Genomic DNA, 1,060,931 nt, shown 5'->3' with positions numbered 1-1,060,931 from the left:
TAATGTGGTAGAGGTAATATTTGAAGAAAAATTGGCTGAGGATTTCCCAAATCTGATGAAATTCACAAATCTAAGCAATTTAAGTGAACTTCAAGCAGGATAAACAGAGAAAACTATATCTAGGCACATCATAAGCAAGTTGCTAAAAATTAAAGACAGAGAAATTGCTGAAAGTAGCTATAGGAAAATAAAGATATGTTATCTTCAACAATAAGTCACAGGTAATTTTTCAGTGGAAACTTCTGGAAAGCCAGAAAATAAGAGAATAACATTTTTTAAATGATGAAAGAAAGAAAAAGACACACACAAAAAAGCTGCCAACCTAGAAGTCTGTACGTATGGTCAGTGAAAATATCATTCACAAATAAAAGCAAAATAGTATTAGTTGTTTTTTGTTTGTTTTCTTGTTTATAATCTCGAGTTTCACCTTTCTTGCAAGCTAAATGTTAGCCTGTTCCTCTTTCATGGTTGCTGGTAGAAGGCATGAGTATCCTGAATCAGAGACGAAGGACATTATTATACTCAGTGGAGCAAGCTACATGAGCACAACGGTTCTATTGGTTCCTCTCGCTTCCCACCGTCTTTCGGGGCTATGTGAATGGCCTAGGTAGACGCTGCACCTGCGTGGAGGGACATGTATCACAGTTGAGGGACACTGAAGTCGGGGAATCCTTCTCTTTTATGGGAAGTAGTAAGATTGCTCTTTGCCCTGTATGGAGATATTACCTCCTTTCTCAAGGCTGCTCACTGCAAACCCAACCCTCATCCTTGGAAAAGAGTGGCCAGGATCTTGCACTCTTGGCGTATTCCATAGGAACATACAGGGACACTCAAGGGCCAGAGTTTAAAAAAAAAAAAATGCTGCACCATGAAAAATCCTAAAGGAAGTTCTTTAGACCAAAAGAAAAAGACTCTAATGGGAGCACAGAACTACAGGAGGGAAAGAGACCATAAAAATATTTTCCTTTGGAAGCTAAGTTTAGAGCTGCCTTACAACCCAGCACTGTGACTCAGGATATACCCGGAAGATCTGAAAGCAGGGAGTGGACAGACATTTGCACACCAGTGTTCTTAGTGGCATTATTCACAATTGCTGAAAGATGGAAACAACCCAAGGGTCCATCAACAGACGAATGGATAAACAAAATGTGGTGTATACATATGATTGAATATTGTCCAGCAATAAGAAGGAATGAAGTCCTGAAGCATACAACAACATGGTGAACCTTCAGGACGTTACGTCAAGTGACATGTCAGGCAAAAAGACACAATATATTTTGATCTCACTGATATGATTACATAATTGCGATATGTAAACTCACAGTCACAAAATACAGAATATAGTTTACCAGGGTGTAGAATGAGGCTAAAGAATGGGGAGCAGTTCCTTAATATGTGCAGAATGAACTTCAACGTTTGGAAATGGACAGAGGTGACAATAGCACATTATTGTGAGAATAACTAGCTGTGCTGAGTGGTGTGTGAGTGGTGGAAAGGGGAGGTTTAGTCATGTATGTCACCAGAAGGAAAGTTGGAGGTGAAAATATGGGAATATACAACAGTGAATAGTGGACAGTATCCATGATTATCTGTACAAATATAAAAAGATTCTTTCATGAACTAGAACAGATGTACGGCACTATTATAAGTAGTTAATAATAGAGGAGTATATGGGGAAAATGTACCTTTTGCAAACTATGAACTGTAGTTAACAGTAATATTTTAATATTTTTTCATGAACAGTAACAAATGTACCACACCAATACTTATGGGTCAATAATATGGGGGTAGGGATAAGGAGTATATGGAAAATTAGGGTTTCCTTTTTTACTTTTATTTCTTTTCTGGAGTGCTGAAAATGTTCTAAGTTTGATCATGGGACCGTATATGTTACTATGCGATGATACTGTGAACCAGTGACTATTTACCTTGAATGGTTTCTATGTGCGTGAATATATCTCAATAAATTGCATTGAAAAATAAATAAATAAATTTAAACTTTTGTAAAAATGAAAACAAAACCCAAAAATAATAGCAACAACAAATCTCATAACTCATTTTTCTGGATCTTGAATAATTTTTTTCTATTTTAAATGTATTCCTTATTAAATACAATTCCTTTTGGGAAAAGTTATGACTCATGATAAAATAACAACTTTGCAAGATAATATATGTAAAATTCCTATCACGGTTCCCGGCATTTAATAAATATGAGTTCACTTTTCTTTTTCCCTTATCGACAACTGCATAGAACTGGGGCACAGGCTATTTTCTTACAGTAATGAAGGTAGGGTTCTAGTTGTGCAGGACACACTTTGGGGAAAGAGGAGCAAAAACAACTTTCTGTCCTTTGCAGTTTTACCTAGCATCAGCGGTAGGAGATATCGGAATATAGTTTGCATCACTTAAAGCTTAACTACATAATCGACTTGAAATCACTCAGTGTCAATGCCGAAGCAAATCCACGCCAGTTAACTTCTTAGTATCTGTTACAGTGTTTACAAACATGTTCAAAAACTGATTTATCAGAATATATCTGCCTTTCATGGACACTAATACCAAGGGTTTAATTTCAATAACTTTCTGTGTCTGAGTGTGAGTTTGTTTACTTTATCTAGGTTGCTGATGAAATATTTCAATACATATTCCCAATATATCCATTATTATTCTAATAGAACTTTCACCTTAAGTTTATTTTTAAAATATTTGCCATAATTAACTTTTCTTTCTCTACTATATTGCAATGTTTTCAAGGCAATGGGTCCAGAAAGGAACCAGAGTATCAAGGCCATTGGAGAGTGTCAGACTTTGTTATTGTCATTGTATGGTCTTCCATGCTTTAAAAATGGCATCAATTTCCATTCATACTGTATTTTTTAAAAACAACTTTAAAAATTCATGAGTAATAAGCACTTCTAACACTAAGTAGAAAATGCAGGAATAATGACCAAAAAACCCTCTCACTTCTGACCTAGAATTCTTTTAATAACGTTGTTTTTTTTTTTTTTTACCAATTGTGCTGGTTTGAAAGGATGTATGGACCCCAGAAAAGCCATGTTTTAATCAAAATCCCATTTTGTAAAGGCAGAATAACCCCTATTCAATACTGTATGTTTGAACCTATAATTAGATCATCTCTAACCCAATCAAGAGTGTAACCCAATCAAGAGTGGTTGTTAAACTAGATTAGGGGAGATGTGTCTCCACCCATTTGAGTGGGTCTTGATTGGTTTACAGGAATCCTATAAAAAAGGAAACATTTTGGAGAATGAGCGATTCAGAGAGAACAGAGCAGAACAACATAGCCACAAGAAGCAGAGTCCACCAGCCAGCGACCTTTGGAGATGAAGAAGGAAAATGCCTCCCGGGGAGCTTCATGAAACTGGAAGCCAGGAGAAGAAGCTAGCAGATGACGCCGTGTTCACCATGTGCCCTTCCAGATGAGAGAGAAGCTCTGACTGTGTTTGCCTTGTGCCCTTCTACTTGAGAGAGAAACCCTGAACTTCATCGGCCTTCTTGAACCAAAGTATCTTTCCTTGGATGCCTTAGATTGGACATTTCTATAGACTTAATTGGGACATTTTCTCAGCCTTAGAACTGTAAACTAGCAACTTATTAAATTTCCCTTTTAAAAGCCATTCTGTTGCTGGTATATTTCATTCTGGCAGCTAGCAAACTAGAACATCAATACAGTAAATGAATTTGTGTTTAGTGTAAACCTGTAAAATATGCTTTTCCTAATCAGCAAAAGGACATAATGCTGAGAAACCTAAAATCATAGACTGTTGGAAACTGCTGTCTGAAACCATTATGAAGACAATAAAGGCTCTGAGTCACTATGACCTAGAGAAGCAGTGCAGAGTTTCAGACAAAGAGTTTCCAACTCAACAGTCCACATTTATTTTAACTTCGAAATATCCAAGGAAACAGGACACTGAGTCTACTCTGTAGCCCAGGCCTGATGTTACATGCTACCTTGCTTGGATTTAAGCCTTTCAAAGCACAGCTTCATTTAAATCTTACCTAAACTCTATCCTTCCCTAAAACCTTTAATAACCCCATCTCTTCTCTTGTTTAGAGAGAGTAATCCCACGGTTCCCCTGGAGTGCCTGTTCTAATTGAGGTAAGCTAATAATAAACCAATTTTGCTGGGCTCCTCGTGTTTTTTAGTGTATAGACTTCATTATATATATATATATATATATATATATATATATATATATATATATATATATATATATTTTATATGCTGGATGGCGGTTTCATTATTTTTCCATGTGGATATCCCATTATTGCAGCACCAGTTATTGAATTTTTGCTTGTTTGTTTGTTTTTTGGGAAGTGCACAGACTAGGAATTGAACCTGGGTCTCCTACATGGCAGGCAAGAATTCTACCACTAAACTACCCTTGCACCTCCGTGAATAGACTTTAATATTGCTTTTTGTGTTTACTACTGTATTTTGAATGCAAACAATTTGTAAGTGCACATGAGATCAATCCTTAATAAAATTCTTGCCAAGATATTTGAAATTCCTATGATTTGGGGACTCCGGTTATTATTTCTAAGTAGTTTCCCAATCCTACCTATTGTTTTTAGTCTCTCTCTCTCTTTCTATTTTTTTTCTCCCTTAACTTTCTCCAAATGATTCTCCACACTCTTCACCCCAGGGTGAACTCACTAAAAGTCTGTTCTTAAAACCTTCCATTACTTTCCTGTACCTATGAGTTAAGTTCAGTTTTATCAGTGTGAGAAGACATTTTCTGCCACATGCCTCTGCCTCCAGTAAAATTTGCCCTTGCTTATCTTTCATGTCTCCTCTGGATCCCTTTCTCGGATTCCAGTGGTACTATGTGGTTTCCCACGGAGCCAAGCTATTTCCTGTCTTTATGATTTTGCACATACTGCCCATCAGTTCTCCCTGCAGTTTTCTTATATCTTTTTTAAATTTTTTTTAAAAAAACAACAAACAAACGCATTTTTAACTTATGATCATTTCATTCTACATGTATAATCAGTAATTCACAATATCATCACATAGTTGCATATTCATCATCATGATCATTTCTTAGAACATTTACATCAATTCAGAAAAGGAAATAAAAAGACAGCAGGAAAAAATTCATACACACCATACCTTTTACCCCTCCCTTCCATTGATCACTAGCATTTCAGTCTAAGTTTATTTTAACATTTGTTCCTCCTATTGTTTATTTTTATCCCATATGTTTTACTAGTCTGTTGATAAGGTAGATAAAAGGAGCATCAGACGTAAGGTTTTCACAATCACACAGTCACATGTGAAAGCTGTATCATTATACAATCATCTTCAAGAAACATGGCTACTGGAACACAGCTCTATATTTTCAGGCAGTTCCCTCCAGCCTCTCCACTACATGTTGAACAACAAGGTGATATCTATTTAATGCGTAAGAAGATAACCTCTTGACTCTGTTTGGAATCTTTCAGCCACTGACACTTCATTTTGTCTCATTTCTCTCTTCCCCTTTTTGGTCAAGAAGGTTTTCTCAATCCCTTGATGCTGAGTCTCAGCTCATTCTAGGGGTTTTACTTCTTTGTTTTTAACAGACAAATAAATGGAATAATATAGTGAATGCCTATGTATCGCAATAAATTCATTCACATCTTAAAGCTGTGCGAAACTACTATCTGAGTTTTTAAAAAGGGAACATTTCAGATAACAGCTGGTTGGTCTCCACATAGCCCACCTCCATTCCATTCTCCTCCCTGAGGGCATCACTATTGTGAATTTACTACCAACATCCTGGCCTAATACATATTGAGTAGCAAAGTCTTATATGTATCTATTCGATCAAGTGGTTGTTTTCTGTCTACTATTTTTTATTTTATTTTATTTATTTCCTTCCCCTTTCATGCATTATGACGCAATTCTTTTTATTCCCATAATCCCTCCTCTTCTAATTTGAAAATTATACATTTTATTTCTAGTATTCTAGTGGTTCCTCTTGTTCAGCTTTATTGAAGTATAATTTATATGCAATATAATTAATCCATTATAAGTGAATGGTTCAATGAATTTTTGACAAATTTATGTACGCATGTAACTACCTGCACAATCAAGACATAGAACATTTCCATCACCCTGTAAAGTTCCCTCATATCTCATCCCAGCCAATCCCCCACATCTGGTCCCAGGTAACTCCTAATGTACTTTCTGTTGCTATAAATTAGATGTGTCTTTTCCAGAATTTCGTATAAATGGAATCAGACAGTTTGTTCTCTCTTGCATCTGGCTTCTTTCATTCAGCATGATGCTTTGTGAGTCGTCATGTTGCTGTGTGTATCAGATCTTCATTCCTTTTTATTGCTGAGTAGTATTCCATTGTGTAGATACACCACAATTTGGTTATCCATTCATCTGCTGATGGAAATTCGAGCCATTTCCAGGTTTTGGCTCTCCTCACAAATTTTTAATATACATACTTAATCTTTTATCTTGAAAAAATCCTATATCAGTCAGTCTCCACTTCCCTCTCCAAACAAGACAAGAACTTCAGCATGCTTTTACTGTCTCATGTCCCCTGTCTTTCACAGTGCTGCCCACCCACCCAAACTTTCTGCTAACTATGTAGGATCTCCTACTTGCCATTTTATTTCCTATTTATCAAATACTTAAATGCAGAAACACTTATTTCAACTTTATAGTGTATTTTACTGATTTATTTGTTTGCCATTTTTTTGTTTAACTCTCTTCTTTTTGAGTTGATTTTTTCCTTTTCCTGGAAAATATAATGGAATAGTTTACTAACGGAAGGTTGGTGGAAGGTAAACTGAGTCCTTATATGTCTGTAACTGTCTTTTTCTTGATCTGAGCTATGAATAATAGTCTGGATGGATGTAGAATTTTTGTTCAAACTTATTTTTACTCAGATTTTAATGCCTTCTTGCATTTCCTATTGCTGATGAGCAGTCTGTTGCCAGTTGCGTTCTCATTTCATTGTAATTGGTCTTTCTCTTACTTTTAAGATTCTCTCTTCATCTTTTATTTCCAGAAGTTTCACTGTAATTTCTATAAGTGTGAGCTTAAAAAACTATCAGTGAGCTCTTTCAATTTCTGAATTCATTGTCTCTTTGAGATTCAAAAAAATTATCTGCCAATTTTATCCAAACACTGCCCATTTTCATTCTCTTTTTGGAGCTCCTATTAGATGGATCTAGGAATTTCTGAACTGGTCATCTATATCCTATACTTTCGTTTTACATCATCTAACTTTTTATTTGGGTTGCATTCTGGGGGATTTCCTTAGCATGATTTGCCAGCTCACTATTTTAACATTCACCTGCGTCCAGTCTGAACTTCTCTCTATCTTTTGAACTTTTTTGTTTAACTTTTTACCATCACATTTTTCTTTTTCAAATTCTTTAAGAGGATTCTTTTCAAAACTATCTGTTTTTATTTCATGGATATGCTTCACTCTTTGACACTGATGTTTTAGTATACTTATTTTAAGGAATTTTTATGATCGCTCTATGAACTATTTCCTTAGGGCTAGATTGATGAGTTTATTTCCTCTCCTTTATGGACTGTCCCTTTTTATATATGTGGCAAGTTTTTGGTTGTAATCGCATCTCTGAGAGAGTTCCCCTATGCATGTCTTAAGCTGTGGTGGCTCCTGGCCATGTCCTTGATCCTGCAATGGCAATGGTGGCTGCCAGGTGGCAATGTGTGACTTTTGGAAGAGGCTTTGGTTTTGCTGATGGAGTGATTATGAGGCCATTGAAAAGATTGTATAACCATAGCAGCCCTGACATTGATGGTGGCCTCACAGCAGTCAATCGTTGGTTATTGCAGAGACTTCTTATATACGTCTTTTGCTTATGGTTGCTTCAGAATTTCTGATCCACAGAACTCCCTTTCTTGTTTTGAATCATGGATTAGGAATTTATTAATATATTTTTATATGTTTTCTATCAATAATACAGGTTTGGTGTTAAGGAATAAGAAACATATTACAAGCAAGAATTTCCAGTTTCAAGATGAAAGGTCTAGAGGAGCGACGTCATTACCATGCTGTTGTATTACATCACCTGAAAATGCCTCCAGAGATTCAGTGAATAAAAGGGCAAATTCCACTTACTTAAAACTTGGGAGGATGATAGAGACTGGAGAAGGTCTCCACAAATGTTGAATCTAAGAAAGAGAAAAATAGCAGGTAGGAAAGTTCTGACCCACACCAACCTCTTCCTTTCTCCTCATTCAGTCCCAAGCAGCTAGGAAGTTGCCCAGAGGCAGCAGCCAGAGTCCCTTCCATCTGGGAAACAGACTATAGAGGAACTCAAAGTAGTGACTTAGAACCCCATACATATCCAGGCACACAGACCCAAGTGTGTGATCCAAGGCAGAACACAAGCCACTGAGGAATCCTGAATACAAAAAAGCTGCTGGGGGTGGGGGTTGGGGAGACCATGGTAGAAGCATCTGCCAAGTGATGCACCCATTCAATCCAGTTACTGTAGGCTGGACCATCTAATTGCAAAACAAACTTTTCTGAATTGCCCCACCTTTCTGGATTAATCCCATTGGCTCCCCAGGGTGAGATATCCTAACAAAGAAGAAACCAAAGGCAGAAAAACCTGAGAGACAGAGACAGAGACAGAGAAAGACAGAGAGAGAGAGAGAGAGAGAGAGAGAGAGAGAGAGAGAGAGAGAGAGAGAGAAGAGGGAGTTCAACTGAACTGCTATAAGACAGGAGCGTGCAAGAAATGAAAAGTATAAGAAAAATGAGGCACTGAATGAGGGAGAGAATTTAAACACATCATAGGAGCTGGGGAGAAAATTCTGCACAAAAATGGACAGAACAGATCAAGATTCCCAGAGAAGAAACAGAGAATTGTTTTCTCCTGGAGATAAACAATTACACAAAAAGTGCAATCTTAAAAATTGTACCACATATCCAGAGCAAGAATCAGATGAAGAAGAGCTGAGAAAATCTGATCACTTAAACTCAGGCTATTTTAAAGGTACAGAATAAATTGAATCTAGCATCAAAAAAGAGCCTTAATACAAAGCCAATCAACAACAAAACCCTACAGAAGAGGGAGAAACTGAGCCTTAAGAGTTAATTTATTAAGATTATTCAGGTGAACAGAAATTAGCAAAAAATTGCAAGCCATACTAAGAAACAAGAAGATATGGCTCAGTCAAGGGAGCAAATGAAAACTTCAGAGGAGAAACAAAATTTGGAACAACTAATCAAAGAAGTTCAAGCAAATCTCCTAAATTAATTCAAGGAGATAAGGGAAATGCACATAAAAAGCTAAATGATATTAAGAAGACAATGTGCAAGCATAAAGAGAAATATGAAAGTATAAAAAGAAACATAACAGAAATTATGGGGATGAAAAGCACAATATTAGAGATTAAAAATACACCAGATGGGCAGGCCGCGATGGCTCAGCGGGCAAGAGTGCTTGCCTGCCATGCCGGAGGACCCCGGTTCGATTCCCGGCCCCAGCCCATGTAAAAAACAAACAAACAAACAAAATATAATAAAACAAGAAAATGTTTAAAGATGTTTCCCTTTCTTCCTCCCTTCCTTCCTTCTCTGTCTTTCCTTCCCTTCCTCCCTCTCTCTTTAAAAAAAAAAAAAAAAAAAAAAAAGATACACCAGAGGCACACAGCAGTGGACTTAAACAGGCAGAAGAAAGAATCAATGAACTAGAAGACACGGCAATCAAAATCTAGGCCTAAACATGGTCCAGACAAGCAGCTCCCAATTGGAGTTCCCAGAGTATGCTTGCTTTGGGGCCAGACTGACCCTTGGGAATCTGGGGAGGAGAGGCAGTTTGCGGTCCCAAGACTCCCCTTTCATTGAGCAACTTGCTGCCACATTCTGTATCACCCTGGGGTCCTGCTGTTTTCAGGACCCATCCATCAGCAAGTAGACATGCCCTACTAGGAGGAGCCCAAGGCCGAAGGACTGAGATGGGTGGGGTGGGCAAGAGAACAGCTAGGGAGCAGCCTGGGCTTCCAAGACTGTTCTGGAACCTACTTGTTGGGTGCTCTGACTCAGGGAAGAAGCTACTTGCTTATGCTACAGAGCTCTCAGCTCTGTCTGCATTATCCATGCCTGTTCTCAGGCATCCCCCTTCCCAAACCACCTCACTGATAATTGATCTGAGTTTAGCAGCCTGGAAGGGTAGACAATCTGCTCATGTTGCCCTTCCTGCAGTGCGCCTGTTCTAGTTTGAAAGCCGCCAGAAGGCGATATACCAGAAACAGAACAGCTTTTAAAAAGGGGAATTTATTAAGTTGCAAGTTTACAGTTCTAAAGGCATGAAAATGTCCAAATTAAGGCCCCAACAAGAGGTTATCTTCACCCAAGAAAGGCCGATGAAGTTCAGAGTTTCTGTCTCTCAGCTGGGAGGGCACATAGGGAGATCTGCTAGCTTTCTCCTCAACGGCTTCCCTGGGGCTCTGTCCATTCAGTTGACTTTGTCGGCTCTGGTGGCTCTTGTGGCTCTAAAGCTTTTTCCAAAATGATTTCCTCCTAAAGAGCTCCAGTAAGCAACCCCACCTCAAATGAGTGGAGACATATCTCTGTGGAAACCATCTAATCAAAAGCTATCACCCACAATTGTGTGGGTCACTTCTCCATGGAAATGATCAAAAAGCTCCCACACAGCAATATTGACTGAGGATTAGAGAACTTGGCTTTTCTGAACAAATTCAAACCAGCACAGCATCCTTTGGTTACAGTCATACTAGAGGCTCCTATACCCATTCATCTCAATCCCAGAATTGGTTGAGAATCCATTGGGGATTCCCTCTTGGTGAGCTTAGGATGAGTGGGAGTAGAGATGCAGGGAGCCAGGGGAAAAGGTTGAGTGTCATTGGCTAGCTGGCATTTATAGCTTGTCCTGTGATTCTGACCATCCTCTGAGGGGAATGGAGAACTAGGTGCCTGTGGACACTGACCCAGCACCCAGCAGGCAACATCAATAGGTTTGGGCATCTGTGCAGAGCAAAGAGGTGATGTGTGGTGGAAGCAAGACCTCCTGACCATGCGCTGTCAAGTCCCACATACTGAACCCACAAACCCCTTCCTTGCTCCTCCCCTGCAAGCTCCACTCATCTTTTGAATGTTAGTTTGAGTTTTAACCATCTCCAAGGGGGTCTCTTGGCTTCCCTGGACCCAGAATACCCTTTGCATCCTCAACTCGCAGGTCTCTCTTCCATCAATGGGTGGATATTTCATCTTTCTCTCCCTAGTAGCTTATACTATATAGTAGTCTCTCCATAATGTTGAACAAATAAGTTAATAAATGAATAGTTGTGTGTGTGTGTGTGTGTGTGTGTGTGTGTGATGACTGTTTACCAGCAAGTCACTAGAGAGCGTGTATTGTGGAGTGATGACATTGGAGAATGCCAGAGCTGGAAGGGACTTCAGAGATTATCTAGTCAAGCCCATCATTCAGAATACATAGTGACATCCCTCTTTCATTCCTGATATTGGTAACTTGTATTTCTCCCTTCTTTATCAATCTAGCTAAGGAGTTTATCATTTTATTAATGTTCTCCAAGAGCTAACTTTTTTTTACCATTTTTTTATTAATTAAAAAAATTAACAACAAACCAAACATTAAGATATCATTCCATTCTACATATACAATCAGTAATTCTTACTATCATCACATAGTTGCATATTCATCATTTCTTAGAACACTTGCATCGATTTAGAAAAAGAAATAAAATGAACAGAGAAAAAAAAGATTATACATACCATACCCCTTACCCCTCACTTTCATTTATCACTAGCATTTCAAACTAAATTTATTTTAACATTTGTTCCCCCTATTATTTATTTTTATTCCATATGTTCTACTCTTCTGTTGATATAGTAGATAAAAGGGGCATCAGACATAAGGTTTTCACATTCACAGAGTCTCATTGTGAAAGCTCTATCATTGTTCAATCATCATCAAGAAACATGGCTACTGGACACAGCTCTACATTTTCAGGCAGTTCCCTCCAACCTCTCCACTACATCTTGAAGAACAAGGTGATATCTACTTAATGCATAAGAATAACCTCCAGGATAACCTCTCAACTGTGGAATCTCTCAGCCATTAACACTTAGTCTCATTTCACTCTTCCCCCTTTGCTCGAGAAGGTTCTCTCAATCCCTTGATGTTAATTCTCAGCTCATTCTAGGGTTTTTCTCAATCCCTTGATGCTGAATCTCAGCTCATTCTAGGATCTCTGTCCCACATTGCCAGGAAGGTCCACACCCCTGGGAGTCATGTCCCATGCAGAGAGGGGGAAGGTGGTGAGACTGCTTGTCGTGTTGGCTGGAGAGAGAGGCCACATCTGAGCAACAAAAGAGGTTCTCTTGGGGGTGACTCTTAGGGCTAAATTTTAAGTAGACTTGACCTGTCCTTTGTGGGGTTAAGTTTCATATGAACAAACCCTAAGACTGGGGGCTCAGCCTATAGCTTTGGTTGTCCACACTGCTTGTGAGAATATCAAGAATTCAACTTGGAGAAGTTGAATTTCTCCCCATTCTCACTATTCCCCGAAGGGGGCTTGCAAATACTTTTCCACTCACTGATCAAATCACTCTGGGATTCATTGGGGCATCACCCTGGACAAACCAACAAAATCTCCAAGAGCTAACTTTTGATTTTGTTAATTTTTGTGTATTACTTGACCATTTTCTATTTATATGAGTTCCATTCTTTATTTCCTTTCAGTTAATTTGATTTTAATATTCTTTTCTTTTTCTAGCTTCTTGAAACAGATATATAGATCATTTAACCCTTGTTCTTTTAAAAATATATACTTTTAGAGCTATAAGCTTCCCTCTAAGCACTGTTTTAGTGGCATTCCATAAATTTTGCCTGACAGTAACATAATACTAAATAAAATTAATTAAAATGATGGCTTTATGAAAAAAATCATCAAAGTAAATTGTCAGTTAAATTAACCAATAAAAATGGGATAAAGTACAGATATAAAATAAAGGTGGAAGGAAGGTGGGAGAAAGAAAGGAAGGATGGAAGAGAGAAAGGAAGGGAGAAAATCACTTAAAAAAGGCTTGACCAAGATGTCTTTGTAGGTGTGATAGGCTGAAGAAAGCCCCCCAAAATATACTCACATCCTAATCTCTGGAACCTATAAATTTTACCTTTAATGGCAAATCTTCACAGATGTATTTAAGCTAAAGATCTTGAGATGGGGATATCCTGGATTATGTGGGTGGTCCCTAAATACAATCATATGTATACTGGGTTGAATGGTGTCCTCCCAAAATTCATAACTGGAACTTTAGAATGTGACCTTATTTGGAAATAAGGTATTTGCAGATATAATTAGTTAAGTTTAGATGAGGTCATTGTGGATTAAGGTGGCCTCTAATCCAATGACTACTGTCCTTTTAGGAAAAGAAAACACAGACCCAAAGAGAGAATGCCACGTGACTACAGGAGCAGAGGTTGGAGTGATGTTACTATAAGCCAAGGAATGCCAAGGATTGCCAGTAACCACCAAAAGCTGGAAGAGGCAAGGTAAGATTCTTTCCTAGAGCCTCTGGAGGGAGCATGACCCTGCCGAAATCTTGATTTCAGACTTCTAGCCTCCCAAGTAATGAGAACACATTTTTGCTGTTTAAGTCACCCAGTTTGTGCTAATTTGATATGGCAGCCCTATGAAGCTAATGCATGTTCTTAAAAGAGGGAGGTAGAAGGAGATTTGACACACATTTAGAATATAAGACCATCTGAAGATGAAACAGAGAGATTTGAAGATGCTGGCCTTGAAGATTGGAGTGACGCAGCCACAAGCCAAGAAACGAAGAACCTGGACCCAGATGAGGAACAGACTTTCTGCTAGAGCCTCCAGAGGGAGCGCAATCCTGCTGACACCTTGATTTTGGCCCACTGGTAATGATCTTGGACTTCGGACTTCCAGAGCTATGTGAGAATGAATTTCTGTTGTTCTTAAGCTGCCAAATGTATGGTAATTTGTTATAGCAGCCACAGGATGTTAACACAACAGGGAATTTCATTAACTTTCAGAGAATATATAATCTCTATGCTGCTTAAATTACTGCAGGTGAGAAAAAGGGAAATTACGAAATTCTTTTTATGAAGATAACTTAATTCAATAAAGATAGCACAAAATAAGAAAATTCATAAGAAGGCCAATTTCATTTATGATTATTGATGGAAAAATTCTAAATGAACTATCATCAAACATAATCCAGCAACACCATAGAAATAATATATCATGATCAAGTGTGATTTATTCCAGAAATGCAAGGATAGTCCAATGTTACAAAATCCATTAGTATAATTTGCCATAATAATAAGAGATACAAGAAGAGAAATCATGTAATAATTTCTGTAGGTGCTGAAAGGCTTATGACTAAGTTCCACAACCATTGCTGATAAACTATGAATAGAAAAATACTTAATCTGAAAAAACTGTATAAACTCAGATCGAAAGCCAGCATCTTAGTGAATGGGGAAATATTTGAGGAATTTCCCCAAGATTCAGGAACAATGCAAGAATGCCAACTGTCTTCAACTACTGTTCATATTTTATTGGTAGTATCAGCCAATGTAACCAGAAAAGAGAAAATAATTAGGGGCATAAGAATTGAAAATTAAATAAAATCATCTCTTTACAGGTGATATGATAGGATATTGAAGTCTGAAGGGAATCAGTGATAAAACTAACACAGACAATAAAAGAATTCAGTAAGTTAGCATTAAAAAAATTAAGAACCTTTGTATATACAAACAATAGCCAATTAGTTAGAAGAAATAACCAGGAGTGAAAATCCCATTTACGATGGTAAGAAAATAAATGCACTATTTAAAAATAAAATTAACAAGAAAGAAATATGTAATAAATATGAGAGAAACTTTAAAGAACTTTTATAAAAGTTCTTAATATATAATAATAATATATAATAACATATAATAATACATAATAATATATAATAATAATGTAACATATATACAAAGCAAAGAAAGAAAAAAGCAATAACTTTGAAAGCGCTCTTCAACAAGTAGTTGCAGAACAGATCTCAGAGTTTGTCATGGGCTACCATACCATCATCTCAGATTTTTCCTTCTAGCTGCTTCAGAACATTGGAGGCTAGAAGGATTTTTTTTTTTTATCATTACAACTGACCTTTTTTTCTCTTTTGTGAAAAATAACATATATACAAAAAAGCAATAAATTTCAAAGCACATCACAAAACAACTAGTTGTAGAACAGATTTCAGAGTTTGGTATGGGTTACAATTCCACAGGTTTACGTTTTTACTTCTAGATGCTTTAAGATACTGGAGACTAAAAGAAAAATCAATATAATGATTCAGCAATCATACTCATTTGTTAAACCCGACCTTTTCTGCATAACTCCACCATCACCTTTGATCTTTCTCTGACTCTTTAGGGGTATTTGGGTTGTGCCCATTCTAACTTTTTCATGTTGGAAGGGGCTGTCGATAATAGAGGATAGGGGTATGGAACTAGTTGATGTTCTGGAGAGGCTGGCCCATCTGCATTTCAGGACTTATCTTATCCAGGGACCCATGTGGACATTGTAGGTTTCTGGAAAGTTACCCTAGTGCATGGAACTTTTGTAGAATCTTATATATCACCCTAGGTATTCTTTAGGATTGACTGGAATGGTTTTGGTCGGGGTTTGGCAAGTTATGGTAGGTAGCAATGTCTAACTGAAGTTTGTGTAAGAGTGTCCTCCAGAGTAGCCTCTCTATTTGAACTCTCTCAGCCACTGATATCTTATTTGTTACACTTCTTTTCCCCCTTTTGGTCAGGATGGCATTGTTGATCCCATCTGTTGATCCCAGACTCATCCCTGGGAGTCATATCCCATTGCACCAGGGAGATATTCACCCCTGGATGTCATGTCCCATGTAAGGGGCAAAGCAATGATCTCACTTGCAGAGTTGGGCTTAGAGAAAGTGAGGCAACATCTGAGCAACAAAAGAGGTCCTCCAGAAATAACTCTTAGGCATACCTATAGTTAGATTAAGCTACTCTGCTTCCTACATAAGCATCTTGCTCATCTGAGCAAGCCTCAAGTTCAAAGGCTTGGCCTATTGATTTGGGTGTCCCTAATGTTTGACACAGTATCAGGGATTTCCCTAGTGATAAAGTATAATAGTTCCATATTTTTTTCTCCGATCCCTCAAGGGACTTTACCAATACTTTTTGATTATCTGCTTTATATACTCTGGGGCTTATCTAGGCATTATATTAAGCTATATAGGATTAAGGGCCCTCATTCTTATTCTGGGCTCCCTGTGTTTGGATTGTTTATATGATCTGTCCGGACAATTTGAGTTAGACTACGTGCTATGGAAAATTTAGGTTCTGGACAAAATAAACCTTTCTTCCTTTGGTCTCAAAGAGTAGATGAGGTTCTAAAATACCCACGATGTCTTCCTTACCCCTGTATTCTGCATACCTTAATCCCGACTGTATGGCTTCATTCTTCTCTCTAAATACCAGTGGCTCAAAACAGCTCCTCAAAACCCAGAAACAATAATTACCACTCCGGACTGAATGTGACTGCTATAAGAGCTTATAGTCTGGGACCCTGTTTTCTTATAAGCATATTCTAAATGAGACCATACAATAATTGCTCTTTTGTTTCTGGCTTATTTTGCCTCACCGAATGTCCCACAGGTTTATTCACATCATCGCATGCCTCACAACTTCATTCTGTTTCATAGCAGTACAATATTCGATCATATGTGTACGCCGTTGTTCACCAATCTACTTCTCAGTCAGCCGCCTCCATTCATTAGGTGTCATGTATTTTGTCCAAAGTTAACAGTCCTTCAACACTCCCAATTTCAGATTTTCCATTTGATGAGAGTGCATTTATTGGTTATCTTTCTTTTGGGAAAAATGAAATTATCTAAAGTTATCTGAAGAACTTTTGAAAGGCCTAAAAAGCAGACTTGAACAAATTGAAAGCCACCCCTTCTCAAATAGAGACTCATTGTCGTAATGTTGTTAATTTTCCCCAATGTGATTAAATTAAAATAACTACTTCTTAAGAAGTACCTATGGAAAAATAAGCATGCAGGAATAGATGGGAAAACCTGAAAAAGAAAAACAATGGGGGAGGGAGTGGGAGGTAAACTAGCCTTATCAAGTATCAAAACATGATAAAGCTTTTATAATTAAAATTATATATGTAAAACTGGCGCCTAAATAGACCAATGAAACAGAATATAAAGCCTAGAAAAAGACTGAAAAATATATGGAAATTTAATATGTAATAAAGGTGATATCTCAAGTCACTGGGGAAAAATGGACTGTTTAATAAAGGTGTTGAGACAAGATAGCTATTTGAAAAAAGACAAAATTGGACCTACATACCCCATACATATACTAGGAAAACTCCAAGTGGATCAGAGATCTAAATTAAAAAAACAACAACATACAGATACTAAAAGTAAACAGGGAGATGAGGATGAGCTTTCTAACTACAGTTAAAAATGCAGTCACAATTAGTGAGAAGCTTAATACATTTAATCAAATAAAACTATTTAAAACTTTTATTTGGCAAAAATATCAAGAAAGTCAAAAGACAAATGACAAACTGGGTAAAATCTGTGCAATGTATTTCACAGAAAAAGGGCTAATCTTCCCAGTATGTAAGAAACTCTAAATTCAAGAAAGAAAAAGACCAAAGATATGTTTGTTTTTTGGGGGGGGGGGGGGTGCATGGTCCGGTCATCAAAGCCGGGTCTACCGCATGGAAGGCGAGCGTTCTATCACTAAACCACCTGTGCACCTGACATGATTTTTAAAACAGACGAAATAGATGAACAGACAGTACACAGAAAAGAAAGTATAATTGCCTTAGATTATGAAATTACTGTATATCCCTATATTACTCAATTATATTATTGTATACAGTTTCTGCACCTGGAATCCGTTGTTTGAAATAGTGGTTTCCCAAAGGAAAGACTACATCGTGATGCTGTTACATGAATCTGGAGTTGAGAGGGTCTGTGCTGGAGATATAAATTTGGCAATCACCCATATAGAAATGTTTTTTACAACTATGAGACTGGATTAGATCATTAGGAGTGAGTATAAACAGAAAGAAAGAAACTGCAGGACTGAGCCATAGGGCACGCCATACTTGAAAGGTCAGGAAGGTAAGGACGAAACAGCAAAGGTGAACGAGAAGAAGTGGCCAGTGAGGTAGGAGAATTACCTGCTGAGTGTGGTGTCCAGGAAACCTAGCAAAGAAAGTCTTCCAATGCATAAACTGGATCACATACTGCTGAGAGGTCAAGAAGATGAAGATTGAGAATTGGTCGTTAGATTCAGCAATTTAGTTTTGTTGGTGACCTTGACAAGAGTGGTTTGGTGGAGGGAGAGAGAAAGACTTATTGGATTGAGTTCAATAGAGAATGGAAGGAGAGAAATCGGTGACAATATAGGTAACTCTTTTGAGGAACTAAGCTACAAAGAAAAGCAAAGATATGGGACAGTAACTAAAGGGATGTGAAATGTGGGGAGGAAGAGAGTTTTTGCTTTGAAAATGAGGAATGACTGCATGTTTATTTAGTGATGGCATGATCAAACAGAAGGAGAAAAATTGATGATGCAGGAGAGAGAATGGAAAATTTCTGGCCTAATGTCCTTGAGTAGGTGAGAGAGAATGGGACTGAGTGAGTTAGTGGATGTGTTGGCCTTAGATAGGAGATGGATGTTTTACCCGTTGTTACAGAAGGGGAGGCTGGGCACACAGCATGGATAAAGGTGGGTGGGGGTGGGAGGTTCCGGAATTTCTTTTCTAATTGCTTTTTTCCTCAGTGAAATAGGAATTGAGATCATCAGCTGAGAATTTGGATGAGGTTTTGGAGGTTTGGGGATAGAGGAGGAAGTATGATGCAGACATTTAAGACTGTGGGAGAGGAAATGGACTAGAGACATGTACCAGACCTGCTGGGTAACACAAGGGCCACTTGAGGGTCTTGTCATGGATTTAAAGTGAAACTAGTCACCCTTATGTTCAGATGTGGGGGTGCAGGTTCCAAGTGTTCTGGGAGCTGGATTTTACCAGGGTAGGGTGTTGCCACATGGGTATAATGAAGCAAGAGATAGGCAAGGGGACTGTGGGTGCATGTCAGAGGGTGATTATCATGACAGACCATGAAATTAACGATGGTGAGGATGATGATGATTGTTCTTATTATTTCCCAGGCAAAGGAGACAGCAATGAGTCCTTTGGATTCTTAGGTGGGGACTAGCCACCAGGAATTTCCAATTGCAAACATGAAGTCCAGTCTGTGCCCAACCTCTTATCTTACCCAACTGCATGGGGGGCCTCTGTGACTGCTCCTAAGGCAGATGTCCAGGGCAGACAAGTAAATGTTTTTACTTCTCTGCATCCTATTCTTTGTCCTCCATGATGTCTAAGGGGAAAGACTTTGACCACTTTTTACACGTGTGACCACAGGGCCCTGCTGCAGACTTGAGGACTTCCCTCACACACTGGGCCCTGGGGATAATGGGCAGGATGAGGTCTCCAGAGACTCAGATCTTCCCAAGTCTCTAGGACCCTGGGACCCACAATCTCTCCCTCCAAGGGTTGGAGGCTTCACCCATTCCTCAGCTTGGCACAGTCACAGCTCTCCCCGGGCTGAAGTTTCCCCATTTTCCCAGGCCTGGATCACCTCTGCAGGTAGTCTCACTGCTCAGGGGGCTGAATCTCACCTAAATCTCTCCTTTATGTCTCTATGACTGATTTGAGAAGAGCTGACAATAAACTCTTCTCTAGGCCTGGGTAGAATACTCGTTTGACCAAACAGTCATTCCACATTAATTATTTTCATGTCTGAGCAGGATGGATTTGAGGTTCAGATTAGAGGTGTCAGCTTGGGGAGTAGGGGCAGGAAGAGTCTTGCTTGAGAAGTGGCTCCAGGCCACGGAATGAAATGTAGGGCATCAGGCATCATAGCATGTCCTGCAGACACTCCCTACTTTCCACTTCCCATTTTTGGTCCATGATCAAAGAACTGCATGTCACACACCTGTGCTGCCCCAGCCCAGGTGGGTGTGCAGTGAGAACTTGGGGCCGACCCTCCTCTGATGACTTCTCACAGGCCCCTCCTGCCAAGGAAGCCCAGTTTTAGGGAAGCCCTGCATTATTCTGCACCCTCCAAAAGGAGGCCAAGATAGAATTATTTGTGCAAGAGCTTTATTGAGGGAAATGCCTGTGAAAGATACAGGGAAGAAAGCAGGAGTAGCAGAGAGAGGCTTCAGATCATAAGAGGGTTTGGGCACCTATGAAAGAAGAGGGGGATGGAAAGATGTGAATAAATAATATCAGAGAGTAGCACATTTCTAACAAAGTTCAGTTGATGGGGAGTCCTGGGGCCAAAGTTGTCAGTTAGAGGAGTCCCACATTCCACAGGAGTGCTTCGGCACTAGTGTTGCTTCCAAAGGACCGGAGCTCGAAGGATATTAAGGAATGACGAGAGAGACAGATGGGATCAGGGGGTCTGAAGATTAGTGACAACAGACAACTTTATTCTTTTTTTTTTTTCACATGGGCAGACACCAGGAACACAACTTTATTCTTAACTAGTTCCTGCTTATATACTGCAGGGTTCACATGACAAAAAGCACGCATGCACCTCACGAGAAAAACAGAGTGCTTATTTGTCATACTTAAGACAACCACAAAGAACCTGGGGCTAAGACAAAACAAACATTCTCTCTCTCCCAGACTGTTCTCCATTAAGCAGATAACAATCTCCACAGTTTACTGACACGGCCACTCTGACACCAGCTGTTCTCAACAAATTCCGCAGGTCTTGTTTTAACCCTTGCTCCTACACACTAACTCTGCCCTGTGCTCAGTTGTTGGCTGAGAGCAGTCCCCAGGAAAGTGTGGCCTTGGTTTGAATACAGTGGTGGTTCCAGAAGATGGCTGCAAGGGCTGTCGGTCACCTGTGCAACCCGCAGCAGGTTCTCTTGAAGGTCTGAGCAGTGCATTCTCATGACCACAGCAGAGTCCTCCAGGTTTCCCCTTTCCCTCTGCCTCTTCTGCCTCTGCTTTGGGTTTTCTGTCTGCCTTCCCCACTTTATTACAACCTTTTGCTTTTACGAATAATAAAAATATTATTATATATTCTCCACCAAATTCTTATTTTGCACCAAATATTTTGCATGTAGAATATCCTCACCATTCTTTGAGGGATGTAGTATTATTCCCATTTCACAGATGTGAAAACTGAGGCTCGGAGAAATGTTAAATTATTCAAGATTGCTAAGTGCAAAAATGGCAAAGTCAGAACGTGAACTCAGGGCTTAAAAAAAATTCCATCACCTAAGCAAGCAATCGTCATAAGACCCTACATCTTTGAGCACTTACTTTTTTTTTTTTTTTGCATGGGTAAGCATCAGGAATTGAACCCAGGTCCAGGTGAGGACTCTCCCTGCTGAGCCACCATAGCCCACCCTGAGTACTTACTTTTTAACATGCCCTATGTTTTGGAGGGTGGGTGTGGAGGAGGGGCCTAAGTAGGAGAAGAAAGGCTTTTTCCACCTGGGAAAATTTCAATAAAGTCAAATAAGACTGAAGTCTCCATTTTGTCTCCAGACAAAATGGGGACACATTGAAACCCCAAAAGTGTGCTGGGCTGAGCCTCAGGGACAACACTTGGGTGTGTGTGTGTCTGTCTCATCCTGACCTGGGTGACTGCTGCTACTCCCCAAGTCCCCAAGCCTTCGAGGACCCCAGCCAGCCCCATCCTGACCTGAGTGAGGACTCTGACTCCAGCAGCTGTCAGGATCCCACCCCATGTGGATTGCACAAGGTTCTACCTGCAGCCTGTAGGCCAATGCCAGGTCAGGGCCAGAGCCAGCTGACAGAGGCTTCCTGAGTCAGGAAGGTCCAGCTGGCTGTTAGTCACAGATACCAGGGTGGACTGGCACTCTGCCCTTTCTGTCCAATCTGGCATCACAGCCGAGCATCTCTCATATCAAGCAGGCATCAATCTCTGTGGCCACCTCCATGCCCAAGGACCAGGGATGCAGCCTCAGGGCAGAGCCTGTGAAATAGTCAAGAAGTCAATCAACAAAGTAATGTTAGAGAATACTCTGTTCAGATCAGAGGTAGGTGCTAAGGGTGCTCTACTGCCTGGTGCTGGCTGAGTGGGTGAGGAGACAGAGAAGGAAGGGGTGATACATCTTACACAAGAAGGAGAATTCGTGGAGGAAGTAAGGCCAAATCTCATCACCAACGGGAGTGATGGGACAGGAAAGAGGCCATCGGGCTGAGGGCATGCAAGGGCAGAGGGTGGGAAAGGGGGTGGACCTTGGGGGCATGCGAGGGCAGAGGGTGGGAAAGGGGGTCGCCCTCCAGGGGACATGAGGAGAGGATGTTGTGCTGCTGTGCCAGGGAGAGCCAGACGCTGGAGGCCCTGAGGGGTTGGTAGAAGAGCTTGGGTTCAAAGACGTTGGTGCATCAGAACTCTGAAGTATGTTCTTTTTTTGTTGTTTTAAATATTTTTATTGATAAAACTTAACATACAAACACTCTTAACATACAAACATTCCATACATGGTGTGCAATCAATGGCTCACAATATCATCACAGAGTTGTGTATCATCACCGTGATCATTTCCTTGAACATATGCATCATTCCAGAAAAAGAAATAAAACAAGAAAAAAGAAAAAACTCATACATGCCACACCCCTTACCCCTCCGTCTCATTGACCACTGGTATTTATTCTAACCTGGTATGTTCTTATTGGGGATGTGCATCTGTGTGAGCAGATTGAAAATTAAGAAGTTCAGGAGGGAGAGAAAGGAGACTTTAAAAACACAAGTGAAGAATGAGAGACCAGAAACAGGTAATAGTGAGAACAGAGACTAGAGCGTACCTCTGAAAGTCTTTCCAGAGGGATAAAGAGACACGAATTTATGATACTTCAGATAGAGTCTATAGGAGAGGAAAATTCAGATCAGCCTGAAACTAGAAGTGTGATGGGGTCAAGGAGAGAACTGTGGTGCTTCAGCAGGTATGTATTCTCTGGGTGTTCCAGTGGCTGCCAAAAAATGACAGAATCTTACAGTTTATCCATTTAGTGCCTGTGCTGGTTTGAAGCTGTTTTGTACCCAGAAAAGGCCATGTTCTTTTATTTTTTTATTATTATTATTATTATTTTACATGGGCAGGCACCGGGAATCGAACCTGGGTCCTCTGGCATGGCAGGCAAGCATTCTTGCCTGCTGAGCCACCATGGCCCGCCCAAGACCATGTTCTTTTAATTCACTCCTGTGGGGGCAGACCTGTTGTGGGTAGGTCCTTTAAATTAGATTGTTTCAATTGAAATGTGACCCAGCCCATTCAAGGCGGGTCTTAATCTTTTACTGGAGTCCTTTATGAGAGGATAAAAGGCAGAAACACCAAGAAAGCTGAGAGAGAGAGAGGGAAATGCCCCAGAGACACTCAGAGAGAAAGCCACTGGGATCAGAAGCTGAAAGCTCCCAACCCAGGAGCGAAGGACCGGTAGACACTGGCCATGGGCCTTCCCATGTGACAGTTGAACCACGAATGCCATCAGCCTTTCCTCAGAGGATCTTTAGCAAACCGAAACAGTGCCTCCTGGCACCAAAAGCATCTTTCTATAGCTATATCCTGCATAAACTGTGGAGAGCCGCCTCCCGGGTCGGGCCTAGTGGACACGCCGCAGCCTGCTCTAGAGTTCCCCCCGCCCATCGAGTGAGCCAAGATGGCGCCCGCATCCTGCCTCCGCGTATGACGTACGCGCCCGCCAACCCTGTCTACCAATCACCCTTGTATACGTGGCGTTAGCCCATTGGGTTTGGATTTTGTATATAAAGGCGTTACCCGGACGGGGAAAGCGAGACGACCCGCAGGGAGCCGTACCTGACGGCCGCATAGAGGTTGCTCCCCCGTGGGGTATTTTAGCCCGCGCGGAACCTGTTACAAAGAATGCAAGCTTAGCTCCAGTAAAGGTCTGTGCTCACAACCGCCGCGTGTTACGGATTCGTGTCTGCCATTCAAGTCGGTTTGTCTGCGTCTGTCTCTCTCTCCTCTGTCCCCTTCGCCGGCCGGGGGCTTGACGCTGAGCGAGAAGTCCCGGACAATAAACAATGAGATTCCTCTAAGTATTTGTACTTGAAAGTGAGGAGATGTTTAAGCTTCTCAGTAGAGGGCCCTGGGAGGACACTGCAGGAGGACGAGGCTCTCCCACCATTTCCAGCCTAGGAATGGGTGTGAGAACATTCAGGGTAATCTGCTTCAGCCACAGGCTCAGAATGTGGGCCCCCAGTGACCTTGCAGCCTCAGCCTAGTGATCATCTTTCTGCAGCACTCTCAACAGGGATACCAGAGATTCCGTCCCACCCAGTGCCCGGATTCCCTTTGTACAGTCCCACCTCCAGCTGCTCCACACCTGTGCTCCAGAGGGTGGCCTGTACTTCCTCTGTAAGTCTGCATGAGCAGAAGAAACCTGTACCCAGAGAGTCACACATCAAGCTACCATTCTTTCTGCAAGCCTTCCCTCTACCCGCATGCTATGAAGGACTCCACCCCCAACTTTCCCCTCCCTTTCTCTCCATGACTTCCACTTCCACTCTCCCCTACCTCCAACTCCCAATGTACAATGTTGCCACCCGTTACCAGAGTTCCATTTCCTGCCTGCATTCAGGAGCTCAGCCTATTGTTTGTCCAGCAACTTCAGACCAGCTCTGGCCTGACCAAACCAGCAATCTTCTCTGCTAGTGAACTGAACATACGTTCTCCAACAAGGCCTGACCCCTTTCCAGTTTGTCCTTCATTGGGTATATACCCTCTGTGCCAAGGTGACATAAAGAGGTTTCTTATATGTTAGAGTTACTCTTTTATCATAGCTAATAATTTTTTTACATTAAACTACCTCTGTTTAATCTATTGTGTGGTTTCTATCTCCTGATTGGACCCAGATCAATACACATTCTCTCTCTGGTTAGTTAGACTTGTGCCTGTTGATTAAAATGAGAAAAAGTTTCTAGGGTACCATGAGACCTTCTCACGTTGACCCCTATCAAATGGGCACACATTGCCTTAGCGAGAAATTGCACAAAACACCCCCTTTGGAAAAACAAATTACAAAGCAGATCCCCCCTTGGGCTGATGGATTTCCAAGAGATACTTCCCCTGAGGGGATAAACTACAAAAAATATGCCCTTTCTCAATTCTGACCCAGCTTTATGCTAGGAGGGCACTGACTTGGTAACTGGAGCAAGAGCTGGATATCAGCCTTCAAACATACTTCAGCTGGGTATTTTTGTGCAACACATAGACTCATGGGCAGTAGAAATGAGCAAGATTGAAAGACTGGGGAATAAAGAACACTGGAGACAAGGAGATCGAGGGAAGAAGCACATGGATGGACCCATGGGAGAAGGTGCAAAGGTGAGAGTCTTTGTGCTCATGGCAATGCCTGATACCTGCAGAAGAGGGCTGAGCAACCAGATGAGTAGGATGGCCCGTCCAGTTGTCAGTCAGCTTCTGTTCTCAGCCATCCCAATGCTAGTGCAATGGGTTCATGAGTGGGACAGTAATGGTGGGAGAGATGGGGACAATGCATGGACTCAAGGGCATGAGCCCTGTGATGGTTTGGAGGCTTTATGGACCCCAGGAAATTATGCTCTTAAAGTCGATCCATTCTTGTGGGTGTGAATCTTTTGTAGGTGGGAACTTTCGAGTAGGTTATTTCAGTTGAAGCATACCCAGGTGGGTCTTAATCCTCTTACAGGATTCCTTTATAAGCAAGATGACTATGGAGAAAGATAGAAAGCCACAGAAGCTAAGAGAGAAAGCCACAGAACCAAGAAGCTGATAGCAACAAAATTCAGAAGAGGAGAGAGAGAGAGAGAGAGAGAGAGACCAGCAGGTGCTACCATGTGCTTTGCCATGTGACAGAGGAGTCCAGGATTGCCTGTAGCCAGTCTTTGGGCAGAAAGCATCGCCTTGGTATTGCCTTGCTTTGGATATTTTTATGACCTCAGAACTATAAGCTGTAAACCAATACCTTCCCATTGTAAAAGCCAACCCACTTTATGGGGTCTGCATTTTAGCAGCTTTAACAACCTGGAACAGGCTCCTTCTGTCCAAAGCTGACCTAGCTACTGCCATGATGAATATTTGACTTGCCAGCCATGAAGACTGACACTGAGTCCCCAGTGTGGTACCATACCTTGAGCAGCTCAACTAGCCACTTGGTGGCACACTGATTATATGGGACCCCTTCTACCCTGAAAGGGGCAACAATTAAAACCAATTTGCAACTGACACATATTCTGTATGTAATTTGACTTTCCTCCTTTTCATGCTTCAGCAAGCACAACAATCCAAAAGGATTCACAGAATATCTGACCTATATTTGGCTCTGCATAACATTATTTCAGACTAAGATGCTCCACTCATGGCAAAGAAAGCTGGTTGTATATATAAACCAACCAGGAGCTACTGACTAATAGAGTAATGGAGTGGCCTCTTGAAGGGGCAGTTAAGGTACTAGCTTGGGCCCCTGCAAGGATAAGACACTATCTTCTGGATGCAATATACATCTTAAACCAATGGTCATTACATGGTGTTGTATCCCCAGTAGTGGAATATATGGGTCCAGGAACCAAGAGGTAAAAGTAGGATTTGTGTTTCCCTTCCCTGAAACTTTAGGTTTCTGGGGTTCTGGGGACTGAATTCCTGGTTCCCAGAGGTGGGAGTGGGGAAGTTTCCATCTGGTAATACAATAAGAATTTCACTAAACTTAAACCTATGGCTTTTGCCTGGTCACTTTGGGCTCCTCATGCTTGTAGACAAGCAAGGAACGAAATAAGTTACCCTACTGACAGTGGTAATTGATTCTGACCAGGAATAGAAATTACTGTTGCCATACAATGGGAGCAGGAAGGAAATTATTTGATGCCCCGGTAATCCACTGTAGCATCTCATGATTTACTCATGCCAAGTCTTAATTGTCAAATGAATAAGTATAGCAGCCATGGCCTGATAAAAGCATGGCAATAAGGTCATCAGACCTTTCAAAAATGAAGGTCGGGGACACCCCACCATAGAGTCACCTAGACTAATAGAAGTGCTGCCTTTAAGGGGAGAAAAACCTAGACTGGGTGGTGGAGAGGGAAGATGGTGGGTATCAGTTACAGATTTGGGACCCATTGTGGCAGTGCAGGCTGTAGTTCATTTCACTAACTCTTCCCTAGTAAGTCTTCCCTGAAATTGTTACCAACCAGAATCCAGGAAAAGCTGTGTCTGGATTGAGTGAAACATAATATGAGAAGCAAGTTGATCTGAGTGGTATGGGGGGATTTGGGGTGGCAGGGAAGGGAATATACTGGATGCTATTGGTGTCCTACAGATATTACCTTTACCAGGCCAATGGATGCATCCTCCAGCTGCTGAGAGTGTTGGCTGCTAATGGCTCACAGCTGACCCTTTCTCCGGAGCTTTCCAGAGAAAAGCCCCATTAGCTTGGAAGTTATGTCCTCATTCATATCCCCAACTCTGGGGCAGTCCTCAATTGAAGAACAAATGACACAAGTTCAAAAAAGCAGCCACCTTGCTTCAAAGTGGGACCAACTCTTGTATAACTGGTGGTGCAGCATTTCCATGGGATCAGGCTAAAGCTAGACTGCAGCCAAGTTTCTTTTTTTTTTTTTTTTCCTCCCCTACTTTCTTCAGGCCCTATCTCCTGAGAGCACTCCTGTAAAGCAAATGCATCTAAATCCCTGCTTTAGGCTCTGCTTCTAAGGAACCAAATTTAAGATACTGTTTATCTCAAAGAGGGGCCTGAGCAGCTAGCGCCCCAGTAGGAACTATCCTCATGTCTCATGCTTGTGTACAGGAGTTCTTTGAGCTTTGCTTTGAGCATTACTCAAAGGGATGGGTGGCTATTGGTCTGCTTAGTGTGATCTGCTTCTTGGTAAAGGGGCTTGTTTCTGGGATTTGTCAATTGCCCCACCATCCATGTTTCTCCCAACAAAATCAGTTCCAAAGTAGTTCCAGCCACAAGCCCGAGCACACCATTAATGTTTTGGCTTGCAATTCAGGGTGTGCTCCCCATCTTGGTGTGTTCACCCTACAGCTGTCTCTGAGCTCTGCAGGTGCTGGAACCCTTTCTCTTCAACCTTCCACACCCGTTTGATCTTCATTGCTTTTGGCAGTCTCTCCAGACATTTTGTGGATTAAGATGAATTCCGTCCAAAGGCGGAGTTTGTGTTTCTGTTATTATTTTTCTCCTTGTTCCTTTTGGAAGTCCTCCAAGAGAGGAAGGGAAAATATTGAAGTTACTCCACCATTTTAAAACCAGAAATCTTATAAGACTTTTGAAGTATTGCAAACGTGATATGCATGAAATAGTATCTCATTGTGGATTTAATTTCCATTTTCCTGAAGACGAGTGAAACAGCATAATTTTGTGTATGTGTGCGTGTGTTTTTTGTTTTTTGTTTTTTTTACTTTTTCTGGTTTGCTTTTATGTGGGATGCCTTTTTTTTTTTTAATATTTTTATTGCGATATCTTCATATACCATACAATCCATCCAAAGTATAAAATCAGTGGCTTACAATAACATCACATATTTGTGTATTCATCAGCATGATCATTTTTAGATCATTTACAACATCCAGAGAAAGAAATAGACAAAAGAAAAACAGTCATACATCCCTTACCACTTCCCCCTCCCTGTCATTGACCACTAGCATTTTAATCTATTCATTTTTTTATCCCTTATCCCCCCCTATTATTTATTTATTTTTGTCCTTAATTTTTTACTCATCTGTCCATACCCTGCATAAAGGGAGCATCAGACACAAGGTTTCCACAATCACATGGTCACATTGTAAATGCTATTTGGTTATATAATCATCTTCAAGAATCAAGGCTACTGGAACGCAGCTTAACAGTTTCAGGTCCTTCCCTCCAACCATTCCAATACACCATAAACTTAAAATAGATACCGATATATGAACAGGATTTAAAGGCTTCACAATTGCCTACGTGATACAGAGAAAGAGAGAAGCTGAGGAAATAACTGAGCAGATAAAAGCCCTCCAGTCTCCTTGTTCTGGCTGCTTTCCCTAAAGAAAATATTCAGGATTACAAAGAAAGGTCTCCCAACAGTTTGTTTGATTTGAAGAGTCTAGAATGAGCCAAACCACCGTGTCTCTGTGAACTGTTTGCTTGGGACATTGGAGCCTGACGTGGGCATGGCAGTTGTCAACTGTGTCTGCGCATAGAAGAGACCTGCCCATCTTTTTCCTGTCCATATCAAAAACAAATAGTCCTATCTTCAACTAGCAGCACATGCCAAGATGTCCAAAAGGCTCAGCCCCCAATTTCTGCGAAAAATCCCAGATTACTACTGCGTGAAACACCTGGAACCACCACAGCTATTCTGTGATGATGACCAAATCACACTATGTGTCAAATGTTTCCTGTCCCAAGAACACAAGTATCACATCATGCATGGAATAGAAGAGGCTTCAGTGAATTACAGGAAGTTATTCCAGGAGATATTGAACACACTGAGGAAGAAACTGGAGGTGGCTAAAAGTATATTAGCTGATGTACAAGGAAGAATGGTGATGATTCAGAGAGAGGAGCACAATTTCAAAGAGATGATTAAGTCCGAATATAGATTAAGGTTCCGGCTGTTGAAGGAAAATAATGAGATGAACCTCTTGAGACTACAAGGATGTGTATTCAACCTGAATACCAGAGAAGCCAACCTACATCACCTGATCAAGTTTGCCAGAGAGCTAGAGGAGAAGTACCAGGAGACACTACAGAGAGTAAACAGTTTGGGAAGAGAGAACATGAATACACTGAAGAAGAGTGAAGACAGAGTCTCTACCCAGATCAATAGCCTCCAAAGTCTCATCAGAGAGCTAGAGAAAAATTGTGGGGAATCTACCTTAGCACTGCTCCAGAAGGTAAGACTTTTTTGGAAAGGAGTGAGTCACCACTACTTTAATGTCTAGAGCCTGCCCATATCACAAACCTGAGTTTTGGCCAGATAACAGGAATGAGTGAAATGCTAAGAGTATTCCAAAGACATATAACTTTGGATTCTGAAACAGCTCATCCCCTTCTAGTTTTATCTGATGACCTGAGTAGTGTGAGATTCGGAAATGTCCTCCAGGGTGTACCTGATGACCCAAAGAGATTTGACTTCAGTGCCACTGTGCTTGGTGTGGAGAGCTTCTCCTCAGGGAGGCATTACTGAGAGGGGCCAGAAAGTTAAATGTAGAAAAGGCTACAAAGTGGCAGTTGGGCATATACAAGGAATCTACAAGCCAGAAGGGTGACAGACTCAAAGCTTCCAGAGATAAATTCTTACTCACAGTATCCATTATGGGAAGTGATTTTACCTTATGGGTCTTTCCTCCTTTAAAAAGGGTTTCTCTGAGAGAACAAATGCACAAAGTTGGAGTTTTCCTAGACTATGAATATGGGCAAATATCATTCTACAATGTGACAGAGAGAGCTCTCATTTACAATTTCTCTTATCCAACCTTCCAAGGAGCTCTCAGGCCTGTATTTTCTCTTTGTATCCCAAATGAAATCACGAATTCAGACTGCCTCACCATCTGTACCACTCAGACTCTTTCTTGTGATGTTGCTGTTAACCCTCAATCTTCCTTAGTGTGAAATTCAAGGCCAAGAGGGGCCAGAAAGTTAAGAGCATGATTTTGTTAAAGCATTTCTATTAAAGACATTTTGTATTTGGGTTGGAACCCATTCAATATCCCAGAGCCTTTGCATTCCTGTGACTTTCAATCCCCATTTAGCAGAAGAGGCTGCATTTAAACTGAGTTATGAATAACAAAAGGGCTCTATCCTGATTAGAATAACAAATGCATATGCAACATAGGATTGTGAAATTAGGATAGAAATGTGATCGGCCTCAGATTAACTGGAGTCCTTAGGTCTAGGTAAAGAACTCCAGACATAGGTTTTAAACATTGGCAGTATTAATTTATTTGCACTAGGAGATTTATTGTGCATTTTCCATGACTTTCCTGTGTAAGGGATATATGTAATCTGCTTTAGCTTAAGTTTTCCTTTTCCAGTTTGGATGCCTTTTCTTTTTCTTTGCTTAACTGCAGTGAGAACAAATTCCAGTTCAATGTGGAATAACAGTGGTGACAAGGGGCATCATTGTTTTGTTCCTTATCTTAGGGGAAACTTTCAGTCTTTCACCATTAAGTAGGATGTTAGCCATTAGTTTTTTCATATATGCCCTATTTCCTGTTTAAGGAAGTTTCCTTCTATTCCTAGTGTTCTAAGTGTTTTTATCAAGAAGGGGTGCTGGATTTTGCCTTTTTTGTATCAATTAAGAACATCATGTGGTTTTTGTCCTTCATTCTGTTAATGTCATGTATTTACATTCATTGATTTTCTTATGTCAAACCACCTTGCATACCAGGGATAAATCCCACTTGATTATGGGGTCTAATTCTTTTAAAATTCCATTGGATCCAGTTTGCTAGTATTTTTTTTTTGTACGCAATAATTTTAATTATATAACACAAATGGAACAATATCAGAAGTAAAACACGGTTTCACTAGTGACAATTCTAAGAAAGTGAGGTTATATAATTTTATCTTTTCTGTAGCCTTGTAGTTAGGGGTTGAACATTACTAATCACCTGCATCAGAAACACAAATGGAACAATATCAGAAGTAAAACACTGTTTCACTAGTGACAATTCTAAGACAGTTTGCTAGTATTTTGTTGAGAATTTTTGTGTCTGTATTCATAACAGATAATGGTCTGTAGTTTTCTTTTTTTGTATGTATGTCTCTACCTGGCCTTGATATGAAGGTGATGGTAGCACAACATTGTAAAAATAATTAGCAACACTGAAATATGTATATGAATGATTAAAAGGAGAAATGTTCAACTGTATATATGGTAACAGAATAAAAATTAAAAATTGAAAAAAAATCCATGGAACTACACAACACAGTGAAACATAAATTAAACCCTGGATAATAGTTAATAGCACATTTTAATAATTTATAATGGTACTGTTATCAATTTAACAAATGTTCCACACCAATGCAGGGTGTCAGTGGGGTGGTATGGGAATCCTGTATTTTATGCATGGTTTCTTTAAATCCATGTGCTGGTTTGAAAGTATGTGTACCAAAGAAAAACCATGTTCTTTAATCCTGATTCAATATTGTTTAGGTGGAAACTTTGATGGAATTGTTTCCATGGGTTTGTGACACACCCAGTTATGGTTGTGACCTTTTGATTGGGTTGTTTCCGTGGAGATGTGATACCCCCAATATTGGGTGTGACCTTTTGATTAGATGGAGATGTGACTCCACCCACTCAAGGTGGGTCTTGATTAGTTTACTGGAATCCTTCAAATGGGAAAACATTTTGTAGGAAGCTCAGATTCTTGGGGAACAGTTGCTTCAGAATCAACAGGAGACCCAGATGTTGGGAGATGCAGAATGTAAATGCCCTCGCCGGAAGCTGTTTGCAACCCGAAGCCAAAGACCTCTGCAGATGCCAGCCCTGTACCTTCCCAGCTGATGTGTTCTAGACTCTTTCTAAAGAAACATATCTTTCTCTGGATGTCTTAGCTTGGACATTTTTATGGCCTTAGAACTGTAAACTTGCAACTTAATAAATTACTTTTTTAAAGGGCTGTTCCATTTCTGATATATTGCATCCTAGCAACTTTAACAAACCAGAACAACCCAGAATTTCTCTTATAAAGAAAAATTTTTAAAAAAATCAAATGAGAAAAACGAAAGAACAATGGCAGAAATGGACATCATCAGGAATGAAAGCAGGGCTTTAGATTTGAGGATTGTCCCAGTGCCATGTGGAATGGAGCCTCCTATTGCTGATCGTATTACTGATGTTGAGTAGAAAAGCTTCTGAACATTTATCATTCCAAATAGAAAATAACTTTTAATTTCCTTAATATTTTATCTGGGTGGAGAAGAGGTATTAGAGAGAAAAGTAAATATTTTAAAAAATACATTTTTCAAGTATGTTTTTCTACTTCCCTGTCTGAGAAGGAAAATGAGATTTCTCAAACCTGATAATCCAATGTTTCAAGACATATAAATAATAATTGTATTTGTTTTCTTTTTCTATTTGATGATCCACGGAAAAACTCTCATCATGTGTTACTGCTCAAAGGTGATCATACCGTGCTAAGTACAAGATGAAATATAGAGGGACTTTTATGTCAAAGGTTTATTATACTTTATCTCCTTTAATGTGTTCAACAGTTTATAAATATATATTAATCTTTTAACTCTAAAAAAAAAAATAGATACCTAAATAATGCATAAGAATAATCTCCAGAACAACCTCTCAACTCTGTTTGAAATCTCTCAGCCACCGGAATTTTATTTTGTCTCATTTCTCTCTTGCCTCTTTTGGTCAAGAAAGCTTTCTCAATCTCATAATGCTGAATCCTGGCTCATCCCCAGGAGTCATGTCCCACATTGCCAGGGAGATTTACACTCCTGGGAGTCATGTCCTATGTAGGGGGGAGTCTGCCTATTTTTCTGTTTAGTTCTTTGTCTTTTTCTGATTGGATGTGAACGTTTGAATATATTTTTGGTTTTAATACTGTTTTGGCTAAATATATCGCACATATCTTCCTGTAGCTTGTGGCACATTGTTTCAATTTTGTCAGGTGTCCTTTATCAAAAAGATGTTTTATATTTTAATGTAATTGAAGTTATAATCTTTTTCCTTTATAGTTTGTGGGTTTTGATTGTTGTTTAAGAAATCTTTCCTGACTTCCGGGTCAAGATGGTGGCTTAACAACGTGCACATTTTAGTTCATCCTCCAGAACAACTACTAAATAACCAGAAACAGTACAGAACAGCTCCCGGAGCCACGATAGTGACCGGACACACAGCATACCCCAGTCTGGACCAGCTGGATCAGCTGCAAGCACCCCCCAGAACCCATGAGTTCCCAAAGCTGCGGCGGCCAGTGCCCCTCCCCCACAGGTTGCTTCCCAGAGGGAAAAGGAAAGGACTTTACCAGCAGCAGGGATTGGGCACAATCAAACATCAATTGTGGAACTAATTAGCAAATTCTGACCGCTAAAAATAGGCCCCCAGCTTAGGTGAACCTGATCAAAGCGGAGGTTGCTCATTTTTGCCCTGGCGCCAAGGGGGCAGGACTGACAGAAAAAGGGGGGAAAAAAAAAGAAGGAAACTGAGGTTTTTGTGGCTGTGTATCTACAAAGGCTTGACTGCCTCAGGATACAATGGCAGGACTTTTCAGGCTGCAACTGCCCCAGGCACAGGCAGAAGTGAGCTCTTTTGGGAGCTTATCTGGAGCTTGTGCCTTCCCCAGGGGAGGGGGGAAGCCCCACCCAGGTGGAATCCCTCCATCAAAGAATTCAGACACCAGGGCTTGGTAATTTGAAGCCATTAAAACCAGCCTACAACCTCTCCTCTGTTTCCACCATGCCCCCAGCAGGGAGAGTCTGCCAAAGTTAAAGGTACTGCATCATCTTATGCTGGTGGGACCTGCAGTCAGACAAGCGCCACATTCTGGGCAGGATAAGAAAAACAAGAATCCAGAGACTTCACAGGAAAGTCTTTCAACCTGCTTGGTCTCACCCTCAGGGAAAACCAACGCAGGTGACTCTTTCCTCCTGATAGGAGGCCAGTTTGGTCTGGGAAAATCTGGCTGGGGTATATACTATCTAAGTAGACCCTCCTAAGTGTGTGTGTGTGTGGGGGGGGGAAGGCACCACACAAGCAGGGCAAGAAACAAGTAAACAAGAACTGAAAAATTCTCCTTTGTTAAACAAAACTTAAGCTAAAGGTCCAGAGAAAGCTGAAATGAATGTTAAAGAACAGATAGACAATAAATTCATCCAGCAAGAAAACCCTAGATAAAAGAAGTGAAAGCAATCTCCAGAATAAACTAATTAAGGTAATTAAATGCCTAGATGCCAGCAAAAAATAACAAATCACACTAGGAAAATTGAAGATATGGCCCAGTGAAAGGAACAAACCAACAATTCAAATGACATACAGGAGCTGAAACAATTAATTCAGAATGTACGAACAGACATGGAAAACCTCATCAAAAACCAAATCAATGAATTGAGGGAAGATATAAAGAAGGCAAGGAAAGAACAAAAAGAAGAAACTGAAAGTCTGAAAAAGCAAATCACAGAACTTATGGGAATGAAAGACACAGTAGAAGAGATGAAAAAAAACAATGGAAACTGACAATGGTAGATTTTGAGAGACAGAACATAGGATTCTAAACTGGAGGACGGAACATCTGAAATCCAACAAGAAACAGAAACTATAGGGAAAAAAATGGAAAAATATGAGCAGGGACTCAGGGAATTGAAAGACAATATGAAGTGCACGAATATACGTGTTGTGGGTGTCCCAGAAGGAGAAGAGAAGGGAAAAGGAGGAGAAAAAGTAATGGAGGAAATTATCACTGAAAATTTCCCAACTCTTATGAAAGACTTAAAATTACAGATCCAAGAAGTGCAGCGTACGCCAAAGAGAATAGATCCAAATAGACATACTCCAAGACATTTAATAATCAGAATGTCAGAGGTCAAAGAGAAAGAGAGGATCTTGAAAGCAGCAAGAGAAAAACAATCCATCACATACAAGGGAAGCCCAATAAGACTATGCACAGATCTCTCAGCAGAAACCATGGAGGCGAGAAGACAGTTGGATAATATATTTAAATTATTAAAAGAAAAAAACTGCCAACCAAGAATTCTATATCCAGCAAAATTGTCCTTCAAAAATGAGGGAGAAATTAAAACATTTTCAGACAAAAAGTCACTGAGAGAACTTGTGACCAAGAGACCAGCTCTGCAAGAAATACTAAACGGAACACTAGAGACAGATACAAAGACAAAAGAGAGAGGTGTGGAGAAGAGTGTAGAAAGGAAGACTATGAGTAAAGGTAAAAAAAGAAGGAAAATTAGATATGACATATAAAATCCAGAAGGCAAAATAGTAGAAAAAAGTACTACCCATGCAGTAATAACACTGAATGTTAATGGATTAAACTCTCCAATCAAAAGACATAGTCTGGCAGAATGGATTAAAAAACAGGACTCATCTATATGCTGTCTCTACTCAAAGGACATGAGGGCAATGACACAAATGGACATTTACACACCAATGTTTATAGCAGCATTATTAACAATTACCAAGAGATGGAAACAGCCAAAATGTCCATCAACAGACAGTTGGCTAAACAAACTGTGACATTTACATAAGATGGAATATTATGCAGCTGTAAGACAGAATAAAGTTATGAAGTATGTAACAACATGGATGGACCTTAAGGACATTATGCTGAGTGTGATTAGCCAGAAACAAAAGGACAAATACTGTATGGTCTCACTGATATGAACTGACATTAGTGAATAAACTTGGAATATTTCCTTGGTAACAGAGACCATCAGGAGATAGAAATAGGGTAAGATATTGGGTAATTGGAACTGAAGGGATACAGATTGTGCAACAGGACTGAATATAAAAACTCAGAAATGGACAGCACAATATTACCTAACTGTAATACAATTATGTTAAAACACTGAATGAAGCTGCATATGATAATGATAGAGGGAGGAGGGCTGGGGCATAAATGAAATCACAAAGAAAGATAGACGATAAAGATTGAGATGGTGTAATCTAGGAATGCCTAGAGCGTATAATGATAGTGACTAAATGTACAAATTTAAAAAATGTTTTTGCGTGAGGAAGAACAAAAGAATGTCATCACTGCAGTGTGCTGAAAATAGATGGTACTTAATATTTAAAATTTTCAACTAATGTGTGAGACTAAAGCAAAAAATCTTTATTTGGTACAAATCTATACTTTGACTAGTGCATCTCCTAATATGACTTATGTAGATAGTTGATTGAACACCTTAAGTACATGGAACTTTGTATAGGACATGAGATTTTGTTGGCTTGTCCAGGTGATGCCCTGATGAATCCCAGAGTGATTTGATCAGTGAGTGGAAAAGTATTTGCAAAGTCCCCTTCGGGGAATGGTGAGAACAGGGGAAAACTCAACTTCCCCAAGTTGAATTCTTGATATTCTCACAAGCAGTGTGGACAACCAAAGCCCTAGGCTGAGCCCCCAGTCTTGGGGTTTGTTCATATGAAACTTAACCCCACAGGGGATAGGTTAAGCCTATTTAAAATTAAGCCTAAGAGTCACCCCCAAGAGAACCTCTTTTGTTGCTCAGATGTGGCCTCTCTCTCCAGCCAACACAGCTAGCAGACTCACCACCCTCCCCCTGTCTACGTGGGACATGACTACCAGGGGTGTGGATCTTCCTGGCAGCGTGAGACAGAAATCCTAGAATGAGCTGAGACCCAGTATCAAGGGATTGAGAAAACCTTCTCGACCAAAAGGGGGAAGGGTGAAATGAGACTAAATGTCAATGGCTGAGAGATTCCAAACAGAGTCGAGAGGTTATCCTGGAGGTTATTCTTATGCATTAAGTAGATATCACCTTGTTATCCAAGATGTAATGGAGAGGCTGGAGGGAACTGCCTGAAAATGTAGAGCTGTGTTCCAGTAGCCATGTTTCTTGATGATGATTGTATAATGATATAGCTTTCACAATGTGACTGTGTGATTGTGAAAACCTTGTGTCTGATGCTCCTTTTATCTACCTTATCAACAGATGAGAGGAACATATGGAATAAAAATAAATAATAGGGGGAACAAATGTTAAAATAGATTTAGTTTGAAATGCTAGTGATCAATGAAAGGGATCAGTAAGGGGTATGGCCTGTAAAAAAATTTTTTTTTCTGTTTGTTATATTTTTCTGTTGTCTTTTTATTTCTTTTTCTGAATTGATGCTAATGTTCTGGGAAATGATCATGATGATGAATATGCAACTATGTGATGATATTGTGAATTACTGAGTGTATGTGTTGGAATGTTTGTTTCTTGTAATTTTTTTTAATTAATAAAAAATTAAAAAAATAAAAAACATAATAAATAATAGGGGGAACAAATGTTAAAATAAATTTAGTTTGAAATGCTAGTGATAAATGAAAGTGAGGGGTAAGGGGTATGGTATGTATAATCTTTTTTTTCTGTAATCGTTTTATTTCTTTTTCTGTTGTCTTTATATTTCTTTTTCTAAATCGATGCATATACAACTATGTGATGATATTAAGAACTACTGATTATGTATGTAGAATGGAATGATATGTTAATGTTTTTGTTTGTTGTTAATTTTTTAATTAATAAATAAAAAATTTAAAAAAAGAAATATTTCCTTGTATTGAGATTGTAAACCTCATATGTTCTTCTGAAGTTTTAACATTTGCTTTTATAATATACAGCTTTAATGTGCATTAATTGATTTTATATTTTCCCAGCACCATTTGATAAATGGTTTCTCTTTTCTGCTCTGATCTACAGTACCACTTTTATCACAGAACAAATTTCAAAATGTGTGTGATTGTTTCTGGGCTTCCTATTTGTACTAGTTAGGTTCAGGTGTCAACTTGGCCAGGTGATGGTGCCCAGTTGTTCTGTCACTGTGGATTTAAATCATCAGCACGTGAATTTCATCTATTGCTGATTATATATGTGGTCAGCTAAGGGGAGTACCTTCTGCAATGAGTGGGCTTAAAAGATAGAGGTCAGACTTCTTTTGCTCAGATGTGGCCTGTCTCTCTAAGCCAATTCTGCAGGTGAACTCACCGCCTTCCCCCTATGTGGGACATGACTCCCAGGGGTGTAAATCTCCTTGATGTGGAACAGAACTCCTGGGATTTGCTAGGACCCAGCATCATGGGATTGAGAAAGCCTTCCTGACTGAAAGGAGGGAGAGAGAAATGAGACAAAATGAAGTTTCAGTGGCTGAGAGATTTCAAACACAGTCGAGAGGTTATCCTGGAGGTTATTTTTATGCATTATATAGATATCTCTTTTTAGTTTATGGTGTATTGGAGTGGCTGGAGAGAAGTACCTGAAATTGTTGAGCTGTGTTCCAGTAGCCTTGATTCTTGAAGACGATTGTATAAAGATATAGCTTTTACAATGTGACCATGAAAACCTTGTGCCTGATGCTCCTTTTATCCAGGTATGGACAGATAAGTAAAAAAAAATATGGATAAAAAATAAATAATAGGGGGGATAAGGGGTAAAAAAGATTGGGTAGGTTGAAATACTAATGGTCAATGAGAGGGAGGGGTAAGGAATATAGGATGTATGAGTTTTTTCTTTTTTTATTTCTTTTTCTGGAGTGACACAAGGTTTCTAAAAATAATCATGGTGATGAGTAGAAAACTATGCAATGATATTGTGAGCCATTGATTGTACACCATGTATGGAGTGTATGTGTGTGAAGATTTGTCAAAAAATATCTTTTAATAAAAGAGAGAAGTCAGAAGAGAGAGAAGCAACTCAGTACAGCCCAGCACAGCTCAGCTCAGAGCTCAGAGCCAGCTCAGACCCAAATATTTGGAGATGCAGAAAAGAACCACCCTGGGGAAAGCCATCTGAACCCAGAAGCCAGGAGAAAAACCCAGCAAGTTAGTAAATTTGTAACTAAATAAATTTCCTTTATAGAAGCCAGTCCATCTCTGATGTATTGTATTTTGGCAACTTCAGCAAACTAAGGATTTGGTACCAGAGGAGTGGGGTGCTACTGTATTTTCAAATACTAAATATGTTGAAATGGCTTTTTAAATAAGATGAGGATTCTGGAAGAATTGTGAGGAGCTTTATAGAGAAAGGCTAGATTGCTTTGAAGAGACTGTTGGCAGAAACATGGACTTTAAAGAAAGTGCTGTTGCAGATTGGAAGGAGGGTGTCCCTTGTTTTGAAGTAACAGAAAGTTTGGCAAAATTGAATCCTGGTGCTGGAAGGAAGGGAGAATTTAAATGTGATTTCTTGAGATACTTGGCTGAGGAAATTTCCAAGCTAAATGTGGAGGATGCAACCTGGTTTCTCCTTGCAAATTAAAGTAAAATGCAACAAGAAAGTGATAGGCTAAGGACTGAGTCTTTGGGTTCAAACAAGCCAAAAATTGATGGCCTGGAAAATTTTGAGCTTCCGAAAAGTGAGACCCCAGAGAGTAGCTCCCCATGTGAGGATTTAACCAAACATGGAACCAGTCAGTCATTACAGGACAAGCAAGGATTGGAAATGGGGTTATCCAGAAAGGATTTGTGGAAGGTCCTATTGTCAGAAGGTTTCAATCCCTGTATACTGCATGCCAAGTCAACAAATTTTTTTGTGAGACCTGTATAAACGGAACCACTGCCAGTCTGGACTGAAAGGGGCAGAAAAGGGACAGATTGAAGGAAGAATGGCCTCAGAAGCAGAATCATGGAAGCTAAGGTCTGAAGCCAAGAGACCTCAGCTCGTGAGAGTAGATATACCTGTGCATGTGGAGGGGGTAAGTTTGGCCAGGTAGGCAGGAGTGGGCCTTCTGGTTCAATGTTCAGGAAAAGTTGTGGTATCCCAGACCTCAAAGAGTGTGAAGCATATTCCCCAAGGATTGGGGTGAGCCTGGCTGCAATCCCAATGTTCTGAAGGGTTGAATGTATGCTCCAGAGATGGCAGAGAATCTGAGTGCCACCTAAATGCTTGAGGAGGGGGGAGCTGAGAAAAAGGTGGTCTCCTCAAAGTTCCCCAATGTTGCAACCTTCACCCCAGTGTTTGGAGAGAACAGGTCTGCTGCATAGGCCCTTGGAAAGGATGGCATTACTGCTATCTCAAGCCCTGATGATGAAGTGACTCTTGGACTTTAAAATCTGATGAACTTCTCTCTGCAGATTTCCAAAACTGTTTGGGTCCAGTGACTTCTGTTTTTCCTTTTGATTTTTCCCTATGGCAATGGGAACATGTATCCCATGAGTGTCCCTCCTTTGTATATTGGAAGCAATTAACTTGTTCTGAGCTTCACAGGTCAATAGCCAGAAGATAATTTTTTGCCTTAGAACAGACCCTGCCTGTTACTGACTTTGATGAGATTTTGGACTGTTTTTTGACTTTGTATTGTTACTGAAATGGTTTAAGATTTTTGTGATATTGTATCACAAAATGATTGAATATATTTGTATATGGAAAGAAACATATCTTTTGGGTGTTCAGAAGGTAGCTGTGCTAGTTTGAAGATGTTATGTATCTCAGAAAAGCCATGTCCTTTTTCCTAATCTAATCTTGTGTGGGCAGATTTATTGTTTAGGGTGGTAACTTTGTATTGTTTCCATGGAGATGTGACATACCCAGTTGTGGGTTGGATCTTTGATTAAGGGAGATGTGACTCTGCAAATTCAAGATGGGTCTTGATTAATTTACTGGATTCTTTTTAAACGGGAGGCATTTTGGAGAAAACATAGTTGCCTCAGAGCTGCATAGATACAGACATTTGAGGATGCTTGGCGTGCTGACAGAGAGAGCAGGTGCCTACACATGAATGTTTGGAGATGCAGAGCCCAGCAAATGTTGCCATGTGCCTGCCCATGAGATTCTCAGCAAGCCAGAGCCTAGAGTTTTTCCCTGGAGAAGCTAAGTGATGGCCCACAGGCACTTACAGAGGAGGTCACTGAACTCAGAAGTTGGAAGCCACAGAATCAGAAACAAGGACCAGCAGATGCCAGCAACGTGCTTTCTCATGACAGATGTTGGCCCTTCTTCAGAGTGAAGGTATCTTTCTCTGGATGCCTTATTTTGGACATTTTTAAGTCCTTAGAACTTTAAACTTGTAACTTAATAAATCTCCTTTTAAAAAAAAGCTTACTCATTTCTGGTATATTTCATTCTGGCAGCTTATAGCAAACTAAAAAAAACTAATGTAAGATGTTAAAACAGTAACAAGGAAAACTGGGTATGGGGTATACAGGAACACTGTACTATCTTCACACTTTTTCTATACTTCTAAAATTGTTCTAAAAACTAAAATTCATTTTTTTAAAAAGTAAGTTTATGTTTCTGTTTGGAAGTGCATTTCATAATTTTCAAATAATAGATCTTTGAAGGCATGTTTTTGTTATTGATTTCTAACATTTGCATATTTCTCAAAGAATATTATCTGTATAGTATCATGTCTAAAATTTTTGATACTTTCTATAAGGCCTCATTTATAACCAATGTTTGTAGGTATTCCAATGTACTTGAAAAGAAAGTGTATTCTCTAAATGTTGTGACTTTAAGGATTATATATGGATAGTAGATTAAGCTTGATAATTGTGTTGTCCAAATTGTCTATATTCTTGATAATATTTTGTATGCTTTATTTATCTACTAATGAGAGAGATGTAATTGTATATTTTTCTATTTCTTTCTGTCATTTTGTCAAGTTTGGTTTAGGACACCTGAAGTCTGTGTTATTTAGGAACATGCAAGTTTCAAACAGTTACATCTTCCTGGTGGAATGTTTCTTTTATCTTTACATAGCAATTTTCTTGTTCTCTAATGACTTCTCTTAAAGTCTTCTTATCTATATACCAGTTTTATTATGATCACTGTTTGATTAGTGTATCTTTTTCTAGTCTCTTATTTTCAACTTTTTGTGTGTCCTTATATTTTCAGTATATTCTTGCAAATAAGAATAGGTGGGTTTCTAAACTGACAATCTCCCCTTTCTAAACTCTGCATTATTAAAAGTTTCAATTATGCAGAAAACTAGATCTATGTTTTTTAATTGATGAGTTTAGTTCATTAATATTTATTGAGATTATTAACATATTTGAATTCATTACTACTATCTGATTTTGTACCTTCAATTCTGTACCCCAGCTGATGGCTGGGGGTAAGCGGCCATACTGAGTCAGGCACACAGCACACAGTCACAAAGAAACGACTGAGGAGACAACCCTCAGAGGTGAGTGGAAGGCATCTGCTTTATTGAGGAAGTGCACAGGCTTATATAGGCTGGGAGCATGCAGGGACACGTGTCAGACTGGGATTGGTCACCTTGTTGCTAGGGTGGAAGGCAGATTTACATGTGGGGCTGAGATTGGTCACTGTTGTTGCTAGGGTGGAGGGCAGATTTAAGGTTAGCGCTTTTGACACTAGCCACAGCTAGTTCCGGGAAGAAAGCCGGTCTCAGGCTAGGCCATTTTGTGTTGCCCTGCATCAACCACGGCAGCCATGTTGGCAAGAAATTATGACATCTCCATCACAATTCCCCCTGCTTTTTCTAATTTTTTTCCTTCTAACTTCTTTAAGATCCTTTTTCTTTTTTCTCCCACTCTAATTTTTTTTTTTAATTTGGATGTTCTATTTCTATTCTTTTAATAAATATCCCTAAATTGTAACCTGTTTACTTGAATTAACAAAGTTTCAAGTTAATCCATTTCTTTATCCTCCTCTAGAAAAATGCCAGGTCCTAAGCATGCTTTAGCTGCAGTCACGTTCCTCCTGTTATTGTTTTTAGTTAGAGGCTTAGTTTTCTACGTCACTAACTCACCCTAAAATTCTCCACCAGAAGTGTAAATCTCCTCTCAATATATCAGGTAATCATCAGTTTCATTACTTTCTCCTCTTCAAAATTCTTCCCTTCTTCCTCCTCCACTTCCCCTTTTTTATGCTTCCTTTATGTGCCACTTTGGACCGGTTGCCTGTTAGGTAATTTTCTGGGATCTCCTTGCAGCATCATTCTAGCTGTTCTCTTCACTTGCATTTGTGTTTGATCCTCACTTTCCTGGATCACATTCCTTCCTCTTTCTTGGTTTATTCTCTTATTTTGGTGGGAGACATCCACTACTTCCTTTTCAAAGTGTGGTTTATGGGCCAGTAGCATTGGCATCCACTGGGAGCTTGTCATAAATGATGGAGCTCAGACCCCACTCCAGACTTACTGAATCAGAATCTGCATTTTAACAAGTTCCCCGGATGATACCTGCACAGTTTCAAGTTTAAAAAGTACCTATCTAGTAGCTCATGAGAAAGGTTAAAAAAAAAATTGAGGCTTTGCATTTCTGAAAATGCCTATATGCTACTCTTACTTTTGGCTATAGTATGGGAATAAAATTCTGAGTCGGAAATCATTTTTAATCAGAATTTTTCAAGTTATTTTCCCATTGACTTCTAATCCCCAGTATTGCTAATGATTTTTCAGTCCTTTATGTGAGAAGCCTCCGCTTCGGGAAGCTTCTCTACCCCAGGGGTGGGAAGGCCTGGCTGTATGCTATGAGAAGAGACAGGGGAGTTATAGGTGCTGAATGATGGAATGGGCCTGGGAAGGATTGGGGAGGGGACAGGGAAAGGGGGAGGGGTTACAGAGAGCCAGGAAGGCTGAACGCAGCTGCTGGATGACATCTGAAAGAACATTTTACACCAATAAAAATACTGGCATGTCACTTTGAAAGAGCATGGATTACTGTATATTGGCATTGCAAAAACCAGTAAACACTAACCCATCTTACAAGTTTCAACTTAAGAAATATTTCCTCTATAAATCTTTTTCCAGATTTCCCATTTAGATTTCTTTTCTTTTTTTTTATAACTCATGCCATCTTATTTCCTAGCCCCCCAAACCTAAGGATAGTTTTGCACTGGAAATGTTTTAACAGGCTAGGAGGAACTAAAATTTGCCACTTCATAAATTTCAGGTTTCATTGTGGGAAAACTCGGTCTCTTTTAGGAAATGCTCATTTCGGAGACTTCTCCACCCGTACCCTTGTAGCCAAAATGACAGCTCCGCGTGAGGAAAAGTGGCCTTGCTGGCAGGATGTAGGCTGAGACCTTACCTGGCCCGGCCTTTGGGCTCCTGCTTATACCCATAGCTGAAACCACAGCTGATGAGATAACTGTTCTCTTTGTTCGACGCTGGCTAGATCAGAGTTGGATGCCTGGTGGACTCCGACTCAGCTCAGCTCTCACGGGGGCTAGTAATCCTCTGAGCCAGACCCTGTCCTGCCCTTGGCTCAGGCTGACCCCACATCCTCACTGCTCTCCATGGCAGCCCCAGAAAGGCCTCTGCCTCAGCTCACCTGCCTCCCACACCGCCAGCGGGAGCTCGGGGAGACTTCTAGATGCCCTCTCTACTATAAGGGGGCCGGGGAAACTGGTCCATTGGAGCTCCTGCCTTGATCTCTTCCTCAATCTTTTTTCACCATTATTTCTTTATGAGGAAATTCAGTCTCGTCACATTGTCAGAAAAAATGTGTCAAAACTAAATAGTTTTCTACATTTCTTCACTTATAGCTCTCTGAGTGACAGTGAGCTACACTCCCTGAAACAAGTACCTTGCATATTACTCCGAGTATCTACATACTTGAAATCTAATCTCTCCGTTACTAAATGAATTATATGTGAAATGACTGCAGAGGATGTAAACAGTGGTGCATGGATTCATTATTTTCGAACAATATGCGATATTCAAGTAAGATTCCTTTAGTTACTGTTTCATAAGGACATCACCTCTGCATCTTTCTGAAAGCCAAAGAGAAACAAGGGAAGACATGGGGGAAGCTGGACTTTTGCTCTCATTTCTAAAAAAATTAGACAAACTGGACTCAATCCCATCATGCAGTGTTGAGTAACTTGAAACGTTATTTGTAAATTTCACTTATTTGATTATTTAAAGTAAGTAATTGACTGTAAAATCAATAAGTGCAAGGTACGGTTAACATCATTGTGAAAATTTAAAAAGGTGAATTTAAAAGTCGACCCAAAAAATCCACCAATGATCTGAATGCCTGTGAGTGTTGACAGCAGGGAAGGGCTGTCACACTGCTCTATTATTATGACGTTCGGAGGTGTGGAAAGGAGATTTCACTCTACACTGCCACCCCCTCCCCCCAATTCATTGTCTACTTTGGGCCTACTCGCTACCCAAACTGGAAGCAAATTGCCCTTCGTATATAAAGGTAAATTTTACAGTTTGGCCTCAGAACTTTTGTCTTTTCTCAAGTCACTACTGGAAACTTCCTGATCTGAAGTACAAGTGAAAATTCAATATTTTAAACAGATTTCTTTTTCACTGATTGATAATCAGTAAATACTCTATTGAGCACCTACTCTATGCTTAGCAGTGTTTTTTAAAACCCTGGGTGATGGTGGGGATACTGTCTTAAAAAACAAACAACAACAACAAAAAAAACAATGACTATAAAAGCTAACGGAATGGAAAGGTGATTCTGGGAATTGAAACATGATTTGAATGTTCGGGCCAACAGGTGTCGGGTTCCGGGTCCCACACCAGACGCTATACTACAAGGGAGCAGCGGTCCTCAAAAGGTCTAATGTGGAGCTTTAAATTGGCTCTGTATTTAGGAGAACCCAGGTGGAACAGGGTTCCCCTCACCACATCGTGATACCAGGTATACAGCCTTAGAGGTCTCCTTTCCTCTTTTCTACAATCCCTTTTTAAAGTTCATGGACCAAAATTCAGGACAGGTCCCTCAGATCGTGGCTTGCAACTTGGTCTCCAAGCTTGGCACAGACATGGAGCTTTTCTGGGGAAGGAGAGCACAGCACAGGGGTGTAGAAAACACCAAACAGAAGCCGACTGCTCCAAACTGAATGGGTGCGCTCACCTACAGAATCCCCTTTAAAAAGGCTTTCTTTTCCAAAGCATCATGATAAATGGAGGGGTGGCCATGCCAGGGGCTGAGAAGCCTGGAGACAACGACTTGTGTGATGGCTTGTTTTGCAGCATTTGCCGATTCGCCTAGGTGTTCCCATTTCCATTCATGACAGTAATGCCAGTTTTGAGTTCCCTTTGCCTCACTAATGGAATAAGAATGCAATTAGCAGCAGCTATGGCAGCAAAGGGGACAAAATGTCTTAACAACGGTGAGACATGCTTGGTTAATGCATTAAACCCTAGGGTGGTTGTTATGGCACTGGTTGTTGCAGAAATGTAGGCTGTTCCCAATTCATTTATAGTAAGAGGAGCAGCTCCACTTTGGTTGGTGTAATTGTCTACAGCATTGAAGTACTGGTTAATCCATTGCCAAAAAAGCACTGCTGGGGTAGTCCTATAAAATGTCATCATGCAACCTGTGTTGGTCACATTCATCAGAACCTGAGCCGACATTCTTCCTATCAGAATCATCTTTTCAGAAGTGTCAGAATAGAAAGCCAAATCATAGATGTACTTTGCTCTCCATAATTCATTTGCTGTAAGACCTGGAGGAATGATTTCTTGTCTGTATTCGTGTACTATTTATTATTCTCTCATTCTCTAGTTATTCATTGGTTAACAGAATATCCCTGGGGTTACAGTGAAGAAATGATTGGCTTGTCCAACACAAGTGCTCTGATCCCACCAAGGATGTTAATGTTTGGTGGCAATTCTCCAGGCATCATCCTGGACACTTCCCCGGGGCCACTTGCAGGTTTCCCCTCAATCATTTCTAACAACCACCTTTGGCAGCACCGCGTTGGACATGGTGCTTCTCTAAGGCAGCGTGGCTTTTCCCAGAAGACATGCGTGGAAGAGAAGACCAAGCCCACAGTGATGGGATTTCACCCAAGTAATTCATTCAGGGTGTAGGTCTGGGGCAGGGCGCTATGACACATGAATCTCTAAATTCTTGTCCTTCTCCCTGTTCTCCCTCCAGGAAGTAGAGGGGCTCTCTCCTTTCATTTTCTGTTGGATGGGTGCTTCCCTTGAAAGCGCTCTCCCTTCATAGGACTCAGACTTCAAAGCTTTGCTTATGATATATATATAAAAGGAAATTTGGGGGTTTAGAAAGCCCTTTATTTTCTTCATAATGTCCAACCTTTGAGGGTTGTTTCCGAAGAGTTGGTTCTGAGACTTGAAGCAGAAAGAGGGCCTCTTCTTATCTCCAGCTTTAACACTCTATATTCATGTATACGTGTGTGTGCGTGTATGTACATGTATATATATATATTTAATATCCTGTTACACGAGAAAAGATACCAGTTGTAGCTGTTGCTAAGGGAGTATGATGAGTTGAGTCTGGACTTGATTTCAGGGCCCAGCTCCATCTCAAGTCACTCAGTGCCTTCCCTGCTTAGTGCTGGGAAGGGAGGGACGGCTCCCTGGCCACCGGGAGTGGGTGCGAAGGAGGCGGGTGGGCTGCCACTGGAGTCCTGCAGGTGGCACAGCCGTGTCGCACCCCCATTCTCAACCTAGGGCATGCAGATCGTTGCCTCATGGCCATCTGCTCTGGGGTTATTGGTTTGTTGGGTGTTTACAGAAAAGTTACCGCATTGCGGATGAGTCAATGCCAGGGTGGGGGTGGGGAGAGAAGCGTGAAATTCATATGAATTCTTGGCAGCAGAGTAGGTAGCCTGGGATTTTGGACATGAGGTCTGCATTGAGGATTCTCCTGCCAAATTTCGGGGGTGGGGAGCGGGTTGGGGAATGGAGGTCACCACAGGAATTTAGAGAAATATTTTTTTTTCTGTTGAAGTCAACTATTTTTGCTACCCACAGAAACCAGACTCATTAGAGACTGTTATTCATGCTTAAACAAATTGGTTTTAGGCTTGTGTATAGGTGTGAATGTATAAATGTCTCAATCTAATTTTTAAAATTATGAGCTAGAATATAAAATTCATAAATATGATAAACAAATTTCCATTGGGTGTGAGGTTTATGAAAAGAGAAATCAGAGAGGAAAAGACTAATAGGGCAGAGTGGGCTGGCAACCCCCTTGTCAAGATAGAGAAGGGCGAAAAAAAAAAAAAAGATAGAGAAGGGCAGACAGGGAGAGGCAAAGGAGTTCTGAAGGAAGGTTTGTCCAGGTGCCCCAGTAGCTCTTGAGACATACTTTTATTTTCTGAATTTATCCTTAAGCTCACGTACCTGCTACCACTACCTCCAAAGTTAATTAAAAACCAAGTAACGCTTGGTTACAACTCTTTCGTGTATGTACTTCTTTACCTTGAAGTTCCAGAGGCTCTATCTCCGGTCAGATACCCACCCCCGCCCTCCAGGGCCAGCAGCGTAACGTCCCAGGTTCTAAAACACAGATGTGCTCCATCGGCTGGGAGCCAGGGAGTGGGAGGTGGATTGTATACTCGGCAGAAGCTTCCTGAGCTGGGAATCTGTCCTGTTTTTCCTTACCTGGATCTCTGTCCAGGATGTTAGACCCTCAATAAATATTTGTTGAATGAATGAATGGACTGTCTGGGTGTTATCGTACCTATTGCTTACAGAGACGCTCATCCTTTCCAACAGCCCTGGAATGAGGGAGGAGCTGGTGCCTCTTTCCTGCTTGGTCTTGAGCTGTCCTGAACAGGAAATGGTCCTTTTCCTCTCCTCAGTAGAGTGAATAACCACTTCCTCCTCATAAGGCAGGAGGGCAGACCTCCCTGTGCTTTGATCTTGATGTGGCAATTAATGCTGAAGCATGTGTCATCCCTGCCTCACTCCTTGAGTCTTGCCACCCATCCACCTTGCTTCCGGGCTTTGGTCTGGGATTGAGACTCAGCTGTGTCAGCTCGTGCCCTCCTCACGCCGGCCAGCTGCCTCCTCTGCTCTATGACACGATTATTTAGGGACTCTAGTCGGTTTTGGTAGGAGAAGGTAAAGGGAGGCAAGTGACCGAACCCTTCTTTCCTGAACTTAAAGTAGATGGCGAGGGGCTGAGACCCAGCTGAAAAGACCAGGACTAGATCCGCTGTCTTCAGGCAAAGCTGAGCCAGAGATGCCCTCATCAGACTTCAGAGCTTTGCTTGTGATAAATAAAAGGAAATTTGAGGGGTTTAGAAAACGCTTTATTTTCCTCATAATGTCTAGCCTTCAAGAGTTGTTTCTGAAGAGCTGCTTCTGAGACTTGAAGAAGAAAGAGGGCCTCTTCTTCCTCTCATCTCATATCATGCAGACAGCTTATGAGCACTGCCTCTGGCCTAGAGCCCAGGGGTGACCAGGGACAGTTCCTCAACTAACCTCTGCTTTCATTTTCTCATTTGTAAAATGAGGATAATAATTGCACCTCATAGGGTTTGGGGAATGAATAGAGATACAGTTTCTATTAAGTGCTTTGAACAGGGTGACCAGGGGCAGTACCATGACCTATGGGGCCTGAAGTTAATGCAAGGTGATGCAAAATTAGGGATGCAACTTCGAAATGTATTTAGAATGGTATTTATTACAATGATGTTTTACTTAATTAGATGTTTATTTAGTATGAGAAAAGAAATCACACAAAAGTACAATTTTTAAAAGCCAAAAGATGGAAGCAACCCAAGTGTCTGTCAGCAGATGGATGGGTAAATACAGAGGGCGATATCAATACAGCGGGATAGACTCGGCCATGGAAAGGAATGAAGTTCCACTATACGCCACGGCATGCATGAACCTTGAAGCCATAATATCGATTGAAATAAGCCAGACACAAAAGAACAGATATTGTAAAATCCCACCGATATGAAATAATTATTTGCCTATTCAGCAAATTCATAGAGTTAGACATGAGACTATAGGTTCCCAGGGGCTGGGGTCGGGGTGGGGAATGGGGAGTTAGAGTTTAAACTGTATAGAGTTTCTATTTGGGTTGATAGTAAAGTTTTGCTAATGGGTGGTGGTGATAGTAGCACAGAATTTTAAGTATAATTAAAACCACTGAATTATATATTGGGATATGCTTAAAAGGGGAAATTTTGTATATATGTTACTGGAATAAAAACTTAAAAAGCAAACAAACAAGCCATAGGATTGTGCAACGCAAACAGTGAACCCAATTGTAAACAATGGACTATAGTTAAAAGTACAATCATAAAGCAGTTTTTTCATGAATTGTAACAACTAACCACTCTATTGCAAGGTGTTAATAATAGGGTGGTGTGTGGAAAATCTGTATTTTATGCTTGGTTTTATCATAAACCTGCATCTTATCTGATAAAAAAGAAACAAAAAGCTGATAAATGCCCCCAAATCATAAAATTAAAAAGATAATATTTGTGTTAATCAACTCTGAATACACCCCTACAATGCCCTTTCCTTCATTTTTTGCTGCATACTCCTTAATTGCCTCTTTTTTAAAAAGAAAGACCTTTATTTTGAAGTAATTTCACTTATAGGACACTGATATAATGCTTACAGTTTATATGACAATTTTTTCATATGGCACGAGGTTTGTGTCTTATTGCAGTGCTCTCCAGATGATGACGTCCCCTTCATCATCTCATTTCTGCAATATCATTTTCTTTATGACAAATAGAAAGCAATCTATCCTCTAGCCTGGTTGATTGAAAAGTTCTTTTAAATTATTGATAGTTAATTAATTATAAATGGTTTCTTCCCATTTTACAACTCTTCATTGGTAATTTCATATAAAATTTTAAGATTATTAGCAAATAGGGGGAAAACTATGATTTAGCTACAAATGCTATATAACAAACTATCTCGAACTCAATGGAATAAACCAGCAACAACTTTATTATGCTCACAGATTCTTTGGGACAGAAATTCGAAAAGGGACACAACAGGTTTGGTTTGTCTATACTCATGATAGGAAGCCTCAAGTGGTGTTGGCAGGTGGAATCATCTGAAGTTTTATTCAATCACATGTCTGGAACTTTGGGCTGGGAAGATTTGACCATTAGGACTGCAGACTCCAGCACTGCTTATAGCCTTTCTATGTGGCTTGTCTTCCACATGGCATGGCAGCCTCAGGGGAGCTAGACTGCTTACTTGATGGTTCAGGGCTCTAAGTGTGAGTATTCCCACCGTCAAGGAGAAAGCCGCATTGCTTTTTATGACCTAACTCCAGAAGTCAAGCAAATTCATTTCCTTACCTTCCATTAGTTGCAGGAGAGCCATGAGCCCACCCAGTTTCAGGAGGAGGAGAATTGCACTCAACCTCTTGATGGGACAGTGGAAGGTCCTAAAAGAGGATCAAGAAGAGCCATCTTTGGAAAATAAAATCTGCCACCATCTCTGTTTTGGTTTGCTGAAACTGCCGGAATGCAATACACTGGAAATGAATTGGCTTTTAACAATGGAGATTTATTAGCTTACAATTACAGTTCTGAGACCATGAAAAATGTCCAACTCAAGCGAAACAATTCTCTGAAGAAAGTCTGCTGGCATCCAGGGCACCTCAGTCACATGGGAAGGCATATGGCCAGTGTTTGCTGGTCCCTTTCTCCCAGATTTCATTGCTTTCAGCTTCTAGATTCAGAGCTCTCTCTCTGAATTTCTCTGAGTGTTAGCTTCTCCAGGGCATTTGTCTAAACTCTTATCCTCTCATAAAGGACAAAGGATCGAGACTCACCTTGAATGGGGTGGGTCACATCTCACTTGAAATTACCCAACCGAAAGGTCCCACCCACAACAGGCCTGCACCTGCAAGAATGGATTAAAAGAATGTATTCTTTTCTAGGATCCATAACAGCTTCAAACTAACACAATCAAGTTTCTTTCAGAGACAAGCTATTAGAGATGTGCTAGCTATTCACAGTACAGGAATTATAAAATCTATGTCTTGAAATTCCCATCAGAGGGAAAAATACACTCAAGGTATGACTGAAAAATCCTTTCAAGTGAGAACTTCTGTTTTGATTAGCTGTCAATGAAGATGAAATCCTCCATTTAGAATTTTATGTGTCTGATTAGACGAACTTTCTACAGACTAATTTCTGGCTGCATATATTTCATACCTTATTTCTTTTCCTCTACCTGATTCTTCTGGCACCAAAGGACACAATCATGCTTCAATACAACCTCTGGCCTTGAAGCCTTGTGACACAATGCCAGATGAGTCAGCACAGTACACAGTAGGAATATTCCTGGAAACTTCCCAAACCAGAATGGCTAGCAATAACTTAGCTATACAGGAAACTGACAGCAAACCACATAAATATATCCCACTAAGTCAAATCAAATGTATCTCTAACTCAACTTCTGATTTTTTAAAATATGTTCATTGAGAAATATCTATACACATACAGTCCAATCATACTATGCAATCAGTGGCTCACAATATCATCATATCGTTGCGTATTCTTCACCATGATCATTTTTAGAACATTTGCATCACTCCAGGAAAAGAAATAAGAAGGAAAAATCCCTTATACATCCCATACCACTTACTCCTCCCTCTCATTGACTCACCATGTTTCAATCTACCCAATTTTTACCTTTTATCTTCCTGTTATTTATTTATTTAGTTATTTTGTACTCATCTGTCCATATCCTGGATAAAAGAAGCATCAGACACAAGGTTTTCACAATCACACAGTCACAATGTAAAAGCTATGTAGTTATACAGTCTCCTTCAAGAATCAAGGCTACTGGAACACAGTTCAACAATTTCAGGTACTTCCCTCCAGCTGCTTGAATACACCATAAACTAAAAAGTGATATCTATATAATGCATAAGAATGACCTCCAGGATAACCTCTCAACTTTGTTTGAAATCTCTCAGCCACTGAGATCTTTAGTTTGTCTCATTTTGCTCTTCCCCCTTTTGGTCAACAAAGCTTTCTCATTCCCATGATGCCGGGTTCTGGCTCATCCCCTGGAGTCAAGTCCCACTTTGCCAGGGAGATTTATACCCCTGGGAGTCATGTCCCATGTAGCGGGGGGAGGGAATGAATTCACCTGTTGAGCTGGCTTAGAGAGAGAGGCCACATCTGAGCAACAAAAGAGGTTCTCTGAGGCTGACTCTCAGACATAATTGTCAGTAGGCTTAGCTTTTCCTTTGCAGAAATAAGCCTCATTAGGGCGATCTCCAAGATTGAGAGCTCAGCCTATTGAATTGATTGTTCCCACTTTTTGAGAGAATATCAGGAATTCCCCAAATGCAGAAATTGAATATTTCCTTCTTTCTCCTCAGTCCCCCAAGGGGACTTTGCAAATACTTCTTTATTCCCTGCCAAATTACTATGGGATATATCTGGGCATCACACAGTCACAATGTAAAAGCTATGTAGTTATGCAGTCTTCTTCAAGAATCAAGGCTACACTAGCCTATAGAGATCAGCAGGGTCTCATGCCCTAGTCAGGATTCCATGTAATTATGATGTTCAAGTAAACTGACCATACAAGTTAAATTAGATAATGTGCTACCCAAAATATAAATTTTGCACCAAATAAACATCTCTCCCTTTGGTCTTGCACAAAGGTTGAAGTTTGAAAATATGGGCCATATCATTCTTTACCCAGTATTCTGACTTACCTTAGTCCTACCCAGCTTCATTCATATTCCTAGTCAAAGTCTGACCACTTTTACTACTTTTTAAACAGTTGCTGAATGGGGTAATGCCGACTTTCATAGCTTCAGAGCTTCAACTCTGAGTCCCAGGTGGCACGTAAAAAATCTCTAAAGTTTCAGGAACAACCAGGCTACACACAAGTAGCTCAGTAGCTCAGAATTTAGAAACGTCCAGTTACAACTCCTAAATGTGTGTGACTGCTGTGAGAGCTTACAATCTAGGACCCTTTACAATAGGCGCCAACCTGATAACGCACGCTCTCGACTTTAATGCTCCGGGTTTTGTACATTATAGTTAATCTATATGAGTGATGCATGATAATATTTGTCTTTTTGTTTCTGGCATTTTACTCAACATACTGTCTTTAAGCTTCATTCACCTAGTTGCATGCCTCACAACTTCATTCCTTCTTACAGCCACTCGGTAGTCCATTGTATGTGTATGCCACAGTTCCTGCTTCCGTTTCTCAGTCCTTGTACCCTTAGGCCACTTCCATCCATTGCGAATCATGAACACTGCCACCATAAACACCAGTGTGCAAGTGTCTAACTCAGCTTCTTAACCAGGTCCTGAAAGTATCCAAAGCCACATCAACGCTAACAGAGGTGATATGGGAATGGAAAGGCAGTAGTCTCAACCAGTTGTGGTTAGAATAGTTTACTTTGCAAATTTCCCTGAACTTATTACTTGGGCTCCTCTCAGAACCTTGGCAGGGTATGTGCAAGAAGAGGACCCAGCTTTAATTGTCATTACATCACAGTAAGCCTTTGTGCACAATGAATAAACAGTTGGGTGATTTCACAAAGTATTGATCATTAAAATGTTTGCTGATTCCTTTTATCTCCATCATGAAGTTCTCCATTTGCTTCTAATAGAAATCCCTCAACTCTTGGGACCAGACAGACCTGAGGGTGTGAGGGTGGCGTTGAAGGTGAGGGACCTCAAATCTGAGCCACGTTCCGACCCACTGCAGCTCTCAGCATCTACTCAGGGGCGGGGGAGGGTAAAGCCCTAGTACAGGGCCCACCCAGGTGAATGCCTGTTACTGTAACCCAGACTCCAGCTGTGTGAAGCTGCCCAGGAGTTCTGGCCTCTTGCCTGGTTGTGGGTGTCTTACCCTCCTCCCCCAGGCTGGGGCTGGGCTGCAGGGGGTCCCTCAGCTCTGCTCCCCACCCCTAGCCTCTGCCCTCAGCCTCAAGGGAAGCAGCTTCCTGCCACAGCTCCAGGGACACGTCTCCCTTCCCTGGCTGCATCTTCTGCCCTGGTGTCCCAGTTCAGGAAGTGGCTGCTCCAGCTGTGGGGCCTGTGCAGGGACATCATGGATGGGCTCAGTGACCTTCTCCCAGCCCGGATCTACTCCCACCTCTTCTTTTATTACGTGCAGATGTTTCGGCATATTTCTACTCCGCAGGGAGGAGATGCCAGGTCTCAAGAAAACCCCTGACCATACCTTAAACCCAGAAGCTGGGAACAGCAGCCCCGGCAGCTTACAGGACAGGAACTCTCAGTGGCCAGGCCTCCTGTCCCTGAGTTGTACAAACAGCCCATCCTCAGACAGCGTAGGTGTCTCTCCCCTCTGAGCTGAAGTGGGGTGTACAGAGCTGCCATCCCCCGACTCTGACCTGAGCAATGTCGGCCTCCCCAGGAGACTGGCCATGACAGGATCTCCTCCTTGGCTCTTCTGGACCCTCTGTGCTTTGTAGATAATAAAGCGGTCATTTGCTGAAAGTCTCTGTCGTGCCTGAGCCTGTGCTCTCACAGCACACCAGGGTAGCAACTTGCTCCATAGCCTGGACCTCTGCGAGAGGTGTCCGGAGGGACAGGTTGACCCCGGCTCTTAGGGCAAAGGGGAAGGTGCCGGGCTGAGGGAGTGCCCGGGGGTGGGGCTCCAACCTGTTTATAGGATCGCGCCTCTTCTGAGGTTGGCCCACTCACAGTTGGACCCAGCCCACTGGGATAGCTGCTGCCACCCAGCCAGGGAGCCAGGCATCCTTGGCAGGGGCTGGGCCTGAAATAGAGCCAGAAGGATTGGCATGGAGAGCCTGTCACCGAGGGAACCCCCTGGTCATCCTCACCAGGTATCAATGTCTGCAGGGTCCGTGGGCACAGCTGAGGTCAGGGTGGTGCTAGTCTCAGGAGGGGGCTGAGCCCCAGAGCTGGAGTCTCTGCCTAGGCACAGACACCAAAGGTGGGAGGCAGAGGATGAGGGAGCCTGTGTTTGGGGAGGTCATGAGTCATGAGGCGGCAGCAGCCTTAGAGCTCCACTCCCTGCACACTCACATACTCACAACAGGGAGGACAGGTGGCTACGAGTCACTGCAGGGGCCCTCAGGCCCACAGCCCACCACGGCAGGGCAGTGACTTCCTGGAACGGGCTGGAGCCCAGGGATCTCTCTGTGTGCTCAGGAGCTCCGGAAGCCCGGTCCCCACCCAACACCCATTATTTATTGGGCACAAGAACTGTACAGCGACATCCGGGCCAAGGAGGCAATGAGCTGTTCACCTCCGCCCTGCCACCGTGCTTCTTCTCAGCCTGGATTTCTCATCTTTTGTCACACGCCCCATCTATTTCTCCAGAGCAGGCACCAGGGCCGGCAAGGCTGGCTCTTCAGGTCTTCTGCGGGGCCCCAGAGAGCAGCCGTGAAGGGAGCTCAGTGTGCCCAGGTCACTGTCCTGAGAGTCTAGGCCTCATTTGCAGACCCTGCCAGGTTTCTGGAACTTGGCCCTGAGTTGGGTCCACACCGGGGCAGACTAGACACCAGACTCCTGGGGACAGATAGAAAGGGACCCCTCACCATAGAAGGACACCACCCACTGCCCCAGCCTGTGTCAGCCTAAGGTCCTGAGGACCCAACCACAAGGCTGACATCAGGTGGAAATGCCCTGATGGGGGTCTGGGAGGAGCCCCAGGCTACAGGGCCAGGGTGCAGGAAGGGGTGGGACAGCCCTAACTCCATCTTGTGCCAGAGGACAGTGGGCTTTCTGAGGTAGAGGGGTGCCCAGTGCCTGGGTGGGAGAATTGGGCAACGACCTTTGCATTGTGGATAACAACTGGCAAAAAATGGGCAGTTGGGGACACTTCTTAGTAAGCCAAGTGGCTTCCAAGAATGACCACAGGCTGTGGACTTCTGAAGCCTCAGCCTGGCTGGAGGATCAGCGGGGGGCAAGGTGGGGCTGCCTCTCGCCTCCCCCCTATCTTGGAGTGGAGGGTTTGGAGTACAACCCTCTCCCGGGCCCCAGAGTCCCAGCCAGCACTTTCTCTGGGTGCAAAGAAGAAACAGAGCCAGGTGTCTAAAAAAGCGTTAAATCCCTGCCAATGGCATCCTGTTGCTTAAGGCCTATAGAGTTGAAATGTTGCTGGTGTCACTGGAGTTAAGCCCCAAGAAGGGAGAAATGCATCTACCTTGCTGAGATGGGGGTGGGGAGCCCATGTGCTCTGCCACAAAGCTGACAGCAATCATAGGGATGCTCTGTGCCTTTTCCCAGCATGGCATCATGCTTCAGGAGAGGGAAGATGCAGGGAGCCAGGGGAGAAGGTGAGGGGAAGGGGTGCCAAGCCATGTGTGGCTTAGCTGTGACCCATCCATCCTTGAAGCTTCTCTGTGGGGAGTGGGCTCTGAGCCGGCCCCTAGCAGGCAGCAACAGAGGGTCTTGGCATCTGTGCAGAACAGAGACCAGGTTTTGATGGGAGCAGATACCTCCCAACCACATGAACGGATGGCTTTAGAAGAGCACAAAGCAGGAAAAGCTTTAGTTTCATCACATCACTGCCTTACAACCAAGCAGTGTCAAAAATCCCCCTCGGGGTGGGAGTAGAGGAGTGCAGGGAAGGTCAGGGACAGCTGAGACCTTCCTAAGTGCGGGTCTAGCCTGGGGCGGAACCCTCTGGGTGGCAGAAGCTGCTGCACAGGTTTGTGTGTGGGTGGGTGGGGGTGTGGGTTCTTCACTAGGGCTGCATAATTCAGAGATCACCGTTTCACACACGTCAAAGTGAGTGGTGCCCCTGAGTCATGTCAGCCTTGGCCCTGCAGCGTCCCCTCCTCGCTGGGTGCAAGCGAGGCTCTTTCCACGTCCCGCCCAGCCCCCATTCTAACAGCCCACTCCACCCAGGTCCTTCCTGCTGGCACCATATGCCCCACAGGTCATCTCGGGCAGGGACCCTTTCAAGGCTGTGCAAGGCCAACTGCCTTCCCTGGGGTCCGGTTGCAGGAAAAATGTGCCTTTGTCCTGCCAGACTCATTTGAGGTGCCTCAGATAGCAGGGGCTTACACGACCCCTGTGCAGGGAACCCCCAGAAAGCCGCACAGCTGGGCCCCAGGAAGAGCAGAAACCCAAGGGTACCCCTGGATCCAAGCTGTGGCCAAAGGACTCAGCCACACCCTGTTTTTCCTCCCGTCACTTACTCTCTACTCATCTTCCCTGTCCTCAGAGCTTCTGCTCACTCATCACTTGACCTAATGTGGCCTCGCCAGCATCTTAACATACAATGACCTTTCGCCTGCAGCCCTGATCACTGTATGGCCCCAGGCTCTGGGAATTTCTAATGCAAACCCCAAGACAGCACAGATGGGCCGAACTCCAGTTGAGTCCCCCAGGACATCAGACTGAGGGTCTCCCCAGGGCTCAGTGTCCCTTGAGCCTTGTGCCCACTTCTGCCCAGATGGCTGGGGGGCGGGATTGGGAGTGCAGGGAGTGCTGGGCAGCACGGCAGGGCCCACAGGTCTGGGAAAGGGCCTGAGCAGGAGGGACTCGCCAGCTGGCTATCCCTCTCCAGGGGGAGGCCTCTGCCTGCTGCCGGCTCACCGTGAGGGTCCTGGAGGCACGGAACCTGCCATGGGCCGACCTGCGTGAGTGACCGTCCCCTGGGGGTCCAGGGGCCGCGGGAAAGGCCAGACAGGGGCTTTGGGGCTGGTGGCACTGGGGTCTTGCTAAGAACCTGGGGGTGGGGGTGGCTGGGAGGCTTGGGAGGAATTCTGTCTCACTCTTCTCTCGACTTTGGTAGTGAGCAAGGCAGACCCGTACGTGGTCATTGAGCTGCCGACTGCACCCGGAGCAAAGTTCAGGACCAAAACCGTCACCAACTCCAGTCGTCCTGTGTGGAATGAGAGCTTCAGTTTCCGAATCCAGCCTCAGGTCAAGGTAAAGTCCGGGATATCCCTGGCCGCCCACCCAGGGCAAGCTGAGCCCCCCACAGGGAGTTTTTTGGAGGGTGGGGTGGGGTAGAGCCACCCACATACAGGGCTCAGTCAGGGGAACCCAGGGAGGAGGGTGTCTGTGGGCCCCGGGAGGCGCCGCCTGGTTGGGACCCACCTCCGGGGGCTGCCGCTGCTCCCTAGGCCCCCCCCAGCCAGTGCAGACAGCAGGAGCCCCGGCCCCCCGATGTTGTTACAGAGTTAGGTGGGAACGTCCAAGGAAGCCTCCCAGCAAGGTGCCTTCGAGGAACCAGCAAAGGGGTGGGGTCAGAGGGACAGGGTGTTATTTGAAATAATTTTATTTTTGTACTAAAGCAAAACTTGCGAGAGGGAAATTAGGAGCTTAGCTGGATTTTCTAACATTTCTCTTAGTTTTACGGTTATTTTCATTTCGAAGTACCCAGGTGGAGGCATAATCATCTTTGCTGGCTCTAGGCATCAAGGAAGTGTCCAAAAGGGGGAGGCGGTGGTTGCTATGAGCAGGCGATGGACTGACTGACTGTTCTCGGATTTCCAGAATGTTCTGGAGCTGAGCGTCTACGATGAAGATTCAGTCACGGCCGACGACGCCTGCTTCAGGGTTCTCTACGACCTCTCGGAAGTCCTTCCTGACGAGCTGCTGCGGAAGACCTTCCCGCTGAGTCCCCAGGTGGGAGAAGTGCCCGCAGGCCCCAGGCCGAGGACGTTACTGGTTCTCCTGGAATGCTGCTGGGTCAAACTCACTCACAGAAAGGCGTAAACCCCTCCCAGAGGCATTTGCATTTTAATAGGAAGGGAGAAGGCTTAACTTCACCATAGAGTCTGAATCACTTCGTGAAGCGACTTTAATCATCTGCAGAGGAAGTTTTGGAATAATGGGGAACTTTCTAATACCCGTCAGAGCGCAGCTCAGCGTCACCAACCCTTGGGGCACCTGTGGGCTCCATCGCTCCTCACTGCCCGGGATCCTTCCGTGGTGCCTGCGGTCTGCTTTGTGAAGGTCTCTTCCCTCTCTCCAGTAGTTTGAAGTTCCGGGGATGCTGGGTACCCTTAAGCCTCCCCTTTAGACCCAGGGAGGGAAAACCCATTCTCCAAAGACATACCAGCTCTGGGTAACTCAGGTATCCTCTTTTCCTGAGCCTCAGTTTCCTCATCTGTGAAGTGGGAATAATTATATTGCAGTGCCTCCTTAGAGACTGCTTGAAACGATGAGATGAGGCACATGAAAGCATTGTGTCAACTTTAAGATGTATGGACGTACCGCTGAGTCTCTCATCCTCTTCCACGCAGGGGCAGGAGGAGCTGGACGTGGAGTTCCTAGTAGAGAAGACGTGAGTAATATCGCGTAGCCAAGGAGGCTCTCGCAACCCAGGGCCTTCTTAGTGACAGGGGCTTCCCTTGCCTGACCCAGAGCTCCCTGTTGGTCAGACCAGCCGAGATTCTGTCCCTCATTCTCCTAGCCCCTGCCAGAGAGGGCTGGGTGACAGATCCTTGTTGAGAAATGAGGAGAGGGAGGTCAATGCTTCCTCTGCCTTACCCTCTCCTCTCCATCTATCATTCTTCAGAAGCACCATCCCCTCCCCCTGACATTTACCCAGGGCTTAGAGGACCCTCAGCAGCACCCAGAGAGACCCCACATGGGCTGGAGCCTCCGCTGTGAAGGGGGCAGGTCCAGGCAGGAAGCATTTGCTTGGCAAAGTCAGTCAGACACTGGACGGTTTGACTTTTCCAGGTCGGACCACCCAGAAAACCTCATCACCAACCAAGTCCTTGTGGTAACTGCCTCCCCGGGGCTCTCAGGGAGGAGCTGAAGAGAGGAGACCCAGAGCTGTGGGTAGGGTGGGGCGGGGTCAGCTGCATGGGGTACGAACCAGAGGGATGAAGACGGGGATGGGGCTTTGTGTTGAAGTCACCCCAGTCTCCAGCTCGGCGGTCATCTGGGGCTGTGGGGCTTGGAGTTGCCTGGGCTTCAAGGGAGCATGGAGAGAGGGGAGGCCGGGGGTCTGCCCAGAGGAGGTTCTGGCCTGAGGCTGGATGGCTGAGAGACTGGAGGGGTAGGGGATTTGAGGTGTTTCCTGCTGGTGTATGATCACGTGTGATAAGCTGAAAAGGAGGTGAAGAAGCCGTGCAGGCCAGGTCCGCCTCCAGGTTGTCGATATTGAGGTAGCTGAGCCCCAGCGGGAGTGCACTGTGCTTCCATGCTGGGAGATCTGGGGCAGGGGCAGGGGGTGGTCAGCCCCTCTTTGGAACTGTGGAGAATCCTGGTCAGCTCTCCTAAACACAGCAGGCTTGTGAAGGTGCGGTGAGCAGGAGCGCCACAGCTGGCAAGCTTTCTGCTCAGGGTGGTCCTGGGACCAGCGGCATCCACACCACCCGGGAACAGGGCCGGATGGGGTGAGGCCAGTGAGGAGCCTAGGGTGCAGAATGCAAGGAGGCATTCACTCTCAGGGTCATCAAATGCCTGTGTGATGGGCTAATATTACTTTTTCAGATACCCCTTAAAATAAAATCTATGACAGCTGTCTCTTCTTGGAGGTATGGAGACCAGCTGTGGGTAAATTCAGCAGTTATGGAGGGGAGAATCAGTAGATAGAGGGTATTAGCTGCTGTGCACTACAGAGAGAATGCAGAAGGTTTATCAGTCAAGCCAAGAATGGTCAGGAGATATTCTACTCTCAAAGTCTTAAATGTTCCTCCAGTACCCCACTAGACCAGTGGTTTGCGTAACACCATTTGGCAATCACTGTAATAGAATACATTCCAGAGAAACAGAGAGAAAAAAGAAATGTGCCTGAGCTCCCAGGTCCCCCAGAAATTCCAGAAGTTCAGTAAAACTGTAAGAGCTGGGGTGGGGAAGGGGATGGGGTTCTGCCGGTTGCTCCAGAACATCCCGTTGGGCCATCTGGTCGCCATAGATCAGAGATGGGGTGAGGGTCTCTCCATCCAGTCGCATGCTGTGCCTCACCTCTTATTCAGTGAGTGGTGGGTTTGGGACAGAGGGGCTTGGAGAGCTGAGGTTGAGGGACCTCGGCTAAGCCAGCAGAGCTCCTGCCCATGATGTGCTCTGACCCAGGCCCGAGAGCTGTCCTGCCTGGAGGTGCATCTGGACAGCCCAGGTAGCACAGCCGTGGACCCAGCTGAGACCTGCGCGGAGCTGTGCCTGGAACCTGTAGGTAGGAGTGGGGTAGGGGTGGTGAAGAGGGCTGCTGGGAAACCTGTCCAGGGTGGGAGGTGAGCTTGCCTCTCCCTTCATGCCCACAGAGCACAGAAGGCAACAAGGTCTTCTCTGGGCAGGAGGGTTCCCCTGGCCTGGGGGAAAGCATGTCATAGGATGTGGGAGTCCCAGGGATTGTGGAGCCTGGCAGGCTGGGGAGGATTCATCTAAGAACCTGGTAACATGTTCCAGCCTCCCAGGCTGCAGCCACATCCAGGCATTACGGCCGGTTTCCCCAATCTGAGCTGGGGTTCTGGGCTCTTGTCTCCTTACGCTAACAGACATTCGATCCCCTTGCCTGACCTGTCCACTCTCTCCCCAAGATCAGGACAAGCTGGAGCTGAAGTTGGTGGTGAAGGGGTCATATGAGGACACGCAGACGTCTGCCCTGGGCCCAGCCTCTGCCCTCCGCTTCCACTACCTGGCAGCCCAGGAGACAGTGCTGAGTGGGTGCCTGAGGGTGGGTCTCGGCACTGGAGCTCTACAACCACAACCTCAGCCTTTGGCCGGCTCAGGCTGCTGCAGGCCACCCCCCGGGTCTCCCCCCAACCTCCCACCAAGGCCAGGCCCCCTTGATCCTGTCAGCCTTCCCCAGTTAGGCCTCAGACCCTTAGCTGCAGACAGAGAAGATCCCCAGAGGTGGTGCAGGGAAGTGACAGCCACACAAGTCTTTATTCAAACCCTTCAGCGGTTTCTCCAGTGACGCTGTTAGAATCAAATCTGACGTCAGTGGCCCGCAAGGCCCTGCACAGGCTGCTCCCTGCCCGCCCCTGCTGCCTCGTTTTGCTCCATTTCCTCCTCATTCATGGTGCTCCAGCCACACCTGTCTCTTCTCGTCTTCCCAACATGCCGAGTGCTTTCCCTGTCCTCATCTAACTCCTCCCAAGGCTGCCTTCTCCTTCCTTCTCCTCCACTTCTCTTTTTTTTTTTTTGCATGCTGTTTGGCTGGGGTCACACGTCATTCTTTTTCCATGTGAGTATCCCCTTATTGCAGCACCATCTGCTGAATTTTTGTTTGTTTGATTTTTTGTTTGTTTGCTTGCTTGTTTGATGGTTTGTGAAGTGCATGGGTCGGGAATCAGACCCGGGTCTCCTGCATAGCAGGCAAGAATTCTACCACTGAGCTACCCTTGCACCTGCCCACCCACCCCCACGCTGGTCCTCCTCCTCCTCTTTTACATCTCAGCTCAAATGTGCACCTCTTCAAGGAGGCCTTCCTTGACTCTCACCTAGAATAGACGCCGCAAACCCCACCTTGGTTACTCCATCATATCCCATGGCTTATTCCCTTCATAACATTTACATCAGTTAATGATCCATTTCCTTACAAATTAATACATGCAATTCTGTTAGAATGATGGCTTTGCCCTAAATAAATGTTAGCTACTATGATTTTTGTAATTAAGAATGGATATCAGGGAAGAACTGATCTGTCTGGATAGCTGTGTCTGTCTAGATACGAAGAGCGGTTTGTGGAATGAATGAATGCTTGGATTTCTTCCTTCCAGAGCGCCACAGGCAATGGCTGGAATGTGGACAGCTCAGAGGAGCATCTCACCGTGTCCCTAGAGTCCCTGGCCACAGGGAAGGAGGCGACCTTCGACATTCCTGCCCCCAGTGTAAGTGATCTCGACTGGATGGGCAGTGCCAGGGGAATGAGGACAAGGGGAGTCCAGAGCCCGCCCGGACATTCTGAACAGGGTCCCCTTAATTTCAGGCCCCAGGAGTGAGGCTGCAGCTCAAGGCAGAGGCCTGGTAAGGGACAGGCAGGGGGCTTCACGGCGGGGTGTGCGCTGTGGAAAACGATGTTCCGTGGGGTTGGAAGCAGGGAGGCCAGTGGGCAGCTCACTGTGGGCTCGGCCAGTCTGTGGATGAGCGACGCAGGTGCCCCCTGACTCCTCAGTCCCCTTCTGTCCCAGCCCTGAGGAGCTGGCCGTGCGCCTGGGCTTTGACCTGTGTGCGGAGGAGAAGGCCTTCCTGAAGAGGAGAAAGCAGGTGGTGGCCCAGGCCCTGAAGCAGGCTCTGCAACTAGAGGAAGACCTGCAGGAGGCTGAGGTTTGGGAGTGCTGGCGGGAAATGTGGGTATGACACCCTAGACTGGCCTTAAGGGAGCACCTGGTTCTCCTACCCTTCCTAGACGCTCCTGTCAGCAGGGGAAGAGGAGTGGGCATGTGTGGGGAGACATGGAGGCACTGGGGTTCGCACTCCTGCTGGGGCTCTGTCCTGGGCCAACAGCTACTGCTTCCTGGGGAGGGGCTGGGCTCTAGCTTTAACACCTTCTCTATTAGGTCCCAACCAGGAAGCCCCTTCCCGCTGGAGGCAGGGGGCAGGATGGGTCCCTGGGTGAGGCAGGAGGCAGCTCTGTTCCTCTGTGAAGCCAGCCTGTCTGTGTGTGGTCCAGGTCCCTGTCGTGGGCATAATGGCCACAGGAGGGGGTGCCCGGGCCATGACCTCACTCTACGGCCACCTGTCGGGCCTGCAGAAGCTGGGTCTCCTGGACTGCGTGACCTACTTCAGCGGCATCTCAGGCTCAACCTGGTGAGGGTCCTGGGACTGGAGGGGCAGCAGAGGCGACCAGGGTGCAGAGGCTTTCCAGCTGGCCTGGGGCGGGGTAGGAGTGGACGCCAGAGGGAAAGCTGAGTGATCAGTACGATCTGATGGACCCCAAGCAGTCTTTCCAAAAGGAAGAAAACACTTACAGAGACCCTGCTATCAGGATGTAGGAGGTCCCTTCCTAGATACGACGGAAGAGGGGCATGGTAGCTGACTCAAACCCAGAAAGAGATGGGTTTGAATCTCGTCTCCACCTTACTGGGTGGGAGACCTCGGGCAGCTTACCTGCCCTTCGATTCTCAGTTGACTCATCTGGAGTTTTGGAGTTGACTCATCTCCAAAATAGATATAAGAATAGTCCATACTCCATGGGATTAGAGTGAGATAACCCCAAGTGAAACATATCACCTAATGCCTAAGCCTAACAGTGGCTCCAAATCAGTGGCTTTAGTCCTCACAGACACTCTCTGGCATAGTTTTTCTTACTGTTCCTTTAGTGAAGCTGAGGCTAAATGATGTTATTTTTACCCAAGGACATCGCCTTCCTACATCCCCCACCCACCTTTGATGAGTTGAATCATTTCACTGTTAGAGATTCATTCCTTTGGGTCTTAGTGAAATGTGACTTTAGGGAGTAAGACCTCAGCTAAAACCTCAGTGGAGTTTAGGTGACTGCTGTTGACAAGCAGTGTCTTAAAGGGCTTCAGGGTAGGTCCATGAAGATGGGAGGAGTGGGGTCTAAGGGCCCTATTGTCCAGGAAGCCACATGTGGCTACTGAGTATTTGAAATGCGGCCAGTCCAAGTTGAGATGTCCTCTAAATATAAATACACAATGAATTTTGAAGATAGTTTGAAGAAAAAAATAAAAGAATGCAAATTATGTTTTTTTATATTGATAACATGCTGAATTGATCATTTTTGGATATAATAAGTTCAATAAAATATATTATTAAATTCATTTCACCAGTTTCTTTTTACTCTTTTAATGGCACTACTAGAAAATTTAAAATGACCCATATGAGCCCACATTATCTTCCCACTGGGCAACGCTGGTCTAGAAGGAGAGAAAGTCTGGCAAGCATGTTTTCCCGAGAGCCAGAGACATGCACGCTGGAAACCTGTGCAGGGAAAGAGGCTGGAGGGTGCGAAGGCAGATTACAGCGACCCATGCGGGGTCTCAGCCCCCTGCTGACCCCGTCCCCTGTCCTCCCAGGACAATGGCCCACCTGTACGGGGATCCCGAGTGGTCGCAGCGGGACCTTGAGGGGCCCATCCGACACGCCCGGGAGCGCCTGACCAAAAGCAAGCTGGATGCCTTCTCCCCAGAGCGTCTGGAGAGCTACCGGCGGGAGCTGGAGCTGCGGGCCGAGCAGGGCCACCCCCCGACCTTTGTGGACCTGTGGGCCCTAGTGCTGGAGTCCATGCTGCACGGCCAGGTACGGCGCGGCGCGTGCGCACGGGGGCCGGGCTGGGGCACCCTAGCAGCTGGCACCGGCGCGCGCATTTCCTGCAGGGTGACAAGAGGCCTGGACGGTTTTATAAAGGATGTGCTAACTACAGAGTTTTAGTGTGTGCCCAGCTTTTTAGACGACCTCCTTTCTGAGTCAGACTATTCTTCAATTAATTGAAGATTTCTGGACCTCCCAAAGAGCTAGGAACCATTAAAGGACAATTTCTCTTAATTGTTGAAGTCAATTAAGCAATCAAAACTTTCACATTGTGTTTAGGAGTCAGTGAGCTTGCTAGAGCCACTTTTATTTTATTTATACGGCAATTTGAAATGTATCACACAGGCTTTGGAGCCAGGTTTCCCGGTTCTAACTTCAGCTCTGCCTCTCACTAGCTCTGTGCCCTTAGGCAAGTTACTTAACCTCTCTCTACCTCAATTTTCTCATCTGTAAAAGACAGCTGAGAACAGTGCTTACCCCATAAAATTATAAGCACCGAAATGGTACTTTCTCATCATATAAGCATTTTCTAAGTGTTGGCTATTGTATTTACTATTATCCTAACACCATTAAGACAAAACAGAGGAAACAATTTTTTAAGTACCATGCTGCATTAAGGATGCCCTAGTTAGCTTACTACTCCAAGTATCATTTGTTGAATTCTCCCCGCTGGTCGGCATTGGTCCTTCTGTCATGTGTCAGGCTCCATGTACTCCTGAGCTCCTTATTCTGTTCTAACGGGACAGATTCTCTATCTCTATGTCAATATCGTGCTGAGTTAATTACTATAACTCTCTAATAGATCTTGGAATCCCCATCTCATTTCTTCTTCAGAATTATCTTGGCTACTCTGGACCCTTGCTCTTCTATATACATAATAGAATCAGCTAGTCGAGTTTCATGATAAGTCCTATTGAGTTTTTGAATGAAGTAGCATTGAATTTATAAATATATTTGATAAATTGCTATCTTCAGGAAGCTGAGCGTTTCTATCCATAAAAGTGGTGTACTTTACCATTTCTTTAGGTCTTCTTTAATATCAAATGTTGTGGGGGTTTTTTTTGTTTCCTCAGCAAAGAATTGCTCATCTTTGTAGAGCTCTTTCTTGGTAATTTATATTTTTGTCGCTATTATTGTTGCTAATATGTATTGTTATAGCCTCTTTTTCTAATATCATTTTTATTTTTATTCGCTCAGTGTCACCACAGGCTTTTCTGTTTTATTAGTTTTCTCTAAGAACCAACTTTTGCTTTTTTGATGCTTTGTTTTACCTTTTGTTTTGTGTTTTACTACGTGTGTTCTTGTCTTTATAATTGTCTTTCTTATGCTTTCTTTGGTTTTACCCTGTTATTCTTTTTCTAATTTCTTCATCTGAATGTTTAGGCCATATGTTTTCAAACATATGGATTTACTGCTGTACAATTCCCTCTGAAATAATTTAGCTGCCCCCTACAAGCTTCCTCCAAATATTTTCTAAGTTGCATTAAGATTACTCCTTTATGAATTCTTTAGAGACGTGTTTAAATATTCCTAAAGGTATGCTTTTTGCTTTTGTTTTTATTTATTTCTAACTGAATTTTATAGTAATTACAAGCATGTTGCAGGTATGCTTGAAAAGACTGCATTCTCTAATTGTAGGGTGCAGGTTTCTCTAACTGTTCAATAGTATACATTGCTAATTGTATAAGAACTAAGTTTTCATCTCTTTGATCAATTATCAAAAAAACTGACTTGAAATCTCCCACCATGATCACGGATTTGTTGCTTCCTCTTTGTGATGTAGTCAAGTTTTGCTTTCTCTATTTTGAGCTTCTATAATTCCTTGTATATGAGATTAAAACTGTTATATTTTCCTAATTGTTCTATAGTGACCTTTTTGTGCCTAATATTGCTTTTTTGCCTTAAAAGTCCATTTTGTCTGATATTAACATTATAACCACTGACTTTCATTTGGTCACATTTTCCTGGATCATCATTATCTGTCCTTTCATTTTCAACTTTTCTATGTCTTTATGTTTTAAAGACATACGTCTTTATGTATATGTGTTATAAACATTCTATAACTGAATTTTTAAAAAATTCAATTTAACAATATATTTTTAGTGGAGAAATTAGCCCATTAGCATTTACCATGATCTGATTTAGTTAGGTTTACTTCCACCATTTATTCTGCATAATTTACTTACCGTGATTTTTCTTTGCATTTTTCCTGTCTTTTACTTTAGTTGGTGTTGCGAAATGTTTTCTTTTCCGACGTTGCTTGTTTAGAAATTGCATACACTATTTCTATCGTATTATTTTATTGTTTTACCTTTAAATATGCATGTACTTAATTTAACAAAATCTGAAGTTAACCGGTAGTTCTGTCTTCTTCCCAAGCAATACAAATACTTTAGAATATTTCACTCGACATTATCCTACATATTATAATTGTTCAGTCTTTTATTTATATCTTGTTTTGTGACACTTAAGCATTTACCCAAATGCTCGCCAATTTTTTTGTTCATTAATTCTTGCATCCTAGTCTTCTCTTCTAGGTTCAATTTTCTTCTTATGGAAGTACATCCTTTAGAAGTAATCTTAGTGAGGTTAGCTGCTAGTAAACACGCTAAATATTTGCCTTCAAAAAGTCTTTATGTTATTGCCTTTTGTTTTTTTTTGTAATAATTGACCTGGGTATAAAATCCCAGGTCCACAAAAGGATATTTTCTCTACACTTGAAAACATGATCCCTCTGTTTTCTGTCTTCCATCATTACTATGGACAGAAATCTACTGCCAGTGTAAATGTCATCCCTTTGAAAGTGCTCTGTTTATTTTTTCTTGCTGATTTTAAGATCTCTTTGTCTTTGGTATTCTGCAGATTCACCATGATGCATCCAAGACTGAATTTATTTTTATTTTTTCTACTTGGATTTTTTTAGACTTTTCTTAAGTAAGAATATTCATATTTTTCATCAGTTCTGGAAAATCTTGGGCATAATCTACTAGAATATTTTCCTCTCCTAATTTTTTAATGCTCTCTCCTGGAATTTTAATTATACTTCAGAACTATGGGAAGGCGCTCAAATATTTAGACTGTTTTGTTTTCTTCTTCGTGGCCCCTAACCTCTTGCCATTTCTTTGGCTCTTTGTGATGTACTTTGTGTAAATTTTTCAGCTTTATCTTCCAGATCACTAATTCTTTTCATTATTTATGATTTTTTATGCTGTATGCAGTCTGTCTTAAATCCATCCACAGAGTTTTTAATTCCATTATTAAAATTTTTATTTTTAGAAATTTTCTTTGGTGATTTTTCATACTTGTCTGTTAACCTCATGTTTTCAAGTCTTTCTTTTATTTGTTCATTTATTTTTATGTGTCTCCCTACACATATGTATTTCTATTTCTATACAGACACACGCAGAGGCAGAATGTGATATCGTGGGGAATTTTGTTCACAATGTTTGTTTGTTTTGGCGGGGTGTGCACGGGCCAGGAATTGAACCCGGGTTTCCTGCATGGCAGGCGAGAATTCTACCACTGAACTACCCTTGCACCTCCTCTTTTATTTCTTGAGACATTTGAAACTTACTTATTTTATATTCTATACTCAGCACTTCATTCAGTATTTTTGTTGGGGTCCTATGCTGCTGTTTTTTATTTTTAGTAACCTTTTCCTCTTAGTGGCTTATTTCCTTGTAACTCTTCTTTTCTTTCTTTTTGTCTTTTTTTTTTTTTTGCATTGCCTAGTTAATCTTTAACAATTTTTCATTAAGAAAAACTTCAAACATTTGCAAAAATAGTCAGAATAGTAAAATGAATCTCCATATACCCATCACCCAACTTCAACAATTATGAATTTATGGCCAATCCATTTCCAGGTATATACTCTTCTTCTCCTAAATAATTTGGAACCAAAGTCTGACAATGTAAATTTATCCATAAATATTTAAGAATATGTGACCGTGGTAGAGTGGCAGAGTTCTCGCCTGCCATGCCGGAGACCCGGGTTCAATTCCCGGTGCCTGCCCATGCAAAAAAATAATAATAATAAGGACTAGTTGTGTTATTTTTAATACAACCACAATACTATTATCTGACTTAAAAATAATGATGTCCTAATATCATTGAATTTCCAACCAGTGCATACATTTTCTAATGTCAGCTGATCTTACTCTATAAAAAGCCTGGGAGGCTGGGGTTGAAGGTTCAGAGAGGATTTGTGATTGCTGCTGCCAGGTACCCATGGTTGCTACCACCAGGGAACACTATGGGTTAGGCTCGCAATTTGTATACACTTTCATTGATGGTATAGCCCCTTATGAGTCATTTTTGTTTATTTGGTTTTTTTCAGGGATCTCAGGCCACATGGCTAGGGGCCTGATACCTTGCCTCACATTTGTCCATAGTTTAAACCCAGGTCTCTTGGCAATTGAAATCAGCAAATGATCCCAGGACAACTTAACACTTTGGTTTTCAAAGATGCACACGTGCACGCACCATTTCCCTCACTTTCTTGCAAATTTAACTGCGCTTTTAAAATATATTTTTTAGGTTTTTGTACTTTATTTCTAGATAAAAATATTTTTACTGGGGAAGGAGGGTGGGGCTAATGGTAGAGAGATTTCAGAACATGCATTTTACCACACTTGGAAATATTTGAGCCCCTTCCCATAGTTCTGATCTTTTTGCCCTGAGTTAAGAGAATTTATATGTTCTTTGTCAACGGTTCCTCCTTTGGGAGCTTGTTTATAGCCTCCAACACTTTCTGATCCGACTGCATCAATTTCACTATTTACTACTGCACATTTTGGTACATCTGCTGTGTGCTGCTGGTCCAACGTATCGGCTATGAGCCTCCTTGTTTTCCTCAATAATTTATTTTAAACATATTCTATTATATTACTGTTAAACCCAAACAAATAATTATTATAACTACTACTATTACTTAGTATAATAAGTCTCTTTATTAAGCTTCCAGCCATAGACCACTGATGCTGACGTTCACTTCAGTGTAATTCAGTCTAATGTGCTGACTCTACCATCCGTCTCCCATGAAGCGTGTCAGCTGTTTACTAAGGGAAATTTGTTGTAGTTGACTAGAAGCAGGAACTGTAATATTTGCCTCTGGTCCGAAGATAATGGGCACTGACATTATGGGGCTTTCTGCCTCCAAATTATAAGGCACCAGAAAAGTGAATTTTAGAAAAATTCAAGTCTCTTAAATACTAATAGGACCATTCTAGAGAGCATTTCTATTTAAATCTTTCTTTCTTAATACATGAAAATATAAAGTAGATAAAATTCATATTTTGGCAGTGCCAGTGGTTTTTTCAATCTCTTTTGCACATCTTCCTTGACTTTAGATTTAGAACCACCCTTTTTATTTACTAGCAAGAACGGGCCATCTGCTAGGAAGACCCAGCTTAAGCTCAGTGATTGCCATGGGAGTGGCTGATGTCATTGGTAGGTTCCACTCCTCCTTTTTCTCTGTTGTCACTGGGCGGTTCTCAAAAAAAAGAGAAAGTGGAAAAGTAGCAGTGGTTTCAAATAATGCTCATGACTTTTTCCTTTCAACAGGGGAGAGGAATTAGATTTTCTCTTGCTTACTTTGAAAGCTGGCATCCAAAACTCAGTTGCCAGTTGATTAGAGTCAAATGTAAAGATGAAAAATATTGGATTATCAGCTATCAGCGCTTGTGAAACAAAAATTTGTGGTCGCCAAAAATAGTAGGCAAGCATTTCTATCCTTCAGAGTAAAGGTTTCTGACCTTTGTCTATGGATTGGCGCTGGCTAAATGCTGATGAGAATCAGATCTCCGGCTCATTTTAGGCTGATTAGCATTTGTGAATTGAAAACTTTATCAGACTTTATCAGTGATTTGAGATAATTCAATTCAATAGTGTCTAATCCAGGATGAGCTTCTTGTTCTCATAGTTTACGAAAGTTCAGCAAATTTTGATTCATAAGGTGACTCTTTTAAGCTTTATAGACATTTTGGAATTTGACCTGTGAAGATGAGAGTTTCCAATCACTATGAATCGATAAGAAATCCCAAATCTGGAAATAAAGAATGTTAAGAAGTCTTACGATAACTATCATGAATGTGCTGTTGTTTATTTTCAATACATATTCATATTTATAGGAGTAGCATTTTCTGAATAAACTCAACCTTAGTAAAGTACTAGTTAGCTCCTGTTTATTCAGATATGGTCTCTGCTCATCCCCTCTCTCCTCTCTTTATGGAACATCAATAAAGCTTCTACTGAAACTTCTCACAATATTCTGCATGTTATTTAGCCATTCTTCCATATGTTACATCTTTTTATTTTTTAACTCCTATGCTGCATTCTGGGTAATTTCTCATGACTGTATTCTAGTTCAAAAATTCTTCAGCTGTGTTTAATTTGTGGTTAAACTTCCCTATTGGGTTTTAAATTTAGGTTGTTTTCTTTTTTATTTCTAGAATTCATATTTATTTCTTTTTCAAATATGATAGGTCAATTTCATAGTTTCTTTGTCTTACCTATAGATATCGAGCTGGTCTTAGATATCGTTAAATGCATTACATATAGTTGTTTCATAAACTGTTGTCTGATGATTCCAGTATCAGAAGTCTTTGAGGATCTGTTCCCTCAGTCTGTTGTTTCTAACAGCTCTCATTCATTGTCCCCCGTTTTCTTACATGCACCTTTATCTCCAACCATGGGCTACTCAGTCTCCTTGGAAATTTATCTGTGGGACTTTTCTGAGGCTAAGCATGGACGCGTCCTCTTCCAGCATGGATTTACAGCTTGCTTCTGCCAGGCACCTGGGGTCACATTTAGTCTGGGATTATTTTGAATTAAGTTCCTGGCTTGAGGATCCCTGAACCACCTAAGTGATGAGGACACAGGCTGAATACTCATGTGAATGGCAGTCTAGGACCTCCATCTCTCTCCTTACCTTTGTTTCCTGCTCCAAAGGCATCACCTACTGTGGTTTTCTGGGGTTGGGTGGTGGGGAGTGAGTTTATTTCTGGTTCTCTCTTACCCTTAGTTCCCCGGCTTAACGTGTGATCGAACCCTGTCCCTTGACTTCTGTCTCTTTTGCTCTGTAGTCATGAAAAATGTGAGGCCCAAGTTTACCAGGGTTGGCCAATGCTGTCAGAGCATATGTGGCTTCAGTGGTCTAGTGCTCATATGTATTTCTGGGTTCCCATTTTCCTTTAGATCTTGGCCTGATATTTCCTCACTCTTTTGGCTGCGCTTCAAAGATTTAAAAATATTTTTAAAAAATTTATATCTAACTTTTTTACTATTTTCAGTGAAAGTGGTGGTCTAAATAACCTAACCCATCATTACCAGAATTTAAGTCTACATTTCTTTCTTTCACTGAACATCTTGACTAACACCAATAGGTATTTGAAATATTTTCATTTTTTAATGTGTCTGATGTGTTCTTTGGCTCCAGTTTGGCTTCAATTCAGTTTTGAAGATGTTGTGTTTTAATAACTGACTTTTCTATAATTAGTTACTATAGAATGGGAGACATTTGTGTTAACAGCCCTCTTTATGAGGTGCTAGAAAATACAGTTTGACCCTGGGCTATAAAAAAATATTTCTATTTAATTACCATCTGAACCATCTGTAATGACTTAATGCATGGTTTTATATACAAAGTTTATGGTCATTTCTTAAAAGGGAAACCTAATTAGTTTTTCATTGTTCACAAAATAAAAATTCTTATGATGTCATTGGACATTTATATATTCTTAAAAATGAGCACCCATGTGGTTTTGAAAATTTGAAATATATGCAAAAGTTTTTCAATGCATTGTTTTTGTTTTCTTATGTATTATACCTTATCTCTTAGAAATAGCATTCATTATATGCATTTTAAAATAATGTTTTATTCAGACAATTTTAATGTTGATTTGTGATTTCGAAGTCTTTGGATAAAAACAGGTATTTATTCCTTCTACAGTGGTACTAATCTAAAGCACCAAAAGTCATTTTTAAATGTCAGAAAATATAACTGCATTAACAACAAATTACAATTTAATTGATAATAAGGATTATTAGAGAAATATTATACCCTGTAACTTTGTTCAGAACAACTTTATTTTATTTTTTGGTGCATGGTCCGGGAATCGAACCCAGGTCTCCCGCGTGGAAGGTGGGCATTCTAACCACTAAACTACCCGTGCACCCCAGAACGACTTGATTATTCTACATACTTGGTAATATTGCTTGGGTTTTTATAAAGACCCACTTCTAAAATATACCAGTAATAATCAGTGCTTCTCAAACTATCTCCTTGAAACTTTTTTCTTTACTTCTCTTCTGTCAAGTACTGAACTGTTTAGAAGCTGCCCACTATTTCTCAAGGAGACACTCATAATTTTTCCTTTACCTTTTATTGAATTAAGAAGGTCTTACATGTTTTTCTTCGACTCTGGACAAAAGGCTTTATACCCGCTTTAATCCTACCACGTTCAATGCCCAAACCACATCAACACACGGCCAATACTGCCCCAAGCTCTGACATTTCAGGTCAGACTCAGCAGTCACCAGAATGGTGATTTGCAGGCTTGGGGAGACTCATTTGGAAAGTGGGGGGCTTGAGACGGAGAGTCCTGCCTATGGCTCACTGATGAACTGTTAAAGAGAATACTGGGTGCTGTTTCAATAGATGCAGGGGTGTTGCGACGCTTTTCCGAACTTTTGCTTAGGACAGAAATCGTGCAACTGTAATAAAAAGACAAACTTTCCCTCATCATACTTATCAAAAAAGTAAGCAAACAGTATTTCTAAATAAAAAGACTTTGGGAAGGGAATTGCAAGTATTAATCAAACCCCATCCTTCCCCAAAACATATGCATTCTCACGCCTGCAGGACTGACTTGTAGATGTAGCAACAGCGTCAGGGATAGGGGTCTTGAAACCAGTTTGGGGAATTCCTGGAGGATTTCCTATCACTGTTGAAAAAACTGGGGGAAAAATTGACTATGGTTGGCACAGGAGCCCTCTCACCAAGGGTCAGAAGGGCTGCTGGGAAAGAGGAAATGCAGTCTGTGTTGGCCTCGGCTGCGGATGGGTAGGGAGACTCCTCATTGGATAGGCTGGCTAGAACCTTGGCATTTCAGGAAAGCATCTGGGAAGGGCTGAAACTTGGATTGCATCAAGGTGAACCCTGAAGGGGCAGCCCATCCAGTGGCATAGCTTGCAACATACACTAAAAGTGATTCTTGTGTCCTTTCTGGAAAGCAATATGGTGTGTGTGTGTGTGTGTGTGTGTGTGTGTGTGTGTGTATGTGTGTGCACTCACGTGCCTTTGTGTCTGTGGGTCAGTGTCCACATCCATTTCCCCTGCAGCCCATAGAAACAGAGCCACTGGTCCTCGTGAACGGAGCTCCTTGGAGACGTGCAGTGCACAGCCTGTGCAGCTGTGCATGACGGGCCCTGCGCGCGGGGCTGGTCAGGGCGTGGGGGTGGATGGGAGTGGCAACCGAACGTGCACGCCTCACCCATGACCCCCAGATCCCTCCAAATGGAGAGGAGGCCCAGTGGAGGCGCCGCCGCCTCACCCCAGCCTGCACACCACCCTGCCTGGGTCTTGATGGACTTGCTGCTCCCAGGGTGCTTTCAACATCACTCAGGGCCTCATGCTCCCTACCCCCCAACTCCAGGTGATGGACCAGAAGCTGTCAGGACAGAGAGCCGCACTGGAGCAGGGGCAGAACCCTCTGCCTCTCTACTTGAGCCTCAATGTCAGAGAGAACAATCTGGAGACCCTCGACTTCAAGGGTACAGTCCTGGCCGCTCCACCCCCAACACCCACCCACCCACCTAAATCCTCTGGACCCTGAGGGCACCCAGACAACTCAAACATAGAACTGCCATACAGATGGCCCAGGCTTCTAGAAGGGTGGTGGTTCTGATGGGCCCAGGAGCCAGCCAGGGAGTGCTCCGTGCCAGGGTGGGGGTGACGGTGTGGTGGGACAGGAGTCAGCCCAGGAACCTGCACCTGTAACTGAATTGATGCCAGGCAGGAAGGAGGCTGAGCCTGCCGGGAGCTCTATGTTTGGCCCTTTTCAGAGCTGGGGCTCCCCCTGAGCCTCCTGCCCTCACGTTCCTTCCTCTTTCTCCTGCCCCATTAGAGTGGGTCGAGTTCTCCCCCTATGAAGTAGGGTTCCCGAAGTACGGGGCCTACGTCCCCTCGGAGCTCTTCGGCTCTGAGTTCTTCATGGGACGGCTGATGAGGAGGCTCCCCGAGTCCCGGATCTGCTTTCTGGAAGGTGAGGGCTGGTCACTGTGAAGGCCCCGGTCAGACCGAGGCCAGACCTCTCAGCCTGGACGTGGCTCCGGTAGGGCAGGCCCGGGTGTGAGGGAAGGGGATGGGCTGTGTGGAAAACCCATCACAGGGGCAGCCCCCTTTCCCCTCCCATTTTCCATCAGCACCCAGGGGTGGGGACCACTGGGCCCTCAGGACTGACCTCTCGTCAGGTATCTGGAGCAATATTTTCTCCCTGAACCTGCTGGATGCCTGGTACGACCTCACCAGCTCGGGCGAGACCTGGAAAGAGCATATCCAGGATAAGATCAGGAGCACAGGTGGGAGAGGGAGGCACGGCGGGCGGCCGGACACTGGATGGGGGTTGGGGTGAGAGGGGAGGAAGGGCCAAGAGCCAGGCAGGTCCCAGACCAAGCTGTCCCACACCTCTGTCTCCGGCTGCAGACAAGCAGCCCCCTGCCTCCTCGGGGACCTCCCCAGGGCTGGGGGCCGTGTGGGGCCCCTTGAGGGGCTTCCTGACAGGACGGCCACTCCACCAGCACAGCCCCAACTTCCTCCACGGCCTGCAGCTGCACAAGGACTACCGTGGCCAGAAAGACTTCTCTACCTGGGCAGGTAAAGGCCATGGCCGTGTGTCCCCAGGTGGCGAGGCCAGGTTCCTGGGGGGTGGGGCAGGGGGCATAGCTAAGGCCTGCGGGGGTCACGACATCGGGTGCTCCTGGGGTATGGCCTGGAGAAGAGCCCATTGGAAGGTTTTTCTGGGGGTGGGGGGGCTGGGGTAGCGTGTGCTTCCAGGGCTGCTGGGTAGGTTGGGGACCCCCTGGGGCTGGGCCCAGGAAAGGGATGAGGAGGCAAGTGTGGTATGCGGTGGGCAGGTGGGCAATCTGTGGCAGCGTGGCTGCCCATGACCGGCCCTGGCTCCCCCACCAGACAGCCAGCTCGATGCCAGCCCCGGCCAGCTGACCCCCCAGGAGCGCCAGCTCTGCCTGGTGGACACCGGCTACTTCATCAACACCAGCTTCCCCGCCATGTTCCGCCCAGGCCGCAGGCTGGACCTCGTCCTCTCCTTCGACTACTCCCTGTCCTCGCCCTTTGAGGTACCTCCAGCCGCCCCAGAGCCATTATGGGAACCCCAGACCCTCTCTCTGTCCGGCCAGGGGCTGAGCCAATGGCACAGAGCTCCTGGGTCCCCAAGCAAGGGAGGGTGATGGGCTCTGACCCACAGGTTCCTGCCAGGGTCTTTGGATGGGAGGGGCCTGTGGTGGTGGCTCTGGGGCCTGGGCTCCCAGGACAGGGGAGCAGGGAGAAGCCATCCACCCCCCGCAGGGAAGCAGCCTCGGCATCGCCACACCCGTCCTGCAGGAGCTCTGTGAGGGGCAGGGCCATGTGGCAGAAGTGGGTCCCCTGCTGAGGCCCTCCAGGCTCTGGGATGTGGACCATCCAGCAGCCACCATCCAAAATAGGGCTGGGACGTCCCCACCCAAAGATTTTAATCAAATGTCATTGCACACCACCCAGATCCTTCGACTCCCTCCTAGGCACAGTGCAGCTTAACCGGGCCACCAACAGAACCGAGCCAGGCTGGCGTCTTGGCCAGATTGGGCTGGCACGACCCTGGCCTGTCCTAGGGTGCTAGCATGGGGTGACCGGGGTTCCCTCTGGGCCCCGCGCTCTTCCCCAGGTGCTGCAGCAGACCGAGCTGTACTGCCGGGCGCGGGGGCTGCCCTTCCCCCGGGTGGAGCTGAGCCCTCAGGACCTCCGCCAGCCCAAGGAATGCTACCTCTTCTCCGACCCCGCCTGCCCCGAGGCCCCTGTCCTGCTGCACTTCCCCCTGGTCAACGCCTCCTTCCAGGATCACTCGGCTCCCGGTGAGGCGGCCCCTCCCCTCGTCTCAGCCTGGCCCGCCCTGGGCCCCACCCAGCTCCCCCTGCAGCCGGGCAGAGGGTGGAGAGTCTGCCTGGGAAAGGCTTAAGGCTGGTCCCACCCAGTCTGTGGGTGCAGTGCTCTGGCCTCAATGCCCGTATCCCTGCAGGGTCCTCTGTTTGCAGGGCCGTGTACCTGTGTCCTCCTTGTCAGGTATCCCTCGGCCTCCCTCTAGTTCCCCTAAGCTTCCTGGAGGGTTCTCTGCCCTCCTGCTCTGTGTGTGTGTGTGTGAAGGGGCGCCGGGGGTGGGGGTGGGCAGAACTCCTGAGTCCAGACCCCGTCGGCCTTCTCACCGTCTGTAGACCTCTCCACCCTGCTCAGGCACCACATTGGAGAAGGATCTCCTAGGGACCCTCCAGGCTAAACAGCCAGGAAGGAGAAGCCTTGTCCTCTCTCTCTCAGATTCCCCTAAACCCACCAGGTTTCAGATGGCCTCTCCACCACCCCACCCCAGCCCAGAGTGGGACCCTTCTAGGGAGCTGGGCTCAGGGGTCCCCCCAACTCTAAACCCTCTGTGCAGTCCTTCCACCAAACAGATGGACGGGCTTTTATGGCCTTTTGGTGAGAAATAGTAACTTTGGCAATTGTGTGTTCTTCCCAGCTTCATGGTCTCACTGTCATTCCGACTATTCCAGTTTTCCATTTACCTGCTCAACCCACATCTTGGAATTCAAAGGAACTCTTTCTCTCTTGACCAAGACTGGTTTTTGCAAAGCAAAAGCCCTGTGGTGTTTAGACCTGTTTCCAGCTGCAGCCTTAAGAATCCATTCACTTGCCCAGTTGACAGCCTTTCTGTGCTGTTTCCACCTTTTCCCTGAAGCGATATGTAATGATTTGGGGGGTGGCCTGGAGAGAGGGAGAAGTGCAATGATACAAGGAAACGGGGGGAGCAGCAGGTCCTTACTGTCTCAAAATGGGATCCTAGGACCCACATTTATGTTCCTGGACAGAGGCCGCAGGGAGCTGGGAGAAAAGTGAGATCCCATGGAGGGGGCAGCCCCGGCCTGTGCCCAAACCCAGAGGCCCCTGGGGTCCATCCTGACCCCCCGCCCCCACCCCCGCCCCGGGCAGGTGTCCGGCGCAGCCCCGCGGAGCTCCAGGCGGGCCAGGTGGATCTCAGCGCGGCCACCTCGCCCTACTCCCTGTTCGCCACGACCTACAAGGAGGACGACTTCGACCGCCTGCTGAGCCTCAGCGAGTACAACGTGCGGAGCAGCCAGGCGGCCGTCTTGCAGGCCTTGAGGGGCTCTCTGAGGCGCCAGGCCCCACCGGCGAAGCTTCAGGGGGCCCAGACCTGAGGACCACACGACACCTGTCCAAGGGCTGGGGGCTTAACCCTGCCCGCCGCTGGGGGCAGCCTCTGTCCGCCCTGGCGGGCTGGAGCGTCCCCCGGGTCACCTCTGCTGGGGGTCTCACCGCCCAGGGCAATTTGCCCCACCTAACGCTCTCCTCTTAGTCCTCGGCTGGTTTGAGAGGAGCTGACAATAAAGACTGCCCCAGGCCAGCAGCCAGAACAGCTGCTCCAGCCAGACAAGCATCTGCGTGTCATTATTTCCATACCTGAGCAAAATGGATTCGGGGTACAAAAGGCCAAGGTATCAGACCAGGAGTGGGCACAGGAACGATGGAGGGCATCTGGATGGAGGGGTGGCTCCAGGCATCAGGAACCACTGTATGTCCTGGACATACTTACTCCCACACTCAAAGGTACACGCACACACACGCACACGCACACACACAGCGGTGGCTGTCCTGGCCTCGGGCGGGGGTCACAGTGGGAACTTCAGGACAGGTGCCTGCTACCCGGGACTCTTCTTCCCCGGCCTCTTCTGTATTTGGCTTTATTTTGATTCTCTGCTTTCACCATTTATCACAAACTCATTCTTTAACAACGACGATGATGGCATCCCCTGGCTATTGTGTTTTACTTTATGCCATGCATTCTACTTTATCTCCCTTAATTCTCACAGCTGCCTGATGTGTTCAGTAGTATCTTTCATCCCTATTTTATCAGTGATGACATTCTGGTGAGAGAAAGGGAAAAGCAGCTGCTTGCGGACCTGGCACAGGCTGCTGGGCCACAGGGTTCTCCTGTTCAAAATAAGCAACTTCACGGAACACAGTAATCGAAAAAGACCACTATGCAACCTGGAGGGAGTGGGGGCAAAACAAGACCACTTCGTAATCATGTCTGAGCACAGAACAAAAAACAGATGGCTGTGAAACCACAAAAATGACCGAACACTACCCTCTTCCTTTTCCCGTGAGTGATTGCGGCTTCTTTATTAAGATACCCAATTGTAGAATTGCCCCCACTTCCTGATAGCATCCAACTCAAGACTTGCTTCCTTGAACCCTTCCAAAAAACATCTGACACAAGCCCAAATCCCTCTGTAAACACCCCTTTCTGAGGCACCCCACAGGTGCCCATCGGTTATAATCTGTGTTGCAACCAGCACCAAGATACCCGAATTTGTTCAACTCTGGGATGTTCTTGGTAGCCTTTGGCTGGTGGGCTTCAACAGAAATGGAGCAACTTGCTTAAAATCATTACACTCAAAAGTGGCAAAGTCAGGACTTGGAACTGGAGGCCTTTAAAGCCAATGCCCACGCTTCCCACCTCCGCACCAGCCTGTCCTAGGGCATTACGGCCGCTGCAGCACGCCCCGTGCTCTGGAGAGTGAGAGCAGGAAAGATAGTTTCCATCTGGGGAATCTTCAAGCCAGAGAGAGGGTTGAGGGTGTGGGCTGGGCTGGAGCTCAGCAGTTCCTGGTGTGTGAGTGTATATGAGTGTGGGGGGGTGTGCGTTTGCCTCACTCTCCCCACCTACCGATTACTGTCTTTTTTGCCCCAGACCCCCTGAAGACCCGGAGCTGGGCGAGCACTGTGACTCCTGCAGCTGCCAGGCCCCCACCCAAATCTCCCTCTATATGGGAGAGCTCAAAAGGCTCTTCCAGCAGCCATCCAGGAAGGGCTGGCGAGCTGCCCCATGGCCTGTCCGGGGCCCTGCTGGCAGGCTGCTCCTTGCTCGCCACAGGCGGTGGCACTGAGAACGATGAGCAAAGAATGAATCCAAGAGACCTTTCTTCTTCCTCATCAAGTCGGATGTATCTAAACGACGCAAGACTGGTCTTATATTAGCAAATGTATACATTGAATCGAACCATCTAGAGACCAAAGAAGAATAAAAATCTAAAAGTAATTGCCGGATAAAATTCAATGCAAGTTTAGAATTTATGAAAAACTCTTAATAAATTAGGGCTAGAAGGGAGTTTGCTTAACTTGATGTCAGGTATGAAGAAGGAGAAAGAAGAGGAGGAGAAAATGCCTGTCATTCTGAATGGTGATATCTTAGACTCATTTCCCTAAAGTTTAAGAACAAGCTCAACAGGCCCACTATCTCCTTTTCCTGACAGAGGTGTCCTGGCATGCCCTCAGTTTCTGTGGGTCAGGAATCCAGGCATGACTTCACCCACCCTCTACACTCCCAGGTGTTGGCGGGGGCTGCAATCATCTCAAGTTTTGCCTGGAGAGGGACCTGCCTCCAAGCATGCACTCCCGTGCAGGACTCAGCTTCTCACAGCTGGTGGCCTGAGGCTCCCCTCAGATCCCCACCATGCAACCACCCCACGGGACAGCTCAAAGCCTGGCTCCTGGACTTCATCAAAGTGAGCAAGCCAGAAGAGCTAAGGAGAGCATCTGAGAGACATTTTTAACAGCAGGAATTTATCGGCTCATGGTTTTGAGGCTAGGCAAAGTCCAAATTGAGTTATCAGCTACATGATGCTTTCCCCCAAAGAATGGCATTTGGGGCTGCCTGCCGGCAATCCTTTGTGGTTGGCTTTTCCATCACGTGGAAATGCACATGGCGGCACCTTCACCTTTCTCTTCTGGGTTCGATTGCTTCCCAGCTTCTGCTCTTCCATGAGGTCTGCTCTTACTACTATTGAATTTCTTCTGCTTATAAAGGATGAGAGACATTTTAAAGGAAGGAAATGACTCAATTCTGTGACAGATCAGATTGAGGGCCTTAAGGAAGTCCAAAGACGGCTGTTTCCAGCCTGAAAAAAATATGGTGGTAACGAGAGCGACGAGGTACTTTAGAGAGGCTTCTGGTCTCTGTAGAAGGCTCAGTTTGAGTTTCGCAGTGTGCGCTACCTCTGAGAAGTCATTTTGTCCAACTAGTGGAATATGCTTGCAGAGGCAACCTCAGAATCAAGGTTTGAACTTTTTGAGAAATAAAATAGGGAAATGTGTAGAGGGCTGGAAAAAACAAATACCGACCCATGGAGTCCTGAAGAGGGTCAGGGCCAGCTATGATTTTTTAAAAAATATTTTTATTATAAACAATGAACAAACATACAAACATACTTGACATACAAACATTCTTGACACGGTTGCAATCAGTGGCTCACAATATGATCACAAAGTTGTGTATTCATCACCATGATCATTTATTTTGAACATTTGCATCTCTCCAGCAACAGAAAGAAAAAAGAAATAACTCATATATGCCATACCTCTTACCCCTCTCTCTCTCATTGACCACTAGTATTTCAATCTACTCAATTTACTTTACCTTTGTTCCCCCATTATTTGTTTATTTCTTATCCATATTTTTTACTCATCTGCCCATACCGTAGATAAAAGGAGCATCAGACACAAGGTTTTCACAATCACACAGTCACATGCGACAGCTATATCATTATACAATCATCTTCAAGAAACATGGCTACTGGAACACAGCTCTACAGTTTCAGGCACTTTCCTCTAGACTAATACACCTTAAACTAAAAAGGGGATATCTATATAATGCGTAAGACCCAGCTATGATTTTAAAAGGTGCAAGAGTAACAAGGAAAGTAACAGGGCAGCCAGAGCCCACATGATCAGAGTTCAAGGCTAAATGGGACCTGAGAGATCTTTAGTCCATCACTTCCTTTCATAAATAAAGAAACAGAGATTCAGGGATTTGAAGGACCTTGTCCGAGGTCACACAGCAAGCCCAGGGCAGGCTGGGCACTCACTGTTTGGGGCTATCTTGTGGTCACCGCCAGTCTTTTAGGATCTGTGCCCCCACTCCCTCTGAGGCTACCCATCCCCCTTCTCAAGGAATGGGCTCCAGCTGACCCCACCCCAACTCCAGAGCTGGGCCTGCGGCTCTGCAGTGGCTTAGGGGTGGACAGCTCACCAGTCAGAGCCAATGAAACACCAAGAGACTTTTTAGGGCCACACAGACATACAGGGTGCTCTCTCCTACTGGACTTATTTGTACCTGGACTGATGTGAGGCTGCAGCGACTGCCATCAGCTGGTCACCAGGCCTAGTCAACAGTGTTGAGTCAAAGATTAAATAGGCCACCTCTGGACTATCAGTCATTCCACCCAAATACTGCCCCCCACTTTTTTTTTTTTTTTTTGCTAAGCTTACTTGGACTGGGCTCTTTGTCCCTCATAATCATGAATCATAACTAATACACAGGAAAAGACAGTTTAATGGAACTTAGAGGGTTGTACTTAGAATTCTGAGATGGAAGGAAAACCAAAACAGAGAGCAGGCCTTTGCCACTGGGCAACAAAGACACAGAATCAGGCTGATATCCTAGAGTAACTCATGGCCACATGTCCCAGGAGACATATATGAAACTGTGGCAGCACTGTCTGTGTGAGTAAAAAACCTAGAAACAATCCAAATGTCCATCACTATGGACAAACATGGCATACTATACAGCCAGGAAAAAGAGTGAAGTATAGTGTCATTCATTGCCATGAATGAATCTCAAAAACACAGTGTCAAGTGAAGAAAAGAAACTAAGTATGGTTATAGTGGGATTAGCACCCAAATATCCAAAACTTAATATATTATTTAGGGATACAGACAAGTGGGGTAAACATACACCAAAAAGTGAGGAACTAATCAACACTTGGTTCAGATTATTTGTTATCCTTGCAGAGAAGATGACGATTAAACGGGGGCTTTGCAAGCTTTGGTGATGTTCTCTTAAGCTGGGGGTGGAGTGAGTACATAGGTATGTGTTTTATTACGCTTTGCATCGTATCTGTGAGAGCGTGTGCTATATAGTCTTTTTTTTTTTTTGTAGACCATTGTAAGGCTTTCTTTCTTCTTTTCTCTCTTTTTTTATTGTGAAAAATAGCACATATACAAAAAAGCAATAAATTTCAAAACCCACTGCAACAGATTTTAGAGTTTGATATGGGTTACAGTTCCACAACTTTAGGTTCTTTCTTCTAGCCCCTCCAAGACACTGGAAACTAAAAGAAACATCTGTGTAATGATTCAGCAGTCATACTCGTTTGTTAAATCATGTCTTCTCTGTTATAACTCCACCTTCTGCTTTGATCTTTCTCCCAATCTTCAGGGGTATTTGGGCTATGCCCATTCTTTTTCATCTTGGAAGGGCTGTTGGTAATTCGGGATAGGGGGATGGAACTAGCTAATGTTCTGGAGAGGCGGTCCCCTCTGGGTTTTGGGACTCATCTGGCCTAGGAACCCAACTGGAGCTTATCGGTTTCTGGAAAGTAACCACAGTGCATGGAACCTTTGTAAGATCTCAGATAAAGCCGTAGGTGTTCTAGGGCTGGCGGGAATGGTTTTGGTTGGGGTTTGGCAAACCACGATAATTAGCAATGTCTAGCTGAAACTTGCGTAACAAGCTCCCGGAACAGACTCTCTACACTACTGATACTTCTTTCCTCACTTTTGGTCAGGAAGGCATTGCAAATCTCACAGAGTCAGGGCCAGGCTCATCTTTGGGAGTCATGTCCCACTTAAGGGGGAGGGTAATGATTTTACTTGCAGAGATAAGCCCTACCATTTCTAAATAAAAATTTAAGGGGAAAAACAAAGACACCAAAGAAACAGGAGCACAGAGCATTTAAGACTTGGAAATATTTGCAACCACAATCTCATTCCAGTCTCAGGAAACTGTCTGTTAAGTTTCTTAGGCTCAAAGATATTCTACTCAATTGAAGAATTTCCTCCACTGTCTCCTAGCTTTCTAGCCTAAGTATTGAAGTGGCCTAAGTATTGAAAACACAAATATTGTGTTAAATGTAACATGAAACAGCAAACATTGAAGGTGTGTATCTGTATAAGATAAGAGAAAGGGAAAAGTTCAAAATGTTGAGGCCTATTTGTGAATGTTAGAGGAGAAATCACCTGGTTTTGGCCTTGACAACTGGCTCTGTCTCCTGTTCATACTCTATTTCTACATAGGCTCGTTTTCTCTGCAAAGGTCCTTTTGTAGGTGCTTTGCCTTTGTGTCTGTCACTCAGGGCCTTTTCCACTTCCTCGCCGGACGATCTCTGATCCCGATCTTCGTCACTGCTGACATCCAGTTTATCCATGTTCTCAGAGTCACTTACGTCACTCTCGTCCACCTCATCATCTTCCACAAATTCTCTTTTTCCCACATCTTCTCCATCTTCCTCTTCATCATCTTTTTCCTCAGCATCTGAAGAGCCTCTCTCTGCCTCCTGCTGTTCCAGGGCCTTGTCGAAGGGATGAATGGGGAAGTTGTAGATGTCGCCATTACGTATCTTGTTTCAATCTCTCCAGTAATTCCTTTTCAGCGGCGTTGTCCAGCTGAGCAGCTCTCAATGCCTTTTCCTCTCTCCGTTTCTTTTCTTTTTAATTTTTTATTAATTAAAAAAAATTACAAGAAACACAAACATTCCCAACACATACACTCAGCATTTCACAATATCATCACATAGTTGCATATTCATCATCGTGATCGTTTCCCAGAACATTAGTATCAATTCAGAAAAAGAAATAAAAAGACAACAGAAAAATATAACAAACAGAAGAAAAAAAAATTTTTACATGCCATACCCCTTACTTGATCCCTTTCATTGATCACTAGCATTTCAAACTAAATCTATTTTAACATTTGTTCCCCCTATTATTTAATTTTTATTCCATATGTTCTACTCATCTGTTGACAAGGTAGACAAAAGGAGCATCAGACACAAGGTTTTCACAATCACAGAGTCACACTGTGAAAGCTATATCATTGTTCAATCATCATCAAGAAACATGGCTACTGGACCACAGCTCTACATTATACAGTCTTTTGTCTGTATGAAATATTTCATACTAAAAGTCCATAGAAGACAGGATCGATGCTCAATGCGGCAGCTCTGTGTACAAGGAACAAAGGGAAATGGTGATGGCTGCCACTTACTGAGCATTTATTGACCCGTGGGCTGGACACTCTTGTAAGCATTTGTGTCTGCTCATTCAATCCTCACAACAGCCGGGTGAGGGAAGGTGCTGGGGCCTGAGAGTCAGGGTCCAAGGGTGGAGTTGGTGAAATGACTTGCCCAAGGCCACGGGGACAGGGAGGATGGGGCCAGGATCTGCGCGGATGGTTCCCACAGCGCATAGACGTCACTCAGCAAACTTTTCCATGAAATATGCCTGCTGAACCCACATGCTGGGTCCAGGCCCATCTTTAGAGGCAGAACAAGCCCCTAAAAACCGTCAGTGCCAATGCAGAATTCTGGTAAATGTTGGATTACCCCATATGGCCAAAGCCAGGGGGTCTAAAGAAAATCTCATCCTCTTGCAGAATCTAGGACAACCACAACTTGGGTCTGACACGCTCAAGATTGAGGGAGAAAGTCAACTTGCTCAGAACTAAGGGTGTTCCCAGGATGTGGGACATCCTGTGCCAAAACGGGGAAGCTCCTGGGCTGGTGCTGGGGCAAGCTGGTCATCCTATCTGACACCTGGACTTGAGCAGTGAAGCAGGGACAGGAAGACAGGAAACACCCACGTGGCTGCCGCCCTTTAAGATACATTAACCTGACCTACTAGTAAAACGTGACCCAACCAGCGTCTTGAGGCTTCTACTAATCAGAAAAACAACCCGTCTCCTTGTGGGAACAGGTGAGGGAAAGCAGGAGAGAGCCTGTTTACTCCTCATCAGCTGAGAGGGAGATATGGGGAGAGGGGCTTAAAGTATTTGCTCATTCACAGAGAGTCCCAGGCGGGAGTGTGGACTCTTCTCCTTCAGCCCTCCTTGGGGAGGGGTCTGGTTTGGTGGAATGAACCGTGAGTGGGCACTGAACTGCGCGTTGCCCTTGATGGGAGAAGGCAGAAGAGGTGGTTGTGGGAGAGGACTGGAGTTCAAATCCTAAGGCCCTGTTTTCTCGTCTCTAAAAGAAGACAGCAATGAACCACTACGCAGTATTGCTGTGAGGATTACACGAAATATTGCATATAAAGAAGTTGGCACAGAACCCGCAATATAGTAGCAGGTGCTTGAAAAATGGTAACTATCGTTATTATTTTTTCCTTTTTTTAATTAGAAAAGTTGTAGGTTTACAGAAAAATCGTGCCTAAAATAGAGTTCCCGTACACCACCCTATTAGTAACCCCTTCCGTTAGTGTGGTACATTTGTTACAATTCATGAAATTATAATATTTTTATCATTGTAGTATTAACTATATAGCCCATCATTTATGAAAGAGTTCACTGTTGTATTTTTCAGTTCTATGTTTTTTAAAAATCTTTTATTCTTGTAACGTATATACAACCTAAAATCTCCCCCTTTCAACCACAATCAAACATATAGTTCACGGCCGGTATCTACACTCGCAATATTGTGCTACCACCACCACCATGCGTGACCAAAATTTTATGATCAACCCAAATAGAAACTCTGCAAAGTTCAAAAATAATCACTTTCCAGACATTTGTGAGCTGGAGATAAAGCACTTTCTTCATATAAATGATCAACTGGTGCAAGCACTCCTCATATCCTGGATTGTAACAAGCAAAAACAGCACTTACCTTCCTCTAAGCTATGGTTTGCAGTTCAGATGGCCGCCACCAGGGGGCGGTGTTGCCACGTGACTGTTGCAAGGACCATTTGATCAGCATTTCCCAGCCAGGGAGCGGGTGGTTCCCGGGATCGCAGAGCATACACGTCAGTCTGTGAACCTTTGGTCAAAATATGCTTTTAAACTCATGTAATCAAGCTTAGATGTTCATTTTTTTAAAACTATTTTTTATTAATTAAAAAAATCAAAACATTTAGATATCATTCCATTCTACATATACAATCAGTAATTCTTAATATCATCACATAGTTGCACATTCATCATTTCTTAGTACACTTGTATCGATTTAGAAAAAGAAATAAAAAGACAACAGAAAAAGAAATAAAATGATAATAGAGAAAAAAAAGACTATATAGACCATACCCCTTACCCCTCGCTTTCATTTACCACTATTTCAAACTGAATTTATTTTAACATTTGTTCCCCCTATTATTTATTTTTATTCCACATGTTCTACTCTTCTGTTGATATAGTAACTAAAGGGAGCATCAGACATAAGGTTTTCGCATTCACAGAGTCTCATTGTGAAAGCTATATCATTGTTCAATCATCATCAAGAAACATGGCTACTGGAACACAGCACTACATTTTCAGGCAATTCCCTCCAGCCTCTCCACTACATCTTGAACAACAAGGTGATATCTACTTAATGCGTAAGAATAACCTCCAGGATAACCTCTCGACTCTGTTTGGAATCTCTCAGCCATTGACACTTTGTCTCATTTTACTCTTCCCCCTTTTGGTGGAGAAGTTTCTCTCAATCCCTTGATGTTAATTCTCAGCTCATTCTAGGGTTTTTCTCAATCCCTTGATGCTGAGTCTCAGCTCATTCCAGGATCTTTGTCCCACGTTGCCAGGAAGGTCCACACCCCTGGGAGTCATGTCCCACGCAGAGAGGGGGAGGGTGGTGAGATTGCTCGTCGTGTTGGCTGGAGAGAGGGGCCACATCTGAGCAACAAAACAGGCTCTCTTGGGGGTGACTCTCAGGTCTAAATTTTAAGTAGACTTGACCTATCCTGTGTAGGGTTAAGTTTCATGTGAACAAACCCCAAGACTGGGGGCTCAGCCTATAGCTTAGGTTGTCCACACTGCTTGTGAGAATATCAAGAATCCAACTTGGGGAAGTTGAATTTCTCCCCACTCTCACCATTCCCCGAAGGGGGCTTGCAAATAGTTTTCCAGTCACTGATCAAATCACTCTGGGATTCATCGGGGGATCACTCTGGACAAACCAACAAAATCTCATGTGCTACCTGAGATTCCAAGTACTTATGACATTCAATCAAACTATCTACATGAGTTATATTAGGAAATGCTCTAGTCAAAATCTAAATTTTGTAACAAATAAACATTTTTTGCTTTAGTCTCACACATAAGGTGACATTTTAAAGTATTAATTATCATATATTTTCAGTACCCTGCAATAATGACATTCCTTTGTTCTTCCTCATGCCAAAACATTTTTAAAATTTGTACATTGTACATTTCACTATTATTATACACTCTAGGCATTCCTAGATTATACCATCTCGATCTTTAACATCTATCTTTCTTTCTGATTTCATTTATGTCCCCATCCCTCCTCCATCATTCTCACATGCAGCTTCATTCAGTGTTTTAACATAATTACATTACAGTTAGGTAGTATTGTGCTGTCCATTTTTGAGTTTTTGTATCTAGTCCTGTTGCACAGTCTGTATCCCTTCAGCTCCAATTACCCACTATCTTACCTTATTTCTATCTCCTGATGGTCTCTGTTACCAATGACATATTCCAAGTTTATTCACTAATGTCAGTTCATATCAGTGAGACCATACAGTATTTGTCCTTTAGTTTTTGGCTAGTGTCACTCAGCATAATGTTCTCTAGGTCCATCCATGTTATTACATGCTTCATAAGTTTATCCTGTCTTAGAGCTGCATAATATTCCATCGTATGTATATACCACAGTTTGTTTAGCCACTCGTCTGTTGATGGACATTTGGCTGTTTCCATCTCCTTGCAATTGTAAATAATGCTGCTATAAACATTGGTGTGCAAATGTCCATTTGTGTCTTTGCCCTTAAGTCCTTTGAGTAGATACCTAGCAATGGTATTGCTGGGTCGTATGGCAATTCTATATTCATCTTTTTGAGGAACCACCAAACTGCCTTCCACAGTGGTTGCACCATTTGACATTCCCACCAACAGTGAATAAGTGTGCCTTTTTCTCCACATCCTCTCCAGCACCTGTCATTTTCTGTTTTGTTGATAATGGTCATTCTGGTGGGTGTGAGATGATATCTCATTGTGGTTTTGATTTGTATTTCTCTAATGGCCAGGGAAGTTGAGCATCTCTTCATGTGCCTCTTGGCCATTTGTATTTCCTCTTCTGAGAAGTGTCTGTTCAAGTCTTTTTCCCATTTTGTAATTGGATTGGCTGTCTTTTTGTTGTTGAGTTGAACAATCTCTTTATAAATTCTGGATACTAGACCTTTATCTGATATGTTGTTTCCAAATATTGTCTCCCATTGTGTAGGCTGTCTTTTTACTTTCTTGATGAAGTTCTTTGATGCACAAAAGTGTTTAATTTTGAGGAGCTCCCATTTATTTCTTTCTTTCTTCAGTGCTCTTGCTTTAGGTGTAAGGTCCATAAAACCACCTCCAATTATAAGATTCATAAGATACCTCCCTACATTTTCCTCTAACTGTTTTATGGTCTTAGACCTAATGTTTAGATCTTTGATCCATTTTGAGTTAACTTTTGTATAGGGTGTGAGATATGGGTCCTCTTTCATTCTTTTGCATATAGATATCCAGTTCTCTAGGCACCATTTATTGAAGAGACTGTTCTGTCCCAGGTGAGTTGGCTTGACTGCCTTATCAAAGATCAAATGTCCATAGATGAGAGGGTCTATATCTGAACACTCTGTTCAATTCCATTGGTCAATATATCTATCTTTATGCCAGTACCATGCTGTTTTGACCACTGTGGCTTCATAATATGCCTTAAAGTCAGGCAGCGTAAGACCTCCAGCTTTGTTTTTTTTTCCTCAAGATACTTTTAGCAATTCAGGGCACCCTGCCCTTCCAGATGAATTTGCTTATTGGTTTTTCTATTTCTGAAAAGTAAGTTGTTGGGATTTTGATTGGTATTGCGATGTATCTGTAAATCAATTTAGGTAGAATTGACATCTTAACTATATTTAGTCTTCCAATCCATGAACATGGTATGCCCTTCCATCTATTTAGGTCTTCTGTGATTTCTTTAAACAGTTTCGTGTAGTTTTCCTTGTATAGGTCTTTTGTCTCTTTAGTTAAATTTTTTCCTAAGTATTTTATTATTTTAGTTGCAATTGTAAATGGAATTTGTTTCTTGATTTCCCCTCAGCTTGTTCATTACTAGTGTATAGAAACACTACAGATTTTTGAATGTTGATCTTGTAACCTGCCACTTTGCTGTACTCATTTATTAGCTCTGGTAGTTTTGCTGTGGATTTTTCAGGGTTTTCGACGTATAGTATCATATCATCTGCAAACAGTGATAGTTTTACTTCTTCCTTTCCAATTTTGATGCCTTGTATTTCTTTTTCTTGCCTAATTGCTCTGGCTAGAACTTCCAAAATGATGTTGAATAACAGTGGTGATAGTGGCCATCCTTGTCTTCTTCCTGATCTTAGGGGGAAAGTTTTCAATTTTTCCCCATTGAGGATGATATTAGCTGTGGGTTTTTCATATATTCCCTTTATCATTTTAAGGACATTCCCTTGTATTCCTATCCTTTGAAGTGTTTTCAACAAGAAAGAATGTTGAATCTTGTCAAATGCCTTCTCTGCATCAATTGAGATGATCATGTGATTTTTCTGCTTTGATTTGTTGATATGGTGTATTCCATTAATTGATTTTCTTATGTTGAACCATCCTTGCATACCTGGGATGAATCCTACTTGGTCATGATGTATAATTCTTTTAATGTGTTGCTGATTTGCTAGAATTTTGTTGAGGATTTTTGTATCTATATTCATTAGAGAGATTGGTCTGTAGTTTTCTTCTTTTTTAATATCTTTGCCTGGTTTTGGTATGAGGGTGATGTTGGCTTCATAGAATGAATTAGGTAGCTTTCCCTCCTCTTCAATTTTTTTGAAGAGTTTGAGCAGGGTTGGGACTAATTCTTTCTGGAATGTCTGGTAGAATTCACATGTGAAGCCATCTGGTCCTGGACTTTTTTGGGGGGGGAAGCTTTTGAATGACTGATTCAATTTCTTTACTTGTGATTGGTTTGTTGAGGTCATCTATTTCTTCTTGAGTCAAAGTTGGTTGTTCATGCCTTTCTAGGAACTTGTCCATTTCATCTACATTGTTGTATTTATTAGCATAAAGTTGTTCTTAGTATCCTGTTATTACCTCCTTTATTTCTGTGAGGTCAGTGGTTATGTCTCCTCTTCCATTTCTGATCTTATTTATTTGCATCCTCTCTCTTTTTCTTTTTGTCAGTCTTGCTAAGGGCCCATCAATCTTATTGATTTTCTCATAGAACCAACTTCTGGTCTTATTGATTTTCTCTATTGTTTTCATGTTCTCAATTTCATTTATTTCTGCTCTAATCTTTGTTATTTCTTTCCTTTTGCTTGCTTTGGGATTAGTTTGCTGTTCTTTCTCCAGTTCTTCCAAGTGGACAGTTAATTTCTGAATTTTTGCCCTTTCTTCTTTTTTGATATAGGCATTTAGGGCAAAAAATTTCCCCCTTAGCGCTGCCTTTGCTGCATCCCATAAGTTTTGATATGTTGTGTTTTCACTTTCATTTGCCTCGAGATATTTACCAGTTTCTCTTGTAATTTCTTCCTTAACCCACTGGTTGTTTAAGAGTGTGTTGTTGAGCCTCCACATATTTGTGAATTTTCTGGCACTCTGCCTATTATTGATTTCCAACTTCATTCCTTTATGATCTGAAAAGTGTTGTGTATGATTTCAATCTTTTTAAATTTGTTAAGACTTGCTTTGTGACCCAGCATATGGTCTATCTTTGAGAATGATCCATGAGCACTTGAGAAAAAGGTGTATCCTGCTGTTGTGGGATGTAATGTCCTATAAATGTCTGTTAAGTCTAGCTCATTTATTGTAATATTCAAATTCTGTTTCTTTATTGATCCTCTGTCTAGATGTTCTGTCCCTTGATGAGAGTGGGGAATTGAAGTCTCCAACTATTATGGTAGATGTGTCTATTTCCCTTTTCAGTATTTGCAGTGTTTGCCTCACGTATTTTGGGGCATTCTGGTTCGGTGCATAAATATTTATGATTGTTATGTCTTCTTGTTGAATTGTCCCTTTTATTAGTAGATGGTATCCTTCTTTGTCTCTTTTAACTGTTTTACATTTGAAGTCTAATTTGCTGGATATTAGTATAGCTACTCCTGCTCTTTTCTGGTTGTTATTTGCATGAAATATCTTTTCCCAACCTTTCACTTTCAACCTATGTTTATCTTTGGGTCTAAGATGTGTTTCCTGTAGACAGCATATAGAAGGATCCTGTTTTTTAATCCATTCTGCCAGTCTATGTCTTTTGATTGGGGAATTCAGTCCATTAACATTTAGTGTTATTACTGTTTGGGTAGTACTTTCCTCTACCATTTTGCCTTTTGTATTTTATATGTCATATCTAATTTTCCTTCTTTCTACACTCTTCTCCACACCTCTCTCTTTTGTCTTTTCGTATCTGTCTCTAGTGCTCCCTTTAGTATTTCTTGCAGAGCTGGCCTCTTGGTCACAAATTCTCTCAGTGACTTTTTGTCTGAAAATGTTTTAATTTCTCCCTCATTTTTGAAGGACAATTTTGCTGGATATAGAAGTCTTGGCTGGCAGTTTTTCTCTTTTAGTAATTTGAATATATCATCCCACTGTCTTCTCGCCTCCATGGTTTATGCTGAGAAATCTACACATAGTCTTATTGGGTTTCCCTTTTATGTGATGGATTGCTTTTCTCTTGCTGCTTTCAAGATCCTCTCTTTCTCTTTGACCTCTGACATTCTGACTAGTAAGTGTCTTGGAGAACGTCTATTTGGATCTATTCTCTTTAGGGTGTGCTGCACTTCTTGGATCTGTAATTTTAGGTCTTTCATAAGAGTTGGGAAATTATCAATGATAGTTTCTTCCATTAGTTTTTCTCCTTTTCCCTTCTCTTCTCCTTCCGGGACACCCACAACACGTATATTTGTGCGCTTCATATTATCATTCAATTCCCTGAGTCCCTGCTCATATTTTTCTATTCTTTTCCCTATAGTTTCTGTTTCTTTTTGGATTTCAGATGTTCCATCCTCCAGTTCACTAATCCTAACCTCTGTCTCTTGAAATCTACCATTGTAGGTTTCCATTGTTTTTTTTCATCTCTTCTACTGTATCTTTCATTCCCATAAGTTCTGTGATTTGTTTTTTCAGACTTTCCATTTCTTCTTTTTGTTCATTCCTTGCCTTCTTCATGTCCTCCCTCATTCATAGATTTGGTTTTTGATGAGATTTTCCATTTCTGTTCGTATATTCTGAATTAGTTGTTTCAGCTCCTGTATCTCATTTGAACTATTGGTTTGTTCCTTTGACTGGGCCATGTCTTCAGTTTTCCTGGTGTGTTTTGTTATTTTTTGCTGGCATCTAGACATTTAATTACCTTAATCAGTTTATTCTGGAGATTGCTTTCACTTATCTTACCTAGGGTTTTCTTGCTAGATGAATTTGTTGTCTATCTGTTCTTTGACCTTCAGTTCAGCTTTTTCTGGGCCTCTAGCTTAAGTTTTGTTTAACAGAGGGTAATTTTTCAGTTCTTGTTTTCTGGTTTCTTGTCCTGCTTGTAAGGTGCCTTTTCCCTCCCCACCCTTAGGAGGGTCTACATAGGTATTACAGACTCCAGCCAGGTTTTCCCGGACTAAACTGGCCTCCTATCAGGGGGAAGGAGTCACCTGCACAGTTTTCCCTGAGGGTGAGACCCAGCAGGTTGAAAGACTTTTCTGTGAAGTCTCTGCATTCTGTTTTTCTTATCCTGCCCAATATGTGGTGCTTGTCTGTCTGCGGGTCTGTGTTAGTTAGATTCACTTGTCAACTTGGCCAGGTGAGCATACCTAGTCTTGTTGCTGCAGACATAAGCCAATGGTACGTGAACCTCATTTGTTGCTAATTTCATCTGCAGTCGGCTAGGAGGCGTGTCTGCTGCAATGAGTGACGTTTGACTTAATTGGCTGGTGCTTAAATGAGAGAACGCAACGTAGCACAGCCTAAGCAGCTCAGCATTCCTCATCTCAGCACTTGCAGCTCAGCCCAGGCCTTTGGAGATGGAGAAAGAAGTCACCCCGGGGAAAGTTGTTGGAACCCAAGGGCCTAGAGAGAAGACCAGCAGAGACCATCCTGTGCCTTCCACATAAGAAAGAACCTCAGTGGAAAGTTAGCTGCCTTTCCTCTGAAGAACTAACAAAATAAATCCCCTTTTATTAAAAGCCAGTCTGTCTCTGGTGTGTTGCATTCCGGCAGCTAGCAAACTAGAACAGGGTTCCACCAGCAAAAGATGTCGTGGCTTCTTTAACTTTGGAAGGCTCTCCCTGCTGGGGGCGTGGTGGAGGCAGAGGAGAGGTTGTAGTCTGGTTTTAATGGCTTCAAATTGCCAAGCCCTGGGGTCTGAATTCCTTGAGAGAGGGATTCCACCTAAGTTGGGCTTCACCCCTCCCCTGGGGAAGGCACACATGGGAGATAGCCCTGAAAGCAGTCTGTTTCTGCCTATTCCTGGGGCAGTTGCAGCCCAAGTAGTCCCACTGCTGAATCCAGAGGCAGCCAAGCCTCCGTAGAAGCAGCCACAAAAACCTGTTTTGTCCCCTTTCCTCTTTTTCAGTTAGCCCAATAAGCGAGCTCTGCCTTGACCAGTTTTGCCTGAGCTGGGGGCCTATTTTTAGTAGTCAGAATTTGTTTATTAATGCCACAATTGGTGTTTGGTTGGACTCAGTCCCTGCTACTGTTAGAATCTCTTTCCTTTCCCTCCAGGAAGCCGCCTGTGGGGGAGGGGCGCCGGGCGCCAGCCACCATGGCTTAGGGAATTGCCGTGGCTTGGGGAACTCACGGTTCCGGAGACTCGCAGCTGGTCCAGCTGGTCCCGACTGGGGTACGCTGTGTGTCCGGTCACTATCATGGCTCCGGGAGCTGTTCTGTACTGTTTCTGGTTATTTAGTAGTTGTTCTGGAGGATGAACTAAAACGCGCACATTGCTAAGCCACCATCTTGGCCCCTCTAGATGTTCATTATTAACCAGTATTTACGTGCATATTCAAAACAGGGCAAAAGAATTCATAGCAAAATTCAAGCTCTCTCAGCCAACACGGCAGCAAACGCACCGCCCTTCCCCTCTCCACGTGGGCCATGACTGCCAGGGGTGTGGACCTCCCTGGCAACGTGGGACAGAAACCCTAGGGATTAAGAAAACCTTCTCTGCCTAAAAGGGAAGAGAGAAATGAGACAAAATGAAGTGTCAGTGGCTGAGAGATTTCAAGTAGAGTGGAAAGGTTATCCTGGAGGTTATTCTTATGCATTAAAAAGATACTACCTTTTTAGTGAAGGCATAATGGAAAGGCTGGAGGGAACTGCTTGAAAATATAGAGCTGTGTTCCAGTAGCCATGCTTCTTGAAGATGATTGCATAATGATATAGCTTTCGTAATGTGACTGTGCAATCGTGAAACCCTTGTGTCTGATGCTCCTTTTAAATTCCTTTTGGACAGATGAGTAAAACATATGGATTAAAAATAAATAAATAATAGGGGGAACAAATGTTAAAATAAATGTTGTAGATTGAAATGCTAGTGATCAATGCAAGGGAATGATAAGGGATATTGAGATCATTTTCCTTTCAATTATCAATGGAGCCTCCAACCACTCTAACCTAGAAATATTGTTTTCCAATATTTCCAATATCCCTCCAATGATAACCACAGCCCCCCACCCCCACCCCCACCCCGGGATGTTTGCTTAGTCTAAGGGGTGGGCCCTGGTCCTGAGGAGAGAAAATTAGGCATTCTACATTTGTCAGCCAGGTGGTCAGCTGACTTTTTGGCTATTTTTACCCTCAATGCCATGCAGCGTCACTGTTGAGACACAGACAAGCCTATCCCGCTGGTGCCACACCTGCCCTTGCCTCCTGGCATTGATGAAGAAATGCAGAGGGTCCAGCTCTTCTGGTGTTGTCCCCCTCACCCTCTGCTGGGTGATCTGAGTGGACTGACAACTCCCCCCACCCCCAGCCCTGCCCACCAGCATCTGGGGACTGGGAGCCTTATTTGCCCCTTTGCCCCCTCTTGGGGCTGGCATCTCAGAGCTGACACCGGATGGCAGAAATCAAGCTGCCAGGACTTTGCTGTACCTACTCCCAAAGGCTCTGTTCCCCAGGGGGCAAGTGGCTGAGGCTCCTCTGCCATTTCCTGGCTCTGACCGACCCCCAGTCACCAAGCTCAGTGTGGTTAAAACAGCCCCACAACCACTTCCCTCAGAGCCTGCCATGCAGCGTGGCAGGGGCCCAAAGTGTTTCTCTCCTGCAGCTTTGGCCACACCCTAGACCCTGAGAGATCTTTCTTTCCTTAGTTCTGCATTCTAGTCCCTAGAATGAGGGAAATTCTAATTCGGACTGCTAGAAACACAGCCATGCCTGAAAGAGAACAGATGCTCATCTGATTGTGGCGAAGAAAAGAATTTATTCACGATCTTGCAAGAACGGTCACCCAACAAAAACAAATGATGGCTGGCGCACCAAGTGATAGAATGCCACAGCTTTTATACCCTCAGCCTAGCACGCAGGCCCCTCCTCTGTTTCTCTGCTGATTGGATTCTCCAGAGGTTATAGCCTATCCAGATACTCTACCTAATTCAAATTTCCCACCGAAGGTTCCTGCTTTTGATTATACTCTACATTCGGCGACCCTGACCGTTACTTTTTTGAATTTGCTTTTAACCTATATAAAGATTTGGTGCCAATTCTAGGTTTGCATCAGAGGGCCTCCCCTTTCCCTGCCTGCGAGACCAGTCTGAGCCGTTTTGTTCTCTGATCCTGCATCATCTTGTGTGAAAGATAAACTTAATGTTATTCTTACAGGACCAAGCCCTGTCCCCATTTCCTGTTCTGTGATAAACTCTTAAGTGGTGTGTGGGGGTGGGGGTGGGGTGGGGGGTGCAATAGGATTGCTAAATGCCACGCTTAAAACCAGTTCTTGAGAGTTAGGAAATTTAGGGAAATACCCACCCTCCCCTTCGCGGGGTACAAAATAGACAATAAATCTTATTTTTGAAAGAATAATTGTGATATTGAGATAATTTTAGGAATTTCAAAAGATCTGTAATCCTCAAAAGAACCAGTTGTAGTATTGAGCTGGGTAGTTTCAGAATGACACTTTCTGTAATGGGGGATTGGGCACAAAGGGATGAAAACTGACAGCAGCCTACTATTTGCTAGGGATTGTCCATTTTTATAAGGTTGGTATCATTATTATACCTGCTTTACAAATGAAGAAACAAAGGCTTGGAAAGGTTGGGTAGCTCATCAGCAGTGTACTCCAGAGCTGTGAGAATCCCTCCACAACCACACACCACAATGGGCTTACACCATCTAAGTTTTTTTTATCAGAGCAGTTGTGGGTTTACAGAATAATCATGAATAAAATACAGGATTCCCATACACCATTTGTTTTAGTTTACTAAAACTGATGAAATGCATTCTAACCAGAAATCAGCTGGCTTTTGTAATGGGGGTTTATGAGCTTACAAGTTTACAGTTCTAAGACCATGAAAATGTCCAAACCAAGGCATCAACAGGACAATACCTTCTCCCCAAAGATTGCTGTTCTACTTTGCCAGCTGCCGGAATGCCATATACCAGAAACGAAACAGCTTTTAAGAAGGGGAATTTAATAAGTTGCTAGTTTACAGTTCTAAGGCTGTAAAATTGTCCAAATTAAAACTAGTCTATAGAAATGTCCAATCTAAGGCATCCAGGGGAAGATACCTGGGTTCAAGAAGGCTGATGATGGTCAGGGTTTCTCTCTCAGCTGGAAGGGCACAGGGCGAACATGTGTCATCTGCTAGCTTTCTCTCCAGGCCTCTTGGTTCATGATGCTCCCCATTAGGCATTTTCCTTCTTCATCACCAAAGGTTGCCGGCTGGTGGACTCTCTGCTTTGTGATTCTGCAGCATTCTGAAGCTTTCTCCAAAATTATTTTATAGGATTCCAGTAAACAAATCAAGACCTACATAGAATGGGTGGGGACACGTCTCCATCTAATCAAGTTTAACACCCACAATTGATTGAGTGACATCTCTGTGGAGATAACCTAATTAAGTCTCCAACCTATAGTGCTGAATAGGGATTAGAAGAAACCATTGCTCCCACAAGAATGATTAGGATTAAAACATGGCTTTTCTAGGGGATATAAATTCTTTCAAAGCAGCACAACCAGCTACCAGCAATCCTTAATTTATCTGTCACACGGCCAGGACATGGCCGTGTCTGCTGGTCTCCCCCTTCTCTCCCGGATTTCAGTGCTCCAGCTTCTGGCTTCAGTGGCTTCCTCTCCGAGCTTCTGTGCGTGTCCTTGTCACTCAGCTTCTCTGGCTTTTCTCTCCTTTATCTTCTTTGTGTGCTTCTCTGAATTTCATCTCTTAGTTTCTCTGGCTTTTCTCTCTGAGCATCTCTGAGGCTTTTTTTCTGTGTCTTCTCTTCTATCCTTGTATAAAGGACTCCCATGAGAGGATTAAGACCCACCCTGAATGAGGTAGGTTGCATCTTAATTTAAGATTCCACCCACCAAAAGATCCTAATCTACAGGAATAGGTTAAATTTTAAAACATGATCTTTGCTGGGGTACTTACAGCTTCAAACCATCACACCACCCTATTGTTAGGCACTTGGTTGGTGTAGAACTTTTGTTACAATTGACGAAGACGCATTTTTATAATTGTACTATTAGCCATAGTCCATCATTTAACTTAGGGCTCACTGTTTGTGTTGTGCATTTCCATGGATTTTTTAAAAATTTTTTTCCAGTACTATATACAACCTAACATTGTCTTTGAACCACATTTAAATATATAATCCAGTGCTGTTAATACATTCACGTCGTGCTGCCATCACCGCCATCCATCACCAAAGTTTTTCCACTGCCCTAAGTAGAAACCGTACATTTTAGGGCTTGGGTCTCCATTCCCATTTCCCACCCCAACCCCTGGTAAACTATATTCTAGATTCTGACTTCGTGAGAGTATTTATTCTAATTATCTCATATGAGTGAGATCATACAATATTTGTCCTGCACCATCTGATTTTGAATTAGGGACTGACTAGCCCTCTTCTTCTTTGTCTTTCCTGATGTCACCCAATACTTTTTCTGTGGATGTGTAAGGAGATATTCTAATTGATTATCACCACCCCCACCCCACCCCCGTATCTACGGTTGAAGATAAATCAGCTTCTTTCTGTAAAGCACCATCCCCCCTCCCTTTTTTTTTTCTTGAGCAAAACAAAGTGGGCTTTTGTGCACTGAAACCCCAGTGCCTTGCATGGTGTCTCCCCACACATCACAGCAGCAGCTCCTGTCCCCCAGGGCTCGCCAGGTGCCAGGCTCCAACTCTAAGCCCTTCACAAAATAACCAGCTTATTGAAGAATCTCAGCTCCTTTTGGGGTAAAGTGGAGCAATTTTATTTTTTCCCATTATTCTCTGTCAAATCCTCCTTTTCTGCTAGATAGACATATTTGAAAGCAAGAGCCCTCTTATCAATGTGAAACTGTAGCATTGTTAATTTTTTAAAATGTATTATTACTCTATTTATTATTTTTATATTTGTAATTTTTTTCTTCTTTTGCACTTCCCTAGACCTGAAGAGCTACAGGTGGATGGAATGCTCATTAAATCCTTCTGAAATCTATAGACCCAACATTACCCTAGACAATGAATTAGCTAAATGTGACCTAAGCCAATTCCAGAAATTGTGATTTAAACAACATTGAGCCAATTATTATGGAATTGAGGCAGGATTAGAATCGGGGCCTTGGTTGGCTGAGCAAAGGGCAAATTTCAAGAGGCAGTCTGGCCACAAGGAGAAAGATAACTCTGAGAAGAAAACTAATAAACAGCATCTGGGGGCTAATGGACCCCACCTGAGTGAGTATCCAGCCTCCACAAAGAAGAGAGAAGGTGGGGCCAACCAGCCGGGCCCAGGTGAGTCATCAATGATCTAGCATCAACAAACAAGGGGAAAAGGAAGGGTAGTAAAATTGTTAACAAAAATTACAAAAGGAACAAAAATTTGTAAAAAAAAAAAAAAAAAAACCAAAAAAACCAGTGCTGGGGCCTCTCACCTCTCACCCCCTATGCTTGCGAGAGTGCCCGCAAGTTAGCACATACGTGTTCTTAATAAACTCTCTACCTGCTTGCTCCACGCTCTGCTGTGCCCTTGAATTCTTCCTCGCAGTATGGCCAAGAACCTAGAATCCCGAATCCTGCAACAGAATGGTTTGATATCTCTGGTCTGTCTGGACAACCACTTTTTCCACATGATTTTCTCTCTCTGTTTCTCAGTAAAGGGAATGTCTTGTTGGAGAACTGCCTTCCTTAAACCATCTGACCCTGGAAACTGAATCCTTTTTTTTTCATCTGTAGGACTCCCCACATTCTGAAGTATTCTTTTAATCTAACAAAACATCTTGCCATTTTAACTACCCCATGGAAAGTACCTTTCTTTTGCTTTTGCTTTTTGCAATAAAATAAAAAACAACAGATCAGTCTTTTATCCAATTTACAGTGAATATTACTTTTAGGAATAATCCATGCAAAAGAAAACTAAAAGGGAAGGCAGAATGGCTCAGTGGTAGAGTTCTCGCCTGCCATGCCAGAGACCCGGGTTCACTTCCCAGTGTCTGCCCATGTAAATAAATAAATAAATAAAACTAACAACAGCTAAAATGTCACATGATAAACTTTTAAAGAATCATATCTTAGGGATAAAAAAATTGACCTGGCAAAAACCAGACTTGTTAAGAAATAGTGGCAACAAAAGAAAATTCACAAAGGTGAAGACAAAGTAGGTAAAATTTCACGGTACATGGAAAAGATTTGAGCCCAATGAACATAACATAAAAAAAAAAAAACTGGAAAAGCTGGGAACAGCTTAGGTATTATTCTATTGAAGAGCGATCAAGAAATTAAATTAATTTAATTCGCTCTGGAAAATACTTTATTCCCTTTTTCTTTTATTTTAAATTACATAAATAAAAAACACAGAAAACAAAATAGAGCAACTGTGGCTAAGAGATTTAAAATGGAGTCAGAAGGTCATTCTAGAGGTTACTCTTAGGCAAATCTCAGTCGGACATCACTAACTGCCCAAGTATGCAACACGTCCAGCAACAAAACTCCTCAACAATCTAAGAACATCTGGACACCACAAATAAAATACAAATAAAGAACTCAGTAAACTATCTAATCTGAAGGACAATCAGACCCCAAATATCTACGAACCACAAATAATTTATGTAATCTTTTTCTTTAAAAACCCTTTCCTGGAAGTGTCAAGATGGGACACTGTAATTTAAGGACCCCCTTTGGGGCTTTGCAGTTTGGCTAATTCTCCGTGGATCCCTATTACAAACAATTGGAATGAAACAGAAACATAAACCCTTTCTTCATCCTCCCCACATCCCACTCACCCCTGTTATTGAATTTAGGCTTTTTCATAAAATATTTTCTGGGTAAAAATTCATCAGCCTTAGCCTACTTCTTCTTAAGATGTTTATATTTGACAGCACAAAGTTAAAACCTCCCCAAGGTTATAGGACAAAGGGGAGGTTAAAACATACTAAAGAAAGATCACGTATCAGGTCCAAATGTACTGTCCATCAGTCTGCCCATCTCAGGGGGGTCTCTGATTCTTCTCATCACTGGATGTTGTTACTGCTACAAATCAAACTCTGGTTGTCTGCCTTTCCTTCCTCCCTGCTTTCCTCCCTCCCTCCCTTCCTGTGTAAGGCATTTTGCTCACACACAGTCCCAGCCTCGACAGGAGAGAGGAAGGAGACACGCAAGCAGAAGTGAGAGTAGCAAGGTGAGTTCTGGGGTGGGGTGGGCGAAGGGGGTGTGATAAATATTTGATTGTATGTATATGTAAATTCCGTCCACATACTCCCTTAGGAACCATGTTGATCTAACCTGTCCAGGGCCACCATTACCAAGAGCTGCGTGGAGCCGCCTGGGAGTGACCGGGGGTCTGGCTGGGCCTGGAAGGCAGGGCCTGGGCCACTGGCAGGGCTTCAGGCCGGTGCCCTGCGGTGGGCTGGGGGCAGGTCCGGCTGGAACCACTCCCTGCAAGAACATTTGCTAGGGTTGTTGTTTTGGCTGAGGGTGAAGTTCCTTTGCTTAGCTTTTATTTTTAATATGCAGAAGGTGGATTTTGCAGGGACTAAGCTAGATGAGCCTGGGGCACCCCTTACAAGCACTTCTAAAGGAAAGACGCCTTCAGGTAGTCCCTGACCCAGACCTGGAATCTGAGAGGGGCAGAAGGCACCCTCCCTGCTCAGCACCTCTGCCACCAGGTCAAGGGAGAGAAGCCCCCTCCCCTCCCCTAGCTCTAAGCCCCCAAGGGTCTGCAGAGAGGAGCTTCGGGGGCTCAGTATGAGCAGTTCTTGAGGGGCTGGCCAAAGGGACACAGCCCGGGCACCTTCTGACTCGCTTCTGGAGAAGGTAGAAAAGGTGAGGCCCACCCCTCTTAATTTCACCCCACCTCCACGACTGCTTCTAATAAAAATGTTCTCATCCCAATGGCCATCTGAAAAGCAGAACAAGCCCCCGTCCTGCCCCTAATCTTCAGGCCCCTGAAGCAAGCACAAGGACACATGGCAGGGCCAGCCAGGGGCAGCAGGCCCTTGAGATACAGAGAGGGACGTAGGAGCCGTTGGAGGAGCTCCAGAGCCTCCGGCATGTCAGCTGTGCTTGAGGACAGGCATATTGCGAAGCCGTTGGGGAAAGAAGAGGACATAGGGGGTGGACAAAGATTTGTTTAGATTTTCCTCCACACTGAGGAATTCAGCATGTGCTTTATCTTCCTGTTTAAGTATTTCCTCACCGGAGCTGAAACAGAGTCCTGAAGTGAGCAACAGGCGGGGCAGGAGTCCGGGGTTGAGGGGAGGGGGGCGGGAGGGGGGCGGGAGGGGGAGGGGAGGCGGGCCTCCCGCGGGAGGGGCGGGAGGGGCGTTCCCCGTGGGTCCCGTCCCAGCTGCCGCCTCGGAGCATCCCTGGCATCTGGATCACGGTAGGGAGAGAGGGAGGAAGTGACCGAGGCAACCAGAGGGTCCCCAAGGGCAGGCGGAAAGAGGAGACATCTAAGAGACCCAGGAAGGGAGCGTTGGGTCCTCTCTCCCCCGGCTCACAAACAATCCCCAGGCGAGGCTGCTCTCTGCAACCCTGCAACTCGCCCAAACGGCCGGACGCGGCTGCCTCCTCCTCTCCCTCCAACCCGGGTGCTCAGCTCCCGGCCCCTACCACTGGCACCGGGTCTAGAAGCAGTGCCCGTGGGGGTCGCTTCTGCGTGGGTGGGCGTGGGCGGAGTCCTTCCAGGGGTGCCCCAAGAGGCTCTGGGCAGGGCAGAGGGCTCTAGTGGTGCCGAGGCTTCCTTTCACCTGTATCGCACCAAAGAAATATTTAGCAAAAGAAGTCTTAGTGGGTACAAGGGGTAGTGCGGTGGTAGAATTCTCGCCTGCATTGCGGGAGATCCGGGTTCGATTCCCAGCCCTATGCACTTCCCAAACAAACAACTAAAAACAAACAAAAATTCAATAAATGGTGCTGCAATAACAGGATACTCACATGGAAAAAAAGAAATGAAATGTGACCCCCAGCACACAGCATACAAAAAAAATCAAACTACCCTATTCTAGTTTCTGTATTATTTTCTAAATTACAATCAGGGTAACATTTAGAGAAGTGTGAAGCCCAAAGGCACAGTTAGGTATTTACTTCACTAATCTTCAGTGTCACCTGTCAATATTTACATTCTTCACGTTCCCAAAGTCACCTTGAATCAGAAGTTCCTCTGGGTCACACAACTTTTGCTTTTGCTTCAAATGTCCTTATAGATCACATATCTTTATCCCCAGATTTTTTTTTCCCCTCCAAATTTCAGACTTCCTCTCTCCCTTGTGACAAAATAGAATGTAAAATATCATAGCCGCATCTGGCATCTACACTTCTCCTCCATGAAGAGTTTTTGTTGCCTTTTTTCCAATCATCAGTTTTGATGGCACCAACTTTCGCTTAAAGGTCTCCAGAAATGAGGCTCCTAAAAAATGGAATATCATAAATGAATGTATTAAGTAAATTGCTACAGGCTGTCATGGCAAGAGATCTGGAAATTGTTCAGGCGGCTTCTAAACTGCAGTTTGATTTGTAAAGGTGTAACTGAGAAATTAAGAATTAGCAAGAGATTATAATTACTGAATCACTATGTAGATGTTTTTTGTTTCTGTATTGTAGAATAGGCAGAGGATTACACCTGAAATTACTGAAAATCAATTACTCTCAGCTCTGTTGACAGGTACTATTAGCATGGTTATTCTAGCCTAGTCTCAGCTCCCTTTAAACTTTTGTAATGATTCTTACAATTATAAGATGGTTATTCTAGCCTGTTCTCAGCCCTGTATATACATAACTTTCTATTATAATGATAACAACTCCATCCTCCCTTGTCTGAATCCATAAAAACCCTGAACTTCTTTGGGTCCCCACCATTAGCTCTGAACACAAAACCATGTATTTGGGAGACAGACTTTTGGGCCAATAGGCCATCTGATCCCCTGCCTTGTACAACACAATAAACTCTTTCTCCCTTTGAAACCCCAGTGTCATAGATTGGCTGTTGTGCACGGTGGGCAGAGAACCCCGACTTGCTCGGTACCAAAGGGACCATGTGTATGTTTTAAATAACATCAGCTCCTTTCATAATCATTATTATTATGGTCATTCAAGCTATTTTTTCCAAATAGTAGCACAAAGCAAACAAACAAAAAACACCCCTTTCACACCTCTCACACCCAAACACAGGATTGATAACTTTTGTCTGTGGGTGTGGCTTGGCTTCCGATAAGGCTTTTGCGCCAGAAACAGTCACTGCTGGAGAGCTACAGCCTCAGAAGAAAGAGCTTTGAAATGGGAGGTGGAGGAGGCGCTTGATAATGAGAAAGGATGCTTGATACTCAGAGCCGACAAGTGGAGAGCACTACAGATGCACGCTCTTTCAATGTACATCGTCAAACAGTGGTAAACAAAACACATGAGGGTCAGATTTTGTTCTTGTATTTGTATTTTTCTTTTTAACCGGAGCTAATGACACTGATCAAAAGCAGTGGGCTGTCTGCCCCGCGTGCTCCAATGACTGAGTCCTGAGACACCAGGGTTGCAAACAGACGTGTTGATTGCTATGCGCACAGCAGAAGATGAGATGGTCTATCAGCCTAAAAGCCTGTCTCCTGAACTGCAGGAATTCTGATAGTTTTATAGTATCAAAAGACAAGCAGGTTTTAGGGTAATGAGCACAATGGCTTGAGATGGTAAGGCTAGAAGTGATCTAATTATTGAGCATGCGCAGAGTGATGACATGCTTGGTCACAGAATGTATGTAAGAAAATGGTGGCTTAATTTGACAAGGGGCATGCTTTTTAGTATTGTAATGAGGTCGAGGTCACTTATAGCTAAAGTTTAAGCTACTGTACATGTCAGATGGGCCCATGTGGGTTAGAACCACAGTGTCTATCGATATAGCCTGGGAATTGGGGTGGTTGGTTCTGGGCAGAAACAAGGCCCTTCATTAGCAAACAGTAGGGCCTCTCTTTTAGTGATCATAAGACTCCAGATTAAAGGGGTAAAAGTGAGGGTCACTCACAAGGATTTTACAATCACAAGATAAAGGCTTTATCATGATACAGTCATCATCAGAGATCACGGCAGCTGGATTGCAGTTCAGAAATGTTAGGTATTTGCCTTGGTCTAGTCTAATATACCAGAGAAGAAAAAGGGATATCTCTATCATGATTCAGTAATCATCGTCACCCCCTAAATCCTAACTTCTCCGTAGCACTAAGAGGCTGTCTCTTTACACTGATTAAACCAAAGAAAAGGCTGAAATGAGAGGCACCGTAAAGTATGGTCCCACCATTGGCTGTGAACACAAGCCCAGGTGTTTATTTGCAGCCTCAAAATAGAGATGTGGGAGTGTCAGCCAAGAGCCACACCAGGGGCCTCGGCCTTCCCAAGGAAAGAGCATCTTTTGGTGGCCTAGATGGCATCAGCCATTTCTCCTACGGCATCTCTCCTCCCCCCTCCCCACTAACCTGTACATATTGAATTTCACACTTTTAAAAATAGCTTGTGAACAGCGAGGGACTGTCTCTGAGCCTAGGTCCCAGGCCTGAAATGCAGGCTTCCCTTGACCAAGAGCTGCCTTATGCAGAGTGTAATTCCAGCCCCTGCCTTATCTTTCACAAAGCACAACTTTCTCTCCCCCAGGGTAGGCCCAGACTGTTTGGAATATAGAGACATTCTTTAGCTAAACCTGACTTCCTTCGCCTCCTTAATAATTTATCAGGCTTGCTTATCTTCGAGAGGAATCTGATGGCATTGCTGTCTCGCTCTTGCAATGCTCCCTTAAACCTCCCTGAGAACGCCTGGACGCCGTGTCTTGAGCTCCAGAGAGGTAGACTCCACAGGAATGAATTTCTGGGCCTCAGAAAGCCATCCTGGCCTGGGGAATAATACATTTGTCCTGCAGAGCTCACAAGGGGATGAAGAAGACAGCAGGTTGGGAAGAGATTACAGCAAGTTCAAGGACACACAGGACCTGGAAACTCCAGACCTCCCACTCCTGCTTCCCACGGCCCCCTGGGGCTCCCAGGTATGGCTGTATTCCCAGGGAGGGGGCTTTTGACCCTTTAACTTTTACCCCCACCTTCCTTTCTGAGTCAGGAAGGAAGGTGGGGGTAAAAGATTACCTGCATTGCTGTAGACTTAAGAGTTTTCACTTTTAATTTCTTTCCTTCCCCAAAGAGTCCCTCTGCCTATCTCCATCACCTGCCTCTGCCTTCCTCCTTCTGTTCTCAAGAGCTGCTCAGGACAAACAGTGGCGACCTTTCACTGAGTGTATGCTACGTGCCTGACACTCTGCTAGGGAGGTAGCAGTATAGCCATTTGATGAAGAAAATGAGGCTCAGAGAGGTTAAGGAACTTTCCCAAGGTCACACAGCTAGTTGATGGCAGATCTGAGATAGATCTTTCTGTTAATATGATGCCAAAGAGAGTGAACAAGATCACACATGTAAAGCCAAGTGAAGCACCCAGCACATGGCAGGTGCTCAAACCGTGCAATCCAGGAGAGTGGCATAGCAGGGTCGTAGATGCAATGACATGCAGCTCAGATGGTGAGGGGATGTACTCATTTGGCCTTCCTCAGGAACACTGCCTGTCCTCCCCCCGTTGGCTAGTGAAGAGAAAACTTTTAATAGGTCAGGTAACCGAGAAATCACCAATTAACAAATTATTATGATTACTGAATACTATATATACTTTTACTTTCTACATTGTAGAATAGCCGAAAGTTAATATCTGAAATTACTGAACCCGCCATGCCAGGCTGAGCTCTGCAGGAGGTGAGCCTTGTCCCTTCTCTCAGCCTAGCTTAGGCTCACAGCGAGCACTCACTGGCTGCGTTCCCTTTGCCTCCCGGGCTCCACCCCCTTGCAGACCCCTCTGGTTTCCACCTCGCCCTCTGTCTGTCCCCTGGCTTGGTGGATCTACCCCAAGGCTCAGCCTCGGAGTCACTTTGTCTGGCTCCACTGTGTCCCCATTTTAGACTTGCAGCTTTCTATCCAGCGTCCACCAGACAAGGGACCTGAGGGCTGCCTGGGGAGGGACACCGCTTCACCCTCCTTCTCCCTGCAATCCCAGGGACATCTCTCCCTCTTCTTGACTCCTCCTCCTTTGTAGAAGTTTCCATGGTCGAGAATTCCTGCTTCTGATATGCTGAGATATCAGCAGCGATGGGAATTGAGACCTCTCTTTCCTGCACCCTTGCTTCCCAGCTTACTGCCTTGCTAATGAGGTCAAGGGCCTGCCCTTACCTGCTCTGGCTTCCAAACCCTCCTGACTCACATAGAGGTGGTTCGCCAAAAGCTTATGGGAGCAATTAAAATGCAGTGGCCTCATCTTGTAAAGGTGGTATCCTCTTTAGAGGATTTAAGAGTATGGGCTTTGAATTCTGCTTGGGTTTGATATCTTATACTGAGCTTAAATAAATTCCTCTTTAAACTTCAGTTTCTTCAACTGTGAGAATGAGAAAGAAAAATGATGTGAAGATTCAATAATACACTTAGCACGGTGAATGCAGCAGCAGATGGAGAAACGTTGTTGTTGCTTTATCATTATACATTTATTATTAGTGTGTAATAATATTTATTATTATTCTTTCTTCCCTTCTGCCCCTCTGGGTATGGGAATGAGGCTGTACTCGCTCCACCTTGTCTTTTACTGGTTTCCTAAGGAGGGAGCAGAAAGGTCTCATGGCCAGGTCATAGACAGCCACAGCAGGACACTGTGTTTAATTTTAGTATTTTCCTTTTAAAATAGGGAAAAGCAAGTTCTAAAAATGTTCAGAAAACATAAAGGAAAATCCACCATATTCCCGTTGACCTAAAACGATAACTATTCCCTTTCAGTCTTTTTTCTCATGCTTATATAGTTGTGCTTATAAATATCTTTAGCGTATCTACACCTTGTTTGTTTTTTTCTTTTACCTAAAATTATAGTTATGGATGTTTGCTAGGCTGCTACCTAAATTTCATAATTGCTCCTTTCAGTGGCTGAATGATGTTCCCTTATGTGCATGTACCATAATTTATTAAGATTTAAAGAAATATCAACGTTTGTATAGGTGCTTTATTTTTGCAAATTTCTGTGGAACTTCTCAGAAATTAGTCAAATGGTTATTCTCTGAGATGACTGTGAGGCATCTGACTAAAAGGGATGACAGTCAGCTCTGCGAGAGGATGTGTGACGCTGGGGAGTGTGTATGCATGGCTGTGTATGACTTGGGGTGCACACTTGGTGACAGCAAATTCCTTGGGTACTTACATAGGAAATGTTGAGTGAACCACAAGAACCCACTATTCTTCAAGTAGCTCCCTTTAGATCCTTGAAGGGTTTTAGATCCTTGAAGGGTTTCTCTCCACAGGGCCCAGATAGAGGCTGGCATTGCTGAGTAGTACTTGTCATTTAGCAACACGTTACAAATATCAGCTTATCGCACGAGCTGTGAGTTACCTCTCAGAGTTAACACTTCCTGCCCTATGTTCTTATTTATCTATTTATTTATTTTGTTAATTTTTTTTAATTTAAGAAAACAAACAATACACAGAAAACCACCAAACATGGATATCTTACTTAGCTTAATCATGGGCATATTTAAATAAAGTATCCACGTAATCATTGTAAAGCCTGTGCTTGCACAGTAAGTTTCATAAACCAATTGAAAATTGAGGCAACAAGGGTGGTTCAGTGGTAGAATGCTCGCCTTCTATGCGGGAGACCCGGGTTTGATTCCCAGACCATGCACTTAAAACAAATTGAGGCAACAAGGAAAAATCTACATATTCAGATAACAAAGTTCTTAAATTCTAAGTACTAAACACTAACTTAGATGCCATTTGATCAGCTGTCAAAACTGTGACTGTTCTCAAAATTTCAAGTAGAAAGTTCTTACAAATTTCTGCATTGCTATAGTCAGGACCTATGTTACTTAATATTTTCCTGATTTCAGGAAATATGAAGAGACAAATATTTTAGCAATTAACATATGGAAATCTTAACCACCTAAAATGGGTATCTTAGTTAGCTTATCCGTAGGCAAATTTTAAGAAATCATCATGAAGCCTGTTTGTCCAATATGTTTCATAAACCAATTTAAATTTAAAGCAAGAAAGGAAAAAAAAATCGAAAATACAGATATCAGAGCTACATAAATTCTAAATATTAAACAGCATCTTAAATACCGCTTGATTAACTATCAAAACTGTGTACGTTCTCAAAATATCAACTAAAAAGTCATTACAAATATCAACTCTGCTATAGGAGTGAGCTATGTTACCAAATATTTTCAATTTTTTTTATTTCAGGAATTTATTTTATCTAATATTACTATAACCGCCTGTAGTTTTTTTTAACCGTTTTTTAGTTGTAAAATAAAACATATATATACAAAGATAAGAAAGAAAAAAAGCAATAATTTTCAAAGCACACTTCAACAACTACAGAACAGTTCCCAGAGTTTGTCATGGGCCACCATGCCCTCAACTCAGATTTTTCCTTCTAGCTGCCCCAAAACACTGGTGGTTTTATCGGAGCCGTAATAATGGAATCATACAGTATCTGTCCTTTTGTGTCTGACTTATTTCACTCAGTGTTGTGTCCTCAAAGGTCATCCCTGTTGTCATATGTTTCAGGACATCCTTTTATCTAAATGCTGCATAATATTCCATCATATGTGTAAACCACATTTTGTTTATCCACTTGTCTTTTGATGGACGCCTGGATTGTTTCCATCTCTTGGTGATTGTGAATAATACCACTGTGAACCTCAATGTGCAAATGTCTGTTTGTGTCACTGCCCTCAACTCTTCTGGGTATATACGGAGTACTGGTATTGCCGGATCATTGGGCAACTCAATATTTAGTTTTCTGAGGAATCGCCAAACTGATTTCTACAGCAGCTGAACTATTTTACACTCCCACCAACAATGAATAACTGTTCCAATTTCTCTGCATCCTCTCCAACATTTATAGTTTCCTGTTTGTTTAAAAGCAGCCATTCTTATAAGTATGAGGTGATACCTCATCGTCACCTTAATCTGCATGTCCCTTATAGCCAATGAAGATGAGCATCTCTTCATAGGCCTTTAGCCATCTATATTTGCTCTTCAGAAAAGTGCTTTTTCGTTTCCTCTGCCCATTTATAATTGGGTTGTTTGTTCTTTTGTTGGTGAGCTGTGTAATTTCTTTATGTACACAGGATGTCAAGCCTTTATCCAATACGTGGTTTCCAAATATTTTCTCCCATTGAGTTGGCTGCTTCTTCGCCTTTTTAACAAAGTCCTTTGAGGAACAGAAGCTCTTGATCTTAAGGAGTTCCCATTTGTCTGTTTTTTCTTTCACAGCTTGTGCTTTCCATGTAAAGTTTAAGAAGCCACCTCCTATTACTAGATCTTGAAGATGTTTCCTTACATTTTTTTCAATAAGTTTTATGGTACTGGCTCTTACATTTAGGTCTTTGATCCATTTTGAATTAATTTTTGAATAGGGAGTAAGGTAGGGGTACCCTTTCATTCTTTTGGCTTTTGAAGTCCAGTTCTCCAATGCCCATTTATTGAAAAGACTATTCTGTCCCAATTCAGTGGATTTGGGGGCCTTATCAAAGATCAAATGTCCACAAATTTGGTGGTCAATCTCTGCACTCTCAATTCTATTCCACTGGTCAGTCCTTCTTTCTTTGTGCCAGTACCATGCTGTTTTGACCACTGTGGCTTTATAATAAGCTTGAAAGTCAAGAAGTGATAAACCTCCCAGTTCGTTCTTCTTTTTTAGGATATTCTTAGCTATTCAAGTTCTCTTTCCCTTCCATATGAACTTGATAACCAGTTTTTCCAAGTCTTCAAAGTAGGTTGTTGGGATTTTTATTGCTATTGCACTGAATCTGTAAATCAGTTTGGGTAGAATTGACATCCTGATGATACTCAACCTTCCTATCCATGAGCATGGAATATCTTTCCATCTATTTAGGTCACCTGCCCTATATTCTTAGGTAACTCTTTGAGTGACTTGTCACACTCTCTGGAGAAGACAAGGAACCACATCTGGACGTGTTTACTTATTCATTGAACAAATATTTACTGAACTTCCACTGTGTGCCTAGCATTGTTCCAGCAGTAGGAGATAGAGCACTGAGCAGGACAGACAAGATCCAGCTCTCTTGAAATTTACATTCTAATGGGGGAGACAGACAGACAATAAATAAATGTGGCTATTTCTAAGTCAGTGAGTGCTATGAACAAAATATGTACTAGGCAGTGACTGCTGGCAGAGGGAAGGGGACATCAGAGAGGGTGGTAACATTTGAACTAAAATCTGAAAGATGAGAAGAGAGAGTAAACTCTATGTGCAAAGGCCCTGAGGTGGGCATGGAATTGATCTGTTCTAGAAACAGAGAGCAAATGAGTGTGTCTGGGCAGCAGAGAGAGAGGAGAGTGAAAAAGAAGTCAGCAGTATAAGATGAGATAAGAGCCATGCACTGGGCCAGAGGCTGCAGGAAGCAACATTGGTTTGTTTGAAGCATAGTGGGAGGCCATCAGAGGGTTTTAATTCGAGGATCTTTTCTGATTTGTGTTTTACACAGATTACTTTGGCTGGTCTATAGAGAATGGAGTGCCTGTGGGATTAAGAGGGGAAACAGGTCATATGAAACTTATCCCCACAAAGAATAGGCTAAGCCTACTTAAAATTAGGCCTAAGAGTCATCCCCAGAGAACCTCTTTTGTTGCTCAGATGTGGCCTCTCAGCCAACAGGGCAAGCAAACTCACTGCCCTCCCCTCTCTCTATATGGGACATGACTCCCAGGGGTGTAAACCTCCTTGGCAACATGGGACAGAAATCCTAGAATGAGCTGGGACTCAGCATCAAGGGATTGAGAGAACCTTCTCGACTGAAAGGAGGAAGAGAGAAATGACAAAATGAAGTGTCAGTGGCTGAGAGATTTCAAATAGAGTCAAGAGGTTATCCTGGAGGTTATTCTTACACATTTTATAGATATCTTCTTTTTAGTTAAAGGTGTGTTAGAGAGGCTAAAAGGAAGTGCCTGAAACTGTAGAGCTGTGTTCCCGTAGCCTTATTTCTTGAAGATGATCGTATAATGATACAGCTTTCGCAAAGTGACTCGTGATTGTAAAAACCTTGTTCTGATGTTCCTTTTATCTCTGGTGTGGACAGATGAGTAAAAAATGTGGATTACAAATAAATAAGTAATAGGGGGAACATATGTTAAGATAAATTGGGTAGAGGGAAATACTAGTGGTCAATGAGAGGGAGGAGTAAGGGGTATGGTATGTATGAGTTTTTTCTTTGTATTTCTTTTTCTGGAGTGATGTAAATGTTCTAAGAAATGATCATGGTGATTAATATACAACTATGTGATGAAATTGTGAGCCACTGATTGCACACCAAGGATGGAATGTTCATACATTAAGAATGTTTGTGTTTGTATGTTGATTGGTTTTATTAATAAAATTTTTTTAAAAAAGAGGGGAAACAGGGAGACAAGTGAGGAGGCTTTTGCTCTAGTCCAGGAAGAGCTGGCAGTGGTCTGATCGGGAAAGTAGACGTGGACATAGTCTGGAGTTTTCTGGAGGAAGAATCGCTAGAGCTTGATGATGGATAGGATATACAATGAAAAATTAAAGCTGTCTCCTAGTTTTTGCTATAGTTGTGGGAGGTAGCCCTTCCTCAGCTGGGGAAGGCCAGGGTAGAAATGGATCAGGATGGAGAGACCGGGAGGTTCTGTCTTGGACATGTTAAGTTTGAGATGCCTGTTACATATCCATGTGTAGGTGTCAAGTGGGCAGTTGAATAGATAAACCTGGAACTCAGGAGATAAATTAAGAAGATATTATATATTTGAATAAATAAAGCAGCTAATCGGTGGTTTTTAAAGGTCCAGAGCTGGATGAGATCACCAAAGGACAGGGCGAAGAGAAAGAATAGAAGGGACCAAAGTCTGAGCAACCCTGCTTTCCCCTTTTGAGAGGAAAGGCAGAGGCAGAAGAGCTGTCAAAAGAGATGGATAAGAAATAGCCAAGTCAGAAGAAACCAAAGAGAAAGTCATCCTGAAGACAACAGACTTAATAAACACGCCAAACTAGTGTTATCCCACTGAGTACAGAGTAGGTCGTCAGTACATATCGTAAAGAGGACTAGATTTATGGCTGCTTGTTCATGTCTTTCCAGCTCCTGACACAGACCAGGAACTATGAATGCAGTTGAGCGATGGGAGGCTGCCTGGTTAGCTGACTGCCTGCCTAAGAACCCATACAGCTTCCCACTATCTCTGATATCAAGGCCGATACCTCTGTCTGGCTCCAGAGGCCCTGGTTAATCAGGCGCCCTCCCTACTCTTGTCTCACACTTTATGGCCCAAGGCACACTCTGCTCTCCTTGCAGGTTTCACCCAACTCAGTGTTACCTCCATGGCATGAGGCGAGCTCATCCCTCGCTCTTCACCAGGGTTCTACTGCTTCCTCTCGTGGAATGTTCTCCCTTCTGTCCTCCCTGCTGCCTTTCCAAACCCAGTCCATGTTTCAAGGTCCAGCTCAAGGCTCAGCACCCCAGGCCCTCCCCATCTCTGTAAGTGGCACCTCACCCTCCATCCACCAGGTCCCTCAGCCCCCTAGTGCTTCTGCCTCACCCTTCACAGCCAGTACATCACCAGAAAACGTGGTTCCGCCTCAGAAGACCTCTTCAATCCCTTCACTTCTCTTCATTTCTGCCCCCTCACCCTGGCTGGATTCATCATTCGTTTCCTGTCTGAACCATGACAACTCATCTCCCCACCTCCGTTCTTGCCCAAACTGTTCCCAACCCAGCAGCCACAGTGATCCCAAAACACTCATCCAGTCACATCACCTCTCTGCTTAACACCCTTCAACAGCATCCAGCCCCTTCAGATAAAATGCAGCTCCTTGTGGTTTGCAAGACCCTGTGAGCTCCAACCCCTGCCCACCTTCCCAAACCCTTCTCACCTCTTTCCTTCCTCAGCATGGCCCGACACACTGACTTATCACTTCTTAAACATGTGAGCTCTTTCCACCTCTCAGAGACTTGCACAAGCTGTGCCCTCAGCCAAGAAGGCTCTTCCCTGCTACCTTCATGTAGCCAACTCCTGTTCTGTCTTTGGCTTTAGCTCAAAGGCCACTTCTTCTGAGGTCATCCCAGACTTGTCCCCCAATCTAAATCAGGTGCCCTCTATTACTGTCTTTCATGGTGCCCTATTCTCTTCCATGATAATATCGCAATTTATTATTATAAATTGGTCATCATCTTTCTGCTCCACTGTCAGGGCTGTGAGAGGAAGTACCCCATTTATTTTGATACTCAGCACCTATAGCACAGTACTTAGCACTTGGGGGGTGTGCCAAGGTCTTTGTCATGAGTGAATGAAGTTTTCCCTGACAGCCCCAGCCCACACCAATCCTTAGGTTCTTTGCCTTTCAAGTTTACTTATAGTTAGCTCCTCCCATTTTAATTTTTCTGTAGCAAAAATAGTAAAATCAACAATAGCTACAATTCATTAAGGCTTCTTATATACCAAATTCTGGATCAGTCACTAGATCGATTGATAATCTTTATAACAGGTATTACCCATTAGTATTTATGGATTTATTACCTATTAACTTTTACAAATGAGTATTTATCAACTTCATTTTACAGATGAAGAAAATGAGTCCCAGAGAGATAAAGTTATTATCTAATGCTGCCCAGCTAGTAAGGGCTGAGAGCTGGGATGCAAATTCAGGTCTCTCTGACCTCACAGCTCCTATTCTTTCCTCCACATCTGTCCATGTGAGTCTCACCCCTCCAACTGGTCCGTGAAGTTTTGCTGTTATTGTAAGCAGCCTTTTGGGGTGTAAGGCTTTGGGTGATCGCTTCAGTTCATGTTTTGTTTTCTGGTTCTCTCCATGTCCACATTGCAGGTGTCCCATTTGTGAGTGTGGATCAGTGGGCAGGTGAGAGCCACACAGGACAAAAGTTTCTATGTTCCTGTAGAAGTCGCCCTGCTAGATTAATTCCAGGGCTGGCTCTAAGCAAGGTAAAATAGACAGCAGCTCACAGAGCCTATTTAAGGGGGCCTTTTGGCCCACCTTTCCCAAATATCTCCTCACAGGGCCAGGATGGCCCTGCCCTGCCTTCTTCTCCATAGCCAGTGAAATTCCCACCTTTAAGAGTCACATATTAGACAACAAGGGCTGACCTGGCCTCTCAACAGGAACTTCAAACAGTCAAAGGGATTAGCAACTTGTCCCCTGGATCCTGGGGATGATGGGATAGAGTAACAGAGCTGAACCAGACGTCAGAGGACATCTGGATTCTTGAGTAACATCTCTGCCTGGTAGAGAACTTTCCTCTCTACCTCATAGGCAGTTACCCCCTGCCTCATTCCAGCCACAAAAGCAACTTTCCTTTCAAGTGACCACATTCTTTCTTGTTGAATGAGGTTGAAACTCCCACCCACAGAGGTCGAATCTACCACCCACAAAGGCCCTATTTCTAGAACAGATATGACACAATATCAGTCGAATCTCCTCTAGGCTTAATGGCTCGTTTCATAACTGAAGTTGGTCTCCACATGCAGCAGAGTTTCAGGATTCTGGTGTCCTGATCGCCAGCATTTTCTTCAGTCCAGTTTGCAATGAGTCATGGCTTTGTCCCCTCGCTGTCTGTGGAGGTTTTGATTGGGGGAAGAGGTTTCAGTGGCTCTAGGTGGTGGGCAGCGGGAAGGAGGAAGAGGCCTCCAGCCCCGAAGGATAGGTGTTCCCCTGGGTGGGTGTGCCTGCCCCTATCTTTAAACAATGCCTCCTGCTGCTCTCAGAGGATGGGCTTGTGAGACTGTACCTACGTATTTTTTACAGAGTTGACGCACCTGGAAATATCTGGCGTGATGGCCTGGCATGTGGTAGGCATGATAAAGTTCCATTTTGGGGGGGTGGGGAGGGGGAGGGCTCCTGGTCTGGGAATCGAACCCAGGTCTCCCGCGTGGAAGGTGAACATTCAACCGCTGAACCACCCATGCACACAGTAGGCATGATATAATTGTTAGTTTTCTTTTCTCGTTCCTAAATATATTTTAGTTTATCTATTCAACATATAATGTTTTGCTTGTTTTAAAGAATGGTTTATAATATGTAATAATAATTGTTCAGTGCAGATATTTTAGAAGGTTTTAAAAGTTTAATAAGCAGGTAAACATCCCCAAATATCTGATCCTCCAGAGGCAACTTTTTGAAGATGATATATTTCCTTCTTGTCTTTTTCCTAGCTATGTATCTATATGGAAATCAGTTTTGCTTATATATACGTATGTTTATATACGTAAAATTGAGCTCATATTGTAAAATTTATCCTTTCCACTCAACAGTAAATAGTATCATTTTCCCCTGCCATTAAAGAAAAGAAAAATTTTTTAAATGGTGACATAATACACCATCATAGCTTCTAGATTGTTTCTGATTTTTAATGCTATGATTATTACCCCAAAGCCTAGAAAACGTGTCATTAATACCCAAATTACAATGATTCCTCTGCACTCTTGGCAGAGAATCCCAGATTTTCCCCAAGATTCCCCTCCAAATACCCCAGAGGACTCTGGGACTATTGCCCTCATCAGGGGGCAGCTCCCCATCGCTGTCTGCTGACTCTAGACTTCCTCATCAGAGCATCTGTGCTGACTCCCCCAGGCTGGGGACTGTGCCTGACCTGCCAGGATTAGTGAGGAGAGGCCCCAGCGAAGGGACCTGGTTACCAAATGTCACTCTCGGTGGTGATGCAGGGCTCAGTACCCTCACAGGGAGTCACTTCTCCCCTAATTGAACCGTGGTTGCAAAGTGGATGCTATGAAGGCATTGCAGCATTGTCCCTATGCCGAGAAGCTAAGCCCTGGTGTCACATTGAAGACACTGGTCCAGCTTTCCCTCTTCCTTATGGCACATTTCTTCTCTGGGACTCCCATTGTCCCGCCTTGCCATCTGATCTCAATCAGAAGTGGTCCCTTTAGTCCACCATTTAACAATGTAAATCCCCAGGAGGAAGAAGTCCAAAGCCCAACTTCTCCCCAAAAGGCTTCTCTGCACCTGTGTAGATTTGTGGCTGCAATTAGATTTCTAAGGGAGAATGCTGTCCAGCCTCTACCCAGCAGTGGCCAAGGCCCAGATGTCATGGGTATAATGGGAGAAGGAACGTTTCTTAGCTCCATCCATTAACATCTTCTAAGCCACAACCTTTGCCTAGCCAAAGCAAACAGGCAGCAACAATCAAATGAAATGAAATGAAATAAAATAAAAATAGTTGCAAGAATAATCCTAAAATGAATATCTTTGAATACATATCTTTGAGGATTCATGCAAGAGTTTATGTAAGATAAATTCCTAGAAGTGAAATTGCTGGGTCATGCAAGTTTTGAATATTAATAGAGATTACCAAATTGCCTTCCAAAAAGTTTGTTTCAATTTGCATCCTATCAACAATGTTATGCTGTCTCTTCCCCATACTCTCACCTTCAGAGTCTTATCAACTGTTTTTCATCCTTGCCAAACTGATTGGTGAAAAACAGCATATCTTTTTGTTTCAATTTACTTCTTTCTACTTATTAGTGATCAGACATATTGCCTAGTCCAGTGGGTCCCAAAATTGTTGCACAAAGTGCCAGTAGTGTTTCTTATTAAATCTGTTGAAAGGTCTCCAGATGATCCCAATATTAGCAAAGTTTGGGAACCACTGACATATATATATATTATTATTATGAATTGCCAGTTTATATCTTTTGCCATTTTCTATTGAGTTGTTTGTCTTTTTAACATTTATTTGAAAGACTTTTTTTGTTTATTGGGACAATTACCCTTTCATCACAAGTTTGGTAAATATTTTTACAAAATAGTCTTTTATTATTGCTTATGGTTATCTCGACAGAGAAATTTAATACGTATATAGTCTGAATTATCCATTTTTTTCTTTTTCATCTCAGTTTTGTGTCTTATCCCTAAAGATGTTAAAACAATAACTAGTTAGATTATATTTACATCTGGAATTTGTTTTAATGTAAGGAGTGAGGCATGGATCCAACTTATTTTTTTCTCAAATGGCATTTGTTTTTTTTTTGAAAAATAATTATTTTTCCAATATAATTTATTAAATAATCTATCTTTCCCTATTGCTTTATAAGGCACTCATCCTCACCTTCAATTTTTTCTTTTTTTTTTTAATACATGGGCCGGCACCGGGAATCGAACCCGGGTCCTCTGGCATGGCAGGCAAGCATTCTTTCCTGATGAGCCACCATGGCCTGCCCCCCTTCAATTTCTTGATGTACTTGGATTTGTTTCTGGATTCTCTAGACTTTAAATACTGTAGTTTTAAAAATATGTTTACTATCTGATAGAATTACTTTTCTATCCCTAATCGTATTTTTATGCAAATTCACTGAATATGTTTTCATTTTCAGTCTTCTGCATAAAGTTTAGAATTTTTTGGTCAAGTTTCCCCAAAAACCTCTGGTTGAAAATTTTATTGGTTATTGGAGCAAATTTATAGATTAATTTAGGAAGAACTTACCTTACCATTCATAAACAAGGTATATCTCGTCATTTTTTAAAGCTGCTTTATGATTCATTGGACAGTTTTATAGCTTCCTATATACAGCATCTGTAAATTTCTTGTTTATTTTTTCTCAGGCCTATTTATATTATTTTTCACAGCTATTATGTGTGAGATCTTGTTTTCCTTTGTGCTTATTATTTTTATAGGAAAATTATAAATAAGCCATCCTTAATATCTCCTACATTCAAATATATCCTGGTTCTCTTGGGGAATATGCATTCTGTTTCGTTGATCGTTCTGCTAATGTTTACACCAGTATCATACAGTTATCAAAAGTATTTTTCTGCTGAGTGAAATAAGCCAATCATGAAAGGACAAATAGTGTATGATTCCACTTACATGAAATATCTGGAATAAACAAATTTATAGAGACAGAAAGTAAATTGAGGATTACCAGGGGCTGAGGGGGTAGGTGGAAAGAAGAATGGGGAGTTATTGCTTAATAGGTATAGAATTTCTGTTTGGGGTGATGAAAACGTCCTGGTAATGGCAGCACAATATTGTGAATGTAATTAGTACCACTGGATTGAACACTTAAATGTGATTAAATAGGAAATTTTATGTTATATGTATATTACCATAATAAAATGTTTTTAAATGTATTTTTCCATACTGATAATCTTCTTCAGTTTTTTTAACAACTGTGTAGAATTCAATTATAGGACTATGCCGCCATTTATTAATATTGCTATAGATATTGAGCATTTAGGTGATTTTCAACTCTACACCCTCAAAAACTTCAATGCAATTAGCATTTTTGAGCATGCAACATTTTCTTCCTCAATGTGAGTTTCCAAGAGTGAAATTACTTGGACATATATAGTTTCATAGCTTTTAACAACTATTGTTGTATATTTATAAGTATTGATGGTGGTTGGATTGACTGTGATAAAGAAGGGTAAGTGGCTTGAAGCAGGAGGGCCAAAGAAGAATCCCAAGAATAGGAGACTCGAACTACAGTCTAGAGAAAGTAAAAGATCTTGAAAAGATACCTGAGATCACTAGTAATAAGGGAAATGTGTATTGAAACCACCAGGACGGGTGGTGTGAAGGTGGCTCAGTGGCAGAGTTCTCGCCTGCCATGCCAGAGACCCTGGTTCAATTCCGGGTGCCTGCCCACGTCAACAAGAAAACCGGAATGACATACCATCCCATACCAACCATGTTGGCAAAATTCAAAAACTCATTTTATAGCCCTCCAATGGAAATTCTTACACAGTGGTGAGAGTGTGCTTTGGGGAACAACTCAGTAATATCCAGCAAAATCAATGATCCGTATGTTTCCTAACTCAGCAATTTACACTTCCTAGGGAAATGAGACCTATAAGGAAGGTCACAGCCGCAATCTTGGCACCATCATTATTGAGTCTAAGGCGCGTCGTTCACTAAGAGAAAACCCTGCCAGTTAAAATATTACACCGTTAATTTTTAAAGTCTTCCCAATTTCAGAGATTTTAAAATGTGAAAAAAATGTACACCTTAGAACTGATGAAATATAGTAATAGCAGCAACTTGGAAATCTATATGTACAAGGGAGCTTCAACTGAGCCAGTGTTTTAATTTTTAAGCTGGGTAGTGGATTCATGGGAGTCCATAATATTATTCTCTATACATTTTGTATATCATAAATATTGCTGAAAACCTTTTTCTTTTTAAGCAGCAAAGATGTTCTTTTCCAGGAGGCTGTTTTATTAGTTTGGGTGGAAAAACAATCTCTTTGCTCACAAGCTGTCCCCACCTCCATCATCCTCCTTGGCAATTCGTGTCATGCCACATAACCTTTGGCTTAAAAGGACATCTTGAGGCCAAGTGTGAATTCTTATCCTGCCTTGCATGGGACAGGACTTCCATTTCCTTACTGTACGTCCTTCTTCCAGTGCTTTATCTCTGGAGCCTGCCCGGTCTCGCCCGCCTTTCCCTTCCCTCAGCCTTACTCACTGGGAGTGGACGGCTGCCTCTCTCCACCCTGAGAGAGGGGCGGGAGCGCACTTCCCCTCGCTGAGCTCATGGCAGGGGCAGCAGCCAATGCTCTTTCCCCACCCCGGTTCTCTAGGCGCTGGGATGGAGTGATTCAGGCGCTGGTTGGTGCTCCCGTGGCTGGAGCGGCTTTGCCTCTGCTCGGAAGTCCCAAGGACAGTAAGGTGTGTGTCAGGGCTGCAGGGATTATAGTATTGACTCTAGAGTTGAGCACAAAGGAGGGCCCTGGCGACATCCTTGAAGCAAGGCGATGAATTGGGGCAGATGAGAGAAGGGACTTGGTAGGGCTCTTGCCCAGGGCATCCCCTTGTCTCATCATCCCCAATTGAGGGCTCCTTAGGGGAAGGGTGTGGGCATGTGCTTCCGGACCTAGGTGTGTTTTGGAGGAGGGGTGGTTGCCCTAATCTAAAGGCATAAGTGGTTCGGTTCAGGGCACAGGGAAGGGTCACCACCCCCCTCTCATCCTCCCAAGAGAGGGCCTGGAGTGGACATTGCCACAGAGGTGGTGACCAGGTATATAGTCAGAGCCCCACCAGCCGCAAGCAGCAAACTGAAGTCCTGTTCAAACTTAGGCAAATAAGAAGTGCCTTGATTATCTCATGCAATTGCAAAGTCCAAAGGGTATGTGGGCTTCAGGCATAGCTGGATCCGGTGCTCCAGCCCATGTCCCAGAACGTTCTCTTTTTCTCTCCGTCCCTCAACTTTGCTTTTTACTATGTCTACTCCATTCCTTCCGCCGGGAGTCCTCCCGCACGATGACAAAGAGGGCAGCAGTAGCTCAAAGTTTGCACCTTCCTTAGAGCCCATTATCAAGAGAAAATAGAAATCTAGAGAATACCTCTGTCTCTGCCGCTCTCTGCACACCCATATAGTCCTTAAAAGAAAGAAGGAAAAATCCAATTGTTCCTGACGCCACCACTGAGTCTAAGGAAGGGAATGCTGGCAGGCCAGGTTGGTCAGGGGCCCACCTTCTGAGGGAGGGGAAGAGACCCACAATTTACAGTCATCCCCGATCCCAAAGGGAAAGGGAATGGACTCCTCAGGGCATGCACCCATTATTTCAGATTTCTAGAAACGGACGCGATCACCCTGAACCTCAGAATTGACTTAAATACTTGGAATTACCCACCTAGATTTTGCTCGTATTCCCCAAAATAAAATCAGAAAAACCATGAAATTATCTTGCCTCAAACAGTTACAGAGCCCAGGAGTATTCCAGGTTCCACATGCCGGGTATGTCTGGGCTTCAGGGAAATTTAGAAATTGCTCTCCCGGGCTCAGTACCGAAAATCCCGGGAAACTCCTCAGTCCCCGGGCAAACTAGAACAGTCGGACACCCTAGAATGAATCTTTGGGTTGTTGTTTTCAGCATATAGGAGTTGAGAGCTCCAACTAAGCACAATAGCGCGGTCAGGTCGGTGCTCTGGGAAATCAGAGGCCTCCTCTCTTAAGTTTTGCCTCAGCAGAAAAAGGACCCAAAGCCCCCATTCCTAGCCCCACCCCCATCTGCATCCCTACAAACACATGTGCACAGAGGAAGAGGAGGCAGCTGTGAGGTGGGATGAAGACGGGTGTTGTTTGCACCTTGGCAGGAGACACTTGCAGTGCCCTCAGATCCCATGCAAAGGTCATGAACCCGGGCCCACCCTCCCCCAGGACTCCCTCTGGACCAGGCTAGCCTTACCCAGCTAGTGGCAAGAAGATGTCGTCCCAGACTGCCTGGAGGCAGGCAGGGAGAGGGCTCCAAGCAGTGGCTCTGCCCCACTCTTGCTCCTCAAGCCCCTTCTGCCGGGTCACTGGCCTCTACAGCCTCACCAGGCACTGACGAGAAGACAGCAACCAGTACTGCAGGGACAGCTCCTACAGCCTGGCCCAGGAAGCCCTCTGTCTTAGTGCATCCCTGTAGGAGCCAAGGGTTAAACAAGACCGGCAGAATTTGTTGGGAGCAGCTGGCCTCAGGGTGGCGGCAGTAAACTGTGGAGATTATTATCTGCTTTATGCAGAACAGTCTGGGAAGAAGAGAATATTTATTTACCCCAAATGGTTAGTTAAGTATGAAGAGAGATAAGCACTCTGTTCCCTCAGGAAATGCATGCAGGCCTTTTGTCACCCTGCAGTATATAAGCAGGATCTGGTTAAAAATGAAGTTGTCTGTTGTTTGTTATGGCTGATCTTTAGACCCCCTCATCCCGTTCTGTCCCTTTCTTTCTTGTCATTCCTTAATATCCTTCGCTCTCCGGTCCCGTGGAAGCAACACATCCTCCTGGCAACCTCGGCTTGTCAGGCCAGGGCGGCTGAGCTCTGCTGTGGCCAGGCCTGGAGCCCACCAGCCACCAGTCAGGTGTTTTAATTTAAGCTACACTTTGGTTTATCTAGCACACTTTCTAGGAGGTTTACGTTGTTGCAACTAACTGCCAACCAGAGAGCCTGATAGAGAACATGAGGTCCAGAGAGGCGAAGGCATTGGTAGTACGTCACACAGCAGAGCTTCATAGAAGTAGAGCTCAGGACTCCTGGATCCTACGCGCGTGCTCGGCCCACCACACGACACTACCTCCTGGACACAAATGGATTGCCGACCTTGAAACCAAGAGCCAAGGCATTCTTCTGCTCTTCTGGCCCCTGTTGGACCCAGGACTCGGTGTGAGGGTATCTTCTGAGCATGGCCCTCCAGCCCTGCCGTTGCCCCATCTTCATCTCCCCTTCGCCGTGAGATGGTGGAGAGGGGCTCTCAGGGAGTGACTGCAGAACCTTGACTTTGGGGGCTTGGACCAGATGGAACCTGTGGAAAATCGTGTCCCTCCTGCTAGGGCATAGCCAGAAGCAAATTCAGTCAAAAGTCGGAGCACCAGTGCATGGGTAGACAAGAACCAATCTGATTCTCGTTCCTGGAATAATGGAACTAGAACGAATCCAGCCAAATTGCCTCAGGGATTAACTTGCTAGAGACCACCCCAGGTCTCTCTCTGGGTGGGGTCTGCCTGTCTCCCTGGCTGAGGAGCTGGTGTCGGGATGTACGTATGGATGTATGTGTACAGTGAGGGTGCTTGCTAAACCAGCTTTGAGCCAAGTGGACACGAGGGCTGTGAGAGAACCCAGGAGCCCGTCCCATTGTCTGCCCTGTGAGCTCTCTCGAGCTTGGCAGGAGAAGCCTATGGGTGAAGGAAAGCAGAAAGGGTGCCAAAAGGAGAAAGAGCATGAGATTTTGTTGGTTTGTCCAGAGTGATGCCCCGATAAATCCCAGAGTGATTTGAACAGTGAATAAAAAAGTATTTGCAAAGTCCCCTTGGGGGAATGGTGAGAAAGGGAGAAAATTCAGCTTCCCCAAGTTGAATTCTTGATATTCTCACAAGCAGTGGGGACAACCAAAGCAGTAGGCTGAGCCCCCAATCTTGGGGGTTGTACATATGAAACTTTACCCCACAAAGGATAGGTCAAGCCTACTTAAAATTAGGCCTAAGAGTCACCCCCAAGAGAACCTTAGCACACTTTAAGTTTTATTTGAAGGGAGATGACACCAGAGCAGCTGCCACCCCGTCCCCCGCTGCGGGCATCGCCGGGCCCTGCCAGCCGCACTTGGAGGCGCTGCACTGCTTCTTTTTTTAAAAACTATGTCCATCTATTTAAAATTGCCAACTATGACTCTGGTCTATTTATGAAGAAAAATTGAGAACAAAATTGCAGTTTATCACAAAGTGTGCGTGTGCGTGGTTTTCTATTTGGGTTTTTTATGTTTCGGTTTCGGTTTTTCATGGTGTTTGCAGTTGTTTCCTGGCCCAGGCAGTGTCTCTCTTGGTGCCCAGTGCTTCTCTAGAATTTCTTTGTAATAAAACTTCTAAAAAGTTAAAAACAAACAAACAAACAAAAATGTGGCCTCTCTCTCCAGCCAACACAACGAACAAACTCACCGCCCTCCTCCTGTCTACATGGGACATGACTCCCAGGGGTGTGGACTTTCCTAGCAATGTGGGACAGAAATCCTAGAATGAGCTGAGACTCAGCACCAAGGGATTGAGAAAAACTTCTCAACCAAAAGGGGGAAGAGTGAAATGAGACAAAATAAAGTGTCAATGGCTAAGAGATTCCAAACAGAGTCAAGAGGTTATCCTGGAGGTTATTCTTACGCATTAAATAGATATCACCTTGTTAGTCAAGATATAATGGAGAGGCTGGAGGGAACTGCCTGAAAATGTAGAGCTGTGTTCCAGTAGCCATGTTTCTTGAAGATGATTGTATAATGATATAGCTTTCACAATGTGACTGTGTGATTGTGAAAACCTCTGATGCTCCTTTTATCTACCTTATCAACTGGTGAGTAAAACAAATGGAATAAAAATAAATAATAGGGGGAACAAATGTTAAAATAAATTTAGATTGAAATGCTAGTGATCAATGAAAGGGACAGACGGGTAAGGGGTATTGTATGTATGATTTTTTTTTCTGTTTTCTTTTTATTCCTTTTTCTGAATTGATGCAAATGTTCTAAGAAATGATCATGAAGATGAATATGCAACTATGTGATGATATGATGAATTACTGATTATATATGTAGAACGGAATGAGCATAATAAAAGAATTTTAAAAAGGGGAAAGAGGACAATGGGGAGAGAGGCAGAGAGGAAAACGGGAAAGGAGGAAGGGGGAGAGTGTTGAGGAGAGGAGACTCTGTCCGGGAGGCTGGGTTTATCAGATGAGCCCGGATATGGTATCACACTCAACTCTACATCACTTTATCAAGAATCATCCGGACCCAGGCTTTCCAGTCCTAGGTATCTACCCAGGAGAAATGAGAACAGACATCCACAGAAAGATGTAGAAAGAATGTTCATAGCAGCTTTATTCAGAACAGCTCCAATCTAGAAACAACCCAAATTCCACCAACAGGTGAAGGAATAAACAAATTCTGATGTTTATACAATGGGCGACTACACAGCAATGAAAAAGAATGAAATCTTGATACAAACAACACAGACAAATCTCAAAAATCTAAGGGAAGTGTAATAAGCCAGACACAAAAGACTGAACCCTGTATGATTCCATTTATAGGAAACTAGAAAAGAATCAGCTGTCTCCCAAGACACTCTTGGTCGTGCAGACCTCCTCCCTCAGCCCTCTGGTGGAGTGAGGGCCACGGCTGCGAGGCTGCATCTCCCAGTGCCGGGAAGAACGACGCCAAGTGTCATCTGATCTGGGATCCACTGCTGTTTGCTGGTGGAGGTGGGGGACCCAGCAGAATAAATGACTAGTTAAGTACTTCTCCAGATCTATTATTTATATGAAAACTGAGGCCCAGAGACGCTCAGAAGCCAAAATTTAACTTCTTCTGTAATGTCTCTTTGTATTTTGAGATGACTTTCTTCTTTGGGGCAGCAGAGACCAGGGACTAGTTTGGGGGAAGAAAGGATTACAGAGACAAAAACAAGAAATAAAACTTCACAAGTTCAGATTTTCATATTTCGTCCCATTTTATTCACTCCTTGGTAAACCTCTAATTCCCAGGAGATAATATTTCCTAACTGAAGAACCCCACACTTGCAGTCAGGAAATAGTCTCAAAAAGGGTTTCTGCAGAGTTAGAGCCCAGCTTTGGCACACATCCTCCCCCACCCTCTGGTGACTGCATCTGCTGCTGGCACCTGGCACTACGGAGGCCCCAAGGCCAAGTGACTCCTGCCCAGCTCAGCTCTGTCAACATCCAGCCTCACGTCCAGCAAAAGCTCCTTCCACCCCTGCAAAGCAGCTGGTCAGAAAGCAATACTGCAGGATTGTGTGCTCAGTCACACCTAAACATGATGGAGCAAGGACTGTGCTTCGGTCTGGCAGAGGCTGGCTGGAGGAAAGGTGAAGAAATGAATGAAGCCTGCAACCCTGGCCTCCCACTGACATTTACAGGCCCTGAATCCTCTTCCAATGCAGATTGCTTTCCTGATCCCCATCTCCTCGGGGCCCAGAGTGACCGCTGGCAATCGGAGGCCAAGTCTGCACTGCATGGGGACACTATAAGGTATTTGAAAAGGACTAGATCCCAGCAGGCATTGCTCTCAGGCTAGGAAGGAAAGGTATTTATCAGGGGCTTTTGCAGGCTGTGGCTTGCCCAAAGGACTGGCTCTTGCTGGAGGCACACTGGGCCGGATGAGGAGGTACACCTGTCTCCCAGCTCCCTCAAACCACGTAACCCTGATGGTAATCTGTCCTGCCCACAGGAGTAGGATTTGCTCTTTCTTAAATATTTAGCTCAAACCCCTTCCATGAGTCACCACTACCAATGAAAAAAGATCATAATTCTTTCCCTGGGTATTCGGGCCTCTCTACCATCTCCTTTCAGAGTCTTCAGACCCTGGCTCATGCTGTTCCCTCTGGGAAAAATGCCCTTCCCCTACTCCTTATTTCTGGATTCCTACCCTGCCTTCAAGGGCAAGTTCAAGTTTCCCTTATTCCAGATATTCCTGACCTTCCCAGCCCTAGCTGGCCATGCTCTCTGTGTGGCTCATTGTCACACCTCTCACCTCATATGTGACATGGTCATGCTGAAACCATTAGGTTTGGGGCTCCTCGGGACAGAGATCACATCCTTAGGTCGCTGATATTACCTTACTGCGGGTCCACCACTTATAGGGTCCCACTTGAAGGGTGCACCAGACACCATGCTAAGCCCTTTACCTCATTGTTTTTTCCCAACAAACCATATGGAGCAGGAAAGATCGTGCTTCCCATTGTACATATGGAGAAACTTGGGCTTAGAGTGGTTGACTTACCCAAGTTCATGCAGCTGATATGTAGCAGAACCGGGGGTTGAGGCTCAACTTCGCAGTCCAGGCCCCTAACCACGGCGCCATACCACTCAATCAGGTTCGAGACCATGAAAATGTCATGGTGACTCAGGCAACCAGTGATTTTGAGCAAATCCGATGTCTGAAAGGTTCCCGGCAGTCGCCGTGTGAGAGAGAGTCCAGAGAAGGCAAACGAAACCTATCATTAATTGAAACCAGGGACCACAAGTGTTTACAGCAACTTCAAGAAGCTGAGACATTCTGAGCTGTGGATACAAGTGCTTTCTGGACGCAAAGCACTCAGCTGGCCCTTAACATCTTATTATAAAGATAAAGAAAGAGAACAGGAAATATTTATGAACTAGATCCATGGCCAACACTAAGGCTATAAATGTTATCTAGTTTGGGGTGAAGTTCCTTTCTTGTCAGATTTATGCTTAGTGTTCTTCAAGTGGGAAACAACTTCACATGTTCAGGGGTCCCAAGGGCCGGTGGAGCTGGTGCTGGTGTGTGAAGGAAGTAGAACGGATGGGAGGAACCAGACCACCTAGGAGATAGGAGACTTCAGAGCCGCAGCAAGAAATAAGAGCAACAAGATGTCATGGAAGGGTTTTTTTTTGCTGTTGTTGTTTTGTCTTCTGTTTTGTGTGCTGTATACCCAGGGCCACCTTTCATTCTTTCTTCGTGTGAGTGCCCTGTTATTGCAGCACCCTTTGTTGAATTTTTTGTTTGTCTGTTTGTTTCACTTTCTTTGTTGGCTTGCTTGTTTGTTTTGGGGAAGTGCAGGGGCTGGGAATCAAACCCCGGTGTCCTGTGCGGTAGACGAGAATTCTACCACTGAACTACCCTTGCACCTTCCCCCCCCACTCCGTGGAAGTGTTTTAATCAGTATTTACATAATGTACTTTATATCTTTAGAATATCACTCCTGCTGTCCTGTAGAGAATGACTGGTAACTTCTTACCAAAATGGAAGCAAGGAGACCAGTTAGGCTAATGCAGTAGTTGAGATAAGATAATAACTTGGACTAGGGGTGGCAGTGAAGCTAAGAAAAAGGTAGGGAGGGAAAAAAATCAACCTCAGGTACAGGGGGATGTCTGTATAGCCCCTCTATTGCTTTTTTAATTGATTGCTATTTCCCTATGTGTACATATACATCCTCCACTTTCTCCCTGCAGGAAGGCAACTATTTCATTGAGGTTAATATGTGGGTTTTTTTTTTGCATGGGCAGGCTCTGGGAATTGAATCCGGGTCCCTAGCATGGCAGGCGAGAACTCTGCCACTGAGCCACCGTTGCACCGCCCAGTATGTATTTTATTTGACCATATCATAATAACTATATTTAATTGATGTAAATTCATTATGTTATAAATGTTGTCATATTTCTCACTTTCCTTCCACAGACACTGTTTTTCTAATCCACTCATGCTCCTACTAATGCCTTGATTTCATTCCATTGGTCGGTACCAACAACACGCTGTCTTCATGCAGCTTCGTGGTCTGTCTTAGCATGTGGTGGGGCGAGACCCTCCTCATTATCATTAACTTATAAAGGCAATTTTGCTATCTCTGGGTGTTTATTAAGAGTAGGAAATTTGAAATATATTTTGGAGATAGAACTGTACTTATGGTGCCTTTTGCTTGGCTGCAGTTTTTTAATTCCTATGTATCCAAATCTGGGGATATTTCCCTCTATGGCTTCGAGGTTTCGTGCATGGTTTAGGACGAGCCTCCACACCCAAATATCATATAAATATTTTATTATAACCATTCTGTTGTTTTATTTTAATGGTTATGCATTGAATCTGCTTGGAATTTATTTTTGTGTAGTTATGAAGTTGGGATATAACTTCGTTTTATTCCCAGCGGTAAGCCTATTTTTCCAACAGTGAAGAGTCCATCCATCCTTTCACCACTGCTTTGAAATACTTCCTTTTTTCAAAAAGGAAAATTCCCCATAAACAAAGGACTGTTTCTGGGCTTTCTTTTGTTGGTGGAAGGTATGGGAATGCAGGGTTTCTTGGCAAAGAATAGGGTACGTTTAGCAGGAGAAGGCAGTGCCAAGGGGCGCCTTCCAGCCCATTGGCCAGAATCCTTGAGCAGTGGAAAGGCTGAGAGACAGAATTTCTGACCGAGGGCTGAGAAGAAAGGGGCCGGCTCCTGAAACATCTCGAAAAAGCAAACGCGACGACTTCAGTCTTGCTGGGTTCCCAGGGGAGCCGCGTCAGCTGCACCACGGAGGGGAAAGTAATTTTCAGTGTTAAGTGACCGGAGGCCACAAGGACGCCAGGGAGAGGCAAGCTGTGGTCACCGTGATTGGAGTCAGCAGCCTCAGGGACACAGCAGAGACCAGGCCTCAGAGAAGCAGCAGCGGCAGGGCTGGGGCGGAGGAGTCCATGGGGACTTGAGGAAACCCCGGGGCTCCCTGCTCATCAGGGAGACGAGGGTGCTGGGTTGGAAGGGAACTCAGGCCCTTCATCGCTTTGCGGAGACAGCTTCAGGATTCCCACGTAGAAGAATCTGGGAGGGAAGGAGGAGCGAGGGGACTTGGAGCTGCAGTCATGTACCAAGGAAACTGTTTTAGCACAAATTTGAAGTGGGTTTGGAATCAGGTTGATAGTGTTAGAAGAGGGGGTTTGGGCACCCCTCACTGTTGCTGGCTAGCTCTCCTTCCTCACCTCTTAGCCCCGCTCCCACCTTCCCCATAGTCCTCTCCTCCCCTCCTGCCACCCTGAGTCTACGCTGGACAATTTAACATTTAACACAAACCTCTCACCTCCCCTCACTGGATTATAGATTCTTCGTTGTTTCCTTCTAGGCCTCTTCCCTAGCAATCAGCACAGAGCTAGGCACACAGTAGGCGCTCGATAAATGCCTGCTGAAAGACTGGTCCATTCAGTGGGCACCAGCTCCCACCATGGGTCAGAGGCCCTGTGGAAGGTAAGGAGGAGGTATTTCCCACCCGCTTTTCCCATTAGCCTCCTATTGAATTTAGTTTCATTCAGCTAGAAAGAGTAAGTCCAAGCCCTGCTGTGGAGAGGTTTATAGTCTACCAGGAAATGCAAGGGTTGGAGACCAAGCCTCTCTGTGCACCGCCTAAAATGGATGGGGAGGTGGGAAGGGGTGCAGCTGGGCATCTTCAGTGCGGAGAGGACCAAGTACCAGGTTTGAGAAACGCCCTGGGTCTGTTTGATGTGGGGGATGGGTGAGGGGGCTAGTCCTGGGTGGGAGAGAAGTCAAGGGCATGAAGAGACAGGTGGGATTCTCAGGCAGAAGTTCTCCTAGATCTCCAGGCATCCCTTTTTTCTTCACTCTCTCAGGACAGTATGGTGCTGTGGGTCGGGCTGCCCCAGCAATTCCTGGACTCACCTCCTACCGCTTTGCCTTCCAGCCCTCCCTTCATCTCCTACATCCTATTTCCCCTATCCTAGATGGTTCCCTCCTCACCTCTTAATTGATCGCCTGCGCCAACATCAATCAACAGTGCCTTTTAAATTCACCTCTGTCACTCCCCTGCTCTAAAACCTTCAATAGCTCCCCATTGCCTAGAGAATAAATCTGAATTTATAAACATGGCTTTCAAGGGCCACACTATTGGGCCCTAATCTATCTATCTAGATTTAGTTTCTCAAAAAGCTTCCCTAAATCTTGCCCAATTTCTTCTACCCCCGGAACCTACTCTCCACCCTCTGTATCTCATTCCACACAACTCACTACTCAGACACCAGACCACTTGCTAATCCCTGAGTATACCCTGCTTTGTAGCCTCCTTGCCCTTCCTCACTCTGTCCCTTCCTTCTGGGTTGCCTTTCCTTCCCATCCTTAGCTGGTGAAATCTTTTCTAGTCTCCAAGACCCAATTCAGATCTGCCTCCTCCATGAAGCCTTCCCAGACTGACTCTTCGCTGTCCCAGCTAGCACCCATTTTCCGTCTTTTAAACTCCCTAGCCAGTTATTAGTTAAGTGACAGAGCTCTGTAAACCACTCACACATGTGATGGACTTCTAACGGCCCTTTTAAGAAAGGCCCTGTTACCACAGGGAGACTCGGAGCTCTGAGCCTCTTGAGGGGTTGGATGCATTTCTCTCCCCAGCTGGACTGCCAGCTACTTCAAGCCTGGGATTTCTTTTTAGTAGCATGTATACAGTAGGTGCTCAATGAGTGTGAACTAAATTGAATTTGTGGCGTATGGGTGCTGAATTCGTGTCCTTGGCAATGGGGTAGGTGGCAGGGGCAGAGAAGAAAGCTGGCTGGGAGGGGAGCGAGCTAGAGAAGGAAGCGTTCTCTGGAGGGACCCGCAAGCGGCAGGGCACCCGGCGGGCGGGCGGGCGTGGGCAGTCATCTCCCTGGCTCATGAAGAGCGCCCACCTGCAGATGCTGCCGACTGGTCCCATCCCTGCCCTGCGTGCAGACCAACTCGGCCCAGCATTCAGAGCTCATTCGCAGTTTCCAAAAATCACTTCTGGGCCAGAAAAGCCGGTTGTGGCGCCCCAGGCAATAACTCAGGGAGGAGACTCCCAGTGTGCCCAGCTGGGCGGTGTGGGACGGCCCTGCCAGGCCCCTGAGTGAGCCAGAGATAGGGATCGGGTGGGTGGGGCTGGCACCCCGAGACCAAGCAGAGGCTGGGTGCGCCTTCCCTCTCACCTGGCCCCACCGGGCTGGGGGCGGCTGCCCCGGACCCTCTCCTCAGCGGGAATTCGGGCCAGTGTTTCCTTCCCCCAGCCTCTAACCCTGGGGACTGCGCTGGTGCTCCCTGCCTGCCTCGAGGCCCCTGTCCCCAGCCCCTGGGGCACTGGGCCAGGGCCCTGAAGTGGAGTAGGAGGGACGGCTCCGCTCCCCCTGGACGGCTGCTGGGAGCCGTGAGCCCTATACGCTGGAGGGGGAGGGCTTTCTCCAATCACGCCTGGGCTAATCCTGAAGTGCCGAGGACGCAGCATCCTCTCCTTGCCACCCCCCACCCCCCAGCCCCACCGCTGTTCTCTTGTGGGGGTGGCAGTCCACTGGCGCCAAGGGCCAGAGCCCCTGCTGGGCCCTGAATTTCTAATACAGAGACCTGAAGGGCTGAGGTCCCTTTGATGCTGAGAGACCTAAGCCAGGGCCCCCCTGTCTGTCACCCGCCTTAATCACTCCCTGGACAATCCCAGCCAATGCCGAGAGAGAGCCAGCCAGGAGGGCGGAGCTTGGAGTTCTGAGTCAGGGTATAAGTTCCCAGTCCTGTCACCCAGCCGGAGAGCCGCCGCGATGCTCCAGCCGCAGATTCCCACCTGGATCTCTCCCCGCCTATGCAGAGCGGAAAATGGTGGGCCCGCGGTGTCCTGGGCCGCAGAGGTGAGGGACTCCTGCTGGGTGGGGCAGGGCAGAGGGGCAAGGAGATCTGGGCATGGAGTGGGGGGCTGGGGCTGGCAGCCCCGGGCAGGAGAAGACCCCAGGGAAGGCGGGTGAGCCACGTGAACTCCAGAGACGTGGGGCCCCTCAGCGCGGGGAGCCTCTACCTCACACCTGAGAAGGGAAGTGGTCCAGACCTGGGGAGGGGCTGGGATTCTGGTCAGATGGCCCAGCCGAGGTCACCCACAGGCTTACGAGGCACCCACCAGTAACCCCGGGCCACCCTCGGGCCAGACCAGCTCCTGGGGTCGAAATGCTCAGCACCCCCATGGATGGGTCCACATTTATCTTGCCCTGGTGGTGAGTGGGAATTTATCCTGTGGATGTCCTAACCTTCTATGCTGTATGAGTGTGGGGTGTGGGGTGTGGTGAGAATTGGTGACATTACCAACCTGTCAGCATCAGCCACATAGCCACCCATCTGGCTTTGTGGCCAAGGCTCTCGGGGTCGTTCAGTTCTCCCCAACATCGTGGGAAGAGCCCTGGGTCACGGATCGGGCAGCCGATGCTCTACGACAGCTCTGCCTTGGTGTCCCCAACGAGGCAAGTGGGAGATTAGGTCAGTCTTCCAACATGCCGTAGGGACGACGTGAGGAGGATGGGCTCCTCCAGGCCAACACCTTCTCTCCCATTAGCTTCCCCATGCTCCCCCCCGCCCCAATCCATAGTAAATCAGTGAATTGAGATGGGTGATCCCATTTGGGGTGGGGAATGGAGACCCTTGTTCTGTCTCCAAGGAGCCCAAGGAGGAGTGCTCCATGCTGAGTGGGGACCGGTGTCCCTGTTCCTGTGGCCCCCTGGGTGTGCCTGAGGTCTCCCCACACTGCTGGGGGGGCTTGTTGTGCCTCCAGGAACTTGGGTTGGGAGAACTCTTCTGCAGAGGAGATGATGGTGCTTACCTTGGAAGGGGAGTCCAGGCTTGGAGGGCTGAGGACCTAGAGTGGGGTTCCAGGAACCCTTCCATAAGCTGTGCCTGGCCCTCTCAGGTCCAGAGGGTCCTTGTGACTCAGAGCCAGGACTCCTTGCCCTAACTGCTCACCCAGCCTGTGTGATAAAAAAGAAACAGTTCTGGTGGCTCCTCCGAGGTGACCCCAAGTCTGTGGATGTTGCTCAGCCTGGCTGGGAAATGCTTCCGGGTCCCATAAAGTCCCATCCCAAGGGTCTCCTTTCAGGGAGGGCCCACACATCCCAGCAGGTATCACCAGGCTGTCCTAAGCTCTGACATGGGTGTCGCAAGGATCTGATGGCTACACCCAGCTCTCTAGGGAGGAGGAGGTGGCATCACCAGCCGGGCCTGCCCTGGAAAGCCCTGGGCAAGGGAGTTCCCGCCGGGCTCCCTGGGAGTCTTCCTCCCTCTCCAGGTCCCCCAGACCTCGTGGTGTGGTTCGGTCAAAGGAGGCCTGGCTGGGATGGGCGTCAGACCCACCACTTCTGCAGCATGGTTGTCTGACCCTCCCCACCCCAAGCCCGGAGGACCCTGACCTTGGCAGCCCACCTTCAGCCAAATATTCTTTTCACTAATTTGTGATGACAGCTAGATGCCTGGGGTAGAAGAAAAACCCCGAATTGGGAGCTGAGGGTTTTACGGCAGGACCTAGAGCCAGGTTTGCTCATTCCTGGTGAGGGCATGGGCTCTGGAGTTAGAACTGTTCCAGATCTGAGTCCTGGTAATGCCATTTCAGGCCTGTGTGACCCTGTGGGAGATGGAATCTCTCTAAATTCAGTCTTCTCCTCTGTAAAGCAGGGATAATAATACCTTCCTCCGAGGATGCTTGGAGGGTAGATAAGAGCTTATATCATATACCAGCACAGAGTCAGTGCCCAGCACGTAAGGGGAGGGTGGTAAATCATGCTCCCTTCCCCACTCCCAAAGGTCCTCTCTATAAAAGCGAGGGGTGGTAGGGGTGGCATTGGATTTCACAGTCGCCAATCCTAAGATTCAAGGAGTAGCATCTTTTCCAAATGAGCTGGTCAGTTCTCCCTGCCCTAAGTAGGTCTCAAGGGGAAAGTGGAGTCCCAACCGGGAGAAGAAGCTGGAGCCAATGGGGCATTCCTCCTGGAATACAGTGAGGTCAGGGGGTTGTCCTGGCAAGATGACCTCTAGGGACCAAGGCTGGGCAGGAACCCTGAGCAGCGGGGCCCTCTCACCATCTCTCACCCAGAAAACTTCTTTCCAGACTGACCCCCCTAGGTGCAGCTGTCTTGGTTATTAAAGTATCTAAACACACTTTGTACTGTTTGCCAAATAGTTTCTGCCCTGAGCTCCAACCCCCGTGGGCTCCCCAGTGCCTACCCCAGGACACTCCTAGTGGCCATGGAACATTAACTGAAAGGCCGACTGCTCCAGTTGGTCAGTGGCCTGCCAGGAAGTTCACTCTGATACCCAACCCCAGCCAGGCACCCTCTACTAGGCTCGATCTTGTGCAAATCCCTAATTTTTGATCATTCCATAAACGTGGGTTCTGCAATCTCACTGGTTTATAGTTCTCACGTGCATGGTCATAGATGCTGTACTTTGTTCTAGTGTATCTTTCCATGGTACATTAATTATCTCTGGGGCCATGAATTTTTGCTCATCTCTAACACCACTCCAATTGAGCTGATTATATCAGGAGTAAAATATGTACATTAATTCTAATCCAAAAAGGCCACTTTTCATGGGCCCAGCTTCTGGAATGGATCTGGGCCTCAGACCCCAGCTCCTGCTGCCTTCTTCCCTCCATGGCCCCTTTGTGATGTCTCTCAAACCCCCTTCCAGGCTCTATGTTCCTGCTAAAAAAATGTAAGAGCTCTTTGGAAGGCACTTTGAGATTGGGGTTCTCCTGGAAATTCCTGAGCTAGAAGGTATGAGCTGAGGCTCAAGGCACACCACAAAGGAGTCCTCTGGGGCTCCTAGAAAATGGGAACTTCTCCAAGGACCCTTAAGGCTCTGACAAGATGCTTGGTTATAGGGTCTGGTTGTTTACAGAAAGGGGGAGATCGCCGAATGTGTCTGTAGAAATGTGGCTAATAAGAGCACAGCAAGTAGAAGGATGGTCAGAGTTCTGGGGTTACCTTTGGGCTTTGGGATGGTGTAGGGAGGTGGGGGGTGGATTTAAGATGAAAAGAAGGGGAATCTATTGGCCAAATAGGTTCTAAGAAAAGAAGTCCAAGGAAGAGAAGATGAGGGCAGGCAGCACCTGCCTTCATATTTGCCAAAGGTTGTTTTCAAATAAGGTGAGAGTACAGTGGTGGCTATGAACACAGGTTTGAGAGTCTGATAGAACTGGATTCAAACTTGGGTTCCTCTGATTCTACCTGAGTACCCTTGGTCAAATTCTCCATCTGTAAAATGAAGCTAATAACACCTGCACACAGGGTCACTGAAGAATTAAGTAAAATAGTATAGAGAGATTAAGAAGGCAAGGCAGGCACCTGGCTGGTGCTCGCTGATCTTGCTGAGTTGGAGTGGGAGGAAAGGATCATCCCCATTGGGAGATACTGGGGCTAGATGACGGAAGGGAACTTTTCCTGGAAGGCAAGGAGAGTTTGGGTGATGTCCTGTGGGAAGTTGTAGGTGCTCCTTCCCCACACCACTTCCAGAGCTGACACTGAGAGAGCCGGACTGAGAGAAAAACAGCCCCTCCTGGAGGCGGGAGAAGGACTGTTCCAGCCTGCAGGGATTGGCCTGGGTTTCAAGGCCCTTCAGCTGCAGGAAAGGCATCACAGTGAGAATCGTGATTGTCTTTGAGTGGTGGGATTATAGGACCTCTTTTATTCCTCGTTCTTTCATGCCCTTCCCCCAAGCCCCAGTGTTGTTTTAAAGACCAGCATCCCCTTTGACAGGTGTAATTTGATCCTAGCAATGTAAAGAGGAACAGGCAAGGTGGTGTGGAAGGGGTTCTAATTCAGACGCCTCTATAAACACAAGTGTTTGGTGGGTTGCCAGAGTCTAATGGCATCTGCCCTGGGCGTAAGCCTGGGGAAAGCGTTTGAGGAAAGGGTTTCAAATCCTGGGATTCAGACAGGAAAGGACCACTAGAGAACTGGCCCAAAGCACCCCAATTCCAGAGCGTGCTGCCTCGGAGTGGTGTGAGGATACACAGGGCCTTCCCCGCTGGATGCCTCGGGCCTTCTGAGGCCAAAAGAGTCCCCCAGAGCCCAGAAGCATGGGTGAGCTGGTGTGGGGGGCTTCTCGAGCAGGGCGGGACCCCGAGCCCAGGCCACGGGAGCCGGTGACCTGCCTGGGTCACCATCCCCTGTCCAGGCAACCTGCATCAGTGCCTAGGGGCCTCTCTATCTCTCCTCTCCACATGTACACAACCAGTTTCCTGCATCAAGCACAGGGCTCGGCACACAGTGGATGCTCAAAAGTTGTATCTGAAAGGAAGGGGACCATAGAAAATGGTCCATCCATGCAAAGGCTGCAGGAGAACTAACCAGAGGGACTGACGCCTAAGGGCAATGGGGACAAGGAACCATCAGAGAACAACCAACTTTTATCCAGAAGGCCCTGAGCTCTAGAAGACCCACCATTAAAGAAATGGGGTCGGGAAGGAGAGGGGTGCAAACAAGAGTGACTCCCACAGACTTAAACACAGCAGAGGGCAGGAACTGGGGAGAGAGCTGTCGTCCCTTGGCAGGTGGAGAAGATGATTTGGGGACGCTGTCGGTCAGACTGGGAGAGGTGGCTTCAGGATATCTGGGGGACAGAAAGCAAAGGGGCTCACTGGGGCAAAGACTGATGTGTGATTCACGGAGTGTAGGGGTGGCTGAGAGGGAGTGGGTGCAAGAAGATGCTTCCACTGCCCAGCGCCGGTGTGGCCTAGGGACGGTCTGGAGGTTATCGGGGCTTGAGATGGTGGCGAGACCTCTAGGAAAAGATCAGAGGGAGAAACATCAGGCCCCAGGGAGCAGGGGGTGCTCATTGTCAGGAGCGGGGTACCGTGGGACAGGCGGGAACTCAGGGTATAAGTTACCAGCAGAGGCGTCTGGGGGTCAGTAAATCGGAAATGGCTCCAGCTTTTGAAGTCACAAGAAAGAGGTCATTGCTGACGAGGCGAGAGCACACGAAGAGCTCTAGAGAGGAAAGGTGAGCGGCGCATCGTGTGCTGGACGGGGACGTAGAACGAGCAGAGAGACTTGGGCAGGGGCCCTGTGGGCCAGGGAAATGCACAAACCTGCGCCGCACAGCCCGGGGGCCACGCCACTGCGGGCGTGAGGATCTGACCCGCGGGCCCCCAGTGAGTAGGGGTCCAGGTTTGATGAGTGCCTGTCCCCCCTCAAGCTACCCTCTCTGTGCCTCCTCAGTTATGTTGATTGAGCCAGGGAATGTTGGGGGGCAGGCTGAGGGGAATGCCTCAATGAAGAAAGGAGAAGGAAGCACCTTAGGACTCTCTTGCTGTGAATGTGTCTTCTTGCACTTCGTTCATTCATTCATCTACTCATTTAACAATAAATTAAATTCACTCAATTACTGAGCACTTTCCATAGACCAGCACGATGTAGGTACTAGGGGTACAAAGGCAAAAGCCAGGCCGAGTCCCAGGCTCCCGGGACCCTCCACTCTGGAGAAGAAGAGACACCTGAGCAAACAATGACAAAGCTGGCTGGGGTTCGCTGTGATGAAACTGGGGGTGGTGTGGTGGGAAGGTCTCCCCAGGGACATTGGCCTTGGGGCAATGCTTGAAGGGTGAGTCCACTGTCCTCTCAACCCACAGAAGGAGCTGTCTCCATGCCACCTGCTGACCGTGACAATCATCCGGATGAGAAATGTCCGCCAGGCTGACACTGGTGAGTGTCCTCCTTCCTCTTCCTTCCCTTTCTGGTTAGGGGGCCAGGAGGGAGAGAGGTCCTGGCTAGAGAAATGTTCAGAGGTGTGTGGGGAGGGGCGGGGCGCCACACCCTCAGGTTATATGTCAGCATATTTCAGGCTTCAGCGGCTTTGGAGTTTAGACACATTTTTCCAGGTTCGCATTCTCCCTCTATCCCTCACTCCAGCTGTAACCTTGGCACTGCTAGCACCCGTCCTGTGCCTGTGCCTGAGAGCACTGCTCAGTGCACTGTCCCCTCCCTAGTATACTTTTCCAGGAGCACCGGCTTCTCCCGCACCAGGAACCCCTTGCTCCTTCATGATTTTAGCGGAAGGAGAGGCCATAGGCATCACCGAGCCAAGTGCCAGCCCCAAATCCCAAATCAGGCTCTGGGGTCCGTGCCAGAGGCCATAGCCCCCAGTTCCCCTGGTCAGCCCCATGGAAATGGTTTGACTTCTCCATGTAGTGTTTCCTTACAGCCCTAACTCCCCTTCACCCCAGCTCCTGCTGTGTTCTCAGGCCACGGGGGCCCAGGGGAGCCTGTGGCTTCAGAAAGAAAGGAAGGATTCCCTGGCACACACCTGTCTTTGGGGCAGTATTTCAAAAGGTCAGGAGGGTCCAAAAGCCCTCTCTACGCTGCCCACACCTTTCTTCCCTCCGGACAAGCTTGTCCCAAAGGAGGAGAAAGTTCTGAGTGCATTGTCCTCTTGGGGGCCCATGCCCCATGAAACTGTGGATGTCCCTACTCGCTGGGGTCCACACAGGAGGGGCCCAAGGACCACCAGGGTTCCCCAAAGTTCTGTTATATTTGATTGCCTTCACCCTGGAATTCAACAAGGCTAGTGCCCAAGAGGGGCCGAGAAGATACAGAAGCCATGAATCTGAGGGTACAGTCTAACAGAGGAGACGTCTATGACAATGTAATTATGGAATAATTAAAGATAACACTCTAATTTTGTCACTTAGGGCAAGGGGAGGACACTGAGAGCTGGGAGGGGCCAACAAAGCTACAGTGAGGCCCTGGGATCTGCGAGGGGCAGGATGGGGGTGTTCGGAAGTGAGGGAAGCCCCCTCGGAGGGCTGGACTGACCCAAAGGAAGGTGGGGAGCTGCATCTCCTAAGCACCTGCAGTGGGTCTGCCTGGGGCCGGGCATCCACACTCCTTGGGGGTCCTCCCAAGAAGCTGAGGGGTAGGACCACGAGCCCCATCTTGCAGATGAGGGATTAGTGCTGGCCCACGGTGGAGGCCGTGTTTGATCCCAGTCTGGTGAGGAACCAAGCCAGGAGGCAGCTGGAGTCAGAGGGTGGAGAACTGGGAGGCCAGGCAGAGTTGGGACGCAAGGCCTCCTAAGTCATGGGGTGCCCTGAGTTCTTGAGAAAGGGACTGCCTGACTTCCAGAAGGTGCATATGCAAATTGTGTGCCAGCGTAGGTGGGGAGAGGTTGGGAAACCCGCTAGGAAACTGTTGCTGCAATCCAGCGACACGCATGAGGAAGAGTGCAGCCCTGCAACAGCCACGCAAGCAAAGGAGCAGTCACGATGCAGGCTGAGCCCATGCCCGCAGAGGCAGTTCCATCAAACGTCAAGTCTGGGCCTGAGTCTGATAAGAGGAAGGCGAGAGGGCCAGGGGCTTCTCCGTGGGGCTTTCAGGACCTTCCCAGCCCTCTCAGTGCTGGGAGGAAGCTGTGACCTGAGAAGCCTGGAAGCGTCCTGGGCTCAGGCGTGTGGCCCCTCCTTGGCTTTTTCCACCCATCCCACGGTGGGTAATTCCACCGTCTTCGGCATAGTTCCAAACCCCTTAGGTCTGTCTGTCCCAGGCTGTCAAATCCCCTGGTCACAGGCTCTCAGTCTGCACCCCTGCGTCTGCGTGCTCCACCTTCCCAACCGCCGGGGCCCTTCCTGCCTTTTCTCCCTGCCACACCAGTCACCTGCAGAGTCCCACCTCTCGTCCCCTTCCCCTCAGGTCTCTCTGGCATGCAGGTTGCCTTTTAGGAGGAGCTGGTACACTTTGAGAACCCCCTCATGCTTTCCCCATTTTCCCTGAGGAACAGGCAGCATGTGCTGGCTGGGTACCAGCCCCAAGCAACTTGAATCTGAACTTCAGTGTCCTCAGAGCTCCTCCTCCTGCATTCCCTGGGGTAGGTTTTCCACCCACATTCCAGGAAGGGAAACATGTCATTCAGATGACCAAGCCCTCTGTCACCCTACACGCACAAGGATTAGGACCTATCATGCCTAGGAAATCCCCTTCAGTTCATAAAACTCTTAAAATTGTGTCATCGTTGCCTGGTCATTCTTCATTGCCAATGCAGTGATCACTCTCCCTGCGGTAGGCTAGTGATTCCTACCCTGAAATGTCAGCTAGGCCTGGCCCCCATCCCCTCATCATCTCCTCCCCTGGATCATTTCTTCTGGGTTGCACTCTCTTTCTTCCCAGTCTTAAAAACAAACGAAAAAGCAGCTCTCTGCCAAGGAACTAGAAAACAAACTACTGTTTCAAGGTTAGATGTCTGATCAATCCTGTCTCTTCCAGGAGTATTTTATCTGGACTGGAGATTTGAAACGTGGGCCAAAAATATTGGGATTTTATTTAATGGGAGAATTTTAGACACGGACACACAATAGGAATACTATTAGAGGGAAAGAGCCTTGATGGTTCCACCACATCATTCTAAGTAAGTGCTGTAGGGTCAGTGCGTGTTGAATTAGGGCTGGGTATGGGGGCCCTTCCTAGTGTACGGGAGGAAAATGTTCCAGGCCCAGAAGGAGTCTAGGAAAAGCTGAGGGAGGGGTCCAAGGGGACCCAGCAGGTCGTGGTGAATCTCCCCATCAGCAGAGCAATTAGACATACCATTTTGCTTACCTATACCTGTAGTGACTCAGCCTAAAATTTCTGGGTTATTGATATAGCCCTACTGCAAGAAGTTGGGTTTCTCCATACATTCATTTATTCACCAAATGTCTAGTGAGTTCCTACTATGTTCCAGGGGCTAGAGAAAGGCGTGGGGTCACCAGGGCCTCACAGCACTCAGAGTGCTGGGGGGCTCTGATAGGTACACCTGCTGGTCTGTGCAGCGCAGAGTGCTCAGCTGGGAGAGCAGAGTACTCCAGGATGGAGCGGGCACCTGGCTCAGACTGGAGAGTTCAGGTGAGGCTTCCAGAGGAGATCCTTTCTGAAACCTGAAGGAGCTAATCAGGAGAAGGGTGGGGTGAAAATGGCAGAGAAGAATGTTCCGGGCAGAAGGAATAGTATTTGCCAAGGCAAGACAGCATGGCACCTCCTGAGACCAAAAGTGATTGAGTTTGGCTGGAGCCTAGAGTGAGACCATGTCCGTGTGTGTGCATGTGTGCCTGTGTGTTTGGGGGCAGGGCCAGGATGGGGGTGATCGTGAGAGTGGAGAGATGAGGCTGAGACTGGGGAAGTATGCAAGACAGCCATGTTGAGTGGTTGAGGCTTCTTCCTAAGGACAGTGGGAGCCATGGAAAGACCTTAAGATGGTGAGTGACACAGTCAAGTCTATCCTTTAAAAAGATCTCTCTGGCTTCTCTTGGGAGAAAATAATGGAGTAGGGCAAAACAGAAGACAGAGAGCCCAGTTGGGAAGCAGCAGCGGTAACTCTGGCCAGAGGCGGTGGTCTGCACCAAAGCAGTGGCAGTGCAGATGAGAAGAAGTGAATAGGTTCGAAAGACACAGGAATTAAACTGATTCAATGTGAGAGTCCAGGATGCTTGGTTTCTGGCTTGAGCACCTGAGTTTACAATGAGGAGGAGTAGGTTGGGCATGGAAGGGATGGGTGAAGATAATGAGGCAATCCTATTCTTTTGATTCATTTGTATTTTGGTTATTCTTTCTGTCTGGATTAAATGATTATAATGACAACTAAAGGATAGTAATGCTTCGCCTTTATTCACTGGGAGGAGGACCATGAGGTTAACCATAAACCCTGATAAGATTGCAAATCAGGAACACTTGTGATGCAAGCCATGATTACTAACTGATTAATGTAGTGACAACGAAGCCCTAAGCCAGTCCTGAAGGCCAACCCTGTTTCTACTCTCATTAGTGATTATTAGCAATAATTATGAAGTAGTTTGAGTCAGTTCTACCAAGACAAAACTTTCATCCTCACATCCTAAAGGACTCCCCAAGATGGAAACTATTGACTTTTACCACTTTCTACTCATCTGATATGTACTGTTAAGAGTTACCCTAGCAGACTGCCAGAAGAGTGTCAAGTGTTTCTCAAGGTCAGTCAAAATCTCAAGAAGGTAGGAGCTAGAATTGCCATTCCCAGACTGAGGAGCAAGGTTCAACCTCAGGGAAAAGTCTCAGTCTCACTGTCCCTTCCCAGACACTGGATAAAACATGGGTGAGATGTATTCCATGCCTGCTTCCATCCTCCTTCCATGTTTCCTCAGAAGGCCCTCACTATGTGCTCCAACACCCTCCACTGCCCCAGTGGCCTTAGCCATCATCATCTTTTGATTCTTTTGGGATTTGGTGGTTCTTTCACTTGGAGTGAAAAATCATGCCCCATGGTGGCCCTGAGTCAGGGATTCTTTTTTTTTTTTTTTTTGAGTCAGGGATTCTTGAGTCAAGGACAACTCCCCAGGTCCCTCCTCTCCTGGTTCTGGGACTTCTGTTCTCTCTTGTGACCAGGCAATCATGGCACCTCTTTCTCCCTCTTCCTAGGTAGAATGGAGGAGCAGAGGCAGACTGGGTTACTAATTTTCATCCTATTCCTTCTTCTGTTCCCTCCTGAAGGCATGGAAGGATGTCCTCTACCTTGAGGCCAAAACCTCTGTCCTGCCTTCAGAGCACATTCAGAAACATCATACTTGGGTTGTTCATTTAGAATGGACAGAAAAAAAAGGGTACCTGACTATAGATTTGAGGGTTTCTTGGGCCACAAACCTCATGTTGGGGGACCAAGAGCTGTATGGTATGTACCAGGTGCGGTTGAGGCATTAAGTTATAGTTGGTGTGGTCCCTGGTCCTAGAGCCTGCTGAATAGCTTATTCCAGCCAAGTCCCTTCCCACTGGGGCCCTTCTTGATCGACTCACAGAAGACTGTTCATTTCCTAATCCCTGCTTCTTTCCAGCCTGCAGGAAGAGTCTGACCCTTTGGCTTTTCTGAAACCTTGGCTAAGGCAAAAGGAAAACCCAGGCCCTTTAGAGTTGGTTGTCCCACATTTTTTCCCCACCAGAGAGGGAACTGTGTGGCCATTCCTTGTCTGAAACTACCAGATGTTTGTTCAGAGAGTCAAGATGCTTCTGATAAGAGCCTGAGGTCATCTGTGCATGGAAATGATCAGGGGGACCTGAAACCCATAACCAGCAGCCTGTAACCTTCTCAGGGCTCTGGTACAAAGATCTGTGAAGAGCCGAATCGATGAGTTGGGAGGGGACCTGACACTAAACTGACTTACCAGAAGTTCTTTTTTTTTGACTCCATACCCTCTCCTGTCTCTACCTGGTTTGGTTTCTCACCTGTCCCTTCTACCTTGCATTCCTTGAACAGTGAGCCAGACAGATTGTTATGTAAGCCTCTGGCTGCCCACTGCCTCTCATGAGAAGCTGAGGACTAGGACCATCTCCAACTGTCCAAACCCAGAGTGGAATGAAAGCTTCAATTTCCAGATACAGACCAAAGTGAAGGTGAGATATGGAGGACTATATCCATTTGTCCTTCCTGATTTTCTTTTCCCCTTCTTACCTGCTAGTCCTCTTTGCTTATTTGTCCTTCTTATGTTGGTTTGTCTTTCAGTCTACTTCTTGTTCTTCTACCAACCTATCTATTCTCCTACTCACCAACGACTTCTTTTTTCCTGTCTCGTATTTGTCCCTCTCTGAGTATATTTATCCTTCTCCTTTCCTTCCTGTCTCCCTTGTCCTTCTATCCAATTGTTGCTAGGTCTGGGTATCCTTGATCAAAAATAGTTTGTCTCCAGCACCTTCCAGAACATTCTGCAAATAGGAGAATGAAGAGAGGGGAAGAGTCATTTTATTCAGTAGGTCCAAAGCTAGTCTAATTCCAGCCAGAAGGTTTTCTCTATCTTCAATCTTATTCCATTTGCTTTATGATTTTATTTCCTTGCGTATAAGTTCTTTCATTTGTTGAGTTATTGTTTCATGGTACTGGTCTTCAGCTATATGGTGACCCTTAGTCCAGTTCTCGGGGATAATTCTCCCTTGAGTGTCCTGAGATGTGACAGTCTGAGTAAAGTGGCCTTAAGATAACTTTGGCCTCATTTTAGGGGCATCATCCCCAGTCTTGAGACACTGATAGCTTCAGCTTACTGTTTCCATATTATAAGGATATTTCTCCATTTCTGGTTCATGAAGAATCCTTTATGTTTTCAAGATAGGCTTTATATTTATAATTTAAAAAGTATCTTTTATATATATATGGGTTTGGGGAGGGAGGGAGGATTTCACTGTTGGGTTCAGTCTGCCATTTTGAAACCAGAATTGGGATTTCCTTTGTCTTAAGGATTATGGGCCTATTGGGTTGGTTCTGGAACAGACTTGAATATCTAGTAATTACATAAGGTCAACAAATCTCATTCAGTTGGGATCCTCCAGAACCATCTTATGTCCACTAAAAAAGGGCCCAAGATACAAATCCAGCCCCAACCTACATCTCTCAGGAGCCTTGGAACAAGAGGCCTTAAAGGCTAGTCTCTGTCACCTAAAACCACTGACTTTAGAGTTCAACCTGATAACAGTAGCTACACAATTCTTCTCATGCTGCTTTGGAACCATCCATGAGAACTCATTAGGGAACAATAAGCTGAAGGACAGTGTTCTAGTTTGCTAGCTGCCGGAATGCAATATACCAGAAATGGAATGGCTTTTAAAAGGGAGAATTTAATAAGTTGCTAATTTACAGTTCTAAGGCTGAGAAAATGTCCCAATTAAAACAAGTCTATAGAAATGTCCAATCTAAGGCATCCAGGGAAAGATACCTTGGTTCAAGAAGGCAATGAAGTTCAGGGTTTCTCTCTCAAGTGAGATGGCTCATGGCAAACACAGTCAGGGCTTCTCTCTCAGCTGGAAGGGCACATGGCAAACATGGCATCGTCGTCTGCTAGTTTTCTCTCCTGGCTTCTGGTTTCATGAAGCTCCCTGGGAGGCGTTTTCCTTCTTCATCTCCAAAGGTCACTGGCTGGTGGACTCTCTGCTTCATGGTGCTGCAGCATTCTCTGCTCTCTCTGAATCTCTCATTCTCCAAAATATTTCCTTTATAGGACTCCAATGGGTGGAGACATGTTATCTCCTAATCCAGTTTAACAACCATTCTTGACTAAATCACATCAACCAGGGAGATGATCTCATTACAGTTTCAAATATACAGTATTGAATAAGGATTATTCTACCTTTAGGAAATGGGATTTATATCAAAACATGGCTTTTCTTAGGGGGCGTATATCCTTTCAAACCAGCACAGACAGAGTTCAAACACCTCGCCCCACTCCCATTGAGTATCAGAATCCTTCTAATATTTGCCATATCACTCTTCTGGAGTGTTAGGACATTAGTATCTCTGATCAGGGTTTTCTCATATCAAAGTAGCTGTCTTCAACTCCTGGGACCCCAATGCTAGGCACATGATCTTGGCAGGCCCTTGCCAAAGGACCCACCACACTTCACAGGCCCCTGCCAAGCTTGCAAAAGGGCAAGATCAGAACAGATGAACAGGCAGGCTTCAGACAGCTGGGAAGGTGGGAACAGATACTTTCCTCCCTTAATTAATGTCCCTATAAATGTCTCTCACACCTGAGCAAGAGCCTCTGTGCTTGACCCCAGCCCTGACCTACCTCCTTGCTGAGGCTGAGTTTGGCTCCTGGTCCAGGAATGAGATAGTGCAATCATGGTAACCAGACTTGCATCCTCCCTTCCCGTCTAGAATGTGCTAGAGCTGAGCGTCTGTGATGAAGACACGGTGACACCAGATGATCATCTCTTGACGGTTCTCTATGACCTTACCAAGCTCTGCTTCCGAAAGAAAACCCACGTGAAGTTCCCACTCAACCAGGAGGTGGGTGCAGATACCCAGACCCCAAGGCCTCCTGCACTGTGAGGAACAGCAGAGCCACTTGGCAGGCTCCTCCGTGTATGCAGCTGAATCAGGAAAAGATGGCACTGCTGATTGAAATCAGCACGATTGCTTATTAGCTGTTGACCTGGTGACAATGACTCAACTTATCTTCATTTGTTTCCTCATCTGTATAATGGGGGTAGTAATACATACCAAACAGGGTCATGAAACCTTAAATGAGAAAACATAAATAAGACACCTATCACCAACCACCACACAAAATGGAGAGGTTGCTTCCCTTTCCCCTTTTCCTTTCCTGAATCCTACTACTGGTATTGCCTCAGGGACAGAGGACAGGTGAGAGTAAAAGAGGGCAAATTTGCAAATCAGGGCTTGAAAGGATGACAGTGTTATAGATCCATTCATTCAACAAATGGGCCAGGCACTGTTCTAAGCACCAGCGACCCATGAGAGAACAAACAGCCCTGCCCTCACGTAACTTACATTTCAGTGGAGAAATCAAGGCCCATTGAGATCATAACTTGCGCAAAGTTACACAGCAAGAGGTGAGTTAAGGGGCTCCTACTCCTAGAAGGTGAGCTTTCTGGAGGCAATATCAGCTCTCCCTTGACCCAGACACTGAGCCCCTTGGGCAGGCAGGAGAGCATTGGAAAGCTGGGGGTAGAAGATGAAAAGGAAATGTCCTGGAGCAGAGGGGTCCATGTGCTGGAGCTGGGGGTCAACTCTATACCCTGACCACCCCCCTGGTGGGGTCAAAGGCTTCCAGCCACAGAGAGGCAGAGGGGGTAATGAGCTAAGAATAGATGCCCCTACTCCATGGCAGCAGGGCAACCTCATGGAAAGGACAGGGACAGGTCTACAGGGGCTCCTGGTCTGCAGAGGTGTGCTGACGGACCTCACAGCTGCTGTCCCTTCCTACCCCCACCAGGGCATGGAAGAACTGGAGGTGGAGTTCCTGCTGGAGGAGAGGTGAGTAGGCCCCAGTCGCACAGGACTTCCCTGAGGTTCTGACCCCAAATAGCTTCTGGGAACAGGTATCTTGGTGCTGGTTCTGCCCTTTAGCAGTCCTGCCCTCTTCCACTCACTCCTGGCACTAACCTCACTGGACTCCTTACTGTGTGTCTGTGTCACTTTAGAGCTTCTAAATATTGTAGGCACCTGGGCCCCAACCCTTGTTACCAGTTCTACTGATCCCCAAGTGAGTCCAAGTTGCGGCCAAATAACCTGCCTCGGTTCCCCTGCACACCCGAGGGTGGCCTCTGGGAAGACTCCCTGCCGCCATGTGAAGGGGGCCTTGTTGAGGTGGAGCTGAGAAAAGGCCAAGGGGTCTCCACCCTGACCCAGAATGGTCAGAACAAATACCTCTGACCCCTGGCCTAAAGCCGAGGCTGCCAGCCCCCTTCAGCCTGCTCTAAACCAGGCCAGGGGAGGTTTGGGCCCCTTCTGAGAGGTTATTATTGCCCATCATTTTTAATTAGGGAAATGACCCTGGAAATATGACTATGCTGGCAGCTCGAGCAGAATTGGGTCTCAGAGGATCGGAAGGGAAAGAAGACAAAGAGAGAAGGAAAGAAGGGACGAGGCAGTGAGGGAGAGGAGAAGGAGGCCACCCAGAGGTCATCGGCCCCTCCTGGGATAGGGTGTCTTGTAAATCCTGAGACTGGGCAGCCACCTCCTCTTTTATCTTCACCGGGCAGAGCTGAGCTCTCCTGTGCTCATGACTGGTCTGGGGCACAGGGAGGTTGTCAGATTCCGTCAGGAGAACCGGCTGCCCACGGGCTCTTGATGTTCTATTTGAGGTGCCTCATTTCCCTCAACAGCTCATGGACAAATTAAAACCAGCTTTATCTGTTTAGCATTGAAGCAAACCTGGAGCTCTTTCTTCTAGTTCTTGATTTGACGGGACTTTCAGGAAACAAAAACTCCCTGGCTGAGTTAGAAAGTGTCCTGCAAAATGAAATAGGTCAGAACTGGTAATAAATCTGGGGACCCAGTCACCTTGGGCTTAATTTTGGTGAACGAGACTATGAACTCCCTAAGGCTAATTGTAAGCTTGGAGATTTATACAGTTGGTTTTTTAACACTGGGAAAATTCGGACATTCACCAGGCACCTGTCTGGCTAGGTCAGAACAGCTTTTTTAAATGCATAAATTAAATAAAGCACAGAATGGGTCGTTTTGGCAACCAGAATTGTTTACAGCCTGATCTAATCGGTGGGATTCAGCTATTTTGTGCAACCTGTTTATCCTTGTAACTCTGCGCAATTGCACGGGTTGGAAGTTATTCTTTCTTTCTTTCTCTTTTTTTTTCTTTTTTTAAAGAAATGGAAATCTCTACTCCTCCTAACTCATAAATCTAATTTTTTTCCTGGACATCCTATTTAAAAATGTATCCAGTTTCCCATTTAACCCCAGTTAATAAAGTGGCTAAAAATAATCGGTAACTCTGGCTTGGCGCTTGACCTGGTAAATACTGTCTTAAAGCTTCATACAAAACATATAGGCTTTCCCGTAAGTGGCCTTTAAGAAAACATGGAAGACAATTCATGTTTGAAAAATGCTAACAGGGTAAAGAAAGCCCGTGTAAAAATGAATCGCGTTTTAAGTGATTCAGTTAAAGGGTTTGGGCCCAAGCATAAGCAAACTAATACTCGATAATAAGGAAGTGGGGGTGAAATATTTTTTTATTATTGTTAAATCATTTTGTGAATGTCCCCCTCAAAAGAAGCTAATGGAATATTTGGCATAAAGGGCATTTGGTGGTTTTATTTTTGTCGGGGGAGGGCGGATTGTCAGAAAATCCCTTTTCTCTCTTATGTTTGACTAAGGAACAAGTGTTGATATGCATTGCATTGGAATACTTATTACCATATGCTCTTATAAGTAACTCATGAAGCAAGAATGACCAATATTCTGATAAATGGCTCTGGGCCACAAAATGGGATAAAATCTTAAATTTATCAAACTTCATCAAATAAAGTTTTATTCTCCCCATTAAAAAAAAATGTATCCAGTTTCCTTTTTGACAATTTACAAACTCACGTTTTTAAGCCAACATATTGCATGAGGAGCAGGAAGCCCATAAGCTATGCTATTGCACTTTTCGACCTTATTTATACTCTTTGTCATCTTAATGAGAAATCAGTCAAGAAGGCTGTAACTGATTGTAGTTCTCATTTTGTCTTTCAGTCCCTCTCCACCTGAGACCCTCATCACCAATGGCGTGCTGGTGGTAACTGTCCTTCCAGCTTCTTTCTCATCTGACTGCTGCTCTCAGGGGAAACAGGCTTCTGGGAGAAAGCACAGGGCCCAGCTTGGACCCTTGCTCCCAACTGAGCCCAGCGGGGAGCAGATGAACTGAGGCCAGCCCAGTGGGATGCAGGCAAGGGTGGGAGCAGAAGCCAGGGCTCTTGCACCTGGAGAGGAGTTAGCTGGGACATCACCTGGCCCGCTACCCCATATCCCTCAAAGATGACCCCTCTTTTTGGGAAGCTCCCAATGAAAAGTGCCCATCAAGGGCAGCCCATTTGCAGACTCAGCCTTGGTCCAGCCAGGGCTGGACCCCCACCCCTCTATAAGCACAATTTCGGTATTAAAGAGATAGTCATAATTCAGCTGTTAGTACAACTATTTCAATTAGGTGCTTTCGATGTCCCGGGCTTCAGGAGAACCCCCTCTCTTCAAAATCAAAGTGTTTAGAAGTTTGTGGTGAATGAATTTGACCTGCGTCTGCTCTGAGAAGGCTGTTTCCTTGAGAGTTCTCACTTTCAAAGCCCAGAGCTGAACATCCTCTCTGTGTATTTTATACCAAACCAGTGAGACTCAGGTTTAAATCTCTGACCCACAGCTGAAAACATGACCCCTAGTGAATGTTGATCGTCAGTCCTAGAGTTTACAGGACGGCTTCATTCTCAGCTATTCCATCTCTGAGCAAGCTGACATGCCTTGATGAGGCTCCAAAAATGCGGTCAGCACCCCCGGAGTGAGCCCGAAGTCAACGCTGCATTGTTTCTCTTTCTTCCTCTCCTCTCATCGGCCTGGAAGAACAAGGGGGCAGCTTGTGCGGAGTCTCAGTAACCCTCCGTTTCTTTGTTCCAGTCACGACAAGTCTCCTGCTTGGAGGTGCATGCAGAATCCAAGAGGCGGAAAAGTGAGCCGATTGCCTCCTCTGTCTGCTTGGCGGGGAGGGAGCTGCTCCTGCCTCCTGTCAACATCGGTCTGTTGGCGCAGGGCTTCCGTGGGCTCAGGGGAGCGAAACACTTGGCTGAGACTCTTCAGAGTCTCCTGGGCCCTTGGGGGCCTGAACCAGGCTGCACGTTAAAGGACACTCACAAGACCCTCGAGGCTTACCAGGCCCTGAGCCCTGGGTGGGTGGCATGGCACAGCGCTGCTCACTCAGCCATGCCGGTCTGCGCGGCTCCCAGGGCCTGATGCAGGCATCAGCCACCCGGGAGGGAGGAAGCCTCAAGCTGTATCCCATGCTTCTAACCACATTATAAATCAGAGAGAGTCACAGCATTTTACAGCTGGGAGGGACCTGAGAGTGCCACAAATATGACACCCCCAACCCCCACCCCATCCCACTCATGCAAGCTTTTCCCAGCCTTATGTCAAGGGAGGAGAGCAGCGAGAGCAGCGCGGCCCCACGGAGATGGGGAGGGAGGACGAGGCCTCCTGTCCCCTTGAACTGACAGTGTGATGAGGGCTGCTTCTCTGCAGTGGAAGGGTAACGTGGGGGCATCTTCCCAAAGCAGAACCAAGGACGACAAGTCCAGAGGACGCTGTCAGCATCTCAGAGCGTTTTCTGGGGACATGCATACTTGTCATTCACACCCCTTGTTAAAGGACTGATTCCTGGACGCTGCCCTGCCCTGGGCTGCGGAAGGAGAATCTCTGTGGGGGCGCCTGGTCCTCAGCATTTTATGCAGGGCCCTAGGTGACTCCAAACCCCATCCCTGGGCACCTGCAGCCAGGCTTCTTGTGGGACCGAGTCGGGGGCGTTGGTGAGAGGCTTCCCAGGACCCACACCTGGGGTTTCAGCCCTCCTGCCCTCTCCTCCAGAGAAGGACCTGCTGGTGACAGTGACCGAGTCCTTCGAGCACACGCTTCGCCTCTCACCCTGCTGCCCAAGCCCAGCCTGCTTCCACCACCCCAAGTACTTTCAGTCCAGTTTGCATGTGGAGCTGCCCAAAAGCAACTGGGACTGCAGGGTATGAGACGTGGCGGTGAGGGGTGGGGGTCGGCGGGGGCTGCCCAAGGAGCCCCCTACCCCTCTCACAGAACCCGCCCATCCTTCCAGCTTTGCTGCTGCAGCCCGCAGGAAACCAGCCCCTTCTGGCAGCCCCTCGACTGCCTCCCCGAGGGCCAGGTGCTCACACGGCCTGTGGTAAGGGCCCAGATGCCAGGGAGTGGGCACTTAGCCTGCAGCTCCAGTGGCAGGGAGATGGGGAGTGCCTGGGGGGGGGGTGCTCCTGAGGGTGGGGACTCGGGGGGGTCTCTCCCAGGCAGGATAGAGGAGTCTCTGGTATGGGGCAGGAGACAGTTCAGCTACAGCCTAGAGCTAGAGGGAGTGTGCAGAGGCTGAGAGGGGCAAGTAGGCCCGGGCGCAGGAGTGAAATCGGGGACAGGCTCCATGGTGAGTCTCCGTTTCTTCGGTGGGGACCCCTTGGCTCGGAATTGTCATCCCTGACAAGCCTCTCATCTCTCGGTTCCCCCAGAATAAGAACTGTGATTTATACATGAAGTCTACAGACTGGTAAGTACCGTCTTTCTGTCCTTCCTGTGACTTATTGGATGCTGTGTGCCCAGGGTAGAGGAAAAGCTGGGGTGCCTAGAGGTCCAGGGACCAGGAGCAGCTTGCTGGTGCCAGAAGAGGAGCTAGGAAATGGAACATAACTTGCCCCTAACTCCCCTCCCCTCTATGCCCCTATCCAGCTCTCAAACCCCCCACCCCCAACTCATAGCTGGGACTCTACTTCCTCCCCAATCACTGTAAATGGAAAGGTATAGGAGACTTAGCAAATCTTTTCTACCTTGTCCCTGAGCTGACCACGTCGGGCGGCAGGGCCCAGGAGAAGGGAGGTGGGCAGCTGGGCAGCAGAGGTGGGGACCAGTGGGGACCCCACCAGCACCCACCCTTTCCCTGCCAGGCCAAATGACCCCTGCATCCTTCTTTCCTTCCCACGCCTGGTACCTCCACCCTTGGCCCACAAGCAGCAACTCCTTCTGGTGCTGCTTCTACTTCCCTCCCCTTCCAGAGAAAGGCTAGGGAATAGGGTTTCTGGTGAAGAGGTGGCATTAACCGACATACATTTTTTCCTCCGTGTTTCTCTGCCCATACCAACAAACAGGGATGGCCTCACATTGGGCCTCCTCCTTACCCATCATTTTTGCCTCTACTGCATTCCAGGTGTGGGACTTGAGAAACTGATAGCACGGACTTCAGTATCTGACCTGGGTTCGAGATCTGCCATTTAACAAAATTTATTTGTAATAATAACTGTATTGAGATATATTCCACATGCTGTAAAATTTACCCTTGTAATGTGCACAACTCAGTGGTTTTCACTATATTCACAGAGTTGTTCAGCCATCACTATTTTTTAATTTCAGAACATTTTGTCAACCCCCTCAAAACACCCATACTCATTAGCAGTCATTCCCCATTTCCTCCCCATTTCCTCCCTCAGACCTAGGCAACCACTAATCTCCTTTTTGTCTCCATGGATTTACGTATTCTGGACATTTCATATAAACAGAATCATACAGCATATGGCCTTTTGTGCCTGGCCCTTTTCACTTAGAATATTTTCAAAAAGTTCATTTATATTGTAACAAGTATCAGAACTTCATTCTTTTCTCTCTCTTTTTTTTTGCATGGGCAGGCACCGGGAACCGAACCCGGGTCTCCTGCACGGCAGGGGAGAACTCTGCCACTGAGCAACCGTGGCCCACCCTTTTGCTGTGCTTTTGATGTCATATCTAAGAAATCATTGCCTAACCCAAGGCCACAAAATTTATGTTATGTTATTGTCTAAGAGTTTTGTAGTTTTAGCTCTTATGTTTAAGTCTATGATTCAATTTGAGTTAATTTTTGTATATGATGTGAGGTAGGAGTCCAATTTCATTGTTTTGCATGTAGACCTCTAGTTGTCCCTGTACCATTTGTTGAAAAGACAATTCTTTTCCCTTTGAATTGTCTTGACACCCATGTCAAAAATCAATTGACCTGGGGTGCAGAGGTAGTTCAGTGGTAGACTTCTCACCTACGATGTCGGGAGACCAGGTGTGATTCCTAGCCTGTGCGCTGCCCAAAAACAAAGCAAACAAACGTTCAACAAATGGTGCTGCAATAATGAGATACTAACATGGAAAAAAATGAAATGTGATCCCCACCATACAGCATACCAAAAAAAAAAAATCAGTTGACCATAACCACCACTTACAATTTGATGAACTCTTTGTCCTTGGACAAATTACTTAACTTCTCTGTCTCAGTTTTTCTCATTTGTAAACTGGGAGCAATAGCAAGAATGCTGTACATCATTGGGTTGCTTGGAGGATCCAGTGAGATAACACATGTAAAGTACTCAATGATGTCTGGCAAGTGAAACAATTGTCAAATGTTAATTTAATATTATTACTATTACTGTATTGTATCTTTCATTCCTTGCTGAGGCCTCTCAGCAGTGTCTGTGGTCCTGTGGCAGATACGGAGGAGACATGGTGGAAGGACCTCCCAGGCCCTGTTCCAAGGAGACATGACCTTGTTAGTGACCCAAGACTCAGTTCGGAAATTCTCAATGTCCGTGGGCCTGGAGCCATTGGGACGCTGGGTCACAGAACACGTGAGGATGTATGTGGGCAGGAGGAGAGTGCTTTCAGTGAAGGCAAAGGCAAGCACAAAGGTTCAAAGTAGGGGCTGCTTCTGAGGGCTCTGAGCACCTGACAGGACCCTTCCAAGAGGTAGCGGGATAGGAGGTTGAAGAGGTCAGGTAGGGTCCCGAATGCTGGGCCAGGACCCTGGACTTGTTCAGGGCAGGGACAGATAAAAAAGTTGGCCAATGTCAGGCATGACATAACAGCTCCCGCCCGCCTGCCTCACAGGTCTGGAGGAATGACACAGTGAAATCCATAGTGTGTAGGGTTTTTGACAACTACACAGACACACAGGAAAAGTATTATCCTGGGAGCAGGTGGTACTTATAGAAGAAGAGCGTGAGCTCTGCAGGACTAAGGACCTTGTCGTCTAGCTCAGAAGAGCCTCCTTGTCCGGAGGGACATGTCAAAGTGGTCCCAGGGCCCTTTGTCACCCATGCCTGGCCTTCAGCTATTGAAAGCACCTGGAGAAGACTTTCTGGGTTTCAGATCTTGTTGAGGAAGCAGAGGGCTCAATGGGCCTCTAATACAAGTACCAACAGTTGTCTCTCGTTTACTGTACTGCCCAAGGCTTTGAGGGCTTTACTGTTATCTCATTTGGTGAAGAAGACCTTGCTGAGAGTTAGATGTGATTAGCCCCATTTTACAGATGAGGAAGCCGAGGTCCCAGGTCACACACGTGGCACATGGTAGAACCAAGATTCAAGCCTAAGGTCCAAGTGACCCTGAAGGCACATCTTCTCCATGGAGATGGAGTCTACGGGCCTGGTCAGCCAGGGTCTTCTCTCCCCACAGCCCCGACATGCTGGATGTGCGGCTGGGCTACAGCCTATGCCAGGCAGAGCTGGAGTTCCTGCAGAAGCGGAAGGTGGTGGTAGCTGAGGCACTCAAGCAGGTGCTGCAACTGGAGGAGGACCTACAGATGGATGAGGTGGGTAGGCTGAACTCTGCCAGCCGAGAGCCAACCTGGGGTCAGTGCCCACTTCTGAGCCGAGTTTGTCCTTCCAACACCATGCCCTGCTAGCTGCCCCCAAGTCCTTCCCTGCCCCAGGAAGACCACAGTACTGCCTTTCTGGTTTGTTCTCACTGCTGAGGTTCTAGATGCCTGGGCGAAAACCATGCTGGATGGAATTCAATTGTATATTCATGGTTCCTATCCCATGCTAAGTGCTCAAGCAACATACAAACACAGAATTTTCACATAACTTCTTTGTTGTCTGGTTCATTGAAAATTTTTCAGAAAAAAATACAGAAAGCATAAAGAAGAAAATAAGAATTGCTCCCAAGAGATAACCATTGTGAGCATTTAGTGAATATTCTTGAATTTGTCTACAGTGTTTTATATATGTAGATAAGAATGATACTCACTGTACATTCCATTGCGTCAACTAGTGTTTGGTTTAGCAGTAGAATTCAATAACTGAACCCATAGCATCATCTTCAATGGTTGCCTTGTACCTCCTAATAGTAGAGATGAGCCATATTTATTTAACCAGGTCCCCGGTTATTTCCAATATTTTAGTATGAAGAGAGAAGGGGAGGGGAAGAGATAGAAGAAAAGAGAGAAAAGAAGGGACCCCAGCTGCTCCTCTCCATCCTTGGGCAGACCCTGAGGTAATTATGTCTCATTTACAGAGACAAAGCAGCTTCCTCTCCCCATCCAAGAAAACATTTTAAGCTCCACTGCCTCCCATATCCCAAAAGCCTTTGGCCCTTCATTCCTCAATTCTCAACTTCCCCAGCTACACATGTACCAACACACCCCCAGACATAACAGCTGTAGGGATCTGGAAGGAAGGAACTCCACTCCCAGGGTTGGTCCCTTCCACCTACATAAGCAGACAAAAGGGGCTTTGTTATAGCCTCTGTCACTTCCCTGGCATGGACGAGGCCCACACTCCCCCGGGCAGCTGGTCAGCCCCCATAGTGGTCACCTTCTGAGGCTGACCACAGCCACAGCAGAGACCTCACGTCACCAGAGGGCTTGCGATTAGGCTTCTGCTGACACAAGTGTCTTACAGTCCCCATTCAAATGAAAACAGAGTAAGTCTTTGCAAAGGGCCCCCCTCCTCCCTCCCCTAATTTTGGGGAAACATATCGTGGGCATCTTGAATCTTCTATCAATCCAGAGCTGACAACCCTGCTCCTTCAAAATTCTTCAAAATTCATTTCTTCCTGCCTTAACAAATTTGGTATACACTGAGCACTGTTCTAGTTTGTTAGCTGCTGGAATGCGATATACCAGGAAGGGAATGGCTTTTAAAATCAGTAATTTAATGAGTTGCTAGTTTACAGTTCTAAGGCCGAGAAAATGTCCCAATTGAAACAAGTCTATAGAAATGTCCACTCAAAGGCATCTGGGAAAAGATACCTTGGTTCAAGAAGGCCAATGAAGTTCAGGGTTTCTCTCTCAAGTGAGATGGCACCTGGCGAACACAGTCAGGGCTTCTGTCTCAGCTGGAAGGGCACATGGCAAACATGGCGTCATCTGTTAGCTTTCTCTCCTGGCTTCCAGTTTCATGAAGCTCCCCGGGAGGTGTTTTCCTTCATCTCTAAAGGTTGCTGACTCGTGGACTCTCTGCTTCATGGTGCTGCAGCATTCTCTGCTCTCTCCAAATCTCCAATCTCCAAAATGTTTCCTCTTTTATAGGACTTCAGAAACTAGTCAAGACCCACCCAAATGGGTGGAGACATGTCACCTAATCCAGTTTAACAACCACTCTTGACTAAATCACATCTCCAGGGAGATGATCTGATTACAGTTTCAAGCATACAGTATTGAATAGGGATTATTCTGCCTTTATGAAATGGGATTTAGATAAAACATGACTTTTCTAGGGGACATACATCCTTTCAAACCAGCACAAGCACCTACCAGGCCTGGGCCTGGCACCCTAACATCAAATCCATCTACAAAGGATGCCAGTTTGCCACCACTGACGGATCTCATACCAGCTAGGTTCTTGAGCAAGCCACCACCCCTCTGGACCGCAGTGTCATCATCTGCTAACCGAGCAGGTTGGAGTCACAGTGCTAAGAACTCTTCCAGCCATTCTATGACGTGCCAAGCCCCATGTTGGGCTTCAGAGCCCTTTACAGACACCAGACACCAACCACTGTGTTTGGAGCTAAGGTCTAATTCTAGACCCACCAGCTCTGTTGGAAAGTGTGTTTAGGTCTCTTAATGATCCCCTGATTCTCTCTCACTCTCTCTCTCCGTGGCCAGCTCCCCCTCCTCCATCAGTCTTTCCAAGCTGCTGTCTGTCATTCCAAGGCTTCTTCCTCCCAGCCTTGTCTCTGGAGCCCTCCCCAACAGACCGCCTCTGTGTGCCCCCAGGTGCCGCTGATAGCCATCATGGCCACGGGCGGTGGAACGAGATCCATGACCTCCATGTACGGCCACCTACTGGGGCTGCAGAAGCTGAACATCTTGAACTGTGCCAGCTACATCACCGGGCTCTCAGGGGCCACCTGGTAAGGAGCCAAGAGCCGCTGTCTGGTGGAGGTCAGAGCAAGTAGCAAAGGCTGGCCTGGGGGCTCTAGCAGAAGCCCCTCCGCCCTTCCAAGTGAGAGTGATTTGGGGCAGCTCAGCCCTTTGTAGTTGTGTGACCTCAGGCATTCAGCTTAACTTCTCTGAGACTCAGTTTCTGCGTCTGTAAAGTGGGGATAAGAAGAGCACTTACTTCACGGGGCTATTGTAAAGGACTCTCCCGGTACTAGGTACAGAGAGCTATTATACGTGGTGGCCATTCCTGACGTTACCATTTCCTGGGGCTGTGGCAAGGACCCAAGAGCGTGGTAGCCAATGACGGGCAAACTGCTGGTGCCACTGACCCCATCCTGCTAGGGGGATGCAGCCACCCACTCTCAGGACTGCTGTGACTGACCAGACCTCAGGCCCACCATGCATCGCCTCTGCCCTCCAAGCTGCTGGGGGCCCCATCTCCCTCCTCCCCACTGCCATCCCTGCTGTGAGACCACAGGAAGGCTGACTTATCCCGGGAGGCACAGTGTCTAGAGCCCATGAAAATGTTTTAATTCCTTTTAAAATTGGAAGAAGAAAAAAAAGAACTTCGAGGTTGAAGAAAGTTTTGTATTTGTTTTTATACAATGCAGTCACAAAATTCAATTTTAATATTTTTTTAATGGAGGAAGGGGTCCACAAAAGTCATAATGCACCCTGGCCTGGGGTGGCAGGGCCCCTGGGACCTCCAAGGCCCTCCAGCCTGGGTTGTGTCTTCTTCTGTCCATGCCTAGGGGCCTTTGAGCCCTCGAGGGTCCACTCTGTGCCTCTCATCCCGGCTCCGTGTGACTCTCATTTGAGTGAGTGGATGTGGACTCACCCGAGGAAAGCCCCAGGGCTCCCAGTGCCGTTCCTCCCTCATCAGGGGCCGGGAGGCTTCAGCCCAGGCAGGGTAGAAGGAAGAGCTGGCAGGTATCAAAGCACCGATGGTGCGCCAAGCAACGTGGTGACTGCTTTCCGCTTTCTGTGGGCCACATGACAAGGCTGTCATCATGCTCGTTTTATAGCTGGGGAAGCAAAGGCACAGAGAGGCAAATCAATTCACCCAGGCTCATTCAGCTAATAAGTGGTAGAACTGGGATTTGAACCCAATCCCTCCGACGCTAAGGTCCACGTCCTCACCCTCCACATAGTAGATGAGGGGGAGGACTTGTTTCCATCAGAGTCTAGGGGCACCCACAACTTCCCGGCCCACAGCTGGACCAGGCAGGGGCCTGGGAGACTTCGGACTCAGCCAGGGCAAGGGCGGGAGGGTGGAGGGTCCCCTGTCCTGGGGAAAGCACTGGGAATTATTCTTATAAAAACAACCATTTTTAATGTTTTTTTAAAGGTTTTTATAAGGATAAAAGCAACAGAAAACATTATGGAAAGCAGAGAGCTTTTGCCTTTAAGAAATCTGACCATTTCTTAAAAACACCCTCAGCTTCTGCTTCATTGTGAGGACAGATTAGATAGTGAATTATCGAAGGGGGCAGCAGAATAGGCTTGGATCCATTAGAAGCTGTGAAACCCCTACTTTCACTAACCATGCCAGGTGTTGTTCTATCCACTTTACATCCTTCACAAGGACTCTATGAGGTAGCTACTATCATAATTCTCCCCATTCCACAGATATGGAAATTGAGGGGTAGAGAGGGTAAGTAACTTGCCCAAGATCCCAGAGCTAGTATTGGTGGAGCCTGGTTTTGAACCCAGGAAGATGTGCTCCGGAATTCTCATTCTTAACCAATATGTCATGCCTGGCACAGGATAGGCACTCAAGGAATAGTAGCAACTTTGATTATGTGTGATAATGTTCAATGCTCCCCACTGAAAGCCTCTCTCCTTCTAGCTCTTCTCCTGGCAGCTTAGGGCTGCTGACGAGCCCGCCTTCTCTCCCACCAGGCTCCAGGCTGGACTGGATCAGGGCTGGGTCAGCTCACATCAGCCATGCCTGTCTCTTTGCAGGACCATGGCCACCTTGTACCAAGACCCTGACTGGTCCTCCAAAAACCTGGAGCCTGCCATCTTCGAGGCCCGGAGGCACGTGGTCAAGGACAAGATGCCCTCCCTGTTCCCAGACCAGCTCCTCAAAGCCAAGGAGGAGCTCCGGCAACGCAGCCAGGAAGGCTACAAGGTCACCTTAACAGACTTCTGGGGCCTGCTGATCGAGGCGTGTCTGGGGGACGCGGTAAGTGCTCAGGTCCTCCTGGGCCCCACCTTGCCCCAGCCGATATCCAGGCAAGTCAGCTGCTCCTGGACCGACACTGCCACAGAAGGGAGCCCCGTTAGACCTGCAGACGTATCTTCAGGCTGTAAGAACCATGAGGGGCTCAAATGCGCGGTGGGTGAAGATGGTGGGACTGTCTCCACACAAATCCTTTAGAGGATGGCCAAGACCCTCATGTTGGGGGTGGCTTAGGTACAACCCTGCGGAGGCACAGCATGTCCTCTGGGACACAGATGCCAAGATGATTTTAAGCATGGAAAAATTCTATTAGAGGAAATGCCTGTGAGAAAAATGAGGAAGATGCTGGGAATGTGGGAGAGACATCCGTCTGTGAGACGAGTCTGACTCCCAGCGGGGGAGAGAGGAAATAAACGTTGGGTGGAAGCTTCCTAGACTGTTGTGTGGTCTAAGGGAGGTTTGGCAAAGTCCTGGGAGAGTCCTCTAGCCAGAGCTGGCCATCAGAGTAGTCCCAGATCTCCCAAAATGGGCCTGCCTCGCTACCCCTGCCGCACTCAGTCACGGACTGGGAGCAGACCACGGGAAGCATAGCTTCAGCACAAGCTCAGCGATGGACTGCAGAGTGCAGTGGCTGGGGGCCCTTGTTCAGCTGCCGTAGCTGGGAGTCTGCAGGGCTCTTGCTCGTGGCCACCACAGAGGGCATGGGGCCGATGAGGTTCCTTCCTGCTCTGAGATCCAGTGAGCAACACGTGCGCAACAAGAGGACCAGCCTGTGTTGGGACCCAGCTGCCGTGAGACCCATGTAGGATATGGTAAAGCAGTGGGATCCCCACAGGATATTATGATCCTGGACATCAGAGTGAGCTCAGCCAACACCTGGACCCTTTAGGATGCACGGGTCCCAGAGAGAAACCAACGTTGTCCCTTGCTTATCAGAACTTCCCACCTAACTTCTAACAGCCCGTGGTTGTCTGCCCCATTCTCAAAGGCCCCTGCAGAGCTCTTAATGCCAGAACGAGGAGGGGCAGCAAATTATTTTCTAGTATGTCCCCTCTTTCAGGAAACCCCAAACCCAGACAATTTAAGCAACCAGAGATGACCTGAACACCATCTTCAATATTCATTCAATTCCCCCTGATCATTCTTTCAGCAAAATTAAGTACATCTTACATGCCAGGAACTGTGCTGGACAAGGGGATTCAGACATGAATTGGGCATGATTTCCAGCTCGAGGTGCTCACAGTTTCTGATGGATCCAACCCTATTCTGCCGCCCCCTTCGATAATTCACTATCTAATCTGTCCTCACGGTGAAGCAGAAGCTGAGGGTGTTTTTAGAATGGGATTTAAAGTCTGGCCCTGTTCCTTACTATCTGTTTAATGGGGATTACATGAATGAGTGGCAGTTAATATTTTTAAAAATAGTAGGGCCCATGGGATGAAGCAGAAAGGCCCATCGCTTCTCTATGAGAAGTCTGGCATTACCTGAGGTCTGGTGTGGGGAGGAGCCGGTTGCCAGTGAAGCTCTGATCCAGCCCAGAGCCGATGTTGGGAGGTCTCTGCTCTTCCACTCTAGACAGGGCAGGAGCCTCTTTCCCTCAGGCCCCTGCACAATGAGGGTGCACGGGGGTCTTCCCCAAGTTTGTGGGTGCTCCACTTTCAGGACAGTCAGTTCCAGGGTGCCCAGATCTCTGGACCCAGGTATACCTTTCAAGGGAGGCCTCAGAGTTGCTCAGCCCACATGTTTATCGTCCCACACAAGTTCCATGGACTGTCACCTGCAGGCCAGAGCCCAGACCACTAGACCTCCATTCTACGTCTGGAAGGTGGCCTGTGACCCAGGCTGGTCTGCAGGGCTGGACAGCCTGATGACACAGTACAAGCACTGTAAGAGCACGCACTCAGGGAGCCCTCGGCTGCCATCTAGTGCCCTGGTTTCTAAGAAGGAAGGGAGGGAGGAACCCACCCCCATCCCCAAACATAATTGTACAAGGGAGCCCAACAGGTCAAGCAGAAGAAAGTAAAGCTGCTCTTGTTTGCATGGAGGGAAGATGATGGGAACAGAGAAGGACATGGCTGGCCTCTCCAACCCCTGACCCTCATCCTCCGCCTCAAAACTCCAAGGGACCCTGGGACTCTGAGGGATACCCCTAAGCCACAGATGCAGTCCCACCGCCCTCGTCTATAGAGAAGGGGCCAAAGCTGGCCGCCTGGGATGGCAGATAGCCCAGGGGTGCGTGGCGCTTTCTGTGGTTACACTTAAGAGTGAGGTTGACTGGTATCAAACATGCAGGGCAGCCAGGCCTTGCACGGTGCCCTGGGGCATTGAGGGGCCAGAAACTAGCCTCCTGGGGCCCAGATGTTGACCTCGTTCTGTGCTGCCCTCCGGCTTGCTTGCCTGTCTCTTCTCTTTAACCGTTTCTTTTTCCTGCAGAAAAACAAATGCAAACTGTCAGAGCAGCGAGCTGCTCTGTGCCGGGGCCAGAACCCGCTGCCCATCTACCTCACCATCAATGTCAAGGACGATGTAAGCAACCAGGATTTCAGAGGTAACACTGGTGCTGGTGATTCACCCAGGGGCCCTTCTCGGTGGGCAAAGACATCCAGCACCCCCAGACCACCCCACCCCACCCCTCTTCTGCCCCCCAGCCGCATCCAAAGACTGTGCAGACAGCGGAAGGGATCCGCCCTGCTTCACGTGGGGAGTGGGGGGTGGGGGCTGGGAGGTGGGGGGGGCAGGCAGGTCGCGGGGCTTCTTGGGTGTGTATTTGATGGGACAGGGGAAAATAAAGGTCAGGGAAGCAATCCAGGGAATTTCTGAAGCGACCCACAGAAAGGGACTCCCGATACCTGCTTGCTTTGGGGATAGTTTTGAGCCCCATTTATCAGACTTTGAAGAGTAAAGGAGTCGTGCAGGCTGCAAAGCTTCAGCCTTCCCTGGCCCGCAGAAAGAGCGCGTCCCGAGCCGACAGCGCCCCCGTGTGGCCGAGGGTGGGGGTCCAGGCTCCCCGGCGCTCAGGGGCCAGGGCCAATCCAGCGCGCAGACGAGGAGGGACGGCTCTCCCCGGTCCGGGACTGACCCTCAGCCCTGCTTCCTCCTGCGCAGAGTGGTGCGAATTCTCCCCCTACGAGGTGGGACTGCAGAAGTACGGAGCCTTCATCCCCGCCGAGCTCTTTGGCTCCGAGTTCTTCATGGGGCGGCTGATGAAGAGGATTCCCGAGTCCCAGATGTGCTACATGCTAGGTGCCTCCTGGCTGGGGGGCTGTCCTGGGCGTCGTGCCCCGTGCTGGGCAGGTGCCGCCTTGGGGTTAGAGGACTTGCAGGAAGGCAGACCAGATTCCCGCAGGATCTTGTCCCAGGTACCAGGGCTGGTCTGGGGCCACCCCTTGAACATGGGACCCATCTAGCATTTGCCGGCATCACTGCATCCCTGGAGACTCTCCTGAATCCAACCTCAGACAGGGCTCAAGGACGGCTCCAATCTCCCTGTGGTCCCTTGGGCCCAGGGGACCTCAGCCGCTAGGGACCAAAGAGGGCTCTTCCAATAGCCTGGCCTCCAGGGGCCTCTCTGGGTCAGCTCAGAACTGGCCTGGGAGTGGCAGGCTGAGATCACAGCTTCTGTAACTCCCTCGCTCCAGCACGAGGCGGGCAGCCAAGTGGCTGCTTCCAGGGACCTGCCCCAGGCCCTGGGATTCCAGGGGTCAGAGGGGACCACGGGGTGAAGGGCAGGGTCCCTGGGGAAGCCTAGCCCAGCTCCCTGCCCTTCCCTCCCTGATCCTTCAGAAGCCAGGTCCACTGAGGGCAGGGGCCTGTCCCGGCAGTGTCCCCTGTTATGGTTCTCCCCTCCAGGGTCGGAATTATATCTATCAGAGGGACAACCTCAAAAAACAGACCCATCTTTTTAGCCTCAACAGCAATTATGCTGTATTTAAACTAAGTATTCAGCACCCACCACCCCTCCTTTTATCTCACTCCAGCCCATCCCGGAAGACTCATTTCAAGCCCCATTTCCTCTGTGGAGCCTGCCTTTAAGCCCCCAGCCCACTGTGGCCTCCCCTTCCTCTGAGCACATATGCTGTTGGTCCCCTCCAATCTTTTGACAGGTGGTGCAGAGAGCTGCAGTTAAGACACATGGGTTTGAACCCTGGCTTCTCGTTTATTAGCTTTGCAAAGTAGGTCAAATTACTTAACCTCTCTAAGCCTCAGTTTTCTCATCTGTAAATTGGGCTTCCAAGTAAAACCTACTTTATAGAGGATCAAATGGGTTAATGTATGTGAAAGATCTCATAGGAGTGTTCTTATTAATGTATGACATTAGAAAAATCATTGTAAGAGATAGCATTACATTTACTGAGTGCTCGCCACATGCCAGGCACTCTCCTAAATCCTTTAGGTGCATTGCCTTATGTTAGTGGTGAAGCCTGGACTTGAACTTGAAACTGACACCTTCCACATGAGTCCCTGTTGGGGCTGTGTCCTGCACATGCTCTTCCAGCATTGAGGGAGAGGGAAGAGCTGAGGCCCAGGAGTGAGCAGATGTGTGTGTCCAGCAGACACCAGCTGCACAGTGGGGAGAGGGAAACCGAGGTCTGTCCCAGCCTCTGGGCAGCCTGACTTGGAGGGGGACCAGGGCCAAGGCAGAACCAGACAGCGTTGGGGTGGGCCCCGGGCTCTTGGGCCAGCCCCTGTCTCTAAGACGTCACCCTTCCCACCCCCCCCACCCCCGCTCCCTAGGTTTGTGGAGCAGCATCTTCTCCCTGAACCTGCTGGATGCCTGGAATCTGTCCCACACCTCGGAGGAGTTTTTCCACAGGTGGACCCGAGAGAAAGTGGACGACATAGGTGGGTGACCCTGTGGCTGCCCCTCATGGTTGGGTCGTCGGGAAGGGTCATGAGCTGAGGGCCAGTCTGACCTGCCACACGGCTCAGCGTTGTCCCTCAGGCCCACAGAGATGGGAAGGGGCGATAGAATCTTAGCTGCGTGGAGAGGAGGGTGAATGCAGGAGGAGACGCCCGTGCTAAGGCCCAGCCGTGAGCCTAGAGGGCAGCTCTGGCCTGGTTGGGGGGAAGTGTGGAGCCAGTGTGAAGGGGATGCGACAGAGCTGGCACGGTGCCCAAGGGAGTCAATGAGGGCAGGGTCTGTAAGCACAGTCGAAGGTCCTTCTTCTTGACTCCCTGTCCTGCCTGGGACTCCTCCTTGCCTGCCATGCCTCCCTCTCCGTCTCTACTACCCCCTTCCTGCTCGCTGCCTCACCTGGGTCCCGCAGCCTCCAAGGGCAGGACCGGACCAGGCAAGGGAGGCGTGAACTCCACTTACAGTAGCTGGCCCCGGAGGCCAGGCAGCCATGCAGTGCTTCACCGGGCAGTCTGGGGCACCCGCCCTCTTAGGACCTGCTTCCCCCTCCCCCTTTCCCCTGCAGAAGATGACCAGCTCCTGCCCGAAATCCCCAAATGTGAGGCCAACGTCCTGGAGACCGCAGTGGTGACTCCAGGGTCGTGGCTGTCCAATACTTTCCGGGAGATCCTCACCTACCGGTCCTTCGCGTCTCAGTTCCACAACTTCCTGCGGGGGCTGCAGCCGCACACCGACTACCTCCAGAACGGCCAGTTCTGCAAGTGGAAAGGTACCCGGCCTGGGCTGCTCCCATGGCTGCCTCTGCTCGGAGCGGGGAGAAGTGAAAAACCCAGGCTGCCACCGAGAAGGGATGGGACCTCCTCTGACCGTGTTAGCTGGGTCAGGTGGCAGACACCCCTACAGTGTATTCCAGTTTGGTGGTGTCCTAACGGGGAGCAGTGTGGGTATTTAATGAAATGAATCTGCACAACCGGTGGGGGGACTCTCTGCAGCAGGGCTGCGGGGGCGCCTTTTACAGAGACTCCGTGTGAATGGTGCCCCCTGGAGTTGGGCAGGGATGGCGCAGCTCAAGCCCCCTCCACGTGCTAAGTAGCAGAACCAGCCTAAACCATGTTACTTCTTCCCCTCTCTCCATCCCTCTAAGACTCTGAGGTTGGCTTCCCACCTTCTTTGGCATTTTATTTGGCCACAGCCTGCAAAATGGTTGCTTGAGCCTGGCCTAATGATCCTCGCCAGCTGGGGCAAAGGCAGCTGGCTCTGAGCCCAGGGTTTGCCCTAATTTATAGGACAGTTTTAAGCCCCTGCTACCCCCGCAAGCTCTGTGACTGGGTTGTAGTTGCTAAAACCCTGAGATAATGCTTCAGCCCCTCCCCTCTGCACCCCTAGAGGGGCGCTGGGACTCACCGGGAGAGCCCTGGCCAGAACAGCCTGGCCCAGGTCGAGGGGGGCAGGGGCCTCCATCCCCACCAGGGACCCCGACCATCGCTGAGACCAGGGTGCTCTGGCGTGTGGGTCACCAGAAGCCCTGACTTTCAGACACAGTGCTCGACGGTTTCCCAAACCAGCTGACCCAGTCTGCAAAGCACTTGTGCCTTCTGGACACTGCGTTCTTTGTCAACTCCAGTTACCCACCCCTCCTGAGGCCAGAGAGAAGAACCGACGTCATCATCCACCTCAATTACTGTGCAGGGTCCCAGACAAAGGCAAGTGCGGCAGAGAGAGGCCCCACCTGGGCAGGGGCGCTGGCAGCCTCTTCCAAGGCCGGCTTGTGCATCGGGACCGGAGAACTCAGGCACTTCCACTGGCTGTGCCAGGCGAACCACGTGCACCCCCAAAGGGCTCCACACTTGGCGACAGAGAAACTCCAGCAGCAGGGCTGCCATGCGGGATGCGAGATTTGACTTCCAAACTTCAGGGGAGGTGGCCAGCTGGCCCTCACTACAGGGTGGGGCTTTAAAAAGACGCACTAAGCAAATTCCTATTTTATACTTAGATTAAGCGTTTACCATATTTGGCTATTATTCAGCAAACATGGGGGGGTGGAAGGAGTTTTTAAAAATAACCTTCAGAGAACCCAGTCCATTCTAAAGCTTTGTACCACATTTCAAGAGTTTGGAATACCTATTTTTAAAATAATCACACACCTCTCCCTCTATGAGGGTATCCATTACGCCACATAATTACACTGAAGATCCTGGGCCAGAGGTTTTTATTTATTTTTATTTACTTTTGGAAAGTTCTGGTCCTTTTTAAGGGAAAGAGGCTAGCTGAGGGGATGGGGGCGTTCTAGTTTATCCTGGCATATCCTAAAGCCGGGAAAGGGGAGTGTAGCTCAACTCTAAGGATGACAACAACGTGACGTAAGTTGGTAGGAGACATGGCAGTGCCCTTTCCCACACGTTCTCTCATCTGCTCTTTATACCAACTCCTTGAGATAAACACCACAGCTGCTATTTCCCCATGTTATAGGTGAGGAAACTGATGCCCAGAGAGGTTACATGATTTGCTTAAGGTCACACAGCCAGAGAGCAGGGAACAAGGGCAGAACCAAGAGGATTCTGACCCTCTGAGTCCAGTGCTCTTTCTGTTCCATCAGTTTTCTAAAGACACTCTTTCAACATCCCTTCCAGCCTGGGAGTGTCCAAAGCCCATGCACGTCTCACAGGGGCCTGGTCCACCCACGGCTCCTGGGCTGCTGTTGCATCTACCCAGGTCTGTGTCTCGGTGAACCATCACTGAAAGGGCTCTGTCCATTTTACTTCTGCATAAAGCTTGCAGATGGACATGCACCAACCCATTCGCTGCCCCAGGCTCTTCATCCTGACCGGCTTTATTCTAAAAGTAACACAAATAAGCAAAGTAGTTGGGGACTTAAGTTATCAGCTACAGAAATCAGGAAGCTAGACCTAACAGCTCTGTGTTTCCTGTTCCCCCACACTTATGCATGTCCTCCTGTGATATTCTAGCCCATGAAACAAACCTGTGAGTACTGCACCGCGCAGAACATCCCCTTCCCCAAATACGAGCTGCAAGACGATGATGAGAATCTCAAGGAATGCTACCTGATGGAGAACCCCCAGGAGCCCGATGCCCCCATTGTGGTCTTCCTGCCGCTCATCAATGACACCTTCCAGAAGTACAAGGCCCCAGGTAAGCTTGTGGTTCCCAGGCCCCAATGACAGTGCCTGTTTTGAGACTTGTAAAGTCTCTTCTGATAGTGCTGATGAGGAAGCCTGGCTTAGCTCCAGCGTGAGCCAACTTCGGCTTTGGCAAGGCAGAAAAGACTACCTCCAAACTCACCCCCGGCTCATTTATTCATGCAACATTTATTGTAATCCAACTGTGTGTCAGGCACCGTGCTTGGTCCGGGGGCAATTCTAAGATGGATAAGGTGCATCCCGGTCCTAGGTGTGTGTGCATATGTGCATGTGTGAGTGTGCATAGGTGAGTGTGGGTGTGTCCATGAGTGTGCACGCATAACTGCATAGGTGACTGCATGCATGAGTGTGTGTGTGTGTGTGCACGTTTGCATGTGTGTGTACGTTTGCATGTGTGTGTGTCTGCATGTGCAGGGGTAGGCCACAGGGAGACATTCAGACGCAAGGCATTACAGCCTAACCTCACAAGGGTCTGCAGTGAGTCCGTCTGCTCCCTCCCAGGTGTGGAGAGGAGCCCCGAGGAGCTGGAGCAGGGTCAGGTTGACATTTATGGCCCCAAAACGCCCTACGCCACCAAGGAGCTGACGTACACAGAGGCGGCCTTCAACAAGCTGGTGAAACTCACGGAGTACAACATCCTCAACAACAAGGACAAGCTCCTGCAGGCCTTGCGCCTGGCAGTGGAGAAGAGGAAGCGACTCAAGAGCCAGTGTCCCTCCTAAGCCCTAGGGAGCCCGACAGCCCCCGTGTCTGCATCTGCTGTGGGAACGGAGCCCACAGCCCTGACCGGCCCACGCGTATCTGGCTTGGCTTTCTGGCAGGTGGTGCCTGATGGCCTGGGCTTCCTATCAGAAAATTAAAATATTTAAGATGTTGAGGGAGACAGAGAGACAAAGGAAAAAACAAAGGGATGCACTGGGATTTTACATTCATTGGAATTTTTAAAAACCCTTCCCTGCAGGAAGGGCAATCGGATAGCCACAGACTCCCACCAGCGCCTCCCATGGGAAGGTAAAATCATGGTCTGAGCATGAGGCTGGTTTCTCAGAAACCTTGGACCCAGAGCGGGAGCTCAAAGGTCCAGCAGCCCTCCTCTCTCTCCATCTTCTCTGCTTTCTCCCCTGGTGGGCCTAGAACACTCGCAAAGCACTCTGGGAAAACTTTTTTTAATTTAAGGCAATTGTATTCTTGTGATTTTTATAAGCAATTATATTTTGTGATTTTTATTTTTATGCATCAGGATAACAATAGGAAGCCTGATAGAAAATCTAGATGGAGTTCTGGAAACCTTCTGGTCTCTTCAACCTCAAAGCCCAACAGGGGCTGAGTTTCAGTGGCGCCTCTCAGCACCCAGGGCCTGGTAATCCACGTGATCCTGGGCAGCCAAAAGCAATAGCAGGCCAGGCGAAGCCCAAACCTTGCCGCTCAGCAGAGAGCTTTGGGCACATGAAGGTCAAGGGAGTCAGAAGCCAGGGCTTGGTGGGCGATGCTGCCCAGTGCTGCCCCCACGAGGCTCACAAAGAAACTGCTCCAGAAGCACTCGTTTCTCAGCTCTCTTACTACCTACCCTACATCTCTGGTTCCAAGATGGGATTATTTATTTTTAAATGTGATTCCTTTTATTTATCATATAAACACTGTGACTGGTACATTCCAATTCTTGGGGAATCACCCAGACAAGAAGAAACTAGAAAGGATTAACCCAGAAAGGACTAGCTTAACCCCCTGAGGAAGAGGCCCATCCTTGCAGATGGGTTCCCGGTGAATCTCTGGGGAAGTCCTGGGACACAGAGAAGGTCAGTCAAGGTCACCAGGGCTCCCATCAGGCTGGGAACTTAACTAAAGAAATGTGCACCCTGAGCCCTCGAGGTAACCAAGCTGATGAAAGGTGCAACCAGAAGGCAGGTGACCAACCTAAAACCCAGTAAACCTGGAAATCCTGGTGCCCTTTGTGGGCCATGGAGCTCCTCAAGCAGTCCTTTTGTTGTTAAGAGACACTATTGACAGGTGCCAAAAGTTTTTAAAAGTCAGTCTCTGATTTACATTCTTGTTCCTCAAAGTGTGGTTCGGAGCTGGTTAGAAATACAAAATCTCAGGCCCCACCCCAGTCCTGCAGAAGCAAAATCTGAATTTTAAAGAGCTCCCCCCCTCCCCTGGGTGGTGCCTATGCACGTTAAGGTTGGAGAAGCTCCGGTTTATGCCACTTCCTCACAGAAGCTCAGTTAGCATGAAGCAATCAACTCCCTCGAGCCACTGATGAACTGAGCTTCTGGATCTAAAAAATTGGTCCCCTATCAGTAATGCCAATGCCAACCTGGGACGTCACCCCCACCCCCACCACCAAAGCTGCCAGCTCACAGAGCGTCCACACTTTGGCTCCTCTTCTTTCTGACTGAAAAAAAAAACTAAAAAATGAGCCCTCCTTAAATTTTCTAAGAGTGAGCCCAGCCAGAGGATGTTTGCTGTAAGGGGGAAGACAGCCACACCTTGAATTCATCAGACTATGTAATAAGAGGTTTATAAGATCACTGTATTATATGAACATGGAATAAAATGATCACATGGGCAAATGCTCTTGACTCATCTGCTTTCATTATCTGATGCAGCAAAACATACAAAACTCCTGCCCTCACCCAAGCCCCAGCTTCCTAATTCCTCTTCTCCCAGACTTCCTGCTCACCGTTGCCAGAGTGTCATTCCCAAGAGGCCACATTCACCTCACCCCTTCTCTCCTCAAAAGTCTTCCTTTCCCATGGCAGGGGTGCCACTTTCTGGAGGTGAGAGCTCCTCTGTTTTTCTGAAAGCCATCACTAAGCAGTGGAGCATCTCCTCGTGCTAACCCACGCTGTCTCCAGCTCAGACGTTTTTCAGGAAGCATTGAGTGAAAGGAAGGAAAGGCAGCAAGCACCTTCTGAGCTCCTACTTTGTGCACAGCAGTCTGTGTGGTCTCCAGAAACTTTGATTTTAGTTGGCAGCAAAAAACATACACGAAAAGTTAAGTAGTGAATTAGCTACTAAAACAGTGCTGGAGATGTCATAAAGCAGGAGACGAGTAAAGGGCAAAAGGACAGAAGTGTCATCGGCTCTGAGAAGGGGATGCACAGTTTCCCAGAGCGGTCAGGGGGATGCTCCCTCCTCAGGTACCCTGCTCTATGACCTATAAACGTGATTTTATAGCAAATGTAAATTAAATCCTACCCTCCCCATCTACCACCTTTCCTTCCCCAGAGAGCCACCCAGCCCAGTCCCCCAGTCCCATAGCAGATGCTTTTTGCTCCTACCTCTCCATGAAAACACTTCTCCCAAGGTCACCGATGTCCTCCTAATTGCCAGATGCACTGAGCCAAATGAAACTGGCCCTGTACAGGCCTTATCTTACTCAATTGTTCTGGGCATTTGGCACTGCAGACCACTCCCTCCTTCCTGGAACCCTCCCTTCCCCTGACTTCCTTGACAACAGCAGTTCAGTTCAACTTGCAAAATATTTATTGCCTGCCCACTACATGCCAGTCACAGTCGTGGGCGCTGGGCCAACAAAGAGGAATAACAATTGACCCCAAACTTCAAGCAGCTTCCTTCTGAGGCCCACATGGAAGCAGTGCCTTACAGTATTTCCCAAGGTCAGTGATGTCCTCCTAATTGCCAGATACACTGAGCCAAATGAAAAGGGGCACCAAGAGGGGCTCCCGACTTAACCATAGGTGGGAAGGGGTCAGGTTCGCTAACCAGCTTCTGTCCAGGATTTCTCCCTGCCTTTCTAGTTTCTCCTACACAGTTCCCTCCTCTGGCTTCTCTTCCTTCTCCTTTAATTGCTAGTATTTCTCGAGATTCTTTCCTTAGCTCTCTCTCTCTCTTTTTTCTTGTATGCTGAATGGCGGGATCCCGTTTCATTATTTTCCCATGTGAGTATCCCGTTATTGCAGCACCATTTGCTGAGTTTTTGTTGGTTTGCTGTATTTTGTTTGTTTGTTTTGGGGAAGTGCATGGACCGGGAGTCAAACCTGGGTCTCCCACAGGGCAGTGAGAATTCTACCACTGAACTACCCCTGCACCCCCACTGTGCCCTCTTTTAAGGCCATCTCATCTATACTCAGCTTCTGCTTTTATTTTGAAAACTCTCAAACCTTTAGATCTAGCATAGCTGATCTCCTGAGTTTTAAACTCATGTATTCAAGTTCTGGAACCTGTGAGCATTATTTTGACTATATTACCAAAAAGACCTAAAACTACAGTGGCTTAAAAAAAAAAATAGAAATTTATTTCTCTATTTCTCATCCTCAAGTTTGTTTCTGACCCAAGATAGCTGCTGGAGCTCCACCCATCGTGTCACATTCCAGACAGCAGAAAGGAGAAAGGGGTCTGGTTTCTTGCTGACTGTGAAGTCATCAGACCAGCCCCCGACTCCCAACCACCTGACTTCCCTTCTGTGAAAGAGTACTAAACTTTCATCTTAAGATAATAAGAATTACCAGCTGTTCTGGTTATCTATCACTGAGCATTAACCCCCCAAAATTTAGTGACATAAAATAACCATTATTTTACTATGCTTCTGTAGGTCAGGAATTTTGTAAAAGACACAGCCTCGACTTGAATGGCTTGAGCTGCTGGAGAGGATTCCAGTGGCTGCGATCTGAAACAGCTGGGGTTGCAGGACCCTCTTCCAAGATGGCTTCTTGGCTCACATGTCTGGGTGCCTGAGCTGGGAAGGCTAAAGTATAGTGTGCTGGTTTGAAATGATTGTACCCTAGAAAAGCCATGTGTTTTTTAAAAATTTATTTATTAATTTAAAAAATTAATAACAAATAAACAAAAACATTAACATATAATTCTGTTCTGCATATATATATTCAGTAATTCTCAATATCATCACATAGTTGCATATTCATCATTTCTTAGAACATTTGCATCAGTTCAGAAAAAGAAATAAAACAATAACAGAAAAAAAAGATTATACATACCATACCCCTTACTCGTCACTTTCATTTATCTCTAGCATTTCAAACTAAATTTATTTTAACATTTGTTCCCCCTATTATTTATTTTTATTCCGTATATTCTACTTGTTTCTTGACAAGGTAGATAAAAGGAGCATCAGACACAAGGTTTTCACAATCACACAGGCACATTGTGACAGCTATATCATTATTCAATCATCCTCGAGAAACATGGCTACTGGAACACAGCTCTACATTTTCAGGCAGTTCCCTCCAGCCTCTCCATTACATCTTGAATAACAAGATGATATCTACTTAATGCATAAGAATAAACTCCAGGATAACCTCTCGACTCTGTTTGGAATTTCTCAGTCATTGACACTTTGTCTCATTTCACTCTTCCCCCTTTTGGTCCAGAAGGTTTTCTCAATCCCCTGATGCTGAGTCTCAGCTCATTCTAGGGGTTTTCTCAATCCCTTGATGCTGAGTCTCAGCTCATTCTAGGACTTCTGTCCCACGTTGCCAGGAAGGTCCACACCCCTGGGAGTCATGTCCCACGTAGACAGGGGGAGGGTGGTGAGATAGAAAAGCCATGTTTTAATCCTAATCCCATTTTGTAAAGGCAGTGTCTCTTCTAATCCCTATTCAGTATTGTATGTTTGAAACTGTAATTAGATCATCTCCCTGGAGATGTGATTTATTCAAGAGTGGTTGTTAAACTGGATTAGCTGGAGGCGTGTCTCTACCCATTTGGGTGGGTCTTGATTAGTTTCTGAAGTGCTATAAAAGAGGAAACATTTTGGAGAATGAGCGATTCAGAGAGAACAGAGCAGAATGACATAGCCATGAGAAGCAGAGTCCACCAACCAGCGACCTTTGGAGATGAAGAAGGAAAATGCCTCCCAGAGAGCTTCATGAAACAGGAAGCCAGGAGAAGAAGCTAGCAGATGACACCGTGCTCGCCATGTGCCCTTCCAGCCGAGAGAGAAACTGTGACTGTGTTTGCCACGTGCCCTTCCACTTGAGAGAAAAACCCTGCACTTCATAGGCCTTCTTGAACCAAGGTATCTTTTCCTGGATGCCTTAGATTGGACATTTCTATAGACTTGTTTTAATTGGGACAATTTCTCCACCTTAGATCTTAGCAACTTATTAAATTCCCCTTTTAAAAGCCATCCCATTTCTGGTATGTTGCATTCTGGCAGCTAGCAAACTAGAACAGATAGGTTCAGCTGGGACTGTCAATAGGAGGGTCTCCATGTGGCTTCTCCAGCATGGCAGTCTCAGGACCGTTCTTAAATGGTAACAGGGCTCCAAGAGCGCATGCTCCCAGCCTACACAGAGAAAGCACCACGACTTTTAAGACCCAGCCTCAGAATCACATAGCATCACTTCCACAGTATTCGATCACCTAAGGCAGTCACAGTCAGTTCAGATCCAAGAGGAGAGGACAAAGACCCCGCCTCTGGATGGCAGGCAAGTGAAGAAATTTGGTGCTATGTGTTAAATTCCAGCCTGTAATACTAGAATGGTTTAATACTGACTCCCCATCCCTACCCCTTTCCATTACGTGAATGCCACATTCTAGGTTCTGTGACTGCAACAAATTCAGGGCTAGATCTCTAACAGAGACCTGAAAATTTGTGGATTAAGTACACTATTGTAAAAGAAGTCCATAGGGAGGCAGTCTAAGGCTGGCATAGCAGTTGCATAATTATTAGGAAATCCACTCCTTCCACGTCTCTGTCTTACCATACCTTGTGTGGTCCTTGGCCTCACGCTCCAAAATGTGCCCTGGGGCGCCAACCATCACATCCATATTCCAGGCCACAGGAGGGAAAAAAGACTGAACTTCCTTATTTTAAGGAGATTTCCTGGAAGTCCCATACAGAACTTGGTCTCATGATCACATTTAACTTCAGAGAGGCGGGGAAAATTTGGTTCTTGTTGTTGTTTTTTAACCTGGGTGCCAATGAGCCTAGCCAAAAATCAGGGTTCCGTTACTGAAGAAGGACAATTTATGGGCAACTAACCATCTTGGTGCAAGTACCTACCAGGCATTTCACCTGTATGTTCCAAAAGACATGCCTCAGAGTGGGAGTGGTGATTTGGGTGAATGGCCACACAGAAAGGGGAGAAGTATCTGAGAGTAAAGGGGGCTCTTCCCAGGTCAGAGTCCCTCCTGTCCTCTAACCTCCTCAGCATGTCTGCCAGGCCTTTAACCACTGTGGAATTTAAAGTTTTCAGAGTGAGGGGATGAACTCAGCAGGCGTCTAGAGCAGGGCACTGAACATGATGTGGGACCAACATGACCAGCAAATTACCATGGCGTGGGGGGCAGGGGCCCCTGAGTGACCTGCCACAAGAATTACAATAAAAATCTCCGCATAACAAAAAAAAAGCCACAAGTCTTATTACCAGGATACTTATTTCAAGAAGTAGTCAATTCAACAACTAATAGGACAACCCTTTAGAACTGCCTGGGATAGGATTCAAATGTAAAAACAATCAGATTCCAAGGTGACCAGAATTGTAGATTGTTTGGTCTGAAGAAAGAAAACCTAAAAAGCATTCCAATCTGCAAACGGCTGGAGAGGATTAGTCTGCTCTACAGAAGTAAGAACAGGAAAACTGATGCTGCAACCTTATGAGGACAGAGAAGGAACGTTATGAGAGCCTCCTCTAGGCCAGTCTCTTTCAGACTTTTCTCTTTCTTTCTTTGTTTCTTTCCTACCTTCCTTCTTTCCTTCTTTCTCTCTCTCTCTCTCTCTCTCTCTCTTTCTTTCTTTCTTTTCTTTCTCTTACTTTCTCTCTTCTTTCTCTCTCTCTCTCTCTCTCTCTTTCTTTCTAGGATTAAAGAGAATATATTTTTAGGAGGGAGTATTAAATTTTTTTCTGATTATAAAATAAGTATGATTATTGGATAAATTTTGAAAAATACTGAAGCGCATAAAGTAGAAATCTAAATTAATTTTTCATTCCAAAACTCAGAAATCATTACTATTTGGGAATTGATCCATTCCATCTTTCCCTTGGATAATTTAATATATATTTTTTTTTTTACAAAAGTGCCTTCATCCTGTGCATTCATTGTGTAATCTGCTTTCCCCCCCACTTAACGATATATTCTGAGCATTTTTCCAGATCACCAATACCCTTCTCATATGACACAATGTTCAGTGGCTGCATGAGAATCTAACATCTATTTAAGTAATCCTCCAGGGGAGACCTCTAGTTACAGCTTTTCATTTTTATAACTAATACTCTAAGAAACATCCTTTTAGATAAAGTTTTAAATTCATTACTTCCTCAGGATAAATTCCTAAAAGATTTTCTGGGTCAAAAAGTATGAGCAATTTTAACCACTATTTAAGGTGTAATTAACAATCAATAGACTGCACATATTTAAAGTATACCATTTGGTAAGTTTCTACATAGGTACACAACCACGAAGGCATCACCACAATTGAGGTAATGAACAAATGCTGGGCTCCCAAAAGTTTTCTCATGCCCTTTCTAATCCTTCTCTCTGAGCCACTCCTGCTGGGTCATGTGGTTGTACCATTTAAATTCCCACCAGCAATACATGAGAATTCTGTTTGCTCCATATCCTTTCTTTTATGCATCATGCTTTTGATGTCATCTAAGAAATTTCTTCCTTCTCGAGTGTACAAAAATTTTCTCCTACGTTTTCTTCTAGAAGCTTAATAGTATTACATTTCACATTTAGGTGTATAATCCATTTTGAGTAAATTTTTGCAACGATGAAATTTTGCAAAGTTCATATTTGTGCACATAGATATTCAGTTTTTCTAGCATGATTTGTTAAAAAGACATTTGCTGTAAATGTTCTGAGAAATGATCATGGTGATGAATATACAACTATGTGATGATATTGTGAGCCATTCTTGCACACCAAGGATGGAATGTTCATACATTAAAAATGTTCATGTTGTATATTTGATTGGCTTTATTAATAAAAAAAATTTTTTTTTTAAATCAATGGACCCATAGCTAAGTTGGCAAAAAAAGAGAAAGGAGAGAAAAAAGGGCATCCATTACATTCGGGGAGGCAAAATAAGCCAGAAACAAGAGAGCAATATTGTATGATCTCACTTAGAAAATACTTATAAGAAAACTGGGGCCTGGATTGTAAGCTCTCATAGCAGTGACATTTAGTCTGGAGCGGAAATTGCCATTTCTGGATTTTGAGGTGCTGTTTTATATATGTATAACCTGGTATTTAGAGATAAGAATGAAGTCAATTGGGTTGTTATTAAGATAATTCAGAATACAGGGTAAGGAAGACATTACCTATATTTTAGAACCCCCCCTCTCTTTGAGACCAAAGGAAGAATGTTTTATTATGTCCAGAACCTAGGTTTTCTGTAGTACATAATCTAAATCAACCTGTCTGGACAGATCATTTAAACAATCCAAATATACAGGGAGCCCAGAATAAGAATGAGAATCTTTAATCCTGAATAGCTTAATGTAATGTCTGGTTACATCCCCGAGTATATTAAGCAGATAATCAAAAAGTATTGGCAAAGTCCCTGAGGAATGGGAGAAAATTTATGGAACTATTAAACTTTACTACTGGGGAAACCCAGGATACTGTGCCAAACATTAGGGACACCCAAGTCAATAGACCAAGCCCTTGATCTTGAGGCTTGCTCTTGTGAAGCTTACGTACATAGTGAAGAGGCTTAGCCTACCTACAGGTATGCCTAAGAGTCACTTCCAGAGGACGTCTTATGTTGTTCAGATGTAGCCCTTCTCTTCTAAGTGCAACTCTGTAAATGAAACTCTTGACCTCCCTCCTGTAAGGGACATGACATCCAGGGATGAAAGTCTCCCTGGTGAGGTAGGAGATGACCCCCAGGGATGAGCCTGGCCCTGGCATCAACAATGGGATCAACAATGCCTTCCTGACAAAAAAGGGGGAAAGGAAATATAACAAATAAGGAATCAGTGACTGAGAATCCAAATAGAGTCAAGAGGCTACACTGGAGGTCACCCTTATGCAAGCTTCAGTTAGACGTTGCTACCTATCATAACTTGCCAAACTCCAACCAAAACCATTCCTGCCAATCCTAAAGAATACCTAGGGCATTATATAAGATTCTACAAAGGTTCCATGCACTAGGGTAATTCCCCAAAACCTGCAACCTCCAGATGGGTCCCTGGACCAGGTAAGTCCTGAAATGCAAAGGGGCCAACCCTTCCAGAACACTCACTAGTTCCATCCCCCTATCCCATATTATCAAAAGCCCCTTCCAGGGCCACAGTGGCTCAGCAGGCAGAGTTTTCACCTGCCACGCCAGAGACCCAGGTGTGTTTCCCAGTACCTGCCCATACAAAAAAAAGAACCTCCCAACATGAAAAAGTTAGAATGGGCATATCTCAAATACTCCTAAAGTGTGGGAGAAAGATCAAAAGTGGTGGTGGAGTTACACCAAGAAGATAGTGTTTAACAAATGAATATGAGTGCTGAATCATTATATTGCTATTTCCTTTAGCCTCCAATACCTTAGAGCAGTTAGAAATAAAAACCTAAAATTGTGGAATTGTAACCCATCTCAAACTCTGAAATCTATTCTACAACTAATTGTTCGTATACACTTTGAAATGTATTGCTTTTATGTATATATGTTATTTAAAGAGAAGGAGAAGTGTAACAGAGAAGATAGAATTTAACAAATGAGTATGACTGCCGAATAATTATATTGATATTTCTGTTTGTCTCCAGTGTCTTGGAGCAGCTAAAAGAAAAAAAAAATCATGGAACTATAACCCACATCAACCTTTAAGATCGGTTCTATAACTGTTAAAATGTACTTGGAAATGTATTGCTTTTTTTGTATATGTGTTATATTTTACAATAAAAAAATTTTTTTTAAAAGACATCCTTTATCCACTGAATTGCCTTTGGACTTTATCAAAAATCAATTGACCGTATACACGCTAGTCTATTTCTGGATTCTTATTTGCTCCATCGATAGATTTGTTCATTTTTACACCAAAACCACACTCTCTTGATTTCTGTAGCTTTATACTAAGATTTGAAATTAGGAGCATAAGTCATTCTACTTTGTTATTTTTCAAAGCTGTTTTGGCTACTTCACATCCTTTACACTTATATTTGGATTTTAGAATCAGCTTGTCAATTTCTACAAAAATAAGAGTCTGCTGGGATTTTTAATAGGGCTATGTTGAATCCATATTTGAAGAAAAGTGACATCTTAACAACACTGAGTAACTGTTCCATGAACACAGTACATGATGGTTAGGCTCATGTGTCAACTTGGCCAGGTGGTGGTGCCCAATGGTCTGGTCAAGCAAGCATTGGCCTAAAAACCATTACTGCAAGGACATTTTGTGGACTTAAATCATCAGTCAGTTGATTGTATCTATGGCTGATTACATATACGATCAACTAAGGGGAGTGTCATCTGGAAGGAGAGACATTATTCCAATCAGTTGAAGCCTTTTAAGGGTGACACTTCAGCAGTTAGAAGAGAAAATTTTGGTTTCAACTTCAGCCAGCCAGCCTTTCTTGGGAAATTTATCGAAGACCTTCACTGCAGTGCGAGCTTGTGGGCTGCCCTACAGAATTTGGACTCATGCATCCCCACAGCTGCATGAGACACTTTTAGAAAATCTCATATTAGGGCAGTGTGACCACGGCTCAGTGGCAGAATTCTCACCCGCCATGCCGGTGAGACTCGGATTCGATTCCCGGCGCCTGCCCATGTCAAAAAAAAGAAAAGAAAAGAAAAAAAATTGCTAAAAATCTCATACTATTTATAGGTATCTCCTTTTTCCCTAGAGAACTTGGACTAATACACAGTATAACTTTCCATTTATTTAGGACTTTATCTCAGAAAATGTTTGTGGTTCTCAGTGTAAAGATACTGTACAATTTTTGTGAGGTTTATCCCTAGGTATTTCATAGTTTTGATGCTATGGGAAAATGGTATTGATTTTTTATTTCAATGTCTGATTGTAATACATAGAACACAGTTGTTTTTCTATATATAATATACAAGCTCTTGTATCCAACAACCTTGTAAATTCATTTATTAGTTCTAGTAGATTTTTTTGCAGATTCCATAGAATTTTCCATTTATATGGTCATGTATTCTGAAAAGAAGCAGTTTTACTTCTTTCTATCCACTCTGGAAACATTTTCTTTTTTATATCTTATTGTATTGGCTAGAACTTCTAGTATGATGTTAAATAGAAGTGGTAAGAGCAGGCAGCTGATCTTAGAGGGGAAACACTCAGTCATTTCTATTAAGTATGATGTTAAAGAAGCAGAAGTCTTACGTATGCATTTTCAAGACTTTTGATAAGTATGGGTTCCAGCAATGTCTAAAAAGGTACACTTTCCTACACTCTTGCCACATTAGGCATTATCTTAGAAAAATAAAATTCTGCCATTCTTAATGTTAGTTATTTATTTTCAATTTGTTTGATTATTAATTGATATAAGCATTGTTTAATGTTTATTGGCCAATTGTATTTCTTTATTACTTTGTCTATTCATGTCTGCTCCCTTTTTTCTAATAGAGTATTCACTTCTATCTAAACAATTTTATAATAGTTTCTTAAAAGTCTGATAACCTTGATATATATCTATCATATGTGTCAGTCAATATTTTTCACAATTTGTTTTTTTCCTATTATTTTCTTTGATGGGTTTGCTTTTTATGACTTTTTTTTTTAACAAGAAGCTTTTACTTTTTTGTTGCCAGATCTATCAATCTTTTGTCATAATTTCTCTCTTTGGTGTGGATTAGAAAGGCTTTCCCCACCCAAAATTTTATAAAATTTCACCTGTACCTTCTTTTAGTAATTTTTGCTTCATATTTTTTTTTATATTTCAATCTTCATTTTACTTTGATATGAGGCAAATGAATAACTTCACCTTCCCTTATATTTATTTTCATTTCCCTAGTTACATATATTTACCTCTAAATAATCTACAACTCCTATTTTGCAAACGAGGAAAATGAGGCAGACAGATAATTGACATTTAAGGTGACACAGACATTAATTTATATAGCAGGATTCCAACACATATCTTTTTGATGCCAAGTCCTGGTCTCTTTCCACCACAACCTTGTTACTCAATGTGTGACCCACAGAGGAGCTGCACCTGCAAACCTGGGAGCTTGTTAGAAATGTAGAGTCTTAGGCTCCGGAAACCTACTGACTCAGATCTATATTTTTATCAAGTTTCAGAAGTACCGCAGTATATCATACTTCCCAAACTTAGGGTACATCAGAATTACCTGGGGCACTTGAGCTCTACTCTGCCTCAATATTTTAACACAATAGGTCTGGGTTGAGGACCAAGAATCTGCATTTCAGCAAGCATCTAGCATTACTCTTATGCCCGTGGCCCCGTGGATCACACTTCACAAAATGTTCTAAAATAATTGAGAAATAGTCAAAAACTATCCCAGGACATTAAAGGTGATGGCTGATTACTTCTCCCAATCTCAGTTTAGGTAAGTGCCCTTTTAACTTGGAAAAGAGCATGTTACGAGGTGAAAATAATTTTCTTATTTCCACATAATGCCAATATGTGGAAATTGGATTGAAATAATGAGGATAATGTAATAAAGACCAAAACTTCAATTTCACAGAAAATCAAATAGAGAAAACTAAGAGGAAAAGGATATGAATTGATCTAGAATTTAGTGGAGGCTGCACAGAGAATTTTAAGAAACATCTACCCAAGTAGATTGGAGTCTACTTCCTTCTCCTCTTTCTAATTTTTTTAAAATTGAGAAATATCCACATACATAACAGTCCAACAATATTATACAATCAATGGCCCACAATATCATCACATAGTTGTGATGCTTCACCGTGATCATTTTTATATTTGCACCACTCCAGAAAAATAAGGAAAAAAACTCACACATCGTATACCCCTTACTCCTCCCTCTCATCGACGCATACTATTTCAATCTACCCAATTTTCACCCTTTATCTCCCCCCATTATTTATTTTTTATACTTTTTTTTTTACTCATCGGTCCATACACTGGATAAAAGGAGCACCAGACACAAGGTTTTCACAACCACACAGTCACGCTGTAAAAACTATGTAGTTATACAGATATCTTCAGGAATCAAGGCTCCTGGAATACAGTTCAACGAGTTTCAGCTACTTGCCTGCAGCCACTCTAACACATCATAAACTAAAAAGGGGATATCTATATAATGCGTAAGAATAACCTCCAGGATAAACTCTCCATTCTGTTCGAAATCGCTCAGCCACTGAGACTTCACTTTGTCTTATTTCTCTCTTCCCCCTTTTGGTCAAGAAACCTTTCTCAATCCCTTGATGCCGGCTACTGGCTTATTATGGGATTTCTGTCCCACGTCGCCAGGGAGATTTGCACTCCTAGGAGTCATGGCCCACGTATCTCCCTTCTAATTTTATCAACGATGTCCGTGAGTCTAGTTCCCCTCACCAGTAAAAGGCGGATAACACTAACGCGACTGTGGGAAGGAAGAATCTGCCTGTCAATTTTCTGAACTCTTCGCCCCGAGTTCGTCCAAGATTTGGGATGAGCGAAGAACCAGGAGCAGCCTCCGGAGGCTCAGGATTGCCAGCTCAGATTTGCCCGGAAGCCGACGCCACCTGGCTGGAGGTGGGGCTTCGGGGAGCAGAGGGGGGCTCCCTCCCCCTCTCCACTCGCCCCCGCCCCGGGGGTGTAGGATCTACGCCACCGGGTCTGTGAGACACCCTGTCCCCACCCTGTTCTCTAGGCGCACTCCATCATCAATAATTCATTAAGAGCCTCCTCCCCATTGGCTGATGCCTCCACCCGCTGCTGGCAGAGGCCCAATGAGGAAGGCTCAGAGAGAGCTCTTCTGAATAGTGAATGCGCGCCCGTGACGTAGCGGGCTGAGATTGGCTGCGGCGGCGCGAGGCGGGGCCGGGCCCGGGCGGCGGCGAGCGCGGCTGGGACTGCTCAGTGCCAGCGGTGGTGGGTCGAGCCGGACGCGGGGTCTGAGCTCGCGGCCGACACAGCGGAGGGTGGGCACGGACGGACGGACGGACTGACCGGCGGGCGGCAGGATGTTCAGCTGGATGGGGCGGCAGGCGGGCGGGCGCGAACGCGCGGGCGGCGCGGACGCGGTGCAGACGGTGACGGGCGGCCTGCGCTCGCTCTACCTGCGCAAGGTGCTGCCGCTGGAGGAGGCGTACCGCTTCCACGAGTTCCACTCGCCCGCGCTGGAGGACGCCGACTTCGACAACAAGCCTATGATTCTGCTGGTGGGCCAGTACAGCACGGGCAAGACCACCTTCATCAGGTGAGCGGCCCCGCCGGCTCCTCCCCCCTGGCCGGGCCCCCTGCCCCCCACCGCCCGGGGCGGGTCCTCCCCACGTGTGCGCGTGTAGTCCCCAGCCTCCCGCCGCCCTAGGGCTTCCTGCGGCCCCCTTTGCCCGCCTCTCCCCCTCCGCGACACCCTCTCGCCGCTCCTTCCCCCTCCAGCATCTGCGCGACCTCAGGTTCCTCCTCCGAGCGCAGAGCCCAGCGCGGCGCCCCTGTCGGGACTATTCTCCCCACGTGGGCAGGAGGGTCCCGGGGACCCCTCAACTGCGTCTTCGGAGCCCTTCTTCCTGCTGTCGGAAAGGCGCTCCTCTGACTGGCTTTATCTTGTCACCCTGGCCTGGGGGTCCGGGGAAGCAAGGCAGAGCGAGGCTGTAATAAACATCTTCCTGATTAGGGAGTGAGGCCTGTGGCTGGAAATGCGTTATCAGAATGGGCTGTCATTGGAGAGTTTGAATCCCTAGGCGAGCGCCCGGGCAGGAAATATCAAATGAATGAATGAATGAACGAATGGATGAATGAATGGCAACAGTAGAGAGTATTACCCATACCCGCCCCTCCCCTTACGTTCTTGCATGGCACCCTCCACCACCCTGCGGGGGAGGGGATCGAGAGGCCGCTCTTTCTGCTTTTACACAGCCTCGCCGGGTAATGGCCGTAGGAAGTTAGCTGTGTAGGGACCAGCCCGCGCCCGGCGGGGACCTAGGGGGAGTGTCATGTTACTATTCATTAGTTTCCATTTCTTACTTCTTCACTCACTATTGACGAACGACAGGTATTTGTCATGTTTGCTGTGTCTCTGAAAGCAAACAACGTGTATGCGTTATGGTTCAAATCAAATACCTTCCTCCAAAGTGACTTTTAATGGGAAATAAGTTACGTGGATGCAGATTGCCTTTTGAAGTAGCTTTTATGTTTCCAAAGCTGCCAGCCTATTGAGACTCACTCTCTTTAGTCAGAAGACTTGTTTTCCTGGATTATACTCCGTGTCAGTTGAAACCAAGTTACTGATTAAGGTTTTAGTTCAGGGTTTTGCAAATTGTAATGATCTTTTCCATCATTGGTGTTCAACAGGTGTTTGAGAAAACATCTATATTTGGATACATGCCATTTCTATTAAGTAGCGACCTCTTTTTCACCATTCCAGTGACCTAAATAGCTCCTACAAATAGAGTAGTTGTCATTACAGGAAATATGTTAAATCTAGTCCTGCAATGAACTATGAATGAATGCAGCAAAGCAAATATACTGTACTGAAATACAAATTGAATATGAAGGAAGAGAAGACTGAAGAAAATAATTTAAAAATTGCTTTATTTGCTGCTTATTGATAAACTGAAAAATGTGTCACCACAGACACTCAGAATGAACCATAAAAATATTACAGTATGCAGCACCTTGAAAGATGACAAACGGTACGTTTAAGGTCTCAGTATACTCACCAGTTTTTAAGTACCTGGGATGATAAGGTATCATGACCAAGTGGTACAAGAGTAGGCAGTGGATTATTTTTTTCTTCAATATACAGCTATTCAGTGGATTTTTTTTCTTCAATATACAGCTATTAAGTGTAGTGTTGTTATAATGGTAGTATCGCAGACATTAATGGTGGCATGTTCAGAGTGCCCCAGGTAGTTTCTCCTGTTTGTCTTTGCCACTAGGGCCTTACTGTGCCCATGTGTAATTAGGGAGCCCCTGCTTGATGCTGTGCCAACCTGAGATGATGGAGCCATCTCTCAGCTCCCATAACCTGCCTAATAAGCAAGCCTGCAGCAGGAGAACCCATTTCACAGGCACATGAATTGACCTTTTTTTTTCTTTCCAGTTCACTATTTCATCATATTATTTCTCACTCTTCTTTCTGTTTCGTTGTTTGGGGGAAGCTTCATGAATAGCTAAGCATAATTCTAAGAAAGGATCTAAAATTTGACTCCTGGTGACTCTATCTAAACCACCGACTCAGCAGGCACTGGAGCCATGTGCAGTCCCAGGTTGAGGAGGAGGAGTCATCCTATCAGGAAGCCATTTGTCCTTAAACCCTTTTCTGGCCTGAATGGCCTTGTTATTAGGCAGTGTCCCCAAGGTGGACCTGTGAAATTAGAGGAAAATCAGGTAGACAGGAAGTTTGGTTAGGCCACAGGAGACCTGAGATTGGTTTCAGAGTGTAACCAGAAGGAAGAGATTTACCTCCTGAAAGGAGAGCCCCAAATAAAAGGACAGGCATCTTGGAGACTCCTGTGCGGGACTGGCACTAACCATCCTGGATCCTGCCTGTATTCATGGCTATTTTGGACCCATGGCTGGTCAGAGGCCAGAGGTTGTTTGCTTCTAGCAGTTGAGCACTAAAATACTTGGGTGTGGGGCACACCTAAGAGTCATGGCCTCTTATCCACGTGGCTCCCTGCCACTTACCAAGAGGTACCTGAGCTGATGTAGAGAGAAATGTCTTTCTTCATCCTGAAGCCACTCAGCAAAGCCTTTGGTGTCCATTCCACATCTTTGCTGAAGGCTAACTCTTCCTGTATTTTGTCCCACGGCAGGGAGGAATCAGGCTGATCTGAAGAGCCCCACTCATATGCAGGCCAGGGGCTCATATGTCTCATCAGGAGTGAGACAATTAGATTTGTGCCTTGCTCTAACAAAAAGATCTAGATAGCATGGATGAAGAACCTGATGTGAAGAAAATCTTCCTGCATGTAAGAGCACTCTCAGGGCCCAAGAGCAAGGAAGAGGAGGAGTAGAAGGAAGTGTATGTTGGTTGACTCTTTCCTCACACAAACCGTAAAACTGACTCAGGAGACTTCAGATATAATGGAGTTATTTGTCAAAGTCTCTTTTGGGTACAAGCAAAATACAATTGGTAAGCTGATTGTTTCAATGGCAGTTTTATTTCTTAGAAAACAAAAATTTTGTTGGGAAGAACTATGGACTGCTCTTCAGCTGACCACCAGGAAAGAATTGGCCAGAGAATAGGAAGAGATGGACACTGGGGATAAGTGTTATGTTGTCCTAGACTATAACAGCCAAAGAAGGGGGAATGCTGGGCTTGGTAAGGCTTGTGTCCAAAACTTAAAGACAACAGATATCAGGGATTCCCCCAGAAAATCCCTTGGCTCACGTGCTATGAAGAAAACTGTTTCCACTGGGAGTTATCTGAGACTTACCTAAAATCAAGTCAAACCACATGATTGTAACTTCTGAATTTTAAGAACTGCACTTTCACCAGTGCTCTGTTCCCTTCCCCCAGAAAATTTTATTCTAATGAGGAAAAAAGAGGGAAGGCACTCAAGAAATCATGTAGATTTTAAAAGGGCAGGAACCAATGCTGTTATACAAGAAAGAGAAATAAAATGCATCCAAATTGAAAAGAAAGAAAACTATCTCTATTCATAGATCTTACATAGAGAAAATTCGAAGGAATCCACACACAACAAAACTATGAGAGCTAATCTCAAATTTAACAAGATTGCGGGATATAAGATCAATATCCAAAAAATCAGTTGTGTTTCTATATACTAGCAATGAACAACCCAAAAATGAAATTAGGAAAATAATTCCGTTACAAAAGAGTAAAAACCTAATAAAATACCTAGGAATTAAGTTAACAAAGTACAAGACTTATACATTGAAAACTATAAAACATTGTTGGAAGAAATTAAAGAAGACTTAAATAAATGGTGCTTTAGTTTCCTAGTTGCCAAAACAAATACCCTGCGATGAGTTGGCTTAAACAAGAGGAATTTCTTGGCTCATGGTTCTGAAGCTAGGAGAAGTCCTTAATCAAGGCATCATCAAAGCACTGCTTTCTCCCAGAAGACTGTTGTATGCTGGGGCTGGCTGCTGGTGACCCCAAGTCCTTGGCTTTTCTGTCACCTGACAATGCAAATGACAACTTCTCCTGGACTCTCCCTTCTCTTCCAGGTTCCATTGACATTCAGCCTCAGGTTCTGCCCTCTAGCTTTTCTTTCTCTGTGACCTTTCCTATAAGGCCTTCAATAATAGAATTAAGACTTATCTTAATTCAGCTGGGCCACTCCTTACCGGAAATAACCTCATCAAAATAACTGCATTTACAAGGGTTCACACCTAGAAGGTGGATTAAGTTTAAGAACATGTTTTTCTGGGGTACATAGCTCCAAGCCACTATAAATGGAAAAATATATGTGTTAATGGATCAGGAGACTTAATATTAAGAGAGCAATACTCCCAAAACTAATCTACATGTTCAACACAATTCCTATCAAAATCCATCAGCCGACCTTTTTTTTTTTAATTTATTTATTTATTAATTTAAAAAAATTTAACAAACATACTAAAACATTAGCATGTGATCATTCCGTTCTACTAATTAGTAGTAATTAAATCTACTAATTACTATTAATCAGTAATAGTAATTACTGATTACTACATATATAATCAGTAATTCACAATATCATCACTTAGTTGCATACTCATCATTTCTTAGAACATTTGCATCAATTCAGAAAAAAATAAAAAGACAACAAAAAAAGAAATAAAACGAAAACAGAAAAAAAAAAAAGATTATACATACCATACCCCTTACCCCTCGCTTTCATTGATCACTAGCATTTCAAACTGAATTTATTTTAACATTTACTCCCCCTATTATTTATTTTTATTCCATATTTCTACTCATTTGTTGACAAGGTAGATAAAAGGAACATCAGACACAAGGTTTTCACAATCACACAGTCACATTGTGAAAGCTATATCATTATTCAATCATCCTCAAGAAACATGGCTACTGGAACACAGCTCTACATTTTCAGGCAGTTCCCTCCAGCCTCTCCATTACATCTTGGATAACAAGGTGATATCTACTTAATGCATAAGAATAACCTCCAGACTCTGTTTGGAATCTCTCAGCCTTTGACATTTTGTCTCATTTCACTCTTCCCCCTTTTGGTTGAGAAGGTTTTCTCAATCCCTTGATGCTGAGTCTCAGCTCATTCTAGGATTTCTGTCCCACTTTGCCAGGAATGTCCACACCCCTGGGAGTCATGTCCCATGTAGACAGGGGGGTGGTGATGAGTTTGCTTGTTGTGTTGGCTGGAGAAAGAGGCCACATCTGAGCAACAAAAGAGGTTCTCTTGGGAGTGACTCTTAGGCCTAAATTTTAAGTAGAGTTGACCTATCCTTTGTGGAGTTAAGTTTCATATGAACAACCCCCAAGACTGGGGGCTCAGCCTATAGCTTTGGTTGTCCACACTGATTGTGAGAATATCAGGAATTCAATTTGGGGAAGTTGAATTTCTCCCTGTTCTCACCATTCCCCAAAGGGGACTTTGCGAATACTTTTCCACTCACTGATCGAATCACTCTGGGATTCACTGGGGCATCACTGTGAACAAACCAACAAAAATCTCATGTCCTACCTGAGATTTCAGGTACTTATGGTGTTCAGTCAAGCTATCTATATAAGTTATGTTAGGAAATGCACTAGTCAAAATATAAATTTTGTACCAAATAAACATTTTTTGATCAGCCAACCTTTTTGCAGAAATTGACAAGCTAATCCTAAAATTAGTATGGAAATACAGAGGTCCAGAACAGCCAAAACAATCTTGAAAAAGACCAAAGTTGAAAGACTCCTAGTCCAAAACTTTCTAGTTTTGCTTCCTAATTCAAAACTTTCTACAAAGCTATGTTACCTGACAAAGCCAATGGATTCCTTTGCCCAATGTGCTCAAATGACCAATTCTTGAGAACCGAGGTTCAAAGAGAGAAAAAGTGTATTGCTAGGCGTGTAGCAGGAGAGCAGGTAGCCTGTTGTCCCAAAATCTGTGTCCCTGAACTATAGCAATTCTGATAGTTTTATTAGAAAAAAAAAGATGATAGGGTTTACGATAATGAGCACAGTGGCCCCAGATGGTGTAATTAGAGGGGTTCTAATTATTGAGTATGTGCAGATTGATTACATGCTTAGTCACAGAACATATGTAAAAAAAATGGCAGCCTTAATATGATGATGTGCATGATTTTTAGCATTATAATGAGGTATACGGAACTTGTAGGTTCAAGTCTAAGCTACTTGCATGTCAGGAGAGCTTATTTTGGTTAGATCCAGTCTTGGTTATCAAGATAACTTTGGACTTGGGGCTGACCTCAGACCTTTCATTAATAAAACATTAAGGGCTGTCTTTAGTGGTTACAGGACTTTAATGTTGAAAAACTGGATGAATGGGTACAAATGAAGGTTAGTCACAAGGTTTGTACAGTCACAGGGGCAGAAGATAAAAGTTATACAATTATCAGAGATCAAGGCAGCTGGATTACAATTTAGAGATTTCAGGTATTTCCCTCTGTCTTCTCCAATACACCAGAAAGCAAAAAGGAATATCTGTATTTTCATTCAGTCATCAAAGTCACCCCTTAAATCCTAATTTCTCAGTTACAGCTATGGTAAATAAGTCAGCGTGTCACTCGCTTAAGGATAAGCATATTGATGAATGGAGTAGACTTGAGCGACACACAAAAAACTACATTTATGGTGAATTGATTTTTTTTTTCCTTTTCTTTCTTTTTTTGGTCAGTTGATTTTTGACAAAGGTGCCAAGACAATTCAACGGGGTTCAACAATTGGATATCCACATACAAAAGGGATGGAGAGGGCGGGCCACAGTGGCTCAGTGTCAGAGACCCGGGTTCATTTCCGGTGCCTGCCCATGCGAGGAAACAAAAAGGGATGGAGAGTGACTGCTAGTGGGTCCAAGGTTTCTTTTCGTCATGATGAAAATGTTCTAAAATCAGGTGGTGTGATGATATTGTGAATTACTGATTATATATGTAGAACGGAATGATTATATATTAAGAATGTTTGTGTTTCTTTGTTGTCATAGTTTTTAATTTAAAATTAATAAAAAAAATTAAAAAAAATAGATTTAGTTTGAAATGCTAGTGATCAATGAAAGGGATCAGTAAGGGGTATGGCCTGTAAAATTTTTTTTTTCTGTTTGTTATATTTTCCTGTTGTCTTTTTATTTCTTTTTCTGAATTGATGCTAATGTTCTGGGAAATGATCATGATGATGAATATGCGACTATGTGATGATATTGTGAATTGCTGAGTGTATGTGTTGGGAATGTTTGTTTCTTGTAATTTTTTTTAATTAATAAAAAATTAAAAAGAAAAATCAGGTGGTGTGGTGTTAGTTCCACAACTTTGTGAATATATTAGAAACCACCGAATTGTACACTGTAAAAGGGTGAATTACCTGATTTATGAATCATATCTCAATGAAAATAAAACAATTCAGTCTTCCAACACTAAACATCTTAGGATTTATTTAGTTTCCATAATTCTGAATTGATGCCTATTAAGGAAGTCCTGCATCTGTGTGCAATAATTTAAAATAAAAATGGTTGCCATGGCAGACACCACCGCCCACTGCTGCATCCCCCACCCACAGCCATGGTCAACTCCACCATGTTCCTCGACATCTCCATCGACAGTGAGCCCTTGGGCCATGTCTCCTACAAGCTGTTTACAGACAAAGTTATAGCAGAGCATTTTCATGCTCTGAGCACTGGGAAAAAAGGATTTGGTTATAGGGTTCCTGCTTTCATGGAATTATTCCTGGGTTTATATGCCAAGATGGTGACTTCACATGCCATAGTGCCACTGGTGGCACGTCCACCTACAGGGAGAAGTTTGATGATGAGCATTTCATCCTGAAGCATACAGGTCCTGGCATCTTGTCCATGGCCAGTGCTGGACCCAACACAAACGGTTCCCAGGTTTTCATCTGCACTGTAAGGCCGAATGGTTGGGTGGCAAGCCTGTGCTCTTTGGCAGGGTGAAAGGGCATAGATACTGTGGAAGCCATGGAGCACTTTGGGTCTAAGAATGGCAAGACCAGCAAGAAGCTCACCTTTGCCAACTAGGGACAAATCTAATCAATTTGATTTGTGTTTTTTCTTAACCACAAGACTGTTCCTTCTGCAGCTCAGGAGAGCGTCCTACCTCCCCTGGTCTGCCTAAGTATCCTATCATTGTGCTCTCAGCAGTTCTTTGGGTTCTACATTATCCTCCCCTTCCAAGTCTAGCTCAATTGCAGAGCTAAGTTGATGACTATGAAATAAAAACTATGCCATGCTATAGCAAATAGTTATGACAGGAAGATAGCAATAGTACCACAGCACTACCAGGGGTAAATAATAGGGGCGCGGGGGGGGGGTGGATAAGAGATAAGGGGAAGTTTTGATATTTGGTGAGGCTGTGTTTATTAGTTCTTTGTCTCTATGGACCAATGGAAATTGTCGAAAGTTGAGAGTGCTGCTGATTGTACAGCCAAGTGAGGGCACTGTAAGTCATGGTTTGTTTATTTTGGACATTATCCATGATGCCCAGTGGATGGAGGGGGCAAAGGATACAGTGATCGAAGCAGAAAGGTGAACTGTGATGTACATATATACGATGAAATATTGTGTGGCTACAAAAAGGAATGGCATCATGAGGCATGCGCTGAACTGAATGAACCATGGGAGACAATGTGTTGTGCAAAATAAGCTAGAAAAATATGCTATGGTCTCTTTCAGAAAATACTTGTAAGAAAATTGGAGCCTAGATTGTAAGCTCTTATAGAAGCCACACTTAGCCTGAAGTTGTGAGTTTATTTCTAGATTCTGAGACACCGAACTATATGTGTATAAGCTCATATTTCCCTGGAACTTTGAGAACCTCTTTGACTCCTAAAACTCAGAAATGGAGTTCTGTAGCCCTGAAAGTTAGCATAGTTATATACAATAACAGTTAAAATAACCCAAAAAGAGATCAGTCTTCAATTAGAGATAAAAACAAGCCAATCTTCTATTGCTTCTAAATATGCTTAAAATATTTTCTTTCCTTATGTACTGTATGTAACTGTACAGTTAATCTTATTTGCCATCATCTTGATCACAAAATGTGTATTTAGAATATTTGTATAACTGTATAAAATGAAAAAGGAAATTATGTGGTCAGTGCATTGTTTTCTAAACTGGAAATCATTTTGTTTTAAAAGTTAATAATGGAAACCATATTAAAATTGAATAAAATATGGGAAAAAAAAAGCCAATCTGGCTGGGACTAAGGTGAATCAGAATACGGGGTAAAAGATGATACTGTACGTACTCTAGAGCTTCACCTACTATATGAAACCAAAGGCAGAGAGGTTTATTGTGTCTAGAACCTAAATTTTCTGTAAAACACAATCTAATCAACGTGTCTGGGTAGCTCATTTAAACAAACCAAACTCATGGAGCCCAGAACAGGAACAAGGCCTTGTAATTCTGTATAGCTTAATTTAATACCCAGATATGTCCTAGACTATGGAGGAAGGATAATTACAAAGTATTGGCAAAGACCCTTGAGGAACTGGGGAAAAAATATGGAACTATTAAACTTTCCCAACCAGGAAACCCTGGGTACCCTTCTCAAACATTGGGGCCTCCCAAGAAAATAGGCCAAGCCTTGATTTTTTTTTTTAATTATTTATTTTTTATTGGTATTTATCATATAGTCACTTATCATGTAATCATCCAACATGTACAATCAGTGGTTCACAATATCATCATATAGCAGTGCATTTATCATTACAATTGGTGATGATAAATCACATTGGTATGGCTTACAATTCTACAATTTTAGGGTTTTACTTCTAGCTGCTCTAAGATACTAAAGAATAAAAGAAATATCAATATAATGATTCAGCAGTCATACTCATTTGTTAAACTCAGCCTTCTGTATATAGCTCCACCATCAGCTTTGATCTTTCTCCCACTCTTTAGGGGTATTTGGGCTATGCCCATTCTAACTTTTTCCTGTTGGAAGGAAGGAGCTGTCGATAATATGAGGTAAAGGGATAGAACTAGTTGATGTTCCAGAGAGGTTGGCCTCTCTGCATTTCAGAACTTATCTGGTCCAGGGACCTATCTGAGGTTGTAGGTTTCTGGAATGTTACCCTAGTGCATGGGACCTTTGTAGAATCTTAAATAACACCCTGTGTGTTCTTTAGGATTGGCAGAAATGGTTTTTGTTGGGGTTTGGCAAGTTATGGTAGGTAGCAATGTCTAGCTGCAGCTTGTGTGAGAGTGACCGCCAGAGCAGCCTCTTGACTCTATTTGAACTCTCTCAGCCACTGGTACCTTATTTGTTGCACTTCTTTTCCCCCTTTTGGTCAGGATGGCAATGTTGATCCCACAGTTCCAGGACCAGGCTCATCCCTGGAGTCATCTCCCATGTCACCAAGGAGACTTTCACCCCTGGATGTCATGTACCACGTAGGGGGAAGGCCAAGCCCTTGATTTTTTTTTTTTTGGTACCAAATAAACATTTTTTGCTTTAGTTTCATAAGTTAAAATTTTAAAATATTAATTGCCATCTATTTTCAACACCCTGCAGTATTGACATTCCTTTGTTCTTCCTCATACAAAAATGTTTTTAAGTTTGTACATTTAGTCACTATCATTATACACTCTAGGCATTCCTGGATCCAAGCCCTTAATTTTGAGGCTTGCGCTTATGAAATTTATTTCCGTAGTTGAGAAGCTAAGACTACCTGTAATTATGCCTAAGAGTTGCTTCCAGGAAGCCTCTTTAGTAGCCTCTCTCTCTCTCTAATCCGAACACTGCAAAGAGAATCATTACCGTCCCCCCTACATGACATTCAGGGGTGAAAGTCTCCCTGACAACATGAGACATGACTCCCAGGGATGAGTCTGGCCCTGGCACCGTGGGATTGACAATGCCTTCCAACCAAAAGAAGGAAAAGAAGGGTAATAAAATAAGGCATCAGTGGCTAAGAGAGTTCAAATAGTCAGGAGGCTGCTCTGGAGGCTATTATCATGCAAGCTTCAGCTAGATATTGCTAATTGCCATGTTTGCCAAACCCTAACCAACATCATTCCTGTTAACTCTTAAGAACACCTAGGGCTCTAACTGAGACTCTATGAAAGTTTCATGCACTAAATTTACTTTCCTGGAACCTATAACTTCCAGAGGGTTCCTAGGCCAGATAAATCCTAAAACCCAGAGAAACTAGCCTCTCCGAGATTATCAACTAATTACATCCCCCTATCCTTTCTTGTTGACATCCCTTCTCAACATGAAAAAGTCAGAGTGGACATTGCCCAAACATCCCTAAAGATTGGGAGAAGCATCAAAGGAGAAGGAGGAATTATAACAGAGAAAATAAAAATGATTTAACAAATGAGTATGACTGCTGAATCACTATATTGATATTTCTTTTAGCCTCCAGTGTTTTGGAGCAGCTAGAAGGAAAAATCTGAAATAGTGGAATGGTAGCTCATAACAAACTCTGAAATCTGTTCTGTAACTACTTGTTGAAGTGTACTTTGAAAATTATTGCTTTTTCTTTCTTTTCTTTGTATATAAGTTATATTTCACAATAAAAAAGTTAAAAAGAAACAGGGAAAGCCAGCATCTTAATACCTGTAATCATGTTATCAGGATAATCAAATTCTTAATATCAGAATATGTATTAAAGTTGTGACACTCAAAAAAAAAAGAAGCAATACGGAGATCCTATATATCCTTCCTGCAAGAATCCCATCTTGTATAACTACAACATCGCAAGCAGGGAATCAACACTGATAAAACCTTTCAATCTTTTCTTCAGACTTCACCAGTAATGCAAGCATACGTGTGTGCACGTACATTTAGTTCCATGCAATGTGGTCATGTGTAGGTTTGCATGACCAGTGCCGCAGTCACGGTACAGAACAGCCCTGTCACCTGGGTCCCTCCTGCTACCCTCTTAGAGCCACAGCTCCCTCCTTGGCACATACCTCCCCAACTCTGGCAACCACTCATCTGTTCTCAGTCTGTATAATGTCATTTCAAGGATGTCACAGAGGATGTTATATATTATATGTATAATTATATATAAACTATTATATTGTTGTTTTTAAATGGATGCGAGAAAGAAAAAAAAAGCAGAAATAAGCTCAAAGAATACAGGGGTAAAAAGAATTGAAGAGTAAACTTAAGGGAAAAAGGAGTACAATCCCTGTGTGTTTTAACCCCTTATGTATTCCAGTCAAATACACTTATTCTTAATAATATTCAAATTAATTGAGTGTTAATATGATAAAAGTATGATCAATGTTCTCTTACAAAATGCTTGATAAAGTCATTGCATTTTAAAACCTATAAATATTATTTAAATATAGTGTTTAATATGAGAAAAAAAGGTTGGGGGTCCACATGCAAGGGTGGGAAGCTGGTTAAAGGACCATATGATGGGTCAGGAGGCTGGAGTGAGTGGGCTGAGGGGGCAAACATGCTTCCAACAATAAGAAAGCCTTTTTAGGTATGATTAGAGCAAAACAAAGAATCCGGAAGTGATAGGCCCACTGCTTGGAGCTCTTGCTGTAATATCAACAGAAAGCAGAACTACCCAGCTCTTATTTTGCTTCCTCCTTTTTTTCCCAAAGGAAATGATCCAGAGATGGTGGAAGGGAGCCCAGGCATGTTTGAGTGGGGATTAAACCCAGAGGATGAGAAACTCTGATGAGGGCTGGCAGAGGGACAGTCTCGGTAAATCTCTAGGTAGGTAGATGGAAGGGCAGGTGGACGGTATAGGAAGAACTTGCAGTTATATTCAAATAACAGTGTTTTGGTGATTTTTAAGGAAATTTTGAAGAACATCAAAGTCAGAAAATGGGACTAAACAAATGTCCTAATTTTTTTAAAAAAAGGGAGTAATGGATTCCAGATAGGAACAGAGCCTTACTTCATTCCCTTGATAAGCCTGGAGTCTCTGTCACTGACACTGAGAAGGGGAAGTAAAGGCACTCACCCGGAGGCTGCCTGGCTCACCAATATCATGCTCTGCCAAACTCAAGTGATATTTTACTTTAAAACAAAACAAAAAAACCATTGGGGAAATGCCATGGGCCAAATTTGGTGGTTTTCACACTCATTCAAGCGGTGGAGCCCCTGAAAATCAGTCTTCTGTGCCAAACACCATATCTTTGGCAGATCTCTGAAATAGTGACATATCTAATTTTTACAAGGAGAAATAGGCTCTATTTATAGTATACGGTATTAGATCACACCTACAGGCCCTAGAGTTCATTTGTTCAAATAATATTTATTGTAGGGCTGGGCGCTGCTATCACAAATGTCATGAGGAATTAGAAAAGATTCAACAGGCCATTAAGGCTCCGGGTGACAAGGGCTATGGCAGTAGAAGCCCAGAGTGGTTCTAATAAGCATGAGAGGAACCCCTCATTCAGGCTTGGAGGTTGAGAAAAATCCTGAGGATTTGACCCTGAGAACAGGGCCAGGATTAGCAGGCCACAGGGGGCTGGGGAGTGAGGGCAGGAAGTATTAAGGATAAGTCCCAGGTTTCTTGGGTAACAGGGTAGATGGTAGAACCTTTGCTGAGATGGGGACATGAGTAGGGGAAGAGTAGGGCCCTAATAATGAGTTTGAATATAAACCTGTTGTTTTTAAGTGGACACCCACGTGAAGATGTCCATGAAGGGCTTGGACAAAAGGGTCTAGAATTCAGTGGGAGTTCTGGGCTGTTTTATTGATTTGGGAGTATCAGTGTGTGGTAGCCACGGTCCCCTGTGGCCTGCTAATCCTGGCTCCGTTCTCAGGGTCAGATCCTCAGGATTTTTCTCGACCTCCAAGCCTGAATGAGGTGTTCCTCTCATGCTTATTAGAACCACTCTGTGCAGGTCATTCTGTCAGTTCAGCAACCCCGTGAGAAAAAAGAGGGCCTCTTCCCTAACAGTGTCAGCAAGCATCTCAAGTTTGATTTCATAACTTTCGGGAAAGTTATTCCAAATCAGACCCCCACCAGAAATAGGAGGATTGCTGATTGGTCATATGCTCACCCCTGAATTAAGCCCTACAGCCAGGGGAATGAAATCTGTGATTATCTCGGCTTGGGTCTGCCCACACCTGGATTGGGGCAGTCAGCCCCCCAAACCACATGGATTGTGCTCTCATCAAAAAAAAGAGGAAATGGATCTAGACAGGTGTACAACAGATGCTCCCCCAAAGAATCCAGGGGAAGAGACAGGGTGGCAGGTGCTTCTGGGAAAAAGGATTGAAATAGATCCTGTGGATTAGCAACCAGGAGGCCAGGGTGACCTTGGCCAGGGCCCCGTCAGTAAGTGGCGGGGATGGAATCCTGGTGGCGGGGATGAAGGAATGTGAGTGGGAGGTGAAGCATGAGATAGGAAGAACTCTCGGGAACCGGGCACTGAAGGGAGGAGCCCTCGGCACTGGCACCAGAGGAGTTTTGTTAAAGATGAGCATGACCTCGGCAAAGTTAAAAGTTGAAGAAAAGGAGGCAAGTAGAGAGGAAACAGTTGATGGCTGGGAAGACTAAGAGGAGGCAGGAGATGGCGCAGGGATCGGGGACTGCCCCAGGGCAGGTTGGGGTGTAGTGCTGGCAATCAGTGCAGCGAGACACTGTCCCCAGATCTGCCACTTGTCTGCTCATCCCATCATCTACCTGACAGCTGCTAGTGCCCAAGGATTAGTAGAATTGGATGGCAAAAACAGCTGTATTTTTACTCAGAAAAATATCATCCTTAACTCACATCTGTTCGTGACTAGGCACTGGATATACTTTTCAGAACTTGGGGAAATGATGAACTAGAAAGCCATGGTTCCGGAGTCCCGCTGTGCATCAGAAGCACCTGGAGACGGTTTGCAGCAGATTCCGTTCCAGGCCCCGCCCCAGACCTGAATCTGAACCTTTCGGGGGAGGCTCAGAAACCTATTCTGGTTTCTGTTCTATAAACCGTCTCTCAGAAGGATTCCTACGCAGCCTCCCCTCAGGGACTATTTGGGAACCACGGATAGATTAAGGTTCAGGCACTGGGATCACGGTCCTTGAAACCACCCAGCGTGAAGGAGGTCCGACGCCCCAGAGGGGGCCTGGCTTCGGTGGGGCTTCCGCAGGGTGTGGTCACGCTCCGAGGGTCCACGGTTTTCTCCGTGACTTAGAGGACGGCATAGTCGTGGTGCTTATAAAGCTGGGGGTTTTAACTTAGTAAATTTAATATTTATTTAGTAGATTGTCTTTTCACTTGATACGCTATGATGATTTTCTCATGCCATTAAACCGTCTTCGAAAATCACTTCAATGACTTCATCATATTCTACTGTATAGCCTGGGACGTGGAGGTGGTTTCTAATTTTATATTATACTGTGATGCTTAATGTGTAGCAAACATTTTGTTTTGTTTTGTTTTGCAGCAAACATTTTTTGGCATAAATCTTTGTATTTCTAGTTTTTTCCCTTAGGCTAGCTGCCTGACACATGAACTGCCATCGACGTTCAGGCTTTTGAATACACACGCACGCATGTGCACGCACACGTACTCCATTTTAGAAAAGTTATTGCAAATTAGACTGTTTACAGAAGTATGAGGATTACTGTTTTACTAAACTGATAGAAAAACATTTTATTTTTTTACTAGTGAGGTTCACCTTATAAAACAAGTAACCATCAGCTGTATTTCTTTGTGAATCTGTGAACTTCGAACAACTTTCATTTGAAGTATTAGTTTTTCTTAAAAATGTTTAAATATTTTTCTCAATAAAGGGTATCAGTCCTTTGTCATAGCTATTAAAACTGTTTTTCCAGTTTGAGGTTTGCCTTTTAAATATTGTTTGGTAATTTTTGATATGGAGATGTATTTAATATTTGTAAACAAATCTAACAATTTTCTGTCTTATTGCTTTCATGCTTTGAAAATCGTTGTTTATCATAAGATTCAGCAAATATCCATCCATATTTTCTTTGAATAGGATTAATTTTATATATAGAAAACTCTTTAATCCATCTGAAAGTAAAATCTGTCTTGAAGGTATTAGTTTTTGTGGGGTTTTTTATTATAATTATTGAATTATCTGCCTTTTCCCGCTGTCATGTGAGACCTCTTATGCTAAGTTATTAAATACTGGAATCTGTTTGGGCCCTTCTCTATTATTCTGTTTGTAGATTCTTATACCAGCACCACACTGTCTTAAATAGTCACCTTGAAACACTCTTAATAAAATGGTGCGCCTGACCCTTCTGAGAGCATTACTTTTTATTTTCCAAATTTGCTGATTATCATTTCTTATTATTCTTTCAGAGGGAACTTTAATATTACTTTGTTAATGTGAATGTGTGATTGAGAAAACCTTGTGTCTGATGCTCCTTTTATCTACCTTGTCAACAGACGAGTAGAACATATGAAATAAAAATAAATAATAGGGGGAACAAATGCTAAAATAAATTTAGTTTGAAATGCTAGTGATCAATAAAAGGGAGGGGTAAAGGGTATGGTATGTATAAATTTTTATCTGTTTTCTTTTTATTTCTTTTTCTGAATAGATGCAAATGTTCCAAGAAATGATCATGATGATGAATATGCAACTATGTGATGATATTGTGAATTACTGATTGTATATGTAGAACAGAATGATCAAAATAAGAATGTTTGCGTTTATTTGGTGTTTTTTGGTATTTAAAAAAATTTTTTTTAATTAAAAAAAATTACTTTGTTAGATTCTTCAAAGAAAATGCCTTCGGCATCCATTTGTATTGGAACTGCATTATTTTCCCTAAATTATATCTTTGTATTTGCTCTTCCCAAGCAGAAACTCAGTGTAGTTTTCTACTCAGGCATTCTTTTATGTATCTCAGAAAGGAGGGTGATTTCCTTACATAGGTCCTATAGACCTGGTGTTTTTAGGCAATTTATACTCTCTTATTTTCATGAATCATGTTTTTTTTTCCCCTTTATATTTTCAAGCTGGAAATTGCTAGAGTTCCATGGCCAAATAACTTCAGGAAATGCTGTGTCCTACAGCCTCCACACGAAGATTTATAGCGCTCCCAGCTCAAAGAGTTTACAATCTGAAATCTGTTGTCAGATTCATAAATTGCAGGTCATAACATAGAAAGCACTTAATATATTCATTACATGAGTGAATGAAAGACTGAACAAACACACTGATTGTAAGAAATTGGAAAACAGGTTGCCTGTGATTCCAGTAAACTTCCTCTTCCTTTTTCTTCATTTCCCTTTCTCCCACCCCCCTGTAACAGCATGGAAAGTGGAATGGGGCAACTACAGGTACTGAAGGGTCAGTTAGCAGCATGCTTTAAGCACATCTCAGCCCCGAGTAGTTTACATTTCATTCATAACTGCAAAAATAGTCAGAGGTGCAAAAAGACTTCACACAGCAAACCCTAGCTTCTTGGTCCAACTGGAGACCTGACTAGGCAGAACATTTTCAAAGATGACACTGTCTGAACAAGCAGTCCTTGTGGGAATACTAAGTGATTAACTAAGGGAAAATTTAAAATGAAAGCAAAATTGAGGTTTCATACCTAAGGAAGACAAAGTTTTAGGATACAAATGAAGATAGGACTGATTTAGTTTCTCAGTAACTCAAAGTTAAATTTTTAATGTGGGTGAGATATGTGTTCAGGGATGTTTATCTCAGCATTATTTGCTATAGCAAGAAATGAGAAGCTGTTTCCCTTAGAATGATGTGTGGCATTAAAAAAATAATGTTTTCAATGAATTTTTAATGACATGAGGAAAAACTCATGGTGAAATAATCTGGATGCAAAATGTTTAAGCACTTTGATGCCAATTTTATTTAAAAAGTTAAATTCACACAAAAATGATGGAACTATATCAAAATATTACCCTGCACTTATGCAGTCTTGTGCAAGCTACTTGTTGGAAACACAGTTTTCTCCTCTAAAGACAGGGCTAATTATACCTGCTCTGATGACAGTGAAGGTGAAGTGACAAAATGCTGTGTGAAATGCATTGTAATCTGTCAGCATGGTTTCTGAATAATCTTTTGTTGAGTGGCATCTAGAAACAGTGATGGTAATGGAAGGAAATATTTATGTATCCTGGACCATTTTATAAAAATTTTGCAATAACAAAAGGTAGCGTCTTCTCCCACTTCCATTTCTTGGTATTAAACACGAGTTTAGATTAAACAAAGGAAACTGCTTTGAAAATAGTGTTTTCAAATAGTGATTCAAGGCAGATCAGGACTAACCCTTTGTTTTTAGCTCTTCTCCTAGTGAAATAGTAGGTCAAGTATTAGCAATAAAAATATATTGTGTGAAAATTTCCAATACTTATTATACATTAAAATGTGTCTAAACTCGTAAACCTGATTTAAAAATAAGGAAAACAGCTTCTCCACTGAATACAAAAGGTTGTTCATTATACTCCTTTCATATTCTACATGGTAAAACGAGTAATACTCAGAGGAATAAGGATAACTGTTGAGGTTAGAGTTTCAAGCACTTTAACAGATGTTTCAAGTCAAAGCAATGAATTAAACCCTCAAATGCCATGCACAGATGGCAGCGTATGCACACGTTATTTTTTAAATTGTATATGTCACCATAAGCCATTTTTCTAGATTTTTTTCATAAAACCTCCAAATATATGTACCATATTGTTTTTTAGAGTGCTTATTTAATTGTTGAATAACTACCAAAAAGCCTTACATTTATATCTTTGTTATAATTCACAGAATGTGTCCCTGTGCTTGCTCTCACTGGAGCCTGGCTCTGTCCCCCATGCTCTGACTTAGGGCAGGAAGTGTTGTCAGATGTCTAGTAAGAAACCCTAGGTTCAAATTCTAATTTCACTATTTATTACCTGTGTAATGACAGATAAACCATTTAACCTATTTGAGCCTTAGTTTCCTCATCTGTAAAATGGGTGTAAAGATAGTATCTACTTCATAAGGTACTTAGAATGAAATGACATATTTCATGTGCAGACGTTAGCACATAACAAGTCCTCATATGTTAGGTGTGTTACTAAAAATTTAAGTGTTTTTCCATTACTCAAAGCACAAGTATAACAGTTCAACCCCGGATAGAATGCAGAAATGAACTCAAAGATTGCAGCTGGAATGTTGGATAACTAACATTGAATGATATCTCTTATGTAGTTGGTTTTCAGTCATCCATAAGCCCATTTTTGAGAAGACAATCCTTGGGTATGTTGAGGGACTTCTCACTGTCTTGAGATTTTTCCTTCCCATTGTCACAAAAGACATTTTTCTATAAAGTTAAAAATTTTATTTTTCTAGCCTAAGCAATGAAAGGAAAAAGCCATAGTCCACATAAACCTTTGCCCCACAGCAGCTCGCTGAGCCTCATGTCCCAGTGTGCCCAGGAGCCACCCTAGAAGCTGAACTGTGGGCCTCTCAGGACTGGGATCTGAGATGTCAGGAAGCCCCTTCCACCCAGCTGTTTGGAATCCAGGAGTCTGCACCTTTTATGTTGGTGGCTTGGCCTGACAATCTCGGAGCACTCACTGCCAGAATAGGCAGCCCTCTGAGAACACAGGAAGGAGGGAGCAAGGTGGAGCCAAGGACAAAAATCACATCTTTAACGCACAGGATGCTGTGGAGTGGGCTAATCAACTCTGAATCATGATGGATTATTTTCTGTAGTCTTCCTGTGGCCTCTTGTTCCTTTGAATTCTTGTTATTTCAGATAACACCACAGAGTCCCTGGAACTTGTAACTTTGGCAAAGCCTCTGAGGTGTAAAAAAAAAAAAGTTTAATACAATCGATCCCTCTTGTTCATGAGGCTATGTGGTTAATGAGCCCCATCACTCTTCAGGATCTGCTCAGACTCCTCCTTCCAAGGTTGCTGATTTTTAACCTCATCACTCCGTTTTCATTTTTTCATGCCAGACCTGTTTCTTGGTTGTTCTTAGTTCCCTCGCAGCTTTGAAATGCACCTGCCTGCAGTGGAGCAGAAAGGTATCTGAGTTTCAGCAGCCCTCCAAGGTGAAAACTCTTTCTTTAGGCAGTCAGCACAAAGCGTGTGTCACGTGGTAACTCATGTATCTGACAGATCCTCCCTCAAGAGGAACGATGAGCTAGGAGCTCTGTGGGCCCCCAAAGCACAACCCCAAGACCAAACAACACGTTAGACAAAAGGGTGCAAGGGTAGCTCAGGGGTAGAATTCTAGGTTACCAAGCAGGAGACCTGAGTTCCATTCCCGGTCCATGCACTTCCCAAACAAAGAGACAAGCAAATAAACAAAGGGAAAACGAACAAAGATTCAACAAATGGTGCTAGATTAATGTGATACTCACATGGAAAAATAATGAACTGTGACCCCACCAGACAAAAAAAAGTTACCCATGAGTTAATTCGGGACTTATGGACATGAAGAAGCTGTTCCTCAGTGGCAGCGGTTTGGGAGATGAAAAGTCTGCACTCAGCGCAATGCCAAGAGCTGGAAAGAGAAAGAAACATGCCCGGAGAAAGCCTTCTACAGTTTAACAGTCTCGCCAGAGGTGGTTATGACCGAGTTTCAGCAGACTCGTGGGAGATTTGGTTCTCGGGAGGGGAGGGGCTCACATTCTTTGACCTTGACGTTTGTCTGCCTCCTGCTGGCGGCGGTGTGACTTGCTCTCAAAGTGGAGGCGGGCTCAGGCTGGCCCCTGGGTCTGAGACCAAAAGCCATGGGCCAGTGGGGAGAGCTCCAGGTTCCGAGTCCAGCACGGCCACTCGTGAGTTGGACAGGTAACTGGTAACTTGCCTGTTTGCTCATCTGTAGTGATAAAGGGTTGAATCAAATGATTCCTAAGAGACTTTAGGGCTCAAGTTTCTAAGTCTGTGGACCAAACCTTCCAGGAAATGACAACCCATCAGGAAGACGGAAACAAGCCCACAAACACCGTCAGTGGTAGATGTTAAGCCCGACTCACCATAAGAGATGGGGAGTGGCAGTGGCGGAGGGGTGGGATGGGGTGTGCTCAGGGATGACTCCCACGAGGAGTCCTTTAAAGTGACTTAAAGAATGAATAGGATAGGCGAACTCATGGGACATGACCCCACCAGCCAGAGGAAATGATGTGAGGGCAGACAAGGCAGCACTTTTGGCCTGGAAGAGATTAACCAGGGAGAGAAGAAGATACATGATTGGGGGTGGGGAGGGGCAGGAGCCCAGACTACAAGGCAGAGGGAGGCAGCTGGCTGAGGGCCCTGAATGGAAATTGTTTGGGGAGGTTTCGGGAGTCAGTGACAGCTTATGGGAAAGAAAAGGACTTGATTAAACTGGTGTTTTGGAAGGAGAATCTGATGATGGTGCAAGGGGCAGGTCAGGGGGAGAGGGAACCTGGGAGGTGGCTGGAAAGTATGGAGTGACCAGGACCGAGCAAGGGCAGTAAGGAGGAGGCAGAGAAGGTGGAGGAGAGGGAAGCTTGATGCCCCCATGGACGGGAGCGTTAGGGTGGAGAAAGTCTGCCAGTCCACAGATACTTGTTCAGCACTTGCTGTGTATGTGCTGAGCGCTGCTGCTTTCGGTGCTGGGGCTGCCAAAGTGAACGGACAAGGGCCCTTTTCTCAAAGCCGTTTAATGTCTTGCGTGACTCGCCATAAGAGATGGGGAGTGGCAGAGGGGTGGGATGGGGTGTGCTCAGGGATGACTCCCACGAGGAGTCCTTTAAAGTGACTTAAAGAATGAATAGGATAAGCGAACTCATGGGACATGACCCCCACCAGCCAGAGGAAATGATGTGAGGGCAGACAAGGCAACACTTTTGGCCTGGAAGAGCCTAACCAGGGAGAGAAGAAGTTACGTGATTGGGGGTGGGAAGGGGCAGGAGCCCAGACTACAAGGTAGAAGGAGGCAGCTGGCTGAGGGCCCTGAATGGAAATTGTTTGGGGAGGATTAGGGAGTCAGTGACAGTTTGTGGGAAAGAAAAGGACTTGATTAAACTGGTGCTTTAGGAGAAGAATCTGATGACGGGGCAAGGGGCAGGTCAGGGGGAGAGGGAACCTGGGAGGTGGCTGGGAAGTATGGAGTGACCAGGACCAAGCAAGGGCAGTAAGGAGGAGGCAGAGAAGGTGGAGGAGAGGGAAGCTTGATGCCCCCATGGACGGGAGCGTTGGGGTGGAGAAAGTCTGCCAGTCCACAGATACTTGTTCAGCACCTGCTGCTTTCCGTGCTGGGGCTGCCGAAGTGAACAGACCAGGGCCCCTTTCTCAAAGGCGTTTAACACCTTGGGTCGGTAAACATGCAAATAGCAGCGTGAGATAATTTCAGATATTGATAAGTGCCATGAGTTGAGTAATGAGAGAGAGAAGACAGACACACTGGAGAGAGGCTGCCTGTCAAGGTGCTCAAGGGAAGGCCTCTCCAAGGGAGCACTGTTTAACTTGAAGAGATCTGGGGAGATGGCCTTCCAAGCAGCCTTGAGAAGGAAAAGACCCTGGCATATCTAAAGGCAGTACAAAGGCCTGTGTTATTTGTTACTTATGCAGTCAGTATTTCAACAGATATTTACTGAGTACCAACCATGTGCCAGAGATTGTCCCAGGCACTCAAGAAGCCTTAGTTACCAGAATGGACAAAAAGCCCTGCCTTCAAGAGGCTTGCACTCACTCTAGCAGGGAAAGATAAGATGCAAATCATAATTTTTAAAAAGTGAATGTTATATTATGGTCTAAGGATAAAAGCTGTGAAAAACGGAACTTAAATTTTTTTTTTTTTTCTGTTGGAGATAATGCTGCGATGGACATATTTGTGCATAAATCTTTTTCATGTGCCTAGGATTTTTCCTAGGGGTAGATTTCCAAAAATATAATTACTCCCATTGTAAACTCTTTCAATACAAAGCATCAAATCACTTTTTAGTGAAATTATACCAATTTATTCTCTCACCAACATATATAAGCGTATTTATTTCACTTGGGTATGATTTTACTTTGAGGATGAAATTGAACACTGAATTTTGGCTTTTTATTCTCTGTGGGAGGAAGTGTTGTTAAACAAATGCGTAATCCAGTGATTGATTGCTAAGTCTCTGGGCCTGGCGCCAAGACTGAATGAGTTACCAAGGTCACGGTTTAGGGGGAGCCTTCGACTTCACACCGTTTCCCATTTGCACCACACTGTAAAAACAGTTATCTGTTAAGTTCTATCTGGCAGGGTTTCTACTTAGGGAAGTCTAGCTCCCATTCCAGTCTGAACTTGGAAGTAGGAAACACCTACTCTTCAAACAAAACTTTATAATCTAGGTTTTCCTTAAAACCCCTTATTCTTCCACGGTTAGTAGGAGTTCGCTGTGCTTGTCCATAAATGAATTAGAAAGTAACGTAGGCACCGTCCCTGCGAGTGATGTCCGGCTTAAACGCCTGTTGCATGTGGTTATTGTCCCAGCTGGGACTTGCCACTTAACCCCCCTCCCCGGAACCCCATCCCTTGCTCTCCACCCTATGGCCTGGAACCCAGGGGCCTCCTTGTGCCCAGGCCTGGGGTGGGTGCTGAGAAGGAACCCAAGGTAGAACCCAACACTGAGCTGTCCCCCAAAAGTGGTTGTTTGGTACCGGTCGGGTTCATCTATTTTGCTGGTTCCTGTGGCCTTCTGTAAGCCATTTGGGGAAGCTAGCAGTGCTGTTCACACTGGTTCCCAGGGAAGGTGTCAAGTCTCAAACCAACACTTGGCCCTAACTCTTGTGATTGGGGACCATGTGCTGAGGGGAACCCGGTGACACTGTTCCCCCCGAACCCCAGCCTCTTTCCTCCAGTTGTCTTCCCTTCCTCTGTCTCTCCCTCTGGCCTCCTGGCATAGCTTCATCCAGGCCACTGAGAGTGGAAATCAAGCTGGACGTGAGGGGGTACGACCTAACTTTGAATTCTGGCTTTGCTTCTGAAGGGCTTCAGACTCGAAATCCCAGAGTGTCTGTAAAACCTAAACCCGCATTCATATGTGTATGTGAAATCTACATACTCTACAAGTGCAGGAGTTTTGCAAACTATAAGATGTTCTCACAATAGCTTTTATCACTATTTCTAAGATTTCTATAGAATTTCATAAGTATTTATAAACATGAACATTTCTGCTCCTAAACTTTTTTATTAGGCTAGTAGATGCCTAAAGTTTGGATTGGAGAAGTTCTGAAAAATTTAAGAAAGTCGAACACATTTTGAAACAACAGCTCCTCCTCTCCCCAGCCTTCCTCCAGGGAGAAGGGGAGAGCTGGCCTTTCTCATTAGGGATAGCTGAGTAGGATGACAGTGGAGAGCTCCGCCCCCTCACTTTGTAGAAAATGCTTTATGCCCTTGGCACACCCTGGGGTGAGGGCTTTAAACTACCTTCACGTTACTCATCTCTGAACATACCATTAGTCCAGGCCAGGTTTAAACAAACCTGGAGACAGAGCAAGTTCTGGAGTCGAATTGCCTGCATTTCAGTTTCCACTCTTAATACTTGCTGTGTGACTTTAGGCAAGTTGTTTAGCCTCTCTGATGCCTCTGTTTCCCCATCTATGAAATGGGAATAATGTTAGCACCTGCCTTAGGCTTTGTGACGTGCCAGGCATATAATAAGCACCCAAAAAATGCTATATGGTATAATCAGAATTTTTTTCTGTTTACTCTAAATTTAAGGGACTTACTGAAATGCTGTATCTATTCTGGGGCTCCACTACTGCACAAAAAATGTAGAAACTCTGGATGAAATTTAAACTAGCAATGAAATCAATTGAAGAATTAGAATATAGCCTGCATGCTAAGATTGCTAAACAATCCCTTTTTATTTTTATTTTTCTTGGGAAGAGGTGCATGGTGCCCCTTTATTTTTTATTGCAGAGAAAACACAAGTGCAAAGGGTGGTTTATTTTCTCATTCTTATAAAGATGGCAACATTGTGTTTGACATTTAATAGTTCAGTTCCTTACCTCTACCCCTGGAAATAGAGTTGGAGGTTCTGGGCTTACATTCGATCAGTTGGGATGTTTTAGATACAAAGAAATAGTTTACAATCAAATGGATTGTTAGCTGCAGGAATAGAGAGCAGGAGAAAGCTGTGCAGGTTTCTTCCATTGAGCTCCTTCCCTAGGATGAAGGCTCATCTCCCTGGCAGAGTTGGGACTATCTCATCACTTCAAACAAGGCTTCTGTTCTTTGTGAAGAAGCACCGGTACCTGCTTACAGCCACTGTCAGTGTGAAGGTGTTGATTTTCTGCTTGTTGCCTGGTATTCCTTTCTTCATATTCCCCTTGGTTGCAAAGGAAGAAGTGAATAGCCTTTGCACTCCCCTTCTTACCCCTCAATTCATTTATGCATAAATACATGTGTGTTCTTACAACATGGAAAGGAAATCTTGGCTTCAACTTAATGAAGCGCTGGAGGCAGCTTTGTTAGACTCACTCATTTCCCACCAAAAGCAGATTTTCCCCCTCGCTCTACCTCTGACTACCTTGCTGTATCCCAACCATGTTATTAAGTCACTCCTGTGCTCCACAGCATGTCAATTGGCTCTCCTGAACCCCTGAATAACATTTGCCAGGGCCCCTGTGTACAGTCATGCAGGTTATGCACAAACAGGGCATTTGGGGAAGGGGCACAGAGGTGAATCCACCTATTGTTGAGCTTCCCAGGCTGTGAGCTCTGGTGCAGGGCTGTGTCTGCCCAGAGAAAGAAGCACCTTTTTCTGATTTGCAGAAAGGTGCTGCATGGGCTAGCGGTGGCCTGGGTGTTATCTAATCAGAGCCCTCCTTCACCCCCACCTCCCATAGCATCCTCCACTGCTGCTAAGTTCTTTGGAGATCATCTTCCATGGTTACGACCTCCAGGGACCCAAGGGAGCTGTGAAATGATCGAGGGAGGATGTGTTGGCATAATTGATTGGCAGTGACAAGGAAAATGATTCATTGTTTCGACCACTATACACAGTGCCCTCTGAGGGTAGGCATGGCGCTGGGCATAAGACAATATCACTTACCTACAAGGGCTACAGAACAGATAAATATAACTTAATGTACAGGCAGGGTGCCCTGGGAGTACAGAGGACATATTCTCCAACCCACTGGAGGGACAGGTCAGGGAAAGCTTCCCTGAAGGAGAGGAGCCTGAGTGGGGTTCTCCAGGATGTACAGTGACAGATGAGCTTCTGTTGAGGTGGTGCCTCTGGGTCCAATGGAATTGAAACCATGAACCTCCATGCTAAGCAAAGATCTTCTCTCAGAATACAGTTAGTCTGTAAGAAATCTGACCTCTTCCACCAGGCTTCTTCTTCTTCTTCTTTTTTTTTGTAGGATTTCACAGCTTTATGGAGCAGTTCATGAACTGGCTGCATCCCGTTCAGAAAGTAGAAGGGAATCCCTTCCTTCAGGCTTGTTATACTGGGGAAATCCTAGATCCATAGATTCAAAGCTTTGATAATTCTTTATTTGTAAAAGAGTAAAAGACCTGTCATTCTCCCTTTCTTGGGGATAATATTTCTGGAGTTTTAACGATCATGTTAAAAATTGGTACTCCCAGAAAGTTTTCTGGCCTCTTACTCTGTGATGACATGCTCAGCTTTCTTTCCTTTTCCCTCCACTAGGTACTTATTGGAACAAGATTTCCCAGGCATGAGGATTGGCCCAGAGCCTACCACCGATTCCTTCATTGCTGTGATGTATGGGGACACCGAGGGCAGCACCCCAGGAAACGCTTTGGTTGTGGACCCCAAAAAGCCATTTCGAAAACTTAGTCGCTTTGGAAATGCTTTCCTTAATCGGTAAGGACCAGCAAACCACCGTCTGTGGTTGTTTAAACCTTTTCTTTGAATTATTACCAATTACGTGGTACAGTCCAGAAATAGAAAAACAAATTATATCTGTTCTCGGAAAGAGAAAAGTAATAGAGGACATGCTTATTGTATTCAAATATTTGAAAGACTCTCATAGGAAATGATCATTTATACTATTGTGAGTGGCTTAAGAGGGCAGAACTAAGGCCCGAGATTGGATGTTTTAAGGCCATATGATATAAAGAGCAAATTTCTAATCATTTGAGCAGTGCAGGAATGGATCCGGTTGCCTTATAAGGTAGTGAGTTCCCTATCACCAGCAATACTAAGTGGAGGCTGGGTGGCCACCTCTCAGGCCTGGAGTGCTGGGACCTCCTAGAGTCCTTAGCCCAGAAGATCCCCAGGTTTCACCTGGTGCCCAGGTTAAGTCCATTGATTACTCCGGGACGGGTCACCTAACCTCTGTTGCTACCCTTTTACCTCTCACTCCCACACTTTGAGCTGCTACCTTGCTCTATTATATTAGAGCCCAACTACGGAAATAAACAAAAAGTCATTTTGTTAATGGTTGTTCTTTTATAGATGTGGTGCTGTGAGAAAACTGAGGTCCTTTCTTAATTAGAGATGAGTTTTATTTGTATGAACCTCATAACCTTTCACCAGAGTTCCCAGTGAAACCCTGGGGCAAGTGGGAGAGAGAGGACAAGCCAGCGAGCAGTGTGGCTGACACAGACCTGCCCTTTCGGACCCCATCTGCTGTTCTTCCCTCCTTACCGTTCCTTCCCTTTTTTCCTAAACTCTGTTCTCTTCTTTCCTGTCATTTCCCTACCCCTCCTTTTCCATCTTCTATGAGTCCACTGCTCATAGAAGTCCTAGAGTCCTAGAGCATTTCATTTAGGGGAGTGGGTTATGGGATGTGCAGAGCTGGGAAGGAGTAATCTGAGCCTCCTTAGGGAGGAGAAATGAGATTAGAGCTGACAGACAGCAGGTGACTTTAAAGGCACTTCTCCTTTTTAGATATATTTCTTTAAATGAACAGACCCTCCCAGCAGTCTCGTGTCCTCCTAGAAAGCTGAGGAGACTCACTGCACAACTGCAGGGGGTGCCATGCACATACCTGGAGACTGGTGCTAGCTGTGGCTCTGCTGAGGGTGGCCGGGGTCACCTCCATAGATGCCTCTTTGAAAAACTAACTATCAAGGAATCTGGACATACCCTAATGGGCTTTTTTATGCTCTTACTGCAAATCAAATTAAGCCTCCAAGTTGTAGAAAGGGAACTTGACAGTAGGATAAAGAGAAATGTGCAGAGGATGCAGGTGGAGTCACAGAGAAGTTCCGTCTCATTCCTGGCGATGATTTATAGAACACTGTCCAGATGATTTTTCCCAACATTCAGGATTCTCTTCTCTAGGAAGGTTTTGCTCCTTAACTCCAGGGCAACCTTGGTTGGCACCAAGAAGCCTCCTTAGGAGAAACAGAGGTTGACCCCAAGGCAGGAAGGCACCTAGAAGTCAGCTCCCTGGAACGGAAGTGGAAGGGAAATGGGGTTGGAGGCTCCTTCATCAGGACCTCCCTGGAGCTGTGGTCAGAGAGCGGCAACAATCAGACTTCCTGTCCTGGGAAGGTTCTAGAGACCCAGGAAAGGATCTTTCTCCATAGTAGGCTGCTGTGGAATTCCGTGGTTTCATCACCACCTCCCTCAGTGTTACATCCTTTTTGCCTGACAAAGGCTTAGGAAAAAAAAATAAGCTGCCACATTTTTCCAATTCCCAATTTTGAAGTCCATATCCACAAAGAAAAATCCAGGAATATTGTTTTGCTTTGGCTGATGATTTACTTTTCTAACAGTTTTTTTTTTTTCCCCAAATCCCAATTATTTTAGATGCATGTGGAAAAGATGTGTTCAGGAAAGATTTCAAATGACAAGGTTCATTAAATCAGAATTTAAAGCTTGCTGAAAATAATCCATGCATTGGATAATCGGGTCTATCCAAATTCAGAATAACACATAAAAAAAAAAAGCGAATAATTATATGAAGTTTACTACATATCAGATACTATTCTAAACCTGTACATTAATTCTAAATCCTCATAAAACCTGTTACACAAGTGGTACTGTTATTCCCGGTGCACAAAGGAGGAATCAGGGCCTAGAGAGGCTACCAGCTTCCATGGGGCACCCAGCTGTTGAGTGGCAGTGCTGGGACTGGAACCCATGCCATCTGGCCATATCCTTGCTTAGTGACCACCACACCCAGCTAGGAGGACAGGAGTTTCTGTCCTTCCAGCAATCCTGCATATGTAAGGCTCCTGCCTAAGGGATGTACCTAAAAGCCTAGTTAAGAATAAACAGCCAGATTAAGTAAGATCCACACGACAGCGCTGCTGTTTCACACAGCACTTATTTAAGAAAGATGGTCAGTTAGCAGAGGGCACTCAAATGTGTGTCCATGATTATCGCATCCCTCTGGGAGCATCAGCAGGGTTAGTGCTAAAGGCGACCCTCTTCTTTTATGTTTATACTTTTCCGGGAACTAGGTCAAAATACAATATTTAGTTAAGAAGAGAACTGGTTGTTTGCTGTGAGGAACTTTCTCCTTCCAAGCAATCCCAGAGGCATCTTTAAAAGAGTCAATTACTTCACCAGCTTGGGGGCTTATGTGATAGCATCCTCCAAACATTAAGCCATGGAGCCTCAGTCTCAATCTCCAAGGCTGGTTTCTACTGCAGTAATAGTTATCTACAGTGCATTCCTAAGAAATGAGGGTAAATTCCCCCCAAAAGGCAGCTTCAGACAACAGATATCTCATACTTGAGCAGTAAGAGGAGGTGTTGAGTTTAGAATGAAAAGAACGCTGTGTTAGTATGGCATACCGCAGCTCATCGGTGCTGCGTCCCAGGGAGGCATCCCACCGGAGAGGCAGGCCTCCCTGGGAGCCTCCATGGGGCTGTTGACCTCCCAGTGTGTTATCAGGGGGCAGGTCCTCCGGTGGAGGAGACCAGGGCACTGGGCCAGCAGCAGTCGGAGGGCACAGGTCCAGTGTATTTTGGTCAATTTGAGAAGTGTCACGGATTGGGGTCTGACGGTTTTCCTCCTAGAGTCTGCTTTTGAATTGGATGTTATGTTTTTCCCCTCGATCTTCTTGTCTAAAAAAATGATAGTATTTTTTTTAAGAACTCCAGATAGCTACAGACATTATTCTTTTAGGTTAGAGTCTAGTACAATTTTAAATGATAGTCTTCCACGGAAGGAATTCTTAATCTCATTTACTTCCTTCACTGCCTCTATTTCTTAATAACTTATCCCTGGCTATTCAATTGAAATTTTGAAATTTGTGTCATTTCGGCCAAGAGAAACTTCCTTCTGATAATGGTGAAGATAAAAAACAAAACAAAATGAAACGCTGTCTTGTGTCAATAATGACTGAGAAGTAATAGAATACATATATGTGTTTTTGGACTTACACTCTACATGTTAGTTGGGTTTTTGTGATTAAACTAGTTTTTATTAAATATGCTTTTTCTGAGGTTTGAATGTTACACAGCTTAAAAATTTCCATTGGGAATTTTTAAAAACCGAAACTGACTTATTACAAGTACACAGCATCAGCGCCAGACACATGTTGGCTCCACCAGCAAAATTAGCTAGAAATGAAGGAAAACAAGCTCTTGCCAAGAATCACTCTTGATCAACCGCAAATTTCTTTTTTTAACTGAGAAGATAATTAGTTTTTTTCTAATGGTGTATTTGTCCATAATAAACTCATAAACTTGCTTTTCCCATTAATCTTTAACCCCAGGATTCATGGTGGCCACAGGTCGTTAAACCATTGTTCTTTATCTGCAGCTGTTTCTACATTCCAGAAAACCAGCTTTCCTCCCTGGGCTCAGGCAGCCCTCCGGGATTGGGATTGGCTGCACTGCCCCGGCTTTCCCCTGTGGTTGTCGGGAGAGACCTGATTTATAAAAGTATATATTTAGGTTGAGCCATAGGAAATTACCCATATTCAACCATTTGTTACCTATAAACATAATAATTTCACGGATTCAATCTAAGGGGTAACCATTTATCTAGTCTGGATGTGAATTTCAGTGCCTCCTGGGCAGAAGGGGGTTAGATTAGCCATTTCTGGCAGATCATATGATAATTATCCTCTCTTTGATTTGTTCTACAGTTTAGCCATCATAGCCTTTTTGTGTATTACATGGTATTTACTGTGTGTTCTATTTTGCTAGCTGCCGGAATGCAGTATTCCAGAAATGGAATGGCTTTTTTTACATGGGCAGGCACCGGGAATCGAACCCGGGTCCTCAGGCATGGCAGGCAAGCACTCTTACCTGCTGAGCCACCGTGGCCCATGGAATGGCTTTTTAAAGGGGGAATTTAATAAGTTATAGTTCTAAGCCTGTGAAAATGTCCAAATTAAAGCAAAGCTATAGAAATGTCCAATCTAAGGCATCAGGGAAAGATAACTTTGGTCCAAAAAAGCCGATGAAGTTCAGTGTTTCTCTCTCAACCGGAAAAGCACATGATGAACATGGCAAAGTCTGCTAGCTTTCTCTCCAGGCTTCTTGTTTCAGGAAGCTCCCCTAGGGGCGTCTTCCTTCTTGATTCCAAAGGTCTCTGGCTGTGTGGTCTTTGTGGTTCTCATGTTTTTTTTTTTTCTGAAATGTTTCCTCTTTTAAAGGATTCCAGTAAGCTAATTAAGACCCAGCTGGAATGGGTAGAGTCACATCTCCATCTAATCGAAAGTTAATACCCAGGCCATGGTGGGTCAGTGGCACAGTTCTCGCCTGCCATGCTGCAGACCTGGGTTCAATTCCTGGTGCCTGCCCCTGTATAAAAAAATAAAATAAGAAAGTCTTTATAGAAAAAAAAAGTTAATACCTACAATTGGGTGTGTTACATCTCCATGGAGATAAGTTAAAAGTTTCCAACCTATATTATTGAATCAGGATTAAAGAAATGGCTGCCTCCACAAGATTGGGTTAAGTTTAAACCATGGCTTTTCTAGGGTACATAATCCTTTCAAACCAGCACATCATGCAAATTTAGGAAGTTGTGTGATCTCTGGTCTTGCCTCATCAACTTTATGAGCTGGGATAGAAGGATGGGTTTTGGGACAGCTTCACGCTCTCTCCATTGTGAGCTCAGACTTTTTTGAACCTGGGAGTCTTCAGGGCTGGTAGATTCAGAGTGGTTCAGTAACTTAGGCAGGTCCCACCTCTGCTCACTGCTGCAACCCTCCACCCCCAGGAGGCCCAGAGCTGCCCACGGAACCCTGCTCTGCAGGTGGGTTCTCAGGCTATGGCACGGCACTCCTTTGTTTGGTTTTAGATGTTGCCCTCTTTATAACCTGCAGGGACATGCTGGCAGTTCAGATGCATGAAATAATAGCAGTAGCCTGGCAGGTAAAGAACCTCGACTCTGGAGTCCGAACAACCAGTTAGGACCCTGCTCTGTGGCTTCTCAGCCATGTGACTTGGCGTGTTCAGGCAGGTGACCTGCAGGCCCTGTCACCTGTGTAAAGTGGTAACTCATAGCCCTTATGTCTGAGGCTGTGGTGAGGCTTAGGTAAGTGCTTCTATTCATAGAAGGGTAAGTGCTGCACATAGTAAGTGCTCCACAAATGTTTGTGCTACTTTATCATCACTGGCCTACAGATATCACTACATTGGCTAGAAATCAATTCAGTATTAAGGTACTGCCTGGTTCTTTTAAAAGTCTAGGTTTTACATCAGCTACTTCCATCTCACTACCCCATGTTATCGACAGTCCCTTCAACAGGAAAAAGTTAGAATGGGCATAGCCCAAATACCCCTAAAGAGTGGGAGAAAGATCAAAGGTGATGGAGTTATACAGAGAAGGTAGGGTTTAACAAATGAATATGATTGCTAAATCATTATATTGGTATTTCTTTTAGTCTCCAGTATTTTAGAGTAGCTAGAAGTAAAAACCTAAAATGGTGTAATTATAACCCAAACCAAACCATGAAATCTGTTCTACAACTAATTGTTGCTATGTGCTTTGAAATGTATTGCTTTTTAGTATATATGTTATTTTTCACAAAAAAGAAAAAATATATTTATCCTAGCCTCCAGTGTTTTGGAGCAGCTAGAAGGAAAAATCTGAAATAGTGGAATGGTAACCCATAATAAACTCTGAAATCTGTTCTGTATCTAAAAAAAAAGTCTAGATTTTAGCATTTTTGTTTTATTTTGTTTTTTATTCTCTTCAAACCCTTGTGTCTTCATTTTAATATTTTGATCATTGAGTTATAATTTTAATATTGGAAGCAATTTTAAAAATTTAATCGTTTCACCCCCTTGTTTTACTCTGAAGCAGAACTAGCAATGCAGCTGAGACCTTACCACCTACTCTTACAATGTTACCATTTTTTATCCCCTCGATTCTACACCTGAGCTTTCCTTGGATGTGCAGATGACACAGGTGGGGTTCATGTGGGATCTTGGCTCCCCCTAGTCCTTTTTTTTTTTTTTTTTTTTATTAATTAAAAAAAGAATTAACAAAACAATTAGAAATCATTTCAATGTACATGTACAATCAGTAATTCTTAATAACATCACATAGTTGCATATTCATCATTTCTTAGTACATTTGCATCGATTTAGAAAAAGAAATAAAAAGACAACAGAATAAGAATTAAAACAATAATAGAAAGAAAAAAAAAACAAAAAAAACAAAAACAAAAAACCTATACCTCACATGCAGCTTCATTCAGTGTTTTAACATAATTGCATTACAATTGGGTAGTATTGTGCTGTCCATTTCTGAGTTTTTATATCCAGTCCCGTTGTACAGTCTGTATCCCTTCATCTCCTCCCCCTAGTCCTTTTGCTTCAGAAAACAAAATGTATCAGGTTGGCCTTGGATGAGGGAAATGCTTCATAGAAGCTTATGATGAGGCTCCGGGGTTTAACCAGCACATGCCAGCATATTTAATGTGAAATGTAGAAGGCAAGGCACAAATACCCTTTGTGTTAGCCTCTCCAGGGAAGGAGTAGGAAATTCATCCTGGGACAGCAAATCTGTGCTTGGAAACATTTCAGCAACAGGGAAGGCCTGTCCTGAGGCCAATTGTGAAGTACAAGAGAAATCACCCTGCTTTCTACGCTACTTTCTTAAAGCATAAAAGACATGACTGCTATAATAGGATTAGGGGCCTTTTTTGTTGTTTTGTTTTACCTGATTATAGTATAACTATTTTAAAGAAAATATTTGTCTGTGGCTCTAACCCATAGAGTGTGAGCTGTGCCACTACTTGGGGGTGCAGATCTCCCGGTGCCCCCTCGCCCCTATTGGCTTTTTCTCACAGAGGGCTCTCAGCTTTGCACATACAAACCAACCACCCCCTTCCTGGTACCCCCGGAGCACTGCTCTCGCCTCCTTTTGCGGTTGTCCATTTGGGTACTCGTCATGCAGCCCTGTGCATTCTGCAGAGACGTCTGACAGGCTCCTGTTTCATGGCTCATGCATCTCGCCTCTACTGTCTTGTCACCTGGCCTGAGGAATGTCAAAATGTTGCTTTGCACAGAGCTAGTGAACAGTTTAAAAATTTTTGAATCCCTCTGTTAACCTCACACTACAATCCAGGGATTTTGTGTTTTGGAAAAATTGATACCGAGTGTGAGCTCATGATTTTAGGTCAGTCTCGCCACAATTATAGTTGTGTAAAATAGTTTCACGTATGTGCAATGTTTTCAGCACTGCCAAATGTCTCAGACTGTCTGATAAACAGACTGTGATAAGAGGCTAAATCATCACTGACCAGAGCTGTCATCCACTGCAGATGTGTTCAGAAATCTCTCTTTCTACCCCAATTCTAGAGGGTTAGATAGTGCTGGTTTTTCCCTGTGAACTTACAAGGTGCTTAATGGTCTAGGTAAACTTTATTCTCACAAATTTGCTCTCCAAATATTAGGAAGTGGGTTTGTTCAAAGATTGGGGTGCAGGAAAAAAAAGAGAAAACCAGAAATAAGGGGCTTCTCTTGAATTAGCATGACCCCTTATTTTTAACATTTGAGGTTTTTAAAATTGTGGCCTGAGTTCTACTTAACTGACCCCAGGAGTATTAGGTTACAGCCTCCAGACATGCACCAACAGTGTGACCTCAGGATGTCATAACTGCTTTGTGCTTCAGTCTTTCCAGGGGCAAAATGATCATAGTATCTTCCTGGGCTGATTTGAAAATACAGGTGACAGTGTGTGAGAAACTTGTCCTGAGCACCTTCAAAGAAAGTTATTTTGCAATGTTAGTAATTACATGTCTTGTCCACCCCTACCCGTAGGGCCTGCCGTTAGCACATGCACTGTGGAGGCTGGGCTGGCCACCCTGTCCTGCATTCCCCACGTATTTACTTTATGAGTAATCCCTGCCAATTCCACTGAATGGTAGAATTGAGCTTTTGCTGAGCATTTTTAAGATTCTGCTCATACAGATACAGAAGTTAGCCATTTACAGTACTGGGAAAGGAGAGGCACTCAACAGTTTCTGTCTTAAAACTAACAAAGCCTAACAGAGATCCAAGTCAGGCTCTTTTGCCCGGAGTGGAACCAACAAACATTTCCCTCTGTGACTCATCACCTACCTCTGGTCCAGAACTTTCTCTTTACATGTGAGGAAACTGAGGCCCAGTGGGGGGAAGCCCTTATCCACTTATTGCCCTTTATGGTAAGGACTGACTTGAACCTGAATGCAGTTTTGCTAACCCCTAGGCCAGCATTTTCTTCCCGCATCGCCATGCTCCTTGTGAGGTGGACCTTGGGACAGCTGGCTTGAACCTCAGCAGGAAAGGTCACATCGAAGGAGATGGTCTCAGCAAGTGGTGGACAAGGGAAGAGGCTTGAAGTTGCTCAGCCAGAGCCTTCCCCAACTCTAGCTGCTTCACCTGCTCTTAATGTACCCCTAGGGCTTTTAAGTACCTGGAGAACTTAGGGTGTGGCCCACAGGTACCTGCCCCACCCTGGGCCTGAAGCTATAACAGGATGCCAGGCTAGGTGCTGAGTGCCTGGGGCATTAGACAATGAGAACCAGCCCCTGTCCCTCCAGCTCTCCCACTCCGGAGTAGGCAGTGTGGAGGAAACTGCAGCCCCGGGGGGCATTGTGCCCTAAGGGAGGCATGGGAGTGCTGAGAGGAGAAGCCCAGGATGGATGCTTGGGTAAGGAGCAGCACAGAAGAGGGGCTGGCAAATCTCAAGGGCTTTGGAGTCAAGCTGACCTGGGTTTAAGGCCCTCCTCTGAGTGACTCCAAACAAGTTACTTAACCTTTCTGAGCATCCACTTGTTTTGACGTTAGTGGTCATTTCTTCCTCATGAGGTTAGTGGTCCCATGTATCTACCCACACAGCCCCATGGACCAGCATCTCTGCTCTGTGGCACTTTGAAGCCCCTCTAGTCACCTCCGATTTTCCAATGACAGCAGTAAGCCCGGAGTGGCCAAAGAGCTGTACCGTTGGAGCTCTCTGCAGTGTGCACTTCCTGATCCTACCTTTGATCTCTTTTTTCAGATTCATGTGCTCCCAGCTGCCCAATCAGGTCCTGCAGAGTATCAGCATCATCGACAGCCCCGGCATCCTGTCTGGGGAGAAGCAGCGCATCAGCCGAGGTCAGTGCTGCCTGCCCCCCGCCCCCCAGCACTGCCTGGGGGTCTCGGTGGGGTCAGCAGAGGGTCTCTGTCTGCTGTCACAGTCAGGCTGTCCTCCAGGACAGCCACGGCCAGGGCACCCCACAGCACCCCTGGGCAGCCCTGGGATTCAGAGCTGGAGAGGCCCTAAGAAACAGCCAAGGTTTTGCCCTTTCAAATGAGAAACTCCGTGGAATCTTAGCCGTCACCTCTTAATTCCTTTAAACCCTGTCATCTATTACTAATACCCACATCAGATAACTTGTCAGAGTTTAAGACAGGATACTCATTGCTAACTATTCAGTTGAACGCATAGCAAAAAAAAAAAAAAAAATCAAAATCAAACTAGTCACAGCAAGGGAGAAAAGCCCCTCCCAGCCGCTTCCCTACCTGGTTGGTATACATTCCACTCTAGTAACCCTTGCATCATTCTTTCACTGAGCTACCCTTTTCGGGTATCTGTTTTGCACCAGACACTGTGCCATGTTCCGGGGATGCAGAAAAACAGGTGCAGTTTCTGCCTTCGAGGGGCTTAAAGTCTAATGAGGAAGACAGATATTAATCAAGTTAGCATATAAGTAAATGGAATGGGATAAGCACTATGAGATATGGGCCTGGGTGACAGGGTGTAATAGAAGGGGGGCTCTGGCCTGGCCTTGGGGTTATGGGAAAGGCTCCCTAGGGGAAGTGACATTTGAACTGGGTGCTGTAGAGGCATTACTTAAGGGAAGCTCTGGGGTGGGGAAAGTGCAGGCCATCAGTTCAGAGGAGCTCTACAAGGAATAATAAATACTTGGTAAAGAACAGTGACATTTGGGCTTCTTTAGCCTGCAGAAGACAACAATGAGGCGATGACTATTTCCAGACCCAGGCACTGTGGTTAAACAGATGGAACTGCTGTTCTCTTCTTCCATCCCACCGCCCTTCAGAGAAAAGGGCCATCAGGGAAAGGGGCCGGCCAGAGGACACGGTTTACTTGTACAGAGGAAATGCCTGACTATATGGGCATCAGGATGGATTCCTGTGGTCACAGAGGCAGGTCAAGTAATTCCCCTGGCCCTTGACACGCAGGAAAGCTTCCTAGAGAAGCTTTGTTGAGAGGGAGGAGATGGAGCAGATGAATTGCCACTGTCACCTCTCCCTGATAACTCTGCAACCCCTTACCTGTCAAACTATGAAAGAAATGCTGGTGTGCCAGGGTGTGGTGTGCCACCACCTCTCATGAAGCAGAAGTACAATTGCACAGGCCATGGGGACACCTACCATGGTAGAAAGCCAGGGTTCCGTGGTAAGGTAAAGAAACGCCTTGCCCTCCTTTCTCATGGCATTTGGCATTTCAGAAATGCCAACTCTACTGTTTCCTTGGCCTCGCAGAGAGCTCAGTACTGCCCTGCGATGAGGTCACTGTGTGCTGCTCTTCCCAGCGCTTGCCCTTCTGTGTTTCACTATTAAGCAGGCTGGGCAGTCTAGCCAGGGACTCAGCGGGCCGCAGAGGGCTTACATTGCAGCTGGCCGCCCTGAGGCCACCAGCCACTTTGCAGTCACAGAAAAAGAGCTGCTGTTCTTCTCTGCTATGGGCACCTTTGTTAGTTTTATTTTCAGTTATAGAAATAATAAATATTTAATGTAAAGGAGTCAAACAATGAATAAGGACATAAAATAAATCACTCTCTGTCCCAGATAATAATTATGAATGGTTTTCTCTGGCTCTTTAGAGACTGGCCTGTACACATACAAGCACATTATTTTTAACAGGAAGGCATTTACCATGCATGCCCCCTGAGACATGATTTTTTCCATGTGACAATCCAGCCAACACATCATTCCTTTTAGGAGCTCTTGTGTTGCATCATAGGGACACAGCGTAGTTTAACTGATTTGTAGATATTGTGATTATTGATATTTTTTCACTTTGCAAACAGTGCTGGTTATCTTTTTGTTAATCTTTATACCTCATTGCCAACAGATTTTTTTTTTAAAGAACCTTTTTAGGAACATTGATTATGCCCCAGAAGGATTGCTTTGCAGATAAAATAAAGCAAACCCATGTTCTATTGTTTTCCCAAGGTGCCCATGTCTCACTCCATCCTCATGTCTGGTCAAAGTATGCTAGTAACAAATCTTCCTTTTTACCTCTAAATATTAAGACCTAACTGTTTCATCCCCATCCATTTATCTTCAGCAGTAGGTCTTTGGCCAATGTCTGATTTATCTTTTTCAGAATTTCGCCTTTGCTTAGTAAGTGTAAGTGTCTTTCAAACTGCATCTCCTTTACAATTGCGTTGTGCTGTCAGTATGCTTTGAAGATCAGTTCTTTTTAATGCTTTATAAAAATATGACTCATATCCTAGTCTAACTTGCCTTGGCATGTTCTTACTCACATCCTATGCACAGAAATAGCACATGGTGCTGCCACCCTGATGGACATGGCAGCTGGGGCAGAAGGACAGCGAGCTCCAGTGACAGCACTTCCCACTGTGGCCGGGTTCTCAGGCTCAGCTGCTGTAGGGTCCTTGGAGCACACTCAGCTGTAGGTTGGAGTCACTCAGCTGACATTTTCAACACATCAACTCCAAAGAATAGTATTTTAAAGCTACTTCAGCTTAAACTGTTGCAAACAGTACCGCTTCTCTCACATGTGCTCTTATCTGCTTCCATTCCTCCAGCTAAGTCAGATCACAGCATCTTGTTCACCAGGAATGTGTTTCAGGATTAGGTAATGTAGTGAGTACATATTGTGATCCCATAAAACGTTTAAAACATCCCCCCAGGTTCTTTACTAGTCAGGTCTTTGCCTCTCTTGCAGGTATTTAGCCTGCAAGAGAGGAAAGGTAGCAGCTGATGAGCCACCACCTCCACCGCCTTGTCCTTTTTCCTTCCTGCACTGGGTGTATTGACCCTCAACAAGCTGAGCAACTGATTCTCATCAAATTGGTCCCTCTTATACTCTTAAAGTGTTTACCTGAAGTGTATGTTAATAATGGCAATATGATAACAGCCACTATATAGCGAGCTGAGCCCTTGCTAGGTGTCTACCCTGAGCTAATCATTTAGTGTTCATATTCTAACTTAAACCTGAAAGCAGTCGGGGGGAACAAAGCTCAATCATGGCCGAGGAAACTCCCACCCACCGTCACTCCACCAGAAGAGCAGAGCTTTCTAGCAACAATGAGATTATTCCCCCAGCACCTAAGCCGAGGGTGACAAGCTCTGTGGCTAGAGAATGGACAGAGAAAATACTGTTGAAAAGGTGCCACTTTTGGAGAATGTGCTTGGAGGAGTGACTGCTTCAGGCAGTAGCTGGAGGCTTCTGTGTGAGACCCAGTGTGCCCGCCGGCCTGCAGCGGGTCCGGGCACACCCGGGCATGAGAGCCTGCTGGGCAGGAGGCGTAGCTGCGGAATGAAGCGGGTGAGCATGTGAGGCCCGCTAAGCACCCCTAGGTAGACCCTCTGACTCCATCAAGCCCAGCGCTCATCCCAACTTGGGACGAGATAGGTGATGGTGCATTGTGTTGCTTTGCTGGGGGGAAGGTGAGGTCAGGCGGGACAGGCGGGTACCTGACTTGGGGGCTGGCCTCACATTGTCACTCGCAGCCCTCGGACACCTCCAGGGCACTACCGAGGGTACCAGAACTCTGGGGCCGGTTCGCCTTACTGAGTGTATATCCGCAGTAAGAAATCCTAATTCCTGGATGGTGAAAGCAAAGGTGAGGACTGTGAACCTGGGGTTTAGTCGCTACCTCACCTGGGAGTTCCATTCTTCCTCGTTAATTGCTCTCTCTCTTGTTACCTCATAAACCTGACTCCCTTCTAGCCCATGCGGAGGGGGAGGGGGAGACAAGTGTGATTATAAGGAGGACGTAGGCATTTCTCAGTCTCTAGGCCAAATAGTCACTAGGCGACTAGAAAAAAACACAGCATAATGGTTGTGGTGGTGTTAGGTTTGACAAGAATGCATTTTCAGCATTTTGGGGGAATAAGCATTATCTTATTATAATGCTTATAATTATATTATAATAATAAGTATTAACCTCTGTATTAGGAACTATATAAATGAAATCCACTAGAACGATTGATTCTGGAGCAATTTTTAATACACTGCTTTATTATGGAAACTTGTCACCCTTTACATGCTTCTAGTTTAATTTATTTAGAAGGAAATCTTTAGGAACAAAAGATTATGTGTAGTTACTAAATCATAGCTTTCTTTGTGTGTGTGTGTGTGTGTGTGTGTGTGTGAAAACATATATAGAAAGAAGCAATAAATTTCAAAGCACACCACAAAAATTAGTTGTAGAACAGATTTCAGAGTTTGGTATGGGTTACAATTTCACAATTTTAGATTTTTACTTCCAGCTGCTCCTGGGCATTGGAGACTAAAAAAATATCAATATAAAATCAGCATCATCTTCGTTTGTTAAATCTGTCTTCTCTGTTGTAACTCTACCTTCTTCTTTGATCTTTCTGCCAGTCTTTAGGGGCATTTGGGCTATGCCTGTTCTAATTTTCTCATGTTGGAAAGGGCTGTCAATACTATGGGATAGTTGATGTTCTGGAGAGGCCAACCCCTCTAGATTTCAGGACTTATCTGGCCTAGGAACCCATCTGGAAGTTGTAGGTTTCTGGAAAGTAATCATATAGTGCATGAAATCTTTGTAGAATCTCAGCTAAAGCCCTAGGTGTTCTTTAGCGTTGACAGGAATGAAAACCATAGCTTACTTGGCTGACATAAAGGGCTGAATTCCTACCAAGCAGAAATAAAAATGTTTTGATAGGTTTATAATAATTTTATTATGATCAAGTAATAGCTACCTGAAAATCCTACAAACTTTTCCTCATTTTTTTCTTTTTAGTAGTCAATAAATTAATGTTCAGATTTTTAAGATTTTCTAAATTATTTTCTTGAAGTAGGTAGGTGAAATCTGAGTTGGTTCACTCTTCAGAACATTCTTCAACCTCTGGCAACATCCAGATTTTTGACACTCTGTGATGGGGAAGGCGAGCACATTTGCCTGCATATCCTTATTTTCATTCCCAATCTCTTATCAGTCTGGCTCCTGGGCTGTTTTCTTCCTGAAATGCTGTTTATTCCTTACTGAGCCTAAATATAATCTAGGATTTATTCCTGCACTCAGCGTGATTGTGGGTGTGTTTCCAACCGCTCCGCACACACATCTGGGTTCTGGTTGCAGTCATAGGGTCCCTGTCTGAAAAGGGGAACACTTTGAAAAATTCTAATGTGGCACCTGGTCTGCTTGTCCATTCCATATGTTTAGCTCATAAGCACTTGAGGTGTTGTTTTAGCAGTAAATAATTATTCCTTCAGGCTCCTAGAACATAAGGTTTTGTGTAGTCTTCAGTAGACTTGACTTTGATAACAAAAAATCATACCATTTTTTCCATTTAAAGTGTAAGTAACTCTAGAAGAAAAAAAACATTCTAACAGATTATCTGTTCTTTCAGGACCAAAAGCTTGTCAAATGAAAATTTTAGTTTCTTCTTCTGATGTTTAAGCCTTCTCTCTATTAATGCTTGCCTCTTCATTATAAGTCAATGATTATAACTGAGAAGATGGTGAAAAATAAAAGGGCAGAAAATGTCTTCCTAGTAAAAGCAATAAACAGTAGTAAGGTGTGAAACTGGTGGACCTACCTGTACTGCTGGTAACATAAGCTTCAAAACCATTGATTAACGTTTTAGCATTTACATATAAGCATTACTTAGGTCCTTCTAACACTAAGGAATATGGAGGAAAAGCCCTCAAGAATAAAAAAAAAGACATCTGAAAACTGACAGGTAAACATGTATGAGCTGTTTCCAGGTTCCACCAACCGTGTACAAACATGGTGTCACAAAAAAATTGAAAGATCTAGGAAACAGGGCATGGAGATCCAATCTATAATTAATAAAGGTGCCAAAAGAAATATAAGAAGCTGAAACAAACCTCCCAAAGAAGTAGAGCAGGCTAAAACAAACCATAATCTCAGAAGTACAAACACACCTTCTTGACAAGTTTTTTGAACTTAAAAACAACAGGCCAGATTTTGAAAGCTGCCCAGTAAATGAGAGAGAACATTTAGAGATGACCAGGTAAGAATGGCTTCTCCTCTCAGGTTTTTGTGATGAGAAGGGCTTGAGAGGAAAGCACACACTAAGAGGAATGAGTCTTTTCTCCTGAAGGTCTAGGAAGAAGTGAACAAAATGTTAGCCAGGCTCAGCGGCAGCAAAGATCCCTCTCAAAAGCACCAGGAGACCTGAGAGCTCACAACACATCAGAAGCAGGTACATCCCAGGGCAAAGCCAGTGATGGGGGCCATGCCAGTCATGTTGGACACATCCGCCAAGGACAATAGGTGTACAAGCACTGGCATTCATTACGAGTCTCTGAGTTTGTGTTGATGCCTGTCAAGTACCCCTGTTAGGAACCTCAGGACTTACTTTGATACTGTTAGGATTAAAAGAAGGAAATAAAAAATAATAGGGGGTGTTCTAGTTTGAAAGCTGCCGGAATGCAGTATACCAGAAACTGAATGGCTTTAAAAGGGGAATTTATTAAGTTGCTAGTTTACAGTTTAAGACTGTAAAAATGTCTAAATTAAAACAAGAGTATAGAAATGTCCAAATTAAGACACCAATAATAGGCTACCTTCACTCAAGAAAGGCCGATGAAGTCCAGGGTTTCTCTATCAGATGGAAAGGCACATGGTGAACATGGGGACGTCTGCTAGCTTTCTCTCCAGGCTTCTTGTTTCATGAAGCACCCCTGGGGGTGTATTCCTTCTCCATCTCCAAAGGTCTCTGGCTGCGTGGACTCTAGTGGTTCTCGTGGCTCTGTTGGTGACTCTCTCCAAAATGCTACCTCTTTTAAAGGATTCTAGTAAACAAATCAAGACCCACCTGGAATGGATGGCGTCACATCTCCATTTAATCAAAAAGTTAATACCCACAATTGGACGTGTCACATCCCCATGGAGATAATCTAATCAAAAGATTCCAACTTACATTATTGAATAGGGATTTAAAAAGAACAGTTACTCCCACAAGATTGGATCAGGATTAAAACATGGCTTTTCTAGGGTACGTAATCCTTTCAAACCAGCACAGGGGGATGTGAAGCACCGTGATCGGCTCCCTCCCTCTGGTCACCATACAATCCAGTACAGCCCAGGACCGTCCTGGCTTCCAGGCAGCACCGCACCTGGCAGACACCTGAGCTCACTGGAAACGCAGCCCTTATTATAGGTACTGCTCCCGTTCCCTCCTACTCCCCGTCCTGTGGCTGGTGCCGGGACTTTTGGGTTTTGTTTTGTTTTGTTGTTTCTTGGATATATAACCTGGCAACAATTCAAGCTCCTGTCCCTGTCGCCTTCGGTTCCTCCCAGCCCTGATCAGCAGCCCTGTGCCTTCACTCTTGGATCCAGGAGTTGCATGGACAGAGTCCTGAGGGCCACCAGTGGAGGCTGCCCTCCAGGTTGACGGCAGTTCATTAATGAACAAGTTCAGTCAAGATTAGTAGAGCTGTTAAAAGGGAAGAGTTTAGCTTGTATATGTTACAGAATAATGATTAGAAGAAAATACATAGGACGGCACAACACAGTGAACCCTGATGTAAACAAAGGACAGTAGCTAATCATACAGTTATGAAAGTATTCTTTTGTGGATTGTAACAAAAGTACCGCGCGAATGCAAATGTTGACAATGGGTGGTATATAGGAATTTTATATTCCATGTATGATTTTTCTATAAACCTACAGCTTCTCTAATTAAAAAAACAATGGGGAGAAAAAGTCACACACACACACACACACACACACACACACAAAGATTAGTAGAGCTCCTATGTGCCAGGTACTAAGCCAGGAACTGGGAGAATAAAGATGAACAAGGCCATGTGCCTGTCCTGGAGTCGCTACAGCCTGATGTGGCCATTCAGCCTGTCACTAATCCACCAGATTGTTCTGAAAGATATTACCTAAATTGAGAGTCATTACTCGTTCAACAAATATTTGGTAGGCAAACAAGTTGGGCAAGTTTGCTGCCTTATGGAACTTAGACTCTGATGTGAGAGTCGGGTTAAAAAAAAGCAGATAAAGACATTGTAAATTGTGGCGAGTACTAAGAAAGAAACAGATAAGGCGTTGAGCTCAATGACAGAGTGGGATTTGGGGCCACATTCCAAGAGGGAGCTGATGAAGCTTGTGGAGTAACATTGCAAGACCTAAATACCCAGGAGGAACCAGCTCTGCAGAGACTGAGGGCAGGTCAAGGTATTGTAAATCTGAACTCAGATATTTCCTACTCGATATTTAAAGGATTTTGGAAATATGAGACATTCAAGTAGTAGATATTCACACATAGCTTTAGATTCCTGCATATTCGTGGTTCTCAGAGATCATTTCTGTGACCAACACTGACCAGTCTATAAACCAAGAATTAAACCATGTACTTTGCTTGGTCCCATCAGGGGATTGAGGCCCCTAAGGGCCATCCTATATAGGGTGGGGGAAGGGCGCGGGCAGTGGAATCACACTGCCTGGGTTCAGATTCAGCTCAGCCATTACCAGCCATGTGACCTTGGAAAATTTGCTCATTTCACATTTAAATGAAGGCAGTGATAGTACCTATCACACAAGGTTGTTGTAAATGAGTTAAAACATTGAAGGAGAGACTAGTTCCCAGCCTAACACACTAGTTGTTATTATTCCTTTTAACATCATTGTGTGGAAGTGGCGGGGGGCCGTGGGGGCAGGGTGTTGGCGGCCAAAGAGTTTTCAAAGACTGAGTTTCATTTTCTGATTACATTGGCTTCTTGCTAATTAAAAGTCTTTTGCCTCACAGAGTAGGAGAAAATTTTGTCAAGTTACTTGAGATACGGAGTGTGCCAGAGGCCGAATACACTCTTTTGGACAAGTGTTTATACCTTTTTCCCACATATCCTGGTTTTTTTATTGATGATAAGCTTTTAAATTTTGAACTACTAGGTCTCTCTGGAAGTAGAAAAGATACCAAATTCAGATAAGTCATGTTTATCAGGGTGGTTCCAGTTTTATCACCACTTACCAGGGTGGTTCCAATTTTTAAAATATTTGATGGGAAAATAATTTTAAAATAACATGCAGATATTGTGTATGTGTACGTGTTTTAACTTTTTACATCATTTTAGAAGTAATGGTATGAAAAAGAAATGGGCACTATTAGGGGCATGCTAGAGATTATTCGTTCAACACACGTTTACATTGAGCATCTGCCATGTACAAAGCACCATCCTGGATCCCAAAAGTCAAAACAAGTGATGCTCAGTCCTCGCTTGGGGCTCCAACACTCCTTGGGGTGGATGGACAGACATGCGAAGAAGCCCCTCCCAGACCCTGTGCACTATGGCAGCAGGCAGGGAAGCTCACCAGCCCCCACGGGAGGGGATGCAGTTGGTGATGCTGCTGAGAGAAAGGGCTTTTTTTATATATGTAAATTTTTTTTGCATTCTCTTTTTTTAAGTGTACAGTTTGGTGGGGTTCCATATATTTAGAGAGCTGTGCAACCATCCCCACAATCAATTTAAAAACACTTCATCACCTCAAAAAGAAACCCCCTAGCCATTAGCAATCACCATCCATTCCCCCTCCTCCCCTCAGCCTTAGGCAACCTACTAATGTTTTTTTGCCTCTAAGGATTTGCCTGTTCCAGGTATTTCATATAAATAGAATCATATAATATGGGGTCCTTCATGACTGGCTTCTGTCACCTAGTGTAATGTTTTCAAGTTTCATCCATATTGTAGCATGAATCATTACTTCGTTCCTTTATATGGCCAAACAACATTCCATTGTGTGGTTATCCCACATTTTATTTATCTATCAGTTGATTGTCATTCGGGTTGCTTCCATTTTTTGGCTGTTTTGAATAATGCTGCTGTGAATCTTCTGGTACAGGTTTTTGTGAACATATGTTTTCATTTCTCTTGAGTGTATACCTAGGAGAGGAATTGTTGTGTCGTATGTTAACTCTGTGTTTATCCTTTTGAAGAACTGCCAGTTATTTTCCAAAGTGACTGCACCATTTTGCATTCCCACCAGCAGTGTACAAAGGTTCCAATTTTTCCATATCCTTGACATTACTTGTTATTATCTGTCTTTTTTATTATAACCTTCCAAATGAGTGTGAAGTGGTACTTCATTGTAATTTTCAATTTGCATTCCCCTGATGGCTAATGATATAAGCTTCTTTTCATGTGCTTATTAACCATTTGTTTATCTCCTTGGAAGAAATGTCTATTCAGGTCTTTGCTCATTTTGTTTGTTTGTTTGCTCATTTTTAATTGGGTTGTCTTTTCTTTTGAGTTGAAACAGTTCTTTATATTAGCTACAAGTACCTTACAGATATGTTGTGCAAAATTTTTTTCATTATGCGTTATCTTTTCACTTTTTGGTGGTACCCTTTGAAAGACAGAAGTTTTTTATTTTGATGATATCCAGATTTATCTATTTTTATTTTATTTTGTCACTTGTGTTTTGATGTCATATCTGAGAAGGCTTTGCCTAATCCAAGGTCATGAAGCTTTACTCTTATATTTTCATGTAAGAGTTTTATAGTTTTAGCTCTTACATTGAGGTCTATGATCCATTTAGAGTTAATTTTTGTGTATAGTGTGAGGTAGGGATCCAATTTCATTCTTTTTGTATGTGGATATCCAGTTGTCCCTGCAGCATTTATTAAGAAGACAGCTCTTTCCCCATTGGATTGTCTTGACACCCTTGTCAAAAATCAGTTGACTGTAACTGTAAGGGCTTATTTCTGAACTCTGAATTCTATTTCATTGATCTGTATATGTCTGTCCTTCTGAAGGGGCTCTTCTTCATCAGCGCCTCTCAGAATAAATTGTCCAGCTCACCGGCCTGCAAGGTCAGGGCTTCATTGGAGGGGTCAAGGATTAAGATGATGATGTGAAGTTCCTACCACAGTGGCTGCCAGTCACATTGTCAAAGGGGAGATAACCGTACCTGCTTCTTTAACCATTAGTCTACCCAAGACAGCAGAAAAGGTGTGTGCAAAGGCAGAGAAAAGAGTGCGAGCTCTGGCCCCTCTGGAGAGCCCCGAGCTGTGCAGGTGGCCAGAAGGTGGGTGCCTGGGGGTGAGCACACGGCTGGACACTGGGTTTAGTTCTGGAGGCAGCACGAAGTTCCAAAGGGTCTGACACAGGGGAGGACAGCGTTAGAGAACTCTGTAGAACAGAGCGTGTGTCTGCAGGCCCAGATAATGAAGCCATTTTTATATTAATAGTTTGAGCCTAATGTCCTGCCTCTGGGCTTTGTTTGAATTTGGCAGCCACTGGAAAGTGTCCATCCCCAAGGGCTGGGGCCGACCCCTGATGATTTGTTGGCAGATCCTGTTTCTGGGCAGTGCTGAGGCTGATCTGAAGTTGAGTTGTGAGGTCCTAGACGTCTCCCGCTTCTTGGGCCTCTACAGGAAATCCTGGATTCTTTTTGTTTCGGGGAAGTTTACTGGCAAACACATTCATAGCTCCTTTTCCTCCGGTGCCGCGGGAAATTCCACACTGCAAGTGTTGCTGCTGCTGGCCCTAATGAAAGCGCGTCATTACCATGACTCAGAGCAGCAGACTCCAGGCCCTCGCAGCTATTTTTAGTTTCTAATATTTTAAATGCATGATTGATCATGAGAAAGAACTGCTTTTTACCCAAACTTGAAACCTCCCTAGACTTTTAAATGAAAAACAAAATCTTTTTCAATGGAGAAAAGGAAAGAATTCTCTTACTTTCCATATTGAGCAGCTCATGATTGTAAAGCAGCAGTTCAGAGGACACATCACAGTCGTTGGGACACAGAGATTAATCAGCGACAAGGTCTGCTCCTTATGCTTTTGGGTAATAATAGCTAATACCTACGTGGCGCTTTGTTCAGTGCTTGTAATATATGATTAGCTCATTTGCTCCTCAGGAAGCCCCCGTGAGGTGGGACCTGTTATCCCATTTTATAGAGGAGAATAAAGCCATCAGTCTTGCAGAGCTGAGGGAAGTGCATTCTAGGCAGAAGGAACAGCGTTGGCAAGGACCGGGGTAGGTCAATCCGTGGTAGGACCAGGGAAAGCTTGAGACTGGTGAGTATCCTGAAGGCAGCAGGCAATAAGGTTGGGAGGGCATGCTGGTGCAAGCCTGCAGGCCTTGGTGAAATACACAGGTTTTATTCTGAGAGGAAAAGGAAGCCATTGAAGGGTTATCTTTCGTAACCTTCTCTTGATTACCCAGAGTTATCACAGTTGTCCTGGTACTGGACAGTAACAGGATGCAGCCAGGGCCTGCCACTTGCTCTCTGGGGGTTCATTTGCTGGGTTGATTGTCTTCCCTTGACATCAGGCTGTCACTATCATTTCTCATTCTGTTGTCCCTGTCTTTCGATCACCCACTCCCCTTCTGCTCTGGAGTAGGTAAGGCTGTGACCAGTGCCCTGAAGGCTAGAGCAGTGGTTCTCAGGCTGCAGTTCTCCCTGTAATCACCTGGGGAACTTGCTGCTTCCTGGCCTTCGGCACAGAGGAGTCGGTGTATCTGGGGTTGTGCCCACAGCGCTGCCTGGCTAGTGGTTCTGACGCAGAGGGACCTCACCTTGAGGAACCTGGGGTAGAGTTCCTCCTGAGCCCACCTTCTCCTATGCAACTGTTACCCCAAGACAAAGTGAAAGAAGAAATGATGGCAACAAAGACTTGAGCTGCATCCTGTATCTCCATTTCACCCAGCTGAATGCTGCCCTCTTGGAGGATGGGCATGGGGCAGGGTCTCAGCCGGAGGCACTGGCTGGGCGCTGTGACTAACCATATCCTCTAGGTGAGGACTTTGAAAGCAGCGAAGTGACTTTACCCCAATTAGTCCAGGCTGCGGTTACTACATTAGCTTTGTGGGCATCTGAAGGGAAAGGAGTCGTGACCTGAGGCTGCTGAACTCCACCTGTCCTCACTTCATTTGGGAGCACCCCCAAACCATTCCAGACCTCTTTGAAAGATAGGATGTGTCTGAACCCCTAAAGAAAAATAAAGAAGGGATTTTTGAAAGGTTACTCATTTACACTTTCAAACGCTTAATAACCTTCACTGCTGAAATGGGGCATTGCTGTTAAGTGACCTCAATTCCTGTTGATAAATATGGCAAAACCCCTCTCCCATCACTGTGCACTAATGGAGGGACCCCCAGACTGGAGGGTGGGAGTGATAAAATATAAATGGAGGATTCTAGGTGGAAGCAGGCAGGGTAGGAATCCTGGCTTTTCTGTTTACCACCTGTTTGACCTGGGAAAGTGTCCTCACCTCTTTGAACCTCAGTTTCTTCCTCCATAAAATGGGAAGAATGGTACTTTACTTCATAGGGTTGGTTCTTGTGAGGATCTGAATAATCTGCGGAAATGCGTAAGTGCTCCATCAATGTCAGCTCTTCTCATGAGCTGTAAAGCAGAGAGGTGAGAGGGAAGACCAAAGCTGGCTCCTCTCCTAGGACTGAATTCAGGCTTCATGTAGCTGTGCCTTACCGATGGGCTTTTAGCCATCCAAGCCAGCTGTTGGATGTGGAAACACGCTGTGGAAGGAACAGGTTGTGCTTTTAGAGCATGGAACGAGGTGGTGAGGTGCAGGCAAGCTTGCTGTGAACTGAACTCAAATCCCAGGGCCTCTACTTCACCATGGGACCCTGTGAGCCTTCGTTTACACTTTTATAAAGTGAGGGGAATTTCCCTCCCAGGGTAGTTTGGAAGAAAAAGTAAGATACCATGTGAAAACAATGTAGCATAGAGACCATGTTTGATAACTGGTGGTGGTGGTGGTTATTGTTCATTTCATAAAATCAGGTGGTCCCAAAACAGACTGACCAGGATGGCAGGGTTAGCTCAGCCAAGAGCTCTGGCATTTCCTCGGAAGAGCAGATGGTGGTCGAGTCTGGGAACTTGGACAGAAAAGGAACTGTGCTTCTGGGAACCCTAAAGGAAGTGGGGAAAGGATACAGAAAGTGTTTGAACCTGACAGTAGAGCTGTGGAAAGCCAGGACAATGCAGGCAAGGTCTGGAGGGGCAGGGGGACCTGCTAAGGAAAACCAGGAGACAGCACTCTCCTATGCCCCTTCGTCCATTGTCCTCTTGCTTGTATCCTGGGATATTTCTCACATGTGCCATGATGCAGTTTCTTCAAGAAGCTTCCAACTCACCTAGATTCTCAAAACTACTTCTGTTTGAGTCCAAATCATGATCCAAATCACAGGCAGCTGTTTGTGTGGATGTGTGTACATGCTTGGGACAAAAAAAGAAATTCAGATTAGAAAAAGTCAGACAGTGAGGATGTCTCTCCCACCCACGTCCCCCTGTCCCTCTGCCAGTGCCAGCCCTGCCTGCAGTTTCTCGGGGTTCCCCCTGCAGGTGGTCCGTGCATACATGTGCAGCCATGAGCGGCTTCTCTGCAGACCACTCTGTACTGTGTCTTTTCCATTTTGCAGTAAATCTTGGATCTCGTCCATGTGGATACTTTAGAGCTACCTCTGTCTTATTCCATCATCTAAATTTTTTTTTTTTGGTGGTTTATTATTTTTTTTATTAATTACAGAAAAAAAAGAAATTAACACAACATTTAGAAATCATTCCATTCTACATATGCAATCAGTAATTTTTAACATCATCACATAGATGCATGATCATCATTTCTTAGTACATTTGCATCGATTTAGGAAAAGAACTAGCAAAACAACAGAAAAAGATATAGAATGTTAATATAGAGAAAAAAATAATAATAATAATAGTAAAAAAAAAAGACACAAACAAACAAACAGACAAACAAAAAAAAAACCTGTAGCTCAGATGCAGCTTCATTCAGTGTTTTAACATGATTACTTTACAATTAGGTATTATTGTGCTGTCCATTTTTGAGTTTTTGTATCTAGTCCTGTTACGCAGTCTGTATCCCTTCAGCTCCAATTACCCATTATCTTACCCTGTTTCTAACTCCTGATGGTCTCTGTTACCAATGACATATTCCAAGTTTATTCTCGAATGTCGGTTCACATCAGTGGGACCATACAGTATTTGTCCTTTAGTTTTTGGCTAGACTCACTCAGCATAATGTTCTCCAGGTCCATCCATGGTATTACATGCTTCATAAGTTTATTCTGTCTTAAAGCTGCATAATATTCCATCGTATGTATACACCACAGGTTGTTTAGCCACTCGTCTATTGATGGACATTTTGGCTGTTTCCATCTCTTTGCAATTGTAAATAACACTGCTATAAACATTGGTGTGCAAATGTCCGTTTGTGTCTTTGCCCTTAAGTCCTTTGAGTAGATACCTAGCAATGGTATTGCTGGGTCGTATGGCAATTCTATATTCAGTTTTTTGATGAACTGCCAAACTGCCTTCCACAGTGGTTGCACCATTTGACATTCCCACCAACAGTGGATAAGTGTGCCTCTTTCTCCGCATCCTCTCCAGCACTTGCCATTTTCTGTTTTGTTGATAATGGCCATTCTGGTGAGTGTGAGATGATATCTCATTGTGGTTTTGATTTGCATTTCTCTAATGGCCAGGGACATTGAGCATCTCTTCATGTGCCTTTTGGCCATTTGTATTTCCTCTTCTGAGAGGTGTCTGTTCAAGTCTTTTTCCCATTTTGTAATTGGGTTGGCTGTCTTTTTGTTGTTGAGTTGGACAATCTCTTTATAAATTCTGGATACTATAGACCTTTATCTGATATGTCGTTTCCAAATATTGTCTCCCATTGTGTAGGCTGTCTTTCTACTCTCTTGATGAAGTTCTTTGATGCACAAAAGTATTTAATTTTGAGGAGCTCCCATTTATTTATTTCTTTCTTCAGTGCTCTTGCTTTAGGTTTAAGGTCCATAAAACCGCCTCCAATTGTAAGTTTCATAAGATATCTCCCTACATTTTCCTCTAACTGTTTTATGGTCTTTGACCCAATGTTTAGATCTTTGATCCATTTTGAGTTAACTTTTGTTTAGGGTGTGAGATACGGGTCTTCTTTCATTCTTTTGCATATGGATATCCAGTTCTCTAGGCACCATTTATTGAAGAGACTGTTCTGTCCCAGGTGAGTTGGCTTGACTGCCTTATCAAAGATCAAATGTCCATAGATGAGAGGGTCTATATCTGAGCACTCTATTCGATTCCATTGGTCTATATATCTATCTTTATGCCAATACCATGCTGTTTTGACCACTGTGGCTTCATAATATGCCTTAAAGTCTGGCAGCGTGAGACCTCCAGCTTCGTTTTTTTTCCTCAAGATACTTTTAGCAATTCGGGGCACCCTGCCCTTCCAGATAAATTTGATTATTGGTTTTTCTATTTCTGAAAAATAAGTTGTTGGGATTTTGATTGGTATTGCATTGAATCTGTAAATCAATTTAGGTAGGATTGACATCTTAACTATATTTAGTCTTCCAGTCCATGAACACAGTATGCCCTTCCATCTATTTAGGTCTTCTGTGATTTCTTTTAACAGTTTTTTATAGTTTTCTTTGTATAGGTTTTTTGTCTCTTTAGTTAAATTTATTCCTAGGTATTTTATTCTTTTAGTTGCAATTGTAAATGGGATTCATTTCTTGATTTCCCCCTCAGCTTGTTCATTACTAGTGTATAGAAATGCTACAGATTTTTGAATGTTGATCTTGTAACCTGCTACTTTGCTGTACTCATTTATTAGCTCTAGTAGTTTTGTTGTGGCGTCATCTGAATTTTGCCAAAATTTATAACTGGTATCCTTTTGATTACTGACATGGGGGTTGTTTCTAATCTTTTATTATTATAAAATAGTGCCACAGTGAACACAGACAGTTTTGCATGTACAGTGCAAGCATACAGTTTGCACACTTATCTGCAAACATAGCTCTAAGATGCATTTCTAGAAGTGGGGTTGCTGAATCGAAGGGAGCATAGTCTTTTTTATTGTGCTAGATGGTGCCAAAATGCTCTGTCAAAGGAGTACTATTTGCATTCCCGTGAACACTATAGAGTGTGCCTGTTTCCAGAGCAGTGCCAACATTTCTTCCCTTTATCTTCGCTAATCTGACAGCTCAAAATGGCATCTCATTATAATTCTAATTTTCATTTCTATCAGTGTGTTTGAGCATCTTTTCAAATTTACAAACCTTTTGTATTTCTTTTTTTTCTGGGCATATTTGACCATTTTGAAATACTGTAACTCCATAGACTTTTTAATGTAATAAAATAAGTGAGCCATTTTTTTACCGGGAGTCCAGTTGGGAACGTACATGGTCTCCACTGACGTAATCTGCCTTTTCCTCTGTGACATGGACCCAGAAATCACTATTGCCGTGTAATGGTTAGGAGTTAGGCTGTAGGAGTAGGATAGCTGATACCTTAGTAGCTGGAGCTGGTCTTCATGACAGTTGTGGTCCAGAGACTCACAGGACACATCGGCCACGCTAGGATCGCTTAAAAGGAGCAACAGAGCAGGGAGGGCTGTTGAGGCCAGAAGATGCTTTCAAGCCCTTTGTTGATCACAAAGTTGTCATGCTCTTGGCCTAACATATCTCTTCAGAAAATTGTGCCTGGAAGGAATGTTGTCCTTTTGCCCTTCTGAACCACAAACTGACAAGATGCATTGTCAAGGTTGAAGCCTTATTTATGAATGTTTGGCCTCATCACACTTGGGTGAAGCCTGTTTATCGCTGGCATATTGCCTCAAGAAAATTCCACGCAAGTAATGTTTGCTGAGCTGACTCTGTCTGATTTATAGTCATGTTTTACAGGAATTTTGTGTTTGTGGTCCACAAAGCCCACTGCAAAAATGAGAAATAGACAGTTTCCATGTGCGAGACACTTGATTCCTGATTTTATTATTTATAATATTAGAAGGTTGAATTTGATGACCTCTTAAGCATCCTTAAAATTCTGAAATTCTGTGACTTTTCCTCTGGTGATTTTTTTTAGCATGGAGTTGTTTGAAGTTGGATAACGGGGAAATTGAACTTTCAGGGCAACCAGTTACCCCTTTGGAGCAGGCAAGGACCCTCAGATTGGCCCAGATGGCCATTGCACATAAGTCCAGTAGAAGGAAAAGTAAGATGAAACTTATTTAATTATTTCATCATTTAGAGTTTGTCATTCAGTATTCCTATAGCCACCCGAACAGCTTTAAATTCATGCTGGTATGATAACTAGTTGATACCACATAGACTGTGAACTAAATTGATATTCCTGAGAATTTGACTTTTATTTCAGGGAAGCTTCATTTTCAGAACCACCCCAGAGTTTTAATTTAAGACCTGGTAAAAATCTTCATTGATCATCTGGTCTGTCCCCTAAATGTACAGACTGAGGCCCAGCAAAGCAAAATGGCTGAGCCATGCATCAGGACCTGTGGGTTTTCTTAGTAGATTTTCAGCAATTTCCTTCTCTAGCAAACAGCCTAGTATTACTGCCTTCTCCAGGGCAAAGTCCCCTTTATATGGGCCTGCTGCTTAATCTAATTTTTAATCTGAGATGGAAAGGGAGATAGGAAACCCAGTTTTTCCTTTTCTTTGTTCACATGACCAGAGCAGCCATTCGCTGGGCCAGACACCCACAAGGAGTCCTCTGTTCCCATGTCTGCAGCGTGGCGTGACATTCCCCCACATTTCCACCGCCCAGGTTGTGTAGCCCCCATCTGCTAGATCTTTATCTTCACAACATCCCCAAGAGGTAGGAGGGCAGCTGTGAGATTAGCTTGTTTATTTTACGAGGAAACAGACACAGAAAAATTAATGTACGAGATCTTGGACTTAATCCCAGAAGGAGAACAACACAAAACCCATTCCCCTGACAAGTTCGTGCCTTGTTTTTATTTAAATTTCACTGCACTCGGTGGCCAAACCCACTTCAGACCAAGAGCAGTGAGACAGTGAGCTCTAGGAACCCCGAGAGTTTCATTGTAAGGAGTCATGATCCCCAAGATGATCATTACCAGCTGAAAACTTTAATGTTGAATCTCTACGAAAAGAGATGAACTTCGGAAAACCTGAGCAACATTTGTTCTCTATGGGAAGTCCTTGCTCAACTTCTGTTGCATCTCCAGGCCACCCCACACCCAGCCAGAGCCTGGAGCGCCCCCTCTCCCCACCCTTACCCCTCAACGCCTGACTGTGCACCTGCTCAGCTGGGGAGAAGGAAGATTAGAGGAGAGAGAAAAGCTGGAGGGGGGTGGTGGGCAGTAGGAGCCAAGTGTCTGATTGATTTTCTCACTGGCTTGTTCTATTGCCCTGCAAAGTACAACTGATGGGGGCTACCCCTTCCCTAGGGGGTTGCATAGTTGCAAAGACCCTGCTTTCCCATCAGGATTTTGCCTCTGGCGAGAAAGTCCTGGAAATTCAGACCCTCACTGTAATCATTAGAGGTGACAAGGAACATTTTCCTCAATTACAGTGTTAGCCCTGTAGCTTATGGACAAGAAGTTTTATGATATATTTTGTTCTTTATCTTATTACAAAATTAATATATATTCATTGTTGAACACTTAGGAAATGACAAATCATCAAAAAGAATAAAATAAAAATCACCTCTAATCCTACTATACTGAGATACACAGGGTGTAGCATGGTGGGTAAGAGCCCAGGCTCTGGAATCGGAGTCACTGGGTTTGAATCCCAAGTCCCTGGGAAAATAGCTCTGTGACCTTGGGCAACTTACTTAACCTCCCTGACCTTCAGGTTCCTCACTATAAAATGGGGATAGTAATAGCACCTGCCTCATGAAGTTGTTGCAAGGATTAAGTAAGATTTCGATGAAAAGCTCTTGGCACAGTGTAGGAATGAAGTAAGAACTCAGTAAATATTTGCTATACTTACTTACTTTTAGCCATTATTCTGTATCCAACTCCAATAAAAATTTCAGAAACAGCCTTTTCCAGTTATAAAGTAAATTCACCCTGGTAACAATGCAAGGAGTCCTTGCACATGTTTAACTAAAGTGGCTGCTATTGTTAACTGAAGTGGTGACTATTTTTGAAAATATATATAATGCCCAAGTGGTCCCAGATATTGTTTATTTTGAGATGATTTATACTTCCTTATCATTAGTAAAAACCCTTTTTTTTGGAGGGGGGAACTCATGCCACTATTTAAGGAACTAAGCCTTCTAACTTGCTAGAAATCAGTTACTCTTCTTCAAGTCATTTCACTTCATTAAACCAAATTTACTGGATACCTACTGCATTCTAGTAGGTATGCAGCAGGCAGAGTGAGATGGTCCTTGTCCTCACAGAATTTCTGTCTTCTAATCATTAAATAAACATATCATATGGATTACTAGTGCTGTGACAGAAAAATCGTTTGTGCTATAAGAATATATCCCAGGGCACCTGACTGAGATGGTGTAAAGTATCTGCAATGGGTTTTTGGTTACAAACAAGATTAAGACTTGGCCACTGCCCTCAGGCTGCTTATAATCGAGTCTGGTGGGTAGGCTGTGGCAGAGGACAGACCCTATCAAGAGGAAACAGGCAGGGGAATTCATTTCCACTCGGGAGGTCAAAGGCTTCCTGGAGGTAAGTGACCAGCAGAATGGGTGGTTGAGATTCCAGGCAGAAGACAAAGTTTGGGCAAAGGGAGGTGAAGGATGCTTTAGAGAAACAACCAAGAACCCTGGGCTGTTTATGAAGAGAGGGTGGGAATGAGTAAAAGACTGAAGAAAAGGCTAGAGAGGTAAAGTGGGGCCTAGTAATAGAGAATTCACTCTGCAAACATTTATTCTGGAGTTATCAGGGGCACTCACATTTTTGGAGATTATCTCTGAGTACTAAGGAGGTAGAGGATGGGTGGTCACGTAAGGGCTGGATTGGAAAGGAAGGAACCTGGGGACAAATGGGCAGTGAGGGGACCCTGTCAGTGCTCACTCAGCACCTGCCTTGTGCTGGACACTGGAATAGGGACACAAAGAGGGACACTACTCCATGGGGACTCTGGGAGAGAGGCAAATGTTTATATGGACACCCCAACCAGTGCATGCTGGGGTAGGACATGGAATGGGGGTTGCTGACTCCAGGAGGGGAAGGGAAGGGCTTCATCAAATAGGAGAGGTTTGAGCATTCCCAGGCAGTGTTCAACAGGGCAAGTAGCCTTGCCCACCCCACAAGTGTGTGTGTGTGTGCACGTGCGTGTGCATGCATTGGCGAAGGTGGTGGTGGGGCTCATGTGGCCTCAGTTTTGGCTAGTACTCCATTATCTTGCATCCTTTCATTGACACACGTCTTTTTTTTAAAACTCATGTGCTAGAAACTTGGCTCTACAAAGTTACTTAAAACGTGTGTTTTACTCTGTTGCCCAATTAAAAACAGATTGCCACTCTGCTTCCTCAGGGACTCCCACCCTGTATTTACCTGAGCCGGGAGCAACTATTCTAACCCTAGATGCCATTTCCTGGAGGGTCTGTTCTGTCTTCAGCAAGGATGGAGAACACATCCATCCATCCACAGGGCTGGTACGGAAAGCTCCTGACTGGGTGTAAGGGGCCCCTTCCTTCCTCTGTTCCCTGAGCATGGAGCCAGGTCTCGGGATGCCAGGCCGGGATCTTCCACAGGACAAATTCTCTTTTCCTGCTCCCAAAGCTATATTGCTCTTGAGTCCTTTTGCAAAGATAGAAAGTATATTTTTAAATATTTGGACTGGCTACTTTTCTGTTTTATTCGAAACTAATTAAAGTTCCATCAAAAAATCGTAGAGAATTAAAATTTCTATACTTGAATAAATGAATTTAAAAATACATATATATATTTTTCTGTTGTGTATGGGACAGTTCTATTAGCAGATTGATTCCTGCTCTGTCCCATATGTACACCCAAATGCAGGCTCAGGTGCTCCAGACCACACTGGATTCTGCCTCCTAAACTCAGAACAGAGCTGCTCTGGGCCCCTTCACTGTGACACGCCCTCTCGTCACCTCACCAGAAGGCAGAACAGTCATAAAATGCCAAGACCTTAGAGTTCCAGGGGCAAGTCAAGTGATACTTTGACCTCTCTGAGTGATTCCTAAGACTGATTTTGACTAAAACATAGGGCTCTTGCTTCAGCTAAATTCAATTCCATATACAATGAGGTTAGTTACATAGTCCCCTCGATGGACACATTTCAACTTCTTGGCCCATCCAGCAGTTTGTAGAGAAGTTTGTCTTTAAACAAATATAAATTTAGCTGTGTTTTCTTCTCTCCTTCCTTCCTTCCCTCAATCCTTTTTTATATTTTTACTTGTCAATTTTATTGAGGCATTATTTATATATAATGAAATTTACCCATTTTAATCATATGGCTTAAGGATACTTTTTTCCTCTTACATGGGCAGGCAACAGGAATCAAACCTGGGTCTCCAGCATGGCAGGCGAGAACTCTGCCACTAAGCCACTGTGGCCTGCCCTGGCTTAAGGAATTTTTTAAGAATATTTTTATTGATTAAACAACATACAAACATTCCATAATGGTGTAAAATCAGTGGCTCACGATATCATCACATAGTTGTATATTCATCACCATGATCATTTTTTTGAACATTTGTATCACTCCAGAAAAAGAAAAAAAGAAAAAACTGATACATGCCATACCCCTTATCCTCCCTCTCATTGATCACTAGTATTTCCATCTACTAAATTTATTTTAACCTTTGTTCCCCCTATTATTTGTTTATGTTTTATCCATATTTTTTACTCATCTATCCATACCCTAGGTTAAGGAGCATCAAACAGAAGGTTTTCATGATCACACAGCCACATTTAAAAGCTGTATCATTATACAGTCGTTTTGGTTTGAGGAATTTTTACCAGCTGATGCACTCCTGTAACCACCACCACCATCAAAATAGGGAAACCAGGTATAGATCCATCACCTCGTATGTCCCTCAGTGCCACTTTGAAATGACTCGCCAGTTCCGTCCCCAGCACAGGTGACCCCTGATCTGCTTCCTGTTGCTACAGCTTAGTTTTGCCTGTTCTAGAATTTAATGTAAGTAGAATCAGACAGTGTGTGCTCTGCTAGCTTCGTTCACTCAGCAGAATGTTTCTGAGATTTACACCAGTTGTTGCATGTGTCCGGATTTCTTTTTTTTTTTTTTTTTTTTTTTTTTGTGGCTGAGGAGTATTCCACTGAATGGGTTATGTATCCATCCACTGTTGAGAGGTTTTTGGGTTGTTTACAGTTTGGGCTGATGGGAATCAAGCCATCAGCCTTCGTTTTAAAGACCTGGGCCCCTTGCTGACATTCCAAGCACTTCCTGGGCATGCGATAATTATTCATTTTTACTTTTGTAGCTGAAGGGGCCTGTTATAAAGTCCGAGAAGATGTTCACTGTACTCCTGATTTCCACAAGGAGACATGTTCCAAAAGATTGTTTAACGCCAATTCTGGGGATTCTGAATGTGCTTTTCCACAGAAAACATTTGGTCCTTCAGGCAGCATGCACCGAGCCCGCTCTTGGTCGGCGCCGTTCTGGAAGCTGTGGAGGGGGTGAGGACGGCCCCTGCCCCCGCGGCAGCCCGGCGTCCAGGGAAGCTGGGAGACCCCTGTAGGAGCCCAGGAAAGCTGGGAGCAGCTTCTCAGAGGCAGAGTTTGGTCTCAAAGAGTACGAAAGAGCTGTGCCTGCAGGAGTGACCCGAGAAGGCAGGTACATGTGGGACCAGGGCTGCCGTGGGGTCTGGGCCACGAAAAGCCCTGGGGAAGTGGGTCAGCTCAGCATTTTCCGAACACTGTGTGGGCCCTGTGCCAGCTGGGGGCCACCGGTTTCCATCCCCGTTTTCAGTGGCGGCTCAGTTCACAGGCCCACTTGGCGGAGCTCCCACCTCTGGGGTTAATGCCGACCTAACCCCATGTGGAACAGAATCTCTAGAATTTGTTATTCTCCTCCTCCTGAGTACACACGTAGGCCCCAAGTTATCCCAGCCAGCATCTGCGTGCTCGGGACCTCCGAAGTCAGGGAGTGCCTCTGATGAGCGTCATAGATTTATTCTAGGAGCCTGCCAGTATCATTAAGACCATCGGTCTGTTTCACAGGTAAGAGAAGAAAGATCACTGGGCCTCGGAGTCACTGGCTCCATTTAAAAAATGTGAGCATTTTTCTACTCGGTCTGTATCTTCTATTAGCTATTTACCAAGCACTTGAAGGGCTTCCCTCTCTTGGCTCAAGTATCATTGCATTGTTATCTTTACTTTAATTAATTTTGCTTCTTTTCATTGCTCCGGACTGTACTTCTCCCAGCTAGGCTTTGGTAAACATTGATTGCATTCCCACTGTACACCAGGTATTGCCTACAAAGATTTAAAAAATAGTAACCAGTGGGTAGCATTTGAGAAAGCTTTCCAACTGCCAAGAGCATTCTAAACGCTTCACATATATTGACTCTGCAGCCTGTGAGGTATGTGGATGTTCTTATTTGCTCCATTTGCAAGTTGAGGTTCAGTAAGTTGTCCAGGGTCACAGAGCTAGTAAAGGATGGAGGCAGGCTTAGGTCCCAGACATTCTGGGTCCAAAGTCCATGCTGTCAACCACTGTCTTGTGTGACCATGACAAAGACATGGTCCCTGAGGATGAAGAATTCATACTCTAATGAGACAGACCAGTGCAGCCATCTAATTATACCACAGTGTGCAAAGCGGTGCAATAGAACAAGCAAAGGGCTCTGGGAGTTCAGAAAGGGGAGCAATTGATCCCTTTTATGGGCATGGGAGAAAATAATAGCACGTATTTATTGACAGTTTACTAAGTCTCAAAACAGTGTAGAACATCTTCAAAGCATTTCAACAATCCTATTTTACAGAGGAAAATTAGGGCTTGAAGAAGTTAAATAACAGGGGTAGCCCAAGGGTTTTGAAGAATGAATAAGATCTGTGCTAGATTTCTCAGTCCTAGAAAGAGGGGAAAGTCTTGCCGAGGCTGAGGCTCAGAATGAACAAGTGCAGGAGAGCATTCATGAAGGTTAACTTCCATCTCCAAATAAGCCTATTTGAAACTCTTCGTTTCTACAGCGCATCATCTAACCACCCATTGCTAACTTTTTAGAGTGAAAGGAAGCTCTAAACGTTAGCTTTGTTTTGCTAACCAACAATGGCATGAACATATCTGTACAGCCATGTGCCTTGATGTTCAGTCTGAAGGTGGTTGTCAAACTTGACTGTGTGTCACAGTCATCTGGGGGCTTATAAATGCTGATCACCACGCCCAGCCCTCTGGCTTCTAATTCAGTAGTTCTGGGGAGGGACCTGAGAGTCTAAAGCAAGCACCTTATTTGTTCTCATGCAAGACCACACTCTGAGCCCACTGCTTTTAATCACTGAGGTCCTAGTTCTACTACTTAGTTAGACTTTTAGGTTTTCTTCTTAACCAAAGAATGCATCGTTGAAAGTTAAATCACTTCTTAAAACTCAGCTGGCATCTTTGGGTAAGTAGACATTTGATGTCCAAGCCTTCCTGATAGAACTGAACAGACCAGCCTCCCCTTACCTTGAGGTTCTCGTCTCCCTCCTGAGGCACTTGGTGACTTCTGCACTTTTCACGGCGTGCACTGACACATGACAAGCTATCCTTTTACCCCTGGTCAGTGACAAAAGAAAACCCAGCTTTAGCCACCTGTCCTTTTTTTTTCTTTTCTATATTTTCTATTGTGAAACATAACACGTACACAAAAAAGCAACAAATTTCAGTGCACACCTTAACAAGTAGTTAGAAAACAAATTTCAGAGTTTGGTGTGGGTTACAGTTCTACAGTTTCTAGTTTTTCCTCCTACCTGCTCCAAGACACTGGAGACTAAAAAGAATCTCAATATAATGATTCAGCAGCCAAGCTCATTTGTTAAATCCTAACTTCTCTGTTATAACTCCTCCTTCTCTTTTGAGCCTTCTCCCAGTTTTTAGGAGTATTTGGGCTATACCCATTCTAACTTTTTTCCTGTTGAAAAGGGCTGTCGACATTATGGGATGGGGGAGGGAACTAGTTGATGTTCTTGGAGAGAGTGGCACCTCTGGGTTTCAGAACTTACCTGGCCAAGGAACCATCTGAAGGTTTTAGGTTTCTGAAAAGTAAACTTAGCACATGCAACTTTTGTAGGATTTCAGGTAGAGACCTGAGTGTTTTTTAGGGTTAACAGGAATGATGTTGGTTTGACAAACTGGGGCTATTAGCAATATCTAGCTGAAGCTTGCATAAGAGTAGCCTCCAGAATAGCCTCTCTACTCTATTTGAACTCTCTTAGCCATTGATATCTTATTTTGTTACATTTCTTTTCCCCTTTTGATCAGGAAGGCATTGTCAATCCCATGGTGCCAGAAACAGACTTGTCCCTGGGAGTCATATCCCATATCACCAGGGAGACTCACCCCTCTGAATGTTATCTCCCTGGTAGGGGGGAAGGTAATGATTTTCCTTTCAGAGTTGGTTTCAGAGAGAGAAGCCACATCTGAGCAACAAAAGGGGTTCTCTGGAATTAACTGTTAGGCATAATTATAGGTAGGCTTAGCTTCTCCACTACAGAAGTTTCATAAGAACAAACCTCAAGATCAAGGGTTGACCTATTAACTTGGGAGCCCCAAGTGTTTGAGAAAGTATCCTGGGCTTGCCAGATAAAAAAGTTTAGTAGTTCCATGTTTTTTCTCAAGTCCCTCAATGGACTTTGCCAATGCTTTTTAATTATCTACCCAACATACTCTGGGCTGTATGCAGGTATGACATTAAGCTATACAGAATTACAAGCCCTCGTTCCCATTCTGGGTTCCATGTATTGGGGTTGTTCAAATGAATTATCTGGACAGATTGAGTTAGACTGTGTGCTACAGAAATTTTAGGTTTTTGGACAAAATAAAGCTCTCTTCCTTTGTTCTCATACTGTCACTTGTACATCTTAAACCTTATTACACTCTCACAGTTGCTTTAAAGCAAGAAGATAGGGACACACAGTCATTTCCCAAAAACAAGGATTACATCGGGTAGCTTTGTTCCCAATAAATTTTTTTCCATAATACAAAAAATTCATTGCCAATTGTATTACAAAGACATCTAATCTAAACGACTTCAAAAAGTGATGTGTATACTTTTATGGCCCTAACAAATTTTTATTTTTATAATAGATGAGAAACAATATTACATTATGAGTTTAATACATTTTTTCTGTTAAAAGCTATTTAATACTCTATAGTTAATTATTTGCGCTGTTGTTTTCAGTGAATTCCCTATTATTCTTACCCTTTTTTATTATTTTTTTTATTGTATAATATAGCATACATACAAAGCAAAGAAAGGAAAAGCAATAGTTTTCAAAGCACTCTTCAACAAGCAATTACAGGAACAATCCCAGAGTTTGTCATGGGCTACCATAACAAGGAAATGATTTTTCCTTCTAGCTGCTCCAGAACATTGGAGGCTAGAAGGAATAAATATTTTTTCATCATCACAATTGACTGCTTTTTCCTTTTTGTGAAAAATAACATATATACAAAAAAGCAATAAATTTCAAAGCACAGCACTATAATCAATTGTAGAACAGATTTCAGAGTTTGGTATGAGTTACAATTCCTCAATTTTTAGGTTTTTACTTCTAGCTGCTCTGAGATACTGGAGACTAAAGGAAACAACAATACAGTGATTCAACAATCAAACTCATTTGTTAAACCCTACCTTCTCTGTATAACTCCACCATCACCTTTGATCTTTCTCTTCCACTCTTTAGGGGTATTTGGGCTATGCCCATTCTACCAATAACTTTTTACTTCGCTGTAGCATTGGAATGAAATATTTTAAAGACATTCAAAGTAACTATTAGGAACCTACAATTAAGTTAAAAGTTTAAACACACTTGGTGGCTAGTGACCCTCAGAGGAAGAGACACCGTCTCTGCATGGCTAAATTTGCACGTGCACTGGTTATGGCAGCTGTGTTCCAACTGACTTCTCTGCCTGTTTGTTGTATATATGTGGCAAGTTTCCTTTGGCATTAATTTCAAGAGGCATCCAGGTTTCAGAGGTCTTAAAATGTGGCAGAAATATATGATTTATGAGCCAGGGGTGTTGGTAGCAAACAAAAGGAGCTATTTGTGGCTAAATTCTTTTTGTTGTCGTTGTGGGCAGTTAAGGTCAGAGCAGTCACAGAATTGGACGGTTATGAAACTAGGCTTAGAAAACACTCAGGAAGCTGTCACCACCGGACCCTCCACTCAGCGACCACCAGCATGAGTAAACTCTAAATTCCCTGTTGTCATTGAATCTACATCCCACTTGGGTGACAGGAGTTAATAGTCTGATTATAGATCACCTGCCTGTAACTTGCCACACCTCAACTTCTGTGGCCCACAGCAGACCCCCAGACAGGAAGAGTGTTCAGCAAAGAGTTCGCATGCACCCCTGTGTGCCCCACCCCCACCCCAGCCCAGCATTTTCTTTCATTTATTTCTGAGCCTTCAGTACCTGATTTTGGTCTCAGGGGAGACCACGTGAGAGAGTAGTTGGGTCAACAGGTCCACTTACAGGTCCTTCTGGTGGGTGATTCCAGAGCGCCTTCCCTGTACCCAGAGCCCAGCGCCTTCCCTTACCTGCTGAGGGGCTGCTGCCCATGACCTGGGGCTCTGCCCCACAGAGCAGCCTCGGGTGGCCCTCGCCCTTACCTCGGGAGGGAGTTTAGGGCCAGGACCCAGAGCAACATCTTAGCTGAATATTTACAGACTACCAAGTGGTTCATTTCTTTTCCGCTGTTCTAATCTGGCTTCTGACAGCTGTGGAAAGAAACTGCGGCCCACATTCTGAGACCCACCTGCAGGGAGAAAGGGTGCACCGCAGTGAGACTGTAGAGGAGTGAAAAGCGGGACCTGGGGGTCCATGAGCAACGTGTCAAGAGGGCTATCCAGGGGCCTTCGGGTTTTCTGAATGTTTTCTTTAAAAAAAAAAAAAATCCAAATCCCATGTGCTTGTTCAGCTACTCCCCTTGCATCTCTTCTTCAAATTCACAGGCACTTTAGTCCCTCTGCCCCTTTACTTTCACCTGATAGATCCTTCTCGACCTGAGATCCCACACTCCCTCCATCCCTGGAGCCCACCATATCTTAAAATTGATTTTAAGATTTTGTTTTTTTGCTGTGGTGTGTATCCGTGGACTGTGGAACATTGTTTTGCATTTTAATATTTTACATAAACGTTATACTATACATAATCCTTCTGAAACTGATTTTTACTCAATATTTTTTTGAGATTTATCCATGTTGACATGCAAAGATCTAGTTTGTTCTCTCGCATATTATTATATAAATAAGCTAGACAATTTTTTAAACTTCTGAGGCAAACATGGCAGAATGGCAAAATCTGTTTAAGTTATGTGTTGGGCACATCAGCATTTTTACCGTACTTTTATAAATGTTTTTATAATTGAAAGGGAGAGGAAGAGCACTAGAACAGCAGTCAAGAAAGGTGGCTTCTCATTTGGGCTCTAGGTTAGATTGGATTAAGACACCAGTTCTGCAACTAAGCAGACTGAGATTAGAAATAAACTTTGTGGGATCAGCCTCCTCTTGTTTGCTTTTGGTGGGAATTATTTGTCTCCCTGGGAAAAGACCTCAAAGTCCTAACCACAAGCCAACAGGAGTGTTTATTTAGCTGCTTGAGTTCTAGAGTGTTGGTACATGGCCAAAGCAACTAAACAATTTTGTTGTGGGCCTGGCCATTTTAAAAAAGAAATTGGCAAGAAACCATTTCACAGATTGGCTGTGATACATAATTTTTAAAAGTATTTATAACATACTTAAGATATAAATAGTCCCAAGGATAAATATTGGCCGCAACTTTGGCCAGGCCAACCAGTGACCTCCGTAACACCCTAAAAACTTGGGTTAAGAGAAGGTAACTCCCCTTTCTTTTTATTTACTGGATACCCCATGGGATTCCAGATGGCCTCCAGGATTTCTTCCTTTTTGCATCTCTGGTACCTTCAGAAAAGTGAGGCTTTGGCAGAAGTGAGACCTCTTAAGTGGCTTAATGAGCCATGGTCAATTTTGCTATTGATCAGAAGCACAGTGCCAGGTAAAATAAGAGACTCATGAAGATGAAACAAAATTTTAGATAAGGAAGTAAGTAGTGCTCAATCAAGGTGGCCATAAGCTCCTTTCCCCCACTATTTATTCCCATGGAAGAGCTCCCAGGATCCCAGTATTTACTGGGGGTGTCCGGCCCAGGGGCTCCACTTGCAATGGTCTACAGGTCAGGAGGCCTTCACCATCTCAGCTTGGTGGCCCCCTCCCTGGCAGCTGCTGGAGAATGAGGCACTTTTGGAGCTCACGTGATGAACGGCCGAGGCCGTCCTGACAGCCTCCTCTCTCCTCAGGGTACGACTTCTGCCAGGTCCTGCAGTGGTTTGCTGAGCGGGTCGACAGGATCATCCTGCTCTTCGATGCTCACAAACTGGACATCTCGGATGAGTTCTCGGAGGCCATCAAGGCCTTCCGGGGCCAGGACGACAAGATCCGCGTGGTGCTGAACAAGGCGGACCAGGTGGACACACAGCAGCTGATGCGCGTCTACGGGGCCCTCATGTGGTCCCTGGGCAAGGTCATCAACACGCCCGAGGTGCTGCGTGTCTACATTGGCTCCTTCTGGGCACAGCCCCTGCAGAACACTGACAACCGCAGGCTCTTCGAGGCCGAGGCCCAGGACCTCTTCAGAGACATCCAGAGCCTTCCACAGAAGGCAGCAGTGCGCAAACTCAACGACCTCATCAAGCGAGCCAGACTGGCCAAGGTAAGCCAGGAGGCTCCCTGGGGGCAGCCTTGGGCTGGGAATGCGCCCTTTCTCTCCTCTCCAAGGGGAGGGCATCTGGGGGCCCAGCTCCGTTCTAGAAGGAGTGGAACGCATAGTAGGTTAAGAGTATAACCTCAAGGTGAGGTAGTCCTTTTAAGCTCTGGCTCCTAGCTCTATGGTCTAGGGCAAATGACCTAACCTTTCCAGAACCTGTTTACTAAATCTGTAAAATGGAGCTACTCAGAGTCCTTCCTGGGTGCTTGTGAGGATTCAGTGGGACAGGACTTACAGGAAGGGATTGATGCACTCAATCCATAGACACTATTTATGCTTATTGAGAGGTTGGCAGTGTAGCCCACAGGAGCTGAGAGATAGCATGGGGGGGGGCGTGCCCTCCTGGGCACTGAGAGGCCCCCACTAATCAATCACCCTGTGCCTGGGTTGTGGACCCAGAGGTCACCCCTGGGTGTGGAGGAGCCCCAGGAGGAAGTCTGGCTCAGCCTAACCCACTGCATGTGTTTGTCCCCGTTCTGGGTTGTGGCCTGTGAACATGCACCCCTGCCTCCTGGCTCCCCACCTTGTAATAGAGCCTTCCAGCACCCCAGGTGTGTGTCTGCTAACTACCCTCAGTTAGTACAATCAGTTCTCTTGTGTCTTCTGAAGAGAGAGAAACATATGACTCCTCCATGGGAAAAAATTGGCTCTTTAAAAATGGTGTGTACATTTCAAGAAATCATCTTCCTCTAATAGAAGTGCCCCCAGAGTGTATCTAGTCCTAGTAAAGCTCAGACCTTGCTTTAACTTACATAAATTCCCAGGCTCTGCCCCGAGGCTTCTGATACAGGTGTATTATATGTGCGTGCATGTATATGCATGTGTGTGCATGTGTGTACACGTGTGCATCCATTTATATAAATGCATGTGCATGTGTGTGTGTGGGTATGTGATTCTGATGACCAGCCAGGTTTGGGAACCAAAGTCTATCCTGGCTCCCTGATTTTACAAGGACAGGATAGAAGTGACTTCCCCAGGGTCACTAATCCATGAGTAACAAAGCCAGCACTAAAAAGCAGGCCTCCCTGCTCTCGTCTTCTGCTATGGGCCCCTCACTTCAGTGGAAACAGGCCCCAGGCCTGTGACTCCAGACCCTTTGGCACTTTGGTCGAAAGTAAGGTCGCAGCGTGCTGTTGTCAGCATCCATGTCCCTGCCCGCACTCCCCTTGCTCCACAGAAGGTTGTCTCTCATCTGGCCTTAGGACCCAGCAAGTCAGCCTTCCGGAGCCCACTACTACTTTGCTTTGTTCGATCCACATTTACTCAGTCCCCCTGGGCCAGGGCTGGGGAGTCCAGCCTGGTGAGGACAAGGCCAAGACCCCTCGTTACAGAATGGTAAAGTGTGCGCCCTCTGAGGTGTGGACTGGGCAGGGGGTGGCTGACCCCACCTGGTCGGGGTGAGTGTGCAGGGAGGCTCCACGAGGGTGACAGCCGAACAAAGGGCAAGCGTTCCAGCATCTTCTTTTGGTTCTCCTCAGCAGCCTCTATCTCCATGCCAAGGTGCTCACACAGCAGCACATCTCCTTTGCCAAAAGAAGCACCCCCCCCTTGGCTGCCACTGCCCCATATGTAGCACCCCGATCTACCGGTTTCCTCTTTGCTTGTGTCCCGGAGTGTCCCGTGCGTTCCTCCCAGATCTCTCAGCTGATTTGCAGTTGCACAGTGCTTCTGTAAGTCACCATTCTTTACCCTTTCTTCCTCATGGTCACTACTTCCTTTCCAAAACCATAAGCTACTCTTGTTCCAGTTCTGCAAAGCCAGTTGTGCCCACTGGTTTGTTGCTTTTTGTGAACCCACTTATTCTCAGCCTCTCCTAAGGTGATTTTTCCCTCATGCCTGTGTTGGGCCCAATGTTTGATGCAGGAAGTCTGTCCTGGCCCACTCAGTGACCCCCTCGGCCTGTGGCATTTGTCTTCTCCAACTGGTCCAGCTGAACTTAACCATCAGGGTACACAATACCCAACCCTATTTTATAAACTTAATTGTCATAGTCTTTGCAGATATCAAAATTGTTTGAACTATTTTTAAATATCTGTGGGCATTTTTAATCATCATTGCTTAAGGCCCAGTGATTCAAGAAACTGCAGTATTCAGTCATATAAATAAATAAGGAGCAGAGAACTCACTGAAAGTGCCAAGCACCATGGAACTCCCCTGCCATCCTTGAAGGAGCCAGCGTGACCTAGGTTTGGGGAGGCACAGAATACTGCTCTGTGTTCTGATACCACAAAGAATGAAAACCCTTGTGTAGACGTGGGGGGGCGGGGGCGGAGGGAGGCGGTCAAACTTGCTGAGCTTACTTATAGGAAGAAAACTTAGATTCTTTTCCTTCCTAAGAATAGTATCTGGCTTGTTCCTTCTCCTAAGTGAAAATGTTTGAAGTGCGGATGTTTCCACCCTGCACTTCTGGGTGCCCTGTACCCAAGGGCAGTTCCATGCTGAGGAGGGAGGGCAGGAAACAGCCTCACGCACACAAGAAGCAGAGCTCAGCACTGCAGCCTTAGCCACAAACTGATGACATTCCTTTTACACCATCTGTGACTTCGTGTTCCGCTGGTGAACTTGGGTTTGCTTAAATGGACAAGGGGTCACTTGAGTTCTTCTCTTTGGGGTGTTTATATTTCATAAAAATGCTCTTTTATTTTGGTGTATTCATTTTAAATCTCCTGACCCAGCTGTCCTCAAGCAAGTCAGCCCCATTGAGAGTTTGCGGTGTTTGTGAAGCTGCACAGTTTGCCTTACATGTGCGACTTTGTTGGATCCTGTCAATGACTACAGAGGGTTTGGCATTGTGATCCTAACTTCACAAGGAAGGAACTGAAGCTCAGAAAGGTGAGGTATCTTACCCAAGGCTTCACAGCCTGAAAGTTGCTGAATATAGATTCAAACCCCGGTTGGTCTGGCTCCTCAGTCCAGAAAGAATTCACAGGACCCCTCAAACCCACAGTGTACAGCATCTGTGAGAGCTCCGTGTGTAGACCCTTCCTTTCTCCATTAATCTGCCATTCTCTTTATTCGTTTATTCTGTAAAGCTCTCCATCCTCAGAAACTCTGCAGAGTTTGGTGATTCATCAAGCTGACATTTTGAAAGCATACAAAAAATAATTCTTCAGGTGTCACCCACAGTGTACCTGTGTCTGAGTTGGGTTGTAGAGCGTGTCTATATATAACACACCAGTAGTTCAGCAGAATCGATGAAATAAAGCAGTATGCATCAGTGTCCTGGTAGTAATCAAACGCGGAGTATCACAAAGATGGCATTTTATATTTTTTCTTCTTTATTTTTTTTTTTTTTTTTTTTTTTTAAGGGAAGGAAAGACAGAGAGAAGGAAGGAAGGATGGAAGGAAGGAAGGGAGGAAGAAAGGGAAACATCTTTAAACATTTTCTTGTTTTATTGTATTTTGTTTGTTTGTTACATGGGCTGGGGCCGGGAATCGAACCGAGGTCCTCCGGCATAGCAGGCAAGCACTTTGCCCGCTGAGCCACCGCGGCCCGCCCTCTTCTTTATTTTTCACATGGGCAGGCACCAGGAATTGAACCCGGGTCTCCAGCATGGCAGGCGAGAACTCTGCCTACTAAGCCACCATGGTCCGTCCAAGACGGCACTTTAATAGTAATGAAAAATAGATAATCTTATCAACAGTCACTTCAATTTTCATTATTTCTCTGCTTTTTCTATTTATATCTTTTTTTTACAGTTCTATTTCAAAGAACAGGAAATCTCTAGAACTGGTGTTTGGTTAACCTCAAAGATCACTTTTTATGCTATCAGTAGATGTGCTTCCTTGAGGGCTGTTCACACAACCCACGACAGCAGTCAAGGCTCATTTTGTGAGTTTTTAGAATAAGCTATTTGGGGAAAGCCCAAGAGAGGGTTTGGAAAATAGAATTTCATTTTATTTGGCTATAATTAGTATAGCCAAATTAAAGAAATTAGGTTCATATAAATCCCAAATAGTAGTGTTTTGTGTTCTAAATGAACCAAAGTAGAAAGTGAGGCACATTCACTATCAGACCCCACCCTTATAAGCATATTGTCCAAGAACAGGAGAAGTTCCTGCCCATTTGGAAATCTTTGCTAAACAAAAAATGACGGATTTTTTGTGCAACAAAAAATGATGAAAATTTGAGGAACAACTGAAGATGAGAAAGAAAAGGAAAGGACAGTGATTTTCAGGGTTCACTACAATTCTGTGGAATTTAGTTTTGTCTTCAAAGCATTTTCTCCTTAGTCATGCATAATGTGCGGAGACGGGCTCTTCCCTGATTGTTTGTACTGTCACATTTCTTCTGTGGAGAAATTAGACATTTTGAAATTAACCAGTCATTCTGTGGTGGGTGATGATTATGACTTTAATGCCTCGTCTGACATGGGCATTTAAATATAGTTGGGTCACCAGCCCCTTGCTGTCCTGGCAGGTGGCGGGTGCTGGAGCCCATATATGGAAACCTGGATCTTTGCAGGCTGACCTCAAATGACTGGGGACCCCTCAAGTTCCCTTAAGACTGTTCAGAATCATGTGCCCTGGGTGCTGTCTTGATCTATACAGAAAAACAAACCCCTGCTCATGTGGGAACCACCTGCACTCTTTCTACCCCACAGCTTCCTCTTTAGGGCCTCTAGGATATTAACTCAATTGTTTTGTATCATCATAAACCCACTTTTAAAATGTGCTGATCCCTGTTTTTAAATAGTGTATGCAAGTCTCCAGCTGCCCTACAAAGAAGCAGTTCTCCAGTGGGTTGTAAGTTCACAGATGAGTGTTGTACAGTATACACCATGGTTTGCCAGCCTCACTTTCCCCAGACTAACCCCCAAAATCCAAATTCCATGAATAAGTCCATTCTTACTGCCCACAGGCACTGGCAGCTTTCACCACTCGCTGGCTGGGGCTGCTGTCCAGGTCCACCATGGATAGAGCCAGGATGACTCCTTACTGCTTCTGAGTCTTGAACATATACATAAACACGTCATGGGGCACAATGAATGAGATAAGTGTCAGAGTGTATATGTGAACTATATATAAACTCATATACAGTTAAAAACAGAGAGGAAATCCCCTTCCGCTCAGTGAGTTATCTATCCAGAGAAAAACTGTCACTTTGATCCATTTAATTCACTCCCAGTCATATCCATTGTATGAAGTCAGCCTTTTCCAATTTTATACAGAGGAAAGGATGAATTGAACAAGATAAATTCATCCATCCTCAGAGGAGGGAGTGCAAGGATAGTTCAGTGGTAGAATTCTCCCCTGCCATGTGGAGACCTGGGTTCGATTCCAGGCCCATGCACTTCCCCAAAAAACAAACAAATAATAAAAAGTCAACAACAGTGCTGCAATACAGGATACTCTCATGGAAAAATAATGAAATATGACCCCACCATACAGCATACGAAAAAAAAAACCCTCAGAGGTAGCTATCATTCACTCATGAATTACTATTCGGGACCCATATTCATATTACTTTTCAAATATAGAGTTATAACTAAGCCTTCTCTGCCGTCATGAGCCAGCCTGCTGTTGTCCTTTTGCCCAATTATTTGTAAGTCGACAACGAAGTCAGTAACAAGGAATATTGACATACCTCCTCCCAGCGGACAGAGAGCTCTCAAGTGCATGCTCTCCCTCGACTCTCATAATATCAACCCCGTAAAATAAATGTTGCACTGCAAATTGGAGGATGAGAAAGCTGAAATGGGGAATTCAGTGCCTCGTCCAGAGCCTCTCGGCAAGTAGGCAGGAGTAACAGGGTCTGACCTGTTCTTCTAACACTCCCGTTTCTTCTCCTCTTTTTCCTCTGTCTTCTCTTTCCTTGTCCCCTCTCTGCTAGTTTTCTTTTATTATAAAGAACAAAAGGTCTCAGAGGGTTTCCACCTCTTTTCACCAGGACCATCACCAGGCCCGGCCCTCAGTCAGCGTTTGTTTGGCGAGACATCGTTGGTGGAAGTGAGCTTTTGAAGCTGACGAGGGATCTCAGCCGTCCACGCTGTCCCATCTGTTTATCAGTCGCCCGTAGAAAATTAGAGGGCACTGTCCTTGCCAGAAGATTAGCGTCTTTATACTCACATACCTATTTAGTGTTCATGATGTTTGTGGGCCATAATATATACTTTGTGTGTGTGTGGGGGGGGGGGGGGGGTGGAAGTGAAGGACAGTAAATGACTTTTCCTAAGCTGCCCAGTAAATTAGGAACAATCAGAATCAAACTTCAAATCCAAGTTTTCCAAACTGTTGTCCTGTAGGACACAGTTCATTTTGAATTTCAGATTTTCAATAGCCTATAGATTTTTACCTATAGAAAACAATTAGTGCTATAACGACAGGAGAGAGGTCATTGAACGTTAGTGCTAGCTCTGCATCTCCTAATGAGCTGTGTGACCTCAAGTAAGCTATATTGGAAGCAGGAGTTAAATTCGATCTGTGGGATCCCTTTCAGATTCAATTCACCGTGATTCTGCGAATAATCATTTGCCTTATAACTTGGTCAGCTTCTTAAAGGCAGATCCATGCGTAGAATCAGACCCTGGGCTTGGGTGCCCCAGGAAGGCTGGCGGAGGCTGGTCTTGGAGCACATCAGATCTTCACAAAGCAGACCAGTGGAATTGCCTAGAAGTGGAGGTTGAGTCTGAGAGCAGCCTGTGGCATGAGCCGGTCACCTGAAGGTCATGACTCAGGTAACAGCAGGCAGGTGGAGGAAGGAGGGAGTTGAGGCTTGGAGTGAGATCTGCCCACAAGGTTTGTGAGGGCATTGGTGGCCTAGTGCCCAAGGGCGGCCCATCGGTCATCAGCCAGTAAACACCACAAGGTCTAAGAGGAGGGTCAGGTGCCAGTCCGTGGGTGGAGAGCTGTGGCCGGGGTGCATCAGCTGCAGTTCAGTCCAGGTGAAGCAGGCCCCTGGCCACCAGACTGTTCACAAGCTAAGGTGCCGTTCCTTGGGGATCTGGGGGCTGGGTGGGTACTCAGCCAAACTGATGAGCAAGGACTGAGCCTTCCCTCAGCAGGGACTCGGCAGCTCAGCGTTGCCAGGCCTGGTAGGTGGTGAAGGAGCCCTACAGGGGCCGGGCAGCTGCCCCAGGCCTGCAGTTCCGTTGGGGCCACCTCCAGAGCAGAACAGGCCTGTGCGCAGAGGGGAGAGGTGCCCACAGGCCCGGTCCAGGAAACTAAGGCCAAGGAGATGATGTAAGAACAGCTGGTGAGCAGCTGGAGCATCCTGATTAAGCTGCCAGCATCTCCACGTCCTTTGGCAATTCACAGGGCCCTCCCCCAGCCCCACCCAAACGAAGCCAAACACGCCCTTTCCAAGGCAAAGTAATCGTTGCTCTGACCCCTTTGACTCATCGTGTCCTCAGGAATGCAGTTAAAGCACATAATTCTAAATGAAGGATTCTCAAATGTTGGGTTTCTCTGGTTATCTCAAAGAATCTTATAACTACTTTAATTTTTATAACATTAAAAATAAGTATATAGAATGATTTCTAAATTTGTTAGTTAATTTTTTTAATTAGTAAAAAAAAGATAAGTATATAAACAAGTTTATAAATAAGTAACTTTAAAAATAAGTATATAAACACTACAGTGACAGAAAAAGTTAGAATCCTATCTCCAGATCAATGCTCTTAGCCACAGCCCCAGGCAGCATGATGTGGGCTTGTATTTGTTTCTCTGTTTAAATGACCTTTATATAGATGGGGAGGTTCATACTGTCTGGTCTAAGCAGGTCAGCTTTTGTATTTATGCACTTATTTTAGTGTTTAAATCTTAGCAAAGTGTTTTTTGCTATGCCTATGACTCAGGCCCTCCACTGAGCTGTGGAAGGTATCTGCTCACCTCCTTTATTTAATTTCCATTCTTTCCACAAGATTACGGTGTAAGTCTGTTTTCTTTAATAGGATTTTCCATAGCTGCATAGTCATTTTCTTCTTGTAATCACAGCTCTGTTTTTCATCCTTTCTTGTTTTAGTTATTCACTTGACTTCTAAATTATTCCATAGTGTTCAAAATAGACAAAGAGAACTTTGTAAGGAACATTTCTTAGTGTCCTAAAATTGGAAATCAGTAGCAGAGTGAAAATGTTAGGAAAGAGTGGGACACAGTGCAAACACAGCCCTCCGGGGGACCCACTACCCCTTCGGGCTGCTGATCTCTCCTTCCCCACCCACCAGGGCGATCAGTGTTTCTGGGGCTCCCCTCCATGTACCTGCCTGTTCTCTCCCAAAAGTCCAGCCCGGTCCCTAGCAGCTGGCCCTGTGCAGAAACGGCTCTAGTGCTGCCTGTAGACACTTCCGGGTATGAACTGTCCACAGGGAGGTTATGGGAATTCCTTTCTTGTTATTTGCTGGGCATAGATTCCCTGTAGATCAGGCATTTCCATCAGCCTCCAGTTCCATTTCCTGGTGCTCCCAGGCGTCAGCCCCATCTCTGGTGACCAAACTTCCTCTTCAGTCTCCTGGTTAATCACCAGTACTAAGTTTTTCCTGCCCAGGCCCGTCCTGTATCCCTCATTTCCCACACAGGCGCCGTTCTTGAAGATGTATTTTAAAACTGTCCTGAGAGAAAGCCTCTGCACAGCCCCACCCTGTCCCCACCCTGCCCCCAGCCAAGCATCCCCAGGCCATGTGGAAAATAGGGAGCTCTGGCTTCATTCTGGCCTCTCTGGGCTTCCAGAACAATCATCATCCAGATCTTTGGTTAGCAAAGTCTTCCATGGGCTCCTCCCACCTGCTGAACCAAGTCTCTGCACAACCCACCGTTCCCACCTTCTAAACCTGCGCCGCAGACACACGATGCTGCCTTAAACATGTCCCTCAGTTTACTACTTCCGCACCTTGATCCAAGCTCTTCTCTCTACCTGGAGTCTCGTATCCCTACCCTTACCCACGCGTCCTGCTGATTCTTCAAGGCCAGGTGGGATGTCCGTTTTCCTGATCCATCCCTCAGTCCGTGCCTGTCACATTCTGGTGTCTCTGCCCTCACCTGGCCCTTAAGTGGGGTCTTCTCTGCTCATACTCCCTGGATGGTCTCATCCGCTCCTGTGGCTCTGGCCACCACCTCTACTCTAGCTCTCAAGGCCATCATCTAGGTCATCTGGAGGTCTGGACCTATTGGACTTTCATTCCAGCCACCCATGGCCAGCTCCTTCTAGGTGTCCCTCAGACACCTCACATTCTACACATCCATAATTAAGCTTGTACTCTCTCCCATCCCTGGATCCTTGCCCTCCTCATGTCCTCCCTCTCTTAGTTATTGGCTTCCCTGTGCACCTGGCTGTGTGCCCTAGGACCTGGGGTTAGCCAGTACAACCCACACCTTCTCCTGGAGTCCATTTGTCCATGAATCCTGCAAGTCCCCTTCTTCACACACACTTACTTCACTCCACTCCTCTACGTCGTGTGGCTTTCACTGTGCTTTAGATTCCATCTTCTCCCGAGCAACAGCAGCAGCACCAAGGACACCTTACCTGCCCCATCTGCACTCCCTGCTGCTGCCAGCATCGTCTTTCTACCAGAAGTCTGATAGTATCCTTTGTGAACTTAAAAACTTCCAGTGTGACTTCCGGAGAAGATGGCGGCTTAGTAAGACACGCGGGTCTTATTTCCTCCTCCAGAACAGCAACTAAAGAAACAGAAACAATACGAAACAGCTCCCGGAGCCACGACAGAGACCAAAAAGACAGCGTACCCCATTCTGGAACGGCTGAACGGGCAGGGAGAATCTGCTGCGGTGAGATACCCGAGGGGCGTGCGTTTTCCCGGCCGGGGCGGCTGGCGACTGGGGTCCTCTCCACGCACGTGGCTCCCCGGTCTGACTGGGAACGTTGGATAGCGGGGCCCTCCCGCCACGCTTGGCGTCTTGGGCCAGCTGGGCAATTTGGACCAGCACTCCCCCAAGCCGCAGTGGCCGGGGACCTCCCCTCCACACGCGGTTTCCCGGGCCAACTGCGAGATTCGGATTGGCAAGTTAAAGGAGCCACAGCATCTTTTACTGGTGGGACCCGCAGACAGACGAGCGCCACGAGCGCCACCTACTGGGCAGGAAAAGAAAAACAGAGCCCAGAGATTTCACAGAAAAACCTTTCAACCAGCCGGGTCCCACACCCAGGGAAATCTGATCAAATGCCCAGACTCCAGCAGAAAATAATGGATGACGCTCAGAAAATTGAAGATATGGCCCAGTTAAAGGAACAAACCAATAGTTCAAATGAGATACAGGAGCTGAGACAACTAATGCTGAATATACGAACAGAAATGGAAAAACTCTCAAAAACCAAATCAATAAATTGAGGGAGGACATGAAGAAGACATGGGCTGAACAAAAAGAAGAAATAGAAAATCTGAAAAAACAAATCACAGAACTTATGGGAGTGAAGGACAAAGAAGAAAAAATGGAAAAAACAATGGATACCTACAATGGTGGGATCTAAAGAGACAGAAGCTACAATTAGTGACCTGGAGGATGGAACATCTGAATTCCAAAAAGAAACAGAAACTATAGGGAAAAGAATGGAAAAACTTGAGCAGGGGATCAGGGAACTGAATGACAATATGAAGCACACAAATATTCGTGTTGTGGGTGTCCCAGAAGGAGAAGAGAAGGGAAAAGGAGGAGAAAAACTAATGGAAGAAATTATCACTGAAAATTTCCCGACTCTTATGAAAGACCTAAATTTACAGATCCAAGAAGTGCAGCGCACCCCAAAGAGAATAGACCCAAATAGGCGTTCTCCAAGACACTTACTAGTTAGAATGTCAGAGGTCAAAGAGAAAGAGAGGATCTTGAAAGCAGCAAGAGAAAAACAATCTGTCACATACAAGGGAAACCCAATAAGACTATGTGTAGATTTCTCAGCAGAAACCATGGAAGCTAGAAGACAGTGGGATGATATATTTAAATTACTAAAAGAGAAAAACTGCCAACCAAGACTTCTATATCCAGCAAAATTGTCCTTCAAAAATGAAGGAGAAATTAAAACATTTATAGACAAAAAGTCACTGAGAGAATTTGTGACCAAGAGACCAGCTCTGCAAGAAATACTAAAGGGAGCACTAGAGTCAGATACGAAAAGACAGAAGAGAGAGGTATGGAGTAAAGTGTAGAAAGAAGGAAAATCAGATATGATATATATAATACAAAAGCCAAAATGGTAGAGGAAAAGATTATCCAAACAGTAATAACACTAAAAGTTAATGGACTGAATTTCCCAGTCAAAAGATATAGACTGGCAGAATGGATTACGACCCAGCAATACCACTGCTAGGTATCTACTCAAAGGACTTAAGGGCAAAAACACAGACGGACATTTGCACACCAGTGTTTATAGCAGCATTATCTACAATTGCAAAGAGATGGAAACAGCCAAAATGTCCATCAACAGACGAGTGGCTAAACAAACTGTGGCGTATACCTACGATGGAATATTATGCAGCTTTAAGACAGACTAAACTTATGAAGCATGTAATAACATGGATGGACCTAGAGAACATTATGTTGAGTGAGTCTAGCCCAAAACTAAAGGACAATACTGTATGGTCCCACTGATGTGAACCGACATTCGAGAATCAGCTTGGAATATATCATTGGTAACAGAGACCAGCAGGAGTTAGAAACAGGGTAAGATAATGGGTAATTGGAGCTGAACGGATACAGACTGTGCAACAGGACTAGATACAAAAACTCAAAAATGGACAGCACAATAATACCTAAGTGTAATGTAACTATGTTGGAACACTGAATGAAGCTGCACCTGAAATAGAGTTTTTTTTTTGTTTGTTTGTTTGTATCTTTTGTTTTTGTTTTTTTCTTCTTCCTTTTTTTATATATATGTATATTTTTTATTAGTATTATTATTTTAATTCTCTTCTCTATATTAACATTCTATATCTTTTTCTGCTGTTTTGCTAGTTCTTTTCCTAAATCGATGCAAATGTACTAAGAAATGATGATCATACATCTATGTGATGATACTAAGAATTACTGAATGCATGTGTAGAATGGAATGATTTCTAAATGTTGTGTTAATTTCTTTTCTTTTTTTTTATTAATAAAAAAAATTATAAAAAAAAAAAAAAAACTTCCAGTGTCTTAGAACAAAATGTGCACTGTCATAGATGGTTTTATCTTGAGGGCTAGATGGGACTTCTGAGACTAGAGGAGCTGGGCATTGTAGAGATGTGCCCCCAGCCCAGGACCTCAGACCAAACTGCAGTTTCTTCCTGGTATCACGCAGGAAGGAAAGTGAAGGGGAGACCAGTCACAGTATAGAGATAGATTGGGGCCAGGAGGGAAGGGACAGGTATCAACATTCACTTTTATTTCAACTGAACACAATGTGTAAGATAATTTGCTTTACATCAGAGATTTTAAAAAAAGAAAAAGTAAGGGGAAAAATTATCCAGGTTGGCATTATATAACAACCACAAGACTTTTACTTTTTTAAATCATAAATGTGGTTCTTTTGCTATTGTGGATTGAATTGGATCGTTTGGTGTCCTCTTAAGTCAGAGAAACAAAATTCAGGAAGAACGCGGAGGAGGGAGCGTGACAGGGAAGATCAGAGGGCATCTTCCCCACCCTTAAATGCACAGCATTGTACCACCAGCTGTAAAGCCACATTATCAGCCATGTGATTGCGTATCGTTTTGAACCCCTCCCGTCCCACTGCCGCTCCCAAAGACCTTTCTTGGGTCCATTCTCCTCCTTTGCAATCTCTTCTGTCAACCACGTCTTTCCCAAAGAGCATCCCTAGAGCCCCCCAAAAATGTGGCACGGTTCAGAAAGATGCCTCAGTAAAAGTCTCAGTAACTCAAAATCTCAAACCTGCCTTAGGGTTGGAGGCGGCACTAGAAACAGTTCTGATGTACAGCCGGCACCCATGGGCCTCGCTTCTCATGTGCTGAGGGATCCGTCATTGGTTTCTGTGCCTCACACCCTTCCCTTCTTGGTGGGGCTGTTTGCTGCCACTTCTGCTTAGGGCTCAGTCACGTCTCAGGATTGCATCCCCTGCCAGGTCATTCAGCCGACACTGGTTCCACTGTGAGCACAGAGAAGCACAGCTGCGGCCTTCAGTCCTTTTATGTCACCTCTCTCAGCTCTCTGCATTAAAGCGAAGACTTTAGATACAAGAGCTGTGCTTTAGAGCAGGGGTTTTAACTTTTCCAATTGACAGACCCCTTCTCTCACCAGCAGCTCTAAAGAAGCTTCTAACCAACTAGTTATTATCTGACATTAACAGTTAGAATCTCTGCCTGTAGCATAGCTGGGTTTCATTTGTGCTCAGTTAGAATTCAGATTGCTAAATAATAGTTCTCATTGAGAACTGCAGTAGATGTTTGGGGCAGAGACTCCTCATTGAAGATTTTCGGCAGACTTAGGACCATGTTTCTGTGAGGTTGCCTGTTATGTTATCATGCATATAAAATACAGTCTTGTTTATTCCTTTTCTCAATCAAAACGGCACATCCTCACCTGACATGTATCCCTTCAGGTGCATGCCTACATCATCAGTTACCTGAAGAAGGAGATGCCAAGCATGTTTGGAAAGGAAAACAAGAAGAGAGAGCTTATCAGCAGGTTACCAGAAATCTACATTCAGCTTCAGCGAGAATACCAGATTTCTGCAGGAGACTTCCCCGAGGTCAAGGCCATGCAGGTACTGGGGACTCATTGCAGTGCCATGGGGTGGGACGTTTTCCTCCTTGTAGAGGAATGACGATGCCATGTTATCCAGCCGGTTGCTGGGGAACCGCAGTGTTTCCTGCTCTAGGATGGAGGGGAATGGAATGAATTCACCTTCCTAATCGGGATCAATGGAATATGCTCCTGTGAATAAAATTAAAATTATCTGCCTTCCATAACTTTTAAACAAAAGGGAACACCTAGCAAACAGTAAATTAAGCTCACACTAAAATAATCAGATGAGCAGTCCTCTTAGACTATTCAAGGAGGTTGTTTTGACCACGAGGTGACAGCTGTTTTTCGGAACCCCAGAACCAAGGACTAAGAGCATCTGAGCTGGGAGTGACCTTGAAGGTCACCTCAGTGGCCTTGAGCTCTGCCCTGCCTGGCAGGGTCATGTTTTCAGGCAGCACTGCTGTCACAGACTGCAGAGCTCAGTGTGAGGCCGTGGGCTCTGTGGGCGTGGCCACGTTTCATCCTGAGCTTGCTGACAATGCTTGCAGAGAGGTTGGTCTTGGCAGCCTTTGGCCTCATTTCTTGGCCCTTGGAGATGTGTCTGCCCAATCCCAGCTGCGCCTAAAACGGTTCAGCCATCTGGCTTCAGTGCCCAGCCCCCTGCAGTGGTGTCAGATGAATATGTCGTTGCTGACTGTGTCATCCTAAGCTTCCTCCCAGAGCCAGACTGACGCCTTCCTGTCCAGTGCCACACAGCCCTTTCTGCAAAACAGGTGACGCAAACTCAGATGCCTGCAGCCACCGGCAGATAAGGGGAATGTGTGGAGCAGGGCCGGAGAGAGAAAAAAATGTTCTCTCTCTGGTCACCGTTGTTTTCCTATATTCAGTTAAAATGTGGGCTCCGAAAAATAGGGCTCTACGAGGAGGAAAACAGATCCTTGCAAATGCAACAAGAACTTGTCAGGGTGGAGGTGGGGCCCACTGGGAGGGAGAAGGTTGGAGATTACATGTCCGCTCCCCCTTCATTGGGGAAGCCCTGCCCAGCCCAGATGGGCCCATGCCCTGGGAGAAGACTGGCCTGGATTGTTCAGGAGAACAATTGGAAATTTGAATGTGTATGCAAAATCACCTGGATTTCAAATTTGGCTCAAATTTTTAAAAAAATACTGCCTCACCCAAACAAAGCACACCTGTATCCTGGCTGTGGCCTGGAGACCCCCGCTTCCCGGCTTCTGCCCTGAGCCCCAGAGATGGCAGCACTGAAGTGGGAGAGCAGTTTGAAACCTGAGAGCACATGCAGCCAGGAGGTTGGGGCTGTGCTTTCCCTGCCTGCCTCGTGGGTTTTGGGTGGAGGGAAGGAAGGCTTTGAACCTGAGTTAAGTTAATTGTAGATGTAAACTGTAGATGCTAGGTTTAGATGTATGCACCCATGGTGACAGGGGCAGTTCTCACTGTTTTCATGACGGTCCCTTAGGCCTGGGCTCAGGGTATGTGCTCTGGGACATGTGGTGTAGCTGGCTCAAAGAATAAATACAGAAGTTCTTTTCTCTTCCAGAAATGAAATAGGTGCCCCTGTACTCAGGATGAATTGGTTTTTTCCTGGCCACAGGGATGGCTAATCTGAGGGCTGCTGGGCCCCATTAGGGCAGCCGCCCTGTAGCAGGCTCCCCCCTTCACACCCTTGGGGAATGCCCTGTACCCCATGGCCAAACTTGAGGACAACTGTTTCCTTGCATCCTTCTCATATTTTTGAAGGAAAATTAGTGTCTTGACTTAAATGCAAGTTATAAAGAAATGCACACTGCATGCTGTGGCCTAGAGGGGATGCTTTCGGCTCATTAACTTAATGAAGTAACCCGTGTCCCCCACACAAGAAGATACTGACCCCAAGGCCCTGAGGCACCACCGAGCCTGTCAGGGGCTGCTGCTCGCCTTCCAGGCACAGCCTCCCCTGCCGGTCCCCGACTCTCTGCGGCCGCAGCTGCTCAAGACAGAGGTGACCTTGGCCTGGCCAGGCCAGAGGACAGTGGCCTCGCAGAGCTGGGTCAGAGGGGCAGCCCCTGGGGTAAGAGAAGAAGCCATAGTGCCCTTTCACCTCAGCTCTCAGGAGTGGCCAAGGCCTATTTAACTGGAGGAGACAGGAAGGGCCCAAACCTCCGCTGAGAGCCTCCCGCGAGTCAGACCCATGCAGGTCCCTGGGCACCCTCAGCGAACACCTACGCGTCTTGGCCTGGGTGTGAGGAGTCCCATCTTACAGGCACCCCTCTTACTGGTGTCCATTTATTCATTCAGTCGAGAACTATTGATTAGGCCGGCTATGACCAGGCACTGTGGACCCCTGGAATTAATCAATGAGCAAAATGGGCAAAAGTAAATTTCTTTGCTCTTGAGGAGCTTGCGTGCCACTTACAGTCTTAGCCACTGCAACTTTCGCTGGCAGTGAAGCTTTTGACAGCAAAGCTGCTGTTGGAACACACGCTCCTTGTTGCAGCTTGAGCGTTGTACAGTGTGCAATGAATTAACAATGGATGCTGCTATTTACTGTCCTGTTTACTTCCATATCCTCAGTATCTGGGACACAGCAGGTGCTTAATAAATGTGTTGAATGAATGAACAGGTTGCTGTATGTTCATATCATAGCAGGGTCTAGGGTAGTGAGTTTCTCAGGCCCTGACCCAGCCCTAAGTTCCACAGGGCTTGTAGCAAACTCTGGACGTTGGAAGAAGGTCCCTTCTGTCCAGAATTTGTCTTGAGAGGCCAGCCTGGCCCTCACCACACCACCCCAGTCCCTCCAGAGAGTCCCCAGGGAACGAGATAGGCCTGGCTCACTGTCCCCTACCACAGCAGGCTAGTTTGCTGTCACCTGGAAAGCTCTAGATGGGTTGTGTGTGGTTCTCAGTTCAGGCCTCTCTCATCCCTGTGTCTGTTGTGAGTCTGTCATCCTCTGCAATACAGGTGTTCAACCTCCTGTTGACTGTCTGGGCAGTGGCAAGGGGCATGAGCTTAGAGGTGACTCTGTCATGGCCTTGGCATACTTTGGTCATGCAGAGAGCTCACCAGTAACGGCCATATGCCTCCTTTCCCAAACTAGTTGGTGGTGACTCTGGGGTAAAGCCAGGGAGGAAGGCGTAGCCATGAGTTGAACATGTGTTTTGAAGGCTTTTGCCCGGTGTTGGGAGAGGCCCTGTAACCTGGTCTACCCTCTACCCTTTGGGAGGGAGCCCCTTTCATCACACGTATCTGCAGCATGAGGAGAGCACTACAAACACAGCCCGTACTTCTGACTAGTTGTTCTCCTACTCAAAGGAGAATTTGGTCCCGCAGCTGCTGAGTCTGCAGCATTTCAACATCAGAGGGCAGCAGAGCCATCCGCATTTCTTGAGGAGTCTTGGTTAATTTGAAAACTGCTTCTGGTGAATATTGAGAGTGAGTGGGCAACAGAGAGACCAGCTGGCCACTGGGCTGGGGCCTTTGCCTCTTGAGAGGGAGCAATTCCAGGATATAGGGTATATTAATCTACCATCTGCTAAAATATAACATACAATGAGTTGGCTCAACAAAAGGAATTTAATGGTTCAAGGTTTCAGAGGCTTAGTATCTCCCTGGGTCAATATCTTCTTGCTAGCTGGCAATTTTTGGTGTTCCTTGGCTTTTCCATCATATGACAGTATACCTGGTGGCGTCTTCTCCTTTCTCTTCCAGATTTCATTTAATTCTATCTTCTGGCTGCTCCTGTGACTTTTCTTCTTCATGTCCAATTTCCTTTACTTATAAGGACTTCGTGCATACTTGATTAAGGCCCCTGTCAGTATAACACCTTAACTAATAGCATATTCAAAGGTCCTGTTTATACATAGATTCAGAACCACAGGACCAGGGGTTGGGACCTGAACATGCCTTTTGTGGGGGACGTGATTCAACCCCCAGCACTAGACATTATAGTTTTGCTGGATAAAATTGTTGGTAGATAAAATTGTTGATGGGTAAGTCTTTAAGTTTCCCAGTGTGCACTCATTCCAAGAAAGAGATTCCTGCTTTGGACCCACCCTGGTTGAGGGCAGGGATGGCCAGGGTTTAGCTGCTACCCACGCTTCCTGGTCAGGCCTGTGAGGGGTGCGGCAAGGCTGAGAGCATGGGCTCCATTTCCTGTGTGCCCCCTGGGGCAGGAATGGCTGCTGCTGCCTCATGTCCACCTCTGCAAATACATGGCCACTCCCCCTTGCCAGTTTACCAGAAGTTTGCTTTCGGAATCCATGTCCCTGTAGGTGGAAAGTTTGGGTGGACATCGCTGTCACTTGTCCACTTGGCCAAACACTGGGGCTCTGTGTGTTAGAGCTTTGGCCCGTCCATGGGGGAGGAGGGTAGGTGTTCATGCACGCGGGGAAACCCAGACTTGTTTACCACGGAAGCACAGGGATTTTTGTGTAGGATCCCTTTCTCTCCTCTTTGCTTGGCTTGCTCTTTTCAGTCTGCTTGGCTGACCAAGACATTGGCAGGAGGAGTCCAAAGCGTTGTTTGATGCTGATGCCGGGGTGACAGTTGCTGGTGACTGATCTGTTAGTGTGGACGGAAGGCACAGAACAGGGATGCATTTAGAAACCAGGTCTGCACCACCTGCGGCTCAAAGCTGAGCATGGTGTAGTGCAGCAGCCCAGAGCTGGCTCTTCGAGACGAGTTTTGGAAGCCCCTCTCTAGGCATCTGTCAGGCTGTTCAGCTTTCAGCTCCAAACCCTTTCTCATCTAGCACTCATGGCTCCACTTCCGAATAGCAACGTAGAATTTTTGCCCTGCCAGTATACTCTGAAGACCACGGTTTTGATTCTCCATTGGAAACAACCTAAATTTCCAACCTCAGGGAACAGGGAAAATGAATAAAACCCAGTCAAACAGTTTAATATTATGTTATGACAAGAATAAAGTTATAGAAAAATTAATCTCATGAAAAGAGGTGATATATTTTAGAAACCCAGGTTTCTGAACAGTGTAGTCTTATTTCAGTTAAAGTATGTATGTGTGTATTTATTTAAAAGGATGGAAATGTCTATCCAAAAATGTTAGCAGGAGTTCCTGCTGGATGATGGGATTATGGGTGGTTTAAAATTTTTTCTTTTTGTGTACCTATTTTCTCCTTAATCTTTTACAATAAAAGTATGATATTTATGAAAATGAAGTTTTAAATTTTCCTAACTGCTAGTCATATTATGTCTGTCCGAAACAAGCAGGTCTGATGAGTGCATTAGCCCCTTTTCCTTGAGAGCCTCCCTGCCTCATCGCTGCATCAGACAACACTCCATGATGCTGCACACGGGACGGACCCTCTCCAGCTTCTCGAGAACTGTCCTTACAGCAGAACTCCATAGGAGAGTCCATGTTCAAACTGCATATCCAGAACCCTCCTGCCTTTGTTTGGGGAATCTGCTGATGCAGACAGTGCTCACCAGGTCCTTGAGGCCCGCACGGAGGGCCCTGAGCAGCTCTCCCAGTGCAGGGCCAGGGCGAGTGACTTCTCAGAATGACGGGATGCCCCCTCCCCTCACACAGGGAGGGCTGTGCGAGCCCCTAGGGACCCCAGCCCGGGCAGCCGGGAGCTCAGCGCTCATCTGTGCTCTTGGGTAGTAGCTTTCCTCAGCCTCAGTCATCTGAAGTAATACTTCCCTTCCTCTCCTTTTTAATTACTTAGCTTTTCCTCATCTAATGACTTTCTTGTATTTCATGTTATCCTCTTTTTCACTGTGAGCTAAGTCAAGTCCTCTTTGAAAGTAGGCAGGGATTGAAAAACTGGAGAATCCTTCCTCCATTACAACCTAGGCTGCTTGAGGGCAGGAAGAGTGGCTTCTCATATCCCTGTCCCCAGTTTCCAGAACAAGGTCTGGCACGCAGCAGATGGCCTGTCAGTGTTGGATGGAGGGATGGGTGGGTAAAAGAGAGGGAGGGAGGGAGGAAGGAAGGAGTGGGTAGGTGGAGGGATGAATGCATGGATAGTTGGATGAGTAAATGAATCAACAAACAAGCCACGTTGGAAGGATTGTTTCCCTAGGCACTCTAGCATCGTGCGGCTGATGCCACCCTGTCTGGGTGGTTGCCATGTCTCCCTGGGCCCTCCCCGGAGCCTGTGCTCCTGCTCTTTCTGCTCACAGGCCACTTCTCCTGGGAGCTGGAGCTGAGACCCCATCCCAGCCTGCCTAGTGCTAATACTCAGCCTCATTGGCTGGACTTATACACTCACCCTCCACTCTCCTGCCCCTCCCCCTTGCCGGTTTTAACAGTCACTTGTTGGTATGTCTTTGAAATAACAACTGATGAGATACTGATGAGCACTGTCCATCTGCAAGATTCCAGTGGCCCGTGCTCCTGGCCAGGCCAGGCCTTTGTGGGCTGTTCCTGCAGGGTGCCTGCTGGGGAGCCGCCTGGGCTTATTCTTAACAGTATGTAGTAGGCACCACGTCTTGATAATGCGTGATAATTAATTGTTAGAGCCAGTGAGCAGGTACCCCAAGCTACATTTTTCTGACTGAGCCAAAAACAAAGGCTGTAAATAAATGTTTTACCAAGTATGGTCCCTGTGGCACAGCTTCATACTACAGCACAGAGAACCCTAGCCAGAGAGGAGCGAGCTGGGGCCTTAGTCTCGGTTCTGCCAGCTCACCCTGTGGGGCTCCCTGACAACAGGGTTATTAATCCCTGCTCTCGCTTATTCCATGGATGTTGGTGACGAGCAACAGAAGTATATAGTAAAATCACTTAAAAAAAAAAAAAAGCAAATGGCCCCACACTGCTTACTGCCCCAGGCCCTCCATCTTTCTTTACTGGCAAGAGTACCCCATGATTCTTTCTCTGCATGTGTACTTAATAAATTTCTTATCTACTTGCTCTAAAAAAAAAAAAATCATTTAAAAAGATAAAATTCTAATTCTCTGGAGCACTGAAGAAAAGGCAGGATGAAGGAGGCCTGTCTCAGAGTCCCAGAGAGTAGCTGTCACTCACTCGGCCTCCAGCTGAGATCAGTTACCATAGAAAAAAAATCACGTTGCGTCCCATACAACTTGCTTCTTGTTCCAAAACCACTCCTGTTTCTGGTGAGTTCCAGCGCAGGACCCAGCAGAGGGAAGGTTTTTGGAACAGTCCAGGGCGTGTGGCATCTGCTTGGAGAGGGGATTCGCGCCTGCTCTGGCTTCCCCCCTCCCCCAAGAAAGCGTAACCGAGCCTGTGGTTTACCGTTTTGCAGGAGCAGCTGGAGAACTACGACTTCTCCAAATTCCACTCGCTGAAGCCCAAGCTGATCGAGGCGGTGGACGCCATGCTGAGCAGCAAGATCGCCGCGCTGATGAGCCTCATCAGCCAGGAGGAGATAAGCGCGCCCACGCAGCTCGTGCAGGGCGGCGCCTTCGATGGCACCGCCGAGGGCCCCTTCAACCAGGGCTACGGGGAGGGCGCCGGGGAGGGCGCTGACGAGGAGGAGTGGGTCGTGGCCAAAGACAAGCCCGTCTACGACGAGCTCTTCTACACCCTGTCCCCCATCAACGGCAAGATATCGGGCGTCAACGCCAAGAAGGAGATGGTGACCTCCAAGCTGCCCAACAGCGTCCTGGGTAAGATCTGGAAGCTGGCCGACTGCGACTGCGACGGCATGCTGGACGAGGAGGAGTTCGCGCTGGCCAAGCACCTCATCAAGATCAAGCTCGCGGGCTACGAGCTGCCCGGCAGCCTGCCCCCCCACCTCGTGCCGCCCTCCCACAGGAAGTCTCTGCCAAAAGCGGACTGAGGCGTGGGCCACAGAAGGGGGTGGGCTGTGTGGGGTGGGAATTGGGGGGCTCGGACCTGTGGCCTGCTCTGCCACTAACTCACCGAGTGACCTTGGGCAATGTATTGCCCTCTCTGTGCCTCAGTTTCCCCATCTGCAGAATGGGGAGGTCAGACCCTGGATGCTAGATGATCTCTGAGGTCCTTTCACCTCTAAAATTCCCTGAGTTTCTATTAAAATATTGGGGTGTGGGGAGAGATAAGGAAAGTGAAGGATTGAGAAGGAAAGGAAGTTGTCCAAAGAGTACTCAGGAGCCTGGAAAAGCATCGGTGTGTGGAGATGGGCTTTATGGAATCCCAGGAACCCCAGGGAGTGAGCTGGGGGTGGGGGGTGGAGGGAGGGTGTCACTTCCGGAGCAGCTGAGTCTTCTGGGCTTCCCTTGGGCTGTCGAGCATCAAGAACAACTTCTGCAGCACCTGCCTGTCCTCCAGAGAACAGCAGGAGAAAGAAAGGAGGAGATTTATTTTGTTTCCGGCCATAAAAAGAGTGGGGGAAAAAAAAAATAGAGTGAAGAGAGCTTGTGCTGTCTCCAAACTGCCTTACCAAAGACAAGAGTGGCACCCGAGAGCTGAGGCACCCGCAGGCCCGTCCCTGCCGCAGGCTCAAGCTGAACAGCCGGCCAGGCTGGCGGGAGACCCCCAGCCCCACTGACCAGCCCGCCCGGGCCTCTCTCCCAGGGCCTTCCCAGATAAAGCTACAATTTAGTTAGAAATTTGGAATTCACAACCTTTATTAACCCTGGCAAGGTTTCTAGTGCACATTTCCAGTCATGTGGAAGTCTGAAATGAGCTTTTCTCATTGGTCTCACCAGTATCTGCAACAAAGTCTATTTATCACTCCTAAGACTCTCAAAGTAAGAGAAGCGGTTCCCCTCTGCCCTCTTAGTGTGTCCTCAACTGTCCAATGCCCAAGGCAGAATTTAAATTCAGCAAAAACATTTTAACTAATTACCATTACATTCTGGTTGAAGGCAGAATTTAAACTGAGCAAAAAAACATTTCACTGTTTTTTGTCTGCCTTGTCGTAGCCCTGTGCACACGAAAGTGAAGGAGAAACCAGCCCTGCCCTGGGCCATGAGGAAGAAGAGGGCCATCTACTAGAGTTAGAAACTATTTTTATAAAAATGGACATTTTTATTAGTCTACTTTTATAGGTTTTTTTTTTTTGTTTTGTTTTTTGTTTTTTCTCCTTATGGAATGAAAGACTTTATTATACAGAGCAGGTTGGAATTTTTCACATAGAACCTTTTCTTTAAAAGGCTGCGTGGTTTGTATCACAAGTGGCCATCCCCGGGCAGGATCGAGCACTTGTCCTTCCTTTGGCTCCTAAGTCTTCTGTCCCCAGGACCTTTCTAGTCCATTCACTCAAACGCACGTGTCAGGTGGAGGTGCTCAGTTCTCCCCACCAGCATCCCTGCACTGGGGCACCAGCTCAGTGGTGATGTATGTGCTTTTTTCTTTTTTTTTTTAACATGGGCAGGCACCGGGAATCGAACCCGGGTCCTCTGGCATGGCAGGCAAGCATTCTTGCCTGCTGAGCCACTGTGGCCCGCCCAATGTACGTGCTTTTCATTGTTATTTATGCAAGAGACAGGCAGAAAATAGTGGTGCCTACACAGCCAGGGGCCCTGCCGGCCCAGGAAATGAGGAAAAGCAGAACCATCCCATGTGACCCCTCCAAAAACCATGTACTTTTTCCTGTCACCTGCCTCTCGCAACAGCAGGGTCAGAACTGCTGATTTAAGAGAAAATATTTATTTGGAGGAAGGATTTATTCAGAATCCCAGCCCTCACACTCTCTAACTCACCTCCATAATTCAGTTTTAAAAGAATTAAATACATATTATGGTTTTTAACTGTAGTGAATATTTTCAAGTTAGGCACACAGAAAAGAAGCCTTTATAACTCCAGTACCGTAACAGGGTAGTTCTGTGATTGTCTAAGGACAATTGTGTAAGCCCAGGATAGTCCACAAAGGAAAAACAGAGAAGAAGAAAAAAAGGGAGTTCGTCTGTCCAAAAGTTTAGAGAAGCCAAGGTTCACTGACTTTCCATTCAGATTGATTTTGTTCCTTTAACTCTGCTCAATTGTCATATATAGCATAAATATATACACATGTATATGTCACATGAGTATGGTTTTAAAAGTTGTTGATGTGTAGATACGTGAATATGACCACGTTTTGTCTATGTAGAGACCTATATAGGAAAACTGATTTCGAGGGAGGCAGCAGGCTAAGGTTTCTGATGTCTATGTGGAAAGAAACTTCTCTACCTCCTCGCCCTCAGCTCAGTAACTCAGGCTAGAGAGACACTGAGCCACTGAATCTTTTCCTTGCAGGGACCTGTGTCCTTGAAACAAGAAAATGGAAACCACGTGTTTGTTTTTCTCATTATCACCTCACAACGTTAAGTCATTTGTCATGAAAAAATGATTGGAAAGGAAAACACTAGAAAACTGTAGGGATGGTTCCTTGAGTCTGGGTCAAAACCCCAGTTTTCCCAGCCCCTCCACACAGCAGGATTGGGGGCAGCAGCCCTCTAGGACCTGTTCACTCCAACTATCACCCTTTCCACAGGACACCCCAATTTTCAAAGAAGTTCAGGGAGGGAGGGAAGGTGGAAGTAAGCAAACTCTAGAGCTATAAAACAACCTGGGTGCACCCTATGATTCCACAAAAGACATCTAAGAATCTTGAAGCCCAATTTTCAGCCCGGTATCTGGTATCACATGACACAAACACACCTCTGCAGTGTTGAGTTTAGGGGTGCAGAATGAAGACTTCGGCCTGCTCCTCCCAAAGTCATCTTCCAAGCGGTAAGCCTGCTGAGGAGGCCCTCCCGGCCCGGTGTCCTGAAGGAGCCTCTCACTCCAGCCTTGCCTACACTCTGCCTCATTACCCAGCCCCACATCGTCTGTCAATTCTTTTTTGTCTCAAAATTCTAAGCTCACCACACACTTGGTCTGGGGAAGCGAGTAGGGGTCGGGCTGTCATTTCTCCAGGGCTGGATTCAATTCTCTTTTTTAACACTTGTCTGCTGTAGCATCTTTGGATTGGGGCCGTGGTTCCGCCCACAGGCCCGTGGGCCTTGAGGAGGTGAGTTCTGACTGTATGTCATGGGTCTGGAGAGCATTTCATGACATGCAAAATGTCCTCTGCACTTCATCAGGCCCCAGGGGAGGCCTCTACAGAGCCCTGGCCACCGTCCCTGGCCGCAGCCCTTTCCATGGTGCTGCTGCAGCCACTTCTGGGCTATATTGGGAGTGTCTTGACGAACCCACTACCTAGAGCAGGGTGTCGCTTCAGTGGGGACTGACTGGACCCTTCCACGTTGCACGGTTACACTTTTTCATAATGTCCAGAGGAGACCTGAAGATAAAGCATTTCACCATTGTCCCCAAGGTATGCGACAGAAGAGCAACATTCTTAGGACAGATAATCATTAAGTTTATTCAGTAAACATGGGCCTAACTTTCAGCCTCTAAGGTGACATGCCAATTAACCCATGCAGCTAATACACTATGCTTCTATTTTTTAAAAATTTTTTGGTAATCTTTAGAAATGTCAAACAAAAAAGTCTACTGATCAATAAACTTCTGGAAAACAAACTACCTTTCTCTCATTGGCATCTGCTTTTCAAGTGAATGTATACAGCTGCCTCAGAAGTAACACGGGATCCATTTGGAAATAAGGCAGAGTTGAAGAGGGTTGTGCCTCTTCTCCACCCTTCCCCATGACCCCCAACTCTTCTTGTGTCCCCCATGGATGGGAGAGACCCCCGCAAATGGGGCTTCTTCAGAAGGAAAGCAGTTCAATCAGACAGGGGCAGAAAAGGAGTTAGGAGCACGGACAGCGGAAGTCATGTGTGGGAACTGAAGGCTCAGACCCAGACGGTGGCTGGAAGCCAAGACTGAGGAGACCCGGGGTGGAAGCCTTGAGGCTGGGACAGGGAGCTGGTGTCAGTCACAGGCTCTGGGCCAGCCCTGCCTCCGACATCACTGAGCACCCTTGAAGGAGACGTGAGCCTGCCATTCAGGGTTGGATGGCCTTTCTCCAGCGAGGAGGCAGGACCATGTGCTTGAGGTGGCACATGGACCAATGCTTGCCAACTCACAGGCAGGGACTGCCCATAATAGACATCTGGCACCTATCGACCATCTTCCTTTTTGGTGATCCAGACCTGGAATTTCCTTTGCAGAGCACTTCCTTCATCTCAACCATGAGGTTTGGGTGGGATAGACCCTGTATTAGTTTGCTAAGCTGCTGGAATGCAATATATCAGAAATAAGAATGGCTTTTAAAAACAGAATTTAATAAGTTACAAGTTTACAGTTCCAGAACCAAGAAAATGTCCAAACCAATGCACCAACAAGAGGTTCCCTTCACTCAAGGAAGGCTAATGCCATCCGGAACACCTCTGTCAGCTGGGAAGTCATGCGGCTGACATCTGCTGGTCCCTTGCTCCTGGGCTCCATTGCTTTCAGCCTCTGTCCATGTGGAGGTTCCTCATTTTGCTTCTCTGGGGCTGGCTTTTATCTCTTGGCTTCCCTTGGTTCTCTCCAGGTTCTGGCCTGTTTAACATCTCATGGGAAGGTGCTGTGGCGATGTCTGTTGGGCTCCAAGCATCTTCAAATATCTGTGTCTCTGTTCTGAGCATTCTCCAAAATGTTTCCTCTTTTAAAGGACTCCAGTGAACTAATCCAGACACACCTGGAATGGGTGGAGTCACATCTCCATCTATTCAAAAGTTCACACCCACAAGAGGGTGTGTCACATCTCCATGGAGATAATCTAATCAAAAGTTCCACCCTACCATGTGGAATCAGGATTAAAAGAAACAGCTGCCCACAACAAAATTGGATCAGAATTAAAACATAGCTTTTCTGGGGTACATACTACTTTAAAACCTACACAGACCCATCCACTGTTTCTAGGGTGGGTTCTGATTAGCCTTGGCCACTTAGAGTATTTCATGTCCCTGGATACAGAAATTGGTTTAGGAATGGACTTGGGGCCCAATTCAAGCCTGTGAGGGCCAGGAGACCCAGGGCTTAGGTTGCAACTCTTGGGAGAGATGCTCTCTCATTCTTGTCCAAGCCATGCAATGTATAGAAACAAGCCTATGGTGCAACAGTGTAAATGTCACTGAAAGGAGTGGGGGTGTGGTGGGTAGGGGAGGGAGCTTAGGCTGGCAGCAGCCAACCTGGGGAGCATGACGACGAAGAAAGCATTGGAAAAAGCAAGAAGATCCAGGCCCTTCAGGCCCTTGATGACATCACTTGAACGGCTGGATCAAACCTGACCTAAAGCCCTACGACTACAGTTAGGTGGCCCAATACTGTTGCTTTATATTAGTATTAAGGTATATATAAGTCAATTTGAGTTAAGATGTCTGTTACTTAAACACAAATAATCCAAAATTATGTACTGACCAACAAGGGTTCTCATTTCACCAGGGGCTGTGGTCGGTCACTGCCAGAGAGGAGCTAGCCCTTGTTTGCAGCCTACACAGCAGCTTTAGCCGCAGTTGCACTAGGAGGGAAGAAAAGCAGGCCCCTGGCCCCACTCAACAAATTCAAGGACCACAACCACTGTCGGGATCTATGTGCAAAGTGTCCTGCAGGTCTGTGGGGCTCCATCCTGTCCTCCAGTGCTCGAAGCATCACACAGGATGCCCTGGGCCAGGGGTCATAGTAGGAGGAGAAACAAGATGAGTCATCGCAGGAGTGAGGGGGGTGGGGAGGAGACTTCCTAGAAGTGGTGGGTTTTCACTGGAGCTGATAGGATGTGTGGAATGTGGGTGGTGGGACTAGGAAAGGACATTCTGTGTTCAAGGATAGCCGAAGCCCAGACATGGGGCAAGAGAGCTCTGGTCCTTCCAGGAAATGGAGAAGAGACCACGGGATCACCTTGGAGTGAGAAGGGGGAAAAGGGCCGGTTGGGATAACTGAAGGGCTTTGAACAAGGGTCTCAAGAGTCTGGATCTCCCTCAGCTGGCAGTGGGGAGTCTTCAGAGGTGTGAGCAGAGTTGCGCTTTTAGCATGTGAGTCACCTGGCCATGTGAAGGCCACTGTGAAGGCAGGGTGGCCAGTTACGGGAAGGGCAAGAAGGGCCTGCAGGGGCCGGAGGAGTAGAAGGACTGGGAGGGAGGACTGCAGAGCCGCTGGGAGGGATGGTCGTGGAGCCTTGGGTGACTGCTAATGAGGAAGGAGTTAGGACCCATCCTAAGCACCTAGAAGCCAACCAGTGGCAGGAGGGATCCCTCAGGGAGAGAAAGGGGAAGGAAGCCCCTCTCACATGCTGGGGTGCTGTCCTCCCACCCCAGGAGCACCAACCTCTCAGCATCCCGCTCACTCCCAACCACGGGCCTAGGGGCTGTAGGTGGGACGTGGCTCAGGCCCAGCTCCCAGGGCAAGCTGCTGCAGCTGCTTTCTTCACTGGGCCTTGGCCGCCAGGGGCAACCCCTGAGCGGTGGCCACAGTATCTTCTCTTGCAGTCTCTGGGGCTGCAGGGTGGATACACTACAGACACGCCCCCAATGCGGGAACCATTACCCTGAGTTGGGCCAGTCATGTCTGAAGTAGAACCCACTTTCCCTGTGGCATGCAGCCCCTGATTGCTCAGGGAGTGAGGGAGAGGAGCCTCCCACTCCCCATGTATGCCCTACCTCTGTGCCCTAGTCCGCAACCAGCACCATGGGTGGGTGGGTGGGGGGCACAAGTGCTGGGTGTTCACCACAAGCCCCAAAGAGTTAACACTGTCTCCCTGGTTTTAGAGGAGACTCTGTCATCTCACAGCCTTTGCAGCTCGGGCAACCCCTTCCCAAGGGAAGGAAAGCCCAGTCTCCACCCAGCCCAGGGTCTGATGCTTCCCTCCCATCTGGCGGTGCTGTGCAGGGACAGATGAGCACCCCGTCCCATCCCTGCCCCTTTGGGGTCCCCCAAGGAGGCCCCTCAGGGGCGCTGAAGCATAGTTCCAGTTGGAAAGGGACCCTGGCTTCCACCCAAACCCTGGCTGGCCTGCCCTCCTCTGCCTTCTACCCAGACTGCAGCATGCCCAGGGTGCTTCCACCCAAGCCCACGTGAGACCAGCCCACAGGCCTATGCATCCTGTGAGCCCAGGAGCCCCACCTGGGGGTGGGGGTTGGGGCTGACAAAGCAGGAGATCCTCGAGTGGGCCCAGAGCATTCTTTGGCCACCCCCTCGCAGTCTGGGCCCCGCCCCGAGGCAGGTGGGAGGACAATGCCAGCTGTATGCAGCCACCCCTGGCACGCCAGCTCAAGGGGATGGCCGTGGCGAGGGCCCAGCTCCAGCCTCAGCCTCTCCTCCTGTCCCTTTTCCTTCCAGCACAGCCCCTGTTCTCTGCCATCTCTGTCACTGCAGCCGAGCCTGTCCCCAGAACTGGGACATCCCCCAGGTGAGCCGTCTCCCGTTTTCCTTCCCCGGCCCTACTCAACCTAAGCCGCCGGTTGCCGTGGTCCGGGGGGGACCTCTGGCCACGGGGCTCTGGATGTCTTCAGCATCTACTCTCCTCCCTGTCTCCAGCTGCTCAAACCTCCAGGCTTAGGAGGCTCCCCCCAGGCTGCAGCCTGGTGACGGGTCAGCCCTGCGACCCTGGCGGCATCTCGGGGCCCCCAGGCGCCTGTAGCAGGAGGCCCGGCTGCGTCACCCACGGGACCGCTGTCCAGGGTCAGGGCCCGCCATGGACTCTGCCTACGAGATGGGCCACATTCGCAAGCTGCAGGCCCGGCACGTGCGGATGCAGGAGAAAACCTTCACCAACTGGATCAACAACATCTTCCAGCGCGGCCGGGTGAGGACAGGCAGGAGCACCCCCCAGCCTGCCCCTGCCTTCAGCCCAGCTCCCCGGGGGGCGGCTTCCCCCGAGGCAGCTGCTGGGTCCTGGGATGGGGCAGACAGGGGAGGCTGAGCTGTCCCTGGACCTTCCCCCACCTGCTCCTCAGGTGGGCGTGAAAATCCAGAACCTGTGCAAGGAGCTGGGCGATGGCACCCACCTACTGCGGCTGCTGGAGCTCATCTCAGGGGAGGCCCTGCCCGCCCCCAGCCGGGGCCGCCTGCGCGTGCACTTCCTGGAGAACAACAGCCGGGCTCTGGCCTTCCTCAGGGCCAAGGTGGGCGCCAGGGAGACGGCTGTGGGGCCAGGCAGGGCTGGGGGGCAGGCTGACAGCTGGACCCGCCTTCCTGGGCTGGGCTGCAGGGAGAGCCGAGGATCCGGGGCCTGAATAACGGAAGAGCAGATGGGAGGTGGAGGTACTGGGAGCAGGGCCCCTCGCCGCATGCTGCTCCGAACTTGGAGTGCACCCACTGGCTGAAGCAGGGAGAGCATCTTCCCCACTGGGACTGAATATTCTTTGGTCCGTAAGGAGAGAATTGCAGGATTTTAAAGCTGAAAGAATGCTAGTGTTCTCTTAATTGAGGGAACATATGCCCAGAATTATTTCCCAGGCAAGATGCATGGGAGAACTGGCCAGCAGAGCTCTGGACGGGGGGCTCGGGGAGGCAGGCAGAGTGTAGGAAACAAGGGAAGAGCCCCAGACTCTGAGCCAGGCAGAGGAGGGAAGGCTGCGGGGTCCGCCTCAGAGAAGCCGGACCAGATGGCAAGGAGAGGGGCCTCCACGAGCAGGAGGGGCCAGAGTCACCTGTAAGAAAGGGACAGACCCAAGGAAGCTGAGGCACCAGGGACGTGGAGGGCTCCATGTGGCCAATATCGGGGTGGGGGGACAGGGGTGTGTGCAGGTGTCGTTTGTATTGAAAACTAAGAATCGAGAAGACTGGGGGCTCCTGGACTCGGGTTCTGGGCCATCCATACCTGGCTGTCCCGGACGCCGTGAGTCCACAGAGTGGGGCTGGCTGGGCTGAACCTGAGGATGTGAGCCCATTACCTCCGACCTGGGAGGGAGGTCACACACAGCCCCTGGGCCCCTGTTGGCTGGAGGGAAGCAAGGGAGGGAAGAATCCAGAGCAAAGGGAAGGGGACATCCACAGTTCTCGGGAACATGATGTCTTTGCCAAAGCATAAAGCTGCCATCCAAGAGAATGTCCCTGGAATGAGACCCCTGGGAGCCAGCCATCTTCCCTCCAGGAATTTGGGGGGCACTTATGTGAGCCTGTGGCCATCGTTAAAAGGGCTCCCCTTGAGCTTTGATATACAGCACCTCACTCAGACATGTAGCCCTGTGCAGGTGACATCCTTGTCTCCATTGTACGTACGAGACAACTGAGATCCCAGAAAGGCCAAGGGAGTCGTCCCCAAATACACAATCAATAAGTAGCAGAGCATGGCATGCACTCGGTGCCAGCCTCTGGGGAATGCAAAAAGGAAAACCTAGGTCCTGACTCCAAGGAGCTGCAACTTCAGGGGGAGAAAGTTTAATTGAATCCAGATCAGTGGTTGTGCTGGTAAGTGTTTAACAACTGGCTCTTGGGGGTTGTTAAACGCAAAGCCCTTTCTCATGCTTGCTGACTTCTGTGTTGTAAGCAACCCACCACGGTCAAGTTCAAGCTACCGACTTGCCATCACTAAGGGTGATGTTGGGAAGAGATGCGCAGTTGGCTCTAGTGAGCTGTACAATTGGGAGGAGCGAAAAGAGCACAAGGTGGAATCCTTTAGAGATTCCTGAGGCAGGACCATGCTTTGAGTCTCAAGAAACTACAAGAATCCCGTGGCACGAGGATCCATGTGATTCAAGAGGAGAGTAAAAAATGAAACCAAGGGCAATGGGAGCCACCTCATGGGGGGCTTCGTAGGTAGTTGTAAGGTCTTTGGGTCATTCTGACCCTTCCCCCCTTCCTCCTTGTCCGAGTGCAGGATCTAGGGTAGCAGTTTCTCAACTTTAGTGTATGAAAGAATCACCTGGGGTGATGGTTAAAATGCAGATTCCTGGGCCCTAGCCCAAGGGAGTCTGATTGGGAAGAGCTTGGGAATCTGACTTTTTAATGGGCTCTTTTAGAAATGGAACACTGAGGGAGAGGGCTGAGATTCCACATGAGCCCTGGGGCCCAACCACCCCCTGGAGATTCCGAGTCACCCTGGGAGGTGCAGGCAGACAGTTCCTGCTGTCTGTTCAGCTCAACCATTAACTGTCAAAACCTCCTCATTTCCTCCCCTGTAGCTGAACCACTGACCTCAGCCAGGGTTACCTGTAGCCCACATACAGGGAGTCCTCCCTCTCCAGTGCTCCAGCCCAGTTCACCAGGTTGGGGCTTCACCTAAGTGGACTTGGAGCTAAAGACCCAGCCACTCAGAAAGCATTTGCCTTCCTGTCCTTGTGCCCCTGCTTGCATCTCCCTTGGGGGCCTCCTGGCTGGGGCAGGATGGGTTCTAGGACCCTCCATCCAGCGACTGGCCCCCAGGCTTTTGGGGGCTCTGAGTCCTCTCCGGCCCAACCAACTGTGCCCACAGGTGCCAATACCCCTGATCGGGCCAGAGAACATCGTGGACGGAGACCAGACACTCATCCTGGGACTCATCTGGGTTATCATTCTGCGTTTCCAGATTTCCCACATTGCCTTGGACAGGGTACGTCTAGCCCCCAGTCCCCAATTACCCACCCCAGCCAACCCAGCTGGAGACTGCTCTGGGCACAGAGCAGTTCCACCCAACTATTATACCCAAAGCAGATTCTTGGTATCCACAAAATAAATACTCTTCAGCCACTGGTGAAGAATGCAGGATGTCAGCGATCCTGCAATTTGCTGAAGGGAGCCCTAGAATTATGGGCTTCGGGCCAGGCGTGGGAGGGGTCACTCACTAAGGAGGGGTCGAGGTGGCTGCCTAGCAGCTGCCTGTCACCTCCAATGATGTGTTGTCCCCTGCTTGGCATTGAAACCTTGCAACTTTTATTCCTCCTTAATGTGCTGTTAGGGAAATTAATTGCTGTAGAGAGAATCCAAGTCCTTGGAGGCTCACAAAATCCCCAGACTGGACCCTACAGGCCAAAGAGACAGAACTTCCTCCGTGGCCTCCTCCTCCCTGCTGTCTACCTTTCGCTTCCCCCATAAATGCATAGAAAAGAGATATAAAGACTTTATTATTATCAATTTTATAGTTTTGAGGTTTCCAAAACAATACGTAAGACTTGACAGCAGTGGGTTAGGAAAGCTGACAGGGAAAGAGAAGAAACCCTAATGAAAAGAAGCACACATTTACTCAAGTCGGGGAGGCCCTGTCACAGTGAGTTCCGCGACCGCAAGAGCTTTGTCTGCATTCTTGGAGCCTGGCATGCAGAAGGTGTCCTAAACGCTTACTGAATGAACGGATGGCGGAGTTTCTAACTGACCTAAAGCCCGCTCAGACAGTTAAGCTCTCCACCAGCACCCCACCCCACCCCACCTTCTGAGCCAGGTGCAGGCGGCCCTGCGGCCCGTCCCACAGCCCGACCCCGCTCTCCCTGCTGGCTCTCCTTGTGCACAGCCATCCCAGGCAGGCTCCCCATCACACCCAGTCCCCCCACGTGCTCAGGCCTGGAATCTCCCCCCAGCAGTGGCAGAGCACGGCTCCCAAGCCCAGAGGCCCATCTCCCTCTCCCTGTGCTCAGCCCACACAGCCTTCCTACCCAAGCACCGGTGCCAAGAGTGGGGAGGGAAATGCATCTGCTCTGGTTTGACATTTGGAGTTGAAAAATAGGAACTGGAGCGGGCAGGGGCGGGGAATCAGAGAGGAGGAGAAAGTGAGAGGAAAGTGGAGAAGGGAAAAGGAGAGGTGGGCTCTGGGGGGTGAGGGGAAGAGGGGATGGGAACCACTGAAAGAAGAAAGGGAGCAGGAGTGGAAGGCTGATGGAAAGAAGTAGGAGACGGGAGGACGGAGGAGGAGAGAGAAGGGAGTGGAAGGAGGTGAGGACAAGGCAGATGGGAACCATGAGTGGCAGAATAAGGGAAATCATCAACAAGCGAAACACTGAGGAGAGGAAGCCGGAACCAGATATGGAGGATTCCCTTCCCTGGGCCTGAAGCAGCCACGTGAGGCAGAGAGCACAGTGAGCGGGCACTGGCCACTCTTTTTTTTTTTTTTTTTTAATTTTTTTCATTAATTAAAAAAATTTTTTTTAAATATAACAACAAAGAAACACAAACATTCTTAACATATGATCATTCCATTCGACATATATAATCAGTAATTCACAATATCATCACATAGTTGCATATTCCTCATCACGATCATTTCTTAGAACATTTGCAATTCAGAAAAAGAAATAAAAAGACAACAGAAAAAAATTCATACATACCATACCCTTTACCCCTCCCTTCTCTTTTTAAATTTATTTATTTTTTATTTATGATACATAACCACACACAAACACAAACATTCTTATCGTATGATCACTCCATTCTCGTTATATAATCAGTAATTCACAGTATCATCACATAGTTGTATATTCATCATCATGATCATTTCTTAGGACATCTGCATCAATTCAGAAGACGCAATAAAAAGAAGACAGAAAAAAGTTCATACATACCATACCCCGTACCCCTCCCCTTCACTGATCACCAGCATTTCAATCTACTAAATTTAGTTTAACATTTGTTCCCCCTATTATTTATTTATTTTTAATCCAAATGTTTTACTTGTCCATTGATAAGGCAGACAAAAGGAGCATCAGACACAAGGCTCTCACAACCACACAGTCACACTGCAACAGCCATATCATCATACAGTTATCTTCAAGAAACATGGCCCGGCCACTCTTTATCTGACATTTCTGGGCCCCCTTATCTGCTGGGGGACCCCAGGCAGCCTCCAAGTCTCTTACTGAACCTCCTGTTCCCTGTGGAGTATAAATCATGACGGTGCCGACTTCATGGGGTTGCAAGGGGTTGAAAGTCATCACGTAGCGGGCACCGCGCAGGATTCCAGAAATCCTGCTGTGATGGTGATGATGGCAGCAAGCTTGTCAACTCGGGAGGCCCCCGGAAGCACTCCACAAATGGGAGCTGTTGTGACCGCTGTCACCGTTACAACTGCAAAGTCAGCTGCTCCGGGGTGATAGTTTTCAGATGTCCTGCTTCTTGGGAAGGGCAGGCTTTCTCTTTCACCTCCAATCCCTGTCCCATTGTGGATGGAACCTGGCGGAATCAGATGCTCTGAAGAGAAGAGAATCAGCACTGGGGCTCCAGGTGGGGCGGGGGCAGGAGGCCACCCTGCCTGCCGCCCCACAGCCTGCAGGCCCCCACGCCTCCTGCCCTGCCCCCACTTACTCACCCCACTCCCCGGTCCTGCCAGGAGGAGTTTGGGGCCAGTGCCACCCTGCTGTCTGCCAAGGAAGCTCTGCTGATGTGGTGCCAGCGGAAGACAGCTGGCTATGCCAGCGTGTGCGTCACTGACTTCTCCCGCAGCTGGAGCGACGGGCTGGGCTTCAGTGCCCTCATCCATGCGCACAGGTGTGTGGAGCCGGCGGCACCCAGCACCCCCCCGGCCCTGGCCTGGCCCAAGGCAGGCCTCAGCCTGTTTTCCACAAGGCTCCACCGTCTGAGTCAGCTCCTCCAGGGATCAGGGTCCCTTAGGGGTCTGTGTTCTCAGCCTGACCCTTCTCCCTGGGCCAGGAAAGAAGGCAAGGCCAGAGTGGAGGAGGGCAAGAGGTGGAGAGGGCTGGCTCCCGGGTCCCTGATTACTGCTCACCACCACCCCCAACCCCACCCCCAGGAATGCCATGGGATTGGCCAAGTTTACCCTCGACGCCTGCCTCTCTCCTTTCTGTGCCCCTAGACCCTACTCATACCCCCTCCCTGCCAAGTGTCTGGCCCTTTTGGAGGCTCTCTCCCCAACCCACCTGAGCCAAATCAACCCTCCCTCTAGCTGAGCCCTGCTCCTTCAGCCACGTCTTGGGTAACTGTCCAGGGAAGGCTGATAAGGCTCATTCACAGTAAGCGTAAATGGCCGATAGGAAAAGTCAGCTTAGACCAAAGCGGTTCTCCTGGTGAAGAGCCCTCCGTGCTCGCTCGCTGCCCAGGCCAGACCTGATTGACTACAGCTCCCTGCGCCCCGAGCGCCCGCTGCACAACCTCGCCTTGGCTTTCCACGTGGCCGAGCAGGAGCTGGGCATCGCTCAGCTGCTGGACCCCGAGGACGTGGCGGCCCCGCAGCCCGACGAGCGCTCCATCATGACCTACGTCTCACTCTACTACCACCTCTTCTCCCGCCTCCGCCAGGGGCAGACCGTCCAGAAGAGACTCACAAAGGTCGGTGAGACGGGGAGGGATGGAGGGCCTGGGACATCAAGGCGAGGTGGCGGGAGCACAGGCGCAGGAGGCACACAGACCTGGCATGGCAGCCTGCGTCTGCCCTCCAGCCTGTCCTCAGCCCCGGGTGACAGAAGCCCGTTGTGGGCGCCCAAAGAAGCATAAGTAAGGTGCCCAGCTCGGTGGCCGGAAGCCAGGCGTGCGGTGCCCCTCCCCGTCTCCCCGGGGACTGCTGAGCTCCTATGGGATGAAAAGGCTGTAGAAGACTTGGGACTGGGAGAACCGGGAGTCTGCCGGGACGGGCCAGTAGAGGCTCTGCTGGGTGGGGGGTACGCCAAGTCCACGTCCTGGGGGCCTTTCTTACTCTCTGGACAGGACGGCAGAGCCTGAGGCCCAGGAGGGCTGTTCTCAGGGTTGATGTCTCAGATGAGCTTGGGGGTGGGGGGTGGGGGGTGGGGGGTGATGCAGGTCAAGGGCTCTGAGCTTGTTGAGGGGCGTGGGGGCCTCAGGGGAAGGGAGAGAAGGCCCAGAACAAGAGTGGCAGTCTGAGGGGCCTCAACCCCCAGAGATGAGGCCAAATGGGGTAAAAGAAGATGGAAGAAGGCAGGAAGTCTCTTCCCCAGAAATAGCAAGAGGTGTCTGAGCGTGCACTGCAGTTAGACCTTCTTCTCTGGAGGCCAGGGGTTAACCCCCATGTTGGTGCACCCTCGGCTGAGTGGAAGAGCTACAGTCCATCTTGCACAAATGTGGCTGGCACTCAGCATCCAAAAGGGCAGTGCCTCCATCCCAGGGCCTGCTCGAGGTGTCACCCTCACCCCTTCCCATGCCCTCTGCTAGATCCTGCTTCAGGTGCAGGAGACAGAGGAGCTGCAGACCCAGTACAAGCAGCTGGTGGCCGACCTGCTACGCTGGATTGCAGAGTGGCGGGTGCAGCTGGAGGCCCGCGACTTCCCAGACTCACTACCTGCCATGCGCCCGCTACTGGCAGCCTTTGCCTCCTTCCGCACCCAGGAGAAGCCACCGCGGCTGCAGCAGCGAGGGGCCACGGAGGCCCTACTCTTCCGACTACAGACAGCCCTCCGAGCTCAGAACCGCAGGCCCTTCCTGCCTCCCGAGGGCTTGAGCCCTGCAGAGCTGTCCCAGCACTGGTTGGGGCTGGAGCGGGCAGAGGCTGCACAGAGCCAGGCCCTGCAGCAGCGGCTGCTGCAGCTGGAACGGCTGGAAACCCTGGCCAGGCGCTTCCAGCGCAAGGCGGCACTCCGGGAGAGCTTCCTGACCGACACCGAGCATGTGCTGGGCCAGGCTGGAGCCCTGCCGGCCAGCCTGGCCACGGTACAGGCAGCTTCCCAGAGGCTGGGCATGCTGGAGGCTGGCATCCTGCCCCAGGAGGGGCGCTTCCAGGCCCTGGCCGAGATCGCAGCCATCCTCCGGCAGGAGCAGTACCACGGCTGGGCAGATGTGGCTCGCAGGTGAGTCCTGGGCTCGTGAGTCGACCTCACAACAAGCCAAGGCTTTCCTGCCACATCCGTATCCTTACACCTGCTCATTCCCGGCCTCAGAGGAAAGGGGTGATTTATGGGTTCAGGGGCTCCCTTTAAAAAGATCCGTCTGTCTCCCAGTGATGCCTGAAATTCCACTATCTGAAATGCATCCCTTTGTTAAAGCATTGTCTTTTGGAGGTAGCCTCTCATTAACTCGTTCATTGCACATTGAGTATACACTCTGTCCCAAGCACTGTTTTAGGTGCTGAGGATTTAGCCATGAAAGGGTAAACAAACAAACAAACAAAAAACCCTTTCCTCGTGGAGCTTACATACTACTAAGGAAAACAGACAAGGAAAATATAGTGTGTGAGATAGCAATTAAAGATTAAAGGAGTCTGCCGTGCCGGAGACCCAGGTTTGATTCCTTGGAGACTTCCTATACCAAAAAAAAGAGAAAAAATTAAAGCAGGATAGGGAGATATGAGGTGTCCTGGCGAGGAGGGGCAGGTAAAATGCTTGATCGGGTGGCTAAAGGAGAGTTTCACTGGAAAGCTGATTTTTGAGTAAAGACCACAAAGAAGTGAGGGGGTGGCCAGGTAGACATGGGGGAAGGACTAGTCTAGGCACAGGGAAGGGCAATTACAGCATCCCAACATGGGTGCATGCCTGGCACATTTGGAAAAATAGCCAGAGGCCGGCGTCGGCCGAGGGAAACAGTAGTGTGGAGGTGATGGGGAGAGTGTCTGGAGCAGTGGGTGAAAAAGCGAGGAACTGAAGCTTTCGTCTGGGCACCCGGAAGGATGGAGTTGTGAACTAAGGTGGAGACTACAAAGGACAGGGAGGCTCTGAAGACCCAAGAGCCTCCGTCTGGCTTCTCTGCCTGTGTCCAATGACAGGACACACTGCCCCAAATGCCCTTAGCCAGGGAGCTCAGGTTCCTCCAGGGCAGCCAAGCTCCCCCACTGGCTGCCATCACTCCGATAGCTTTCCTGCCCCAGCCTGCTGGAAACCACCCTTGTTCCCACGTCCTCCAGGCAAATGGAGATCAACCAGCGCTGGGAGCGGCTCCTGCAGTGTCTCCGAGGGCAGAGGAAGCAGACGGCTGGCCGGCAGGCTGCGCTGAGTCTGCTGCAGGAGGTCGAGGCTGCCTCCGACCAGCTCCAGGAGCTCCAGGTGGGCCCACGACCAGCAGGTCCTGGGAGGAACATGGCAGGGTGTGGGAACTGCCCGAGGACTGGCACTCAAGGGCACCCAGCACCCTTGGTGACTGCAGTGACCACTCATCTCTGCCAGGTGCTGGCCAGCTCCACGGCCTGTGGACAGCAGTTGGCAGAGATAGTGGAGCTGCTGCAGAGGCATGACCTGTTGGAGGCACAGGTCTCCGCCCAGGGGGCCCATGTGAGCCATCTTGCCCATCAGACGGCAGAGCTGGATTCCCTGGAGGGCACCAGTGTGGAGGGGCTGCAAGCCAAGACCCAGGGGCTGACCCAGCTCCACCAGAGCCTCGTGTCTCTTATCAGGGCCCGGTAAGATCCCGCCCCAACTTCTCTACCATGTCCAGAACTTTTCTGTCACCCAAATAATCTCCTGCCCCAGGTTTAAAATACTGCAGTGCTGGCATCTTCTCCACACTTACCCTCAACCCCCCAGATGATCATTCTTGAGTCATCCAGAGAAAAGGAAAATCCTGTCTAAGACGAAGTGTCTGTCCACTGGCCAGGAACCCTCTCCCCACACCCCAAGCTCCCCAAGCTCCCCAAGCCCCACGGTGGCCCCTCCTGCTCCTCAGGCGGGCGCTCCTGGAGCAGGCCTTGCAGCGTGCAGAGTTCCTGAGTAACTGTGAAGAGGAGGAATCCTGCTTGAGGGAGCACAGGCAGCTGGTGGAGAATGCGGCCCTCGCCCGGGACCGCAGCCAGCTCTCAGCCTCCCTGCAGAAACACAAGGTGCCTGCTACCCTCTGGACCTGCCCGCCCCACCTGGGACCCCCGCCGCCTACCCACTGCCTTTCCCTCCCTCAACTCCCCGCCTATCCTCCGCTAGGCCCTGGAAGCCGAGATCCGCCGCCACCACGCCGTCTGCTCGCATCTCGTGCGGAGGGGGCGCGAGCTCGGCGCCCGAGGGCCGCGGATGCAGCCGGATCCCGGGGAGCGGGCCGAGGCCCTGCAGGGCGCGTGGCGGCTGCTCCGGGCCCGGATGGCGGGGCTGGGCGCGCGGCTTCAAGCCGCGCTGACGATCAAACAGGTACCGGGGCACGTGCGCGGGGCCGGCCAGGCAGAATCCGGAGTGCGGGGTCGGGCCCGCGCTCAGCTTGGCACCCCTTCCCGCCTGGCACCTCTTCCCGCAGTACTTTGTCGACGCGGCGGATGCGGCCTCGTGGCTGCGCGAGCAGCGGCCCCTGCTGGAGAGCGCTTCCTGCGGGCAGGACCAGGCTGCCGCCGAGGTCCTGCTGCGACGCCACCTGAGGCTGGAGCGCACCGTGCGCGCCTTCGCGGCCGAGGTGCGGTGGCTGGAGGAACAGGCGCGGGCGGCCGCGGCCCGGGCGTCGCTCACGGTGCATGCGGGGATCCGGCACGCGGGGGACACAGGGAGGGGCCGCGCAGGGACCCCGAAGGGACCCTGACACACGGGCCTCCCGTGAGACCAAATGTTTCCAGTTAGGTCCTCGCGCTGCACCCCGCCTGTTTGTTCCCAGCAGGCCACATGAGGGTGAAAATGCGAAGGTGTTTGTGGCCCCTGACAGTGAGGCCGTGGCTTTACTCGGGGCTTGGGTGTGTCCCTCAGCAGCTTCTCACCTGCTGCCCCAGCGCACAATTAGTAGGACAGGTCTGCCCACTCGTACTGAGGTCATCACAAGGACAGCTTGGCTTGACTCATTTGGCCCAACACAGTTTCGAAATATCAATCAGGTTCCTCCAGAAATGTCCCCTGTCCCAGAACGACCCATTCACCCCTAAGCCCCGTTTCTGCTCCATTGTTCTGAAAGGTTTGGCTCCCTCTTCTGACTTGGCTGTTGAGGGTCTGGGGGTGGGGTGGGGTGGTCTATCACCCTACCAGGCTGCTTTCTGAAACCCCTCCTCCAGTTTTTAAAAACGCACGTGGGGTCCTGACTATGCAGCCCGGCTCCTTGTGGTCCCCCTTTTGACAAGTCATTTAACTCAGGGGTGTAAAAGACGGCCCTCAGACCCTCACCACCTTGGGCTCCTCTTCCCTTCCCCAAGGGGAAGAATCCCTGTTCGCCACACCAGCTTCTGTCTGCTGGGGAACCTCTCCTCCGCATTCCTGGCCCCTCCTTTCTGCCCAGCCGCGTCCCATCCACCCTCCAGTGTGGCCTGGAGGAGGTGGCCTGGCACAGTGGTCAGTAGCTGACCGGAGCCTGGAGCACAGGGTCCTTGTCCAGCTCTGTGGCACCTCACATTCCCTCCCTACCAGGAAGGTCTATAGTCTAACAGCCTAAATCCATCTCTCCCTTGTCTTTTGTACATATTCCCTGGACTCCATAATTAATGGCTTTTGAAAATGGATCCACAGTATGTTAGCAATTGTCTGGTGTCCTCCTTACTTCACGTGAGTCATGGCTCAGAGAAGCCCAATTCCTGCCCAGGGACATGTGGTTATGCCCGCTGGGCAGACTCCCCGCTCCTCATCCAGGATTGTTTCTACCCCATCCTACACGGAGAGTCTATGATGCTTCATTCCTAGCTCTTATGTTACATAAACACATAATCCTTTTATGATAGGACTGTGATACTGTCTCCTTCACGTTCCATGGGTGTTCCTGTTTGAATTGATGATTTAAATGAGTGAATGGGAGGTGTCTCACCCTTCTTTCGCTTCCTGTTCTGTCCAGCTGGTGCTGCCCGTGCTGGAGCGGTTAAGCCTGGCCCCTGCCGTTCTCAGGCCCTTGCTTTGCCCGATGATGTTGGGTTGGGGGCGGGACAGGGACCTCCTCACCTGGGGGTAGGGGCCACTTTGGCAACTGAGCAAAACCTTCCATTTTCCTGCAGGGGGAGCTCCCAGAAAGCTGGAACAGGGTTGATGGGGACATAACTGGGAGACCCCAGCACGGAACCCAAACCCTGGCAGCCCCGGGCCACCAGCCCCCAGGCTCCCACGTGCAGGTGCTCTTCAGCTACAGAGGTATGCGAGCCGGGCGGGCTCCTGAGAGGCCCTGTCACCCCGCTCTGTAGGGAGGACACAGGGGCTGCAGCTCCAGGATGTCCTTGGGAACTTGTCAACACTCCACATGGGAGCCTTAACAAGCTGTCCTGAGCAAAAGGACTGGATTTAATCTGTGTGGCTCTCTAGGGCATCCAAGAAATGAAGGAAACAAGGGGAGGTTCAGTTTGGGTTCAGAACACAGAGGTGCTTGGTGCTGGGCAAAGGTAGACGGGCCCGCTAGGGAGGACAGAGGACACGCTGGGATGAGCTGAGATGCTTTGAGTCTTCTTTGTCCCATGTCATACTTCTTTTTGGTTTTTTTTCCCCTTTCTAGTCTCTTTCTGTGCCGTTTCCTCTTCTTCAGTCCCCTCTCCCCAACCCTGGGCAGCCTGGGTTGACGTTGATGTCTGATCCTTGCCCAGGGCACAGGGAGAGGGGGCGCAGGTACTTGCCCACCCGCAGTGGGGAGCCCCAGCCTGTGCTCTCCCCAGCCCATCTGTCCCCGTGCCCACCGTCCTTCCCTGTAATTCTCCTCTGGCAAGGCCCGTCGAAGCCCTGCCTCGTCCTTGGAAGCTTTCCCAACTGTCCCAGACTTTTCTGGCCTTTTTTTTCCCCTAGACACCTGTAGAATTTATTTTGTACAATGCACGTTCTGCTTATCTATGCACAGTCTTGGCTAGTGTGCCAGTTTCTCCAGTTTGTGAGCCTTATGGTCCTGAGATGGGAGGGCCAGGCACAGGGGAGCACTAAGTGACAAGGTACCGACCAAAAGCAGAGGGTTCTCCGTCCGACGCGCTCAATTAACCAGTTCCTGAGACACCGGGGTTTCAAAGAGAGAAGGAGTTTATTGCTAAGCACAAAGCAGGAGATCAAATAGCCTGTTGGCCCCAAATCTGTCTCCCAGTGTAGTATCACTGATAGCTTTCTACTATCAAAAGAAGAGCACAATGGCTCGAGATGATGAAGACAGAGATGCTCTAATTATTGAGCGTGCACAGACTGATTACATGCCAGCTCTGTCTAGTAAGATACTTTAGGAATTGGGGAGAATCAGTTCTGGCCTGACTCAGGCTCCTTCATTAGTAAGCATTAGGGGCTAGCTTTGTGATCATAAGATTCTAAAGTTGTAAAAGAGAATGAGGGGGTATAGGTGAGGCCAGTCGTGAGGTTTTTGCAATCACGAGATAAAGGCTATATATTTATAGAGTCATTACTGAACAGGGCGGCAGTTCAGCAACCTCAGGCATTTCCCTTTGGCCATTTAAAAATATATGAGAAAGTAAGAAAAGAATCTACATAATGATTCAGTCCTTCTAATTATTTGTTCTCAACTCTTGGTTACGCTTCCACCCCCACTGGTGAGCTGCTGGGTGGGGAAGGAAGTGGGACCTGAGCTGCCCCTGGACCCTGTGCTCCCACAGGGTTGCCCTGCACCAGCCTCTCAGGGAAGGCCCTGGAACCGGTGTACCAGACGGGCCTCGGCACCCAGGAGCTGAAGGACCCAGGGGGCTTGCCGGCCGAGGTGCCCCAGGTACGACTGGCCCCACCCTGCCAAGGCTCCTACTGTCCGGGCTGCTGGGAGCCCCTGGACACGCTGCCCTCTGTCAGCACAGGTGGTTTCCACCCTGAGCCCCCCCGGGGAAGGACCGAAGGACCAGGGCTCCCAGGCCTGCTGGAAAGCTTCCCACAGCTCTGGCCCCTGGGGCACCCAGGAAAGTGCCCTGCCGCTCGAGGCTGACCCCGACTTGGACCCCGACACCATACTGCGGACACAGGAGAGGTTGAGGCAGGACTCCGAGAGCCTGCTGGCCCTGGCAGAGGTGAGGCCGCTTGCTGGAGAAGCGTTCATTGAGCACCTACTCTTTGCTAGACCCCATGCCAGGAGCCCGGGGGACAGCGCAGTGGCTGGCCACACTCCCTGCCCTCAGGGAGCGTCCGCCATGGCAGAGATGTCACTTGAGTCCCCTAGGGGGATGCAGGTGAGATGGGAGCGCATGAGAGGGGACCCCAAGTAGACAGGTGGCAGTGCCTCTGAGGAAAGAACTCTTAAGCTGGACTTGAATATGGAGAAGCAGAGAGCAGACAAGGGGGGGGGGGGGCAGGGGCCTCCTGCCCTGGACTCAGCAGCCGGGTGGGTGGAACAGCCCCTCGCCCTGCTCCGAGGGCCCCACAGAAGGGCCGCGCCGGCCCTTACCCTGCCTCCGGGCCCCTCTCCTCAGCTCCGCAGGGCCCAGTTGGAGGAAGCAGTGGCCCTTTTCACCTTCTCCACCGCCTGTGCGGAGCTGCAGTCCTGGCTGGAGGACCAGGCCGTGCTTTTCCAAATGCTGCAGCCCCAGGCCGGCAGCTTGGTGGCCGCACAACTCAAATATGAGGTACAGCCCCTCCGAGCCGGGGGCTGGGGGCTGGGGGGCGGGTAGCTTGGACACTTGACCTGCCCCCCTCCGTATGCCTGTCCTTCTCCACCTCTCCTGGCGCCTGCCTCTCTGCCATCCGCTCCTGTGCCTCGGTTCCCCCTGAGGCCCGCGGTCCTGCCTGGGAGAGGGCACCGAGGGCAGTGTCCTTGAATTCTGAGGCCCACCCAGCCCCGCCCCTCCAGAAGGAGGCAGCTTGAACATCTCTAGCAGAGAGCTTGTCGGAGGTCACGTATAGTCTTGAGGGGGGTGTGGGAAAAGAAAATGCCCCCTCGGAGACCCGGTCCTCTTTTCCCCAGAACTTCCTTGCTGCCCTGGCTGTGGGAAAGGGCCGCTGGGCGGAGGTCAGCAGCTCCGCCGAACAACTGAGGCAGAGATGTCCTGGGGATGCCACAAAAATCCAGCAACTACAGGAAGAACTGAGCCGGAGGTGAGAACGAGGAGAGAGGGAAGGGCGATGGGGCAGGGTGGGTGCGGCACTGGGTGGCCTGAGGGCGGCTTACCTATCCCCCCAGCCTGAGATGCCAGGTGCAGGGACTGGGCTTGTCAGAGACAAGGAGGAGAGGGCCTGGGCATGGCTGGCTTCTGGCCAAGTTTGGAAGAGAAGGCCTTCCTGTAAGGGACACTTGCCCTGTGTCCTTTCGCCCAGGTGGAAGCAGCTGGAGGCCCTGAAGAAGGACAAGGAAAACCAACTGGCACGTATCGCACATGTGAGCAGTTTTCTGCAGGAGTGTGGATCCGCTCAGGCCCAGCTGCGGGACCTGATTCCGAGGCTGGAGGGCCTGGAGCCGGGGAGCTCAGAAGGCAGTCGCCGCATCCTGCAGCTGGCCCAGCAGACGCTCCCAGGGCTGGAGCAGACGGTCCACCACCTCCAAAGCGTGGCCACAGAGTACGGGCCAAGCTGGGTGCGGTGACGGTGCACCGGGAGGCGGTGCGGACTGAGGGGCCCTGAGCCCGGGCACAGAATGAGGAAGGGACAGAGAGTGGGATGGGCAGGATGTGCTGTCGGAAGGACTGGAGCAAAGAAGAGGGGAAAATGCTCAGCCTGAGAAAATGCCCAGGTGTAAAGGAACAGCCACGTGCTCTTGCTGCCTCCAGGTCAAGGGTGAGGTGGAAGTTCAGAGTCACCACCACTTTCCCCTGGACAAACAAGGGGCCACCGGGGGCCGGGGTAGAGGATATATGCCTGCGGCCTGGAGCCCAGGGCAGGGCGCTGAGCTTGCAGTGGGCCCTGTCTTTCAGGGTCCGGGAGTCATGCCCCACAGAGAGCCAGCCCTTGCAAGAGGAGGTAGAGATACTGCAAGGGCTGCTGAAGCGAGTGCAGGGGCAGGCAGCCCAGCAGGCCCGGGCCCAGGCCGAGGCTCGGGCCCGGCAGAGCTTTCTGCAGGAGAGCCGGCAGCTGCTGCTGTGGGCAGGGGTCGTCCAGGCTCAGCTGCACAGTGAGGAGGAGATGGTGGATGTGGCCTCAGCCCAGCAGCTGCTGGCGAAACACCAAGACCTGCTGGAGGAGATCCACTTGCGGCAGGAGAGGTCAGGACAGGACAGGAGGGCGGATGGGTGCACGTCGGTCTGGCCGAGGCCTGCGGGGATCCTGCCCAGAGAGGGAGGGGCAGGAAGCAGCGTGCCACTAGGGAGATGGCCCAGGCTGGTGTATGGCATGACGCTTGAGGCAGGTTTACAAGGAAAACTGGGTCAGCGTATCTGCACACGTCAGGGAGGGAACCAGGGCACAGTCTGAGCTGCCTGCAAGGTTTTATCCATTCCAGGCCCAGCCATGCCTGACCCAGGGCAGCCAGAGAGATTGCTTTTTCAGGGCAGCCCAGCCTCCCAGGCTCTTCTAGATAACCCAGACCCTCCTGGCCTCTGGAGTCAAATGGTCCATCATCACCCATCGGATTAAGATACACAACTCAGGGGCAGCGCCCCTCCTCCTGGCAGGCCACACGTATCAGTGGTCAAGTGGGCACTGAGATCCAGCCCCTCCTTTGCTTGCCAGACTCCACTTCCCGGTTCAGGGCTGCATCAGTTCAACACTTAGGAGGGAATGGAGCCTTGTTCTAATTCACACAAAGGTGTGACCTGTTCCCAAGCTAGGTGCCTGCAACCTGCACTCAGCAGAAAGGGGTGCCTTTTTCCTATCACTAAAACCCCCTGTGAGCTAGCAAGGGCCCTGCAGCCAGGCATGTGGTTTGAGCCGTTTTTCATCTGTTGAGTTGTGCTGCCCAGCCTTGTCCGCTTGTCTGGCGCTGGCCATCAGCAGTCCACATTTACAGGCCGGCCATCTGGAGCAAGGGGTATGACAAGGCAGGGAGCAGGGCGACTACTGGGCACCTCCTAAGTCCTAAGCACCAGGCTGGGCCTGTGACATTCAGTGTCTCAGTGAACTGGGGCACTGCTGTCCCATATAACAACCCAGCCTCACACCATTCCTGCCGGCGACCCTCTCAATCAGAGCCCTGAGATCGCTGAATGAGGACGCAGGAGGGGAGAGGGGTGGCAAGAGTTGCTGGATGGGGTCTGACCCTCTGCCTCTTGTCCTGGGCAGGCTGCAGCAGCTGGAGGCTCAGGGCCAGCACCTGACAGCCTCAGATCCCCCGGACTCCCAGGAGGTGGCCTGTCTTCTGAGGGTCCTGGGCCAGCAAGGCCGAGAGCTGAAGGTGGCCTGGGAGCAGCGACAGCAGCGGCTGCAGGAGGCCCTGGAGCTGCAGCGGTTTGGCTGCGAAGTGGATGCTTTCACCACGGCCTGTGCCAGCCACGAGGCCTTCCTGCATTGGGACAGTCTTGGGGTATGGAGCTGGGAATGTGGAGACGGGCACTGCTTCTCCACCACTGGAGGGACCCCAGCTGCTTGGGCCTGGGAGCCAGGCTGGGCAGGAGGCCCCAGGGCTGGAGGTGAGCAAGATGGCACAGGCCCCGGTCCTGCCGGGGCGTGACCCAAGGTCTGTGCTCCCCCAGGAGGACGTAGGGGAGGCGCAGAGCCTGCTGAAGCGGCATCGGGAGTGTGAGCGGCGCCTGGACATCCTGGGTCCCCAGGTAGAGGCTCTGCAGGTGCAGGGCGAGGGGCTGGCTCAGAGCCGACACCCTGCAGCGTACCAGTGAGTCTGAACCGCATCCCACAGCCTTGGCCTCCCTTTCCTTCTCAGTCTGCACAGACTGTTGCCCTGAGGTCGGTGGGAGTCTCGCTGCCCCGGGAGGACAGTTGAGGGGAGGAGGGGCAAAGGGGTACAGCCTCGGCTGGGGTGGGCCCGACATTTGGGGTGGGCCTTGGGACAGGAGAGGGCCCTCCCCCAGCCACTCCCCCAACCACACCTACCCCCAGGGTCAGGGAGCAGCTGCGGCGTGTCCAGGCACAGTGGACCAGGGTCCGGGGGAGAAGCGAGCAGAGGAGGAGGCAGCTGCTGGCTTCCCTCCAGCTCCAGGTGAGGGGCCCGGCCCAGAGGGCCAGAGCGATGCCTCAGCGTCCATGGCGGCTCTGACCACAGGGAGCTCGTATGGACCGCTTCACCGTTTACAAAGCGCTTTTTGTATGTTAGACCTTTGCTCCTTACACCACGTCTAGAGGCAGGTATCATGGCCCCCGTTTTTGCAGATGAGGGCAACTGAGGCCCGCGGCCAGCAGCAGTCTCAGAGATAAGGTGGGACAAGTCCAGGCTCTTGAGTACCCGCCGCGCACTCTCCCTCCTGCAGATACCCCCTTCCCCAGGCGGCGGGTGCGCTTCCAGCCTCTCGCTGGGTCACGGCAGCAGCTGCAGACCTGCGCTCACCCAGTTATTTGTTCAGCAGCTAGAGGCGCTCAGAGCTGGGCCTCCGGAGCGTGAGCCTGTTTGCACAGACCTGGCCCTGCCTGCACAGGAGCAATGGAGGCATAGCCAGGCGCTCCTCACCTCTCTACACAGGGGGCTGTGGGCCCCCACCTTCTACAAGGCCACCTTCTCCCTTCCCCATCTCCTCAGTTTCCCCTTCCCCATTAGGGGAGCCCGAGCCTCAGGCCTGACCTCTCTGGGACCCCAGGATTGACCCTGGGCCCTCTTTTGCCCTTGGGGATCTCGGAAACGCTTCTCCCTAGCGGTCCTTAAACCGGCCCTCACCCCCTGGCTGGTGAGACCCCTCTCCTCTCTCCTGGTTCTCGGGCAGGAGTGGAGGCGGGACATGGAGGAGTTGATGCTGTGGATGGAGGAGAAGGGGCTGTTGGTGGCAGGTGGCCCCCGCCGAGGGCCCAGCAGCACCCTGCGGAATCTTAGGTGGCAGGAAGCAGCAGAGCGCGAGCTGCTGGCCACCCGGGGACACGTGGAGCACCTGCAGCAGGTGGGGGACGCTGGATGATTTCCAGCTGCTCTGCGTGTTTTCGTGGGAGAAACAACCTCAGTTACTATGACGTTAGGACCCCGCAGCTGCCTCCTTCCCTCACCGGGCCCCGCTTTGCCTTGGCACATGAACCAGCCCGGAAAGCTGCTGTCATCCCTTTCCCCTCACCTCTCCCGAGCGAGTTCCAGAGCCTTCCGCCTCCACCAAATCAAAGCCTTCCCAGCCGTCAGCCTGACTGCCCGCTCACCCTGCCTTCCTTATTGGGAGTCAGAGGAGAGCCTGCAGCCTCTGCCCGCAGAACTGGGGCCACACAAGCGGCTCGAGCCCAGGCACCCTGTGGCATGTGGCTTGTGGCCAGCCACCCCCTGTCTCTGCCCCCTGGGTCCAGCCTGCTGTGGCCGCTTGTGCTCCCAGCATCCCGCCAAACTCCCTGGGCTTTTGTCTCCACTCCAGGTTGGGAGAGAGCTGCTAAGCGCTGGGTCCCCTGCCCAGGGGGACGTGCAGGCCACGCTACAGAGCCTGAGTGACAAGTGGGAAGAATTGAACCACCGGGTGGCAGAGCATGGGGACAAGCTGCGGCAGGCTAGACAGCAGGAGCGACTCCTGGAGCTGCTGCAGGTGAGCCGGACAAGGGACACGGGGCATAGGAGGGAGACTGAGGCTGAGCAGGCAGGAAGGGGAAGGTGAGGCAGCGCTTGAAGGTCCAGCCTGCAGCAGGTTGAACCTGACCTTCAGGAAGTTACCGGATTTTCTCTGTGTCTAGTACATAGGCAGCACAAGTTGAGTTCCCCTGGGATTGAAGAAGCACAAGCAGACAGCGGTGGGGGGACGGGGTGTTCAGAGACTCCGGGAGAAGGTTTGGGCCCTGCTGGTTGGGGCTTGACCCCGGTGAGGCAGAGGTCCCCTGAGGTCCCTGGTGAATCGGGCGTGCTCACAGTGCTGCAATCTCGGATACTGTGGCCTCCAGCCAGGGGCAGGCAGAGCCCTAGAAGGGACCCCTGCTGTCCTGTGTATGGGAAGAACAGCACAGCCTCCTGCATCCCTCCCAGGGTGCCAAGGAGAAGATGGAGCATCTAGAGGGGAGCCTGCAAGGTACCGAAATGGGGCAGGACCTGCGCTCAAGCCGGGAGCTGCAGGCACAGCTCTGCCAACTGGAGGGCAAGAGACAGGCACTGGCCCGTGAGGTGGCCGCCCTCGGCAACCAGGCCCGCCAGGGGGCCAATTCCCAGACCGTCCTGGAAGAGATCCAGAAATGCCTCCAAAGGTGCCCCCTGTGGCCTGTCTGCCCCTCTCTGCCCTGCCGTGTGTCACTTCCCTACTGAACCTGAGGGCAGTTTTCCCCGGGGTGGGGGTGGGGGCAGGAAGGTGGCTTCTGCGGGAACTGAGGTTGTTTAAACCACCTTCCTTCGCACATGGAGCCGTTCCTGGGGTGGGTACCCTATGCCGGGCGCCCCTCCCTCCGAAGTCAGGAGAGTCCCCCGGGAGAGGAGGTTGAGCTTGGGACCTCCGGCAGCTGTCTCCTCCCTGGCAGATGTCTCCTCCCCGGCAGATGAGGCACTTCCTCCCGTTCTCCTCCCTTCTCCCCCTGGGTCCCCAAGGAGCAGGCCAAGGGCTTCGTCCTCACCCTCCTCTCAGGCTCCCCCCTTCTCTTCCCCATCTTCCCAGGTGTGAGTCTCTGCAGGGGCTTCTGGCCGCCCGGCGCCAGCAGCTGCAGGCCTCTGACCAGTGGTTGCAGTTTGATCAGTTGAGCAAAATGGAGCTCACGTGGGTGGCTGAGCATATGCCCAATGCCAGCTCCCCCTACCATGCCAAGGGTTCGGACGGTGCCCAGAGGCTCCGCCACAAGCACAAGGTAACGACTCGCCCTTTCTCCCAGGGTCCCAGGCTTTGGAGACTCTCTGCCTCTAAGCACCCCCAGCCCCGGTGGGTGGTTTAGTGGTAGAATGCGCGCCTGCCATGCAGAAGACCTGAGTTTGATTCCTGACCCATGCACCCCTCCGCCAAAAAAAAAAAGAGTCACCACCCCCAGCTTTTCAAAATCCCCTGGGGATTTGCTATGGCTCTGCCCTCGGCACCCGTGGCTGAGAATATCCAGAGGCTGAAGCCCCTCGCCCTGGACTATGGCAGGAGCTCCAGGCTGAGGTGAAAGTCCACCAGGGACAGGTGCAGCGGGTGCTGGGTTCCGGCCAGAACTTGGTAGCCTCTGGGCACCCCCAGGCCCAGCACATCATGGAGCAGTGCCAGGAGCTGGAGGACCGCTGGGCTGAGCTGGAGCAGGCGTGCGAGGCCGGGGCCCAGTGCCTGGAGCAGGCTCTGGCTTTGCAGCAGGTAGGATGCCGAGAGCACAGGCCAGGGGAAGTGGCAAAAGTCAGGGCAGGCTCTGTGGGCACAGGGCCTGGGGGCCTCTCAGAGAAGTGGGTGACAGCAGCAGATGGGGAGATGGGTCAGTGGTAAGAACAATAGGCCGGGAGCTAGCTGGTCCCTGTACGGGCACAGAATTCCCTTTGAGCTGGCTGCTGGTGAGCAGGGACATGAGGCCCCCAGCGTATGACAGGAGGTCCCAACCGAGATCATTCAGGTAAGTCAAGACCATTCTTGGCAGTATTTTATAGATGTGTCAGAGCTGGAGGGCTGGGTGGAGGAGAAGTGGCCTCTGGTGAGCAGCCGGGACCACGGCAGAGATGAGGCAGCCACCCACAGGCTCATTCAGAAGCACCAGGTACCATACCCTGAGCACCCCCACCCTGCCCAGACAGATGATGAGGGACGATGAGAAAAGCTCTGTCACCCACATCATCCTCTTTGGAGGCACAGAGCCCTGCTCTGTCTTCCAGCCCTATCCCCACCCCTCCACCCAAATCCTGCAGCCTCCCCCTCCTTGCCCTCAGTGACCCCCTTCTTCAAAGGCAGCCTGGACACTGTGATCTAAGGCTATTCTCTCCCTGCTTCAGTCTCTACTATTCTCACCCATCCCTGTGGTCTTGGGATTTCTCTATCTTCTCTTCTTGCTTCCTCTCCTCCTACTCCTACGCTGTTCTACCCACTTGGGGTTACCTTCTGTAGCCTTCTCCATGTCTTCCACAGATTTCTTCCTGTCCAGGCTTTGCATATCATCCTGTAAGTTAAGCAGATGTCTTTCCTGAACCTACCTCCTCCCACAAGCATCCCCTGATTAATGGAAGGGAGGGCTGGAACTCACCCTCCTCGTTCGTGAATTTAACCCTCAGACCCACACAAAGCCTGGACCACACAACAGTCCTGACTCCTGTTTTCACTGAGGTGTCCTCTTATCTGGGCTTTTTTTGTGTGCATGGACCTGGTGGTCAGTGCTTCAGCACATCCCACATCTAAGGCCTCAGGGCATTATTCCTAAAGTGCACAGGCATGGCTGCTGCTTTCCCCCCAGTTTAATTTACCGAGCAAGTAATTGTCTCCCCAAGTTTGTTGGAGTCCAGAATAATGCCTCCTGTGCCTCCCTTCTTTGGCCCAGATTACCCAACATTTACCTTTCCCTGTTAAATATGAGTCCTCTGAGGACACAGACCAGAGCTTCTGTTTTGTTGAGCAGTAAGTGCTCATCAGTATTGGGTAGATGGATGATGGGTGGGTGAGTGGGTGGGTGGATGGATGGATGGATGGACGGATGGATGGATGGGTGGGTGGATGGGTGGATGAATGGATAGAGGGATGGATGGATGGATGGGTAGATGGATGGATGGGTGGGTAGGTGGATGGATGGGTGGTTGGATGGATGGATGGGTGGATGGGCGGATGGGTGGATGGGTGGATGGATGGGTGGATGGGTGGGTGGGTGTGTGGATGGATGTCCGTCACCCATTCTGAGCCTGGCATGGATCCTGGTGTGTTCACAGGCCCTGCAGCAGGAACTGGCTCGTTATTGGAGCTTCATGGAAGAGCTTGGCCAGAGGGCCCAAACCCTCACTGGCCTCGAGGCCCTTGAGCAGCCAGGTGTGGTGCAGGAGAGGCTGCAGGCACAGCTGCGGGCACTACAGGAATTGGCAGCCACACGGTGAGGGGCACTGCCACCCTTCTCATCAATGGGTACAGCAGGACTGGGCAGCATTAACTATTCCCTATACCGTGCACCTGAGTTGGAAAGTAGCCATGACCCCAGACCCATAGAGATGCATCAGAAACGAAAAGAGTCCTTGCTGCATGTTGCACACTTGTTTCCATAAACTCTACAATGAGGGCCCACCATACAAGACTCAGACTCCCCCCAGGACCCAGTCACCTGTCCCTTTCCCACACCCACACCCCTCCCCAGGTCCCCATACTGACCTTCCTATGTCTACACCTCCCTGGATCCAGAGCTGCCACCTTGAGCAGCAACCATGAGTAACCTCATCCTTCAGGTCACTCCCTCTGGCTGAGCTGTCTGTCCCCAGGGGCATGGGCAACTAACTTCTGGGGACTCATGGTCTGTCGTCACAGGGACCGGGAACTGGAGGGGACCCTGAAACTGCACGAGTTCATGAGGGAGGCCAACGACCTGCAGAGCTGGCTGGCTAGTCAAAAACAGGTGGCCAGAGGAGGAGAGAGCCTTGGAGTGGACTATGAACACGTCTTGGTGAGAAGGGGACTGCAGCAAAGAGGAGGCACCAAGGCAGAATGGTGTGGGGTGGGAACCCTGGAGGGTAGCAGGGGCTGGCCCTGGCTGGACAAAGGAGAAAGGGACAGTTGGGAGTCACAAGCCCTGGCAGGGGACAAGCCTTGGGCTTCCTTCTATTTCCCACTTGCAAGTGAGGTGAGCCAGTGCTGCGGCCATCCAACCCCGCGGTGCCCAGTCAGTCTCTGCAGCTCCCTGCTTCCAAGCCTACTTAGTACCTGGCCAGCTGGAGGCCACCCCGTCACTCACTCCTCTCTCCTCCTCAGCATCTCGGGACCAAATTTATGAAGTTCCGGCACCAAGTGGAGATGGGCGGCCAGCGAGTGGCCACCTGCCAGCAGCTGGCAGAGAGGCTGCTGGGACGTGGGCACAGCTCTGCCCCCAAGGTCCATCAGAGGCAGCAGGATCTACAGTGAGTGCCCAGTGGGCCAGGCCAGGGGCCTGAGTTTGGCGGGGGCAGGCTGTAGGTGGCAAAGGGAGGCGAGGCTGGGTTTACAGTTCAGAGAACCCTGCTCAGGAGGGGATTTCTCTTTGGGGCACTTTTCCAAGCCACTGGCTTCCAGGATTTGCAAGAGGAGCTCTGAGGAGAGACTGCCTGGACTGGGGGGTCAGGGCCCCTCTTATGCGCTTCCTACAGCGCCTGTGCTTGCTCTCCACAGCCCTTGCCACACCGTGTTCCTAGCTGCCCATCTACTGGTTTGAATTCATCCCAGCCCATGAGTGTTGAGGCAAGGTCAAGACTTGTTTAGAACACCTAGAGCAAAACCTGGCCTGGCATAATTAGGGAGAGAGGGCTTAGTGAACGAGGAAAGGAGGAAATGTCTGCTGTTGGAGTATTTATGATCTAACTGAAGGTTGAGAGTCAAAAGCACAAGATATCAGGATATTAGAGAGAAGGAGAGCTGAGTCTCTATAGTAAGGGGGGTGGGGGGAGAAGAGAAGCTGATCCAGCAGTTGACCTCCTGCTGGTCTTCCAACGCGGGGGGAGCAGGAGCGCCTGGTCGGAGCTGTGGGAGCTGACCCAGGCCCGAGGCCGCCTCCTCCGCGATGCTGAGATCATCCTCAGCGCTCGGAGAGACCTGTCGGAAGCCCTCACCCAGATCCAGGTACAAGCCCCGATGAGGTTGGGGGAGGCTCAGTGCCCCACCCTCCACTCCTGAGCCCTTCGGCCATCTCCTGTCCTCATCAGGAGAAAGCCACGAGCCTCCCTGAAGACGTGGCCCGGGACCTGGGTGGGGTGGAGGCCCAGCTGAGGACACACGAGGGACTGGAGCGTGAACTCACGGGCATCGAGCAGCAGGTGAACTGGGCGCACCTACCTCTCCAGCTGGGGACCCTGCAGGCCCCATCAGGCTCACACTCCCCCAGGCCAAAGCACACGTCTGAGTCTCCAGGAAGACGTGACTCTCCCTTCACTGTCCCTGCCCCAGGTTCAGGAGTTGTTGAAGACGGGAAGCAGCGTGCAGAAGCTCCGTCCAGGGCCGCAGGCTGAGGCAGTGCAGAGAGGGCAGCAGGAGGTGGAGCGGGCGTGGGGGGCCCTGCAGCTGCGCGTGGGGCAGCGTCGAGCCCAGCTGGAGCGGGCGCAGCTCCTGGCCAGCTTCCACGCAGCGGTGAGGCTTCCCTCCCCACAGACAGTTTATGTGAGTGAGTGCATGTGTGTGTTTGTGTCCAAATGCGAGTGTGTGTGTGAGGGGACGGATGTTGTAGCATGCTGAGGAGTCCTTCCAATTTAGGAGGAAACAAGTGTGAACAGAGGTGGAAGAGCATGAGCCCACCTGGATGTCCGTGGGGCTGGTCGGGGCTGGCCACATGGGGCGTGGCAGCTGGGTCAGCACCTGTCCAGGTGAGGGACGGGGCAGCCAGCTAGGGACCCAGCTGGAACTGGGGAATTAGTCCCTCACTGGAGACCCAGATGCTCCTTCCAGATCTTCTAGATCAGCCAGTGTCTATTTAACATCTGTGTTCAGCTCTCTGCTAGGAGCAAGGGTGGAGAGAAGAGGGCAATATAGAAGCTATGTAAGATGCAGTTGCCCTCAGGGAGCTTATCTAGCTGAGGTGCTCGGCCTAATGCCTCACAGAGTCAGGTTGGACCAGTAAGTCCTGACTGTGGGCTGTCCCGGAAGTCCCCACGTCCTGGTGCCTGGTAGACCAGATGGCCCAAATTGTGATACTGCAAAAAGGTTGAATTCAGGTACTCAGTTCTGATATTTCCTAGCAGTATGGGCTGGAACAAGCCCTTAATTCTAGTTTGTTACCCTGCATTTGTTGAGTACTTAGAGTTTGTAAGACTCTTTCACACACACGCTGTTTAACCTTTTTCATCTATGCTGTAAGATGTTTGAACAAGAATGCAAAGCCCCTCCAGCTCTAATGTTCTGATTCTACACGGCTCAACAAGAAATAGTCTGTGAGTGTTAAACTAGGCATTGAGAGGATGAGGAGAGCAGTGAGACAGCAAGAAGCCATGAAGGGCTTTATGAAGCAAAAAGGCCTTGGCCCTTGAAGAAAGGGTGAGGGTTGCAGAAGTGGAAGGCAACTGAGCAGAAGAGGAGGCAGCAAGAGCACAGGGTGGTGACAAGGCTCATCAAAGGAGGGAGGCTGGTCTGGCCCGCGTGGAGGCTGCATGGGCCCGGGGAGATTAGGTTGAATGAGAACAAAGGAATCAGGTGACAAAGGGCCCCTGGAGCCTCGCAGGAGGCTCTGGCCTGGGACAAGTTGGGGCAGCACTGATGTGTGAGTGGATCCAGGTGGACTGAAATTTTTCCTATGTGTCTGGTCTCTGCTGTGCCCACCCCAGCCCTCACCCTGCTCTCTCCTTCCATTCCCTGCCCACTGGATCCAGGTGTGGGACTATACCTCTTGGGCAGCCGGTGTGCAGCAAGAACTGCAGTTGGAGGAGAGCTCCCAGGACCTGGGCGGCAGCTCCCTAAAGCTCAGCATCCACCAACAGCTTCGGGCAGAGCTGAAGGTCCAAGACGAGCGGTACCAACGGGCCACCCAGCTGGGCCAGGAGGCACTTCTGGCTGCGGGGGCTGCCACCAAGGAGGTGGGCCCCATTTTCCAGTGTGTCCCCAGCCTGCCTGGTCTAGCCTGTGCCTGACCACCTCGGGCCCTGCCTCAGATGCCATGCCGGCCTCTTCTCAGAGGCTTACCTGGGAGTCCACGCCACTCTCCCAGTCTAGACTCCCCTGTGCCCGTCCTCAGGTCCAGGAAAGGCTGCGAGCCCTGCAGGATGCACGGGAGCAGGTGTTCCAGGTCTGGGAGCAGAAGCACGAGAGGCTGCAGGCCTTGCACCGGGAGCAGTTCTTCCTCAGAGAGTGTAGCCGCCTCGACAAGATCCTCGTGGCCCAGGAGGCAGGTCCCCTCTCCCTGCGCACACTCTCACATCCCAGCATTCCCTCTCCTCCACTCTCCCTTGCTTCCTGGGCTTTGGCTTTTTCTCTGATATGGAGTTCAGAGGCTCTTGACTTATCCTCCCTGTTGGCCAGAGTAGAGTGCTGGGGGGACCTGAGCCTCCACCAGTGCCACCCCTGCCCCCACCCCAGACTGAGCCCCCATGAAGGTGAGCAGAGGTTGATCATGCACCCCACTTTGTGCAGAGGTTGAGGTATTTCTAGCCCTCCAGCCTGGGTTCCCACTCCTCTCGTGACTTCCCCCCTCCGGCCAGGTACTTCCATGGCCCCGCCCCACCCCAAGGTCCCTCCCTTCACCCCAGAGAGCCCAGGGGCCCTCCCTCAGCACAGATGCCTGGGGACAGAGATGCTGGCCATCCTTGATGACTGTCTGCTCCCTGGAATCCTGCCGGAGCCACTGGGCATCTCCCAACCACCCTTGCTGGCCTTTGCCTGGCCTGCCAGGTGTCCCTGCAAACCGGTGTCCCAGGGAGCTCAGAGGAAGAAGTGGAGCCGGTGATGCGCAGGCACGAGGCCCTCCGGAAGGTGCTGACCGCCCAGGATGAGAAGGTAATGGGCTCAGGGAGCCCGGGTTATGGTTGGGGTGGGGTTGGGGGACGTCCAGGGACTTTGGAGAGTCCTGAATGGGAAGAGCGGGCACTTGGCGTGTTCCCAGAGGCCGTGCAGGCGCCGCGTGGTGGGGCCGGGGCTGTCTGCCTGGGGCGGCCTGGGCGGAATTACACCTGCGGCTCCAACACGCCCAGGATTGGGCGGGTCACACTGCAGGCATCATAGGGGGCATTTGGCTCTGTCTGTGTCACATGGCCACAGGGGAGCAGTGTGGTCTGGCTGCAGCCACCCTGGGGCAGGAGAACAGTAGGCTGTGCCCCATCCCCCCACCCCCCCCAGGAGGCGGCGCTGCGTGAGCAGGCGAAGACGTTCCAGGGCCCCAGGGCACAGGACGCGCTGGACACGGTGCTGGCACACCGGGCTCGAGTCAAGGAACTGGCGGGGAGCCGGGGACACGCCCTCCAAACCTCTCTGCTGAGCGCCAGCTTCACCAGGGCTGTGGCCCAGGTCAGAGGGACCACCCCCACCCGGAGCCCCCCACAATGAGAGCTCCCTCGGGCCTCATCGCAACCCTGTGATGAGGACATGGGCATCTGGACAGTTAAATGGCCTTCCAGAGGCCCAGCTGGAGCTGGAGCCCAGAATGCTTAAGATTCAAAGACCCTGTGTGTGGAGACCCCCCACCCCCACCCCCATTTCCTGAGCTCCAGCAGGGCCGAGGCACAGGGAGGCAGAGGGGCGGGCTACAGGACCAAGGTGAGACCCCCCCCCCAAAGCTCCTCCCAGTCACCTCCTGCAGCTACAGGCCAGCTGGGTCTGGGCATGTCTTCCTGGGACGGAGCCCCTGGTTCTCAGGTGCCAGGGACTGCCCAGCATTAGGACAGGCAGGGCGGAGGACGAACTGGCAGGTTGCGCTGTGGGGGAGGCAACTGGGACTCGTGTCCCCGCCCCTGCCCCAGGCCGAGGACTGGATCCAGGAGCGGGCCCAGCAGCTGGAAGCGCCTGTCCCTTCTGGGGACCTGAAAGATGCGCGGAAGCACCTGCGGAAGCACCAGGCCTTTGAGGCTGAAGTCCGGGCCCACGAGGAAGTCATAACCTCTGTGTCCAAGGTAACAGCCGGGCCCTCCACCCTGCGCCCCAGAGTGTGGTCTCCAGGATGGCCGGGGGGTAGGGGGAGTCTGTGACGTTGGAAAAGCAGGAAGAAGTGCACCAGGCAGGGTCTCCTGATGCCCCCTCTCTCCGCAGCAGGGAGAGGTGCTCTTGGCACAGAGTCCCCCCCAGGCGGGCGCCGTCTCCCAGAGGCTGAGGGCGCTGCAAGAGCACTGGGACGGGCTGAGGCAGGCAGTGGCCATGCGGGGCCGGGACCTGGAGGACAAGCGGGACGTCCTGGACTTCCTGCAGAGAGCGGACCTTGCAGAGGCCTGGATCCAAGAGAAGGTGGAGGCCCAGCTGGGCAGCGGGTGGGGGGAACTGAGAGATGGGCCGATGGGGAGCCCCAGGCCTGCAGTTCCCTGGCTCTCTGACAGGAGGCCCAGCCCCCAGCCCCCACCCCCAAATCCTCCCCCTGCCCCGACACTGCCCCAGCAGCTGGTGCCAGGCGCCGAGTGCATCTGGGGCCTGTGCTCAGCGTCCCACCCCGCCTCACCCTAACCTTACCCTTCCCTGGCCCTCGGCCTCCGCAGGAGGTGACACTGCACGTCGGTGACCTGGGTCGGGACCTGGAGCACTGCCTGCAGCTCAGCGGGCGCCTCCGCCAGTTCCTCGGAGCCTCGGCGGGGGTAAGAGGGCCTGGCCTGCCCGGGGAGAGGTCACCATGGGAAGTACAGCTAGGGGCAGGGAAGGAAATAGAGGCTCTGGAGCCACGTGGGGGCTCAGGAATTGACTCTGCACTTACTACTTGCACACGCTTAGGCAGGCTCTGCCGAGCCTTCTTTTCTTCATCTTTAAAATGGGATAATGCCTCCTTCGTAGGTAAGATAGCCTGTGTGTGGTGGTGATGTAATGTGGTGAAATTGCACAGAACTGGACTCGGCACACTTATGCAGTGATGGGTACGCAGAAAAACTGAGGAAATCTGAGTAAAGTCTTTAATTTCCTGGTGAGACGTTGTACTCTAGTTATGTAAGACATTACTGCTGGGGGAGCAGAGTGAAGGGTGCATGAGACCTCTCTGTACTACTTTTGCAATTTCCTGTGTCTGTCATTATTTCAAAATAGAAAGCTTTTATTTAAGAAAGCGCATGTGCATGGAATATAGTGACTCATCAATAAGCAGCATCTGCTCAAAACTTTCCTTCAGTGTGACTATTTCAGCATCTCCCCATCCCCAACACACACACACACACACACACACACACACGCACACACACAGCATCTGTTTGTTTTATGTGGTGTAGAGGAAAGAACTTGACAAAAAAGATTCACAATCAGGTGTTAGAGACCAAATATGTCCACCTCATCCCCTGATATGACTATGGAATTTTTGAAAGGGGTGTAGGGCTAAGATCTAAGATATCCATTGTAAATGGTGGGATTCCACAGATGCTGAGTGGGGTGAGGGGTAGATGAGTCCTAGATGTAGGGGAGCTGGTGCGAACCATGGCACTGCCACGAATTAAGTGTTAATTCTCTGAGCTGGGCTCAGGCATCTACCAGGAGAGAAAGACCCTTCCCTGCTTCGTCATAAGACACCTTTCATAGGGAAGTGCTTTGGAAACTGGAAACATGCTCTACAAATGCAAGGTGGCTTTACTAGGTGTAGTCCCGCTTGCTGGGGACTCCTCCCCATGTACCTGTGCCCCCTGCCCCCAGTGTCAGAGCAGCCACAGCCCAGGCAGGTCCTCAGGGCCAGGACCCCCAACCCCCAGGGGACCAGAGCTCCCCACTTTGTTCCACCTCTCACTTTGCCTTTCTTCTTCCAAGAAGCTGTGTTTTCACTATCAAAGCTCCTGTGCAAGCCCAGCCTCCGTCTCCCGCCTGGCACCCGACCTGGGTTGCACATTTTCTGGCCTTTAAGGGTGACTTCCGGGGGCTGTGGGCACCGCATCTGGGAAAGGGTGGCCTCGGGCCCCAGCCACGGCAGAGGCGGCCGCCGCCTCCCATCCCCCAGGCATGCTGCACCGCACTCTCTCTTGCACCAGGCGGACCCTGCACTTGCCAACCACGGTGCAAGGAAGGGGCTCTGCAGGGGCAGGGACCATGCCCTCACCCTGCGCCTCCCCCCAGGGCACCGTGGTTGAAGCCCACGTCAGGAGCATCCACGACCTGTCACTGCAGCTCAAGAGCCGGGACCCTGAGGAGGTCAAGGTCATCTGCCAGCGGCGAAACCAGCTCACCGACAGGCCAGTCCCGGGCTGGGGAAAGCAGTGGGGCTGGGAGGAGGGGCTGGAGCGCCATCGAGACCCAACTTTGCCCACACACACCCCCTCTACCAGGTGGAGCCGTTTCCATGGAAACCTGCTCCAGTACCAGCGGCAACTTGATGGGGCCCTGGAGATACACACGTTATCCCGAGAGCTGGATGGGGTCACCGAGAGGATTGTGGAGAAGGTAGGGGGCAGAAGGGGGTCCCAGCGTACGCTGCGAGCAAAGCACAGTCAGGCCGAGGGGGCACCCCCCCCAAGAGCCCTGGGTGTCTCGCCCCTCGTCTGCCTCCCCTCCTCGGTCTGGGGTTCGCAGATGTAGGTCCCATCCGGGGGGCCCACCAGGGCATCCCTCCCTTGGGATCTGCCCTGGACCATCAAAGCCGGTGCTGCAAGCTTGGAGTCTGGCCCACCTGCTCCAGCTCCCTGAGATGCACCACGGAAACAGAAGCCGGAACGCACCCCATCTGCCTCCTTCCAGCCCCAAGCAAGGCCAGAACCTGCAGGAGTCCCCCAGGGTGTGTCGGCACCCACAGGGAATGCCAGCGGGAAGTCGCCAGAGGCCGAAGTTAAGGAGCTCCGGACCGTCTGAGGAGCGTGCGCAGCAGATGGGGCCCTGCTCTCACTCCCGCACGGTCCCTGTCCCCACGCCGCCCGGCCCGGGCCTGGCTGCCCTCGCTCCTCCCTGTAACGCTGAGCACCCTCAAAGCCCTGAGACTCACACGCGACCGCATACAAGGAAGCGTCACACACGTGTGGGGTGGTCTCCGCAGAGGAAGCTCCGAGCCTGCCGGCTCACCCGGGCACGCTCCTCTTCCACATAAAGGGGGCGCTGTGCTCGGGGCCGAGCCCACTCCCTCCCACAGAAGGACGGCTGACCTCCCCGTTAGGGGCAGGAATTGAGCAGGGTGTTTGCGGTGCACACAGAAACCCCGCAGCTGGCCCTGCACAGATGCGTCAACGGGCCCGGGTGGCCCGCCTGCGACCGTGCAGCTGTGACACCCCCCTTCCTCCCCAGGACGCCCTGATCCAGACCCTCGGCCACGGGGAGGACCTGGACAGCGTGGAGCGGCTCCTGCGGAGACACGCGGAGTTGGAGCAGGGACTGGGTCTCATCCAGGCCCGGGTGGAGGTGGGGGTGCGGGGCGGACCCCCGGCAGGCATGACGAGGAGGGGGCTTTGGGACTTTGAGAGCCAGCCAGGTCCACCCGCCTGGTCGCCCACATGCCCGGGGCGGGGGGTGCCCCCCAGCCCAGCCTGGCTCCGGCCCCAGCCTCTGCCCTTCCCCCACAGCACCTAGAGCCCGAGGTGAGCCGCCTCTGCCAGAGAAGGCCCGGGGCGGCGCACGGCCTCCGCCGCAGGCAGCGGGAGGTGATGGACGGCTGGCGGCAGCTCCGGAGCAGGGCCCAGAAGTGGTACGGCCCCCTTGGGCTTCGTTCCCTCACTGCCCTCCCTCACCCATCTTTCCCAGCATCTCAGTCCCGGCACTTCCCCTTGGCCCCTATGCTCTCCCCTGAGATTCTTTCTCCACCCTTCAAATAACTGCACGTACTGTCACCGGGCCTCACTCCCTGCCCCAGCCCGCGGCTCCTTCCGGGGCTGTGGGTTTAAGGGACAGGAGAGGAGGCGCTGGTGGGACTGGCTGCTGAACCCTGTGGGCAGGAGGGAGTTGCTGGGTGCCTCGCACCAAGCTCAGAAGCTCCAGGCAATGCTGCAGGAGCTCGTGGTCTGGGCCAGGGGGCTGCGGGCTGAGATGGACGTGGGCAGCACCCCCCGCAGCCCCGCGGAGGCCCGCCGGATGGCAGAGGAGCACCAGCAGTGCAAGGTGAGCCGCGGGCCTCCTGTCTGCCCACCCCTCGCTCCTGCCCCTAACCTGCTCTTGATTCCTGTCTCCAGCTCCTGCCCCTGCCTCTCCTCTTCCGTTCCACTCCCTCAGCTCGTCCTTCCCCCTGGGCCTCAGCCTCTGAGGAACTGAGCCCCGTCTTGTTACAGGCCGAGCTGGACTCCCGAATAGACAGTATCTGCCTGGCCCGAAGCACTGGGCAGCAGCTGCTCGCAGCTTTGCACCCGTCCACCCCCAACATCCGCCAGACCCTGGCTGATTTAGAACAGGAGCTGGACAGCCTGGAAGGGGCCTGGCAGGAGCGCGAGGGACAGCTGCAGCAAGCCCTGGAACTACAGGTAAACATAAGCCATGCTTCAGCCTCTGGCCGCCCCTCCCACCCGTCTGGGCCTGCCCCGCTGCTCCTGGGGAAGTCCGAAGCCAGAGAGGCGGCTGTGCCAGGGCCTTCTCCACACCCTCCCCTCACCTTCGGCTCACCCAGAGCAAGGCCTGCCTGCTGTGCGCCGTTCTGTCAAGCTAGGCCCCTGGTTCCCCAACCTGGGCCATGGAAAGGATCACCGCAGACTTTCGCTTGCCTTCTCCTTTCTCAACAGCTCTTTCTGAGCTCTGTGGAGAGGATTGAAAGTTGGCTCTGTGACAAGGAAGCCTCCCTGGCCAGCGAGGATCTGGAGGCTCATGCCCAGGCAAGACTGGGGAAGGATTCACAAAAGCTGTGCTAGGGAGTAAACCATCCAGTGCTGCCTGAGCTCCCCAGGCCAAAGGGGCCACCCTTCTTCTGGCTTCTCCTCCACCCTTCACTTTTCCATTAGTCAGTTACCAAATGGGCACTGAGCATTTGTTGTGTGCCTGGTGCTCCAAGGGGAGGGCCATAGGGGCTTAGAGGACGAGGGTGTGGCCCTGGAACCCACTCTCTCCTTCCACCGTGTTTCTCACCTCTGCCCTCCTCACTTCCATGCTCCCAGAGGTTTGTTTCCCCACCACTGCTCCAGCCCCTTTGGCAGACAAGCCTAATTCATGGGAGACCTCAGAGAGTAGTTAGGGGCTAAACTGCCCCATGCAGATGTGGCCTTACTGGGAGTTCAGAGAGGGCGTGTAAAAAACTCCCTCTGCCCTGGAAATTCCTATACGTGTCCCCTATGCCCAGTACCACTCCTGGTTGAGGGTCAGTGCCCTACAGCCAGGCGCAGGCTGGAGAACTAGGACCTGAGGCGGGGGGGGGGGGGGGGCTCCGTGGGCAGAGTGACGGCCATGTGGATGAGTGTTTGAGGATGACTGTGGGTGGAAAAGCCATAGGCTGGGGGAGGAGGGGGCAGCACCGTGGACAGCGTCAGGCTTCCCGCCCCTGCCAGGACCCCTCTGCGGACGTGGAGACCCTTCTGTGGAAGCACAAGATGCTCGAACAGGGCCTGGAGGCGCAGGCAGTGACCATCAGCGCTCTGGAGGCCGCGGCCCGCAGCCTGCACCTGGCCGGACACCCCGAGGCCCAGAGCGCCCTGGGCAGGTGCCAGGCCGTGCTCCTGAGGTACCTCGTGGCTCTGGGGTGAAGGGGGCTGTGGGTGCGCTGGCGTGGGCATCGGGCATCCCGGGCCTCCCTTTCCTGCCTTCCCCCACCCCTCGGCTCCAGGCTCACCCGCCTTCTCTGAGGACTGGGGTCCATGGGCCAGAAGCCCCCGCCACTCCCGGCCCTGCCGTGGGCCGTGGTCATGGACCTCAGACAATGCACAGGAGACCCCACTTCCTTCTGCATTCAGCTGATGAGGGGGGTTGGAGTTTTGCAAAAGAAACTTTCACTAGGAAATGAAGAGAGAAAAACGTATAATGAAGTGGGAGGTGGCATGGCCCTCCAGGGTCGGTGGGTCCCGTACTGCCCACCAATGGCCAAGCTTTGGGCAACGTCCTATCCTCGTCGAGTCTCACATCCGCACTGAAGGCGTGAGGGCCTGCCCCATGGGGCGCACATGCGCAGAGCCTGCTTTCTCCTCCTGGTGTAGCCGACGGTCAGCCACGGATGCATTTCCTCCGACCGGTTTATGAGCTACCGAGGCTCATCTTCTTTCTGTATAAAAGCTCATCGGACCCCAATCATCACCACTCCTGTTGACTCTTAAGAACACCTCAGGCTCAAACTGAGACTCTGTGGAGGTTTCAGGCACTGGGTTTGCCTTCCTGGAACCTCTAATTCCCAGAGGGTTCCTAGGTCAGATCAATCCTGAAACTCAGGCTCCAGCCTCTCCAGGATTATCAATTAATTTCATCCCCTTATCCTTTAGTGTGGACACCCCTTCTCAACATGAAAAAGTCAGAAGGAACATTGCCCAAAGATTCCTATAGATTGGGTGAAGGATTAAAGGAGGAGGTGGAGGTGTAACAGAAAATGGGATTTAGCAGACGAGAAGGGCTGCTCAATCACTATATTAACATTCCTTCTAGCCCCCAGTGTTTAGGAGCAGCTAGGAGAAAAAAATCTGAGCTAGTGGAATGGTAGCCCTTGACAAACTCTGTAACTGCTTGTTGAAGTGTACTTAGAAAATCATTGCTTTTTATTTCTTTCCTTGCTTTGTGTATATATTTTACAATTAAAAAAACACTCATCAGGTTTGGACGCCTTGTCCAGCAACTCAAACTTTTAGATAAAGGCAGAATTGGCCAAATGCTGGAGCCCAGGCTGGCAGGGGTCTCTGTCCTTCCCGGACACACCCCCAGCAGCACCCATATGTTTCTGGCTCCCGTGCTGGTGCATTGCAGGTGGGCCCACCTGGGTCACCCACAGAGGTCCTTGAATTGACAAGTGGCAAAGGTTTGCTTGCCTCTGTCACCACCACGCTGTCTCCCAGTCGTCTTCAGTGGCTTCCAACCAGCCCAACCCAGCACAGCGCCACCCGGGGTCCCCACCTGACCCAGGCTCCCGCCGCCCTCTGGGAGGGAGTCTCCATTGCCATCAAGCATCTCCCCCAGCCCTCTCCACGCTCATGCTTTATGGCGGCCCCAGAAGGGGAGAGGAAGGTTCATACACACATCAGTGGAGGAGGGGGAGAGGGTGACAGGGTGAGGCGTGCGTGGCCCACAGTGGGGCAGCATGGGGTGGGGAGAAAATGAATTTAAATATGAGATTTATTTTTGTTTGTTTATTAGAAAAATATTCCTATTGATTTTATAGATCTCATTTCTAATTACTATTTTTGTGCATTCGTGTATTTAACATCAAAATATGTATTTCAGGGAGATGCCTGCTCAAAAATTTCTTTCTAATATCAATGCATGATCAAAAGAGCCGTTTAAACATTAATAAAGAGGAGAGATGGAGCACACCTCTGTTTCAGAGGCAGTCCCAGGCTCGGGGTCAGGGGGAGGGCATGCTTGCACGCTCCCACACCTAGCAGCTCCAGGTCCTGGGTGGAGGCGGACCTGAGAGCCCAGGAGACCCTCCTTCTGCAGGAAAAAGGCGCTCCTGGAACTAGCAGGGACCAACCGTCACCAGCTGGAGGAGCTCCGGCCACTGCAGACTTTCCTGCAGGATTCCTATGAGGTTCCCCTCACTTGGGAAGAGGAGGTGGTCTGGGTGGGAGGAGTGGCCCCAGGGAGAGGCCACCCTTCCGTTGGGGGCAAGGGGGAGGGCCCCAGGCAGGCAGCAGAGCCTGGTCCTTCCCATCCACCCAGGCAGCCACGTGGCTGAGGGAGAAGACCATGGTGGCCCCGGACGAGGGCTGGCGGGACCTGGCCACGCTGCAGGCACAGCAGCAGAAGCAGCAGAATCTCCAGGCGGAGCTGGACTCCATCGCGCAGCTACAGCAGGGGCTGCAGACGGTGAGGCCACATGGGGCCCAGGGCAGTCCTGCAGTGGACTGAACCCCAGCGATGCATGGCCAGCGTTCACTGGGTGCTCTCTGTGTGCCGTGCACCAGGCTAAGCAGAGACTGCAGTGAGAAGCAGTTGTTTCCCCTGGAGGCGATCTCCAAAGACAATGCCTTTTCAGTCACTTTTAAAGATAAGCTTCTGACATGATGGTTTTAAAAACTATCTTGAGAGACGTTCGAGTTACAGTGAGGCAAGACCAGCAGGCCTGTGGGTAAAGGAGTCAAAGCACAGCACCTTGAAAATGTTCTCTCTGACATTTAAAGGGCAGGCCCTAAGCCCAGGGTGGCTTCCCTCTGGTATAAAGGGCCCTGCTAGGTATTTTGTTTTCTCTCATTTAAGCAGAATAATCCATTATTGTCCCCCATTTAATGAATAAGGACAATGAGGCTCAGAGAGGTTAAGGAGATTGCCAAAGATCACACAGCTAGCACCCAGAGACTGTGGCCACAGGGCTGGTGGTTTAAGCTAACACAAAGGCACCTAAGACCAGCAGTTCTGAGTCCGTGAAGTGTGTGCCCATGTTGTGGCTGCAGGAGGGGCAGAGGCTGCTGCAGGGTAGCCTCCTGGCCTCAGAGACCGTCCGGGAGCGGCTGCAGGAGCTGGGAGAGCTCTGGGACCAGTTGCAGGCCAAATGCCAGGGGAAGGCGGCCAAGCTGCAGGAGGCCTGTGAGGTGCGGCTGTGCATGCGGGCTCCCAAGCAGGCTGGGTGGGGTGCCAGGCCTCCCTGCAGAGCGCCCACCTCACGTTCCACTCCAGGCCCTGCGTCTCCAGCGGAGCCTGGAGGAGCTGGAGAGCTGCCTGGAGCCCGTGGAGGCTGAGCTGCGAGCCGCCCTCGGGGAGCAGGATGTGCCCAGGGTGGCCGAGCTCCTGGGGGCACAGGGAGAGCTGGAGGCAGCCGTGGAAGGGCAGGCCAGGCGCGCACGGGCCCTGCTGGACCAGGCCCAGGCCTTTGCCAAGGAAGGCCCCTGCCTTGCCAAAGACCTGGAAGAGCAGGCCCGGTGGCTGCTGCAGAGGTAGAGCCGCCCGAGCCCCGGCCTTGGCGCAGGGCCTCCTCGCCCCCTTGCTCCCTGCCTTCCTAGAGGGACACCCACCCCCGGGCCCATCTCATGCCCTCTCAGGGCTTCTCCTCCGCATCCCACAAGGGGCACAGAGGGGGTGAGCTCCATGTCCCCGTCCAGCCCTACTCCTAAGGGTTCCCACCTCTTCTGTCCCCGCCTTCACTGCCGCAGTTTCGAGAGCCTGCGGGAGCCGCTGCAGGAGCGCAGGGCAGCCCTGGAGGCCCGCCGCCTCCTCCACCAGTTCTTCAGGGACGTCGACGAAGAGATGGCCTGGGTGCAGGAGAAGCTGCCCCTGGCCTCAGCCCAGGACCTCGGCCAGAGTCTGGACGCTATGTGGCACCTGCAGGAGAAGCACCAGGTGGCGGCACCCCCAGGAGCGGGAGGGGTGGGGTCTGCCCTCAGAGCGCCGAGACTCCAGTGGGCCCAGAAAATGGCACCGCGGCCCCACTGGGCGCTCCTGGCCTTGGGGGGCTTCGGGAGGTAGGCCTTTGGGGTCCACCCTTCAGGCTGAACAACGGGGGTCCCTTGAGGAATGCCCAGCAGCGCCCCGGGCCTGCCTTGCCCTTGCTCCGCAGAACTTGGAGAGCGAGATAAGCAGCCGCGAGACCCTGACCCAGGCGGTGGTGGGTGCGGGCCATGCGCTGGTGCGGGCCGGGCACTTTGCCGCCCGCGAGGTGGCCGCACGCGTGCGGGGCCTGGAGAGCGCCGTGGGCCACCTGCAGGCGGAGGCGGCGCGGAGGAGGCGGCGGCTGCAGCAGGCACTAGAGGCCCAGCAGTTTCTGACTGAGGTGAGGGGGCGGCCTGGAGAGCACAGGGCCGGGGATCTGGGGCCCACGCACACCCCAAGTGTGTGCAGCCTGGAGGGCACCCCCCGGGGGCTCCTGGCTCTCTGTGTGTCTCTGTTGCCTCCTCAGTAAATGGGCTCCTACCGCCAGGTCTTCCTTCTGCACGTTTCCCAGCAAAAGCGCCACTGGCTTGGTTTTTTATTTGCTCTGCTTCATTCCACTGTTTCTTCAAAACCGGTGGTTCTCAACCTGCGCTTTACATTGAAATCACCTGGAACCTTTAAAAAATTACTGATGCTCAGGCCGTATTCTAGACCCAAATTTGAACCCTCAGGGGTGGGCCCAGGTAGTTTGTTTGTTTGTTTGTTTTTTGTATGGGCAGGCCCCAGGAATGGACCCCAGGTCTCTGGCATGGCAGGCAGGAGCACTGCCACTGCGCCACCGTGGCCCGCCCCCGGGTGGTTTAAAAGCTTTCCAGGTGACCCTAAGGTGCAGCCCTAGGTGGAGAACACAGTGCTCTAATCTTGAGGCGGCACAGCCTAGGCCGGGGTCCCTGTCTGGGGAGGGGAGGCGTGTGGCCCAGGGTAGCCAGATCTGCTGTTGCCGCAGCTCCTGGAGGCCGAGTCCTGGCTGGCAGGTCGGGGCTGCATCCTAGACAGTGAGGACCTGGGCCGGAGCATGGAGGCCACGCGGACCCTCCTGCGGCAGCTGGAGGCCACCAGGAGGGACCTGGAGGGGTTCCAACCCCGCCTAGAGAGGCTGCAGGAGCGGGCTGCGCTCCTGGAGGGCAGGCAGAACCCAGAAAGGTGGGTCAGCACCATGCCCAGCTGGACAGGGGCAGGGGCAGGGGCAGGACACTCCCTACAGGCGCTGGGACTGGCACAGAGAGGAGAGAGGACAGGGCCCCTCTCCAGGCTGACTCTCTCCTGCCTCAGCCCCAAGGTGCTGGCCCAGGTGCGGGTGGTGAGGGAGGCCCACGCGGGGCTGCTGCGCGGCGCGGAGGGCCGGGCGCGAGGCCTGCGGGAGCAACTGCAGCTGCACGGCCTGGAGCAGGAGGCCCTGCTTCTCCGGTCCTGGCTGGCCGGCAAGGCGGCCACCGCCGAGTCCCAGGACTATGGGCAGGACCTGGAAGCCACCAAGGTGAGTGGCTCACGGGCAAACCTACAGGGAGCGTGCATTGAGGGGGCGCAGAGGCAAGGAAGGTGTGCGCTCTGGGGTGGGCAGGACGCCGGGGAGTGAGCAGAGGGAAAGTGGGGGGTCTCTGGGCCCCTGTGGGCTGAGAAGCAGGGCTGGGGAGCGTCGGAGCTCCCAGATGCCGCCAAGGCCTTCGTGAGCTCCGAGAGCTGCCGGACCTCCAGAGTGACCCTGCCTGGCCCCACTCCGCACAGGCGCTGGAAGAGGAGTTTGAGGCTTTTAGGAAGGAAGTCCAGAGCCTGGGCCAGGTCAGGCTGCAGGCGCTGAGGGAGCTGGCCGGCTCTCTGGAGCACAGAGCTCCCGGGCACTTTCCCCAGATTCAAGCCCAGAAGAGCCACATCGAGGCTGCTTGGGAGAGGCTGGACAGGGCAGTAAAGGCCCGCACAGAGGTAGGTGTCCCTGGCCGGGCCAGGAGCAGCCGAGGGGCTGAGGCTGTGCCTGATGCCTGGGCCAGGGCGAGCGGACTCACCACCACTGTGTGTGTGTGTGTGTGTGTGTGTGTAAGTGCATAGGTGTGTGTACATGTGAGTGGGTGTGTGTGACAGCATGAGCAAGCGTTTGTGATATGTGTGTGCGCACCTGTGTATGTGTGGTATGTGCACACGTGTGAATGTGTGTGGTGGTACACGCAGGTGACAATGAGTGTGTTTCCACATGGTGTGTGGGTGTGTGGTGCATGTATCTGTGAGCGGTACGTGTGTGTGGGGGGGGTGTGCACGAGAGTGAGGGCGCGGGTGAGTGCGTGGGGGCAGCTGCCTCCATCTCCCAGCACCAAGCACATTGGGGCCTTCGCCGCCGCCCCCACCCAGCCCACTCCTGGCCCTCTCTGCCGATTTGCCTTCCTTTTTGGTACAGACAGCACAAAACAAGAAGAAACAAAAAGCCGTATCTGCCCAGCTTCTGAGTCCCTCTAAACCCTCCCTAAACCAGACTTCAGATTTGCTGAGGCACCGCCGTGGGCTCTGCTTGCACACCACACACGTGTAACTCAGCTCGATCTCGCCATTGCGGCGTGAGGGGCTCCCTTCTACCCCACTCGCCTCGCTCGCTCTTGCCCTGTAAATGCAGGGAGATCAGCCTTCGGTTCTCTTCCATGGTCTCGGCCCCCAGCCCTCAGCCGCAGCTGGTGGTTTCGATGTCAGCAGCCCGGCTGGCCGAGCCCCTGGCAGCCCGGAAGGCGCCGCCTCACTCCCTGCCTGTCTCCCGGGCGCTGCAGACCCTCTCCTCACTGAATGGCCCCCGGGGCCCTCCCATGCCACCCACAGCACCCACCTCTGTTGACCAGCTCAGCTGCCCCTCCCAGCGTGTTCTGTACCTGGGTTGTAAAAGTCACCATGCCCCAAAAGTCCTCCTTGCCTTAAAAAAGAAGGCGCCTCGGGGGCCGGCCTGCAGGGAGAAAGGGGGGCCAGGGAGCAGAGCTCAGCCCGGAGCTGGCCCTCCCTCCCCTCCAGAACCTGGCGGCGGCCCGCGAGGTCCACGGCTTCGAGCAGGCGGCAGCTGCGCTGCGGGGCTGGGTGCAGGAGAAGGTGGCCCTGACCGTGGAGGGACGCGGAGGCCACGACCTGCTGTCTGTGCGGACGCTGCAGCAACAGCACAGGCGCCTGGAGGTGGGGCACATGCCCCTTCCCCCGAGCCTTGGGTCCTCCCACCCCAGGGACTGGGTACCTCAGCCTGCACCCCAGAAACCCAGATCCCCTCCCCTCAGGGCCCAGGTTGTGGGACAGAGTAGAGGGGCCTGGGAGAACAGCATGAGCTCCACAGAGGGCCAGGGCGCCCTGAGCGCTTGCCTGCGTCGGGTCGGGGCAGTGGGGCCTGACCTTGGGTTCTCATTGCAGAGGGAGCTGGTGGCTGTGGAGAAGGAGGCCGCTCGGCTGCGGGGCGAGGCCCACCGCCTGGGCTGGCTGTACCCCGCAGCTCAGGAGGGCCTGGCCAAGCAGCTGGTCGAGGTGCAGGGGGCCTGGGCCGCCCTGAAGGAGAAGGCCCAGCAGCGGGGCCAGCAGCTGGAGCAGGCTGCCCGGGGCCACGCCTTCCTCCGGCGCTGTGGGCAGCTGCTGTAGGTGATGTCCTGCCTCGGCTGTGGGTTCCGCTCTGCCCTGCGGTGGGGGGATCGCCTGCTCCTCTCGCTCTGTCTGCTCAGCCCAGGCCCTGTCCCTGCCAGTCCTGACACGGCTTCCCTTCCCTGTCCACTCCCACCCCATCCTCAGAGCATGGGCACGGGAGAGGCAGGCGCTGGTGTCCTCGGACGCTCTGGCCAAGGACGTGGCAGGAGCCGAGCAGCTCCTTGGGCAGCTTGAAGAGCTGGGGCGAGAAATTGAGGAGCTGCGCCTTCAGGCCCGAGACGTGCGGCGGGAGGGGCAGCAGCTGGTGGACAGTGGCCACTTCATGTCCCCAGAGGTGCAAGCGCAGAGGGTGGGCCTGTTTGAGCTGGGGATGGAGCCCGATTCCTCCAGGCCAGGAAACCAGGAAAGGAAGAGACGAAATGCGGAGAAAGAGCCAGAGAAGGGGGAAGGGCGGGCGGGCAGGCTGGGGTCTTCCCTGCACGCCCCTAGCATCCCACCCACAGCACCCACCTCCCCGGCAGGTCACAGAGCATTTGCAGGAGCTGGAAGGACTGCTGCAGGAGCTCCAGAAGGCCTGGGCCCTGCGTCGGGAGTGCTGTGAGGAGAGCTGGGGCCTGCAGAAGCTGCAGCAGGGGCTGGCGCAGGCTGAGGCGTGGCTGGCCTCCCGGGAGGGCCTCCTGCTGGACCCCCACTGTGGGGTGAGCGGACCCAGCAGCTACGGCCATGGGGTGGGCCCTGCCGCTCCTCCAGCCCACTGGCCACCCAGGCCAGCCTGCGGAGAGTGAGGGGGAGGCGCTCCGCACCCTGGGAACTGGGCCTCACCTGGGCTTGCTTCTCCCCAGCACTCGATTTCCGATGTAGAGTTGCTGCTCCTCAGGCACCAGGACTTAGAGAAGCTGCTGGCGGCCCAGGAAGACAAGTTTCACCAACTTCAGAGGGTGACAGAGGTGAGGTAGAGGCTGGGCCAGCGATAGGGACCTGAGGCCGGGCAGTGGGACTGGTTCCTGGTCTCAGCCTGGGAGTTGGGGTCCTCCCAGCCCCCCGGGCCCCTCCCGGTCCTCCCCAGAGCTTGCCCACTGGGAAAACCCCATTCTTCCTTCCCAGATGAGAACAATGAGGAGGCAAGGGCACTCTCCGGAAACAGAGTGGGAGGGATTTTATGTGTTTTTCTTACTTTACTTTTTCCATTAAAGTGAAACTCTTGTATCACAAAATGTACCATTTTAACCATTTTAAAGTGTGCAACCCAGTGGCTTTTAGTACTTTCACAATGATGTGCAGCCATCACCGCCGTCTAATTCCTTGACGTCTACAAGACCCCGAAAAGAAACCCCACACCCAGTAAATAAGCAGGCCCCGAGGTAGTGGCCAGTCTGTCACCTTCCCCCTCCCCAAGATGGAGCAGAAGCTGCCACAGCAGTTGAAGGCTGAGGGTCTGAAACCTGGGAGAGCTGGCAGGAGGGACAGCAAATTGACACCCTCCAGGGGAGGCCCTCAAGACACAGGGGGCCGGGAGCTCAGTGGCTGAGACGAGCGACCCACGGCCGGGCGTCCCCATCGGGGCCCTGTCCCTGGAGGGGTGCAGGCAGCGGGAGCCCAGTGGGGCCGCAACCTTGGCAGAAAGGCCTGTGCCCCACAAACAGCCCCTGTGGCAGAGGAACTGAGGGTCATCAGAACAAAGAAGTGGGGGGCCCAGCCCACCCCCAAAGTGGCTCCGTCCTCTGTGCTGGTCCTGACATTTCCTGGGGCCCCATCTGGCATTTTCAGGTTGTAAAGGGTGCCTCCCCAGCAGAGGGGATTTTGGAGCATAAACAGCAGCCCTTCCCTGGGGGGAGGCAGGTAAGTGCCAGGGGGCTCCTTCTCCAGGCAGCTCCCTTCGCAAACCCGCTGGAGGCCTGGCACCTGGGGCTGGTGCACTGCAGGTAGACTCCGCACTGCTCTTGGACAGTTTGGCTCCTTGGGGCCACTGCCCAGCTTCTGCCCCCACCCGGGATCCCCTGCCCCCTCCTCTCCCTCCTCCTCCCCTTGGTTTCCCCCACGGGGACCTTGGTCCACTCCAGTCATTTTCCTGGAGCCTCTGGAGACACACAGACAGGCTTTGACAAGGGCCTGGCTGCGGCGTCCTCTCTGCTTTCTCCCCACAGCCCAGCTCTCGCTCCCAGGAGAGCCACCCCGGGGCCTTCCCAGGGAGCTCCCTAAGCCTGCCCCCAGATGAGAGGGTGGCCGCCGAGGTACCCTGCAGCCTGGGCAGGGCCCGAGGGTGGAGACGAGGCAAAGGGCCAGGAAGGGGTCCTCAGGGAAAAGCTGATATGGCCTTGGTGACCCCTGCCCCTCATCTCTCCTTAGAAAGTGACTTTCACAGCCACCCTTGACCTGGCAGGAGTCCAGCGTGAGAAGCCAGGGGACCTCCGTGGCAGGAAACACACTTTCTCCTTAAGGTGCAGCCACGTGGGGTAAAAAGACACTGGCCGCTGGGACACACTGACTCGGGCAACCCCCTGAGGAGGCCTGGAGGCAGGGAACCCTGCAGGGGCAGAACTTGACCTATCATGTCTTGGTGCCAGGCTGAGCAGTGGAGCAGAGAACCTCTTTGCAGCACCAACTGAAGGGCAGTCTGTGGCATGGCTGCGAGCCCCGAGCAGCGAAACAGGTGGGCACCTGGGAAAGAACTGGGCCCCAAGCTCCTAAGTGCCGCTTAGGGTTTTCTGCCTTCTCCGTATGCATGTCACAGGTGGTATCTTTATACATCTGAGAGGTAAGTGGAATTATTGTCTTTTCTCAATCAAGGAACTTACATGGGGCTCAGAGATGTTAAGCAACATGTCCCAGGTCACACAGCTAATTAACAACAGAGGCAGAGCCAGTCTCAACTCCTTGGCTGCCAAACCTAGGTCCTGTTCCTCCCTCTTTGGAGCCTGAGACTCCTTGAGTCCTTTCATCCAGGATCCTCGAGGATTCTGATCCTCTGAGACTTCCCAGCCATGCTCTGTCTGATCGTGGGGGTTCCTTCTCTAAATTTCTAATCCTCAGACAACTCTGAATAGCACCTCCTTAAGGGTGTCTTGCAGACAGTGGCCAAGCCTGCTTCTGCCATCAGGAGGAACGAAAAAAGCATTCCCCTTTGATCACTTTCTCTCTTCATTGTCATGACTATATTAGGGAATGTTCTGAGGCTACTGGGGCCAGCCATGAGTCCTGCCCCCCACCCCCCCTTTTAAGTCTCTCTGGGCTCCTGGCTCTGATCCTCTCCATCTCGGACACCCTGGGCTTTCTCTGAGACTCTGTCCTTCCAGAATCCCAAAGGGATCTTGAGTTTCATCAGCATTCCCCATCTTCTCCAGGACACACCTGGCAAAATGCGTTGGGGAAAACTCCCCCTATCCTCAGCCCGCATGTGCCCGCCACGCGCGGAAGTTTCGATGTACATGGACCCAGAGCCGTGCTGGGTCTCCGGAAACAGGAGGGGGTCAGGTGCCTGCAGACAGTCCAGCTTCTGGGCAGGGCTGACAGTGGATCTTCCCTTGCTTTGCAGCCCAGAGTCTGAGCCCACAACAGGAATCTGGACTGCTGGGCTTCCCCTGTGAGAGTACTGCTGAGAGGCTGCCCAGAAAGGCAACTCTGCCCAGGTAGGACACCTGGGTAGGGGTGGGGGTTCTTGAGCTTCAGTGGCTGGAATGGATGCTGCCCTCTCAAATCCCAGGTCCCGGGACCCACTCTGCTGGGTGGGGGGCAATCCCCATGTTTGAGACCGTGAGTCACCCCTGGGAAACAGAGTTTTATCTCCTTTGGGTGCAAACCTGCTCACTCTCTGCTGTGACTGCACTCCCCCTCCCCAGATTGGACCACTGTCCCAGCCCAGGGGCTCAAGCCACCACAGCCCTGCCTGCCCCACCTGCCCCACTGGAGGAGATGGGCGTGTGCACAAACAGACGCTCGCAGCGCTGCCAGTTTCCTCACATGGCTGGTCCTGCAGAGAAAACCACATGAGGCTCCCAGTGCCTTTTGCAGTCTTGCCAGACCCAGGGTAAGGGGCACCCAGGTTCCCTCTGCATGTTGCTAGAAAGCTTGGCTGCATTTGCCTGCCTGGGGCCCATGCGTTCCTCACATTTTATTCTCCCCTCGCATCTTCCCTCTTGAAGCCATCAGTATGCAGGACAGCCGGACCCCTCCCCACCCCTTACTTGTAGCCCTGCTGTCTGCCGGGAGCTGCTCCTGCAGTCCAAAGACCCAAGGGGAAAGGGAGCCTTACTGTTGTAGAGAAGCTCAGGAGTCGGGACACCCACGGACTGCAGATATGGCATGACTGACCAGGGGCGGGGGCGTGGGAAGGTGGGAAAACATGGGTTAAAGTCTGGGAACAAGTGGTTCATATTTAGCTACGTCTGCCTCTCCCTGGAGGAGCTGGCCCCATGTAGATGCTCAGCCCCCTCACCGCCATCTCCCTCCCAGGCCCCCAGTGGGTATCTGGGCTCTTCACTAGAGGAGACACTCGGGGTTGAGTGAAGGCAGGGCAGGGGTTGAAGATGGCAAACGTATAGCAAAGCCTTCCCCTGTGGCCCACAGATGAGCCTGGATCTCTCTCACACTCACGCACACATAGCCTGTGCCTGAAGGGCACTGATCCCGTAACGGGGCAGGCAGCCATGGCCGTGGCATCTGGGACAGGTACCCACCTACGCTCTGTGTCTCTGCCACGGGCCCAGGGTAGAGCCTGAGAGCTGCTCGCCAGGGTGGGCAGATAGAGTGAGTTGGGCCATCAGAATCAAGGCAGTTGTTTCCCATTTCCCCCACCCCACCCAACCGTGGTCACTCTTGCCGCTGCCTGTCCACTCCAGTACCTGCTCCCTGCTTCGTGCTAGAAGGTGGGTGTTCCAGGGAAGGCCAGCAGCTGGGGCGCCTGTGCCTGGAGAAGATTCTGGGGCATCGGGGCCCTAAATTCCTGTCTCCCTGTTCTCCAGACAGGATCAGGCCCTGAAGTGAACCCCGAGGTGGCACCAAATCTCAGGGGTACAAGCAAGGACACCCCGTAGGGAACGACAGCAAGACTCAGCTTCAGGTCTTTGGGCATCCTTCCCGCAGTGCTCAGACCCAGGCTCTGCCCAAAGCCAGGCCAGGCACCCAGGACCAGCTTCTAGAACAGACACCTGGCTGTGAGCTGGAATGATGCCGTTGGTGCTGTGGGGGTTGAAATTGTGTGTCCCAGAAAAACATGTTCTTAGACTTATCCCATCCCTGTGGGGACCTGCTGTATATAAAATCTCTTCCAGATGTTACTTCAGTTAAGGTGTGGCTCAGATGAGCCTGGTTGGGCTTTAATGGGGATTACTGGAGTCCTTTATAAGCAGAGTGAAAGTGAGACAGAAAAAGTCACAGGAAGGAGCCGGAAGCCAATGGGACCCAGGGAAGCCAGCAGAGACCACTAAGGGCACCACTGTGTGACAGAAAAGAGAAGCGTCAAGGACTGCCAGCCCCAGCAGGTCAGTCTTCTGGGAGAAAGCATCACCTTGTGACACCTTGACTTTGTACTTCTCCAAGTCTCAAAACCATGAACCAATAAATTCCCACTGTTGAAGCCAACCCATGGCATGTTATTTGATTTAGCAGTCAGAAAATTAAAACAGTGCTGGGCGCTTTCTTTGGCTCATCCGGCCGCAGGTCTGGCTGGAAGCAGCCCTGTGACCTAGTCCTCGGCCTCAGCCCGCGGTCCCTACCGGGGTGAAGAGGACAGGTATGTTGGCTGCCATTGCGGGCAAGTCTGCTCATCTGAGACGGGCCAGGGTTATGGCAACAGAGACCTCCAGGCTGAGCCGGCCTCCTCTAACAGTCACCCCCCCTACCAGGAAAGGCACCAAGCGCAGGGCACAATGGACATGAGAGCTCTGCTCCTCGGGGGACACCCATGCTGCCCAGCCAGCTCGTTAAGGTACCTGGGAAACACTCTGTTGTTTTATTTTTAAGCTAGTCTTGCCGCATGCACCCAAGACCCTGGAATGGCCTGCCTTTCTAAGCAGCAGGACAGATATGCACAGAGAAGGCTTCACATTTGTCTGAGTCTCTGTAATGTATAAAGTGCTCTATTTCACTGTGTACAACTACTCAAGATAGCAAGGAAAGGAGAACAAATACAGGTTACAGAGCTTGAATACTTCCACAAATATGGTCAATAGAGCTCTGGACTCCACCCACATTTACCTCCCACCCCTTTCTGCTCTCCTGGGCCGCCCCAGAACCTTTGGACCTTAAGTCATCCCCTGCTTCAAGAAGGAGCCAGCTCTGGCCCACTCCATGGAGACCCAGCGCCCAGCAGCACCTATGGCTCCGCCCCCCTCCTGGCCTGCTGAAGGAGGGAGGGGCCCAGCCTGCCAACTGCCTGGGCTTTGGTGCTCAGACTGGCCTCAGTGCTGGGGCTGCTGGTGGCTTCAGGCCCCCATCTGGGCGTGCTCCTGGGCTAACCCCTCATGCAGCATCTCATGCCTGGACATGACCGGATCACCCAAGCCCCAGAGGCCCCGGAGCGCTTGGTAGTGACAGTAGGTTGCAGCCCCAGCTGCAGAGCAGACCTGGAGCGAGCCAGGAAGAGTCCGGGGTGGGGCAGGCCGAGGCCGGGGGCGGGCTCACTCGGGCCCGCGCGCCCTGTGCTGCCGTCTCCGCTGCACGGCCTCCCGCAGCGCCTCCAGCAGCCACTCCCGGCTGTTGCAGATGTTGTAGCGCGCCAGGCGGAGCAGCTTGTCCGTGTCCTCCGGGCTGTAGGTCAACTTCGTGTAGTGGTAGGGAGAGTCGGATGAAGACAGGTTCACCGTCCCAGCCTCCTTCTCCTCGGGTGTGCGCCGGACCCCTGGGGAGAGAGTGTGGCCTCGGCAGAGAGGGAAAGTGCACCCAGGGCAGGCGTGGGGCGGGCAGCGGAGGGGCATGCGGAGGGAGGGGGTGTATGGGGAGGGGCTGGGAAGGGGCGCACCAGGGGCCGAGTACTCCTGGAAGGAGTCGTTGACCAGAGGGAAATGCAGCACGACAGGCGCCTCGGGGCGGTCGGGGTCCGCAAACCGGTGGCACTCGCCGGGCCGGAGCTGCTCCTCCGGAGTGGGCGAGATGGGCGGGAACGGGATCGCCTGCTCCCGGCAGAATTGGCCCAGGAGCTGCAGCTGCTGCAGAGGGCGGCAGAAGCTGTGTCAGAGACACAGACGGCCACCTGGGCCGAGGGACGTGGAGATTCCTTAAAGGCCACACAGGACTTCCTGAATGCCAAATCAAAGCCTGGTAATTGGACCTCACAGACAAAGCCAGAGCAGATGCTCTGAATCTGACAGTCCTCTGGTTGCATCTCCCCTGGAGCTTGGCTGAGCTGGGCTGCAAATAACCCTCCAGTTCTGAAATTGGGAAGCAGCCACCTCCCAATCACTATTTCAAGGAGGGGGATCCCAGAAATATACATCCATACAGGGGTGCAGATACCGCCAAGGGAAAACAAATACAAAATACATATGAAAGGCAACTTCTCCATCACCGCAGCTTCCTAGAACAGAATACATGACCCGGTGGGAAATTTGATAAAATCCACAGTGTCATATTCACATGGCATCACAGTCACAGCTCCTAAGGGAATCACTGAGAGTTTTTCTAAAGCTGAACTGGATTCTGGACTTCCAAGGCGGAGTCCCCAAGGGAGCAGGAACCAGGATGTTAGTCCAACTGAAGACAGGCCAGGCCTGTCACCTCCCACCTTCCAGGCTTGCCCGACACCCCAGGTCCCAGCGTAAGAGGCGGGCCACAGCTCCCGCCCGCCCAACCTGAAAGGCCCCATGAAGGTTGTAATCCAACGACAAGATGAGGTCCACGTCCCGTGTGGGCCGCAGGAGGGGTGGGCAGCTGGTGTTGATAAAGTAGCCAACATCCAGCAGGCAGAGGTGAGGTTCTGCAGGCGTCAGCTGGTTGGGAAGGCCGTCCAGTTTGGTGGCTAGAAAAGTTTGGGGGGTAGGGGTGGCAATTATCATCGATGCTGAGAGCAGAGGCTCCTCTGGCCTGATGGTGATTCACTGATGCTGGTGGAAAGCACTGGCCTTTGGCTCCTGCTGGCTCCTGTTGAAGCAGCACCTCCTCTGACTGCAGCCCTGAAGGTGGACCCTGTATCCCCAACTTAGGGAGGAGGAAGAGGCCTGAGAAAAGGAGCTCTGGCTTCAGGCAGCCCAAGGGACTGAGCTGAAAGGGTCTGGTGCCAAAGGGGGGTGCGGGGCGGCAATGGAAACTGAGTGGAGACCGGGGCTGCCTGGACCAGAGACCCAAGGTTCAGGGGGTCATGGAAAGATTTGGGGGAGCTGGGACCAAGGGGTGAAAAGTGAATACCTTTCCAGGTAGAGAAGTGAGGATGCCAGAAATAGTCTTTGTGGAATTGGAGGCCATACAAGAAATTGTGGGTGGCCTGGGCAAGTGGGCGCCACGTCAGAAGGTCAGTGAAAAACTCAGCTATCCTGCCAGCTGCCGTGGGTGCTTCTTCTATCTTCAGAAGGGGAACCTGCTCTTTGTCTGCACAGCCAAGAGAGTGGGGGAAGCAGCCTTGAGGAAATGGGGACCCTTGGATCTTGACCCCAACTTCTGTGGTCAGTGACCCTGGGGTGGAGGGAGAGTTGAGACCCCCAAAGGTCAGACTGCAGTCCCTCACCAACCCCCAAACAGAGCCCCAATCTGCTGGAGGTGGAGCCCAAGCACCTACCCAAGCTGGCCTGATCCTGAGCCCAGCGGTCCCAGAACTCACTGGGCTCTGAGGCCCAGTATAAGCTGTCCTGGAGGTTGGTTGCATACAGGTTGCTCCAGATACCTGAGAGTAAACATGAGGGGAAGAGAGTCCCACTCCCCACCCCCACCCCCTCACATCCTACCCCTTCCCCACCGCCCATTCTGGAGCAGGAAGCCTCTCGCAGTGACTGAGCCGGCTGAGTTGAGGGCCCGCCCCCTCCCCCAGGCCCATTCTCCCCACCGATGCCCCAGCTTCTCCAACTTCCCAGATCCCCTCACCTTCGAGGAAGCAGATGCGGGACTCGGGGAGCCGCCTCATCAGCCGCCCCATGAAGAACTCGGAGCCGAAGAGCTCGGAAGGGATGAAGGCCCCGTACTTGGGGAAACCGACCTCGTAGGGGGAGAACTCGCACCACTCTGTGAGAAGGCCGTGCCTCAGCCCTGGGGCCCCTTGGGCACCCATGCACCCACAGGCTCCACTCCAGGGTGGCCTGGTAACGAGGCCTTCTTGCTGGGACTTAAGTCATGGGGCCTGGGGCCCTTGCCCCTTTCCCAAGGATCTGGGTGATGGGTAGGATGACAGTCTCAAAACCCTGGGACCTGGCTCAGAAGGAGGAGTGGGAGGTATGAAAAACCCCCTCCTGCCCAAAGGCCCCAGAGTAAAACCACTACTTCCTGCCCGCTGTCCCCACAAACAGAGAGAGCACAGGTCTCGGGTCCCGGGATACTCACCCCCAAATTCGAAGGTGGTCAGGTTCCGCCCTTTGGTGTTGAGGGCACAATAGATAGGCAGAGGGTTCTGGCCGCGACACAGGGCCTCCCGCTGATCTGAGAGTTTGTAGTCATGAGGCTGAGGGGAAGATGGTTTGGAACCTAAACCCACAGCTTCCTGGTACCTGGAGGCTTTCCCACGCTCTGCCGTCCACAGCTGCTCGCCATCTCCTGCCTTTGTTGTGGCTTTAGCTGTCCCCCTGCCCAGGCTGCCCCGGCCCCATACCTCATCGTGCAGCAGCGCCTCGTTGATGAGCGCCCACAGGTTGGTGAAGCAGGAAGGGTGGCCCAGCTGGGCTCGCTCGGCCAGCTCCTGCCGGTATCGCCTCAGCTGCCTGGGGGCCAGCACGCCCAGCTTGCTTTTAGTCACCTGGCTCTTCAGCAACTCGGTAGGTCCCTCCAGGTCCTTCTGAGACCAGTCTGGGTCCTCATAGAGGTTGGACAAGGCCCTGGGCAAAGGCAGCTGTCACTCAAGGACCCCATCCAAACCCCACATCCCCGAAGCCAGGGAATGTCCTGTTCCAGGACAGCAGCCTGGGAGGCACCTTGCCAAGAAATCAGGGCGAGGGCTAAGGCCAACTCTCCATCAGAGACAGTAAGCCCCCGAGGGTCCCCTGTGCACGTTTCTCCCTGGCACGTGCATTCTCTCAGCCCCTTCGATTTGGTCAGAAAGGCTGATGGGACCTAAGAGAGCTTGACCAGCTGGAGCCTCCTCCCCAGGACCCAACCAGCCACCCCCAGGCTTCTGCATTCAACCTGTCACCAGCTCACCAGGTAGAGCCCGAAGCCCCCGTGATGTACGAGATGCAGTCCAAGAGGCCCAGGTCCCTCAGGCCAGCCAGCTGCCCGTACAGGGCTGTCATTGCCCGGATCCCACCACCCGTGGCCATTACAGCCACCACTGGGATCTGGAAGAGAGCCCTGTCCTTAGCAGGGTGGTGGGGGGGAGGCCAAGCCGTGGGAAGAGATTGCAACTGGTCAAGCGCCCTTCAGCTCACCCCAAAATGAGGTAGGCCAAGGTCTGATCTTGGCCCTTGGGACCTGTTCTGAGTCAGGCCTGCTGCAGGGGGTCTAGTTAGAAATAGCCTCATGAGGGTCAGGCTCCTCTGGTTTTAAGGACTCTGGGAAGAATGAGCCAGACGAGTTCCATGCACCGCCTTGTCCACAGGCCCTGAGAAGTCTGGTGATCATAGTTTTGAAACCCTGGGGCCACCTTAAACATTCCCCATATGGCCATCCCTCCTCCCTTCCAAGGTCCAGGCTTAAAACAAAGAAAAGGAAAGCTACCCCAGGGAGAAACTCCCTTCTGGGAGCTTCAGAGGCTTCATGCAATGCTCTGCAGGTATCAATCTCTTTTCCACCTCTAGTGATGAGGGAAGCAGGGTGTGGGCGGCAGACAAGAGCAGATATAAGCCCTGCTTGGCTCTGGTCTGCTGACAGAGCTGATCGAGGCCCACCCAGTCCCAGGAATCAGCACTGGGCGCTGGGCCCAAGCAAGCCGGAGGCCCCCCACCCGCCCAGCACAGGCCCCTGACCTCATCCTCCCGTAGGTCTCCTTCCAGCTGCAAGACCTGCTTCAGAGCCTGGGCCACCACCTGCCTCCTCCTGCTCAGGAAGGCCTGCTCCTCAGGGCAGGGCCCACAGCCCAGCCGCACAGCCAGCTCCCTTGGCCTGGGTGGGAAAGAAGGGACTGTGAGGCAACGCCCAGCCCCATCAGAGAGAGGGAAGTTAGGCCTGCCCTCCATCCAAAGAGAGGAGCCTCTCTCCTCTCCACTTCTCAATCCTCTCCCACTCCTGTCAGGAGACTCTGGAGTTTAAAGCCTGTGGAGTGCGAGGGGGAGAAGACGCTCCCAGACCCCTAAAGAACACCCTAGGGGGACAGGGCGAAGCAAACTCACAGGACAGGGAATCTCGGGGACAAAAGAAGGCCAGATCCAGGGTCCTGGGAGCAGATCGACCCCTGGGGCAAGACTGGGCTGGTAGATCTCACCACCCAGTCTCAGCTTCTCTTCCTCAGCCAAAGGGGAATGTGGGGATAGGGGGGCACACAAACATCTTCCTTTAAATCTGGAATTCCCACCTCATTTCAGGGAGAAGCTACTCTCCCAAACACATGGAAGGCCAGGGTGGGTGACCACTCTTATTTCATGAGGGCTATTTAAGGTCCATCCACAACAGCTTCCACAAAAGGGCAGGCTCCCTTCTTCTCTTGGTTTCCTGCTCTCTCCATGCCCCAAACCATCATACACTCTTCCCCTTTCCACCTGCTTTTTTTTAAATTGTAGTAAAATATGCATAACTTAAAATCTACCATTTTAAACATTTTAAGAGGCTAATTCAGTGACAGTAACTATCACCACTACTTCCAGAAACTTTACTTCATCCTGAGCAGAAACCCAGTGCCCATTAAGGAATAATTCCCACCTCCCACCTTCCCTCTTCCCTGCCCCTGGTAACCTCCATTCTACCTTCTGTCTCTACAGATACGACCATGTGCTGGTTTGAAAGGGTGTATGTACCCTAGAAAAGCCATGTTTTAATCCTAATCCCATTTTGAAAGGCAGCTGTTTCTTCTAATCCCTATTCAGTATTGTATGTTGGAAACTTTAATTAGATCATCTCCCTGGAGATGCAACTCAATCACACAAGAATGGTTGTTAAACTGGATTAACAGTTTATGTCTCCACCCATTCCAGGTGGGTCTTGATTACTTTACTGAAATCCTATAAAAAAGGAAACATTTTGGAGAAAGGAGAGATTCAGAGAGAAGAGAGAACAACAGAGCCACAAGAAAACCACAACAAAGAATACCACAGAACCACAAAGCAGAGAGTCCACCAGCCAGTGACTTTTGGAGATGAAGAAAGAAAACGCCTCTCAGGAAGCTGGAAAGGAAGCTAGCAGATGACACCGTGTTCGCCATGTGCCCTTCCAGCTGAGAGAGAAGCCCTGACTATGTTCGCCATGTGCCTTCTCACTTGAGAGAGAAACCCTGAACTTCATCAGCCTTCTTGAACCAAGGTATCTTTCCCTGGATGCCTTTGATTGGACATTTCTACAGACTTGCTTTAATTGGGATATCGCCACAGCCTGAAAACTGTTAACTTGCAACTTATTAAATTCCCCTTTTTAAAAGCCATTCCATTACATTCCAGCAGCTAGCAAACTAGAACAGACCCATTTTGGATATTTCATGTAATTAGAATAATACAATATCTGTCCTTTTGCGTATGACTTATTTCATATATCAGAGCTTCGTCCATTTTTACAGCTGAATTTTAAGCATATACCACATTTTGTTTGTCCTTTCATCTGTCACTGGACAGTTGGGCCAGTTCTGCCTTTTGGCTAGTGTGAATAATGCAGCTAAGCACATTGATGTACAAGAATCTGTTCAAGTCCCTGTTTCCAGATTTTTGGGTATATACCTAGAAGGAGGACTGCAGGTCCTATGGCAATTCTATTGGTTAACATCTCCAGAACCACCAAACTCTTTTCCCCACCTGTTTTTCCAGACAAACATTTGTCAAGTGCCTCCTGGCTAGGCACACACTTCTCTGACTAAAGCAGAAGCACAAATCAAGAGGTGATGAAGGGCACCCCACCATGCTACAGACCCCCTCTAGTACGCCTAGCCCCCTCCTGGGAGCAAACCCTGAGCAGCTTCAGAGGGGATCTGTGGCAGCTGTAAGGCGAGTCGCTCCTCCAGGCAAGAGCCTGACTGGCAGCTGCCCCTGCCCAGCTTCTTCTCCCCATCCTGCTGCCTCTCACAAGGCCTTTTGCATCCCCCAGCCCAGCCTCTCACCCTTCTTCTTTCTTCAGCTCCACCTCCATCAGGGGCTCCTGAAAAACATGCATGTTCCACTCACAAAGGCTGGCCACCTGCAGCCCAACTCCATTTCTCTCATCCCACCCTGGCCGCACCCTCATGGGGTCCCCATGCTCCCTTAGGCCCCTGAGCTCTCAAACACCTCTCCCTAGGTCCACGGCCTGGCCACAGGAGCAGGCATGTCATTTCAAGGCCTGGGGTCTGATGTCCAGCCCAGCCCAGGCACCCAGTGACCTCTGGGGGCCAGTACCTGGGATGTTGGGAAGACCAGCCTCACCAGTTGACCAGAGGGCAAAGCCCTGAGTGGTACCTTCAGTTGCTCTTGGGGGGCATCCTGCAAGGAGACATGGAGGTAGACCTAAGAATCTCTACCCTTCCTCTCCTGACAAGGACCCAACCCACTCCCCAGGGAGTACCAGAGGAGATACAAAGGAACCAAAGGAGGCAGACATGGACCCCCCACACTCTTCCCAGGGTGCCTGGCCGTTGCTGGTAAAGAGGGGCTCAGACAGTGAGCAGAGGGACAGCCAGGAGGAGATGCTGAGCGAAGGAGGGGTGAGAGCTTCTGGGGGACCACTCTTGGGAACGAGGTACTACCTGCAGATGAATACTCAGCTCTTGCTCCCAGCAGGCTGGGCAGTGGAAGCAGAAGGAGCCAGTGCCCACGGAGGTCTCCTGCGGACCTTCCCAGGACCCAGGAATCACAAGCTGAACTCTGCCCTCTGACCCTGGAGACAGGAAGCCAGGCAGAGAGGCTCGGAATGGGATCCCTACTTACAGGGACCTTCATCTTGCCCTGGAAGGCACCCCGGCCCCTGCTGAAATGAGATGGTGCCTCCACCTCATTCCCTCTGCGAAAGACTAAAGGAGAAAGCTCAGATCCCAGGGAGTCCCAGGATGGGCTCACTCCCCAGCCCCTCCTCCTGCCTTTGGGGACTGAAGGCAGGTATTACATGGCTCCCTCCTGAGTGGGCAGCTCAGAAAAGGGGAAGGCAGGTGCTGAGGGCTGGGGACTGTCGCAGGGGGTGGGAAGGACTCACCCTGCTGGTCTCCCTCCTTGTTCAGTTGCACATGCAAGCAGGAGAGCTCCCGGGCCTGAGTTATCAAGAGAGACCCTCACACACCAGCTCTGCCTCTATCCAAGAACCCTGCCCTCTAGACGCCCTGGCTCCAACTCCTCAGCACTTCACCGCCCTGACCGTGACATTTGCTTGAGACTGCATCCCCTTGAAGGACTGAAATCCCAGGGTTCCCCCCAGTGAGCCCCACCCCCACCCGGCCACCCCCAGAGCACAGTCCTAGACTCACCACCAGGATGCCGTTGCTGACGAGCCGCTCAGCACAGTCTGTCCTGGGAAGAGTCCCCGGGGGACCCTTAGCAGGAGTCCAGGTTCTCAGCCCCCAAAGAGTCCTGAGCGCCTCCCCCACCACGGATGTTTCCCGGGGGAGAGGGCCAGCTCTGGCACCGGGGCCTCTATGCTGCCTAAGAGGAAGCACCCTCTCCCGGGAATTTCCCCAGAAGCCCCGGACTCACAGACTCTGTAGCCGAAATTCAACTTCCAGCCACTCCTCACTCTGGAAAAAGAAACAAGTTAGAAGGGGGCAGAAGAGGCGTGTGTGTGAGTGTGCGCGCTTGGATGTGCGCACACGGCTGGGTCCCGACCCAGGTGCAGCTGGCGGTGCTGCGCTTCAGCAGAAGGGAAAGGGCGGGAAGGGCCGCTGCCCACCTGCAGGCCGCTCTGCCCGCATTGCTGGTCTACTGCAAGAAAACTGCCCCCTGGCTCAGGGGCCAAGGACAGAGGTGGAACTGCTCTTTGATGGAGGGCAGCTCTGGGAGCCAAAGGCCTCTGAATGCCAGGGGAGCCTGGGCCACTCCCAGGAGAAGAGGGGCATCTCCTTAGCTATCCCTCAAAGCTTCTCCCTTTCCCAGGATTCAGGCTGCAAGATGTCCAATCCCCACAGGCCCCCACGCCCTCCTGCCCAAATGCGACCTTGCCTGCGGGCTCAGCGAGAAGCTCTCCCGCCGGAACTCCCCGTCCCGCAGGGTCCCTGCGTCAAACAACACTGACAACACAGGGTCATCTTTGGTCAACAGGTCCTGGTCAAAAACTTTCAGTTCCACCACATTCTGGAAGGAGAACAGAATGAGAGGGCCGCGGGAAGGAGGGATGGGGTGGTAAGGTGAGAAGGCAGGAACAGGAAAAGAAGGGGGACAGGTGGCAACCAGTGGCCGAGCCCACCTTGAGCTGCCTGTGGATTCGGAAGTGAAAGCTCTGATTCCAGACGGGGCTCCTGCAGTTCCTGATGGTGCGTGTCTGGAACCTGTGGCTGGAGGCCGTGGGCAGCCACAGAGTCACATAACAGTCCGAGGGGGTCACTGCGGGAAAGAACAGTGGCCCAAGTGCTGGCCAAGAGGCCCTCCCAACCTCAGCCTCCCAAAGTCCACTTCCATCCATCACAGGAGCCCTGGGAGACCTAGAGACCCATGCAGAATGGGGATGGGTCAGAAGGCAGAAGGGGAAGTCCAAGAACCCCAGCCTCCACTTCCACCCAGTATCACCCCTCAGTATCTTCCTTTCTCTACTCCTCTGTTGGCCCAGCCCTACTCACATCTCCTCCCCTTGCCCCTGCCCCCACTCAGAGTGCAGCTGCAGTACTGGTCTCCCCTCCCGGCCCAGACACAGGGCTGGGGGAAGCATGCACTCACCTAGGTCCTTGGAGGGCAGGCCATGGGCCTGCAGGATGCGAATGGTGAGAAGACAGGTCCCAGGCACTTTTGCCTGCACAGGAGATGAAGGGAAAACCCTTGCTGTAGGCTGATGGGGCCAAAGGCAACAGGAGCCAAAAAGAGGCTGGGGCAAATCCGCAAGGTCTAACCCTGAACCCAACCATAGAATCAAGGAGGAGATACTGTTATCTCCATATTAACCACAGCCAATCCTTACATAACATTCTATGCCCTATTCTGCCCCCAAAGCTTTACATATATCAGCTCATCTAATCATCACAACAACCCTATGCCTTGGGAACTATTTATCATGATCAAACCCACAAGGAAACTGAGGAACAGAATGGTTTAGTACCTTGCCCAGGGTCCAGAGGCAGGACTGGAACCCAGGTGGACTAGGTCCAGAGTTGTTCTCTCAACCACCATACAAACCTGCTTCCATCTCAGGGTTCAGCACACTTTCCCCACCCCACATCCTTCATACCCTTGCTAAGCAGCTCTGAGCCTGGTCTTGTGAAGCTAGGCAGGGAGAGAAAGAGGCATGCCAGGGCCCGGCCTGCTCTTGGACCTGGGGTGAGCTGCTTCCCATCCTGCCCATCCCTGGCCAGGGCACAGGCTCTCTGCTAGGATTGGAACAAAAGTTATCAGCTCAGACTGGCCACAGGTTATCAAGTTCTAGTTCCACCAGGTTCTGCGAGGTGAGGCTAAAGAGGTTCCTGGGAAGCTCCATCCAAACCCACTCCCGTGGTTCTGGGAATGTTGGCCCTGCCAAGTATGCCAGGGCAGGGAAGCCTGTGCCAACTGGTCCTCCCTTTGGCCTTCAGCCCCACCTCGGGAAGACCTCTGATGGATGGAGTCCAGGGAGTTCCCTGATCACAGGGAGAGCTGAGGAAGCTCACCCATCACTGTCAGCCCCGGGCCCCCACATGCCAAGCAACTGAGTCAGAGGGTGCACCGGAGTGGCCACTTCCCTTTGGGGCCCCAGAAAGGCAGCCGGGAGCCTCTGAGTTCCCCAGGCCCAAATCCACAGCGCCTGGGAACAGAAAGAACTCAGGATGGACCCCAGCCCTGGAATGCTGCTTCTTCCCTGGCTGCTGCTCACTGCCTGGACCCAAGGTTGACTATCAGCCCACTCTACACCTGGAGAAGACACAGCTCCAGCCCCTCCTGAGAGATAGACACCTGCCCAACCTGCGTTAGCTAGGGCCCGGGTAGGGATCCAGAATCAGAGAGGGCCCAGTGCCCTGCCGGGCCTTACCAGAGCCATGGAGACGCGTTCTTGGAGCAAGGAAGGACAGGGCAGTAGCCACAGGACTGAGGACTGTCAGATCTTTAATCTAGAGCCGGGGTGTCCCAGCTGCCTAGAACTCCTCCCTGGTCCCTCCTACCTACCTCAACCGCTCCACCCAGGCCTCACACCCACTCTTGAACCAGCCACTCACCCAGGAAATGAGGCATCTTAAACCTATACTAGAGCCACTGCCACCCTAGTATGCGGGCTCGATACCACTGGCCTGCCAGCTGTGTGGACAACCCACTCTCTACCAGCCATCGGGCCTCCCCACCCAGCCCGATCTCCTAGCCCTTCCTTAGAGGAGGGGGTTTCCCAGAAGAATTTGGGTGAAGAAGAAAAGGCAAATGGAAGGTGGGGGCTTCAGGGGCCACTGAGTCTGAAAGCAGGAGTGGGCTCCTGGAACAGCAAGAAAGAAGGGCCAAGCCCCCCATCTATGGGGTCTTTCGCAACCTTGGGATGCTAGTGGGACAGGAATTCCCAGTCCTGACTGAGGTGCTGGGCCAGCCTGAGAGGAGCACCCTGGGGCCCTGCAGCACCTGGCAGGGGCGCGGCTGTTATATAAAACTGTCCTTCAAAGCCAGGGACGCGTGGCCTCCGTCATCGGAGCTGGGTGCTGGGCACTGGGCGGCAGGCTCGGCAGGTGTCTGTCTCCCAGGAGGGGCTGGAGCTGTGTCTTCTCCAGGTGTAGAGTGGGCTGACAGCCAGCCTGGGGCCCAGGCAGTGAGCAGTAGCCAGGGAAGAGGTAGGGTCCCCAGGCTAGGGATCCATCCTGAGTTCTTTCCACCCTGGGGTCCAGAGGGGAAGGGGGATTGGGAAGCAGGGAACAGCCCCCCGGGGCAGTGTGGGCTGTGGGGCAGGGAAGGTATGGGGAGGGAGGGCCAGGGGCTTCTGCCCCTCCCCTCCTTGTTCTCACTGACACAGGGAATTACCCCCAGGGGACCATGGAGCTGAGCAAGAAAAGTAAACAAAGCAGGAGCAAAGCCCGGAGCCAATCAGGCCAGGCTGGAGAGTTACAAGACAGACCAACGCTAGCCTGCCCACCCCTGCCCAGTGAGGTGCTACAGTGGGCATCAAGGACAGAGGAATCTGGGCTGCAGCTCCTCAGGCCCAGGCCTGCACCCAGCCCTCACCCCCAATTAGGGCCACCCTGTAATGTTTGCCGGAAACTTCAGCCCCTCACCAGACCTTGGAAGGCAAATGCACAACACGTGAGTCACAGCTGCTGTTTATTGAACGCTTCCTCTGTGCCACTGGCACAGTACAGATCTCACCTTCAACCCCCACAACGGCCCTGTGAGGCAGGAGCCACTACTATCTCCGTTTTACAGATGAGGACAGCCATGTTCTGAGATGAGGCAACTTCCCCAAGGTCACAGGCTGGTGGGCGGCAATGCTGGGCCTGAAGCCCCATTCCACCTCTATGACAGGTTGCTGCCTTACCTGCAGGGCAACTCCCTGGGAACTCCCACCCACACCTGCCTGGCACTTTCCGGTCCTCCCGACCGCTGCATCCCAAGATTCTCCTGAGCTGGACCTCGGGCCAGCAGGCAGCAGGTGCTAAAACTCCAGGGTGTCTCTAGAATTGACCTGGCCCCAGAGGGACGCAACCTCTTTCCCAAGTGGTCCCGAGCAATGTTCACCAAGGATCCTTAGTCGAGGCCTGAGGCCTTCGTGAGGGAGTCTAGCAGCTGGAAGTAACTGTACTTGAGGTCGTACTCCATGTCGTACCAGAAGTTCACTGCAGGGAGAACAGACACATGAGCACGAGGCTCCCTCATCTAACTTACAGTCTTCCCATCCCACCCACCCCCAGATGTCCCACTGCGCCTTGGCAGGGCTGCCTCTGGGCGCATCTCCTCACCGGCAACGCAGCCATGGGATTGCTGGACGTGGTGGAACCACAGGGCCGGCAGGTAGAGCATCTCACCAGCCTGCACAGTGCAGCGAAGGGCCTGGGCCTGACTGTATCTGGGGTACCGGGCCAGATCTGGCGCCAAGGGGTCCAGTGGGATCCAGGGCACCTGGGGACACAGTGGATGCCAGGGAATAGGCCCCCAGGCCCTCTAGCTCTGGCCTTTCCAAAGGTAAACCCTACAGGCCACACTCTGTTCAGCCCTTGAAAGCCCCAGATTTGGGGGATTTTTTTCAGAGCAAGGTGCCACCATCCCAGATCTTTCGCCCTGTCCCTCAGAGCCCAAACTCTTGCCTTTCCCCCATCCCTGAGATATTGGGTCCTCCCTCTTCCTGGGGCCCAGCAACAAGACAGTCACCTTCTCCATGGCCTCTTCATCCACCACCTTAAAGGTGCCCTCCTCGGTGAGCTGGTAGGTGGCTGGTATGTACAGCTCTGAAGCCAGGGGAAGAAGGGTGTCGGCCCCTCCAGCAGCCTGGCACCTGCCAGTCCCTTCGCCTCCACCCCCAGCCACTCCCACTCATCCTTAGAGCTGTAGGGGCAAGAAGGTCTGGTATTTTAGTGAAGTGGAGACGTTGTGTCTGCACCCCAGGCCTCGGGCACCAGCCTGCCCAGGGCTCTCACTGCCCTCCCTCTATCCGGGGTCACCTGCTCCTTCCCCAGCTCCTGCAGGCCATGTCCCCTACCATAAGGGATGAAGGGCCGGTCGCTGGGCGGATGTAACAGGAAGTGTTTCTCTCCCAATACAACACAGTAGAGGTTCTCATAGTGGTCCTTATGCACTGCCAACAAAGAAGGCCCAGCAGGCAGGGTTATGAGGGGCAGGAGCACAGGTGGGGCCAAGTCAACCACCCAGAGCTTGTACTCAAAGACAGCTTATGTCATAAAAGAAGAGCACATGAAGGGTGAAAGCAGGCTCACGGAGCTGCCAAGGAGTCAGGTGGGCATCTGGGGTCTCTGCCTGCAAGGGTCTTCACCCACCCCAAGCTCTAGGCTCTTCTCCACCAAGAGGTGAATCTGAGTGATCAGGGCACTCCTAAGTTCACCTCCTGACCTAGCTGCCCTTCAGAGAATTTCTAGGCATCTAGAGAAACACTGCAGTCTGCCCCCAAGCTCACCCCCACCTCAGCTATTTGGAGAGATCCTTTGTGGTACCAGAATTCCAGAAACAATCATGGAGAACAGTCAGCCCACCTTCCATCCTGCCCAGCTTTCTACCCTTGACCTCGTCTTCCTCCTTTGGCCTCACTTTCCCTCCTTCCCCCCCACTCCCTTCCCATCTTTGTATTTCCCTGACACCTACAAGATGTCACTGCAGCTGCCTCCCCCAGCCAGAAGTTCACAGCATCAGGCATCTTTCCTGTGGGTCAGAGGGAAGAGAACAAGTTAGGAAAGGATGTCAGATATCCCTACGATGATGCCAGGGCAAATAACCAGGCAGGAAGTGAAGGGAGCCCATGGAAAAGAGGCAGAGGTTGGGAGAACATGGAGAAGAGGCCCTTCCTTCTCCTGAAACAGAAGGAAAGGCAGCCAGCTTCAGAAGTTCATCTATTATTGTCAAAGCCTGGGGTCCCTGAGTGCCCAATGAGCAGCATCTGGCCCTGTGGGGCCAAGTGTGTGGGCCTAGTCATCTCTAATGGAGAGGAGAAGCAACTAGGGCTGACCCCCGCTCTGCCCCCTTCCAGAGACCTGCCCCTGCCTCCACTTACCCAGCGCCTCGGAGGCCCAGGGCACATGAGACTCCAGATCCGGTAGCAGCTGGGGCAACTCGGTGGGCAGGTTGGAGCACTGCTTCTGCACATAGAGGACTCCTGGGTGCTGGGCCCGGCCCTCCAGCACATCCAGCACACAGCTCAGGGGCAGGCGGCGCTCGGCAGGCATCACAAAGCGGTCCCCTCGCACAGCATCAGCGTAACCATCTGGAGTCACAGCCACACTCACCTCCGTGGAGCCCACTGTGGCTCTGGATGAATGGAAACTCAGCCACAAGTGTGGGTTGTGGCCCAGCACCCACCAGCACCCACCTCCCAGCCCAGGCCAGCTCCCACCTGAGATAGGGGAGGGACCACTTCTGGAGAGCAGGCCAGTGCTGCAGGGCATTGCGGATGATGCAGGGCCTATTAGGACAGACCCAGTTCCGGCAAAAGTGGAGTGGAGTCGGGGGCTCATCCAGGTAGGGTACAGCAAGAGGGATGCTGAGCTCTAAGAGAAAGGAGAACGAGAGGTTGAAGCCTCAGGATCCAGTTCCTGCAGCAAGCTACCTGCATACAGGATGTCCTCCCTGACAGAACAGTCTCTTCAATAAACGGAGCTTGGAAAACTGGATATCCATATGCAAAAGAATATTCATATCTCATACCTTATAAAAAAAATTAACTCAAAGTGGATCAAAGACCTAAACATTAGACCTAAGACAATAAAACTTTTAGAAGAAAATATAGAGAAATATTCTATAAAACTTGTAATAGGAGGCAGTTTCCTAGATCTTACACCCAAAGTGGGAGTACTGAAGAAAGAAATAGATACATGGGAACTCCTCAAAATTAAACACTTTTGTGCATCAAAGAACTTTGTCAATAAAGAAAAAAGGCAGCCTACTCAATGGCAATATTTAGGAATGATATATCAGATAAGGGTCTAGTATCCAGAATATATAAAGCGAATATTCAATTCAACAACAAAAAGACAAACAATCCAATTACAAAATGGGCAAAAGACATAAACAGATGCTTCTCAGAAGAGGAAATACAAATGGCTAAAAGGCACATGAAAAGATGCTCAATCTCCCTGGCTATTAGGGAAACGCAAATCAAAACCACAATGAGAATGCATCTATGTGATGATGTTAAGAATTACTGATTGCATATGTAGAATGGAATGATTTCTAAATGTTGTGTTAATTTCTTTTTTTTCTTTAATTAAAAAAAAACAAAACCACAATGAGATATCATCTCACACCCACCAGAATGGCCATTATCAAAAAAAGAGAAATGACAAGTGCTGAAGAGGACGTGGCACAATTACCCACTGTTGGTGGGAATGTCAAATGGTACAACTGCTGTGGAAGGCAGTTTGGTGGTTCCTCAGGAAGCTAAATTTAGAATTGAAATATGATCTGGCAATCCCATTGCTAGGTATCTATCTATTCAGAGGACATGAGGGCAAGGACACAAATGAACATTAGCACACCAATGTTTATAGTAGCATTATTTATAATTGCCAAGAGATGGAAACAGCCCAAATGTCCATCAACAGAAGAGTGGCTAAACAAGCTGTGGGATATACATACAATGGAATATTACATAGCTGTAATACAGGATAAAGTCATAAAGCATATAACAACATGGATGGATCTTGAGGACATTATGCTGAGTGAAATAGGCCACAAACAAAAGGACAAATACTATGGTCTCACTAATATGAACTAACATTAATGAATGAACTGGAAGAATTTCAGCCAAGAACAGAGACCATCAGGAAATAGAAATAGGGTAGATATTGGATAATTGGAGCTGAAGGGATACAGATTGTACAAGAGGACTGATTGTAAAAATTCAGAAATGGACAGCACGATACTACCTAACTGTAATACAATAACATTAGTACACTGAATGAAGTTGAATGTGAGAACGATAGAGGGAGGAGAGCTGGGAGCACACATGAAACCAGAAGGAAAGATAGACGATAAAGACTGAGATGATACAATCTAGGAATGCCTAGAGTGTACAATGATAGTGACTAAATGTACAAACTAAAAACTGTTGTTGCATGAGGAAGAACAAAGGAATGTCAGTATTGCAGGGTGTTGAAAATAGATGGTCATTCATATTTTAAAACTTCAACTTCTGGGTGAGACTAAAGCGAGAAATGTTTATTTGGTATGAAATTTATATTTTGACTAGTGTGCTTCCTAATTTAACTTATATGGACAGTTTAATTGAATGCCATAAATACATGGATCCTTGAATAGGCCATGAGATTTTTGTAGGTTTTGTAGGTTTGTCCAAGTTAGTGTGATGCCCCGATAAATCCCAGAGTGATTTGAACAGTGAATAAAGAAGTATTTGCAAAGTTCCCTTGGGGGAATGGGGAGAAAGGGGGAAAATTCAACTTCTCCATTTGGAGAATTCCTGATATTCTCGCAAGCAATGGGAACAACCAAATCAATAGGCTGAGCCCTCGATCTTGGGGTCTGTTCCTACAAAACTTATCCCCACGAAGGATAGGCTAAGCCTACTTAAAATTAGGCCCAAGAGTCACCCCCAGAGAGCCTCTTTTGGTGCTCAGATGTGATCTCTCTCTCTCAGCCAACATGGCAAGTGAACTCACTGCCCTCCCCCTCTCCACGTGGGACATGATTCCCAGGGGTGTAAACCTCCCTGGCAATGTGCGACAGAAAACTTAGAATGAGCTGGGACTCAGCATCAAGGGATTAAGAAACCTTCCTGACCGAAAAGGGGAAGAGAGAAATGAGACAAAATAAAGTGTCAGTGGCAGAGAGATTTCAAATAGAGTCGAGAGTTTATCCTAGAGATTATTCTTACATATTACATAGCTATCCTTTTTCAGTTTAGAGTGTATTTGAGTGGCTAAAGTACCTGAAACTGTAGAGCTGTTCTCCAGTAGCCATGTTTCTCGAAGATGATTGTATAAAGATATAACGTTTACAATGTTGTGTGATTGTGAAAACCTTGTGTCTGATGTTCCCTTTATCTAGGTAGGGTATGGACAGATGAGTAAAAAATATGAATTAAAAAAATTGAACAAATAGGGAGAACAAAGGTTAAAATACATTGGGTAGATGGAAGTATTAGTGGTCAGTGAGAGGGAGGGGTAAGGGGTATGGTATGTATTAGTTTTTTCTTTTTTCTCAATTTCTTTTTCTGGAGTGATGCAAATATTCTAAAAAATGATTATGGTGATGAATATACAACTATGTGATGATATTGTAAGCCATTGATTGTACACCATGTATGGAATGTTTGTATGTTAAAAATGTTTGTGTTTGTATGTTGTTTTGTCAATAAAAAAAAAGATGCCCTCCCTGGACAGGTTACACTGAGTCATGGGTCAATGTTCACTGGTGATCAAAGAAGCCTGGGCAACCAGGAATAGAAGAAAAAGAGGGGAAATTTAAGGAAAAAAGCATGAAGCACACACAAATACACAAGAATGGACCATAAGAGTCCACAGAGCCAGGGGCTGCTGTCAGCCCGTAATCATCTGTGGGGCAGGCCTGAGCCATGCACAGCAGACCCTTAGCCTCCCCACCCTGGAATGGCCAACCTCCAATCACCCATTAGGAAAGGCAGTCTCTGAAGCAATGCTGGGAGCTCCAGAATGAGCAGAGCCAAGGTCCCAAGACTGAGGCCTGGGTGGGGTGAGGCTCTGGTAAGTGCCCTCTACCAGCACAGATTTAGTGGGCACCTGGAACATGCTCAGCATTTGGCTTGGCCTATGCGGAGATAGCAAAGAATGATCTACTCATCACCCAGAAGCTTACTGCCTAATGGGGGAGACAGACTACCAGGAGAAATTACTGGAGGAAATTTAAGGGCTGAGCTTTGTTTTTGGTCTTCCTGAACAGCACAGTGCAGTGTGCCACCTGTGCAGACATCTGCAGTGGGCCTGTATCACCCTTAATACAAATCTTTCTTTTTGACTCTTCTTTCTCTCTCACTCCTGTCATCCTCTTGGTTACCTCTAAGTCCCATTGATTCTACCCTTATATTACTGCTCTACCTTCAAGCTACATTTTGGGTCTTCACTTCATGTCACCTCGATGAGGCATTCTTCACTGGCTACTCTTTTTTTTAAATTGTAAACTGTCCCCCAACACCCCTGTACCTCTTCTTAACTTTGTTTTTCTGCTAATATTGATCACTATCTCACATGCTATATATTTTACTTATTTACATAGCTCACTGGCCTGTCTCCCTAGCTAGAATGTAAACTCCATGAGGGCAGGTGTGCTTGTCCTGTTCACTGATATAATCCCAGGACCTCCTAGAATAGAATCTAGCACACACTTGTGCTCAGTAAATATTTGCTAGATGAATGAATGAAAGTCTTCAATACTTCCTGCCTGGCTAATTACCGCAGAGACCTAACTCAATTCCTTGCTTAATTCCCTTCCCTCTCAAAGCACCTATCACTTGAGTCCCAGGGATTTTCCTAAACTATAATCTCCTCCTGCCACACCCCTATTAAAAAAGTCTTTGATGGCTTACCACTACTACCCACAGAATAAAGTCTGCCCTGGCATGCATGCAAAGTGCTCCCTAATCAGGCCCTACGTACTTTTCCAGTCTTGTTTCCTTCTGCCTTGTGCCTGCCCCTTTCCACACACTCTCTTCTTAGGAAGCACCACAATTTGTTCTTCCTGCTCACTCAGACTGGAAGGCCCTTACCCTGGCCTTCATAAAGGGTGCAGTGCTTGGCTTTATTTTTATCCTCAAGGCATAACTTCAGTGTTCTCTACATCCTGCTGCGTGTGGCCTCTGTTCTCACCTGTATCTCTGAGGTCATGCTCAAGTCTGCCCCCCCACACACACCATGTCTCCTAAGGGAAGCCTATCATCTTTGCAATCAGTTGGAAATTGAACATGTCTTTAGATAAGAAACTGGAACTGACTGGGAAGACCCTGGGGAAACTGAAATGGAGAGAGCTTTTCTTCTTTGGCAAAAGGCAAGATGGAAACTGCCAAGGACACAGAGGAATGCAGAAGGAAGAAACTGAGAAAAGGTCATTCCAGTTATAGCAGCCCATTCCTTCAGTCACACCTTCAGAGAAGGTGATTTGGGGCTCAGCAAATCTCCTCATTCTCATTGGGATTTTTAAAATATATGCCACTTTTATATACTTTGCATTTTCTGCTTTTAGTTCATTTTTATTTTCTACCTATTTAACAGGTTTCCTTTTGAGAATGGCCACTTTTTTCTCCTTGGCTCAAAGTGAGAGAATTCAGAAGAGATCCAAAATAATCCCTGTGACCCAATAATTCCTCTGCTAGGAATTTATTCAACAAAATACACATGCACATAAACCACTCCAGCCACACTCGCTGAACACACCAGGTGTACAGTCACCTTAGGATGTGTGCCTAGGCTGTGCCCTGTACCTGGAATGCCATTCCTCAGACGTCTGTGCAGGTCACTCCCTTCCCTCCTTCCAGTTTGCTCAGATGTCACCTTCTCAATGAAGTGTAACCTGATCATCTTATTTAAATTGGTAGTCAGCCCCTTACCTCACCTCCATAATCGGAGTCCCCTCATTCTGCTTTACTTTTTTTTTTCCTAGCACATAGCATCTTCTAACCTACTATACAATTTACTCGTTTAGTGTACCTGCGATTAACTGTTTCCTCACTTAGAATGTTAGTTACACAAAGGCAGAGATTGTTCTGTTCAGTGACATATTCCAAATACACTGGACAGAGTCTGGCACATAAAGGTGCTTAATAAGTATCTGTTAAATAAACACTCAGAATACTGCAAATAGATTGGGAATAACCTAAATGACTATCAATAGTAGGCTGATTAAGTAGATTACAGCCCCGGTACACAGGTGGGAAAAAGATAGATACGGATATGGAATCATATGGAATGATTAAGACACATAGTTTAGAAGAAGGTGTTCAGCATGCTGTTATTTGTGATACACAATCACGTATGTACATGAGCATAAACAGGATATTTCTGTAAGGATGCAAACTGGGAGTCTGAGATGGGAGGGAATCTTAACCTTTTTTATATTATATGCTAGTTCTTTTTAAATGGTATGTTTCTGTATTGATATTCAGTGGTTAAGACCGCATTTAGAAATAGAAATAGTATGGAAGAAGAAAAAAGAGAGACAGAGAAAGGAAACAAAGAAGGAAAAATAATCAGTGCAAGATTGGTGGATCACCGGCACAGCTGCGTCCCATTCGGCCGAAGCGCTGCACTGCCCAGAGCACTGCTCATAGGAGTCTGTTCTGAGCAAAGGAGGCAGTTTCCATCCAGCAGGGTTCAGACCACAACATACGTATGTTTGATATTAAGAAAAAAACTTATACAACAGGAAAGGTCAGGAAGGGCAACAGCAGACTACTCAGTGCGGTGCTGATGGGGAAACACAGGATAGAAGCAAGGTCAAGACAGGATCTGGCCTTGGGAATAAAGTGAATAGGGAGCCACAAGGGTGGCCGACACAGGAGAAGAGCTGAGGACCCATCCCCTGGGTTGCGACAGAAAAATTATCAGAGTGGGGCCAGCAATTAATCATTTGCACGTGGTTCTGAGCTCCTTGAGAACAGGAATGAGGCAGATGCGCCGCGGTGTCAGCGTTCCAGGAAGGACCAGCCAGGGCACACCCGACTCCCTGGACTACATTTCCAGGAAGGCCAAGGCTCCTCCCACGTCCTGAGGGTGCTCCGCTGCCTATGCGAAGACGCCCATGCTTCTGAGAACCGACTCACCCCTTGCAGAGGCCGGGAATTCTCGTAACTCCCGCCGCACAGCGTCCAAAACCACCTCCGCCATGACTCTGTTTTCGCCGCGGTCCGATTCCCAGCCCTCCCCTCGCTGAGGGCCCGCCTCTCCCAAGGCTCCACCCCCAGATTCCGATCTCCCCACCCCCAGCCCTCCCAGTCCCAACCCCATTACCAAGTCCCGCCCCCTTAACTCTTCGGAGTGCATGCTGGATCCCGCAACCGAATTCACATAAAGAGAACGGCTTTCTTTTGCCTCCGCCATTCACTGTCACCCCAAATATAACAAATAATTGAGTTTATTGATGAGTTTATACATCAATACAAACGAACACGTTAAAAACAGGCCCGACCACGTACGGCCCGGGGAGGAAAGGAGCGCCACGGCCTGGATGAAGTATAAAAGTTATAAATAAAGGGCTTTGAAAATTGGGACGGGACAAATCTGAAAGGGGGCGGCAGTTGCCGGTGGCCTCAGACATGCAGAAGGGAACAGGGCCCCGGTACCGGCCCCTAAGATCCCCCACACTAGGCAGGAAGGTAGGGAAACGGCAGCGCCCTTCTCACAAGCCTTGGGAGTGTAGCTCCCTCCTAGGGAGGTTCTGGCAGGCTGAAGATAAGTTGCCCAGGAGTTCAGGTCTGACTGAGCCCTATGCGGAGTGGGCTGTGGCAGGGGATGGAGTTGAGTGGATTTCTAAGCCTGAGAAAGGTAGCTGCAGAGTTGGGGCCAGAATTTCCTTGCACTTTGGCCTTGCAGATGGTGATAGTAGAGAAGGGTGGGGTGCAACAGGCTTTGATCTCTTCAAGTGCACTTGGGCTGATGATGCAAACAAGAGTTGGGAACCCTTCTGAATCCTATTTCTTTATAAGCCTCTGCCCATGCAGCCAGCATGTCCCAAAGGCCAGTTCAACTTGGCAAATGGGCTTCTGTACCTGACACTGTGGTAAAGCTGCCCTGACTACTTGGGGCAGAAAAGCAACAGGGCCCAGAGACACACATCCTTCACCCCAACTGCTGCAACAACTGCCTCACATTATTTGGTCCCATTCTACCTGCCTACTGTGCCCCATCTCCCTCCCTTATCCCCTCAAACTATCCCTTCTAATTCTAATCTATCTCCTCACCTTTGCCACTTACTTGTCCCACCTGCCACCTTTCCAGTGTGTCTCTTGGCCCTGGCTGCAGTTCCATGTACCTCCCTCCCCTCAACCTACAGCATCCAGAGGTCCCCTGGGTGGCCCAGCCCTGCCTTTGGAGAGACTCCTTTAACCCAGAACTACAGGAATCTCATAGCAGCTATAATCTGGAAATTGGGTTTCATGTGTTCCATTCCTTTCCATACTCTGTTGAATTCTGCAAAAGCCAGGACAGTGAAGCTGGGGAAGGACATAAGAGGAAACCAGGCACACAAGCAGCCAGCCAAGTACTCTAGTAATGAACTCTAAACTCTGTTTGTACTTGTGAGAAAATTTCATTTGCGGCCAAGTGCTGTAGAAAGTAGGCTGGGACCCTGTAAACCATGAGGGAAATTCCAACACAACCTTCTGACAGAAGGTGACACGACCTCTGGGCTCCAGCAGCCCAGTGGTAACAAGGAAGATGAGGAAGACCAAAGGGCAGAGGAAAGGAGGCTGGGACTTCATGTTTGCCCAGCAGAGGGCTTTACTGTCCTGCAGCAATGTCCCACAGCTGGCTCCCAGGCTCTGGCCATGACAGAAAGGGAGAGGGGGTGCACAGGGATAGAGACGATGCCCTTAGAGGGGCAATAGGAGTAGAATGTGGGGGCTCAGGCCCTAATGCCAACTCAAGCTTCCTAATGGCTGGGGATACCTTTGAAGGCCAGGAGATTCTGCCCTTCCAAACTGCCAGGGATAGGGGAAAATGGATAATCCCTGCTCTGGCAGCCAGGGGCGTGCAGCTGGCTTGGGAGGGGAATGGAGGTAGAGGTGAACCCCCAGCCCCACCCTCACCCATTATCTGAAGGGCACTGAATAGCATATCACCTATCACCTATACCTCACAAAATACCCTGTGTATGCTCCACCCCAGGGAGCTGATCCCTGCAGTAATTTCAAATGGCTTCAAAGAAGAGCGGATCAGCTCTTCCCAGTTTTCTCATGTGGGGCAGGCTGCCTTCCAACCCCTCACAGCACCAAAATGACAGACTCAAGACCTACCCCTGCCATGAGCATACTGGAGGGGTTGTGGAGGCAGGAGTTCCAAGGAAATGAGGCAACAGTCAGGGAAATAAATTAATAAATACAGGAGCCCCATGAGGAACCACTGGGAAAACTGCTTTCCCTCTGATTACTGATACCTGCTATCCATTCTAAGCATCCTTGCAGGTTTTGGGAGTGGAAGTGGGGCTACAGTTTGAAATAGGGGGAGCATTCACTTGGGATATGCTTCTGGAACTCAGAGTCTGCCTTCCATGCGCCGCTCCACAGCTCGAAGCAGCAGCTCTGAGTACTGTTCTAGCAGGGCCTGTGTCTGCTCAGCTCCCACAGTGCCAGGGCTCCCAGCAGGGCTGGAGAGTACTGTCCCAGCCAGGGCATCTAGCTCCTGCCGCACTGAGGAGAAGGTGTCTCTGAGAAGCTGAGTGATGCGCCTTTGCTCTGCTGAGGGCGTCTTACAGCCAGCCACCTGCAAGAGGATCCAGAAGTGAGTTTGAGGAAGAATGGAGGGACTGTCAAAAGAATGGAGGGTATAGCTGGAGGAAGAATGGAGGGACTGAAAAAAGAATAGAGGGTATATAAAAGGGAGGGGCCCCAGAAGAAGAGGCTGCATGTTCAGCTGGGTATGGCTAGGAGTGCCACACTCCAAGTTCAGCAAGTAAGACCAGAAATGCCCCTGGTACAAGGCATACATGATGGAAGAAGAATCTCAGGGTGACCCCAAATGAGGATTCCTTCAGATTTATGGACCCCATCTACATCATGTTTGCAGTTCCTTACAACACAAACAGACTCCACTTTCAAGACCTGGGCCTGTTGGACTGTCCCCCTATGTCTAGGGTAACCAAAAAAATTTTGAAAATGAAAAGAAGTGATATTGATAATTACACTGGGACAAGACGCATAAACTAGGATTATCCTGAGCAAACCAGGACATGTGGTTTCCCAGTGTAACCCTCCTATCTAAGGAAATCTGTAGCTCCCAGCCAGAAATGACCGATAGATTCAATAGATCTGGTCTGGACTCTAATTCACTCATCTACTTTGCCCAGGATATTCTTGGTTATTCCACTCTGTCAGTGGGAGAACTTTAGCATTGTTGTTCTGGGTACGTAGTTATGTTACTACCAGAGTGCCGCTGACATACTCTGAGATGACACACGTAGAGACACTCTGAACTAGAGTACACCTAGTGCCACGCACATTTATCTTTATCTTCCTGATGATGGGTGCCCAATACTCACTAAATGGTAGAGTCGCACAGCCTGGCGTACACTGCCCTGGAGCTCTGCTACCACCTGCTCACACTGCTCCAGGTTTGCCACCAGTTCTGGAAGGGATGGATTCAGTACAGTGAGGCTGGTATGCTGTCCTTTCAGTTGTCCCCACCCAGGGGCAGCTCAGAGGAGGAGAGGCCTCACACCCCCAGCACTGTACCCTCTCCACTTGCCCCCAATCCTTTTCTCTTGCCTCCTTCCCTCCCTACACCCTCTTCAATGCCACATAAAAAACAAAGTCTGAAGGAGAGGTCCAGCCCCAGCCCCGTGATCCAAAAGGGACTGAAGGGCTAAGTGGGTGATGGGGAGATCGTGGAGGTTGGCAGGAGTGTCTCACCATCAGAGGTGATTTATGGAGCAAGACAGGAGCAGACAGGATGAAAAACGCCAGAAGCTGGACATACAGAAATGGAACAGAGGCAGAGAGTGGCCAACAGTGACAGGAGAGAAAGGACAGAACAGAAGATGAGAGCTGGGGAGTTGTGCACACCTGAGTTCTGACTCAGGGCTGCCCCTGGCCTGGAACATTCCATGGGCCTGGGAGTCTTCTCAAGGAATTGGGACTGCAAGTTCTCAGGGCCTCGGAGGAGGCTGCTGACTGGCAGGTGCTGGGTACAGGAGCTATTGGGCCCAGGCTGAGCCTGACAGTCTGTCCTAGACTTGGGCATGGTACCCTCCCCCAAACAGGCCCTTCTCTCAGATGTGTTGTGAGCTTTTCCCAGGCCTGCTGGGGAGCTAGGCTGTTCTGCCTCACAAGGAGTCCGGCCCTTAGTTACAGGTGAGAATGTGACCAAGGTAGGACGGTCAGGTAGTGGTTTGGGGATATCCAGGACAAAATGAGCCCGGCTGGGCAGGGCCAGCTTGCTGAGTGGTGAGAGGCGGATGGGGGCAGGGGCTTGTAGTTCAGCTGCCAGGCCTAGGTTCTCCCCAACAGAGATGCTCCGGCATATCTTGGCTATGGAACTGGTGGTGGGGTTCTGGTAGGAGTGGGGCCGAGACAGATGGCCATCACCCTGAGGCAGGAAGCCCAGGCCCTCTTGGGTCTCAAGCTCTCGTGAGAGGAATGGGGCCGGTTGAAGGGCCTCATCTGCAGAGAAGACACAGATAAACACAGGTCAGGCGGTGAAGAAGGTACTCCAGGCACTAAGGCTCAATCCCTGGAAGCTGTGTTTCCTGAACACACCCACTAAGGGACACCCGGTGGTAAGCACAGTGGCATGTCAGGCTCCCATGCTCCTCTCAACCCAGAGCTGAGTTCACCAGGCTCCTCACCCTGTGGCACCAGACTGTGCACAGATTGGGCTTTCTGGAGTCCACTTGAGGGGCCAGCTGTGGCTGCTCTCTCAGTTGTCCAGCTGCTGTCCGGATTCAGACGGCGTCGTGGCAACAGCACAGGGACACCCTGCTGGGGACTGGGATTGCCAGAGGACAGTTCCACCTCTGGGGGTACTCCCAGGAGAGTAGCACCATTACCTCTGAGCTGCTCACTAGATGCCTGTGGCATCTGGACTGGTCTCAACTTCAGAGCCAGGCTTGAGGAGGATGGGGATGGTTCCCTATAGGGGTGAAATGTAGAAGAAAGCCCACAGAAGGCTCAGTGCTCCTGATGGTGAGAAGATGGTGAGAAGCTTTCAAACCACCAGAGAGGTGTTGAAGAGAAGGACAGGCCAGTCAGGGTTGGGGCTAGGCTGGTTAAGTCCAAAATCAGAAGTGCTAAAATACCCTTGGGCATGGGAAGACAGAACCTTGAGAGAACAGGGTTGCATGCTGCCCTTCAGGCAGGAACGGCCCTTTTGGGAGTACTGGGAGGGCAGGAGAGCCAGAGCTCCTGTGGGAGAGCTGGAGCTGCTGTGGGAAGTCTCTGTACCTGAGTGGGGGGGTTTGCACTTGCAATAGGAATCGTGAAGAGATGCTCTGAGACTCTGTCCTCTCCGGCAACAGGACCTGGCACCCTGCCAGGATGACAGAAATCATGAGATGAATCAAAGGCCAAGCCCTTATGCCAGATTCTGCCTCCCCTAGAAGGAAAGTCCAGGGCATGGCCCAATCATGGACCCTCCCTCTCAGCTATGCAAGGAAGATAAAAAGGCAGACTGAGTGACCAGATGCCAGTTCTCTGACCACACCTGGAACAGCCCCATTGGCTAGAGTCTCAAAGTGCTGCTTTAGAAACTGCTCCTGGTCCGGGGTATGGGGGCTGCCTTCCTGCAGCCCATAGGAGCCAGTGCCTCCCTCCTCTTCCTCCTCTTCCTCATCACCCTCAGCTGGCTCTTCAAGGTCTGAGGAGATGCCATCCACACTCAGGGGCTCCGTGCTCTCAGAGTCTGGAATGTGGCGGGTAAGAGAGACAAGCATGGTGCTGCACCCACCTGTCACCAGAACCTCCTCCCCTACCTCAGTACATGGTCTATGTGGTCCTGACTCCTCCCTCAGGGCTGAAGCCTCACCTTCATTGGGGTGCTCAGGGCTGGAAAGACGGCTGCTGCTGTAATCCACAGAGCAGGCACTGTCAGGGCTGTGCTTCTCTGAGCCCCTGCTGCCTGGATACACTCTTCCCAGGGTCCCTCGGGCTGGGGCCTGTACCTGGAACTCACTGCTAACAAGGCCAGGCAGCAGAGGAAAGAAAAAGCAGTAAAAAGAGGTGAGCCACAGCTGCATGGATTCCTGCCTTCTTTCTCCTCCACCTGTGAGCAAGACTAGGGATGAAGTAGAAGGTAAGCTCTGAGTACCCTGGAGGCCAGCCCTCCCCACAAAGTCTATGGAGAGTAAAGAGAGAAGAACAGCAAACACTCAGAGGGAAGGGAAAACTAGGAGCTGCAAGCCCCATGAGGTCTGGCTAGGGCAGGACCCTTGCCTGGTATCCAGGATAGGGCTGTCACTCGGCTCCGGGTAGACAATACCATCTTCTGTGGGAGCAGGCTCCAGATCTTGGGTAAAGACCCCTTCCTCTTGAGACAACAATCGGATAATATGGGGGCAGGAACAGGGTTGAGAAGCCTGAGGTCGAGGAGGTTTTTCATTCTGGGAACAAACAAGGGACGTAACTGGATTTGCTGACATGAGACAAGGACCATGGAGAAGAGGTGGAGGAGGGCAAGGGTTTGATGTGAACCAATTCTGAGGGAAGCTGAATATCCCAACTCTGAGGACAGATGCCAAGAAGCCAAGCTGGGCTCCAGCTGGTGTTCTTGTATTTCTGGGAGAATTATATTAGCACCCTAGGCTGACAACCTCCAACCACTACCTCACACCAAGAGTCCTCCAGGGAACCCAGCCAGGGCAAAAGCTACCTTTGCCTCTCCACCCTAGCTCCCTTCCTTGCTCACCCTAATCACCATACCATAGAACCTAGCCAGCACCACCCTAGCTCTGCAGCTGAGGTTACCCATGTACCACAAGGGACATGGGTGTATACATATGGTTAAACTAGCGCTCAGGCCTCAGCAACTGGCATAGGCTACCTAAGTCTCCTTGGAGTTCTCTAGGAAACTGAGAGAAAGTTTACTCACCTGGCTAGCATCAGAGGCCTGCTGACCATGCTTCCCTGGACCAGAAGGGGTCATGGCCAGTTGGTCCTGGCTGGGGACCCGAGAGCTTGGGGCCAGTGTCTCCAGCTGCCGCAGATCCAGCATGGAGCGAACACTCAGCTCTGCGCCTGGCTGAGCCCAGCGACCCCTTCTTCTGGATCCTTGGTTGATTGCAGGAGCTGGGTCTAAGAACTCCACTGTCTCCTGTGCCTGGTTTGGGGAAGAGGGGCAAGGGAGGAGAGACGATAACAAACCACACCATATCACATATTACTTACTTAGTGCCAGACACTATTCTAAGCCTTCCACACGTATTAGTTCATTTAATCCTTACAACAATCTTTCAAACGAGGTACTATTATTATCTCCCTTTTCGCAGATGAGAAAACTGAATCACAGAGAATTTAAGCAACTTTTCCAAGCCCCACACACAGTAAGTGGCCCACAGATTACAATTCAAGTAGTCTGGCTCCAGAGTTGATGCTCTTAACTTCATTCTATGTCATCTAAGAGGAATTTGTAGTCTCAGCTTTCACCTGGTATCATGGGCATCTCAGAGATAGGAATCCCTAAAAGTCTCCTACTCAGAGAGGACGGCCTCAATGGGGCCCCAAAATCCCTTCAAAGCACCAAGGACAAACCAATAGCCCAGCCTTGAGATCCCTGGCCTGGCTAGGCCAGAATGAATCAAAGATACAAACCACCACTATCCCCTGAAACTGCTGTTAACAGTGGAAGGTGCTGGTGGCTGAACTCCTGATATAGGAGAAGTGAGAGCTGGGTTGCCTCAGGGCTTACTTAAAATGCCTTTATCCCCTTCTGGCTACTCTGAAGTAGCCCCTCAGTTACTGGCCCTTTTACAGCATTTTCCCTCTCACTGTCCTGCAAGTTCTGAGCTTGTTTTTTAACCTGAGGTCTTCAGAACTTCAGTTTCTCCAGATTTTTGTTCACTGATGCTTCGATTTTTCTCAACTTCAGTCTAACCATTTGGCTCAGACATCCCTCTTCTACTCCCCACTTCAACCTGTCTGATCACATTTATTTCCAGACCTTCAATGCCTGGAATAAGTGGACTACTTTCTCTAGTGGTGACTAGTCCTAGAGGTGACTACGAGAAAGAAATACCTGAGCTTCCCTCACCTTAACCTGGGACAGCCCAGCTGTTTTAACTCCCCCAACAAGGCCCTTCCTTGGACACATGGAAATCCACCTTGGAGGATATTTTAATGATGATGACTCACCCGACTCATCTCCCAGTGGGACAGGCTTCGGGACAGGGCTGGACTGGGGACCGAGGCTGGACAGAAACAGGCAGTCAGAGGGGATATCTCCTGCCCACGACTCTGGGAGCCCTGGCCCCTCATCAGCCCCTATGCTATGTCACCACAGTAATGTTCCTCTTTTCTCAGCTCATACTCCTCACACTCCACAGTCCCAGAAAGGGCATATCTAGTCACTATAACAACTGATACCCTTCTGCCCCATACCACAGTTCCACAGACCTGGCTCTTTCTTGGTACCCTGGGCAAGAATGGGCAGAGCTGGAAGTTCTTCTTCTTCTGTGCCCTCATCTTCTCCCTCCTTGTCACTGTCTGATGAGAGAGCTAGTCCAGCAGACAGCACTGATGGAGTTTTGTGCCTGAGGCCAAGACAAGGAAAGTCATGGGGAGAGGAGCCTCACTGGGGGCCAAGGCCAATGTCATGGACTTTAAAGTAAGAAACAAGGTCTTGGGATTTGCACAGTCACTGAAGGGTAGATCCAGAGCACAGAGGATGGGGTAGAAGATCTCAGTGAGTGATTTTTACCTCCACCTACCACTTGCCCATATTCTGTTCTCACCGGTTGGGTCCAGAAGCCCTCTGGGGAGAGGATGGTCCTCGTTGCTTGCCCCCTCGCTGATGCTGGCGCAACTCAGCCAGACGCTGCCTCATGCTGATGGTCATCTCAGAGCTCAGGCGCCACACAAATATGCAGCTGGGACAGAGCCACAGAGATGGATCAGGGAGAGCTAGGGTGGGATTCTGGGAATGGCAACACCATCAGTTTCCCTTCTCCATGGGCTGCCAAGGAGATTAGAATCACCCTCCACTGCCAGGTCAGGTCCAGCCAAAAAATATTCCTATTCAGCCCCACTTCTCAGAGACATCACAAGGCCCCTGATATGAAGAGAGTGAAGAGAGCAGGGTTTATTGGGAAGAATCTATCTCCCAGGGAAGCTGGGTTCTGCTCACCTGTCTCCTGACACAGAGATGAGATGTTTGCAGTCATTACTAAATTTCATGCCAGTGACAATCTCTGTAAAGAACAAAGAATATGGCCCATGACATGTCCTGAATTCCCAACACAGTCAATCCCAGAAGTTGAGATGGGGACTGGGGGACAGGGAAGGCAACTCTGCTGGGTCCCAAGAAACAATGAGAAGCAAGTATACAATTCTAGGAATAGAGTATTGGGGATACACTCACCTGAGTGGCCAAACATGGTGGCTACACACTCGCCTGAGAAAAAGTCAAAAATGGAGAGGTTCTTATCGGAACAGCTGGTAGCAATGTAGATCCCTGAGGGGTCTGTCTGCACCTGAGGAGTGGGATACACAACTGGAAGAGGACAGGAAACACCAGTCCCTCTCCACCTAGAAACCTCTGTCCCCCAATTCCCTGGCCTAATGTCTACCCCGCTGAGCCCTTACCTTGATAAGGGTGCCATCCTCACCCTGTGACCCTTTAAACAGTTTCTTCTGCTTCCCACTGCTAATGTTAAAGATCCTATAAAGAAACACACTCTCATTCACATAAGAAAGAGGTGAGGATCAAGTATACTTGGGTAGCAGAAACTCCAGCCTTTACTCCTAGCCCCATTTCTTTGGGAGCTACCCCCCTAACTTCTCCTAGGTGAGGCAAAGTACTCAAGCTGGAAGCTCAAGAGAGATATGAGGACTTGGCAGCATATTGCTGATCCCCTGGGGCATACTCAGTCAGTCTGACAAGGGGATGCCCACCGAATATTCCGATCTTGGCAGCCAATGGCTGTGTACTTCCAGCTGGGCTCCACATCCATGTCATACAGGGTTGTCTTCCGTACCACGTGGTGTGTCCGCGTAAACTGTACTCCATCTCCAGACTGTAGGAGTGGAACGAACAAGTGGGCAGGCCCAAATTCTCACCAGGTCCAAAAAACCCTGCTTTAACCTCCCTTCCTCTCCTATAACCTCAGGCACCAGAACTGGTAGAGACCAGCTCCACTCAGCCCTTGCCCCATCCAGGTCAGCTCTGTATTCTCACCTTCTGTGCAGTGCGGAAGTAGATGCTCTTGTCTGCTCCACAGCTGATCATGCGGACTTGCCCATCGCTGGCTATGGAGGAAGGGGAATGGCGCTGTTCCCACTGCTCTCACCATATGGGGACCAGCCTTTCCTCTGCCTTCCCTTCATACTTTCCCTTGTTGAGCTACTCTACATGGCTGGCACAACCATTTAAATCAGGATGCTTCCTTTCAAACAGAGGCTTTCCTCTCTCCCTATCCTCAGCCCAACCTGTTCAGCTCAGGGTCCCCTGGGCTGAGAGTCTACATTCTACTTGTCTTCCCCATCCAGCCCCAGGCTTTCCCAGCTGCTAATACTCCCCCATTCCTGGCAGACCCTTCTTACAGAGGTGGGAAGCAGGTGGCAGAAGGATTGGCGGCGGGGAGTGTTGTTGGAAGGCAGCAGGCTATGTCTCAATTGCCCTGTCCCTACCTGCAAACTTGACAGCAGTGATAGCTGATGAGTGCTCATCCAGCGTCTGCTGCAGGCTATACTCCCGCCCAGCATCCAGCACATGGATCAGCCGATCTCGGCTTGCTGATGCGAGAAGCTTCAGACCTGGGATTGGAGACATTCCATCAGCCCACGAGTGCCCAAAGCAGGCCCCTTTGTGGGGCCAGCAAAGAACCCCACAGGAACCGAGCCCTATATCCCTATGCCAAGTGAACCAAAGAACAGGGAGAGAGCCTCGGAGATTCAGTTCTCCTCTAAACTTGTAAAGATACTAAATGATTAAAAAGATTATCAATCCCATGTCCAAGAGCCAGAATAGATTTAAGTGATGCTGGCAGTACTGGAGGAGCCCTGTGCCATCTGGGTCCAATCCAGGAACCAGGTGTCCTCATTACCTGTGTCTGGCTTAGAGTACTCCAGGCACAGAATCTCGGAGTCATGGGCCTCCACTTTCAGCATCTCACTCAGGGATTGCAATTCATGTACCCTGCAAAGAGGAGGAGAGGAGGAAAGAGGTCATGGCCAAGCTGCAGAAGGGGCCCATCTCTCTTTCTCTTCTATATCTACCCCAACCTTTTTTTTACTTTTTATTTTGAATGTTTAGACTTTAAGAAAAGTTGCAAAAAGAGTAGTTTCTCTCACCCAGTTTCCCCTAATATTAATTAACATCTTACACAATCATACTAAAATTAACAGAACCAGAAATCTAACATTGGTATAATACCATTAACTAAAATAAAGATCTTAGGTAAATTTCACCAGTCCTTCCACTAATGTCATTTTTCTAGTACAAGATCCTATCTGGAGCCCATAATGCATTTAGTTTTTATTTCTCCTTAGTCTCCCAAGTCTGTATTTGTTCTTTAGTCTTTCCTTATCTTTTACAACTGTGACACTTTTGAAAATTTCTAGTCAGTTTACTTTGCTGTGTGTACCTCAACTTGAGCTTGGGTGATGTTTCCTCATGACTGGACTGAGTTTATGTGTTTTTGGCAAGAATAAGCACAAAAAATATTATTTCCTTCTTAGTGCATTATATTACGGGGTTTATGACATTGTTAGGGGATGCTAACCTTGATTACTTGGTTAAGGTGGTCTCTGTTGGGTTTCCTTATTGTCAAGTTATCATCTTTCCCTTGGAGATAATAAATAACTTGTTCCCCAACCTTTCTGCACCAAACCTCCTCAAGTTCTGTCTTCTGGGATCGAACTCTCCCAGCCTGTACCAATGGAGGCAGTCAGTACCCACTCCAGGCCTGGCATTACCTGAGTGTGCCCATACGGTCCCCTGAGGCTAGATGCTGTCCATTGGGACTGATACACACAGAGCGGATGCCTACACGGGGATCCATCAGGGACCCATCAGCTTTGTCTCCTCCAGGCAGCTCAGTGTCCAACAGGGCCTGTGTGTTCCCGTCCACATAGATGATCTTAATGAGGTCCTAATAGAACAAAGCCAGGACAAGAGGTGGATAAGGCAAGTCCAACACAGTACAGCTTAGGAAAGAGGAATGCTGGACAGGAGTTAGCCCTTGGTTCATAGAGACCAAATAAGAACTGGAAAATCTGAGGACACAGTTCCTAAGAACGAGATGTGAAGGCTTGTGGGGATGGGGCTACTAAGTGTAGAATGGAGGATGTAAGGTCTCAGTGCTCACATTGCTGAGTATGTTCCGGTGCAGGGTGGAGCCATGTACCCCAGAGCTCTCTGTGTTCCAGAGGCGGATAGTGTTGTCTGAGGAACAGGTGATAAAGGAACTAGGAGGTAGGCAGGCCTGGTTACTGTCCTTTACTTCAGGGTAGACCTGAAAAGGCAGAGGGAACAGAGTTAGATCTCCAGTTAGGGAGCAGTCCCTTGTCTGCTTAGTTCCTCACCTTCCTGAGGAGATGAGAGGGAATGAGATTAAAGAGATAATGTCGGTCAAAACGTGGCTTAGTGCTGTCACGGAGTGAGCAAGCCATACTGTTAGACACTCTTATTAAATTACTAAGAGAAATCACATAAACCAAACACATATTATGTGCCAGGCACTCTTCTGTGCTTCCCACTTCTATTATCTCATTTAATTCTCAAAGCAATCAGATGAATCAGTACATCATTTTACAGGTGAAAGCTAAGGATGGACAGGAGCATATTGGAAGACGCCTGAGATGTGTAAACACTGAACTTCAAGCTCAATCCTCAGGTCCTGTATGAGGACATGCAGCTAGAGAGGATGTTGCTGGAGAAACAGGGAGGCAGCAGAAATGTAACACCTCATTTAGGGATCCTCAAATTCCACCCTCACAATGGAATCCCAGCAAATACACTGAGTCTCAAGCCAGTTCAGTCCACGTACCTCCACACTCCAGACACAGGAAGAATGATACAGAGCTGAGTACACCTTGCCTACTTTCTTGGGGTCTCTCACATCCCAAACATAAATGCTGTGATCGTTGTATACACAAGATAGCCACTGGTTAGTTGGATCAAAGGTTAAAGCGATGGTGTCTGGATACCTGGCACTGGCTACTCCACAGAAGAGGCGACTGTAGGGGAGAAGACAGGGCAAACAGGTGAGCGAGGAGCTGATGAAATAAGGGATTGAAGGAAATGAAAAGAAAAGCCAAACTACAAAGAAAAAAGCAGCCCCTGACAGCTATCAACAGGGAGCTGACCTGGCACTAGCTGTTAGGCCATGATGTTTTCCCTAGAACATGAGCAATTTTACAGAACACCAACATCAGACAAGGTAAACTCTCTGGCCATGATGGAGAAAAACAAAAACAAGACTACTCTATGATCATGTCTGAGAACAGATAAAACAAGACCACTGTACAAACCACTAAAGACGACCAGACATCACCCTTTCCTGTTTAACATGATTGATTGTTGCTTCTTTACTCAGTAAGTCTTTATCCTCATACCATTCTGTCCATCTCTTAGATAAAAATTAAGATAATCATAGAATTGTCCCCATTTCCTGACAGTATCCAATCCAGAGCAAAACCTCAATTCCTCAAACCACTCCTAAAATCACCTAAAGCAAGCCGGCATTCTGCAATAAGCTCCTCCTAACACCCATTTACTGGGACACTCTAGAGTTCCCCATGGTATGTAGTCCCCTTCGTTGCAACAAGTACTGATAAAACCAAATTTGTTTGACTACCATGGGTGTTCTTGGTAATCTCCGGCTGGTGGGCATCAGTACATTCTTCACCTTATTCCCTGAAGCACAGCCAGGAAAGGCTGGGCAGTAGGTAGGGCTCTGAATGGTGGCAGGGGCCCACAAAGCTCACCTGGCCTCAGTGACGCTGGCAATGTCTGTCCCCAGGGCATGGGGCCGGGGAAGGGTGCTGAGGAAGTGCAGGTTAGAGGGGTTGAAGAGGCGGACGGTGCCATCAGCACAGCCACAGAAGATGTAGTCTTGGCTCACAGAGATGCAGTGGGCCACTGTGGTCTGTGGGCAGAGTGGCTCAGGTTAATAAGGACCACACACCCAGTCAGTCTTCTCTCCTCCTCCCTAACCCCTCACCAACAGTCTCCTGCCAAGAAAAAAGAATGACTTAGGCAGGGGCGAGAGAAAAGTAGGTCAGCAGCTCTGACCTGGGCCCCTCAGATGTCTTCTAGAGATGTCCCTCCCTCCATCAGCAGCTGGCCAGATGACCCACAGCCTTGTACAGTTGGAGTTGGACACCAGAGGTTTTGGCAAAGAGGACAATATAGGAAGCCAGCAAAGAGAATGGAACAGCATGAGAAAGAGAGGAAGATTTAGGTACCACTTACTGTGAAGCTGTCTGTGTTCTGAGCAGAAGAGGAAAGCAGGGGAAAGAGATGGAAAAAGACAGCAGAGAAGAGGCAGTTACACAGATCACTATGGGCTAGAATTGGCCAAGTTGTAGCTCCCCCAAGATTTTTTCTCCTGGGGTCTCCTACTGCATGCACAAGGGCCCAGCCCCTGGTACTAAGCCATGGGTACTAGTTTTCCCCTGAGCTGAAAAATGGCCAGCCCCTACCCCTAAGACAGCAGTGACAAATCCATTACTTACTCTCAACTCCACCCATTTATCCAAAAGTCGCCGATCACTGAATTCGCACAACAGCCCTGAGGATGTGATGCAGAAGGTACTGTCTGCCTTCTTCCCTCGGCCACAGGCCACATCGGTGAAGAGGTTGTTTCGTAGCTCCCCTAGGAGCCCTGAGCGGCCCAGCAGGGGCACAGTGGCATTCACCTATGGAGACACACAGTGTTGCTACTATCCTATCCCGAGGATGCCCCTGGAAATCAGGCCCCTTGCTCTGTGAGTTAACTCCTTAGCCCAGATAACATCTCCTCAGCCTGGGTGCTTGCTGAGCAAGTTGAGAGGGGCCCAAGTAGAGAAGGCTTTCCAGGGGGTGGGCTGAGCAGGCCCTGGTCCTGGTGGCTACTTCCAGCCTCAATACCTCACCTTTGAGGTCTTGCTGTCATCAAGGTACCAGAATTTGATGTGCCGGTTGCCTGCAGTGACAAAATAGCTGCAGTCCTCAGAGAAAGACACTGCTGTCACCCGACTGGACACCTTGTTGGAGGCTACCACAATGTTTTTCTGGAGAGAAAGCCAAGGGAAGAATCAAGGCTCTTAATTACTGGAGCTAAGAAGAAAGAGGCTCTGAATATGGAAGATAATCAGAAAGAAGTTATATTTGGAAATCATTTATTTCCAGGATTTCCTGGTGAGGAAAAGCAGGATGGGGAGTTGGAAGGAGAACCCCTTTCTAGAAGAGATGAAGAGACTCATTTCCTTCTACCAACATACTTGGGCTATATAGTTGTTCTTTCCTAATTCAGATCATTTTCTAGAATGAGGCCCAGATCAGCATGGTGGAGTAAAGGGGTTCAGTCCCGCAATTTCCTGGCTCCTCAACTGGCTCTTGCATGCCATAAAGCTTCCAGGCCATTCCACCCAGCCCACTCACCTTCCAAGCCCAGACATTAACGATCATGTCATGTTGGTAGCCCACGGAGACAATGTACTTGGTGCTGGGGGAGAAGGCCACACAAGCCACACCATACTTATGCTCCTGCAGCTCTGCCACCTGGCTGCGATCAGCCACATCCCAGACCCGCACGGCAGGCATGTGCCCACTCTGCAGGGAAAAAAGAACTAGAAGTGTGGGCCAGAGGCATCTAGTCTCTCCTAGCTTTCAGAAAGGGGGACCTTCTCCATCCTAGCTACTGAATACAATCTCTCTCATGACCCCTAGGCAACAGTCAAAAGCAGGGTGCCACAGAGGACAAAGATATAGAGGGAAATGATAAATATCTATGGACAATGATTATCAGAAAGAAAATGGCTCCAGATTTTGCTACAGTAACACTTAGTAGGGTTATTTATATTTGCATTTGTTCAAAGCTCACTGAGTGATTCTGACTGGCAGCCAGGGTCAGGAACCACTCATGTCTTATTTCTGCTCCCTAATGCCTGCCTCCCTTTAAGAGACTATGCGAAGGCAGAAGTGTTCCTCCTGTGTCCGGCAGAGGTCCTCCAGGGATAAGGAATATTTTAAGGCCATATTTTTCAAAATGTGATTCCCAAACCAGTAGTATCAGACTCATCTGGGAACTTGTTAGAAATGCAAAATTTAGGGCCTATCCCAGACCTACTGAATCAGAAACTGGAGGTGGGTTCTGCAATGTGCACTTAACAAGCCCTCCTTGTGATTCTAATGCACAATGAAACTTAGGAACTACTATTTTAAGGTATAACAAAACCCAGAATTTGGCATCTGTTCAGGAAGCCAAAGTGGCAAGAGCCCTAAATAGACCTAGAATTGCAGCTCTCTGCTGAAGCCAAGCCACCCACACTCTTCATAGTACAGCAGACTCTTTTCCTCACTCACTTCTCCAGTGACCAGGTACTTGCCATCTGGGGAGAAGGCAAGGGCAGTGATGGTCTTCCTGCAAGAGATGGGGATAGGTTCAGAGGCAACAGGCAAGACCAGTAGACTTAAATAGCACATGTTGCATTTCCCTGTCTGGCCCTGCGGCCCAACCAGGTCCCAGTCAGTCCCTAGAGGCATAAAGAACCCACACAGTGTCAGTTTCACAATTCCCAGAAAATGTGGTGTTCCCTGAGGGTCCAGGGCTCATTTACCTGGAGCAGTTGAGGATGTGGTGCTGTTTGTGTTTCCGGGGATTGAACAACACGACCACACACCTGGGGAGATGAGTTACAGGACAGCCTTAGCATCAAACCATGGCTTCCCCAGAAGTTCCCAAGCCATCTAGAAATACCCATCACCCAGCAGAGGGAGCTGAGTTGAGCAAGATCAGAGGAGTTCCACTTGCCATGGAAGGCAATTGGCTGTTTCCTCCTGCCAACATGCTATTTCTGTAGTCCCATGAGGGTGAAAGGGCTTCCTGGAAGTCTCTCCCCACCCAGGTCCTCAAGCACCAGTGAGTGCCTCTGGTCATGGCCAAAAGGGTAGCAGGGAGGGGTGTGGGAGGGAAGAAAAAGTGATTTGGGCAAAGGCATGGGGCCACACGTGTTGCAAGCATTTGTTTCCAAGGAGAGGTGAGGCCTTTCACATTTACATCCATGTATGTACCTAGCAGGCACTGGCCCTCCACATGTTGAATGAGGAAGGGGGTGGGAAGCCATGGCAGAGGGCCAGAATTGCAGGGAGATTCAGTGAGACTAAGAACTTAGGAGGAAGGGATGGGAAGATAGAGACATCTTCAGGGCCTGGGGTGGCCTCCTCAGTGCCATGGAGTTCCTGGACACTGTTCTGAGAAGCCCTAGCCCCAAGAGATTTAAGAAGGGCCCTCCTGACTGCCAGAAGGAGACAATCAGGGACTCTGCCTGCCTTACAGAGAAGGGTGGGGGAACACTCTCCAGCCAGGAGGCAAGGCTAGACGGAATTAGCCCAAACTGACTTTCCAGAGGCAATGCCAGAGAGGAGGCCAGGGGGGATGAGTCAGGAGCTGGGAGCCCATAGGCAGGTAGTGTTCTCCCTTAGGCTCCTTGGCTGTCAGCAGGCCCTGGCCCAATGGCCCTTCTACTTCCCCTCTTTATTAGCACTCTAACTAGCTCTTGGAACCAGCCGACAAGAGCAAGTCTGGAGCACAGTATATCAGGAAAGTGGATACAGAGAAAATGATCAGAAGGCTCTTTCTTCCAGATCCAACCTTCTTTAATGGAAATCCACTGCAGCCCCCATATCTGAACCACTTCTTGCTGGAAACCTGAAGTGGAGGAGGGTACATGGTACTAGTGAGTGCTCAGCATCTTTTGCTGACAGACATCTTAGGCTTAAAAATCCACTCAAATATGGAAATTCCACAGGTAATTATCTTCTGGGATGCTGGGATCTCTGAACCCAGCACTTCCAGAACTGCTAGGCTGACCAACAGCCTTGGAAAGCTTGGGTAACATCATTTTCTCTTCTAAACACCTCCCTTCCAAATCCTTCCTCACTGCTTTCTTTCTCTTCTCACCATTTCCTTCTCTTTCCTTGTTCCCCTTTCTTCTTTCCTTTTCCTTTCTCTCATCAATTTTCAACCTTTGGCTTTCCCTTCTAGATATTCAGTCAGGAGGATTTAAAAATATAAAGCCAAAAAGATGACTTTGGAAACTCTGTGTCCTAGCCCTCTCCCTCTTCCCACTCTCCACATCTAACTAGCTTCTGTCAGGGGCAGTTTAAGAATTAGAGGCCTAATTCCTCCAAAACAGATCCACAAAATCCTAGAGCTGGAAGGAAGGATAGAAGGAATTAATGCACTGTACTAGATGACTTTAAAAGTCACCTGGTCCGTCTTTTGTTGCTCAGATATGGCCTCTCTCCCTTCAAGCCCAGCTCTGCAAATGAAACTAACTGCACTTTCCCCTATGTGGGACATGACATCCAGGGTGAAAGTCTCCCTGGTGGCAGGGGAGATGACTCCCATGGATAAGTCTGGCCCTGACACCATGGGATTAACAATGCCATCCTCACCAAAAGGAGAAAAAGAAGTATAATAAACAAGGTATCAGTGGCTGCCAGAGTTCAAATAGAGTCAAGAGGCTACCCTGGAGGTACTTCTTACACAAACTTCAGTTAGACATTGCTACCTACCATAACTTGCCAAACCTCAACCAAAATCATTCCTGCCAATCCTAAGGAACACCTAGGGCATGATAGAAGATTCTACAAAGGTCCCATACACTAGGGTAACTTTTCAGAAACCTACAGCCTCCAGAAGGGTCCCTGGACCAGATAAGTCCTGAAATGCAGAGCGGCCAGCTACTCCAGAACATCAATTAGTTCCATCCCCCTATCCTATATTATTGACAGCCACTTTCAACATGAAAAAGTTAGAATGGGTATAGCCCAAATACCCCTAAAGAGTGGGAGAAAGCTCAAAGATGACGGTGGAGTTATACAGAGAAGGTAAGGTTTAACAAATGAGTATGGCTGCTGAATCATTGTATTGATATTTCTTTTACTCTCCAGTATCTCAGAGCAGCTATAAGTAAAAATCTATAATTGCAGAATTGTAACCCATACCAAACTGAAATCTGTTCTACAACTAATTGTTGTGATGTGCTTTGAAATTTACTGCTTTTTTGCATATGTCATTTTTCATAAAAAAGAAAAAAGTTAAAAAAAAAAAGAAACTCTGGAAGATGCCTCTTTATATTTGTTGGAATATTTTAATATTTTATTCAAAACAATTAAATTTAAAAAATCCAGAGTTAAAAAAAAAAAAGTCACTTGGTCCAATTTTTCAAAGTTCTGAGATGAGGAAAACCCAGGCTCAGAAAGATCCATAAAGAGCAGAGCCAGGACTCACACAGGTGTTCTAGTTCCAGTGCTCTTACATCACACACATATGCATCTGATTATGTCACCTGTCATTGATAACCCCTCAGGGCTTCCAAGACCAAACTCTGAGTGCCCATTAAGGCCCTACATGGTGGGCCCCTGTCCACTTTCTGGCCTTACCCTGCCCAGGACTCCTGCCACATCAACCTTCTTTCACTCCATGCTCCCTCCCACTACCAAGCCTTTGCACACGTTATATCCCCTGCTAGAACATCTTCCCGCCCTCTTTCCACTAGTTAACTCCTTTAAAAAAAATTTAAAAAGTAAAATATATATAACATAAAAATCATTTTAGCCATTTTTACATGAAGTATACTGTGAAATTAAGTTCACTGACAATATTGTTACTTTCATCATTTCCAGAATATTTTCATCATTCCAAACAGAAATTCATACCATTTAAAAAATAACTCTCCATTTCCCCCCATCTGCCACCTCTGATAACCACTAATCCACTTTCTGTCTTAATGAATTTGTTTATGATAAGCATATCATATAATAGAAATCATACACTATCTGTCCCCTCTATGTCTGGCTTATTTCATTTAATACGATGTTGAATAAGTTGACTGTTAGTCCTTGTCAGACCTCAGGTCAAATGGCTTTGGTACATGCTCTCATAGCACAGTGTATCAATCTTCTGTAATACTTACACAACTGCAATTTCACATTTATTTTTTATTGTCTCTCCCACTAGACTACACATTTCAGAAGGGTGGGAACTGGGTCTGGTTTGGCTCACTACTTTGTCTCTTCTGCCTAGCAGAGTCTGGCCCATTGCAGTTGTTTGAGGATCATTTGTGAATAGATGAATGCCTCCCTTAGTCCACTCACTTGGCCCCTTGGAGCACCTGTCTTCTATGGAAGGCGGAACAGAGGACCTCAGGGTCCTCAGGGCAATGTGGAGGATCCTCAAGGCAATGTGGAGGAGTCGGAACTTTCTGGGTTTTGGAGTCAGAGACCAGAGTTTGAGTCCTTGTTCTGCCATATACAACTATGTGACCTTGGATAATCATAAGCCTGTCTTCCTTATCTATAAAAATGAAGACACTCAGATCTAGCTCATAGGACTTTTGTAAAAATTAATGGTTTTTTGTGGCTCATAGAAAGAATCAAATAAATGGCAGGTTTTAGATTACTATTCCTGAGGCATTAAAAGAAAGCGAAAAGGGGGATCCTGGCAGTGGTGGATGAAGCACGAAGGGATAAAACCAGGTTCTTTTGGAAGATGGAGGTAGTCTGTCAGGACCTTGGGCAATGATAAAAACTTTAAAGGAGGTTTTTCTTTTTTTTTCCCCTCTGAAAAGGAGGAGCCAGGAAAGGAGAGCTAGGTTAAGCTTGGGGGAAGTAAGTATCTACATCTTCATTCACTTAGGAGATTATAAGTATGGAAGGTAACAAAGAAGGGGTGAGGAAAATGTTTGAGGGAGAAATTACCTCAAACATCTAGACTGGTGGTACACAGGCATGGAAAGACAATGGAAGTGTCATCTCCTGGCTAAGTTTAAAAATACCACATAGAGCTTTGTTGAACTTTAAATATGAGAACTTCTACTTCCTTTAGCACCCAACACACTATTATTCACACAATCCCAATAACAGCATTTACCATTTACCATTTATCAAGCATGAGCAATGTACCATACACTTTGCTAAGCACTTTAGATGTATAATCTTCAAGAATTCTTATAATAACCATGTGACAATGGTATAAGTATTCCACTTTATGGATGGAGAAACACATCCAGAACAGTGAAGTAATTTGCCCATGGTCACACAACTAAAGCAAAACAGAATCAGGATTCCTAAGGGGGAGAAGAAAAAATTGAAGCCAAAGAGGAGAGACTTGAAACAGAGGACAAACACTGATGAAACACATAGGGTGCTAGGACAGGAACATCTGTGAAGAGAGAAAGAGCCTGGAACACCTGGAGGAAAAGAGAATTTAGGAAAATAATTTTTGGAAATCAGTACAGCGCACATGGAAATTATAGCAGTTTCAAAGTTCACAGACTTAGATATGTATTTAGATTTTAGTACTTTATTCAAGTGTGAAAAATTATACCCTCCAGGCCTACCACCACCATGAACAGCCCAGTTTTCAGTGGCTGATTTGTTTTTTTAATTTTCTTGCTTTCTTACAGACTTGCTGAAGAATCCCTCTGCAGGCTCATCTCTCTAGAAAAGGCTTCTTTTCTGAGTGATTATAGGTTACTTAGCTTTCTAATCACTTGCATATGAATCATGGCAAAGGCCCACTAGAATAAATCTGATGCATAATCAATCCATCCAGCCAGATAACAATTCTAGAAAATGTAGGTGATGAAAACTCTATGGTAAGCTTTTGAATTTTTCCTTGAACTCATCATCCCAAAGCAACAGTGTGGCCTTAAAAGGACAGACCATTAGACTGCTTAAAACACTTTCCAATACGGAGTGAGGTTAAAGAATGATGAGCGGTTGTTCAATATGAGCAGAATGGTAACTAGCTTGAACTTAAACGTTTGGAAATGGACAGAGTGACGGCAACACATTTTTGTGAGAATAATAGCGCTGAATGGTGTGTGAATGTGGTGGAAAAGGGAAGTTTAGAGTCATGTATGTCACAAGAAGGAAAACTGGAGGTTAAAACATGATAATGCATAACACAGTGAATCTTGTGGTGAAAAATGCCCATGATTAATTCTACAAATATTAAAAAGTTCTTTCATGAACTAGAACAAATGTATGACACTATAAGAAGGAGTTAATAATAGAGAGGTTTACGGGAAATGTACTTATTTCTAACGATAACTATAGTTATAACTATAGCTAACAGTAATATTTTAATACTCTTTCAAGAACAGCAACATTTGTTACTACACCAATACTATGGGTCAATGATCAGGGTGGATATGGGGTATAGGAGGATCTGGGTGTTTCTTTTTTTTTTTTTTCTTTTCTGGAGTAATGAAAATGTTCTAAAATTGATCAAAGGTTTATATGCACAACTATGTGATAATACTGTAAACCACTGATTGTATACTTTGAATGGTTTGTATAGTGTGAGAATATATCTCAATAAAACTGCATTTTTTGAGAAAAAAATAAAAACTACTTTCCAAGTTACTGCACACAAATTCTGAGTCTTAGTGGGCCACATCTTCTGTTTTCTCCTTCCCTTTACCCAACATTTGAAAAAGAAGTTCAATGCCATGGTGGAAGGAGGAGGGAGAGCAGTGACAGATGTGTGAGTGTGTATTTAAAGATACAATGTAAATAGAAAGATGATTGGTTAGAGGAAGAAGAGGTATCCCTTCCCCTCTCTAGCACCCCACTCCACCCCAGCACATCCTGAGAAATTCTCAGTATGGCATGGAAGAGTTGGGCAAGGCAGGGAAACACAAACAGGTGAGCACTTAAGTTGAAATTTTTTCTCCTACTTACTCATATTTGAAAATGTTCCAATACAGAAAGTGATAGAGAGAGACTGATCCATGGTCACAGCTCCATTCAATGGAACAATAATGCAGATGTTCACAAGAGGGCAGAACTTAGCAAACATGTCAAAGGCACCCTCTCTGCCCAGCTTGTTGAGGTCCTCCATGAGAACAGACCTCAGAAACACTGATGTGGGAGATTCCTCAGTCTTCTTGGTGACCTCTAACCAAGCTCTGCAGTCTGTGAGGAAGAGGTGGATGGGGCTCAATCTTTGACCCTCTACCTCCATGTCCTTTGACCCTTTCCTGCACCACAAGCAGTCATCTTCACATGCGCCCAGGAAGAAGTGCTGGCTGAATCTTTAACCTAAGGGCTAGGCTGGTTCAACTGGCTGAGTCCAGTAACTCAGAACCTAAGGATACAGGGAGATTGTTTACTCACAGGGGGACTATAAAACCTCAGTGTCTCATGGCCTCAATGCAGGGGAGTGAGGTTGTGGAGCATTAATGCCAGGTGCTGAGCCAACTGCCCACAAAGGGCCAAACCCTCAACAGCCCCTTTCCCCAGACAGGTTCAGGCATGCAGCCCTCATGAAGAATCCAGCATTCCCACAGGATCCACTTCCTATCCTTCATCCTCCAGAAAACAGAGACAAATGAACCCTGGAGTGAGCAATGACTATAGCAACACCAAAAAGGGGGCAATACCCAGAAGTTTCAACCAGAGATCCAGCACCTTTGAGCTCCTTCTTTCAGACCAGGTAAAATCAGAGGGTGGGGATAAACAATGTCATCCTGACCAAAAGGGGGAAAAGAAGTGTTAACAAATAAGGTATTAGTGGCTGAGAGAGTTCAAATAGAGTTGAGAGGCTACCCTGGAGGTCATTCTTCAGCTAGATATTGTTACCTACCATAACTTGCCAAATCTCAACCAAAATTATTCCTGCCATTCCTAAAGAACACCTAGGGTATTATATAAGCTTCTACGAAGGTTCTATGCACTAGGGTCACTTTTCAGAAACCTACAACCTCCAGATGGGTCCCTGGACCAGATAGGTCCTGAAACCTAGAGGAGCCAGCCTCTCCAGAACATCAGCTAGTTCTATCTCTTTTCCCCGTATTATTGAAAAACCCCTTCCAACATGAAAAAGTTAGAATGGGCATAGCCCAAATACCCCTAAAGAGTGGGAGAAAGACCAAAGGTGATGGTGGCATTATACAGAGAAAGTAGGATTTAACAACGAGTATGATTGCTGAATCCATTATACTGATTTTTCTTTTAGTTTCCAGTAGCTTTGAGCAGCTAGAAGCAAAACCCTAAAATTGTGGAATTGAAACTCATACCAAACTCTGAAATCTGTTCTACAACTAATTGTTGAGCTGCGCTTTGAAATTTATTGCTTCTTGGTATACACATTATTTTTCACAAAAAAGAAAAAAAAAGTCAATTGTGATGATAAAAAAATATTTATTCCTTCTAGCTTCCAACGCTTTGGAGCAACTAGAAAGAAAAATCTGAGATGATGGTACGGTAGCCCATGACAAACTCTGAGATCTGTCCTGTAAACTACTTGTTGAAGAGTGCTTTGAAAACTACTGCTTTTTTCTTTCTTTGCTTGTACTTATGTTATACTATACAATAAAAAAAGTGGGGGGAAAAAAAATCAGAGGGTGACTTAGGCCCAGGCCAGTGGCACACCCAAAGTCCTTCAAGCCTTCCTCAAATGTCATTTACCCGTTTAGCATTACAACCTCACCCCCCACTCCCCAACCCCACATTCCCTATTTCCTTTCATTGTTTACCCTTGTTCCACAGCTGACATCAACCTTGTAACATTCTATACAATTTACTTTTTGTTTACTATCTATATTCTCCCACTAGATTGCCAGCTCTGTGAAGATGGCATTTTTATGTTTTGTTTAGGCCTTGAAGATAGGTACTCAATAAATACTTGTGCATGAATGAATAAATCTTGAGGTTAAGTCACTAGCTATAAGATCTTAATGCCCTGATGACCCAGGAGTGTCCTGAGTGCCAATCTGGGAAGTTGGGCTCCCAGGCAGGTCCACAGCTCTCCCCTACCTCAGGTATTTAGGACTCAGTGATGTTCATGTGCAGTGTGGCAGAAAGAGCAAAAACACTGGGGTCAGGTAAACTTGGCTGCTAACATGCTGTGTAATCTTGGGCATGTGCCACAATTTCTTAGAACCTGCTTCCTCATTATCATCCCTCAGCAGGAATATTAATACCTACATCACAAGATTGTGAGAACTGAAGAAGGTAAAGTGCAAAATACCTAGCATGGCATTCCTAGTTGTTTCCTTGAAAGGGACCCAAAAATAAGGAAAGGGCTATATTAGGGAGTTTGCAGTTGCAATAGGAACTCCAACTATGACATCCTATGCAGGACTTGCTGGATACTAGATCTTATCCTATTAGGGTTCTTATCCAGGTATGGAATTACAATCTGGCCCTCAAGATTCACTCCCAAAGGGAATACTTTAAGGCTTTAATTATTCTAAGAGATAATGAGTCTAGGACATTTTCTAGAGCATCATTGTTTGTGGTCCTCTCTAGCTACTTGGAATTCAATGACTGCTCCCCTTTATTGAACCTAAACATCACAAAAGCAGGGGCCCTGTTTGACTTATTTGCTGCTGTATTCTGGGTACTGCAGTTCAGGGAGACAGATATTGGGCCACTAGGTCATCTGCTCTCCTACTACGGCCTAGTATAAACACTTTCTCTCTTTGAAACTCTGGTGTCTCAGGAATTGGTTGTTGAGCTCCTCCGACAAAGAATTCATGGCCTTTGTCCAGTAAGAAAACCACACCAAAGGGAGAACTCTAGAGATAAGATGCAGGGGCCACTAAAACTTAGGGACCTCTGCCCAGAGAGGCCATACTTTTAACCGGGAGCTCAATTCACCTCAGTCTGACAAACACACCCTTCTATTCCCTGTGCTGTTTCATTTCCTTTCAAAAAACTTTGTTTTGGTTTGATATTGCCTCCAGGCCTCTGGGAGAATTTTCTGAGCTTTGTTTCTCTCCTTGTTTCTAGGATACCTGAGCTGGCTCCTAGAGCAACAAACAGTATAGGAACAAGAAATGGAGAGTGGGGGAGGGCTGGTGTTAGGTTCACAAAATAGAAAAGGGAGGGAGGAAGGGAAAGAACCTGCTTCAGCTCACAAGACTCTGGTGGCCCCCAGACACCCTGGAGGCATATCGGGGGACTCCAGCACAAAGAAAAAACTAAAATACCAGGAGCCATCTGCAAAGAGAGAACATGAAGTTCTAGGAAATCAAAAGATCAGGGCACAGATCAGGGGCACGGTCCAGGGCGCTTGAACTTCACCAGGAACACCCATTAGAGATTACAGCAGGGAGATCTCCATACACTACCAGCAAGGATAACTCCTAGGCACAAGTGCCAGGCTGGATCCTCCAATAAACATGGGTACACACCCTTCATGGCGCCAGGCCTGGGGGCAGGGGATTGTGGAGAAGAAAGAGGGAAGCAGGGCTTCACATTTCCCAGAGCAGAGACACAGGGCTTCAGCATGCAGGGAGCAGCACTCCAGGCCTTTCCTGCTAATCCTACATCTAACCTCAGCCCCACCTCCAACAAGAAAGAACCTGGCTTCCCCAGGCAGAAATTGGAATGAGTGGAATTCCCCTGAGGCAGGCTGTTATTTTGCTATGGAGGTCATTCATCAGCTTGCTTCTAGATGAGGCTGGCTCAGTCTCTCACCAGATAGCAGTACAGCTCCAACAGAAGGCCCCCCACAGACATCAAACACCAGAGGGCCACTGAAGAGGGAGACTAACCCAGGGGCTGATAAGTCTGTTTCCTGGCACATACTGAGCTGCCCATAAATTGGGCTCTACTCAATGAAGGCAGGTAGACAAGCTTCAAGGAAAAGCATCTTTTAAAAATAAGTAGAATATCTCATCTTCCCCCTCCACATAACATCGTTAAGAATCCCAGTACAGACGCTTACTAGCTGTGTGACCCAAAGCAAGTTGATTATGCCCTCAAATCTCAGTTTCCTCCTCTAAAACATGGGGATGGTAGAAGTACCAACCTCAAAGGATTCTTCTGAATATTATTAAGATAATTCACTTAAAGTGCTTAACACAGTACCTGGTACAGATTAAGCTCTTAATAAAGGTAACTTTTTGATCTGATGATAAAACTAAGCAAATCATTTCATTGTACAAAAAAATAACATTAGGCATCTCCCAAGTTGCTGATTGGGTTAAGAAAGGTAAAGCAGAGCCCTTCTCATCTAATATCCCTGTGTCCATCAGCAAGGAACAGAGCTTGACAGAGAGAACCAGAAGCAGTAGGGGCAGTCTCATGTTTCCAAAAGGAAACACTTCTGAAAAAAGTCTACAGAAACTATGGTTGGGCATTTCTCACTTGTAGGAGCAGAGGAGTAAAAAGGCAGCAAGGGAAAAATGCCAGCCCAAATGCCCTTTTCTTCTACTTTTGACTAGAGGAGATAAATGTTCACAGCAGCATTATGCACTACAGGCAAAAAATGGAAACAACTCAAATGTCTATCAATTGATAAAAATGTGGTATAACCATATATGGAATACTACTGGCAATAAAAAGGAATACGTTACTGATATATGCTACAATATATATATAGCTTGAAAACATTATGCTAAACTAAAGAAATCAGTAACAAAAGTTCACATATTATATAATTCCATCTATATCAAGTGTCCAGAATAGGCAAATCTATAAAGACAGAAAGTTAATTAGTGGTTGCCAGGGCTGGAGAACTTGGTGGGAAACGGGGAATGATTGCGAATGTGTATGTAGCTTCTTTGAGGTAATGAAAATGTTCTAAAACTGATTGTGGTGATGCCTGCACAACCCTGTGAATATTCTAAAACCCAATGAATTGTAATCTGTAAGTGGGTGAATTGTATGGTATGTTAATTACATCTTTTTTTTTTTACTTTTTTTAAATTAATTTTTTAATATTTTAAACATAAGCAAATACAAACATTCTTACCATATGATCATTCCATTCTACATATATAATCAAATTGTTAATGAAATGGCTAGAAAGTAGTTATGAAGATGGTGTTGGGAGCTGTGCATAATAAAATGTGTGACTCTATAAGTGTGGGTGGATGCGCGTGAATGGCCAAAAAGCAGGACAGATGGCGACAAGGTCAATACTCAACAAAGAACCTTTACCTGGCCCTATATCTCCTTTACAGAAATGGGGACCAAAAATTAATCTGGGTATATTGCCCAGAAAATATTAGTAAAATCTTGCCCACCCCAACTGGTTTATCAAGGCTGTAAACTCCCATGCAATAAGATCTCTTTTAAGACACTTACCCAGCTGGGTAGGCAACTAAACCTGACCGGGGGTCACAGGCAAGTCCTCTGCCTCCAGATACTGTTATTCCCAGCACCTTCTCCAAGGTCACCTGTTAAAGTAAGACAAAGAGGAGAAAAGTTATAGACAAAGTGAAGACAGGGACAGTAAGGAGGTGCTGAAGGCACCAGGGACCATCCTGTAGTGCCCACTATTTTCCTGATACTCGATCTTCATCCCCAGGTGCTGTTCTGGCCATAGCCTCCTGATCACATGGGGAAAAGCAAGAGTGTTTCAGCCTGTTTTAGCAGGACTCAGTCTGGGAAAGATTGGGAAAGAAAATCCACTAGTTAGATTTAAACCACAGTTCATGGCCATAGAGGAACAAGCATTCCCCCAATCCAGGAAAGCACTGTTTATAAGACAGAGCATTGGGTAAACAGACTGGGCTTTTGGGTTGGTGATCTTTTTTCTTTCTTCCTTTATTGTGCTAATATATATATATAACACAAAATTCCCTATTTTAACCGCTTTTAAGTGTACACTTCAGTGGTATTAACTGCATTCACAATGCTGTGCCACCATCGCCACCATCTAATTACCAAGACTCCTTCATGACTCCAAACACAAACCCTGTACCCATTAAGTAATAACTCCCCATTCTCCCTTCCCCCACCCAGCCCCTGGTAACCTCCAATCTACTTTCTGTCTCTATGAATTTTCTTATTCTAGATACTTCATATTAGTGAGATCATATAATATTTGTCATCTTGTTTCTAGCTTATTTCACTCAACATAATGATTTCAAGGTACATCCATGTTGTAGCATGCATCAGAACTTCATTCCTTTTTATGCAAATAAAAAGGAATTGTATGTATATATCACATTTTGTTTATCCAGTCATCTTTTGATGAGCACTTGGGTTGTTTCCACCTTCTGGCCACTGTAAATAATGTGGCTACAAACACTAGTGTATAAGTATCCGCTCAAGTTCCTGTTTTCAATTCTTTTGGGTATAACTTAGAAGGTCACTGATCTTTGTGCTTTGGCAGGAATGAAGGGAATGGCTACTCTAATCAACCAAGAGTCAGAAGATTCTTAGGTATCAATTAGGTAACTCAATGTCCCTGATCTTTATATTCCATCAAGTTCTTCCTTACATAAGAGGACTACACCCACTTGTTCAAATATCTGCCAGTTTAAACAGACTATGAAGTCAAAGAGGCAGAAACATGGCTTAATTCTGTGTTTTGCAAAGCACAGATGCTCAGAGTACTCTAACTATTAAGCCACAACTCCCACAGAGATGGAAGGTAAACAAGAATAAAGTACTCAGAGATTCTGAGAGGTCATGGCCACACTGAGGCATTCATCAATACTCTCATTGCCACTATTGCTATCCTGAACTGCCTGCAGTCACCAGGACCCACAATGGACTAACCTCAAATTAGTTCACTGGTCTTTCTGCTAGGTGGGCCCATGTGAGAATCTGGCCCTGTAACCTTCTGCTTGTCACTCTACTTCACTCTCTGCTATGGAACAGCTCATCTGTCATTCCATGTCCAGGCTGCTCTAACACTGGCCCTCCTCGGGGATGTACTTGGTCTTCCTCAGAGAGATGGGCTTCTGAATGCAGAATGTCCATGATCTCGGGTTACTCTGTGAAAACTCTGGCTCTGGGGAGAGTCTTGGAAGCCCTAGGAGGATAAGATGAACTAGAAACACTTCAGGAATATTCATATATTGGAAAGGTGGTCTACCCCTAGCTCAGACCAGTTTCTAAAGGTTAATACAAGAACCAATTAGGATGGTTTAAGGACTCTCCTCTCTTACTGCTCCATCTGGAGAATTCAACGTGTTCCTAGAGCGCCAGTTTAAATTTTAATATCTGAGGACTGTTTTAGTTTGAATTAGGTTGGAAAGAAATGCTCTGTGGTAGCTCAAAACCAAAATAAGTCTACCAGGACATTGTGGTTAAAACCCATTCCCAGAAAGGTTACCAAGAGTCTTTTGTGCGTCTCAAAGATATAGATAGGAATTCCAACTTGGCTCTAACTCACGGATAGAAGCAGTTAAGGACACCAAACCAATCCATAGCCACCTGGCAAGCATTAAACTTGTCAGTTACACTTAGGTCTATCTGAATTCCTACTCTTCTTGTGGGATAAATTAACTTTAGCCCACCCTAAACATTATTGATAGTTTGCCCTAACTTATGCCTCCTCCTGTATTTTCTTAGCTTAATGACACTCTGGGACCCAGTCACCTTTTGAAAGGCCTGAGCACCACGGACTGACTGTAGAGTACAAAATCATCCTGGAAAAATGTATATTCAGTTCAGGTCACCACTCCCTCATCCTGGATACTGTGCCCTTACTATCCTGGTGGGAGGGGAACTTGGGAACATTCCTGCTGTACCAAATGCCTACTGAAGAGAAGAGTGTGGAGCCAGAAGTCAGCATTAACCATGTGGATGGGAAAGGATACAAATCAAGTGCAGGGAGCTAAAAAGCTGGTCAACTTCTATTCTCTTCAAGCTAACTTAATTTCAGAAAAATCCTGTGGGTTCCAATTTGCATCGATCTTTCCCTTATGTTTCAGCTTAACTAAAGAACCAGACCAGTCTGTTGGTATTCAGCTGCCCTTCCTTCTGACAGGAATTTAGATAGGAGGATACATTCTGAAACTATCTTGGACTTTTTAAAGAGGCATGGAGACCAGGGTTTATCAAACTTTTTTGACCATGACCCATAGTAAAATAACATTTTATATCATGATCCAGACATGTAAAAATGTACACACACATATATATGCATACATATATATAGGTGTATGAAACTGAAAAGTTTCACAAAACAATACTTATTCTTATTGTATGTGATAAACTCTATTTTCTATTGTATTCTATTTCATTAAAAAATAATTCTGGTCAAGGCCTACTATATTGATTTCATGACCGACAAAAGGACTAAAAGCTCCAGTTTGAGAAGCACTGGTACAACCTTCTTTTTCTGCCAGGCCTGAGTGACAAGCTCTGATCTATGGCACTTGTGTGTTCCTCGTTCCTTTCCTCTATAGGACTCTGGGCAATGGAACACATTTCCATGCTACGAATACCACATGGGCAGGAGTTTGCTTGGACTCAGAGCTTGGCTAATTTTCAAAGGATTTATGGCTTTTGGTTTTTCCTGGCTTTCTGAGTAGTTATCTAAGGAAGAAAAGGCAGTTTCCTTTAGTTCTGTGGAGGGGGAGGAGCAGGGGGAAAAACATTTAGGAGCATCAGCTGGTTTTTATTTTATGTTCTCAACTCAAACCAGCTTCCTGTTTGCAGGGCGGTTTTGGGTTAAGCTCCATTTTCAAAAGATCTCAGACTCCAGAGTTCCTGCAAGGCCTCCAACATCTAGGCTTCTTTTGTAAGGCTCCAAGAATATGGACTTTAATAAACTAATACTCTCTCTCCCTCTGATAACCTTCTCCCCGTTCTCTCTTTCCAAAAAGGTTGTAACGCTTCTGCCTGCCCTAGGAAACGGAAACAAACCTTGATACCTCCCGCAAACACACCATAGGCTAAATATTAAATTCAAGCAGCGGTGTGCTGGAGCCAGTTTGCATCAGCTCAGGAGAGCTGATTGTGTATATCTTTCCCCACCTCCATAGTCAGTGATAGCACACTGGTAGCTTGAAATGGCCCCAGTGAGAGTATCTGCACCAGGGAAATCGGCAAAAACTACAAATCAGGGCTTCCCCTACCCCCCACTCCCCCCTTATACCTTGAGGAGTCTGTAAGCATTTACCAGCATACTACTGATTTCAAGCCACATCTATCTCTCACTTGGACTCTGGCTGTGATTCCTAACTTGGTCTCCTTGCTTCAGTCCTTGATCCCTACTGTCTTTTCTCATCATGGCAGGCCAGAGTGATTCTTTTACAGTATAAATAAGACTATGTCATTAATCTGCTCAAAATCCTCCAATGCCTTCCCATTTCCCTCAAGTTCAAATCCAAATACTTTACCCAGGTTTACAACGCCCTAAATCTCTCACCTCCGGCTATCTCTCTGACCTTATTTCCTACACTCTCCTCCTCACCCATTCTACTCTAGCCAGCCCAGCTAATCTGAGCACCTCAGGCACGTTGTAGCCTCAAGTCCTCTGCATATACTATTCCTCCTGCTAAAAAGCTCCTCCTTCAGCCATTCACACAGCTCACTCCTTCAGTTCACTCAAGTCTTTGCTCAAAGGTCTCTTCCTCCGAGAGGACTTGTCTGACTAGCTTTAATGCCATCATTCCATATTCAACTTGTCCTGCTTTATTTTTCTTCATAGCACTTAGAGTTGGGTATTGATGTGACACTGACTATATTTCTATCAATGTACTTTTACTGTATGTCTTCCCCATCAGACTGTGAGCTCCTTAATGACAGGATCTAAGTGGCTGTCACTCACTGATCTATCTCCAGCACTTTACACAGTGCCTGGCATATAATGGACACTTGATAAATATTTAATGAACAAATAGCAGAGGCTTCAGGAGCAGCGAAAGACCAGGCATGAGTAAGCCTCTGAAAATTGGGGTATATCAGGCAGACAGAGTTGTCCCTACAATGCATCTGAAACCAGTTGTGACAGAAAGCCCACGACCAGCTGAGGGCATACACAGAGGGAACTTAATGGTACAGGTAACATTCTATTTCTTAAGCTGATGGTAGATACACAAGAGTTCACTCTGTCATTCCATATATCTTTACGATATGTCTTAAATATTGTACAATAAATGTTACATAAGAGAAAAAATCCAGTCTAAGATGTGGCTGGGGTTCAGTACTTTATGAGCAACAGCCTTCTGTAATCCACATCCCTGACTTCTCTCAAGCTGTTTCACTGATACTCAGTGATTCAAAAATGTCGGGGAAAGGGCATGAAGAACTCAACAATATGTATTTTTATTTGATTTAGGTTTCTCATTTAAGTACTTATAAGGCTGCCATTTATATGGCATGTGTTCTAGTTTGCTAACTGCCGGAATGCATCACACCAGAGATGGATTGGCTTTTAATAAAAGGGGATTTATTTTGTTGGTTCTTCAGAGGAAAGGCAGCTAACTTTCCACTGAGGTTCTTTCTTACGTGGAAGGCACAGGATGGTCTCTGCTGGTCTTCTCTCCAGGCCCCTGGGTTCCAACAACTTTCCCCGGGGTGACTTCTTTCTGCATCTCCAAAGGCCTGGGCTGAGCTGCAAGTGCTGAGATGAGGAATGCAGAGCTGCTTAGCTGTGCTACCTTGCAATCTCTCATTTAAGCACCAGCCAATTAAGTCAAACGTCACTCATTGCAGCAGACACGCCTCCTAGCTGACTGCAGATGTAATTGGCAACAGATGAGGTTCACGTACCGTTGGCTTATGTCCGCAGCAACAAGATTAGGTATGCTCACCTGGCCAAGTTGACAACTGAATCTAACTAACACAGCATGTTATTTCCTGGTGGAAGCTTTCAATAACTAATGTGATATCCCTTTTCCTGATTACTAAGTATGGCAGCAGGTAATAAGATAGGACTCCCTCAGCCTGGGTGCCCAGGTAACTGTGAGAAACAGAGCCCTTATGCTGACCCAAGTGAATGTGCGGCATTAGCAAGAAATAAACTATTGGTTAAGCCATGGACACTTTGAGATTGTTTGTTACCACAGCAGGACCTAGGCCAGTGATTTTCAAGCTTGCTGGCCTCAGGACCTCTTTATACTCTTAGAAGTTATCAAGGACCCAAAGAGCTTTTGTTTATGCAGGTTATATATATATTGATATTTACTATATTATAAATTATGACCAAAAAAAGTCACTGTTTTACATTTACGCAAATCTCTTTAATGACTGGCTCAATAGAAGACAGCTGGATTCTCATATCTGCATCTGCATTCAATCTGTTAAAATACGTTATTCTAGTTGAAGTATATGAAGAAAATACAGTTGGAAAATAGAGAACCCTTCCCTAAAAGGGTTCAGGGATCGCAGGGGTCCTCTGACTACTCTTGGAGAATCAATGGCTTAACCTCTACTGAATACTACAGCATCTTCTCAAGTCAGGAAGCAAGCTCACGGTGTGAGTGCTCTGGCCCCAAGCATCATTTAATGAAACTGAGGCAGGGAAGAGGTGTTATGAGAAAACAGCTGTCCTGAAAGTCTGGAATGGGGTCTAAAGTCAACCTCCGACAGGAACTTCAGCTCCAAACCCTCAGGGCACAAATTTCAACGCAAGAGTCCAAAAGACATGGAAGCCTAGAGAACTGTTTATGGCTAGTGACTTAGGATACAACTGTTACAGGCAGCTGTCATCCAAACATCTTTACTTCTAGGAACATCACTTCATGTATAAGTGAAAATTCAAAACTAAGCAGAGAGCACCGATTTTGTACTCTACAGTGATCTCCTTCAAAATCCAAAATGAAGCCTTAAAGCAGGGAGAATCCCCAAGTTGTGAAATAGCCTTTGTTTTGGCAGATGGAGAATGAGATAGAGGAAAGCCTATACCAACCTGAAAGAGGGTGTCATCTTTCCCTTATGCAAGGCTGCTGGAAGGCAAAATTACCACAGGTATATGTGAGGGCTTGAATACCCATCACTGCCAACATGTACTAGGCAAGGTACTATTATATGCTCCTAAAAAAAAGAAGGCAAAATCAGCCCTCACTTGAATGAGATAAAGGGATAACTTCATAATAGACTAGTTCCAAGTGAGAAGAAAAGAATAAGACCAAGTGTTGTGTTTAAGTACTCTTCTGGCTCTCATTAAAGTGGGTGGAAAAAACAGGTGGCTCAGAGGTGAAAGACAGACTACTCGTTCATACAAGTTAGAACAGTGTTTTCCACTTGAAAGACTGTAACCTATTAATGGGTCTTGAAATCAACTCAGTGAAAAATAAATGAAAGCGAACAGAAAATACACTTCATGGCATGTAGTAGGGCTAAGTACTGATGGTGAAACTTTCATTTGTGCGTGTGTGTGTAGTAGGTCACAATGTAAAATATATTTCTTGATGTGAATTTGTTCTCAAAAAAGGTTGAATCGATAAACAAATTGTGGTACATCAATACAATGCAATATTACTCACTGACAAAAATAAATGAGCTATCAAGCCACAAAAAAGACATGGAGGTATATTACTAAGTGAAAGAAGCCAATCTGGAAAGGCTACATACTAAATGAGTTCATACATGGTATCCTGGAAAAGCCAAAACTACAGAAACAACTAAAAGATCAGTGGTTTGCAGGGGTTCAGGGTGTGAGAAGAGAGGGATGAATAGATGGAACACAGAGCAGTTTTAGGGCAAAATATTCCCCTGATACTGAATGGTGGATACATGACATTAAGCATTTGTCAAAACCCACAGAACTGTATTAAAAAAGAAAGAACCCTAACAGAAACTATGTTAGGGTTAATTTTAATTTTTAAGTTAATTACAGTGTATCAACATTGGTTCATCAATTGTAATAAATGTACCACACTAATATAAGATATTAGTAATTGGGGAAACTGTGTTTGCGTGGGAAGGGGGTACATGGGAAGTCTCATGTACTTCCTGTTTAATTTTTCCATAAACCAAAAACTGCTCTAAAAAATAAAGTCTATTTGTAAATGAATTTAAAATGACCATTAAAAAAAAGAAAAAGGTTAGAAGCCACTGGTCTGCTATGGGGAATCCTAAAATGAATACACAGACAATAGGCTCTACCCTCTAGAAAATTAAAATTTGTTAGGAAAGATAACAACTAAAAAGCAATAAAGGATATGATGAGAGAAATCAAGTAAACAAAAAGAAGGAAGAAAGATGTATTCTGTTAGGATCAGGGAAGGAGAAAAAGAAAAGTTTCTTGGAGGGTGAGATGGTGTTTGGATAGGGCCTTGCAATGTAGATAGGATTCTGACAGGTGCAAAAACAGACAGAAGATATTCTCAGTAGAAACTGCATATGCAGAAGTTTTATAGCAGGAAATAACAGAGCAGGTAAGGAATGGTGAGAGAAAGAGACTGTATAGGAGAGTAAGTCAGGAGAGGTAGGCTGCGACCCTATCATGGAGGGCCATGAACTAAATGATTTGGAGTAATGTTGTAGGCTTTGGGAAGCCAAGGATTTCAAGCAGGGGACATAATCAACAATGTGCTTTAAAAAACTGAATCTGGTGATGAGGTATACAAGATATACATAAAGGCAAGGAGCCTAATTAGGAGGTTACAATAGTTCAGGCAAAAAGTAATGAGGCTCTAGACCAGCATGAAGACAGTGGAAGTGAAAAACAAATGTTAGAGTCAAAAGCCATGAAGTAAATAGAACTGACAAGACCAACACTACAACACTGGAAGTAAACGACAGAAGACTCAAATTGTGAACTCATTTCAGAGATTGGGAACAAGATGGTGCCATGAACAGAAATTGGGACATCAAAAGAAGGACCTGGGTCTGGACAAAGGAAGAAGGGAGGTGATGATGTCTGTTTCAGATGTGTTGGATCTGAGGTACTTCAGGGGTATTTAGGGGAAACCACAGAATACTCAATTTAGAAACATATACATGGGATTAGTGCTTGGGAGAAAGGTCAGGACCAGGAATAGGAATTTGAGAACTATTCACAAGGAGATGGAAACCACTACTGGAAGTACAATGAGATAGAAGAAGGCAGGGAAGGAAAGGAAGGAAAAGAGAGAGACTAAGGACGGAACCTTGGCAAATAATAATTTTTTGAATATGGAGAAGAAGTGGTGCCAGGAAGTTAGAAAGGGAGGAAGAGGGCTGGCCACTATGGCTCAGCAGGCAAAATTCTCACCTGCCATGATGGAGACCCAGGTTTGATTCCTGCCCATGCAAAAAATAAATAAAAACAGAAAGGGAGGAAGAGAAACAGAAAACCAATGGAAAGGAGTCACCAAAAGGAAGGGGTAGTCAGATGTGAGTGCTAAAAGTGAAGGAGGCCAGAAAAGGGATGTTTTTTCCAGAGTTCAGAGCCACAGGGTGGTAGGCCGTCCTAAATTCCAGAGTATACCAGGAACTACAGGCAGAACCTTCTAAGTTTTTCTGGTCTCTCTCTCTAGCCCAGAGACCTGATCAGTTCACAGAGCAAGAGAAAGGAACTGGCAAATGAAAGAGGCAATCTATGGAGTAATGTCGGAGGAGACTGCTTGGGAAGAGCATCTTGCCTGGACCTACAGATTTGTAGTTGGGCCATGTTCTAGTTTGCTAGCTGCCAGAATGCAATATACCAGAAATGGAATGGCTTTTTAAAAGAGGAATTTAATAAGTTGCTAGTTTACAGTTCTAAGGCCGAGAAAATGTCCCAATTAAAACAAGTCTATTGAAAAGTCCAATCAAAGGCATCCAGGGAAAGATACCTTGGTTCAAGAAGGCCAATGAAGTTCACGGTTTCTCTCTCAAATGAGAAGGCACATGGCGAACACAGTCAGGGCTTCTCTCTCTCAGCTGGAAGAGCACATGGTGAATACGGCGTCATCTGCTAGCTTACTCTCCTGGCTTCTGGTTTCATGAAGCTCCCTGGGAGGCATTTTCCTTCTTCATCTCCAATGGACTATCCGCTTCGTGGTGCTGCAGCATTCTCTGCTCTCTCTGAATCTCTCTGAATCTCCAAAATGTTTCCTCTTTTATAGGACTCCAATAAACCAATCAAGACCCACTCAAATGGGTGGAGACATGTCATCCCCTAATCCAGTTAAACAACCATTCTTGACTAAATCACATCACCTAGGAGATGATCTCATTACAGTTTCAAATATACAGTATTGAATAGGGAGTATTCTACCTTTAAGAAATGGGATTTATATCAAAACATGGCTTTTCTTAGGGGGCATACTTCCTTTCAAACCAGCACAGGCCACTAAAGGGAGTCTGCAATGGCATAGGAGTTGGCTACTCCCCTGAGGTAGTACTAAGAGGCCAAAGTCACAAAACGCTGGGGTCATACAGGATTTGGCTGAGGCCAAAGTCACAAAACGCTGGGGTCATACAGGATTTGGCTAACCTCAAACCAGTGAGGAAACCCCAGCAAGTGGGAGGAAACCAGTCTGTTTTGTTGCCATGAGCATCACCAGCTCCTTTCTTCCCCCCTTTCCCTTCCCCTACTTCTCAATCCCACACAATACAAGTTATAAATACTTGAGTTATAAGTCATTCCAGCCAAACCATGGGCTTGCTGTTTCTAAAACAAGCATGTAAGAGACCTGTTCAAGGCAGAGCTCTCTGTATTTCCCTCCCTTCCTGCAGGTTAAGAATAACTATGTTTGTCTTTTGCCCACATGTTACACTCTAATCTCACAAAGCAGATTCTCCACTAGATTCTGAGAATTGCCACTTAACATAAAAGCCACAGAGGAAGCCCATGGCCTGAAGGCTTTGTGCAAAATCTTAAAACAGTGGGCTGTGGGTAACTGGACATGGGGGAAAAGGGAAGGCATGGACCATGACCAAGCTCTCTTATTCCTGTTTCTTCGGAATCCAAAGTGGCATCTGATCAGAGGCAGGGAAGGCAAAATGGCCATTCCGGAAGTGGTCTTCTACTCTGCTCTTGGATGCTACCCAGTATGGCTGATTTACAGTTTTACTCTCTATACCATGAAGGCTCTCAGAAACAACTAATTTACAACATGACAGAAAAACCAGGCTCCCCAGTTTAGAGCTCAGAATCAGACTAAAGTGATTCTCAGAAATGTAAGTCTGCCACTGTTTGGGAAGAGGTGACCTTTGAGGTACCCTAGACATAAGCCCCAAGAGACAAGAAAGCTAGAAATACGTTTTTCAAACCTGCCCTGTCAAGAGAACTACCGATATGGCTAAATTTTGGGGGGATAGCAATTCCCTACCTCCACAAAATTCTGAATCAAAAGCTATGGAATAGGGTTCAAGAACCTGCATATTAAAGCTCTCCACATGACTTTAATGATTACTTTGATTAGGAACTATTAAACAAAAGTATTTTTCCCCCTTTTATTTCAAAATTTTAGCCTTTCCTGGGACTAAGAGGAGGAAAAAGAAAACAACTAATGTCCCAGGTAGTCTTACAAGAGTACCTATTTCCACTGGATGCAGAGAACGGATCTACAGCAACAACAGCTACCACTTACTGAATGTAGCTCTGTGCTAAGATCTGTGTTAACCACTTTACCCAGATTATCTCATTTAATACTCTTGACAACTCTACAAAGGACTATTATTATCTTCATTTTACAGATGAAGTCAGGCAGGTAGTAAGTGCAAGACCCACGATTCAGACCTAGGTCTTTCTGGTTCCAGAAACCATGACAGCCTGAAGAGGAAGTTCAGGTTCTTCAACACCACCACAATTCTGGTTTCTTAAAGAGCACAAAGAAAGTTGCTATGCCTTTGTACAGGCATCCAATAATAGGTCTTAAAATGAGTTCTAACTTCTCTTTACTAAGATGGTGGCAGAATAAGAGGAAGGAAGGGCCTTCCTATTACCAAAGTATTCACATGGACAGAGCTTACCTACACTGTCAATGTAGACATCTGACACCCTTTTCCAAGGGTGAAATTACAGTGTCAGAAGCAGTAGAATCTGATTTCATGTACAGGAAGAGAGAAGGATGGCATCAGACGGGAAAGGGACGGAATGAGGAGGGAACTCTAGCTAAAGAGCTCAGTTATAGTACAATCATTACCATGTGCCCAAGTTCAAAGAGTAGCTTTAACATAATTCTCACCGCGTGTGGTACGGAGTAGGCACTCTTACATTCCCTTCCCCGTCCACAGTTTTCAGTAAGGAATGGATAGGGGATGTCTTGATTTAAGCAACCAGAATGGTGGAAAATTTCTTTTAGGTCAGTCCTGACTATATCAAGACCAGAACTATAGCAAATCTTTATGAGCTAAAAGTCTATCCATCAAAATGGGTCTAATTCTTCTTCATTCATCAACTCTGCATGCTTGAAGTTTTCTTAATCTCTAGGTTTCCAATTTTGTAACCAGGAAGAATACTAACTGTTCCATATCTTGACTAAGTATGCAAAGTGAATGTGTGTCCTGGGACAAAAATAGGAGTGGGGAGGACTCTCAGAGGCCCTGTAATCATGCCACCTTGTGGCATGAGACTCTTCCTGAGGAGAAAGATTCCTTCCACATGTGTTTCCTTTCCATTCCCAGTGTCAATATCCTCACTTAGGCCTTTAGCACCGAATTCCTGGATATGGGAATGGCTTTCTAATCAAAATCCTTACTGCAGAAGTTGTCCTCCCCGCCCTCAACCTAACAGAATAATCTTTCCATAGCACAGCTTAGATCATGTCCCTCCTCCACTCAAAAACCTCCAATTTCTTTTCACTGCCAACTAAATAAAGTATAAACTTGGCCTAGCATTCCAAGTTCTCAATGGGCCCTACTCTATTTCCTACTACTCACCTATATGAACCATGTGTATATGTCAGTCTTAGACTAACCAATATTCTGAAAAGGAGCCTCTGGGCTCTAACTCATATTCTACTACCTGGAATGCCCATCCCTTCTACCGCCCCACAATGAAATCCCATTCTTTCTTTAAGTACTGGCTCAAATGCCACATCCCCTATGATTCTTGCCATGATTACCCTGGTCAGAAATAATTTCTTATAGCACTGCTTAATTTGCATTCATCCACATGGTATGAACTAAACAGTACCTTGTACATACGTTATTTATGGGTTTGTGCTATCACTCCTACTAATCTAAAATCTCTTGGAGGGCAAAGGCTGTGTCTCATACACTGCAACGCTTATAGCATAGGCCACAGTGTTTAATACATATTTATTGAATCCAATTTAACACTTTATAAATATTCATAATGCTCTTTGGTTCATTTTATTTACTTAGAAAGCTCATCAGCCTCCTAGAGAACTTTCCAACTATTAGGGCCAGCCTATAAGTGTGAGCAGGAAGCAGGATTTTAATGTCTTTCCAGAAGGACTGGGGGAGGCCTGAAGTCCGTAAGCCTCAAAGGATCATAAACAAAACAATCTTATTCTTAATTTTAATACAGGTAAGCATGGCATGGCGCTTTGTGAATGTCACTTAAATTAGAATTAAAGAATAAGTCCAAAAAGATCACAGATTATTTTTCAAATAAAATGATATTATTATTGTTTAAAAAGATTTTTAAATGTTCTTTATAATCAGAAATAAATGTAGGCATGGGAATATCTACAGTGTAATCTCTAGGTGTTGGAATTGTGGATGACTTATTTTCTCCTTTATACTTCTTTACACTGCTTGTGTAAAAAAATCTTTTTAGCAAACACATACTTCAGAAAGTATCAAAAATACTTTGAAGATTTAGAAAATAAATCATTTTAAATTCAACAAGTTAACCACGGATTTGTGAGAAAATATTTTCATGTCCTAAACAGACAAAAAAAAATCCAAGCTTATTATATGATGTATTTTTCAATAACATTTTTCATATATAACATGCTTCAATAAAATGAATATACAGATTTTAAAACTTAAACATTTAGATTTAAATATGAAATACACATTTTTAAACTGAAGAGACTTTTATCTTTGTTTTTTCTACTTCCAAAAATAATACAGGGGCAGGCCACGGTGGCTCAGCAGGCAGAGTTCTCGCCTGCCATGCCGGAGACCCGGGTTCGATTCCCGGTGCCTGCCCATGTAAAAATAAATAAATAAATAAATAATAATACAGGCTCACTGTAAAAATTTCAAACATTACAGCAATATATAATATAGATATATCCATTATCTTTCCTGGAGACAACTAATATTAACAGCAGTTTGGTATTTGCAGCTTCACTTTCTTTACTATGCATAATGCTAGCATTTATATGTATGTTTAAAAAATATAATGTCATTAATGTAAAAAACTGTTGTACGATTTGTTTTCACTTTATATATCTTATATATACTTCCACATCAGGATATACTGTGTTATCACATTCTTTTTAGCAGGTACAAGGTATTTCATTTTATAGATGCACACTAATCCCCTATTCTTGGCTACCTGTATGCATAGGATAAGATCCCCAAATCATAACTGCTAGATTAAACAGTATGAACATATAAAGTTTTCTTTTAATGGATATTACCAAATTGCCCTCTAAAAAGGCTAGATCAATGAATGTTTTCACCCAACAGCATGAGGATATGAGTGCATTTCCCACATCTTCATTTTTAAAGCAAAAATTGTTTAAATAGAATATTTCACTCTGCTTATAACATTAGAATCTTAAAACAGCTATTTACAAAATTAGCACATTTTCACTCTGCCTATAAATTCCTGGTCTGGAAAGAAAGTTGTGGACTAATTCACTTCCTAAATTATTTCTCAACATAAATGAACGAGTCCCAAAAGAAGAAAATTTATTTCTTTATCTGGAAAAGCTTCTGCTATTAAAAGTACACCTATCACTCCAGTGGTTTCTAATTAGATATGGAAAATTAAGACTTTCCCAGGTGTACTGGTTTGACTTTTCTTTTTAATCCCCCCAATCATATCCATAGCTCTGAAATAAATCACACAATAGGGTTACTGTCAAAAAGAATATTTGCTATATCTTTTTCTTTGGTTAGTAATTGAGGTACTATTGATAACAGGTTAAGGATATTGGCAAGGAAAAGGTATGAGAATAGGTTACAGCAAAAGCAACAGTGGGAGGATGATTAAATGTTGGAACAGAAAAGGCTGGGCCTGCAAGATAGAACCTCTCACAATGGAAACTTGGCAAAAAAATATCTTGCCAACAAATTAGAAGAAAATCCTCTGGTATTCTAGAATCAAAAGACCCTGATAATATTAGTGATCCCTTATAGTTATACAGTTACTTGGATTTTGCAATGTGTTTTCACATTTAATAAAGCTGATTTAATCCTCATATCAGCCCTGCAAGGAAAATATTAGTAACACAATTTTACAAATAAAAAAGAAACTCACTCCCTCGGAAATGAGAGGTTCCCTCATCCCTATCCCAGAACACATGCACTCACACACACACATGCACCCACTAGTCTGGCTACTCAAAGTATGGTCTGTGGAAGAGCAGCACTGGTATCACTTGGGAGCATGGTAGAAATGCAGAGTCTCAGGGCCCACCCCAGAACTACTAAATTTGAATTTGCATTTTAACAAGACCTTGGCCCTTCATCCTTTTATTTCCCATCCCTACCCCCCATCTCCATTCATCTGCATATTAATGCCTGTGAAGTCCTGTTTTCTAACCATTCTTGTGTTGTGACAGCTACTGTGGGGGCCTCACAGGAGATCAAAGCAGCCAGGGGAAGGAAGGACATTATAAGCAGAAAGGACCTGTCAGCAGCAGGTTATTATGACATATGAAAACAATCATGGTGTGTTATCCCAAACAGAAGTTTACCCACAATCATCAAAGCAACACAGGCAGACCAGCAACCCGCTTGTTGCAAGTTTAATCTTGACAAGTGGCTGTTGCTCTTCTTCTCCAAGGCAGGAGCTGCAAGGTAGCTTCAGTTACGCCTCTGAGCAGGCTCTGAGCTCCTCCCAAACGATCACAAACTGCCTACAGGCTGTCCTCTATCACCTGCCTTGGGGCTTCCTGTCCTCAGGACATCAGGGGCTAAGCTGCAGGAAAGCACACCTTAACATCCCATGCTTCTGCACCTATAATGTCATCATAGTTGCCTATTTGAAAGGTGAAATCAAAATAATGCAAATTTGAAATCAGTTGGGGCAAGGTACTTGCTCAAGTAACTTAGCCACCCTGGCGCCTACACAGCCAAATTGGGTCAGGTGAGCAACTAGTCTCATTTTTTCTCACTTTTATGTTCACTGAACCCCAACTCTCATCATCCAGGTCAGCCCTAGCATGGGGCATTTTAACTCATTTTTTTTTCCCATGGAAAACAGTCATCCTGACTCAGCTACTCTCCCAATGTCTCTGCCCATACAGAAATGAGAAAAATTGGCAGAGCTCAGAAGTAAAAAGGAGAGATCTGAAGTAGCACTAGCAAATACTCAGGAATGTGAGCCACACAATTCACAAGGCAACCAAGCGCAGAACATTTTACACCCCATAATGCGCACACACACAAAAACAAGGAATTTGTCAATTCTACTTCACTCCCCTAACCTTGTCACAAGCCTAAAAGAGAAGCAACTGCTTGTGGTTTATGTGCACCCAGAACCACACAGCTGCACCCTATCAACAGGGCACGTGCCCACAGAATCACAAGCTGCACAGTCTCTAATAGCACTAGAGGGCAAGAAGTGGGAATAACAGTTAGGAAATCTGTAGTTGTGGGTAGGTAATGGAGCATGGATGCAGAGGGAAAGGGGTTAATGAATGAAAGCTCTAAAATAAACAATCTGATAAATTCATCAAATTGACTTCTATGGAGAATGCTGTGGAAACTTTTTAAAAAAGAATTGCCCCTTTTCAGGCTGAATGCAGGATGTGACACTTGGCTATAGCAATATTAGGCTACCTTTGTGCTTGGTGCCATGCTTTGTACATGAAGATACCCTGGAAGGAATACAGAATAATCAGGTGTGTGCTCTGGAGTTTAACATTAACAGCCTAAGTGTTCAGTCACTTACTAGCTGTGTGACCACCAACTACGCACCTGCTCTCCCTTAGCATCAGTTTCCTTATCTACAAAATGAGAATAACAATAATATGTACTTCTTCGGGATGTGTAAAAATTGAATGAGATAATATATGTAAAGTGCTTAGCAGAGTGCCTGGTACATAGCAAAGGTTCAATAAATGTTAGCTAACACCACCACTACTATTATTAATTCTAGTCTTATTACTAGGAAGTAAGATGATAGGAAGCACTGCCAATTCCCAAACCCAATCTAAATTGGGAAAGGGTAGTTCCAGGAGCATACTGCCTGAAAATGCTGAATGACATAGATTCAAATGTTGAAAAGTACATAAGTAAAAAAAAGTCAAGATCAAGTCCTTGGGTATTTTAAATTTTAAAAATAAAATCATCTCAGTTGTATAAAACAAACTTCATCTCCATTATTAGTCACCTCGATGGCACCATCAGCATCACATCCTTCAAAAACTGCTAACATCTTCCAGGGTTCTAGCTCCTAACTTGGGTGATGGTTACACGGGAGACTGTTTCATAATTATTCAAAAATACAGTAATTTATATTTCATGAACTTTTCTATGTCTGTTTTGTTTTATAATATTTAAAAGTTTTGTTTTATAACTGCCAGCACCTTTAATGGGGCCAGCTGAATTTGTGGAAAAATGGAAGATTTTTTTGTGGAAAAAAATCCTTTAGGAACACAGACCTGAAGACTAATGAGAGGTGTGAAGAGAATTTGAAATTGTGGTGAGCTCAGTCTGAACAGGGAGCAATGTTTAAATCCAGAAGAACCAAAGAAACTCCCTTCTCAGGATTCCTCCAAAAGAAAATTTCACCAAGTGAAAGAAGAATTCAACCATAGGGTTTCAAGGATTGTTCCAAGATCTTCAAGTAAATTTAAATCTCAACCATGGATTCAGTGCTACCTTTATGCTTCAGACAGTCTAGCAGCCTGCCCCTTCCTTGTTCCCAGCAGGAAGGACAAGAATGCCCCTGGGCCACCCCCAGAAAGGGTCCACACAGGGCCCCCAGATGGCCTGGGGTTGGGTAAACACTCCCGGTTTAAGTGATACAGCTCCAGATAAAGGGTTAATAGAGCACTTGAGTGTAGATGACAAAGTCACGGAGCAACTGGCAGAAGGATTGCTTTCTCACTATTAGCCAGATCTGTAGAGATCAAGACAAGCCCTCCAGGAACTCACACAAAACTAAGTTGTATTATTAGATACAATGGAACAAGAGATTTCAAAATTTAAAGAATGCCATTCTATGTTGGATATTAATGTATTATTTACTGAAGCTAAACACTACCATACTAAATTCGTGAATATAAGAACAGAGATGCTGATGCTTCATGAAAAGACATCAAAGCTAAAAAAAAAAGGGGGGGGGAGGCACTTAAAATGTAGCAGAAAAGGCAAAAAGAGTTAGAAAGGGAGCAACAATGAGAAAAAGAAATCGAAAGAGAAAAGCAATTAACTTCCAAACCAGTTAAAAGATATTGTTCTGGTTTGCTAGCTGCCGGAATGCAATATATCAGAAACAGAATGGCTTTTTAAAAAGGAATTTAATCAGTCGCTAGTTTGCAGTTCCAAGGCTGAGAAAATGTCCCAATTAAAACAAGTCTATAGAAACGTCCAATCTAAGGCATCCATGGAAAGATACCTTGGTTCAAGAAGGCTGATGAAGTTCAGGGTTTCTCTCTCAAGTGAGAAGGCACATGGCGAACAAGGTCAGGGTTCCTCTCTCATCTGGAAGGACACATGGCAAACACGGTGTCATCTGCTAGCTTCTTCTCTTGGCTTCCTGTTTCATGAAGCTCCCCGGAAAGCATTTTCCTTCTTCATCTCCAAAGCGCTGGACTCTGCTTCGTGGTGCTGCAGCAGTCTCTTCTCTCTCTGAATCTCCTTCATTCTCCAAAATGTTTCCTATTTTATAGCACTCCAGAAACTTATCAAGACCCACCCAAATGGGTGGAGACATGTCATCACCTAATCCAGTTTAACAACCACTCCTGATTAAATCACATGTCCAGGGAGGTGATTTGATTACAGTTTCAAACATACAGTATTGAATAGGGATAATTCTGCCTTTATGAAATGGGATTTAGATTAAAACATGGCTTTTCTAGAGGGCATACATCCTTTCAAACGAGCACAGCTATGAAATGCTGACTCTGTGCATGTCCTTTCCCAACCTCATATTTGGTTCAAACCAAATGGATTTGGTTTGAAATCCATTTCTCAGCATTGCTGGATCTCTGTATTTTCATTTGAGCTATTCAACAAGGCTTTTTTCTAAGCAGACAAAATGTTACTTGGTTTTGATACTCAAACGTACTTTTTTTTCAACTTCCATTTTACTTAATTTTAAATTTCATTATTTTGGCCTTGAATCATTTATAAACTGGAAAATGGTTTGATTGTTATAAAAGCCTATAATCTACATGGTTAAAAACTAGTATAAAATTTTTAGCTTCTAAATAGGTGTAGATTTTAAAGTTCCAGTTTCTCATTTTAGGAGTTGATTTGCCTTTCTGGTAATACAACATTGGTTTTTGGTAACTGCCTTTCAATGCCTGGTTAAGAAGAAATTCCAATTGTTTAATCCATGTGCCACTGGAATAGAGGTGGTATAAGCCTTTGTGAAGAACATGAAGGAAAAGTGGGTGCACATGAAATAACAGCATCTTAGAGATAGGATAAATGGGCAAGATGCCAGACAGATTCTGCTAACTTTATCAGCTTCCTGGAGTCCAAAACCACAATTCATCTTTCTTCTTGTTATTTGGTTCTTACATAGCTTCTATGTTCAAAGTAGATTATATCTATCCCTAAGGCTTGCCTGGGCTTGTGGAGCTATCACATACTCATCATAAATGCTTAAATATTTATAATACTTAGTAACAATTGTGACACACTGAGATAAGGTGATGAACTCAGCTTTCCTACTTCAAGGTCTACTTGCTAGTTCTGACTATCCTCTGATTTGCTACGTGGCTTTACATGTGTTTCTTTTTCTAAGTTTTTTAAGAAGTCATGAAGTGGAATGATCTATATCAACTATGTATTTTACAGATAATGACAGGAATGGCAGGAAATTAATAAATAGCTTCATAAAAAAAGGCAGCATGATACCTTTAGTGTTTTCTAGAACTTCTTCCTCCAGTGTTATATGTAGCAACCTATTATGTGAGGGAAATACAAAGCTTCACTGTTGAAAATTCAAAGCACATTATTCACTGTTTTAGTATTATTTAATATTCAATGGGTCTCCAATCTCTATTACATTGGAAATGTACAGGATTTATAAAGTTATAAGATAAGAATATGTATCTTTTATAATCCACATTACATTTTTGGCAAGCTGGAATCACTATCTCTATCACATAGGCTAATGATTAAGAAAGCATTAGACTTAAGTTGAATGCTAAAAACCCGGTATGTTTAAAGGTTTATACCTTGTTTGAAAGAGACTTTCCCTTCTTCAATGAATGAAAATGATCTCACAATGCACATGACTTTGCTCTTTCATTTAAGAATATAAATACATTTACTTAAAAAGGCTAAATGTTGCCCTCAAACACTTGATAAAACTGCTCATGGCAGGATTCATTAGAGCTTCCTGGACAATATCACCTAAATTGCTTCAAGTACTCATTTTTAACCTGATAAAGCCTGTGTGTTGTTTCTGAGAGTGGTTTGTGGACCAGCTGCAATGATTGTTTAAAATGCTGGTTCCTGGACATCACCCTAAATCAACTGAGTCAAATCTATTTTTTACTTATTTGCTGTTTAAAGGTTTCCTCAAGTGATATTAAAGTACTATAAGGATTGAGATCCACTGTTCCAGGTCAGAGGATTCCTCACTATGCTATATCACCTGGGGAATTTAAGACTCTGGGACATTCTTACTCAACAGTTATGAGTTGAAGTCCTAAACTGTTACAGCCATAATCTGTATTTTTAAAAAGAGCTCCCTAGATAATTCTGATGCAAGGAACCACTGGTCTAGACTTTCTAGTGATTTTATTTATAAACAGTGAGATAATTTTAATACTTCCCAGTAACTCTTGGGATTAATATTATGAAATAAGAATTGAGGCTGAACCCTAACAAGCAAGAAATAGATACAGATTTCTAGTTAATTAATGAACTTTTATGTTCTTTTTAAAATAAAGTTTTACTGAATGAATCGCAAAGCACACACACTTTCAGAGTTACATTATATAAATTCTGAAGACTCCTAAAAACGTCTAAACTAATTTCATTAACATAGAAACATGTTACCAAATCTGAATGGGAACTCTTATAATTAGTCTTCTGTATTTTTGCATAAAATAATGAATTGGTGCTTGGGAGACTTTTGGTTTGGTTGAAAATATTTGTCTGTATTTGAACCTATACGACATTATGCACTGAACTAAAATGGTGGGAATTCATTTTGTATTTACTTGTTAGTAGTAATCCGGTAAATATGCAGACGTTGAATATAATATTAAATATGCAGACGTTGAATATACTATAGATCGTGTCCACAGTGAGTTTTTGGATGGGTATAGTTTACAAATATGCCAATTGTATATCCTCATGTATTAGTCTGTTTTTGAGCTTGTAAAATGAGGACAACTTTTACACATTCAATAAAAAACAAGGGACTCTGGGGGTAAAAAATCTGAACTATGAAAAAGAGGCAGGGTAGCAGAAACAACTTTAGACTCATTTCAGTTTTAGGGGGCAAGATAAGGTGTGTTAACTTAGAACTCTGGATTTTAAAAAAAGAAGAAGATTATTTTATGGACAAAGAAAGCAACAAAAAAACATTCCAAACATTCTCTTGATAAACTTGAGGGGGTGGAAATTTATGTCTAAAAGTCTAAAAGGAGATATCCATACTGCGAACTCATTATTCTCTAAGTATCCCTCAAAACCAGAGGAAAACATGTGACCCATTAAAACTTGCGAATATAACTGATGGGAGGAAGAACAGCAAGATTTGGAAAATCTGAACACTCAAAACTACCTACTCTAAAGATCCACACTGCCTCATACTTTGTATTTCTTGCCCTCTTTTTAATTTTAAGAGGTAACAGAGGTTTAGGTCAAATCCACAAATGTTATAATAAACACCCAAGAAGGTGGGCAGCTCTCATTCAACACCTCCACTGAGAACTGCTGTGAAAAAAGGAAGATGACAGAAATTCTGGCTTTGTCCTGCATGAAACAATGGAGCGCAGTGGAGAGGTGACCTTCTAGCAATAGAAATGTGATACATATTAAATCCTACTGAAAACATTCTAGCTTTTTTCCTTAACAACTGCAGTCTGAACATGAAGTAAAACCAACAGATATCCTAAGAACAACAGTGGGACAGATCACGTTTCCAGAGAAGCTGAGTTGAATAAACATAGCCCCAAATTTCAAGCCCTAGATTGTTTTCCAAAGAGAGTGATAACAGCCATAAACCCAACCTTAGACACAGTGGGGAGGGAGGAAATACGTACGCAAGTTAAGCAGAAACCTCACAACTACCTATGTTTTTCATTAGTCAAGAAATGAAAACACACAGGTGGCAAATGGAAGAGAAACGTGAAATCAGAGAAATATCAATGGCCCCCCAAACATTCAAAATAGTGGCAGGAAACAAGCCAGCGATTCAGCAAACTGAGAGAAAGAAAAGAAAGTTGGAAAGCAACAATGTCATCAGATTCTGAAACTAGCAAGGCCAACTAGGATGAGGGAAGGTTCTGCAAGACAATCTAAAGCCTGAAGAGAGCGGGCTATTTTAGACAGCAAAGGAAGCGATGCTGGGCACAGCGAAAGAAGAATCCTCTCTGGGGTGGGAATCATGTTGAAGGCTCAAGGTGGCAGCTGCAGGCACCGGAAGAAGGAATGAAATGGAGATCAAAGAGACAAAACCATGAGAACACTAACAATTATCATTTTACACCATGTTTTAATCCCGATCCTATTTTGTGGGGGCAGCTGTTTCTTTTAATCCTGATTCAATACTGTAGGATGGAAACTTTTTATTAAATTATCTTCACAGATGTGAAACCCAATTGTGGGTGTGGCCTTTGATTAGATGGAGATGTGACTCTGTCCATTCAGGGTGGGTCTTGATTAGCTTACTGTAGTCTTAAAAGGGAAACATTTTGGAGAAACCTCAGAAATGACAGCCGATGGAAACATCAGAGCAGAGCTGACAAAAATGCTGACACTTGGAGAACAGAGACATGGATGAATGGAGACACTTGGAGCCCAGCAGACGTTACTAAGAAATTTTAAGCAGGTCAGAACCCAGAGAGAGCCAAGGGAAGCCAAAAGATGAAAGCCAGCCCTGGAGAAGCAAAGTGAGGAATCCTCACCAGAACAAAGGCTGAAAGCAATGGAGCCCAGGAGCAAGGGACCAGCAGATGCCAGCCACATGACTTCCTAACTAATAACAGAGGTGTTCTGGACCCCTCAGCCTTTCTTGAGTGAAGGTAACTTCTTGTTGGTGCCTTAATTTGGACATTTTCACTTCCTTAGAACTGTAAACTTGTAACAAATTTCTTTTTTAAAAGCTGTCCCATTTCTGGTATATCACATTCTGGCATCTTATAATCTAATACAGTCATCTATTATAGATAGGGAGCCCAGAGAATATGTACTAAACTCTAAACAACTACTGGTTATTTTGAGTACAAAGAGAAGTGGGATGTGGAGTGGTGACATAAAAGACATGCCTGGAATTAGGGATATTATCATAAAGTTTCCTATTCCTGCCCAGAGAGGAAATTCCTGCTGATCTGCTTTAGTAAGGCACTTATCTCCTCAGATCTGACCCTACAACAATGCAGTTTTCTCAAATCTGACAGCAGTTTAATGAGCAATCAGTCTAGAAGGCACAGGAGAGACAAAAACTACTCAAGGAGGGCAACGGTGGCTCAGTGGCAAAGTTCTTGCTTCCCAAGATTTCTGGAGCCTGCCCATGTCAAAAAAAACAATCAATCAAAAAAGAAAACCAAAAACAAAATAACTACTCACGAAGAGAATGCTTACTTTACATACTCCCAAGAAGTTTCAATGAGGCCTTAGGTATAAAGTCAGTATATTTCAGGGCCTTGGCATCTAAGCTGTAATCATATAAAGCACTGGGCTTATGGTGGAACTTAATGTATGTACAACCACCAGACTCTACCCTCAGAGGTTTGAATCCCATACAGCAACGATAGACCCAGGGATGTATTTTTAAAATGCTGCATAGGTATCCTGATGTATCACTGCCCTCCTACCTCCTTCTCCAAGTTGAGAGCCATTAAGCTTTGAAAATGATAATGTTTTCCCACTACCACATAGATTTCAGGGTCTCAATAATAACACCTAGGCTCAAACACTGAGCAAAAGCTGAAATTAGATTATTGCAATTTTTTCTCTCCTTGAAACCCATCTACACAAACTCTTCTTATAGCCACATATTAAAAGGCTCAGAGGACCACTATATAGGGAAAAAAAATTGATAAAAAGAACAAGAGAGGGAGGGAGAGGGAGAAGAATTAGACTTCCAATCATAAAAACTAAGAACTAGAAGAAAGTTGCAAGTCACTCCGCACACTGTTTCCAGAATAAAATACAGCCCAGATTGGAATTATACCTATTCAGATTTCAAAACCTCCTTCACTCATGTTTTCAAAGTCTAACAACCCTCCAGCATAAGCAATCCGTTTGTATTCCTAACCGAAATTTTGCTTGTTCAGCTTCAGTCCATTTCTCTCCATTGTTAAATCAGAAAAACAACCCCACAACCTACACATAAAAATCTTTCAGAAACTTTAAGAAGAGAGGGGGAGGGTTAGCTACCCAAAGCATCCCATTTACTTCTTAAGGAAAATCCAACCTTGTAATAATTAAGTACAACTGAGATGAGAGGTAGAAATGGATTATTACTTGAAGGATATTTACAACCAACTTTGAGTCATACTCCATCCAGACCTAGGAAGTTCTGGAATAGGACCTCGAATTCCCATCCTTTCCAATTCCTCTACATTGCAGAGACTCCCCCACCTTTGAGAAAGTTTAACAAAAATCTCAGCTCTTATCTACTCACTGTAGTAATTTAAATCTCCATCTCTACTGGCTCTTTCATTGTGGCTTTTAACCATATCTAGGTCTCTCCTGAATTAAAAAGTCTTTCAATGAGCACTATTTTCTGTGTATGTATAGTTCTTCTCTCTTATGCCCTTCACACCTAAATGGGCTGCATCTCAACTTTTTCCTATCATTTTATTATTACTAGCTGTGATTTCTCTTCTAAAGAGGTTACAAACTCCTAATCATTTTCTATTCATCTGAACTTGGACATTCACTCTATTTAACACATCTTTATTTCTTCAACTTTTATTTCAGCAAACATTCATTTAGTACTTACTGTATACCTGACACTGTACTAAGAAGTGTGACATAAAGGAAATAAAGAATATGACTCCTGTTCTTAAGAAATGAAGACATACATAAAAGAACAATTAGAGACTGATTCCAAGTAGTGGAGTAGTCAGAAGTAAGAGCTCCATAAAGGCCCTCTGATACTTCCTTCTTTGCCACCCCACCCCCACCCCCCAACCAAGGGGCATATGTCCTATTGTCTTTCAATGTTATTTCAGAATTAGCTATCCATGAATCTTGAGCTCTCTGTCTGGTACCATGTTTTCTTCATGCACAGCTATAGAGCAGATCAAGCCATTTAAAGCAGTCTGAAGCAGTGAATTCCTATTTGAAATGAGGATCTTTAATGATGATGCCAAGATGTCCCTTTTCCCATTCATTTCCTGGTTAACTCTTCTTCTGCCTAGGGCTCACAATTCAAGCATCCCTTCCTATGTGAAGTCTTTCCTAGTTTCTCTTAGCTAACTTAGGTTCCCTTCTGTGCTTTCATTAACACTGTATGCATACATCTAGAACAACACTTTTCATATACCACATTGTAATGATCTCTTTACATGTCTGACTAGCCATAAGCTCTTTCTTTGATGGCAAGGTCAATGCTTTATTCATCCCTAATTACAGGCATGATAAACACTCAGTAAGCATTGTTTGAATACATTAACAAGAAATGACATGGGAAGTTCTAAAAAAATGGCAACTGTACCTTCCTGATATCAGACCAAAATTACAATAAGTACTAACACTATTTGAAGACTAAGCTTCCACGATACAAATCTACTACCTATACCATTCTTGGCTACCAAAAGAGGCCAAGATTTGGGAAGATTGCTCTAATAGTACTGGTCATTGCCAAGTTACAAGCCAAAAATATGAGTTTATATTACTAAGAATGATTCAAACCAACAAAGAGTCAACACAGGCAAACATAAGAGAGTTTCTAAACTTCAGACTCATTCTAAAATGAGTAGTTAGGTTCAAGTGTTAAATTGGCCAGGTGGTGCTGCCCAGTTGTTCTGTTGCTATGGACTTAAATCATCAGCATGTGAAATTCATACATGGCCCATCTATGAATGGTTAAGGGGAGTGCCTTCAGCAATGAATGACAATTTAATTAGCTGGAGGCTTAAAAAAGAGAGGTCAGAAGCGCAGGGAGCTCAGAGCAGCTCAGACCTAGATGTTTGAAGATGCCCAAAGGACACACCCCAGGGAAAGCCACTGGACTCCAGAAGCCAGGAGAGAAGGCCAGCTGACATGGCTGTGTGCCTTCCCATGTGACAGACAAATTCAGATAAAAGCAAGCTGCCTTTCCTTGGAGGAACTGTAAACTTGTAACTAAATAAAATCTCCTTATTAGGAGCCAATCCATCTCTGGTATATTATATTCTGGTAGCTCTTGCAAACTAAAATAATGAATAAGGATTAATGAGTTCTTGGAAGGATCACTATCTACCAATATGGAACCCTATGACCAATTTTGATTCAGTACAATCTCTGCTGAAATATTACAGTAAAGTTGTTCACCTTCTGACCAAATCCAATTAAGGTTCTGCTAAGGGACAGGAATCTAAGTCCTCCCAAAACCTTGTCATGTTGAACATTAGCACTTTAAATCATTCCTTATGGGGTTTAGTCATCTCTGAAGAGACACAAGCAAGGCAATAAAATGCTGCTGTCTCAAATGCCTCTCCCTGTAGCAATCCTTTATCACACAAGGCTATTGTGTTTACAGGCTGCTAATAAGACACATAAATCTAATCTGATCCTGTGGAACAAAGCCCTGGGTTCCCTCAGGGAATAAACAAATTTAGTCCACTTCGGAATTCCCAAAGTTGAAAAACAAAGTTGAAAAAAATCATAAGGACCAAAGCCCAGACAAATGAAGAGATGGAAATGGACTTGGCCTCTGAGGAACTTCTTAGCCAGGTAGGAACTGGCTCTTGTCATTGAGTGAATAAAATAAGCAATGTTCAATGGCAAACTTTTGCTAGCAGACATATGGCTACTTGCATGATACCATTCCTAAAAAGCCAAGAATCTCCAGTTAAATCAATTTAGGCCTCTTAAAATTAGGCACATGAATTATTTTGACCCCAGCCAAGAGCATTTAACAAGTTAATTCCTTGGACTAGGCGTTTTAATATATTTCTTTCTACTACTACAACGCTTACATAACTCAGCTGTGACACACCTGCAGCTTGCATTAGTTACAACTTAGTCCTTAACAGGGTATGAATCCTTCCTTTTCCAAGAAAGGAAACCAAGTCATAGCATTATCAATCGGCTTCCCCAAGCACAAAGTTTGTAGGAGGCCATGACTGAATCCAGTATGCCTTCCTCCTATTCACCTGTTCTCACGAATGAGTCTCAACATAGTCTTTTCCTCCAACCTAAAACTTAATGCCTACTTGAGAGGCATATTTAATCCTTTAGCGCCTATATGGAAAACGAAGGTGAAAGAGGAAAAGGGTGCAGGGGAGGGGAGGGTTGAAAAGGAATGGCTCCCAGTACTAGGACTCACCTTGGAGCTGAGGTCCTCTCGCCGGTTTCCTGCCTTACTCCTGCGTAGTTTGATGGATGGCGATCGCAACAGGTTCTTAATCCGGCTGGTAATGGTTGACCCTTCCACAGCCATCATGATGAGAAACCCTTTGGGACAGTCCCTTGCCTAGTCTTAGGACCTGTCTCAACAGCAGCTCAGCCTTCCCACTTCGCAGGGCCTTCCAATACGACCTCTCAATGACCTGAGATGGTAAAGGCCACCTCAGCATCAGAGTAGGTGTCTTACCTTCTGCTTAACTGTGTCTGTAGCTCTTACCTCTCGGTATTACCATCTTCTTTCCTCTATATCAAGCTCATCCCCGCTCCAAAGCCTGGTGCGGTTTCTTATAATGTGGGGAGGGTAGACCCATGTAAAAACGGGGTGGGTGAGGAATCCTGAGCCACGAAGAAATGCCAGGCCCATGCATGCCAGAGGCTTTTTAACTGGTGGGACGGGCCCGAGCAGGGCTCTGACTGATATGGTCCCCGTTAATTCCCAACTGTTTCCATGACAACTACGGTGCCGTGGGAGGCTACCGAGGCCACTGAGGAGTTCCGTAAGGAATTCTAGGCACCTGCGCTGGCAGCCACGGGGAACTCGGCAGAGCTCGCCCTGGCCCAGCAACCCCTTTTGCCACTGGAGCCTCCCTCCTCCTCCCCCGACCCTCCGGAGTTTGCTCTCGGTCCTCCACCCGGAACCTGGACCTTTCTCTTTCATCCCCCTCAGAAGCCCCTGCTACTCATCAGCGCCCCCACTCGGGCCCAGCCTCACCAGACCCCGGGCGCGAGGGCCTCCCGGCTCACAGCGCCCTCAGGCATAGCGCTCAGCGATTTCAGCTCCGCTGCGGGAGCCCCAACAGCAGCTATGGCGGCACGAGCGGCTCAAAACGCGAACTACTGCCTGGGCCAAGCTACCGGTTGGGTAGGCGGAGCCACGGCGAGGGGGAGCGCTTGTATCCGGGAGGGCGTCTCCAGACTGGACGCGCAAGGTTTATGGGGGCGGAGCCAATGAAAGGGCATAGAATGGAAGACTTGGGACGCGAGAACCACGGATTCCGGACAGTGTAACCGTGGGTACCGCTTTCAGACGGAAGTCATCATAACATGGCTTCAGAATTAAGAGAACCACACCTTTTAAGGTATTATCAAATCTGGTCCCCCGTAGGAAACTTGCACTTCCCAGAGTCCCAAGACGGTAATCACGTTCCCAAAGTACTAACGTGGGCAGTTAATAGGCTCGAGGGACCAGAGGTGAGGCTAACTCCTCAGAATGAGGTATAGTTGTAGCCTCTGCTCTCACTGCCAATCCCAAATGTCAGGATTTAAAGTGGTCACAATACTTTCTGCTAGCGTAGGAATTCGTGCATCGACCCACATGGAAATGACTCTTCCGAGTAACCGCTTAAACGGCTAATTACGGCGATTTGCATTGGGCAATCTGGGCATGATGGAGCAGGGGCGGGGCTTCAAGTAAACGTGCCTATAGGTTTGTTTCAAGATTCCTTCAGCGTCCACGTCCCACCACGCTCCCACGCAGTTAACCAGGATTTTGTGGCTCCGGATCTTTTCCTTGCTCCTGTTAAAATTTCCTCGTGAAATCTCTTTCCGAGAACCGTTACATGGTGAACTGGCACTAGATTTAATGGTAGTTTTTCTAGCTCATTGGTGGGGGTAAGGGGACACCTTTATGTATTCATATCTCATAGGTGTCTCAGCCTAACAGTTTATGCCATTAAGAGCCCCAGGATTTTCCACTTTGTTGCTACTTCAACAAGCTGCTTTACGAAAAGGGTAGCCTAAGCCAAAAGACCCAGGTCCCAGAATAGAACACTGATGTGCTTGTCTCACCCACTCCAGATCCTTGGGATCCCCGGGAGAGATGACCTGTCAAGAGGGGGAGGGATCTTAAGCCCATAGCTGTGTGGAGTCGGCTTTGTACAACCAAGTGGCCAAGCAGGCATGTATTTATACGTACTGTAATGTGTTAAAAACGAGGTACGTAAACCTCACAGGTTGACACAGAACAGGATCATCTCCTAGAAGACCAATTAGCAAGAGTCACCGGACATGGGGCTTCCTTCCCTTCAACCATGCACTGCAAATGTAATTAAATATAAATCAGATTTCAGAAATTACTTCTGATATCTGGGAGGAAGAAACAAGAGTCTACAACAATTTGAAATAGGGAGTTTGTCCTGAAATTCCTTGCTAGTTTCCATTCTCCATGGGCACAGAAACCAACATAACACTGCTCAAGAATGGCGGTACCTTGTGTCTTTGTGTGCTGCAGACCCCAGCATATACCAGTTTCGCACATGAAACAAAAATGTGTCTTATTAATCCTTTCTCAATCGTTTTTGTGCCTACTAGGTGTCTCACTTACTCATGCATGACCAGGTAAATGGATTTACATGCTATTAGTTATTTCCTGGCCAAAGGTACCCTGATTTATTCTGAGAAAATGTTCCCCAAATTATCCTCATCTGAGGTGAAGCTGCTGAGCCAAATCCAAGTTCCTGCCTTCCTTGATGATCTAGGTGAAAAACAACTAAGAACAGGGTAATGAGGGGATTTCATAAGTCTGGCATCTGGTTACTTCCAGTCTAGGGCCAAACCACACACTTAATTCTTCACAAGTTCAGTCCAATTTTTATTGTCTAGGTATCATGCAGCTTTTGAAGTGCCAACATGGTAATTGGCTGTGTCCATGCTTCATGAATTGATTACTCAGAAAATATAGTCCCAGGTCCAATGTGAGTAGAAGGATTTCCTTTTCTCCACTCAAATAAGTACTTGCCACTCCATCCTTCAAAATGCGATTGACCTTGACATAAGTATTTCAGCATCCATAAGCTATTTCACTTTTTATTCTGCTTGTACATGTCCTAAACATGTATACATGGTGTTTGTCACATTCTAAAGTTCTAGATGTCTGGGAATAGATGTATACAGTTTCTATTTAGCATTATGCTCATTAGATCATATTTAAAAATTGATCCTTAACATGCAAACAAGGTGCAGTTATAAAATCCTGGAAAACTTGGCAGGCTAGAGTAATTATCTGCTCATCAATCCAAATATTTACTGAGCACCTTTACATGCAAGGCACTGTGCGACAACTGAACCCAATGTTTGCAGTTGGAAACACGATGGATCACAAAACAATGCTTCCAAGACTGCTTTCCTATTTAACAAAATCTCTTCTAACAGCAGAGTTTACAAAAATAGAAGGATTTAGTAGAGCTTAAATTTGAAAGCTCAAAATTCACCACTTACCCCATGGTTCCATCTTCCCACTCCTCACACACACCTCCATCATCATTTTTCAACACTGATGTGCCTTTGTAGAGCAGTTTACTCATATTTAATATATACTAGTTATGCCACTAAAAAGTTATATATATATCCAATTATTTCCCTCTAACTTAACTTCAAATATGCATTCTTATTTGACTAATTTTTTTCCAAAGGGCAGTGACTCTGAATACCTCAGCTTAAAATTTCTTTGCACCCAGCCACTCAGGCCCATGTAAAATCTCATTAGAGATAATAACAATAACATGGAAGTATTGATGCCCTTTATAGCACTTTCTTCAAAATGGACAATTTTGGGCAAGAAATGTATTGATTCTTGATTATCAATCACTCTCTGTAAAGGTACCTAAAAATGTACTGTACTGTGCACTTTTTGTGTTTGTTTTTTAACTTCTGGGAATGAGGGGTGAGAGTTACCACTAATTTTTAGATGTCTTCTGTTTACCTCTCAAATTCACCTCATCTCACTTCCATTTCAAATACCTCAACCAGTGGAGTAAGAAAAAATATGTATCTATAATACTAAAACTTGCCCAAAGTAATATATGAATTGTCCACCTCTCTTCTATATTCAGAACATTCTCAATCTTGGTACAGAAAGGCCTAGTATCAGCTACTTCATCCATAGTTTTGGGGGAAAAAAAAAAACTACTGCATTTATTCTAAAATTATACAAAGTGAAAAATTTGCAAGAAGTTCATATAACTGAACTTGATCTGTTAGTGGCCTTAAATAGATTAGAGTAGCTCAATGTATAAAGGACTCCTTTAATAAAACTCTGTCATTTGTGATGCTAGTTAACTTAGATCTTCCCTTAAGAAACTAACTTATTGCCCTTAGCACTAAGATTGTGACCATGTCCCCTGTTTTTCCCCAGGGTAACAGGTATATTGCCCTGCACACATTGGTACTATGAGGCAAGCCTTTGTTCACTATAGAACAAAGACTTATTGAGACATACTTGATATCAAGATGTATAAAATTTTGGAGTCTCCATAGAAAACATGCTATATGGATTAGAAAAACAAAAACCTTCCCAAATGGCAAGCCAAAACTTTGAGAACAGAAAGGAATTCCTATGATGAAACTACTTCTCTGGCACCTCTCTTAAATCTGCCTCAGGGCATTAGGATTCTCTGTTCCAATTTAGCACAAACCTTCCAACACCAAGTCCTGCTTTAATTATTATAACTGATTTATTTCAGATTTAAACATTCTGCCTTTCAGTCATCAAACTTCTCCTGTTCTTAGGTTTCTAAAAAAATAGTCACTTTTCAAAAGCAGAAAAAGAAAGATATATATTTAATATATAAAAGAAAAGGCTAAATCTGACATAATTATATTCTTAAAAACATTCCATTTATTTACAGATGTATAAAAAGGCGAATTATTGGTCTAATGAGATCATGCTTCTTACAGAGTTAGGGTGAGAGTCACTGTCCTCCAGATTCCTTAAGTCCTTTCACTCAACTACATCTTTCATAATCACACATGTAATTTTCATAGATCAGTTTCTCCTGGGGCAAAAGTTAAAAGGTAAGAGTTGTGGGAAGATTTTAGATTTCTGTAAAGACTGCAGGATTGTTCTGAAAATGGAGTCCTCTTCAAATTGTCCCTGATGACTCCCTAAACAGTCTTGAGAACACCGTAACTTGGGAGCTTATAATGCAGCTTTCCCTGAACACCTGGAATCCCTCATTTCCTTCTTCATACACCTCATAAACAGAATCAAATATCCTCCAGCTGAGAAGAGATTATTACATATCTATTTTATTCTAAAAAGGGAGCAGTACTCAGTAGCTAAAATAAAATAGTCCTTCTTTTCCTGAGGATTGTTTGCTCACTTGCCTGCTTCCTTCGTTGACCTTCAAAAGCCACAAGAGTATTCAGAAGTCAGGAGGAAATGTGGGAAAGGGACAAGCAAGGAAATAATGAAAACTGCTATACCTGGATTGAAGTACTGGAACCTCCAAGGACAATTATTAGTGGGGAAGCAGATGCTGGACTCCTTGACTAAGGCATTGAATGAAATCTGCTTGGTAAAGAGGAGTGTGAGGATTAATGAGAAGCTAAGGGGTGCTCTTTGCCTACTTCAAGGTTCTTGTGTAACTTTCAGAGGAGGGAAGGTTAAGTGCTAACAAGTAGGTCTAAGAAGGCAGTAGCACAAAACCAAAAGAAATTTGCTCCCATTGAATTTGTGGCGGAAGCAGTTTTTCCATTCTTTGCAGTTTGTTGATTATTAATACAAAAGGAACCAACCATGGAAAGTAATAATTCTCTGGCTAGAACCATTCCAAAGTTGGTCTCACAACCTAGGTCTGAAGATATGCTGAATAGGATTTGGGATAGAGAAGGCAGGGTTATGCAGAAGAAGTAGTTATCGCCTAGGCACAGCCCAGGCACTGGAAGCTCTTGTGTTAGTGTTTCACAACACAAGCAAATCCTGTCAATGAAGACAGAATAGGCGTTACATTCCAAAATATAGTTATTTAAGAAAGGCAAAATGCAGCAGTTAAATCCCAGTCTATACATTTGCAGATAGTGATTCTTGCCCCCAGGAGTTTCCAAGAGACCCCTCAAGTGCACCATGATTATTTACAAACTAGATAGGAAACATCATTTCTATACTCAATACAAATCTCATCTTCTAGGTTGAAAACTTCAGCCTTTGAGAAATCTATGAAAACAACTATACAAAAATATAAATATCTTTACAGGCTGTCAGCACTTCATAGCCTGACAGCTAATGAGTGAAAAAGCTCTACACTGAATCCATGGTAGCAGATAATAAAAAATATATCTTGTGATTCAAATACTGCCTATTTCCCTGGTAAAGAATGCCTACTGTGACTTTTCTTTTCTTTACATCCTGTGCACATAATAGTGAGTGAAACCTTCAAGCACCAGGAAGCTGGTTTGATATAGGAAATAGCCAGCTCCACAATTTCTTTTAATTTGGCCACTGTCTCTGGTTTGGGAGGGAATGCTTTTCATTTTAGCTGTCTCTTGAGTGATGTAATCTGTGAAAAGGAGAGGCTCCTTCTGTGCCTACCTCCAAAATAAATATTCCAGGTAGAAATCCTGGCACTGTGAAATGGTCTTTTCAACAACCACAACGACAGTAAGAGAGAACTGCTTTTTTTTTTTTTAACATCTCAAAATAATTAGCGTAATGATAAAACTAAAAAAGCATCCCTACTTTACCAGAAGGCTTGAATTTGTAATTTTGATTGAAAAGGTAAGGGAATGGAAGCTACTTGGGATATGAAAGAAGAGAAAATTTTGCTGAATGACACTAAGTCCTTTACTTTGGTATTCCAAGGCACCCATACTACCTCTCCCTAATCTTGAAACACCAACCAAAAAACTCTTCTGGATTTCTTTGCACAAACACATCACATTCCTTGGGTTTCAGATTAAACAGCCCTACAGTTATCAGCTAAAGTTTAGTCCATAGCAACCTCAAAGTCTCAAGCAGCTTTTTCTCTGGGAGGGAAGAACTAGGGAATCACTGTCCTATGGACCCAGAGTCTTGTCATCAACTCCTTGCGTAAAACGGGCACCTCATGTTCAGTAATGGATCAATTCTTAGAATGAGGAGACCCAGCACCACAAGTGAGGTAACACATTTTAACATGATCAGAATTTCATAGTAGTAATTTCTTATACCAGGTTCAGCATTTCATCCCCTTTCTCCATCATTATCCACTGCATCATCAAAGTCAAGGATCATAGTTCCATGACACAAACAATGCCAGCAGAGAAAGGAGATGAGATTCAATTTCTCCTCAAAGCCTGGTTTCTGCCAGAGGACAAGTAAGTTCATTTCCTTGTAGAACTTGGTGAAGCCCCAGAGTTGCCCAATTTAGCTACAACAGGTGCCAATGTGGGCATCACCTTGCTCTCTCGGCCCTCCTGGTCACTCCCTGTTAAGTTTGTTTTGTGTCCAACAGACCCAATTTTGGAAGCTACAGGTGCCAAACAAGGCATCACCTTGAGACTCTGACCATCTGTATCACTGGAAAGATTAGCTACTTTTAAACCTAGAGGTGCCAACTTTGGCATTGGCCTCCACAAAGTATCTGTGCTGCTGTTCTCCAGGCCAGTCTTCATATGTAGGATAGGGGGTGAGGACACACTTTCAGGCTCTGCAGGGAGGCCAGAAGTACCCTTCCCTTCAACACTGGCTTTCCTGTTGGAAAGGAGGGAGTCCTTTATCTCAGAGTCGATAACAATCTTAAGAACATCTGGCTCAGAAGCTGGCTCTGCAAGTTGTTTTTCATTTTCAGAAAGTTCATCTTCTTCCAAATGCAAGAGAAGGGGACTGATGGAGTCACTCCTCTCTTGCACATCAGGCAGCTCTTTCAATCCAGTTTCCAAGTGGCCAACCTGGAAAGCTGCTCTGTTCCCAGGAGGAAGCTTACTGATGAAAGCCTGTCGAGCATCCCCTGGGAACTCTGTACCCATAGGGCTGGGCAGTTCAGCCAGACCAACAGAATCATCATTTAGCTGTTGATTAAGAAAGGCAATCTCACTAAGCAGTGAAGTCAGTGTCTCATCAGTATCATCCTCATCTTCCATGTTAGTGAGCAGTTCATTGGGATCCAGTGTTACTTCTTCTATAGCTGATGCTACCTTTCTCAGTTCCATCTCTATGCTTGAGTCCTTGAGATCTTTCATCTTTAATTTGTGAAATGTTGATTCCTTTGGCTTCAGTCTTTCCCCTCTTGATACACTCTCTTTCCATTTATACTGGATCCCTCTCATATCACCAGAAATCTTTTTAGATAAGAATTCCTGTGCTTCCTGTATACAGGAAACATCAACTATTTGTGGAAAACCAGAATCTTTATTTGCCAGAAAAACCTTTGCTGGGCCCAACGCTGCTCTGCCATCTCTATGATTGGCTCTGGAAGAGATTCTTCCCGAATCTTCAAAGGAGTTATCTTCATTCCTGATGGTGTCTTTGAGGTGATCAGGTGGCTTGCCATCAGGAACTTCATGAGGATATTTGCTACCACCTATATCTACCAAACCTCCCTCTGTGGCCAATGATGTCACATTAACAATTCTTGGCATCATAAATAAGTCATCATTTTCTGGAAAAAAAAAAAAAGAAAGAAAAGAAAACTCATTTTAATCTACAGTTATGAGCATCTCTCTCGCAGTCACACCTAATGACTAATTGCAGTCAAAATTCACCAGTCTACTTTTATCAAGAAACTCTTCAAATTATGGACCTATCTTAACAAGAAAATAGTAAAGTAAACCTAACCAAAAGGGTCTTGGATATTCCAATATTAGTAACAGTTCCATTTATTCATTTTAAGAAATGCTCCCCTCATTAATTCTTTATCCTGATATAGAATTGCATCCTGATTCTGTTTACCCAATTGACTACTACTCTGAGGGGAAAATGAAGCACTGTAAGTCAAAGGACCAATTCTCCAGATTGGGTTTAGCAACAGCTAGAGAAACTGCAGAGGCTGACAATGGCAACAAAGTAACTTGGATTTACACTGGCAAGGATATCTTTATCTTAATAAAAATGTATGTGCCTGGAACCTAAATCATCAACATGAGACTTCTTTTTCACCCCTCATCCCCTACCCTAAAAAAAGAGTGGTGCTCCAAATGAATTAGGATGGTAGTGTAGGAGTGCAACATCTCCGAGTACAATCCAAAATTGATAAATATTTATCAATATCAAAAGCTAAGACAAAGTCTCTTTAAGAATCTTTCTTCCATTTCAACATCTTTTCCATTCTCTTCCCAGTTAGAAAATAAATTATATATTTATTTTGGTTTTATTTATGTGTGGTATTATATACATACATATATTCCCAGAAATAGTTGCAGTTCAAAAATAGTTCCCAATCCCAGGTAAGAGAGACCAACATTACCATAGATCACGCCAAACATGGCTTTTTAAAAAGGTTATCTCCCATCAACACAAATGGTAACAGAACAGCTCTTTGTTACAGTTCACATTCAAAGGCTTTCTCTGTCACTGGAAGATACCAGGGACAACTCTTTTTTAATATCCATATAAGATAACACTTATAACATACCTGATTGAGCCACAGCACTGCTAGCAACTTGAGGCTTCAGATCTGCTTCTAAGAGAGCAGGAGAAACAGTTACCACTGGTCCTGAGAATAGGGGACCTTTTAAGGTGAGCAATTGCCCTTGCGGAGTCATCACGAGGTTGGCAGAAGTGTGTGGAGTGTTAGAGGGGGAGGTATTTTCTGTAAGGAAGATGGGAAGTTAGTTAAGGATAAAAGAATTTCAACTAAGGCTAGTGTAGCCCAGGAGTCTAGCAGACATACCTAAAATCACACTCTTACTTAAAAAGCAAATAATAAAATTCAAATTGAGTTAGGGAACCTCAACTTTGGAATTTCCTTTAGAAACCACTTTCCACTGAGCAATGGTGACCTATCCATTGATTCTCCTAAGGGAGGGAATTTCTTATTTATTGAGCAACAAAGCTGTGGAACCACTTTTTCAATGGAACGCTTCTGATAGTTTCAGTCAATACAAGATGTTGCACAGCTATTCCAAATAATCAGAAGACACATTTAGATCATGATAGTGGGTTAGGATGTGGAGGAATGAAAGCACACACAATTAACCCCCTAAGTGGACTTTCCTATACACTTCTAACAGATTACTTCAAGTTTCTAGACATCAGCTTCCCCATCTATGAAATGAGGTAACTGGATTAAATGGTCATTAACACCCCTTCTTAGTAATAACAACATTTGATTCTGCAATGTTCAAATGAACTACTCATGCGTTACTCTTCATCGCTACCTTCTATCTTTGTTATAATAAATCAGGTTTCCTGGTTCATATATTGGGCTATCAACAGTAAAACAGAATATACCTTTCTCTAAGGATATAACCTCAGAATTGACAGGAGAGAACAAGAATTCAAAACTAGTCTGTTTCTTGAAAGCAATTCATTAATAGATGATTCAATGGGAAATATAGCTTGATTCAACAATATTAAATTAAAAAAAAAAAATCCCAATTTGTCCCAGATGGACCCAAACTTTCTCAACTCATAACCAGAACTACAGGGAAATGAAGAGTTGATGTACAGGGGTACATGGGTAATTTAGTGGTAGAATTCGTATCTGCCATGCAGGAGACATGGGTTCGATTCCCGGCCCATGCACCCCCATCCCCCAAAACAAAACAAAACAAAAGACACACAAAAAAACGTTGTGAACAAAATTCCCTATGGTATCACATATCTGCCTGTGTATGTGTGTGTGTGTATAGATACAGAAATACATATATGTAGGGAGATAGATTTTAAAAAGTAGATATATAAAGTCTGAAAAGACAGTAGTTTAATAAATTTATTCACTGAAACAAACACTGAAAGGAAAATATTCAGACATGACTGTAGGTGTTGCTATCAGAAGTTTGATCTTAATATGTTACCATGACTGGTAATTTATTAGGATTTATTTGAGTGTGTAATGCCAAAACCCAAATCTAATGTTACTATCCTACTTTTTGTACATGTCATCTTTAATTCTTATAATTAAAACAAGCTATCACCAAGAGAAGATGTTTAGTCCACTAAAATGATGTTCATCTACATTAAGAAACACAAGGAATGTCCCTCCTACCTGTAGCTTGGTCTCTTTTTCTCGAAAGAATCAAAGGTTTCCCCCTCTTGTTATTTATAAACATCTGTCCAAGATCTACAGATGATGAAGGACCTTCCTGCTGTTCATTAATTCTGGGAGACACATCAAACTCATCTGATGCCATCTTCTTTTTTCTTTTTTGTGCCTCCAGTGCTTGTTGTTTGGCATAAATATACTCTAGTTTCTTCAGGACCACTTCTTCTGTCTTACCTATATTTTGATAGGGAATAAATTATCACTTTCTACACTGTCTCAAAAAATGAGAAAGAGTCCACTGAAAACCAGGTGATTGAATTACATTCCCCCAAATTATAGAAGATGGATTACATTCCAAAAGAAATGTCCTTTTCATTCAAAAGACAACTCTGCTGTAAATTCTGAAAGCTACGCCTTAAACTAAGTAGTAACTGAAAGATCACTCAGGATTTCTCTTCACGAAAGCTCTTGTTTGCTCTTTATCAGACATCATTTACACATCTCACCTGAAAGAGATGACACTTTCCGTATCAAAATATTTCGCTTTCGAGTCAGGAGGTTTTTCTGTCCTATCAATTTGTCTGCCTGATCTGTTAGTCCCTGAATTTCACTGAAAGCCTAGAATAGAAAGAATAATACGTCAATCACTTCATGCTTTCCTAAAAACGGGTAAGGCCTACACACAATTTAATGAAAAAATGTTACTCTAATAATTTGGAGAATTTGACAATGCCATTTTTAAAACAACTCTTGGTGGTCCAGAAATTATTTTTGTTATGCTGCAGGAGATTTTCTGGCTCATATGTCTAAGGAACATAAGTTACTTCCAAAAAGCATCACTGAATGGTAAACAGTGCTCCAGTATCACAAAGAGATATAAACCATTTCTACTCTTAGATTTTAACAATCAATTTTTAAATTTATCTCTAAAGTCTAAGTAAAATCTGATTCAAATAGCTTTGGCCAAGAGGGATATAAATGCTTCCTTGTACTCTTCCAATTTTAATTTTTTTATAATTTCATTATTTTCTTTTTTCACACGGGCAGGCACCAGAAACAAACCCAGGTCTCCGGCATGGCAGGCAAGAACTCTGTCAATGAGCCACTGTTGCCCGCCTTCCAATTTTTTATTTTAAAAGCAATTTATATGAAATTATCTTAGATAATTAGCTTGAATATTTCAAATTTTCTTTTAAAATAACTGCCAGCTATTAAGCATTTTAAAAATAACATTGATTAAATTCAAATATAATATAAGCAAAGTTTTCATTATTTTGTGCTTTACACTGTTGTTAAGTGATACAAGAACAACACTGCAAGGAAAATATGGTAAATAAAGTCTACCACCCAACTTTATTTAAGGAAGGATAGCTCTGACAGTTAAGAACCAGACTTTGAATATAAAGCTACGGTGACTCAATATACTGATTTTCCCCTTCAGGGATTTGTTGGGTACTCAGTAGTCTACATTCAAATATTAACTACAAGAAGCTCTATTTCAATCTCCTCCATATGGCAATGGATTCCTTTTCTTAAAGTATCTCTAGAATAGTTTTCTTTTTTTTTTTAAATTTTTAAATTTTTTTTAAATACCAAAAAACACCAAACAAACGCAAACATTCCTACTTTGATCATTCTGTTCTACATATATAATCAGTAATTCACAACATAGTTGTATGTTCATCATCATGATCATTTCTTGGAACATTTGCATCTATTCAGAAAAAGAAATAAAATGAAAATAGAAAAAAAATTTATACATACCATACCCATTACCCCTTACTTTCATGGATCACTAGCATTTCAAACTAAATTTATTTTAACATTTGTTCCCCCTATTATTTATTTTTATTCCATATGTTTTACTTGTCTGTTGACAAGGTAGATAAAAGGAGCATCAGACACAAGGTTTTCACAATCACACAGGCACATTTTGACAGCTGTATCATTATACAATCATCTTCAAGAAACATGGCTACTGGAACACAGCTCTACATTTTCAGGCAGTTCCCTCCAGCCTCTCCCTTACATCTTGAACAACAAGGTGATATCTACTTAATGCATAAGAATAACCTCCAGGATAACCTCTGGACTCTGTTTGGAATCTCTCAGCCATTGACACTTTGTCTCATTTCACTCTTCCCCCTTTAGGTAGAGAAGGTTTTCTCAATCCCTTGATGCTGTCTCAGCTCATTCTAGGATTTCTGTCCCACACTGCCAGGAACAGGAAGGTCCACACCCCTGGGAGTCATGTCCCACGTAGACAGGGGGAGGGTTGTGAGATTGCTTGTTGTGTTGGCTGGAAAGAGACCACATCTGAGCAACAAAAGAGGTTCTCTTCAGGGTGACTCTTAGGCCTAATTTTAAGTAGCCTTGACCTATTCTTTATGGGGTTAAGTTTCCCAAGAACAAACCCCAAAACTGGGGGCTCAGCCTATAGCTTTGACTGTCCACGCTGCTTGTGAGAATATCAAGAATTCAACTTGGGGAAGTTGAATCCCCCCCCACCCCCCGTTCTCATAAGGGGACTTTGCAAATATTTTGCAAAAAAAAGAGAATAGTTTTCTTAATCAAGCTCTTACTTGTTTGTCATTTACAAATAACACTTACCCGAGTGAGAATGAGACTTTTGGAGACCTTGGAAGAATGAAGTAATCCCAGTGTGATCTTCAATTTCTCAAAGAGATCCCTCATTTCACCACGTCGCCGCCGCTCATTGGCAGTGTGTGTCCGGCGATAATAAGCAAAAGCTTCTGCTTCTTTCTGCAGTTTTTCACTCCAGTAATCAGGCTTCAGTTTTAGAGGAATTGATGGAGCCTGTTCATACAAAAATTGCCTTCTAAACATTTTTCGTATCTACCCACCTTCTTTCTCCATTGCAAATGGGACAAACACACTAAAAGAATCTTTATAATTTGGAAAAGGATCAACTGCCACTTCTCGTAAAAGTAACTTTCTCTCCAAACATTCTTAATTGCTAAAGATTTCCAAAACACACGATGCCCCCACACCTCCCTGCCATTACACAGGCTATTACTTCCACCCAGATTACTCATTCTTCCCACTCTTAACATCTATAACTCTATTTAACATTTAAAACTCAAACTCTGCATTTTTTCAGGAAGTCTTTCTCTTATTTATTTTATTTCAATTTTTAAAGTTATTTCTTTAAAAGAATACATACTAGTTAAATTCCAGTTTCTGTTAGGTTACCGAAAGTCAAATTCTCAAGAGGGAAAAATGATCTGTTAACCCTTTGCCCACAGGTGGCTCAGTCCCGGTGTGGTGCTTGGAAACCTTTTTTAGGAAGAATAACAACTTGCTAATGTTATTCAGGGACAAAATCCTTACTTCTTCAATTAATAGTGTCCCAAAGACTCAGTGTGTGTTAGACTGGCTATACATCTCTTTGAAACAGTTTGGATACTGCAATTTTATAAATTAATTTATGTATTCTTCATGCATCTGGTTGTTTAAGAAGTTTATCAGGCAAGAAATAATTTGGGCCACTTTCCTACACTGCAGTTGGTATCCAGAAATGGATGTGAGGGCCTAAGTTCTGCAAGAGGTTCTCTGACTTCGAACTTATGAAGAAAACTAATACTGTTTACTTTGCTTTCTTAACATTGACAGTGCAGAATATGCTACAGGGTAACTTATGAAACTGAAGTTTAATATAGTACTGATAACTAAATAATGATGGCATTCAACTATACAAAGTGTGAATATCCTTAGAGTCTGTAAACCAACCATTCCTCAAAATTCTATCAATGTTTGGAAACACCTGCACTCATAAACTTTTCTATTATAAACTGTGTAATAGTAAACACTGCTCCCTAGTCAAGAATCATGTCTGAATTCTGTATTGAATATAACAGTGATAAGTACAAGATCCAATGATGTCATCATAAAACCCCAAATAAAAAAAATCAAGTTTCTGGTTCTAAAGAAAAGGATTAATGAATTAGGAACTAAAATATAAAAATTAAGTAGGTTTTTTTATTAAAAAATAATCTCCAACTTTGTACATATTTTTGTGTCATGTTCAATAAAAATCAAATTTAACTGTTAAAAAAAATTTTTAAAGACAATATAAATACACATGGACTTTAAAATAGAAATACATAAAGAGTTTATAAAGAAAAGCAACCGCACCCTGTACCTGTACATGAATTGTCAGAAATTACCACTTTATTATTTTTTTAGCTTGCCTTTGCTGGTTTTTAATTCTACATCCTAAATCAAAAATGGTAATATGAGCTTATTCTTTTCCATTTCAGATGCTATGTGTTGACTTTCTGCTACACAGAAGATTTAGCTAACTTATACCACTTCTTACTGCTCCCCACCTCTTCTTCCTAATATGGTTATATCATTAATTTTAGTTCTACTGATTTCCTTTGCAACTTGAAGCACTATAAATCTCAATTTCTCCTATCAGCTACTATCGACAGTATTTCTTATCTTTCCACTTTGTAAATAAAATGAAGACATCAGCACCCTTACCCTTCTCTTTATTTTTTCTCACCTCTTTCACCTCCCAATTTATCATTTGTAAAGACTGAAATTTGGTCTTTCATATTTGATTTACAGATTATAAAAGCTTTTTAAAAATCATTAACAGTGATTACACTATTATGACACTGTATATACTACTCATAAAAAGGAGTTAATAATCATATTTTCTGTCTTATACTGTTTGTTTTGTTTATCCCCCCCACTGATGTTTCTTATCCTTATTTCTTAGACTGTGCCTATTCATATCCCCAAACTCTTATGTAAATCATTACCTTTCTAAAGTTAAATCCAATATGCATTAATACAGAGTGCATTAGGATGGTATGAGGGAAATAAAAATGGACCAAGATAGAAAATTTATTACCAAATTAAAATAAAGCAAAATACTGCATATAATTTGAATACAATAATTAGGGCACATCAAACAATGGATTATGTAAATAAGCTATGATGAAGATCGATGTTATATCTGAAAAATATTTTAAAGATAAATTTAAAAATAAAATATAGTGATAAATGCAAAATGATAACAGCCATGCAAATATATATCATATGACCCCCAAAAATGAGATCAAAGCAAACACATCATCCTGCAGGTTTTTTCAAAGAACTGAATACTGCCCTCTACCTCAACCGAACCCACAATGTCTTCATTTCTCTCTTAAATTAAAATGAACAAAAAACAAGTGAAAAACATTTTAAATAACCAAACTCTCTTTCACTGTCAGTGTTAGTAAGGATGAAGAGAAAACCTTGCTTCTTATCCTTATTTCTTAGACTGTGCCTATTCATATCCCCAAACTCTTATGTAAATCATTACCTTTCTAAAGTTAAATCCAATATGCATTAATACAGGTGCTATCATATCATACACCTAATATATTAAGAGAATTAAGAAAGATTAATTTAAGAGAATTAAGAAAGATTAATAATTCCATGGCTCCTTGATTTGCTAGCCATCATTAAAGAAAGTATTTTTTAGGTCATTGAAACTCATGAGCCTAGACAAGGAAGAATGTCAGCTTGTTTTACATCAAATCATTACACTACTAGATTAGTTTTCAAATAAGCATATCTATTTTCATAAACTCCATATCTATTTTAATTCCTCAAAATTATTTTATCATCTGAGGAGATAAAAATAATAGGGGAAAAAAGCAGTAATAGTATAATTTCATGGGGGAGGGGGGAGCTGATTATATTTAATCCACTGGTATAAATAATCCTGGGGGAAAAAATCATACCTAATGTTTTAACCCTAGGGACAAATATTATCAATTTTATTAAATAAGTACTTATCTATTAAATATAAATACCTTTCGAATCTTTTCAGCAGCTTTCTCTTCTGCAGAGATATGGGGATGGCACCTAGATAAAACAGTAATTTTCAACGTCTTACTGAAATTCTATAATCTAAGACTTATTTCACAGTTATAGTAAATCAAACTGTCCCAAACAGTCTAAAATGTAAGCAGCTACTTTTCCTCAAAATCTGCTATATGGCCGTTATATTCAACAATACACATTTTATAGATCTTTTCCTGAGGGCTTATCTAAATGATCCCTGAAAGTGCAAGTTTCATTTTTCAATCATGAAATATTTTAGATATACAAAAATGCAGAGATAAATATATAATAAACAGATAGGTTACTACCACTCAGCTTAAAAAAATACAGCATCTCAAAAAGAGATGAGATCCTATGTGCCACCTACCGAATCACAGTGCCTTCCTTTCTTCTCAGGTAAAATGCTCCCAAATGCAGTTTAGCATGTACATTTTTTTTTTTTTTTAAACACAACATACAAATACGAACATTCTTACCATACGATCATTCCATTCTAGGTACATAATCAATAACTCACAATATTGTCACATAGTTGAATATTCATCACCATACTGTGTACATCTTTACACGGTATGTACATCTTTACATCTTTAATGTATGGTACATCTCTAAACAAAAAACATTATTCAGTATTTTAAACATTATATATTATACCGTATGTATCTTTCAAAATGGATTTGTTTCACTCAACAGTATATTTGGGATATGCTGATATATATAGTTCTAGTTCAATCCCTTTAACTACAATATAGTATTCAATCGTATGAATTTAACAAAACTTATTTCTTTAGAACATTAGCAGTTATTTACATTGTTTTCCAGATTTTCACACTGATAATACTACAATGGATAATTCCATACATGACTCCTTAAACATACATGTGAGCTTTTCTAGGCTATATACCTAGAAGCATAATTGCTAGATGGAAGAAAAGCATGTACATCTTCAACTTCAGTAGATGTCAAACTGCTCTCCAAAGTGGTCTTAATAATTTAACTCCCACCAGCAGTTAAGTGAGAATTCGTTCCCTCTGCTCTACATCCAAATAACTGTACCATCAGACATCTCAATTTTTGCCTTCTTATGGGCGTGAATTGGTAAAGTCACTGTAATTTAATTTGCAACTCCCTAAGTACCTGTGAGTTTGGACGTCTTTGCACATCTTTATTGGCCTTACAGGTTTCCTCTTCTGTGAACTATATGTTGATACTCATTACATACTTTTTTACTAGATCTTTTTCTTCTGACTTGTAATAATTTTTAAATATCCTTGATACTAATCTTTGTCAGTTAATGTACTGAAAATTTTTTCTAGTCTCAGTTTCTTTTTACTGTTTTCATTGTGTTGACAACTTTTTTTTAACAACTGTTCCTTTACAGTTTATGCTGTTTATGGTGGTTATTCTTGGCCTTTTATTATTCCAACCCATGAACTTGCTGTCTCTCCACTTACTGAATTCTTCCTCAATGTCATTTAATAAAATTGTATAGAAGTCTTGCACAACTTTTTGTTAGATTTATTCCCTAGTCTTTTTTCTGTTACTATTGCATATAAATGGTATTTTTTAGTTTACATTTTTTTGTTTGTTATTGTTTAGGAACTCAATTTTAGTACTCTGAACTTATATCCAGCAATGCTATTGAACTTAAGTCTACTTAAGTTTTTAAGGGATTTATAATTCTTTCAGGCATAACCAGAGGGCTACTGAAATAGCCTGCAAATAGTCTAGAGTGAAGAAAACTACTAGTCCTACTTTCTATGCCTTAGACTTCTTAGTATCAATACCAATGAAGACTTACTTCTTAATTCATGGCAGTTAATGAGGTAACAGAGCACAACGTCTAGCATAAAATAACAGCTCATATCTTCCTTCCTTTCTCTCTTCCACACCCCAATCCCTAATCAATTTAAGGCTTATTAAAAGAGAAATGGAATAAACTGTTCTGAGAAGTCCTCACACCCTCTGTATTTTCATCTCATTGGATGAAGAGATACCTACATATATCTCCTACTTAAGCTTAGAATGTAGTGCCTTCTTCTTAAAAGATAAAGGAACTAGCCTTTATTGAGTAGTTTATTTGTGTCAATTATAATGCTAGTTGCATATATTATCTCATTTACCACTCAAATGGGGTGGGATGAAGGTATTTTCCTTAGAGGAGAAGACCTGAGATTCAGAGAGATTAAAGACTTGCCCAAAGTTAAAAAGCTACACACTAGCAATGTTAGTATTGTAATATCAGTGCGTCAGCCTCCAAAAGCATATGTTATTCACATTTATACACTTCCTCCTCCAATAACCAAGGCAAGTTAATTAACTCTTGAATTTCAGCTCTGTTCCTCATCTGTTAATCATAAAAAAGCTAGAGGAATAAAAGAAGCAAGTCAGCTGCCCAAAATTCTTAAACAAATATTTAGGCTTTTTTCTAGTTTCACTCGTGTATGCGTGCACACATATATCACTCCCAAGAGAGATAAGACTTACGGCTGTTTGGAAGAGTGCATGTGGGCAGCTGTGGTCTTCACGTGGGCAACATTAATTTCTTCTGGGAGCTCTTCCACAGTTTCAATGTCCACCTGCTCTTCATCGTCCTCAATGTATTCTACACAGTTATTCTGAAATAAATCATTACAACAGTAAATAATGTATTGGGAAGGAAGCACACCTAATTTTTTCAAGTGAATGCCCCCTTATGAAACTAGTGCCAAACACTGATCTTATACAAGTACAGATAATCCTAAACTTGTTAATCATAAGAAGGAATTAATTCAGAAAGATAGCATATGATTAGAGTTAACAACCAGGAACTATATTTTAAGCCATGGATATATATTAAACAGAGATCAGTAGACTGAGCAGAGTCCCCAAAAGGCTGCCCTGATGTGTTAGTATCCTTTTCCTGGACAAAATTCAGGTACAGAAGCATTAAAGGTTCATGTACCTTAAGATCAAGTAGCAGTTAAGGGGGGAGGAGGTAGAAAGAAGAAAAGTTTAGGTTCTATTTTAAGACTGTTGTCTAACACTGTATCAGACCACCCATAAGTGAACATATCAAAATACTCCAGGCAGACAGAATACAGCCTAGAAAGATTCAACTCCACAGAATAAGAACTTTTAAAAGAATTTCAGATTTCCAAGAAGCCCAGACTTGTACTTCATTATACCAAAAAAAATGAATCAATCAGTAAGCATTTATTGAGCCTGCTGTCACAAAAACTAGCTATATATTTTATCTAACAGAATTATACTGATGTATGGGATATGTAGATATTTTTAAGTCCACCTTTAAAAGTAGTATTTACTCCACCAGAAACTAAACAGGGAATGTGTTATCTATAATTGTATTGTACCAGAGAGCAACTTAAAATAGAAGCATCCCAATCACCTTATTAATTCTACGTTTAAACTTCTTGGAAAAATTACTTACCCCCAAATTACAGGTTCCACAAGGCTGACACAGACACTAAATGCAAGTCATCAAGCTACTGAACTCTAGCTTCTTTGATTATGTACCCCAACCCAATTTAAGCACTTTATTTTTTGTATTCAATAACCAAGACTTTTACCAATGACCCAAACAGCTACCAATAAATTCTAAAGATCATGTTCTTCACTTTCCATTTATACCCATCCATAAAATAATTATCTTAAGTTAATTGTTTTGTCTAGCAGCTCTGGACATATTTCATAAATTCAAGATAATCCACATAACAGTCTCAAGAGTAATGGCGAAAGATGCATCAAAACGATGTATATTAAACGAACTCTAGGAAGCTAAATTAACATATACAGTCTCATCAGAATCTAAAAATAAGAGTGTGAATAGTTATGTAGGTAGATGTCATACAATAGTGAAGCTGAAGAATGTTTGTCTACTGCATGGTTTTAACCACAAGCTTTATAAATATCAATAACCTTCAAGATAGGAGATTTAAATGAAGGAGATTACTTACAACTTTCCTCATACTAGTCCAAATATGTTAATCACAAGCACAAAAATATCATTAGCGTGTGACATGCACATAAATGAAATGTAGAACTTAGATTATAGAGATCATTTAATATGATGCCCTTATTAAAAAAAAAAAGTCAGTGTTTGTCAGATCACTTATAAAGGATACTCAAGCAGAGGTACTCTAAATAAAGACACTAAAATTTTACTAAGTCAGTGCCACCAATCGCAATAGTTTTCACTGGTTTTAAAGTTGGACTATTTTTGGTCTGATGCATACCCAGGCTGACTAACAACGGGAGACTTACAAAGAGTACTAGAAGATTTCAAATATAACTCCTAAACTCAATGAAATTAAGCAGCTTCTTCAACTACCCACAAAATATCTGTCCTTGGAAAGGATTAGGCTATAAAAAGTGTATAAGCCAAATGTATATAGAATCATCCATTTCTCAGACTACTTCCTCATTTTCTAAATGAGACAACTGAGGGACAGAAATAACCAGCACAGAATCATTAAAATATTTAAACATTTTAGAGTTTTAAAATGCTCATCTTTGGATTATATTTTATCTGTATAAGGCACGGCAATCTGTACAGAGGGCTACAGAATATGCTTATGAAGAGAGGAACACAGTTTAGACTTAAGGGCACTGCAGAGGCAGGTGATGTCTTCCTAGGTTTCTATCAGATCCTACCCCTGTTTTTGTAAATAAAATATAACTGGAATACAGCCATGCTCATTCACTTACATACTGCATATGGCTGCTTTCATACTACAAAGGCAGTTGAATAGTCTGGTTTACAATGTTAAAAGCATTTACTCTCTAAACCTTTGTAGAAAAAGTTTGCCTGACACCTTCCCTGTCTAATACCTGACCCTCAGTTATTTAATTCAGTCAGGACAACTCTAAATAGGAAGCCTAGGAAAACAGCTTCAGAAAAAAAAATTGAAAGAGTCATATTACAAAGGAATATGACCAGAGTTCAGAATATAAATTCTAAAGACTGAATTAAAAAGCAACTTAAGAGAGGATAATATTAATAGATAGTTTCCAGCACCCCCCAATACAAAAAAAACTCTCTCAAAATACAGCTAGATAAGTTCTTCTCTAGTTCTAAGGTTACTCATTCCCTATTTCTTACACATCTACTGGATAAGTTATAATCACCTCAAATAAAAAATGTCACAGCAACTGACTCAAATAAATTTCTTAAAGCCAACCTAACAGGGACTCTCAATCGCCTACTTGCAAAGGCTTAGGCCAACCGTCCCATAATATTAGACAAGTCTCAAAGAATATAAGCTCAATAAATGTTGCCTGACTGACACAGCCTAAAAACTAAAAATCATTTCATCATGATTTAAACCCAGACATACAACTTAATATATTAGTTTTTAGTTATCTTCTGGAAAAGTACTGTGTCTAATAAATCATTAACTCCTTGAGGTTTCAGTCACAACAAAAACAGGCTCACCACCTTTTCTAAATCATCAACCTCCTCACTCTGGTAGTCAGAAACAACATCCACAATCTCATCAATAGAATCATCGGTTTTCTCATTCTCATCTTCCTCATCCTCATCTTCCAAATCCAAAACAGTCAAGTCAGCACTGCTTCTCCCACCCTTCTTCTCTGGCTTTGACTGTATCTGTTCTCCTCGTAGCAGTACGTGACCCTGAAAATGTCCATTTCCTTTGCTGCCCTTTGTATTTCTCCTAGGAACAATGGAGAAGGCTGCAGGATTAGAAATCCTACGCCAGGAATCACATTCAGTTTTTAAAACTCTGGTATTGTCAATGGTTCCACTTTTCCCAAGTATGTCAGAGATGTCTTGTTCTTGTTGGAACACATGTGATTTTTCCTGACATGTCTTTGTTTCTTTAATTAACTGCTCCTCTGTCTCTTTCTTACATTCTTGTGAAGTTCCAACACAATTCTGGGTCAAAGGGCCTTTCAGGTGTCTTCTCCATTTCTTGCTAATATTGTCCTTCTCCAGAGAGTCTCCAAATTCCTCCTTCTTGGCCTCTGGCTGTGGATTAGGTTGCTGCTCCATAACATTGCTCCCTGATAACTGAAGTTTACTTTCTTCCTCAGAGATGATAGGAAATTCATTTGATTTTTCCTCTGGATTGTTTATTCCTTTCTGTTGTTCCATTTCCAAATCACCAAGTTTTTTAAGCTGTGCATTACTTACACTGTGGACTGTCATACTACTGGCTTTTTCAGAAACGGTCTTAACTTCTAGAACAGTGAGTTCTTTGGAACTGTTGTTCCTAATGCCACACTCTTCATTGACAGCTTTATAATCTTCACCTGTGTGTGACCCAGTGCCATAAGAGTGCTTAGAAGCTGTAACAGTTGCAGGACCTCCTTCTATAAGGGATTCTTCATCCAAATGATCAACCCTATCTTCCAAGGAATCATTCAGGGTTTCTTCTGAGGCAGTAGCTGCTTTGGAATTTTGCTTCGAAATATTAGCCTCAGGGTATACAGTATCTCCTTCTGACTGTAGAGCCCTATTAGTTTCCTGTTCTCTTAAAGAACTTATTTCTTCTTTCTGGTCTGCATTCTGGGATTCTCTCTTCATCTGAAGAGAAGCAACATGTTGAAGAATGGAACTGGGAAGGGGCTTTTGTCCTGGTAGTTGCAACAAAGCAAAACTGCCAGACTGGAGAGGAATAAGACTGGCTGTACCAACAGGTTGCCCTCCTGAGCTATATATTATTTTGGTCTCAGAACCTGTTTTACTTGTAAAGCTTTGTGGTTCAGGAGGGGAAATCCTCAGGGTCAAAGTACCAGCCTGAGACACAAAACTAGGTCCAGAGGAAAGCAATGATTGTGATTGAGTAATAGCATTCACTGCTGGAGAAGACCCAACAGCTTGAACTACAGGGTTCACAACAGAGAAAGCAGAGGACGAAGCAGAAGACGTTGGAGTCTCAGAAGGTTTGGAAGGAGCAGGTAACCGGATTCCCATCACAGATCCTGGTAAGAAAAAGAAAATTTTGAATTGCCATTGACCATATTAAGACTTCCAAGTTATGTTTTTCTTTTTTGGACAAACAACTGTAAAAGACTAAAAAAACCAATCCTAATACATAAACACACCATATGACACACCACCGTTTCAACAAATGAAAGACTCATCAGAAAGATCAAGTTTATACCTGGGTTCCGAAACATGACAGGCTGTAAGTTGGGCTGAGTATTAGAGCCACGGACTTGATGCAAAGGGAGGAGTTGGACAATCTGCCCATTAGGGTGTCTGAACAGGTTCATTCCACTTGGGCTCCTAACAGGCTGCAAGACCATCCGGTGTCCCTGAAGTTGTGTGTTTGGGACTGGTCTAAGAGTAGGAGCGCCCTGTTGTACTGGAATCAACAACAATCGAGGTCCAGCACGTTTCATTGTATTAGAAGAGGCTTGTGGAGTAGCCACTGGAATCTGAGGGGCATTTTCTGAAAAACAGGAATTGGAAACATAGTATCAAAATTCATCTTTAATACATGTAGGAAAAAACTGTTATGACATAGACTCTGACCATGCCACAAATTATTTCTAACTTAAATTATAAAGTTGATGAAACCTTATACCTTTATGATATACTATTTAATAGTCGTATGGCTGAGAACAATTTCTTTTTTAACCTAAGAAATTAACCAGACCTTTCAAGGCTTTATATTCAGAATGGTAAAAAAGAAAGAAATTGTCAAGAAGTGCATTTAAAGAGATAACGCTTTCTTCTAATGAAAAACTTCGGCAGGCCTCCAAATCTGGATTCTCAAAGTTGGAGATCATTTATGATAAAATTTTTTCAAACTTCAAATTACAGCTGGTAACATACAGATTTATAACTTAGTTTCAGAACTCATATTCAACTAAGACAAGGTTAAGGACGAAGTATAAAATTTCTTTGCTTTTAAAATTCACTGATGAATAAGCAAAGCTTAAAGATTAGTGGGAATTATTTTTCAAAAGAAAAAAAAACACATACCCCCCCAAAAATGGAATGAAATTAAGACACATCAAAGAAGCAGGGAAATAAAGCCTGGTTAGGAAGAGGCAAAAGATAGTTTTAAAATAAACACAGAAAAAAGAACAAAAATAAAAATTTAGTGCAGTAGAGATGCATTAAGAAAGATTTCAAACCATTAATAGTACCTAAAGATGTATTTTAATATTTGGAAGAGATATTTTAGAAATACTAAAGACATGGGAAAAAAAAATAGTAAGAGCAAGCTACAGATAAGAATTTGGGGGGGGGCAGAAAGATAAAGAAGTAGGAATAATGTTTTTAAAAATGAAATGGGTCTAACATTACCATTCAAATTGGTGAAACCATTTAACATTATTAATAAAGCTTTTCAGTAGTTCGTTACTAAACAGAAAAGTCAACAAAACAAGCAAAATAAAGATTTCAGATTTTCTGGAAATGTGATTTTCTATGAGACAGCAAACACATCAAATTTCAAGTCAAGCTCCTAACATTTAGATGACAAAAAAAATTATATATAAAATACCCAGGACTACTCTTGCAAATGAAATAAAACACAAAGACCAATCTGTTCATGAAAAAAATTGTGATTTAAATAAAAAAAAACACTCATTTCTCTTTAAATGAAATTTTACTAAGTGTTGTAAAGCCTACATTACACCAATTCAGAAAACGAAAGCAGTTTTTAAATATCCACACAAAATATGTATGTGATTGCTTATGGTGGGAAAGTTTATTAAGGAGGAGAGTAAAATGAAAAAAATCACAGAAGTCTAAGTGCCTAAGTTAGGATCCTCTTTGTGAACAGAGAACAAAATTACACACAGTTCCTGAGAAGCAGCAGTCATCCAAGTCAGCTCATTTATTAAAAAACCTATAAGAAAATCTGTTAACAACACTAGTATTTCCTGAAGTAGTATGACAAAAGATACTTTTAGGTTTTATATGGACATTGAATAACACTATCCACATCATCCGGAAGTAACTGCCCCTTAAATTTTAATTTTTTGATTTTATGTGGGAGAAAAGTTATCAGTCTGTGATGTTATTCTTTAATATTACTCCAGCATTTTCTAGTTTTCTTCATTTTAACAGAAAGAGAACGACCCACATACTAAGAACATACAGTGGCTAGCTAGAATTTATTAACTTCGATAAGTTTCCAGTATTTTTACTTATGGGGAACCTCTACTTTGGCAAGATTTCCATTTAAAGTAATGTTGTTTCCTTTTGAAATATATTTAAGTAAACAAACTATTGATTTAATAAAACTATTAAGTAACTGACAGCACAGATAGGAGTCAGAGCAAAATACCTGAATGTAAATCCTGAATGACTGAAGTCTGAGAAACAATGAACTATGAAAAGTTAACCTACTTTCTAGTTTTATGACAGAATTAAGGTACAGAGAAAGACTGGAATCCATATGGTTTAGCAGATATGATCAGTTAAAGTATGACTTGAGATTTAATAGAAAGTCAAAGAAGATTTGCCAATAAGGACCTTGGCTTCCAAAACTAGAAACTACATTTAAGCTAAACATTTCTTACATGTTTATTTATGCGGAGAAGCAGAAGAAAATTTAATTCAGTGATCCACTTTTCCTTTCAACAGAACTTCAACTTTAAAACCAACTCCCAAATCACTTCTATACTAAAAGACCTACAGGGAATTGAACCATATCATAAAAATATTTAGGATTAAAATCATAAATAGCCAAAACAGAATTGCTCTTGAGTTACTTTCCCTCAAAGCCTATAAAACCTCCCAATCTTTTCCAGGTAAACTCCTCTATGAGTAGTCTTAGGGAACCACTAATTTAGCTGAATTAGGATATAAAAATTACAAAACTGTAAGATATTCATATTTTCAATTCATTTAGCCTAAGCCAATAAGAGAAATAATTTAATTTTAACTAAGAAAGTTGAAAAATACTACCAGTCCTAAACAATGAATTACACTCCCTTATTTCTCTTTCAATCAGTTTATATATAATAATTAAACAGGGAAATTATGTTATTATTGCATGGCAGTTAAGCTGATTCATACATGATTTTTACTAGGTAAAAGGAGCTAAGATAATAGAAAAATGATTTTAATAATTGGCAAAAAAGCAAAAAGCCATCAAACTGGCTGCAGCAAAGATAGAAGTCCTTTCATCTTTTTCTCTTTTTTTTGTACATTAAGATTAAAAAAAAAAAAAAGAATACCTGCATTTGGGGTCCCCTCCTCTGACATGTACACTCCTAACTCTCAGCACATAGCAGGGTTCACTTCTCCTATGCTCACATTAACAGCTGCCCTAATGGCACAGTGCTCCACTCTCAGCTGCAGTATTTCAATATCCTTTAGCCAGCATTTCCACTCCAACATTTTTGAGTATTTGTATATGTCCTGAGACAATCTCCATTAAACCATGTATTAAGGCTGTTCAAGTTATCTCCCAATATACCCATTACTGCTTTTATTAGTACTCTGGTTACAAAGTTGCACAGCTTTTCAGTTACTTGTTCTAACCCTATATTAATGCCATGAGCAGAATACCAAGGTTTTCAGGAATACATGTATTGTTTTATAGCACAAACACCTACACTATCACTCTGGCTCACCTATAATACTATTGGAACCACAAAGTTATATAAATAGCTGTATAGTAAACCAGCTAATAATATCTAGGCCTTACCTGGTCTCTGGCTCACTGGTGGACTCCCATTAATTCCCGAGAGTATAATAGGAACAGAGCCCAGAGATGAAGTTGGTGTGGTCACCATGGAGGAAGATGCAGCTGTGGTCACCACGACTATGGAGGTGGAGGCGGTGGAAGCAACAGGAAGAGTTATGGTTGGAGGAGATGCTACCAAAGATTTAGGAAAAGCAACTGAAGCCACAGGGGTAGTTATCCCAGTAGTTTTGGTAAGGTTCACAGTGGCTGTAGACTGAATAGGTGTTACAGGGGTGCTTGTATTAGTTTCAGAGACCTCAACAGCCCCTGCAGTGGTGGCACCAGAAGAATAAGTAGTTTCTTTAGTTCCCATGTCAGAAATAGCAGTCATAGGTGTCACAGCAGTAACATTTTCTAAAAACACTTGAGGGGTTGTAGTAGTGACAGCAGCAGTCACAGGGCTGCACACCTGAACTGGCTCAGAAGAAACCACAGGTGTGATGACCATTACTGGAGAAGGTCTGATACTGAACTTCTGTGGCCCTGTCAGGGGTTGGGGTGTGCTAACTCCAGGTATCTTCTGCTGCAGGGCTCCAACTTTACTCATCACAAACTGTGTGAACACACCACCAGGAGAGGGTCGAGCCGCTGCAAATAAAAATTTGCAGGTCAAAAATCTTCAGTTCTCATATTTTATCCTCTTAGTGACTGTGTTTATCAACATATATTGTGTACCACAGGGTCAACTTCTTACAGGTACTACCAACCTGCATTACACATTGTCAATTTCTACCCACAGAATTCAAATTATGTCCCTTAACCCAAACCAAACCCTTGTAACTCTAACAAGGGATTAAAATTGGCGTTTCTTCTAAAATTCTTTTGGCTATGCAATATATTAAAATTGCTAGGACCTTAAAAAACCATACAGCAGCAAACAACTTCATCACCTAAAACAGATGAAAGAAAATAAAAAGCCAAGAATTTTTTTCTCCTAATTCTAATTTTAAAATCTGTACCCACCACTTCCTCCTGCCTCAGCACCTCCACCTCTTTATTGCTGTCCTCTTGTGAGACAGTTAAGTTTTGTATATTCCTAAAATGTATTCAGCCATTTTTGAAAAAAGAGAGCAGGATAGAACTGCTTTTGTTTTCATCATCAGTTAAAGTTATTTTTTTTAAAAAAAGCAAAATTGCTTCTTTTTAAGACATTCAACACGTATCCTCTATCTTCACACAACTCCAACTTTTAGCCAGGTATTTCAATTTTCTACTAAAGAAATAAAGTCCAGCAATTTACTCTTTTACTTAACATTCCTAAAGAGATTTGAAACAACAATAAAGAATTCAATAAGCCAATTGTAAAGATACTGTCAATGATAAAACACAAATACTTTCAGAAAGTAATTTATCATAGGCTGTAAGTGCTGAAATGCTTAGCAAAGAAAGAGGTTTTCATTCACAGAACAGGAATGAATGGAATAAAGCCATGTCCTTCTACATTAACCCTATACTAACTCAACCCAGTTTGATTTTCCTACCTACTTGGTTTCATAAGGTCAATTGGTGCCAAAAACACCAGTCCTTAAACAAAATAAAAACCTAAGTCTTTTCTAAATTAATAAAACCAGTCTAAAAGCTTGGAAAATAAAACTAAAGCTAATTAGGATTCAATTAATCTAGTATTGTAGGTCATCAGAAAAATTATAAAAAATAAAAAAGACGTAGAAATTTTGTATTTCTCTAATTTTTACAACCTCCATATCTGTACTCACTGGTCTTGTACCAAGTTACAAAGTCTTTCCAAAACATATGTACACTCCAACTTACCAATCGGCCTTTTTGCCGGGACAAACGCCTTCAGATTCTTCTCAGGGCGATTTGCTGAAGTGCTGGAGGAGGATGTCGTTTTGGAATTGGATGTTGAAGGCAACAGGGTACGTGGTTTCCTGGATGCAGCCACCTTGGCATTGGATGCTACCTTGGAGATGACAGTACTGAGGGTTGAGAGGTCCAGGACTGAGGGTCGCAACCTGCCTGTGATATAAGCAGCTAGCCTATTGGCTGGATGCAATGCCCCCATCTGTCCCAATAGCAACTTAGCCTGCGGGTAACTTTTACCATTAACCTGAAACAAGTGGCAAAGAGAAATTCTGTAAAGATAAAATTCTCTTGCTAACTCTTCTCCCTTGACAGGGGTTTCACTCTACAATGTTTCAAAAGTCTATTTTTTTTCAGATTTAAAAGGGAAAAAGAAAAGAACTTTTCCCATTTAGGATAATCTGAGTAAGTAGGAGGTGAAAAAAAATGCTGTCATCTAATATTCTTAACTAATCTCATCTTCATTTCGGTAGCTGGAAACAATCTCAGGAACTCATCATTTCTGCATCAGATACATGAAAGATGAAGTCATATCTAAAAAATCACTGAACTGTTTTACTTGTCAGCAAACAATTCTGGTTAAGTTATTAACAGTCATCAGCAAAAATGAGTGTGTTCCAAAGAATATCTCTGACAAGACCAAAGAGGCATAATGAAACCCTCACACAAAGGTCCTTTAAAGCACCCCACATATTTGAAAAATACATGGTGAGCCTAGTTTAACGTTATGGATAACCTGAGTTGTGATAACCTAAGCAACAAAGTCACCTCCGTTTTTGGCTTTCAAAAGACTCAACTGTGAAGATACTGTCTCATCTCTTGGACAGTTCAAGATAAATACTAGTGGAAACTCACTCTAATTCTAGAAGTAGTCACTAAATTGTCAGAAGAGAGCGAATCAATCAGTGAGATAAAGATTTTTTTCTACTGCCTGAGTTGATGAGAAAGCCCATCTTGGGCAACAGGATAGTTTTTTTTAAATAAGAAAAAGACAAAACCTCACAGGTTTCTTCCCCATGTTCTTTATTTAGGTCATACTGCTGTGTGACTCTAGAGAAGACATCCTTTTCTGTGCCTCTTCTTTGTCAGTTAAGAAGGAGGGGGAGGAGGAAAATAAATGGGGAAGGCGGAATTTTCACTCTCTAAATTAATAGGGACCTGGTGAGCAGAACAGCTACAGCCAAGGCACTCCATCTTCAAAGACACATGACAAAATTACTCTCTACTAGTTAAGTAAAACTGTAATTATTCCCCAGAAAGATCAAGAAATCTTTGCCTCCAGTTTGGCACAAGGAATGTGATCTTTCCACCTATAATAAACTTTACTGCATCTTTTCAAGCTACATGTAGTCTAAGCCAGATATCCCTACCTGCTCCTTTGGGACTTGCGCTGAAGACCACTTAGCAGCTCCCCCAAGACCTATATTATCAGTGGCCTGACTGCTTATGCAAATTCAAATTCTATGGTAGCTTTCTGAATCTGGGCAGGAGAGGAGAACACAAAATTTTCATGCCTATATTTCAAAGAGTCTAGTTTTACCATAAATAATCCCAGGGAAGTCTCTGCTTTCAAAGTGTCAGTAAATGAAATTAGGCAAAACACACTGCTCTCTCCTCATCAAGAGTTTAGGAAATAACTACAGTAGCAATTACTCAGCACCAGCAAGAACAAACTGCAATAAGAAGTGTCTTTTTTTTTTTAATATGTCACTAAGTCATATTATTAATGGTGATGTCCTTAACCAAGACAAGCAGTCAAGCTAATAAAGTCAACTGACCTTGGCAATACTGTCAGATACTTTCACACATTTGTTACTCTAATACAAACATACATATTAGTTACTGACCAAAAAGAGAAAACCTTTTTTGACTATGTCCTATACTTCAATTTAAAAACTTCTCTTTCCAAAGGATTTTCTAGATGACAGTATAATTTAACCAATATAACCTGCCTGAATTACTAAGCAGCAAGGATAGAGATACTTGTCCTCAAACAATGATTATATTGGTAAAAATCTTATGAATCAAAGAAAAAATAATTAAGAAAACTAGAAATTAATGAGAGTAAACATTATGTGGTTCAACTATTTAAAAATGTCATGCAAATCTAAAATTTCCCCCTTTCCAAGACAGTACTTCATTTTCCCCTTACTACCCCTAATTATCTAAACTTGGTTTTTTTTGTTTGTTTACTTTAAATCTGCCTACCAATAACAAATTCTAAGAACTAGACTGAATCCCTGGTTATTCTTACTTGGTTGTCAAAGTCTCACTAGAGCTCAGGCAATAAAGTTTAAGAAGAGCAACTTTTGGGGAAGACTAGACAGAAAATTATTAACTAATACAGAGGTCTAAATTTCTGTTAATAAATGTGCCAAAAATTCACTCTAAATATGCATCCAAGCTAGGCATATTATATACAGTGATACTAATCTTTGTCACCCAGCTCCCAGGAAATATGAAGATAATGATATAAGGCCAATAAAGGGCTCTAAAAACCAAGCTGTTACCTAAGTATAAAAAGGTACTATACCCAGATTAAAGATAATTCTCACCTGGATAAGCCCAGATGTACTTGAACTGGGTTTACGTTTATAGGCCACAAGTTTCCCTGCAGGAGAAAGTCCTGCATAAAAAGGCAGACCTTTGCCTCCATGCAATCTCTCCCTCACTGAATCCAGGGCATCTGTCTGCACAGGAGAGATTTCATCCATTTTCCCAGGGGATAATGGGCCATCAGGAGTTTCTGATTCAGATTTTTCAGCCATATTATCTTGATCTTGACATGATGGCATTGAGATTTTCACACGAGAAGAGTAAACAGGAGGGTTCTTCTCACCCCGGCTCTTTCGCTGAGAAGCCAACTCAATGATGAAGCTGCCCACTTTAAGTGACTGTGGCATGTTGCTATTGATGTGCTGGGATAAGATGCTCAAAATCTTATTCCGATCTTCCTCCCAGTTACAATCTGAGATGATCTCTATCAGTTTGGTGGGACCACCAGGTGACCTCTGATGTACATAGGAGGTAGAAGAGGATTCCCCTTCATTACAAGAAGACTTCCAGCTCTTCTCTGTTAAAGAATTGAAAGATATTTCTGCATCACAGCATTTTCCTTTTTTTAAATGACTGGGGTCTTCCAACAGGGAGCCCCAGAAAGAGGTCAGAGGGAAGGAGGTGGGTAAAGCTAGGATATATATATATATCCCCCTGCTATTTCCCGGTGGAGTCTTCCGGGAGTGGCCAGGTCCCTCACCTATTATCACTGCTCCTCTCCCAACAGCCCTTTCCACACGGTCATCTCCTTCTTGCTTCTGGTAACTGCTCCTTGTCCTTGACCCTCAGCTTAGTGGTAGCAACCACACAGCTACTAGCCTTGGGGTACTAAGCCATACTTTGTGAGCCCCCCAAAACTTCCTATACCTTTGGAAATGGTCCACTTATTAAACCCTCCTTGAATTATCCTAATTTGAGAGTGCAAAATGTTTCTCACTGGGACTATAACTCATGATAAGCTAGATAAGAGGTATGCTGAGTATCATCAGATACTTATGGGATTCTATTTGCTTTTTTTATTAGAAGAGTTGTGGGTTTACAAAACAATCATGCCTAATCTGTATCACACCACTTCGTATTAAACTTAGAAAAGTTTTTATTTTCCCTAAGTCCTCAGGAAGGTGCCAGGGAAACAGAAATTCAGGAGTTTCTCATTGTACTATTCCCATGTACTTTTAGTGACAATCTAATATATAGCTGAATGTTCAAAATATGGGAGTTTTCTAGAAAGAAAAAAGATCCCAGAGGATAAGACTAAAATAGTCGTCACCATCCTGCTAAACAGGTTCTCTAATAAAACATCCCTCAAAACTGATCTAAAGAGATATAACTGTTACATAAGAAAGTATGATCTTGCAAGCAAACCATGACCTATAACCAAGGTTGTTATACAGTTTAGTATTCTGCAATCCACATACGCAAAGCAAAGATACTGCAAGACGCTTTGCAACATATGACAGGATAGTGAATAATGAAGAACAGCAAAAGATAAAGTGAGTTTAAAAAAAACACAAAAACAACAACACACTGTATGTACAATTTCTAAGTGCAAATACTTCTGAATTGCTTTTGTGATTTTAGATTTGATTGTTCCATTTCTACATTGTGTACGGTGCATACAACTCACAATATATTTATCTTCATGGCAACATGTTAACTAGGTACATATTTCACTAGACACCTAGATGACTTCTACAGCAAAGCTTCACAACCAATCTGCTATAATTACAGATATGCCAAGATACAGATCTCTTCAGTCCTCAAGGGGCTCATGAACTTCAGGCAGGTCCTCTCTCAGCAGTCTGCTCCACTTACTTCAGTGAACTATATAAACATCATTTTCTGTGTGTACATTAAAAAACACCATTGCTGAAGTGTCAGAAAGTCTTAAGAGGCATAACCAAAAACAAATAAGTAACTCCAAGGTCACTATCTCTCATTATAGTAAATCTCTATTCCTTCCTTTCTCCCTCTGCATTTCTCTAGTGATGACAGCTACTGAAAATCTAAGAAAATTTCAATAGCTACTGAAGCCAATATTGCTAGGGTTTAGGAAGAGATTAAGAAACAAAATCAATGAACGCATCCTTAATGTCTCTTGTAACAATAGACTGTGTATCAACACAAACAAATTTTTTCTTTCTTTCTTTTTGCATGGGCAGGCACCGGGAATGAAAGCCGGGTCTCCGGTATGGCAGGTGTGAATTCTGCCACTGAGCCACTGCTGCACTGCCCAAATTTTCTTTCATTTTTGACAAGAGCATTAAAGAGACCAAATAATGGGTAAAGACTTTTACCTGTCAACTCTTATTTTTAGCAGAAACTTGAAACAGGGTAGTAGACATTCTGGATTGGTGGTTTACATTTTCCGCTCTGATTATTATAATCCGGACCTACGTAATTACTGTTAAATTATAAAGTAAAGTGTTCATTCTGACCTTGTGATTTATCAGAATCATTCTCCAGGTCACAGGTGACTTGTTTTAAGGGCTGCTCTTCAGACTCAGGTTCCTAGAAAAAGAAATAACACAAATATTTTAAATTCAACTTTAATAGCTATGAGACTAGAAAATAAGAATTAAATCTCTCAACGAAGTCAAAATCAGCAGAGTGATTAAAAAGGCAACAGCTCTACATCTGTATGCATAGCTACAGTGCTATCATATTCTATAAACCTGGAAACAAAAGCAGTCTTACTCTCTAATATCCTTGATAAGAGATGATGTCACCAAGTAAAGAACATATACTGGATTTTATAGTACTGTATTTCTACTAATAAAGACAAAATGCTTGATGCCTAACAGGACAGGTTACATTTAGAAAAATTCACCAGCATGGAAAGATACAAATTCTCACGATTACAAATAAATGATCTAATTAAAACCAGAAATGCTGGGAATAAGATAGTCTGAGTTCATCTGAGCTAGAGAAGTAACAAAAAAACTACCGGCACGGCAGTCTCAGGGTGCAAGTGACCTGAGAGGGTCTTCTACACTATATAGGGAGGTCCTGGATGAAAAAGGAGAGAAATTAGGTAGAGAGAACCAGATGAGTGTGCTTGGTTCTGACTCCACCGGACACAAGAGACCGTGCCCAGGGAATTGCCTGCCCCTGCAGCTAGTGTGGGAAAACAGCTTGCTCAGCTAAGGAGCATGGAGGGACATTGGGGAACCCAAAAGCCAGTAAACTTGCTCACCCTGCTCACAAAAACCGCCCAGCTAGTGCACAAGGCCTACTGCTTCCCTTTCCATGTGAAGGCCCAGAGCCCTTGGAAATGCACAGACAGGAAGGCAGGGAAGAGGAAGCTGTCCCTCATATTCCTGCACGTCCATGCTTCACATAACACCCCCATGTGGACAGTTCAAATACCCAGGTCCACAGTCCACAGTCATTCAAAGTGTGAGCACAGGGGCCACCAGACTCATTGTGCATACAAGTGGAATCGCTGCTCAGGTGGACACTGCTCACACCTCAGCCCTGGGATTAGCGGCTTTCAGTGTGTACCAGGGCCAGCAGACCTGGCTGGAACTGTACCAGGTCTCCAGCCAGCCTAGCCAGCTGTACAGTCAGTGAGAGGTGGACCTAAGGGGAAGAGGAGGCTCAAGAACGTCATTTGCTGGGAAGAAACAGAAAATGCAGTCTGGCAAACTGCCAGCTCTGAACAGATCTTCAAGTACAGTTGTTATTTCCTGCATGAGGTCCAGGCCTTGGCTTGGTGAGGAAATCACATACAAACCAAGTGCAAAAGGAGACCTTCAATGCAAACTCAAGTGACTAAGGGAAATCAACTCTCAAAATATCCTGATCAAGATAATCAAATGCCTCAAAGCCAACAGAAAATCATCAAGCATATAAGATGCAGGCAGATATGGCCCAGCCTAATGACCAAATTAAAATACCGGAGGCAACACAGAATTTGCAAAAACTAATGAAAGCTGTTCATACAAATCTAAACAAATTCAATGGATGAGCTAATGACATAAAGGGGGTCAAGAAGAATCTAGAAGAGCATAAAGAAGAATTTGAAAGAATAGAAAATAGCAGATCTCACAAAGATGAAAGATATAGTGGACCAAATTAAAAATATATTAGAGACACACAACAGCATATTTAAAGAGGCAAAAGAAAGAATAAGTGAACTAGGGGACAGGAAAATTGAATTCAAATACACAAAAGAACAAATGGCAAAAAAAGATGGAAAAACTGAAACTAGATCTCAGGGAAATGAAGCACACAAATAATAACTACAGGTGTCCCAGAAGGAGAAAAGAAGAGTAAGGGCTAGGAAGATTAGTTGAGGAGATAATGGGGGGAAAATTCTCAATCCTTATAAAAGACATAAGGAGGCAAATCAAAGAAGCCCAATGAATCTCAAACAGAATAAATTCAAATAGGCCCACTTCAAGACACATACCAACTAGTCTGTCAAATACTGAAAAGAAGCACAAAGTCCTGAAAGCAGCAAGAGAAAAACGACTCACCACATACAAGGGAAACCACATAAGGCTGAGCTCAGACTACTCAATAGCACACCATGGAGGTGAGAAGGTAGTGGTATCATTTATTTAAGATCCTGAAAGAGAAAGATTTCCAACCCAGAATTCTTTATCCAGCTGGATAAAGTAAAGGAGAGATTAAAATTTTCACACACAAAGACTGAGAGAATTTGTCAACAAAAGACCTACCCTACAAGAACTACTAAAGGGCATTCTGTCAGCTGAAAAAAAAAGACAGCTCAGAAGGTGTGGAGGAGGGCACAGAACTGAAGAATATCAATAAAGGTAGCTTAAAGGATAAAAAGAGAGAGAGGGAAAAGAATGTATGGATCTTACAAATAAAAACAGAAGGATAAAATGGTAGATTCAAGAAATGCCTTTATAGTAATAACTTTTAATGTTAATGGACTAAACTCACCAGTTAAAAGATACAGGTTGGCAGAATGGCTTAACAGTTATATATGATCCATCTACATGCTGCTTAACCAGAGACTCATCTCAGACCCAAGGACACAAATAGATTGAAAGTGAAAGGATAGAAAAAGATGTTCCGTGCAGGCTCTAAGCAAAAGAAAGCAGGAGTACCTATAGTAATAGCAGACAAAACAGACCTTATTTTTATTTTTTTGTTTTTTCCTGGGTTTTTTTTTAATTTTCAAAATTTTTTTTAAACATACAAACACAAACATTCTTACCATACAATCATTCCATTCTTGGTATATAAACAGTAACTCACAATATCATCACATAGTTGTATATTCATCACCACGACCACCTCTCAGAACATTTACATCAAGCCAGAAAAAGGAAAAGGAAAAAAATTTGTACATTCCATATCCTCTCCCCCTCCCCCTCATCAATCACCAGCATTTCAATCTACTAAATTTATTTTAACATTTGTTCCCCCTATTATTTATTTTTATTCCATATGTTCTACTCTTTTGTTGATATGGTAGATAAAGGGAGCATCAGACACAAGGTTTTCACATTCACAGAGTCACATTGTGAAAGCTATATCATTGTTCAATCATTATCAAGAAACATGGCTACTGGAACATAGCTCTACATTTTCAGGCAGTTCCCTCCAGCCTCTCTGTTACAACTTAACTAAAAAGGTGATATCTATATAATGCATAAGAATAACCTACACTTATAGCAGACAAAACAGACTTTAAATGTAAAGATGTCACAAGAGATAAAGAAGGACACTATATATTAATAAAGGGCACAATTTACCAAGAAGAAATGTTCCTAATCAAGGAGCTCCAAAGTACATGAGATAAACATTGGTAAAACTGAAGAGAGACATTTCAACAATAATAGTGGGGGACTTCAATACACCACTCTCCTCTATAGAGAGAACAACCAGACAGAGGATAAACAAGGAACTAGAGAACATAAACAATTTCATAAGTAACAGCCATTTATAGATTATCACACCCCAAAACACCTTTTACATTCTGCTCTATTGTTCACGGAATGTTGTTCAGGATAGATGATATACTGGGTCACAAGACAGGTCTCTATAAATTTAAAAAACTGAAATTATTCAAAGCACATTCTTTGATTACAACAGAATGAAGTTGGAAATCAATAACCACCAAAGAACCAGAACTTTCACAAATATATGGAGATTAAATAACACAATCTTAAAAAAAAAAAATAGTAATAACACAATCTTAAACAATTAGTGGGTCAAAGAAGAAACTGCTAGAAAAATTGGTAAATATATAGAGATGAATGAATATGAGAATAAAACATACCAGAATTTATGGGATGCAGCAAAGGCAGGTGCTGAGAGGAAAATTTATTGCCCTAAATGCCCATATTTAAAAAAGAATAGCAAAAAAGAAGGACTTAACTGCTCACCTGGAGTAACTTGAGAGAAAATAGCAAACTAACCCCTAAGTAAATAGAGGAAGAAAACTAACAAAGATTAAAGGAGAAATAAATGAATTGGAGAGTAACAATAACAGTAAAAAAAAGAATCAGTAACACCAAAAGCTGGTTCTTTGAGAAAATCAATAAAATCAAAGGACCCCTAAATAGACTGATAAAGAAAAAAACAAAGATGCAAATAGACAAAATCAGGTATGAGGTGGTCCATGTCATTACCATGAACCCTGAAGAAATTTAAAAAACCATAGGAGGACACAATATAAACAACTATATGCCAACAAACTAAACAACTTAGATGAACTGGACAAATTCCTAGAAATACAGAAGAAACCTACACTGACTCAAGAAGATACAGAAAATCTCAACAAACCAATCACAAGTAGAGATTCAATTAGTCATCAAGAATTTTCCTACAAAGAAAAGCCCAGAGTCAGATGGCTTCATAGGGGAATTTTATTAAACATTCCAAAAAGAATTAACACCAATCTTGCTCAAGCTTTTCCAAAAAAAAGTTGAGGAAAAAAGAACACTACCTAACTCATTTTATGAAACCAGCATCATTCTAATACCAAAACTAGATAAAGATGATACAAGAAAGGAAAATTACAAGCCAATTTCCCAATGAATACAGAAGCAAACATTCTCAACAAAATACTAGCAAATCAAATCCCAGCAACACATGAAAAGAATTACCACCATGGCCAAGTGGGTTTAATCTAGAAATGCAAAGGTGGTTCAACACAAGAAAATAAATTAAATTATAGCACACGAACAAATCAAAAAGGAAAAATCACATGATCATCTCAATTGATGCTGAAAAAGCATTTGACAAAATTCAGCATCTTTTTTTGATAAAAACACTTCAAAAAGTAGGAATTGAAGGGAACCGTCCTCAATATGATAAAGGGCATATATGAAAAACCCATAACCAGCATTGTAATCAACAGTGAGAAACTGAAAGCCTTCCCTCAAAGATTGGGAATGAGAAAAGGATGCTCTCTGTAGCCACTATTATTCAGCTCTGAACTACAAGTTCTGGCTAGAGCAATCAGGCAGGAAAAAAGAAATAGAAGGGATCCAAATGGGAAAGGAAGAATTAAAGCTTTCATTATTTGCAGATGACATGATGCTATGCTTGGAAAATTCTGAGACATTTACAACAAAGCTTCTCGACTGAATAAATCCAACAAAGTAGCAGGATACAAGATTCATGAGCTAAAATCAGTAACATTTCTATAAACAAGCAATGACCCGAGGAGACAATTAAGGAAAAAATTCCATGCAAAACAGCAACTAAAAGAATCAGATATCTAGGAATAAACATAACCAGGAATGTAAAGGACCCGTCTAAAGAAAACTACAAAACATTTCTAAAAGAAATTAAAGAAGATCTAAATATGTTGCAAGTCGTTTTCTACTCATTGAACATAGTTAAGGTGTCAATTCTACCAAAATTGATCTACAGATTCAATGCAGCACCAATGAAAATTCCAAAAACCTACTCTGAAGACATAAAAAAGCTGGTTATCAAATTCCTTGGAAGGGAAAGAAATCTTGTATAACTAAAAATATCCTTAAAAAGAAGAACAGAGTAGGAGGACTAACACTTTCTGATTTTTAAAACTTATTATTAAGCCAGTGGTCTAAACAGCATGGTACTGGCACAAACACGGTACTGGCACAAACACAGAAGTATTGATCAATAGAATTGAATCAAGAGTGTGGAGACAGACCACTAAATCTACAGTCAGTTGATCTTGAACAAGGTCACTAAATGCACTGATCTAGGACAGGTCTTTTCAATAAACAGGCATGAGAGAACTGGATATAAATAGCCAAAAGACTAAAAAGAAGACCCTTACCTTACACCCTATACAAAAATTAACACAAAGTGGATTAAAGAACTAAACATAAGAGCCAGTACCATAAAATTCCCAGAGGAAAATATAGAGAAACCTCTTCAAGACCTAGTAACAGGAAATAGTTTCTTAATTTTACACCCACAGCACAAGCAATGAGAAAAAAAAAAAATAGGAACTCCACAAAATCAAAAGCTTCTGTGCCTCAAAGGAATTTGTCAAACAGGTGAAGAGGGAGCCAATTCAATGAGAAAAAATGTTTGGAAATCACATATGGGACAAAGGTTTGATATCCTGTATGCATAAAGAAACCAGACAACGCAACAACAAAAGAACAAACAACCCAATTATAAAATGGACTAAAGATACGAAGACATTTTTCCCAAGAGCAAAAACATATAGCTAAAAAGCACATGAAGAGAGGCTCATTTTCATTAGCTATAAGTGCAGATCAAGATTTTAATGAGATACTACCTCACACCTACAAGAATGGCTGCTATTAAACAAACAGGAAACTATAAATGTTGCAGAGGATGTGGAAAAACTGGAACACTTATGCACTGCTGGTGGTAATGCATAATGGTACAGCCACTGGGAAAGACAGCTAGATATTGCTAACTGCCATGGTTTGCCAACCTCCAACCAAAACCACTCCTGTTAACCCTAAAAAACCCCTAAAGCTCCATCTGAGATCCTACAAATGTTTCCCACACTAAGATTACTTCCAGGAAATCTGCAACCTGCAGATGGGTTTCTAGGCCAGGTAAGTTCTGAAATCCAGAGAGGCCAGACCCTCTAAGAACATCAGCTAGTTCCATCCTCCTATTGTCAAAACCCCTTTCCAACATGAAAAAGTTTTAATGGGCATAGCATGAATACCCTTAAAGATTGGGAGAAGGATCAAAGGAGAAGGAGGAGTTACAACAGAGAAGATAGGATTTAACAAATGAGTACAACCGCTAAATCATTATACTGGTACTTCTTTTAGTCTCCTGTGACTTGTGCAGCTAAAAGGAAAAAACTGAAATTGTGGAACTATAACCTATACCAAACTCTGAAATATGTTCTATAACCATTTGTCACAATGTACCCTGAAAACTGATTGTTTTCTATATATATTTCATAATAAAAAATGTTGAAAAAAAGATGCAGAAATGTTCAAGTTTTTATTTTTGCTTTTTTTTCCAATTAGTAAGAAAAATGATGTTTATAACAATAGTATAATCCTAGGACAGACCTCTAGTATAGATACATAAAGAAATATATAAATTTATATATGGATCACATAAGCTTTCTCTGCCCATAAAAATTACTCTAGATTATTCTGAAAGGGTAAAACAAGTTCTAATATTAGCAACAAATTACTGGAAGTTTAAAAGAGAAACTACAATTAATATTCACCTTTGCACTATAGTTCTCAGGACTAGAATGACATGAGCTCTGCTGCTGAAATGATGGGGATGGTGGTAGGGATAGTTGTCTCCGTTCCTCTTTTTTGCGTTCATACACTCGAACTCGGGCACAAGTCATCATACTTTCAAAGTACAAATAAACTGGATCTTTGTCCTCTTCCCGAATCTAAAAGTTTCATACAACAAAACATTCCATATACTGGGGAAAAAGTTTCCTAAACTCCAAGAGGAAAAACACTTTTTAATCTTTGCTCATATTACAATTAAAAACTTTTAAGGCAAATGTTAAAGTTAAATTCTATGAGTACAGTACATATTGTGCTACGTTTGTGGGCAGTTAGAATGGATCTTGCTCTCTATGAAGAAATTTTAGATAACACCAGAGCAGTCCTTCTAAAACTATGCTTGATGGATGCATTTGTTAATTTCTAGTCCATCACAGACATTTCAGTTATTAATACAATGCAAGCATCAGTTCTCACCTTTACCTATCAGTATTCACACAGTCATATGAGTATCAACTGTTATTTTAAATCTTGAACTTTGTAGCTATCATTGCATTAAGGAAATCTGCTTTAAAAAGATAAGAGGTATTTTTAAAAGCTTTTCCTTAATATTTTTCTACTAGTAAAAAATGTAATTTTCTACACTATACATCAATTACTCAATATTCTACACTACAGAAATAAGAGCATCTTTAAAAGACTTTTTGCAAGTCACATCAAAAGCCCACATTTTCATGATTCTCTTGGAGAGAGTTGGCTATCTTTAAGAATTACTACTACTCATCTCTACTTTTATGTGGAAAAGAAACTTCTTACAGATGCATTACCTGAAAGCAAAATGACTCATAGACTATCAACCAAAAATCTGATTGAAATGAATGGTTATCATCATTATAAATGATTTCTGTAAGCTGCAATAAAAGATGAAACTCCAGGCTTACCACAGGATTGGGTTTGGGAGTATATGCCCGTGCAGGTTTAATTCCAGTGAGTAATTTGCCCTTCATGGTAGTAGATAAAACTTCTGGCTGAGGCAGTAACAATGGCTTCATGGGCTCAATGACAGAGGGCGTCGGAATATAAACTGGCTCTGGATCTACTTCACCTTCTACTTTTACCCATAATGGATAATGTCGAACGGGCTGTTCAGGCTCTGTTTCACATATAGCTTAACAAAAAGAAAGATAAGACTTTAGGTATCTTTAGCAAACATAATACGTTCCATCACAAAAGGCAATAACTTATTAAAATAACCAAATAGATGCCCCCTAAAAAACCTTAAATTATGCTCACATAATTTCATAATTTATTCATTTATTAACCAAATATTTGTTGGATACCTACTATGAACCCAGCTATTGTTTTAAGAACTAGAGAAAACATAGCTATGAATAAAACAAAGCTCTTGCTCTCACAGAGTTTATACTCCAATAGGAGACTAAGTACTATCTTAAGTACTACAGAAAATAGTTATGAATAAAACAAAGCTCTTGTTCTCACAGAGGTTATAATTTAATAGGAGAGTAAAAACTAAAAAATACATAACAAGTAGTGACAAGTGTAGAAAAATGTGGCAGGGTAAGGAAATGAACAGTTAACAGGGGATGATGCTATCATACTTAACATGCTAGAGAAGGCCTTACTGAAAAGGTAACAGTTATTCTACACCATACTTTTTCTACTTTACATTACTGATTGAATCGTACTGTGTGCCTGTTATAAGCACTTAAAATGTTTTAACTCATTTAACTGTGACAATAGTCTTTGGTAGATATTATTATTCACGTTTTACAGAAACTAAGGTCCAGGAGAGTTAAACAAGTAAGCAGCAGAATCAGGATCAAACCCAGGAAACCTATGGAATTGAGTTAATAGTACAATTATAAAAATGTTCTCCTCTTAAAAAAAAAAAACTCAGGCAACCTGGTTCGAGACACCAAGCTGTTACTGCTGCTTCCTGATAATGGACTGTAACCAAAAGACAATCTGACTTCAGCATAGGAACAAAAACATTTATATCAATATAAAAACAATAAAAACCAACTGAAGTAAAATCATACTATCAAGAAGTTTTACAGAAAGGAAAACATACACTGATTATTTAACTAAATTAAACGAAAGAGCTACATTAGGAAAGCTCCTGGCTGTATTTTATAAGCAAGTTGCCATTCCCATAAGTAAGACGACTACAGAGAAGTAAACATCATATTTTGCATTTTAAAGGTCAGTCCTCAGGAGACTGATGTAGCTGGTTCTAAGCAAAAGGTCCAAAATTTCTGGCCTAAAGTCACATAAAATGATTCTGAACTACACTTAAAACACTTAATGCAAATACTTAATGCAATTACTCTTTTATTACAAATTAGAATCCACCACTACTTGATCTCATAAAAAGTATATCTGCTGTGAACATTAAGATTCTGCTAATGTAGTTTGGCAGTTCCTCAGGAAGCTACATAAAGAATTGCCATATGATATAGCAATCCCATTCCTAGGTATATATTCAGACGAATTGAAGGCATGGACACAAACAGACATTTTTGCACACTGATGTTTATACCAGCATTATTTATGATTGCCAAGAGAAAGAAACAGCCCAAATATTCATCAACAGAGAAGTAGCTAAACAAGCTGTTGTATAAATATATGATGGAATATTACACTGCTGTAAAACAAATTAAAGTCATGAAGCAAGTAACAATGTGAATGACCCTTGAGGACATTATGTTGAGTGTATTTAGCCAGAAACAAATGGATAAATGCTATATGGTCTCACTAACATGAACTAACATTAATGATTGAACTTTGAGGGCTAAAGTTAAGAATACGAGTTAACAGAAGATAGAAAAAGGGTAGAGTTAAGACATGCTGTGCTGAAAGAGAAGAGAATGTTCAACAGGACTGACCGTAAAGATCCAGAAATGGATAGCACAATATTATCTGATGGTAACACAAATAATACAGTACACTAAATGAAGCTGAGTGTGAGTATGGTTGAGGGAGAAAGGCTAGGGGCATGGATGACACCAGAAGGAAAGGCATAGGATAAAGACTGAGACTGTATAAATTTAACTGCCTAGAGTGGACAATGATGGTAATCAAACGAAGAAATATAAGGATGTTTTCTCATGATGGAAAACAAATAAATGAAAGTCAACACTGCAAAGTATACAGGATGGTTTACAGGAAAAAACACAATCAATGCAAACCAGGGTCTACAGTTAACAGTAATATTGCATTAGGCTTTCACTGAATGTAACAAAGGGCGTAGGCCAAAACTGAATGTCAATAAGAGTGGGCTACGGGGGAGGGGTATGGGATTCTTTGTGGAAGAAAAGCGTATCTGTCCTCACACAGATTATAGTGTGGAAGGCATAGCTATGTGATTAAAGCAGGAACCATTGATTTTTCACTAAGGTTGAATTGTATGATTTACAAATCAAACTGTTTAAAAATGAAGAGAGATTCAAGTGCTAAAGAAAATGTGAAGAAAGAGATCTACCTATTCACTTCTGGGTAGGGAAGCAAAGTGGTGCAGCCCCTCTGACGGACAGCGTGTTGATACCACAGGAGAGGTTGACAAATAATCCTGCAACCCTCTTGCAAGGTATATACTTGGAGGAACTGAGAGTTGGGACAAGAATGGACATTTGCACACTGATGTTTATGGTGGCAGTGTTCTATTTGCAATGGTGGCCTAACGGCACAACCACAGAAGAATGGAAGTGGGGAACTGTGGTATTTACATACAACAGACTACTGAGTGGCTGCAAGAAGGAAGTTGTAAAGCACACAACTAGGTGAATGAACGAGAAGGACAGTATGTTGAATGAAATGTCAGAAACAATTATTATTATGCCTCACTCACATGGACTAACCATAATATACAAACTTGGAGAATAGAAGTCAAGAGCATGGGTTATCAGGTTGGGATCTATTGTAAGGTTCCTAGCTTTACAAGCACTTAGAGCAGTCACATCTATTCCGGCGTTGGAACTGTTATTTTTTTATTCTAAAATGCTGAGCTCTTTGTATGTAACCTGGTCTTTCCTGGAACTCTGGCTATTTGTGTGACACCTGAGACTGAGCATTAGAGCTCTGAAGCTATGAAAATCAGCATTACCCAAACAGCAACTGTTTAAAAAGTTGAAACAGTGATCAGATTTCAACTAGAGATAAGAAAAAAGCTGATCTGAATAGGACTAAGGGAAATTAGAATTTCAATTTCTGCGTGTGACCAAAAGAAGAGATAATTAATTGGTGAAAATTTTATGTTTTCTGTAGCACACCATCTAATTTAGTTGGCATGGTCAGTTTATTCAAACATCATAATTACATGGAATTTTGAAAAGGGAGTGTTGCTTTGTACAGGTTAGTGTGAGGCTCCGATACATCCCAGACTTATCTGGGCAAAAGATAAAAAAGTATTTGCAAAGTCCCCTTGGATGACTGGGAAGAAAGGATGAAATATTAAACTTTCCCACCTGGGGAATTACTGTTATTCTCCAAGCAGTGGGGACAACCAATTTAATATAGATTGAGCCCTAGACCTTGGGGCTCACCTCTAGGTAACTTATTCCTACAAAGGAGAAGCTAATCCTACTTGTAACTATGCTTAATAGTCACCCCCCAAGAGAACCTCTTTTGTTGCTCAGATGTAGCCTCTCTCTCTCTCTCTCTCTAAGCCAACTCTGCAGGTGAACATACTGCCCTGACCACCTTAGGTGGGACATGACTCCCAGAGGTGTAAATTTCCCTGGTAAGCACCATGGGGTTGAGAAAGCCTTCTGAAGCAAAATGAAGAAGAAAAATATGAGACAAAATTTCAGCAGCTGAGAGATTTTAAACAGAATCAAGATGTCATCCTGGTGGTTATTGTTATGCATTCTATAGACATTCCTTTTTAGTTTATGGTGCATTGGAGTGGCTTGAAGGAAGTATCTGAGGCTGTGGAGCTGTATTCCAGTAGCCTTGATTCTTGCAAATGACGTATAACCACATAGGTTTTTTATAATGTGACTGGGTGATTGTGAAAACCTTGTGGCTGACACTCCCTTTAACCAGAGTATGGACAGATGAGTAAAAAAGAAAAAGACAAAAATAAATAAATAATGGTGGGGGATAAGAGGTAAAAAAAAAATTTTGAGTAGATTGCAATACTAGTGGGTCAATGAGAGGTAGGGGTAAGGGGTATGGGATGTATAGTTTTTTTTTCCCCCTTTTATTTCTTTTTCTGGAGTGATACATATGTTTTAAAAATGTTCATAGCGACAAATACAGAACTGTGTGATGATAATGCAAGCCACTGATTGTATACTTTGGTTGGACTACACAGTGTGTAAAGATATTCAACTAAAAAATTTTAAAAAAAAGAAGAAGATTCTATTAATGAAAAACAACTTTGTATAAGGAGCTCCTAAGACTAATATCCTTCAGAGCATAACCACAAAATGCTGAATAAAGGCTTAAAGATTAAAATGCAGGGAAATCTCAAACCTTTAGGACTAGAGAGTAATTAATGAATCAATTTTTATTTAGCTAGTAAGTACTCCCCATTACCCATCTTTTAAAACTTAGCTCATTTATCATATAATTCATAATGGCTTCTAACTCCCCACAATTCATACATGCATTCATATACTTGAATACCTACTACATGCCAGAATTAACAGGTCTATCAATGAATAAAACTGACAAAACTCCTGCCCTTATATGGCTTACAAAACAGGTAATAAACAAGACAGATAATATGTTAGAGGAGTCTCAGCACAGTGGTACGGGGGCTGGACCTCAGAGGGGGCTGGCATGAGCATGCTGGCCACCAGGAAGACTTTTTGATGGCGCCAGGTTGAACTGGAGTCAAAGACAGATGAGGAGGACTTACAGGAAGTTCAGTTAAAAGTGGAAGAGACCTGAGAAGTGCAGAATTTGAGAAGAGGCCCAATCGGGTGAGTGCTGTGGCCCTATTAGTCACAGGGAAGGTACAGGAAGAGACCTCTCTAGTGGATGATCCCTCTTAGATGAAGACAGGTGGTGTGGTAGACATAGAGAAATTGAAGGAAAGGGTCAAACACAAGATCAGTGAAGAGGAAGACCCCACCTGGGGATGCTATTTTCTGCAGAAACCATCCGAAGAGATGACATGATGAAGTACACTGAGACAGTCCTTAAGAACAGGAAAGGCACTGTTGAACACAAAGAACAGAAAGTAAAGCTGAAGAATGCAGAGGACTGCCTTTAGGAACTTCCAGAAAATACCCATGTTTCCTCAGCAAAGAAAACCAAGGAAATGCTTTCCAATCAGATGCTGATGATTTTAGCATCAATGCTAAAATTAAAAATATCATTTCCACAAAGAATACCAAAGACCATGTGCTGGCAGAGCAGGAGTGCAAGAAGAAAGACAGTGAGACATCCTTCGTACCCACTAACATAACTGTAAGTTATGTGTTGCACAACTGATTTTAACATGAGGAGCTCAATGCCCCCATATGGAGGTACAAAGAAGAAACCAAAGCCCTATGAGAGTAGGTAACACAGAGAACAGAAAACTCTGATATTGTGTCAAACATTAGGGACATCCAAATCAAAAGGCTTGATCTTGAGGCTTAATCTTGTGAAGGCCACTGATGACTATCACTATGAAAGATCAACAGGTGGCTCTGAGAGTGGCTGAAGAGAAGTACAGTATAGGGATGTAAATAGCACCCTTTCCCTACACCCTGAGAACAGGTTTCCCGGACAGAGGTCTGATGATTTTACTAACAAACAGTTCCAAAAGCAGACTCTTTTAGTCCTGCTGCTTACCTGGTGGGTTTTCAAGCACTGAATTTGTAACCTTCTGAAACAAAACCATGTGCAATTTTCCTATGTGGGGCAAACTATCCTTGTGACAATTATTAAATCTCATTTGTAAAAAAAAAAAGAAAACACGTTATACAGTCATAAGCACTTCAAAGAGAAAAACCAAAGCAGCAAAGAATAGGAAGTATTTGCAATGAATGTATATAAATATCTATTTTGAGAGGAGGGCTGCAATTTTTTAAAGGGATGGTTTCGCAATGTAGGTAGGATTTATAAAGGCTCTACCACGCATCTGATAAGAACATTATTGTTCAGAGTTGTTAATTATTTATATACACACACACATATTTATATATATATTCTTTAACAAAAATAAAAGTTCCTTCAGGACAAGAGGTCTGTGGCCTCTTTTAAATCAATTTTGAAGAATTTTTTCTAAGGATCCATAAATGAACCATTATAAATAAGATCTCTTTCAACATTTTCTTTTGAAAATAATAGCTACAAAATACATAATATACTTCAGAAGAAAAATTCCTAGGATGTCAAGAATGACTATTGACTTTCGCTTTAATCCCTCACAGGCAAAGACAACTACAACGTTTTAAGTGGATAAATGGGGAAATGGTAATTCAAAAAACAAGTGAGTTCATAAAAAGAGCTGACTAGGAAGAATAAAGTTCAATTCTATTCAGGACATACAAAAATGAAATTACAGCAACATTATCAAATACAGTAGGCAATTTAATATCAGGGCTGCCATTGACAAGAGACTTCAGCAGAAGCCATGAAAAAAGCCTTGTCCTCACAAGGACAAGAACAACCGACCAAGGGCTCTCAATCCCTCACATTTCACTAGCCTGCCACTGCTCCACCTGATTTCTTTACCCAGCCTGGACTAAGATAGAACACTGCACTGTTCCCCTTAACATTACACTTGAGGCCCTTCTATTTTTAACCTGAAATCCAGAAGAAAAGAACTAGCAAAGGTAGGAATAGACAGAATATTAAGGTGACAACAAGAGTAGCAAATATTCACAAAAGCCATTAACAGAAAACAGTTTTAAGAAAGAAATGTCTGTTCTTGTTTCTATTCAAATGCTTCTTAATAAATGGTGCTGTTCCCAATTCCCTTAACATTTTCACTCTATCTTCTGGGTTCTCAGTGAGCTTTTTTGTTTGTGACAACTAAAACACTACAGCATTTCTGTTGGCAGAGTACCTCTAGGGATAGGAGAAAAACCATGGAACTATTAAACTTCACCACCAAGAAAACCCCTGATGTTGTGTCAAACATTATGGACACCCAAATCAATAAGCTTGATCTTGAGGCTTAATCTTGTGAAGCTTATGTATGTGCAGAAAAGCTTAGCCCACCTACAGGTATGCCTAAAAGTTAATTCTGGAGGACCTGTTTTGTTGCTCAGATGTGGCCTCACTCTAAGTCCGACTCTGCAAGTGAAATCATTGCTCTCCCCATTATGTGGGACATGACATCCAGGGGTAAAAGTCTTCCTGGAGGCATGGAAGATGACTCCAAGGAATGAGTCTGGCCCTGGCACCATGGGATCAACAATGCCATCCTGACCAAAAGGGGGCAAAGAAGTATAGCACATAAGGTATCAGTGGCTGAGAGAGTTCAAATAGAGTCGAAAGGCTATTCTGAGGTCATTCTTAAGCTTCAGTTAGACACTGCTACCTATAACTTGCCAAACCCCAACCAAAACCATTCCAGCCAATCCTAAGAATACCTAGGGCAATATATAAGATTCTACAAAGGTTCCATGCACTGGGGTAACTTTCCAGAAATCTACAACATCAGATGGGTCCCTGGACCAGATAAGTCCTGAAACCTAGAGAGGCCAGCCTCTCTAGACTATCAGCTAGTTCCATCTCCCTATCCCTTATTATTGAGAGCTCCTTCCAACATGAAAAAGCTAGAATGGGTTTAGCCCAAATACCTCTAAAGAGTGGGATAGAAAGATTAAAGGTGATGGTGGAGTTGTACAGAAAAGATAAGGTTTAATGAATGAGTATGACTGCTAAATCATTATGTTGATATTCCTTTTGGTCTCCAGTATCTTAGAGCAGACAGAAGTAACAACCTAAAATTGTGGAATTGTAACCCATACCAAACTCTGAAATGTGTTCTACAAATTGTTGTGCTGTGCTTTGAAATTTACTGTGTTTTTTTTTTGTATATATGATATTTTTCACAAAAAAGAAAAAATAAGTCGATTGTGATAATAAAAAACATATTGATTCCTTCTAGCCTCCAACGTTCCGGAGCAGCCAGAAAGAAAAATTTGAGATGATGGTATTGTAGTCCATGACAAATTCTGGGTTCTGGCCTGTAACTACTTGTTGAAAAGTGCGTTGAAAACTATTTTTTTTTTCTTTCTTTGCTTTGTATATATGTTATATTATACAAAAAAAAAAGTTAAAAAAAACCCACTATAGCATTTTTGCTATTGTGGCTCTTAAATTATAATAAATACAGGTATATCTGTTTATCCCATAGCTGTTCTGTCAACTTGGCAATAACCGCTCAGAAAAATGGACTTCATTTTAATTATCTATATCCTCCCTCCTCTCATACCTAGCAGTGTTCATAACAGTTGCACTATAAATAAAAGTTAGATTTAGAAAACTCACAGAACTGCTATGTTAACACTCAAGACACTGTATTCCTCCTCCTTCCAGTTTTGACATTTTAAACCATTTTACAGTGAAATAAAACCATAAAGAAAAGTACATAAAGATGTATGTATAGCTTAATAATTAGCAATTATACACCCATTTAAATACTATATGGGTCAAGAAATAGAATATTGTCATCAACTCCAGAAGCCCATGCATGCCTTTTTTAAAATCACAATCTCTCCCCAGAAAAGATAATCACTGAAATGATGGCCATCTTCTTGCTTTACAGTTTTAAAACCAAAGAACACATTCCCAAACATTACAACGTAATTTTGCCCGTTTCTGAAATTTATATAAATGGAATCACAAAGATGTATTCTTTTGCTTGGCTTCTTTTCCCTCAACACTATATTTATATATTTCATGCAGGCTGTTACTCTATATATATTTTCTCTGTGGCACACTACCCCAATGAATATTCATACTTGCTGTTCATTCATTCTACTGTTATTGGATATCTGCGGTTTTCAGGTTTTGGCTCCTGTGAATCAGGGTGCCATAAATACTCTGGTATAGTCTATTTATTGATTGCTAATGGAAACAGCTCTGCTGGCTACTTAAGAGTCAAACTGCTAGACCAAGAGCATGTGAATATTCAACTTCAGTAAATACTTTCAAACTGTTTTCCAAAACGGTTTTATCAATTTACACCCCCATCAGCAGTATATGAGAGTTCCCGTGTTCACCATCTTCAGCAATTGTTGATTTTATTGGAGGCTTTTAATTATAAACATTCTGGCAGGTATCTAGTACAATATATTTTTTTCTAATTAAACGAGTTATTAATTATAGAACAATCGTGCATAAAAAAGATTCCCATACACCACCCCACCACTAGCACTTTGCACTAGTATGGAACACTGATGACTGTACTTTTTTATAACTATACTGTTAATTAAAGTCCATGGTTTAACATAGGGTTCCCTGTGTAGTGTAGTTCCATGGATTTTTTCAAATTTTATTCTGCTACTATACATATAATCTAATATTTCCTCTTTTAAGCATATTCAGGTAATATATTTCAGTGCTGTTAACTGGGTTTGCAACATTGTGCTACCATCACCACCATCCATTACCAAAACATTTCCATCATTCCAATAAGGAACCCTGTAGATTTTAAGCCTTAACTTCCCGTTTCCTATGCCCATCCTGTTGCTGATAACCTATATTCTTTGAGAGTTTGCTTATTCTAATTATTTCAAATCAGTGAAATCACACTGTTCTAGTTTGCTACCTGCTAGAATGCAACACACCAGAAACAGATTGGCTTTCAATAAAAGAAGATTTATTTAGTTAGCTATAGTTCTTCAGAGGAAAACAGCTAACTTTCAACTGAAGTCCGTTCTTATGTGGGAAGGCACAGGACGATCTTTGCTAGCCTTCTCTCCAAGCCTCTGGGTTCCAACAACTTTCCCCAGGGTGATTCCTTTCTGTATCTCCAAAGGCCTGGGCTGGGCTGGGCTGGGCTGGGTTGGGCTGAGAGTGCTGAGATGAGGTATGCTGAGCTGCTTGGGTTGTGCTAAGGAGAGCTCTCCCATTTAAGCACCAGCCAATTAAATCAAACATCATTCACTGCATCAGGCACGCCTCCTAGTCAACTGCAGATGTAATCAGCAAGAGATGAGGTTCACATGTCATTGGCTCATGTCCACAGCAACAGAACTAGGCACCTTCACCTAGCCAAGCTGACACTTGAACCTAACTACCATATGCACAATATCTGTCCTTTTGTGTCTGTCTTATTTCACTCCAGGTTCATCCATGCTGAAGCATCATCAGGACTTTATTACTTCTTACAGCTGAGTAATACTCCATTGTACGTATGTACCACATTTTATTTATCCATTCATCAGCTGATGAGCACTTGGGTTGCTTTCCTCTTTTAGCATTGTGAATAATGCTGCTACAAACATCAGTGTATAAATATTGGTTTGAATCTCTGCTTTCAATTCTTCCAGGTATATACTTTGTAGTAGGATTGATGGGTCACACGGTAATTCTATACTTAACTTTCTGAGGAATTGCACAGTGGCTCCATCATTTTACATTTAATGAGCACTCATATTTCTCTACATCTTTTCCAACACTTGTGATTTTCCACTTTTTTAACATTCTAATGGGTGCAAGCAAAATGGTATCTTGTGTTTTTGATTCACATTTCCCTGATGGCTAATGTTGAGCATTTTTCACATGCTTTCTAGCCATTTGTATAACTTCTTTGGAGAGATGTCTATTCAAGTCTTTTTTCCATCTGTAAAATTGGGCTGCCTTGTTGTTAAGCTGAAGGATTTCTTTATATATTCTGGATATTAATCCTTTACCAGATATGTGGTTTCTAAATATTTTCTCCCATTGTGTAGGTTGTCATTTTACTTTCATGATAAAGTCTTTTGAGGCACAAAAGTTTTTAATTTTGATGAGGTCAAGTTTATCTGTTTTTTTCCTTTGTTGCTTGTATATTTTGATTTGCATTTCCCTAATGGCTAATGATACTGAACATTTTCAACACATACTATTTGGTTATTTGTACATCCTTGGCAAAATGTCTATTTAAATCTTTTGCCCATTTTTTTAATTGGGTTGTCTTTTAGCTGTTGAATTTTTGTTTTCTTAATCCTATCTTTTGAAGAACGAAAGTTTTAATTTTGATGAATTCAAGTTGATTAATTTTTCATCTATACCACATGTTTTTTATGTCCTATTTAAGAACTCCTTATGAAACACAAGGACACTAAAATTTTTACCTATATTGTCTACAAGAAATTTTTAAATTTAAGCTACATTTACAATACTTACATTTAATCTATTGCATTAACTTTTACATTTCAAGTTAACTTTTGTATATGGTATGAAGTGAGGGTCAAGATTTCTTTTTCTTTTTGCCTATAGTTATTCATTTGTAACAGAACCACCTGCTGACAAGATTACTGTTCCACCAATGAACTGCCTTGGAGCTATGTCAAAAATCAGTTGACCACATGTGTATTAATTTTCGAATTTCTACTCTGTTCCACTGATCTACATGTCTTTCTTTGCCACAATTAATTTAGCTTTATAAGAAGTCATACAGCAAAGTCTCCCAACTACTTTCTTCTAAGACATTTGCCTTTCCACCCAAATTTTATAACAACCTCACATTTTCTACAAAAGGCCTTGCTGGGATTTTGATTGGGATTGTGTGCTGGTTTGAAAAGAAGTATGTCCCCTAAGAAAAGCCATGTTTTAATATAAATTCCATTTCATAAAGGTAGAATAATCTCTATTCAATACTGTATGTTTGAAGCTGTTATCAGATCTCCCTGGATGATGTGATTTAGTCAAGAATGGTTGTTAAACTGGATTAGGGGACGACATGTCTCCACCCATTTGGGCGGGTCTTGATTGGTTTATTGGAGTCCTATAAAAGAGGAAATAGTTTGGACAATGCGAGTTTCAGAGAGAGCAACACTATGAAGCAGAGAGTCCACCAGTCAGCGACCTTTGGAGATGAAGAAGGAAAACATCTCCTGGGGAGCTTCATGAAACTGGAAGCCAGGAGAGGAAGCTAGCAGATGATGCCGTATTTGCCATGTGCCCTTCCAGCTGAGAGAATAACTGTGACTGTGTCGATCATGTGCCTTTCCAGATGAGAGAGAAACCCTGAACTTCATCGGCCTTCTTGAACCAAGGTATCTTTCCCTAGATGCCTCTGATTGGACATTTCTATAGACTTGTTTTAATTGGGACATTTTCTCGGCCTTAGAACTGTAAACTAGCAACTTATTAAATTCCCCTTTTAAAAAGCCATTCCGTTTCTGGTATATTGCATTCCAGCAGCCAGCAAACTAGAACAGATTGCATTACATTTATTTACTTTAATGTCTGTAGTGATGTCATCTCTCTCAATTCTAATACTGATAATCTGTGGTACATTTTTTTCCTGATCAGTCTAACTACAGGTATAAATTTTACCAAACTTCTCTTTATATCATTAGTTAACCCATAGGTATACGTCTATGTCTCCAACAAAACTGTTAAGTGGGCTAAGAAAACAGAAACGTCACATTTTTCCTTTCTTTTGGTACTGCCCACAGCAACTAAGCAAAGTGCCTTTCCACAGCACTATTTTTTGTTCTTGACAGACCAAAGGGTAAACAGGTGATAAGAATAAGCCCATGGGCGGGCCATGGTGGCTCAGCAGGTTAAGAGTGCTTGCCTGCCATGCCCGAGGACCGGGGTTCGATTCCCGGAGCCTGCCCATGTTAAAAAAAAAAAAAAAAAAAAAAAAGAATAAGCCCAAAAGGGAGTATAATATGGAGGTAGAATTAAAATTTCAGAAATCACATCTTACATAGTAGAAAAAACATGGGGACTTGGAAATCAGAAAGACTGGTATTCAAATACCTACTGCCCACTTCATACCAACGTGACCTTAGGGAAAAAGTTATTTAAACTCTCTCTCAGCACTCAATTAGCTCACTTGTACAATGAGAATAAAGTCTACCAATCACATAAGTCTTCAAGATTTAAATGACATTATCCTCATAGAATGATTTGCATAAAGCGTGTCCAAAATTGTTAGCATCCTTCTGTTTGCACCAATGGATTAATGAGCCATTAGTGGCAGGAAAATTCTAAGCCTACTACAGTAGCAAGAAAACATATATTAATAAATGTCTAGACTTCCTATGTTGAGAACACCTTTAATTTATATATTAAATGTATAAGGAACAAAAAATTTAGACTGCACAAAAGAATACAAAATGAAAAACAAGTCATTCGTCATATCCAGTGTTACAGTCCAAACAAGTGACCTTTTTTTTTTTTTGCATGGGCAGGCACCAGGAATTGAACCCAGGTCTCTGGCATGGCAGGCAAGAACTCTGCCTGCTGAGCCACCGTGACCTGCCTAACAAGTGACTACTTTTTGACTACTGTTAGTTACTTCAATAATTCTAAATAAAATGATTCACCACAATTTCATGATTTAATAATAATTAAGGACTCAATATGATGAAACATAAAGAAATGAGCATCCTAAACTTTTCTTCACCTTTCCACCCAAATTTCAGAACAATAGTTATAGCATGATATACACTGTCATGGTTTATATTATTGATTCGTGCTCGTATTAGGCCTTTACCAACTTTGCATATACTTCAACTCTAAAACCAAAAATCTAACAATTTGTTTATATTATGTTTATGTAAATAATCCTTGAAGAATCAATTAGTGTGACTGACCCTTCTGAGGAGGAAACAATTTTATATCACTTAATTTTTCCAACTGTCCACATAAAATGGCTTCTCTTTTCTTATTCTACTAGTAACTGTTCATAATGATACCAACATTTTTATCTATTCATAGTAGGACCATAATTTTTTTGTAGAAAGGTTTACCTTCCTAGTGTTAATTGCATTTTTACTTTCTTAGTGAGGATGGTGGTAAATATGAGGGTGGTATGTATCTTCTACCCAATCATGAGTATCATCCAGGTTCTTAATTATACTATTTCTTAAAATAAATCTAGTATCTTCTTGAAGATATTCTTTTCAGTATCCCCTTGATTTTTTTATTTTAGTAGACTGGTTCCTTTCCAATTTTGCTATTAACTGTTATTTCAGTTTTCCCCTTCTTGGGCTAGGTCCACTCTTTACTGTGAAAAGGGTGAACCTCTTCACTTCTGGGGCACAATCTCAAAAAATCCATCCAGAATTTGTGAGAGAGCTACTTCCTATATTACTGCATATTTCAGCATGTCTTTATTTTTATATGCATACACTTTATTTATAGCTTGGTTAGCTATACAGTTCTAAATTGAAAAAAATCATGTGACCTCTACACACCATCTCAGTTCTGTAAACAATGATTCAAATGTTCAATGACTGGTGTAACTGATGATCTCTTTGACATCAGATTAATTCTACACCCTTCTTAAGCAAAGTAGTTTCTCTTTAAAATCATTCAGGATATCTTCTTTATTTTAATGTTCTTAAATGTCAGAAGGACATGCCTAGACAGGGGTCTTTTTAAAAGTATTAATGCCTGATTTTGAGTTTATTCTCTTAACCTGAAACTGCATGTCCTTAAACCCTGGAATATTTCCTTCCATCATTTCTCTGAGTATTTTCTCCCTCTCATTTTCTCTTTTCTTTCTTTCTTCAGTTCCTCTAAATCATCTATAACTTACTTTTTTTATTTTCCACCTATCTTTTTGCAAAACATACTGAGAAATTTCCTCAACTTCTTCCAGTTCTTACACTGATTTTGTTTTTGGTTTCTGTAACACTTTTTTCTCCAAGAACTCGTTCTTATTTCTTCTCTTTTTAAACAGGAGTCATAACAAGATTATCTCCCCTCCTCTCTGCAACTTTCCCAAACAGTACAAGAAAACAATGACTCCTACAGAGGAAATAGCAGACCATGTTTTTTATACTGAACTACACCACTGAGAAATGGTACAAATACGTGGGTAACTAACTGGCTGGCTTCTGAAATTTAACTCTGGTCAAGTATAGAATATTTAGGGTGAAGACACTAATTGAGAAAGTAAAGCAATGAAACCTAACAGATACATAGTACGCCTGTTTAGGTAACTTTTATATTTTATTCTCGTTGCTTTGAAATGCAAATGTATGTTGCTACAAGTGTAAGATAGGAGTAAACTCAATAAGGAGATCCAACTAAACTAATAATTCTCTATTATATTTTATCTTAAACTTCAAAACCTTATTTCTATAACAATCATTTAGATATATGAAGACAATACCTCATTTAAACACTAAAATAGTTGTTAAAATAATTAAAAAATAATAATAATCTAGCAGTAGTTATAAGACAGAGATCAGAAACAGACCTAAGCGATATATTATAATTTACAATAAAGGTAACATTTTAAACCTATAGGGAAAGTACATATTCCTCAGTAAGTGAAGGTACAACGAGCTAGCCATCTGAGTGAAAACTGATTCCCTGCTGCAAATCTCAAATAAATTCCAGATATGTTAACAATTTAAAAACTTTGAAAGCTTGTAAAATTATAATACTAGATGAAAGTCTAAATGTCTTTATAATCTTGGCAGTAGAGAGAGACTTTCTAAGCAAAACTCCAAAGACTTTAAAAAAAAAAAAAAAGACTGTTAGATTTTAATTATCTCTGCTTTTTCTTTTTGCAGGGGGTGGGGGAAGAATCTGGACAAAATTTAAATAAATTATAATACCTGTTACCAGAAATACAGGAATTAAAAAAAAAAAACATTAAAAAGAAAAAGACAAATTATAAGATTATAGCCAAGAAAAAATAAAGTTCCTACAAGCTACAGGAAAAAAATCACAACTACCCCAATAAAAGAACTCAAGAAGGCAATTTAGGGCAGACAGTTTCTCACCTATCAGTTTGATGGTTTGAAAAGACTAATGGGGAAAAAAAAAAGAATACCCAGGGTTGAGGAGTATAGAAATACTGGCACTCTCCAACTACTAGCAAATGCAAAAACTGGTACAATTCTAGCAATATCTCTAACTGTGTTTCAAGTGCACCCTTTGTCCCATCAATTTCACTTTAACAGCATATCCCGAACGTGGATGCTCATCACTGTATTGTTTATAATAAAGGACAACCCAAAAAAAGGCTAAATGTCCATTCAAAAGAGTTGTAATGTTATATAGTCATTAAAACTAAAATTACCATGTGGATCTAGAGTTATTTGATATGGAAAACAGAACATAACCTTACAATATTAAGTTTGAAGGTTTTAATAACACATATACAGTAGTTGCACGTCTGTAAAAATACATGGATGTGCGCACACACATGTGGACTCACAAAAAAATCCTGGAAAGATACATACATCAACAAAGACATTAATCAGCTCTGACTGAAATAAGTACATGGCAAGCAATACTAAATGTAGACATACGCTGCCTCAAAATGAAATTAATCTCCTGATAAACAAGAAGAAGTGCTTTTCAATTACACAGTAAAATCATACTCAATATATCTGAATAAAATACAAAGACCTAATAGAAAGGAAAAAAATTGGGAATAAAATAATATATAACGGGCGTACAGCTTATTTTATCAAAAAGGAAATACAAGCTTTTCAAAAGAGTATATAATTGCTCAGTTCTACCCCCTAAATTCCAGTAACATGGTTCATGGTTCAAATCATGACCAGAATGCCTTGCTGCAAATTTCTTCTTCAGTTAAATAGGACAGTTTATACTGAAAACTATCTACTTTCTATGGAACATCTGGGGGGGAAACAAACAAAAAAATAGATGAAATTTCAAAGTTTCATTCTGTTTGGCCAAATAAGAGAATAATTCAAACCTAGCACTAAAAAGCTATTCTCAGAGAAAAATTCAATTTAAAGGTATTGTTGTTTCAAAATAAGCACAAGAAAATAAGGCTACACTCATTTTAACCTTCAATTAATACTTACTGTATTCCAGTTTTTTTCTCTTCTTTTTCTCTTTTAATTGTTCTTCCTCCTCCCTGAATCCCTCTTCTTCTTCCCTTGGCTCTTCTCCCAAAGTATCATAAAATACTGGATCTCGATGAGTAGTCTTCCTCTGGAAATGCTTAGTTTTGGATCCCCCTTTAACAAGTACAACTTTTCTTTTCAGACAAGTACAGCCAAACATGCAGTCTGGTCGGCGGCAGTGAGCAGGCTGGCGCTTCTCCAAAGCTAGACTGGAACATATGCAACCCAGTCGACAGAAGTCATTGTTGCATGGAGGAGCTCGTTTCCTTATGATTGTATGGATGGGTTTAGTTTTAAGAGATGCCTAAAATTAAAGAAGAAAATTGTAATTCTACTAAATTGCCCAAATCATCCCCCCAACATCACCAGCAAATTATAGTCATACTTTATTCTGCCTGTTATGCCTTCCTCTCTGACTCTTGAGTATTCTGAGTACTAACAGCACACAATTAACAGATTTCAAAACACAAAAAACAAATGTAGCCAGAGCTCTGAACAACCTCCCATTCTAATGCATGGTGCAGACAAGGAGGAAAATAAATATTCTCATTATTTATCAGGCAAAATAGCAACAAGGATGGATTTACTCTCAATAGAAACTACATAATGCTCTAGAGCAGGGGTTGACAAACTAAGGCCCACAGGCCAAATCCATCCTACTCTGTAAATAAAAGCTTCACTAGAACACAGTCAGGTTCACTCACTCAGATACTATCTATGGCACTATGAAAGCAGAGTAGAGTAGCTGAGCAACAGACTGTATGGAACTGGAAGCCGAAAATATTTACTAGCTGCCCCTTTAGAGAAAGGTTTGCCAACCTCTACTGTAAGATAATTAATAAAAAAGGAAAAGGACGATACATGTACAGAAGTTTTAGGAATGATTACTAACAAGGGACACATCCTGCATTTAGTACCAATATCTGATGTTCAGCTTTAGAATTTTCTCATTGAATTAAAAAATGGAAAGCAACGTACAAAAATTCATGATAAAAAAAAAACGGCTAGCATGTTGTGTCACTTAATATGTACCCCAAACCTGCCAGGATGGTTCCATCAATAACAAGTTAAAAAGTCTTAAAACAAAATTTTACAGCAGCAAGTTTTTTCTCCATAGGTTTAGAACTTTCTAGCTCTCCTGAGACTTAGTATATTTTAAGTCAAATTTTCAAAGCTGTTTTAAAAAGACTAGCAAATGTGCTTCTCCACAGGCTGGAGAATGAAATTAGAGACTTTCAGAATGGCCAGCTGCCTTGATACATTATTCAAGAGCACAACTATATTGTCTCCCTCTGCTGGCAGTAAGGATTTACAGCGTACATGTCTAGTTGGTAAAGAGCAAATGGAGAACACATCTCCTTGGTTTGTAAACGACACTAAATGCTAAACACTACCTGACCCGCCTGCCAAAAAACTCCATCCCCACTTCCCCTCACTCATCTCACTCTTTCAAGCCAGAACTAATATGCTTTCCAAAGGCAATGGATACTTACTTGAGCTGTAAGCAGAGTTGTAAGGGATACATCTGCTCGCTCTTCAGTGATATAGGTCCTTGGTTTTCCTTCCCAAAGTGCACAGTCCTCCAGGTCCATTAGCTTCACCTGAGATTTAGACAATCCTGGAGGGCGAGTTCCCTGAAGCTGTTGCTGCTGCTGCTGGTGTGCCTGCCGTAAACTAATCTGTTTTGGAAATACATTTTCATCTAAAGTTGGCACAACAAAGTTATTCACCTGATTTTCAAAAATGGTGCTTGAAGAATTCTTAGTAACCTTATCTCCTGGAATCATATGAGAGTGTTTCTGCTTTGGTGAAACAGGATATGGTAAAATAGATTTATAAGATGATTTAGTTCGGCCACTGAAAGTTGTCTGTTTGCTTTGAGACTTTGCCTTTCGCGAGGCAGAAGATAAAGAATGAGGCTTCAAAGAGTAAGAGGTAGAAGGAGAAATGACAGATTGCTTCTTTAGTACACTATCAAGTGTTCGCACATAGCTGGTACTCTTGGTGGGAAGCTGGTATACAACAGGAGATGAGGGAGCACTGGAAGAGAAACCCATGCTTCTTTCCATCAGCTTGCCTTCATTTTCCAAGTATTCATCTAGCTTGTCGCTACAGAAGGCAGAACGGTTTTTCAGTGAACTTTCTGAATTGCCATCTATAAATAAAGAGACACAAGATGTGTAAAGAAATATAGGACAGATCTCTAGAAAAACACACTAAAAAAGGCCAGGAGCACTGAATTATAAACTACATTGTCCCTCCTTGTAAGGAAGGAAAAATAGAAAACCAAGTGAATAGACTGAGTCTCCGACTTAATCACATTAAAATCCATCCTCTAAGACATTTACTCTAAAGTTGTCTTACCCTAAAATTATCACGTTACATACTTATCAAACATTAACTACTTGCTAAGCGCTAACAATAGTAATTAATGTAAGACAAGAGTCTTACATTTATGATATAACTAAAGAGACCAGACATAAATAAAAACTAAGCAAAAAGGACACTTAAATTGGAACTCAACAAAACATCAAGGGATTATTTAAGAGACTGAAGTACCTGGAATCTGATACAAAATGCTAGGAACGAAATAAAGGCAACAAAAACAAGACTATAAAACTTAGTTTTAAGGAACAAAAACAAGTTTAGTAGAGACAAAACATACTAAGATTCAAAGGTGGGAAAAATTATTTTGGAAAAATGGCAATTTATCTCAGAGTATAAATTGCAAACAAGAACAATGGCAAAGAAAAAATACTAAGGTCAAAATGCTAGGACGTTTACTTGGATAACGATTATATTTTCAATGACTAATACTCAAAAATAATGCTTGAGCAAGATGCTTTTTTGTAACTCTAGGATAACAGAAAGGTAAATACAATTAAAAAGGCTACAGGACTACAGTTCATACTATAATTATAATAATATTCTTTCATCAACTGTAACAAAGGTACTACACTCAACAAAGTGTTAATAATAGAGAAAACTCTGTGTAGAGGAAGAAATATTGGAACTCTGTATTTCCTGAATGATTTCTTGGTAAACCTATAACTCCTAAAATTAAAAAAAAAATTATTTTAAACCAAAGGCTGCAGGGTTCATTTAAGTCAGACAGGGTTAGGGACTTAACCAGGGTTATAGCTATGGGAAAAAGGGAAACAGACAAAAATCATCTAGATAATTTATTTTCAGCTCATTTTAAAGCATGGAGAGAAGGGAAAAACAAACATATATACATATTACTTTTAATGAAAGTCTTTAGTTACATATGTCAGACATATTTAGAATTAAAAACCTAATTACATTCATTCCTTGATACAGAAGCACTATGAAATTTTCCCCTCCATCCTTTGATCTTGGTAAAGTCATTGGTCTTCCCTGTCCTAGAAACAAAGGGAAATCCAGCATCTATAAAAGAAAACAAAAAAGAGATGACTAAAATTTTAGCAAGTCCACATTTTATATTTAATTTAGACTTTATCTAAAATTTGTAAATCTTACTATACCAATACATAAAATACACTGATCTTGGAATATCTTAAATATATCTAGCAAAAGTAGCTTTTTAATTATATCATAAATGATCTCAACTCTAACTTAAAAAAACTGTTTGACTTTACAAATGATATACACTTACCAGGAGAGGAAGGGTTAGTTCCTGTAAGATTCCAGAAGGGAAAGCTAGTGGCTGGAGCCAAAGGTAGCTGTACTCCCAAGTATTTAAGATCAATGCTCACCGTTGGATCCACTGAATTCAATTTTAAGCCCACTACAAGAAAAAAGGATCACAAATTATATCATCTCTTTCTCTCCCATTTTTTTTTAACTTCAGGAGGGGCAGGTTTAAAAGAGATAAAGGAGATAACGGGGAGCAAAAACAGTGGAATAAAAATAACCAGCAGGTGCACAGGTGGTTCAGTGGTAATGTGCCTGCCTTACATGCAGGAGAATCAGGTTCAGTTCCCCGACCATGCACCACCCCCCCCAAAATAAATAAATAAATAAATAAACAGCAGACACAGATGTGGCCTCACTCATTCTAAGTCCAACTGCAAATGAAATCATTGCCCTTTGTGGACATAACATCCAAGGGTGAAAGTCTCCCTGGTGGCATGGTAGATGACTTCCAGGAATGAGTCTGGCCCTGGAAACATGGGATCAACAATGATATTCTGACTAAAAGGGGGAAAGAAATGTAACAAGGAAAGTATCAGTGGCTGAGAGTTCAGAGTCGTGAGGCTACTCCGGAGGTCACTCCTATGCAAGCTTCAGTTAGACACTACTACCTATCATAACTTGGCAAATCCCAATCAAAACCATTCCAGACACTCCTAAAGAACACTTAGGGCAATATATTTAAGATTCTACAAAGGTTCCATGCACTGGGGTAACCTTCCAGAAACCTACAATCTCCAGATAGGACCCCGGACAAGACAAGAAACTAACCTTTCCAAAACATCAGCTAGTTCCATCTCCTTACCCAATATTATTAACAGCCCTCCCAATATGAAAAGTTAGAATGGGCATAGCCCAAATACCTCTAAGGAGTGGGAGAAAGACCAAAGGTGATGACGAATTATACAGAAAAAGTAGGGTTTAACAACGAGTATGATTGCTGAATCATTATATTGATATTTCTTTTAGTCTCCAGTATCTTACAGCAGCTAGAAGCAAAAACCTAAAATTGTGGAATTGTAACCATACCAAACTCTGAAATCTATTTTACAACTAATTGCTATGCCATACTTTGAAATTTACTGCTTTTTTGTATATGTTATTTTCCACAAAAAAAGAAAAAAAATCTATTGTGATGATAAAAAATATTTATTCCTTCTATCCGCCAATGTTCTGGAGCAGCTACAAGGAAAACTCTGAGATGATCATATGGTAGCCCATGACAAACTCTGAGATCTGTTCTGTCCTATAACTACTTGGTGAGGAGTGCTTTGAAAACTATAGCATTTTTCTTTCTTTGCTTTGTATTTATGTTATATTGTACAATAAAAAAGCTAAAAACTAAAATAAACAGCAGACAGACTTTAAGGTGGCCCACATGGTCCTTGTCCCAGTAGCAAAAGGGGATGGGATACACATGATTATTATATGACATTATGTAATAACATAATAGGGCAGAATACATCTTGCTAGAGCTGCAAGGAAATTAATTCTGCCAACAACCTGAGGGAAATGGTTCCTCAGACAAGTCTCTGATGAAAAACCAGGCCCGGCCAACATCTTGATTGCAGCACTGTGAGGTCCTAAGAGAAGTCCTGGCTAAGTCACATCCAGACTCCTGAACCACAAAAACTATGACATTGTCAATGTGTTGTTTTAAGCTGCTAAATTTATGGTAATTTGTTATGCAACAATATAACCAAAACATAAATGCACAGAATTCATTTTGTGCTCTAACCCTTTGTGATCACTTTCTAAGGCTTCTAAAACAAACTTGCTATAGAATGTGCTTCTGGCCTGATCATGGCTACTGATTTTCTTGTTACGGTTAACAAGTAACAGTTATGGTTAACTGAGCCTATAAATATTATGACTTTATGTGTAGATTAAGAGGCAATCTTTTGGGAATGTATTTAACTTAAATTTTAAAAAAACTGAGGCCAAAAGGAGTTCAAAGTATTAACTATCTATCATAGCACTAAGAGAAGTTATAGGTACAGGTTTTCAATAAAAAGCTCACATAATGCTGTTTCTTTCAAAGGTGAAGAGGTCACTGAGGTTATAACTCACAAATTCTTACAGTTAATTTGTATAGTCTCACAAAGAGTTCATCTGAACACAAGATGGCTATTCTGGTTTTGGTTTACAATTCTAATTATTTAAAATAAAAGTTTTGCATGATGTGATTAAAACTAAGATTCTGAGCCAGAACAGCTGGTTTCTAAACCTGTCTTCACTATTTCTTAATTTTGTGACTAGGGCTAAATATCTCTTAGCTTTAGTTTCCTCATCAGTAAAATAGTGACTACCAATCCACCACCTTGGTTGTATGTTTAAAGAATTTACTGCCTCTTCTCTGTGAAGTACTCTTTAATTCATATAGTGATAGAAAGATAAAAGATATTTCTCAGATGTCAGGAAGATTTAGTGTTCGGTTTTCCCAACTGACTTAGTAGTTACAATAGGGTAAAATGAGTCCTATGGAGTTAAACAAAAAGAAAGGACATCTGAAGAACCCAAAGGAATCTGGCAGAACTTTACTGTGGTTTTAACTCTAAGTGAAAATAAACAGGAATTAACTAGGAAAGGGGAGAGGGACCGAAACGTGGAGCCAGAATCAGGAAGCTATGGCAGAAATCCAAGTGCGAAACGACTCTATATAAAAGATCAAACAAGATATTGTAGTGCTATGAGAAGAGAAAAATACTATATTGTTATTTATGACCAAAAACTGCCAGAACAGCTACTAAGGCAGAAAGAAATGAATGAAGTTCTTCAAACTTACCTACTTGTACCCATTAGGCAAGCAGGTAAAATCTGGAGTCATATATTAAACATAGAGACTGTTTTTCCTACAATAGGGCTATCTTTATTATGAACCCTACAACACCGGCATAAGCGTTACCTTACGCCTTGTGGCTTTAAAATCTGGGGCTCACATCTCTTCTCAGCTGATGTATGTCCTCTGGGGCATTTTTTTTTCTAACATAGGACAAGTTTCATCAGCATTGAATATTTGTTCCGGATTGTAGCCTCTCTCTTCAGTGTCTTAGGGTTTCAGGAACCCTTTAGCTGCCTCTTGATAAGCAGGCACTGCCTCTTGATCAGCAGACATTGTGCCTCCTGTTATTTTTACACTGTGTACACTAAGTCTTTTTTTTTTTTTAATTTTCAAATCACCCTTTGCTGGCCTGAAAATCCATAGGGGTAGACCCTTTACTTTCCTTTTTCTTTAGGAATCATATAAGGATGATCTTTGCTCCTATAATGTAAGAGTCTACTGGAATGTCTTTTTTGTAACAATCTTGCATCCAAAAGAATGTAGCACTTTCTAAATTAGAGAGATATGGCTCTCATGCTTTATGTAAATGCCTTGCAGCTGTTGGTGTAGCATGTTAACTACTGACTTAGTAGTTATAGTATGGTAAATGAGTCCTATGGAGTTAAACAAAAAGGAAGGACATCTGAAGAGCCCAAAGAATCTGGTAGAACTTTACTGTGGCTTCCTCAAAACTTCCCAAAAATTCCCATTTAATTTCTTCTGCCAACAAGTAATATATCAAAACTGCAATGGGAAAAGTCGCAACGTGGAAGGGATAACTGTACTTGTGTCTCACAATGTGGAAGGTATAACTGTACTTGTGTCTTTTGAACTGTCCCCCAAAGTGATATACCAAATCCTAAGAACAACCAAAAACAGACAAATTGTGGTATACACATACAATAGAACATTATTCAGCATTTACCCATAAAATGAATGAAGTTCTGATACATGCAACAACATGGATGAACCCTGAAAACATCACCTTGTGTGAAGTAAGTCAGACACAGACAAACAAGTATGATCTCACAGATATGAAATAATTAGAATAGGCCAAACTCACAGAGTCAGAATCTAGAATATGGGTTACCACGGACCAGGATAAAGGAGTAGGGAATGGGGAATTAATGCTTAAAATGCACAGAGTTTCTGTTTAGGTTGATGGTAAAGTTTTGGTAATGGATGGTGTTGATGGTAGCACAACATTGTAAATGTAATTAACGGCACTGAATTATATATTTGAATGCGGTTCAAGGGTAAATTTTAGTTGTGAATGTGGTAAAAGAACAAAATTTTTTGAAAAGCATAGGATTGTACAACACAAACAGGGAACCCTTTTATAAACTACGGACTATAGACAATAGTACAGTTACAAAAATGTTCTTTCATGAATTATAACAAATGAATCACACTAATGCAAGTTATTAATAACAGGGTAATATATGGGAAGTCTACATTTTAAGCAAGATTTTTCTGTAAACCTACAACTTCTCTAATTTAAATATATATGTATACCAAATAAAATTTATTTTAAATATATATATATCAATTAGCCCTAAAAGTACAGAATCAATGGTACTCAGATACTATTCAAAGTTATTCCCAACTTGGCTCATCTAGACTGCCCTGAAATATTTGCCATTCAAGAAAATCCTACCCCCAGGTAGGATAATGTAACAGATACATTAGACTTAGATTCAGCTAGTTTTATAAGAATTAGAATAAATAACGTTAACTTGTAGAAAATAAGACGAGAATAATTCATAAAAAGCATATCATTAGAAGCCTAAAATCTTTTTTAAATAATAGCTTAAACTAAATTACACTCATAACTACTCACCATATTAGAAGCTGCTTTTTTTTAAATTAATAAAACCAATCAACATACAACACGAACATTCTTAAGGTATGAACATTCCACACTTTGTATGCAATCAGTGGCACACAATATCATCATATAGTTGTATATTCACCACTGTGATAATTTCTCTGAATATTTACATCACTCTGGAAAAAGAAATAAAAAGAAAAAACTCACATACTATACCCCTTACCCCTCCTTCTCATTGACCACTAGTATTTCCTTCTACCCAATTTATTTTAACATTTGTTTCCCCTTATTTATTTTTAATCCACATTTTTTACTCATCTGTCCACACCACAGATAAAAGGAACATCAGAGCAAGGTTTTCACAATCACACAGTCACTTTGTGAAAGCTATCATTGTACGATCATCTTCAAGAATCATGGCTAGGGGAACACAGCTCCACTGCTTCAAGCACTTCCCTCTAGCCTCTCTAATACACCTTAAACTAAAAAGGGGTTATCTATATAATGTATACGAAAAACCTCCAGGATAACCTCTCAACTCTATTTGAAATCTATCAGCCACTGACACTTCATTTTGTCTCATTTCTCTTTCCCCTTTCAGTTGAGAAGGTTTTCTCAATCCCTTGATGCTGAATTCCAGCTCATTCTAGGATTTCTGTCCCATGTTACACCCCTGGGAGTCATGTCCCACAAAGAAAGAGGAAGGGCAGTGAGTATGTTTGCCATGATAGCTGAGAGGCCACATCTGAGCAACAAAAGAGGTTCTCTGGGGCTGAGGTATTAGGCCTAATTTTAAGTAGGCTTAGCCTATTCTCTGCGGGGATAAGTTTCATATGAACAAATCCCAAGACCGAGGGCTCAGCCTACTGATTTTGTTGTCCTCACTGTTTGCAAGAATATGAGACCTAGAAGCTACCTCTTAAAGAGACATCACATCTTTACAAAAAAGAACCCTAATCCTAGAACTGAGAAACAGATCATCTTTATGGTTCATGCAAGATTATACACTATGGCAAAAGGTACAATCCACTAAAAAATAAAGTTCTAGCTAAATGCACTAAAAAATAAAGTATCCACAAAAACACACTCAAGAAGAATAAACTTCTCCTATGTAAACAGTAAATACAGAAAAAAGTTCAAGACAAAAACATAAGAAAAATTCTAGCTAAACATCAACTTAACATTACTTTCAGATTGTACTTTTAAACTTAAAAGGAGGCAGAGAGCTTGAAAGATTGTCATTCTTCACAAAGGAATTTAAACATTAAAACTGGCAGAGCCCATACTAGTATAAATAAATAAATGAATAAATAAACAGGGAGAGAATAGACAAAACTCCCATACAAAATTCTGCATTAGGTGGAGCTTAATTCTCACTCCTTAAGTATATGCTGTGCTTAGTGACTTCCTTCCAAAGATTACAGTAAGGAAAGGGGGCAAAAACAGTAACTTTACAGCAGAGAAGAAACCTGACAAATATTACCTAGGCCAGGTATTCAAAACGAATCTCAACAATGTTAAATAATGTTCATAATTTGCACCCTTAATATGATGTGATAAGGGCACTTTACCTCAGTGATCTTCCTTCCCAGTTTAAACAGAGAAAAACATTACACAAGTCTCAACTGAGGGACATTCTGCAAGATACTTGACCAGTACTCCTCAAAATTGTCCACACCACCAAAAACAAAGTAAGTCTAAGCAACTGTTACAGCCAAGAGGAACCTAAAAGAACAGGAATACTAAATGTACTATGGTAACCTGGATGGTACCCTGGAACAGAAAAAGGACATTAGGTAAAAACTAAGGAAATAAGTATAAAATATGGATTGTAGTTAATGTATCAATATTGGTTCATTAATTGTAACAAATGTACCACACTACCAAATGTTAATAATAGGAAAACTGGGTACAGAGTACATGGGAACTCTTTATACTATGTTTGCAATTTTTCTAAAAATCAAAAACTGTTCAAAAATTAAAAGTTTAATTTAAAATCTAAAATAAAAATAAAAAATAAAGGTAGCAGCAAAGTAGAAAGATGCTTATAAACATACTTTTTCAAGTTAAAAAACAGATAATTTCAGATAAGGTGACAGACATGAAAAACAGACCAATGTGGATGTTAAAGATAGTACAGATAGTAGAAAAATAGAGTATTGTGAAAAGCAAATTTAAAACTTTATTTTAGCAACAAAACCAACAATAAAACATTTTCCTAGGCTTAATCATCTTCAGAGCAAGTTCAAAAAGTTTTTCAATCTTTATTCAGCTGAAAAAGCTTTTCAGGTGTTTATTTTCTAAAGAATCATGAAACACTACAATTAACAGAAAAGCAAAGAAATATGACATTATTGAAACTTAAATTACAAGCATCATTTTAGAGAAGAACCTAGAAGAATATCTTCAGAAATCTGGGGTTGGCATCATTCAATTATTGCAAATATTTAGCCAAATTAACTTTTATTATTTTGAAATTGCAGAGCAACTATTTAAAGGACACAAAGTTGAGAAAGAAAAAGATCTCCACCTAACACTTTATGAAAGAATAAGTACAATAAGGTTTATAGATTTAACATTAAACTCACACACACACCTATATATACTATTAGAATTTTTAGGTGAATAATTTGACTTTAGGATCAAGATAAAAACTTGCACTGACACCAACAGCAGAATATATAAAGCAGTTGAAAATTCATGACCCAGACATATTTCCTCTGGGTCACAATATTTTTAAAGCTTTGAGTTAGTTGCCCAAAAAACTATCATCATCTGCCACCATTAAAAATTCAGACTCAAAAAAAAAAAAAAAATCAAAGACTCCAGCTTCTCTTTAAAATGGGATGATCTGAGAATAGTGCCCACCTTCCCACATGACAACAGCGGCTGCCCCCTTACAAGAGGCACTTGCATACTCCAGCTCACCAGAGTCCAACTACAACCCCCAAATTCAGGCCGATTTCACTATATGCTACCTGCTAGTTTCCATAAGCATTTGACTTTGAACCCCATTCCATAAAGGGAAAAAACACAGGTTTGTCTAAAAAAAGAAAATCAAACCTTAGCTAACCAGAAGAGGAAACAAACCAAAACAAAAGGATTGGCAGTAAACACTGAATATCTTTAACTCTAGAACTAAAACTAAAACAAATGTGGGGACTTAGTTGAAAGAACAAACATAAATATATTATTTCTACATTATCAGATGACATAGCTAACAAAAAATGGAAGTGGTAAAAGATGAGAAGTTGGGTAAGTTACCTGACAGCCAAAATACAGAAAATATTGAAGTAAAATAGCAGTAGTGAAAGCTGACAATAACAACAACAAATGTTACCACCAGGTTTACTTTGATGTAAACTATCACTGGCCATTAAAATTCACAGTATTCAGTACATATCACTTGTCTTAAGATTTGGATTTATACACTATAATAAATTAAAGTAAAGAGTCTTCAAGTATTACAACTTGATTTAGAAACTGAATGATCATCGTGTAAATCCTTGTAAACCTTCTGTTTGATAACTACTACTTAACACTCTCAAACGACTAACCATAATATACATAAATGTCCATTGACATGTACAGAGAACTAACACTATTCTATGCAAATATTTTTTTGTAGATGAAAACATGTACAGTGTTCGGTTTAATATTCATTCTTGTATAAAAATAATCGAACCACCAGACATTGTCAGCAAATCAACTGGCAGCAGATCTTAGGAAATGAACATGTGTGGTTTTCCTAAAACTGAATAGCATGTATTGTGTCTTTTGCATAATCATCTGAATTTAGTGATATCAGCATGATTTTTATTCATAAGCCAATTTTTCTGTACTGAACAGAGTACTGCTACTTCAGTCAGTATTTTTTGGTTTGCCACTTTGCTCACCCTGCTCATGCCCTCTGTTCACCTCCACCTCCACCATCCTTAATCCCAACCCCGCTCAGCTTCCTCTCCTGTAGGGTTCTGATGCCTTTGTTTACATCAGTCTTAATAAGAGGTACGCCTGTTCTTGGTTGTGTAGAAAACATGGTTCCAGATTCGATCTCTACTGGGTCTGTGTGCCCTCACATGGCTTTTAAGATTATTTATTTAAATTTCTAATGTGTTTTATTGTAACAGACATTGTCTTCCCAACATTTCCTATTTCAGTGGCACTTCACAATCTAGTTTAAAAAGAAAAATAAAACATTTTAAATGGGCATAAAACAAAAACAAAAACCAAAAAAACAGCTGACTATATAATATAAATAGGCTAGGCAGCCCTCTGCAAAAAAATACTAATAAGAGTCAACAACCCAATGAATTCCAAAAAGCATAACTAAAGTCAAAGACTGGAGAAACTAAAAATCAAGACATGGTCTACCGTCTTCCATTACAGTGCAAATAGTAGAAAAATCAGTAGTTATGAAAAGCGTCATAAGAGAACAGCTTTCATTTAAAAAATGCAAAAAAAAAAAAAAAAAAGGATAAGACAACCTAAACAAGATCAAACTAATCTATTACAACAAAACAGAAATAATAATAAAAATTTAAAATTAAGCCTCAAACAATACCCTAAATATATAAACTATATGTTTGTAACCACATACTGAGGGAAAAAAGAATTCTTCTATTACAAATACATTAATGACAAGTATACTCCCCCCAAAAACAAACAAAAGATAAAAAAGATGAAAAATAAGGGAGGAAATACTGGGTTATAAGAATAAAAAAATACAACGTTCTTACAATGACAATTTTTTTTTAATGTATGATATCCAGCTACACAAAACTAGACAATACTTTCACAACTGGCAAGTTTCTCTTAGAATATAAAACAAGGCTTTTAAGTTACATGGAAGAAGAAAGGAGAAAAATGCAAACTGAGAAAGATGCTGAAAGAAATGAAATCGAGAAGGGGAGAAGAAGGGGGGAAAAAGGAGCAGAAGAAGAAGGGAAGGAAGAAGACGGGAGAGAGGGAGAGAACAGGAATAAGAGAGGAAGGGAGGAAGAAAAATAAAGAAATGGGCTTGTAAATCTTTTAGAGTTTTACCTTCTTGAAGACCAGGGTGTATCACCTGCTTATGCCGCAAGGACTTCAAATCTTCTATCAATTCCTTTTCCAACTGGGAAATTCTTGTTCTGCAACCTGCTGAGAAAACAAATATTAATAATGAAATAAGCTACTGATATTACAGAACAAAAGATACTGTAATCTTTCACTCCTACAGCCCAAATAACAGACACTATTTCTCCTCTTTATATTATTATATAATACCTGGACCATCAGTCGTTGATGCCTGAAGACTAGAGGATTCTTCTGTTGTCACGTCAACTGCATGAATGTCTAGAGCTTCCTACATTTAAAAAGAAAAATTAAAGACCAGGAGGAAATCCACCATCATGTTTACACATTGATAACTCTAGCTTCACAGAATAGGAACAGCTTTTTTTCTTTTTCTTACTTCTTGATATTTTAGAAATGTTCTACATTAACATTTTAATGATCAGAAGTAAAAAAAGAAAGCAAAAAATCTGAATATAATATCATACTCAGCTAGCAGGCCTAATACTGTACTTATGCCAATCTGCATAATAATTTCTGAGCCAATATAAAAACAGCATATATTCAGCAACACAAGGAGGCAAGAAAAGAACACAGAGAACTCAACATCCATGTAGCCAGCTTAGAAATATAGATGACAAGGATTCTATAAAAATCTAATAGAAAAATAATCTGGTTGGAGAGTTTTGAGTACAATAAACAAAGAAACTATCAATGTGAGATAGAATTAATAAGATTATTAATATTTGGTACTTCAATGGTATTCTACTACCACTGATGAAAAACGGGGACAGGGGATGAAGGGGTATTCCCAAAGAGTTAATAAACTTCTTCATGTAACTTATTCCTTGCTAAACTCCATAATGATGAAAATTCCAATAAGAACCAAAGATAAAATATTCCAGCTAAACACAGCAAAAATTATCAACTGAGATCTAAGGAGACCTAATTTTTTGTCTATTCAAATGGAATATCTATACACTGCCCATTACTAAACTAAACTTTTTGGAGACATATACCCCTCCCCTAACACAAACACAATCACATACACACTCACAAATAGATGCATGTACAAAAACTAGACTCTGTTAGTTATCAGCCAGCATACAATTCAAGAATGACAAATGAGTCTTAGAAAGAATATTAAAAATGACTATCTTACCTTGGATTCAAAGGAAACAAAGAGAACACCATCGACATCTTCCAGATCAGGCTTTACTTCTGGAAAAGTACTCCCAAGGCCCACAGCAGTGCTCTTTGTTGAAGTTAAAGACTTTACTGTGTTTTTAGGTGGTCGCCCTGCCTTGGAAAGTCTCATTTTCCGTGGTCTTCCTCTTTTTCCGGAAACATTAGAAGAGGCACTCTGACTAGCATTCATAGCCCTTGGGGCTGTGGCGATCTTAAACATAGCTGTTCTCTTTCTGCCCAAGTCTTCTGTTCCTAAAAATGAGTCCCCAGCTGAACTTTTTGAACTGTCAAGTATTCCTTCTGTGCTAATGCTGTCAGATATATCAGAATATTTCCACTGAGGCTCTTTATATAGGGGGTATTTCTGTACTATTCTGAGTTCTGGCGAATGTTTTCTAAGACCATTTTCTGATTCCTTTCCTACACAGAAGCCAGTTCCGTTGGAATTTTCAAGGTACGTAGGCAAATAGTCTAATTCTGCTAACATGGAAGACTTATCCTTCCGAGACATGGAAAACATATTATCAGGCAATTCAGAAATTTTCACTGTGCTTTTGGTAACAGCACAGGGCTCCAGATAGACTACTGGCATCTTCCCAGTATCTAATTTGAACATTTTAGCTTTTGCAACACCTGATGGACTGCTTGGCGGCCATTTAGAAGATGGATGGTCAGCTTCTAGGTTATCAGTTTTATTGTGTCTCTTTAGCTGTTTCTCTAGTATGGGATCATCATCACTGTTTGAGTATACATCAGTTTCCTCATCTGTCTCTTCCTGTTTCACAGTGACCCCTTCTGGACACTCACCAAGTTCATAGTCATAATCATCTAGAGGTTCCTCTTTAATGACAACATCGAAGTGTCCATTTGGGTCTAATGATGAGGCTACATGTGAACCATCTTCGAAACTGTTGGCAACAAGACTGGAGAGACAGGGAAGGGGTGGAGATAAAACTATCTATAATTAAGACTAGAGAAGAAAAAAATAAAAGACATTGTCGGAAACCAAGTGACTCATCAGATTTAATGAGCCATTCCTCAAACCTAACACATTTCTCAAAAGCAGCACATTTGCATCACACTTTAACATTTTCTTCAATTTCTGAAAAAATACACACAAAATAACTCAAAGAATAAGGTTTGGACAAGTGACATTTTTATCATTTAAATTAAAAAAACAGGATACTTTGTAACACTTGTTTTCCTAACGGCATTTTTCAATGAACTCAGTATTGAAAGTCAGATGGCAATGATTCAAAACCAAACTCTAGAACACACTGATAAAATGACAATAAAAGCTAACAAATGTCCATCACAATTAAGAATTTTAACAAAATCAGGAAGGACCTTTCAAGCTGGCAGATGATTTTTTGTTTTAATTGAGATAAAAATCCACTAATAAAAATCCTCATATTGAAACCATTTATTTTAAGGTGTACAGTTCAGTAATTTTTAGTATATTCATAACATTGTTGTCAGGTAATGATTTCTCACCTTTAAAATTGAAAAACTCACTTTCAATGTATACTGCACTATTAATGGTTTCAAAGCCAAAGAAAGGATAGGATAGGATGGCTGAATATGACCCATTAACATGCATTAAAAAAATTATAATCATCTTAGTTCCTCATTTCTCCCAATTAGCCACTGAAGAAGATAAAATACCAATGTATTTTGAAAACATGGTAGAAGAATTAAGTTAACTAAGTTTACACATATAATAGTACAGCTGGAATTAGAATTCTCTGATATGGAAATTCCAAAACTCTTCTCTCTTCACTTCTAATTTTTTCCCCCAAACTAGCCACACAAATTCAAATGTTAGCAATATAGAGAAGCAGAATCAGAAGTGGTTTTAAAAAATATATACACATCTACAACATATATATACTAACAAGTAATATGGAAGGAAGCTGAACTGTTGGCAAATTTCTTTTACTCATTTCAAATTCTATCATTGAAAAAGCACACAACCAATTTAAAATTTTAATCTTATCAGTAACCCCCCCCTCACCCCTGCAAAAAAAAGTAGACAATGCAAGTTTCCATTTCAGGTAACAGTCAATAGCTTCTTGCAAACTCTCCAATTAGAACTAGAAAAGCTAGACACCAGGATCTTTTTTCCCCCAATCAGTAAAGAACATACAAAGAAGTATAATTAAAAAGCCAAGAGAGGAGATAACTATGGAAGATGGCAGAGTAGGAAGCTCCAGGAATCAGTCCCTACATTAGAACAACTATTAAACAGGCAGGAACCATCTGAATCAATTATTTCAAAACTCTGGAGTCTAGAAGAACAAAATGAAAAGCATCCGGGAAAGAGCAGAGAGAAGAGGCTAGTAAAACAAAGGCCTCCAAAAGACAGGGAAGAACCTGTACTTTGCATTCAGTTTGGGTGGATGTGCTGGTTTGAACCTACTGTGTACCCCAGAGAAGTCATGTTTTACTCCCAATCTAATCTTGTGGTGGCAGCCATTTCTTTTGATCCTGATTCAATAATGTAGGTTGGGAACTTCTGATTAGATTATCTCCACAGAGATGTGCTGTGCCCAATTGTGGGTGTGACCTATGATTAGATGGAAATATGACTCTACCCACTTCACATGGGTATTAATTAGTTTACTGGAATCCTTTAACATTTTGGAATGTTGGAAATGTTTAGAATCCAAACATTTTGGAGAGAGTCAGAAACGACAGAGCAGACAGAAACTTCAAAGCAGACCTGACACATTATGTGAGACTTGGAAAACAGGCACAGATGTTTGGAGATGCTTGGAGCCCAGCATTGCCATGAAATGTTATGCAAGCCAGAACCGGGAAAGAGCCAAAGGAAGCCAAGTCATAAAAGCCAGCCCCAGAGAAGCAAAGTGAGGAACTCAGGAACAGAGGCTGAAAGCAATAGAGCCAAGGAGCAAGGGACCAGCAAATGCCAGCCACATGATTACCCAGCAGATAGAGGTGTTCCTGACCCATCAGTCTTCCTTGAATTAAGGTATCTTTCCCTGGATGCCTTAGTTTGGACATTTTTTATGGGCTTAGAATTGTAAACTTGTAACTTCTTAAATTTCCCTTTTTAAAAGCCATTCTATTTCTGAAATATCACATCTGGCAGCTTCCAAAACAAAACAGTGGACTTTCTTGATGGGAGGGTGTGTCAGTTTAAGTCTGTTATGTACCCCAGAAAAGCCAAGTTCTTTAATCCTTACTCAGTATTGCTGGGTAGCAGCTTTTTGATTGTTTCCATGGAGATATGACCCATCCAACTGTGGGTAGTAACTTCTGATTAGATGGTTTCCATGGAGAGGGGGCTCCACTCATTCAAAGTAGGGTTGCTTACTGGAGGCCTTTAAGAGAGAACTATTTTGGTAAAAGCATCAGAGCCCACACAGCCAGAGATACTTGAAGATGAAGGAGGGAAACGCCCCTAGGGGAGCTTCAGGAAACAAGAAGCTGGGAGAGAAAGCTAGCAGACTTTGCCATGCGTCCTTTCAGCTGAGAGAAACTCCGAACTTCATTGGCCTTTCCTGAGTGAAGGTAACCTCTTGTTGGTCCCTTAAGTTGGACATTTTCATAGGCTTGCCGTAATTTGGACATTTTCATTTGGCCTTAGAACTATAAACTTGCAATTTAATACATTTCCCTTTTTAAAAGCCATTCCGTTTCTGGTACAATGCATTCCAACAGCTTTCAAACTAGAACAGAGGGCTAGGGCTCAAGAAAACCTCTGTCATCTCACCAGCTGGCTACAAATTACAGACATTTATAGAAAAGTTTAAATGTTTAATGTTAAGTCCTAGAGTTAACATTTTATAATATTAAAATGTACACTATGCAACAAAAGATGACAAAACAAAGAAACAGGAAATGATGGCCCATCCAAAGAACACGATAAAACTGCAGAAAACACCAATGAAAAATACCAGACTGTGAACACATCAGACACACAAAAAAATGACTTCAATATGCTCAAGGAGATGAAGAAAAGTACAGAGAAAGAACTAAAGGATATCAGGGAAACAATGAATGAATAATATGAGAAACTCAATAGAGAAATTTTTTAAAAGAACCCATCTACTGGAACTGAAGACCACAATAACTGAAATTAAAGCCTATCAGGAGGGTTTCAAGAACAGACTGGAGCTGGCAGAAGAGTCAAAACTCAAAGACAACTGAAAGGAGTCAGGCAGAAAAGCAGAAAGAAAAAAGAATCTAAAAAAGCAAAAATGGCCTAAGGGACCTCTGAACACCATCAAGCATACAAATATATGCATTATGGGAGTCCCTGAAGGAAAAGAAAGAAAGAGGCAGAAGGAATATTCAAAGAAATAATGATGGAAACTTCCAAAACTTAGCAAAAGATATATATACATTCATACAAGGAGCCCAAAGAATACCAAACAGGATAAACTTGAAGAAAAATAGGCCCCATCACATATCGATCAAACTGTCAAATGTAAACAATATGGAAAAAATTCTGAAAGCTGCAAGAGAAAAGCAACATATTATGTACAAGGGAGTCACAATTAGATTAGGTATTGATTTCTCACCACAAACAATGGAAACAAGAAGGCAGTGGGTTGAAATGCTTAAAATGCTGAAAGAAAACAACTGCCATCTAAGAATCTTATATCTGGCAAGACTTCCTTTCAAAATGAGGGAGAGATGGCATTCCCAGATAAACAAAAGCTAAGAGAGAGTTTATCCCTACTAGACTTGCCCTAAACTTGCCCTACACACAATGCTAAAGGGAGATCTTCAGACTGCAAGGAAAGAACACGAGGCAGTGATTTAATGTGACATAAAGACCTCAGATAAAGGTAACCATTTGGGTAATTGTCAAATGTCAGTACTATTAGATTTTGAGATACGTAATGCCACTTACTTTCTACAGGTGCTAATATGCAAATGTATAAAAAGTAATGATAAATCTATGGTTTTGGACATACAGTATGTGAAGATATAACTTGTAAAAAGTACAAAAAAAGGTGGGGGTAATAAAGGGATATAGGAAGAATGTACGTGTATGCTAATGAAATCAAATGTGATTGTCTCATATTCAGGATGTTAAAACTTTAACATTCTTTGTTCCAAGGTTACCGCAAGGGAAATATATAAAAAATATATTGCGATAGAAATGAGAGGGGACTCAATAAGGTACAATACGAAATATCAAATAAATATGAAGTAGGCATTATCAGAAGAATTAATGGACAAAAACAATGTAAGACTTACAAAAGCCTCAAGAGCAAAATGGCAGAAACTCCTGCATTATCAGTAGTGACAGTTTAATCCATTTAAATGTAAATGGGTTAAACTCTCCAGTCAAAAGGAAGAGAATGGCAGAATCAATAAAAGAGCAAGACCAACTATATGCTGTCTACAAGAGACCAACCTTAAATTCAACGATATAAGTAGACTAAAAGTTAAAGGATGGAAAAAATGCAAGGAGTAACTGAAAGAGGGCTGGGGTAGCTATGTTAATAGATAAAATACATTTTAAGTCAAAAACGCTTACAAGGTACAAAGAGGAACATTATATACTAACAAAGCAGTCAATTAAAAAAGATGCAAAAATTATAAATATATATCCACCTAACAGAGGAGCCCCAAAACATCTGAAGCAAATACTGACAGATTTGAAGGGTAAAAAAGATGGTTTTAAATTAACAGTAGGAAACTTTAATACATCACTTTCAATAATGGATAGAACATCTAGACAAAAGAACAATAAGAAAGTACAAGACCTGAATGATACTCTACACCAACTAGATCTAACACACACATCTATAGAACATTTCACCCAACAACATCAGAATACACATACTTCTTGAGTGAACATGGATATAATCCTGGACAGATTATATCTTAGATCACAAAATAAGTCTCAATAAATTAAACAATATTGAAATAATACAATGTATCTTCTCTGACCACAAAAGAATGCAGCAAGAAATCAGTAACAGAGGGAGTAATGGAAAATTTACAAATAGGTGGAAATTAAACAATGCACTCCTAACCAAAGGGTTAAATTAAAAAGGAAATCACAAAGGAAATTAGGAAATACCTTGAGGACTATCAAAATAAAAATACAATGTATCAAAACTTACCAGATGCAGCAAAGGCAGGACTAAGAGGGAAATTCATAGCTCTAAATGTTTACATTAAAAAAATAAAGATTTCAAATCAGAGACCTAACCTCAAAACTGGGAAATGGAAAAACAAGAGCAAAATAAACTCAAAGTTTGCAGAAGGAAGGAAACGAGAGAAAAGAGATAAGAGAAATAGAGAATTTAAAATATTCAATATGCACTACGTGATGATACTATTAGCCACTGATTATACACCATGTATGGAATGTTTGTATGTTAAGAATGTTCGTGTTTGTATATTTTGGTTTGTCGATTAAAAAAAAATTCAATAGAGGCTTCAAAAGTAAAAAAAAAAAAAAAAGAAAGAAAGAAAGAAAGAAGAACAATAGAGGTCCAAAATTCAAGCTAAGGACATGTGAGCTGATGCCAGTAACACTGTGGTACCCTCCTGTGCCCTCAGCGAGGTCAGCCTGCGTCTCCTCAGCCACGATGACATAGACACTGTGAAGCAGTTCTGCGGCAACTGGTTCTCCAACAAGTACCCAGGCTCATGGTATCATGATATCACGTCCAAAAAGTTCTTCTACCTTGCTGCAACTTACAGAGGTGTCATTATGGAATGACAGTAGCTGAGATAAAAGAGGACAGAGACATTTTAGCCTCCAGTTTCTCTGCTGACACTCAAGTTGCATACATCCTAAACCTGAAAGAAGTGAAAGAATTCCGAAAGCATGACTCAGGTTCCCTTTTACTTGAAAGCTTAAAAGATCACATGTCAACGACCGTCCAGGACCACTGCAAAATTATTTACCTGCACATCCTCACCAACAATCCAGCCATCAACTTCTATAAGAACAGAAATTTAAGCAGCATCACTACCTCCCCTATTATTCCATCCAAGGCATCCTTAAAGACGGCTTCACCTATGTTCTCCTTCATAAGAGTTGGGAAATTTTCAGTGATAATTTCCTCCATTAGTTTTTCTCCTCCTTTTCCCTTCTCTTCTCCTTCTGGGACACCCACAACACATATATTCATGCGCTTCATATTGTCCTTCAATTCCCTGAATTCCTGCTCATATTTTTCCATTTTTTCCCTATATTTTCTTTTTCTTGCCAGATTTTAGATTTTCCATCCTCCAGTTCAGAAATCCTATGTTCTGTCTCTCGAAATCTACCATTGTAGGTTTCCATTGTTTTTTTCATCTCTTCTACTGTGTCTTTCATTCCCTTAAGTTCTGTGATTTGTTTTTTCAGACTTTCGATTTCTTCTTTTTGTTCATTCCTTGCCTTCTTTATATCCTCCCTCAATTCATTCATTTGGTTTTTGATGAGGTTTTCCATGTCTGTTCGTATATTCTGAATTAAATGTTTCAGCTCCTGTATCTCATTTGAACCGTTCGTTTGTTCCTTTGACTGGGCCATATCTTCAATTTTCCTAGTGTGATTTGTTATTTTTTTGCTGGCATCTAGGCATTTAATTACCTTAATTAGTTTATTCTGGAGACTGCTTTACTTCTTTTACCTAGGGTTTTCTTGCTGGATGAATTTTTTTGTCTATTTGTTCTTTGACATTCAGTTCAGCTTTTTCTGGACCTCTAGCTTAGGTTTGTTTAACATAGGATAATTTTTCGGTTCTTGTTTTCTTGTTTCTTGCCCTGTTGTATGGTGCCTTTTCCCTCCACCCTGAGGAGGGTCTACATAGGTATTATAGACCCCAGCTGGATTTTTCCAGACCAAACTGGCCTCCTATGAGAAGGAAAGAGTCACCTGCGTCGGTTTTCCTGAGGGTGAGACCCAGCAGGTTGACAGACTTTCCTGTGAAGTCTCTGGACTCTGTTTTTTTTATCCCACCCAGTATGTGGTGCTTGTCTGACTGCAGGTCCCACCAGCATAAGATGATGAGGTACCTTTAACTTTGGCTGGGGGTGTGGTGGAGACAGAGGAGAGATTGTAGGCTGGTTTTAATGGCTTCAAATTACCAAGTCCTGGTGTCTGAATTCCTTGAGAGAGGGATTCCACTGAGTTGGGCTTCACCCCACCCCTCAAACTTCAAATGAGTTTGTTTCTGCCTATGCCTGGGCAGTTGCAGCCTGAGGAGCCCTGCCGCTGTATCCAAGGCAGTCAAGCCTTTGTAGAAACACAGCCACAAAGACCTCTGTTTCCTTCTCTTTTTTTCCTTTTTCCGTCAGCCTTGCCCCCTTGGTGCTGGGGCAAAAATGAGCGACCTCTGCTTTCACCAGGTTCACCTGAGCTGGGGGCCTATTTTTAGTAGTCAGAACTTGTTAATTAATTCCACAACTGGTGTTTGATTGGGCTCAGCCCCAGTTGCTGGTAAAGTCTGTTTCCTTTCCCCTCTGGGAAAGCAGCCATGGGGGAGGGGCACTGGCCGCCACAGCTTGGGGGACTCACGGTTCTGGGGGGGCTAGCAGCTGGTCCAGCTGGTCCAGACTGGGGTATGCTGTGTGTCCGGTCACTGACGTGGCCCCAGGAGCTGTTCTGTATTGTTTCTGGTTATTTACTAGTTGTTCTGGAGGACGAACTAAAACGCACACATTGCTAAGCTGCCATCTTGGCCTGGAAGTCCTTCACCTATGTTCTCTACCTCAACAGCAGCCACCCATCATGACCATCCTGGACTATCCAGCACCTGGGCTCAGTACTAGCCCACCTGAGCCTGTGCTACATCCCACTTGAGCAGTGCTTGGTTCCACAGAGGATCTACTGTGAGGCCCACAACCTACTCTGCAGCTTCTTGTAGTAGTCAAGTATCTCCGTCAAGGGTGGTATTAAGTACAGCCAGACCATGTGAGGCTGGCTGGCCAGCCGGCCAGCTGCACCACAGCCCAAAACTCAGCACTCTGCAGAGCTGCCTTCCTGCCTGTCTGACCTCTACCACCCAAGCAACAGGCCCAGAGCACACCCGGTATGTGACAGGTTCTTCTGGCCCTTCTGCTCCTTGAAACTTCAGCCCCTGCTATGGTGCCCGGGTCCCACCTTCCATGAACAGTCATTGTCCGTTCCAGCATCACTCATGGGCCGGTTGGGGTGTGGCTGCATCCACTGTCGTCCCTTTCTTCCACCACTCTGGGAGCCAAGGGGGTAGGAAAGGGCTTCATTCCCACTTCCCTCACCTGGCCTCTTCCACTTTCTGCCCATTCCCTGCAGTTCGTTCCAAAGCTAGAATGAACTTTCTGCTGAGACCCAAGTGTTACAGACAGACATGACTTTAAAGACATAGGACCTTAAGACAACATGACTAGAATGAGCTGGGACTTAATACCAAGGGATTGACCGAAAGGGGGAAGAGAGACGAGTCAAAATAAAGTGGCAGTGGCAGAGGCTGACAGATTTCAAACAGAATCAAGAGGTTATCTTGGAGGTTATTATCTTTTCTTTTCTGGAGGTTCTTCTTATACATTATATAGATATCCCCTTTTCAGTTAAAGGTGTATTAGAGAAGCTAGAGGGAAGTGCCTGAAACTGTAGAGCTGTGTTCCAGTAGCCACGTTTCTTGAAGATGCATGCATAATGATATAGCTTTCGCAATGACTGTGTGATTATGAAAACCTTGTGTCTCATGCTTTTATCTATGGTATAGACAAATGAGTAAAAAATATGGATTAAAGATAAATAATAGGGGGAACAAACGTTAAAATAGATTGAGTAGGCTGAAATCTAGTGATCAATGAAAGGGAGTGGTAATGGGTATAGGAAATAAATAAGGTAAACAAAGGTTAAAATATATTGGGGAGATGGAAATTATTAGCAGTCAATGAGAGCAAGGGGTAGGGGTATGGTATGTATGAGTTTTTTCTTTTTCATTTCTTTTTCTGGAGTGATGCAAATGTTCTAAGAAATTATCATGGTGATGAATATACAACTATGTGATGATATTGTGAGTCACTGATTATATACCAAGAATGAAATATTCATATGTTAAGAATGATTGTGTTTGTATGTTGTTATGTTTTGTCAACTAAAAAAAACATGAGATAACAGAAATGCCAGTCCAGAAGCTTGGAATTCAGCTGACAGGCCCTGCTCCTCCACAGGGGACTGGCATGTGGAAGTTTGTGTTGGGGGAGGCTCTTCACCCCAGCACAGCATTCTGGGGTTCAGCTTCCCAGCACAAGGAGTCAGATAACAGGTGGTTTCCCGTGCCTCAGCTGAGAAGCAGATTCCTCCAGCAGCCTCCCCCTGCTGGCCTCCTTCCGTCCTGGAGGGATTTCAATTGCTTAGTGGATCATGGACAGTACCATTCCACTGAATCCCAGGTTCCCAAGGCTGACCTAGCCCTCCGCAGCCTCCCAAGTCCTTCCATGAACTTTATGTATCAACGAGATACATAAACAAGGTGGCAGAGTGTGACATTGCAGTTGCCTGGCCTTTGGGGTGGGACACCAGGCAGTGACGGGAGAAGCTGCTTCAGTGCTGGAAAATGTGCTTGTAGCATACCACATGCATCCACCATGGGCTTCTGGCGTCTTCTACTCTTATCCACCAGAGCCCTTTGTGGCCTCTCTGCCTTCCAAAGCAGCTACGGGGACAGGGTCACTCCTAGTATGGCCCTGTAGCCCCACAGGCATCAGAAAGCATCCTGGCAGCGCTGCACCAACCAGCCTAGAGCAGAAGGTGAGAAGGAACAGCTGGGGCAGGCATGGCCTCAGTGAATGGGGTCCTTCCTGGCCAGGGCTCTTTGTACTAGGGCCAGTCCTTGGCCTCCTCTGGCCTGGCAGTACAGAAAGAGGTCCTCAGAAAGGAGTCAAGCCCCTGGAGAAGAAAGGCCTGTCTCCTTCCCTGGCCAGCGATCTGCCTTGCCCTGCACTGAAGGTGCTGGCAGGCACGTTCAGCACTTTGTTGCGCTTGACCAGTCCAAACCTCTGTGCTAACACTGACCTGGTGCCGAGACCCCAGCTTGCCGTCCCCTCTAATTGTAATCAATGGTGATGTAACTTTTATTTCTGTCCCATGGAGTAAGGGAAGAGTCTTCTGGAGGGTTCTGTCCTGGACATTCATAACCCAGCTCAGATGTCTTGCCCTGGCCTCCCTGGCCTCTAATCACCACAGTGTCCAGTCCAGCATTGTACAGATTGTGGTGTCTGTCTTACTGCAAAGAAATCGAACAGATAAAAAAAAAAAAGAGTGAAGATCACAAATTAGATAGGTAGGGCTCACTCCTCCACCATGGAACAACTAGTGAAAAGGCAGAAAACTGTGACAGTAGTTTTAAGGCTCAGGTGACCAGAGAAGGAACTCCGTAATATATAGGGAAGACCTGGGATGAAAAAGCAGAAATATTATGACCGGAAAGTTGGAGTGAGTGCACTCAACTGCAACCATTCCTGGAGTCCACTACTGCCTGCCATCTGGACTGAGCAGCTGAGGAACAAAAAGCACACTTCCACTTTGACTATCAGCTGGTGAGGTCTCTCTCTGAACCTTGCAGCCTTGAATTCCCATGTGGCAACCCAGAAGCCAGCAGACTCATTTTATCCACACATAGACACCTCTGCTGTGGTGTCTACCCCCCATCCCTAAGGCAGGCCATAACAGGTGCCTGGCTTGGGGGGATCAGGGGGGCCCTGACCTCAGGAGAGGGGGACACAGGGCAGTGCCAATCTGACAATGGGACGGCAAAAGACACACTCTAGGTCCAATTGTCTCCATCCTTTCTCCACAAGGCCTAAAGTACTCACTGCTTGGGCAGAGAGGGGAGGCAAGGAGGGAGTGAGGTATACTTCCCCCACCCCTGAGGCCCACTGGTACACACCAGCCTGGGTCTTGTTGGCCAGTGAAAATCAGTGCACTCCTGGGCTGGTTGCTGGCCAAGGAAGTTGAACCTCTCAGTCCCGCAGACTGAGGTCTTTGCACACAGGAGCCTGGGAATCACCAGATCCCTTGTACCCACAAGCAGGGTCTCAGCAGAGCTACATAACACCCACCCCCACCCCAGAGCTAGCAGCTTCCAGGGCACATGAAGGTCTGCAGCCTTGACTGGATTGCTGCCTGGATGGGTCCCTACCCAGCGGGCTGTTGCTGTCAAGGAGAGGCAGGGTTGTGGGGAATAGGTGGCCCAAGAGCGCCATCTGCTGAGAAGACTGGGAAACTGCACTCCGACAAGTTGCTTTTCTGCACAGCTGCTAACAGACTTCTGAAAAAGACGGCTCTCCCTGCCTGAGGCCCTGGCCCTGTTCTGGCTGGGAATTATGGACAAACCAAATGTCAAAGGTGCCAATAAGGGCAAACCCAAGCAACCACAAAAAAAGATGTCACTTCTATCAAAAACGATTACAGATTCAACCCAATCTCACAAAAATTCCAATAGGCTACTTTGTAAAAAAAAGGAAAAGCCAAGGGTCAAATTTGTATGGATGACTAACAGGCCCTGAATAGCTAAAGTCATTCTGAAAAAGAAGAATTAAGGTGGAGGACTCACACTTCCTGATCCTAAAACTTACTACAAAGTCACCATAAGTAATTGAGCACGCTACTGGCACAAAGGGAGACATACAGACCAATGGAACCGAACTGAGAGCTCAGAAAATCAATCCTCACATATACGGCCAACTGATTTTTGACAAGGGGGCAAGACTTCTCAAATGGGGAAGAATATCTCTTCAATAAATGGTACTGGGAAAACTGGATCTCCATTTGCAAAAGAACGAAGATGGATCCCTACCTCACATTAGATACAAAAACAAAACAACCTACACAATGGGAAAAAAATTTGGAAACCACCTATCAGTAAAGGATTAATATCCAGAATAAAGAAATTCTTCAACTTAAGAACAAAAAGACAACTCTGTTAATAAATGGTAAGACTTGAATAGACATTATCATTTGGAGATGGGTAGACACCTCCAAAGAAAACAAACAAATGGCCAAAAAGTATATGAAAAGATTCTCAACATTATTAGCCACTAGGGAAATGCAAATCAAAACCACAATGAGATACTATTTTACAATCCCCAGGATGGCTACTATCTAAAAAAGCAGAAAACCGCATGTGTTAGAGAGGATGTAGAGAAATAGGAACTCTCATTCACTGCTGGTGCAATGAGTGGCAATGTAAAATGATGAAGCCATCATGGAAGACAGTTTGGTGGTTTCTCAGAAAGCTAAGTATAGTATTACCACGACCTGGCATTCCTATTTCTAGGTAATACACAAAAGAATTGAAAGCAGGGACTCAGACGGATAACTGGCCATCTATGTGGACAACAGCATTATTCACAATTGTCCAAAGATGGAAGCAACCCAAGTTTCCATCAACCAATGAATGGATAAACATAATCTTGTATATACACACAATGGAATATTATTCAGCCACAAAAAGGAGTGGAATTCTGACACATGTAACAACATAGATAAGCCTTAAAGACATCATGTGAAGTGAAATAAGCAAGACTCAAAAGCACAAATGTTGTATGATCTCACTAAGGTGAAATAATTACAATAACCAAACTCACAGAGCCAGACTTTAGAATATAGCTACCAGTGAACACGGTCAGAGTAGTGAATAGGGAGTTAAAGCTTTAAATGTATTTGGGATGAAATGGAAAAGTTTTGTTAATGTATCACAACACTGGAAATGTAATTAACAGCACTGAATTATATATGTGAATGTGGTTAAACTGGCAAATTTTAGTTTGCGTATATATTAGAATAAAAAAAAATTTTTAACTCCATGGAACTGCACAATACAGTTAGTATTAATGCTAAGTTAAACCATGGATATAGTTAATACTACAACTGTAAAAATGTGTTTTCATCAGTTGTAATACATGTACCATATCAATGGAGGTGTTAATAATAGGACAGTATATGAGAATCCTGTATTTTATGCATGATTAGTCTGTAAACTTAAAACTTTTGAATTATAAAGAAAAAGCCATTAGGGAATATGAATGACATTTGAAAGACTACATCCTAATGAAAACAGTAAAAGATAAACAGCAGGTAAGATAAACAGAAGACAGCAAGATGACATACTAAAACATAGCTACACTGATAACAAAACTAAATGTTTATGAACGGTGCTGCAATAACAGCATTCTTCATGGAAGAAGAATGAACTGTGACCCACACCATACAGCATACAAAAAAAAAAATACTAAATGTTAATGGAGAAAACAGTCCAAATAAAACTCAGAGGTTATTAACAATGGATAAGAAGCAAGGCCCAATGCCAAGCTGTTTAAAAGAACTGCATTTTAGTGTGGACAACCAAAGCTATAGGCTGAGCCCCCAGTCTTGGGGTTTGTTCACATGAAACTTAACCCCACAAAGGATAGGTCAAGTCTACTTAAAATTTAGGCCTAAGAGTCACCCCCAAGAGAGCCTCTTTTGTTGATCAGATATGGCCCCTCTCTCCAGCCAACACGACGAGCAGTCTCACCACCCTCACCCTCTCTGCGTGGGACATGACTCCCAGGGGTGTTGACCTTCCTGGCAACATGGGACAGAGATCCTGGAATGAGCTGAGACTCAGCATCAAGGGACTGAGAAAAACCCTAGAATGAGCTGAGAATTAACATCAAGGGATTGAGAGAAACTTCTCAACCAAAAGGGGGAAGAGTAAAATGAGACAAAGTGTCAACGGCTGAGAGTTTCCAAACAGAGTCAAGAGGTTATCCTGGAGGTTATTCTTAAGCATTAAGTAGATATCACCTTGTTGTTTAGGATGTAGTGGAGAGGTTGGAGGGAATTGCCTGAAAATGTAGTGCTGTGTTCCAGTAGCCATGTTTCTTGATGATGATTGAACTACAATATAGCTTTCACAATGAGACTCTGTGAACGTGAAAACCTTGTGTCTGATGCTCCTTTTAGCTACTATATCAACAGAAGAGTAGAACATATGGAATAAAAATAAATAATAGGGGGAACAAATGTTAAAATAAATTCAGTTTGAAATAGTGGTAAATGAAAGCAAGGGGTTAACGGGTATGGTATGTATAGTCTTTTTTTTCTCTATTATCATTTTATTTCTTTTTCTGTTGTGTTTTTATTTCTTTTTCTAAATCAATACAAATGTACTAAGAGGGCGGGCCACGGTGGCTCAGCAGGTAAGAGTGCTTGCCTACCATGCCCGAGGAACCAGGTTCGATTCCCAGTGCCTGCCCATGTAAAAAAAAAATATATATATATATACTAAGAAATGATGAATATGCAACTATGTGATGACATTAAGAATTACTGATTGTATATGTAGAATGGAATGATATTTAAATGTTTTGTTCATTAATTTTTTTAATTAATAAAAAAAGTTTAAAAAAAAAAAGAACTGCATTTTAAATCTAAGGACACAAATAAATTGAAATTAAAAGGAAGAAAAAAAGATAAACCAAGTGTTTCAGTCTGCTAAAGCTGACAAAATGCATTATACCAGAAATGGGTTGGCTTTTACAATGGGGATTTATTACCTTAAGATTTAAAGTTCTTAGGCCGTGAAGATTTCCAATTCAAGCAATCAATAGGATGATACCTAGACTCTGAAGACAGAAAAGCACCCAAGACACCTCGGTCACATGGGAAGGCACATGGCTGGAGTCAATTGGTCCTTCTCTCCCAGGTTTCACTGCTTGCGGTTTCTGGTTTTAGTGAATTTCTGTTTTCTGTGGGTTGTCTTCTACCTTCTCCAGGGCTTTTCTCTGAACTCCCTAGGCTTCTGTGTGTCCTCTCTTAATTTCAAATCTAGCTTCTCTACATGTTTCATCCTCTTATAAAGGACTCTAATAAGCAGATTTAAACCCACCCCGAATGAGGCAGATCACATCTCATCAAAATAACCTAATCAAAAGATTCACCTTCAACAGGTCTATACCCATACGAATGAATTAAAATAACATGGCCTTTTCTGGGGATACATAACAGTTTCAAACTACCATACCACACAAATACTTATCAAGAAAAAAGACAGTCTGGTTAATATCAAAGTAGACTTTAAAACAAGGAGCATTAACAGAGATAAAGAGAGACACTGTACAAATTTATGGACTCAGCTCATGAGGAAGATATATCAATTCCAAATGTACATACAGCTTCAAAACAGAAGCACAAAAACTGACAGAACTAAAAGGAAAAACACATCCACACCTACAGAAGAAGTTCTGAACCCACTTTTCTAAGTAAACAATAAGAGCAAATATAACTAAAAAATAAAAATCAGTAAAAACACAAAAGAATGGAACAATACTATTAACCTTCCTTGATAAATTTTACAGAAAACGACATCAAACAACTGTACAATATATACATTCTTTAAACTGTACATGAAACATTAATCAAGAGTCCAAATGCTGCACCATAAAGCTATTTGCTAAATTTCAAAGGTTTTAAATCATATATTCTTTGACAATAGAATCAAATTAGAATCCAATAACGAACGTCAACACAAACTATCAAAACTTCTGGAATGCACTTAGTGTTCAAGAGGCAAATTTATAGATACAGATACAGAGAGACAGAGATCAAGAAAGAGAAAGGGATATATAGATACAGATACTAAAGAGGTATAAAATAAATTATGTCAGGGGTCAAAAACTTTTTCTGAAAAAGATCATATAGTAAAAATTTTAAGCTTTACAGTCCATACAGTCTCTGCTGCAACCACTCAACTCTGCCACAGCACAAAAGAAGACAAGCAAAACATAAATGAATGAGCATGACTGTGTTCCATCACCTCGGCACTGGATGATTTATGGGCATTGAAATGTAAACTTCATATTTTCAGATGTCCCAAAATACTGTTTTTTTTTTCAATAATTTAAAACTAAAAATCAGTTCACAAGCCATATAAAACAGGTGCTGGGTCTTAGACTGCCAACCACTGATTCAAGCTAAACAAATTAAACCAAAAGTATCAGGAAATAAAGAAGAGATGAAAGATCAGTGAAATTTAAAACAGAAAGGTTGAATTTTTTATTTGAAATCTGTTACCAAAGAAAACTCCTGGCCAAGCAGGGTTCACTAATGAATTCTATCAAATACATAACGAAAGAAAATAGAAATCTGACACAAATTCAGAAAATACAGAACAGAACACTTCCCAACTTGTTCTGTAAGACAGCATAACCCTAATACCACAGTATCAGAAATAAAATTCCAAACAAATATCCTTCATTAATTCAAGTATAAAAATTCTCAACAAAATATTGCTAAATTGAGTCTGACATTAAAAAGCCTAATATAAGGCATGCTAACTACTAGGTGAATGAATCTTGATGACTGCATGTTGAGTGAAATAAGCCAAAAATGAAAAGACAGATATTATAATAGCTCAATAATATGGACTAATTTTTTTATAATGTGCAAACTCTGAAAATTGAATTTCAGAACACAGATTATCAGGGAAAGGCTTATTGTAAAGGTTCCTGAGTATAAACTCAAATCTATTAGTCCTATCACATTGTGCTTGTTTAAAAGGATGTATGTATCCTTGAAAAGTCATGTTTTAGTCCGAATCCCATTTTGTAAAGGCAGCTGTTTCTTTTAATCCCTATTCAGTATTGAATGCTTGAAAGTGTAATTAGACCATCTCCCTGGAGATTTAATCAAGAGTGGTTGTTAAATTGGATTAGCTGGAGGCGTGTCTCCACCCATTTGGGTGGGGTCTTGATTAGTTTCTGGAGTCCTATAAAAAAGGAAACATTTTGGAGAAAGGAGATTCAGAGATAGAGCAGAGCAGAATGACACAGCCAGGAGAAGCAGAGTCCACCAGCCAGCGACCTTTGGAGATGAAGGCAAATGCCTCCCGGGGAGCTTCATGAAACAGGAAGCCAAGAGAAGAAGCTGGGCAGGCCATGGTGGCTCAGCAGACAAGAATGCTTGCCTGCCATGCCAGAGGACCCAGGTTCGATTCCTGGTGCCTGTCCATGTTAAAAAAAAAAGAGAAGAAGCTAGTTCGTCATGTGCCCTTCCAGAGGAACCCTGACTGTGTTCATCATGTGCCTTTCCAGATGAGAGAGAAATTTTGACTGTGTTCGCCATGTACCTTCTCTCTCACTTGAGAGAGAAATCCTGAACTTCACTGGCCTTCTTGAACCAAGGTATCTTCCCCTGGATGCCTGAGATTGGACATTTCTACAGACTTGTTTTAATTGGACATTTTCTCAGCCTTGGAACTGTAAACTAGCAACTGATTGAATTTCCCCCTTTGAAAACCATTCTGTTTCTGGTATATTGCATTCTGGCAGCTAGCAAACTAGAACACACATCTATTGCAAAGTGGTAAATATTATTTCTAAATTCTGAAATGCTGAGCTCTTTGTGTATAACCTGGTAGTCCCTTGGAACTTCAGGCATCTGTGTGACACCTGACACTCAGAGCTAGAGTTCTGCAGCTAATAAAAGCCAGCATTACCGCATACAGCAATTATTTAAAAAGCTGAAAAAGAGATCAGACTTCATTTAGAGATATAATGAAGCTCATCTGGATAGGTCTAAGGTAAATAAGAACACAGGGTAAAGGATGATACTAACTGTATTTTAAAACTTCAACTTCTGTATTAAACCAAAGGAAGAGATGTTTTATTTGGTGCAAATTTTACATTTTCTGTAGCACACTAATTTCACTTGTATGTCAGTTTATTTGAAGATCATAATTAGAGGGAACCTTAATTAAGGAATGAGATCTTGTTGGTTTGTACAAGTTAATGTGATACCCTGATACATCCCAGAATAACCTGGGCAGAAGATAAACTATTTGCTAAGTCCCTTTCAGGGACTGGGGAAATTGTGGAAATATTAAACTTCTTCACCTGTCTTAAGACCTGATATTTTTGCAAGCATTGGGTACTATCAATTTAACAGGCCAAGCCCTTGATCTTGGGCTTGCCTTTATGAAACGTATTCCTGCAAAGAAAAAACTAAGCTTACTTATAATTATGCCTAAAAGTGTTACCCCACGAGAACCTTTTTTGTTGCTCAGATGTGGCCTCTCTCTTTAAGCCCTCTGCAGGTAAACTCACTGCCCTCCCCCTTACAGGAAGAGACATGACTACCAGGAGTGTAAATCTCCCTACAACTTGGGATCAAGAAAGACTTCTTAATCAAAAGGGGAAATAGAAATGAAACAAAATAGCCATCTTCAGTGGCTGAGAGATTTTAAATTGAGTCCAGGATGGGCCATGAAGTGGGAGAGTTCTTGCCTGCCATGCCAGGGACCCGGATTCGACTCCCAGTGCCTGCCCATGTTTAAAAAAAAAAATAGAGTTGAGAGATCAGGCAGGATATTATTTTTGTGCATATCATGTGTATATATATATCCCTTTACAGTTTTTGGTGTATTAGAGCAGACAAAGGGAAACGCCTGAAACTGCTGAATTGTAATCCCATAGCCAAGGTTCCTGAAAATGAATGTATACGACTATATGGCTTTTTAAGGTGTGATGTGTGATTGTGAAAATCTTGTGACTCACACTCCACTTTACCCAGTATTTAGACAGATAAGTAAAAAATAAAGAGAAAACTAAATAAATAATGGGGAAAGATAGAGGGTATGGAATGTCTGGGATATTCTTTTTTGCTTTTAGTCTTATTTTTTATTGTTTTAGGAATAATGAAAATATTCAAAAATCAACTGCAATCATGAATGCCCAATTATATTCTAATACTGTGAACTAATGATTGTATACCTTAGATAATTAAGTGGCATATGAATATATCTCAATAAAATTGCATTTAAGAGAAAAAAATTAATATATAATGACCAAGTAGGGTTTACTCCAGAAATGCAAGGCTGATAAAACACTAAAAAAAAAAATAAGGTACAAAATCAACATACTCACCACATTAACAAAATAAAGGGAAGAAAACATCTAACATCTTAATGAATATGGGAAAATCGCTTGTTAAAGTTTAAAATTCATTTATAACTCTCAGGAAACTAGAAACAAAAGGAAACTCAGTGTGATAAAGGGCGGTCACAAAAATTCCTACAGCAAATATCATGACAGTCAATAGGAAATACCAAATGCGTTCCTCTAATGTAAGAGGCATGAATGACCACTCCCAAAATTTCTTTTCAACATACTACCATAAGTCTTAACAGTACTATAAGGCAAATGCAAAGAAAAAGTGGGAATATTTAAAAAGATTTGAAAGTTATGCACCTGTAAGAGAGAATAAAGTCATGAAGATGTAACAATGTGGATGGACCCTGAGGACGTTACGCTGAGTGAGATTTGCCAGAAACAAAAGGACAAATACTGTATGGTCTCACTGATATGAACTAGCATTAATGAGTGAACTTGGAGAATTCCAGTTAAGAACAGAGGTTATCAGGAGATAGAAACAATTTGGAGCTGAAGGAATACAGACTGTGTAACAGTACTAACTGCAAAAAGTCAGAAATGTATAGCACAATACTACCTGACTGTAGCACAATAATTAAGTACACTGAATGAAGCTGAATGTGAGAATGATAGAGGGAGGAGGGTTGAGGGCACACATGAAACTAGAAGGGAAGATTGACAATAAAGACTGAGATGGTATAATCTAGGAATGCCTAGAGTGTACAATGATAGTGACTAAATATAACAAATTAAAAAATGTTTCTGAATGAGGAAAAACAAAGGAATGTCGATATTGTAGGGTGTTGAAAATAGATGGCCATTCATATTTTAAAACATCAATTTCTGCGTGAGACACTGAGAAATGTTTACTTGGTACAAAATTTATATTTTGACTAGTGCATTTCCTAATTTAACTTATATGGACAGTTTAATTGAACACCATAAATACAAGGTACCTTGAACAGGGCATGAGATTTTGTAGGTTTGTCCTGGTTAGTGTGATGCCCCTAAAATTCTAAAGTGATGTGAACAGCGAATAAAGAAGTATCTACAAAGTCTCCTTGGGGGAATGGTGAAAAAGAGGGAAAATTCAACTCCCCCATTTGGAAAATTCTTGATATTCTCGCAAGCAGTGGAGACAATCAAATCAGTAGGCCGGGCCCTCAAGCTTGGGATTTGTTCCTATGAAACTTATCCCCATACGGATAGGCTAAGCCTACTTAAAATCAGGCCTAAGAGATACCCCCAGAGAACTTCTTTTATTGCTCAGATGTGGCTTCTCTCTCTCAGCCAATACGGCAAGTGAACTCACTGCCATCCCTCTCTCTACATGGGACATGACTCCGAGGGGTGTAAACCTCCCTGGCAACGTGGCACAGAAATCCTAGAAAGAGCTGGGACTCAGCATCAAGGGACTGAGAAAACCTTTTCTGACTGAAAGGGGGACAAGAGAAATGAGACACAATAAAGTGCCAATGACTGAGAGATTCCTAAAGAGTCGAGAGGTTATCCTGGAGGTTATGCTTATACATTGAATAGACACCACCTTTTTAGTTAAGGTGTAATAGAGAGGCTGGAGGTAATTGCCTGAAACTGTAGAGCTGTGTTCCAGTAGCCATGTTTCTTGAAGATGATTGAATAATGATAAAGCTTTCACAATGTGACTGTGTGATTGTGAAAACCTTGTGTCTGATGCTTCTTTTATCTACCTTATGGACAGATGAGTAAAACATATGGATTAAAAATAAATAAATAACGGGGGAGAAGAAAAATAAAGCGTCAGTGGCTGAGAGATTTCAAACAGAGTCGAGAGGTTATCCTGGAGGATATTCTTACGCATTATATAGACAGCCCCTTTTTAGTCTATGGTGTATTAAGAGTGGCTAGAGGGAAGTGCCTGAAACTGTAGAACTGTATTCCAGTAGCCATATTTCTTGAAGATGATTGTATATTGATACAGCTTCTGCAATGTGACTGTGTGATTGTGAAAACCTTGTGTCTGATGCTCCTTTTATCTATGATATGGACAGATGAATAAAAAAAATGGATAAAACAAATAATAGGGGTAACAAAGGTTAAAATTAATTGCATAGATTGAAATACTAGTGGTCAATGAAAGGGAGTGATAAGAGGTATGGCATATATGAGTTTTTTGGGTTTTTTTTCTTCTTTTGCTGGAGAGATACAAACGTTCAAAAAAATTATCATGGTGATGAATACAGAACTATGTGATGATACTGTGAGCCACTGATTGTAACCATGTCAAGGATGTTGGTATGTCGAGAATGTTGGTACGATACAATGGAATATAATGCAGTCATAAAACAGAATAAATTTATGAAGTATGTAACAACATGGATGGACCTTGAGGGTATTATGCTGAGTGAGATTAGCCAGAAACAAAAAGACAAATACTGTATGGTCTCCTGATATGAACTGACATTAGTGAATAAACTTGGAGAATTTCATTGGTAACAGAGACCATCAGGAGGTAGAAACAGGGTAAGATACTGGGTAATTGGACCTGAAGGGACACAGACTGTGCAACAGGACTGAATGTAAAAACTCTAACGGTAATACAATTATGTTAAAACACTAAATGAAGCTGAATGTGAGAATGATAGAGGGAGGAGGGCTGGGGGCACAAATAAAATCAGAAAGAAAGATAGACAATAAAGACTAAGATGGCATAATCTAGGAATGCCTAGAGTGTACAATGAAAGTGACTAAATGTACAAATTTTAAAAATGTTTTGGCATGAGGAAGAACAAAGGAATGTCATTATTGCAGGGTGCTGAAAATAGATGATAACAGACTTGTGTTTGATTTCCAGTGCCTGCTTACGAAAAAAAATAAACAACAACAAAATAATTTACTCTAAGGAAGTTTATTTGGTAAAAAATTTATATTTTGACTAGTGCATTTCCTAATATAACTTATGTAGACAGCTTTAATTGAACGCCATTAAGTACATGGAACCTTGAGTAGGATATGAGATTTTGTTGATTGGTCCAGAATGATGCCCTGATAAATCCCAGAGTGATTTAAACAGTGAATAAAAAAGTATTTGCAAAGTCCCTTTTGGGGAATGACAACAAAGGGGGAAAATGTAACTTCCCCAAGTTGAATTTTTGATATTCTCACAAGCAGTGCAGACAATCAAAGCTATAGGCTGAGCCCCCAATCTTGGGGGTTGTTCTTATGAAACTTAACCCCGCAAAGGATAGGTCAAGCCTACTTAAAATTAGGCCTAAGAGTCACCCCCAAGAGAACCTCTTTTGTTGCTCAGATGTGGCCTATCTCTCCAGCCAACACAACAAGCAAACTCACCACCCTCCCCCCGTCTACGTGGGACATGACTCCCAGGGGTGTGGACCTTACTGGCAACACAGGACAGAAATCCTGGAATGAGATGAGACTCGGCATCAAGGGACTGAGAAAACCCCAGAATGAGCTGAGACTCAGCATCAGGGGATTGAGAAAATCTTCTTGACCAAAAGGAGGAAGAGTGAAATGAGACAAAATAAAGTATTCATGGCTGAGCGATTCCAAACAGAGTCGAGAGGTTATCCTGGAGGTTATTCTCACACATTAAATAGGTATCACCTTGTTAGTCAAGACGTAGTGGAGAGGCTGGAGGGAAGTGCCTGAAAATGTGGAGCTGTGTTCCAGTAGCCATGTTTCTTGAAAATGATTGTATAATGATATAGCTTTCACAGTGTGACTGTGTGATTGTGAAAACCTTGTGTCTGATGCTCCTTTCACCTACCTTATCAACAGACGAGTAAAACATATGGAATAAAGATGAATAATAGGGGGAACAAATGTTAAAATAAATTCAGAGTGAAATGCTGGTGATTGGTGGGGGTGTGGTGGTATGTATGAATTTTTTTGTTTTCTTTTTATTTCTTTTCTGAATAGATGCAAATGTTCCAAGAAATGATAATGATGATGAATATGCAACTATGTGATGATATTGTGAATTACTGTTTACACATGCAGAACAGAATGATCAAAATAGGAATGTTTGCAGTTGCTTGGTGTTTTTTGGTATTTAAATAAAATAAAATAAAATAAAATAAAATAAAATAAAATAAATTTAAAAAGACTGGAAAGGAAGAAATAAAACTAAGTTTGTTCACATACAACCTAACTGGATATGTAGAAATTTCAAAGGATCTACAAATTACTAAAACTAATAAGTGAATTTGACAAGGTTGCCAGATACAAGGTTAATAAACAAAAATCAACTGTATTTCTACATTCTATCAAAAAATGGAAAATTATTTTAAATACCAATTACAAGAAGCATAAAAAAGTAAAGTACCTAGGACTAACTTTAATCAAAGACTGAAAACAACAAACCACTTCTGAGATAAATTAAACAAGATAAATGGAGAAATATACCCTATTAATGGGCAAAAGACACAATACTACCAACATGTCAATTCTTCCCTAATCAATTTATAATTAAATGCAATCCCAGAAGCCTTTTTTATAGAAATTGATAAAGTAATTCTAAAATGCATGTGGAAATGCAAAAAAAATTAGAAACAAAATTCTCTTGGGAATAAAAATCAAAGTAGGAGGTTTAACAACTTTCAAATATCAACACATTATAAAACCACACAATTATAACAGTGTCTCAAATATCAATACTTATTATAAACCTACACAATTACAACAGTGTGGTATTGACAATACTCTAGCAAGTCAATGGAACAGAAATTAGTCAAAAAATACACCCACCCTTATTTATACAGTTACTTGATTTTGCAAGGCACCAGTACAATTCAATGAGGAATGTAAGCACTTATCATAAATGATGCTACAGCAACTTGCTAACTACAGAGAAAAATATAAGCCTTGACCCACCTAACACCATACATAAAAATTAATCCAAGATGGATCACAAATTTAAATGTGAAAGCTAAAACGGCGTTCCCTTTTCAATACTTTCACTTACTGATGAAAATAACCAGCTTTTCAACTGTTGGGGTTTTTTTATATAAATATTTTTTACTGAGAAATCTTCACACACGTAAGTTCATCCACAATATACAATAAATGGCTTACAGTACTACCACACAGTTCTATATTATCACCATGATCATTTTAGAACAATTGCATCATTCCAGAAAAATGAAAAAAAGAAAAAACTCATACATCCCATTCCCCTTACCCCTCCCTCTCACTGAATAGTATTTCAATCTAGCCAATATTTTTAACCCCTTATCTCTCTCCCATTACTATTTACTCATTTTTCCTTACTTTTTCACTCATCTGTCCATACCCTGGATTAAAGGAGCACCAGACACAAGGTTTTCACAATCACACGGTCACACTGTAAAAGTTATATAGTTATATAATTATTTTCAAGAATCAAGGATACTGGAATACAGCTCAACAGTTTCAGGTACTTCCCTCTAGCCACTCCAATACACCATAAACTAAAAAGGGATTTCTACATAATGCATAAGAATAACCTCCAGAATAACCTCTGGACTCTGAAATCTCTCAGCCACTGAAACTTTTTCTCATTTCTCTCTTTCCCCTTTTGGTCAAGAAGGCTTTCTCAATCCCATGATGACAGGTCTCAGCTCATCCCTGGGAGTCCTGTCCCACATAGGGTAAAGGGCAGTGAGTTCACCTGCTCAGCTGGCTTAGAGAGAGAGAGGCCACATCTGAGCAACAAAAGAGGTTCTCTGGGGGTGACTTAGACATATTATAAGTAGGCTTAGCTTCTCCTTTGCAGGAATAGGTTCCACAGGGATGAATCCCAAGATCGAATCATAGCCTATTTAACTGATTGTCCCCACTGCTTGCTAGAATATCAGGAATTCCCTAGGTAAGGAAGTTTAATATTTTGTTCTTTCTCCCCAGTCCACAAAGGGGACTTTGCAAATACTTTTTTTATTCTCTGTCCAAATTACTATGTGGTAGTTATCTACTAAAGCTGAACATATTTATACTCCATGTTTCAGCAATTCCACTCCTAGGTATTTGTTCAGTGCACTCAGAGGAAAGCAGAACCAGCTGTGCCACAGCATCCAGTCAGTTACACCTTTCTGGTCAGTGGTAGCTGCAGGAGCCAGGTGGGCCCTCAGTGATGATCCGGCATTAAGGACCCATGACCTCTTTTACCTCAGGTGGTTTGGAGAAAATAAAGAAGCCACCAAAGATCACCACATCTACTGACTAGGCTCTTTACTCTGAATCACATGAAGAAAAGATAGGAGGCAGATGTGTGTGCATAAGGAGAACATTGAGCTCAAAGGACAGGAACACAGAGTTTTGGGGGTGCTCTTTATGTACATCAATGGAGGAATCTTCCAGTGATTCAGACAACTTTCCCTATCATGACCATTCCCCCACCGAGGAACTCAAAACCATACTACTGCAGAAGTCACCGGAAAGGTTAATACTATAACAAGTACTTTACAGGACACCAACTGGAACTTACAAGTAGACCAGATGTTTGGACAGTATCAAGAGAATAGTAATGGATAGGCAGGTGCAACAGAACATGTGAGAATGCTTACATATGCTTATATATTGTCTTATCATCCTTTTGAAAAATGCAGTCGCTGGCAAGTGGAGATGTGCAATAAAGCAGATAGCTATTGAGAACAGCTTTGATTTTTAAACGGCTTTACTGTTTTGCTTTGATTTTTAAACGGCTTTACTGTTTTGCAGTTTAAATTTAGGTTAGCTTGTCAGTTGAACAACTAACTAGCTTATGTAGATTAGATTCTACTGAATTTCAAAGCTTTAAGCCAGAGAAGAAAGAATTCAGAATATGAAGTAAAATGAGCCATGCTAAACCTGGGCCAGGATACCATCCTGACGGGGAGTTAAGAATTTTGGAGGTTCCAGAATTTTCCAAACTGGAAACTATTCAAATACTTATAAACAATAAATTAATAAAATGTGGTACATTAAAAAACAAATGGAATAGAAACAGAGTACAGTGTAGATTGCTCATACAGAGAATGAGCAATCTATGATTTTCAACAATATAAATTTCAAAAGCATAACGGTGAGTTTAAAATGCCAAAGAGTACATTGTGTATTATTCCATTTTTAATCAAGTTTATTTTAAAGTAATACCATCTCATTGTTCAAAAATAAAACCCTCTCTTACAGTCTTAGTCCCACTCTGTAGAGTTACAATTTGGAGAGTGTCTTGTGTATTTTTCCAGACATTTTCATTCATCTGCAACCATGTATGTCATTTTATGCATTATGTGTGTACACCTTTTAAAAAATGAATCATATAAAATGTTTTCCAACTTTTTCATTTAATAGTATATCTTATGTCACTTTCCATATCACTTTGTATGGTTCTATTTCATTCTTTTGAACATATGATATTCTTTTGAACATACTGATATATCCAGTAATTTTTTTCTATTATAAACAATGCAGCAACAACTATTATTTTATACATATTTTTGTATAATTATGTAGGATTTCTCGAAGTAAAATTGCTGGGTTAAACGGCATGACACAAATTTATACTTACTTCACATAGAGATGTGAGAAGGAAATGATCATTTTTTAAATGAACTTTTGCCAATTTTAGTTCTATATTTTTCCCTTCCTTGGATCTGCTAACTTATCTTCTGTAAACTCTCAAAAAACTAATTAAATTTATTGCTCCATGTTTCCAATGATAAGCTTATACTGTAACAAGATTATTAAATTTTGTAGTATAATGATTGTTTTTTATATATACATATATATGAACTGCACTGAATTGTCACATAGCTCCCAAGTTGAAATTCACTATCTTCTTTGTACAAAGCAAAAGTACAGTCATTATTATTCACTTGTAATTGAAAGCTAATTGCTTTATTACTGGGAAACATATCTTCTCACAAAGGGCTTTTACTACTATCATTTAGAAAATAAACTTAGACATTCTTGCACTTACGTAATTTTTATGATTTTTAGTATATTTGATAAATGGAACCTTAGACATTATATATTTAGGTAACTCATGAAATGTTTTAGATTTAATTACCTTAATAACAGGAGTTCAATTCTTTGCTTTTTAGTTTAGTGATGAAAAATTGAACATGCTAACTAGTAGCACAGAACAATCTTACTTTATCATGTTGAATCCCAGATGCTTACTTATAGTACCAAATTTTCCTTGAATTGGGAAATGAAATTATGTATTAGAGAAACTTCTGTACAGATGAGCAATTAAACACAAAATTTTTTCTATATTGGTAGGCCTACAGTTGAATACTACTGAAATCTCCAGGGAAATGGTTTTATTTATAAGAGATAAACAAACTTGACAGCTATTTAATTTCAAAAAATAATAATAAAAGAAATATAACCAACATGTGAACCAAAACTATAACATTCATAACTGTACTATTCAAAATTGTCCCAAATTGCAAACTATTCAAATATTTATAAAGAATAAATCAACAAAATGTAGTACATTAAAAAGCAAAAATGGAATAGAAAGAGAGTGCAGCATAGATTGCTCATACAGAAAATGAGCAATCTATGATTTTCAACAATACAAATTTCAAAAATATGATGATGAGTTTAAAATGCTAAAGAGTACACTGCGTGGACTAAAAATAGATATGTGGACCAACAGAATTCAAATTGAGAGCTCAGCAATGGACCCACAATTGTGTTTTGGCAAAGGCTGCCAAGTCCACTCAATGGGGAGAGAACTGTTCCTTCAACAAATGGTGCTGGGTGAACTAGATATCCATATGCAAAAGAATGAAAGAGGACACTATTCCACATCATATACAACAATTAACTCAAAATGGTTCAAAGACCTAAATATAAGAATCAAGATTCTAAAACTTCTAGAAGAAAATGTAGCGAAGCAGGGTCACAATTCTGTGTTTGGCTGTGGTTTCTTAGACTTTATACCCAAATAATAAGCAACAACAACAACAAAATAGATAAATATGACTTCATCAAAATCAAAAACTTTTGTGCTTCAAAGGATTTTATCATGAAAGCAAAAAGACAACTTACTCAGTGGGAGAAAATATTTGGAAATGACATATCCGATAAGGGTTTAATATCTTGAATATATAAAGAAATAGTACAACTCAACAATAAAAAGTCAAACAACCCATTTTATAAATATGCTAAAGACTGTAATAGCCATGTCTCCCAAGAGGATATACAAATGGTCAGAAATCATATGAAAATATGCTCAATATCATTAGCTATCAGGGAAATGCAAATCAAAACCGTAATGAGATCCCATTTCACACCCACTAGAATGGCAACTATTAAAAAAAGAAAATTACAAATGTTGGAGAGGGTGTGGAGAAATTGGAACACTCATTTATTGCTGGTGGGAACAAAAACGGTGTAGCTGCTGTGGCAGTTTGGCAGTTCCTCAGAAAGCTAAGTATAGAATTACCATACGACCCAATAATCCCATTTCTAGAGGGAGAGAATTCACAGCAGGGACTCAATATGTATTTTCACACTGATGTTCAAAGTGGTATCATTCATAATTGCCAAAAGACGGAAGCAACCCAAGCGCCCATCAACCGATGAAGGGGTAAAGATCAGTGTGGTACAGACATACAACGGAGTATCGTTCAGCTGTGAAAAGGAACATAGTCCTCACACCTGCGACAGCACGATGAACTCCGAAGACATTACGTTGAGTGAAATAAGCCAGACACAAAAGACAACCAATGGCATGAAATAATTAGAATGAGAAAACTCATGGAGTCGGAACCTGGAGCATAGGTTATCGGGGCTGGACTGGGAGCAGTGAATGTGGAGTTAATGTTTGAATTGTACAGACTTTCCATTTGGGGTGATCACACAGTTTTGAAAATGGACGATGGTGACAGTGGTGCTACATTGTAGATGTAATTAACCATCTGAATATGGTTAAAAGTGGAAATTTTAGGTTCGATACATATTTCTAGAACAAAAGTAAAACAAACAAACCATAGGACTGTACAACACAAACAGTGAACCTTACTGTAAATGACGGACTCCAATTAATAGCAGTTATAAGAATGTCCTTTCACGAATTCGAACAAATGTACCACCCTCCTGCAAGGTGTTAACAGTAGGATGGTATATGGGAACTCTGTACTTTGAGTATTTTATGTATGACTTTTCTGTATACCTACAACTTCTCTGTTAAAAAATAAAAAGGGGGCGGGCCATGGCGGCTCAGTAGGCAGAAAAAAAAAAAAAAGAGTACACTGCGTATTATTTCATTTTTAATCAAGTATAAAAACAGGGCCCCCCCCCTGCCCTACCTCACTCACTCCAAGCCCCACTCTGCAAGTGACATCACTGTCCTCCCCCCTACATAGGCCATGACATCCAGGGGTGAAAGTCTCCCTGGTGGCATGGGAGATAACTCCCAGAGATGAGCCTGGCCTTGACACTGTGGGATCAACAATGACATCCTGACCAAAAGGAGGGAAAAGAAGTGTAACAAATAAGGTATCAGGTCTGAGAGAGTTCAAATAGAGTTGAGAGACTACTCTGGAGGTCACTATAATGCAAGTTTCAGTTAGACATGACTACCTATCATAGCTTGCCAAACCCTAACCAGAACCATTTCAGCCAATCCTAAAGAACACCTAGGGCATTATATAAGAGTCTACAAAGGTTCCATGCACTAGGGTAACTTTCTTGAAACCTACAACCTCCAGATGGGTCCCTAGACCAGTAAGTCCTCAAATGCAGAGGGGCCAGCCTCTCCAAAACAGCACTAGTTCCATCCCCCATCCCATATTATCAAGTTTCTTCCAACATGAAAAGGCTGAAATGAGCATAGCCCAAATACCCCTAAACAGTGGGAGAAAGCTTGTGAAGCTTATATATGTAGCGAAAGAGCTTAGTCCACCTACAGGTATGCACAAGAGTTACTTCCACAGGACTTCTTTTGCTGCTCAGGTGTGGCCTCACTCTCTCTAAGCCCAACTCTGCAAGTGAAATCATTGCCCCCCACTACCCTGACGTGGGACATGACATCCAGCAGTAAAAGCCTCCCTGGCAGCATGGAAGATGACTCCCAGGGATGAGTCTTGCCCTGGCACCAGGAGATCAACAATGCCTCCTGATTAAAAGGGGGAAAAGGTACCAGTGGCTGACAGAGTTCAAACAGAGTCAAGAGGCTACTCTGGAGGTCGCTCTTATGCAAATTTCAGTTAGACATTGCTACCTATCATAACCTACCAAACCCCAACCAAAATCATTCCAGACAATCCAATCCTATAGAACACCTAGGGTAATATATAAGATTCTACAGAAGTTCTATGCACTAGGGTAATTTTCCAGAAACGTAAACCTCCAGATGGGTCCCTGGACAAGATAAGTCCTGAAATGCTGAGGGGCCAGTCTTTCCAGAACATCAGCTAGTTTCATCTCCATACTCCTTATTACTAACAGCCCCTTTCAACATGAAAAAGTTGGAATTCGCATAGCCCAAATACCCAAATAAGCGGGAAAGACCAAAGGTGATGGTGGAGTTATATAGAGAAAGCAGGGTTTAACAAATGAGTATAACTGCTGAAGCATTATACTGATATTTCTTTTAGTCTCCAGCATTTCAGAGCAGCTAGAAGTAAAAACCTAAAATTATGGAATTGTAACCCACACCAAACTGAAATCTGCTTTACAACTAATTGTTGTGCTGTGCTTTGAAATTTATTGCTTTTCTGTATATGTTATTTTTCACACAAAAAAAAGAAAAAAGTCAATTGTGATGATAAATGCACAACTATATGATGATACTGTGAACCACTGATTGTACACTTTGGATGATTACATAGTATGTGAATATATAATATACATCAATTAAAAAAAAAAAAAACAAACACAGCCTCCCCCCACCCCCCCAAAATCTGTACTGTTTGAAGTTAGGATAGCAGTTATTCTATGCAGATAGAAGAGAAAGGCAGAAGGACTAAAGAGGCCTTTAGGGTGTTTTCCAGGATGATGGTTAACTTTCTTGATAAAAATACTAGTTATATGACTGTGTTTGTGAAAATTCATCTAGCTATATACACTGTACATATATATCAAATTTCTATTTAAAAAGTCTGACAGCCATTGAACAGAGGAAATGAGAGTCTTTTTAGATCTTTACTAGAGACGGAAAGAAACCAAATTTAAAAATAAATCTGATAGTATTCATTATGCAGGACTAACTGGAGGAAAAATAATGACAGAAATTTTCAAATACCACAGAAGGTGAATAAGACTTGTTGACAAAATAGAAAAAGATTACAAGAGAAAAACAAAATAATCAAGAATGACTTCCAATTTTAAGCCGCAAAAGAAGTCATGACTGAGTTTGATATAACTAAACACTGGAGTTGGATAAAAAATCTAAATTGGGGCCTCTTTGAAAGTCATCACTGTAGAGACGATACCTGGAGTGGCACTGAAAGTGAGAATGTACATAAACCAAAACAGAAAAATCTTCAAAGATGTCTAAGGTAAGTGCTGGGAAGATAAATGTTCTAAGGAACAATCAAAGAATTAGAATGGGGCTATTTGAAAAGGTTGAAGTGGTTTTATTTTTCAAATAATTTCAGAATATTGATAATAAAGACATAAACCGGTTGATTATATGTGATTTGACCAGGAAAGAAAATCAACAGGAGGTACAAGAAAGAATAGTGATAACATATAGGCAGTGGCTGGAGACTAACTGTTCAAGAATGTGGGAAAAAAAGAAGTACAAGATGATGGAACAGAAGAGGGAAGATTTTAAAAGATCTGGTTTTTTGTCTCACATGCTTCTAAAAGGAAAAAAAGGAGGGTGAGAAGAAACTGAAGGTACTAGAAAAGAATAATGAAGAAGCACCACTTCCTCACTAATAAGAACGTTTAATTTTCAAAAAGAAAAAAAATACCCTACCCTCTAAAAGAAATATATAACAGTCTTAGGCAAAAACATATCAAACTAAACATCAGGTTACAGATTCATTATCAATTAGTCAAGGCAATGGAAGATCATATGGCATTTCTGATACTCCAAAAGTTTCGTTTCGCATACACTACTATTGAGGTTATGGTGAAAGTACACAAATTCAAATGTTTATTAAGTTTCTGACAGGACTTAGGAATGAGTACTAAGTAAATCAAAATCCTCACTCTTCTGAAGCTTATAATCCAGTGGGGAAATCAAAGTATAAACCAATCAACAAAAAAGATAGTCTGACAATAAGAGAATGCCATGAAGACTATAAGACCAAAACAAACAAACAAATTAACTAAAAATTAAGATAATGAATGAAACAAAGTAGGGGTGAGTCTACAACTGAATGATGAGGGAGCCAACATTATAATGCAAGAGCACTAAAACCTTTAAAGGCAGAAGGAGAAAAAGTCTAACTAAGGTGGTAATATACTTAATGTGTGAGAAACATAGAGAACACAAACATGGTTTAAGTGTAGCAAACTCTGAAAACTTGGTACAAGATAAGACCAAAGAGTTAAGCAGATGCCCTTTAAGTGTAATTAAAACTGAAGGATTTTAAGCAAGTGAATGCCACAAACTGATTCACATTTTCCAAAGATCATTCTGCCTGCTGAACAGAGAATGGATTATATGAAAAAAGAAGATGGGAAACTGGTTAGAGGTTATACAGTGGGAATGGTGTTTTAGACTAATACGGTAGCAACAGATGGTACAAAAACCAGTATGCTCATAAGCTATGGGTGGGGATAAAAATAGTTATAAATTTTTTAAATATAATTTAGCAATTAAACAAAATTCATAATCTGTCTATGCTTTGAGTCAGGCAATTCCACTCTGAGGAACTGATCTTTACATTTTCAAAAGTATATGTGAATATTTCCACAAGTATTTTTACTGTTCATCAACAAACTGATTAAATACACCCTATGAATACTAATGCAATCCTTAAAAAATATACCTGCATATACTGGAGATGTACAAGTTGGAAAACTTAAGGATTCTAGGCAATAGGATACAATGTTTGCAGAACTGTTTTGATATGGGTCTAATCACTGTTTCATCTTTTTTTTCCTTCAAGAGTGGTTTTCTCTATAATACTACCATTCTCACTCAAATGTACCTTCTTGGGAGAAAAATACATGTGTTGGTAATCCCAAGATGCACCCATGGCAGTATGCCCATTAACCAATAAAATGGAAAAACATCTAAAACTATATTATATGTCCATTATGCTGAGTGAGATAAGCCAGAAAGAAAAGGACAAATAATGTATGGTCTCACTGCTATGAACTAACATTAAAGAACGAACTTGGGTAACTTCAGTTGAGAACAGAGGTCATCAGGAGATAGAGATAGGGTAGATATTGGGTAACAGGAACTGAAGGATACAGATTGTGCAACGGGACTGATTGCAAAAATTCACTAACGGATAGCACAATACTACCTAACTGTAACACAATAACATTAGAACACTGAATGAAGCTGAATGTGAGATGACAGATGGAGGAGGCCTGGGGGCACAAATGAAATCAGAAGGAAAGACAGACGATAAAGACTGAGATGGTTTAATCTAGGAATGCCTAGCGTGTACAATGATAGTGACTAAATGTACAAATTAAAAAATGTGTTTTGCATGAGGAAGAACAAAGGAATGTCAATAATGCAGGGTATTGAAAATAGATGGTAATTAATATTTTAAAACTTTAACTTATGTGTGAGAGTAAAGCAAAAAATGTTTATTTGGTACAAAATTTATATTTTGACTAGTGTATTTTCTAATATAACTTCTGTGGACAACTTAATTCAACATCATCATAATACTTGGAACCTTGAGTAGGGCATGAGATTTTGTAGGTTTGTCCTAAGTGATGCCCCGATAAATCCCACAGTGATTTAAACAGTGAATAAAAAAGTATTCACAAAGTCTCCTTGGGGGAATGGTGAGAAAGGGGGAAAGTTCAACTTCCCCAAGTGAAGAATTCTTGATATTCTCACAAGCAGTGGGGACAACCAAAGCAATAGGCTGAGCCCCAGATCTTGGGGTTTGTTCATAAGAAACTTAACCCCGCAAAGGATAGGTTAAGCCTACTTAAAATCAGGCCTAAGAGTCACCCTCAAGAGAACCTCTTCTGTTGCTCAGATGTGGCCTCTCTCTCCCAACCAATGACAAGCAAACTCATTGCCCTTCCCCTCTCTACGTGGGACATGATTCCCAGAGGTGTGGATCTTCCTGGCAACGTGGGACAGAAATCCTAGAATGAGCTGGGACTCAACATCAAGAGATTGAGAAAACCTTCTCAACCAAAAGTGGGAAGAGCAAACTGAGACAAAATAAAGTGTCAATGGCTGAGAGATTTCAAACAGAATGAGAGGTTATTCCGGAGGGTTTTCTTACGCATTAAATAGATATCACCTGTTTAGTTAAGGAGTAATGGAGAGGCTGGAGGGAACTGCTTGAAATGTAGAGCTGTGCTCCAGCAGCCATGTTTCTTGAAGATGAATGTATAATGATAAAGCTTTCACAATGTGACTATGTGGGTCTGAGAACTTTGTGCCTGATGCTCCTTTTATCTACCTTATTGACAGATAAGTAGAACATATGGATTAAAAATAAATAAATAATAGGGGGAACAAATTTTAAAATAAATTTAGCAGAATGAAATGCTAGTGATCAACGAAAGGGAGGGGTGAGGGGTATGGTACGTATGAATTTTTTGTTTTCTTTTTATTTGTTTTTCCGAATTGATGCAAATGTTCTGAGAAATGATCATGATGATGAATATACAACTATGTGATGATTCTGTGAGTTACTGATTATATAACAAGAATGGAATGATCATATGGTAAGAATGTTTGTGCTTGTGTGTTGCTATGTTTAAAAATTAATTAATTAATTAAAAAAAAAACTATGTTACATGTCTAAAAGCTGAAAGATTAGTGAATGTTCAGCTTGGAATTCTATAGACTAACATAAGACTCCAGTGGCAAGAATTTGCATAGTTTAATGATGAGAAAAAACTCAAAACAAGATGGTGTCCTAATGTTCTATATTTAGTGAATAAATAAATAAATGAGAAAAGAAATTTTAAACAGTTGTAATTTTTCCCAAATGTTTGAAGGACATTAATTCTGCCCTTTACAACTATAATTAATTTTTAAATGGAGGGGGCAGGGTGCCTGGGTGGTTCAGTGGTAGAATACTCACCTGCAGGCGGGGAACCAGGTTCAATTCATGGACCATGCACCCAAAAAAAAAAAAACATGCAGGGGAATGCAAAATACACAAAATGGAGAGGGAGGAAAGATACAAATTTCAACTTGCAGAAAATAAGTAGTAATTAAATCATACAAATACTTGCCTCAAAGGATACTGACAGGTTTCCTATCAACCAAGATAGTAGCATAAGACATCCTAGGGTACTGTTTTCCCAGAGAATCTTTGAACAACCAGTAAAAACTAACAGAGCCATCTTCCTCTAAACTCTGAAAAACAGTTAAAGGGCTACAGTAACTGGGCAAGAGCCAAATCAAGAAATCACAGCTTTTACAGCATCAACAGAGCATATACAAGCAGAAACCTTTGGAGATGCATAAGGAAAACGCTACCCTAGTAAGCCTTTGAAGATGCCTGGAGAAAAAGCTAGCAGTCATCACCACGTGCCTTTCCAGCAGAGAGAGAAACCCAGAAAATCATGTCTTCTTGAACCAAGGTATCTTTATCTGGATGCCTTAGTTTGGACATTTTTATAGCCTTGTCTTAATTTGGACATTTTCACAGCCTTAGAACTGTGAACTTGAAATTCAATAAATTCCATTAAAAAAAAAAAAAAAAAAGAAATCACAGCTTTAAAAACAGTAAGAGAATCTCATGTGTTCCTTGCTGGTCCCTCCCCTAAGCCCTTTCTAGCACTGTGTAGAGCAGAGCCTGTACTCCAGTTGTGAAACCATGGCCCTGTTAAGAATGGAGCTTGAGTTTTAAGTGTAGGTTTAGGAAACTACTACCTATCGCTAGATCTTAAAGATGTTTCTATAGTATTTCCTTCAAGGAGTTTTACAGCACTGTCTCTTATATTTAAGTCTTTGATCCGTTTTGAGTTAATTTTTATATAGGGAGTGAGATAGGGGTCCTCTTTGATTCTTTTGGATACGGATATTTAGTTTTCCCAGCACCATTTATTAAAAAGACTGTTCTGTCCCCACCACTTTGTGGTGGTTCTGGGGTACACTATTATGTACCCCAGAAAAGGACATGTTCATTTAATCCATTCCTTTGGGTGTAGACCTACTGTAGGTGGGACCTTTTGGTTAGATTATTTCAGTTGAGATGTGATCCACCCCATTCAAGGTAGATCTTAATCCTTTTATGGCAGTCCTTTATGGGAGGATAAAAGACAGAAAAAGCACAGAAGAGCACAGAGGGAAAAAACCCAGAGGATCTGACAGCCAATGAAGCTAGAAGCTGAAAACAATGAAACCTGGGAGAGAAGACCACAAGCAGACGCCAGTCATCTGCTTTTCCCATGTGACAGAGGTGTCCCAAAAGCTAGTAGCCTTTCTTCAGAAAAAGTATCATCCTGCTGATGCCTTAATTTGGATGTTTTCACAGTCTTAGAACTGGGAACTTGCAAGCTAATATATCTCCATTGTAAAAGCCAACCTATTTCTCGTATATTGCATTCTGGCAGCTTTAGCAAACCAAAACATTTAATTCTTTTTTTTCAACAGATTTTAGGCTATCAAGGTCCTTTACCTTCCAAATAAATTTAATAATTAGCTTTCCCATTTCAGCAAAGCAGGCTTTTGGAATTTTGATTTGTATTGCGCTGAATCTGTAGATCAATTTGGGCAGAATTGACATCTTAATGACATTTAACCTTCTAATCAATGAAATGGAAGTCTTTTCATTTAAAACTGAATACTTCAACACTGTCCTGGAAGTACTAGACAGAGCAGTTAGGCAAGAAAAAGAAATAAAAAGCAGAAAAACTGGAAAAGAAGAAGTAAAACTTGCCTATTTACAGATGATATGATTATATATAGAGAAAAAATCCTGAAAAATCCACACAAAAAAAGTGAGGAGAGCTAACAAATGAATTCAAACAGTGGTGTTCAAGATGAACACTTCAAAATCAGTAGTGTTTCTAGACACAAATAATGAATAATCTAAGGAGGAAATCAAGAAAAAAATTCCACTTACAACAGCAAAGAAAAGAATCAAATATCTATGAATAAATTTACCCAAAAATGAAAAGGATATGTACACAGAAAACTACAAACTTGCCAAAAGAAATCAAAGAAGACCTAAATAAATGGAACAACATCCTGTGCTCACAGACTGGAAGATTAAATATAAAGATACCAATTCTACTCAAAGAAACTTGAAGAATCAGCAAAATCTAATCAACACTCCAACATCTTTCTTTGCAAAAATGGAAAAGCCAATCATTCTAGTTACATGGAAGAATAAGGGGCCCCAAACAGCCAAAACCTTCTTGAAAAAGAAGAACAAAGTTGGAGAACTTACACTTCCCAATTTTAAAACCTATTACAAAGCTACAGTAATCAAAACAGCATGATACTGACACAGGACATATAGACCAACAGGATCAAAGTGGTAGCTCAGTAATAAACGCTCACACAACTATAGCAAACTGATCTTTCACAAAGATGCCAAGCCTACTCAACGGGGAAAGAACAGTCACTTCAACAAATGGTACTAGGAAAACTGTACATCCATATGCAAAAGAATGATGGTCCTCTACCTCATCCCATTGATAAAAATGAACTCAAAATGGACAAAGGCCTAAATATAATAACCAAAACTATAAAACTTCTAGAAGAAAACAAAAGGAAACATCTTCAGGACCTTGTATCAGGCAATGGTTTCTCAGATTTTACCCTAAAAGCATGAGCAACAAAAGAAAAAAAAAGGTAAATTTTATCTATGAAAATAGATGAATCATTTTCAAAAGAAAAACACTGCAGCAGAGGATTTTACCATGAAAGCAAAAACAACCTACAAAACTGGAGAAAATATTTGGAACACATATAACAGGAAGGGTTTAATATCCAGAACATATAAAGAAATCCCGCAACTCAAGAAAGAAGACAAATAACCCAATTTTTTAAATGGGCAAGACTTGGATAGACATTTCTCCACATCAGATATGCAAACAGCTAGGAAGCACGTGAAAAAGATGCTCATCATTCTCTTCTAGGGAAATACACAACAAAACCACAGTGAGATACTATGTCATACCCAATGGAAAGGCTGATATTTTAAAAAAACAGAAAATCTCACACGTTGGATAGGATGTGGAAAAACAAACACTCATTTGCTGTCGGTGGAAATGTAAAATGATGCAGCCACTACAGACAGTTTGGTAGTTCCTCAGAAAGTTAATAACAGAATTACAGTATGACCCACCAATCACATTTCTGGGTATATTTCAAAAATAAATGAAAGCAAATATTAAACAGATGTTTGCACATCAATGCCCACAGCAACATTATTCAAAATAAACAAAATATGGTACATACGTACAATGGAATATTATCCAGGTGTAAAAACAAATGAAGTTCTGACACATGCAACAACAAGGATTAACCTTGAAGAAACAGTGCAGTGAAATAAGTCAGAAACAAAAGGACAAACACTGTATTATCTCACTGATATGAAAGAATTAGAATATGCAAATTCAGTCAGAAACCAAAATACAGGGTATCAGGGGTAGGTGGGTTAAAGAATGGGGAGTTAATGCCTGATCGGTACAGAATTTCTGTTGGGGATGAAAGGAAAGTTTTGGTAATGGATGGTGTTGATGGTACCACAACACTGTGAATGTAATTAACAGCACCGACATATATTTGAATGTGATTAAAATGGGAAATTTTAGGTTATATATATGTGACTATGATTTAACATTTTTTTAATTTAAATTTTTTTTAAATGATAGGATTGTACGGCAAAATGGTGAACTCTAATGTAAACTATGGACTATAGTTAACACTACAATTATAATAATATTCTCTTTATTTTAAATAAGCACACTAATACGAAGTGTTAATAATAGGTAAACTGTGTTGGGGGGATATGGAAATCCTTTATTTTCTGCTTGACTTTTCCTTAAAGTTACAACTTCTCCAAAATACATTTATAAATAGTAAGACCAGAATAGCTAAAAATACAAAGATAATGCCACAAGTTGACAAAGATGCAGAGTAACTAGAATTCTTACACACTGTTCATGGAAATGTAAACTGGTACAATCATTTACGGAAAACTGTAGCAGTATCTACTAAAACTAAATGTATACCCAGTGATTCTAACCTAGTCCATATAACAAGACTTATGTCTACCAGAAGTTACATGTAAGAATGCTCATAGATGCTTTATTCATATTCGTAATAGTAAAAAACTAGATATAACCCAAATGTCCCATCAACAGGAGGAGAATGACAATGAATTTGTAGAGGGAGACAAAAGGAATGTAGTTTTCCAATTTGAATGACTAAGACAGATGATAGAAAAGAAGAGAAGGTTTTAAGGTAAAAACAAATTTCAATTTGAGTTGGCAATTTAACAATGAACGTTATAAATACAATTCCTGGAGCCAGTTTGACCTAAGAGGACTGGAACTAAGAAAACTGACAAATCTAAGCTAAAGGTATTATAAGCTTTACAAATATCAATAATTAGGTGGGGCAGAGATAAAAGTTATGGATAAGACTGCAAGAACATAATACCAGGGAGTACCATCATTTAAGTTGAATATGTTAGGAGGAGCCAGTGAAGATAACTGAAAAAAAGGAAAAACTCAAAGAGTTTGGAGAACCAGGGGAATGATATGGCAGAGACCAAAAGGAACAAAATGGAATTGAAAGGAAGAAATGGTCAAACAATAGCAAATGCAGCAAACTAAGCCTGAATAATAATCTGCAGACTTACCAATAAATAACCCATGCATGACACTGACTAAAACAATTAAAGTGGAATGATAAAACAATCATGTTTAAGTGAACTGAATAGGTAAAGGAGATGAGTAAAAATATTAATTTTTGTTAATAAAACTATTTAAAAATTGCCAGACAGAAATAACTGCTAGAGAAAATGTGGAGAAAGAGATATACCTACTCACTGCCGGTAGGAAAATGAGAGGTGCAGCCCCTCGGAGAGCAGGGTGGTGGTTCCACAGGAGGCTATGGGTGGGTTTGCATATGATCCTGAAACCCTGTTGCTCAGTGTATACCTGGAGGAACTGAGTGCGGGGACACGAAAGGACATTTGTACACTGGCGTTTCTGGTGGCAGTGATCATGATCCACAATGATCCACAATGAATGGAGGTGGCCTAAGGGTGCAATGAACTTCTGAGCCACCACAAGAAGAAATGAAGTTGTGAGGCATGCAACTAGATGAATGAACCTTAAGAGCTGTATGCAGAAATATATCAGGAACTAAAAGACAACTACTATCATGCCTCAATTACATGAACTAGCTATAATATAAAAATTCGGTGACGAGTTCATTTCCCAGTACCTGCCCATGAAAAAAAAAATTCAGCAAACTAAAGTCTAGAGCGTGGGTTATCAGGTTGGGGCTAATTGTAAAGGGTCCTAGACTGTGAGCTCTTACAGCAGTCACATATATTCAGGAGGTATAATTGTTAATTCTAAATTCTGACATAACTGAGCTGCTTGTATATAACCTAGTTTTTTCCAGAAACTTCAGGTATTTATGTGGTATCTGAGACTCAGAGTCAGAGCTCTGAAGCTATGAAACCCAACAGTACCCCATAAGGAACTGTTTTTAAAAAAAAAAAATTGAAACATGAACAGACACCTAGTAGAAATATGAATGAAGCTGATCTGGTGAGGACTATGGTATATCAGAATATGGTATCATCCATATTTTAAAACTTCAACTTCTGTGTGAAACTAAAGATGTTTGTTTGGTGCAAAATTTATATTTTGGGTAGTGCATTTCCTAATTTAACTTGTACAGTCAGTTTAGTTGAACAGCATAAGTACAGGGAATCTTGAACAAGGCATGAGAGCTTGATTTGTCAGGTAAGTGTGATGCCCTGATAAATCCCAGCATGATCTGGACAGTGAATAAAGAAGCCCTTGCAGGGTCCCCTTAGGGGAATGGAGAGAAAGGGGGAAAGAGCCAACAGCCCCATTTGGAGAATTTCTGATACCCTTGCAAGCAGTGGGGACAACCAAATCAATAGGCCAAGCTCCCGATCTTGGAGTTCACCCATATGAAACTTTTTCCTGCAAAGGACAGGCTAAGTTTACTTCAAATTAGGCCTAAAAGTCAGCCCCAAAAAACCTCTTTTGTTGCTCAGATGTGGCCTCTCTAAGATGATATGGTAAGTGAACCAACTGCCCTCCCTCCACTACATGGGACATGACTCCTAGGGGTGTATTCTCCCTGGCAACATGGACAGAAATCCCGAGATGAGCTGGAACCCAGCATCAAGGAACTGAGAAAACCTTCTTGACCAAAAGGGGGTCAGAGAAAAATGAGACGAACATAAAGTGTCAGTGGCTGAGAGATTGAAAACAGAGTCAAGAAGTTATCCTGGAAGAAACGAATTTCATTTACAATTGCAACTAAAAGAATAAAATACTTAGGAAAAAATTTAACTAAAGAGACAAAAGACCTATACAAAGAAAACTACAAGAAACTGTTAAAAGAAATCACAGCAGACCTAAATAGATGGAAGGGCATACTGTGTTCATGGATTGGAAGACTAAATATAGTTAAGATGTCAATTCTACCTAAATTGATTTACAGATTCAATGTAATACCAATCAAAATCCCAACAACTTATTTTTCAGAAATAGAAAAACCAATAAGCAAATTTATCTAGAAGAGCAGGGTGCCCCGAATTGCTAAAAGTATCTTGAGGAAAAAAAATGAAGCTGGAGGTCTCATGCTGCCTGACTTTAAGGCATATTATGAAGCCACAGTGGTCAAAACAGCATGGTATTGGCATAAAGATAGATATATCAACCAATGGAATCAAATAGAGTGCTCAGATATAGACCCTCTCATCTATGGACATTTGATCTTTGATAAGGCAGTCAAGCCAACTCACCTGGGACAGAACAGTCTCTTCAATAAATGGTGCCTAGAGAACTGGATATCCATATGCAAAAGAATGAAAGAGGACCCGTATCTCACACCCTATACAAAAGTTAACTCAAAATGGATCAAAGATCTAAACATTAGGTCTAAGACCATAAAACAGTTAGAGGAAAATGTAGGGAGATATCTTATGAATCTTAAATTGGAGGCGGTTTTATGGACCTTAAACCTAAAGCAAGAGCACTGAAGAAAGAAAGAAATAAATGGGAGCTCCTCAAAATTAAACACTTTTGTGCATCAAAGAACTTCATCAAGAAAGTAGAAAGACAGCCTACACAATGGGAGAAAGTATTTGGAAACGACATATCAGATAAAGGTCTAGTATCCAGAATTTATAAAGAGATTGTTCAACTCAACAACAAAAAGACAGCCAATCCAATCACAAAATGGGAAAAAGACCTGAACAGACACCTATCAGAAGAGGAAATACAAATGGCCAAAAGGCACATGAAGAGATGCTCAATGTCCCTGGCCATTAGAGAAATGCAAATCAAAACCACAATGAGATATCATCTCACACCCACCAGAATGGCCATTATCAACAAAACAGAAAAATGACAAGTGCTGGAGAGGATGCGGAGAAAGAGGCACACTTATCCACTGTTGGTGGGAATGTCAAATGGTGCAACCACTGTGGAAGGCAGTTTGGCGGTTCCTCAAAAAGCTGAATATAGAATTGCCATATGACCCAGCAATACCATTGCTAGGTATCTACTCAGAGGACTTAAGGGCCAAGACACAAACGGACATTTGCACACCAATGTTTATAGCAGCGTTATTTACAATTGCAAAGAGATGGAAACAGCCAAAATGTCCATCAACAGACTAAACAAACTGTGGTATATACATACGATGGAATATTATGCAGCTTTAAAACAGAATAAACTTATGGAGCATGTAATAACATGAATGGACCTAGAGAACATTATGCTGAGTGAGACTAGCCAAAAACTAAAGGACAAATACTGTATGGTCCCACTGATGTGAACCGACATTCGAGAATAAACCTGGAATATGTCATTGGTAACAGAGACCATCAGGAGATAGAAATAGGGTAAGATAATGGGTAATTGGAGCTGAAGGGATACAGACTGTGCAACAAGACTGGATACAAAAACTCAGAAATGGACAGCACAATACTACCTAAATGTAATGTAATTAGGTCAAAACACTGAATGAAGCTGCATCTGAGGTACAGTTTTTTTTATATATTTTTTATTTATTTATTTTTCCTCTCTATTATCGTTTTATTTCTTTTTCTGCTGTCTTGCTATCTTTTTCTAAATCGATGCAAATGTACTAAGAAATGATGAATATGCAGCTATGTGATGATATTAAGAATTACTGATTGTATATGTAGAATGGAATGATATCTAAATGTTAATTTTTTTAATTAATAAAAAAAAGACTGGATACAAGAACTCAGAAATGGACAGCACAATACTACCTAATTGTAATGTAATTATGTTAAAACACTGAATGAAGCTGCATCTGAGGTATAGTTTTGTTTTTGTTTTTTTATTTTTTTCTCTCTATTATCATTTTATTTCTTTTTCTGTTATCTTTCTATTTCTTTTTCTAAATCAATGCAAATGTACTAAGAAAGATGAATATGCATCTATGTGATGATATTAAGAATTACTGATTGTATATGTAGAATGGAATGTTTTCTAAATGTTGTGCTAGTTAATTTTTTTAATTAATAAAAAAAAAAAAAAGAAGTTATCCTGGAGATTATTGTTACACATTATACAAATAGGGTGTATTTGAGTGGCTAAAGGAAGTACCTGAAACTGTTTAGCTATGTTCCAGTAGCCTTGTTTCTTGAAGATGATTTTATAAAGGTATAATGTTTACAATGTGACTGTGTGATTGTGAAAACCTTGGTTCTGATACTCCCTTTATCTAGGGTATGGACAGGTAAGAAAAATGTGGATAAAAAATATATATAAACAAATAATAGGGGGAACAAAAGGTTAAAATGTATTGAGTAGATGGAAATACTAATGGTCAATGATAGGGTGGGGTAAGGGGTATGGAATGTATGAGTTTTTCTTTTTTCTTTTTATTTCTTTTTCTGGAGTGATGCAAATGTTCTAAGAAATGATCACTGAGATGAATATACAACTATGTGATGATACTGTGAGCCACTTATTGTACACCATGTATGGAATGTTTGTATGTTTAGAATGCTTACGTTTGTATGTTGTTTACCAATAAAAATATTAAAATATGCATTTATTTTTTAAAAACCCTTAAATCAGAGATAAGCAAACTTTTTCTGTAAAGGGGCAGACAGTAAATATTTTAGCCTTTGCAAGCTTCATACGGTCTCTGTCACATATGCTTATATGTGTACAAAACGTACAAAAATAGGCTATTGGCCAGACTTGCCAACCTCTGACCTAACTAATCTCTGTCCCCCCAAATCAAGCATTTGGAGACAAAGTTTCCAAATACCTAAATGTGATTTTCACACATAAAGATAAATGCTATTTATTGGAGCATAAACTTCACTGTTTTTTTTTTCCTTTCAATGAAAAGAGATTCTTACACATTAATAAATGCAAACTATTAAAACTATTGAAATCACTACAATCAAAAGTTCAACCATACATAACAGTTATAGCTACTATTTGTTAACAAATAACATCTGACCGTTTTAGCTAACAAACTCCTTCTCACCCTAGTCTCCAAAGGAATAAATTATCCATCATCCAAGGGCAGATTAAACTGCATTTCAATAACCAGGGTAAACTATTCTATTGGTTTCAACTGTTTAAAGCAATTTTTAAACTGTGTTGGATAATCAAATGGTTAGACTATTGGTTGGAATATCAAGTATTAGAGGACATACACTGGTTGCAAATACAAAGAATACCAAGGCGAAAAGTATAAACTGAAAATACTTTTACCCACTGACAAAAAAACATGTACATTGTTTAGGTAGTAGTACTCCACTCCCCTATTAACAACGTTAAAAAATGCTAAGCACTAACTTGCCCAAAGACAAAGTAAGGGGAACTCATGAGCCAGCACGGTGATTCTAAACTCAGAGAAAAACAGTTAATAATGGGACAGGAATCAAGTGAGAAAGGGAAATGTATAGAAAGGTACTGAGCTGGGATTTATTTCTGCACAATTTGGGTTCTAGTATTCAAAATAAAGCAAATTAAAATTAAAAAGAAGCAACAATACATCACGTTATTTTAACATGTAATAACGTCCAATTCATTTTTTTATCAGGTAACATAAGGATTAGGATATCCATAGGGCAGTAAGTTCTCATATAGTAGATATAAATTACTTGATATGGATCCTATCCCGTACCTTATTTGGTTAAGTTTTGTTTCAGTTACGATTTGGGAACACTGATGGTCCTATTTTTTTTGCCCTCCCCAATTAATCAAGAGTTGACTATATATGTTACCAAGAAACAGTAATGTGAGAATTAACAAACTCCTAAATCTAACTGAATGAAAGAACTCCATTTTGAGGGGGTCATCCAATTTTCTAACAATTCTGGATCCTGAATACAACTGATATTCATCATAGAAAAATAAACAAATGTCACTTTTCAGAACAGGAAAGCATTTGTGGCATTTTCTGTAATGGCTTACTATAGATGTAAAGACATGTAAAGTTAGTTAATATTCCACAGAGCCAATGTGTTAAGTCCAAAATTTGGCCCATTTCAATCTTCCTTTTATCTCTGAGAAAAGAAAAATTGTTACCTACCTTTCAGAAACCTCTTGCTTCAATTGAGGAACTTCACCAAGTGCTGAATCACTACCCATGAAACCAAGAAAGTTTCCTTTTATATTAAGGGAAGCCTTCTCCAAACCCTTGCCTGACGTTTCATGACCCCTTGGTATAGGATCTGGATCACATGACAATATCTCTGATCCCTCGCCTTCTATAAGACGGACCCGATGACCTGGAGAACTGGAAACACTATTCTCTTCTTGGTCAGAGCTGTTCTTTTGCTTTCCATCTCTCTGGGGCTTACTATTTAGCCCATCATCACGGAAACCTTTGGCAAATGGATTGTAATCTATTTTCAGCTGGGTAATTTGAATGTTTTGATAAGCTGTTACTGCAAAGAATTCAGTTTGTGGAAAGGTAAAAGTGTGGACACCAGGGCCATTTAACTGTATCACTTCAGTAGCCTTATCTGCAGGCACCAAATGAAGCCTCGGCAGGTAGCGATGCATAGAGTGCAAGATGATATGCCCTTCTTGGTCCAGTGTATTGTTGGTAAGTTTGAGTTTATAGAAAGATACTGGTTGATGCATCCAATAATGACCTGTGGAAGGAGATTCTGGATGAATAAAAACCCTCCCCAAAACATGGGGCTCAGCCTTCCCACTAGGTTCCCACCAACGTCCATTCCATTTATAACGATGATTGTCCACAGGAGATATATCCATGACAAGGATATACTTCAAATTTGAATCTAAACCTGTTATCCAATAACGACAGTAAGGAAACATGCGTCTTCCCTGTTTGGTCAGAATCATCTCTGTGCTTCGATGATAGAACTCATTCCACATACTATTGTTATCCAGAGTGACAGTGATTCCTCCCACAGTACAGTCAGCTGGAAGACAAATCTTCCCTTTAGATTTTCCTGGTAATGACACATTGCTAGCCAAAGCACAGGCATCCCTATTAGTAACCAAAATTCCTTGATCGGTTTTGCCATTTCCTGGCTGTTTTAGGATGACAAAGAAGGTAGGTGTTGCTCCTGCCATTGTCCCACTGTCTTGATTAGCCAATATAATCTGCTGTTTCTCTTCCATGATTTCAGTGGGAAATTCAGAAGTAAGAGAACTGCAGTCACCACATAGTCACAATGGCCTTCCCATTCTAAAAAACACAGAGGAAGAAGGAAAAAAAAAAACAATACCACCCTTCAATGAAGTGAATATTTATTTTGTTAACAAAAAATGATTATGTTATCCTCAAAATATTTTTAAATTTCCCTTCTAAGACTTTGCACCACCCTTCTCTAAACTGCTGTAAGGATATTCATTCTGGAATAGATAATTTTTTTAAATTTCATTTTAATCCAATTAAATTACTCATATCACACCCCTTCAATAATTCACTACAGCTACTATAATTCACACTAAAAGAAACAAAGAAGTATGTTCGGTTTAGAAAAACTATATAAAGTATAAATGTATACAAATTTAGCGAGATAAATTAGAAGGTCATTTGTATTTAAAAACAATTCCAAATTTATTAATTCATTTGTCAAAGGATTCTTCAGAGCAAGTTCTCCTGAGATTGTTACAAAATAAGCAAATTTTCATATTACCATTGTATAGAATTAGTTCTTTACTATGGTACTAACGTGGGTTTAAAAATAAGTAAAATGTTATCTTGTTTAACACAAATATTTTAAAAAGCCATGACAAATCACCAAAAATTATAGAAAAAGAATTCCAGCTGTATCAAAAATTTAATTCTTGAAGAAACACGAGAAAAGCTTTCTCATAAGCGAAAAAAAAAAAAAAAACTAGAAACCAGAAGATAATTTCTTTCTTTTTTTTTTAAACATAGGCAGGCACTGGGAAACAAACCCAGGCCTCCCACATGGCAGGCGAGAACTCTGCCACTGAGCCACCATTGCCCACCTGATAAAAATCTTTTGATAAAGTCAATGTCATATCAATTTTTTAAATCTGGCAAAAAACAAACAAGAAAAATTTTAAAACAAACAACTGGGTATGAATTATCTGTAACATTATCATAAAGAACTCATTTCACTATATAAAGGACTCCTACAAATCAGTAAGACCAAAAACATAATAGAAAAATGGGTGAAGGATATGAAAAGGCAGTCCACAGAAAAGGAAGAACTGGCTATGAAAACATACACAGTCTCACTCAGAATAAAATGCAAATTAAAAGCATCCTGAAATATTAGGGGTTTTTTTTTTCACCTATGAGACTAGCAAAAATCAAAGTTTGGTAATCGTATTGGAAAGGGCCATAGGTCAAGCAGTATTCTCATCCAAACAGCTGCTGGAAAGTACAAAAGAGGGACTCTCTATGAGAGATGACAACTTGAAAACAGAAAAAGTAAGAATGCATATATCCTATGACAGCAGTTCTTAGAGGACTTTACGTTACATATAAATAGGTAGATACAGATAGATACACACACACACTTCTAATAAATGATATGTACAAGATTATTCCTTGCATTTTCATTTATGAAAGCAAAAGACTGAAACATAATCCACCAATAGGGACTTGTCAAATAAATAAATGACAGTGCATCCACAGAATGGAATACTATGCAGCCATAAAAGAGTGTTTAAACTCTTCATAGACCCATACAAAATTATCTACAAAATGGTCAGAAGAGTTGTGGATTATGCTACTTTTCTTCAAAAATTAAAAAATAAAAGAAGAAAAAAAGTATTTCCTTGGTATAGAAAGACTACCTCTGGAAGGACAGAGAAGAAACCGGTAAAATTGGTTATATCCAGGGAAAACCAGGTAGCTGAGAAAAGATATTCCTTTGATACCTTCTAAATGTTATATCTTGAGAACATGTTCAAAAAATAGAGTTAAAACCAAATTAAGGAATTCTTAAAAGTTATAATGAAAAAAGCTATATATGTTTCCATTTATATGGTATGTCCAGAATAGGCGAATCCTTAGAAACAAAAAAATAGATGAGTGATTTCCGGGGTGGGGAGGTGGGAAGGGAGAAATTGGTTGGTTCTAACTACTAATAGGTACAGAATTTATTTTGGGGGTGATGGAACTGTTCTGGACTCAGGTATCAGTGATGACCGTAAAAAATCTCAGATTGTTAATTCAACTGAACTGATGTGTTAAATTACCTAAAATTCTGGAAAACATAAAGCTATCACCTCTAATTAGGTTTTTTTCGTATGTCATATGGTAGGGACCACATTTCATTCTTTTTTTTTGAGTATCCCCTTATTGCAGCACCATTTGCTGAATTTTTGTTTGTCTTGGTTTATCGTTTGTTTCTTTGTATGGTAGTACATGGACCAGGAATCGAACTTGGGTCTCCTGTATGGCAGGTGAGAATTCTACCACCAAACTACCCTTGCACCACCCTCTAAGTAGCTTCTATACAAAAAAAAAAAGTGCTGTATCAACACTACTCCTCTGTAAATGGGTCAGTAATTTTGATTAATCAAATTCAGCCAACTTTGTGTTTTTCATTTTAATTAAAAATTCTAATTTTACCTTGCATCAAAGAGACTGGCTAGCAGCAAAAGCACCTGACCTTAACGCTGCCTCTTCTTCCAGGACTAGCCACGTGACCTACTCTATCCCACCCACAAAAAGACTTCAAAATTTAAAATATTTGCTAGCTTGAAGAAAATAGTTACTTTGAAATCTTAGACTTCCAAAAGGTTGTTTATTGTTTCTTCTTATGGCTAGAATTAAAAATAGAAGCCCATTTCTAACACTAAAGCACTAATATTCAGAAAGGATAAAAGAATATCTCATTTCTGATTTGGAGTTTGAGAGATCAAATTTAGGGTAATTCTTTAAGTTGACTGATTTTTCTAAAACTAATTATCAAGTTCGAGCAACTCTGTCAGGAATTGATAAAACAAAATTTAAACAAAAAAGAAGTCACAAATAAAGTATCTTTGTAAAATAGTAAAGCCTAGACATATAAAAACTATTACCTCTACAATAGCATATAACTTAACTCTTATTCTTGTTCATAAAGTTCAAAATTTTGTTACAAGTCATTAATAAGGCAGAAAGTACTGAAAAAAATTTTTTAGCTATCCCAAACCTATGAAATAGACAAAGGGTTCAAAATTTCTTAAACATTATCTCTATAGTATAAAATCTTGGTTTTCAGATCATTACAGAGGTAAAACCAGAACAGGGATGCTTTCATCAATGCTTTAAAAACCACTATCTTTTAAATATATATTTATGAAATACTAAAGATTCAATAGACAAGTTCAGTCTAGTGAACTAGTTCAGGACTGCACTTACAGTAAATTTTACACTGACTTCACATATGCACATGCTGAGTTTTTCATTTAGCCTAAACAAAAAAATTAAGTGCAGAAAAATCAGCTTGCTGTACAATATTTCAACTTTTTATACACAGGCATCTGAGAGAGTAAAAAAAAATGCACAAAGACATGAACTTTCAGACTTAAGATTTACATAGGGTCTTTCATAAAAATTCTCCATATCATGTTATTCCATTCATTGAAAACATAACAAATCAAGGGCCTAATTTTATGACCCAAACAATCTCTATCTAGAGCCACAAGTACCTACTGGTTTAAGAACAAGGGATCATATTCTTATTCCACATCAATTTAAGTACAGATTACACATCAATATAAGCATATGTCTGTGCTTCTGAGCTACTGTACTGAATTTTCTAATCAAATGACAGTCATTTTAGCACATTCAGCTATTTCACACACAAAGACAATTCTGAAGTCTAAGACAGTAACCTTAAACCAACTGCAAAAATCAACTGTCTTCAGAAAGGGCTGGGCTACATATGAAAAAATACATCTCCCTGCAAAAAATTCTCAAAATATTCTTTATTTGGCTCTCTTAAAGCTTTAAGGAAGGCCACAATTTTTGTACATATATATACCTTGTCACTCAAAATCTTTCAGTTCAGCTTTTCAACATCAAGCATTTCTTTAGGAAAAATAACTATAATAAAGAGCAGAAAGAGTTATCTTGGTTGTGCAAGGGAAAATAAACCAAGTAACATTCTGAAATGTATCATTTGACGCACACCTCACACACATACACAAGCTTTCACAGAGAATATTCTCAAGGAAGTAATGTGGAAAGTTCCATAACGTGTTACAATTGCAGAGTCCCTATTCTGTCTTTTCACCAGTGATCTCTTTGGGAAAACTTTAACTAATTTACTAGTTACCTAATTTAATATTTTTACACTTTGAAAAAAAATTATACCACATCAATACCATTACTATAAAAACAAAAATATTCAAAACATACACATATATTAAAAAAACCCAAAACATTCTGAATGTTTCAGAAGTTGCTAAAAATAACCACTACCTTTTATACAAAAAATACATATAACATGTAAGGACCATATTGTTTCTTAATATAATCCTTCACTACAAGGTTATAGTTAAGTTAAACTACGTATCTGAATATTTTAAGAGAACAGGTTCACTAGAACTTCAATATTTACACTAGATCCAGAAATTTGGAAAGTCGTAAAAATAGAACTTGGGTATAATTATAATTAGAAAATATGGCAGCAAATAGAGACAAAGTGAAATAGCAAAACTACTAGCTTTTAATAGGCATTAAATTAATTCTACTAATTGCTTTATTAAATGCTATTTATTAATAATCACTTACTTTGAGACCAATCAATATCCTAGGCATTTTATCATCACCACAACACTATAAAGTGAATTTCAAAATATCATCTGAAACGTTGTAGGTTTTAAGGCACAGTATTGCACTTGCCTAGCACAGTACTTCCCCTGCCCACTTCTCTACCGATACTTTGTCTTTAGGAACATTTCCTATTTGTGCTAACAAACTCTATGATTCCTAGCAGTTGTAAAAGTAGAATTCGAAGAACTAACTTTTATAGCAGAAATGGACAATCATCAAACAGGTATCCTGCCTTGGAGTAAGTATGCCAGTGTACACGGGGCACTGAATTCCTCAAGTCCTAAGCATTTGTATTCCAGTAAGTGGATACAACCCAGTCAACCCACATAAGAGCTGAACACACAACCTTAAAGCGGCAGGAAGTGCTGCTCTGATACCCTCGGAAGAAAAAGGATTCCTGCAGGTCCCGAGGAGCAGCAGCCGCCGTCGACCACTAACCGGCTACAATTGCCTCTTTTTTACTGCAGAGGCCAGCTGGCCAAGAACCACGTGAAAAAAAGACGCACGGAAAGCTCTTCCGGGGAAGTGGCGCCCGGACAGATCACGTGCCGCCCGCCGGAACCCGCTAATCACTCCGCGGGACACAGCCGCACTAAGTTACCGTGGAGACTACCGAACCAGACACTCCCCAGCCAGCCCCCTTCGCAGCCGTCACGCCGTCCCCAAGCACCATCGCCGCAGCCCAGCCGCGGCGTCGTGCCCAAAAGGGAGCGGTGCAGGCAGAGCTTGCCAGAGAGAGACTCCACTGCAGAAGACTGGCGAGCGCTACAACACCCAAGGGCGGCCGGCGCGCGGGTGGGCTCGGAGTTCTCACGATCCACGTGTCTGCTCCGGCGACGCGAGCCTTAGGAGTGGTCTTTCCTCAAAAAGACAAGTACTTTGATTAGGCAAGAGTAACCCCTCCTTTCAGATCTCCATCACTCCTCCCTGCTTCCACCCTCGCCAAAAGGAGGAGGTATCCCTAGGGTTCGGAAGGCACGTCAAAATCTTCACAAAACTACCACTTTGCACCATCAGCCCAGTTTGAAAAAAAACCCTAACTTCCCGATAATCTTCGCACACAGAGATACCTCAACTTTGATAACTGATGCACGAAGAGAGGGGGTTATTTATTTATACCCCAAACTCACCTATCGTTGAGGACAGACTTGACAATTTAACACAAACGGGATGACCCATAAACTGCGAACTAGCCAAAGGCTGCCCCCCACAGAGAGGAAAAAGAAAATAACACCTGCTCTTCCCACCTGTTTTCCCCGCCCTCATTTCTGCACTTAGGAACCACCGGTCCTTTGTTTACTAAGTGCCCACTCCTCACTTCCTACCCTTCTTCCTTTATTAAATTTGCGATCCTGCCTCAAACAACTTGCCCAAAAATTACATGCCAGAAGGGACGTTTGTATAGGTGTCAAAACGCGGCACCCAGCTCCTTAAAAAAGCGACGTCAGCACTGTCTTCTCTCGTACTTTTGAAATCCCAAGACCTAAGCTCAAAAGCACAAAGTGCAGACGCACTACTCTCGACCTGAAGTCCCACACCCGGCTAGAAGTCTTCTCGCGAATCACACCATGCGGTGCCGCACCCCACGCACGCGAGGGCAGAACCGCGCCATTGGCGCTTCTCACCCCGCCCGCCTCGTGGCCGCTCTCTCTGGCGTCGATGTTCCCTGTTACTTCGCTGCGCGACACGGAAGTGAGGCCGGGGACGCGCGCGCGGTGACATGCGCAACCTCGCTCAGGGGACCATAGGCGCGCGCCAAAGGCAGCACCGCGCAAGGCCCGGCCTGGCCGGAGCGTGCGAAGATCTTTCAGAAGAACGCTTTTCACGCGTTCAAATCACAAGAGCTTCAAACTCTCGAAAAACTCCAATCGGGCCAATACTAAAACGAGGCCCTCCACCCAGGCCCGAGAGTTACCGTGCGGGGCGTGGCCGGCCTCAACCGGAGTCCTTCACATCCCGCTGGGGGCGGGCTATTCTGTACGGTTCGCACACCGTGTGTCCGCTCCAGCTGAAGAGCCTGCGCGCGCACCGGACGTCCACGTCACCACGCACGCGCTCCTACCAGCTCAGAGCCCGCCGCGCAGGCGCAAAAGGAGGCGCGAGCGGCACCTCCCCGCCCCTCCCCCAGCGCCAGGAGGCCAAACTGCCCGGGAACAGCGACAAGACCCTTGGGACCCGCCCCCGGGGCTGAAGCCGCTGCCTTTCCGGGTCCCAACAAACCAAGAAAGGCTACTGAAGCTTCTAGAACCAGGAAATGCGGGGCAGGAGAAAGCACCCCAATTCTCAGAGAAGCCTCGCACACGAAGCCTTCGTGAAACTGAAATCACAGCGCGCCAGGCCCTTCTCTACTGTGCCTTCCACCCTTTCCTCTGAGCACCTCACCGGCCCCGCCCCTGCCGCGCCCGGCCCCACCCACACGGGGCTCCGCAGACCCCCTGCCTTAACAAGCCCGTCAAATGAATAGGAGATCTTCTTCCCCAATGTGCTGTGGGCTTTGGATAGCGCCAGAGCGTCGGGAAACGCTGAAGCAAAGACCCTGAGAGAGGGTGGTCGAATTTGCAGCCTCCACGACCGAAGAACACAAGGAGATAGGAAAGAGACCGAAAGCATTATTGCAGATTGGGATGGGAAGAAGATGAAAGGGGTCCTGGTAAAACAGCAAAATGGAGAAATGGAAATTTTGCACGATAGAAAATACTATGTAAGTTTTAATGCCTTGATCACATGTATTTAACCTTTGTTCAAGACATTAAGTTATGAGATGCAAAGAAAAAATTATTGAAAATCTATTCTCAGTTGCCGCATTAAGTCAACGGATAGTACTCCCAATTGAACATCAAAAATTAGTTATTTTTTCTCCTTTCCTAGCCCTTACCAATTGCTTTTCTGCTTTACTAAGACGCCAGTAAAAAGGAATTGTTTGAAGTGAGAGAAAAAAGGGGGCAAATGTAGGAAACAGAAGAGCAAAAATTGTGGTCCATGTTCCAAAACTGTTTTCTTTCACTCTCTTAAAAGAACTAGCAAGTCTTGAGAATCTACTGCAAGCTAGGTGACTTAATACAACACAATGAAGGAGAATGAGGAGGTTGAAAGAGGGGAAGGGGCCAAGAGAGCCAACACGACTGATAAAATCTACTTTTCCCTTAGGAAGGGTCTTCTTTCTCTTCCTTTTGCTCTTCCTGAGGGGATATGCGACATCATGGGAAGAAACTGCTGGAATAGTCTGGTAGCTGCATCCAGAGACAACCCAAGTGGTATCTCTAACTGGGGAATCTATGAGAACAACTGGGGAGTAGGGAGTGAAGGGTGACTTGCTGCTCCCCTTCCCTACTCTAAGCAAACATATTACAAAATGCCAGATACTTTTAAAAAACAACTCTCAACTTTCAAAATTCAGTACTGGCTCTCCTGATAGGAGAGGCAAACTATCCCATTGTTTTTCAAAATAAGGTCTGCCTAACCTATAAAAGTTTGAAGATGTATTATCAAGAATGCAAAGGTCCTATGAGAATTTGTAAATGTTGTTTTCATATTGATAATCTAAAAATACTGCCATACCACTTATTTTGTTTTTAATTTATTTTTTTTTTTTAAGTAACTACGTAAATAGTTATATTCACCTATTAATACAGTATGTCTCAAACTGGGGTCATTGGTTGTATTATTTGGATATATAAGAACTTTCTTCCTTTAAAAGGTATCCTTATATTACCCAAGTTTTAAAAATGTCAAGCTAACAAACTTGCTAAAGTTGACACTTCTTGCTATAGGAATTTTTCATTTCAGTTACCATATCTCAACTCTGATGGACTGTCCAGCCTAACACAAAAATCTTTCCCTTGGTTTTCCTTTGTTGAAATTTCAACATTTTACTGAATATTAAGGAATAAAAAGAAAAGAACAGAGAATGCATGAAACATAAACAATCTAGCCTAGAGAGTACACCATTATGACTCTAGATTGCTCTATAAACACAAAGGCCCTATCCCATCTACATGTATACTTTCCCTATTTAACAAATATTTGAATGTCTCCTATATGCGGAGGATAGGGGAAAGACTGGCAACTCACTCATGCACTATTTAGATTATTACAATACAGCTCTCAAAGAGCTGGCAGAACTCTGGACTGCCTTTATGACTAGCAACAAGCTATCTCCTAGATAACAATCCACCAAAAAAACAAATTTCTTATCCAGTCTATTCAGATCTCACCTTCTCAGTTTGATTGGAGAGGACCTTACTCTTCAGGTGAGACACATACACCCAAATCCCTGGCTTGCGATCATGTTTACAATATTTTAATTCAATACAATAAAGAACATTTAAAGTATAAGAGCTATAAATAGACTGGATTACAAAAGAAGCTTATTTTTTACATAAAGTCCTTCACTAGCCACAAAAAATTCTGTGCCAGGCAAAGGAGAAAAAAGACTGAATCATATTAGCTTACACGCAATTCCATCCTTGGCTAATATTCGGTACTACAACTAAAACCAAGTCATGTTAAGGTACAAATTATGATCAACTCCAACATATGAAACTTGGACTAAAGAATTCAAATGAAAAATAAATAAAAATTTAAAAAGAATTAAAATGACAAAAGAGTCCTGACCTCAAGGAGCTAATAATCTACCTGATGGAGAAATTCTGAAGTTTCTTAATCAACACAGCAATGCAATTAAAAGTATGTTTCAGAACATGTGTAGTCTGTTAAGAGAAAAGAGGATGGAAAGAGACTAGAAATGTGATGGAATATAAGTGATATTAAGAAACACAATTCCCTTGCTGCCCCATCTCAAGCCCACAGATACAACCATGTTCTTCACCTTTGCCTAAGAAAATCTTCTGAGATGCCTTAAACCTAACTCCTATTCATCCTTCATGCCTAAATTTAAATGTCATTTTTTCAATAAATTTACCCTAATTCCCAATATCAGGCAAGGGTCTCCCTCCTATTATGTGCTCTCATAAGCACCCTAAATTTCTTTGCAGCACTTACCACAACTGTACTTATTGATATAACCATATGTCCTCCCCGCTAAACTGTTAGCTCTACTCTACTCCAGTGCCTAGCACAATGCATGGAACAGAGCAGACACCTAATATTTGTTGTGTAAATGAATCTGAAGCCATAGGACCAGCCTCACAATTGGGATTGGGAAAACAGTATCATAATACATTTAAATAATACTCAAGTTATATAAGCAAGCAAATACCCCTGCTTTGGCCAACATTTTCATAAAGGGTACACTTGTAATTAGAAATAACTAGGATCCAGTGACTCTTAACCCACATTATTTCTCCTTAGAAGAATAGATAAATATTACTGACAAGGCAGATGTTTAAAGAAATAAGAATATTTTCCTAGGAAACTCTAATTACTTATTGATTACCTTTTGCCTAAATTACTTTTGACTCATATTACCTAGTGAATCAACAAAGGCAAACATTCTTAAGAGTAAGCTGGAAAATTTTTCACGATTCTGTAATTTATCATTTGGTAATAGAAGCATCTGTCATCTGCATATACTCATCTGCAAGAAATAATCAGTATATCCTCACAAGCAGTGGGGACAACCAAATCAATAGGCCAACCTCTCGATCTTAGGGTTCACCCCTATGAAACTTATTCCTGCAAAGGAAAGGTTAAGCCTACTTAAAATTAGGCCTACCGCCCTACAACACACACACACACACACACACAAATTAGGCCTAAGAGTCACCCCCAGAGAACCTCTTTTGTTGCCCAGATGTGGCCTTTCTCTCTCTAAGCCAACACAGCAAGCGAAGTCACTGCCCGCCCCCTCTACATGGGACATGACTCCCAGGGTGTAAACCTCCCCGGCAACGTGGGACAGAAATCCTAGGATGAGACAGGACTCAGCATCAAGGGATTGAGAAAAACTTCTCAACCAAAAGGAGAAAGAGAGAAATGAAAGAAAATAAAGTGACAGTGGCTGAGAGATTTCAAACAGAGTGGAGAGGTTATCCTGAAGGTTATTCTTATGCATTATATAGATGTCCCCTTTTTTAGTTTATGGTGTATTAAAGTAGCTAGAGGAAAGTACCTGAAACTGCAGAGCTGTATTCCAGTACCCTTGTTTCTTGAAGATGACTGTATGAAGGTGTAACATTTACAATGTGATTGTGTGATTATGAAAACCTTGGTTCTGATGCTCCTTTTATCTAGGGTATGAACAGATGAGTGAAAAACATGGATAAAAAATAAACAAATAAGGGGGAACAAAGGTTAAAATAAATTGAGTGGACTGAAATACTGGTGGTCACTGAAAGGGAGGGGTGGGGGATACGGCATGTATGGATTTTTTCTTTCTCCTTTTTCATTCCTTTTTATGGAGCGATACAAATGTTCAAAAAGATGGTCGTGGTGATTAGTACACAATTTTATGATGATGTTGTGAGCTACTGATTGTATACCATGTATGGAATATTTGTATGCCAAGAATGTTTGTATGTTTGTTTGCTGTTTACAATAACAATATTTAAAAATATAGATTGAGTAGATTGAAATACTAGTGGTTAATGAGGGGAGGGATAAGGGGTATGGCATGTATAAGTCTTCTCTTTTTTCTTTATTTTGCTGGAGCAATGCAAATGTTCAAAAAATGATCATGGTGTTGAATACACAACTATGTGATGATATTGGGAGCCACTGATTGTACATCATGTATAAAATGCTTGTATGTTAAGGTATACAATAAAAATATTAAAAAAATAAAGAAATCAGTAAATATCTTCAGGGTGGAAGGACACCTTAGTAAAAGTGAATTAGCCAGAAAAAGAGAAATAGTTCAAAATTAGTAAAATAACGAAGTTCAGAAAGCTAGTTTCAGAACAATTATAAAACAAAACAAAGGGTAGGTCCAAAATAAATATAAATAAATGTTTTTAAATATAATACTAAGCCCTCAGAAAACATAGAAGAACAGGAAAAAGTTTACCTCACTAAACCAAGAGCTGAATAGAGATTTAAAACACATGAAAAACCAACTAGACCTAACAGACAGATATAGAACACATCATCCAACAACTGCAGAATATTCTCTAGTGTACACAGACCATTCCCTAGGCCAGGCCATATGTTAGAGAACACAAAATAAGTCATACAAAATACTGTCTCCAGTCAAATATTAGGTCACAAAACCCAGTTACACAAAGTGTTGTCTCTGACCAAAATGGAATGAAGCTAGAAATCAGTAACAGAGAGAAATGAAAAACTCACATGTGAAAAGTAAACAATACTCTCAAACCAATGGGGTCAAAGAAGAAATCCACAAGGGAAATTAGGAAATATCTTGACATGAATAAAAATTAAAACATACCAAAAGTTAAGGGATGCAGCAAACGCAAGGTTCAAAGGGAAATTTATAGCTGTAAATGCTTACATTAAAAAAGAAGAAAGATCTCAAATAAGTAATTTAACTTTACATCTCGAGGAACTATAAAAAGAAAAGCAAACTAAATCCAAAAAGAGTAGAAGGAAGGAAATAATAAAGATTAGAGTGGAGATAAATGATAAATATATACTAGAAAAACAATAGAATCAAGAAAACCAGAAGTTGGTTCTTTGAAAAGATTAATAAAATTGACAAACCTGTAACTACCCTGAAGGAGAAAAAAAGAGGACGCAAGTAATAAAAATAAATGAAATTGAGGTCATTACTACCAATCCTACAGAAGTAAAAAAGATTATACGAAAATACTATAAACAATCATATGCCAACAAATTAGATAACCTAGATAAAACACACACGAGAACACTATAAAAACAGAGATTAGAACTGCTGGCCAAAGAGGAGGACTGAGAGCCTCTAGCAAGTGAACTGCAGGGCTGGAATCAGGCAAAAAGTAGGAAGCAGCCTGTGACAGAAAAATGCAGTGAAAAAAATTGTCTTCAAATGCATATATTAAAGAAGCCATGCTTACTTAACAAGAAGGGAACCACTACCTCGTAGTATGGAACACAGTGGTTCCCAGAATACTAGGACATCATGGCCCAGTAAATGTCCCAAAAAGATTTAAAGAATCGTCATAAGTATGCCTGTTTGAAGGTGTTGTGTATCCCTGAAAAGCCAGGTTCCTTAATCCTCATTCAATATTGTTGGGTTGGATCTTTTTTATTAAACTGTTTCCATGGAGATGTGACCCACCCAATTGTGGGCGGGACCTGTTGACTTTCCATGGTGATGTGTCTCCACCCATTCAAAGCAGAATCACTTACTGGAGTCCTTTAAGAGGAACCATTTTGAAAAAAGCTTTAGAGCTGACACAGATCAGGCTATGTATTTTGAGTCTTTTGTTATTGTTAGCCATTATGTAATCCTTACTATAGTACTTAAAACTTAGTCATTCATCTTATTTTTTTTAAAGCAACTACATAAAAGAATTAAAACTTTCAAAAGCTTATTCTCAAAAAGTAGATTTTGCAATATCTTAGTAAACTTAAAGCAATGGTTTTAAAATGGAAATTTCTTCTGAATTCACCACTTTAATCTAAAGAGCAAGAATTGGGTCTTTTACTTGTATCACATGGTGTACATGTATATAACTAGATTTTTTTTACAATACACATTTTGTACTTTATCTGTAATAATTGTCTCTGAGCCCTCAATTTAAGTCCTGACATCATTCTGAACATCACAGCCTCTGCCCCATTCTCCCTTCTTCCAAGAAGGGCCCCACATAATTTGAAATGTCTTTTAAAATCACAAATTAAAAAGAAAATCACCGTAACGTGTTCTCAAAATTTTTAATATCATATAAATGCTTAATCACCAAAATGAGGAATAAAATAATTTAAAAAATCACTTTCATTTACACAGCAGACTAGAACAATGAACTCACATCTGTACTGGTTATTTGAAGAAGGTATTGATATTAATTTAATTTAATCTAGTTTATATAGTTTTTCTTTGTCAAAAATCCATTTTAATAAATGAATAATGAAGACTGGAAAAAACACACACTGCCATACACACACTGCCAAGCATACACACACGAAGGAACAAAGGTTTATGTGGTTTCACTCAGTCCTAATAAAGACTTGTGTACCATATCTATAGGAAGAGTACACCTAATTTCCCTAAATATCTATGGGGACCAAACTCAACCTATTTACAATTTCATAACACTGTCAAAGCTTCGAACAAACTCATAATTTGTTGAGAATTGTGTAAACAAAAAGCTACAAAAGTAAAAAAGTTTTGTACCCCTGTCCTTTGCAAAATCAACCATGATTAAAATTTCAAAAAAACATAAAGAGCAGTATATTACATTAAAAGAAACTATATTCTAGATTGTATGACTTAGTAGGTCAAAAGTCTTAAATACGTATTTCTTACAGGGAAGAATGTAGTATTCATATACATTAATTTTTTTTTCCCCATGAAAGGCCTAAGATTAGAAAGCAGGAATCCTAAAAGCTCTTCAGGCAGTGTATGGAAAACACAAAATTATACAAATCTTTCCTTAAATTAATAAGTAAAAACCAAATTCTATGAAGTCTCTCTCATTTGTTTTTAGTTTTGTTTTTACTTTTTTCCTTCTTCTAAGATGATATTAATCCTAATATAAATCAACATAAATAGATTTAAAGATTGTCAAAACATCATCCAAAATGATTTCCCTCACAGGACTGAACTTCATCAAACCTGATTTTCCTTCCAGCAGACTTATTCTTTTGGGTTAAGGAAAGAGCTGGCAAACTAGAGCCCACAGGCCAACTATGGTCCATCTGACTGTTTCTGTATGGCCCAAGAGGTAAAAATGGTTTTCACATTTTTAAATGGTTAAAAAAAAAAAAAATCAAAAAAAGAAGAACATCTCATGATGGGAAAATTACATAAAATTTAAATTGAAGTGTCCAAAGAGGAAGCTTTATTGGAACACTGCCGCCCATATTACAAATTGGTGTATGGCTGCTTTTGCACTACCACAGCAGACTTCAGTAGTTACAACACCAACTATATGTAGCACTCTAATGGTTTTGCACTGCTGCTCAACACACAACTTGCAAAGATGTAGTTCTAACTTGACAGCTATCTCAGTGTCACACTTATTGTCATACCACAACATTTTACTTACCTTTCACTATTATTGCATATTCATCACGTCAAAACAAATAAAGATAAAAGAGATTTCAAATGCCATGCATTTATAATACAGTGCAATATAAAATCTTACAACCAAATTAGATAGCAAAGCATAATGTTTATTATAGAATGACACTACAGTTGTGTTGGAAGAATATAATCTACATCAACATTACCAGACTAAGTAATCATCACAATATTCCCACCCCATAAGAAAAGTCAAAAGAATTAGAAAATTTAAAACAGAGTATCTCACCACTACCGAATTTCTTCACAAAAAAATAAAAATAAAAGGCTTCAAACAAACTTTCTGAATGACTCCTTTGTTAGCCAAGCAAGGAAACTCATTAAGAATGGTGGATTAGGGCAGGACACGGTGGCAAGAATGCTTGCCTGCCATCCCAGAGGCCCTGGGTTCGATTCCTGGTGCCTGCCCATGTAGAAAAAAAAAAAAAAAGAATGGTGGATTAGGGCCATGGTGGCTCAGTGGCAGAGTTCTCGCCTGCCATGCCGGAGACCCGGGTTTGATCCCTGGTGCCTGCCCATGCAAAAAAAAAGAATGGTAGATTGATTAAATCATGTTCAACTACAGGAGCTAAAGAAATATGTCCAGAAGAAATAAATATGTTTAAGATTATCAGCCTTTCGGCAAGATGAGTTGCTCAAAGAAGTGAATAAATGTGGAGCAAAATCAACTAAAAAAAAATTATTTGTCAAAGAAAAAAAAGACAAATGGTTCTTGACAAACTGACAGATACTATCAATACTTCTTCTGAGTTATAGTTGAGGGGTCGATTTAAATTTAAACTCATATTTTCAAAGAAATTAGGAAACCACTAATTCAGTATAACCTGAAGTGGAATCAACTAAAATCTGTTAAAATTGATGCTGATATAAATACCCGTGGACCAGAAAAAGATTTAATTGTGCACATTTACAGTACTCATGAAAAGATAAATTGTTTAAAGTCTACTGTTCTTCACTGCATTACTCATCAGAAAGTACACTGCAGAAAAGTATCTGAATCTATTACGCTATCCAACCAGTGATTGTCAGCAGTTCAGTTGACTCACGGACTTAACCATCCTGAATTCCATGAATTTTTTTTTAATTTTTTTATTAATTTTAAATTTAAAAAATATGACAACAAAGAAACACAAACATTCTTAATATATAATCATTCCGTTCTACATATATAATCAGTAATTCACAATATCATCACATAGTTGCATATTCATCATCATGACCATTTCTTAGCACATTTGCATCAATTCAGAAAAAGAAATAAAAGATAACATAAAAGAAGTAAAATGAAAACAGAAAAAAAATTATACATACCATACCCCTTACCCCTCCCTTTCATTGATCACTAGCATTTCAAACTAAATTTATTTTAACATCTGTTCCCCTTATTATTTAATTTTATTCCATATGTTCTACTCATCTGTTGACAACGTAGACAAAAGGAGCATCAGACACAAGGTTTTCACAATCACACAGTCACATTGTGAAAGCTATATCATTAATCTTCAAGAAACATGGCTACTGAACACAGCACTACACTTTCAGGCAGTTCCCTCCAGCCTCTCCATTACATCTTGAATTACAAGGTGATATCTACTTAACATCTAAGAATAACCACCAGGATAGCCTCTAGACTCTTTGGAATCTCTCAGCCATTGACACTTTGTCTCCTTTCACTCTTCCCCCTTTTGGTCGGGAAGGTTTTCTCAATCCCTTGATGCTGAGTCTCAGCTCATTCTAGGGTTTTTCTCAATCCCTTCATGCTGAGTCTCCACTCATTCTAGGATCTGAATTCCATGAATTTTTGTTCATAAATACAAGCCGAATATCCTGGCTTGCTATACTGTGGTAGTTAGATTCAGTTGTCAACTTGGCCAGGTGAAGGCACCTAGTTCCGTTGCTGTGGACATGAGCCAAGGGTACGTGAACCTCATCTGTTGCTCATTACATCTGCAGTCGGCCAGGAGGCGTGCCTGCTGCAATGAATGATGTTTGATTTAATTGGCTGGTGCTTAAATGAGAGAGCTCCACTTAGCACAGTCCAAGCAACTCAGCATACCTCATCCCAGCACTCGCAGCTCAGGCCAGGCCTTTGCAGGTGCAGAAAAAATCACCCCAGGGAAAGCTTTTGGAACCCAAAGGCCTGGAGAGAAGATCAGCAGAGATCACCCTGTGCCTTCCCACATAAAAAAGAACCTCAGTTGAAAGTTGGCTGCCTTTCCTCTGAAGAACTAAGGAAATAAATCCCCTTTTATTAAAAGCCAATCCCTCTCTAGTGTGTTACATTGTGACAGCTAGCAAACTAGAACAGATTTTGGTACCAGAGAGTGGGGTGCTGCTGTGGTTTGCAAATACCAAACATGTTGGAGCAGCTTTTTAAATGGATAAGGGGAAGTTTCTGGAAGAGTTGTGAGACGCCTGACAGAGAAGACCTAGAATGCTTTGAAGAGACTGTTCGTAGAAACACCGGCTCTAAAGATACTTCTGACCAGGCTCTAGACAGAAATGAGGCATGTGCTATTGCAGACTGGAAGGAAGGTGATCCTTGTTTTAAAACTGCAGATAATCTTGCAAAACTGACTAATGGCTTTGACTGGAAGGCAGATTTTAAAAGCCATGATCTTGGATATTTAGCAGAAGAGATTTCCAAAGTAAATGTGGAAGGTGCCACCTGGTTTCTCCTCGCAGCTTACAGTGAAATGCAACAGGAAAGAGAGAAATTGTGAACTGCACTCTTGGGAACAAAGAAACCAGAAATTGATGTTCTGAAAAATTCTGGGTTTCCAGGAAGGAAGACCCCAGAGAATAGTGCCCTACATGAGTTTTTGGCCAAATGTGAAACCAGTCAGCCATTTCAGAGAAAGCCAGGATTGGACATGGAGTTATCCAGGAAGGATTTGTGGAAATTCCTTATGTCTGATGGGCATGATCCAAGGCTACTGCATAGAAAGCCAATGAGAGAGCTGTGGGACCTGTATAAACAGAACCGCTGCCAGTCTGGACTGAGGGGTTCAGAGAAGGGACACACTGGAGGGAAAATAACTTCAGAGGCAAAACCATGGAGGCTGAGGTCTGAAGTCAAGGAGCCTGAGGCCAGGAGAGGGGACTCACCCAAGCCCGTGGAGAGGGCAAGTTTGCCCCAAAGGCGGAGGATGGGCCTTCCACCTCAGACCTTGGAGAGGGTGAAGCACATTCCTTGGGGTTTGGGGAGAGCATGGCTGCCACGACATGGAGGAGTTGAGTGTGTGCCCCCGAGATGGCAGAGAGCCCGGGTGCGGCCCCGATGCTTGGAGAGGGTGGAGCCAAGAAAAACGTGGTCTCCCCAATGTTCCCCAAGGTTGCATTCAGAGTGAGGCAGGCCTCTGCATAGGCCTTTGGAAAGGGTGGGGCTGCTGCTTTCAGAAGCCCCGCAGATAAATAATTCTCAGACTTTGAAATCTAATGGTCTTTGCCCTGCAGGTTTTTGAAATTGTATGGGTCCTGTGTGACCCGTGTTTCTTCTTCCCTATGGAAATGGGTGTATGTATCCTATGACTGTTCCTCCTTTGTATATTGGCAGCAAATACCTTGTTTTGAGTTTTATAGGTCCAGAGACAGGATAATTTTGCCTTAGAACAGACCATGCCTGTAACTAACTTTGATAGGAGTTTGTACGTTTCTAACTTTATATTTCACGTATAATGCTACTGAAATGGTTGAAGGTTCTCTGATATTGTTATGGAATGAATGTATATTGTATATGGGGAAAACATATCTTTTTTAGGGTCCAGAGGGTGGAATGTGCTGGTTTGATAGGATGTATGTCCCCTAGAAAAGCCATGTTTTAATCAAAATCCCATTTCGTAAAACGACAGAAAAATCCCTATGCAATACTGTATGTTTGACTCTGTAATTGGATCATCTCCCTGGAGATGTCTCCCAGTCAAAAGAGTGGTTGTTAAACTGGATTAGGGGGGATGTGTCTCCACCCATTTGGGTGGGTCTTGATTAGTTTCTGGAGCCCTATAAAAGAGGAAACATTCTGAAGAAGGAGATTCGGAGAGAGCAGAGAATGCTGCAGCACCACGAAGCAGAGACCATCAGCCAGTGACTTTTGGAAATGAAGAAGGAAAATGCCTCCCTGGGAGCTTCATGAAACAAGAAGCCAGGAGAGAAAGCAAGCAGATGATGTCATGTTTACCACGTGCCCTTCCAGCTGAGACAGAAGCTCTGACTGTGTTCACCATGTGCCTTCTCACTTGAGAGAGAAACCCTGAACTTCATCGTCCTTCTTGAACCAAGGTATCTTTTCCTGGATGGATGCCTTTGATTGGACATTTCTATAGACTTGTTTTAATTGGGACATTTTCTTAGCCTTAGAACTGTAAACTAGCAACTTATTAAATTCCCCCTTTTAAAAGCCTTTCTTTCTGGTATATGCATTCTGGCAACTAGCAAACTAGAACATATACCAATAAGCAGTAAGCAGGATTAGCAGTGGTAGAGTTTAATTACAATTTCATTAGCTCAACAAGCTGAAAATTTTCTATATGAGAGAAACCACATTCAACCACTATTACTGAATGAATAGCTTAGGAAATTACCTTTTACTCCAAGTGATAATATTTTTCATTTAATTCAACCTAAAACCACCAGGCAAAATAATGATTATATGCAAAGTTTATACTGCAATAAAGTCATTTTAATGACAACTAACATATATGAATCATAAGTAATGTCAACCTGCACATACTTCCCATGATAACAACACTGTTAGCATAATTAACAACAGTGAAATATATATCTGAACGTGGTTAAAAGGGGAAAAAATGTTAGGTTACACACAGAATAAAAATTTTTTTAAATCCATGGAATTGTACTACAAAATGAACCCTAAATTAATCCATGGACTTTAGTTAATAGTACAGTTATACATACTGAAACCCCCTCTCTACCTGCTTCTGTTTCTAAAGGGGCGAGGGCAGGGGGAACATGTTCTTGTAACCTTTATTTCAGGAAGGATGACTTTTTGCTTCTAACTATAAACTTATTATATTTTATTTCTATTTAAAACCTTATTTCACATTCCGTATCATCTTAGAATTTACTTTCAAAGGGTAATAGTTTCAATGTTTTATTCACTTGGGTTTTTTGCCTTCCCTGTTAATCTTTGAAGAACTACTTAATATTCAATCTATTATGAAGAATTTGATTTGCACTCTGTAGTGTTTAAAGGAAAAAGGAAACAAAATTGAACCTCTTAAATTTAATGTATGTAAACAGCTTACAATATGTATTGTCTAAATGCATTTAAGTCTCTTATTCAAAGAAGAGCTGAAGCAAAAATGTTGGTATGTGACCATGCAAGACTGTCAGTGTCAAGACAATACTCATCAGTATATCTTACGTTGGATTGCATTGTTCTCCAAAGTATTTGGAAAATGCATACAGACAACTTGCCTCTTTTTATTTTTTTTGGTATGCTGTATGCCTGGGGTCACATTTCATTCTTTTTCCATGTAAGTATCCCGTTATTGCAGCACCATTTGTTGAATTTGTTTGTTTGTTTATTCTTTCTTTCTTTCTTTGCTTGTTTGTTTGTTTTGCGGAAGTGCATGGGCTGGGAATCGAATCCAGGTCTCCTGCATAACAAGCGAGAATTCTACCACTGAACTACCCTTGCATCCAACTTGCCTCATTTTTAAATGACCATAAAAGGCCCTCTAACCTATACAGGTTTCCCTATTATGCATATAGAAAATGCTAGGGTATTTTGCTCACTTCATATATAACAGGTGCCCTGATGTTGTGCTGTATCCTGTGCTTTTTGTGGGGGACCACTTCATTCAGGAACAAAGAGCACACGATTCCAATCTGTATGTATTTATTAATCCTTCCCTGGGGGTTTGTGTATGTTGGTTATTGTGGTGTTTTGGATCACTGAGTGTACATAGAAGACAGAATTCAAACAAATATTGCTGTTCTTCAGTTTTGTGGAATTTGAAATTATGCAAATTGAAAATAAATTATTAGACTGCGGACATAACACGTAGAATGGCAACTTTAATTAAATAACCTCCAAATTAAACCAAAAAAGCCGTAAATTCATACTGGATACTGAAGCAGTAACAGGGGAGGCAGAAAAGAGGACTAAGAATTGGATAGAAGAGAATATTGTACATTATTATGTCATGTGCGTTCTATAGTTAATAAGTAGTCTAAAGAACAGTCACTATGTTTCAGTCATCTCCATCATTTTAAGCAAGTGGCAGTTTAGATTTTTATCTAAGCATTTCATTTAAATGAACAGATAATGGATGTTAAATTATATTTACTTGAAATGAAAGTATTATTTAAACATGTAAAAAAATAGTACATTTATAAAGATGTGATTTCATCAACTGTAACTAGCATACCACATCAATGCAAGGTGTTAAACATAGAGTGGTACATGGAATCCTATATTTTATTAAAAAAAAAAAGATAAGGTCACCACAAGACATTTCAATAAAAGACCTACTCATCCTTCAACACAGGGAAATAACACAAAACAGTTCAGATTTCATTAATTAATTTAAACATCATTTATATATTCATCTCAATACATTCTGGATCCTACTCCTATTGTGGTATGAAAGTTATTATGCTTAATTACCCATTTAACCTAACCTAACCTAAGTTGTTTCTAGTTTTAAGTGTCTCTCCATGCATGTCTAAATTAGGAGTTTTGGTGTTCAAGTGTTCTTTCACAATATTTATACTCTTCATGATAAATGTCTATCTGTACTCTCTCAAACAACTTCTACAGAAATTCATGACTTCATTTTTGGTGAATGCCATGGAATTGCCATATATTTGATTAAGTTTACTTACTCATTATTGATTTCTAATGTGTTATATATTTATTGGAGATCAGTGATCATCCACATTTTTGTATATTTATTATAGTTTAGCAAGTATAACATTATAATATTACAAGTGCAGAAAAACACAGATTTTAAAAAACAATAGAATTATCTTTTCCTCCCAGAACTACTTTGAAACTGGTAAAAGTCTTTGCCTTAGTGTATTTCAGATAGATAACAGAGTACCTCATCTGAAAATATATTTTGGTGATTTTTTTTCTCTGTTTCTTATCCTTGACTTATACTTTGTTACCTCACGTAATAAGGGTTTGTTTTGTTGTGTTTTGTTTTGTTTGGAGTTTTATCACTAGAAGTCTGTAATCAAATAAGTAAAATAACTTTTCCCTTTCTTTTAGGTCTCTTACACTTTAAAGAATCCTTCAGATTTATAGTATTAAAAAAAAACTTTATAAAATATTAAATACTTTTTTTTTTGCGTGGGCATGCACCGAGAAACAAACCCAGGTCTCCAACAAGACAAGCAAGAACTCTGCCTGCTGAGCCACTGTGGTCTGCCCTAAAATACTTTTTAATCGTTATTTTAGCAAAACCCAATGGCATATCAACTAAACATATTTATCATGTAGACTCTGGACAAATTTATATTAATATCATTGAATACAAATAATAACTAAGTGAAAACTCATCTGCTATTCACCAATGTAAAATATTATTCATCTAAATTAGAAGTAAATTTTACTGTTCATCCAAGAAAAAAAAGAGTTAAAAGAAGAACCAAGATTCCCATTCCCATACTAATGTACAGATGATGTATTTTCTGAACTAAAACTAGGATTCCAGCAGTAATTTTCAGATGGTGACGAAAATGAAAAGGACATTTCCCTACCTCAAAATCCACTAACCCACCTCGATCAAAATGGCAGATTGATACACTTCAGTACTCTAGCCCCATGAAGAAAGTTTGAACAACCAGGAAGAACTGGTAGAAACACATTTCTCAAAAATCCAGAAAAATGCTAAAGGACTACAGTAACAGCATGCCTTGAATCAAGAAAAAGGATACACATGGTACTGGCATAAAGACAGATATACTGACCAACAGAATCGAACAGTGTCCAGATATAGACCCTATCATCTATGGGACAACTGATCTTTCAAAAGGCAGTAAAGCCACCTGAGACAGAACAATCTCTTCAATAAATGGTGCCTGGAGAATTGGATATCCACATGCAAAAGAATGAAAGAGCATCCATATTTCACACCCTATACAAAAATTTAACACAAAATGGATCAAAGACCTAAACATTAGATTGAAGACCATAAAACTTTTAGAAGAAAATGTAGGGAAATATTTTATAAATCTTGTAATAGAGGGGGTTTTCCAGATCTCACCCCCAAAGCATTAGCATTGAAGAGATAGATAAATGGTAACTCCTCAAAATTAAACACTTGTGTGCATCAAATAACTTTGTCAAGAAAGTAAAAAGATAGCCTACACATTGGGAAACAATATTTGGAAACAATATATCAGATAAGAGTCTAGTATCCAGAATATATAAAGAGATTGTTCAACTCAACAACAAAAAGACAAACAACCCAATTACAAAATGGGCAAAAGACATAAACAGACACCTCTCAGAAGAGGAAATACAAATGGCTAGAAGGTACATGAAAAGATGCTCAACTTCCCTGGCTATTAGGGAAAGGCAAATCAAAACCACAATGACATATCATCTCACACCTACCATAATGGCCATTATCAATAAAATAGAAAATGACAAGTGTTGGAGAGAATGTGGAGAAAGAGGCACACTTATCCACTGTTGGTGGGAATGGAAAATGGTACAACCGCTGTGGAAGGCAGTCTGGCGGTTCCACAGGAAACTAAGTATAGAATTGCCATATGATCTGGCAATACCATTGCTAGGTATCTATTCAGAGGACATGAAGGCAAGGACACAAATGGACATTTGCACACCAATGTTTATAGCAGCATTATTTACAACTGCCATGAGATGGAAATAGCTTAAATTTCATCAATAGACGAGTGGCTAAACAAGCTGTGGTAAATACATATGATGGAATAATATACAGCTGTAAGACAGAATAAAGTCATGAAGCATGTAGCAACATGGATGGACCATGAGGACATTATGTTAAGTGAGATTAGCCAGAAACAAAAGGACAAATTCTGTATGGTCTCCTGATATGAACTGACATTAGTGAATAAACTTGGAGAATTTCATTGGTAATAGAGACCATCAAGAGATAGAAATAGGGTAGATTTTGGGTAACTGGAGCTGAAGGAATACAGATTGTGCAACAGAACTGACAGTAAAAACTCAGAAATGGATAGCATATTACTACCTAATTGTAGCACAATAATGTTAGTACACTGAATGAAGCTGAATGTGAGAATGATAGCAGGAGGAGGCTGGGGGAACAAATGAAATCAGAAGGAAAGATAGACGATAAAGACTGAGATGGTATAATCTAGGAATGCCTAGAGTGTATAATGATAGTGACTAAATGTGCAAATTTAAAAATGTTTCTGCATAAGGAAGAACAAAGGAATGTCAATAATGCAGGGTATTGAAAATAGATGGTAACTAATATTTTAAAACTTTAATGTATGTGTGAAACAAGCAAAAAAATGTTTATTTGGTACAAAATTTATATTATGACTAGTGCATTTCCTAATATAACTTATGTGGACATCTTAATAGAACACCATAGTATTTGGAACCTTTTGTAGGTTTGTCCAGAGTGATGCCCAGATAAATCCCAGAGCGATTTGAACAGTGAATAGGGAAGTATTTGCAGAATCCCCTAGGGGGAATGGTGAAAAAGGAGGAAAATTCAACTTCCCCAAATGGAGAATTCTTGATATTCTCACAGGCAGTAGGGACAGCCAAAGCAATAGGCCGAGCCTCCAATCTTGGGGTTTGTTTATATGAAACTTAATCCCACAAAGGATAAAGTAGGCCTACTTAAAATCAGGCCTAAGAGTCACCCCCAAGAGAACCTCTTTTGTTGCTCAGATATGGCCTCTCTGTCTCAGTCACACAACAAGCAAACTCACTGCCCTCCCCCTGTCTACGTGGGACATGACTCCCAGGGGTGTGGACCTTCCTGGCAACATGGGACAGAAATCCCAGAATGAGCTGGAACTCAGCATCAAGGGGTTGAGAAAATCTTCTCAACCAAAAGAGGGAAGACTGAAATGAGACAAAATAAAGTGTCAATGGCTGAGAGATTCCAAACAGATTCCAAACAGAGTGAGAGGCTATCCTGGAGGTTTTTCTTACGCATTAAATAGGTATCACCTGTTTAGTTAAGGTATAATGGAGAGGCTGGAGGGAACTGCCTGAAAATGTGGAGCGGTGTTCTGGTGGCCATGTTTCTTGAAGATAACTGTATGATGATATGCCTGTCACAGTGCGAGTGGTTTTGAGAACCTTATGTCTGATGCTCCTTTTGTCTACTTTATCGACGGACAAGTAAAACATATGGATTAAAAATAAATAAATAAATAATAGGGAGAACAAAAGTTAAAATAAATTTAGTAGATTGAAATGCTGGTGATCACTGAAGGGGAGGGGTAAGGGGCATGGTATGAATGAATTTTTTTGTTTTCTTTTTATTGCTTTTTCTGAATTGAGGCAGATGTTCTAAGAAATGATCATGATGATGAATATACTACTACGTGATAGTGTGAGTTACTGATTATATAACAAGAACGAATGATCATATGATAAGAATGTTTACATTTGTTTGTGGTTGTGCATCATAAATAAAAAATAAATGAATTTTAAAAAGATCATGTTGATGAATACACAACTACGTGATGATATTGTGATCCACTGATTGTATACCATATACATGTGTGAAGATTTATCAATAAAAATAATTTTTAAAAAAAGAGAAATAGGGTAGATTTGGGGTAACTGGAGCTGAAAAAATACAGATTGTGCAACAGGACTGACTGTAAAAATTCAGAAATGGATAGCACATTACTACCTAACTGTAGCACAATAATGTTAGTACACTGAATGAAGCTGAATGTGAGAACGATAGCTAGAGGAGGGCTGGGGGCACAAATGAAACCAGAAGGAAAGACAGAGATAAAGACTGAGATGGTATAATCTAGGAATGCCTAGAGTGTACAATGATAGTGATTAAATGTACAAATTAAAAACTGTTTTTTTTAATTTGTACTTGCATGAGGAAGTACAAAGAAATGTCAATATTGCCAAGTGCTGAAAACAGATGGTAATTCATATTTTAAAACTTAAACTCATGTGTATAACACAAAAAATTTTTAGTTGGTACAAAATTTATATTTTGACTAGTGCATTTCTTAATATAACTTACATGGACAGTTAATTACACACCATAAGTACATGGAACCGTGAATAGGGATGAGGTTTTGTAGATCTGTCCAGTGATGCCACAATAAATCCCACAGTGATTTGAACAGTAAAAAAAAAAACTTGCAAAGCCTCCTTAGGGGAATGGTGAGAAAGGGGGGAAATTCAGCTTCCCCATTTGGAGAATTCCTGATATTTTTGCAAGCAGTGGGGACAACCAAATCAATAGGCCAAGTCCTCAATCTTGGGATTTGTTTATATGAAACTCATCCCTGCAAAAGAGACACTAAGTCCACTTAAAATTAGGCCTAAGAGTCCCTCGCAGAAAACCTCTTTTGTTGTTCAGATGTGGCCTATCTCCCTCTCTCAGCCAACACGGCAAACAAACTCATCCCCCTCCCCCTCCCTACGTGGGACATGACTCCCAGGAGTGTAAACCTCTCTGGCAACATGGGACAGAAATCTTAGAATGAACTGGGACTCAGCATAAAGGGATTGAAAAGACCTTATCAACCTAAAGGGGGAAGAGAGAAATGAGATAAAGCGTCAGTGGCTGAGAAATTTCAGAGTCGAGAGGTTATCCTGGAGGTTATTCTTAGGCATTTTATAGATATCCCCTTTTTAGTTTAAAGTGTATTAGAGTGGCTAAAGAGAAGTACCTGAAACTGTAGAACTGTGTTCCAGTAGCCATATTTCTTGAAGATGAATGCATAAATGATACAGCTTTCATAATGTGACTATGTGATTGTGAAAACCTTATGTGTGATGCTCCTTTTTCAATGATATTGACAGATGAGCAAAAAATATGGATTAAAAATAAATAAATAATGGGGGAACAAGTGTTAAATTGAGTAGGCTGAAATACTAGTGAACAATGAAAGGGATCAGTAAGTGGTACAGAAAATAAACAGGGGGAACAAAGGTTAAAATATACTGGGTAGATGGAAATACTAGTGGTCAATGAGAGGGAGGGGTAAGGGGTATGATATGTGTGAGTTTTTTCTTTTCTCTTTTTATTTCTTTTTCTGGAGCAATGTAAATGGTCTAAAAAATGATCATGGTTAATAAATAAAGTACTAGGTGATAATATTGTGAGTCATTGATTGTACACCATACACAAGATGTTTGTATGTTAAGAATGTTGGTCTGGGGCGGGCCGCGGTGGCTCAGCGGGCAAGAGTGCTTGCCTGCGATGCCGGAGGACCCCGGTTCGATTCCCGGCCCCAGCCCATGTAAAAAAAAAAACAAACAAACAAACAAAATATAATAAAACAAGAAGATGTTTAAAGATGTTTCCCTTTCTTCCTCCCTTCCTTCCTTCCATCCTTCCTTCCTTCTCTGTCTTTCCTCCTTCCCTTCCTCCCTAAAAAAAAAAAAAAAAAAAAAAAAAAAGAATGTTGGTCTGCCGGCGCAGGGCCCACGCCCCACAGCAGCTGGACCGCCCGCCCTCCTCTCCCCTCTTTGTCCTCCGGCCCAGCGCACGGCGCCCATGCCCCGCAGCAGCCGGCCCGCCCGCCCTCCTCTCCCCTCTTTGTCCTCCGGCCCAGCGCACGGCGCCCATGCCCCGCAGCAGCCGGCCCGCCCGCCCGCCTCTCCCCTCTTTGTCCGCCGGCCCCGCAGCAGCCGGCCCGCCCGCCCTCCTCTCCCCTCTTCCCCCTCCTGCTCCGGCGGCTCTCCAACCACTACCGTGCCCTCTTCCGCCATCACCGGCTCCTCCGCCACTGGCCTCGACAGCCTTGCCACCATCACCTTTCCTCCTCCAGAACAGTTACTGAGGGAGTGGAGACAATACAGAGCAGCTCCCGGAGCCACGACAGACATCAAAGGGACGGCGGACCCCATCCTGGAACAGCTGACTGTCTGGGAGAACCAGCTCCGGTGAGATCACCGAGGGGCGCGGGCTTTCCCAGGCGGGACGGCAAGCAGCCGGAGTCCCTCCCTTCCTCCTTCCCAAGCCAGCTGGCAGAATTGGGCAGGCGGTCCCCTTGGGCCGCGGGGGCTGGCGCCCCCACCACGCGAGGCCCCCCGGACCAATTGAGAGAGTTGGGTCAGAAATCCCCAGACTGCGGAGAACGGTGACCGGGGGGTCCCTTCCAAACACGTGACTCCCCGGTCCGGCTGGGAACAGTGCACTCTCCCGGGCTGTGACAGCTGGAGCCCTCCCGCAACGCTTGGCGCCCCGGGCCGACTAGGAAATTCGGTCTGGCACTCTCCCGTGCTGCGGTGGCCGGCGACCCTCCCGGTGTTCGGACCCCCGGGCCGGCTGGCACTCTTCCAAGACGCTTCGGCTGCTGAACCTCCCCTACAGCGAGAGTTTTCCAGAGTTAAAGGACCCACAGCAACTTTCACTGGTGGAACCCGTAGACAAACGTGTGCCACGAGCGCCACCTACTGGGCAGGATAAGAAAAACAGAACCCAGAGATGTCACAGAAAAATCTTTCAACCTGTGGGGTCATTCACCCAGGGAAATCTGAATAAATGCCCAGACGCCAGCAGAAGATAACGGATCACGCTCATAAAATTGAAAATATGGCCCAAAGGAACAAACCAACAGTTCAAATGAGACACAGGAGCTGAAACAACTAATGCTGAATATACGAACAGAAATGGAAAACCTCTTCAAAAACAAACTCGATAAATTGAGGGAGGACATGAAGAAGACATGGGCTGATCAAAAAGAAGAAATAGAAAAACTGAAAAAACAAATCACAGAGCTTATGGAAGTGAAGGATAAAGTAGAAAAGATAGAAAAAACAATGGATACCTACAATGATAGATTTAAAGAGACAGAAGATAGAATTAGTGATTTGGAGGATGGAACATCTGAATTCCAAAAAGAAACAGAAACTATCCGGAAAAGAATGGAAAAATTTGAACAGGGTATCAGGGAACTCAAGGACAATGTGAATTGCACAAATATACGTGTTGTGGGTGTCTCAGAAGGAGAAGAGAAGGGAAAAGGAGGAGAAAAACTAATGGAAGAAATTATCACTGAAAATTTCCCAACTCTTATGAAAGACCTAAAATTACAGATCCAAGAAGTGCAGCGCACCCCAAAGAGATTAGACCCAAATAGGCGTTCCCCAAGACACTTACTAGTTAGAATGTCAGAGGTCAAAGAGAAAGAGATGATCCTGAAAGCAGCGAGAGAGAAGCAATCCATCACATACAAGGGAAACCCAATAAGACTATGTGTAGATTTCTCAGCAGAAACCATGGAAGCTAGAAGACAGTGGGATGATATATTTAAGTTACTAAAAGGGAAAAACTGCCAACCAAGACTCCTATATCCAGCAAAATTGTCCTTCAAAAATGAGGGAGAAATTAAAACATTCTCAGACAAAAAGTCACTGAGAGAATTTCTGACCAAGAGACCAGCTCTGCAAGAAATACTAAAGGGAGCACTAGAGTCAGATACAAAGAGACAGAAGAGAGAGACATGGAGAAGAGCATAGAAAGAAGGAAAGTCAGATATGATATATATAATACAAAAGGCAAAATGGTAGAGGAAAATATTATCCAAACAGTAATAACACTAAATGTTAATGGACTGAATTCCCCAATCAAAAGACACAGACTGGCAGAATGGATTAAAAAACAGCATCCTTCTATATGCTGTCTACAGGAAACACATCTTAGACCCAAAGATAAATATAGGTTGAAAGTGAAAGGTTGGGAAAAGATATTTCATGCAAATAACAACCAGAAAATAGCAGGAGTGGCTATACTAATATCCAACAAATTAGACTTCAAATGTAAAACAGTTAAAAGAGACAAAGAAGGACACTATATACTAATAAAAGGAACAATTAAACAAGAAGACATAACAATCATAAATATTTACACACCGAACCAGAATGCCCCAAAATACGTGAGGAATACACTGCAAACACTGAAAAGGGAAATAGACACATCTACCATAATAGTTGGAGACTTCAATTCACCACTCTCATCAATGGACAGAACATCTAGACAGAGGATCAATAAAGAAATAGAGAATCTGAATATTACTATAAATGAGCTAGACTTAACAGACATTTATAGGACATTACATCCCACAACAGCAGGATACACCTTTTTTTCAAGTGCTCATGGATCATTCTCAAAGATAGACCATATGCTGGGTCACAAAGCAAGTCTTAACAAATTTAAAAAGATCAAAATCATACACAACACTTTCTCGGATCATAAAGGAATGAAGTTGGAAATCAATAATAGGCCGAGTGCCAGAAAATTCACAAATACGTGGAGGCTCAACAACACACTCTTAAACAACCAGTGGGTCAAAGAAGAAATTGCAAGAGAAATTAGTAAATACCTCGAGGCGAATGAAAATGAAAACACAACATCTCAAAACTTATGGGACGCAGCAAAGGCAGTGCTAAGAGGGAAATTTATTGCCCTAAATGCCTTTATCAGAAAAGAAGAAAAGGCAAAAATGCAGGAATTAACTGTCCACTTGGAAGAACTGGAGAAAGAACAGCAAACTAATCCCAAAGCGAGCAAAAGGAAAGAAATAACAAAGATCAGAGCAGAAATAAATGAAATTGAAAACATGAAAACAATAGAGAAAATCAATAAGACCAGAAGTTGGTTCTATGAGAAAATCAATAAGATTGATGGGCCCTTAGCAAGATTGACAAAAAGAAGAAGAGAGAGGATGCAAATAAATAAGATCAGAAATGGAAGAGGAGACATAACTACTGACCTCACAGAAATAAAGGAGGTAATAACAGGATACTATGAACAACTTTACGCTAATAAATACAACAATCTAGATGAAATGGACGGGTTCCTGGAAAGACATGAACAACCAACTTTGACTCAAGAAGAAATAGATGACCTCAACAAACCAATCACAAGTAAAGAGATTGAATTAGTCATTCAAAAGCTCCCTAAAAAGAAAAGTCCAGGACCAGACGGCTTCACATGTGAATTCTATCAAACATTCCAGAAAGAATTAGTACCAACTCTCCTCAAACTCTTCAAAATAATCGAAGTGGAGGGAAAACTACCTAATTCATTCTATGAAGCCAACATCACCCTCATACCAAAACCAGGGAAAGATATTACAAAAAAAGAAAACTACAGACCAATCTCTCTAATGAATATAGATGCAAAAATCCTCAATAAAATTCTAGCAAATCATATCCAACAACACATTAAAAGAATTATACATCATGACCAAGTAGGATTCATCCCAGGTATGCAAGGATGGTTCAACATAAGAAAATCAATTAATGTAATACACCACATCAACAAATCAAAGCAGAAAAATCACACGATCATCTCAATTGATGCAGAGAAGGCATTTGACAAGATTCAACATCCTTTCCTGTTGAAAACACTTCAAAAGATAGGAATACAAGGGAACTTCCTTAAAATGATAGAGGGAATATATGAAAAACCCACAGCTAACATCATCCTCAATGGGGAAAAATTGAAAACTTTCCCCCTAAGATCAGGAACAAGACAAGGATGTCCACTATCACCACTATTATTCAACATTGTGTTGGAAGTTCTAGCCAAAGCAATTAGACAAGAAAAAGAAATACAAGGCATCAAAATTGGAAAGGAAGAAGTAAAACTATCACTGTTTGCAGACGATATGATACTATACGTCGAAAACCCGGAAAAATCCACAACAAAACTACTAGAGCTAATAAATGAGTACAGCAAAGTAACAGGCTACAAGATCAACATTCAAAAATCTGTAGCTTTTCTATACACTAGTAATGAACAAGCTGAGGGGGAAATCAAGAAACGAATCCCATTTACAATCGCAACTAAAAGAATAAAATACCTAGAAATAAATTTAACCAAAGAGACAAAAAACCTATATAAAGAAAATTACAAAAAGCTGCTAAAAGAAATCACAGAAGACCTAAATAGATGAAAGGGCATACCGTGTTCATGGATTGGAAGACTAAATATAATTGAGATGTCAATCCTACCTAAACTGATCTACAGATTCAATGCAATACCAATCAAAATCCCAACAACTTATTTTTCAGAATTAGAAAAACCAATAAGCAAATTTATCTGGAAGGGCAGGGTGCCCCGAATTGCTAAAAACATCTTGAGGAAAAAAAACGAAGCTGGAGGTCTAGCGATGCCTGACTTTAAGGCATATTATGAAGCCACAGTGGTCAAAACAGCATGGTATTGGCATAAAGATAGATATATCGACCAATGGAATCGAATAGAGTGCTCAGATATAGACCCTCTCATCTATGGACATTTGATCTTTGATAAGGCAGTCAAGCCAACTCACCTGGGACAGAACAGTCTCTTCAATAAATGGTGCCTAGAGAACTGGATATCCATATGTAAAAGAATGAAAGAAGACCCATGTCTCACACCCTATACAAAAGTTAACTCAAAATGTTTGATCCAAACATTAGGTCTAAGACCATAAAACAGAGGAAAATGTTGGGAGATATCTTATGAATCTTACAACTGGAGGCAGTTTTATGGACCTTAAACCTAAAGCAAGAGCACTGAAGAAAGAAAGAAATAAATGGGAGCTCCTCAAAATTAAACACTTTTGTGCATCAAAGAACTTCATCAAGAAAGTAGAAAGACAGCCTACACAATGGGAGACAATATTTGGAAATGACATATCAGATAAAGGTCTAGTATCCAGAATTTATAAAGAGATTGTTCAACTCAACAACAAAAAAACAGCCAACCCAATTACAAAATGGGAAAAAGACTTGAACAGACACCTACCAGAAGAGGAAATACAAATGGCCAAAAGGCACACGAAGAGATGCTCAATGTCCCTGGCCATTAGAGAAATGCAAATCAAAACCACAATGAGATATCATCTCACACCCACTAGAATGGCCATTATCAACAAAACAGAAAATGACAAGTGCTGGAGAGGATGCGGAGAAAGAGGCACACTTATCCACTGTTGGTGGGAATGTCAAATGGTGCAACCACTGTGGAAGGCAGTTTGGCGGTTCCTCAAAAAGCTGAATATAGAACTGCCATACGACCCAGCAATACCATTGCTGGGAATCTACTCAAAGGACTTAAGGGCAAAGACACAAACGGAAATTTGCACATCAATGTTTATAGCAGCGTTATTTACAATTGCAAAGAGATGGAAACAGCCAAAATGTCCATGAACAGAAGAATGGCTAAACAAACTGTGGTATATACATACGATGGAATATTATGCAGCTTTAAGACAAGATAAACTTAGGAAGCATGTAATAACATGGATGGACCTAGAGAATATTATGCTGAGTGAATCCAGCCAAAAACTAAAGGACAAATACTGTATGGTCCCACTGATGTGAACGGACATTCGAGAATAAACTTGAAATATGTCATTGGTAACAGAGTCCAGCAGGAGTTAGAAACAGGATAAGATAATGGGTAATTGAAGCTGAAGGGATACAGACTGTGCAACAGGACTAGATACAAAAACTCAAAAACGGACAGCACAATAATACCTAATTGTAAAGTAATCATGTTAAAACACTGAATGAAGCTGCATCTGAGCTATAGGGTTGTTTTTTTTTTTTTTTTACTATTATTACTACTTTTATTTCTTTTCTCTATATTAACATTTTATATCTTTTTCTGTTGTGTTGCTAGTTCCTCTAAACCGATGCAAATGTACTAAGAAACGATGATCATGCATCTATGTGATGATGTTAAGAATTACTGAGTGCATATGTAGAATGGTATGATTTCTAAATGTTGTGTTAATTTCTTTTTTTTTCTTTCCGTTAATAAAAAAAAAAAAGAAAAAGAAAAGAAAAAAAAAGAATGTTCATGTCTGTATGTTGCTTTGGTTTGATAATACAAAATAAATTTAAAAAAAAAAGAAAGAAAAAGGCTACAGTCATACCTTGGAGATACTGCAGATTCAGTTTCAGAGCACCACAATAAAGTGACTATTACAATAAGCAAGTCACACAGATTTTTTACTTTCTCAGTACATACAAAAGCTATGTTTATACTATTCTATAGGCTGTTAAGTGTGCAATACCATTACATCTAAAAATATTGTAAATAAAAATACTTAAAACTTTTAAATATTTAATTGCTAAAAAATGCTAGCCATCATCTGAACCCTAGACAAACTGTAATCTTTCTGCTGGAGGAGAGTCTTGCCTTGATGATAATGAGTGCGAAATGATCAGGGTGGCAGTTGCTGAAGGCTGGGATGGTTGTGGCAAATTTTTTTTTTAATATTTTTATTATAAACAGTGAACCGACATACCAGCATTCTTGACACACAATCATTCTTGACACACGAACATTCTTGACATGATTACAATCAATGGCTCACAGTATCATCACATAGTTGTGTATTCATCACCACGATCAGTTTTCTGAACATTTGCATCTTTCCAACAAAAGAAAAAGAAAAAAGAAAAATCTCATACATGCCATACTCCTTAGCACTCCCTTTCATTGACCGCTAGTATTTCAATCTACTGAATTAATTTTAACTTTTGTTCCCCTTATTATTTATTTTTTATCCATATTTTTTACTCATCTGTCCATACCATATATGAAAGGAGGAGCAGACATAAGGTTTTCACAATCACACAGTCACACTATGAAAGCTATATCATTATACAATCATATTCAAGAAACATGGCTATTGGTACTCAGCTCTACAGTTTCAGGCACTTTGCTCTAGCCGCTCTAATACACCATAAAACAAAAAGGGGATATTTATATAATGTGTAAGAATAACCTCCAGGTTAACCTCTCAACTCTGTTTGAAATCTCTCAGCCACTGACACTTTATTTTGTCTCATTTCTCTTTTCCCCCCTTTCAGTCAAGAAGGTTTTCTCAATCCCTTAATGCTGAGTCATAGGTCATTCTATGATTTCTGTCCCACATTGCCAAGAGGGTTCACACCCCTGGGAGTCTTGTCCCTCACAGAGATGGGGAGGGCAATGAGTTTGTTTGCCATGTTGGCTGAGAGAGTGAGAGGTGTGGCAACTTAACATAAGACAACAACAAAGTCCGCATCAACTTACTCTTCCTTTCACAAGAGATTTATCACACATGCAATGCTGCTGGACAGCATTTTACCCACAGCAGAACTTCTTCAAAATTGGAGTTAATTCTCCCAAAACCTGCCACTGCTTTATCAGCAGTGATATAATATTCTAAATCCTTTATTGTCATTTGAACAATGTACACAGCATCTTCATAAGGAGTAGTTTCCGTCTCAAGACACCACTTTCTTTGCTCATCCATAAGAAGCAACTTTTTATCCATTAAAGTTTTTTATCATGAGATTACAACAATTCGGTCACACCTTCAGGCTCCACTTCTAATTCCAGTTCTATTGCTATTTCCACCACATCAGCAGTTACTTCCTCTACTGAAGTCTTGATTGCCTCTAATTCATTCACGAGGGTTGGAATCAACTTCTTCCAAACTCCTGTTAATGTTGATATCTTGATGTCCAATGAATCACCAATGTTCTTAATGGCATCTAGAAAGGAGAATCCTTTCCAGAAGGTATTCAATTTACTTTGCCCAGATCCATGAGAGGAATCACTATTTATGGCAGATATAGCCTTACAAAATGTATTTCTTAAATAATAAGTCTTGAAAGTCAAAATGACCACTTGATTCATGGACTATAGCAGGGATGCTGTGTTAGCAGGCATGAAAACTATTAATCTCACTCTTTGTACCCATCAGGCTCTTGGGGGTGACTAGATATATTGTCAATGAGCAGAAATAATTTGAAAGAAGTCCTATCTTCTGAGCAGCAGGTCTCAACAGTGGGCTTAAAATAGTGAGTAAACCATGTAGTAAACAGACAGGCTTTGTTGCTTTAGTAGAGAGAACAGACAATGTAGATTTATATCATTTTTAAAGGTCTTAGGATTTTCAGAATGGTAAATGAACACTAGTTCTAACATAAAGTCATCAGATGCATTTGCCCCTGTGATGGCTAGGTCCTGATGTCAACTTGGCCAAGTGATTATGCCCAGTTGTCAGGCAAGCCCTGGTCTGACCATTGCTACAAGGATATTTCATGGCTAGTTGATAAACCGGAAGGTTGGTATATTACCTCATCAGTCAGCTGATTGCATCTCTGGCTGATTACATCTACGATCAACTAAGGCGCACCTCACACAATGAGATAATCAAATCAGCTGAAGGCTTTTAAGGAAGATTCTTTCACTACTTCTTCAGCCAGAGAGCCTCTCCTGTAAAGTCTGTCCAGACCCTTCAATGGAGTCTCCAGTTTCACTATACCTATGGATTCTGGACTCTTCTGTTTCCATGGTTATGCGAGACACCTTTATAAATCCCGTATTTATAGGTCTCTCCTGTTGGTTGTTTCTCTAGAGAACTCTGCCTAATACAACCCCTAATTAAGGGAGTCAACCTGTCCTATGAAACTTTGAAGCCAAGCATTGACTTCCCCGCTCTAGCTAGGAAAGTCCTAGCTGGCATCTTCTTGCAATAAAAAGACTATTTCATCTACACTGAAAGTCTGTTGTTCAGTGTAGCCACCTTCAGCAATTATCTCAGCCAGATCTTCTGGATAACTTGCTGCAGCTTTTATATCAGCACCTGATGCTTCACCTTGGACTCTGATGCTATAAAAATGGCTTCTTTCCTTAAAGCTCATGAACCAACCTCCGCTAGCTTCAAACTTTTCTTCTGCAGCTTCCTCACCTCTCTCAGCCTATGCAGAACTGAAGAGAGTTAGGGCCTTGCTCTGGATTAGGTGTTGGCTTAAGGGAATGTTGTACCTGGTCTGATCTTCTATTCAAATTATAAAACTTCCTCCATACCAGCAATAAAGCTGTTTCACTTTCTTATCACTTGTGTGTTCATTAGAGTAGCATTTTTAATATCCTTCAAGAACTTTTCCTTTGCTTTCACAACTTAGCTAACTAGTATAAAAGGTTTAGCTTTTGGTCTATCTCAGCATTCACATGCCTTCTTCACTAAGCTTAATCATTTCTAGCATTTGATTTAAAGTGAGAGATATATGGCCCTTCCTTTCACTTAAACACTTAGAGGCCACTGTAGGGTTATTAATAGGCCTAATATAAATATTGTTCTTTCTTAAGAAATAGGGGGAATAACTAATGAGTGAAACAATCAGAACACACACATATATCCATTAAGTTCATCATCTTAGATGGACCCAAACACAATTACAATAGTAACATCAAAGTAACATCAAAGATCACTGATCACAGATCACCATAAAGAAAAAGTTTGAAATATTGCAAGAATTGACAAAATATGACACAAATTCACAAAGCAAGCACATGCTGTTGAAAAAATGATACCAAATTACTTACTCCACATAGGGCTATCACAAACCTTCAATTTGTAAAAAATGCAATATCTGCAAAGCACAATAAAGTGAAGCACAATAAAATGAGGCATGCTTGTACTTAAAGGATATCATGACACAGTGGCTGACCCCTCCCCCTCCGTTTACCAGAGAGGCAAACAGCCAGCTCACACTCCCACTGAGGATCCCTTGTCCCAGTTCTAGAGGGATCAGAATAACCCTTGTACACATACTGGAAACATGTATGCCTGGCCCAATCTATCTAGTGGTGACCTAGACAGGGACTTGCTACCCTAGAATCTGCCCTATGTGGAGAAGGCAGCTCATGGAATTTTCCTACAAAAGCCATGCTGACTGGGACAAGGGATTGCTGGCTGTAATACATACAGTGCGGTGCCTGGAACCACGAGGAAGCTGCTTCCTGAGAAAGAGGGAACATTTGGAACCAGGGTCACATACATGTACAAAAAAGACACATGTACAGAAAGGATCAGGAAAGACCCAACAAGCTATTTTCTAATCTCATTGTACTAATAAACCCTGAAGGAGGGCACTCACACAGGTCAATCTGCAAAGACTCAAAAAGGTGTTTTCTTTCTCTCTCTCTCTCTGTTAGCTCTTGATATTCAAGTAAAACTAGGTCATAACACTAGCTGGATGCAAACTTCAGGAACAAAGGCCTCAGAATCTAAATTCTAGCAACAACACATCATTAAAATGTCAAACAAACAAACAGAAAGTGACAGCTCAGGCAAAGGTGAAAATGACAGCATTAGAAACCATGAGTGGAGGAGGCCAAGATGCAGGACATACCAGAACAAGACATTTTTCAAAATGCTCCTAAATATGCTCAAAGACTTAGAGGAAAACATGAACAAAGAATGAAAGTATATCAGGAAAACAATAGAGAGGTGGAGATGATGAAAAATAAACAGAGCTGAAGACCACAATAATATAAATTAAAAATTCTTTAGAGAGGTTCAGCAGCAGATTAGAGCTGGCAAAAGAATGAATCAATGAACATGAAAATAAAACTACTGAAACCATCCAATCTGAGGACTATAAGAAAAATAGAATAAAGAAAAGTGAACAGAACCTGAGGAACCTTGAGATACCATTAAGTGAACCAATAGATGCATTGTGGGAATCCCAGAAGAAGAAGAAAGAGAGAATTCAGAGCGAATACTCAAAGAAACAATGGCTGAAAACTTTCCAAATTTAACAGAAATCATGAATATACAAAGCCACAACACTCAACGAACTCCAAACAGAACGAACTCAAATAGACCTGCCACAGCATATTATAATCAAACTGTCAAATGCCAAAAATAAAGAATTCAGAAAGCCATAAGAGAGAAGCAATGTATCACATACAAGGGAAACTCAATAAAATTAAATGCCAATTTCTCCTCAGAACCCATGGAGGCAAGAAGACATTAGGATGACAAATTTAAAGAACTGACAGCCTAAAACTGCCAACCAAGAATTCTATACCCTCCAAAACAGTGTTCCAAAAATGAGGGAGAGATTAATACAAAAGCTGAGGGAGGTTCATTACCACTAGACAAGTCCTACAATAGATGCTAAAGAGAGTTCGGCAGTTTGAAAGAAAAGGACAATAGAAAACAGATCGAAGCCACATGAAGAAATAAAGATCTCTGGTGAGGGAAACAACATGGGTAAACATAATGCCACGACTACTGTATTTTTGGTTCATAGCTCCACTTTTGACTTTCTACAAGACCTAAAAGACAAGTGCATAAAATTAATGATAATTCAGTGACTTTGGGCTCATAATGTATAAACATGTAATTTGTTATAAGAATTCCATAAAGGCTGGGAAACAGAGGTATAGGAACATTGTATATACTACTGAAGTTGGTATCAAAGCAGATGAAATTTTCATAGATTTAGAAAGTTAAATTTATGCCCACAGTAACAGAATATGCAACCTCATAGAGTACAGGTTGTCAGGAGAGAAGAGAAGGGGGAATGGGGAAGTAATGCAAAATGAGTGTAGGATTTCTACTGTGGAAGTGTTTTAGTAATGGAATATGGTAAAGCAACTGCACCACAGTGAATGTGATTAATTCCATGCTGTGGTACATGAGGGAATGGATGAGATGGGAAAGTGTAGGTTGTACACATGTTCTCAAAATTTTAAAAATAATAAGCAACTAAAGAGACAATGATAAAGGTGATACGTGATCCTGGATGAGATCTAATAAGGGAGGAGAGAAGGCTCAAAAGGACATTATGGAAACATGAAAAAAAATTGGAATATAGGCTGTAAACTTTATATCAATGTTAAATTTTAGGAACCTGACAACAGCACTTTAATATATAAGTAAATATTCTTGTTCTTAGGAAATTTACATAGCAGTATAAAGTGTTCAAGGAGCATGATATATACAACCAAAAGTCAAGTGTTCAAAAAATGGATTGATAAATGGATAGACAGATGGACTGACAGATTACTGGACAGACAGAATCATAAAGCTAATATGGAAACATGCTAAAATTGGTAGATCTTGTTATCTGGAGAGTAAGGGGTATGTTAGAGCTCTCTTTATGGAGTGTAATTTATTTTTGTAAACGTCCTAAAAGTTTCAAAGTATTTCAAAATAAAAGGTTTAAAATCAAAATAAAATCCATAATCTCTGCCATTAAGGAGCTTCTACCTAACCTTAATTTAGAAATGATTAATCTACAATTAAAGCTAAAAGGCAAATATCAGGTAAAGAATCTAAAAGGATTTTATAAATGTTTTTCAAGCAATGAATCTGATAAATTAGAAACCTATATTTAATGACTGATACTGGTATTTAGCAGTACTTGCCTATGTAAAAAGATATTTTCAAAGAGGAAAAGATGAAAAGCCTCATCATAGATCAACACTAACATACGAACAATTGTAATTAATTCTGAGGCTAAAGAACATTAACTTTGGACCCTGTTTAGGCAAAATTGTTATCTTCCCAAAAAATAACTCCATTCGTCTCATCAGTAGAAATGTATTATAAAATAACTACACTAAATTATTATTATATTTTGAATTTCATCAATAAAAATATTGTGGAAATGTTTTCTCTTTTGTTGTATAAGTTCCTAAACAATACCTCAAATTCACCCCTTGGCTCACATAGCCTAAAATATCATCTCATCCTTTACATAAAAAGTTTGCTAAACCATAGGTTAATACTTTATCTCTAACTGATTAGTTATTCAACCTTGGACATCAAATTAACTTCTCTGGGTTTTTGTTTCCACATTTATAAAATGAGGAGGACTAAAGAAAATCTCTATGCCTGTGCCGGTTTGAATCTATTATGTACCCCACAAAAATCCTGATCCAGGCTGGAAGGAACTGCCTGAAAATACAGAGCTGTGTTCCAGTAGCCATGTTTCTTGATGATGATTGTATAATCATAGAGCTTTCACAATGTGACTGTGTGATTGTGAAAACCTTGTGTCTGATGCTTCCTTTATCTACCTTGTCAATAGATGAGTAGAACATATGGAATAAAAATAAATAATAGGGGGAACAAATGTTAAAATAAATTTAGTTTGAAATGCTAGTGATCAATGAAAGGGAGGGGTAAGGGGGTATGGTATGTAAAATTTTTTTTTTGTCTTCGTTTTATTTTTCTGTTGTCTTTTTATTTCTTTTTCTGAATTGATGCAGATGTTCTGGGAAATGATCATGATGATGAATATGCAACTATGTGATGATATTGTGAATTGCTGAGTGTATGTGTTGAAAATGTGTTTTTTCTCGTAATTTTTTTTTAATTAATAAAAAAATTTTTTTTTAATCCTGATCCAATACTGTGGAGGCAGCCATTTGTTTCAATCCTGATTCAATACTGCAAAGTGGAAACTTTTGATTAGATTACTTCCATGGGGATGGAGTGCACCCATTCAAGGTAGGTCTTGGTTAGTTTACTAGAGTCCTTTAAAAGGGAAAACATTTTGAAAAACCCTGTGTCAGATGCAAACACAGACATCTGGAAGAGCCGATGCAGATGCCTTGAGAACGGTTGCTTCAGAGCTGACAGAGCTAACATGAGACCCAAACGTTTGAAGACACAGGGCCCAGCAGACATTGCCATGCACCTTCCCATGAGATGCTAAGCAAGCCAGAACCCAGAGTTGTGTCCCAGAGGAAATAAGTGAGACCCACAGATGCCAAGTGAGGAACCCCCACAGGAAACAGGGGCTGAAAGCTACAGAGCCCAGGAGCAAGGAACCAGAGATACCTGTCTTTCCAGGTGACAGAGATGTTCCTGACAGTATCAGCCTTCTTGAGTGAAGGTAACCTCTTGGTGGTGCCTTAATTTGGACATTTTTCACAGCCTGAGAACTGTAAACTTATAATGTGATAAATTTCCTTTTTAAAAGCAGTTCTATTTCTGATATATTGCTTTCTAACAGCATTAGCAAACTAATACAGTACCTTTCCTACTCTAATATTCCACAAAAAATAATACCTTTTATGTTTACTTTATATGAAAATGCACGGGTAATATTTTGAATGGAACATAAGCTAGTTTATAAAGTAAGAAATATTTTACTATGCAAAGCATGAAGAAATATTTGATTAAGATCACAGAGGGTATTCTAATTTGCTAGCTGCTAGAATGCAATATTCCAGGAATGGAATGCCTTCTTAAAAGGGGAATGTAATAAATTGCTAGTTTACAGTTCTAACGCCGAGAAAATGTCCCAATTAAACCAAGTCTATAGAAATATCCAATCAAAGAAAGATACCTTGGTTCAAGAAGGCCAATGAAGTTCAGGGTTTCTCTCTGAAGTGAGAAGGCACATGGTGAACACAGTCAGGGCTTGTCTCTCAGCTGGAAGGGCACATGGCAAGCATGGCGTCATCTGCTAGGTTTCTCTCCTGGCTTCCGGTTTCATGAAGCTCCCCAGGAGGTGTTTTCCTTCTTCATCTCTAAAGGTTGCTAGCTCATGGATTCTCTGCTTCGTGGTGCTGCAGCATCCTCTGCTCTCTCTGAATCTCCTTCATTTTCCAAAATGTTTCCTCTTTTATAGGACTTCAGAAACTAATCAAGACCCACCCAAATGGGTGAGACATGTCATCACCTAATTCAGCTTATCAACCACTCTTGATTAATTAAATCACATCTCCAGAGAGATGAGCTCAAACCTACAGCATTGAATAGGGATTAGAAGAAATGGCTGCCTTTACAAAACGGGATTAGGATTAAAACATGGCTTTTCTAGGGTACATACATCATTCCAAACCAGTACAGTATGGCATGTATGAGTTTTCCTTTTTTCTTTTTCTTTCTTTTGCTGGAGAGATGCAAATGTTAAAAAAAGTGATCATGGTGATGAATACACAACTACGTGATGATACTGCAAGCTCTTGATTGTAACCATGAAAAGAAAGTTTGTATGTCAAGAATGTTTGTATGATTGCTCATTGTTCACAATAAAAATATTTTTTAAAAAATTAGTCAAGGCTACTGGAACATAGCGCAACAGTTTCAGGTGATTCTCGCCACTACACCATAAACAAAAAATGTATGTCCATATAATAGCCAAAATTACAATCAGTATAACATCTGGACTCGGTTTAAAAAAAAAAAGCTATTTTTTAAAAAAGGCTAAGATGAGAGATACGCTGAATAGTAGCAAAAGCAAATCACAAATTACAATTTAAGAATTGATTCTCATTTTTTTCATTAATACAATATACTATTTTGGAAGAAAGTATCCCCAGGCCCTATTCCCTAATACGTAAAAGTGAATCACAGAATCTGCCTTAGGCTCTTAAAGAAGAACTACTAGGGAGCAATGTATTATAAAACCCACCTCTCTCCAAAAATGTCCAATAACCCAATTAATCTAAGGCAAAGCTTATATACACCCTCCATTTTCCTTATAGGCAGCTACTGTTTCTCCCCCATCTCATGAAAGAAAAAGTCACTTTTGGGTTTCCACTGTTTTAAAAGGTGGAACAATGACTTTCATGAGTCCTAGGCACTTTTCCTTTCCTAAGCTCCTTCTTGCATACAAAAATAAAAATTAAAAACATTTTATGACTGCATTGATACAAAAACAATTACAATTATACATTAAAATATTTTCTTTGGCCTAACAGTTCATTTTTTTCTTCTGATTTTAAAAGAAATTAAGATATTTTCATGGGCCCCCCAAAGTATTATAGGTCATGTGCAATGTACCTACTAGTAAATTGCCCCTTCTTACAAAGTTGGTCATCAAATCATGCTCATCCTATGTATATTACTTACGTATATCACTTCTACCTTTATACTTGGATCAAACATAACTCCAATTTACCTTACCTGGAATAGTAATATTATAATCAGATTCATATATAGAAGTAATAAAGTTGATATACTTCTAGGTATTCTTCCAGCAATAGGAATGAATTTAAACAAGCCAGCTCACCTTTTTTCACCTTCTTGAACAAAGTATCAGTAAAATAACCGCAAAAGTTAAGGCTAAAGTTTTAGGACAAGGCAAGTAATAGCATCTTAGACTAATAAAAAATAAAAATATTTAAACAAATCATAACTGAAAACCTTTATAATGATTCCATCTTTCTCACAAAGACAATTCAGAATGTCAGCATGACACTCAAAAAGCAATATCCTCAAAAGACAAAACTAACGTGGTGCAACAGTGCCTCAGGGGCAGAATTCTCACCTGCCATACAAGACACCCAAGTTCAATTCCCAGAGCCTACCCATGCCAAAAAAAAGAGAAAATTTTTAAAGAAAACTAAAAAGAATATGAAGAAATTAAATGTACCTCTGCTTAAAAATATTTCAATCTTGAAAAATCTACTCTTCCCAATAAACTATTTCAATTCCCACCAGTATTGTTTACCTTCACTGATCTAACTAACTCCAATTCTTTATGGCAAAATAAAACACTTGTTATAAGAACCAGCACTATTTAAAATTAAAAGGTAGTTATAAAAAAAAAGTAGCTATGGCGGGGTGTGAAAGGGTAGTTCAGGGGTAGAATACCTGCCTGCCATGTAGGAGGTCCGGGTTTGATTCCCGGCCCACATACTTAAAAAAAAAAAAAAATTCAACAAATGGGGTTGTAATAACAGAATATTCACATGGAAAAGGAATCAAATGTGACCCCCACCGTAAAGCATACCAAAAAAAGGCAGTTGTAATACTTAAAGAACTGAAAACCAACCTATAGTACTGAAAAGCTTTCATTTTGAAAATATAAATTCAGCTACCACATATGCATAATTCTGGTAAGGGATTACCTGCATGAAGGAAGGTTCACATGAACTCTGGTCTCTCCTTCTACACCCAGTGACTACAAGTGGGGACAAAATTTACGTGTCTGCAAATCTCTATTTTAGACTTAGGGCTATAAATCATTCCTACTCCTTAAAGCTAAAGACCCTACCATCACTTCAAGCTATATGGGAGTTTGTCTCTGAATTAAAGATTACACATCATAGGAACTCCACAATTCCAAGAGGTAATATAGACTGTCAAAATCACGGAAAGACATTTCAATTTGTAAGATCATGATGTTGTTGATGATGATAACTACTATTTAATGAATGCTTACTATATGTCAAACATTCTTTTCAGCACTACCTTATTAAATCCTCACAAGCCTAAGGTAGGTATTATCCCCATTTTACCAATGAGGAAAAGTGATGAGAATTTGAGTAACTTAAAAGAGACAGACACACAGAAAGCTCTGGGGACCAGGAGAAACTTCCAGAGAAGGAAAAAAAAAGGATTGGTTTAAACAAAAGATCAAGAACCAGAATAGCAGGAGAATCCTCAGAAAGAACAATGGAAGCTAAAAGGCCTTTAAAGATTCTGAAAGAAAATAATTTCCATCTTAGAAGTCTATCATTTTTTTTTAGAAGTCTATCATTTTATCTCCATGGCTAGGGGAAGTTGTAGATCTTAAAATGAGGATAAGCAAACTACTACACCTGCTGTTTTTGTAGTTTTATTTGAATACAGTCAAGCCCATTGTTCTAGTTTGCTAGCTGCCGGAATTCAATATACTAGAAACGGAATGGCTTTTAAAAGGGGGAATTTAATGAGTTCCTAGTTTACAGTTCTAAGGCCGAGAAAATGTCGTTAAAGCAAGTCTATATAATTTCAAATACGGTATTGCAGAAGGAAGAATTCAGACTTTCATGATTTTCATTTTTTGTGCCACCATCTTGTGTTGCCTGCTTTTGTCTGAATTTACAGTTAAATTTCTGCTGTTGAAATGCCTGTTCAGTATTAACTGTTCATCATGCTTCACACCCCCACCTCTTCTTTTATTAACAGCTTTATTGCTCATGGAACACAGGAATAAATTTTTAATATGAGTTAAAATAAAAAAACATAAAACAAGTCTATAGAAGGGCATCCATCCAGGGAAAGATACCTTGGTTCAAGAAGGCCGATGAAGTTCAGGGTTTCTCTCTCAAATGAGAAGGCACATGGCAGACACAGTCAGGGCTTATCTCTCAGCTGGAAGGGCACATGGCAAACACAGCGTCACTGGGTAGCTTTCTCTCCTGGCTTCCGGTTTCATGAAGCTCCCTGGGAGGCATTTTCCTTCTTCATCTCCAAAGGTCGCTGGCTGGTGGACTCTCTGCTCCATGGTGCTGCAGAATTCTCTGCTCTCTCTGAAGCTCCCATTCTCCAAAATGTTTCCTCTTTTATAGGACTCCAATAAACCAATCAAGTCCCAACTAAATGGGTGGAGACATGTCACCTAATCCAGCTTAACAACCACTCCTGACTAAATCACATCATCCAAGGAGATGATCTGATTACAATTTCAAACATACAGTATTGAATAGGGATTATTCTGCCTTTACGAAATGGGATTTTGATTAAAACATGGCTTTTCTAGGGGGCATACATCATTTCAAACCAGCGCACCCATTTATGTACATATTGTCTATGGTTGCTTTTCCAACACAACACAGATGAGTTATTGAGACAGACATCTTATGACCCACAAAGCTAAAATATTTACTATCTACTCCTTTACAGAAAAAGTTTGCCAACCCCTTGTCTGAGCATAAGAGACAGTGAAACCACCCTCCCCCTCTCTGCGTGGGACATGACTCCCACAGTTGTGGACCTTCCTGGTAACAAGGGACAGAGATCCTAGAATGAGCTGAGACTCAGCATCAAGGGACTGAGAAAAACCCTAGAATGAGCTGAGAATTAACATCAAGGGATTGAGAGAACCTTCCCGACCAAACGGGGAAGAGTAAAATGAGACTAAGTGTCAGTGGCTGAGAGACTCCAAACAGAGTTGAATCTTATGCATTAAGTAGATATCACCTTGTTCAAGATGTAGCGGAGAGGCTGGAGGGAACTGCCTGAAAATGTAGACCTATGTTCCAGTAGCCATGTTTCTTGATGATGATTTGAACAATGATATAGCTTTCACAATGAGACTCTGTGAATGTGAAAACCTTATGTCTGATGCTCCTTTTAGCTACTATATCAACAGAAGAGTAGAACATATGGAATAAAAATAAATAATAGGGGGAACGAATGTTAAAATAAATTTAGTTTGAAATGCTAGTGGTAAATGAAAGCGAGGAGTAAGGGGTATGGTATGTATAGTCTTTTTTTTTCTCTGTTATCGTTTTATTTCTTTTTCTGTTGTCTTTTTATTTCTTTTTCTAAATCGATGCAAATGTTCTAAGAAATGATGAATATGCAACTATGTGATGATATTAAGAATTACTGATTGTATATGTAGAATGGAATGATATCTTAATGTTTTATTTGTAAATTTTTTTAATTAATTAAAAAAGTTAAAAAAAAAAGAGACAGTGAAACATAAGAGAAACTGAGGACTGATGGGAGTGATCGGAGTTTGCATATGCCATGGGAAAATAAGGATAAGACTACAATGGCACATATTCCTACAAAAACCAGGTTTCCAATACTAATATTTAAGACAGGCCAAAAGATCAATACCTGACTTTTATCCAAATATTTAAATTCTGCTAGTTCAGGAATTCCAGAGAAGAAACCTAGAAACTGTACAATCATCCTTAAATTGTTTGGAGAATAACTTTAAATGGGTAGAATTCCCAGAACTTTGGTTCTTTTATTCTCTGAAAACCCACTTTTTACATATTTTGCTACTCATTAGCACCTCCAATGAATGTGGGCAGGGAAAAATAAAAATACATGTAATGCAAATTGGCCAGTGTTATATCAGCAGTTAAACATTTATTGGTGGGGAAAACTTATTCACTCTTGGTGGGAATATAAAAGGTTGTAACTACTCTGGCAGGCAGTTTAGCGGTACCTCAGGAAGCTAAGTATAGAACTGCCAGATGATCCCGCAATCCCATTACTAGGTATATATTTGAAGGAACTGAAAGCACGGACATTGTTCTAGTTTGCTAGCTGCCAGAATGCAACACACCAGAGACAGATCGGCTTTTAATAAAAGGGGATTTATTTTGCTAGTTCTTCAGAGGAAAGGCAGATAACTTTCCACTGAGGTTTTTTCTTATGTGGAAAGGCACAGGATGGTCTCTGCTGGCCTTCTCTCCAGGCCTCTGGTTTCCAACAACTTTCCCCGGGTTGACTTCTTTCTGCATCTGCAAAGGCCTGGGCTGAGCTGCGAGTGCCGAGATGAGGTATGATGAGCTGCTTAGGCTGTGCTACGTTGCGGTCTCTCATTTAAGTACCAGCCACTTAAGTCAAACGTCATTCATTGCAGCAGGCACACCTCCTAACCGACTGCAGATGTAAATCAGCAACAGATGAGAATCACCTACCATTGGCTCATATCCACAGCAACTGAACTAGGTGTCCTCACCTGGCCAAGTTGACAACTGAATCTCACTACCACAGACATGAATGGACATTTATAATGGTATTGTTCATGTCTTCAAGGAGATGGAAACAGCCTAAACGTCCATCAATGGGCAAGTAAATAAACAAACTATGGTATATACATAAAATGGGATATGACCTTACATAGCCGCAAAACAGAAAAATGTCATGACACACACAATATGTGGCTGAACCTTGAGGAGATTATGCTGAGTGAAATTAGCCAGAAACAAAAGGACAAATACTGGTCTCACAACTATGAACTAACATTAATGAGTGAACTTTGAGAGTTAAATCTGAGAACACAGGTTATCAGAAGATAGAAAGAGGGTAAAGATTTGGCATTTGATTTGAAGGGGTGCAGAATGTTCAACAGGATTGATCATAACGATCCAGAAATGGAAAACACAATATCTGATGATAGCACAATACTGTAAGTTCACCGAACAAAGGTGACTGTGAGTATGGTTGAAGAAGAAGGGCTGAGGGCATGTATGAAATCAGAAGGAAAAATATAGGATAAAGACTGGGGCAGTACAACTTAGTGAAGCCTAGAGTGGATAACGATATGATGAAATGTACAAATAAAAGAATGTGTTTGCATGAGGGAGAATAAATGAAGGTCAGCATTGCAAGGTTTTGAAAACGGGATGGTATATGAAAAAAATACAATCATGCAAATTAGCACCTATAGTTAACAGTAACATTGTAATATGCTTCCAATGAATGTAACAAAGGCATATGCCAAAGCTTAATGTGAATAAGCAGAGATATGACGGAGGAGTATGGGATTCCTTGCAAAAGAAGTAGAATGTCCTCATATAAATCATGGTGGTGAAGGCATGGCTATAAGATTATACTGGGAACCACTGAATTTTTACTTAGGTTGGATTGTAGGTTTGTGAATAAAACTGTTTTAAAATGAACAGGAAAAAGTTAGAAAAAAAAAAGAGATACAGGTGCTGGAGAAAATGGCTGGAGAGATGTACCTATTCACTGTTGGTTGGGAAGTAGAGTGGTACAGCCCCTCCAGAGAGCAGTGTGGTGACACCACAGGAGGCTAGGCATGGGGTTACCATAAAATCCTACAACCCACTGTTACGTATACTTGGAGGAACTGAGAGCGGGGACATGATGCACACAGTGTTTATGGAGGCAGAGTCTGTGATTTGCAACGGAGGAAGGTGGCCTAAGGGTAAATCGAGTGAGGAACATACAATGGAATACTGAGTGGCTGCAAAAAGGAATGAAATTGTGAGGCATGCAACTACGCGATGAATCTTGAGGACAGTTATGTTGAGTGAAATAAGCTAGAAATGAAAAGACAAATATTAAAACCCTAATATGAACTAACTATAATGTGGAAACTCTAAGAATTGCATTCGAGAGGATAGGCTACCAGGGGAAGGCTTATTGTAAAGGTTCCTAAGGTTCCTAGAGTGTAAGCTCTTACAGAAGTCACATCTATTTCAGAGAGGGAACGGTTATTTCTAAATTCTGAGATGCTGAGCTCTTTCTTTATAACCTGGTCATTCTCTGGAACTTTGGGTATATACGTGATACCTAAGACTCAGAGTTAGAGTTCTGCAGCTATGAAAGTCAGCATTACCCAATACAGCAATTGTTAAAAACACTGAAAAAGTGATCAGACTTCAGTTAGAGATATGAATGAAGCTGATCTAGTTAGGACTAAGGTAAATTATAATAAAGGGTAAAAGATGATACTGACTGTATCCTAAAACTTCAATTTATGTGTGAGACAAAATTTGTGAGGGCAAAATTAATTATTTTCAGTAGCACAATATCTAATTTCACTTACAGCTTCTTTGAACACCATAATTACAGGAATCTTGAATAGGGAGTGAGATCTTATTGGTTTGTGCACGTTAATGCGGTGCCCTGATAGATTCCAGAGTAAAATGGGCAGAAGATTGAAAAGTATTTTATTTTTTTAAGATAAAAAAATTTTTTTTCATCATTTTTCCCCACGGACTGAGGAAAAAAGTAGAAATATTAAACTTCCCCACTTGGGGAAGACCTGATATTCTTGCAAGCACTGGGGACAGCCAAGTCGATGGGCCAGGCACTCAATCTTGGGGCTTGACCTTATGAAACTTATTCCTGAAAAGGAGAAGCTAAGTCTACTTATGATTATGCCTAAGAGTCATTTCCAGATGACCTCTGTGATGTTTAGGTTCTGGTGTCAACTCGGCCAACTGATTATGTCCAGTTGTCTGGTCAGGCAAGCACTGGTCTGACACTGCTGCAAGGATACTTCGTGGCTGGTTGATAAACCGGAAGGCTGGTGCATCATCTCATCAGTCAGTTGATTGCATCTCTGGCTGATTACATCTACAATCAACTAAGATGTGCCTCCCACAATGAGATAATCCAGTCAGTTGAAGGCTTTCAAGGGGGATGTGAGACTCTTTCACTGCTTTTTCAGCCAGCGAGCCTCTCCTTTGAAGTTTGACCAGACCCTTCATCAGAGCCACCAGCTTCACAGCAGCCCTATAGATTTGGACTCTTCCATTCCCACGGTTGTGTGTGACACCTTTATAAATCTCATATTTACAGAGCTCTCCTGTTTGTTCTGTTTCTCTAGAGAACTCTGACTACACAACATCTTTTGTTGCTCAAATGTGGTCTTTCTCTCTAAGCCAACTTTGCAAATGAACTCACTACCCTTCCCCCCTACATGGGAAATGACTCCCAGGGATGAGCCTGGCCCTGACACTGCGGAATTGAGAAAGGCTTTTTGACCAAAAGGAGGAAAAGAAATGAAACAAAAAAAGTTTCAGTTGCTGGCAGATTTCAAATAGAGCTGACAGGTCATTCTAGAGGTTATTCTTAAGCAGTATATAGATATCTTTTTTCAGTTTTTAGAGTATTGGAGACACTGCTGAACAGCTATCCAATAGCCTTGATCCTTGAGATGGCTGTATATAACTATACAGCTTCTAAGCGTGACATGTGATTGTGAAAACCTTGTGACTGACACACCCTTTATCCAGTGAAGGGACAAATGAGTAAGAAAATAAAGAAAAATAAATAAATAATGGGGAGAGTATGGGATGTTTTGGCATTCTTTATTACTTTTATTTTTATTTCTTTTTTTGGAGTAATGAAAATGTTCAAAAATCGAATGTGATGATGTATTCACAACTGTGAACTACTGATGTGTATAGTTTAGGTGATATATGGTATAAGAATGTATCTCAATAAAACTGCATTTTAAAAAGCTCTATGATGATACTAAGAACCACTGTACACTTCAGATGATTATATGGTATGTGACTATCTATCAATAAAATTGCATTTAAAAAAATAAGATTAAGCCACCTTTGTTGCCTTTACCTTTGAGGAAGAAGAACAACATAAAACAAAGTCCTGTCTAAGATTGTGCAACAGTGCTGACTATAAAAATCAGAAATGGATAGCACAATACTACCTAATTGTAGCACAATAATGTTAGTACACTGAATGAAACTGAATGTGAGAATGATAGAGGGAGGAGGGCTGGGGACACAAATAAAACCAGCAGGAAAGATAGATGATAAAGACTAAGATGGTATGTATAATCTAGGAATGCCTGGAGTGTTCAATGATAGTGATTAAATGTACAAATTAAAAAATGTTTTTGCATGAGAAAGAACAAAGGAATGTCAATATAGCAGGGTACTGAAAATAGATGGTAATTCATATTTTAAAACTTTAACTTATGGAGACTAAAGCAAAGAAATATTTATTTGGTACAAAATTTATATTTTGACCACTGCATTTCCTAACATAATTTGTATGGACAGTTTAATTGAACACTGTAAGTACATGGAACCTTGAATAGGGCATGAGATTTTATAGGTTTGTCCAGACGGATGCCCCGATAAATTCCAGTGATTTGACAAAGTGAATAAAAAGTATTTGCAAAGTCTCCTTGAGGAAATGGTGAGAAAGGGAGGAAATAAAACTTCCCCAAGTGGAGAATTCTTGATATTTTCACAAGCAGTGGGGACAACCAAAGCAAAAGGCTGAGCCCTCAATCTTGGGGTTTGTTCATATGAAACTTAACCCCACAAAGGATAGGCTAAGCCTACTTAAAATTAGGCCTAAGAGTCACCCCCAAGAAAACCTCTTCTGTTGTTCAGATGTAGCCTCTCTCTTTCAGCCAACACGACAAGCAAACTCACTGCCCTCCCTCTCTCTACATGAGACATGACTCCTAGGTGTGTGGACATTCCTGGCAATGTGAGACAGAAACCCTAGAATGAGCTGGGATTCAGCATGAAGGGACTGAGAAAACCTTCTAGACCAAAAGGGGTAAGAGAGAAATGAGACAAAATAAAGTGTCAGTGGCTGAGAGATTTCAAACAGATCGAGAGGTTATCCCTACAGGTTATTCTTATGTATTATATAGATATCCCCTTTTTAGTTAAGGTATATTGGAGAGGCTAGAGGGAAGTGCCTGAAACTGCAGAGCTGTGTACTAGCAGCCATGTTTCTTGAAGATGATTGTATAATGATACAGCTTTCACAATGTGACTGTGTAATTGTGAAAACCTTGTGTCTGATGCTCCCTTTATCTACCTTCTCGAAAGATGAGTAAAACATCTGGATTAAAAATAGTTAATAAGGGGAACAAATGTTAAAATAAATTTAGTAGATTGAAATGCTAGTAATCACTGAAAGGGAGTGGTAAGGGGTATAGAAAAAAATAGGAGAAAGAAAGGCTAAAATATATTGGGTAGATGGTAAAACTAGCAGTCAATGAGAGGGAGGGGTACGGGTACAGCATGTATGAGTATTTTTCTTTTTATTTCATTTTCTGAATTGATGCAAATATTCTAAGAAATGATCATGGTTATGAATACACAACTACGTAATGATATTGTGAGTTACTGATTATATACCAAGAATGAAATTATGATAAGAATGTTCATGTTTGTATGCTGTTACATTAAAAAAAATTTTTTTAATTTTAAAAGGGGGGGTAGGAGAGAGCACATCCTCTCCTGGACATCAGAAGACCGGGTTGGTTTCCAGTTCTGCTGCTGACCCAGCACGGGACTCCAGAAAGTTCTTCTCCCTGTGGGGACCCTGTCTTCTCTTACGCAGAGTGAGCCTCATGTCCTTCCTGCTCACTGCTGGGGAGCTGAGAGATGATAAGTAAATGAGCAAAAACGTGTCTTCAAGAGGATGAAGCAAGCTCTTCCCAAGTCGTGATGGAGAGTAAATAGTGCTAAATGCTAACTGTGGAGTGCAGGTGGAGGGCATGTATGCACATGCTCATTGCACTATTCTCTCAACTTTCCTAGGGTATGACCATACCAAGTTGGGGAGGAGATGAAAGCCTTTCCAGGGCTTGGTCTGATCTAGACTTGCCAACTGAACCCCTGGGGCCCACCTGTGTCCTCATTCTCCGGCGATGGCACCTGTGGCTGGTGGAGATGCCCTAAGCAGCTCTCTCTCTCAGAGGGCTGCCTATCTGCTTCAAATGCCATGTCTGACCCAGTGTCCTCCAACTCCCTGCTGGTGTCTGTATCTGAAACCTACCAGCACACTGACACACCATCTCAGCAGTAGGCCCTGTGTGAAGCCCAGGAGCCCCAAGGGAGGGAAGGCCAGTTCCTGTCTTCAAGGAGCTTTCAGGTGGAGGAGAGGACAGATGTATGCAGGCATATGCTTGATGTCATATTCCATTATATATAGCAATGATTACAAGAAGTCAGAGGTGCAAGCAGGTGCTAGAGGAGCTCTTGGTAGGGGACTGAGCACACTCCGGGGACACTTCCCAGTGGCGCAGAGCCCCGGGCTGGGACTGAGTGTCAGGTAGCAAGGATACCTTGGAGGGGAGATGGGACTAAGCACAGGTGCAGAGGGGTGAGACGCACCCCACACATGCCAAGACTCACCCACCTGGCTCAGCTTTCTACCAGCTCCAACCCTGACATCTGCCTCCCCTTGAGCCTTTGCCTGGGGTTTGGCTGCCCCAAATTGAGTCTCTTGGGGTTCAGTCAATTGCTGATATAAAGCAATACTTTTTCAATGATAGTGACCAAATGCACAAATTAAAAAATGTTTTTTCATGAGAAAAAACAAAGGAATGTCAATATTACAGGATGTTGAAAACAGATGGTAATTTATATTTTAAAACTTTAACTTATGTGTTAGACTAAAGCAAAAAATGTTTATTTGGTAAAAAATTTATATTTTGACTAGCACATCTCCTAATATAACTGATATGGACAGTTAACTTGAACACCGTAAGTACACAGAATCTTAAATAAAGAATGAGATTTTGTAGGTTTATTCAGAGTGATGCTCTGATAAATCCCAGAGTGATTTGAACAGTGAATAAAAATGCATTTGCAAAGTTCCCTTGGAGGAACGGTGAGAAAGGGGGAAAATTCAACTTCCCCATTTGGAGAACTCCTGATATTCTCGCAAGCAGTGGGGACAACCAAATCAATAGGCTGAGCCCTCAATCTTGGGCTTTGTTTGTATGAAAAGTAACCCCGCAAAGGATAGGCTAAGCCTACTTAAAATTAGGCCTAAGAGTCACCCACAGAGAACCTCTTCTGTTGCTTCAGGTATGGCCTATCTCTCAGCCAACACAGCAAGCAAATTCACTGCTCTTTCCCTCTCTACATGGGACATGACTTCCAGGAGTATAAACCTCCCTGGCAACATGGGACAGAAATCCTAGAATGAGCTGGGACTCAGTAGCAAAGGACTGAGAAAACCTTCTAAATCAAAAGGGGGAAGAGAGAAATGAGATAAATTAAAGTGCCAATGGCTGAGAGATTTCAAACAGCGTCAAGAGATTATCCCGGAGGCTATTTTTACACTTTGTATATTTCTTTTTTAGTTTATGGTATATTAGAGAGGCTAGAGAGAAGTGCCTGAAACTGTAAAGCTGTGTTCCAGTACCCATGTTTCTTGAAAATAATTGTATAATGATAAAGCTTTTGCAATGTGACTGCGTGATTGTGAAAACCTCGTGTCTGATGCTCCTTTTATTTATGGTAAGGACAGATGAGTAAAATATATGGATTAAAAATAAATAATAGGGGGAACAAATAAAATTTTAAAAATACATATTAGATAAATGGAACTACTGATGGTCAATGAGAGGGAGGGGCAAGGGCTATGGTATGTATGAGTTTTTCTTTTGATTTCATTTTCTGGAGTGACGCAAATATTCTAAAAAATGATCATGGTGATGAATATACAACCATGTGATGATATCATGAGCAACTGATTGTACACCATGTATGAAATGTTTGTATATTAAGAATGTATGTGCTTGTAGAGCTGTGTTCCAGTAGTCACATTTCTTGAAGATGGTTGTATAATGATATAGCTTTCACAATGTGACTTTGTGATTGTGAAAACCTTGTGTGAAAACAAATAATAGAGGGAACAAATGTTAGAATAAATTTAGTTTGAAAAGCTAGTGATCAATAAAAGGGAGGGGAAAGGGGTATGGTATGTATAAATTTTTTTTCTGTTTTCGTTTTATTTCTTTGTCTGAATAGATGCAAATGTTCCAGGAAATGATCATGATGGTGAATATGCAACTATGTGATGATATTGTGAATTACTGATCATATATGTAGAATGGAATGATCAAAGTAGGAATGTTTGCGTTTGTTTGGTGTTTTTTTTTAGTATTTAAAACATAAAATAAAATAATTAAGAAAAAAGAATGTATGTGCTTGTACATTGTTCTATCAATAAAAATTTAAAAAAAAAAAAGTCATTCCATTTCTGGTATATCACATTCCAGCAGCTTGCAAACTAGAACAACAATCAACAAATATTTATTGAGAAACAATTATAGACCAGGCAGTTCTTGGACAAAGTCCCTGACCTCTTAGAGTTTATATTCTAGTGGGGAATAAAGAAAATAAACAAGCATAAACCAATAAATAATGCAATTTCAGATACCTACAACCTTACCAATGGCTATAACTTTTTATTTCTCTGACTTTCTATATAAGTGTATATATTTTAATATGTATAGGTATTTTTATCTATATTAAGTAGATCTTTTACCTATTTTAAGTAGATCTAGGCAATCTGGGGTTCTGTTCTTATCATTTAATATTATTTTGAGAATATATTTCCACGTTGCTACATAGCTTCTACTTTGTATTTTTTCATTTGTATGCCACAGTTTATTTAATATTCCTCTACTCTTCAACACATGTTGTGCCCAGATTTTGCTATACTTGCAACAGAGGACCAGGGTGGGAGTGACTTCTGTCTCTCCAGAGGAACCTGGAGAGGGTGTCAGTGAGACAACAAATTTGAGAAAGGACTTAGAAACTGACAGTAGGAGCCCAGAACTTATATGCTTGAATAAGAAGGGGAAGGCCCTATCAAATAACTCCAGGCAAAACCGCAGTTAGAAAAATAATTCTTGTGGGATGAGAGAAACCAGAGGTACATGAGCTCCATTCAGAATCCCTGGTTGCCTATGAAACTTATCCCTGCAAATTTAGGCTAAGCCTACTTAAAATTAGGCCTAAGACAGAGTGATGCCAAAAAAAATTCCAGAGTGATTTGAACAGTGACTGAAAAAGTTTTTGCAAAGTACCCTTGGGGGAATGGTGAGAAAGGGGGAAAATTTAACTTCCCCAAGTGGAGAATTCTTGATATTCTCACAAGCAGTGGGGACAACCAAAGAAATAGGCTGAGTCCCCAATCTTGGGGTTTCTTCATATGAAATTTAATCCCCCAAAGGATAGGTGAAGCCTGCTTAAAATTAGGCTTAAGAGTCACCCCCAAGAGAACCCTTTTGTTGCTCAGATGTGGCCTATCTCTCTAGCCACACAATAAGCAAACTCACTGCCCTCCCCATCTACATGGGACATGACTCCCAGGGGCGTAAACCTTCTTGGCAACATGGGACAGAAATTCTAGAATGAGCTGGGACTCTGCATCAAGGGATTGAGAAAACCTTCTCGACCAAAGGGGGGAAGAGAGAAATGAGAAAAAATAAAGTGTCAATGGCTAAGAGATTCCAAACAGAGTCAAGAGGTTATCCTGGAGGTTATTCTTACACATTAAGTAGATATCACCTTGTTAGTCGAGATGTAATGGAGAGGCTGCAGGGAACTGCCTGAAAATGTAGAGCTGTGTTCCAGTAGGCTTGTTTCCTGAAGATGATTGTGTAATGATACAGCTTTCACAATGTGACTGTGTGATTGTGAAAACCTTGTGTCTGATGCTCCTTTTATCTACCTTGTCAACAGACGAGTAAAATATATGGAATAAAAATAAATACTAGGGGGAACAAATGTTAAAATAAATTTAGATTAAATGCTAGTGATCAATGAAAGGGAGGGGTAAGGGGTATGGTATGTATGAATTTTTTCTATTGTCTTTTTATTTCTTTTTCTGAATTGATGCGAATGTTCTAAGAAATGATCAGGACGATGAATATGCAACTATGTGATGATATTGTGAATTATGGATTATATATGTAGAACGGAATGATCATATGTTAAGAATATTTGTTGTTACATATTTTTTAAAAATTTAAATATCACTTTAAAAAAATTAGGCCTAAGAGTCACCCCCAAAGAACCTCTTCTGTTCAGATCTGGCCTCTCTTTCTAAGCCAACAAGGCAAGTAAACTCACTGCTCTCCCCCACTATATGGGACATGAATCCAAGGGGTGTAAATCTCCCTGGCAACATGGGACAGAAATCCCGGGATGAGCCGGGACCTGGCATCAAGGGACTGAGAAAACCTTCTTGACCAAAAAGGGAAAGAGAGAAATGAGACAAAAATATAAAGTGTCAGTAGCTGAGAGAGATTTCAAATAGAGTTAAGAGGTTATCCCGGAGGTTATTCTTACGCATTATATACATATCCCTTTTTTAGTTTATGATGTATTGGAGTAGCTAGAGGGAAGTACTTAAAACTACAGAGCTGTATTCCAGTAGCCTTGTATTCTGAAGATGACTGTATAATGATACAGCTTCTACTGTGTGCTATATTGTGAAAACCTTTTGTCTCATGCTCCTTTTATCTATGTTACGGACAGGTGCATAAAAAATATGGATAAAAACAAATAATAGAGGGAATAAAGGTTAAAATTAATTGAGTAGACTGAAATACTAGTGGTCAATGAGAGGGAGGGGTAAAGGGTATGGTATGTGTGAGCTTTTTCTTTTTTTCTTTTTTCTTTCTTTTTCTAGAGTGACGCAAATTTTCAAAAAAATGATGATGGCTGATGAAAACACAACTCTGCGACAATACTGTGAGCCACTGATTGTACACCATGTATGGGATGTTTGTACATCAAGAATGTTTGTATCCTTGCATGTTAAGTTTTTACAATAAAAATATTAAAATTAGGACAAAATAAAAAGAACCTCTGGCTGACTACTGGCAAGGAATGAATCCTCTGCATCATTGGGCACACATGTCTGTCCACTGAACCCAGTCGGTTGCATAGCTGTAAGAAACTGAAAGCATAGGCTATCTTTTAGGTAACATAATAGAACTTTAGTGGTATCAGGAGAAGCCAATAAGCCAATAAGAGCAGTTATGGGGCCAACACTGATAATCCCAAGGGCATCATGAGGGTCAGCTCTTGAGATAAGATCACATAGGGATAGTAGCTACACATTAAGATCACCAGGCAATGGAGGATAACACAACACTGCCAACTGCAGCAGAGCCAACAGAGCAATATCAAAAAAGTAGTCATAAGCCTTTGAAGAGTCTACAGAAATGGAAAGGATTTTTTATGATAATCAGTCTCATAATCAAAATCATTATCATTGATTCAAAAGGGCAGAGTGAAACACTTCAGGGCTCCATCCCCCCATATAATCTTTAAATAACCAGCAAAAACTGGCAGAAATATCTTTCTCAAAGCTCCAGAAAACAGTTAAAGGATTGGCCCTAGCAGTAGCAGTGCTAGGGCCAAATCCAGAAAAAGGTTTTTTTAAAGCTGTAGGATCAAACACATAGAACCAGATGGGGAACGAGGGCTTGTAATCCTGTACAGCTTACTGTAATACCCAGATACATCCCAGAGCATGTTAGGCAGATAATTTAAAAGTTTTGCAAAATCCCTTGAGGGGCGGAAGAAAAAATATGTAACAATGACACCTCATCACTGGGGAAACTGCTGATACTGTCATAAACATTAGGGACTCCCAAGTCAATAGGCCATGCCCCTGATTCTGAGGCTTGCTCTTGGGAAGCTTAGTTCTGTAGCAGAGAAACTAAGCCTACCTATAGTTATACCTAAGAGTCACTTCCAGAAACCTGTTTCGTTGCTCAGATGTGCCACCCACCCCTCCCAAACCCAACTTAACTCTGCAAGGAAAATCATTACCCTTCCCTCTACGTGGGACATGACATACAGGGGTGAAAGTCTCCCTGGGAATGTGGGACACAACTATTAGAGATGAACCTGGCCCTGGTACCGCGGGTTCAACAACACCTTCCTAACCAAAAGGGGGAAAAGAAATGCAACAAAATAAGGTATCAGTGGCTGTGACAGTTCAAATACAACCCAGAGGCTAATCTGGAGGCTACTCTTATGCTAGCCTCAGTTAGATATAACTAATTACCAGGGTTTGCCAAACCCCAAACAAAACCATTCCTGTCAATCCTAAACAACACCTAGGGCTTTATCTGAGATTCTATAAAAGCTTCACTCACTAAGATTACTTTTCAGAAACTTACAACCTCCAGATGGGTTCCTAGGCCAGATAAGTCCTGAAGTCCAGAGGGACCAGCCTCTCAAGAACATCAATGAGTTCCATCCCCCTACTGCATATTATTGACACTCCTTTTCAATGGGAAAAAGTTAGAATGGGCATAGCACAAATACCCCTAAAGAATGGGAGGAGGATCAAAGGAGAAGGAGTAGTTATAACAGAGAAGACAGAAGTTAACAAATGGGTATGACTGCTGAATCATTTATTGATATTTCTTTCAGTCTCCAGTGTCTTGGAGCAGCTAAAAGGAAAAACCTAAAATTGTGGAACTGTAACCCATACCAAACTCTGAAACCTGTTCTATAACTATTTGTTAAAATGTATTTTGAAATATATTGCTTTTTTGCGTATATGTTAAATCTCACGAGAAAAAATATTTTTAAAAAAAGGATGTAGGACCTAGTGACACCCTGGCTGACCTCTCCCCTACCCCTCATTAACTCAGAGCAGGATGGGCCCATGCTCCCACAGAAGATCCCCAGTTCCAGTACCAAAAGGAGGAGAGTAACCCTCATGTACATACTGGAAACATGTATGTCTGATAAATCGGTTTAGTGGTAGCCTGAGGGACCTGCTGTGCCATAATTTCCTCTATTTGTTGAAGGTAACTCATGTAACCCTCCTACACAATGCTGTGCGACAACAGTCAAGTCTTGCTGCCTGAGATAAAGGATTGTTAAGTGTAGCAACATGCAGTGCAGTGGCTGGGACCATGAAGAAACTGTTTCCTAGAGAAAAAGGGACACTTGGAACAGTGTAAATGGAGAATTTATGGAACCACATGCAGATACCAAAGACGAGACACAAGCATAAAAAGAATCAGGGAGGCCCCTACACCTTGGCCTATAGCTATTGTCTAAGCTCACTGTATGGATAAGCCTGAAAAAAAGCAACACACAGATCAATATGCAAAGACTGGGAAAGATGTTTATTTTCTTCCTTCTTTTTTTTAAGTCAAAGGTAAGCTTTGACTTAACACTAACTGGATACAAGCTAAAGGAACAGACACCTAAGAATCTAACTTTCAGTGACAACACATTAAAATAACAAAACATCCAGGTTTTGGCTTCCTGTTGTTTCGTGTCACACTTCCTTCTCCAGTTGTTATTTTAGGCCTTGCTGGTCTTACACACTGATAACTGATGGCATTAAATGTCGGTGTGTCTGAACAGCTGTCAGGGAAGTCATGTCCCTGCCCCACCCACCCATCCACCCATCACAGAGATCAGTACTGCAGGATGCTCACGGGGTCAGCCTCATCTCCATCACACAGGTGGTGCCCAAAGAACAAGCTCAATTACATTTAACACAGTGGGTTCTGAAGAGGCTGAATAGTCACAGGTTCCGTAGGTCTGAATGAAAGTGAGCACTTTTAAGCAACACTTGCAATATTCTAGAGAACTATATGCTGTGCTGGTTGAGGTCAAAGGTCAGCATTCCTATTACTCTATTAACTGAGGGGGGCAAAGATCACAACTATACGTGCTGTTGTTAAGTCCTCACCATTTCTTTCTTAAAAGAACGCGTATAAGTTTGTACATGCACAAAAACGATAATGGCTTTGGTACTGAAACTGAAAGCAAACCTTGTGTACTTAAAAATCTTCATAGCTTCTATTGGACATATCTTCTTTTTAAGAATGAAGGAAAACTCTCCCATTTTTGAGCCATTCGTTTATGTCAATTCTACAAAATTGCATGTACCTTCATAAATACTTTAAAAGATACAGTTTTGAAAATATTTAATATTTTGTTAAATTTATTTTGAATTGCAAATGTCAAGTGTCCTGTTTTGGGGAATTTTATGATTACATTTTGTTAAAAAGAAAAAATGTACAGTTTTAGAATGTTTTTATGGGCAAATTTAATGTAGTGAAAATAAAAATTTAAGAAAAAAATGTCCAGGGTTCAGCTAAAGATTACAAAACATACAAAGAAACAGGAAATGATGATCCAGGGAAAGGAGAAGATTAAAGCACCAGAAACCATCAATGAGGGATCCCATACCTAGGACATAGCAGACAAAAACTCTAAAATATGGTCCTACAAGCAAACTCACAGCCTTCCCCCTATCTAGATGTGACATGACTCCCAGGGGTATAAATCTCACTGGCAAAGTGGGACAGAAATTCTAAAATGAACTGGGACTCAGCAGCAAGAGATTGAGAAAATCTTATTGACCAAAAGGGGGGAGAGAGAAATGAGACAAAATAAAGTGTCAATAGCTAAAATATTTCAGTGTCAAGAGGTTGTCCTGGAGGCTATTCTTACACTTTGTATAGACCTTTTTTTAGTTTATGGTCTATTAGAGAGGCTAGAGGGAAGTGCCTGAAACTGTAAAGCTGTGTTCCAGTAGCCATATTCCTTAAAGATGATTGTATAATGATATAGCTTTCACAATATGACTGTGTGATTGTGAACACCTTGTGTCTGATGCTCCTTTTATCTACGGTATGGACAGATGAGTAAAACATATGGACTAAAAATAATAGGGGAAACAAATGTTAAAATTTAAAAATATATATATTGGATAGATGGAAATACTGGTGGTCAATGAGAGGGAGGGATAAGGGGTATGGTATGCATGGGTTTTTTCTTTTTATTTCCTCTTCTGCACTGATGCAAATGTTCTAAAAAAGAGTGATGGTGATGAATATATAACCATGTGATAATATTTTGAGCTGCTGATTATACACCATGTATGGAATGTTTGTATGTAAGAATATACGTGCTTGTTCGAACCAGAATGTCCCAAAATACGTGAGGAATACACTGCAAACACTGAAAAGGGAAATAGACACATCTACCATAATAGTTGGAGACTTTATTCACCACTCTCATCAATGGACAGAACATCTAGACAGAGGATCAATAAAGAAATAGAGAATCTGAATATTACTATAAATGAGCTAGACTTAACAGACATTTATAGGACATTACATCCCACAACAGAAGGATATACCTTTTTCTCAAGTGCTCATGGATCATTCTCAAAGATAGACCATATGCTGGGTCACAAAGCAAGTCTTAACAAATTTAAAAAGATCAAAATCATACACAACACTTTCTCGGATCATAAAGGAATGAAGTTGGAAATCAATAATAGGCCGAGTGCCAGAAAATTCACAAATACGTGGAGGCTCAACAACACACTCTTAAACAACCAGTGGGTCAAAGAAGAAATTGCAAGAGAAATTAGTAAATACCTCGAGGCAAATGAAAATGAAAACACATCATCTCAAAACTTATGGGATGCAGCAAAGGCAGTGCTAAGAGGGAAATTTATTGCCCTAAATGCCTATATCAGAAAAGAAGAAAAGGCAAAAATGCAGGAATTAACTGTCCACTTGGAAGAACTGGAGAAAGAACAGCAAACTAATCCCAAAGCAAGCAAAAGGAAAGAAATAACAAAGATCAGAGCAGAAATAAATGAAATTGAAAACATGAAAACAATAGAGAAAATCAATAAGACCAGAAGTTGGTTCTATGAGAAAATCAATAAGATTGATGGGCCCTTAGCAAGATTGACAAAAAGAAGAAGAGAGAGGATGCAAATAAATAAGATCAGAAATGGAAGAGGAGACATAACTACTGACCTCACAGAAATAAAGGAGGTAATAACAGGATACTATGAACAACTTTACGCTAATAAATACAACAATTTAGATGAAATGGACGGGTTCCTGGAAAGACATGAACAACCAACTTTGACTCAAGAAGACATAGATGACCTCAACAAACCAATCACAAGTCAAGAAACTGAATTAGTCATTCAAAAGCTTCCTAAAAAGAAAAGTCCAGGACCAGATGGCTTCATATGTGAATTCTACCAAACATTCCAGAAAGAATTAGTACCAACTCTCCTCAAACTCTTCAAAAAAATCGAAGTGGAGGGAAAGCTACCTAATTCATTCTATGAAGCCAACATCACCCTCATACCAAAACCAGGGAAAGATATTACAAAAAAAGAAAACTACAGACCAATCTCTCTAATGAATATAGATGCAAAAATCCTCAATAAAATTCTAGCAAATCATATCCAACAACACATTAAAAGAATTATACATCATGACCAAGTAGGATTCATCCCAGGTATGCAAGGATGGTTCAACATAAAAAAATCAATTAATGTAATACACCATATCAACAAATCAAAGCAGAAAAATCACATGATCATCTCAATTGATGCAGAGAAGGCATTTGACAAGATTCAACATCCTTTCCTGTTGAAAACACTTCAAAGGATAGGAATACAAGGGAACTTCTTTAAAATGATAGAGGGAATATATGAAAAACCCACAACTAATACCATCCTCAATGGGGAAAAATTGAAAACTTTCCCCCTAAGATCAGGAACAAGACAAGGATGTCCACTATCACCACTATTATTCAACATTGTGTTGGAGGTTCTAGCCAGAGCAATTAGACAAGAAAAAGAAATACAAGGCATCAAAATTGGAAAGGAAGAAGTAAAACTATCACTGTTTGCAGACGATATGATACTATACGTCGAAAACCCGGAAAAATCCACAACAAAACTACTAGAGCTAATAAATGAGTACAGCAAAGTAGCAGGTTACAAGATCAACATTCAAAAATCTGTAGCATTTCTATACACTAGTAATGAACAAGCTGAGGGGGAAATCAAGAAACGAATCCCATTTACAATTGCAACTAAAAGAATAAAATACCTAGAAATAAATTTAACTAAAGAGACAAAAAACCTAGATAAAGAAAACTACAAAAATCTGTTAAAAGAAATCACAGAAGACCTAAATAGATGGAAGGGCATACTGTGTTCATGGATTGGAAGACTAAATATAGTTAAGATGTCAATCCTACCTAAATTGATTTACAGATTCAATGCAATACCAATCAAAATCCCAACAACTTATTTTTCAGAAATAGAAAAACCAATAAGCAAATTTATCTGGAAGGGCAGGGTGCCCCGAATTGCTAAAAACATCTTGAGGAAAAAAAACGAAGCTGGAGGTCTAGCGATGCCTGACTTTAAGGCATATTATGAAGCCACAGTGGTCAAAACAGCATGGTATTGGCATAAAGATAGATATATCGACCAATGGAATCGAATAGAGTGCTCAGATATAGACCCTCTCATCTATGGACATTTGATCTTTGATAAGGCAGTCAAGCCAACTCACCTGGGACAGAACAGTCTCTTCAATAAATGGTGCCTAGAGAACTGGATATCCATATGTAAAAGAATGAAAGAAGACCCATGTCTCACACCCTATACAAAAGTTAACTCAAAATGTTTGATCCAAACATTAGGTCTAAGACCATAAAACAATTAGAGGAAAATGCTGGGAGATATCTTATGAATCTTACAACTGGAGGCGGTTTTATGGACCTTAAACCTAAAGCAAGAACACTGAAGAAGGAAATAAATAAATGGGAGCTCCTCAAAATTAAACACTTTTGTGCATCAAAGAACTTCATCAAGAAAGTAGAAAGACAGCCTACACAATGGGAGACAATATTTGGAAATGACATATCAGATAAAGGTCTAGTATCCAGAATTTATAAAGAGATTGTTCAACTCAACAACAAAAAAACAGCCAACCCAATTACAAAATGGGAAAAAGACTTGAACAGACACCTACCAGAAGAGGAAATACAAATGGCCAAAAGGCACACGAAGAGATGCTCAATGTCCCTGGCCATTAGAGAAATGCAAATCAAAACCACAATGAGATATCATCTCACACCCACTAGAATGGCCATTATCAACAAAACAGAAAATGACAAGTGCTGGAGAGGATGCGGAGAAAGAGGCACACTTATCCACTGTTGGTGGGAATGTCAAATGGTGCAACCACTGTGGAAGGCAGTTTGGCGGTTCCTCAAAAAGCTGAATATAGAATTGCCATACGACCCAGCAATACCATTGCTGGGAATCTACTCAAAGGACTTAAGGGCAAAGACACAAACGGAAATTTGCACACCAATGTTTATAGCAGCGTTATTTACAATTGCAAAGAGATGGAAACAGCCAAAATGTCCATCAACAGACGAGTGGCTAAACAAACTGTGGTATATACATACGATGGAATATTATGCAGCTTTAAGACAAGATAAACTTATGAAGCATGTAATAACATGGATGGACCTAGAGAACATTATGCTGAGTGAGTCTAGCCAAAAACTAAAGGACAAATACTGTACGGTCCCACTGATGTGAACGGACATTCGAGAATAAATTTGGAATATGTCATTGGTAACAGAGTCCAGCAGGAGGTAGAAACAGGATAAGATAATGGGCAATTGGAGCTGAAGGGATACAGACTGTGCAACAGGACTAGATACAAAAACTCAAAAACGGACAGCACGATAATACCTAATTGTAAAGTAATCATGTTAAAACACTGAATGAAGCTGCATCTGAGCTATAGGTTTTTGCTTTGTTTTGTTTGGTTTTGTTTTGTTTTTACTATTATTACTTTTATTTTTTTCTCTATATTAACATTCTATATCTTTTTCTGTTGTGTTGCTAGTTCCTCTAAACCGATGCAAATGTACTAAGAAACGATGATCATGCATCTATGTGATGATGTTAAGAATTACTGATTGCATATGTAGAATGGTATGATTTCTAAATGTTGGGTTAATTTCATTTTTTCTGTTAATTAAAAAAAAAAAGAGAAAGGGTAATTGGAGCTGAAGGGATACAGACTGTGCAACAGGACTGGATATAAAAACTCAGAAATGGACAGCACAGTACTACCTAATTGTAATGCAATTATGTTAAAACATTGAATGAAGCTGCATGTGAGGTATAGGTTTTTTTTTTCCTCTCTATTATCGTTTTAATTCTTAATCTGTTGTCTTTTTATTTCTTTTTAAATCGATGCAAATGTACTAAGAAATGATGAATATGCAACTATGTGATATTAAGAATTACTGATTGTACATGTAGAATGGAATGATTTCTAAATGTTTTGTTAATTTTTTTAATTAATAAAAAAAGACCAAAAAATAAAAATAAAAAATAAATAAAAATAAAAATAAAAGAATATATGTGCTTGTACATTGTTGTACCAATAAAAATTTTAAAAAGAATATTCATGTTTGTATGCTATGTTTAAAAATAACTTTTTTAAATGGTACAAAATATGCTCAAAGAATTAAAAGAAAACAAGAAAAAAGATCTAAAGGAAATCTGGAAAAGGACAGATGAATATAAACAGAATACAAATAAAAAGATAGAAAATATGAAAAGGAACCAAAAAGAGTAACAGAAATTCAAAACTTTCCAGAGGGGTTCAATCAGCAGATCGGAGCTGGCAAAATAAAGAATCATGAACCTGAGGATAGATAAGGCAACTGAAATCATTCAGTATGAAGATCCAAAGAAAAAATGAAGATGAGAAAACAGAGCCTGAGGAACCTGTGGGACATTATCAAGCATACAAATATACACAATGTGGAACTCCCAGAAGGAGAAAGGAAAAAGAGCAGAGAGAATATTCAAAGAAATAACAGCTAAAAACTTCCCAAACTTAACAAAAGACATGATTATGCACAGTCAAGATGCTCAGTAATCTCCAAAAAGGATAAACCCAAAAAGACCCATGCCATGGCATATTATAACCAAACTGTCTAATGCTAAAGATAAAGAGAGAATTCTGAAAGCCATAAGAGAGAAGCAATGCGTCACATACACAGGAAATTCAGTAAGATTAAGTGCCAATTTCTCATCAGAAACCAGGGATGCAAGAAGGCAGTGGGAACACAGCAAGCAGACTCACCACCCTCCCCCTGTCTACGTGGGACATGACTACCAGGGGTGTGGATCTTCCTGGTAGCATGGGACAGAAATCCCAGAATGAGCTGAGATTCAGCATCAAGGGATTGAGAAAAACTCTAGAATGAGCTGAGACCCAGCATCAAGGGATTGAGAAAACCTTCTGGACCAAAAGGGGAAAGAGTGAAATGAGACAAAGTGTCAATGGCTGAGAGACTCCAAACAGAGTAGAGAGGTTATCCTGGAGGTTATTCTTATGCATTAAGTAGATATCACCTTGTTATCCAAGATGTAATGGAGAGGCTGCAGGAAACTGCCTGAAAATGTAGAGCTGTGTTCCAGTAGCCATGTTTCTTGATGATGATTGTCTAATGATACAGCTTTCACAATGTGACTGTGTGATTGTGAAAACCTTGTGTCTGATGCCCCTTTTATCTACCTTGTCAACAGAAGAGAGGAACATATGGAATAAAAATAAATAATAGGGGGAACAAATGTTAAAATAGATTTAGTTTGAAATGCTAGTGATCAATGAAAGGGATCAGTAAGGGGTATGGCCTGTAAAATTTTTTTTTTCTGTTTGTTATATTTTTCTGTTGTCTTTTTATTTCTTTTTCTGAATTGATGCTAATGTTCTGGGAAATGATCATGAAGATGAATATGCAACTATGTGATGATATTGTGAATTGCTGAGTGTATGTGTTGGGAATGTTTGTTTCTTGTAATTTTTTTTAATTAATAAAAAATTTTTTTAAAAGAGAGGGATAGAAAGATCAAAGGTGATGATGGAAAGATCAAAGGTGATGGTGCAGTTACACAGAGAAGATAGGATTTAACAAATGAATATGATTGCTGAATCATTAAATTGATATCTCTTTTAGTCTCCAGTATCTTAGAGCAGCTAGAACTAAAAACCTAAAATTGTGGGATTTTAACTCATGTCAAACTCTGAAATCTGTTCTACAACTGTGGTGTTGTGCTTTGAAATTTATTGCTTTTTTGTATATATGGTATTTTTCATGAAAAAAGAAAAAAAGTCAATTGTGATGATAAAAAAATATTTACGCCTTCTAGCCTCCTATATTCTGGAGCAGCTAGAAGGAAAAATCTGAGAGGATCATATGGTAGCCCATGACAAATCTGGGATCTCTTTTGTAACTACTTGTTGAAGAGTGCTTTGAAAACTATTGCTTTTTATTTCTTTGCTTTGTATATATTTTATACTACACGATAAAAAAGTTAAAAACAATACTGTGGGATACAAATAATAAATTGAGTCAAAAATAAAAAAAATAAAATAAAAAAAAAGAAGGCAGTGGGACAACATATTAAAGGCTGAGAGAAAAAACTGCCAATCAACAATTCTACATCCAGCAAAACTATCTTTCAAAAGTAAAGGAGAAATTCGAGCAGCTAGAAGTACAAACCTAAAATTGTGGAACTGTAACACAAACCAAACTCTGAAATCTATTCTAAAACTAACTGTTGCACTATGCTTTGAAATTTATTGCTTTTTTGTATGTATGTTATTTTTCAAAAAAAAGAAAAAATAGTATTTCTTCCAGCCAGCTAGTGTTTTAGACCAGCTAGAAGAAAAATCAGAAATAGTGGTATGGTAACACATAACAACAACAAAAAAAAAAGCTACAGTAATCTATGTGCTTTTGTTACACCCTGGGATCCAGTTTGGCATTAAACATCATGGACAAAAACGTGCCATACTAAAGATGAGCATTTAGCATAACTGGAGACTGAAATTCAGTACTATACTATGTTCTAGATCAGTCAGTCAGTCTCAACAGTTTGTCTGATGTATTTGTAGTAACCATTTTACTCCGGACTATTCAAACAAAAATGGTAACTAATTTCTTTCTCTCCTTCTTCACTAATTAGAAAAAGTTTAGTTACAGTGTTTAACTGGCATAGATTAATACAGTTAGAATTTTTAAAAATTTTTTCTTAAACATAACATATAAACACAAACATTCTTACCTTATGATCATTCCATTCTTGGTACATAATCAATAACTCACAATATCATTACATAGTTCTATACAGAATTTCATTTTTAAGGAAAATTCACACAAGCTAACTTCCACTTACTCCATTACTACATTTATTTTATTGAAATGTATAATTAACTGAAGAAAAGATTCTTCTTGATAACATGTCGCCACAACACTTAAAGAGATTTCCCTTCATTTAAACTAAGTTACTGCTTTACATTGATCTGCATATTTCTGTATATTTGTCATAAGAGAGCTTGCATCCTATTTGGTGTACTGAGCAAACAAACTTTCCATTTAAACAACAACAAAAAAGTAAGGGAGCAATTAAGACACTCGTAGAAAAACAAAAGCTGATAGAGTTCATCACCATTAGACCACTACAAAAGAGGCTTCTGCAGTTTGAAAGGAAAAAACAATAGACAACAGATCAAAGCCCCGTGAAGAAAAAAGATGTCTGATGAGGGCAACAACATAGGTAAATATAAATGCCAGTACTATTACATTTTTGGTTTGTAACTCTTCCTATTTTTAAGGGACAAATGCACAAAATGTAATGTGAAATCAGTGGTTTTGTACTCATCATGAAAAATATGTAATTTCTGACAAGAACTCCATAAAGGCTGGGGACAGAGGAGTATAAGGACATGGTTTGTTTATACTATTGAAGTTAGGGTGATATCAAAGCAAATGAGACTGCCACAGATTTAGAATGTTAAATTTAAGCCCCATGGAAACTAAAAATGTCAGAGAATATGCAAGCTCACAGAGACAAAAATTAGGAGCATAGGTTGCCAGGGATGGGAGGTAGGGAATGGAAGTTAATGAAAAATGGATATGTGGAAAAACAAGAATGTTTCAGTAATGAAAGGTGATGAGGACACTCCAATATTCTGAATGTGACTATTCTCATTGAAATGTATGCTTGAGAGTGGTTGAAATGGTAAAGTTTATGTTGTATATCTGTTACCACAATTTTTAAAAAAAGCAACTAAAGAGACAAGGACAATTATATGCAATATATGATCCTGGATGAGATTCAGCAAGGGAGAGAAAATGCTGAAAAAGACATTATTGGGACATATGAAAAAACTGGAATACAGACTATAAACTTGATACCAACATTAAATTTCTCGAACTTGATAACTGCACTTAAAGTGGTTACATAAATAAATATCCATGTTTAGGAAATGTAAATGTATTCAGTGTTTTAGAAGTAGGAGGTATACAACTCCATAGGCTCAGATAATAGATTGATAAATGGACAGACAGATAAACAGATGGACAGACGGAAAGACAGATAAAATGATGACAAACATAGCAAAATGTTAAAATGCTGGATCTGAGTATCTGGAGGAGTAGGGTATGTTGAAGTGCTCTGTATGGGGTTTATATTATTTTTATATAACTGATCTATAAATTTGAATATATTTCAAAAAGTTAAAAGAAAAAAACTGCCAGGAAAATTTAAGGTATGAGGGTGGACCATTAAGATAATTTGAAGGGTCATATGAAAGTTGGTTGTCACAGAAACAGAAATTTACTATTCCATGTGCTCCAGAGGGTCTTGACTAGATGGTTGGAAGTTTCTAAACAGAAGAATTCAACTCAGTACAAGAACCTTCTGACCTCTAAAACTACTCAACAATGAAACGATTTTCCTCACAAAGGGCTGAGCTCCTAGTTTCTAGACGTATAAAGCAAAATGTGATCATCTCTTGGGACTTTCATAAATGTAAATCAGAATTTGTTGTTGTTCAGATTTACTAAATATCTTTTTAGTTTAGTTTATTTCTGGTTTTTGGAAGATGAGAATTTAGTCCTCCTACCTCTCCCCATCCCATACACGTGCACACTTCCCATCCCCCAGTCTATCCAATATGATTATGTACTTCTAATTAGATAACCACTCAGGGTTTACATAAATCCTATTCAGTTTTGGGTCATATAAAATACTTATGGGCGGGCCACAGTGGTTCAGCAGACAGAGTTCACATCTGCCATGCTGGAGACCCAGGTTCGCTTCCTGGTGCCTGCCCATGTGGAAAAAAAAAAACCTTATCATAAGAAAGGGTAGGCTAGACCACATAAATAAGACCCTGAAATATCAGTCGTAGTGAGTAGAATAGCCAAGTTATCAAGCCAGTTCTCTCCCAGAGTCCTTCCAGGACTTGGGCTGATAGCAGTTCTGCCATCCTGAACTTGAGACTTTCAGCATCATCCCAAATACGGCATCCCAGCTAGCCAGTTGAGGTAGGAAAAGAGCACATTGGGGAGTTTCACGTTATCAAGCCCACTTCTATTATATTCCACAGGAGAAAACTTAAGTCATGTTGCCACATTAAACTGCCAGGAGACTGAGGAATTCTGACTAGCTATGTGAACAGAAGGAGAAAACAGACGAGAGTAGACAGCAGTCTTTGCCATATATACCATGGTTACTTTTCCACACACACAAAAAAAGTTTGTGAATACAAAAACTGTGAAGAACCTTAGAAATAAAAGGTGGAGGAGAGAAGAAATGCCATAAGAGAAAATAAATCAGTGGATAAAATCTCAATGAACGTTAGTAAACATCCCCCAAAAGAAAGAGAAAAATTTTAAAAGACGATTAATTCATTCAGGAAACACTTACCATGTTCTTACAATGTGCCTAATACTTAAGCTCTCTGCTAAGTGTCAGAGAAACAACAAAAAACATAATGACTAAATGCAATATGGTATCCTTGACTGGATTCTGGAACACAATAACAGCATTAGCGGGAAAACTAGCGAAATCTAAATAAAGTCCAGAGTTTACATAATAGTAACATACCACTATTGGTTTCTTAATTTTGACAAATGTGCTATGTTAACAGTAATGTTAACTGGAAATTCGGTGAGAGGTATATGGGAACTATTTGTATTATGTTTTCAACTTTAAAGTAAATCTAAAATTATTTCCCAACAAAAAACTTTATTTAAAAAAAAGCATAACCACTGCTATTCAGCATTGTACTGGAAATGCTAGCCAGGGCAATTGGCAAGAAAAAAGAAAGCAAAGGCAATCAAACTGAAAAGTAAGAAATAAAACTATCTCTATTTGCAGATGATATGACCCTACATAGAGAAAATCCAAAAATTTCTACAACAAAGCTACTAGAGCTAATTAGTAAATTCAGAAAATAGCAGGTTACATCAATATACTAAAATTAGTTGTATTTCTATATACCAGCAATGAACAATCCAAAAAGGAAATCAAGAAAACAATTACACTTACAACAGCATCTAAAAGACTAAAGTACCTAGGAATAAACTGATCTGAGGATATAAAGACATACGTGGAAAACTACAAAATATTGCTGAAAAGAAATTAAAGAATAGCTAAATAAATGGAAAGGCATCCTGTGTTTATAGATTGGAAAATTTAATATCATTTAGATGTTAATACTGTACAGACTTAATGCAATCCCAACCAAAATTCCAACAGCCTCTGCAGAAATGGAAAAGCAAATCATCATATTTATATGGAAAAGGGGCCCCGAATAGCCAAAATCTTCAAAAAGAAGAAATTTGGAGAACGCACACTTCCCAATTTCAAATCTTATTACAAAGCTACAGTGTGGTTGTAGAATAAGGAGAGACATATAAACTAATATAAGAGAATGGACAACTCAGAAATAAATCCATACATTTTGGGCCAGTTGATTTTTTTTCTTTTCTTTTTTTTCTAATTGAAGAGTAATTGCACAGAAAAAAACAGGCAGAAAGTACCGAGTTCCCATAAACCCTCCCCCACACACACACACACACAGTTTTCCCTATTTTAACATTTTGCATTAGTGTGGTGCCTTTTTTCTTTTGGGTGCATGGGATGGGAATCAAATCCATGTCTCCCGCATGGCAGGCAAACATTCTACCACTGAACCAACCACCCATGCACCCCTGTATGGTGCCTTTGTTTCAACCAATCAAACAATATTATTCTAATTACACTATTAACTATAGATAGTCCACAGTTAATATTAGGGTTCACTCTTTCTGTTATATAATTCTATAATTTTCAAACATTTCTATTCTGGTAACATATACATATAATCTAAAATTTTCTATTTTAACCACTTTCAAGTACACAAATCAATGGCGTTAATTACATTCAGTGTTGTGCTACCCTCATCACCATCCATTACCAAAATTTTTCCATTACCCCAAACAAAAACTCTGTACCAATTAAGGATTAACTCCTCGTTCCCTACCCAGACCCTGGCATCTGGTAACCTATATTCTAGCTTCTGTCTCTACGAATCTACAAATTCTAACTTTTTCATTACTCCAGAAAAAAAAGAGAAAAACCAAAACATCCCATACCCCTTATTCTACCCCCCCACAACACTGATCCTTAACACTGGTGTGGTACACTTGTTATTGTTGATGAAAAAATATTAAGATATTACTGTAAAACATAAAATAAATTAAAATAATAAAAATAAATTTTAAAAAGATATTACTGTTAACTATCGTCCATAGTTTGCAGTAAGTGTAGTTCTTCCCATATACCACTCTATCATTAACTTCTTGTAATAGTTTCATACATTTGTTCTAGTTCATGGAGGAATTTTTTTATATTTGTACTGTTAATCACAATCATAGTCCACCACAAGATTTAGCGTTATATATTCCCATGTTTTAACCTCTGGCTTTCCTTCTGGTGACATCTATCACTCTAAACGTCCTCTATCAACCACACTTATACACAGTTCAGCACTTAATTACATCTCATTGATGTGCTATCATCACCCTATCCATTTCCACTCATTTAAATTCAACCTAGTTAAAAATTCTGTATATCTTAAGCAACTGCTCCTCATTCTCCAGCCTCATTCTATCTCCTTGTAACCTATATTCTAGATTCTATGTACACGAATTTACATTGCATAATTAGTTCATATTAGTGAGATAATGCAATTCGTCTTTTTATGTCTGACTTATGTCACTCAATATAATGCCCTCAAGGTTTATTCATTTTATATGCTTCAGGACTTCATCCCTTCTCACTGCTGAATATCAGTCCATCACATATATATACCACATTTTGTTTATCCATTCATCACTTAATGGACACTTGAATTGCTTACATCTCTTGGCAATTGTGAATAAGCCACTATGAACATCAGTGTGCAAATGTCTGTTCACGTCCCTGCTTTCAGTTCTTCTGGATATATACCAATTAGCAGTATTGCCGGACAATAGGGCAACTCTATGCTTCACTTTCTGAGGAACAACCAAACTATTTTTCACAGCGGTTGTTACCATTTTACATTCCCACTAGATGTGAATATGTGCTCTTATTTCTTCACATCTTCACCAACATTTGTAGTTTCCTGTTTGTCCATTCTAATTGGTGTGAGATGGTATCTCATTATGGTTTTGATTTGCATTTCCCTAATAGCTAGTAAATACACTCATCTTTTCATGTACTTTTTAGCCATTTGTATTTCCTCACTGGAAAAATGCCTTTTGCCCATTTTTCACTTGGGTTGTCTCTTTACTATTGAGACCACTTGATTTTTGACAAGGATACCAAATCTACTCAATAAGGAAACAACAGTCTCTTCAACAAAAGATGAGGGGAAAATTGACTATCCACATGCAAAAAATTAAAAGTGGATTCCTAACTCACATCAAATATAAAAATTGATTCAAACAGGAAGGGTAATGGTGGCTCAGTGGCAGAGTTCTTGCCTGCGATGCTAGAGACCCAGGTTCAATTCCCGGAGCCTGCTCGCACCAAAAAAAAAAAAAATTAACTCAAATGGAACACTATTTAGCCATAATAAAGGAATGAAGTGGTGATACATGCAATAACATGTATGAACCTTGAAACCATTATGCTAAGTGAAAAAAGCTAGACACAAAAGGACAAATATTGTATGATCTCACTTATATGAAATACCTAAAATAAGTAAATTCATAGAGACAGAAAGTAGATCACAGGTCACCAGAAACCAGGGGAAGAGAGACTGAGGAATTTTTGCCTAACGCATGCAGAGTTTTTGTTTGAGGTGATGGAAAAATATTGATAATGGATGGTGGTAATGTTAACATACATTGTAAATGTAATTAATGCCAGTGAATTAATTCTGTACCAATTAAGGATTAACTCCTCGTTCCCTACCCAGACCCTGGCATCTGGTAACCTATATTCTAGCTTCTGTCTCTATGAATCTACAAATTCTAACTTTTTCATTACTCCAGAAAAAAAAGAGAAAAACCAAAACATCCCATACCCCTTATTCTACCCCCCCACAACACTGATCCTTAACACTGGTGTGGTACACTTGTTATTGTTGATGAAAAAATATTAAGATATTACTGTAAAACATAAAATAAATTAAAATAATAAAAATAAATTTTATTTATTTTATTTAATTTTATATGCTTAAAAATTGTTAAAATGGAAAATTTCATATATATAATTTAGGACATGTTTTTGTACAGGCCACAAGCTAAGAATGTTTAAAATTATTTAAATGGTTGAAAAAAATCAAAAGAATAACATTTTATGACATGTAAAAACTATATGAAATTCAAATTTCTGTGTTCATAAGAAAGTTTTTCTTGGATACTACCACATATATTTACATATTGTCTATGGTTAGACTCAAGCTAGAACAGTTAGTTAAGTAGCTGTGACAGAAATGGTATGGCCCACAAAGCTTAAAATATTCACTATTTGGCTTTGTACCAAAAAAGTTTGCCAGCTCTAGTCTAGAGGCTGGAAAGTAATACACATAATATGGTAGGAGTAAAACAAGGATGTGTATGAGGGAAACATGTGGCATAAGTTAAGAAAAAGTAGGTTGTATGTGCTAAGCCAGTGTATCTGAATTTGCCTCAATTTGATTGTGTTTACTATGAGAAGTCATTGAAGAATTTTATTGAGAATGATTTGATCAGATTCACCTTATGGAAAGACTACGGTCAACTTTTTTTTTTTTAATGCCTGCACAATGCATGTTATTTACTAAAAAACAAAATGTGCCATTAAAATATATATGCTTAGAAGGATTATGTTTCAATATGTTAATAGTAGTAGACTGCTACCATATTAGACATTTTTATTTTCTTTTTCATGCTATATTTTTCACATCTTCTAAAATGAAAACTGCTTCTATAATACAAAAGCAAAAATAAGTATTTTTAAACTCATACCCATACACATATCAAATTTGGTCTCCAAATTCTACAGTCTCCTTCCCTTAGATGGAAAAAAGATGTCAAGAACCTACATACCCTGAAGCTATGAAAGTCAGCATTATCTCATACAGGAACTTTCAAAAAGTTGAAAAAAAGATCAGACTTTGACTAGAAATATGAATGAAATTGATATGGATAGGACAAAAGCAAATCAGAATACAGGGTAAAGACTGATATGGTCCATATTTTAAAACTTCAACTTCTGTGTGAAACAAAGGGAGAGATGTTTATTATGTGCAAAATTTTTATTTGGGGTAGCACATTACATAATTTAACTTCTATGGTCAGTTTAGCAGAACACCATTAAGTACATGGAATCTTCAATAGGGTGTGAGATCCTGTTGGTTTGTACAGATTAGAGTGATGCCCTGATATATCCCAGAGTAATTTGGGCAGTGAATAAAAAAGTATTTGCAAAGTCCCCTTGGAAGACTGGGGAGAAAGGAGGAAATATTCAACTTTCCGATCTGGGAAATTCCTGATATTCTTGCAAGCAGTGGAGACGACCAAATCAATAGGGTGAGCCCTTGATGTTGTGTTTCACCCCTATGAAACTTATTCCTGCAAAGGAGACTCTAAGCCTACTTATAATTATGCTTAAGAGTCACCCCGAGAGAATTTCTTTTGTTGCTCAGATGTGGCCTCCCTCTCTAAGCCAACTTGGCGGGTGTTCTAGTTTGCTAGCTGCTGGAATGCAATATACCAGAAACAGAATGGCTTTTAAAAAGGGGAATTTAATGAGTTGCTAGTTGACAGTTCTAAGGCCGAGAAAATGTCCCAATTAAAACAAGTCTAAAGAAATGTCCAATCAAAGGCATCTAGGGAAAGATACCTTGGTTCAAGAAGGCCGATGAAGTTCAGGGTTTCTCTCTCAAGTGAGAAGGCACATGGCGAACACAGTCAGGGCTTCTCTCTCAGCTGGAAGGGCACATGGCGAACACGGCATCATCTGCTAGCTTTCTCTCCTGGCTTCCTATTTCATGAAGCTCCCTGGGAGGTGTCTTCCTTCTTCATCTCCAAAGGTCGCTGGCTGGTGGACTCTCTGCTTTGTAGTGTTGCTCTCTCTGAATCTCTCTGAATCTCTCATTCTCCAAAATGTTTCCTCTTTTATAGGACTTCAGAAACTAATCAAGGCCCACTCAAATGGGTGGAGACATGTCATCCCTAATCCAGTTTAACAACCATTCTTAACTAAATCACATCAACCAGGGAGATGATCTCATTACAGTTTCAAATATACAATATTGAATAGGGATTATTCTACCTTTAAGAAATGGGATTTATATTAAAACACGGCTTTTCTTAGGGGGCATACTTTCTTTCAAACCAGCACAGCGGGTGAATTCACTGCCCTTTCCCCTACATGGGACATGACTCCCAGGGGTGTAAATCTCCCTGGCAACATGGGACAGAAATCCCAGGATGAGCTGGAACCTGGCATCAAGAGATTGGGAAAACCTTCTTGACCAAAAGCGGGGAAGAGAGAAATGAGAAAAAATAAAGTGTCAGTGGCTGAGAGATTTCAAACAGAGCTGAGAAGTTATTCTTACACATTATATAGATATCCCTTTTTAGTTTATGGTATACTGAAGTGGCTAAAGGGAAATACCTGAAACTGCTGAGCTGTGCTCCAGTAGCCTTGATTCTTGAAAACGACTGTAAAACAATATGGCTTTTACAATGTGTGCTTGTACCATATAGTTTTACAACTGTTTTCAAGAATCAAGGCTACTAGAGCACAGCTCAACAGTTTCAGGTATGACAGATGAGTAAAAAAAACAAATAATAAATAATGGGGGGGGATAAAGGATAAAAATTGAAAAACTGGTGCTTAATGGGAAGGAGGAGTAAGGGGTATGGAATGTATGAGTTTTTTCTTTTGACTTTTCTCTTTTTCTAAAGTGATGCAAATGTTCTAAAAATGATCATGGTGAGCCACTCAGTGTACATCATGTATGAACTGTATGTATGTGAAAATTTCTCAGTGAAAACATTGGGGGGGGGGACCTACATATCCCCCAAAAATGAAAGTATGCCTCTACCACACTTAGAAAGGATAAATGACAGCCCCCACCCTCCTTTCAAGTACATATTTTCCTTATAGACCTAAAAAAATAAAACATTTGGAAGCAACATAGTAGCAAAACACTTTCTTCCAACATATGGCTTTTATCACATCAAACTAAAAGCCAAATCAATAATATCTTTTAAAACTAGAAATGTTAAAGTTTAGGAGAAAATGCAGACCTTGCAAGTCAAGTTAATACATTGAAAACTGATACAGGATAAGACTGCATCCAACTCTTGAGAATGTAACTATGGCTTAAGAAATGCAAAGTCCTATGATTTAGCTAAAGTGGCAAATTTTAAACCTCGATCTGAACCACAATATTTTGTACTACTGATAAACTGCTCATAAAGAGTAAATCCCTTTTTAATCTTATGTTTTAGACCCTCAACAAAACTGTCAGGGCCTCATGTGCAGGGAACCACGTTTTTTATTTGTTTTGTCTATCTCCCATGCCTCACACAGAGCCCACATATGGCAGGTGCTCAAGACATGCTTATGACTGAATGACAAAATAGTCAACCCTATCTTGGGCCTACAGACCAAACCCTTTAAACCTACAATTCACATCATTAACCCTCTCTCTATACAACAGTTTACAGGATAGTCCCAGAGTGAGTACTGCTGATTCTACTGGATTTATTACACTGAAGTTACTTCTCCAGCAAAGAGCTCAAGATACACACGTAACCTTAAAAAAGAATTCCTAACTACTGAGAAGGTGGGAGGTAAAGTGGGCAAGTGAATAATCTATTATAATAGCTCGCCTCTCAGGAATAAGAATTATTCAACACTGGAGATGAAAACTTTCCTAAAATGTCTGTGAACTAAACTTCCTAAATGATATTTCATTAAATATTGTACTGGCTAAATTCCATCACAATGAATAATCATTAAAAACAAAAATTCAAGAGCACTGAAGAAGGAAATAAATAAATGGGAACTCCTCAAAATTAAACACTTCTGTGCATCAAAGAACTTCATCAAGAAAGTAGAAAGACAGCCTACACAATGGGAGACAATATTTGGAAATGACATATCAGATAAAGGTCTAGTATCCAGAATTTATAAAGAGATTGTTCAACTCAACAACAAAAAGACAGCCAACCCAATTACAAAATGGGAAAAAGACTTGAACAGACACCTATCAGAAGAGGAAATACAAATGGCCAAAAGGCACATGAAGAGATGCTCAATGTCCCTGGCCATTAGAGAAATGCAAATCAAAACCACAATGACTAGAGAACTGGATATCCATATGCAAAAGAATGAAAGAAGACCCATATCTCACACCCTATACAAAAGTTAATTCAAAATGGATCAAAGATCTAAACATTAGGTCTAAGACCATAAAACAGAGGAAAATGTAGGGAGATATCTTACGAAACTTACAACTGGAGGCGGTTTTATGGACCTTAAACCTAAAGCAAGAGCACTGAAGAAGGAAATAAATAAATGGGAGCTCCTCAAAATTAAACACTTTTGTGCATCAAAGAACTTCATCAAGAAAGTAGAAAGACAGCCTACACAATGGGAGATAATATTTGGAAATGACATATCAGATAAAGGTCTAGTATCCAGAATTTATAAAGAGATTGTTCAACTCAACAACAAAAAGACAGCCAATCTAATTACAAAATGGGAAAAAGACTTGAACAGACACCTACCAGAAGAGGAAATACAAATGGCCAAAAGGCACATGAAGAGATGCTCAATGTCCCTGGCCATTAGAGAAATGCAAATCAAAACCACAATGAGATATCATCTCACACCCACCAGAATGGCCATTATCAACAAAACAGAAAATGACAAGTGCTGGAGAGGATGCGGAGAAAGAGGCACACTTATTCACTGTTGGTGGGAAAGCCAAATGGTGCAACCACTGTGGAAGGCAGTTTGGCGGTTCCTCAAAAAGCTGAATATAGAATTGCCATACGACCCAGCAAAGTATTGCTGGGTATCTACTCAAAGGACTTAAGGGCAAAGACACAAATGGACATTTGCACACCAATGTTTATAGCAGCGTTATTTACAATTGCAAAGAGATGGAAACAGCCAAAATGTCCATCAACAGAAGAATGGCTAAACAAACTATGGTATATACATACGATGGAATATTATGCAGCTTTAAGACAGGATAAACTTATGAAGCACGTAATAACATGGATGGACCTAGAGAACATTATGCTGAGTGAGTCTAGTAAAAAACTAAAGGACAAATACTGTATGGTTCTACTGATGTGAATGGACATTCGAGAATAAACTTGGAATATGTCATTGGTAACAGAGTCCAGCAGGAGTTAGAAACAGGGTAAGATAATGTGTAATTGGAGCTGAAGAGATACAGACTGTGCAACAGGACTAGATACAAAAACTCAAAAATGGACAGCACAATAATACCTAATTGTAAAGTAATCATGTTAAAACACTGAATGAAGCTGCATCTGAGCTATAGGCTTTATTTGTTTGTTATTGTTTGTTTTTGTTTGTTCTTTTGTTTGTTTGTTTTTTATTGTTATTTTATTTTTTTTCTCTATATTAACATTCTATATCTTTGTCTGGTGTGTCGCTAGTTCTTCTAAACCGATGCAAATGTACTAAGAAACGATGATCATGCATCTATGTGATGATGTTAAGAATTACTAATTGCGGGAGAAGATGGCGGCTTAGTAAGACGCGCGGGTCTTAGTTCCTCCTCCAGAAAAGCAACTAAAGAAACAGAAACAATACAAAACAGCTCCCGGAGTCACGACAGAGACCAAAAAGACAGCGTACCCCATTCTGGAACAGCCGAACGGGCAGGGAGAATCTGCTGAATCTGCTGCGGTGAGATACCCAAGGGGCGCGCGTTTTCCCGGCCGGGGCGGCTGGCGACTGGGGTCCCCTCCACGCACGTGGCTCCCTGGTCTGACTGGGAACGCTGGATAGCGGGGCCCTCCCGTCACGCTTGGTGTTTCGGGCCAGCTGGGCAATTAGGACCCGCACTCTCAGCGGCCAGCGACCCCCGCCTCCATGCGCGGTTTCCCGGGCCGACTGCCGTGCAGACAGACGAGCACCACGAGCGCCACCTACTGGGCAGGAAAAGAAAAACAGAGCCCAGAGATTTCACAGAAAAAACTTTCAACCAGCTGGGTCCCACACCCAGGGAAATCTGATCAAATGCCCAGACACCAGCAGAAAATAATGGATGACGCTCGGAAAATTGAAGATATGGCCCAGTCAAAGGAACAAACCAATAGTTCAAATGAGATACAGGAGCTGAGACAACTAATGCTGAATATACGAACAGAAATGGAAAAACTCTTCAAAAACCAAATCAATCAATTGAGGGAGGACATGAAGAAGACATGGGCTGAACAAAAAGAAGAAATAGAAAATCTGAAAAAACAAATCACAGAACTTATGGGAGTGAAGGACAAAGAAGAAAAAATGGAAAAAACAATGGATACCTACAATGGTAGATCTAAAGAGACAGAAGCTACAATTAGTGAACTGGAGGATGGAACATCTGAATTCCAAAAAGAAACAGAAACTATAGGGAAAAGAATGGAAAAACTTGAGCAGGGGATCAGGGAACTGAATGACAATATGAAGCGCACAAATATACGTGTTGTGGGTGTCCCAGAAGGAGAAGAGAAGGGAAAAGGAGGAGAAAAACTAATGGAAGAAATTTTCACTGAAAATTTCCCAACTCTTATGAAAGACCTAAATTTGCAGATCCAAGAAGTGCAGCGCACCCCAAAGAGAATAGACCCAAATAGGCGTTCTCCAAGACATTTACTAGTTAGAATATCAGAGGTCAAAGAGAAAGAGAGGATCTTGAAAGCAGCAAGAGAAAAACAATCTGTCACATACAAGGGGAACCCAATAAGACTATGTGTAGATTTCTCAGCAGAAACCATGGAAGCTAAAAGACAGTGGGATGATATATTTAAATTACTAAAAGAGAAAAACTGCCAACCAAGACTCCTATATCCAGCAAAATTGTCCTTCAAAAATGAAGGAGAAATTAAAACATTTATAGACAAAAAGTCACTGAGAGAATTTGTGACCAAGAGACCAGCTCTGCAAGAAATACTAAAGGGAGCACTAGAGTCAGATGCGAAAAGACAGAAGAGAGAGGTATGGAGTAAAGTGTAGAAAGAAGGAAAATCAGATATGATATATATAATACAAAAGCCAAAATGGTAGAGGAAAATATTATCCAAACAGTAATAATACTAAAAGTTAATGGACTGAATTTCCCAATCAAAAGACATAGAATGGCAGAATGGATTACGACCCAGCAATACCACTGCTAGGTATCTACTCAAAGGACTTACGGGCAAAGACACAGACGGACATTTGCACACCAGTGTTTATAGCAGCATTATCTACAATTGCAAAGAGATGGAAACAGCCAAAATGTTCATTAACAGACGAGTGGCTAAACAAACTGTGGCGTATACCTACGATGGAATATTATGCAGCTTTAAGACAGACTAAACTTATGAAGCATGTAATAACATGGATGGACCTAGAGAACATTATGCTGAGTGAGTCTAGCCAAAAACTAAAGGACAAATACTGTAAGGTCCCACTGATGTGAACCGACATTCGAGAATCAGCTTGGAATATATCATTGGTAACAGAGACCAGCAGGAGTTAGAAACAGGGTAAGATAATGGGTAATTGGAGCTGAAGGGATACAGACTGTGCAACAGGACTAGATACAAAAACTAAAAAATGGACAGCACAATAATACCTAAGTGTAATGTAACTAGGTTGGAACACTGAATGAAGCTGCACCTGAAATATGGTTTTTTGTTTGTTTGTTTGTGTGTTTGTATCTTTTGTTTCTGTTTTTTTCTTTTTCCTTTTTATATATATATATATTATTAGTATTATTATTTTAATTCTCTTCTCTATATTAACATTCTATATCTTTTTCTGCTGTTTTGCTAGTTCTTTTCCTAAATCGATGCAAATGTACTAAGAAATGATGATCATACATTTATGTGATGATACTAAGAATTACTGAGTGCATTTGTAGAATGGAATGATTTCTAAATGTTGTGTTAATTTCTTTTCTTTTTTTTGATTAATAAAAAAATTAAAAAAAAAAAAAGAATTACTAATTGCATATGTAGAATGGTATGATTTCTAAATGTTGGGTTAATTTTTTTTTTTCCGTTAATTAATAAAAAAAAAAGTGCATGGTATAAATAAAAAAAATTAAAAAAAAAAAAACACAATGAGATATCAACTCACACCCACCAGAATGGCCATTATCAACAAAACAGAAAATGACAAGTGCTGGAGAGGATGCGGAGAAAGAGGCACACTTATCCACTGTTGGTAGGAATGTCAAATGGTGCAACCACTGTGGAAGGCAGTTTGGCGGTTCCTCAAAAAGTTGAATATAGAATTGCCATACAACCCAGCAATACCATTGCTGGGAATCTACTCAAAGGACTTAAGGGCAAAGACACAAACGGACATTTGCACACCAATGTTTATAGCAGCATTATTTACAATTGCAAAGAGATGGATACAGCCAAAATCTCCATCAACAGACGAGTGGCTAAACAAACTGTGGTATATACATACGATGGAATATTATGCAGCTTTAAGACAGGATAAACTTATGAAGCATGTAATAACATGGATGGACCTAGAGAACATTATGTTGAGTGAGTCTAGCCAAAAACTAAAAGACAAATACTGTATGGTCCCACTGATGTGAACCGACATTCGAGAATAAACTTGGAATATGTCACTGGTAACAGAGTCCAGCAGGAGTTAGAAGTAGGGTAAGATAATGGGTAATTGGAGCTGAAGGGATACAGACTGTGCAACAGGACTAGATACAAAAACTCAAAAATGGACAGCACAATAATACCTAATTGTAAAGTAATCATGTTAAAACACTGAATGAAGCTGCATCTGAGCTATAGGTTTTTGTTTGGTTTGGTTTGGTTTTGTTTTTACTATTATTACTTTTATTTTTTTCTCTATATTAACATTCTATATCTTTTTCTGTTGTGTTGCTAGTTCTTCTAAACCGATGCAAATGTACTAAGAAACGATGATCATGCATCTATGTGATGATGTTAAGAATTACTGAATGCATATGTAGAATGGTATGATTTCTAAATGTTGGGTTAATTTCTTTTTTTCCGTTAATTAATAAAAAAATAAATAAATAAAATTCACTTTAATAATAAAAACCTAAAAACATCAACTAATGGTCTATATAACTGTGCATGGAAGGCCTAGCTGTAGTTATTTACTCTCTTTTGCCAAAACAAAACTTCTAAACCTTTATAAAGCATTATGATTGGATCAAACACATGCCAACCACTGGGGAAATAAATGTATATGAAAGCCAGTCAGAATACCAACTGATTTTGTATTTTGCTATAAATTGAAGTACAAACAGTCATGCAGAGGAAGCATTATACAATGAAGAGCCACTTTCTATCTCTGGAAACTGGGGAGTACTGCATAGCAAATTTAAGCTGGATATTGAAGACTGAATTGGAGTTTGAGGCAAAAAGTAGGAAGAGGAGAAGAAAGAGTATTTCAGGCAAATAAAGGGTTACCTGAGCAAGCAATATTGGGCCTGGCAGGGGTAATAAAGAAAAGAGGGGAGATGAAGGTTAGAGTCAAAGATGTATCCATACACTGAAGTATGAAGTTTGGAATTTATACCCTCAGGTAATGCAGGAAAGTGGGAATCTTCAGGCAAGAAAGTGAAGAAAACTGAGGATTCAGATCCATAACAGGAAGAACCTCAGTTACACTGTGATCATCTCAAAGGCATTATTAAATACTATACTTTATAGAAGGTACTCAGTAAATATTGTGCTGATGAAGCTACAAAAGAAATCTAAGTGCAATCTATTCCTTTATCCAGGATTTCAACTGAGTCTCAGGGCTCTTCTCTACTCCCTAGCTGATCTCACGAACCCCATGTTTTTAAATACCATCTGTGCATTGATGACATCCCAAATGTATGTTTGGCCCTGGGCTACAGACTTGAATGGCCAATAGCCTATTCAACGGCTGCTCCTGGATATGTAGTAGGCATCTTGAACTGAAAATATCCACCTAAACCTAAACCAGCTCTTTCTACTTTTCCATCTTAATAAATGTCACCAGTTGCTCTGGCCAAAAACCTTGGAATTCTCTTTAATTGCTCACTTTCTCTCCCCTCCCAATCTATCAACAAATCCTCTTGGTTCTACATCTAAAATATACCCTCAATCTGAACCCTTCTCATCACCTCGATCACTACCTCCCTTATACAAACCATCATATCTCATCATACCATTCTAACAACTTCCTAAATGTCTCCTGCTGCCCCTCTTGCCTCTACAGCAATTAGTGATCTTCTTAAAACATATATTAGAGCATATTTGTCTTTATAAAAATGTCCAATGGATCCCATCACACAGAGAATAAAATCCAAAGTCCTCATGGCCTATAAGGCTTTACACAATCTGAGCCCTGTCAACTTTTCAACCTGATTTCCTACCACTATCCCACAATTAATTCCCCGGCACTCTCCAAACTCTAGAGCACAGTGGCCTTTTCACATTTCCTCAAAAAGCCTAAAGATTCTCACCTCAGAATCTTGGCATTAGTATCCCCACTATTTGAAGCGCTCTACACATTGGAAAGGCTCACTCTGCATGATTCATGTCTCTGCTCAACTGTTACTTCAGAGAAGCCTTACCTTGCAACCTAACTAAACAACCACCAAACTTACCACCACCACACCACCACTCTCTACTCTCTTATACCATTTTCTTGACAGTACTTTTTGGCAATATATGAAATCATATTATTTATTTGTTTATTAGCTTATTGTCTAATCTACTAAAATATAAATTCCATGCAGGTAGGCATATTGCCTTATTCAATTCTCAATCCTCGTCTCCTGGCACAGTACTTGGCCTATAATAGGACTTATTATTTGTTGTAAAATTAATGAATTTACTTAATTCCTACCATGCATAATTGAATAATTCCTTCCCTAACTTTGGATTTAGATCTAAATCATGATTAGCAGGCTGTTCTTCCTAAAAGACAGTTAAAATAAGCTACAGTGTACTACTGCCCTTAATTCCTTCCTATAGTTAGCCCTTCCAACTACTTGGCTAGTTATTTTTCTTATACTGGAACTTTGATCAATCCTCTTTCTATATTATCAGGCTTGTCAATTTGACACCTATTTAATTTTTATATTGCAAGTAAAAAATTATTTTTAATAGAAAAATAAATATTTAAAAAAACAAATTCACAGCCGAATGATCAAGGTCAACATCAACAATGACAACTCAGGCTGATAGTATGTACCCTAACTCCAGTCTAATCATGAAAAAAACATTACATAAATCCCAACTGAGAGTCTACAAAATACTTGACCAACACTCCTCAAGTGTCAAGATCACTGTGCTGGTGTGAGAGGATTATGTACCCTAGAAAAGCCATGTTTTAATCCTGATCCATCTTGTGGAGGCAGCCATTTCTCTTAATCCCTATTCAGTAATGTAGGTTGGAAACTTGATTGGATTATCTGCATGGAGAGGTGACACTCACAATTGTGGGTATTAATACTTGAGTAGAGGGAAACGCGACTTCATCTACTCCAGATAGGTCTTGATTAGTTTACTGGAATTCTTTAAAAGAAAACATTTTGGAAAAAGCTTTAGAGCCACCAAACACAGGAGAGCCCAGGCAGTCAGAAACTTCTGGAGATAAAGAAGGAAAATGCCCCTGGGGGAGCTTCATGAAACAAGAAGCCTAGAGAGAAAGCTAGCAGACATCACCATGTTTACCATGTTGAGAGAGAAACTCTGAACTTCATTTTCATTGGCCTTTCTTGAGTGAAGGTAACCTCTTGTTGGTGTCTTAATTTGGACATTTTTATAAACTTGCTTTGATTGGGACATTTCCACAGGCTTAGAACTATAAACTTGCAACTTTATAAATTCTCCCTTTTAAAAGCCGTTCTGTTTCTGGTATATCACATTCCAGCAGCTAGCAAACTAGAATAGTCATCAAAAGCAAGAAAAACTTGGGAAAATGTCAAAGCCAAGAGAAACCCAGGAGGACATTATTACTAAAAGCACTTTTGATGGATTCCTGGAACCAGAGAAAAAGGATAGTAGGTAAAAACTACGGAAATCTGAATAAAGTATGGACTTTAGTTAATAATAATGTGTCAATATTGTGTCAATATTGCTTCATTAATTGTAACAAATGTACCATAATAATGTAAATAATAGGAAAATCAGAGTATGGGGTATATAGGAATTCTCTGTACAGTCTGCAATTTTTCTATAAATCTAAAACTACTGTAAAAAACTAACCTTCTTTAAAAAAATATTTATCCAAAATCCTACCACCAAACTAAAATCACTTTTAGTTTACATTTGATGTATACCTTTTTAAACTTCTATATTCACAGACACATGCAGATTATTCCTAAAAAAAAAAAATGTGATTATACCACACACAAATTTTAAGCTGCTTTTTTTTCACTTCACAATATATATTACAAGCTTTCCAAGTCATTAGAAGAGAACTGTATCATGTTTACTAACTATAAGGTACTTAACTCAATGAAGACATGGTATTTCTTTAACCAATCTTCCATTACTCAAGTTTTTCCAGTGTTCTGTTATTATAAAAATGCTACACAGACAACTCTTAGGAACAACTTTGCAAACTTACCAGTTAGTCTGTTAACAAAGAAGAGGATCCCGAGTCAAAGGTTATACACATTTTTAATGTTTTCAATTAGTATAGTCAAAATCCCCTTCAGAAAGGATGTTCAAAAGTAAAAACCCACCAACAGCAATGAACGAAAGTGCCAATTTCCTTACTCCTACTACAAATCCATTCCCTCATTATTCTCTTTCAAAGCTTTTCCGACTTTACATGTTTAGTTTTCAAATGGACTTTAGAATCACCTGTCAAATTTCCAAAAGATATTCTACTTGCAATAAGAATAAAATTTCAGATGTTAACATTTTATTACATCAGACTGATCAGCCAGACTACGAAAAAAGATGGGTTATTTTGTATTCTTTGTTTATAAATAAAAAAATAATTTATTTTTATCTTTATTGGATATTCTTATTATTTCTCTGTATGTGCACCTTTTGCCCATCTATTAGATATTAACATCATTAGCCTTTTAAGTCCAACACATGGTGCATTTTACACAAAATTTACCTGGTTTTGTTTATCACTGGATTCCATACAACCAAAATACTGCCTAGCACATAGTAAGCCTTCAATAAGTTAAATGAATACTGAATGAATAAATCTGTCCTTTAACTTTATGGTGTTTCTGCCAACTACAGGTTGCTTTACGTAATAACTATCAATATTTGCCTTCATAGATTCTACCTCTGTAGCCATGTTAAACAGTTCATCCTATTTCAAGATCGGAAACTGTTAACCGTTTTTTTTTTCTTTATTTTATTTATTCATTTTTTTTTTTTGGCATGGGCAGGCTCCAGGAATCATACCGGGTCTCCAGCATGGCAGGTGAAGATTCTGCTCACCCATTTTTTGAGTCATAATTTTCTGACTCTGTATTATCCAAGTGTTTGGCCAATTGTTCCAATATAACTTTGGAATATTTTCCCACTAATTTAAAATGCCACCATTATTATACTAAATAACATTATATAGTTCTAGATTATTCTTCTTTTCTACTTTCCTTGTCTATTTCAGGCCTACTACCTATTGTTTTAATTACCATAACTTTATTGGCATTTCACAAGTCCCAGGAAATGCCAATAAAGTCCCAGGACTTGCGAAATGCCAATAAAGTTATGGTAATACCAGAAAAGACTGCCCGTGCCAAAATAAAGAAAGAAAGAAAGAAAATAAAGAAAAAAAAACCGTTAACAGTTTCCGATCTTGAAATAGGATGAACTGTTTAACATGGCTACAGAGGTAGACTCTATGAAGGCAAATATTGATAGTTATTACATAAAACAACCTGTAGTTGGCAGAAACACCGTAAAGTTAAAGGACAAATCTATTCATTTAACTTATTAATTGAGTGCTTACTATGTGCCAGGCAGTATTTTGGTTGTATGGAATCCAGTGATAATTGGATAATCCAGAACCTAATTATTCTCTTTCAAAGTTTTGTCTACTTTACAGGTTATTGCTCCAAATGAATTTAAGAATCATTACTTTAAGTTTCCAAAAGGAATTCAGGTTGGAATTATGTAAAATTACCAGCCACATGACTTCTGAAAATTACTTAATCTCTCTGTGGCTATTTCCTTCATTAATAAAATGGAGATAATAGTACTTACTGCATAGGTTTGTTACATGAACTAAATGAATTTTAAAAAAATAAAGCACTAAAAAAAATAAAAAGTAAACTACTTAGAACATTACGCTGAGAAGATGTTAACTATTCTTATGAACTATTTAACATGGTGGCTGTTCTTACTGATTTGTCCAATGTTTTACAGATTGTTATTCCACAAAATTCAAAGATTCTTTAAGGTAAATCAAAAGGCCACCATCACACACAAGCAGTAATAGGAAAAATACATCACTTATGACTGCTTCATTTCACCAAGGCCTTGGCCCTTGGTCAAATGAAGAGCTGGAGGTAAGAGCAGAGAATCATGAAAAACACCAAAGAAAGACTGGTGGCACAAAGCCCAAAAAACTTTACAAAGATTGGCCCACCAAGTGGAGAAGACTTCTAGGCCCTTCCAGTAGACCTAAATGAGTATTAACAAGTCCCTTCTAACCACCACTGTTTCCCCATCTCGACAGTTATACTTACCAACCTTAATTTCTTCCCAGAATACACATAGGGACCAGCTGTCTAAATGGCAGAATATTTTTCAAACGTGACAGGGGGCAGGAACAGATTACAAATGCAATTGATAAAGATGGATACCATTCTGAGAAATTCTATAATAAATTACTTCCAACAGGTTTTCCACATCACTGTCCTGTTTTGTTTTCGTTTTTGGGGGGGAAGAAAGTGCAGGAAGTTCAGTTGCGGTTTTTTCCTTGGGGGACGGGAGAGCCGGACCTGTCTCATTAATAACTGTTAATAATTTGATTACCCTGCATGAAATTGGTATTACCTAGAGATCAAAGGTCCAACACATTATAGATATGTAGGGCCTTAATCTCATCTACAGACATAAACTATAAAAGAGGAAACACTAGCCAAGACTGACAATGTACTTGCTAATTACACAATTAGCCAAAGGTCTAAAACTCAAATCTCTTACTTCCCAGTCCACGGTTTTTGCCATCACACCCACAACCGCTTCTCCCAGACTCTTGCCACGCTTTGAGGTGGGAGGAGTCACAAGAAAATCTGGCCACAGCAAAGCCGCTCCAGAACCACAGGACGGCACAGCCGACGGCACGTGACTAGCCACTCCCCTTCCCTCCCACCCTCCCCCTTCCCCGCGCCAGCAGCACGCGCTGCCAACCCCGTCATGTGACCTTCACGCGGCCCCGGCGCTCCCCCTGCTAGGCGACTCTGTCTCGCAGCCATTTTGCCGAGAACTTATCGTTCGTGCTCACAGCGGAACAGGACCATACGAAAACCCACGGCCAGATTTCACAGGCCGCATACGCGCTTCGAAAACAGCGCTTGGGCCCGTCACCGCTTAGTCTAAGCTCGCTGAACACGTCGCACCCCGGGGCGCCGGAGAAGCAGCGGGTGCGCCTCAGCCTGCGATTGGCTTATGGTGCTCACGTGACGCCATAGCGCTCTCCCCCCACACACACACACACACTCTCCTTACCCCCTACCCACAAAAAATACCCACAGACTCGTAACACCTCGCGCCAAGTACACGCCACTGGGCGCGTGAGAACTGACGAAGCGCGTGGCAACCAAAGCGCCTGCGCGTACCTGACAGGGCAGACCATAGCCAGCCCACGCGCCGCTCCGCTCACGGGTCCGGGAATCCTCGCGCTGCCGTACCACAGGGCTAATCATTGGCTGCCAGATTTGGTCACGTGCTAATCCCAGGCCCGCCCCTAACCGCTAATCACCTGGCACCGCATTCGAAGCAGCGGGGAAAGTCTTTCACACGCGGAAAGGGTGGGTAGTAACAGGACCTTCTTTTCAGGCCTTATGGAGTTAAAGCCATAAAGGCGAAAGGAGGAAGCAGGGTCTCAAAAGTAAATAAGGTCACACCTACCGGCTTAACCTCGCATACCCCTCCAGGAGCTGAGGATCATCGCCCTTGGGCGCCCCCGATGCACGCCGGGATATATCTGGCGCCCCTCAGTATGCTGCAGAGCATGCCGGGAAAGGCACCTCTCCCGATTTCCTGGCTCTCACCTCTGGGTCTTTCTTTTCAGGTCCCCTTGAGAGCCCCGTCTATGAGCTCTGAATGAGGCTGTGTGGGTAATTATCGGCGTGTGGCTTGCTATTAACAAGCACTTTCGATACCCCTCCCCGACTTGGTCCATCTGTGTGGTCTTAGGGAAACCTCTTAACCTCTCACGGAGCATGCATTTAATAAGTGCCTTGTGAGTGCCTTTGTGAATATTGCAAAAACTTGAGCAAGGGTATTTGCCTACAAGTAAACTACCAACCTTTCATGGTCAGTGGGAAAGTATCCTACTTTAGATAAAACTTACAAGCCCCGCTTGGAAGAGGAAATATAGTTATATTATTGGGATTAGAAAAGCAGACCTTGCTTGGTTATATATTGCTATAATTGCGCAGGAAGCGGAGGGCATTTTAAAGTGGCCAGGGACGTGGGCCTGTTACACATTCTGGTTCCACTTAACACCAGCCAAATATTGGAACCGAGATAAACACACCCTCTGATAACGCTGAGAAAGGGGGTCTTACATTTAAAAAAAAAAAAATCGTTTTGTAAATTGTATTAACAAACTGAGCTCGGGCCAAAACCTAATATTCTACTCCCCAAGAGCCCACATTTATAATAATTCATACCTCTTCTGCTTTGCACTCCATTCTCAGCTTTGCTGATTGCAAAACTTTGTATTGTCAATTTACAAAATTGAATTGTCAAAATATGGGGAATTTGAATAGCACTGGTCAAGAGCTCCCACTTATAGACAAGAAGATGTAATAATTTATAATGTGGTTAACAAGCCACAGCTCACAGTATTACCAATCACAGCACCCTTTCCTGGTTTTAAGGTACTGTATAAGCCTAGTTATCAGAAAATTGTTTCCTGACTATAAGATCAGAAGGAAGGGACTGAGTTATCATATATAATACAATCATTAAATCATAAGCATAGTCATGTTAAAGTTTATAAAAACACCAAAATACTTCATTACATTTAATCCTAACAGAAAGTGAGAGAAAAGTACTATATTACCATCTTTGAATGGGGATCTGGAAAATTTATTTTAGTGTGTTCTCCTGGCAACTGTGATGCACAACTAGGTTTGAGAACTACTGGCTATAGTGAAAAGAGATCAGGCCTTGAAGTCAACAGATCTATGGTCAACTTGCAGTTCTGTATTTACTATACTATGACATTAAACAGGTTTTCAGACTTTTTGATGTTCAGTTCCTTTAAGTACATATTGGGGCCAATCATACCTACTCTTTGGATTGTCATGATTCTAATGTAAAAATATAAAAACACCTAGGACAATATCTGATAGCAGGCACTCTATAAACATGAGTACTAGTTAGTGGCAAAGGCTATATTTAAACCAGTATCCCATACTCTCTCCAATGCAGCACTCTTGAATGCTTTTTTTCCATTATTCTGTTTCTCCCCTAGACAGTGCTAGAGGCATGCTGACAGATTCGTACATGGCAGATCTTTTTTAGACTCCATAGTGACTTCTGCCCATCTGTTGGTACATATCTTTGCAGTATCTCCCTCCTTCACTTCAAGTTTTTTTTCCTTAACGTGTTAAGAAGCTGAACTGTAGACATTATTGCAGTGAAATAATGATGACACATAAGTGCTTAGAAGGTGGAGGGTGCATCTGTGCCCACACTTCAAAGAGTTTTAAATTGTTAATATTTACCTACTTTGGAGTAAAGAGGCCCTGGAAACTCATTTTTGCCTTTATTGTATAACTCAGTGTTTCAGATGCTGCATCCCAGTCTCCTTCCAATGGTTCCTTTTCCTCTCCTAGTTTCATGAAACATTCCTAACAAACAGAGTTTGGCTTGCACAGAGCTTCTCTCGAAAGCACTACCCTTGGTGTGGCAGTTTGAAAATACTATGTACCCCAGAAAAGCCATGTTTTAATCCTGATTCAATCTTGTGGAGGCAGCCATTTCTTTTAATCCTTATTGAATACTGTAGGATGGAAATTGTTTATTAAATTGTCTCCACGGAGAGGTGACATACCCAATTGTGGGTGTGACTTTTTGATTAGATGGAGATGTGACTCCACCTATTCCAGGTGGGTCTTGATTAGTTTACTGGAATCCTTTAAAAGAGGAAACATTTTGGGGGGAGTCAGAAACGACAGAAGCCACAGAGCCCAGAACTGACACAGATGCCCACACTTGAAAAGAGACACGGATGTTTGAGATGCTTGGAGCCCAGCAGATGCTGCCATGAAATGTTAAGCAAGCCAGAACCTGGAGAGAGCCAAGGGAAGACAAGAGGTGAAAGCCAGTCCAAGAGAAGTAAAGAGAGGAACCTCCACAGGATCAGAGGCTGAAGGCATTGGAGCCCAGGAGCAAGGGACCAGCAGGTGCCAGCCACGTAACTGCCCAGCTGACAGAGCTGTTCCCGGCACATCCGCCTCTTTTTTTTTTTTTTTTAACATGTGCAGGTACCAGGAATCGAACCTGGGTCCTCAGGCTTGGCAGGAAAGCATTCTTACCTACTGAGCCACCGTGGCCCGCCCACACATCAGCCTTTCTTAAGTGAAGGTAACCTCTTATTGGTGCCTTATTTGGATACTTGCACTTCCTTAGAGCTATAAACTTGTAACTTATTAAATTCCCCTTTTTAAAAAGCCGTTCTACACTGAAAGATCAAAATAGAAATGTTAGCGTTTATTTGGTGTTCTTTTCGTATTTAAAAAAATAAAATTGAAAAAAAAAAAAAAAAGCCGTTCTAGAACGCCACAGAACCACGAAACAGAGTCCACCAGCCAGCAGGTTTTGGAGCTGAAGAAGGATAATGCCTCCTGGGGAGCGTCATGAAACAAGAAGCCAGAAGAGAATGCTAGCAGATTTTGCCATGTGCCCTACCAGCCGAGTGAGAAACCCTGAACGTCATCGGTCTTCTTGAACCATGATCCGTATGAATGGGACCATTGCCAGCCTGACTAAAAAGTACAGAAAAGGGGCAAATTGAAGAAAAAATGAATTCAGACACAGAACCATGGAAGCTGAGGCATCTTCTCATGTGAAGAGAGTGGACCCACCCAAAATGTGGAAATGGAGTCCTTTATAACAGGATAAAAGACAAAAAGAAGACACTTAAAGAAAGACCCCTAGAGAATCTGAGTGAGAGGAGCCAGAGAAGGTGGGAAAGAAGCTCACAGAGGGGGCAGCCAGAAGTTGAAAGCAAGGAAACCAAAGAGAGAAGGACAAGCAGATGTCAGTCACCATGTGTTTTGCTTTCTGACAGAGAAGCCCCAGATTGCCAGCAGCTTTTATTCAGGTAGAAGGTATCATCCCGTTAATGCTTTGATTTAGACATTTTCATGTCTGAGAACTGTAAACTTGTAACATATTAAACTGATTGTTAAAAGTAAAAAAAAAAAAAAAAGCCATTCTAGTTGTGGTATATCACATTCTGACAGTTTTCAAAGTAAGACACTTGTCTTAAGGTTCTAAAATTCCACTGACAGTTCATCCCAGGAAGGCTAGCTAGTCAGAGCCTAAATCATATTAACCATATTCACAATTTTGTTAATTTCGTGGGACTCCGGAAAAAAAACAAAAGTCCAGGAAGTACACATAGCAATGTTTTTTTGAATGTGTCCTATACATAACACCTGTGGATTTGGAGTTCTATTTTCAAACACAGAAAATGGTATGCCACCTCCCATCCTTTGCCTGAGTTTTGCTTCTGTCGCTAATGTTGCATAAGAAAAATATTAATCTGAGAAAAAACTTGGGTTCTTTCCTCCTGACTCAATTCCTAACCCGATGAATGATTTGGACAAGTTTTAACTCCTCTGGGTCATGGTTTGTAGGTAAATGGGAGACACCGCCTACAAGACTTTTACATCGCTATGTCTGTTTACCATGAAAGACTTTTGGCCCAGCAAGGCCTTCTAAAGGTAGAAATAGACACGTGCACATCCCTTTGGATCATACAGCTCTGTAATCACACCTCTCCATTTTCACAGAAATGTGTTTATACAAGTTGGAGAAGTATTATGAGTAAATATTATAAGCAACAGCTACCATTTTAACAAATGGAAGGGCTTAGCTAGCTAAAGAAAAGTTTCCAGTTCCTGAAAAAGGAGATGAGTTTGCTATAATTCCAACACCTACTGGAGGTATAATCATGTTAACTAGGTAGCACAATTATATGGGAACCCTGAGGACACAAAGCCCTACGTTTATTTGCAGATTTTTACTACAATTAAATATTGCTCAAGTGATATTTCTCATTTCATGGAGAACCAGTGATCTGTTTCAATTTAACCAAGAGTAAAGAGGCCCTTAAAAGATACTCCTCTGACATAGAACACCTCTCCCTCTCCGTTCTTAATCTCTTTCTGTAAAGTCTTTCTCAAGTAGCTGCTTAAATGTTGGTTATCCTTGAGTGCTAGGCTTCATCCCATTCTACAGTCATTCTATGTGTTTTCCATAGTGTTGATCCCTATGTTTTCAGTTACCACCAGCAGCGTCTAAATCTGTATCTCCACCTCTGATGTGTCTCTCAGGATGAATACTTAGATGTCCATCTGAAACTCAATATATCCAAAGCCAAACTAATTATCTGTCCCTTCACCCAACACACCAGCTACCCTTGTGTTCCTTTTATTGAATAATGACACCACATTCCAAGAAGCAGAGACTAGGAAATTTCAAATATCCTTATCTACTTCTTCTCATCTATTTTCCACATTCATTGGTCACAGAGTTCTATTGCTTCTAACAATTTAAACATCTTATAAATTCCATTTCCTTCTCCTTACATTATTTTAAGCCTTATCATCTTCCTGAGACCCTACAAATGAATATTACGTTGTAATGCGAATAGCATGTTAAAGTTGATTTCGGAATGCTAAACTTGAAAACAAATTTGTTTTATAAAAGATTAATAAAAGGCTTTTAATGTCCTTTGTAGTGAATACTCTTAGCAAGAATGAGAGGAAGAAATATTTATAAACATATGAGTTAATATATCTAATCACAAACGGTAGGAAGAGTCTGACATCGGAGAGCTGAAAAGTATTAGAAGGGATCCTGGAAGTTGTTATAGTCTTCGTGCTATTCTCAAATATTTCTGGCTCTCCCAGCTTCCGGGAACATGATGACTGCTCCTCCTTGCTCCCTTGACATTAGAAGTGATTTTGGCAATGAAATATGAGTAGAAGTGACAATGTATCATTTCTGGAAAGTAGCTTTAAATGTCAGTGTACAATTCAGCCATTTTCTCTTTCCTTCTGCCATAGCTACTAGCATTGCTCCAACTGATGGTTACTTCATCAACCTTGGTCTCATGACATTGATACAAAGCAGAAATGACCAGTGAACCAGCAGTTGATATGTAGTATGAGCAAGAAGTACCTTGAAGTTTTAAGCCACTGAGATTTAGGATTGTGAGTAACCACACATAACTTACCAGGCACTAGTGATACAGAAATGGAAGAGGTTGCCAGAGTTGACCAAAATCCATTCTCTTAAACAAGACCTCAATTGCCAATGTCCAGGATTGCCAATGTGATATAAATTCAGAAACGTAGGAGAATAGGCAACTCTAGCAACATGAAGGGACCACTGCTTGAGGCCGGTATAAAAGAGAGCCTGGAGAAGAAAGGTTCATTGTAACCCTGCCCCTATATAATCAGTTCTCCATAGTGCAGAAAGTGTGATCTTTACAAAATATTATTGAGATGTTAGGATTCCTCTCTTAAAACTGGCCAAAGCTTTCATATTGCACTTATGGTAAAATTCATGTTCTTTATCATATCCTAAGAACGCTAACTGATTTGGCCCCTGACTAGTCATCATTTTATGGTATGTGCACCCTTGATCACTCTTATCCCCACTCTGCACTTGTGACCTCAGCCTTCTATGAGATCCCCTTGGGTGGATGCTTTTCAATGGTTCACAGAAGCTCAAATGTCACTTTTAAGAAAAAAGAATTATCTAACTACCCTATCTGAAATAGACTCTCTCCATCTATCAGTGCTCTCTGTTTTATCAGTGTTTCATTTCCTTTTTGGCACTCCCACTAACTAAAGCTACCTTATTTATTTCTTTTACCGTTTCTAATCTGCCTCAACCAAAGAGAATGGAAGCTTCATGAGAATAGACGCTTATTCTGTATTCTCAACATCTTGCACTGTACCTGGCCCTTGAAAGTCAGCAAATGTTTGTTGAAAGAATGAATAAATATGCAAACCAAAAGCCATCCCTGATACTCATTTAGCATTTCAGGTTCACTGGAATTGACTATCTCCAATGATTACTAATATTGAGTGTGTGTATGTATGTTGTCTGTGAAAGAGAAAGGAAGGGAAAATATGTGATGAATTTCCAGGACTGATGAAATTTTTACACTGAAAATCACTGTCATTTCTGTTACTCATATTAAAAAAATTTTTTATTTTAAAGAAGCATTATATTACAGTTCCACGGAATTTTTTAGATTATTTTTTATTTTTATTTTTATTATTTTTTTTGGGGGGGGGGGGCATGAGCAGGCTCCAGGGATTGACTCTGGGTCTCCAGCATGGCAGGCGAGAATTCTGCCACTAAGCCACTGTTAACCACCCAGTTCCATGGATTCTTAAAAATTTTTATTCTATTACCACATTACAATCTAACATTTCTCCTTTTAACCACGTTCAGATATATATTTCAGGGCTGTTAGTTACATTCACAGTGTTGTGCTACCATCATCACCAATCGTTACCGACACGTTTCCATCACCACAGACAGAAATTCTGTAGCCAATAAGCGTTAACTCCTCGTTCTCCCTATCCCCCCAACCTTGGCAAACTGTCATTTATTTTTCTGTTTCTGTGAATTTGCATATTCTATCTTATATCAGAGAAATCAAACAATATCTGTCCTTTGTGTCTGGCTAATTTCACTTAACATGATATCTTCAAGGTTCATCCATATTTGTAGCACATATCATGACCTCATTACTCTTACGGCTGAATGATATTCCATTGTATACATATACCACATTTTGTTTAAACATCCATCTGCTCATGGACACTTGCTTTGCTTCCACCTTTTGGCTATTGTGAATAATTCCGCTATGAACATCGGTATACAAATATCTGTTTGAGTCCATGCCTTCAGTTCTTTCAGGTATACATAAAAGTGAAATTGCCAGGTCATATGATAATTAACTTTATCATTCAGTATATTAATTATGCTTAATATATGGACAGCCAAACTGTTTTCCACAGTAGCTGTACCATTTAACATTCCTACCATCGATGTACAAGGGTTCCTATTTCTCCACATTCTTATCAACACTTGTTATTTTTGTTTTTTTAATAATAGTGATCCTAATGAATGTGAACCAGTATTTAATTGTGGTTTTAATGTGTATTTCCCAATAAGCTGAGCCACATTCTAATTGGTCACTTGATTATCTCTTTTGCAGAAATATATACACAAGTCCTTCGCCCATTTTTTAATTGGGTTGTTTATCTTTTTGTTGTTTAGAGCATTTCTTTTATCTTCTTCTTTGAGTCAGCATCTTGCTCAACTCTTAGACTGATAACTGGTTCCCTATCTCCAGTTTCTTCCCCTATCCAAGCCATCATTCACATTGCTATCAGAGTTATCTTACTTCCGTGAAGGCCAGATCTCATCATATAGTACCTCCACCGGAAAACCTTTGATAACATCCAATTTATCCATTTTCTAAATGGTTAGTGTTTATTGTATCACTCAAGAGGAGATTAAATCAGGGGGTGAATACCAGGAGGTAGGAATCACTTGGGGGGCATCTGAGAGGCTGCCTACCATAGTACCTTTGTCAAAAATCAATTGACTCCATGTGTTTAGTTCTATTTCTGAGCTCTATTCTATTCTACTGATCCAATTGTCTGTCTTTATACTAACACCATGCTGCCTTCATTTCTGTAGCTTTGTAATAAGGCTTGAGGGAAGATAGTGTAAGTCCTTCAACTTTATCTTTTTTTAACACTGTTTTGGCTCTTCTAGGTCATTTGTATTTTCATATACATTTTAGAATCAGCTTGTCAATTTCTACAAAAATGCTGGCTGGGATTTTTATTGGAATTGTGTTGAATCTATAGATCAGTTTGTAAATAACTGATGTCTTAATTATATCGGGTCTTCCAATCTATAAAAGATTTATACACAATACATATATCTGACAAAGGAAAAATATCCAGAATATATAAATTATCCTTATAAGTAAATAATAGCAAGGCAAAAATACAATCTTTTTAAATGGGCAAAAACTTGAACAGGCACTTTATAAAAATGATTTACAGATAGCCAGTAAGTATATGAAAAGATGCACAACACTGTTAATTATCAGGGAAATGCAAGTTAAAACCACAAGGAGATACCACATTGCAACTCCAAAATGGCTAAAATTAAATAACAAATGTTGCTTAGGATTTGGAGCAACTGTTACACTCATACATGGCTGCTGAGAGTAAAACTTAGTGCAATTCTTTGAAAAAAAGTTTGGCAATTTCCTATAAAGCTTAACATACACCTACCCTATGACCCAGAAATTCTACTCCTAGGTATTTACTTATGATAAAATAAAAACATATATCCACCAAAAAAAAAGTGTCATGTGAGAATTTTTATAACAGCTTTATTCATAATAATCAAAAATTAGAAACAACCCAAATGCTTTTCAACAGATGAATGAATAAACAAACTATTAGCAGTATAAAGGAATGAACAACATGGATAAATCTCAAAATACATGTTAAGCAAAAGAAGTCAGATATGAAATAACATACACTATACAATTCCATTTAGATGACATTCTGGAACAGGCAAAACTAATCTATGAATATAGTGGAATAGAGATGGCCCAAATTTTTTGTTATTATCCCCAGTAAAGTGGGATTTATTTCTCCATCTCCTTGAATTTGGGCTAGGCTTGTGATTGCTTTGACCATTATAATACACCAGAAATGATGCTATACCTAGTCTAGCATTTAAGAGAACTGGTATCTGGTTCCTCCTTCTTGTAAGCCAGCCACCATGTTGTGAAGAAGCCCAACAAGCCACATGGCAGGAAGTGGAGGTCCCTGACTGAAAGTCCCAATTAATTTCCTAGCCCAAAAAAGCCAATCCAAGCTTGCCAATCTTGTGAGTGAGCTATCTTGGAAGTGGACTTTCTAGTCCCAGTTGTGCAATCCCAACTAATGCCAAATAAGACAGAGACAAATTGTTTCCACTAAGTTCTCACCAAATTACAATACAATGAATAAATGTTTTTTTTGTTATTTTAAGTCATTAGGTTTTGGAATGGTTTTACATACCAATAGATAACCAAACGTATGATAGATATTGCATCAACAGTTGCTGGAGGTGAGTAGGGAGGTATTGATTGCAAAGGACCATAAGGAAACTTTCAGAGATTTCTTTATTGGAGTAGTAATTAAAAAGATGCATATATTTATCAAAACTCTTTGAATTGTAGGATTAAAATACATATGTTGTAATGTAGGCAAATTTGATCTAAAAATAGTTAAAAAAATTGATGACTCTCCATTAACTAAAGAATAAACATTAAATTCCTCAGTTTGCTTGGAGACTCTTCACAAAGTAGTCCCAGCCTGAAATCCCAGGATCATCTCTCCTTGCCCTTCACACTAGCCCTTAATAAATTATTTGCAGTTCCACATGGGTCCAGGCTCCTTGAGTTTGTCTTGTCTTCTTAGCATGTCACTCCTTCCAATCTCAAGCTGCTAAAGTCCTGGTCATCCTTATGAGGCTCACCTTTACCCATCCCTACGATGAGAGTCTTAGTCACTACCTCCTTTGATCCACAGAATGCTTTGTGAATACTTGTATCATAATGCCACATTGTATTGTAAGTTTTTGTTTATATATCTTTCTCCTTCACTAGATCCTGACTTCCTTCAGGAAATAGACAATTTCTAATGCATCTTTGTATCACTATAATCTAAGTATTGAGCAGATGATAGACACTCAATAAGTGGTGACTGGATTACAGTGCATTAGCCAGGGTCTCCTTTTGCGTATCTTGATACTCTACTAGTAAATCATTGCCACCCCTCCGTGGTTTGAGTGTCTCTTGGGTCTTTATCCATTGCCATTCTCTGACCATCTGCTTTTCTCTACCTCTCAACCATTTGGTAGTTTCTGAATATTCACCCAATTTCATGGCTGCAACCATTTCTTTCTCTACAGATATCTGCAAAAGTTATACATTGACAAATGTTTACTGAGTATATTCATGGCCCTCTACTAAAGACCAGAATATAAGGATTTACAAATGAATCAAAAGGACTTGAGGATCCAAAGAATATTGGATATTGGAAACAAGGGAGAGAAAGCAATCAAATGTCTCCAAGGAACTGAACCTGTGTTGCCAAGAGGACTAGGAAGCATCATCAAATTGGGAAGCCTGAAGGAGTTGATTTTGGGAGAATAACAAATTTTGTTTTAGGCTTGTTAAGTATCATACCATCACCTTTAAGTGATACTGTGCCATAGACAGAAACACAGAATTTTGTTCATTTATTGAATACATCCCAGAAAATATATATGGCTTTTGCTCTCGTGAGACTTATTGACACGACAGACATAAATCAAAGAATTCCATAAATAAATATAAAATTTCAATTTATAAGAAATATTGCAAAGAGATTCATATTCTTTGAATGCAAATAAGAGGGGAAGTTGACCTGCTCAAAGATGTTGGCACTGAGAGTTGAAGGAAGAGTAGAAGTTGACTAGGGGATGGAAAGAAGAAGATTCCAGGCAGAAGGAACAGTACATACAAAAGTCTACAGCATAGAGATAGTAAGTAGATTAGTGGTTGCCACAGGCTGAGGGGTAGGGATCTGGAGTGCCTGCTAAAGCTATGGGTTTCGGTTTGAAGTGGTTAAAATGTTCTAGAACTAGATAGTGGTGATGGTTGCACAGCTTTGTGAATATACTAAAAACTACTGAACTGTATACTTTCAAGGGATGACTTTTATGATAAGTGAACACAACAACCCAGAAACAATAAAAATAAAGATGAATGCAAGTTGACAACAAGCAGCTTATGTCAGACAGGCAAGGCACCTTCAAGAAACTAAAAGAAGACCAGCGTGGCTGATGCAGACTGAGCAGAAGCATGATGCATGATGAGGATGGAGAGGTGAGTACAAGGAATGATGAAGGATGCGTATGCAGCAGCCATACTTAGAGAAATAATGACAAGGCATGAGAGAAAAGGAGATCAGAGAGTAAAGGCGTATGGAGTTGGATCCAAAAGATGCATAGCGAACCCTCCTCCATGCCCACAGTTGAGGAGTGGGAAGAAGGAAATGGAGGCTGTAAAGAGGCCACGTGAGAACAGAAAAAGCAGCACAACAGACTTGCACATAAGCCAAGAGAGGAGGGGATTTCTCATAGAAGAAGATGGTCGGCAGCCCCAACACTGCAAAGAAGCTAAAGAGAACAGAAATCAAGAAAAGTCCTTTGAACGTGGAGACGGATGACCATAAACACAGCCATGTGAGAGTGGAGGTTGGGGAAACACACCAGATGGCAGAAGAATAATGAGAGAATGAGTCATGAAGATATGGAGGCACATGGTATTTGGCAGTAAAAGGAGGAAAAATGGGACAGTAGCTTAAAGAGACTGGGGTCTTATGGGAGCCTTTTCCAAAACAGGAGAGACCGGAGTATATCCGAAAATGAGAAAAAGGAGCCAGGAGAAAGGAACCAATTTAAAATGTGAGAGAGAAAATAATTCGTGCAACAAGATCCCCTGAGGAGCTAGGAGGGGATGGAATCAAGACACAGGTGGAGTGCATAGCCTTAAAAAATCGAACAGCTGTTTTTCCCTCTGAGGCGGGGAGAAGGAAGATGTGATGGGTAATCATGGAGATGTTTTTCAGGTGGAGAAGAGTGTGGATAATGGAATTCACGTCATTGGTCTCTGTTTTCCCTGTCACAATAATAAAAGCTAACATTTACTAAGTATTCAGCATGTACTGGCCCACGTAATTGGTTATATTCACATAATAGTCAAAGCCATCTCCTAAGGTAGGTACTATTGTTACCCTCATCTTACAGTTAAGGAAACAGCCACAGAGAAGTAAAATAACTCTACCAAGTTCACACAGCCAGTGAACTGTAGAGCCCATATTTCTACCAAGAAAATAGAAAGGAGGTGAGGTGATTTGCCAAGAGTAAGAGAGGAACTGGCGGCAAAGAAACAAAAACAAAAAGGGGAAATTGGGTACTTGAAGAGGAAAAGAAAGTTTAGTGAAAAACATGCTACTAAAGTTGCACTTCCAGAGTAGCAGTCCCAGATTGCTCCTCTTTATAGAACCTCTGCACTTGAGATTCTGCAATCCAGAATTGTATAATTCCTCACTTGATCCTTCTAGTGGCAGTTTTAAGAGATCCAGCCTTTCCTTTCAAGTTCCTGGGCCCTGGGTCTGCCCACTGCACAGGATTCCCCTAATAAAGCTGAAGATGGCAGAAAATTATTCTGACTGTGAGAGGCTGGGCCTGAAGCCACCCAGACACTTGGGCAGCCTTACTGAACATTTTATAATGGCATTAGAATTGAGGTCTCAGTAGGTGCTATGTTTCAGTAGCCCTATGTTAGATTTTATACTAAGAGGAACAGAGAACTTCTTGCTCTCTGAGATTATTCCTGTGGCCCTTGCCACAGGTAACAATCTGCTTTTTAAAAACCAAATTTGAATTTGATAAAAACTTTTTATGTTCCATAATTATTTGCATCACCAAGGAAACAGAAGAATTTACAAGTAAGAAGCCAAACTGTCTCTATTCTCTTCCTCAAATGTCAGTGGTATGTTGGCAAAGATTCCTAGAGGAGTGAGAACAGAAAAGCAGCAACATTAAAAAGCCAAAAACCTCCTCATATGGAGACATCAATCAAAAAATGCCACAACCCAAATTTTATTTCCCAGAAATGAAAATCGGATTCAGAATAGTTCCCAGGCAAATTTGCATTATTGGAATCACTTTCTCCAGCAATATGTTTTAGTACTTTTTCACCTGAAAACAAAGAACACCCAACTTCCCTTGAGGTATGAACATCTACTTAATTCAATGTTTCAATTCATATGGGCCTGTAGAGCTGGGTTAATGGGGGTTTGTGATTCAAACAGATAAATACTGGCACAAATACAGTACAAATGGGCCAGCCTACATATTCAACTAGACAACCAATTGGGAATTAAACTCAGATACAAAGATGCAGAGATCCATTGTTTCTGAGATGCAAACACTGCACGGAATGGAATTGGGTTTAAGAACGTGTCATGTGAATCCACCTACCAGACAACTCTGGGAACTGTTCCTGAAATGGGAGGAGGCTGCCATCACCTCTCCCTCGGTACCGCCATGTGTCATAGAAATCATTTTCGTTTTGGAAGTGCATTTTGATATGCTGTCTTCCTTCCCTGATTTCCCTCCTCCCCACTCTGGGAAGCAAACTTGATCTTCACTAACCTCTAATTTGCTGTTAGGGGAAGGAAGTGGGGTGGTGGGTGGGGGTAAATGGCTGGGATTTGCAAACCCCTATAAAGCAAGGATCCCTCTGACATCGCCCAGACCAGTGTGCCCTCGGACTCCTCCTGGTGGATATGATGGGAAGGCTCAGAGTGATGTGGAAAGAGCTAAATTGTGGGCAATTGAGAGCAATCAAGCCCTTCCAGCAGAGGTCAGTTTAGAGGAATTGACTAGTAAGCTTTGACTTGCTTCTTCATTCTTTTCAGATACACTTAAAAGGAGTGATGACTAGGCAGTATCTCGTCCTTTCCTGGGAAGAGCCTATAGTTCTTCTAATTATATTGTACGAAGACCTGAGAAAATTCGAGACTGTCTGACACTAAAGCAGACATGAGTTGAGACTGTCAAAGCCATTACATTGGCAGCTTACTGCTGCTATCCAGCCCTATTCCTTGGGACTCCTTATGTGCAAACAGGTCTTCTCTTAGAACAGAAGGAGGCAGTCTTCTAATAACTTTCTCTAATCAGAGATAAATGTTATACACCCAAACATGCAAGAAAATTGCATTGAAGATTGAAGACAACTTGTGGACATGCCATCTGACCTTAAGCTACCTGTATGTCTTCTCAAGAAGGTTCTATATTGTTATGAAATTCCACCAAGCCTCAGTCTCTCCTAGCAAAACTAGAAGAGATCTACAGATTCTAAAAGTCTGTCTCATTCCCCCATTACTCTTTTTCTTTCAACCAGGTCCTCTCTCTTCTTGAGTTTTTACATCTTTCATTCCCTCTTAGTCACCATTCAGCTATATGGATTTTGGTTCTTAAGTTTCTACCAGAAATCAGCTCTTCTTTTCTCCGTCATCTTTCTTGTTCCCCACTCATGTGGTAGAACCATAGTCATACAGAAGGTCCTTCTTGCTTCTCCGTTATTTATTTCCACAGCATTTTCAAGTTCATCCCCCCCAACAAGTGCACACGCATACGCACAAATATAGTATTTACATGGGGTCCAAATGTTTTGGGCCCAATGGTCTCATAGAGCCTGAATTCATAGCCTATGGGGAGTTTGATGAGAGAATGTCTGCTTACCTGAATGAAAGGGAGAGCTGGGTGGGTCAGTAAACAAGATCCACTGAGAGGACAGACCTCCTGTCAACTCCAGTCATCCAGCAGTTGTTTTCCAAGCTCTCTTCAATGTTTCCTGCTGGCCTAACAGATGGGAAAACTCTGAAAACATAGTAATATATTGGCAGAAGCAAGCAATTTACTCCTAGGTTACAGCCATTACAATTAACAATTGCATTCTAATAAAAAGCACTTATGTAAATGAGAGCTAATTTGCTCTTTGCAGCATTCAAATGAAAAGGCCAGGGAATGCGTTCTTATACCCATTTTATAGATGTAAAAGAAGATTCAGGAAGGTTTGGTGCCTTATCCTGAGTCACCGAGGCCAAAAGAGAACATAGAGCAAAATGAGAGGAAGGAAAATCCAAGGAAAAAAATCAATAAAGTGAACTGACCTCAGAGAAGCTATGTGAAACCTTAACTGCTCTGATGTATGGGGGCCTCTGCAAGTATAGAGGAGTATGGGGGGGGGGGGAGCAGAAAAGCCACTTGGCTCTATTAGTTTCCCCAAGTCCGTGTTGCAGAGGCAGCGGAAATCTAGCAGGTTTCCAGCTCTTCCCAGGGATGGGGGCAGTGGAAACACTGGGCTTTATCACTAATTAAAATGGCAAGTTTCCTTCCTTCCTTCCTTATGCATATTTGATGGTCACTATAGAAGGTTAACCGTGAACTCAGGTTCTAATCACCATGAGCAGAACCCTGCCTTTCTGCCTTTGCCTCTTTCCCCGCACTCCCCACACACCCAGATTTTTCTGCTCCTGCAGCTGGTGCTGTTTGCCTTTTTCTCCTCCCTCAGTATCACTCACTTCCTCTCCCTTTTCTGCATGAGCCTTTCTCTCCCCAATCCTCCTCCTCACTGTTTTTCTCCTGTGCGGCTGGAATAAGGGAACAGCCCCTCTTTCAGGACTCTGTGCTAACACAGTGCAACCAGCTATGGTGAGTGGACCACACAGGAAACCAAAGCAAATCCTAGGGCTGTTCTGAGGCTACCTAAATCCTGAAGGTTTGGGTCAACCCTGAGCTGGTCTGGAATTTCCCTGCTGTCCTTTTGGCAGCAACCCCAAAGAGTCCAGATGGTCCTAGAAAAATCCCTGGCCCAAGGATATAAAGATAGACTCAATTTTACCCTAGAGATGTTGAATTACTATTTATGGGCTCTGGAATAAAGTTGAATCTGGAGCCTCTGATATCTAGACTGTGACCTAAACCTACAGAGAACCCAACGTGGTTTTCTCTGGGGGTCATAAAAATGCTAGGGATAGGTTGTTATATAAGAGTCTACAAAGAATGGGGCCAAAGTACTGTCCTGAACCTCGTCCAACTGAGGTGAGCACACAAACACATTGACTCCTTGTGAATAAAGATGCCCCTGCTAGTGTTGGGAGCTGGCTATATTTGGGCTTAACATTTGTTTTAAAATGTTTGCAGCAGTGAAGGGGCAGCATCAGGAGCCATGAGCCAGACCTGAATTGTGTGAGTTGCCAGCCTGGAACTGGAGGGGAGGGACCACCAGAGCATCTAAGAGGTAGAGAATCTAAAAGATAAATAGCCTGGTTTGAAACAGAAAGAATGTTCTTCTTTAGCTAGCTGACAATGAAAGTAGAAGCATCTGGAATCCTTAAAGGCAAACTACACAGTCAAGGGCATGAGCAAAATGCCAGGCATCATGACAGCAGGACCTTCCAGAGACTATGAGCCGGAGGCTGGTTTAGAACAGTCAGTGGAGAAACTTAAATGCTTCATTCAAGAACCTACCCTACTGGTGGGCCACGGTGGCTCAGCAGGCAGAGCTCTTGTCTGCCATGCTGGAGACTTGGATTCGATTCCCGGTTCCTGCCTACGGGAGGGAAAAAAAATAAGCAAACAAATAAAAATAGAGTTTACTCTAAGGAAGAACAAAGGAATGACAATATTGTAGGGTGTTGAAAATAGATAGTCATTCACATTTTAAAACTTCAACTTCTGTGTGAGACTAAAGCAAAAAATGTTTATTTGGTACAAAATTTATATTTTGACTAGTGCATTTCCTAATATAACTTATATGGACCGGTTAATTGAACACCATAAATACATGGAACCTTGAATAGGGCATGAGATTGTGTAGGTTTGTTCAGTGTGATGCCCCGATAAATCCCAGAGTGATTTGAACAGTGAATAAAGAAGGATTTGCAAAGTCCCTTGGGGGAATAGTGAGAAAGGGGGAAAATTCAACTTTCCCATTTGGAGAATTCCTGATATTCTCACAAGCAGTGGGGACCACCAAATCAATAGGCTGAGCCTTCAGTCTTGGGGGTTGTTCCTATGAAACTTTCTCCACAAAGGATAGGCTGAGCCTATTAAAATTAGGCCTAAGTCACCCCCAGAGAACCTCTTTTGTTGCTCAGATGTGGCCTCTCTCTCTCTTAGTCAACACGGCAAATAAATTCACCACTCTCCCCCTCTCTGCATGAGACATGACTGCCAGGGGTGTAAACCTCCCTGGCAACGTGGGACAGCAATCCTAGAATGAGCTGGGACTCAGCATCAAGGGATTGAGAAAACCATGACCAAAAGTGGGAAGAGAGAAATGAGACTATTTAAAAAATAAAGTGTCAGTGGCTGACAGATTTCAAGCAAAGTTGAGAGGTTATCCTCGAGGTTATTCTTATGCATTATATAGATAACCCCTTTTTAGTTTAAGGTATATTAGAGAGGCTAGAAGGAAGTGCCTGAAAATGTAGAGTTGTTCTCCAATAGCCATGGTTCTTGAAGATGAATGTATGATGATATAGCTTTTGCAATGTGACTGTGTGATTTTTAAAACCTTATGTCTGATGCTCTTTTTATCTATGGTATGGACAGATGAGTAAAAAATATGGATTAAAAATAAATAATAAATAAATAAAATATGGTTTAAAATAAATAAATAATAGGGGGAAAAGTTAAAACAAATTTAGTAGATTGAAATACTAGTGATAAATGAAAGGAAGTGGTAAGGGGTATAGAAAAAAATAGGGGGATAAAGGTTAAAATATATTGGGTAAATGGAAATACTAGTGGTCAATGAGAGGGAGCGGTAAGGAGTATGGTATGTATGAGTTTTTTCTTTTTATTTCTTTTTCTGAGTGATGCAAATGTTCTAAAAGATGATCATGGTGATGAATATACTACTATGTGATGATATTGTGATCCATTGATTGTACACGATGTATGGAATGTTTGTATGTTAAGAATGTTCTTGTTTGTATGTTGTTTTGGTTTGTCAATTAAAAAAATAAAAAGAACTTACTCTAAGAATTTGGCAGACTAAGAGTCACCCCCAAGAGAACCTCTTTTGTTGCTCGGATGTGGCCTCTCTCTCCAGCCAACACAACAAGCAAACTCACCACCTTCCCCCTGTCTACGTGGGACATAACTCCCAGGGGTGTGGCCCTTCCTGACAACATGGGACAGAAATCCTAGAATGAGTTGAGATTCAGCATCAAGGGATTGAGAAAACCTTCTCGACCAAAAGGGGGTAGAGTGAAATGAGACAAAGTGTCAATGGCTGAGAGATTCCAAACAGAGTTGAGAGGTTCTCCTGGAGGTTATTCTTACACATTAAGTAGACATCACCTTGCTATTCAAAATGTAATGGAGAGGCTGGAGGGAACTGCCTGAAAATGTAGAGCTGTGTTCCAGTAGCCTTGTTTCTTGAAGATGATTGTATAATGATATAGCTTTCACAATGTGACTGTGTGATTGTGAAAACCTTGTGTCTGATACTCCTTTTATCTACCTTGTTAACAGACGAGTAGAACATATAGAATAAAAATAAATAATAGGGGGAGCAAATGTTAAAATAAATTTAGTTTGAAATGCTAGTGATCAATGAAAGCGAGGGGTAAGGGGTATGGTATGTATGATTTTTTTTCTGTTTTTATTTCTTTTTCTGAATAGATACAAATGTTCCAAGAAATGATCATGATGGTGAATATCCAACTGTGATGATGTTGTGAATTACTGATTATATATGTAGAATGAAATGATCAAAATAAGAATGTTTGCATTTGGTGTTTTTTGGTATTAAAAAATAAAATAAAATAATTTTTAAAAAAAAACTTAAAAAAGAAACTCAATGATAACCACTGTTATATTGCAGGAACAGGGTACCTGCTTCATCTGTATGTTTCACATGTATTAAATTATTTACCCTTCAGAGTAAAAAAAAAAAAAATTTGGCAAAGAGCATGGTGGAGGCAGAACAATCCCAGAATCACTAAAGATCATATAGGGTCATTTTTCACAGGACAATGATCTATTGGGGGAACAGGGGGTAGAAGTGCAGACAGCATTTTATTCAAGCCAGAGAGATCAGAGATAGGGACCCAATAAAAAATAGGAAGTCCTAATTCTGGCAACTCCAGAAAAAGGCAAAGGAAGCTTCCTAGCTTCTGTGTGATCTGAAGCCTAAAACCAAAAGAATCCATTCACTTAAGACCCAGATAAGACACAGCCCTTTTCAAGGGGCAGTCCCTAACTCTGGGAGTCCTGCCTCCCAGAGTTAGGGAGACAAAATGGGGAAGCCTAGGACCCAATTATTTTTTTAATTGACAAACCAAAACAACATACAAACCAGAACATTCTTAACATACAAACATTCCATACATCGTGTACAATCAATGGCTCACAATATCATCACATAGTAGTATATTCATCACCATAATCATCTTTTAGAGAAAGATTAGGTAACAGCACTTGCATTTCCTAAGACTGGAGATGACACAGAAAGGGTCAGAAAGGAAGAAAATATACAGCTGGAATCTTCAGTCTTCCTGGGACTTCTGCATACTCTGGAAAGCTCTGTCCATGGATGAAGGTCAAGAGCTTGCGTGTAGTCATAAGATAAAAGAAAAAGCACTAAGTGGAAATGGGATCTCTTATAATTCCAGAAATTCCTTCTGTGAATCTCTCTGTGTATACTTTTCCCTTCTGCTCATATAGCATTGACTGGAAGATAATGAGTCACATGGGGGCAGAGGGTGGGGAGAAGGCATAGCAGATTCTCTGAGTAGGCGGGCAAGAAGTGGGTAGTAGGTGTTTGTCGTTTGTAAAGATCCCCCAGTTAACTCCAATATGTTTTTCCTCTTCCTCTTTGAAAACCATTGCTCGAGAAGTCTCCCAGTGAGAAGAAAGGGGGGTTGCTGCTCTGTGGGGTCAAGGTGTCTTGTGTTGGCCCAGATAGAATGGCAATGAAGTGAAGGCTTTATGGTTTAAATCATTACCATATCAATGGTGCATCCAAAATGGAATTATCTCAAACTCCAATCAACCTCAAAATCATTTTAACACCACCCCAGGAATTCCATGTTACTTGAGATGAGGACCTTACTGGGCGATGGCATGATCCCAACTAAATCTTCTATCCTCAATATGAGAAGGATTACCACATAAAAAATATATACGAAGATTGCCCTTGATTCATTAATTCAGTTAGTCAGCAAGCACTTATTGAAGACTGAATAAGTTTCCTAGAGCTGATGTAAGTTACTACAAACTTAGTTGTTTAAAAGAAGACACATGTATTATCTTTCACTTCTGGAGTCATAAATCTGAAGTGGATCTCAAGTGGCTAAAACCAAGGTGTTGGCAAGGCTGTGTTCCTTCTAGAGGCTCTATGACTTCACATACATTACCACTAATTAATCTTCACAACAATCCTGAGGAGGTAACACTCCAATCCTGTCCTATAGATGAAGAAACTAAGGCTTGGAAAGATAGAGTAACTTACTCAAGCTCAGTGACAGTCGGGTTGGAACTAGTCCCTGCAAACTCACAGCCAGTGCACAAATGTCTAGCCTCATCCTTCAGCACATCCTCCATCTTCCACCTGGGTAACCTGTGCTCCAATTCCAAAGGTGCTATCTCCAAACCACCAGGCACATTCTTACCAGGACCTCTGTATAGGATCAGTTTCTTTTCTTTTTTTTGTTTGTGTGGGCAGGTTCCGGGAACTGAACATGTCTCCAACATGGCAGGTGAGAATTCTGCCACTGAACCACCATTGCACCACCCTGTAAAGGATCAGTTTCAAAGCCAACTGCTTCTAACAAGCCTTCCCAGTCCCCCTCACTCACAAGTCCTTCCTTCTTGTGGACTTACAGAGTTCTTTACTAATTACTTCCAATAGAGCATTTTTCATTAGAATTGACACTAGAATGTAACAAGTCACCGTCTTTCTCTAGATTCTAATGTCTTCGAAGCTGGAAACCATATCTTATTCATTTTTGTATCCCCACACATTGTACATTGAAAAATGTTTTTTGAGATACTTTTGAGTCAGGATACCTCTGCGAGTTCACTCTTTAGGCACTCTCTCTGCTCTAAATATGTAGTAGGGATAGATAAAATATAAAAAGAAAACATTAAAATGATAGTGCTGAGCTCAAAACAAGATTATCATCTCTGTGACCCTGAACTAAATAGAAACACAAAGTCATGAGCAGGAATGATGCTTCAAAGCTGCGTGGATCCTAGAGGAGATGCAGGGGAGGCAGCCAGACACTTAGGGGACAAAAAGTACTCCAATCTAGGTGGGGCGGGGCGGTGGGGGCACTGGCATAAGGGTCAATGCTTGAAGCCAGTGCACCAGCTCCCCCACTAGGGAAAGGAGCTGACAAACATGGCTGCTGAAAACTACTGGGGCTGTGGCTAATTGGGGTTGAAAAGGAAATCAACAAGTAAGTTACCGAAGAATTAGAACTCAATGGCAATGAAAGAAATATTTGCTGAAATTAATGGGGTGGGGGAAGACGATGCTGGCTGCAAAGTAGAATAGGAACAGCAAACCAAAGGCCCACCAAGAGGGCGCATGGGTGGTTCAGTGGTAGAATGCTCGCCTTTGCGGGAGACCCAGGTTTGATTCCCGGACCATGCATCCCCCCTAAAAAAAAACCCATGAATAGCATCTCCACAAGCCTGAGTGGCAAGGTATTCCTCTGAGTCTCCAAGTTCCTAACCAGAAATCAAGATTTAAGAGATGATTTTGATTATTCAATCATTATTTAGATATTGCTTTCTGGTATATTGGAGTAGACAGACAGAAATACCTAAATCTCTTGAGTTGTAATCCAGCTGCCTTGATCTGTAATAATGATTATATAGCATTTATCTTCTGTCCCTGTGATTGTAAAAATCTTATGACTAACCTTTATTTGTCCCGAGTTATCCAGTTTTTCAACTTAAGAGTTTTGTAATCACAAAAGACAGTCCCCAATGTTTATTAATGAAGGGTCTTGGGTCAGCCCAGAACTAACCTACCCTGAGTCCAAAGTTATCTTGACGACGGAGACTAGATCTAACAAAACTGGGCCCACCTGACATGCCCAGTAGCTTAGACTTTAACCTACAAGTCACCTAGACCTCATTCTGCCATTTTCTGACATATATATTCTGTGACTAAGCATGTACTCAATCTTCTCATGCTCAATAATTAGATCGCCTCTAATTATACTGTATGGGGCCATTGTGCTCATTTTCCTAAATCCTGCCCATCTTTTTCTCCAATAAAACTATCCATATTACTGCAGTTTAGGGAGACAGATTTTGGGCCACTAGACCATCTGCTCTCCACTATGCACCCAGTAATAAATTCTCTCTTTGAAACCCTGGTGTCTCAGGAATTGGTTATTGAGCACATTGGGCAAAAGAATACATGGCCTTTGTCTGGTACCAAGTTCAAGCAGGCAAGGATAAATCTTATTAGACACAAGACTTGTGTGGGATCAGAATCTGTGCAGGGGGGAAGAGGGAAGGAACTGGGCATCTAACAACTCTGAAAACTGGATAACCTTCCTGTTCTAGTTTGCTAGCTGCTGGAATGCAACACACCAGAGAAGGATTGGCTTTTAATAAAAGGGGATTTATTTTGTTAGTTCTTCAGAGGAAAGGCAGCTGACTTTCCACTCAGGTTCTTTCTTGCGTGGGAAGGCACAGGATGGTCTCTGCTGGCCTTCTCTCCAGGCCCCTGGGTTCCAACAACTTTCCCCGGGGTGACTTCTTTCTGCATCTCCAAAGGCCTGGGCTGAGCTGCGAGTGCTGAGATGAGGAAGGCTGAGCTGCTTAGGCTGTGCTACATTGGGTCTCTCATTTAAGCATCAGCCAATTAAGTCAAACGTCATTCATTGCAGCAGGCACGCCTTCTAGCCGACTGCAGATGTAAATCAGCAACAAATGAGGTTCACGTACCATTGGCTCATGTCCATAGCAACAAAACTAGGTATGCCAAGTTTATAGCTGAATCTAACTACCACACTTCCCCTCACCAATCTAAATGGAATGTGGGAAGGGGTGTCCTGCAGGACCCAGCTCATCAGTGAATGCAGAAGCACCACAAAGATGCAATAAAGTTCTCATGGTGCTGGGGCAGACTGAGCTCTATAAACCTTCAGAACTACCAAAAAAATTTCCTTCCAAGACAAGTGCTGCAAAGAGGAGAATCTGCCAGGGAGAAAATCCTAGAAAAAGGGACACCTAGGAAGAAGGTCCAAATAAAAGTGAGGAAGGGGAGCAGAGGAAGTAAATCTCAGAAAATATGAGAACATATTTTCAAAAATCACTCTATGATTTTTTAAACAGAGAGGGAAGCCAGGTGCATGTGTAGTTCAGTAGTAGAATTCTCACCTGCCATACAGAAGACCTGGGTTCAATTCTTGGTTCAAGCACACACACACACACACACACACACACACAAACAACTACACATTGAAAGGATATGCCTTGTATCTGGGAAAACTGGATGAATGGCTTCACAGAGGCGTAGCCTACTGAAACCATTGGGCTTGGGAGAAAAAAAAAAACCTACATACACACAATTATTTGCATCCACGCATTAAAAAAACAGGTCATTTATAAGAAAATAAAATCATATTATCATTAGATTTTTTCTTGGTAATACTTTATAGCAGAAAGTAATGGCATAATATACTTAAGACACTCAGGGAAACAAAATGTGAACCACAGATTTTTGTATCCAGTCAAACAGATTTTCAAGTATAAAGGCTTAGAGAAACCACTGGGAATATTGCAGAACCTCAGAGAATACTGTCTCTGTGAGTTTTTCTAAGAAATCAAACAAAGAAAGAGCTTCAGTTTACTAAAAAGACTGGAGAGACACTGGTATAAGACTGGAAACTAGAACGTAGCTGTTTCAGTTACTCGGCTTTGGCCACACATGTGAGGACAGCACCTTAGGAAAATAAAGGACAGCAAGATGGAAGGAACCTGGATCTCTGAATGAGCTTGTGGAGCAGAGCTGTCTGCCAGGCTCACACTGCTGCTCACCTCTAGACAGTGGGATGGGAGTAAAAGAAATTCCTGTTTTGTTTTAGCCTTAATCTTTTTTTTTTTTTTTTTGCAAATACATGTGCTTTATTGGCTGCGCTCCCAGGCAGAGCTCACCGAACCCAAAAGGGAATCAGCCTTAATCTTGTAGTCTCTTTGTCATAACAATTTACCCTATGATCTATCCAATACTGGGGTTTGGGTTTAGGGGTGCGGCAGCTTGTGGCAAAGAAACAAATCATACGGCTGGATACTTGGTAACACTCATATCAGAATTTTTGGGAAAGCTCTTCCCTGTGAAAACCTGGGAGCTATTCGCTCTAATGACTATGGTTGGGAAAAGCCATAGTGTGAGCAAATAATGTCCTTAAATTGGCCAGCCAGGCCAGCTCCCGGCCCACCCCTGGGCCCCAGAGGCCCTGTGCTTTCCTGTGCCTTCTTCCAGTGGATGGGACGAGCCAGGACCAGTAATACCATCTGGAGCCCAGGTAGGGAACGCTGGGTTGGGACCAGGTTCCACAGGGGTCTTGGTGACCAGAAAAGCCTTCTGCAAAACTGTGGAAACCCCTTTCTGATACCTGGGATTGCCCAGGACTGGCAGCTCTACCTAGGCAGAGCGCCTCGGCTCACACTGTTTTCTCCCCCTCAGAGCTCTCTCCAGCCATCTACACTGACGCCCTAGGCTATAGTTAAGGTTTGTCAGTAGCTGTTGTTGCTTTTTTTCCTGAACTGTACTTATCTGGTCAATAAATGGTTCTGACAGTCTTACCACCCCACCCCTCTCTACGTGGGACATGACTCCCACGGGTGTGGACCTTCCTGGCAATGTGGGACAGAGATCTTGGAATGAGCTGAGACTCAGCATCAAGGGATTGAGAACACCTTCTCGACCAAAAGGGGGAAGAGGGAAATGAGACAAAGTGTCAATGGCTGAGAGATTCCAAACAGAGTTGAGAGGTTATCCTGGAGGTTATTCTTATGCATTAAGTAGATATCACCTTGTTGTTCAAGATGTAATGGAGAGGCTGGAGGGAAATGCCTGAAAATCTAGAGCTGTGTTCCAGTAGCCAAGTTTCTTGATGATGATTGTATAATGATATAGCTTTCACAATGTGACTGTGTGATTGTGAAAACCTTGTGTCTGATGCTCCTTTTATCTACCTTGTCAACAGATGAGTAGAATATATGGAATAAAAATAAATAATAGGGGGAACAAATGTTAAAATAGATTTAGTTTGAAATGCTAGTGATCAATGAAAGCGAGGGGAAAGGGGTACGGTATGTAAAATTTTTTTTTCTGTTGTTTTATTTTTCTGTTGTCTTTTTATGTCTTTTTCTGAATTGATGCAAATGTCTGGGAAATGATCATGATGATGAATATGTAACTATGTGATGATATTGTGAATTGCTGAGTGTATGTGTTGGGAATGTTTGTGCTTCTTGTAATTTTTTTTAATTAATAAAAAAAATTTTTTTAAAGGAATAAAATAAATAAATAAATAAATAAATGGTTCTGAGATGACTGGATATGTATAAGAAAAAAAAATGAAAACACCTTACAGCATACATAAATATAATTCCAGATAAAGACTTTGCTTTAAAAAGAAAATCTTTAAAACTTTAAAAGTTATAGATGGGAGGATATCTTTGTGACCTTGGGGTAAGAAACAGTTTCTTAAACAAGTCACAAAAAACAAAAATTATACAGAGAAAGTAGGGTTTAACAAATGAATATGATTGCTGAATCATTATATTGATATTTCTTTTAGTTCTGCAGTATCTTAAAGCAGCTAGAAGTAAAAATCTAAAATTGTGGAACTGCAACCCATACCAAACTCTGAAATCTATTCTGCAACTAATTATTGTGATGTGCTTTGGAATTTATTGCTTTTTTGTTTATATGTTATTTCTCACCCCAAAAAACTATAAGTTAAAATATTGGTACATTCAACTACATTAGAATTTTTAAATTCTGTACCAAAAAAGGCAAAGAGACAAATCATAATCAGGAAAAGAATGTTTGCCTCGTATATAATGGAAATGTGGCTAATCTAGAATATGTAAAGAATTTCCACCTGGGTAAAGACAAATCAAAGAAAGAGAAACCTAATGGCCTATAAAACATCTGAAAAGATGCTCAAACTCACTAATAATTAAATAAATATAAATTAAAACAAAAATAAGATATCATTTTCCATCCCTTGACTTGTTAAAAAATTTTTTATCTGACAATATCAAGTGTTACGGAGGCTGCAGGGCAACAGGAACTCACAGTCACTGGTGGTGAAATGTCACTTGCTCAGCCACGCTGGGAGCTTGGCACATTCTAGCAAAGTTGAAGACGTACATTCCTAAGAATTCTCTCTGCCTTTGTGTATAAGGAGACATAAGTGAGAATGTTCATTACAGCCTTATTCAAATTACAAAAAAAAAAAAAAGGGGAAACAATATCCATCAAAAGAATGGAAAAACTATGTTATGTTCACCCAATGAAGAATTACTAAACAGCAGTTAAAATGTATATAGATGTATATATCAAAGTGAATACATTTTCTTTCTTTTTTATTAATTAAAAAAATAACAATAAACAAAACATTAAGATATCATTCCATTCTACATATATAATCAGTAATTCTTAATATCATCACATAGTTGCATATTCATCATTTCTTAGAACATTTGCATCGATTTAGAAAAAGAAATAAAAAGACAACAGAAAAAGAAATAAAACAATAACAGGGGAAAAAAAGATTATACATACCATACCCCTTGCCCCTCGCTTTCATTTATCATTAGCATTTCAAACTAAATTTATTTTAACATTTGTTCCCCCTATTATTTATTTTTATTCCATATGTTCTACTCTTCTGTTGATATGGTAGATAAAAGGAGCATCAGACACAAGGTTTTCACAATCACACAATCACATTGTGAAAGCTATATCATTGTTCAATCATCATCAAGAAACATGGCTACTGGACACAGCTCTACATTTTCAGGCAGTTCCCTCCAGCCTCTCCACTACATCTTGAACAACAAGGTGATATCTATTTAATGCTTAAGAATAACCTCCAGGATAACCTCTCGACTCTGTTTGGAATCTCTCAGCCATTGACACAGTCTCATTTCACTCTTCCCCCTTTTGGTCGACAAAGTGAATACATTTTAAAAATAAACTGCATGTATGTTATTTAAATTCTTAAATATGCAAGGTAATGGTATATTTTGTTTAATGATACACAAATGTAGTAGAATTATGAAACACACAGGAGAATGATAAGTACCAAATTTAAGTAATGTATGCCTGGGGAGATGAAGGAAGAAGGGGATTGGAATGAGGGAGTGGTACTAGTGGGTGAGGGGGCTTCAACTGTATCTATAATGTTTTATCTCTTTTTAAAAAAATCAGTGGAATACAAAAACAAATTAAGAATTGTTAAAGCTAGGAGGTGGACACATAGGGTTGGCTACATTTGTCTCAATTTTTTTCTGAGCAGTTGAAATATTTTATAACTTAATATTGAGGGGTGATTGTATGGTTACTATACTGAAACATGCCTATGGTTAAGCTAACTAATATCCATTTTTGGTGGTTCTAAGTGTGTTGTTTGCTTTCTTAAATAAAAAACATGAAAAAAATATTGAGGGAAAAATTGTTGAATTGGAATAGCAAGCATTCTATGGTTTTGGGTTTTAGAAATTCCTGAGACTCTTCGTTTACATTTTGCCCAGCAAGCACATGCTGACCTTCTTTCCAGTTCAGCACTGCTGGGCATGCCCGCAGCTCCGGGCCACCTGGCTAGGACACCTTCCGCCCTGGTCTCTGCCCACCTGGCTCCCTCCTCCTCTACCCTCCAGGGCGCTCCTTAGCTCTTTTCTTAGCAAACTCGGGAGGTGTAGGCACACTCGTTTCCAAGAGCGTGAACTCCTCGGGTGTGAAAACTGCATCTCGCGGTTCTTTTACATTCCTCTAGGCAGGCTCCATGCTTCCTGCATACACTTTACCTCGAAAGGAGCCAGACTTAAAAGACACAGCAGCGCGAGCACTCAGGGACGGTGCACTGTTTCCTGGGGATTGAAGGGTGGGCCCAGACGCCCCAGATGCTTGGCCGCCTCTCTCTGGATGTCTGTCTCCCCCACCCTCGCCGGGGAGACGCTCCCTCGGGCGGCCACAGCCCTGTGCCCGCAGCCCGCGGTGCAACTCGTGTCCGGCCTGCGGGGCGGTGTCTCCGCTGCAGCTGGGGCTCCCCCACGCCGCGGACAAAGGCCCTCGTGTCCCGCTGCCCCGGCCGGCGCGAACCGGCGGAGCCTTACCCTGCCCGCCGCGGAGCGGTCTCAGCCAAGGCCAGGGCGGAGCAAACCCTCCCGTGACCCTGCATGTGATCCGTTTGTGCTCCCGCGCGTGGCCCCGCTCCGGAACTGGCCGGCAGAGCCCCACGGTTAAGCCGCTGTAAGCCCGGGACCTCCCGAGTCCCGCGCGCCCCAGCTTCCCCTGCCGGAGCCTCCCCCTGCCCCGACCTCCCTCCGCCCGAGCCTTCCCCTGCCGGAACCGGTGGGTAGAAAGGGCCCGGCCGCAACCGCAGGTCCCACTGGCTCTTTGGCTCACGCTTCAGCAAAGTTCAGAACAGCCATCCAACCTTGGGGTGTTCAGGCAATGGATTTTCGCAAGGCCTTTTGTGCCTTAAGGGGTCAACATGTAAAACCCCTTTCTCCCTTTTAATGATCCAGGGGCTTCCCCATACCTCTCCAAGTCTTAGGGCAGATCCGTACACTTTCCTCTATTGCTTTTGGCCCAAAGAAATACCAAAGAATTTGGAGGGAAGGGAAGGAGTCCTGCCTATCATTTATTGAGCTTTGGATACATGCCCCGCACTCTTTTTCTTTTTTTCTCTGTTTTCAAACACTCTCCCTTCCCCACTCCCTCCAGACCCTCCCCACCTCTTATCTGCTTTCTTTCTTTCTTTTTTTGAATATTTATTCCTGGCCAGGCATCTAATCTGCTTTCTATCTCTGTGAATTTGTTATTTCTAGTCATTTCTTTTAAGTGTTCTTCTATGTCTTGCTTATTTCACTGAACATAATGTCCGCAAGGTTCTTCCATGGTGCAGCATATCTCACGACTCATTTCTTCTTATTGCCAAATAATATTCCATCGTGCTTATGTACCACGTTTTGTTTATCCATTTCTTTGTAACTGGACACTTGGGTTACTTCTACTTTTTGGTTATTGTAAATAGTGCTGCTAAAAATATTGGCGTACAAGTATCTGTTTGAGACCCTGTTTTCACTTTCTTTGGGTATGTACTAGAAATGAAATTGCCACCTCATGTGGTGATTCTATATTTGCTTTTTGAGGAACCACTATATTGCTTTCCACAATGGCACCATTTTAAATTCCCACCAACAGTGCACTGGAGTTCCAATTAATAGCCATCCTTGTGGATGTGAAGTGGTATCTCATTGAGGTTTTTAAAATTTTTTATTATTTTTTTTCTTTGTGGTTTTGATTTGCATTTCCCTAATGGGTAATGATGTTAACATTCTTTTCCATGTGTTTATCAGCCATTTGTATATCTTCTTTGGGAAAATGTCTGTTCAAGTTCTTTGCCCATTTCTTAATTGAATTGTTTGTCTTTTTGTTGTCGTATTGCCAAATTCTTCATATATTCTGAGTATTAAGACTTTACGTGATACGTGGTTTTCTTGCATTGTGTAGGCTGTCTTTTCACTAGCTTGATAATTTCTTTTGATGCACAAGTTTTAAATTTTGATTAAATCATGTTTATTTATTGTTTCTTCTGTTACTTGTGCTTTTGATGTCATATCTAAGAATCCATTGCTGAATCTCAGGTTAGTAATATTTGTCCCCATGTTATCATCTAAGAGTTTTAAAATTTAGCTCTTATATTTTTACAGTTTAGCTCTTATATTTGGTCCTTGATCCGTTTTGTGTATGGCATGGTTGGGGTCTAACCTCATTCTTCTGCATGTGGATATCCAGTTTTCCCAACATCATTGTTGAAGAGACTTTTCTTTTCCAACTGCAGGACTTAACACCTTTGCTATTTTAGTTTCCTCAGCTGCATAAAGCAGAGACCATGAAATGGGTTGGCTTAAACAATGGGCATTTATTAGTTTACAAGTTGAGACCAAGGCATCATTGAGGTGGTGCTGTCTTCCCAAGGACTGTCAGTCTTCCCAAGGACTGGCTGCTGGTGATCCTTGGCTCCTCTGCCCCATGGCAAAATACATGGCAGGATCTGCTGGTCTCTCCCTTCTCTTCCAGGTTTTATTGCTTTCAGCTTCTTGTTTCTCTTCCCCCCCCACACACACACCTTCACACTCTCTCTCTCTCTCAATGTATTCATTCTTTTTTTTTTAAACTTTTTTTATTAATTAAAAAATTAACAAAACATTTAGATATCATTTCATTCTACATATACAATCAGTAATTCTTAATATCATCACATAGTTGCATATTCATCATTTCTTAGAACATTTGCATCAATTTAGAAAAAGAAATAAAAAGACAACAGAAAAAGAAATAAAATGATAATAGAGAAAAAAAAGACTATACATACCATACCCCTTACCCCTTGCTTTCATTTACCACTATTTCAAACTGAATTTATTTTAACATTTGTTCCCCCTATTATTTATTTTTATTCCATATGTTCTACTCTTCTGTTGTTATAGTAGCTAAAGGGAGCATCAGACATAAGGTTTTCACATTCACAGAGTCTCATTGTGAAAGCTATATCATTGTTCAATCATCATCAAGAAACATGGCTACTGGAACACAGCACTACATTTTCAGGCAATTCCCTCCAGCCTCTCCACTACATCTTGAACAAGTGGTATCTACTTAATGCGTAAGAATAACCTCCAGGATAACCTCTGGACTCTGTTTGGAATCTCTCAGCCACTGACACCTTGTCTCATTTTACTCTTCCCCCTTTTGGTCAGAAGTTTCTCTCAATCCCTTGAGGTTAATTCTCAGCTCATTCTAGGGTTTTTCTCAGTCCCTTGATGCTGAGTCTCAGCTCATTCCAGGATCTCTGTTCCATATTGCCAGGAAGGTCCACACCCCTGGGAGTCATGTCCCACGTAGAGAGGGGGAGGAATTCTTTTTATAAAGGACTCCAATAAGAGGTCTAAAACCAATCCTGAATGAGGCAGGTCACACCTTAACTAAAGTAACCTCATCGAAAGGTCCTATTTACGGATAATGTGATGGTGGCTCAGTGGCAGCATTCTTTTTTTTTTTAATTAAAAAAAATTTTTTTAACATACAAACACAAACATTCTTACCTTATGATCATTCTATTCTTGGTATATAATCAATAACACAATATTATCACATAGTTGTATAGTCATCACCACAATCACCTCTCAGAACATTTGCATCAATCCAGAAAAAGAGAAAAATCATACATACCATATCCCCTCTCCCTCCCCTCACTGATCACCAGCAGTTCAATCTACTAAATTTATTTTGACATTTGTTCCTCCTATTATTTTTTTTTTGAGGTTGCTCTGTTTTTTTTAGTTTTTATTTTTTTAATTTTTATTAATAAAACCAATCAACATACAATATGAACATTCTTTTTTATCACATAGTTGTCTATTTATCATGATCATTTCTTACATTTGCATCAATTCAGGAAAAGAAATAAAAAGAAAACAGAAAAGAAATTCATACATACCATACCCCTTACTCCTCCCTTTCATTGATCACTAGCATTTCAATCTACTAAATTTATTTTAGCATTTGTTCCCCTTATTATTTGTTTATTTTTAATCCATATGTTTTACTCATCTGTCCATAAGGTGGATAAAAGAAGCATCAGACACAAGGTTTTCACAATCGCCCAGTCAACATTGCGAAAGCTACATCACTGTACAATCATCTTCAAGAATCATGGCTACTAGAACACAGCTCTATATTTTCAGACAGTTCCCTCCAGCCTCTCTGTAACGCCTTAACTGAAAAGGTGATATTTATTTAAAGCATAAGAATAGTCTCCAAGATAACCTGTGAACTCTGTTTGGAGTCTCTCAGTCACTGACACTTTAGTTTGTCTCATTTCTCTCTTCCCCCTTTCGGTCAAGGTTTTCTCAATCCTTTGGTGCTGAGTTTCAGCTCATTCTAGGATTTCTGTCCCATGTTGCCAGGAAGGTCCACACCCCTGGGAGTCATGTCCCACGCAGAGAGGGGGAGGGCAGTGAGTTTACTTGTCATATTGGCTGAGAGAGAGAGGCCACATCTGAGCAACAGAAGAGGTTCTCTTGGGGGTGACTCTTAGGCCTAATTTTAAGTAGGCTTAACCTATCCTTTGCGGGGTTGAGTTTCATATGAACAAACCCCAAGATTGGGGGCTCAGCCTATTTCTTTGGTTGTCCCCACTGCTTGTGAGAATATCAAGAATTTTGCACGTGGGGAAGTTGAATTTTCCCCCTTTCTCACCATTACCCCAAGGGGACTTTGCAAATACTTTTTTATTCACTGTTCAAATCCTTCTGGATTTATCAAGGCATCACTCTGGACAAACCTACAAAATCTCATGCCCTACTCAAGGTTCCATGTACTTATGATGTTCAACTAAACTGACCATATTAGTTAAATTTGGAAGTTCCATGTTCAGTGGCAGAATTCTTGCCTGCCATGCTGAAGAGCCTGGTTTGATTCCCAGTGCCTGCCCATATTTAAAAAAAAAAAAAAAGGTCCTACCTAACAATGGATTCATACCCACAGGAATGGATTAAGAATGTGTTTTTCTGGGATATATAAAGCTTCAAACAACTGCACTTATCAAAAATCAGTTGACAATTTGAAAACACTCATTCTCATGTTCAACTTCTTTATTTAGGACACTATGGAAATCCATAAAGGATTTACCAATTTTGGGGAAACTGTCTATTTCCCCACTTACATTTTGCAACATTTTTGTTCCCTGGGTTTATTTTTTCTGTCAGATCTCCTGGACAAAATGTTGGCAAACTACACCCCATGGGTTAAATACAGCCTGTACCTGTTTAGGTAAACACATTTTATTGGATTACAACCACTCCCATTCATTTACATCTTACCTATGGCTGCTTTCATGCTATAAAGAGAGTTGAGTAGCAACTTAAACTGTATGCCTACAAAGTCTAAAAGACTTACTATCTGGCCCTTTGCAGATAAATTTTGCTGACCCCTGTCCTAAGCCACAGAAAGTACAAATAATCAGCTTTATTATAATACTCTCATGTGTGCTCTCCAAAAGAAGAATTTCCTCTGTTGAATATAGTATTTTAGATGGGTAATAGCTAACTGTTGGGTTGGTTTTCTTCCCATAGTGGTTTATCTCTGCCCAGTATTTAAAAATTCCTAAAAAAAAAAATCTAAGGTGGTGCAACGGTGGCTCAGCAGACAGAATTCTCACCTGCCATGCTGGAGATCCGGGTTTGATTCTCCGTGCCTGCCCATGCAAAACTAATACTACTAATAAAATCTATTGGCCATAGATGTGTGGCTTTATTTCTGGCATTTAATTCTGTTCCTTTGACGATTTGTCTTTATGCAAGTGCTATATTCTTTTTTTTTTTTTTTTTTTACTTTTTATTAGGAGGCAACTTTGAACTTACAGGACAGTAGCAAAAATAATAGAAACCCCACAGACAGAACTCCAACTGCTCCTATGCCCTTGCACCCCCTCCCCACCCAGATACACAGATCTACCAATTTTAACATTTTGCCACTTTAGTCCTATCGTACTAGTTACAACCATCTATCAATCTATGAAGCTATCTATTTTCTGAACATCTGAGAGCAGGTTACGTACGTCCTTCTCCTTGAACACATAAAGCTTCCATGTACATTTCCTACCAACAAGGATTTTCACTTATTTATCTGCCTAAATGCAGTTGGCAAGTTCAAGAAATTTGACGTTGTTATAATAAAGTTTATATTCTACATTCCAATTTGTTTTTATATCCGATAATGTCCTTTTGAGCCCTTTCTCCTCCGTTCTTAGGATTCATCCAGTATCATGTATCACATTTAATTGTCATTATCTCTTTAGTTTCTCTCTTTTTTTTAAATTGTGGAAACATATGTACAATGTAAATCTTCCCATCCCAACCCCTCCCAAGCATACTGTTCAGTGGGATTAATCAGAGTCACAATGTTGCAGTGCCCTCACCACCAGTCATTATTATCTCTCCCTTCAGCCCCAATAGAAACCCTGCATTGGTTTTCTCATTAAGTTGGCATTGCCCTTGTGTTACTGGACAAAACCATGGATTCCTTTGTCAGACGAGCTCAATAATCTATTCCTGAGACACCAGAGTCTCAAAGAGAGAAAGGGTTTATTATTTTTTAAAAACTTTTTTTATTAATTAAAAAAATTAATAAACAAAACATTTAGATATCATTCCATTCTACATATACAATCAATAGTTCTTAATATCATCACATAGTTGCATATTCATCATTTCTTTGTACATTTGCATCAATTTAGAAAAAGAAATAAAAAGACAACAGAAAAAGAAATAAAATGATAATAGAGAAAAAAAGACTATACATACCATACCCCTTACCCCTCGCTTTCATTTACCACTATTTCAAACTGAATTTATTTAACGTTTGTTCCCCCTATTATTTATTTTTATTCCGTATGTTCTACTCTTCTGTTGATATAGTAGCTAAAGGGAGCATCAGATATAAGGTTTTCACATTCACAGAGTCTCATTGTGAAAGCTATATCATTGTTCAATCATCATCAAGAAGCATGGCTACTGGAACACAGCACTGCATTTTCAGGCAATTCCCTCCAGCCTCTCCACTACATCTTGAACAACAAGGTGACATCTATTTAATGCGTAAGAATAACCTCCAGGATAACCTCTCGACTCTGGAATTTCTCAGCCATTGACATTTTGCCTCATTTTACTCTTCCCCCTTTTGGTCGAGAAGTTTCTCTCAATCCCTTGAGGTTAATTCTCAGCTCATTCTAGGGTTTTTCTCGGTCCCTTGATGCTGAGTCTCAGCTCATTCCAGGATCTCTGTTCCACGTTGCCAGGAAGGTCCACACCTCTGGGAGTCGTGTCCCACGCAGAGAGGGGGAGGGTGGTGAGACTGCTCGTCTTGTTAGTTAGAGAGAGAGGCCGCATCTGAGCAACAAAAGAGGATCTCTTGGGGGTGACTCTTAGGCCTAAATTTTAAGTAGACTTGACCTATCCTTTGTGGGGTTAAGTTTCATGTGAACAAACCCCAAGACTGGGGGTCTCAGCCTATAGCTTTGGTTGTCCACACTGCTTATGAGAATATCAAGAATTCAACTTGGGGAAGTTGAATTTCTCCCCACTCTCACCATTCCCCAAAGGGGGCTTGCAAATACTTTTCCAGTCACTGATCAAATCATTCTGGGATTCATCGGGGGATCACTCTGGACAAACCAACAAAATCTCATGTGCTACCTGAGATTCCAAGTACTTATGACATTCAATCAAACTATCTACATGAGTTACATTAGGAAATGCTGTAGTCAAAATCGAAATTTTGTAACAAATAAACATTTTTTGCTTTAGTCTCACACATAAGGTGACATTTTAAAGTATTAATTATCATCTATTTTCAGCACCCTGCAATAATGACATTCCTTTGTTCTTCCTCATGCCAAAACATTTTTAAAATTTGTACATTGTACATTTCACTATTATTATACACTCTAGGCATTCCTAGACTATACCATCTCGATCTTTAACATCTATCTTTCTTTCTGAAGAAAGGGTTTATTATTATGTGAATAATGGGAAAGCAGAGCAAAATTTGTCTCCCCCAACTGCAGTAATTAAGATAGTTTTATTAGAGAAAAAGATGGGCAGGATTTAGAATAATGAGCACAGTGATCCCAGATAATATCATTAGAGGTGATCTAATTATTGAGCATGTGTAGACTGATTACATGCTTGGTCACAGAATGTATGTCAGAAAATGACATAATGAGGTATAGGTGACTTGTAGGTTTAAGTCTCAGCTACTGTGCATGTCAGACGGGCCCACTTGGTTAGATCTAGTATCGGTTATCAAGATAAATTTGGGCTTGGGGTGGGTTAGGTCTGGGCTGACCCTTCATTAATAAACCTTAGGCGCTGACTTTAGTGATTACAAGACTCTAAAGTTGAAAAACTGGATAACTGGGGACAAAGGAAGGTTAGTCACAAGGCTTTTACCATTACAGGGACAGAAGATAAGGGCTATTTAATCATTATCAGAGATCAAGGCAGCTGGATTACAATTTAGAGATTTCAGGAATTTCCCTCTGTCTGCTCCAATATATCAGAAAGCAAAAAGAAATATCTTTGTCATGACTGAGTAATCAAAATCATCCCTTAAATCCTGATTTCTCAATTACACCTGCCCCCCGACCCCTGGAAACCTATACTCTACTTTCTGTCTCTATGAGCTTGCATATCCTCTGAAGTTTTCTTTGTGGTTACCATGGGGCTTATATCTAACACCCTAAACCTATAACAATCTTTTTGCTTTGATATGAACTTAACTTTAATAGCATACATAAACTATGTTCTTACACCCCCTCCGCCTTTATGTAAATCTTGTCACGAGTCACATATTTACACATTATGAGCTCACAATCATTTGTTTATCACTACACTTTATGCATTTGCCTTTTAGCATACCACACTCTTTAGATTACTATTGCTTTGTAGTAAAATTTGAAATTTGGAGGAGTGAGTTCTCCAATGCTGTTCTTTTTCAAGATTGTTTTGGCTGTTCAGGGCCCCTTGAAATTTCACATGAATTTGAAGATCAGTTTTTCCATTTCTGCCAAAAAAGGCTGCTGGAATTTTGTAAGGGATTGCACTGAATTTGTATATTGCTTTGGGTAATATCGACATATGAACTTTTCCAAACCACGAATATGGGATGTCTTGCCATTTATTTAGATCTTCTTTAATTTCTTTCAGTAACTTTCAGTATACAAGTTTTGTAGCTTTCAGTATACAAGTCTTTTGTAACTTTGGTTAAGTTCACTCATATATATATATATATACATATATACACATATATATACTGTTGTAAATGGAATTGTTTTTTTAATTTCCTCTTGGACTGTCCATTGCTAGTGAATGTCAGACACTCTTCTAGGCACTTGCTTAAATACCTTGTTCGATTAATTCTCACAAGGGCCTTGATAGATAAATACTCTTTTTCCAGCTAATAGAACAGAAAACTGAGGTTAATGTGAACTAAGTCAATCAATAATCTCACCATCCACCAAATCCTCCAGTCATAAATTTTACTAGACACCACCTTTTCCTCTACTCCCACATCCATTTAATGCATATTTATTGTGCGCTTGCCATGTGACAGATACTGTGCTAAAGTGCAGGAGTACTGTGATGAATGAAGCATATGGGTCCCCGTGCTCATACAAGTTGCATTTTGGTAAGGGGAATAGTCATAACTAATTCTTATAATTACAGAAGGTGAGAGCCCTGGGGGCAAATTCCTAGGATAGAGAGGGTTAAAACTAAAGGGTGTGACCTGGGCTGGGTGAGGAGTGGTCAATGAAGATTTCTCAGGAGTCAGATTAGTCTGGGGATGAGGGGAGGGCTGAGGATGCTGATGGTGGAGTGTGGAAGTTTGAAACTGCTATGTACCCCAGAAAAAGTTCTGTTCTTTCAATCCATTCCTGTGGGTGCTGACCTACCGTAGGTGGGAACTTTTGATTAGGTTATTGCACTTGAGCTGTGACCACCTCATTCAGGGTGAGTCTTGATCCCCTTGCTGGAGTCCTTAAAAGGAGAATAAAACACATAAGGAAGCGAAGAGACAAAGTTGAGAGAAGCTCATGGAGAAAAGCTCCGTGAGGACCCACAGAAGCTCAGAGCGGAAGCCACTGAAACCAGAAGTTGAAAACAACAAAATCATAGATAGAGTCTAAGTATCATCCTCTTGATGCCTTGAGTTGGACATTTTCATAGCCTAAAAACTGCAAACTGTAAATTAATAACCCCCCATTGTTAAAAGCCAACCCATTGTTGGTGCTTTGCATTCTGCTAGCTTTAGCAAACCAAAACATGGGAAAAGACCCATTACAAAGACTAAGGGAATGGAATCAACAGAACCTAGAGAACTGTTCATTGTGGATAGGGACAGAAGAGTGGCCCCAGCCTGTTACCTCCTCTTCTCTCATACTCAGAGCCCTTTAGCAGGAGCCCCTCCAACCTGAAGCACTGGCAAGATTGAGGAATTATGTAGATCTCAGGGTTCTGATCTTGATTGTGGTCCATTACTCTTCCATAAAGCCTTCAGAGACCTATATTCCTTCTCCAGACAGCACTACGCCATGCCCTATAATGGTATTCCTAAAACCTCGCAGAACATTGAAAAAAATTTAATAGGATTGTGTAAAAAAGATGCGTTATAAAGTTATAGTAATTCAAATAGTGTAACAGTGGTACTGGCACACAGAAATGAGATAAAGAAGCCTGAAATAAACACAGATACATACATGAATTTTGTATATGATAAAGGAGGCTATATATATATGCATATATAGTTATACATGGAGATAGATTATTCAAGAAAATACGGATAATTCAATTTGCAGTGTTAGGACAATGAAAAGCCATCTGGAAAATAATGAACATGGGTCCCTACCTCACTTTTTACTCCAAAATAAATTTCAGATGAATCAAAATGAAACCTTGAAAAGTAGAAGCACTAGAAGAAAGCATAGAATTTTTTTTATAATCTTGAGTTGAGGAAGTCCTTTCTAAGTATGATACAAAATCTAGAAGCCACACACTCGCATACACCAAACAAAAACTCGATGTGAAGATAAAAAAATTTCTGCATGGCAAAAAGGAAAACAAAATAATAAAAACACACTATATACCACCATATACCACAGGCAAAGGTGTCATCTCCTAAATATAAAGTGAGCATTTAGAAATTAATAACAAAAGACTAGCACAGTATAAAAGGAAAGCATATGACAAAGTTCACAGCAATGAAAGTTAAAATGGCTCTAAAATATATGAAAAGATAACCCACATAATAAGAAAAATACAAATTGAAGCAATGCCGAAATACCATTTTCACTTATCAGATGGGCAAAATTCAGAAAGTGTGATAATCCTGATCATATATATGTTGGTGGAAATATAAATTGTTATAACCTTTATGGAGGGCAACTTGGTAATATCAACCAAAATGTATAAAATACTCATCCTTTGATCCAGAAATTGCTCTTTTAGGAATATACCTATAGTTATAACCCCACAGGTAGGAAATGATGTTTGCCTGAAAATCTCATTGCAAATATTGGAAACAACCTAAAGGTCCATCAGAAGGGAACTTGGTACAAACCAACTCACGTGGGACAGAGCAGCCTCTTCAATAAATGGTGCCTGGAGAACTGGATATCCATATGCAAAAGAATGAAAGAGGATCCATATCTCACACCCTATACAAAAATTAACTCAAAATCGATCAAAGACCTAAACATTAGAGCTAAGACCATAAAACTTCTATAAGACACTGTAGGGAAATCTCTTATAAAACTTGTAATAGAAGGCAGTTTCCTAGATCTTACACTCAAAGCACAAGCATTGAAGAAAGAAATAGATAAATGGGGACTCTTCAAAATTAAACACTTTTGTGCATCAAAGAACTTTGTCAAGAAAGTAAAAAGGCAGCCTACGCAATGGGAGACAATATTTGGAAACCACATATCACATAAGGGTCTAGTATCTAGAATACATAAAGAGATTCTTCAACAACAAAAAGACAAACTACCCAATTTTAAAATGGGCAAAAGACATGAACAGACACTTCTCAGAAGAGGAAATACAAATGGCTGAAGGCAGATGCAAAGATGCTCAACTTCCCTGGCTATTAGGGAAATGCAAGTCAAAACTACAATAAGATGTCATCTCATACCCACCAGAATGGCCAATATAAAAAAAAGAAAGCAATAAGTGCTGGAGAGGATGTGGAAAAAGAGGCACACTAATCCACTGTAAAATGTAAAATGGTACATTTTACCTTTGTGGAAAGCCATTTGGCAGTTCCTCAGGTAGCTAAGTATAGAATTGCCATATGATTGAGCAATCCCATTGCTAGGTATCTATTCAGAGGACATGAAGGCAAGAGCACAAACAGACAATTGCCAGCCTATGTCTATAGCAGCATTATTTACAATTGCCAAGAGATGAAAACAGCCCAAATGTCCATGAACAGATAAGTGGCTAAACAAACATGGTAAATACATGCAATGGAATATTACACAGCAAAACATGTAACAACATGGATGAATGGATCTTGAAGCCATTATGCTGAGTGAAATTCGCCAGAAACAAAAGGACAAATAATGTATGATCTCACTGATATGAGCTAACATTAATGAGTGAACTTGGAGAATTTCAGCTAAGAACACGGGTTATCAGAAGATAGAAATAGGGTAGAGATTGGGTAACTGGAGCTGAAGGGATACAAATTGTGCAACAGGACTAATTGTAAAAATTCAGACGTGGATAGCACAATATTACCTGATTGTAGCACAATAATCTAAGTACACTGAATGTGGGAACAATAGAGGGAGGAGGGCTGGGGGCACATATGAAACCAGAAGGAAAGATAGACGATAAAGACTGAGGTGGTATAATCTAGGAATGCCTAGAGTGCATAATGATAGTTGACTAAATGTACAAATTAAAAAATATTTTTGCATGAGGAAGAACAAAGGAATGTCAGTATTGCAGGGTGTTGAAAATAGATGGTCTTTCATAATTTAAAACTTCAACTTCCATGTGAGACTAAGGCAAGAAATGTTTATTTGATGCAAAATTTATATTTTGACTAGTGTTTTTTCCTAATTTAACTTACATGGTCAGTTTAATTGAACATCATAAGTACATGGAACCTTGAATAGGGCATGAGATTCTGTTGGTTTGTCCAGGTTAGTATGATGTCCTGATAAATCCCAGAGTAATTTGAACAGTGAATAAAGAAGGATTTGCAAAGTCCCTTTGGGGGAATGGGGAGAAAGGGAAAATTTTTCAACCTCCCCATTTGGAGAATTCTTGATATTTTCGCAAGCAGTGGGGACAAAATAGGCTGAGACTTCAATCATGGGGTTTGCTTCTATGAAACTTATCCCTGCCAAGGATAGTCTAAGCTTACTGAAAATTAGGTCTAAGAGGGTGGGCCATGGTGGTTCAGCAGGCAGAGTTCTCACCTGCCGTGCTGGAGACCCGGGTTTAATTCCTGTGCCTGCCCATGTAAAAAAATATTAGGCCAAAGAGTCACCCCCAGAGAACTTCTTTTGCTGCTCAGATGTGGCCTCTCTCTCTCTAAGCCGACCTGGCAAGTGAACTCACTGCCCTCCCTCTCTCTCTGTGGGACATGACTCCCAGGGGTGTAAACCTCCCTGACAATGTGGGACAGGATTCCTGGGACAAGCTGGGACCAAAAGGGGGAAAAGAGAAATGAGACAAAATAAAGTGTCAGTGGCTGAGAGATTTCAAACAGAGTTAAGAGGTTATCCTGGAGGTTATTCTTATGCATTATATAGATACTCCTTTTTAGTTGATAGTGTATTAGAGTAGCTGGAGGGAAATACTTGAAACTGTAGAGCTGTGTTCCAGTAGCCATGTTTCTTGAAGATGACTGTATAATGCTATAGTTTTTACAATGTGGCTGTGTGATTGTGAAAACCTTGTGTCTGATGCTCCTTTTATCCAGGGTATGGACAGATGAGTGAAAAAAATAAGGTTAAAAAATAAACAGTAGGGAGGTACAAAGGTTAAAATAAATTCAGTAGATTGAAATACTTAGTGGTCAATGAGAGGGAGGGGTAAGGGGTATGGCATGTATGAGTTTTTTCTTTATTCTTTTTCTTTTGCTGGAGAGATGCAAATGTTGAAAAAAAATAATCATGGTGTGATAACACAGCTATGTGATGATATTGTGAGTCATTGATTGGAACCTTGTCAAGAATGTTTGTACGTTTGTTGTTTAAAAAAATACATATTTTTTTAAAAAAGGGAACTTGGTAAATAAATTATGATACATCATACAGTTACTCCACAGATGTATAAAACATAAAGGTTATACATATAAAAGTTATAAACCTTGTATAATGTAGAAGCTCTGCAGGGTAAACTAGGCTTGAATCATGTCTATAAAATTGGAATAATAATTGTACCTACTGTTGTGACGATTAAATGAGTGAAAGTACCTAAAGCACTGAGAACAATATCCAGAACATAAAGCATTAGCTATTTACTTATCCATATTGTTAATAAAAAGAACAAGGGGCCGAACAGCATGCATCATAGCCTAACATTTATGTAAAGGAAAAATAAGTATATGGGCAAAATATCTCTTGAAGAATTCACAATAAATTCAGGAACAGTGGTTGGCTCTGGAGAGAGAGAACCTGAGGGGCCTGAGAGAAGGCAACTTCTTTTCACTGTCTACCTTTCTGCACCTTTTGAAACTTTTACCCTGGGTATTTAGCATCTCTTTGAAAAAATAAATTGATTTTTTTTAAGTAGAAAAATATCCATCAGACACACATGCCAAAACAGTAATTAAATTTTGTAAGATGTAGAAATTATATTCTCTTCCAATAGTCTCCATTAATGCTATTTTGTTTAAATGATTACAACTTGCAGTCATTAAATGATTTTCCAAACCCCTGCTGCACACTTTCAGGTTGTTAATGGGGCACCTCCTTGTTCCTCCAAGTGTGGTCCTCAGCCCAGCAGCCTCCATATCACCTGGAAGCTGGTTAGAAATGCAGAACCTCAGGCCCCACCCCAGACGTGCTGACTCAGAGCCTGAGTTTTAATAAGATTCCCAGCTGATTTATCTGGGGACATCTTATTTGAGAAGTTTGAAAAGCACTGCCCTGGAGGATATAATAAAAAACAATATAACAAAAACTCTAGTTTACTCTTGCTTCTTCTTTTCCACTTCAAGCTCTCAGAATTGCCAGGATTGGATGATTCTCATAAACATATTGGTGAGTAAGAGAAGCTAAATACAAAATAAGCCAACTTTTATGAATCTGTTTATAAGAATGTCAAAGAGACCTACGCTGTGGCCTCTCCCTCTTTAAGCCCAACTCTGCAAGTGAAACCATTGCCCTCCCTGCAACATGGGGCATGACATTCAAGGGTGAAAGTCTCCCTGGCAGCATGAGAGATGTCTCCCAGGGATGAGCCTGGCCCTGGCATGGTGGGATCAACAATTCCATCCTGACCAAAAGGGGAAAAGGGAGCGTAGCAAATAAGGTATCAGTGGCAGAGAGAGTTCAAATAGAGTCAAGAGGCTACTCTGAGGTTGCTTTTACACCAACTGCAGTTAGACATTGCTACCCACCATAACTTGCCAACCCCCAACCAAAACCATTCCTGCAAATCCTAAAAAAAACACCTAGAGCAATATATAAGATTCTACAAAGGTTGCATGCACTAGGGTAACTTTCCAGAAACCTACAACCTCCAGATGGGTCCCTAGACCAGATAGGTCCTGAAATACAAAGGGGCAGCCTCTCCAGAACATCAGCTAGTTCCACCTTCCTATCTCATATTATTGAGAGTCACTTCCAATGTGAAAAAGTTAGAATGGGCATAGCCCAAATTCCTTTAAAAAAATTGAAAGAGAAAAAAAAATTGGAGAAAGGTCAAAGGTAATGGAGTTATACCAAGAAGGTTGGGTGTAATAAATAAGAATGAGTGCTGAGTCATTATATTGGTATTTCTTTTAGTCTCCAGCATCTTGGAGCAGCTAGTAGCAAAAACCTAGAATCGTGAAATTATGGCCCATGTGAAACTCTGAAATATGTTCTATAACTAATAGTTGCGGTGTGCTTTGAAATGTATTGCTTTTTTGTCTGTATGTTATCTTATACAAAAAAGAAAAAAAGTAAATTATGTCGATAAATGCACAGCTCTATGATGATATTGTACACTTTGGATGATTCCATGGTATGTGAATGTATATAAATCAAATTCCATTAAAAATAAAAATAAAAGCGCTACACTAATCCAGGGTGTTGGAAGTCAGGATAGAGGCTCTCTTTGGAGAGCAGAGAGGGGACAGAGATTGGGCTGGGGCACAAGGTCATGTTTCTTGACCTGGCAAGCCAGTCACCTGGCTGGTGATTATTTGGGTCTGTTTGTGAATATTCTTAAGGACTGTGCATTTATTATTTGTGCACTTTTCTGCAGGTGCTATACTTCAGTAAAAGGCGTTTAAATAATCCACTATTATCATCTACAGCAAAGCCCTTGGCCATTGAGAACCAACCAAGATGCTTGGGGAAAAGATTGAGCTGATAAAATTAGCTGTGCTGACTTTCTTACTAATAGGTGACTCCCACTTGAAGAGGTTAGACTGTTTCACACACACGGATACACTCATTCAGGTCTCCTAGGCATTTTAAAAGATGCCTCCAATTGACCTATAGTCACCCAAAAGATGAAATGAAAAGAAGGGATACACGGATTCTGGTCTCTGATGTCATAGACTTCAGGCTCAGATTCACCACTTATCAGCTAGCTATCCTTGGACAGGTTACTTAATCTGCATCTCTTGTCCTGTCTGTTGGAGAATGATAATTTTATGCCCACTTTATAACAATGTTGTTTATATGAGATGATACATTTAAAGCTGTGGACACAGCACTTGGCGATTAATAGGAGCCCATCATGGTAGACAATTATTTGAGAGCAGAGGTCGTCTCAATTAATAATTCCCAAAGGATACCTCATGGGCAATGCCTACCTGCAGCTAAAATTAATGATGGCAGGAAACATTCTGACAGGCACTTCCCTGGAAGCTAATGCAGGTCCCATGATCCACGTGGGAACCAGAATGTGGAGTGCCAGCAACAGGTTTTTCTGGATATTTGCTTTCCGAAGTGCCTGCCTCATCCAACCGCCCTCAGCCAGGAGTGCAACACCTGGGCCGCTCCCCGCCCTCCCATGCCCGGCACCGCAGAGTATGGCTTGTTTCCCACGCCTCCTGCGGCATGCTCCCATGAGTTTGCTCTAAAAGCTGCTAAACTAAAAGTTTCAGGTAGAAATACTTGGAAGTAAATTCTGTGCTCTTATTTCTAATCCTCAAAAGGCTCACTATTCTTTTTGCCTACCTCTTCCCACAGAAGTTTCCCCCTGGCTCCAAGCAAGAGTGTGATGGTGAGAACAAAAGTCTCCACACCCAGTGATAAAAAGCCTGATAGACAATAAATACAGCCTCTTTGTCCTGCTCCAAGATAATGAAGAGAATTACTTTTTCAAAGGTCAAGAGTTTTTAAATTTCTAGATGATGGGATTATAGGTGAGTCATATTTTTTGTTTTCTGACCATGTATTATCTTTAGCATAATAAGATTTAATGGGATTTTCTCTAATTACAAAAGAGAAATTGGTGTTCAATTCAGAAAACTTGAGAAGCACAAAGCAAAAAAAAAAAAGTTTCTTTAATCGCATCATGTAAAGGTAACAACTGTTAACATTTTGGCATATCCCTTCCCAGATTTCTTTATGCAGAGATGCTTCATTTTTGTGCTCTGGGAAAAAAGTAAACATTTAAGAGACAAAACCTCGGGTCCATAGTCTTCAATTTTATTTCTGTTTTTAAACAGCATCTAACAGCTTGGAAATGACCCCAACAGCAAGAACACGACCCATGCACTCCCCAAAGCACATGGGCCTGTACTGGGGTTCAGAATCCAGTAACTCCCCCGCACCCACATCAGGCCCATTTCCTATCCAGAGACCTGGGACAGAAGAGTCTCCAGTTAGAGGGGAGGTTGGGAGTAAGGGCACTGCATGGAAGGCTTGGGCCTCGACACAGCTGCCTTTGTTAGTCTTAGGAGAGTTGGGATTTGGTCGCATGCTCAGACTGTGAGGGCAGGGGGAGGGGCTCCTGGATTCCTCTCTGGCCTCACTCATTCCTGGGCAAGCCCCTCAGCACCCCATTCCTTGCTGGGCCCCGTATACTGTCTTTAAAAGATGGGCATCTGGCAGCCCCCGGTTCTCCAGCTTGCCTTCGTGTGACTTGGTCAGCTGCAGGGAAGCACCCTCTCCCTCAGCTGTCATGGCCGAGGCAGCGTGGGGAATCAGGCAGGGGACGCTGTTCAGACCTGAGAGGGTTCCACTGCCGGGGCTCGGGACCTGACTGTTCCACCCTTTACCAATTCTCACCTAAAGGGTAATAACACAAGGGCATCTCTTTGTGACTCAGAGGGTCAAACCTGAGCATTTAAAGCCCAGGCATGGGCAGAGCTGGGCCCCCAGGCCAGGGGGGCGGCTCAATGCATGCGCTAAAGCGGCAGGGGCAGCTCAGTCAGGAGGGTAGGGGCCCACAGGGCTGGATCTACCCTCCCCCTACTCCCATTCACACCCATGATAACCATGGAAAATAAGCACCCCCTCCTGCCAGCTGCCTGAGTTCAGACAGCCAGGCCTGGCCCACCTCCACCCAGCGGGGGCCTGAACTGATGCCAGGCTGGCCACAGGGTGGCTGCAGGAAGAACCGGGATTGGGCAAGTTGGGTCCAGGCTTGCCAGCCCAGCTCGGGAGGACTACCACAGGAGCCTCCACACCTTGCTGTCTGGGCTGGGGTCACCTGGGGCTGAGTCGGATGGCCCCGGATGCCCTCTGCATACGGGCTAACAGCTACTGTGGGGTAGTAGCCCTTGCTGCAGTAGCAGCTGCCTCTGGGCTTCGTGGAGAGGATTCTCCGGCTGCTGCTCCTCCTGCCCAGGCCCCTCGGTCAGTCCCCCGGGGCTGAGGATGTACCGATAGTCACTGGGGGTCCCCCCCACTGCCCCCATGCCACTGCCGTCCCTAGCCCCCACGCTGGCCTGGTCCCTGCCAGGTAGCGCCACACTGCCTCCCCCGACAGGCTCCTCTGCTTTCTCGATGTTGATGTACAGAGGGTCCTGGCTGGTGGACAGCACGGACAGGTGGCCCAGGATGTGCTCCAGTTCCATTCGCAGGCACGTGAAGCTTGGGCGCTGCTTGGGGTCTGCTCTCCAGCACTGGTACATGAGCTCGTACCTGGAGTGGAGAGAAGGGTGGAAGGAAATATAAGGAGCAAGAAGAAATGGCCCTTTTCTCAAATGCAGAGGCCCCTTAATCACATGGAACAGTGGTTTTATTTAAATATTTATTTAACAAACTGGTGGATAGGGCTTACTAGGTATCAGGCTGTCTTCTAAGTGTTTTACATTTATTAAATCATTTAATTTTTATAACCTAAAGAAATATGTGCCATTATCTCAGATTTACAATTGCAGAAACTGGAGCACAGAGACATTAAAAACTTTAAATTAAGGTAACACAGGTAAAAAGTGATGGAGCTGTGGTTTAAAGCCAGGTAGGTCAGCTCCAGAGTCCTTCCTATGCTCCTATGCATAGACCAATTGAGAATCTGAAAGAAGTTTCCAGCCCTCTTTCCCTGGCATGAACACTTGTTAAATACAATTTCAGGGGCTTTATTGAAGCTTTTCTCTGAAGCCCTCTCCCAATTCCTGGGGAATGCCCGCGGACTGAGAAAACAACAACTACTACCATCGGGTAGGGCCCGAAGCCAGGTCCAATCACAGCAAAGGCCAGACTCTCTCTTGCCTGTGTCTATTACAAAAGCACCCAACAGCACCCCCTGCCACGCCCCCCCCATAAGCCTTCCTGACAGGGGGTCCCAGTGATGGGGGCGACGCCAGACCCCAAGCAGGCCGTGGGAATGATCTGGGGCGGCGGGCACACAGCCGGACCGGGACATATCTCAAGGCTGTGTTAGGAGCCAACTGGCCCCAATCCACCCTCGGCAACACCAGCTCCAGCCTGGCCGGACGCTGAGCCAGGACCTGGTCCCCAGGGTCTAGCAGAGCCTCGCAGCACCAGACAGAGCCTCGCAGCTCCAGACAGGAGCCGGCCAGCCTGCAGCCACAGGGAGACCCGGGCTGCCTGCCATGATCGTGCACTGAACTCTACTGAATGAACAGGAGGAGCAGAGCCTGCTTCCTGCCCTCGGACTTGCTTCTCAGGTGCAGGTGAGCCAACCACCTCCCAGGCTCAGGCACTTCAAACCCACTGCCCTAGAGGAAAGGGACTCAAACACACTCCCTTTGAAAGACGGGCATCTGAGACTGACCCTAGGCCAAATAGGTCCTCTAGTATCAGTCTCTACAAGAACGATAACGGTTTATTTCACAATAAACAAAGTAAAAAACAAAACAAACCACAATAAAGAGGCTCACTTCTCTACCCTAGAAGGTCAACATCTTTTTCCAGCACAAAGAAGTTAAAATGGTCATTGCCCTGATATGCCTGAAAACGGAAAGATCAAATGAGGCAGAGGAGGTGTAACCGAGAAATTAGGATTTAACAAATGACTGTGACTACTGACTCAAAAGATGCTTCTTTTCAGTGTCTCGTGTTTTAGAATAGCCAGAAGGAAATACCTGAAGTTGCTGAACTGTTATCCAGTAGCCCTGATCTTTGATAATGATTGTACAACCATATTGCAAAAAAAAAAAACAGTCAGTTGCCCATGTTTATGAGGATCTACTTCTGGATGTTTTGTTTTGTTCCACTGATATGTATCAATACTATACTGTCTTACTTAACCTACTTCTATTTTAAGTCCTAAAATTGGGTAGACTGCAATACTAGCGGTCAATAAAGGGAGGGGTAAGGAATATAGGATATATGGGTTTTTCTTCTTTTTTTTCTTTTTTATGTCTTTTTCTGGAGTGGTGCAAATGTTCTAGAAATGATCATAGTGGTGAACACACAACTATGTGATGATATTGTGAACCACTGATTGTATACTTTCAATGAATTGTATGGTGTGTAGCGATATATCAATAAAATCACATTAAAAAAAAAAAAGATGGGCATCTGATAGTTCGTGGTTCTCCAGCCTGAGCCCTCCTCTGCCTATCCACAGTCTCAGGCTTCTGCTGGCTCAGCCCCAGGACAAGAATTCTTTCCCCAGACCACTGCAGCCTCCCTTCTTCTGGTGCTAGCAAAAAGGTCCTCTGGGGACCCTGGGGAACTCTTGCTTGGATGGACTAGGGAAACATGGATTAGGACAGACAAATCACAGTTTGTATGATGGTTAAGTAAAAGCACAAACTCTAAAATCACAGAGATCTAGACTCAAATCCCAACTCATCATTTAATAGTTGCGTGACCTTGGCCATGTTACTTAACCTCCTTAATCCTATTTCCTCATCTACAAAATGGGGATAATAAACTCATAGGCTTAGATCAGGATTACCTGAAATAATGCCTGTAAAGTACCAGCTAATGTCAGTTGGATTTACTGGCATCTCATCTTAAGGGATTCAATGGCACCCCTCCCCAGTGGGCAGTATACTACCACCACCCCACTCCCGATGGCTTCAGGCTTCCAGAAAGTTAAGAAGGCAGCTTCTTCCTCCCTGGCATCTCAATTTGTTATTTCAGGTCCCCTCCACTCCCTCAAGAGGAGGTCAAGACCAAGAAACGAACCCAACCTCTGCCCCCAGCCTCCCCTCTCTGTTAAGGCAAGAGATGTGATGGGAAAGCACGGTTTTCTTTACGCCCCTGTGCAGCCCTCTTTTACAGGGAGGGGGAGTTTAGTCTAGGAGTCCAAGGAAGGAGGTGACAGGGAAACCTGCCTTGCTGCTCAACCCTATATCTCCTGCCCTTGGGGTAGCTGGCTCTCCCTAGAAACTGAATAATGATAGAAAAAGGGGTTAGTGCAAGAAACATGGGATGGGAAAGGGAGAGCATCTACCAAAAATATTTTTTAAAAAAAGGTCCAACTGGGGCAAGCCACAGTGGCTCAGCAGGCAGGCCTGCCATGCCAGAGACCCGGGTTCGTTTCCCAGTGCCTGTTCACGCGAAAAAAAAAAAAAAAAAAACGGTCCAAGTGAAGTTCTGAATATCCACTGGGCCAACAGCCACCCCAGATCCTGTTTCCTCCCAGGATCCCCTTCCCAGGACACTCACACATCCTCCATACACTCTGGGGGTTGTTTCAGGCGGTTCCCGCCGATGAGGTAGTTGTAAATCTCAGCATTCTCGATGCCAGCATATGGCGTCTGCCCACGAGTCATGATCTCCCACATGGTCACCCCGAAGGCCCACTAGGACAGAATCAAGGTTGAAGCAATGGCGGGGGGCAGGGCGGGGGGGGGGCGGGGAGTGTGCTGTCCTGAGGCTTCTTAAGCCAGGCAGAGCCATGGTTCCCAGGCAAGCACATCTTGGGGCTCAGGGGCTACATAATTGGGTGGCCAAAATCCAAAGAGCAGACCTGGCGAGGTCCCTGAGGATCCTAAAGGTCCACCCTAACGAAGCAGTCCAGACCACTTGAGCTACCACCAAGCCTCAAGGAGTCACCCTCCTCACCACGTCACTGTGCACAGTGTACAGGTTGTCAGCCAGGCTCTCCAGGGCCAGCCACTTGACGGGCAATTTGGAGGCACAGCCCTGACGGTAGTAGTCCCCGCTATAGATCTTCCGGGAGAGTCCAAAGTCAGCCACGCACACTGTCATGTCCTCTGCCAGCCTGTGTTGGGAGATGGGATCAGCCTTCCCCCATGCCCACAGCCTTACTAGAGCTGGGACATCTTTGCTCTCAAGCTGTCCCCCCACATAACTGACAAGGACCCAGGCAGAAGCTGACCATTAGCTAGCTCCTCCTGGCACCGGCTAATGCCTCCCACCGCTGAGTCCTCCAGAATTTACATACATGCAATTCCGAGCAGCCAGGTCTCTGTGAATGAAGCTCCGGGAGCTGAGATACTCCATACCACAGGCAATGTCCACCATGAACCGGATCAGGGTCTGCAGGGGCAGGTTCTGGGGGGCAGACAGGGTAAGCTCAGACTGGACTTGCCCCCCCCCCCCGCCAGCTGGGGCAGAATGAATGGGGTTTCTGACCAGAAGGCCCAAAGGACGTTCTCAGAATTACTGAAAAAAGTTGGATGGAGGGGGGTTCCCAGGACAAGGAAACTTTGGCAAGTCTGAGAGAAAGCCCAAGAGCCACAACTCTCCCCACTTGAGCTCTCACAGGGCTCTTCTCCCAGCCTAGATTTGTGAAGGAGAAGGAAGTTTGCTAGGATAAAAGGAGTCAAATTCAGTGCACTCCTTCCAACCACCTTCATCAGCCCTACTGGCCAAGCTGGGGCCTCCCTCCCAGGATCCCAGATCCCTTCCAGGCCCTGTTCTCCCATCCTGGTTTTCTCCTGGCCCTGTCCGCCCCCAGGCACTCACAAAGGGGTTCTCCCCAATCCGCGAAGCAAGCAGGAAGGCGTGCAGGTCCCCGTGCTTCATGAAGGGCAGGATGACCATGGGGATGGGGAGGCGGCCCTTCGCCCTGCTCCGGAGACTCACCCCTGGGGACAAAGGGAGAGTCAGGGGCGAGGCCCATGGAGGCCAGGGGATGGCTCAGGGTTCTGAATCGGCTTCGTCTGTTAGGTCCTCCCTCCAGCCCCGACTGCCGTCTGTCTTCCCGCCAGTCCCACTGTGGCCCGATGATTACTCAGCAGGAGCACTAGGCTGCCCCAATAAAGCCAATTCTGATCCCCGGAGCATCTTCTCTGCTGCCTTCTCCTGGTGGAAAATCCTCATTGTACAGATCTTTACTATAAGAACCACAAACTAATCTCCTTATCTGGAATCAGGTCAAATTTCAGCGAGGCTCCTCCCTGTCTACTTGGCCACATGCTTACTCACCAGGTAAGTCCAAGCCTCCTCCCACAGACCATCCTCCCACCTAGGGGAAACACGGTTTTACTGTTCCTCTCTATCTGCCTCCCCTAGAAAGTGCTCACCGACAAGTTTGGCCACATGTGGGTGGTCAAATTCCTTCATGCAAGCCGCTTCCCTGAGGAACTCTTCAATGTCGCTTGAAGCAATGATGTCAGCTGGAAGAAAACGATGAGAGGGAGAAAATGAGGCAAAATGTGCCCCCAGCTCTGACCCCCAAGACTTCCAGACTTAGTCCCTCAGGTGTCTAGAGCTTTCCAGGGCTTTCCAGGGCCCAGGAGATATTCTGGCCATAAGCAGGAGAAACCCCCTTTGTGTGGCACTATCCAACAACTTCTCCACTTGCTAATGCCTTCCTTTTAGTTTGGGTAGCCTGGCAGCCCAACTAACCATGGCCTGATTCACCCCAAGAATGAGCTCAGAGGCCAGTCACTGCGGACAGCAAAGAGGGAAGGCTGGGGCACAAATAAATGTGTGGGTCAGGCTTGTGACTTATTCACATGGCACAGACAGCATCCCAGTCAGTGCTGATTAGCTTGTCTCAGAAAGTCTAGGGGCAAAGCAGAACTTGCTTCAGGACCAGTTGCCCCTTTTATCTTCCCAAGTGATGCCCTCACTTCACAACTACTATTCTCCACTCACCTTTTAGCATCTTTACGGCCACTTTCACAAAGGAGCCATCCTCCTGTTTCAGCTGGGCCTCCCGCACTGAACCAAATTCTCCTAGGAGCCAGTCCAAATGACAGTGAGTGATAGCTCAGTTTTCTATGGAAAGTGCCATGCTTGCAGTAACACGAGTGCCCTTGGCTTCCTGCCCCCACCCACTTCCCTCCCAGGTCACCCTCCATGGGGACACAAACTCATCAGACTCTGGGGCACTGGAGGAGATGACTTTGCCCACAGCCAAAGCAGAACGTGTTGGGTGTGACTCCTCCACTGTCCCCATTCCCAGCCACCATTCCCCAAACCTCCAAACGCATCCCCGTTTATAGGAACTTACCCAAATCCACACTCTCAAAGTGATAGGAGCAACCAAACACACCCAGAACGAGCAGATGGATGCCGACCCCTGCACAGCCCCACACACCTTTGCCCAACATGCGGCCCAGGGTGAACTGCTGCTCCGGGATGAGCACGTCCTCCAGTCTGTCCTTCAGTTCATCACTGATGCCCAAGCTATCCACTGCAGAGAGGGCATTGGGGAGAAAGGAGAGAGACCTCCAGCTCCTGACCTAAAACCTACACCCGTCTCCACCCTCCCGGCACAGAGGTGAGTTTAGCTCTCCAACACGAGGGTAGGTTTCTCTTGATCATCAATGTGTGCCTGGGACTCATTAAGGTTTAGACATATTGGTCAAATGAATGAGTTGGTTAAAAAGGAACGAGAACTTCCTCCCAGAATCCTCCACCACTCACACGTGGCCTCAATGCGTTCGGGTCTTTCCCGATTGAAGGACCGGGCTGCCCGGAAGTGAACGGCTGGCTCTCCCCCCGCCATGACACTGTCAAAGGCTTGCCTAGAAGGAAACCCAGAACTTGGGGTCAGACCTGAGGCCCTCAGCCACCACTGCCTCTCCCTCTGCCCGACCCGCTCCCCTTACCCAAACCGCGTCTCCTTTCGCCTTTTCCGAAGCAGGATGAGGGCCAGAGCGGCAGCCGTCACCAGGGCTGTCAATACACCCAGGACCACAGGCACCCAGGATGTGCGGCTATGGGGAGGACCCTGCTGGCCTGTCGGAGGAAAGGGAGTGGCATGAGCTAGGCTGCCACCAATGGGTCCTAAGACGGGCATCTGGCCTGGGCAGGAAGCTCCCCTAAGTCAAGAAGGGTCACCGAGTGGAAAGAGTTTCTAGAGGAAGATCCAAGAAACACTTGAGTCCTGCCCCGCCAGTGACAGGCCCTGGCCATTGTGACCCTACAGTGTAATAAAGGATTTCAGTGCTAATTCTGAGTCTGAGAGCTAGAGGTGGGGAAGGAAAATGAGATACAGTTTAAATACCAACCCTGATCTCAACAGCTTGGCTCTAAGTCTCTGGGCCTATTAGGAGGTCACTAGGTGGCCCTGGAAAACCCTCTCCCCTCTCTGCAGGCCTTACCTGCATGATCATGAGAAGACACCACCAGAGGTTGACTCCAGGGCCCACAGCCAACTGCATTGGAGGCACAGACTCGCACAGTCAGGTCCTTCTGGGGATCCCAGCCTGTCAAGTTGGCCTTGGTCCCCGCCACGGTCAGCTCGTTCTGCAGCCAAGAAGAGCCCCCCACCCCACATGGAGCCTGAAGGAAAGGTTTGAGGGCAGAAAAAGATCCAGCTAGGAGCACACAGGGGCACTCTGGGCTCAGTGGCTGCAGGAACACAACTTGCTGGGAGATTGCATTCCTGCTCTAGGCAGCAGAGGCCTCTCCGGAACAAAAACAAGGCTCTGTCAGGAATGCAGGGCTGGGGGATGGGAGGGAACAGGGCTGGCGATAAGAAGGCCTTATCTGTGCCCTCACCAAGTTTGTGCAGGAATGTGCTTCCTGCTTTACGGAAGAAGCGACCAGCCACCAGATACAATCCTAACTGCGGACAGAATCCAATGAGGAGTAGCACCTGCAAGGGAGGCCTGGGTGGGGGAGGGGGGAGTGGATTCCCTGGATGGTGGGAGTTCCCGGCCTGCCAAGCACAGCCATCTGGGAGCCCTGAGAGCTGACTGTCAGGTACTCCTGGAGAGTGGAGGCTTCCATAGCTCCTTACCTGGGTTCCATTGTCTTGAACCCAGGACAGTTTATAAGGCCCCAGGGGCTCTTCCAAAGGGCTCTCGGAGATCACTTCTTCCCACTCCAGGATGAGGCCCGAGTCTGTGCGAATGGCACGGAGGTTTTGGGGTGCGCTGGCTGGGGCTGCACCCAAAAAGAAAAGGTTGCTAAGACCCCTGCCCTTCCCACCACCACTATCCCAGCCAGTCCTTTAGAACCAATTCCCAAGAACTAAGCCACTCAGAGAGCAATGGGTGGGGGAGGGTTCGCCTCCCAGCTCTGACTTCTGTCACCCACAGTGCTGGGGAGGAGGGGTAAGTAATGGGCAGGACGGCAGCGCCCCCAGCTCAGCAGTGTTGCTCTTCATTGCCATGGTTACTGCCTTTTTACTTCATCCTTCCCTACCACCCCCACCAGCTCCACCCGCTCACAGCAGAGCTCCAGCCACATGGGCCTCCTTGCAGTTACCAGAAGACTCCAAACAAGTTCTTGCCGCAGGTCTCGGCACTCACAGTGTCCTTTTCCTGCAGTGATATGCCCCACCAAGGCTCTCAGGGTTCCTTCCTTATCTTTCTGACCTCAGATCTCTTGGGGGAGCTCTCCTGGCCCACCCCTGGGCCCACACTTGCCCCTCACCACCTTCTCTGATCTTTTCTGGTTCGTTTGTCTGCTCCAATCACTACAACTAAGCTGCACAGGGCGGGGGGACTGGATTTATTTAGTTCACAGGTATGCAGCAAGGGCTCAGTAAATGTTGGCTGAATGATGCATGAACCTCCCTCTCACTTAGCCCCTCTCCCATCAACTCCATCCAAGATGCCACACATACACCACGCCCCACCTCCCACTCTCCTGTCCCCACTCGACCACCGCTGTCCCTCACCCGACCTGCCCAGCCTGTCTGCCTTTCAAGTCCCTTACCTAGACCCTTTGTTTGAAAGGGCACCCAATCAGCATAGGGAGAGGGTCCCAAGGCATTGGCACAGCGCACCCTGAGACTGTAGTTGGTGGCAGGTGCCAGATCCCGGAGCAGGCAGGTAAAGGGTGGCACGGGGACCACAACAGCCAGGACCTCCCAGCCTCCTGGGGCCTGCGTCACCTACAGAAAAGTAGAAAACTAATGATGTGGGGGAGATGAAATGGAGGATGGGATGTGTATGGGAGTGGGGGGAGGTCCCCTGAATTGACAATTGATGCTTCCTCTAAGCCTACCAGCAGACACCTGCTACTCCCCTCCCCTGAGCAATAACACCAGCCTGCACACTTCCAGGCCTTTGCAATTGCCTTTCCCTTTGCTTCCAGTGAGCTGCTCTTCCAGAAAAGCCCTACTAATACTTTCAGACTCATTTCAAATGTCTTTCTCGGTGAAAGCCTTTCTCTATTCCTCCAGAAAACTCATCCTGCCCCTCTGTACTTGGGGCATAGCTCCATTACAGAACTCACCTCTTCTTGTAATTGTTTACTCACTAGCCTAGAACTTTTCAAGGGCAGAGAAACTTGCTCATTTTCACATCCTGAGGCTCAGAACCAGGACCGCCCATTCCACTTTGGGGGGTCCAGGGCCAGAGTACAAATAGAGGCCCATGTACCAAATGGCTAAATATTTAAATGTTATCAATTAGCTAACAAACTATTAAAGTCTTTTCTAGCTTAATACTTTAACAAAACAACCTAGAAGGCTAGGTTGGCATATGGAATTTTCGGATTCCTTGAAAATACGGTGTTTCTGGAAGAGCTAGGACCCAGACAAGGATCTGTTCGATGGGGGGGCCTCTTGTGCACGGGTGAGGACCTGGCCGCCTGTCTACCCAAGCTCAATGTCCACCCACTTCCCACAGCACCCCCTAAAAATGACTCCCCCTGGGCTCACAGGCACACATATCACAGTGCCTCCTCGGGAGGGCTGACCCAGGGAAGAAACCCACAGAGGCCCTGGAAGCAGACTTGAGCCCTTAGGGCAGGAGATGCTGACTATCTAGCGCATGGTGTGGAGGTGACCAGGATCGGGAGGACCGTGTCCCCTGGGCCTGCAGACTCCTTGCCCAGGGGGAAGGAATGCAGCCAAAGGAGCACAGATTAGAGCAGGGGCCTCTAAACAGTGCAGCCCAGAGCTGGGGCCCCTCCTGCCCAGGTCCAACGGCAGAACTGCCTAGAACAGTTTACAAAGACACTCATTAAACACTTCTTGAATAAACAGATGAAAAAGAGCAAGCTTGTGTTGCCTCCTGTTTTCCTATTTTAGTATGTAGCCCTAACCAGTTCTCCACTCGCCAGGGCTTAGAATCCCTTTGACTCTCTTGTTCTCTTTGCCTTGAGTCAGAGTGTGTGTGTGTGTGTGTGTGTGTGTGTTTGTGTTTGGCTCTCTTGTTCTCTTTGCCTTGAGTCAGTGTGTGTGTGTGTGTGTGTGTGTGTGTGTGTGTGTGTGTGTGTGATAAATCAAAGCTTTGGGTTTTCCCATACCTAAAGAAAACTCTTCTAGGTACCCCAAATCTGCTTCAGTGATCTGCTTTCCAGTTGGAAGAATGAACATGCTTAAACCAATCTGCAAAGTCACTTCGTCACCAGAGCACCCAATGACAGGAGAGTGGCCTAGGCTGTCCCTGCTGGGGAGCAGCACCTGAAGAGAGCTGGGGACCAAGCCCCTTGGGCAAGAAAGTGTGATCCTACTGTCCATGAAGTGAGCAAGAAGGACTGCTGTAAGGATATGGGCAGGCCAGAGGAGCCTGCCCCATCCCATCTCAACTTACTTGGACTGTGCAGGATTGGAGTATGGCTCGGCCGTCAGCACCTGGCACCCAGGCCACGCTAGCATTGCTGCTGGAGAGCTCTGTCACTGTGATGTTGGAGGGGGCTGCGGGCGGTGCTGTGGACAGTGACTTACAGTCAGGGCCTGGCGACTCCAGTGTCCAGTAAGGATACAAGAGAGGAGCAGGAGGCATGGGAGTCAAGCTTTGAGTTCTTCTCTACAGTCTGGGGCACCCCCAAAACTAAAGATGGCTACTCAGAGTGAGACATAAGCCAAGTCGCTGATACGCAGCAGCTGCCCCCACCTAGGAGGGGCTCTGGGCTGTGGACAGAGGTGTCTTCTCTCCGACTCAAGAGCGTGTCTGACCAAAGAGAGTATAAATAGTGGGTATGTGTGTGAGGCAGGGGGTTCTTTGGCTTAGGGGATACAGAGAGGGACAGGCAGCTGCCCTGCAGCCTTGGCCCAGCTCCTCCACACACTGAGCTCCCTCCCTCCCTCCTCTCTGTGTGCAACAGCCCTTTGGGTTGCCTCTGTTATCCTGCTAGACCCTATTTCCCCCACCTCCACTCCCTCCACAGGGGTCAGACATGGCCCCCGACCAGCTCCCGCTGGTCTCCTGTCTTCCTTCCTCCCAAGGACTCTGCTTTGTGATGGGAAATCTGCTGTGACGTCAGGTTTTTATTCTCATCTCAGCCATGGCAGGGTCTCAGATGCTTCCACTAGGAATGGGGGACATGCTAATCAACCCCTCCTCCCTGAGATGCCAGCAGAACCGAGGGAAACTGGACATCAGGGGATTCTAGATTCTCTACCCACCGCCGGAGAGCTCACTGAAAACGCCCCTGGCCTCACCTACCCCCCTCGCCCCCAGCCCTCCTACCTTGGAGATGAATGGTGGCTGAGCGCGAAGACGCCAGGCCTTTCACGTTGTGAGCTTCGCAGGAGAACACAGTACTCTGGGTCACCCCTGGGACCAGAAAACCTCCATCAGCCCCCAGTGTAGCCCCTTCCATCAGGGGGTTATTCAGTTTCTGGATCAGAATGATCCTAGAAGTCCCTCTAGCCAGAGGAAGGGGCTGGACCCAGGGACATGGTGGAAAGAATGGGGACTTGGGAGCTGAATGGATCTGGATGTAAATCCCAGGACTGGGGCTGTTTTCTCAACTCTAAAATGGGAGAATCGTGAGAATCAAGTGATGTAAGTAAAGTGCATGGCACCCAGTAAGCACTCGAGTAATGCTACACCAACCCCCCCACCTCAACCACACCCCCAAGGGTAGCACAAAGCTGCTTTCCTTTTCTGATCACTTCTTTATCATGTATACCAGAGCCCTTCTCTATTTGCTCTGTGCCATATCATTGTTATGTTTGCAGTCTTTGCCTTGCAATAGTTCTCAGCTCCTTATGCTCGTCTTGTCTCCCGAATTATACTCAATTCCTTGGGGGCGGGGGATGATGGCTTTGATTTCCTTTGTGTTCCCTGTCTCCCCTGCGGTGCCTAGCACAGTGTGCCATGTGGAGGAGTTCAGTGAGTGCTTATTATCAGGCTGGCTGCCAGAGGGTCAAACCACGCACATCTGGAGGGAACTGAACCCAACCTCCTCTCCACTCTGCTCCAACCCAACGCCTCCGGAACAGAACCTGCCCTGGCTTCTAACAGGTCTCACAGTCCACCTCTTCTCAAGATTCATAATTGCTGGGGGGCTTGAAAGATCAGAGCCTCTTCCCTCCCCACCTTCCAGCACATGAGACCAAGTCCTGATCTCCTTCTTTCCTGCCCAGTTCAAGTCTCAACCATAAACGGTGACCTCTGATTCACAGATAGGTGAAACAAGTATGTGCTAGAGTATCTTGGGGGTGGGGAGGGTCCAGGTAAGTGTGTAGGTGTCGCTGCTTTAAGTCTAACTATGCAGAGGTATGGGCAGGAACAGTTGTTTTGGGTAATGTCTGGAGGTTTCTGGGGAAGGGCCATGAGGGGAGAAGGCCCCTGTATCTTTGTGTTGGCCTCGCCCCCGCGTCCCCCTCTGCAGCCTGAGAGTCTTCTCTTCTTGGTGCCTGCCAGACACTCTTCTTAGCTCTGCGTGGGCTGGTTTCTGGCTCCTTCCCTTGGAAGGGCGGGGGTGGGGGGGATGGATGTCCCCAGTCCCACAAGATTCATTTCTCAGGGCCAGTTGTACACGACCTGCTTCGAATAAGGGAAGGAGGACCCAGCACCCTTCTTAGGCACACGCAGCTGGATCACCATCAATCGCCCACCCAGACAGCCTGGAACATCTGAACAATGGTGTAGCTCATGTATGCTGGGCACTGGGCTTTGCTCTGGACACTCACAATAGCCAATCAGTGATGTAAGCAGATGCGAGCCCTGCCAGTCTCAATGACCCCCAGAATCCAGCTCTTTCTCTGCTCAAAGTCCCCTCCTGAGGCTGCTCACCTGTTACATTTAAAACGGAAGGAGAAGGAGCCGGTTCCCCAATTTTCGTGTCCCCTCTCCACCAGACAATGGTAACAGGTTCGGGGGGACCCACAGCTTCGCAAGACAATTGGAAAGAGGCATTGGGTGGCACAGCCAAATCTTTTGGCTCCACAGTGAAAAATGGCACACCTAGGGAGAGAGGCGTGGGGGTCAGGGAGTGAGCCTCTTCACCTCCCGGCTTTCTACTTTCATCTGAAGCCCTCCGTGAAGAAGGCTCCTGCATGCCCCTTCCGACCTGATCAACTACAGAAACAGTCTTTAGCTTCCAGGGACAGAAGGGGCTTTTTTTACGCTGCCCCCTTAGGCAAGGCCAAATCCACTAACAGCTCCCACACTCCCTTCTCAGAGTCAAAGTAAGGAAAGAGGCCAGGCAGAGGGTGGTGGGGAAGAGGGCCGGAGCTGAAGTTGGGGGAAGGGAAAGTGGGAGGGGGAGTGGGCGGGAGCTTTAGCAGAGTTCTGCTGGCAGGCCCCAGCTCCTGTTCAGGGCCCTTTGTTACTTTCTTAGTCACTTTGTTTTCCGGGGCTGAGCAGCTCTGAGCTCCCACAGCTGCGGAGCCTTCCTCCCCTCCCCCATCCCTTCCCCTCCTGGCCCTGCCACTTGGCAGAACAGGGTCCAGCCCCAGTTGGGTGCTTGAGGCTTCTTGCTTTGACAACTGAAACAGACTGCATTCCATAGTTGTGGGACCTAATTGCCCCCTTGGCTATCAGACCCCTGGACTTAAGAGGGGGGACTCTGGAGCCAGGTGCAATCATGGGCCAGCACCAGAGGGCAGTGGGGCGGCCCAGCTTCCACTGAGCATCCTCTGCAGAGGTGTGGTCACCAGCAAACGGCACCCGCCCATGTGGCTCTGCCTCCTCACCTTCTACTGTGAGCGACACTGGCTGGGAGGTCTCAGTTTCTCCCCCATCCTCCACCTGGCACCAGTACCAGCCAGCATCAGAGCGCTCCACTGACTTCAAGCTGTGGAAACAGGACACCAGTTTTGCCTCCCCTGGTCAAGGGGGCAATTCTGTTGGGCAGTCTGCCCCCACTTCTGGAAGCTTCCATACGTTGCCAAATTAAATAACAAAAAACAAACAAAAAAACCCCACAGACCTCTGGGCATCAGCACAGCCCCCAGCTCCCAAGCCCCAGGAAAGAGCACAGCCTGCTCCCAGGCTGGCTTCCTACACCTCCCCGCCAGCCCTGCACCTGAGGAAGCCGATCCAATGCTGCTCACTGATCGGGATGTACACCTGGTTCATACTCTGGACCACGGCCCCATCCTTCACCCACTGGATCTCAGGGTCGTCCATTCCCTCCACGCTGCAGTTAAGCTTCACCGGCTGCCCCTGAGACACTGTCAGCTTCACTGGGGCTCCCATGAGCTTTAGGCCTGAGGGGCAGAAAAGAGAATATGTCAGCCTGCTTGAGAGAGACCCCTGTCTCTGGAAATATCCCCCATTTCCTTCCAGAATCTAGCTTCTGTGTCGGGGTGGGGGGGGGGGGCTTATTCTCAGTCAATGGCCAAGGACACAGAGGCAGGACAGCATGAGCGAGAAGATGGCCTGGTCATGGGGTGGGGGGAGGGGCAGAACAAGCTCTCAGGCACTATTTCTGTCCCGGCCTAGCTCCCCTCAGATCCTAGCTCCCCCCAGATTCCAGGAAGTGATCTCCTCCCCATTCCCCGCTGCTGGGCAATATAAGTTCAGGCACAACCATCACAAGGAAGGCAAGCCAGGTTGCGGGGAATCTGGGCTGGTCAGAGACTTGAAGCCAGGCTGAAGCAGTGGGGAGTTTTCACCCAGTTGGGGCAGGCACTGCCCTGGGAGTGCCTGCTACATCCAACCAGTACAACAGGCTGCCAGTTTTCCATCCAAGGTTTCAGTCCAGACCCTGCACTGCTGCCAGCACCCCCCTGTACCCCACCCTACCAAATGAAGGGAGGCTGGGGAAGGGAAGGAGGGGGTGCTCCCCTGAAGTGGAGAACATATGGCTGCACAACCACGTCAGATCAAACACATGGCAGCCTTCCTGGCAGCCGCCTGCTCTATTAATACCTGAGTGTATGCAAAGGCGGGTGCTAAGAAGGTAGGAGGAAGGAGGGAGGGGTGGAGCCCAGGACCTCCCAAGCCACCGTCACACCAGCAGGGGTCATGGAGGTGGTCTCGGACCCCACTCACTAAGCGCACACTCGCGCGCACGCGCACACACACACAGGCGTCCACTACTCCTGGTCTACAGAGATGTTTTTATGCAGAGGGGGGTAGATGAAGTATCAGTACAGCTGGAATCCAATACTGCTTCTTCCTGCCCTTTGCTGTGTGACTCCAGGCAAATTCCTGCGCTCTCTGAGCCTCGGGCACAACCTTTCAGCTTGTAAATACCTGTCATGCTCTTTCTCTTCGCTTCCCGAAGGGGCTGATATGACAGAGAATTCTGTCTCAAGAGCAAATGCAGTTCCGGTGGCTGATGTCCTGGCCTGTGTCTCCCCTACTCCCTTCACTCTCTCAGGATCAGCCACAGAACCAAGGGGACAGCTTCAGACCCCAATAGGACTAGAAGTCTGGGGAAGGTGTAGTGTGAAGTTGGGGAGCCAGGGGGGCTGCATGGAGCACTTGTGCAACTGGCAAATGCCTCAGTGGCTATTTGGAGGCACAAGTCTAACCTCCATAAAAGACCAGCCACCTTGTCCCAGCCCATTCTCTCTAACATTCCGCGTTTCAGGAAGCTCTGGGTGGGCACAGGGGCAAGAGTACGACCAGATGTTTTTTGAGACTGGGCACCCTCACAGCCCTTGTGCCTAAATGGTATAGGGGTGTCTTTCCTCTGGGGTGCACAGCCCCAGTTCCTGAGTGGGGTGGGCAGAACGGGGTCCCCAGGACTGGAGAGGCGGGAAAATCCATTCCCTAATCCCACCGCTGAGCACACAGCCCACACCCCCACTCCCTTTCCTTCTACCCTGCCAGAAGAGCCCAGGGCGCGAGAAAGTTGGGGGTGGGGGCCCCAACCGAGATCTGGCAGAGAACCCACGGCTGTATTTCTTCCCCCAGCCCCCAAACCTCGGCCCTCCAGCTTCGATCCCCCCCACCCAAAATCTCTGGCCCTCTCAGGCCCGGGTCTCTCCCGGCTGCTATGCCTGGACTGCCCCCTGCGGCCGCGCCCCTCCGCAGCCCCTCGCTTTCCGCGCCCCCCGGGCTGGCCCCTACCTGCGGCAGTGGACTCCGGGAGCAGCAGGGCGGCCAGACTCACCAGCAGCGGCAGCGGCAGCGGCGGGAGCCCCGGCCGCCCCATGCTCCGCCTCAGCGCCATCCGCGGCGACGCCGCACCATGCCGGGCCGGGCCCGGGAGTGAGAAGGGAGGAGGGAGGGAAAAGGCAGGAGGAGGGGCGGGGGCCGGCCCCGGGGGCGGCGCTGGGGCGGGGACCTCCGAGCCCCGCGCCGGCTCCGAGTCGCGGCCGCCGCCGCCGGCGACGCGGGGTCCCCGGGGCTGCCCCTGGGCCACCGCGCTCCTTCCTCGGTCGCCGCCGCCGCCGCCGTCGCCGCTGATTCATGTTCTTCTCGCAGCTGCCGCCTCCTCCCCGGCCCGCCCGCCCGCAGGCCGAGCTCGTACCGCCCCCCGGCGGAGCCCCGGGCGGCTGGTTGTGAGCGCCCGCCGCCGCCGCAGCCAGCCCGACCCCCGGCGGATTCTACCTCCAGGCCGCCCCAGCCCGGGCCAGGACCCCCGTCCTAGCTGCCCCGGCTCCGGAGCCTAGGACCAGGCTGGGTTCCTTGGATGGGCACCCGGTCACGCCCCTCCTGCCCCAAGTGCAGTCCACGTTCGTTTCCAACCCAGCACTATGGATCCTTCCCTCAACACCTCCCTGCAAGCCTCCACCTCATCCCAACTTTTGTCCGGATTCTGATACTAGAACCCGGCCCCTCCCCTCCTCTCGGGACTTAAATCCCCTCAACCCACTCCGGATGCCCGGCCAGCAGACCCCCAACATTGTGATGACTGAGGACTGCTTTGGACAGAGGATCTGTTGTTACCCCAGAGGTGCCACTTTGTGCCTCTTTCGTGAGCCTTTGGCTCAAATTCCTCACATTCTGGCTCCATTTTCCACCCCTTTTATCTCCAAGTATCTTCCTACTCCCAAACGACCAATCGCTCCAGGCCCCCTTCCCAGCACATTTTCCAACTTGGGCCTTAGGCCTTGAGTTTTCTAAGATCTTCTTGCTAAGCCCCCGATTTTAGCTGATAAACCTGCTGCTACTCAACCCAGGCCACAGCCCAATTGCCCATGTATCTTTGGGGGTTGTCAAAATTCTTCTTAGTTGCTTCCCCTGCTTCTGCCCTTCACTCCCCAGGGCATGATGTAAAGTTGGCTGTGTCCTCACAATGTCAAATAAATTAGATATGTTAGTAGATCATTTAATAGATCACATGGTAAGCAGTCCATAAATAGGCAGATGTATGTTAAATGAAGAATTGCTTCAGAGCTGAGCCAGCCCCATAACCAGTAATCACAGAGGTGGCTACGCTGCAGGACATTGTGCCAGGCAGACACAGAGCTGGTTCCAAGGGCGTCCCTCCCTTTGCCCTTTCCTCTACCTGTTCCCTGGCGCCCGCCCCAGAGGGCCCTTCCCTGAGGTTCTTCATGGGGAAGAGGGCCAAGCCAACAAGGCCCTGTTGCTATAGTCTTGCTGGATCTTTCCAGGGATTCTCCTTCTGAGCAGCAGCGGGCTGCCTCTTCCTACACTTGGCCCTATCAGTTCTTGTTTATTAATTACACTAATGATAACAACAACAGAAGTACTGGTGGCAGCCTTAGACCCAGATAGGGGTGCCCCCAGCCGGCAGCACAGGGAGAGACTTCAGAAGTGCTGTCAGGGTTGGATAGCAGGAGGCTGAAGTCTCTCTCTCAGCTGTAGGTCAGCTCCAGGACGTTTTGCTCTTTTCCAGAACCCACAGCTTCTGAGCTTGGGCTGAGTCAGATCAGGGCAGTCTGGGGTGGAAGCCAGATCCGCCAGGGCCAGCTACTGCCGCAATGTGGCTGCTTTTGCAAACCTGCACTTGGGCACTTGTCACTTCTCAAGGCCCTCTCCCCACCTCTGCTCTCTGGAGAGGACTCTAAGTTTCCAGTGAGGATGAGGCTCTGCCTCTTGGCTCTGGCTGATGGGCCAGTCATGCTTTTATTACCCAACACTAGAAAGACTCCTCCTAAAGGATGTTGAACTCAGAGTCCAGATCCAGTCTTCCACTTCGTTTTCTGCCCCTCATTCCCTCCCCATCATTTCTTAAGCTCAGACATGAGCCCCAGCCTAAGGACCTTTCTTTGCCACTAGACAAAATAGGCTTCTCAGCCATGTTATGGAAGCCAATGCATTTTCCACTCACTATCTTGACAAATTTGTCATGCCAGCTGCAGGCCTGAGATACACCACCGTTACTCCCGGGTAGCACACCCACCAAGTGGGGCAGAAAGCCATAAGATCCTGCTTCCTCTACACCTGATTCTGAATCCCTCTCTCCTCTTAGGGCCCTGATCTTTACTGTAGGGTCCAGGTCTTCTCACTTTCCAGCTCCTAAAGAGTGTTTGCCCTCCTGCACTTTCACAACCCACCCTCCTTGTTCAAGTCTCCCTCTCTGGGCACAGTAAAAAAATGTGCTTCTTAAGGGTATGTGAGCAGGTGCAGTTTTGTGGAAGAGGTGTGTGGGTGGATGAGAGGGTGTGCATTGTGATGTATGAGGGAGGGTATGCATTTGTGCAAACTCTAAATGTGACTGAAGGTTTGTGGGTGGATGGGGAAAAATTGTGTGTGTGCGTGTGTGTATGACTGGGGGGTGTTGGCTGCTTGTGCAAATACATGCCTGCAAAAGCTTGTGCTCTCTTCCTTTCAAGAAATGCATTGCTTGGAAGGAAACTAATCAAATCAACAGGAAATGTATTTGGCCTAATGCAGGAGCAGCTGTCCCAGGAGTTCCTGTCCTCAAAACAGAACAGAGCCAGCTCTGCTCTATCCCAAGGGAGCAGGAAGGGGCCACAGGGGTGGATAGAGAGCTGGGTGAAAGGGCTAGCAACAGTCCTGTATTAGGGATGAGGTTAGGTTGAGTCCTGGCATCTCCATAATCATGAAATAGTTTTTTTCCCACTCTGCCTTTCATCACCAAGAACTCCTCAAGGAGGCCGAGAATCCAAAGAAGCCAAAGACAGAACTGGAAATAAAAACCACGTGCCCAGAGTGGCAGGACACCTGCTGCCAACTTCCGGCTTTTTCAGAGTTAGGGACTCTAACACCCCTCAAAGACCAAAAGACAGAGAACCAAGTGGCCTATCAGGAGGGTGGGCTATAGGGTCACAGCAGTCTTACTGGCCCTGTGACCAAGGACCATTCTTTCTCCTCTACTGGTTCTTGGTGGTTTGAAGCCATATGCACCCCAGAAAAATATGCTCTTAAATCTAATCTATTCCTGTGGATATGAACCCTTTATAAGTAGGACCATTTGATGAGGCTCCTTCAGTTCAAGTGTGACCCACCTCATTCAGGATGGCTCTTAATCCTATTACTGGAGTCCTTTATAAAAAGAATGAATACAGAGAGAGAAAAATCCACAAAAGCAAAAAGTTGAAGCCACAAAACCTGGAAGAGAAGGAAAAGACCAGCAGATGCCACCACGTGCCTTGCTGTGGGGCAGAGGAGCCAAGGGTCGCCGGCAGCCAGCCCTTGGGAAGACAGCATCACCTCGAAGATGCCTTGATGTGGATATTTTTTTCATCCTCAAACTGTAAGCTAATAAATTGCCATTGTTTAAACTGACCCATTTCATGGTATCTGCTTTAGCAGAAACTAAAACATGACTTCAGAGGTAAGAGTTGGTAAATTCTACTTAAGGAATGAGTCACGCCACATTACAGAATGGAGAGAATCTCTGCCTTGGGGGCCTATGAGAACACTGACTTAGAGATGATTCCAAGGGCATTGGGGACTATTGCTGTGCATGCCAAATGCCCCAGGCCTGAAATTCCTAAGCCAGAAAGAATGCCATTCCTTACCTGGATGAAGCAGAATGATAAATTCCCAGGAGAGATCACACTTTGATTGATGGTTAGGGGGGGACTTTCAAGTGATCAGGATTTTTCCAAAAGAAGATTTAGGAAGAAAGCAGGGAGATTGAAATCTCAAAGGGCAAATGGGTCCAAATGTATACATGAATGGAAGAAAAACTTTAGCCTTTTCAGAATTTCACCTAGAACGGTCTGGGGGCCTGTGCAGCTATGCGATGGGGTTCCTGGGTTTGGCCTGTGACGTGAGTGCTTTCGGGGGACAGATGGCCTATTACCTCACCATCTCCACTGACTGCTTCGACAGGGAGAACCTACCGGCAAGTGCCTACTTCCTGCTCCACTGCCACAGGATCATATAAAAGGGTTAAGAGCCCCTGCCTTGGAAATAAGATTGGAACTCAGGTAAGGAAATTGAGGAACCAGAGAGGTTAAATTAGTTACACAAGGTCACACAGCCAGTAAGGGGCAGAACCAGTATTTCCACCAGCTTAAAGGTTTACTTATACTGTTCTCCTGTTACTAAGCAGTCATTGTTAACCAGCTGGAAATACAGATTTTGGGAGAAACTAATTGTATCAATTGAAATTGAAACTCCTACCCAGGTAACTTTAGTGGATGAAGCCTCAAGCGAGAAGGAAGAGATTCTTATGACTCTATTACCAGCCGGTCATTGTCCAAGATCAGTCACGTTTTTATTTCAGGGCAACAGTGGAACTGTTTTGTACATGAGAGACTTCAGGCTGGTGAAAGGTGAAGCTGCCAGAACAGAGCTTCTGCCCTCTGGGGGCAGAGTAAAAGACATCCAAGGTGTGGATTTAGATATTATTCTCTGCGATCCAAAATTTTACCCAATTCCAAGTCGAGAGGAGTCTCTGCATGGGATCCTACTAGTTGGAAGCTGAATGAGAGCCCACGCCACGTTGTGCGGCCGAACTGCAAAGCGGCCCATGGCTATGACTATTTATTCACCAACCCCAGTGATGAATTTGGAGTCCAGGTTCATGCTGATAAACTAGACATGTCCAGAAACATGCCCGACATTCTCCATCACCTCAGCACAGACCCACACGTGTCGGCACTAAAAGTCAGAGGACTATTTTCAGTGAAACAAATTAGCCTGTAGAATAACTTCCGAGAACAGAATTCCTCTCCGCATAATCAGTAATAAGCCGTCTACTATGTGGTTTGGAGAAAGAACCAGAAAAACAAATGTGATTGGGAGGACCAGAGAGAGTTTGTACAAAGTTGGCTTCTCTTTCCACTTCTCCTACAGAGAGATCAAGGATCTGTCCCATGAACCTGTACTCAAATGTCATCCCCATCGGCGCCACAGTGGACAAAGTTGGAGAAGTCTTAAAATATTATGCCGGTCCTCTTCTCAAGGTGTTGAGACAAAGTAGAAACCCCTCGGGAAACTGAAGCGAGCCAGGAGCTGTCATCCCAATTCCAAGGAGGAAGATGATGATTTCTTTGATGACCCTCTGCCACTGCCTTTAAGACACAAGTTTCCAAACCAGCAAACTCTTCACTCTGAATTATCCTCTGCGACTACAACATCACAAAACCAGCCTGAAAAACCCGAGACAAAGCACAGGTTGCGTCAAAACTTCTTTTTTGGCAAACTTTGTAGATTGTGAAGAATCCAACAGTGAAAGTAAAGAGGAGTTAGAAATCACAGCTTCATTTAAAGGCGATCTGGATCCTGTGACGCTTCACCAGCAAAAGTCTGATGTGGATGTGCCACAGTGGGAAGTGTTCTTTAAAAGAAATGATGGTGGTTCACAGATGGCAGTTTGGAAAACCCTTCATCCACAGAAGGAGAGGGATCTCGGTCACCAAAGCTTTTCAGTGACTGATGGGGAATCGACCCACATCTCTCCCTAGAATTATTCTCAGTCAACACACATATCAGAATAGGGAAGTCAAAGCTGGGACAGCCAGTCTGGTACTGTTTTGTTATCTTCCCAAGAAACTGTGGTTATATGACGTCCTTAAACAAAGGTGGCTATAGAATCAAAGAAAATATTCCAGCCTCCCAGGTGGAACAAAATGTATGTTGTCCAACAGATGTTTACCCTGATTTGAAAAGCAGAAATCAAGATGTAAATAAAGTACCCAGTGTGAGAGCCTACCACTGTAAGTAGTAGGAATCACACACCTGAGGAGAAAAGGTTGGTAAATCTTAGCACAAATGCTCCTCTGACTTTCGAACTCTCTTAACTCCAGATGCTGAGCTACCTAAAAGAGAGCGTTTACAATATTTATATGAGAAGCTGGCAACAGGTAAAAGTATAGTAGTTTATTTAAAAAACAAATCACTCTTAGATACTTGAGAATTAAAAGCTTTTCATTAGAGGGCAGCCACTAAAGAACCTATACAAATAAATAATAGTTAAAATAATAAGAGATAAGTTAAAGTGGAATACTTAAAATGTTCAAATAACCTAAAAGGTAGTAAAAGGGAAAACAGGAACAAAACCCAGAAGGAACAAACAGAAAACAAATAATAAAATAGTAGACCTAAATCCAAACATATCAATACTTACATTAAATACAAATGATCTTCCTGAGGGATGGGAGAAAAAAATATGGAACTATTAAACTTTACTACTGGGGAAACCCCCGATACTGTGTCAAACATTAGGGTTATCAATAAGCCAAGCCCTTGATCTTGAGGCTTGCTCTTATGAAGCTTATGTATGTAGCGGAGAAGTTTAGCCTACCTATAGGTATGCCTAAGAGCTCCTTCCAGAGGACCTCTTTTGTTCCTCAGATGCGGCCTCTCTCTCTCTAAGCCCAACTGTGCAAGTGAAACCATTGCCCCCCCCCCCCTACCTGGAACATGACATCCTGGAATAAAAATCTTCATGGTGCTGTGGGAGAGGACTTCTAAAGATGAGTCTGGCCCTGGCACCATGGGATCAACAACACCATCCTTACCAAAAGGGAGAAAATAAGTATAACAAATAAGGTATCAGTGGCTGAGAGAGTTCAAATAGAGTCGAGAGGCTACTGTGGAGGTCACTATTATGCAAGCTTCAGTTAGACATCACTATCTACCATAACTCGCCAAACCCCAACCAAAACCATTCTTGCCAATCCTAAAGAACACCTATGGCATAATATAAGATTCTACAAAGGTTCAATGCACTAGGGTAACTTTCCAGAAACCTACAACCTCCAGATGGGTCCCTGGACCAGAGAAGTCCTGAAACACAAAGGGGCCAGCCTCTCTAGAACATCAACTAGTTCCATCTCCCTATCCTATATTATCGACAGTCCCTTTCAACATGAAAAAGTTAGAGTGGGCATAGCCCAAATACCCCTAAAGAGTGGAAGAAAGATCAAGGTTGATGTTGGAGTTAGACAGAGAAGTCCAGGTTTAACAAACAAGTATGATTGCTGAACCATTATATTGATATTTCTCTTAGTTTCTAGTATCTTAGAGCAGCTAGAAGTAAAAACCTAAAATTGTGAAATTGTAACCCATCCCAAACTCTGAAATCTGTCCTACAACTAATCATTGCAATGTGCTTTCAAATTTATTGCTTTTTTGAATATATGTTATTTTTCACAAAAAAGAAAAAATATTTCTTCTAGCCTCCACTGTTTTGGAGCAGCTGGAGGGAAAAATCTGAAATGGTGGGATGGTAACCCGCGACAAAGTCTGAAGTCTGTTCTGTATCTCCTAGTTGAAGTGTACTTTGAAAATTATTGCTTTTTCTTTCTTTTTTTTGTATATATGCTATATTTCACAATAAAAAATTTTTAAAAATACAAATGGTCTAAATACACCAAAGCAAAGATAGTCAGAATAAAAAACAAAAAACATAACCCAAATCTATGCTGTCTACAAAGACTCACATCAAATATGACATAGCTAAGTTAAAGGTAAAAGGATGGCAAAAGATGTACTCTGAAAACAATGATTAAAAGAAAGCTATGAGAAAGCTATTAATATCAGACAACTTTCTTAGTAAGAAAAGGGCCAGTTCACAAAGAAGTAATGTATGCATCAACACCACCCTCAAAATATATGAAGTAACAAGTGACAGTTGAAAGGAGACAGAGACAAATGTGTAATTATAGTTGGAAGCAAACACTCCTCTCAGTATCAGAACTAGAGGACAAACAATTGGCAAGAATATTTTAAAAAAAAAGTGCATAATACCATCAACCAACAGGGTCAAACTGACATGCATATAACACCCCACCCAGTAACAGCAGAATACCTTCTTTTCAAGTGCCCATAGATCATTAGCCAAAATAGACCGTATCCTGAGTTATAACAGCACTTTTGAATACATTGAAAGAATAAACTTGGATCTATTAAAATAAACTGAAAGGTATGGGGAAAGTCAAGACCTTAAATTTCAAACTATTATATCACATAAGAACCTTAGTATAAATTCAACGGTAAAATTAAAACTAGAAACATTAGGACCTTAAAAGAAAATACTCAATTATCAAATGGTTAAATTGTGTGTATGTTCTTTGAGTCATTCAGCTTCCTTAAGTAGTAGGTTATGCTTTTGCATTGTTTCCTATAAGGATTTAATAGTTTTTTTTTTAATTCACACAAAAAATTTCACCTAGAAAATGTGATCGAAAGGGGATGTATAGTGCCATGTAGCCCACTGATTAAATCTATAGTTATAAATAAGTTATTGCATGGATTATTTCAAAGTTTTGATAGTGGACAAAGAATCAATAAGGAGTATAGGGGAAAACTAAAAAGTATGCTGTGGCCGATCATTAAGAGGAAGGGGCAACTATTGGTGGGGTAGAAGGGACAGGTGATGTAGAGGCAGTTTTGATTTGATGGGTGGTGACACTATGTTTGTCAGTTCTTTGTCACTATGGACCAATGAAAATTGTCTACAATTGAGAGTGCTGTTGATTGTACAACTAAATGAAGATACGGAAAGACACGGTTTGTTTATTTTGGACATCATCCATAATGCCCAATGGATTGAGGGAGCCGAAGGGTACAATGACAGAAAAACAGAATGGCGAACTATGATACATTTATATGATGGAATATGGTGCCGCTACAAAACTGAATAAACCTTGGGGACAATGTGTCGTGAAAAGTAAGTCAGAATCAAAAGAACAGATATGCTAAGGTCTCTTTCAGAAAATACTTCTAAGAAAATTGGAGCCTAGATTGTATGCCTTTATACCAGCCACACTTAGTCTGAAGTTGTAAACATATTTCTAGATTCTGAGACTCTGAGCTATATGTGTATCAGCTGGTATTTCCCTGGAAGTTTGATTAACTCTGTGACACCTAAGACCCAAAAATTGAGTGCTACAGCCCTGAAAGTTAACATAGCTATACATAATAACAGTTAAAGTAACTGAAAAAGAGATCATGCCTCAATCAGAGTTAAAAACAAAGCCAGTATGACTGGATCTAAGGCAAATCAGAACACAGGGTAAAAGATTATAGTGTATCATCTTCATCACCACCTTCACTTAGTATATGAGAGCAAAGGCAGAGAGGTTTATTGTGTCTAGAACTTAAAATTTCTGTGGCACATAGTTTAAACCAACCTGTCTGGGTGGCTCACTTAGACAACCCAACTCCTGGAGTCCAGAATGGGAACGAGGCCTTGTAATTCTATATAGCTTAATGTAATAACAGGATATATCTCAGATTATGGTGGGCTGATAATTAAAAGGTATTGGTAAAGTCCCTTGAGGGTTTAAAGAGAATATATATGGAACTGTTAAACTTTCCCATCTGGGAAACCCCGGGTACCCTCTCAACCACTGGGGACTTATAAGAAAATAAGCCAAGCCCTCGATTTTGAGGCTTGACCTTACGAAACTTAGCTTTGTAGGGGAGAAGCTAAAACTACCTATGATGAGGCCCAAGATCTAAGACTTACTTCCAGGAAACCTCTTTTGTTGCTCAGATGTGGCCTCTCTCCTTTTAGCCCAACTCTGCTTAATAAAGGACATTTCCCTATGGTCCTTTATTTGGCCTTTTTAAACTACAGCCTGGTAGGTGAGGCTTTTCTGGGGCTATTTGCGTTTTTAGCTTTTTATTATAGAATATTTCAAACGCACAAACAGGTAGAGAGAATAGGATAATGAATCCCCAGGGTACCTATCACCCTGTGTTTCATTGTCCCATTTTTTTGTTTTTGGTATTTTGCCAGAGTTTCTAAAAACAAACCCTAATCATATCATTTCAGCTTTCAGTATTGTAATATGCATCTGTAACATCTAGACTTAAAAAGAACCCATCCGCATATACAGATAGTTACATATAGAAATATCTATAGATATGTGCGCATACACAAGTTAGGATACATTCATATATTTCCTTATTTGTCAGCTGAGAGGACCTAGAAACAAAATACCCCAATAACAACGAGCACACCAAACACCCAGATCTTGGTTTCTAAATACCATTTCCAATAAAAGAAACCAGGGATACTCAGAGAAATAGCTAATTTGAGGACTGGGGCAGGAAATGTTCAAGATGATCCTGAAGCATCCTGTAGTTTATACCTGAAAGAAAGGAACTGATAAAAATCTAAGCAAATAAAAAAAACCAGAATGATGGGGTATGACAAAGGGATATAAAAGCCCATAAAAAGAAAAAATTTCCAATGGCCAAAACTGGAACAATTTTAGAAAAAAAAAGTGGTATTGGATTACAACCCAACATATAAAAGCCTGTACTGATATCTATCTATCTATTTCCCCATACCCCACTAATCTACTTCTCTGTCTCTATAGATTTCCCTATTCTAGACTTTCATGACTGAAATCATACGTGTGGACCTCTGTGTCTGACTTTTCATTTAGCACAATGTTTTCAAGGTTCATCCATCTTGTAGTATGCATCAGTACTTCATTTCTTTTTAGTGAATGGATAATTTTTCATCCTATGGATAAACCACATTTCGTTATCCATTCATTTGTTGATAGACGTTTGGGTTGTTTACACCTTTTGGCTATTACTGAATAATGCTGCTATAAACATTTATGTACAAGTTTTTATGTGGATAATGTTTTCATTCAAGTGTCTTTTTACAGTAGGTTTGTTTTAATCAGAATCCAAAGATCACATATTATATTTAATTGGTATTCTCTTATGAATTTTTAAATCTGTAATAGGCCCCCTTCTTTCTTAGCCATGCAATTTAGAGAAGAAACTGGGTCATTTGTACAATTTTCCACATTCTGGATTTAGTTAACTTTGTCTTTTGTTATCATTTAGCATATTTCTCTATCACTCATATTTCCTGTCATTAGATCTAGAGATTAGGTTAGATTCAGAGGCAATATTTTTGGCAAGAAGGCTTCTTAAGTGGTATTTTGTACTTCCAATTATATCACATCATGAGGCACATTATGCTGGTTGTCCCACTTTTAGTAATGTTGAGATTCATCAGTAGGTTCATATGTTGGCAATCTTATCCATCCATATAAAATCATCAGCCTTTTACCTAATAATTTTATCAGTCATTGATGATCATTGCCTGGAGATTATTTCATTAATTGTTGCAAATGGTGATTTTCTTCTATCATTCTTTCTGCATCCAGTTCTTCTTCCCTCACTGTCCATAATTTCTTTCTTTAATTATGGCTCGGTTCATTAGTATTCTGAACCCCTATGTTGGCTAAATTCTAGTAGTTGAAATTTACTGTTGAGATTGAGGCCAAGGGACCTTGAGAAAGATTCCATAGGTCTTTTGTAGCCCTGGGTCAGCAGTATCACCTGGAAACTTACGAATTCTTGGGTTCCATTACAGAGCTACTGAATTAGAAACTCTGTTGGCAGGCCAGAGAAATCTGGTTTTATAAGCTCTCCAGGTGATTTTTCTAATGCCTACTAAAGTTTAAGAACCACTGTTTTAACCTCGGCTGTCCTGATGGCAGACAGCCCTTCAACCAAGCAATGAATTACTAAGGTCCTATTATGTGTATGATAACATGTTGGATGCAAAGAAGAAGGCCTGGCAGTCAATAAAGAAGTATTTGCAAAGTCCCCTTGGGGGAATGGGGAGAAAGGAGGAAATAATCAATTTCTCCATCAGGGGAATTCCTGATATTCTCACAAGCAGTGGGGACAACCAAATCAATAGGCTGGATCCTCAATCTTGGGGTTCTCCCCTATGAAACTTATTTCTGCAGAGGAGGAGCTAAGTCTATTTATGATTATGCCTAAGAGTCCCCTCCAGACAACCTCTTTTGTTGCTCAGATGTGGCACTCTCTCTAAGCCAACTCAGCAGGTGAACTCATTGCCCTCCCTCCTACATCAGACATGATTCCCAGAAGTGTAAATCTCCCTGGCAACGTGGGACAGAAAGCCCAGGATAAACCGGGACCCAGCATCAAGAGATTGAGAAAGCCTTGTTCACCAAAAGGGGGAAGAGAGACATGAGATAAAATAACATTTCAGTGGCTGAGATATTTCAAATGAAGTCGAGAGGTTATCCTGGAGGTTATTCTTATGCATTATGTAGATATCCCTTTTTAGTTTACGGTGTGTTGGAGTGGCTAGTGGGAAGTACCTGCAACTGTTGAGCTGTGTTCTAGTAGCCTAGACTCTTGAAGACAATTATATAAAGATATAACGTTTACAATGTGACTGTCTGATTGTGAAAATTTTGTGTCTGACGCTCCTTATATCCAGGGTATGGACAGATGAGTGAAAAACATGGATAAAAAATAATAAGTAATATGGGGGACAAAGGGTAAAATAAAATTGGGTAGATTGTGGTCAATGGGGGGGTAAGGTGCATGGTATGTATGAGTTTTTTTTTCTCATCTTTTTATTCCTTTTTCTGGAGTGATGCAAATGTTCTAAAAAATAATCATGGTGATGAATACACAACTATGTGATGATATTGTGAGCCACTGATTGTACACCATGTACAGAATGCATGAGTGTGAAGATCTCTCAATTAAAAGAAAAAAAGTCCTAAAGGAACTCACAATCTATTAAAAGAAATAGTGCATGCTTGTTGAACGTAACCAGTGATGGTAGGTGGTGCATTCCAAATATGCTATGGAGCGGTTGGTAAGATTCCAGGTAATTCCAAGGAAAGTTCTGTGAGTAAGCCCATTGGCAAAGGTTTTAGAGTGACTCGGCTAATGCTTGGAGGAAGAGATAGACATTGGAGTGGGGGTACGGTGGCAGGGGAAAAGAGGGAAGCTTTCCAAGACAGGAGATCGCATGAACAGGATGCTTAAGAAACGGGGTAGTAACCTCGCAGGCAGAGAGGCTGTCTTCTCTGCCTTCTCCTCACCCCCTCCATTCCTGCACTGCTCCCTCAAATGTATCGTTTCTAGAGCCTCCCCTCACGTTTTCCTAGTTATCCTCTTCCTCGTCCATAAACACACTGGAGTGGTCACACTGTTGTGCATGTAGGTTTCTGTGGACTGGCTGCCTGCGGGCGTGGGTGCTGGGTGCAGGATGTGATCATCCGGCAGAGCGCGCGCAGAGGAGCGCCTGAGGAACCCTCGGCCTGTGCCACAGGTGTAATATGTGTGCTGCTCTACAACAGAGAGCACACCAGGGGCCTGCGCTGCTGTACAACAGAGAGATGTGTGCTCTGGGTGTTTTGTACAGAACTAACGTGGTGAGGGAAAAAAGCGGCAAAGTTCGGCGGGGGCCCACCTTTGCTCTCACGGGTCGGCGCCAGCAAGCACAAACCCCCAAGCGGGCGGGGCTAGCCTCGAATAGGCGGGGCCCGGCTGCGGGGCGGAAGCTGAAAGCCGGGGCGACGGAAACGCGCTTCCTGCAGGGCAAGATGGCGGCGCCCTGGTGAGCCTAGAGCAAGTAGGTGGTGGGGCTGGAGGGATGGGCCTTGAAGGACTCGGGCGGAGGGCCCAGGTAAAGGTTGTTTGGTTCCGGTGTCGGAAGCTGTTCTAGGATCTCTGGCCTGTAAAGCAGTGGCGTGGTCTTTTTGGTGCAGATATTCTGGGTAAACGGCCGTCCATCCACGAGCGACATAGATTTCATTCTCTCTGGGTACGGAGGGATAACTTCCGACCGCAGAGCCCAAGGGGCAATCGCCGAACCCTACTCTGAGCGGCGTCTGGCGCTGGAGGATAGGCTGCAACGTTAGAGAGTCCTGCTGACCCCTCAGAGGCAATCCTATAAAATCCTGTCGTGCTTTGTTAGTGCTACCCTGCTTACATTTGATTTGCTAGTTACGCCCGTTCGTACTGTAGTTCAAGGTATTATCACTTCTCTCATGGAATGATTCTGGACAAATCAGCTATGATTGTGGAAATAATGTACTGATGGCTTTACTTGTGACTTTACTTGCTATCTTTTACTGAAGCTTTATGTAAGTACCAGACACTCTGAGTTTTTACATTCAGTCCCGTTGCACAATCTGTATCCCTTCAGCTCCAATTACCCAATATCTTACCCTATTTCTATCTCCTGATAGTCTCTGTTACCAATGAGAGTCTCCAAGTTTATTCACTAATGTCAGTTCATATCAGTGAGACCATACAGTACATGTCCTTTTGTTTCTGGCTGATCTCACTCAGCATAATGCCCTCAAAGTCCACCCATGTGTTACATACTTCATAACTTTATTCTGTCTTACAGCTGCATAATATCCCGTCGTATGTACATACCACAGTTTGTTTAGCCACTTGTCTGTTGATGGACATTTTGGCTGTTTCCATCTCTTCGCAATTTTGGCTGTTTCCATCTCTTTCCGCCAAACTGCCTTCCACAGCGGTTGTACCATTGGACATTCCCACCAACAGTGGATAAGTGTGCTTCTTTCTCCACATCCTCTCCAGCACTTGTCATTTTCTGTTTTATTAATAATGGCCATTCTGGTGGGTGTGAGATGATATCTCATTGTGGTTTTGACTTGCATTTCTCTTATAGCCGGGGAAGTTGAGCATCTCTGCATGTTCCTTTTGGCCATTTGTATTTCTTCTTCTGAGAAGTGTCTGTTCAAGTCTTTTGCCCATTTTGTAATTGAGTTGGCTGTCTTTTTGTTGTTGAGTTGAACAATCTCTTTATAAATTCTGGATACTAGACCTTTATCTGATATATCGTTTCCAAATATTGTCTCCCAATGTGTAGGCTGTCTTTTTACTTTCTTGACAAAGTTCTTTGATGGGCAAAAGTGTTTAATTTTGAGGAGTTCCCATTTGTTTATTTATTTCTTCAATGCTCTTGCTTTGGGTGTAAGGTCTAGGGAACCACCTCCTGTTAAAAGATTTATAAAATATTTCTCTGCATTTTCTTCTAACAGTTTTATGGTCTTAGATCTAATGTTTAGGTCTTTGATCCATTTTGAGTTAATTTTTGTATAAGGTGTGAGATATGGGTCCTCTTTCATTCTTTTGCATATGGATATCCAGTTCTCTAGGCATCATTTATTGAAGAGACTGTTCTGTCCCAGGTGAGTTGGCTTGACTGCCTTATCAAAGATCAACTGTCCATAGATGAGAGGGTCTATATCCGAACACTCCATTCCATTCCATTGGTCAGTGTATCTATCTTTATGCCAGTACCATGCTGTTTTGACCACTGTAGCTTCATAATATGCCTTAAAGTCAGGTAGTGTGAGACCTCCAACTTCATTTTTTTTTTCTCAGAATACTTTTAGCTATTCGGGGCACCCTGCCCTTCCATATAAATTTGGTTATTGGTTTTTCTATTTCTGAAAAGTAAGTTTTTGGTAATTGGTATTGCATTGAATCTGTAAATCAATTTAGGTAGAATTGACATCTTAACTATATTTAGTCTTCCAATCCATGAAAACGGTATTCCCTTCCATTTATTTAGGTCTTCTGTGATTTCTTTTAACAGTTTCTTGTAGTTTTCTTTGTATAGATCTATTGTCTCTTTAGTTAAATTTATTCCTAAATATTTTATTCTTTTGGTTGCGATTTTAAATGGAATTCTTTTCATGATTTCCCCCTCAGATTGTTCATTACTCGTGTATAGAAATACTACAGATTTTTGAGTGTTGATCTTGTAACCTGCCACTTTGCTGTACTCATTTATTATCTCTAGTAGTTTTGCTGTGGACTTTTCAGGGTTTTGACATATAGTGTCATATCATATGCAAACAGTGAGAGTTTTACTTCTTCCTTTCCAATTTTGATGCCTTATGTTTCTTTTTCTTGGCTAATTGCTCTGGCTAGAACTTCGAACACAATGTTGAATAACAGTGGTGATAGTGGACATCCTTGTCTTGTTCCTGATCTTAGGGGGAAAGTTTTCAGTTTTTCCCCATTGAGGATGATGTTAGCTGTGGGTTTTTCATATATTCCCTTTATCATTTTGAGAAAGTTCCCTTCTATTCCTATACTTTGAAGTGTTTTCAACAGGAAAGGATGTTGAATTTTGTCAAATGCCTTTTCTGCATCAATCGAGATGATCATGTGGTTTTTCTGCTTTGATTTGTTGATATGGTGTGTTACATTAGTTGATTTTCTTATGTTGAACCATCCTTGCATACCTGGGATGAATCCTACTTGGTCATGATGTATAATTATTTTAATGTGTTGCTGGATTCGATTTGCTAGAATTTTGTTGAGGATTAGCACTAGTTTTCTATGTGATTCCTTTGGTCAGTAGGATGTACTGCTTTGTATTGTTCTCAGCCTGTTTAATGTATAAATGTGGTTATTATATCCCTCAAAATTGGGGTATATTGTTTGACCAAAAAAAGGTTTTCGCAATTGAAGAAATGCCATTTTAACTACTGTTTTGGTTTGCTAAAACTTCTGTAATGCAATGTACCAGAAATGGTTTGGCTTTTATAAAGGGAATTTAAAGTTACCAGTTACAATCCTAAGGCCATGAAAATGTCTAGATTAAGGCATCCCACAAGAGGATAACTTCTTGAACGAAAAGCTGATTTTCTCTGTCACATGAGAAGGCACATATGATGTCTGCTGTCCTTCTGTCCCAGTTTGTGGTTTCAAACAGCTCTGTCAGCTTCTAGCATCTTCTGGGGCATCTTCTGCATTGCCAAATGTATGTGTCTTGTTGGCTCTGAGCTCTTCTCCTCTCCGTGAGCTCCTTTTCCAGTAAACTAATTAAAACCCCCATTGAATGGTCGTGGTCACATCTCCATCTAATTAGAAGGTTACAGCCACAATTGGTGGGGGGGCCAGATCTCCATGAAAACAACCTAATCAAAAGATATCAACTCACAATAGAAAGGGGTAAAGTTCAACTTCCCCAAGTGGAGAATTCTTGATATTCTCACAAGCAGTGATGACAACCAAAGCAATAGGCTGAGCCCCCAATTTTGGGGGTTCTTCATATGAAACTTAACCCCACAAAAGATAGGACAAGCCTACTAAGAGTCATCCCCAAGAAAACCTTTTTTGTCGTTCAGAAGTGGCCTCTCTCTCTCCAGTTCAACCCAACAAGCAAACTCACTGCCCTCCCCCTGTCTGCATGGGACAAGACTCCCAGGTGTGTGGACCTTCCTGGCAACGTGGGACAAGAATCCTAGAATGAGCTGGGACTCAGCATCAAGAGATTGAGAAAACCTTGACCAAAAGGAGGAAGAGCGAAATGAGACAAAATAAAGTGTCAATGGCTGAGAGATTTCAAACAGAGTCGAGAGGTTATACTGGAGGTTACTGTTACGCATTAAATAGATATCACCTCGTTAGTCAAGATGTACTGGAGAGGCTTGAGGGAAATGCCTGAAAATGTAGAGCTGTGTTCCAGTAGCCATGTTTCTTGAAGATGATTGTATAATGACATAGCTTTCACAATGTGACTTTGTGATTGTGAAAACCTTGTATCTGATGCTCCTTTTATCTACCTTATCAAGAGACAAGTAAATATACAGAATAAAAATAAATAATAGGGGGAACAAGTATTAAAATAAATTTAGTAGATTGAAATGCTAGTGATCAATGAAAGGGAAGGGTAAGGTATTGTATGTATGAATTTTTTTCTGTTTTCTCTTTATTTCTGTTTCTGAATTGATGTGAATTTTCTAAGAAATGATCATGATGAATCTAGAACTATGTGATGATATTATGAATTACTGATTATATATGTAGAATGGAATGATCATATGATAAGAATGTTTGCATTTGGCCAGGTCAAGATGGCGGCTTAACAACGTGCGCATTTTAGTTCATCCTCCAGAACAACTACTAAATAACCAGAAACAGTACAGAACAGCTCCCAGAGCCACAATAGTGACCGGACACACAGCGTACCCAAGTCTGGACCAGCTGGACCGGCTGCAAGCACCCCCCAGAACCGTGAGTTCCCAAAACTGCGGCGGCCAGCGCCCCTCCCCCACAGGCCGCTTCCCAGAGGGGAAACGAAAGGACTTGACCAGCAGCAGGGACTGGGCACAATCAAACACCAATTGTGGAACTAATTAACAAATTCTGACTACTAAAAATAGGCCCCCAGCTTAGGTGAACCTGGTCAAAGCAGAGGTTGCTCATTTTTGCCCCAGCGCCAAGGGGGCAGGACTGACAGATAAAGGGGGGAAAAAAAGAAGGAAACAGAGGTTTTTGTGGCTGTGTATCTACAAAGGCTTGACTGCCTCTGGATACGGTGGCAGGCTTTTTCAGGCTGCAACTGCCCCAGGCATAGGCAGATGTGAGCTCTTCTGGAGGCTTATCTGGAGCTTGTGCCTTCCCCAGGGGAGGGGTGAAGCCCCACCCAGGTGGAATCCCTCCATCAAGGAATTCAGACACCAGGGCTTGGTAATTTGAAGCCATTAAAACCAGCCTACAACCTTTCCTCTGTCTCCACCATGCTCACAGCAGGGAGAGTCTGCCAAAGTTAAAGGTACCGCATCATCTTATGTTGGTGGGACTTGCAGTCAGACAAGCGCCACATACCGGACAGGATAAGAAAAACAGAGTCCAGAGACTTCACAGAAAAGTTGTCTTTCAACCTGCTGGGTCTCACCCTCAGGGAACACCAACGCAGGTGACTCTTTCCTCCTGATAGGAGACCAGTTTGGTCTGGGAAAATCTGGCTGGGGTCTATAATATCTAAGCAGACCCTCCTAAGTGTGTGTGGGAGAAAGGCACCACACAAGCAGGGCAAGAAATAAGAAAACAAGAACTGAAAAATTCTCCTCTGTCAAACAAAACTTAAGCTAAAGGTCCAGATAAAGCTGAACGGAATGTCAAAGAACAGATAGACAACAAATTCATCCAGCAAGAAAACCCTAGATAAAAGTGAAAGCAATCTCCAAAATAAACTAATTAAGGTAAATAAATGCCTAGACGCCAGCAAAAAATAACAAATCACACTAGGAAAACTGAAGATATGGCCCAGTCAAAGGAACAAACCAACAATTCAAATGACATACAGGAGCTGAAACAACTAATTCAGAATGTACAAACAGACATGGGAAACCTCATCAAAAACCAAATGAATCTCTACCAAAAGGGGGAAGAGTGAAATGAGACAAAGTGTCAATGGCTGAGAGATTCCAGACAGAGTCGAGAGGTTATCCTGGAGGTTATTCTTATGCATTAAGTAGATATCACCTTGTTATCCAAGATGTAATGGAGAGGCTGGAGGGAACTGCCTGAAAATGTAGGGCTGTGTTCCAGTAGCCATGTTTCTTGATGATGATTGTATAATGATATAGCTTTCACAATGTGACTGTGTGATTGTGAAAACCTTGTGTCTGATGCTCCTTTTATCTACCTTGTCAACAGATGAGAGGAACATATGGAATAAAAATAAATAATAGGGGGAACAAATGTTAAAATAGATTTAGTTTGAAATGCTAGTGATCAATGGAAGGGATTAGTAAGGGGTATGGCCTGTAAAATTTTTTTTTTTCTGTTTGCTATATTTTTCTGTTGTCTTTTTATTTCTTTTTCTGAATTGATGCTAATGTTCTGGGAAATGATCATGATGATGAATATGCAACTATGTGATGATATTGTGAATTGCTGAGTGTATGTGTTGGGAATGTTTGTGTTTCTTGTAATTTTTTTTAATTAATAAAAAATTAAATTAAAAAAACCAAATGAATGAATTGAGGGAGGATATAAAGAAGGCAAGGAAAGAACAAAAAGAAGAAAGTGAAAGTCTGAAAAAGCAAATCACAGAACTTATGGGAATGAAAAACACAGTAGAAGAGATGAAAAAACAATGGAAACCTAAAATGGTAGATTTCAAGAGACAGAACATAGGATTTCTGAACTGGAGGACGGAACATCTGAAATCCGACAAGAAACAGAAATTATAGGGAAAAAATGGAAAAATATGAGCAGGGACTCAGGGAATTTAAAGACAATATGAAGCGCACGAATATATGTGTTGTGGGTGTCCCAAAAGAAGAGAAGGGAAAAGGAGGAGAAAAACTAATGGAGGAAATTATCACTGAAAATTTCCCAACTCTTATGAAAGACTTAATTACAGATCCAGGAACTGCAGCATACCCCAAGGAGAATAGATCCAAATAGATATACTCCAAGACATTTAATAATCAGAATGTCAGAGGTCAAAGAGAAAGAGAGGATCTTGAAAGCAGCAAGAGAAAAGCAAGCCATCGCATACAAGGGAAGCCCAATAAGACTATGTGCAGATCTCTCAGCAGAAACCATGGAGGCGAGAAGACAGTGGGATATTATATTTAAATTATTAAAAGAGAAAAACTGCCAACCAAGAATTCTATATCCAGCAAAATTGTCCTTCAAAAATGAGGGAGAAATTAAAACATTTTCAGGCAAAAAATCACTGAGAGAACTTGTGACCAAGAGACCAGCTCTGCAAGAAATACTAAAGGGAACACTAGAGACAGATACGAAGACAGAAGAGAGAGGTGTGGAGAAGAGTGTAGAAAGGAAGACTATGAGTAAAGGTAAAAAGAAGGAAAATTAGATATGACATATAAAATCCAGAAGGCAAAATAGGAGAAGAAAGTACTACCCATGCAGTAATAACACTAAATGTTCATGGATTAAACTCTCCAATCAAAAGACATAGTCTGGCAGAATGGATTAAAAAACAGGACCCATCTATATGCTGTCTCTACTCAAAGGTCATGAGGCCAAGGACACATATGGACATTTACACACCAATGTTTATAGCAGCATTATTAACAATTACCAAGAGATGGAAACAGCCAAAATGTCCATCAACAGACAGTTGGCTAAACAAACTGTGACATTTACATAAGATGGAATATTATGCAGCTGTAAGACAGAATAAAGTTATGAAGTATGTAACAACATGAATGGACCTTGAGGACATTATGCTGAGTGTGATTAGCCAGAAACAAAAGGACAAATACTGTATGATCTCACTGATATGAACTGACATTAGTGAATAAACTTGGAATATTTCCTTGGTAACAGAGACCATCAGGAGATAGAAATAGGGTAAGATATTGGATAATTGGAGCTGAAGGGATACAGATTGTGCAACAGGACTGAATATAAAAACTCAGAAATGGACAGCACAATATTACCTAACTGTAATACAATTATGTTAAAACACTGAATGAAGCTGCATATGAGAATGATGGAAGAAGGAGGGCTGGGGCATAAATGAAATCACAAAGAAAGATAGATGATAAAAATTGAGATGGTATAATCTAGGAATGCCTATAGTGTATAATGATAGTGAGTAAATGTACAAATTTAAAAAATGTTTTTGCATGAGGAAGAACAAAAGAATGTCATTACTGCAGTGTGCTGAAAATAGATGGTACTTAATATTTTAAAATTTCAACTAATGTGTGAGACTAAAGCGAAAATGTTTACTTGGTACAAATCTATACTTTGACTAGTGCATCTCCTAATATAACTTATGTGGATAGTTGATTGAACACCTTAAGTACATGGAACTTTGTATAGGACATGAGATTTTGTTGGTTTGTCCAGGTGATGCCCTGATGAATCCCAGAGTGATTTGATCAGTGAGTGGAAAAGTATTTGCAAAGTCCCCTCCGGGGAATGGTGAAAATGGGGGAAAACTCAACTTCCCCGAGTTGAATTCTTGATATTCTCACAAGCAGTGTGGACAACCCAAGCTATAGGCTGAGCTCCCAGTCTTGGGGTTTGTTCATATGAAACTTAACCTCACAGGGGATAGGTCAAGCCTACTTAAAATTAAGCCTAAGAGTCACCCCCAAGAGAACCTCTTTTGTTGCTCAGATGTGGCCTCTCTCTCCAGCCAACACAGCAAGCAGACTCACTACCCTCCCCCTGTCTACGTGGGACATGACTACCAGGGGTGTGGATCTTCCTGGCAGTGTGGGACAGAAATCCCAGAATGAGCTGACATTCAGCATCAAGGAATTGAGAAAAACTCTAGAATGAGCTGAGACCCAGCATCAGGGGATTGAGAAAACCTTCTAGACCAAAAGGGGGAAGAGTGAAATGAGACAAAGTGTCAATAGCTGAGAGATTCCAAACAGAGTCGAGAGGTTATCCTGGAGATTATTCTTATGCATTAAGTAGATATCACCTTGTTATCCAAGATGTAATGGAGAGGCTGGAGGAAACTGCCTGAAAATGTAGAGCTGTGTTCCAGTAGCCAGGTTTCTTGATGATGATTGTATAATGTATAATGTGACTGTGTGATTGTGAAGAAAAAAAAAAAGGAATTTGCATTTGTATGTTGGTACGTTTAATAGTAATAATAAAAAAAAGATACCACCTCATAATAGCTCTGGCTCCATAAGATTGGATTAGGATTAAAAGGACATGGCTTTTCTAGGGTACATAGCAGCTTCAAACCAAACCAACACAGCTACAAACCTTTGGAATTTCTAGGCTAATGGGAGAAAGAAAGGTAATGAAATAGGAAATTACCAAAAGATCCAGCATTTTAGCTGGGTCTGTGTTTGTCTCCCCAGTAAGCCAGAAATTGTTCTTCGTTTTCAAGATTGTTTTGGATATCCAGGGTCCCTAGCATTTTCATATTGATTTTAGAATTGGCTTATCAATTCTTGCTGAGGAAAGGCAGTTGGAATTTTGATAGGGAATATATTGAATCTGAAGATCAATTTGGGGAGTATTTCCATTGTCAAAATATTAAGTCTTCCAATTCATGATGTCTTTCCATATATTTAGGGTTTCTTTAGTTTCTTTCAGCAGTGTTTTGTAGTTTTCAGTGTACAAGTGTTGTGCATGTTTTATTTAAACTTATTCCTAGTATTTTATCTTTTTTAAAATAAATTTTTAATGATAAAACTTAACATACAAACATTCCATACATGGTGTACAATCAGTTGTTCATAATATCATCATATTGTTGTGTATTCATCACCATGATCATTTTTTTTAAACATTTACATCACTCCAGAAAAAGAAATAAAAAAGGAAAAACTCACACATAACATACCCCTTACCCCTCCCTCTCACTGACCACTCATATTTCTATCTGCTCAATTTATTTTAACTTTTGTTCCCCCTATTATTTTTTTATCCATATTTTTTACTCATCTGTCTATACCCTAGATAAAAGGAGCATCAGACACAAGGTTTTCACTGTCAAACAGTCACATTGTAAAAGCTATGCCATTATACAATCATCTTCAAAAAACAAGGCTACTGGAACGTAGCTCCACACTTTCAGGTACCTCCCTCTAGCCACTCTAATACATCATAAACTAAAAAGGGGATAGCTATATAATGTGTAAGAATAACCTCCAGGATAAACTCTCAACTGTTTACAATCTCTCAGGCATTGACACTTTATTGTGTCTCGTTTCTCTCTTCCCCCTTTTGGTCAAGGAGGTTTTCTCAGTCCCTTGATACCAGTTCCATCTCATCCTGGGCTTTCTGTCCCATGTTGCCAGGGAGATATACAGTGCTGGGAGTCATGTCCCGTGTAGTGGGGGAGGGCAGTGAGTTCACTTTCCCTGTCAGCTTAGAGAGTGAGGCCACATCTGAGCAACAAAAGAGGTTCTCTGGGCCTAATTTTAAGTAGGCCTAGCCTACTTAGCCTACGAGGAATATGTTTCATAGGGGCTATTCTAGTTTGCTAGCTGCTGAAATGCAATATACCAGAAACAGAATGGCTTTTAAAAAGGGAAATTTAATCAGATGTTAGTTTACAGTTCTAAGGCTGAGATAATGTCCCAATGAAAACAAGTCTATAGAAATGTCCAGTCAAAGGTATCCAGGGAAATATACCTTGGTTCAGGAAGGCCAATGAAGTTCACAGTTTCTTTCTCAAGTGAGAAGGCACATGGCGAACACAGTCAGAGTTTCTCTCTCAGCTGGAAGGGCACATAGTGAACATGGCGTCATCTGCTAGCTTTCTCTCCTGGCTTCTGGTTTCATGAAGCTCCCCGGGAGGTGATTTCCTTCTTCATTTCCAAAGGTCGCTGGCTCGTGGACTCTGCACTCTGCTTTGTGGTGCTGCTCTTTCTGAATCTCTTCTTTCTCCAAAATGTTTCTTCTTTTATAGGACTCCAGAAATTTATCAAAACCCACCCAAATGGGTTGAGACATGTCATCACCTAATCCAGTTTAACAACCACTATTGACTAAATCACATCATCCAGGAAGATGATCTGATTACAGTTTCAAACATACAGTATTGAATAGGGATTATTCTACCTTTATGAAATGGGATTTTGATTAAAACATGGCTTTTCTAGGGGGCACACTTCCTTTCAAACCAGCACAGGGGTGAACCTCAAGATCGAGGGCTCAGCGTATATTTTCTTTTTTTATTTATTGTAAATGAAGTTGTTTTCTTAACTTCATTTTCTGACTTTTCTTGCATTTATGTAGAAATACAACTAGTTTTTGTATATTGATCTTTTACAGCCCAAGGTTTTTAATAATTTGAATACCTTTAGTCCAGGCATGTTCTCTCCAGTTTGATAAAATCACCACTCCTTGTTATGATATTTATCTGCCTGGTCCCTGAAGGCATTTTCCTTAGTGCCCCTGCTGTTTATTTCTGAGAGTTTTATTGCCCTTAGACTGTAAACAATCTAAGTTAGCAGTAAATATTGTTACTAGGCTAATGACATTAGGGAGAGCCGAATAGGGAGGGAATGGCAATAAGTTATGAATGAGGAATGGATTGATACGGGCCCAAGGGAAAAGAAGGTCTCTGATGCACAATAAAGAGGATCAGAATTCACTCACACAGGGCCTATGATCTTTATTATTCTTAGGGGTGAATGAGGCAGAATCCCCATACCAAAGCAGTGCCAGAAAGGGTGTCACCAGGGAGACAGCTGCGGTAACAAGATGCTGTTGAGACCAAAGCCGGGAGAGTCCGAGGTGGACCTGCTACGCTTCCAGAATGAGTTTCTCTCAGCTGGTGCAGTCCCAGCAGTACAGCTGGTGAAGAAAGGAAGGAGGAGAGGTGGTGCTGCTAACCGGGACGAGCCTGTGCTGCAGGACCATCGGGATGTGGTGATGCTGGACAGTGAGTACCTGTAGGTGTGAAGCTGAGAGGGAGACAAGGTGCGGCCTCATCTCCCCCACTCACCTCATTTCTGGTGTGCTTAGGTTCTGACCCATCATTGTTTCAGACACTGCATAGCCTCTGTTGCTTCAGCCCAGAGGTTAAATATCTTGCCTAAGGTTGCACACCTTGAGCCAAGTGCCCACAGCAACTGCTGTTTCTTTCTTCTTTCTATTAAGAGAAGTTGTTGGTTTATAGAAAAATCATGCCTAAATACAGAATTCCCACAAAACACCCTATTATTAACACTTTGCATTAGTGTGGTGTATTTGTTACAACTGATGAAAGAACATTTTTATAATTGTATTGTTAACTGTTGTCCATGGTTTACATTAAAATTTCTATTCTAGTAGCACATATGCACTAAAATGTCCCCTTTTAACAACATTAAAATAGGTAATTTAGTGCTGTTAATTATTCACAATGCCTTTTCTTTCTTTGGCTCTCCTCTACTCCCTACTCCCTACCCCACCCCATGTCCGCTCTCAAGTCTCTTCCTGGTAACATATGAATGTCTGGGTTTTTTTTTTTTTTTTTCCCTCCTCAGATCTCCCAGATTTGCCTCCAGCTCTGGTTCCAGCTCCCTCAAAGAGAGCCAGGACTGGCCCTGGCCACCCCTTGTCCGAGAGCGAGGACCCTGAAGAGAGGCTGAACAGGCATGATCAGCACATCACTGCTGTCTTGACTAAGATTATTGTATGTCTCACCCTGGCTGAGTGGGACAAGGTGTCCTAGGGTACCAGGGATTTGGGTTGGGGGGGGTGAGTTTCATGAGCAGAGAGTGCCTTGGAAAAGTGGGACTTTTCCCCCTGGCAATCAGGTTGATGGCTGGGTCAGAATCACCGTGCCCTGAGAAGTGAGGTGGATTCATGACCCACCAGAGTGGGGTTCTAGCTCTGCAGGACTGGGTATGTCTCTCTATCTTCACTACTTTGTGCTTTGTTACTGCAGGAACGGGATACAAGTTCAGTAGCTGTGAATCTGCCTGTGCCTAGTGGCTTTGCTTTCCCTCCTGTATTCCATCGCTCAAAGGATAGACAGGTAGGCAGGAGTAACCGTAGGCACCATTTAATGACAGTCAGGTGAGCATCATAGTGCATCTTCCCTAGATCGATAGTCTTAATAGTGATAAATTCTCCCATTTACAAAGCAGTTCCATATAAGCACTTTAAATACACTTCCTCATTTGATCCTCATAATGACCCTGTAAGGTAGGTATCATTATCTCTGTTAGTCAGATGAAGAAACTGAAACCCCCCCAAAATAGGTAAATAACTTATCCAACACCACATATCTAATAGGTAGAAAATCCAGAAATCAAACCCAATTCTGTCATAATTCCAGACCTCTACTCCCAATAAAACCCTGGTTTTTCAAAGGATTATGTTGTGATCCCTGGTGATCAAGCAAAGTTCCTTTTACCTCTTTGTTCCAGAGACCTTGGTTTACCGGATTGTTAGGAGAGGGGGTAAAGAGCATTAGTAAACTGAGTTTTCTTTTTGCCCCATAGAGAGAGCCAGCAACATCTGGTAAAAGAAGCATCTTTGCCCAGGAGATTGCAGCAAGGAGGGAGTTTGAAGCCAACAAGGAGGGTGTCCCACTAGTGGGGGATGTTGTGACTACTCTAGACTCTCCAAAGGGTGAGCTGGGGTTGAAGAGGCTTGAACTTTGCTGTTTTAAAAGACATGGCCATAAAATCTTGTTTTTGATATACATATTTCCTGCCTCAAGTGGGAAGTTCATTTGAGCTGTCACATGAGAAGTGCTTTGGAGCTGTCTCAGGAGTGCCGAGTATGGAAGGCTTGGGTTCACCTCTGGGTCTTAGGTACAGAAAGGGGGCAAGCCATTATGTGACTCTAAGAAACACAGAAGCAGGTAAGAGTGTCTGGCAGAGTCTATAAAAGTAAAGATTATAGGTCCAGTTTCCTTTAGTGATGTGAATTACTAGCTAATGTGCTGGGGACCTGCCCCTGGAAGCAAACAGTTGCCTAGACATCTAAGAATCAGAAATTAGGATTTTTCTGAGAGAAACTTTCTCATATAAAGAATATAAGGGGAAAAAGGAGCAGAGAGGCCAGTCCCTCACTTCACCCCAGAGTGTGGGGTCCGGTCCTGATGCTCTCTACTATGTGCCCAGGACAGCTGTGAGGCCTACATCTATCTCCAGGTGTAATGGGTTAGATAAGAGAGCCAGAGGGCCCAGTTAGAGCCATGGAGAGTAGGGGAATAAGACTGATCATATACTTCTTCCAGATTCTGTGTCATGTGAGGTACCTGCTCCTCCGGACCAGAGCTACCAGCTTCCAGGGAGCAGCCACAGCTTCCAGGGACCCCACCTGGTCACGGGGAAGGGGCTCAGGAGCCGGGAGGCTGAGCAGGAAGCCCAGACCATACATGAGGAGAATATAGCAAGACTACAAGCCATGGCCCCTGAGGAGATCCTGCAGGAACAGCAGCGGTTGCTGGCTCAGCTCGGTATGGGCACCAGACTTCCTTGCTACTCCTGGTCTAGGAAGGGATGCTATGTATTGAGGAAGGCTTACTATGTGCCAGGCACTGTGTATAGTACTTTTTAGGCATTATTTCATTCTGTCTTCAGACTAGTCCTATGAAGTAGGTGGTATTAACCTCCTTTTATTTATGAAAAAAAAAAGAAAAACTAGGCTAAATTTGAAGTTCTTCCCCCAGGTCACACAGCTGGTAAGGAATGGATGGAATTTTAGCCCAGGTCTGCTGGTCTCACAGGCCCTGCTTACACCATTATACTCAATACCCCATACTACTATAGATGACACTATAGGATACTATACCTCCCTTATAGTCTCTACTTGCCACATCGATAGGCTTCAAGTCAATCTTGTCCCCTACAGTACATCTAGCACCTACATACAGCCTGGCACATAGTAGGTGTTTAGTAAATATTTGTGAATAAATAAATCAGCAGAGAGAAAGGAAAATTGCTCCCCTAAATGCCTTCCTTAACTTTGGCCTTAGTCAGCATGCATTCATTTATTCCACAGTTACTGACTTTGGACCTCTGTTCTGGAGCCAAGCACAGAGTTGGGCTGTGAGACTATGAAGGGTGTAGGGAAAGGTGGGCAGACAGATGCAGTGACTTCACAGGTGTGAGATGGGCCACAGGAGAGCCCAGGAGGCTCAGGCCAGGGCTGGAAAACAACTTGTGCTGCTGTTGGCACCCGCAAGTGGGCAGTATTTAGTAGGTTTCAGGTCTATAGGTGGCTGGAGAGAATTTTCCTTCACTCACTTTCTCCTCTATCCTTGCTTCTAGATCCTAGTTTGATTTCCTTCTTGAGATCTCGCAGCTGCTCCCATGAGCAAGCAGGAGAGAATACCACTGAAGAACAGAGGCGAGGAAGACCCTCTCCTGAGGTCATTAAAGAGGAGCCGATGGTGCCAACTTCTGCCAGTGAATCCAGGAAGGAAGATGAGCTAGAGCCAGGAGCCCCAGGATTGGGGGAGAGGGGTATATCTTTTCAGGGATAAAAGTAGAGGAAAGAGTCCTTTTTCCTTTGCATGGCAAGTGGCAGAAGAGAGAAACTTCTTTGTCCTTGGACATCCAAAAGTAATCCTCATTATTGGCTTCAAATAAGTCTTCCTTTACTGAGGCATGTTTTCATGCACATGCTTCCTATCCTTGTCCTGTTCTCCTCCTTCTCCCCCTTCCCTGTAAGAGACATCAGGGTGTGATGGCTAAATGGCCCCTCACCCCCACCCTGGCAGACCATCTCCCTGCCTTTGTCATAGTTGCCCTGGCTTTTGCTCTGGCTCTATCCATCCCACAGACCTTTCTGCCTCTGCTCCCAGTGAAGGGAAGATGGCAGGACCAGGGTGATGGGAGAGGAAGAGTCTGACGCAGGTCTGTATGAGTATGCTAGACCAGAAGCAGAGAAGCCAGTGTGAGCACTCACTTTCCCAGAACTGGATTTTTTTATTAGTGATTAACAAAAGAAGAAATTGAATTATGAGAGCAGTGACCTCCTGCCCCAGAGAAGTTCCAGGCAGCTGAGCAGGCTGGGTGGGGCAGGGATGAGGAAGGAAGAGAGTGTTGTGGGTGTTTCTGCATCCTGCCCCTCCGGAGATGTATAGCTAACCCCTCCTCATATTCCCACCCCTGCCCCAGGGCTTTAGATGGTTGGTACTAGAAAATGGAGAGCTAGGTTTTCCCAGATATGTAGAGTCCTCCATTCCTCCTCTGTTCCTTCTCTCTCTTTTCCTTTCCACCTCCTCTTCGTCTTCACCTTCCTCCTCCTACAAGTCCTTAGGGACAGAAATTAACTGGAGTGAGGGCTGAATGTGTTCTACCATATTTTACATTCATCCAGATTCCAGAAGTTCTAGCCCCTGGGCCTTGCCATTTAGCCATAGCTGAGGACAGAAGCTGCCAGGCCCTGGAGGCAGAGATGAATCTGGTAGCTGCTGATTGATGGCTGGGACTGGGACTGGAACCCAGTGAGCTGGCCCTCAGGGGATACTACCATGCTCCCATCTTCCCAGCTCCAGCACTGCCCGTGACCCCCCATAAAGAATGGCTACACATGGATACTGTTGAGCTGGAAAAGCTCCATTGGACCCGGGATCTGCCCCCACTTCGGCAGCAGCAGACACAGGAGGTGAGTGTCAGCTGGCCTAGAAAGGGCAGTGGTGGTGGTGGTGCTAAAGCTGCTGCTCCTACTCTTTACTCAGGCCCTTTTCTTCCCCTGAGCCTAAGAAACACCTCTCCTTTGTCCTCACCCTCCTCTCCCATCACCCTGCCTGGCCCCCAAGGTCAGTGGAAACCAATCTCTACTCAGAGGTGGAATGAGGACCTGAGTCCTGAGAGACCTGGAATTAATGGTGAAGAGTGGGTGTGGGGAAGTTGCTGCTGCTCCCAGCCCATAGTCTTCTTTCTCTTCCTGTTAGAGGATGCAGGCCCGATTCAGTCTTCAGGGAGAGCTACTAGCCCCCGATGTGGATCTACCCACCCATCTGGGTCTACATCACCATGGAGAGGAAGCGGAGGTAAGGCAAGGGGTCCAAGGGGAACTGGGCAGGTCTTGGCAAGGACTGTTAACAACAGTGTGGGAAAGGGTGTCTGATCAGTTGCCTCAGATCACCGTTGTTCCCTGTTCTGCTGTCCATTCAGTTTCTTAGACCCAAACTCTTCCTCCTATCCCCCTCACATTCCAGTCAATTGCCAGAACTTGCCAATTCTAAATATCACCTCCCCATGATGTTTCCTGGGTAAGAACCTTTCTTCTTCCTGTCTGCTCGATCAGTATATCCCCTGTGCTATTCTCTCCCTTATGGGCCTGTCATGCTCATTTCCTCTGGTCCAGCTCTGGCCGCACTTTGCCTCAGAAAACTTTCTGGCCCCCACTGGTTACAGAATAAGGTCTTGGCTCAGCCTAGTAAGAAAGTTCTTCCACATTCTGTTCCTGCTGATCCCACAGCTCTGTCTCCCTCCCTCCTGCTCCACCATTCTGCTGGCTCCTCTCCACTTACCTCCTTGTGCTCAGGGACCTCCAGGGCTCAGGTCCCAGAGTCCCCTCAGGGAATGTCTTTATCCTTTGCTCCATACCAGGCTATCAAAGTTCCACCCATCCACTGAGACCACATCACTTTTCCAGATTCTCCCTTCTCTCTCTCTCTCTTATTCTTCTATTGTAAATTAGACATCAGTTACTACATTCTTCCTGATTTGCCTTATACCATGGTTACTTGGGTGTCAGTACTCTTTTTTCTATCATCTTGTGACTCCATGGAGAACATGGGCAGGGGACATCACTTTGTTTCTCCATTGCATGTAAGTTAGTGCTTGGCGTGTAGAGATTGCTGGGTTTTGTTGGGGTGCTGCCTTGCATCCTGGCTCCTTCTGACTTCTTGTCCCTGCCCCAGAGAGCAGGATACTCCCTACAGGAGCTGTTCCACCTGACTCGCAGCCAGGTTTCCCAGCAGAGAGCATTAGCACTGCATGTGTTGGCCCAGGTCATCAGCAGGGTGAGTGAACTGCTGCCCCTCTCGTCCTACAACCTTAGACTTCCCTACCTCATTAGCCCAGATACTAGCTATCTATGGGTCAGACTGGGGGACACGGCAGACCCAGAATCACAGGCAGACAAGTGAGGGATTAGGGCAAAGACTCCATAACTTCAGCATCTTCAGCAAGGTTTTATCCTTCCCGTCCCCAGGCCCAGGCTGGGGAGTTTGGGGACCAGCTGGTGGGCAGCGTCTTGCGCCTTCTTTTGGATGCTGGCTTCCTCTTCCTGCTGCGCTTCTCCCTGGATGACAGAGTGGATGGGGTCATTGTAGCCGCTGTCCGGGCTCTTCGGGCTCTGCTGGTGGCTCCTGGAGATGAGGTACCACAGGGATATGAAGGGGATTTGGAGACATCAGGGTCCTTACACCTCATGCTGGGCATTTCCTCAGTATTAAGGCTTTGGCAGGTTACATGGAGAATGGAATGGCAGGCATCACCGTCTTCTAAAATCCCCAAAGCCCAGAAGCCTTGCCTTTCTGCTTTCTCTTGCTTCATGGACCCATTTCCTGTCCTGGCCCCTACTTCTCCTCCCCACCTCCACTCCTTTCCTCTGGCAGGAGCTCCTGGACCGCACCTTCTCCTGGTACCATGGAGCTTCGGTGTTCCCTCTGATACCCAGCCAGGAGGACAAGGAGGATGAGGACGAGGATGAAGAGCCCCCAGCAGAAAAGGCAAAAAAGAAGAGTCCTGAGGAAGGAAGCCGGCCCCCACCTGACCTGGCCCGACAAGATGTCATCAAGGTAAAGGTGCTGGAACAACTGTTAGCCTGGCCTAGCCCAGCTTCAATCCAATCCCACGACCCAGAAGGGAAGCACATGTTTTGCAGAAAGCATCATCAAAGGCCCTGAACTTGGCTACATTTGACAGTGGGTTTATCTTTTTGATCACCAGGGACTCCTGGCCACAAACCTGCTGCCTCGGCTGCGCTATGTGCTGGAGGTGGCCTGCCCAGGACCTGCTGTGGTCCTTGACATCCTGGCTGTGCTCATCCGCCTGGCCCGACATTCCCTGGAGTCAGCCACAAGGGTAAGAAAGAGGAGGAGGCAGGAAATGGACAAAGAACCTGGTTTGGTTGGACCTGGTCTGAACTCTCTGCCCCCTACCTTCCCATTTCCCTCTGTCCTCCACAGGTCCTGGAGTGCCCTCGGCTGATAGAGACTGTGGTTCGAGAGTTCCTGCCCACCAGATGGGCCCCCACGGGGGTGGGTCCTACTCCCAGTCTACACAGAGTGCCCTGTGCTGCTGCCATGAAGCTACTTCGTGTCTTGGCCTCGGCTGGTAGGAATATCGCTGCCCGGCTGGTGAGCAGGACACAAGGCTAAACTGGGGCTGAACATGGCCCCTTATCTTCCTCTTACCTTCCTCTTCTTCTCTGGTCTGGTTGCTTAGAAATGAGACAGAAGCTATAGGCAGGAGCCTAGTCACTTTGAGGCTAATATGTCCTTTAGGCCTACCATGGCAGGGTGTGTGAGGAGAAGTCTCCTTGGTTTTTTCTCTTTATTTTTTTAATATTTTTATTGCAATATCTTCACACACATACAGTCCATCCAAAGTATACAATCAGTGGCTTACAGTGTCATCACATAGTTGTGTTTTCATCACCATGATCATTTTTAGAACATTTGCATCACTCCAGAAAAAGAAAAAAGAAAGACTGCTATACATCCCATACCCCTTACCCCTTCCTTTCATTGACCATCAGTGTTTACATCTACCCAATTTATTTTATCCCTTGCCCCCCATTGCTTTTTTATTTATTTATGTATTTTTGTATATGTGCTGCCAAAGCAACATGTTTATTTATTTATTTATTGTATGCTGTATGATGGGGTCCCATTTCATTCTTTTTCCATGTGTGTATCCTGTTTTTGCAACACCATTTGTTGGATTTTTTGTTGGTTTTTGTTGGTTTCTTTGTTTGTTTTGGGAAGTGCATGGGCTGGGAATTATTTATTTATTTTTATCCCTGTGTGTGTGTATTTTTTTTTTACTCATCTGTCCATACACTAGACATAAGGACCGTCAGACACCACAAGGTTTTCACAATCACATAGTCACATTGTAAACATTATATCTTTATACAATCATTTTCAAGAATCTAGGCTACTGGAACACAGCCCTACAGTTTCAGGTATTTCCCACTAGCCATTCCAATACACCATAAACTAAAAAGGGATATCTATATAATACATATCCCCAGGATAACCTCTCAACTCTGTTTGAAATCTCTTAGCCACTGAAACATTATTTTGTCTCATGTCTCTCTTCTCCCTTTTGGTCAAGAAGGCTTTCTCAATTTCTTGATGCAAGGTCCCGGCTTGTTCCAGGCTTTCTGTCCCACGTTGTGAGGGAGATTTACATCCCTAGGAGTCATGTCCCATGTAGGAGGGAGGGCAGTGAATTCACCTGCTGAGTTGGCTTAGAGAGAGAGGCTACATCTGAGCAACAGAAGAGGTTCTCTGGGGGTGACTCTTTGACATAATTATAAGTAGGCTTAGCTTCTCCTCTGTGGGAATGAGTTTCATAGGGGAGAACCCCAAGATCGAGGGCTCAGAGAAGGCTCCCTGTTCCCCAGGCCCAGACCAGAAGATCCATACAGTGATTGGGATTCCTCACCTATATCCAGGTAGCCCTAGAAAAGGTGCCTAGCAAGTACTTACTAAAGAGACAGAGGGAAGGAAGGAGGAATGAATGGATGAGGTAGTTTCAACTCTGCTCAGAGCTGTGACCCTGTGACACCTGAGAGCCCAGGTGAAGCCAGTCTCCTTAGTGACTGAACCTGAGGCGAGAGTGGCTAGATGGACTGTAGCTCCTGGCAGACCCTGATCCCCAGACTCTCTGCTCATCTCCAGTTGAACAGCTTTGATCTCCGGAGCCGTCTATGCCGCTTCATAGCTGAACCCCCCCAGGAACTGGCCTTGCCCTCAGAGGAAGCCGAGGCACTGAGCACTGAGTCCTACCGTCTGTGGACTGTGGCCGCCATCTATGGCCAAGATGGTGATCTTTACAGGTGAGGAGAGGCAGTGGATAGGCTCATTCACAGACCCCTCCATTTCTGCATTTCTGGCTTACCCTGACACCTCGCTTACCCTGACACCTCAAAGTCCCATACTTAGAGGGATGCTGAGAATGGGGAAGTAGAGATTTTGGCAGTAATGAAGCCTTGGGTGTCTGGATCAGCCAGGGTAGAGTGGAACGAGCTTAGGTTAGCCACGTTTGATGCACAAAACGAAATTGTTGGTATCTTGGTGCAATCAAATCTAAACTCCCTGTTGAGGGGCAGCTTTGAAGGGCTACATCTTTTCCATTCTTGAAGGCCCAGCCTTCCTTCCCTCTTGAAGCCTCCTATGAATGCCTCAACCCTCAGGGCTTTCCCCCTACTGATCCTCCCTAACCAGACTGCACATCCCTGGGCCAGGGCCATGCCTGGGTCTCATGTCTCTTTTCCCCTAGGGAACTCTATCCAGTGCTGATACGGGCCCTGCAGGCTGTGTCCCAGGAGTTCACCACCCAGCTGCCCCAGCCCCTGTCCATGCAGCGGATCGCCTCACTGCTCACTCTCCTCACCCAGCTGACCCTGGCAGCCACCAGGTGGGTTTATAGCCCTAAGTTTGCCTGTAGGAAAGTCCTCCTGGACGCTCCTGGGCAGGTGGGAATATTCCACCACTGAGAGATGGAGGCTGGAGCTTAGAGGCAAGTGAGGCAGCCAGACTCTCCCTCTGGCACCTCTTGGCTCTCCCATAGTGACTCTGCAAAGGTCAGCCTGTCGGCCTCTTCCTCCATCACTTGGACTCAGGTGTCTGGACTCCGACCTCTCGTGGAGCCATGTCTAAGGCGGACCTTGAAGTTGCTGCCCAAACTTGGGATGTGGACTACCCTGGGCCCCGTGCCCGCTGCCTGCATACTGTTCCTGGATGCCTATTACCAGGCTTGGAGCCAGCAAGTGAGCAATCCTGCCCCTCCACCATGCCCCACGTGCCCTGCCTCCATCGTCACACTCCCACCCTCTTGTTTCCTGTCTCCACTTCTCTACTTCTGTGCTCTACCCCCTCACCCCCATTCCTGACTTTCCATGCCCTCCACCTTCTCACTGTTACCTTTCCTCCTCTTTACACCTCCATATCCTAGTGGAGCTACAGGGAGTCATGTTGGTGGGGACCAGAAAGCCTCAAGCAACAGCTCAGCCTCCCTAAAACCTTCTTGCTTTCCCAGGGTCCCTAGACATTGGATGTCAGAGCAGCCTCTGGCCTTCTTTCCCTTTATAAGGGTCAGAAGGCACACGCCTCCAAGTGGACTCTTTAGGGCTCTTAGAATCGTGGGATTGGCTTGGGTACACTGGGCCTAGGAGAATGGGTGCCATGGGCCATCATCTCAGTGAATCCTTCTGTCCTCCAGCCCAGCTTGTGCCCAGGAGATTGGCTTCAGGACATGGAGCAACTGTTAGAGGAGCTGCTGCTTCCTCTGCTAAGTCAGCCCACTTTGGGCAGCCTGTGGGATTCCCTTAGGTATGTATGAACTGTGTGTGTGTGCAATGGGTGGCAGAGGAAGGGGTGTAGTTTCTCTGCTTGTGATTCTTGGGCCCAGCTCCCTGGTGCATCCCAGGGTGGAACCCTTCAGCCTGAGGGAAATCTGAATCCCTGGTGAACAGCAGCCATGTGGGGCTCTGAGGACAAGTAAAACACAGAGCATCCTTCACACAGCAGCCCCTGTTCCTCTGCAGAGCTCTGGGCTCCAGGAGTCCAAGTGCTGGGCCCCTGCTGATCTTGGTCCAAACCAGGCAACTCTTTTTTAGTCTGGCACACCTCAAGTCAAGTTTCCTGTTGGTAGCTTTCTTAGAGTTCTCAGCTTCTCCATTCTGCCCATAGGTGCTGCTCCCCTCTCTGCAACCCACTGTCCTGTGCCCCGGCCCCTGAAGCTCTTCCCAGCCTCGTGTCTCTGGGATGCTCAGGAGGCTGCCCCCCGCTCAGCCTAGCTGGCTCAGCCTCACCCTTCCCATTCCTCACTGCCCTCCTCTCTCTTTTCAACACCCTGGCCCGGATCCACAAAGGGCTATGTGGCCAGGTGAGTGCTGGGTGTCCAGTTAGGGGCCAGGCCGAGGGCCAAGATGGCAGGAGTTAGAAAGGAAGAGGGGAGGGTACCCTGTAGGGAAGGGAGGCCTCTTCTGCCAGCATCTGTTTCCCTGGGTTTGGCTGGGAAGGGCATAGCCACCAAGGAAGCCCTAGATAGAATCAAAGTCAATTTCTAGAACTGAACAAGCTTGTTCCTCCTTAGGTGGCTGTTGTGTTGGCCGCCCCCGGACTTCAGAAGTATTTCCTCCACTGTGTGGCTTCTGCTGCCATCCCACACCTCACACCCTTCTCTGCATGGGCCTTGCGCCATGAGCACCACCTGCAGTACCTGGCACTCACCCTGGCCCAGAGAGCGGTGGGTTTTCCAGTGTGTTGGTGTCTTTGCACATTCATCCCTGTCCCCATTATCCTCTTCCTGTTTTTCTGGAACCTGTGCTTCTGCCAGGTCATGCAGTCCTACTTTCCTCCAGACTTGCCTGGGATCTGTCCCCTTTATCCTTGCTTACCTTCTCTTCCTCACTTCTCTCTGCTTCATCCCTCACACCTCCTCTGCCGTTCACCACTACTAAGCACTCCCTGCTTTTGGGTCCACAGACGTCACTGCAGCCAGCGCTGGCCACCAGCGCTCCTCTTCATCATGGCCTGGCACTGGCCCTGCTGAGCCGGCTGCTTCCTGGAAGCGAGCACCTTGCCCATGAGCTGCTGCTGAGCTGTGTGTTCCGGCCAGAGTTCCTTCCGTAAGTCCTGCACTGGTGGCATCAGTTGGCCTTTTGGGAGGCTGCTGAAGCTGTTGACAGACCAGTCCTGAATTTGAGCCAGGATACCTGGGTCTTTCTTCCATAGATTGTGTAACCTCTCTGAGCTTTAGTTTCCTCATTAGTAAAGTGGGGATGAGGATAACCACATCAGAGAATTATTGTGAGAATTCACTGTGACTGTAGGGCTAAAAATGGCATAAAACTAAACACACATTACAGCTAACAGTTACTGATTGCTTCCTCTGTGTCTGGCACACCTTTAAGTTTTAAGTATCTTGTACCATGAGGTAGCCCCATTTTATTACAAGGAAAATGAAACACAGAGAAGTTATATGAACTTGTGCCTAGGCAGCTGGCTCCAGTGTCCATCCTCTTGACTGCTGTGCAGCATTGCCTGGGAGGTTACTAAGGGAGGAACAGCATTGGGTTCAGGAGCCTCTGGGAAGCTCTGGAGGGCTGACAAGGCCTTCTGGGTGCTGTGGGTCAAGCCCTTATTTTTGGTTTTTGGATTTTGTAATAGGGAAAGAGCATCCGGAGGTCCAGAGGCAGCCGACTTCTCTGACCGGCTGTGCTTAGGGAGCAGCGGGGACCCTGGGTGTGGGCGAGGAGTTCTGCTAGCTCGGGCCTGCCAGGACCTCCCCAGCATTCGCAGCTGCTACCTGACCCATTGCTCCCCAGTCCACGCCAGATTGCTGGCCTCCCAGGCATTGTACCGAGGGGAGCGACAGCGACTCCCAGCCCTTCTGCTTCCTGTGCCCAAGGAGCCGCTGCTGCCCACCGACTGGCCCTTCCTGCCGTTGATCCACCTCTACCACTGGGCCTCAGATACTCCCTCAGGGCTTTCTCCTGACGACACTGTGGGCACAGCCATGCGGGCTCTACAGTGGGTATTAGTTCTGGAGAGCTGGCGCCCTCAGGCCCTCCAGGCTGTACCTCCTGCTGCCCGCCTGGCCCGGCTCATGTGTGTGTTCCTGGTGGACAGTGAGCTGTTCCGAGAGACCCCAATACAGCAACTGGTGGCAGCCCTTCTAGCCCGTCTCTGCCAGCCTCAGGTCCTGCAAAACTTCAACTTGGATTGCCCACTTCCTGGCCTGACATCTTTTCCTGACCTCTATGCCAACTTCCTGGAGCATTTTGAAGCCGTCTCTTTTGGGGACCACCTTTTTGGGGCTCTGGTCCTCCTTCCCCTGCAACGTCGGTTCAGCGTCACCTTGCGCCTTGCACTTTTTGGGGAGCACGTGGGTGCCTTGCGAGCTCTGGGCCTGCCTCTGACTCAGGTACTTTCTTAGCCCAGCAGAGCCTGCCATGGGCACCCTTGCAATACGCCCTGGGGGTCATCCTGGGCATTGGGGAATTTTGGTGGGCCTCAAGTTTCTTATCTTACCTCTTGGGGCTTTGAGGGGACTAAGTAAGAAAATCCATGAAAAGAGTTTAATGTGGTATCTGGCATATGGCAGGTATTATAATCTGCAAGGCAGGGCTCCTTGACATAAGGTGCTACAATCTAGATAAGAAGAGATTCACTAAAACCCAATATAGTCCTGAATTGTACAGTTCTAAGTGGTAAGTCAAAATTCAGAGAAGGAAAAAATCAAAGAGCAGACTTTATGGAAGAAGTGAGGACTGGCCTAGGCTCTGAAGGTTAGGTAGAATTTAGATTGTTGAGGAAGAGGAAGGGCAGGATGTTCCTAGTGGAACAGCATAAACAAAGCTCAGAAGCAGGAAGGAATATGACAGGGAAGAGGATGTGAGGAGACTAGTTCTGTTGGGGAACTTGAAAGGCCTCAAGTTCAGGCTAAGGAGTTAAAACTTATAAGCTGTAGAGAGTAACTATTTTTATCTTAAGATTTGGTTTTAATTTTCATTGAAACTTATTCTGTTGGACTTAAAACTTAAATATTATATTTAGATATATATTTAATATATTTAATTAATTTATATTTAAAATATAAATAGGTATTTTATATAAAAATGAATTTAAAAGAACATTAGAGGGCATAGCCACGGTGGCTTAGCAGTCAGAGTTCTCGCCTGCCATACCAGAGACCCAGGTTCAATTCCCTGTGCCTGTCCATGCAAAAAAAAAAAAAGATTAAGTCATTCATAATCTCACTGCCCAGTGTTACCATTGTGTTTACATTTTGATTTATCTTTACTAGTTTTTTAATGTGCAGACATATTTTTTATAAAGTTGTGATCACTCTGCATGTTCTTTTCTTATTTAACATCATATCAGCATTTCCCACATCATTCAATGATAAGAAATCAGTATCTTTTATTTTGTAGTAATCCATTTTGTAGATGTACCCCAATTTATCTGAACCCCTTAGTGAACATGTAGATTTTTTACAATTTTTTGCTATTTTAAATAGCAAAAATAACATTAGACTGATAAACAGTATTAGACATAAACTTTACCTAGATTGTTCTTGTCATAATTTGCTGAGTGTAAAAAGAGTAACTTTTTAGAAAGAAAATTACTAGTCCAAAGAACATGAATTCTTGAAAGGTTTGAAAATGTATTTGAGTAGCTGAACATGGCATTTTGAAAGTTGAAATTTTAAGTAGATTAAACAAGTGGTGGCGGGTGGTAGAAATCCACAGCTGCTTCTCTCATCACCCAGTTCCCAGTTTCCCCTACTTTCTGGCTCTTTAGTCTTTAAATTTGAGCCTTGTGACACAGAGGGTTGATCTCTGCCCTCATGATTTGCTTTCATGTGACCATCAACCAGCCACCTTGTTTTGCAGTGATACACGTTTCCACCCTCGCCCTCAGCATGTCTCACTTCCCCTGTCACAGTTGCCTGTGTCTCTGGAGTGCTATACGGCGCCTCCAGAAGACAACCTGGCCCTCCTTCAGCTCTACTTCCGAGCCCTGGTTACCGGTGCCCTCCGTTCACGCTGGTGCCCTGTGCTCTATGCTGTGGCTGTGGCTCATGTCAACGGCTTCATCTTCTCCCAGGACCCAAACAGCTCAGTAAGTTACATCCTCATCTCGAGAGGGAGGTTGACAGCCATTGAACTGGCCCAGAGGCAGTGATTAAGCTGTCCCTGGACCAGCTGGGGAAAAGGTGAGGGCTGAGAAAGGCCAGTGATGGGTATCAGCCTTCACCCAGCGCCACCTCTACCTGTTCTGCCTCCAGGATGAGGTGAAGGCTGCCTGCACGAATATGCTGCAGAAGACCTGGCTGCTGGCAGATGAGGTAGGGTCGGACACACCCTGGAGGGTGGGAGATTAGAGGGTCTTGGGGGATAGAAATGTCAGCAAGATCTCAGTACTCACTTCTTAAAATTTATTCTCTCTCTGCAGGGCCTCCGGCAGCACCTCCTCTATTACAAACTTCCCAATTCAGCCCTCCCAGAGGGCTTCGAGCTGTATTCCCAGTTGCCCCCTCTGCGTCAGCAGTACCTACAGAGACTGACCTCAGGTGGGCTTCAAAATGGGGTATCAAAAACCTAGTACAGCTGGTAAAGATGGAAAGGTGGATATATTCCCCTGGGGTTCACCAGGAGACCTGCCCGCCTGCTCAGATGGAAGAACTTTGTGTCCTAAGGGTGGGCAGGAGATGAAGGAGCAGAAGGCTTGACTTCCTGGAAGGGAGTTGCTTGAGCTTCTTTGCAGCAGAGCAAGCCCTACCATTACATCCCAATGTCTGGTGCTCAGGACTGGGGCTTCTGAGGGTCTGTGTTGGGAATGAAGGGCCACTTAGCTATTTACCCCTTCCTCAGGGACAGGGCAAACGAAGTACACCTCCATTCCCGCCTCAGCCCCAGTCCAGGATACGGATGCTATAACTGTACACTGAAATAAACATTTGTTTTTAATCTCCTGGGAATGAGTTGGACTGATTTCAGATATGTTATTTTGGGATTTGCATGGAAGGGGTAGGTTATCCAAAGGGAGGACTGGGACTGCCCTAAGAGAGATGGGGAAGAAACATAAACAACAGGTAAAAATTGGGTCCAAGAACTTGGGTTCCAGTTTTGGGATAAAGCCAGGCCTGGGGAATGGGGATACTTCTAAAAGGACTCTGTCAGCTGTATACTTGGAGTATAGATGTCGTTAATGAGGTCAGCATCTAGTCTTCGTATGGCCCTTATTTCTATCAGTTGCTGGCCAGGGACATGAAGAAGTCAAAAAGTACCCTGGTACAGCAGCTGTTCCACAATACTGCTTCCATTGTGGACTTTCCTGGTGATAGGCAAGGGCTGGAGGAGAATGGGTTGAAGCATAAATTTGGTTCATCTCTTCCTATTGCTAGTTTCTCAGTTCTTTTTTTTTAAACATTTTTTATTGTGATATATAACATATATACAAAGAAAGAAAGTAATAATTTTGAAGCTCAAAATACTAGAGGCTAAAAGAAATTTGAACATAGTGATTCAACAGTCATACTCATTTGTTAAATCTTATTCTCTCTGTTATAACTACTCCTTCTCCTTTGATCCGCCTCCCAATCTGTAGGGATCTTTAGGCAATGCCCGTTCTGACTTTTTCATGTTGAGAAGGGATGTCGAAACTATAGGATAGGGGGACATAATTAGTTGATAATCTTGGAGAGTCTGGTCCCTCTGGATTTCAGGATTTATCTGGCCTAAGAACCTGTGGAAATTATAGGTTCCAGGAAAGCAAACTTAGAGCATGAAACTTTTATGGAGTCTCAGTTTGATCCCTCATTGTATATTTTAGAGTTAACAGGAGTGTTGATTGGGGGGTTCAGTTGTTCTTTTGTCAGAATTCTAGCATTTAGGCTTTCTTACACTGTCATTTGCTGTGTGGAATTCAGTATCATCATGTTTTCAGGTCACCAGGGTGATTTTAATGCGCCAGACCCGATCCTATCAATAGGCAGAGAGAACTCACTCCCTATGAATGGGGCTGCTGAACATAGAATTATCCTGTAGGGCTCATAAAGCAATTACTGTATCTGCACACAGCAGTAGTTACCAAGTTTTAGCATGTGACAAAATCACTTAGAGGGTGTGTTGAGACATATCCCTGGGCTCCACAACCAGAGTTTCTGATTGAGTAGGTTTGGGATAGAGCCAGAGAAGTGCATGTCTCACAAGTTTCCAGGTGATGCTAATGCTGCTGTCTACCGTTTGAGAACCACTGACTTAGACCTTATAAGTTCTGTAACCTTATAATGGGCTGTCTACAAAGTTAACTAGGGCATGGGTACTAGGGTTTTTACAGAAATCACTGTTGTGTCCACATCTAGTGCTGTAATCGGAGACTACCAAGAAGCTGCTATAGCTTCTTTTTTTGCAAGTTCTTTCTATCAAACTGTGTTTTCCATCAAACACAGGCCTTAATGTTTCAAATTAGTATTATGAATAAGGGAAAAGAAGATAGAAGACACAAAACCACCCGAAGGCCTCACATTTGTAGGGTTCCTTGTGGTTTATGAAGCAGTTTCCCTTCATATGATTTTACAGGTGGTGGGGGACTTGTCTCAGAACACTTGTGACCTATGCAACGTCACACACTGACTAGAGATGCTAGGACTAGCACTTAGACATTCTGACATCTGATACAGGCTTTCACTGCGTCACAGTAAAAAGTTGTGCACCGGGTTAACATGCACAAAGGAATTATATAAGGCAAGTGGGAAATTTCTGAGGGTGTTAGGAAGGTTCAACCCTGGAGTCACGAAATCCAAAGCGCTGAAAAATGCACATGGCAAATAATGATGCTTTTCATGGGGCATTTTGTCTGTTTAAAGAGCACTCCCCATGAATTATCACAGCACCACCACCAATGAAACACACAGCCCACTGCTCCTGCCCTCCCTGCAAAGCCTGGGCTGCAATTTGCCGTCTTCTCTCAGCTCCCACCTTAAAAGGGCGTGGCACCTCCTCCTGTACCTATACTTCCTTCCTACCCCAGCCCCTGTGGCAGCCAGTAGTAGATCCAATGGCTGGAGAGCAAAAGTCCAGATGCCCCCCACCCCCACCCTACCACCAAGACTACTAACAGAAGTGAGGGACCTTCCCTGCCCACACTCAGGTTTCCTCCTTCCATATCCCTGGATCTGAACAGACATAGCCAGAACTACTTTAGGACCCTATGGAGACTCCCAGTGAGTGGATGCTCCTATAAACCCGTGTCAGGCTCAGTGGCAAGAACTGAGCTGGGCGGACTGAACATGCAATGGGCCAGCTTCTGCTGTGGCTCGGGGTCGTGGGTAAGTGTTGTCTGGCCCTCGGGGAACCCTGCAAACAGAGGCATCTTCCTGGCCTTGGGGATGGTGGTAGGGACAGATCTGACCCAAGTGGCCCAAACTCCCCTTTCGTGTTCCTGGAATCAAGGCCCAGAAGCGCTGTGCACGTCTGAATCCGGGGATCCCAATCACCCAGTTTTGAGGGAAGGAGGGACAGGCCCTGGAGTCTCAGCCTGCCTGGGACGGGACCATCAGGCTCCCTCGAGAATAGGATTGGAAACCTGCAGGACTGAGTTCAGTTCGGCAACCCCATCATTCACCCGAAAGGGCTTTCCATGGGAGGAACTGGCAGAGTTATAAGTGGGCATCCCGCAGGGCTTCCACGACCAGAGCTTGGTTGTCCGGCTTTGGGGCGCAGGTGTTTACTGTCCGGGTGGGGTAGGGATGTGGCCGCAAGCAGCAAGGGCTGGGCTGTGCGGGTGTGTTGGGGATATCTCTTGAGCTCTCTTTATCTCCCGTCCCCCATTAACATCCTGCTCCTCTCCCAGCCCTGCTGCCAGTCATCCACAGGCGCCATTCTCTGCAACGGTTCGGGATCCCAGGTCCCTTTCTGCAGTCCCCGCGGCTGCGGCTGCCAGCTCGGAGCCCCTGGAATCCCGACGTCAATGTCCCTCCTACAAACTCGGAGCCAGCCTTTCTCCTCCATCCGCCAGGTGTCCGCGATCCTCCAAGTCTGCTTCGGGCGGGCTCTTCCCTCTCCTCTGCTCACCATACCAAGGCATCCAGACCACGGCAGGGGCAGCGGCCGGGTCCGGAGACCGAGCTCGACGACCCTTTCCTCCCTCCCTGTTCCCGGGCACTGAGGGGCCCTGGCTGTTCTGCAGCTGCGGGACCAGCGGACCACACAAACCCAGCGCGACGGGGCGTACGCGGGCAGCAGCGTGGCGGTGACAGTGGGGCCGTGGGGCCGCTGGGCGGCGTGAAGTTGTGTGTGTGCCGAGTCCCGGCCGGTAGCCATGAGCGCGGCGAGGCGGAACCGGGGCTCGGTGACCCACGCGCGAGTCTGCAGTTCTACTCCCAGGTGCAGGGCAGGCCGCGCGCACCACTTCGTCGCAGGGTATTCCGCAGCGACATCCGCCCAGACAGCCTGGCCTGCCCCTATGCAGCGGGACCCACCGAGGGAGCCCGTACTCAGGAGCCTGCTCCTGCCAATCACAGAGCCCTCCACCAGCGGCGGTGCCAAGGGGTGGCAGAGCCATCCCTCCCCCGTCTCCCCCATCTAATATTTGGAGTGCAAATCGAGTGTCCCCCCCCCTCCTCAAAGTCGATTGGGGCCTCTAAGTCTCTTGGATAAGAAATTCTGGTGGCGTCTCTGCCCCCTCTAACCCGGGCTGGGGACTCAGACTCCTGCTTCCCTCAGGATCTCAGCCTACCGGGCCGTGGAAGGCAAGTGCGCCAAGAACCACCTTCGCCAGCGGACGGCGTCTTCGTCTCGTCTTCTCCTTTGGTAGCGGACAGACGCCCAGTATCCTCGTGGGGCAGCAGGGGGAAGACGCTTGTCCCGGAGGAAGCAGAGCCGGGGAGAAGCGCTGGGGGTGGGGACTGCCTCTGCGTTCCAACCCCGACGCAGCAAGGGGAGGGTCCTGGCGCCGGCGCCCGCAGGGGAGCCTCGAGAGCCGACTCGTCTGCCTGGGAGGGTCTTGCGCGGCGGAGGAGCACGCAGCTACGCACGGGACCGAGGAAGTCCCGGGGTCCCCGCGCTGGGCCGGAGGCGGCGGGAGCGCCACCTACATGTACCCCTGTGGCGGGCCGCCCCGGCCGCCAGCGTGCGGAGTCCAGGCCCCAGACCTGTTCCCGGGCACGCGCACGCGCTTCCCCAACGGTCCTCGGCGTCTCTCTCTCCCTGGGCCCGCTGGGGGCCTCTTCCCTTCTCCGAGTCCTTGAGGCGGGAGGGCCCGGGTCTTCACTCGCCCGCTGGAGGCTGCGCCCCTGAGCGTGCTGGCGGCCCCAGTGCTGCGCGCCGGTGAGCTGGAGCCCCTGCTGGTGGCAGCCGGAGGCGGCGGTCGGGCCTACCTGTGGCCGGGACTGAGGCCGGACTCAGGCCGCCCGGGAGAAACTGGAGAACCGCTCGGCGGCGCCCGGGGGCTGCGGGAGAGGCGGGGCGGCAGGTGATTGAGCTGGGCAGAGGGGAGAGGCGAGCCTGCTCCGCACCCTGGCTGCCCGCCTTCCTGCTGGACGTCGCGGGCTTCCTCACCGCAGGCCAGCGGCGCACCGTGGGAGGCGGCTGCGCAGAGGCCTGGGCTCCTGGCCTGGGCTGAGCTGGGCTGAGCTGGGCTGGGCCGCGGCCGGCGGCTTCGGGGACGGCGGTCTGGCCTGCACTTCTGGAGAAGGCGGCGGACTGCGGTGGCTGCTTCTTGGGGAGGGCAGTTGAGCAGTCCCGGGGGTGAAATGAGGTTAGAGCCTTAAAACTGGCCCGAGGTGGGAAAAGTGCTGAACCCCTGGAGCGGGTAGAACTCTTTGAAAAGGACAAGTAAATTGCAAATCACGTATGCAGAGAAGACTCCCACATTTTTACTTAAGTCCAGGACCCTTCCCATTCCAAGAGGCCCCTCCTAGATCCTCAGCAGTCCCAGGAACTTAGAGCTGGCTGAATTAGCAAGCTGAGGGGATGGCAGAAAGGCAGGGATGGTTTAAAATCAGTAGTTCTCAAAACGTGGTCCCTCAATTGTTAGAAGTGCAAATTCTCAGGCCTCTCACCAACCTACGGAAAAGAAACTCCGAGGGTCCCAATGATCTGTATTTTAGCTAGACCTCTAGGTGATTCTAATGCGCTCCAGAGTTTGAAAACCACTAGGGTAAAGAAACAGCCTTTGCATCTGTCTGGGCTGTGCTGTTTATAAATACTCAACACACATAATCTCAGTTCTCACAGCAATGAAATGTGTGGGTTGGGCCCTCCCATTTTATAGCTGAGGACACTGGAACCAGACAGGTTCAGTATTCTAGTCAGCCTCAGCCAGGCCTTCAGGTTCTAGCTGATTATTCTCTCTGCCAGCCACCTCTCTGGTCCCTCAGCTCCCACACTGTGCTGTGTGGCACCTGTATAGTAATGCTGGCATGGAGAAGGGCCACTCAGGCATTTTCATGGGGAGAGTCCAGCTTCTCCACTATTCATAATCCAGCTTTCCAGCCATGAGGCAGTTGTGTGCTCCTCCCCCACCATCCCCACCCCCACCCCCATTTGGTAACCAAATCTTCAACCCATCTCAATTTCCAGGGGCTGATGTTTCAGAGACTAGCATCCTCTGGGCTGATAGGGAGAATGGGGTCTCCTTCATACAACCAAGCAGTGAGCTCTACCTGCAGCCCCTGGCAGGTATCAGTCTCTATTCCCACCTCTCAGCCTGGCCTTGCCCTTTTCTTCAATCCCTGAGCCTACTCCCAACTGAGCCACCAACTTTGCACTGTGGAGTATCTGGTTCTTGCACATACAGAAGGGAACTGGGCTGTCCATTGTGATGCCAGTATGGGGCACTCTGAGTTGCTGGTCAAGTACTCATTTGCTATGAAGTCCCCTAAAATACCTGGGAGCCCATGATTCCCAGAATAGAGTTATGCAGGCTTGACAGAAGTTCCACAGAACTCCCACCTACTTTAAACACCTGGCACTGCTCCTCCTTGCTCTGAAGTCCTGGGTTGGAATTAACCCTGTGATTGGAGAAAGTATGTGTGTCCCTGTTCTAGTTTGTAGCTGCCGGAATGCAAAACACACCAGCGATTGATTGGCTTTTAATTAAAGGGGGTTTATTTAGTTAAAAACATAATTCTTCAGAGGAAAGGCAGCTAACTTTCAACTGAGGTTCTTTCTTACGTGGGAAGGCACAGGGTGATCTCTGCTGGCCTTCTCTCCAGACCTCTGGGTTCCAACAACTTTCCCCGGGGTGATTCCTTTCTGCATATCCAAAGGCCTGGGCTGGGCTGCGAGTGCTGAGATGAGGTATGCCAAGCTCCTTGGGCTGTGGTACCTTGAGCTTTCTCATTTAACCACCAGCCAATTAAATCAAACATCATTCACTGCAGCAGGCACGCCTCCTAGCTGACTGCAGATGTAATCAGCGACAGATAAGTTTCAGATGCCATTGGCTCATGTCCACAGCAAAAGAACTAGGCACTTTCACCTGACCAAGTTGACACCTGAATCTAACTACCACAGTCACCCACCTACCTATCCACCCACCCACCCACCGACCGTATCAGTTCTTTTCCCCACAGTCATGAAGCGCCATGGAAGTGGAGATCTGACTGTATCTCAAATGCAGTCTCTACCTTTTGAAAGCCTGCCAAAGTGGGCAGAGCTCCATTTGCCTGTGTGCATGTGCCCCGAGGGCATGGGGCTAGCAGCAGATAACATCACCTGCATAGGTATTTCCTGTCTTTGTTCAGGGTCTGGATTCTTGCAGCCATGGGCAGGGATGGGCAGTAGCCCCCTGAGAAAGATAATACAGAGGCCCTGTGTGTGCCAGGCACCACTGGGCAGGGAATTGGAGACCATCAGCGAATGTTCTATCTTGAGTCCAATGAGTGAGTAGGATGGATACATATGTATGGAATTCAAAGTGACAATTGCTATGGTGGTATAAAATGTTTTAGGGTTTTCAGGAGGGAGAGATTCTTTTGACTAGGTTAATTGAGGAAAACATCATGAATAAACATTTGAGCTGAGTCTTAAAGAATGGTTTAAAGAGACAGGCAGGAGCTTCCCACTTTGGGTGTCTCTCTTTCTCCCCAGATCTGTCCACCTCTCTGGTTCTGATGGTGGCTGTGGTGGTGACCTCAACACCGAGCTTCTTTATGGTATGCGAGGTCCTAATTCTAGGTATGGAGCATCCAGCAGACATGGCTGATTCAAGGCTGCTACTCCCCCACCCCCCCACCCCCCACCCCCCGCCCCGCCACTCTCCACTGAGCTGCAATGGGCTTCTGTGGGGTCCCAGTGGCAGACAAGACTCTGCTCCAAGCAGAGATTCCTCTGGGGTTCCAGGGGCTGCCATGCTGACTTAAGGACACCTGTCCCTGGCTGAACTTTAGGACTCCTTTAGATCCTAAGAGCAGAAGCAGCTGGGGAGGTCTGGGGAAAAGGTTTGCCTTAATGGGCATCTGGAGAGGTTTCCTGGGCAGAGGGAAGCAGGGTGTGCCTGATGGTTAGGTAAAAGGTATGCCATTGCTTCCTCCACCCCAAGTGAACCAGAAGTAACAGGGCCTGTGGGGGGTGAGGCTGCCAGTTTCTGAGCTGATAGAGCTGAGCAAGCTTCATACCTTGGCTGTGAGGACAGCCCCCAAACCCTAGTATAGCCAGGTTAGGCTTGGCCTGACCCAGACCTTGCCTCTGTCTCTGGAGCTCATTGAAGTTTCCCCAGCCAATGTCACCTTGCTCAGGTGAGTTCTTCACCTCCTTCTGAGAACTATGCACTGTGAATCTCTACCTCCCACCCTGCTCCCTGCTTTGGTGCATCATGGATCTCAGAAGATATCTAGGCCGAATCCCTTGTGTAGAGGAGATAGAGGCCCAGAGAAGCTCAAAGGGGAAGTAACTTGTCCAAGATCACGTCACAAGTTGAGGCAGTCAAAGTCTGTTTTTGAATAATTGTTCCAGCTACCCCTCAAAGGCATGACTGTTCATCTTTCAGCCCCAGGTCTGGGATGGTAGAGACCCTAGGATAGACCCCTAGAATGTGGGCACTCATCTTTAGGTGCATGTGGAGCCAGGGCACAGGGGTGGAAGGTGGGAGGAAGAAACTCATAAATGCCTGCAGGAACAGCCTCTCTTCACTTGGAGGCTGAGGTTGCAAGTCTAGGGACACAGAGGTCCCCTCCAGTCTCTTGGAGCCTAGAACATAGTTTATCTCCCTGTTGATGATGGGGTATATGTATCATCCACTCAGCAAGTTCAGCCATCAGAACATCGTGAGATATGTGGGGCTCAGTCTCCTGGCTGAACCTCGCCTCATTCTGCTGGAGCTGATGTCTGGCATAGCCAACCACACTTGGTGAGACCCCTCTCCCAGCCATTTCATCCACAGATAGGAAGTGATCCTGTGTTGAGGACCCCCAAACCCTCCCCAAGGAACAACCCTTCCACCCAACTTTTAGGGAAATGTAATGGAAGAGACCAGAGCTTCTGAGTTCTGGGAACAATTTTAGCCCCCTCTGTAGGAACATGGCCATCCAGAATTGCCTGCTGAGCTGCAGTGGCCAAGACTGGGGACTTGGGGATGTCAGATTTATCTGTCTGTGCGGGGCCTGGGAGGCAGAAAGGCTCTTGTTCCAAATGGGTTTACCGCATGTGTAGTCACTCACCCTCCCCGCTCCGGTAGAGCCAGTTATTACCGCAAAGGGCAGGGCCTTGCTGCCAATAAAGTAGATTTCTCCACCAACTCCTGGTGATAACACATCCTCTCTGCCCCACCATGGGGCTAATCCGATCCTCTGTGGGCTACCGTACGTGAGGGAAGGGGAGGCTGCACCTGATGAGTCTCACTGCAGTCCCCCACTTGTGATGCAAGTCCTGAAGATCTCATTGGGCTGTATGCCCTTCTCTGGCTGTACCTTCTCTGGTGCTGGACTTCATCATCAGAAGGGGCCAGATAGACCCTCCCAGGGGCTGTCCAGACCCTGTGTGAGTGTGGGTTGCTGCCCAGGGAGGGAAGTCCTCCATGACCCTGGGTGGACAAGAACTCCTGCCTCTCCTAAGGTACCATATCATGACTCAGTGCTGGCACATCAGTCTGAATGCCACCCTGGTTTTGCTAGTATTTTTAGTACTACACCCAGGTGTGCCCCTGACTTGCCCTGACCAGGTCATGTAGGTCAGGAGGAAGCCATAAAACAACTCTGGAGCCACTTCTCCCCTACTCTCCCACTACAGGACCCTGATGTGGTGAATCCACTTCTGCCAATGGAGCTGCCCCCCCCCCCCCGCCACCCCGAGAAGAAGGAGCTTCCAGGCTAGGGAGAAGGTCTTTGGAGGGCCTAAGAGCCCCACAGTCTCAGGGACTGAGTCTGGAGAACTTAAAAAGTTGGGGAAGGAGCCCCTTAGATCCTGGATGCCCTTTGGCCTCAAGACCCCCAAATTCAAGGGTCTCCAACCTCAGAATCTTTGGAATCCCACCTATGGCTCCTGGGCTCCAAGGAGCTCTGAGGGGGAGAACTCTGTAATTGATAGTAGCAATGGCTCCTCCCCAACCCTCAGGTATATATGGGGATTTATAATTGCTTCCTGCAGGAAGACTTCTCTGTATTGTTCTCCCACCTTGATCATCTTTCATCAGGGCAGCCCCTATTTCCACAGATACCTCTAAGAAAGAGCTCCTCTCTTCACATCCTCTAGTGAGAGAAATCCAGAACTGAGAAGAGGGGACCAGTGGAGGGAGGGGATGAGGCCTGAGTCACGGAAGCTGGGGTCTTTGAGTTTTATTGGGAAGAGGAGTCCACTGTAGTGTGAGAGGCTAGACCAACAGGTCAATGCCTGTAAAATAAAATTCACTATCTGATCCCTTGGAGAACTGGGAAGCCCCCTCACAAGAGCAGAGCTGAGGAAGAAGCTCATTTCAGCCCCCCACCCCCACCCCCACCCCTGCAAATTATGTCATTTGGCTCTGGAACTGCGGAAGATGCTCCGGCATCTGCAGAGCGCCCCCTGGTGGTTGGCACCTGGAGCGGCAGGACCGTGGGAACCACCCCGCACCGCGGGGTTTCAGTCTCTCTGCTGCACGCACAGCCGGACGCAGCCACAGGTCCATTCTTCAGACCCGCCGACCCGCGCGGGGACAGGGGCACAGCCTCATCTCTCGGCCAGGCTGGCCAGGATCCCAATGAGATTGTCCAGCCCCAGCAAATAGCCGTCCTCGCGGTTACCCTCCTCCCAGGGCCTCCGGTGGTCCAGGGTCTCGCCGTCGGGGAGGGGCGTGGTCTTGCCAAAATCGATGAGCCACACGCCGGCGCGATGGCAGTGATCGTGCACGAAGAGGAGGGAGCTGCCGATCACCTACCCGGCTCCACACGGTCAGGCCGCGGCCCTTTCCCAGAGAAGCCCCCCACCCTATTCGTTCTAACCCTCAGAAACCACAGACCCCAAGCCTACCGGCCTCTTACCTCGTGCTTCCTAAAGAACTCGGAGACCTCCAGTGTGTCACGGATCTGTTGCAGGCGGTTCAGATACCTCCTCTGGAGAGGGCAGGGTAGAAGAGGTCAAATTAAATAAAAGCTGAGCTCCTCCTGTTAACCGGGACCAGGATGCGTTATCGGCTTGGTCAATAGTGTGGTGAGGGAGAGTCAAGTCCCCACGCAGTGCGCGGGAACAGGAGGGACGAAAAGCAATCGCAACAATAAATACTACGATGGGGGCACACAGGCGAAGACACTAGACCGGATGACCTCGGGGCACTCTAGGTTTCAGACTCCCCAACATCCCAGGGTTCTGGGATCCAGAGCTCACCAGCACTTCCGCATCCCCTTGCACAAACTCCTCCAAAACTCGAATCACCTGCTCCCGGCTTCGCGTAGTCTTGAAATCGGTGCTGCAGGAGCCGTCAGCTTTCTGAAGGAGGCGGGATAGAAGTGTTGGGGGGCCCGGACCCGCCCCAGGGGACCTCAGGGGACAGGATCAGGCTAAGGCAGCGGTGCCTCCGGGACGGTGGCTGCCGGGTACTGCTAGATGGTCGCCAGAGGGCGCCTCTTAGGGGTGGGTCGGATCAGGGGCGTGCCGTACGGAGGGGCTAGGGCAGAGAAAGGGCAAAGAAACATGGCTTGGCCCACCTTGATGCCCTCGATGCGGAAGCCGAGCGTGGTGCTGGAGCTGATGCCCTCCCTCCACTGCATGTAGCGCGGCTTGGTGACGGCGCGCTGGGCGTGCTCCTCCTCGGTGGGGGCCGTGGGGTCCACCGCCAGCATCTTCTTATACATGTCCTTCCGCAGCTTGGGCCGCTCACGGGCTTTGGTCAGTTCCTCCTCCAGGTAAGTCCTGCAAGGGCGCAGGCGCCGGCGCCGGCGGGGCGTGAGGAGGGCGCACACGGGGACCACAGCGAGCATTCGCCGGGGAGCCCCGACCCAAGCGAGGCATGCGTACCTGACGCCCATCTTGCAGTCGAGCACGCACGGTCCGTCGAAGCCGTCGAGCAGGTCCTGCAACTGCAGGTAGCTCTCGCCGTCGCGCTCCACCACGCCGTGGAAGGCCGGCACGCAGCCGCGCAGAGCGTCGGCCATCAGCCGCGCCAGGCACGAGCGCTCCGGCTCCGAACTGCGCTTCAGGATCAGCCCGTTGGTGCCCGCCGCCTTGAAACTCCCTGCGGACCGGCACCCGTTAGCACGACCCAGCCGTTTCCTGTCTGGGGTATCCCCCGACCCCATCCACCTCCGTGCTCACCCGTGTGCCCAGCCAACTGCACCCAGGCATAGCGCTTCTTGAAAGGGCTCATGACGGGCAGGTTCACCATCGTCCGGATCTTCTGCCAGTGACTTTTCTGAAAGCGACACGGACCTGGTCTGCAAGTCGGCGTCGCAGTTCGGAGTAAGCTCTCCCAGCTCTAGAAAAGGGTCTCGCCCCGCCCCTGGCCCGCTGGGAGCAGCTAGGGTGGGATGATTCATTCATTCACCAACTCGAAAGAAAGTTTACTGTTCGTCTGTGTGGCTGGCACCGAGATAGGCACAGGGAGATAAAAGGTGACCAGCTACTGGGACTGTGCCGAAAACAGCCCTGGAGTTTGCATCAAAAGGCTCAGGTCTGCATCCCAGTTCTACCACCCAAAAGTGGCACTGGCGGGTTCCTGAATTGCTCAGTGAAGGTTTTTGAACTTTTGTGAGCATCAGAATCACCTGACAGCCACCTTGTTTAAAAAAAATACAGATTCTCAGGTCTACCCAAGGGTGACTGACTGAGTGGTCTGGGGTGGGGCCAAAATTTTGCATTTCTACTAATGCCTCAGAAGATTCTGGGGCCTGAGATTTCACTGAGAAACAAGTTCCTGAGCGTCAGTTTCTTTATCTGTGAAATGGGGAAATAACCACCTTCTGTGGTAGTTGTGAGTAGTGAGATGTGAGTGTCCTAGGCAGTCCCCTGGCCTAACCTCCCCATTCCTTGGCATGAAGCAGAAGCTGTACAAACCCGGATCATTGATTAATTCACTTGGGACTACAAACATGGAAGAAAACTTACAAAAGCCCAGGGTGGGGAGGCCAGCTCAGGTGGGCCTAGTGAAAGAATGGGTTAGGGTTCCCCCGTTGTTGTCTCTGGATGCAAGGAACTCCCTGACAGCTGGCAAAGCCCAGTGCATCCTTAGTCCTCTTCTGGATTCAGAACCCTAAGCCCTGAAAATAGGCTCTCAAGCCAAGGGCCTATCACATTAGGCAAAGCTGGAAGGATGTAATGTAGACTTCGGTGTACCACTAGCCTCATGACCATTGCATCTGGCCTCCAACCAATCCTGAGAGCATCGCACAGTCTGCCCCAAACTAATCAGTTCTGTGTCCACATCTCTCAGTGCACAGGTTTATTCACCTAAACCACATGTCTGCTGCTTCCTCCCAGAGGCTGCTTGCCTTTTAGAGAGGTTACAATGTATACTCCCACAGGACTGGGACCCAGGGATCCATGTCCCTGACAAGAGGAGTTCTAGGAGGGAAAAGCCAACTGGGGAAGTAGCCTTTAAGGGATTGGCTGCTGACCTTAAAGCCCCTTCCCCTCAGATGGAGATGGGGGTTAGCGATAGCGCACTGGATGGGGAGTCAGGAGTTGGCTCCAGGCCTGACTCTGTCACTTTCTAGTTGAGTGAACCCCAAAAAATAGTATCATGTGTGTGGACCTGTTTCCTCTGAGAGGACATAGCTGCTGCCATATCACGAGCCCTCATTTACTGACCACCTACTGCATATCAGGCACTTTCTCATACTCCACCAGGCAGCATCGCTCCTGCTTTCCTACTGAAGTCCCTACATGGCATACTAGGGTGTGATCACGTGTCCAATCCCCGGGGATCTGGGGGTGTAGCCAGAAGCAACCCACCAGAAGCATGACATCTCTTTCAAAACTCCTTTTTAAGATCTTTAAATACATACAAGGTTTGCATTCTGCTGCATAATAATCCGAGTTTTATTATAAAACTCCCCCACCTCCAAATCCCCAAGTAAAATTCCAGAAAGATGTATGCGCCATGTGTACTCAGGGACACCATCCATCCTCTGTCCTCTCCTCCCACGCTTGGTTTGAGAGTCATAGTGATGATGTGCACGTGCCCAGCAGAGGCAGGAGGGGGTATCATTATTCCCATTTTACAGAGGTAATCAAGGTGTCAGAGGAGTGAAGTTGCCCAGGCCCACCAGGCTCCGAAGTCCATGCTACCAGCTTGCTTCCCTTTAAGAGGCAAGTTGGACACCGCCTGAGAAGGAGCATTGCACAAGTGAAGTGATCTGTAGCAGTAAGGTGGTGTGAGTGTTTTGACCTCCGGGGAAACACTGAGATCTTCCCAGAGACCCCTCTTTATTGGCTGGATACCTTTCCCTTTATCAAAAGGAATGGGTTCAATGGTGGGGCTTCAGACAGCGTTAGGGGCCTACTGGCAGAATTTGGGGGACAGAGGGACTGGAATGGTCTTAGTCAGAGAGTACATCTATTTCTATAGTCTCCCCACTGGCAAAGAGAACAAAACCTGGGTTAGATGGCGTGGGGGAACCGTACTGTCCTTTCTGGGATCATGTAGGAGTAGTAAGTGGGCCTGGAAGGCAGATGATGGGCCTGGTAAAAGAGAATTTGATGCGCTGTCTGAAGACCTGGGCTACTGCCTCATGCTGGAGGTGCAATAACACAACATTGGCTTGCTTCCAAGCTGAGGTAAAATGGGGCCGTCACCTGCCTTCCCTACCCTGGTTTCATGAGGATCCTATGAGCCAAGGGCAGCAGGTTCCAGTTATGCTTGTCACAAAGGGCATTCGCACCCACTATCTCACCCGAGCCCTCCGAGCCACCTCCTGAGGTTGGTATGGCAGGAGTTAGCTCCCCTGCCAGAAATGGATATGGCTAAACTTGGAAGGAGTTACGATAAGTGTTATGGAACTTGCTGCCATCTTCCAGCTCAGGAAGTAACCTCTCTCAGGGAACATAATGTATATCAAAATGCATGCGTCCAAAAAAGGCTCCTGGAGAATCATTTTCTGATGAGTGTGGATTTTGGCACATGAACAACAGCAGGGAAGATATTTTTGAGCAGGTGAGGCTTTTATTGAAGGAATATCAGAAAGCAGATTTATTATGTTACAGTGTGAAATCTAGCTGCCAAGGGGGTCAAAGCCCCAACCTCCGGCCCAGTCTACTCTCCTCAGAAGTATCCTTCCTGGGAAACCAACGTGCAGACAAAGGCCACTTGGGCATCTTGGGGCAAAAGCCAGGGGAGTTGATGGTGTGACAGAGTATTTGATGAAGTCACAGGAGGACCCTCTGCTAAATCCTTGCTCCTTTGGCTGGACAGGGTCCACCTCTCCCCAGGCAGGGCTTAGCTAGACTCAACTTCAGCCTCGGACCCTGCTTAATCTAAGCTCCATTTTGAAGTCCTGAGGACGCCTGCTCCTCACACCTCTCCAGGTACCCAGCATATCTCCCGCCAGGACAGGGCCTTTCCTCTGTCTTTGGGACTCACTCCCATACTTCCTGACCTCTACTCCCTGCCTCCAGCCACCCAGTCTTTGGTGGAAGCACTTTACCAGCACAACGCCCTTCCCATGTTCCAATTGCCCTATCAAAGCAAGCACTCCCTGTGGTGGTGGTGGAGGAGGAGAGCAATCAGTTTAAATTTATAAAATGATTTGCACTAAGGTATAAGTGACCCACGACTTCACCTTCCCAGGGGCATTTGCTTTTTAAAAAGAAGTCTGTTAACCTAAATTCTGCTCTATAATTAGTGGAAAGTGATGTGTGGGAGTTCTGAGTCCAGGACAGGATGGCATCCAGGTCTCCTTACCTATCCTGGAACACTGAGGAAGGAGAACAGGGAGAACAGGTGCCGAATGTTCCCTTCCTCTGTTTAGAGCAACACCCCAAAAATGCAAGGCCTAAGAATACAGTAAACCTCCACCTGTTCTGCAGGCCTGCCTGGTTCTTCCATCCCTTGACTTTTTCCTTTACTAGAGAAAAGCCCCTGGAGGGTCGCTGACTGCCCTGTCCCAACTCTCCTTTCAGGAGCCCAGCTGCAGGCTCCGGGCAAGGTTCTAGGAGAAGAAGGTGGGCATGCATGCTGGGCAAAGAGCGGCAGACTCGATCCGCTCTGGGTTGTTTGTGTTACCCAGTCCAGGGTCCACAAGCTGGGAACCCCCATGAATGCTGCCGCCACACATCACCCTCCCCTAGGTGCATCCTTCATGGTCAGCGGGTTCCTCTTCCTGCCTGGGGAAACCCTATATTGGCAGCCTGGGCAAGCCCGAGGCAAAGTCCGAGCCGGGCCCTTCCCAGCGGCCACCCGCAGCCTCTGTCAACAGCCCTTGGCTTATCTGCCGCCTCCGTGGCTGTTTGCATTCGGGGAGGCCCCGGCGGGCCGGGGGTTGGGAAAGCCTGGGAGACGCAGCCTTGGAGCTGGAAGGGCCCTTAGCGGCCATCTGCTCCAGCTCCTGAACGCTCTGGGAGGAGGCGAGGCCCAGGGTCAGAGGGGGTTGGCCGATGACGTCCGGGGCACGACTGTGGCTAGTCCTGGGAGTCTTGACCCCATCCCAGGCTGCCTACACTGTGCGGAGGCGGGGGTGGGGTGGGGTGGGGGTGCACGGAACCTCCTCCTCACGTGGCTTGGCTGCAGTCCCTCCCCCAGGCTCTTGGCTTCCTGCGCACCCGGGAGGGCATTAGAGGCAAGCGGGGGCTGTCCGCGCCCTCGGTGCCCCCACTCATCGCGCCTTTTCTCCTGCCCCCGCCTCTCAGCTGTCAGAGATGTGAGCGGCAGGCAGCCGCCCCGAAGCTACTGCTCAGGGGGTTTGGACAAGGACTTTTGTCCCCACATTCCACTATCTCGGAACCCCCTCGGCGGCATCCGCCCCCCACCCCTTACACGGCTTAGGAACGTTTCAGGATCAGGGGTACCCCCTGGGGATGGAGACAGAGACGCTGTAGGTTCGAGATTGAACCCGCACGCCCTACACTTCGGGGAAAGGGGGAAAGGTTCCTGTTCTGTGAGCCTTTTTTTCTTTTTCCTTTTGTGTCATTTACAACCCCCTGCATCCCTTGGGTAATGGACGTCTCAGGGGGCAACTGAATCACTGCAAGTAGTTACAGTATCTCCCCCGCCTTGTCCAATCCGAGTGTGCGGCGGAGCCGGTGCAGCAGGCCCAGGCCACGCCCGGCGCCCTCCCGCCAGCGTCCAGGCAACCCCAGCGCGCGTCAGAGGCTCCCAAGGTCCAGTCACCCGAACCTGGCCTTCTGGGCAGGCCGGAGTCACCGGCCGCCGGGGCGCCCTCGCCTCCGAGGATACTTGCGTAACAGGGATCTGGAGCAACTCCTTCGCACTGACCACGGGCAGTTAAAGTATTTGGCTTTGGCTAAAATGAGGGGGACACGGCTGCTCTCCCGGGCGCTGAACGCCTCTAAGAGGCCAGCGCCCCGCATGACTTCTCCGCACCCCCGCCCTGGGTTATGCCGGGGTCAAACCCCGTTCGGGAACATCTAAGCTACTGAGGCGGAGACTAGCGGGCTGATCCCGCCCCCTTTCAGCCTCAGTTTACCTTCTCCCGGGCCATGCTTAGGAACAATAAGTCCGGGGGACGCACAGGGTGGGCCAGCGTGCCACTCCCTGCAGGGGCTCCTAGCCCTGCGCCCCTCTTTTCCCTGCGTCCACGCCTCGTGCGGGCGCCGGGAGCAGACGGCGGAGGCTCGGGAGCAGAGCCTGGAGCGCCGCTCCACTCCCACTCAGGAGAGGGAAACCGTGGCAACGGCGGGGGTGGGGCCGCGGCGCCCGAGAGGAGGCAGGGAGAGAGGCGTTCGTTCACCCCTCTCTCTCGGAGGGTTCGCGGGGCAAGAACAAGCCCCTCCGACACCTCCAGCCCCACCTCGCAACCAGCAAGGCACCGTCCCCCCCACCCCGCCGGTCCTCGTGGCGGGTCGCGGACTCGTCCTCACGCTGGTCCTTAGGCGGCCCCGGACCCCGGCCGCGACCAGCCTGCGACGCCGGGACGAAAACTGCCAAGGCGAGACCCCTCCCTCCGATCCCGCCCCCCCCCGCCCCCCAAACAGTGAGACTCGGTCCTCCGCACGGGGCACTTAGGGCAGGAGTCGGTGTCAGAGCGCTCAGAGCCGGGTCCTCGGCGCGCCACCCCGGCTCGCTGCGCCGACCCCGCCCCCGCGGCCCCTACCTGACCCGCGTCCTCTCCCGCTTCCAGCTGCACGTTGCCGCGGCTCCGGCTCTCGCTGTCGCTCAGCAGATCGTCCTCCGAGTCCTCGGGCAGCGACGAGGAGCCAGTGGAGGAAAGCGACGAGGTGGAGAGGCGGCGCGGCTGCCGCAGGTGCGACGAACCCACGGCCGGGAGCCAGCCACCCTCTGGTTGGGGCGGCCCGGGGCTGGCCGGGGGCACGTCCGGCTCTTCGGCTGTCACAGTCAGCTGCGGGATCACCCGGGCTGGGGAAGCCCGGGGAAGCCCGTTGGGGACCTGCCCCCCACGCCGCTTGGCCCCGCGGGCCCGGGGCTCCCCTGCGGCGGCGGCGGCCGCGGCCGCGGCGCAGCGAGCCTCGAAGAGCAGGCGCAGCTCCCCTACAGTCCGCCGCGGGGCCCGCTCTAGCCCGGGACTGCAGGGCCCCGCGCCCCCCGGCCGCGCCATGCCCGTCGGGCCCCCGGGCAGGGTCATTTCCCGGGACAGGCGCCGCAGCCTAGCCCACCTGCCCGCGGCGCGGCGGGGACTGGAGACGCTGGGCGCCCCCGGCTCGAGACTGCCCCGGGGCGGAGCCTGCGCCGCCGCCTGCTTCAGCCCCGCCTCGGCCGCGCCCCCCGCCCACTCCTTTCACTTTCAGAGAAAGCGCGGGCTTCCGAGGGCCCTGCTTCCGCAGACAGGTCTCCCGGGGGCTCCGCGGAGGGCCCGAGGAGCCCAACCCTCGGGGGCACAAAGTCAAGCCTGGCCCTCGCGGCCTCCTCAGCCCGCCCTGGAGAAGGCGGGAGTGCCGCTCCGCCCCCGGGTCGTAACGCAGGTCTTGGCTTCGGAGTTGGGAAGAAGACATCCAGACGGGTCCGAGGGCCCTGACCCTGCAGAACCGGGACCTGGTCCTGCTCTTGCTTCTTCACTCTGTCCTTTGGGCTACTTTCCGCGTTCCAACCATTCTGGGCCAAGGTTTCCAAATCTCCGGGTTTTTTTTTCCATCCGGGGCGCCTCCAGCACAGAGTTCAAGGCCATCGGCCTCACCAAGAAGCCCCACCCTAGGGTGTACGCGTAGGTGGGGACTCTGTCCCGCTTCAGGGAAGGCTGAGAACAAGGTCGGGGGTGGGGGTGGGGGACGGGTCCAGAAAAGTCCTGGGCAGCATCTCCCTCCTTCTGTTCAGAGCTGGGGCTTGGAGTCTGCTGTGTGGCTTTAAGCAAGTCGTTTCACCTCTCTGAACCGCAGATTTTCTTTCACAAAGTAGCTGTCCCCCTCACAGGGCTGTTCTGAGGATAAAATAAAATGAAAGATGTGACAGTTCTTTAAAAACGTTAGCATGGTTTTTAGCGCGGGTGGTAAAAAGATCCAGACTCGGGTCCACCACATTGTAGATGTGGTTTTGGACAGCTCCTTCACCCTTCCGAGTCCATTTCCTTTCTTGTAAATTTAGGAAGACCCCATTTTCCCACCTCACCCACAAGGCTGTGGCTATAGAACCGGGATGAAAGCGCTGACGTTTGAAAGCGTTTCAGACACTCCCATGCGCTCGCTGGTGTCATCGCTGTGGTGGGTCTTTAGCCACTTTACATGTTGGTGGCCGGCTGGACTGCCAGGCTGCTTTGAGCAGAGGCCAGTATTTCACTTCCTGTCTTCCCCCAAATGCCAGGGACTGATGGGGGCCCTAAGGGAAGCGTTCTTCCAGAAGGATTGCCTCAGATCCAAGGAGAAAATGTTCCTTCCCTTATCTCCTTTCAGGATTCAACAATGCCCAATTGGAAGGAAAGGGATAGTACAGAGGGAAACCTTCAGCAAAGAGGAAAGGAATGTTGACAAAATCAGAGTAGAAGTAGGGGTGGGGGAATAAATGAGGGGATGAAGGAGTTAGAGAAAGAAGGAAATATAGGAGTTTGAACATTTGACTCCGTGGAGAACCAGGGAAATCACATAGGCGCTGTCTCTGTGGCACAGAGGTTTTCTGTGGAGGAGCCCGGGTGTTTGTGTGATATGTTTACTACAGTGCCTGAAGGCCTAGGGACACCCACGGCTCCTGCACGCACTTCCCTCCCTCCTTCAGAACCACAGGGGCTGGGAGGACTGGGGGCACACCCAGGGTGGGTGGGGGAAGTGAGCAAGGACGGTCAGGTCTGTAAACACAGGCAAGGAAAAGAAGAGACAGAACATGTGCTGCATACCTGTGTTCCAGGTTGTGGTAGTTAGGTTCAGGTGTCAATTTGGCCAGGTGAAGGCACCTAGTTCTGTTGCTGTGGGCATGAGCCAATGGTACGTGAACCTCATCTGTTGCTCCTTACATCTGCAGTTGGCTAGGAGGCGTGCCTGCTGCAATGAATGATGTTTGCTTTAATTGGCTGGTGCTTAAATGAGAGAGCTCCACTTAGCACAGTCCAAGCAGCTCAGCCCAGGCCTTTGGAGGTGCAGAAAGAAGTCACCCCGGGGAAAGTTGTTGGAATCCAGAAGCCTGGATTGAAGGCCAGTGGAGATCGCCCTGTGCCTTTCCATATAAGAAAGAATCTCAGTTGGAAGTTAGCTGCCTTTCCTCTGAAGAACTAATGAAATAAAGCCCTTTTATTAAAAGCCAATCCAATTAAAAAATAAATAAATTTTTTAAAAAGCCTGTCAAAAATAAATTAGAATGCACCAGGCCAAATATATATATATATATAAATAATGAAATTACTTTGTGGGGATGCCAGAGGTCTTAGAAGGAGTGCATGTAAAATGTGATCATAGAGCACAACCTCAATAAATGGTTTCTATATATATATATATATATATATAAAGAAGCCAATCCGTCTCTGGTGTGTTGCATTCCAGCAGCTAGCAAACTAGAACACAGGTGATGCGTGGTGATGTTGGAGTCACAAATAGGCTGGCTATTCGCTTGGCAGTTAGGACACTGGTCCCGTGCCCGCAATTTTGGGGCACAAGAGCTGGGAAAAGGAAGGGTCTGGGAAGTGGATGTGCCAGTTGAGGGCTTTCTAGAGGCCTGGTTTCATTCCCAAGCCTGCCTCATTTAGCTCTGCCCTTCCTCTACCCCACCTTAGGGTGGCACCAAGGTCAGGGGCAAGAGCAAGGCCACTGTTCACCACCCCTTGCCAGGTACAGTGCCAGCTTCTCCTTCCTAAGATGCACCAGGAGGGCCTTGAACTTGAGGGAAGGGTAAAATGGGTACAGTTTTGACCCTTGCTCCTGAATGGGGCACCTGTTGTTTTGAGGGAAAGTGGAGCCTCTGAGCGGACTGTGCCTGTGTGTGTGTTGGGGGTGGGGTAGGCAATGTCCCTCTAGACCAGACAGCGCAGGAGCTCATTCTAGCCAGCAACTTCCAGACATGCTCTGTGGAGTTTGGTGTACTCCAAGGGACTTTCCAATCCCAAGATTCCAATATTCTATGACAATAACTATGATTCATTCATTCACAAAGCAAATTTCATTTGAGCCACTGCTATGAATTAGGCCTTGGCTTAGGTGATAAAGATATAAAAATGAGTAGCATGCCATTTTGCATTGTCTTCTGGAGAAATGAATTCAGCCAGTTCAAGGAATCAACAAGAAAATGGACCCTTAGATGCTAAATGCCTATATTTACTCTGTGTCCAAGGGACCATCAGCAAGGCCCTGGGAACCTTGGTCTTTCAGCCGCTTCATGCTTCATTCATCTAAAGCATTCCCCAGCTCTCCTCGGCGTGACCTCCCTCTCTAACCAGGACATACTAGAAAGGGTGCTGGAGATCTGACTGGAGCCAGGGCCAGATGGAAGCTTGAGAATGGGAAAAAACTAGAGGCTCCTTCGTCCTGGGATAAGAGGCATCTGTCCTCACCTGACAGTTGGGCCCTCAGTGCCAACCTCAGACCCTTTCCCGTGCCTTCAGGTTTCTCCACAAACCGAGGCTTCCCTCAGACTGAATTTAGTGGACATATGCTGGGATGGGTGCTAGGATCCTTTAGAGGGCTCGGGATCTAGCAGCAGCTGGTGACCCACCACCATCTGAGTCACTCTTGTCTCAAACGAACGAAATGTGTCACCACGCCTGTGTATGTGCAATAAGAACATTTTCCTCTCCTGACATACTTCAGAAACAAGGTTTCCCGTGTCCCTCAGAAGCCTGTGTTTCTGTGGTTCTCCCTTCCCCTCTCTTCAGGAACTCAGAACCCAGTAGAATCTGTGGATAAAGCCATTCCCAGTGGCGCTGTGGAGGCGGAGGGGACGGGAAGGGTCTCGAGTCAGGGACGCAGCGGTCCGTGTAGAGGCTGCCGCCTTAAGAACATCTGGGGTTCAGTCGCCGCCGGGTCCTCCCCGCCATTCCCGAACCTCCCGGCATCTTGCAGCCGCACGCGGTGGGTAGGAAGCAGCTCGGAATTCGGTGATCGCAGCGCCTGTCAACGGGACCTCCACCCCGGTGAGCGGCGGCCGAGCCACAGAGCATCCAGTGGCGGAGCGGAGCCAGGAGCCATGGGGGAAGCCACCCGCAGGCGCCGGGTCCGGGAAGCTAGTGTCAACTCCGCCTCGGCACCGGCGCGGGCACCTCCCTTCCCTGGGCAGGAGCGCGCCGGAAAGCTGAGGTCCCTACTCCCGGGTCCCGCAAGGCGCGCCCCGACCAAGTCCACGGCGGGAGACGCGAGCGCGCGCACGAGCGGGCTGCTGGGCCCAGCTGCGAGGCGGGGTTGCAGCCCACAGGGCCGGACGCTCGGACCCGGGGCCCCAAGGCCGCGGGGTTAGGCGTTGGCGCGCGGAGGCCGAGGCCGTCCGCCGGTCGGAGCCGGTCGGGACCTCCGCGGTCCAGCCTATGGCCGCCTCCCTCCGCCACGTCGTTTTCGCGGCCTTAGGTGGATCCGCCAGCGTTGAACTTCGGCTGGTGGCGGTGTCCACGCCGCTAAGGTCTCTTTCCAGGGTGTGCTGCAGTGTGCGCGATCTAGGGCCAGGAAGACAGGGGAGAGGCGGGGGGCAATGCCCCAGAACGTTCTGGCGGGCCCGGCGGGACATCAGCTTGTCCCACCCTCCCTTTCTTCGGTCACATTTATTAGGCGTTAACTAATGTGTGGACAGGTTGGGTGCTGGAAATACCAAGGGAAATGCCGCCGACACCTCAAGTAACTTCCCGGCTTGGAGTGGAAACTCACAAATAATACAGTGTTCTTAGGGCCGTGCTGGGGGAAGCCCGCGGGAGAGGCGCCCTAGATGATCAGGGAAAGCTTCCCGGAGGAGGTGACCTCTCTGCTGAACTTTGAATGGTGAGGAGGAGTTCGATAGGGAAATTCAATGGAGATTGTGTGTCTGGGCAATATGCATGCACTTGGTAAAGCAGGGCCTTCCACAGGTAAATGAAAAAAAAATCTGGTTTTAAAAAGGTACTGAGGGTAGGCCACGGTGGCTCAGCAGGCAGAGTTCTGGTGTTCCATTCCCGGTTCCTGTCCACGTGAGAAAAAAAAAAATGGTATCGAGGTAGTCAGCATGAGAAACATCAGAACTTCGTTGGAATCTTATATACAAATTTTTCTCATTGATACTGGTTTTGAATTAAAATTACGTTTGGTGGTGGGAAGTTCAGGCCTTACAATCTTTCTAAGCCTGTTGGGACAGCAGTGAGGTGCCAGTCTTCAGAGCTGCTGGGGTCTCAGATATACAACCGGTCAGGAAGGAAAGGCAGTGCTGGAAGGGCAGAAGGGCAGTCTACTTTCTTTGGACGGTTTCTGAGGTCAGCCCCAGCATCCACCTGGAGGTGGATTTTCTTGATTCAGGGTGGAGGCTCCCAGGAATCACCACCTGAAAGCCCCAGCCTCTGGCCATGCCTTCTGCGCTGCTAACCCCTCCGTCCCAACACCTGGTGGTGGGGGAGGCGGGGATGGAGAGTCACACTGGAGCCCACTGGACGGCGCTCGAACAGCAGCATTTATTGGATTCTTACTGGGGACAAGAACACTTGTATCATTAACATCAGCCTGACAGGTTACCTATTTTAAAGATAGGGAACTTGTGACTTGGAAGAGTTAACAGGCCTATCTTTAGGTATTGAGTGGAGAAGCTGGGAACCTTGCACGGAGCATTGGTGCCTTGTGGCTCTTGGTTTTCCCTTGGGTCTGGAATGGTCAGCCCTGACTCGGTGCAAAAGCCCTAAGTTCTAGTGTGACTGAACACCTACCCCAGACCAAGAAACTGTGCCTGTGGTCACTTGGGCTGGCTTGGGTAGCTGTCCAGAGTCAGGCTACCATTCAGCCTGTTCTTAAGGCTCCTAATCCCTCCAGCCGGAGTATCCCCCATCTCCACCCCCAAGAGGGTTCCATGGACTCTGATGGGTGAAATGATGCAAAATCCAAGCTACGGGATTGATGGTTTCCCTGCCTGGACAGTGTTGGGACCACCTGCCGCTCCGGGTCACTTAAAGAATGACCTTCCCGGAAGATCAAGTTGATCAATTTAGCACCACATGCCTTTTCCTCTGCACATCTCCTGCCTGTGGAGGTCAGCAGAGCTAGTTCTCTGGTTCCCAGGTGCTAAACAGCAAGTGTCTGCCCCACAGCTCCTAGATTCTGGGAGAGGTTAAGTGTGGCTAGCTGTCCTGTATAAGGCCTGCAGAGTCCACTGCTTCTAACAGCCCGATAGTAGGAATGACCAAAGTAGGAGAAAACCTCATTGGGATCCATTAAGATCAGAGGCAGACTTGGACCTGGCTGCTACTACGGTTAGCAGTCCTCTCCCACCTTCTCATCTCTAAAGCTGTAGATTCAGGATCTTCTTGTTTTCTAGGTAAAATATGGTCAGAAGATTTAAGACAGGCTCAGGCACTGGTGTGAGAGGAGAAAAGAACAGGAAATCTTTTAAAAATTTCCCAGTTTGGGGGCCTTAGGGAATAATGCCCTAATATTTCCTCCATAGTCACACTCACAACTTCTGGGTCTCCAGTTCACACTCACGATAGGCAAAAAACAGGGCAAAGGAACTGCACCCAGGCCAGCTAAAAGCTTGGAGGACCAGCCCTGCTAGGCTTAGACAGTGTTAGGGACCCATTTAGCCTGAGAGTGGCTTCCGGGGAACCAGGCTGCTAAAAGACAAAACAGCTACTTTGGGGAGTGGAGGTGGGTTTGTGTAGACCTACCTAAGACCTAAGGGGAAGTTTGGAGAGGAGATACAGAAAGAGAGAGAGGGAGGGAGGGAGAAATGGCTCTCCTGGATTTTCAAAACAGGGCTTTGAAAGTTGCCACTAATGATGCAATTCTTTAACTGAATCTGATCCCTTTGTTAAAACAGGACATGAAGTTTATTTACAAATACCTATACAGTTGGAGTGACAAGTCAGGGCTTCACGAAAAAAGAGGAAAACAAAAGCATTCTTTTTGAAGGGAAGTTGTAGGCAGCAGGCTTTCCCTGCACCTGTCAGAAGCAAGACAGACCTATACATCATGAGCTAGACATACGGACTTGGCCTTTTCACTTCTTGGGAGGAACTGAAAAATGTATAAAATGGCCTTAGGTGCTATACCCTGCAATGCTGAAATCTCATGGGAGGGGGACTGTGGGGAGGGGGTGCTACAGCAGCAATTCCCCAGCACTAGAAATACTGTGAACAGCCAAGAAGCTGGTGGGACAAAGCCATTATCTCCTGCATGGTAACGGCCCTGCCCCAGCTGAGCCTGCAAACAAGTTGTCGGTCTTGATTCCAATCACCAAGTAGGCTACTCAGGTGATAAGTTAATTTTCTGTCGTCTTTGGTTGACTTTTCTCCCTGTTCTGTGCTTTGGCATTTCAGAATGAAGGTTTCAGCAATTGTATGTGGGGAGGTAGTGGCAAAGTGGCTACAGTGTGATGCAGTTTTAATAAAAATTTTATTACACAGCCATAATGTAATCAACACTTCTCCAAATCCAAATGATGCTAAATACAGATCTACATGGTGTATCAGAGTACTCCAGCAAATTATATGGATTCTGTAATTTCAGGTCTTTTAAAACCAGAAAGAAAGAAAAAAATCCAAGTTCATCATGATAGAAGAGGTCCCAGCAGCCTCCAGGACCGTGCTGGAGTCCAGGTAATGTTTAACAGTCTGTGATTCCACATTTACACAATAATCTTTATGAGTTTTGGTCAATGGACTATTCAAGTAAATATGATTTTAATAAGTCCATCACCACTCCTCTGCCCAACGGAACTGTGTCACAGCTACTACTTAGCTGTGATACAGTCATATTTGTCAATTTTACACAGTCACAATATTTCTTTAAAACCATCCATTGCTGCTTTTCTTTTTAAATAAAAAATGTAACTAAGTTAAAGCAACACTGAGGCTCTACTAAATCCAGAAGAGTTACCAAGTTCATTTTTATGTTTAAATACAACTTAACTCCTTGATTCCCCATCATCCCCCTTCCTTACACAAAAGTAGGATGAAGTCTAAAACAGAACTTCTAGATTCCTCTCCCTCTTGCATGAATCAGCAGCTCTCAGCTATTTCTTTAGCTTAGTTCTTGGTATATATAGTCAGCTGTACTTTGTTCTGAAAAGATTTGTTAAATGCCACTTTTATTTACACTTGGAGCTTTACACCTGAGAATGATTATCAAGCAGTCACCTTATCTCTTTTCAAACATTTCATAAAGACATACACACCTCTTTGCTGGCTTCACCCTAGCTGCACAACAATATATATGCTTACCATATATATGTATACCACACAAAACTGCACATGCTTGTAACATCTGCAACCTAAATCTCTTTGTGTTTGTTCTCTCCACATTCATGTTGAATACTTTTTCTTAAAAACAAAACAAAATATTCCTGTGAAAGAGCAAAACAGAATCACTAGAAATAGACAGGTACACTGGGTGGGAAAAAGACACACTCTACATCCAGCCAAGAAGCTGCCAGCTGTACCCATGGGATGAGCAAAACACCTTGACTGCCCTCCCTGGTACCTAGCCTTGGGCTTCACTCCCACCTGCCAGGACACAGCCTGAGGGCAGGGGGCTAAACCGAGGAATTTTCCCCAAAGTAGGGAGATGGAAGGGAAGAGGAGGATGGGGAGGGGAAGTTACACAGCTACAGCAGTCAGGCCTGTTTAGTAAGAAGAATCACATTTAATGAGTTTCTTTCTTGCAGTTTCAGATGCTCAAGTACAGCTGAAAAAAATCTGAAACAGCTATAGACCCAAGACAGACTGATAAAAAGAGTACTGCATTTTTTAAAAATGATAAAAAAATCCACACACTAACACACCCACACATACACACGCCCACACATACAACCTCTCTCTCTCTCTCTCAAGTAGACCCCCCCCCCAAATGTACACTTTTGGAAACTAAATTATTTTGAAAACTCCTCTTCTACAAAGATGGGAAGAAGAGAAAGATAAAGAGGCGAGAAGGAGGACTGAAGGTGCCCAGTTCCCACTCCCACCACAAGGGTCAGGTGCCAAATGTTCAATGGTTGAATCCAAGGCAGTAAGACTGCCCAGTGCCGCTGCTACTGCCACCAAGGGCTCCAGCAAGAATCTCAGCTCCACGGTAATACTGAACATGTGTAGAGTGGCCAATGAACTGTGCTGGTTAAGGGGAAAAAAAAAAAGGCAAACACAAACCTAAAGACATGGATAAAATCCGAGAGCCCAGATCCACACTGGGTGGGGCCCAGGGGGGTTGGTGGGAGATGGTGCAGACAAGGGCAGTCTATACAGCAAATGGTTTATATTACAGATGACTGGCAGTTTAGAGTCTCTTCCCAGTTCTATTGCTGCTCCAGCCCAAAGAGGGCAAATCAAGGAAAAGAGGAGAGGTGGAACACTGTGATGGGCATGCAGGGTCAGAAGCAGCAGGCTGGGTGTGCTCAAATAAGTCCTCGTCGTTTTTTGTAGTCTTCCAAGTTCAGAGATCTCCTTGGAGCCCCATCCTTGGCTGGTGGAGCCTTGGAGGTGATAGCCAAAGCCTTTGACTCTATGGAAAGAAGAGCAAATGGGTATCTGAAATACCTACAAAGTCTTTTAGTTTTGTGCTTCCCTCCTTCATGTAGCCTTACTGAATGTTTCTGTCTTCTCTCAAGTATACCTGCAGCCTTGTCTTATCCTGGCTTCTCAATACTAATGAAGAGACACCCCCATTTCTTTCCTAAAATCAGGCTTCCTTGGTAGTCTAGACAGCCTGCTCATCCTTGACAATCCCCACTCCCCCTCCTCACCTACCTGAGCTGGGAACTTGTAAATCAATCTTCACATCAAAATCATGTACTTTGAACAGGTCTTCTGACAGGTCACTGGCTGACTTAGAATTCAAATCTTTATCCTTTCCCTGACCCTGCAATGTGAAGAAAAATACTGATCATAAGAGTATCAATGCAAGTGGACTTTTGGATGCACTAGTTACTAATGGTAAAAACACTCGCTCAAGTTCATTAAATCTTCCTACTAAGGCCGTTTTCTGATTCCTTATCCCAGAGGGAGGACAGGAAAGGCCAGGAGCAGAGGTTTTTTTTCTGAAGCCTGAGAACAAAGAGGCAAGGGAAGGCTCAGCTTGAGGGATAAGGGTAGAAAAGATACATTTATGACAACAAGCTGCCTTCTGACCCAAGATCTCAGGAATTCCTTGGGTAGTTTGAGCTCTCTAAGAAAAGACCAAACTTAGGCAGAAAACTGCTTCTAATTGGGCAGTTTCTCTCTAACAGTTTCCAAGAGCTCTTAGTTACACAACTCCTTGATCCTCACATGTTATCTGTTCCTCCTAACTACCTGTGAGGTAGGTAGGTATATAATACTGTCCCCATACACAGATGAAACTGGATGATAGGCGGGACTGAAGTTACCTAAGGCCACAGTCAAGGCCCTATTAATAGTGGTGTTGGATTTAGAATTTAGGTCATCCGACCAAAATACAGGAGCTGCTTAATAGATTTGTAGATAATTGGGATAGAGAAGACTGCAGGATCATTGTTCTTCCAGGTAAGAAAACCAAGCCTGGTGCTTGCTCTGGTGTCTTGGGCCAGCAGCCTTGCTCAGAAGACCACTGGATAGTTCTGTACTTGCCTTGCTCATCTCCTTTGGGGCATCTGGTAACACTCCAGAACCATATTTTGCATTCAGCTGGGCCAAGATAGCAGCTTGAACAGCTGGGTCTCTGGACTGAGAGAGAAAATAAGTTATTTTAGAGATTGTTCAGCTTTACACAATCCCACTGTCAGATTCTTTCCTGCCTATCACCATCACAAGCACCACACTGGACTAATCATCAGCTCAGTGGGGTTTTCCCAAAGACAGATTCAAAAGCAATTAAAAGCTTTAAAGCCAAGCCCCACCAAGCCTTAGCAAGTGATCCAGACTACCTATTACTAATGTCTGCTGCACTGGTATACCGCCCTGGTATAGAGGGTTTAGTCAACAGGCTTTTACAAATCCATGCCAGGTTTTCACTGACTGTATACCTGATAGCAAGATGAAAAAAAAGAAGTATCCAGATCCAAGAGCTCGAGGCAAGCAAATCCCTGCTAAGAATGTTATTTTAAACTGCTTTATTAATCTCCTAATGGAACTCATTTTATGTTCCAGAATCTAGGTCCTGACTAAAAACATCATCTTTAGGTACTCACGTTAGAAACGATGGTAGGTTTACACTGCCGCCTGGTAAAGGGATCCATCTGTTGGTTTTTCATGTTGTGACTTTCAGCCTGAAACAGAAAGCATGCATTATAAAACTGTATCTCCTTCCACCTCTCCCTGTCAGTCACCAAAAGTTTACATCTAAATAATGGTCTTTGCAAGGGGCTAAAAAAATCAAATGTTGTCTATCTTTTCCCTTTCAAGAACAAGAACAGATCTGGGGGCAGCAATCAAAAGAACTGAAAATAGAAAATGATAAAAACGAGCAACTGTGGAGTAGAATCTAAGGGTGGGGTGAGTGGGTAGGTAAGCCAGAGGAGAAGACTTCTGTTTTTCATTATAAATTAATAAATTATATTGGGGTATGTATACATACACAGAGAGCATTTGTAGACTAAGTATACTTGTAATTTAATTTAATAATTAAAAAACTGAACTTGAAAAGACTGTAAAAAAGATTTCACATCATTTTATTAATTAAACATTTTTCCAGTGATGCAGATAAAGTTGTCTTACTCACCACAAGGGCCTTCTCAGACTCTACAATGTTCCACTCCCGGTTCCGCTGGTTGATGTAACTGGGTGGGGAGTGGGAGAGAATGGTAAGAGGGATGAGTCAGTGGACTGTGAAAGGAGGAAGGGAACCACTGATCCTTGACCCCAGATATAAGAGGAGTCAGTGCAGCATAGCGTGGACAAGGCCACACAGGCTTGCCTGATAATTTTGGCCAAGATTTGTGGGCCAAGGATACGGCCCAACCAAGATAGGCTCAGTGACACACCTGATGGCAGATATGTTCTTAGTCCGCTGGCGATCCAGGGCCTCTGCCCGCTCCTCCAGCTCGTTCAGCTGGTCCTGGATTTGTTTGGCCTTGTCCTGATCCCCCAGGTCCTCAGCCATGGCCTGCACACAGAGAGGTGTATAAGCTCTTACCTACGAGTGCTTTTACATTAAGTATGCCCTCACCTCCAGCACAGGCATATCTCATGTGATGAGCAAATGATAGGAGATGTGAAGAATATTGGAAAAGCATGTTACAAATTCAAGGTATTATTTTAATTACAGTAGTAAACCTTCTCATGTAGCTACCTGGCTCTGAGATCCTGGTGGCGGTGATATGTAATATTAACTTTAGAGCCCAGGCCCCAAATGGCTAAAACAACATAATGATCCTGATGCGGAAACAGGAAATCACTACATCTGGGCTTGACAACATTATCTGTCTGTTCAAACCAGTCCTGAGAACTATCCTAGGGTGTATCTTGTTACATATAAACTAAAGTGACTAGAAAGTAAGTAGAATAGAACAAGCAAAATCAGTTTCAATTTACAGAAAGGAAAATGACCAATGAAAACTGCTCTCAATCCTGCTACCTGGCAGAAGATGAACAAGTTTGAGTTCCGCATCCCCCTATGGGATGGGGAAAGAGGCTTGAGTACAAATTCTTACCTTTTCCTTTAGCAGCTGAGTCTTCTTCATAGCATAGTTGGGTGGAGCTTTTCTGAATCTTTCTTTCTCTTTTACAATCTGTACCAGAAAGGAAATACCAGCAGTGAGGTATTCCTAAACTACTTCTGAAGAGAGGCTAAGTAAGGCCATTTTGGAGGCAAGCAGCTAGTTAAAAGGGAGCTGTTCTTCCTATAGCAGTGTCATGCCCCACAGAGAGAGCAAGTTCATTACAAGGGATAATATGCTGCTTCCTGGGTCATGGAGATGCTTCCGGGACAGTCTGAAGGAACATGCACCAATAAACAGCAGCAGCCCAAGGGCCTGGGACTGAAAGGCTAGCCACTGTCCAAGTGAACAGAGATCACAGAATTTACCAAAATGTTTTAGAGAAGGAAAATTCTTGAAGGATCAAGCCTAGCAGAATAATCAGAAATACAGATCCCTAAGCCCTGGGTATCCCTCTTTAGTCTATGATTTCAAATGAGAATGTATGAAAAAAAGCTTTATGAACTATAAATAATGAGGCATAATATCAGTATACCCTCATCATGCAATAACAGCAAAACTAAAAAATGCTAGGATACAGTAAACGAAAATAAAATTATGATCATCTCTAATCACTGGTTCTTGAACCCCCAGGCTCTGGGATACCAGGATTTTCTTACCTCTTCAATGTCTTGATCATTGAATTTATAATTCAGAGCTTCTTTAATAGATAATTCCTTCTTATTGATTTCATCTAGAGTGGGCAACTGCATGCCAGCAGAGAACATCTGGACCAAAACACAAAGTGTTATTAATAAGGTATTTTGGAAAGAGACTTTCGGAAAGGAAAGACAACACCTGCTAGCTTGTCTCTACCACTCACCGCTTCCTTCCACTTCATGAATTCACTTTCAGTGAATTCTTGGTTTGAAACAAATTCTAGGCGGAACACTCGTTGATCATTGCCATGCCTACAGAAAAAAGAGAGAGCATCTTCAAGAATGTGCATACAAAATGGAAAACGGGCAATTCAATCCTACCTGACTGTACTCTCACTGTGGTTCTCAATCCTGGTTACCCTTTAGAATCATTACAAAAATTCCAATGCCAAAATGCATGCGCACACACACACACATCCCAAATCTCCTAGGGTGTGCTAATGGCCAGGCAGGATCAAGAACAATCAAGCTAGGTTTAGAAATCAAAACCAAATGGAAAAAGCAGTTTTGTTAGTAGTTCAAAAGTCAATATTCAATAAAATCCATCACCGTCCATTGGTATCAAGAATATGCAATGTTATGTAGTTTTCTGAATGACAAGGAAACTCTATCCTCTAGGGAGGCAGAGCATTGCTTTTCTACTCACTGGCAAAGTGACTCAGTGCCATTCTCCTGGGGATAGTCACTCTTTCCTGCCATGGCTACTCCCTACTCCAACTAGCTCATTTTAAACATGGACTGGGAGAGGGGGAGTAGGGAGAGCATGGAGACCAAATTAGGCCATGATAGAGCTATGTCTCTTACCTGCTATTTACTATATAATTCAGCAAACTACACTTCTATTCCTTCCTATATGGGGCCTTTAGAATTCTCATGCTCAAAAAGGACTGAGATTTGTGTGTCTGTTTTGTTCTCTCCTCTACCCTGATATCCAGAACAGTGCCTAGCACAGAGCAAGCATTCCATAAAATGTTTGCTGAGTGAATGACACCTTCACTTTAGTGACGAGGAAACTAAGTTCAGAAAGGTGACCTGACTAGTCAAAGATCAGATTAGTTAGAGATAGAACAGAACCAGAAGAAAGTCTACTGACTCTGCTCACCAAGGAAATGCTTGAAGGGCTCTAGGAGCAGGATTTATCACAAAGCTCATTTCCCCCTCTTGTTTGTTCTATCACTTAATATTCTTGATTTTCCCCTATGAGAGAAAATATCCTAATTTCCCTCTCGGTAAAGGCAAGTCTTCCTCTAACTGCCCCTGTCCCTTGTGACAGAATATGTCTGCATAAATAAATAGTATGTACTGCCTGTGCTAGTGAACTGTGCTAGGATCGCTACCAAGAAACATCACATTAGGAAAGGATAACAGTCTAAACAGGCAGTGCCTGATTGAAGTAGGAGCCAAGGTGGCCACAGAGACCTCTCTTACCTTAGTTGTAGCCCTTTGTTTGTTCTGGTGCCACCCAGCTGGTAAACTTTGGCAGTTTCCACAACACCTGTGATCTCAGCAACCTAAGTGAAAAGACAGAGACACCAGTCAAAATAGACTCTATCTAAAATAGAGCTTTCCATACCACGCTTCCTTTTGATCTATCTGTTCAAATGTAGATAAGTGACCCCTGCTTGGAAGAGGTCACAGCTATAAGGTATCCCTGGCACCTCTCTCAGGGTTGGAGCCCAGACAACCAAATAGAGAGAACCCTATGACTAGCACACACCAGGAGAGGAGGCAGCTAGCCTGCTGGAGCCCATAGGAGGCTTCTCCATCACCTTAATTTGACATCATTAGGGGATATTCTTGGGATTTCAGGTTTTTTCAAATGTGAAGACCACTTAGGTCAGGTTCTGTGGCCATGGCATGGCTGCTACTGGTTCTCACAGAAGAAAGTAAACGTGTTAAAAGTAAACACATTAAAGTCAGACAACCCAGAACAAAACAAACAAAAGCAAAAAAAAAAAAAAAATCAAATAGTTATGTTTTAGCCATCCAGGCCATAGCAGTGGTGCTGGAACCCATATAAAAACCATATAAAAACACCTATTAGAATGAAGGTTTTTTTTTTTTTAACTCAACACAAATCCTTGTTCCAGAAGTGACTTGGTGTGTAACATGAAAACTTTTCATTTATTTACTTTTGAAATGAATAAATCTTTCAGTTTATGCAACTCCTAAAGAACACTTCAAAAATGTCTTCCCCCATTTATACTGAAGGAAGACAGAGAATGTTATTCTAAATCTGAACCCACTAGTCCCACAAGCTCCAAGTACTCTTCCTGCCAGCAGGTCAGCATGATCTCTAGTCACCTCGGATTACCATATTCTCAGGCAAATGGTGGCAGAAGAGCAAAAGATTTGTACAAAAGACCCTACACCTCAACTGAGAATTATTATATTTAAAATGTGGACAATTGCCTTAAGAAAGAGATACTAACCCGATAAACTGGTTTGCTGTTATGATTTCCAATGCCAATTCTTACAAAACATCCTGTGACAGTTTTAGCAAAGAAGGGCATATGACACCAACGTTCCAGCTTATGCCGTGATAACCGAACCCTATTCAATTCTTCAGGTAAGGAGACTGGTTGTGATTTTGGAGGAATCTCTTCTTTCCTGTAAGGAACAAAGGGACACTGGAGAAAGTGTTCATCATAAAAATGGATCATGATAAATAATAATAACTTCTCAAAACCTAACCAGAGTACATTTGATTAACTCAGTAGGAGTAATAAAAGAAGTACCAGGAAAGAGATGTAATAGAATCCTCTCCCATTCAGTAGTGTGAACTGTCTTGAAGCAAAGTTAAGAGTAGGCTGTCATAACAGATAACCTATCAGAGTAGGAAAACTCATGAAAGCTCCTGGTCAATCTGAGGGTGACACAAAGTCAGTCCTTGCCTGCCAAGCCTAGATGAAATATCAAGGGATACAGACTAAGAGCCAGAGGGCAGGAGAAACAAATGGGCTGATGTAATGGGGAACTCAGCTCAGCAGTTGAGGGTACTGAATCAAACCAAAGTTCATAGTCCAAACAGGGAGATTTAGGAAATTACCATGAACTTCTCCTCAAAGAGCTCACTTATCCTGACTACTAAATCAAAATGTACACAGCTTACTCCTCCTCTTCATCAGACGATGATGTTCGGGATGAACGGTCAGACTTTTCACTGGACTTGTCATCCTCTTCCTCCTCCTCATCATCAGAGTACACTTCACTGGTTTTTAATGGCTGTTTTTTTGCAAGGAGCTCAGCTAATAAAAAGAAAGAGGGACAATTTACCTAGGTTCTCTCAATAAGAAACTGAAACATTTTTCATTCTTGAAAAAGAACTAGAACATGGACAAGGACTCAAATAGACAGCTCCATCCTCTCTGAACTAGTTTCTGTAACTTACACTATATATAGAAGCAGGGGCACCAGAGAGTTAAAATTGTTCAGGCGCCAAACACCAGGCCCCAATACATAAGAAAAAGGGCTGAAAGATTGCTATTTGTTGGACAAAGGGAGGCACCAACATTACTGAGAGTTGTTTTTTATTCCACTCAAGTGGAATAAAAGACAACTTTTATTTGGAATGGGGGAAAAACAAATTCAAGTTGTCTTCAGACAGTAATTGTGGAAAGCTTTATTTTCAGTTTGTAGTACTACTTGTAATAGCAGAAGACTGAAAACAACTTGAATGTCCACTAGTCGGGACATTTTGGAATGAACTCTGGTACACTCACTCAGTAGAGTACTATGCAACTGTGAAAAAGGAATGAAGCATAATTATGTCAGGAGTTGGGAGACAAACATTTTAGGCTTGTAGGTCATGCTGTCACTTTTGCAACTACTCAGCTTTGCTGTTGTGGCTAGATAGCAGTAGTAGACAATATGTAAATAAATGGATGGGACTGTATTCCAACACAACTTTACTTAAAAACAAAAGAGGTAGTTGGCTGACTCCTGTGTATACAACTAGTGAGTTATCTCCAGGATATACTGTTAAATGAAAAAAGATGGAGAATAATCTGTACAGTATACTACTGTTAATCTAAAATGGGGGGTTGGGTGGGTGGTAAGCCTCTATCCCTATGCTTTTTTTTAGGAAGGATATAAAAAAACATTTAAGTGGCTACCTGAGTACAGGAGGAAAGTGAAGGGATAAAACAGAAAAGTACAGAAGCTAAACTTCTTTGAATATCCCTTGTTCAGCAGATTTAACTTGGGAGTCATATAAATATTTTATATAATCATAAAAAAAATCATTTTTAAACATCCAAAGAAAAATGAAAAGAAAGGAACCAGTGGTATATTCATTTGATGGCATAACTACATAGAAAAAAACTATAAAGTGACTTTAAAGCACAGCCATTTGGCTGTATACCCCTAAAGGGATATATCCTAAGAACAAAAGAAACTATTTTTGGTAACCATATTATTGATAAGAGTGTTGGAACTTTTATTCTGGTACTAGTATGTGTGTCTTGTGGGATATAGTTTGTAAATAATTAAGTGGTGGTAATTGACAACCAGAATTTTGGCATGGGGAAAGGAGGTACAGATGTAAGACAAATGAGGTAATTAAAAACCCTGGATTTCAAAAACGGTCCTGACCCCCAAATAGCAGGATACACATTCTTCTCAAATGCACATGCATCATTCTCCAGGACAGACCACATGTAAGGTCACAAAACAAGTCTCAATAAACTTAGTAAGACTGAAATTATATAAAGCATCCTTTCTAACCAAAATGGAAGGAAACCAGAAATCAATAACAGAGAACTAGAAAATTCACAAATATATGTAAGTTAAAAAACACACTCTTCAGCAAAGGATCAAAGAAGTAATCATAAGGGAAATCAGGATATATCTTGCTACATAAACAAAAATGATGAATGAAAACATATCAGAACATATGGAACACGATAAATCCCCGCGTGATTTGAACAGTGAATAAAAAAGTACCTGTAAAGTCCCCTTGGGGGAAATGGTGAAAAGGGGGAATAATTCAACTTCTCCATGTGGAGAATTCCTGATACTCTCACAAGCAGTGAGGACAACCAAAGCAATAGGCTGAGCCCTCAATCTTGGGGTTTCTTCATATGAAACTTATCCCCACAATCTACTTAAAATTAGGCATAAGAGTCACTCCCAGAGAATCTTTTTTGTTGCTCAGATGTGGCCTCTCTCTCTCCGCCAACACAACAAGCAAACTCACTGCCCTCCCCCTTTCTACGTGGGACATGACTCCCAGGAGTGTAAACCTTCCTGGCAACTTGGTACAGATATCCTAGAATGAGCTGGGACTCAGCATCAAGGGATTGAGAAAACCTTCTAGACCAAAAGCGGAAAGAGAGAAATGAGACAAAATAAAGTGTCAATGGCTGAGAGATTTCAGAGTCGAGAGGTTATCCTGGAGGTTATTCTTACATGTTATATAGATATCATCTTTTTAGTTAAGGTATACTGGAGAAACTGGAGGGAAGTGCCTGAAAATGTAGAGCTGTGTTCCAGTAGCCATGTTTCTTGAAGATGATTGTATAATGATACAGCTTTCACAATGTGACTGTGTGATTGTGAAAACCTTGTGTCTGATGCTTCTTTTATCTATGGTATGGACAGATGAGTAAAAGATATGAATTAAAAATTAATAAATAATAGGGGGAACAAATGTTAAAATAAATTTCATAGATTGAAATGCTAGTGATCAATGAAAGGGAGTGGTAAGGGATATAGAAAAAATAAGGGAAACAAAGGCTAAAATATATTGGGTAGATGGAACTACTAGCAGTCAATGAGAGGGAGAGGTAAGGGGTATGGTATGTATGAGCTTTTTTCTTTTTTCTTTTTATTTCTTTCTCTGAATTGATGCAAATGTTCTAAGAAATGATCATGGCAATGACATTGTAAGTTACTGATTATTTACCAAGAATGGAATGATCATATAGTATGAATGTTCGTGTTTGTATGTTGTTATGTTTAAAAAAATTTAAAAAAATATATATGGGACACTGCAAAGGCAGAGCTCTAAGGGAAATTTATAGCCCTGAATGCTTACATTAAAAAAAGAAGATCTCAAATCAGAGACCTAACCACATACTTGGAGGAACTAGAAAAAAACAAAACAAAATACTATACACATAAATAACAAGCTAAACCCAAAGTGAGCAGAAGGAAGGAAGTAACATTGGAATAGAAATAAATGAATTAGGGAATAAATGAAAAAAAGAATTTACAAAAACAAAAGTTAGTTCTTTGAAAAGATCAATAAAATTGACAAACCTTTAGCTAGAGTGAGAAAGAAAAAAAAGATAAATTATTAAAGTCAGAAATGAAAAGGGGACAAATTTCTCATCTCTCAGAAATAAAAAGGATAAGAGGTTACTATAAACAACTGTATACCAATAAATTAGGAAACCTAGATGAAATGGAGAAGTTCCTAGAAACTACACAAAACTTACAGTGACCATACAAGAAATAAAAAGTCTCAAGAGACCAATAAGAAGTAAAGAAACAGTAATTAAAAACCTTCCCAAAATGAAAAGCCCAGATCAGATGGCTTCAAAAGTGAATTATAACACATTCCAAGAAGAATTAAAACAGATCCTGTTCAAACTCTTTTAAAAAACTGAAGAGGGAACACTCCCTAACCTATTCTATTGAGACAAATCTCCTTCAAATCAAAACCAGACCACAAGATACCACAAGAAAAGAAAATTAAAGACCAATATCCCTTATGAATATGGATGTAAATAGCCTCAACAAAATATTAGCAAACTGAATCCAACAACACATTAAAAGAATTACACACCATGATCAAGTAAGATTTATTCTTATTTGATCATGGTGTGTAAACAGATTTCAACAGAAAATCAGTTAATGTAGTACATCACATTAATAGAATGAAGGAAAAAAGGCACGATCATCTCCAATGACATCAAAAAAGGCATTTGACAACATGTAGCACTCCTTTTTTGATACTGATAAACACTTAAAAAACTAGAAAGTGTTCCTCAACATGATAAAGAGCATATAATATGAAAACTCAAAGCTAACATCACATTCAATGGTGAATATCCGAAAACTTTCTCAGTTCAGCAACAAGACAAAGATGCCCACTTTCACCATTATTTTTCAACACTGTACTGGAAGTTTCCAATTAGGAAAGAAAAAGAAATACAAAAATTAAAAGGCAACCAAACTGGGAAGTAAAACTTTCCCAATTTACAGATGACATGATTCTATATATAGAAAATCCTGTGCCTAGAAGTGTTACATGGTGGAGGAGAGGATGCATGCAACTAATCTCAAATGTTTAGTTAATGGATATAGATGTAAAGAGTAACAGAATAAATATCACAAAACACCAAAAGTTGGTAAATCTGGGCATCAGGGTAAGGGGGTATTTTAGAGTTTTATGTACTGTTTTTGTATTATTTTTGCAACTTTCCTGTAAGTTTGAAGTTATTTCATAATAATAATGCAGGGACAACTGGATATTCATATGCAAAAGACTGACTTAGGACTCCTTCCTCACACCATACACAAAAATTAACTCAAAATGGATTACAGGTCTAAATATAAAAACAAAAGCTACAAAACTCTTAAGATAAAAATAGGAGTAAATCTTTATGACCTTAGCTGGGTTAGGCAAAGATTTCTTGCACAAGCAAGAGAAGAAAAATATATAACCTGGACTGCAACAAAATTCCAAACTTTCGTGCTTCAAAGAACATCAAGAAAGTTAAAAGGGTAGTCTTACAGGGAAGGTGGTAGAGTACAGAGCTCCAAAACACCTACTAAACAGGAAGGAACTGCCTGAAAAAACTGCTGTGAAACTGGAGATCAGAAGAACACTGTAGAGTGTCCAGGGAAGTGCAGAAGGAAGAGTTGATGAACAATGATAAAGAACAGTAAATTGCTCTTTCCACACAGCAGCTACTGGCACCCATAGCCCACTCTCATGGCAGGCTAACTTGGAGTCAGCCCCTGGCTACTTCGCTAGTGACAGAAAGGGATATAAAAATCCTCTTCCCCAAGAAGAGGGATGGGCACGGTTGATCACTTATCATTTCCCTCCCTTTCCTCAAAATGCAGTGAGCTTTAGTGGATATTTTGATCATAAAAATATTTTCTGCTGGTAAAAAATTCAAATAATATACACAATTTTAAAGAACTAATCAGTCCTTAGCTCATTTAAACCCAAACTACTGGAGTCCAGAATGGGAACAAGGGATGTCTGTCTACTGGGAAACAGAGGAGACAACCAAACAACTGTAAACAAGGACTCCAAAACAACAAGCAAACTAAAGTTCAGAAAAGACAAAGGCCCTAAAAGACAGGGAAAACCCCTGTATACACAGCATTCGCCTTGGGCACACATTCCTGATAGGAGGGCTGAAGCTCAAGGAAACTTCTGTCTTATCACCAGATGGTTAAAAAAATCAAGAAACAAACATCTCAGAAAATAAATACCAGAGTTAACATTTCAAATATTAAAATGTACAGTGTACAAGAAATAGGAAATTATGTCCCATCCAAAGAAAGAGGACAAAAATTCTGAAAACACCAACGAAGAAGACCATAATATGTACATAACAAACAGAAAAAAGCAAGAGTTTCAAGTTCCAAGTAGACTGAGAGCTGACTTCTCATCAGAAATGATGAAAGCAAGAAGGTAATGAATTGAAATACTTAAACTGCTGCAGAAAAACAACTGCCAGTCAAGAATTTTATATCTGGCAAGACTCTTTTTAAAAAAATGAGGAAGAGCAAAATGGCAGCATAAGGAGGGGCTTATTCACTCTCCCCTGCATAGCAGTGAGTGGACAGATAAAAACTGTGATTCAATTGTTCTGGGGCTCCAGAGATAAGGGAGTTCTGTGGAGCATACAAGGAACTAAGTTCTGTGGAGCATACAAGGAACTAAGTATGAGTGGGAAAGACTGAGAAAGGCCTTCAGAGTCTGTGAGTAATTCTGTCCATGGCTCCTGGCACCCACCCTCCATCCTGGAGGCAATCAAGACTGCCATCTGCAAGGCAGGTCAGAAAGTACAGCCTTGGAAAGCTTAAGGAAAAACAAAGGCTTTTTGAAGTCTTTCCTGACCCACTCCACAGAGCTACTTGGATCTGATCTATGTCCCTTGCTAAGTATGTAGCCCTGTTTTGGCTAGGAAATACTGACAAACCAACTATCAAAAAGGAGCCTTAACACAACAAGAGCCTAGACAAGAGAGGGAAACTGACCTTCAGAATAAAACCATCAAGCTAAATAAATGCTGAAGTATAAGCAAAAAATTATAAGCCATACAAAGAAACAAGAAGATATGGCCCAGTCAAAGGAAAAACTAAAAAAATTGGAGGAGAAACAGAATTTGGAAAAACTAATCACAGATGTTCACACAAATCGAAATCAATTCAAGGAGATGAAGGAAAAATGGCTAAAGTGATAAAGGATATTAAGATGACACTGAGTGAGCATAAATAAGAATGTGAAAGGATGCCAAGAAAATTAACAGATCTGATGGGAACAAAAAGCACAACAGAAAAGATTAAAAACATGCTGAGGCTTACAACAGCAGATCTGAACAGGCAAAAGAAAGGATTGGCAAACTAGAAGATAGGACATTTTTGACAAAAAGAAGGGATAAAGTATGGAAAAATTTGAGCAGGGTTTCAGGGCATGAATGATAGCATGGAGCACAGAAATGTACGTGTTATGAGTGTCCCATAAGGAGTAGAGAAACGAAAATGGGCAGAAAGAATATTTGAGGAAATAATGGCCCCAAATTTCCCAACCCTTAGAAAAGACATAAACATGCATATCTAAGAAGTGCAATGCACTCCACTCAGAATCAATCCAAATAGACCCACTCTAAGACACATATTAATAAGACTACCAAAAGCCAAAGATAGAGATCATTCTGAAAGTGGCAAGAGAAAAGCAATGCATCACATTACAGGGGACGTCCAATAACACTATGTGCCGATTTCTCACCAGAAATCACGGAGGCAAGAAGGCAGTAGCATGATCTATTCAAGATACTGAAAGTGAAAAATTGCCAGGCAAAAATTCCTTATCTGAAAAACAGAAGTTTAAAAGATTTACTGATAAACAAGAAGTTGAGAGAATTTGTTAACAAGAAAACTGCCCTTCCAGAAATACTAAAGGGAATTCTGCAGGTTGAAAAGAAAAAATAGGAGAGAGAGGCTTGAAGGAGAATGTAGAAATGAAGATTATCATCATTCACTGAGTAAGGGTAACTAAAGGGACAAAAAGAGACAAAAAAAAGATATGCCATATAAAAACCAAAGGATAGAATGGTTCAAGTAAATACTACCTATGCAAGTAGTAACACTAATGTTAATGGATTAAACTCCCCAGTCAAAACACACAGACTGACAGAATGGATAAAATAAAATATTATTCATCTATACATTGTTTACAAGAGCCTCATTTTAGATTTAAAGGCACAAATAAGTTGAAAGCAAAAGGCTGGGAAAAGATATTCCACACAAGCAATGACCAAAAAGGAGCTGGAGTAGTTACACAAATATTAGCTAAAATAGGCTTTAAATGCAAAAATATTGTAAGAGACAAAGAAGGACATTATATATTAATAAAAGGGGCAATTCACAAAGAAGAAATGACAACCATAAATATCTATGCACCTAACCAAAGTGCCCTAAAGTACACAAGGCAAATACTGGCAAGACTGAAGAGAGTAACAGATACCTCTACAATAGCAGTTTGAGATGGCAATATACCTCTGCCATCAGTGGAACATTTTACACAGAGGAACAATAACAAAACAGAACCTAAACAATAATGGTAAATGAACTAGACCTAACAGACATAAATATATATAGAACATTATACCCCAAAACTGAAGAATATACATTCTATTCAAGTGCTCATGGATCATTCTCCAGGATAGACCGTATGTTTGGTCACAAACAAGTCTCAGTATTAAAAAGATTGAAATCATATAAAGTATTTTCTATGATCATAGTGGAATGAAGCTAGAAATAAATAACAAGTAGAACTGGAAGGTTCATATAGAGTTGAACAATGCACTCTTAAACAATCAGTGGGTCAAAGGAAATCATAAGAGAAATTAGTAAACGTCCTGAGATGAATGAAAACAACAATATAATATATTAAAAAAATTATAGGATACAGAGAAGGGAGTATTGAAAGGGAAACTGATAGCCTTAAAAGCCTACATTAAAAAGAAAGAAAGAGCTAAAACCAAAGACTTAACTGCACACCCAGAGGAACTAGAGAAAGAAGAACAAACTAATCACAAAGTAAGCAGAAGGAAAGGAATAAAGATTAGAGAGGAAATAAATGAAACTGAGAACCAAAAACCAATAGTGAAATCAACAACAGCAAAAGTTGGTTCTTTGAAAAGATCAACAAAATTAACAAACATGTAGCTGGACTGATGAAAAAAAAGATGCAAAGAAATAAAATAAAAATGAGACAGGAGACATTACTACTGACCCCACAAAAATAAAAAATGATCATAAGAGGATACTATGAACAACTGTACATTAACAAATTAGGAAACTTAGATGAAATGGAAAATTTCCTAGAAACAAACAAGCAACCTACACTGACTCGAGAAGAAACAGAAGACTTCAACAGACTAATCACATGTAAAGAAATTGAATAGCTTATTAAAAACCTCCAATGAAAAAAACACAAGGGCTGTACAGCTTCAGATGAATTCTACCAAACACAACAAGAAAAACTAATGCCAACCCTGTTCAAATTCTTCCAGAAAGTTGAAGAGGAGAGAATACTGCCTAACTAATTCGGTGACACCAACATCACTCCCATACCAAAGCCAGATAAAAATATAAGAAAAGAAATTACAGAACAATCTCTCTTAGAATATAGATGCAAAAACTTAACAAAATACTTGCAAATTGAATTCATAAGCACATTAAAATAATTATTTACCATGATCAACTAGTTTTATTCCAGGTATCCAAGGATGTTCATCACAAGAAAATCAATTAATGTAATACACTACATTAATAAAACAAAACCACATGATCATCTCAATTGAAGCAGAAAAGGCACCTGACAAAACCTAGCATCCTTTCTTGATGAAAGCACATCAAAATATATCCAAGAGTAATCTGGGCAGAAGATTAAAAAGTACTTGCAAAAGATCCTTGAGGGACTAGGGGAAAAAGTATAAATAATAAACTTCCCCAACTATGGAAGACCTGATATTCTTACAGTCATTGGGGACTGCCAATTTGATAGGCCAGGCCCTTGATCTTGGGGCTTGCTCTTATGAAACTTATTCCTGCAGAGGAGAAGCTAAGACTTATGAGTATGCCTAAAAGTCACCCAGAGAACTTCTTTTGTTGCTCAGATGTGGACTCTCTCTCAATGCCAACTTAGCAGGTAAACCCATTGCTTTCTCCCCCTTCATGGAACATGACTCCCAGGGGTGTAAATCTTCCTGGAAATGTGGGACATGATTCCTGGGGATGAACCTTGCCCTGGCAACATGGGATTGAGAAAGACTTCTTGACCAAGATGGAGAAATGAAACAAAATGAAGTTTTAGTGGCTGAGAAATTGCAAACAGAGTTGAAAGATCATTCGGGAGGTTGTTCTTTTGCATTATATAGATATCTCTTTTCAGTTTTGGTGTACTGGAGTAACAAGAGGGAAATACCTGAAATGGATGAACTGTAATCCAATATCCTTGATTCTATTTTATTTATTTATTTTTAAACATAACAACATACAAAAACGAACATTCTTACCATATGATCATTCCATTCTTGGTATATAATCAATAACTCACAATATCATCACATAGTTGTATATTTATCACCACGATCATTAGAATATTTACATCAATTCAGAAAAGGAAACAAAAAGAAAAAAATTCATACATACCATACCCTTTACCACTCCCTCTTACTGAATGCAAGTATTTCCATCTACCCAATATATTTTAGCCTTTGTTTCCCCTATTTTTTCTATACCCTTTATCACTCCCTACCATTGATCACTACATTTCAATCTACTAAATTTATTTTAACATTTGTTCCCCCTACTATTTATTTATTTTGAATTCATATGTTTTACTCATCTGTCCATACCATAAATAAAAGAAGTATCAGACAAAGGTTTTCACAATCACATAGTCACACTGAGAAAGCTATAGCATTATACAATCATCTTCAAGAAACATGGCTACTGGAGCACAGCTCTACATTTTCAGGCACTTCCCTCCAGCCTCTCCAATGCACCTTAACTAAAAAGGAGATATCTATATAACGCATAAGAATAACCTCCAGGATAAATTCTCGACTCTTTTTGAAATCTCTTAGCCATTGACAATTTTTTCTCATTTCTCTCTTCCCCCTTTTGGTCTAGGTTTTCTCAATCACTTGATGTTAAGTCCCAGCTCATTCTAGGATTTATGTGCCAAGTTGCCTGAAAGGTTTACACCCCTGGGAGTCATGTCCCACACAGAGAGGGAGAGGGCAGTGAGTTTGCTTATCATGTTGGCGGAGAGAGAGAGGCCACACCTGAGCAACAAAAGAGGTTCCCTGGGGGGTGACTCTTAGGTTTAATTTAAAGTAGGCTTAGCCTATGTTTTGCAGGAATAAGTTTCATAGGAACAAACCCTAAGACTGAGGGCTTGGCCTATTGCTTTGGTTGTCCCCACTGCTTGTGAGAATATCAAGAATTCTCCACATGGGGAAGTTGAATTTTCCCTCTTTTTCATCACTCCCCCAAGGGGACTTTGCAAATACTCTTTTATTCACTGTTCAAATCACTCTGGGATTCATCCGGGCATCACTCTGGACAAACCTACAAAATCTCAAGCCCTACTCAAGGTTCCATGTACTTATGGTGTTCAACTAACCTGTCCACATAAATTATATTAGGAAGTACACTAGTCAAAATATAAATTTTGTACCACATAAACATTTTTTGCTTTAGTCTAACATAAGTTAAAGCTCTAAAATATGACTTGCCATCTATTTTCAACACCCTGCAATACTGACAATCCTTTGTTCTTCCTCATTCAAAAACGTTTTTTAATTTGTACATTTAGTTACTATCATTGTGCACTCTAGGCATTCCTAGATTATACCATCTCAATCTTTATCGTCTATCTTTCTTTCTGATTTCATTTGTGCCCCCAGCCCTCCTTCCTCTATCATTCTCATATTCAGCTTCATTCAGTGTACTAACATAATTGTATTACAGTTAGGTACTATTCTGCTATCCATTTCTGAATTTTTACAATTAATCCTTTTGCACAATCTGTATCCCTTCAGCTCCAATTACCCAATATTTACCCTATTTCTATCTCCTGATGGTCTCTGTTTCCAATCGAAATTGTCCAAATTCATTCACTAATGTTAGTTCATATCAGTGAGGCCATATAGTATTTGTCCTTTTGTTTCTGGCTAATCTCAGTGAGCATAACGTCTTCAAGGTCCATCCATGTTGTTACATATTTCACAACTTTATTCTGTCTTACAGCTACATAATATTCCATTGTATGTATATACCACAGCTTGCTTAGTCACTCGTCTGTTGATGGACATTTGAGCTGTTTCCCTCTCTTGGCAATTGTAAATAATGCCATAAACATTGGTGTGCAGATGTGCATTTGTGTCCTGGCCCTCATGTCCTCGGAGTAGATACCTAGCAATGGTATTGCTGGATCATATGGCAATTCTATACTTAGCTTCCTGAGTAACCATCAAACTGGCTTCCACAGTGGTTGTAACATTTTACATTCCCACCAACAGTGGATAACTGCGCCTCTTTCTCCACATCCTCTCCAGTAGTTGTCATTTTTCTGTTTTATTGATAATGGCCATATTGCTGGATGTGAGATGGTATCTCATTGTGGTTTTGATTTGCATTTCTCTAATAGCCAGGGAAATTGAGCATCTTTTCATGTGCCCTTTGGCCATTTGTATTTCCTCTTCTGAGAAGTGTACGTTCATGTCTTTTGCCCATTTTGTAATTGGGTTGTTTCTCTTTTTGTTGTTGAGTTGAACAATCTCTTTATATATTCTGGATACTAGAACCTTATCTATCATTTCCAAATACTGTCTCCCATTGTGTAGGCTGTCTTTTTACTTTTTTGACAAAGTTCTTTGATGCACAAAACTGTTTAATTTTGAGGAGTTTCCATTTTTGTCTTTCTTTCTTCAATGCTCATGCTTTGGGTGTAAGGTCTAGGAAACTGCCTCCTATTGTAAGTTTTATAAGATATTTCCCTACATTTTCTTCTAAGTTTTATGATCTTAGATCTAATGTTTAGATCTTTCATCCATTTTGAGTTAATTTTTTGTATAGGGTGCGAGATATGGATCCTCTTTCATCCTTTTGCATGTGGATATCCAGTTCTCTAGGCACCATTTATTGAAGAGACTGTTCTGTCCTAGATGAGTTGGCTTGACTGCCTTATCAGAGATCAACTGTCCATAGATTAGAGGGACTACATCTGAACAACCTATTCGATTCCACTGATCAGTATATTTATCTTTATGCCAGTACCATGCTGTTTTGATCACTGTGGCTTCAAAATATGCCTTAAAGTCAGTTTGTGTGAGATCTCCGACTTCATTTTTCTTTCTCAGGATATTTTAAGCTATTCGGGGCACCCTGCCCTTCCAAGTGAATTTGGTTATTGGTTTTTCTATTTCTGAAAAGTAAGTTTTTGGGAATTTAATTGGTATTGCATTGAATCTATAAATCAATTGAGGTAGAACTGACATCTTAACTATATTAAGTCTTCCAATCCATGAACATGGTATGCCCTTCCATTTATTTAGGTCTTCTGTGATTTCTTTTAGCCCTTTCTTGTGGTTTTTTTTTTACATAGGTCTTTTCTATCCTTAGTTAAATTTATTCCTAAATATTTTATTCTTTTAGTTGCAGTTGTAAATGGAATTTTTTTCTTGACTTCCTCTTCTGATTGTTTATTACTAACATATAGAAACACTACAGATTTTGAGTGTTGATCTTGTAATGTGCCACTTTGTTGTACTCATTTATTAACTCTAATAGCTTTGCTGTGGATTTTTCAGGGTTTTTGACATATAGTATCATATCATCTGCAAACAGTGAGAGTTTTATTTCTTCCTTCCCAATTTTGATGCCTTATATTTCTTTTTCTTGTCTAATTGCTCTGGCTAGAACTTCGAACACAATGTTGAATAACAGTGGTGATAGTGGATATCCTTGTCTTGTTCCTGATCTTAGGGGGAAAGTTCAATTTTTCCCCATTGAGGTTGATATTAGCTGTGGGTTTTTATATATTCCCTTTATCATGTTGAGGAAGTTCCCTTCTATTCCTATCATTTGCAGTGTTTTCAACAAGAATTGATGTTAAATTTCATCACATGCTTTATCTGCATCAATCGAGATGATCATGTGGTTTTTCTGCTTTGATCTGTTGATGTGGTATATTACATTAATTGATTTTCTCATATTAAACCACCCTTGCATACCTGGGATGAATCCTACTTGATCATGGTGTATAATTCTTTTAATGTGGTGTTAGATTCGATTTGCAAGAATTTTGTTGAGGATTTTTGCATCTATATTCATTAGAGAGACTGGTCTGTAGTTTTCTTTTCTTGTATCTTTGTCTGGCTTTAGTATGAGGGTGAAGTTGGCTTCATGGAATGAGTGAGGTAGCCTTCTCTTCTTTTCAAATTTTTTGAAGTGTTTGAGCAGGACTGGTGCTAATTGCTTCTTTTTTTTTTATTAATTAAAAAAAATTAACAAAACATTTAGAAATCATTCCATTCTACATGTACAATCAGTAATTCTTAATATCATCACATAGTTCCATATTCATCATTTCTTAGTACATTTGCATCGATTTAGAAAAAGAAATAAAAAGACAACAGAATAAGAATTAAAATGAGTATAGAGAGAAAAAAAAAACCTATACCTCACATGAAGCTTCATTCAATGTTTTAACATAATTGCATTACAATTAGGTAGTATTGTGCTGTCCATTTCTGAGTTTTTATATCCAGTCCTGTTGCACAGTCTGTATCCCTTCAGCTTCAATTACCCCTTCTCTCTTTTTTTTTTTAATTAACGGAAAAAATGAAATTAACCCAACATTTAGAAATCATACCATTCTACATATGCAATCAGTAATTCTTAACATCATCACATAGATGCATGATCATCGTTTCTTAGTACATTTGCATTGGTTTAGAAGAATGAGCAACACAACCGAAAAAGATATAGAATGTTAATATAGAGAAAAAAATAAAAGTAATATAGAGAAAAAAATAAAAGTAATAACAGTAAAAACAAAAGAAAACAAAACAAAACAAAAACCTATAGCTCAGATGCAGCTTCATTCAGTGTTTTAACATGATTACTTTACAATTAGGTATTATTGTGCTGTCCATTTTTGAGTTTTTGTATCTAGTCCTGTTGCACAGTCTGTATCCCTTCAGCTCCAACTGCCCATTATCTTACCCTATTTCTACCTCCTGTTGGACTCTGTTACCAATGACATATTCCACATTTATTCTCGAAATAATATACAAATACTGTATTCTCACATCAGTGAGACATACAGTATTTGTCCTTTAGTTTTTGGCTAGACTCACTCAGCATAATGTTCTCTAGGTCCATCCATGTTATTACATGCTTCATAAGTTTATCTTGTCTTAAAGCTGCATAATATTCCATCGTATGTATATACCACAGTTTGTTTAGCCACTCTTCTGTTGATGGAGATTTCGGCTGTTTCCATCTCTTTGCAATTGTAAATAACGCTGCTATAAACATTGGTGTGCAAACGTCCATTTGTGTCTTTGCCCTTAAGTCCTTTGAGTAGATTCCCAGCAATGGTATTGCTGGGTCGTATGGCAATTCTATAGTCAGCTTTTTGAGGAACCGCCAAACTGCCTTCCACAGTGGTTGCACCATTTGACATTCCCACCAACAGTGGATAAGTGTGCCTCTTTCTCCGCATCCTCTCCAGCACTTGTCATTTTCTGTTTTGTTGATAATGGCCATTCTGGTGGGTGTGAGATGATATCTCATTGTGGTTTTGATTTGCATTTCTCTAATGGCCAGGGACATTGAGCATCTCTTCATGTGCCTTTTGGCCATTTGTATTTCCTCTTCTGATAGGTGTCTGTTCAAGTCTTTTTCCCATTTTGTAATTGGGTTGGCTGTCTTTTTGTTGTTGAGATGAACAATCTCTTTATAAATTCTGGATACTAGACCTTTATCTGATATATCATTTCCAAATATTGTCTCCCATTGTGTAGGCTGTCTTTCTACTTTCTTGATGAAGTTCTTTGATGCACAAAAGTGTTTAATTTTGAGGAGTTCCCATTTATTTATTTCCTTCTTCAGTGCTCTTGCTTTAGGTTTAAGGTCCATAAAACCGCCTCCAGTTGTAAGATCCATAAGATATCTCCCAACATTTTCCTCTAACTGTTTTATGGTCTTAGACCTAATGTTTAGATCTTTGATCCATTTTGAGTTAACTTTTGTATAGGGTGTGAGAGATGGGTCTTCTTTCATTCTTTTGCATATGGATATCCAGTTCTCTAGGCACCATTTATTGAAGAGACTGTTCTGTCCCAGGTGAGTTGGCTTGACTGCCTTATCAAAGATCAAATGTCCATAGATGAGAGGGTCTATATCTGAGCACTCTATTCGATTCCATTGGTCAATATATCTATCTTTATGCCAATACCACGCCGTTTTGACCACTGCGGCTTCATAATATGCCTTAAAGTCAGGCAGCGCGAGACCTCCAGCTTCGTTTTTTTCCCTCAAGATGTTTTTAGCAATTCGGGGCACCCTGCCCTTCCAGATAAATTTGCTTATTGGTTTTTCTAATTCTGAAAAATAAGTTGTTGGGATTTTGATTGGTATTGCATTGAATCTGTAAATCAATTTAGGTAGGATTGACATCTTAACTATATTTAGTCTTCCAATCCATGAACACGGTATGCCCTTCCATCTATTTAGGTCTTCTGTGATTTCTTTTAGCAGTTTTTTGTAGTTTTCTTTATATAGGTTTTTTGTCTCTTTAGTTAAATTCATTCCTAGGTATTTTATTCTTTTAGTTGCAATTGTAAATGGGATTCGTTTCTTGATTTCCCCCTCAGCTTGTTCATTACTAGTGTATAGAAATGCTACAGATTTTTGAATGTTGATCTTGTAACCTGCTACTTTGCTGTACTCATTTATTAGCTCTAGTAGTTTTGTTGTGGATTTTTCCGGGTTTTCGACGTATAGTATCATATCGTCTGCAAACAGTGATAGTTTTACTTCTTCCTTTCCAATTTTGATGCCTTGTATTTCTTTTTCTTGTCTAATTGCTCTGGCTAGAACCTCCAACACAATGTTGAATAATAGTGGTGATAGTGGACATCCTTGTCTTGTTCCTGATCTTAGGGGGAAAGTTTTCAATTTTTCCCCATTGAGGATGATATTAGCTGTGGGTTTTTCATATATTCCCTCTATCATTTTAAGGAAGTTCCCTTGTATTCCTATCTTTTGAAGTGTTTTCAACAGGAAAGGATGTCGAATCTTGTCAAATGCCTTCTCTGCATCAATTGAGATGATCATGTGATTTTTCTGCTTTGATTTGTTGATGTGGTGTATTACATTAATTGATTTTCTTATGCTGAACCATCTTTGCATACCTGGGATAAATCCTACTTGGTCATGATGTATAATTCTTTTAATGTGTTGTTGGATTCGATTTGCTAGAATTTTATTGAGGATTTTTGCATCTATATTCATTAGAGAGATTGGTCTGTAGTTTTCTTTTTTTGTATTATCTTTGCCTGGTTTTGGTATGAGGGTGATGTTGGCTTCATAGAATGAATTAGGTAATTTTCCCTCCACTTCGATTTTTTTGAAGAGTTTGAGGAGAGCTGGTACTAATTCTTTCTGGAATGTTTGGTAGAATTCACATGTGAAGCCACCTGTTCCTGGACTTTTCTTTTTAGGAAGCTTTTGAATGACTAATTCAATTTCTTTACTTGTGATTGGTTTGTTGAGGTCATCTATTTCTTCTTGAGTCAAATTTGGTTGTTCATGTCTTTCCAGGAACCCATCCATTTCATCTAAATTGTTGTATTTATTAGCATAAAGTTGTTCATAGTATCCTGTTATCACCTCCTTTATTTCTGTGGGGTCAGTAGTTATGTCTCCTCTTCCATTTCTGATCTTATTTATTTGCATCCTCTCTCTTCTTCTTTTTGTCAATCTTGCTAAGGGCCCATCAATCTTATTGATTTTCTCATAGAACCAACTTCTGGTCTTATTGTTTTTCTCTATTGTTTTCATGTTTTCAATTTCATTTATTTTTGCTCTGATCTTTGTTATTTCTTTCCTTTTCCTTGCTTTGGGATTAGTTTGCTGTTCTTTCTCCAGTTCTTCCAAGTGGACAGTTAATTCCTGCATTTTTGCCTTTTCTTCTTTTCTGATATAGGCATTTAGGGCAATAAATTTCCCTCTTAGCACTGCCTTTGCTGCATCTCATAAGTTTTGATATGTTGTGTTTTCATTTTCATTCGCCTCGAGGTATTTACTAATTTCTCTTGCAATTTCTTCTTTGACCCACTGCTTGTTTAAGAGTGTGTTATTGAGCCTCCACGTATTTGTGAATTTTCTGGCACTCCGCCTATTATTGATTTCCAACTTCATTCCTTTATGATCTGAGAAAGTGTTGTGTATGATTTCAATCTTTTTAAATTTGTTAAGACTTGCTTTGTGACCCAGCATATGGTCTATCTTTGAGAATGATCCATGAGCACTTGAGAAAAAGGTGTATCCTGCTGTTGTGGGATGTAATGTCCTATAAATGTCTGTTAAGTCGAGCTCATTTATAGTAATATTCAGATTCTCTATTTCTTTATTGATCCTCTGTCTAGATGTTCTGTCCATTGATGAGAGTGGGGAATTGAAGTCTCCAACTATTATGGTATTTGTGTCTATTTCCCTTTTCAGTGTTTGCAGTGTATTCTTCATGTATTTTGGGGCATTCTGGTTTGGTGCGTAAATATTTATGATTGTTATGTCTTCTTGTTTAATTGTTCCTTTTATTAGTATATAGTGTCCTTCTTTTGTCTCTTTTAACTGTTTTACATTTGAAGTCTAACTTGTTGATAGCCACTCTTGCTATTTTCTGGTTGTTATTTGCATGAAATATCTTTTCCCAACCTTTCACTTTCAACCTATGTTTATCTTTGGGTCTAAGATGTGTTTCCTGTAGACAGCATATAGAAGGATCCTGTTTTTTAATCCATTCTGCCAATCTATGTCTTTTGATTGGGGAATTCAGTCCATTAACATTAAGTGTTATTACTGTTTGGATAATATTTTCCTCTACCATTTTGCCTTTTGTATTTTATATATCATATCTGACTTTCCTTCTTTCTACACTCTTCTCCATCCCTCTCTCTTCTGTCTTTTCATATCTGACTCTAGTGCTCCCTTTAGTATTTCTTGCAGAGCTGGTCTCTTGGTCACAAATTCTCTCAGTGACTTTATGTCTGAGAATGTTTTAATTTCTCCCTCATTTTTGAAGGACAATTTTGCTGGATATAGGAGTCTTGGTTGGCAGTTTTTCTCTTTTAGTAATTTAAATATATCATCCCACTGTCTCCTAGCCTCCATGGTTTCTGCTGAGAAATCTACACATAGTCTTATTGGGTTTCCCTTGTATGTGATGGATTGTTTTTCTCTTGCTGCTTTCAAGATCCTCTCTTTCTCTTTGACCTCTGACATTCTAACTAGTAAGTGTCTTGGAGAACGCCGATTTGGGTCTAATCTCTTTAGGGTGCGCTGCACTTCTTGGATCTGTAAGTTTAGGTCTTTCATAAGAGTTGGGAAATTTTCAGTGATAATTTCTTCCATTAGTTTTTCTCCTCCTTTTCCCTTCTCTTCTCCTGCTGGGACTCCCACAACACGTATATTTTGCGGTTCATATTGTCCTTGAGTTCCCTGATACCCTGTTCAAATTTTTCCATTCTTTTCCTGATAGTTTCTGTTTGTTTTTGGAATTCAGATGTTCCATCCTCCAAATCACTAATTCTATCTTCTGTCTCTTTGAATCTATCATTGTAGGTATCCATTGTTTTTTCTATCTTTTCTACTTTGTCCTTCGCTTCCTTAAGTTCTGTGATTTGTTTTTTCAGTTTTTCTATTTCTTCTTTATGTTCAGCCCATGTCTTATTCATGTCCTCCCTCAATTTATCGATTTTGTTTTTGAAGAGATTTTCCATTTCTGTTTGTATATTCAGCATTAGTTGTCTCAGCTCCTGTATCTCATTTGAACTATTGGTTTGTTCCTTTGACTGGGCCATATTTTCAATTTTTTGAGCGTGATCCGTTATCTTCTGCTGGCGTCTGCGCATTTAGACAGATTTCCCTGGATGTCGGACCCAAGAAGGTTGTAAGATTTTTCTGTGAAATCTCTGGGTTCTGTTTTTCTTATCCTGCCCAGTAGGTGGCGCTCGTGGCACACATTTGTCTGCGGGTCCCACCAGTAAAAGGTGCTGTGGGTCCTTTAACTTTGGAAAACTCTCGCCGTCCGGGAGGTTCACTAGCCAAAGCGGCTTGGAAGAGTGCCAGCTGGCCTCGGGTCCGAACGCGGGGAGGGTCGCTGGCCGCCGCAGCCCGGGAAAGCGCCCGTCCGAATTTCCTAGTCAGCCCGGGGCGCCAAGCGTGGTGGGAGGGCGCCAGCCGCAGCAGCCCGCCAGGGAGAGTGCATGTTCCCGGGGAGTCACGGGTTTGGAAGGGCCTCCCCCCCGTCACCGTTCTCCACGGCCTGGGGATTTCCGATCCAATTCTCTCAGTTGGTCCGGGGGGCCGCGTGTGGTGTGGGCACCAGCCCCCGCGGTTTGAGGGGACTGCCTGTCCAATTCTCCCAGCCGGCCCGGGAAGGGGGAAGGGAGTGACTCCGGCGGCTTGCCGCCCCGCCCGATGAAGCCCGCGCCCCTCGGCAATCTCACCAGAGCGGGTTCTCTCAGCCAGCCAGCTGTTCCAGGATGGGGTACGCTGTTTTTTTTTTTATCTCTGTCGTGGCTTTGGGAGCTGTTCTGTATCGTTTCTACTCCCCTAGTAGCTGTCCCGGAGGAGAAACTAACATCCGCGCGTCTTACTAAGCCGCCATCTTCTCCGGAAGTCCAATAGTTAGGTTCTTGTGTCAACTTGGCCAGGTGATGGTAGCCAGTTGTCCAGTCAAGCAAGCACTGGCCTGTTACTGCAAGAATCTTTCATGGACTTAAATAATCAGTAAGTTGATTGTATCTATGGCTGATTATACCTGCAGTCAACTAAGGAGAGTGTCTTCTTTGCCCAGAGGGGCTGTGAAGGTTTTCCTCGAAGCTTCCCGACCGGCAATGGATTTCACATTGGTACAGCAACATCTAGTGGCGAGTGGGAAAGTCCAGAACTGCACGCGGCACTGCCTAATTGCTTCTTGACTGGTAGAATTCACATGTGAAGCCATCTGGCGCTGGACTTTTCTTTTGGGGGAGCTTCTTAATGACTAATTCAATTTCTTTACTTGTGATTGTTTGTTGAGGTCGTCTATTTCTTCTTGAGTCAATGTTCGTTGTTCATGCCTTTCTAGGAAGTCATCCATTTAATCTATATTGTTTAGTTTATTAGCACAAAGTTGTTCATAGTATTTTCTCATTACCTCCTTTATTTCTGTGGGGTCAGTGGGTATGTCTCTTCTTCCATTTCTGATTTTATTTATTTGCATCCTCTTTCTTCTTCTTTTTGTCAACCTCACTAAGGGTGCATCAATCTTATTGATTTTCTCATAGAACCAACTTCTGGTTTTGCTGATTTTCTTGATTGTTCTCATATTCTCAATTTCATTTATTTCTGCTCTAATCTTTGTTATTTCTTTCCTTTTACTTGCTTTGGGGTTAGTTTGCTATTCTTTCTCTAGTTCTTCCAAGTGGACAGTTAATTCCTCAATTTTTGCTCTTTCTTCTTTCTTGATATAGGCATTTAGGGCAATAAATTTCCCTCTTAGCAGTGCCTTTGCTACATCCTATAAATTTTGATATGTTGTGTTTTCATTTGCCTTGAGATATTTACTGATTTCTCTTGTAATTTTTTCCTGGACCCACTGGTTGTTTAAGAATGTATTGTTGAGCCTCCATATATTTGTGAATTTCCTGGCCCTCTGTCTACTATTGATTTCCTACTTCATTCCTTTATGATCTGAGAAAGTGTTTTGTACGATTTCAATCTTTTTTAATTTATTGAGACTTGCTTTGCGACCCAGCATATGGCCTATCCTTGAGAATGATCCATGAGCACTTGAGAAAAAAGTGTATTCTGCTGTTGTGGGGTGTAATGTTCTATAAATGTCTGTTAAGTCTAGTTCATTTATTGTATTATTCAAATTCTCTGTTTCTTTATTGATCTTCTGTCTAGATGTTCAGTTCATTGATTAGAATGGGGAATTGAAGTCTCCAACTATTATGGTAGATATGTCTATTTCTCTTTTCAGTGTTTGCTTCATGTATTTTGGAGCACTCTGGCTCAGTGTGTAAATATATATATATATTTAACTTTCTTACTGTATAGTGTAACACAGATGCAAAGTAAAGAAATAAAAAACCAATAGTTTTCAAAGCACTCTTCAACAAGTAGTTACAGGACAGATCCCAGAGTTTGTCATGGGCTACCATATGATCCTCTCATATTTCAGTGAATAAATATTTATGATTGTTATATCTTCTTGTTGAATTGTCCTTTTTATTAATACATAGTGTCTTTTTTTTGTCTCTTTTAGTTGTTATACATTTGAAGTCTAATTTGTTGGATATTGTTATAGTTACTCCTGCTCTTTTCTGATTGTTGTTTGCATAAAATATCTTTTCCCAACCTTTCACTTTCAACCTATGATTATCCTTGGGTCTAAGATGCATCTCCTGTAGACTGTATATAGATGGGTCCTGTTTTTAAATCCATTCTGTCAGTCTATGTCTTTTGATTGGGGAGTTCAATCCATTAACATTTAGTGTTATTACTATAAGGGCAGTACTTTCTTCTACCATTTTTCCTTTTGGATTTTATATGTCATATCTAATTTTTCTTCTTTTTACCTTTACTGATAGTCTTCATTTCTGCACTCTTCCCCACACCTCTCTTTCCTGTCTTTTCCTATTTATCTCTAGTGCTCCTTTTAGTATTTCTTGCAGAGTGGATCTCTTGGTCATAAATTCTTAGTGATTTTTTGTCTGAAAATGTTTTAATTTCCCCCTCATTTCTGAAAGACAATTTTGCTGGATATAGAATTCTTGGTTGGTGTTTTCCTCTTTTAGTATCTTAAATATATCATCCCACTATGTTCTTGCCTCCATAGTTTCTGCAGAAAAATCTATGCATAGTCTTATTTGGGCTTCCCTTGTATGTGATGGACTGTTTTTCTCTTGCTGCTTTCAAAATTCTCTCATTCTCTTTGACATCTGATATTCTGATTAGTAAGTGTCTTGGAGTACATCTACTTGGATCTATCCTGTTTGGGGTACACTGCATTTCCTGGATCTGTACTTTTAAGTCTTTCATAAGAGTTGGGAAATTTTCAGTGATAATTTCCTTCATTAGTGTTTCTCGTCCTTTTCCCTTTTCTTCTCCTTCTGGGACATCCATAACACGTATATTCATGCACTTCAGGTTGTCATTCAATTCTCTGAGTCCCTGCTCATATTTTTCCATTCTTTTCCGTATATTTTCTTTTGCTTGTCAGATTTTGGATATCCCATCCTCTAGTTCACTGTTCTAGTTTGCTAACTGCCAGAATGTAATACACCTGAAACAGAATGGCTTTTAAAAGGGGGAATTTAATAAGTTGTTAGTTTACAGTTCTAAGGCCAAGAAACGTCCCAATTAAAGCAACTCTATAGAAATGTCCAATCAAAGGCATCCATCCAGGGAAAGATACCTTAGTTCAAGAAGGTCAATGAAGTTCAGGGTTTCTCTCTCAAGTGAGAAGGCACATGGTGAGCATGGTGTCATCTGTTAGCATTCTCACCTGGCTTCCTGTTTCATGAAGCTCCTTGGGAGGACTTTTCCTTCTTCATCACCAAAGGTCACTGGCTTGTGGACTCTCTGCTTCGTGGTGCTGCAGCATTCTCTTTTATAGGACTCCAGAAACTTATCAAGACCCACCCAAATGAGTGGACACATGTCGTCACTTAATTCAGCTTAACAACTACTCTTGACTAAATCACATCATCCAGGGAGATGATCTGATCATAGTTTCAAACATACAGTATTGAATAGGGAATGGGATCTTGATTAAGACATGGCTTTTCTAGGGGACATACATCCTTTCAAACCAGCACATCCACTAATCCTATCTTATGCCTCTTGAAATCTAACACTGTAGTTTTCCATTGTTTTTTTCATCTCTTCTACTGTGCCTTTAATTCCCATAAGTTCTGTGATTTGTTTTTTCAGACTTTCGATTTCTTCTTTTTGGTTGTTCCTTGCCTTCCTTATATCTTCCCTCAATTCACTGATTTGATTTTTGATGAGGTTTTCCATGTCTGTTTGAACGTTCTGAATTAATTGTTTCAACTCCTGTATCTCATTTGAATTGTTGGTTTGTTCCCTTGACTGGGCCTTATCTTCAATTTTCCCAATATGATTCACTTTTTTGCTGGTATCGAGGCATTTGATTTCCTTAATTAGTTTATTCTGGAAATTGCTTTCACTTTTTTTTTTTTTACCTAGGATTCTTGCCGGGTGACTTTGTTCTCTATCTGCTCTTTGACATTCAGTTCAGCTTATTCTAGACCTCTAGCTTAGGTTTTGCTTAACAGATCACAGTTTTTCAGTTTTTGTTTTCAAAACTTTGTTTTTTCTTGCCCTGCCTGTATGGTGCTTTCTTTTTTTTCTTTTATTCCCCTTACGATGGTCTACTTTGGTATTATAGACCCTAGTCAGACTTTTTCCGACCAAACCATCCTCCTTTCAGGAGGAAAGAGTCACCTGCATCATTTTTCCCTGTGAGACCCAGCAGGTTGAAAGACTTTCCTATGAAGCCTCTGGACTGTGTTTTTCTTATCCTGCTCAGTATGTGACGCCTGTTTGCCTGTGGGTCCCACCAGCATAAGGTGATGTGATAACTTTAACTTCAGCAGACTCGCCCTGCTAGGAGCATGGTTGAGACAGAGGAGAGGTTGTAGGCTGGCTTTAATTGCTTCAGTTTTCCAGTCCGAATTCCTTGAGGGAGGGATCCCACCTAAGCTGCCCCACCCCCACTCCTGGGGAAGGCACAGCCTCCAGACAGACTCTCGAACAAGCTTAATTCTGCCCATGCTTGGGGCAGTTGGAGCCCAAGAAGCCCTGCAGCTATATCCAAAGAGCAGTCAAGTGTAGAAATACAGCCACACACACAAAAAAAAGAAGAAGAAGAAGAAGAAAAAAATCCTTTTCAGAGCAGGTCCCCTGTACCTCGGCTTTGCCAATCAAGAGCTTAAGTTGGTACGTTGCTCTGTATATCTCCAGGTCCTACGTGCCCCCTCCTTTCCTTCAGGGCCCAGACCCTTCCAAGTATTTTGTGCTGTCCAATCCAAAAAAACCTGTTTTTTTTTTTCTTTCTTTTTTTTCTATCAGCTCTGCCCCCGCTGCACTGGGGCAAAACCCAGCAACCTCAGCTTTTACTCAGAGGTTCAGCTGAGCTGGGGGCCTATTTTTAGTAGTCAGAATTTGTTAATTAATTCCACAGTTGACACTTGGTTGTGCTCAGTCCCTGCTGCTGGTCAAGTCTCTTTCCTTTCCCTTCTTGGAACCAGCCTGTGGGGGAGAGGCACCGGTGCGGTGGCTTGGGGAACTCATGGTTCTGGGTAGGCTTGCAGCTGGTCCAGCTTGTCCACATTAGGGAATGCTGTATGTCCAGTCACTGATGTGGTCCCAGCAGTTGTTCTGTACTGTTCCTGGCTACTTATTAACTGCTCTGGAGGACAAACTAAATCCCACTCCTCACTAAGCCGCCATCTTGGCTCCTCTCCAGCCTTGATTTTTAAAAATGACTTAATAACTACACAGCTTTTAAGGTGTGACTGTGTGATTATGACAATCCAATGTATGGAAAGATAAGTAAGAAAAAAAAATAAGGCAGGGAGTGGTATGGGATGCTCTGGGTGTTTTTTTAACTTTTATTTTGACTTTATTCTTTTTCTTTTGGAATAAAGAAAATGTTCAAAAATCTATTGTGATGATGAATGCACAGCTATATGATGAAAGTGTGAACTACTAAGTGTTAAAATTGGAAGACTGTATGGTATGTGAGTAAAATTTAAAAAAAACACATTGAAAGACAGGAATAGAAGGAAACTTCTTCAATATGATAAAGAGTATTTATAAAAACTCCACAGCTAACATCATATTCAATGGTGAGAAACTGTAAGCTTTCCCCTAAAATCAGGAACAAGACAAGGACGCCCACTTGTTATAAAACATTGTGCTGGAAGTTCTAGCTAGAACAATTAGACAAGAAAAAGAAATAAAAGGCATACAAATTAGAAAGGAAGAAGTAAAACTCACTATTTGCAGATGGCATGATCCTATATTTAGAGAGTCTGGAAAAATCTATGACAAAGCTACTAGAACTAATAAACAAGTTCAGCAAAGTGGCAGGATACAAGATCAACATGTAAAAATCAGCAGTGTCTATATACTAGTAATGAACAATTAAAGGAAGAAATCTAGAAAAAAATTCCATTTACAATAGCAACTAGTAAGTAAATATCACGGAATAAACTTAACCACAGATACAAAGGACACGTACCAAAAAAACTGCAAAATGTTGCTAGGAGAATTCAAAGAAGACCTACATAAATGGAAGGATATTCTGTATTCATGAATTAAAGACTAAATATCATTATTATGTCTACCAAAATTGATTTACAGATTCAATGCAATTCCAATCAAATTTCTAAAGGCCTACTTTACAGAATGGAAAAAGCCAATAATCAAATTTATTTGGAAGGTAAGGAGCCCTGAATAGCCAAAATCATCCTGAAAAAGAAGAATGAAGTTGGAGGACTCACACTAACTGACTTTAAAGCATATCACAAAGCTACCATGATCAAAACAGGCTGGTATTAGCACAAAGACAGACATATTTATCAATGGAATTGAACTGAGAGTTCAGATATAGACCATCACATCTATGGTAAACTGATTTTTTTACAAGGCTGCCAAGAATACTCAAATGAGTCAGAAGAGTCTCTTCAACAAATGGTGCTGGGAGAACTGGTTAACAATGTCCAAAAGAATGAAAGAAGACCCCTATCTCATGTCCTGTAAAAAAATGAACTCAAAATGGACCAAAGACCTAAATATATGAGCCAGGATCGTAACTCCCTAGAATAAAATGCAGGAAACTATCTTGAAGATCTTGTGGTAGGCAGAAAATCTTACACCCATAGCACAAGCAATGAAAGAAAAATAGATCAATCAGATCTCCTCAAAACTGAATACTTCTACGCTTCAAAGGACTTTGTCAGGAAGAAAAAAGGCAGTCGAATCAATGGGAGAAAATATTTGGAAACCACATATCTGATAAGGATTTGATATTCAGAATACACAAAGAAATCCTACAACTCAATAATAAGTAGACAACCTAATTATAAAATGGGCAAAACACATTTAGACATTTTTCCAAACAGGAAATACAAATGCTAAAACAGCACATGAAAAGATGCTCATTTTTACTAGCTATTAGGGAAACGCAAATCAAAATCACAACAAAATACCAATTCACACTTATTAGAATGGCCACTATTAAACAGAAAACTTACAAGTGTTGGAGAGGATGTGGAGAAATAGGAACATTTATTCACTGACGGTGGCAATGTAAAATGGTACAGCTGCAGTGGAAGACAGTTTGGCAGTTCCTCAGGAAGCTAAGGATAGAACTGCCTTATATTCCGGCAATCCAGCTACTAGGTATATACCCAGTAGAACTGAAAGGAAGGACATGAACAGATATTTGCACACTGATATTTAAAGTGGAATTATTCACAACTGAAGAAAAATGCAAACAACCTAAGTTTCTATCAACTGATGAATGGATAAACAAAATGGGGTAGATATATATATAATGGTATATTATTCAGCTGCAAGAAGGAATGAAGTCTTAATGTATGTGACAACATGACGAACCTGGAAGACATTATGCTGAGTGAAACACACCAGGCACAAAAGGGCAAATATTGTATGATATCACTGATTTGAAACAATTTGAATAAGCAACCTCACAGAGTCAGAATCTTGAATATAAAATACTAGTGGATGGGTGGGGTTAGGAAATGGGAAGTTAAGGCTTAAAATGTATAGGTTTCCTATCTGGAATAGCAGAAATGTTTTAATAAGTATAGTGTTAATGGTAGCACAACATTGTAAATGTAGTTGTGAATGCAGTTAATAGCACTGAAATATATATCTGAAAATGATTAAAAAGGGAAATGTTAGATTGTAGATATGATGAGAATTTTTTAAAAAATCAATAGAACTATACTCTACAAACAGTGAACCCTAAGTTAAACCAAGGACTTCAATTAATAGTACAATTATAAAAATGTGACTTCATAAATTTTACTTCTTCCTTTTTTTTATTTTTTTATTTTATTTCTATTTTTTTTAATTTTTATTATTTTATTTTATTTCTTTTATTTCTTTTTGTTGCCTAATTGCTCTAGCTAGAACTGATGAATAATAGTGGTGACAGTGGGCATCTTTGTCTCGTGACTGATCATAGGGGGAAAGCTTTCAGTCTGTCATTGTTGAGTTCCATGCAGTCTCTGGGTTTTTCATATGTCTTTTATCATATTGAGGATGTTTCCTTCGATTTCTACCCTTTAAAGTGTTTTTATGAGAAAAGGATGCTGAATTTTGTTGAATACATTTTCAGCATCAATCGAGATGTCCATGTGACTTTTCCCTTTTGATTCGTTAATGTATTGTATTGCATAAACTGATTTTCTTGTGTTGAACCACCCTTGCACACCTGGAGTAAACCCCGCTTGGTTGTGGTATATAATTCTTTTAATGTGCCACTGGATTTAATCTGCAAGTATTTTGTTGAGAATTTTTACATCTATGTTCATTAGGGAGGCTGGTTTGTAGTTTTCCTTTCTTGTAGTATCTTTATCAGGTTTTGCTTTTAGCATGATTTATTATACCTTCTGGGCATAATATCATAAATGCTGATGCCAAAGTCAAAAGGCATTTTAGGGAATTAAAAATCAAGGCATTTGAAGTTTATTTTAATGGATTTAAATATTTATTGATATTTCAGTTGTATAAAATCAAAGAGAAGGATAAAAGCAAATTTCTGGATTTAGTTTTACATGACCAAAAAACATTTTCTCTTTTCAAAAAAAAAAGTACAAATAACAAAAAGTATGGGTGAGGATGTGGAGAAAGCAGAACCCTCTTACATTGCTGGTGAAAATACAAAAAGTGAAGCTGGTTTGGAAAAGTGGGGCAGTTCCTAGCTATATATGTCAAAGACAAATGAAAACAAATGTCCATATTAAAAACTTGTATATCAATGTTCATAGCAGTATTATTCATAATAGTAAAAAACTAGAAACAACCCAGATGTCCATCGACAGGTGATCAGATAAATAAAATGATAAAATGTGGTACAGTGTATCCACACAATAGAATATTAATAGGCCATTAAAAGTAATGAGGTATAGACACATGATACAACACGAATGAACCTCAAAGATGTTACAGTAAGTGAAAGAAGCTAGTCACAAAAGATCACATGTTGGGTGGGCCGCGGTGGCTCAGCAGGCAGAGTTCTTGCCTGCCATGCTGGAGACCCGGGCTTGGTTCCCGGTGCCTGCCCATGCGAGAGGAAAAAAATAAAGATCACATATTAAATGATATCATTAATCCTAAATGTCCAGAATAGGCAAATCTACAGAAACAGAATAGCAAATTAATGGTTGCTAAGGGCTGGGGCTGCAGACTTGGGGGTTGTAGTGATGCTGTTGGCTAAGGGGTACAGAGTTTCTTTTTTTTTTTTTTTTTTTTGCTTTCAAGGTTTCTTTCGGAGGTGATGATTCTTCAATCAGTTCTAAAACTGACTGTGGTGATGGCTGTACAACTCTGAATACACTAAAAACTATTTCACTTTAAATGGGTAAATTATAAAGTACATGAATTTTTGTATGATTTTAAATTTGTTTATTGTGAAGAATAACAGATATACAAAACAGCAATAAATTCCAAAGCACACCACAACAATTAGTTATAGAACAGATTTCAGAGTTTGCTATGAGTTACAGCACCACAATTTTAGGTTTTTAATTTTGGCTGCTCCAAAATACTGGAGACTAAAAGAAATATCAATATAATAATTCAGCTGTCATACTCATTTGTTAAATCCTATCTTCACTTTTATAACGCCACCTTCCCCTTTGATCATTTTAAAAAAATTATTTTTTATTAATATATATTATATATTCACATACAATGCCACCATCCAAAGTGTACAATCAATGGTTCACAATATCATCATATAGTTGTGCATTTATCATCACAATCAACTTTTTTTCCTCTTGTGAAAAATAACATATATAGAAAAAAAACAATAAACTTTAAAGGGCATCACAACAATTAGTTATAGAACAGATTTCAGAGTTTGGTACAGGTTATAATTCCACAGTTTTAGGTTTTTACTTCTAGCTGCTCTGAGATACTGGAGACTAAAAGAAACATCAATATACTGATTCAGCACTCATACTCATTTGTTAAACCCTACCTTCTTTGTATAACTCCACCATCACCTTTGATCTTTCTCCTACTCTTTAGGGGTACTTGGGCTACGCCTAGTTTAACTTCTTCATGTTGGAAGGGGCCATGACAATATGGGATAGGGGGATGGAACTAGTCAATGTTCTGGAAGGCTGGCCCCTCAGCACCCTGCTATTTTTTATTTGCTTACTGTTGTTTTTTTAATTGTAAAAAATAACATATATACAAAAAAGCAACAAATTTCCAAGTACATTTTAACAAGTAGTTTTCCACCATATTTTAAAGTTTGGTATGTGTTCCAGTTCCACGATTTTTCATTTTTTCTTCTAGCTGCTCCAAGACACTGGAGACCAAAAGGAATATCAATATATTGATTCAGTAGTCATAATCATTTGTTAAATCTTATCTTCTCTATTACACGCTTCCTTTTCTTTTTTGTGAAAAATAACATATATACAAAAAAGCAATAAATTTCAAAGTGCCACACAACAATTAGTTACAGAACAAATTTCAGAGTTTGGTATGGGTTATAATTCCACAATTTTAGGTTTTTACTACTAGCTGCTCCAAGATACTGGAGACTAAAAGAAATATCAGTATAATGATTCAGCACTCATGCTCATTTGTTAAACCCGATCTTCTCTGTATAACTCCACCCTCACACCTTTGATCTTTCACTCTTTAGGGGTATTTGGGCTATGGTCATTCTAACTTTTTCATGTTGGAAGGGGCTGTTGATAATATAGGATATAATCATGACCAAATAGGGTTTATACCTGGAATGCAAGGATAGTTCAACACAAGAAAATCAATTAATGTAATACAGCACATTAACACAACGAAAGGGAAAAATCACATGGTCATCTCAATTGATGCTGAAAAAGCATTCAACAAAATTCAACATCCTTTTCTTATAAAAAACACTTCAAAAGGTAGGAATCAAAGGTAACTTTCTCAATATGATAAAGGGCATATATAAAAAGCCCATAGCCAGCATTGTACTCAATGGAGAGAGACTGAAAGCTTTCCCCCTAAGCTCAGGAACAAGACAAGGATGCCCTCTACTACCACTATTATTCAACATTGTATCAGAAGTTCTAGCTAGAGCAATCAGGCAGGAAAATTAAACAAAAGGCCTCCAAATTGGAAAGGAAGAAGTAAAACTTTCACTATGTGCAGATAACATGATATTATACTTGGAAAATCCTGAGAAATCTACAAGAAAGTTACCTGAGCTAATAAACAAATTCAGCAAGGTGGCGGGATATAAAATTAATGTGCAGAATCAGTAATGTTTCCATACATAAGTAAATTATATGAATTTTACCTCAATAAAACTGTTGTTAAAAAACAAAACAAAAAAACTTTGGGTCCTAAAACTGAAAGGAAACGTATCACCAGGAGGCTCACGATGTATTTTAAACTTTCAAAAAACAAATTCCTAGCTTTATACACTGAAAAGTTTTTGAAAAAATGGTGAAGTAGCATAAACATTCTTTATATCCAGACTGTGGTCCCTAAATATAATTTCTCATGAAAACAACAACAACCACCCCAGAAATCTTTAGAGAAATGGTTGATTCCACATTCGGAAAGCAGGGAAGCTACCAAACACTACCAAGGTCTCATGTCAAAAGACTCATACAATTGGCTGAAGATGTGACAAAGAGTATCAATAAGAATAATAACTGTAATGGACTAAAACACATAAAGCATGCTAAAATCCAAGGGTCCATTAGGATATTCAAAATAAAAGTCACTGGAAGGCATGATATAATTTTTTTGAAAGAAAAAAAACAATCAAGCCTTATCCTGTATTTCCTTTACAAATTAATCCTTGGAGTTTGATTGTTGAAGCTGGATGTTGGTTTCATTACACTAGTAACTCTATTTCGTATGTGTTTGGAATTTTCCACAATAAACAGCAAGAAAAAAAAAAAGGAGAAGTAAAAATGGGCACCTGGAAGTCAAATCATATGCTCAAAGTCACAAAGCAGTTATTACTTTCCCCCTACTTACCTGTTCTGTTCTTCCGTTTTTCTCGCTCTGCTTTCAGCTCCTCCATGGCTTGAGATTTCTTATCTAATTTTTCATCCCGTTTGGAACGGCGTTCCTTGTTATGGGATGTTACCTGGGAAGGGAAGAACATGTAAGATAGGCCGTTTACCAACATTTTACACTAAGATTCTCTATATTCAGCAATTAATGACATTTATTCCTCCAATGTGAAAGTGTATGGGCTACCGAAGCTTAAACTCTGTATAAGGTGAGAGAGCATCCTCTTGTGGACAAAGAAGATAGAGGAGTAAAGTCAGCTTCTGTCTTTTCTCTTCTATAACAGAAAGTTTAAGAATTATTGAAATAAATTCTTCCTGGAAGAACACACTAGATCACAGCTATTGCTTGTTGATAATGTCAACAAAGCTTTTCATGATGAATGCAGAGATGACTAATTTTCTCAGCTATATATATTACTAAGTCGAGGATGACATATGCCTGAGTACACATCATAACTAATCTGGCTACAAAGGACAGGATGTTTACCAATTTTCCTTGAAGGAATGTTCACAGACGAGTGGGCTGCTTTTTAAATACAGACTTGGGTGAAGAAGTCCTAACAAATTAAACCGCTAAATGTGGAACAGTAAAATGTGTCCAGAGATTAATGAAATCTACAGGGTATAGACAGACTGCAATAGTTTTGCAATAAGTGACATGGATAATTACAACAAACCCATCTTTTACATAAACAAATACACACACACACACTGAAAACACAGGTCTTAATTCTTTGGATAAGACCACTGAATTTCTTACCTGAGATTCCTGAATTTGGGTCAGCTTTTTCTTTTCTTGCTCTTCTTCTTGCTTTTTCTTTTTTTCTTTCTTTTCTTTCTTTTTGGCTGTTTTTAGCTTTTTCTTGATTTCAAATCTGGTAAAGAGACATTTGTTTGCTTTTTAAGTAGCAATAAAGTATTTGTAAAGACTAACTTTTCTTACATTAGAAAAACGAAGTAAGTAGGGGGAAGGAGTTTATAAATATTTTAGCTTCAGCAAGATACTCCAATGCACCTTTTAAGAATGCTAAAAATACTAAGGATAAATAAACTAAAAATACTTAAAGGCATCAAGTTGAAATAAACTTAAAATGAGAGAAAATATTCAGGATCCTGCTGTACTCCTCTTTTATACTTCTGGTAATTTACAGCTCTTCCTTAATCTTCACACATTATCAGAAACAGTCTATTCCTGGATCAATTTAGGTACTAAAGCTAAACTGCAATGGTTTAGAAACAGAATTATGTCTCAGAGCCAGTGTCACAATTTAAAAATGATCAGGATAAAGATTATATTTTTTAAAACACCACCTTCCATCTTTCTTCATCAGTAAAAATACTCCCCCATCCTTTACAACCATATGAACACATATGTTAGTCTCACCAACACAGGACCTTTCCCTAAAATAAAAATCACTTATATGAAATGAAAGTCATTTTTTAAGAATTTAAGTAACTTTAAAGAACTAAAAGACTCTAGTAAATGTTAAAATCTAGACATACCACTCTAATACTAATTATCAAGTTTTTAACTTAGTTCTTAAATAACACAGTCTTCATTGTTTTTCTACTTTCTGTAATGCCCTTTTCACTCATTATTAAGGTTAACATAGTTTTATAATGCGAGATAAGGGAGTACTGCTATGAATTTACTCATTTAAAAAAAAGTTTATAATAACCGAACACATGCCTTAAAGGGTCAATGAAGAAATCATAAGGAAAATTAGAAAATTCTTGAAATGAATACACAACCACCAAAACTTAAGGGATATAGCTAAAGCAGTACTTAGAGGAAATTTATAGCTGTAAATGCCTATATTAAAAAAAGAACAGCGATCACAAATTAGTAACCTAAATTTCCACCTTAAGACACTGAAAAATGAAGAGCAAATTAAAAATAAAGCAAGTAGAACAAAATAAATGATAAAGATTAGAACAAATATTAATGAGCTAGAGAAAAGAAAAACAACAGAGATAATGAAACCACAAGTTGTTCTGTTCAAAAGATCAATAAAATCAAACAATTACTAAATTCAGGAAAGAAAGAACGGCCATCACTACTGCCCTTAAACAAATAAAAAAAGATAATAAGGGAATACTATGAACAATTGTATGGTCAATAAGTAGATAATTCAGATGGAATGGAAAAATTGCTGGAATGTTGCAAAACCAAAACCAAATCAAGAAGAAATAGAAAATGTGAATAGATCTTTAACAAGTAAAGATATTGAATTAATAATTTTAAAACTTCTGCAAAGAAAAGCTCAGGTTCAGATAACTTCACTGGACAACTCCATTAAATATTTAAAGAATTAGTAGCATCAGAAATGAGAAGGGGCCGTTACCACAGATCATGAAGAAATTTTAAAAATCATAAGAGAATATTATGAACTATAAGCCAACAAGCTAGACAACTTACATGAAATGGACAAATTCCCAGAAACACACTAATTACCTATACTGACTTCAGAAGAATAGAAGCTCTCAACAAACCAAGCACAAGTAAAAAGTCAATCTGTCATCAAAAATCTTCCCACAAAGGAACAATGAAATCATCTAAAATAGAGAATGTTGATGGACCGTGGACTTTGGGCCCTCTACATGATGCCCTATGAATGCAAGTAGGCTGAAGGATGCACTGACGGAGAAGTAAATTGGTGAACGACGGTGTATGCTTATGAACGAAGGCTGTGCTGCTACAAAAAGGAACAATGTCGTGAGGCATGCAACGATATGAATGAACATGTGGGACATTTGGTGAGACAAAATAAACCAGGAACAAAAAAACAACAATTGTATGGTCACCTTTAGAAAAACCTTATAAGAAAACAGGGGCCTAGATTACAAGCTTTTAGGGCAGACACATTAAGTCTGGTGATTATTATACCTAGATTTTGAGAGGCTGTTGTATATATATATATATATAAAACCTGATATTTAGAGATAAGAACAAAGCCGAACAGGGTGGGGTTAAGGTAATTCAGAACATAGGGGTAAGGAAGACAGTGTCCATATTTTAGAACCACACATACTGTTTGAGACCAATGGAAGAAACACGTATTTGAGATGGAACTGAATTCAACTTATCTGTACAGATCATTTGAACAACTGAAACACAGGAAGCACAGAATAAGAAAGAGGTCCTTTAATGCTGTATAGATTATTGTAATGCCTGGAAACATCCTAGAGTACATTAAGCAGATAATCAAAAAGTATTGGCAAAGTCCCCTGAGGGAGGGGAGAAAGACTATGGAACTATTAAATCTTACCATCAGGGAATTGCCTGATACTGTGTCAAGCCTTAGGGATACCCAAATCAACAGGCCATGCCCTCGATTATGAGGCTTACTCTCGTGAAGCTCTAGGAAGCAGAGAAGCTTAGACTACCTATAGGCATGCCTAAGAGTTACTTCTGGAGGACCTCTGTCTTTGCTCAGATGTGGCCTCATTCTCTCTAAGTTCAACTCTGCAAGTGAAATCATTGCCCTCCCCCCTATGTGAGACATGACATTCAGGGGTGAAAGTCTCCCTGGCGACATGGTAGAGGACTCCCAGGGATGAATTCAGACCTGGCACCGTGGGATCCAAATTACATCCCGACCAAAAGGGGGAAAAGAAGTGTAAAGAATAAAGTATCAGTGGCAGAGAGAGTTCAAATAGAGTTGAGAGGCTACTCTGGAGGTTGCTCTTATGCAAGCTTCGGGTAGACCTTGCTACCTGTCATAGTGACAGACCCTTCCAATATCAAAAATTGAGAACTGCCATAGCCCAAACAACCCCAATGAGATTTATGAAAAGATCAAAGGTGATGGTGGAATTATACATAGGAGATAGGACATAAAAAATGAAGATGAATGCTGAATCATTAAGTTTGTATCTCTTTTAGTTTCCAGTGTTTTAGAGCAGCTAGAAGTAGAAACCTAAAATTGTGAAACTGTAACCATGTCAAAGTCTGAAATATGTTCTACAACTAATGTGGTGCTGTGCTTGGAAATTTATAGCTTTTTTGTATATATGTTATTGTTCACCCCAAAAAAAGAAGGAAAAAAAAGTCAATTATGATGATAAAAAAGTATTTAAGCCCTCTAGCCTCCTATATTCTAGAGCAGCTAGAAGGAAAAATATGAGAGGATGGCATAGTAGCCAATGACAAACTCTGGGATCTGTCCTGCAACTACTTGTTGAAGAGTGCTTTGAAAACTATAGCTTTTTCCTTTCTTTGCTTTGTATATATGTTATATTATGCAATTAAAAAAGTTAAAAACAAACAAACAATGAGTATGGCTGCTAAATCACTATATTAACATTCCTTCTAGTCTTCAGTGTTTTAGAGAAGCCAGAAGGAAAAATCTGATGATGGAATGGTAGACCACGACAAATTCTGGGATCTGTTCTGTAACTACTTTGAAGTGTGCTTTGAAAATCATTGCTTTTTTCTTTCTTTGCTTTGTATATATATATTATATAATAAAAAAACATTAGAATAAAAAAAGTTAATAGCAATTCTTCACAAGCACTTCCAAAAAGTAGAAGAGGGGGCACTTCCCAACACATTCTATGAGGACAATATTACTCTGATACTAAAACAAACACAAGAGAAGAAAACTACAAACCAATATTCCTTCTAAATATAGACAGAAAAGCCCTAGATAAAACAGTAGCAAATTGAATTTAGCAACTAATAAAGATCAAGTGGGATTTACCCCAGGTATGCAAGGATAGTTCAACATATGAAAATCAGTGTAATACACCACATTAATAGGACAGAAGAGAAAAACTACATGGTCATCTCAACAGATACAGAAAAACCATTCAACAAAATACAACACCCCCTCTTGATAAAAAAATACTCAAAATTCTAGAAAGAGACCTTCAATCTGATAAAGGATGTATACAAACTCCCCACATCATACTTAACTGAGAAAAACTGAATGCATTACCCCTAAGATCAAACACAAGACAAGAATGTTCACTCTTGTCACGTCTATTCAACATGGTACTAAAGATTCTAACCAGGGCACATAGGCAAGAAAAAGAAATAATAATAGGTATCAAATTTGGAAAGGAAGAAGTAAAACCGTCTCTATGCACTGCTGACATGATTTCTGTACATAGAAAACCTTAAGGAATCCAGTAAAAAACTTACTAGAATACACAAGTTCACCAGGGTTGAGGAATACAAAATCAATACACAAAAATCAATTGTTTTTCTATATGTTAGCAATGAACATTCCAAAAATGAAATTATGGAAACTGCATTACAATAGCATTAAAAGAACAAAACACTTATGAATAAATTTTTAAAAATAAGTACAAAGTTTTTACAGTGAAATTAAAGGCCTAAATACGATCTCCAGTATCTTAGAGCAGTCAGAAGTAAAAACCTAAAATTGTGGAATTGTAACCCACAACAAACTCTGAAATCTGTTCTAAACTAATTGTTGCAATGTGCTTTGAGATTTATTGCTTCTTTTGTGTACCTATGTTATTTTTTACAAAAAAGGAAAAAAAAGTCGATTGTGATGTTAAATGCACAGCTGTATGAAAAAAAAAAGGGCTGAATGACAGTAAACCATTTGCCATTCTGGAAAAATAGATGAATAAATAAAACAACAAACACATTTAAAATAAATAAGTAAATAGTCAAATAATAAAAAAAAAAAGACCTAAATAGGGAAAGGCATCCCATGCTCATGAACTGGAAGACTTGATATAATTAATATGGCAATACCTACCCCCCCAAATATTAAAGAGATGCAACTCAATTCCCATCAAAACCTCAGCTGACTTCTTTGTAGAAACTGAAAAGCTCACTCTAAAACTTAAGGAACCAGTAACCACAATAAATGTTGCAAAGCAAAATAAATCTTGGGGACTCACACTTTCCAATTTCAATATAACTACAAAGCAAGAGTAATTAAGACAGTATGGCACTAGCATAAGGCTAGATAATCAGTGGACTAGAACAGAAAGTACAGAAATAAAACCATGTATCTGTCTATGGTCAAATAATTTTTTACAAAGGGCAAAAACGATTCAATTGTGAAAGAACAATTGTTTCAATCATACTGGGACAACTGGATATTCACATACGAAAAGAGGTTGGACCCTTCTCACACCATACATAAAAAGTAACTCAAAATGAATTACAAGTCTAAATGTAAGAGCCAAAACTATAAAACACTTATAAGAAAATATGTAAGTAAATCTTCATGACCATGGGTTAGGCAAAGTTTTCTTAGAAATGCCACCAAAAGCACAATTAACAAAAGAAAAAACAAAATAAACAGTCTGGCAGTTCCTCAAAAGGTGAAACACAGAATTTCCTTATGACCCAGGAAGCAAGTCCACTACTAGCCATATATCCAAGACATATGAAAACATATGTTCATGCAAAAACTTGTACATGAATGTTCATAGCAGCATTATTCATAATAGCCAAAAAGTGTAAACAACCCAAATGTTCATCAACAGGTGATTAAATAAATAAATGTGGTGTAGTATATCCACACAATGGCGTATTATTTAGCTATAAGAAGAAATGAAGTATTGACACATTACAATGCAGATGAACCTTGAAAATGTTATGCTGTTGCAGTGGAATATTATTCAGCCATGAAAAGGAATGAGATTCTCAAACACGCAACAACAAGGACGAACCCTGAAGACATCACATTGAGTTAAATAAACTGGACACAAAAGGAGAAATATATGATCTCATTGATACAAAATAATTAGAATAAGCAAATTCACACTAGAAACTAGAATACAGGTTACCAAGGGCCAGGGCAGGGAGGGTAGGGTAGGTAGAATTAATGCTTAACTTATACAGAATTTCTATTTTGAGTGATGGAAAAGTTTTGGTAATGGATGGTGGGGACAGTTGCAGAACATTGTGAAGGTAATTGAATTATATAGTTGAATGTGGCTAACTGGCAAATTTTAGGTTGTATATGTTACTAGAATAAAATTGAAAAACAAAACAAAAGAACAAGTAAGATAGTATAACACAGTAAATCCTAATGTAAACCATGGACTATAGTTAATAGCATAATTGTAATAATATTCTTTCATCAATGCTAACAGATGTACCACACTACAGCAAAGTGTTAATAACAGGAGGCTATAAGAGAACTCCTAATTTCTACATGGTTTTTCTGTAAACCTACACTTCTGTAAAAAAAAAAAAGTAATGCTAAGTGAAAGAAGCCAGAGTCAAAAGATCATGTATTATATGATTTCATTTATCTGAAATGTCCAGAATAGGCAAATGTAGAGACAGAACAGTACATTAGTGGTTACTTAGGGCTGGTGGGCTTTAGGGAAATAGGGAGTAATTACTAATGAGTACAGAATTTCTTTTCAGGAAGATGAAAATATTCTAAAATCGATTGTGGCAATGATTTAACTCCTCTGAATATATAAATTCACTGAATTGTATGTACACTTTAAAGGGGTGAAATGTATGTGAAATACATCTCAAAGTTACCTGAAAAGTAAAAGTAGCTTATATGCTCTTGCACGTGTCATTTCACTTGAGGCTTACAAAAATCCTGGGGAAGAAGTTGAGACAGGAACAGGATAAGTGACTCATTCAGTTCATCTGGCCAGTGAATCTGACTTGAGCCCAGACTGTCTTAGCACTGATAATCCAGTGCTCTTTCCATGATCCTATTACCCCTGTATGCTACCTACCTTCACCTTGAAGGAAAAAAAAAAGCAGCAGCCCTAGAACACAGTAAGAATCTAGTAATTAAAACATACATATCACTACTGGTGCTGCTGACTGTAAGAGGGGATGCTAACAGTATTTATATTAAAAGATTTCTATGAAGATTAAATGAGATCCACTTAAAGACCTTTTATCAAGCGTGAGAGAGATGGGACTTGTCTGAGTTGCTGTATCGTGCTGCCTTGTAGCCAAACAAATAAATTACAACAATCTCAATTGTTTGTGTAAAGCTCTGAACCTTAGTCTTAATTGTCATCACCCCAAACATTCTTCCAGCAGCTAAAATGATTCACTGAATTAGTCAACTGCCTCAGTCATTTAAGATGAAAAATAATAAAAACCAAGTTTGTTATATATTCTACAGCTGTTAGGTGCACACCTTCTAAATGCTTAAAAAAAAAAAGTTAGCGGGGCATAGCCCAAATATCCCTAAAAACTGGAGAAAGATCAAAGGAGAAGGTGGAGTTATAACAGAGAAAATAGGAGTTAACAAATGAGCATGATTGTTGAATCACTGTATTGGTATTTCTTTTAGTCTCCAGTGTCTTGAAGCAGCTAGAAGGAAAAACCTAAAACTGTGGAGTTGTAACATACGAAATTCTGAAATCTGTTCTAGAACTAATTGCTGCAGTATACACTGAAATTTAATGCTTTTATATACATGTTATTTTTTACAATTAAAAAAAAAATTTTGAGACAAGCCATTCATTACTCTTGAGCTACTTTTCTTTTTTGGCACCATGCATGGGCCAGGAATTGCGAATCCAGATATCCCACCTGATGGGCGAGAATTCTATACTGACTGAGCTACATTCTTATCTGTCTATGGCTTATTGTGGACAGAAAGCTAAACATTCCTGATAAGGATAACTCATCATACTTAATATGGTCTACAGAAGGGACAAACACTTCCCTAGGTGAAAAAGAAGTAAGTGCTGCCAAAAAAGATGCTTCTATTTTTCCTTCATGATATTAGAAATCAACTAGGCAGGGAAAGGCCCTAATGCTAAGGGCTATTTTATTTCCCTAGACAAAAGCCAAGTTTTTCTTGTTTTGAATTCTGTTAGGATTTTTGCTAACTTTGGAAAATTATTTCCACATGGAAGCTTGAAAAAAATTAAAGTCAATTTGCAAAACATAAAGTTGTAAAAAGACTGTTCACTTAATTTTTACATATTATCCAATGTTTTTGAAACCATTTTCAGAATTTAGTGTTCAGAACATTATTTTCAGAAATTAGTGGATCCATATTCTAAAATAAAAGCATCTTCATGATTTCTTCATTACTTTTTACTCAATAGAAGTCAAATCATGCACCAATCTTTATCTGAAAAAATAAACAATCTGTGTAAAGACCCATTAAATACGACTTGTAGTGCATGTGTTTCACAATAAGTAAAATAATCGGAAATATGAAGCAGGAGAGGATGTTGCCGCAATACTTTTTATAGAGTCAGATGGTCCTAGGTTTGAAATCATTCCACTGCTTACCAGCAGCTAAGTGATTTTGAACATGTTTCTTCTTTCATTCATTCAACAAATTAAGTGCACATTTATGTGCCAGGCATTATTCTTGGCACCATGAACAGGGAGCAGAAAATAACTCTACATCTCTGTCTTCATGGAGCTTACCCATCAGTTAATCAACGTCTTTAAGCCTAAATTTCTTCCTCTGGAACATGATATAATCAACTTCATAGAGCTGCTGTGAAGAAGATTAAATAAGATAACCCACATGAACCATATTTTATGGATACGTTGTAAATAATACACATTTGACTTCCGGGTCCAGACTGTGGCTTAACAGCGTGCGCATTTTAGTTCACCCTCCAGAACAACTACTAAATAACCAGAAACAGTACAGAACAGCTCCTGGAGCCACGATAGTGACCAGACACACAGCGTACCCAAGTCTGGACCAGCTGGATTGGCTGCGAGCACCCCCAAGAACCGTGAGTTCCCAAAGCTGCGGCAGCCGGTGCCCCTCCCCCACAGGCCACTTCCCAGAGGGGAAAGGAAAGGACTTTACCAGCAGCAGGGACTGGGCACAATCAAATGCCAATTGTGGAACTAATTAACAAATTCTGACTACTAAAAATAGGCCCCCAGCTTAGGTGAACCTGATCAAACCAGAGGTTGCTCATTTTTGCCATGGTGCCAAGGGGGCAGGACTGACAGAAAAAGGGGGGAAAAAAAAAAGAAGGAAACAGAGGTTTTTGTGGCTGTGTATCTACAAAGGCTTGACTGCCTCTGGATACAGCGGCAGGACTTTTCAGGCTGCAACTGCCCCAGGCATAGGCAGAAGTGAGCTCTTTGGGGGGCTTATCTGGAGCTTGTGCCTTCCCCAGGGGAGGGGTGAAGCCCCACCCAGGTGGAATCCCTCCATCAAGGAATTCAGACATTAGGGTTTGGTAATTTGAAGTCATTAAAACCAGCCTACAACCTCTCCTCTGTCTCCACCATACCCCCAGCAGGGAGAGTCTGCCAAAGTTAAAGGTACCACATCATCTTATGCTGGTGGGACCTGCAGTCAGACAAGCGCCACATACTGGGCAGGATAAGAAAAACAGTGTCCAGAGACTTCACAGGAAAGTCTTTCAACTTGCTGGGTCTCACCCTAAGGGAAAACCGACGCAGGTGACTCTTTCCTCCTGATAGGAGGCCAGTTTGGTCTGGGAAGATCTGGCTGGGGTCTATAATATCTAAGTAGACCCTCCTAAGTGTGAGTGAGGGAAAGGCACCACACAAGCAGGGCAAGAAACAAGAAAACAAGAACTGAAAAATTCTCCTCTGTCAAACAAAACTTAAGCTAAAGGTCCAGATAAAGCTGAACGGAATGTCAAAGAACAGATAGACAACAAATTCATCCAGCAAGAAAACCCTAGATAAAAGAAGTGAAAGCAATCTCCAGAATAAACTAATTAAGGTAATTAAATGCCTAGATGCCAGCAAAAAATAACAAATAATACACATTTAGCAAAGCCGACAGCACTGAGTAAACAATAAATGTGATCATTTAAACATCACCTACTTTTCATTACGTTAACAACAATCACATTTCCAAATGCCAGTCTCCACATACAGGTCAGATATGAAGGAGAGAGGAAGTGAAGAAACAAAGAAATAAAAAGAATAGTTTTAAGATAGTTACAACCTTACCTTCTTTTCAACACCTCTCTTTTCTCTATGCGGTTGAATAGTTCCTGCTCTCTCTCCTTCTCTGTCATCTGTTCCAGACGGGCCCTATCTTCCTCATCTCCCATGAGATCCTCTCCATAGCCATCATGGAACTCTTCATCTTCTGAGGAAGAGTCTGAATCTGAGCTAGAGGAGGAGCTGTTGCTGTCCGAATCTGACACTTCCCCTGCAAACAAGGCCCAACCAAACACAAGATTAGGTCAAGCTACACAAAGAAGACTGAGGCCACAGGTGATTCCATAAGATTCAAAATCATTACCCCTCGTCTCCTCAGATAAAGTGGTATGTGCCATCTCAATACCCTGGGAACCAGTCCTTGATCTGCCTTTGGTAAATGCAAACCAGGTTAGCAAAGTTATGCTGGAACAAGACAACACTTCATTCTTCTTAATTCAACTTTCAATCTTTTTTTGAAAAAAATTCTAACCTCCAGAAAAATGTTGCAAGAATATTTTAACTCCTATTCATCTTTTAATTAGAGTTACCCATCGTTAACACTGAAAATTTGCTTTCTCTGTCTACATATATAAAATAATGTGTACATTCTTATTTATATTTCTGAACCAATTGAGAGTAAGTTGGAGAGATCATGACCCTCGACCCCTAAATACTTCTAAAAAGGACATTCTCTTACATAACTAATTATACAATGATGAAATTCAGGAAGTTTAACATTGATGCAATACCATGATCTAATATACAGTCCATATTCAAATTACACCAATTGTTCTAATACTATCCATTACAGCCACTTTTCATCCCCTTCAGGATCCAAACTAGGATCACACATTGCATTTAGTTGGCATGTCTCTCTAGTATGCTTTAATCTAGAAAGCCTTTCTTTGTCTTTCACACCACTGAATTTCTGAATAGTACAGACCCACTGTTTTATAGAACAACATTGCCCAATGGAATTTTCTGAGGTGATGAAGAAAACATTATCCATCTGCACTGTCCCATACAGTGGACACCAGTCACATTGTGGCTACTGAGAACTTGAAATGTGGCCTAATGCAACTGAGGAACTGAATTTTAAATTTTATTTATTTTAAAATTAATTTATATAGCCATAGCTATCAAATATACTTCCATTTAAGTGGATTGGTTGGTTTTGCCATGAAATGATTCAGGTTATGCATTTTCGGCAAGAGTTAGTACATAAGTGATTATGTCATTTTCAGTGTGTCATATATCAGAAAACACCTGACATGTGTCTGTCCCATAACTAGTGATATTAATTTAGATCACTCGGTTAAGGTGGTATCCCTCAGATTTCTCTTTTGTAAAGGCATCTCTTCCCCTTTGTAGCTAATAATTATGGGCAGATGCTTTTAGAGTATATAAGCATCTTATTCTCAACAAATTCTCACCTAATGGTTTTAACACTTTTTGGTGACTCTCAAGTAAATCAGATATTACTATGATAGTTGAAAATGGTCATTTTCCAACCATTACTCCTAGTTATTAGTTGACATTAAAAAAAAATTGTGTTTAAAAATATGGCATATATATATATGATGGGATATTATGTAGCAATAATACAAAATGAGGTCCTAAAGCATATGACAACACGGATAAACCTTGGGGACACACGCTGAGTGAAATAAGCCAAACACAAAAGGATAGATACTGTGCGATTTTGCTAATATGATCTTTGTAAAGGTAAACTCAGAGTCTTATAATGTAGAATATAGGGAATCTAGAGATACAAAGATGCTAAAGATAGTTGAACAGTTACCTAATGAGGTTGAACTTAAATGTATGGGAATGGATAGAAGTGACAGTAGCTCATTAGTGGGTTTTTAAGTAATATTGCTATACTGAAGGTGAATATGATTGAAAGAGGTTGAATAGAACCATGTATCTGACCGATTAACATTTCAAATATAAATAAGTTACTGCATGAACCACTTCAAAGGTATGAATCTTCTATAAAGAGTCAATAATAGAGAAGTATAGGGGAGAAACTAATATTATATGCTATGGCCTATATTTAATAGGAAGACATAACCAGTACCAAAGCAATACTAGGGGTAAAGAATTGGAGGGGGTGAGGGAGAGGGCCAAGTGTTAAGGGGAGTTTTGATTTTCTCTTTGGTGAGGATACTTTTATTTGTTATTTATCTCTTTGGAGTAATGGAAATTATCTAAAATTGAGAATGATGATTGTACAACTAAGTGAGGATACTGTAAATAATGAACTGTTTATTTTGGATATTATCCATGATACTCAACGGATGGAAGTGGTCGAAGAAACAAACTGAGAAACAGTGACTTTAGAAACAGAAAGGTAAACTGTGGTGTATACATATGATGGAATATGGTGTGGCTACAGAAAGGAAGAAAGCTGTGAGGGATGCAACAAGGTAAATGAACCATGAGGATATAACGCTGTGTAAAATAAGCCAGAAACAAAAGAAAAACTGTTGTATGGTCGCTTTTAGAAAATACTTATAAGAAAATTGGGGTCTAGATGGTAAGCTCTTATAGCAGTGACATTTATTCCTGATCTTTTAATGTTATTTTTAGATTCTGAGATGTTGTATCATAATGTATATAAACCTGGTACTTCCCTGCAACTTTGGGTACCTGTTTGATACCTGAGACTCAGAGTAGGAGTTCTGCAGCTCTGAAAGTTAGTTTTGCTACATACAACAACTGTTTAAAAAAAAGAAAAAGAGATCATGCTTCAATGAGAGATAAGAATGAAGCTGATTTAGCTGGGAATAAAGTAAATCAGAATACAGGGTAAAGGACGACAATGTCTATTTTAGAACTTCACCTACTATATGAGACCACCAAAGGAAGATGGGTTTATTTTGTTCAAAACCTAAGCTTTCTGTAGCACACAATCTAACTTGTCTGGATAGTTCATTTAAACAACCCAAACATATGGAGCCCAGAATGGGAACAAAAGCTTGTAATTCTGTATTACTTAATGTAATACCCAGATACATCCCAGAGGATGCTGGGCAGATAATTAAGAAGTACTGGTAAAGTCCCTTAAGGGACTGGAGAAAAAGTATGGAAGTATTAAACTTTCCCACCTGAAAAACCCCTGATACTTTCTCAAACACTAGAGACTCCCAAGTTAATGGGCCAGGCCCTCAATCGTGCTCTTACGAAACTTACTTCCATAGCGGAGAAGTTAAGCCTACCTATAACTACTAAGAGTTACTTCTAGAGAACCTCTTTCATTGCTCAGATGTGGCCAACTCTGCAAGTAAAATCCATTACCTCCCCACTACATGGGATATGATGTCTAGGGGCATGTCTCCCTAGCAACATGACTCTCAGGGATGAACCTGGCCCTGGTACCATGGGACAGACAATGCCTTATGGACCAAAAGGGGGAAAAGAAATGCAACAAAATAAGGAATCAGTGGCTAAGGGAGTTCAAACAGAATCAAGAGGCTATTTTGGAGGCTACTCTTATGTAAGCTTCAGCTAGATATTGCTAACTGCCATGGTTTGCCAAACCCCAACCAACATCATTCCTGTTAACCCAAAAGAACACTCAGGACTCTTTCTGAAATCTAACAAAAGTTGCAGGCGCTAAGTTTACTTCTCAGAAATCTAAAACCTTCAGATGGTTCCTAGTCCAGTTAAGTTCTGAAACCCAGAGGCGCCAGTCTCTTTAAGAATATCAACCATTCCATCCCCCTATCCCATAGTGTAGACATTCCTTTCAACACGAAAAAAATTAGAATGGGTATAATCCAAATACCCCTAAAGATTGGGAGAAGGATCAAAGGAGAAGGAGGAGTTAGGACATAACAAATGAGAAAGACTACTGAATCATTATATTGATTTTTGTTTTTTAGTCCCCAGTGTCTTGGAGCAGCTAGAAGAAAAAAACTGAAATTGTGAACTGTAACCTATTCCAAACTGTTCTGTAACTACTTCGTACAATATACTTTAAAATATATTGCTTTTTAGTATATATATTTCACAATAAAATATGTCTTTTTTTTTTTTTGCATGGGGAGGCACCAGGAATCAAACCCGGGTCTCCGGCATGGCAGGCGAGAACTCTACTTGCTGAGCTACCATGGCCCGTCCACAATAAAAAATGTTTTAAAAAAATGTGTTTTAACAGTCATTAAACTGATCAAAATTCCTAAAGATATTGGATATTGATAGGACAAAGAGTGGTATAGAAAAAGTCAGAATACATTATTAATAGGTATTAAGCTAAATCAGCAACTTAAGAATTGTGCTCGACTCAATTTGAGCTAATATTCACTAAAGCATGTGCTTAAAACCAGGTTAGGCCAATTCTGTACAAGGTGTTCATACACGTTATATTTGAAGGAAATTTAAAGTTCATCATTCTAATTCTAGAATAAGTTCACTTTTCAAACTAGTATTAATAAAAATTTCTGAAATTGGTTTCAAAAATTTTTTTTCTATTGAGTTTGTTAACTAGCCAAGGATTTCTGTCCTTAGACCAAATAAATAAAAGGTGAAGAGGCGGGCTGCGGTGGCTCAGCGGGCAAAGTGCTTGCCTGCTATGCCGGAGGACCTCGGTTCGATTCCCGGCCCCAGCCCATGTACCAAAAACGGAGAAACAGAATACAATAAAAACAAGAAAATGTTTAAAAGATGTTTCCCTTTCTTCCTTCCTTCCTTCCTTCTATCCTTCCTTCTCTCTGTCTTTCCTTTAAAAAAAAAAAAAAAAAAAAAAAGGTGAAGAGAAGGCATTCAGCTAACAGACTGGTCAGGGTAAAATGAGTTGATGCCTCATGAGCTCTACACCTAGATTTTAGGGGTCTTACCAACCCCTTGGAATTGCATGCATTTTCCTTGCTGTGTACGTATTCACAAAGGATCCATGAGCTTTAAAAATGCTCTAAATGCAGAGGTCTTCTTTTTTTTTAAACCATATGATCATTCCATTCTTGATATATAATCAATAACTCACAATATCATCACATAGTTGTATATTCATCATCATGATCATTTCTTAGAACATTTGCATCAATTCAGAAAAAGAAATAAAAAGAAAACAGAAAAAAATTCATACATACCATACTCCTTACCCCTCCCTTTCACTGATCACTAGCATTTCAATCAGAGGTCATTTTTTAAAGCAGGCACCTTCCCTCCCCATTTCTGCCTCTGCATCTTCAATCTGACAAGGTCTTGGCCACTTGGCTCACCTTCCTCAGGGGCCGAGCTCTCAGCTGAACTGTCTTTGTCTGAACTACCTGAGGAGGCAGTTTTGTTGGCCTGTTTTTTCATGGCTCCTTTCTTCTCTATTTTTCTCGCTTTTCCTTTCTTCTTATTTTTATTGCTCCCAAACGTCCACTACAAGGAAAAAAGAGAAAGGAAAACAATTAGGAATAGGGACATCATTGGAGAATGCTAGAAAATTAAAGGGTTGAATCTCTGCAGATCATGAAAATGATCACAAGAATCCCTATTTATTGGAGCTCAAAATAAATATACTTTATATAGAGAATGATATGTATTTTTGAGACCTTGGTTAAAACTTCCTAACATCTGCTTTCTTATTCTGTAGTTTCTTCGAGATAGTGAGATAATTTAAATCACCTTTAATATACATTTTAATCAATGTATTTTGTATGGTAGGGGTCACATTGCATTCTTTTTCCATGTGACCATCCCAATGTTGTAGCACCAATTTGTTCAATTTTTTTTTTGGGGGGGGGAGTGCATGGGCCAGGATCAATGTATTCTTTTTTTAACTTTTTTTATTGTATAATATAGCATATATACAAAGCAAAGAAAGAAAAAAGCAATAGTTTTCAAAGCACTCTTCAACAAGTAGTTACAGGACAGACCCCATAGTTTGTCATGGGCTACCATACTATCCTTTCAGATTTTTCCTTCTAGCTGCTTACAGCACTTTTTTAAAGAATTTGTCCATTCTAAATAGTTCATGTAAGAGAAATAATACAATATTTTTCATTTGTTTCTGGCTTATTTCACACAACATGATGTCTTCAAGGTTTATCTGTATTGTAACATGTACTATAGCACTTCATTTCCATTTTGCAGCTGAGTAATATTCCATTGTACGGACATACCACTTTTGCTTACCTATTCACCTGCTGATAGATAACTGGGTTGCTTCCACTTTGGGTTATTAGGAATATTGCTGTAATAAACAATTGTGTATAAATATCTGCCTGAGAGCCTGCTTTCAGTTCTTTTGGGTAAATACCTATTAATGGAATTGCCTGGTCATATAATAATTTTGTGTTTAACTTTCTTTTTTTCTTTTATTAATTAAAAAAAAATTAACTAACACAACATTTAAAAATCATTCCATTCTACATATGCAGTCAGTAATTCTTAATATCATCACATAGATGTGTGATCATCATTTCTTAGTACATTTGCATCAATTTAGGAAAAGAACTAGCAAAACAACAGAAAAAGATACAGAATGATAATATAGAGAAAAAAATAAAAAAATAATAAAAATAAAAAATAAAAAAATATATAAAAAAAGGAAAAAAAACAAAAAACAAAAACTATAGCTCAGATGCAGCTTCATTCAGTGTTTTAACATAATTACATTACAATCAGATAGTGTTGTGCTGTCCATTTTTGAGTTTTTGTATCTAGTTCTGTTGCACAGTCTGTAACCCTTCAGCTCCAATTACCCATTGTCTTACCCTGTTTCTAACTCCTGATGGTCTCTGTTACCAATGACATATTCCAAGTTTATTCTCGAATGTCGGTTCACATCAGTGGGACCATACAGTATTTGTCCTTTAGTTTTTGGCTAGTCTCACTCAGCATAATGTTCTCTAGGTCCATCCATGTTATTACATGCTTCATAAGTTTATCCTGTCTTAAAGCTGCATAATATTCCATCGTATGTATATACCACAGTTTGTTTAGCCACTCGTCTGTTGATGGACATTTTGGCTGTTTCCATCTCTTTGCAATTGTAAATAACGCTGCTATAAACATTGGTGTGCAAATGTCCGTTTGTGTCTTTGCCCTTAAGTCCTTTGAGTAGATGCCTAGCAATTGTATTGCTGGGTCATATGGCAATTCTATATTCAGTTTTTTAGAAATCGCCAAACTGCCTTTCACAGTGGTTGCACCATTTGACATTCCCACCAACAGTGGATAAGTGTGCCTCTTTCTCCGCATCCTCTCCAGCGCTTGTCATTTTCTGTTTTGTTGATAATGGCCATTCTGGTGGGTGTGAGATGATATCTGATTGTGGTTTTGATTTGCATTTCTCTAATGGCCAGGGACATTGAGCATCTCTTCGTGTGCCTTTTGGCCATTTGTATTTCCTCTTCTGAGAGGTGTCTGTTCATGTCTTTTTCCCATTTTGTAATTGGGTTGGCTGTCTTTTTGTTGTTGAGTTGAACAATCTCTTTATAAATTCTGGATACTAGACCTTTATCTGATATGTCGTTTCCAAATATTGTCTCCCATTGTGTAGGCTGTCTTTCTACTTTCTTGATGAAGTTCTTTGATGCACAAAAGTGTTTAATTTTGAGGCGCTCCCATTTATTTCTTTCTTTCTTCAGTGCTCTTGCTTTAGGTTTAAGGTCCATAAAACCGCCTCCAATTGTAAGTTTCATAAGATATCTCCCTATATTTTCCTCTAACTGTTTTATGGTCTTAGACCTAATGTTTAGATCTTTGATCCATTTTGAGTTAACTTTTGTATAGGGTGTGAGATACGGGTCCTCTTTCATTTTTTGCATATGGATATCCAGTTCTCTAGGCACCATTTATTGAAGAGACTGTTCAGTCCCACGTGAGTTGGCTTGACTACCTTATCAAAGATCAAATGTCCATAGATGAGAGGGTCTATATCTGAGCACTCTATTCGATTCCATTGGTCGATATATCTACCTTTATGCCAATACCATGCTGTTTTGACCACTGTGGCTTCATAATATGCCTTAAAGTCCGGCAGTGCGAGACCTCCAGCTTTGTTTTTTTTCTTCAAGATACTTTTAGCAATTCGGGGCACCCTGCCCTTCCAGATAAATTTGCTTATTGGTTTTCTATTTCCGAAAAATAAGTTGTTGGGATTTTGATTGGCATTGCATTGAATCTGTAAATCAATTTAGATAGGATTGACATCTTAACTATATTTAGTCTTCCAATCCATGAACACGGTATGCCCTTCCATCTATTTAGGTCTTCTGTGATTTCTTTTAACAGTTTTTTGTAGTTTTCTTTGTACAGGTTTTTTGTCTCTTTAGTTAAATTTATTCCTAGGTATTTTATTCTTTTAGTTGCAATTGTAAATGGAATTCGTTTCTTGATTTCCCCCTCAGCTTGTTCTTTGCTAGTGTATAGAAATGCTACAGATTTTTGAATGTTGATCTTGTAACCTGCTACTTTGCTGTACTCATTTATTAGCTCTAGTAGTTTTGTTGTGGATTTTTCCGGGTTTTCGACATATAGTATCATATCATCTGCAAACAGTGATAGTTTTACTTCTTCCTTTCCAATTTTGATGCCTTGTATTTCTTTTTCTTGTCTAATTACTCTGGCTAGAACCTCCAATACGATGTTGAATAATAGTGGTGATAGTGGACATTCTTGTCTTGTTCCTGATCTTAGGGGGAAAGTTTTCAATTTTTCCCCATTAAGGATGATATTAGCTGTGGGTTTTTCATGTATTCCCTCTATCATTTTAAGGAAGTTCCCTTGTATTCCTATCTTTTGAAGTGTTTTCAACAGGAAAGGATGTTGAATCTTGTCAAATGCCTTCTCTGCATCAATTGAGATGATCATGTGATTTTTCTGCTTTGATTTGTTGATGTGGTGTATTACATTAATTGATTTTCTTATGTTGAACCATCCTTGCATACCTGGGATGATCCTACTTGGTCATGATGTATAATTCTTTTAATGTGTTGTTGGATTCGATTTGCTAGAATTTTGTTGAGGATTTTTGCATCTATATTCATTAGAGAGATTGGTCTGTAGTTTTCTTTTTTTGTAATATCTTTGCCTGATTTTGGTATGAGGGTGATGTTGGCTTCATAGAAAGAATTAGGTAGCTTTCCCTCCACTTCGATTTTTTTGAAGCATTTGAGTAGAGTTGGTACTAGTTCTTTCTGGAATGTTTGGTAGAATTCACATGTGAAGTTGTCTGGTCCTAGACTTTTCTTTTTGGGAAGCTTTTGAATGACTGATTCAATTTCTTTGCTTGTGATTGGTTTGTTGAGGTCATCTATTTCTTCTTGAGTCAAAGTTGGTTATTCATGCCTTTCCAGGAACCTGTCCATTTCATCTAAATTGTTGTATTTATTAGCGTAAAGTTGTTCATAGTATTCTGTTATTACCTCCTTTATTTCTGTGAGGTCAGTGGTTATGTCTCCTCTTCCATTTCTGATCTTATTTATTTGCGTCCTCTCTCTTCTTCTTTTTGTCAATCTTGCTAAGGGCCCATCAATCTTATTGATTTTCTCATAGAACCAACTTCTGGTCTTATTGATTTTCTCTATTGTTTTCATGTTCTCAATTTCATCTCTAATCTTTGCTATTTCTTTCCTTTTGCTTGCTTTGGGGTTAGTTTGCTGTTCTTTCTCCAGCTCTTCCAAGTGGACAGTTAATTCCTGAATTTTTGCCTTCAGGAATTTATTTAGGGCAATAAATTTCCCTCTTAGCACTGCCTTTGCTGCGTCCCATAGGTTTTGATATGTTGTGTTTTCGTTTTCATTCACCTCGAGATATTTACTAATTTCTCTTGCAATTTCTTCCTTGACCCACTCGTTGTTTAAGAGTGTGTTGTTGAGCCTCTACGTATTTGTGAATTTTCTGGCACTCTGCCTATTATTGATTTCCAACTTCATTCCTTTATGATCCGAGAAAGTGTTGTGTATGATTTCAATCTTTTTGAATTTGTTAAGACTTGCTTTGTGACCCAGCATATGGTCTATCTTTGAGAATGATCCATGAGCACTTGAGAAAAAGCTGTATCCTGCGTTGTGGGGTGTAATGTCCTATAAATGTCTGTTAAGTCTAGCTCATTTATTGTAATACTCAAATTCTCCATTTCTTTATTGATCCTCTGTCTAGATGTTCTGTCCATTGATGAGAGTGGCGAATCGAACTCTCCAACTATTATGGTAGATGTGTCTATTTCCCTTTTCAGTGATTGCAGTGTATTCCTCACGTATTTTGGGGCATTCTGGTTCGGTGCGTAAATATTTATGATTGTTATGTCTTCTTGTTTAATTGTTCCTTTTATTAGTATATAGAGTCCTTCTTTGTCTCTTTTAACTGTTTTACATTTGAAGTCTAACTTGTTGGATATTAGTATAGCCACTCCTGCTATTTTCTGGTTGTTTTTGCATGAAATATCTTTTCCCAACCTTTCACTTTCAACCTATGTTTATCTTTGGGTCTAAGATGTGTTTCCTGTAGACAGCATATAGAAGGATCCTGTTTTTTAATCCATTCTGCCATTCTATGTCTTTTGATTGGGGAATTCAGTCCATTAACATTTAGTGTTATTATTGTTTGGATAATATTTTCCTCTACCATTTTGCCTTTTGTATTATATATATCATATCTGACTTTCCTTCTTTCTACACTCTTCTCCATACCTCTCTCTTCTGTCTTTTCGGTTCTGACTCTAGTGCTCCCTTTAGTATTTCTTGCAGAGCTGGTCTCTTGGTCACAAATTCTCTCAGTGACTTTATGTCTGAGAATGTTTTAATTTCTCCCTCATTTTTGAAGGACAATTTTGCTGGATATAGGAGTCTTGGTTGGCAGTTTTTCTCTTTTCGTAATTTAAATATATCATCCCACTGTCTCCTAGCCTCCATGGTTTCTGCTGAGAAATCTACACATAGTCTTATTCGGTTTCCCTTGTATGTGATGGGTTGTTTTTCTCTTGCTGCTTTCAAGATCCTCTCTTTCTCTTTGACCTCTGACATTCTAACTAGTAAGTGTCTTGGAGAACGCCTATTTGGGTCTATTCTCTTTGGGGTGCGCTGCACTTCTTGGATCTGTAATTTTAGGTCTTTCATAAGAGTTGGGAAATTTTCAGTGATAATTTCTTCCATTAGTTTTTCTCCTCCTTTTCCCTTCTCTTCTCCTTCTGGGACACCCACAACACGTATATTTGTGCGCTTCATATTATCATTCAATTCCCTGATCCCCCGCTCAAAATTTTCCATCCTTTTCCCTATAGTTTCTGTTTCTTTTTGGAATTCAGATGTTCCATCCTCCAGTTCACTAATTCTAGCCTCTGTCTCTTCAAATCTACCATTGTAGGTTTCCATTGTTTTTTCCATCTTTTCTACTTTGTCCTTCAATCCCATAAGTTCTGTGATTTGTTTTTTCAGACTTTCCATTTCTTCTTTTTGTTCAGCCCATGCCTTCTTCATGTCCTCCTTCAATTTATTGATTTGGTTTTTGAAGAGGTTTTCCATTTCTGTTCGTATATTCAGAATTAGTTGTCTCAGCTCCTGTATCTCATTTGAGCTATTGGTTTGTTCCTTTGATTGGGCCATATCTTCAATTTTCCTGGTGTGATCCATTATTTTTTGCTGACGTCTGGGCATTTAATCAGATTTCCCTGGGTGTGGGACCCAGCAGGTTGAAAGACTTTCCTGTGAAGTCTTTGGGCTCTGTTTTTCTTATTTTGCCCAGTATGTGGTGCTCGTCTGTCTGCGGGTTCCACCAGTAAAAGATGCTGTGGCTCCTTTAACTTTGGAAGACTCTTGCTGTGGGGGAGGGTTGCCAGCCAGCGCGGCTTGGGGGAGTGCCGATCCAAAGCTCCCAGCCGGCCCGGGAGGCTGCGTGTGTGGGGGGGGGCCCGGCCGCCGCGGCTTGGGGGAGTGCCTATCCAAAGCTCCCAGCCGGCCCGGGAGGCCGCGTGTGCGGGGGGGCGCCGGCTGCCGCGGCTTGGGGTAATGCTGATCCAAATCTCCTAGCCGGCCCGGGAAGCCACGCATGGGGGGGGGCGCCGGCCGCCGTGGCCTGGGGGAGGCTGCCGATCCAAAGTTCCCAGCCGGCCCGGGAAGCCACGTGTGTGGAAGGGGCTCCGGTTGCCAGCCTCTGCGGCCTGGGGGATCTTCGATCCAAATCTCTCAGCCGGACCGGGAAGCAGCGCGTGGGGAGGGCGCTGGCCGCCGCGGCTTGAGAAACCGCCAATCCAAATCTCCCAGCTGTCCCGGGAAGGAGGGAGGGAGGGGCTCTGGCCGCCAGCCGCCACTGCCCGGGGAAGTGCGCGCCTCTCGGGGACCTCACCGCAGCGGATTCACTTAGCCGGTTCAGCCGTTCCAGAATGGGGTACGCTGTATTTTTGTTCTCTGTCGTGGCTCCGGAAGCTGTTCTGTACTGTTTCTATTTCTTTAGTAGCTGTTCTGGAGGAGGAACTAAGACCCGCGTGTCTTACTAAGCCGCCATCTTCTCCGGAAGTCCTCTAGTCTGTGTTTAACTTTCTTAATTATCAAACAGTTTTCCACAGTGGCTGCACTATTTTACATTCCCACCAATAATGTACAAGAACCCTATTTCTTTGCATCCTCACCAAACTTGTTATTTTCAGCTTTTTAATAATAATGGTCCAAAGTTGGTGTGAAAGATAAATGTATTTTTGATGGCAAAACAAAGATATCGACTTCATGGCAAGTCAGCAAGTTATCTAAACTCAGTTGTAAGAGAAAAAAGCCTCTAATGTTTATCTGTGGCAGAAAGATCAGTAAGTGCTGAAGGTTAGTATGTCTGGGTTAGTATACAAAGGATAGTTTAATTCTGGAGGGGTCTCATAAAGTCTTCATATAAACCTTCTTATCAAGAGAAAGAAGCAGAAAGCACAGGAAGAAGGGAGGAGAGTAACTCTGTAGCATGGATGGTGGCACTGGTATCAACTTCAAGAAAGCAGAAGGTAAAGCTAGAGACCACTAAGTATATCTCAGTATATATGTATCTTTGTGAAAATCTGCATATTTTTAATTACAACATAATGTTTAAATTGGGTCAAACACAGGAGATCTCATATGCGTAAACATGAAGAACATGCAATTTGCATCATCAAAGTAACAGTCAGGCAATATATAATCACCTACCCTAAGGTCAAAAAAATCATGTTCATCAAGCATGTTAATGATAAAGCTATAAAAAAAAATCAAACAATAGTTTTGAGGGTTTTTTTTTTTTTTGCATGCTGTATGCTGGGGGTCACATTTCATTCTTTTTCCATGTGAATATTCTGTTATTGCAGCACCATTTGTTGAATTTTGGGGGGGGGGGGAGAGGGAGTGCCCATGGGCTGGGAATCGAACCCTGGGCTCCTGTATGGCAGGAGAAAAGTCTACCACTGAACTACCCTTACATCCCATACAGCTTTCTCTAATATACAAAGTCTACTTATTTACATTAGGCCACATTCCTTTGATATTTTAACTTATCAATATGGGAAAATAACTTCAGGTGAAAAACACTTTACTTGGGAACTTTTCTTTTATATAGTGTACAGAACACTCTCCATCTTGTCAGATTCACAGAATGAATTACAACTGGTAGTAACATAAAATTTCTATATCTAACACTTGTCAAAAACACAAAATCTTTGTACCTTCTATAATGGGGTCATAAATTAACCTCCTACTTCACAATAGCTAAGACCACAAGTAAATTTTATTTTGGGTCCTTTTTGGAGGTTTAGGGAGGAAGGATAGTGGTAGTTCTGAAGAGATTTCCACCTTAGAAACTTCCAATATGAGCTATTTTTGAAGAACTGCAGTCTGCAAGTTTAGCTTGAGAATACTGTGAAAGGGTTCTATTTTAACCTTCTGGTTTTCATTTTAATTTATTATTGGTTATTTTAATTGCCACTTTATTTTTTTATTTTTTATTTTTTGGCATGGACAGATTCCAAGAACTGAACCTGGTTCTCTGGAAGCCACTTTATTTTTGAACTGAAAAGCTAAGTAGAAGAGATAAGAGAAAATAAAACAGACACATGTTCTAGAATGACTTCTCTTTATAAGTGAATTTACTTTTCAAACTTTAATCTTTCAACATTTAGACAGAAGTCTAAGGCTTCTCTTTGCAAACTGAATTGTCAACCATTTCACATTTTAATCATTTAAGGAAGATAATTTTAAGGCCCGTTTGAAGGAAAGCCCAAAGAAGCAAAAGCGTTCAATGTCTTAGTTAACCAAACTAAAATATATTAACTTTTTATGCTAAAAGTACAAATATTACTAGAGTCAACAATGTATAAAACATTGTTCTGGATTTACTCTTGTTACAAGAAATAGTACAACAATGAATATAACAGAAACTCAGTATTTATTTATTGGTTATGAAAGTGGGCACACGAATCACATTTTCCAAACAGAGTCTCTTGGCCCTCTGTATTTCTAACCAATGAAAATAAGAATAGCTTGAGCACATAAAGGATCAGTTATCAGGATGACACATGTGTAACAGTGGCTAGGTCTGTTTTTGCCTACAGATTTGGATTTCTCATGTGCAACACAGCCAAACTCTGGACTATTTAGGAAAAATAAAAGAGTTCATGGAGGCATATGAGGTCACACAGGTAAATCCAACTCAGGTGGTTCTAGGAATCTATCTGACTTCCTTATCCTTCTACCCTATATCTATTTCATGCAAGTTCATGAAGCAAGTATTTCACTCACTTTTCAAAACTGTGTTACATACTAGTTTCGCAGAGCACTAGGTAAATATGCCGTGAAAATGGTACTTCTGACTCAAAAAAAGTGTATGGAAGTCAATGAAGCAAGTATTTCACTCAGTTCTCAAAACTGAGAGTTACATACTAATTTCACAAATCTGCCTCAGCCAGAGCCTAGCAAATGTATCTCATTTATATTTTATGTTTCTTGCAGTAAAGGGAAGGAATTAAGGAAAGGGTAAAAAACAGAAGAAAATAAGATGCTTTGGTTTAAAAGGGAAGCCTTCCTGGCTAAAGCTGAGAATGGGTAATCTCTCTTTCTTTTTTTAATTCCAGCAATTTTCAAAAGAGATGAGACGATAAAGCTACGCTACTTCACCTCTCATAAGGCTGCCTCAGTAGGGTCTGTCACTGCCTTGACCACCTATAAGAATGTGAGCCTCAAAGGAAACAGAATAAGAGAAGTTTACATATTATTTGTAAAAGTACATCAGAAACCATGAAGCTCTATATAATGCAAGTATGGCAGACTGAATTATATACCTCAATTAAGACATGTTCTTAGTTTTAATTCTCATTCCTGTGGGCATGAACCCACTGCAAATAGGACCTCTTGAGGATGTTTTTAGTTAAGGTGTAGCCTAAGTGAATGGGTGTGTCTGTGTGTGTGTGTTCTTAATCCAGAACTGAAGGACTTATAAAGAATGCCCAAAAGTCACAGAAGCCAGAATGGAGAGGACATTGCCATGTGACACAAGGCATGGATTTAAGTCATAGAATCTTAAGGACTGCCAGTGTTCAGCACCAGAATGTGCAGACTTCAGGAGAAGGCATCTCGATAATATCTTGATTGTGGACTTCTTTTCGCTTTAAAATTGTGAGTCAGTAGATTCCTACTGTTTTAACGCAAAACGAGCTTGTGGTGTTTGTGATGGAAGCTCAGGCAGCCTAAGTCAGCAATGTACTATTTTAAGACGGGAAAAGGAAATCAGAACTTCTGTGAGATTCTGCTTTCTTATCTGTGAAATAAGGGAGTCCAGATGGTCTCTAAGACCCCCTGGACTTTTAAACTTTTATGTTGTACTCAAAGCAATTATCAGAAGAGTTTTGACAACTGTCTGAACATGGAGACAAAAGCTTAAGTGAAAGAAATGATACCAGAAAGTGTAAAATATAACTAATATACAATTAATACTGCATTGCACGGTTTGGTAAGAAGTGACAGAATTTGTTATGAACAAGTTGGAGCAACTGATCCTTGAAAATGGCTTTATTATTTCAAATTCTTTGATGACACTTTAATAGTATTTAGATAACTGAGTTGCTATTGTATGGTTATCTACATAGTCAAGAACCAAGAAGTATACAAAAAGAAGGCTTATAAAGCAATCCAAATAACTGTCTCTAAGTTCAAGTATCAAAGCCGAGTACTCCAACCTAAACTGCCAGGTTCCCTGGTTTCCTACCCCCAGAACAAATGAGATTGGGGAACTAAGAAGTAGAGTACAAACTTTAAAACTATTTTGCATGAGGAAGAACAAAGGAATGTTAACGCAGGGTGCTGAAAACAGACGGTAATTAATATTTTAAAACTTTAACTTATGTGTGAGACTAAAGCAAAAAATGTTTATTTGGTATAAAATTTATATATTGACTAGTGCATTTCCTAATATAACTTATGTGGACAGCTTAATTGAACACCGTAAGTACATGGAACCTTGAGTAGGGCATGAGATTTTGTAGGTTTGTGCAGAGTGATGCCTTGATAAATCCCAGAAGGATTTGAACAGTAAATAAAAAAGTATTTGCAAAATCCCCTTGGGGGAATGGTGAGAAAGGGGGAAAATTCAACCTCCCCATGTGGAGAATTTTTGATATTCTCACAAGCAGTGTGGACAACCAAAGCAATAGGCTGAGCCCCCAATCTTGGGGTTTGTTCATATGAAACTTACCCCTGCAAAGGATAGGCTAAGCTTACTTAAAATTAAGCCTAAGAGTCACCCCCAGAGAACCTCTTTTGTTGCTTAGATGTGGCCTCTCTCTCTCTCTCTCTCTCTCTCTCTCTCTCTCGGGAACATGACTCCCAGGGGTATGAACCTTCCTGGCAACACGGGACAGAAATCCTAGAATGAGCTGGGACTCAGCACCAAGGGATTGAGAAAACCTTCTCGACCGAAAGGGGAATGAGACAAAATAAAGTGTCAATGGCTGACAGATTCCAAACAGAGCCGAGAGGTTATCCTGGAGGTTATTCTTATGCATTAAATAGGTATCACCTTTTAGTTAAGGCATAACAGAGAGGCTGGAGGGAAGTGCCTTAAAATGTAGAGCTGTGTTCCAGCAGCCATGTTTCTTGAAGATGACTGTATAATGATACAGCTTTCGCAATGTGACTGTGTCATTGTGAAAACCTTGTGTCTGATGCTTCTTTTATCTACCTCATGGACAGATGAGTAAAACATACGGATTAAAAATGAATATATAATAGCGGGGAACAAATGTTAAAACGAATTTAGTAGATTGAGTTGAGACAAGATTTTAATGGGGGTGGTTTTGGAAGTGGAGACACTGATATACTCTTTTAATGAGTTTTGATATAAAGAGGAACAAAGAAATAGCAACTTGAATGGAACATGGGGTCTAGGAGGGTTGCAAACAAGAATGATGCATAACTTTCTCATGTCAAAGATTATAATAATGCTGATAAGAATTTTCCATGATATATTTTTCTTATAAGGCCAGAATCACTTGATACTTTTTTCATTTGACCCTGTTGTCATTTGTACATAATAAATACTAAGATTTAGCAGCAGTTTAGAAAATGGATATTTTTATTGTTTCCCACCATTTGTTTGAGTGAATATCAACTAACAAAAAGCTAACACGGAAAGAAATGCCAGAATTTTCTCTGAAAGCCAGCCATAGTTTCTTTAAACTAACCAAAAAAAAAAAGCATTAGAGAATAGAAAATATTAGGAAATGCAGAAAATGAATGTAAACATACAGTTTCTTTTACATGTTGATGAGATAATATAAAAAAGAAAATTTATTTGATATTTTTATTTTAACTGACAAGATGAGATAATATGATGCTAATGTGAGATTTTGGAAACTGTTTCAAATAGGGTTAGCGAGAATGTTCTAAATAAAATAAATAATGGGTTGGAAAAAAAATTTGGTAGATTGAAATGTAGTGATCAGTGAAAGGGAGGGGTGAGGGGTATGGTATGTATGAACTTTTTTTCTGTTTACTTTTTATTTCTTTTTCTGAATTGATGCAAATGTTCTAAGAAATGATCATGATGATGAATATACAATTATGTGATAAAAAAGAATGTTCATACTGTATATTAATTGGTTTTATAATAAAAATTAAAAATATATAAATAAATTTAAAAATAGAGAAGTAGAGTACATTACTAAGAGACAAGACACTGGCCATTTCTACTTACAATGACAAAAGAAAAAGAAAAACTATAAAAAAAAGTACCACACAGCCATATAGCTTGATATTTTAGAAGGCATTATTTTACAACACAAGAACTACCATTCATAATTGTGACTTTAAATCGGCAAGAAAAGCTAATGGGGGTATGGTTTTCTATTTTACTCTCTTATTTTCTTTTCGAGTTTAGTTTCAGTTTTGGGATAGTTCATCTATGTGGAACACACTGTTCTGGAGTGGTTGGGTGTATGAAATTTTACTAAACCAATAAATGTACAGGAAAATATTAGTTGAAAAGTGACAGCCTTTATTAGAAGCATATGTTAATTATGTATTATCTGTATGGTAAAGCAGTTATAAAATACTCTTGGATATCTAGGCTTATTTACCTAAAAAAGCTGTTAGTAAATAAATTTGTAAGTTAAAGCTGCATCATTTTCAAAATGTTCTCCTCATCTTTTTCTTATAATAAAAATATTGGAGTCAGCCCATGACAACACTGAGTGTGAACAGTAGTACAACTAGATCAAAGTGGGACAACCCAAGAGATTGAAGGAAATAAAGTAGGAAAAAAATGGAGTGGGAGAAATGCAAAAAGAGATCAGAGTCTTTGAAGAGGCAAGTGGGGGCATAAAGCAACTAGGGAAGGCTGACATCATTTCCAGGGAAGAAACAGGTGTGACAAGTGCTGAACAACAGGGCTAGGTCAAATGCTTCTACTTCTCAAAAATGCTGAAGACGGGACTATACATGAAGCTTTTAAAAATAATCATTCTTACTTAGGCAGAGGGCATTAGAACGTACTTCAGCTATGTCCTTACTTTGCCTAATACAGTTATATTTAAATTTCAACAACAAAAAGTGTTTCTTTGGTATCCAACATGATGTTTAGTAGTAATACCAGGTGAAAATCTAGGCTTCCTTCAGTTGGAAGCTATATGTTTCTATATGCTGGGCCATGTTTCTAAAATGTACTCTGAACTACCTGATTCAGGACTTTATTTCTCCTAAAAAATAGATTTTTGGGAAGATGGTGGCTTAGTAAGACGCGCGGATCTTAGTTTCTTCTCCAGGACACCTACTAGGGGAGTAGAAACGATACAGAAAGCGCCCAAAGCCACAACAGAGATAAAAAAGACAGCGTACCCCATCCTGGAACGGCTGGCTGGCTGAGAGAAGCAGCTCGGGTGAGATCGCCGAGGCGCGCGGGCCTTACCGGGCGGGGTGGCAAGCGGCCGGAGTTACTCCCTTCCCCCTTCCCGGGCCGGCTGGGAGAATTGGAGAGGCGGTCCCCTGAAACCAAGGCGACTGGCGCCCACACCACGCGCAGCCCCCGGACCAACTGAGAGAATTGGATCGGAAACCCCCAGGCCGCGGAGAACGGTGACCCCGTGACTCCCGGGGAACGTGCACTCTCTCGGGCGGGCCGCTGCCGCTGGCGCCCTACCGCCACGCTTGTTGCCCAGGGCCGACTAGGAAATTCGGACGGGCTCTTTCCCTGGCTGCGGCGACCAGCAACCCTCCCTGCGTTCGGACACCCTCCCTGCGTTCGGACCCCGGGCCGGCTCAAGCCGCTTCGGCTAGTGAACCCCCAGGACGGCGAGAGTTTTCCAAAGTTTAAGGTCCCACAGCACCTTTTACTGGTGGGACCCGCAGACAAACGTGTGCCATGAGCGCCACCTACTGGGCAGGATAAGAAAAACAGAACCCAGAGATTTCACAGAAAAATATTACAACCTTGCTGGGTCCAACACCAAGAGAAATCTGAATAAATGCCCAGACGCCAGCAGCAGAAGATAACTGTCCACGCTCAAAAGATTGAGAATATGGCTCAGTCAAAGGAACAAACCAATAGCTCAAATGAAACACAAGAGCTGAGACAACTAATGCTGAATATACGAACAGAAATGGAAAACCTCTTCAAAAATGAAATCGATAAATTGAGGGAGGACATGAAGAGGACATGGGCTGAACATAAAGAAGAAATAGAAAAACTGAAAAAACAAATCGCAGAACTTATGGAAGTGAAGGATAAAGTAGCAAACATAGAAAAAATAATGGATAGCTACAATGATAGATTTAAAGAGACAGAAGATAGAATTAGTGATTTGGAGGATGGAACATCTGAATTCCAAAAACAAACAGAAACTATAGGGAAAAGAATGGAAAAATTTGAACAGGGTATCAGGGAACTCAAGGACAATATGAACCGCACAAATATACGTGTTGTGGGTGTCCCAGAAGGAGAAGAGAAGGGAAAAGGAGGAGAAAAACTAATGGAAGAAATTATCACTGAAAATTTCCCAACTCTTATGAAAGACCTAAAATTACAGATCCAAGAAGTGCAGCGCACCCCAAAGAGATTAGACCCAAATAGGCGTTCTCCAAGACACTTACTAGTTAGAATGTCAGAGGTCAAAGAGAAAGAGAAGATCTTGAAAGCAGCAAGACAAAAACAATCCATTACATACAAGGGAAACGCAATAAGACTTTGTGTAGATTTCTCAGCAGAAACCATGGAAGCTAGAAGACAGTGGGATGATATATTTAAAATACTAAAAGAGAAAAACTTCTTCTAAACCAATGCAAATGTACTAAGAAATGATGATCATGCATCTATGTGATGATGTTAAGAATTAATGATTGCATGTGTAGAATGGTATGATCTCTAAATGTTGGGTTAATTTCTTTTTTTCCGTTAATTAAAAAAAAAAAGAAAAAAGAGAAGGGATAATTGGAGATGAAGCGATACAGACTGTACAACGGGACTGGATATAAAAACTCAGAAATGGACAGCACAATACTACCCAATTGTAATGCAATTATGTTAAAACACTGAATGAAGCTGCATGTGAGGTATAGGTTTTTGTTTTTGTTTTTTTTGTTTTTTTTTCTTTCTATTATTGTTTTAATTCTTATTCTGTTGTCTTTTTATTTCTTTTTCTAAATCGATGCAAATGTACTAAGAAATGATGAATATGCAACTATGTGATGTTATTAAGAATTACTGATTGTACATGTAGATTGGAATGATTTCTAATTGTTTTGTTAATTCTTTTTTTAATTAATAAAAAAAAAAAATAGAAAAAAAAAAAAAAAAAAAAAAAAGAGAAAAACTGCCAACCAAGACTCCTATATCCAGCAAAATTATCCTTCAAAAATGAGGGAGAAATTAAAACATTCTCAGACAAAAAGTCACTGAAAGAATTTGTGACCAAGAGACCAGCTCTGCAAGAAATACTAAAGGGAGCACTAGAGTCAGATACAAAAAGACAGAAGAGAGAGATATGGAAAAGAGTGTAGAAAGAAGGAAAATCAGATATGATATATATAATACAAAAGGCAAAATGTTAGAGGAAAATATTATCCAAACAGTAATAACACTAAATGTCAATGGACTGAATTCCCCAATCAAAAGACATAGATTGGCAGAATGGATTAAAAAACAGGATCCTTCGATATGCTATCTACAGGAAACACATCTTAGACCCAAAGATAAACATAGGTTGAAAGTGAAAGGTTGGGAAAAGATATTTCATGCAAATAACAACCAGAAAAGAGCAGGAGTGGCTATACTAATATCCAACAAATTAGACTTCAAATGTAAAACAGTTAAAAGAGACAAAGAAGGACACTATATACTAATAAAAGGAACAATTAAACAAGAAGACATAACAATCATAAATATTTACGCACCGAACCAGAATGCCCCAAAATACGTGAGGAATACACTGCAAACACTGAAAAGGGAAATAGACTCATATACCATAATAGTTGGAGACTTCAACTCACCACTCTCATCAAGGGACAGAACATCTAGACAGAGGATCAACAAAGAAATAGAGAATCTGAATATTACTATAAATGAACTAGACTTAATAGACATTTATAGGACATTACATCCCACAACAGCAGGATACACCTTTTTCTCAAGTGCTCATGGATCATTCTCAAAGATAGACCATATGCTGGGTCACAAAGCAAGTCTCAACAAATTTAAAAAGATTGAAATCTTACACAACACTTTCTCGGACCATAAAGGAATGATGTTGGAAATCAATAATAGGCAGAGTGCCAGAAAATTCACAAATACGTGGAGGCTCAACAACACACTCCTAAACAACGACTGGGTCAAAGAAGAAATTGCAAGAGAAATTAGCAAATACCTCGAGGCGAATGAAAATGAAAACACAACATATCAAAACTTATGGGACGCAGCAAAGGCAGTGCTAAGAGGGAAATTTATTGCTCTAAATGCCTATATCAGAAAAGAAGAAAAGGCAAAAATTCAGGAATTAACTATCCATTTGAAAGAACTGGAGAAAGAACAGCAAGCTAACCCCAAAGCAAGCAAAAGGAAAGAAATAACAAAGATTAGAGCACAAATAAATGAAATTGAAAACATGAAAACAATAGAGAAAATCAATAAGGCCAGAAGTTGGTTCTATGAGAAAATCAATAAGATTGATGGGCCCTTAGCAAGATTGACAAAAAGAAGAAGAGAGAGGATGCAAATAAATAAGATCAGAAATGGAAGAGGAAACATAACTACTGACCTCACAGAAATAAAGGAGGTAATAACAGGATACTATGAACAACTTTACGCTAATAAATACAACAATTTAGAGGAAATGGACGGGTTCCTGGAAAGACATGAACAACCAACTTTGACTCAAGAAGACATAGATGACCTCAACAAACCAATCACAAGTAAAGAAATTGAATTAGTCATTCAAAAGCTTCCTAAAAAGAAAAGTCCAGGACCAGATGGCTTCACATGTGAATTCTACCAAACGTTCCAGAAAGAATTAGTACCAATTCTCTTCAAACTCTTCAAAAAAATCGAAGTGGAGGGAAAACTACCTAATTCATTCTATGAAGCCAACATCACCCTCATACCAAAACCAGGCAAAGATATTACAAGAAAAGAAAACTACAGACCAATCTCTCTAATGAATACAGATGCAAAAATCCTCAATAAAATTCTAGCAAATCGAATCCAACAACACATTAAAAGAATTATACATCATGACCAAGTAGGATTCATCCCAGGTATGCAAGGATGGTTCAACATAAGAAAATCAATTAATGTAATACACCATATCAACAAATCAAAGCAGAAAAATCACATGATCATCTCAATTGATGCAGAGAAGGCATTTGACAAGATTCGACATCCTTTCCTGTTGAAAACACTTCAAAAGATAGGAATACAAGGGAACTTCCTTAAAATGATAGAGGGAATATATGAAAAACCCACAGCTAATATCATCCTCAATGGGGAAAAATTGAAAACGTTCCCCCTAAGATCAGGAACAAGACAAGGATGTCCACTATCACCACTATTATTCAACATTGTGTTGGAGGTTCTAGCCAGAGCAATTAGACAAGAAAAAGAAATACAAGGCATCAAAATTGGAAAGGAAGAAGTAAAACTATCACTGTTTGCAGACGATATGATACTATACGTCGAAAACCCGGAAAAATCCACAACAAAACTACTAGAGCTAATAAATGAGTACAGCAAAGTAGCAGGTTACAAGATCAACATTCAAAAATCTGTAGCATTTCTATACACTAGTAATGAACAAGCTGAGGGGGAAATCAAGAAACGAATCCCATTTACAATTGCAACTAAAAGAATAAAATACCTAGGAATAAATTTAACTAAAGAGACAAAAAACCTATATAAAGAAAACTACAAAAAACTGCTAAAAGAAATCACAGAAGACCTAAATAGATGGAAGGGCATACCGTGTTCATGGATTGGAAGACTAAATATAGTTAAGATGTCAATCCTACCTAAATTGATTTACAGATTCAATGCAATACCAATCAAAATCCCAACAACTTATTTTTCAGAAATAGAAAAACCAATAAGCAAATTTATCTGGAAGGGCAGGGTGCCCCGAATTGCTAAAAACATCTTGAGGAAAAAAAACGAAGCTGGAGGTCTCGCGCTGCCTGACTTTAAGGCATATTATGAAGCCACAGTGGTCAAAACAGCATGGTATTGGCATAAAGATAGATATATCGACCAATGGAATCGAATAGAGTGCTCAGATATAGACCCTCTCATCTATGGACATTTGATCTTTGATAAGGCAGTCAAGCCAACTCACCTGGGACAGAGCAGTCTCTTCAATAAATGGTGCCTAGAGAACTGGATATCCATATGCAAAAGAATGAAAGAAGACCCATCTCTCACACCCTATACAAAAGTTAACTCAAAATGGATCAAAGATCTAAACATTAGGTCTAAGACCATAAAACAGTTAGAGGAAAATGTTGGGAGATATCTTATGGATCTTACAACTGGAGGCGGTTTTATGGACCTTAAACCTAAAGCAAGAGCACTGAAGAAGGAAATAAATAAATGGGAACTCCTCAAAATTAAACACTTTTGTGCATCAAAGAACTTCATCAAGAAAGTAGAAAGACAGCCTTCACAATGGGAGACAATATTTGGAAATGATATATCAGATAAAGGTCTAGTATCCAGAATTTATAAAGAGATTGTTCATCTCAACAACAAAAAGACAGCCAACCCAATTACAAAATGGGAAAAAGACTTGAACAGACACCTCTCAGAAGAGGAAATACGGATGGCCAAGAGGCACATGAAGAGATGCTCAATGTCCCTGGCCATTAGAGAAATGCAAATCAAAACCACAATGAGATATCATCTCACACCCACCAGAATGGCCATTATCAACAAAACAGAAAATGACAAGTGCTGGAGAGGATGCGGACAAAGAGGCACACTTATCCACTGTTGGTGGGAATGTCAAATGGTGCAACCACTGTGGAAGGCAGTTTGGCGGTTCCTCAAAAAGCTGAATATAGAATTGCCATACGACCCAGCAATACCATTGCTAGGTATCTACTCAAAGGACTTAAGGGCAAAGACACAAACGGACATTTGCACACCAATGTTTATAGCAGCGTTATTTACAATTGCAAAGAGATGGAAACAGCCAAAATCTCCATCAACAGAAGAGTGGCTAAACAAACTGTGGTATATACATACGATGGAATATTATGCAGCTTTAAGACAAGATAAACTTATGAACCATGTAATAACATGGATGGACCTAGAGAATATTATGCTGAGTGAATCCAGCCAAAAACTAAAGGACAAATACTGTATGGTCCCACTGATGTGAACGGACATTCGAGAATAAACTTGAAATATGTCATTGGTAACAGAGTTCAGCAGGAGTTAGAAACAGGGTAAGACAATGGGTAATTGAAGCTGAAGGGATACAGACTGTGCAACAGGACTAGATACAAAAACTCAAAAATGGACAGCACAATAATACCTAATTGTAAAGTAATCATGTTAAAACACTGAATGAAGCTGCATCTGAGCTATAGGTTTTTGTTTTGTTTTGTTTTGTTTTGTTTTGATTTTACTATTATTACTTTTATTTTTTTCTCTATATTAACATTCTATATCTTTTTCGGTTATGTTGCTAGTTCTTCTAAACCAATGCAAATGTACTAAGAAATGATGATCATGCATCTATGTGATGATGTTAAGAATTAATGATTGCATGTGTAGAATGGTATGATCTCTAAATGTTGGGTTAATTTCTTTTTTTCCGTTAATTAAAAAAAAAAAAAAAGAGAAGGGATAATTGGAGATGAAGGGATACAGACTGTACAACGGGACTGGATATAAAAACTCAGAAATGGACAGCACAATACTACCCAATTGTAATGCAATTATGTTAAAACACTGAATGAAGCTGCATGTGAGGTATAGGTTTTTGTTTTTGTTTTTTTTGTTTTTTTTTCTTTCTATTATTGTTTTAATTCTTATTCTGTTGTCTTTTTATTTCTTTTTCTAAATCGATGCAAATGTACTAAGAAATGATGAATATGCAACTATGTGATGTTATTAAGAATTACTGATTGTACATGTAGATTGGAATGATTTCTAATTGTTTTGTTAATTCTATTTTTAATTAATAAAAAAAAAATAGATTTTTTCATTTTGGCCATTTTTACTACATCTCATAAGCTCTCCTCCTCCTAACTTTGTTCTTTTTCCTTCCTTATCACTTTTGTTTGCACCCTTGGTATTCTTCTCTTATCAAATGCCTTTAGAGACAGGAAGTGACAGCACCAAAGTGTCCCATAAGAGCATTATGATGCATCTACTGAGGTGTACTTCCTGATTTCCCAGTGGTGGTTATTACAAACCTTATGGAAAGAGCCTCTGCTTCTTATTTTCATAATATTGATATTTCATTGAGAATATCAATGACAAAAACTCACTTACCCAAAATATACTTCTTTTTCATTAAACATAGTTTTCCCCCCTGCAAAGCTTCTATACATGAAATAAACAACTTATACCCTCCCTAACTGGACTTTATACTTAATGTCCAGTGCACCCACTTTTTTATAGATAGGAAACTTTCATAACTTCGCTCCATTTCCCCATCAATTAGCTAGATATCTTCTTGCTCCAAAATCAATGCCTGAGTCTCTCCACATAAACAATACCCATCAACCTTTAACTCAGTTAGCTAAACAATTTTCTCTCCTAGCAGATCTGAGGACTGAATATACTCCTTTCTACCTGTATTGACAGCTCTTTAACGATATTACATTTCAAACGAAGTGGTGGTGGAGGGAAACAGTTGGGAGACAAATTTGGAGAAACTCATAAGTAGCTTCTAGTAGAAATAGGCCCCATCTGACTGAGAATCTCTTTTTTTTTTTTTACATGGGCAGGCACCGGGAATCGAACCCCGGTCCTCGGGCATGGCAGGCAAGCACTCTTACCTGCTGAGCCACCATGGCCCCTGACTGAGAATCTTAACCAAATTTCTTAAAGACTTGTTTATAGATAATAAAGACACAATAGCCAAAGCAGAAATGGGAAGACATAGCAAATTATTTCCACATGTGATTTTTGCCCACAGAGCTATATAAATATTCATTATGACAGAAAAAAAAGGAGAGTTTCTCTCTCTCTCTCAAATTTTATATCCTAAAAGTCACTCACAAGTCCCCTATGCACTCTAAAATGAATCACGGCAGCCATAAATCTGAGTTCATAATACCACTGAGATCTCTAGTGGTTGGCAGGACTTTTTTTTTTTAATTGTGAAATATAACATATATACAAAAAAGCAATAAATTTCCAAGCACATTTTAAACAAGTAGTTATAGAACAGATTTTAAAGTTTGGTATGGGTTACAGTTCCATGATTTTTCATTTTTCTCTTCTAGCTGCTCCAAGACACTACAGACCAGCAGAAATATCAATATAATGATTCAGCAGTCATACTCATTTGTTAAATCCTATCTATTCTGTTACACTCTTCCTTCTCTTTAAATAACATATATACATAAAAGCAATACATTTCAAAGTACATTGCAACAATTAGTTGTAGAACAGATGTGAGTTTGGTATGGGTTACAATTCCATAATTTTAGATTTTTATTTCTAGCTGCTTTAAGGTACTGGAGGCCAAAAGAAATATCAGTATTATGATTCAGCACTCATACTCATTTGTTAAACCCTACCTTCTCTGTAAAACTCCACCATCACCTTTGATCTTTCTTCTATTCTTTAGGGGTATTTGGGCTATGCCCATTACAACTTTTTTATGTGGAAGAGGCTGTCAATAATATGGGTTAGAAGGATGGAACCAGTTTATGTTATAAAGGGGCTGGCCTATCTGCATTTCAGGACTTATCTGGTCCAGGGACCTATCTGGAAATTGTAGGTTTTGGAAAGTTACCCTAGTGCATGGAACATTTGTAGAATTTTACATAATGCCCTAGATATTCTTTAGGATTGGCAGGAATGGTTTTGGTTGGGGTTTGACAAGTTATGATAGGTAGCAATGTCTAACTGAAGCTTGCATAAGAGTAACTTCCAGGGTAGCCTCTTGACTCTGTTTGAACTCTCTCAGCCACTCATACCTTATTTGTTATACTTATTTTCCACCTTTTTGTCAGGATGGCATTGTTGATCCCACAGTGCCAGGGCCAGGCTCATCCCTGAGTCACCTCCCACACCGCGAGAGAGATGTTATGTCCCATGTAGCAGGGAGGGTAATGGTTTACTTGCAGAGTTGGGCTTAGAGAGAGAAAGGATACATCTGAGCGACAAAAGAGGTCCTCTGGAGGTGACTCTTAGGCATACCTATAGGTAGGTTAAGCTTTTCTGCTACATACATAAGCTTCACAAGAGCAAGACTCAAGAACAAGGGCCTGACCTTTTGATTTGGGGGTCCCTAATGTTTGACACAGTATCCAGGGTTTCCCTGATGGTAAAGTTTAATAGTTCCATAATTTTCTCCCATCCCTCAAGGGACTTTGTGGTTGGCAGGATTTTAAAAAATATATTTTAATAGTTTATTTCTTAACAACTATTATTTCAAAATAATAAAATATTCCCTCTAACTGTGCTAAGCTACAAGTTTGGGCTATAGAGTGATGATGCAGGTGAAAGAATAGGCACCGTTCAGAATGTCCATGGTATAGAGGCTAGTATTCCCAGTGGAGAAGGGAATGGGAAGACTGGAGTAAAGAGCTGCAACAAACCTGGGAGGTTGGGGGGCTGGCCCAGAGAGCAGCAGCTAGAACTAAAAATCTTGTTGTAGGGGAGAGTTACTCAGTCTTACTATCCCACCGGGCAGGGTGCAGCTTGCCTTTTAAGGACACTAATAGTTGGGTAGTCTTCTAAGGCAGGAACATTTTGATTTGTTTAACTAGCTGCCTTAAAAAGTGTGAATGGGACCAGTAAAAGTGTAATGGTTTTCCAGGCAGTAGCTCTCCCAGTGTCAGACTCCTCTAACATTGTGTAGTTGACACACAACTCTACCCTCCCAGTAGAAGCAGCTAAAGAAAATGAAGGGAGTTCCCTAGATTAACTGGATACTTAGGACTTTGACCCAATGACAGGAATGCGGAGAATGGAATACTTCAAAGGATAGTTAATTGCTTGTACCTTAAGAAATTGAAAGACCACAAGCATGTTATAAGGTATTTTAGAGACAACAAAGATTCAAATGTAACAGAATATTGGGAAGAAAAGCCCCACAGGAGCTGATTTCTACAATATGGAAAATAAAAGTAGCTGATGTAGGAACAGTGGGAAAGGGAATTATTTCAAGATTATCTTTTATGTCTATGCAATAAAAAAAGAAAAGAAAAACAAAAAAGCAAATTACTTCACAGACACCACTGCTTTCCCAACAGACTGGGTTATTCTGCCAATTTGAGAGGAATTCAAGTTTCTTCATTAAAAGTAAACAAAAGAATAAAACCCACATAATCACTACCTCTTGCTGTGGAAAGCAATTTTAGGTCTATTAAACGACTCAAGATTAAGGGAACACCATTCTAGCCAATGAGAATGTAATTGTTCCCAATTTGCATATGCAGAGAACTGGTAAATACCATTCTAGCTGTTAATTAAATTTCATTATAATAAAAAGCATTTTTTACTTTAGTGGAACTTTTAAAAAATAAGTAACACTGTTTAAATATTTTCCTAAACTGCAGTGTAAGAGATTAAACACAAAGGTGCTATCCAGTTGTTCTCCAGAAATAACTAAAGGGAAAAAAGTATTTTGAATCAAGTGAGGAACATGCAGGAATATTTTAAACACCTTTTCCCTCATCCACCTCTTCTGTTAAATTCCTAATCTTTTAGGGTCTTGCTTTGTTAGTGGGCCATTTTAGGAAGTCACCCTTAAATCAGACGATGAATAGTTGGATTTTCCCCTAGAAAGTTAACACCATCCTCTGAAAATGACAGACCACTTTTCCCAGAGAAAGTTTCTTGTTTCACTAAAGTATTTCCCACTAAAATATGGCATTGGGTAGAATTTCTTTTCTAACATGAAAGTGGGATATAAAAGAAGATGATTTAGAAAAAGAGAGAGAGATGATGACTAATGTGCCTCTTCTGCTTGCAATAAGGCTGAAAACAAGAGACTAAAGAATGGCCACAAATATCCTGCAGAGGCACCCACTAGGTGATGAGTGGAACAATGTAAAATGAACATGAGACTCCAAGAGCTTTCCTTACACAGTTTCAGAAACCGTCAGATACTCATCTGTCCCACACAGCTTAGGCCCTAAACCCACCTCATCATCACTGTCGGACGTTTCAGAGTCTGAGGAGGCTGCAGGCTGACTCACAGGTGGTTCCTTCTCCTCAGAGTCACTGCGCTTCCGTTTTGCGAGGGACAAGAGCTCCTAACAGGGTAGAAATAGTCATGTTAGTTTTGTTCCACAGCGAAAAATATCCAAGAATAATAAAATACCCATACTATCTAAATCTCTTCTATATCTTTGTGTTCTCAACCAAGGACATCATTATCAGCGACATTTATCATGTGAACAGGCTGACTGCCAGTATTCCAAACTGCTAAAAAAATGTTTTCAAAATCTTCCCTCTCCCTCTTAGTGGGAAAAGTACATATGAAATGGAAAAGTGAGTGGAAAATGGAACTAGAGGCTATCCCTAACCTGTCACCATTTCTTCTCTAAACCACAGAAGTACTGATTCTCAGGGACTATTCTAGCTGGTACAGCTAATACTCTGACCATTTCTCCTATAACTCATGGCAAAATTGGCATTTGCAGGGGCTAGTTTGAATAAGGTCACTTTTCTGACACACTCCACACTTCTGAGGTCACTTTCTATTTTGAATGCGTAGACCAGGAAAAAAGAAAAAAAAAAGATGCTGAGTATTTCCAGTGTTTAAACCTAGATCTGACAACAAGCAATAGGCATTCTGGTCACTACATAAGAATCCTAATCTGACAACCCATATACTCCTAATCACCACTTATGCCTTCTCCTAGTGATTTAAGTAAAATTAGAGGAAGTAGGAGAGGGCCATAAATAAAGGAGCTCTGGATACAACCAGGATTCACTCCGCAACATGGTTTCCTCCCCTATTTTACTTTTTCCCTAACTTAGTCAAGTCACTCAAAAAGGCAACAAAAGGATACTTATTCTAGTTCTTACTCTCTGCTAATACCAAGACCTGTCCACAATTATACTGTACTTACTAGATGCGAGGTACTTTTCTAAGCACCTGACATTTAATCTTCACAGAACCTTAAAAAGGTGGGTATCATTATCTCCATTAAAAAACAAAGAAACTGTGGCACAGGGTGGTTAAGTAAATTATCCAAGGCAATACAACTAGTAGAGGCAGGATTCCAACTTGGACAGTTAGAATCTTGGCTCCTAATTCAGTCATGGTTTAATAGTCTAAAACATTTTCCCCTTCTGCCAAAAAAAGAGAAAATACAACTAATAAATAGTGGCAGTATTATTCCCTGATCAATGATGGTGCTAGACAATGATAGGTCAAGGGCCAAGATAGATTTAAAAATACCAGATTGCTACAAAAAAAAAAAAGAGTATGTTTTCTTCTAGTGTTTCTATTTTAGGAGTATACCCTCCTTGGCCAGAATGAGAAAATGACCTTCTCAGATTAACAGCTGACACTTTCTCTTCTTCATAAGCAGTCACGAAATGTCAGTCTTCTCATTTCATCAGAGAGCTAACACACCAACTTCCTGGAAAGGCTGAAGACCAGAAAACTCTATCCTTTCACAACAAAATCTCAACTCTTATAGATCAAATGAAAATTATAGAAATATCTGTGTTTGTGGCCTTTTAAAAAATTGTGGCATAATTTAAAAATAATCAATTTTATCCTTTTTAATGTGTGACAAACACAGTTATTTAACCACCATCACAATCAAGATAGAGAAAAGTTCCATAATACCCCCAATTCCCTTGTGTTCCTCCTACCCCTCCCCTTGCCATTTGTTTTCTGTACCTATAGTTCTACCTATTGTAGAATGTCAAATAAATGAGATCATAGAGTATATAGCCATTTGAGCCTGGTTTCTTTTACTTAGCATAACACATTTGAGAGTCATCAGTGTTGCAGCATGCATCAGGAGTTCATTCCTTTTTATTGCTAAATGGTAATCCATCGTATGGAAGTACCATTTATCAGATGAAAGACATCTGAGCTATCTCCAAATTCTTGGCAATTATATATTCACATACAGGGTTTTATACAAACATAAGGTTTTTTTCTTTTATTTTGTTCATAAATTCCTTTTCACTTGAGTAAATACCCACTAGGATTGTTGGTTTGCATGGCAATTTGTTTAGGGTATTTTATTTCTTTACTGTTACTCTTTTCCCCCATTATCTTAACGCAAATATATTAAAAATTGAGAAAGAATCCTGCTATACAATCTCTTCCCTGATCCCTTAAGGTTTGCAAATGCACTAGAACTCCTGTTTTTAAACTAATGCATTAAAACAAGGATTTGGGTCAATCAAATTAACTTCCCTGAAACGTTAACTGTTATATGCAGTAAATGCCTATTAAAAGTTACTATAAAAAAAGTTATAACAAAAGTGTTGAGATGTTAGTACTGCCTTCCTGTTAGAGTTCCACTCTATGGTAAAAACCTAACAAATCGCTCTTCATCAACAAACTTGCATTTGATAAGCAGATCTTCTTCTTCTACTACTACATTAAAAACCATATTAATAATAGTCTAGAGACAGGAGTGTGACAGCGTAAAAGATATCCTTTTCACGACTTGGTAACTGTACAGAAATCCACTGGGGAAATTCATGGCAAGTCCTTTATACCCATCAAGAGCTCATAAGTATAGGTTAATATAACAACATGCAATACAAAAGTCTTTCCAACATAAAGGATCATCAGATTTTTTTACTTACAAAGGGTGATCTATACAACACCTATACTTTAAAAAGCCAGTCTAAAACTGATGCATGCACAAGGGGTAAGTTCAACTGCAGCTCTTTCTTGCCAGTCTACTTCACTGTGCCACACTAGCTGAGACAAAGTTTCTGTGTTCCAGTAATTATCAGTCATATACCCCCCACAATTCATCTTGTCCAGGGAAACCTTCCCTATTTGTCTCAACATTCTTCTAGGGGAATGGGAGTGTGGGGTGCCAGTAAGGTATATCAAGTTTAAGCTGCACTAAAGATCTGCTTAAAATAATGCCAATGATCAACATATCAGAGGCATGGCTGAGTCAAGACCAAACTTCTAGAGCAGTTTTGTGAATACATCTGACAATAAATTGTACCACTAAGACCCTAAAATGCTCTAACTGCACTTAAGTGATGTTTATTAAAATAGAATTATGCTGATTAAGATTAGAATTCGAAGAGGGTGCAAGGGTAGTTCAGTGGTAGAATTCTCACCTGCCATGCGAGAGACCTGGGTCCGATTCCCAGCCCATGTACTTCCCCCCAAAACAAACAAACAAACAAAAAACTCAACAAATGGTCCTGCAATAAGGGGATACTCACATGGAAGAATAATGAAATGTGACCCCGCCATAAAGCATACAAAAAAAAAAAAGATTAGAATTGAAATCCATCAGTATGTGAAAACTCACAAATCTTAAGATTTCATTCCCTCTACCCCATCATTCATTTTCTTTTGTTTTATATTAGATAATATAAAACAAATCAAGATTTATTAAATCAGGATTAACCCATAATAAAGCAACTTAGTTCCTCTTATTTAAAGGAAATTCAATCTCATCTCTTTAATCAGTTCTCCCATGATCATTTAAAAGTGATAATACAGGTTCTGCAAACCAGAAAATGAGAATAAAAGTCTATATGGATAAATGTCAAAGGTTTTATAGCTAATTATGATGCTGAGCTATTTTTTACTTATTTATTCCACAAATATAACTAATGTAACTAATTACTACCAAGTAGGGTTATCAACCATCGTGCTTTTGCCCGTGACTGTCCTGGGTTAAGCACTGAAATTCCTGCATTCTGGGAAAACCCTCTGTCTCAGACAAACCAGTTGCCCCCCTACTACTGTGCTATTACGTATCAAGATTTCAGAGGACAGTAGTGAAGAAAACATCGTCCTTGACCTCACAGAATCTAGAATCAAATGAGGAAGGCAGACAATGAACAAGGGGAATAAAAACCCAAATAATTACATTTAATGGTAAGTGCTAAGAGTCAAGTGAATGGGGACCTACCCGCAATACAGAAACTTCTCTGAGGTGATGGCATTTAGGATAAGACTAGAAGAAACCTTAGGGAAGGAAAGGGGAGAGTCCAGTTTTCCAGACAGAGGCCTCCAGATGAAAGAGCTAAGGCCCTAATGCTGGCTTGGCTTAGTCAAAGAATTGAAATAAGGCCAGTGGGACAGAAGCTCAGCAAGCAAGGGAAGGATGGAATAAGGTGGGATTAGAGGTAAGAAGAAACCAGATCATTTCAAGATTTATAAAGTAGGGTGTAGAGCATGGATTTTAAAGGCTATGGGAAATCACTTTAAAGGCTATGGGAAGTCACTGAATGGCTTTTTTAAGCAGGGGAATAACTCAATCCACTGCAGGTTTTTCAAAGAGAGCTCTGGCTGACAGATGAACAAGAGACTAGAGAGGCCAGGGCAGAAGCGCAGAGAGTAGTCAGAAGGAATCCCACCGCAGTATCAGTCTCAGGGTAGCCTGGATAAGGTAAGCAACAACAGGTACAAAGAGAAGTAGGAGGACTTTAGAAGCAGTGAAGACAAGATTTACTGATGAAAGAGTAGTAAATCCATCGAGATTTAAATGCGAGATAAATTTCCTATTTCTCCTTTCACTATATTGTTGGTACAGGAACATGATTCAGGTTAACATTGGTTACTTTCGGGGAGTAAGGAAGGGAGCCACTGTATGTGTGTATGTGTGTGTGTTTATCTGCGGGAGAGAGGTACTTTTGCATTGTTGGAGCTGTTTTAAGAACATGCATTACTATTATTTTTATTTTGTATGTTATATGACAGGGATCACACTTTATTCTTTTTCCATGTGAGTATCCTATTATTGCAGTACCATTTGCTGAATTTTGTTTGTTTGTTTCTTCTTTCTCTATTTGCTTGTTTGTTTTTCAGGGAGTGCACGGGCTGGGAATCAAACCTGGGTCTCCTGCATGGCAGGCAAAAATTCTACCACTGAACTACCCCTGCACCTCCAGTATGTATTATTTTTATAATATAAAACAAAAGAAAACAAATCAAAACAATGAACACATACAAACACAAGTGCATTACTTCTGAATTAATAATTCCAAAGCGGCAGCATAGCAACCCTTTAAATTTCAAGACTGGCACTGAATATTGTAAGTTTCCCCTCAAATTTCCAGCAAAGTAATTATAATTGTTGATAAAAATATTGAGCTATAGTAACGTCCACAGTGTTGTTGAATTGTACAAAATAAAATCAGTTTTCAGTCTATTCAAAATAAAAGCTACCTAAAAATTAAAAAAAAGGCTCTACTATTCTTATTTGTTTTTACTTAGTTTTCTAACTAATGTATACGTCTACCCTTAAGGGATATCATCATTACATTAAAGGGGCTGCAGCAAGAACCCCCAAATTGACAGTGTCCCACTGTAATCAGGTTAGAAAACTTTTCAGTGTGTATATACCAACTGGCATTTGCTTATTTGGCAACAATTTATTAAGTGCATACTATGTATCAGGCAGGCATTATATTCAGTTACTACTGAATATCTCCACTTGGATATTTAATAGACACTATAAAACTCTGCACAATGAAGGCTGAACACATGATCTCTACCTTTAAACCTGATCCCAATTTCATTCCCAAACCCAGTATCAATCCCTAATACCTCTTCTGCCTCGCCCCAACATTCAATTATCAAGTCCTTTCACTTCTATATCCTAAATGTTATCTCCAATCTATTCCAATTCTTGCTGTCTCCATGACTACCATACCAGTCTAAGTCAGTCATCCATTCAACAAATATTGATGGGGTGACTGCTGCTTGCCAGGTACAGTTCTAGGTACCAAGGATACTGCAGTGAACAAATATTCTTGCTCTTCTGGAGTTTCCATTCTAGTGGAATTTATATTCTACATCATCTTTTACTTGGACTCTTACATCTGCCACCTAACCGGTGTCCCCCTTCAAATGCTCTCCACATGGCAACCTAGGCAAGCTTCAAAAAGGCAAATCTGAGCACCACTTTCAGCTTTAAATCCTTTAGTAACCTACTCAATACCCTCAGGATATAATCCAAAGTGTCAACATTGCCCTGCCAATGGCTCTAAAACTTATTTTTCACTCTAACCCACAGTAAGACAAACTATACCTCATGATTCAGTATACACATACATATACATGTATATATGTGAAACACGTTTCACAAAACAGTACTTATCTTTACTATGTATGAAACACTTGACATTTTTTTCAATTCAATTTCATTTTTATTTTTAATCAGGTTGTGACCCACTACACTGACTTCCCAATCCTCAAAGGGTCAAAACAGACCTTCCTGCCCCACTATTTTTGTAAATACTGATCCCTCAACCGTGTACATTCAATACTCTTCCCTTCATTCTTCACTCTCCTAACCTCCTTTTCTCCAACACATATTCAAGATCTCAGTTTGAATCCTGCTCCCATCAGGCTAGGATAAGGTTATACGGCTCTAAGCAATGTTGCTCTCTCCGGTGAGATCCTAAGCTCCCCTTAAGGCGAAGACTGCTTCTATTTTGTTCCCCCTTTGACCCTAGTGCCTAGCATTAACACATTTGTTAAAAAATAAAAAACAATCTCTGCCTTTGGGGAACTTCAAATCCAGGAAGACAGCAAACATCGTACCAAAAGAAGCCATGTAGGAAAATGAGTTCACTATTTTCCTAAAAGCCTCCCTGCCAAAGCTCTTATGAGACTTGCTCTTCCCATCAATATCTATAAAGAAAAGCCAAGTGAAATTAGCAAATGAATTACATCAAGCTAGATGCAACATTAAGACAAAAAATTTAGAACTTCATAAGTTAACACTGACACTTATCAAAAATTCCTCCTAGAATATTTGCCTTTCAATAATGTGAAAGAGTCTATATTAATGAGAAGCACAACTTTTACATTTCCCAACTCTTATGGGGAAGGTTTACAAGAGGATACTTTATAACAATGATACCCCTGCCAAAGAAACAGAAGTATATCAAAAATACAGTTACCAAGTATTTTCTTTAATGTGCTTTCTTTAGGGCTAAATTGAAGAAAGCATTATCCAATACTTTACAGAAGCTCACAAGGAGTTTTAGGGAGTTGAGTGTGAAAAGAGCAGCTGTGCTAAACTGCAGCTGTTTTGTTTTGTTTGTGTCAATAACACCTGGACATCCTAAAGTGAGGAGTCAGGAGGAAAATAAAGAAAGTTTTAAAAATAATAATAAACTAACAAAAAAGAAAAAAGGAAAGGAAAGGCAGGAGGCCTGAAAGGAACCAGAAATTTGTTCTCATAAAGCAGAAAAAGTAAAAAAAAAAATAATAAGGTAGGTCTGAGAGTCCCTTTGTCTCCAGATGAACTGAACATCATTGGGAGGGCTTCAAGACAATACCAAAGCAAGTCTTCCCAAAGGTGCAAATAAATTATAATAAATGTTATATTTAAAATACATGTGTTCTTAAATAATTCAATGTTTTTTCTTGAGGTTTTTTTTTTTTTGAGCGACGTCTTATTTATGTATTGGGGCGTGTGTGTGCGTACACGCGTGCGCTGGGAATCAAATCCAGGTCTCCTGCATGGCAGGCGAGCATGCTACCACTGAACTACTCATTAACCTCTTAAGCACTGTCTTTTAACTGCTTTAAAAACTACTTAGATAAATATCTTCCTTTCACTATTTTTGGGGTTTTCTGTTTGTTTTCTCCAACATTCCAATTAAAAGTTCTACAAAATCTGCAAACATATTTATAGAAAATCAGAGTTGGCATTATTTAAACACCTGTTTTTCAAAATTTGTTGTAAATAGTTTCGGAAATTTTCCAAAGATTGGTATATTCTCTCTCTCTTTTTTGAAAGTCGTTTTGTGTGTGTGTGTTGTTTCGTTGTTTTAAGATGAAAGTTCCAGTTCTCCCTTGCCTGGAAAGCCTCTGGAGCAAGTATGAAAGGACAGTGAAGCATAAGATGAAGGTGGGGGTGGGGGCTTCCCTGCTCAAGGCTCAGTCAGCCTCCAACGACAATGGGTGGCCAGGAGCCCACACGTCTGGGCAAGTCCACCTGGCTCTCAGGGACAATGCTGTCCAACAGCAGTTGCAGGGAGAAGGGACTGATGTTCAGTCTAAACTCTACAAAATTAGCAGTCCTACAACATGTGGGATTTTTTAGCAGTAACGCTAACTTTTGTAGACTTATTTTTAAAAAATTTTTTTTGCTTTTTTGCTTTCCTCTAATTTTTCTACTATATAGATATTTTTAACTTTTCCCTTTTAAAATTCTCTACAACTATTATGATTCTAAAAGGGGAAAGAGTTAGAAGCATTTAGACTTTTCACAACTGTTACCTTGCCTTGTAAATCCCCTTTTACCCCTTGTTTTAACACTTCACAGTTAATGAATTTTATATTTTTGTTGCTTTCCTCAAATATTCACCATCTTGTTCATCCCCACAGCTCCATCCAGTTGTATAACAGAGAAAAACACAGGTAAGTTTCATAGCTATGAATGAGGATAATTGAGTGGCCTCTCAAAGTATTCTGTTTAAAAGTACTGAAACACTGTTTTCCATTTCTGTCTTTTTAAAATTATTACTACACTTTTCATAGACTTCCTCTAAGCTGTTTCAAGAAGTCATGAAGCAGTAAGGAGGTTTTCCTCCATTCCCCTTCTATTTGACATAGAGCTACACATGTGCAAGTAAGTCTCGTCTTTGGTCTCTACACAGCTAAAAGAATGACAGAAATGCTCAGTGGTGGCCTCTCAGCCATATCCTGGGGACCAGGTCTCACTACACTGCTTGCCCCAGCCTGCCTCCAGGTGCCCACAGGCTGGAAAAGCCCTGGAAAATGGGAAGCAGTGTCTCTTCCCAGTTCCCAGCCCTTCAGCCTCCCCATCTAGTCTCACGATATTTTGATTTTAAAGTTGCCTTTTTTCTCTCATTTTTCTTCATCTTCTTTTATGTCATATATATTTTTTCCCCAAAACATGTGTCCTCTGAACTTCACAGACACTATACTTTCCTAGAAGAAATGTCTTCAGCTTGACTGATAGTGGCTGATATGTAAAAGATGTCATCCAACAGCTCTCATTATAAATATATAAGGGGGGATGTTAGTGTAGCCTGTTCAGAATCCTGCCCTGCTCAAGTCTTGATCTCCTCAAGGAGTTCCTATCATCACTCAGATAGGCGACTGGTGTCTTTGAGTTGCTTCAGCTGTACCTTCTTGCCCTTCTGAAAGATCTGTATGGCCTAGATGGTGAATCTGTGCACTGGTCAGGTTGTCTAAGCTTACCAATCCTGGAGAGACACAAGGGACGATGGGCCTGAGTTTCCACAGGGCCACCTGGGGCCAATCCTGGTAAAACGGAAGAGTAAGGGAGAGGAACCTAGGAGGGCCATGAGAGCGGAAGCCTCTCAATGGGCTCCTTTATGCCTGGGGGAGGGGTGGGGGAGTTTATCAAGTATTTTAAAAAGTGCTTTAAATAACAAGATCTAGCAGACCCAAAAAATAAAAACTGGAAAATTTCTAATTATAAGTATAAACAATATACCAAGATACAATATACATCTGCAACAAATGTAATATGGTATGGAAACATCTGTGGTTTCATAGATACAGCTAAACTAGGAAATGATAAATTTTAGTTACAGGACAGTGAAAATAACAAAAGGTATATTTATTCCTATTTAACTTCACAGACCCACTGAATTCTACCTCAGGCTAAGAATTTTTGCTCTTATATTTAGAGCTTCATTTTTTTACAAACTTTGGAGAAATCATTAATAATGTGCCCCTTCTCCCCAAGAGCTATGGTTAGTTCAATGTTACATAACCAGGCAGTGTAATGTGAACACTGATTATTAAGCACCTACCAGTTGCCCGTGTATACAAGAAACAATCCATGGTAAAATTTCAACAGTTCAACAATTATGTCTTGAGCCCTTCTATAATCTAGGCCCTCACACAGGCCTTCCATCAGTAACTTGAACCCTTCTCTTTTCTTCATTTTTTCCACTAGATACCTACATAATGCAAGTGCACAATTAACTCTTTCTTCAAGGCTCAATGTGCCCAGGGCCTTCCAGGTCATTCAGAACTTGAATGCATCTGGTCTCCTGCTACATTGGACAGACTCGTCTCCTGTGCTGTAGCTGACATAGAATGTATACTGCTGGAAGAGGTAAGGTGCCTTGGCAGAGTAGCATTTCTTCAGGTCAGATTTGTCTTTTAAAAGAGTACAGCACTGGATTTCAGACATCAGCATCTTGTGTGGCTTCCAGGCCACAGAGTCAGTTCTGTGGAAGCCATGTAGAAGCTTGCAATGCTTCCTTGACATCAAAGCCTGAAGAATATCTGAAGAAATACCTGAAGAAGTATCTTCATGAAGCCAGAGACTGTGCCACTTACAGATGTCAGTTATTTCATCCAGAGGATTGAGGGTTCTCAACATTGTTGTACAAGAGGTAGAACAGAGAAGAAATAGTGCTGCTCTTTCTTCCTGGCTTGCCAGAATTGCTTCTCCAGTTCCTCAGGTATCATTTTACTTCTTCCATCTGTTTCTACAGGGCAAACAGTCTCAGTACCAATCCCAAGAGAGACTGCCTTCTGAATGGAGCAAGGATGCTTTGCACACAATCCCTTCGTCTTAATATCAAGAAAATATCTGCATCTAGCTAAAGTCACTGCATACATATTAGACATGAAACCACCTGGGTCAAATATCCCATCCCCTTCTTCCCAGCCAATAAATTTATTTTCTTCAGAAATGCTTCTTTTACTAACAGAAATACCGGGGACTTCTCACATGTATAAACACTTGGATTTAATGCCACTGTTATAAACCGAGCCACCAAGAAGGAATTAAGTAATCAAGTCCAGCATGCAAATGGCTGAAAAATCATGGGTGATTATTTTAACACTGTAGTGCATGACATCCTGGCAGAGCACCAACAGCCTGTGTATGTATGGCATTCCTGTGTCTCTCATCTCCAAATCAAGAACTTATTTCAACCTTGTGTCTGATGCTCCTTTTATCTATGTTATGGACAGATGCGTAAAAAAATAAGGACAAAAAATAAGCAAACAATGGGAGGACAAAGGTTAAAATAAATTGAGTAGATGGAAATACTAGTAGTTAATGAGAGGAAGGGTTAAGGGGTATGGTATGTACCGAGTTTTTTCTTTTTATTTCTTTTTCTGGATTGATGCAAATGTTCAAAGAATGATCATGGTGATGAATACACAAGTATGTGATGATATTGTGAGCCACTGATTGTATGGAATATTTGTATGTTAAGAATGTTTGCATGTTTATATGTTAAGATTTATTCATACAAATATTTTTTTAAAAAGTTATTTCAGTTGTTCAGACGTCTGCCATTCACAGATGTTCTAGTTGACATCTATAGCCTTCAAAATTACCTCTTCCATTATTGGCCTCTTCATAAATTTTTCTCCTGCTTTTGTATTTGCTGTGAGACCATTCAGTATTACCCATCTCCTAGAACAGAACTCTTCTTACATGGAACCATCTCTTGATCAATATTTCAGTTCTGAGGCACCAGAACTGAGACACCAGTAAGCTGATGCTTTCTCCCCAAAGTCTGTAACATTCTGGTGCTGGCTACTGGCAATCGCTGGGGTTCCCTGACTTGTATCCCTGCCTTGTGTCACATAATAATGTCCTCAATGATACTTTTTTATATCTAATGTCTAAAAATAATTCCTAGAAAATACTTAGAGGTCCTATTCTCTCAAAGACAAATTTAATCATTGATACTTCAAGTTGAAAGAGCACAGAAAAACAGTACATAGCAATATAATCACTATTTTGATAAGAAAAAAAATAATGAAACAAAAGTATCCCGTGTGCACAACAGCTTTTTTTTTTTTTAAGGCAGGGTAAAAATTTTATAAAAACTGATTTGTACTAATCTGAAAATAGAACTCTGATTTATTTATTATCTTGGATGCTTTTTTTTTATAGGATCCACCGGCTAAATATTATTCCATAATTCTGACACGTGATCTTAATGCAGCTACATGATAGGTAAAAGGTACAGAATTTGCACCAAATTCCATTATTTTTTTCCAGTGGAAACCAATGGCAAGTATCTTCATGATTTGCTATTTAAGAAAAAAAAATTGAAGGAAGAGGTATGGTCAATATAAGAATAGGGTCACTAGCAGGTTAGCTGTTAAAAGAAAATTCTTCAGGTTCTTAAATTAGGGTCTGAGTTTCAAAAACCTCTGAAAGTTAAACCAAATTTCAAACTACTCTGCTTCAGTTACTACATTTTTTTTTCCCATCAAGAAGAAAGGAAAATAAAGAAATTCAGCCTTAATAAAAAGCATCCCAACAACTGAAATAGCTTAAGAGATTTAAAAGAACAAGCAACTCTGCCAACTGAAACATTCCTGTCTATCAACTTCCTTTGGTTATACTTGTGTCTTTAACTTGGGAGCACTGTGGTAGGGAAAGAAAGCTCTTTTTTTCCTCCAAACTACTTCTAGTGTTCTTATTAAAAAGATTAACTTGCATATGGACAATGGTCTCAATCATTAATATAAATCATTATTACCTGGGTTGTACCTGATAAAAATACAGGCTCAATCCCCAAATGTCTAATTCAGCAGGTCTGGGATGGGTGCTCCAGCAACCTACTCTTTTAAAAAAAAATTTTAAATTTTTTTAAAAAATATAACAAACAAATGCAAACATTCTTAACTTTTGATCATTCTGTTCTACATATATAATCAGTAATTCATAATATCATCACACAGTTGCATATTCATCATCATGATCATTTCTTAGAACATTTGCATCAATTCAGAAAAAGAAAAAGACAACAGAAAAAAATTCATACATACCATACCCCTTACCCCTTGCAGTCTTTATCCCTCCCTTTCATTGATCACTAGCATTTCAATCTAAATTTATTTTAACATTTGTTCCCCTAGTATTTATTTTTATTCCATATGTTTACTCATCTGTTGATAAGGTAGATAAAAGGAGCATCAGACACACGGTTTTCACAATCACACAGTCACATTGTGAAGGCTATATCATACAATCATCATCAAGAAACATGGCTACTGGAACACAGCTCTACATTTTCAGGCAGTTCCCTCCAGCCTCTCCATTAAATCTTGACTAACAAGGTGATATCTATTTAATGCATAAGAGTAACCTCCAGGATAACCTCTTGACTCTGTTTGGAATCTCTCAGCCATCGACACAGGAACCTACATTTTAAATAGGCAACCCAGGTGACTTCTGACAGTGGTCCTCAGCTAACCACTAGTAAGCTCACCTTCAGTAAGGACTAAGTTGGAAGTAATAATGGCTTAGATTTCATCTGGGAAACCGAGGGACAAAGGGCCTCCTTACATTGTGCTCCACTTTCATACTAAACAAATTTGTCAGGTTTTTTTTTTTTTTTAGATGACCATACACAAGTCAACAATAAATCTGATGTTACATCTCCAATGAAAACCCAGAACTAGTTGAAGCAGCATAAGGCAAGGCATTAATATTGTTCTGAGGATTCCTGTTTAGACTCCTAAACCCAAACTGAACTGTGAACTTCTGCTGAAGGCTTTGGTGACAACTTTCTTCTGAAAGTCTGGCACAGTGCTGAACAGACAATACAACAGGTATTAGGCACTGATGCCTTTATTAGGATGTACAGGGAAAGAGAATTTTGATCTTGTTCCCATTTGAGAAGACAGCCAGTAAGTGGATGGATAGGAAGCAGCTGAAACTGCTGTTAAAATGTATTAGGAATTGCAAATTTTATTCTAGTTTCTTTTTATAAGTAGATATTTAGAGTTGGATTTAAAGTTGCAATCCTTTCAGTTCCCACTTTGGAAAAGCTCTCAATTCACTTCATTCATCGAAATTCTAGGAAAAACCACTAAGAACAGAATAATTTGCAGCTTAGTTCATGTATCATAAGAACAGATGTCTTGACAGTGCTCTACAAAGAAAGTCCCCCAAATAATCTTTTAAATAGATGTACCAATTTCCTTTAAATCAGTGAGTGTACTTTACAAACATGATTTCCGCAACCTGGAAAACTGCCATGAAACATTCTCATTTTGCAATATGAAAATTAAAAGAGCAGCAGATTAAGGTGATATAGTGGAAATAATATGAGCTTGTAGTCGTGCATACTGAGTTCAAATACCAACTCTACCACTTACTAGTTGTGTGAATCTGAGAAAGTTACTTAACTTTTTCAACCCCACTTTCCTCATATGTAAAAGGGGGAAAATGATATCAACTTCACATAATTTGAGAACTTGATAATGTAAATAAAGTTCATAATTAAGGTGTCTATTTCATCCCAGGAACTATGTAAATGGCAGTTAATGAATAGGAAAAAAAAGATTCTGATCCTCCTAAATGTCAGTCTAAAACTATCTATAAAATGAACTTTTACAGTCAGGAATACATTTTTCATATTTTTATAAATTTCTGGAGCCTTTCAATGAGAACACTTTCAATTTACTCTTTCAATTTCTATCCCAAACCTTTCCCAGGCCCCACTATCATTTCCAAAACAGCTCTCTTCAACAACACCTTTCCAATCTTTCCTTCTTAAAGTCCTCTCCTTTCATTCCCTAATATTTTAGTCCTGAATCCTGAGACCTCTGCCCAATACAAGGATCCTCAAGAAGTCATTTAAACAGAACCTTTATAGTATGCAAAAGCTTGTATCAATATTGATTCTTAGAAACACATGTTCCTTACAATAGCACAATTAGACACACAAGGCTGATGTTATATCTCTATTTTACAGTTAAGACCAAAGATATAAAGCTGGAAAGCAGCATAACCCAGCCTAGAACTCAAATTTTCAGATTCCAAGTTCAGTACTCTCTGTACTCAACTTATAATGCTACTACTACCTCTTGCAGTCTTTATAACATTTGCTCATAAAATGTGCCAGGAAAACCCTCTTTCCAACTCTGGTAGCACTTGAGCACTGCTACAGACGACAGCTTCCTCCCTATAGCATTTTTCTGGAAAATATAAACCATCTAAGCAACCCCAAGACACGGAGGCCGAAACTTACTTTCAATGCTTTCTGCACAACCTTCAAGTAAAGATTCTGGGATGCTGCATGAAAACAGTCAAGAGGTCTCCGTCAGTCTTCCACACCACCCTACATAGTTCTCCATTTCTGCCGGCATCTGCCCTCTTTCCTACCTTCAAGAAAGTTTTCTTCGTTCTGACAAGCCAACGGGGACCCTTCGTAACCACAAACCAGACTCGAGGCCACAGATACGTCTTCCAAACCAGGAACGGCAGAGGTTCCCAGGAACATTTACGAGTATCCCTCCTCTCCGTCCACTCTCTCTTACCTGAAAAACTTAGTCTTCTAGAGTCCGCACCTTCACGGCCCCCTCCCCCCACCCACCACCCTAAGCTCAGCCTTGCGCCTCCTCCAAAACCTCCCAATCTCCAGCCTCCCGGGTTGGCGGGTGATACTTTCTATCTTTCCGGGCCAGGTTCTCCTGGCCTACAGTCTGCCACCGGGTCTGACTCCAGCAGAGCACGGTCCCCTTTGGTTCCCGGAGCCCGAGGCCCATCACCCCGGTCCCTGCCCCGCCTCCCCGCTCAAGGCGCCAAGTCCTCGGGGCTCGGTCTTCAGGCCCAAGCCGGACTCCGAGGGCCCCGGGCACTGCGCAGAGGCCAGGAAAGGGGCAGCAGCGGCAATCAAGGCACGGGGTGGGACGGGCGCTCGGGCCGGGAGGCTCCAGGCCCGGCCGGCTCTCGGCTCCCGTGGCCCCGACTCAGCCCTCCCGCCCCGCTAGCCCAGCGCCTCCGCGGCCTGTCCCCACCTGATCCAGGTTCTCGTCGCTGCCGCTGTCCTCCGTGTCCGAGTCGATCACGACGCGACCTTTCCGCTTCTTTACCATGGTGGTCCCCCGGCTCCCACGCCGGACGCCGCCCGGACTCGCCTCTAGCCCGCCTGCCAGTGGGACCGCCACTGCCGCCGCCGCCGCCGCCGCCACCGCCGCCGCTCGACCCACACAAAGGCGACCGCGCATGCGCGCTCCGCTCCGCCCCTGGCCCCGCCCCCTACTCGTCGCACGCCGTTCGCCGGCACCCAGCGCCCCGCCCTTTCCCACCCCCGACGCAGCGTGGGAGGTGGGGCTATCCGCCGGCTCGGGATCCGGGCAGAGGGCGGCGGTCGCTGGTTTGGCGTGGGAGTGTCTCTGCTGCGATGCGGAAGCTCGCTAGTTGGCGGAGGTTGGAGCCATAGCGATCTGGGTCTGCGCTGAGATGCGGTCTCCAGCCTTTAAAATGTCCAGCCCCAATGAGTGTCGAGAGCAACGTCAGGGATCGCCGGTTTGGAAGACACCAATCGCCTGGGCCGCGCGGAGTGCGCCCTTTGTGGGCTGAAACCTGCCTACCCGGGCTGTGCCTGTCCAAGTGACAGCTGAGCTGGTACCAAAAGATACAACTGAGTTAGCCAAAATAAATGGAATGAAGGGTGTTCTAGGCAGAGGGAACAGCGTGGGCAAAGACCTAGAGAATGTTGGATTCAAGGAACTGAAAGATGATTGCGGCTAGACAGAGTATATAGGGTATAGGGTGTGGGGACAAGAGAGAGATGAGGCTAGGGAGGGGCATAACGGCCACATCATTCAGAGTCTAATAAATGATATTAGGGAGTTTGAATTTTAGTACTGGAAGATTTTAAACCAAAAAATGACATTATTGGATTTGGATTTGGAAAGATTACTCTGCAGTGTGGAAAATGGATTGGAAGGGAGTGGCAACAAGCCAAATAATCCTGAAACCCAGAGGGGCCAGCTTCTCCAAAAGCATCAACTAGTTCCATCCCCCATCCATATTATCCACACCGCTTCCCAACGTGAAAAAGTTAGAATGGGCGTAGCCCAGATACCCCTAAAGACTGGGAGAAGGATTAAAGGAGAAAGAGGAGTTATAACAGAGAAGAGAGGATTTACAAAATGAGAATGACTGCTGAATCGTTATATTGATATTTCTTTTATTCTCCAGTGTCTTGGAGCAGCTAGAAGGAAAAACCTAAAATTGTGAAACTATAACCCATACCAAACTCTGAAATCGGTTCTGTAACTACTTGTTACAATGTACTTTGAAATGTATTGTTTTTGCATATGTGTGTTATATTTCACAATAAAAAATGTAAAAATAAATACTATTCTCAATTAAACACCCTCCCCCCCCAAAGAAAAAGAAGGGAGTGGCAAAGCAAGGGCAAGGAGACTGCTTGGGCTTTTGGTGTCATCTCGGCACAAAATAATGGTGTCCTGAACTAGGAAAAATGCAATGGGAGTGAAGAGAAGTGGATGGACACTAGACAACTGGAAGGTAGCATTCTTAGGACTTGGAGATTAGTTGGGGAAGGGTTAAGGAGGGAGAGTCTCAGACCCTATGATGCTCAGATTCTGGTTTAGGAAGCTAATCAATGGACACTTCATTAGGGTAGACCCTCATCCAGATAATGAACACAACAGGAGGACTAGCGTGTGCAGGAGTTAAGTTCAATCTTATACATGTTGATAGGCAGCTCCAGAAGTGATTTCTTTGCAGGATTTGGAATATAGGGTAGGAAACATAAGCTTCAATAATAATTTGAAACTGTTCTCCATGCTCCTTTGGAGTCCATTAATTCATTTATTCTGGTAGTGAACTTGGGAGTTAGAGCTCTGACTTCCCTGGTATGAATGGGCACAGGCAGGCTGATGAGTTCTTGCTCTCTGGCACCCCTTTTCCACTTTATTGTCTAAATTTCATTTTCTCCATCAAGTTACAATACCTGTCACAAATGTGCACACCTTAAAATAGTAATAAAAGCAAATGTCAAATGGACCTGTGAGACATTTAGTGAAGCAAAATAAACCAGAAACAAAAGAGCAAACACTGAATGATCACATTTTTAAAATACTTATAAGAAAACTGGGGCCTAGATTGTGAGGTCTTATAGCAGTCACATTTAGTCTAGAGCAGTAATTGTTATTTCTTGATTTTGAAGGGCTGTTTTCTATTTGTATAACTTGGTATTTAGAGATAAGAGAGAAGCCTACCAGATCAGGATTAAGGTAAATCAAGAATACAGGGGTAAGGAAGACATTATCTCTATTTTAGAACTTCACCTACTCTTTGAGACCAAAGGAAGAAAGGTTTATTTGTCTACAGTCTAAATTTTCTGTGGCACATGATCTAACAGCCTTTCTGGATAGATCATTGAAACAATCCAAACACTGGGAGCCCAGAATAAGAATGAGAGCATTTAATCCTGCATAGTTTAATGTTATGCCATGTATAGATCCCAGAGTATGTTAAGCAGATAATTTTAAAATATTGGCAAAGTCCCTTGAGGAACGAGAGAAAAAATATGGGACTATTAAACTTTACCACTGGGGAAACCCCAGATACTGTGTGAAACATTCGGGACACACAAATCGATATGTCAAGCCCTTGACCTTGAAGCCTGCTCTTTGTGAAGCTTTTGCATGTAGCAGAGAAGTTTAGTTTACCTATAGGTGTGCCGAAGAGTCACCTCTGTAGGACATCATTTGTTGCTCAAATGTGGCCTCTCTCTAAGCCAAACTCTGCAAGTGAAATCATTGCTCTCCCCGCTACGTGGAACATGACATCCAGGTATGAAAGTCTCCCTAGTGGTGTGGGGGTTGAATTTACAGGATGAGCCTGGCCCTGGCACCGTGGCGTCAACAATGCCATTCTGACCAAAAGGGGAGAAAGAAGTGTAGCAAATAAGGTATCAGTGGCTGAGAGAGTTCAAATAGAGTTGAGAGGCTACTCTGGAGGTAACACTTACACAAGCTTCAATTAGACATTGCTACTTATCATAATTTGCCAACCCCCAACCAAAACCATTCCTGCCAATCCTAAAGAATTCCTAGGGCATTATATAAGATTCCGCAGAGGTTTCATACACTAGGGTAATTTTCCAGAAACTTGCAACCTCTGGATGGGTCCCTGGACCAGATAAGTCCTGAAATGCTGAGGGGTTAACCTCTCCAGAACATCAGCTAGTTCCATCCCCCTATACCATATTATTGCCAGCCCCTTCCAACATAAGAAAGTTAGAATGGCCATAGCCTAAGACCCGTAAAGAGTGGGAGAAGGATCAAAGGTGACGGTAGAGTTATAAAGAGAAGGTAGGTTTTAACAAATGAGTATGAGTGCTGACTCATTATATTGATATTTCTTCTAGTCTCCCGTATCTTAGAGCAGCTAGAAATAAAAATCTAAAATTGTGGACTAGTAACCCATACCAAACTCTGTGATCTGTTCTACAACTAATTGTTGCAATGTACTTTGAAAGTTATTGGGTTTTTTATATGTTATTTTTCACAAAAAAAAAAGAAAAAAGGGTGAAGGAGAAGTAAAACAGAGAAGATAAGCTTTAACAAAGAAGTATGACTGCTGAATCATTATATTGATATTTCTTTTGGTCTCCAGTGTCTTGGAGCAGCTAGAAGAAAAATTGTAACCCATTCCAAATTCTAAAATCTGTTCTACAACTACTTATTAAAATATACTTGGAAATTCATCATATATATATATAAATATATATAATATTTCAAATTAGAAAAAAAGCAAATGGCATATGAAGTGAAATCCCTGGAACCAAACACATACCCCAGTGTCCAGTTTGTGGTCAGTCAGCTTGAAAAGTGTTCAAGATTAAAGTGGAGAAAACAACCTAAATAAAACCCATTTTTCCCTTAATCCCAGAAGACTTTTCTTGACAAATAACCCGTGGACTTCTCTTTTCCATCATATCCTTGGAACTGAGCCCATGGCCAAGATGGGCTACATAATGTAACGGTCATTGCTAGATGCCCTGAAGCCTTGTGCCCTTCTGGGGGGCCTTCTTAAAACATGTTGTTTTAGTTTGCAAGCTGCTGGAATGTGATATACCAGAACTGGAATGGCTTTTCATTATTTATTTATTTTTATATGCTGTATAGTGGGGTCACATTTCATTCTTTATCCATGTGAGTATCCCGTTATTGTAGCACCATTTGTTGAATTTTTGTTGTTGTTGTTGGTTTCTTTTGTTTGTTTGTTTTGGGAAGTGCTTGGGCTGGGAATCAAACCTGGGTTTCCTGCATGGCAGGCAAGAGTCCTACTACTGAACTACCTTTTCACTCCCTGGAACGGCTTTTAAAAGGGAGTTTAATAAGGTACAAGTTTGCAGTTCTAAGCCTATAAAAATGTCCAAACTAAGGTATCCAGGGAAAAATTCTTTAATTCAAGGAAGGTCAATGGGTTAGGAACACCTCTGTCAGCAGGGAAGACATGTGGCTGGCATCTGCTAGTCCCTTGCTCCTGGGCTTCATTGCTTTCAGCCTCTGTTCCTGTGGTATTTCCTCACTTTGCTTCTCCAGGACTGGCTTTCATCTCTTGGCTTCCCTCTGCTCTCTCCAGGTTCTGGCTTGCTTAACATCTCATGGCAACGTCTGCTGGGCTCCAAGCATCTCCAAACATCTGTGTCTCTGTTCTCCAAGTATCAGCATCTGTATCAGCTCTGCTCTGAAGTTTCTGTTGACTCTCTCACTACCAGCTCTCTCTCTACCAGCTCTGAGGCTCTGTCATTTCTGACTCACTCCAAAATGTTTCCTCTTTTAAAGGATTCTGGTAAAGTAATCAAGATCCACCTGGAATGGATGGAGTCACAGCTCCATCTAATCAAAAGGTCATACCCACAATTGGGTGTGTCACATCTCCATAGATATAATCTAATCAAAAGTTTCCAGCCTACAGTGTTGAATCAGGATTAAAAGAAAATGGCTGCTCCCACAAAATTGGATCAGGATTAAAACATGGCTTTTCTGAGGTACATAATATTTTCAAACTGACATACGTGCTAACACACCAAATTGATGTAAAGAAAATTGTACTGTAATGTAGTCAGTGACCCTTGACTGGAATTAAGAAAGAAGAAGAAATGTTCTTTAAGTGAAACCCACTGATTTTTATCTTTCTGCAAGAGACCCACAAAGGATCTCAGTGTTGATCTTTGTTGCTGGCAGGTTGAATTTTGTTGGTGTAAGTAGATAGATCAGCATTGAAAAGTAGGAACCCTTGCCATTTGGACCCAAGCATCACCTCCATTTTTGCCATTGTGGCTGTTTTATGATCATTGTGCTAGCACTGGGGCGGCCAATGACAGACTGGCCATGTCCCTCTGCCTCCTTGGTTGTTTAGTACCTTATCTATAGTTGATACTTTCTGGTGGGCATTAAGATGTGAAATAAGTATTTTCACATGTTATGCCCACTCCCATATGTCCATCTACATGCCTCTACCTCCATACTCCTTGTTCCAAATTTTCTGAACTTTTTCCTTCCAGGTCCTGTTTCAGATCATTCACTGCTCTGTGTGTGTATATGTAACTTGCCCCCACCAATAAGTGGGGCACCCCTCATATGGTCGTGAGGTTCCCCCACTTTGTATGGTGCCCCATCTGGCTCCACAGTTGCAAATACATACATATATGGAGAGAGAGAGAGAGCAAGAGAGAGCAAGAAAAAGAGTGACTAGTCTTGGCCCACTTCTCTGTCTATACACAGCGATGACCAGGTACATTGCATGAAGTTCTGCCCATTAGAAGGATTTTCTCACACTGCTGTCTTTCAAGGCCTCCCCTGAGTGAGGCTCTAGGCCCTGCCATTAATTTTTGGCTTATAATCATATACTGAGCCAACTCATCCATAAATCAAGCTTGGGATTTTTTTCCCTCCCTCTTCAGTTGGTCTTAAGAAGCCCCTCATATGGTTGTGAGGTGCCCCACTTATCCCACCACCAATATTTCTAATACCATAGAGTTGTATTCACCAAATAGCATGGGAATCCTTGCACAGTAGCCTGGATCTGCTGCAGAATGCTTTCCTGCTCTTAACCCCACTCAAAGCTGGCAGCTTTACAGGTCACCTGGTATATGGGCTAGAGCAGTATCCCCAAGTATGGAATGTGTCGCTTCCAGAAGCTTAAGAAGTCTACTAGGCATTGTGCTTCTTCATTCACAGTGGGAGACCCAAGTTGCACTAATTTGTCTTTTACTTTGTATGGATGTCCCATCATGCCTCTGGCCACTGGATCCTTGAAATTTTACTGAAGTGGCAAGCTCCTAAATCATAGGATTTATCTTGCCCATTCTGGTGTGCACATATCTTATCAAGGTTTCTAACATGCTAGCCACTTAGTGCTCAGTTCTAATTAGCATGATATCGTTAATGTAGTAGGTCAATGTGATGTTCTGTAGGATGTCCAGATGGTCTAGATCTTAGATTATACTATGATAGGGGGCAAGAGAGTTAATATAGCCCTGGGGAAAACCCATAAATATAAACTACTATCTGTTCCTTGTGAATTCAAACTGTTTTGCATCCTCTTTTTTGATAGGGATAGAAAAGAACACATTCTCCAAACCAATGGCTGCATTTCATGCATATCATGTACCCGAGCCTGTGTTAATCTGCCCTAGCAACGATTCGACATCTGGCTCCACAGTTGCAAATTACCACAGTCTTCTGATATCTTCCAGGATCTTCCTGGTTTCTTTGGCGACAGACTGGTGAATTAAATGGAGATATGCTTAAAGGTGCCAGTAATTTCTATCATTCCTTTTGGGATTGGATATTGTTTTTTATTTACTGTCTTGGCTTAGGTGAAGCGACAGTTTCAAAGTCTTCTACTTGGTGACCCACTAGGAGAGTTTTTACCCCACAGGTCAAGGGCCTAACGTGGGGCTTGCATAAGCTAACAAGTATTCTATCCTAATTATACCCTCAGGGACTGAAAAAATGACTAGCAAGTGAATATACTTTAAACTGGACTTTAGCCAGGAGTCCATCAATTTTCTGGCTCCTACATATTCGCATCTAATAGAGGGCCAGGATGATGATTCAGGAATCAATGGCAGTTCTGACCCTGTGTTCAATAGTCCTTGAAATGTTTGGGTGTTCTCCAGTTACCCAAGTTAATAACCATAGGTCTTTTTCTATTATTTTTATTTTTTTATTAAACGCAAACACATTCTTACCATATGATCATTCCATTCTTGATATATAATCAATAACTCACAATATCATCACATAGTTGTATATTCATCATCATGATAATTTCTTAGAACAACCATAGGTCTTTTGCAGAAGGACTCAGGAAATTATTATTGTGTATATTTGCCATGGTGTTAGGATCTCTCCTTCTAGTGACTTGAGCCTCTTTTTAATAAAGAGAAGCTGAAAACTGGCTCAGGCACAGAAAGTGGGCAGGTGATGGTCTTTTCTTATTGGGGAGCCTGCCCTCAGCCACCTAATCACCCATCCTTGATTTTTTCTGACGATAAGTTGAAGAGTAGCCTGGCTGCCCACCTGTTTTGCCCTGAAGGAGGCTGTGTTCTGTTAACCATCTCCTTAACTCTCTGAGGGTCAGCCCTCCTAGACTGCCACTCCAACCTTGCCCATCTATCTGCTTCTGGCTATTAAGAGCTGCCACCTGGCATCTATTGCTGTTCGTGAGTCTAGCTCTATAATAGCTGCTACTACTGGCATCCCTGACCTGTGAAGGAGAACCAACACCGAATTTTCTGTGATGCTGGTGCCCCTCTTACCAACCCATTCCTTATGGCCTTGAAAATAGTATATATTGTAGGTTTTCCCATGTAGTATAATCATCTGATGGGTTTTCCAGAAGACTGTCCACTTCAGTCTGCTCACTTTTCTGAGCTTTTAAATCACTTACTTTACCATCTGTCTTGGCAATACTGACATTTTAAACATGTGAGAAAATTTGTACCATTTACTGGGATCCTTGACAGAGTGATAAATCCTGTATTTCAGGGAATGCTCCTAAATAAATAAACTCTCCCTTATCCAACCTTACAGTTGAGTCCCTTGATCAAGCACCCTCAAAATCTAGTCCCTTGCTACTCTCCCAGCTCCTGCCATTACATCATGACTAGTTCTTGCAGCTCCTTTGGGATACAGTCCCTTTTCTGCCTTATCAGATTCAATATGACTCCCACTGGCTTATGTAGTAACTTAACCCCAATTGTATGCCTAGTGGCCAGGAGGGAAGAAAAGGGCAAGTTCTGAGGAGGACACATATAATCTTGGAGGGGACAGGCATCTGTGATGTTTTCAAGTAAGAGGGGAATGCTGGATGGTGGCCTATTTCTGCAGGGTCACAGGATTCATGAGAATGTGAGGACTCAAAATTTTCAGAGGAATCAACCAGATGTCCCATCCCACATGTCATTATTCCATTATTTCCCAACTAGAGCCATGGCCTTGCCTTAGCCAAACTGCCTTGCTTGGGAATTTAACCTTCCTGGAGCTAGGGCTACTCTGATTATTAATTCCTCAGCTGTCTTGCCTCTCACTGCAGGTGATGAAAGCCTCTTTATCTGCTACTAAGGAGACCCTCTGGCTTTCATACTCGACTTTCAGCCACCCAATCCTACATCCTTGTAGTTACTATGCACCCACCCACCCCCTTATTTTTCAAATACCTGATACATCTCACCAGCTAGTACATCATTCTCTTCACTAATAATGTCTCTATTCACCTGTGATAAAATGTTTAATAGCTAGACCACCATCATGTGGGCAGGACTTCATTGTCAGCTATGTGATGAGTGATACAGTTCCTAAACATCATTTTATTTCCTGCTTTCTTAGACCACTCCTAGTACCAACTGTTAAAGGTCGAACTCTTTTAGAAGCAGACTCTGAGATGGGATTTTATGTGCAGGATATTTATTAGGGATTGTCCCTGGAACCTAAAACTTTGGAAGGGAGAGATAGAGGGAGAAGTTGAAGTATCCGAGAGCTGAAGGCTATCAGCTGGGGCAGCAAGTCCTTCCTTCCTGGATGACCCATCTGTGTGTCCATTCAGAAATTGAGGCACAGAGAGTTCTAAATATCACACAGACATTAAGTGATGAGCCAGGATTTTAAACTCAGGCAGTCTGACTCCAGAGTAATGCACTTAACTACTGTTTGCAATTTCGTGCTGCTGCCTGGTCTGGTAGAAAATAAACTAAAGTCTGCTTATTCAAAGCAATCAGGGTCCAGCCCACTGGAAATAACTTCTATTTAAAACAGGTGGAAGGGCAAGGTTATAAAAGTGATCAAGATGGGAAAGCAAGGTAGAAACACAGTAGCCAGAAGGGTCTAGAAAACAAAGTGTTTCCTAGTGTGTCTCTTGCGCCACAGGAGAGAGGGTTCTTGAGCAGCTGGCATGCCCTGTCCACTATCCTGGACACACTCTTCTTGTATCCCAAAAGGAGGTGACATGACATACTTCCAGAATTTGGAGAAATATCACTTCACAGCCTCCAAGTTCATCTGCTTTTAAGTCCCTGTTTGTCTATTTGCCAAGAAATCCCCTGATCCCAGGGGGCTTTCCCTCCTGGGAAGAGGCTGTACTGCCTGGCCGACACAAATATTCTTGGCAAACATGTTTCTCATTGTAAACTGTTGATGAATCTTATAAATCATTCTCTCTGTCTTTCGTTATTAGGAACTCGTTCACCGGAGCTGATCACTTTTCAAAAATGAACTGAGCAGCCAGACTTGGGGAAGGGAAGAGAGATTGCAGCCTGGGAAACTTGAGCTTAATGTTCCTCAGTGTGCATATCATCATGCTTTTCTTGGATGGCCCCTCCTCCCTCTCTCCTACCTCTGTCTTACTTCTATGCCTCAGAAGTAAGAGACGGCTCTTTCGCCAGCCTAAAACCATCCTTTACTGCCCCACTGTGTGAATGGAATCATATTTTCCTATTCATTACTCTTACGTAATCTATGGTTCCTAATATTAGTATTTAGAGGGTGGCAGGGGTAAAACTCCTTTTTAGAAGGTAGAAGGAATAAGGAGAAGAAGAAGAAATCAAAAGGAAAGGAATAAAGCAAGCTCCAGTATTGGGGGCAATGCTGGAAGCCAATGTTTCTTTCTTTTTCTAACTTTTTATTTTGAAATACTTTCAAATTTAAAGTACGGTTACAAAAATAGTACAAACCGCAATATACCCTTACCTGTCTGTGATGTTTTGGAGCTATGTACCCCAGGAAAACATGTTCTTAAACTTAATCCATTCCTTAAGTGTGAACCCTTGTAAATACGACTTTTGATGGGGTTACTTCAAATAAGGTATGGCCCAGGATGGGTCTTAGTCCTATTACTGAAGTCTTTATAGGGAAGGCCAGAGACAGAGAATAAACCCACAGAGGAAACAGTCCGAAGTTAGTGGAACCCAGAGGAGAAGGGAAAGGCCAGGAGTGGCTGCCAAGTGCATTTCCAGGTGATAGACAAGCCAAGCACTAAGGGTCGCTGGCAGCCAGCCCCAGAATGTCAGTCTTCGGGAAGAAAGCGTTACCTTGATGCTGCCTTGATTTGGACTTCTCATAGTCTTGAAACTGTAATCAATAAAATCCTATTGTTTAAGCCAGTCCATTACATGGTATTGAGGAGACTGAAAGACCTCCAGATACCCAGACCCACCTATTTTAATTTTTAATTAATATTTTGCCACATTTGCCATATCATTCTATCTATCCATTTACTGAACACTTGAGTGTAGGCTGTATACCATACGCTCCTTGAACACTTAATACTGTCACGTACATTTCCTAAGAACCTGGATAGTCACTTATGCAACCACCTTAACTGCAGTTATCAGAGTTTCTTTTAGAGTCACTTCTTGGCTCTTCTTTTACTCCTTCAACAAACATTTTTTGGACACCAAGTGCCATGTTTCTAGGTGCTGCTCCTCTGAGTAAATAGTAATTTGGAAAGTTGAGGGGATTGTGTGTTATGTTTCAATCTCTCTCCCAGTTCTTTTAAATGTATTTTTAAGTAAAAAATTAATATATGTCTATCTGCTGATGAGCACTTGGGTTGTCTCTACTTTTGTCTTTTGTGAATAATTCTGCTATGAACACTGGTGTACAGATATCTGTCCAAGTCCCTGCTTTCAATTATTTTAGGTATATACTTAGAAGTGGGATTGCTGCATCTTATGGTAATTCTATGTTTAACTTTCTGAGCAACCATCAAACTGTCTTTCGCAGCAGCTACACCATTTTACATTCCCACTAACACAGCTGTCCTCTTCTTATTGGCTTAGTGACAGAGGGTGCTTCCGTCTTGCAGCACTTCCATCTAAATATTTGCTTTCACAATCACTGTAGCAGGGAAAGAAAGCACTGGAAGATCTTCTACCTGAAATGAAGTGCTTTGACCTGATACTGATAAATGTCAATTCTGCTCATAATCCATTGGCCAGAACTAGTCATGCGACTCTTTCTAGTTACAAAGGAACAGAGAAACCAAATCCTCCATTATACCTGCAGGGATAAGAAAAACCGAATGTTGGCAAACACTAGAAGATGCTACCACTTATAAATACATGTATATACTTGGTCACGAGAAATTGCATTTTTACTGTGTCATGGTAAGAGGGAAAGAATGAGAAACTGCTTTATTGCTTCCTTTCCTTCTGCCCTCACCAAATTCCATGATCAAAAGGAGTCCACAGAGCCTACGAGACCTGCATTCAGAGGCCAGTTCTGCCACTTCACTGGTTCTATGAACTTGGTAGGGTCACCTAACCTCTCTGAGTTTCATTCTCCTCAGCAGTAAAATAGCGGCAAAAGCATATATCTTACAAGACTGAGGAAGGTTTTAAGAGAAATAGTATACTAGATGCCTGGCTCTGTGATCTGTGAGCTAAATCAGCAGAAATGATCATCATTTAAAATTCATACTTGGTTTAATTCTCCTTCCCATAACATGTTTATTAATCTCTGGTTCTCACATACTGACTGATTCAGGACTAATTCAGAGTTCTCTCTCAATTATCTAGAAATATATCATCCAATCCAGTAGCCATTAGTCACATGAGGTTATTTAAACTTAAATTAATTTAAAATAAGTAAAGTTAAAATTCAATATTTCAATTGTACTAGCCACATTTCAAGTACTCAAAATCCACATGTGACTGGTGGCTACTATATTAGACATCATTGATAAAGAACATTTCAATCATTGCAGAAAGTTCTATCGGTTTAGGAGGGTTATAGTTCCCTTTGGGTCCACCTAGATGTGCTGATTTCTTTAAAAAAGAAATGAGGCAAAATGGATCAACCTATTCACTCACCAACAGTGGCACATACTTGGATATATGGTTTAGGGTTAGGGTCAATGGAGGTGATAAATCCAAATTAACAGTTGCTTTAAGAGGAGAGAAGTTTATTTCTTTTTCATGTTAAAGTCTAGATGCAGGCAATCCAGGGCTGTTTTGGCAATTCTGCTTTCCAAAGTCTGGGGTTCCAGGCTCCTTCCTGCTTTCTGCTCCTTTCTTAGGAGGTTGCCCTTAACTTCATAGCCCAAGATGGAGTTCTGTCATTTCCAAATTCTAGGCAGGAAGATGAAATAGAGTAGGAAGGGGAAGACACATGCCAGTTGTCTTTTAAGGAGAGTTCCCCGAAGTTTTCGCCTGACATTTCCATTTCCATTGAGGTAGAGTGCTAAGGAGGCTGCTGTGAAATGCAATCTGCATTCATGTGCCCAGCTAAATATTCTCTCCTTAGGCTCAACACCTGAATGTGAAGATCAGGTTAGGAAATACCAGCGAGAAAATGAAGCCACTGAATCTGCACATTCCTTTTACCCTGGCAAGTAAGAATTTGCCAATTGCAGTTCAGTCTGAGGAGATGGAATGGTGTGGCAGAGGTAGCAAAGTCTTTCCCAAATCCAAGTCAGGAGGGGACTGTGATAGAGCCTTCTGGATTGTAACTGTAAAGGAGGTAAAACTGCTTCAGTCTGAAGTGATTGTGGTGCTGACTGATGGCTGGGGGATGTGTAGGGGTTGGCCTACTTGGTGTCAACTAAAACAAGAGTCATAGAAAAATAATATATTTGTGTCCCCAGAGAGATATATATCTATATTCAATGTATATATATTGAAGTGGGATTGCCAAATGCCTAGCCTCAGTGCTGTATATAGAAATATCAGCAGAAGAGGGACAAATAATTCATTTTGCTTACTGGAAGTTCACTTGAACACCGCCAGGTCTTCCTAATTATGTGCCTCCTTATCCTCTCTGGTCTGTGTCCAGCCTGCAGGGTGGGCTTCCCCACCAAGAAGGAATGTTTTGGGCAGATCATATTGGACATCAAGTTGGGCCCATTTCCTATTGTAGATGAATAAATGGACATTCCTGTTTGTCCAAACTCCTGTGAGTTTGGTTGGCACAAAGTAATCTTCTGAATAAATGGATAAAATCAAGTTCCTAGATCAGCAAAGGGCAATTTGCCGTTCTGTTTGCAAGTCTTATAGACTGTATGACCCTCAGCATACTAACCCTGCACCTGTAGTGACACCACCATGACCTGAAAACCCCCATGAGTAACATTTTTTTTCCTGAAAATCACACCCATTCACTTGCTGGATTCTATAACTCCAAAGGAACCCTGATTTTTTTTGTTTCCATCAAGAGCTAAAATTGCTGAATCTTGTTCTCCTCTGGCATGAATTATTTCTCAATTTCACATCAGAAAACCCAGAGGAAGAATTCTGATTGGCTCAGTGCAGACCAATCAGCTGAGGTGGGGGAAGGGTCATTTAAACATATGGGACCACATGGTTGGGATGTGGGAGAGGGAAGGATGCTAAGCAGAGAAAACATTAAGCTCCGTTATGAGAAGAAATACCTGTCATTTAGGTAGATGCCAGCTGGCATGGGAAACTGAAGATAAATATGAATAGTATAGATAGAGTTAGATTATAGAAGGCCAAGGAAAATGATGGTCAGTTCTGGGTGCAGTGTTTTAAAATGAAGATAGACAAACTGTTATGCGGCCAGAGTACAGCAATTAGTAGACTGCCTATAAATTGTATAAGGGCGCTAACTATTGGTGCATTGTCTTAGTTTCTTGGCTGCTATGACAAATACCACACAATATGTTGGCTTAACAATGGGCATTTATTGTCTCATGGTTTTAGAGGCTCAACAGCTTGCTTTCTCCTGGGTCAGTTGTGTTCTGGCAGGCTGGCCATCCTTGGGATTCCCTGGTTTTCCCGTTGATGACCTCTCCCTTCTCTTTTGGGTTCCAGATGACTTACAGCTTCCAATTCCTCCCTGTGGCTTCTCTTTCATAAAGCCTTCTGTAATAAAATTAAGACCCATCCTGATTCAGTTGGTCACACCTTACACAAAAATAACATCTTCAAAAGGCCCTATTTATAATGGGGTCATGTTGCTGGGAATGGGATTAAGATTATTACTTTATTTTTCCTGAAGTACATAATTCAAACTATCACAGGTGACATTAGGTTCAACAAGGGTGGAGAGAGATAAAAAACAGACAACAAGATCTCAATAGAATTTAGTGTTGGTGAGAAGAAGTTTTAAGGAGAGGAGTTAATGATAGTCAAGGGTTTTCAACCTAGAAGAATGTGAGCTTTTACAGAAATAGGGATGGTAAAAAGAGGAATTAACATGGAGAAATAAGATGCATTCAGTTTTAGACATTGTTCTTGAATTCGAGATGCCAGCGGTATATCCCAAAGCAGGAATAGATAGCAATCGGTGGAAATGTATGCTGGGTACCCAAGGAAAGACATTATCAAACTATATGCAGATAACACATATTTGGGGCTAGAAAAGAAAATGCCTACTGGGCTTTGGAGATAGGCTATTTAAGGTTGTGGGAAGAGAAAAAGGAAAGAGCCAGTGAAGGAGGCAGATAAGGAAAGTCTGAGGGAATAAGAGAGGCATTGCAGAGTCTGAGAAGCCAAAGCAGAATTTAAAGAGGAGAAGTCATGGAAACTAGTGATGGAAGAAACTTGGAAAAGGAAGTTGAATTTTAGAGAGGTTCTTAGGAACTTTGTAAAAGAACCGTTTTAATGTGCTGTATTGGGGATAGGGCTGGGAGCAGACTGCCAGTGGTTACAATTTACTCAAATTCTTGCCGCATGCTTAAGTCCTGCAACACTATGTTAAGTGTTGGGGAAAGGAAGGCCAGCATAGTCTGGACCTAAGAATGTCATAGAGAGACAGAGGAAGAGAGAAGTGAATGAATAAGATACAATGTTAAGAATGTAATTAATGCCACTGATTCGTATACTTGAAAGCTTAAAATGGGAAATGTTATGTTGCATTATGTTACCACAATACAAAAAAAAAGTTGAAAGTTCTTTAACAGAGATATGTCCAAGATATAATAGAATCTGCAGAATGGGAGGCCCGCGGGGTGGATTTGGGGCGGGGTGGGCAGGGTGGTTTGCTGTGTAGATGCGTGGTGGGTATCTAGGAATCCCGCGGGGGCACTTCCAGCAGAACCTGCTCTCTGAGCCATGGACAGCTCTTGGGGGTAGGTGCGTGGACAGCGGGCACGAGGAGACCCGGGAACTTGGGGTCTTAGGGGAACTGGCAATATTTGGGTTCTGTTTGAAAGATGCAAGGATTGGATTTGTAGCCGGAAGTGAGATGAAGGAAGGGGAGACAAAAAAACGACTCTAAATTTTCTCCATTCTTACATCGGACAGAAAAAATCAGGAGGGACAGAGAAGAGAGAGGGTCTATTGGGGAGCTGGCGGGACAAAAGCCTCAGTTTGGCTGGCTCCGGCTTTCTTGCTAACCTGCCCGGGTTATGCATCGGGCCGGAACTTTAGTGTCCTAATGCCTGGTTGAGCGCCGGACGGGAAATCGGGAGGGAACTGGACGGAAAAAAGTGGGGCACCGGGGAAGAAGTCACCCCTAGCAGCCGGCGTTGACTCACTGGTGAATAGTACGTTCGGGATGTGGGAGGGCGACCCTGCTCTGGCAGGTGAGGGGCGGCAAAAGCCCATCCTCGCGTGGCAGGCGGCAGGGTCTGGGTTGCCCCCCGACCTGGGCCGGGTGCTGAATGCCGGGCCCCAGTGTTCGTTTTGGCGCTTACTGTGTTACCTCGGGTAGTTTAATCTTCCTCATCTCTATCATTGAAATGGTACCTCGCTCAGGGTTGTTGTGAGGAATCAGTGAAAATACGTTTAGCACAGTGTCTGGCACATGGATTTACAATCTTTATTAACAAGCTTGTTTCTCGTTGTCGACAAAGCTCACCTTTAATCTGGCCGGGTATCCAGTTAATGGATTTTACTTTGTGTTTATTGGTAAAAATATGAAGGAAAACATTTATAACTAAAGTTATATTATTAGAAGGAACCGTATTATTGAGGATTTGGAAAATAGAGCCAATAATGTTACTCAATCCCGTCACCTTACAGACAATTTTTAAGCCTTTTCCCCTCTTCCTTTCTTTTTTTCCCCCTAAAATATGTTTTTTTAAAAAAATTATTTATTACTTTATTTTTCTTTGTTAGAGAAGTTGTGGGTTTACAGAACAAAAAACAAGACCACTCCATAATCATGTTTGAAGGAAGCAAAAATCATGAACATTGTTCCGACCACAAAAATGACCAAACATCCCATCCTGGCTAATATGAATGAATGCTGCTTCCTTACAAATTATGGCATTAACCTCACTCTAGTCTTCTTTCCTTCTAGATAAGATTTAAGATCATACAGTTACTCACACTTCCTGACAGTATGCTCCCCCAAATCACATAACACATGCACAAATCCTATAAGACCTCTCTAACACTCTTACTGAGATGACCATGATTCCCTATGATTGTTCCTGCACAAGGAGTAAAAAATCCAACTTGTTCAACTACTGGCATGTTCTTGGTGGTCTTTGAAGAGAGTTGACACCGTTCTTCCTCTATATTCTCATAAGCTCCTGTGCCTACCTCTCATAGCCCTTATGTAATATTATGTAATATTAGCATAAATGTTGCTGGTAAAGGCAAAGTTGTTATTTTATGAGAACTATGGACATAATATTACTAATATCTTACATATAGAGAGGCAACAGCATCTGGTGGAAGGATTTAAGGCCTGGGTTCTAGTTCCAGTTCCCATGCTGATTAGCATTGTGATCTTAGGTAAGTTACTTCATCTTTCGGTGTCAGTTTTTCTACAGGAAGAAATTATCTACTTGACTTGTCTCACAGTAGTCTAGTGTGGATTAAATGAGGTAAGATGATTTGAAAATAGAATAATATTTAAATGCGAGGTGATGGTGTTATGGCTACTACTGTTCATGATCCATCTTTGAGAAGCTCAAAATAATGACTGATAATCAAAGCTTTGTTACTCAGAGTGTAGGCCTTGCACTAAGAGTTTGTTAGACGTGCAGAATCTTGGGGCCCTCATCAGGCCTACTAAATCAGCACAGCCTTTCATTGCTGTTATTCTGTCTCATCTGCAGAAGAATCCCTTAATGTAGGTACAGAAGACCTCAAAAGATCAACTGGTTTACCTGAGGATAAACAGCATTATGAAGTTTAGCTATATGAAATTGTTGATATCCACAACATTTACAACCCCATAAGTGGGCACAGCTGGGTATCCAGTCTAGTTTTTCTGACTCCCCTTACAATGCTCACACAAATATAGCCCTTCTTTTTATAGGTGAAGTGCTAAAGTTTTAAGTCTGTTGGCCCACGTCCTACAGTGATTAATTGAATATTTTGTTTTAGGAACCTATTGTTTTTTAAGAAATCCAGCGTGAACATTTGCTTTAAAATTGACACAACTTCTCAAGATAGCTTTCAGCACATACTTGAATTATTTTGGGATTCATTTTTAGCTCCGTGAGGATGGAGCCTGTGTTTTTTTTTTATTCATCTTTAAATTCATCTTGGTATTATTCACAATGCATAATATATGCTTTGCTCATAGTGGGTGCTGGATAAATGTTTATAGAATTAGAATATAAATTCATGAATGTCATCATACCTGTCCTGGATTGAAATTGAAATTGTAATGCATTCATTGCTACACGGTAACTCTTTCAACGTCTCTTCTGTTACAGGTGGAATTGGGCTGTTCATTGAAGCTTCTTTCCTTGGTGGTCCAGGGAGAATTTTACATTTTGACTTTTTCTTACCATGGCTTTGGTTCACAAATTGCTGAATGGCATATATATTCTCAGAAAATGCCAGATGCCAAGTGCTGCCTCACATCTATTCCTGGGTACTCACTTTGCAGACTATTGTTCCAGTGGTCTTCAGAAACCGGTGGTTGCTCCTAGCAAAGCTTCCCCTCAGAGGAAGACTGAAGAGGGTTTGCAAGGACATCACCATAGAGAAGCTGCTTTGGACATACCTTCTCCTGATGAAAAGCCTGAAATTAGTTTTGAAAAAGCAATTCAAGAAGAAATAAAGGACCATTTTAGGCGCTTGAAGGATGATTTTGTGAATCGTTGGAAAGGGCCTGAAGGCCACCCTTTACATGAAGTCTTGCTGGAACAAGCTAAGGTTGTCTGGCAGTTCCGTGGAAAAGAAGATTTAGATAGGTGGATAGTGACTTCTGATAAGACAATTGGAGGTAGAAGTGAAGTGTTCCTGAAAATGGGCAAGAATAACCAAAGTGCACTACTGTATGGAAATCTGAGCACTGAAGCACCTCACGACGGGGAGAGTGGCCGCAGTGGGTACTGTGCAATGATATCCAGGATTCCAAGGGTAGGTGAGGTGCAGTGGCTACGGTTTCTTAGTGATATGGGGTGAACTTTGTTGTGACATGAACTAAGCAGGCAGCTTTTGTTCCAGTAAATGAAAACACCTGGCACATTGTTTCAGTTTGTTAAAACTTCTAGAATGCAATGTACCAGAAATGGATTGACTTTTACAATGAGGATTTATTAGCTTACAAATTTACAGTTCTAAGGCCTTGAAAATGTCCAAATTAAGGCTTCCAGAGGAAGTTATCATCTCTGAAGAAAGGCTTGCATTTGGGATTCCTCTGTCAGATAGCAAGGCACATGGCTAGCATCTACTGGTCCTTCACTCCTGGTTTTCATTGCTTTCAGCTTCTGGTTCCAATGGCTTCCTCTCTCGGCTTCTGTGGGTTCTCTCTTAACATCTCTGGAGCTTTTCTCTCTCAGCTTTTCCTGTCCTTTATCCTTTCATAAAGGACTCCAGTAAAAGGATTAAGCCCATTCAAGCTGGGTCATATCTCAATTGAAATAACCTAACCCAAAGGTCCCACCCATAACAGGTCTGCACCCACAGTAATGGATTAGAAGAGAATGGCCTTTTTGGAGTACATAATAGCCTCATACTGGCACACATTATGCTTCTTGTGAATATCTTCATTTTTAAATTAGGCTTGCTGCCCAGGTTTTCAATAAAACTGATAGATCAATAAAGCAAATGATCGATCAATAAACCTAATAAACCGAACATTATGTGTGGTTATCTCATTTGAGTATTGGGAAAATAACACAGGGCACAAGTGTAAAGTGGAAAAAACAACAAAAAGCATAAATCAGATGCACAAGGGGAAGTGGTTCCTGGGGTGCAGTTACTTGTTTCTGGGCATCTCTTTGGGCCACTACAGAACATTTTTATATTTGAAGAACCCTGAGAGGTTAGACATTTGAGAGATGATTAGGGGGTTTGGGTGGGGCGGGGGCATTTGCATCTCCTGTAACAGATCACAGCTCCTTTCATGGCCAGAGTTTCTTTACAGTAGACGCCAGGTCAGCCTGTGACTTTTTTTTTTTTTTAGGTGAACTTTTTTTTTCCTGCATTTGCTTTATTGATCGATCAGTTTTATTGAAAACCTGGGCAGCAAGCCTAATTTAAAAATGAAGATATTCACAAGAAGCGTTAAGTCCTTGAGTTCACAATAGTTTGCTGAGCTTACAGTATAGCTAGGGAGTCAGAATTTACGTATATGAAACTATTAAAATTTTAACTATATGCAAATGAAGTTTATAGATGTGGAAGGTCAATATGGCCTAAAAGTTATTGCACGTTTAATTAGCCTGGTTTGGGATGAATGGAGAGCTCTTTGAAAAGGCCATATTATGTGCAAAAGGAGATGGAGAACTTAGGATTTCGTTTTTTTTAAAGCAGATTTATTGCAATAAATTCACATACCATACAACCCATCTAAAGTGTACAATCAGTGACTTTTAGTATATTCACAAGAGTTGTGCATTCATCACTACAATCAATTCTAGAACATTTTTCTAGAACATTTCTAGAACCCTAAAGAGGGTTTACTATGTTATACAGTACATGTTTCATCCTCTGACTATTCTAGTGATACACACAGCCCTAAACTTTCCCTTTTAACCACAATCACGTCCATATATCCTTGCTGTTAGTTCACTACAGTGTGCTCCTATCACCTCCATCCATTTCCAAACATTTACAATTAAACTTGTTACATATCCTGCACAAAATTAAGCATTATCTCCCCATTCTCTGCCCTCATTCTACTGGTAACCTATGTTCTAGATATTAATACCATGAGTTTGCTAGTTATATTTAGTTCATATTAGTGAGGTCATATAGTATTTGTCCTTTTTTGTCTGGCTTATTTCACTCAACATAATGTCCTCAAGGTTCATCCATGTTGTCACATACATCATTACTTCATTTCTTCTTACAACTGCATAATATTCCATCATATTTATATACCGCACCTTGTTTATCCATTCATTGGTTGGTAGACATCTGGGTTGTTTCTGTCTTTTGGCAATTGTGAATAATGCTGATATGAACATTGGTGTGCAAATGTCTGTTCACATCCCTGCTTTCAGTTCTTTTGAGAATATATCTAGCAGCAGAATTGCTGGATTATATGGCAGTTCTACACATAGCTTTCTGAGGAACTGCCAAACTGTCTTCCATAGCAGCTGCACTATTCCACATTCCCACTAACAGTGAATAAGTGTTTCTGTTCTCCAAGTCCTCTCCAATACTTGCAGTTTTCTTAAGTAAACTTTTAATTTTAGAACAGTTTTAAGTTTACAGCAAAATTGCAAAGATATTACCAAGAGCTCCCATATACTCACCCAACTTTCTCTGTTGTTAGCATCTTACATTACTATAGTACATTTCACATAAGTAAGAAACCAACTTTGATACATTACTATTATTTAATTCCAGATTTTATTTGAATTTCACTAGTTTTTCCACCAGTATTCTTTTTTTTTTGCTTTAGCATCCTAACAAGAATGCCACACTGCATTTAGTTGTCATTTCTCCTTAGCCTCCTCCAGTTTATGGCAGTTTGTCAGTCTGTCTTTGTTTTTCATGAGGAGTTGAGAAATCCTGATCAGGTATTTTGTAGAATGACCCTCAACTTAGTTTTTCTGATGCTTTTTCTCCTTATTACACTGGGATTGTTTCTTAGGAAGACTACCACAGAGCCGAAGTACCCTTCCTTTTCATTTTATGAAATAAGGGGTACATGGTATCAACGTGACATCACTGATGATGTTAACCTTTATCATCTAACCAAGGTAGTGTTAACCAGGCCACTCTTTTGTCAAGTTACTCTTTTGCTCTTCTTTCCATTCTCTGTTACTGGGAAGTAAGTGACTAAGTGAAGCCCACATTTGAGTTAGGAGGTGGGGATTAAGCTCTTACTCCTGGAGAAGGGAATATCTGCATTACTTATTTGAAATTCTTCTGTAAGGAAAATTTGTTTCTTCCACGTTTATTTATTCAGTCAGTCATTTAGTGTATACTCCTATACACTATAACCAATATAATTGGGTTATATTATAATACTGTATAATTTATTTAAATTTAAATTTCTTATGTAAATTTATTTATTTTAGGTTAGCTCCTGTGTCTCTTTACCATGCCCCCCACCTTTTTGTTTTTTTGAGCCCTTTCTGGCACTACAAGATGCATCAGACTTATCTTGTATCTTCTTGTCTTAGCCTTAAACTTAGTAATTTCTCAAAGGAGCTCTGGTTTCTTTTTTGGCAAATGATATTGGAATCCAAGATTTTGGTTTGCACTGGGTATGTTTGTTGCTACTGTGCTATTACTGCTTCCAGGCCCTCTCAGTGGATAAAACTAGAAAATAAATGTATGCATATTAGCCCATGTATACAAATGTATCTGTAATATTTCTGTATTTGTTCATCTATATATTACACTAAACATGAGTTTGTACTTCTATCTTCCACTATAATCTAGTTCTAGATAGTTAATTTTAGCTTTTCCTTTCTTGCTTATCTGTAACTTCCTCTCTCCAACAGTGAGAAACCTGTCTCCCACCATCCACTATCCATTTTCTTATTAATTCAACCCTGCTATACATGTAAAGCAGTTTCAGAATTTTTAACCTGGAGTCCAAGAGAAACAACTTCATCAACTAGAGTACATTTACGTACGATTTATTTTGCCTTTAGCCTTACAGTTTCCAGTCAAAACATCATTTTCCAAAGTTACTTAGGTCAGCTCCTTTTTGCCCCTGTCCAGCCTGTGGCCTTTTGAGAATTTGCTGACCAGGTATTGTTTCAGGGCTGCCATGGACAGGCTCCCTTGCATGGTCCTGCCAGCCTCTGGATGTTTGCTTGGATATTGTGCTTAAGGAGATAGGCAAATGTCAAGATAAGTATTAGACTCCCTCTCTCCATAGAATAATGATAAAGAAAGGTATGTGTTATGCCTGAGGCAACAAACTATCCATACAAAATATTTTTTTCAGGCTCTGAAAATTTGCAGAATGGATTTGGTCAGTCTAGAGTTGAAAATAATTTTATGGCTAGATACTCACTATGAAATAATGAAAATATTAGATAACATTTATAAGTGTACTCTACCAGTCCTTTACATATATTATGTGTATTACATAATATCTACATATATTATCTCATTCCTGACAACAAACCTGTGAGGTATGATCATCCCATTTTGCAGGTGAGGAATCTGAGGCTTGGTGAGGTTTACTAACTTAAAAGTTACATAGCTAGTAAGTATTAGTTCATATCTCAACACTGGTCTTCTTGAAATCAGGTTACTTCTGGGATTGCTATGAATAAACTCCTTTGGAAACATACACTAAATTCTACTTTTGAAGAGATACAGTATAGATAGTAGTTAAGGACACAGATTTTGGAGTTAAACAGCCCTGGATCTACCACTTATTAACTGAGTGCTCAGTTTTGTAGCTATGAAACAGGGACAGTAATAGTTCCTTTCTCATAAGGTGGTTATGAGAATTAAATGAGATTATGCCCATGAAGTGCTTATGAAGTAGTCAATGAATGATAGCTGTAGTTACTAAATGGCAGCTTTAAAACTTAAGCTGTAGCAATCACCATGTTCTAATTTATGGGAAGGAAGTTGTCATAAAATGGTCCATTCAGAAGCTATTGCTCCATAGGATCAAGGAAGGTAAGTACATACAGTAAGTTACTTCTATTAGCGAACATAAGTGAGTGCCTACCCCATATAAACACTGTCTTTGACCAACCATATTTAGAACATTACCTTAGAAACAGATGCCAGTGTTCTGTGCTAAAATAAGAATAACCTGATTTCTTTGTTTCCATATAGTGGTAGGAAGCCAAAAAAGGCAGAAAAATACCTGGTGAATCCTGATGCTGTTGACTTGATAATGATTTACATTTTGTTAATAGTGGAGAATGAGGTCAAATAACTTTTCTTTTCATACCTCAGGGCCCTTTTGAGAGGAAGAGGTCTTATGACTGGACCCAGTTCAACACTCTGTATCTCCGTGTGCGTGGGGATGGCCGGCCTTGGATGGTGAATATCAGAGAGGACACAGATATAATCCAGCGGAAGAATCAGATGTACAGTTACTTCATGTTCACTCGTGGGGGGCCCTACTGGCAGGAGATCAAGGTAACAGCATAACTGTTTACTGTTTAGAAAAATGAGATATTTTGAGATCATGGTTACACTGTCTTTTTTTCTTTCTTTCAACATTTTTTATTATGAAATACATATGCAAAAACAATAAATTTCAAGGTTCATTATAACAAGTAGTTATAGAACAGATTTCATAGTTTGGTATGGGTTATAGTACAATTTTAAATGTATAATTTTACATTTTTCCTTCTAGCTGCTCTACAACACTGAAGGCTAAACAAAATATCAGTCTAATGATTCAACAGTCATACTCATTTGTTAGCTCCCATCTTCTCTGTTATAACTCCTTCTTTTCCTTTGATCCTTCTCTTTATCTTGGGGTTATTAGGCTATGCCCATTCTAACTTTTTCATATTGGAAAGGGCTATGGACAGTGTGGGGTAGTTGATGTTCTGGAGAGGCTGACCTCTCTGAATTTCAGAATTTACCTGGCCTAGGAACCCATCTGGAGGTTGTAGGTTATTTTGTTTTTTTTTTTTTTTTGCATGGGCAGGCACTGGAAAACAAACCCAGGTCTCTGGCATGGCAGGCGAGAATTCTGCATGCTGAGCCACCATGGCCCACCAATACTTTTTAATGATCTGCTCAACATACGCAGGGATGTATCTGGATGTTACATAAAGCTATACTGAATTTCAAGCCCTCATTCCCATTCTAGGATCCATGTGTTTGGGTTGTTTAAATGAACTGTCCAGACAGGTTGAGTAAGATTATGTGCTACAGAGAATATAGGTTTTGGACAAAATAAAGCTCTTCCTATGGCCTGATAAAAAAGGTGAAGTCCTAAAATACACTGTCCTCCTTACCCCTGTATTCTGATTTTAAGGACTTCCCATTATCTAATTGAAGACTGATCTATTTTTTGGTTTCTTTAACAGTTGTTGTATGTGGCAGTGCTGACTTTCAGAACTGCAGAACTTCTGCTTTGAGTCTTAGGTGTCACACAGGTCCCAAAAGGGACTCAAAGGTGCAGGGAAATACTAGGTTATATGTATACAGCACAGCATCTCAAAATCTAGAAATAACAATTACAGCTCTACACTAAATATGACTGCTATAAGAACTTACAATCTAGGCTCCAATTTTCTTACAAGTATTTTCTAAGAGACCATACAAGATTTATTCTTTTGTTTTTGGCTTATTTTGCAACACTTAATGTCCCCCTGGTTCATTAACCTCGTTTTGTGCCTCACGACTTTGTTCCTTTCTGTCACTGCACAATATTTGATCATATATATATATTCCACAGTTCATCACTCTACTTCTCGGTTCCTTCAGCCACCTCCATCTGTTGGGCATCATATATAATGTCCAAAGGCAAAACAATCCATATCTCACGTTATCCTCACACAGTTGTACAATCATCAACACTCTTAGTTTTAGAAAATTTTCATTGTTCCCAAGAGAAAAATAACCGATAAATACACCCTCACCAAATAAAAAATCCAAACCTCCCCTTAACTCTTGTCCTCCCCCCCCAATTATTTACCCCTGGTATTGCTGTGGTACTGTTGATGTCTGCCTGTTAAATATAGACCATAGCATTCAATAGTAGATTTCCCCCTATACCTTGATATTATTTACTCTCTGTACAAGATTCATGCACTAACTTATTTATATTTGTAGTGTTAATTGGTGGGATACATGGCTCTATACAACTCCTTTATCATGTTCACCTTCAATATGGCAATATTACTTAAAGACCCACTAAAAAAACTTCCTTCATTTCCATCTTTTCCCTTACAATTAAATTCAACCTCATTAGCTAACCATTTACCCATCTGTGCTGGTTTGAAAGTATGTATGTCCCCTAGAAAAGCCATGTTTTAATCTAAATCCCATTTCATAAAGGCAGAGTAACCCCTATTCAATACTGTATGTTTGAAACTGTAATCAGATCATCTCCCTGGAGATGTGATTTAATCAAGAGTGGTTGTTAAGGTGGATTAGGTGACAACATGTCTCCACCCATTTGGGCAGATCTTGATAAATTTCTGGAGTCCTATAAAAGAGGAAACATTTTGGAGAATGAAAAAGAGTCAGAGAGAGCAGAGCAGAACGACATAGCCACGAGAAGCAGAGTCCACCAGCCAGCGACCTTTGGAGATGATAAAGGAAAATCCTTCCTGGGGAACTTCATGAAACAGGAAGCCAGGAGAAGAAGCTAGCAGATGATGCTGTGTTCGCCATGTGCCCTTGCAGATTAGAGAGGAGCCCTGACTGTGTTCAACATTTGCCTTTCCAGATGAGAGAGAAAGTCTGCCTGTGTTTGCCATGTGCCTTGTCACTTGAGGGAGAAACCCTGAACTTCATCAGCCTTTTTGAACCAAGGTATCTTTCCCTGGATGCCTTAGATTGGACATTTCTATACATTTGTTTTTTTAAAAATTTTTTATTAATTAAAAAAAAAATTACAAGAAACACAAACATTCCCAACACATACACTCAGCAATTTACAATATCATCACATAGTTGCATATTCATCATCATGATCATTTCCCAGAACATTGGCATCAATTCAGAAAAAGAAATAAAAAGACAACAGAAAAATATAACAAAGAAAAAAATTTTTACATGCCATACCCCTTACTGATCCCTTTCATTGATCACTAGCATTTCAAACTAAATCTATTTTAACATTTGTTCCCCCTATTATTTATTTTTATTCCATATGTTCCTCTCATCTATTGACAAGGTAGATAAAAGGAGCATCAGACACAAGGTTTTCACAATCACACAGTCACGTTGTGAAAGCTGTATCATTATAAAATCATCATCAAGAAACATGGCTCCTGGAACACAGCTCTACATTTTCAGGCAGTTCCCTCCAGCCTCTCCATTACATCTTGGATGACAAGGTGATATCTACTTAATGCATAAGAATAACCTCCAGGATAACCTCTCAACTCTGTTTGTTGTGGATTTTTCCGGGTTTTCGACGTATAGTATCATATCGTCTACAAACAGTGATAGTTTTACTTCTTCCTTTCCAATTTTGATGCCTTGTATTTCTTTTTCTTGTCTAATTGCTCTGGCTAGAACCTCCAACACAATGTTGAATAATAGTGGTGATAGTGGACATCCTTGTCTTGTTCCTGATCTTAGGGGGAAAGTTTTCAATTTTTCCCCATTGAGGATGATATTAGCTGTGGGTTTTTCATATATTCCCTCTATCATTTTAAGGAAGTTCCCTTGTATTCCTATCCTTTGAAGTGTTTTCAACAGGAAAGGATGTTGAATCTTGTCAAATGCCTTCTCTGCATCAATTGAGATGATCATGTGATATTTCTGCTTTGATTTGTTGATATGGTGTATTACATTAATTGATTTTCTTATGTTGAACCATCCTTGCATACCTGGGATGAATCCTACTTGGTCATGATGTATAATTCTTTTAATGTGTTGTTGGATACGATTTGCTAGAATTTTATTGAGGATTTTTGCATCTATATTCATTAGAGAGATTGGCCTGTAGTTTTCTTTTTTTTGTAATATCTTTGCCTGGTTTTGGTATGAGGGTGATGTTGGCTTCATAGAATGAATTAGGTAGTTTTCCCTCCACTTCGATTTTTTTGAAGAGTTTGAGGAGAGTTGGTACTAATTCTTTCTGGAATGTTTGATAGAATTCAGATGTGAAGCCGTCTGGTCCTGGACTTTTCTTTTTAGGAAGATTTTGAATGACTGATTCAATTTCTTTACTTGTGATTGGTTTGTTGAGGTCATCTATGTCTTCTTGAGTCAAAGTTGGTTCTTCATGTCTTTCCAGGAACCCGTCCATTTCCTCTAAATTGTTGTATTTATTAGCGTAAAGTTGTTCATAGTATCCTGTTATTACCTCCTTTATTTCTGTGAGGTCAGTAGTTATGTCTCCTCTTCCGTTTCTGATCTTATTTATTTGCATCCTCTCTCTTCTTCTTCTTGTCAGTCTTGCTAAGGGCCCATCAATCTTATTGATTTTCTCATAGAACCAACTTCTGGTCTTATTGATTTTCTCTATTGTTTTCATGTTTTCAATTTCATTTATTTCTGCTCTAATCTTTGTTATTTCTTTCCATTTGCTTGCTTTGGGATTAGTTTGCTGTTCTTTCTCCAGTTCTTCCAAGTGGACAGTTAATTCCTGCATTTTTGCCTTTTCTTCTTTTGTGATATAGGCATTTAGAGCAATAAATTTCCCTCTTAGCACTGCCTTTGCTGCGTCCCATAAGTTTTGATATGTTGTGTTTTCGTTTTCATTCGCCTCGAGGTATTTGCTAATTTCTCTAGCAATTCCTTCTTTGACCCACTCGTTGTTTAGGAGTGTGTTGTTGAGCCTCCACGTATTTATGAATTTTCTGGCACTCCGCCTATTATTGATTTCCAACTTCATTCCTTTATGATCCGAGAAAGTGTTGTGTATGATTTCAATCTTTTTAAATTTGTTGAGACTTGCTTTGTGACCCAGCATATGGTCTATCTTTGAGAATGATCCATGAGCACTTGAAAAAAAGGTGTATCCTGCTGTTGTGGGATGTAATGTCCTATAAATGTCTGTTAAGTCTAGGTCATTTATAGTAATATTCAGATTCTCTATTTCTTTATTGATCCTCTGTCTAGATGTTCTGTCCATTGATGAGAGTGGTGAATGGAAGTCTCCAACTATTATGGTATATGAGTCTATTTCCCTTTTCAGTGTTTGCAGTGTATTCCTCACGTATTTTGGGGCATTCTGGTTCTGTGCGTAAATATTTATGATTGTTATGTCTTCTTGTTTAATTGTTCCTTTTATTAGTATATAGTGTCCTTCTTTGTCTCTTTTAACTGTTTTACATTTGAAGTCTAATTTGTTGGATATTAGTATAGCCACTCCTGCTCTTTTCTGGTTGTTATTTGCATGAAATATCTTTTCCCAACCTTTCACTTTCAACCTATGTTTATCTTTGGGTCTAAGATGTGTTTCCTGTAGACAGCATATAGAAGGATCCTGTTTTTTAATCCATTCTGCCAATCTATGTCTTTTGATTGGGGAATTCAGTCCATTGACATTTAGTGTTATTACTGTTTGAATAACATTTTCCTCTAACATTTTGCCTTTTGTATTATATATATCATATCTGATTTTCCTTCTTTCTACACTCTTCTCCATACCTCTCTCTTCTGTCTTTTTGATTCTGACTCTAGTGCTCCCTTTAGTATTTCTTGCAGAGCTGGTCTCTTGGTCACAAATTCTCTCAGTGACTTTTTGTCTGAGAATGTTTTAATTTCTCCCTCATTTTTGAAGAACAATTTTGCTGGATATAGGAGTCTTGGTTGGCAGTTTTTCTCTTTTAGTAATTTAAATATATCATCCCACTGTCTTCTAGCTTCCATGGTTTCTGCTGAGAAATCTACACATAGTCTTATTGGGTTTCCCTTGTATGTGATGGATTGTTTTTCTCTTGCTGCTTTCAAGATCCTCTCTTTCTCTTTGACCTCTGACATTCTAACTAGTAAGTGTCTTGGAGAATGCCTATTTGGGTCTAATCTCTTTGGGGTGCGCTGCACTTCATGGATCTGTAATTTTAGGTGTTTCATAAGGGTTGGGAAATTTTCAGTGATAATTTCTTCCATTAGTTTTTCTCCTCCTTTTCCCTTCTCTTCTCCTTCTGGGACACCCACAACACATATATTTGTGCGGTTCAAATTGTCCTTGAGTTCCCTGATACCCTGTTCAAATTTTTCCATTCTTTTCCCGATAGTTTCTGTTTCTTTTTGGAATTCAGATGTTCCATCCTCCAAATCACTAATTCTATCTTCTGTCTCTTTAAATCTATCATTATAGGTATCCATTGTTTTTTCCATCTTTTCTACTTTATCCTTCACTTCCATAAGTTCTGTGATTTGTTTTTTCAGTTTTTCTATTTCTTCTTTATGTTTAACCCATGTCCTCTTCATGTCCTCCCTCAATTTATCGATTTCATTTTTGAAGAGGTTTTCCATTTCTGTTCGTATATTCAGCATTAGTTGTCTCAGCTCTTGTATCTCATTTGAACTATTGGTTTGTTCCTTTGACTGAGCCATATTCTCAATCTTTTGAGCATGGACCGTTATCTTCTGCTGCTGGCGTCTGGGTATTTAGTCAGATTTCCCTGGGTGTCGGACCCAACAAGGTTGTAAGATTTTTCTGTGAAATCTCTGGGTTCTGTTTTTCTTATCCTTCCCAGTAGGTGGCGCTCGTGGCACATGTTTGTCTCACGTGTTTGGAATGGATCCCCCCGGTCACCGATCTCCGTGGCCTGGGGATTTCCGATCCAATTCTCTCCGTTGGTTCAGGGGCCGCGCGTGGTGGGGGCGTCAGCCGCCGCGGCTTGAGGGGACCCTGTGGCTGGTCGCCAGCCGCAGCAGGCCCGGGGAATTCGCCACTGGACCAGGAAGTCGCCCGCGGGGAAGGGGCGTCGGTCACCGGCCGCCGCGGCCTGGGGAATTCCCTACCGGACCAGGAAGCCACCCGCGGTGGGGGCCACCGCGGCTTGGATAGCCCTCTGATCCGAGACTCGTAGCCGCGGACTCGAAGCCGAGACTCGAAGCCGCCTGCAAAAGAGGGGCGCCGGCCGCCTCGGCTTGGGAAACTTGCCTCTCCGAGACTCTCTGCCGGCCCGGGAAGGAGGGAGGGAGTAGCTCCGGCCGCCGCAGCTGCCGCTGCTCGGGAAATCGTGCGCCACTCGGGGATCTCACCGCAGCCGAGTCTCGCAGTCAGACTAGCCAGTCCAGACTGGGGTACGCTGTGTGTCCATTCCCTGCCGTAGCCCCGGGAGCTGTTCTGCACTGTTTCAGTTCACCTAGTAGTTGCTTTGGAGGAGGAAGAACTAAGACGCACGTACCTTACTAAGCCGCCATCTTGGCCCCGGCCTCAACTCTGTTTGGAATCTCTCAGCCATTGACACTTTGTCTCATTTCACTCTTCCCCCTTTTGGTTGAGAAGGTTTTCTCAATCCTTTGATGCTAAGTCTCAGCTCATTCTAGGGTTTTTCTCAATCCCTTGATGCTGAATCTCAGCTCATTCTGGGATTTCTGTCCCACATTGCCAGGAAGGTCCACACCCCTGGTAGTCATGTCCCACATAAACAGGGGGAGGGTGGTGAGTCTGCTTGCTGTGTTGCCTGGAGAGAGAGGCCACATCTGAGCAACAAAAGAGGTTCTCTTGGGGTGACTCTTAGGCTTAATTTTAAGTAGGCTTGACCTATCCCCTGTGGGGTTAAGTTTCATATGAACAAACCCCAAGACTGGGGGCTCAGCCTATAGCTTTGGTTGTCCACACTGTTTGTGAGAATATTAAGAATTCGATTTGGGGAAGTTGAGTTTTCCCCCCTTCTCACCATTCCCCGAAGGGGACTTTGCAAATACTTTTCCACTCACTGATCAGATTGCTCTGGGATTCATCATGGCATCACCTGGACAAACCAACAAAATCTCACGCCTTATAGATTTGTTTTAATTGGGACATCTTCTCAGCCTTGGAACTGTAAACTAGTATCTGATTAAATTCTCCTTTTACAAAGCCGTTCTGTTTCTGGTATATTGCATTCTGGCAGCTAGCAAACTAGAACACCATCTCCAGCTTTTTGTATGCATCTCTAGGTCCCCTAAATTATAAGCCTCTGAGTTTACATTTACCAGGGTCATAATAGCAAAATCATCCAGTATCTATCCTTTTGTGCCTGACTTATTTCACTCAGCATTATGTCCTCAAGGCTCATCCACATTGTCATAGATTTTTGGACCTCATTTCAGTCTTACTGCTGCATAATATTCCATCATATGTATATACCACATTTTGTTTATCCACTTGTCTGTTGATGGGCACTTGGATCATTTCCATCTTTTGGCAGTTGTGAAAAGTGCCACTTTGAACATCAATGTGCAAATATCTGTCTGTGTCACTGCTTTCAGCACTTCTGTGTATATATCAAGTAGTGGTATTGCCAGGCCGTAGTGCAACTCGATATTTAGTTTTGTGAGGAACTGCCAAACTGTCTTCCACAGCAGCTGTACCATATACATTCCCATGAGTGCATCAGTGTTCCAGTCCCTCCACATGTTCTCCAACATTTGTAGTTTTCTATTTGTTTACAGCAGCCATTCTTTTAGGTGTGAGGTGAAATCTCATTGTAGTCTTCATTAGCATTTCCCTTATAGCTTATGAAGATGAGCATTTCTTCATGTGCTTTTTAGCCATTTGTATTTGCTCTTTGGAAGAACGTGTATTCATATCCTTTTGTTTTTGAGTTGTATAATTTCTTTATGTACTCAGGATATCAAAACTCAATATGTCCCATTGAGTTGGCTGCCTCTTCACCTTTTTGACAAAGTCCTATGAGGCACAGAGGCTTTTGAATTTAAGGAGTTCCCATTTATTTATTTCTTTCATTGCTTGTGCTCTGGGTGTAAAGTTTAGGAAGCTACCTCCCATTACTAGATCTTGAATATGTTTCCTTATATTTTCTTCTAGGAATTTTATGGTACTGGCTCTTATATTTAGGTTTTTAATTCATTTTGAATTAATTTTTGTATAGAGTGTAAGGTAAGGGTCCTCTTTTATCTTTCAGCCATTGCTATCCAGTTCTCCCATGCCTATTTATAGACTGTTTTGTCCCAGTGTCAGAGGATTTGGGGGCTGTTTTAGTTTGTAAGCGGTCAGAATGCGATATACCAGAAATGGAATGGCTTTTATAAAGGGGAATTTATTAATTTGCAAGTTTTCAGTTTTAAGGCCATGAAAATGTCCAAATTAAGGCAAGGCTATAAAAATGTACAGATTAAGGCATCTAGGAAAAGATACCTTGGTTCATGAAGGCTGATGATGTTCAGGGTTTCGCTTTCAGCTGGGAGGGCACATGGCAATGTCTACTAGCTTTCTCTCCCATTTTATAAGGCTTCCCCAGGGGCATTTTCCTTCTGCTCTAAAGGTGGTTGTGTGGGATCTGTTGGTTCTGGTGGCTGTAAATCTTTTCCCAAAATGTTTCCCTCTTAAAAGGCTTCAGTAAGCAAGCCCACCTTGAATGGGTGGAGATGCGTCTCCATGGAAACCGTCTAATCAAAGGTTACCATCCATGATTGGGCAGGTCACATTTCCTTGGAAACAATGAAAAAAGGTCCTACCCAGCTATATTGAGTAAGGATTCAGGGACATAGCATTTCTGGGGTACACAACAGATTCATACGGGCACAGGGGCCTTATTGAAGATCAGTTGACTGTAGATTTGGTGGTCTATCTCTGTACTCTCGATTCGATTCCAGTGGTCAATACATCTATCTTTGTGCCAGTAACATACTGATTTGATCACTGTGGTTTTATAGTAAGCTTTTTTTTTTTTTTTTTTTTTTTTTAAGGAAAGACAGAGAGAAGGAAGGAAGGAAGAAAGGGAAACATCTTTAAACACTTTCTTGTTTTTATTGTATTTTGTTTCTCCGTTTTTGTTACATGGGCTGGGGCCGGGAATCGAACCGAGGTCCTCCGGCATAGCAGGCAAGCACTTTGCCCGCTGAGCCACCGCGGCCCGCCCTATATAGTAAGCTTTAAAGTCAGGAAATTAGTCCTTCCACTTCACTCTTCTTTTTTAGGTTATCTTTAGCTATTTGAAGTCTTTCTTTTTCACTTCCAAATAAATTTGATAACTAGCTTTTCTAAGTCTTCAAGGTAGGTTGATGGAATTTTGATTGGTATTGCACTGAATCTGTAGATCATTTTGGGTGGAACTGACATCTTAATGACGTTCATAATGAGCATGGAATGTCTTTCTACTTACTTATGTCTTCTTTGACTTCTTTTAGCAATGTATTTTTGTTTTCTGCGTACAGGTCCTTGATATCCCTGATTATATTATTCCTAGATATTTGATTCTTTTGGTTGCTATTTTGAATGGAATTTTGTCCTTTATTGTCTCCTCAATTAGGTCGTTACCTGTGTCTAGAAATGTTACTGATTTTTATACATTAATCTTGTAACCCACCAATTTTCTGAATTTATTAGCGCTAGTAGCTTTGTCATAGATTTCTCAGGGTTTTCCAAGTATAGGATCGTGTCGTCTACAAATAATGAAAACTTTACTTCTTCCTTTCCTATTTGGATTCCTTTTCTTTTTTTCTCCTGGCTGATTGCTGTAGCTAGGACTTCTTGTACAATGTTGTATAATAGTGGGCATCCTTGTCTCATTCCTGATCTTAGAGGAAATGCTTTCAATCTCTCTGTGTTAAGTATGATGCTGGCTATGGATTTTTCATATATGCCCTCAATGATATTAAAGAAGTTCCTTTAATTCCTACCTTTTGAAGTGTGTTTATCAGAAAAGGATGCTGAATTTTGTTGAATACTTTTTCAGCATCAATTAATACGATCATGTGATTTTTCCTTTTCAATTTGTGCAGTAGTTAGGTTTAGGTGTCAACTTGGCCAGGTGATGATGCCCCCTTGTTCTGTTTCTGTTGCCTTAAATCATCAGTATGTGAAGTTCATCTATGGCTGATTACACTTGTAGTGGTCCACAATGAGTGAAGTTTAATTTAATTAGCTGGAGGCTTAAAAGAAAGAGGTCAGAAGTAAGCTCAGTAGCTCAGCATACATCATCACAGCTCTCGCAGCTCAGCCCAGACTTTTGGAGATACAGAATCACCTCAGTGAAAGCCACTGGAACCCAGAAGCCAGAGAGAAGTCCAACAGACATCGTCATGTGCCTTTCCATGTAACAAAGAACATCAGATGAAAGTTAGCTGCCTTTCCTCTGAAGAACTATAAATTTTCAACTAAATAAATCTCTTCATTAAAAGCTGATCCATCTCTGGTGTGTTATATTATGGCAGCTTTGGCAGACTAAAACTATTTGTTAATGTACTGTGTTACATTGATTGATTTTCTTATGTTGAACCACCCTTGCATTCCTGGTATAAACCTTAGTTGGTCATGATGTAACATTCTTTTAATGTGTTGTTGGTTTTCATCTGCTAGTATTTTGTTCAGAATTTTGCATCTATGTTCGTTAGGGAGATTGGTTTGTAGTTTTCCTTTCTCGTTGTGTCTTTATCCATTTTTGGCATTACAGTGATATTAGCTTCATAAAATTAGTAAGATAGCATTTCCTTTTTCCTCAGTTTTTTTTGGAAGAGTTTGAACAGGATTGGCATTATGGAATGTTTTTCTGGAACATTTCTGGAACAAACTTTCTGGAATGTTTGATAAAATTCTCTTATGAAGCCTTCTGGTCCTGAGCTTTTCTTTGTAGGAAGGTTTTTTTGTCTTTTAATTTTTTTAAACATAACAACATACAAATACTAACATTCTTATATGATCATTCCATTCTTGGTATATAATCAATAACTCACAATATCATCACATAGTTGTATATTCATCACCGTGATCATTTCTTAGAACATTTGCATCAATTCAGAAAAAGAAATAAAAAGAAAAAAGAAAAATCTCATGCATACCATACCCCTTACCCCTCCCTTTCATTGATCACTAGCATTTCAATCTACTAAATTTATGTTAACATTTATTCCCCCTATTATTTATTTATTTTTGATCCATGTGTTTTACTCGCCTGCCATAAGGTAGATAAAAGGAGCATCAGACACAAGGTTTTCACAATCAAACAGTCACACTGCAAAAGCTGTATCATTATACCATCATCCTCAAGAAACATGGCTACTGGAACAAAGCTCTATATTTTTAGGCAGTTCCCTCCAGCCTCTCCATTACATCTTGACTAACAAAGTGATATCTATTTAATGCGTAAGAATAAACCTCCAGGATAACCTCTCGACTCTGTTTGGAATCTCTCAGCCATTGACGCTTTATTTTGTCACATTTTGCTCTTCCCCCTTTTGGTTGAGAAGCTTTTCTTAATCACTTGATGCTGAGTCCCAGCTCATTCTAGGATTTCTGTCCCGTGTTACCAGGAAGGTCCACACCCCTGGGAGTCATGTCCCATGTAGAGAGGGGGAGGGTGGTGAGTTTGCTTGTTGTTTTGGCTGAGAGAGAGGCCACATCTGAGCAACAGAAGAGGTTCTCTTGGGGGTGACTCTTAGGCCTAATTTTAAGTAGGCTTAGCCTGTCCTTTGTGGGGTTAATTTTCATATGAACAACCCCCAAGATTGGGGGCTCAGCCTGTTGCTTTGGTTGTCCCCACTTCTTGTGAGAATATCAAAAATTCTCCACGTGGGGAAGTTGAATTTTCCCCCTTTTCTCACCATTCCCCCAAGGGGACTTTGCAAATACTTTTTTATTCACTGTTCAATCACTCTGGGTCCCCCCCCCCCTTTTTTTCTATACCCCTTGCCACTCTCTTTCATTGATCACTAGCATTTCACTCTACTAAAGTTATTTAACATTTGTTCCCCAAATTATTTATTTTTAATCCATATGTTTTACTCATCTGCCCATACCGTAGATGAAAGGAGCATCAGGCACAAGGTTTTCACAATCACTCAGTCACATTGTGAAAGCTGTTACCATTATACAATCATCTTCAAGAAACATGGCTACTGGAACACAGTTGTGCATTTTCAGGCACTTCCCTGTAGCCTCTTCAATATACCTTAACTCAAAAGTTCATATCTATATAATGTGTAAGAATAACCTCCAGGATCACCTCACGAGTCTGTTTGAAATTTCTCAGCCACTGACACTTTATTTTGCCTTATTTCTCTCTTCCCCTTTTTGGTCAAGAAGGTTTTCTGAATCTCTTGATGCTGAGTCCCAACTCATTCTAGGATTTCTGTCCCACATTGCCAGGAAGGTTTACACCCTGGGAGTCATGTCCCATGTAGAGAGGTGGAGAGCAGTGAGTTTGCTTGTCATGTTGGCTGAGAGAGAGAGCCACAAAAGAGGTTCTCTGGGGGGTGAGTCTTAGGCTTAATTGTAAGTAGGCTTAGCCTATCCTTTGTGAGGATCAGTTTCATATGAACAAACCCCAAGATTGAGGCCTCCGCCTATTGCTTTGGTTGTCCCCACTGCTTGTGAGAATGTCAGGAATTCTCCACATGGGGAAGCTGAATTTTCCCCCTTTCTTGCCATTCTCCCAAGGGAACTTTGCAAAAACCTTTTTATTCACTGTTCAGATCACTCTGGGATTTATCGGGGCATCAGTCTGGACAAACTGTAGGAAGGTTTTTAATGACTGATTTCATCTCTTTACTTGTGATTGGTTTGTTGAGATTTTCTGTTTCTTCTTGAGTCAATATAGGTGTTTCTAGGAATTTGTCCATTTCATCTAAGTTGTCTAATTTGGTGGCACATAGTTGTTCATAATATTCGCTTATCTTCCCAGAACTTGGCAATCTTATTTTGTAAAAGAGAGGATGAAGATTTGAGAAAGTAAGTAGTGTTAACCTGTAGGAAAGTAAGAGGAAATTCAGGGAGACAGGGCAAAATCAGGTGATCAACTCATTAAACTCAAAAGCAGATCCTCTGTGTGAATAAAACGGTTTAAAAATGAACAGAGAGATACAAGTGCTGGAGAAAATGTGAAGAGAGAGATGTATTTATTCAGTGTTGGTAGGGAAGCAGAGTGGTGCAGCATCTCTGGAAAACAGTGTAGTGGCTCCACAGGAGATTAGAGGTGTGTTTGCCATATGAACCTGCAAACCTGTTGGCTAGGTGTATACCTGGAGGAACTGAGAGTGGTTTTGTACAACCTATTGTACAAATGGACATTTGCACACTGGTGTTTATGGTGGCAGTGTTCATGATTTGCAATGAATAGAAATGGCTGAAGGATTCATTGACTGAGCAATGGAAATGGGAACTGTGGTGTATAAATACAGTGTGTACTGAGCAGCTACAAGAATGAAGTTGTGAGGCATGCAATAGGTGAGTGAACTTTGAGGACAGTATGTTGAATGAAATGTCAGAAACAAAAAGACAAATATTATCATGCCTTTCTCATATGGACTAACTATAATATATAAACAGATCCCCGTTTTCTTTATATCAAATGCCTAGGAACAAAAACTAAGATGACCCCACCCAAAAACCCTAAAGTAGTGTCATCCTGGATTCTTCTCTTCCTTGATCCATATCCAAACTATTAGCAAAGTCATGTGACTTCTATTTCCAAAATATGCTTAAACTTGAGTACTTCTAGTCATATCTTCTACTCTTATTCTAGTCCTGGCCGTTGGACAGCATATTCGTTATTGGTTTCCCTATTTATTCACTTGCCCCTCTACTCACCCCTAAAGTCCACTCTCTGCACAGCAGTCAGGGTGATCTTTTAAAAACATAATTTAGAATACACCACTCATAAGCTTAAAATCTTCCAGTGGTTTCCCTTTTCTGTTTGTTAAGCTCAAAAACTTATTTCCATTTCCTGGCCCTTGTACTTCGTGTTATGTCTGCTTGGAATGCTGGTAGTGTAATTGCTGGATCATATGACAATTCAGTACTTACCTTCCTCACGATCTGCCAAACTGTCTTCCATAGTGGCTGTAACATTTTACATTTCCACCAGCAATGAATTAGTGTTCCTATTTCTCCACGTCCTCTCCAACACTTGTAGTTTTGCATTTTTTTAAATCGTGGCCATTCTAGTAGGTGTGAAATATCTCATTGTTGTTTTGAGTTGTACTTCCCTAATAGTTAGTGATGTTAAACATCTTTATATTAAAGCCTTATTGGATATGTGGTTTCTAAATAATTTTCCCGTTGATTAGGTTATCTTTTCAATTTCATGATAAAGTCATTTGCTCAAAAGGTTTGAATTTTGGGGAGGTCCCATTTGTTTATTTTTTCATTTGTAGGTTGTGTTTTGGGTGTAAAGTCTAAGAAATCATCTTCTAACACAAGATCCTGAAGGTGCTTCCCTACTTATTCTAGGAGTTTTATAATCCTGGTTCTTATATTTAGGTCTTTAATCCCGTTTGAGTTAATTTTTTAAAAATTAGAGTATGAATATATTTCTTTATTATGAAGACTCACAAGAATGAATGAGAACATTAGCACTGTCCTTCCATTTTGATAAAATATACACCTGACCCACATTGTGGCAGGAAGCAGAGGTGAGGGCTCTTACAGCTGGTACAAAGTGTCCACTGAAGAAATCCTCATTCACTGAAGAGAGGACTTTGCCTTAGAGTCAATATTATCTCTGCCATGTGTTCCAACCAGGTCTCCATGACTTTCCAAGAATCCTTCATTCCAACATCAGCTGACCCTCTTTTCCTTTGTCACTCTCGATTCCTTTAATGCCTAGATCGACTGCCCTACTTGATAAGGTGCCTCAAGTATCCTGCAACACATCCCTGCCACCCTCAGGGGCATCAGTGGGAGTTGTGAGAAAATGTAACATCACTTTACCAAAAACAAACAGTGGGCTTACATTAGTAACTGATGCTTAGGCATACATCTAACAACCTCACAAGAAACATGCTTCCTCTCCAAATGACCCAGAATCCCCTAGAGAGCAAAGGAAACCCCTTGATTGTTTAAATATTTTTGTAATAATTCTGCATGTCAGGTACAGGGACCCAAAGTGGACAGTGTTTCCTTCCATCATGCCCTCTTGTATGCTTGCACAAACAGTAGGTCTCCAGGAAGTCAGAAAATGATAGCTGGGACCAGATCTCTATCCTGGCTCTTCTCTGCCTATGAAAGTGGCCACTTCTTTTAGCAGAAGAGAGAATAAGATTGGGGAGAGGGGAATAAAAATCCTGTAAAACAAAAACAATCCAACAATCCAGAAACCATTCAGGACTACAATATTTTATAACAATAAAAAGTAGCTGAAAACACTACATGCCAATACAGACAATATATGATAGACTACCCTGGGGAGTAGTCACCTATGAGAGTGTGGCAGAGGCCACAGATTTACACTAAGAGTCTCTCAATGGACTGCTGAATGAGCTGCTGCTTCAGCTGTGAGCCTTCTTTGATGGTGACAGAGCAGGCAATGACAGGCCTTGAGACCACACAGGCCCACCCTAGGGCTTGCTTGGAGTGTACAAACTCATAGGGCACAATCTTATTTTCACAGAGGAGGAGGAGGTGCAGGATGATTTCCAGGGGCTCAGCATCTGCAGCTATCATGATGAACTCACAGATGCCACTTTCAGGGTTTTGGCAGCCTCAGTGGCTCTTTTATGAAGCTACTTGTAGTTACATGACTGCTGAGCAAGGTCCAGTAGTTTCTTGGTAAGATGGGTATCTGTGAGGGGATAGGCTTTCGGATTGACATAAGCTTTGGTCATGGCTGTGGTTCTGTGATCTCGTTTCTCCTCAAGGAGCACAGTCTGTGTCAGAAGCACGCTCACTTGGCTGGAAGGTCATCTTGAGTTAATTTTTGTATACAGTATGAGATATGGGTCCTTTTTTGTTCTTTTGCATATAGATGTCCATCACGTTCTTCCAGTACCATTTGTTAAAGAAACTGTTTTGTCCCAGTTGAGTGGGCTTGGCAGCCTTATCAAATATCAGTTGATGTGAGGGTCTATTTCTGGACTCCTGCTTTGATCCATTGGTCAATACAGCTACTGTTATACCAGTACCATGCTGTTTTTGACTGTGGTAGCTTTGTAATATGCTGTAAAGTCAAGAAGTATGAGTCCTCCAACTTCAGTCTTCTTTCTCAAGATTTTTTTGGCTATTTGCGGCCCCTTACCTTTCCAAATAAATTTGGTAATTAGCTTTTCCATTTATGCAAAGTAGGCCATTGGAATTTTGATTGGAATTGTGTTGAATCTGTAGATCAGTTTGGGTAGACTTGACATCTTAATGATATTTGGTCTTCCAACCCATAAACACGAATGTCCTTCCATTTATTTTGGTCATCTATGATTTTTTTTTTTTTTTTTTATGAAACACATCCACATACAAGCAAACATTCTTACCGTATGATCATTCCATTCTTGTTACATAATCTATAACGCACAATATCATCACGTAGTTGTATATTCATCATCATGATCATTTCTTAGAACATTTGCATCAATTCAGAAAAAGAAATAAAAAGAAAACAGAAAAAAAATTCGTACATACCATACCTCTTACCCCTTCCTTTCATTGATCACTAGCATTTCAATCTACTAAATTTAACATTTGTTCCCCCTATTATTTATTTATTTTTAATCCATATGTTTTACTTGTCTGTTGATAAGGTAGATAAAAGGAGCATCAGACACAAGGTTTTCACAATCACACAGTCATATTGATAAAGCTATAGCATTATGCAGTCATCTTCAAGAAACATAGCTACTGGAACACAGCTCTACATTTTCAGGCCGTTCCCTCCAGCCTCTCCATTACACCTTAACTAAAAAGGTGATATCTATTTAATGCGTAAGAATAACCTCCAGAATAACCTCTTGACTCTGTTTGGAATCTCTCAGCCATTGTCACTTTATTTTGTCTCATTTCACTCTTCCCCCTTTTGGGCAAGAAGCTTTTCTCAGTCCCTTGATGCTGAGTCCCAGCTCATTCTAGCATTTCTGTCCCACGATGCTAGGAAGGTCCACACCCCTGGGAGTCATGTCTCACGTAGAGGGGGTAGGGCAGTGAGTTTGCTTGTCATGTTGGCTGAGAGACAGAGGCCACATCTGAGCAACAAAAGAGGTTCTCTTAGGGGTGACTCTTAGGCCTAATTTTAAGTAGGCTTAGCCTATCCTTTGTGAGGTTAAGTTTCATATGAACAAACCCCAGGATTGGGGGCTCAGCCTATTGCTTTGGTTGTCCCCACTGCTTGTGAGAATATTAAGAATTCTCCACTTAGGGAAGTTGAATTTTCCTCCTTTCGCACCATTCCCCCAAGGGGACTTTGTGAATACTTTTTTATTCACTGTGTCTTTGATTTCTTTTAGCAACATTTTGTAGTTTTCTGTAACATATCGTTTACATCTGTATTAGCTAGGGTTCTCTAGAGAAACAGAATCAGCAGGAAATATCCATAGCTATAAAATTTATACAAGTGACTCACGTAACCATGGGAATGTAGAGTTCAAAATCCGTAGGGCAGGCTGTGATGCTGACAACTTCAATTAAGGGTCTGGACGAACTTCACAGAAGAGGCTCGCTGGCCAAAGCAGGGGAAAAAACTGTCTCTTCTGAATCCTCCTTAAAAGCCTTCTAGTGATTAGATTAAATGTCACTCATTGCAGAAGACACTCCCCTTGGCTCTTTACAGATGCAATCAGCTGTGGATGCTGCTGACGTGATCATGATTTAATTCTGTGAAATAGCCTCATAGCAAGAGAGAGGCCAGCACTTGTCCAACCAAACCACCTGGCCAAGTGGGCACATGAACCTGTGACAATCCACCCCTTGTAAACTTGGCAGCTATACACATCACCTTTAACCATACTTAATTTCTAAATAGAAAACAATAAAAGACACATTTTTTTTGCCTCACCTAACAATACTCAACTGTCCACACACAACTGGAAATGCATTAAATCTCCCAGAATAAGGTGCAAGTCCTTGGGTAATATTCATTCTTAAACTTGATATCTTACAATTTAAATACTATAAGATGAACGAAACAGCATTACCGTCCTTGTTTCTGTAACTGATCACATGGTCATTGTTCATATTGATCACTAGCTTCTTCCATTCCCCATTCCATGTTTCCTTTACCCTCAGCAAGCACTTCAGCTGGCTATGGTTTTTTGCCTGGTGGAGTGACCCAAACCTTATTTCCTGAAGTTTCAGAGCCATTGGTAGCCCTGCCTGGATTGGGTTGTTGCAGTTTTCCATTAATTTTAATCACAGGGCATGGTAGTACTGAAAAAACACCCTAGGGGATCTCCTATATTCCAGGAAAACTCTTCTTTACCTCCATTGTGTAGTTGCAGTCCTGTTTCCTCCTGACAGTCAGGGTTAGTCACCCCAGTCAGTAACATGATCCCCTTCTTGGCTTGTTGGTCCAGGGGCATGAGTAGCCCAAAGTGACCAGTTGGCAGTCTTAGATTCCAGTTCAATGGAATCAGTGTTGTTTCTCCTGGTGGAAGCACTCCTCATTTTGCAACTAAAACCTGTAGACTAGCAGAGCTTAAGATCGCAGGGACAGAAAGCAAAAATTTTCTAGTGTATCACTAGGGGTAAGAGTGAGTGGTGCCATTCCCATTTCCACCCCTTGGTTCTTGGACCCAAGGATGCTGGCTATGGGAGAAATGGCATCATACAGTGGACGGTGATTCTGAGCATACCCAGCTTCCTAGAGAACATTACCCCAGCCCTGCAAGGTATTGCCACCTAGTTGGCACTGTAATTGAGTTTTCAAAAGGCCATTCCACCGTTCTATCAATCCAGCTGTCCCTGGGTGATGGTGAACATGGTAAGACCAAAGAATTCCATGAGCATGTGCCCATTCCTGCACTTCGTTTGCTGTGAAGTGTGTTCCTCGATCAGAAGCAGTGCTGCATGGAGTACCATGACAATGGATAAGGCATTCTGTAAGTCCACGGATGGTAGTTTTGGCAGAAGTATTGCATGCAGGGAAAGCAAACCCATATCCAGAGTATGTATCTAGTCCAGTTTTCTAACATTGCTGCCCCTTCCATGAATGGAGTGGTCCAATGTAATCAACCTGCCACCGTGTAGCCGGTTGATCACTGCGGGGAATGGTGCCATATCAGGTGCTGAGTATGGGTCTGTGCTGCTCACAAATTGGGCACTCAGCAGTGGCTGTAGCTAGGTCATCCTGGAAGCCCATGTTGCTGAGCCATGCATAACTTCCATCCCTACCACCTTGACTATTTCGTTCATAAGCCCATTGGGCAATGACAGGAGTTGCTGGGGAAAGAGGGTGATTGGTATCCACAGAATGGGTCATCTTATCCACTTGATTATTAAAGCCTTCCTCTGCTGAAGTCACCCTCTGGTGCTCATTCACATGGGACACAAATATCTTCATGTTTTTAGCCCACTCAGAAAGGTCTATCTACATACCTCTTACCCAGACCTCTTTGTCACCAGTTTTCCAATTATGGTCTTTCCAAGTCCCTGACCATCCAGCCAAACCATTAGCAACAGCTCATGAGTCAGTATACAAATGCACCTCTGGCTGGTTCTCCTTCCAAGCAAAATGAACAACCAGGTGCACTGCTCGAAGAGGATTTCCCCTCACCACTGTCCTTCAGGGACACCCCAGAAAGGGGTTGGAGTGCTGCAGCTGTCCACTTTCAGGGGTGGTACCTGCATATCGTGCTGAACCATCTGTAAACTAGGCCTGAGTTTTCTCTTCCTCAGTCAGTTCACTGTAAGGAACTCCCCAAAAGGCCATAGCTCTTATCTGGAAAAGAGAAGGTAATGTGACAGGAGTGGAGACCATGGGCATTTGGGCCACTTCCTTATGTAGCTTACTTGTCCCTTCAGGACCCGCTCTGGCCCTATCTCCTATATACCATTTCCTTTTTATGATGGAGTGCTGCTGTGCACGCCCAACTTTATGGCTTGGTGGGTCAGACAACATCCAGCTCTTGACAGGCAACTCAGGTATCATGGCAACTTGATAGCCCATGGTTAAGCACCCATGGTTAAGGCCCAGTAGCAGGCCTAAAGCTGTTTATCAAAAGGAAGGAGAGTAGTTATCTACAGCAGATGGTAAGGCTTTGCTCCAAAATCCTAAGGGTCTGTGCCGTGATTCTTCTATAGGGGCCTGCCAAAGGCTCCAGACAGCATCTCTATTTGCCACTGACACTTCCAGCACCATTGGATCTGCTGGATCATATGGCCCAAATGGCAGAGCAGCTTGTACAGCAGCCTGGACCTGTCACAGAGCCTCCTCTTATTCAGGCCCCCACTCAAAATTTGCAGCTTTTCTGGTCACTCAATAAATGGGCCAGAGTGGCACACCCAAATGAGGAATATATTGTCACCAAAATCCAAAGAGACCAACTAGGCATTGTGCCTCTCTTGGTCATAGGAGGGGCCAGATGCAGCAACTTGTCGTTTACTTAGAAGAGTATCTTGACATGCCCCATACCACTGGATACCTAGAAATTTCACTGAGGTGGAAGGCCCCTGTATTTTTGTTGGATTTATCTCACATCCTCTAACGCTCAAATGACTTAACAATAAGTCTAGAATGGTTGCTACTTCTTGCTCACTAGGTCCAATCAACATATCATCAATATAATGGACCAGTGTGATGTCTTGTGGGAGGAAGAAACGGTCAAGTTTCCTGCAGACAAGATTATGACATAGGGTTGGAGAGTTGATATACCTGTGAGGTAGGACAGTGTAAGTATATTGCTTACTTTGCCAGCTGAAAGCAAACTGTTTCTGGTGGTCCTTACTAACAGCTATTGAGAAAAAAGCATTTGCCAGATCAATAGTTGCATACCAGGTATCAGGGGATGTATTGATTTGCTCAAGCAATGATATCACATCCGGAATAGCAGCTGCAATTGGAGTTACCACTTAGTTGAGCTTATGATAATCCACTGTCATCCTCCATGGCCCATCTGTTTTCTGCACAGGCCAAATAGAAGAGTTGAATGGGGATGTGATGGGAATCACCACCCCTGCATCCTTTAAGTCCTTCAGAGTGGCAGTAATCTCTGCAATCCCTCCAGGAATACAGTATTGCTTCTGATTTACTATTTTGCTAAGTAGGGGGCAGTTCTAGTGGCTTCCACTTGGCTTTTCCCACCACAATAGCTCTCACTCCATGAGTTTAGAGAGCCAGTGTGGGGATTCTGCCAGTTGCTCATATGTCTATTCCAATTATGCATTCGGGAACTGGGGAAATTACTACAGAATGGGTCTAGGGGCCCACTGGACCCACTGTGAAATGGACCTGAGCTAAAACTCTATCAATTACCCTCCATAAGCCTCCATTCTGATTGGAGGACCAGAGTGATGTTTTGGGTCCCCTGGAATTAATGTCACTTCTGAACCAGTGTCAAATAATCCCCCAAATATCTGATCATTTCCTTTTCCCCAGTGCACAGTTACCCTGCTAAAAGGACGTCGGTCTCCTTGGGCAAGGCTTGGAGGAAGATTAACAGTATAAATTTGTGGTAGTGTAATAGGGTCCTCCCCCCAAAGGGACCTGGCCTCTCCCTCATTCAAGGGGCTCTGGAACTGTAAACTGTCTCGAGTCTGGAAATTGATTAAGGGGCCATGACTCTCTGTTTTTGTAATTCAATTTAGACTGTTATTCACTTGATCTAGAACTCTTTCGTTTATACAGCTCGAACAAGAATTTGGTAGACTACCCATCTATTGTACTTCTAGGTACCCCATGATTTACTAGCCAATGCCACAAGTCTCTGCAAGTCAGATTATTTTGACTCCTGCTTTGAGTCTGCTGTCATGATAGCCATGTCCACCTTGTCTTTGACGATTAAGTGCTGCCACCTGGCTTCTGCCAACTTGGGATCCCGTCATGCCATTGTGTTTAAGGATTCCAGCTCAGTGACAGCAGTTCCCACAGTAATATCTGACCTACAGGGAAGTGCAACTACAGAGCTCTTCAGGAATGATGGCACTATCTCACAAATTTATTTCTCAGAGTTCTGGTAAAAGGTGCATCCTCCAGACATTTCTGGGGTATAGAGTATAACAGTACCTACTCATATGTGATACTTTGTGTCTCACCTTTAGGGGTCTGTTGGGACTTTAGTCTAGTTATAGGTCTGGCAGAAATGAGGGAGGTGGGGGTGAGTCATGAAAATAATTAGAAGTATCTACTAAGCCATTTGCTTCAGAACATTTATTTGCCATTTCATCTGGTGAGACAGGATTAATCACTTTAGGGCTAATCCCTTCAGGTGGAGGTCGGGTGGCCAACTCCTCAAGGCAGACTAGAGGTGGGTAGACTGTGTCCTCAGGGCAGACTATTACAGAGTTATCTAGAGAAGGCTCAGCATGACCTAGGGTGTCAACCTTTCCACCAACACCATTATCAATCCATATGTTACCATCCCATTTTTCAGGGTCCCACTCATTTCCAATCAATGCCCTCACTTTAATGGCCGACACCATGCAAAATTGAGATTTCAGTTTACGTAGTAAAGTTGCTACTCTAACAATAAGATTCTGACTCTGATTTTTAGAGATCTTAAGTCTACGGCTACAGGAAGTAAAATTTTCCTCAGGACACTCATAGAAACGTTTACATCTGTCAGATGGCATGTAAGCTTCTCACGTGAAGCCTTAAGCCCATCCCTTTCACTCATTAATGTATACAGAGTGAAGCATTAGAAGAATCCAATGGTGATATTTTGACTATCTCTTTTGCCAGCTCACCCCATGGATTGGCAGTATCATTCTGCTTATGGGAATTGGGGTCTTTAGTGCCTTTGAGTCCAGTCAGAGTAGAAAACTAATCGTAAAAACCAATTTTTTTAATTTAAATATTTTTATTATAAACAATGAACATACAAACATTCTTGACATACAAACATTCTTGTCATGGTTATAATCAGTGGCTCACAATAACATCACATAGTTGTGTATACATCAGCATGATCATTTTTTTCTCTCTAGCAAAAGAAAGAAAAAAGGAAAAGGAAAAAACTCATATGTGGTATACCCTTTACCCCTCCCTCTCATTGACCACTAGTATTTCAATCCACTCAATTTATTTTAACCTTTGTTCCTTCTATTATTTATTTCTTATCCATATGCTTTACTCATCTGTCCATACCGTAGATAAAAGGAGCATCAGACACAAGGTTTTCACAATCACACAGTCACTTTGCGAAAGCTGTATGTACAATCATCTTCAAGAAACATGGCTCCTGGCCATAAGGGCTATTTAAATTTAAATTAATTAAAATTAGGAATTCAGTTCTGCAGTTGCACGGGCCACACTTCGAGCGCCTAATAGCCTCATGGGCCAGTGGCTACCTCATTGGACAGCACAGACGTGGAACAGTTCAGTCACTCTAGAATGAAAAAAAAAAACCAATTTTTAAAATTCTGTTTCTTAAGAACCACCCCACTCTTGGTACCAAGCTGCATTAGCTAGGGTTCTCTAGAGAAACTGAATCAGCAGGAAATATCTGTAGACACAAAATTTATAAAAGTGACTCACGTAATCGTGGGAATGTCGAGTCCAAAATCCATAGGGCAGGCTGTGAGTGATGCTGACAACTCCGATTAAGGGTCTGGACGAACTCCACAGGAGAGGCTTGCCAGCCGAAACAGGAAGAAAAACTATCTCTTCTGAATCCTTCTTAAAAGCCTTCCAGTTAATTAGATTAAACATCACTGATTGCAGAAGACATGCCCCTTGGTTGATTACAAATGTAATCAGCTGTGGATGCAGCTGTGATCATGATTTAATTCTATGATGTGCCCTCATAACAACAGATACCCAGCACTTGCCCACCCAGACAAACAACCTGGCCAAGTTGGCACATGAACCTGACCATGACAACATCCTTGGTTAAATTTATTTCTAGATATTTGATCCTTTTATTTGCTGTTTTAAATGGAATTTTTTTCTTGATTTTCTCCTCAGATTGCTCATTACTAGTATTTCAAAACACTACTGATTTTGGGACATTGATCTTGTATTCCGCCACTTTGTTGAACTTGTTTATTAGCTCTAGTAGCTTAGTTGTAGATTTTGGGGGACTTTCTATACATATAGGATCATGTCATCTGCAAATAATTAAAGTTATACTTTGTCTTTTCCAATTTGGATACCCTGTAATTTTTTCTTGCCTATCTGCTCTGGCTAGAACTTATAGCATGTTGTTGAATAACAGAGGTGACAGCAGGCATCCTTGTGTTGCTCCCGATTTTAGAGGGAAAGCTTTCAGTTTTTCAGTCATTGAGTACGACGTTAGCTGTGGGTTTTTCATACATGACCTTTATCATCTTGAGGAGGTTTCCTTCCATTCCTGTTGTTTTAAGTGTTCTGATCAAGAAATTATACTGGGTTTTGTCAAATGCTTTTTCTATGTCAATGGAGATGATAGTGTGATTTTTTTTATTTGTGTGGAGTCTGTAGTTTGTCCCCCTCTCATTTCTGATTTTATTTATTTGCATCTTCTCCTTTATTCTTTGTCAGTCTTGCTAAGGGTTGCAAATTTTATTGCTCTTCTCAAAGAATGAACCTTTGGTTTTGTTAATTTTCTGTGTTGTTTTTTAATTCTCAATTTATTCCTGCTCTAACTTTATTTCTTTCCTTCTGCTTGCTTTGGGATTAGTTTGCTGTTCTTTTTCTAGTTCCTTCAGGTATGCAGTGGGTCTTTGATTTTAGCTCTTTCTTCTTTTTAAATGTAAGCTTTTAGGGTTATAAATTTCCCTATCAGCCCTGCCTTGTCTGCATCCTCTGTTTTAATATGTTTTGTTCTTGGTTTTCATTCATTACGAGGTATTTACTGATTTTTTTTTGCAATTTCTTTTTTGACACACTGATTGTCTAAGAATGTGTTGTTTGGGCAGGCTATGGTGGCTCAGCAGGTAGAGTTCTCGCCTGCCATGCTGGAGACCCAGGTTCAATTCCCGGTGCCTGCCCATGAAAAAAAAAAAAAGATGTGTTGTTTAACCTCCATATTATTCAGTGAATTTTCCATTCTTCCACCTGTTATTTATTTCCAGCTCATTCCATTATGGCCAGAAAAAGTACTTTATAGATTTCAATCTTTGAAAATTTATTGAGACTTTTTTTGTGACCCAACATGTGGTCTATCCTGAAGAATAATCGATTCACACTTGAGCAGTATGTATATCCTGCTGTGTTGGAGTATAATGTTCTGTATATCTCTCTTAAGTCTAGTTCATTTTTCATATTAATCAAGTTCTGTTTCCTTATTGTTCTTCTGTCTAGATGTTTTATCTATTGATGAGAGTGGTATATTGAAGTCTCCAACTGTTATTATAGAGACATTTATTTCTTCCTTCAGTTTTAAGTGTTTGCCTCATTGGCACCATGGTTGGGTGCATAATATTTAGGATTATTTCTTCTTGGTGAAATGTCCCTATTATTAATATATAGCGAACTACTTTGTCTCTTATAACACTTTTGCATTTAAAGTCTATTTTTTCCAATATTAGTATAGCTACACCAGCCCTTTTTTGTTGACTGTTTGCCTGGAATATGTTTTTCCAGCGTTTCACTTTCAGCCTGTTTGTATCTTTGAGTCTAAGGTCCTTTGTAAATGGTTAGATCATGTTTTTTTTTTTTTTTAATCCATTCTGCACATCTGTGTGTTTTGATTGGGGAGTTTAATCTATAAATATTCAATTTTATTACTGTACTTCAGCCATTTTATCCTTTGGTTTTTATATATCATATCTCTTTTTTGGTAGGGGGCGGTATCTTATTTTACCTTTCTAAATTTCCCTTACTAATAATGTTCATCTCTTTATACTACTCCAAGACACTGTCTCCTGTCTCTTCCTTTCAGCCTGCATAACTCCCTTTAGTATTTCTTGTAGGACAGATCTGTTGTTGATGAACTCTCTCAATTTCTGTTTATCTGTGAATATTTTAAATTTTCTTTCATTTTTGAAGGAGTTTTTCTAGATAAAGAATTTTTGGCTGGCAGTTTTTCTATTTCAGAATCTAATATATTATACCACTGCTATCTTGCCTACATGGTTTCTGATGAGAAATCCATACTTAGTCTTATTGCAGATCCCTTGAATGTGATGAATTGCTTTTCTCTTGCTGCTTGCAGAATATTCTCTTTATCTTAGGCATTTGACATTCTGATTAGTATGTGGGCCCATAGTAACAAATTACCACCAGAGTAGCTATTTAAAACAACACACATATATTAGGTTACAGTTCTGAAAGTCATAACTTGGGACATAGAGTGGCTGGGTTCTATGCTCTGCATCATAAACGGCTGAAATTAAGGTGTCAGCTGGGCTATATTCCTTTCTGGAGGCTCTGGTGAAGAATCCACTTCCAAGCGCATTTTTGTTGGCTGAATATAGTTTCTTGTGGTAGTATGACTGTAGTCCTTGTTTCCTTGTGTCAAACTTGGGCCATTCTTTGATTCTAGAAACTGCCAGCATTCCTTGCCATGTAGCCCCACAATCTTCAAAGCCATCTGTTCTAGTTTGCTAGCTGCTGGAATGCAATATACCAGAAACGGAATGGCTTTTAAAAGGGAGAATTTAATGAGTTGCAAGTTTACAGTTCTAAGGCCAAGAAAATGTCCCAATTAAAACAAGTCTAAAGAAATGTCCAATCAAAGACATCTAGGGAAGGATACCTTGGTTCAAGAAGGCCGATGAAGTTCAGGGTTTCTCTCTCAAGTGAGAAGGCACATGGTAAACAGTCAGGGCTTCTCTCTCGGCTGGAAGGGCACATGGTGAAGACGGTGTCATCTGCTAGCTTTGTCTCCTGGCTTCCTATTTCATGAAGCTCCCCGGGAGGTGTTTTCCTTCTTCATCTCCAAAGGTCGCTGGCTGGTGGACTCTCTGCTTTGTGGTGCTGCAGCATTCTCTGCTCTCTCTGAGTCTCTCTGAATCTATTTCTCCAAAATGTTTCCTCTTTTATAGGACTCCAGTAAACCAATCAATACCCACCCAAATGGGTGGAGACATGTCGTCCCTTAATCCAGTTTAACAACCATTCTTGCCTAAACCACATCACCTAGGGAGATGATCTCATTACAGTTTCAAATATACAGTATTGAATAGGGAGTATTCTACCTTTAAGAAATGTGATTTATATCAAAACATGGCTTTTCTTAGGGGGCAGAATTCCTTTCAAACCAGCACACCATCAATAGAGAAACTTCTTCCCACTGAATCCCTTTCATACTTCGAATCTCTTTGACCAGGAAGACCCTAGGCTTTTATGGCTCATGTGATTAAATAAGGTCCACAGAGGATAATCACCTAATCATAACTTCATCTATCTGATTTGACCTTTAATTACATCTGCAAATCCCTTCACAGAAGATTAGTGTTGGATTGAATAGCTGGGAGGTGTGTACACTGGGGGGTGGAAATCTTGTGGATCATTTTAGAATTCTGTCTGCAGCAATTGCCAGATGCTCTCTACAAGGGTTATACTAATCTGCACTCCTACTAACAGTGTACAATTTTCCTGTTTTTCCCTGCCCCCACATTTGTATAGTAAAACTTTTTTGTAACGATAGGTAAAATGGTTTTTTGGTCGTTTCAAGTAGTATTTTCTTACAATTACACTTCTAAAATCTTTTTAGCTATTTTACTTTTTTCTAGTGTTTGCTTTGTTTTCTGTTGTTTAATCTTTTTATTAATCATTTGTAAAAGCTTTGTTTAGAATATTAGCTTTTGTCTATAATTATTACACATACTGTTTTCCTAGTTTATCTTTGTCATTTGCCATCAGTAAGTTATAATTTATAATCTTTAGTATCACTTTTTCTTTGAGAGTTCTGGCTTACGAAGGTTTTCATCTGTTTTCTTCTAGTAGTTATTTATTTGTATATTTTTACATTTCTATCTTTGATCCAAATGGCTAATCACTTGTCATTAAGTGCAGATATTAAATAATTTTAGGAATAAATTTAAATGACATATTGCAACTCTACACAGATGCCTTGGTTGCTTGTATTTCAGCTAAGAAGCAAATGTTTTATTCTTTCAGATTCCTTTCTCCAAGTTTTTCTTCTCTAATCAAGGAAGAATCCGTGATGCCCAGTTTCAGCTTCTTCTTGATAAGGTAATATTTTCTTGCATTCTTTGCTCAAAACTGTATTATCTTTAATGAAAAAACTCTGCAAAGATGAATTCAGTCTATTTTTGAGGGCTGACCAACGAAAGATGAAAATTCCTACTCAGAGCCATCCCTGTTAGACCCAAGGTGATGTTGATTCATGTTGCTCTATTCTCTGGGCCAAACTTCCATCCTGGAGAAATTTCAGCAGTATCTTTTTCAGGTTGCCTACATTTTATCCTAGCTTTGTAATAAAAGAACTGTATTAGATTCAGGAAAACTTCAGGGAACCTCCATTAGACATCCCCTTTGTCACCACTGTTCGTAAATCAGACTGTCTAAAAGTGGGGAGGAGAGGAAGTAGAATGTGGGAAGAAAAACTGTCTTGTGACTTCCTCTTCTACTTTGTTACAGCATATAAGAGCTATTGTATACTTGCTAAAGGCTGATAATTAAACCCAGCTATAGTAAATCCCCTTATGGGATTTTAAATCTCCAGGAATAATAACAATGAATGAGATTTTAATCAACTTCCTTCTCTAATTTTAGATCTCTTCTATAGGATTCACCCTGGCTGATAAAGTAGACGGACCATTCTTCTTGGAAATAGATTTTATTGGAGTATATACCGATCCAGCCCACACAGAAGAATTTGCCTATGAAAATTCTCCAGACCTTAACCCAAAACTTTTTAAATAAAGATCATGTGGTAGTTTTGTCTTCCAAAACTAAGGATAGTAGCATCTACAATGACACAGACAAAATAAAGTATGTCTGTAACAACAAGCAACAATGGCTGGTATATATTCTCTAAGACAAGGTTAAATGCTTTTGCCTAGAGGGTCCAGAGAAGGGGAACAAAGCTTGAAAGCAGGTTCTGAGCTGTGCTTTAGCTCATAGACTACAAGTACAGATGCAGAGGTGCTTATGTAAATAACTTAGTTTTAATGAGAATGATTCCTATTAGGATCATTTCTTCCATGGGCAGGCAGATTCCAAACATGGAGCCTGTGAGATAACTTAATGGCATTCACTCTACCACTGAAATCCTTATAGATTTCTTCTGTTTTCTAATCCATTTTTGAGGAAAGGCGACTGCTAAAGAAAATTAAGATAAATATTTAGAAGTCAGTGGAAAATGAGATAGATAACTATTTAGAGAGCTAGTCCACCAAAGATGTACAATCCTTACCAGTTCTTACTTTATAGTGGCTTGCTTCTATAACCATTGGAGAAACTAAATAATTAGACTAATGTCCCCAAAGCCTTCCAGTCATTTCATTAACACAGATTGGATATGTTGAAAATAAGATTCTCATCAATACAGTTTAAATTAGTCAGTTCTTGTCATTTTTTAGAGGAAGAAGGAAATGATAATATGGCCTAGAGTACCCTTAGAGAGCCAAGTTTACAAATAAAACTCTCTTTTCCAGTATCTTGGCCAATATTTTGTATGTTTCCATGTAATTATCTTTTCTTAACAGCTTTATTGAAGTATAATTTACATACCATAAAATCATTTGTTTTAACTAAACAACTCAGTGATTTTTTAGAACTGTACAATTACCACAGTCTAATTTTAGAACATTTCCATCACCCCTAAAAGAAACCTCAGTGTTCCTATGAAATTATACATATTTAATGTGTACAATTTGATTAGTTTTGACATATATATGCCTGCGAAACCATCACAATCCAGATGATTGTAATCCCTCCTACCCCCTACCCCCCAACTCTAGGCAATCTTTCACCTGTTTTCTATTACTATAGATTATTTTGCGTTTTCTAGAAGTTTATATGAAAGGAATCATACAGCATGTACTCTGTTTGGTCTGAATTTTTCAATAAAAAATTTTAGCATAATTATTTTGAGATTTGTCCATGTTCCAGTGTGTATCAATAGTTTCTTTTTATTTCTGAGCAATAGTACATTGCACACAGTTTATCCATTCACCTGTTAATGGGCATTTGGTTTATTGCCATTTTTTTACAAATACAAATAAAGCTACTGTGAATGTTGACGTACAAGTCTTTGTAGGGACAGATGCTTTCATTTCTTTTGATTAAGTACCTAGGAGTAGAATGGCTGTATCATATGGTAAATTTTCTTTTAGCTTTTTTAAAACAAACTTGCCAAATTGTAGTCCAAAGTTGTACCATTTTACATTCTCACCAGCAATGTATTCAACAGTTATGCAGATGTTTCTTGCTTGATCTGATCTCTGCCTCTTGATAGGGAAATCTGAATTTATCAAGCACCAAAGAATGTGCAGGTCCTGAGGACTCACACATACAGACCAGTAAGTATAATAAAATCTTATAGGTGCTGTGGGAATACAAAGGAAGGACATGGTCACTTCTTCTTGGGATGGTCAGGAAAGGATGCACGAAGGGTAAATGTAAATTTTTGTTAATCTTAACTGGTCAACTCTGAGGATCAACTCAACTTTTAGGATCAACTTTTGGTAGGCTACTAAGTTTATAAACAATGAATTGACCAAAATGAGAAAAAAATTTATTTATGAAAATCAAAAGCACTATGAAACTCAGAAGCACACTGAGGTGCAACAGACATGAATATGATGCTATGCAACTGTAGTCTTTTTAATTAAATGAATAAGAGGCTATCTTGACAGAGCATAGTAATCCTTAAAGTAGCAAACCTCCAATTTCCATATGGCCCTGCATCTTTTATTTTCAAAAAAGGAAGGCTAAAATGGGCCAGAGAATTTTGTTTTAAGATTAAGATTAGTACAGTCTCCAGATTAGATGAAGAGGTGGCCTTTCTATCTCACCTTCCCCTATTCTTAACTTGTTAAATTTCTACTGATGCTTGTGGCATAATTAGCTGAGATTAGATAAACGCTTTTGCCTAGAAGAGGTATGCATTCTGTTAATATTAGAACCAGCAGAGGGACCTTTACATTAAAAATCTAGGTCAGCACATTAAAAATCTAGGTCAGCAATCTACAGGATAGATCTTATTAGAAAACTGAGGTGTACTATGAGTTAGGTAAAGATATTTGTTAGCTTCAAGTTCTTAGTATCTTTTCAGCGGTATAGCAGGTGCAGAGCCTACAGACACTATACAGATTATTTTAAAAGTTAGGAGCAGAAAAAGGTCTTTTGACTCAAGTAGGGAAGATAATACAAAAATATTTACAAAAGAAAGAAATGTTCGGAATAAAAGAGTATTTACAGAATGTTAAAACATCATTGATCTGTAGACCCAAGGAGGCCTCTTCGAGCTCCCAAAACTTTTGCTTTCTTCTCCTTTCGTTTTTGTTCATGCTTCTTCCGTTGCTCTTCCCTGTGAAGGACAGGTCACATGTTAGGTTCCGAAGAAGCTCACAGCACACTTTAAAGCATCTATCATTGGACTGATATTCAAATTAAATGACACCCAGCACACTTTTGTAGAAGACTTTTACAGGACGCTATGCTCTTCACAGTGGTTCTAGGAGCTGGAAGCCACTGCTGTGTTAAAGGGCTAGACAATGGAATTTTCCTTTTTATGTTAATTCAGCTTGGAATTGGAACCCATGTACTGTTTTTGTTCATTTTGAATGAGAAATCTCTATTCCTGAAGTCAAATGTCAGTCTCAAAATCACACAGTCATCTAGTGAATGTGTTCAACCTTGAGCCAATACGGTCTATGATTCAAACTACTATGTTTTTCTGGGAGGTGCTAGGTGAAACCAAAAAACAAGCCCAAGATTAAGTTAACTATCAAATAAGAAATACCATTAGTAGAGGTCTTGGTGGTAGCTGGGTAGAGGCAGGAGTCAAATGACAGGCTACCTCATATCAATGGTGTTTCAGGCAGGCAATATGGACTCAGGCTTTAACCTGGTTTTCATGCTGAATTAGGAAGCCACAAAGGATCATCTTGGGGTCTTCCCAGTGTAGGGCTTAAAGCCATAAAATATACCTGGTTTCCTTGGGAGTGAGGAATTTACATCTACCTGTGAACATATGCACCCTAGGCACTTGAGCGTTGGTGTCTGGAGTGATATAACTGCATATTTTGGGCAGATAGGTCATGCAAGAGCAGTGCTCTGAATACGGGTCCTCTTCTGAACCTATCACTCATGGAGTTTTGGAAACAGCACAGATGCTTAGGTCCACTCCAAATGTACTAAATCAGAATCCACTGGTGTGGAGACTATGCACATCTAATTTTACTAAGTTCCATAGGTGATTCTACTTCTAAACACCACTATTACTGGGACTATCTCTCAGAGGCTCTGCATTTATTTGGTGTTTCAAGTTTAAAATAATTATACTGCTGATTAATTACGCATTTACCTGGTCTGGAGACGAGGTTGTTTGTAAGTCTTCTTGTGGAGGCTAACTCTGTTTAAATGTTCATTCAGAGAATTATTTTCTTTAGACTGTCCCCACGGTTTCAGCTTTCCTAGTTTAGAATGAAGACAAAGATAGATTTAAGAAGATTCTTGTATTTATAGTCCCAATTTCATTCTCGTCATCTGTGGCTACCTGCTTACTAGTCAATATTTATACTTGTTTTTTACAGACTTTTGACTCTATATTGTGCACTATATTTCAATTTCATATTCCACAGATATAAATGACATTTTTTCTCTGAAACTAAAAAAGACCATTTTTAAATCCTTAGAAAGTCACAGAAAAAAAATGTTAATACTAAACAGAACAAAAAACACAAATTAACACAAAATCCAATTACACAGCACATTAAAAAAAGCCACCACAACCAAGTAACCAATCATGACCATTTGTACTGTCTCCCGTTTTATAAAACGGACTTCCACACTCATCCCATCAGTTGTTCCTTTCAGTAATCTCTGAAATTAGTTAGTACTTATTCATTTTCTCTTCCATGAAGTGTAAGAAATTAAGCGACTTGTCTAGCATATAAAAATAATAAGTAAAGATAAAGCTCTAATCCATGTTTTCTAAAGTCACAAGAAGTGGTGGTCCATCACTTATGTAATACTGAGTGCCTGGTGTATATCAGGAACTGTTCTAAGTGCTGGGGACATAGAAGTGAACCAGAGACAAAAATTCGTGCTCTCTTAGACTTACATTTTAAGAGGTAGCGATAATAATCACCTGAAACATCAGGTGGTACTATGTGCTATAAAGAAATATAAAACAGGACAAGGCGATAGAATGATTGGGGGAGGTAAGAAAGGTAGGGACTGCCTCTCTGAGGTGGTGACAGTGAAATGGATTATCCAGTAAAGATCTGGGAACAGTGTACTCCAGGTGCAGTAGAAGAAATAGCAAGTTTATAGACTCAGGTGGGAATGAGCTCCGTGTTTTGGGTAGCTAAACTACCAATGTGTATGGAACATAGTTAGGGAGGGAGGAGGCAATAAGATGAGATGGGTAGAGAGATGGGAAAACTTTGGAGGTTCTGAACAACAAGGCAGTGAGGTGCTCTGACCTTTTCCTTTTTAACTTTTTATTTTGAAATACTTTCAATTTTACAGAACAGTTATAAAAGTAACATAAACCCCATACAAAGAATTCCAATATACCCCACCCCCTACCCCCGGATCCACTAATTTTAACATTTTGCCACATTTGCTGTATCATTTGTCATCTGTTCACCTGTCCATCTATTTATCAATCCATTTTCTGAACACTGAATATAGGTATAAATCATGCACCATAAAACTTAGTACTACCATGTACATTTCCTAAGAATCAGGATATTCATTGATGTAACTATTTTAAATGCAGTTATCAAGTTCAAGATATTTAATATTGATATCCAGCTTATAGTTTATATTCCATTTCTTCATATGTCCCAATAATGTCCCTTTCAGCCTTTTCTCTTCCCTTGTTTTTTTTTTTTAATTAAAAAAGAATTAACAAAACAATTAGAAATCATTCCATTCTACATGTACAATCAGTAATTCTTAATAACATCACATAGTTGCATATTCATCATTTCTTAGTACATTTGCATCGATTTAGAAAAAGAAATAAAAAGACAACAGAATAAGAATTAAGACAATAATAGAAAGAAAAAAAAAAACAAAAAACCTATACCTCACACGCAGCTTCAGTGTTTTAACATAATTTCATTACAATTGGGTAGTATTGTGCTGTCCATTTCTGAGTTTTTATATCCAGTCCCGTTGTACAGTCTGTATCCCTTCAGCTCCAATTACCCCTTCTCTCTTTTTTTTTTTTTAATTAACGGAAAAAAAGAAATTAACCCAACATTTAGAAATCATACCATTCTACATATGCAATCAGTAATTCTTAACATCCTCACATAGATGCATGATCATCATTTCTTAGTACATTTGCATCGGTTTAGAAGAACTAGCAACATAACCGAAAAAGATATAGAATGTTAATATAGAGAAAAAAGTAAAAGTAATAGTAGTAAAATCAAAACAAAACAAAACAAAACAAAACAAAAACCTATAGCTCAGATGCAGCTTCATTCAGTGTTTTAACATGATTACTTTACAATTAGGTATTATTGTGCTGTCCATTTTTGAGTTTTTGTATCTAGTCCTGTTGCACAGTCTGTATCCCTTCAGCTTCAATTACCCATTGTCTTACCCTATTTCTAACTCCTGCTGAACTCTGTTACCAATGACATATTTCAAGTTTATTCTCGAATGTCCGTTCACATCAGTGGGACCATACAGTATTTGTCCTTTAGTTTTTGGCTAGACTCACTCAGCATAATGTTCTCTAGGTCCATCCATGTTATTACATGCTTCATAAGTTTTATCCTGTCTTAAAGCTGCATAGTATTCCATCGTATGTATATACTACACTTTGTTTAGCCACTCTTCTGTTGATGGAGATTTCGGCTGTTTCCATCTCTTTGCAATTGTAAATAACGCTGCTATAAACATTGGTGTGCAAATGTCCGTTTGTGTCTTTGCCCTTAAGTCCTTTGAGTAGATACCCAGCAATGCTGGGTCGTATGGCAATTCTATATTCAGCTTTTTGAGGAACCGCCAAACTGCCTTCCACAGTGGTTGCACCATTTGACATTCCCACCAACAGTGGATAAGTGTGCCTCTTTCTCCGCATCCTCTCCAGCACTTGTCATTTTCTGTTTTGTTGATAATGGCCATTCTGGTGGGTGTGAGATGATATCTCATTGTGGTTTTGATTTGCATTTCTCTAATGGCCAGGGACATTGAGCATCTCTTCATGTGCCTTTTGGCCATTTGTATTTCCTCTTCTGATAGGTGTCTGTTCAAGTCTTTTTCCCATTTTGTAATTGGGTTGGCTGTCTTTTTGTTGTTGAGATGAACAATCTCTTTATAAATTCTGGATACTAGACCTTTATCTGATATGTCGTTTCCAAATATTGTCTCCCATTGTGTAGGCTGTCTTTCTACTTTCTTGATGAAGTTCTTTGATGCACAAAAGTGTTTAATTTTTAGGAGCTCCCATTTATTTATTTCCTTCTTCAGTGTTCTTGCTTTAGGTTTAAGGTCCATAAAACCGCCTCCAGTTGTAAGATCCATAAGATATCTCCCAACATTTTCCTCTAACTGTTTTATGGTCTTAGACCTAATGTTTAGATCTTTGATCCACTTTGAGTTAACTTTTGTATAGGGTGTGAGATACGGGTCCTCTTTCATTCTTTTGCATATGGATATCCAGTTCTCTAGGCACCATTTATTGAAGAGACTGTTCTGTCCCAGGTGAGTTGGCTTGACTGCCTTATCAAAGATCAAATGTCCATAGATGAGAGGGTCTATATCTGAGCACTCTATTCGATTCTATTGGTCAATATATCTATCTTTATGCCAATACCATGCTGTTTTGACCACTGTGGCTTCATAATATGCCTTAAAGTCAGGCAGTGCAAGACCTCCAGCTTCGTTTTTTTTCCTCAAGATGTTTTTAGCAATTCGGGGCACCCTGCCCTTCCAGATAAATTTGCTTATTGGTTTTTCTATTTCTGAAAAATAAGTTGTTGGGATTTTGATTGGTATTGCATTGAATCTGTAAATCAATTTAGGTAGGATTGACATCTTAACTATATTTAGTCTTCCAATCCATGAACACGGTATGCCCTTCCATCTATTTAGGTCTTCTGTGATTTCTTTTAACAGTTTTTTGTAGTTTTCTTTATATAGGTTTTTTGTCTCTTTAGTTAAATTTATTCCTAGGTATTTTATTCTTTTAGTTGCAATTGTAAATGGGATTCGTTTCTTGATTTCCCCCTCAGCTTGTTCATTACTAGTGTATAGAAATGCTACAGATTTTTGAATGTTGATCTTGTAACCTGCTACTTTGCTGTACTCATTTATTAGCTCTAGTAGTTTTGTTGTGGATTTTTCCGGGTTTTCGACGTATAGTATCATATCGTCTGCAAACAGTGATAGTTTTACTTCTTCCTTTCCAATTTTGATGCCTTGTATTTCTTTTTCTTGTCTAATTGCTCTGGCTAGAACCTCCAACACAATGTTGAATAATAGTGGTGATAGTGGACATCCTTGTCTTGTTCCTGATCTTAGGGGGAAAGTTTTCAATTTTTCCCCATTGAGGATGATATTAGCTGTGGGTTTTTCATATATTCCCTCTATCATTTTAAGGAAGTTCCCTTGTATTCCTTGATTTGTTTTTAAACTACTGTAGATGGGAACAAAGAAGCTATTCTAGGAGCCTAGGTAAGAGATGATTGTGGCCTAAAGCAAAGGGAGTTGCAGTGGATGGGTGAAAAGTGGTTAGATTAAAGATGTATTTCAAAGGTGAAGTTGAGAAAACTAGCTGATGACTAATGTGGGGGTCTGAGAAAGACTGAGGTGTCAAGAACTCTGAACAACTAGGTGGACAGAGGTGACACTGCCACGGATGAGAAAGACTTGGGGAGAAAGAATGGGAAGAGTTGGTTGGGAAGTAGGGACTTTTTTTTTTTTTTCCAAAGTTTAGCTGATGCTTACCTCTAAATAACTCAGATATATGTTTTATTAACATTAGTAATTTAAAGAAGAAACATGGATACATAAGATTCATTTGGGAAGTTTTTTGTTTTAAAGTAATTCCAGAAGCACTGAAAGGTAATTTATATTAGGTATTGACATTTTAAATGGATGTAAGGTCACATTAATATATGCCCAAGAGTGACAGCTAGTCAAGAAATGTCCCAGATGGATTAGTGGTTCCCAACAGGGAATTCTTTAGAAGTTGTAAAGAAAATATTCATTTATCCAGAAGAGGCTGCACACACAAACGTTTAAGTTTCTTGATTTTAAATGAAATATTAATTCTTTGTGGTAATATTGGTTAGAAGTTGTCTTTGATTAATAAAAATAGAATAATTCTTGATTACTCATTTGTTTATGGGACAGTCTTTTAAATCATGTGCCCATGTTAATGCAGGGGCAGGGGAAAGAATTTTAGGTCGTCAAGTTAGGCTTCCATTGAGTCACCAGAAATATTTCATATCTGCAGTGCAGTTGTTTAACCTTAAGTCTTTTGCATGCCCTCTACCTGGAAATATCCCACATACCTTTGTGTGGCTCATAGTTGAGGGGACGAGACAAGCTTGCTTTGAGGTCAAACACTGGTTTCTTACTGGTGACTGGGGTCTGCATTGCCTCAGCTGTCAACCTGAGTGGGGTCATGACTGAAAAAAAAAAACCCCGTAATTAAAAATAAAATACCTGTTTCAGATAATTTTTATCAAAGTATCATTTCTTAGTCTTAAAAATATAATCTATACAAGCAGTCTGAAATAACTGAGGGCTTATTTAAAAAGAGTGGGAAAAAGGAAAAAACAATAACAGGAAAATCTAGCCACTGAGACTTGTTTCACCTGTTAATGGCTTTCCAAATATTCTGAATGTTGGGATATTTCCTAGTATTACTTGGAAGGTAAGAATCTTGTTTCAGGAAATAACTGGGTAATTTTTCAGGCTGTTTACCTGATTAGATTCCTCTTTCTTATATGTATATATATATTTTTGTGTGCATGGTCCAGGAATTGAACCTGGTTCTCCTGCATGAAAAGGTGAGCTTTCTACCACTGAACCACCTGTCCTCTCTCATATATATATAAAAAAAATTAAAAAAAAATATATGTTTTTTGCATGGGCAGGGACTGGGGAACGAACCCAGGTCTCCTGCATATATATATATATATATATATATGTATTTTTTATACATGGGCAGGCACCGGGAATCGAACCCGGGTCCTCTGGCATTCCAGGCAAGCGTTCTTGCCTGCTGAGCCACCGTGGCCCGCCCTCCTGCATTTATTTATTTATTTATTTATTTATTTATTTATTTTTTTTAAGGAAAGACAGAGAGAAGGAAGGAAGGATAGAAGGAAGGAAGGGAGGAAGAAAGGGAAACATCTTTTAAACATTTTCTTGTTTTATTGTATTTTGTTTCTCCGTTTTTGTTACATGGGCTGGGGCCGGGAATCGAACCGAGGTCCTCCGGCATAGCAGGCAAGCACTTTGCCCGCTGAGCCACCGCGGCCCGCCCCTGCATTTATTTTTAATAGTAATATTTTTGATCACACAAATAGGTATGAAACCTATAAGAAACCTAATATCACATAGGTGAAAATATTCATTGGCTCTGGTTATTACGAATAGACTATTATCATTTAAAAACTTGAATTTTTGTACCATAAAGTTAAAAATATACCAGGACGGTGTAATCTAGTAAGCGTTTTTGCTGGAGTTGGGCACTAAATCATTTGGTACATTTTATAAGTCTTTTCCCTCACAGGGAAGCCACTTGATTGCACCCAGCTTAGTCCCAAATGTTAACACTAGCCTGTACTGTCAATGAGCAAGAAGGATCCAGGACTACCTAATTAAACAACAAAAAAATAAACCGGTACAATTCAACTGGTACAGCCAAATGTCTGCATACCCTACAATCTGGTAGTTCTACTCCTGGATCCAGAGGAACTCTTGACACATATAGGAGACATGTTCAAAAATGTTCTTAGCTATGCAATTTGTAGTAACAATTTTTTGTCATAAAAGTTTGCAATAACATGTCTGTGAGCAATAAAATAGATATACTGTAATATATTCATCCCCTTGAAAAATACAGTAAGAATCAACTATAGCTCATTTATCAATATGAATGAATTTCAAGTTGTTATGCCAAGTGAATGAAGCAAATCACAGAAAAAAACCCATAATTTGATTTTGTTTATGTAAAATTCATATGTGACTAATATTGGGGGGAAAACTATCCCATTCCAACTGACCAAACCTCTGGATTACTTCAAGGGGAAGGCTCAAGACGTGATGAACAATTAGTCCTGACCTCATGCCCATGCCCTTATATAAATATGTGTGAGCCCTTTCTTATAAGGTAGGTGGGTGCTGTGCAGTGACTCCCAGCTCTCTACATAATGACACAGTCATGTCTTAGGAGAAGCAATGAGCCATTATTTAGCACCAACCCCTGCCTAAGCCCCCTTGTTCCCAATATCACAGTATGATCTGTAATGGTACATGGAACCCCAGCTTTCTGATATAGCTAAGGTCAAGGGGTAAGTTGTGGACAAAGGTCATTTAGAGGAGGAAGCATACGTTTACTATTCCCACCCCTGGGATTCTCTTAAAAGTTGAGCTGTTAGTCTCACTAGTCAATCTTTAATTGAAGTCTTTAAGGCATGAAGAAATCTTCAGAGGGGGTCTCCATGCTGATTATTACCAACAACAGTACTCTCCTCTTATCCTGGATTCCTCTAGTCTCAGGGAATCTGGCAATCCTTTACTGTGTAATAAAGGCTCTTAACTCTTGAACCAAGACTCAACATTCAATAGGACTCTCAGAAGAATCCTGACATAGTTTGTTCTAATAGCCATTGGTTATATTATTGCAAACCTTCACACTGCTATTGAAATATCCTTTTGAAAACCACCTGAGCATCGCAGGTGATGATCAGATAGACAGTGTGTGTAGATCTGTATGGCTTATCCTGACTAATTAGTGTAGCATTTACTTCATGAACTCTGTGGTCTGAGATCCTGTTAGTTTCAAAACTGTGTTCTGCAGGACCATCCAGAGGTTGTAGTGAATACTTGTGATCCTCCTTCTGCTCCCTAAGTCCTGGAAGAGGCTGCGTGCTCTTCAGGGAGGGTCACCATCTCAGCACCCCATTGGAACAGGAGGGTGCCTCAGGCTGATTTCATTTCATGCTTTTATCGCTGGCCTTTCCCTCACCAATATAAAGTGAAAAATGCTCTACGGTAAAATTTTGCTTTGTAGATATGGAGATGCTTTAAGGACATGGATGTACTTAATACTTTCAGAAAGACACACATTTGACGAACACGAAATTTTGGTTTTTTACCAGCAGCCAAATCCCCCTTGGTGTTCTTTAACTTGTGTGTCCCGAGCACAGTCTGGCCTTTTGGGGTACTCCCAGAAATGATCATATGTGGAGACTTTCTGGCTGGAGTCTTGATCAGTGAACGTTTATGTTCATTATCTTTAGTAGCAGCTGAAAATCTAGATAGGACAGTGGAGAACAAAACATGAGTAGTTGTTTTGAGTAATTTGTGCCATGCTTATAAAGAAAACCACTTGGCCAGCATCAAGCAATCAAAGGGCCTCAATAAATACTTGCTAGAAGAATGAACCCCTTTTGCAGAATAGACATGTTTTTAAATGCTGATGCTAAAGCAAATCATTTATCAACCTGCATAATCCGTGAAATATGGTCTGCATTTCTGTTCTCCACGCCTTCACCATAGAAGGCAAAGCTTGAGGGAGATGCCTGTCTCCTTCAAGGTAGCACTCAAGAGGCACCCTGTGAAATTCCCCTTCTTTCTCCTCCTCTTGATGATGGTAAGTCAGAGGGAATGAGAGACTGATATGTCAGAATTGACAGGAACAGATCTAACACCTTCCTAGAAGAACGGCATTCATTTGACTGGTCCACATAACAAGTCCATTCTCTACTTATGGAAAAGTTCCAAAAATGTATTTCATTGATGATCTGAATATCTTTTCTACATTTCAACACCTCTGAAATTAGGATGTGTTTTATAATTGGTAGCATGCCACAATTAACTGGCAGTGATTTTTCCTAATGGCTCATAAAATGATGAGTCTTCAATCAGTGATGTCTTAGATTTAGTGAAAATTCTGTAATGACAAATATAAATATAGAAAGGGTTGGCTGTGGTATGTTAACAGAAGGAGCTTCTAGATTTATAACTAGAGATGATGATACTGAACCAATACCCTCAGATTATTTCCAAAGACTCTGTGATAGCATTAAGAAAGTTAGATGTGTTAGAAGGTAACTGGCAAAGTACAGTCTGGTTTGTCTGATCTGCAGTGAAGCAAGGACTAGCTCCTTGACCCTCACGTTCTTAAAATACATGAAATAAAAAAGACTTTCCAATTATAGGTACTTCATATTCTCAATAAAGAAAATTCCAAACTTAAAGGCATTTTTAAGTTTTAGAAACAATGTTATGATTGCATGTGCTAGGGAAGTATCATGCACTAGTTCTAATAGATGGTTCAAATGCCCTTAAAAATAGGAGGACACAATTTGGGATATTAGAAGAAAGGAGCCTGAAGATGTTCGTCTATGGGAGCAGTCACAGCTAATAGAAGGAAAGGAAAAAGCAAAGAAAACAAAGGGGATCATGGGCATGAATGGCCTATGATGCTATTGGGCCCAACAGCTTACAGTGCTGATACTTGGGGAAGAGTCAATGTTTCAGTTCACTGCACTGAGAGGAATTCAGCTTCAGGTTTGTATTTAAATCAATGAAAATTCCTTTTTATATACCTTTGCAGTTATACATTAAACTAATAAAATGAAGAATATCTGTATGAATTTTATTTTTTATATTTACTTTTTAATCAAATATGTGCTTTAGGGAAGTTGGGAAAACCAAGAAAACAGAACTGATAAAAACTGTTCACTGATCTCTCTGTTCCTGATCTCTTTCTTTTCCACTAGCATAAAAACATATTCGATGTAGTCCACTTGTAATGTATTAGAAGAACTAAAGCTGATCACATTTTGGAGCAACTTCTTTACCTGACATTCATTTTGGTTGCTGAGAGAGCAGAGGGCTTGAGTGACCGCTTCGAACACAAGATGCTCTGACTTGCAGCGGTGAGAGACTGATGTGAGCACTGCTGGCTGACGGGAGTGTAAGCCAGAGATGATTTTTCTCTTGGAGGAACTGGAGTCACAACCACTCCCTTATTGATGGGCTGCTTCTGAAGAAGAGACCAAAAAAAACCTATTTTTAAAGTTTGGCCTTTATGTAGGATTTTCTCTATGGCAAATTACCAGAGAGCTCTCATTCCTTTCCTTATTTCCAACCCACTTTTCCTAATGCCAATTTTATTTTTTACTTTTTAATTTTAGCATATTAATATTAAATGACATAAATTTTCCCTAAGAATACAGTTTAACCATACTCTTAAAGGTATGTTTATTTTTTTAAACCTATTGTGAAATATAACATACATACAAAAAACTGACAAATTTCAAGGTACTTTTGTTTTGTATGCTGTATGGGGGGGGTGTCACATTTCATTCTTCTTCCATGTAAGTTTCCCATTATTGCAGCACCATTTGTTTGAATTTTTTGTTTGTTTTTTGGAGTGGGGGAAGTGCATGGGCTGTGAATCGAAACCAGGTCTTCCACATGACAGTTGAGAATTCTACCACTGAACTACTCTTGCATCCCTCAAAGTACATTTTAACAAGTAATTTTGGAACAAATTTCAAAGTATGGTATGGATTACAGTTCCACAAGTTCAGGTATTTCCTTCTAGCTGGTCCAACTCACTTTTAACTCTACCTGTCATGCCTTCCTCCTCACTACCTCATGCTATTCTCTACCATGTCATTCTGTGCAGTTGCACCTGCAACTGTGTTGCTATGGTGATTCTAATGTTAAAAAGTAATTTCAGGTTGTGTCAAGTAAGATTGTACAAGCAAGCTTTTCCCAACTGCCATATACCAAGGCATTTTCTAAATAGAGAAAGGATGTGGCAGAACAGTCTCCTGGAGCCAGATGGGCAACTATTTTGGAAGAATAAATAGATTCTCTTAGAAAAATGGTACTTTTGAGGGCATAATAATGCAGTTTATTAAAGACAAATCTAGAAAAGAAACTGTTATCTAATTAGTATATGAAATCTGCAAATAATTCTATACCCTATCCCCAGAAGCAATAGTATTTTAAAATTCTTAAAAAACAAAAACAAACAAAACCAAAGGGAAGAAAAAAAAGGAGAGAAAGAAGGAAGGGGGGAAGTACTCTTTGGGAATTGCTCTGAAGGGTTCCACTTAAGTTATATATATATATATATATATGCATATTTTTTCAATTACTGTCAAGGCACAAGGAGTAATTAAATGTTTTACTATCATAGTCTAACATCTGTCACAAACAGAAGAAATGAAACTTCATTAACTGAGAGAGATAGGACTATTGATATTGACAGTGTAAAGACAAAAGAATTAAATTCTAATTAGAGCCTATGAAATAAAAGCAACTAGAGAATTGTTAGTTTTATCATTCCAGTAGAAGAGATTCTAACCTCTGAGACAAATTTAAAACCAAAGTATACCATCATGTTTCATCACACCTATACTGTGACTTCCTCTTGTTCCTTCCAAGTTCCCACTTTCCACCCTGTGTCTCCTCACAGGCCACTTGGTGTCAGGACGACCATCAGTTCTACAGTTTCATTTGAGCATCTTAGAATTTAACAATGACTCTACTGAATACCAATCTTTCTGATGGTTTTGTCAGGTAGACAATTAATGCTGCTAACTCTAGCAGCACTGATTCATTTTGTTAGCAAGTCTTTACTCAATTTCTTTTAGCAGTAAAACCCTATTCTAACAAAGCAAAGAGCACCCTCATACCAGACATAAAAATAAGAATGTGGATAAAAGATTAAATGTAGGGAAACATAATAAAAGCAATAAAAGTATATATAAGAACATATTTTTATGATCTTGGGGTAGGCAAGACCTTTCTAAGCATGAAGGAAAACTTAGAGCCCAAAAAGAAAAAAGCTAGATTTAACTCAAAATAAAACAAAAAACCCTTTATAAGGTAAAAGACACTATTAATGTAGTTAAAAGATAAACTGTGAAAAAGTATTTGTAACGTACTATGTGTCATAAATATACGTAAATGGGTCAGAAATAAGAAAAATGGGCAAAAGTCTAGAAAAAGCAAACTTACAGAAAAAAATAGCCATTTATAACATGAAATTGTTCAACCTCTCAAGCAATCAAGGAAATGCTAATTCAAATGAGTTTTTTTCCATATTATATTATTTAAAAATGTGACCATCTGTTGGCAAAGTAAACAGGCATCTTGAAGCACAAATTTTCTGATCTTTTTAGAGGACAATTTGGCAAGTGGATCACACAGGTCTCCCTCCGCTCAACATGGAAATCAAGGAGAGTTTGGTCATGACCAGAAGGATTCTCTATAGGATCTGTGCTCGCTTATTAATGTTCATCTTCATCCAAAAGGCCAATTCCAAAATACATTAACTGTCAAGTACGATTTACTGAAATGTCACCGTAGACATCTCTTATCCTCCAGTCTCCAAATAGATCATTCCAAATGACCCATACGATAGACCAATTCCTTCAACAGCTCAAAGGAATGTGGGTAGGTATTTTATAACTAAATGCATTCACATGAGGCTATCAGGCTGGAAATACACTAAAAAGTAAGATGAACTATTCATCTATTCAACATATCCTCAAGGGTTATAGTTGAGATTATGGTTGAGGAAGTTGGTCTGTTCTTAACTTTTACCTGAAAAATGAACTCATTCATATTATACAGTATAGAAATCTTTATTCTCAGTCAACTACTTAAATAGACCCAGCTTCATGGTAAGGAAAATGAGTGGCTTATTTCCAGGCATTTTTACAGCTAGCGCACACCTATGCAGAAAAAGAAACTGTATGTCTATTTTCTGTCAAATATCAGAATGAACCTCTTTTCCAAGTATTCAACTCTGACTATAGTGATACCTGGCCCTGCTAATATTTAAGAAAGCCTTATTACAGACATACTGAGTATCTGCTTCCCTGGATTCCCCATCCATGTTACCAGATGGATACAAAGCAATGATGATGCTTAATGTTGGGAATTGGCTTTGTCATTGTTTCCCAGAAGGTCATTTAACAGTGTCTTCAAATTGTAATACCAGTGGTTTTATAAATATCGTTCAAATGAATGTTACCCGAGATTCAGCTTCTCACCAGGGACCTTATGTACCTTTTCTTTTTTTAAAAATTATTTACAACCTATCACCTAGTGCATTTCCCAGTTGCACTAGTTGTCAGAAAACTCAAAACTCAACTGAGTATCTGACAGTTATAGACAATGTAATTACTAATAGTGCTCATTTTTTGCCCCGCTTAAATTGACTCTTTTATGTTGTGTTTTATATCATAAACTGCCTCAAATTCTTTTGGAGAGCCAACATGGCAAGTGAACTCACTACCCTCACCCTCTCTACATGGGACATAACTCTCAGGGGTGTAAACCTCCCTGGAAATGTAGGACAGAAATCCTAAAATGAGGTGCGACTCAGCATCAGGGATTGAGAAAATGTTATCGACTGAAAGGGGGAAGAGCAAAATGAGACAAAGTGTCAACGGCTGAGAGATTTCAAATAGAGTTAAGAGGTTATTCCGGAGGTTATTCTTACGCATAATACAGATAACCCCTTGTGTTAGTTAGATTCAGTTGTCAACTTGGCCAGGTAAGCATACCTAGTCTTATTGCTGTGGACATAAGCCAATGGTACGTGAACCTCATCTGTTGCTAATCACATCTGCAGTTGGCTAGGAGGCGTGTCTGCTGCAATGAGTGACATTTGACTTAATTGGCTGGTGCTTAAACGAGAGATCGCAACATAGCACAGCTAAGCAACTCAGCATTCCTCATCTCAGCACTCGCAGCTCAGCCCAGGCCTTTGGAGATGCAGAAAGAAGTCACCCCGGGGAAAGTTGTTGGAACCCAGGGGCCTGGAGAGAAGACCAGCAGAGACCATCCTGTGCCTTCCACATAAGAAAGAACCTCAGTGGAAAGTTAGCTGCCTTTCCTCTGAAGAACCAACAAAATAAATCCCCTTTTATTAAAAGCCAATCCGTCTCTGGTGTGTTGCATTCCGGCAGCTAGCAAACTAGAACACCCCTTTTTAGTTTAAAGTGTATTTAGAGAGGTTAGAAGGAAGTGCCTGAAACTAGAGCTGTGTTCCAGTAGCCATGTTTATTTAAGATGATTGTATATAGATATAACGTTTACAATGTGATTGTGAAAACTTTATGTCTGATGTTCCCTTTATCTAGGGAACAGATACTCCTGTTCCCTAGATACTCCTCTGATGAACAGAGTAGTAAAACATAAGAATTAAAAAAATAAACAAATAATAGAAAGGAACAAAGGTTAAAATATATTGGGTAGATGGAAATACTAATAGTCAATAAGAGGGAGGGGTAAGGGGTATGGTATATATGAGTTTTTTCTTTTTATATCTTTTCCTGGAGTAATGCAAATGTTCTAAAAAATGATCATAGTGATTAATATACTACTGTGTGATGATATTGTGAGCCACTGATTATATACCATACATGAAATGTTTGATGTTAAGAATGTTTGTATTTGTATGTTGTTTTGTCAATAAAAATATTAATTAAAAAAATTCTTTTTGAGAAATAGGCACTTTGTTATATATTATTTACTATATTCATTCGAAAATAAATGTTTTCAAGCTCTCCAGGTGGCATCTCCTTACCACCAGAGAGCACTTAAGACAGTAACATCAACTTTAGGTTGTTACCACTCACTATTCTGCTAATGTAACCTCTGGGTTGCTTTCACCACCTTCTCTTACTCAAAGAGGCCTTGAATCCAGCAGAACCTGGGTGAAAGGCCACCCAGGGAGCTCTGTTGCCAAAGAAAGTCTTTAAATTAGCCACTGTTAATCACCCCTTTTATTTTAGATGAGAGATCAGGGAAAGAAGATCATAACTCAGTTCATCTTCAAAAAGAGATAGGCAAAAAGTATGAATATCGGAAACAATTTATTGTCCCTCTGGAATTCTTTCGTCATAGTAAAAATTAGCTGTTTTGGTGGAGAGCTGGAAAATTCACCATTATATGGAAGTTAAACAACAGATTCTTAAACAACAGAGGGTCAAAGAAGAAATTGCAAGAGAAATCAGTAAACATCTTGTGATGGATGAAAATGAGATCACAACATAAAACTTATTGGATACAGTGTAAGCAGAGCTAAAAGGGAAATCTATAGCCTTAAATAACTATATTACAAAGAAGAAAAGAGCTAAAATCAAAGACCTAACTGCACACTGAAGAAACTAGAAAAAGAACAGAAGACGAATCCCAAGGCAAGCAGAAAGAAAGAAAGAAAGTTAGAGCAGAAAAAAATGCAATTGAGAATTAAAAAATAGAGAAAATTAACAAAACCAAAAGTTCATTCTTTGAGAAGATCAGCAAAATTGGCAAACCCTTAGCCCACTGACAAATAAATAAATAAAATCAGAAATGAGAAGGGGACATTATTATTGACCTCACAGAAATAAAAAAGTTCATAAGAACTTCTGGGAAGATGGCAAAATAGGATAGGTCGAATTCACCCCTATTCCAAAGAACATCTAGAGAAGGGACAGAAAAAAGACTGGGAGAGCAATTCCAGGGTGTAAGTAACCTGCTAGAGTCTTCAACAACACACAGGGAGGCCCTGGTTGAAAAAGGAAAAAAACTAGGTGGCAGAGAATTGGAGACCTGCCAGCTAGTGCAAACAGTCTAGCACGTCCATTTCCAGACAGAGAACCAGAACTGTCAGGAGTGCACAGACAGGGAAACAGGGACAAGAAGTAAGCCAAGCTGTGTTCCTTGAATGTGCTATCCTCAGGCGCGCCACCCTGCCCCACGTCCCACGACTTCCCTCAATACCCCGTGCACCTGAACCCCATCACCCAACCCCAACAGCGCTCCAAGCAACCACACCCTGAAACCCCTCCCCGTGAGTATCCGCCCCATAGCCCAGCCCCACACATGCACCTAAGCCTGTCTCAGCCTCCACCCACCTCTCCTGTGCAAGCACAGTGTAGCCCCTGCCCTTTCCAAGACCTGCATACAGTGGCCAGCCCCTTGACTCCCCCTCCCCCTCCCTGCCCCCTGAAGGCAGTTACCTAGCATCCAGGCTGCAGGCTTCATACCCAGGCCACACCTGCACCCAGCCTATAGAGTTGTGTAATTCCACCTGGCCCCCCTGAACTGGTGTATGCGCACATCAGCACCCGGCCTCCCAGATGCGTGCACACACAGAAGTCCACTCAAGCCATATCCCCTCAGCACTGGACAAGCACTGACCTGAGCATCCAGGCCACATTCACCCCTAGACCCTGCAGGCACAATCCCACCCCAGTCACAATCCCACCCTGCTGCCCCTGAGCTCTGCGCACACGCACATCAGGGCCCTGCCCCCCAGATCCATACACCGACACAGCCACTTCCTCCTAGCTAGGCACCCAGGTATCCATGCACAGACCTCTTGACCCACTCCCTCTACCCCACAAACATGCACAACCTTGCCCCACCCTACAGCACAACTGCCCTTCTTTCACATCTAGCAGTGCTCTCGGGCACAACTGTGCTACATATCCTCTGCCCTGCACTAGCAGGTACCTCTACTCCACACCACCTCTGTACCTGTGGGCCTGGGAGATGGCTCCGCCCACCCATCACCACCTAACCGACACAGGTCCTGCAACCTCCGTGACCTATGCTCTGCCCCTACACACTCGCACATCCACATACTGGTGCCCCTGGGCCCCTACCCCTGCGCAAGGACACACCCATGCCCCAACCTCCCTGTGCCCAGACTTCTGTTCTCTGTTCCCCATACCCTGACACCCATGACCCACATGCTTCACGTGCCCACCCGTAACCCGCCCACATACCATCCCCTGTGCATCCACTTAGCCCCCATCATCTGTGTCCCGCTGCACGCTATGTCCATTCCCACCACGTTGAACCCTGGTCTAGTACCCCAAGCCCTGCCTGAACTGCACCTCACACCCACGGTTCCTGCAACACATGACCACAACACCATGACCTACACCCTACACTCACAGGCTCCAGAGTAGAGTCCTGGACCGGTGCCTATAACTGCACCACAACCTGTCACCACACTGCTGTGACCCTCCCCATTCCCCACATCTTGCTCCATACCTGTCCTGCAAATACAAAGCTTTAGACTACTGAAGGAAATCAACATCCAAAGTAATGCTATCAAGATATTTAGATGCCCCAAAGACAAAAGAAGATCACTCACCATATGAAGATGCAGACAGATACAGTCCAATCTAATGACCGAATTAAAACACCAGAGGAGACACAGACTTTGGAACAACTTATCAAAGATGTTCATATAAATGTACTAAATAAAATCAGTAGCCTGGCTAATCACATAAAAGAGATCAAGAAGACACTAGACGAGCATAAAGAGGAATCTGAAAGAATAAATAGAAAAATAGCAGATACCACAGAGATTAACAATGCTGTAGACCAAATTAAAAATAGACTAGAGACACAACAACAGCAGATTTGAAGAGGCAGAAGAAAGAATAAGTGAACTAGAGAACAGGAAAACTGATTCCAAACACACAAAAAGAGCAAATGACAAAAAAAGATGGAAAATTTTGAATTGGACCAGAAAGAGGATCAACAAGGAAATAGAGAACTTAAACAATTCAACAAATGAATTACACCTAACAGATACATACAGGTTGTTATACCCCAACACACCAGGATATAAATGATGGACAAAACAAAGCGTACGAATAAAAGAATCACTGGTGTCCCAGAAGGATAAGAGAAAGGTAAAGGACTAGGAAGATTAGTGGAGGATACAATGGGGGAAAACTTCCCAGCCTTTATATAAGACATAAATATGCAAATCAAAGAAGCCCAACAAACTCCAAATAGAATAAATCCAAATAGGCCTTTCCCAAGACACATACTAATCAGTCTGTCAAATGTTAAAGAGAAGCAGAAAATCCTGAAAGTGGCAAGAGAAAAATAATCTACTACATACAAGGAAACAACGTTAAGACTGAGTTCAGACTACTCAACTGCCACTTTGGAGGCGAGAAGGCAGTGGTATGATATATTTAAGATCCTGAAAGAGAAAGACTTCCAGCCAAGAATTCTGTACCCAGCCAAACTGTCTTTCAAAACTGATGGAGAGATTAAAATTTTCACAGACAAGCAAAGGCTGAGAGAATATGTCAAAGAACCAGCTCTACAAGAAATACTAAAGGGAGTTCTGCCGACTAAGAAAAAAAACAGGAGAGGAAGGTCTGGAGGAGGGTACAGAATTGAAGAGTACCAGTAAGGGTGACCTAAAGGACAAAAAGAGAAAGAAGAAAAAGAACATACAGCTCTCACAAATAAAATCCAAAGTATAAGATGGTAGATTCAAGAAATGTCTTTACAGTAATAACTTTGTTAATGGACTAAATTTATCAATTAAATCTAATCTGTATTGGCAGAATAGATTAAAAAATATAATCCAGCTAAATTCTGTTTATAAGAGACTCATCTTAGACACAAGGATACAAATAGATTGAAAGTGAAAGGGTGGACAAAGATGTTTGTCCAACAAACATCTGTAACCAAAAAAAAGCAGGAGTAGCTATACTAATATCAGACAAAATAAACTTTAAATGTAAAAACACCATTAGAGACAAAGAGGGATACTATATATTAGTAAAAGGGACAATTCACCAAGAAGAAATAACATTCATAAATGTCTATGCTCCCAATCAAGGATCTTCAAAGTACATCAGACAGACATTGGCAAAACTGAAGAGAGCAATGGACATTGCAACGATAATAGTAGGAGACTTTAATACACAATTCTCCTCTATAGATAACAACCAGAAAGAGGATCAACAAAGAAATAGAGAACTTAACCAATTCAATAAATGAATTAAACCTAACAGATACAAACAGGTCATTATACCCCAACACAGCAGGATATACATTTCTTCTCTAGTACTCATGGAACATTCTCCAGGATAGATCATATGTTGCAGCACAAAGCATGTCTTTATAAATTTAAAAACACTGAAATTATTCAAAGCACTTTCTCTGATCACAATGGAGTGAAGCTGGAAATCAATAACTACCAAAGAACAGGAACTTTCACAAACAGATGGAATTAAATAACATACTCTTAAACAATGAGTGGGTCAAAGAAGAAATTGCTAGAGAAATCAGTAGCTATTTGGAGATGAATGAATATGAGAATACAACATATCAGAATTTATGGGATACAGTAAAGGCTGTACTGAGAGGGAAATTTATTGCCCTAAATGCATATATTAAAAAGAGCAAAAATAGAGGACTTAACTGCTCACCTGGAGGAACTTGAGAAAGAACAGCAAACTAATTCCAAAGCAAATAGAAGAGAAATAACAAAGATTAAAGCAGAGTTAAATGAATGGGAGAACAAAAGAACAATAGAAAGAATCAATAAAACTAAAAGTTGGTTCTGTGAGAAAAATCAATAAAATAGACGGGCCACTAGCAAGCTCACAAAAGAAAAAAAAAGAGGATGTAAATAAACAAAATCAGTAATGAGAGGGGGGTCATTACCACAGACCCTGAAGAAATTTTTAAAAAAATCATAAGAGGATACTATGAACAATTAACCATACGCCAACAAACTAGACAACCTAGATGAAATGGACAAATTCCTGAAAACACACAAACAAGCTATACTGACTCAAGAAGAAACAGAAGATCTCAACAAACCAATCACAAGTAAAGAGATCAAAACAGTTATAAAAAATTTTCTTTCAAAGAAAAGCCCAGGGCCAGATGGTGTCACAGGGGAATTTTATCAAGCATTCCAAAAAGAACTAAAATCAATTCTACTCAAATCTTTCCAAAAAAACTGAGGAAAAAGGAACACTGCCTGTGCTGGTTTGAAAGGATGTATGTCCCCTAGAAAAGCCATGTTTTAATCAAAATTCCATTTTGTAAAGTCATCCCTATTCAATACTATATGTTTGTAATTAGATCATCTCCCTGGAGATGTAACCCAATGAAGAGTGGCTGTTAAACTGGATTAGGGGAGATGTGTCTCCACCCATTTGGGTGGGTCTTGATTGGTTTACTGGAGTCCTATAAAAGAGGAAACATTTTGGAGAATGAGAGATCTCTGAGAGTGCAGAGAATGTCATAGCCACGAGAAGGAGAGTCTACCAGCCAGTGAACTTTGGAGAGGAAGAAGGAAAATGCTTCCCGGAGAGCTTCATGAAACAGGAAGCCAGGAGAGAAAGCTAGCAGATGACACCATATTCACCATGTGCCCTTCCAGCTGAGAGAGAAACCCTGGCTGTGTTCGCCATGTGCCTTCTCACTTGAGAGAGAAACCCTGAACATCATCGGCCTTCTTGAACCAAGGTATCTTTCTCTGGATATCTTAAATTGAACATTTCTATAGACTTGTTTTAATTGGGACACTTTCTTAGCCTTATAACTATAAACTAGCAACTTATTAAATTCCCCCTTTTAAAAGCCATTTTGTTTCTGGTATATTGCATTCCAGCAGGCAGCAAACTAGAGCAATGCTTAATTCATTTTATGAAGCTAACATCATTTAAATACTAAAACTGGATAAAGATACTACAAGAAAGGAAAACTACAGACCAATCTCCCTAAGGAAGACAGACACAAAAATTCTCAACAAAATATTAGCAAACAGAATCCAACAGAACATTAAAAGAATTATACACCACGAACAAGTGGGGTTTATACCAGGAATGCAAGGATGGTTCAACACAAAAAAATCAGTTACTGTAATACAGCACATTAACAAATTGAAAGGGAAAAATCATATGATCATCTTGATTGATGCTGAAAAAACATTCAGCAAAATTCAACATCCTTTTGTGATTAAAAACACTTCAAAAGGTATGAATTAAAGGCAACTTCCTCAACATGAAAAGGGAGGAATTAAAGGTAGCTTCCTCAACATGAAAAACTGATAGCCAGCATTGTACTCAATGGTGAGAGGCTCTAAGTTTTCCCCCTAAGATTGGGAACAAGAGAAGGATACCCTCTGTCTTCAACATTGTACTAGAAGGTCTAGCGAGAGAAATCAGGTAGGAAAAAGAAATAAAAGGCATCCAAATTGGAAAGGAAGAAGTAAAACTTTCATTATTTGCAGATGATGTGATACTATACTTGGAAAATCCTGAAAAATCTACAACAAAGTTACTTGAGCTAATAAACAAACTCAGCAATGTGGCAGGTTATAAAATCAATGTGCAAAAATCATTAAGTGTCTATACACAACAAATGACCTAACTGAGGATTCAATTAAGGAAAAAATTCTATTCAAAATAGTAACTAAAAGAATCAAGTATCTCAGATTGAACTTAACTAGGGATTTAAAGGACCGGTACACAGAGAACTCTACAACACTGTTAAAAGAAATCAGAGAAGATCTAAATACATGGAAGGACATTCCCTGCTCATGAATAGGAAGGTTAAATGTAGTTAAGATGTCAATTCTACCCAAATTGATCTACAGATTTAACGCAGTACCAACAGAAATTCCATCAACTTACTTTGAAGGCTTGGAAAAGCTAGTTATCCAATTCATCTGGAAGGGAAAGAGACCACCAAATAGCTAAAAGCATCCTAAAAAAGAAGAATGAAGAATAAAAAAAGAAAAAACACTCTCTGATTTTAAAACTTATTATAAAGCCACAATGGTCAAAATGGCACGGTAATGGCACAAAGATGGAAGTACTGACCAATGCAATAGAAACAAGAGTGCAGAAATAGACCACCAAACCTATGGTAACCTGATTTTCGACCAAGACCCCCATATCCACTGAACTGGGACAAAATAGTCTTTTCAATAAATGGGCATGGGAGGACTGGATATCAATAGCCAGAAGAATGAAAGAAGACCCTTACCTTACACTTCATACAAAAATTAACTCAAATTGGATCAAACACCTAAATATTAGAACCAATGCCATAAAGCTCCTTGAAGAAAACATAGGCAAATACCTTTAAGATCTAGTAATAGGAGATACCTTTCTAAACTTTATACACAAAGCATAGGCAACAAAAGAAAAAATAGACAAATGGGAACTCCTCAAAATCAAATGCTTTTGTGCCTCAAAAGACTTTGTCAAAAAAGTGAAACCAACTCAACGGGAGTATTATTTAGAAATCATGCATCAGATAAAGGTTTGATATCCTATATACAAAAAGAAATCATACAACTCAACAACAAAAGAACAAGCAACCCAATTATAAGTGGGTAAAGACAGGAATAGATATTCTACTGAAGAGCAAATACAGATGGCTAAAAAGCACATGAAGAGATGTTATTGTACTGATATTTCTTTTAGCCTTCAGTACCTTAGTGAAGATAGAAATAAAAACCTAAAATTATGGAATTGCAACCCATACTAAACTCTGAAATCTGTTCTACAACTAACTGTTGTGATGTACCATGAAATTTATTGTTTTTATGCATATATGTTATTTAAAGAGAAGGAAGAGTATAACAGAGAAGATAGGATTTAACAAATGAGTATGACTGCTGAATCATTATATTGATATGTCTGTTGGTCTCCAGAGTTTTGGAGCAGCTAGAAGAAAACAAAAAGTCGTGGAACTGTAATGCATACCAAACTTTAAAATCTGTTTTATAGCTGGTTGTTAAAATGTACTGCTTTTTTTATATATATGCTGTATTTCACAATTTTAAAAAATGCTAAAAAAAAATCATAAGAGGATACTATGAACAACTATCTGCCAACAAATTAGACAACTTAGATGAAATTGACAATTTCCTAGAAACACACGAACAATCTACACTGACTCCAGAAGAAACAGAAGACCTCAACAAACCAATCACAAGTAGAGACTGAATTAGTCATCCAAAACCTCCCAAGAAATAAAGCCCAGGACCAAATGGATTCATGGGTGAATTCTACTGAACATTCCAAGAAGAATTAATATCACTTCTGCTCAAACTCTTCCAAAAATTTGAAGAGGAGGGAAAACTACCTAAGCTCATTCTATCAGGCCAACATCAAAACCTACCAAAGCCAGATAAAGATACTATGAGAAAAGAAAATCATAGGCAAATTTAGTTTATGAATATAGATGAAAGGTCCTCAACGAAATACTTGCAAATTGAATCCAACAGCACATTAAAACAATTATGCCCCATGACCAAGTGGGTTTTCTCCCAGGTATGCAAAGGTTGTTTAACAAATGAGTATGACTACTGAATCATTATATTGATATTTGTCTTAGTCTCCAGTGTCTTGGAGCAGCTAGAAGGAAAAAGCCAAAAAATTGTGGAACTGTAACCCATACCAAATTCTGAAATGTCTTCTATAACTACCTGTTACAATGTACTTTGAAAATTTTTTTAACTTAAAATTTTTTTTAAACACAACAACATACAAACATGAACATTCTTACTATATAATCATTCCATTGTTGTTATATAATCAATAACTCACAATATCATCACATAGTTGTATATTCATCACCATGATAATTTCTTAGAACATTTGTATCAATTCAGGAAAAGAAATAAAAGGAAAAAATAAAAAAACTCATACATACCATACCCCTTATCCCTTCCTCTCACTGACTGCTAGTATTTCCATTTACCCAATATATTTTAGCCTGTTTCCCCTGATTTTTTAAATTTATTAAACATACCAACAAAGAAACTAAAACATTCTACCATATGATCATTCCATTCTACATATATAATCAGTAACTCACAATATCATCACATAGTTGTACATTCATCATCATTTCTTAGAACATAAGCATCTATTCAGAAAAATAAAAAGAAAACAGAAAAAAAATTTATACATACCATACTCCTTACCCCTCCCTTTCACTAGCATTTCAAACTACTAAATTTATTTTAACATTTTCCCCCTATTATTTATTTATTTTTAATCCATATGTTTTACTCATCTGCCGATACCATAGATAAAAGGAACATCAGACACAAGGCTTTCATAATCAAACAGTCATGTTGCGAAAGCTATATCATTATAGAATCATCTTCAAGAAACATGGCTACTGGAACACAGCTCTACATTTTCAGGCACTTCCCTCCAGCCTCTCCAATATACCTTAACTATAAAGGTGATACCTATACAATGTGTAAGAATAACTTCCAGGATAACCTCTCGACTCTGTTTGAAATCTCTCAGCCATTGATACTTTATTTTGTCTCATTTCTCTCTTCCCCCTTTTGGTCGTGGTTTTCTTAATTCCTTGACGCTGAGTCCCAGCTCATTTTAGGATTTCTCAATGTACTTTGAAATTTATTGCTTTTTTGTAATATTTTATATTTCACAATAAAAAATGTTGCAAAAAGAAAAGAAAAACTTTTGTGCAAAGGACGTTACCACAAAAGTGAAAAGACAACCTACTTAATGGGAGAAAATATTTGGAAATCACATATCCAATAATAAGGTTTTAATATCTAGAATATATAAAGAAATCCTACAACTCAACCATAAAAAGACAAACAACCCAATTAAAAAGTAGGCAAAAATGCTATGGCCTATAGTTAACAGGAAGATATCAACAGCACCACAGCAATACCAGTAGCAAATAATTGGGTGGGAGGGACAAGTGTTAAGGGGAAGTTTAGATTTGCTATTTGGTGAGGGTATATTTAACTGTTATTTTTCTCTTTGGACTAATGAAAATTGTCTAAAATTGAGTGTTGATGATTGTACAATGAAGAGAGGATACTGTAAGACATGAGTTGTTTATTTTGGACATTATCCATGATACCCAATGGATGGAAGTGTTTGAAGGGTACATTGAGAAGCAGAAATGTGAATTGTGATATATATATATGACGGAACATTGTGCGACTACAGAAAGGAAAAAAGTTGTGAGGCATGCAATAAAGTGAATGAATCTTGGAGACGTTATGTGGTACAAAATAAGCCAGAAACAAAAGAACAAGTATTGTATGGTCTCATTTAGAAAGTACTTGTAAGAAAATTGGGGCTGAGCAGTCACATTTATTCAGGAGTTGTATTTCTAGATTCTGAGATGCTGTCATGGTCAGGTTCATGTGTCAACTTGGCCAAGTTGTGGTACCTGTCTGTCTGGTTGGGCAAGTGCTGGCCTGTCTGTTGCAATAAGGACATTTCACAGCATTAGATCATGATCACATCAGCTGCATCCACAGCTGATTCCACTTGTAATCAGCCAAAGGGAAGTGTCTCCTGCAATGAGTGATGCTTAATCTAATCACCGGAACCCTTTTAAGGAGGATTCAGAAGAGACAGGCTCTATTTCCTGTTTTCGGCTGGCAAGCCTCTCCTGTGGAGTTCGTCCAGACCCTCCATCGGAATCGTTGGCTTTACAGCCTGCCCTGCGGATTTTGGACTCTGCATTCTTGTGGTCACGTGAGACACTTTTATAAATTTTATATTTGCGAGTGTTCCCTGTTGATCCTGTTTCTCTAGAGAACCCTAACTAATACAGATGCTGTGCTATATGTTTATAACCTGGTATTTCCCTGGAACTTTGCATACCTGTGTGACACCTAAGGCTCAGAACTGGAGTTCTGCGGCTCTGAAAGTCAGCATTGCTACATACAACAATTGTTAAACAAACCAAAAAAGAGTTCAGGCTTCAATTAGAGATAAGAATGAAGCCAATCTGGTTGGGACTAAGGTAAATTATAATATAGGGAAAGGATGATATTGTCTGTATTAAAGAGCTTCACCTATTGTATGAGACCGAAGGCAGAGAGGTTTATTTGTCCAAAAGAAGTTAATGGAATCCAAAACCTAAATTTTCTGTAACACATAATCTAAATCAACCTGTCTCGATAGCTCATTTTAACAACCCAAACACACGGAACGTAGAACAAGGAGAGTTTGTAAATCTGTATAAGCTTAATGTACTCCATTCCAGGGTGTGATGGGCAGATAATTAAAAAGTACTAGCAGTCTCTTGAGGGATGGAGTAAAAATATGAAACTATTAAACATTTCTACCTTGGAAATCCCTGAAACTCTCACAAACCTTAGGGACTCCCAAGTCAATAAGCCACGACTTTGATCTCGAGGCTTGCTCTTATGAAATTTATTCTATAGGGAAAAGTTAAACCTAACTACAATTATGCCTAAGAGTTACTTCCAGAAAGCCTCTTTTGTTGCTCAAATATGGCGTCTATCTCTAAGCCCAACTCTGCAAGTAAAATCATTACTCTCCCTCTACATGGGAAAAGACATTCAGGGGGGAAAGTCTCCCTAACAATGTGGGACATGATTCCCAGGAACAAGCCTGCCCTGGCACCATGGGTTCAACAACTTTCTGACAAAAAGAGGGGAAATAAATGTAACAAAATAAGGTATCAGTGGCTGAGGCTTCAAATTGAGTCGAGAGGCTATTCTGGAAACTATTCTCATGCAAGCTTCAGTTACATATTACTAATTGCCATGGTTTACCAAACCCTAACTAATATTATTCCTGCTACCCCTAAAGAACACCTAGAGCTATATCCTATAAAAGCTTCATGCACTAAGTTTACTTTCCAGAAACCTATAACCTCCTGATGGTTCCTAGGCCAAATAATCTCAAAACCGAGAGGGCACAACCTCTCCAAGAATATCAAGTAGTTTCATCCCCCTATCCTACATTGTAGATACCCCTTCATAACATGAAAAAGTTAGAATGGGCATAACCCAAATACCCCTAAAGTTTGGGAGAAGGATCAAAGGAAGAAGAGTTATAACAGAGAAGATAGGATTTAACAAATGAGTATGACTACTGAATCATTATGTTGATATTTGTTTTAGTTTCCAGTATCTTGGAGCAGCTAGAAGGAAAAACCTAAAATTGTGGAACTGTAACCCACACCAAACTCTGAAATCTGTTCTATAACTATTTTTGTTACAATTTTTTGCTGAAATTTTTGCTTTTTTTTTTTATATGTTATATTTCACAATACAAAACATAAAAAAAAAAAAAAAAGGCAGCCATAGACTTGAATAGATATTTCTCCAAAGAGGATATACACATGGCTAAAAAGCCCATGAAAAGATGCTCAACATCACTAGTTTACAAATCAAAACCACAGTGAGGAGCAGTGCGATGGTGGCTCAGTGGCAGAGTTCTTGCCTGCCATGCCAGAGACCCAGGTAAGATTCCTGGAGCCTGACCATGCAAAAAAACAAAAACAAAAACAAAAAACACAATGAGATACCATTCCACTCTTAGTAGAATGGTTTGTATTAAAAAAACAGAAAACTACAAGTGCTGGAGAGGATGTGGAGAAATAGGAACATTTATTTGCCACTGGTGGGAATGTAAAATGGTACAGCCTCTAGCGAAGACAGTTTGACAGTTCCACAGGAAGCTAAATATAGAACTGCCATATGATCCAGCAAACCCACTGCTAGGTATACAGTTAGAAAAACTGAAAGCAGTGATACAAACAGGCATTTTCTCACCAATGTTCAGAGCAGCATTACTCACAACTCCCAAAAGACAGAAGCAACCCATGAATGGATAAACAAATTGTAGTATATATATACGATGGAGTATTATTCAGCTATAAGAACGAATGAAGTTTTGATACATGTGACAACATGGATGAACCTTGAGGATATGAAGCTGAGTGAAATAAACCAGACTACAAAAGAACAAATATTGCAAGATTTCACTGATAAGAATTCTAGTAAGCAAACTAATAGGGTTATAATCTAAAATACAGCTTACCAGAAGATAGCATGAGGGTAGAGAATGGGAGTTGATGCTTAATTTGTGCAGAACTTTTTAAAAAGGTTGATTGTAAATGTTTGGAAATGAATAGAAGTGATGACAGCATATTACTGTGAGTATAAGTATGAGGGCTGAATTGTGCATGTGACTGTGGCTGAAAGGGGAAGTTTAAGGTCATATATGTCACTAGAAGAAAAGCTAGAGGATAAAACATGGGATAGTATAACACAGTGAACCCTATTGTGGATGATGAATGTGGTTAGTAGTACAAATTTAAGAGTGTTCTTCTACGCATTAGAACAAATTAATGTCACAATTCTAAGCTGCTCATAATAGGGTGGTATACAGAAAAAAATATACCAAATGCAAACTATGGACTATAGTTAACAATAATATTTTAAATTCTTCCATTAATTATAACAAAGATACCACACCAATGCTAACTGTCAAATGGCGGGGTGGGGTATAAGTAGCATGGTGTTTTACTTTTTGGAGCAACAAAACGTTGAAATGTTCTGAAATTGATTGTGGTGATGAAATCACACCTCTGTGATTATACCAAGAGTCAATGATTAAATGTTCGATGGATTACATAGTTTGTGAATAAAACTGCTTTTTTAAAAAAATAATTTACTGTTTTATCCAGATATGAAAATTCTTTGAAAATTCTCAATGGGGAAAGCAATTTCAAGCAATAAAGATATGTTTAATCCAAACAAATCCATTTCACTGGTAGAATAAAAAAAGGTTCAATGTTAAAAACAAATAGTTTAGTTCCATTAAGAGCAGTTTCATCAGCATACCTTTAATTCATTAAATGAATTGTTGTGTTCTTCAAAATGTTTCTTTTTTCTCTCCATATATTGATCAATGGACTCCATTTCCTTAAAACGAGCCTCATGAAGCTTCTTAAAGTCTAGAACATTGCCCCAAATATGAAAATTAGACAAAATTATTTTTTTCACCTTTCTTGTTTTTTTTTTCCTGCTAACCCTTATCTTCTCTGCCTCCCTAACATTTAAATTCAACATTATCTTTGTCAAACTTTAATTTCAAAACACTTAGTTTTTAGGAACTGAAGGGCAACGCATATTCATTCATCTTAGACTATCAAACATTCACCATCTCCCCACTGTCTATTTCACCACTGAAACCTTGGTTTAGTCTGGAAGTAGAAAGGATGACAGATTTATCCTCTGCCCTCATTAATTAATCAAATCTTTGCAATTCATTATAAATTTGATATTTTATACATGAGCTGGGGTGACTTGGACTACAAGAGTGGTAATTTCTTTGTTTAGAGACAGGTGGAAGGGTACAAGATATATTTTGGAGGTAAAATCAGCCAGATGTGGTGATGGCTTGATATGGACTGACAATAAGAAGAAAAGATCAAAGATGATAATTCTGGCTTCACTATTGGGAAAAATAGAGTGCTATTTACTAAAAATGGAAAGTATGGGTGTGAAGGTTAATTATGTCAACTTGGCTAGGTAATGGTGTTCACTTTGATTAAGCAAGCTCTGGCCTGATAGTTACAGTGACGGTATTTCATAGATGGATTTCCATCTATAGTCAGTTCATTGCATCTTCAGCTGGTTGCATCAACAATCAACAAAGAAGACGGCCCACAGCAATGAGGGGACTCTTCTCATCAAATCCACAATCAGAATTAAGACAGAAGAATTTCTATTTGTGCTTCAGCCTGCTAGCTTCTCCCGTGAAACCCGTTAAAACCTGCATCTGAGTTTCCAACTTGTGACCTGCCATACAGAATTTAGATTTACCAATCCCCACAGTCCATGAGCCAATTTCTATAATAACTCTCTTAATATCTGCAAATTAAAAACAAATCTCAAATTTTACAATTCTTAAAAAGCTCTATGCTGGGGATTGGCAAACTTCTATAAAATGCTAGATAGCAAAAGTTTTAGTTTTTTTGGCCATATATGGTCTCTGTCTCATCATCATCATCATCTTTTTTTAAACAATCCTTAAAAATGTAAAATCCATTTTCAGCTCAGGGGCTACACAAAACAGGCCAAGGCAAGCAGTAGTAGGCAAACTACTTGCTCTGTGCTATTCTAACTAAGCATATAAATATTTATTGAAGTTCTAATATGTTCAGCAGCATTCTAAGAACTATAAATACAAAACACTCAAGCAATCGTGTATGTGCCAAGCAATGTTCTAGTGATACAAGATAGAGAATTTTATGTCCAGAATTGGAGTACCTTGGATTTTCCAGGAATTTATCACAAGGTGCACATTTTGTCAAATAACTTATAGACATTTATTCACCAGGTATTTATTAAATATACAGTACATGCTACGTGCTGTGTAAAGTAATCCATGGTGGGAAAAAAAGATCCTCAATCTCTCTCTCTCTATATATATATATCAACTTGACAAAAACAGGTAGTATAATCATTTCCATTTCACACTGAGGAAGTGGGTTGATCAAGGATAAGCTGCCTAAGGTCTCAAAGCTAGAAAATGAGAAAGCCCAGATGTAAGCCCCCATCCCAGAGCCCAAACTCTAGCTATCATTCTACGCTGGCTTGCCAACATCAGCCTGAATTTCATGGGCCAACTGTCTCTTTATGGTTCTTTGTGAAGAAAACTTACTTGGAGTATTGCTTCCAGGTTTCTTATTTTTTCTCAGTTTGAAAAAAACATCAGTATAGAGAGACTTCTTTCTTTCTGAAGGTAGCTTTGAATCTTTATTACTTAAATCTGCAGATACAGAACAAATGAAGGATTTCAAAACATTTCTTCTCATTAAGAAATTTCTATAAGTTAATACAGAGCATTTCAGGTGCTAGGGCTTTGTGATGGGGGGTACAAAGGGGAAGGGGAGCAGGTTAGAAGTGGTATGTAAGGAATACAGAGAATTACACACCTCTACAATTTTAGCTCATGCGTCAAGCAGGTAGAAATCAAATTCTGTATAGGACTTATACAAATACACCAAAAGTTTTAAAAAATGTTTTTCAGAACTTTTATGATGAACATGTCATTTTTATAGTTGGTTTGATAAAATCACATAATTTCACCAGCCTAAGAATTACCATTACCTTTTTTGGCATTTTTCTTCCAGTCCTCTGTACCTATTCTTTTTTTTTTAAACAAAAGATGATGTATATAAGATTTGGTATTTCTGCTGCTTATTATGATCATTTTCACATTCCTCTATCCTTTTCAACATGAGGTAATCTACCATAAAGTATGCAAGTGGGCTTTCCAAAAATACTATTCATAAAGCCACTGTAATCCTTATGGTTTTCCAATACACTGATAAAATAAGACAAAAGAATGCTTTAGCAAAGCTGGAGGCCCTGCAGGGGCTTCTCCATTCTTAAATCAGAGAGGCAAAGTTTGATGAGAAACAGGGTATTTACAATCAGAGTAATGCCTCACAAGATACTTATTAATCGGAAATGGAAAAATAATATCTTTACAGAGGAGAAACCTGAGGGAACCACCATAATCAAGTGTTCAAAGTTACTATCACCAATAACAATACAAATTAGGATCTGTGTTTCCTGGTGTGCTGCACTGAGAAGGACACATCATCAGTTCTATGGCATTTGGATTTCTGCCCAAAGTGCTTAACCTGAATCTAACATGAAGAAATAGACAAACCCAAGTTGGAGGATAAAATAAATTGGCCTGTATTAAAAAACGTCAATGTCATAAAAGACAAAATTGAGGAACTATTCCAGATTAAAGTACACTAAGAGACTGATAACGAAATACAAAGAATGACTGGAGATTTGGGGGTGGGGTGGGGCAGGGCTTCAAAGGACATTATTGGGAAAACCAATGCACTCAAAATAAATTCCACAGATTAGATTAGCAGTGTCCATGCTTTCTAGTCTCAGGATTCTTTTATATTCTTGAAAATTACTCAGGATCACAAAGGATTTTTGTGCATGTTATAGCTAGTAATATGTGTTGTATTAGATAATAAAACTAAGACATTAAAATAAATACATTTTTATTTTATTAAAAATAAATTATCAGTCCATCAAAAAAATAGCAGCAAGCCCATTACATGTTAACATAACCTATTTATGAAAAATAAGTAAAACTTCCAAAACAAAAATAATGAGTAGGGTGACATTGTTTTACAACCTCTTTGATGTCTGACTTAACAGAAGCCAGCTGCATTCTCCGATTTGCCTCAGCATACAATATGTTATTATATGTTGTTTTTGTTCAAGTATATATGATAAAAAACACTTGCCTCAGCTGAATACATATTGAAAAGGGAAGAGTTTTTGAATAGTCTTTTCAGATAATTGTGGATATTCTTTGATACAACACCAAAATTTGACAAGTAGTAGTTTCTTAAAGAATAGCTGCAATGTGGAACGTGAAGCCTTATCAGTGACTTTTCAAAATGTACATTTCTGAGGATGAAAGAAAGTCTTTACTTAAGAAAACACAAATGGAAGGATTTAGAAGTAAAGGGGAACATATTTGTAACTCACGCTCAAACATTTCAGGGAAAAAATACATATGTGTGTGTATGTGTATGTAGAGAGGATGAGGTAAATGGGCAAACGGGTAAAATGTTAATATTTGGGGAATCTGGATGGAATATACAAAGGAACTCTTGGTACTATTCTTGAAGCTTTTCTCTAATTCTGAAATTAGGTCAAAAGAAAAAGTTAAAAGAAAAAAATTCCTCACACCAGAAATTACACAATCAGAATATTTAGCCTGTGGCTAAAAAGGCCAAGCAGACTTAACAGCCCCATCTTCATTTTTTCCATGTCATGGACACAGGTCCCAGAGGTATGTCTCCTTGATAAAATGGTGAAGCATGATCATTTGTTATTCCACTCCCATTCCTCATTCTCTGCCATATTTCTTTATATTTTGCTCTAAATCGTGATTTAAAGAACCTCTCCTGTAATTTTCCAGATTTAATAAGGTATTCAAAATTCTGGGGAAAACAGGAAGGCTGAGCATTACTAGAAAGTCTATGCTTAAAAGTGTTTGGTGGATACTGGACTGAACATCTATATCGAACAAACCCCTAAAACAAACCACAAGCTTGTGCCCAGATTTGCTGAGATGAACCTAATACAAGACACTTTGTTACAACTAGCAGGCTCCTTGAAGAACGAAATAAGAAAGCACTAAATCTTGAGGTACTGGGGAACTGTAGATTTATGATCTCATTGACATAAACTTTTATTTATTTATTTATTTTTAAATTTTTTTTATTAATTTAAAAAAATTACAGAAACACAAACATTCCCAATATGTGATCACTCCATTCTACATATATAATCAGTAATTCCCAATATCATCACATAGCTGCACATTCATCGTCCTGATCATTTCTTAGAACATTTGCATCAATTCAGAAAAAGAAACAAAAAGACAACAGAAAAAATAAAACAAAAACAGAAAAAAAAAACATACACACCATACCCCTTACTCCTCCCTTTCATTGATCACAAGCATTTTGTCATAAACTTTTGGTTGAGAAAGTTTAAGGAAGAGGTTTCTAGGAAGTTAGAGACTAAGGAAGGTATACATTTACCATCATAAAAATGTCCACAACACTGAGAAGGTGGACTTTGCAGCAAACCTGTAACTGTTCTAGTTGAGGAAGCCTTTGGAGTTAGCCTGAATAGGCTGATGAAACAAAATGAGTTGGCCTGCCTCTTGTCATCACCAAATTGAGATCAACTTTCTAAATTTTCTAGTTTCTACTTAAAGTTACTAAAGGTGACCTGGTAGCCTACTGTATTTGATTCTATAATACATAATTATAGATAATTCTATAATAATTATAGAATTCATAATTCTATAATCCCTGCAAGGGATTCTAATCCCCTTGCAGGTTTAGATTAAAAAATTTTTTTAGCTACTTGGCATACCATTTATTTCACTTTTTTCCATGGATACTCCATTCTCATCTCCTTGGCTCTCATCTGGAGGAGCTTCTGCAACCGTTTCGAGAGTCTGGTTTTCCTCCTGCTCCTGATTCTGAAATTCAGTGGCATCACTTATTTTCATCTCTGAATGATCCTGCTACAAAATTTAAAGTTATATAAATGGCAAATAAGAAGTAATCTCTTCCTTCTAAAGAAAAGTACCAAAACGAGAGGCAGAGGGAGGGATTAATGTAGGAAAGTATGAGAATGAGGTATGTAAGAGGCAGATTTGGTTTTCTGCTTCACTAAGTGTCATGAGAACGTGAAATTTGCAAAGAGGAAATGCTAGGGACCACTGGGAGGCATAACAGACCGCAAGACTGGCTGTCTCAGAGATGATAAATTAATACTAATCAGAGACCTAGACAGTCCACTGACCAAGGGACCATATATGAAGCTAGAAAATAAAAGATTAAGACTATGTCTTATAAAAGTAACATTTGAAAAGAAGGGTAAGGTAGAAGAATACAGTCAGAGCCCCTTGTAGCAAATGAGGGATGCCCCTGGCCAACCACATGACCACACTGTTGAAAAACTAAGTGCAGAGTGACTGCCAGGTCTGGCACAAGTTAGGACAGATAAATTTTTAAAAATCACATTCAATATGAGAATTCTTTCTTATTTACTGCACTCACTTAGGTAAATATTTAATTTATTCAACAAATATTTATCAAGAGCTTCCCAAGTACCAGGAACTGGGAGTACAGGGGTGAGCAGCAAAGATGTGGGCTGTGCTTTAATCTCAGGGAGACATGCAGATTCTCTCCTAAGAGCCGACAACATGGAGACAGATGGGGGAGCTGCTTGATACTGAACCCTAGGTGCATGCAGCTTCCGACGTGTAAGGACCACCGCACAGACGGCAGGGGTTAGGGGCCATGCTAGAAATAGAGCCTTCTGTACATAGCACAACTTATTCCCACAGACTAGCTTCATCTAGTAAACCCAGTTCACACAGTTTGCTGATAGCGACTTAAAAGTAATAACTTTTTTTTTTATCTAGTTATTAGGAGGTTTTTTTCCTACTCTATTTTTTTTGGGGGGGGGAGGGGGCAGAGGCAGGGAGGCGAGGTTCAGAGATAGAGGCAAAAACAGTACAATATTTTTGTTTCTAAACAATCAATGATAGGTTCTTAAATGGGATTTAGAAATCATGAAATCAAATGCAAAATTCCTTCTGTGAGTCCAGGTGTCTTTTCCTATGAAGAGGAGTAAAGTCTGAGACCCAAACAACATTAAAAATCACTGATCTGGGGTGCAAGGGTAAGTTCAGTGGTAGAATTCTCTCACCTACCACGCGGAAGACCCAGGTTCGATTCCCAGCCCATGTACTTGCCAAACAACAAAACAAAGAAACCAACAAAAACAAACAAACTTCAACAAATGGTGCTGCAATAATGGCTACTCACATGGAAAAAGAATGAAATATGACCCCACCATACAGCATACAAGAAAAAAATAACACTGATCTACATGATTGACTATGATGATGGTCATGAAGATTTTTATAACAAAGAGACAATAGTCTTTCTGAACATTTTTATCAATACTCAATTCTCATTTACGACTACCTGATATCATAAGAGAATTTACAAAGAAAACATCTACTAATATACCAATTTCAGCATAAGCGGCATATCATTATGGTGGTATAATTTCAGTTTGCACACTTTTGTTCACCTTGGAGGCAGGATGCCCTTGGAATGTCTTGCGCCTCTTTTTGCTGGTATAGCTAACCCTCTTGCTTTCAGTTGGTTCCTGAGTGCTAATCTGCATCTCAGTCTCATCACAAGAGCGTGTAGAAGTTTGATTTTCATCCTGTAAAGAGAGACATTAATATGCCATTTCCTATGTCTAGAGTTAGAATGCTCAGGAAAAAATCAGAATTCAAACCAAAATAAGAACAAATCTTTCCATAATTAAAAAAAAAAAGAGCAACTTAAGAGGCAGTAACAATAAAATGCAATATGTGACCCTGTATGGGATCTAACAATGGAGGAGAAAAGGCCCAGGAGGACATTTTGGGACATATGAAAGAATTGGAATATAGACTGGAAACTATTTTCTTGAACTTAATATGGTTTCAAAGGTAAATATCCCAGTTCTTAGGAAATATACATGGTAGTTTTAAGTTTTCCAGGAGCATGATGTATACAACCTATTCTCAAGTGTTCAAAAGCGGACTGACAAACAGACCAGACAGATGGATGGCTTGATGAAGAGACAGAAAGAATGATACAGCAAATCTGCCAAAATGTTAAATTGGTGGATCTGGGTATCTGTGGGGATAGGGATATGCTGGAATTCTTTGTATAGGGCTGGTATTATTCTTGTAACTGTCTTGTAAGTTTGAAAGTATTTCAAAATAAATGTTTTTGTTTTTTTAAGATGCCTGAATGGGTTAAAGATTTAAATATAAACAGTGAAACCATAAAAAGCACTAGAACAAAATAGGTGATAGGTGATAATTTATATTATCATGAGTGTGAAAAAGGTCTTTTTTTTTTTTAAAATATTTTTACTGATAACTCAACACACAAACATTCCATACATGATATACAATCAATGGCTCACAATATCATCACATAGTTGTGCATTCATCGCCATTATCATTATATAGAACATTTCCATCTCTTCAGAAAAAGAACTAAAAAGTAAAATCTCATACACACCATACCCCTTATCCCTCCCTCTCATTGACCACTAGCATTTCCATCACCCAATTTATCTTAACCTTTGTCTCCACTATTATTTATTTTCTATCCATATTTTTTCTCATCTGTCCATACCCTAGACAAAAGGAGCAGAGGAAGGCCTTCTTAAGCATGTTATCTTACCTAGAGAGTATAAAGGAAAAGGTTGCTTCGTTTTTGGTATATTAAAATACTCATTTAGCACTCTCTGCCCCTACCCCTATTAGCACAGTGCAAGGCAGGCCCTGTGTCTGGTTTAAAGGCCTGTTAGCATGTCTCCCAGAGGTGTCTTATTTTAATCCCAAGTACCTTAATCAGGCTATATTAGTCTGAAAGTGATCAGGAAGGACTGTGTTCATTCCTGAATGTACTGCGATGTTTCCTGTAACAGACTTGTCTAAATCTAAGACTGAAGAGGCACACTGGTTCAGAAGAGGGAGTTCCCAGGACACAGCCAGACCAACCTACTTACAGAGCTGTCAGACGCACGTCCCTAACCAGACTGAATCCATAATACTGGATCTCCAGTGGGAGAATTAGTCTTCCAGAAGGGCCAGTGTCACCCTCATTCACTCAAAGATAATTCACAGCTGTGCAATGCCTAGGTGGTGAGATTGGGGTTTGGAAGCTTTCACTGTTTCTGTCCTTGTAACATTAATGATCTCGTTCTGCCAGGTACCCAGAATGTGCTGCTTTGCTTCTGTATCCTTAGATAAACTCTTTGATTTACCTTAGGGTGCCTATCTATGTCAGGTCTTTCTATCAATCTAAGCTCTTAGATTTCACTTAGGAATCTTACACCTGACTGAATTTTGATTATCATCCTGCTCCTGTAAATTTTTTTCAAAGCTGAATGGCCCCTGAGATGCTGATTTCGAAAGATGATGGGATCATTTTTAATTTGGCCTAACAATTACTACCTCAAAGTAAAATTCTGATTTCAATTGACACAATTTAGTCATGTGTTCCTAACAGTTAAAAAAAAAAGATGGATAATGAGGTAAAGCTGGAATTCAAAGTTAATTTTTTTTCTGTTGTCTATTTTAAGTCAATTAAAACATGGAATCAAAAAGAATTTTGAATTTCGAAATTTTCAAAACATTTATAACTTGGGATATGGAGAGTTACAAAGACTATAAAGGCAGAGAAGAGGAAGATTTTCAAATCATGTTTATATTTACCTACATTTCCAGAAATATAACTGAAGCTTCCCAGAGCCCAGTTTCTTAAGGCCTTTCAACATTTTCCTCTATTTTAAGAACCCTGGCCCTAATGATGCATTCACTGATCCATTTTTGTGCCATCCTTTGTCAAAAATCTTTGGTGTAGGTTTGAAGTAGCCATGACAACACCTCACATCAGCAGTTTACCACAAATCATTTTCAGAATATGAGCAGAAAAGAGTTAACATAGTAGGCCTGACTGCCATCCTTTGAAAGGTAAAGGTCTACTTACAAGTTTGACCTTTGGCTGACATCTGAGAACCTGGATTTCGGGAGTGTTCCCACCAGCCTGATAAGAGTAGAAACTGTTTGTACTGTAAATACATGTGATTTATGCTGAATATATGCTTTCCTTCTGGGAGTCTGAATTTTGGTATGTACTAGGCAAAAGGTACCTATATGACCAGTCCCCAGTCAAAACCCTGGGCCCTGAGTCTCTAACAAGCTTCCCCGGTAGACAGTACTTCACACATGTTGTTACAACTCAGTTGCTGGGGCATTAAGCAGGTCTTGTGCGACTCCACTAGCAGTGGACTCCTATAAGCTTGTGCCTGGTTTCCCCCAAACTTTGCCCCGTGTGACTGTGTTAGTTTGAAAGGATGTATGTAACCTAGAAAAGTCATGTTTTAATCCTAATCCCATTTTATAAATGCAGCTGTTTCTTCTAATCCCTATTCAGTACTATATGTTTGAATCCTTAATTAGACCATCTCCCTGGAGATGTGACTCAATCACGAGTGGCTGTTAAACTGAATTAGGTAGAGTCGTGTCTCACCCACTCAGGTGGGTCTGGATTAGTTTACTAGAATTCTATAAAAGAGAACAAGAGAGAAAGCCAGGAGATTCAGAGAGAGTAGAGAATGCTGCAGGACTACAAAGCAGAGAGTCCACCAGCCAGTGACCTGTGGAGATGAAGAAGGAAAATGCCACCCAAGGAGCTTCATGAAACAGGAAGTCAGGAGAGAAAGCTAGCAGATGATGCCATGTTTGCCACATGCCTTTCCAGCTGAAAGAGAAACCCTGACCATGTTCACCATGTGCCTTCTCACTTGAGAGAGAGAAACCCCGAACTCATCGGCCTTCTTGAACCAAGGTATCTTTCCCTGGATGCCTTAGATGGACATTTCTATAGACTTGTTTTAATTGGGACATTTAAAAGCCATTCCGATTCTGGTATATTGCATTCCAACAGCTAGCAAACTAGAACAGTGCCTTTTCCCTTTGGTGATTTTGCTTGGCATGCTTTTGCTGTAATAAATCATAGCCACCAGTCAGACTATAGGCTGAATCCTGTGAGATTGCCTAGCGAATGCGGGACATAAAGGTGGTCTTTTGGGGACCCCCATCATACAGTCCCTACTTCCTTTGATTCTCACAATACTGAAGCTAGCACACCAGGTATTATTCCTACTTTAAAGACGAGAAAAGGAGTTTGAGTTTTTCAAAGTCACAGGAAGAAATGATGGAGCAGTCAGTACTTCACCTGGATCTTTACAAATTCAAGTCCAGTTCCCTTCCTACTCATAGGCTATCTCTTATAAAATGTTTTGATTAGTAATTAACTTCTGCATTTTGGCAAGGGAATTTTGCCACCTGAAACACAGTTATTAGAAAAGGATTAAATCCCTGGCAATGACCAATAATGATCTCTTTGATAAATAAACCGAATTTAAGTCATCATCAATTCAGTTTATCACTCAATAGTTAAAGGTGATTATTTTACTATCTAGTAGGTGATGGTGAAAAATGTTACTTACCTGATTCTCATTTTCTTTTCTTGCTTCATGTTTAAGGTGGGCTTTCAAGGCTTTTAACAATTTGTCTCCCTGAAGAAAAGTAAAAGATCTTATCATTGGAGCCAAAAATCAGATAAGCAAGAAAGATACTTTGAACATTTTTTCCTGTTGTTATATTTATCTAATATATTCTGGGTAGGCTGTGAGAATATAACAATGGCCAGGACAGAACTGGTCCTGGCTCTCATGGATTTCACAGGAGAGTGGGGAAGACAGACAAGGGACAGGGCAATTACAATACAGTGGGGTAAGTGCCAACATGAGGATGTTTAGGGTATTGTTAGAGAACATATGTGAACCTAGCCACTAGGTAGACTTTGGCAGATAATTAAACCTGCCAGATAAAGAAGTGATGTCTCTAGCTGCTAAGATAGGAAGGATGAAGCAGAGAGAGTTAGACATAGGGAAAAGGGTAGAGAAAGCAGTATGGGCAAAGGCAAGAATGAGGGTGGGTGGAGTTTGAAGAACTAGCAGAACTGAATGTAGGTAGAGCATGAAACTGTTGGAGGGGACAGTGAAAAATAAAGTTGGAAACATGGGTAGTGGCTTGATCTTGCCAGGCCTTGCCAGCTCCTTAAGAGTATGAACTTTACCCTATGGGCAATGGGCAGTCTCTGAAGAGTCTGCAACAGGGCACTGGCTGACCAACTTTGCATTTTAGGAAGATCACTCTGGCTACAAAATGGATGCATTTGATGTGTGGTAAGACTGCAGATGGGGAAACCATTGGGAGGTTGCTGTAGGTAACCAGAGGAGATGATTATGGCTTGAACTAAAACAGGGCTAAAGCAGTATGGATGGAGAGCAGCAGATAGATTCAAAACTTTCTTAGGAAGTAAAAATCAGTAAGGAAAGTGGGGGTTGAAGAACAGGAAGACCTCAGATTTTGCCCAGGTCTCTAGCTTGGGCAGCTGGTAGAGTGTGGTGGGGGTCTACAAGATGGAGAATGCAGGAGGGGAGACAGATCCTAAAGAAAATATTGGGTTCCTGGGGTAGAGGGAAGTCCAAGATCCTCTTTCCACATGGGGGAAACTTCTCTTCTTAATAATTCCCCAAAAGAGAAACACTGATCTGATTAGTTATGTTTTCCCACGTTTCAAAGACCAACCATATCAGCTGGGCTCCCTTTTCCTCCTCTTCTACTCTGTCTAGCCTCAACATGTAGTTGAGGGCCAGAGACTTCCTTCTCAAGGGGGGACCCACCCAACCAGAATGGCTCTTTCTCCTTTTCACGCCATTATCCTTGGTTACATGTCTAACAGAGAGTGGTAGAGATCCTGAAATTTGGTTTGGGTCTTATGGGACAGGAGAGGCTGTGCTTAGGCCAGTTTACTAGTTTACTCCAGCCTGGTTTACTAGTATTCTGAATCAAGTCAGCAGGCACCATGCACCATTCCAGGTAGCAATAACATGATACTTTATTTTCAACTCACTGTTTTCTGAACCTACTTTAGGATTCTCTCTTAGAAGGGAGTCACTGACAGCACAAAATTCAGGCATTCTTGGTTCTTCTGCCTTCTTAATACCATCAAAACCTCACTGAACAACCAACAAAGATGAACTGAGGTACTTGTGACAGAGTGGTAGGTAATTGTGGGAGAAGACATCTAGCAGGCTGAATGATATGGGGCTTATGCTCAAGAGAGTTGGAGGTATAGATATATTTGCTTACAGCATATATTCATACATTCCTCCAACTAGTATTTATTGTGCTGGGCACTCTTCCAGGCAGTGGAGAGAAAGAGGTGAACAAAACACACAAGGTTTCTGACCCTCAAGGAGACTCTAGTAGGTGAAACAGTTTATTAACCAAATAAGCGATAGGATTTCAGATGCTGTAAATGCAATGAAGCCAAAATAAAACTGGGTGTGCAGGGAGGAAAGGGGTGTTACATGAGCTATGATGTTCAATAAAAGCTTTTTAAAACATAGGTGGTGATCAGAGTTGAGATGTAAATGAGGGAAGAGGCAGCGGGTGAAGATGTGGGAGAAAAGTATTCTAAGCAGAGGGAACACCAAGCACAGAGTCCCTGATGGGTTGATAAAAGAGCCAGTGTGGGTGGAGCATGGTGAGTTGAGGGCAAGGAGGTAACCAGAGGCTGGGTCAAAATTTTAGACCAGTATGAGTGTGGATTTCTTCCTCCTATCTTTTTTCTTTATTGTGGTAAAATATACTTTAATATTTGGCATTTTAACCATTTTAAATATACAATTCAGTGGCATTAATTACAATTAAAATGTTGTGCCACCATCAATGCTATCCATACCAAAACTTTTTCATTGAGGCAAATAGAAACTCTGTACCCACTAAACAATAATTTCCCATTCCCTCTTTCCATCAAACCCTGATAACCTCTAATCAACTTTCTGACTCTATGAATCTGTTTATTCTAACTATTTCATGTAAGTGGAATCACAATGAATTTGTTATTTCGTGTCTGGCTTATTTCCCTTAGCATGTCTTCAAGGTTCATCCATGCTGTAGCATGTATCAGAACTTCATACCATTATATGGTTGAATAATATTCAATTGCATGTAAATACTGCATTTTGTTTATCCATTTGTCTGCTGATGATGTGTACGCCTTATTCACAGCAGCATTATTCACAAGTGTCTGAGTCCCTGCTTTCAATTCTTTTGGGTACTGTGATGGTTTGAAATGATGTATGTACCCTAGAAAAACCATGTTTTAATCCTAATCCCATTTTGTAAAGGCAGCCATTTCTTCTAATCCATATGCAATGCTGTATGTTTGAAATTGTAATCAGATCATCTCCCTGGAGGTGTGATTTAATCAAGAGTGGTTGTTAAGCTGTTTAGGTGATGACATGTCTCCACCCATTCAGGTGGGTCTTAATTAGTTTCTGAAGTCCTATAAAAGAGGAAACATTTTGGAGAATGAGAGCGATTCAGAGAGAACAGAGCAGAATGACATAGCCATGAGAAGCAGGGTCCACCAACCAGCGACCTTTGAAGATGAAGAAGAAAAATGCCTCCCAGGGAGCTTCACGAAACAGGAAGCCAGGAGAAGAAGCTAGCAGATGACACCATGTTCACCATGTACCCTTCCAGATGAGAGAGGAACCCTGACTGTGTTCACCATGTGGCTTTCCAGATGAGAAACTCTGACTGTGTTTGCCATGTGCCCTTCCACTTGAGAGAGAAACCCTGACCTTCATCAGCCTTCTTGAATCGAGGTATCTTTTCCTGGATGCCTTAGATTGGGCATTTCTATAGAATTGCTTTAACTGGGACATTTTCTTAGTCTTAAACTGTAAACTAGCAACCTATTAAATTCCCCTTTTTAAAAGCCATTCCATCTCTGGTATGTTGCATTCTGGCAGCTAGAAAACTAGAACAGGTATGTAGCCAGAAGTGGAATTGCTAGGTCATAACTTTTTGAGGAACCACCAAACTATTTTCCACAGTGGCTGCCCCATTTTACATTCTGCCAGCAATGCATGAAGATTCTAATTACTCCACACCCTTGTCAACACTTCTTATTTTCCACTTTTTAAAATAAGAGCTATCCTAGTGGGTAATAGGTAGTATCACTTTGCGGTTTTGATTTACATTGCCCTATTGGTTAATGATGTATAGCATTTTTTAGTATACTTATACATCTTTTTTTGAGAAATATCTATTCAAGTCTTTGCCCATTTTTAAATTGGGTTGTTTGTTTTCTTGTTGTGTTATCAAGTTCTTTACATATTTGGAATATTTCATCCTTTTTGGGTATATGATTTGTCTTCCTCCTAACTTTATTACAAAAAAACTCAAACCTAAGGAAAAACCAAAATAGTGTAATAAACATTCTAATAAACTATTAGGAATAATTTCCTAATATTATTGCATACCAAACCCATATCAAATTTCCCTGATTGTCTTCAACTTTAACTTTTTGTTTCCTTCCAAATCAGGGATCAAACCAAGTTTCCCACATTATATTTGGAAAAGTTTGGATTTTATTTTAGATTGTGAGGGAAGTAACTGGAAAGCACTGAACAGAAGAATGACTTGTTCTAAGTTTCAAATATCATTCCAACTACCAAAGAGAATAATATTGTGAGGCAAGAGTAGAGGCAGGGAGACCAGTAGGGAGGTGAGGCAGGTCAAAAGATGAGCATGGTGTGCCCCATGTTTGTAGCATTAGAGTTGGTACCTGGCAGGCAGATTTTAGATGTACTTTGGAGGAAGAGCTGAGAACGATGCATAGGTATTGGCAGTTAAGGGAGGAAACAAGAATGATCTTAAGTGGGCCTGGACCATTTACTGAGACTGGGAAAAGACCTTAATTGGTTTGAATTGGCCATGCTACCTAAGATGCACTTAAAAACATGAGTGAGATCCAGGGGTGAAAGTCTCCCTGGCGACATGGGAGATGACTCCCAGGAACGAACCTGGACCTGGCACCATGGGATTAACAATTCTATCCTGACCAAATGGGGGGAAAGAAGTGTAACTAATAAAGTATCCATGGCTGAGAGAGGTCAAATAGAGTTGAGGGGCTACTCTGGAGGTTGCTCTTATGTAATCTTCAGTTAGATACTGTTACCTATCATAACCTGCCAAACCCCAACCAGGACCATTTCAGCCAATATTAAAGAACACCTGGGGCAATATATAAGAGTCCACAATGGTTCCATGTACTAGTGTAACTTCCGGAAACCTACAACCTCCAGATGGGTACCTGGACCAGGTAAGTCCTGAAACCTAAAGGGCTCAGACTCTCCAGAACATCAGCTAGTTCCATCTCCCTACCCTATTTTATTGACAGCCCCTTATAAGACGAAAAAGTTAAAATGACTATAGCCCAAATACCCCCAAATAGAGGGATAGAAAGATCAAAGGTGATGGTGGAGTTACACGGAGAAGATAGGATTCAACAAATGAATATGGTTGCTGAATCATTAAATCACAATCTCTTTTAGTCTCCAGTATCTTAGAGCAGCTACAAGTAAAAACCTAAAATTGTGGAATCGTAATCCACATCAAACTCTGAAATATATTCTATGTGCTTTGAAATTTATTGCTTTTCTTGTATATATACATATTTACATATATTATTTTTCACAAAAAAGAAAGAAAAAAGTCAATTGTGGTGATAAAAAATATTTATTCCTTCTAGCCTCCTGTATTCTGGAGCAAAGAAAGAAAAATCTGAGAGGATTGTATGGTAGCCCATGATAAACTCTGGGATCTGTCCTGTAACTTATTGTTGAAGAGTGCTTTGAAAACTATTTCTTTTTTATTTCTTTATTTTGCATATATGTTATATACAGTAAAAAAAAAAAAAGAAAGAAAAGAAAAAAGAAAAACATAGAAAAACCACTAGTCTGCGGATCAAAAGAGAGATCCCATCGGAGGTGTGGATTTGGGATGCTTGTAGATAAATTTCAAGTCATGAAAGTAGGTGAGATCATTAAGGTAGAGAGCACACTTAGAAAAAAATAAAGTATAAGAGAGAACCCTGTGATTCGCCACACTTGGAGAGTTGGCAGAGGAAGTCTAGGAGTCTATGAAGGAGCTGCTAGTGAGAAAGGAGAAAACTAAAGATCAAAGAAAAGGAAGGGCCTTGAGCAGAAGAGAGTGTTCAGTCATGCCACATGCTGCTGATAGGCAGGGGTAAGGATAGAGATGGACCACAAGCTTTATAAGAGGTGGGGCATGGTGGCCTCCTAAGAGCAATTTCAACAGAAAAGAACAGAAATAGGGCAGCGGATGGAAGAGGACATGGGGTCAAGAGAAGGTTTTTTTTTTTCTTTCAGCTTTTAAGATGGAAGTCATAAAGAAATGATTTCCTGCATTGCAGGAATGAGCCAGTGGAGTGGGAGAAATTGGTGGAGACAGGCACTAATTGCAACAGTACAGTCCTTGAGAAAGAGAATGGTTTCCCTAGCACAAAAGGAAAGGTGGGAAGGCAGATTACGCAGGTAATGCCTACTTGAAGATTTAGGGTCATAAACTTAAATTAAATTTAGTCAATAAAGCCAGGGTCAGCTGCTTAGATACAGGCTGGGATTAAGAACACAGCTGGATTTAATCAGGTTGGAGGTTTGTCAGGTGAATATGGGCGGTGATGTGCAAGTAAATGGCATTAGAGTCGATCCCTGTAATCTAAACTGGTAAGAAGGAGGTGAGGGCGTTAAGTGAAAAGAGAAAAGGACCCAGTGGCCAAATAATAAATACCAGTAACCACCTCCTCCGTTTTGCTTCTCCATTAGAAGTGTTTCAAAAGAAAGGGCTAATATTTTTTTCTTCTAAAATTTATTTTTAATGTTATATTTGTCAAATTTATTTAATTTTTAATCTGCTAAGTATCTAAAAAGAATCAAATTATGAAAATTTCTTAGAACTTTTTTCATTTTTTGTTATGCATTTGGAATTGAAAAAGGCAACTGTTTTAATGGACACCTGGGGTGTACCAATAGTGCATAATCGAAAATTTTTTATTATGGAAAATTTCAAACATGCACAAAAGTGGAGAGAGTACTGCAATGAACTCCCATGTACCAGTTGTTCAGTTTCAACAATTATCAACATCCTGCTGTTCTTAATTTCATCTAGTCTTCCCTCTTTTCCTGGAGTATTTTATAGAAAATCTAAATATATACATTTTACTTGTAAATATTCGATATATACAACTAACAGTGCTTTGAAAACTATTGCTTTTTCCTTTCTTTGCTTTGTATATATGTTATATTATACAATTAAAAAGTTAAAAAAGAAACATAACTTCAATACCATTACTATATGCAATAAAATTAGTATCAATATAATTCAATGCCTAGTCCAAGTTTAATTCTCCCCAATTATTTCATAGTGCCTTTCTACAGTTGGTCTTATTAATGAAAGCTTGTATGGTCAAGTTTGGGAAATGGTACCTCCCAACAAATATTTATGATCACCCACTATGTTCCAGCTACTGTGTTCTAAGTAGGTCAAGAGGACCTTAATATCAAGAATTCTGTATATCTCCCTAAAATGTCACCTCTATAGAACCAGGTGGCTAATGGGCTACCCCAGATCAGCTGTGTCAAAAGACAATGCTAAGAAGGACTTTTGGTAAAAAAATTTAACCTGCCAAACTTCTTCAGAGATCCAAGTGGTGGTAGGGCCTGAGTGATAGAGCTTTGAAACTCAGGTGGGAAGCCTTCACTGTAACTCTTTTGCCAAGGAAACTAATCTCTGGTGCATTATTCTAGCACTGTCAAGAAGAGACCGTAAGGAATAGTTCTGAATAATCATTCAGCATCTCTTACATAAAATGTTGGCACTTAATAAAGACTTCCAGGTGATGGGTGAGATTCGTGCCAAGGAGCTTAACTTTTAGTAGAAGAGATAACATACAAGCACAAATAACCAGAGTGGTAGGTGAAATCCTCCAAGTGCTCAAAGCATGTTTAAAAAATAACTCTTCTGAAAGCACAGAGGGTGTCTGGGATTACTGGGTGGTGGGCCTATGGCTAAAGGAATAAAGAAGTAGGGATGAGGCATGAAGTTGGGGAAGACATTTCAGTTGGACTGTAAAGGATAACTGGAAAATACTCATGCAGATAAAGATGAGTAAGAGAAGGGGGGAGCGTGATATGAGGGAAAAGGGTCAAACCGAGCAAAGGCACAGAGATCTAACGTTCCAGTTGTTCAGGGACTGGTCCAGTCGGATTCAATGGAAAATTAAAGATTCCAGTTAAACTGCAAAAAGTGTAAGGAATTTAAGCTAAGGAATTAAGACCTTGTTCATGAACTACTGAAGAACCATTAAATCTTAAAGCACAGAGCGCTAATTATTTTTTTAAGTCATTTAGAAAACATTTGTGATGTCTGATTTAAGTATTCATTCAGTGTAAATTCCACAGCCCACAATCAGAGTATTCATTAGTATTATGTGGGAAAATCTACACTATATAGAAAAGCAATCCCATATCGAATCCCACATCCCCTCCACCCCAACATTTTACAGTCTCGTGGTCAAAGACCTTATCGGTTTTGAAAAAGAACACCGCCACAGTAGTGATCAATAAATGAACAATTAAACTAGGTGGGGGTTCAATTATAAAAATATATCCGTTGTAGGTGACCCCCTAAAAGTCATTCTTTCTGCCAGGCCTCCAAAATAAAGTTTCAAAAAATTATAGGTGCTGGGATAAAAAGAAAGAAAGAAAGAAAGATTATAGGTGCTATTACAATTTACAGAAACGTTAACTATTTCTGGAGTTTTCCAGAAGCCGAGGCAATTATTTAGGCAACTGCTTACAAATTAACTGGCATTAAACGCAGCATCCCACCCTAACTGATGCCCTGGAAGATTCGTAGCGAATTTCCAATTAAAACCAAACCACAGGGCGGGCCGCGGTGGCTCAGCGGGCGGGGTGCTTGCCTGCTATGCCGGAGGACCTCGGTTCGATTCCCGGCCCCAGCCCATGTAGCGAAAACGGAGAAACAAAAAATACAATAAAACAAGAAAATGTAAAAAAAAAAAAAAAAAAAAAAAAAAAAAAAAAAAAACCAAACCACACCTGTTTGCAGCAACTGCCCTCGTGAGTCCCAGAAAAGTTAGGTTCAAAATAAGGTGAAAATTACGGTCCCCTTTTTCGCAGTTAGAGAGGACCCCGAGAACTAAAGAGCTCATCTACCGCCTCAGGAGCAGGACAGATCCCTCATCCCTTGGGGGCCCCGCTCGGTCCCTTCCCCCGCGTCTTCCCGTGTCGGCTCATCCGACCCAGCCCACGCAACAACAGGCGCCACGAACTCCGTACCCTCAGGTTAGCCCGGAGGCCCAGACTCTTGGCCAGGTTCTGCAGGTCACTGTACTTGAAGGAGTCCAGCTCCTCTAGGGAGGGGACGGTCATCGCGATCTGCAAACCAGACGACCAGGAAGTCTCAGTCAGCACTCCCTACAGCACAGTTCAAAACTCTGGCGCCACTCTAGGCGTTGACGAAGAAAAAGTACATAGACAGTTTAAAATAAAAAACGCTGCATGTCCATTGGTTAAAAAGGTTTCGAAGGCGGAGTTCCCTGACGTTGACCAATAGAAAGGCTGATTTCTCGTCCCAGAAGACGCACGCTCCTCCCCGCCTCTCTCCAACACACACGACGGCGCCGAGGGCGTGTGAGGTGCGTCCAAGCAACGACTGCACGGCAGGTCCCGCCGTTCACGCTGTCCAATGAGGACACAGAAAGCCCTCTCGGGGCGGAGCCTGGTGCTTGTTCGAAACTGAGGCGCCGGCTGCGGGAAATGGCGGCTAGGCGTCTGCGGCATGGGCCGCGCTATGCAAAGTTACCTCAGGACGACTTTTGTGATGATGGAGCTCAGAAGGCGATTGACACACCTTCTTTTACTACCATGGAGTGGGACACACTGGTGGTGAAGGGATCCTCGCCGCTCGGCCCCGCAGGGCTGGAGGCGGAGGAGCAGCGAGGCGGCCCGCGGCTGCCTTCGTGGCTGAAGCCCGAGAGGTGCGCGGTGTTCCAGTGCGCCCAGTGCTACGCGGTGTTTGCTGACTCGGTGCACCTCGCTTGGGACCTGTCGCGGTCCCTCGGGGCCGCGGTCTTCTCCAGTGAGTGGGGGGGCGTGAGGGGAGGCGGTGTCCGGGGAAGGCAGAGGCGGGCCGGGGAGGACGTTCCGGCTTTCTCCACCGGGTGGCGGAGGGGTTGGTTAGGGAAGAAGATGGGATGAAGAGTTGAAAGGAAAACCTCCCTTTGCGATTGAGGGCGTCTATTCAAGATAATTTTATGACCACGTCAAATTTGCCTTTAAAGGGAATCCTGTCCTCTTCCACACCCCTAGAGGCATGGATTCTGACTTGTGCTTGTCTTCCTAGGAGTCACAAATAACGTCGTTTTAGAAGCCCCCTTATTAGTTGGCATTGAAGGTTCGCTTAAAGGAAGGTATGTATCGGGCATTCTGGATCCTTCTCTAGTTAGTAACAGTGCAACGGAGGAACTTGGAACTGACATGCACAAGGAGAAAACTTACTGTTTTGCGTTAGAAGAAAAGTTTATTCCATTAATATAGTATTTTTGAAGGAAGCTCTTTTTACATATTGGAGTCTTGTATGAACTTGATGTATTAATAAGGTGTAAAAGTTATATTTGTATGTAGGTTTTAAGATCTGCCTGATGGCCACATCTCCCTGTCGGTGTGTGCAAGTGAAGCTAGACTAAGAAAGATATGTTCACTAGGGGAAAAAGAAGAAAATAACCTTTTGGTTTATAGTGAGAATAACATACTATAAATTTCAATCCTTTGAGATAACTAGGGCTATTTAACATGGAGTGAAATGAGCTATACAGGACCCATTCAGTCTGTAACCTGGCAAACTGGGGGAACCATAAGTTGAGTGTAACATACTTAAATACTGCCTGTAAGATTTTCATCTTGCCTGTATTACAAGTGACACTATAGTAGTGAATTGATCTCACAGTGCTCTTCAATTTTGAATATTGGATTCAGCAGCAAGACACTTCATTCTGACCATAGGTTGGTTCAGTTTTAAGGTAAAGTGTAGTTGTTTTACTCAGTAACCAGGAGGAGTTTTCCAGCCTGAATAAACTTCCCAAGCTATGTTAGACCATAACTCTGTTTTTCCCAGCTGAAAGTCTCTATACTGGCCCCTTTTCCTCCCCAAAGGGACACAGAGAAAAGATGGGAATTGGGTGGTTTGGGATCAGAGGTAGAAGCTCTCTGAATATCCTGTTAGGGAGAAGGAAAGTGCATCTAGACTCGTGCTTATACTGTAACCACTAGCCACATGTGGCTTGTGTGCACTTGAAATGCAGCTGTTCTATGTTGAGAAATCCTCTAAGTGCATAATACACAACACATTTCAAAGGCTTGGTACCAAAAAAATTTTTTTAGCCATGGGAATTGTGGAGAAGACTATGAAATGGCACAACTCAAGATGCCTTGGTGCTCTTTTTTTAAGAGAGTGTTTTTTCATTACCTAGACAAGTGTTGGAGACTGGGTTAGGAGAATAATTACTAATGTGGCTGAAGAAACATAGGACTTGGGGGTGAGAAGACTTAGCTTCTTCTAACTTTACAGCTTAATAAGACATCAAGGATCCATCTCAGTTTACATTATTTGTTTAATTCTAAAATGTACGTTTTTTCGCTTTTAAACATCCTGAAATTGGGATGAGCCTTGCAGTTGATGGCATGTTGGATTCAGAGTCATAAGATAGGTAGATCCAAGTTTCATTCTTGCACCAGAACTCTATTATTCTGTTACTCAAAAAGGATTTCTTGTAACTGCTTTCAAAAGGCATTATTATTACAGTGTACTGACACTCAGAAAAAGCTTTGTTATCCAGAACCTTTGTTGTACATAACACAATATATACTTAAATGGATTTTAAGTAAAATACATCTAAAAAAAATTACTATGGCAAATTTCAAATATACAAAAGAGAGGAAAGTATAAGAAACTTGTATGTACCTGTCTCACAAGTAGGACAGTTATCAGCTCATGGCCAGTCTCGTTTCATCTGTAGTCATATGCTCTCCCCCCCTCCTTTTTATTTTGAAGCAAGTACTTTAAGTCATAATTCCATCTGTAAGATACTATAGTGAGAATCTCTAAGGTCGGAACTTAATTTTTTTTTTAGAAAGAACCCAGTTCAAAGTAATGTACATTATTGGGAAGCTTCTTTTCGCAGTAAGCTAAGATAGGAATTCAATAATATTTTGAGACTGGCTCTTTTTTTAAGCTTTTTATTATGGAAAACTGTAAACATACCCCAAGTAGAACTCTATAACAAGCCCCAATGTCACATGTCGCATCATTTCAACAATTATCAATATTATGACAGTTTTGCTTCATCTACACCCTGACTTTTTTTACCCTGAAGTAGTTTAAAGCAAATTCCAGACGGCAAATCAACTTTTCAACTACTTTTTGGTATTCTTTCCTATTTTCTAGATTCATAGACTATTACTGAATTATTTTACATATAATCTAGTTGACTTCATTTTACAGATAAGGAAACTGAGAAGCAGAGTATGCTGATGTATGGGAAGCATTTTCCTTCCCTGAGATCCTCCAATGTCTGTAATCCAGTGTCAGAATGAAAGGCCTAACAAGATAGATGATGCTAACCCCTAATGGCGGAGTAACGTAACCCAAAACAGATCAGCAAAGAGAGTCAGGGACATTCTACCTAAATCAGCAAAGATAATCAGGGACATTCTATCTACTGTGCTGAGTTTCTTAAGGAGAATAGTGTACCAGAGGCCTCGCAAATCACAGTCAAAGTTTGGGTTTTTCCTCTAATGAAAATTTTAGATAAATATTTTTTGTCCTATCCATGGTTCCAAAGCCACAGAAGCAGTGATAGATCATTAATTCCCACTATTAGAATTTATTACAATTTTAATTTTTCTTATTATTTACTAATATTCAAAGTAATGTTTCTTTTAAATTGTATGCATAAGCATAACATTAGAGATGTCTTTAAATTTATTTTGCTGTGTGCCATATATCAGTTTCTGCTGAGATGTATCTCTATGGATACTGTGCTATGTCTGATACGATTAATTCCTACACAAGTTTTGAATTAATGCAACTTTATTCTTTTTCACGGCTAGGTTTTTATTAACCTTATTCACAAAACTACAGTACTGCCTATGGGATGGTATACTTTCATTTACCAATATACATTTAGTGTATTTTGTTGCTTGTTTTTTTAGTATCCATTCATAAGGATATAATTCTTTTTAGCTGTGTGATTTTTATACTCTTTTATTTGATAGAATTTTACTGATAGTATACTGTATTCATACAAATAATTTTTGTATTCCATCTCATTTTCTTAACTGCTTACTCTCTTTTTTTAATGCAATTTTATTGAAATATATTCCTATACCATATAATCATCCAAAGTATTCAGTCGGTGGTTCACGGTAACATCATATAGTTACTCATTCATCCCTAAAATTTTTTTTTTTTTGCATGGGCAGGTACTGGCAATCGAACCCTGGTCTCCAGCATGGCAGATTCTGTCACTGAGCCACTGTCACATCACTCCCACAATCAATTTTAGAACATTTTCATTATGCCAAAAAAAAAAATAAATGAATACAAATTAAAAAGAGCACCCAAAACATCCCATACCATTTACCCCACCCCCAATTATTTATTTATTTAATCTTTATTTTCATGCTCATATGCCTGTACGCTAGGTAAACGGAATGCCAGTCATATGGTTTTCATGGTCACATGATAACATCATAAAAGCTATATAGTTATACAATCATTATCAAGAGTTAAGCCTCCTGGATTATAGTTCAACAGTTTCAGGTATTTCCTTCTAACTACTCTAATAGACTAGAAACTAAAAGGAACTATCTATATAATGCAAAAGAATAGCTCCAGAATGACTTCACAATTCTATTTGAAATCTCTTAGCCACTGAAACTTTATTTTGCTTCATTTCTTTTACCCCTTTGTTCAAGTAGGCTTTTTCAATCCCATGTTTCCAGAGCCAGACTCATACCTGGGAATCATGTCCCATGTTGCCAGGGAGATTTACCCTCCTGGGAGTCGTGTCCCACATAGTTGGGAGGGTAGCGAGTTTATTTGCAGAGTTGGCTTAGAAAGGCCATGTCTGAGCAACGTGGTGACTTTCTCTGGGGGTGACTCTTGGAAGGAGGGCTTGGCTTATTAAATTGGGGTCCTTAATGCTTGAGAGACTATGAGGAATTCCCCAGGTGGGGAAATTTAGTATTTCCACATTTCCCCCCAGTCTTTCAAGGGAACTTTGCAAATACTTTTTTATTTTCTGCCCTAAACACTCCAGCGTGTATCATGGTATTACGTTAACCTTATATAAATAATTTCCCTTAATAAACCACTTTAACTTTGCTTTCAGTATATGGTGAAGTGTAATTTCTTCTGAAAACATTTCTTAGTAATGTCCAGATATATTCTATACACTAGTGAGTATGGTGACTTCTATGCAATGGCCTTGAATCGTGCCTATCAGATATAAGGAGTTTCCACAGATTCTTCCTGGATAACGCTATGTGTGATCCTGGCTTTCTCTGAAATGGCTGGCCGGTTACACATGTGGCCAAGACCTCATGTAGGATACTATTCTCGGGTCTCCCTGCCTGAAAGCCCAGAATTTTCCAGAACATCAATTTCTGGTTTCTTTAGACCCAAGAGTTCAGTTCTCAGCTTATTTCTTTCCTGTTGCATTTCACTATAAGCTGTGAGGAGAAACCAGGCTGTACTTTTGACATTTAATTTGAAGATCTCTTCTGCTAAATATCCAAATTCATGGCTTTTAAACTCTGCCTTCCAGCCAGAGCCACCAGTCAACTTTGCCAGATTATCTGCAATTTCAAAACAAGGCTTGCTTTCCTTCCAGTCTGCAAAAACATGTGCCTCGTCTCCATCTAAAGCCTGGTCAGAGGTTTCTTCAGAGTCCACATTTCTACCAACAGTCTCTTCAAAGCATTCTAGACCTTCTCTATCAAGCTTCTCACAACTCCAAAATCTTCCCCTTATCCATTTAAAAAACCGTTCCAACATGTTTGATATTTGCAAATTATAGCAGCACCCCACTCTGGTATCAAAATCTGTTCTAGTTTGCTAGCTGCCGGAATGCAATATACCAGGAACAGAATAGCTTTTAAAAGGGAATTTAATAAGTTGCTAGTTTACAGTTCTAAGGCCGAGAAAATGTCCCTATTAAAACAAGTCTATAGAAATGTCCAATCAAAGAAGGCCGATGAAGTTCAGGGTTTATCTCTCAAGTGAGAAGGCACATGGCGAAAACAGTCACAGATTTCTCTCTCGGCTGAAAGGGCACATGGCGAGCAAGGCGTCATCTGCTAGTTTTCTCTCTTGGCTTCCTGTTTCATGAAGCTCCCCAACAGGTGTTTTCCTTCTTCATCTCCAAAGGTCACTGGCTTGTGGGCTGTCTGCTTCTTGTGGCTGTGTCGTTCTTCTCTGCTCTCTCTTAATCTCTCATTCTCCAAAATGTTTCCTCTTTTATAGAACTCCAGTAAACTAATCAAGACCCACCCAAATGCGTGGAGACATGCCTCAACCTAATCCAGCTTGACTACCACTCTTGATTCAATCACATCTCCAGGGAGATGATCTAATTACATTTTCAAAACATACAATATTGAATAGGGATTAGAAGAAACGGCTGCCTTTACAAAATGGGATTAGGATTAAAACATGACTTTTCTAGGGTACATCTTTTCAAACCAGCACGTACATCCATGATTGCTTTTGTGGCCAGAATCCACAAGGGGATGTGTAGTCTAGGGTATAGTTATACTAAAATCTGAGTTGACCTTTCTTGAATGTGACATTTCTTTAGTATCATTCCTCTTAGAACATAATTTTAGGTGATAGCAATGCTGCCAGAGACTGGTTAGTTTTTGTTGTTCTCTGATTTTCTTTAGTCACATTCTGTTACGTTTTTTCCCTTCAGCACCTACAATCTCCTATTCTGTAGTATCTGTGAGATTCCCATTGGTTTCCATCTGTATTCTACTCATGCTGCCCTGGCTGCTGTCAGAGGTCACTTCTGCCTTTCCACTGACAAAATGGTGTGGTGAGTAGACTTAAATATTCTTTGTCAAATACATTTTAAAGGATCTTCCAGAAAAGGCAAAGTGTACCAGAGAAAATGCTAAATAATGCCACCATTGTCTTTGACAAAAAGATGGCAGTGGGATCAAATTATCACCTTATAGCATTATGATCATTATAGACCCATGGAATAATTCAGAGGGTATTCTTTCATTGAACAACTTCCAGAAGGTAAGCTTTTGCAAAATAATGTTGTAGTAGACACCATTTGGATTTCTGCTCAGCTCATGTCTCCCTCCTATGTGATGTGACCTTGTTTGTACCATGTGTGATACTATTCCCAGGAAGTGGGATCAAGAAAGAATACTGGATCCAAGCTAATCCAGTTAGGTTTTCTACTCTAGAAATATGAAATGAGGACCCAGAGACACTGGTCATTTAGTAGGTGGTACTGGTGTTGAAGTTGGGAAGTGAAAGCTCTAGGTTTAAGATAGCTGATTTAAACCTTACACATGTAGATGCAGAGAAATTTTGTTGGCAGAAAAAGAAGAATGGAGATGTTTAGATAAAAGTGAAAAATAATGGCCAGGTGGCCTCATAAAGTCAGAAAAACTAGCCTACTGACTGTTCCTTTACCGGAATTACATTAGTTATTTCTTTATCTTCCTAACAAATTCAACCTCTTATTTAGGCTTCTTTTGTTACTACCACAAACCAAAATGACCATTAAGTCTATTCTTTTTTTTCCCTCTATTATTTATTTTTATTCCATATGTTCTACTCTTCTGTTGACATGGTAGATAAAAGGAACATCAGACACAAGGTTTTCACATTCACACAGTCACATTGTGAAAGCTATATCATTTTTCAATCAACATTAAGAAACATGGCTACTGGCACACAGACTTACATTTTCAGCCATTTCCCTCCAGCCTCTCCATTACATCCTGAATAACAAGGTGATATCTACCTAATGCGTAAGAATAACCTCCAGGATAACCTGTTGATTCTGTTTGGAATCTCTCAGCCATTGACACTTTGTCTCATTTCACTCTTTCCCCTTTTGGTCGAGAAGGTTTTCTCGATCTCTTGATGCTGAGTCTCAGCTCATACTAGGGTATTTCTCAATCCCCTGATGCTAAGTCTCAGTTCATTCCAGGATTTCTGTCCCACGTTGCCAGGAAGGTCCACACCCCTGGGAGTTATGTCCCACATAGACGGGAGCATAGTAAGTTTGCATGTTGTGTTGGCTGTAGAGAGAGGCCACATCTGAGGAACAAGAGAGGCTCTCTTGGGGGGTGACTCTTAGGCCTAATTTTAAGTAGGCTTGACCTGTCCTTTGTGGGGTTAAGTTTCATATGAACAAACCCCAAGACTGGGGGCTCAGCCTATGGCTTTGGTTGTCCACACTGCTTGTGAGAATATCAAGAATTCAACTTGGGGAAGCTGAATTTTCCCCCATTCTCACCATTCCCCGAAGGGGATTCACTTAATTCTTAATATAAGAAAACTTGGGCCCAGTGAGGTTGTGGAGCTGGCTTGAATTCATGTCTTAACTCCAAAGCCCATTTTCTTTTATAAGACATAAAGACCTGAAGAGATTGAGCCTAGTGAAATAAGATTTTGTTCCAAATATTCTAGAATATGATACTAAATGATGCAAAATTATATCGATATTTAAAGCTTTTTTACTGTTTTTAAAAAAATAAAATTGCAACTGCTTTTCTGCTGTGCCCCTTTTCCCCACACAAAGTGATGAATGTTGAACAAGACTGAAATATTGTAGAAACTAATGTGTGATGCCATGTACTGATTGGATAGCAATTCTGGTCACTAACCAGTATTGATGAGACGTTGACTTGTAATTCTAAGCTGTTTTAAAATGCATATATACCCTTATGCATGTAGAAGCAAAATTAATTCAGATTGTCATGCTTGCTAATTTCAAATGCCAAATGTAGTAAGGGATTTGAACGTATTTTCAGCCCTGTAATTCTAAGATGTTTGAACACAAAATAGCTTCCTTAAATAGCATGTATCAATGCATTAAGAAAAGTTTAAGATTTTTAAGATTTAGCTATTTGGGTTCTTGTATTGGAGTTATTTTGCAACTTTGTAAACGTCTCTCTGTATTTAGATTTCAATGTTTTAAGCATAAATGTTAACATAACTGATAAGCATGGATGTATGTAAAATGTCCTTTTCTGGTTGCATATCTGCTCTGTTGTGTTCAGATACTGATGCTATACCATTATTAAATAGTCAGGTATCAGTGTGTTGAGTGTGGCATTGAGTACAGTAATTTAATCTGTGCCTCTCAAAACTTTATGATATTAGGCTAGTGCCAGAAATAATCTTTGCCGAAACAATTGCACTCTATTAAAAATTTTGAAATAAAAAAAAAGACATAAATGTTTCCTCTTAAAAATTTAATGTGCATAGATATGTGTTTCTAGCTGAGTTATGGAAGATTCTGCAAGTAAAACTTACAAAGCCCATCCTATACCATGAGATTTTTCAGTACACATTAAGTATACTACTTGTTTCTTACTGCAAATATCCAGTAGGGATATATGTACTTGAAATGGATTGATACTCTTCTTTTAATTTATACTCTCTGTCTTATATAATTTCTATTTAGAATTAGTTTAAAGAAGGAAAATAGGTATCTATAAATGTGTGCTGTTAGTAACTTCAAATCTTGTTTAGAGAAAGTTTTAAGTAAATGTCCCAGCAGAGCTAGAATTGATGTTTTGCTTAGGGAAGTTAGCTTTTAGTAACAAAAATTTTTAACGTAAAGTTGAAAAGAGATCACTGACTCGAGAAGAAATAGCAAACCAATCATAAGTAAAGAGATTTAAACAGTCATTAAAAAGCTCCCAAAAAAGAAATATCCAAAACCAGGTGGCTTCTCATGTGAATTCTACCAAGCATTCAAGAAAGAATTAATACCTATCCTGCTCAAACTCTTCAAAAAAATTGAAGAGGAAGGAAAGCTACCTAACTTGTTCTATGAAGCCAACATCACCTTAATACCAAAGCCAGTCAGATACTACAAGAAAAGAAAATTACAGACCACTCTTTTTAATGAATATAGATGCAGAAATCCTCAACAAAATACTTGCAAATTGAATCTAGTAGCGCACTACAAGAATTTTATACCATGATCAAGTGGGATTTGCTCCAGATATGCAAGGCTGGTTCAACATAAGAAAATCAGTTAATGTAGTGCACCATATCAACAAATCAAAGCAGAAAAACCACATGGTCATCTCTATTGATGCAGAAAAGGTATTTGACAAAATTCCTTTTCTTTTTTTTTTTGTTTTTGTTTTTTTTGTTTTATTAATTAAAAAAAGAATTAACAAAACAATTAGAAATCATTCCAATCTACATTTTGACAAAATTCAACATCCTTTCTTGATGAAAAAAACTTGAAAAGCTAGGAATAGAAGGAACTTCCTCAACATGATAAAGGGACTATATGAAAAACCCATAGCTAACATCATCCACAATGGGGAAAGACTAAAAGCTTTCCCTCCAAGATCAGGAAAACGACAAGAATGCCCACTGTCACCACTGTTATTCAGCATTGTGCTGAAAGTTCTAGCCAGAACAATTAGACAAGAAAAGAAATAAAAGGCATCCAAATCGGAAAGGAAGAAGTAAAACTCTCACTGTTTGAGGTGATATGATACTGTATGTCGAAAATTCAGAAAAATCTACAGCAAAGCTACTAGGGCTAATAAATTACAACAGCGTGGCATGGTACAAGATCAACACCCCCAAATCAGTAGTGTTTCTGTACAGTAGTAATGAGTAATATGAGGAGGAAATCAAGAAAAAAATTCCATTTACAATAGCTACCAAAAGAATAAAATATTTAGGAATAAATTTAACTAAGGAGACAAAAGACTTATTCAAAGAAAACTATAAGAAATTGCTACGAGAAATCATGGAAGACCTAAATAAATGGAAGGGCATACTGTGTTCATGGATTGGAAGACTAAATATAGTTAAGATGTCAGTTCTGCCCAAATTGATTTATAGATTCAATACAATACCAATTCAGATCCCAAAAACTTACTTTGTAGAACTAGAAAAACCAATAACCAAATTTATTTGGAAGGCAGGGTGCCTCGAATAGCTAAAAATATCTTGAGAAAGAAAAATGAAGTGGGAGGTCTCATACTACCTGACTTTAAAACATATTACGTAGCTACAGTGGTCAAAACAGCATGGTACTGGCATAAAGATACATATACTGACCAATGGAATCAAATTAAGTGTTCAGAAATAGACCCTTTCATCTATGGACAATTGATCTCTGATAAGGTGGCAAGCCAGCCCACCTGGGACAGAGCAGCCTCTTTAATAAATGGTGCTTGGAGAACTGGATATCCATATGCAAAGAATGAAAGGGTATCCATACCTCACACCCTACACAAAAATTAACTCAAAATGGATCAAAGACCTAAACATTAAAGCTGATACTGTAAAACTTTTAGAAAGAATTGTAGGGAATTATCTTATAAATCTTGTAATAGGAGGTGGTGTCCTAGACTTAATACCCAGAGCACAAGCTTTGAAAAAAGAAATAGATAAATGCAAACTCCTTAAAATAAACGCTTTTGTGCATCAAAGAACTTTCTCAGGAAAGTAAAAGTGCAGCTTATACGATGGGAGACAATATTTGGAGACCATATATCAGATAAGGATTTAGTATCCAGAATATGTATAGAGAGATTCTTCAACTCAACAACAAAAAGACAAACAACCCATTTACAAAATGGGCAAAGACATGAACAGACACTTCTCAGAAAAGGAAATACAAATGGCTAAAAGGCACATGGAAAGATGTTTAACTTCACTGGCTGTTAGGGAAATGCAAATCAAAACCATACTGAGATATCATCTGACATCCCAAAAAACAGAAAATGACAAGTGCTGGAGAGGATGTGGAAAAAGAGGCACACTTATCTACTGTTGGTGAGAATGTAAAATGGTACAACCACTCTAGAAGGCAATTTGGCAGTTCTTCAGGAAGCTGAGTATAGACTTGCCATTTGATTCAGGATTCCCATTACTAGGTTTATATTCACAGGAACTAAAGGCAGGGACACAAGCTGACATTTGTGCACCAGTGTTTATAGTAGCATCATATAAGTTTTACAGTATGATTGTGAAAACCTTGTGTCCATTGCTCCTTTTATCCAGGGTATGGATAGATGAGTAAAAAAAAAATTATGGATAAAAATAAATTAATAGGAGGGATAAGAGGTAAAATAAATGAAGTAAATGGAAACGCTAGTGGTTAATGAGGGGGGGTAAGGGGTATGGGATGTATGAATTTTTTTCTTTTTATTTATTCTGCTGGAGTGATGCAAATGTTCTAGAATTTGGTCATGGTGATGAATACACAACTATGTGATTATATTGTGAGCCATTGATTGTACAGCCTCTATGGACTGTATGTGTGTGAAGATGTGGCAATAAAAATATATATTAAAAAAAAAACATTACTGATGGAGGCAGTTGGCAACTCCAGGAGTCTTCTTGTGATACAACAATGACAGGTCTCTGAATCAGCATCACCATGGTTTTCTTGGCCTTTTCTTACTGGTTGCAGGGTGGGTTTTACAATTAGAAGCATTACATCCATACATAGCAGCATCCCCAACAGGAAGGAAAAGGATATGGGGTGTATGGGAGGACAGTTCTTTTTTTTTGTACTTGCCTTACTTTTTTTTATTAATTTTTAATTTTTTTAAAAATGTAACAACAAACACAAACATTCTTAACTTATGATCATTCCAATCTATATATAATCAGTAATTCACAATATCATCACAGTTGCATATTCATCATCATTTCTTAGAACATTTGCATCAATTCAGAAAAAGAATAAAAAGACAACAGAAAAAAATTCATACATACCATACCCCCTACCCCTCCCTTTCATTGATCACTAACATTTCAAATTAAATTTATTTTAACATTTGTTCCCCCTTTTATTTATTTTTATTCCATATGTTTTACTCGTCTGTTGATAAGGTAGATAAAAGGAGCATCAGACACAAGTTTTTCACAACCACACAGTCACATTGTGACAGCTGTATCATTATTCAATCATCCTCAAGAAACATGGCTACTGGAACACAGCTCTACATTTTCAGGCAGTTCCCTCCAGCCTCTTCATTACATCTTGACTAACAAGGTGATATCTATTTAATGCGTAAGAATAACCTCCAGGATAACCTCTCACCTCTGTTTGGAATCTCCAGCCATTTACACTTTGTTTTGTCTCATTTCACTCTTCCCCCTTTTGGTCGAGAAGGTTTGGTCAATCACTTGATGCTGAGTCTCTGCTCATTCTAGGATTTCTGTCCCATGTTGCCAGGAAGGTCCACACCCCTGGGAGTCATGTCCCATGTAGACAGGGGGAGGGCAGGGAGTTTGCTTGTTGTGTTGGCTGGAGAGAGAGGCCACATCTGATCAACAAAAGAGGTTCTGTTGGGGGACGGTTTTCCTTTTAACAGCAAAATTTTCCTTATTCTTTTTGTCCAGAACTATGTCACATGGTTGGGAAAACAAATATGTGCTTGTAAGGAATAATATTGTCACAATTGGCTTAGACCAGTCATGATTTATTTTCTAGGACTGAGCTTGCTGCAACCCTAGGTAAAATCTGGGTTTCGTAGCAAGAAAAAAGTGAGGAATGACTACTGAATGGGCAAGCTCCAACATATTTGTCACAATGCAGTTTAAGTTCTTCTAAATGTGCTACAGAATCCACTGACAGAGTGTGAAACTCATTGCGATTATTTTTATGACCCTGGTTTATGTCTTTAGTTTGCCTTGGGATAGTTTTTCTCATATTCCTTGTTGGAAGGGGTAAGATGAGGCACAAGATCAGGCACTCTGATGAGTTGGAGTGTCCTTGCACCATGTTAATTGAGAAGTTGTTTTTCCAAGAAAATACATCATGAGTCTTGAAAATTAATGAGAAGGGAGGATTTACTTGACATATTTGTTTAGAAGGCAAGCTTCTTTCAATAATAACCTTAACTGTAGTACGATGCTAATATTTTCTCTCTATATTTTTGTCTAGCTATCTCTTAAAATCAAAAGCCGTGGTGAATGCATCGGAGATGGATATTCACAACTTACCTCTATCAGAAAAGATTGCAGAGGTAAAGTTTCATAGTGGTTGTTTTGTTCCTTTAATATAGCCAACTCTTGGTAGTTTTGTGTTAGTGAACATGGGGATGATGAAATGGTGTGGTAATCTAGTAATCTTTACACTTGGTTTGGTACTCCTCATTAAATTTGTAACACAAAGCAAAGTAAAGCCTAAGAACAAAAAGAATTTTAAAAAGGAAGTAAAGTAAAAGAGAAGGAAAAAGGAAAAAAAATAAACTAACAAATAGATAAAACATTCACCAAAAAAATAATAGTAATAGTAAAGGAAAAACAAATGAAATGCACTGCTTCTTCAAGCCTTTTATTATGGGCTGGTGGGAAGCCAGACGTTGCTTCTTTCTAGGCCAAAACCTAAGGTAGTATCAGTGCTTGTTTTTTATGGGTCTGCCATACCCCAGAATACTTAACAATGAAACAATAAAAATAACCAAGAAAAAACGAAAGTGAAAAAGGGGTACACTGGCTCCTTATATCCCAGCTGATGCTGGTATAAGGCCAGAAGATCCTGCTTCTGAGAGAAACCAAGGCTGTGTCTGTTGGGCCTTCAGAGATCTGCCAAAATATACAACAGATGAAAGAGAAAGACAAAACCTAGCAATGATAAGTGCATGGGTCTTTTAAGTTCTAATTAGATGCTGGTATGAGGCCAGAAGGCGCTGCTGCTTCAGAGAAGACCGAAACCAAGACCAGAGTCTATACTGGGCCCTTAGAGATCTACCACCTGTATTATACAGTTCTATATTTTATCTTTTAATTTTTATTCTAGTAATATATATGACCTAGAAATTTCCCCCTTTGAACCACATTCACATATATAATTCAGTGCAGTTAATTACGCTCAATATTGTGCTACCATCCTTTTCCCATACTTTATAATTAACCTAAATAGAAATTCTGTATAAAATTAAGCATTAGCTCCCCATTCTCTACTCCCAACCCAGCCTTTAGTAGCCTATATTCTAGATTCTAATTCTTTTCATACATACTGAGATCACACAGAATTTGTCTTTTTGTCTGTTGTATTTCACGCAGCAGAATGTCTTCAAAGTTCTCTTGTGTAGTTACATGAACCAGAACTTCATTCTTTTTTAATGTTGATTAATACTCCGTTGTATGTATATACCACATTTTCTTTTTTAAGCATTTTTTATTGTGAAATATATATAAAAAGAAAAAATCTAAAGCAGTAATAATTTTCAGAATACATTTTATTGGTTGTTTTTTTTTCTCATGGGCAGGCATCAGGAATCAAACCTGGGTCTCTGGCATGGCAAGCAAAAGCTCTGCCTGCTGAGCCACTGTGGCCCTCAGAATACATTTTTTTTTTGTTTTTATTAATTAAAAAAATTAACTAACACAACATTTAAAAATCATTCCATTCTACATATGCAATCAGTAATTCTTAATATCATCACATAGATGTATGATCATCATTTCTTAGTACATATGCATCGATTTAGAAAAAGAAATAGCAAGACAACATAAAAAGAAATAAAATGATAATATGGAGAAAAAATAAAAATAAAAATAAAAAATACAAAAATATATAAGAAAAAAAACTATAGCTCAGATGCAGCTTCAGTGTTTTAACATAATTACATTACAATTAGGTAGTATTGTGCTGTCCATTTTTTTTTTTTTTAGAAATCATACCATTCTACATATGCAATCAGTAATTCTTAACATCATCACATAGATGCATGATCATCGTTTCTTAGTACATTTGCATCGGTTTAGAAGAACTAGCAATATAACCGAAAAAGATATAGAATGTTAATATAGAGAAAAAAAATAAAAGTAATAATAGTAAGAACAAAACAAAACAAAACAAAACAAAACAAAAACCTATAGCTCAGATGCAGCTTCATTCAGTGTTTTAACATGATTACTTTACAATTAGGTATTATTGTGCTGTCCATTTTTGACTTTTTGTATCTAGTCCTATTGCACAGTCTGTATCCCTTCAGCTCCAATTACCCATTATCTTACCCTGTTTCTAACTCCTGCTGAACTGTGTTACCAATGACATATTCCAAGTTTATTCTCGAGTGTCGATTCACATCATTGGGACCATACAGTATTTGTCTTTTAGTTTCTGGCTAGACTCACTCAGCATAATGTTCTCTAGGTCCATCCATGTTATTACATGCTTCATAAGTTTATCCTGCCTTAAAGCTGCATAATATTCCATCATATGTATATACCACAGTTTGTTTAGCCACTCGTCTGTTGATGGACATTTTGGCTGTTTCCATCTCTTTGCAATTGTAAATAACGCTGCTATAAACATTGGTGTGCAAATGTCCATTTGAGTTTTTGCCCTTAATTCCTTTGAGTAGATTCCCAGCAATGGTATTGCTGGGTCGTATGGCAATTCTATATTCAGCTTTTTGAGGAACCGCCAAACTGCCTTCCACAGTGGTTGCACCATTTGACATTCCCACCAACAGTGGATAAGTGTGCCTCTTTCACCGCATCCTCTCCAGCACATGTCATTTTCTGTTTTGTTGATAGTGGCCATTCTGGTGGGTGTGAGATGATATCTCATTGTGGTTTTGATTTGCATTTCTCTAATGGCCAGGGACATTGAGCATCTCTTCATGTGCCTTTTGGCCATTTGTATTTCCTCCTCTGAGAGGTGTCTATTCAAGTCTTTTTCCCATTTTGTAATTGGGTTGGCTGTCTTTTTGTTGTTGAGTTGAACAATCTCTTTATAAATTCTGGATACTAGACCTTTATCTGATATGTCATTTCCAAATTTATCTCCCATTGTGTAGGCTGTCTTTCTACTTTCTTGATGAAGTTCTTTGATGCACAAAAGTATTTAATTTTGAGGAGCTCCCATTTATTTATTTCCTTCTTCAGTGCTCTTGCTTTAGGTTTAAGGTCCATAAAACCGCCTCCAATTGTAAGTTTCATAAGATATCTCCCAACATTTTCCTCTAACTGTTTTATGGTCTTAGACCTAATGTTTAGATCTTTGATCTATTTTGAGTTAACTTTTGTACAAGGTGTGAGATATGGGTCTTCTTTCATTCTTTTGCATATGGATATCCAGTTCTCTAGCCACCATTTATTGAAGAGCTTTTGTAGAAAGACAACCAGAAAAACCTCTGTTTCCTTCTCTTTTTTTTCCTTTTTCCGTCAGCCCTGCACCCTTGGCGCCAGGGCAAAAATGAGTGACCTCTGCTTTGACCAGGTTCACCTGAGCTGGGGGCCTATTTTTAATAGTCAGAATGTGTTCATTAATTCCACAATTGGCGTTTGGTTGGGCTCAGCCCCTGCTGCTGGTTAAGCCTCTTTCCTTTCCCCTCTGGGAAGCAGCTGTGGGGGAGGAGTGCCGGCCGCTGCGGCTTGTGGAACTCACGGTTCTTGGAGGGCTCGCAGCCAGTCCAGCTGCTCCAGACTTGGGTACGCTGTGTGTCCAGTCACTGACGTAGCCCCAGGAGCTGTTCTGTATTGTTTCTGGTTATTTACTAGTTGTTTTGGAGGACAAACTAAAACGCTCACATTGCTAAGTTGCCATCTTGGCCCGAACAAGTGCAGGATTTTTTACTGTCTTTGACTCATATTGGGCAACACATTCTTCTCTTACCTGCTTAGCGTCCTTACTTTCCTTTCTCCTCATCAAATCCCAAAATATCAGTGTTGTCATCATTTTGATCTATGATCTGTAGCTCGGCTTCCGTTGGTATCTTCCACTTTAGCATGTCCATACTTGTCCAAATCTTTCTTCACTTCTGGCAAGCTGGCTTTTTTTTGCCTTTTCATAAGACTTGATGCGACTAAACCATTGTAGGGCATGATAATACTCGGGCAGGTGGTTGAGTGTAGATTTCTTCAAATATTGCCAGATCTGTTTATGATAGCACATATCCCTCATGGTAGTTCTTGTCTGCAAATAATCCTTGAGCACCTGGAGGCAGATGGGGCTTTTCTGATTTCTGAAACCCATGGTGATGCTGTATCTGGGAATTAGGTAGTAGCAGAGGAAATAAAGGAGTACAGGTAGTCTGTGCCAAAAACTGAAAGAAAAAGAAAAGGGACCTCCATAGTTTCTGGTGAAAATTCAAAATTTAGTCTTATTGGGAATCCCTTGTACGTGATGAATTGCTTTTTTCTTGCTACTTTTGGAATTCTCTCTTTATTTTTGTCATTTGACATTCAGATTATATGTGCCTCAGAGTAGGTCTCTTAGGATTTATTCTTTGGAGTATGTTACACTTCTTGGACATGTTTATTTCTGTCTTTTCATAACAGTTGGGAAGTTTTGGGCCATTATTTCCTGAAATATCGTTTTTTTTCCTTTTTCCCCTCTCCTTCTGTGACAGCTATGATGTATATGTTTGTGCGCTTCATGCTGTTACTCAAATCTCTGAGACACTGCTCATTTTTTATATTTTTTTCTCTATTCTGATTGTATGGTTTCAGTTGTCCTGTCTTCTAATTCAATGAGTCTTTCTTCTGCCTGTTTAAATCTGTTCTTGTATGCCTCTGGTTTATTTTAATCTTCATTATTGTGCTTTTAATCTCCAGAATTTCAAATTCTTTTTTGTCTTCTTAATATCCCTTAGCTCTATATACATATTTCTCTTTATCTCCTTGAATTGATTTAGGAGTTTTGTTGGAACATCTTTGATTAGTTCCTCCAAATTCTGTTTCTCCTCTGAAGTTTTCATTTGTTCCTTTACCTGAGCCATATCTTCATGTTTCTTTGTATGGCTTGTCATATTTTGATTGATGTATGCCATCTGTTTATTTTGATGAGTTCACTCTGAAGGTCTTTTTTTCCTTTTCTAGTTTTATTCATTGGCTTTGTGTTAAGGCTTTTCTTTGTCACGTGGTCCAACTTACTCTGGACTTCTAAGCATAACCCCTGTTTAACTGTTAAGATTTTTTCAGCTCTTGAGATTATTGCCCTGGATATGAGGTATACTTTTGTGTGTGTGCATGTTCCAGGAATCAAACGAGGTATAATTTTTAAGTTGAATTTTTTGTGTAATTGTTTCCTCCAGGAGAAAGCTTCCTTTCCTTTGTTTCTTTTCTGGGAATCTTGATTCATTCTGTTTGTTTTTGTGCACAATTTTTTCCTCAGGTCCTATGATTCTTTAAATGCTCTCCCTTAATCAGTGCTCCCTTTTCCATACACTTTTTGAAATCTGTCCTGTCTTACAGCAGTTCAGTTTAAACCTCCACCCTCTTTTTTATGTTTTTTTTTCCTGTGAGGCTTTTCTTCCTCCAGTTTCTTCCCCATTAAGGTATCCTGCCTTAGGGACCCAGATCGGGTCAATCCAGAAAGGTAGGTTAATCTAGAAAGGTCCATTTTATATTTAGGTGTTACAGCAAACAGAGACTAGATTGAGTGTGTGCAACTTTCGTCAAGAGTTCTGTAGCAGTTTCTCTCCTTCCCCCACGCCAGGGCCCTTTTTATGTGGCACTCCTTAGTGGCTTGTGTTCCACCCTCAGGCTCTGCAGTCTTGGGTCCCTGTACTTGGATATGCGCGGGGTTCTAACTTGCTGTTGTGAGTGGCTCTACAGTCTACATCTATCACAGTAGGAACCGGAGTTATGCTGTCTCTGGACAACGCCAAAGTTGCCAAGGCCCAAGTGGGGGGAGGGACCCATATTGGAATGTCCTGGAAGAAAATTTCTCCTACCTAATCTTGGTGAATACTTTTATTTTTCTTCCATTCAGCATTTGTGGAGTCCTTCTGTAGTCTCTGTTGTCCTTCAGAGTTCCAAGCAAGTGCAATTTGTCCTTTTATTGGTTGATTCTGAGGGGAGAGTTTTCAGTGTCAGTGACATCATTCCATGGCCAATTGATATTTTTTCCATTTTTTTATTTATTAATTAAAAAAAATTAACAACAAGCAAACAAAACATTAAGATATCATTCCATTCTATATATAAATCAGTAATTCTTAATATCATCACATAGTTGCATATTCATCATTTCTTAGAACATTTGCATCGATTTAGAAAAAGAAATAAAAAGACAACAGAAAAAGAAATAAAACGATAACAGAGAAAAAATAGATTATACATACCATACCCCTTACCCCTCGCTTTCATTTATCACTAGCATTTCAAACTAAATTTATTTTAACATTTGTTCCCCCTGTTATTTATTTGTATTCCATATGTTCTACTCGTCTGTTGATATAGCAGATAAAAGGAGCATCAGGCACAAGGTTTTCACAATCACAGAGTCTCATTGTGAAAGCTATATCATTGTTCAGTCATCATCAAGAAACGTGGCTACTGGAACACAGCTCTACATTTTCAGGCAGCTCCCTCCAGTCTCTCCACTATATCCCGAACAACAAGGTGATATCTACTTAATGCATAAGAATAACTTCCAGGATAACCTCTCGACTCTGTTTGGAATCTCTCAGCCATTGACACTTAGTCTCATTTCACTCTTCCCTCTTTTGGTAGAGAAGGTTTTCTCAATCCCTTGATGTTAATTCTCAGCTCATTCTAGGGTTTTTCTCAATCCCTTGATGCTGAGTCTCAGCTCATTCCAGGATTTCTGTTCCATGTTGCCAAAAAGGTCCACACCTCTGGGAGTCTTGTCCCATGCAGAGATGGGGAGGGTGGTGAGACTGCTTGTCGTGTTGGCTGGAGAGAGATGGCCAATTGATTTTTGACAAGGGTGCTAAATCCCCTCAATTGGGAAAGAATAGCCCCTTCAATGGGAAAATTAATATCCACAGCCAAAAAAAGAAGATAGATTCCCTATCTCATACCATATACAAACGATAACACAAAATAAATCAAAGACCAAATATAAAAACCGAAACTATAAAACTCCTAGAAGAAAACCTTGCAAGATAGTGCCATGAAATTGGCACTGTAACTGGGTCTTAAAAAGGCTATTCCACCCCTTTATATATGTAACAGAGAAGCTTAGCCTACCTGTAGGTACGCCTAAGAGACACCTCCAGAGTACCTCTTTTGTTACTCAGATGTGGCTTCTCTTTGTCTAAGCCCATCTGTTCAAGTGAAATCATTGCTCTCCACGCCTACATGGGACATGACATCCAGGGATGAAAGTCTCCCTGGCGGCTTGGAAAATGGCACCCAGGGATGATCCTGGCTTGGGCACCCTGGGATCAACAATGCTATTCTGACCAAAAGGGAGAAAAATAAGTGTAACCGATAAGGTATCAATGGCTGGGAAAGTTCAAATAGAGTCAAGCAGATACTTTGGAGGTCACCCTTACTCATGCTTCATTTAGACATTGCTGCCTATCATAACTTGCCAAGCCCCAGCCAAAATTGTTACTGCCAATCCTGAAGAATACCTAGGGCATTATATAAGCATCTACACAGGTTCATGTACTAGGGTAACTTTCCAAAACCTACAACCTCCAGATGGGTCCTTGGACCAGATAAGTCCTGAAAAGCAGCGGGGCCACCCCTTCCAGAACATCAACTAGTTCCATCCTCCTATCCCATATTATTGACAGCCCCTTCCAACATGAAAAAGTTAGAAAGGGCATAGCCCACATAACCTTAAAGAGTGGGAGAAAGACCAAAGGTGATGGTGAGGTTATACAGAGAAGGTTGGGTTTAACAAATGAGTATGAATGCTGAATCATTATACTGATATTTCTTTTAGCCTCCAGTACCTTAGAGCAGCTCGAAATAAAAACCTAAAATTGTGGAATTGTAACCCATACCAAACTCTGAAATCTATTGCAATGTACTTTGAAATTTATTGCTTTTATGTATATGTGTTATTTAAAGAGAAGGAGTTAGGATGGGCCATGGTGGCTCAGCAGGCAGAGTTCTTGCCTGCCATGCTGGAGACCCGGGTTTGCTTCCCGGTTCCTGCCCATGTTAAAAAAAATAAAGAGAAGGAGTATAACAGAGAAGATAAGATTTAACAAATGAGTATGACCGCTGAATCATTATATTGATATTTCTATTGGTCTTCAGTGTCTTAGAGCACTAGAAGAAAAAAAAGTCATGGAATTGTAACTCATACCAAACTTTAAAATCTGTTCTACTTGTTAAAATGTAATAGGAAATTTATTGCTTTTTTTGTATATATGTTGTATTTCACACACACACCAAAAAAAAGTTAAAAAAATAAAAAAGAACCAAAGCTATAAAACTCATAGAAGAAGACATAGGGAAGCATCTTCAGGACCTTCTGTTGTTTAGGCACTGGTTTCATAGACTTTACACCAGAAGTATGAACAACAAAGAAAAAAAATAGCTAAATGGGACTTCGTCAAAACTGAAGTTTTGTGTTTCAAAGGACTTCATCCTGAAAGTACAATGACAAATTACAGAATGAGAGAAAATATTTGGAAACCACAGGTACAATAAAGGTTTCATATCCAGAATATATAAAGAAATCCTTCAACTCAGTAACAAGAAGACAAATAACCCAATTAAAAAATTGGCAAAAGACTTGAATAGACATTTCTTAAAATGCCCCAAAAGCACATGAAAAGATGATCATCATCATTAACCATTAGGGAATGCAGATCAAAACCACAGTAAGATAGTATTTCACAACCACTGAGATATAGCTACTTATAAAACAAAAACAGAAAATAACAGGTGTTGGAGGGGATGGGGAGGAATAGGTATTGTGGTGTAGCCACTATGGAAAACAGCAGTTTCACAGAAATTTAAGTATATAGAATTACTATATAACCTGACCATTCCATTTATAGGTATATACTCCAAAGTATCGAGACCAGGAGCTTGGACAGGTATTTCCACACAGATTTTCATTGGGGCATCATTCATGTTTGCCAAAAGATGAAAACAACCCAAGTGCCCATCAACAGATGAATAGATATAAGAAATCCATATGCACCCAATAAGATATTATTTAGCCATATAAAGGAAGTTTTGATACTCCCAACAATGTGGATGAATTTTTGTGTGTGTGCGCTCTGTGTAACTTTTTTTTTTTAACTTTTTTTTATTAATTTTTAAATTTTTTCAGAAAAAGAAATAAAATGAAAACAGAAAAAAAATTATACATTCCATACCCCTTACCCTTCCCTTTCACTGATCACCAGCATTTCAAACTAAATTTATTTTAACATTTGTTTCCCCTATTATTTATTTTTATTCCATATGTTTTACTTGTCTGTTGACGAGGTAGATAAAAGGAGCATCAGACACAAGGTTTTCACAATCACACAGTCAATGTGGATGAATTTTAAGATACCATGTTGGGTGAAATGAGCGAGACACAAAAGGACAAATACTGTATGATCTGACTGATATGAAATAAATAGAATATGCAAGTTCATTGAATCAGAAACTAGAATACAGGTAATCCAGGGTGCTAGTGAGCATAGGAATGGAGGTTAATGCTTACTTGGTACAGATTTTCTGTTAATATGGTGTTTCCCAGCAGCTTTGATGATGGTAGCACAACATTGTTAATATACTTAACCCCATTGAATTCTATATTTGAATGTGGTCAAAAGGGGAAATTTTAGGTTGTATATATGTTAGTAGAATAAAAATAAAAATAAATATATGACTGTAGAACACAGTGTACCCTGATGTAAACTATGGACTACAGTTAGTAGTGCAATTATAATAATTTTCTTTTATCAGTTGTAACAAAGGTACCACACTAATGCAAAGTGTTAAATTATTGGAAAAACTGTGTTTGAGGAGATTTTCTGGGAACTCTGTATTATGTTCCTGATTTTTCTGTAAATCCCTCCCTTCTCTAATTAAAAAGGAAAAAAGGAAAACAAAAAATCAATAACTGGAAATGACTTACCAAAGGGGAATGGTTAAAAATGGTATATCTATAATAAAATAGTGTACAGAGACAAAAAGGAATAGGATAAATTGATAAAACTATTATATGCTATTATAAGATGTGCATGATAAATAGTTCAAAGACAAAAAAATTACAGCTAGAGAATAAAACATAGGACTGTATAACACAGTGAACACTGTGGGTGATGTGATTAATAAAAGTATAAAAATATTTCATATTTCATATCATTGATATTTCATAGCATAAGGGTCAGTAATAGTAGGGAATCAAGGGTATGGGATTTTTTTTTTCTAAAATTTATTGTGGTGAATGCACAACCATTTGTTGATATTGTGAACCACTGATTATATACTTTGGATGATTGTATGGTGTATGAATATATCTCAGTAAAACTGCTTAAAAAAGATTGAACATGCGAAAAAAAAAAGAAATTGCAGAATTAAATTTAAAAAGCTGTATTCTTGACTTTGAAAAGGAGGAGGGGAAATCTAATTGACGCTTCTGTCTCTACAAAGTTATCTTATGTCACTATATTGTTGTCTTCCTTCCCAATTTTTGGATTTAAACCTGGTGATCAGTGGTAGAAAGGAAGGGAACAAGATACAGTGAAGCTCAGTAATGGCTTACCTTTTTTTTTTTTCAATGTGAAACTTTATATCCGAGGACACTTGTTCTCTGGGTTTGATGTATAAAGTTCTTTCAGAAAAGCAACAAATGTATTCCTAAAATGTGTTGATATATTTCCAGTTTCCAATCACTAGAGAAAGTAGCTTTAATTTGATGTACCAGAAATTTGGGTTAAATTTATGACATTCTGATATCTATATATTTCTCTTTCCAGCTCAAAGAGAAGATAATGCTAACAGATATTCACTTAAATTCGCTAATGAAGCTTCTGAAGAAAGTGAATCTTGACCAGTCCAAGTCAGAAAACTGATCCAGAACTTGGGCTTCAGTATCAGATTTAGGCTTTCTTGTGATCCTCACCAACATGTGCTGCTTGATCATTTCACAAGAATGGCTAGTTTAAGAATGAGGAGGAAATGTTGTTTATTATGTTTACCTCCAGATTGATTTTCAAAATGATTTGTGAAGCTGTTATTAGAAAATGAGAAACTAAGGAGTCTTTTTTGAGGTTTCTTAGCTATTTGCTTTAAGAACTTATATTAGGTTCTTACCAGTTTCATAATATTTATTCCTAAAAACATCTTTGTCTATAAATTTTGGGATTAGAAGGCAATATATCATTTGTGTTCTGATCAGCAGATGCATGGGTGATCTGAAAGTAGAATTGGACTTAACATTAACTACTACTATTCCTATATAGAGTAATATTATATGAATACTAATAAATCATTTTTTCTTATATGAAATACGTATTCTCTAAGGAATAGTCAGTGTTTACTGGATAATACAAAATTTATCTCTCTTTTCAGTATATGTGTTTATCAGTCTAATAATGAAAGGAATGATAAAACATTAAATTTTCACTGAAATGCTGTTTTCTCATATTTTTTTTTATATTTTTGTTGACAGAACAAAACAGTATACAAACATGAGCATTCTCAACATATGAATGTTCCATACTTGGTGCACAATCAGCGGCTCACAATATCATCACATAGTTGAATATTTATCACCATAATCAAATTTTAGAACATTTGCATCACTCCAGAAAAACAAGCAAAAAGAAAAAATTCATACAAACCATACCCCCATCCCTCCCTTTAATTGACCATGAGTATTTTCATCTACCCAATATATTTTAACCTTTGTTCCCCATTTTTTTTCTATAATGCTTACCACTCTCATTCATTGATCAGTAGAATTTCAATCCACTCAATTTATTTTAACACTTGTTCCCCCTATTATTTATTTATTTTTAATCCATATTTTTTACTCATCTGCCCATATCATAGATAAAAGGAGCATCACACATAAGGTTTTCACAATCACACGGTCACCTTGCAAAAGCTATATCATTATACAATCATCTTCAAGAAACATGGCTACTGGAACACAGCTCTATAGTAAGGCCTCTGGCCTCTCTTAAACTAAAAAGAGATATAATGCTTAAGAATAACCTCCAGGATAACCTCTCTTTTTTTTTTAGTGTTTATACAAATTCAGACTTGTTGAGTCCAAGATTTTATTTCATAAAACTTCTCCTGTGTGCTAAAAATGTTAATTTACAAGGCATAATATTTGCATAAGTGTAGAGGGAATTACGGTTGAATTGTTTAATCATTTTTCATTATTGAAGATAAGAATAGAACAATAGATAGTGAACATATAAGCACTCAGTCCTCTAAAATTCAAGGTTGTTATATTACTGCACAACCAAAATATACTGACATTCTTTAATAATATAAATGCCCACTCAATTTATCTTTTAAAAATAAACTCCATTTTTTTTCCTCAATTAAAGCTCTGCAAGATTGACAAAGGTACAGTCTACCTTCTAAAAATAGGGCTACTCTTCATCTTTGGATAAAGTATCATCACTTATGGACAATGTAGTTATATATAGATTACTAAATTTTTATTTGAGGCAACTGTTGGAGTATATTAAGCACTTTTTGGATACTGTGCCTTTAAAGTTTGTCTTTAATAATAGTTTTGGAAAACCAAAAATAGAAGAAAAGCATCTATGGTAAGTACATTTCATTCAGATTTAATAGCAGTAAAATACAAAAAAAAAAAAGTATCTAGTGCAGTGTCAAATTTTATCTATGTAAATCACCCGATACTATTTTATTTTGTTGTATGATTGAATAACAAAAAAAGCTTTAACTTATTAAAAAAGTATTTTAAGTCTTAGACTTATTAGCAAGGCAAAAATGAAATCACTGTAAAATGGTTTTAAAAATGAAGTTCTACAAATTTGGTTCTCATTTACAACAATTTCATTAACAGATAAATAGTTAAGTGTAAATACAATATGTGCCCCATACCCGCGCCTAACTACAGTAAAAAAAAAAAAGTCTTTAGTAGCATTTTATAAATTGTGCACTCCTTAGTAATACCAATATATATTAAAAGCATGTTCATACAGAACCAATACCTCTCCTCCAATGTAAAAGAACACTTGTTAAAATAATTAACAAAAATAACCAATAAAACAATGGAAGCTTATTTCATTTCTCTATGCCCAAGGGTAAGACAATATATTGGTTTGAAGAGGTAGATTCAAAAGAAAAAGAAAACCAGATTCTCCGTTCTTTGTCACTTTTATTCAGTAGTTTTTTTCCCCCTTATTTTCAGTGCCAGACATGGCAAGGAGTGATTACAGCCAACTGCTATTAAAAACATTTGTTCGAACATATACCCCCTTTACCACTGACCCCAAACTGACTACTAATTTTGTGTGCTTTCTTTCTTTTTTTTAATACACCACCATCAAGACTGGGTGGAGGAGGTAAAGGGGAAGAGAGATGAAAGGAAGGAGTCCAGGAGGCCAGAGAGGAGGAATGCTACAAGCCACAGTAAGAATGAGCTGTATTTAATTTAAAATGGGGGGAAGGGGTGTACCCCACAAATGATATAGTAATGAGGATACACAATTAAATCCCATAGCATGACTGAAGGCTTTCACTGTGTTTGACGTCATCACAATGGAAGGCATAAAAAGTGGAGTAAATCAATGTTGATACAGTCCAATCTAGTCCATTAGGCAAGATGGTGCAAGAAGTCATTTAAATTAAAAGTGCCCTACCCTTACCTAAATGGCTAGCAGACATGGAGAACAACACAGTGATGAATCCACAGAGCTTTCTCCATGTAGCTATAAAATGTGTTGTCAAATGGCACATTGTTAAACACTGGAAAGGGGTGCCACAATGGACCTCTCTCTTTTATAGGTACGAATACTAGATTCAACTATCTCAACTAAGCAGGAAGTGGGATCTTCTGCTAGGAACGCCAACCCTAATTCACTTTGTCTTGAAATATATACAGATTGTTTGTAGTTGCTACAGCAATGATATTTTCCTTGGGGTGCCAAGCTGTATGAAGTATTTTCTTGTTGAAGTCTAGGCTGTCAACACTTATTTCATCTTTCTTTCGCTTGCCACTTACACTAACTTTGCGTGTCTTCAAAACTGTGCAAGGTTTATTATTTTCCCGTGATGCTTCTAGGGTTATGTCTCACTTTGTGTTCCTGTCAAACATTCTGAAGAAATTATTATAAGATACAGTCATAACAACACTGTCAGATCCATTCCAACAACATTCAAATTTGTCAAATATGCAGTCATTTTCATACAGTGAACAAAGTTTACTTCTGAGGTATTCATGAACCTGATAGGTTTCCACAGGTCTGTTTTCCATATTTAAGTCCCAAATTTTGACTGACAAATAGTCTCTAGTCATCATATATCGACCACTATGGCTGAATTTTACATCGGAAATAGAGGAGATTATTTCAGAAAAAAATGACCTGTTATTGGGATCTTCAGATTCTTCAAACAGTTTAGAATGCCTATCACAGAGGGCAGATGCCCTCATGTCACATAACCGAATAGTTCCTTTACTGCTGCTGTATACAAATGTGTTACAGCTGTTTGGATGGAATTCTGCTGCCGTAATCACCTCTGTTAGTTCTTCCATATTGGCAGGTTTGATATCCACAATATTGAAACTTCTATCCGTAATTTCCAGATGCCAAAGATTAATCCGCAAATCATCTGCAGATAAATATGTTTCATAATCACTATTTATAGAAATAGAGTTGATGTGATATGTATGAGCATTGGCAAATATTCTTCGTGGACTGACTTCAACCATTAGATCCATGGGCCTAAAGACTGGTACCCGTAGTGTAGTAACTGTAGTAGGATCTCTATACCTTCCATCTTCCTCTTTCAAGTTATATCCTTCTGGTCTTTTGTCCCTTTCACTGATTTTCCATAATTTTATTGTTTTATCATTGGTAGACAATAAAAACTGAGCAGCATTTTTCTGGGGCAACCACCTAATTTTGTTGATCTTCTCTTCTATTTCTAAACTTTTCAAGTAGTCAAACTGGTTCATGGCTCTGGAAGGTGCTGTAAACATTATATTCTCCTCTGCTATGAGACTGGATTTTGTTCTTCTGCTCCTGTTGAAAGATGACAACTCTACCACCTTTATCTCCTGTTGCCAGTAATTCTCCAGAATGATTGAATTCTACTGTAGAAATTATATCTGCTTCTGCTACATCATTTTCTACTGCTCCTTTCACCTGAGAAAAACACCACTGAATATCATTCCCTCCTCCAGCTCCTGCCATGTTGCGCTGCAAATGGTGACCCTGCTGGGTTCCTCGGGGTCTCGGCTTCCTGAACTCACCCCCGTCACCTGGGGATGGGGGGGTAGAGAGGGCGGAAGGCAGCGGATAGCACCCGTGGGGGAGGGGGCGAGGGTTGGGGGAGAAGGAAGAAGGGGCGGGCAGACCAGCTAGCAGGATGGTGGATTTCACTCTCCGGGATAACCTCTTGACTCGTTTGGAATCTCTCGGCCGTTGACACTTTGTCTTACCTCTCTCTCCTCCCTTTTGGTTGAGGTTTTCTGAATGCCTTGATGCTGAGTCCCAGCTCATTCTAGGATTTCATGTTGCCAGGGAGGTTTACACCCATGGGAGTCGTGTCCCATGTAGAGGGGGGAGGGCAGTAAGTCTGCTTGCCGCTTGGCTGAGAGAGAGATAGGCCACATCTGAGCAACAAAAGAGGTTCTCTGGGAGTGACTCTTAGGCCTAATTTTAAGTAGGCTTAGCCTATCCACTGCGGGAATAAGTTTCACATGAACAAACCCCAATATTGAGAGCCTGGCCTATTGACTTGGTTGTCCCCACTGCTTGGGATTTGGTTGTTCCCACTGTTGAGGAGAATATTAGGAATTCTCCAAATGGGGAACTTGAATTTTCTCCCTTTCTTGCCATTCCCCCAAGGGGACTTTGCAAATGCTTCTTTATTCACTGTTCAAATCAATCTGGGATTTATTAGGGCATCACACTGGATAATCCTATAAAATCTCATGCCCTACTCAAGGTTCCATGTACTTATGGTGTTCAGTTAACCCATCTATATAAGTTATATTAGGAAATGCAGTAGTCAAAATATAAATTTTGTACTAAATAAACATTTTTTTTATTAATTAAAAAAAGAATTAACAAAACAATTAGAAATCATTCCAATCTACATGTACAATCAGTAATTCTTAATAACATCACATAGTTGCATATTCATCATTTCTTAGTACATTTGCATCGATTTAGAAAAAGAAATAAAAAGACAACAGAATAAGAATTAAAACAATAATAGAAAGAAAAAAAAACAAAAAAAACAAAAACAAAAAACCTATACCTCACATGCAGCTTCATTCAGTGTTTTAACATAATTGCATTACAATTGGGTAGTATTGTGCTGTCCATTTCTGAGTTTTTATATCCAGTCCCGTTGTACAGTCTGTATCCCTTCATCTCCAATTATCCCTTCTCTTTTTTTTTTTTTTTTTAATTAACGGAAAAAAAGAAATTAACCCAACATTTAGAGATCATACCATTCTACACATGCAATCATTAATTCTTAACATCATCACATAGATGCATGATCATCATTTCTTAGTACATTTGCATTGGTTTAGAAGAACTAGCAACATAACCGAAAAAGATATAGAATGTTAATATAGAGAAAAAAATAAAAGTAATAATAGTAAAATCAAAACAAAACAAAACAAAACAAAACAAAAACCTATAGCTCAGATGCAGCTTCATTCAGTGTTTTAACATGATTACTTTACAATTAGGTATTATTGTGCTGTCCATTTTTGAGTTTTTGTATCTAGTCCTGTTGCACAGTCTGTATCCCTTCAGCTTCAATTACCCATTGTCTTACCCTGTTTCTAACTCCTGCTGAACTCTGTTACCAATGACATATTTCAAGTTTATTCTCGAATGTCCGTTCACATCAGTGGGACCATACAGTATTTGTCCTTTAGTTTTTGGCTGGATTCACTCAGCATAATATTCTCTAGGTCCATCCATGTTATTACATGGTTCATAAGTTTATCTTGTCTTAAAGCTGCATAATATTCCATCGTATGTATATACCACAGTTTGTTTAGCCACTCTTCTGTTGATGGAGATTTCGGCTGTTTCCATCTCTTTGCAATTGTAAATAACGCTGCTATAAACATTGGTGTGCAAATGTCCGTTTGAGTTTTTGCCCTTAATTCCTTTGAGTAGATTCCCAGCAATGGTATTGCTGGGTCGTATGGCAATTCTATATTCAGCTTTTTGAGGAACCGCCAAACTGCCTTCCACAGTGGTTGCACCCTTTGACATTCCCACCAACAGTGGATAAGTGTGCCTCTTTCTCCGCATCCTCTCCAGCACTTGTCATTTTCTGTTTTGTTGATAATGGCCATTCTGGTGGGTGTGAGATGATATCTCATTGTGGTTTTGATTTGCATTTCTCTAATGGCCAGGGACATTGAGCATCTCTTCATGTGCCTCTTGGCCATCCGTATTTCCTCTTCTGAGAGGTGTCTGTTCAAGTCTTTTTCCCATTTTGTAATTGGGTTGGCTGTCTTTTTGTTGTTGAGATGAACAATCTCTTTATAAATTCTGGATACTAGACCTTTATCTGATATATCATTTCCAAATATTGTCTCCCATTGTGATGGCTGTCTTTCTACTTTCTTGATGAAGTTCTTTGATGCACAAAAGTGTTTAATTTTGAGGAGTTCCCATTTATTTATTTCCTTCTTCAGTGCTCTTGCTTTAGGTTTAAGGTTCATAAAACCGCCTCCAGTTGTAAGATCCATAAGATATCTCCCAACATTTTCCTCTAACTGTTTTATGGTCTTAGACCTAATGTTTAGATCTTTGATCCATTTTGAGTTAACTTTTGTATAGGGTGTGAGAGATGGGTCTTCTTTCATTCTTTTGCATATGGATATCCAGTTCTCTAGGCACCATTTATTGAAGAGACTGTTCTGTCCCAGGTGAGTTGGCTTGACTGCCTTATCAAAGATCAAATGTCCATAGATGAGAGGGTCTATATCTGAGCACTCTATTCGATTCCATTGGTCGATATATCTATCTTTATGCCAATACCATGCTGTTTTGACCACTGTGGCTTCATAATATGCCTTAAAGTCAGGCAGCGCGAGACCTCCAGCTTCGTTTTTTTTCCTCAAGATGTTTTTAGCAATTCGGGGCACCCTGCCCTTCCAGATAAATTTGCTTATTGGTTTTTCTATTTCTGAAAAATAAGTTGTTGGGATTTTGATTGGTATTGCATTGAATCTGTAAATCAATTTAGGTAGGATTGACATCTTAACTATATTTAGTCTTCCAATCCATGAACACGGTATGCCCTTCCATCTATTTAGGTCTTCTGTGATTTCTTTTAGCAGTTTTTTGTAGTTTTCTTTATATAGGTTTTTTGTCTCTTTAGTTAAATTTATTCCTAGGTATTTTATTCTTTTAGTTGCAATTGTGAATGGCATTCGTTTCTTGATTTCCCCCTCAGCTTGTTCCTTACTAGTGTATAGAAATGCTACAGATTTTTTTTTTTTTTTTTAAGGAAAGACAGAGAGAAGGAAGGAAGGATAGAAGGAAGGAAGAGAGGAAGAAAGGGAAACATCTTTTAAACATTTTCTTGTTTTTTTATTGTATTTTGTTTCTCCGTTTTCGTTACATGGGCTGGGGCCGGGAATCGAACCGAGGTCCTCCGGCATAGCAGGCAAGCACTTTGCCCGCTGAGCCACCGCGGCCCGCCCTAGAAATGCTACAGATTTTTGAATGTTGATCTTGTAACCTGCTACTTTGCTGTACTCATTTATTAGCTCTAGTAGTTTTGTTGTGGATTTTTCCGGGTTTTCGACGTATAGTATCATATCGTCTGCAAACAGTGATCGTTTTACTTCTTCCTTTCCAATTTTGATGCCTTGTATTTCTTTTTCTTGTCTAATTGCTCTGGCTAGAACCTCCAACACAATGTTGAATAATAGTGGTGATAGTGGACATCCTTGTCTTGTTCCTGATCTTAGGGGGAAAGTTTTCAATTTTTCCCCATTGAGGATGATATTAGCTGTGGGTTTTTCATATATTCCCTCTATCATTTTAAGGAAGTTCCCTTGTATTCCTATCTTTTGAAGTGTTTTCAACAGGAAAGGATGTTGAATCTTGTCGAATGCCTTCTCTGCATCAATTGAGATGATCATGTGATTTTTCTGCTTTGATTTGTTGATATGGTGTATTACATTAATTGATTTTCTTATGTTGAACCATCCTTGCATACCTGGGATGAATCCTACTTGGTCATGATGTATAATTCTTTTAATGTGTTGTTGGATACGATTTGCTAGAATTTTATTGAGGATTTTTGCATCTGTATTCATTAGAGAGATTGGTCTGTAGTTTTCTTTTTTTGTAATATCTTTGCCTGGTTTTGGTATGAGGGTGATGTTGGCTTCATAGAATGAATTAGGTAGTTTTCCCTCCACTTCGATTTTTTTAAAGAGTTTGAAGAGAATTGGTACTAATTCTTTCTGGAACGTTTGGTAGAATTCACATGTGAAGCCATCTGGTCCTGGATTTTCTTTTTAGGAAGCTTTTGAATGACTGATTCAATTTCTTTACTTGTGATTGGTTTGTTGAGGTCATCTATGTCTTCTTGAGTCAAAGTTGGTTGTTCATGTCTTTCCAGGAACCCGTCCATTTCCTCTAAATTGTTGTATTTATTAGCGTAAAGTTGTTCATAGTATCCTGTTATTACCTCCTTTATTTCTGTGAGGTCAGTAGTTATGTCTCCTCTTCCATTTCTGATCTTATTTATTTGCATCCTCTCTCTTCTTCTTTTTGTCAATCTTGCTAAGGGCCCATCAACCTTATTGATTTTCTCATAGAACCAACTTCTGGCCTTATTGATTTTCTCTATTGTTTTCATGTTTTCAATTTCATTTATTTGTGCTCTAATCTTTGTTATTTCTTTCCTTTTGCTTGCTTTGGGGTTAGCTTGCTGTTCTTTCTCCAGTTCTTCCAAATGGATAGTTAATTCCTGAATTTTTGCCTTTTCTTCTTTTCTGATATAGGCATTTAGAGCAATAAATTTCCCTCTTAGCACTGCCTTTGCTGCGTCCCATAAGTTTTGATATGTTGTGTTTTCATTTTCATTCGCCTCGAGGTATTTGCTAATTTCTCTTGCAATTTCTTCTTTGACCCAGTCGTTGTTTAGGAGTGTGTTGTTGAGCCTCCACGTATTTGTGAATTTTCTGGCACTCTGCCTATTATTGATTTCCAACATCATTCCTTTATGGTCCGAGAAAGTGTTGTGTAAGATTTCAATCTTTTTAAATTTGTTAAGACTTGCTTTGTGACCCAGCATATGGTCTATCTTTGAGAATGATCCATGAGCACTTGAGAAAAAGGTGTATCCTGCTGTTGTGGGATGTAATGTCCTATAAATGTCTATTAAGTCTAGTTCATTTATAGTAATATTCAGATTCTCTATTTCTTTGTTGATCCTCTGTCTAGATGTTCTGTCCCTTGATGAGAGTGGTGAGTTGAAGTCTCCAACTATTATGGTATATGAGTCTATTTCCCTTTTCAGTGTTTGCAGTATATTCCTCACATATTTTGGGGCATTCTGATTCGGTGCGTAAATATTTATGATTGTTATGTCTTCTTGTTTAATTGTTCCTTTTATTAGTATATAGTGTCCTTCTTTGTCTCTTTTAACTGTTTTACATTTGAAGTCTAATTTGTTGGATATTAGTATAGCCACTCCTGCTCTTTTCTGGTTGTTATTTGCATGAAATATCTTTTCCCAACCTTTCACTTTCAACCTATGTTTATCTTTGGGTCTAAGATGTGTTTCCTGTAGACAGCATATCGAAGGATCCTGTTTTTTAATCCATTCTGCCAATCTATGTCTTTTGATTGGGGAATTCAGTCCATTGACATTTAGTGTTATTACTGTTTGGATAATATTTTCCTCTAACATTTTGCCTTTTGTATTATATATATCATATCTGATTTTCCTTCTTTCTACACTCTTTTCCATATCTCTCTCTTCTGTCTTTTTGTATCTGACTCTAGTGCTCCCTTTAGTATTTCTTGCAGAGCTGGTCTCTTGGTCACAAATTCTTTCAGTGACTTTTTGTCTGAGAATGTTTTAATTTCTCCCTCATTTTTGAAGGATAATTTTGCTGGATATAGGAGTCTTGGTTGGCAGTTTTTCTCTTTTAGTATTTTAAATATATCATCCCACTGTCTTCTAGCTTCCATGGTTTCTGCTGAGAAATCTACACAAAATCTTATTGGGTTTCCCTTGTATGTAATGGATTGTTTTTCTCTTGCTGCTTTCAAGATCTTCTCTTTCTCTTTGACCTCTGACATTCTAACTAGTAAGTGTCTTGGAGAACGCCTATTTGGGTCTAATCTCTTTGGGGTGCGCTGTACTTCTTGGATCTGTAATTTTAGGTCTTTCATAAGAGTTGGGAAATTTTCAGTGAAAATTTCTTCCATTAGTTTTTCTCCTCCTTTTCCCTTCTCTTCTCCTTCTGGGACACCCACAACACGTATATTTGTGCGGTTCATATTGTCCTTGAGTTCCCTGATACCCTGTTCAAATTTCTCCATTCTTTTCCCTATAGTTTCTGTTTCTTTTTGGAATTCAGATGTTCCATCCTCCAAATCACTAATTCTATCTTCTGTCTCTTTAAATCTATCATTGTAGCTATCCATTATTTTTTCTATGTTTGCTACTTTATCCTTCACTTCCATAAGTTCTGCGATTTGTTTTTTCAGTTTTTCTATTTCTTCTTTATGTTCAGCCCATGTCCTCTTCATGTCCTCCCTCAATTTATCGATTTCATTTTTGAAGAGGTTTTCCATTTCTGTTCGTATATTCAGCATTAGTTGTCTCAGCTCTTGTGTCTCATTTGAGCTATTGGTTTGTTCCTTTGACTGGGCCATATTCTCAATCTTTTGAGCGTGGACAGTTATCTTCTGCTGCTGGCGTCTGGGCATTTATTCAGATTTCTCTTGGTGTTGGACCCAGCAAGGTTGTAATATTTTTCTGTGAAATCTCTGGGTTCTGTTTTTCTTATCCTGCCCAGTAGGTGGCGCTCGTGGCACACGTTTGTCTGCGGGTCCCACCAGTAAAAGGTGCTGTGGGACCTTAAACTTTGGAAAACTCTCGCCGTCCTGGGGGTTCGCTAGCCGAAGCGGCTTGAGCCGGCCGGGGTCCGAACGCAGGGAGGGTGTCCGAACGCAGGGAGGGTTGCTGTTCGCCGCAGCCCGGGAAAGAGCCCGTCAGAATTTCCTAGTCGGCCCTGGGCGACAAGCGTGGCGGGAGGGCGCCAGCGGCAGCGGCCCGCCCGAGAGAGTGCACGTTCCCCGGGAGTCACGGGTTTGGAAGGGGCCTCCCCCATCCGTCATCGTTCTCCGCAGCCTGGGGGTTTCCGATCCAATTCTCTCAGTTAGTCCGGGGGGCTGCGTGGTGTGGGCGCCAGTCGCCTTGGTTTCAGGGGACCACCTCTCCAATTCTCCCAACCGGCCCGGGAAGGGGGAAGGGAGTAACTCCGGCCGCTTGCCACCCCGCCCGGTAAGGCCCGCGCGCCTCGGCGATCTCACCCGAGCTGCTTCTCTCAGCCAGCCAGCCGTTCCAGGATGGGGTACGCTGTCTTTTTTATCTCTGTTGTGGCTTTGGGCGCTTTCTGTATCGTTTCTACTCCCCTAGTAGGTGTCCTGGAGACGAAACTAAGATCCGCGCGTCTTACTAAGCCGCCATCTTTCAGGAAGTCACCATAGAGTTTTAATTTAACACCTGGTAAGAATTGATCATCTGGTCTATCCCATAAATGTAGAGACTGCAGCCCAGCAAAGCAAAATGGCTGAGCCATGCATCAGAACCTGTGGTTTTTCTTAGTAGATGTTCCCCAACTTCCTTCTATAGCAAAAAGCCTCATTTTGCTGTCTTTTCCAGGCAAAGTCCCCTTTAAATGGACCTGCTTCTTAAACTTTTTTTGGGGGGGGGGGGCGGGAGTTGCATGGTCCAGGTCTCTTGCATGTTCTTAATCTAATTTTTAATCTGAGATGGAAAGGGAAATATGAAAGCCAGTTTTCCCCTTTCTTTGTTCACATGACCAGAGCAGCCATTCACTGGGCCAGACACCCACAAGGAATCCTTTGTTCCCATGTCTGCAGTGTGGCGTGTTATTCCCCCTCATTTCCACGCCCAGGTTGTGTAGCCCCCATCTGCTGGATCCTTATCTTCACAATATCCCCAGGAGGTAGGAGAGCAGCTGTGAGATTAGCTTGTTTATTTTATAAGGGAACAGACACAGAAAAATTAATTTACCGGGTCGTTGACTAAATTCCAAAAGGAGGACAACACAAAACTCATTCCCTTGACAAGTTTGGGCCTCCGTTTTTATTTAAATTTTACTGTTCTCAGTGGCCAAACCCACTTCAGACCAAATAGCAGTGAGACAGTAAGCTCTAGTAACCCCAAGAGTTTTATTGTAAGGAGTCACGATCCCCAAGATGGTCATTACCAGCTGAAAACTGAGTTGAACACACATTGGAACTCTCAAAAAGATGAACTTGGGGAAACTAATGCCCGTTTGTTCTCTCTGGGAAGTCCTCACTCAGCTTCTGATCTATCTCCAGGCCTGGTTGGGCTGAGTATCAGCCCCCACCCCACACCAAAGCCTGGAGATGCCCTGACTGTGTACCTGCTCAGCTGTGAAAAAGGAAGATTAGAAGAGAGAGAAAAGCTGGAGGTGTGGTGGTGGGCAGTAGGAGTTGAGTTAATTTTTGTATAGGGTGTGAGATATGGGTCCTCTTTCATTCGTTTGCATGTGGATATCCAGTTTTCTAGGCACCATTTATTGAAGAGACTGTTCTGTCCCAAGTGAGTTGGCTTGACTGCCTCATTAAAGATCAATTGTTCATAGATGAGAGAGTCTATATCTGAACACTCTATTCGATTCCGTTGGTCAGTATATCTATCTTTATGCCAGTACCATGCTGTTTTGACCACTGTAGCTTTGTAATATGTCTTAAAGTCAAGTAGCGTGAGACCTCCGACTTCATTTTTTTTTTTTCAGGATATTTTTAGCTATTCGGGGCATACTGCCCTTCCAGATAAATTTGGTTATTGGGTTTTCTACTTCTGAAAAGTAAGTTTTGGGGATTTTAATTGGTATTGCATTGAATCTACAGATCAATTTAGGTAGAATTGACCTCTTAACTATATTTAGTCTTCCAATCCATGAACACGGTATGCCCTTCCATTTATTTAGGTCTTTTGTGATTTCTTTTAGCAATTTCTTGTGGTTTTAAAAAGGCGTTTCTTGAATCCACCATCTTATCCTTTGAATTTTGTTTTCAGATCCATATATTCTTTTCCTTCTCTCTCTCTTTTTTTTTCGCATGGGCAAGCTCCAGGAATTGAAACCAGGTCTCTGGCATGGCAGGCAAGAATTCTGCCACTGAACCACCATTGCAGTGCCCCCTCTATCTCTTTTTATCCTTTAAGTTACCCTTACTAGTACTGTTTAATTCTGTGCCCTCCTCCAGACCTCCTTCTCCCTTTTTTTTTTTCAGTTGGCAGAACTCCCTTTAGTATGTCTTGTAGGGTCAGTCTCTTGTTGACAGATTCTTTCTGGATTTGTTCATCTGTGAAAATTTTAATCTCTCCCACAGTTTCTTTCTTTTTTCTTTTTGGCATTGGTTAGCACCAGGAATTGAACCCAGATCTCCAGTATGGCAGGCAAAAATTCTGCCACTGTGCCACCATTGCCCGCCCTTTTCTGCAATTTTGAAGGATGATTTGGCTGGGTACAGAATTCTTGGCTGGAAGTCTTTCTCTTTCAGGATCTTAAATATACCACAGCATTCTCACTTCCAAAGTGCCTGTTGAGTAGTCTGAACTCAGTCTTATGTGGTTTCCCTTGAATATAGTAGATTGTTTTTCTCTTGCTGCTTTCAGGATTTTCCTCTTCTCTTCAATATTTGACAGATTGATTATTATGTGTCTTGGGCAAGGCCTATTTGGATTTATTCTACTTGGAGTTCATTGGGAGTCTTTGATTTGCATATTTATGTCCTTTATAAGAGTTGGGAAGTTTTCCCCCATTACATCCTCTTCACTTCTCCTGGGACACCAGTGATTCTTATATTTGTGCACTTTATTTTGTCAATCATTTCCCTGAAATCCCATTCAATTTTTTCCATCTTTTTTGCCATCTGCTCTTTTGTGTGCTTGTAATTAGTTGTCCTGTCCTCTAGTTCATTTATTCTTTCTTCTGCCTCTTCATATCTGCTGTTGTGTGTCTCTAGTATATTTTTTATTTGGTCTACAACATCTTTAATCTCTGTGGGCAGGGCACAACAGTACGTTGATGTATTGCAGCACAGGTATAGGCTCAGGTTGGGGACGCTGTGCTGGTGCCTGTGATCATGGGGTGCAGGTCACAGGATTGTAGAGGTGCAGTGTGGGGGCTGTGGGTATGTGGTGCAGTTCAGGCACACCTTGGTGTGCTGGAGCAGGGTGCAGCATGGGGGACACAGAGGCAGAGCATTCCTAGTCCCCATCTTCCCATCTGTGCACCCCTGAGGGCTCTGGGCTTCCATTTGGAAAGGGGCACAGGCTAGGCTGCTTGCACCAGCCAGACAGTCTCCGGTTCTTTGCATCTCAGTTCTTCAGCTTTTGCAATCGGGGCTTCCCTATGTGGTATAGAAGACCCTTCTGAGTCACTTACACCCTGGAATTACCATCTCAGTTGCTTTCCCATCCCTTCTCTAGCTATTCCTTGGAGCAGAGGGTGAACTCGACCTATCCTATTCTGCCATCTTCCCCTGCAATCCATTTTCAGTTTTTTTTAAATTGTGAAATATATAGGAAAAAAGTAATAAGTTTCAAAGTACATTGTAGTGAGTAGTTACAGGACAGTTTAATAGTTTGGAATAGGTTACAGTTCCACAATTTTAGGTTTTTACTTCTAGCTGCCCCAAGATACTGGAGACGAAAAGAAATATCGATATAATGATTCAGCAGTCATACTCATTTGTGAAATACTATGTTCTCTTTTATAACTCCTCCTTCTCCTTTGATCTTTCTCCCAGTCTTTGAGGGTATTTGGACTATGCCCTTTCTAACTTTTTCCTGTTGGAAAGGGCTGTGGATAATATGGGATAGGGGGTACTAGTTGATGTTCTGGATAGGCTGGCCCCTGAGGTTTCAGGACTTATCTGGCTTAGGAACCCCTCTGGTGGTTGTAGGTTTCTGGACAGTAATCATAGTGAATTAAACTTTTGTAAAATCTCAGATGGAGCCCTAGGTATTCTTTATGGTTGACAGGAATGATTTTGGTGTTTGGCAAACCATGGTAAATAGCAATATCTGGCTGAAGCATATATAATAGTAGCCTCCAGAATAGCCTCTCAACTCTACTTGAACTCTCTTACCAAAGATACCTTATTTTGTTACATTTCTTTTCCTGCATTTGGTCAGGTAGACCTTGTCGATCCCACAGTGCCAGGACCTGTCTCCTCCCTGGAGTTCATATCACACATTGCCAGAGAGTTTTCACCCCTGGATGTCATGTTCTACATAGTGGGGAGGTTAATGATTTTACTTTCAGAGTTGGACTTAGAAAGAGAGAGGCTACATCTGAGCAACAAAAGAGGTCCTCTGAAAGTAAATCTTAGACATAACTACAGGTAGACTTAGCTTTTCTGCTACAGAAATAAACCTCACAAGAGCAAGCCTCAAGATTAAGGGTTTGGCCTGTTGACTTGAGAGTCCCTAATGTTTGAGACAGTATCAGGGGTTTCTCTGGTGTTAAAGCTTAAGCTTCATATTTTTCTTCCCATCCCTCAAGGGACTTTGCCAATACTTTTTGTTGTTGCTGTTGTTTTTATTTTTTATTTTTGTGCCAATACTTTTTAATTATCTGCCCAATGTACTCTGGGATGTATCTGAGCAGTACATTAAGCTATACAGAATTGCAAGCTTGCATTCCCATCCTGGGCTCCATGTGTTTGGGTTTTTTAAATGATCTTTCCAGAAAGGATGAGTTAGATTATGTGTGACAGAAAATTAAGGTTTTGGAGAAAAATCTCTCTTCCTTTGGTCACATAGGGGAGGTGAAGTTCTATGACAAACGATGTTTTCTGGACCCCTGTGTTCTGATTTACCTTAGTCCTGACCCAATCAGCTTTGTTCTTTTTAAATATTTTTTATGTAAGAGAATGAATAATACACTTAGAAGTACCAAAAAAAAAATGGATATCTTAGTTAGCTTATCCATAGGCATATTTAAATAAAGTATCCAAATAGTCTAAAACCTGTGTTTGCACAGTAAGTTTCCTAAATCAATTTAAAATTAAGGTAACAAGGAAAAAATCTATAATTTCAGATATCAGAGTTTCCTAAATTCTAAATATTAAACACTGACTTAAATGCCATTGATCAGCTGTCAAAAATGTGAATGTTCTCAGAACATAAGTTGAAAGTTCAACATAAGTTGAAAGTTATTACAAATATCAATGTTGCTATAGTAATGACTTATGTTACTGAACATTTTCCTGATTTCAGGAAAATATAAAGATACAAATGTTTTTACAATTAACATAGGAAAATCTTGACCACCAAAAATAGATATCTTAATTAGTTTATTCATAGGCATATTTAAATAAAATATCTAAATAATCATCATAAAGCCTATTTGTACAATGTTTCATAAATCAATTTAAAATGAAAGCAAGCAAGGAAAAAATCTACAGATACAGACATCAGAGTTTCTTAAATTCTAAATATTAAATACTTTCAAAATGCCACTTAACTATCAAAACTGTGTACATTCTCAAAATTTCAAGTAAAAGTTATTACAACCATCAGCTTTCCTTTAGTAATGACCTATGTTACTAAACAATTTCAAATTTATCAAGGGCGAGATTGGATAAGACTCGACCTTTTTGCCTATCAAGTTAGTCCCTGCGAAGTGCTCTGAGGTAAAACAAAACAACAAAAAACACCTTTATTTTTAATGAGCTAACTACTGGATCATTATGTCTCTTCTTCCAAGTATAGAACATAACTGCCCAACTTCTCAGAACTTAAGTATTGTATTCGAGTAGCAATAATTGTCCAGGACTAAGCAAAGGACAGTGAAGTATGCAAAAGATATATCACATTCTAGAGAGGAACCTATAATCAAGTTGGAAGAGGAAAACTAAGATAAAACGATTGGGAAGCAATTAAACACAAGCTTGTATGTTGCTTACTTTCTAGTTCATGGTAGAATATGGTTCTAATCCTAGGGTTTAGTTATATCTCACAATTTATTTTTTAATGAATGGTCTTCTAAAATAGCCTTCCTATATCTTTGTAGATAAAACTTTCTAAAATCAGGTTTCTCTATTTTTTCATTGGAATGTTTCTTGTTTCATTTGAGATAAGTTTAATAAAAGAAACTAGGCACAAAGTTTCACTAGCAATAAAGATAGCTAGTATTCTCTATCCACAAAATCCTTGTCTATAATGCCTGTATTTCTGGCTTCTTGCCTTTCAAAAATTGTTTTTTCACATTGCATTTTCCTAGTGCCCATATCACATATCTTGACAACATAGTCCCTGTTTGTAATAAGAAAATGATGTACCAATGAAAATCCATTACCATCAAAAGAACAACAGAAGTATCTCTGCTTTCTTGTTTATTTCCTTGGAAGTGTTCATTAATGACTGTTCTCTATGGAACTAGATTCCCACAATCAGCCATAGTGGTATATAACTGTAATGCTGACTGCACACTTAAAAAAAAAAAGAAAAGGAAAGCAATAATTTTCAAAGTACCCTTCAATAAGCAGCTACAGAACAGGTCCCAAACTTTGTCATGGGCTACCATTCCATCATCTGACATTTGTCCTTCAAGCTGCTTCAAAACACTGGAGGCTAGAAGATATATTAATATAGCGATTCAGTAGCCATACTCATTTGTTAAATCCCATTTTCTCTGTTATACCTCCTCCCTCTCTGTTAATCACTCTCCCACTATATAGAGATCCTTTGAGAATGCCCGCTCTGATTTTTTCATGTTAAGAAGGGATGTTCACACTGAAGGATAGGAGGATGCAATTAATTTATAATCTTGGAGAAACTGGTCCTTCTCAGTTTCAGGATTTATCTGACCTAGGAACTCTCAAGGAGGCAAACCTAGTGCACGAAAACTTTATAGAGTCTCAGTTCAAGCTTATGTGCTCTTAAGAGACAACAGGACTGATGTTGATTGGGGTTTAGCAAACTATGACCATTTGTACTCTCTGACTGCCTGTTCACTATTGGCCATAGCATGCATTTTTAGTTTTCCCCCTGTATCCCTCTACCATTGACTCCATGTCTACTATCGAACCATTGAAATAGTTCATGTGAGAATTTATTTAAAATCATAAATGTAATCATTGGGATACATTGCACTGTACATCCCCTTTCAGTCATATTCACTTTCAGTATGGCAATACTACTTATAAACCTGCTAATTAGTTATCACTTTTATCCATTTCCTTGCATTTAGATTCAACCTCTTTGAGTCACTTTCCCTCCGTGTCCAGCTTCTGTGTATCTCTAGGTCTGCTGTATTCTACAGTATAACCTCTGACATTACCTTTACCAAGGTCATAATAACGAAATCATACAGTATCTGTCCTTTTGTGTCTGGCTTATTTCATTCAGGATTATGTCCTCAAGGTTCATCCACATTGTCATATGTTTCAGGACATCATTTCAGTCTTACTGCTGCATAATATTCCATCATGTGTGTGTGTGTATATATATATATATATATATATATATATATATATATATATACACACACAAATTACATTTTGTTTATCCACTCATCTGTTGATGGGCACCTGGATTGTTTCCATCTTTTGGCAATTGTAGATAATGCAGATGTGAACACCAGTGGTATTGCAGGGTCATAGGGAAATTCAATATTTAATTTCTGAGGAACCTCCAAATTGTCTTCCATAGCAGCTGTACATTATACATCCCCATCATCAGTGTCTAAGTGTCCCAATTTCTCCACATCTTCTCCAACATTTGTAATTTCCTGTTTGTTTAACAGCAGCCATTCTTACAGGTGTGAGGCGGTATCTCATTGTAGTCCTGATCTGCAGTCCCCTTATACTGATGAAAATGGGCATCTTTTCATGTGCTTTTTAGCCATCTGTATTTGCTCTTTGGAAAATAATGTCTATTCATATTTTTATCACTGAGCATTTTTTTTTTTTTTTTTAATCCTTAACATCATCACATAGATGCATGATCATTGTTTCTTAGTACATTTGCATCAGTTTAGAGGAACTAGCAACACAACAGAAAAAGATATAAAATGTTAATATAAAGAAAAGAAATAAAAGTAGTAGTAATAGTAAAAAACAACAACAACAAACAAACCAACAAGCAAACAAAAACAAAAAAAAACCCTATAGCTCAGATGCAGCTTCATTCAGTATTTTAACATGATTACTTTACAATTAGGTAGGTATTATTGTGCTGTCCATTTTTGAGTTTTTGTATCTAGTCCTGTTGCACAGTCTGTATCCCTTCAGCTTCAATTACCCATTGTCTTACCCTGTTTCTAACTCCTGCTGAACTCTGTTACCAATGACATATTTCAAGTTTATTCTCGAATGTCTGTTCACATCAGTGGGACCATACAGTATTTGTCCTTTAGTTTTTGGCTGGATTCACTCAGCATAATATTCTCTAGGTCCATCCATGTTATTACATGGTTCATAAGTTTATCTTGTCTTAAAGCTGCATAATATTCCATCGTATGTATATACCACAGTTTGTTTAGCCACTCTTCTGTTGATGGAGATTTTGGCTGTTTCCATCTCTTTGCAATTGCAAACAACGCTGCTATAAACATTGTTGTGCAAATGTCCGTTTGTGTCTTTGCCCTTAAGTCCTTTGAGTAGATACCTAGCAATGGTATTGCTGGGTCGTATGGCAATTCTATATTCAGCTTTTTGAGGAACCGCCAAACTGCCTTCCACAGTGGTTGCACCCTTTGACATTCCCACCAACAGTGGATAAGTGTGCCTCTTTCTCCGCATCCTCTCCAGCACTTGTCATTTTCTGTTTTGTTGATAATGGCCATTCTGGTGGGTGTGAGATGATATCTCATTGTGGTTTTGATTTGCATTTCTCTAATGGCCAGGGACATTGAGCATCTCTTCATGTGCCTCTTGGCCATCCGTATTTCCTCTTCTGAGAGGTGTCTGTTCAAGTCTTTTTCCCATTTTGTAATTGGGTTGGCTGTCTTTTTGTTGTTGAGATGAACAATCTCTTTATAAATTCTGGATACTAGACCTTTATCTGATATGTCGTTTCCAAATATTGTCTCCCATTGTGTAGGCTGTCTTTCTACTTTCTTGATGAAGTTCTCTGATGCACAAAAGTGTTTAATTTTGAGGAGCTCCCATTTATTTATTTCCTTCTTCAGTGTTCTTGCTTTAGGTTTAAGGTCCATAAAACCACCTCCAGTTGTAAGATCCATAAGATATCTCCCAACATTTTCCTCTATCTGTTTTATGGTCTTAGACCTAATGTTTAGATCTTTGATCCATTTTGAGTTAACTTTTGTATAGGGTGTGAGAGATGGGTCTTTTTTCATTCTTTTGCATATGGATATCCAGTTCTCTAGGCACCATTTATTGAAGAGACTGCTCTGTCCCAGGTGAGTTGGCTTGACTGCCTTATCAAAGATCAAATGTCCATAGATGAGAGGGTCTATATCTGAGCACTCTATTCGATTCCATTGGTCGATATATCTATCTTTATGCCAATACCATGCTGTTTTGACCACTGTGGCTTCATAGTATGCCTTAAAGTCAGGCAGCGCGAGACCTCCAGCTTCGTTTTTTTTCCTCAAGATGTTTTTAGCAATTCGGGGCACCCTGCCCTTCCAGATAAATTTGCTTATTGGTTTTTCTATTTCTGAAAAATAAGTTGTTGGGATTTTGATTGGTATTGCATTGAATCTGTAAATCAATTTAGGTAGGATTGACATCTTAACTATATTTAGTCTTCCAATCCATGAACACGGTATGCCCTTCCATCTATTTAGGTCTTCTGTGATTTCTTTTAACAGTTTTTTGTAGTTTTCTTTATATAGGTTTTTTGTCTCTTTGGTTAAATTTATTCGTAGGTATTTTATTCTTTTAGTTGCGATTGTAAATGGGATTCGTTTCTTGATTTCCGCCTCAGCTTGCTCATTACTAGTGTATAGAAAAGCTACAGATTTTTGAATGTTGATCTTGTCGCCTGCTACTTTGCTGTACTCATTTATTAGCTCTAGTAGTTTTGTTGTGGATTTTTCTGGGTTTTCTACATATAATATCATATCGTCTGCAAACAGTGATAGTTTTACTTCTTCCTTTCCAATTTTGATGCCTTGTATTTCTTTTTCTTGCCTAATTGCTCTGGCTAGAACTTCCAACACAATGTTGAATAATAGTGGTGATAGTGGACATCCTTGTCTTGTTCCTGATCTTAGGGGGAAAGTTTTCAATTTTTCCCCATTGAGGATGATATTAGCTGTGGGTTTTTCATATATTCCCTCTATCATTTTAAGGAAGTTCCCTTGTATTCCTATCTTTTGAAGTGTTTTCAGCAGGAAAGGATGTTGAATCTTGTCAAATGCCTTCTCTGCATCAATTGAGATGATCATGTGATTTTTCTGCTTTGATTTGTTGATATGGTGTATTACATTAATTGATTTTCTTATGTTGAACCATCCTTGCATACCTGGGATGAATCCTACTTGGTCATGATGTATAATTCTTTTAATGTGTTGTTGGATACGATTTGCTAGAATTTTATTGAGGATTTTTGCATCTGTATTCATTAGAGAGATTGGTCTGTAGTTTTCTTTTTTTGTAATATCTTTGCCTGGTTTTGGTATGAGGGTGATGTTGGCTTCATAGAATGAATTAGGTAGTTTTCCCTCCACTTCGATTTTGTTGAAGAGTTTGAGGAGAGTAGGTACTAATTCTTTCTGGAACGTTTGATAGAATTCACATGTGAAGCCGTCTGGTCCTGGACTTTTCTTTTTAGGGAGCTTTTGAATAACTAATTCAATCTCTTTACTTGTGATTGGTTTGTTGAGGTCGTCTATTTCTTCTTGAGTCAAAGTTGGTTGTTCATGTCTTTCCAGGAACCTGTCCATTTCTTCTAAATTGTTGTATTTATTAGCGTAAAGTTGTTCATAGTATCCTGTTATTACCTCCTTTATTTCTGTGAGGTCAGTAGTTATGTCTCCTCTTTCATTTCTTATCTTATTTATTTGCATCCTCTCTCTTCTTCTTTTTGTCAATCTTGCTAAGGGCCCATCAATCTTGTTGATTTTCTCATAGAACCAACTTCTGGTCTTATTGATTTTCTCTATTGTTTTCATGTTTTCAATTTCATTTATTTCTGCTCTAACCTTTGTTATTTCTTTCCTTTTGCTTGCTTTGGGATTAGTTTGCTGTTCTTTCTCCAGTTCTTCCAAGTGGACAGTTAATTCCTGCATTTTTGCCTTTTCTTCTTTTCTGATAAAGGCATTTAGGGCAATAAATTTCCCTCTTAGCACTGCCTTTGCTGCGTCCCATAAGTTTTGATATGTTGTATCTTCATTTTCATTTGCCTCTAGGTATTTACTAATTTCTCTTGCAATTTCTTCTTTGACCCACTTGTTGTTTAAGAGTGTGTTGTTGAGCCTCCATGTATTTATGAATTTTCTGGCCCTCCGCCTATTATTGATTTCCAACTTCATTCCTTTATGATCCGAGAAAGTGTTGTGTATGATTTCAATCTTTTTAAATTTGTTAAGACTTGCTTTGTGACCCAGCATATGGTCTATCTTTGAGAATGATCCATGAGCACTTGAAAAAAAGGTGTATCCTGCTGTTGTGGGATGTAATGTCCTATAAATGTCTGTTAAGTCAAGTTCATTTATAGTAATATTCAGGTTCTCTATTTCTTTATTGATCCTCTGTGTAGATGTTCTGTCCATTGATGAGAGTGGTGAATTGAAGTCTCCAACTATTATGGTATATGTGTCTATTTCCCTCTTCAGTGTTTGCAGTGTATTCCTCACGTATTTTGGGGCATTCTGGTTCGGTGCGTAAATATTTATGATTGTTATGTCTTCTTGCTTAATTGTTTCTTTTAATAGTATATAGTGTCCTTCTTTGTCTCTTTTAACTGTTTTACATTTGAAGTCTAATTTGTTGGATATTAGTATAGCCACTCCTGCTCTTTTCTGGTTGTTGTTTGCATGAAATATCTTTTCCCAACCTTTCACTTTCAACCTATATTTATCTTTGGGTCTAAGATGTGTTTCCTGTAGACAGCATATAGAAGGATCCTGTTTTTTAATCCATTCTGCCAGTCTATGTCTTTTAATTGGGGAATTCAGTCCATTGACATTTAGAGTTATTACTGTTTGGATAATATTTTCCTCTACCATTTTGCCTTTTGTATTATATATATCATATCTGACTTTCCTTCTTTCTACACTTTTCTCCATGTCTCTCTCTTCTGTCTTTTTGTATCTGACTCTAGTGCTTCCTTTAGTATTTCTTGCAGAGCTGGTCTCTTGGTCACAAATTCTCTTAGTGACTTTTTGTCTGAGAATGTTTTAATTTCTCCCTCATTTTTGAAGGACAATTTTGCTGGATATAGGAGTCTTGGCTGGCAGTTTTTCTCTTTTAGTAACTTAAATATATCATCCCACTGTCTTCTAGCTTCCATGGTTTCTGCTGAGAAATCTACACATAGTCTTATTGGGTTTCCCTTGTATGTGACGGATTGTTTTTCTCTCGCTGCCTTCAAGATCCTCTCTTTCTCTTTGACCTCTGACATTCTAACTAGTAAGTGTCTTGGGGAACGCCTATTTGTGTCTAATCTCTTTGGGGTGCGCTGCACTTCTTGGATCTGTAATTTTAGGTCTTTCATAAGAGTTGGGAAATTTTCAGTGATAATTTCTTCCATTAGTTTTTCTCCTCCTTTTCCCTTCTCTTCTCCTTCTGGGATACCCACTACACGTATATTTGTACGGTTCACATTGTCCTTGAGTTCCCTGATACCTTGTTCAAATTTTTCCATTCTTTTCCGGATAGTTTCTGTTTCTTTTTGGAATTCAGATGTTTCATCCTCCAAATCACTAATTCTATCTTCTGTTTCTTTAAATCTGTCATTGTAGGTATCCATTGTTTTTTCCATCTTTTCTACTTTATCTTTCACTTCCATAAGTTCTGTGATTTGTTTTTTCAGTTTTTCTATTTCTTCTTTATGTTCAGCCCATGTCTTCTTCATGTCCTCCCTCAATTTATCGATTTCATTTTTGAAGAGGTTTTCCATTTCTGTTCGTATATTCAGCATTAGTTGTTTCAGCTCCTGTATCTCATTTGAACTATTGGTTTCTTCGTTTGACTGGGCCATATGTTCAATTTTCTGAGCGTGATCCGTTATCTTCTGCTGGCGTCTGGGCATTTAGTCAGATTTCCCCGGGTGTTCGACCCCACAGCTTGAAAGATTTTTCTGCGCAATCTCTGGGTTCTGTTCTTCCTATCCTGCCCAGTAGGTGGCGCTCGTGGCACACGCCTGTCTGTGGGTTCCACCAGCGAAAGTTGCTGTGGGTCCCTCAACTCTGGAAAACTCTCGCCGTAGGGGAGGTTCGGCAACCTAAGCGTCTTGGAAGAATGCCAGCCGGCCCGGGTTTCCAAACGTGGGGAGGGTCGCCGGCCGTCGCAGCACAGGAGAGCGTCCGGCCAAATTAGCCAGTCGGCGCGGGGCACCAAGCGTGGCGGGAGGGCGCCAGCTGTCGCAGCCCGGGAGAGTACACTGTTCCCAGCCGACGGGGGAGTCACGTGTTTGGAAGGGATCCCCCGGTCACTGTTCTCTGCAGTCTGGGGGTTTCCGACCCAACTATCTCAGTTGTTCCGGGGGGCCTCGTGTGGTGGGGGCACCAGCCGCCGCGGCCTAAGGGGACCGCCTGTCCAATTCTACCAGCTGGCCCAGGAAGGTGGAAGGGAGGGACTCCGGTCGCTTGTTGTCCCACCCAGGAAAGCCCGTGCCCCTTGGTGATCTCACCGGAGCTGGTTCTCCCAGATAGTCAGCCGTTCCAGGATGGGGTCCGCTGTCCCTTTGATCTCCGTCGTGGCTCCGGGAGCTGCTCTGTATTATCTCCACTCCCCCAGTAGCTGTTCATCACTGTCAGAGTCCTCACACTGTGAGTAATTGACTGATTTCTTATGCCGCAGAGGCCGCACCATGGTCCGTTCCAAGGATGCAAATCTCCACTGAGCATTTTTAAGGTAATTTTTAAGGCTTTTGCTTGGTATGTCTATATTATGGTCATCTTCGTTGGTATTTTCTCACTTTTTATCCTCTTTCTTGGAATGGGCCATCATTTTCTTTTCTTTGTTTGTCTTGGACTCTTTTTGCACACTATAACTTCCCTATCTGAGGAATTCCTGATATTCTCTCAAGCAGTGGGGGCAACCAATTCAATAGGCTGAGCCCTTGATCTTGGGGCTTGCCCAATGAAAATTTTTAGACTCTTGAAAGAATGCCTACAGATGTTGTAAATGTGAAAAAAAAAAACAAAAAACAAACAAAAAAAAAACGGAGTGTGCCTCCTGAAGAATGTTTTTGACCCAGAGAGCAATGGGTCAAAATAAGTTTAACATGGGAAGGAGTGGATTGAGGTGAAAAGGGTTCAGATTTCTTGTTTTAGAACCTCATTTATGTTGCCCTATAGTGGTGAGTGGGTGGGAAGGGTAGCAGGTCTACCAGTAAGGAATGATTGTGGCAGTAGTGCAGCCAAGAGATAAAGTGGTTGTAGATAAAGAAGCTAACTTGGTTGAGATATAGATAGCAGATTTTTTAAAATAGTAGATTCTTTGCATTTTGTACTGTTTATAGGGCATTTTCCCTTAGAATATTCTAAACTAGAGATTATTCTGATTTGTTTTATGCTTTTTAAAAACTTTTTATTTTGAAATGATTTTGAACTTACAGGATAGTTGCCAAAATAATACAAACCTATACAGAGAACTCCCACCCCTCCAGATATCCAGATCCACCAATTTTAACAGTTTGCCACCTTAGTTATAGTATTCTTTCAATCTATTTATCCATCTGTCTATCTTCTGAACATCTGAGAGCAGGTTGTACAGATCCTACACCTTGAACACATATACTTCCATGTATATTTCCTATGAACAAGGTTATTCACTTACATAATCACCTTAAGTGCAGTTATGAAATTCAGAAATTTAATGTTGCTATAAATCTTACTGTTCTAGTTTGTTAGCTGCCAGAATGTAATATACCAGAAATGGAATGGCTTTTAAAAAGGGGAATTTAATAAGTTGCTAGTGTATAGTTCTAAGGCTGAGATAATGTCCCAGTTAAAGCAAGTCTATAGAAATGTCCAATCTACGGCATCCAGGGAAAAATACCTTGGTTCAAGAAGGCTGATGAAGTTCAAGGTCTTTCTCTCTCTCAAGTGAGAAGGCTCATGGTAAACACAGTCAGGGTTTTTCTCACATCTGGAAAGGCACATGGTGAACACGGTGTCATCTGCTAACTTTCTCTCCTGGCTTCCTGTTTCATGAAGCTCCCCGGTAGGTGTTTTCCTTCTTCATCTCCAAAGGTTGCTGGCTGGTAACTCTGCTTCGTGGTGCTACATCATTCTCTGCTCTCTCCACATCTCTTTCATTCTCCAAAATGTTTCCTCTTTTATAGGACTCCAGAAACTTATCAAGACCCACCCAAATGGGTGGAGACATGTCATCACCTAATCCAGCTTAACAACCACTATTGATTAAAGCACATCTCCAGGGAGATGATCTAATTACAGATTCAAACATACAGTATTGGATAGGGATTATTCTGCTTTTACAAAATGGGATTTTGATTAAAACAAGGCTTTTCTAGGGGACATACATCCTTTCAAACCAGCACACTTACGTTCTATATTCAATTCCAATTTTTTCTTATATCCCAGTGACGTCCTTTTGAGCCTTTTCTCCTCCGTTTTTAGATCTCGAGTATAATGTATTACACTTAATTTTCAATATCTCTAATTGTTCTTCCTCTTTTTTTAATTGTGGAAACATATATACAACATAAATCTTGCCATCCCAGTCACTCCAAAACATACTATTCAGTGGGATAAATCAAATTCACAATGTTGCAGTGCCCTCAGTGACTTTCATAACTAGTTCTTTCCTTTGACCCCAAACAGAAACCCTACACTCATTTTGCATTAACTCCCCATTGATCTTGCTCCTCACACCTGGTAACCTGTACTCTACAGGTATACTCATTTTATTGCACTTTGCTTCATTGTGCTTCAGGATACTGCTCTTTAAAAAAAAAACAAAAAACAAGTGAAGGTTTGTGGCAACCTTGTATCAAGCAAGTCTATTGGTGTAATTTTTCCAACGTCATCTGTTCACTTTGTGTCTCTGTGTCATGTTTTGCAATTCTTGCAATATTTCAAGCTTCTTCAATATTATTGTATCTCATATGGTGATCTGTGATCTTTGATGTTACTATTGTAATTATTTTGGAGCACTACAATCCATGCCCATGTAAGACAGTGAGCATAATCGATAAATGTTGTGTATGTTCTGACTACTCCATTCCCGTCTCTCTCACTGTCCTCAGGACTCTCTATTTCCTAAAACACAACAATATTGAAATTAGAACAATCAATAACCTTACAATTGCTTCTAAGTGTTTGAGTGAAAGAGTCACATGGTTCTTATTTCAAATCAAAAGCTAGAAATGCTTTTTAAGCTTAGTGACAAAGGCATGTTGAAAGCTGAGATAGGCCAACAACTTATGTCTTGCACCAATTAGCCAAGTTGTAAACTCAAAGGAAAAGTTTTAGAAGGAAATTAAAAGTGCTAATCCAGTGAACACATGAATGATATAGAGAAAATTTGAGAGTGGTCTGAATACCAGCCACAACATTCCCTTAAGGCAAAGCCTAATCCAGAGCAAGCCTCTAACTCAATTTAATTCTATGAAGGCTGAGAGAGGTGAGGAAGCTGCCGATGAAAAATTTGAAGTTAGCGGAGGTTGGGTAATGAGGTTTAGGGAAAGAGGCCATCCCTATAACAAAAAAAGAAAGGTGAAGCAGCAAGTGCTGATGTAGAAGCCTTGGCAAGTTATCCAGAAGATCTAGCTAAGATAATTGCTGAAGGTGGCTACATTAAACAACAGATTTTCAATGTAGGTAAAACAGCTTTCTATTGGAAGAAGATACCATCTTCAGAGGAAAGGCTGACTCTTTTGTTAGGGGCTAAAGCAGCTGGTGTCTAAATTGAAGTGAATGCTTATTAACCGTTCTGAAAATCCTAGGGCCCTTAAGAACTATACTAAATCTACTCTGCCTGTGCTCTCTAGATGGAACAGAAAAACTGGGATTACAGAAAACCTGTTTACTACATGGTATATGGAATATTTTAAGCCCCCTGTTGAGAACTACTGCTCAGAAAAAAAAGATTCATTTCAAAGTACTACTGCTCATCAATAATGCACCTGTCATCCAGTGGTGTGGTGGAAATGTACAATGAGAGAAATGTTTTCACGCCTGTAACACAGCATCCATTCTTGAGCTCATAGATCAAGGAGTCATTCTGATTGTTAAGTTTTGTTATTTAAGAAATACATTTCCTGATATTCTCACAAGCAATTGGTTGGGGACAACCAATTCAATAGGCTGAGCCCTCAATCTTGGATTTTACCCCTATGAAATTTATTCCTACAAAGGAAAAGCTAAGCCTACATATAATTATGCCTAAGAGCCACCCCCAGAGAACCTCTTTTTTTTTTTTCTCAGATGTGGCCTCTCTCTTTAAATCAACTCGGCAGGTGAACTCACTGCCCGCCCCCCCCTCCCCGCCCCCCACGTGAAACATGAATCCTAGGGACGTAAATCACCCTGATAGCCTGGGACAGTACTCTCTCAATGAGCCGGGACCTGGCATTATAGGATTGAAAAGCCTTCTTGACCCAAAGGGGCAAGAGAGAAATGAGAAAAAATAAAATTTCAGTAGCTGAGAGATTTCAAACAGAATTGAGAGGTTATCCTGGAGGTTATTTTTATGCATTATATAGCTATCTATTTTTAGTTTATGGTGTATTGGAGTGGCTAGAGGGAAGTACCTGAAACTGTTGAACTGTGTTAAAGACAATTGTATAACTTTATAGTCCATGTGATTGTGAAAACCGTGTGTCTGAAGCTCCCTTTTTCCAGGGTATGGATAGATGAATAAAAAAAAAAGGCAAAAATAAATAAATAATAAGGGGGGGGAGAGGGGGTACAAAATAATTGGGTTGTAATACTAGTGGTCAATGAGAAGGAGGGGTAAGGGGTATCAGGTGTATGAGTTTTTTCTTTTTATTTCTTTTTCTGGAGTAATGCAAATGTTCTAAAAGTGATCATGGTGATGAATACACAACTATGTGATGATATTGTGAGCCATTGATTGTATGCTTTGGATGGTGTTCTAATTTGCTAGTGGCCAGAATGCTTTTAAAAACAGCTTTTAAAAAGGGGAACTTACTAAGTTGCAAGTTTACAGTACTAAAGCTGTGAAAATGTCCAAATTAAGGCTCCAACACTGGGTTACTTTCACTCAAGTAAGGCTGATGAAATTCAGGGTTTATCTTTCAACTGGAAAGGCACATGGTGAACATGGGTGTGTCTGCTAGCTTTCTCTCTAGGCTTCTTGTTCCATGAAGCTTGCCGGGTGGCGTATTCCTTCTTCATCTCCAAAGGCCTCTGGCTGCGTGGGCTCTTGCGGTTCTTATGGCTCTCTTGCTCTCTTAAAGGATTCCAGTAAACTAATCAAAACCCACCTGGAATGGGTAGAGTCATCTCCCTCTAATCAAAGGTTAATACCCACAATTTAGTATGTCACCATGGAGATAATCTAATCAGATTTCCACTCTACAGTTCTGAATAGGGATTAAAAGAAAGAACTGCCTCCACAAGATGTATCAGGATTAAAACATGGCTTTTCTAGGGTACATAATCCTTTCAAACCAGCACAGATGGACTGTTTGTGCATGAAGATTTCTCAATAAAAATATTTTAAAAAACACATTTTGTAAGGTGAGAACTGCCATACTTAGTGATTCCTCTGATGGATATGGGAAAAGTCAAATAACGTTTTGGAAAGAATTCACCATTCTAGGTACCATTAAGAATATTCATGATTCATGGGAGGAGGTCAAAATAGCAACATTAACAGGAGTTTCAAAGAAGTTGATTCCAACACTCATGGAAGACTTTGAGGAGTTCAAGACTTAAGTTGAGGAAATAATTTCAGATGTGATGGAAATAGCAAGAGAACTAGAATTAGAAGTGAGGGCTGAAGATGGGACTGAATTGCTGCAGTCGTATGGTAAAACTTACAGATGAGGAGCTGCTTCTTATGGATGAGTAAAGAAAGTGGTTTCTTTTTTTTTTTTTAATATCCTATAGCATGCAATTGCAGTTTTCCCCCTATACCCTGGACTTAAGCACTCTTTGTACATCAGTCAAACCTTTGAAGTGGTTCTTGCAAGAACTAACTTATATTTCTAGTGTTAATCAGGGGTACATGTAGGTCTATACAACCTCTTCCAATATTGTTCATCTTCAATAGGGTAATATTACTTACAGACCCACTAGAGAACCACCTTCACTTCTATCTATTCCCTTACATTGGAGTTTCAACCTCATTAGCTAACCGTTCACCCATCTCTTGAGATGGAATCTACTCCTGGTGAGGATCCTGTGAATATTGTTGAAATGACAACAAAGGATTTAGATTATTCCAGAAACTTAGTTTGAAAGCAGTGGTAGAGTTTGAGAGAATTGATTTCAATTTTGAAAGAAGTTCTATTGTCAGTAAAATGCTCTCAAACAGCATTGCATGGTATAGAGAAATCTTTCATGCAAGGAAGAGCCAGTAGATGCAGCAAACTTCATTGTTGTCTCATTTTAAGAAATTGCCACAGATCCTGAGTCTTCAGCAGCCACCACCCTGATTAGTTGCAGCTGTCATTACCCAGGCAAGACCCCCCACTAAGCAAAAAGATTATGACTTGCTCAAGGCTCGATTGATGGTTAGCTTTTTTTAGTAATAAAGTATTTTAATTAAGGTATATTTATTGTTTTTTAGACATAATGCTTTTGCACAGTTAATAGGCTACAGAATTTTGTAAACATACTTTTTTTTATGAATGGAGAAACCAAAAAATTCGTGTGACTCACTTTATTGTGATAATCACTTTATTGTGGTGGTCTAGAAATGAACCCACAATATCTCTGAGATATGCCTGTACTCTCTTTCTGTATGTATTTGCATATTCTGATATTTTCTTCATGGTTACCATGTGGCTTTAATCCTAAATCTATACACTCTTGTTTGCTTTGATGCCAACTTGACTTTAATATCATATATAAGCTATGTTCTTCCTACCTGTGCTGGTTTGAATCTATTATGTATCCCAGAAAAGCCATGTTTTAATTCTGATCCAATTTTGTAGGAACAGCTGTTTCTTTTAATCCCGATTCAATACTGTAGGTTGAATTCTTTTGATTAGATTTTCTCCAGGTAGATGTGACCCACCCAATTATGGATATTAACTTTAATTAGATGGAGATAGGACTCCACCCATTCCAGGTGGGTCTTGATTAGTTTACTGGAATCCTTTAAAAGAGTAAATATTTTGGATATCCTTGGAGCCCAACAGATGATGCCATGAGATGTTAAGTAAGCCAGAACCTGGAGAGAGCCAAGGGAAGCCAAGAGATGGAAGCTAGCCCTGGAGAAGTAAAGTGAGGAACCCCCACAGGGCCAGAGGCTGAAAGCAACAAGCCCAGGAGCAAGGGATCAGCCTGCCTTCCCAGCTGACAGAGATGTTCCAGGTGCATCAGCCTTTCTTGAATTGAGGTATCTTTCCCTGGACGCCTTAGTTTGGGCATTTCCATAGGCTTATAATGGTAAAATTGTAACTTATTAAACTCCCCATTTTAAAACATGTTCCAGTTCTGGTATATCGCATTCCGGCAGCTTACAAACATACAACTCCTCAGTCCCCCCACTTATATGTAGTTCTTGTCACAAATTATGCATTTTATATTATGAGTTCTAAACCATTGGTTTATCATTACATTTTATGCATTTGCCTTTTTGATACTGTAGCAAAAATTGGAGTGACAAATCAAGAATATAATAGTACTGGTATTTATATTTATATATGTTATTATTTTTACCAGAGGTCTTTATTCTTCATTTGGTTTCCAGTCAGTTATCTAGTGTCCTTTCATTTCCACCTGCAGAACTTCCTTTAGGATTTCTTGAAGTCTGGTCTATCTGTGATGAAGTCCTTTAGCTCTGAGTATCTTAATTTATCCCTCACTTTCCTGCCACAAACAGAGTTTATGGTTGGCAGTTTTTTGCTGTCAGCAGTTTAAATATGTCTTCTGACTGTCATCTTTGCCTCCGTCATGTCTGATGAGAAGTGGCTCTTAATCTTGTGGAGGCTCTTTGTATGTAATATGTTGCTTCTCTCTTGCAGCTTTCAGAATTCTCTCTTTATCTTTGCCATTCGACAATTTGATTATAACATGGCACTGTGTGGATCTATTTCAGTTTATCCTGTTTGGAGTTTTCTAAACACCTTGAACTCTTTGAATGTTTTCTCAGCCCCTTTTTCTTTCTTCTTCAGGAACTCCTACATCACTTACAGTTAGGTTTGATGGTGTCCTACAGGTTCCTCAAGGGTTTTCTTCATTCTTTCTACTTTCTGCTCTTCAGACTAGATGAGTTTACTTGTCTTATTTTCAAGTTATAATTCTTTCTTCTACCAGCTCCAATCTATTGAACCCCCTCTAGGGAATTTCTAATTTCTATTACTTTGGTCTCCAGGTACATTGGTTTCTTTTAATAATTTCCATCCCTTTATTCATAATCTATTTGTGGTCATCTGTTGTTTTCCTGATATCCTTTAGTTCTTCGTCCATGTTTTCCCTTAGCTCTTTGAGCATACTTAGGACCATTTAAAAAAATATATTTCTATTGATAAAACTTAACATACAAACATTCTATAGATGGTGTATAATCAGTGACTCACAATATCATCACATAGTTGTGTATTCATCACCATGATCATTTTTTAGAACATTTGCATCACTCCAAAAAAGAAATAAAAAAGAAAAAATGATACAGCTGTCACAATGTGACTGTGTGATTGTGAAAACCTTGTGTCTGATGCTCCTTTTATCTACCTTGTCAACAAAGGAGTAGAACATATGGAATAAAAATAAATAATAGGGGGAACAAATGCTAAAATAAATTTATTTTGAAATGCTAGTGATCAATGAAAGCAAGGGGTAAGGGGTATAGTAGGTATAATCTTTTTTTTTTTATTTCCTGTGTTTTATTTCTTTTTCTGAATTAATGCAAATGTTCTAAGAAATGATGAATATGCAACTAAGTGATGATATTGTGAATTACTGATTATGTATGTTGTTTTATTTTGTTTATTTTTTTAATTAATAAATAAATTTAAAAAAAAAAGAAAGAGGCCACATCTGAGTAACAAAAGAGGTTTTCTGGGGGTGCCTCTTACCCATAATTTTATGAGGCTTAGCCTATCCTTTGCAGGAATAAGTTTCATAGGGGTGAACCCTAAGATCAAGGGCTTGGCCTGTTGATTTGGTTTTCTTCACTGCTTGCAAATATCAGAAACTTTCCAAATGGAGAATTCTATAATTCCCCCTTTCTCCCCATTCTCTCAAGGGGACTTTACAAATATTTCTTTATTCACTGTCCAGATCATTCTGGTATTCATTGGGGAATTACACTAACCTGGATAAATCAGCCCAATCTCATGTCCTGTTCAAGATTCCATGTACTTATGTTATTCAACTAAATTGACCATAGATGTTAAATTACGAAATGCACTACCCAAAATATAAATTTTGCACCAAATAAACATCTCTCCCTTTAGTCTCACATAGAAGTTGAAGTTTTAAAATATGGATGATAGTATCCTTTACCCAGTCTTCTGATATACCTTAGTCCTATCCAGATCTGCTTCATTTATATCTCTACTTGATGTCTGATCACTTTTTCAACTTTTTAAATAGTTCCTGTATGGGGTACTGCTGACTTTCATAGCTTCAGAGCTCTAACTCTGAGTCTCAGGTGTCACATAAATAATTTAGGACTGTTTTTAAAAAGTCTTTGGAATGTTCCAGGTCTGGTCCTCCTCTTTGATGGTTTCTAATGCTTAATTGTCTCCTTTGCCTGGGCCTTTGCTTCTCTGTTTCTTTGTATGTTTTGTAATCTTTCTTTTGCAACCTGGAAATTTTGATATTTTAGTGTATTATTGCTGGAATTTAGACTCTGAGGTATCTTCTCCTGAAGCTTGTATCTATAAGTTAGTATTTCCTTGACTTCCAGGAGCTAGCCACAACAATAAAGTAATAACAAAGAAAATACCTTTCCTATTCCTTGCAGAGTGACTTAAGTGCTGGCCTTTGGGGCTTATCCATACAATCAGTTTAGAGAATGGCTCTATACTGAAGTCTAGGTGCCTTCCTGATCCTTTCTGGGCCCGGGTCTTCTTTAGGGGCTCTAGGAATTCACCTATTTATACAGTTGGGAATGTCCCCTCTTCCCTAGGAAAGTTTTCCCATTGGTTCCAGGCACTGCACTTATGTCTTACAGCCAACAGTCTCTTATCTCAAGCAGCACAACTTGACAACATTCTTCAGCAGAGCTTGGTGAGATATTTTCTACAGGCAGGGCAAGTCCTGCAACTTATGTCCTTCAGGCCACCTGTAGATAAACTGGGCCAGATATACATGCTCCTAGTATGTGCAGGTGAGTTACTCTACTCCCTCTGGAACTTGGACCAGGGATCTACACTGGGAGCATGGGCCGGCTTAAACATAGTGTATAGGGGTATGTGGGAGGGACCAGATAGGTCAACAGGTGATCCTATTGCTTTATTTATTTATTTTTATATGCTGCATGGTGGGGGTCACATTTCATTCTTTTTCCATTTGAGTATCCTGTTATTGCAGCACCATTTGTTAAATTTTTTGGGGGGGAGGGGGGGTTAGTGCACAGGCCAGGAATTGAACCGGGTCTCCTGAGACTTCAACCACTAAACTACCCTTGCACCCCCTCTATTGTTTTTAGTGGACACTTTTCTTGATTTGGTGCTTACCCGGTTACTTGAATCCTTTTAACTGTTTTCTGGAACTTTCAAAAGATGCTGTACCAGTTCTTGCTGGTTGTTTAATACTTCTGTGGGGTTATGGAGCCCCCGAAGTGTCTCACTCTGCCTTGCTAAATCTTCTGCTTTATGCTTTTGAGTTGCAAAATTTTGCCATGTTTTTTGATAAAATCAGCAAGGGTAAAGCCTCCTGTAACAAACAATACTTCATAAAAGCTGTTAGTTAATTTCAATTCTTAAGAACGAGACCTAAAAATAAACACTATATTGAATCATCTTGGAGCTTTTATTTTATATATCTTCCTCAATATTATATATTTTCTTTACTAAATTATAAAGCTGTTTCTATGTTAATACTTTTCTCAGCCTCTGGATTTGCCATTTTGGTTGAGACTTTCAGTAGAAAATTAAATATTTGAACCTGTTAACATCCAATTAAGGATTTATTTTTCAAATGCAAATTATATTTTAACTCTAGAAAAAAAATTCAAATACAAAATAAAGACTGACAGTATACTTCTTTCCTTTCCACTTTCAAAAGGCACAACAGAGGGTGTTTGGAAGAGCGCAGATTCTGGAGCCAAACTCTCTGGATTCAAGTTGTCACTTGTGTACATTTTAGCCACAAACCTGAAGTATTAAAATTCTCTGTTTTGGTTTCCTTCTAAGTAAAATAGGGATAAAAACACTAACCAGAGCTATAGTGAAGATTAAACAAGTTAATAAATACGTTTCATATAATTAGAGCAATTTCTTAATAATTAGGCACATAGTAAGTACTTAATAAATCCCAGCTATCATAAACTTCATGTAAATAGATATACATATATAAGCATAAAATGAAGGCAATTATATTATTCTCATTAATAAACAGCCTACTTCTCACACAATAAACATCAATAGAATTTCTATAACAGCCCAAATGCAAGTTACTTCATTCTTTTTTATACCTGCATAGTATTCTATCATATGGATATACCAGAATCTAACTTTTCTTGTTTTGGACATCTTTGTACATGTCTTTGCATATCTGTACTGAGTATTTCTATAGGAGTGATTACTAGAAGTGGGATACAGACTCAAAAGTCTGTATCAAAAAAAAATTTGATATTATGCTTTCCATAAAGGTTATACTAATTGATACTCTACGTTATTATTTTTTAGCAAGCTTTTGATGGTAAGAGTTCATCTGGAAATCTAACAAATCTCAGTAGATGGTTGATGCTAACAGATTCTAAATGTACTTCATTACACTTTCATATAATTTCTGTATGTTTATTAAAAGTATTTTCAAAATTGCATGTTTGCCATGCTAGAGACCCAGGTTCAATTCCCGGAGGCTGCCCATGCTGAAAAACAAACAAACTGCATGTTGTTATATGAACAACAAACATTGCATAATCCAGTTCCCCTAAGATACAAGTTTTTGAGCTCCTTAATTTATGGCATAAACCCGAACATCTAGCACAGTTCTGGGAACATGGAGTACATCAGTACTTAAGTCAAGGGAAATATTACATTAGTTCACATGACAAAACTGGCATAGCGTTACCCCCCCTCTGTGGTTGACAATAGCCAATCTCAAGGAAGTTTGTAACATCTATTTTAATTTTATTTGAAAAACTCCTTTCCTTTTCCCTGAAATTAAGCCAGAGAAGGACCACTTCTACTTGTGTTAAAACCTCTTTGGCTGATATTCTCACAAGCAGTGGGGACAACCAATTCAATAGGGTGAGCCCTCAATCTTGGGGTTTAACCCTATGAAACTTATTCCTGCAAAGAAGCAGCTAAGCCTAGTTATAATTATGCCTATGAGTCACCCCCAGATAACCTCACTGTTGCTCAAACATGGCCTCTCTAAGCCACCTCAGCAGGTGAACTCACTACCCTACCCTCTATGTAAGACATGACTTCCAGGGGTGTAAATCTCCCTGTCATCTTGGGACATGACTCCAGGGATAAGACCTGACCAGGCCAGGGAAGAGAGAAATGAGACAAAATTTCAGTGGCTCAAAGATTTCAAACAGAGCTGAGGGGTTATCCTGGAGCTCTTATGCATTACATAGATATCCCTTTTAGTTTATGGTATATTGGGGTGGCTAGAGGGAAGTACCTGAAACCACTGAAATGTGTTCCAGTAGCCTTGATTCTTAAAGATGATTGTTTAACTATATGGCTTTATAATGTGACCATGTGATTGTGAAAATCTTGTGGCTGATGTGCCCTTTATCCAGTGTATGGACAGAGGAAAATAAAAATAAGGACAAAAAATAATAGGGGGAGATAAGGGGTAAAAAATTGGGTAGATTGAAATACTGGTGGTTAATGAGGAGGGGTAAGGGGTATAGGATGTATGTTTTTTTTTCTTATTTCTTTTTCTGGAGTGAAGCAAGCGTTGTAAAAATGATGATGTATACAGAACTATGTGATGATACTGTGGGCCACTGATTGCATATTTTGGATGGACTGTATGGTGTGGAAAAATATCTCAATATTGAAAAAAAAGTTCTTTGGTTAACTAAGTTAACATTTGTATGTTAAATATATAAGCATCTTAAATGCTTTACATTTGAGATGGGAAGGGCTTCCTGCCCTTTAGGTTTGCAACAGTTATTGTATCATTATTCATAATGATACTGAACTCATTATCTCCTCACCCAAGACTAAATTTGTTCATAAGCCTAGCCCAAGGTTGGCCCTACTGGTAAAAGACGGGAATGTCATAAATTTGAAAAGATGCCTGCTCTGTTCATTTGGCCACCTGTTCCAGAAACTGCCATAACTAGACATCAAGAAACTTGGGTCTTCTGTCATCCTTGTTATCCAAAATAGTTTGCCCTCATATAGTTCTGTGTAAAGGCTCCTTCTCCGATCTCCATAATGTTACTTCATTATTTGAAATTACCCCAAGTAACAACAGGCAATGAAATTTCAGTGCATTCTCAGCTCATGCTGCTTTATTGCTTAAAAAATAATTTATACATAGGTGCAGAGTTTCCAACTCTTATAACATTTCCTTTTTACATCAAATAAAATCTCTTCTTCAGAAATCCCAGATGCATAGAATAGAAAACAAGCTGCCTTTTGTAATACAAACATCTTCAATAGATTTAACATTATAACATAAAGCAATGGTGGATGCAGAACAGCAACTAATTAAAAGTTACAAGACAGTAATTACAAGTGACTGCATGTGAAGGGCATTTACAAAGATGGGTACTTTCAAGTTAGTGCCAAGATAATTACTGTTGTTGCTTTAAAGACTGATGGTAATGTATTGCAGGAATCTCATTCTTACTCCTGGGAGGAAAATATATTTAATGGCATAGCACACCATCACCAAAGGAGGCAAAACCTTCTGAAAATGGTCAGTACCCTTACTTATCTATTCTGAAGGTTTAAGAGTATGGATTCCTGAAGAAATCTGTGATGTTTGATTTTGCAGTGCTATTTATTTTACTATGTCTTAGTGGAATAATGGGAAGAGTTTGGAGAAACAGTCTTTTATTGATTTCACTGGCTGACAGATAAATCAATAAGTGGCAAAGAGAAATTACACATGGTATATGACATCTTACCTCCTGTAAATGAGTAGAGATCAAACTTCGAATCAATGGAGGATTACCATCCCATTTAAACATTCCCAAAGGTATTTGGAACCAAGTCCCAGAGCAAAGAAAGTATAAAATAATTCTGCAAAATTATTTTTCAATTCTAAAACATGAGACTAGGAAAGGACCTGGTGAAAATCATCCACCTTTCCTAATTTCTTTCTTTTTATGGCTCTTTCAAACATAATGCTTTCCAGTTGTATATTACTTGTCATGATCACATATAATTACTTCAAAGTCGGGAATCTTCTTAAGGAAATTTTGAGCTACCACATGAACTGAAGAGATCTTTTTTCTTTCTTCATCAAATAAGAAAATAAATAGCAAGATTTATTTTATCTCCTGTTTACTTGGAGCACAATGCAAAAAACTGTGCAGTCTCAAAATTCAAATGGCACAAAAGGTTATATGGTGAAAAGCAAAATCTCTCTCCAGCCCTTCTTTGGCCAAAAAAATCTGTGCAGTCTGACCAAACCATCAACGTTTTATAACCTCTAGTCACAAAAGGAAAAAAAAAGAAATTAAAAAATGCAATACAACAAAAGAGACGACTACAGATGCATCCATATTTTTAAGACTATCCCCATCACATAATATAGTCTCCATTGCTGTAGGGCTACTTTATTGCTGATCAGTACAAATACCATCTATAATAGTTGCTGTAATCCCTGAAAACTTTCATTAGACAAACCCCATAAGTTATTTTATGACTCCACAGTGGTCATTTCACGCACTCTACACTGGTTTTTCCTACTCTTTCTTGAAACTCTGCACCTTTCTGTTACAGCTGTAGCAGCTTATTTATTTATTCAACATGCTTTTAGTTTGTACCTTGTTTGTTTTTAAACATGCTTGGGAACTAATGGAACCAGGGAAGAGTTTAAGAGGGTAAGCATTGTTATGCCCTATTCCTGACAGTTTGAATGTTTGTGGTTGCCCCTGTTTATCTTTTACCTCCTATTTTCAATGGAAGTCAGATAATCTTTTAATTAGAAAACAAAAACTGATAATCCAAACAATAAACTCAAGCTATTGGTTTAAGCTCCTATTGCTTCATTATTAATAAATGCATATATAAAATTACTACTAACCACTAATACTGGACATTTTTTATCATGCATTAGATTAGTATTCTAAAATCAGAATTATGGACCTGCTACCATATTCATTATAATAAACATGCAAAGTAAACCCTTTGATTGAGAGGAATTATAGGAAACTACTAGGATACAAAGTTTCAACTGAAAATGTAGATTAATGAAGTGATTGCTTGGAACTGCAGGCAGGCTCTCCACATCTACCACAATGCTGACTGAGAATAGAGGTACAAAAACCACATGCAAAAAGTTTAAAGTTAGGACCACAACTCAATTATAAAAGGCTTATATGCAAATCTGGTCCTTTTAGGTAGGGAATGATGTAAAAACTCTGGAAAAGAAAAAGTAAATTGAAAGATATACAGTCTGTGGAGCAGTAAGTATTCTTGGCCATTTATTGACAATGATATCATAAAAGAGCATAGGTGGTACAGGGATGGTGAAGATGCTCACATTTATGTAGAATGGTTTCCTATTTGATTCTCATTAATGAGCACTGCCTGTACAGCTCCCTCGGGGAAAGGAGTTTATTAACAGCAGAGCTAATAAAATGTAAACTCAAAACATCAATGCCCTGAAATTTAGCGATAGCCCTCTGCTTTTGAAAACTGTTGGCCAAGGGATTCTTCCAAATATGGTATAATTAATAGCCAAGCAATGTTCTAAGAAGCTTAGAAGCAAGTTGCTTGCACAGCAGCACCATGAGAATGTAAACTCCTGGAGGCCAAGGGTCTCTTCATATTTTGCATATCACAGTTGGAAAAAGAGTAAATGGGATAACACAGTAGCTCTGAAGAGTAATTAACAGCATACTCCGAAACTACAAAAACCAGTGGCAAATTTTAACATTTAGAAATATTAACCCGGTTGTTAAGGATAACCTTTAAATTTCTCCAAGTAACTGAACTGTTTTAACATCACTGTGATATGCAATGGTGTCTCCAAGACCTTGCCGATGTTGAGTATTGCTTGTTATTCCAATGTCTCCAACACCAACCAACAGCATAGGACATTTAAAGAGGAGCTATAACCAGTTTAAACTTCCCTTTGGAGTTGCCAAGTAGGAATTATATATTCAAGAGGCACTACTTTCTGAAATCTAAATCACCTTTTAATTTTTTCCCCCTAGGAAAACAAGGGAATGTAGATCTAACCTTTTCAGGAATTGAACCATCTTCAAGGTGTTAAATGGCCAAGATGGACATGAGGTAAAGGGAATAAGAAGTCACTCTTTACACTATTATGTCCTGATGTGAGCTGAGCTGTGTGACTCCTCAGATCAAAAAAGAAACTGTTCTGCTAAATTGTCCTTGTTAACAGAATCTGCATTTATATGCCATAGGCCATGGCACACCTAACTACCTTAAACAGGTTTTAAAACTACTACTACTAATGAAGCAAGCAACATACACTATTCAGCTATTCCCATCAATTATTTTGGTTTTCACCTTAAATCCTAACTTTCCTAACCTTAAGCATGAAGAAAAGCCAGGTGTCCAAGTTCTTGGGTTTAGGATTACTAAACACACAACAGATATTTTTTTCTTCCTTTTTAAAAATGCACCCAGGAAACCAATGGAAAATGAAGAAAGCAAGCTGAAATGTAATGGCATTCTATAAAGTAAATGCCATTGTTAAAAGAAACATCTTGAGCAAAAAACCCCACCTGATTGCTTCAGTGGAGCTAGAGTACATCTGTTTTCAGGTTAACCACTAAAAAGGTTTCAGTTCAACAGCTCTAACCCTCCGTTTTAGAAAACAAATAGGGTCTTTAGCCTTTAACTCAGACACAAACTATCATAAACTCATATACATTCATTCATACTGTTTTAAAACAAAAAAAATGACCTTCTATATGCTCTTTTCCCAGCACATATCTTTTTCCTTTTACGCAGCTACTGATCAGAGTCGCACAAACTCAAGTGGTTACGCTTATTCTTCTGTACGACCTTGCTAATGCAATTTACTAAACATGCAAAACTGTTATTGCTGCTAAAATTTTACCTCTTGAAAATTATTATTTTATGGCTTTTTTTTTTTTTGCAACAGGAAATATCTTTCCCTACATACTGTGCTATTTTGCATTCATTACCTATTCAGAGGTATTTACAATTTTAAAAAACACTTTTCAGAAGTGGATTCTTGCAGGCACTAAACTACTTGAGCCAAGAGTACTACACCTACTTTAAGTACACTATGAGAAGATAAACATGGGGCCTGGGGATCTACTGCCAAAGGGTCTACTTGTTCAAGCTTGCTTCTTCACATGAGATACATCACATTTTTAAAAATGCGGGTTTTTTGTTTGTTTGTTTTTTGGTATTTTCTATCATACTAACTACAGATTCTATGTCAATAAATCCTGGACTCTTAATAAGATTTTAAAATCACTTCACAAAACTGCCATGTCCAAGTTCTCAAGGCAACTTTCAAAGTAGGAACTCCTTTCACAGAAAGCTTTATTATGCTTTCAAAACAAAACAAATGCTTTTCGGCAGAGAAAGTAGAAGGAAGCAAATGCAGTCCAAGGCTTAGACAGCCAAGGAAAAGAGTCCATTTATTATATGGCAACCTAGGTGGACTCCATTTAGCTACATTTCCAATTCTCATCTAAGGGCCTCGAATCCCATCAATGCAATAGGAAGAGCATATAACAAATTCATAATCTGGGGCACTGAACTACTGACAAAGTGTTCTTTGCATAAAGCATAGCACGCTGCTGTAAATGATTTGGAGATTAGAAAAGCACTCACAGAAGCAGTAACATAGCATCTCAGTAAGACAAGCAAAATTTAAAATAATTTCTTGATGCAAAAGGAGTGGAAAAATAAACCTAAAAGGCATACAGTGTGAAGAAACACTCTCACTTCCACCTAAGGAGTAAAGCAGTATCATGAAATGGCTTCTCTTTTGAGATTTCATAAAACTGTCAAAGACAGTCCATTTCCAGAAACCTTTGGAAAGCTTAAATATCCTCAAAATGTTTCATATTATGAACCCACATTTCTATTCATAAGTGAGTCTTTTTGGCCTTAATCTCCTTTCCCCAGGAGACTATCACAGGTTCAAATATTTAGAAAAAAGTTCTAGATTTTCCACTTTTTTTACACTATTGATAATTATTATCAATTCATCCTGAAGCTTAAAAATTACTACTAGGATCATGCACTAACTCCTAACAAGTCACTACAGTTTGCTACCAAGCGCTAATGCTTACAAAACTATACACATCTCAAAATGGAAGACATTGGTGATTTTGTTGTTCTTAAACAACTTGTAACATTTTGTCCACAAGTATTAAAATATACATATATATATATATATTTCTATTGCACATTCCCGTTCAAATTTTCAAAAGAAAAACTGTCCACTAACAAAAATGAACAAAGAAAGGAAGTAGGCACAGCTACAGTGAGGAACAGTCCTGCCTAAAATTATAGCTTTTACCACCAGGAAGAGAACTAAATTAAAGCCAAAAGAAAAAAAAAAAAGATGTTATTAAGTATATACTAGGCAAGTACAACTGCAATAATGCAGTACTTCCATTCTGTTAAATGCCACCAAGTGATAATCATGGAAGATGCAGGAACAATTTCATAGGGAGCATCAAACAGTGGTTCATTTAGCTGTTAACTGAAATTATAAAGCAACTGTGAAAAGACGGGTCTTATACCTGTTCAAACAAGTGGGTGAAAGCTGGTTTCACTAGTGCGCTGACAGTGACTCATCCCCTACCAAATGATCCTGTCCAATAAGCAGCCAAAAGGACATGGAGATGGCTAACAGGCATTTGAAAAATGCAAATCTTCCTTATGATATTCTGAACACTCTAGTGGGACCCATGTTATGTAAGTTTCATTCTGTATTTTAACAAATCCAGAATACTAAAGAAAAACATCAGGAAGTGGCTGGGAGGTCACTGAGAGGAAAATTTAAGTAACCTTTAAACAACATTAATTCTATTGCTTTACCATTTAGTAATTGTCCTCAAAGTAAATATTACTTTCTCTACATTATATAATTACTTTAGCCTATACAATTCAAACTGGTTGACCAATTGGACTATCATTAGGGTACACAACATTCCCCATTTTTGGCCATTTCTATTACTATCAAATTTTGGAAAATCTGGCCCAAATCCCAGTATCAAAGCAAGCATGGCTCTGGGTAAACATTCATAGAACAAAGAGATGATTTATCTGTTAAATTTTATCTAAATTTAAAATTTTCTCTATTCACAATAGAAAAAAAGTTTCTACTTATGTAAAGACCTGGCAATTCATACAATGGTCTTCTATGGATTCAGAAGGAAGAACAGCTTTCCACTACAGACTGTTCACCATATGGCAAAGTTTTTAAGGAAAGAAAAGGAAGATTCTTATTTCTTTTTGGAACTATTTTTTCTTATTGTTTAAAGGTTTTTCTCAGATACAACATTTCTTCTGAATCTACACTGATTCAGTCACAAGTTAGGAACAATGCTTCTGGGGCCACTTCCTAATGAGAAGTCAGTTCAACTGGGAAAAGAGTTACCTGAGTCCCAGCTTTTTCAGTCTAATATTATAGCTATCATCTAGAAAAATAGGCTAAATATCTAAGTACTCATGTTGGTCAGAGAAAAAAGTTATGTACGCTTTTATAAGAAATGGAGCAATAAAATGTAAAACACCAAAAAGTCTAACAGAGCTGTGTAAGGTATTTTTGCTTCTTTTGCTTAGAAAGGAGTTATGTGCAAACTTTTCTTGTTCTTTTTTTTCCCCTGTTCTTCTATGTCCACAGTTGAAGGCAGGTAATATTATACGGTCCATCACATCTTCTGAAATGAACAACCACTTATGCCAGTTTTCTTCTAGTATTAGCAGCATGGAAAACCCAGCCTCAAGTGCTACATAAAACTCCAAAAAAAAGGAGGACATAATTTGGAATATAGCAGCCTGTCATCCTAAGGAGGTAATTCCATCGCTGGACTCAAATGTGTTTTGTTTTCTTTTACCACCCCTTCACTGAAACCAAGTGTGTATTCACAGGGTTAACGTCTGCATAATCTGATCCTTCCTTGGAAAAAGAAAAAAACATTTAAAATACCAAATGTCCAAATACCTCTGAGAAAAGTACCACAGCTTCCTTCTCTTCATCTAATCCAAAAATGTGAATTTACAGATGCAAAAATGTGTAACTGTACAGAGACCTGATAGTTATTCACAAAGGAATTTAACCTTGTAATATCTTGTCTTTATGCTTCTTTCTCACATCAAAGGTTTAACTACAAAATGGACCTTTATTCTTAGTCAGCAAATCTCTGTCATGGGATGAGTTAGATTTAAACATATAAACATATATAAATTTTTCATAACTTTCTTTCCAAACTGGGACATATATTTGTAATTTCCTGCTGTAGTATCAGCTGTGCTTTTTATGATAGTGGCTAAGACTGGAAGACGATAAAAAACCTGAAGTCATTCATACTTGCTTTCAGTCTTCTTGTTTGAAACAAAAAGAATTCACAAATATCACCAGGTAAGCACCTGTTGCAATTTAAACAGATTCGAGTTTGCAAAATAGTTTCTTTACAATTAAGCAAAGAGCAGCAGAAAACCCATGTCAGTTGCTACTTTCTTCCTGGACAAGTGGGCAAGATGACTGCATCATAGGGGCTTCGCTGTGTTGAATATGAGAAGTGAAACAAAAAGATAAGTGGCCTTTTTCAAATTCCAAATCATGCAGGCAAAGAGTAGAGAAGAGATATCCACATTTCAAGAACATGAAGTGGCTAGATAAAAGAAGTGGGGTTCTCCACTCCAAGATGATATAGAAATACCTGGAAACACAAAATAAATTAAAAACAGGAATTTAGGACAGGTATTTTTGCATGAATTTATTTTTTAAATATATATTTTTAAATACACAAAGAAAAAACCTACTTTGGAGTACACATTGTCTAAATAAAATATTCAAGCAGAACATCGAATTCAGTTTGGCTATGAGAAAAGAGAGTAGTAGCCAGAAAAAATACTATAAGCACAATACAAAAAAACTAGATTTATATAAAAACCTGTATTATATAAAATGAGATATTTCAATTACCTCTTAAGCAAAATGGAAAAACATACTCCTAGTTTTTGATAGTCATAAAATTATTATTCTATTTAAAACATTTGAATTTAAACAGTACTGTAATCCAAATCTGGTACATAAATATGTAATACATCATCTTACTTTTGAATTGCCGTCAATTACCTACATAAATCAATGAACAGCGAACAGTAAAAATTTTGTAAAACATAACATAAATAAATCTTTTCTGTACCATGACCACAAAATGCAAGCATGTGAAAGCACTGAATATACTCAGTTCATTGCTGCTAAACATAAAGCTGTTAACTCGAACATATGTGCAAAATAAACCATATCTTTCTATTTTAATAGAAAGCTTTTAAGCTTAAATAAATGATTTTAGCTAACAAAATGGTCAATATAACCGGTTAGTTAATTTTCCCACTCCACTGTCTTTAGTCTATCATAAACATTAAAAAATACCTCCACTCTAAACTAAACCATAAATAATAACCTCTTCTGGTTTAAGACAGGGTTCTGATCGAAAACCTAGGGAAGGTAAATGCAAATTAAGTCAGAATCAAATCAGTAAGAGGAAAACTTCAAAAGTTGCAAAAGTAGCAAAGGAAGTAAAAGATTCCAACCAATGGAAGCAAGACTGCTTCATTATGGAAGTTTACTGAGGCTAATTCAAAGCTCACAGCAGCCACTGGGCTGTTCAGCAGTTAAATTCTAATGGCAAGATAATTGGCAGTAACGTGGGAGAAAGTTCTTTTCCAGCCAGTTCTTTTCAGAAGTAAACATCTGAAAGAATTCTATATAAACCGAGCAAGATGTGAAAGAAGCTTTAAAAAAGGGCACCTTTTATTAATAAAGTATGGGTCTTGATTCCTTAAAAAGCAAACAAACAAAAACCTTCAGCAGTACCAACTAATAAAAATGCATACCTTCATGATATATAAATCTTATCCCCCAATCTATATTTTAATATTATGCAATAATGCTGGAAAATCATAAGCTTGTTTTCTTTAGAATGCCCATGTTTCACATCTCAAACATGACTTCAATTTTACACATTTTAAACAGTATACACATGTATATGTGTACATCATACACTGCAAAATTACAATTCCCTGAGAATGGCTGACCGAACAGCAGTGTGGCAGAAAAGCAAAAGTTCTGACGATGATCTACAATTTCCCTTAAAATCTGTACCTCCCCCTTCCACATTATTTCTTCTGATCCCATCCCCACCCCCTACTCTTTCATTAGGCTCCAAACACCACTGTATTTGACCTGCTCTTTCAGTTTCTGAACTGGTTATTCCTTCTGCTTTCCTCCTCCATATCTACACAGTTAACTCCTCATCCACAAGTCTTTATTCAATTGCCATTATCTCAATAAGGCCTACCCTAGACATCTATTTAAAATGATATCCTTCCTCCCATCCTACCCACATACTCCCAGTCCTTTTTACCCTGCTCTACTTTTTTTCCCCCCACAGCACGTAATACTACCTAACCTACTATGTAAAGTAATTATGTTTCTCATTTACTATCTTGTCCAGAATGTAAACTGCACAAGGCCAGAGACCTATTTTGTTTGCTGGTAAATCACAAGCATTTAGAACAGCACATAATAAAAATGTGTTGAATAAATGAATAGGAGGGTACTAAACAACATACTTGGTAAAAATGAGTTAAAAACTTAATAGACATGGGTTCTGGAGTGATGTGAGGAAGCTAGAACTAAACATTCTGATGTACAAAATGGACAAATACACTTCCCACTAAGCACTTCTGGTTCTCTGAAGTTTCTTGTTTCATGCTGTTGATTATATAAAGGAGGTTACAAAATCTAGTTTATTAACAGAATGGAAAGGGAAAACAGGTTTCAATGTAGCTTGTAGGATAGCTGGCTTGTAAGTGAAAGGACTTCTTGCGGTAGTGAGCCTCCAATGATTGTTGCCGCCTAGTATTCATGCCCTTTTATAGTCTGCTTCAACAAAGAATAAAGGTTGATCTATATGGCCAATGGAAAGTGGCAGAGGTGGTAGTGACTTCTGAAGCAAGATCAGAGAACTGTGGCTTCAGCTTTTTTTCTCTAGGACTGTTTGTCCTGGCAAAAGCTCACTTATCATAAAAACTTCAAGCAGCCATGAAAGAGGCCTAACATTGCCTGAGAAAAAATGCAAGTTCTCATTCATTTATCAAATATTTGTTTCCTTTACTTGAATAAAAGTTTTTTTATTCAACATAACAACATACAAACACAAACATTCTTACCATATGATCATTCCATTCTTGATATAAAATCAGTAACTCACAATATCATCACGTAGTTGTACATTCATCATCATGAGCACTTCCTAGAACATTTGCTTCAGAAAAAGAAATAAAAAGAAAACAAAAACAATTCATACATACCATACCCCTTACTCCTCCCTTTCACTGATCACTAGCATTTCAACATACTAAATTTATTTTAACATTTGTTCCCATTATATATTTTTAATCCATTATGTTCTACTCATCTGTCTATACCATAGACAAAAGAAGCATCAGACACAAGGTTTTCACAATCACACAGTCACACTGTGAAAGCTATATCATTACACAATTATCTTCAAGAAACATGGCTACTGGAACACAGCTCTATGTTTTCAGGCAGTTTCCTCCAGCCTCTCCATTACATGTTAACTGAAAAGATGATACCTATATAATGCGTAAGAATAACCTCCAGGATAACCTCTCGACTCTGGAATCTCTCAGCCACTGACACTTCATTTTGTCTCATTTCACTCTTCCCCCTTTTGGTCGAGAAAGTTTTCTCAATCCCTTGATGCTGAGTCCCAGCTCATTTAAGGATTTCTGTCCCACGTTGCCACAAAGGTCCACACCCCTGGGAGTCATGTCCCACATAGAGAGGGGGCAGGCAGTGAGTTTGCTTGTCATGTTGGCTGAGAGAGAAGCCACATCTGAGCAACAAAAGAGGTTCTCTTGGGGGTGACTCTTAGGCCTAATTTTAAGTTGGCTTAGCCTATTCTTTGCAGGGTTAAGTTTCATACGAACAACCCCCCAGATTGAGTGCTCCACCTACTGCTCTGGTTGTCCCCACTGCTTGTGAGAATATTAACAGTTCTCCACTTGGGGAAGTTGAGTTTTCCCCCTTTCTCGCTATTCCCCCAAGGGGGCTTTGCAAATATTTTTTTATTCACTGTTCAAATCACTCTGGGATTTATTGGGGCATCACTCTGGACAAACTTACAAAATCTCATGCCCTACTCAAGGTTCCATCTACTTATGGTATTCAATTAAGCTGTCTACATAAGTTATATTAGGAAATGCACTAGTCAAAATATAAACTTTGTACCAAATAAACATTTTTTGCTTTAGTCTCACACATAAATTAAAGTTTTGAAATATTAATTACCATCTATTTTAAACACCCTGCAGTATTGACATTCCTTTGCTCTTCATGCAAAAACATTTTTAAATTTGAACATTCAGTCACTATCATTATACACTCTAGGCACTCCTAGATTATACTACCTCAGTCTTTATCGTATATCTTTCCTTCTGTTTTCATTTGTGCCCCCAGGCCTCTCCCGCTATCATTCTCACATTTAGCTTCATTCAGTGTTCTAACATTGTGCTACAATCAGGTAGTATTGAGCTATCCATTTCTGAATTTTTACAATCATTTACTTGAAAATTTTAAACTATTTAAGTAGGTAATATATGTATATGTACAGGATATGACATTTAAAAAGGAAAATAGGGTATAGTGGTTCTTGCATATTCCTTTAGAGATATTGTATGAATACATAATATCTGTATAAGGTTTATTTCCCCTTACAAATGGAAGCACACAATACACACTGTTTAGTACCCTACTTTTTTAATGTATCTTAAAGATGACTCTTTATCAGAACTAAGGCTACCTTATAAGTATAGAAGCACCACAACTTCTTAAAATTATTTCCTTATGGATGGATATTTAGATTGCTGTCCATCTTGTGCTATATCAATGTCAAGTTTCTATTATTGTCTACCTGGTTCTAATCAAGGTTATAATCCAATGATAAAGCCTATACTCCAAAGGCCTATCGTAAAGACTATCACCTTAAAGGGCATGTTGCACCATTTAGTTTTTAATCCTTTCCTTAATACTGAAATATATATATATATTATACACACACACAAGATTTTTCAGCCTTAAACCTGCTACATACAGAATGATTTTTATATAATACAATCAAGGTATATGACTAGGTAGGTATGAAGTGTTGTTTTGTAGATAAGATTAAGGTCAATTAAGAAAGCATATATCTGCCCGCCTTCAATGCGGGAGACCTGGATTTGATTCTTGGACCATGTACCCCCCCCAAAAAAGCATATATCAAAAAATATATATATATATCACCTATTGTTCTTTGAACAAAAGAACTCACTTTACTTCTGTGGTAAATTCAAAAGATACCAATACTTGCCCAGTGGGAATCTTAAAAGTGTACTAAAAAACATCAGAAATTAAAGATTGAGTTATCAATTATTTTATCTAACATTTGCTTATAATTTAAACAAGTAAATATATTATGAAATTTAAGTAGTAACATTGTTTTTTAAAAGCTGATTTCCTTTCATCTCATTAAACCTATATATTTTTTCTTTATGTTCCCCAAACTTATTGTGTGTTGGGGCAAGTGTAAGTTTTTCTTTCTTTTTTAAAATTAATACATTGTTTTTGTTGAAAAAAATTAAAGACTTACTTAAATATCAGTAATTTGCAATCATTTTTGTCAGTCACCTGTGAAGCTAATGGTTTATTATTCTACTTCTATATAGCTATATTCACACTGCTTAACTAGTATTGGGAATAGTTAGCTGACTGTTACTTACTGTGCCAAGTCCTGAGTTCACAATTTTTTCTTTTCAAGATGAAGAAAATATAAAAGCACCTAAGGCTCAGGGAAAACTGAACCTGAAAATAAAAAAAGTAAGTTAAAGATATATAGCCTTTACTGGTGCTTTATGAATTAGTGTGCAAAATTATCCTATTGAACCAAGTTATTCTAAAAAAAATCACTATCACAAAACAACTTTAAATGAAGAACCAAAAACGAAGTGACTCTCTACCTCCACAACCATTAATTTAAAAAAAAGTCAAAACTCTTGAAGCAGTGGTTTTAAGCTTTTTTGAGAATTCTATGAAAGTATGAACCTTCTCCCCCTCCAAAATGTACAACTGCCCATAACATTTCCAGTAGTTTATAGTCCTCTACTTTAATGTAGTGACCACTCTTCTCAAATGTCTGTAAGATAGGAAGAACGTTCCATTCCTTTTCTCTGCCCCATATTTTCATTTTTTTTCTCCTAGAGGAGATAAAAAAAACTACTGACAAAAGCACAGAATGGTCTTATTTAGAAGTGCTTCTTTACCTCGTATTTTCAGCTCTGCTAAATTCAGGACCAGCAAAGAGCACATAATCTGCTAGAAGCATTCATCTCTACGATGCTTTCGAGATGTATAATGAAATGTCTTTAGAACTAGACCCAACTAATGTGTCACAATTTTAAATAGACTTCACCGATTCAGGAACCTAATAACGTATCAGAACCTTTTTCAGAATTTAACTGAAAAGACTTAATGAGAGGTTATTAACAACCCAAATTACAAAAAAAGAGAGATCTCTTATAAAGTTACACAACCGAATATAAATGCCTGACAGTAGTATCACGTGGTCTGCAACCTCACCACACTAGTCAAATTACACACTAATATTTCCCCAAACTGTTTCTCCTTCTATCTATAAAAAAATAAATATAGTACGCGAACTTCTTCAGTTCTGGAGAAGCAACTAACAACGATGAATTCTACCAAGAAATAACGTTAGCCGAGATTAATGCGCCATTCAGCAATAATTGTCCGGACACCCAAGGATAAAGCTGCTTACTCAGATCATAAAAGTTTGCGAGGTGGGAGTGGGAATGAATGGATATGGTAGCGTTCGCGAGAAAATGTCCAGGATACACAAACACAAAAGTTGGGGGAGAACCTGTTACACCAAATTTCAAGGTCAAAAGGACAGGCACACAAAAGATTCAGGGCTGCGACAGGCCTCGATTGATACAAGACCCTCAGACAAGAGCAGGCATGAAGCCATAAGGCGAGGGGCACAAATAAACCAATAGTAAATCAATCAATAAAACGAAGACATTCTTCAAAAAAACAAATCAATGGCCGACGCAGCGGCTGCCATTCACCCGGTGGGTCGGGTCACAAGAGAGCAAGGCCGAAACCACAAAGGTAGCCAAAGGCAAGACATTGACAAGGGCGGTGGCAGGTCAAAGAGGAAGTGGGGAGCGCGACACGGCCCGGAAGTGGACCGCCCTGGGCAGCCGAGGACAGAAACCCCGACCTGGCTGACGCCCTAGCAGGCTGCGGGTAGGTTCCGCGCGCTCCCACCCCTCAACCCGGGATGGGCCGCGCCACTGCCCCACCGCGTACTCGTTCTTCCCTCGTTGGTTTCTTGGCTTACCCCCACGATCCAACAGACTCTCGTCTGCCCAAGGGCCCACCCGTCCCGGCCCGAGGGCCGGGTCGCCACGGTAAACCTCAGTCCGCCATCTTTATTCCTTCGCAAGTCCGCCTACCCTGCGGCGGGCCGTTCCCATAAGACCCGCCCCTGACGCTGTGGCTGCCTCCTGATTGGACATTAGTTTCCCGGCGGTCTCACTTTCTGTCGTAGGATGGTCGAAACGTACGTCAATCAATGGAGAGAGCACTAATACTTCGATACAGTATTCAGTCGGGGGGTGGGGGTTGAGTGAAAACGCCTTTGTAGATGATTTATTAGGAATGTAAAATTATTTCCGCGTAGAATCAGTGTCACATTGTGATAATTAACTCACCGTTAGATTAAACTGTAGCACTAATAATTACTCTCTGAGGGCAGGAAGCTTTAATCCTGGGGTTAAAACAACACCTAGGCAAACAATTTAATGGCTTCAGTTGTCTATGGCTTTGTCGCACCCATTTGACTCTTAAAGGATCCAAACGTTGAACTGCTGTTTCCAGCTCTGATTAATAGACCAGTGCAACTTTTCTTTGCGGGCCTGTCTGCCAGATGCAAATTGTTATAGCTCAATGTTTATAACCCAATCTTAGGGTCTTCCCTCCCTCCTTTCCTTCTCTTATTTAATTTTTTTAAATAGAGAAGTTGTAGGTTTACAGAAAAATCATGTAAAAAGAATTGTGTTCCCATATACCCCCCTATTGTTGACCCTTTGCATTAGTGCAGTACGTTTGTTACAACTGATGAACAAATATTAATATAGTACTAACTATAGTCCTTAGTTTACATTAGGTGTATTTTCCCCAAATACCACCCTATTATCAATGCATTGTATTAGTGTTGTACGTTTGTTATAATTCATAAAAGAACATTCTTATACTTGTACTATTAACTATAGTCCATTGCTTATAATAGGGTTCACTGTGTTTTTTGTACCATATTTTATCTTTTAATTTTTATTCTAGTAACATATATGACCTCCAGTTTCCCTTTTAAGCACATTCACATGTATAATCCACTCCTGTTAATTACACTCTCACAATAATGTACTACCATCACTACCATCCAATTCCAAATCTTTACAATCAACCTAAATAGAAATTCTTATAAACTAAGCATCAACTCTCCATTCTCTACCACCAATCTATTCTCTGGTAACTTTTATTCTAGATTCTAATTCTATGAGTTTGCTTATTATAATGAGTTCATATCAGTGATATCATACATTACTTGTTCTTTTTTTTGGACTTATTTCACTCAGCATAACATCCTCCAGTTTCATCCATGTTGTTGCATTCATCAGGTCTTCATTTCCTTTTTATGACTGAATAATATTCCACTGTAGGTTTATATCACATACTCTTTATCCATTCATTGGTTGATGGGCACTTTGGTTGCTTCCATCTTTTGGCAATTGTGAATACTTGCCACTATGAACACTGATATGCAAATACCTGTTTGAGTTCCTACCTTCAGTTCTGGGTACATATCTCGATTGCTGGGTCATATGGTAATTCTATACTTAGCTTTCTGAGGAACCCCAAACTGTTTTCCACTGCAGCTGCATCATTTTACATTCCCACCAGCAATGAATGAGTATTCCAATTTCTCCACATCCTCTCTAATATTTATAATTTTCTGTTTTTTTAATAGTAGAAATTCTAGTGGGTGTGAAATCATATCTCACTGTGGTTTTGATTTGCATTTGCCTGATAGCTAGTGTTCTAGTTTGCTAGCTGCCAGAATGCAATACACCAGAAATGGAGTGGCTTTTTTAAAAGGAGAATTTAATAAGTTACAAGTTTACAGTTCTACGGTCATGAAAATGTCCCAGTTAAAGCAAGTCTATAGAAATGTCCAATCTAAGACATCCAGGAAATGATACCTTGATTCAAGAAGGCCAGTGAAGTTCAAGGTTTTTCTCTCATCTGGAAAGGCACAGCATTTCTGCTAGCTTCCTCTCCAGCTCCCCAGGAAGCGTTTTCCTTCTTCACCTCAAAGGTTGCTGTCTGGTGGACTCTCTGCTTTGTGGTTCTGTGGTGTTCTGAAGCTTTCGCCAAAATACTTCTTCTCTTATAGGATTTCAGTAAACTAATCAAGACCCACGTAGAATGGGTAGAGACACTTCTCCATCTGATCAAGTTTAATACCCACACTTGATTGAGTCACATCTCTGTGGAGATAACCTAATCAAGTTTCCAACCTATAGTACTGAATAGGGATTAGAAGAAACCGTTGCTCTCACAAGATTGTTTTGGAAGAAAACATTGCTTTTTTAGGGTATATAAATCCTTTCAAACTGGTACAGCTAGTGATGTTGAGCATCTTTTCACATGCTTTTAAGCCATGTATATATCCTCTTTGGAGAAATGTCAAGTCTTTTTCCCATTTTAAAAATTGGGTTTTTTTTGTTGTTGTTGTTGTAGGATTTCTTTATATATTCTGTATATTATATAAACATACATTATTTATATATTCTGTATTTATTTATATATTTATATATTCTGTATATTTATATATTCTTTATAATTCTGTATATTTATATATTCTTTATATATTCTGTATATTAAACCCTTATTGGATATGTGGTTTCCATATATTTTCTCCCATTGAATAGGTTACCTTTTCACTTTTCTGACAAAGCCCTTTGATTCGGAGGCCCTTTTTTGAGTGATTGTTCCAGGTGAGCCAGGGAGGGTAGCTGGGGAGGCTTCCCTCTGGGGATGTGATATGTGCCCCTTGGTGGGCCACATAAGTCCATAGAGCTTCCCAAACACTGCTGAGATGGTCATCTGGGCTTCTTAGAAATACAGATTCCTAGGCTGCACCTCTCCAAGACCTAATTCCCTAAGTCTTCAGATGAATTAGAGGAAAATTTATTTTTACTGAAGCTCCTAATAAAGGACATCTACAAAAAAAAAAATGCAATTCACATCAAGTTCACTGGTGAAAGACTTTCCCGTTAAATCAGAAACAAGACAAGGATGCCTGCTCCCACCACTTCTGTTTCACATCGTACTAGAGGATATATCCAATGCAAAAAGGCAAGATAAACTAAAGGTATCTAAATTGGAAGAAATAAAATTGCCTCTATTTGCAGATGGCATGGTCTTCTATGTAGAAAATCTGAAGGGATCCACAAAAAACAACTAGAATTGATAAATTCAGCAAGATTGCAGAATGGAAGATCAGTGTTCTAGTTTGCTAGCTGCCAGAATGCAATATACCAGAAATGGAATGGCTTTTTAAAGGGGGGATTTAATGAATTGGTAGTTTTCAGTTCCAAGGCCGAGAAAATGTCCCAATTAAAACAAGTCTATAGAAATGTCCAATCTAAGGCATCCAGGGAAAGATAACGTGGTTCAAAAAGGCTGATGAAGTTCAGGGTTTCTCTCTCAAGTGAGAAGGCACATGGTGGACATAGTCAGGGTTCCTCTCTCATCTGGAAGGGCACATAGTGAACATGGCATCATCTGCTAGCTTTCTCTCCTGGCTTCTTGTTTCATGAAGCTCCCGGGAGGAATTTTCCTTCTTCATCTCCAAAGCTCACTGGTTCGTGGACTCTGCTTCGTGGTGCTGCAGCATTCTCTGCTCTCTCTGAACCTCCTATTCTCCAAAATGTTTCCTCTTTATAGGACTCCAGAAACTTATCAAGACCCACCCAAATGGGTCTTGGAGACATGTCTTCACCTAATCCAGCTTAACAACTACTCTTGATTAAATCACACATCTAGGGAGAGTATGGAATTATAGTTTCAAACATACAGTATTGAATAAGGACTATTCTGCCTTTACAAAATGGGATTTTGATTAAAACATGGCTTTTTTAGGGTTCATACATCCTTTCAAAGCAACACAATCAGTATACAAAACTAAATTGTATTTCTATATACTGCCAGCAAACAATCACAACATGAAATTAAGTAAAATTGTAGTGAAAAGAAAACAGTTCCTTTCACAATTTTCAGCACGTTTTTTTTTGTGCTGAAAACCACAAAACATTGCTAAGAAAAATGAAAGAAGATCTAAATAAATTGAGAGACATTCTGTGTTCATGGATTGGAGGACTCAATATTGTTAAGATGGCAATTCTCCCCCAAATCACCTATAGATTCAATGAAATCCTTATCAAATTCCCAGTACTCTTCCTTTTGTAGAAATTGACAAGATACTACTATAATATATGGAAATCCAAAGGACCTAGAATAGGCAAGACAATTTTGAGAAAGAACAAAGTTGGAGGAAATAATGTACCCAATTTTAAAGCTTGCTACAAAGTTTACAGTAAACAAAAGAGTGTAGTGTGGTCATAAGGATAGGCATATAGACAAATGGGACATAACTAAGAATCTAAATATGTAAACCGTTACATTTATGGCTGATTAACTTTTAACAAGTATGCCAAGAAAATTCAGTGGGGGAAAGATAGACATCAGGATATGGGCAAGGTCAGTTAATAAAATATTAATAATTAATATACTTTCACACTTGCTCAAAAGTATCATTGTCCCGTAGGGTGAGTGTCCCTTCCCTGCCTTATTCCTTCGCACAGGACTCTCCCAGACTTATCTGCCATCCAGTGACTGAGAGGTTTCCTCCCTGGCATAGTAGAAGGCCTCTAGGACCCTGCTCCGGTGCTACATTCTGATTGGCCAGTAAAGTATTGGTTGTAAACCATTTTGAATATCACTCTCAGATACAGATATTTTCCTGGGGCACAGGGAACTCGGGAAGATCTAAAAACAAAAACCTAAACTTGTGGTAACTGGGATAACAGATTTTTCATTGAGTTCTCCTTCCCTAACAACTACCCCTCTTCATCATACAAGTATATCTGGGTATGTTCCTGAAAAATAAATTGCGTGTATGTTCACATTTTTATAAAATACTCTGCTTTATCAACTATGAGAACCTGCTATTAATGAAATTATATTATGAAATAACAGGCTTTTAGAGCAGACCTTAGAGCTCTAGGTCATTTAGGTAAACTGATGTTGTAATTTAGAAATTCTGCTAAAATTAGAAATTAAAATTTCAGGGTGGGACATGGTGGCTCAGCAGGCAGACTTCTCACCTACCATGCTGGAGACCCAGTTTGCTTCCTGGTGCCTGCCCATGAAAAAAAATTTAATTAATTAAAATTCTGTAACTAGAAAAATCTGACAAAAGTGGTCTTTCAAGATTTTGCTTAAGTACTTCTAGCAACCAAGGGCTATGGAACTGCCGGGAATTCCCTGCAGAACAGGGGAGAAGAAGGGGTGCTGTGCAGGATTAACAAACAACAGGCACAAGAAGATAGTTAAGTGGGGTCAGGGGACTCAAGCTCATCAGGAGCAAGAGCACCAAATATACTGATGTCCACACATTTATTGGGCTCTTACATGGCAACTGCTTTAGGGAGTGTAATCAAAGGGAGATTATTTTTGAATATCTGTCATGCCAAGAAAGCTACCAAATGTCTTCCCAGTTCCTTATTTCATGAACTGTTTATTTCTTATCAGAATGCTCCCTTTAGACCTCCTCAGACTTTGGAGTCAACATCTTTGAGAACATTTGCTTCTGCAGTTTGCTGCATCAGTAGGGCACAGTGTGCCTATGCCCCATGTCCTCGGCTGTCAGCCAACTTCCAGAGTCCTCATGGCTGGTCTCCAACAGGGAACTATCTACTGACAAGATATTCCACACATAATTACTTCTGAACAAGGAACTCACTTGACAGCAAATGATATGCAGGAATGGGCATATACTCATAGAATTCATTGGTCTTACCAGGTTCCCCATCATTCTGAAGCAGTTGGACTGATAGTGTAGCATGAAAACCAGGAACAAGGCTGCAGGCCTCCAGAACGTTCCGCAAAGTTAGAACAGGCTGAGACTTAAGGATCCGCAGTTTCGGGAAGCAGGTTTTATTTGCTATGGCCATAGGGCTCAGAGAGTAGCCTCTGAAAGTCTGAGCCCCGAACAAAACGCAACCTTAGCTTTTATAGACTCTTTGACATGTTAAAGACGAGGTAAACAATTGGCTGATTTAAGTGGAGAATGGCCCAGAGCTGAAGATATTCCACCCCAGGAATGTCTTCTTTTGCCTACGTGCATCTTTACCAGTTCCTGAAGGCTGGGGGAGGGGGTTTCTATACCAGGAAATGTGCCTTATCTCGCTTACCTGCAAGAAGAGGGGGTTTGGGGATTTTTCACAGAGAGCACAGCTAAATCAGAAAGATGAAAAGGCCTGCCTGCTACAATAGAATGGTAGAGTACTCTTTTGAAAACTCAAAAGTGTTCTCCAGGAGGCAGTATATGCTCTGAATTTAGCAATAACTCTATGGTGCCATTTCTCCCATAGCCAGGATTCACAGATCCAGGAATCAAGGAGTGGAAATGGAAGTGGCATCATTCACTATTAGTGATCCACTAGCAAAAATTTTGCTTCCTGTCCCTACAGTCTTATGCTCTGGTGATCTACAAGTCTTAGTTCAGAAAGGTATGGTGCTTTCACCAAGAGATACAGCAATAATGCCAGTTAATTGAAAGTTAAGATTGTCACTTGGCAACTCTGGGTTCCTCATGCCTCTGATTCAATAGGCACAAAGGAAATTACTGTACTGTCTGACTTCTTATTATAAGTCATTGCTGAAATTTAGACCCTGAGGCATCTGTTATTTAAGCTTATATCCAGCTAGAGCTATGACTGAGCTTTCCTTGAATGGTAGAAGCTAACAAAAAAAAAAAAAAGAAAAAAGAAAAGAAAACATTTTTCTGAGTCTTAGCAGATTGACCTGTATGAAGTGCTCTCCTTCAGGGCTTCTCCATCAATGAGTTTAGAGAACAGCTCCAGGTCAATGTAGAACTCTTTCTTTTTGTGCATATGACTTTTTTTTTTTTTTTTTTTGGCATGAATGGCCCATTACTCAGTTCCAGAATGTCTCCTCTTCCAAAGGGAAACTTTCTTTACGAGTCCCAGATACTGCACTGTATGTCCTACATCTAGCAATCATTTTCCTCAGGTGGCATGACATGACCTCCCCACAGTTTTTTTTTTTTAAATACCAAAAAACACAAAGCAAATGCAAACATTCCTATTTTGATCATCCTGTTCTACATATATAATCAGTAATTCACAATATCATCACATAGTTGCATATTCATCATCATAATCATTTTGTGGAAAATTTGCATCTATTCAGAAAAAGAAATAAAATGAAAACAGAAAAAAGCTTATACATACCATACCCCTTACCCTCCCTTTCATTGATCACTAGCATTTCAAACTAAATTTATTTTAACATTTGTTCCCCCTATTATTTATTTTTATTCCATATGTTCTACTCGTCTGTTGACAAGGTAGATAAAAGGAACATCAGACACAAGGTTTTCACAATCACACAGTCACGTTGATTATTCAATCATCATCAAGAAACATGGCTACTGGAACACAGCTCTACATTTTCAGGCAGTTCCCTCCAGCCTCTCCGTTACATCTTGAATAACAAGGTGATATTTACTTAATGCATAAGAATAACCTCCAGGATAACCTCTCAACTCTGGAATCTCTCAGCCATTGAACTTTGTTTCATTTCACTCTTCCCCCTTTTGGCTGAGAAGGTTTTCTCAATCCCTTGATGCTGAGTCTCAGCCAGTTCTAGGATTTCTGTCCTACATTGCCAGGAAGGTCCACACCCCTGGAAGTCATGTCCCACATAGACAGGGGAAGGGTGGTGAGTTTGCTTGTGGTGTTGGCTGGAGAGAGAGGCCACATCTGAGCGACAAAAGAGGCTCTCCTGGGGGTGACTCTTAGGCCTAATTTTAAGTAGGCTTGACCTGTCCTTTGTGGGGTTAAGTTTCATATGAAGAAACCCCAAGACTGGGGGCTTTGACTGGCCACACTGCTCGTGAGACTATCAAGAATTCAACTTGGGAAAGTTGAACTTCTCCCCATTCTCACCATTCCCCGAAGGGGACTTTGCAAATACTTTTCCACTCATCTCAGTCCTCTCTTGAGGTGCTTTACTGATGGGAATGATTTCTATACATTCCCTTTGTACCAAGAGGTACTATGCAAGGTAACCTATTACACCAAGTTTCTTGCTTTGCTTTCCTATGATGTAATAATACAGTAGAAGCTATTTTATCTAGCATAGTGGGAGACTGGAAATGGATTAAAATGCTTTGTTAATTAAGAATCAATTTCTTTTGACCCAGCTGATATTTTTCTGATCTCCTTTCCCTACCATTTTACCAACCTGAAAACAGTATAGCATTAATCCCATTATGGTCAAGTATTCTGTTGTATGATGAGGTCATTTGGTGTGGTGATCTAGTGCAGTCAAGATTTGCATTGGATATTTAGAAATTCCAGTTAGCAAAGTGTCAGATAATATACTTTTCTGTATATAGATCACTTACTGGAGAGGTGGGCAAAGATCTCTCTTGCAATTTAATAATCTCTGATGCCTCCTTCTGCAAAGAATCGTCACAATTTAAATTTAGGTTTAAAGATTAAGTAAGATTTTTTTATTAGCTTCTTCAATTCACATATCCTCTCCCAGTAATCTGGCCAAAAATATAGGTTTGGTTGTTGATATTAATTTATTACTGGTAATTTCCCACTTTTTCTAACTACTGTAAATTTTATGCTGTTACTGAAGTGCCTACCCAGCACTGTATATTAAAGACTGTCTCTCACAAAAGCTAGTAAAAGGAATACCATCGTCTTGGAAATATTAATGCAGAAAAATCGTGGGGTTTATTCTTCCATAGGAACATTGCAAGTTTGTTTTTTCTTGGATCTACTTTCACCTGATATTGAACTAATTCTTCTGGTAGCTCGCCCTATTCTTGCTTCTCTTTGGTTCCATTTCTGTGATTCCTTTACTTCACTGATGTTTTGTGATAATTTAGATAAATTTAACCAATCATGATTTATTTCTTAGTGTATCTGACCAATGTATGTATGACATAGTACCCAAACTTAAAATTCAATATGTAATCTGGGCACAGAACTTAAAGTGAAATTGTGTCAAGACATAGGAAAACTGCATTATTAATGTCTATTTTTAAAAGTAGGGAATAATTTGTTGAAAATACTCAAATTAGAATGGGAGTATATTTACTTTTTAATTTCAGTCAATTGGTTCATGTTAATTTCTTACCTATTAGATGTTTAAAGAGCAGTTACCTTTGTTTATTGGTATCTACTCTGGTGGAAATATTAAAACAGTGATAGCTTTTGCTGTTCCAACACTCAACCACTTAACTTTTTGAGCCGAATATTAGTTGAGGGAGAATGTGTGTGCGTCATTTCAGTTTAGAAGTAATGTCAAAAAATGTTTAGCATGTCCTTTTTAAGAAAATATAAGGTTTCTAATTGTCTTATCACCATGGTAATTCAAGTGAATTAGAAGCATTTAACTGCAGTCTTGAATTATAAAGTTGGGATGTCTATATCAGGATCTCAACTTGATGTAAAGGAAATGAGCAGTTACCTGGTGGATTTTTTTCTTTAATTACTGGTTTAATCCATAGCAAATTTAGCTTCACTTCAATATTTATATTTGTGCATTCAGTAGTGTGCTGATTAGAAATATCTGATAGCGAAGATGGCGGTTTAGTAAGGTACGTGTGTCTTAATTCCTCCTCCAAAGCAACTACTAGGTGAACTGAAACAGTGCAGAACAGCTCTAGGGGCCACGGCAGGGAATGGACACACAGCGTACCCCAGTCTGGACTGGCTAGTCTGACTGCGAGACTCGGCTGCAGTGAGATCCCTGAGCGGCGCGCGATTTCCCGAGCAGCGGCAGCTGTGGCGGCCGGAGCTCCTCCCTCCCTCCTTCCCGGGCCGGCTGAGAGTTTCGGAGAGGCAAGTTTTCCAAGCCGAGGCGGCTGGTGCCCCTCTTTTGTGGGCGGCTTCCTGGTCCGGCTACGAGTCTCGGATCAGAGGGCTACCCAAGCCGCGGTGACCCTCCCCTGCGGGCAGCTTTCTGGTCCGGTGGGGAATTCCCCAGGCCGTGGCGGCCAGTGGCCGATGCCCCTCCCCCGCGGGCGACTTCCTGGTCCGGTGGCGAATTCCCTGGGCCCGCTGCGGCCAGCAACCAGCCACAGGGTCCCCTCAAGCCGCTGCGGCTGACGCCCCCACCACGCGCGGCCCCCCGAACCAACGGAGAGAATTGAATCGGAAATCCCCAGGGCGCGGAGATCGGTGACCGGGGGGATCCCTTCCAAACACGTGAGACAAACGTGTGCCATGAGCGCCACCTACTGGGCAGGATAAGAAAAACAGAACCCAGAGATTTCACAGAAAAATCTTACAACCTTGTTGGGTCTGACACCCAGGGAAATCTGACTAAAGCCCAGACGCCAGCAGCAGAAGATAATGGTCCACACTCAGAAGATTGAGAATATGGCCCAGTCAAAGGAACAAACCAATAGTTCAAATGAGATACAAGAGCTGAGACAACTAATGCTGAATATACGAACAGAAATGGAAAACCTCTTCAAAAATGAAATCGATAAATTGAGGGAGGACATGAAGAAGACATGGGCTGAACATAAAGAAGAAATAGAAAAACTGAAAAAACAAATCACAGAGCTTATGGAAGTGAAGGATAAAGTAGAAAAGATGGAAAAAACAATGGATACCTACAATGATAGATTTAAAGAGACAGAAGATAGAATTAGTGATTTGGAGGATGGAACATCTGAATTCCAAAAAGAAACAGAAACTATAGGGAAAAGAATGGAAAAATTTGAACAGGGTATCAGGGAACTCAAGGACAATATGAACCGCACAAATATATGTGTTGTGGGTGTCCCAGAAGGAGAAGAGAAGGGAAAAGGAGAAAAACTAATGGAAGAAATTATCACTGAAAATTTCCCAACTCTTATGAAAGACCTAAAATTACAGATCCAAGAAGTGCAGCGCACCCCAAAGAGATTAGACCCAAATAGGCGATCTCCAAGACACTTACTAGTTAGAATGTCAGAGGTCAAAGAGAAAGAGAGGATCTTGAAAGCAGCAAGAGAAAAACAATCCATCACATACAAGGGAAACCCAATAAGACTATGTGTAGATTTCTCAGCAGAAACCATGGAAGCTAGAACACAGTAGGATGATATATTTAAATTACTAAAAGAGAAAAACTGCCAACCAAGACTCCTATATCCAGCAAAATTATCCTTCAAAAATGAGGGAGAAATTAAAACATTCTCAGACAAAAAGTCACTGAGAGAATTTGTGACCAAGAGACCAGCTCTGCAAGAAATACTAAAGGGAGCACTAGAGTCAGATACAAAGAGACAGAAGAGAGAGACATGGAGAAGAGCATAGAAAGAAGGAAAGTCAGATATGATATATATAATACAAAAGGCAAAATGGTAGAGGAAAATATTATCCAAACAGTAATAACACTAAATGTCAATGGACTGAATTCCCCAATCAAAAGACATAGACTGGCAGAATGGATTAAAAAACAGGATCCTTCTATATGCTGTCTACAGGAAACACATCTTAGACCCAAAGATAAACATAGGTTGAAAGTGAAAGGTTGGGAAAAGATATTTCATGCAAATAACAACCAGAAAAGAGCAGGAGTAGCTATACTAATATCCAACAAATTAGACTTCAAATGTAAAACAGTTAAAAGAGACAAAGAAGGACACTATATACTAATAAAAGGAACAATTAAACAAGAAGACATAACAATCATAAATATTTACGCACAGAACCAGAATGCCCCAAAATACGTGAGGAATACACTGCAAACACTGAAAAGGGAAATAGACTCATATACCATAATAGTTGGAGACTTCAATTCCCCACTCTCATCAATGGACAGAACATCTAGACAGAGGATCAATAAAGAAATAGAGAATCTGAATATTGCTATAAATGAGCTAGACTTAACAGACATTTATAGGACATTACATCCCACAACAGCAGGATACACCTTTTTCTCAAGTGCTCATGGATCATTCTCAAAGATAGACCATATGCTGGGTCACAAAGCAAGTCTTAACAAATTTAAAAAGATTGAAATCATACACAACACTTTCTCGGATCATAAAGGAATGAAGTTGGAAATCAATAATAGGCGGAGTGCCAGAAAATTCACAAATACGTGGAGGCTCAACAACACACTCCTAAACAACGAGTGGGTCAAAGAAGAAATTGCTAGAGAAATTAGCAAATACCTCAAGGCGAATGAAAACGAAAACACAGCATATTAAAACTTATGGGACGCAGCAAAGGCAGTGCTAAGAGGGAAATTTATTGCCCCAAATGCCTATATCAGAAAAGAAGAAAAGGCAAAAATGCAGGAATTAATAGTCCACTTGGAAGAACTGGAGAAAGAACAGCAAACTAATCCCAAAGCAAGCAAAAGGAAAGAAATAACAAAGATTAGAGCAGAAATAAATGAAATTGAAAACATGAAAACAATAGAGAAAATCAGTAAGGCCAGAAGTTGGTTCTATGAGAAAATCAATAAGATTGATGGGCCCTTATCAAGATTGACAAAAAGAAGAAGAGAGAGGATGCAAATAAATAAGATCAGAAATGGAAGAGGAGACATAACTATTGACCTCACAGAAATAAAGGAGGTAATAACAGGATACTATGAACAACTTTACGCTAATAAATACAACAATTTAGAGGAAATGGACGGGTTCCTGGAAAGACATGAACAACCAACTTTGACTCAAGAAGACATAGATGACCTCAACAAACCAATCACAAGTAGAGAAATTGAATCAGTCATTCAAAAGCTTCCTAAAAAGAAAAGTCCAGGACCAGACGGCTTCACATGTGAATTCTATCAAACATTCCAGAAAGAATTAGTACCAACTCTCCTCAAACTCTTCAAAAAAATTGAAGCGGAGGGAAAACTACCTAATTCATTCTATGAAGCCAACATCACCCTCATACTAAAACCAGGCAAAGATATTACAAAAAAAAAACTACAGGCCAATCTCTCTAATGAATATAGATGCAAAAATCCTCAATAAAATTCTAGCAAATCGTATCCAACAACACATTAAAAGAATTATACATCATGACCAAGTAGGATTCATCCCAGGTATGCAAGGATGGTTCAACATAAGAAAATCAATTAATGTAATACACCATATCAACAAATCAAAGCAGAAAAATCACATGATCATCTCAATTGATGCAGAGAAGGCATTTGACAAGATTCAACATCCTTTCCTGTTGAAAACACTTCAAAGGTTAGGAATACAAGGGAACTTCCTAAAAATGATAGAGGGAATATATGAAAAACCCACAGCTAATATCATCCTCAATGGGGAAAAATTGAAAACTTTCCCCCTAAGATCAGGAACAAGACAAGGATGTCCACTATCACCACTATTAGTCAGCATTGTGTTGGAGGTTCTAGCCAGAGCAATTAGACAAGAAAAAGAAATATAAGGCATCAAAATTGGAAAGGAAGAAGTAAAACTATCACTGTTTGCAGACGATATGATACTATATGTCGAAAACCCGGAAAAATCCACAACAAAACTACTAGAGCTAATAAATGAGTACAGCAAAGTAGCAGGTTACAAGATCAACATTCAAAAATCTGTAGCTTTTCTATACACTAGCAATGAACAAGCGGAGGGAGAAATCAAGAAACGAATCCCATTTACAACTGCAACTAAAAGAATAAAATACCTAGGAATAAATTTAACTAAAGAGACAAAAAACCTATACAAAGAAAACTACAAAAAACTGCTATAAGAAATCACAGAAGACCTAAATAGATGGAAGGGCATACCGTGTTCATGGATTGGAAGACTAAATATAGTTAAGATGTCAATCCTACCTAAATTGATTTACAGATTCAATGCAATACCAATCAAAATCCCAACAACTTATTTTTCAGAAATAGAAAAACCAATAAGCAAATTTATCTGGAAGGGCAGGGTGCCCTGAATTGCTAAAAACATCTTGAGGAAAAAAAACGAAGCTGGAGGTCTTGCACCGCCTGACTTTAAGGCATATTATGAAGCCACAGTGGTCAAAACAGAATGGTATTGGCATACAGATAGATATATCGACTAATGGAATCGAATAGAGTGCTCAGATATAGACCCTCTCATCTATGGACATTTGATCTTTGATAAGGCAGTCAAGCCAACTCACCTGGGACAGAACAGTCTCCTCAATAAATGGTGCCTAGAGAACTGGATATCCATATGCAAAAGAATGAAAGAAGACCGATATCTCACACCCTACACAAAAGTTAACTCAAAATGGATCAAAGATCTAAACATTAGGTCTAAGACCATAAAACAGTTAGAGGAAAATATAGGGAGATATGTTATGAATCTTACAATTGGAGGCAGTTTTATGGACCTTAAACCTAAAGCAAGAGCACTGAAGAAGGATATTAATAAATAGGAACTCCTCAAAATTAAACACTTTTGTGCATCAAAGAACTTCATCAAGAAAGTAGAAAGACAGCCTACACAATGGGAAACAATATTTGGAAACGACATATCAGATAAAGGTCTAGTATCCAGAATTTATAAAGAGATTGTTCAACTCAACAACAAAAAGACAGCCAACCCAATTACAAAATGGGAAAAAGACTTGAATAGACACCTCTCAGAGGAGGAAATACAAATGGCCAAAAGGCACATGAAGAGATGCTCAATGTCCCTGGCCATTAGAGAAATGCAAATCAAAACCACAATGAGATATCATCTCACACCCACCAGAATGGCCATTATCAACAAAACAGAAAATGACAAGTGCTGGAGAGGATGCGGAGAAAGAGGCACACTTATCCACTGTTAGTGGGAATGTCAAATGGTGCAACCACTGTGGAAGGCAGTTTGGCGGTTCCTCAAAAAGCTGAATATAGAATTGCCATATGACCCAGCAATACCATTGCTGGGAATCTACTCAAAGGAATTAAGGGCAAAAACTCAAACGGACATTTGCACACCAATGTTTATAGCAGCGTTATTTACAATTGCAAAGAGATGGAAACAGCCAAAATGTCCATCAACAGATGAGTGGCTAAACAAACTGTGGTATATACATACGATGGAATATTATGCAGCTTTAAGGCAGGATAAACTTATGAAGCATGTAATAACATGGATGGACCTAGAGAACATCATGCTGAGCGAGTCTAGCCAAAAACTAAAAGACAAATACTGTATGGTCCCAATGATGTGAATCGACATTCGAGAATAAACTTGGAATATGTCATTGGTAACAGAGTTCAGCAGGAGTTAGAAACAGGGTAAGATAATGGGTAATTGGAGCTGATGGGATACAGACTGTGCAACAGGACTAGATACAAAAACTAAAAAATGGACAGCACAATAATACCTAATTGTAAAGTAATCATGTTAAAACACGGAATGAAGCTGCATCTGAGCTATAGGTTTTTGTTTTGTTTTGTTTCGTTTTGTTTTGTTCTTACTATTATTACTTTTATTTTTTTTCTCTATATTAACATTCTATATCTTTTTCGGTTGTGTTGCTAGTTCTTCTAAACCGATGCAAATGTACTAAGAAATGATGTTCATGCATCTATATGATGATGTTAAGAATTACTGATTGCATATGTAGAATGGTATGATTTCTAAATGTTGGGTTAATTTCTTTTTTCCCGTTAATTAATATAAAAAAAAGGTAGCAGGATATACATAAAAAAAAACAAATATCTGATAAGTACTATTTTATTTTATTTTTTAGTGATTAGAAAAAATAAGCTTCTAGGGTTTCTGGTATATGAGTCTGTTTCCCTTTTCAGTGTTTGCAGTATATTCCTCACGTATTTTGGGGCATTCTGATTCGGTGCATAAATATTTATGATTGTTATGTCTTCTTGTTTAATTGTTCCTTTTATTAGTATATAGTGTCCTTCTTTGTCTCTTTTAACTGTTTTACATTTGAAGTCTAATTTGTTGGATATTAGTATAGCCACTCCTGCTCTTTTCTGGTTGTTATTTGCATGAAATATCTTTTCCCAACCTTTCACTTTCAACCTATATTTATCTTTGGGTCTAAGATGTGTTTCCTGTAGACAGCATATCGAAGGATCCTGTTTTTTAATCCATTCTGCCAATCTATGTCTTTTGATTGGGGAATTCAGTCCATTGACATTTAGTGTTATTACTGTTTGGATAATATTTTCCTCTAACATTTTGCCTTTTGTATTATATATATCATATCTGATTTTCCTTCTTTCTACACTCTTTTCCATATCTCTCTCTTCTGTCTTTTTGTATCTGACTCTAGTGCTCCCTTTAGTATTTCTTGCAGAGCTGGTCTCTTGGTCACAAATTCTTTCAGTGACTTTTTGTCTGAGAATGTTTTAATTTCTCCCTCATTTTTGAAGGATAATTTTGCTGGATATAGGAGTCTTGGTTGGCAGTTTTTCTCTTTTAGTATTTTAAATATATCATCCCACTGTCTTCTAGCTTCCATGGTTTCTGCTGAGAAATCTACACAAAGTCTTATTGGGTTTCCCTTGTATGTAATGGATTGTTTTTCTCTTGCTGCTTTCAAGATCTTCTCTTTCTCTTTGACCTCTGACATTCTAACTAGTAAGTGTCTTGGAGAACGCCTATTTGGGTCTAATCTCTTTGGGGTGCGCTGCACTTCTTGGATCTGTAATTTTAGGTCTTTCATAAGAGTTGGGAAATTTTCAGTGAAAATTTCTTCCATTAGTTTTTCTCCTCCTTTTCCCTTCTCTTCTCCTTCTGGGACACCCACAACACGTATATTTGTGCGGTTCATATTGTCCTTGAGTTCCCTGATACCCTGTTCAAATTTCTCCATTCTTTTCCCTATAGTTTCTGTTTCTTTTTGGAATTCAGATGTTCCATCCTCCAAATCACTAATTCTATCTTCTGTCTCTTTAAATCTATCATTGTAACTATCCATTATTTTTTCTATGTTTGCTACTTTATCCTTCACTTCCATAAGTTCTGCGATTTGTTTTTTCAGTTTTTCTATTTCTTCTTTATGTTCAGCCCATGTCCTCTTCATGTCCTCCCTCAATTTATCGATTTCATTTTTGAAGAGGTTTTCCATTTCTGTTCGTATATTCAGGATTAGTTGTCTCAGCTCTTGTGTTTCATTTGAGCTATTGGTTTGTTCCTTTGACTGAGCCATATTCTCAATCTTTTGAGCGTGGACAGTTATCTTCTGCTGCTGGCGTCTGGGCATTTATTCAGATTTTTCTTGGTGTTGGACCCAGCAAGGTTGTAATATTTTTCTGTGAAATCTCTGGGTTCTGTTTTTCTTATCCTGCCCAGTAGGTGGCGCTCGTGGCACACGTTTGTCTGCGGGTCCCACCAGTAAAAGGTGCTGTGGGACCTTAAACTTTGGAAAACTCTCGCTGTCCTGGGGGTTCGCTAGCCGAAGCGGCTTGAGCCGGCCCTCGGTCCGAACGCAGGGAGGGTTGCTGGTCGCCGCAGCCAGGGAAAGAGCCCGTCCGAATTTCCTAGTCGGCCCTGGGCAACAAGCGTGGCGGGAGGGCGCCAGCGGCAGCGGCCCGCCCGAGAGAGTGCACGTTCCCCGGGAGTCACGGGTTTGGAAGGGGCCTCCCCCACCCGTCACCGTTCTCCGCGGCCTGGGGGTTTCCGATCCAATTCTCTCAGTTGGTCCGGGGGCTGCGCGTGGTGTGGGCGCCAGTCGCCTTGGTTTCAGGGGACCACCTCTCCAATTCTCCCAGCCGGCCCGGGAAGGGGGAAGGGAGTAACTCCGGCCGCTTGCCACCCCGCCCGGTAAGGCCCGCGCGCCTCGGCGATCTCACCCGAGCTGCTTCTCTCAGCCAGCCAGCCGTTCCAGGATGGGGTACGCTGTCTTTTTTTTATCTCTGTTGTGGCTTTGGGCGCTTTCTGTATCGTTTCTACTCCCCTAGTAGGTGTCCTGGAGAAGAAACTAAGATCCGCGCGTCTTACTAAGCCGCCATCTTCCAGGAAGTCCTTCTAGGGTTTCTGAATGCTGGATTTTTTTGTCTTACCCATCCATGGCAGCTAAAATAAATAAATAAATAAATAAGAAGAAGAAAAATCACTCAAAATATTCAGGTTTACATGTTAGTTTCCTCTCAAAAGGAGTTGTCATATCTCACAGTTCAAAGTGTTTTCTATAGATCAGTAACATTATACTGACATGTAATTGCAATTTACTATGCAGCAAAAATGATTCAAGAAGAAAAAAAGCCTACAATATCTATTTATCTTTGTATAGTCATTGCATAATTTAGTCTTTTAACAAACATTTGTACTTGGATAAAATGCCTATGTATGTATAGGAATATCAGTGCAAGATGCTGCTAGCTCAGGCAGAAAGTATTAAAATTCCTTTATGAAGAAAAAAAAGAGGTATTGGAATCAGAAGATCCATCAATCATCATGTAAAGGAAGAACATGAGAAATTCAGGTTCAGTATCATCAAACAGCTTAATTTAGCTGGTTTGTAGTAGTATTTGTTGGGATCTTCTAAAGACGTTCTATATCCATTTCTCAAGAAACACTTAAATCCATATTTTCTTTTTAATTTTCTGATCAATTTATCAAGTGTCTGGCTAAACAGAGGTTCATCATCTAGGGCAAATGCAGGAAAACTGATGCAGGGAGGCAGGGCAGCATCTGTGTTCTGATCGTCGAAGAGGTTGAATCCATAATTGCTGCTTTTGGTAAGCCAATTGAGCTTGAAGGTAGTTCTGTGCTACCATTATTATATTTGCTTCCTCGTTCCCAGACACCAAGATCAAGCACAGGGGTAACCCTTTCTCCTCCTTGAATGAAGGAGACCTCATCAGGGTTGTAGATAACCTACAGTCCTGAGGAAATCATTTCCACAAGGTAAAGGAGATAGAGTGATACTCATTTATCTGAAGATAATCATATATTCTTCATAGGAGAAGACTTCATTTCCCATGTGCCCATTTGACTATAGAGTGAAGGCATGTTTTTGGGCACGGATCCTGCTTAAACTGCTGAATCTCATCAGCCCGGCACATATAGCAGTAGAGAAATATCTCTCATTCATTTTAAAGCTGAGTGCCCCAGCTCATGGGTTATTCACTTATCATCATCAATGCTCCTGTAAGCAAGAGCCAAAGCCCATGCCCCAGCAGCACCGTAAGGGCTGTTCTGGATCTTGGCTTTCTGATCATCTTCACATGTTTTAGTGGGAAAGGGACCTGTGGTGGGACTTTGACAGCAACATTGTTGACTTGATGATTCTGTAATAATGATCCAATTTATCCCTGAGAGTTTCATTATCTGTAACCCTGATCTTTTAATTGGATTCTTGGTGTATGTTTATTAAAATACCATCTTAGAAGATATCAAGTATAATCCTTCCCTATTTTCTCTAATCTAACCCTATGAATGCTATGAGAGACCTAGCTATATGCTTTGCTGAAATGAAAAATGGTATACCTACCTAATTGATTTGATCTATGGATTTAGTATAAACAAGTATAAAACAAGACTGGAATCACTGAGCTCAACAAGGACACAGAGCATAACTTAAATAGACCAAAGTACAGCCAGAATTCCAGGTAATATCACGTATTTATTTTTTGTTTCATCAGAGATGTTTCACTTAAATAAATTTCCATTTTACTGAAACTTAAACCTATAAAGACCACCACATTTAAGATCTTTTCTTGATGTCTTTTTTATAAACTCATGTTTTGATGTCTTTAGGGTTAATGAACTGCTTAGAATTATTTGGTCTATACTGTAGTGTCTATATTACTATTATTTTACAGGGTCTCCTTTGTCAGCTGTTCTTTTTTGGTTGTCAATAAACCCAGTTTAAGCAGTATTCTCATTAATATAGCTAACTACAATTTATTATGGGCCGGATAATCAAATCACCACGTATATTAGACTTGTTTCTAGAGAAACTGTTGTGTGCATTTTAGAGAGTAAGAGATTTTCTTATGAATAAAGCACTGAATAGAAACTCTGGTTAATTGTGCTTAATATCTATTCTAGCCATCCAGAAACCTCCTTTGTTTAATTCTTATTTCTGCAGCCATACTCAGGTACTGGATATAACAGCTCATCTACCTAGCTCAGTTCTTGAACAAAACATGTCTCTAATAAACATTCTTGCTAGTTTTAGGAAAGATCAGAATCTCTGTTCTTAGAAGAATGCTGAGTCATAGAAGACTTAGGAATCTCAATACCAAGTTCATGATCAGCTTTCACCTTTAGGGAAAGATGTCAGGCCAATTACTTCCTCCATCTTAAAAGAGACGAGATTCTTTACTGCTCTCTGCTTCTTTCCAGAACTGTGAAGAAAGCCTGCAGACCCTCACAAATTTACCTGGTAAATCTCCCATCACTGTTTGGTGTGGAGGAAAAGAAAAAGAAAATCTCTAAATTGGCATTTCTACTCAACTAGATATTAATAGGTATTTAATGACAAATACCACGCTTTTTAGTTTGAATTGCTTGACTCAAAGCTCAGCCAGAGTAATGTGAATGTAGGGGAATTTCCATCCAGTACTGATGCCTTCCTTCTAAGCAATTCTGCTGCTAGGGTTTGAGGAGTAGGAGAGATACTTGATTTGTAGCAGAAAGAATCCCATTCCAGTTTATAAACATAATCCTCTTTGAGACATTGATGCAATAACTACTTGCTTCAAATCTCAAACATTTATCTATTTTTTTTTAAGTTTTCATGAAATGTTTAATGGGACAATGTGAACCCTGAGCATCAATCTAAATCTGCCTTAACAGCAGACCAATTTTATAACACTTCTAATAAACTTCAAATATACTTCAAACAACCAAACATAAGTTTTTAGTTTTATTAATCCTTTGGTGAAATATCTGCACAATCACAGATCAAGTCTCTGGAGAATCTTTACTCCTTCTTTTTGCCAGGACCAACATTGGCCTTTGCAGTGCCCCTGACTTTCTTCATTCTATTCTTGTGTTCCTTTCACTGTTTTCTTGAGGTCTTTTTCTTCTATGTCATGTCTTGCAAGTCTGTGTTTGAGTTCATTTTTCTTTGCATAATCCAAAGAATCATAAATCATGCCAAATCCTGTCATCTTGCCACCACCAAAATGGGTTCTGAATCCAAATACAAAGATAACATCTGGTGTAGACTTGCACATTTTGGCTAATTTTTCCTAAATTTCTGTCTTAGGTACCGATGTCTTTCCAGGGTGAAGGACATCAATGACCCTGTTTCTGCTGAAGTCGTAGGTTGGTCATGAATTTCCTGGTCCAGATAATTACCATGTCATTCATGATGGCAGGGGATATTCAGGCAGCCAGGGAGGAAAGGCAACATTAATCTATTTTAATAGTATTTGAAATATGAAACTTGACAACATGACTTTAAAATCAATTTGGAAAAACAATGATCATAAAGAATATTCTAAAAAGAACTAAAGGTAAAGGAGAGTAATTTGATTGCTCCTGGCTTTCATTTTTTTGAAAGTACCAAAAGCTATATAAGCCCAAACTTTGACCTTGTAATACCCTTCTGCAAATTAAAAAAAAAAAAAGAGTCCTATATGAAGAAAGGTGTTCAGTGCATCATTATTTCATAACAGATAAATTTGGGAATAATAAGCAAACTAGGTAATGGTTAAGCAAATATTAACTTTTAAGTTGGTAAATATAGGCTAGGGAGACCAGATAACAACATGGGAAAACATTACAATGAATGCATTATTATTTTTTCCATTCTGAAAAATAAGTACAAAAAATGAAATGCATGGTATTGTCTGTTAAGGCAATTGCAAAGGATTTGGTGGAAAGAATAATAGTGTAGTGAGGAAGGGGTTTGTTGACTTGGCTTTGAGCCTAAGATAAGTGGAAGAGTATCAGGAAAACATTAGGTGGTTTCTTTATGTGACTGCTGTCTTTTACTTGCAGGTCCCAGACTGGGCTAAAAGAGGGCAGCCAGCCTGCATTTATGCTAGTGCTATGATCAAATTTGGCCCCAATTAGGTCAGGGACCTCATCCATCTTGTCATGTGATTCAGGACATCATTTTATCTTACTGCTGCATAATAGTCCATCATATGTATATACCACATTTTGTTGATCTACTCGTCTGTTGATGGGCATTTGCTTTGTTTCCATCTTTTGGCAATTGTGAATAATGCTGCTCTGAACATTGGTGTGAAAATGTCTGTGTTACTGCTTTCAGCTCTACTGAATAGTGCTATTGCCGGGTCATATGGCAACTCAGTATTTAGTTTTTTGAGGAATCGCCAGACTGCCTCCCATAGCAGCTGTACCATGATACATTCCCACCAGCAGTGCACAAGTGTCCCAATTTCTCCACATCCTCTCCACTGTTTATAGTTTCCTGTTTGTTTAATAGCAGTCATTCTTATAGGTGTGAGGTGGTATCTCATCATAGTCTTGATCTGCATTTCCCTTACAGCTAATGAGATGGCTTTTTAGCCATCTGTATTTCCTCTTCAGAAAAATGTCTATTCGTATCTTTAGTCCATTTCATCATTGGGTTACTTGTTCTTTTGTTGTTGAGTTGTATGATTTCTTTATGTATAAAGATAAGGAATATCAAACTTTTATCTGATGCGTGACTTCCATGAGCTGGCTTCCTCTTCACTTTTTTGACAGTCTTTTGAGGTGTGGAAGCATTTGATTTTGAGGAGTTTCCATTTATCTATTTTTTCCTTTGGTACTTATGCTTTGGTGTAAAGTTTAGGAAGCTACCTCCTATTACTAGGTCTTAAAGATATTTTTCTACATCTTCCTCTGGGAGCTTTATGGTATTGGTTCTTATATTTAGGTGTTTGATCTACTTTTGAGTTAATTTTTAGATAGGGTGTAAGGTAAAGGTCCTCTTTCGTTCTTTTGGGTATTGATATCCAGTTCTCCCATGCCCATTTATTGAAAAGCCTATTTTGTCCCAGTTGAGTGGAATTGGGGACCTTGTCAAAGATCAATTGATCATAGATTTGCTGGTCTATTTCTGTGCTGTCGATTTGATTACATTGGTAAATACTTCTATCTTTGTGCCAGTACCATGCAGTTTTGACCACTGTGGCTTTATGGTAAGTTTTTAAATCAGGAAGTGCCAATCCTCCCACTTTGTTCTTCTTTGTTTTTGTTAGCATGCTTTTAGCTATTCAGGGTCTCTTTCCCTTCCAGATGAATTTGGTACTAGCTTTTCCAAGTCTTCAAAGTAGGTTGTTGGAAGTTTGATTGATACTGCATTGAATCTGTAGGTCAATTTGTGTAGAACAGACATCTTAACTACATTTAACCTTCTTATCCATGAGCAGGGAATGTCCTTCCACATATTTAGATCTTTGATTTCTTTTAGCAATGTTATGTCCTTTACATCCCTAATTAAATTCATTCCTAGATACTTGACTCTTTTAATTGCTATTTTGAATGGAATTTCCCCCTTAATTGATTCCTCAGTTCAGTCATTGTTTGTGTATATTACTGATTTTTGCACATTAATTTTATATCCCACCACGTTGCTAAATTTGTTTATTAGCTCAGGTACCTTTGTTGTAGGTTTCTCAGGGCTTTCCAAGTATAGTAACATGTCATCTGCAAATAATGAAAGTTTTATTTCTTCCTTTCCAATTTGAATGCCTTTATTTCTTTTTCCTGCCTGATTGCTCTAGCAGAACTTCTACTATAATGTAGTAGTGACAGAGGGCACTTTTATCTCATTCTTGGATCTGAGGGGGAAAGCTTTCAGTTTCTCATCATTGAGTATGATGTTGGCTATGGGATTTTCATATATGCCCTTTATGATACTGAGGAAGTTACCTTTGATTCCTACCTTTTGAAGTGTTTTTATCAGAAAAGGATGTTGAATTTTGCTGAAGGTTTTTTCTGCATCAGTCAAGATGATCATGTGACTTTTCCCTTTCGATTTGTTATTGTGCTGTATTACATTAATTGATTTTCTTGTGTTGAACCATTCTTGCATTACTGATATAAAGCCCACTTGGCCATGGTGTATAATTTTTTGATTGTGCTGTTGGATTCGATTTGCTAGTATTTTGTTGAGAATTTTACACCTATGTTCAACAGCGAGATTGGCCTGCAGTTTTCCTTTCTTATAGCATCTTTACTTGGTTATGGTATTAAAGTGATGCTAGCTTCAATAAATGAGTTAGGCTGTGTTCCTTTTTCCTCAATTTTCTGGAAAAGTTTGAGCAGGATTGGTGTTAGTTCCTTTTGGAATATTTGATAAAATTCCCCTGTGAAGCCATTAGGCCTTGGATTTTCTTTGAGGGACGATTTTTGATGACTGATTGAATCTCTTTGTGATTGTTTTGTTGAGCTCTGCTATTTCTTCTTGAGGCAGTGTTGCTTGTTCGTGTGTTTCCAGGAATTTGTCAATTTCATCTATGTTGTCTAGTTTGTTGGTGTAGTATCCTCTTATAATTTTTTTTTATTTCTTCAAGGTCTGTGGTAATGAACCTCTTCTCATTTCTGATTTTGTTTATTTGCATCCTCTCTCTCTTTTTTGTTGTCAGCCTTGCTAGCAGTTCATTAATTTTATTGATTTTCTCAAAGAACCAACTTTTGATTTTATTCTTTCTTTCTATTGTTCATTTGTTCCACATTAGTTTAACTCTGCTTTAATCTTTGATATTACTTTTCTTCTATTTGCTTTGGGGCTGGTTTGCTGTTCTTTCTTAAGTTCCTCCAGGTAAGTAAAGTCCTTGATTTTTGCTCTTTCTTGTTTTTTTTTTTGTTGTTTTTTTGTTTTGCATGGGCAGGCACCAGGAAGCAAACCCAGGTCTCTGGCATGACAGGTAAGAACTCTGCCTGCTAAGCCACCAAGGCCTACCCTCTTGTTTTTTAATATAGGCATTAGGGCAATAAATTCCCCTCTCAGCACAGCCTTTGCCACATCCCATAACTTCTGATAAGCTGTATTCTCGTTTTCAGTGGTCTCCAGATAGCTACTGATTTCTCTAACAATTTCTTCTTTGACCCACTGGTTGTTTAAGAGTGTGTTCTTTAATTTCCATCTATTTGTGAAAATTCCTGTTCTTTGGTGGTTATTGATTTCCTACCTCATTCCATTGTGATCAGAGAAAGTGCTTTGAATAATTTTAATGTTTCTAAATTTATAAAGACTGTTTTTGTGCCCCAGCATATGATCTATCCTGGAGAATGTTACATGAGTACTAGAGAATAATGTATATCTTTGCGTTTTGGGGTGTAAGACCTATATGTCTGTCAGGTCTAATTCTTTTTTTTCCTTTTTGCATGGGCAGGCACCAGGAGTTGAACCCGGGTCTCTGGCATGGCAGGAAAGAACTCTGCCTGTTGAGCCACCGTGGCCCACCCAAGTCTAATTCATTTATCAAATTCTTTATGTTTTCTATTTCCTTGTTGATCCTCTGTCTGGTTGTTTTATCTACAGAGGAGTGTGATATATTAAGTCTCCTACTATTATTGGTGAAATGTCTATCACTCCCTTCAGTTTTGCCAGTTTATTTCATGTACTTTGGAGCTCTTCATTGGGGGATAAACATTTATGATAGTTATTTCTTCTTGGTGAATTGTCATTTCATTAATATAGTGTCCTTCTTTGTCCACTATGATGTCTTTATATTTAAAGTCTATTTTGTCTGATATTAGTATAGCTCTCCTGCTTTCTTTTGGTTCCTGCTTGTGTGGAACATCTTCTTCCATTCTTTCACTTTCAATCTATTATTATCCTTGTGTCTAAGTAGAGTCCCTTGTTAACATCATATAGCTGGACTATATTTCTGTTTTTTTTTCATCACATAGTTGTATATTCATCATCATGATCATTTCTTAGAACATTTGCATCAATTCAGAAAAAGAAATAAAAAACAGAAAAAAATTCATACATACCATACTCCTTACCCCTCCCTTTCATTGATCACTAGCATTTCAATCTACTAATTTATTTTAACATGTTCCTCCTATTGTTTTATTTATTTAATTAATTCTTAAATTAAAAAAAATTACAAGAAAGAAACACAAACATTCTTAACATATGATCATTCTGTTCTACATATATAATCAGTAATTCACAATATCATCACAGTTACATATTCATCGTCATGATCATTTCTTAGAACATTTGCATCAATTCAGAAAAAGAAATAAAAAGACAACAGAAAAATAAAATGAAAACAGAAAAAAAAATTATACATACCATGCCCTTTACCCCTCCTTTTCATTGATCGCTAGCATTTCAAACTAAATTTATTTTAACATTTGTTCCCCCTATTATTTATTTTTATTCCATATGTTCTACTCGTCTGTTGACAAGGTAGATAAAAGCAGCATCAGAGACAAGGTTTTCACAATCACACAGTCACATTGTGAAAGCTATATCATTATACAATTATCTTCAAGAAACATGGCTACTGGAATACAACTCTACATTTTCAGGCAATTCCCTCCAGCCTCTCCATTACATGTTGGATAACAAGGTGATATCTACTTAATGCATAAGAATAACCTCCAGAATAACCTCTCGACTCTGTTTGGAATCTCTCAGCCATTGACACTTTGTCTCATTTCACTCTTCCCACTTTTGGTTGGGAAGGTTATCTCAATCCCTTGATGCTGAGTCTCAGCTCATTCTAGGGTTTTACTCAATCCCTTGATGCTGAGTCAAACTCATTCTACAGTTTTTCTCAATCCCTTGATGCTGAGTCTCAGCTCATTCCAGGATTCCTGTCCCACATTGCCAGGAAGGTCCACACCCCTGGTAGTCATGTCCCATGTAGACAGGGGGCGGGTGGTGAGTTTGGTTGTTGTGTTGGTTGGAGAGAGACGCCACATCTGAGCAACAAAAGCGGTTCTCTTGGGGGTGACTCTTAGGCCTAATTTTAAGTAGGCTTGACCTATCCTTTGTGGGGTTAAGTTTCATGTGAACAAACCCCAAGACTGGGGGCTCAGTCTATAGCTTTGATTGTCCACACTGCTTGTGAGAATATCAAGAATTCAACTTGGGGAGGTTGAATTTTCCCCCGTTCTCACCATTCCCCAAAGGGGACTTTGCAAATACTTTTCCACTCACTGATCAAATCACTCTGGGTTTCATCGGGGCATTACTCTCAACAAACCAACAAAATCTCATGTCCTACCCAAGGTTCCATGTACTTATGTTGTTCAACCAACTATCTACATAAGTTATATTAGGAAATGCACTAGTCAAAATACAAATTTTGTACCAAAGAAACATTTTTTTTGCTTTAGTCTTACACATAAGTTGAAATTTAAAAATATTAATTACCTTCTATTTTTCAGAACCCTGCAGTAATGATATTCCTTTGTTCTTCCTCATGTACATTTTTAAAATTTGTACATTTTGTCACTATCATTATACACTCTATGCATTCCTAGATTATACCATCTCAATCTTTAATGTCTATCTTTCTTTGTGATTTCATTTATGCCTCCAGCCCTCCTCCCTCTATCTTCCTCACATTCAGCTTCATTCAGTGTTTTAACATAATTATATTACAGTTAGGTAGCACTGTGCTGTCCATTTCTGAGCTTTTATAGTCAGTCCTGTTGCACAGTCTATATCCCTTCACCTGCAATTACCCAATATCTTACCCCATTTCTCTCTCCTAATGGTCTCTATTACCAACTAAATATTCCAAATTTATTCACTAATGTCAGTTCATATCAGTGAAACCATACATTATCTGTCTTTTTGTTTTCGGCTAATCTTACTCAGCATAATGTCCTTAAGAACCATCCATGTTGTTACATACTTCGTAACTTTATTCTATCTTACAGCTGCATAATATTCCATCATATGTATAGGCCACAGTTTGTTTAGCCACCCGTCTGTTGATGGACATTTTGGCTGTTTCCATCTCTTGACAATTGTAAATAATGCTGCTATAAACATTGGTGTGCAAATGTCCATTTGTGTCCTTGCCCTCATGTCCTTTGAGTAGAGACAGCATATAGATGGGTCCTGTTTTTTAATCCATTCTGTCAGTCTATGTCTTTTGATTGGGGAATTTAATCCATTAACATTTAGTGTTATTACGCTAAAGGTAGTACTTTCTTCTACCATATTGCCTTTTGGATTTTATATTTCATATATAATTTTCCTTCTTTTTACCTTTACTCATAGTCTTTCCTTTTACACTCTTCTCCACACCTCTCTCTTCTGTCTTTTTGTATCTGTCTCTAGTGCTCCCTTTAGTATTTCTTGCAAAGCTGGTCTCTTGGTCACAAATTCTCAGTGACTTTTTGTCTGAAAATGTTTTTATTTCTCCCTCATTTCTGAAGGACAGTTTTGCTGGATGTAGAATTCTTGGTTGGCAGTTTTCCTCTTTTAGTAATTTAAACATATCATCCCACTGTCTTCTCACCTCCATGGTTTCTGCTGAGAAATCTATGCATAGTCTTATTGGGCTTCACTTGTATGTGATGGATTGTTTTTATCTTGCTGCTTTCAAGATTCTCTCTTTCTCTTTGACCTCTGACATTCTGATTAGTAAGTGTCTTGGAGTATGTCTATTTGGATCTATTCTCTTTGGGGTATGCTGCACTTCTTGGATTTGTAATTTTAAGTCTTTCATAAGAGTTGGGAAATTTTCAGTGATAATTTCCTCCATTAGTTTTTCCTCCTCCTTTTTTCCCTTCTCTTCTCCTTCTGGGACACCCACAACACGTATATTCATGTGCTTCATATTGTCATTCAATTCCCTGAGTCCCTGCTTATATTTTTTCCATTTTTTCTCCTATATTTTCTTTTGCTTGTCGGATTTCTGATGTTCCATCCTCCCGTTCCCTAATCCTATCTCCTGCCACTCAAAATCTAACATTGTAGGTTTCCATTGTTTTTTTTATATCTTCTACCATGCCTTTCATTCCCGTAAGTTCCGTGATTTGTTTTTTCAGACTTTCAATTTCTTTTTTGTTCATTCCTTGCCTTCTTTATATCCTCCCTCAATTCATTGATTTGACTTTTGATGTGGTTTTCCATGTCTGTTCGATCATTCTCAATTAATTTTTTCAGCTCCTGTATCTCATTTGAATTGTTGGTTTGTTCCTTTGACTGGGCCATGTCTTCAATTTTCCTAGTGTGATTTGTTATTTTTTGTTGGCGTCTAGACATTTAATTACCTTAATTAGTTTATAAAGATTGTTTTCACTTCTTTTACCTAGGGTTTTCTTGCTGGATGTAGTTGTTGTCTGTCTGTTCTTTGACATTCAGTTCAGCTTTATCTGGACCTCTAACTTAGGTTTTGTTTAACAGAGGAGAAATTTTCAGTTCTTGCTTTCTTGTTTCTTGCCCTGCTTGTATGGTGTCTTTTTCCCCTTACCCTTAGGAGGGTCTACTTAGATATTATAGACCCCAGCCAGATTTTCCTAGACCAAACTGGTCTCCTCTCAGGAGCAAAAAGTCAACTGCGTCAGTTTTCCCTGAGCATGAGACCCATCAGATTAAAAGACTTTCCTATGAAGTCTCTGGATTTTGTGTTTTTCCTCTCCTGCCCAGTATGTGGATCTTTTCTGCCTGCAGGTCCCACCAACATAAGGTGATGCGGTACCTTTAACTTCAGCAGATTCTCCCTGCTGGGGGCATGGTGGAGACAGAGGAGAGGTTGTAGGCTGGCTTTAATCGCTTCACTTTTCCAGACCCTGGGGTCTGAATTCCTTGAGGGAGGGATTCCACCTGAGCTGGGCGCCATCCCTCTCCTGGGGAAGGCACAGGCTCCAGACAAGGTCTCAAACAAGCTCACTTCTGCCTATGCCTGGGGCAGTGGAGCCTAAGAAGCCTTGCAGCTGTATCCAAAGTGTAATCAATCCGTGGAAAAACAGCTATAAAAGAAAAAAAGAAAATCCTTTTCAGAGCAAGACTCCGTTCCTCGAATTTGCCAATCAAGAGCTTAAGTTGGTACACTGCTCTGTGTATCTCCCTCCTTTCCTGCAGGGCCCAGACCTTTCCAGATCCAAAAAAACCTCATTTTTTTTTTCTTTTTAGGTCAGCACTGCCCCCTCTTCACTGGGGCAAAAACCAGTGACCTCCACTTTTACTTGAGGTTCAGCTGAACTGGGGGCCTATTTTTAGTAGTCAGAATTTGTTAATTAATTCCACAATTGGAGTTTTGTTGTGCTCAGCCCCTGCTGTTGGTAAAGTCCCTTTCTTTTCCCCTCTGGGAAACAGCCTGTGGAGGAGGGGCACTGGCCGCCGCAGCTTGGGGAACTCACAGACTG

The 1,060,931-nt window shown here is 42.1% G+C and overlaps 15 protein-coding genes, 5 long non-coding RNA genes and 9 pseudogenes across 52 annotated transcripts; 13 read left to right on the top strand and 16 right to left on the bottom strand.

Moving 5' to 3' along the window:
* Positions 1-29,403: 29,403 nt before the first annotated feature.
* LOC143655453 (putative E3 ubiquitin-protein ligase TRIML2 pseudogene) lies at positions 29,404-30,742 on the top strand (annotated as a pseudogene).
* Positions 30,743-46,473: 15,731 nt separating this feature from the next.
* Positions 46,474-47,380, bottom strand: LOC143655124 (sideroflexin-1 pseudogene; annotated as a pseudogene).
* Positions 47,381-50,231: 2,851 nt separating this feature from the next.
* On the bottom strand, positions 50,232-56,037 carry LOC143655123 (uncharacterized). The gene is made up of 3 exons (XR_013162055.1): positions 55,831-56,037; positions 51,788-51,876; positions 50,232-50,349 (listed from the first exon to the last, which is right to left on the bottom strand). It is a non-coding gene; the product is annotated as an uncharacterized LOC143655123 (long non-coding RNA).
* A 113-nt stretch (positions 56,038-56,150) lies between these two features.
* PLA2G4D (phospholipase A2 group IVD) lies at positions 56,151-80,272 on the top strand. Its single transcript, XM_077127551.1, has 20 exons — positions 56,151-56,286; positions 58,983-59,055; positions 59,211-59,347; positions 59,918-60,049; positions 60,670-60,710; positions 61,112-61,154; positions 62,453-62,552; positions 62,917-63,053; positions 64,102-64,212; positions 64,311-64,348; positions 64,513-64,648; positions 64,995-65,131; positions 66,361-66,583; positions 76,249-76,366; positions 76,720-76,857; positions 77,066-77,173; positions 77,298-77,468; positions 77,784-77,950; positions 78,535-78,721; positions 79,848-80,272. The coding sequence occupies exons 1-20, from the start codon at positions 56,242-56,244 to the stop codon at positions 80,072-80,074; spliced, it is 2,469 nt and encodes an 822-aa protein (XP_076983666.1). The 5' UTR covers positions 56,151-56,241; the 3' UTR covers positions 80,075-80,272.
* Positions 80,273-135,104: 54,832 nt separating this feature from the next.
* PLA2G4E (phospholipase A2 group IVE) lies at positions 135,105-173,264 on the top strand. The gene is made up of 20 exons (XM_077127550.1): positions 135,105-135,210; positions 140,967-141,039; positions 146,582-146,718; positions 148,970-149,101; positions 150,051-150,091; positions 152,312-152,354; positions 153,221-153,272; positions 154,184-154,332; positions 154,422-154,508; positions 154,840-154,877; positions 157,796-157,931; positions 160,338-160,474; positions 162,471-162,693; positions 165,124-165,238; positions 165,796-165,933; positions 167,425-167,532; positions 168,111-168,314; positions 169,082-169,248; positions 170,512-170,695; positions 171,205-173,264. Exons 1-20 carry the CDS (start codon positions 135,124-135,126, stop codon positions 171,423-171,425), a joined length of 2,472 nt encoding a protein of 823 aa, XP_076983665.1. The 5' UTR covers positions 135,105-135,123; the 3' UTR covers positions 171,426-173,264.
* Positions 161,125-174,087, bottom strand: LOC143655968 (uncharacterized). Its single transcript, XR_013162351.1, has 2 exons — positions 173,985-174,087; positions 161,125-161,530 (listed from the first exon to the last, which is right to left on the bottom strand). It is a non-coding gene; the product is annotated as an uncharacterized LOC143655968 (long non-coding RNA).
* Positions 174,088-185,608: 11,521 nt separating this feature from the next.
* EHD4 (EH domain containing 4) lies at positions 185,609-278,046 on the top strand. The gene is made up of 6 exons (XM_077127549.1): positions 185,609-185,977; positions 212,378-212,554; positions 222,098-222,195; positions 252,542-252,954; positions 266,492-266,656; positions 273,863-278,046. The coding sequence occupies exons 1-6, from the start codon at positions 185,742-185,744 to the stop codon at positions 274,397-274,399; spliced, it is 1,626 nt and encodes a 541-aa protein (XP_076983664.1). The 5' UTR covers positions 185,609-185,741; the 3' UTR covers positions 274,400-278,046.
* LOC143655965 (uncharacterized) lies at positions 234,788-245,163 on the bottom strand. Its single transcript, XR_013162350.1, has 4 exons — positions 245,080-245,163; positions 236,409-236,490; positions 235,523-235,787; positions 234,788-235,239 (listed from the first exon to the last, which is right to left on the bottom strand). It is a non-coding gene; the product is annotated as an uncharacterized LOC143655965 (long non-coding RNA).
* Positions 278,047-281,732: 3,686 nt separating the features above from the next.
* SPTBN5 (spectrin beta, non-erythrocytic 5) lies at positions 281,733-330,350 on the top strand. The gene is made up of 67 exons (XM_077127548.1): positions 281,733-281,854; positions 281,983-282,250; positions 282,402-282,569; positions 284,861-284,977; positions 287,681-287,838; positions 288,408-288,636; positions 289,474-290,105; positions 291,155-291,646; positions 291,910-292,063; positions 292,161-292,361; positions 292,465-292,671; positions 295,892-296,098; positions 296,498-296,650; positions 296,989-297,119; positions 297,339-297,578; positions 297,932-298,219; positions 299,235-299,475; positions 299,645-299,784; positions 300,009-300,108; positions 300,824-300,994; positions 301,448-301,612; positions 302,044-302,258; positions 302,660-302,846; positions 303,122-303,322; positions 303,597-303,713; positions 304,867-305,024; positions 305,450-305,585; positions 305,891-306,036; positions 306,616-306,730; positions 306,814-306,924; positions 307,055-307,234; positions 308,467-308,670; positions 308,829-308,978; positions 309,482-309,586; positions 309,926-310,093; positions 310,546-310,695; positions 310,832-311,023; positions 311,269-311,364; positions 312,812-312,927; positions 313,021-313,135; positions 313,967-314,080; positions 314,242-314,363; positions 314,611-314,773; positions 314,941-315,129; positions 315,385-315,462; positions 316,141-316,313; positions 318,227-318,317; positions 318,449-318,595; positions 319,180-319,317; positions 319,403-319,659; positions 319,876-320,062; positions 320,280-320,492; positions 321,099-321,295; positions 321,425-321,629; positions 321,878-322,072; positions 323,135-323,290; positions 323,519-323,736; positions 323,888-324,077; positions 324,265-324,441; positions 324,586-324,690; positions 325,511-325,582; positions 325,888-325,974; positions 326,090-326,181; positions 326,308-326,393; positions 327,276-327,369; positions 327,580-327,767; positions 328,702-330,350. Exons 2-66 carry the CDS (start codon positions 282,140-282,142, stop codon positions 327,728-327,730), a joined length of 11,064 nt encoding a protein of 3,687 aa, XP_076983663.1. The 5' UTR covers positions 281,733-281,854; positions 281,983-282,139; the 3' UTR covers positions 327,731-327,767; positions 328,702-330,350.
* On the bottom strand, positions 329,064-341,651 carry PLA2G4B (phospholipase A2 group IVB). The gene is made up of 20 exons (XM_077127545.1): positions 341,057-341,651; positions 339,778-339,850; positions 339,311-339,447; positions 339,067-339,198; positions 338,605-338,645; positions 338,379-338,421; positions 338,111-338,165; positions 337,668-337,798; positions 337,321-337,404; positions 337,047-337,084; positions 334,777-334,912; positions 334,013-334,149; positions 333,468-333,690; positions 333,203-333,320; positions 332,750-332,887; positions 332,448-332,552; positions 332,081-332,260; positions 331,528-331,694; positions 330,699-330,885; positions 329,064-330,578 (listed from the first exon to the last, which is right to left on the bottom strand). The coding sequence occupies exons 1-20, from the start codon at positions 341,063-341,065 to the stop codon at positions 330,358-330,360; spliced, it is 2,355 nt and encodes a 784-aa protein (XP_076983660.1). The 5' UTR covers positions 341,066-341,651; the 3' UTR covers positions 329,064-330,357.
* An 832-nt stretch (positions 341,652-342,483) lies between these two features.
* Positions 342,484-351,582, bottom strand: JMJD7 (jumonji domain containing 7). Of its 2 annotated transcripts, XM_077127546.1 has the most exons (8): positions 351,464-351,582; positions 345,053-345,206; positions 344,714-344,967; positions 344,308-344,364; positions 343,691-343,786; positions 343,363-343,439; positions 342,954-343,113; positions 342,484-342,830 (listed from the first exon to the last, which is right to left on the bottom strand). In XM_077127546.1, the coding sequence occupies exons 1-8, from the start codon at positions 351,525-351,527 to the stop codon at positions 342,742-342,744; spliced, it is 951 nt and encodes a 316-aa protein (XP_076983661.1). In that variant the 5' UTR covers positions 351,528-351,582; the 3' UTR covers positions 342,484-342,741. The 2 variants fall into 2 exon arrangements, with proteins under 2 accessions (XP_076983661.1, XP_076983662.1); XM_077127547.1 differs by lacking the exon at positions 342,484-342,830 and having other exon boundaries at positions 343,002-343,113; positions 343,363-343,536.
* Positions 351,583-351,758: 176 nt separating this feature from the next.
* Positions 351,759-408,280, bottom strand: MAPKBP1 (mitogen-activated protein kinase binding protein 1). Of its 3 annotated transcripts, none has more exons than XM_077127542.1 (31): positions 408,112-408,280; positions 407,320-407,542; positions 379,818-379,909; positions 368,324-368,386; positions 368,070-368,127; positions 367,146-367,316; positions 366,638-366,775; positions 366,239-366,421; positions 365,489-365,649; positions 364,549-364,738; positions 363,868-364,014; positions 363,476-363,651; positions 362,605-362,696; positions 362,189-362,314; positions 361,737-361,807; positions 361,454-361,575; positions 361,145-361,220; positions 360,921-361,032; positions 360,687-360,750; positions 360,295-360,429; positions 359,957-360,093; positions 359,696-359,751; positions 358,437-358,664; positions 357,782-357,948; positions 357,375-357,523; positions 357,054-357,251; positions 356,795-356,879; positions 356,200-356,483; positions 355,418-356,014; positions 354,895-354,980; positions 351,759-354,119 (listed from the first exon to the last, which is right to left on the bottom strand). In XM_077127542.1, exons 2-31 carry the CDS (start codon positions 407,434-407,436, stop codon positions 353,892-353,894), a joined length of 4,509 nt encoding a protein of 1,502 aa, XP_076983657.1. In that variant the 5' UTR covers positions 407,437-407,542; positions 408,112-408,280; the 3' UTR covers positions 351,759-353,891. The 3 variants fall into 3 exon arrangements, with proteins under 3 accessions (XP_076983657.1, XP_076983659.1, XP_076983658.1); XM_077127544.1 differs by having other exon boundaries at positions 357,375-357,520; XM_077127543.1 differs by lacking the exon at positions 408,112-408,280 and adding an exon at positions 407,617-408,105.
* Positions 396,288-397,937, top strand: LOC143656502 (biogenesis of lysosome-related organelles complex 1 subunit 6 pseudogene; annotated as a pseudogene).
* Positions 408,281-411,991: 3,711 nt separating the features above from the next.
* MGA (MAX dimerization protein MGA) lies at positions 411,992-621,489 on the bottom strand. 20 transcript variants are annotated; one of them, XM_077127521.1, is made up of 24 exons: positions 621,413-621,489; positions 528,167-529,297; positions 481,403-482,351; positions 480,454-480,532; positions 480,229-480,327; positions 470,496-470,627; positions 470,162-470,266; positions 468,352-469,013; positions 466,817-467,162; positions 449,828-450,054; positions 448,871-449,047; positions 441,654-441,726; positions 439,215-439,732; positions 436,609-436,906; positions 434,800-435,426; positions 431,290-431,580; positions 429,600-431,107; positions 426,650-426,780; positions 424,132-424,183; positions 420,908-421,114; positions 418,804-418,915; positions 418,301-418,531; positions 416,726-416,902; positions 411,992-415,753 (listed from the first exon to the last, which is right to left on the bottom strand). In XM_077127521.1, exons 2-24 carry the CDS (start codon positions 529,228-529,230, stop codon positions 414,477-414,479), a joined length of 9,342 nt encoding a protein of 3,113 aa, XP_076983636.1. In that variant the 5' UTR covers positions 529,231-529,297; positions 621,413-621,489; the 3' UTR covers positions 411,992-414,476. The 20 variants fall into 20 exon arrangements, with proteins under 20 accessions (XP_076983636.1, XP_076983637.1, XP_076983642.1 ...); XM_077127522.1 differs by lacking the exon at positions 621,413-621,489 and adding an exon at positions 621,121-621,306; XM_077127527.1 differs by lacking the exon at positions 621,413-621,489 and adding an exon at positions 620,486-620,629.
* Positions 454,698-455,443, top strand: LOC143656501 (splicing factor C9orf78 pseudogene; annotated as a pseudogene).
* On the top strand, positions 486,903-488,495 carry LOC143656500 (N-alpha-acetyltransferase 60 pseudogene; annotated as a pseudogene).
* A 24,253-nt stretch (positions 621,490-645,742) lies between the features above and the next one.
* LOC143655955 (uncharacterized) lies at positions 645,743-666,834 on the top strand. The gene is made up of 3 exons (XR_013162349.1): positions 645,743-645,969; positions 664,485-664,527; positions 666,673-666,834. It is a non-coding gene; the product is annotated as an uncharacterized LOC143655955 (long non-coding RNA).
* Positions 666,835-667,113: 279 nt separating this feature from the next.
* TYRO3 (TYRO3 protein tyrosine kinase) lies at positions 667,114-729,418 on the bottom strand. Of its 3 annotated transcripts, none has more exons than XM_077127516.1 (19): positions 729,133-729,418; positions 682,432-682,615; positions 682,100-682,200; positions 681,198-681,368; positions 679,644-679,730; positions 678,765-678,880; positions 676,939-677,116; positions 676,016-676,161; positions 675,375-675,519; positions 674,880-675,009; positions 674,695-674,795; positions 674,366-674,461; positions 673,921-674,001; positions 673,344-673,436; positions 672,784-672,905; positions 672,260-672,369; positions 671,917-672,076; positions 671,518-671,654; positions 667,114-668,574 (listed from the first exon to the last, which is right to left on the bottom strand). In XM_077127516.1, exons 2-19 carry the CDS (start codon positions 682,602-682,604, stop codon positions 668,184-668,186), a joined length of 2,538 nt encoding a protein of 845 aa, XP_076983631.1. In that variant the 5' UTR covers positions 682,605-682,615; positions 729,133-729,418; the 3' UTR covers positions 667,114-668,183. The 3 variants fall into 3 exon arrangements, with proteins under 3 accessions (XP_076983631.1, XP_076983633.1, XP_076983632.1); XM_077127518.1 differs by lacking the exon at positions 729,133-729,418 and adding an exon at positions 684,429-684,554; XM_077127517.1 differs by lacking the exons at positions 681,198-681,368; positions 729,133-729,418 and adding an exon at positions 684,429-684,531.
* On the top strand, positions 688,483-690,500 carry LOC143655452 (protein artemis-like; annotated as a pseudogene).
* RPAP1 (RNA polymerase II associated protein 1) lies at positions 698,013-725,365 on the top strand. Of its 3 annotated transcripts, none has more exons than XM_077127515.1 (25): positions 698,013-698,073; positions 709,376-709,632; positions 710,219-710,367; positions 710,623-710,712; positions 711,182-711,311; positions 711,925-712,146; positions 712,961-713,155; positions 714,187-714,302; positions 714,592-714,690; positions 715,567-715,668; positions 715,860-716,027; positions 716,266-716,448; positions 716,600-716,734; positions 716,839-717,009; positions 718,561-718,718; positions 719,162-719,299; positions 719,453-719,651; positions 720,104-720,213; positions 720,574-720,769; positions 720,980-721,132; positions 721,372-721,514; positions 722,056-722,812; positions 724,396-724,512; positions 724,679-724,738; positions 724,846-725,365. In XM_077127515.1, exons 2-25 carry the CDS (start codon positions 709,452-709,454, stop codon positions 724,993-724,995), a joined length of 4,122 nt encoding a protein of 1,373 aa, XP_076983630.1. In that variant the 5' UTR covers positions 698,013-698,073; positions 709,376-709,451; the 3' UTR covers positions 724,996-725,365. The 3 variants fall into 3 exon arrangements, with proteins under 3 accessions (XP_076983630.1, XP_076983628.1, XP_076983629.1); XM_077127513.1 differs by having other exon boundaries at positions 724,336-724,512; XM_077127514.1 differs by having other exon boundaries at positions 698,019-698,058; positions 724,336-724,512.
* A 5,566-nt stretch (positions 729,419-734,984) lies between the features above and the next one.
* ITPKA (inositol-trisphosphate 3-kinase A) lies at positions 734,985-743,579 on the bottom strand. Its single transcript, XM_077127519.1, has 7 exons — positions 743,072-743,579; positions 737,121-737,217; positions 736,824-737,040; positions 736,514-736,718; positions 736,194-736,295; positions 735,851-735,922; positions 734,985-735,743 (listed from the first exon to the last, which is right to left on the bottom strand). Exons 1-7 carry the CDS (start codon positions 743,558-743,560, stop codon positions 735,540-735,542), a joined length of 1,386 nt encoding a protein of 461 aa, XP_076983634.1. The 5' UTR covers positions 743,561-743,579; the 3' UTR covers positions 734,985-735,539.
* A 7,301-nt stretch (positions 743,580-750,880) lies between these two features.
* RTF1 (RTF1 homolog, Paf1/RNA polymerase II complex component) lies at positions 750,881-848,760 on the bottom strand. Its single transcript, XM_077127511.1, has 18 exons — positions 848,551-848,760; positions 832,775-832,885; positions 807,755-807,902; positions 802,554-802,758; positions 792,423-792,537; positions 791,625-791,736; positions 759,919-760,054; positions 759,239-759,416; positions 758,235-758,317; positions 756,971-757,058; positions 756,768-756,875; positions 756,103-756,180; positions 755,434-755,555; positions 755,172-755,229; positions 754,642-754,719; positions 754,082-754,177; positions 753,245-753,356; positions 750,881-752,999 (listed from the first exon to the last, which is right to left on the bottom strand). Exons 1-18 carry the CDS (start codon positions 848,758-848,760, stop codon positions 752,893-752,895), a joined length of 2,145 nt encoding a protein of 714 aa, XP_076983626.1. The 3' UTR covers positions 750,881-752,892.
* Positions 832,899-844,198, bottom strand: LOC143656499 (acidic amino acid decarboxylase GADL1 pseudogene; annotated as a pseudogene).
* Positions 848,761-864,438: 15,678 nt separating the features above from the next.
* On the top strand, positions 864,439-902,932 carry NDUFAF1 (NADH:ubiquinone oxidoreductase complex assembly factor 1). 3 transcript variants are annotated; one of them, XM_077127506.1, is made up of 5 exons: positions 864,439-864,532; positions 866,663-867,314; positions 872,286-872,471; positions 900,992-901,066; positions 901,623-902,932. In XM_077127506.1, exons 2-5 carry the CDS (start codon positions 866,739-866,741, stop codon positions 901,644-901,646), a joined length of 861 nt encoding a protein of 286 aa, XP_076983621.1. In that variant the 5' UTR covers positions 864,439-864,532; positions 866,663-866,738; the 3' UTR covers positions 901,647-902,932. The 3 variants fall into 3 exon arrangements, with proteins under 3 accessions (XP_076983621.1, XP_076983619.1, XP_076983620.1); XM_077127504.1 differs by having other exon boundaries at positions 901,610-902,932; XM_077127505.1 differs by having other exon boundaries at positions 864,462-864,571; positions 901,610-902,932.
* On the bottom strand, positions 888,316-888,695 carry LOC143655122 (NHP2-like protein 1 pseudogene; annotated as a pseudogene).
* NUSAP1 (nucleolar and spindle associated protein 1) lies at positions 901,233-953,689 on the bottom strand. Of its 3 annotated transcripts, none has more exons than XM_077127502.1 (11): positions 953,319-953,689; positions 944,520-944,588; positions 940,527-940,664; positions 938,790-938,940; positions 935,518-935,625; positions 933,693-933,805; positions 915,076-915,260; positions 913,366-913,523; positions 910,549-910,665; positions 905,370-905,478; positions 901,233-904,370 (listed from the first exon to the last, which is right to left on the bottom strand). In XM_077127502.1, the coding sequence occupies exons 1-11, from the start codon at positions 953,409-953,411 to the stop codon at positions 904,274-904,276; spliced, it is 1,338 nt and encodes a 445-aa protein (XP_076983617.1). In that variant the 5' UTR covers positions 953,412-953,689; the 3' UTR covers positions 901,233-904,273. The 3 variants fall into 3 exon arrangements, with proteins under 3 accessions (XP_076983617.1, XP_076983615.1, XP_076983618.1); XM_077127500.1 differs by having other exon boundaries at positions 901,234-904,370; positions 938,790-938,943; positions 953,319-953,688; XM_077127503.1 differs by having other exon boundaries at positions 901,234-904,370; positions 938,790-938,898; positions 953,319-953,688.
* On the top strand, positions 953,599-1,014,337 carry OIP5 (Opa interacting protein 5). Of its 3 annotated transcripts, XR_013162347.1 has the most exons (6): positions 953,599-954,120; positions 954,385-954,451; positions 960,014-960,136; positions 967,226-967,307; positions 980,494-980,574; positions 1,013,945-1,014,337. XR_013162347.1 is itself a non-coding variant. In XM_077127508.1 (5 exons), exons 1-5 carry the CDS (start codon positions 953,799-953,801, stop codon positions 980,509-980,511), a joined length of 612 nt encoding a protein of 203 aa, XP_076983623.1. In that variant the 5' UTR covers positions 953,599-953,798; the 3' UTR covers positions 980,512-981,775. The 3 variants fall into 3 exon arrangements, 2 of the variants coding, with proteins under 2 accessions (XP_076983623.1, XP_076983622.1); XM_077127508.1 differs by lacking the exon at positions 1,013,945-1,014,337 and having other exon boundaries at positions 980,494-981,775; XM_077127507.1 differs by lacking the exons at positions 980,494-980,574; positions 1,013,945-1,014,337 and adding an exon at positions 977,931-980,440 and having other exon boundaries at positions 953,603-954,120.
* Positions 980,415-982,507, bottom strand: LOC143655943 (serine/threonine-protein phosphatase 2A 55 kDa regulatory subunit B alpha isoform pseudogene; annotated as a pseudogene).
* Positions 1,014,338-1,016,332: 1,995 nt separating the features above from the next.
* On the bottom strand, positions 1,016,333-1,030,871 carry LOC143655950 (uncharacterized). The gene is made up of 3 exons (XR_013162348.1): positions 1,030,707-1,030,871; positions 1,029,067-1,029,148; positions 1,016,333-1,023,929 (listed from the first exon to the last, which is right to left on the bottom strand). It is a non-coding gene; the product is annotated as an uncharacterized LOC143655950 (long non-coding RNA).
* Positions 1,030,872-1,060,931: the final 30,060 nt, after the last annotated feature.

Source organism: Tamandua tetradactyla, chromosome 14, assembly GCF_023851605.1.
Source record: "Tamandua tetradactyla isolate mTamTet1 chromosome 14, mTamTet1.pri, whole genome shotgun sequence".
NCBI lineage: Eukaryota > Metazoa > Chordata > Mammalia > Pilosa > Myrmecophagidae > Tamandua > Tamandua tetradactyla.
Note: the sequence above shows the minus strand (reverse complement) of the source record. Positions and strands in the feature narration are given on the sequence as shown.

Excerpts from the sequence above, each read along its gene's own strand:
- PLA2G4D (XM_077127551.1), top strand. The coding sequence starts at position 56,242 with ATGGAGAGCCTGTCACCGAGGGAACCCCCTGGTCATCCTCACCAG. Across the intron at positions 63,054-64,101 it reads TGCTGAGTGGGTGCCTGAGG|AGCGCCACAGGCAATGGCTG; the intron begins GTGGGTCTCGGC and ends TCTTCCTTCCAG. Across the intron at positions 64,213-64,310 it reads TCGACATTCCTGCCCCCAGT|GCCCCAGGAGTGAGGCTGCA; the intron begins GTAAGTGATCTC and ends CCTTAATTTCAG.
- PLA2G4E (XM_077127550.1), top strand. The coding sequence starts at position 135,124 with ATGCTCCAGCCGCAGATTCCCACCTGGATCTCTCCCCGCCTATGCAGA. Across the intron at positions 135,211-140,966 it reads CGGTGTCCTGGGCCGCAGAG|AAGGAGCTGTCTCCATGCCA; the intron begins GTGAGGGACTCC and ends CTCAACCCACAG. Across the intron at positions 165,239-165,795 it reads AAGCAACCAGGATTTCAGAG|AGTGGTGCGAATTCTCCCCC; the intron begins GTAACACTGGTG and ends CCTCCTGCGCAG.
- EHD4 (XM_077127549.1), top strand. The coding sequence starts at position 185,742 with ATGTTCAGCTGGATGGGGCGGCAGGCGGGCGGGCGCGAACGCGCGGGC. Across the intron at positions 212,555-222,097 it reads GGAAATGCTTTCCTTAATCG|ATTCATGTGCTCCCAGCTGC; the intron begins GTAAGGACCAGC and ends CTCTTTTTTCAG. Across the intron at positions 266,657-273,862 it reads CCGAGGTCAAGGCCATGCAG|GAGCAGCTGGAGAACTACGA; the intron begins GTACTGGGGACT and ends ACCGTTTTGCAG.
- SPTBN5 (XM_077127548.1), top strand. The coding sequence starts at position 282,140 with ATGGACTCTGCCTACGAGATGGGCCACATTCGCAAGCTGCAGGCCCGG. Across the intron at positions 309,587-309,925 it reads TGACCGCCCAGGATGAGAAG|GAGGCGGCGCTGCGTGAGCA; the intron begins GTAATGGGCTCA and ends CACCCCCCCCAG. Across the intron at positions 320,493-321,098 it reads CCCAGCAGTTTCTGACTGAG|CTCCTGGAGGCCGAGTCCTG; the intron begins GTGAGGGGGCGG and ends CTGTTGCCGCAG.
- PLA2G4B (XM_077127545.1), bottom strand. Across the intron at positions 339,448-339,777 it reads CCTGCCCTCCAAGGACCTAG|TGACCCCCTCGGACTGTTAT; the intron begins GTGAGTGCATGC and ends TCTTTCCCGCAG. Across the intron at positions 332,888-333,202 it reads GACCACCTTCGAATTTGGGG|AGTGGTGCGAGTTCTCCCCC; the intron begins GTGAGTATCCCG and ends GCCTTCTCACAG.
- JMJD7 (XM_077127546.1), bottom strand. The coding sequence starts at position 351,527 with ATGGCGGAGGTGGTTTTGGACGCTGTGCGGCGGGAGTTACGAGAATTC. Across the intron at positions 345,207-351,463 it reads ATTCCCGGCCTCTGCAAGGG|AGCTCAGCATCCCTCTTGCT; the intron begins GTGAGTCGGTTC and ends CCTTTCTCTTAG. Across the intron at positions 344,365-344,713 it reads CTGGGCCTCCGAGGCGCTGG|GAAAGATGCCTGATGCTGTG; the intron begins GTAAGTGGAGGC and ends TCTGACCCACAG.
- MAPKBP1 (XM_077127542.1), bottom strand. The coding sequence starts at position 407,436 with ATGATGGCTGTGGAAGGGTCAACCATTACCAGCCGGATTAAGAACCTG. Across the intron at positions 364,015-364,548 it reads CCTGTGTCTGGAGTGTGGAG|GTCTACCCTGAAGTAAAGGA; the intron begins GTACGTGGACTG and ends CTGCCTTTTCAG. Across the intron at positions 356,015-356,199 it reads GCACAGTCTGGTGCCACAGG|ATGAGGCCCTTCAACCGGCC; the intron begins GTGAGGAGCCTG and ends TCTTCTCTGCAG.
- MGA (XM_077127521.1), bottom strand. The coding sequence starts at position 529,230 with ATGGAAGAGAAACAGCAGATTATATTGGCTAATCAAGACAGTGGGACA. Across the intron at positions 436,907-439,214 it reads GTACATCTGGGCTTATCCAG|GTTAATGGTAAAAGTTACCC; the intron begins GTGAGAATTATC and ends CACTTGTTTCAG. Across the intron at positions 415,754-416,725 it reads CAGTGCTGTGGCTCAATCAG|AAAATGATGACTTATTTATG; the intron begins GTATGTTATAAG and ends TTTTTTTTCCAG.
- TYRO3 (XM_077127518.1), bottom strand. The coding sequence starts at position 684,531 with ATGGCGCTGAGGCGGAGCATGGGGCGGCCGGGGCTCCCGCCGCTGCCG. Across the intron at positions 672,906-673,343 it reads ACATGTGGCCAAACTTGTCG|GGGTGAGTCTCCGGAGCAGG; the intron begins GTGAGCACTTTC and ends CTTTGTCCCCAG. Across the intron at positions 672,370-672,783 it reads GGATTGGGGAGAACCCCTTT|AACCTGCCCCTGCAGACCCT; the intron begins GTGAGTGCCTGG and ends TCTGCCCCCCAG.
- RPAP1 (XM_077127513.1), top strand. The coding sequence starts at position 709,452 with ATGCTGTTGAGACCAAAGCCGGGAGAGTCCGAGGTGGACCTGCTACGC. Across the intron at positions 710,368-710,622 it reads CTGTCTTGACTAAGATTATT|GAACGGGATACAAGTTCAGT; the intron begins GTATGTCTCACC and ends TTGTTACTGCAG. Across the intron at positions 720,214-720,573 it reads AGCCTGTGGGATTCCCTTAG|GTGCTGCTCCCCTCTCTGCA; the intron begins GTATGTATGAAC and ends TTCTGCCCATAG.
- ITPKA (XM_077127519.1), bottom strand. The coding sequence starts at position 743,560 with ATGACCCTGCCCGGGGGCCCGACGGGCATGGCGCGGCCGGGGGGCGCG. Across the intron at positions 737,041-737,120 it reads GCAGTTGGCTGGGCACACGG|GGAGTTTCAAGGCGGCGGGC; the intron begins GTGAGCACGGAG and ends GCCGGTCCGCAG. Across the intron at positions 736,719-736,823 it reads GACTGCAAGATGGGCGTCAG|GACTTACCTGGAGGAGGAAC; the intron begins GTACGCATGCCT and ends GCGCCCTTGCAG.
- RTF1 (XM_077127511.1), bottom strand. The coding sequence starts at position 848,760 with ATGCGCGGTCGCCTTTGTGTGGGTCGAGCGGCGGCGGTGGCGGCGGCG. Across the intron at positions 832,886-848,550 it reads GCGACGAGAACCTGGATCAG|GAGCTCTTGTCCCTCGCAAA; the intron begins GTGGGGACAGGC and ends CTACCCTGTTAG. Across the intron at positions 754,178-754,641 it reads AACCTACCATCGTTTCTAAC|TCCAGAGACCCAGCTGTTCA; the intron begins GTGAGTACCTAA and ends TTTCTCTCTCAG.
- NDUFAF1 (XM_077127504.1), top strand. The coding sequence starts at position 866,739 with ATGGCTTTGGTTCACAAATTGCTGAATGGCATATATATTCTCAGAAAA. Across the intron at positions 867,315-872,285 it reads TGATATCCAGGATTCCAAGG|GGCCCTTTTGAGAGGAAGAG; the intron begins GTAGGTGAGGTG and ends TTCATACCTCAG. Across the intron at positions 901,067-901,609 it reads TTCAGCTTCTTCTTGATAAG|ATCTCTTCTATAGGATTCAC; the intron begins GTAATATTTTCT and ends CTCTAATTTTAG.
- NUSAP1 (XM_077127500.1), bottom strand. The coding sequence starts at position 953,411 with ATGACCGTCCCCTCCCTAGAGGAGCTGGACTCCTTCAAGTACAGTGAC. Across the intron at positions 940,665-944,519 it reads GAAAAGAAAATGAGAATCAG|GATGAAAATCAAACTTCTAC; the intron begins GTAAGTAACATT and ends CTCTCTTTACAG. Across the intron at positions 935,626-938,789 it reads GGAAAAAAGTGAAATAAATG|ATTTAAGTAATAAAGATTCA; the intron begins GTATGCCAAGTA and ends CTGTATCTGCAG.
- OIP5 (XM_077127507.1), top strand. The coding sequence starts at position 953,799 with ATGGCGGCTAGGCGTCTGCGGCATGGGCCGCGCTATGCAAAGTTACCT. Across the intron at positions 954,121-954,384 it reads CGGGGCCGCGGTCTTCTCCA|GAGTCACAAATAACGTCGTT; the intron begins GTGAGTGGGGGG and ends TTGTCTTCCTAG. Across the intron at positions 967,308-977,930 it reads TATCAGAAAAGATTGCAGAG|CTCAAAGAGAAGATAATGCT; the intron begins GTAAAGTTTCAT and ends TTCTCTTTCCAG.